The sequence below is a fragment of the Nycticebus coucang genome, chromosome 7 (genome assembly GCF_027406575.1).
Source record: "Nycticebus coucang isolate mNycCou1 chromosome 7, mNycCou1.pri, whole genome shotgun sequence".
NCBI lineage: Eukaryota > Metazoa > Chordata > Mammalia > Primates > Lorisidae > Nycticebus > Nycticebus coucang.
In genome coordinates this window covers 4806638-5960070 of record NC_069786.1, presented here as the reverse complement: position 1 = coordinate 5960070, position 1153433 = coordinate 4806638, and the positions used below count along the sequence as shown (strand labels likewise).

At 45.8% G+C, this 1153433-nt stretch overlaps 9 protein-coding genes, 2 long non-coding RNA genes and 1 pseudogene across 35 annotated transcripts; 8 read left to right on the top strand and 4 right to left on the bottom strand.

Moving 5' to 3' along the window:
- Window positions 1-42656: 42656 nt before the first annotated feature.
- On the top strand, window positions 42657-58821 carry ZNF596 (zinc finger protein 596). Of its 3 annotated transcripts, none has more exons than XM_053598128.1 (5): window positions 42657-42748; window positions 50092-50175; window positions 52267-52393; window positions 53821-53900; window positions 54451-58821. In XM_053598128.1, exons 2-5 carry the CDS (start codon window positions 50164-50166, stop codon window positions 55711-55713), a joined length of 1482 nt encoding a protein of 493 aa, XP_053454103.1. In that variant the 5' UTR covers window positions 42657-42748; window positions 50092-50163; the 3' UTR covers window positions 55714-58821. The 3 variants fall into 3 exon arrangements, with proteins under 3 accessions (XP_053454103.1, XP_053454105.1, XP_053454104.1); XM_053598130.1 differs by lacking the exon at window positions 42657-42748 and adding an exon at window positions 43181-43306; XM_053598129.1 differs by lacking the exon at window positions 42657-42748 and adding an exon at window positions 46937-47792.
- Window positions 58822-80798: 21977 nt separating this feature from the next.
- Window positions 80799-85351, bottom strand: LOC128590003 (uncharacterized). The gene is made up of 3 exons (XR_008381171.1): window positions 83660-85351; window positions 83384-83477; window positions 80799-81805 (listed from the first exon to the last, which is right to left on the bottom strand). It is a non-coding gene; the product is annotated as an uncharacterized LOC128590003 (long non-coding RNA).
- Window positions 85352-103828: 18477 nt separating this feature from the next.
- FBXO25 (F-box protein 25) lies at window positions 103829-154110 on the top strand. 7 transcript variants are annotated; one of them, XM_053597036.1, is made up of 11 exons: window positions 103829-103941; window positions 111236-111373; window positions 121300-121403; window positions 123366-123415; window positions 127566-127658; window positions 131071-131164; window positions 132517-132722; window positions 133873-134055; window positions 137442-137585; window positions 143844-143870; window positions 144636-154110. In XM_053597036.1, the coding sequence occupies exons 2-11, from the start codon at window positions 111240-111242 to the stop codon at window positions 144723-144725; spliced, it is 1125 nt and encodes a 374-aa protein (XP_053453011.1). In that variant the 5' UTR covers window positions 103829-103941; window positions 111236-111239; the 3' UTR covers window positions 144726-154110. The 7 variants fall into 7 exon arrangements, with proteins under 7 accessions (XP_053453011.1, XP_053453015.1, XP_053453010.1 ...); XM_053597035.1 differs by lacking the exon at window positions 103829-103941 and adding an exon at window positions 109510-110366; XM_053597037.1 differs by lacking the exon at window positions 103829-103941 and adding an exon at window positions 109519-110366 and having other exon boundaries at window positions 132538-132722.
- Window positions 154111-163854: 9744 nt separating this feature from the next.
- On the bottom strand, window positions 163855-187841 carry TDRP (testis development related protein). The gene is made up of 3 exons (XM_053597042.1): window positions 187454-187841; window positions 167873-167976; window positions 163855-165329 (listed from the first exon to the last, which is right to left on the bottom strand). Exons 1-3 carry the CDS (start codon window positions 187553-187555, stop codon window positions 164984-164986), a joined length of 552 nt encoding a protein of 183 aa, XP_053453017.1. The 5' UTR covers window positions 187556-187841; the 3' UTR covers window positions 163855-164983.
- Window positions 187842-192196: 4355 nt separating this feature from the next.
- Window positions 192197-240935, bottom strand: ERICH1 (glutamate rich 1). Its single transcript, XM_053598118.1, has 6 exons — window positions 240868-240935; window positions 228537-228683; window positions 215462-215596; window positions 200143-200628; window positions 197547-197741; window positions 192197-194030 (listed from the first exon to the last, which is right to left on the bottom strand). The coding sequence occupies exons 1-6, from the start codon at window positions 240887-240889 to the stop codon at window positions 193921-193923; spliced, it is 1095 nt and encodes a 364-aa protein (XP_053454093.1). The 5' UTR covers window positions 240890-240935; the 3' UTR covers window positions 192197-193920.
- A 6418-nt stretch (window positions 240936-247353) lies between these two features.
- On the top strand, window positions 247354-842041 carry DLGAP2 (DLG associated protein 2). 4 transcript variants are annotated; one of them, XM_053598120.1, is made up of 16 exons: window positions 247354-247513; window positions 311841-311939; window positions 340823-340877; window positions 579038-579070; window positions 747588-747653; window positions 768032-769101; window positions 781176-781387; window positions 791722-791869; window positions 794092-794311; window positions 812735-813084; window positions 814096-814137; window positions 819331-819416; window positions 821610-822025; window positions 833583-833674; window positions 837464-837616; window positions 840396-842041. In XM_053598120.1, exons 2-16 carry the CDS (start codon window positions 311925-311927, stop codon window positions 840612-840614), a joined length of 3177 nt encoding a protein of 1058 aa, XP_053454095.1. In that variant the 5' UTR covers window positions 247354-247513; window positions 311841-311924; the 3' UTR covers window positions 840615-842041. The 4 variants fall into 4 exon arrangements, with proteins under 4 accessions (XP_053454095.1, XP_053454098.1, XP_053454097.1 ...); XM_053598123.1 differs by lacking the exon at window positions 814096-814137; XM_053598122.1 differs by lacking the exons at window positions 247354-247513; window positions 311841-311939; window positions 340823-340877 and adding an exon at window positions 428751-428891.
- On the top strand, window positions 395832-407127 carry LOC128590727 (uncharacterized). The gene is made up of 3 exons (XR_008381321.1): window positions 395832-395884; window positions 401983-402040; window positions 406810-407127. It is a non-coding gene; the product is annotated as an uncharacterized LOC128590727 (long non-coding RNA).
- On the bottom strand, window positions 476641-476724 carry LOC128591083 (uncharacterized; annotated as a pseudogene).
- A 32705-nt stretch (window positions 842042-874746) lies between the features above and the next one.
- Window positions 874747-887833, top strand: CLN8 (CLN8 transmembrane ER and ERGIC protein). Of its 5 annotated transcripts, XM_053597910.1 has the most exons (4): window positions 877530-877776; window positions 878055-878154; window positions 881562-882226; window positions 883687-887833. In XM_053597910.1, the coding sequence occupies exons 3-4, from the start codon at window positions 881684-881686 to the stop codon at window positions 884008-884010; spliced, it is 867 nt and encodes a 288-aa protein (XP_053453885.1). In that variant the 5' UTR covers window positions 877530-877776; window positions 878055-878154; window positions 881562-881683; the 3' UTR covers window positions 884011-887833. The 5 variants fall into 5 exon arrangements, with proteins under 5 accessions (XP_053453883.1, XP_053453882.1, XP_053453885.1 ...); XM_053597908.1 differs by lacking the exons at window positions 877530-877776; window positions 878055-878154 and adding an exon at window positions 874747-874847; XM_053597907.1 differs by lacking the exons at window positions 877530-877776; window positions 878055-878154 and adding an exon at window positions 874854-875074.
- Window positions 887834-913165: 25332 nt separating this feature from the next.
- Window positions 913166-1015061, top strand: ARHGEF10 (Rho guanine nucleotide exchange factor 10). 7 transcript variants are annotated; one of them, XM_053597715.1, is made up of 29 exons: window positions 913166-913258; window positions 923131-923209; window positions 931062-931214; window positions 931913-932200; window positions 934859-934922; window positions 936629-936705; window positions 939494-939550; window positions 945470-945630; window positions 947785-947901; window positions 950862-950976; window positions 953281-953387; window positions 957544-957621; window positions 958152-958331; window positions 960307-960423; window positions 962251-962343; window positions 964092-964262; window positions 965774-965919; window positions 974189-974364; window positions 979951-980066; window positions 980749-980876; window positions 981052-981152; window positions 983152-983273; window positions 984214-984300; window positions 986096-986325; window positions 986919-987076; window positions 990352-990494; window positions 1002399-1002573; window positions 1010542-1010664; window positions 1013358-1015061. In XM_053597715.1, the coding sequence occupies exons 2-29, from the start codon at window positions 923173-923175 to the stop codon at window positions 1013861-1013863; spliced, it is 4026 nt and encodes a 1341-aa protein (XP_053453690.1). In that variant the 5' UTR covers window positions 913166-913258; window positions 923131-923172; the 3' UTR covers window positions 1013864-1015061. The 7 variants fall into 7 exon arrangements, with proteins under 7 accessions (XP_053453690.1, XP_053453689.1, XP_053453688.1 ...); XM_053597714.1 differs by lacking the exon at window positions 947785-947901; XM_053597713.1 differs by lacking the exon at window positions 947785-947901 and having other exon boundaries at window positions 934856-934922; window positions 962254-962343.
- A 2903-nt stretch (window positions 1015062-1017964) lies between these two features.
- Window positions 1017965-1041094, top strand: KBTBD11 (kelch repeat and BTB domain containing 11). Of its 4 annotated transcripts, none has more exons than XM_053597928.1 (2): window positions 1017965-1018221; window positions 1034438-1041094. In XM_053597928.1, exon 2 carries the CDS (start codon window positions 1035078-1035080, stop codon window positions 1037025-1037027), a length of 1950 nt encoding a protein of 649 aa, XP_053453903.1. In that variant the 5' UTR covers window positions 1017965-1018221; window positions 1034438-1035077; the 3' UTR covers window positions 1037028-1041094. The 4 variants fall into 4 exon arrangements, with proteins under 4 accessions (XP_053453903.1, XP_053453904.1, XP_053453902.1 ...); XM_053597929.1 differs by lacking the exon at window positions 1017965-1018221 and adding an exon at window positions 1018235-1018538; XM_053597927.1 differs by lacking the exon at window positions 1017965-1018221 and adding an exon at window positions 1025474-1026118.
- Window positions 1041095-1064793: 23699 nt separating this feature from the next.
- Window positions 1064794-1151555, top strand: MYOM2 (myomesin 2). Its single transcript, XM_053598085.1, has 37 exons — window positions 1064794-1064950; window positions 1068810-1068926; window positions 1070070-1070222; window positions 1074805-1074943; window positions 1075046-1075203; window positions 1076161-1076253; window positions 1083708-1083796; window positions 1083872-1083919; window positions 1086176-1086340; window positions 1091459-1091620; window positions 1093796-1093937; window positions 1096266-1096465; window positions 1097077-1097130; window positions 1102697-1102824; window positions 1104953-1105136; window positions 1106299-1106473; window positions 1108118-1108239; window positions 1109588-1109775; window positions 1110883-1111009; window positions 1112239-1112417; window positions 1113707-1113821; window positions 1115098-1115254; window positions 1115347-1115453; window positions 1118000-1118044; window positions 1118557-1118693; window positions 1121190-1121334; window positions 1121453-1121512; window positions 1122211-1122278; window positions 1134936-1135046; window positions 1135241-1135328; window positions 1135976-1136014; window positions 1143771-1143876; window positions 1147482-1147645; window positions 1147891-1147927; window positions 1149073-1149095; window positions 1149530-1149585; window positions 1150807-1151555. Exons 2-37 carry the CDS (start codon window positions 1068820-1068822, stop codon window positions 1151122-1151124), a joined length of 4389 nt encoding a protein of 1462 aa, XP_053454060.1. The 5' UTR covers window positions 1064794-1064950; window positions 1068810-1068819; the 3' UTR covers window positions 1151125-1151555.
- Window positions 1151556-1153433: the final 1878 nt, after the last annotated feature.

Sequence of the window (1153433 nt, the reverse complement as noted above, 5' to 3'; positions counted from 1 at the left end):
ATAATCAGAGTAGATCAACTCCCCCAAGGAATGATAAGGTGGATACGCCAGAAGATCCCACTCATAAACAAATGGCTGAGATGTCAGAAATCGAATTTAGAATTTGGACAGCAAATAAGATTAACAGAATGGAAGTAAAGTCGGAATTAGAAATTCTAGGAATAATTCAAAAGTTGTCTCAAGAATTCACTGAATTCAAAGACAAAATCACCAAAGATTTTGACACATTGAGAAAAGAATTTGCAGCCATCTAATATATGAGAAATACAGTAGAATCCCTCAGTAACAGAATGGAGCAGACAGAGGAAAGGATTTCTGACAATGAAGACAAAGTTTTTGAATGTACCCAAACACTAAAAGAGGAAGAGAAGTGGAGAGCAAAAACAGATCATTCTCTCAGAGAGCTGTGGGATATTTCCAAAAAACTAATATGCATCTTATAGGAATTCCTGAAGGTAACGAGGTTGCTTTGAAAGGCCCAGATGCTCTACTCCAAGAGATAATCTAGGAGAATTTCCCAAACATGGCAATAGATTCTGAAATTCAGATAGCAGATAGTTTCAGAACTCCAGCATGACTCAATCCAAATAAAGCATCTCCCAGACACATTATAATTAACTTCACCAAAGTTAATATGAAGGAGAAAATTCTAAAAGTAGCCAGACATAAGAAAACCATAACCTACAAGGGGAAGAATATTAGAATGACTGTAGATCTCTCTGCTGAAACTTTTCAAGCCAGAAGAGGGTGGTCATCGACTTTTAATCTCCTAAAGCTAAATAACTTTCAACCTAGGATTCTGTATCCAGCTAAACTGAGTTTCATTTATGATGGAGAAATTAAATACTTTAATGAAATTCATATGTTGAAGAAATTTGCCATAACCAAACCAGCTCTTCAGGATATTCTCAGACCTATCCTCCATAATGACCAGCCCAATCCTCTACCACAAAAGTAAACTCACTCAGAAACTTTTGATCAAGTTCCAACTTCCACAGTGGCAAAAGGATTAAAAATGTCCATTGGACTTTCGAAAAACTCCATACCCAAAATTTTACCAGGCCTATCAATATTCTCCATTAATGTGAATGGCTTAAACTGTCTTCTGAAGAGGCATAGGTTAGCTGACTGGATACAAAAACTCAGGCCAGATATATGCTGCATACAAGAGTCATGTCTTAACTTAAAAGATAAATATAGACTCAGGGTGAAAGGATGGTCATCCATATTTCAGGCAAATGGTAATCAGAAAAAAAGCAGGTGTTGCAATTCTATTTGCAGACACAATAGGCTTTAAACCAACAAAAGTAAGGAAGGATAAGAATGGTCACTTCATATTTGTTAAGGATAATACTCAATATGATGAGATTTCAATTATTAATATTTATGCCCCCAACCAGAATGCACCTCAATTTATAAGAGAAACTCTAACAGACATGAGCAACTTGATTTCCTCCAGCTCCATAATAGTTGGAGATTTCAACACTCCTTTAGCAGTGTTAGATAGATCCTTCAATAAGAAGCTGAGCAAAGAAATTTTAGATTTAAACCTAACCATCCAACATTTGGATTTAGCAGACATCTACAGAACATTTCATCCCAACAAAACTGAAGCCAGAAGAAGGTGGTCATCGACTTCTAATCTCCTAAAAAAAAAAAAAATAACTTTCAACCCAGGATCCTGTGTCTAGCGAAACTGAGTTTCATTTATGATAGAGAAATCAAATACTTTAATGAAATTCACATGTTGAAAAAATTTGCCAGCTCTCCAGAATATTCTCAGACCTATCCTTCATAATGACCAGAGCAATTCTCCACCAAAAAGTAAACTCACTCAGAAACTTTTGATCAAATTCCAAGTTCCACAGTGGTGAAAGGATTAAAAATGTCCATTGGACTTTTGAAAAAATCCATACCCAAAATTTTACCAGACTTATCAATATTCTCAATTAATGTGAATGGCTTAAATTGTCCTCTAAAGAGGCACAGGTTGGCTGATGGGATACAGAAACTCAGGCCAGATATCTGATGCACAGAAGAATCTCATCTTACCTTAAAAGACAAATATAGACTCAGGGTGAAGGGATGGTTGTCTATAATTCAGGCTAAAGGAAATCAGAAAAAAGCAAGTGTTGCAGTTTTATTCAGAGATACAATAGGCTTTAAACCAACAAAAGTAAGGAAAGATAAGGATGGTCACTTCATATTGGTTAAGGGTAACACTCAACATGATGAGATTTCAATTATTAACATTTATGCACCCAACCAGAATGCTCCTCAATTTATAAGAGAGACTCTAACAGACATGAGCAACTTGATTTCCTCCAGCACCATAATAGTTGGAGATTTTTGTTGTTGTTGTTACTGTTGCAGTTTTGGCTGGGGCAGGGTTTGAACCCACCACCCTCACTATATCGGGCCAGCACCCTACTAACTGAGCCACAGGTGCCACCCAATAGTCAGAGATTGTAACACCCCTTTAGCAGTGTTGGACAGATCTTCCAATAAGAAACTAAGAAAAGAAATTTTAGACTTAAACTTAATCATTCAACAATTGGATTTAACAGACATCCACAGAACATTTCATACGAACAAAACTGAATACACATTCTTCTCATCAACCCATGGAGCATCCTCCAAAACTGATCACATCTTAGGTGACAAGTCTAACCTCAGCAAATTTAAAAGAATAGAAATTATTCCTTGCATCTTCTCAGACAATCATGGAATAAAAGTTGAATTCAGTAACAACAGGAATCTGCATACTCATACAAAAACATGGAAACTAAATAACTTTATGCTGAATGATAGCTGGGCCATAGATGAGATTAAGAATGAAATTACCAAAATTTTGGAACGAAATGATAATGAAGACACAAATTACCAGCACCTCTGAAATACCGCAAAGGTAGTCCTAAGAGGGAAATTTATAGCATTGCAAGCCTTCCTCAAGAGAACAGAAAGAGAGAATGTTAACAACTTAATGGAATATCTCAAGCAAATGGAAAAGGAAGAACATTCCAATCCCAAACCCAGAAGAAGAAAAGAAATAACCAAAATTAGAGCAGAATTAAATGAAATTTAAAAACAAAAAAATTACACAGCATCTCAATCAATCAAAAAGTTGGTTTTTTAAAAACATCAATAAAATAGATAAACCTTTAGCTAACCTAACCAGGAATAAAAAAGTAAAATTTCTACTTTCATCAATCAGAAATGACAAAGATGAAATAACAACAGATGTCTCAGAAATTTAAAACATCCTTAATGAATATTACAAAAAAAATGCTATTCTCAGAAATATGAAAATCTGAAGGAAATTGACCAATACTTGGAAGCACACTGCTTTCCTAGACTTAACCAGAATGAAGTGGAAATGTTGAATAGACCTATATCAAGTTTTGAAATAGCATCAACCATACAAAATCCCCCCAAAAAGGAAAGTTCAGGACCAGATGGCTTCACATTAGAATTCTACCAAACTTTAAAGAGGAACTAGTACCTAAATTACTTAACCTTTTCCAATATATAGAAAAAGAAGGAATACTACCCAACACATTCTATGAAGCAAACATCACCTTGATCCCCAAACCAGGACAGGATCCAACAAGAAAAGAAAATTGTAAACCAATATCACTAATGAATATGATGCAAAAATATTCAACAAGATCCTAGCAAACAGAATCCAGCAACACATCAAACAAAGTATACACCATGACAAAGTGGGTTTTATCCCAGGGTCTCAAGGCTGGTTCAATATATGTAAATCTATAAATATTCTTCATCACATAAACAATTAAAAAACAAAGACCATATTATTCAATTGATGCAGAAAAAGCTTTTGATAATATCCACCATCCTTTCATGACCAGGGCACTTAACTATAAAAGGAAGGAAATAATGTCATTTGTGGCAACCTGGATGGAACTGGATACCATTATCCTAAGTGGAGTAGCTAAGGAATAGAAAAACAAACACTATATGCTCTCACTAATAAATGGGAGCTAAACAATGGGTGCACACAGTCACAAAGAGACATATAAGACACTGGAAACCAAGAAAGGGGGAGGGTGACAGAGGGTATGTGTGGTAAAAACTTACCTATTGAGTGTATGAACACTATTCTGGTTATAGACACACCAAAAGCCCTGACATCCATGTAAACAAAAATATTTGTACTTCCTTAATAATTAGAAAATTTCTTAAATGCCTTAACTAATTAAGTGCTATGTTATAATCCTTTGTTACTTCACAAAAGTAAGTAAACATACTAAGTGTCAGCAATAACAAACTTGCTAGAATTTCAGTGGTACTGAGTTCAAAAAAATTCCTTTCCTTTACAGGTAAGGATTACTTTATTTTAAAAAGGTGAATGGAATTGTGGTTTTAAAACATACCTACAAATTGCTTGACATTTATGCCATGAAATTTTCTCTTCTGAGTATGAACTAGCCTTAGTAACTGGCTTCTGCTGAATGTATACGGTGGAACTGCTGTGCTATTTGTAAGTTTACGTTAGAAAGTGTAACACAGCTTGTACCTGACTTTCTCTCCTTAGGGAAGCTTGTTCTTAGGACCCAGTCACTGGATTATAAGATAAGCCATGTGGTGAATCCACAAGTACTCAGTAGGAATGTGTGCATCTGTCCAGTGGGAAGAATATAAAATACATGTAGCCAGGGTGTACATTGTGCTGGTTCTAAAACATGTCCACACAGTCTTTAATCTTTATCACAGAAATAGAGACATCATCAACATAGCTGATGAAAGCACCCAGACCTTGCTTTTCCAAGAAAAGGACCCAAAGACCAAATAGATAACCATGCTTTGAACACCAGGATTCAGCAGGGAAGTGACAGGGACCCTCTGAGACATGGAATAAAAAAGAAGTGAAGCAGCATGCTTGGCCAGGATTAGCTCAGTGACAGACAGACTCCTCAAGGTGGGGAAAAGGTAAGCAAGAGATCCCCAGTAATCCACATGTCCACCAAAGACATCTGCAACCCTAGTTACAAGAGGGCCCTCAGTCTTAAAGGCCCTGGCCCTAGTATGGGGACCTGTTGAAGCCCACATGACTGTATTGTTCTGGAGAGGAAATTCATGTTGAGTCCCACTCACTATCCTCCCCCTGCCAAGGCACAACCTACTGCAGCACAGTGCTTTTAAGAGCCCAACCCACATCAGACTATTTCCTGTCCTGGGGCCTGACAAGCTCTGCACCTCCACATTTCTGGAGCAACACTGACATTTCCTGATGTCCTCTGGAGGTGTATAGCATTGTGACCAGCTGGACACAGCACTATAGTTGGGTCTCAAAAACTCTAGCCCATACAGCATCCTACACTCCTGGGAATAGGTGGTCTGGCCCACAAAAAGAGCTGCCCCAGGATGATGAAAGCCAAACTGGGTGCTTCACAGAGCCTTGAGGCCACCTGCCTAAGGCCACTGCCAATGATAGCAATCCTACCTCCTGTTGGATCAGGGCCTCCATGCACCTGTTCACACCTTATAGGGCTTGAGAACCAGCCCACTCACATGCAGCATAAAGGACCCTGAGAACAATCCTTCCCAACCTGCTCTGGCCAGTGACCTCACAAGAGCCTGAAGACAAAGCCAACACACCTGCTGCTTCTCCATCACCCACACACACCATCCAGGACCCTCAAGATAAAACTACCTTGCCACAACTTACATGCATTCTGGTTCTGAAGAACAGGCCTGCTCTATCCATCACCATCACCACTGGTACCTATGGTCTGGAGCCCTGAGGATTGGCCAGACATGCATGCCGCTGCTGGTGCCTGTACAGTCTGTCTGAGGGCCTGAGGACAGTCCCATATCCATGCTGTCACCTATGACTCCCATCTGAGGGCCTGAGGACAGTCCTTTCCTATGTATTGCCATCTCTACCCACCCAAGGAACCACCCAAGGAGTTTCAAAACACAGCAGGAAGGTTAAGCAACAGATTAAGCCCAGGGGAAGAAAGAATATCAGAGCTTAAAGATAAGACTCTTGAGCTAACCCAATGATTTAAAGAAGCAGAGAAGAGAAGAACTAAAGCAAAGCAATCACTCAGAGAGATTTGGGATTATACAAAGCAAATGAACATACAAATTATAGGCAGAGTGGCAGAGGGAGGGAAAAGAAGAGAGTAGTAAAAATATGAAAAAATTATTTGAAGACATTATTAAAGAACATTTCCCTATTATCATCAGAGACATAGATATCCAGATAGAACATGGTCATTGAAATCCAGAGAGGTGCATAGCAAAAAGATCATCTTCAAGACCCATTGTAATTAACCTGGCCAAATTCAAAATGAAAGAGAAAATTTTATAAGCAGCTAGACACAAGCAAGAACTGACTTACGAGAGAAAACCCATCAGGATAAAAGCAGACTTCTCAGCTGAAACCTTGTAAGCCAGAAAGGAGTGGGCCCCCATCTTCAATCTGAAACAAAACAACGGCCAGACTAGAATTTTGTATCCTGCAAAACTAAGATTCACATTTGATAGAGAGATTAAGATTTTCCCTGATGAGCAAACATTGAAAAAATTATCATTACTAAACCACCTCTGCAGGAAGTTCTCATCTGCATTACACATGGATTAGCACAATAGACTCCCACCAGTGTAAATTACCCAGATGCTAAAGGTCAAAGCTGAGATATCCAAAATGGCCCAAGAAGTAAATCAGGCTACAAAGCTCTACACAAGATAAACAGAAACACACTCCACTTATCAACTCTCAATAAATGTGAATGGCTTGAACGCCTTACTGAAGAAACAAACAAACAAATACAAACCAAATATCTGCTATCTCCAGGAAATGCATCTAATCCACAAGGACTCATTCTATCCAAAGTGAAGAGATGGAATACAATTTTCCATGCCAAAGGCAATGGAAAGAAAGATGATGTGGCTATTTTCATTGCAGATAACAGACTTTAAATCAGTAAAAGTTAAGAAAGACAAAGACAGTCATTATATACTGGTGCTGGGAACAATCCAGCAATTCAAACATAACAATTCAACACAGGTATGCCCAGATTTATTAAACAAACCCTACTGACCTAAATAAAATGATAAACAGCAGTATTATAATAGTTGGGGACTTCAACATCCCACTAACATGATGGGGCAGATCCTCCAGGCAGAAAATAAACAAAGAAACAATAGACTTCGACATGATTCTAGAACATGAGAGTCTAACACACATTTACAGAACATTTTACCCCCAAGCCACATAATATACATTCTTCTCATCAGGTCACAGATCAATCTCTAAGATAGATCACATCCTAGGCCACAAAATATATCTCAACAAATGGAAATTATACCATGTATCTTTTCAGATCACATGAAATAAAATTAGAATCAGTCTCGGCTCCTGTAGCTCAGTGGTTAGAGCTTCAGCCACATACACTGGGGCTGGCGGGTTCAAACCCAGCCTAGGCCTGCTAAACAACAATGACAACTACAATAAAAAAATAGCCAGGAGTTGTGGCGGGAGCTTGTAATCCCAGTTACTTGGGAGGCTGAGGCAAGAGAATCACTTAAGCCCAAGAGTTTGAAGTTGCTGTGAACTGTGATGCCAGGGCACTTTTCCAAGGGTGACATAGTGAGACTCTGTCAAAAAAAAAAAAATTAGAAATCAGTTCCAACAGAAACATTCATCTCTCCACAAAGTCATAGAACATAAACAACCTATTGCTGAATAATAGTTGAGTCAAGGAGGAGAAAAAGATGGAAATAAAAAGATTATTTGAACAAAATTATAATGGGGACACATGTTATTAAAATCAGTGGAACCCAGCAAAAGGAGTTATGAGAGGGAAATTCATAGTCTTGAAGGCTCACATCTAAAACAGAAATATCACAAACTAACAACCTCTGAATCATCTCAAGGAACTGGAAAAGGAAGAGCAAACCATTCCTAAACCCAGTAGAAAAAAAAGAAACAACCAAAATCTGAGTAGAACTAAGTGAAATAAATCAAAAACAAAGAACTATACAGAAAATAAAACAAGGGCGGCGCCTGTGGCTCAGTGAGTAGGGCGCCGGTCCCATATGCCGGAGGTGGCGGGTTCAAACCCAGCCCCGGCCAAAAACCACAAAAAAAAAAAAAAAAAAAAAAAAAAAAAAAAAAAAGAAAATAAAACAAAAATTGGTTCTTTGAAAAGATAAACAAAATGGATAGGCCTCTTGCTATATTATCCAAAAACAGAAACAAAGGGATGTTATTAAGCTCATTCTATGAAGCCAGTATCACTTTGATACCAAAGCCAGGAAAGGTGACAAATAGGAAAGAAGACTACAGACCAACATCCCCTATGTATATAGATGCAAAAATTATCAATAAAATCTTAGCAAACCGTGGGGTGGCACCTGTGGCTCAGTGAATAGGGAGCCAGACCCATACACTAAGGGTGGTGGGTTTGAAACCAGCCCCGGCCAAATTGCAACAAAAAATAGCTAGGTGTTGTGGCGGGTGCCTGTAGTCCCAGCTACTCAGGAGGCTGAGGCAAGAGAATCGCCTAAGCCCAAGAGCTGGAGATCTGTGCTGTGATCTGTGACGCCAGAGCACTTTACTGAGGGCAATAAAGAGAGACTCTGTCTCTAAAAAAAAAAAAAAAAATCTTGGCGAACTGAATCCAACTGCACATGACCAGCTGGCGTTCATAATAGAGATGGTTCAACATATGCAAATCTCTACATGTAATTCACCACACAAATAGAAACTGAAACAAAGACCACACAATCCTCCCAATAGATATAGAAAAATCATTTGACAAAATTCTGCACTTTTTTATGGTAAGAAATCTCAACAAAATAGGCATAAATGAATTCACCTCAAAATGATTAAAGTTGTATATGACAAATCCACAGTCAACATCATAATGAATGAGGAAAAAATTGAATGCATTCCCTCTTAGAACTAGAGCCAGATAAGGTTGCCCACTATCACCACTTCTATTCAAACATTGTGCTGGAAGTCCTAGCCATAGCAGTCAGATAAGACAAGAAAATCAAGGGATCCAAGTGGGGAAAGAAAAGGGAAAACTATCACTCATTGCTGATGATATAATCTTATATCTAGAAAACCCCCAGGGACTCAACAAAGAGACTCCTGGAATTGATAAATTCAGCAAAGTCTCAGGTTACAAAATCAATTGTACACATACTAGTAGCTTTCATATATCTCAACAAATTCAAGTTGAGAATCAAATAAAAAATGTGATACCTTTCATAGTACCAACAAAGAAAATAAAATACCTAGGAATATGTTTAACTAAGGAGGTGAAAGATGCTTACAGAGAAAATTAAGAAACACTTGAGGAAAAGTTGCAGAGCATGTAAACAGATGGAAAAACATATCATGCTCATAGATAGGCAGAATCAACATTATCAAAATGGCTAAACTACCCAAAGTGATTTATAGATTCAATGAAATCCCCATTAAAATGTCAATGACATTTTCTGGAGATCTAGAAAAAATTGTTCTACACTTCTAATGGAACCAGAAAAGACGATAAATAGCCAATGCAACCTTACACAGTAAGAACAAATCAGGAGGCATCACTTTACCAGACTTTAAGTTATATTACAAAGTTATAATAACCAAAAAGCATGGCATTGACATAAAAACAGAGACACAAACCTATAGATCAGAACAGAGAACACAGATCTGAAACTACCCTCATATTGCCATCTTGTCTTTGACAAAGAAACAAAAACACACACTAGGAAAGAGAATCCTTATTCAACAAATGGTGCTGAGAAAATTGGATAGCCACACTAAGAGGACTAAAACGGGACCTGTATCTCTCACTATTCACAAAAATTAATTCATGGTGGATAACAGATTTAAACATGAGGCATGAAACTATAAGAATTTTAGAAGAAAATGTGGGGAAAAGTCTTACATATATCAGTCTAGGAAAAGAATTCATGAGGAAGACTCCCAAAGCAATCACAGCAACAACAAAATTAAATGGGAAGTGATTAAATTAATAAGCTTCTGGACAGCCAAGGACACAATCAATAGAGCAAATAGACAACCTAGAGAATGGGAGAAAATATCTGTATGCTATACATCTGAGAAAGACCCAATAACCAGAATCTATAAAGAACTTAAGCAAATCAGCAAGAAACAACCAAATATTCCCATAAAAATGTGGGCCAAAGACATGAACAGAAACTTTTCAAAAGAAGATATGCTAAAAAGTCTCTAATCATGAGGGAAAGGCAAATAAAAACCAACACGATATCATCTAACTGCCGTGAAAATGGATTTTAATCAAAAATCCCCAGAACAACAGATGCTGGTGTGGATGCAGAAAGAAACTCTTATACAAGGCTCAGAGGACTGCAAATCAGTATAACTTCTATGGAAAGTAGTAAGGTGACACCTCAAAGAACTTAAATAGACCTACCATTTGATACAGGAATCTGCCTACAAGATATTTACCCAAAGGAAAAAATAATAATTTTATTAAAAAGACACTTGCACTAGAATGTTTACAGAAGCACAGTTCACAATGTGGTATACCTTGGAGTACTACTCAAATATAAAAATGTTTATCTAGTATCTTTTATGACAGTCTGGATGGAAATGGAGACCATTCTAAATGAAGTATCATAAGAAAAGAAAAACAAACACCACATGTACTCAACACTAAATTGGAAGTAATTGATCAACACTTATGTGCACATATGGAAATAAAACTCAACAAGAATCAAACAGGTGTGGTGGGGGGAGTAAGGGATGGATGGATTCATACCTAATGCGTACAAATGCACACTTTATGGGTGGAGGGCGTGCTTATGACTTTGACTCCATACAAAAGCAAGTTATGTAACCAAAATGTCTGTATCCCCTGATATTCTGAAAATAACAACAACAAAAAAAGATTTTTCCCACCCCAAAGACTGAATACAAAGAAATAAATCACTCTGAATAACACACAAAAAAGAAATAAGACAATATCCTGGAAGATTCTATTAAACATTATCCTCTGATTCCATCTGGCTTACCTCATCCTAGCAATAGAGATATCATTAAAAAATATTTTTTGCCCTAAGAAAGTCTCTCAACTCCTGTGAGAAATGATGTATAAAATTCTCTTCTTCCCTAAGAGTAAAGAGCATAACGAAAAAATAGAATTAATTATAAGAAAAAAATATCAGAATGCAAGGCAGAGATTCAGAAAGAGTTGCAGTATAAAGATAATAACATTGTAGTAGAATTAATTATAATGAGAATAAAAAGGAAATCTGTTTGATGAAATGATTATAGATTAACTGCTGACATGTTAAATTTTAGACTTACTTGACTTCTGGTTTGACTTAATTTCTTGTTTGGATGGCATCTCATCTTCTCAATTAATATGATGTAATGAAACTTTTTGTGACACCTCTGGCATAGATTGCTTTTTTGGTATATCAACCAGGTCTTGATGAAGTTGTCACAACCTGTTAAGATATTTTTGTTACCAATTTTGGATCGGTAGCATCTTATTATTAAATTGTGATAATACTTAATTCTAACATACATACTTTGAAAATTATCACCACATACTTTGCCAGAAACAAGGTATGTTACTAGGCTGATACAGAAAATACGTTTATAATCTAGATACTTTTATATTCAACTAGATTCAAACTTTAGCCATAACCAAATATTACTTCAATTTTTCTTTGAGGGAGTTTGAAAATTATTTACCTTTTTGACGCTTACATCTATTTCTGCTTTGTCTTTTTCATATTGATACAGTCTTTCTTTTAAATGATTATTTTCACTGATCAACACTTTGTTTCTTCTTAAGGAGACATTGCTTTTCACTCTCAGCTTGACATGCTTCAAAAGCATCATGAAATTAGTCTTGGGTATTAATTATCTTTTTGTCTTTCTCATCAGCCTAAGTATGAATACCATCCAGTTGCTGTCAAAGCAAAGTGAGTTCCCTTTGCAGGTGAGACACTCTCTCCTCTACAGACTTCACTTTAGTGCATTCATTTTGGTACAGTTGCAAAGTTTTTTTCACTTAACACTGTGCCTGGCTCAAGTCTCTTTGTACTTATTCCAAAACCAAAATCTTTTCCCTAAGAGCACCTCTTGTGTGATGGATCTTAATTTTTATACTACTGAATTTACTTTCAGCTTCAAAAAGTTGTGGAGAAAGAATCTTACTCTTAGCTTTTAGGTCAAACATATCAACATTGATTTTCTCCTGTAAAGGAAACCACTCACCTGTTGCCCTCTGGAAACTAAGTTTGAGGTCTCTTTTTATTCCTGACTTAAATCATGGTAATTTATGGCAGCAGCCAGTATAGAATGATATGACTCAACTTCCATTTCCAGGCTTTCCTTCTTTTGCTTTTTGTTCTCCAGTTTCAAATTTAGCCTAGTATTCTCAGTCATCAGAACACTAAACTGGGATCCTGTTTTTGCAGAGATCTCCTCCTTCAGTTTTATAGTATTTTGAAGGTCATCATTCTTTGCTTTCACAATTTCCAAGTCTTTAAAAATTTCTTCTCCATTTCCTGGTTCTGATATTTTATCATGTCTATTTCCCATCTTAGTATGAAAATTTCTTCCTGCAACATGCGATTGTCCTGCAGCAGATTATTTATTTTTGCTGACTCTGAGAAATCTAAGAAAAACAAAGGAAACTTATAGCCACCACTGGATAAAATGCCATATCATAATTTACTCCAAAATTAAATAATAATTTGTACATTCATACAAGGAAGGGATTGCAATAAGTGGATATCCACTTGGAGAAAAAGTTGGATCAAAACCTCAAAAGAGGTTTAGAGCCTGAATTCCCAGAAGTTTGGAATTTGTTTGGAGACAATGAATCCATCCAAGTAAAAAAGAAAACACTACAGAAATCTTCACAATTTCAGAATTGGAAAAGACTTGCTCCAAATTACAACACACCTGGAGACAAAAAAGATTAATAAGTTTCGCTACTTTAAAGTTGAGTTTACACTCGGATACAGTGCCCCATAGTAGGAGCATTAGCCCTGCATGTATTTAGGAAGATAAAATTTCTTTAAGTTCTTTAAGTTTCTTTTTCCTGACAATATCCTATAGACATTCTACTTTTGTTAACATTTTTATAGTCAGTCATAAGAGATAGATTGACAGATAAATGACATGATAAACCTAGGCATTCTAATAACCACTTCAACTAATAGCAATGAACTTAATGATCATTTCTCTGGAAAGGCTGAAAATCTAAGCATTCTAATTTTCTCAGACATTTTCACACTAATTCCAGTGCTTCTCTGCCCCCCAAATCACGCTTACTTCTGTGGGGTAAATATGTTAATACAAAAGGAGCCTTTTACTTTAAAACACCACTGGTAAATAAGATTAAATGTATAGCATCCTTAGAAAATCATGAGATTATTTACTATCATATTATTTAATTACTTTTGTTTCCTCTTTGTAATAAATGCAAAATAGGGGAAATACACTGTACTCTTTTACTAGGAACAAAATATTTACCAATAAATTATCACTGAATACATATTATGGCATATTAATTGTTCTCAAAAGCTCTTTTGTATCCAAATAAGATACTACTTGGAGAAAACTTCTCAAAAGTGAGGAGAATGACATTCTAAACATGGTCTCTGAACTGGTGGTCCTCCTCCTCACCTGTTAAGTAGAAATTATAAACTCACTTCTCCATTTATATACCAAGGAGATGAAATCACTTCCAGAGGATAGAACATCTCTTTCTCATCTATTGTTCGTTATCTATTGTTATTGTTACAATCTCTTTGTGATATAGAAAGTATCAATTACTATGGAAATACTAAAACCCTCATTGGATGAGCCCATTATGAATGTCACTATCTCACCTGGTGCAAGTGAATGGAGTTGAATTAGTAACATTACTCTATGGGAAAAAATGCCACCACCATTCCAAATATGTATATTTTGTACATACCTCTGCATGTGTGTGTGACTTAAAAACCTCTATATTTTCTATGATACATATAGTTTTTTTTTTGTTTGTTTGTTTTTGGGGTTTTTTTGAGACAGAGTCTCACTATGTCACCCTCAGTAAAGTGCCTGTGGTGCCATAGCTCACAGCAACCTCAAACTCTTGGGTTTAAGTGATTCTCTTGCCTCAGCCTCCCAAGGAGCTGGGACTACAGGTGCCCGCCACAATGCCTGGCTATTTTTTGTTGCAATTGTTATTGTTGTTTGGTAGGCCTGAGCTGGGTTCGAACCCACTAGACTCGGTGTATGTGGCAGCTCCATAACCCACTGTGCTATGGGCGCCGAGCTTATGATGCATACAGTTTTTTAAATATGTATACACACACACACACACACACACACACACACACACACACACACACACTTGAAAATATCTCAGAACTCATTTTCTCTTGAGACAGTTTTATCTCCCCTTTCTGGTAGCAGTAATTGGTCAGAATCTTGTCTTGCGATGTTCCAGCTTGGTGTTCTCCAGTATATCGCCTCTGGGTGTCACTCTGCTCTTGTACAATCTAGGAATACGTTAAGTTTTTGGTCTTAATAGCATTGTGGAAAAATATGTTGGAAATATGAGTATCTAAGAGTATGACCTTTAATAAAACCATTAAAAGGAAGTAGCTTATTAAAACACATAAACCTTTATCCCTCAAGAATTACTCAAATTCATACATGACAGCTAAATTCACCAAAGAGCAAAAACAGTTCTTAACTACAAGCAGATACAGAATTGTGAAAAAAAAATTCTTTACAAACCAACAGTCTAGCTTGATTAAACTGTTTAACCTGTATTTTAATATAAAAATATCTAAATTAACATTATATGAGTGATTAGGAGGGAGGGGGTGGGGCCTTGGTGTGTGCCACACCTTTGGGGGGCAAGACATGATTGCAAGAGGGACTTTGCCTAACAAATGCAATCAGTGTAACCTGGTCTATTGTACCCTCAATGAATCCCCAACAATTAAAAAAAAATTTATGTGAGTGATTAAACTCTACTTACCCTTTTTTCTTCATTCAGAAAACAGATCTTGAGTATCCAGTAGATGCCAAGATTTATAATAAACAATTTTAATTATAAATGTCATAGTTTATTTTTAAGACAAGGTAACATTTTTGTTTGTTTTAAACCTATGTATATAAAATATATGAAACTAAAGGAATATTATAAGCAATGTCGATGAAATTAAGTTAGAAATATGAAATATTTACCAAAGATTAATTTACCTGATTCAAATGATTTTTTTCCTGTCCTCAACTTCATGCCTAGTTTTTTCAGAGTCAGTTCAAGTTGTTTTATCAATTCAACTTCTTTCCCTATATTCCTCTTCTTGTCTTTTTAGCGGTTGCCTTATTTTCTTATACAACATGTCAATGTGTCTTCTTTCTTTCTTCTTTTAAGGTAAATCTGCAGTTAAATATGTGTATTTAAGTTTTTGTTGTTGTTGTTAGAGGCTTGTCTCCTGTAGCACAGCGGTTATGGCGCCAGCCACATACACAGAGGCTGGCAGGTTCAAGCCCAGCCTGGGCCTGCTAAACGACAATGACAACTGCAACAAAAAAATAGCCGGGCATTGTGGCAGGTATCTGTAGTCCCTGCTACTCAGGAGGCTGAGGCAAGAGAATCGCTTAAGCCCCCAAATTTGAGGTTGCTGTGAGCTGTGATGCCACGGCACTCTACCCAGGTTGACATAGTGATACTCTGTCTCAAAAAAAAAATACATAAATAAAATATTTTTGTTACAAAAGAAAAAGTTCATTTGTGACCTGCCCCTTCATATGTTGGTTTATTACCCTGATAAAATTTCCACTTCTATTTCTCCTGTTTTAAATTTCTCACTTCAGTCTCTTCCAAAGGATATACACTTGAAAGCTAGAGATGAAAGAACATTGTGCTCCTTGGCAAGTTTCTGTTACTAGTAACCCCAGCAAATATTATGGAAAAGGACATGGACAACTGTTCAGTGAAGTTACAAGTTGAAAATGACCTTTTCCCCACACAATCATAAGTACTCCTCAATGAAGGCAGATGGATTAGAGATAACATATCAAAAAGAACTGACTGTTTATGAGCAAGTTTAACCATTTACTGGAAATCAGTCTTTACCTTTATGGAATATTGTGGGTAAAACTAAAAATAACTTGCAATGTACAACAGCACTTCAGATCAGGTGTCTTTCACACAACATATAACTGTAGATTACAATAACCCAGGATGAGTAATAAGTCTAACGTCTGTTACCCCACACTTTTTATGTTTCTTTGTCTGGTAACACCTTCAAATTAACTTATTCATTGTTATATATTAATTAAACCATTTAAAAATCCCTTTTGGAACAAGATGGATTCTAATAATTAAACAATACAGAATAATATAATACATGCTTTCAACATAAAACTCTGAATTAGTTTTATTTGTGTGTGAGATAGACAGATGTTGAATAAACTAATCAGTAATCCATTTTACATGTCACACTTTTTCATCATAAAACTGTATAAATTTTACAAATATATTCTGAGTTGAGAAAAATGTCCATTTCATAGTGTTGAATTGTAATTTAAACCCTCTGAAGAACAATTTAGAAATACTGATCAAGGATTATTTTTTAGAAGCTCCTGTACTTTAGCCAGTTCAATATAATTCTATATTGAAGAATTTATTCAAAGTAAATAATTAAAAATATAGAAAAATGATACAACAGATATGCTGTGGAGCATTAATTATAATACAAAAAATTAAAGTTCAAATTACAATTTGTTAAATAATGAGATTTCTATATGCTGGACTTCTTTATAGCCAATAAAATTATGACTGGGAAAAAAGTTCCTGTCTTTTGCCTACTTGTTGATTGAAGTCATTTTTTAATTCTTTTTTTTTTTTAATGTTGGGGATTCATTGAGGGTACAATAAGCCAGGTTACACTGATTGCAATTGTTAGGTAAAGTCCCTCTTGCAATCATGTCTTGACCCCATAAAGTGTGACACACACCAAGGCCCCACCCCCCTCCCTCCGTCCCTCTTTCCGCTTCCCCCCCATAACTTTAATTGTCATTAATTGTCCTCATATCAAAATTGAGTACATAGGATTCAGGCTTCTCCATTCTTGTGATGCTTTACTAAGAATAATGTCTTCCACTTCCATCCAGGTTAATACGAAGGATGTAAAGTCTCCATTTTTTTTAATAGCTGAATAGTATTCCATGGTATACATATACCACAGCTTGTTAATCCATTCCTGGGTTGGTGGGCATTTAGGCTGTTTCCACATTTTGGCAGTTGTAAATTGAGCTGCAATAAACAGTCTAGTACAAGTGTCCTTATGATAAAAGGTTTTTTTTCCTTCTGGGTAGATGCCCAGTAATGGGATTGCAGGATCAAATGGGAGGTCTAGCTTGAGTGCTTTGAGGTTTCTCCATACTTCCTTCCAGAAAAGTCGTACTAGTTTGCAGTCGCACCAGCAGTGTAAAAGTGTTCCCTTCTCTCCACATCCACGCCAGCATCTGCAGTTTTGAGATTTTGTGATGTGGGCCATTCTCACTGGGGTTAGATGGTATCTCAGGATTGTTTTGATTTGCATTTCTCTAATATATAGAGATGATGGACATTTTTTCATGTGTTTGTTAGCCATTCATCTGTCATCTTTAGAGAAGGTTCTATTCATGTCCCTTGCCCATTGATATATGGGATTGTTGGCTTTTTTCATGTGGATTAATTTGAGTTCTGTATAGATCCTAGTTATCAAACTTTTGTCTGATTGAAAATATGCAAATATCCTTTCCCATTGTGTAGGTTGTCTCTTTGCTTTGGTTATTGTCTCCATAGCTGTACAGAAGCTTTTCAGTTTAATGAAGTCCCATTTGTTTATTTTTGTTGTTATTGCAATTGCCATGGCAGTCTTCTTCATGAAGTCTTTCCCCAGGCCAATATCTTCCAGTGTTTTTCCTATGCTTTCTTGGAGGATTTTTATTGTTTCATGCCTTAAATTTAAGTCCTTTATCCATCTTGAATTAATTTTTGTGAGTGGGGAAAGGTGTGGGTCCAGTTTCAGTCTTTTACATGTAGACATCCAGTTCTCCCAACACCATTTATTGAATAGGGAGTCTTTCCCCCAAGGTATGTTCTTGTTTGGTTTATCGAAGATTAAGTGGTTGTAAGATGTTAGTTTCATTTTTGGTTTTCAATTCGATTCCAAGTGTCTATATCTCTGTTTTTGTGCCAGTACCATGCTGTCTTGACCACTATGGCTTTGTAGTACAGACTAAAGTCTGGTATGCTGATGCCCCCAGCTTTATTTTTATTACTAGGAACTGCCTTAGCTATATGGGGTTTTTTCCGGTTCCATACAAAATGCAGAATCATTTTTTCCAAATCTTGAAAGTACAATGTTGGCATTTTGATAGGAATGGCATTGAATAGGTAGATTGCTTTGGGAAGTATAGACATTTGAACAATGTTGATTCTTCCCATCCATGAGCATGGTATGTTCTTCCATTTGTTAATATCCTCTGCTATTTCCTTTCTGAGGATTTCATAGTTTTCTTTATAGAGGTCCTTCACCTCCTTCGTTAGGTATATTCCTAGGTATTTCATTTTCTTTGAAACTATGGTGAAGGGAGTTGTGTCCTTAATTAGCTTCTCATCTCGACTGTTATTGGTGTACACAAAGGCTACTGACTTGTGGACATTGATTTTATATCCTGAAACATTACTGTATTTTTTGATGACTTCTAGGAGTCTTGTGGTTGAGTCTTTGGGGTTCTCTAAGTATAAGATCATGTCGTCAGCAAAGAGGGAGAGTTTGACCTCCTCTGCTCCCATTTGGATTCCCTTTATTTCCTTGTCTTGCCTAATTGTATTGGCTAGAACTTCCAGCACTATGTTGAATAGTAAAGGTGACAGAGGACAACCTTGTCTGGTTCCAGTTCTAAGAGGGAAAGCTTTCAGTTTTACTACATTCAGTAAAATATTAGCTGTGGGTTTGTCCATTTTTTAATTCTTGCTGATTTGTTTGAATTCCTGGTGGATCCTGGATCACCAGATGCATAGTTTATGAATATTTTCTTCCATTGTGTAAGTTGCCCATGTATTCTGTTGATTATTTCCTTTGCAGAAACTTTTAGTTTGATAAAATTCCTTAAAATTTTTTCAGATTAATATGGGGGTGCCTATAATTTTATTACATAGTTTCCTTTTCTAAGGTTAATGTCCTGGTTGTAGTAGCGTCCTTCACCCAGGAAGTGTGCACTATAACTGTACAACGTACCTATTGGGTAGAAATTTACGCAACCCTTTCCACATCCCCCACCTAAAATTTAATTGAGTTTTTCTCTCACTTGCACATGTAGTTGTTAATCTACTGGTTCTTAAGTACTGAACATACTTATTCTCTCTTATTGTGGTACTTTGCTTAGGATAATAATTTTCACCTGGTGTGCTGAGGCATACTGATGTGCCGTGAGAAGATCTTAGGTGTGCTGAGAAAAGTTTTAATGATCCTTAATTAAATTATTTTCAGAAGAAGTTCAAAGCACAGTAAGTGTACATATTAAAATGAAAATCTCTTTAAATTGATTGTATGAGTACATCATTGTTATAATAAATAAATACTGGCTTATTTCTAAAGTGGGTGGGAAGTAGCCTTGAAAAATAAAGTTTCATGACATGTCCATAGTTGGCATAATTTGACAAGGATTTGCCAAAGAACAATGATATATGTTGAAATCATCCAAAATGGAAGCTGTATGATTCAGCACTACCTTGGTGTGCCTGAGTAGTAAGGAGGTGTACCTCATATTGAACGTGTCATACAGTTCTGTCTAGATTTGAAATAGTGAAGTAGTTGGACATGATTACCTTGCAAATCCCAGTTTTGAAATTTTTCCAAGTGTGTTTAATGAATACTGGTATTTCTTTTTTTAAAAGTCTGAGTTGTTTATTTACTTATTTTTATTATTTTTAATTTGGCAAATTTTTATTACGTAGTTTTCAATGAAAATAGACACTTTTAGTAAAGAAACAAAAATCAGGTGACACCAATACATAAGCAACTAAATTAGAAACAACAACCTGTCATGCTGGGCCTGGTGGCTCATGTCTGTAATGCTAGCACTCTGAGAGGCTGAGGTGGGTAGATGGCTTGAGCTCAGGAGTTTGAGACCAGCCTGTGCAAGAACAAGACCCCATCTATATTAAAAATAGAAAAACTAGCTGGGCATCATGGCAGGCACCTGTAGTCCCAGTTGCTTGGGAGAGTGAGGCAAAAGAATCACTTGAGTCCAGGAGTTTGAGGTTTCTGTGAGCTATGATGATGCCCTGGTCCTCTACCCAGGCAACAGAGTGAGATTCTGTCTCAAAACCAAAACAAAACAATTAGTTATCAATATAATGAAGATTATTTGTCATTCAGTTTCATGTGTAGTAAAGGAAATCATCACGTCCCACATGCATAATTTGTGGCAAAACATTAGCAGATGGAGCTACTATGGTTCTCATCAAATTACAGAGACATTTACAATCGATACATTCCCACTTGTCCAAAAAGCTGGTGGAATATTTCAAATAATTTGCCTTCAGTAATACTAAACCAGAAAAATATGTACCAAATATGCAATGATAACATATAAAGAATAAGCAGCAAGTTACACAGTTGGAGAAATTGTAGCTAGGAAAATGAAATCTCTTACAATCGCAGAATTCATTATTTTACTAGCCTGCTGTGCAATTGTAAAAACATTGTTTGGAGAAGGATATGAAAAGGAAACTTTTAAAATTCCACTTTCAGATAATACAATTTCTCAGCATGTCAAGGATTTATTTGAAAATAGAGAATTTAAAGCAATATCTCACCTCAAAGAAGAAAACCTGTTTGCAATTCAGTTTGATGAATCTACTGATATCAGTGGTAAACCACAACTTCTAGCATTCAGTAGATTTGTCTAGAAAGAAGAAATCATAGGACAGTTTTTATTTTGTCAGCCACTCCAAACAACAAGGGGACAAGATAATTTCGATATGATTGATAATTACTTTAATTCTAATGACTTGTCTTGGGATTCTTGCACAAGTATTTGTATGGATGGAACCCTGTCTATGTCCAGAGGTGTAAAAGGACTGTTTACACTTGAGAAAAAAAACCAAAAATTATTTTTACACATTGTTTTCTATTCAGAGAAGTGCTAATGTCAAAATCATTAGTGCCTGAATTATAAAAGTTCCAAAATGATACTACTAAAATTATTAATTATATAAAAAGCAGGCCATTTGGATCTAGATTATTGGCAGAATTATGTCCCTCTCAATGGATGTTTCTTATTCGTAACTCTTATTGCATACACAAGTGAGATGGTTATCTCAAGAAGAGTGTATCAAGAATTTTTTTTTTTTTTTGCGACACAGTCTTAAGTTGTTGCCCTTGGTAGAGCGCTGTGGCATCACAGCTGACGGCAACCTCAAACTCTTGGGCTTAAGCGATTCTCTTGCCTCAGCCTCCCAAGTAGCTGGGACTACATGCACCTGCCATAGCATCCAGCTATTTTTTTTTGTTGTTGCAGTTGTTTAGCTGGCTCAGGCCGGGTTCGAACCCGCCACCCTTGGTGTATGTGGCTGGCACTATAACCGCTGTGCTATGGGCACTGAGCCAGCATCAAGATTTTATGGATTAGAGTGGAGCAAGATGGTGACTAGAAATATGTTCCTACTAGCCTCCTCCCAGCAAGGCAGGGGAAAAATTGCCCTATCATCTCCAGCTGGGGAAACTACCTGGAGTCATCACTCTGAGGGCACAGTAAGGCAGTGGTGGACTACAGGAGCCAGAAAGGAGGTAAGGAAGATGAGTGCATGGGAATGAGTGGGAGCCAGCTGGCCAGCCCTCAAACAGAGGACTGGAGACATGAAGAGGCTACCTTGCACATTTTCAATTTTGGGCTGGACTGCACATTAGAACTTCTGTGGAGGTCTTAGATGAGTGGGTGGACTCAGTGTACATTGTCTGGGTTTGAATACCTGGTGGGGTGAATCTCCTACTGGCTTGGCTGCTAGCTGGGCTGCCATTGTGGGAAGGTCATGTGGGAGAAATGGTCTGCAGGGTCCTAGTACATGGGAGGCTCTGGCACACCTGATGAGCTTGAGCATTCACTCCTGGGGGAAGCTGACCAGTTCCCATACCCATGGGAATGGTTGTCCTGGAGCACTATGAAAGGTGCCTCTTAAGAATTCTGGTGAGATCTTTAAGGCCCCAACCCTTCTGGGACTGAATGCTGATGATAAGCAAGCACTAACTGTCAGTGCCCTCTGTGGCACCCCATCACCATGGGAATAAAAACAGCCAGGACATGGATTGAAGGTACAAGCCTGCAAGAGGTGGGCTTCCCATAGGTGCAGGGAGAGCCCTGCGTTACCTCTGTCATAGGCTTTTATTGAAGCATTATACAATAGGTGTGGGGGCTCCACATACTGGAGCTGTGGTGCTTAATGGTCGCTGCATGCTCTTTCCCCACAGGCTCGATTCCCACCCGGTTGAACTACAAATGTCCAGAGTATAACACCTGCTTGCTAATGAGCCTGATCTTATCTCATTAACTCATGCACTTGCTTGAGGGCTTATCTCCTGGCTGCAAAATATCTCTATGCTGGCTAGGAGATTGTCTTACTCCCAGCGCCTCCCTCAATAAGAGGTGGTGCATCTATAAGCCTGGTGCTAGGTCTCCTACAACTGACTATGGACAAATAAATCAGGAAGACAAGACCCCCCATCTCCTCCATAACTAAAGAGTGGTTTCTGGCATGTAACATCCATCTCCTAACACCACAGTGCTACCTGGTATCCAAGGTTTTTTTCTTTCCTCTTTTGTGCTGCTGGGGTTGCTATTGTTGGTTTTTTGTTTTGTTTTGTTTACTTGTTTTATTTTGGTTAGGTTGATTATATTCTTAAAATTCATTTTTATTTTCTTCAGCCCCTTATATCCTATTCTCTCTTTCTTCTTTATTTCTATTCTTTTTTTCTCTCTCTCTTGGTTGAGATTGATTGTTCTACTTTGCTCATCTTTTCCACATGAATTTATCATATGACAGCCAAGATACCCCCCAACTTTTTTTTCTTTCTTTATGTTGTATAATTGCATTTTTAATTCTCTTTACCTTTAAAAAGTTTTTTTTTGAGTTCTGGAGAGTAATGGCAGTAATCTGGCTAAAGATTGCAAGCTTACAGTCCAGAGTGTCCTTCTAGCTTTGGCCTTTGGAAAGTCAGTACTGCGACATACTGCTGAACTGTTCTTTTCTTTTGTTCTCTTTCTCTTCCTATACTGGTGGAGGTTGGGGGGTCTTGCTTTTGCCTGGATTGATAAGAAGCTCCAGATTTTGAAGGACCTACCTAGCAGAGCACCCCAAAGTACGGGAGTTGCAGGCATGGCAGTAGCACCCTGCCAAATAATACAATTTCTCCTGTCAATCTTTCTCTCTTTCTGTCCTTCTCTCCTTTTCTTCAGTTCTTTTTCTTCACTCACCTTCTTGCTTGTTTTTTTCTCTTTCTTCCTAACATTTCCCCTTCTTTCTCACTGCTTGGTCTTTACTCTTCTCTTCCTTTTGGCTTTATATCAAAAGGCCATTTTTAAACCTTAGCTCTGAGACTGGGCAATTCAAGGCAAAGGAGGCAGTAACAAGGAAATAGTAGGGGAAGACAGTGAACAAGAAGAAAACACACATGGGGAAGAACCAACAGAAAAATCTTGGCACCATGAAAAACCAAGACAGAGCAACCCACCCCCAAGGGACCATGAGACAGCTACTGCAGAGGACTCCATGGATAAAGAAGTAATGGAAATGACAGAAAGGGAACTTAAAATATGGATAGGAACAGCAATAAAGGGAATTGCTGAGAAAGTAGAAAAACAGAACCAAAAAATGGATAAAAGATATGACAAATATAGACAGGACATATTGCAGCTTAAGGAATTGAAGGGATCAATCAGGGAACTTCAAGATGCAGTGGAAAGATTAGACCATGGAGAAGAAAGAATCCCAGAACCAGAGAATAACATTTGTGAGCTAACCCAGGTAAAGAGGTAGAAAATAAGGGAGAGAAAGCAGAATGTTCCACTTAGAGAATTATGGGACTTCACAAATCATTCAAACATACAAATTATAGGTATCCAAGAAGGAGAAGAAGAATGTCCCAGAGGAATGGGAGCCCTATTGGGGATATCATAAAGAAAAACTTCCCAAGTTAATCTAAATATTTCAAAACTCTCCTTTTAGAGGAATATCAAACCCTGGATCATCTCCACACAGAGCATCTCCAAGACACATTGTGATAAAGTCCAAAGTTAAAATGAAAGAGAAAATTCTGCAAGCAGCCAGGAATAAGTATCAACTGACCTACATGGGCAAATGCGTCGTGGTGACAACAGACTTCTCAACTGAAACTTTTCAAGCCAGAAGAGACTGCTCATCTACCTTTAACCTTCTTAAACAAAACAGTTTTCATCTCAGAATTCTACATCCTGCTAAGCTAAGCTTCACAATTGATGGAGAAATCAAATCTTTTACTGATGTACGAACACTGAGTAAATTCCCCACATGAAGACCAGCTCTATAGGAAATACTTAGACCTATTCTCCACACTGACCATCACAATGGACCACCAGCAAAATAAATACCCAGAAACTAATTGACAAAACCTAGTTTTCATAATGATACAAAGGAAAAAACTAAGCAATGAACTCTCTCAAAATAAGATGAACAGAGCTCCACCACACTTATCAATTCTCTCAATAAGGGTCAATGGCTTCTATTCCCCACCTAAGAGGCACAGGCTAGCTGATTGGATACAAAAACACAAACCATCCATATGCTGTCTCCAGGAGACACACCTAACACTGAAGAACAAATCAAGTCTCAGGGTAAAGGGAGGGAAAGCAGTATTTCAGGCAAATGGAGATCAGAAGAAAGGAGGGGTTGCAATCTTATTTTCAAATACAAGTGGATTCAGATAAAGTTAAGAAAGACAAAGATGGTCACTTCATACTGACCAAGGGAACAATACAACAGGATGACATTTCAATTCTAAATATTTATGCTTATATTCAAATGTTCTTAATTTAAATGTTCCCATATTTATGACACAGACTTTGATTGGTCTGAGCAATATGATAGCCCATAATAGCTAGGGACTTTAATACCCCTCTGACAGAACTAGATAGATCCTCTAAACAAAAACTAAACAGAGATAAAAGGAACTTAAATGTTACCATGGGCTTAACATGCATATACAGAACACACCAACAGAATATGCATATACAGAATACCCCAAAGCTCAGAAATATATGTTTTTGTTATCAGCCTGTGAAACATACTCTAAAATAGATCATATCCTATGACTCAAATCAAACCTCATCATAATTAAGAGAACTTAAATTATACTTTGTATCTTTTCAGACCACAATGCAATAAAGATGGAAATCAATTCCAACAAAAATTGCCATTCCCACACAAAGGCATGGAAATTAAACAACCTTATGCTGAATGACAGTTGGATCAAGGAAGAGATAAAAGAGGAAATGGTTAAATTCCTCAAATATACCAACAATGAAACCAAAACCTGTGGAATATTGTAAAAGCAGTCCTAAGAGGGAAATTTATTGCATCAAACACTACATCCAAAAAACAGAAAGAAAGCACATCAACAACCTAATGAATCATCTCAAGGTAGTGGAAAGGAAAGAGCAATCCAATTCCAAACTTAGCAGAAGAAAATAAATAACCAATATTAATTCAGAAATTAATGAAACTGACAACAAAAGAATCATTCAGAAAATTAATAAAATAAAAATATTTGAAATATTTTATTTATTTGAAAAAATAAATAAAAATAAGAAACTGTTGGCTAGATTAACTAGAAACAGAAAAGTAAAATATCTAATAACCTCAATCAGAAATTAAGAAGGGAAAATAACAATAGTTATCATAGGGATATAAGAGATTATCTCTGACTACTATAAGAAACTCTATGCCCTGCAGAGGATTGTGGGAAGGTGGCTGACTAGAAGGGGCTTTCTTCAGAGGCTCATGTCCAGAGCTGAAAGTGAGGAGCTGTGTACTGAGAGGACTGTGTGAAGTTTACATCACCCAGGCTGAGTCAAGTGGCAGAAACAAGAAAGTAGAAGAAAAAAACAAAGATCAGGTATGAGCCCAGCTCAAGAAGAAAGGGGAACTTGCCCCCCAAATGGGAGCTGCATGGTGGGCAAGCAACCTGTCAGTGAACAGGGATCAAAAGTCTTCTCCCCTTATCCCACAGGAGAGCAGTCACTAAGTCCCAGTCCTCCTTCAACATTAAGGTACCACCACTGAGCCTGAGTCCCATCCCACCTGACACAAAAGACCAAATATTTTCCTGCTATCCCAAGCACACAGATTGCCCTTCTCCTATTCTAGTTGCTGGAACGACTGCCCCCCTGGGAGGCTGGAGTGTTCAGCAAGTTCACTGAGAAGCCCAGGAATTTTGCCAGCTGCTGAGCTGCAGTGGGAGAACAGTAATGCTGCAGTCCTAGCTGGTGGGGAGGAGGAAAACTACTCTTCTTCAGCTCTCTGAGAATTCTGAGAAATCTCACATATTTCTGTGTTCTGCCTACCAGGACAACCTCTAAACTCAAATGAGTGGGTGGGAACCAGTGCTTGAGAAACTCTTGACTGAACTTTTTTTAATTTAATTTTTTATTAACACATAACTGAATACATTCATGGGGTACAATGTGATGATGTGATATACAATGTGAAATGCTTAAATCAAACTGATTAACATAACCATCACCTCACTTAATTATTTTTTATGGTAAGATATTTACTATTTACTCTTAGTTCTTTTGAAATGTACCCTTGCATTGTGCACATTAGGTGATATCCCACCAAAAACTCTCCCTCCACTCACTCTCCCTTTCTATCCCCTCTCCCTCCTCTCTTCTCCTTCTTTCTGTACTATACTTGTGTTTTATCATTCATATGAATGTGTAAGTGGTTAAATATTGGTTTCATAATAGCATTGAGTACACTGAATAATTTTTTTTCCATTCTTGAGATATTTTATTAAGAAAAATATGTTCCAGATCCATCCTGGTAAACATAAAAGATGTAAAGTCTCCATCTTTTTTTTTACAGCTGCATAGTATTCCATGGTATCCACAATGGAATGTGGTACAATTCCAAATTGTACCACAATTTGTTGATCCATTCACGGGTTGATGGGCATTTGGGCTGTATCTGGGACTTGGAAATTATGAATAGGGCTGCAATAAACATTCTGGTGTAAATGTATTTATGGTAAAATGATTTTTGTTCATCTGGGTAGTTACCTAGTAATGAACTGCAGGATCAAGCATTACATCAACTTTTAATTCCCTGAGAATTCTCCATACTTCTTTCCAAATAGATTATATTAGTTTTCAATCCCACCAGCGATGTAGCACTGTTCCCTTCTGTCCACATCCATGCCAACATCTGCAGTTTGGGAATTTTGTGATGTGGACTACTCTTACTAAGTTAGGTGATATTTCAAAGTGGTTTTTGTTTACATTTCTCTGATGATTAAAAATGATGAGCATTTTTTCATGTGTTTGTTGGTCATTCTCCTGTCGTCTTCAGAGAAGTTTTTGTTAAGTCTCTTGCCCACAAAGAAGTGGGGTTGTTTGTTGTTTTCTTATTGAGTAACTTGAGTTCTCTGTAGATTCCAGTGATCAGTCCTTTGTCAGAATCAGAACCGGCAAAAATCTTCTCCCATTCTCAAGACTGTTTGCTTTACTTGCAGTATGTGGCTGGGTTCATCTCTAGATTCTCTATACTATTCTACATCTCTATTTTTGCACCAGTATCATGCTGTTTTGATCACTACATATTTGTAGCATAACCTGAAGTCTGGTAGTGTGATGCTTCCAGATTTGTTCTTATTTCTAAATATTGTATTGGCTATTCAGGTTTTTTTTTTTTAATTTATTTATTTATTTATTTTTATTGTTGGGGATTCATTGAGGGTACAATAAGCCAGGTTACACTGATTGCAATTGTTAGGTAAAGTCCCTCTTGCAATCATGTCTTGCCCCCATAAAGTGTGACACACACCAAGGCCCCACCCCCCTCCCTCCTTCCCTCTTTCTGTTCCCCCCCAACCATAATTGTCATTAATTGTCCTCATATCAAAATTGAGTACATAGGATTCATGCTTCTCCATTCTTGTAATGCTTTACTAAGAATAATGTCTTCCACGTCCATCCAGGTTAATACAAAGGATGTAAAGTCTCCATTTTTTTTAATGGCTGAATAGTATTCCATGGTATACATACACCAAAGCTTGTTAATCCATTCCTGGGTTGGTGGGCATTTAGGTTGTTTCCACATTTTGGCGATTGTAAATTGAGCTGCAATAAACAGTCTAGTACAAGTGTCCTTATGATAAAAGGATTTTTTTCCTTCTGGGTAGATGCCCAGTAATGGGATTGCAGGATCAAATGGGAGGTCTAGCTTGAGTGCTTCGAGGTTTCTCCATACTTCCTTCCAGAAAGGTTGTACTAGTTTGCAGTCCCACCAGCAGTGTAAAAGTGTTCCTTTCTCTCCACATCCACACCAGCATCTGCAGTTTTGAGATTTTGTGATGTGGGCCATTCTCACTGGGGTTAGATGATATCTCAGGATTGTTTTGATTTGCATTTCTCTAATATACAGAGATGATGAACATTTTTTCATGTGTTTGTTAGCCATTCGTCTGTCATCTTTAGAGAAAGTTCTATTCATGTCTCTTGCCCGTTGATATATGGGATTGTTGGCTTTTTTCATGTGGATTAATTTGAGTTCTGTATAGATCCTAGTTATCAAACTTTTGTCTGATTGAAAATATGCAAATATCCTTTCCCATTGTGTAGGTTGTCTCTTTGCTTTGGTTATTGTCTCCATAGCTGTACAGAAGCTTTTCAGTTTAATGAAGTCCCATTTGTTGATTTTTGTTGTTGTTGCAATTGCCATGGCAGTCTTCTTCATGAAGTCTTTCCCCAGGCCAATACCTTCCAGTGTTTTTCCTATGCTTTCTTGGAGGATTTTTATTGTTTCATGCCTTAAGTTTAAGTCCTTTATCCATCTTGAATCAATTTTTGTGAGTGGGGAAAGGTGTGGGTCCAGTTTCAGTCTTTTACATGTAGACATCCAGTTCTCCCAACACCATTTATTGAATAGGGAGTCTTTCCCCCAAGGTATGTTCTTGTTTGGTTTATCAAAGATTAGGTGGTTGTAAAATGTTAGTTTCATTTCTTGGTTTTCAATTCAATTCCAAGTGTCTATGTTTCTGTTTTTGCACCAGTACCATGCTGTCTTGAGCACTATGGCTTTGTAGTACAGACTAAAATCTGGTATGCTGATGCTCCCAGCTTTATTTTTGTTACAGAGAACTGCCTTAGCTATACGGGTTTTTTTCCAGTTCCATACAAAATGCACAATCATTTTTTCCAAATTTTGAAAGTATGATGTTGGTATTTTGATAGGAATGGCATTGAATAGGTAGATTGCTTTGGGAAGTATAGACATTTGAACAATGTTGATTCTTCCCATCCATGAGCATGGTATGTTCTTCCATTTGTTAATATCCTCTGCTGTTTTCTTTCTGAGGATTTCATAGTTTTCTTTGTAGAGGTCCTTCACCTCCTTCGTTAGGTATACTCCTAGGTATTTCATTTTCTTTGAAACTATGGTGAAGGGAGTTGTGTCCTTAATTAGCTTCTCATCTCGACTGTTATTGGTGTACACAAAGGCTACTGACTTGTGGACATTGATTTTATATCCTAAAACATTACTGTATTTTTTGATGACTTCTAGGAGTCTTGTGGTTGAGTCTTTGGGGTTCTCTAAGTATAAGATCATGTCATCAGCGAAGAGGGAGAGTTTGACCTCCAATGCTCCCATTTGGATTCCCTTTATTTCCTTGTCTTGCCTAATTGTATTGGCTAGAACTTCCAGCACTACGTTGAATAGTAAAGGTGACAGAGGACAACCTTGTCTGGTTCCAGTTCTAAGAGGAAAAGCTTTCAGTTTTACTCCATTCAGTAAAATATTGGCTGTGGGTTTGTCATAGATAGCTTCAATCAGTTTTAGAAATGTGCTACCTATGCCTATACTCTTCAGTGTTCTAATTAGAAAAGGATGCTGGATTTTATCAAATGCTTTTTCTGCATCTATTGAGAGGATCATGTGATCTTTATTTTTGCCTCTGTTAATATGGTGGATAATGTTTATAGACTTGCGTATGTTAAAGCAGCCTTGCATCCCTGGGATGAAGCCTACTTGATCATGATGAATGACTTTTTTGATGATAAGCTGTAATCTATTGGCTAGGATTTTGTTGAGAATTTTTGCGTCTATATTCATGAGTGAAATTGGTCTGAAATTCTTTTTGTTTGTGTCTTTTCCTGGTTTTGGTATCAGGGTGATGTTTGCTTCATAGAATGTGTTGGGGAAGATTCCTTCTTCCTCAATTTTTTGGAATAATTTCTGCAGTACAGGAATAAGCTCTTCCTTGAAGGTTTGATAGAATTCTGAAGTGAAGCCATCTGGACCAGGGCATTTTTTGGTTGGAAGATTTTTTATTGTTTCTTTGATCTCAGTGCTTGAAATTGGTCTGTTCAGGAGCTCTATTTCTTCCTGGCTGAGTCTAGGGAGAGGGTGTGATTCCAAATATTGATCCATTTCTTTCACATTGTCAAATTTCTGGGCATAGAGTTTCTGGTAGTATTCAGAGATGATCTCTTGTATCTCTGTGGGATCAGTTGTTATTTCCCCTTTATCATTCTGATTGAGGTTACTAGAGATTTTACTTTTCTATTCCTCATTAGTCTGGCCAATGGTTTATCTATTTTATTTATTTTTTCAAAAAGCCAACTCCTTGTTTCATTAATTTTCTGAATGATTCTTTTGTTTTCAATTTCATTGATCTCTGATTTGATTTTGGATATTTCTTTTCTTCTACTGAGTTTAGGCTTAGATTGTTCTTCTTTTTCCAATTCCATAAGATCTCTTTTGAGATTGTTGTGCTCTCTTTCTGTTTTTCGAATGTAGGCATCTAAAGCGATGAATTTTCCTCTCAAAACTGCTTTTGCAGTATCCCACAGGTTTTGGTAGCTTGTGTCTTCATTGTTGTTGTACTCAAGGAAGTTAATGATTTCCTGTTTTATTTCTTCCTGCACCCATCTGTTATTCAACAGAAGATTGTTTAATTTCCATGCCTTTGGGTGGGGTCGAGCATTTTTGTTGGAGTTGAGTTCCACCTTTAGTGCCTTATGGTCTGAGAAGATACAAGGTAAAATTTTAATTCTTTTGATTCTGTTGATATTTGTTTTGTGTCCCAGGATATGATCAATTTTGGAGAATGTTCCATGGGGTGATGAGAAGAATGTATATTCTTTATCTTTGGGGTGGAGTGTTCTATATGCGTCTATCAAGCACAGTTGTTCTAGGGTCTCATTTAAATCTCTTATATCCTTGTTTAATTTCTGTTTAGAGGATCTGTCCAGCTCTGTAAGAGGAGTGTTAAGGTCCCATGTTATTATGGTATTATCAGATATCATATTGCTCAGAGTAAGGTCTGAGTAAGGTCTGTTTCAAGAATCTGGGAGCATTTAAATTGGGTGCATAGATATTTAGAATTGAAATGTCTTCTTGTTGTATTTTTCCCTTGACCAATATAAAGTGACCATCTTTGTCTTTTTTGACTTTAGTTGCTTTAAATCCACATGTATCTGAAAATAAGATTGCAACTCCTCTTTTCTTCTGAATTCCACTTGCCTGAAAAATTGTCTTCCAACCCTTGGCTCGGAGCTTTAATTTGTCTTTTGAAGCCAGGTGTGTTTCTTGCAGACAGGAAATGGATGGCTTGTGTTTTTTAATCCAGTCAACCAATTTATGTCTCTTCAGTGGGGAATTCAAGCCATTAACATTTATTGAGATAATTGATAAGTGTGGTAGTATTCTATTCGTCTTATTTTGTGAGAGTCCATTGCTTAGTTTTATCTTTTGCATCAGTGTGGAGGTTAGGTTCTGTCCTTTAATTTCTGAGTTCTTACTTTGCTGCTGATCCATTGTGGTGGTCAGCGTGCAGAACAGGTTGAAGTATTTCCTGTAGAGCTGGTCTTGTTGTGACGAATTTCCTCAATGTTTGTATATCTGTAAATGATTTGATTTCTCTGTCAATTTTGAAGCTTAGCTTAGCAGGGTACAGAATTCTGGGCTGGAAATTGTTCTGTTTAAATAGATTAAATGTAGATGACCATTGTCTTCTTGCTTGGAAAGTTTCATTAGAGAAGTCTGCAGTCACTCTGATGGATTTGCCCCTGTAGGTCAACTGGTGCTTACTCCTGGCAGCTTGCAGAATCTTTTCTTTTGTCTTGACTTTGGACAGGTTCATCACAATGTGTCTTGGAGAAGCTCGGTTAGAGTTGAGGCGACCTGGGGTCCGATAGCCCTCTGAAAGCAGTGTGTCAGAATCTTTGGTGATATTTGGGAAATTTTCTTTTATAATATTCTCTAGTATGGGTTCCATTCCTCTGGGGCATTCTTCTTCCCCTTCTGGAATTCCTATAACTCGTATGTTGGAACGCTTCATAAAGTCCCATAATTCTGACAGTGAACGTTCTGCTTTCTCTCTCTTCTTTTCTGCCTCTTTTACTATCTGAGTTATCTCAAAAACTTTGTCTTCTACCTCTGAAATTCTTTCTTCTACATGGTCTAACCTGTTGCTGATACTTTCCATTGCATCTTTAAGTTCCCTGATTGACTGTTTCATTTCCTTCAGCTCTGCTATATCCTTTTTATATTCTTCATATCGTTCATCTCTTATTTGATTCTGTTTTTGAATTTCCTTTTGGTTATTTTCCACTTTATTAGCAGTTTCCTTCATTGTTTCCATCATTTCTTTCATTGTTTTCAACATGTGTATTCTAAATTCCCTTTCTGTCATTCCTAACATTTCTGTATAGGTGGACTTCTCTGCAGTAGCTACCTCATGGTCCCTTGGTGGGGTTGTTCTGGACTGGTTCTTCATGTTGCCTGGAGTTTTCTGCTGATCCTTCCTCATGAGTGATTTCTTTTATCTGTTTCCTTGCCCTAATTTTCCTTTCACTTCCTCTTGCTCTTTAAGTTCTTGTGCCTGTGGACCTGTGTGCCAAAACTGGTCTCCTTCTGCCCCCGAGGGTTAGGGCTGCAAGGCGGCTCAGACCCCTCCCTTAGGCTACTTGGTCGCTGGGTTACCAGCTCCCACCCAATTCTAGCTCTGCGACCCTGAGTGTGGAGCTTTCCGGGGCAGATCGCTCATAATGGCTGCCTGTGACCCAGAGCCAAACACTATTAGCTCCGTCTGGCTCAGCGGCTCAGACTGGGGCCCCAGACAAAGGCCAAAGTTCTCCGCACTCCCGCTCAGGCTCTCCCCAAGGCAGTTCAGCTGAGTGCCAAGTCCAAAGACACCAAAACAGTTCACAGGTAAGGCCTTTCTGGTTTGCAGTCTCGCTGCTACTGAACTTACAGTTGCGGGCGGGTTTAGATGGGTTGAACACACGTGACCACTTGTCGGTTTTCCACTGTTTTAGTCCTCCTCTTGGGGTCCAGAAGTCTCTCGCTGACTCCCTGTATCCTCTCAGGGGTGATGATACGCAGATTCCACCAGCCAGAGATGCCTGGAGTCCTATCTCCCCAGACTCACGGGGCCCAGATGCAAGGAAGCTGTTACTCGGCTGCCATCTTGCTCCGCCTCTGGCTATTCAGGTTTTTATCTGATTCCATATAAATGAAGTGTTATATTTTCAAGTTCTTTAAAGTATGGTAATGGTGCTTTAATAGGATTTCATTAAATCCGTAGATTTCTTTGGGTAGTATGGATATTTTAACAATGTTGATTCTTTCTAACAACTTTCCAAATTATTTATTTATTTATTTATTTAGAGACAAAGTCTTATTATGTTGTCCTCAGTACAGTGCCATGGTGTCACATCTGACAGCAACCTCAAATTTGGGGGCTTAAGTGATTCTCTTGGCTCAGCCTCCCAGTAGCTGGGACTACAGGCACCCACCACAAAGCCCAGCCATTTTTTTGCTGTTGTTGTTGTTGTCATTGTTGTTTAGCAGGGCCAGGCTAGGTCGAACCCACCAGCCCAGGTGTATGTGGCCAGTGCCCTAACCACTGAGCTATGGTGCCAAATCAGCATGGTATGTTTTTCCATTTTTTAACATCTTCTGCTATTTTTTTCCTCAGGCTTTCATAAATCTCTTTATAGAGATCTTTCACGTCCTTTGTTAGATGTGTTCCCACATATTTCATCTTCTGTGGTGTTATTGAAAGAGGAATGGAGTCCTTGACTATATTTTCAGCTTGACTATTATAGGTATATATAAAAGCTACTGATTTTCAGGTGTTGATTTTGTATTCTGCAACACTGCTATATTTCTTGATCACTTCTAAGAGTTCTGTAGTTGAGTCCCTGGGTTTTTCCCCATGTTTTCCAGATCATGTCATCCTTGAAGAGCCTCCTCTGCCTCAATTTGAATACCCTTGATCTCCTTCTCTTGCCTGATTGCGTTGGCTAAGACTTTTAGAGCTATGCTGAATAGCAGTGGTGACAGTGGACAGCCTTGTCTATTTCCAGATCTGAGTGGAAATGTTCTTAATTTTACCCCATTCAATGTGATATTGGCTATGGGTTTCCTGCAGATAGCCTCTATCGGTTTAAGAAATGTCCCATCTAAGTCTATTTTCTTAAGTGTTCTAATCATGAAAGGATGCTGGATATTATCAGAAGCCTTTTCTGTATCAATTGATAGAATCATATGGTCTTTGTTTTTTATTTTATTTATGTGGCGCATTATATTTATAGATTTACATATGTTAAACCAAGCTTGCAATGATAAAACCAACTTGATCGTGGTATATAATTTTTGATGCGTCATTGAATTCTGTTTGCTAGGATCTTATTGATTATTTTTGCTTTGATAGTAATTAATTATATTGGTCTATAGTTCTCTTTCTTTGTTGCGTCCTTTCCTGGTTTGGGGATCAAGGTAATATTTGCTTCATAGAATGTGTTGGGGAGGAATTCTTCCTTTTCTGTTCTGGAAAAGGTTATGTAACTTAGGTAGTACTAGCTCCTCTTTGAAGGTTTGGTAGAATTCTGATGTGAAACCATCTGGTACTGGACTTTTCCTTTTGGGGAGATTTTGTATAGTTGATGCAATTTCAAAGCTTGATATAGGTCTATTCAAAAATTTTAATTCTCTCCCGAGAATTCTCTCTGGAGTTTAGGAAGATGGTGTGCTTCCTAGTATTGGACCATTTCCTCCACATTTTTATATTTCTGAGAATAGAGTTCTTAATATTAATCATTGAGGATTTTTAAAATTTCTGTAGCAGCTGTTATTATTTCTCCTTTATTGTTTCTGACTGACATTATTAGAGATTTTACTTTGCTGTTTCTGGATAAGCCAGCCAAAGGTTTATCAATTTTATTAATCTTTTCGAAGAACAAACTTTTCGTTTCATTGATCTTCTGAATGATTCTTTTGTTTTCAATTTCATTTAATTCTGCTCTAATTTTGGTTATTTCTTCTGCTGGGTTTGGGGTTGGATTGATCTTCCTTTTCCAACTAGTTAAGATGGCCTACTAGGTTGCTGACTTGCTCTTTCTGTCTTCTTAATGAAGGCTTATAATGCTATAATTTTTTCTCTTAGCACTGCCATTACAGTATCCCACCCACTGACAAAGAGATGTTAAAATCTCCAACTATTTTAGTGTAGGAAGATATCAAATTGTTCATATCCTTTAGAGTTTGTTTTATAAATTGAGGAGCATTCAGGTAGGGTGCATAAATGTTAATTATTGAAATTTCTTCATGTTGAGTATTTTCATGGACAAATATGGAGTGTCCATTCTTGCCTTACCTTATTTTTCTTGGTTTAAATCCAATTGTATCTACACATAAGATTGCAACTCCTGCTTTTATTCTGATTTCCATTTGCTTGTAGTATGGATGTCAATATCCTCACCCTGAGTCTTTTTTATCCTTGAGGTAAGTTGAATCTCTTGCAGGTGACAGATACCTGGCCTGAGTTTTTGTATACAGTCAGCTAACCTGTGCCTCTTTAGAGGAGACTTTAAGCCATTCACATTAATTGAGAGAATTGATAGGTACAGTAGTGTTATGGCCATCTTGTTTTTCAAAGGTCCAGTCCAAATATTTTCACCAAGTAGAAGTTAGATTTTGTTCAGTAAATTCTCAGTGAGTTTAATTTGGTGGAAAACCATTGTGCTGGTTATTACAGAAAATTGGTCTGAATATTGCCTTGAGAGCAAGTCTAGTTATGGTAAATTTCCTCAACATGTGGATGTCAGTGAAGAATTTAAATTCTCTATCACAAATGAAACTCAGTTTGGCTGAATATAGGATCCTGGGCTGAAAGCTGTTTTGTTTAGAAGGTTAAAGGTTGATGACCATCCTCTTCTGGCTTGGAAAGTTTCAACCAAAAGATCTTCAGTCATCTTAATATTTCTCCCTTTGTACATAATGCTTTTCCTACATTTTCCTGGCTGCTTGCAGGATTTTCTCCTTCATATTAGCACTGGCAAAATTAATTGCAATGTGTCTAGGAGATGCTTTGTTTGGACTGAGTTGTGCTGGGGTTCTGAAACTATTTACTATCTAAACTTCTGTGTTGTGGGACCCATACTGCCATCATAAACATTTACTGCTTATTGATACCTCATTCAAGGAACTTCTGAGAACATTACAATCTCCTGGCAAACCTTGAGATCCCTTGTGACTTGGAGGCAAACCGCCAAGTGACTCAATATTCCCAGATGAGATACAGTGCAAATGTGTTATGATAGGCGAATGTTTATGGATTAACATCTTTACAACACTTCCTTGTAAGGGTCAAGGAGTAAGTCATGTGGCCCCTAATGAGTCACATATACCATAAGGTGACTAGTTGGCACTAGTTCAACCCTTTGCTCCGTAACTGAATAAAACACTGCAAGACATAGAGTTCAAAGTTCCCCTGCACCTTTGGTGAGCACATCTTTTGCATCTTGTACCTCTCATCTCTGTCCTGGTCTTCTTCATGTGACTCCAGTCACAGCACTGTGTCTCTTACAATACATGGGAAGTTCTCTTACATAATATCTTGGAGTAGAGCATCTATGCCTTTAGAACCAACCTCTTCTCCTTTAGGAATTCCTATAATTCAGATGTTTGATCTTTTGGAATGATCCCAAAACTCTCTCAGGGAATATTCTGTTCTTGTTTTCCATTTTTCTTCCTCTTTGAATACTTGGGATTGTTCAAAAGCCTTGTCCTTAATTTATGAAATCTTCTCTTCTGCCTGCTCAATTCTATTACTGAGGACTCTACTGTATTTTGAAGCTCCTTGAATAACTTTTTCACTTCCTTAAGTTCTGCTATATCTGCCATAGCACCTTGGTTCAGCAGTAAGACGCTGCTGTGATCTGTCTGGAGCACCCAGACGGGAATGGGGTTACATGGGAGAGGCCATAGCACCTGGGTTCAGCATGGATGTGGAGAGAAATAGCAGAAGCAGAGACACTGCTACAGGTTGAATTGTGTCCCCAAGATGTATGTGTTGAAGTCCTCACCCCAGTACCTATGAATGTGACCTTACAAGGAAACAGGCTCTTTGCAGATGCTCAGGTTAGGATGAAATCCTTAGGGCTAGCCTTAATCTACTATCATCATGACTTTATAAAAAATGGAGTTTGGACACGCATATGCACACAGGGAAGAAGGTTTAAAAAGATTGGACCTTTGCTGTCAGAATCCAAGAAACTACCAGAACCTGGAGGGAGGATGGAACAGATCTTTCTCTAGTGCCTTTAGAGGAGGCATGACCATGCTGACATATTTATTCCAGCTTCTGGTCTTTAGAACCGTGAGACAATACATCTCTGTTGTCCTAAGCCTCCCAGTTTGTGGCACATTGTTACAGCACTGCTAGATCAATACAGGCATGTTCTGCTCTATCCACCTCTCTCCAGACCACAGTCAGCCATGAAAGGGTGAGGGCCCTTCTTAGGCCATAGCCACTTCTGGGTGCTCACTTCCTTTCCTCTCTCGAAGTCAGTGCTCAGCCTTCTGAGGCCAGTGAGAGGATGAGGAAAGGAGAGGCAGTGTCCATGAAGACATCCCTGGAGCCATCCCTGAACCTCCACCTGCTGTCCCTGGAACCCAGAGAGAGCCCAGTACTGGCCAAACCCCACCCCTCACACCTCCCCTGGTCCCTCCCCCAGCCATCATGGTCCTTTTAATCTCAGTAGGAAAGGTGCCTCAGGAAGGCACAGAGAGAGGTCATACCACCTGTTCATGGTGTCTCAACAGGGTCCACTCAGTTCAGGCTCACCCTTTAATGTGGTAAGGTCAGAACAGGGTGAGGGGCCATAGCCCTCCTCTCAGAGAGGACAAGAGTACAGGCAGAAAAGGGAGAGGAGAAGCCATAGGGGCCATGGGCAGGATACGGAAGGTGGAGGCAAAGGGGGTAAGCAGAGGAGGTGTGGAGGGACCTCCAGCCTCCACCCAGGTAGGACCTCTGGCCACTGCATGGTGCCCTTTCTCCAGAGGTCCAGGCTCAGCAAAGGATCAGTTCCAGATACTGGAATGAGTCAGGATTCTAGAAATTTCAGGACTAAGCCTACTGCCTGTGAAGTCAGGAAGAGTACAATGCCCATGCAGCTTGTGCCTCCGATTGTGCCCAGCTGCCACTCAGCCTCCTCTTTGCTGGATCTCTAGGTTCTGCTGGTTGCAGGAAAGGCCACAAGCCTAGGCTGGGATGGGTCCAGGGCTCTGCAAGTTGCCTGGGAGGGCTGAGGGGTGGCATCCCTTGCAGCAGCATAGTAGTCACTGTAGCCACAGTGGGAGTCTGGGGGAGTTGTCTTGGTAGGGGTCAAGGGGGAGTCCCAGTACTCTGTGCTAGGTAGGCAGACGGCTGTCCCCCCACTCCACACATCTTGCTGGCAGCACATCTTCAGAGCCTCCAGGAAGCTGGTCCCAGTGTCTTCCTCTTCTTCTTCCTCCTGGACCTGTGGATTGCCATGCCACAGGTGAGCAATTCAATGGCCTCAAAATGTGGGACCCTGAGGGTCCTTTTCTCTTTGCCATACCACCAGTTCCCCTGCCCCATACTTGGGTTCCCCAGCCATGGCTCTACATTCTGTTACTCTCTTGATCCTACAGGAAGGAATATCTCTGTGCCTTTGTCTCTCACAGGCCAGCTTTAGAGCTCTTGAGGGCAAGGGCAAGGTCTGATTTCTCTGGAGCAAGGGCTGCTGACCCCAGCCCAGACCACACAGTCCTGCTCTGATATGGGCATGTGGGCAGGGGAGCACCCCAGTATTTATAGAATCCCTCTTCCCCCTGCCACGCAGGGCTACCTTTCCTGAAACTCATCTTTCAGGAATTTGTGCTGAGGAAATAGCCAGGTAAAGGATGAAGGGAAGTGGACAGGGATGCCCATTCTAAGACTGCATATACGATAAAACGCATACATTAGAAACTCTCCAAGATTCAACAATAGCACTAATGCCTGGATTAATGTGCATCCCATTAGGAAAAGCTAGCCTGAGGCCATGTTGATCTCTATAATTTGACATGGAAAGAGAATGAAGAGAATAAAAGTGGGGAGTTCAAAGCATTAAACTTTAATTGAATACATTTGTTTCACAAACACAATGAATTATAAACCTGAGTGAAAATCCACCCTTTGCACCACCCCCCACTGTCCCCATCCAGCCTGCTTCCCAGTACTCACAGGAGAAGCCCAACAGACACAGAAATGTCAGGACACTTCTCATATCTCATCCACACAGTTAACCAGGTACAGATGAAGCTCCGTGTTGAAGGCCACAGAATCCACACCTTCCTCTTCTTGGGTGCTGGGCTGGCTCCTGAGGGACAGCAAAAAATTCCCTGTGATGGAAGTTTAACTAGGCAGCTGAGAAATAGTGTGCCCAAGTGTCTGGAAGAGAGAGACTAGGTTTGGGGGATGGGAAGGGCAAGACATTTAAAGTTCTGATATTCTGATATTTATCTCAGTTATCTATCCTCAGTACCAACATTCAGTGAGATGGGACAGTACTCATTAAGATAAGAGAGGAAACCCGAACTTTGGCCTTTAGGTTCTGTCATTCCTTAAGTCTGCACAGATCACCGATGAATTCTGTCATGGATTGAGTCTGTTCATATCACTTCTTGCTATCTGCACACCATGAATTCATCAACAATCTTTACTACTTTCAATAAATTCCACCAATGGGGTGTGTGTGTGTGTCTGTGTGTGTGTGTGTGTGGCAGAAATGTTCACAGAGGTTCTTCAGAGACTTTTAGATAATATTCATTAATTTACCAACAAAAATGACCCATATAATCAAAATTCACATAATTATATGGACACAACTTACAAACCCAATGAAGAATGGTTTAGGAATAATCTTTGTTAAATACACTAGTTACACTGGGTTGTGTTTTCTCCTGAAAAACAAATTGGCTCTTTACTGAGGTAGTTTTTCTAAGGCACACTAAAAACTCTTTTGCTTATAATAACGAACACATAAATGGAAGAAATTATATTTTAATGCACCATCACTTCTTTTCACCCCTCAGCTTTCATCATATCTAATCCCCAGTCAAAGAAAGAGATTCAGCAACATGGTGAACAGACCTGTCTTACTCAGCCATCTCATGGGCTCAGCTTCCCATAGGAGATATGTGTCCCACATGGATCTCATGAGACTCTCTTCACTTGACCTGGGGACTCCCCAAGTACATAGTTTTTTTCCTTGTAGAAAAAATCTCTTATTTAAAAAGTGATTAAAGGACCCAAAAGGATTCAATAAGGACAGGATTGGAGGAAAATCTATTTTCTCTCTCTTTTTCCTTTTTTTTTTTGAGACTGTCTCACTGTTACCCAAGCTTGCCTTCATTTCCTGGGCTCCTCTCACCTCAGCCTCTCAAGAAGCTGAAATTCCAGGCTAGAGCCACCAGGTCCAGCTAATTCTCTCCATTTCTAATGTTCCCACTGATAAAATGAAAACATGTTGAATTTTGCTCGTTTCTATTGTAAACATGTGTATGAAAGCCTTACCGCTTCCCAAAGTATAAACTAGTCTAAATGAAATAGGAAATGGGAGATTTGATTAATGTTAGCAAGCTACTTAAAAAATGCCAAAACAACCAGATAATAATATTTGGTAAGTAATTACTTGTTCTCTACAAGCAATGTATCTGAGGTTTAAAAAAATTAATTTATTTCAGAATATTATGGGCACATGTTTTGTTTACATAATTTGTTTTTTTTACAAATTCGGTCAAAGTTACAAGGGTGCCCTTCACCCAGATAGTGTGGACTGTACTCAACAGGTATGAATTTACTCACCCCCTTGCCCCCCTCTCCTAGCTTGACTTGCACTGAGATTTACTTCCATATATGTACTTAAGTGTTGAACGATTAGTTCCAACTTAGCATTGAGTACATGTGTTTCTCCATTCCTGTGATGCTTCACTTAGAAGAATGGTTTACAGTTCTATCCACGTTGTTGCAAAAGACACTAGATCATTTTTTATGGCTGAGTAGTACTCCGTAGTATGCACAGACCACATTTTATTAATCCCTTCATGTTTTGGTGGACTCTTGGGTTGTTTTCACATCTTTGTGATTATGAATTCCCAAGTACATCTTATACATAAACCCAAATGTAGATTTGATGGAAGTAGTGACACAGCATTCTATTGTTCAACTCTTAAGTAACTAAGAGAGGAGGGTGAAGAAAACTAAATGAGGAGTCAAAATACTATTTGGGGTGAAGATGACCTCACCCCAAATAGTGTACAATCCTGGCTCATTAATCAGAGTCTAGGTTACGGCAGGTCTAAAAGAAACGAGTTGGGCTCTGATAAAGTGAATTCCGCTCTGGAGAAATGGAGCAGTGGGCAGGGGCTGTCTCTCTACCGTGCATGAGACCCAGAGTAGTTTCTGTTCCACTGCCGAAGAGAAAGTTATCTTCCAAAATTTAAAATTATTTGAAGTATAAAATTATTAATATTAAATAAACTTAGAAGTTTGACAAACAAGCGTTAGCTTTGGGAAATTCAGGTATGTGCCCCTTTTCGAAAATAATCTTTGAAAATTTTCTGCAGCACTAATAGATGCAATATGGTCATCACAGTCTCCATCACTAGCTGACAGCCTCCACCACCACAGTCTTCATCATCAGCCCACACGGAACTGTATGCAAATTTTAGTTTGAAGTTGGACGACAGCTGCCCTATTCCTCCCGGGAACGAAGACATTCGAACGGATCCAAAAAAGGAGACTCCAGCTCCGTCAGCTGCCAGGAGTGGCAGACCAGAAAAGCGCTGGGCGGAGGGAGTCCGAGGCTCCGCCCCGCGCAAGCCCCGCCACTCTGCCCGAGGCCGCGCTGGGTGGGCTGGGGCAGGACTTGCCACCCAGCCCGGAGCCCTGCGCGGCCGTGCCCCTCTGCCTGGAGTCCGGGTCCTGGATCCGCTACTCTGCTCGAGGCCCCGCCCCGCGCCTGTTCCTCTGCTCCGCTAGAGGCCCAGCCCCGTTCGGGACCCGCCCCCTTCGGCCGAGGCCTCGACCCCTCCGAGCGCTATTTCCGGTGGACCCGGAAACGATTCTCCCGAGCCGAGGACCCCCTCCGGTGAGTACACCCCACTTTGTGTAGTCAAACTGGGCACCGCGAGCTCCTCTCTGCCTGGTCCTCCACACCTGGGGTCAAGGAGTCCCCACGGACGTCTCCGGGCCCGTAACCGCTCACCCGCTGGCGGGGAGTCGGGTGGCGTCTCGAGACGCTCCGAGGCCGTAAGCGCCGCTGCTGTGGCCGCGTCCGTGTTCGGTTCCGGTTCCGGTTAAAACGCCCCGAGGCTGACCTCGCCCAGTGTCTTCACCGGCCGCCCGCTGCGTCCCGTGCGGCGTCTAGTCTCGGCTCAGGCCCTGAATTGTTGCCCTCCGCCCCACCCTCGCCCCTCTCGGACTCGGGGCAGCCCTACTCCAGTCCTCCTTGAGGCCCTTGCCGTCCTGGTGCCCCAGGGGCTGGTTCCTGCGGCTCCCCAGACCGCCTCTCGGAGGCCCTTGAGCCGAGTGCTGGGAGAGAGGCCCGGCCCTGTCCTGTGACACCCCATATCCTGCACAGTCCCACCCCCACGGGCTGTCTGTCGTGGTGTTTACCCTTCTCTGTTGCATCACTGTGGATGTCGAGGTGGGGGCAGGGGATGGGAAAAAAAGAGGCAGCCATCGAGGGAGAAAAAGGAAGGGTAGTTTAGAAGACGGGAAGTGGGTGTATGTGAGGAATTGGGAAAAACACAGAATGAAGAAGAGTGACCTGGACAAGAAGCAGTGTAATAAATGAAAATAGAGGGAAATGGGATCAGCAGAGAGGTGGAGGAGAGGCCTAGACTGCCAGCAGCAGAAGGCAGCGGGAGGGTAATTTCCAAATACACTTTGTGTGTGTGTGTGTGTGTGTGTGTGTGGTTTTTGGCCGGGGCTGGGTTTGAACCCGCCACCTCCGGCATACGGGACTGGCGCCCTACTCCTTGAGCCACAGGCGCCACCCCAAATACACTTTTTAAATGTGTTGCATCAGGTTCAAATTATGAAGCCTCGATACTTCGCTAGTCCTAATTACATATTGAAAATTTTTTTTGTTTAGTAGAAATTTTTATGCTAATTTAGTGTACTTGGTAAGCATATTAATGATTTCTATCTTAACAGTCAAAACCGAGTTTAAAGAGTTAGTCTAATATTCAGTAGTTTCCTTCTTCCCTTATGTGATCTTTTAATCAGATAAGCTGTGGGCTAGTTTCCAATTAAGTATAGGATCTCTTCAAGATTGGTTTGTTAGCTTTTGTTTTGGGAGGTGGTGGTTCTGTTTTCTGCTGATATTGAAGGATAGGCTGGATTGTCCTGGAACTTTGTTCCAACAGATTCCATCTGTTTGTAATGAACAAATTGCTTATAGATACTACCAAAGCCTGCCTTTTTAAATGTTTTTAAGTGCCAATAATTAGGTCTTTTAAATTTTTATAGTTTTTGATGGTTTATTAATGTGGTGCTCTGGAAAGGAAATGAAATGCTTTTAATGAATGTGGTTGCTCTTGCTCAGGAATGTGCGATGTTGTCTGGTATCTTTTGGGGCAGGTATGTTGAGGGAAAACTCTATCACTGTCCCATCCAGGTATGTCATTCCTGTCAGACAAATACTCTGTACTGGATTTTCCATTTCACCTTTCTACCTGACCCAAAACACAGATATGACAGCTAGATAGGGAAGAGAGCAAGACTTATTAAACTAAGCAGAGAACAAAGGTCTCTCTCCATTGAAGAGGTGGCACTTGCTTCTGGGAAGGGAGCTTGGAGAAGGAAGGGCAATGCAGCTTGGGTGTTCAGGATCCAAGAATGGGAGAGAGCCTAGGAAGCTCAGGAACTGGAAAAAGGAAAAGCCTTGCCCATTCTCAGCTAGTGTTCTTGTGTTTAGCAGGGTCAGCCCAGTTTGTATAGCCACACCTGCTGTGTAGAGTGTGGGCTTCACTAGGTTGGGAAGGCATTAAGAAGAAAGGTGCTGGAGTTTATTGTCCTGAATCCCTGATGGTTTGGTGGAAAGCAGAAGACTATCTTTTTCACATGTTGAATTCTGTCCCACGTGTGTGATTCTGATAAAGGAAGAGGCTCATCCATTGGAAGCCCTGAAACGCATATTGCTGATACACAGGAATGACTTTTTCAAGACTGATCATGCCCAAGAAAGATCAGAGAAGGAAAATGAAAAACAGGAATGGCATTTTCACTGGAAAAAGTCATGTTGTTCATTAATTTTTCTGTTCTTTCCTGAAATGCTGTTCTCAGGATGTGCTAATCTGCCTAACACATTTCCTAATTCGCCCATAGCCTTCCCTTAACCCTCTCCCATTTTCATAGTGATACCATGGTACTGTGAACCAGTGACATAGAACTTGTAAAGTTCTACTTGGGGGGTTGTATGAGAAGGACTTCACACTCCAACATGGATTAGAGATGAGGAGTGGGCCCGATGGTATCAGTGATGTTGGACAGTAGTGATTATTTAGGGGCTACATCTGGATGCACTGTCAGGTCTCTGGACCAACATTAAAGAACCTACACATACTGGTACTGAGTTACTGTGGCAAATCCTGGAAAAGAAGGTCCATGAAGAGAAATTTTTTCTACCTGATTGTATAATGCATTTGAAGCTTAACAACGAGATTTTGGTTCTGGCCTCAAAAGTGTTAATGATTTGGGAGAGAAGGGAGAGTTTACAAACGAATAGATGTGACAAATAAAGGCAGTATTTTATCCATATGATGGAGTGTATTTTACTGCATAATTACTTTTTTAAAATGGAATCAACCTAAACGTCTAACAATAGGAGATTTTGTGAATTGTTCATAGCACATCCTTTCCAAAGAGACCTTAAATTCTTGGATTTGTGAAGAATATTGCACTGGCTGTCTCTTAGCACAGTGACTGCCCTGCAGATGTCTAAGGTTTCTTCCACTTTAGGTAAGTTAAGGTTTGATTGCTGGGTCAAGGAGTGGTACATTTCATGTTATAATATATTCTAGCAAGATGTACCCCCAAATTGCATAGATATCACCCACCAATATGTGAAGTTTCCCTACTCCTTTAACTGATACTTGATACTGTATGTATATTTTTTGTAGATTTGGATAAAATGATGATTCATTTTATTTACATTTCACAAATTACTTGTGAGATTGAGGGGATTTTATTATTTTATAGACATAAATATTTAAAATTTTTAACTTATGTTTGACATATTTTAGATACATTTTATATTCGGTAGTTTAATCATACAAACTTACACATATGCACACATAAACACACACCTTGGTATTCCCCCATTTACATGATTTTTAAAGATTTTAAATTATTTTTAAAGACTTAATTAAAATACTTTTTTTTTTTTTTTGAGACAGAGGTAGAGTGCTGTGGCAGCATAGCTCACAACAACCTCAAACTCTTGGGCTCAAGAGATTCTCTTGTCTCAGCCTCCCTAGTAGCTGGTACTACAGGCGCCCACCACAACTCCCAGCTATTCTTTAGAGATGGGGTCTTGAACTTGCTCAGCCTGGTCTCGAGCCTGTGAGCTCAGGCAATCCACCCACCTCGGCCTCCCAGAGTGCTAGGATTACAGGTGTGAGCCACCTCGCCAAGCCTAAAATACTTTTTTCAAGTATCTATTAAGGTGGTCTATTTTTTTTTAATCAATAAAATCACTAAATGAAAGTAATAGGTTTTTTAGTATTGAATCATTCTTTCAATTATTGCAGTGAATTCCACTTACAATGTTCTATTATTGGTTAGCCATATCTGTGATGGCCAAGTGGCCAAAATAAATAGCTAAATGGCTAAAATTATATTCATAATTTTTGAAAATGTACTCAGTGAAATTTGTTGAAACTAATGAGAAGGACACTTTGGCCTCTTGTTGCTATTGCTAACACCCAAACTCAAAGACAGAATGAAGATTCTTCAGGCAGGGAAGAATTCATATTTCCTCATTGATTGAACCTAATTAAATATAAGAGCTACAAGAAAACTGTGAATTGATGGGAAATGCCTATCTCTCCTCTCCTGGTTTTAAAAGTGTGATGGGACCAGGCATGGACTTAAGCCTGTAATCCTAGCACTCTGGGAGGCCAAGACACATGGTTTCCTGAGCTCACAGGTTCAAGACCAGCCAGAGTGAGATTTCATCTCTAAAAATAGCTGGGGGTTGTGGTGGATGCCTATAGTCCCAGCTACTTGGAAGGCTGAGGCAAGAGAATAGCTTGACCCCAAGAGTTTGAGGTTGCTGTGAGCTATGATGCCACAGTACTCTACCCAGGGTGACAAAGTGAAACTCTGTCTCAAAAAGTAAGTAAATCAGTGATGGCTTTGGCTAATGCTACTTGTGAAGTAGATGTGAATACTTCCAAACTGCATATAAGTAAACTATTAGGCATTAAGTATGAATGTTCAATTTCCTTAAGTATAAGATAGTTGATATCTAGGTTTCACTTTGATACTTCTTGGTTTTTGTTTTTTAATTGGGAAAGTACATTCTCATTCTCACAAACACATGTTTTGGCTTGTGATTATCTTTCAAAAAAAATTTAGAGCAATTTTGTGAAATCATGAATAAGTAAGAAATTCATTTTATTTTTTAATATGACTTCTGTTGTGGAGCTAGTGCAGGTCAGACAACTCAAAATATCAAGTGTTTGGGAAGGACGTGGCTAATGAATGCATAGCACATCCATTGATGGTTTGAGAAATTCGGTTCTCATGATTTTAATCTTGAAAATGGGCCACATGGGTGACCTGTCGCCATGGTTGATAATGATAAGTCTAAATCTGCAGTGGAACTGAATCCATCTCAGCCTATCTGTCAGCAAGGTTTAATGTTACTATTCCTTCAGTGTTGGACTGTGTGATACACATCAGCAAGGTAAAGAAGCTTGTGTGAATTCAAGGAGCATCAGAAGAGAAATCATCTTGAAGCTTGCTGCTTTTTTTTGCTATCAGAAACATAAAGGGGAATCATTTCTACAGTATATTGTTACATATGATGAAAGTTGGATTCTTTTTGACAAGCATTCAGCACAATGGTTGGATAAAGATGAAGTGCCAAAACATAGTCTAAAACAAACATTCATCAAAAACAGGTAATTGTGTTTGTTTGGTGGTCTAGCACTTGTATTATCTACTGCTTCATGAAACTAGGTTAGTCAGTTATAGTGGATATCTACTGCAACCAACTGGATGACGTGATAAGGATGGTTGCGATTAAATAGCCAAGATTGGTCAATAGAGACAGGCCAATCCTCTTAGAAGACAACACTTGACCGCGTGTCACACAAACAAGGCTGCTCAAACTACAGAAGCTGGTCTTGGAAACACTCTGTTATTCAACATATTCACCAGACCTTGCCCCAACTGACTACCACTTACTTCTAGGTTTTGGACACTTCTTGCAGAGAAAAGTCAATTCTCAACAAGCTGTGAAAAATGCCTTTTGCCATTTCATTACCACTCACTCTCCAGGCTTCTTTGCTGTAGCCATAAACAAGCTACAAGGTGATAAAACCGTGTTGATAATTTAGTCATCAACAGTTTAACTGATAAATCAATAGTTTATGATTAAGTGTACTAGCTGTTTGAGATAAAATAAACTTTTGATTCAAAATCAAACATTTCAGATTTAATGACCTAATAAAACCACTGTGTTTTATATGTTCATTATCAAATGACATTCAATGTTTCTTCAATTCCCCCTGACCACAGCCCCTTGGACTCCCTGACTCACGTCATATGTTTATATTGTTCACCTTCATGGAAACCTCTGGGAATGGTTATTCTTGGCTTATTCACTAGCATTGGTTTTCTAGTACCCATATGAAACCTCATTCTCTTCACATTCCACCCTCCCCCTGTCTTTGGGATACAACTGTCCTCAAATATCTTGACTTCACTACACGGGGTTTCAAATAATACCATTTCCTTAACTCTGAATTTAGTCTGTTCCATGTTATTAGCTGTCAATCAAACAACTTAAGAATTTGTTTTACCTCTGGGAGGCCAAGATAGGCACATTGCCTGAGCTCTTGGGTTCATGACCAGCCTAAGCAAGAATGAGACCCGGTCTCTAAAAATAGCCAGTCATGGCAGGTGCCTGTAGTTCCAGCTACTCAGGAGGCTAAGGCAAGAGAATCACTTGAGCCCAAGAGTTTGAGGTTGCTGTGAGCTATGATGCTATGGCACTCTACCAAGGGCGAGAAAATAAGACTGTCTCAAAAACAAAAAATTTTGTTTTATAATGGGCTGGATCAATTATATAATCCAGTTTGGAAAGATCAATGGTACCTGTTCTCTAAATCTAGTCCTTGAACTTTTAGACCAGAATGTAACAGGAATACATAGACCAAAAAGTTTTGATTGCCCTCTCAGAATCAAAATCATTGCTATTATCTCTTCAATGAGTGATACAGTCATCCTTCACCCCACCCACAAGATAGCTCCTCCCCATAGACTCCTGTCAGCATCAGTTTAAGCGTGTGTTCTTCATAGATCTCTTCAGTGATCCCCAGTACATGTTAGCATCCCCTTACCTTCCTTAGTCTCCACAGTCTCTTCATGCCTTCCTTGTCATTTATCTTATAGGTATTTTTTTTAATTTTTGTCTGTCTTCTTCACTGTTCTAATTGCAAGAAATTTATCTCTTGAATAAGGCAAGTTTCTTGTTGACCATTAGTATTGAATTATGAATCCAGAGAGCTTGCATGTTTGCAATAATATACCTACTCTGAGATGGCCTGCCCCCAAAAGTCATAAGTCAAATAATTGTCTCCTGACCTAAAATTAACTTACAGTTAGTGTCTTTTCGTTTCAACTTGAAGAATTATCTTTAGCATTTCACTGAATTGATGAACCTCATCATAGAAGTTGCTTGATTGATAAATTCATGCAGAACAAATCTACAGGTCAGGGTTGAGGGAGTGGTATTGCTAGAACCCCCATGTGGAGGAGATAGAATGTTTCAGAACAATTGTATTCAGAGGGCTAGGGGCAGGGAAGAGGTGGAATGGAATGAAGCTCCGGAGGGCTGGGATGGCTGCCAAAGAAGGACTGCAAGTGCACAAATGACAAATAATTAATTCTCATAAACTCTACAGTGTTCACTGGAGGTGGAGACTACAGTCCTGTACAGGTGGGATGAGTCACAAGAGCATCATGAACACATTCTGCCATTGATAGCCAAAGACATGGGGAGAGACTAAAGTTAAAGTTAATCCAAGTCCTTGTGATTCGGAGGGACTTGAAAACCTCACAATTCCATGGGCTTATTAAAACTCAGGTTTTTTGTTGTTTGTTTGTTTGTTTAAGCAACATATTGGGGCTTTGAAGTAGGTAGGTCTGGAGATTGTGGACAAAACTAGAGTGTCACTCTTTTTTCATCTTCCTCAGATTTTCCTCATTAGTACTTGGACTCTGTGAGTGAAAACCCAAAGGAAGACACTTTTTGGCTGAGCTAGTAGAATGCAATCACAGGTGAGTGGGGAATTGCCTTTTCTGCTGAAATTGTACCCCGTTGCCAGCCGATAGGTAGGATTCTTCTAACAGCATGGATGTTCTTTTTCTTTTTTCTTTATTAAGTCATATACACATAGATCATGAATATATTTATGCATATGTGGGATAAAATGTGTTGTTTTTTTTATACAATTTGACATGCTTACATCAAACTAATTAATATAGCTTTTGCCTCATTTACTTGATTATGGTGTTAAGACATTTATGTTCTACACTTGATAGATTTGACTTGTGCCCTTGCAATATGCTCCATAGGTGTGGTCCTGCCATTTACCCTCCCTCTATCAAACCTCCTCCCTCCCCTCCCTTCCCACTCCATTTCTCTCCTTCATCCTGGACAATAGTTGTGTTCTATCTTTCATAAGAAAGTGTGAGTAAATTTAAGTTGGTTTCATAGAAGTACTGAGTACGTTGGATAATTTTTCCTCCATTCTTGAGATACTTTATACCCAGGAGAATATGTTCCAGGTCCCTCCATGTAAACATAAAAGAGGTAAAGTCTCCATCTTTTTTTAAGGCTAGCATAGATGTTCTAAGTACACTAAGAGAAATGTAAGGATCTGAGCTCCAGTTAAGATAACCCAGGACTCTGGAATTGCCATATTGGCTCAAAGGCTCATCCAGAAAGAATCTCCTTCAACATTACACTAAGATGTTCTAGTTTCTGATCAAGCTATGTATCGCAGAAGAGGTGCGGGAGCTTTTGTTTTTCTCATCCAGCCCAAGACCTGGGGGAAAGAATCACTCATTAATTGAGTCATCAGCAGGAATGGGCTCAGGAGTGCCTTGAGTGTGGTAATAAAGATGAGTGAGAGCAGAAGGTTACAGCCCACAGGGAGGCAGATGTTTTCCCAGGTGAGCACAGTCAATCCAGTTATTGGGTGCTGGAGGAAAGCTGTACAGCACTGAAGGGAAAGCAGGTAGGTTTAGGCCATTCATTTATTTTTCATAGTTTAAAAATATTAAAGCTTTGATAGAATATATTTGCACTATTTGGAAAACTTCCCCCAAAAAGCAAAACTAAAATTCTTATTACTTTGTCCCCAAATTAATCTTTTCTCAAATTTAATAACTAGAAGAAACATACAGGGAGTGTTCTTTCCTGTGTTTCAGTGACACATGTAGGTGAAGGAGTATAGGAAATAGAGTAAATTTAAGGCCCTGGGGAAATTTTGAAGTGGGGAGACTGGAACAGTCAACGTCCTTTTTTACCCCTGAATATAAAGATAAGATAAAGAAATGAAAGAGAGAATGATAGCTACTGGTGTTTAGAGGTCACAGAGTAAATTGAGGAAGTAATCCTCGGAGCATGGGAAGGTTTAGGATGACACCGTCCTTGAGAATAGAAGTCTCAGAGCTCCTGACTTGTGCTATCCTTGTCTGTTGTAGTGAACACTGGGGTTGTGTAGTGATGAGAGGCTGCATCTACTGATCCCAAGTTCTGCGTGAAAGTTCTTCAGTCTGCAGAATCCTAGACATTGCTTCATTGTTCTCCATCATTTAATGAATAATATACCATGAATTATATCTAAAAAATGTTTGATACATAGGAAACAATTTACATATTAGCTTATTGCATCTTTTAGAACTCAGAATTGGTTTTTATTTCATTGATGAAGAAATTGAGGTCCTACAGGGGAAGATCTAACCATAGTCATGATTAAAATGTGACAAATCATGGATACTGCTTGCCTTGTGATGAGTCTATGGATTTTGTTGAAGTTGATGGAAAAGAGAATTTTAGTAATAAATTTCTGGGTACAAATTTTATGATTAGTATCTGGAAGTTACAATTACAAATTTATGGGGAAGTTTCCAGGTTATATTGTCACGCTTCATGTGATATTTCCTTATATGAAATGTCATGTGTGAGTACATCTGAAAGACAGATCCCCAGGTCAGAATGAAGATAGTGTGACTGGAACCCAAACATCATTTGTGCTTTCTATTCTTACCAATCCCCCTTCTTGAATACCATCCCTTTGACCACACTCCACTTTATGTGGGCATATACAGGCAGGTTTAAACAGAGTGTTCCTAATGTTTTAGGAACCCATGACCTTTGAGGATATAGTTGTAGACTTCACACAGGAAGAGTGGGCCTTGCTCGACAGATACCAGAGGAAACTTTACAGAGATGTGATGCTAGAGAACATTAATCATCTGGTCTCCATTGGTGAGTCACTTAATATTTATCATGCACGTATATGTTCATTCTTTCATTGATTAATTCATTCAACAAGTATTTAGAGCAACTGTCCTGTCTCTCACTTCTACTTCTGCCTTTATCCCTTCATAATGTCCATAACTACCTGACTCAATTTCTTTACTTTTCACCTATATTTATCATCTTATCTAGAGTACAATCTTTTTGACCACAATTCATGCCTTCCTAGCTGTTCAATCCCCAAAACTCAGAAAAGTGGTGGGAATTCACTGTTTTTTGAAGTATAAATAAATATGTTTAGTTTATTAAAAAAACTATTCTGTTTTAGAGAGTGTTTCACACAGAACCTAGATTGTTCTGATAGAGCTTATGTTTATTGTATTCTTCTTGGATATAATATTGAAATACCACAAAGACTTGTAATTTTTCACTGATTAAAAATACTGAGGATCCTGCAATCTGCCTTTGTACTCAGTCGTGGCCATTAACATTTATAGATCTTTCATATTTGGGGAGCAAGTTGAAGGGCTATCCTTCACTGGCTACCTTAGTGGTCTAAGATTATGTCCCGTGCTTGATGCCTATGTACTGTTAATCATCCCAGAACTCAAAATCTGTGCATCTTTTCCCCGCAAACAACTATGCACCTCAGGTGTGCTTTCCCATTTTGAGCCAGGAGAGGAACTTGCAAGAGGAGGAAGTTTTATCCAAGGCCAGAATCCAGGTGAGCTCCAAGAAGCAGTGCTTCAGTAGAAGGAAGAGGAGCAGGGTCAGGGAGTGTGTAGCCCTAAGAGTCAAGTGAAGAGTTCTTAATTTAGTGATTATTTTCTGAAATGTAGGCAAAGGAACAAGGGAAAAATTCCTCAGATGTTGTTATGTCTTGCAGGTATCAATTTCCATTCAAGTATTTTTTCATCATTGTATTTGACTTTGGTAAAGGGGATGTTCGTGGACTTACTGGAGTTAAACTTTCCCATAATGACCCTTGTTCCTTTCTTTACTTTGAAAATTTCCCTTTCTTTACTTCCCCAACTTACCATCTTTATTTTTTTCATATCCTGAAAGTGTCAGTTATCAATGTCCTTTTTAATACTTTACTCTCTAGAGCAGGGGTGTCCAACCCACAGCTCACAGGCCGTATGCAGGTTATTTGTCGTGTTGCATATCAAGAAAACTATGCACAGACCTTTTCTTTTGCTTATCAGCTTTCATTAGTGTTTGTGTATTTAATGTATGGCTTAAGGCAACTCTTCTAATTTGTGGCAGAAAAGAAAAAAAGGTTGGACATCCCTACTCTAAAGTATCACTAATTTAACTGTCTTCACCTGTCTGTGTATCAGTATTTGAAACATGCTTAAATGCTGTATCAGTATTTTAAACATGCTATTTTTATTCCCTAAATACAAATCTGGCAATTTTTTTTAAAATTACTTCAGGCAGAGAAGGTGACTTTAAACAAGAAATGACATCCATGCAACATATCTGTCAGAAGGACACATCCACTGTGGGCACAATGGTAAGCTTTATTGGTATAAATCCTGTTCTTCAAAATAGAAACCTAGAAATGGAATAAATTTGGAATTTGACATACAGGGTAGACATAAAATTCATGTGCAATTTAGACTTACAACTATTTTAAATTGCACACAAATTTTATGTCCACCCTTTATTTTACTATACTTAAAGTTGGGATCAAGGGCATTCCCAGCAGAAGCTTTTGGTTAGTTTGAGTTTAGAGAAGAAATTAACTTGATGAGAAAACCATAACATGAGGCCTTATGACAGAAAAATTGTATAAACATAACCATGGGCCTAGCCTATACTTTGAAACATAATACAGTATTAAAAATGTGTCAGATGGCTCTTCAGCTGGGACTCTACAAAAGAGAAAATCTTTATGCACATAATTAGGTATATGCCATGTTTATGTAACTAATACAAGAACAGTTGTAAATAGAGTCTACTACTGAATGATTGTTCTAGAATTAATAAGTAGAGAAATGAAGGAAGGAATGGATTGAATATAGACAACTCTTTAATGTCTTTCATTTGCTTCTCCCAAACAGGTATCTCATATTCAAGAGGATCCTTTTGAATGTAATAATTTGGGAGAAGATTTTATTGATCATATAGCATTAACTCAAACTATGATAACTCACATGGGAAAGAAACACTACATGACCAAAAAGTTTGGGAAACCCTTCAGTGACTGGTTATCCTTTAATCAGTATAAGGAAATTCATACTAGATGTAAATCATATCAAAATCATCTATGTGGTTATCTCTTTAATCAGAGCTCTTCCTTTAAAAAACACAGTAAGACTCACACTGGAGAGATAGCATTTGAATGTGATGTGTGTGGCAAAACTTTCAGTAAAAGTTCTAACCTTAGACGACATGAGATGATTCATACTGGAGAGAAACCACATGGATGTCATCTGTGCGGAAAAGCCTTTACTCATTGCTCTGACCTTAGAAAACATGAGAGAATTCACACTGGAGAGAAACCATATGGGTGTCATCTATGTGGGAAGGCCTTCAGTAAAAGTTCTAACCTTAGGCGACATGAGGTAATTCATACTAAAGAGAAAACACATAGATGTCATCTGTGTGGGAAAGCGTTCACTCACTGCTCTGACCTTAGAAAACACGAGAGAACCCACTTTGGAGAGAAACCTTATGGATGTCCTCTATGTGGGAAAGCCTTCAGTAAATGTTCTTATCTTAGACAACATGAGAGAATTCACAATGGCGAGAAGCCATATGAATGTCATCTATGTGGAAAAGCCTTCTCTCATTGTTCTCACCTTAGACAACATGAGAGAACTCACAAGGGAGAGAAACCACATGGATGTCATCTGTGTGGGAAAGCCTTCACTGAATCTTCTGTGCTTAAACGACATGAGAGAATTCATACTGGAGAGAAACCGTATGAATGTCATGTGTGTGGGAAAGCTTTCACTGAATCTTCTGACCTTAGACGACATGAAAGAACTCACACTGGAGAGAAACCATATGAATGCAGTATATGTGGAAAAGCCTTCAATCATTCTTCTGTCCTTAGAAGACATGAAAGAACTCACACTGGAGAGAAACCATATGAATGCAGTATATGTGGTAAAGCCTTTAATAGAAGTTACAACTTTAGACTTCATAAGAGAGTACACACTGGAGAGAAGCCATATGTATGTCCTATATGTGGGAAAGCCTTTAGTAAGTGTTTTAATCTTAGGCAACATGAAAGAACTCACACTAAAAACATAATAAATGTGTACAATTCATCAGCCATAGTTTCAGCCCCTAAAGACACCAGAGGACTAACACATTGAAGAAACATTATGTTTATAATCAGTATAGAAAAACTTATTTATCATTAGTATTTCACTTAACCTACATTAATTCAAAAATGGCCAGAATCCATTTATATTTCACGCAAATGGCACAAACTTTAGACACTGGACTGACCATTTATAACGTGAGAGAACCAAACTACAAATCAATTGAATGTGCAAGAATCAGTATCCACAGTCCTACCTGTTAAACGGAAAGGGAGATATGACACAAGAGAGGAATTCTGTGTCAGTTATCAATGTGAAAATTCCTTCGTTTATGATTTATCTTTTAAATAAGTGAGTAACATCCACAGGAGAGAATCCCCATGTCTGTAATTTCTGCTCACTCTCATTTAGTTAATCACCAGTTTTTGGGCTCGCAGAAGAAAAGTCTGCATCGTGTAACTGATAAAACAGGAAATAAGTGAATATGTTTTTTCTTAGGTGGATGAGACTTCTCGAACAAGGCCAGATATTCATAGTGGAAAGTAACCCAATGATGAAAAATCATGAGAACTCTTGATTAATAGAGCAACACTTGTAGGATAGGTCAGTATTTACATGGTATAAAATGGCACGAATGAGGGAAATTCTTCAGTTAGTTACTCTTTCTCTAGTCAATACCACCATTTTACCAGCAGTCCTTACAGGAAGGTGGAAAAGTCTGAAAAGTTGGGCAGTGCCTGTGGCTCAGTGGGTAGGGCACTGGCCCCATATACCTAGGGTGGTTGGTTCAAACCCAGCCCCGGCCAAACTGCAAGAAAAAAAATAGCCGGGCATTGTGGTGGGCACCTGTAATTACAGCTGCTCAGGAGGCTGAAACAAGAGAATCACTGGAGCCCAGGAGTTGGAGGTTGCTGTGAGCTGTGTGATGCCATGGCACTCTACCAAGGGCGATAAAATGAGACTCTTGTCTCTGCAAAAAAAAAAAAATAATAATAAAAGTCTGAAAAGTCAGACTGGGAAGAAAATTCTAAAAAGCCATTAAGCATTCTGAAAAAATTCAGAATTTTGGACAGATTTGTTATTGAAAATATGTAGAATAAAATGTACAATTCTGAAGTGACCTGGGAATGTTTTTTTTTTTTTTTCTTTTTAGCAACAGAGTCTTACTATGTTGCCCTTGGTAGAGTGCCATGGTGTCACAGCTTAAGCAATCTCAAACTCTTGGTCTTTTTAGTAGAGACAGAGTCTCACCTTATCGCCCTTGGTAGAGTGGCATGGCATCACACAGCTCACAGCAACTTCCAACTCCTGGGCCTAAGCGATTCTCTTGCCTCATCCTCCCGAGTAGCTGGGACTACAGGCGATCGCCACAATGCCTGGCTATTTTTTGTTGCAGTTTGGCCAGGGCTGGGTTTGAACCCGTCACCCTTGGTATATGGGGCCAGCACCCTACACACTGAGCCACAGGCACTGCCCCAAACTCTTGGTCTTAAGCAATTTTCTTGCCTCAGCCTCCCAAGTAGCTGGGACTACAGGTACCCTCCACAATGCTTGGCTATTTATTTATTTATTTATTTGTATTTGTTGTCGTTTGGCAGGCCCAGGCATGGTGCAAACCTGCCAGCTCCGGTGTATGTGGCTGGCATTGTAGCAGCTGAGCTACTGCACCGAACTGTGACCTGGGAATATTGAGTACAAATAAGAGAACAAGAAATGAGATTAAACTTGATTATCACTGGCAAAAAGGCAAGAAGTGTTGTTGCTAAGTACAAACTTGAGGTTTCTTACACAGTTTTAAACACACGTTTGTGTCAATGGAACTAATGTGCAGTACACAAAAGTTTATGTTCTAACTGTAATATATGTTAGTGATATAAACATGATGATGAATTTAAACATGGATTATTAAACACTAACTTTATATGGCTAATGTATATGTCTTTACCTCCTAGTTTTTTGCATCCTTATTGTAATTGACAGAAAAGCTGTGTATATTTAATGTGTAAATAACATAATGAGTTTGGGGATAAGTCTACACTCAGGAAACCATCACTAGTATTCATGCCACAAACATGCTCATCCCCTTCAAAATTTCCCTCCTGTCCTGTTGCCTTTATCATTGTTTTTTCCAATCCTTTGCAAATTTTTAAGTGTAGTAGAATCTCCGTAGTTGACCATGTCCTTACATAGACACCTCAAGTTGACCTAATTGTCGTAGACTGGACTTGCACCCCACATACATATCAGTAGGCCTAGTTCCTACATTAACCACCTTATTAACCAGTTCCTGTCTCTTGGGTGGTCCACTTAACAGAGGTCTATAATACAGTACTGAAAACTATAGACACTTATAAAATATAATATTGGAAACAAAATTAATTAGAAATGAATCTATTTAAATGAAAATTCATAGTTTTGGATAATTGTGGGTTATTATGTTATTCTATATTAGCATGAATTTTCCCAGAATCCTGAATCAGACAAAGTGTAGTTACGTATAATACATTTTTGTTGCCATAGACTTTTTCAACAAGAACAAATGAGGACATAGAAAAGATTGGGAACATTTGGATTATCCCATTTCTAGAATACCTTGTATATTTACACTGACTTATGTGACAAAAAAGCACTGATCCTCCCAGGGAGAGACTGAACCCTGGAAGAGTAGAAAGGAACCAGGACAATTTGATTTTGTCCACATATCCCAGTGACAGCAGCTGTAAATCTACACATCAGCAACTGGAAATTCATCTTGTGTTCAAGCCCCTTCATCCACACATGTAGCTGTCAGGGAGAAAGAAACTTGAGGTTCTCTGCTGGGATGACAAGGCTGGTCCTTGGCAATAATTTGGAAATGATTAATATGTCTGTTTCACACCTGGAAAAAAAATTGGTGCTTACATTTAGCCCAAGTTTTTATGATGGATATGCAGTAGCCTCCTGAATTATTTCTGTGCTTTTGTTTGTATATTTGATACTGATGTGTCTTCAAGTTTGCTAATGTTCTCTGTGTAGTCTGCCCAGTGCCTCCACGAACTTCATCCACAGACCACAGTTTGACCAATTCAGCACTACAGAATTTCTCTATTTGTTCCATATAACTTTGTTTCACAATACACATTTACCCATAAATTACTTTTCTATAAACCATAAATTTAAAACATGGGTTTTTATTGTCTTGTGTTTTCTTTATTTTTATACTACATTCCCTGCTGCTTTGTGCAGATAATACATTTTATTCAATGGTTAGATGTTGTCTAAAATAGGGAAGAGACTAAAGTTGATGTTTTACCCAGAGAGGATGATCATTCTCTGTGGCAGACAGAGTGAGGATATATTACTGTCTTCCACTCAGGAATTGAAATGCGCTCTGTGCTGCAGTTGATTAGAATCAAAGTAACCCTTGTGCCCTAAATTCATTCCATCAAGGTAACACAGTAACCCAATCAGTGCTGCATTCCTGGGGCACCCCCAGATTGCAGATCAGGGCTTCTTTGTATGGGATACACCTAGTCTTGCCTGGCCTGGATGAACAAAACATTGGAAAAGTTAGACCTGTAATAAAATGTAATAAAATGACAGAATGAAAGAGATAAAACCTTTCAATATTTCAATATTCAAGTTATTTCAATATTTATTCATAGGTAACTTGAGATCATTTTAATTTGGTGTTACAAAAGGTAAGCTCTTAATAAAACCTTGACCCAAATGACGCTGATTTCAGATAATGAGTTTGGGCTTGGGGGAAGACCATTCCATTTAGGAACAAAATAGTGGTATTTTTTTTTTTTTTTTTAGTTATACCATACTGTATATACTTTATTAAATATACAGGTAATAACTTAAAAAAATAGTGGTATTTCTTCCTAAACTTCGATACACGTGATTAAAACAAATACAGCTGCTGCAACACTTTACACAATTCTTACTGCAGCCAAAACAAAATCTAAACACACTTGTATTTATAAACATTGGGTCAAGGCTGTACATAAGAATACCATTCTTCTTTACATGGTAAAATTTCTAAAATATCACTTGCTATAGTATCCTAACATCTGTAGTTCTTAGGAACTACAAGAATTTTTTTAGGAACTTTTGTGCCAGATTATAATTCCTATTCCCTGCCTCTTTGGCTCAATGACAGAAGATCAAAACCAAGAGTGATGTTTCTGCTGAAGTTGCTCAGGTGGTCTCAACGTTTAGGTGCCACTGCATCCACAGGGCCCCTGCAGCAGGGGCAGGTGAGGGAGATCATCAGCCACTCATCGATGCAGGCCAGGTGGTAGAAGTGCTGGCAGGGCAGATAGCGAATGGGATCCCCACGACAGAATTCCTGAAAACAGATAGGACATTCTGGTCCCTCTTCTTCCAATCCAGCCTTTCCAGGGTCATAATCTTCTTCAGACAGACAGTCTATAAGCCATAATCTTTGAGCCATTCTAATCTGTTCCTCAAGGGTCAGTCGTCCTAATTGACGCTGGCTCCGTGCTGGAAGACTGGCGGCACGTGGATAGTGATTCTGCTCTGCTGACCAGGGTGGCGAGGTGTCGTCATCTGAGGTGGAGCAGCACCCAAGGCAGTTTCCCATCTCCCAAGACAAGTGTGCGCTCCAGGTGCTGTCCTGACAGAAGTCTCAGGAGCAGTCTTAACTCACCCCTTGTGCTTAAAGTCTAGATAAAAATATAAAGCATCAGTAAATGAAAGTTTGATCAGTGTGACCCTGTGCTTCAAGATAACACACTGTGTGTACACACACACACACACACACACACACACGGAGTGTCAAAAAATGTATATACATTGTAGGGGATCTTGTCAGAAGGAAAATTGATGTGTGTAGAATGTCTGGGTACACTCAACAAGTAACAGTCCTTCAATTCAACATCAAAAAGTTATATATAGATAGCAATGCTTAATATGTGTATATATATTTCTGTATCTGTGTATCTATGTCCTTAATCCTCCCAATAACCCTGTTGTCTGGGGGGGTTATTTATGAATTGAACAAATGAAGTGAACATGGGTTCACAAGACTTTAGTAACATGACAAAATTATATGGCTCCAAATTTGGTCTACTAACATTTTAAGTCTAGTCTAAGCATCACCCTGACTCTCATATTCTCATTCCTAAACATGTTGCCTTGAGAAGTACATACCACAGCTAGGTTTTTCCCATGAGTCAATTTCAGATAAAAAAAAATCAGAGGTCCCACCCAGTAATTATAACCACCTCTTCTTTGGGCCCAGCTCACAGAATCACTTCCCTTCCCCACATTTTCCTACTGCAGGGAACTCACCTCACATCCATCAGCCCCCAAATTTCATCATTTTTACTGCTTAGATTAGTCACCACAGACTCTTCAGCAGATACTGACCAGGGTTGATAATTCTCATTTCCATTTGACCTCTGACCACATCTTCTGATCAAGATGCCAATCCTGTTGACTTGGTACTTTTCCCCCTTCAGTGGCCGATTCTGGCAGAACATGGCTAGGACATCGATCCTGGCCTACACACAGACACACAATACCCAGCAACATTCAGATGGATCTGGCAATCCCACTGTGTCTTTCTAACCAGATTATTTATTATTCTAGCACCAAACAGTTCAAACACACTCCATGCATCTCGCATCACATACATACATACTCATGCTTGTCACACAGGCGGGATGGCCTCCTGTGACAAAGACGCATTTGATTGTTTGGCCAATCTCCTTTGCTCAGTACGCTGAAGTCTACAAACATCCCTGCTTTCCTACTAATCCGTTACTACCTCTCTTCTGTAAAAACTGAAGCATCTTCTCTACCCTGAGCATGTGCAGTTTCTCCAATTAATCTTTTTCTCCCCTGCATCCTTGGGAACTTGATCTAAACACCACGTATGACATCTTTGCCAGCTAGCTCTCCTTCTCTTCCCAGTATCAATCTCGATTCATCATGGAAGCAATGTTGGCCTTCCATTGTGAAATGGAAACCTCATCAGCACCCATTTTTCTCTCTAGCATCTACTCTTCTGTTCCTGCCTTCCCAATCTACTGAAAGTTGAAATCGCAGTTACCATTTCCTCCCCTCCCCTTTGGATTTCTACGCCCAGCAATGCTCTCTTCACTAATATATCCTGCTAACACCACCAATCACCGTCTCATAAAATACCCGATGAGTGTTTCTCATACTTACACTCAGAACTAAAAAGGAATTGGATTATGACTTCCTTTTAGGAACTATGTTTTTCTCTCAAGTCTGTTTCTTCACTGTTTCCAAATTACTCTTCCCATGTCCTTGGCAAAGAACAACCCAGACTATATTATTGAAATGACTCAGAACTCCCTTCTAGTCTTTCTTCCCTTTTTCGTTTTTTTAGTGCCCCTGTCCTGGTGCTCTCTCACATGCTTATTCAGTTGATTGCAGTTATTCCATTGCTGTCTCTAAATCAACATTTGACAAAGCCTGGTCTGGATTCTACTCCTGAGCTGCCATCACTACTTACACAGTCACATGCACCATTTCTTCAGTCCACTCACGTAAGTCACCATCGCACATCTTTATTTATTTATTTATTGTATTCCCCTACTAGCCTAAGTGTGGAAAATCCACTCTTATGTGCTAACATGTTGCACGTTTACCTCTGACCACTACACATGAATTAGAAGTCCAGAGAAACTATGTCTGTAACAACCTAAATTACTCTCAGAGGGCTTGCTAGGAAATGCCTACAATCATATTAAGAAATTAAGCAGAAATTTTTTGTTTTTTTTGAGATGCAGTCTCAAGATGTCACCCTTGGTAGAGTGCTGTGGCATCGTAACTCACAGCAACCTCCAACTCTTGCCTCAGTTTTTCTATTTTTAGTAGAGATGGGCTCATGCTTTTGCTCAGGCTGGTCTCGAACTCATGAGCTCAAGCTATCCACCAGCTCTGGCCTCCCAGAGTGCCAGGATTATAGGAGTGAGCCCTCTCACCCGGCCTAAGCAATAAATTTTAAGTTAAAATTCATTGGCAAAAGAAATGAGGTCTGGCTGGTGGTGGTGGCCCATGCCAGTAATCTCAGCACTTCAGGAGGCTGAGATAAGAGAATCACTTGAGCCATGAGCACCTATAATCCTAGCACTCTGGAAGGCCAAGGCCAGTGGATTGCCTGAATTCACAGGTTCGAGACCAGCGTGAGCAAGAAGGAGACCCCCATCTCTGAAAATGGCCAGGTGTTGTGGTGGGCTCCTATAGTCCTAGCTACTTGGGAGACTCAGGCAAGAGAATTGCTTGAGCCCAAGAGTTGGAGGTTGCTGTTAGCTATGACATCACGGCACTCTACCAAGGATGACAAAATGAGATTCTGCCCGCCCCCCCAAAAAAGAGGATCACTTGAGCCCAAAAGTCTACACTAGGCTGGGCAACATAGTGAAACCCTATCTCTAACAAAAATAATTAGCCAGGCATTGTGGCACACACCCAGAGTCCCAGCTACTCAGGAGGTTAGAAGACGGAGGCTCACTTGAGCCCAAGAGTTTGAGGCTGCAGTGAGCTATGATTTTGGACTTCAGTCTGGGCAACAGAATGAAACCCAGCCTCAAAAAAAATGGGGGGGAAGAAAAAGAGGTTTGTCCATCGTAATGGAAATACCTCCAGCACTCACCAGAAGCCAAACAGATGGAAGATCCAGCAGAGCGAAGTCTTTGTGGAAGTCGCTGTGACCACACTCTGGGTCTCAGAGCTGCTTCTATTCTCCAGCAGTTGTGTGATTTGGATAGTGAGCTCCATTTTTATGCCGTCGAAAACTCATCAATTTGCATAATTGAATCAACCATATAATCCAAAGGACCCACCCTGAATAATTTGGGTGCTAGTCAAGATAAATCCAATCAGGGTAAACCGTTTTAGGTGAATCATGTGGATACAGTTAAGAAAATCTGATCTTGCTTCTTGATTCTACACTTAAATGAGCTCTGGGATTTTAGCAAAGGCCTCACTATTTCATGAATTTGGGCAGCAATATAGCAAGAGGACCCTCACTGCCCTGCATTTCTAAGAAAGCTGGCCTTTCAGCACTCTCCTATGCCAGGGGCATCAGTGTGACTGTTTGACTAAAAATACTAGTATTGGAAACATATAGTCAATAAAATTTTTCAGGCTTCCGGAGTGTTCCTATTTTACCAATTAGCAAAAGAAAGACAATTCAGCATACGTCTCTTCAATATCCTAAGAATTGTATGTAATGTCCCACAATTGTCACAATTATAGGGAATCCTAAAATAAATGACTGAGCTTTATTATTGATATTCCTGTATATAGGACTTTTCAACAATTTTATTTTAAATAATATTTTATTTATTTATTTATTTTATTTTTTTGAGACAGAGTCTCACTATGTTGCCCTCGGTAGAGTACCGTAGCATCACAGCTCACAGCAACCTCCAACTCTTGGGCTTAAAAGATTCTCTTGCCTCAGCCTCCCAAGTAGCTGGGACTACAGGCGCCTGCCACAATACCCGACTTTTTTTTTTTTTTTTTTGGTTGTAGTTGTCATTGTTGTTTGGCAGGCCCAGGTTAGATTCAAACCCACCAGCTCTGGTGTATGTGGCTGGCGCTCTAGCCGCTGAGCTACAGGCACCAAGCCTTAAATAATATTTTAAAAGTTAGTGAGTCCTTCAGCAGCATGATAGTACTTAAATTCTTGGGATGAGACAGACAGAGGAGAGAGCGAGCCAAGGCAGCTTGTACCCTGGATATCTAATATTTACAGGCTAGGAGAGACGAAGGGTCCACCACGTAGCCTGGAGCCAGGAGGAGAACTAGAGAGTGCACGGCTGGGAAGCCAAGTGGGAAAAGAAAACCAAACCGTTCACAGGAAAACAATTTAAAAGTTGGTTTCTAAAAGCTTAACAAAAGTGTCCAAACACTGTTGAGAGGACAAAGAAGGTAGGGGTGAATTCTGTGATTGAATTTTGTAAGTTTTCCAAATTGGACACTAATGGAGACTTTGTTAAGAGGGTTTCTGTTGAGCTGCGGGGCCAGGAGCTCTAGAGAGAGCAGGTGCGGAGATGGGGAGGGGAACGGACAGCTCCAGTGGGGCATCCCCAGTGAGAGAGGAGATTGGGGTGGTGTCCAGGAGGGGTGTGGTCATCTAGAGTAGTGTTGTTGTATTGCTGGGGGGTTGTTTGCTTGATTGGTTTTTGTTTTTAAATGGAGAACATCATGTTTGGATATTGATGGGTTGATCCCAGAGAGGAAGAAAAAATAAATCCCAGTGTTATGGAAAGATCTCAGTAATGGATATAGACCATAAAGTTGCCAGGCATGAGCCCCCTCACTTGTCCTCTGACGCACAGGGGCTGCTCCATATGAGTCACCCCAATAGCATCCAGTGTTCAGTGGGGTGATATGAAGTCTCATTTCCCTCAAGCCTGTGTAAGGGAACATTCTTGAAATGTGGATATTTCAATTTTACAATCAGAAGTATGAAATAGTGAGCAGGCCAAAACTTTAATAGGTGTTTTGTTTTTTTTTTAATCTATTGTTAAACAAAAAGAAGAAAATTCAGTGCAAGGGAAAACTCTGGAGCCAATACAATACCAGAGAAATTGGAAAATAAGGAAAGAGAAGGACAAATGATTTATTTGTTTATTATTTATTTATTTATTTATTTTTGAGACAGAGTCTCTTTTGTCACCCTTGGTAGAGTGCTGTGGCATCATAGGTCACAGCAACCTCAAACTCCTGGGCTCAAGTGATTCTCTTGCCACAGCTTCCCGAATAGCTGGGACCACAGGCACCCACCACAGACAGCACCCAGCTATTTTTAGAGATCGGAGTCTCGCTTTTTGCTCAGGATGGTCTCAAACTCCAGAGCTCAGGCAATGCACCCACCTCGGCCTTCCAAAGTGCTAGGATTATAGGCGTATACCAACACACCTGGCCTTAGGATATATTTTAAGTAGCATGTCAGAAACAGAAAATCCAGGAAAAGGCAAAGACAAATAGATTTCAAGTGACAAAATGAAAAGCACATTGATTTTTTAAATACACCTAAGATAATGATACAAAAATGAAAATGAGTTTTTTTTCTTTTACGGGTACATGAATTAACCCAATAGGAGTTAATGTTTGGACATTTTTCATCATGTCTCCTCTGAAGTTGTTCTCATTCCTCTACACTCCTCGCTGAGGCTCCTTTATTTTCCCCTGGAGATTGGCATTCAAGGCCCACAGTTCTGAATCAGAAGTTGCTTTAATTAGGAGTATCCATGGAAACGAGGATGAGTTCTAATATTAATCCCTCTGCTTCCCTCTTCCTTCTTCTGACTCCTGCTCCCAGGGCCCCCACACCACTCCACATGCATGTGTGCCCACAATCGCACACATACAAACATGCATAAACATGCTTTCACACATGCACACACAGCATATGTTTGCCCACACACTCCTAAGACGCCCACAGATCACGGGCACTAGTGCAGAGCTGCTCGGCCCCTCCTAGGCAGACAATGCCCCCGTGTAAGCACTGCAAAGTCTCTTATCCCTCTGTGGTTAAGGACTCTGGGCTGTATGCCTCACAGAGTACACCTACCAACTCGGGGGCACCACAGTCCAGCCCTCTCTCAGAAATGTGTCTGCTGATGCCACACTAATCTTTAAAAGGCTGAGATATTTGGCCTGTGTCGTGGGTTGAATTGTGCCCCCTCCATTCTTATGTTGAAGTCCTAACCCCTAGTGTGGCTGTATTTGGAGATGGGATCTTTAAACAGATGATTGAGGTTCAGTGAGGTCATAAGTGAGGACCTACATCCAGTAAGACTGTGTCCTTACAAAAAAGAAAGGGACGCTGGGCTGAGTGTGCAGAGGACTGGCCTATGAAGATGCGGGGAGGAGGTGGCCCTCTGTAAGCCCTGCAGAGCGGGAGGGAACACAGTCCTGCACCGCGTCCTTCCTGAGGCCCACGCTGACTCACACAAACTATGGAACAGTGGCAGTGCCTATACAAACTCTTAAAATTTGTCTTCTGTCCTAATTTTCTGCCTTATCTTTCAGGCAACTTCCTTCACCTTCATTTCTGTGGGATCATTTCTGAACTTAGAGAAGGAATTCAGGCAAAGGAGTACAAAATCATCTTTTTTAAAAAATTTATTTATTAGTAAATCATAGCTGTGTACATTAATGCAATCATGGGGCACCATACACCATACGTTAAACATGGTTTAATACACCATTTGACACATTTTCATCACACTGGTTAGCATAGCCTTCCTGGCATTTTCTTAGTTATTGTATTAAAACATTTATATTCTACATTTAGTAAGTTTCACATGTACCCTTGTAAGATGCACCATAGGTGTGGTCCCACAAGTGCTGGCCGCTGTCACACAGAATGCACCCACATGCAGGAACCAGACATCCTGCACCAGGCCCCACGCTGATGGACAGCGTGCAGGATCACACATGCCAGTGTGTGTGACCCACGCAGAGCTGTACGGGAACCATCCTCTTGTGGTGGAGGAAAGAGGCTGCTCTCCCCTTTGGTGGGTTTGAAGGATGTCTATGTAGAGGACAGGCAAAGAGGACAAAGAGGCCTTATGGGAGTGGAGGGGAGCATGTTGTCACCAGGAGCTGGTCGAGAGGCTCCATCAGCGCCATCATGGAGGCTGTGCAGACTGTGCTGGAACCTGGGTTTGCAGAAACCATACGGAAGAAAGAGATTCCGAGCTGGAGAGGTGCACAGGCAGGTGAAACCTGCACATGGGCTGTGGGACAAAGGCCACTGCTGTCATGAAGTCCCACAAGGAGACAGTGAGACAGTGAGAAAGGAGAGTGCACTGGAGCAATCCGCACTTCTAACCACACACTCAATCTGAGCAGATGTCTCCGCAGTCGGGCAGGTGTCCTCAGCAGTTGATTAAAGGGACCTCAGGTGGTGGATTTTTATTTTAAAGGAGCCCTCTAGAGATCTAAAAATAGACCTGCCATTCAATCCTACAATTCCTCTACTAGGCATATACCCAGAAGACAAAAAAATCACATTTTAACAAAGATATTTGTATCAGAATGTTTATTGCAGCCCAATTCATAATTGCTCGGCCACGGAAAAAGCCCAAGTGCCTATCGATCCACGAATGGATTCATAAATTGTGGTATATGTACACCATGGAATATTATGCAGCCTTAAAGAAAGATGGAGACTTCACCTCTTTCATGTTTATATGGATGGAGCTGGAACATATTCTTCTTAGTAAAGTATCTCAAGAATGGAAGAAAAAGTATCCAGGCAGGGTACACAAAGGCACCTGGGCAGGGCAGGAGGGTGGAGCTTGCTGACTCTGCCCTGTGGCAGCCCTGGTGGTCCAACACCCACAGATAGGAACACCGAGGTCCGGGAAGTCACTATGTGACCACCTGTCACTGGAAGACCCGCACACTCTCTTCACTCAGCCTTCAAACCTCCTCTCCTCCTTAGCGGAAGTTCCCATGCTCTGAACACCAGAAAGAGTGACTGTGGTTGAAAGAATTGCCTTGGGTCCGTTTTCCCCCATAGACTTGGCCATGTCTAGTTCAATGTACATTTTCAGTCTGATCTAACCTCTGGGCACAGCACTCACAGGAAGCCACATTGTGTACCCTCTGGAAGTAGGAACAGGTTACAGAGAGAGGATGACTGAGGCTTAACACCCTGCCCTTGGAGGAGCCTTTGTGTGGGGGGTGATGACCATGTGGTCCCCATGCCCTGCAGGACAGAACATCATTTTCTGGCCCCACATCACGTCCTGTGATATAAATAGATATATTTTTGAGACAAAATCTCATTTTGTCACTCTGGGTAGAGTACCGTGGCATCACAGCTCACAGCTTAAGCAATTCTCTTGCCTCAGCCTCCCAAGTAGCTGGGACTACAGGGTGTCCACCAAATGCCCGGTTGTTTTTTTTAGAGACCAGGTCTTGCTCTGGCTCAGGTTGGTCTCGACCTCCTCAGCTCAGGCAATTCACCCATCTCAGCCTCCCAAAATGCTAGGATTATAAGCGGGAGCCACCATGCCTTAAATATGTATTTTTTTTTTTTTATTGTTGAGGATTCATTGAGGGTACAAGAAACCAGGTTACACTGTACACTGATTGAATTTGTTAGGTAAAGACCCTCTTACAATCGTGTCTTGCCCCCAAAAGGTGTGGCACACACCAAGACCCCACCCCCTCACTCCTTCCCTCTCTCTGCTCTTCCTTTCCCCACCCCCATTCTTTTTCTCTCTACTGTCCCCTTCCCCCATCCCCACCATGTCATTAATTGTCATTAATTGTCCTCATATCAAAATTGAGTACATAGGATTCATGCTTCTCCATTCTTGTGATGTTTTACTAAGAATAGAATAATGTGTTGCACTTCCATCCAGGTTAATACAAAGGCTGTAAAGTCTCCGTTTTTTTAATGGCTGAATAGTATTCCATGGTGTACATATACCACAGCCTGTTATTCTATTCTTGGGTTGGTGGGCATTTAGGCTGTTTCCACCTTTGGTGATTATAAATTGAGCTGCAATAAACAGTCTAGTGCAGGTGTCCTTATGGTAAAAGGATTTTTTTTTTCCTTCTGGGTAGATGCCCAGTAATGGGATTGCAGGATCAAATGGGAGGTCTAGCTTGAGCTTTTTGAGGGTTCTCCATACTTTCTTCCAAAAAGGTTGTATTAGTTTTCAGTCCCACCAGCAGTGTAAAAGTGTTCCCTTCTCTCCACATGTACACCAGCATCTGCAGTTTTGAGATTTTTGTAATGTGGGCCATTCTCGCTGGGGTTAGATGGTATCTCAGGGTAGTTTTGATTTGCATTTCTCTAATAAAAATAAACAAATGGGATGATGAGCATTTTTTCATATGTTTGTTAGCCATTCATCTGTCTTCTTTAGAGAAGGTTCTATTCATGTCTCTTGCCCATTGATATACGGGATTGTTGGCTTTTTTCATGTGGATTAATTTGAGTTCTCCATAGATCCTAGTTATCAAGCTTTTGTCTGATTCAAAATATGCAAATATCCTTTCCCATTGTGCAGGTTGTCTCTTTGCTTTGGTTATTGTCTCCTTAGCTGTACAGAAGCTTTTCAGTTTAATGAAGTCCCATTTGTTTATTTTTCTTGTTGTTGCAATTGCCATGGCAGTCTTCTTTGTGAAGTCTTTCCCCCAGGCAATATCTTCCAGTGTTTTTCCTATGCTTTCTTTGAGGATTTTTATTGTTTCATGCCTTAAATTTAAGTCCTTTATCCATCTTGAATCAATTTTTGTGAGTGGAGAAAGCTGTGGGTCCAGTTTCAGTCTTTTACATGTGGATATCCAATTCTCCCAGCACCATTTATTGAATAGGGAGTCTTTCCCCCAAGGTATGTTCTTGTTTGGTTTATTGATGATTAGGTGGTTGTAAGATGTTAGTTTCATTTGCTGGTTTTCAATTTGATTCCAAGTGTCTATGTCTCTATTTTTGTGCCAGTACCATGCTATCTAGAGCACTATGGCTTTGTAGTACAGCCTAAAATCTGATATGGTGATGTCCCCAGCTTTGTTTTTATTACTAAGAACTGCTTTAGCTATACAGGGTTTTTTCTGGTTCTATACAAAACGCAGAATCATTTTTTCCAAATCTTGAAAGTACAATGTGGGTATCTTAATAGGGATGGCATTGAATAGGTAAATTGCTTTGGGAAGTATAGACATTTTAACGATGTTGATTCTTCCCAGCCATGAGCATAGTATGTTCTTCAATTTGTTAATATCCTCTGTTATTTCCTTTCTGAGGATTTCATAATTTTCTTTATAGAGGTCCTTCACTTCCATTGTTAGGTATAGTCCTAGGTATTTCATTTTCTTTGATGCTATGAAGGGAGTTGTGTCCTTAATTAGCTTCTAATCTTGACTGTTATTGCCATATACAAAGGCAACAGACTTGCGGACATTGATTTTATATCCTGAGATATTACTCTATTTTTTGATGACTTCCAGGAGTCTAGTGGTTGAGTCTTTGGGGTTCTCTAAGTATAAGATCATATCATCAGGGTGGCACCTGTGGCTCAGTTGGTAGGGCACCGGCCCCATATACCGAGGGTGGTGGGTTCAAACCCGGCCCCGGCCCCGGCCAAACTGCAACCAAAAAATAGCCGGGTGTTGTGGCAGGCGCCTGTAGTCCCAGCTACTCGGGAGGCTGAGGCAAGAGAATCGCTTAAGCCCAGGAGTTGGAGGTTGCTGTGAGCTGGGTGAGGCCCCGGCACTCTACCGAGGGCCATAAAGTGAGACTCTGTCTCTACAGAAAAAAAAAAAGTGAGACTCTGTCTCAAAAAAAAAAAAAAGATCATATCGTCAGCAAAGAGGGAGAGTTTGACCTCCTCTGCTCCCATTTGGATGCCCTTTATTTCCTTGTCTTGTCTAATTGTATTGGCTAGAACTTCCAGCACTACATTGAATAGTAATGGTGACAGAGGACAACCTTGTCTGGTTCCGGTTCTAAGAGGAAAAACTTTGAATTTTATTCCATTTAGTAAAATGTTAGCTGTGGGTTTGTTACAGATAGCTTCAATCAGTTTAAGAAATGTGCCACCTATGCCTATAGTCTTCAGTGTTCTAATTAGAAAAGGATGCAGGATATTATCAAATGCTTTTTCTGCATCTATTGAGAGGATCATATGGTCTTTATTTTTGCTTCTGTTAATCTGGTGGATAATGTTTATAGACTTGTGTATGTTAAACCAGCCGTGCATCCTTGCGATGAAACCTACTTAATCATGATGTATAACTTTTTTAATAATAAGCTGTAATCTATTGGCTAGGATTTTGTTGAGAACTTTTGCATCTCTATTCATTAGTGAAATTGGTCTGAAATTCTCCTTTTTGGTTGGGTCTTTTCCTGGTTTTGGTATCAAGATGATGTTTGCTTCATAGAATGTGTTGGGGAAGATTCCTTCCTCCTCAAGTTTTTGGAATAATTTCTGCAGTACAGGAAGAAGCTCTTCCTTGAAGGTTTGATAGAATTCTGGTGTGAAGCCATCTGGACCAGGGCATTGTTTTGTTGGAAGATTTTTGATTGTTTCTTTAATCTCAGTGCTTGAAATTGGTCTGTTCAGGAGCTCTATTTCTTCCTGGCTGAGTCTAGGGAGAGGGTGTGATTCCAAATATTGATCAATTTCCTTCACATTGTCAAATTTCTGGGCATATAGTTTCTGTTAGTATTCAGAGATGATCTCTGGTATCTCTGTAGCATCAGTTGTAATTTACCCTTTATCATTTCTGATTGAGATTACTAGAGATTTTACTTTTCTATTTCTAGTTAGTCTGGCCAGAGTTTTATCTATTTTATTTATTTTTTCAAAAAAACAAATACCTGTTTCATTGGTTTTCTGAATGACTCTTTTATTTTCAATTTCATTGATCTCTGATTTAATTTTAGATATTTCTTTTCTTCTGCTGGGTTTAGGCTTAGATTGTTCTTCTTTTTCCAATTCCATAAGATGGCTTGTGAGTTTGTTGATGCGCTCTCTTTCTGTTTTTCGAATATAGGCATCTAAAGCGATACATTTTCCTCTCAAAAGTGCTTTTGCAATATCCCACAGGTTTTGGTAGCTTGTGTCTTCATTGTTGTTATGCTCAAGGAAGGTAATGATTTCCTGTTTTATTTCTTCCTGCACCCGACTGTCGTTCAACAAAAGGTTGTTTAATTTTCATGCCTTTCTGTGGGGTTGAATGTTTTTGTTGGCATTGAGTTCCACATTTAGTGCCTTGTGATCTGAGAAGATACAAGGTAAAATTTCAATTCTTGTGATTCTGTTGAGGTTTGTTTTGTGTCCTAGGATATGATCAATTTTGGAGAATGTCCCATGGGGCAATGAGAAGAATGTATATTCTTTATCTTTGGGATGGAGTATTCTTTATGCATCTATCAAGCACAGTTGTTCTAGGGTCTCATTTAAGTCCCGTATATCTTTGTTTAATTTCTGTTTAGAGGATCTGTCCAGCTCTGTAAGAGGAGTGTTAAAGTCCCCTTTTTATTATGGTGTTATAGGATAATATTGCTCAGACTGAGTAAGGTCTGTTTCAAAAATCTGGGAGCATTTAAATTGGGTGCATAAATATTTAGAATTGAAACATTGTCTTGTTGTATTTTTTCCCTTGACCAATATAAAGTGACCATCTTTGTCTTTTTTTTTTTTTACTTTAGTTGCTTTAAATCCACATGCATCTGAAAATAAGATTGCAACTCCTCTTTTCTTCTTAATTTTGTATGCCTGAAAAATTGTCTTCCAACCCTTAACTTGGAGTTTTAATTTGTCTTTTGAAGTAGGTGTTTTTCCTGCAGACAGCAAATGGATGGCTTGTGTTTTTTATCTAGTCAGCCAATCTATGCTTCTTCAATGGGGAATTCAAGCCATTAACATTTATTGAGGTGATAGATAGGTGTGGTAGTGTTCTATTCATCTTATTCTGTGAGAGTCCATTGCTTAGTTTTCTCTTTTGCGTCATTGTGGAAGTTAGGTTCCGTCATTTAATTTCAGAGATCTTACTTTGCTGCTGATCCATTGTGATGGTCAGTGTGTAGAACAGGTTGAAGTATTTCTTGTAGAGCTGATCTTGTTGTGGAGAATTTCCTCAGTATTTGTATATCAGTAAATGATTTGATTTCTCCATCAATTTTAAAGCTTAGCTTAGCAGGATATAAAGTTCTGGGCTGGAAATTGTTCTGTTTAAGTAGATTAAATGTAGATGACCATTGTCTTCTTGCTTGGAAAGTTCCACTAGAGATGTCTGCAGTCACCCTGTGGGTCAACTGGCATTTACTCCTGGCAGCTTGAAGAATCTTTTCTTTTGGCTAGACTTTAGACATGTTCCTCACAATATGTCTTAGAGAAATTCTCTTAGAGTTGAGGTGACCTGAGGTCTGATATCCCTCTGAAAGGAGTGTGTCAGAATCTTTGGTGATATTTGGTGAATTTTCATTTATAATATTCTCTAGTAGGCTTCCATTCCCCTGAGGCATTTTTCTTCCCCTTCTGTGATACCTATCACTCGTATATTTGAATGCTTCATGAAGTCCCATAATTCTGTCAGTGAAAGTTCTGCTTTATCTCTCTTCTTTTCTGCCTCTTTAACTATCTGAGTTATCTCAAGAGCTTTGTCCTCTACCTCCAAGATTCTTTTTTCTGCATGGTCTAATATGTTGTTGATACTTTGATTGCATCTTTAAGTCCCCTAATTGACTGCTTCAGTTCCTTCAGCTCTGCTATATCCTTTTTATATCCTTCATATCGGTCATCTCTTATTTGATTCTGTTTTTGGATTTCCTTTTGGTTATTTTCCACTTTATCAGCAGTTTCCTTCACTGTTTCCATCATTTCCTTCATTGTTTTCATCATGTGTATTCTAAATTCCCTTTCTGTCATTCCTAACATTTCTTTATAGGTGGAATCCTCTACAGTAGCTACCTCATGGTCCCTTGGGGGGGTTGCTCTGGACTGGTTTTTCATGTTGCCAGGAATTTTCTGCTGATTCTTCCTCATGAGTTATTTCTTTTATCTGTGTCTGTGCCCTAATTTTCCTTTCACTTCCTCTTGCTCTTTAAGTTGCCATGCCTCTGGACTAGGGTTTTGATGAGTCCTTTTGGTACAGGACCGGAAGGATGAGAAGATTGAACAGCAAGCAGGGAAAAAAGAAAGGAAAAAAAGGGAAAGGAGATGGGATGGGTAAAAGGGAATATTGACAAAAAAGAAGAGAGGCACAGAAAGAGGGAGACAGGTGCAATATAGGTGTACAGTAGGGTACTTTGACCCAACCTTAATCCCCCCCCCAACATCTGGGGTTGCTGGGTTAGGTGGTTCCCTTGAGGTCAGCAGCTCTTTGCCAGCCTGTTTGGAAACCGTACCCCACCTCCACCAAGTAGAGAGGAAAGACAAAAATGCTATAAATCAAAACAAAACAAGCAAACAGAAAACTTTATGGGATAAAATTGGGGGGAAACCAAATATTAGGGGTATAAACACTAGCAAAAATGAAGTTGTAATTGTTGGAAAAGGCAACAATGGAAAATTATATTTCAACTAGAAAAATGAAGAAAGAGAAGAAAGAAAAAAATAAAAGAAAAATCTATAGGGAAAATGTTGAAATTAAAAAAAAAAGCAGTATATATTTCTTGCTGGATATTGTCTGCGCAACAGGTGATCTCCTGGGGTATGAGATGTTAATCGCAATGCTGATACGTCTATATGAGATGGAGACTGGAGGCCTCTGCTGTTTTTTCAAACCCCACAGGGTGGGGAGCTTAAATCCCTCCTCAGCCCACTTAAAAGGCACTTTAAACTGCTAACCTTGGCTAAGCAGAAGCTTTCCCAGGAAAGCACTGGTCACTGGGATCACTCCTGAAGTGGCTATCTACTTACCCAGTGTGCCAAACTCGGTCTTACTCTATGCCCTTGAGCGCCAGGGCTATAAGGCATCTCAGTCCCTGCCTTTAGGCTGTTCAGTCACTAGATTACTTGCTGCCACCCAATCCTTGCTCTGTGAACCTGAGGGTGGAGCTTGCCAGAGTGGTTCTCCCACAATGGCTCGTAGCCCACAGCCAAACACTATTAGTTCTGTCTGGCTCAGTGGCTCAGTCTGGGGCCCTAGACAACACTTAAAGACCTCCACACTCTTGCCCAAGTTCTCCCAAGGTAATTCAACTGAGTGCCAAGTCCAAAAAAAAAGCAAAGCAGCTCACAGGTAAGGCCTTTCCTGTTTACAGTCTCACTGCTGCTGTACTTACAGCTGCTGGTGGGATTAGACCGAATGAACACATGCAAACACTTGCCAGATCTCCACTGCTTTTGTTCTCCTTGTGGGGTCCAGAAGTCTCATGCTGACTCCCTCTGTCCCCAGTGGGATGTTTCTGAGCATATCCCATCAGCTGGAGATTCCTGGAGTTTACTCTCCCCAGATTCACTGTGCCTAGTTGCAAGGAAGCTGTTACTCGGCCGCCATCTTGCTCCTCCCTCCTCAGAATGAGATTGAAATTAAGTATTTTTTAAACTGTTCACAAAAGTCCTTTATTGCCCACAGAGTAGTCAAAGCCACATCCACAAGCATTGTTCTGGCTTATAGAGCATCTTCTTTCTTCTGTGGCTGAGTATTTCTTTCTGCCTGTAATATCTAAATACCACTTCTCTATCTGGTGAGCTCCTACTTACACCTCAAAGCCCAATTCAAATGATATCAACTCTGAAACTTTTCACCACTTACTCCCAACCAGAGCTGCTCTTTCTGAAAAGTGCATGTGGATAAATATGCTTTTTCTCTGTCCAGGGAGTGAGCAGGGGAGGAGAGAGGCACCATATCACTGATGATGCGTTTGTGGCGGACTATCTCAGGGAACTTCTGAGGGTGCCCTCACTTCCTAGTAGGACGGACAGTTGCAGGGGCACCCCTTGCTCTTCTTGGTAAGGGCCTCTTGTGTTTCTTTGGTTAATCTTTGCTCCCTGACACTGAGCATTATTTGAACAGAGAGACTCCTACTTTGCATTGTTAGGGGAGGCATAGAAGCTGGGAGAGCTCTCCATCTCCTGGCCCCTAAGATTTGTAAAAGATGACACTTGACCCAGCAAGTCCAGTGTGTGTTATACCCACACTCTGCTCCAAGTATTGAGGGAAAGTCCTCCCTGGCTGCAAAGCATCATGCAGTCTCCAAGGTTTGGGGATCACTGTTACTGCCATGTGTCAAAAACCAACCCAGAAATGAAGCCCACACAGACAGCAGTGTCAAAGATGGAGGCAGACAAATTTCCAGGTGGTGTTGAGCACCCGGATCCAGCCTTGCCCCCTGCTCACACATGGCCATTTTGAAATGAACTTCAGTACACTGTACACACATTTCCTTGCTGGAACTCATGAATCTCCACTTCGGAAGATACCAGTGCAACAGTCAGGTAGCAACAGTAGTTGATGTTCGGGGAGGAGAGAGGAGTTCCTGCTGAAGGATAGTTGTGCTCCTATGAAAGGATGCTGTCTTTGAACCCAGGTATGGGAAGTAGCAACATGCAGCCATGGTAATAATATTCCAGGCCAAGTTGCTGACCACCAGCCTTCAGCTGCAGCTGAGGGAATGAAAGAGGGAGTTGCCTAATGGCAGAAGCAAGAAAACATCTATGTGCCTTTGCCTTCAGAACCTCCAGCTTTACCTAGTGTGACAATGACTACGGTGATGAAGAGGAGATGTGGAAGGGATCCCTGAGCTCCGGGGACCTTCAGCCTGAGGCTCACCTCTGCTTCTGCTCTGTGCTGTGCAGACAGGTGCTGGTTCTTCAGGGTCAGCTATTTCCATGACAACTCCTTATCCTTCATTGCCAGATTACAATATTGTTAATAGCTGGCTGAAATTCAATCCGTTTCAGTCTGCTGAATTTTGAACCCAACTGGTACCATTTAGTGAAGCTGTGATGCCCGGTCCGTGTATCACCTTCTCCATCTATCTACCCATCATCTATCCATTCAGTACTCATTGATCTATCCATCATCTATTTATCCATCTACCATCATCCATCCATCTACCATATCCATCACTCATCCATAATATCTTCAGGTACACATGAAATATGTGTATAACTACACATGGGTCTGTTCCTACTCCTAAGAACAGGCTGTTTCTTTCTCACTTTCAATGTCTTCTCCTTGCTCAGTGGTCTGAGGGTCTGTGGGGCTGCTCAGTGGGTCTCAGAGCGTAGTTGAGGCTCCTGCTGCCTGATTCTCCCCATGTTTTAATATAACGTGACAGGAAGAGAACAGCTATTTACTCTAATGAATTCTCCTTGTCAAAATGAGAGATTACTTTAAAATCAAGGCAGCCAGGGCTGAAACCCTGGATGGAATAATTACATTGAGTGCTATGGGAAAATTAGAAACTTGTATGAAGGCTGAGAGAAAAAGTCACCTTACAAAGTCCAATGCGAGCAGAAAGAGGGATGGAGGGATTTGGTGTGTGTCCCTTGGTGTGTGTCACACTTTATGGGGGCAAGACATGATTGCAAGAGGACTTTGCCTAACAATTGCAATCAGTGTAACCTGGCTTATTGTACCCTCAATGAATCCCCAACAATAAAAAAAAAAAAAGTCCAATGCAAGGGTGTTCTAAAGAACACAGCTGTGAAAATGCGCCTGTTTGCTTTGAAGATATGCACGTTTGGGTCTTTTGCATTCTCTGTAGAAGTGGCTCCATTCCATCCCACTATACCTTGAAGGTAGTGGCCATGGAAGGCAGGGAACTGTCTAAGGCCATGAACACAAGCAACAGGGACTCCTGGGCCTGAGTGCCGGGGTTGGGGGAATGCAGAAATCTGGCCTGGAGGGTGAAAAATCCATGCTTTAGGTTCCCAGGGGGTGCCAAGAAGGCACAGGACTTGCACTGGGTGCTGGGCCGAGTCAGACATGGCTGAACAGGCAGGTGGCCTGAGGAGGTGTGCGCTGAGTCTAGCAGGTACAGTGAAGGGCATGATGCCCCACACAAGGGCGAGAGAGCAACAAAGGGAGGGCACTGGCTGTGCACAGGGCAGATGGGGACGTGCCCGGGCCCTCAGGCAAGTCTCACACCTGGCCTCCCAGTCTAGTCTGCTCTGTCATCTTGGTTTCTAATTCTGATATGTGTTGTTCTTCAGAGTTTGGTGAAGTTTCCTTAATATATTGTAGCCCATTATGAAGTGTAGATTGCACTGTCAATCTGGACGCTCTTTCAAGTGTAAGAGTTTCATTCTGCCATCTATTCTCTTTTTTTTCCGACATGAATTTTACATGGCACTTAACTTCAATACTTCTAAAATGTTGATGTACAGGTAAAATTAGTTCTCCTGAAGTTCTAGAAAAAGTAAGATTTTTTTAGCCTTTGAAGAAATTCCTCCTTCGTTGCTTTCGTCACGCCATATTAAAAAACAGAGAATTTTGATTTCTGAAATTTTCTGTCTCTATCTCCTTCCTTCTTTCTCTTCACTTTGGTCTCATTGTCCCTACTCTGCTCATGTTTTGTTCTAAGAACAATAATTTCTTCTCATCTGTAGGAAGGAGCCTGGGCTCACCAGAATTGAGGGCTCACAGGGTCAGGCATTCTGGTTCCCTTGGTCCTTTGCACTCCTGACTGTGGAATGAACAAACCACCACAGTTTGGCCTGCGTGCCTCCTGCTGAGTGTCTGCTGAAGATCTGGGCGGCAGCAGGTGGGGTGTGTATTTCTGACCCATGTCCGTCCTCTGCTTCCTCCTACACAGACACCAGTGTTATGCCGTCTTCACCTAATTGTAGTTTAGGGTTTGTGGAGGACCCTCGTCACTTTGTTTTATGAAAAAGAATTTTGGTTTTAGGTGGCACCTGTGACTCAGAGGAGTAGAGCACTGGCCCCATATGCCAGAGGTGGCGGGTTCAAACCCAGCCCCGGCCAAAAACCGCAAAAAGAAAAAAGAACTTTGGTTTTGCTACCTTCTTGAGATTCAAAACTGCACTGTGTCTACCAGCTTTGAGAATTTCGAAAGGTCATAGAATTTTTATTCTGGTTATCTTAAATCAAATCCACTTAATCTCAACAGCTTTAAAAGATCTTTCATACACTAGTCATAAAGACTCCCGGGCAGCTGGGGCAAGTTGACACCAGCTGCTACCCACCCCCTGGCACACACAGGTAATCCACCTGCAGAGCAAGAGAAGGGACCCTTTCAGAGGGAACCTGACCCCTGGGCCTCCCTGGTAGAGAGGCTGTTTTGTTCACAGTCACTGATACAACTGCTTGTTTTTTCCCTACTTCCCATATGGGCCAAGAGTCACCCACTGGAGCTAAGAGGAAGCAGGTCACTCTAATCTCACATCCCTGCCCAGTGCAGAGCCATGTTGTCCATCATCCAAGTGTCTTGGTGACATGTTCCTGCAGGTGACGTGGTTCCATCATCCAAGGGTTTTTCCTGCTTTCCAAGCACGTGCCTGAATTGCCTGATCTGTGCTGCCTAGGGCTGTTGACACAGCTTCTTTTTAGTCAATTTCATTTATTACCCAGACATTCATCACACCCTAGCATCATCTTGTTATGAGAATGAGAAATATTTCAGCTTATGATTTAAGACTTGGCGAGGTTTCTTCCTGACTTTGTAAATGGACTCCCTGCCAACATTCTACCAGTCACTAGAAGACACGTGGGATGAAAATATTATAGAGAAAGCCCTGAAGTGGTGACATTCCCCATCAACGTCAGCCCTCCTTATACAGTATGGCAGAAATCTGAAATCAGAGAGAACCTTAGGAATCTTCTACACTGTATTTTAGAGCTCCTATTTCATAGATAAGAAAGCAAAGCACCAGGGAGGAGAAGATCCTCACCCGATCACAGGTGCCTCTCCAGGCCCAAGGGTGTCCCAGAACTGGCTGCTCCTCCCTGAGCCCCGACACTTCCCCAAGCATTGCTCTCACAGGAGACTGGGAGCTTCTACCCCTCCTCTCAGGCTGCTGCAGCTGGAGTGCCAAAACCTAGAGGCCCTGAGACTCTCCCTGGCCCAACTCCATAGTTTTCTGTTCTCTATGGGATAGGACCTGACTGCAGCTCCCAAGAGACCACAGCACAGGTATTCCTATTACCTGCTCTGTTCTGGATCTCAGCATGTCGTCCTGGACAAGCAGCACTCTGCGGAAGACACCTCTGCTTCAGGGTACAGATTAGCCCATGCACTCTTGTCTCACTCACTGACCCCCTGCTGCCCTTTCTGTTTCCAGAAAGTGAGGGATCTTGGAGAATACAGTCCCTTGCCTGGCCACGGCATCACCCTACTTCCGTCTTCCTGCTCCCAAAGCTGCCGCGAAACATTCCGTCCCAGGAAGAGGCGGGATTAGGAGGAGCAGGCGGTTCTGGACAGTGGAACAGAGATAGAGACAAAGAAACACAGAGACAGAGAGATTGAGAGACAGAGACAGAGTAAAGGAAAGAGACAGAGAGATGGAGAGACAGAGAGCCTTGAGCTCACACCACTGCCTGATGTGAAAGACCAGCAGGAACTCAAGCTGCCCAGTGAGTAGCTGCGCTTGTCAGCGAGAAGACAGGTCTAATAGTACATCCTGAGCTAAGAACAAATGTTCAAGCTCACACATACGTTATGACTCAGAAATTCCCATTTCCAGATATATATCCTAGAAAATCTCTTTATTTTTGTGCACTAAGAAGCATATTTATGCCAGCATTGATTACATTTAACAAAAGACAGGACAAAGTAATTGAGTGAACTAAATACACCATATGGTGGAAGCTTAGAGAAACAAAGCAAGTCACAGAGGATACAAGAATTTAATAACATTTTAATAATTTTCAGAAATTCTAAAAAAATTCATTGCATAAGGTAAATTATTTATTTATTTATTTTTTGTAGCGACAGAGTCTCACTTTATGGCCCTCAGTAGAGTGCCGTGGCATCACACAGCTCACAGCAACCTCCAACTCCTAGGCTTAAGCGTTTCTCTTGCCTCAGCCTCCCGAGCAGCTGGGACTACAGGCGTCCGCCACAATGCCCGGCTACTTTTTTGGTTGCAGTTCAGCCGGGGCCGGGTTTGAACCCGCCACCCTTGGTATATGGGGCCGGCGCCTTACCGACTGAGCCACAGGCGCCGCCCAAGGTAAACTATTTTTAAAACAAGGGAATAATTTTCTTAAACACCAGAAAGTAATTCCACCTCTTGGGGAAGCCAGAATGTGGGGTGAGAAAGGTGACCCCAAGTAGCTCCGTGGTTTGGGAGATATTCCACACGTTAAGATGAAGGATGTCTCCACAGGTGTTTAGTTCATTAGGGAACTTCAAAGGTTCCCTGCAAAACTACATATTCAGAAGCTGCAAACATGCAGACTTCACCCAAGGACTCATCAGGTCCCTTTGGGGAAGAGTCGTTTCCCCAAAGGGAGCCCCAGTGCTTCAGTGGCCTACAAAAGTGAGGCCCAGCTGTTGCTCTCCCGGCATGAGGACACCTGCAGTTGCTGTCTGTCCTGTCTCCAGGCCCCGGGTTCCCAGAGCAGGCCTCTTGAGGAGACACTATCCAGTGCAGACCCAGAGCACAGCCAACCACAACACAGCTCTTGAAAGCTTCGCTCGCCTTTGATGTGTGTGTGTTCAGATGGCACCGGTCAGCACAAGGCCTCAAAAGAATGTATCATCCTCCTGTGGGGAAGTGGAGAGGGTGTCTCTTAATGAGAAAGCAGGTAACTGGGTTGAATGACACAGCCTTACCCCCTAACTCTGCTTCCAGCACTTGCACTAACTTTTAACTTTGGTCATGCATGAGACTCCCTGCACACTGGCAGCCTGCTATAGAACAGACTTTTAGCAGCAGGATTCTGGCCACTGGAGTTCCATTCCCAGCACTGACACTTGGTGGTCGAGACTAGTCTTCCACAGCTCAGATCACTTGCATTCAGGAACTGGGCAAAGCAGATGGTTTTTATTCTAGTAAGGGATGCAGTGGGTTTCCTTACACAAGATTAGTAGTGAATGTTGGTTTCTGATTCTCTCTATTATCATCTGCAGAAATCTTAGGCACTTCCTAGCATTATCTTCCCTTTCAAGTGAACTGTTTTCACTTGTTATTCCCGAGTAGACGTTCAGGCATGCAGCTGGCTTCCCTTTAAAAGACCTCATCAAATAAACACACCTTTCTCTCCTCATGGTACAGCCCTATGGGATTTTGTCAAGCTATTCAACTAATTGGCATGTTCTGTTTCCGCTGGGGAAATGCACCATTTAAAAGGATTAAACAGGGTTTGTTTTAAAGCTCTTTTATATATTGTTCAAATAAGGCTCTGTGTTTGCTATAGATTTCACAAGATCCTTCCTGCGTGTTTAAACGGATGCTAGTCCACTAGGTACTTGTGGCTGCCAGCTGCTTCCTGCTTTTAAATCTCAGCCTCATGGAGTTTATTTATAGAAGATGTTTTCTAAACCAATGGAGCAAAGTTCTGAATGTAGAAAAGTAAAGTGACATTTGCTTTTCATCTGCAGTTCTGTATGGCAACTCTTTCTCCAGGAGCTGTGCTGTAGGGAGGAATTTCCTGCAAACACTGCTCTCTGTGACATGTGGGATTACCCGAAGCTGGGAAGAGAAAGCAGATAGAGTTCCTGTCATACGTGTAAGAGAGATGCCGTAAATGAGAAGATACAAACCCAGTCTGTCACAGTGAAGGCACCATAGCCATGGGACACAGAAGGTGGGAAGGAAGGATGGAAGAAGGTCGTCAGAGACCAGCTCACATGGGAGGGCATGACAGATATGACAGATGCTTGTGTACAACATACTCATGTATATGACACATGTGTAAAACATATGGTATACATCACATTCTACAATATAAAACTAACATCAATATATATAATTTTAATAAATTCGTGTTTGATCTTTTTTTTTGTTTTTTTTTTTTTGGCCAGGGCTGGGTTTGAACCCGCCACCTCTGGCATATGGGGCCAGCGCCCTACTCCTTGAGCCACAGGTGCCGCCCTCGTGTTTGATCTTTTAAACATGGAGCAGTGCTTAGGAGACCAAGCATGGCCCAGGACGTGAGCCTGATTCTTTCTGTCAATAACCAGCCATCAGGTCTCCCAGGAACTGAGAGATGAGGTGGAGTTGCCTCTAGGGGTCCTCCCAGCCCCGCGGTGCCAAGTGCTGCCAACCCAGCTGCTGAGGAAGCAAGTGCCCCTGAGGCCTGAGGCAGCCTTGGTTGTTTCTGCCAAGGCCGCCCCTCCTACCTGGTGCAGCAGAGTCCCCTCACACCTGGCCTGGTCCAGCTCCAGGGCACAGGCCACCTGGAGACCAGAGGGTCAGCAAAACTCATTTTCTGCTCTAAGAATGAAAACAAAGAAGAGGAAAAATGTGCTCGGTTATAATCTCTAGCAAAAAGCATTTTTAGTTTCATTACAGCACTTATCAAAAGGCAAACTGAAAAAAAGAAATAGAAGTCCCAAAGTACAATAGATGCACACTAAGAACAAAATAGTAACCCCGGAGCTGAGAGAAAAACACACCGTTTTTGAAAAATGCAGGAGATGGTGAAACTTTCCCATTGTGCTGGGCTTCTTTCTAACCATGTGCAAGGAACACATGCTAAGGTCACCCTGGGCGTGGAAGACCCAGAAATACAGATTCTGGCACTTAAATGGAATAATAAAAATGAAGTTCAGTAGAAAATCAAAGCGGTTATCAATCTGCTTTGAGGAAAAGCACACACAGGCTGCCCAGAAGGGGCGCAGATGGCCTCCGACTTCATGGCGAAACTTGCAGCTGGGAGACCACACAGTGTCTGAAGTTCTCAGGGGAAGAAGGTGTGATCCTCTTTTAACCAGCCAGGTGTTCCTGTGAGTATAAACACAGCAGACAATCTTTCCCAAACAATCAAAACCCCGGGGAAATCTATCTTAAAAAAATCAATCGAAACAAAGAAATTAGGGATGATAAAACCAAGGCCAACATGGCATGATTAAAATTCTCTTAATTAGAAAAGATGAAACAAATGTGAGCTTTATAGAGTGTAAATGTGAAGTTTAAGAATTAGAGTTGGAATAGAATTGAAAAGAGAGCTCCTGCATGCCTCACCTTGGACAGCACTCTTAGCCACAGCCCTAATCCCAAGTAGTAAGGGCAGCCGGTAGCCACACCCCCACTTTGCACTCCCTGCCATCTGAGATGGATGGGCACCCCAGTTCCTCCTTTGCAATGTTCCATGCGCCCCAGGACCCATCTGCACCCACCTCAGGGCAGCACCTGACTGTGGGGTGTGAGTCCTCCACCAAACAGATCCAAGGGATGGCCGTCCCAGGTAGAGTGACGGTGGACCTGCCCCAACCCCACCTCTGGTGTGGGGAGTCCCCAGCACCCAACTGTTGTCCTCCTCTTCTTTCCTCCCTCCCTTGCCCTGAGCGTGAGGATTGAGCAGGGACAGAGCTCAGAGCAGGGGGGAGGCTGCTCCCTCTGGCCCAGCTGAGTCCTGCCCCGCCTTGCCTGGTGCTGAGCTGTCTGTGGAGATGGCAGCACTCAGTCACTTCACAGACACCTCTGTGCTTCCACATGGGGCTCAGGACACTTGAATGGTTAACACCGTAACAGCTGAGGGATGAGCCACGCATAGACCATAATCTTCCCAGTTAGGAAATAAGCAGTCAGAGAAAACACATTTTAAAAAGAATTAGTGGCTGGGCTGAGTTTCCTGCCTTCCACCTGCTGGATTAATGACTGTATGTTGGCACAGTGGCAGCCTAACATTTTCAAATAGGAGGACATATGATTAAATCTCTCTTTTGATGTTTTCTGCAAATTACTTCTCTTTTCCCTGCTTCCAAGTTAGAGTCAGAGATCACCACTCTGGAGCTATGAGCATTGCTTCACTGCCAACTTACTCTTTAAAGCACTAATTAGCAATCCAGGCAGCGTCTTGTATCATATTCAACTGACCTTCAACGTTGTGTTCCTTCCTACTTGGAATCACTTCTCCTTATTGTTCTGGGGTTTATGGCTTCTCTCTTCAAAGCCCCTGTGATCTGCCACCAAGCACAGGAAGATCAGTGCTAAAGCTTTCTCACTCCGGCCCATTCATTCTTTCCCAGAGGTTGAAGCTTTAACACGTTCACGTCCTCTCAGCAAACTTACCAATGCTTCTCTTAAGCTAATAGATTATATGCTTTGACAACTTATTATTATTGTTGAAGTGGACTTTAAATTAAGGTCAAAAGTCCCTAAATGGATAGTTAAGTTCACAAGTGAGCAAAAAAAAGGCATAAGAGGTGAGGACATTGTCCCTCCCGCATCTGCTCCCCATGAGTCTGGAGAGGGGCGGGAAGCCTGGGCTCCGTCGGTTCACTGGGGTGGTCACTGATTTCTCTTCTCCTCTCTCCACTTGCTTTATGTTTGGGCTCTCTTTTTAAAATAATTAATTAAATGGTATTACATAGGGTGTCCAGAAAGTTCATGTGCAGTTTAAAATTGTTGGCTGTTTTAAGTTGCACATGAAATTTATGGACACCCTGTATAAACCACGTTGACTTTTTCTTCTTTTTTTTCAAAAAAAATCCCCCACCTGCCTTCCAGGTGAGTCCCAGTTCCTGACCAGGAACCGTGGGCACTTCCTGCTGTGGTCTGGGCACGGATCCCATCTGATAAACAGAGGCGGCCAAGGAAAAGTGTGACTCACGATGTACAGCCCCATCCCAAGTCCAAGGACAAGTGCTTACTGCTCACTTGGTCGTCCCAGTATTGCTACAAGGGCAGTAGTGGTGTGATCCTGATTTTATAAAAGAGGAAACGGGAGCACAGAGCATGTCAGGGCTGGCCTAGGAGAGCCAGGACGAGACCCTTGGGAGCCTGGTCTAGGCTTCCTGTGTGTTACAGACGGCTGCATCCTGGCGACTGGTCAGCCAGCATGGCCACCAGGTTGCTGGCCATATGGCTCTCCTCCCAACAGCTGTGTCTCTTCTGGTTCCTGGTCTTTGTAACTTCTATGGCTACTCAGCCTCCTTCAAGGGGAGCTTGTTCATTCACCCCTCACTCAACCCGTCTCCACTGGCTATTTTCTAAGGGCAGGCATTGCCTGCAGCTGCAGTGGGGGACTTCCCCCATAATCAGTCATGGTACCACCATATGGAATCAAGTTAGTGCTTTTTAAGCCAGTGTTGGGGGCTCACTGTCCTGTACCCCACCGCGTGTGCCTCTCCCCCCAGGACGTGTCACAGCTGCCTCATGGATTTGCTTCTTCTCTGCTGCAGGGCGTGTTGAGCATCCTTTGCAAGGTGGGTTTTTATTTACCGGTTTATTTTAAAGGGTGCAATGGCTGCGGTATGCATCTCTCCTTCCCTCTCCTTATTGTAGATTTGAAGGGAGATGAGCAGCAGTTTGCAGTAAAGGAAACAATTTCCCCTTCCTGCACCGCCTGCCTGCCCAGGCAGCCATCAGTGAGTTAATCGAAGCCCGGCTAGTACCTCCCTCAGGGTGATCATCTTTTCATATTTAGAAAAACCTACTGTTATTTCCATCAGATTATCCTCCTTCCCAGGGACACAGCAGTGATCTTCATGAGGGAGGTAGACCCTGACAAGCAGTGGGAAGGTCCTGTTGGCAGGTGCCGGCTGCGCTCGCAAGCACACGTGGTCTTCCCCGAGGGCTCTGCGGCTGGCTCTGGGAAAGGTGCTGGTGTATGAATGACCTGGGGCTGCCTGTTGCTCTCGAGTGTGCCTGGGCAGGTCTGGGGTCTCTCTGGCTCCTCCGCCCATGGCAAAGCATCCCCCGGGCTCTGGACTGCCTGCTCTGACCCTCCCTTTCTGCCAGACTTGCCACCATGTCCACTCTCAGTCATCACGTTAGTGTCCCACCGCAGCCGTGATGAGCTGCAGTCAGTGTCTTACAGTCCCGCAAGCTGGAAGTCCTAAAGCCCGGGACTGAACAGCTGCTTCCTTCTGGGGAGGATTGGTTCCTTGTTTCCTGCAGAGGTACCTGCATTCTCTTCCTCAGGGCCCTCCCTCCATCTCCAGAGCAGAAGCATGGCATCTCTTCGACCCCTGTCTCTCTGTGTCTCCCTCTCTTCCCTCTCTCTCTTCTGCTTCTATAATCTCCATCTCTGACTGTCTCCTTCGTAAAAACCCTGTGACCACAGAGGGCCTGGCTGACTGATTCAGGGTACTCTCTCTCTCTGTTGCCAGCATCTCATCTGCTAGGTTAGGCCTGTGTTCACAGGATCCGGGGATCTAGACCCACACCTCCTTCCAGAGCATGAGCCAAACCATCAGGCCCTAACTGAAACCCAAGGCCCTCTGAGGACATCACCCCTCCAGGCTGATGTTCAGGTCCCAAATAGCTGAAAGGGTTGGGGGTGGGGTTGCCCTCCCCAGTCTGACTGCCACTGCCCTACCTGGTGCACAGACAGATGGCCTGCCTGGCTGTGCCAAGATCCCCAGCACACCCACAGCTTTGATTGTCAGAGATTTGCTGTCCAACGCAGGGATGTGGTGTCCTTGTGAATGACGGAACAACTGCGAGTCCCTCAAGGCATCCCACACCCTCAGTGCCCTGCTGAGACCTTCACCTTGGACTCTATCATCATCTGGATCCAAGCACCCACTGCGGTCCACAGCCAGCCCTCCCTCTGGTCTCGCACAGAAGGAGCCCTGCCCTGCGCAGTCCAGATGCGTCCCTCACTCAGGAACACTCTGACTGACACTGTCATTCTGGGCATTCTTCTCATAGCAGAGAACAGTAATCCCTGTCTAAGAATAGCATGCTGAAGCCCAGCTGAGAAAAACAACTGTGCTCTAGCTGTATTTTTGCATAATACTATTAGCAGATGTTGTACAATGCTGCAAAAGTGGATACATGACAATCACTCTGCATCCCCTGCAAGGGTACCTTTGGGCATATCATCCACATTGCATAGATTTAAAAACATTTATTTGAGACCAACCTATCAGGAATGTCCTTGGTTCTCTTTAGAAATGGTATATACACTTTGGGAATGGACAAAGTTGTGAATTCTTGGGTCAGTGTTTTCTTTTTTTTTTGAGATAGACCCTCAAAACCCTATGTTGCCTTCAGTAGAGTGCCATGCATCATGGCTCACAGCAACCTCAAACTCTTGGGCTTAACTCTTGCCTCAGCCTCCCAAGTAGCTGGGACTACAGGCATCTACCACAATGGTTGTCGTTGTTTAGCTGGCCGTGGAGGGGTTCAAACCTGCTAGCCCCAGTGTATGTGGCCGGTGCCGTAACCACTGAGCTACGGCCGCCAAGCCAGTCAGTGTTTTATTTTTTGCTTTGACCATTAAGTAGATTTATGTCTTATTCAATAACAGCATAGAAGTATGTGTGTGGGCATATGTGTGCATATGTATGTAATCTGTGTATGTGTCTGTGAGTCTCTGTGCTTGTGTGCACACGTCTGTGCCTGTGTCCACCTGTGGGAGGTGTGGCCCTGTGTGATTGTGCGTGTGTGAGTGTGTAGGCTTTCTCCTGACTCACTCTTCTTTTCCATCATTCCTCTCGGTCCTGACTTTCACATGCTCATGTATTTTTCGTGCCGTTCATTACACATATTCTTTTCTATGGCCTGAATGCTCTGTGGGTCGTGGTAGCTTTGAAAAGATGGATTCTCTGCTGTCCTGTTTTGTGCTTCATTGTGAGGTTTGTTTTCTCTCTCCATCCCTATAGAGCATATGCTCTAATACAAATTCAATTACCAAAAATAGTACAATTGAATAACTCTGTTTTACATGTGAGAAAATGGTGCCTTGGAGAGGCAAAGCCACATGCCTGGAAGAGCTGACCACCGGGCAGTGCGGTCACCTGCAGGTTTCCACCCAATTTCAGAACCCCATCCAGTTCTCTTTTCTGCCCACTGGCATTCAGGAAAATCGCCTGTTACTCTCCCAGCTGCCGCAGAGAAACTATGGGATGATGTTTACGGGGCATGATGTGTGCGTGTGTTTAGGAAGGTGATGCTCTCACACCGATTTGAGAACCTTTTGGCAGGGAAAACCAGGGGCTGCATTGGCCCGGGCCACCATCCTGTGCTTTGTCTAGCCCAGGTACTGCCCAGCCCTCCCAGAGTACAGCGGGAGCCACTGGTCATCACTGGGTAGGCTGCTCACACCAGATGGACTGGACTCGTCTTAGCCCTGAGGGCTTGGAGCGCCCTGGAGAAGCAAAAGGAATCCTGAGTCCACCTGGTCAGTAGAGCAGGAAGGTTGGCCCAGCCTCGGGGAATGCACCAGGAAAGACCCCACCCTGCCCTCAGGGTGACCAACTCCAAAGAGAAGGAAGCAGAAATCACACAAGCAAGCATAGGGCTGGGACCCAGCAGTGTCATTAGTTTCTCCCGTGATTGAAAACCAAAAAGCCATATTCTTTTGGTGATCCCTTTACTGCTCTGAAGGAAAATTTCTAAATCAAACATTAATCTACTGCTTAAAGTGCCTGGTGGGTCCCCTCTGTCGTGGCTCTCAGAGGTGCAGGGACAGACAAGCTGTTTCCCCCGCTCTGAGGGAACCCTACGAGCTCCTCATCTGGGGACAGCCAGGCTGGGGCTGCAAAGTCCCGACAAGCTCCCAGGGAACAAACTTCCCTCCGGCGGGTCTGGTTCAGGTCAGCATGTGAGCAGCCAGAAGTCGCCCATGAGAAGACAAGAGATGAACAAACTGAAAATCAATAGCTCTTCTGAGACTCATCATCAGAGAACTGAGGTCTCGAGACAAACCATGGCCCCCCCAAATTGGAGGCAGAGGTGGCTACAGAGAACCACAACTCGTTAGAGTAAAGATCTCCACACAACCCAGGCCCAGTGCAAACAAGTCTGGGAGGTCCAAACCCCAGGGCCAGTCTTGGGCCCAGAAGCTCAGCCAGTGAGTCCTGAAGATGTTGGGGAGAACTCTGCTGGGCAGACTGCCCCGGGCGGGTCCTTCCCCTGAAGCCCTGTTCACACTTCAGGGTGAGGGAGAAGCAGGTCCAAGTCACACTTTGAATTGAAGGTGATGGCACAGAACACAGGGCACAGGCCTCACCCTGGGCCAGAGGCTGCTGCCCTGCACTTTACTAAACAAAATCTTAAGGCTCCCCCTGGTGACTAACTAGACCCCCTCTTGGCCATGGGATCCCTAAAACTCAGTTGCTAGCCTTGAGAAAGGAGATCAGACAGACTCATCATGTCCCCCTCTCTCCTTAGAGATGTCCTCTGTGGCTCATCATAGCCTACGGCTCTGCAAGACACACTGGCAGGTCCTCAATATGCACAACAAACCACTTTGTCTAAGCAAATGTCTTTTAGTTTGTCTCTGATTAACAGACCCTTACCTTAACTCAGCATTCCTTTCCACTGACTCCTGGTCTTTTATTTATTTATTTATTTATTTTTTTTATTAAATCATAGCTGTATACATTAATGCAATTATGGGGTACAGTGTGCTGGTTTTATATACAATTTGAAATACTTTAATCAAACTGGTTAACATAGCCTTCACCGCATTTTCTTAGTTATTGTGTTAAGACATTTATACTCTAGCCGGGCGTTGCAGCAGGCGCCTGTAGTCCCAGCTACTCGGGAGGCTGAGGCAAGAGAATCGCTTAAGCCCAGGAGTTGGAGGTTGCTGTGAGCTGTGAGAGTCCACGGCACTCTGCCGAGGGCCATAAAGTGAGACTCTGTCTCTACCAAAAAAAAAAAAAAAGACATTTATACTCTACACTTAGTAGATTTAACATGTACCCTTGTAAAATGCACATAGGTGTGGTCCCACCAGTTACCCTCCCTCCACTCATCCTCCCCCTCCCCTCCCCTCCTCCTCCTCTTTCCCCTTCATCTTGGGCTGTATTTGGCTTTTAGCTTTCATATAGGGGTGTGAGTGCTTATATATTGGTTTCATAGTAGGGCTGAGTACATTGGATACTTTTTTTTTATTGAGACAGAGCCTCAAGCTGTCACCCTGGGTAGAGTGCCGAGGCATCACAGCTCACAGCAACCTCCAACTCCTGGGCTCAAGCAATTCTCCTGCCTCCACCTCCCAAGTAGCTGGGATTACAGGTGCCCACCACAACGCCCAGCTATTTTTTGATTGTAGTTGTCATTGTTGTTTGGTGGGCCCAGGTTGGATTCGAACCGTCCAGCTCAGGTGTATGTGGCTGGTGCCCTAGCCGCTTGAGCCACAGGCACTGAGCCAACATTGAATAATTTTTCTTCTTGAGATACTTTGATAAGGAGAATATGTTCCAGCTCCACCCATGTAAACATAAAAAAGGTAAAGTCTCCATCTTTTTTAAGGCTGCCTAATATTCCATGGTGTACATATACCACAATTTATTAATCCATTTGTGGATTGATGGGCACTTGGGCTTCTTCCATGACTTAGCAATTATGAATTGGGCTGCAATAACCATTCTGGTGCAAATATCTTTGTTATAAAGTGATTTTTGGTCTTCTGGATATATATCTAGTAGAGGAATTGCAGGATCAAATGGCAGGTCTATTTTTAGATCCCTACTTGATCTCCAAACTTCTTTCCGAAAGGAATGTATTAGTTTTCATTCCCACCAGCAGTGCAGAAATGTTCCCTTTTGTCCACTTCCACGCCAAAGTATATGGTTTTGGGATTTTGTGATGTGGGCTAATCTTACTGGAGTTAGATGATATCTCAAAGTGGTTTTGATTCGCATTTCTTTGATATTAAGGATGATGAGCATTTTTTCATATGTCCGTAGGCCATGTGCCTGTCTTCTTCAGAGAAGTTTCTATTCAAGTCCCTTGCCCACCCTGAGGTGGGATCACTTGTTCTTTTCTTGCTAATATGTTTGAGTTCTCTGTGGATTCTGGTTATTAAACCTTTATTGGAGACATAACCTGCAAATATCTTCTACCATTCGGAGGGCTGTCTGCTCGCTTTACGTACTGTGTTCTTGGCTGTGCAGAAGCTTGTTAGTTTGATCAGGTCCCAGTAGTGTATTTTTGGTGTTGCCTTAATCACCTGGAGGGTCCTCCTCATAAAATCTTCTCCCAGGCTGATTTCTTCAAGTGTTTTCCTTGCACTTCCTTTTAGTATTATTACAGTTTCATGTCTTAAGTTTAAATCTTTTATCCAGTGAGCATCTATCTTTGTTAATGGTGAAAAGTGTGGATCTAGTTCCAGTCTTCTACAGGTGGCCAGCCAGTTCACCCAGCACTATTTGTCTCAAGGATGGTTCAATATATGTAAATCTATAAATATAATACATCACATAAACAAAATTTTAAAAAAGACCATATGATTCTCTCAGTCGATGCAGAAAAAGCTTTTGATAATATCTAGCATCCTTTTATGATCAGAACACTTAAGAAAATAGGTATAGAAGGGACATTTCTTAAACTGATAGAGGCCATCTACAGCAAACCCACAGCCAATATCATATTGAATGGAATTAAATTGAAGCAATTTCCACTCAGATCAGGAACTAGGCAAGGTTGCCCATTGTCTCTACTGCCTTTTAACATTGTAATGGAAGTCTGAGCCATTGCAATCAGGCAAGAGAAGGTGATTGAGGGTATCCAAATAGGGTCAGAGGAGATCAAACTTTCACTCTTCACAGACAATATGATTGTTTATCTGGAAAACCCCAGGGACTCAACTACAAAACTCTTAGAAGTGATCAAGGAATACAGCAGTGTCTCAGGTTATAAAATCAGCACTCACAGATTTGTAGCCTTTATGTATACCAACAATAGTCAAGCTGAGAAAACAGTCAAGGACACTATTCCTTTTACAGTAGTGCCAAAGAAGATCAAATATTTGGGAATTTACCTAACAAAGGATGTGAAAGATCTCTATAGAGCACTATGAAACTCTGAGAAAAGAAATAGCTGAAGATGTTAACAAATGGAAAAACATACCATGCTCATGGCTGGGAAGAATCAACATTGTTAAAATGTCCATACTACCCAAAGCAATATACAATTTTAATGCAATCCCTATTAAAGCTCCACTGTTATACTTGAAAGACCTTGAAAAAAAAAATGGAATCAGAAAAAACCTTGATTAGCCAAGACATTACTCAGAAATAAAAACAAAGCAGGAGAAATCACACTACCAGGCCTCAGGCTATACTATAAATTGATAGTGATCAAAACAGCATGGTACTGGCACAAAAACAGAGTGGTAGATGCATGGAACAGAATAGAGAACCAAGAGATAAACCCAGCTATTTATTGTCATTTGATCTTTGATAAGCCAATCAAAAACATTCAGTGGGGAAAAGACTTCCTATTTGACTCCTGGCCTTTAAGACAAAGCCTTACTCTTTCAGCCAATTGTTAACTAGAATATTATTAAACCCACCTATAACCGATGGGTCCCTGCTTTGCGATGTCTCACCTTTTCAGGCCAAACCAATGTGTGCCTTCCACCTATTGATTTATGACTTTACCTGTAGTTCCTGTCTCCCTGAAATGTATAAAACCAAACTGTAACCCACCACCATGAGTCCACCTGCTCAAGGTCTCTTGGGTGTGGCTCTGGGTCATGGTCCTCAAATTTGATTCAGAATAAACCTCTTTAAATTATTATACAAAGTATGGCTTCTTTCCGGTGGACACAGGAGACACACAAGAACAATGGCAGGTCTCAGCCCTTACTTCAGAGAACTGTCTTTCCTGTGCTGAGGTTACACAGCTTAAATCATTTGGTGCACACTTAGCAAATCACCCTGTGAGAGCCCTAAAAACCGAAGTTTACATGCGAGGAAACTGGAAGCAAACGCCTTTCTCTTCTTGTCCCATTATTGCTAAGAAAATGTTGCCATCTCTGCATGGTATTCATAAGCCCGCTGTCTTAGAGACCAGCAAGTCTTCCCTTTAACAACTGAGTGGGGGCTGCCCAGACCCTCCCATCCATAAGCACCAACTCAGGGCATCCTGGGACAGCACCATCCTGCTGGTATTCCCAAATGCTGTCAGCAACTCTGCACAGTTGTTTATAGAACCCTCCTCAAGTCAGCCTGCTGGGACTCTGACTGCATACCTAGAAATGCAGAAAAGAACCAAGGATGTACCATGCACCTCTGCTTGCTTCTGGCAAAGTGAACGTGTGCTTGGCCCTCTGCCCTTCTCTGGTGGTGCCCAAGCACACAGCTCACTCACTGCTGGCCCCACACCCTTTCTGAGAGGGGGCTAGTCGGCAAGGGAGGCTGTGAGGAGGGGGCTCTGCCACAGAAGGCTTTTTATTTTCACTTTTTTCCAACCAAAATTCCATCTAAAATACATGTATCATTTGCCTGTTACCACTGTGAAAAGTGTTCTTTGAAACTGATACTGGATTAAGCATACAAAAATAATTACTGTGTAGTTTGCCTCAGAAATGGTGGTTGTTTGTTATTTGTAGCATTCTTTGGAAGATATTCTTGGTAAACAGCAAATGTCTCTATGCACACAGAGTATGCAGTAGTAGTATTTTGGGGGTTTTTTGTTGCTTATCTTATTGAGATAGAGTCTCACTTTGTCACCCTCAGTACAGTGCTGTAGCATCACAGCTCACAGCAACCTCTAACTCTTGGACTCAAGTGATTCTCTTGCCTCAGTCTCCTTAGTAGCTGGGACTACAGGCACCTGGCTATTTTGTTGTTATTGTTATGGTTGTTTAGCAGGCCCAGGCAGGGTTCGAACCCACCAGCCCCGGAGCATGTGGCCAGCGCCCTAACCACTGAGTACAGGCGCCCAACTTTTATGGAGCATTTTGATTTTGCCCTTCTTGTTACAAATTGTGGCACCTACCTGGGCCAACTTCCAGGAGGAGGTGAACTCCCAGACTCATTCATACTGTGGATTTGGGCACAATGGCTGCACGGCAGCCCCTGCAGGAGTGAACAGGGCCAGCTGCTGTCTTCACAGGGCTCCCTTCAGCCCGTCGTGTGCAGGCAGCATAGACACCTCCTGCTGCTCTGTGAGGCACAGGGCATGAGCCCGACTGCTCTGATTCAAATGGAGCAGCTGTGCTTTCACTCGCTTTTCATGTTATCGGATAGTCCTGCCATCCAGGGCTTAAAAGTCACGCAGGAACCCGCAGTCTGAAGCGGACTTCCAAGCCAGTCTGCACAGCTTCAGTGGAGAAAGACATGTGACAACAGAGGTGTGCAGGTTTGAGCTGAATGAATTGAGCTGAATGAATCTGGGGGTGGGGGTGTCCTCTGTCCGGTAGCGTTGACAAGTCCGGCAGGTATGCTGGGCATACAGCCTGCGGTTGTGGGATTGTCTGTCTAGACTTGCGTAGTTAAAGAGGCCCTGTGCTCCTGAGTCCATGGCACACATTGATCCCCAGACTTAACCCCCAGAACTGTGCAGACAGGATGGGGCCTGAGAGTCCACGCTTCAGGTGACTCCGCTGCCCCAGGCTCCCCAGGCCCTGGGAGAACCATCCAGCAGGTGCCTGGAGCTCCATGGTAGGCGCCTCCCACTCCACATGGTGTTCCCTTCACATCCAAATGTAGAGCCTCACTTAAAAAGAACAGTGGTTACTTCTGAGTGGTGGGATTATGGACGGTTTGCAAATGTGTCTCCCTTGGGCTTGTCTGAGCTGTCTTTTCTATATCCATGTACTAATTCAACAAATATTTATTAAGCACATAATATACAACGTCTACTATATTGTTTCGGTAGTAAAATAATAGCAACTGATAATTTAATAATATGCTAATTAAAATAGAAATACAACCGGGAAACCTGTCTGCTGTCTAAGCAATAGTTGTAGAAAGACATTTTTACCCAATTTTGTAGTTTTGTGCTTGGTCCCTTCCAGAGAAATTGTATTGTGTGGATGTCCCAGGAGCCTGTTGAGCCCGTGTGGTCAGCAGTGAGCTGACATCATTTTATGTGCTCCCTTTGAACCGACACATTTATTTAATATTCATGTAGGGTGAGGCTTTTTCCTCTGCCGCTTCATCTTCTCACCTTTTCATTTTCTGCTGCCTCATTGCTCATTCTTCCCCTGCACTTGAATCTCTAGCTAATATGGGAATAGCGTCATACAAAGCACAGACACTGGGGGCAAGTCCTGGTCATAACATTTTACAGCTGTGTAGAAGAGGTAAGGAGAATGTCCAAGTTCAGCAAGCAAAGAAGCAACAGGATCTGCAAATATCTCTGTCATCCTTCTTCCTACATGCTTTCAGTTGCCTTGTGTGATGAAGAGAATATTCTGGTCTAGAGCAGAAGTATGCACGGAAAAATTCACCCTATTCATTTGTTCTTCATTCACTCATTTATTCACCAAGGATCTGTTCAGCTTCTGTTACATAGCAGGCGTGATGTCTGGGAGCTGGGGTGCAACAAGAGGCCCTGATTCCTGCCCGGGCACAGCTCGTGTCCTGGGGGTGGAGACAGAAGCAATAAATACATAGAACACACAGTCTGCCAAAGGGTAAAACATGAGCCAGTGCGATGGGTGTCTGTGGGGGGATGCTGGAGTGCTAATTGAAATGGCAAGGGTGGTGTAAAATCAGCCGTTCATCTTATTGGGGACCACCTTACTACCTGTCCTTCTGCTTCTACGATTTTTTTGTTTCAGCTTTGGACAGTTTTATAACAGCGTGTCAAGGAATGAATCGTTTTTGAGTTTATCCCACCTGGGGATAAAATGTGATGTGTTTAACTTCCTGGATGTAGAGATTAATGCTTTTCTTCAAATTTGGGAAGTTGAGACCTCTACTTCTTTACACGCTCTTGCCCTTCTCTCTCTCCTTTCCTCCATGGACGCCCCTTATGCACCTGTTCGCCCCCTTCATGGTGTCTCATAGGTCTCTGAGCCTGCGTTGGTTTTTCTTCACTTCTCCCACCTCTTCTGCAGCTGCATGTGGGTATGTGACTAAGATGTGAGTTGAGGTGTAGTATTGGACTCTCAGAAAATCTCCTTAAGAATGGGAGAAGTAATATGCCCTTCTCCCTCTTCTTTTCTGATGCCTGGAATGTGCATAGAATGGCTGGAGCCCCAGCAGCTACCTTGGGCATGAGCTGACACTGAAGATGCAGACCACACATACCGGAGATCTGAACTCTGATGGTGGAGCTGCCATGCTTTTGGACCGCCTATTTCCACACTAGCTATTTCTGGACTTCTTTTTGTATGAGAGAAATACAATTCTATATGGTTAAGCTATTGTTATTTTGGGTCTTCTGGGATAGGCAGCAAAACCTATTCCTAACTCAAATATCACAAAAGAAATAAATACTGTGGTGTAAAGTTATACAAATCGGCAAGACGCTATTGGTTGCAAATATTTGGTGTTTATAAATTTTTCAGGGATTCTGATAATATTTAATATTAAAAATGGTGGGCTGCTTCCAGTTTATCTCAAAGAGAAAATGGCTCTTTATACTATGTAGACCTACTGTCCAGTTACATGCAAACTTTGCAAAGCAATAGTGCTTCAAAATTTTCTGTCAGGAAACTATAATTTGAATTATTTTTCACAGTTTTCCTGTAAATGCCCCCCAATTTTAGTAATTTCTGATCACTGCGTCAAATTATTACTCTGTAGAAACTCCAAATATTCCCATCAATGGTGTCCGAAGTGCTTCACAGAGCTGCTGTTGATCACCACGTCTCAGTGATGGCCAGCTGCAGCCTTTGCCTTCCTTCAGTTCACTCCCCGAGGCATAGCACAGAGTTTCTCATTGAAAGAATGTTTTCAACACAGAAGTTTCGATCTGTTGCACATCACTCTCCTTCACACGGCCATAAAATGTTAGGCCCTCATTAGTACTACACACACTCATGACACTTACCTTGTCCTGGGTTTTATGTGGGAGTAAAAGTAAAGAGAGTAGAAAGACTGAGGCAAAAAAGTATTTTTCTGTTCTTGGCTTTGCTTAGCCCTGGAATTGGCATGCGACACCCAGAGGGCAAGCTTCTGGTCAGAAGGTGGCCTGTCACAGGCTGGAAAGTGCTTCCCTTGCTCACAATTACCGGGCACACCAGCCCTGGCTGTCCTTATGCAAGGTCCTTCCTGGTGCACACAGGGAAGATTCCAGCCCTCACGCAGACTTGTTTTCCAGACCCTGCAGGAGTCAGCACTCCATGGACTCTGGAAATAGCTGTCAGCCCTTCAGATGGAGCTGCAGTTTTCATCTGGACACAGAAGCTGAATTTTTGTGTCCTGATTTTATCTTTTTCATGTGTGTCTTTGGCATTTTTCTCTAAAAGGTAAAAACCATTTCCAAGACATTTTCACCCATTCTATTCCGCTTTCTTTTCTGAGGTAGTAAGGATCCCTACTACCCTGTTTCCCTGAAAATAAGACAGTGTCTTATTTTAAGGTGTGCTCCCAAAGATGCGCTAGGTCTTATTTTCAGGGGACGTCTTGTCTTTCCTGTGAGTAGGTCTTATTTTCGGAGGATGTCTTATTTTCGGGGAAACAGGGGAGTTGGATTTGCCTTAACTTCTTTTTCTCCCATAAGTTACTGGACTGGCTAATGCAACCCATTACTCACTTCATCACCTTATTACTCATAACTGAACTAGAACTAATTTTCCAAAAGCACACACCACATTATCACAATGACTTGCTGCATCCAAGATGCATTAAAAATACTGCTTTTTCCGTTGTCTCTGGATTTTTTTTTTTTTTTTTTTTGCAGTTTTTGGCCAGGGCTTGGTTTGAACCCACCACCTCCGGCATATGGGGCTGGTATCCTATTCCTTTGAGCCACAGGCACTGCCCATCTCTGAATTTTTTAATTCAATCAAAATCAATACATTTCTGCTGGCAAAATTGCTGAGAAAAACCTATGCTGTCTAACATGCAATTTTTCCACTTGTTATCTTCCACTTACCAGCTTTTTATCTTTCTTTTTTTGTTTAGACAAGGTCTCACTCTGTTGCCCAAGCTGGAGTGTAGAGTGGAGTGATGTCATCATAGCTCACTGCAGCCTCCAATTCCTGAGCCCAAGAAGTCCCCTTGCCTCAACCTCCTAGATGGCTGGGACTACAGGGGCACACCACCACACTCAGCTAATTTTTTTTTCTATTTTTAGTAGATACAAAAGCAAAAAGCAAAGTCTCACTTTTGCTCAGGCCGTGGTCTTGAACTCCTGAGCTCAAGCAGCTCTCCTGGCTAGGCCTCCCAGAGAGTAGGGATTACAGGTGTGAGCCTCCTCACCCAGTCTATCACCAGCTTCTTTATTGAAACCCTGGTGACTGAGCATTTTGGCAGGTTGTCATCCTTTGCACAACACGATTTGACACATGAAAGCACCTTTGCCTAGATGTGTTTGGGAAAACCCAGCAGCTACGGTTTGCAGTAGGCATGGCCCTTGGGGTGCTGGGGCCAGCTCACACTGCCCTGTGGGAATGGGCCAGGTGCATCCCTCCTGGCCCCTCATTCGGGGTCTCTACACGCCAAAAATCAGCAAGCACTGCACACAGGGCTTCTTTGCACCCTGCCCCTCTCTGAAGAGCTGCTTCCCAGCTCATCCCTGGACATAACCCCTGTCACCAAAGCATGGATGTTTGGTCCTCCCAAACCCACATGTTGAGATCCTCCCCACAGCATCATGGCATCGGGAGACTGGGCCTTTGGGAAATGATGATGTCCCAAGGGTGCAGCCCTCTCAAATGAGATCAGTGCCCTTATAAAAGTGACCCAGAAAGACCCCTGCACATGTGAGGACATGTGAGAAGGTGCCACTATGAAGGAGGAAGCTGCCAAACCTGCTGGTGCCCTGGTCTGGGACACCCCAAGCTCCCGCTGTTGTTCACGTGCCGCTGAGTCTCAGTGAGTTACAATAGTCAGGGCTTCTCAGGGCTCCAGAACGCCTCTGCCCTCTGTAAGGACAGTCCCAGGCCATTTGGTCAGGCTCTGGGTGAGCTCACCACTGTCCTCCCCAACCTCTGAGGCTCCTCTCGGCTTCCCAAGTGCCCACCCCAGCCACACACTCCTTTAGCACCTCTGTTCAAGCAAGCATGTCCCTTCCCTCCATGGACCAGGGTCTCCTCCTCAATGACAGTCTGCTTCAGGTGGCACTGCGCTCCCAGGGATAGTGACCTCGTCCTCCTCAGTGACCCTCTCCCACTCAGGGACCCATGTTCCCCCCACAGGACCAGGGTCTCCTCCTCACTGACAGTCTGCTCAGGGCAGCACTGTGCTCCCAGGGATAGTGACCTCGTCCTCCTCAGTTACCCTCTCCCACTCAGGGCCCCATGTTCTCCCCACCCCCAGGAGGTCTTTTCTGGCTTTGCCCATTCACTCACAGGCTGTCTGTGTCCCCTATGGACACCGCTGGTCATCCCCGCCCCAGTGCACAGCCCTGATGGGGAGAAGACTGGGTCACCCTAGGGTGAGGTCCTGTTGACAACATGTAGCTGCCACACCAATTTGCAGCGTCTAGCACTGGAGGGTACAGGGTGTTCTCTGGGATTCCAGGATCAGATGACAACAGAGGGGGAGGGGATTGGGTTGGCGGCCAGGAGCTTGGCACTCCCTGGTCCTGTGATCCCTGCCCAGGGCTGGGCACATGTCTCTGGGGCAAGGGCCTTGTGTGCAGTGAGGCATCAGACCGCATGACAAAGGCCTCCTTCAGTCCTAAACTCTATTGCTAGTTCATCTCATTGCTTGGGGCTCACATAAGGCAACACAGAAACAAGATAAGCCCATGTCACCATGGAAATAACCACAAACATGATGAGCTAACATGATCCTGTATCTGACATGACCATCCTCTGCACTTGTTCCCCAGTGTTCCTGGAATGGTCATGCCTCCTGGATCCAGCCTTTCTAGCATTAGGCAGCAGCCTACGGGTTGCAATTCTCTCTCCTGCATCTCCACAGTTAGACGTTCAGGGCTCCAGCAATGTACCTGCCTTCACAGAGCATTCAGTCTTTATGGGCAACAGACTCTTTTTGTAAAGCCGAAGGCAGGGCTGGGCTAATACTTAAATAACTGAAAGAAGTCATAGATTTTGTGATTGTCTGAAGTTCCCAGGAGGGTGGAAGGAAGAGGGAACACAAAACAAGCATGGTTAGCAAGAAGCTTTGCACAGATGGCTGGGAGTCAAAGTCTGCCTTCTGGTGTGTGCCCACCCCACTTTCAGGCAAGAAACTGGGACTCAATCAGAGCTTAGCATTGCTCAACCAGAAATGTAGATGGCTGTTCTGAATCTGCTACACCCTCCTCCGTGTTCTAGTTCTGGACAACTAATCCCTGCTCCAGGGAGAGGTCCCTTGAGCTATGGCATTGTCCATGGCTCAGCAGAGAGGGTTTCAGAGCCAAAAGTGGAGTTTTACCCATAAGATTCTGGGCTGCCTCCTGGTCCCTGCCTAACTGAGTCCTGCATTGTTAGTTTGGTGAGTGCGGAGTTTCAACAGTTGGGGGCCGAGCTGCGTGGGAGAGGCCTTGTAGCCTTCTAGATCCAATTCTAACCCCTTATTCAAAAGATGAAGAAATCAAGACCAAGAGATTTGAAAAGCAAAAGCAGACAAGCTCCCTGAGCCCTGTCTCTTGCCTTTGGAATATGACCCTGCAGGACCTTTCTGGCACCTTCCCGAGAGTGTTTCTGTCAGAGGGCTGGCTTTCAATATACATGATATACCTCCGTAGACACTTACACAGTCACCACCCCATTTGGCACCCTGCGTCTGCTCAGGTGGTCATCTCAGTGCTCAGACATCGGTATCTTAGTGCCCTTTTGGGGTCTGCCAGGAGAGCTCACTCTGAGACAGGATTGAGATTTTACTCTCCAAGCTCCAGGCCAAGGTGGTTTTGCTTGGTTGTTTGTTTTTTAGTTCTTAATGGCAGTATTAATGCAGCATAAAAAGCAGGAGTGGTCTTGGATAAAGACTCTATTAGACATGCTATGCTCTGTATCCCTGAGGGGCAGGGACCAGCCCAAGGACATGAATCTGGAGCCTGGAGGGGACATCCAGGTTGTCCTGAGAGTCAGCAACCATACTCCATCCACAGCCTGGGGGAAGGGGTAGTGGAGCCCATTAGCCCAGGATGCAGCAGGTCCCTGTATGGGTCTCCCCATAATGCCCAGTGAAGCCTAGCGACTAACCAGGACTGTCCTCAGCTTCCTGCCCTCAGGGACCCTGGCTTTGAGGAAAGAGATGCAGCAATCACTAAATTTCCCCAACTCTTCAAACTCTGTCAGTTTGGATTACTTTAAGAAAAATAAATATAATTTCTTTTCATTTGCATATATACACCTCTAAAATGAATTGAATGCCAAAAAAAAAAGAAAATCTCTGTGGTAAGCAGGGACTGTTTTCATGGTCATTATTTCCTCAAGCTGACCATCCACCTGGGCTACTTCTCCACAACCGTCAGCTCCACCACATGTTCAGAGGAGGGTTTCACCAACCCCACTGGTGTGTTCTCCTCCGCCACTGGTGAAATGCCAGAGGCATGGAACATGTTGGTCCTCACAGACAGAATTAGGTACGGCTCATGCACAAATGGGGCAGATGTACACTCAATGGGGCTGCACCACTTTGGGTTTGCTGTTACCCTGGATTCTGAGAGTTCTACTGTTATTCTATGAGTTCCTGTAATCCTGCAGAATCCTGCTTTAACTCTTTGGAATCCTGGGTTTTTTTTTTGCAATTTTTGGCCAGGGCTGGGTTTGAACCTGCCACCTCTGGCATATGGGGCTGGCGCCCTACTCCTTAGAGCCATAGGCGCTGCCCTGGAATCCTGTTTTTATTATGTGGGTTCTGATGTTATTCTCTGGGTTTGCTGTTACACAGTGGGTTCTGCTATTGCTTTACCTGTTCACCAGCTAGCCAGTGGAGTCCTTTACAAGGAATTGTGTGAATGCTAGTAAATTAGGCCAAATTTAATATTTTGACAGCCCCTATTGTGTCGGTGGGGTCTTGACTTCTCCTTATTTACCAAAACTCCATATGCACTGAACCTTGACCCCAAAATCACAATCATAGCAATTTATTTGCACATGACTCTCCATAAGTGAAAAGAAACACACATTAACATGGGCATTGGACCTACATGGAATACCAAACTACTGGAAATAAATGCCCATTCATGAAAACTGAGTAAACCGTGACACATTCACACAAGGGAATAATTTGCGACCATGGAAGTCAGGGAGGGAGAAAGGAAGGAAAGAGAGCAAGGAGAAAGAGAGAAACTGGGTGGGGGCGAGAGCCAGGAACGGAGGAGGACACAGGTGGTCAAACTGGGAATGTGCGAGCAATACTGTCTACTTCAGTCCACAGTCACTTTACATTATTTTTAAAGTATGTAGTCCAAAAACAGTTAATAATTACAAAAATATTTTCCAAAATAAGAAAGCCTACTACTCCCACCGGCCCACTCCCCTCGGCGCTGAAGCCGCTCCTACAGGAAGCCTCCAGCCTTCTGGAAAGATCTGAACAAAATTCTAAATTGTTTAGAGAGTGCTGGAGTCCTAACCTCTAAGCGCGCGGTACGTGCGTGGCGTAGGCGCTTCTCAGGAAGCGTCTCCAGCCCCGCTCGCCCTGAGAACCAAGGGCTTCGGACCCGCGGAGCGCGACCCCCCAGGCCGCCGTGCCCCTCCTGAGCGCCCACGCCCCGCCCCGCCCCATCCCCGGCTGACCGGCCCCGCTCCCCCACCTCTTCCCACCCCTCCCCCACCACACGCAGCAGGGCGGAGCCCACGCGAGCGCCGCGCACCTCCCGGACCAGTTAGCAATAACGCCCGGCGACCTGTCTCGGCCAATCAGCGCGTCCGGGGGCGGGGCTTCCCTGAGGCGCTCCCCCAGGCGGCGGGCAACTTCCGGCAATAATACCCGTCGCTTCGCCTTCAGGTGCGACTGAGGCTGTGGCGCGCCAGGTGAGGATGTGGGGTGGTGCTAGGGTCCCTGGGAGCTCCAGACCGGGACCCAGGGCCGTGCTCGAGGCGGTGGGCGTGCCAGGAGGGGACTAGGGGCAGTGCTGGGGGCCGTGGGAGCTCCAGACCGGGACTAGGGGGCTGTGCTGGAGGCCGTGGGAGCTCCAGACGGGGACGAGGGGGCTGTGCTGGAGGCCGTGGGAGCTCCAGAGCGGGACGAGGGGGCAGTGCTGGAGGCCGTGGGAGCTCCAGACGGGGACGAGGGGGCTGTGCTGGGGGCCGTGGGAGCTCCAGACCGGGACTAGGGGGCTGTGCTGGAGGCCGTGGGAGCTCCAGACGGGGACGAGGGGGCTGTGCTGGAGGCCGTGGGAGCTCCAGAGCGGGACGAGGGGGCAGTGCTGGAGGCCGTGGGAGCTCCAGAGCGGGACGAGGGGGCAGTGCTGGAGGCCGTGGGAGCTCCAGACCGGGACGAGGGGGCTGTGCTGGGGGCCGTGGGAGCTCCAGACCGGGACGAGGGGGCTGTGCTGGAGACCGTGGGAGCTCCAGACCGGGATCAGGGGGCAGTGCTGAGGGCCGTGGGAGGTCCAGAAGAGGGCTAGGGGCCAGTGGTGGAGGCCGTGGGATCTCCGGGCAGGGACCTAGGGGCCGTGCACTCCTAAGGCTGGGGCCGTGGGCGCTACGGGTGGAGACCGGGGTGCCGTGCTGGGGATCGGGGTGGGGAGTCATGGGCGCGCCCGATGGGGACGCGGCCTCCTCGCGTTCACCCTGCCTCTCTCGCCGCTGCCCCTCCCCCCGCCCACCTTCCCCGGCTGTCCTCGCACCCTCCCTCCCGGGCTCTCTCCTGCCAGCCCTGCACCTCTCCTCAATGTGTCCACCCCCGTCTCCACGGCGTTCACGGTGTCCTCCCGCGGGCGTCTCCCCTCGGGGCCATGGCATCTGCTCCAGGTCCTCAACGCGTTCCTGCGCCGTTCTCTATGGGAACCTTTGACCGGGTGCGACCGGTCCCTCCTCTAGGTCACTGTACCTAGTCTGCAGCTCAGCCTTCCTCTCTTTACACCTTGTTTGTAGCTCAGGCGCAGTCTCATCCTTTCATTTGCCTTCCTTGCTTATTTTTCTTGCAGCTGACATTTGTGAATTTTTCATTCTTTTCCCTACAGTATGCTCAGTTCGACCTTGCAGTTAGATTCCGTCTCTATCCCTGGGCCTGGTCAAATCCATGTTGAAAATGGTAATCTAGAGAACAGTTTCCTTCCTTAAAGAGCTCTTTTCTCACCTCCAAATCCTTACCAGCCAACCCTAATAAGAAAAGGCATTTCTGGGCGGCGCCTGTGGCTCAGTGAGTAGGGCGCCGGCCCCATATGCCGAGGGTGGCGGGTTCAAACCCAGCCCCGGCCAAACTGCAAAAAAAAAAAAAAAATAGCCGGGTGCTGTGGCGGGTGCCTGTAGTCCCAGCTACTCGGGAGGCTGAGGCAAGAGAATCGCTTAAGCCCAGGAGCTGGAGGTTGCTGTGAGCTGTGTGACGCCCCAGCACTCTACCAAGGGCCATAAAGTGAGACTCTGTCTCTACAAAAAAAAAAAAAAAAAGGCATTTCTTATTTTTATTTATATCTCTCCTTTGCATGTTTTCCTTTTTCATGAAGAATTTAATGATTCTCTGTCAGGCCTTATAGTAAATACTATTTCAGACTTTCAATTTTCAATTTGCCATTTTTTGATGTCCTATTTGGATCCATGCTTATAAGCCATATTGACATTTAACAGTACATTGTTTGACCCTAAGTTATTTTGGAGTACTATAGGGAAAAGAGATCAATAAAGAAAAACCAAATAGTTATCAAATTGAGGAGTCACTGTTATCCCAGGACATTAACATTTATTTTGTAAAATGAAAAATAAGAAATACGGTGGTAAATAAATTGTTTTGTCAACCTTTTTCTCTGAATATGAAGCCGCCTTGCTATTATTTTCATTGTAACTTGTTTTTATTTATTCTGTCTATGGCTCTAGAGCTTGCTTTACACTTACAGCTTTTATTGTTTTTGAAGATGAACTTAATAACTGCTGCAAGTGCTGGTTATTCCATTTCCTTTACTTCTAGCTTAAAAACAGCATAGCCCATGTAGTCTTCTAAAATGGACTACAGGTCAGTTTCTGGTCTTGTTTTCCTTGTTTTAGTGCTCTTATATTTTGATCCACTGTTACTTTAGATCATATTGGTGTTACATGTAATATAAGGTAAAAAAATGTAAAAATAAAAAAGACTTTGTAGTTTAAAGGCAGCTGTCTTAATGGGGTATTCAGAAACTACTATTACAAATGTATGGTGGTTAAGAGCATGGAAATAAATAATGAAACCATTATTTTGAATCCCAGCTCAACCAAACTCCTGCTTCAGTGTACTCATCTATAAAATAGAGAACTGTATTTGTAAAGTGAGGATAATAACATTTCCTATCTTGGAGGGTGGTTAAAGACTGTGCACTTTGATATACACGGTGTCCTAAGGTCACCATATTTATGAGATAATACATGTAAATCATTTAGAGTAATACCTAACTTATACTAAGTTCTGATAAGTGTTTGCCATTACTATCATTAGTTCAGGAAAAAAATATGCTTGTTGAAGGAAAGACATTTTTTGATTAGTTCTGATTTTCTTATACCAGGAGTTTCTACCAGCAAATGAACTTCATGAAGTCTTTTTCTATAAAGGTTCCCCACCCCCATGTCTTTCCATATAAAATAGAGATTAAGGGAAGATTTAAAATAATTCAGCCTTATATGCTGTCTGAAATAAGTTACTATAAAATGTGCTTAATGATCGCAAATTATACAAGTCATATAATAACCAAGTAGACACTTGGAGAGCTTGCTGTTACACATTTAATAATTTTCAGGAGAACTTTTTTATTTTTGTATTTGCAAATTCTCAAACCAAAGGTAATTTTAATTAAGATACATTTATAAAGCCCTAGGAATTTATGTTTTTCAGTCAAACAGACAAATTGCTATAAAAAGTAATAGGCTGTTGTCACTCTAAACGTTTAGTATCAGTGTTTTCTCATTTGCAAAATCAGATGCCTCAGATTGGACTATTTTTAAAAGATTTGAGATTTAGACCTTTTCAATGGCAACTTTTTTTGTCTGCTGTTTTCCAATGCTTTTTTGTTACTAGTTTTTAGTAACTCTGCTTCTAGAGTCTGTGCTTTTAGTTTGTGAACTGTATAGAATATTTAAAATAAAACTGTATTGTGATCCAAAGAGCACACCATGGCAAATTTATGAAATGCACACATCTACTGAGAATCAAATCTTTTGCTTTGGATTAAAAATAATAACTTTGGGCATGAACTGTTTTTTATTTTCATGCATTGTACTTCTTCCAACCCTTAAAAATTAAATTTGCCAGCTGAAATATTCAGACTTAACTGTTCATTTCTCATCAAAATTTTTTTTTTTTGGCCGGGGCTAGGTTTGAACCTACCACCTCTGGCATATGGGACTGGCGCCCTACTCCTTGAGCCACAGGCACCGCCCTGTTTTTTTTTTTTTGTTTGTTTGTTTGTTTTTGTAGTTTTTGGCCGGGGCTGGGTTTGAACCTGCCACCTTCGGCATATGGGGCCGGCGCCCTACTCTGTTGAGCCACAGGCACCGCCTTCATCAGATGGTTAAAATGAACTTTCTGTAGAATATTGGTAGTTGTAAAAGAATTGGTTGTATTATTGGAAACACCAAGGTGGATCTTTACTTTATGTAAATGTTGTAGGGATTGTTTGTGAAACCAAAAGATAAATATATTAAATGGTGAGTGGGCATAGTGTCTAAATAGTTATGTTTTTATTTAACCAGGTTTAAAACACACTGTAGATGAAGGGATGTGCATATAGAATAGTCATCTAGATATGGGTCTGTTGGCAAGATGTTTCTGTTGCCTGGTTGTCTTTGTCTGTCTCCATTCTCCCATTTGATCTATCTCATAGGCCCTAGAACAGCGGTTCTCAACCTGTGGGTCATGACCCCTTTGTAACAAGGAAAAATACATTGCAGCATTAGGAAGGTTGAGAACCACTGCCCTAGAAAATTGTTTTCAAAACAGCACTGCTCACGTTGATACACAGGGTGTTCCAAAGGTCAACAAACATACATACATGGGAAAATGGGAAATTGTAGCTAAATGTACCTTTATTTCAAAATATTCATTATGAAGTTTTATAAAATACTTGCAAAATATTTGTGTCACCATGTAAATATAATAATATTAAAATATAATATGAAATATTTGAATCTGTTAATTTCCAGGTATGGCAACCTTTGGGACACCCTACATTGGTTGAAAACTTACTAACTTAAACTATCATCATTAGATGATAGTATGGTCCAAACACCTTTAATATTCAAAGACTGCCACAATCTGGCTTCTAGTCCTCTTCTCAGCTTACCTACCAATTCTCCTATGAAATTTCTCCCTGACAGCTAACCTGTTCTGCTTATTTTTCTCAAATGTGTCACATAGATTTCGGCTTTTATACTTATTCACTGACAATTCCTGTGATCGATATGTTTTCCTTGACTCTCCACTTGTTTAAGGTCTAGCCATGCTTTAAGGCAGTGTTTTTCAGCCTTTTTTCATCCCATGGCACACTCGAACCTATAGTTAAACTTCCATGGCACCCTTAAATTAGGTTGATCAAAAAGAAAAGGAGAATATATTTACTGTGCTTCGAACTTCTTTAAAAAATAATTTAATTAATGATCTTTAAAAATTTGTGTGGCACACCTAAGATCCTCTCACAGCACACTGGTTGAAAATCACTGCTCTAAAGCCAGGCTGGTGTCCTAGTTTCTCCTCAGACTTTTCCTAGCTGATGTGGTTTTTTCTTTTAGTTAGTCTTTTACTTTCTCTTTACCACTCATTCAGCATTCATGTTACAAGATTGTGTGTGTATGTATATTTGCACACATCAACAAACTTTATTACATGTAATGCACTTTTTGATGTGTATGTTTTCATTTGTGTTTCTGCTTTTTTGTTACTTAGCTAGTTGGTACACCCGTGAGGTTAGGGACACCTAGCATAATAGAATTCAGTCAAATATTTGTTACTGAAGTAATCCTGTATTTGGTCTGTTACCGATATTTTTCAGAGTTACAATGTGATTTTTTTAAACAGTTTTCTGAATCCACAGTTTCAGCATGATATGAAAGGCACTTTGGCAATTATCAGAGATAGTCCTAACATCCATTTTTTTCTTGTGTGTTTTTTGCAAGACTGAAATTGCCATTTAAGTAGTCATCTGCTACTTCAAGGTCCTTCCCTCTTTGGTGGGAATGTTCTCTGGCCTATATCTGAATGTTTTTGAAAATCAGATGTATGCTGTTTGAGATAGTCTGTCTCTTCTAAGATAGTGTAAATGCCCTTTTAGCAGCCTGCTTTTTGTCAGTTATACTAAATATATAATAGTTGGAGGGTGTTGTTTAGACACTTGCATCTCACATGCTCTGTGTGATGTAAACCTTCTATGTTTTAAGAGATTCCAAGTCTACTTGGATTGATAAGAGCTCATAACTAAAACTGTTTGCTCGAGGCATCAGCTGTCTTTCTGTAGCTAAAGTTGTGTCTGATTTACAATTCTTAGCAACTATGCTGCTTTGTAACATTTTCCTCCCTGTCATTTCTTTCTTAAAGTACATTTTTGTTTTGACTTCCTGTTTTCCCTCTACCGTTGGCTCTTCATTCTCAGATTTCTTTCTGGGCACATCTTCATCCTTTGGTCCTGTGAACTTTAGTGTTTCCCGGAGTTTTTCTCCTTGGCTCCTTTGTTTCTCACTCTACACAAGCTATGATACTGTTTCTGTGGGCTTCATTCCTGTCTGAATGGTGGTGATTTTCCTGTATTTCTCTCCAGCCTAACTCTCTACTGAGCCATGGATCTGTCTACTGCTTGGTTCATGCAATATATAAATATTTATTGAGTTGCTGTTGTGTGCCTGCCATTGTTCAAAGTACTTGGGATAGAAATCTGAGCAGGACATTGTATTGTCTTGGAGGATGACAGATGGCAAGCACATCAGTAATTCCAGACAGCCCTGACCACTGTGATGAAGACACAGGCTGTCCCCAGAGAGGCTGATGGGGGTTCAGAGGTCACAGAAGGGAGTTATTGGACAGGCATCTGGGAAGCCTTTCTGCAGAAGTGCTATTTGAAGCAGCAATGTGCACATCTGAGGCTATTCTTCGCCCTCACTGGGTGTCAGAGTCATCTGTGGACCTCTAAAAAAGCCTTAAACCTAACCTTCACCTCCAATATTGTACTTTTTAAAAGCTTCCCAGGCTGTGATGTTAGTGCACCGTGATAGTGAAACCACTAGCAAGAGGCAGAGAGAGCTAGAGTCCAAGGTCTCACTTGAGAGTTACAGACTTCATGAAGGTAATGATGTCTGTTGCATAATGTCTTAAGTTGGAATGTTTATTTCTTGAGTCTAATAATGTCAAATGTGACAGCTATGTCCAAAGCTGAAGTCAGTGTCTCTTACCTCCTCCCCTCCAGCAAAGGCCTGCTGTTGCCTCCATGTGCCTTATCTCAGAATCTGGTGCCACAGACCAGATCTGGATGTCTCTGTGACATCTCACATATCCAGCCAGTCTTCAGTGTGCTGGACTCTCCCTCCTGGACATTCCCCCTGCTCTTCCCGCTGTACCTCCAGTTCCAGCTCTTTGCCCAGGTGTCCTGCCCTGTGTGTTCCCGGAGCCCATGTGTGTTCCCTGGCTGTGACGCTGCCTTCTTTGTCACTTTCTGCATCACCCCCTTTCTTGGCCTCTGTTGTCCTCAGAGTGAGGTCCTTGGACTGGACGGGCTTCAGGGACTTCTCCGTGCTTGCTGTAGCCACTCCTCACCCCCTTTTTTTCTCAGCTCAGCCAGATTGAACTGCTTGGAGGTTTGGAGTGTGGACTCACTCTGCGTTAGGCCCCTTTGGCAGCGAGAGTGCACTGTGTGTGGAATGCTGTCCCCACTTCTGCCCGCTCCCTGCCTGGTGTGAGCATGGGGTCACCCCTGGTAAACATTTCTTGATGCACGCAGTATTGGTGAGGGAAGTTCATCTATATTTACCCCATCTTACAGCTTTAGTACAACATGTACTGTGTTTTGTTTAATACTATGCTATCTTTTCTATTAAGTGATAAGCAGACTTAAATGTTAAGTAAGACCTTAAGTCTTGAAAATCAATGGATAAATGTTCTAAATGAGCAGAAACTTCTGTTAATTACATTACTTTTAAACATGACTATTTTTTGTAGAACTATGCCATTTTTGGGTCAAGACTGGAGGTCTCCTGGATGGAGTTGGATTAAAACAGAAGATGGCTGGAAGAGATGCGAGTCCTGCAGTCAGGAACTTGGAAGAGAGAGTAACCAGTGTGACATCAGTCACAGCATGTGAGTTACAGCCAAGAAGAACCTTGGCACTTATGGAATCCTCTACTTTTCAAGTCCTTGCAAAGCTTGTAATCTGAGACTTGCACACCTAGAATGCTAGAATGAAGAAATAAGTTATTTAGCCAAAGAATGAGGCTAGTGGCTTACCTGATATCTGCACATAAATGTGGCTTTCTTCTTTTTATTTAAAATATTTAATCCTCACAATCTGAGAAATAGGTATCATTATAGTTGAGGGACTTGAGGAAATTAGAAAGACATAGGTTTGGTGGCTAATGGTGGTTTACCTGAGACAGAAATTTATTGATCTCCCCGAAAGCCTCAATTGATAGAGACTTTGCTGGTAATACTGTCTTGTTGCTCTGCTGCCACCTGTGTGGTCCAGAGGGTGTGTTACCTACCACATCAGCATACCAGCTGTGGGGTTTGTGAGACACACCCATTCTTCAGTGGCACAGCGGAAGTTACACATGATGTCGCCCACACCTCATTGTCTAGAGCATAGGAACAGAGGAGGCTGCTATGGTGTGAAAACTGCAGTCTCCACTAGGGTGATGCTAGAGAATTTGGAGAATGGGGAAGGTCTTGAGACCCTTCCCGATGGAATGTGCTGGGTCTAGCCATTGATTTTATTGTATATTCTTATTTGACACTTACATAATTGTCAACTGTATGTTTCGTGGGCCATATGTTTTTCTGACAGAAGTTTAGTAGCTTTATACCAAGGACTAGTTTTCATAGTATTTGAAACAGAAATTAATTTTCCATTTTAGTTGTAGTGAAGATAACACAGTAATATTTTTTTAAGCTTACGTTGTGGCAGCTCTCTGCCATTCTGAGATTTATTTAATATTTATGGCTGTAAAATTTATTTAAAGTTTGTAATTACTTGTGCTATTGGTGTTGGATAATTAATGTTACGCATTTATGGATTTTCTAGGTAATTTTTTATTGTCTTATACTTTTCATAGCTAATTATTTAATTTTAAAGGTAGTGGATTATTTCTAGAAATGTTAGATATCTCACATTTTTGCCCTATGGTGGCCACTATGAACTGTGGAGATCTTAAAGTCACTCACTGTTTTATGATGGAGAAATAGGTTACAAAATGTCAATTAAAAAAAGCTATAATGCTTGAAATACAATGTTACTATTATTTCTACCTTAAGAAATTTGCATTTCTGTTTTTTCCTCATATATTCTTTTCCCAAATACATTTGGTGACCCAGCACTGTAGCAAGCAGTGAGAATTGATTTTTTTCATGTACGTGTAGAAAATTGGATAACACAGTTGAGACATTTCTTTGCACGAGAACCCCTGTCGTTCTGCGTCCCACACTCTTCCCTACAGACACACCCTCTTGAGCTGGTCAGCCCTGCTGGCAGAAGTACTTGCTCTGAGACAAGGCCCAGGTATCTCCCCAAGACCGAAGGTGTTGTGATGGCAGCCACCGCGGGGTGAAGGGAGGACAAGTGGGACTTGCCTGGGCATCCCATCTGATTGCTTTGTGGATCCACGGACCCTCTGCCTTCCTCTCTGCCTTTCCTCCCTGTCTTCCTCCAACTTCTCTCCCTTCTTGCCATAATGCAAATCTGAATTTGTGGGAGAGGCTGTTGGTGACCCAGCACTGTAGCAAGCAGTACTTTCCCTGGCCAGTTAAAATCAAACTGAAACTTGATAAAAAGGATAACACAATATGTAACCACCATGTTAAATTACTGTGTAAGATGGCCCTGTCTTCTTCCCATTTCTTTTGACTTAACGTGGGCTTTCTAAATTTAGAAAAAGTACTGTAGTGAAAGTAGTCTAGGTAATGAAGATTGTAACTGACTTTATTAATTTTCTTTATTGTAAATGGGTATGTGCATGGAAGGAGTAGCCAGCTAGTTCAGGCTCTGAATCTTGATTCAGCTGATTTTTAAAGCAACTTTTGTAATATCCTTGAGATTTAGGATGATAGAGCAAATGTTAAATGTTGTTTTAAGTGCTTAAGTCTTCATTTAAAAGATGTCATGTGTTAGAACATACAAAGTGTCTTACTGCGGGGCACAGAGGATCTATCTTGAACCATGTCTAGGGAAGTGGATTTAATAAGCAGCAGAGCCGGTAGGCTGGCTGTGTGCAAGCTGGTGAGGGGGCAGCCAGCTCAGGACCTCAGTGGACAGGGGAGAAGTGAGCAGTGCTTGCCTGCGGCACTTCCTGTGCAGCTGGGCAGGAGGCTGGATTGGGAACAGGGCGGGGTACAGATCCACTGGACACTTGAGAAGGGAGCTCTGAGAAGGGCTCCGAGGTTTGGGGTGGGGAAGTGGTGTTGTATGAATCATCAGGCTTGATCTCTCCCTGGGAGTGTTGCTGCCATGCAGGTTTGTGTTGGATGACAGAGATTGCATGATTTTTATAAACCTGCAGTCTGGAACCACAAACTTAGGAACCTGTTACCTGTTAGCACTGTTACTCATTGTCTTTGGTGAAGCTGGCATTTGATAAGGGATTACGTCGTCACACACAGTGTGCTAAAGCTCAGCCTTGGAATGGTACTTCTCGGGGCATTTCCTTTGCATTTAATTTATTCAGTCTTTTTGTTGGATTTTCATTTACATGCCTAAGTGCTGTTCAGCTCCCATCCTCTCCACACTATTTCAGACTTCTTCCCTGTCTCTTCAAAACAATTTTTGGACACAAGAGTGATTTCCTCAGGCTTCTGTTCTAATAGCGTCATTCTGGCTGTTGTGTTAGAAACACGCTGCTGGTGGCCCAGCTCCTCAGAGGCCCTTGCTTTTACTCCTGGGAGATGAGGCGGCTTGGTGAAAACGGAGGTGGCAGAGGTGAAGGGCCCCAGCCCTGGGTGTGCTTTACAGGTAGTGTGGACGGGTGGGCTTAATGGGGTGCACTGAAGGTGGAAGTGACAGCAGAGCTCTGACCCGAGCAGCTGGAGACTGGAGATCCTTTGGCTGTGGTGACACATGAATATGCATCTTCTTGCACATGGAGCACTGGGTTCTGGGTTTGTGCCCAGAGCAGGACCCCAGGGCCCCAGGTCATGCACCTCTTCCCTTTCCCACAGAGCGGGGCCACGGGGTGGCAGATCAGGCACCTCTTCCCTTTCCCACAGAGCGGGGCCACGGGGTGGCAGGTCAGGCACCGCTTCCCTTTCCCACAGAGCGGGGCCACGGGGTGGCAGGTCAGGCACCTCTTCCCTTTCCCACAGAGCGGGGCCACGGGGTGGCAGGTCAGGCACCTCTTCCCTTTCCCACAGAGCGGGGCCACGGGGTGGCAGGTCAGGCACCGCTTCCCTTTCCCACAGAGCGGGGCCACGGGGTGGCAGGTCAGGCACCTCTTCCCTTTCCCACAGAGCGGGGCCACGGGGTGGCAGGTCAGGCACCTCTTCCCTTTCCCACAGAGCGGGGCCACGGGGTGGCAGGTCAGGCACCTCTTCCCTTTCCCACAGAGCGGGGCCACGGGGTGGCAGGTCAGGCACCTCTTCCCTTTCCCACAGAGCGGGGCCACGGGGTGGCAGGTCAGGCACCTCTTCCCTTTCCCACAGAGCGGGGCCACGGGGTGGCAGGTCAGGCACCTCTTCCCTTTCCCACAGAGCGGGGCCACGGGGTGGCAGGTCAGGCACCTCTTCCCTTTCCCACAGAGCGGGGCCACGGGGTGGCAGGTCAGGCACCTCTTCCCTTTCCCACAGAGCGGGGCCACGGGGTGGCAGGTCAGGCACCTCTTCCCTTTCCCACAGAGCGGGGCCACGGGGTGGCAGGTCAGGCACCTCTTCCCTTTCCCACAGAGAGGGGCCACGGGGTGGCAGGTCAGGCACCTCTTCCCTTTCCCACAGAGCGGGGCCACGGGGTGGCAGATCAGGCACCTCTTCCCTTTCCCACAGAGCGGGGCCACGGGGTGGCAGGTCAGGCACCTCTTCCCTTTCCCACAGAGCGGGGCCACGGGGTGGCAGATCAGGCACCTCTTCCCTTTCCCACAGAGCGGGGCCACGGGGTGGCAGGTCAGGCACCTCTTCCCTTTCCCACAGAGCGGGGCCACGGGGTGGCAGGTCAGGCACCTCTTCCCTTTCCCACAAAGCAGGACACCAGGGCGCCAGGTCAGGCACCTCTTCCTTTCTCTGTGAGTTCTGATACCCTCGTGTGTGCATCCTTTTTCCTGCTTTTTAGTTCTTGAAAGTTGATCTGTATTGGCGTGTGTTGGTTTGCCTCATCTTTCTAATGTGTCATGGCTTATTTATTCCAGCTTCCACTGACATCATTTTGATTCTTTACCTTTTTTTCTGTTTCCTACAGTGTAGCACTGATTATTGGTGTGAATTTTTTTGCATACTTATGTGAATATTTATGAAGTCTTAAGTTCCTAATAGAATTGCATATTTAAAATTCTAGTGTTGCCATATTATCTTACAAAATTTTGTACTGGTTTAAACTTTTAATAGTAGTGTAAAAAAATTTCATCCCTCACACTTCATCCTGGAAGCTGAGTGTATCAGTGCAGGGTATACACTGCCCGAGGGTAGGGTCTCAGGAGGCTGTGATGGAGGAAGCCCCCCATGCTGTGTGGGCCACGCCTGCCTCTGCACCTAAGGTGCTGTCAGCTCCCACGCCACCTGCTCTTGTGGGGCAGGGTCTTTTTCTGAAGTGAATGAAATGTTACAACAGCCTTGTCTCCACCATTACTTTAGCTCTTTGTGATCTTTAACAGTTTGGAAGAGGAAAAATTGTAAATTTTATTTATTTTGTAAGAGTGAGTGTTGAAGGAATCTTTTAAAAGAAATTACATTTCCTCTGTTCACACTTATAAAAATCATTGAGAAGATAAGAATAGTTGATTTATAAAATTCTAGAATAGTCACAGTTTGCACTGTGAGTCTCAAAGGGGATGGGCATCTCTTTCTTAATTAATTATATGATTTTAGTTATCTGTTTGGATTTTAAGTTACTACATTGTGTTCACTTAGTTTTGTTCATTCCTTCTGCAAACCTGTTAATAGCTCACAGTACATTTAAAGAGCAAAGGGGGCTAGGCCGGTGCCTAATGTTATAATACTAGCACTCTGGAAGGCTGAGGGGCCTGGATTGCTTGAGCTTATGAGTTTGAGATCAGCCTGAGCAAAAGTGAGACTCTGTCTCTACTAAAAATAGAAAAACTGAGAGGATCGATTGAGCCCAAGTGTTGGAGGTTGCTGTGAGCTATGACACCACAGCACTCTACCCAGGGTGACAGCTTGAGACCTTGTCTCAAAAAAAAAAAAAAAAAAAAAGAGTAAAGGACAGCTGGTGGTCTATTGGTACAGCCTATCTCCAGCCTACTTATCATCTCAGCAGCATGGTTCTTCCCCTTGCTACCTGCTGGCAGGTGGGAGTAGGTGGCCTTGTCTAAGCCAGGTGTATGTGCCATCTCAGTGGAGCAATGGCAGCCAGAGGGCACCAGTTCTGGACACTTATATGCAGTGTTGGTGAATAAGCTCCCTACTCTTCAGGGGGAGTGTTTGCCATCTCAGTGGAGCAATGGCGGCCAGAGGGCACCAGTTCTGGACGTTTATATGCAGTGTTGGTGAATAAGCTCCCTACTCTTCAGGGGAGTGTTTGCCATCTCAGTGGAGCAATGGCGGCCAGAGGGCACCAGTTCTGGACGTTTATATGCAGTGTTGGTGAATAAGCTCCCTACTCTTCAGGGGAGTGTTTTGGTGATGAGACCTAAGCTGCAGAGGGAGGTGCTGTGGAGGAATTGGGGCACAGCCCCCGGGAAGCAGAGCTAGAGGATTCTGTTGTCTGTGACATTGTTTGAGCCTCTGTCTGCGTCTGAGACTTTTCTGCTTCTGTAAGGAGGTTCCTCTTGTTCACACCAGTTACATTAGGTTTTTCTCTTGAAAGAATTCTTGCTGTTGTGGTCAGAGTATATTTTAAGAATTTCTGTCATCAGCCAGATCTTTAAGTTCCTTCTGTCGCTGTATCTTTATGCACTTTATGTGCACCCCCTTCCTGTCTCTCTCCAGCTCCTCCAAGTTGGTTTTCAAAATGTCCTAAGAATATTATCGTCAGCATATTTTGATTGTTTACCTGAATGCAGCATTCCCATAGAACAGGACCTTCCTAATTCTTCTCTGTTCCCCAGTGCATTCCTGTGTAATGTCTTGAACACAGCAGGTGCTTACAAGTGTCTGGTGTCTAAATGGAGGGAGGGGCACATTCATCAAAGGTAGAAAAACCCTAACTCTGGATCAAAGACTAATCTGTTGAAATTGGTTTTGATGATTGATTTATTTATCTTCCAGAAGCAGGGACCTGAGTTACTTTTTTCAGATTAAATTAAATTATTATTTGCTTTGTGCTGGCTTTAGATACGTTTTGTGAATGTAGGGCCTGAGAACAGAATCTCCCATTTCCAGTTCAGGTAACAAGGTCTGTGGGTTAACAGCTGTGTTGTCTGCTGTCTTGTGTTTTGTAGGTGAAAGCTGTGTACTTATTTTCTGCCGGTTGTTTAATGTAAAATGTGGATCAAACCATCCATAGAACCTGGATCCCAATTTAATTCCTTGGATCTGAGACTGATTTGCCTGCCTTTCTGAACTTGGTTCATCTTCCTTTCACTCCCTTTAGTTTATGTTCTCATCGTTTTGTCTTTCTTTTCATATATAGTAGAACCTCCATAGCTGACCATCTCCCTACATTGACCACCTTCTTAAGTTGACCTAATTTTCATAGACTGGACATGTACACACATACAAAGGCCTAGTTCCTTATATTCACCACCTCCACACGTTGGCCAGTTTGTTACTCCCTTGGGTAGTCAACTTAAGAGGTTCTACTCTGTGTATGTGTACATACATATATGTGTGTGTGTGTGTATTTTAGTTTTTTTTTTTTTTTTTTAGAGACAGAGTCTCACTTTGTCACCCTCAGTAGAGTGCTGTGGTGTCACAGCTTACGGTAACCTCCAGCTCTTGGGGTTAGGTGATCCTCCTGCCTCAGCCTCCCGAGTAGCTGGGACTACAGGCACCTGCCACACTGCCTGGCTATTTTTTGTTGCAGTTTGGCAAGGGCCGGGTTTGAACCCACCACTCTCGGCATATGGGGCTGGCACCCTACCCACTGAGCCACAGGCACCACCCTGTATTTTAGTTTTAAACTCTCTAATTTATTTTATTTTATTTTTTTTTTGAGACAGAATTTTACTATGTCACCCTTGGTAGAGTACCATGGCATCACAGCTCACAGAAACCTCCAACTCTTGCGTTTAAGTGATTCTCTTGCCTCAGCTTCCTAGGTAGCTGGGACTACAGGCATCCACCACAATGCTCAGCTACTTTTTTTGTTGCAATTTGGCCGGGGCTGGGTTTGAACCCGCCACCCTCAGTATATGGGGCTGGTGCCCTACTTACTGAGCCACAGGTACCACCCATATTTTATTCTTTTGAGATAGAGTCTCTCTGTGTCGCTCTGGGTAGAGTGCCATGGTGTCACAGCTCACAGCAACCTCAAGGTCTTGGGCTTAAGCTATTCTCTGGCCTTAGCCTCCCAAGTAGCTAGGACTACAGGCGTCCGCCACGGTGCCTGGCTTTTTGTTGTTATGTTGTAGTTGTTGTTGTTTGGCAGGCCCGGGCTGGGTCTGAACCCCCCAGCTCTGATGTATGTGGCTGGCGCCCTAGCTGCGGAGCTACAGGCGCCAAGCTAAAATTCTATAATTTCTTATTTGAGGCATGGCAGTGAACAAGTCTTAAAAATTTCTAGTATCCCAAATTCCTACATACCTTTTTCTTTTCTTTTTTTTACTTTTTAAATTATGAAATGTAGCATACATACACAAGTAGTGCCCAAGACCAATTTTGCAACTAATGGATATGTCACAAAGGAAATACTGGAGTAGCCAATGTGCGGGCACAGAAGCTGAAACCAACCCCAACCTATCTTGCTTTCCTTGATGGCCCATCATCTAGAGATGTATTTCTAAACACTGCAGTTTATTTTTTTCTGATGTTTGAATTTTGCATGAACAGGATCATACATTATGAATTTTTAATGTCTTGTTCCTTTTGGTTCACTTTGTGCAGTTGGTTCACATAAATGAATGTGCGGCAGTGCTCATTCTGTTGAGGGTGGACATGTGACTGGTTTTTAGTTTTTTGGGTTTTTTTTGGTTTTTGGCCAGGGCTGGGTTTGAACCCGCCACCTCCGGCATATGGGACCGGCGCCCTACTCCTGAGCCACAGGCACCGCCCTTCAGTTTGGTTTTTTACAGATAATGCTGCTGTGAGTATTCCTGTGTCTTTAGGGCAGTGGTTCTCAACCTTCCTAGTGCTGCGGCCGTTTAATACAGTTCCTGTGGGGCGTGACCCACACGTTGAGAACTGTAGGGTTACTTGTGTACTTGTTCTGGTGGAGTAGCTTCCTGGGATTAAAACACTTGGGCCACTGGGTATGTGAATAGCTCCCATTAAGAGGTGGTGCTGGGCTGCTTTCTAGCTGGTTGTGTCAGCTGCCCATGGACTCCTGGGCTGGAGCCATCATTGGTCCACAGCCAGAGCGACTGCATGTGTCTTACTTTACTGTCCTCCCTAGAAATGCTCAAGAGATTATGGTATTGGGTAAGAGCAGACAAACAGGTCAGTTGGTAGAGCACAGAGCACCTGAAAATACAGTCCACAGTAATGAATGAGGCAGGAGTACCTTGACAGCAGTGTTCCAGGTACACCAGGGGGGAAAGCTTCTTCAACTGGATAAACATGTAAGGGAAAATGACCCTCTGTTACTAACTCTATGGACACATTATTTCTAGATGGATTCTAGATGGATTTTGGTTAGAAAAACTTTTACAGATTTGAAAACTTCTGCATTTTATATTTGAACCACAGACAGCATACCAGCTTTTGATGAAATGTGAGATATGAGCATCAATGCCTTTCCTCAGATTGGTATTACTTCATGCTACAAGACCTCAAGTTGTCAGTATCTTTTTCAAATATACCTTTGTTTATCTCGATGGTTCACACCTCTTGCCAGTGCTGTTTAAGTCTGTCCTGACAGAAATAGAGTCGTTTGGCAAATTGATATGTTTTTATTAAAAGTATATACTGGTGCATGGAAAGGGTTTGTATATAATTTTCTCATCAAAGAATGATAACAGTGAGGAGGCACTTTTAGTTCCTGGATTTTAAGTGTTATTCCCACATGCTCAGCCAGTAGCTTTTCCTCTTCACTTCCAGGCTAGGAATGATTTCTTACCAGCGAGCTAAAAAATAAAAAAAAATTTTGCTCATCTTTAGTTTTGAGGGTGTGATTCTGTTTACGGATTTTTTTTTAAAAGGAAAGGTGTTCAAGTTGTTTAGTTATACCTTATGATTTTATTTACTTATTTCATAAAAAGAAATGCTTTTAATTGAGTATATTTGAATGGTAAAAACATGTTTTACTTCACCTGGTTTTAGTTAAATGCCTTAATTGCGTATTTGCTGGATGCTTAATAAGATGTTCAATGCAGTAATCATTAAGTTTAGTTAAATCAAAAATAAAGTTGAGTCTCAACACTTGACCAAGGATGCACCACTTTTTCCCAGGGTATCATAGTTTTTTGGTTTTTTTTTAAATCTCTGTTTTAATAAAGCATTTTGAAACTACTGTGGTTGAATATACCAGAATCCTTGGGAAAGTCTAAAATATGTTCATCACTTTCGGATATAGCATTCTCGGAAGAACCAGAATACACATCAGATTTTTTAAAACAAAAAAATGTATTAGACATTATCTTTGTAATTTTAAGGCCATGATCTCTGGTTTTGGAAATTAAATAGTACTTTCCGAATTTAATCTGATTTTTTTTTTGTTTGTTTTCCTGAATTGCAAACCAAGTATCTATTGTATTTTCTTATAAAATAATATGAAGGTCTCCCTGAAAATAAAATTTTAACAGGCTATATTTTTATTTCAGTATCTTAAATAGTGAAGATGAAGGAATATTCAACGATGAGGACCGAGAATATGCATCCAAAAAAAGGAAAAAAGACCATTTTAGAAATAACACAAATGCTCAAAGTAAGATGATTTTCATTAATGATTTTGTTCTCCTTGTTCAGTATGTTGAAATACTAACAAACTGCTTTGGTAGTGCCATCTTGTAATGAAAGACGATGCAGGTGCGTGAACAATAGCACTGTTTGCAGCATTACCCACCGAGTCAGTGACCACATGTGCTTCTTGCAGTTCAGCCACTTTAGTTGGTTGGTGTGATAACAAAACCTGCAAAACAGCCCCTGCCTCTGGGCCACGTAGGGTATGAATTCAGTTCATTCCTGAGTAGTTAGGCCACCCAGAGGGGTGTCCTGACTACAGTGCAGGAGTTAGGGTCAGAGCTGGAGTTCAGGACACTGGAAGCCTTGTCTGGGTGGAGACAGGTCTCTGAGCACCACCTCAGGTCACCAAGACAAGCCTCCATGTGGAGTGGGCCCCAGACCTTGGAGGCCCCCAGTGGGTGCTTGAGGCTGCAGATAGTACCCAGTCCTATATGTGCTGTTTTTTCTCTGCAAACATACTTACGTTACAGTTTAATTTATAAATTAGGCAGTATAAGAGATTAAAAATAAAAGATACATCAGTTATAACAACATGTCAGCATTTTGTGCTTTGGGGCCCTCATAAAGTATAATAGGGTTACCTGAACACAAGCACCGTAACACTGCCGTAGTCACTCTGATAACTCGGGTGGCCCCTAAGTGACTGACTGGCATAGTGTAGACAGTGTGGATCTGCCAGAGGGAGGGTTTACATCCTGGGACAGACAGAGCAGGATGGCTGCTGAGATGTCATCATGCTGCTCAGAACAGTACACAATTTAAAACTTACAAGTTCATTTCTGGAATTTTCCATGTAATATTTTCAGACCATGATTGGTCTCAGGTAACTAAAACTGCAGGAATAATGCCATGGCTAAGGGAGACTACTGCATGAAGAAGATAGGGTCATGTGAAGAAGGTAGTTATGGAGACTCCGAAAGCTCTGAGGTTTGAGTTGGGTAAAAAACCTGTTTCTATCTTGGCGCAGTGGCTCACACCTGTAATCCTACTATTCTGGGAGGCTGAGCAAGTGGATTGCTTGAGTTGAGAAGTTTAAGACTAGCCTGAGCAAGAGCAAGACCTTGTCTCTATTAAAAATAGAAAAACTAGCCAGGCATTATGGTAGGTGCCCATAGCCCAGCTACTTGGGAGACTGAGGCAAGAGGCTGTCTTGAGCCCAAGAGTTTGAGGTTGCTGTGAAGCTATGACACCCCAGCCTTTTACCTAGGGTGACAGAGTGAGACTCTCTTTAAAAAAAAAAACAGGCTCGGTGCCCGTAGCACGGTAATTACAGCGCCAGCCACATACACCGAGGGTGGTGGGTTCGAATCTGGCCTAGGCCACCTAAGCAACAGTGACAACTGCAACAACAACAACAACAAAAAAGTAGCCGGGAATTGTGGTGGGTGCCTATAGTCCCAGCTACTTGGGAGGCTGAGGCAAGAGAATCGCTTGGGCCCAAGAGTTTGAGATTGCTGTGAGCTGTGGCACCACGGCACTCTACCTAGGGTGACATAGTGAGACTCTGTTTCAAAAGAAAATCAACCAAATAGAAACAGCAATAAAACAACAACAACAACAACAAACCAACCAAATAAAGCCCGTTTCTATGGAATATCATATAGAACAATGGAAGGATAGAATTTTTACTAGGATACATAAGAATTTATTAGTAATCTAATTGTGTTTTTATAATCACTTAGGTTTTCACATGACTGCAGTCATTAATAATACTAGTTTTTTTCCAAGTTACTAGGCTTTAGTACTGACTTAAATCATTTTTCATATGAAAGGATTTTACACCTCTTAAAACCGATGCTTGGAAACAAGCAATTCTGTCAGGAAGTCACATAGTTTTGTTAATATGTCCAATTACTGAATTCCTTTTAAAACTTCATATGAAATGATTTGCCACATTTTAAAAACAAAATTAATTTTATTCTAGGTTTTTATCGTGAAAAATGGATCTATGTCCATAAAGAAAGCACAAAAGAAGTAAGTATTATTACACGTAAGAGCATATTTTGGGTTGTTTCTGTTCACTATGTAGTAACATTAAATAAACATATTAATAAAGTGACGTAAAATAATTTCTTTTATAATATCACATCTGTGGTTCACATTCTAACAGATGAAAGCGTAGAAGGAGTTTTTTGGAAGCAGTGAAATCATGTGTGGGTGTGTGGTGTACGTATGGGGTGTGTGTGGTTATGTTTGGTGTATATGGTTGTATGGGGTGTGCAAGTGTGAGAACCTGACTGTGCATGTGGTTGTGTGTATGGTGTGTCTGTGGTGTGCTGTGTGTGGCGTATGCGTGATGTGTGTAGTTGTCTGTGCACTCATTGGTATGTGTGGCTGTGTATTTGTGCCCATGTTGGTATGCGATGTGTGGTTGTGTGTTTTTGTGTCTGGTTGTGTTTGTGCACACATTGGTGTACTGTGTGTGTTTGAGCGCATGTGGGGGTGATGGTGTGTCCTTGTGGGTGGCTGGTAGTATTTGTGCATTTAGTTTTTTGCATTTGTTGATGTAGTGTCGTGTATTTGTGCACTTTGGTGTGTGTGGTTGTCCGTGTGTGGACACACTGGTATGTGTGTAGTGTATTTGTGTGCATGTTGGTGTGTGTGGTTGTGTGTTTGTACACGATGTGTGTCGTATTAGTGTACGTGTTGGGGTGTGAGCATGTGCGCGCAGTGTGTACCTGCATTGGCAGGAAGCTATTGCAAACGGAGCACAGAGCCCAGCGATGCTGGGTTGTTTCCTCTGGGTGCTGCTGGGACCTTCAGTGTGTTGGGGTTAGGGCATCCTGAGCCCTCACTCCATGAGGAACACTAGTGACCGTGGCTGCATCTGTGCAGAGCCTCTTGGGCTCTCCCTGCCTGTCTTTTGACAAGTTGGCTAAAGCTTTTTTAAGGCCCCTAAAACAAACCAGTTCCCATCAAGAGCTGTCCCATTTCTTTACATAGTATTAAGGAGGCTTAATTTGTTTTATGGTCTTGGAAACTGCATTTGCTTTATTGTGCAACAGTTAGGGAATATAGTTCAGGGAGCGGTTATTATATGCCGTATTAGGATAAGTTAAATGTTCCAGAAATGTTAATAATGGATTTTCTGAAACTACCCTAGCCTCCTAGAAATTTAAGAATTAGATTCTGAGAAGGAAAACTTATGTGACTATGTGGTGATGGTTAATGGGTGTAAGGTACTCTGGTCCTTCACGTATACTCTAATATGTCGCTAGAAGATTGTTTGACAGAATCTAGCCTAGTTAGTGAAAGATGAAGTTTATGAATTGACAGTTAAACACTTCACGTGCCCTGTGTTAACACAGTGAATTCACAATTAGAAACCCAGTTAAGCATGAACAACCAGAGAGGAATTTACTGTGAGGCTGTGGGATGCTCCCTGGACCCAGGGAAGAGGCTGGGAAAGGATCAGTGCTAGGATGTCTTCTACTGACACCTGCTTCCCAGGTTGCGTGTGATGGTTCTAGGCCTACAAAGGTGACCCACCAGTGTGGTTCAGATGGGCTTTTTGTGATCCTTTCTGTGAATCAGATTAATTTCCTGTCATGAGTGGGTGGTTGCCTTGGAAATATGTCTGCACCATCATTTAGAACTCTGTTCATTGAAAAGAGAAAGAAAGCAAGCAGGAGGCTTGGTGCCCATAGCTCAGTGAGTAGGGCTCCTGCCACATACACCAAGGCAGGTGGGTTCAGACCCAGCCCCGGCCAGCTAAACAACAATGACAACTGCAACCAAAAAATAGCCGGGCGTTGTGGCAGGCACCTGTAGTCCCAGCTACTTGGGAGGCTGAGGCAAGAGAATCACTTAAGCCCAAGAGTTTGAGGTTGCTGTGAACTGTGACCTTACGGCACTCTACTGAGGGCAACACAGTGAGACTCTGTCTCAAAAAAAAAAAAAAAAAAGCAAACAGGAGTGGTGGCCGTGAAGGGTTTCAGGTTGTCATCTCTCTCTAGTGGACCTTTCCTTCCCCCAGCTCCTAGGAAAGTGTCCTGCACACTGTGGATAGAGTCAGAGTATAATCTCTATCTAATAGACCTGTTACTCCAGCTCCCGGGAGAAGGTTCTGCATGCTGGGGGGTGGTTTCAGAGTATAATCTCTGTCTAATGGACCTGTTACTCCAGCTCCTGGGAGAAGGTTCTGCATGCTGGGGGTGGTTTCAGAGTATAATCTCTATCTAATGGACCTGTTACTTCAGCTCCCGGGAGAAGGTTCTGCATGCTGGGGGTGGTTTCAGAGTATAATCTCTGTCTAATGGACCTGTTACTCCAGCTCCTGGGAGAAGGTTCTGCATTCTGGGGATGGTTTCAGAGTATAATCTCTATCTAATGGACCTCTCACTCAAGGTGCTGGGGACATGTCTGGCACATAGAAGACACTCAGTAGACGTTCTTGTATTTAGATTTTTGCACGCTTCAGGAATGTTGTTGGGATTTGGGCACAAAGCCATATGAGGCTCTGCAGTGTGTCTGTCACTGAGGGTGGGGATGGTGCTGCTCTAGCCACTTTCTCTACACCATCCCAGATGATCTGTTTGAGATTTGAGGAGTCTCCTCATGTTTTTCATTATCATGCTCAAGGGTATCTATCCTTACAACTTTGAATTGAAAATATACACTCCAATTTGTACAAATAATCAACTCACTGAAATGGGCATAAATATATTTATGATCTATGTACAAAAGACTTAATAAAAAATAATAAAAAAAGAAAAAAGAAAATATATGTATATATTTTAAGTATAATATTTCTTTTTTTTTTTTTTTGTAGAGACAGAGTCTCACTGTACCGCCCTTGGTAGAGTGCCGTGGCATCACAAGGCTCACAGCAACCTCTAACTCTTGGGCTTCCGCGATTCTCTTGCCTCAGCCTCCCGAGCAGCTGGGACTACAGGCGCCCGCCACAATGCCCGGCTATTTTTTTTTTGTTGTTGCAGTTTGGCCGGGGCTGGGTTTGAACCCGCCACCCTCGGCATATGGGGCCGGCGCCCTACTCACTGAGCCACAGGCGCCGCCCTAAGTATAATATTTCAAATATGGAGAGTGGAGATAAACTTTAAACTGACTCCTCAGGACGGCGCCTGTGGCTCAGTGGGTAAAGTGCCGGCCCCATATACTGAGGGTGGCAGGTTTGAACCCGGCCCTGGCCAAACTGCAACAAAAAAAATAGCCGGGTGTTGTGGTGGGCACCTGTGGAGGCTGAGGCAAGAGAATCGCCTAAGTCCAAGATCTGGAGGTTGCTGTGAGCTGCGACGCCACGGCACATTATGGAGAGCAACAAAGTGAGACTCTGTCTCTAAAAAAAAAAAAAGAAAGAAAAAAAAAGAAAATGACTCCTCAACCTAGTATGTATATCTGTACAAACCAGAACAGAATATAGGGTTTACCATTAAAGAAAAGCATCTGAAATAGGACAGCAGTGTTTTCAGTACTGAAAATAAGTCATGTTTCGTTTTATTCCTTTCACTCTGGGACACAGGGGTCTAATGACCAGCTTCTTTGGTGTGCTGGGTGCCCACATTCATATTCCCAGCCTGGAAGCTCCCTGTGACTGTGCCTGGGTTTGCCTGCAGTGCTGTTCACCCTGGGCTGTTTTTCAGAGGTGCTTTCCTCCTGCCCAGGTGCCTCCCTGCGGCTTGAGCCTTCTCTGGGGAGCATACTCCAGGCGGCTCCTTGCCTGTAGAGGAATCCTGTGTTTCAACTATATGTTTATAACATCTGCATCCTTATGATATACTAAGCAGGTGATTGGTGTATTTTTATTTTGTTACTATAACCTACAATATATCCTGTGTTTTATGATATCAGCATTAAATTTGTCCACCCCTCAATTTGTCCCCAGCAAAAGAAACCAGCAAGATATTTGATAAATACTCCTCTTTGTTCTGACATCAGTAGGGTGTAAAATATGTTGTTTCATTGTGTCTTGAGTATGCATAAATGGCTTAAAGTTAGCATTGCTATAATTTTACCGTATTCTCATCTGAATCTGAAGTCAGTCTTCAGTATAAAAACAAATGTCCTTTGCAGGAGCTTTAAAAAGTTTTTGCACATCAGGTTGACATTACCTGTCAGTTCTTTTCAGCTAATTGACTAATTTAACTGTGCTGTATTCCTTTTGCAGAGGCATGGCTATTGCACCTTGGGAGAAGCCTTTAATCGGTTAGATTTCTCAAGTGCAATTCAGGATATCCGAAGGTTCAATTATGTGGTCAAAGTAAGTGATTTATTTCACAAACTATATTAAGGACTCTTTACATTCTTGAAGATGCTTTTGGCAGTTGTATAAAGGTGGGCCTGGAGAAAACTGTAAGTGTTGAGGATTCCACAGCATTGGAGTCACTGGTGTGGGGGCCTGGGGCGAGCCCTCACCCACTGGTGGCTCTGTGGTTGCTGAGGCATTGGGAGGATGGGAAGATTCAGTAAAGTTCTGAATCTTGACTCACTTTGCTATTGTTTAAACTTTAAACAACATAGAACTTGCTCAATAAGTTCTTGTGGAGCTGAACTGAATCTTTACTCACTTTGCTAATGAGGGTTTTTGCTGCTTTCTGTGTTTATAGTGTTTAATTACAGACTGTTTCATTTATCAAAATAAAAATAAGTAGTTTGGAACGAAAGTTTAATATTTACTTTCCTATACCTTGGCATAATTGAAAATTTGATATGTTCAAAAAACAGAAATCCAAATTAAATTTTTTCTACAACCTGAGTAGCTTATCTTCAGATTGGTGTTTTATCACATGAACACCTACTTTAGCCTTGTCCTCAACAGTAATACTTGTGAAATTATATATTTTCTATGCTGGTTGCTTTTCTGATGTATGTGAAATAAGTGCATAATTTACAATGTGTTGTGCACCCGAGTACCAACTCAGCTTACCTCTGTTGCTTTGGGAAGCATTTTCTCCACACACCCTCCCAGAGATGGTGAGAGGAGCTAGTGCATCAGGAAGGGCCAGGGCTGCCCCAGCCCAGCCATCTGAGGTCAGCCTGTTGGTTGCTGGCTCCTGGGCAGGACTCCTGCCTTCCCTCTCCACAGCTGCTTCTACTTCCATTCCACTCGTTCCCAGTCTAGTCCACCTTCCAGATGGTGACTGGTTCAGTCACCTTCTGCCAGACACAAACAAAGGAGCACGTGCCTCCCTGGATGGTGATAAGGCCGCACCTTGTGTGTGTGGGAGGGCGGTGGGCTCCTCCCACCTGCTTTTCCTGTGTGCTCTGTCTCCTCCTCTGGGTTAGTGAATCCTTTTTCCTGTGTGCTCTGTCCCACCTCCTCCACGGACACATGAAACGTTAAACTCTCCCCACCCCTGGGCCTCCTGTTCAGGTGCCCTCTCCAGAGGACTTAAGTTCCCCAGACAGGCCCTTGCTCAATAAGTTCTTGTGGAACTGAACTGAATCTTTGCTCACTTTGCTAACGAGGAATTTGGTATTTTTTTGCTGCTTTCAGAGTTTATAGCAATACCTGTTGAAGCAACTGAGAATTCTTTTGCAGGTCTTGTAAATAATGTTTTCAAATAATCAATGCTGAGTTATTTATATTACTCATTGTTACTAAATAGCTACAGACAAGAAATGTACAGACATTTTTTAAAATGCCTGATTAAAAGCATTTTCTTCTTTTTCTAATGCTGTTGAATAATATCTGCCCTTAAGAATTTGTATAAAAAAACTTACTGGTGTGTATTTTTCAACTATCATTTTAAATAAAGTCCTTTTATTTAACCTTCTAAGTTAAATTCTAAGTCCAAACTTAGAAATTTTAAATGGAGACTAATCAGTAATTACTGGATGCTTTTTGGATAAAAATTAATATTGTGGTTTAGTGTTCAATTATGGATTGTTTCATTTATCAAAATAAATATAAGCAGTTTAGAATGAAAGTTTAATTTTTACTCTCCTATACCTTGGCATTATTGAAAATTTGATATGTTCAAAAAACAGAAATCCAAATTAAATTATTTCTTCTACAGTTCTATATAAAAAAGGATAAGATGATTTGGGACTGTTAAAAATATTTGAAATTGTCTCATTTTTCATCATTTTTCAAAATTTCACTCTAATTTTGAGGAATTGTTTTTACTTTTTAAAGAGTAGAATACATTTTACCTGCTGTGTTCCTCAGAACACGTGCCCCTGCACTCACAGCCTTGTCAGGGTCAGTGTTCTGCTCAAGAGGAAGCCAGTGCACTGAGACAAGCAGAGGACGTTTAACATCCCAGGCCCCGGTCGAGGAGACGGGGAATTTCTCAAATCTGCCTCTCTGAGGGAAAGGATTTTTAAAGATAGTTTGATGGGGAAAGAGCTAGGCAGTTGGGTCTGCTGCTTATCTGGGTTTGGGGTGGAACTAGGGGCATAGAAATTGTCTTCTCTGCTGAGTCAGTGGCCTGGAAGGTGTCTCAAAAGCCACCCTTAGGGCTCGCAGGGTGATGCTACCCATGGGAACAATGGGAAAAGTGAAGACTCTTCCTGAGTGTCAGTTGTGGGGCTCCTGATTTGTGAGGAGCTGTAGGAGAGCCAGCAAGGGGACAGAGGCTGGTGTTGGACATAGTCCCCTACTACAGTGCCCACTGTGTGTCCCTGTAACAGGGCAGTTTCACTACCTTAGAATCACCGTTGAACTAGTGACTCTTGCCTGGTAGGAGCTATAGTGAAGCCTAAACATGTGGCGTAATGCCTTGCTCTTCCTGCAAAAGTCTGTTGCCAAACTCCTCTTGTGAACTGATTAGCTCTTAAATGTTGTGCACATGGGCATTTTGGTCCATTTGGTCATGGAAGTACAGTTTGGGAAACATAAACCCTACACATTTCTACAGTCGGCTAACAACTCTGCAAACACAAACTCACAACCTGCATTGCTGAACTGTTTGTGAATTAGCCATTTTTCATTACCAGTATTCTGTTAACTTAAACTACAAGTGGCAGAAAACAAGTCACACTCAGCTGAGGTTTATTAAGACAAGATTTTGAAACTGCCCTGTATAGAATTACAGGGACACACAGTGGGCACTATAGTAGGGGACTATGACCGTCCCCTGAGGATGAGCCTAGGAAAAACACAAAGCACTAAAAAGCAGTGCTTGTTTTCCTGAAGAAATTGGAACCTTGGACATTTAAAAGCAATAGGAGGAAGGAAAAAGGTGGGGGAGTGTAACACAGCAAAGTGGTTATGTTCTTGTGAGGTCAGGGAAGTCCATCTTTCACATAAAATAAGGGGAATGTTTTAGAAGGGAAAAGGGAGCAAAGGAACCCGAAGTTACGTGGATGTCCCTGGTCAGGTGGAAACATGTCTGATTCTGTGTTGTTTACATGTTAGCTGTAAAGATAAACCTGTAAGATGGACTTAACGTGCTGGACACAGGCACACTTTGGATGTCCTTGCTTGTGGGAGGTCAGCAAGAAATTTTCTAAATGAATGACCTGTGGGGCCAAATCATCCCAGGTGCCTGAGGCCTTTACTTTGTCCTCAGGAGGTGACTGTGTCCTGTACTTGGTCTTAGGCTGACACAGTGACTGCATTTGGAGTCCGTATGTTAGCATGTTCATGTGATTTTGGTATTTTCAGGAGGGTTCATGTTTCCAGAATGGACTTAGACATCACTCAGCTTTTCTCTTCTTTCCTTTAGCTGTTGCAGCTCATTGCAAAATCCCAGTTAACTTCACTGAGTGGTGTGGCACAAAAGAATTACTTCAACATTTTGGATAAAATTGTTCAAAAGGGTAAGATGCTCACTGATATTTTTAATAATCTAAATCTTAATTAGAAATTTGGCCACAGGAGATGGCATTTTCCTTTTGTCTTTTCCCAGTGCGGGTGCTGCCAAAACACTGATGTGAGTCTGTGGCCTTGTCCATAGGAGTACAGGTTGTCCTGCCTGTTGCCAGGGTTCATGCTGTTTACCTTTTTTTCAGTTGCTTTTGCACACAGAAGGATATATTAGGAAAAATGATTAATCCTATGGTTTTAAAAAAGGTATTTTACCATTTTATGGTTAGTGAATCAGTTTATTTTAGCTGTATGGTTTATAATTAGCAAAATGGTGACTTTTTCATGTAAGCGTCAGATAAGCCAATAATTTTTTTTAATTAATGAGCTTACTGCAGTTAATTAGTGGCTATTAGTAAATGAAACTTTAAATTTCACACTACGAGTATAAGCCATTTTAAAATGTTAATTTTCTTTATGATAAGCACAAAGGAAATTATAAACTGACACTCTTAAAGAGAAAATTATAGACCCAACTGAAAATTTACTGTCAGACAAAATTTTAAAGTGTTCAAAAATCTCATTATACTTACAGAATCTCAAAAATGATGCCACTTTTGGGTTGCAGTGAACTTAGATTTTTTTTTATTGTGTTAAAATACAAATAGCATAGGCTGGGCACCAGTAGCTCAGTGGTTGGGGTGCTGGCCACATACACTGGGGCTGGTGGGTTTGACCCCAGCCCGGGCCTGCTGAACAATGATGACAAAACCAATAAAAACAACAAAAATAGCCTGGCATTGTGGCGAGTGCCTGTAGTCCCAGCTACTTGAAGGCTGATGCAAGAGAATTGCTTAAGCCCAAGAGTTTGAGGTTGCTGTGAGCTGTGATGCCACAGCACTCTACCAAGGGCAACATAGTGAGACTCTATCTCAAAAAAAAAAAGTAAAATAAAATACGAATAGCATAAAATTTACCATTTTTCAGTGTACAGTTCGGTGGCATTGAGTCCATTTGTGCTGTTGTGCAGCCACCACTACTGTCCATCTCCAGAGCTTCTTCACTGTCCCAAACTGGAACTCTGTCCCCATTAGACACTAACGTGCCCTCCTGCCCACACCCCCATCTCGGCTGACCGTCATTCTTCATTCTGTCTCTGTGAGTTTGACTGCTCTGGGTGCCTCATGCGAGTGGAATCATGCATTGTCTGTTCCTTTGTGGTTGGCGTATTTTACTTGACATGATGATGTCCTCAAGGTTCATCCCCGTTGAAGCAACTGTCAGAATTTTCTTGCTTGTGTATAGACCACATGTGGTTGTGAAACTAGACAGTTTTTAAAAGCAGTGGCTAACTGTGTCAGTCCAGTTTTGTTTTTGTTTATTCCAGTCCTTGATGACCACCACAATCCTCGCCTGATCAAAGATCTTCTCCAAGACCTTAGCTCTACCCTCTGTATCCTTATTAGAGGAGTGGGGAAGTCTGTGTTGGTGGGAAACATCAACATTTGGATTTGTCGATTGGAAACTATTCTCACCTGGCAACAGCAGCTGCAGAATCTTCAGATGACTAAGGTCTGGATCTCTTGAGTAGAAGGAATCCTGCAGTCTGTTTTCACATCACAAAAGTCTTTACCTCTTCATATGAGAGGTTATTATTCTGAAAGTTTTTTCTTAACCTTGTCAGAGTATTAATTAAATTGCTTTAAAATAGAATTGAACCAAAAAGACCCCTTAATAGTTTATAGTTGTTGGAAAGACTAGGGGTGGTAACCATCAAACAGGGCTGATCCAGGGGAATTGGGTGGTAATTCACTTTTAAAGGAAAATAAGTATTTCAGTTGTTAAAATAATATTTAGCCCATCGAGACCAAGTATGGTATTGGCCTCGGACTCCAAGGGCCCAGGGAGCTGTGCATGGCTTGGAGTGGTTGGGTGGGGTTGGGGTGTCATAATCAAAAGGTGCACATGGCTGCAGACAAGGCCCATCCCTCCATAAATGCTGGGGCCCTTTACGTAGAGCTGAACGCACGGGTGGTGCTCTGTGGTTAGTGCCCAGCAGCTGGCTCTCAGGGGACAGGAGCTCTGACCTGTGTCACTTGTTATTTTCCCACTGTGGCTGATTTCACACCACCAACAAAAGTAAGCTAGCCTACAGACCTGCTGTGTTAATTCGGTTGACTGTGGTAATCATTTTGTAACATATGCAAACATTAAAACATCATGTACTGTAAATATATACAATTTTCATATCAGTTATACCTCAATAAAGAAAAGTTAAAAATTTTAAATTATTAAAACAAGTACAGGTAAAGCTTGATCAAGCCCTCAAGATGTGGTCAACCTTCTCACCTCTGAGAAACAAGCCACGCCCCAAAGCCCGAGTGCACCCAGGCCCCAGGTGGGGGCTCGGGGTGTTCCCAGCTGAGTCCCCTCCCAGCCAGCCTTTCGGTTGATGCTGCCCCAGTTCCACGTGTCATTCTCTGCAGACTTCACAGTCGAGTCCTTGTTCCTGGCATGGAGATAGGGTGGAGGTGTAGTGGGGGAGCTAGCACCAGCCTGCCCAGCATAGTGGGGCCTTCACACCTGTGGAGTGGGGGGCACAGTGATGCCTTAGCAGAGGGCTCCTCCGGAACGAGAGTGTCTCACAAGCTCGACTGCCATATCCCTGTGACCAGACACTGAGTCTTATCTTGTCAATGAATGCCGTGTGTCTTCCTTCCAGCACGTGGACAGTGGGCTCACACTCAGCGACCTCCCTCTGCACATGCTGAACAACATCCTGTACCGCTTCTCAGATGGCTGGGACATCGTCACTCTGGGCCAAGTGACCCCCACCCTGTACATGCTCAGCGAGGACAGGCAGCTGTGGAAGAGGCTGTGTCAGTACCACTTTGCCGAAAAGCAGGTGAGTGTGGTGCAGCCAGGCCCCAGCTGGAGAGGGTGGCCAGGCGTTCCTACTTCTAAGGTGTCATAACAATCAGACGCTAGTGAAATCCCTCAGGGTTTCTCTGTAGATTGTAAGGTTTGTTCTTCATATTCAAAAAGAAACGTAATTCTGAAAATAAGCCAAAACCAAGCAGCAAAGCAGGAGCTGACAAGGGGTACCTCCACCTCCCCTCTTTGTCTGCTGGGTCTGCGTGTCCTGAGCAGCCGTGAGCCCTTGAGAAGCTCATTGAGTCCTTGTCACTACCCAGGTGAGGGCAGCACAAGAATGTCCAGATGTAACTCATTTGGGGTCTCCTTCCTTGTCATGGCACAGTCCTGTGGGCCCCATCACTGGGCCTCTGTGAGACCTGGTGTCCTTTGTTTACCCTGTAGATGTGCAGGGGAGAGGGAGACATGGTCAGTCTTCACCAGGTGGGCTGTGCCCCTCGGGCAGCGCTGCCCACCTTGGAGCATAACATGGGGGCCAGGGTGCAACTGGGGAGAATTACTGCTACCTGCAGATCTTTGGCAGAGGGAAGGGCATGACACAGGGAGGGCGTTATATGTTGGGTGGGGCTGAGGGAGTGAGGCTGTGGCTCAGCCACCCTGGGACCCTTGTCCTCAGAGGAGCCAGCACAGCCCTGGGATGCAGTTCAACTCCGAACAGCCGTAGTTCCTGTCGAGGGACTGGCTGGGGGATGCCAGGAGACCTGTCTCAGGAAAGGAAGGTGGTGGGCAGGGAACTGGCCAGGCCAACAGGAAAGCAGGTCTGAGTGGAGGGTCTCGCAGAGAGCAGCATGTGTTTGAGAGACCTGGACAGACTTGTGGAGAGAGGACAGAGTAATGGGGCAGACCCTTGAGGATGCCCACCGAGGAGATACCACAGGGGACGTAGGGATCAAGCTGTTCAGGTGCTCAGATCCAGGGGACAGGACCCACAGGAGAGGTCAGCAAGAGGCTCCGATGCCTGGGGAAACCATCTCGTGGGCTTGTTGGGGAGAAGCAAAGGGATTCTGGTGTTGATTTGCATAGAGAGGATGGTGGCTGTGTTCTCAGTACCAAAGGTGGGTGGGGCATGCTGCGCAGGGTCTGGAGGGAGGGGAGTGAGTCTGGACGGGGTCTAGGCCTGGCTGGTAACACATGTCCCAGGAGTCCTGACAGGTGTTCACACGTCTAGACCTACATGTGTCTTAAGGACGTCTGTTGACCACTGTGGTCCTTGAAGCTCTTTAAAGGAATCACTGTAAAGAAGGTTCATGTTTCATGTTTAAATGTCCTCCAGTTGGGTTAGAATTAGGGATGTAGGTGTATCTTGTTTGTACACATTTCCTTAATTGACTTATAAAAACATAGCATAAAAATATTAATTATCTGTTCTTCAGGGCTCAGTAAGTTACAGTAAGGCCCTGAAAAAAGAGGCTATTAGGAGTAACTTTGGTGCCAGGTGGGAAGTGTCCTCATGTGAAAGTTGACGCCCAAGAATGCCGGGAATGAGGGAAGGAAGAGCTTCCATGTTCTCTTGACTTGAGTCCTGTTGTAGATGTTGGATTTGAGTCCAGAAGACCACAAATGGTTACTTAAGGGAAAAAACATGGTGGGGGCACTTCTCTCTGTGGACACAGGAGCAGCACAGAGTCAGTGAAGCAGAAAAGAGACAGTAGCAGTTGTCTTTATTCTCTAATGTTTGAGCAGTGCTTGGAAGATACAGAAATTAATATAACCTTTTTACTTTTCATGCTGTCTTCTTTTGAAATTCTAATAGAAATGAGACTTCCTCATTGGCTCTGTGATAACTTCCAGAGTCCTCAGAAGCCATGGCTGAAGTAGGAGAAAGTCATACAAGTGGTCATTTCTGTTATGAAAAGTAAAGTGTGCTTGTTGCAACCACATCTTAATGACCCCAGTGCAGTGTTTCGTACCCTGGGAGGCACATGACCCCTACCCAAGAACAACCCTGAGTTTATTAGCTCGTGCATTTTGTTGATTCAAGTTTTTGTATGTACTCAAACATACACACAGATCGACCTAGCTGTGTGCTGTTTACCTTCCCATAGTGAAATCATGTTACTCTGTAAAAATGGTGTTTGGTAACATTGCAATTGCTATTAGGACATTGTCATCACCTTTAGTGGCCACTCTGTCCCTCCTCAGTCCTAGGCCACTGAGGCCTCTTTCTTTTTTGTATTTCCTTGTTCTGACATCTGACGTAAGTGGAGTGTACAGTACATGTCCTTTTATAAGTGGCTTCTTTCCATTTGCATGTCCTCAAGGTTCTGTCCTGTGAACTCCATTCCTTTTTAGGGCTGAATAATATTCCACTTTATGTATGGATCACATTTTGTTTGTCCGTTCAGCAGTTGATGGACATTTGGTTTGTTTCATGAAAGTTTTGAGGCTTTTATAAAAAATGCTACTGTGAACATTCCTGTATGAGTTTGTGTGTGGAAACATGTTTTCATTTCACCTAGGAGTGAAATTTCTGGGTCATATAGTGACTCTGTAACTTTTTGAAGAACTGTCAGACTGTTTTCTTTCTTTGAGACAGTCTCACTTTGTTGCCCTGGGTAGAGTGCCGTGATGTTGTAGCTCACAGCAACCCCAAACTCTTGGGCTCAAGCAATTCTCTTGCCTCAGCCTCCTGAATAGCTGGGACTACAGGTGCCCGCCACAATGCCTGGCTGTTTTTGAGATGAGGTCTTACTGTGGCTCAGGCTGGTCTCAAACCCATGAGCTCAGGCAGTCCTTCTGCCTCGGCCTCCCCAGTGCTGGGATTACAGGCATGAGCCACTGTTTTCCAAAGTGGCTGCATCATGCACACCCCACAGCCGTGTATGTGGGGGGGTTCCCAGTTCTCCACCTGCTCAGCACCTGTGATTATCTGACTTTGATTTTAGCCGTCCTACTGGGCACAAAGTAGTATTTCATTCCATTTCACTGAGGACTGGGTTACTAAGCATCTTTGCATGAGGTTATTGGCCATTTGTGTATCCTCTTTGGAGAAATGTCTTTTCAAGTCCTTTGCACATCTTTAAATTAAGTTATTGTCTTTTCATTATTGAGTTGTGTTCTTTATATAATCGAGATATACAAGTTCCTTCTCAAATATGTGATGTGTGTAACTTATTCTGACTTTAAATAATATGTCACAGACATCATTCCAGATAAGAATATTTAAATCTGTCTAACAGATGCTTGGTGTTCCATTATACGGACGATCCATGATTTATTTGATTCGTGCCTTAATGATTTAATCCAAGTAAGTTTAATTTCTAATAATTAAATGTTTCATGTATGATACTACCTTTTAAAAACAGTTTTGCACCTGAATCACCATCTGATTCTGAACAGAATTTTGTTTGTGTTTAGTTTTGTAGACATTTGATCCTTTCAGAAAAAGGTCATGTCGAATGGAAGTTGATGTATTTTGCACTTCAGAAATACTACCCCACTAAAGAACAGTATGGAGACACTTTACATTTTTGTCGGCACTGCAGCATTCTCTTTTGGAAGGTAATAATTTAAAATATACTCTCGGAAGTTGAGGATTGAAATTTGATGAAACAAACTATTCACCAATACTGTAAGTGTAAAGGTAAAAAAAAAAAAAAGGAAAATACTGTTTGTGTGACCTCAGTCAGGAGGCTGCTCCCTGAGGAATTTTCTTCTCATCACCACCAGTTTGTGATAAGAAACATCAAATATTGAGGCTAGGGAACAGATGTCCATAAAAGTAAACTGTGCCGCTTGTGATTTGGATCAGAAACGGCAAGTGGTGCTTGTCACTGTGGTTGACTTTCTCCCTCCCAGATGGTCGTGGGCAGCAGGTGTGTCCTGGGGCAGGGCTGTGGGTGCCAGGGGGACCTTCGACTTGAGCATGAGGGTTGGGTTTCCCTTTTCCTCTCTTCTTTTTATTTTTTTTTTATTCCTGGTTAGGTTAACCAAAGGTTTATCTACTTTATTGACCTCTTCAAAAAACCAACTTTTAGATTTATTGATCTGTTGTATAATTCTTTTTTTTTGTTTTCTTTTTTTTTTTTTTTATTGTTGGGGATTCGTTGAGGGTACAATAAGCCAGGTTACACTGATTGCAATTGTTAGGTAAAGTCCCTCTTGCAATCATGTCTTGACCCCATAAAGTGTGACACACACCAAGGCCCCACCCCCCCTCCTTCCCTCTTTCTGCTTCCCCCCCCCCAATAACCATAATTGTCATTAATTGTCCTCATATCAAGATTGAGTACATAGGATTCATGCTTCTCCATTCTTGTGATGCTTTACTAAGAATAATGTCTTCCACGTCCATCCAGGTTAATACGAAGGATGTAAAGTCTCCATTTTTTTTAATGGCTGAATAGTATTCCATGGTATACATATACCACAGCTTGTTAATCCATTCCTGGGTTGGTGGGCATTTAGGCTGTTTCCACATTTTGGCGATTGTAAATTGAGCTGCAATAAACAGTCTAGTACAAGTGTCCTTATGATAAAAGGATTGTTTTCCTTCTGGGTAGATGCCCAGTAATGGGATTGCAGGATCAAATGGGAGGTCTAGCTTGAGTGCTTTGAGGTTTCTCCATACTTCCTTCCAGAAAGGTTGTACTAGTTTGCAGTCCCACCAGCAGTGTAAAAGTGTTCCCTTCTCTCCACATCCACGCCAGCATCTGCAGTTTTGAGATTTTGTGATGTGGGCCATTCTCACTGGGGTTAGATGATATCTCAGGGTTGTTTTGATTTGCATTTCTCTAATATATAGAGATGATGAACATTTTTTCATGTGTTTGTTAGCCATTCGTCTGTCGTCTTTAGAGAAAGTTCTATTCATGTCTCTAGCCCATTGATATATGGGATTGTTGGCTTTTTTCATGTGGATTAATTTGAGTTCTCTACAGATCCTAGTTATCAAACTTTTGTCTGATTGAAAATATGCAAATATCCTTTCCCATTGTGTAGGTTGTCTCTTTGCTTTGGTTATTGTCTCCTTAGCTGTACAGAAGCTTTTCAGTTTAATGAAGTCCCATTTGTTTATTTTTGTTGTTGTTGCAATTGCCATGGCAGTCTTCTTCATGAAGTCTTTCCCCAGGCCAATATCTTCCAGTGTTTTTTCTATGCTTTCTTGGAGGATTTTTATTGTTTCATGCCTTAAGTTTAAGTCCTTTATCCATTTTGAATCAATTTTTGTGAGTGGGGAAAGGTGTGGGTCCAGTTTCAGTCTTTTACATGTAGACATCCAGTTCTCCCAACACCATTTATTGAATAGGGAGTCTTTCCCCCAAGGTATGTTCTTGTTTGGTTTATCAAAGATGAGGTGGTTGTAAAATGTTAGTTTCATTTCTTGGTTTTCAATTCGATTCCAAGTGTCTATGTCTCTGTTTTTGTGCCAGTACCATGCTGTCTTGAGCACTATGGCTTTTTAGTACAGACTAAAATCTGGTATGCTGATGCCCCCAGCTTTATTTTTGTTACTAAGAACTGCCTTAGCTATACGGGGTTTTTTCCGGTTCCATACAAAATGCAGAATCATTTTTTCCAAATCTTGAAAGTATGATGTTGGTATTTTGATAGGAATGGCATTGAATAGGTAGATTGCTTTGGGAAGTATAGACATTTTAACAATGTTGATTCTTCCCATCCATGAGCATGGTATGTTCTTCCATTTGTTAATATCCTCTGCTATTTCCTTTCTGAGGATTTCATAGTTTTCTTTATAGAGGTCCTTCACCTCCTTCGTTAGGTATATTCCTAGGTATTTCATTTTCTTTGAGACTATGGTGAAGGGAGTTGTGTCCTTAATTAGCTTCTCATCTTGACTGTTATTGGTGTACACAAAGGCTACTGACTTGTGGACATTGATTTTATATCCTGAAACATTACTGTATTTTTTGATGACTTCTAGGAGTCTTGTGGTTGAGTCTTTGGGGTTCTCTAAGTATAAGATCATGTCGTCAGCAAAGAGGGAGAGTTTGACCTCCTCTGCTCCCATTTGGATTCCCTTTATTTCCTTGTCTTGCCTAATTGTATTGGCTAGAACTTCCAGCACTACGTTGAATAGTAAAGGTGACAGAGGACAGCCTTGTCTGGTTCCAGTTCTAAGAGGAAAAGCTTTGAGTTTTACTCCATTCAGTAAAATATTGGCTGTGGGTTTGTCATAGATAGCTTCAATCAGTTTTAGAAATGTGCCACCTATGCCTATACTCTTCAGTGTTCTAATTAGAAAAGGATGCTGGATTTTATCAAATGCTTTTTCTGCATCTATTGAGAGGATCATGTGATCTTTATTTTTGCCTCTGTTAATATGGTGGATAACGTTTATAGACTTGAGTATGTTAAACCAGCCTTGCATCCCTGGGATGAAGCCTACTTGATCATGATGAATGACTTTTTTGATGATAAGCTGTAATCTATTGGCTAGGATTTTGTTGAGAATTTTTCCATCTATATTCATGAGTCCTTTTCCCCTCTTCTATAAGTCTGAGGAAGAATCCACTTGGCAGTCCATTCTGAGGATGGCCCCCCTGTGTCTGCAGGGGCTGGGATGGATCTTGGGTGTCCTTTCTCAGTTCAGAGGGTCCACACAGAGGTCAGATCCTTTAAAATAATCTACTTTGCTCACTTATTTGATCTAAACTTGACAAGACTGCCATTATTTTATCTGCAAGTCTGATCCTTTAGTGAAACACTTAGAGTTATTCTCAGCAACCTTGGTGTCCAAGGAGTAAAGTAGGAGCCGCTGTCCTGCCCTGTCTCGTGTCTCACTCACCAGACATCCTTGACCGCGTGTCCACAGTCAGAGCTAGTGGTTTGTGTGCCACTTCTGTGGAATAATTCATCTTCTGAACATACTAATATTGTTTCACCCTGGAATTCATTTTTATGATTTGATGTTAGAGGAAAAGTGTCGGTCACCAGGCCACATGGGGGTCCCTGGACATCCCTGTTTAGGACCAGTGCCCATAGCAAGGGGCCGTCTCTGCCTCCCACTGCCTCTGGGCCTGGTGGATACCATAGCCTATATTGAGTATTTCTTTTGCTTTATGTTTATCTAAATTTGTTATCAGATGAGTCACCAGGCAAGCTCTGGATTGTTGGAAAAAGAAGCAACTGCTTTTAATTTTCTGTATTTCAAATTACATTTATACTAGGGTGGCTTTGTTATTATAGTCCATGGTTGAGCAAAGATATGGTAAATTTTTCTTGTATTACTTAGAGTTAAATGTATCAGAGAGAAATAGCAGCATGCATGAGTAACTTGAGATTTTGTCATTTCTGATTTACTGTTTTATATTTTAGTGTGACCCACCCTTTTCCCTGAAATAAAAAAGATGCAAAACATTGGGTTGTGTTTTTGCAGTAGTACAATTATTTGTAGAATGCTGCCCCTCAAGAATGGTTTTGAACCTTTATCTTGAGTGGTGAGGTCGATAAGCAGCTCTCAGGGGTGGCTTGCAGGACAGAGCTCTTACCCAGGCCCCCTCCCCAATCTCAAGGCACAGAGCACAGCATGGTGGGCGAGTTTGTGCACCAAGACCATAGGACAGCAGCTGGTTGTAGCTGTTGCCTTTCTAGGATGAATGTCTGTGCTGGCTGGAACACGAGGAGGAGTCTTCACTCACAGAGTCCTAAGAGTAAACAAGATGCCATCATTTCTAGTTTGAGTTAATGCTTCTTCTCAGTTACTTTTTTCCTTTTTCTCATGAGCAGATTGTTACCCTATAGAAATACTGAGGCAGTGGCACTATTAGAGGATAATACCGCCATGGGATGAAGGCTTTTGGCTTTGTATGTGATAGTGTCTTCTCAGGACATATTTAAGAACATTGGAGCACTTCCTCTTTGCTGTGTCCTGGGCTTCTGTGGTCAGGCAGTAAAGGCTGAGTGTCCCTTATCTCAAATGCTTGGGACTAGAAGTGTTGTGGATTTTGGATTTTTTTTTTTTCATTATTTTGAAGTATCTGCATATTCATAATGAAATCTTGGGGTTGGGACTCAAGTCTTGAATGCAAAATTCATGATGTTTCATAGACACCTCATACACATAGCCCAAAGCTAACTATAGATGGTCGTAGAATTTTGTGCATGAAACGAGGTTTGTGTTAAGTACTTATGTGTGAAATGTTCCACTGGTGGTGCTGTGTCAGGGCTTAAAAGGTTTGGATTTTTGAAGCATTTCAGATTTCGGATGTTTGAATTAGGGATATTCATTTTGTATAAAAAATTCTGCTGGCTTGGCGCCTATAGCTCAGTGCTTAGGGTGCCCACCGCATACACCAAGCCAGGGTATGGCTTGGAACCCAGCCTGGGCCTGCTGAACAACAATGACAACTGCAACAAAAAAGTAGCCAGGCATTGTGGTGGGCGCCTGTGGTCCCAGCTACTTGAGAGGCTGACGCAAGAGAATCACTTGAGTCCAAGAGTTTGAGGTTGCTGTGAGCTGTGATGCCATAGCACTCTACTGAGGGCAACACAGTGAGACTCTTGTCACAAAAAAAAACAAAAAAGAAAGAAGAAAGAAAGAAAATGCTGCCTAAGTTTCCTGAAATATGTTAATTCTGATTTTTTTTTTAAATTGAGAGATGGTTTTTAGCTTTGCAAAAGAATTTGCTTGCAATTCTTATATTTAGTGAACCGCGTCATGGAAATTCAGAACAGGTCTTTCCTAGTGAGGTGTTGCAGTGCTGGATCCTGCTTGCCGCTACCCCAGAGCCTCCCCCCGCAACCAGACATCACTCGGCAGACAGTGGTTGCAGTCCATGTTTTTATTTCTGAATCTGTGCACAAAAGAGCATGAAAAGAAATCCTCCCCTGATTTAACTCCTGATGAGCCGAGATAACCCTGCTCAGCCTCCCAGTACAGCTGTCGGGGCAGTGGCTTGGTGGGGCCAGGGCAGATCACACCTGGGCCCTGACATACAGCTGCCACGCAGAGTTGCCATGGTTACACCGTGTCGACACCTACTACTATTGGTCTGCTTTAGCACCCCAATAGATGAAGAACTAAAGTCACATCAGAGCTACTAAGGAAATGGGGGTTGGGGCTTCAGACCTTTCCCTGCCCTCAGATCCGGGCATGACCCACTGAGTTACAGTCACCAAGAGCCCCTGGCCTGGGGTAGGGGTCGAGGAAGCAGAGCAAGGACATGGCACTCCCAGGCTTTGTTCCATCTTGGTGCATGAACGTCAGGCCCCAGGATGAGACCCTGATGACGTTCACCCCTCAGGCCTGTGTGGCTGCTGGGATCAGAGCCAGAGCCACATGCTTAGATCTCTGGGCAGGGGCTGCGTGGGTTATGGGCAGCCTCCACGGGCATCCTGCCCCCTTGTGCTGCGTAGCTTCTAGGTGCTTTGAGCGGCACAGAGTAGACCCTCAGGACATCAAAGAAGGAGGTTTCCCAGAAAAATGTCTTGTAATTGTTTCTGTGTAAACTATACATGGAAATATTAGCTTTGCTTTACATACTTGTCAGTGAATAATCTTGAAGGTTATTTAGCATTGTACCCTTATTAGTTGTCGATATGAGAAACTTCAAGTTGGAAATATTTTGTCTTTAGCTTGTGCTGGAGTAGCACGGGATTCCCAGTGTCCCACAGGGCCTTCTGTGCTCATTTCTAATAACATTTTATGCTGCCCAGATTTAGTGACCAGATGTTTGCATTGATTGTCATAAATAATGTGCATCAAACCCAAATGCCTAAATGCAGTCTCCTTTCTAATCTTAATTTTCCCCTTCCTTTACTGCATTCCTTCCTGATTCTTCCTTCACGATCTCAAAGGATTATCATCTTGCCTTACTATTCAAGGTACCTCTGTATGTTACCAGTACTGTTTGTCATGTTGTCTAAAGCACAGCGTCCTTGCTACCACCTGGTTCCTTTCCAGCTCTTGCTGACTTGAGCCGAGTCTTGGGACTGAGCTGCCCCTCAGGGCCCTTGGCAGGGAAATATCTTGCAGATCAATGTCTTGGTGGTGTGGGGAACTCCAGACGTGCCCATGAACACTTCATTAGATAAAAACACCCATGGTCCTTGGGGGCAGCATTGCCAGGGCCTCTACCTGCAGAGACCTGTTGCTGACCACACATGGCCGCTGGTCCTGTTGCCTGTGTTCTGCCAATTTTCTTCCACAAAACTTATTTTTCTTTTCTTGCTTCTGCATTGGTGGGGGTGTGAGTGCGCCAGCTCCCTGGATTCCTGATGGGCGCATGCTCGGTGCACCCTGCCTTCCAAGCAGGAGCCTGGCCTGAGGAACCTGTCCCCACTCTAGCCATGTACACGGCTCCTCCTGGGATGTGTGAGGAGGGTCCCTGCCAATTCAGAGATGAATAATGGGTAAAGTGAGCTAGGAATGGCCAACACAGGGGAAGAAAGACCCTGGGGTTTCTTCTGTGGCCGTGTAGGTTCTGGGATGTCTCTTCTATCTTGGTGCCAGACTCAGCTTTGGAATTCCAGGGCACCTGCCCGTCTACGTAGTACGCCTGCCCTGGCAAAGTGTTAAGGACTTCTCCCCAGAAATGCGGCTTCTGTTGGTGGCAAGGCCCCTAACCCTAACTCTCTTCCTCCCTGCAGGACTCGGGACACCCCTGCACCGCAGCTGACCCCAACAGCTGCTTCACGCCTGTGTCCCCGCAGCATTTCATCGACCTTTTCAAGTTCTGAAGGCTGCCTCACCCACCTGTCCTGCTGTCCCAGAGGCGTCCTGGTCCTTGTGTACATTCGTTTTTGGAGTTCAGTGGCCCAGGCAGAACCAGTAATTTCTACTTATCTATGTAAAAACATTTCTTCTGAGCATCTTAGGATTTGCAGTTTTGCGTATTTGTATATATGGTTTTAAAAAGATTTTGGATTTTCAGCCCTGTAATCTGTGCTGAACTGACACAGAAAGCCTTCTAGAATGTGCTTCTTAATCGTCAAATTATAGTTTCCCCATTTTATAGTACTTGGGATGGAGGATAAAACAGTCGATCCTTGTAAATACATTGTGCAGAATATTTATTTTTTCTTAAAACATATTTTAACAGCTGCATTGCTGTGCCAAAATGTGTCCTCTCTGAACACAGAATCAACCTAGGGAAATACCAGCACATCCCACTGGTGGTGGGTCAATTGTGAATTATTCACTGTGCCTCATACAGGGTGGTGGCCTTGTGGCCTTGCTCCTGAATACCCGAGGACAGGTGTGGGCAGGAAGCCTGCTGTGGGGCCAGTGTGAACTCCTGCTGGACTGTGCTGGCACCAAACTGGGAAGGAGTCATGCCAAGACTGAGTTGGAACAGCCCATGGGGGTCCGAACTCCTTTCATGGTCACATTTATCTAATTTATCTTCATCAGTTTTGCATTCTATTGAAAAACATAGTGATTTTGATTTAATTCAAATCTTTAAAAGGTTGTTTTATTTTTAAAATAATGTGTGTCCACTTTTGAAAATAAAGGTATATGAAAGAAAATAAAAATCACCCACAGTCTTACTGCCCACGCCCAGAAGGGTAGGACACGGATCCTCAGCAGCCAGGAGCGGAAATGTGAGATGACATTTCATCTTCAGTAGGTTCAGGGGACCCGAGCAAATCATTTCTACTTCCTTTAATTATTTTTTCTGGTAAGTGTATTAAAATTTGTAATTTTATGTATTTATAAATGCAAATCAAAGGATTTTCAATGTTCAGCCCCACATTCTGTGCTGAATGGCATGAATGGCCAAGAATAGGCTCTTTTTTTGTCAAATTAGTTTCCCTTCAGGTGTGACACTGACACTGGGTCCTCTGTCACGTCCACAGGAGTGTGAGTTTTCATGCCGTGTGCCATTTTCATTTCATAACTAGCCCCTTTGTTAGAGGCATTTGCCTGTATTTTAAATATTACTTGAAAACAGGTTTTTTTTGGTTTGTTTTTTTTTTAACATGGCTGTTATTGGCTGTGTAGCTTCATCTTGGTGAAACAAACCACATCATCACAGCACTAGGGCAGCTTCTGACCTTGGTCGCTAACCTCAGTGATTCTGTGATAAGCTTTACTGTACGTGAAGGTGCATGTGAGACTCCTTACAGTAACCCAGAAGGACCAACATGATGAGCCAGACATTTGAGTAAGGCTTTTAACATATATTTCCAGATTGCTAGTGAGAAAAGAAATTGTTATTATCTGTCTAAGAAAGAGAATATATTACATTTCCATTATCCCTGAAGCACGGTCATTATTTCTTTTCTTGTTGGTGCTATTTTAATATTTGACAAATGGGATGTGTGCTTTATTGTGAGGTTGAACATTTCTATATATTTACTGGCCGTTTGTTTTGTTTCTGGTAAATTAATGTGTATTCTTTGCCTGTTTTTCTTTGGGGTGTTGGTGTTTTTCATATGAATTTCTTCTTAAAAGAACACCAACCCTTTGAAGTGGTGGATCTTTCCCCCAGGTGGTCATATACTTTTTAATTGTTGGGATGCTAGTCAGCTGTGCTCTGTAATCATACATATGTGCATTTAACATGTATAAATTAAGCAATACCTGTTCAGAAAAAATACTAATATTCATGATATTGAGGGGAGGATTCCAGTAATTACACGTGGTTAGTGTATTTACACAGGCAGCTAGCCCAAACTGTTTTGAGCACATTGGCACTGCTGAGGCAGGTGTGCCCCAGGAGCTTGGCAGGTGGGCAAGGCGCCCCTCACACTGGAGGGTTCTTGGAGGATGTAGACAAAGACAGAATAAAGAGAATTTTGATCAGTTATTTATGGTAGACAGCACCAGAGATAAGAGGACTCTGAGTTTACACACCTGGATGGTATATTTGCATGCAAATTCTATGAGAGGGTCTGCCAAAAGTAGGGGATACCACTCCTTGCTGGATTAAACTACAATTTTGATGTATTTCTTTGCAACAAAATAGAGACTTCAGGATACCCAGAGCCTGAGAACAGGCAGTAAGTTTTACACACCCTTTGATCCTGACAGAGGTGACCCCAGGCTGTCTTGGAATGGAGTCTGCAGACGTTCACTGACTCCAGTTTCAGTCCCACTTCCCAGAAGCTGGTGTTGACAGCCGTAACCTCCCTTTGCATATTTTGAGAGTTGAAAGGCACATTTCTCACCTAATCTGTGAACCAGAAAAATCAGAAAGACTAGCAGATGTGTCTCAATAGCAGGTCACGGGCAGCTCTTTAGAGGTTTACCCCCAAGGACTGTCGCTGCATGCCTGCTGTGTGCGTCTTCTGCATGGGGCCATGCCTAGGAAGCTGTGTCTACTCTATGGGAAAATTTTAAGGTTCTATGTAATAGTTTTTGCCTTAAATGCTACTTTTATAATCAAACTCTCATAAGATTTTTGGATCCTGGACCCTTGCTGAAATAGTTGTTAGCCCTGAAAGTGTTTTGTAGATTCTCCATGATTTGCTATAAACAAAATTGTGTCTTCTGCAAATAGTTTCACTTCTTCCTTTTGATCTGATGTCTGTTTCCTCTCTCTCCTGCCCCCTTTTCTGGCTGAAACCCTGGGTCCCCTGTTGAGTAGCGGGAGTAGGAGTGGGCGTCTTGTCTTGCTCCTGGTCCCAGGAAAGCCGGTCAGCCTCATACCACATGCTGATACCAGCTACATAAATGTGCCTTACTGGGCTGAGGATGTTCCCTTCTGTTGCCAAGTGTTTTCATCAGGAGGGTGGCGGGTTCTGGGATGTGGGGTCATTACTTAGAACAACGTTTGTGTGTTGAACAAACCTTGACTTCCCACCTGCTCATGGCATCTGATATTTTTACACAGAGTTGCTGGATTTGGTTTCGGTTCATTTTGCTCTCTCTGTCTGCAGGAAGTGTTTCTGGGAACTCCCCTTGTGTTAGCTCTGTCTGGCTTTGCTGTCTGGGTAAAAACTGCCTCACAGGATGGGCTTGGAAAGTGTCTGAGGAGATGGTGCATCTTTGCTTTTGTAAATTCCTTGTTACCTCTAACAGCATACACCTACAAGCTTTTTTTCTAGCTAAAAGCTTTTTCTTTTCATTGTGGAGGACTAACCTAGCAGATGAATGGACTAGGGAGCAATCTGTTCTGCATCACCAGAAGTGTCAGGAGTGAGGAAACATGACTGCAGCCTTCTCTCTGCCAGCTCCAGTCACCTCCCTCTGGTGCCATCCAATCAAAGAGCCAGAAGATTTGCAACAATGTGAAAACCAGTAAAAAGGACCTGTGTAGTCCTGCTGTAGTCCAGTACATAGCAGATCTGCTCAGCTGACGGCAACAAGCACCAGCTTCTCACTGGTCTCAACCCCTGCACATGTGTCCACCTTCTGCCTTCACTCAGGCCTCGCTCCTTGTCTCTGCCTGTGTCTGCTTGGAAGAAGCAGACCCTCCAGGCTGGAGGACAGTGTTTCCCACAGAGCCAGTGGTGGCTGCTCACAGACGTGGCCCTGCCTCTCAGGGTTCTAGAGGGAAGTGGCAGCCTACGACAGAAAACTGCAGTTCCAGGGGTGGCACTGGGTCTGCACCCACATACCCTTGCAGCCACCTCCTCAGTCTGCATTTGATAAAGGGGCCCCACTGTGAAGTCACTCCCCAGAGCACCATCCTCGATACAGCCATGTGGGTTGCATGCCAGGCAAAGGCTGGGGACTCTCCAGTTGCCTTTTCTGTCCTCTCCCTTCGTAGAGTGGTGAAGAACAGAGATGTGGTCGGTGTGGTTCTTCCTTGTGCCACCGACATCATACCTGACTGCACAGTCAGGTCAGACAGGTTTACCTGAGGATGGTAGGTCCCCAAGGAAATGCTCTTGTTCCCCATTTAAATATGGCACAGTAAAAAAGACAAAATCTTTTTTGAGAGAGACACCATAATTGCTTGGGTTTTTGCGTGGGATTTTATTTTTATTTGATAATCATTTGAGAAACTTGCACAGATGAAGGCATGTAGTTTTTCTGTTATCTAACTATGTAGACATTTCTAAATTCATTTAAGAATTTTTTTATTATGGTAAAATATACATAACTTAAAATTTATCATCCTAACCACTTTTTTTTTCTTCCTTGAGACAGAGTCTCACTCTGCTGCTCTGGGGAGAGTACCGTGGTGTCATCGTAGTTCACAGCAGTCTCAAACTCTTGGCCTCAAGTGATCCTCCTGCCTCAGCTCCCCAAGTAGCTGGGACTACAGGCATCTGCCACGTGCCCACCTAATTTTTCCATTTTTAGTAGAATTGGGGTCTCACTCTTGCTCAGGCTGGTCTTGAACTCCTGAGCTCAACATTCCCACCCGTCTTGATCTCCTAGAGTGTTAGGATTACAGGTATGAGCCACTGCACCTGGCCTGTCAGAACCATTTTCAGGTGTGTAACTTAGTGTCACCTTTACATTGTCATAGAGCCATCTCTATTATCTACCCACAGAACTCTTTTTATCTTACAAAACGGAAACTGTTCCCATTAACGCCAAGTCTCTGTTCCCCTTCCTCAGCCCATCCTACTTTCTGTCTCTGTAAATTTGACTCCTGCAAGGACCCTCGAATGAGTGGAACCAGAGGAGATTTGTTTTGTGTGTGTGACTTACTTCACTGAGCATGTTCTCAGAGTTCTTACACATTATAGCATGTGTCAGAATTTTTCAGACTGAATAATATTGTGGATGTACCACATTTTGCTTATCTATTCATTTGTGGATGGACACCTGGGTTGCTTCCAAACTCTGGGCTATTGAGAATAATGCTGCTGTGAACATGGGGTACAAATTTCTCTTAAAGAAAGACCACTTTCTATTCTTTGGGGTATATATCCAGAAGTAGAATTGGTAGATCATATGATGTTTTTTATTTTGGGGGACCCACCACACTACTTCCCGCTAAAGCTGCACCCTCTTACGTTCCCACCAGCCGTGCCTGGGTCCTCTGGATTCTTCTCCGTAACAGTCGTCCTCGTGGGTGTGAGTGGTGTCTCCTTAATGCCTAGGGACGCGGAGCATCTTTTTACGTGCTTGTTGGCCATCTGTAGGACTTCTTCAGAGAAATGTTTATTTAAGCACTTTGCCCATGTTTTGGTCAGGTTGTATGGGTTTTTGTTTTTGAGTTATAGGAGTTTTTATGTGCTCTGGGTATTAATCCTTATTAAGTAAACCATTTGTGAATTATTTTCTTCTTTTCTGTGGGTTGCTTTTCACTCTGTTTATTGTGTCCTTTGATAACACAGAAGTTTTTCTCTTTCTTTGTTGCCTGTGCGTTTGGTGTCATATATAAACAATCACTGCCAGATCCAATGTTGTGAAGATTTTCCCCTGTTTTCTTCTAAATGTTTTGCACTTCCAGCTCTTTGTTTTGGTCTTTGATTCATTTTGAGTTTCCCTCGTGGGCACATGGTGTCCAGTTGTCTGGCGCCACTTTTCTTGAAGAGATTATCCTTTTCCCAGTGAATGTTGTTGGCATCCTTGTTGAAAATCGATTGTATGTGCCAGGGGTTATTCTGGGCTCTGTATTCTGTCTGTTGATCTGTCCTTGTGCCTGAAGCCACCCTGTTTTGTTTTGTATAACTCTGTACTAAGTTTTGTGAGAAAAAAACAAAAACGTGAGACCTCCAGCTTTGTTCCCTTTTAAGATGCCACATGAATTTCAGGATAGATTTTTCTATTTCTGCAAAAAGTGCTACTGGATTTTGATAGTGGTTGCACTGAATCTATAGACCGCTTTGGGGAGCATGGATATCTTGACAATATTAAGTCTTCCAGTTTATAAACATGAGGTGGCTTTTCATTTTTTTTGTGTTGTTTTTAATTTCTTTCAGCAGTGTTTTATAGTTTTCAGAGTACAGGTCTTTCACCTCTTGGGTTAAGTTTAGTATTTCAGTCTTTTTGTTACTGTTGTAAATGAGATTTTCTTAATTTCCCCTTTGAATTGTTGTTAGAGTATACAAATGTCCTAGATTTTTGTGTAAATTATGTATCCTGCATCACTGACTGTATTAGTTCAGTTTTGTGTGTGTGTGAACTCTCTAGGGTTTTCTGCATATATGATCATGCAAACCAAGGTATTTTGCTCCTTCCTTTCCCAATTTGGGTGCCTTTTCTTTCTTTCTTGCCTAGGATTTCTGGTAGTATGTTGAATAGAAATGGAAGCGTGAGTGTCCTTTTCTTTCTCCTGATCTTAGAATAAAAGCTTTCACTCTTTCACTATTGAGAATGATGTTTACAGTGGGCTTTTTGTATAGTCTCTGTTTATGTTGGGGGAGTTTTCTTCTGTTCCTAATTTGTTGAGAGTTTTTATCGTGAGAGGGTGTGATATTTGATCACTTTTTTTTTTTCCTCACTTTGTCACCCTCGGTAGAGTGCCGTGACGTCACACAGCTCACAGCAACCTCCAACTCCTGGGCTTAGGCGATTCTCTTGTCTCAGCCTCCCGAGCAGCTGAGACTACAGGCGCCCGCCACAATGCCCAGCAATTTTTTTGTTGCAGTTTGGCCGGGGCCGGGTTTAAACCTGCCACCCTTGGTATATGGGGCCGGCGCCCTACTCACTGAGCCACAGGTACCACCTGATCAGACACTTTTTTTGGTTATCAGTTGAGATGATCATATGATTTTTTTCCTTTATTTTGTTTTATCAATTTGTACATGTTGAATTATCCTTGCATCCCAGGGATAAATTTCACTTGGCCATGAATTATAATCCTTTCAGTGTGCTATGGAATACTGTTTGCTACTATTTTGTTGACCATTGATATAAAAATCTTCAGGAATACTGGTGTGTGGTTTTCTTTCCTTGTAGTGGTCTCTTTGTCTGGTTTTGGTATCAGAATAACACTGGCCTCATGGAATAAATATGGAAATGTTCTGAAGTTTTTTGGAAAAGTTTAAGAAAGATGAGTTTAATTGTTCTTTAAATTTTGGTAGAATTCTCCAGCAAAGCCATCTGGTTCTGGGCTTTTCTTTGTAGGGAGGATTTTCATTACTGGTTCAGTTTCCTTACTGCTAGCTATAGGTCTGTTCAGATTTTCTATTTATTCATCATCTAATCTGGGTGTTTCTGTACCTAAGGATTTGTCCAGTTTTTTTACAGTTGTTCATAGTTCTCTCATCTTTTTTTGTTTCTGTAAAATTGCTTGTAGTGTCCTCTTCTGATTTTAGTTATTTGCATCTTCTCCCTTTTTTTCTCAGTCTAGCCAGAGTTTGTCAACTTTGTTGATCTTTCCAACAAATCTTGGTTTCATTTATTTTTTCTCTATTGCTTTTCTATTCTCAGTTTTGTTTCTGCTATAATCTTTATTATTTATTCTGCTTGCTTTAGGTTGTCAGCTTTTCCTTTTCCAGTTGTTTAGTAAATTTAGGCTGTTAATTTGAGATGTTTAAAAATTGTATTTATATCTATAAATTTCCCTCTTTTTTTTTTTTTGAGACAGAGTCTCACTATGTCGCCCTTGGTAGAGTGCCGTGGCATCACATCTGACAGCAACCTCAAATTCTTGGGCTTAAGTCATTCTCTTGCCTCAGCCTCCCAAGTAGCTGGGACTACAGGCACCTGCCACAACGCCTGGCTATTTTTTTTTTTTTGGTTGCAGTTGTTTAGCTGGCCTGGGCTGGGTTCGAACCCGCCACCCTTGGTATATGTGGCTGATGCCACAACCACTGTGCTATGGGTGCTGAACCTATAAATTTCCCTCTTACCACCACTTTTGCTGCATCCCATAATTTTTTGCATGTTATGTTTTCATTTTCATTTATCTCAAGATATTTTCTCATTTCCTTTGTGATTTCCTATTTGACCCATTGGTGAAAAGTGTTAATTTTCACACATTTGTATACTTTTCAGTTTTTCTTCTACTGACTTCTAGTTTTATCCCACTATAACCTGAAAAGATACTCATTATTCCAGGCTTTGCAAATGTACTGAGACTTGTTTTGTGGCCTAATATATTATCTTTTAAAAAAGAAGTTCATTTGTACTTCAGAAAAACGTGTGCTTCTGTCACTAGAGAGAGCTCAGGGCTCTGTCATGCCTCAGGTGCGGCTGGCGTGGGCAGCTGATGCCTGATCCATTTTCTGTCCACAGTTGGAGGTGAGGCATTGAAGTCCCTGCCAGTTGCTGTGGAACTGTTTAGTGCATATATGTATCTTCCTGGTGAATTTTCAGCTTTGTTTATTTAAACAACATGAAGATGAAATTATAAGATGTCTGGGAGTTACTTCAACATAATTCACTGGGCTGAGGGTGGGTGGTGACCAAAGATTAAACAAGATTGGCCAAGATATAATAATTACTGAAGCTGGAAGGTTAGGTGCACATAAGAGTTTATACTAAGATGTAGCACACTCTTTATGTAAAGGGTACATGGTGAATGGCTTCCCAGCCAGGAGGTCTTTCTTGCACCCATCAGCTTTGCTGTAGTCACGTGAGGCAGCCATAGGTCACCCATGTGTTCTAGTCAGTTTTTAGGGACACTGAACTTTGAATTTTATATACTTTTAATATGTCATGAAATATTCTTTTATATTTTTTCGCCATTTAGAATATAAAACTTAGTCTTACCTTGCAGACTGTGCAGAAACAGGTGGGCTAAATTTGGCCAATAGGTTCTAGTCTGCCAAACCTAATTTGTACTTTTGCTCCTTTTTTTGTATATATTGACATTTTCCAGTTGAAAGTTATATAATATTAATTTTTTATACTTCTGTGCTTTTGGATTGCAAAAGTAATGTATGTTCATTGTAGAAAGTATTTTTAAAAAACCAAAACATAAAAAAAATTAAAGTGTTACCTGTAATTCTACTTCAAGATAATTACTAATATTCTCATATACCTTTCCCATACATTCTCTTACATTGCTTTTTGAAGATAGATAACATGCTCCCAATATAAAGTCAGAGAAACAGTTAAATATTAGAATGCCTCTGCCCCCAAACCCAAAGCACTGTGAGTCACCCTAGGAAGGCAGTGGGAGGGAGGGGCTGCTTCGCCCGCCTTCCCTGGGAAGCTGGTTTCCTTCTGCCTGTTGAGCTTTGGAGATTTCTCACAGGGTGAGATTTCAGGTCACCTTTTTCTGTTCTACAACATCAGTTCTGATATCTTCAAGGAGAACATAAGAAGTTTTTAAAACCCTTGTCTCAAAAAAAAAAAAAAAAATCACTTCTCAAAAAGAAAATCCAAATAAAGCAAAGGATATTTCCCATCACCACTCCAGACTTGTTCAGCTTCCTTGAAAATAAATTATCTGAACTTTGTAATTTTACAAAATCATAAATATTTCCCAAAAATTCTAACACTAACTTTGACTTGGAGAATTAGTTTATGTTAAACAGAAATAGTACTAAAAGGATCAATATTATTACTGTTCTGAAAACTAAAATTCTACCTAGCTGTTATCGCTAAATGAAAATAACTTATTTGCAACTGTGAAAAGCCATGCTGAGACATTAACTTTGAAATACATAGATTTATTCATCCAAATTGACAACTGTACGGTACGGGATGGCCACTGTTACCAACTAAAGGAAGCCATTCACAGACCTGGTGAGGAAATGGTCACCAAAAGATAAGGAAACCAGCTGGGTGATAATGGCTTTCAGGGGTAATCAGAAACTTAGTGGACATTTGTCCAGAAACTACAGGCCTTGGAGATACACTGACCAATGCTTGGAAGAGAGTCAAGGAGTATCAGAGTCCTGCATGTGGTTGGCAGAATGTGCAGAGCTTGTGAAATGCCTCGTGAGGCTGACAGCCACTTCCACTTCACGAGCACAGCGCTGTGTTGGGTAAGAGAAAAGCACAAAGCGAAGTGGAGCCTTATCTAAGGCAAGGTACACGCGGAGGAAACAACACCTATGAGCCTCAACAAGGTATCTGTCGAGGTGAGAGAAAGGGACTCCCAACTTTCCTTTGGTATTCACTGAGCCCACGGCAGGCACGTTACCCTCCATGGCCATGACTGCTCCTCCAAACCCTGCCCCCTCGGGGCTTTGTACCAACAGGAGGGAACAGCTACAGGTGAGCTTCTTAGGACTCAATGTCGCATGACAGTGGGATAAGAAAATTACCAGGCAGCTAGCTTTTCTGTACAGAATCCAGATAGGCGCCTGGGGCCCCCACACAGAGGCTGGCTCTGGTCTACCTGACTGGGTACCAGACAGATGACTGCCCCTGGCTGGCACCATGACCTCCTTTGTGGTAACAGCAGGTGGGACTTTGCCCACACTCAGCCTTCAATAATGAGGTTTGGAAAATATGGCTGAGTGTGGAGTTTATTCAAGCTCAAAGCTTAACGTTGGCCACTGTGAGACACTGACTCCACACAAACCTGACCCTCCAAAATGAAGAAGTTCAGGTTTCACTTCTGTAGGCAGAGATGGAGGTCCCAGAGGGTCACAGCATTTCCCACACATGGTCAGTGCATGTGTGCAGCACTTTGGTTACAGAGTCCACATTCCAGAGATTGCCCCTCTTGCTCGCTGAGCAGGTCAGTGGTCTGAGAGGGCCTCATCTCTGGGCTGTTTGGTCTTCATCATTTACAGGGAAAGAGACAGAGGTACATCTGGACAGATTCCTCTCAAGGCTCAGGCTGGCCACATTCTAGCAGCCTTAAGTCTGAGTTACTTTCACAGTTTTATAAGCAGAGGTCGCAACCACGCTGTCTGTCAGCAGTGCAGAAAGAGGGGACTTTGCTATGAGTGACTCAGACCAATGCCTGTGTCCCCGGCTTGCCTTGCCCCTCCTTGGCCCAGGCCATCATCAGAGGCTTTGACACAGCTTACATTAGCAGATTCCCTGGAATGTGGACACTGAACAGGTGGCAAACAGCTTACTTTCCAGTATCTTCCAGTCTGAGGACAGGATGTTTCTGGTTCCCACTGAAATGTTTTGACCAGTGTGGGAAATGCCACCGTCCCATGCGCGATTTTGACTCTGACTTCTTTTCTGCAGTTGCCAGATGAGATTGACCCAGAGTGTGTAGTGGGCACCGTCCAGGGCCAAGGGCTTCAACCTGGCCTGAGGGAGCTCTGCTTGCAGGAGGATGAAACTGAGAGACACTTGAGGAGTAAAGGGCACCAGGGTAGAGGTGGAGTTGTCACCACCTGAGCCTCATTTTGGTGTCACTGATGGTGGATGCCCCTCAGACACAATTTGGCTCCCATGTGTGGCCCTGTGAAATACATGGGTCCCTGAGAGTTGTCCCTGCCAAAAAGATGCAACAGAGCCGTTAGGCGTAACTTCTTTACAGGAAATGCCTGAATGGAAGAATGGGTTAAGTGAGAAAACTGAGGGTGTGTTCAGGGAAAACAGGGAGGGGAGCAGACTCGGAGACCAAACAGCTGCACACAGTGCGTACAGAGTCCTTGCCTGGGTCTTGTTTTGGAGGAAAGAAAGGAACAGCCTCCATTTCTTAGAATGTGGGGTTTGTGTTAATAATTTACTGTTAAATGGCTCCCTGGATGTAGCCATGGACACATAGACACACACTCCAAGAAAACAGGACAGACCTGCAGGTTGTTCAGTCTGCATGGCTGAATTCCATTGTGCTGTTCTTTCTACTCTTGCATAGATTTTATTTATTCATAATAAAATGTTGAAATACTTGTCCCTCAGAATAAGCCAAAATGAAATATGCCAGATTGATTATGAGAATTAACCACCATTTAGAGATTTAAGTATAGTTCTTTCCTCTGTATCATCTGACCCTGCAGGGATCAGGGATGGAATATGCTTCAGAGGAGCAAAAAAGAAAGTGCGACCTCACCGTCCACCCTGGTGCTCTTGTCCTGACAGCCTGCCCTCCTGCCTGCTCTCCGCTTGGAGCCCCAGGGGAGTCACCAGTTGCCAAAGACACATGGTGCTTTGCTGGGAGATGCTTTCTTACTCACTTCTGAGCTTAGCATTTCCAGCTGTTAAAATTAGACTAATTCCCTTATTCAGGATTGCTCCTCCTAGATCAGTGGTTCTCAACCTTCCTAATGCCGCAATGTATTTTCATTGTTAAAAAGGGGTCAAGACTCACAGGTTGAGAGCCGCTGTCCTAGATGAAGCGGATATCAGATTTTGGGAGCTGAAGGAATGCACAGCACATTCCCAGGCAGACACCCAGAATCTCAGGAGGAGGTCTGGGGAACACTCACCGGTGCTCATGCTGAGCTCTGACAGCTCAGCCTAGAACTTGCTTTTGAGGACAGAAGCCCCCATGTCCTGAGCCTTGAGGTAAAGTCAGACTCCACAGGAGCCTGTGCCCCTGGATAGCTGGTAAGACTTAAAAGTAAGTTCTAGGTACAAGCCTCTTTCTTTGTTTTAAATAACTGCATGAGACTGGCTAATTGAGGGTGTCACCTACTTAACATGACTTTGTATTCATTTAACATAGGCTTGATTCCAAAAGGTACGTTGTTCCCATGGAAGTATTTTTCCCGGAGCTCCCTAATCCACTAGTTCTTCCACTTGGCCCAGGGATGTGGCTCCTTCCTCCCCAATTATAAGACCTCCTTCGTAGAACCCATACACCACACAAAGAACAAAGTAGCAGCACCTGTTCTGATTTATGAAAACATCTGCCAGCAGAACAGAGCTCTGCAGGGTCTTGAGGGGAAGGCTGAGGGCGACCCTGGTTATTCTGGGAGCTATGGCATGCCAGGAACTGCCACACCTGGAACAGAGGAGCAGAGATGCCACTGGCTTTGCTCTCTGGGCCTCTCTAGGCTTCAGAATCAGAGTAGACTCAGATCCATGTGATTCTTCAACAACCCTGTGCCCCTCCCTCCCTCAGTCTACATGCAGGCATCTGTTGGGCCCATACAGACGCTGCCCCAGCAGCAGAGTTTATAGGAGAAAGTGAACAGATGAACAGGAGGGGGACACACAGGTTGGTGTAAGGCACCCAGGCACTAGCAGGGAAGGTGGGGAGCTGGGCCTGGCCTGGCTGCGCACAGGGTCTGCAGGAGGGTGTTACAAAAGCCCTTACTCAAGGAGGGCCGTAGGCTTTGATGCACTTCCCATGGTGACCCACCTACAACAGCTCTGAACAGCTCTCCTCAGAGACAGGGTGCCCAGGCCTGGTCAGAGCTCAGGTGACCTAAACAGCCTGGTGAAATGACGTTTCTCAGGTTGGCCTACTAATGACTCTTGATTAATAGTTTGTTCCTTTCCTTTATGTAGTACTGGGGAAAGGGCATTAAAATACCCATAAACCTGAGATGTGAACATAAATAAATAAATTCTCACTCTTCACTGTCATTGAAACCAAAAGGCTTCCAGTGAAACCCGAGGAAACTGTTCAGTGGCAAGAACTTTCAGTAAAGGTTCTTTGTTTTGTTTTTAGAGGAAGTTGAAGGGGGTTAAACCTTTCACACTAACAGATAGTAAATTGTGACCTTAGGATGAACCGTCTTTCATACCAAGCTCCCTCACCATTGGGGTTTCTATGTTTTTCTTTCCCCAGGTGGGTAGAGATGCCCAAGAGCAAAGCTCTCACTGGCTTCCTCCCCCCCAGTGTGTAAAGCCTGAGGATGTGGCCAGGATGCAGGCGAGCCGTGCAGGGAACAAGAGGACAGGGTGGGCACAAACGCTGGGGACCGATGCCAGTGCCTGTTGGAGCTCCCTGCCTTGGCTCTTGGGAACCCAGTGTAAAGGGTGAAGTCAGGAAAGAGGGACTTTTAAAAACTGCCAGAGGAAACAGCATCTCTGCTGTGCCGTCATGTGTGGCCGCGGCCCACTCACCGTCTGCTCTGGTCGTGGCCTGAGATTTGCCGCAGTCAGGTGGTGATTAAAAAGAAATGGAGGCACCATGTGCAGCTTCAGCCCTGCTCTGAAAAGTAAAGACAGGCCCCAAATGATTTGGGGTTAAGTGGCAGGAACAGCAGAGGTCAAAGGTGTAAGAGATTGAAATCTCTCTTGCTTGTGATTAACACATGGCATGAATGTAGGGCTGTCCGTATATTTAGTCCTATTAGGAGCACTAGAAAGTTAGGTCTGAAAATGATGCTGTTATTACAAATAATTCCAACTAGCTTAGTGTTTGGTAGCAGACTAGATCGGCGAGGCTGCTAGCGCTCATCCTATGGCACGTTAAGAATTCTCAGTGCCGGGCGGCGCCTGTGGCTCAAGTGGTAGGGCGCCGGTCCCATATGCCGGAGGTGGCGGGTTCAAACCCAGCCCCGGCCAAAAACTAAAAAAAAAAAAAAAAGAAAAAAAAAGAAAAAGAATTCTCAGTGCCGGCTCCGCGCCTGTAGCTCAACAGCTGGGGTGCCAGCCATGCACCGGGGCTGGTGGGTTTGAACCCAGCCCGTGCCTCCCAAACAACGATGACAACTACAACCAAAAAATAGCTGGGCATTGTGGCAGGCGCCTGTAGTCCCAGCTACTTGGGGAGGCTGAGGTAAGAGAATCGCTTAAGCCCAAGAGTTTGAGGTTGCTGTAACCTGTGATGCCATGGCACTCTACCCAGCGCATCATAGTAAGACTCTGTCTCAAAAAAAAAAAGAATTCCCAGTGCCAGTGCTCAGGCGTCAGGGTCCGCCAGGGTCTGCCAGGCTCCTGGGCTGCCATGGGAAGGACTGCACACTGCCTGCCATGCATGCAGAACCGGGTCTCTTAAGAGAAACTGCAAAGAGCCATGTGGGGATAAGTCCAGACCCGGCCTCAGAAGAGGAAGGGGGACGTGCAGTCGCACCCCAGCCTGCTGACTCCAGCTCCCACCGGCTTGTTTGAACCTGCTGTAGTGATCCAGTGAAGATCCCCATCACTCTGGCTCACACTCTTGGCCATGTGTCCATACAAGGGTCTCCACATGGCACACTCCTAGGCTGTGATGTCCCTGCCCTCTTGGAGCATCCTTCTAGCAAGAAAGCAGATACTCAAAAAAAACACTGTTGGGCTTGGCACCCGTAGCACAGTGGTTATGGCACCACATGCACCAAGGGTGGCAGGTTCGAACCCAGTCCGGGCCAGCTGGACAGCAATGACAACTGCAACAAAAAACTGCCAACCGTTGTGGTGGGCGCCTATAGTCCCAGCTACTTGGGAGGTTGAGGCTTGAACGCAAGAGTTTGAGGTTGCTGTGAGCTGTGATGCCATGGCACTCTACTGAGAGTGACATAGTGAGACTGTCTTGAAAAAAAAAAAAAAAAGCATTGTTAAAATACATAGCCATGAGGAAGAGGAAGCCAGTTATGAAAACACTTTTTGGAGTGTCGGGGTCCTGTGGAGGCAGCTCTGTGGAAGGGATGGTAAACTGACTCCTGGTACGGAATGAGAAACCTACCGTGGGGCCTAAGCGTCTAGGAAGTGACTGAGCAGCTCATGATGCCCAGTCACTGGGAGCAGCCAGGAGCGTCCCTTGGTGGAGCTCTCAGTGGGTGCCAGGACGACAGCCTGGGGGACACAGAGCTGTCAGGAGAAAAGACAAGGTGGGGGCACAGGGCCATTAGGAGATGTCTGTACCAGACCCGAGGGCAGAGCCAGCTGCCCACAGGCCAGACCACTAGAACATCACTGTCTACCCCTCCTGGGAGACCTGGTTCCGCCTTCCCAGCAGTGGGGGCTTTAGGACCTTAGGACAAACCAGCCGAGGGAATCTGACTCCCAGGAGGCCAGCCAGCAGCCCACAGCTCAGCCCAGGCCACTCACACCAGTACCTGCTTCCGGCCCTTCGTACTGAATGCGTGCAGACAGACAAGAGGTGCTGGCTATAGGTGTTCGGGACTAAGGTAAGATGAGGAAAACCAGGAAGATTTCAGTATTTCATTGTCACCAGTAGTCTTCAAGCCTCACTATTTTCTCTGCACAGCCCTCTGAGAATGTTCCACTTTATAAACAGAAAGCAGCTGGGGGTTGGCCACGGGGAGAGGGCGGCATGGAGCACTGCAGGGCGCTGTCTCCACACACATGCGTGTGCTGCAAGGTTTTCAGTAGAAGCTGCACTGACAAAGCCCGAATTGGTCACTTTTCTTCTATTGGCTGAAGTATGTCTCCATGTCACCGTGATTCTTCCCCAGCAGAACCCTCAAGGTTTTTCCTTAAAATAGGTGTGTTTGACACTGCAGCTGCAGTTCCCCTGACAGTTGTGCAAGGAGGCGGCCTGAAGCACCCACCAGGGCTGCTCTGCAGGGTTTGAAGAGCTAGAATGCCGTCAGCCACTCACACCTCAAGCTCCATGGAGCATGATTTAATCGGATTCAGCACTCACTGCCGTGTCTCAGGTTGGGTGGAGAATCACTGACCACTGCAGTTTAAATCTGCCTACGTGTGCTCACGTTGCAGGTTACACCAGCAAGAAACATTTAATGCAAAGCAGCCAGTCATTCCAGAAGAGGAAGGGCTACTGTTTCCTTAGCAGCATGTGATTTAAACCGCGAGGCTGTTCAGAGAGTGCCCATTGATCAAACTAAAATTATTTTCCTACTGAAAAGATGTAAGAACAGCAACGAGCTGTCAGTTGTGTAGCTCTGTTTGAACAACCTGCAGATGACTGTGAACGTGATGTTAAGCATCCATCTCAGAGCTAGGATGATTGTCTTGGCCAGTTTCTCCTTTCAAAGCTGCCTGAATAGTGACCGCCAGCTGGTTTTTGATTATTCAAATATCAATTGAATAATGACCAAGAAAACCAAAAAGTGAACAATTGGGTAGAAGTAATCTGGGAGAGAGAAAACGACGGCCAGGTCAGTGAGTGAGAGTCTGGGACAGGGTCCCTGGGGTCCGTGTGGGACAGAGAGGAAGGCGATGTGGGTCAGAGTTGTAGGGATGTGGGCATGGGGTCCCCAGACTAGTGGAAGGGTGCAGGAGGCCCCAAAGAGGAGTCAGGAGCAGGGGACCTGGCACTACCCCCACACCGTCTCCCATGGCATCGGGCACCCCAGAGTTTACAGATGTGTGGGCACCGTGGGCCATGGGGCCACACCTGGAGTCCAGGTCCTGAGGGAAGTTAATCTCATTTTCCAGAAGAGGCCACTGTCTTCCAGAAAGACTTGTTTCTAAGAGATGGTCCTCTTTTTAAAAGATAAATAAAAATGATACAGTTAAGAAGTGTACTATGCTAGTGCGTCCACATTTCTCAGCTGGACACTAAGGGGTAAAAATGGACATAAGGACCTGACTCAAGAAATAAGAGACCAGAACAGATGGGCTGCTGGCCATCCCATCACCTCCCAGCCCTAAGCACACACATGACACTGGGAGGCTGTGCAAATACACAAAAGATGTATCTCAAAAGTGTAGGCTGAAATCATTCATTTATTTATGAAAAAGTACACGTATAGATTGTATTTTAAAATAAGGTTTGAAAGGTCAGGAAAAGTGCCATCAGCTCTACATGACTAAAGCCATTGTGAACAGATCCCAATAGCCATGCAAACCAATGATGAAAGAGGTCAAAACAGTACTTTTATTCTTTTAAAGACCTCAGTGTTACGGAGGAAGTTCACCTTCTCTGGAGTCACTTTCCCGTTCGCAGGAAGAGCACAGGGCACGTCACACAGGGAAGTTGTGTGTGTTCACACCATCCTCACACCAGAAACTTGTGAAGATGGCTAATTTGCTTTGGTAAATTCTCTCAAGAAAAGATATTTTTCTCCCAAAGCACACAAATAAATATTTATGTTAAAAACCACAAACAGTTATTTTAATTCAATCAGATACAACAGAAGAAAAAACTAGTTTTTACATTCATCTTTATAGAAAAGAAAAATTCGATTTACAGTGCATATTTCAATCCTAATCTGGCTTTGTCTTCAAATTTTAAGAAACAGCATCAAGAATTATTTTGCCAACTGTCTGTCACAGTTAAGTGACCAGGGTGAGTTGAGGCACTTGGCGTCCAACACGGAGGCACGAGCACAGCACCCACAGAGCGAGAGGCAGCCCTCCCACCAGGGAGTGTCCCGTCTAGACCCTTCGACACATCTACACTACTGTGCAACTGGATGACCCGACCTGAGTCCTGTGCTGAGTTTTCACACGAGCACGGCCTGGTGCGCATCTGTCATCCCACCAGCACTTCTGTGGGAGGCGAGTCATGATCCACACGCCCAACTGTTTACCTGAGGAGACTTAGGGATTTTCAATTTGGCTGTTAGGCTAAAAATTACAAACTTTCCTTTTTGCATTCTAATACAAACTGAAATTACCACTTAAAGCATATCCCCGTTTCATGACTTGATAAGTAAACTTGTTCTGTTTTGGAAAGACAGATGATTGATCAGTGTGTGGACAGATGCAGATAGAGATGGCGGATGACGGGTAGGCACAGATGGTTGACAGAGATGGACACAGACAATGGATTTGCACAGACCGATGAACACAGAAGATGGATCAAGTAAACTTGTTCTTACGAGGGCGTGCTTGCCACTAGCATGTTTTTTTTTTACTTTCTGGTCTAAGATTTCAAAGACTAGATTTAGAGGATGGTATCACTGATTTGTCCAACTTGGAATAAATTATATAATTGATCCAGCTCATTATAAAACAAATTTTTTTTCGAGACAGAGTCTCACTTTGTCACCCTTGGTAGAGTGCCGTGGCATCACAGCTCACAGCAACCTCAAACTCTTGAGCTCAAGTTACTCTCTTACCTCAGCCTCCTGAGTAGCTGGGACTACAGGCACCCACCACAACACCTGGCTATTTTTAGGGTCTCGCCCCTGCTCAGGCTTGTCTTGAACCTGTGAGCTCAGGCAACGCACCTGCGTTGGTTTCCCAGAGTGCTAGGATTACTGGCTGAGCCACCACACCAGGCCCTACCGGCATGCTGTTATTCCACACAGGCATCACATGGAACATCTACATTCACAGAACAGCACAGAAGCACACGTGGGACAACTCAGGCATGGGGGGTGGGGCTGGGGGTTTGTTTTTGTGGGGGAGGGTATTTTTTTTACATGAGGGGAATGCACGGTGTAACCAAAGGTTTTTGTTTTATTTTTAACCAAAACAAAGAAAAATACATCTTTTCTTTGAAACCACTTTTACCTAAGGTAGATGTTTGTATCACTTGCTGATAAAAGCCACCCTGCCACAGAGACCTGACTGGTACATCTGACCGGGTATAGGATCAATCTGAGGAGCAGAAAAAGCAAGAAGTGCTCTCAAATCAGCAGTTTAAGCTTTTCTTGTGGGAAACACAACTTCTTACGGATATAATGTCAGTCACAGTAAGTATCTCGCTTGAAAAACCAAACACGTGGGTACATAGAGAAGAGGCACTTCAGAATTTTAAGGATAGTTTTAACTCTGCGATGAGCAAGTTAATGTTTTCCAAACAAGATTATCAAGTGACAAAAAATTACCCACGTTTCTCTAATCTATAACCAAAAAGAGTAAATTTTTTAAAGAAAATGATCAATATTTAAAAGTTTAGGATAAGTAAAAATGAAATCTCCCCTAATAGCCACTGTCCCCGCAAGAGGCCATTCATCCCTCAAGCATTTTAAGATACTGACATTTTATGCTCAGATATAACCTTTGGCTTTTCAGCATTTGTTTAGATATTTTTAAATTCAATACAAAAAAGGTTTAATTTGCCAAGTTAAATGATATAAACTTTGGAAGACGCACCTTACCTCCTGGACTATAATTTTCTGGCAAAAGAAGAGAATCGCATGACTGACAGGTCTGTGTCCCGGGTGGAACATGTGTGCTACATGCAAGAGAAAAGCAGGGCGGCCGGCAGACAGAATTACGGCTGAGGGCGCTGGACAGCTTTGTGGCAAACTGCAAATCATTACTGTTATCTTACAGGACAGCATAAAAAATCCACATCTCTAATTTCTGCAGAACGTGGTCTGTGGCGAGTATGTGTGCCAGGCTCTCACCATTAAGTCAGTGTGTGTGTGAGCTCACCAGCCAACGAGACAGAAATAGGAAATCAGGCAAAAAGTAGAGGGCCTGTACTGCTTCATATGGGACAAACTCAACAACTTAACATACACTAAGAAAACACCACCACCGCGCAGCCAACTCGCACAAGTGCCCCACTGGCTGGCTCCGCTCACTCCACCTCCTCTGGGCCGTCTGCCAGGCGCCCTCTGCTCTGCCAGCGGAGGCTCACCAGCCGCCCGGCTGAGCGCAGGCTCCACCTGGAGCTGGCTGTGGCATCAGCCAGGCTGCTGTACTTGGTCGAGCCCTTGGTACCCTCCTCCCAGCCAGGCCGAGATGAGTGGCTACCCGAGGCATCCTCCAAGTCAGCTGAAACGTCTTCAAGAGCAAGTTTTGGAGGCTCCCAACCTTCAATCTCATCTGGTTTTTTAGACTGTATATTCTGTTTTAAAACCAAATTGTCCCAAAATCCGGATTTCTTCTCTGTCTTCAGTTCTTCCTTTAATCTTACACTAGTTCTGCAGGAGATGAAAGAGTGAAGTGTTGGTGAGCCAACAATCTTAGTCATTAAAAAAAAAATTTAAATTATCTAGAAAGCCAACAAAAATCTGTAAATTTTAAATATTAAAATTGATAAGGAAAATTAGTCACGCATGTTGTCAATGAAGCATGTAAAAACCACATTTTAAGCTACCACTTGGCAGCATGTCAGCAAAGAACTAGTTCTCAGACAAGAGATAAAAGTGTTACATGAAGGAGACCTTGTCCAGGCGACCTGAGGGAAGTGCTTCAGTGTCTGAGCAGACCAACCTAAGGAGGGACAACTATTCCATTTATCAAATAGCAAGCTAGGGCCAGGCACACTGGCTCGCACCTGTGATCCTTACACTCAGGGAGGCCAAGGCAGGTGGACCTCTTGAGCTCAGGAGTTTGAGACCAGCCTGATCAAGAGCAAGACCTGCTTTCTAAAAAAACAGAAAAAAATTAGCCAGGCATTGTGGCAGATGCCTGTATTCCCAGCTACTCAGGAGGCTGAGACAGAAGGATCACTTGAGCCCAGGAGTTACTGTGAGTTAGGCTGATGCCACGGCACTCCAGGCTGGGCAACAGAATGAGACTGTCTCAAAAAACATACAAACAAACAAACAAGAAACCCCTCCACCATAGCTCTACTCCATTGTGGTACGTGTGATCAGTCCTCTTTGTCACCATGACCTCTTACAAGACTTTCAGAATCAAGCAGTTTCTGGCCAGGAAACAAAAAGGAAATCGTCCCATTCCCCAGTGGATTTGAATGAAAACTGGTAATAAAATCAGGTACAACTCAAAGAGGAGACATGGGAGAAGAACCCAGCTGGGTCCATGAGGAGCCGCATGTGAGATGGCGCACACTCATGCTGGGTCAAGGTCACTGTCATCCTGCCCTGTCCAAGCTGAAGATGGCATCGGCTGGGCAGCTGGCCGCACTTCCCTGGGAAAGTGAGTTTCCTCTTTGTCTATATGCTCTTCACTAACAAGCTGGTATTCTTCACTAGTAAATATCTGAGACCTTTTGTGTGGAAAACAAAACAAACAAAAAACCCCACCATATAGTAAGCTAGTCTGAAGAATTTAGTAGGTAATTTGCTCAACAAAAATAAGAATTCAGAGCACTGACTACCACAAAAAGGAAGAGGAGTCCAAGGCATACTAAGGACTGACCTCAAAATAGCAAAGCCAGGTGTGGTGCGAGTCAGAGCCTTCCGTGCCTGCTGGGGGCTTTGCCTGGGAACATCTCTAGGGACACCAGTGTCCAGACACTAACGTAGCAGCAGCTCCCCTGACAGCCAGGGGCCCTGTTCACATCGTCCTTTACAGACACAGAATGGCTGGTGTGGCAGGCAGGGCAAGGAGGGCAGTGGGTCTGCCACCAGTGCACAGAAATGAGAACAGCAGGCAGGACCCACGGGCCTCAGACAGAAGCCAACTCTTTACCTGCGGGCTCATGAAGAGTCATCTTTGAATCCAGTGACTTCATATCACTGAGTAAATAAGCCATTGGTAATGCCACTAGGTAGTCACCGAATTTATATTTTCAACTTAAAAAACTTTTTAAACTTTGGAAATACAGTGGAACCTCTGTGAACTAACCACCCAAGAGACTGTAACAAACTGGTCAACAGATGGAGGTGGGCACCATAGGGAACTGGGCCCGTTGCACTGATACCTAATGTGGTGTATGTCTGTTCTATGAAAATTAGGTCAACTCAAGGAGGCCGTCAGCTATGGAGGGTCTACTGTATATATCACAAAGTAACAGCAACGTCAGTTTAAATCTATTTAATTTTCTAAAATCCCTTATAGTTTACTTACCAATCCTTTGCATTTTCTTTTTTTTTTTTTTGAGGCAGAGTCTCTGTCACCCTGGGTGGAGTGCTGGGGTGTCATAGCTCACAGCAACCTCAAACTCTTGGGCTCAAGTGAACCTCTTGCCTTAGCCTCCCAAATAGCTGAGACAACAGGCACCTGCCACTATTCCCAGCTAATTTTTCTATTTTTAGTAGAGACAGGGTCTCGCTGTTTTTCAGGCTCGTCTTGAGCTCCTGAGCTCAAGCAGTTTGCCCATGTCAGCCTCTCAGAATGCTAGGATTATAGGCGTGAGCCATCGTGTCTGGCCAATTCTTTGCATTTTTAACAGTGCTTCTCATTTCCTAAAACTACAAAAAATCTTAAGCATGGCTACTGATGGCTTTAAGGCTAATAAGTTCAATGTATAATTCTAAGTTCTTTTCCACTTTTGCATAACTTTTCAACAAGCTTATAGTTATCCTTATGACCTCTTACAAAAAGTAAAGTTTCTTTGTCTCCAGATCATTAAAAAATACAACTCATTTGATTCGTCAGAGGGATGAGTTCCCCAGTGGGGATGTCACATAGCCCGGCGGCCACACATTCCATGGGGACAGCCGGGGAGGAGGGCAGGGCCCTCGACATGCCACAGCAGCTTCCAAGGAAAACTGTTCATGTCATGATCTCCATCTCCACTCCACCCCTTAAGGAATTCATTCTCTTCCTAACTCACCCTCTGGACTTGGGAGATTCACAACTTTCCAGTAGACGCTGCTGGTCATCTTTATTAAACAGAGAAGTCACTTCTTTCCAACCTCGGAAACTTGCTCCCTGAACCTAAAAGAAGGTTAAGAAAAATGTCAAACCTGATACCATGAACCAACGGATGTCAGTTTTCTACTCCAATAATCACAGAGCTAAAATCTAGAAAAAATAATTGGAAGAGCTGACATCTTACCTTTCTGTGTCTACACACAGTTTCCTCCTATTAGCTACTAATAACTCCAGATAGTATGTATTATAGTCATATCAGATCACCAATGTTGTTCAGGAATCTAAATTTAGTAAAAGACTAGTTGGTGACCATATTTTACCTAAAATAGGTTGTGATAATGATGCTTATAATCAGACGCTTCCCATCAAAGTTAAGAACAAAGTCTCCCTAAGGTGCAGGAGACTGACCCTACAGAGGTTATTCTTACCAGAGGTCACTCAGAAGGAGGGGATTCTCCCAAATCCTTCCTTTAATCTGTTGTCACTGCTCTTTAAGTGTTACTTCCTCCACGTGCCATCAAATACCCTAGCAGGTCATTTCCCTGAGATTCCATTTCTTATATCGTAATGAAAGAATTATTGAGACCTAAATTACTATCCAGTATTTCCATTGAAATGATCAGGAATAAGATGCAAAAAAAATAGTTTCTAGTTAAGGATCTTCAAACAGATATCCCTGAAGAGGAAAAACCTAAATATAAGAGTAAAATGAGACAGCAAAAATTCCTAGAAATAAAGTACACAGTGAATGTGCATGGAAAGAGTGAATGGACGGTCTTAACTACTTCTATAGATACAAGGTGAAGTGCTTCATGTCCCATGAAGAAAAACCTATAAAATGCTGGAAAGAAAATTAAGGTCTGTAATTTCTCAGAGTTCTTGGAGTTGGAGAGGGAAGCATCCAGGCCCGTGCTGGGCGCCTGAGGCCGAGACCTATGTCCCTTGCACAGAATGGGGTCTGGATCTGGAGAACTCTGCCTAGCACAGCTGGACCCCCAAACCTCATCTCTGTGGATTATAGAACAAACCTTATCTGACCAAGTTAAACTCTCCCAAGTACCACCGTCCTTCCAACTTAATGTCATAATTTGTAATCTTAAAATGTTAAAAACAAAACTTCAGGTTTAAGACCAAGATCTAGTGTCATTTGCATCGTCTCCTGTTTTTCCTCACATATAAAACTCTGGCTTGAAGTGTTCAATTCCAAATAAAGCAGATATAAATTTTTCTTTTCACCACTGGCAGGGTATGTTTGTGGTACAAACAATCAGAACCAGAAAAACTACATCTAAGTGAGATGCACCAATTCAGTAAGGTGGATAAGGAAACGTTACCCCACACCCCTCAGAAGAACAGCTAGTGAGGGGGATTATCAGAAAGTAGACCGGGAGGGAAAGCTCTGGCCAGCTCAGAGCCATGTAACCATGCACGCCACTGCAGTCCACATCTCACCATATTTTAATATTTTAGCAAAGGTTATTTTTATGTGTATTGTGGGTTAAACTGATTTACATAAGCCACACAAAAAGTTTGTAATGGGTTAAAAATGGCTTTTGTTAACACAAAGGTAAAAAGGGAATTGGGCAACAGTGTATACCTTCTAAAGGAATTTAAATTCATAGGTCAGGAAAAAAAAAAGAAAGTCTTGGTTAGGCCAGGAACCCCAGTTTCTTATCAGGAGAATGCTGCTGATGACCCCTGGCATGCATCTCTATTGGGTGTGGGAGCCGTGCAGTGTGGGAGTCCACCTGGAGAGTGCCGTCACCGCCATGGTCACCAGCAAGCTGACACAAGTCCTGGTGTAGGTGAGAGGTGAATGTGGATGGGCTACACTCGAATCAGGGTCCACACACTCATGGCTCTGCCACAGTCCCTCACAACTGCAGAACCATCCAGACACACAAGGGCTTAGCCAGCATTTGGGCTGTGAGGACAGGCTGGGAGACGTGACTTGGTGAGGGAAGGCTTGGGAGCCTCCCTGAGCATCACCAGAGGCTACCCCTGTCATGTTCTTCTGAAGGGCGTGGAAATGGCCATCACTGTAGGACCATGGAACATGGGGACCACCACGCCACAGCCAAGTAAAGGTATCAGTTATGACTAATACAAAGGCATGGCCAAAAGGCTTAATTTTCTTTCTAACCATTGTACATTTTAGAACTCACAGTGACTTTATGGTTAAACACTGAAGTTACCGAGAAACTGGTAATTCTGAAGAAAACTGGTTTTATAATCCAGCTTAGGCATCTAGGTCAAACTGTGAAACCAAACCCTGGGCCCTTTCATCAGATGAGAGCTATCAGGCTGCAGGGAAAATTCCACTGTGACATTCACCAGCTCATCCAAGAACACACCGTGGGTCTGGCGCCACGGCAGGTATTTATTGTCCCTACCCCTGGCCTGCCTGAGCCTACGTCCAACTCAGAAAGACGGCTTGGGTGGCCCAGACATGCTGCAGGGACCAAATGTCAAAGGAGACCTGACCATGCAGCAACATTTGTGGGAGGTGTGTGGCCACGTGTGCACAAGTGTGACACACACTACTGCCTCCCTGAGGTGCCCTCACTGCCCTCAGACCACACTGCACCATCTGCGGTGGCTCTGCTGTGTCTGGTGGGGCTCCATCCCTTTAGCTTGGTCCTGGGCCGTCAGGTTGGCATGTGTTAATAAACACCACAAGGACTCCTTAAATTACACCAAGAAGCAGCCGAGGCCTCACATCACTTGCTCTCAAAACAACATTCTCTCCATCCAGCTCCTGTGCAAAAGCTCCTCAGAGAGGCACTGACAAGCCAGGGTGACCTGTGACAGACACAGTAGAGGGATGGTGGTGGCCGAGTGCTGGCGCTAGGAGGAGGAGACACAGCTGGGTTTGCCAACACAAGCAGACATTCAGGAGTTCCTAAAGACACAAAAAAGGTTTGTGAGTTAAGGTAGATGGAAATTAAAAGGGTCAGAAGGATAGGGGTTGGCACATTCCCTCCTTCCTGGGTATTTGGGCAGGTCCCTCCATTTGACTGTATCAGTAGGAAATGTGAAGACCCAGGGCTCCCGCCTGCCCAGGGGCCTTTGTCCTCAGGGACCAGACCCTGAAGGCACAAAGGAGTCTTTATCAAAGGAATCCACCCAGGGTTCTGGTGACCACTCCCCTCATTGGTCAGACTTGCCTGTGTGACCTTCAAGAGTTTTGTTTTTCCTCCTGTTAATTTCTGTACAAAAAAATCTTTTAACAGCAGGAGAAGGGGCCTCAAAAAAGGGCCACACAGGGAAGTCTGCTGTTTCCCTGTCAGGCTCCAGACAGCGAATCTGGGCATCCTCTCTCTTGTAGCAGAGTGTTCCTCAGGAGAATCATCAGGCCCCCCTTTCTCTGCATAATGTTCAAAGATTCCAGGCTAGGCCACAAACTCTGAGTCAGCTGCAGACTTAGTGCACTCCCTTAAAACAACCTGTATTTAAAACCTAGTTTTAGGAGTTTAGAACTCCTAGTTTCAGGATTAAAAAGTCACTGACCCCTCTATTCCTGAATCACTAGGATACAATTTAACAAGAGTTTGTTGTGCTCTGCCATTTATCTCAGAACAGCCAACTAAAGGTCTTGACAGCATTTAAATTCTAACACACCAAAAACTAGCACTGGAAGACCCTGAGGACACAGCTTTTGAAGCACTCCAATTTGTACAAATAATCAACACATCGAATCCCATAATGGCATAAATGTATTTATGATCTATGTACAAACGACTTAATAATAATAATTAAAAAAAACATCGAGACAAATGACCTCTGTTCTTTGCTGATACGCATTTGAGAACCCAGGTAACCCACACTCAGAGCGCTAAGCTACTTTGGTGGGAATTTCCCAATTTGGAAACTTCTGCCTTATGTCTTTTAAAACATATATTTGAAAACTAGCTGGCCACGTGCATGCTGGTGATGGCTGTTACTCATGGAGAAGGGCTGGGGGAACTTCTCCCTGTACTAAATGTATTTTTTTTTTTTGTAGAGACAGAGTCTCACTTTATGGCCCTCGGTAGAGTGCTGTGGCCTCACACAGCTCACAGCAACCTCCAACTCCTGGGCTTAAGCGATTCTCTTGCCTCAGCCTCCCGAGTAGCTGGGACTACAGGTGCCCGCCACAACGCCCAGCTATTTTTTTGTTGCAGTTCAGCCGGGGCCCGGGTTTGAACCCACCACCCTCGGTATATGGGGCCGGCGCCTTACTGACTGAGCCACAGGCGCCGCCCTGTACTAAATGTTTTAACAGGGTGTTTTGCTGAAATAAAAGTTAATCTTTTATAAATGATGGCTTAATATTCATGAATATGCATTATGTTCATCACATAATTTTGTATGCCTGATAAAACAAACATAATACGCTTGAAATTACTAATATATTCCAAAATCAAAAGCAATAAACACTGCCTACTTAGCAGACAGATCTACTGACCTAAAACAGCCTGGCTATGCCTTCTTGGGTACAAATATTCTTTTGTTCAAAGGTTTATAAAGTATGGAAAAGGATTAATTCAGTAAGTGCATTAACTGTTCTGTAGGATCCTTACCATGCCAGTAAGTGCCAAGTCAGCTTTAATAACAGGCACATTATGAGTCCTGTAAAACTCAGGAGTAGGAGGGAGCTTTTAAACGGATGACTACTGTTATTCACAATATTGAAGATGCTTAAAATTTCTCTTTTTATGAAACTGGAGAAAGCATTCACGGCGAAAGAACACAATCCATTACTTTTGCCAACCAAAATCCGAACTGCCGAATGCGGGAAGGAAGCTGCCTGGGAATATTTCAGACATGCACTTCACCTGCTGCCAGAAGCCAACGTAAAAATCCTTCCTCTCCCACAAACATCCCGTAAAGTCTGTGAGGATGCTGTTCAGTCGCAGCAAGGGGCTGTAACAGCCACAAACCAACAGGATTAGGTACTCAACACCACTGAGGTTTTAGGTTGAGAATAAGAAGAAAAGTGATTATTTTCAAATCCCAGGCATGTGGCTAACTGTGCAGAAATCATGACCTAAAGGGCAAACACCTTCCCATCAATAATTCTCACAGGGGAATGAGGGAGCGGGGAGAGTGGAGGAGGGAGGGGGATGGGAGGTCTCAGTGCATAGCTCTTGGGAGTGGACACAAGTGTTGGAGGGGACTTCACCTAACAAATGCAATCAGGGTAATCTTAATTTTTTTGTACCCTCAACGCCTTCCAAACAAACAAAACCCCCCCAAACTCTATTTCTTTTCATTTCCCCCTTTACGTTATCATCACGATCAGAAATGACATATATTTAACATTTATATCCATCAACATAGTTTTCTACTTAGAGATTTTATGCTATTATCTTTTAAATTCTACATGAGAAAAGAGGTTTGCTCACCACTATTATATAATAGTACTAAAGGAATCTGTATTCGCTCCTATGTTTCACTTTACCAGAGTTTTTATTTTTGTATACTTCTTTTTTCTTTTTTTCAGACAGAGTCTCACTATGTCACCCTGGGTAGAGTGCCATGATGTCACAGCTCACAGCAACCTCAAACTCTTGGGCTTAAGCGATTCTCCTGCCTCACCCTCCCAAGTAGCTAGGACTACAGGTGCCCGCCGCAATGCCCGGCTATGTTTTTGTTGTAGTTGTTGTTGTTTAGCAGGCTTGAGCAATGGGTGCCGAGCCTTTTGTATACTTTGGTATTGCTGTCTAGCATCCTTTAATGTCAACTGCAAAGACTCCCTTTAGCACTTCTTTACTGACGCAAGTCTAGTGATGATGGACTTCCTCAGCTTTTGTTTATCTTGGAAAGTTTTTTTTTTGTTTGTTTTGTTTTTTGATATAGAGTCTAGGTTGCCCTTGGTAGAGTGCCGTGGCATCACAGCTCAAACTCTTGGGCTTAAGTGATTCTCTTGCCTCAGCCTCCCAAGTAGCTGGGACTATAGGCACCTGCCACAATGTCCAGCTATTTTTGTTGTTGTTGTCATTGTTGGTCAGCAGCCCAGGCAGGTTTGAACCCACCAGCCCTGGTGCATGTGGCTGGCACCCTACCCACTGAGCAACGGGCACTGAGCCTATCTGGGAAAGTTTTTATTCTTCAGTTTTGAAGGACAGTTTGCCAGCTACAGTTTTCTTGGCTGCTGGCCAGTTTCTTCTTTTTTTTCTCACAGCACATTAGCTGTATCATCTCATTCCCTTTGTATAGTAAGGTTTCTCCTGGGAAATCTGCTGATAATCTTATGGGAACTCCCTGTTATGTGATAAGTCACTTTTGCTGCTTTCAAACTGGTCTCTTAATATTTGACTTTCGACAATGTGATTATCCTCTGTCTCGGTGTGGGCTTGGGTTTCATCATCGCTGGGGTCCTGTAAGCGTCTTGAATCTGGACGTCCACTTCCTTCTTCACCCTGGGGATGTTTCGCATCACTAGTTTTCATGGAAGCTCTCTGCTCCCTTCTCTCCTTCTCCTTCCATAACCTGTGTACTGGTTCACTCAATGACATAGTGTAAGTTTCTTTGGTTATCCTCACTTTGCTTCCTTTGTTTTGTTCCTCTGACTTGATACTTTCAAATGATCTATTGAATTTGCTTATTCTTTGAACCCCACAGAGCATTTTTCAATCCAGTTATTCTTTACCTCCAGCTCAGCACAACCAGGAGAGAGCACAAAGCTTATGGCTTAACCCTTGGGCAAGGGGAAGACTGGAAAGTTCACCCTCGGTCTGGGGCAACGCTGGCTCTCTGGTGCCAAAAAAAGCCATGGAGCTGGCGGTGCTCTGAGTTGGGGGAGACAGAAACCAGGCCATCAGTCACTTCCTTCCCCCAAGCCAGAACATAGGGCTTCACTTCCAGTCTTCTCTTTCCCTTCCAGTGGAGGTGCTCAAGCTGGTTGTGGCCTTAATCAGGCTGAGCCCTGCCAGCTTGGTGGGAGGCTAGCAGGAGTGGAAGACCCATTTCAGTGCAGCTGTTACCAGCTTTGGGCTTACCTAGGCTACTGTGATTTTTTAAGTGGTTTTTGTAGTTTTCACACGGGCTTTGTGGACTGCATCCGTGGCGGACGAGGTCTGAGGCTTTCTACTCTTGCCATCATGCGGCTGTCACCTCTGTCATGTGGAGAGACACAGGAGAAATATGGAAAACTTGGCCCTCATTTGGATCTGGCACCTGTAGCAGGAGCAGTCTCATGGGACTCAGTCCTTAATCTGTGAGGGCTGTACTAATTCTGGGTAGTGAGTGTTAGAACCGAATTAAATTGTAGGACACTCAGTTTGATTAAGAATTGGCTGGTGACAGAAAAACACACTCACACACACATAGGTACACATTTTTCTATGACAAAAATGCAAAGGTGTAAGAATATCATCCTTAATCATCACAGTTACACATTGTCTTTTCCCTATAAAATTTCTTGACATACCTTCTTGCCACATCAAACAAAATTTCTAAGTTATACTTCAGGAAAAAGAAAAAAAACCCTCACTTATTTATTAAAAATCATCACAATAAGACAATCTTGTTTTAAATAATTCTCAATTAACTCAAGCAAATCAACAAGAAAAGAGCAAACAACCCTATTAATCATTGGGCAAGAGACATAAATCTTTTGGCAAGAGGACAGATGGCCAACATACACATGAAACAATGCTCCTTATCCCTAATCAGAGAAATGCAAACCAAAAACACTCTAAGACATCACCCAACCCCAGTGAGAAAAACCCACATCACGGAGTCCCAAAGCTGCAGGTGCTGGTGTGGCTGGAGAGAAAGAAACCTTCGTGCATTGTTGGTGGACTGCAAACTAGCACAGCCTTTTGGAAGAAGTATGGAGAAACCTCAAAGATCTCAAAGTAGACTTTCCATTTGATCCTCAAATCCCATTATTAGGTATCCACACAGAAGGAAAAAACATCATTTTACCCTAAGGACATTTGCACCCAACTATTTATAGCAGCTCAATTCATAATCACAAAGATGTGGAAACAACCCAAGAACCCATCAACACATGAATGGATTGACCAACTGTAGTATAAGTTATCCCACGGAAGACACATCAGCTGTAAAAAAGCATGGGGACTTCACATCTTTGTATTTACCTGGTTGGATTTGGAGAATAATTCTCCTAAATAAAGTATCACAAGAATGGAAAAACAAGTATCTCGTGTACTCAATACTATGTTAAAACTAGTAGATGAACAACTACAAGCCCACAGGAGAGAAAAACAATTAAGTTCAAGAAAGGGGGAGAAGGGGGGCGGTGAGTCCCCACCTACTGGGTACAATGTAGGGGTATATGGCATACCTCCCGGGTGAAGGACTCAACTGCAACAAGGAAAATGCAAACAAGGTAACCTAATCATATGTACCCTCATATTAATCCCAAATTAAAAATAAATCATTCTTAATCATCTTCAATCAACAAGCTGAGTATTAGCCATAGCCAAATACTTAGCAAAGAAGATACAAAAAGCGGTGCAGGTAACTACAGGGAAACACTGAATTACTCCAGATATCTTAAAGTTTCAGAATTGGGACAGGAGGAGAGATGTCAAACAGAATCAGGACAAATGCGAGGCCACTGAGCTTGCTGTGTAATAAAGTTTATTGGCGATGACAGAGTTTGCTACTGTAACGGAACAGAAAACAAAAGATAGGGTACGTATGTCTTTTTCTCCCAAGTCTAAGAGAGCAGTGGAGTGTTCAAAAAAGTCAAGAACCCAGGCTCCTGTATTCCCTCCTTCTGACACGTATGGATCATTACAGGGTGAACGGTGGTCCACTGCGTCCACTGACCCACGTGGGGGGGAAGGAGAAGAGCAAGACGCGTGCAGGGAGGTGTGAGGGGTGCCCCTCTGCAGCGGTCAGACTCCACAGAGCACTGTGGTCTCGTGCGGACAGCCACAGACGCAAGGAAAACCTGGGGAAATCAGCAGTGTCACTCAGAAGGGTACCTGTTAGCACCCATGGGCCACAGAGGAAGGTGTTACCATCACACAGTTCTTACTGTCTATAAGGACACGGTCCTGATCCTTCAGCCTCTGTGCTCTGATAGGATGAAGGTTTTGTGTATGATCCCAGACTGCTCTCCACGTCTTCTCTTTGACTATACCATTGCTATTAATATCTTCATAGAATGGGATAAAGGACTGAGTAAGACAATCTATGTGAAACACTTAGAGCCACAAACATCCACTTTTTTCTTTCCGGGAGTAATACGTATAAATGAGCTTCGTGGCAATGCTATTTATTTTTGAGTTTAGTAATGAAGACTTCCTATTTCTACCTTACATCACAAAAAATTCAGTATCACAAAAAATTCTGTAACACGAATTCTGATTCATTAGATTTTAATGGATTAAATTGCCTTAGAGTTAGATTTCAAAGATCACGTAATCTAAATTAAAGGTCCACAAATAATGGCCTGTGTTTGTAAATAAAGTTTTATGGGAATGTAGCCACGCCCATTCATTTACATTGAGGCTGCTTTCCCTCTGCAACTGCAGCATCGAGCAGTTGTGCCACCAAGCCTAAAACCTTCATTGCCAGCTCCCTTAGACCTCTTGTTCCTCACTTAAACAGGTAATCAGGAGAGAGGGGAGAATTTACTTTACTTGCTGCAGGTCACAGGATGAGTGACTCTGCTGGAACCCAGACCTGCTTCCTATTAGAGACTTCTCCAACACTGTGTTACCCCACTATTCTAGTCAGGATCAACTGGACCATGAGCTCTGCTGAAGTGGAGAACCAGGTTCTCGAGGGTGTTTACAGGGTCACAAACAGTAAGGGCACTGGACGCAGCAGGAAGAGGACAGCTCTTCACAGCAGCAGCTGCAGCAGAAAGGCCAGAGGTCACGTGCTTTGGCCTCAGCTGGGAGGAGTGTGGATGAAACTCAGAAGGCACGGTGGGCAATGATTCGGGGATTACAGAAGAATGTTAGCAAGCAGGTGAATTTGCAAACACGCTGCCTGTGAGTACTGCAGAGTAACTGTACCTTATTCTCAGGCACAGATGTGTAGCACGTGCCCCAGTGCCTGGCCTGTGCTGGTACCAGTACCACATCTAGGGTTATATCCTCCAAACCAAGAGGCGCCCATTTACTAAAAAAAAAAAAAAATGGCAAAAACAAAAAAAGCCTGTCTACTGAGTAAAAACTTTCCACTTTCTGTATACAGTAGCAAGCCAACGTAAAAGGATTCAAGGAATCTTTCAAGAACGATAACCAATCAGTATCTGCCACCTAGTTATAATAACACTTTTGTACAGACTGCTATGCTTTTATCTATGAAATTAAACAGCTAAATCATGGTTTTCTTTATTGGATAAACATTTATTAATACCTTGAAAAGTACAGGGGCAAACCCAGATCCCCCTCTTCCCAATGCACAGGTTCTGACACACTCATTCTCTGTCCTGGGCTTTGGAAGCAGCTAAACCCCCAGCTTGTGGGTCCCCTCCCCCTTCCTATACAAACAGAGGTGAGGACAGGCTGTCCTCCCTGGCAGCAGCCCCCATGGGACTCCCAGCGCAGAAATTGTGATTTATCTGGTTATGCACAGCAGCGAGACAGAAAAGTGAACAAAGGGCTGCCTGCCTGGGTAGACAGGAAGGAACAGGGTTCACGGAAGTCCGAGGCTGCTCCTAGTCTGAATCTGGGTTCACTCTGAAACAACAGGAAACCCCCGGAGGTGCTGCGCTGGCCCCAGGATCAGTGACGGGACCCTCAGTCTGTCTCCAATCTCACAATTAGAAGAGCAACTTTTAGATACTTATGCTCTAGCAAGAACCAATGAAAGTAAATCTTATCAACTAGGGTTATAAACCCTCAGGAATAACAATTTCAACATAAATATTTAATATTAGCATTTATAAGTGAACATTGTACGGGACAGATACTTAAGCCCTAATCCTTCTATCCTGACATAGCAGAGAACCTTGGAATTTACCTAGCTAATTCCTTGAGAGATTCTACAGGCCCAGGCAAGTAGAAAAACCCACAAACCCTCTGTGATGAGCTGATCTTAAAGCTGGGAGAGCATTCTAGGGCTGTGCTTTCCAATTCAGTGGTAGTAACTAAAAATAGCTATTGAGGACCTGAATTGGGGCTAGTGGGACTGATGTTTTAATTATTTCAATTTCAACTTCAAAAACAAATACTCAATTTCAGTTATTGGAAAACTTTTAAGTATGTTTGGAACAACATAGATAAAGCAATCTACTTTTTCAACTGTAAATTTTATAAAATATAAACACTGATTAAGTATTCCTGGTGACAATACAGCAAATTGAGCCAAGTGGATAAATGTAAAACACAGATTCCAAAGACTATGGGAAAAAAATGCAAAGGATCTCATTCATTTTAAATTGACTACATATTGATATATTATTTTAAATATATCAAACTAAGGGCGGTGCCTGTGGCTCAAGGAGTAGAGCGCCGGCCCCTATACCGGAGGTAGTGGGTTCAAACCCAGTCCCGGCCAAAATAAAAAAACTGCAAAAAAAAAGAAAAAATCAAATTGAAATGCATTAAAACTTTTTTTTACTCTCTAATGTGGCTACTAGAAAATGTTTGCGATACATTTTCAAAGCACAGAAGTACTACTTACTGCACCAGCAGAAGCATCCAGCCTCTGTCAGGGGAGGGTGAGCGTCCCTCCTCCCTTCCTCGCAAAGCACTTAGATGTGACTGAAGTGCTTCTGCACACTGAGTGTCTGACTCGGCTCCTGGGAGTGTCCAGTGACACTAACCCTATGAAATAGTATTTGTTTACCAAAAAACAACTTAGTGTCTAGAAACGGATCGGACCTTCTGAGGAGGGAGAGTGAGTGTCCATCTTCCAGACGTACAGGTCCTTCCCCGACTTCTGCCTTTCCTCTCCTCATGCCTGCAGAGTGATGACGCATCTATGGCAGGCAGTGGTGGCTCCCGAGGACCCCCCAGTCTAGTCCGTTCCTTTCACTGGTCCTTGTGGGTACCAGCAAGTGGCCAGGGGGATGCAACAACAGGCAAATATAGGCCTTCTCTAGCAGAGCTTACAGTCTAGATTAGACGGCTCACGAGAGGGGAAAGTGCTTTCTGTCAGGGGCGCAGAGTGCAGAGCATCATTAGCATCATTAGCCAGAACGCGTCTGTCCTGATGTCTGGAGTCACCTTCCCCCACTCCCGGCACCTATCCGCTCTGCTGCACCCACTCCCTGCTCACCCACTTGGGAACAGAGTGTGCTAGAGTGTCACCAAAGACCCTTGTGGGGGGATAAAAGGAAGCCTAATCATAAGTTAGGAAAAAGTATTCATTATTACCATTATTTAGTAAGATCTACTTCCTCTTCTCTTAGTGTGTCAGTTTGTCAGAGAAAAATATTAAGGGCTCGCGAGGGATGGCTTCATTTACTTTCCATTTTTCCATTTTACCCCTAAGAGGCAGGGTGGCCTGGTTTACATATGCTGTTACAGACACAGACCTCCAGGGTTTGATTATGATTCCTGTAAGGTCAGATACCAAATTAGTCTCTGCCCAGTCTCACAACTACTGAAAATGGAAAAGAATGCCCCAAATCCTCCCTTCCTGGGAGGAGATGGGCCTCACTCCAGCTGCCAGCTGACTCCATGTTCAAGCTCCATCTCCTGTTGATGACAGGACAGATTTAGCAATTGTACCTTGAGAACAAGAATGTGACAGGCCATATCTCTACAAAGGAGTAAGATTTCTTCACCTTTATAATCTTTGTCTGCGATATGTTCATATCCTAGTTAAATGCTCACTCATAATAAAATTGTTTTTTTTCTTCTAATACTGTGAAATTCTAATACTTCTACAACATTCTACCATTGTTAAAGAAAATGTTTTTCTGACATTATTAAAAAAAAAAAAGGAAGACTTTATTCAAGATTACCCCAATAGGGGAGACAAATCTAGTTGTACTCCCAGGACAGCAAAGTGAGCCACAGTTTACAGCCAAGCAGCAGAGGGATCCATGGACAGAAAGAGACAAGGAGCAGACGTCAGGGCAGGGGCTCTTCCTAAACACAGGTCAACCACTCAGATGTCAAGAGTGGGGGATTAACACAGGCAGGACTTCTGCCAGGTTGGTGAGGCATGCTGAAGGAGAAGCCCTCACGGAGGTTTGGTCCAGGTGCCAGTCACCTCCTCGTAGCTGTATGACCTTTCCAAAATCACCTACTGTTGTAACTGGTTTCTTCACATAGCCAATGGTGGCACCAACCTGTATCAAGGGCCTCTAAGTTGTGCTTGAGCACAGACCCCAATAAACACCAGCACCAGCTCTCCTAGTTTCAATTTTACAGTCAAAAAGCAAAATTAAAGGTTGGCAAGGGGAAGGGGCTTGCACAAGGTCATGTGGTGACAAGGGACAGGGGGGCATGGACTGAGCCAAGGCCACCAGAAACCAAGGTCCAAAACTGAACTGCCAGACTGCTTTCATGGGAATAGTGCCATCTGGGCTACAGTTCCATATGTTTCATGACATGCTAATAAAAGTGTCAGGAATGTTTTTAGAAGTCTTTGCTTAGGCCTGTAAGTATAGAAAAAGATATTTAATATCATCCATGAGAAAACAAATTTAAACCATACTAAGGTACCACTTCCCCCATAAAATCTATGTTTTGCTAACATGCTGCAACATACTATACTGGCATTTTCCTGTGTGGCTGGTTGGAATGCAAACCAGTACAACCTCTTTAGGAGAGCAACCTGAGGTACCCATCAAAACCACAGCTGCCTGTCCCCTGGGACTTGGGAGATCCATTTGGGAGATCCAGAAATTTATCCTCAGATCTGTGAAAGAACTTACGCTGTGTGTCTGTAATAGAACGAGACTTTAGAAATCATTTCCTGAAGGTCATCCCAGGGAGACTAGTTAAAAGAAATCCATATATCCATGTAAGAAAACACTGTTGCTACGGACTGAATGTATCCCCAAAGTTCGGATGGTGAAGCCCTAACCCCCAAGGTGATAGTGTCTGCAGGTGTGGATCAGGGAGGTGATCAGGTGAGACAAGGTCATGAGAGTGGGGCCCTCAGGTTGGGATTAGTGCCCTAACAAGGGGAAGGTGTCATCTGTAAACCCACTTCCAGCCTCCAGAACTGTGAGAAACAAATGTTTGTTGTTTAATTTGTAGTATTTTTGTTATCTAGCCTGAATGAACTAAAACAACTACACAACATTTAAATACACACAAATACACGAGAAAAAGGAAGCCCTTTATGTGCTGATACAGAAAGATCATTTGATCTATTGATAAGGAAAGGTCTACAACTTTTGGCTGAGTAGGAAGAGCCAGGTGGAAAAGCCTTTACAGCACTTAGTTCCTGGATTAGAGAAGGTGCATAATTGCATTTATTTTTCGAGAATGGAAAACAGTAAAGCTATAGAGGTAGGGAGGGGACAGGATGGAATCACCAAGGGGCATTCTGTCCTGAAGTGTTGTGCAATCCAACCTGTCATCCTTCCAACCACCCCCAGGCGCTGGGGAGCAAACCAACCATCGACTCTCCGGTTCATTCCACTCTTTTCTTCCCAAACAGCACTGATGCACACATCCACAGAACCCCCCACAGCACCACAAAATAATGATTCTGTGTGATATAAACCGAGGGGGAGTGATACTTGGTTATTCCATTCTTCAAAGTCTGATTTAAAAACACCCCAAACAGTCCTTGATTCCTTTTTTTTTTTCTTTGCAATGCCTATAGAAAATGTTTCTAAACCTTTTAAATTTTTTAACATGAAAATATTGTCAAAATTTCCCTGGCGTGCGTTTGTAAATCCATTAGTTTAAAGCCAGCTAAATTCCTGTGCAATCCAGTTCAGAGGCAACCAAAAAAACCCTCTGAACTGTGGAAAGCACCTCTGTGCTCCCTTCTCCACTATTTGCATAAATCTTTGAGGGGCAAAGGTTAAGAAAAGTGGCCTGGTAGCCTCAAGGTACATCAGAAGAGGTCAGATAAAGAAATTCCGGTATAGCCATTTGATAGCATTTGACACCACACACCCTTGAAGATGGGTTTTTTCCACTGGCAGGGCTGAAGGGGATGTGCTCTCTGGGACACAGGAACAAATCAAAGTGAAAAACATGGCAGGAGTAGCAAACACGTGCTTTTAAACACACGCAAGAGTTCAACATGCTTCACACTGGCAAAGTGGAAGAAGGGAAGACCTAACATCTGATATCCACAGATATTTGCATCAAAATATCTTTTTATTAAGTAAGTAAACATGAGACTCATTAAAACCTGCATCTCCTTGTTAAGTGATGTCAGTGAACAATTCTCCTTGTAAAGCTCACTGTTATATTTTAATACAAAATAAGTGTGTACTTAGGATTAGAAAAGGCTAATAGTTTAGAAAAACCTCGGAGAAATTTATTTTCTACAATGTTAAAACATTTTAGTAACAGTTAAGTGTTCCTTACATCCAAGTAATGATTTTGAAGGCCTCACATTTCAAATTTAGTAGAACTTCAACACAAAGGTTTGTTTTGTGTTATCTATTTTGTTTGCTTGTTTTAAAGGACCAGATTATAGCTGTGTGACCTGATATTCAAGGAAGTGGACGACAGGATGGACTTAACTGCGAAGTGAACACCTTTCTGGAGCCAGGCAGGCACTCCTAATCCGCCTGTTCACTTCCAGACTGACTGACAAACGGGGGACTTGAGAGGCTAAAAATGACACAGCATGGAGAATTTCTTTCTCATATGACAGCAAATCCAACACTCATTAAATCCTACTTGTATATTAATCCCTACTTTTCAACTTTAAAATAAAATTTTCTTGGCAGAAGTTTTATGGTAGACTTTTCATGAATTTAAAAGTTAATTCTAAGAGAAGTTAGCTTTGAGATAAAGATCCGTCCTCCAGAAGAAATTAACTAAATTTAGAGTATGACTAACCTGTCATAATTAACAACATTTTTCCCTAGCAAAGAACACATTAAACTATAGATACTCTTAATAAAGTAACATGAAAACTACCGTCAAAACTCAATACTAGTTGCTAACACAGGATAAAGCCTAGATGATGGTGGGTTTGGCAATGACTTTTTAGATACAACACCAAAGATACAATCTAGGAAAAAAATAATTTATAAGCTAGACTTCATTAAAATTAACAACTTCTGTTCTGTGAAAGACACTGTGCAAAGAATGAAAAGCTACAGACTGGGAGAAAATCTTTGTAAAACATATAGGTATAAGGACTGGTGTCCAAAATATACAAACCCTTAAAACTCAACAGTAACCAACATGTTAACCAGTGTGGTGAAAATGTGTCAAACGGTCTGTAAAACCAGTGTATGGTGCCCCATGATCGCATTAATGTACACAGCTATGATTTAATAATAAAAAACCCCTCAACAGTAAGGAATCAAACGACCTAATTAAAAAATGTAACAAAAGAGCTGAACAGATACTGAACCAAACAAGACATACAGATGACAAGAACGTAAGTTGCTTCACATCCCGTGTCATCAAGAAAATGAAAGCAAGACAAGGGGACACTCTGAGCACCACCCTGTAAGCACCGCCGCAATCCAGCCCAACCTTCACCAAGGGCCCCCAGGTTGAGCCTGGGGACCTGCCTACAGTGCTCAGCCCCAGAAGCCAGGACTGAATTAGGAAGTGGCACAGCAAGGCAGGATCCAGGATCCAATCAGAGTGAGCCCTGTGTCACCCTGTGGCATGGTCCAATCTGAAGGTGGCTCCCAGCATCACTCCATTGCAAGATCCAATCAAATGACACCTCATTACCCTATGCTTATAAAAGCCAACCCAGTCTCCAGCTTAGAGAAAGATGTGAGTATTACTTCCTAGCTCCTGTCTCCCTCCTGGTTGACTTGCCATAAAGCTTTTCTTTTCTCAAAGGCAGGTGCCATGGTATTGGCTTCCATGCATGTTGGGCAGCACCACCACCACTACACTCCTATTAGAATGAACAGAATCCAGACACTGACAACACCAAACGCTGGCAAGGATGTGGAGCAGCAGGAACTCTCCCTCTCTGCTGCTGGGAATGCAAAAATGGTACATCCACTTGGGAAAACAAAACACACCTTTACCATATGATCCAGCAGTTGTGCTCCTTGGGACTTACCCAAATGAGTTGAAAACCTATGTCCACACATAAACCTGCCCAAAGATGTTTACAGCAAGTTTTATTCACAGTTGCCAAAAACTTGGAGGCAACCAAGATGCCCTTCAACAGGTGAATGTATAAACTGTGGTATGTCAGACAATGGAATAACACTCAGTGCTCAAAGGAAACGGCTCTCAACCCATGAAAAGACATGGAAGAAACTTAAATGCATGTTAAGTGCACTTAGTGCGTTATTAAGTGAAAATAGCCAATCTGAAAGAGACAAACTCTGTGATTCCAAGTCTATGACATTCTGGAAATAACAAAACTACGGAAACAGTAGAACAGGTGGAGCATGGAGAGTTTTTAGAGCAGTGAAAGTGACGGATACCAGTCATTATGTATTTGTACAAACCATGTAAACCATGAAGAGTGAACCTTAATGTAAAGTATGGATTCTGGGTGATACTGTGTCAACACAGGTCCACAGACTGTGACAAATGCAGGAAGGGGACGCTGACTGGTAGTGGGTGAGAGGAGGGGGTATAATGGGTGGGCATATGGGAATTCTCTGCACTTGCCACTTTCCCTTGAAATTTGCTGGGTACCTAAAAAATCTATTTAAAAAAGTTTTTTTGTTTTGAGCACACACAGAAAGGGTATAGATGACAATTGTATAAATAGATGATCAGGCAAAGAGCCTTAAATTTGTTGCCGATAATGGAATCTAGATGGCAGACATGGGGGTGTCAATCTGTCTTCCTACAGTTCTGTACATCAGAAATTTTTTCAAAATAAAAACTTAAGGGCGGTGCCTGCGGCTCAAAGGAGTAGGGCGCTGGCCCCATATACCAGAGGTGGCAGGTTCAAACCCGACCCTGGCCAAAAAAACAAAAACAAACAGACAAAAAAAAAAACTGCAAAATAAAAACTTAGGAGAGGGCGGCGCCTGTGGCTCAGTCGGTAGGGCGCCGGCCCCATATACCGAGGGTGGCGGGTTCAAACCCGGCCCGGCCAAACTGCAACCAAAAAATAGCCGGGCGCTGTGGCAGGCTCCTGTAGTCCCAGCTACACGGGAGGCTGAGGCAAGAGAATCGCTTCAGCCCAGGAGTTGGAGGTTGCTGTGAGCTGTGTGAGGCCACAGCACTCTACCGAGGGCCATAAAGTGAGACTCTGTCTCTACAAAAAAAAAAAAAAAAAAAAAACTTAAGAGAAAAAAAGGGGTTTTTAGTATTTATTAGAAGAAATAGAAACAACACAGGAAGGCTCAATTTCAAATTTCCAAGAGTTCATCCATACGCAATGATTTTGTTCACTTTTGACCAACATTATTTACAGCTCCTTCACTCAACCCTTTAACCACATATAAATCCATCATTATATTAAGAAAAAACTTGCTAAGAAAGGTAACCAGGGTATTTTGGCATTTAAAAAGGAAAGGCAGCTAAGCACTAATACTATCAGAAAGTAATTTCTCAAAGACAAGTTCAGAAATTAACCCTTTTAAATACTGAAGGTAAGTGTAAAATAATTCTTAATCCCACTTCTGTGACAGAGGAACTGAATTTAACTCCTGTAAGAAATGAAACAACTTCATTACCTAAGAAATTATTTTTGCTCCAATCGGATAAGAACAATCTCTCCAAAGAGAGAGAGAGAGAGATCATTCGCTTTTGCATAGCTTAAGAGTAGCAGGAGAAAATTGCCAAATATTTCACACGAAAATAAATTTTATGACCCTCGTTTAAGAAAAAAGCTGGATTTCTGACCTAAATTTCGTTGCCACATGAGAAATACTGCATTGGGGTAAAAGGCAGGGTGTAGAATGAGTTAGCATATGTAACGCACACAGGATCCACCTGGGATCCTTTTTAATTAAAAAATTCTAGACATACCAAACATATCTCTGCACTTGCTGGCCAAAGTTCCTTCAATTTTCTGTATAAAGGACTCCTGCCTTTCCCCCAGAAAATCAAAGGTTTAAGACAGGAAATATTGTTTAGGCAAACAAATATTCAGCCCCCTTGACCATTTCGCTGTGGTCACCAGGCACATCTTGGTCTGCGGATGATTCAGGCCTGCGCCGGCCGGGCCTGGAACACCTGCTGGGAACCTGCCCTGCCACGTCTCGCAGGCCGCGAGCCCCGCTCCGGGGGACGCTCAGGGCAGCGCCGCCGGCCCGCAGTGTCCTCGGGGACAGCCGCCCGTGAACCCCCGCACCCCGCCAGGACGCCGGCTTTCCTGTCTACTAACTAGGGGGCCGACACCAGCCACAGTGGAACCCCGGACAAGCCTCGGGGCAAGTTCTGACTCTGCACTCGGATCCTCACGAACGCCGCCCGGACCTACGAGGTCTCCAGCCCACCTGCGCACCCTGACTCGGCCCCGGCCTGCGCGCCCCCGTGTACCCGCCCGGTCCACCTGCGCGCCCCCCACCTGCGCGCCTCCTCACCTGCCCCGGGGTGGGGGCTGCGGGCGGCGGGCCCCCCGGCAGGCCGTCCTCCTCCTCCAGGGGCTCGTCCAGCAGCACCCGGCTCCGGCTCAGCTTCCACATGCTCCGCGCCCCGCCTCGCCGTCCGGCGCTCGGCCCGCGGCTCCTGCAGGGCACCGGCACCGTGGGCCGGGCAGGGCCGGTCGGGGCGGGGGCGGGAGCAGGGCGCCCCTCCCTCCCGGACCCGCCTTCTCCCCTCCCCGACCCCGCCCGCACCGCCCCACCGGTCCCCAACAACAGGGCCGCGCCCCCGCGCCTCTTCTCCCAGCGTGGTCCCCGCCCCCTCCGGGCCCTGCAGGACACCGCCCTAGCCCCGGCCACCCGCTCTCCGGGTTCAGCCTCACGGAGCCCCTCGACTCACTCACGGGGCCGCCCCCTCCCCCAGGGCGTGCCTTCCCCCCAAACCCCTTCTAGGACTCCCCCTCCCGCGCTCCCTCTTCGGATAGTGGGCGTGGCGACGTCCGCCAGGGTCACCGAGGCAACGGCCGAGCGGCCAGTGCGCATGCCCCGCCCTTGCTGCCCAGGCCCCCCCCTGCCCGGGGGCGAGGGGACCCGCTGGGAGAGCGACCCCGGCGAATCGGTCCACCGGGCTGCGAACTTCGGGGGGTAAGGGGAGCGCGCCGGCCGGGGCGCGCGGCTTCTTGGGGGTCTCCGCCCAGACGGGTGGCGGGGGGGTGGGGGCTGCGTCCGAACCAGCAGAGGCCAGGGAGAAACTGCGGGCGTCCGAGGAGTCTGACGTCCCCAGGGCTCCTGGCCTCCTGTGCGCGCTGCGCACCCCGCTCTGAGCCCAGGAGGCGAGGGGTCCCTGGATGCCAAGAGTGTTTTCCAGGATGGTTATGAATTTGTGGGAGCAGGAGGGGCACCCCACACGTTCCAGAGGACAACTGACTGCTCCTTGCAGAAAGGAGCCCAGCGGTGAAATGCGGAAGGTTAGGACCGCGGTATAATCGGCTCGCTCTGCGCCCTCTGCGAGGAGGGTGCCCCGGTCCCCGTGTGTACCGTGCGAACTTTGGGAAAGCAAGTCGTTAGCGGCTATTGGATTTTTACGTGCATATTCCCTTGTCCAGCAATTCATTTTTTTTTTTTTTAGACAGAGTCTCACTATGTCATCCTGGGTAGAGTGCTGTAGCGTCACAGCTCACAGCAACGTCAAACTACTGGGCTTAAGCCATTCTCCTGCCTCAGCCTCCCAAGTAGCTGGGACTACAGGCGCCCACCACAACGCCCGGTTCTTTCTTTGTTGTAGTTGTCATTGTTCAGCAGGCCCAGGCCGGGTTTGAACCCGCCAGCCCCAATGCATGTGGCCGGCTCCCTAACCACTGAGCTATGGGTGTCGAGCCAACAGCAATTAACTTCTGTAGAGAAATTTTTTCCTTTACTCACTTCGTATTGCTTGTAGTTTTTGCACCAAATGTATATTCATGTATTACTTGAGTGATTTAAAAATACAACTTAAAAAAGAATCCCGAAGAGTAGCCTTCTGTTAAGTGCTAAGCTTTATGGCTTCACAAATCTCTTAAAAAATCAAAGGTAACCTTTGGAGTAATTACCCTTTTATTTTATTTTGTTTTTGAGACAGAGTCTAAAGCTGTCACCCTAGGTAGAGTGCTGTGGCGTCATAGCTCACACCAACCTCCAACTCTTGGGTTCAGGCGATCCTCTTGCCTCAGTTTTTCTATTTTTAGTAGTCTCGCTTTTTGCTCAGGCTGGTCTTGAACTTGTTAGCTCAGGTAGTCCACCCTTCTCAGCCTCCCAGAGTGCTAGGATCACAGGTGTGAGCAATTACTGGCCTGCTTACCCTTTTAAAATGAAAAGGAGCTCTAACTCCTTTCTGGGAGCTACCAGTCAGGGGATGGTGACTTTGTGGAAGGTTTGCGAGGGATGTCAGGGACCTTGGCACAGGCACTCAGCCAGGGTTGTGGTGTGTAGAGTATCAAGGAGCCTCCTTGATACCAAGAGTAGGGGAACAACCCCACCAATCCCCACCTGTTCTCAGTGAAATAAAGGCCACCAACATACCTTCCCCTCCCCCAGTGACCTCCAGATCCACCTGGCACAAACATTACAAAATAGAACCACTGAGACCTACTAAAGACCACCCAGTACAGGCAGGAAAACGGAGGGAATTGCAAAGACCAGAAGGTGCGGTATATATTACCAACAAGTAGGAAATGTGTCAGAACAAACCCTGCAAAAGCACAGACACTGACAGAAGTCTCAGAACACAGAACAGAGGTTACCAAACAAAGCTAGATACCATTATAAGACACTAAAACAGAAAACTGACTCAGAACCCTTGGACAAACAGCAGGGTCCCTTTTGCTAATGCAAAGAAACTAGCCCAGGGCAACCTCCCTCAGTCGCCCACGTTCACTCTTCAGTACTTTCTACATCATCATCTTTGCTTAGTTAAAATCCAAACCCCCGAAAATCTCAAATCCTGGGTGGCCTTGAAGACCAGGCCCACTAAGTTAAAAAGCAAATCTAGGTTACTTGAACATTTTGTGGAAGAGCATGGAGCATTAGGATAAACACCTGAAGCAGGAGGCATTGCTGGAATTCTGAGAACTTCCCCTGAGTCCTGTGACTGTGACTCAGTCCAGGCAGGCCTTCATTCCTTCCCCAGAGTTTTATAGAATTAAGTCATGTACAAATTCACTTCTGGATCCAGGAAGTCATGGCTAAAGATACTGAACCTTCAGTTGGAAGAAGCTGTTAATATTAGACTGAATTGCCCTTATTGGCTAAATTGGCCTCTGGAAATTCACTGGTGCAGAAACTCTAATTTTTTTTTACTTAATGAAGCTAAATTATGTCATCCCTCTCTGAATTTGAAATACATAGGTTCAACTTTGTGAGATTTGGCCCTGGGAAATTTATTTATTTATTTTTATTTTTTGAAAATTTACTTTTGAATGAGAGTGGGCTTTGGGTACCACAGAACTTTCTAGCAAACAAAGCTGTTTGAAAATATCAAGTTCTTCACTCCTGCAGGTAGTTAGGAAAGAGAGCTGCACCTTCAGTCCTCTCTCAACTTTGATGCTTTTAAAATTTGATACATAATATGTGTAGGGATTTCTGGGCTACATGTGATACTTTGTTACATGCAGAGAATGTATAATGATCAGGTCAGTGTCCAGCACCCTTAGTATTTATTATTTCTGTGTTTTGGGAACATTTCAAGCCCTTTTAGCTGTTTTGTTAACTATAGTCACTGTAGTCTGCTATGAAACATTAACTCTTCTGCAGGTTTGTACCCACTAACGCACCACATTCCACCAGCCTTGCACGCTCCCCAGCCCCTGGTGTCTCTGCCTCCATGAGACCAACATTTTTAGTTCACACATGAGTGAGAACAGGCAACATTTGTCTTTGTGTGCCTGGCTTATTTCATTTAATACAATGACCTCTAGTTCATCCATATTGCTGGAAATGACAGGCTTTCATGCTTTTTTATGGCTGAATAGTATTCCACTGTGTATATAATACCACATTGTCTTTGCCCATTTTTCTGTTGATACTTAGGTTGATTCTATTACTTTGTATTATGAATAGTGCTACAGTAAATATGGGTAAGCAGATATCCGTTTGATATAGTAATTTTTTTTTCTTTGGATAAATAGCCAGTAGTGGGATTGCTGTATCCTATGGTAGTTTTAGTTTTTGAGAGCTCTCCGTACTGTTTTCCATAATGGCTGTACTAATTCACATTGCCATCAATAGTGCGTAAGCATTCCCCTTTCGTTGCACCCTCCCCAGGGTTATTATTAAATAATAGCCATTCTAATTGGGGTGAGATGATCTCTCATTCTGGTTTTGGTTTGTGTCTTTCTGATGATTAGCCATGCTGAACGTGTTTTCATATACCTATTGGCCAACTGTACATCTTTTGATGCACAGCGGAGGCCTAACCCTTTCCCAGAATCCTATACCAGATGAAAGTCACTTCTCCAAAGCTGTACACAGTGGTAGTCCATCCTGCTTGCGAGGTGCAGATGAAGACCATGAGCCCCTTAGGACACGCACCAGGCCCCCAAACTGGCTCACCCAGGCCCAGGCTGATCTACCTCCAGAACCTGACTGATCCTCTCTGCCGTGGCCTGTTTCCAGAAGGTTCTGCCTTGTCTGTTAGGCTATTCTTGGGACCCTTTAGCACTCAGGCTTCGCTGTCTGCAGGAAGGACACAGCTGTGTGTGTGTCTCACTAGCAGAACAGGCCCACACTGGGAGTTGGGTCAGGGGTTGGGCAGGTGACCCAGGGCACTGCGTGTGTAGGTACGGCCAGTGTGCCCCGAAGCCCCCAGCAGAGCTCTGTGCCTCTCACCAGAGTGTCCTTCCCATCCCTCCACTGAGGGACAAGTTCAACGCTCACCCAGAAGCCCCCAGCCTCTGTCCAGTGAAGAGGAGCTGCCTTCCGGCCCAGTGTGCATAGCAGCCATGGGAGAAGGACCCACGAGTCTCGCAGGCCATGGTGGATCGAGTGCAGTTTACGCCCGTCACTGACTCCGAAGAACACTTCAGAGGACACTTAGAGGACATGGGGGGTCCGGAGGTTGGCTCTGAGGACCCACAGGCAAACGGGCCCCAGGGGCTGTGTGTGAACTTTTCACAGTGACTTGAGAAAATTAAAACCTATAATGAAAGAAACTAAGGAAATCAATAAAAGTACTGGAAGGTAAAGCTGAAAAACATATAAGAATATGCAGCTAAACAACAAAAATGATGGAAAATATATTATGTTGGTGGTAGTGGAGCAGGGAAGTTATCAGAAAAAAGAAACCAATAAACTTCCCTGTGCTCAAGAGAGGGTTATGGGATTAAGGAACACAAGGAACGCACAAGGACAAGTCTGCAGGGAGCAGAGTGGCTGCCGAGCCAGAGCCCGGGACCCGGCCAGTTACTGGTAAGATGTCAGGACTCCCAAAGCAACCTGCAGAATCAGTGAGGCCATATCAAAGTCCCAAGAAAGGCCTTTTTTTTTTTTTTTTTTTTTGCATAAATAGAAGAACCCAGCCTAAAATTCATACGAAATCTCAAGGCATTCTCAAATAACCAAAACAATCTTGAAAAACAACAAAGTTGGAAGGTTTATACTTCTTGATTTCAAAACTCAGTACAAAGTTACAGTATTCAAAGCAGCATGGTACCGGCACAAAGACAGAGCAGTGGGATGTAAGAGACAAATCAGAACCAAGCCCTTGCGTGCAGGCGCTCATTCCATGGGAAAAGGCAGTGTCTGCAGCAGGTGGTGCTGGGGAAACTGGATGTCCAGACGCAAAAGGATGAAGTCAGACCCTTACGTTACAGCACCTGTAAAACTAACTCTGAATGGATCAACAACCATGTAACAGCTACAACTCTGACACTTAGAAGGAAACACAGAGCAGAAACTGTCTGACTCTGGGTTTGGTGATGATTTCTCAGCTACGATGCCAGAAGTGCAGCAAAGGAGGAGATTAGCTGGACTCCACATTGGATAAGGGATTATCCAGAATACACTGAACTCTGATAACACGGCAGCAAAACCCAAACAACCCACCACACAGATGGGCAGTGACTGAAACAGATGTTTGGCCACCGGCCCAGAAGAAGATGCTTAGGGCTATCAGGCATCAGGGCAGGGAAATTGAAACTGCAAAACACCAGCTCATACCCCCAGGATGGCTGCAATCGAGACCGTAAAAAACCTGGTGCAGGGAGATTCAAGGGGCTGTGCGGTGTGAGCATGAAGCGGGCAGCCATGGTGGAAGGCAGGTCACACCTCTGAAACCTCAAATACCGTGTCCTGTGTGCCCCAGTCCCAAGGATGCAAGCACTGTTCACATAGAACCATCCACAGGGAACGTCCACCAGCACCTCTCACCCGGGCGATGTGGAGAGCCAGCCCCACGCCTTCTGCAGACAGAGGGAAAACGGATGCAGTTCACACCTATGACATGGCGAATGCACTAAAGCCACTCACCTGTGCACCTAAAATGGTAAATTCTGTGTTATGTGTATTTTACCACAGTACCACTGTTATTTTCATGGACAGCGTTAATATCCTCCTGAAATGTTATATAGATGCTTTTAAACTCAGTTAACACTAAAAATCAGTGACTGCTTCTGTGATCAAGAGGAAAGATAAAACAGGAAAAATAGGTTTTGATAGAGAAAAGGAAAAAGAAGAAATTCCGCTACAAACGACTTGCCTAGAACTGCCTGCCACCCACAAAACATTCTTAAAACAGAGTTTCAGATATAAGGTAGGTATTTAAAATTTTATAAAAATACAGATAACATCTAACAATCATGTACAAACATCAGTACGGCAGAAATGACTTCGAAGGTCATAGGACGTAGGTCATGAAGAAAATACTAGGAACTCAATCTTTTTGTATTAAGGATTAACTCTCAGTCCACTTCATATCTGTCTTTCATATTTTCTTGTTAAATATTAGATCTTCTTAAAGAGATATTCTGATTCTGTTCACTGTTTCTCTCAGGAAGGATATTTGTGATCCAATAATTAAAGAAGACTATGATTACTCTGGCATGGTCTGGAAAGACAAAAACAAACAAAATATAAAATAAAGATAAAAGGAAAAATCGTAAATTATTAGTTTGTAGATAATTAGCCTTTGGGCCCAGAGGAAACTCTGAAATGGTCAGCTATAATAATAAAATGCAACTTTGGGGCGGTGCCTGTGGCTCAAAGGAGTAGGGCACCGGCCCCATATCCTGGAGGTGGCGGGTTCAAACCCAGCCCCTGCCAAAAACTGCAAAAAAACCCCAAACAAATAAAAAGCAACTTTGGTACACAACGGTATTGACAGTGGCACACGCTGCGTGACAAATGTGCAAACGCTGTGTCTGGGGCTTGCACCCCCTGGGTGTGAGCCTGCAGGTGTGCTGGCTTCTTGAGACCTGAGCTTCGTGATGCCACAGCGCCAGTGTCATGGGTCTAAAATCTGATCTGAGAGGAAACCACACACAAAATGAAATCCAAACAAAATACAGGCTTGGCGCCCGTAGCTCAGTGGTTAGGGCGCCGGCCACGTGCACTGGGGCCAGTGGGTTCAAACCCAGCCTGAGTCTGCTAAACAACAATGACAAGAATAACAAAACAAAACAAACAAAAAAGCCAGGTGCTGTGGCTGGTGCCTGTAGTCCCAGTTACTTGGGAGGCTGAGGCAAGAGAATCGCTTAAGCCCAAGAGTTGGAGGTTGCTGTGAGCTGTGACACCAGGGCACACTACCCAGGGCAACACGGTGAGACTCAGTCTTGGAACAAAAAAACAAAAACAAAGGAAATAGAAGCCTATGTCCAAGGTGAACAACTAGAAGGTTAAAAGCAGAGTCCCGAGTGAGACCCACAGGAGGATGGCCCAGCACACACTGTCCAGGAGGCGCCTATTGAAGGCAGCTTCATAGCTTGTCAAAACTCCATCCCTGCGTCAGTGAGCGGGAGCTTACATTGATGACAGAGTGCACATGGTAAAACTAATGTGTCAGTGTGAGGCCAGTGTTACTGACCATGGCTCTCTCCTGACACTGTAAGGGCACATCTATGATTTAGGAAAAGCAGTTACTCTACCTACTTTTAAAATGCCCTAGAGAGGCATTTTACCTCATATTTACCCTAGAGAGATCCTATAGAGATGAGAAATACAGCTACTAATTAAACTTAGTAACTAAAATTAAACAAATACAATATTTGAAAACAAAGCTTCACTGTTTATAAAATTTTACTTCACCAAATTTTATTTTTTCTTGACATAAAAGAACTTCAAGTTTAAATCTTCCATGCATGCAAAGGGAATTTGTTTGTATAGAAAACAGGGTCATAAGTTTTAGTTCTAACAATTGCTTAAAGTCAATGTCCTTGTAGACAACCCTTGTCCAGTTATTTTAGTCAAAGACAGAAGTGATTTTAATATTAGACACTCTGCTAAATCCCCAATAGTTGCCGAAATTTGTCTGATGCATTTCAGAACACTGCATAGGAAAAGTCTTCTGTGCAAGAAACAGACTAACAGGCTGCACACTTCACCTCTGGGACCACTGCCTGCCTTCTCCCCAGGCATTTCCCACATTCTGAGAAGACACCACACCTTGCCCACTGTCACCCCCCCTCATCCTTTCGCCCTCTCTATTCCCTGTGTCCTGGCCACTGCCAAGTCTTGGCTACCTGATTGCCCAGCGCCTGGCTGAGCCCAGTGTGAGTTCCATGGGTCCTTGCCCCAACCCCCTTTCTGACCATCCTCTTCCTCTTGGCAACTCCACCCAGGCATTCAGCAAATGCTTTCCCTCGGAAGTCCACGGGGACCCTGGCTACACCTCCCAGCTATAGGCTGCCACCGCCAAGGTCACCAAAGCTGCCCAGAGGGGCCTTGGCTACTCCCTGCATAGAAGCCTGTATGGCCCTGGGGCCGCCATTGCTCACCTGGGGGCCAGCTGCTGGCCTCCCAGGCCAGCTCTCCGGGTCCAGCCTCCCTGGGCTCCATCTGGCACCCCCCCACCCCCATCCCTGGCTACTCCCGTCCCCAGTGCGGCAAGAACGCCCCTCTCACTCTGTACTCTCCTACCTCTGTCTCCTTGAAACTCCTCACGTTTCCCTCCTTCCTGCTGACTAGGGCATCGGCACTAGGACAGAGGCCCTACCCGCCGTCTTCCCTGAGCAGAACACCTATGGGGTTCATCTCCTGCTGTGCAGTCCTATGATCACCCACTCAAGGCCCTGGCCTGCACTGGATCTGTTCTATGGTATATGTCGAGTTGTGATGGCTTTTACTTTATTTATTTATTTTTTGAGACAGAGTCTCACTTTGTCATCCTCGGTAGAGTGCTGTAGCATCACAGCTCACAGCAACCTCAAACTCTTGGGCTTAGGTGATTCTCTTGCCTCAGCCTCCCGAGTAGCTGGGACTACAGGCGCCCACCACAACGCCCGGCTATTTTTTTTTTTTTCCCTGTTTCTTTTCCTTTTTTCTTTCTTTTTTTTTTTTTTTTATTAAATCATAGTTGTGCACATTAATGCAATCATGGGGCACCATACACTGGTTTTATAGACCGTCTGACACATTTTCATCACACTGGTTAACATAGCCTTCCTGGCATTTTCTTAGTTATTGTGTTAAGACATTTACATTCTACATTTACTAAGTTTCACGTATACCCTTGTAAGATGCACCGCAGGTGTAATCCCACCAATCACCTTCCCCCCTCCATCCCTCCTCCCCCCCTCCTCCCTCTTCCCCTTCTCCCTATTCTTAGGTTATAACTGGCTTATAGCTTTCATGTGAAAGCCATACATTAGTTTCATAACACCTGGCTATTTTTTGTTGCAATTTGGCCTGGGCTGGGTTCGAACCCTCCACCCTCGGTATATGGGGATGGTGCCCTATCCACTGGGCCACAGGCGCTGCCCCATTCTGATGGCTTTTAAAATGTACTACTCTGTACTCTTTGGCAGCCCCTGAGGTTCTGAGGGTGGAAACCATGCATCACACTTGTCTGGCCCAGTGCTGCCATGCTGGCTCTGGTGTGCAGGTGACATGGGCTCCAGGAGAAGCCTGGCTTTCTGATCTCAATGTGTGCAGATCCCTGTGGCCAGCAGATTCTCACATGGCCCTGCACGTGGCACGAGAGGACTGGTGCAGCCACCACAGACGGCAGACGGGCAGCGCTCCTCCCGGCTGCAGGGCTGCAGAAAGGCCCAAGGACAGTGGAAGGTAGAAGAAATGTGCTTCCCACCAGCCCAGCAAGGGGGAGGAAAGATGAGTCCTTTCACTTCTTATTTAAACTGAGGAGAATTTGGCTTTGAGAGTTGATAGCTCACAAATCTGGAAAATTAGATTGCACATGCATTTCTGCATATATTATGTGAAATATTTTTAAATTGAGCAGAAGTAAAAGAAACCTATTTCTCTGCGGGACTCTGTTCTTCCAAGCCATATGTGTGCTGTTACATTTTCTGACTGGTTGCTGTTTTGCGGGGCGGGGTGTACGTTTTTTAGAGGCAAACCTGGACAAGAATATCTAACCAAGACAATGAATAAATTGTACACCACTCACCAGGAGGCATCGTGCAATGTTCTGGGAACACTTCCAGGGCGCTCCTCAATCTTTCAATGTCTTGCAAAAGTAGCAGCGTTTTCATGTGATCAAGAATGAACACATCCGAGGGAGGGAGGTGGTGCGACTGCAGGTGGTTAAGAAGCTCTTCGGTGGTTTCCATACTGACAGCAGAATCTGGATCTTTGGAGATACCTAAATAAAATCAGTATCACTTAGAAGTATAGTTCATAAACCAAAGACAAGCTTGTCTCTTAAGGAAAACCTCAAACATACACTTGTACATAAGATGAGATGTGTGGATATAAAAAGCCATGGGAGGGGTAATCAGAATAGAACTCGGAGATGGGAATAAGGCAGCGGACGGGGCAGTGAGGGGCGCTGCAGAGACATCCTGTGCTGACCTGCCTGACCCCGTGAGACGCCCACCCCGCGTGAAATGTCCTCAGAGACGCGCTCAGCACAGGAGCCGCAGCAGGAGCACTAGGCGCGAGGCCAAGCTCCATATTTGCACCAACCGTTCCCTGTTTAGGGCACTTCAAGAAACACCGTGAAACACAGGCCTGGCTCCTGCTGTTTGTGTGAAGATAATGCATCTTTTTCCTCTGGCTGCTTTGAAACTTTTTCTCCACCCTTGGTTTTCGGCAGCTGGACCAGGACGCTCTGGGTATGGGGGCTTCAGTACTTCCCTTGGTGCAGTCTCAGACCCTGGCTCTGGGAGCTCCCGCTCCACTCTCACCTCACTTCCCTCCGCCAGGGACCCACCTGTGGGGTGCTGTCGAGGGTCCTGCGTCTTCCATCCTTCCTTTCTCCACCCATCACTCGGAGACTTCCTTTGTCCTGTCTTCCCAGCTACTTATTTTCTCATTCTCTTGAGTTCTCAATCTCAGTTAGCATTTTTCTCAGGACTACAATTTCCACTCAGTTACCTTACTAGATTCTAATTACCTGGTGAAAATCTGCGATCTTCCGCCATCTCCCACTTTTAAGCTTGCCTGGTGACATCAATAACCCTGCTCCCGAGGCTCCCCTGCTTGCTCTTCCTCTCCTGGTTTGTGGCTCCATAGTCCTATCTTTTGGCATGGCTGGGACCCTGTTGCTGAATATGTATAAAAAGTTGGGGAGGCCTTGGATGATGGTGTTTTCCCTGGTGAGGGCTCTGCCAGCAGATGGGTTGGGCCAGCTCAATGTGCCCATACAGGGACCCAGCTGGCCCCAGGTGGGGGCGTCATGTGTTTGGTGAAGGACTGTGGAGCCCTGGGCTGTCCTGTTGCTCCAAAGGCTGAGTCGGCTCTCAGCTGCTCAGTACTTTGAGGTGCTGAGAAGCTGGGTTCTGGGTTCCTTTGCCTTCACCCTACAACTTTAGACTCCAGCCAAGGCCCCGAGGAAGACCTGGTGAGGGACGCGTCTGTCTGGGAGTCCCATTCTCACCAGCCCCTGGGCCGTCCGCTTCTTGCCTCCCCATCCCATGAGGTTGACAGACATTGTGGGGTGGTCTAATGCTGAGGGCTCCACGGTGGCCTGCAGGCCCTCTCCTGGTGCCACACCCGGAAAGGGCAGGGCCCCCTCGTGGCTTCTGGGACTTCTGTCTTCCCACGGGCTTGCTTTTCAGTAGCTTGTACATTCCTTCCACGGAGTCTCCTTTTTACTCTGGTTTTACGTTATTCTAGGCCTGACTGTTGGTCTGCTGCAAGCACCACTCACAGGCTGGAAAACCCAGCAGACCTCTGGAGCCCCAGCCTGCCCTGATGCGGGTCAGTGGGGCTGTCCTGCAGCATCAGGGTGTTTGGGTTTCCAATCTGTTAGTTCAGACTGCTGATGAACGTGCCACAGAGGGAAGGGTTAAAGTTACAGGCAACCATCTTCTTGGTCAGAACCAACCTTTAATAATGGTATTTCTGTATCATTGTTTACATCAGTTACTCCCCAGTCTTGTTCACAGGAATACTGTCTAATGTCTTGTGGAAGCTGGGATCTACTAAACCCACCCCATTCCCCTGAACCTACTACTAATGTCATTAAAAGAGGAAAACAGCTTATTTTGAGGACATTTGTTCTTGGTAACCATGCTGGCCTCTGGTTAGTGCCCACTTCTCTCCAATCCGTGGTCAAGTGTTAGTGACGGGTAATTCAAATATGGGCACTGTCACCTGTGAGGTTAGACCTACTTTCACTTTTATAATGTGCACTAGTCCAAGCCTTTGCTCAAAATGCTTCCTGAAAAACCCTGAGCTGGTCAGTTCCTTGTGGACAATTAGGGGAAGCCACACTCTCCATCAGCTATGAACACGGACAAGAGCTCCTCTGAGCCAGCACTCTGGATTCACCTTTACCTGGACATACAACCTGTACAACCTGCACACTCCCACACCGAGCCCCAGACCCGCCTGTACCCAGAGCTGGGCTTTGCCTAGAGGAGTGTGCCAGGCCACATCTTGGATGGAAAGAATTTTTGTCTTAAATCTATTATTATTTTTTGAATATTTTAATGTGTTTGATGTTTTAAACATTTACATATTTTATTATATTTATTTCTCTTTGCAAATGTTTAAGTGGATGCCGTTATGCGAAAGAAAAATAGAAAAAAAAATCATACCATCATAAAAATAAATTTCTTGTGTGGACTTCAAAAACTTTAGGATACTCTCTGTCTTTTCACAGGTAATTCTGACATCTTCCTCACTGGCATCTGTAGTGTCCTCCTCGCTGGCCCCAGTAGAGTCCGGCTCCCTGGCATCCGTGGTGGGAAGGTCCTCAGCCTCTGGGGCGTCCTGCCCTTCCACGGCTCCTGCACCTTCCCGCTCACTGCTGCCCTCCTCTGGCTGGTACAGAAAACTGACCCCAGAGGCCTTGGTTGCTAAGCCAGCTGCTTTCTTCCTTTTAATCTGCTGTTTCTTTTTCAGTTTCCTTTTTTTATTTTTACTGATTGTGGGGCCATCTGTGTGCTGTGGCTGTAATTTTTCTTGTAAAAGACACTGCTGTTTCTCTATCTGTGCTTGTTCCATGTAAGTACTGTTGGGATTTTTCTTTGATTTACGCTTTCTAATTCTTCTTCTCTTTGGTTGATCATGAAAATCCTGATCTGTTAAAAAAAAAATTCAAATACAATGATTTTCAGTACACTGGAACCATAAAAAACTTACAAGGCTAAATAAATTTTCCATCAGAATCTTATAGTTTTAGTAGAGTAAGAATTTAAACTACTTACCAGTGATTCTCAGGTTTACCTCACAGCAGTTACACCATCAAAGATCTGGGACTAACCATAATAAAAATCAGCAGCAATTTAATTATAATATGTGGTGTGTTTTTAAGGATTTAAGAGTTACTGAAGTTTTATTGAGGGTAAAATTTCATTCCTACGGCCTTGGAAAGAAAACCCTTATTTTTGGTGTTTTACAGTTTAAGTCCCTTCTAAGAGTTGCTTGTGTGTGAGAAAAAAAAAAATGATGAGTTGCAAATCTGAGTCAGCGAAAGGTCACGTGTGACATGAAGATTATTAATTTGGACTCTAGGTGGGCAGAAGCACCTGGAGCTTCCGTGGAGGTCGAGAATGTGCTGGGAAACACAGCTTTCTGGCAGAAGAGTCCTGAGTTGTAACTACGGCTGATCCAAACCCAAGCAGGGGCTTCGCTGGAGAGGAGCCTCCGGGAGGGAGTCTCAGGGCTGGGAGGAGACACACACGGGCGGAGGGGAAGGGAGGATGTGCCACGTGGGCTGGGCACAGCTGAGCCCCTGGCCACGAGGAGGCCTGCCTAGGGTGTGGGGCTGGCAGAGGATGGTGCAGCGGCACTCAAGGGTGTGTGCAGACAGGGAGAGACGTGACCCTGATACCCTACACTATGTCCGTGCCACACTATACCCTCTGTGTCATGGCCAATATGGGCTCTCAGGTTTTGCCTGAAGAAGTCTGGCAAAACCACCGACCCGTGCTGGGGTCTGGTGTTTGGACAGTTCTAACTTACAGAAAGTTCTTGTTTGATCTTTCTGAGCTGCAATATCCCCCATCCCACACTGTGAGAAATGAAGATTAAGGAATGTCCATGAAGTCTGTGAAACACTGCATGAAGGCAGGATGTTACCGCTCCGAGTAAACTTGACGCCCTGCAACTCTGACTCGGGCTTTCATTTTGCTCTCTCAACACAACTTGTGTCATCTGCCCTCTTTTGTGGTCTTCCAGAACACTTTTGTATTTCAGCTCAGATTCCTCCATAACCTCGAGGGCTTGGCCCACAGAGGCCACATCTAAGCTGCTGGATGTGAGCCCACAGGTCTGTGGAACCTTTTGGACTCCAGGTGGGCAGGCAAATCCACTTGCAGCCTGAGGCCCTGCAGATGTGACGAGAAGTCACATCCAGCCTCTCTCACCTTGAAAATACATAAAATATTTTTCCAAGCGTTAAACCTCATGGCTTTTGCCTGACATAGATGGCTCCCCACTGGTCAAGCAGCATGTCGCTGCTGATTTCTGAATCGGAGGCCTCTTCCCTCTGGAAGCACAAGGTTCTGACATCTATGGATCCCCAGCTTGGACCTGCATGAGGCCCAGGCCTCTCAAATTCATGGGGGAATTCATTTGGAGAACACTTGTACAGAAACTGCGAGGGGGAGAAGGGCAGTATCTTGACAGGTGTGCTCTTGGGGGTGAGGCTGTTGCAGGAGTCCAGGAAGGGTAGGCTGGCACTATTCTCTGTGGCAGGGGACAGAGCCACGCCTCTCTTCTGCCTCTTGCGCACCAAGGGCGGTGTGTCCAGGCCCAAGCGCCTGACTTCAGTGCCAGGGGAGATAGTGATGAGCTCACCACGGCTGCTGCAGCTCAGGTCTGAGATGATGTGGCTGTCCAGGGGGTACTCAGTCACAGTGGGCAGGCTGGCGGGGTGGCAGGGCCTGCTGCTGCTGTGATGCCTGGGGCTGGGCAGGGCTGTTGTTGACACTGCCTTCCATAGAGCCCACAGTGAATGCATTTTACCTCCTCCATTGTCATTGGAGTTTTGAATGTGGGGTCTTCCATTTCATTTGCAGGTGTCTCTTGCCCTCAGGGACTTGCCAACTACAAGGACAGCCCAGTGCTGAGCACAGACATCCCTGAGCAGCTGGGCCCTGAAGCTGCCTGGGAACTTTAATGTTCAAAAAAGGACTGCCGTTTATGGCATTAGTTTTAATCTCCAAGGTTCAATTAAAAAGAGCAAAGCTAAATTTCTCCCCATCAATGTCTATTTAAAAAATAAGCTTGACTTCACTAATTGGATAAAAATAATACAGAGGGTATTTATCTCCCCAGAAAAACTCCTCTGGGACTGATGCTATAGTTTGTAGGGGACCCTTCTCACTGCTAGGAGCAGGGTGAGGGCACCAGGCCTGTCACCAGCGTCATCCTGCTCTGTTGGCCCTTCCAGCTTGTCCAGCCAGTTACCAGCCTTATAATCTGGGGTCCGTTCTCTTTCTAAGTGGTGATATATGCAGCTGCCTGTTAAGAATGATGACACTACGGACCTGTCATCTTTACGAGATTACAAAATCATAATTTTAAAAGGAGGTGAAAAAACAGGCTATAGAACAACACACAGACCACGCCTTTCCATGCAGATGTGCGTGTATGTATACTTTGGAAAAGGAAAACAATGTACGTTAAAAGAAAATATTGGAAGTCCAGACCCAAGATGTTTACTGCGATTATCTTTGGGTGATGTTAAGCATAGATTGTTTTGTTTCCACCATATTTTTCTGATTTCTAAGTTTAGGGCACTGAGCAGATACTGCTACTTTTAATAAGGAGAACATCATTTTAAATCCAATCAAATCATGATATCTCAGAATTTATGGGATATCACTAAATCCTGCTTCAAAGGAAATTTTTGTATAACTATCTCAGGAAAGAAGAAAGGTTAAATCAATGATGTAAGCATTTACCTCAAAGTAGAATAAAAACAAGCAAATGAAACCCAACGAAAGTAGAAAGAAAGAATCTAAGCATGGAAAACAAAGAAAAGGGAAATAGTACAATAGAGAGAAATCAACGAGCCTCAAAACTTTGAAGAAAGAAATAAGACAAATAACTGTGAGACTGCTTCAGAAGGGAGAAGGTAAAAATAACCAACATCGGGGATACAAAACATGCTACTTCAGGTGCTGCTGATATGAAAGCTGAAAATAGGCCCGACTCCGTAGCTCAGGCTGTAATCCCAGCACTCTGGAAGGCTGAGGCGGGAGGATCACTTGAGCTCAGAAGTTCAAGACTAGCCTGAGCAAGAGTGAGACCTTGTCTCTACAAAAATAGAAAAATTAGCTGGGTGTCGTGGTGGGCGCCTATAGTCCCAGCTCCTCAGGAGGCTCTAGGAGGAGGATCATCATATAAGCCCAGGAGTCCAAGGCTGTAGTGATCTGTGATGATGCCACTGTACGCCAGCCTGGGGACAGAGCCAGATTCTGTCTGTCCTTAAAAAAAATAAAAGATTAAAAAAAAAAAGGGTTCTACAAACAACTCTATGCAAATAAATCAGAAAACCTGTAAGAAAGGAAGAATTCTGAGAAAAGTACAGTTTATCCCATAGCCCTATGAAGAAACAGAAAATCTCTTTTTTTTTTTTTTAATTGATATCGGGGTCTCGCTCTGTCACCCAGGCTGAAGGGCGATAGTATCTGCACAGCTCACTACAGCCTCTAATCCTTGGGCTGGAGGGCCCTTCCATGCCTGTAATCCTAGCACTCTGGGAGGCTGAGGTGGAGGGATTGCTGGAGCTCAGAAGTTTGAGACCAGCCTGGGCAAGAGCAAGACCTTGTCTCTACTAAAAGTTGAAAAACTAGCGGGGCATTGTGGTAGGCGAATATCGTCCCAGCTACTTGGGAGGCTGAGGCAGGAGGATCGCTTGAGCTCATGAGTTTGAGGTTGCTGTGAGCTCGGCTGACACCATGGCACTCTAGCCTGTGCAAGAGAGTGAGATGCTGTCTCAAAAAACCAAAACATTGACACCAATAGATGGTAAAATCTCATACAGGTATCAAAGTAGAAATCAAAAGGAGAATCTGAATCATACAGGGTATCCACAGAAACCCATGGTTAGCATCACATGTGATTGCAGAACACTGGAAACCCTTCCTCAGACAGGAGGGTGGTGACGCCCATCACCTGCGGTCACTCTTTCTGGGGGTCTGGGCAGTGCAGGTGTGAGCAAGAGAGAGAAGGTGTGCGAGAACTGTAAGGAAGAAATGTGACAGTGACCACTGACGGGGGAAATACATACACAATTCAAAGGACTCTACAGAGGAGCTCTCTGTCACGGGTGGGTGTGTGCAGACGAGGTCTGATGATTAAGTTCAAGGACTCACCCTAGAAAAAGTGTGATATATCTCACTGCTGAATATCACTACAGTCACCTTCGAGATGCTCCCCTTGGGAAGCTATGCACCAACACCAGCACCTAGTCCACCCTTCACAGTACCTTTTCTAGGATGAATTTGCAAACTTGTAAGGCCTCATATGATGGCAGCTCTGAGGGCCATTCCAGAAAGAGTTCCAAAATTGCTTTGAAGTGCACAGTAGGCTCTGGTGCCTGGCTTGCCCAGGGGAGCACCTCAAAGGGCACCGTGATGATATGCAGCAATGAGGTGGTATGTAGCAACTTTTCTAGAATGAGTTCACGGACTCTATTTTCGGACCTTGTCCATGAGTAGAGTACTGCCTAGCGTGAAAAGGAAAACCACCAACACACACGACATGATCCACTCATGAAAGTGAGTGGAAAAGCCTAGACTGCCCCCCCATGTCTCACGGACCACGGGGGTCCATTCATACAGATTCCTGGGGAGCAGATCCACTGAACAGTGCAGGGAAGGGCAGGAGGGGCCCTGAGGAGACCTGGCTGTGCTGGACGTGGTCACTATTTTGACTGTGACAACAGCGTCAGAGGTGACACTTATGTCAAAACTCGTTACAATGCACACTTCACACCTGTGCAGCTATGTGTTCACTGTACCTCACGGAACTGTTCACAGATCACATCACAGTATCTGCCCAGCTCTGCCACACTGGCTTGGTGGCCTCTCTCCCAGCTCCCCTGCTATGCTCTTGCTGTAAACAGGATGTGAGAAGTGGCCCCATCCTCAAGTCCCCACGTGCCAGGCCCTAGGAGTGCTGCCCACTAAGATCTTGAAGGTTCTAATGCTTCAAGACAATGAGGCATGGTAAAAAATACCTACTGAGCTCACAGAGAAAAGTCACAGCCTACGTAAAACACAGCCTACCTACAACTGTGGCAAGAGGTATCACCATGGGCTGCCACATTTGGCAACTGAGAACAGAGATGTTTGTTTAATTTTCACATAGGAGGTGGAGAAAGGTTTCCTTGGGGACTGAAGTTTCAGGAAGAATGCGAGGCTGATAGTAATTTAGAAAGCTGCATTTCTCAAATTAATTTAGACACAGTAAACTTTCACAGGCTGTGCCACCAGAAACCACAGAATGCAGTTACTGAGCACTGTCCATTCAGCATACCTGCTTCTTTATAAGGGTGCTCACCATTACGTTGCTTGGCTTCTTGCCAAACCAGAAACATTCTTAAAAACAGAACAGCGTTCACATCTGTGTGAAAAGATGCCCATTGATAAAGAACTCTCTGCTTGGCCAAGCTTCCGTGAGGTGCCTGCACCTCCTCCCGTCCCCCATACCTCTCACCCCCAAGACCGGATGTGTCCTCCTCCACTCCCGGTACTCCCACCTGTCCTCAGCAAGAGTCCTCCCAGGGCTTCAGCCAGACCCCTGGAGCTCCTCTCAGTGACCCCCCCATCCCTGACCCCACCTGCTCCTCAGCCCCCACTTCCTGGGCGAGTGTCTGGAACTTCTTTTTCTTTTCCACCAGACATCGCATCACTCACAGTTTCAACCTCAGGGTTCCTCAAGTCTGATCAAAGGGGAGGATCCCCAGAAACCAGGATGGGGGAAGAACCAATCCCCACTTGCACTGGCCCAGAACACCAAGGAGCAAACACCAACTGGGCTTCACCTGATGACTCAGAATCCTCAGCTTGATCTTGTCTACTCCAGGAGTCCCGCCTTGGAATGAGGCCCCTTTACCGCAGAACACTGGACGCCCACAGCCTGCTGCACACACCCTGTCAAGGCCGCAGGCTGACTCCTCACACCATGCACAAAGCCACAGGGGAGCCAGGGGCAGAGCTGAGGCCTATTTATAGTCAAGAGTGGTCAACTCTGAAAATCTGCTATGCCTAAAGCACACCTTTTAGACATGCTAATTTTTAAAATAATCACAATTTGTCAAAACTCTCTTAGCTTCTATTTGGCACCTATGTTCTGATGAATTGCTGGGGTAGAAACAGGTACCAAAAATAGCCACAGCCCTCAGCGTCTTCCAACTCACACAGCTGTGCCACGTTACAGACAAACACTAGGTGTTTGGAAGGGAATGAGAGTTTTATTCTAGATTCAAAGCTGAGGCCACAAATGGCATCTGATAATTACCCTCAAGCTAACAATGTCTCCGAGGTGCTAAGCAAAGAGTAGTTTCCATTTAATGTCGATCTGAACCATACACATGACAGCAAATCTTTAAAACGTGACGAAATATGATGAATCCAGTTACTTCAGGAAGATACCTTGTAATAACACATATGGATTATGCACATTCAGCAGCGTGAGAATTGGGGTCTCACAGATATGAACACGGAGGGGCAGAGAGCACATCCAGCCAGGAGGGCCCCAGGTAGGGAGGCTGGAGACCCTGAGGGACTCAGAATGGACAAGGGGTGGTGGTGGTCAAGGGGATGGAGGCAGCCATCTTCTGTACAAAAGACCTGCCCACAGACAGGGTTTGTTTTTGTGTTTGGTTGGTAATTTGAGGATAAAGTTCTGGCCAAGTGGCATGGGGTTGGGGCAGTAGTGACCCAAGGGGACTGGGGAGAAAAGGACTGCATGTCTGGAAACAGGTGTGTCATCCGGGGGTTGCTTTAGCCACAGATATCACTTAGCTTCCGATTCCAAATGACACCAATCCCGATGTGGTCGAAATGGGAGCTGAATTAAAATGCAACAATCCGATGCCAAGTTGTTTTTTTTTTTGCAGTTTTTTGCCGGGGCTGGGTTTGAACCAGGAAAGCTTGGTTCTACTCTCCCAAGTGAAAATGTTCTTATCTTTTGCTAAACTAAATATCTGCTTTCCTAAATATGCAGTCAAATATACATTATTTAATCATCTTCAATAAGATTAGTTCCTATATTCCTCTGAAGACAGATTTTGATGCCAAAATACTCTCCAAAATTCTTAAGGTTCATTTAATAGGCTTTAATGATATGTATTCAAAAATTTCTACCTTTCATGTTTGTGCATATTTGAGTCTTAAAAATTGACAGGCACTTACAAGAAAGAGTAGCCAGGTGGTGCCTCCCCCATAAAAACACTTTGATGGGTATTTTCAAAAACAATTCACATTTGGATTTGATAATTGTCTATGATAACTTTCCATAAAATGACCAACAAAATGATACAAATTTCATAAGCAATAACACAAATGGTTTAAAATAGGGCAATAAAGTGCTGCACTCCTTAAAACCATCAGAACCGTGAATTAAAATAGATAAAGAGAAATGTTTGATGTTTAAAGAATGAGAAAGTTAAGAAAGTAACTAAAACAGTTCTAATGAGGAAAAGACATATTGAAATTATTCAATAAACATGAAGCTGTAAGTGATTTAAATAAAGTACATACATTCTCACAAACACAACTGTGTTAACATGAGGCCGGCCGCAGCACCGCCAGGCAGGTGTGGGTGATCTGCAGAAAAACCTTCCAGATGAAGCTCAGGTCTCCAGATGGAGAACAAAGCAGGAAAAGGCGTGTCCATGTCCCGCCTCCCCAGACCCTGGTCCAGGAGTGTGGTAAGGTGCCCAGTGTACCTGGGCCAGTCCAGGGTCTCAGGCCAAGGTCAGGCCCTAAAGAAGTGGCACAGACAGGGGACGTGCAGCAGCACACGGACTCCCAGGTGGGACAACTCAGGTCCAACTCACGGATTCAACACTGGCAGGGCAAAGACCTACCGGCTGCCAGTAGGTTCCCTGCGCACCACGGTGGACTCCAGGTGACAATGAACATGGCACCCATGAACTGTGACAGTTATGACAATAGTACCCAGGGACCAAGTCAGTAAGGATGATAGCACCAGGAGACAGAGACAGGGAGGAACAGGGGAGCCAAAGGACCGAGAGTGTGAGGACCAGGGGACCCGGGGGATGAGAGTGTGAGGACAAGGGCACCCGGGGGATGAGAGTGTGAGGACCAGGGCACCCGGGGGATGAGAGTGTGAGGACCAGGGCACCCGGGGGATGAGAGTGTGAGGACAAGGGCACCCGGGGGATCAGAGTGTGAGGACCACGACACCCGGGGGATGAGAGTGTGAGGACCAGGGCACCCGGGGGATGAGAGTGTGAGGACCAGGGCACCCGGGGGATGAGACTGTGAGGACTAGGGCACCCGGGGGATGAGAGTGTGAGGACCAGGGGACCAGGGGGATGAGAGTGTGAGGACCAGGGGACCCGGGGGATGAGACTGTGAGGACCAGGGCACCCGGGGGATGAGAGTGTGAGGACCAGGGGACCCGGGGGATGGGAGTGTGAGGACCAGGGGACCCGGGGGATGAGAGTGTGAGGACCAGGGCACCCGGGGGATGAGAGTGTGAGGACCAGGGGACCCGGGGGATGGGAGTGTGAGGACCAGGGGACCCGGGGGATGAGAGTGTGAGGACCAGGGCACCTGGGGGATGGGAGTGTGAGGACCAGGGGACCCGGGGGATGAGAGTGTGAGGACCAGGGGACCCGGGGGATGAGAGTGTGAGGACCAGGGCACCCGGGGGATGGGAGTGTGAGGACCAGGGGACCCGGGGGATGAGAGTGTGAGGACAGAGGACCTGGGGTTAGCGTGGCTGTGCCTATGAAAGTCCCTGACACCATGAAGTATTAGGTACATGCTTCTTTTTCTCTTGGACTCATGACTTTGAGTTGAAAACTAATTCAAGGCTCAGTTAGTTCCGGATCTTAATTTAAAATGGAGCTACAGGGAACGCTTGGCTCTGAAGACTCTGGCTCATTTCTCTTCCTCTGTGAAGATCCCTGTTTTCCTTCCTGGGACATCTGGGCACACCCCAGGGCCTGGGCCTGGTTGTAGGGGGATGGCAGGGTCCCTCTAGCATCAGGGAATTTGCACATTTTTTCCTCACTAAGTTCCTGCCTTCTCCTCATATCTCATTATGAAACACTGTTTGCTGAAGAAACGTAATCAATATCTAATAAAAGTATTCATACATCACTATCATTATAACATAGTCACTGAAAGCTAAAAATAGGGAAAAAAGGCTTACCAAGATCTAAATGTCTGTCTAACCCACATTTCTTACGACGATGTGAAATGATGGTTTGGAAACTGAGTGGCTACATTTTTAGAAAACAAACAGCAACCAGAACAAAGTCATTATCTCTCCTCCACTCTCCCCAGGCAGTCATTGCCTGTGCGGGTCCCACCGGTGCACAGCCTCAAGGTTCACACCAACAACTGTCACACCTGTGTCCTTCTGGGCTCTCTGGTGTCATCAGATCAGTGAGAATCCAAGGGACACATGTGACCCCACACACAGTCCCAGCTGCTCACAGGTCTCATCTCACACATGAGGCTTCTGGGCACCCCAGAGTGGGACCCTAAGGTGGTGCACCCAGAGTAGGAAGCAGCAGCCCAGGAGTGAACAACCCTCACCTGACCTGAGTGAGGACCAACCCTCACCTGCCCAGAGAGTGAGCATGGGCTTTGACACAACTACAACCAGTCAGTGGGTCCAGAGTGAAACTGCTGCCGGCTGGCTCCGCCCTTAAGTGAATCTGGACTCGGCCGGGACTCTGCCAGCCTCATTAGTCCAGGGAGTGGAAGCCAGCCCACCTACTGCCTGGCTTGCCAGGATGGCAGAGCAATGTCATAAGACAGGACCCTCCAGCAAAGACAGAAGCTGCCCAGGTCTGGACAGCGCCAGGGAGGTCTGAGCACCACGGCAGGGTCTGTGCTGCTTGCAGGATCCATGCTGGGACTGTGTGTTTGGCTTATGTTCCCAAGGCCAGGGCTGAGTCTGTAGCTCCCGCAGTCATGCTCGGCACTAAAATAAAACCACCAGCTTCCCAGGCAAAAGGCTGGATTCTAACAGCTCTGCTGCTGGTCTGGGCACAGAGCCATGTCAATACAGGAAGCCCTTTGGATTGGGAACCCAGTCTGACACTTGCTTTTATAAATAATTACTTAACCCCATTCACAAAATATCAAGGTGAGATTTTCCTCCACCCTGAGGGCTGCAACACCCCAGGGAACACAAAGTGAGATGCTCATGTTTGTTCACATTCCAATAAACCAGGTTTCATCAGCACGTAAACATGTGCGTCTGCCTGTCCAGGGAAACTGAGGCCTGAACAAGTAGGGAAGGCCACGGCCAGCACACGGGGCTGTGGGGCTGAGGGCCCAGGTCTGGAGGAGGCGGAGTGGACCTGCCAGCTGGACACTGGCAGGATTGTGAAGGTGGCTACAGCCTCATGTGGTACATCTCTGACAAGCTGAACTCTCCACGGGGGTCAACAGATGATGTGCCAGGGATAGTGTCAGCCTCACTGCATGGTGCAGAGCAGGTGCCAGGGTGCAGGAGGGTAAGGACCTGGGAGCCTGAGGACAGGGAGCTGCGAAAGCACAGCCAGGGCAGACAACAATTTTGTCAAGGTGGGCAGGGGAGATGGAAGGAGGTCCTGCAGCTGCTGTGCCTCTCCCACAGGGCAGGCCACCCTCCTCTCGTGCTCCAGCCCTGGCTGCTGCCCTCCCTGCCACAGGCCACCTGATGGGGGGGGTCCTGTTCCCTTCATTATAGACGCCTGAGGATACTATGTGGGTCCCTCCCTGCACTGCAGGTGGGTGGCAAGAACCCTGAGAATGAGGAGCCCTGTAGTACCCCTGGGAATGGAGGCAGTAAAGCAAAAACAGAGTGTTTGAGTTCATGGGCAAAATCTGAAAAGGGACGAAAGTTGTAGGGAAATTGTCAAAATACCTCCAAGGAGGTCACTGGGAAGGATCCCCCAGGGAGGAAAGGCAGGGGGTGTGTTGAGCTCTGTCCAAAGCCCCTGGAACTCTGGTCCCAAACCGCTCACCCTGTGTGGTTCACCTGTGGCCTGCTGGGGGCACACAGGGCTCCTCCCGCACAAACATGCATCCGAGGGCCCAGATGTCCTGCCACACAGCTAGTGCCTCACACACAAGGCGGAAGGCCGGCTCCGTGATCCATGGCCTTGACACTGTTACTTATTATTTATTTATTTATTTGAGACAGAGCCTCAAGCTGTCACCCTGGGTAGAGTGCCGTGGCATCACAGCTCACAGCAACCTCCGACTCCTGGGCTCAAGCGATTCTCCTGCCTCCACCTCCCAAGTAGCCGGGACTACAGGCGCCCACCACAACGCTCGGCTGTTTTTTGGTTGCAGCCGTCATTATTGTTTGGTGGGGCTGGGCTGGATTTGAACTTGCCAGCTCAGGTGTATGTGGCTGGCGCCTTATTCTGCTTGAGCTACAGGCACTGAGCCTGTTATTTATTCTTTAGATAACTCATCAGCCACCCCTAAGGCCACCTACACACAAGTCTGCCCAGTGAGGATGAGCTGCTAAAGCCAAGAGCCCTCTCTGTCATCTTTGCACCAGTGGCCTGACCACTCAGCCCAACACAAACACTCATGAGGTGCAGGAGAGTGCGGCAGCTGCTGGGCCTTGATTACTCTGTGCACTTTCAAAAAGGGTATGAGGAAGCTCAGAAAACTCTGTTTCAAGGCAACAGTTTCCTTAAAAGAAACTCTCTGGATGCATGTTTCAAAAAAGAAGGAGTTTAGCAATTAAGAATGAGGAAAGGTAACTAGATGATGGAGCCCAAAGGAAACAACTGCAATGAAATAAATAAATAAAATAAAATAAAAAAAAAAAAAGAGAGAGAAGGTGAAGTCTGAGCTTCCTGGCAGCCAAAGCAGAATGGGTCCCGGTGAGTAACGTATTTTTTTATCCATGAATAAGAGTTCACTAGCTCATAAGAACCAAAACACTTTTCAGCATTGAACTCTAAAGGGAATATATTTCACCTGGATTTTTATGTAATTGCTAGTGACCGTACAGTAAATTAGGAACAAGATTTTAAATAACAGTTTTATAAAACAAGCAAAAACCAAAAACCACTAAAATACTTTCCATGTCTTAACTAATCTGCAATAAAAGATAAATGTAAAACATGAAATTCCAAAATGATATTTTTATAGAGAGGTATATTAACATAAAATGAGGCATATGGTTTTCCCAGGATCTGGCGTGACATAAAGTCAAGTGTTTCTGAAACCTAACATCTTGAAGGGTCCATGTTTCCCTTGGGTGGGACTCTCTACGCCCTTCGTCATAGGCTGACAGGCTGCCAACAGATAAGTTGCTGGCCAGTGGGTAACTCTTGAAAACCTGGGGGGAAAAGGCACGTTGGAGACTGCATTTTCTTCTAAAAATTAAGTAGCAGGGCTTGTTTCTTTTACAGCAGCTCAGGGACACATACCCCTCCAGCAGTCGCCGGAGCCCCGGCATTGGCACAGGGGACAAACAACTTGAAAAGTTAATAAGAACTATATTTCTATTTTCCGTAAGGGGCTGAGCCATGTACCAAGGACACCAGGTCAAAGGATCCAGGACAGTCCTGAAAGTAGGCATTTGGCCAGTGCTGCTTGGAGGGGCCTACAGGGGCTGGAGGCCAGTCTCGGAGGCTGAGTAGCCAGGAGGGGCCAGCCCTGGGTTTAGGCACCACGTCTAACCTGCCTTGGCTCCTGTCCGCATGGGCTCCGATCCAAGTCAGCCTCAGGGTTATCCCTGCAGAACGGGCTGTGCATGTCCACCCAGAACCATGGGGATCTGTGGCACGGTGACTGGTGAGCAGCAGCAGCCACAGCAGAAGCAAATGAGGCATTTCTCCTGCACATTTCTAGAATTACTACTTAATTGATTTGTGAGTCCTGTGTATTCTAAGTGAAAGTCAGCGATCAGAAGCGTCCTCAAAAACTTCCCTGAAGAACTGACCTTCTGACCTGCCTTTGCCAGTGCTCGTTCTTAGGCTCTTCTGAGAACAAACCCACCCCTGGGCACTGCCCCACCCCCACTCCCACGTGCTGCTGAGATCCCACCACCATTTCAAACACCCTCCCAAGGGCAAAAATATATTTAAATAAATAGATAGGAAAAAAGCAAATCAAAGCATTTTGAGATGAGTTACAAGTGTTCAAAGGTAAAAGATACTGATCTCACCTGAATTTGATTAATAAGTTTGTGCAAAGCTCTTCTGAAAGGCTGTGTCAGCCTCTTCAGCCAGGGCTAATGTCCTGACCTGAGCTGAGGGGCCTCTCGTGAGACCCACTGCCTGAAGCAGAGGGAGTGGTCCAGTTGCAGCTGGCAGAAGATGAGGCAACGTTAGGGGTGAGTGAGATGCCCACTGAGGCCTGAAGCCTGCAGGAAGCATGTTGGGGAAAGCCCAGGGCACTTCACTAGGAGCGGTGTGCTGGAAGGGAGACAGTGTCATAGCTCCCGTGGCTGTCACAACACTGGGCACTTCAGCCTAGGGGCTGGGCTGGGGCCTCTCATCTCAGCCTTCCTAACTGCAGCTCCTGAGCCTCTTTCCAGAGAGGGTTGTGCCCATACCCTGAAGACAGTCACATTTCTATGTGTTGTCTGTGACAGCCCAGAGAATGGGCTCAGGAGCTTCCAGAGAGCTAGACACATGGGGCCTAGGGACGCAGCCAGGGTAGGGGCACTGAAGCTCTGCCCTCCCTTGCTGACACAGCTCCTGTCCACACCCTTTCTAATGCCCTTTATTATAAACCAGTGAGCTGCCAAGCAAGTTAACCACACCCTAGGAGAAGTGGACAGATCCACAACTTGAAGCCAGTGGGTCAGAGGAACCAGAGCCCCACTGGTACCTGGGGGTCTGGGGGACTGAGGACACTGGCCAGCGGGTCCATTTGCTGGGGACCTGGGCAATGCTTGGTGGTGAGCAGCGACCTATGCTTGGCCCCAGAAGGCTTCCGTGCTGATGGCTGTGTATGTGAGCAGAGAGGAAACTGCATTTTTCTAAACACTGGTTTCCCCGTTTTTGGTTTTATGATTTCCAATCTTTTAATTATGAAGCTGGAAAGATCAATACACTAGAAAACCACGTTTTCTTGATAAGTAAGTTAATTAAGGTTTACAGTATAGAGTTTCCTAGTTCATACATGTTAAAAATCACCTGAGGAAAATTTGTATTTGAAAATTCCAAATTTCTCTCAAGAAGTTTTCAAATGGTCTTTGTATGGAGAAAACCCTTTCACGCTCAAAGTAAATTCCAAGAAAAACCCTTTCATGCTCAAGGTACAATCTCAGCTCCTCCTGCCCCATGGGGACCGGCTGAGGGTGAGAACCTTTCCCTTCATTCATGAGACAGTCACCAGCCAGAGAAGCTACAAAATAAATGACTCCTTGATCGTAAAATTGATATATAATCTCAGAAATTTTGAAAAACTTGGAAAATTAAGGAAAACAAGTTCTATTATACCAAGACAAGCACTGTCAACATTTGTCACATTTAATTCCATGTTTCTTTTAATGCAGCAACAAATACAGCTATAATCGTATTCCCACTTTAAATCTCCCCTCCGTCAGAGCGAGGTTTCCACACCCATGCCCACTGGCTGAGAAGGTACCAGCACGCATGAATGCGGGTCGTGCAGGCCGGGGACTCACCACACCCTTGCCGCACATCTGGACTCAGCTCACTTAAACACTGGGACATGGGAGGTGGCACTGTGTCTGCAAAGATGCTCCCCTCCCGCCTCAAGGTCTCACCTTCTGAGCTCTCACCGCTGGAAACGTTCTCAGGGTGCCGGCTGTGGTGTGGCTCTGGCACACAGGGAGCATACCCCTCTGGAGGCAGACTCACAGTGTAGAGCCGCCTCCCAGACTGGGCCGTAGTGTCACCATCTGCAAGAAAAAAAGGAACATAGCATGAACTGGAGAATACGACATAGGCAATTAGGCACTTGTTCACCCTGATTACATCAACAGGATTTCTCCAGTTAAATTCTGTAAAGACATGAAATCAAATAGCTCAACTCTAACCACTGATATAAATACTGATTTTAAGATGCCATGTATTTTCCCAGAAGAACATTCACCTATATATCCAGCAAGGCAGAAGGAATGATCTATGATTATTTAAATTCCTATTAAATTATCTATTAAACTTCCAGGTTTTCATAATATGATACGAAAACATAACTAATTGCTGAGTATGCAGCAGAAAATATAAACGGTTGATGTAACATCTCCTTTATCCCCACATCGTGAATCTCAGTGTGTAGTCTTCTGGAATTTTTATCCACACGTGCTAACATGTACACACTGTGCACACACACAGACACACACACGGGTATCTTCGTGGGATCATGGCACATACATTTTATTATGCATGTATACAGATTATACATTTGTATCCTATCTGTATAAAATCATTTAAAAGTAAATATAATATGATAGAATATTACGATGTCTCTAAGTCTGTATCTGCTTTTAGTGGCTGCAGTCTCCCGTGGTACAGGAAATTAGAATGTAATCAAAGACACCACTCTCCAAACGGGGACAATGAAGGTAACTTCAAGCTGTCACTCTCACAGGCAGCAGCCACAGTATCACTTGCCATGTAGTACCTTTTTGAGAACTCAGACTTTGGTTCTTTTGGATAAATTTCTGGGAAGGGAATTGCTGATTTGCAGAGCAGGTTGTCTGGAAGGGCCATGGTGAGACGGCCACGTCTGCCCATACCCTGCCGCAGAGCTGGGCGGCAGTTCATCTCTTGTGAAACACGGCAGAGTTGTGCTCGAGTACTTGACAAATACAGGCAAATATCTCAGTTGGTCTTTTCATGGATAATGTGCATTTTATTTTTAAAACAATATGGTAGAGATTGAGCAAAATAACTAATATATGATAGAATGTGTGGTTTCAAGATATTTAAACATAAAGATTTTCAGTGTAAAACTTGAAACATTTCCAAATTCTTTTGATGTCAGTGTATTTTACTTTTTTGAAGCTGAGTTGCCAGGATCCTACTTCTGGGATTAATCTGATTCACTGCAGTTGATTAACACTCACGTTATTTCCTGCCAGAATCCAGGGGGATGGAGACCTGACCCATATCTGGCAGCATTAATATTTGATCAATTTTCACAGAATAGTTTTGGAATCTTTAATCAGCTAAATCGTTCTTTTTTTTGCAGTTTTTGGCCAGAGCTGGGTTTGAACCCGCCACCTCTGGCATATGGGGCTGGCGCCCTATTCCTTTGAGCCACAGGCACCGCCCAAGGCTAAATTGTTCTTAATAAGAAAGTCAAACAAAACTTCATTGTTAACTTACTCATTAGGATGAACACCGCAGGCACCATGGAAGTGAAGCAATGGGAAATATTCATGCATTTAAAAAATGAGCTAAAATGCAATGTGTCAGGGAGACCATCTGCCTGTTAGGAAACTGCACACTGAATTAAAGCTGGGCTTCTAGGCGGTGAGCAATAATGCTGCCACCTCAAAATGAAGGGTGTGGAACATTATCTCAGTTTGTTCATCTGTAAATTAAGGTGGCCATTTACAAAATAATAACTTTGGTCTAACTTTTAAATTCTTTGGGTAATTTACAGTCCACTGTGAGGACATGGACCCCTTACTCAGCAGGGAAGAGATCAGTTATGTTGATGGCACAGCCACTGGCCAGAGGATCCTCCTCCAGTTGTCCTCTCTGATCATGTGCAGAGAAGTCAGTGTCTTTCAGCACAGCTCCTGGGACCTCTGACCCCTTGGACAGGCCAGAGAGGTCAGATTCTAGCCCCTGAGGGTGAAGGTCCTGAGAAAAACTGAGAGAGCCAGTGGCCTGAGTCTGGGCAGGCAACGAGACAGCCAGGCCGCTGGACAGCGTAAAGAAGACATGTCCACAACACGAGCCCCCCACCAGTGGAAACACACTTTTCCCAGCCGCCCTCTGTTCTGTTCTGAAGAAAGCAATAATGAATAAAGGAGAGCATGCTGATCCCACACACGAGTCAACCAGGTGAAGAACTGCTGGCTGGGGTGTCTGCACCTGACCGGTCCTTGGCTGCCCACTAGCTGGGCTGTCTGGAAACAATCCTGCCTTGCCCCCCCCGGACAGCTGGGATTATAGGCCTGAGCCACCGTGCCCAGCCGATACTGTGTTTTTGATTTCAAGTCCCACTTGTTCATTGCTAGTGTATAGGGAAGCAGTTGACTTTTGTATACTACAACCCTGCTATAATCCTTAACCCTGTGTTAGTTCCAGGAGATTCCTTCTTAATTTTTTTCAGGTTTTGATTAACTGCCTTTTCAAACTTTGTTACTTTGACTGAAAAACAAGTATATTTTTAATAGGTAGGACAGGTATTGCTAGGGCTGCCACTACATTACATCACAGATTGGGTGAGTTAAACAGAAATTTCATTGTCTCCCAATTCAGGAGGCCTGAAGTTTGAGACCTGGCAGGCTAGGGGAAAATCAGTACCAGGCCTCTGCCTTTGGCCACCATCTTCCTGTTGTCACAGGGCCATCCCTCCGTGGGTGTCTGTGTCCTAACCTTCTTTGCTTATAGTCACATTGGATTAGGCCCATGGCTTCCTTTAACCTTAATCACTATTTTTTCCTTGACACTACTTTTTTCTTTTTTGTTCTATTTTTAAATTTCAGATTAATGTGAGGGTACAATTAGGTGACAATGTTTCATTTGTTAGGTTGAGTCCCTATTGCAGTTGCATCCTATACCCAAGAGCATACCACTCCCTTCCCCCTCTCTCCTCCTCTCCTCCTCCCTCCATAGCCCTCCTCCGAACTTGAAATGAATTGAGTTTTTCTCTTATATGGGCATATATTAAATCATATACTGTCTTCATATTAGTATTGAGTACATTGGATACTTGTTTTTCCATTCTTGTGATACTTTACTAAAAAAAATATATTTAAACTCCATCCAGGTTAATACAAAAGCTGTAAAGTCCCCACTTATGGCTAGTAGTCCACAGTACACATACACACTCTGTTAATCATTCCTGGGATGATGGGCATTTTGGTTGTTCCCATGTCTTGGCAATTGTAAATTTATCTAGTCCAAATGTCCTTACGATAAAGTGTTTTTTTTTTTTTTTCCTTCTCGGTAAATGCCTAGTAAAGGGATTATGGGATCAAACTGAAGATCTATTTTAAGTTCTTTGAGGATTCTCTATACTTCTTTTCAAAGAGGCTGTACTAGTTTACAGTCCCATCAACAGTGTAAAAGTGAATCCTTCTCCCCACATCCACACCAGCATCTGCAGCTTTGCAACTTGGTGGTGTGGGCTATTTTCATGGGAGTTAGCTACCATATGAGGGTGGTTTTGACTTGCATTTCTCTGATGATCGGGGACTATTTGCATTTTTTTCATATGTTTGTTAGCCTTTTGTCTGTCTTCCCCAGAAAAGGTTCTGTTCATATCTCTTGCCCACTGATAGACGGAATTGTTTTTTCCTGTTTGTTGATTAATTTGAGTTCTCTGTCGTTTCTAGTTATCAACCCTTTGTCAGAGTTGTAACATGCAAATATCTTTTCCCATTCTAAAGGTTGTTTTACTTTAATTGTTGTGTTCTTACCTGTGCAGAGCTTTTCAGCTTAATTAAATCCAAGTTGTTTATTTTTGTTGCTGTATTGCCATTGAAGTCTTCTTCATAAACTCTTTCTCCATCCTTAAGAATTTTTCCCAAACCTTCTTCTAAGGTTTTATAGATTCATGTCTTACATTTAAATCTTTTATCCATATCTATCTTGAGTCAATTTTTGTAAGTAGTGAAAGGTGTGGGTACAGTTTCAGTGTTTTATCCAGTTCTCCCAACACCATTTATTAACAATTCTTTTTCCCAGTGTATGCTTTTGTGTGATTTATCAAAGATCAGGTGGCGATAAGAGGCTGGTTTCATCTCTTAGTTTTCTTTTTTTTTTTTCGAGACAGAGTCTCACTCTTGGTTGAGCGCCATGGCAACTAGATTACAGCAACCTCCAACTCTTGGGCTTAAGTGATTCTCTTGCCTTAGCCTCCCAAGTAGCTGGACTATAGGCACCTGCCACATTGCCTGGCTATTTTCTGTTGCAGTTGTCACTGTTGTTTAGCTGGCCTGGACTAGGTTCGAACCTGCCAGCCTTGGTGTATGTGGCTGGCACCATAACCACTGTGCTACGGGTGCCAAGCCTCATCCTTAGTTTTCTATCCTGTCCCATATGTCTATGTCTCTATTTTTGTGTCAATACCATGCTGTGTTGACTACTGTGGACTTGTAATATAGCCTGAAGTCTGGTAGAATGGTGCTTCCAGCGTCATTTTTATTACTAAGAATTGCCTTGGCTATGTGGGTTTTTTTTCTGGTTCCACATAAAAGGAATAACTATTGTTTTTGAGTTCTTCAAAGTATGATGTTGGTATTTTAATGGAGATTGCATTAAATCTGTAGATTGCTTTGGGTAGTATGGACATTTTGATGATTGTTCAATGATGGTTCTTCCCAGCCAAGAGCATGCTATGTTCTTCCATTTGTTAATGTACTCTGCTATTTCTTTCCTTAGGGTTTCATAACTCTCTTTGTAGAGATCCTTCACCTTTTTTGTTAGGTATATTTCTATGTATTTCATTTTCTTTGAAGCTAATGTGAAGGGAATTGCGTCCTTGATTTGCTTCTCAACTTGGTTGTTATTGGTGTATACAAAGGCTACTGATTTGTGGACATTGATTTTATACCCTGAAACATTACGTTATTTCCTGATCACTTCCAGGAGTCTTGTGGTTGAGTCTGAGATTCTCTAACTATAAGATCACATCATCAGTAAAGAGTGAGAAATTGACCTTCTCTGCCCCCATTTGGATGTCCTTAATGTCCTTCTTGTCTGACTGCATTGGCTATAACTTCTAAAACTATGTTGAATAGCTGGATGTGGTGGCTCATGCCTGTAATCCTAGCACTCTGGGAGGCCGAGACAGGTGGATTGCTTGAGCTCACAGGTTCAAGACAAGCCTGAACAAAACCTGTCTCTAAAAATAGCCGGGCACTGTAGTGGGTACCTGTAGTCTCAGCTACTTGGGAGGCTGAGGCAAGAGAATTGCTTGAGCCCAAGACTTTGAGATTGCTGCGAGCTATGATGCAATAGCACTCTACTGAGGGTGACAAAGTGAGACTCTGTCTCAAAAAATAAAAGAAAACAAAAAACCTATGTTGAATAGTATTGGTGATAGAGGATATCCCTGTCTGGTTCTAGTTCTAAGTGGAAAAGCTTTCAGTTTTACTCCATTCAGTATCATATCAGCTGTGGGTTTGTCGTAGATGACTTCAATCAGCTTAAGAAATGTGCCCCCTCTAATAAGTGTTCTTGTTAGAAAATTATGCTGAATTTTATCAAATGCTTTTTCTGCACATATTGAGAGGATCACAAGGTCTTTGTTTTTTCTTCTATTCATATGGTAAATTACATTTGTGGATTTCCGTATTTCTTTTTTTGAGACAGAGTCTCGCTATGTTGCTATGGCATCACAGCTCACAGAAACCTCAAACTCTTGGGTTTAAGCAATTCTCTTGCATCAGCCTCCCAAGTAGCTAGGGTTACAAGTGCCTACCACAATGCTTGGCATTTTTTTTTTGTTGTAGTTGTCATTGTTGTTTAGTAGGCCTGGGCCAGGTTCAAACCCGCCAGTCCTGGTGTATGTGGCCAGTGCCCTAACCACTCAGCTAGGGGTGCTGAGCAAGGATTTCCATATGTTAAACCAACTTTGTATCTGTGTGATGAAGCCTACTTGATTGTTGATGTACAATTTTTTAAATGTGTAGCTGTAATCTACTTGCTAAGATTTTACTCAGTATTTTTGCACGGATATTCATTAACGAAACTGGTCTGTAGTTCTCCTTTTTAGTTGGGTCCTTTCATGATTTTGGTACCAGGGTCATGTTTGCTTCATAAAATGTGATGGGGAAGGTTCCTTCCTTCTCAATGTTTTGGAATAGGTTCTGTATTATAGGTATAAGCTCATCTTTGAAGGTGTGATAGAATTCTGATGTGAAGTCATCTGGTTGAAGGTTTGTTTTGATTGGAAGATTTTTTTTTATTGTTTCTTCGATTTCAGTGCTCAATATTGGTCTGTTCACGAGATCTATTTCTTCCTGGTTAAGTCTAGGAAGATAGTATTCTTGGTATTGGTTCATTTCCTCCACATTGTCAAATTCATGAGCATAGAGATTTTGTAGTAGTCAGAGATAATCTCTGTATCTCTGTGGTATCTGTTGTTATTTCCCTTTTTGGAGGTTATTAGACATCATACTTTTCTATTTCCAGTTAATCTGGTCAAAGGTTTATTGACTTTGTTTATCTTACAAATTTTTGTTTCATTAATTTTCTGAATAATTCTTTTGTTTCCAATTTCATTTATTTCTGATTTCATTTTGGGCATTTCTTTTCTTCTACTAGGTTTGGGATTGGACTGCTCTTCCTTTTCCATTTCCTTGAGATGCTGCATTAGGTTGTTAATGTGCTCTTTCTGTTTTTTTGATGTAGGCATCTAATGAGATAAATTTCCCTATTAGGACTAATTTTGCAGTATCCATGGGTTTTGGTAAGTTGTAGCTTCATTGTTGTTATATTTGAGAAATTTAGTGATTTCTTCCTTTATCTTCTCCTTGACCCAACTGTCATTCAGCCTAAGGTTGTTTAGATTCCATGCCTTTGTGTGAGGATGAAAATTTTTCTTAGAGTTGAGTTTAACCTTTATTGCCTTGGCGCCTGAAAAGATACAAGGCATAATTTCAGTTCATTTAATTTGTTGAGGTTTTGATATGTATATTAGGATACGATCTATTTTGGAATATGTTCCATAGAGAAGAATGTATATTCATTAGGTTTGAGATGGTATGTTTTGTATGTCTATTAAGCCCAATTGTTCTAAGGGCACATTTAAGTCCCCTTGTTTCTTTGTTTAGTTTCTGTTTAGAGGATCTGTCTAGTTCTTTCAGAGAGATGTTAAAGTCCCCAGCTATTCTGGTGTTATAGGATATCATATTGTTCAGACCAATTAAGGTCCATTTCATAAATTCGGAGCATTTAAGTTGGGTGCATAAATATTTAGAATTGAAATGTCTTCTTGTTGTCTTATTTCTTCGACTAGAATAAAGTGACTATCTTTGCTTTTCTTAACTTTAGTTGCTTTAAATCCACTTGTATCTGAAAATAAGATGGAGACCCCTACTTTCTTCTGATTTCTATTTGCCTGAAATAAGGTTAGGTGTGTTTCCCAGAGACAGATATAGATTGCTTATGCTTTTTTTCTTTTTATCCAATCAGCCAGCCTGTGCCTCTTCAGTGAGGAATTGAAGCCATTTGCATTTATTGAGAGAATTGAGATGTATGGTGGAGTTCTATTCACCTTATTTTGTGAAAATTCATTACTTTGTTTTATCCTGTGCACATTGTGGAAGCTAGATTTTGTCCTTTAGTTTGTGGGTGTTTATTTTTCTGGTGGTCCATTGTGTGGTCAGTGTGGAAAACAGGTCTGAGTATTTCCTGTAGCGCTGGTCTTATTTTGGTGAATTTCCTCAACGTTTGCATGTCAGTAAAAGATTTGATTTCTGCACTGATTTTGAAGATTAGTTTAGCTGGATACCAAATTATGGGCTAAACATTGTTTTGTTTAAGAAGGTTAAGGGTAGATGACCACTCTCTTCTCACTTGAAAAGTTTCAGCTCAAAAGTCTGCTGACACCCTGATTGATCATCCCCTGTAGGTCAATTGGTGCTTATTTCAGGTTGCTTTCAGAATTTTCTTTCATTTTGACTTTGGACAGGTTCATTGTAACGTGCTTTGGAGATGTTCTGTTAGTGCTGAGATGACCCAGGGTTCGATATCCCTTTAGAAGTATTGTGTCAGAATCTTCCGTGATGCTTGGGAAATTTTCCTTTGTGATATCCTCCAGTAGGGCTTCCATTCCTTTGGGTCATTCTGCTTCTCCTTCAGAGATACTTACAATTTATATGTTTGAGCACTTCATGAAGTCCCATAATTCTCTAAGTGATCACTCTGCAACTTCTTTCTTCTTTTCTGCCTCTTTAAGTTCCTGTGTTAGCACAAGAACCTTATTCCCTAGCTCTGATGATTCTTTCTTCTCCATGGTGTAATGTTATTGATACTTTCTACTGCATCTATAAGTTCCCTGATTGACTCTTTCAATTCCTTAAGCTCTGGTATATCCTTCTTCATTTCTTCATGCCTTTCATTCATCATTTGGGTCAGTTTCTTTTGTTGATTTTCCACTTTTCTTCAATTCCTTTCAGTATTTTTGCCATCTATACTTTAAATTTCCTTTCTATCACTTCCATAATTTTTTTATAGGTGGAATCCTTTGTGGTAGCTACCTCATGATCCCTTTTTCCTATCACTTCCTCCTTCACTTTAAATTATCTTGTCTCTATGCTTATGTGTTGAAGTCTCCTTTTGGTATAGGGCCAAAGGAAGAGAAGAATAAAGAGCAAGAAGGGAGAAAAAGAAGAAAAAGATAAAGAAAGAGATAAAGTGGTGTGAAAGGAAAAAATGAAAAAAAGAAAAGGAGAGGAAGAGGACAGAAAGGGAGAGACAAGCGCAACAGTGGTGTTTGGCAGGGTCCTTTGACCCACACTCACAATCACAGGACTCTGGGGAGCTGGGTTGGGTGGAGCTCCTTACCAGCCTGAGCAAAAGCAAGACCCCCAAATCGCCAAGTATAGAAAAAAAACAGCAGTATGTTACAATGGAGACCTACCAATACCTTCTTCCCAAAGGCCAAAGCAAGAAGGATACCCTAAATGAGGCTAGTGCCATGACACCCCATCCCAGGCCTCAGAGTGAGGGTCTGTCTCATAAATAGAATACAGAATGAAATGGAATAAAACAGAGTAGAAAGGGTGGCACCTGTGGCTCAAAGGGGTAGGGCGCTGGCCCCATATGCTAGAAGTGGTGGGTTCAAACCCAGCCCCGGCCAAAAACTACAGGAAAAAAGAAAGAAAGAAAAAAAAGACATAATAAAGTCATAGCTCTTCTTTTTTTTTTTTTTTTTTTTTGTAGAGACAGAGTCTCACCGTACCGCCCTTGGTAGAGAGCTGTGGCGTCACACGGCTCACAGCAACCTCCAACTCCTGGGCTTACGCGATTCTCTTGCCTCAGCCTCCCGAGCAGCTGGGACTACAGGTGCCTGCCACAACGCCCGGCTATTTTTTTGTTGCAGTTTGGCCAGGGCTGGGTTTGAACCTGCCACCCTCGGCATATGGGGCCAGCGCCCTACTCACTGAGCCACAGGCGCCGCCCAGTCATAGCTCTTCTTAAGAAAAAAAAAAAAAAAAAAGAGTAGAAAAAAATTAATAAAATAAAATTATATAAGATGTAAAAAAACAAGGAAAAGATCTTAGTTGTTGTTTGAGAAATATATTTGGAAAGATGAGAAAAGTAGAAAAATCTCTACCAAAAGAGAGAGAAAAGGAGAGAAATAGAAAAAAAAGAATAAAAAAAGCAGAAAAATCTTAACAAAAATGGAGCCTTTGCTATTCAAGAAAGTAAAACTACAAAAGAAAAACAAACAAAAAAATCTAAAGAAAAACTTGAGAAAAGAAAACAATATACATTACAATATATTTCTCAAATACAAATTAGTGCTCCAAGAATACAGGAAAAAAAGAGAAAAGAGGTACATAAAACAATGGATTGCCTGGACAACAGGTGGCACTGTGGTGTTAGAAGACTCAAAACATGCATGTTAATTTTGCTGTATAAGATGGGGGCTGGAAGTCACTACCTAGTTGATGAGGAGATCTAGTCCCATCTTTGTGATTTATTTGCCTTCAATCATGGGTTGGTCACTTTGCTAACATTTAATCCCCCCCCACAGGGTTGGTGCCCCGAAGCTCCCCACCTTGACTTTCCAAGCAACGCTCCCTGGGCACAAAGTGGCTTTCCCAGGGGTACAACTGTTCGACTCACCCTAAGGTGGCTGCCCGAGCTCAGCAGGCTCCCCAGAGCCATCCACTATGACTCTGCAGATTTTTCTTCTCCAGTGGCCTTCTCACAATAGTGGCACCCTGCTAATTGCTGAGCTGATGGACATTCCACTCCACCCGGTGGTTGAATCCTGTCCACTGGGCATTGTTCAAGTTCAAGGCAGTTCCACCGAGCACCCAAGTCCAAAAACCCCCCCTGCATAACAGGCCTTCCCTTTCTCTAGCCCTCTGCCAGAGGACCAGCTGGCTTCTGCCCACACCCAGGCACTCTCCTTCTGTGCTGGTCTTCCACTGCTCCTGACCTCCTCTTTGGCTCCTGGAATCCCCTACTGCTTCACTACGTCCCTGGAGTGGTATTTCTGGGCAGGTCACCTCAGATAGACGTGGCTGGAGTCCTCTGTCCCTGTCTCACTGTGAGGGGTTGCTGCCATCTTGCTCCACCTCCTAACCTTAATCACCTTTCAAAGACCCCATCCCCAAACACAGTCCTACAAGTTTGCTGGGTTCTCCACAGAGCAAGGCAGTGAAGTTAGAGTGAGGTGTGCTTGCATGTGAAGACTGGGGGACATGACGTGGAACTTATAATATCTTGAAAACATTAAGTCATTTGAGAAGAATACAGAAAGGGAACACAGAATGCACCTATTTGTCTGGTAGGAAAAGTGTGCTCAGTGTGATGCTGTACCTAGAAGTAAAGAAAACGTTTTCCGTATCACTTGTCTTAAGTCTACTGCATCCAAAGTCAGAGCAGGGCCCATAGGTGTTCGTCATTTCACAGGTTAAAGAGGCTTTCTGGGCTTGCCTAGGAATCTAATCACTACGCATCACATCATTTCTGTGGTAAAATATATCCCAAGTATATGGAGATCTGCCTCCAGGGCTAGAAGCTGATGTGTGGGCCCACAGGGTCAGCCTGTTGAGATCTAGCAGACCAGTGGCCCTTACGAATGGAATCCTATGGAGAACAAATTCCCAGTAGTCTGGCACTGAGGGAACCAGACCTGACAAAACCCCTTACTGAAGATGACCCTGCCACCCACATGACCTCTGGTATGGTTGTCACAGGACAGACATCTTCCTAAGACTGGGAATGAAGAAACACAGGCGCCTGTCCCTAGTGGACACTAGTCAAGGGGCCATAAAGGCCATGTGGGCCTCAGGACAGTGAGGGGACTGAGAGAGGCAGGTGTCCTCAGAGGACAACAAAGCCTGGCCCAGCCAGACCCACCCTGAGTCTCACTGCCATGGCCAGAGCACGAGGGGAAAAAGTGCAACAGAAAGGAGCCCTGCGGCCAGTGAGGCTGAGGGCCTGGGTCTCAGCGTGACCAGCATGGCTGAGGGGCCTGGGTCTCAGCGTGGCCAGCGTGGCTGAGGGGCCTGGGTCTCAGCGTGGCCAGCGTGGCTGAGGGGCCTGGGTCTCAGCGTGGCCATCGTGGCTGAGGGGCCTGGGTCTCAGCGTGGCCATCGTGGCTGAGGGGCCTGGGTCTCAGCGTGGCCATCGTGGCTGAGGGGCCTGGGTCTCAGCGTGACCAGCATGGCTGAGGGCCTGGGTCTCAGCGTGACCAGCATGGCTGAGGGGCCTGGGTCTCAGCGTGGCCAGCGAGGCTGAGGGCCAGGGTCTCAGCGTGGCCCGCATGGCTGAGGGGCCTGGGTCTCAGCGTGACCAGCATGGCTGAGGGCCTGGGTCTCAGCGTGGCCAGCGAGGCTGAGGGCCTGGGTCTCAGCGTGGCCAGCATGGCTGAGGGCCTGGGTCTCAGCGTGGCCAGCATGGCTGAGGGCCTGGGTCTCAGCGTGACCAGCATGGCTGAGGGGCCTGGGTCTCAGCGTGACCAGCATGGCTGAGGGCCTGGGTCTCAGCGTGACCAGCATGGCTGAGGGCCTGGGTCTCAGCGTGGCCAGCGAGGCTGAGGGCCTGGGTCTCAGCGTGGCCAGCATGGCTGAGGGCCTGGGTCTCAGCGTGGCCAGCGAGGCTGAGGGCCTGGGTCTCAGCGTGGCCAGCATGGCTGAGGGCCTGGGTCTCAGCGTGGCCAGCGAGGCTGAGGGCCTGGGTCTCAGCGTGGCCAGCATGGCTGAGGGGCCTGGGTCTCAGCGTGGCCATCATGGCTGAGGGGCCTGGGTCTCAGTGTGACCAGCATGGCTGAGGGCCTTGGTCTCAGCGTGGCCAGCATGGCTGAGGGCCTGGGTCTCAGCGTGGCCAGCATGGCTAAGGGCCTGGGTCTCAGCATGGCCAGCATGGCTGAGGGGCCTGGGTCTCACTGAGGCCAGCGTGGCTGAGGGGCCTGGGTCTCAGCGTGGCCAGCATGACTGAGTGCCTGGGTCTCAGCATGGCCAGCATGGCTCAGGGGCCTGGGTCTCAGCGTGGCCAGCATGGCTGGGGGGCCTGGGTCTCAGCGTGGCCAGCATGGCTGAGGGCCTTGGTCTCAGCGTGGCCAGCATGGCTGAGGGCCTGGGTCTCAGCGTGGCCAGCATGGCTGAGGGCCTGGGTCTCAGCGTGGCCAGCAGGGCTGAGGGCCTGGGTCTCCGCGTGGCCAGCATGGCTGAGGGCCTGGGTCTCCGCGTGGCCAGCATGGCTGAGGGCCTGGGTCTCAGCGTGGCCAGCATGGCTGAAGGGCCCTGGTCTCCGCGTGGCCAGCATGGCTGAAGACCCAGGCCCCTCAGCATGGCCAGCATGGGTCTCACCGTGGCCAGCATGGCGGAAGGGCCTGGGTCTCAGCATGGTTCCACCAGCACCTCTGTGCACAGTGAGGCTCACACCCTGCTGGGTGCTGTGAGGAGTGAGAAGCCTGAGACACACTCCCCCATGTGAAGTCCGATGACCCACACCTGAAAGCAACCTCACCTGTCCGGGGCCGGACACGCTCGGCTCTCATACTCTCAGAGATCACGTTCTTGGGTGGACTGTTGACAGTTGGGGCTTGGAGCTCCCTCTTTTCTTGGCCATGTGGAACACTAGGAAATAGTTTCTGCAGCACCTTCTCAACAAACACTGTCAGGGCACCCAGGAGAGGAGAAAAGAATGTTACGACTTACAGCAGACTTTATAAATCAGCTTTTATTTTTAAAAACACAAAAACACCCTAACAATACCATCTGAGAGCCAAGGTCATAGGCCCTCCCCATGGGGCACAGCACTCCAGGACCTCCCAAAGCTGCCTTTCAAGGGACAACCCTGCACTGTCTCCAGGGGACCTAGACTCTGACCTTAGAGGACTCCAAACACTGCCCCTAGGGGAACCCCTAACACTGTCCTGGGGAACCTCCAACACCATCCCTGGGGGGGCCCCAGACACCATCCCTGGAGGACCCCTGACACTTCCATAGTAAGACGCTCCTGCTTCCTAAACTGCAGCTGACCGCCCCCCAGGGGTACAGCCCAGTGATAGCAAGTGTATGGCCACAGCAGTGCTGCCCAGGTGGTATAATCAGGCATTTATGCTGCTGCTGACTCGGTTTCTCCCTGTGAGGTTCTGTCTGTGAGGTCAGAGTGGGGGCTCAGGTGACCTTTCTGAAGATCAGGCCACACAGTACTGAGATACCAGGGGGCGGTTAGCTGGCCAAGCCAGGGGAGGAGATGCCAGAACAGGGATGACCCCCCAGTCCCTCCACCTGCAGGAGGGCCCAGTCTGGCCTCTCCCTTAACTTGAACGTACCAACGACAGTTAGTTGAGGATACATTCTGTGTAGCTAACACGGTTTTTAACAAGTATGTGAACTTTCTTTACTTTGTTTATTCTAGTTTACCTGTGTCTTAACTAGAGGGGGAAAAACTGTCATAGTGAATATTTCTGTCTTGAATAAAGTATGTCAATGAACAGGTACTGATCTCAAAATAGCACATGGAAAAATGTGAGGGAGAAAAGTTTATGAAATGTATTTTTTTTTTTTTTTTTAACATCGTGAGCTACAGAAACAAAAACATGGCAATCTTCTTTGGAGTGACCGAAATTTCTGGGGCAGAAATCCAAGTGGATTGGGAAGTTGCAGCAGGGACGACCCCTCGGCTCTGCCTGGGACGCTGCTTGCAGACACGGTGCTTTCTGATTTCATCCTGTTCTCAGGTAAAATGCTGACAGGAGCAGTTGTGATGACACAACGTGGTTTGAAATACAAAAGGACTCCTTGCAGCACAGTTACCAATACTTCCAGTGACCTCCTCAGAGCAGGGAACAGGTGTTGTCATTATAAAAAGGGTGGCCACTAACACCACCTCTGCCACCCTGGTTTCAGAAAAAGCCTCCTTCTGGAGGGAGGAAGATGCCTGTTTAAGTGGAAAACATGAACCGTAATAGTATGATCATGTATTACCAGGGACCAAGGAGGTTCTGGCATTGAGAGATTCCCCATATGCTATTTTTTTTCCCAGATGCTACATACAGTTGTCAAAACCTAGTTCCCAGAGGATTTGCCAGGTGAGCTATCCCAGACCCATCTTCAGAAAGGCCTGGGATGGCTGACCCACGTGGACCACACCTCCGAGTTTTGCCCATCCAGGGAGGACGGGAGACGGGAGACAGCATCTGTGTAACATTCCTACACGGACTGCAGTGCTTGGAGGCATGTCCACAAGGGACATTCCAATGTTTCAGATAAAAATCAAATTGTCATGTGTATTTCCTTTAAATAGCAAAGAAGTAAACGTCTAATTCTGGATGACTAGGTTGGTAATCTATAAATTATCAATGAACTAAAATTTTCAGAAACTGGAACAGATTCTAATATAAATGGTAACCAGTCACCATGTTTTATAACCAAGGACAAGGAAGCTCAGAGCCAAAGACTGGCTGGGACCAGTCGCTAATCCAGACATGCGGCTAAAGCCCTCATCTAGAAACACGAAAATACTGAGAGAACCGGCAAGGAAATGCCTGCGGCAGGTGCAGCACAGACCAGAGCCCCAGGGTGGGTCCAGCAAGGGCAACGCTGACCTTAAAGAGCAGGAAGCAGAGTGACGACCTGGCCAGCAGCTCCTCCTCCCATGCGACAAGCACATGCTGAAGAACCGATTTTCAAAAAGAGATTGGGCAGCACGTCCCTGAATTGTTAAAACTACAGCCTAATTAATGTTTGTTTTCCACCAATACTATTAAATTGCATATTGCATATAAAACTTTTTGATACAGATATGCCACTGTCACAAGGTCCAGGGAACCACCTTAAAGTCAGTCAATGGGTATGCACAGACGGATGGATGCTGGGAGGTATTTCTGCACCAAGTAAAACAACACAAAACAGGTCACCCTGGAACCACAACCCCTGCCTTCCATGACACAGGCAGTTTCTCAGGGAGAATTGTGTAACCTTGGCCACAACTCCATGGACCCTGACAGCCAAGTGCTGACCCCCAGCACAGCTCCCAGATCCCTAGGATGCCGGAGCCTTTAGGACTCAGCCCTGCCTGCTAGACACTCAGGTGGCCCCCTAGCTGAAAGTTTTGGACAGGGTCCTTCCTCAAGGAGGAGACTTGGTCCAGACCTAGATGATCCAGGCGTGCAGGGTGTCTGGAGCCCATCCGCAGCCGATTGCTGAGGGTGGGGGGGTTGTAGGGCTGAGCCCATAGGGCTTCATTTAGCAGGGCCTAGGTCTGCCATGGGTCAGGATGGCCAAAAACATCCCTTTCCACCACAATCCAACTCTGATGAGCCCAACCAGAATTAGGCACCCAGGCCCCACAACATGGGTTCTTCCTGAGGGACAGCAAGGAGAAGACCCCTGGCCCAAGGCCTGAGCGCCATCCCTCAGGTGACCCACTGGGTAGCAAAGTCAAGGGACTCGGGCACTGAGGAGGGTGGGGCAGGCCTGTGATCCTGGGCACTCAGTCAGATACTGCAGAGCTGCAGCCACTCCAAGAAATGTCATCTTCCCAAGCCTCAGTGCATGGCTCTCCAGGGATGGAGGCTCAGGACAGGCACTTGGCTGGGGCTGGAGCTGGATGGGCCTGAACAGCACTGCCTCCTGCTGGGACCCTTGTTTCTGTCTCTATTTCCATCTCTGCCCCAACTCAGGCCCTCCCAGCCTACTGGCCCCTCAGAGCTCACCTGCCACTGCAGCGCCCAAGTACCCAGCCCTTTCTTCCTCTCAGTGTCCCCCTCACATATGATCCTGAGTGTGCAGAGCCCATCTGCCCATCGGGCCTTTGCCAGCTGGCCCAGAGTCTGACCCTGCACCCACTGTGTCTCCAGGTTAGTTAGTGTGTAGAGATCATCCTAATCTGTGCTTGTCTAGTGTCTTGTTATGATGAGACAGAGGTTACTGACTTTTGATAGCAATGATGCAAGCAAGGTATTTATTCCCAATGCATCGCCTTGGGGGTCAGATGTTGACCTGTCTCACTCTACAGAAGTGAACCTTGCTCACCACCTGGGTTTCTCCCTGCAAAATTGCTCTTTCCCCCATTGTAATTAATAAACACCTTGGGGGAGATATTTGATGACCAAGTACTTTTTCTCCTCAATTTTACTGATTTTAGCATAAACTGAGAGATGTGGCCTGCTGCAGCCACATTTGTAATGCTCACACAGTGGTGTCAACCCAACTCTGACCACATTTACTAGGTGGAAAATGCTGCACAGAAGAGCTGCCCAACTCCCAATTTATTTGCTGACTGTATTATTGCCTTATTATTTATTCATTTACAGATGCATGGATATCTCATTTGCTCTAGGGGTTATAACCTTGTACTGTTTCTCATATTCTGCTGCTCAAATTGTTGCGTGACCGGAGATGCGAAAGAACAGCAGCTTTGCCGTGGATCATCCCAATGCTGGCCCCTGGGCACGTCCCCAGCATGGATGGTGCCCTTTGCCATGCCTGGGCCTTCCATGAGCTTGGGGCACAGCAGGACGCTGTAGGCTAACCTATGTTTCCTCTGCCTAAGACTGGAACCAACCCTTCCCCAAAGGAAAGCAGGATGGGGCGTGAGGTGCACACCTGGGCACCACCGTTATCATCTGAGCACATCTGACCACGTCAAGCCTTTGCTGAAGAATTGCCAAACGCTTTGCACAAATGAGCTTTTGGAGGGGCAGGAAGGTCTTAGACATCCGCAAAGACAAAAAAGATGTGTGAGTAGGGAATGGAGGTGGTACAGATCCAACCAGGAGCAGTAACACTGTCAGGCCTGGGAGGAAGAAAAAGGACGCACACACACCCGAGCCACAGCCACCATGGGTCTGGTCTGTGAGATGGCAAAGCTGACACTCGGGAGGATGGACAGTTTCCCAAGGACAGCAAGCAGGACCGAAGAATGCAGGAGCCCACACTGCTTAAACCTTTAAAACAGAAATGAATATAAATCAGGGTAAGTATAAAAATTCAGTCCCTGACGTTTACCCTTCCAGGTCATTATGTGGAGGATGGGAGTGGGAAGGATGCCCTGGGGACGTGGATGTGCTAATTCATCAAGGTTGAGAAGTTGGGCTATCAAATGGGAAGGATGATTTCCTTTTTAGATTTGAACTTCAGCACAGCAGTCCAAAAAAACGAAAAAAGAAAACCTTTCATTATCCTAAGCTATATTGGTTTAGGTATCTTGTAAGTCCAAGTGGCTGGCAGGATTTCCATCATGCACCAGTGTGTTCAAAAGCCACATAAGCAAGAACACTTCCTCTCCAGGCTGCGTGCACTTCCTGAGGACATCTCTGGCACCTGGCCTTTCCTGTGGCACACACGTGTCTAGTGAAAAAAATGCATCCCACCATTTCCCATAAGCATTACAATAGAAAAATGAGCACTTAATACACAATTCCTCTGACAGGAGTAGGGTACTAAGGCATGACTTTGATATCAAATATTGGCAATTGCTGGTTTTATGACACATTATCCACAACCCATGAATTATTTATAAACTAGTATAACAGGCAGAAGAACAGAACATCTTAGGTGTCAAAATAGATATTTCCTTGTTTTTTTTTTTTGAGACAGAGTCTCACTATGTTGCCCTAGGTAGAGTGCTATTGCGTCACAGCTCACAGCAACCTCAAATTCTTGGGCTTAAGTGATTCTCTTGCATCAGCCTCCTGAGTAGCTGGGACTACAGGCGCTCACCACAACGCCCTGCCCGGCTATTTTTGGTTACAGTTGTCATTGTTTAGCAGGCCCAGGCTGGGCTCAAACCCGCCAGCCTCAGTGTATGTTGCTGGTGCCCTACTCACTGAGCTACACACTGGATATCTCCTTAGTAAGTGGGAGATTTTGTCCTCAAGAACATTAATAAATCCTAATCCAACTTAATCCAAATAGCCATATCTAAAAATAAAATTATTTTGCTGACAAATATACACGTCTAAATACTTAAGAGTTGCTACAATCTAAAGCACAAAGGATTTTTGTAATTAGTATGATTTTAATTTTTTAAAATCAATTTTAAAAGAGCAATGTTTAAAAGCAGAATTAAAATACCATTAATTCCTTTCTAGGAACACTGTTGGGAGAGTGGCTGAAGGGCCTCACTTCATCCCAGCGTGCGACCTTGCTGAGTGGTTGTCTTGGGGGTGGACTTTGGGGACAGGGTCTGACATCTGCAAGGCTGTCCTCTGACACAGGAGGAGCACACGTGTCCACCCTCACGCCCCAGGTGGCAGCTGTGGTGTCCAGCATATGGCTTTGTCATGAGATGAAAATGGTAAGCTCTGTCTCCAACATGGTCAGCCACTGTGGACCCAAAGCACACATACAGCCACCTGAACCGTCAGGTCACGCGTGACACACACCCTGAGCACGGCCAGGTGGTTCCCTGCACATCGGATCCAGCATGTGTGCTCCTCCTGAATATAAATGATGTTTTTTCTTTTTCCTAGAATAACCAGAACATTGTGAATTATAATTTTTAAAAAGTATTTCTCACTTTTGGTTTGTTGAAATGCTTCTTTTTGACCTAATATGATTTTATTTTTATTTTTTGTTTAAGATTAATGGGAGAGTACAAACGATTAGGTTACACTGTTTGCACTTCTAAGGTAAAGTTCAAGTTGTAGCTGAGCCCTTCATCGGGGGTGTGCACATCGGATGAGAGCTTACCAAGCCCCCTCTCTCCTCCCCTCTCCCTATTCCCTCCTCTCCTCTTACCTCCCGATACGTTTTTATGTGTGTACATGTTTATGTACTACAGATGTACACCAAAAAAATCAAGTTAAAGGTTATAAATCTCTTTTCTGCTTAATTTTTGAAGTGTTAAAAACAAAATCTCCCACCCAAACAGAGCTGGGTGAAGTGGTACTGGAGGAACTCTCCAGAGCTTCAAGGTGTCATTCAGACCAAATAAAAGTGCTCAGTGGTCACAGCAGACTCTGATGCCCCTCAGAGACCCAAGGCTCCCTTGGTTCTCGTTTTTCCCACACCTCTTCACGTGTTCCTCTTCCCACAGCGAGAGCAAGTGCTCACTTGAAACTCTAGTGTCTGTCAAAAGGCAATCAGCACAGAATCAAAAGGCAGGGGTGGGTGTTTAATGCCAATCGGAAAAAATAACCTGCAGGAAAACATACAATTTCCAAGTAGACAAAGCAATTGAAATTGGGAAATGGCAGACACAATAATGAAAGGCAGAGGTGGAGAAAACGTCCCATCTAAAATTAGTATGCTGTAATATCGAGCAGAAAAAAGCCCCTTTCACAGGGGAATTAAGTCGTCTTGATATATTTTCAGAAAAGACTGCTGCTCAAATTTGCTATTTCAATTTAAAGATGTAAGGCAAAATAAAAATTTTCAGTAAAGTGTTCTTTGGAAATCAGACACCGAGGATAAGCTATTTGTACCCTAAAAAGAATAGAAACTTCGATTGCTGGTGGCACACGTACACCTGTTCAGTCCTGAATTCTTCCTCAATGTGTTATTTGACTTGAAATCTAAAATTGGGGTGGCACCTGTGGCTCAGTGAGTAGAGTGCTGGCCCCATATACCAAGGGTGGCGGGTTCAAACCCGGCCCCAGCCAAACTGCATCAACAACAACAAAAACAGCCAGGCATGTGGCGGGCGCCTGTAGTCCCAGCTATTCGGGAGACTGAGACAAGAGAATTGCCTAAGCCCAAGAGCTGGAGGTTGCTGTGAGCTGTGACACCACAGCACTCTACCGAGGGCGACAAAGAGAGACTCTGTCTCAAAAAAAAAAAAAAAAAAAGGAAAAAAGAAATCTAATAGTTGGGTGTAAGAAAGAAAGATTGTTGGTGATGGAAGAAATCAGAAATAACAATTCATTTGTGATACTCTAAACAAAACTTTCAAAACTTTATCACCCTACAAACAAGTGTAAGCAAGTATCTCTTAGAAAAGTGTGACATTCAGAAAAAAAACATGTACAGCTAATTTGGGGCATGAGGAAGAGCTCAGTGTAGAAGAATTCACGAGAAGCTGCAACATGACAGAGCAACACACTTGCAGAAATTCCCTGAATCACAGAGACCACATGTATTAACAAGGAGCTTTCAAAACATGACCTTTTGGTGTTTCATTCTGAGAGAAAGTAATACAGACCGAAATAGGTTTATTTACATTCCTTTTTAGAGTTTTTATTCGATAGACTTGTGAATGGAAGAGTGATTAAATTTGGAAACAAGCGTTGGAAACCTTTAAGGAAATCATACTTAAGTGAAAAACTGCTACTGAAAACCAACCAGAAATGACCATTAGTAGAAACTGTCTCTGGGCAAGTTTAATGCGCTTTCCCAACCTCGGCCTGTTACATTAGAGAACATCTCCCAAAACATTTTCACAAAACCCAGCTCTGGTCACCACCTTTGTCTCCCTGACATCTGACTATCTTGTTTTATCAGGCACTTTAAATGTAAATTTTCTTAAGGTTATTGGAAATCTGATATTTAAAAGTTTCTCTTTCCGGTAAAAGCCATGTTTAAATGCCTTCTGAACATATGCTGCACTATTCATAGCTTTCTTGAAAATGATAATAGCTGGTTGTTGTAATTTTTTTTTTTGTCTTTTTACCCCTATAATGAGACAAAATGTTAAAACTTTGCTCATAATCTTGAGATAAAGAAATACATTTATAATAGCATTTTGTCACTTCACAAGAAAGAAATATTTGATATATAGTATGTTAATTTAATAAATGACAGATTCTTAATGAGTTTTGTAATAGAATTATAACTGGAAAAATAATTAGCTAAGATTTAAGCAAGAGTTGGCAAGCTTTCTAGAATGTTAATTAAAAGAAAAACAGTACTCCAAGTAAGACCAAAGATGGGATACCATTAGAGTATTAAACCATGATCAGTCAGACACTATATCCTCACATAAGTAAGAGACATCACTAAATAATCGCTTTCTACCAAAACTTGAAAAAAAGAAGCAAGCCAGGTATGGGGGTGCCTGTCATCCCAACACTTTAGGAGGTCAAGACAGTGGGATCACTGGAGCCTGGGAGTTGGAGGCCACAGTGAGCCATCGTCAGGTCATTGCACTCCAGCCTGGGCTACAGAGCGAGACCTTGTCTAAAAAGAAAAAGAGAAGAAATAAAATATTCCAAACAACTTTGATGTTTTTCCTTGTGGAGTTTTCTAGGTACACTTAACATATCACTAGCTGCTCATAAACATTCTGTGTTGGGGGGACCGTTGCCTGCCTATTAGGGTTGGAAACAACCCCAGCAGAGGAGGGAGCAGGCATGTCCAGGGTCTGGCCTGCTGCTAGCCATGATGGGGCCCTGGCAAACTGCCCGGTGCTCTCACCTGTGGGGTTGCACTGACACCACGTGGTGCAGCCAGAGGCTGTTTGGGGACTGGCTCTGTGAAGCTCTTCCAGGTTCACCTACACCTGTTTTTTTCATTAGACAGGTCTTGGATTCAACTCTAAGAACTTCTGCTCTGCAAGGGCTTCCAGGGACAGGACCCAAACCATCTGCACACATAGGCTTTCAGACTCAAAGTGACACAGGACCCAAGGATGCCTTATACCTATGGCCTCACCCAGAATCTGAGGAAGCAACTTGGCTAACAGCACCGCCCTCCCTCCTCTGAGCTGCTCAGTGGTCCCTCATCCTGCTGGTCCTCAGACAGGCCTGTGCTTATCTAGACTGTGACACAGGTCCACCGGCTGCCCATGGAGCCCTAGGCTGTTCTCTTCTCACAGGCAGATGCCTCCCAGCTCCCAAGGCTTTTCCTGCACGCAGTGATGGCCAGTGACAGCAGCCAGTGAGTAGCTCTTCACACACGACTGAGCCCTCACAGCGCACAGGTACTGTTGCCCCACTTCACAGATGGGGTGCTGGGGGTCACGGGGCATGACCTTGGCGGTCATCCAGCATTAGAGCAAGGCCTCACACACACTGGGCCACAGGCAGCTAGGGACAGACTTTCTCAGGACAATCTCTGGCCTCTCCTGGGCTCTGTTCTTGCTCTCCTCTCTCAGCATCACCAACCACAACTCCTGCCAGATGTGGAGGGGCCCTAAGCAGCAGAGCTCTGCTCCTGGAAGCCCCCACTGGCCTATTCCATCCCTTTCCCACCCTGTTTAGCATGCGCTGGCCGGCTTCCTAGAGACACTGGCCCTGGACCTGCCCAGGGTCCAGTGTACCCGCCCCCGGAACTCCCCCAAGGCTGCTCTGGCCTTGCCAGTACTGGAGAGACTCCCTCTGTCCACAATGGTTTCTTCACGCATTCATTTGTTCATTCAGGAGACATTTCCTGAGCACATTTTCAGCCCTCACAGATCTCTCAAAGAAAATCGGTGCCCTGACTCCTATTCCAGAGGGAGGGGCCTGTCATACCTGAGAGCAGATCACCAGTGCAACACCTGTGCTGAGGGGAGGGCACCTTCCAACTGCATGGAACCCCACAAGTGTGACCAGCCAAAAGCTCTGTGCCCGCAGAGGCACGTGCACCCATGAACATGGCTCTGTAAGGAGGAAAGACAGGTCTCTTCCCAGCTGAAGTGTATGCAAACCAGCACCTTCAGTCTGAGATCCAAGTGGAGCCCTGGAGGCAGGTTGGAGGGTCCAACTGGGAAGCACATGCACAAACACACGCACAGACGCACACACGCACACACCACATACAAATGCTTGCAAAGCATGGCCTAAGACACGCCTCTAGTACCGTCATAAGTTTTTCCAGTGTAAAATAGAGCATATTTAAAACACTTTTACTCAAGTAGTGTTACGTCAAAGCAAAACATTCTTCCTATTAATCCTTCGGAGTTTTGCTACAAACTGTTATAAGGAAACTGTCAAATAGGCTACATTATGTAGCAGAAACAACCTACTTTAAGGAAAAACCAACCAATCACCCTTAGACTTGCTGCTTCCCATTGACCAGCAGCCCCTCTCACACTGCTGGGCCTCTAGCTACCCCAGAGCATCCAAGCAGACATCACACGAACGCCAGCTGGCTGAAGGAAGGACGGCTGGCCAGAGTTCAGCACCTGGTCTGCTCTGGGGAAGGCATGCCTCTGCTGCTTGGCAATGACAGAGCATGGCCTCTCCCACCACTCTGCCACCTGACTGCTGCCCCCACCCCTACCCCAGGGCACAGCCAGACTGTGAGAAGAGTGTCAGTGCAGATGTGCACCAGGCCTCACTCCTGTACCTGACCATACACTGTGCATCGCAAGCCACTGGCAGGAGACTCCTGAAGACAGATGCTGCTCTGGGTCAGGTACTAAGAGTATAAGTGTAGAGAATTTTATTACAGCTAATCCCTCCCTAAACCTTCCTCAGATCCCAGTGCTCCTGCTGGGCAAGTGATCTTGCAGAAGACACACAGAAACCGATATGGTATTCTGTCAGGATTTATTAACCCACCTTTCCAAACACAATGTTTTCCAACAACTGACAGATTACTTGACAATTTTGTCACATGGCCAATGGGAAAAGGAGGAAGTTTCAAGAGAAAATGACTAGTGACTGAAGCAATCCAAAAGCCTTCATTCATTTTAATTAAGTGAGTTAAGAAAGATTTTTTAACATTAATCAGGTGTACTACAGATGATATAATGGTTTCTTGCATAGGAAAGAGCATTTAATTTCAGTCTCAGAAGAGTTACAAGCATTTGAAGGGATGTGGCATAAAAGAGACAAAATCTGCAACAGAAAGAATCCCCCACCAAAAACTCAGGAACGGTTGCTGCAACAGCTCACTGAACCCTGAATTAATAGGCCCCAACCCTACCTCAGGAGGGCCGCACACAAGGTAGTTAGGGTTAGGGCTAGGCTTTGTTCTACTACTCACTAAAATAGTTAACGTCCAGTGTAGAGCCTACCATCTGACTGTTTAAAAATTGGTAGGTCATTTTTAGTCTGTGAGATGATCTGTTTTTAGAGCCCAGGGAGCCAGAACTCACTGGCCCTCCAGAGGAAGGGGGTCCTGGCAGGTGCTTTTTTAAAAAGGAAGACACGGAGTTGGGAATGTATTTTTCTCTCTATTCTGCCTTACTGACAAATTAGTTTCTTTCTTTTTTTTTTTATTTAAGCAAAATTGTTAAACTATAGTTGCGACTGGTTTTTTATTTCAAAGAGCAAAACCAAGATGATTATCAGTTTTAAACACTGAGAAGGAAAAGCTCTTTTTACTACAGTGTGGACGACTACAGGGTGATGGGTTGGGCTGGGGTTCACAGCAAGCTTGAGCCCTCACTCCAAGGCACGGCCAAGCTAACCATGTCAGCCCGTTCTCCTGTCTTTGGGACTGATTTTAAACCAGGGCACTTAACAGACAGTAGCGTGCGCTCAAAACTTAGGGACGCTGCAGTGAACAGCCTTATCTCCACTTCTCAGACAGGTCTGAGCTCAGAGGTTCCTGGGGATCTCTCTGGGGAGGTTGCTGGCGGCAGGCCCACCACGGAGGGCGCCTGAGACCCCTCAGAACTGCCCACCACTCACGCAGGGTGCTCAGCGAGACCACAGCCAGGTCCCCAAGCCCTTGTGTGGGGAGGTGGGCCTGGGTGTGAAGGGAGGTCGGCTGGGGCATGCGGTGGGCTGTGGTCTGGAAGGAAATGGGCCGGGGTATGGGGTGCGGTCTGGAGGGAGATGTGCCGGGGACGGGGTAGGGTTTTGGGGGAGGTGGGCTGGCGTACGGGGTGGGATCTGGATTGAGTGGGCCGGGGTCCAGGGTAGGGTCTGGATGGAGTATAGGGTCGGATCTGCGGTCAGCATTGGGCCTGAAGCCGAGAGCGGTCTGCGCAGGCACCCCCTTTCGCCCCCGCCCCGGCCTCCGCCGCCCGCCCCTACCGTGGTTCCTGCGCGCCTCCATGCCGGGACCCCGCCTGCGTGTGAGGGCGGGACCTGCGCGCCTTGCGCTTCCGGATTCTGCCCGCACGGGTCCGCCCACAGATGCAGGAGTATCCAATCCAGATCCAGGGATGTGACTGTCAATCAGATTTCCTGCCGTAGATTGGTTAATACACACATTGTGGGCGTTCCCCGACGGCCTTCAAACTCCACCTCTGAGAGCCGCGCTGCGGAGCATGCGTGCGGGCTGCTGTTGCCCAGGTCCTCAGACTGAGTCTTGAGCGCTGGGCAGGAAGGCCAGTGGCTCCTGTTTCTGGCACTGGCAGAGCTCAGAATGCGAGCGCTGGAAAGGACGCTCTGGCGAAGAGACCAGGAGGCTGGAGGGAGGACTGCCCTACCTTCCCTCCCCGGCGCCCACGCGCCTGCTGCGGGCCTGCTCGCTAGTGCGCCACTTCCCTGGACTGCGCTCTCTCCTCGCAGGGCTGCCCTCCTCCCTGGAATAAGTGCTCTGTGTGGACTCTGAGAGTGCCAGAGACGATGCCGCCCCAAGGTCCCCCCACCCCTGTCTTCCCTGACGCCCGTGCTCTTCCTGCTGCTCCCTGCTCCCACTTCCCCGGGTGTCAGGACCCTCCTCTTCCTTGAATTCATTTTTTCATACACGCACCTGTGCTGTGCTTGTCTGCATTGTTTCCCCTCTGCTGGAGGAAGGTCCGTCCATGGGTGGTCTGAGGAGAGGACCGAGACAAAGCCCAGTAAGGAGGACGTTACATGAGGGTGCTTTGGAGAAAGTGATGCCCTTGCCAGGGGTCTCTTTGGTGGGTCTTAGAGCACAGGTGTGGTGGTGTCTGGGCAGGGAGCTCAGTGCAGAAAGACCAGTGGTCCTCCAGTTGGAGAAAAGTCAGAGGCCAGTATGAGGGATCGGTGAGGTGGGGAGGGAGGGAGGCTCTGTGCCAGGCAGGGCCTTTGGGCAGCTGTTAACCTTCAGTGGTTCAAGGAGCAGGATGGAAAATCGTTAGCCAATTTTTAAGCATAGGAGTGAAATAGTCAGATATGCATTCTAAGAAGGTGTTTAGCCCTGTGCTGGAAGTAGATGCCAGTGGGAAGAGGCATGGAGGCCAGTTTGAGTCCACCAAGACAACAATGTCTCTGGCTGGCCTCAGAGTGGGAGACCCTTAGGCTGTGGGAAAGAGCTGTCTGGACCAGGCTTCCTCAAACTTTTTAAACGGGGCCAATTCACTGTCCCTCCGACCGCTGGAGGGCTGGACTATAGTTAAAAAAAAAAAAAAAACTATGAACAAATTCTTACGCACACTGCACATATCTTATTTTGATGTAAAAAACAAAATGGGAACAAGTTTGAGGGGGGCCGCAGTTTGAGGATGCCTGGTCTAGACTGTGGATACTGTGAGGGCAGAGCCAGGGACATTTCTGATTGATTGAAGTGGGCTGCGGCAGAAAAACACATCTAGGATGGCTCCAGGCTTTTGTTGTTGGTTTTGTTTTGTTTAGAGAGTGTCTTGCTCTGTTGTCCCACACTAGAGTACCTTGGCCTCAGCCCAGCTCACAGCGACTTCCAACTCCTTGGCTTAAGTGATCCTCCTGCCTCTGCCTCCTGAGTAGCTGAGGCTATAGGAGTGAGCCATCATACTTGGCTAGTTTTTCTATTTTTAGTATGTCTCACTCTTGATTAGGCAAGTTTAAACTTGAACTCCTGAGCTCAAGTGATCCTCTTTCCCTGATTCCCAGAGTGCTGGGATACAGGTGTGAGCTACTGTCCCTGGTAAGCTCCTAGGCTTTTGGTCTGGAAACTGGAAGGCTGGAGTTTCACTGATGAGGTGAAGACCCTGGTGGAGGGGGGATCTTTTTGGCTGGGCAGTTTCAGACACGTTAATTTTGGGATGCTCATAAGATGCTTAAATATATGAGGCCATGAGCAAGTGGGCAGAGACAGACAAGTAGTCTGAGGACAGAGTCCTGAGGAGCTTTGACCTGTGGGAAATCGGGAGATGAGGAAGCCCCTTTCACTAGCACAGAGAGGCGTGGCCATGGAGGCCCCTTCACTAGCATAGAGAGGCGTGGCCAGGGAGGAAGCTGCTGGGGACTTAGAGCAGCCCCAAAGCCGAATCAGAAAAGAGGCATCTGTCTAAATAATGATGACAGGTCTTTGAATAATGGACAGTTAAATTTGACAAGGGCAGGCCATCAGTGATCTTGATAACAGTGATTTTGTTGGGGTGGTAGGAGCAGACGCTCCATGGAAGTTCATAGAGTTTTGAGGAGAGATTGAAGACATTAAATTTTGATGTTTCTTCAGTGGGACCAGGAAAATGGGGCAGCAGCTGGGGGGTTTCAAAGATGGAAAACACACACACACACACACACACACATAGAAGAAAATGTGTGTGCCGGTTTGACCTGATCTGTTACTGAACAATGAGTGACATGGGTGTGTGCACCTTTGGATAACTACTTTCATGAGTTTGCATTTTAAACTTGTTCTCTCATTCATTGTTCCCACCAGCATCAAGCCTACTCAGGGATCTCTTATCACAGAATCTTCCCAGGAACAATGTTATTTTCTGCTAGCCCTGTTTCTTCAATGTCTTTCACAACCAGCTTATTAAAAGTGTTGACCTCAAACCCAGTCTCCACTGTGGTATCTTCAAGCTGACTCTGTGGCCCAGGTCATCTGCTCTCTCTACCCACTATGGGCTCCTGCTGTAGGCCCCCATTAGGTGGTACTCTGTGGCCCAGGTCATCTGCTCTCTCCACCCACTATGTGCTCCTGCTGTAGGCCCCCATTAGGTGGTACTCTGTGGCCCAGGTCATCTGCTCTCTCCACCCACTATGTGCTCCTGCTGTAGGCCCCCATTAGGTGGTACTCTGTGGCCCAGGTCATCTGCTCTCTCCACCCACTATGTGCTCCTGCTGTAGGCCCCCATTAGGTGGTACTCTGTGGCCCAGGTCATCTGCTCTCTCCACCCACTCCTCCATGTGCTCCTGCTGTAGGCCCCCATATAGTGGTACTCTGTGGCCTCCCAGAAGCACCATCCACACAACTGCTGGGCCAGACCTAAAAGACACTGTTGACTCCTCTGCTCTGCCTGAATAACCCACACAGAAAAGTCACATCACATCTTTCTACTTGCAACATTTCTTAGTTCGAGTGCCTGGCTTGTATCTTCATGTCCCACTAGGATTTCCCTGGGCATTTAAAAATCGATGTCTCTAACTCCCCTCTTATTTTCTTACTCTCTCACCATACCACCATGTCTTGTCTTCACAGACGTCAAAATGATCCTTTAAAAAATCTCAATGCTTGGCGGTGCCTGTGGCTCAGTGAGTAAGGCACCAGCCCCATATACTGAGGGTGGCGGGTTCAAAGCCAACCCCAGCCAAATTGCAACAAAAAAAAAAATAGCCGGGCCTTGTGGCGGGCACCTTGTGTAGTCCCAGCTACTCGGGAAGCTGAGGCAAGAGAATCACCTAAGCCCAAGAGCTGGAGGGTGCTGTGAGCTGTGATGCCACGGTACTCTACTGAGGGCGACAAAGTGAGACTCTGTCTCTAAAAAAAACCTCAGTGCCCCCGCTACCTGGGAGGCTGAAGCAAGAGGATGGTTTGAGTTTGCACCTTTGGATAACTACTTTCCAAGAGTTTAATGTTGCTGTGAGCTATGATGCTGGTAGCTCACTCTACCCAGGGTGACAGAGTGAGCCTCTGCCTCAAAGAAAAAAACAAAACTCAATGGTATTCAAAAAATAGCTGAATGTGACCCATCACAGCAATGGAATAGAAGACAAAAATTACACGTTTATATCAATAAATGCAGAAAAAACATTTGACAAAATCCAGCACCCATTCATGATTAAAAAAAAAAAACCACCAGCTATAAATAGAGGACCGTATCTTCAACCAATAAAGAACATCTACAAAAACCCTATAGCTAACATGGTTAATGGTGAAAAACTAGATACTTTTCCACTAAGATTGGAAACAAGGCAAGGTTGCCCTCTCCCACCACTGCTTTTCAACATTGTGCTGGAAATCGTAGCCTGTGATAAGACAGGAAAAGGAAATAAAGGGCATACAGACAGAAAATGGAGAAATGTAGTTTTGTCTGTAAATGGCATGAATGTCTATGAAGGAAATCATATTACCCTGCTCAATCCTACAGCAAATGCCAATTCAAAGCCCTTAAAATGTTCCAAAAGACCTGGACTGCCTCTCAGCCATGTTCATGCTGCTCTCACTTGCTCATTCAGTTTTGGTTGATTTGACTATTCAGTTAAAATAAAAACCATGGAGTCCTTCTGCTTCTCTGGGTCTCCAAGCCTGCAATTCCTCCTGCTTGGAACCCTTTTCTGAATCTCATTTCCCATCAGGGCTCTGGCAGTGCCACCTTGGCTGCAGCCTTGGTTGTGTATTCACCTCCTTCCTTCAGACTCTGTTGGGTGGCTTTGGGTTTTCTTTCAAGGTATGGGAGATGCTGGGTGGTGGTGTCAGGGGAGTGGGGGAGCAATCCTTAGTCATGGAGAGTTAGCTGAGGGCCATTGCATGCTATTCCCTCCAGAGAGTCCCCAGTGGCATTCAACCCTAGGTGTTCCCAGGAGAGCCCAACTCACCAACACATCATTCTTTAGATTTCCCTCTTTCTGAGTCTCACTCTTCCCGTTTCCTAAGAGCAGTCTGCCAAACTACCTACACCAAATCCACCTGTCAGGACCTGCTTGAGGAAGAACACAGAGAAAGACTTAATTGAGACTTCCGCAAAGAATTCTTCTCTGATATCACAAATTATATTAGTTGCCTTTTTTCACATTTCCAATGATACCTTTCATCTTTCCTTTAGAGAAGTCATTATCTTTGTAATTACACACTGCTTGTGTAACTTTTAAATTGGCAGAATGCTTCTCAGCCGGTGGTGGTCTTTTTCTATTTGCTCACACATTAAGGGTGCAAGACGGACCCTCAGGACACCTGTATAATTTTTGTTGTTTCTGTTGCATGACAGAATATGTAAGTACAAGTCTTTTTTTTTTTTTGGTTTTTGGCCAGGGCTAGGTTTGAACCCACCACCTCTGGCATATGGGACCGGCGCCCTACTCCTTGAGCCACAGGCGCCGCTCGTAAGTACAAGTCTTAAAAGATGAAAGGATGAGGGCAAACACGGAGAGGAGGAGACTAAAAGGAAAGTAAATTGTAAAATGAAGAGAAATTGGTTTAGAACCTATATTTTTAGTGGAAGTTTGGTGCACTCAATTCATCAGTTTTTGACAGTGGAGACAAATTGGAAGTGCTGGAAAGACTAAGGAGAAATTAGATGAGGGCAGACTTCTTTGATTCATCTGTGCGTTCACATCATAATTTAGCTCCCTGCTTTGAAAATAAACTGCAATTGGTTAACATTTGAGCGGTTGATTGTATGGAAAAATCTCACAAAATGAGGCTAGGAATCTTGGAATTTCCGGAAAGGTTTGCTTTGTCTCATTCCGAATACACTTGATCACCGAGTTCTCTTCTATTTTAACCTCCATCCATCTTTCTACAAACATTCATCGCCGTGTTCACGTTGTTTTCACGTCTTTCATCACATTTAAACCTCACAACTAAAGTTGACTTGCCCCAGGTCAGGAAAGGGTGTGCCCCTCACGAGCATAAGGATCTAGTTGGGTCTATCAGAATATGGCCAATGTTGCTAACTATTCCAGACTGCTGCAGGGCCCCGCTTCCAGTTGGATTAATCCTCCTTCCTTCATCTGAGTGCTGCCAACAGCAACTCAGGAGGCAGCAGACCCCATCTGAGGGCGCTCCCGCTGTCTGCCCCGGGTTTATTAATAAAGAGAAAGCTGCTCGTGGAGTCCGGGGACAGCAGGCGTAGGTTGCTCTTTCTTGTGAAGAAACCACCAGCGCAGCTCACCCTCAGGGAGGTTCCGCTCCCACCATTCGCGGCCCCGAATGCCCCGCAGACAGGGAGAAAGCGCGCGTCTGGTCCCGCGTCATGTCTCCACCCCGGGAGCCCTTCAGGCGTGCAGCAGACCTCACACAGATGTGCCGGCGCGTCCCTCACCTCGGTCCAGTGTGGGCTGTCTTCCCTGATGCCTGGGAGTATGCGCCGGGTTCTCCTGCGAACTTTCAGGCGCTTGAGCGCCGCTCGCGCGTGCAGAGTAGAAGCCGAGCGCGTCTTGCCCAGCGCTCTGCGCCCGGGTCACCTGGCGCTCCCGGCGCAACAGTTGGGCCAGGCGGAGCGGCTGTGCGCGCGCTTCCCGCCGCGCGCTGGGGCCAGGGAGGCTGGCTGGCCCGCGAGGCCTCTGGGCGCTCCCCCGAGGCGCGCGGGCGCCCAGCCCTTCCCCAGATGGAGCGCGCGCCGGCCGCCCCCCAGTGCGCCGGTGCCTCCCCGGGCGCCGAATGCGCAGGCGCCGACCATCAGGACCGACCGCGCGCCGGGCTCGAGCGCGGTTGGAGCGCGCGGCGGCAGCGGCCGGACCCACAGTGGACCGACGGACCCCGGCTTACCTACCAAGCCGCGAGCCTCCGGAGCTGGCGGCGGGGTTGCGCGCGCCGCCCGGCCTGAGGGCTCGGCCACTTCGTCATGTCTCCCGGCACCTGCTGAACTAGGAGCGCCCGAGGATGTCTGCGCTCAGGAAGGTGCGAGCCGCATGGGGCCGCGGGACCCGGGTGCAGCGACCAGGACGCGGGGCGGTGGGAACCGTCGAGGAGTGAAGGGCCCGAGAGGGGGCGGCGCGGCATGATCCGCCCGCGAGAACCCTGCGAGGGTAGCTGGTGGGGGGCAGGGGCGGCTGAGGTTCGCGCTGTCCGCCGGGACTGGAGAGCGGGGACCCCTAGGGACAGCCTGTGCCGGGTCCGGCGTTGAGCTCCTAGCTGGGCTGCGCGCGTCGTGGCTGTGGCGGGGGCCGGGGGTGCCCAGTACCTGGGTTCCGGGGGTATAAGACTGGCACCACGGAGGTGTGAGATGCCCCACCTGGCGGGAGGGGACACAGCCTGGGGGCGCCGGTGGGCGAGGGTCTGCAGCTCGCTCAGGTGGGGCAGCGCTAGGGAATGGGGGCGGCGGCCTGACTGCGTCCCCCTCCCCCAAGGCCAGGTGGGAGCGCGGACAGGCTGGGGTTGGATAAAACCCTGGCTGCGCTCGGGGGTCGCGGGCGAGAGGCCAGGGGGGGCCAATTCTGCCAGGCTGCATGGGCTGCGGCAGTCAGGGGAGGGGGGTGCTCTGGGAGGGGGTGGCCGCCGCCCGGCTCTCCAAGTGCGAGCGCAGAGCACGGGGGCTTTTTCGGGCTGTTGCTAAGCGAGGCGCTACCCAGCTCAGGGTTTTGTAACTAAGCCTCCCCCGGCAGCGGCTGTTGCTGTTCTCGGGCTCCTTCGCTAACGATTGCAGGAGAAATAATGAGGCTGTGATTATTACAGCCCTGCGCAGCCAGGGGTGGGGGGCGGCGGGCCCAGCGGGGTGGGCTGGGGTTGGGGCGCCTCTCCTCACGCGGCCCCTCCGCGCTTGGCGAGCGCTATGCTCGGAGGCTGCAGAGAAGACTGCGCTCGGGGACTTGAGGAAGGGTCTCTAGGAGCAAGAGTCGGCAGAGGTGGGGGCGACAAGGCACCATGCGCGAGCCTCGCAGGTGGCGAGTGGGCGCGGGGCGCCGGCCAGTCGGGTTTGCTGGAGACTCCAGCGCCCGCCCGGCCGTGGCGCTTCCTACTTCTCGCCGACGCGACTCTGGCCCAGCGTGTGCTTCTCTCGAGTGCGCGGCCACGGGGCCAGGGCTGGGGCCAGAGTCCGTAGCTGGGCAGTCCGGCGGTCTTGTGTAGATTAGAATCCGTCCTCAGTGCTGAACTCCGCCGGCAGACCGCGGGCGCAGCTGCTCGCCTGTCCTTTGCGCGCGGGAGACAGCTACGGAGGGCGCGCCTGGGCCTTGGGTCCGGCCACGGTGCCGAGTCGGGCCCCGGTGCCGACTCCGGCAGCGCCTAGGGAGGAAGGGTCTGATTGGAAGTCAGGACCCCAGGGGTCTGTGCTTCACAGAAGACTTTTTTTCTTTTTTCTTTTTTTTTTTTTGGCTGATGGTGAATTAATTATATTTGTAATTAGAAAGTAACCGGGTGTGCACATTTGAGCATTCCGCACTATCCCTCCCACACACGCCCTGGTAAGGGCAGTTGAGGTCGGAGGTCCAAGTGCCTCCCAGCACCGCGTTCAAGTTACTTCCTTCATGTTCTCTGAGAAAGGTAATAGGTAACCAAGGCAAAAAATGGTGCAATGAAGAAAAAATGATAATTTTTGGAAGGTCAAGTTAATATTCGGGTTTTTTTTCTTTTTAATGTCATTAATCAGGATTTTCCAGTAGCCAAATTGTCTTGTGCAGGCAGCTGGGTGACTCACAGATTTGGCTCCAATTGTAATTGTAGAGTGCGTACATTTCCTTTTAGATGGTGTGACTTTTTTCATTGCTTGGGAGGGAACAAATTAGAATATTTTATACCCTGCATCTGGCAACATGTCTATAGCCATGGGGAATGCTCCCGCTCAACACATCTGGCTGTGAGCAAGGTGGACTGATCCCGAGAGCCCAGAAGCAGGCCTGCTCTAAACCAGCCCGTCTACCACCGCCTGAGACTGCTTCAGAGGTCAGCAGTGGAGTGAAGGAGGTTTCTGTTCTCGCCCTTTAACTCTCCTTTGTAATCTTAGAAAATGCCAGGCAGGCTTTGTTAACTAGTGTGATGAAAATGTGTCAAACGGTCTATGAACCAAGTGTATGGTGCCCCATGATCATACTAATGTACACAGCTATGATTTAATAAAAAAAATAAATAAATAAATAAAAAGAAGAAGTCCTTTAGGCCTGGAGCACTTACTCTGTTGAGCAGTTGTGTAGGATCTGTATATTGCATTGGGGTTCAGGGGTAAGCTTAGTAAGCAAAATGAATACGGTCAAATAATTCAAATACATGGACTAATTAAAATAACAGTTTTCTCACCATAAAGATGTTTTCTCATATAAACATTCTAAGTCAACTTTTCATAGTGTTGAACATTCATTCATTCTTCCCTTCCAAATAACTTTGCACTTATAGTATGATTATTTAAAGTGGTAGTGTTTGAGATACAAGTAAACACATTGATTTACCAATGTTTTTGTATGTCTCAGGTTGTTTGTGATTTCAATTCATAACAATATTTTAAATTTTTATAGAATTCAGATTACATCCCGTTATTTCTCCCCAATGACATACATATGTCCTTCTGTGGTGATCTGTTGCTTCTCCTATTTTTATCGACTTCATTTTTGAAATTGGTAGACATTTCATATTAAATATTCAAAGCAAAAATGTGTTTTGCAGAATTTTAAATCACACTGGGTTCTTTGTACCCAGAACCAACCAATGCTGAAACTAAAGGGTTCTATTTTTTTAAGTGTTGGAGGACTTGTTTTATTTTTAAGACAGTATCTTTTATAATGTTGAAATCAAATGCCATAATTTTTAATATTATATTTGAGAAAACACTTCACGATTGCTCAGTTTTTCAAAGAGTTGAATGATGTACATTTGATTATAGATTTTAAAGGGATGTCAATTAAATGTATTATTTATTGACCCTTAGAATGGATATGCCATGGTCATTCATTGGATATAGTAAAAATAACTATGATTCATCATTTTGGCCAGATGGCAGTCATATTTGGAGCATTGCCAGCATGTTGGTTATAAAAGAATTATAGGCTACCATACAGGAAGTTAGTGGGCAAACATCTTATGCAGTTAAAAATTATTCTTAATCAGCTATAGTTTACTGAGGAGTTATTGTTCATCACTGGAATCTAGCCAGTTGCCAACTTCTTAAATATGTTTTATTTCCTAGGTACTTTGTGTACAAAGACTGAGCATGATGGTTTCATGTATATTCATGGCAAAACGCTAGTTTTTAGAGAGGCTGAGCATACAGGTATGGCTTGTAGGTGTGCGGATGCCACTTTATATTAATCATCTTTCCCTCCCAGGGCTTAACAGCAGTAGCAAGTGACAGATTTGGACTCAGTATCAATCTCCTTGGCAAAGGCAGTTGGAGTTCAAATGTAAACCACTATTTTTATTTTTTCATGCCATTATTCTGCGTGCTGACTTCATCTCCCTGTGAAAAAGCTTCTCTTGATCTGCGGCTCCCAGATTTCCTCCCAGGGTGTCTTGGTTTTGCCTCTTGGGAGGTTGACTTCCCGTTTCTTTGGCTGTTGTGATGTCCCCGTGACAGGTGCTCTTAAAGGGAGCACACCTCTTCTGGTCTGCCAATAGTGTGTTCATGCTGGGTGTCTGCCTCCTTCCCTTGAACTATCTCACTTTTCTCAGTGGACATTTAGGAGTTGAACTTACTGGACCAGTTTTAGTAGACTTCTCGTACATTAGCCATTCAGTGTGAATGTACCTTTCTAAGATGACAGTATGCTGACATCCTCTGGAGAGCCTCCCTTCCCCAGGTTTGACGTCTGCCTGTGGTGCGCCTGCCCTCTGCTTCAGGGGTGGGCTTTTGCTGGCCAAAGGACATCCTAAAGTCTTGTCCATCTCTTAAGAGTAATTGGGCCAGGGAAGAAGAGAATTCATTTGAGAATAGAATTTTATACACCTTTAGAGGGGAGCAAAGCTTTAGGAGGATGCAAGGCCTGGAGTTGTTGCAGGCACTTCACAGCCTTGCAGGATGGCCCGTCTGCGGATGAAGACACCTGTGTATGTAGAAGGGCAGTGGTTATGCACAGAGGCGGTGTGGTCCTGGTGACGTTGTTGGAAGCCGTGACCCAAGTTAGGTGTGAAACCATCATTATACCTTGATTTTCAGTTATGTAAAACCAAGAAGTTTTCCCTTTGAATTGGGCTTTCTGTCCCCAAAAAATGTTCAAACAGGTTTTTAGTTTCTTTGAAAATTTCCATGTTAAAGCTCTTATCGTAGGGCAAGAATCGTTTAGCTTCGGGGAATGCTTTTATCTGGTACACTTCTCCTGTGTATCCACCGTAAAAAAGAGAAAAAATTTAAACCAATCATTTCTAAAATGAATAAACATTTGGAATCAGTCCATCCATAACATTGTAGCAAAAAAATTTAAAAAGTAACTTTGTGAATGTAATTGGTGCTTGTCTTTATAATGATGTTTCCTACTCTGTACAAAAGAAAAAAATGGAAATGATCCTCTCAGGCCTATAGAGAGTTTATTTTAAGTCAGGAAATATAAAAAAAAAGCCACTTGTGCTTAATGAACATTTGTCTTGCAATTTTTACACAGTGATGACAAGAACCCTGCATCCTGGCAGGGATGGGTCCAACTCAGGAAGCAGGTTTTTCCAGCAGATTGCCTGTGTGGCTGAGTGGCAATTCGCAACTCATATGGCCTCACTATTTCAGTTTCCTCACCACCAAGAGGGCAGGTAACTTGATAGGATTGTCAGGAGGATTCAATGAATTGGTGACTAAGCTCTGAGAACAGTGTACGTAGCAAATGCACGGTAAGTCTTGACCATTTATGTCATGGAAAAATAAATAAAATTTGGGCCTGGTTTAAGGCCAGCTTACAATTTAAATATTTCAGCAATTCCCTGAATTCCTATAAAAGTTTGTTACTTATTATTTCTAGTCTTTCATTTATTTCTATATCTTTTTTGCTATTCCTTTCGAAAATGTTGTTTAACTCAGTCGCAAAGGACAAGGACAGAAATTTCAGCAAAATAGAAATAAAAAATCAGGGAAAACAAATAGTGTGAGCATAATAGTTAACAGGATTCTTTGGGTATCACATTTGATTTTGAGCTTCCTGGGGGTGAAGTCAACAAAAATGAAAACCATAAACCTTCACTTGACCACCTGATCAGGGTGGACATTGCACACTTATTATCGTTATTATTTTGCAGGTTTTGGCTGGGGCTGGGTTTGAACCCACCACCTCTGGCATATGGGGCCGGAGCCCTACCCTTTTGAGCTACAGGTGCCGCCCCTGCACACTCATTGTTCAGTGCAGATAAACATCCCCTGGTGCAAACCATGAAAGGTATTCTTGTGGTCGAGCCTCCATACAGGGCTTTGGGGTTACTAACATAACAATTGTACAAACACAGAAGTATTTTTTGTGCTAGTGTCTACTAGAAGATTTTAAGAGAAACCAAAAGCCAAACACACACGCACAACCTGCAGAAGGGGCTGAGAATCCTTGCCTAGTATTGAAACCTTTGTCCATGGCCAAGTGGTAGCGTGTGTCAGAGTCAGGTCTTTGTGTCATCCACTGGTCAGTCATCGTTCACTGTCAGATATTCATATAACTTCTTGTATATTCTGTGGACAACTCAAGTTCCTTGAATTCCATGCATCTTCATAAGACGTGAAGACAGGGAGTCATTATCTCTGTTGTCTCTGACGCAGTGCCTCCCCCTACCTCTCCTCCCTCCCCTCCCCTCTCTTTCCCCACTCCCTCCCTCCCCACTCCCTCCCTCCCCTCCCCTTCTTTTCCTCTCCTTTCCCTCCCCTCTCCCTCCCCTTCTCTCCTTTCCACTCCCTCCCTCCCCTCCCCTTCTCTTCCTCTCCTTTCCCTCCCCTCTCCCTCCCCTTCTCTCCTTTCCACTCCCTCCCTCCCCTCCCCTTCTCTTCCTCTCCTTTCCCTCCCCTTCTCTCCTCCCCACTCCCTCCCTCCCTCCCCTTCTCTTCCTCTCCTTTCCCTCCCCTTCTCTCCTCCCCACTCCCTCCCTCCCTCCCCTTCTCTTCCTCTCCTTTCCCTCCCCTCTCCCTCCCCTTCTCTCCTTTCCACTCCCTCCCTCCCCTCCCCTTCTCTTCCTCTCCTTTCCCTCCCCTTCTCTCCTCCCCACTCCCTCCCTCCCTCCCCTTCTCTTCCTCTCCTTTCCCTCCCCTTCTCTCCTCCCCACTCCCTCCCTCCCTCCCCTTCTCTTCCTCTCCTTTCCCTCCCCTTCTCTCCTCCCCACTCCCTCCCCTCCCCTTCTCTTCCTCTCCTTTCCCTCACCTCTCCCTCCCCTTCTCTCCTCCCCACTCCCTCCCCTCCCCTTCTCTTCCTCTCCTTTCCCTCCCCTCTCCCTCCCCTTCTCGCCTCCCCACTCCCTCCCTCCCCTCCCCTTCTCTTCCTCTCCTTTCCCTCCCCTCTCCCTCCCCTTCCCTCCTCCTCACTCCCTCCCTCCCCTCCCCTTCTCTTCCTCTCCTTTCCCTCCCCTCTCCCTCCCCTCCCCTTCTCTTCCTCTCCTTTCCCTCCCCTCTCCCTCCCCTCCCCTTCTCTTCCTCTCCTTTCCCTCCCCTCTCCCTCCTTCCCTCCTCCCCACTCCCTCCCCTCCCCTTCTCTTCCTCTCCTTTCCCTCCCCACTCCCTCCCCTCCCCTTCTCTTCCTCTCCTTTCCCTCCCCTCTCCCTCTCCTCCCCCTCCCTCAGGAGCTGCTCTGTGTATCTTGCCCACGGCATAGGGGCCTCTCTGTGTGTCCCGTGGCAGTAACACCTCATGCTACCTTGCACTTAACGTTCTTCTGTGCTTGTTCCCTGGGAGATGGGTTAGGGGTGTCTCTGTGTGCCCCATGGTCATAACGCTTTGTGCCATCTCTGCTTCTGGTGTTCTGTGAGGAAGATACTTTGTGTTATTCTTGTGCCTTGTCTTAGGATCTGCCTGTGACTGTCTGTTTGCTGAGGAGTTGTCTGGATCAGGTGTGTCCCAGCCCTCAGGGCACATCTCTCCTCCCCTTCCTCCTTGTGCTTCTGCTGTGGCACTTAGGCTCCGACTCTCCGAACTGTGTCCTTCCCTGTCACCGACATGGCCATACACCAGCAGCACTCCTTCCTAGCTCACACTCGACAATTTTTTCTTTTCTATCTTTTCTTAATATTTATCTTTTCAGATCTAGTTGAAATGCACTTCCCTTGTGGTGTGTGTCCCAGGCCTTGCTGCCAGAATGATGTCACCCTGAGAGCCCTTGCCGAGCCTCTCTTGGGGCCAGGGCTGTCCGTGCCAGGCCATGCGTCCAAGCCCCCATGCCCAGGTGTCAGCTGCTGTCCTTGGTGCTGTAGAGGTGGAGGGAAGGGGGCAGAGCTGGGACTCCTTGATGTCTGCCATAGGGCTTTGGGCCAGGTTACTCTATAAATATCTGAAACAGCAAGTAAGTCTTCAGCCCATCACCTGCTCCTCACACGGTGGTCAGGGCTCCTCATGTGTTTACCTTTCTTCTGTGAGTGGTGTGTGTGATTGAGATGTTAAACCTTGCTGGCACATCAGGGGATTTGAATTCCTTCTACATTTGCCTTTGAATTGAAACCTTTGGCTCTTTTAAAAATAATTTCCATTTTTATGACATTCTTTGTAATATTTTGACAGTTTCTGAACAAATTTCTGAACATCTGTTTTCTGGTGTTAAAAACTTAGTATAGGACCTATATTATAGATCACTTAGAAATTTACATAAACAGTTGACAGTTGTAGTTTCAAACTTTCATCTTGGCTGTTTTGGTATGTAACATTTCTGGGTCTACAACAAAATGTTCTAGGTTATCACTATAATTAGATCCAAGTCTTATTTTTGTTTTGATAGGTGAGCTACATAGCTCTTTAAAGCAGCCAAACAGCATTTCCTAGTGTTTGGTTTATCCACTGCGTGCTTCTTTAAAGGTATTTTCTTAAGAGTTACCGCACTCCATTAAAGAAGACCCTTCTATGTACGCAATTAATTCCCCCAATTTCACTCTGGGGAGCTTGTCCTAAGGAAAAAAATCAAGAACTTATGGGAAGTTAGCTGGGCAGATATTCACTCCAGTTGTGTTCTGTAGTCTAATACTGGGAAACAGCAGTAACAGGAGACTGGATGAATTCATTATGATACAGCCACATTATAAAAAGTACACTTCCATTAAAAAGATGAAAGTTATGTATTTAGTACTACAGAAAGGTATTCATGTTGTGTTAAGTGAAGAAAACATTGCTGGACAGTTTCCTCCCAAATCCCTAACCCTGCTACATGAGGCTCAGAGAAGAACATGGGGGGACCCACAGCCAGAGTGGAGACCCTGTTGAGTCCTCTTTTGTCTGCACATTCTCAGAGCAGGGGCCAGCTGCCTGCAATGCTGTACTTGGCCTTCTAAGTTCACCCCAAGGCTCTGTTTCCAGCCCTCTAACCTCCTGCTGTTCCCCGAGCTGTAGCCCTTGGGATCAGGGTGTCCCACCTGCCCTGATGGGCTTTGCAGAATGGTGGGCTCAGCTCACCCTTCCCTCAGGTCTTCCTGCACATGGGTGTCTCAGTGAGGCTGGCCACCGAGGCTGTCCCTCTGTCTCCCTGGTTAACCTCTCACCCACCACACAATTCACTTATTTTTAATATTATCTAACATCTTTACATATTGTCTGATATGGAATAATGAACTTTGAGCACCGTGTGCTGGGTGCCCTGATGTATCCTGTTAACGTAATTCTTGTACCTGCCTGTGAGGCAGCACTGTCCCTACCTGAATTTGCAGGTGAGAAGACCAAGGAAGAGAGGTTGGATGACCTCCCTGGGGCCACAGATCACTCATCATGCCATCTCCAGTGTTGGGTGTTGGCATCTGTAACTCTGCCATTGAGTGCTGCTGACATGAGGACGTTGGGGGGCAGAGGGTTTTACCCGTGTTGGTCACTGTTGTATTCTAAGCACCAAAAACATGGTTGGTCACGAGGTGTCCAGTCAGCCTTTGCTGAATGAATTTAGAACAGAAAACCAGCTGTGCAGCTACAGATGCTGAGATTAACAGTGGTTTTGATTTTTTTTTTTTTTGGTATGTTTGTATCAGGAATCTTTTGGCTTTGCCTGTTAGGAAGTTCCACACCAAACAACCTAAATAGGAATGTCTGTTAGTTGCTCTGATCAAAGATTACAGTGGCATGTGCTCGGTTACCACGTTCTTTCCCTTCTGATCTGTCATTCTGACCATCAGGCATCAGCTCTGCAGCTGTGGAGACAGTAGGGCCCGAAGCCTTTGTGATGTGATATGACACGTGTGTAAAGTCCAGAAAGGTTTCTGTGGCCAGTGGCCCCTCTCTCTCTGGGCTCTGTGTCTTACGCCTTATGCCTCTGCTGTTGTCCTTTCCACATTGTGTGTGGAGGATCATGTGCGGGAGGGTTGGGGAGCCCAGTCTGTGTCACCCCACGCTCACCTGCCAGGGCCCAGGAAGAAAGGGAGGGGTCTCATCATCAGCCAACTGTCTTTGTTTTGTTTGTATAGTGTGGAAGTCTTATTAGTAGTAGAAGATCTCCAGAAACTTTGCCTCATGTCCCACTACATCCCACTAGTTTAATCTTAATGTGCTCTTCTGGGTAGAGCTGTCCCTGATGACTCTAGAGGCTGTGCAGAGGACTGTTCTGGGGAAAAGCCACTTCTTCCAGACACCAGGTAGGGGGGGCTGTTGGCTCCCACCACTGTGTGACTGTTCTTCTGAATTTATAAATCCCCAATGGCATGCAATACTTCTGTCATTTAAGGAAGTCTTACAGGACTTCTTTATGTGTTCATCTAATTAAAAGATTGTAAAGATATTGTAAAGCAGAAAATCCATGAAACTCGTTGTAACAATTTCGTGCTTTATCCGTCATTCCTCTGTTAATTACACAATTGGATTCGCCAGCTGTGTTGCCTATGGCTCTCTGAGCCCATGTCCAAAAATCAAACTCTGGCAAATGTAAGCAAAGTGGAAGATGTTGGCAGGACCCGGGCCAGTGTGCAGAACCGAGGGGACGGCTGGGAGGTGAGAGCCCATGCTCAGCCGAGGAGAAGTGCGTACCATGTGCTCCCCACCTCTGCCTTGCTTCCTCTAAGACCGAGCTTCTGCAGAACAGCCCAGCCCCAGCTCCACGTAGGCTGCAGGGCGCAGGAACCAGGGTGGAGGCTGGTAGTGGGCTCTATGCTGGCTGTGTGGGGCGAACTACCTTTGTTTGCTCTCAGCCAAACCCTGGAGTCTAAACCAAAGAAAAGGTGAGAAATATTTGGATACATCTGCTGTGTGGGGAAAAAAAAATTCAAGAACCCTAATTTTGTACATATTGTATTTTTACTATTGAACTGTATTCTAGTGGCTGTTTATGTTCCAAGACTTTAGGTATTGAGACATGAATACTATCTATGTAATAAGCACTTGCCTGGAATAAAATATAAAACAAAAAAAAAAAAAAAAAAGAAAAGGTGAGAAATACAGCGTCTTGTGTCATTTTACGATGGAGTTTAGCATTTTTTAAAGAAAATAAAAATGTACACATAGGGCGGTACCTGTGGCTCAAAGGAGTAGGGCGCCGGCCCCATATGCCGGGTTCAAACCCAGCCCTGGCCAAAAACTGCAAAAAAATAAAAATAAAAAACCCAAAATGCATACCTATATGTCAGGTAAAGCCTATACCCTCAGTGCTGAAGTTTGTTAATGGCCCCGCTGAAGATCACTCAAAGGTCAGTTACGGCTGGTACGTGAGTTCCTGCTGCCCTACCTTTAACACATTCCCTCTCACTGGTGCAGGACATTCTTTGAAAGTATCCAGCAACTTCCCAGCGAACAAGAACAGGCAAAACCCAGAGGGAGCATTTTACCATGCGCCTTGGCAATGCCTTTCCTTGGCTGCTGGATCTTTTCTTTTCTTTTTTTTTTTGTAGAGACAGAGTCTCACTTTATGGCCCTCGGTAGAGTGCCATGGCCTCACGCAGCTCACAGCAACCTCCAACTCCTGGGCTTAAGCGATTCTCTTGCCTCAGCCTCCCGAGTAGCTGGGACTACAGGCGCCCGCCACAACGCCCGGCTATTTTTTTGTTGCAGTTTGTCCAGGCTGGGTTTGAACCCGCCACCCTCCGTATATGGGGCCGGCGCCTTACCGACTGAGCCACCCGACTGCTGGATCTTTTCTTCCTATTTCGGGACCTTTCCTATATTCCTCATGTCTGTTGAGTCTCTTCTCTCCTGTGATATATTTTTTCTCTGCCATATCTGGTGGTGAAATTGGAGGAACGTTGGGCTACCTTTGTACATTTTCTTTTTTTTTTTTTCTGGTGATATTGTCTGCTAAATATTTACAAATTATAAATATATTATAAGTCACCAATAAGTCCAGGACCTGGAAATAATTAGTTTTTTTCTTGGTATGTATCATTCCAGGCTTCTTCTAATTATTTTTTAAACCAAAATTGGGAACTGTCCTTTTTTTTTTTTTTTAATTTATTTTCTTTTCTAAGTATTTGCCCATTATATTCAAATCATTCTTGGATAATTTGATTTTAATTGATATATGGCATTCTTATTTATAATATGATTCAAGCAATCCCTATTTTTTAACAGTTAAGCTGCTTATAAAAATATTTGGCTATTCTGTGATTAATATCTTTCAATATTTTCTGAAAATGTAGTTTTTTTTCCAGGAAATTCTTAGGAAAAGAGTTATTGAGTAATGCGTGTATTTAGTTCAGTGGCACTACTGTAACAAATTGCCACAGACCAGGTGGCTTAAAAGGTCAGAATCATGTTCTCTCTGAGTTCTGGAGGCTGAACTCCATGAAGAAGAAGCCGCCTCTACCCGCTCCTGGGAGGCTCCTTCCCGCCTCTCCAGCTCTGGGCTCCCACGTCCAGCCTCTGTCTTCACAGCTTCTCCTCTGCTGTCTATCTCCCGAGGACACTTGTGAATGCATTAAGGGCCACTCAGCCAGAGATTGTCCCACCTCTGAAGATCTGAAATTCATCACGTCTGCAAAGATGCCATTTTCAAATAAGGCCACATATGCAGGTTCTGGGAACGCCCTCAGGGGGCCACTCTGCCCATGACTAGGAATCTTTATGCTGAGAAGCCAAACCCCCTGTGAGTGCAGCACACGCCCCACCTGACCTGGGCCAGAGGCAAGGAGATGGCTGTGGCTCAGGGAAGGACTTTGTCAGTGTAAAAGTAACAAGAGAAACCAAAAAGGAAAACCACAATGGAAGGATCAATAAATGGTCTGACAAGAACTTTTAGAGGCTTTTCTGTGAATAAAACTAAAGTGCGCGATGAGCTTGGAAGCCCCTTGGTTCTTAACTGTAAAAAAAAGTTAATATTCTTAGTAAGGATTTTTCCAGAGCGCATGAAAAAATGGACAAAGGATATAAATAGAAAATTAATAAAAGTCAATATTTTGGTTAATAAGCATTTGGTAACAGAAAGACACATTAAAACATGACTTTTCCAAAAGTGCAAATGAGAGTTATTTTAAAAATAGTTAATGACCATCTATGTTCGATGTTTGACTTTCAGGGCATCTGGAGCACCCAGCCATTGTTTACATGCCTCACTTTCCCCACAAGCCCTGGCCGCACATGTTTATATACCAAGTGTGTGGCACCCAACGCTCACCTGCCCCTGTGATTCAAGCTGATGGAGGAACATTGCGTTCTGTCTTTGTAACAAAATGTAGATTTCCTATTTCAAAAGGCTTAATGGGATAGCATTTTTTAAAAAGAATTCAAGCTGGCTAAATTTAGTTTCTGAAAAATGTCCAGTCCCAAATTAGATCTATTCTGAAATATCTGTCCACGGGCCCAACCTCCTTTCATCCGAGATGGTGAATTGGCTGAATTGTGGAAAGTTGGAAGTTTCTCCTGCCGGACGCCTCTGTCAGCAAACAGGTTCCATCAGCCACACCACTCTGACTCGGCCTGGGATTGGAAACACCTGTTCCATTGTGCTTGGCTGCTGCAGGTGTTTCTGGGGATTGTTGGCGCTGACTGCTGCTTTTCTCTCTCACTCCACCGTCGAATGCCCTCTCTTCCAGCCCTTGTCATCATTCTCCTTTAAAGACTGCATGGAAGGTGCATCAAAGGTTCTAGGAAGGTCAGACTTTGAGTTTCCTACCCTTTCCTGCTCCTTACACCAAGTTTTACATCTTGCTTCATCTGACATTTTTTTCAGACTTAATTATTTTTTCTTCCTAAAGAAGGGGACCACAACTATGGAGCACATTGCAAGTGCAAGTTGGATCTATCATGTGTAGAACACAAATGTCCTAATGTTATAATTGGGTGAATGAGGTGAAAGCTATATTGATTAGTATGATATAAGCACTCCAATCTGTACAAATAATCAACACACTGAAATTGGCATAAATGTGTTTATGATCTATGTACAAAAGACTTAATAAAAAAATAATTTTATATATATATATAAAAGAAGTAGTTGTTTGCCATTGGTTTAGAAGAGGGTCCCCCTCTGGGTCTCTGGTGTGGTGCTAGGGACACCATGGTATTCTTTCCCTCACTGTCTACTCTGAGGTGGGGTAGGTGGGCGCCTGTTTCTTCTGCCCTGTGCTGGAGTCCGGTCCATCAGTGTGGACAGAAGCAATCTGTCTCGTTTCTTACCATACCGCGCACAGGAAGATGCCAGATGTGGTTAATCTCCAGACTCTGTGGCCTCCAATGGAAACAGTGAGGGGCATGCACGGCCAGCTGCCTGCCTCAGGGCCCATGTATGTCCAGTCCTGTGCTTCTCTGGAAAAGGGGCAGAAAGGCCCAGCCCTGCCCCCTGACACCTGTGATCAGGCAAGAGGCACTGGCAGGGCAGTCACCCTGACCAGAGAGGGGGAGCCGGCCCAGTGCCCAGACCCCCGTGGTGAGCAGGGTCTGGCCGCTGTCTCTTGGCAGTGGGACCTCTGAAGAGGCATGTCTTCTCTGCTTCATGCTTTGGGGCCATTTGTCTGTGTTGAGCACAGTGGGTGGTGCCCGAGAAGGAGGAGGTTTTCATTGGTACTGGAATAGTCTTGAAGCTCAGGCTCCTGCCATGGGGGATCCTGGTCACTAGACCCCTGGTGAGGCAGCTGGGGAGTTTCCCTGTGGGGAGCTCGTGGCCAAGACTGGGAGTTCCTCTCAGCGCTCCACCCAGGCTGCCGGCTCTGCTCCTTAGAGAACAACCCCTTCAGGGGCTTCTCAGGACAGTCTTCCTTTCAAATACTTTTCTTTTTTCTATTTAAGCAGACTCAGGCTTATCCCACTTCCCAATTATTATTAGAAATATGGCAAAAACTATGGTCATTGTATGTGGCCTCCTTAAAAGAACAAACACCGTACAAACTAAAAGAATGTCTTTTAACTTGGCAGGTTTAGGCTGAATATTCCGTTGCTCTTTGGCAAATATGAAAACAGAGGAATTGAAAAGTCAGGAAGCTTTAGGCCTGAAAGGGAGGTGGGTGCTGCTTCCTCAGAGGAGAGGAAACAGTATTACCTTCATGAGGAGTTGCTGCTGTGAGCGCGAGGGCACTTGGCAGGTCTCAGGTCCCTTCCATGCGTTCCTGGTGAATGGGGCCATGATTTCTTTGTACTTAGGCTTTGTCTGTAGGGAACACGGGGTCATTCAAGGAGGAATGAAGGCTATTTAAATCGTAATTATGCATGGTGAACAGCTCCTTCTAGGAAAGAAGAATTGAAACAATTACTCTAAGATAGGTGGTCCCCGCTCAAGGCCTCTGAAATTGTGGACAGACACGTAGGAATGATTCTCACTCAGGCACGGAGAGAAAGGCACAAACTCCCGGGGACTCTGAAAGGAGTTGCAGGCAGAGAATAAAGTGGGGAGAGTTGTCAGTGGCAGTCAGTGGACTTGCAGCCTGCAGTTCTTTGTTCTTTCTCTGAAATGCTATCGTTCTAAAAAATGTACCAGTTCACCAGATGGAAATTTAGTTGTTAAACACACTGCGTCCTCTAAGATGATCCACGATGATAAAATGGGATAAATAATCATTGTTTTCCTTGAGGTATTTTTAAACTCTGCACAGAGAAAGGGCATGTTTTGCAGCCTGTTGTGGGCAGGGGTGAGCCCAGGGATTGCTGTGAGAGGGGTTCTTGGCCCACTCTGTATGGACCAAGGACGCACTGTGTGTGTTCCAGACCCATTTCAGCGCAGCACCTCACTCTGACTGATGTGGCTTTGCGCCTTCTTTCTGAGGTGGGCAGCTCCGTCATCTAGGTAGGTCTGAGTGAGGGTGGACTGGTAACTACTCCTGTTGGTGTACACAGTGTTACATGTGGAGGGTGTCCGGCAGGTGGCTTTTCCTGCCAGGTTTTTGGGTCGTAACTGCAGCCTCTGGGGATATGTCTGGGCTACACTGCAGCACAGCTCCCAGGGCCCATTTGGAGGGTTTGTGTCCCGTCCCTTGAGCTCTATCGTTCCAGACTTTACTGAAACACGGTTTCATTAGACACCAGCTCAGACAAACTTCATTGTACCTGAGATGAGGGGACAGATGTCTCCTGGAAAAACCAGGGACTCCTGGGGGTGAGTAGGGTGGGGCCAGGAACAGAGGACACTTTGAGCGTGGGTTTTGCATGTTTCATCTGCCTCCCTCTGTGTGCTGATACCCTTCATGGGTGGTGGAATGAACTTTGGTTAGAAATGATGGGCTGCAATGTCAAGCTCTATTTCCCCAGAAAGAAGTAATTATGAATCAGCTGTCTGGAGCCACAATGAGCCATTGCAACCAGGATATGTATTTTTGGTCCATCTGGTACATCATCCGGGCAATATGTGACGATCTGGGTAACTTTGGCTGGATTTCTAGATGCTTACTGGCAATGTGACCCTGTAGAAGATACTTTTTGGTGTGTGTTTGGTGGATATAGAAGAGGACATTAATGTAGTGTTTATTCCTTACTCATTACTCAAGCAAATTCATTCATTCATTTATTATTGATTTATTGATAATCTCCTAGTATGCCAAGCAGTGTGCTTGGACTTGGGTATATTTTAGTAAATAATAAGGATGTTGTTTGTTGGATTAAGAGTCTGTGGAGGGAGATACATGTTAAACAAATAATTCAATTGGTAAAAATGTTTTTAATAATCATAATTGTAATTCTGCTCTTGTGGGAGCAGCCTGGGCAGTGAAGGGCAGGGAAGTGGGATTTCAGGCGAGGCCCGGGAGAGGGAATGGGTATTGGGGTGGGTGCCTCTGCACATGAGGGGGGTGGTCCTGCCTGTGGGGCTGAGGTCTGCAGAGGTGGCATCTCAGGGACTGACTTTGTGCACACAGAGCCCTTGTAGGCCTGCTGGGAGTTGACATACTGGACATACACCTCAACTGTCTTCCATCAGAAGGTGCCAAGGCTGTCCCCTGAACATCATGAGAGTTCGAGGTAGGGGCCCCAGGTGGTGACAGGGTTGTGGTGGCTGCCTGCACACGGTGCTGAGCAGTGTTTGGGGACTTCGAGGCTCTTGTTGGGACCATTTTGGGGCTGGCAGTGTAGGCAAGGGCAAGACCATGGAGGGCCTTTCCGGTTGTGTTCACAGCTTACGCTAATGCGCATCCCTACATCACGGCTGTGGTGGGACTGTCATGACCACAGGCATATAAGAATGAGTGGGGGTTGCAGGTGTCTGCAGGGGACTGGTGGGACCCGAGGTAGGGAAGGTGAGGGACATGAGCCATTGAGGAAATGCCAGACTTGTTCTTACCAGGTGGGTGGAACGTATAGGCTTTGGGTGGATACACTGAAGCTCAGGCCTCTGCTAGTGGGAGGGCGATGTCACTGCTGGGCTGCCTGGGAGGGCCTGGTTAGGTTGGAAACAATGGATATGCTACAGGGGATGTTCTCTGATTGGTTTTTGATTCACCAAAGATGGATGCAATCTTACATATTTGAGAAGATTTTAAGAACTTTAATTTGCCAAAACGAAGCCTTATAAGGTGTGAAAGCTGTTTTCTTCTCCCTGGTTTGAAGTTCACATCCAGCTTACCTGGAGGGCTAATCTGGGGCCTTAGAGAAGTCTGTTGAGTCAAAAACTGCTTGAGCAGAAATGTCGTCTGGTTGAGCCTCACATTTTGCAGATGGGGAAACTGAGGACAGGCCAGAACCCCTGGTGCTGGCAAGCGCCCTCCTCCTGCCACCCTCCGTGGCTCTGTGCCCAGCCACGCCCTCCGCACGCTGCTGGAATTAGGAGAACATTCTTTTAGCAGCTCCCCGCCTCCGGTCTCTCTCGGCTTGAAACCATCCTACACACAGCTGCTGGGATAATCTTCTGAAGCCATTTTTATCATGTCACATCTCTGCATGCTGTTTTCTGTTGCCTTTTGTCAAACCCAGATTTCACCATTCTGGTTCTTAGGGCTTTCTGCAAAATGTCTCTTTCCTGGGGTCCCCATGATGTGTGTCTGTGGAACCTTCGCCCCACCGAGCTGTCCTTGTGTAAGTCACTGACTGTATCTTGCTGTCCCTGCCACGGGGCCCTTGCATGTGCCTCACCCACCTGGAATATTCTCCATCAGCTCATCTCATTGCTCTGTGTCCCTGTGCCATTCCATCTAACCCAGAACTCCTTTCTTCCTGAAATTTATTCCTAAAACTTCTCTCTCCCCACTCCCAACCATTTCTTCATCTTGAGTCCCTTTCAGCAATTAGCTATTCAGCTTCTATAAAATATCTTAATCCAGAAAACCGATCATTATACAGTAATGAACTAGATTTATGAAAACATACCAAGAAACAGACCCTATGACATTTCTTTTTTCTTTTTTTAAATTTTTATTAAATCATAGCTGTGTACATTAATATGATCGTGGGGCACCATACACTTGGTTCATAGACCGTTTGACACATTTTCATCACACTAGTTAACATAGCTTTCCTAGCATTTTCTTAGTTATTTTGCTAAGACCTTTACATTCCACATTTACTAGGATTCACATATACCCTTGTAAGATGCACCGCAGGTGTAATCCCACCAATCCCCCTCCCTCCACCTACCTCCCCCCTCCTGGTATGGGCAGTGGTGCAAGGGTGTGAGACTTGATCGGTTTCAATTGTGTTTTAAGGAATGTTGTTCTGCAAGTTGAATGACACCCATGTTTAAGCGGCTGGTAGGATATTCTTGGGGACTCCTAAGCTGATGCCTTTGCCTGGTTTGGGGGCTGTTCTTTGGACCTATCAGTGTTCTCTGTCGGTTTCACATGCCGTTCACAGCCTTGACAAACGGTGCTGAGTCACTGCACCGTGTGGTCCACAGGCTGAGGTGGTATTTGGTATCATATGATACTGTATTCAAGATCAGATGTCTTTGCTTTAAGGACTGTGCGTCTTTGATTTTCCTATTTTTAGATTCATGTCTTCAGCAGAATTCAGATGGTGTTGGGGGTTCAGGGCCAGGTCCAGTTCCCTGGGGCCCCATGTAAGGGTCATTGTATCATCAAAGCCTGAGTCTCTTTGTGCACCTGAAGACATCATCAGAGCATAAACACCAGGCGACCTTGAATGTGCCTTCCTGTCCGCTGCCTTATTTGCATGTGTGCCAGAGTGACCTTGTGTGCAGAGCCAGGGTGGGTGGGGATGAGTCCTGGCGCTGCTGCTTTTTACTTGTGTGGACCTGGATGAGCCTCGGTTGTGTTATCTGTGAAATGGGCATGATAATGTTACCGGAATTTCTCTCCTCAGTAGGATCTTGGTCTTGAGGATTTGAGGCGTGAACTCAGGGACCACAGATCAGTGGCAAGACAGGATTTTATTAGAAAGAAATACAGAAGAAGTAAAAGGCACCAGAGCATCTGGCAGGGGGAAAGAACTAACTGGGAGTCTCTACCTGGGATTCTTGTCTAGGGGTATTAGGTCTTGAGAATTACACTTGTCCAGGACTCAGCAAATAGAAATCTGTTTTCCATGTTAATGGTGTTATGGACAAATGAATGAATGTAGTCCCTCCAGCTCAGGGCAAAAGGTCAGGTCGTTCTGTTCATGAAATTGCCCAGACCTAGGAAAACTGGGGTCCCCTGTCCAGCCTTGAATGGGGGAATGCCATATCAATAATTTCACCACTTACCACACACGTTGAACATATCAAATGAACCTGAGGTTCCAGAGGCTGAGGAGTGACCAGCCTGTGCTCATGGCAGGTTGATGGCAAGGCCAGGCCTGGCCTTGGCTCCTGAGGCTTGCCTCCACTCGCCTGTTGGCTGCCTCGGCCTGAGATCAGCCCCTCAGCCCTTGTTTTCCCGTGAGCCTGGTGCACTTGTGCTTAGGCAGATGCTTTGTGGACAGGAAGACCACTGTGTGTAAGGTATTTATGGCAAAGCAGCTTTTAATCACTTTTCATTGTTTTGTAAATCTAGCGATCTCCCACGACAGATGGATTTTTTAGTTTTATTGACCCTTGAGTCCTTTTTTATTAAAAATCAAAAGCAACCACACAATTTATCAACTGGCACATCTGAGGTGTCTACCTTCAGGGCAGATGGGCTCTGCTGTCCCGTGGGGGTCTCACTGAGATCTGTAGTTCCCATGTGCCTGCGGCAGGCCAAGTGGTCCTGGCTCTGTCCCTCTCAGCACCACCTTCTGGGTGGTTTCTGCCACTGAGGGTCACTTAACTTTCCAATCTGATGGTTGCAGGAACTTGTGTTTTTAGTGTAGAGGCTGTGTTACTAACAGCCGATCACTAACATACACAGTTAACATACAGAGTTTATCACTCTGTTGACAGCAGACTTGGATGTACACACCACCCTTCCCATGTCCATGTGATATGGCCTATCCCTACAAGAGCTGTGAGCCTGGGAGGCAGCCCCTGTCTGGGCTCTGGCTCCCACTGTGTACATATAGACTTTGAGACAGTCCTAAAGACCCGTCTTTCAGTGGAAAATAGTTCCTTATTATTGCTTTTTTAGATTTGTTGTATTTAAAAATTTAAAACGAATATTAACATATTTATAGGTATTTAAAATGAAAGCAGCACTTGCACAAAGTCACGGCAGTCAGATCAGGCAGAGGAGTCACAGTGGAAGGCAGCATGTCCCGCTTTCCTCTCAGCACCCAGAGAATCACTTGAAACTTACTTCCTAAAGTGGAGACTTTAGGTTTCTGATCAGTTTTAGAACCTGTCCCCCCAGTGGCACAGCGTCACTTTGATGAGTCCACAGGTGCCTGGGGGCTTGTGCCTGGTGTCCATGCTGGGGCTCTGGTCCCAGGAGTGTCTGAGCGTTGTCCCTGCCATATGCCAGGTCAGGTAGTGTCTTACGGTGCAGGTCCCCTGAGACTGCCCTTGTCTCTTGATCAAGCAGCCATGGGCACCATTAACTCTTTACCACCTCCTCCCCTTCTCCCAGTATGATTGAACTATTGCTTTTAGTTTCTTCCTCAGCGTCCTCATTAGCTCCACATAACGAATTCCACCTGTATTTCTTATTCTGTCGACTCTAGGCAGTGTCACTCAACAACCCAGTTTATAACAGAGAGATGTCAGTGCCTCCAAACCTAATTTTCCTTTTCACTTCTACCACCCAGCATTTGTCAAGGCTGATACCAAAGTGTGTATTATTTTTTCTGCAAGCTGAAAATCGGAAATACGTATGTGCTTACCTTACGCTAACCGCACTCCCAGAAGAGCTGCGCCTGTGTGTCCAGTTTCCTCCTCAGACGGCCCTGCTCTCCTGGGGTTTCTGACAGTTTTCCTTCCCTGCATTTCTCTTTCCACCTGCCCTCTGCCCATCTCTCTAACGCTCCCATTTCTCTCCTGGGCAGACCTAGAGCTTTGCAAGCTTCTTATCTATTTCAGGCTGAATTTTTGCCTCCTTTTGTTGATGTACACCTTCACATAATTTCCTAAGATATTAAGAGTGGGGAGTAAAGTTTCTCATCTTGCCTGTTTGGAAATCTGCTGGGTATAGAATTCTTTCTTTCTTTCTTTTTTTTTTATTGTTTGGGATTCATTGACGGTACAAAGAATTAGGTTACACTGATTGCATTTCTTAGGTAAAGTCCCTCTTATAAATATGTCCCACCCCCAAGAGGTGTGCCATACACTGTGACTGCCCATCCTCCTCTCTCCATCTCTCTCCCAGCTCCCTTATTCCCCTACCCCCCACCTTGTATTAGCTCCTCTACTACCTTCATGTTAGAATAGAGCACATTGGATTCTTGCTTCTCCATTCTTGTGAAGCTTAACTAGGAAGAATGTGTTCCAACTCAATCTGTGTTAATACAAAAGATGTTAAGTCTCCATTTTTTTTAGTGGCTGAATAGTATTCCATGGTGTACATATACTACAGTTTATTAATCCATTCCTGAGTTGTTGGGCATTTAGGCTGTTTCCACATTTTGGTGATTGTAAATTGAGCTGCAATAAGCAGTCTAGTGCAAATGTCATTATGATAAAAGGATTTTTTTTCTTCTGGGTAGATGCCTAGTAGTGGGATTGTACCATCAAATGAGTGGTCTAATTTGAGTACTTTGAAGGTTCTCCATACTTCCTTCCTTCCTGTATTACTTTGCAGTCCCACCAGCAGTGTAAAAGTGTTCTCTTCTCTCCACATCCACACCAGCTTTGAGACTTTGTGATGTGGGCTTTTCTCACTGGGATTAGGTGATATATCAGGGTGGTTTTTTATTTGCATTTCTCTGATGATTAGGGATGATGAACATTTTTTCATGTGTTTATTACCATTTGTCTGTCTTCCTTTGAGAAGTTTCTATGGAACTCAGTGACATATGGGATTGTTGAGTCTTTTTTTCTTGATTAATTGGAGTTCTCTGTAGATCCTAGTTATCAAGGCTTTGTTCGATTCATAATATGTAAATATCTTTTCCCAATCTGAAGGTTATCTATTTGCTTTGGTTGTTGTCTCCTTAGCTATACAGAAGCTTTTCAGTTTAATTAAGTCCCATTTATTTATTTTTATTGTTTTAGCAATTGCCACGGAAGTCTTCTTCAAAAAAATTTTCCCCAGGCCATTATCTTCAAGTGGTTTCCCCTCTCTTTCTTCGAGGATTTTTATTGTATCATGTCTTAGATTTAAACCCCATATTTATCTTTAATCAATTTTTGTAAGTGGTGAGAAGTGCGGGTCCAGTTTCAGTCTTTTACAGTGGTTATGTAGTTCCCCCAGCACCATTTTTCGAATAGGGATTCTTTTCCCCAGTGTATGTTCTTGTTAGTTTATCAAAGATCAGGTGGCTTGGTTATACAATTCTAAGAGCAAAATAATTTTACCTAAGAATTTTGAAGGCCTTTTCCCTGTGTTTCTTTGTTATTGCTGATCTTTGTTCCTTTGTTGTAACCCATTCTTTTCTGGACACTGTCAATTCTGTCTCTTAACCTTGTATTCTGAAAACTCATGGAAGGGTGCATGGGTGCGTGGACGCTTCCAATTAAGAATTCAACACATATGCCTCCTGGTTTGGTGAACTCTCATGCAGTGTTTCTTAGATCATTTCTTCTCATTTATTTTTTCTGTTGTTTCTATCTCCTTATTTGAACTTGCCTTATTTGTTTTATTTATCCATTTTTAAATTTTATTTATTTATTTATTTTTGAGACAAGGTCTTGCTCTGTCACCCAGGCTGGAGTGCGGTGCTGTGATCACAGCTCACTGCAGTCTCCAACTCCTGGGCTCAGGTAATCCTCCCTCCTCAGCCTCCCAGAGGGCTGGGACAGGCACCACCACATCCAGCTAACTTTTCTATATTTTGTAGAGATGAGCTCGTATTGAGTTGCCTTAAAGTCAACTGGACTTAAAGTCTTGGCCTCAAGAGATCCACCTGACTCAGTCTCCCAGAGTTCTGGGATCACAGGTGGGAGCCACTGTGCCCAGGAGCTTGTGGTACTTAGATGCAGGACCTCCCTACATTGATTCTTTTCTATGACACACTTAATATCTTTATTACATTTTGTTCTACTTTCTGGAAATTTTCTCAATATTAACTTCCAACTTTTCTATTGAAATTTCAGTCTCAACTATTTGTTCTTAATTTCTAAGACCTTCTGTTTTGTGTTTCTTCTTCCACAGCAACATCTTTATAAAGTGGCATAATATTTTCTCAGATACTCCTGTGGAGGCCAATTCATTGTTTTTGTAAATAATCGATTTCTGCAGTATCCCCTTCATGCTGGGTGCCCTTCATGCTGGGTCACCACAAAGAGGTGACTAGCTCCCACTTCTGTTCCCACTGCTGGCCTGTGCTGTCTTGGGGGCTTCTCTGTGGATGCCTGGCAGAGGTCTGGCACAGCGCAGGAGAACCAGAGTCCAAGACCACAGGTCTGTTCCAGGGTGTCCAACTTTTTTTCTTTTCTGCTGCAAATTGGAGAAATACGAGTTGCCTTGGGCATTAAATAAAGGAAGGCTGATGAGCAAAAAAAAAAAAAAAAAAAAAAAAGACTCCTAATTATTTGTTTTCAACAAAACCAAAGGTGGAACTAATCAGACTGTCATGGGATAGATCATTCAGAATATTCGTGACAATAGATCACTGTGAATTTTGACAGGTAACTTCAAGGCAGTTAAGGCTTGGGCTGCGTTACTTTGGCAAAACTCCATTTGTGCCTGTGGAAAGGTTTCTTGTATTTTTGTCTAGAGAAACAGATTGTGCTGGAAGGAATGCTGAGCCCTGTTCCAGTCCGATAGGAAGGACTTTTTGTCCAAGATTCCATTAAAAATCAGCTCTCCCCTTACCATTAAGTGTGAAAAGTTTACTTTTCATATTTAAGTTATTGATGAAAATATGGAGTACCTGTGTAAAACACTTGGAATATTGTGGTCATGGGATGCATTAAAGTGTAAATTTTATTCACCTATATACTGTTGTTGCAGAGAAATATGAAATGATCAATAAAAACTTTAACACATATAATATGTGACATTGGGATGAGATTCTGCAGAGTGAATGGAGTAGAATTCAGAGCTCATGGGGAGTGAATGTACCGGTGTAAAGTTTCTAATCACTTGGTTCGTGTATTTTGGAAAGAGGCGACTAGCTCCCAGGGTTGCCGTCCACTCTGCAGGCTGCAGCGTGTAGTAGCTTCAAGAGGCAGCCTGAGACTGGTGGCCAGCGATGGGACGTGGTCACAGAGGGTCTGTCGGATGCTTTTAAAAGTAACAGCTTTATTTAAACATCAGTAATTCCAAGATGCTAGGAATTAAGTCATATGCTTTTCTTTTCTAGTTGTTCAAAATTCTACTTAGAGTGATTCAAGCAAAATAAATTGGAAAGCCTCTAGTTTTAGGGAATCAGGAACCCAGGAAGCTGGTGGTTTTGGGATTGGGGAAAGAAGGATCTCAGGGAATGTTAGAAAACCTAGCCGAGGCCAATCGAACCCTGAAAGGAACATGGTGCCTTGGAAACATGCAGTGTATTGGCAGGGGGCCGGGTGTGATGTCTGGTGCTAACCCACAGTTACATTTGTATGCTGTTATACTTAAGAAAGTCAATTTTTTAAGGAGTCACATAGTATTTAAGCAAAGGTCAGTATTGCTATTTTTAAGTAATATTTTTACATTTCAAGATAGAGCCCCTCTGCTCAGGTTGGTCACGAGACATGTTGGACCTGTCTCATGGTCCAACATGCATTTCAAGGTAGAGCCCCCTCTGCTCAGGTGTGGTCATGAGACATGTTGGACCTGTGTAGGGACACAACTGGCTGTCTTGACTGTATGCCCCTCCCATCAGGAGGTGTTAACAGTGAGGGCACAGTAAGGATGGACACATAAGCAGCATCTGGAACTTGGAAGGATCTGTTAAGAACAGAGAGGTGCAGTGACAATTTATTGTGGAAATACGTGATGAATAGCACAGATGGGTCAAGCAGGTGGGCAGTGAGGCTTCAGGAGGGCTGAACCTCCATGCCTAGCAGAGCACTTGGCACATTCTTCCCAAAGATGGGGATCTGTTTACTGCACACGTGGAAGGCAGAACCCAGTGCTTGTCAGTTGACTTAAAAAATAGAATCAGGGAAATTGTGAAATAGGGAATCCTTCTGACTGTAGTCTTAAATCTTAGCTGACGATTTCCTTATTTAAAACAGTATTTAGAATTAAACGGAAAGGGAAGGCACCGTGGAGTGGATCGAGTGTGTCTGGCCACGCTTCCAGCTTTTAATTGGAAAGCTTCATTTTCTAAGAGCCTCGTTCGTTCCTATAGGATATTTATGTCTTGAGTCTTCCTAATCTATAACCAAATTTAGTTTGTAGGGTTTAAATATATTGGCAAGACGCTGAGTCATCCCTCCCTGTCTAAACAAAGATGCAGGTTCACCGGGCTGTGTGATGAGTTGCCACTCATGGGGGCTCGTTTCCACAAAGAAGAGTAACAGGTGCAGATTTAGCTCAGCGTGGAAAGGTTTCTGCCTCCAGAAAGATTAGGAAGTGTGTACAACCTCACTTAATTCCCATTTAGAGAAATTACTTCTATCACAAATCTTTTTAAACCCTTACTTGGTAATTTTCTTACTTCCTGTGAATTACTCCATCCATCCAGGAGAAGAAATGAAATCAAAACTTACATAAATGCCTATTATATACTTCTGTCACTTCGCATTTAAAAAGAACTATCATTTTCTTTTAAAACCCGTGACAGAACTAGGAAGGCACTGTTTGTGGTGTACTTAGGCTTTGTCACTGCCTTATGGCCTGGTTTTGTTAGCTGAGTTTAAGTCGTTCTTGGTTTTATTAGGTAACAAAAATTACCTACCAATTATGATCAGTTAATTCTCTGATTAGACACATCAGTAACCTGTCCCCCGAAACAGGCCCATCACATGGCTCATTATCCCCACCCCCCACCTGCTTAGCGCACTTTCTCAGGCACTAAAAACCCATTTTGTAAACAATCAGTGGAACACATGTACTGCTTCACAGGTGCTGTGTTGACCATTTTGGTTGAGGTCGAGTGTGTTAAACAGGACAGGCTGGGGAAAGAGTAGGACCCACTCCGGACCGTCCTCGGGGAGTGTGTCCCGTTACACTGCCATGTCTATGCTGCCCATGTGTCCTGGCAGTAGTGGAGGTGGCAACAGTCCTTGCTGGCCATTGACGCCTGCAGCCAGTGCTGTCCAGATGGCGGCTGATGCTCACAGCAGCCCTGGGAGCTGGGTGATGCTGCTTGGTGGAGACAAGGTCAGCGGAACTCAAGGGCACCAGGTCACCTGGTTGAGGGCCCCGTTCCTTGTTAGTGGCAGAGCAACAGCTGAAATCCAGGCTTTTCTGACTCTGGAGCCTTCCCTCAGTCCTTTTATTTTACTGTGTCACTCTCCTTCCCTCTGGATGTTAAAATGTCTCCAAAGCAACCAATGTTGTCTTTTGTGTTTCCTGGGAATTTACTGGTGGTAGGCAGGTTGGGGAGGGAGCAGCACTCTGAGGATGACAGGGGAGGCCACAGGCCCAGAGGAGACTCAGTGGCCGGCAGCAGCACAGCTCTGGGAGGCCTCGGCTGTGCTGCTGAGTTCCTTGCTGCGAGGTTCTTTGTATTTTATTTTTTTAAGGAGAAGCTAGAATCAGTTTTCCTCTGGTATGGGTGAGAGAGTGGGCAGGGTGTTTTCATTGTTTCCTAACATCCTGTGGGGTTGATGCATGTGGGGCCAACCGTGGCCAGGACCTGGGTGCCCCAGGATGGACGCTGCCATGAGGGAGAGGAAGAGCCATGCAGAAGCCCGGCAGGTCACATGGTGGCTTGGGGAAAAATCCAAGGGAATCTGGTCTTTCACCTTCAAGAATGGGTATTTTTTTGTAAGTAAAAATAACATATTCCCCTAGGTGCTGATAAGGCTTTCCATTTTGTTCTCTGATGCGTCAAGCTGAAATTTAAATTGTATTACTATTATTACATAATATAAATATATAAACACTATGTATAAGTTGTATTTACCAGACACATCATATTAAGAGTTATTGGGAGATCTTATTTATTTCAGCTAAACGAGACTTTCTCAACTCTTTGAGTACTGAAATTTATCAGGTCGTAACCACGGTGAGCTGATAGAAAACTTGGGATCAGGTGACTCTGCTCTGGCCATCACCACCACCTCCAGGCAGCTCCACTGCTCATGGAGGCCTCAGCTGGGTCCTGGCCCCTGGCTGCCACCCCCACCCACTGGCAGGAGCATAGCGTGGACAGATTGTAGGAAGGGTTCATGGGGCACGGAGAGAGTAAAGTTGGTGGCAGGAGATGCTGTTCTGGGGTGACTTTGCCTCTCCTGTGCAGGTGCTGCGTGGGAGGCCCCATGGGCCCTTCTCTGCCTGGTCACTGAGGGCCTGGCCTCCTGGTTGGTCCTCGGATGCTGGGTTCATAAAGGAAGCTTAGAAAAAATGTGGTCTCTAGAGTGGCCTTGTGCAGAGTACAATAAGCCTCAGACTGATCGTGCTGGAAGCCACTTGTGTGAGGGGTGCATGGCAGCCATGCTCACAGATGCTGAGTGGAGTGGAGGGACAGTCCGGCCAAGCCACGTGGGAGCAGTGGTCAACCACAGTACACTGCTCAGCGTTGGCCAGGAGGGATCTTGGGCTCTTATCCCCGTAAACGAAAAAGTGCACCCAGTGTTCCACAGACACAAAGCAACCTCTCGAAGGCAGCTTTGCCCTTCATTTTCAGCACACATTGAACTTATTTGTCCCTAGGTAGCTCTTCTTCAAGCTGGGGCTTGGTGGCTCATGCCTTGAGACAGCCATGAAGCTGCAGGCAGGGGAGGGCTGGTCCTCTGTGGAGCAGCCCAGCCTTGGCTGTGGATGGCTGGGTGTCTGGGGATCTGGGGACAGCACCCTGCAGGACTGGGGTGGGCAGGGCTGGGGTCATGCAGGGCCCAGGTGCCCTCTGCTGTCAGGAAGTGTATTCTCCTGACCACCAGAGCAGAGAGGACTCAGTGCAGCGCTTAGCAACCAGCCTTTCATTTTTTTTTTTTGCAGTTTTTGTCCAGGGCTGGGTTTGAACCTGCCACCTCCAGCATATGGGGCTGGCACCCTACTCCTTTGAGCCACAGGTGCTGCTCTCAGCCTTTCATTTTTCATCAGACTGTAAGAAATACCTGTTTTTAATTCTTTGAGCCACAGGTGCCGCCCAATACCTGTTTTTAATTCTTTAAGGAGAATTTTCTTTCATTGGTAAGAGGAACATAGATTTCTATTCAAGTGATTTTTGAGTTGTTTAGCAATGTGGACCACAACATTTGATGAAAACTTAATAATTTACAAAATGAAGATAAAATTGCCATTTTTTCAAATGAAAATTTTAGTTCATGTTTTCTGAATTTCATGTGTTCTTAATACACAATAGATTGAAGGAGAACGTTTCACAAATTTTCCCTACAGAGTGATGCTACGCGAATTGTTATCTGTTTATGCTTCTGTGTATCTAGATGTGTTGGTCTACATGGGCCACACAACAGAGCAGCATGGCCTGGGTGCGCATGTGATGGGGGCGTATGACAGAGGTGCGTTTCTTCTCAGCCTGAGGCCAGTGGGCCCTGAGGTGGGGGGACAGGGCTGGCTCCTCCCAGGGCCTGTTCTGGGCTTGCAGATGCCATTTTCTCCATGTCCACAGGGCCTTCCCTCTGCAGGCCTGTGTTCTCATCTCTCTCATGAAGACATCAGACTCATCAGCTTGGGTCCCACACAAGTGATCTTGCTGTTCTTGAATCATCTCCTTACAGGCCATGTCTCTAAATAGTCACTTCAGGGGCTAAGGCTTCCACATGTGAATTTTTGGAGGGTACAATTCAATCCGTAACATTGGGTCAAGCATATATATGACACTGTCCTTCCACAGATGTCTGTTGAGCTCAGTTGTAGGAAAGCAGGGGCATTTATTGTTGTGATCTTGGCTGACGCTTGCGTTTTAGTGCAACTCTTCCTATGAGAAGGTCATACGTGTATATAATTATATTAGAATTAAAAACAGGGAGTGGCTTCATCTTATATTTATTGAAATCTGTAGGTGTTGTCTAGAGGAATTAGTTGTTTTGAGCATCATGCAAACAACAGGTGGAGATACAGTTTCTAGAAAGTCTAGTTCATTTCTGTGCGAAAAGGCTTCAGAGCCTCATGTGGGTCTCGCTTGCCCATGCACATCAAGTGAGACCCAGTGGCGGAGGTTCCTTAAGGTCACGGGTGCCACTCTGCAAGGATGTGTCTTTCTGTAGTATGCTTCATCCTGGTCTATCTCACAGCACACCTGCATCTATACTTAAAACGCCACGCACACTTAAATTATGTTGATGAAAAAAAGAGTAAAAAGAATATACTTACTGCGCTTTGACTTTCGGAAATAATTAATGATCTTTTAAAATTTTTAGTAGCACAACTAAGATCCTCTCCTGGCACGCTGGTTGAAAATCACTGTTTTAGAAGAGCTAAGGGTTAGGGTTTCCTCTGGTCCAAGACCACTCAGTGGTGTGACTGAATGTGGGTCTGTGTTAAATCTTGCGGGTGTGAGCCCCAGCATTAGGGCCCACAGTTAGCAATCATGTCCCACGTGCATCCTTTAAAACTGCAACATGTCTGTCACGATTTGCCCCTTCTGCCTTCGTCCTGGGTGTCAGGCAAAGATTGCAAGACTCATGGAAAGAGAGGGTTTTGTGCCAGGAGGCCAGGCAAGATGGTGTAGCCGGCACTGCTTCCTGTCTGTGCTCGTGGAGAGCAGCTCCAGGGTGCACACCACGGGTTCAGCCCCATGTTCTACACAGAGGACAGAGCAGCAGTGTTATGGGTGCAGAGGTGATGTCTTAATGCCAACAAATTCTCAGTATGTTTTACATTAAAAACTGACCTGAAAGAAATCTAATCATTCTGCAGATTCACCTGAGAGAGCCTCTGAGCGTGATGAGCTGGCAGGTGTGCGCTCGGGGTCAGTTCCCAGGTGGGTGCGTGCCCTTTCCTGGAGGTGCTTCTCTGTGGGCGCTCTCCCCACTGGCCTGACTGGTTGGATAAATTGCCTGTTCTCAGGGAGCCTCTGGCAGTGGCTGAAGGCACCAGATTTTTTTTTTTTTTTTTTGAGACAGAGCCTCAAGCTGTCACCTGGGTAGAGTGCTGTGGCATCATAGCTCACAGCAACCTCCAGCTCTTGGGCTCAAGCAATTTTCCTGCCTCTGCCTCCCAAGGAGCTGGGACTACAGGCACCTGCCACAACGCCTGGCTATTTTTTGGTTGCAGCCGTCATTGTTTGGCAGGCCCAGGCTGGATTCGAACCCACCAGCTCAGGTGTATGTGGCTGGCACCTTAGCCACTTGAGCCACAGGCGCCGAGCCAAGAAGACAACCAGATTTTGTATTCTGTCCAGCACTTGGGTCTACTGGGTCTTCTGTTTTTTTCTCTTGGTCTGTGGATTTCTGCAAATGCTGGCTTTTAGTCTTTTTTTGGGGGGGTGCACACTGGTTTCACACACTGTCACAGACACTCTCTACCTGGGGGACACATGCAGCAGGGCTGGAACCAGCCCTGGTTTGGGGGTCAGAGAGTGAGAAGGGTGTCTTCTCTGTCTCAGAAGGTTCTTCGAGGATCATAGGATTCTGAGGTTCATTAAAAACAGTATCTGAACCCCTAGCCTGGTTCTCAACCTGTGGGTCGTGACCCCCTTTTTTAACTATGAAAATACACTGTGGCATTAGGAAGGTTGAGAACCACTGCCCTAGAAGGAGGGAATTGAAAGAAGCTGCTGTTACCTGTTCCTCTTGTGTCTGAGGGCACCAACATCCAGAACGAGGTCTCATCAGGGGCAGGACCAGCCTAGTACCCCCGCTGGGCATCTAGGGAGCATCTGGCAGCTGGATGCTATGGAAGGTCTCCCAGGTGTGTGCTCCCCGAGGAGGCCATTCGGAAGTTTCAGGAAAGCCCAGGGCAACAATTTTCTTTTTTGGACACTAATTGAGAAGTATCCAAATGAAGATCTCTTTCCAGGGGAATTTGAGAATTGCCTGCTCACCATAGAGCTGGCAGCTGAGGGACCAGAAGCCAGACAAAAGGGCACCCTTGTCACTGCGCTGCATGAAATTTATTAAAGAAACTCGAGAGCAAGTCACTGCAAGAGTTGGAGCCCCTTGGGGTCTTCAGGGAGGAGTTGGGCCTGACCTTTCAAAGCAGAGCTTCCTGGTCTCCACTCAGGTGGGTGCGGCCAGGGTGCCTGTGTGCTTGTTTGGCCATGTGATGCAGCAGGCTGTGCTGGGCCTGCTGTACTCCCAGCCTCTGTCCTTTACTGTGGGCGGACCTCAGAGCAAGCAGGCTGGGTCTCAGATGCTGGCCTCACCCCTTAGGGCAGAGGAGCGGGTTCTGTCGTGCAGCCTGGAAACCCGCCTTGTCCTCCACAGCCTGCAGGTCCTTGCTACAACCGTGGCAAAGGGGGCTACGGGGCCTGCCCCAACCCCTGAGCTCCACTCAGACTCTGCCCAGTCTGTGGTGCTCAGGGTCACTAGAAGGATGAGGGTCCCCAGGCTGCAGGGCCTGGAGCCACCCTTCTAAGACAGTGAGCAAGTGAGGACCTAAGGTGCCTGAACTCCTGGGACTGTCCACTGAAGACTGAAGGCTCTCAGGCCTTCACAGTTACTGTCTCACTCTCAGAACCCCTGGGGTGTCATCTGGTTGCTGGTTAGAAAATTTCCTTCCTCTGGATGTGGTGCTGATTTCTTAGGGCCACTGTTCCCCTCTTCCCCATCTCCGTAGAGGGTTTGATGGGATCCCCTTTACCCCACCTCTCACCTGCCAATTAGAATACCTGACGTGCTCCGTTCTTTCCTAATCACTCCTAAACGCCCCACTCCCCTGCTAGGCTGAGACCTACTATCTAGGCTCAAGGCCACTTTACCTTGAACCCATCACCCGCAGCCAGGGATGCCTCTCAGCTCCCCGCACCTCTATCCCTCTCCTCCGAGGACTTTCCTTTCCCTGCACCAGCATCCCTCCCAGAAACCTTAAGTCACGTTGATCTTAGAGTCTGGGACACCTCTAGCCCTCAGTCATTGCACACCATCAGCCCCTTACGGTTACTCTTTCCAACCCTTCAAGACTCCCCAACTGACCTTAATGTCTCCTAAAGTCCCAGGCCATAAAGGGACTCCAACCAATTATCAATTGTTTACTAGAAAACCACATTCTCTGACCCATTTCCTCCCCATGCAACACTCCTATCCATCAGTCCCCAAACCCAATGGCTCCTAACGACTAGTCTGAGATCTGTGGACAGTCAGTGGGGCGACTATCCCCATAACTCCCCTCATCCCAAACCCCTATGTTCTCCTCTCCATTTTTCCTCCTCCCACCCCATACTCTACAGTCCAAGACTCAAATCATGTCTTTTTCTCTCCCTCTCCTCCCCAGCTCCCATGACTTATTCACCTTTACGTGGACTGACCCAGACACCCAGTTAACTCAACAACTAACCTGAACCTCCCCAAGGGTTCAGAGACGGCCCACACTTCTTCAGCCAAGGCCTTGCCTTGGATCTCAGAAAGTTCAGGCCAGTGTCATAATCTGTTATCCAGTATGTTGGTGACTTAGTCCTTCAAAGTCTTTCCTCAGAGCTTCTATGTTTGATACTGTCTCTCTCCTAAACCACCTTGGAGTCTGGGCTAAAGGATCTTATCCAACGAGGCTCCATGAATCAAAACCCAAGTCACCTAATTAGGCATCACTCTTACCCCTCTGTACAGATCTTATGCCACTCCCCTCCCATCCACCTCTAAAGCAGTTCTATTCTTCATCAGCTTGACTAATTTCTTCTGTCTGTGGATTCCCAGCTGTGGTTTCTTTAGCCAATCCACCGTATCAGGGATACAAACCTACCCTAACAATCCTCTGCTCCCAGAGCCTGCCCTCTCTCAACCCTTTATGAGGCTCAAACAAACCTTACTACAAGCCTCATCTGTTTTCCTTCCCAACCCCTACAAGCCCTTCCTCCCCTAGATTCACAGCCCCCAGGCTTTGTCCTTGGCATACTCAGACCAAGGAGCCCGACCATCTTCCCATAGCATACTTTTTCAAACAAGTAGGCAAGCAGTTAAAACATGGACTTCCCGCCTCTGCACCTGAGCAGCAGCATCACTTTGGGTCTGTGAAAGCTGCAAATTACCTTCACCGGGGCTCCTCATGTCTACCCGTTCCCTTCAGGGCTTGTTAACCATCCAGGCAATGATGATCACGTCTCATCAAATTGCCTTCCATGCCATCCTCCTAGAGAATCCAACATCTCCCTACATTGAAACCCAGACCTGCTTCTGCCCTTGCCCACCCCTGACCAGCCTCCCCACCACGCAAGTCACGAGTGTGCAGGCATTCTCATCCCTCACACTATTCCCTGACCTCCAAGACACCCTGTTCCATCAGTAACCACACAGTTCACAGATGGCAGTTCCTCCCTCATCAAAAACATCTCAGAATGGGATGTGCAGTTGTCCCCCTCACATCCTTTATTGAGCCCGGCCCCCAGGAACCACATCACGACAGGCTGAGCTTTTTGGCCTCATCTGCGCCCTTACACTGGCATGGGGACAAAGTGTCAGTATAGGCACAGACTCTAAATGTGCATTTCACATCCTTCACTCTCACAGACCTCCGTGGAAAGAACGTGGGCTCCTTACCATCTGGGACCTCTTATTGACAAAACTCTTATTCTCAAGTTACCAAAAGCCATTACCTTCCCCATCAATGTCACAATCTTATGCTTCAGGGTACCCGGAGAGTCACCTAAGACATTTCTAAGGGCAGCCACAAAGCTGACACAGAAGCTGAATCCAGGCTCCCTTTCCTTTTCCCAAACCACCTGACCCCTCTTCCCTTACCCCACAGTGTACTCCTAAGAGAATACCCACGTGAAGGAAAAAGGAGCTGGCTTCGTGAAGGCTGGTATACCCTAAATGGTAAAGTCGTACTTTCTCAACACTCAGCATTTCCACCTGAACGTTTCTGCACAACCAAATTCACGTTGGACCCCAACCTCTGAGCCACCTTTTGAGTCTTTTAATATGTCACCAAAGCTCTGTCAAGACCTGGCTAGAGTCACCATTTCCCGAATGACCTGGTCACAGACTGGTCCCCAAACCTCCCTCAAACCCCCCATTAAATACCCTCACCAACAACTGGCAGCTTGATTTCACACATACGCCTCTGGTCAGGTGGCAAGAATACCTCCTCGTTTTTGTAGACATGTTTACAGGATGTGCAAAGGCTTCCTTTCCTCCCGTGAGAAGCTAGAGACTGCCATCCAAGCCCTTTTCAATAAAATGATCCCTCGATTTGGCCTCCCTGCCACTCTCCAGTCATAATGTGGCCTATGTTCATTTCCCAAATAACATGAGGAGTCTCTCTAGGGCCTTGGCATGCAATGGAAATTATATTCGTCCTACCTACCCCAAGCCTCCATGAAGGTGGAAAAAATGAACAGACTCATTAAACCATGCCTCACCTGCCTCAGGATGGAAACAGCAACCTGGATAGGACTCCTCCCCATTGCTTTAATGCAGCTATGCATTAGTCCAAGAAAACCCTACTCCCTCAGCCCTTTTGAGCTGATATGTGGCAGACCATCCACTCTGGGATAGTTTCCTCCATGTCCACCCCTTGGGGGACAACCTCCCTATTTTGCTCTGTTAAGAGTCTCCTTGAGGCAGATAGCCAATATCATGCCTAAACCAGATCCCCATTTAAAAGGGTCTTCTTCCCACTAGATGACTGGGTGTATCTCAGAACCCTCCAACCTAAACTCCTGTTCCCCAAACGGAATGGCCCCTTCCTAGTCTTCCTCGCCACTCCTTGACAACCCGCCTTCAGAGCATCAACCCATGGATACATTTTTCCAGACCTAAAAAGTCACCAGAAGAGGTGACTCATCAAGATTGGAAGTCCACCCTTCTCTCCACAACTCGCACTGGCTTTTTGGGATCTTAGAAGAGGAAGGAGTTATCCCCTATGAGCCCCCAAGCTCTGAATCATAACCCAAACTTGAAGACCTCTCATGATTGCTCTAAGATCCTTTATGTTTAATTTTAGCTATAATTATGCCTAACACTCTGCTGATGGTCTAGGACCATTTCACGTTTCTTTGAGACCTTTGCCTCTAGGAGACTTCTTTGATTTCTTGTGGAAATCAGGACTTAACTCTCTGGCCAGAACTGCCATCTACCTCATCCTAATACCCCTCTAATCCCTTTAAACCTCCTTGATCTTACACCTCAGTACCTGCTCAACACAATCAATCTTACACAAAACCTAGTAAACCAGTGGTTCTCAACCTTCCTAAGGCCTTCTAATGTCACAACCCTTTAATACAGTTCCTCACGTTGTGGTGACCCCCAACCATAAAATAATTTTCATTGCTACTTCATAGCTATAATTTTGCCACTGTTATGAATTGTAATGTATATTTACATTATACATTCAGGATGTATTTTCATTATACAAAGGGGTCTCAACCCACAGGTTGAAAACTACTATTTAAACCAACCCTCAAACTCGTCTCCCTGATGCTGGATTGCTGTCCCTCTGCCCCGACGTGGGTACTGCCATTGTAGCCCCAGACCATATCCAGGAGACGTTCACTGCATACCTAACCTACAGCCACGAGAAGGGAGCCTTCTCCTCTGACCCAGCAGACACCCTGCTGGGAACTCTCCCACCACAGTAGCCCTCAAAGCAATTACACTGTTCCAGACCTTTTCAGAATATACCCGCTCAGTCCTTTACACACCGACTCCCATTTCAGGGGTGGTAACATCCACTGTGTACCTTCTTACCCCAGCGCCCTCTTGTGTGACCTGCACCAGCCCAAGGCCCTTCCTTGGCATCTTTACCTCAAACCTTTAAACTACCCTGTTTCCCCGAAAATAAGTGTCTTATTTTAAGGTGTGCTCCCAAAGATGCAATAGGTCTTATTTTCAGGGGACGTCTTATCTTTCCTATAAGTAGGTCTTATTTTCGGAGGATGTCTTATTTTTGGGGAAATGGGGTATTATCACCAGAACCCTCCCTCCCAACACTATTCAATCCCAGCAGGTAGGTTATACTCTGTCACCTCATGCCAATGGATTGTTTTCACAACCCATTTTCTTCTCAGGACCCCTCCCCCATCTTTACAGTGTTCCCCCTCTTTCTTGTCCTAGACCTGTCAAAAATCCTTCCTCTGGATCCACATTCTGACTGTCCCCCACAAACTCAGGCTGATCCCCACTTTCCTCAGGGGAGCACTTGCTGGTTCCTTTTCAGTCTGGAGTAATGAACCGGGACAAAATTGGGGAATTTACAGTTTTCTCTATTTTTTTTTTTAATTTCACCTTAGGTCATATCTGACACAAGAATGCCTATGTGGTTTTTGTGGAGACAAAGCATATTCCTGCCTATCCACCTTCTGGGCAGGTACCAGTGTCTTCATATCACCCGGTGAGAACACAGCCCCTCCTTCTCAGTCTCTTCATATCTCCCAGTGTGAACACAGCCTCTCCTCCTCAGTCTCATCATATCTCCCAGTGTGAACATAGCCCCTCCTTCTCAGTCTCATCATATCTCCCGTTGTGAACACAGCCCCTCCTTCTCAGTCTCATCATATCTCCCAGTGTGAACACTGCCCCTCCTTCTCAGTCTCATCATATCTCCCGGTGTGAACACTGCCCCTCCTTCTCAGTCTCTTCATGTCTCCTGGTGTGAACATTGTCCCTCCTCAGTCTCTTCATGTCTCCTGGTGTGAACACTGCCCCTCCTTCTCAGTCTCTTCATATCTCCCAGTGTGAACACAGCCTCTCCTCCTCAGTCTCATCATATCTCCCAGTGTGAACATAGCCCCTCCTTCTCAGTCTCATCATATCTCCCGTTGTGAACACAGCCCCTCCTTCTCAGTCTCATCATATCTCCCAGTGTGAACACTGCCCCTCCTTCTCAGTCTCATCATATCTCCCGGTGTGAACACTGCCCCTCCTTCTCAGTCTCTTCATGTCTCCTGGTGTGAACATTGTCCCTCCTCAGTCTCTTCATGTCTCCTGGTGTGAACACTGCCCCTCCTTCTCAGTCTCTTTATGTCTCCTGGTGTGAACACTGCCCCTCCTTCTCAGTCTCTTCATGTCTCCTGGTGTGAACATTGTCCCTCCTTCTCAGTCTCTTCATATCTCCCAGTATGAATACTGCCCCTCTTTCGCAGTCTCTTCATATCTCCTGGTGTGAACACTGCCCCTCCTTTGCAGTCTCTTCATATCTCCTGGTGTGAACACTGCCTCTCCTTCTAAGTCTCTTCATATCTCCTGGTGTGAACACTGCCCCTCTTTTGCAGTCTCTTCATATCTCCTGGTGTGAACACTGCCTCTCCTTTGCAGTCTCTTCATATCTCCTGGTGTGAACACTGCCCCTCCTTCTCAGTCTCTGCCTGTCCCAAATGCATACACATTTCAGGCACAAAAGGAATCCCATCCTGACCCACCTCTCAGTAGCTTGGGACAGCCACAGGAAGCGGAACAGGACACAGGGACATGGGGTCTACACTTTTCCACACATTATCCCTGGGCCTTCTAAAAGCTACAAGACCAAATAAATTCCTCAAAAGCCATGAGCCTCCCAAACAGGTGCAGCTCAGACCTTCTCAATGCGGAAAAGAGAGGCTTATGCTTTGTGTCTAGAGGAAGAATGCTGCTTCTATGTTAAGCAGTCTGGATACTTCTGAAATGCTGCTAAGAAATTAGCTGAATAAGCTACTGACCTCCAAAGAAAAAAAGGAGAACAATTGGCATTTCTTGTTTGACTCACCATGCTGGCTTCCCTGGGTCTTACCTCTACTTACCCCTTTAATCCTTCTACTACTTTGAGTCTCCCTAGGTCCACTCCTTACATGAACTTCAATCCAGTTCATTCAAAATACCATTCACAGCTTTACCCAACAACATCTCACCCTAAGTCCTTCTCAAAGAGGCTCGCTGAACATGAAAATCTTCCTAGTCCCAGTGACTCCCCTCTAAGCCCCTAAAAGGAGCCTTCACTCCTGTCCATCAGGAAGCAGTTCTGGGAGATCTCTGTACCCCTATTCCTTAAATGAAAAAGTGGAGCATTGTGGGGAAAAAATGCTCCCCGTGGAGCATTGTGGGAAAAAATCCCCTCGTGGCTCTGACAGAAGTACAGCCATTCTGGGCGGCAGCTGGTGGTGATAACACAGGGGGATGATGACAGCAGCCCCCTCTCCACCCACTGGAATGCGTCAAGGCCAGTGTTCTTAGGAAATAACAGAACAGTAACTTTTACTGTGGCTGAGCCTGGCAGCCAGTTAACAGAGTAACTCCTAGATTTGTCCTGAGTGTAAAAATCAGTCCCTCTTCAGAAGCGAAGAGTCTCCCTGGAAACTCCCTCCCACAGTCCAGCCCTACTGATAAGGGATAATAAAAGCCTCTTGAAACTGTGTGAAGGTGAGTGGGCTTCTGGTCAAACTCCACTCTGTGTTTTCTCTCTCCTTTTTTATGCTAATAAAGCCTTTTCAATCCCTGGACTGGTCTCCCTTCCTTGTTATAGACCCTTCTCCCACTGACTCAACCCCTGATCCCCTGCCTGATTTGGTTTAGAAATTATACTTTTAAAAAGTACAAGGGCTCTCACACCTGAATGGAAAAGTTTTTTAGCTTTCTGTGGGGTGTGTTGATGTGGTCACCTTAGTCTAAGCAGGGACCCCTTAATAATATTACCATTAGATCATCTTTTCTTTTGAGACTTTGAATAAAGCAAACCAATGTATTTATTAGGAGAAGCATGGCAGTCTGTATCCGGTGCATGAGATTTTACAAGTTTAGCTATGCCGTTCTCTCATCGGTTTGATGGGTTCAGTCCCTTCTTAATTTTGTGACATTAGATGGTTATTTCATCTGCCTGTGCTGGCTTCAGAATTTATTGTACTAGCAATTGAAAAATTACTTAATTGATGCCAGTTGATTGCTTGAATTTCTAAAAATTTTATGTATATGCCTACTTTTCTGACTACATCTACTTGCAAATATATACCTAATAATTTTTAGCAAGTGTTTAAAACTCAAAGTTCCAAGTTTTTAAAGCAAACATGCTATACAAATGCTTTTTAAAAAGGTGTTGAGGTGGCGTCCTAGCCCTAGCCACATACACCGAGGCTGGTGGGTTCAAACCTGGCCTGGGCCAGCTAAAAGAACAACAATGACAACAACAACAACAACAACAACAACAAATTCAGGTGTTGTGGTGGGCGCCTATAGTCCCAGTTACTTGGGAGGCTGAGGCAAGAGAATGGCTTAAGCCCAGGAATTTGAGGTTGGTGTGAGCTGTTACTCAGATCAGGTTAGTGTGAGTTGGTATGAGCACTCAACCCAGGGCAGCAGCTCGAGACTCTGTCTCAAAAATAAAATAGAATAAAATAAAAGGTGTTGAGAGGCCTGTTCCAACACATAGATTAAAATAACTTTCATGGACTTATTAGATGGGTTTCCCTTGTTAAGCAGAGAAAAAAGCCTTCACCCGTCCCAGGCCCCTGTGCCCACACTGGCTGTGAAAGGGGCTTATGGCTCTGTCTTCAAGCACTAGCCCCTTGGTTTCATATCACAGGTTTGTGATGAGAGAACAATTCTCAGTCCCAAGTTAAAACCTTGATGGTTTGGATGACAGTGATTAACAGCAAGACAGCTCCCCGCCACTCAGAGTTTAGACACGTGAAACACAGCTTTGCCTACCTCCCTGGACCTAGCATTAGGTGGAAAACATTTATCTTCAAAAGCTACTTTTCTTTTAAAAATCACTTTGTTTAAAAAATTACAGAAGCTTAGAACACTGAAGAGTATAGGCATAGGTGGCACATTTCTAAAACTGATTGAAGCTATCTATGACAAACTCACAGGCAATATTTTACTGAATGGAGTAAAACTGAAAGCTTTTCCTCTTAGAACTGGAACCAGACAAGGTTGTCCTCTGTCACCTTTACTATTCAACATAGTGCTGGAAGTTCTAGCCAATACAATTAGGCAAGACAAGGAAATAAAGGGAATCCAAATGGGAGCAGAGGAGGTCAAACTCTCCTTCTTTGCTGACGACATGATCTTATACTTAGAGAACCCCAAAGACTCAACCACAAGACTCCTAGAAGTCATCAAAAAATACAGTAATGTTTCAGGATATAAAATCAATGTCCACAAGTCAGTAGCCTTTGTATACACCAATAACAGTCAAGATGAGAAGCTAATTAAGGACACAACTCCCTTCACCATAGTTTCAAAGAAAATGAAATACCTAGGAATATACCTAACGAAGGAGGTGAAGGACCTCTATAAAGAAAACTATGAAATCCTCAGAAAGGAAATAGCAGAGGATGTTAACAAATGGAAGAACATACCATGCTCATGGACGGGAAGAATCAACATTGTTAAAATGTCTATACTTCCCAAAGCAATCTACCTATTCAATGCCATTCCTATCAAAGTACCTACATCGTACTTTCAAGATTTGGAAAAAATGATTCTGCATTTTGTATGGAACCGGAAAAAACCCCGTATAGCTAAGGCAGTTCTTAGTAATAAAAATAAAGCTGGGGGCATCAGCATACCAGATTTTAGTCTGTACTACAAAGCCATAGTGCTCAAGACAGCATGGTACTGGCACAAAAACAGAGACATAGACACTTGGAATCGAATTGAAAACCAAGAAATGAAACTAACATCTTACAACCACCTAATCTTTGATAAACCAAACAAGAACATACCTAGGGGGAAAGACTCCCTATTCAATAAATGGTGTTGGGAGAACTGGATGTCTACATGTAAAAGACTGAAACTGGACCCACACCTTTCCCCACTCACAAAAATTGATTCAAGATGGATAAAGGACTTAAATTTAAGGCATGAAACAATAAAAATCCTCCAAGAAAGCATAGGAAAAACACTGGAAGATATTGGCCTGGGGGAAGACTTCATGAAGAAGACTGCCATGGCAATTGCAACAACAACAAAAATAAACAAATGGGACTTCATGAAACTGAAAAGCTTCTGTACAGCTAAGGAGACAATAACCAAAGCAAAGAGACAACCTACACAATGGGAAAGGATATTTGCATATTTTCAATCAGACAAAAGCTTGATAACTAGGATCTATAGAGAACTCAAATTAATCCACATGAAAAAAGCCAACAATCCCATATATCAATGGGCAAGAGACATGAATAGAACTTTCTCTAAAGATGACAGATGAATGGCTAACAAACACATGAAAAAATGTTCATCATCTCTATATATTAGAGAAATGCAAATCAAAACAACTCTGAGATATCATCTAACCCCAGTGAGAATGGCCCACATCACAAAATCTCAAAACTGCAGATGCTGGCGTGGATGTGGAGAGAAGGGAACACTTTTATACTGCTGGTGGGACTGCAAACTAGTACAACCTTTCTGGAAGGAAGTATGGAGAAACCTCAAAGCACTCAAGCTAGACCTCCCATTTGATCCTGCAATCCCATTACTGGGCATCTAGCCAGAAAGAAAAAAATCCTTTTATCATAAGGACACTTGTACTAGACTGTTTATTGCAGCTCAATTTACAACTGCCAAAATGTGGAAACAGCCTAAATGCCCACCAACCCAGGAATGGATTAACAAGCTGTGGTATATGTATACCATGGAATACTATTCAGCCATTAAAAAAAATGGAGACTTTACATCCTTCATATTAACCTGGATGGAAGTGGAAGACATTATTCTTAGTAAAGCATCACAAGAATGGAGAAGCCTGAATCCTATGTACTCAATTTTGATATGAGGACAATTAATGACAATTAAGGTTATGGGGGGGGAAGCAGAAAGAGGGATGGAGGGAGGGGGGTGGGGCCTTGGTGTGTGTCACACTTTATGGGGGCAAGACATGATTGCAAGAGGGACTTTACCTAACAATTGCAATCAGTGTAACTGGCTTATTGTACCCTCAATGAATCCCCAACAATAAAAAAAAAAAAAAATTACAGAAGCAATTCATACTTACCATTAAAACTAAAACAACATGGAAAAATATAAAAAATGAGATATACCCTGTAATGGAATTCCCCTTTAGGGAAGACCCTGCTGCTTACTATCTGGTGAATGCCCTTCCACTCGATAATGTCCAGTGGAAATGGAATTTGAGGCACACAGGCAATTTTAAAGTTGCCATAGTCACATTAAAAAAATAAAAGTAAATGAAATTATACTTAATGTATCTTATCTAAGATATTTAAAAGATGATCTTAATCATCATGAAATGTAAAATTACTATACTTTCTTTTTTTGTACTAAGCCTTCAAAATCCGACATGTTGTACACCTGCAGCATGTCTCATCTGACTGGCCACACTGCAGGTGCCGGAGGGACCAGGGTTAGTGCACCCTGAACTGGGCAGCAGTCTCACACCTATTGTTTTTGCCCTCAAATGGCTTTTTGTAGTGTAAGTGGGATGGACTCTGCATGGGCTTCTTCCACTCAGCACACCCTGGAGGGCTTCTCTGTGAAGACAGGTGGATTGCTCTTTGCTCTGTTCAGTGGCTACCAGGGGCTGCAGTGCAGCCAGACCACCGTTAGCTCCTTGGGGTCATTCTGACTGGCAGTGGGGCAGACCCGTGTCCTCTTGGGTGTCTGGGGAAGGGAGCGTGTAGCAATGACCCTTCACTGAGTTACCTGTTTTGGTCTCTCAGCTGCCCTGATGGAGCGACAGGGCATCTTTAACAATAGAAATCAGATTTCTCAAATTTTTAGAGCCCTGCCAGTCCATGATCAAAGGGCCATGGGGCTGTTCTCAGGGCCACCTTAACTGTTCCCAATTCCATGGTCAGCCTCCTTGGGGGCTGCAGTTTGAGCACATGAACTTGGGGTGGTGGTGGTACACAATTCAGTGCCCACCACTGTTTTCTAAGAAGGTTGCAGTGACCTATATTTTCTGGTTTCTAGAACCTTCCACTTCTGAGTGGCATCCAAACCTCCAGATCTTGTGCTTTTCTGGACTCTTTACAGACCAAGCAGAAAATGCGTGAGCCAGGTCACTCTTCTTCATCCGTTTTCTCTTGAGAGGTTCATTGCAAAGCGTGCCCCTCCTGGCCTGTTTCTTTCTTTATATTTTATATTTCTAAATCATATTCATTTATTTTTAGTTGAATAATGGCTGTGTGTATTTACGAGGTACAATGCGAAGTTTCCACACGTGTATACCTTATGGAATGAGCAAGTCGGGGGAATTAGCTTATACATTATCTCACACACTCAGCTTTTTTTTTTTGTGGGGAGAACATTTAAAATTCATTCTTCTAGCAATTTTGTTTGCTTTCTATTTATTTTTAATTGACGAATATTTATGGAGTGCAATGTGATAATTTGGTTTACGTAGACATTGCAGAAAGATTTCAGTCAAGCTAACGAACATATTCGTTACTCACCAATATCATTTTCTGTGGTGAGAACGTTAAAAATCTATTTTGTGATTTTTAAATGTATGTTAACTGTGGTCACCATGCAGTGCTGTAGCAAGTACCCAGGAACACTTGTTCTTGCAGTCTGAGTCTTGATACCCTTCGATCAGCAGCTTCACGTGCAGGGTGGATGATGCGGGGTGTCTGGCTGTGCCTGGCTCATTTCCCTGACATAACGTCCTCTAGTCTCATCTAAACCATCACATGCAGTGGAATTTCTTGTGCAGTGTTCTGAAGAGTGTCCCATTTCCTTCATCCACTCCTCCTCTGATGGGCACCGAGGCTGCTTCTGTATCTGGGCTGCTGTGGACAGTACTATATAGGACCACAGCACAAATGTGTTCCATGAGCCCATTCCCAGATCACTACTACCAGGAGTGAGGTGGGGTCGTTAGCAGCTGTGGTTTTAGTTTTTCGAGGGACCTTCTTTCTGTCCTCCTCGGTGGCTACACTAATTTACATTCCCACTGGCAGTGTTCAGGGCTCCCTATAGCCCACCCTTGGCCAGTGCAATCCTCTGCGTGTTGGACGCAGCAGTCCTGAGCACGCATGTGCCTGCGGGCCAGATGATGCAGCTCTAGGCTCTTCTGCTATTCTAAGATGCACAGTGGTTGCCTGCTGTGGGCAGGTGCAGAGCTCTCTTCTCCCATCCAGCTGCACTTTTGCCCATGACTCTGTCTCCCTCCACCACCCCTATGTCCTCTTTTGTTCCTCTTTTAAGGTTCCAAAGAAATCACCCCTGTAGATGGAGGGGAGCCACTGACAACCTAGAAATGTGCACAAGGCACAGGCACCTAGTTAGAATTGTGTGCAAGGGCCTGGGCCTGCAGATTAAAGTGCCTCCTCTCTGTGAGGTCTGCAGAGTTAGAACTATATGCAAGGGCCTGGGCCTGCAGATTAAAGTGCCTCCTCTCTGTGAGGTTCTGCAGAGTTAGAATTGTATGCAAGGGCCTGGGCCTGCAGATTAAAGTGCCTCCTCTCTGTGAGGTCTGCAGTGTTAGAATTGTGTGCAAGGGCCTGGGCCTGCAGATTAAAGTGCCTCCTCTCTGTGAGGTCTGCAGTGTTAGAATTGTGTGCAAGGGCCTGGGCCTGCAGATTAAAGTGCCTCCTCTCTGTGAGGTCTGCAGTGTTAGAATTGTGTGCAAGGGCCTGGGCCTGCAGATTAAAGTGCCTCCTCTCTGTGAGGTCTGCAGTGTTAGAATTGTGTGCAAGGGCCTGGGCCTGCAGATTAAAGTGCCTCCTCTCTGTGAGGTCTGCAGAGTTAGAACTGTATGCAAGGGCCTGGGCCTGCAGATTAAAGTGCCTCCTCTCTGTGAGGTCTGCAGAGTTAGAACTGTATGCAAGGGTCTGGGCCTGCAGATTAAAGTACCTCCTCTCTGTGAGGTCTGCAGTGTTTGTGATTGTTGCTGACTTCTGTAGCTTTCTTCTAGACCAGGCCTGAAAATATGTAAAGATAACCACTGAATGGCATTTATTTATATAAGCATAAGTCATATCTATATGTATTTCTAGTATTTTTTTTTGTGCTAAGACTTCGTGTTTATTACTGTTAAGCACCATAGTGTTTGGGACCGTATACCTGGTAACGCCAAATTTATAAATGCATTAAATTAATAAAACATTAACATTTCATGTGCAAAAGTTTTGCTTCTGTTTTCTCCATTGTTTAAATGCCATTAACATTTTTTCTTATTATTTCTTGAGTCTTGTTAATTTTGAAGTTTGATTTCTAATGATACTCAGAGAAGGGTAAAGAACATCAAAGAAAACAATTGGTGCCACCTCAGGGTTTCTTTCTGGTATTTCACTTGCTTAAAATGCAAACAATGAACAAAAAAATGAAAGCATTTTGAGACATGCTGCAACTGTGATTAAGTGCTATAATTAATTTTTTAGTGTTACAGCCCTCTTAAAAATGAAATGTTACCAGAGTACCACATTAAATCTGTGAATGACTGAAGATTATGTGGTAATGGAGAGCTCTAAGCTCATTAACACAAGAGGAAAAAGAAATTCATTGTGACATAGTGTCCTGGTTGAACATTTAAATGACTCGTTAAGGAATTAAGTTACTTTTAGAACCATAGGAAAAACATACACAACAATGGTATGAGGGAGGGGTAACCGTTGTTATGGGAACCACAACTTCAATTTTTGACATATGTTTGCTACGATGATTATTTAACCTGATGTTGGTGTTATAATTTTTGTTTCTTTGTTAAAAAGGGAAAGTTGAGCTCATTTAGGAGCTAACAGGACTGGGATTCAGAAGACCCGGTGGGCACTGCTTCCGCTCTTTGGGGTAAGACAGTTGGCTTCTGATCATCAGGCAGGATCTTGGCAGAATGGTCCTCAAAGTCTTCTTTTAGATCATGTCAGACGTCAGACTGTCATTTCCCTTATGGATACCTGAGTAAAGTTGAGATATTCTCCGTCAGATTGTGTAAATTGGTATTTTAAGGTTAATCCTGAATTATTTGTCTTATCTCTGTATACCAATTAGTTTCTATATTTCATAAAATACGTTAGTACTCAATAAAATAGGAAGAACTGAGAAGCAAAAGCGTGTTAACTTATGGAAAACCCAAATAAGTGCACGTCAGAAGAAGTGAAGGTACAGTTTGCACGTCAGGGTGGTCAAGGCTCTTCCCACCCACCCTTAATGCTGATTTTGTCAACTGTTTCTCTCCACTGATGACTTTTGCCCTATTAATGCTACTTGCAATGTGTTATTTCACAAGAATTTATTGTCTACCAACTCCAGTCCTTCTAAAAACATCCTAGGGTACAGAAATGTCACAAGGACCAGCTACCTCTCTGGCCTTCCCCAGCATGGACTGAGTGGTCAGTTGTCAGATGGTGAGAAATAAGGGACCCTCCCCAGATCACAGCATGCACATCAAGGTCAGAGGCAGTGCTTGGCCACACTGCCTGGCCAGAGAAAGCAGAAGCCAGGCAGCAGGTGTCTGGAGCACTAGCGGGATCATGGGTTGTCAGATGGTCACGTAATGCCGCACGTGTGTCTCTGGAGTTATGATTCATCTTAGTTTCTAGGAGACTATGTTACACTGGGAGAATGATGTGACCAGTGCAAGTTTTATCTCTGGTTACAAACTTTTCCTACAGCTTGTTTACCTCCAGAAATACCCCAGATATTAATAAACATGTCTCTTTGTGTTGCTGATGAGAGATGTTAAAATCAAACTTTTAATTGCTCAAAAGTACTTTGGAAGGTGGTTTGCTGGCAGTATGTTCCCTTGGAAACCTGTTGTAGAGAGAGAATGGGTTAAGGAAATTAAAAAGGCAGGTTACCGTTTCTTTGGTTTGTCTCGGCTTAGTCTTTTGTTTTCATACATTTGAAATAATCCCATGATATTATGTACATCAGAAATGTGGCTGTTCAACACAACAACACTTGTGGCTGTTCTCTGCAATTCCCAAGCTGGGTGCCAAAGATAGAGATGGTTTTCTGGAGATTGTGACTATGAAGACGACTCTGTTTTATTACCTTATTGTAGCAATCTTCACATTGAGCATTTGGACATCAAGGTTTTTTTATGGGGACCTTGATGTGAGCCTTTTTTAAAAAAATTAAATCATAGCTGTTTACATTAATGCAATTATGGGGTACAATGTGCTGGTTTTAGATACCATTTGAAATACTTTCATCAAACTGGTTAACATAGCCTTCATGGCATTTTCTTAGTTATTGTGTTAAGACATTTATATTCTACATTTAGTAGATTTAGCATGTACCCTTGTAAAACGCACCATGGGTATGGTCCCACCAATTACTCTCCCTCCACCCATCTTCCCCCCTCATCTAATGTGAGACAGCGTTAAGGAAATTGATTTCTTGGCCTCAGGTTTCATGTGTGCTTTTCCCTAAAACATATTAATCTGAGAAGGACTTCCCTGCTGTTGCCATGCTCCTCCCTCTTCAGAAAGGGAGGTGCTGGTTGTCTTCCCAGGCGTGGCTGCAGGGTCCCCTCCAGGGCCAGCGAGGGGACAACCCACAGCAGCGTCCTGCTGCTGACCCAGTAAGTAGCTGTAAGGAGTGGGTGAAACTTACTCTTGGTTTCCAGTTCTTACTTTCTACATAACAGAAAGCTACTCATTAAAAGTCCTTCTTGATGATAGGTACTCAGTGATTTCTGAAGAAGTTCTGAGAATTGGGGATCTTTGCCACAACAAAGGGGAAGGCCTGACAATTAAGTTCATGAACTTTCCACCGTGCGCTTGTGCTGGCAGCCCTGTACAAATAGCTCAATAAGGATTCATAACTTTGGCATGTCAGCGTTTCACAGCTTTGTTCATGTCAATGTGTGGCAGTGTTATGCAGAGTGGTGGCTTCATTATTGTTTTTGTGTGTTTCTGTGAGCTTGATGGAGCTTGAATTAGAGCAACAAGCAAACAAATTTCTTGTTAAACTTGGCGAGAGTGGAAGTGAAATCAGGGATATATTAACCCAAGTTTGTGAGGACAATGCCATGAAGAAAATGGACCAAGGGTGGTGCCTGTGGCTCAAGGAGTAGGGTGCCAGCTTCATATACTGGAGGTGGTGGGTTCAAACCTGACCCCGGCCAAAAAAAAAAAAAGAAAATGGATGAAATGGTTTTCTGACGGCGGAAAAAGTGTCGCTGATGAAGAGAGGTCAGGGCGATGAGTAACAAGCAGAACTAATGAAAATATTGCAAAAGTTCATTTAGTTGTGCATCAAAATCACCAGCTTACTATGAGAAGCATAGCAGACCAAGGAAACATCAATAGAGAAACAGGAAACTCTTAATTGAAAATCTTGGCATGACAAAGATTTGTGCAAAAATGGTCCCAAAGGAGCTCACCAATGACAAAAGAAAAGGAGAGTGGAAGTTTTTTTTTTTTTTTAATTATTAAATCATAGCTGTGTACATTAATGCGATCATGGGGCACCATACACTGGTTTTATACACAATTTGACACATTTTCATCACACTGGTTGGGGAGAGTGGAAGTTTGCCAAGACCTTTTGCAGAGGCAAGAGGATGTGTTGGGCCATGTTATCCCTGGTGGTAAAACATAGAAGTACCAATACAACCCTGAAACAAACATCATAGTTAACAGTGGAAATCAGCCAATTCTCCATGACCAAAAAAGTTCCATCAGTCTGAATCCAGAGTCAAAACAATGTTGCTAACCTTTTTTGATGTCAGAGGGATTGTTCATTTTAATTTATACCAACTGGAAAGTTAACCAAGTTTACTATTTGGAAGTGCTAGAAAGGCTGAGTCAAAAAGTTAGACAAAAATGACCTAAACCTTTTGAAAACTCATGGCTCTTGCATCATGACAATGCACCAGCTCACAGGGCACTCTCTGTAAGGGAGTTTTTACCCAGTAAACAAATAACACCTTCCCTACTCATTTGATCTGGCCCCCAATGAGTTTTTTTCTTTACCTACTAAAGATAAAGGAAATATTGAAAGACATTTTGATGACATTTTGATGATTTTGCTTGCTAATATTTTATTGAACAACTTTGCATTTTGGGGGATGGGTAGAATATATTTAGTGAGTCTTTTTTTTTTTTTTTCTCATTATGTTGCCTTTGGTAGAGTGCTGTGGCATCACAGCTCACAGCAACCACAAACTCTTGGGCTTAAGTGATTCTCTTGCCTCAGCCTCCCAAGTAGCTGGGACTACCGGCGCCTGCCACAATGCCTGGCTATTTTTTGTTGTGGTTGTCATTGTTGTTTAGCTGGCCCAGGCTGGGTTTGAATCTGCCAGCCTTGGTATATGTGGCTGGCTCCGTAACCACTGTGCTGCGGGAGCCGAGCCATATTCAGTGAGCCTTGATTTGTGCTTTGTCTCACCTTAATGACAAGAAGCTCATCAATCCTGGTTCCCTCACTGGGTCTTCCACACTGGCAGCCAGCTGTCCAGTTGCTGTCAGGTTGCTGGATGTGTCCTCAGCTGGATTTGCTGAACTGCATTTCACTGGCCCCTTCTCACCACTGGTTCATCTTTTGTGTCTTCCTTGTTACTTCTTATTCAGTTTTCATTTTGCTGATGTCTCTTCTAGAAAGTCTCTTTGTTAACATCTGTGGGTGGAAAAGATTTTAGAATCCTTGGATGTCTAAAAATATGTTTATTCCCACATAAAATCTAATTTTACTGAACATTGGAATCTCAATTCAAAACCATTTTCCTTCACAACTGCTGCCTCCTGCCCGCCAGTGTGGTTAATGGCGAGTCTGGTTCTGCTCTGTCTCCCCTTGCAGGTAACCTGCTTCCTCCTCCCCACCCCAGTTTCACCCATCTTGCTATGGAATCTCACAGAGATGAGGCTGAGTGTGAGGTCCCCTCGTTATGGGCCCTATCATCATGGGCCCCATCGTCATGGGCCCCGTAGTAATGGGCCCCATCGTCTTGGGCCCCGTTATCATGGCCCCGTCGTCATGGGCCCCGTCATCATGGGCCCTATCGTCATGGGCCCTGTCGTCATGGGCCCTGTCGTCATGGCCCGTGGTCATGGGCCCTGTCGTCATGGGCCCTGTCATCATGGGCCCGTAGTCATGGGCCCCATCGTCTTGGGCCCCATCGTCATGGCCCGTGGTCATGGGCCCCGTTGTCATGGCCCGTGGTCATGGGTTCTGTCGTCATGGCCCGTGGTCATGGCCCTGTTGTCTTGGGCCCCGTCGTCATGGGCCCCGTCATCATGGGCTGGTTTCTCTGGTTCTTCTCCTTGGTATTACTTGGTCCTTGGTGGCTCTTTTAACCTCAGGTGGCTTTTCTGTCTTCAGTTTGGGGAGTTTGTTTTCGTTTTTTATTTTTGGGACTATCTTTTCCATTCTTTCTTCTTCCCTCTCTACTCTCTGGTTTTCTTTCTGCCAAGCAGGCCTGGAGGTTTCCAGCTTAGCTGTGTGTGTCCCCTGCAGCCCTGGACCTGCTCTGCCTGGGCTTGGAGGACAGGGTCTGATTTCCAGACCTTGGTGCAGCTCTGTGCACAGGGTCCGGGCAACATCTTTGTGCCTCCCCAACCCCCAGCCGCTGGTGCTTTCCACTGGTTGGTGGTGTCCTTCCCGTCCAGAGTGGAGCATGCAGACAACACGTCTTCACAGCAGGAGCTCCGACTTCCTCAGTGCCACATGGTCATCTGCTCGGCTCTGTCCTAGGTCCTTTTGGCAGGCAGTGTTTTTGACAACATGATTTGGTCCTGGTGCTTTGAGTGAGGCTCATTGTGAGCTGCTGCTCCATCCACTTGAGGTCATTGCCCAGGACTTGGAGTGTGGACCCAGTGGGAGCAGTGATGTGGACTTCCAGGTGCGTTACTCATGAAACTCTCTGACAGCAGTGGGCTCACCATAGTTATGTTCTAGAAAATCACAGTGGATGTTGGACACCAACCTGTGGCTGCCGCAGCGCCTCTGGGCATGGTATTTTCACCAGCCAGTCCACGCCTGCCCTGTTCCACGTGTGTTTCTGTTGAAAGAAACTAGATTTAGCATCTGCTGTGGATTCATTAGCACTGAACTCATAGTGCGCCTGGGGATGTGGGGACAGCACCTCAGCTCTACACTTGGGCAGTTTTAAACAGCAAAATCAGCAAAAAGCACAAAAATCCAATAGTCATGGCACAGAGTGGAGCATTCAGAGAACACGTCTTCACAGCAGGAGGGCCGAGCACCACCTGCTTCGACCTCTGTTGGGAGCCTATGTGTCAGCAACTCAAAGTTTTGGTCCTTTTTGCGCCAGTGCTCCCAGTGCAGGTATGGATTATAGACACCTTGTTTTAGTGAGCAGGTGAGTTCATAGATGTGGAGTCCCCAGCAAGGACGATACGCGTGCCGGCGGCCCTGGCTGGTCTTCCTGCACACTGCCCGGTGCACCCTGCGCGAGGTTTTCTTGCATCAAAGTCCTTTGTCCTAATTGGCTTCTGCTTTTCAGGAAATCTTCAAGATTTCTGTACAGCTGTTTGGATTCTTCTTGAGCCTTAGTGCTTCTCTTTGAAGTTTCTTCTCCATACTGTCTGGAGATTTGGGAGGAAAAGGGGCAGAGGTTGCTCTGCTGCCTCTGCTGCTGCTCTGCTTGACATGCTGTGCCTTCCCCTGCTCATGGGTCAACTCAGAGGATGCCCCCCTGGCAGTCTCAGAGCCTTCCCTGACGATGCTCTCATCAACATTCACAGCCTGTCCTGCTGTTCCTGTCTCCAGCGGGCCATTCAGACTCCTCTGTGGCTACCTATGGGTTCTACAGCTGGACATCCCCCTTCCTTTCCCTGGAAGCATCGCTGTGTTGAATCTGCCCTAAGCCCCACCCTTTTTGGCTTTCAGTGACCTACTTATCCTTCAAAATGCAGGTCAGGGTCCACCTTGCATCTGACACCCTCCTCACCTCCCCGGCTAGAGCACCATCTTCTCCATAAAATATATTTCCATTGGGACACCCACTATCACTTTCTTATTTTATAAATTTTTGTTGAGTTAATAGTTTTTATCCAATAAAATGAAAAGATATTAAATGTTCAGTTTAGTGAATTTTGACAATAGTAAGTAATTGGGTGGCCTCCCCAAGACAAGATGGAGAAATTCCAGCCCCAGGAAGTCCTTCTGTAGCCCGGTCTGCTAAGTTCTCATCCCTCGGTCCCCACAGTCCTGCAGCCACTACCTTCTCACTTCCATCACCGTGCAATAGTTTTTTCTATTCTTGTGGATTCTTAGAGCGTGCTCTGTGTTCGCAGCTTTCCCTCGGTGCGGCGTTTCTGGGACTGGTCACTGCAGCATATGTATCAGCAGTTTCTTCCTTGGTGATCAGTGTTCCCGAGAGTGAGGTTGGACCTGCCAGTCTCTCTGTTGTCATTGCTGTGGATAATCTCATGCAAGGTTTTTGTGAACTGTGTTTTCCTTGCCGGGACAGATGTAGGTGTGAAAAGCTACCATGTTTTAAAGATGCCAGCAGACGGTTCTCCATCATAATGCTGCGCTGTTTTATATTCTCCAGCTATGCATGGGAGTTGTCAATCTTCTTTATTTTTTAGCTGCTCCACAAGGCCCCTTCCTACCTGGTCTTCCTGTGGCTGTTTGGGGCTGGTCCCTGTCCTCTGTGAGCCGTCCTGTGGGCACAGAATGCACACGTTCATTGAGATTTCCCAGGTGGTATTTCAAGCGACTGGGACAGTCTTATTTATATTGGGATGAGGAGATTCCTGGAGTCCATGCCTTCCCTCTCACTATATCTCACCCCAACATGCTGACCATAGGCAACATCTCTGTCAGGGTTGGCTGGTTTGCCTCCTGAAAATGCCTGTGTCTGTGGGAGCAGAACTGTGGAGGAGGCAGCTCCAGAGTTTCAGCTCTGCCCTGAATGGACTCCTCACACCGCCCCAGGCCTTGTCTTGGCTCTGAGGGGTGTGCTCAGGGCAAGTAACTGGTGGAAGCTTCATGTGCACCTGTGTGCTTGGCTCTCTCAGCGTGGAGGAGGGAAGAGAAGAGAGAATGTTGCTGAGGGAGGCTTTGAGAAGGGAGAATGTTGCTGAGCAGCTAGAAGACACTAGGCATCTGGGGTCAGAGGCAGAGACACAGAGAATGAGGCATGGGTGGTGCTGGCTGAGCCGAGAGGTGGAAAATGGGGTGAAGTTGGCAAATCCAGCCGAATGCACGTTTTGCTTGAGGCTGTCTCTGAATGTCCGAGAGCTCACACAATGACAAGGCACATTTTGCAAAAATGCATTTTGCAAATGATGCATATCAAATGATTGATATTAACTGTGAACTCACTTTGGATTATTAGAAGGGCTTAAATATTGTGAATCAATGTTGTAATTAGAGTAGTTGGATGCGCACTTCCACTTGTCTTAATTAGAGTGGCTGTGATGTTTACATGGAAGAAGCACACTGAAGAAATCACATTTCGGGTTGTCATTATAAAAACTTTTAAAATAGGCCCGCTTTTAAAAAACAACTCCCCTAACTTCTGCTCACATCTACAGGTGCTAAGCTAATCTCCATGCCTCTCCAGCCTGATCTTCTGAAGGTTTAATTATGTTATGCTCAGGCTGGAGGTTCTACAAAGACTCAACCTTGTGTGAGGATTTTTGTGTAGTCGTATTTTAAAAAGCTCCTAGGTGGTTTGAGAGTGTTTTAAAGATGTTCAGAGATTGTGTCTTCTTCGAAGACAAGCAGGTCGTTTGCTAGAGAGGCAGCTTTTTGAGGCAGCCTTGTGAGGCTTGTCCATGTTGCTCCTGTCTGCACAGGGGGGTTAGATAATCCAGCATCACCCAGTAACCACCCACTGAGGACCCAGGTCCTGGCTTTCCCCGCGGAGCCTGGAGCAGCTGCCCCCTCCCGAGATGGAGACCTTCCTCTCCAGGCAGGGCCCTGGAGGTGAGAGTGTTGAGAAACATGCCTGGTTTGGTGTCGGCAGTAGAGAGCCTTGAGTGTGCGTGTGTGCACATGTGTGTGAGAGTGTGTGTTCTCTGAGAGGCATCGTGCACGTGGGCTTAGTAATGTGGGTGGCGGTGCTGCCCACCCTGGGCTGTGTTTCCCCTTCTCCCAGGTGCTGCCCTCTCTCTGTCGCTGGCTCTGCCTGTGCCCCGGGCTCTCCTGGGTTGCCCAGCTGTTTGCTGCCTGTCCAGAGCCCAATAGCCTCTTGGTGCCTGGATCAAGGTGTGTGGCATTCATGAATCCTTCAAACGTGACATCTCCTTCTACTTTCCTTCTTATCCCTGTATCACACCACCCAAATAAATTGTCACTGGTGTGATGCTGCGTGCCACTTCTTCTGGGCATTTTCTTCTCACTTCACAGAATTCTGGGCACTGCTTGGCTGTTAATATGCATAGTTATGGCCTATGGCAGGAAGCAGTAATTATGATTGCTATCACCTTATTGAATTAATGAGCAGTTTAAGAAAATAAGAAAAGGGCTTCTCCACAAAGAAATAATTTGAAGAACATAGCAGCAGATCTTACAATCCTGACTTCTGGAGTTATATAATTTCCTTTGCAAAGAGAAAATGAGGAAAATTAGGTTTTTATATTGCCCAATGGGCCTTCATCTTATGCAAAAATCTGCAGGCTGCAACTCCTGCCTTCATTACATAGAATATCTGGGTCATTACAAAAGTTTTGAGGTATACAAAAATCAAGAAACATAAAATCTGTGCAGCCAGAAACCAACGAAGCCCTCCTAGTGACACTATCAGTAACCCAGGAGGTTGAAACTTGCACAAATCGGAAAGGACTGTGTTTCTTGGAAGTGAAATAATGGGCCGTAACACAGACTGTCTTATTTTTTGTAGCGACCTGCATATAAATACTCTTGGAGAATATGTGTACTTGCAGTTCAGAAAGAGAGGGGTAACAGGCACAAAGTGCTGAAAGGCTGTGCTGCCTTGAATTCCACCTGGGCGCGGAACCTTTCCAGAGGACTGACGTGGCAGGTGTGGCTGGTGTGGCTTGCCAGGCCGAGGGTCATTTAAATGGGCTCATGAAACAGCTTCCTTTGTGAAGCAGGTGTCTCATGCTGGACAGCCCCTGTCTTCCTGTTCTCCAGCAATACGACTTTCAACTGATTTTGATTAAAAATGACCTTCATAGTGAATGTTTTATCTTCTGGAAGTTCAGACAGATGCTGCCTGGGTTGTGTGTGCTGCTCAGGGGCAGCCCCTTCGCTCTCCTGGCTGGAAATCTGTAGGGCCTGTGTTTGCTCACTGTGTTGTGGTCACTAAGTGCAGGAGGGTTCGGCTGCCGTCTTCAGGGGTCGGGAAGATGGTCTGGTTCCTTCCTGTGTCCTCCCATCTCGGGCCACATCCTCCCTTGTCCGACTCGGTCAGTGACCTGACCCTGGGGACGGTGCTTCCACTCTGGGCTGTGTTGTCCCTCATGCTCCCTCTCTGCTGCCATGTGGTAGTGGCTGAGGTACCAGAATTATTATGCCTGTGCATCTCCTTTGGCCCTAACCATGTGTCCCACTCTTTGCTGAACACTCTGGGCTATGGTGGAGGGCACGAGGCTCGCAGCCCAGGAAGGCCCTCAGCCCCGCCGCTGCGTCACCTCTACAGGAGCCTTTTCAGACCAGTTCCTCCTGGATCACCACCCTCAGAGCAGGTCTGATACCAGGGACAATCCAAGGACCTGTTGGTTGGCTGGGTGCTCGCAGGCATCACAGGTGATCTTACCTCTAGGACATCATCAGCCTCAGGCACTGTATCCTGGGCTAGGCCTGGCCTCGTGTCTCATTTTTCCTGCTGTTTTCATGTCTGATGGGCAGCAGCCTCACATGGTGGTTGCTGTGCCGTGGACTCACCGCACACCTCTGAGCTGTGGGTGCTGCCTGGCTTGGCTTGGATGGCACATGCTCCGCATCCACCTGGCCTCCTACCCAGAGCCAGGCCACACTGCAGCTCCGCCTCTCCTCCCGGAGTCTCCGTGTTTTGCTTCTATTGTAGACGTTTGTACCTATGGTTTATCCCTCTTAATATGAGATTTAAACCTAGGGTGGTGCCTGTGACTCAAGGAGTAGGGCGCCGGCCCCATATACCAGGGGTGGTGGGTTCAAGCCTGGCCCCGGCCAAAACTGCAAAAAAAAAAAAAAAAGAAAAGAAAAAGATGAGATTTAAACCCTATAAAAATGATACCTGCATCTGACATATTTTTGTAACTCCTGCATGTATCAGCTTTAATTTTTATCAGTTGAAGGAAATCTTGGAGGCTGTCTCTAGTTCCTCTGCTCTTGTTGATGAGAAGAAGGACAGTCAGGGCTGACTCAGACACGGGGAGCGAGAGGCGGGCTGGGGAGGGCTGTGTGAATGGACCTCCAGAACCTTGTCTTTTAAGTTAGTCATCAATTCCTCCTTTTATAAAATTCAATCAGAAGATAACGTTGGCATTGGGAGCTGTTTAAATATTCTAGCCTCCCTGGAAGGTGGAAATACTTGGGTCAAAGGGACTCTTTTTCTGTTTTAGCCAGAAAAGCATACTGTACCTTGAATTTTATGTTCCCTCTTCGTAATTCTTACGTTAAAATTATGAGCATGATGAATGAGCACATTACATTTGTACTGCACTATCGATTAGAAGTTAACATTTTGCTAACACCAGAAAGGAAATATAATGCAAACACTTAGTGCTTTCAGGAGAAATTTGCAGTCAAATTATGGATAAAAAGATGTATCCATTAAACACGGTCAGCCTGTAGCACTGACGTGGCTTGTGAGCTGCCGTTTTCCCTCCAGGGCTGGAGGGCCGTGATGCGGACTTCAATGGCAGCCAGAGGAGTGTCGGTTCAGAGTAAGAAAAAGCATGTGTTATAAGTGATTAAACGCCAGAACCTTCTACAGTCAACCTTAATAGAATTCTTACAGAGAATTGTGTTTTTGTTTAATAATAGATTACTGTGCTCCCTGGAGTCAGAGCTATTCTGGAAGGTTCCTTGAAGTCTATTTTGGTTCCATGATTCTGGCGTTTTTAGGGAGACTGGTTTCCTCTCTATCTTCTTAGATGTTATGCATCCAGTTCTTAGAATCTTATGTAAGCCCAGAAAGTGGCAAGCGAGACAGTCCCTCCCAGTCCTTGGCGTCCACTGACATTTCGCACTTTGGCTCTGCTCAGCGTGAGCACCTGCTCCGACTTCGTGTGGGCACCACCACCTGCATCTTTCTATTTCAGAGCAGATCGCAGAGCGGCAGCTCCTCTGATGTTGCTACTCTGTCCTCAGGTATTACCAGGCTGCACCAGAAAGGGTTGCCCTGCTGTAGTGTATTCTTTCTGCCTTCCATAACTTCTAATGTGGGCCCAGTTGAGAGAGTAATCCTGGCTCAGCTGCCGGAACTTTTACCAGGAAGATTCCAGTGTAAGAACATTTGAAGAAACAAGTTAATTATTTCCTGTTTTCTCCCATGTTTGAAATGTTTAATTAGTTTTCCCTCTAGTTCGGTGTAAGTCCTGCAGAAAGGGGACAGGTCTCCTGCACTGATTTACATGTAGTGGAGGTATCATCTCATCTTCCCTTTAGGAGCCCTGAAACTCACCCGAGCACCTTAAACTGTCTGGAGGTGGTTTCTCTCCTCTGCCGTGCCGAGCATCACAGGGTTTCTCAGGAGGGCATGCTGCAAGTGCAGATCGTTGTTATTCCTCCACGTTCTCTTCCATCTCGTCCGGAGGTTCTTGGTTTTAGGAAAGCCACCGCAGTGCCTTTGTCTCTCTCTGGGTATCCCCATCTTTTCTCCGATTCTCACCCTCTGAAGATAGTCACCCAAATCCAACTCAACCCCAGATCTGTGGCTCCTGCTCAGAACTGGGCTGTCTTTGTTGTTTTGAGCTCCCAAAGCACCTGTCCCCTCCAGGGTTCTAAAACATCAGAGCTGTAGTCCACCATCCCAGGCACCACGAGGGTCAGTCCTTTGGACTCGGTCCAGGCTGAGAATGTGACTGGTACTTATGCCATATTTCTGGGGAAAACTGCATTTAGAATTTCAACTTGGTCTGTTAGTTCCTGCTGGGTTTTCCCTTCCAGCCTTTCCATTTTGAAGAGGAAAAAGAAGCATTCTAATGCTGCATTTTGGTGATTTCCTTTGCATATGGTTTTTGCCATGGCTGGTTGGCAGGCTGGGCTTGAGGTGCTGTCTCGAAGCTCAAGAAGGCTCCAGATGGGGGTTTACTTCAGGGGAGCTGTTGCTCACTGACCATCAGGGCTGATGTGGTCGCCAGCAGCTCCGCTCCTCTGTCCCCAGATTAAAGGGGTGTCCTAGGATTGTGTGGTTGGAGCAGGGTCTGGGGCTTGAAGTTCAGTGGCTTCTCTCTCCCCATGGCAGCAGAGGTCTCTGCTACTGTCACGGCTACTCCCAGTTGTCCCAGCAAAAGCTGTGCATGTGAGCGTCGTGGGTAGGCGGGCAGCCCATACAGCTCTGCACGGGTTCCTGTGTGCCCACTCCAGAGGATGGCAGAGGGCGGGTTCCCCACAGAAGACAGGGCCAGACCCAGCGGCATCCGTGCTGTGCAGGCCAGGGCAGAGAGAGCTGTGGTCTGTGCTAAAATGAGGTGACAGGCACGGGCAGGTGGAGCTGCTTGTTTAGAGAAGTCATGACGGATGGGGCAGCTTTACCTCCTGTAACTGTTGTTAAGTGAGACAGCCAACTTTGCTACTCAAGTACCATTTTAAACACGATATCACTCTTCTAATTAGCAAGATTATATGAATTAAAGAGCAGGATATAAAGGAAGAATTATTAAATTATCATCACGATAAAGTGACCAGAACACAAGCCTGGAGGGAAGGATAGAAAGCAGTACAGATAATTGTAGAGGGTCTGCCGACACCCCCAGGTTGGAGTGTGGAGTGTCGAGTGACCGTGTGTGCACGCACTTTACCCCTTTCACCTCCAACAAACCTCAAGTAATTCCCCACTTGGAGTCTTTCAGCAGCTTTGCAGGGTAGATTCTGCCACTCGCTACTTCTATTTAGAATTTTAATTTGCTCAGTTTTCCTGACAGGCTGGTAGCGCAAAGCATTTGTGTTCCCTCCCTAAACTCTGCATTCCTTTCTGGTCTGATATGAAGGTGGTTCGCAGTTCCGTCCGCCTGTGTTCCCTATTTGCTTTACGGTTGTTAGAAGCCCAGAGAGTGAGGTTCTGGACACTGTGTGTGCCTCTGAGCAGACTGTGTCCCTGCTTGCCCATAACCAATATGCAACTTCTTAGCCCCATACTTCTTTCTCTTTATTCTCTTTCTCTATTCCCTTTGAACTTAAGACTATTTTTGAAATCCCAGGGATGAGGTAGGGAGGCGGGGAGGAGTGAGCCCCGTGCCAGGAGGAGAGGGAGGTGCAGGAACAGAGCACTGGCTTCTAGGAATGGGGCCACAGGTGGTGGCTCTGAGCTGCGTGGATAAAGGGCAGAAACTGAGAGGGATCCCTGCTTCACAGCCTGCTGACCTGCCCTGTCCTGTCTCACCAGCCGTGGGACTCTGGGATGGGTCTGTGCACTCTGCATGGTGCACTTAGGTCTGTGCCTGAAGGGCCATTTGTGTGTCTCCAGGGTACCCCTCTTCTACCCGGCATCATCCTTCTAGTGTAGAGTAGACACTTGTCAGCATGGCACGGGGGCAGGAGAGTATTACAGATGCAACGTCTTCTTTCTATCATGAGCTGAGATCTGTCTACCAACCCACGTCAGCTTGATGGGGTCAGTGAAGAACTGGGCGACTGTGTGTGATCTTGTCCCTCAGTTGGAGGGAACCTTCTGACATGAGGCTCTCACCCTGCACTGGCCTTGCCGAGGGAGGACAAGCTCCTCAATCCTTCAGATGTGGGAGAAATCAGTTACCTGTGTTTCTCCCTCTGTTGCCCTTTGCTGTCTATAAGGAGACTTGTCATGAGAGGCTGTTTCCTTGTCCAACTCATTTGGTCTCATACCTGTCTGTCTTTGGTCTGAAGTGTTATGGAGACTCTCCTGGGCTGAGGTCAGGCCCAGCTTTGGGGCTAACTCTGCAGCCAGTGATCTGCCAAAGTCCTTCCTTTTAGTGGGGACGAGTCCAGCCGCTCACTGACAACCTGAGCTTTCCGTGCTCAGCCCTCTCAGGTCCACAGCACCTTCCTTTTAGTGGGGACGAGTCCGACCGCTCACTGACACCTGAGCTTTCCGTGCTCAGCCCTCTCAGGTCCACAGCACCTTCCTTTTAGTGGGGACGAGTCCGGCCGCTCACTGACAACCTGAGCTTTCCGTGCTCAGCCCTCTCAGGTCCACAGCACCTTCCTTTTAGTGGGGACGAGTCCGGCCGCTCACTGACAACCTGAGCTTTCCGTGCTCAGCCCTCTCAGGTCCACAGCACCTTCCTTTTAGTGGGGATGAGTCCGGCCGCTCACTGACAACCTGAGCTTTCCGTGCTCAGCCCTCTCAGGTCCACAGCACCTTCCTTTTAGTGGGGACGAGTCCGGCCGCTCACTGACACCTGAGCTTTCCGTGCTCAGCCCTCTCAGGTCCACAGCACCTTCCTTTTAGTGGGGACGAGTCCGGCCGCTCACTGACAACCTGAGCTTTCCGTGCTCAGCCCTCTCAGGTCCACAGCACCTTCCTTTTAGTGGGGACGAGTCTGGCCGCTCACTGACACCTGAGCTTTCTGTGCTCAGCCCTCTCAGGCTCTCCGAGGTCCACAGCACCTCCAGGCCTCATTCCATTCACTCTCTTCTCCCTGCAGAATTTGGGGATGTTTCCTCCGTGACACTACTGCTGTTACTTTTTCTCTGTTCATCATCTCTACTGCCTTCCTCTGTTTTTTAATTCCTCTAATTTTACTGATTCTGGCAATACTTGACAATTTAATATCGTTCAAAATGCATTTTGTTCTGAGATGCTATTTATTATCTTTTTAGTCATTAATTATAATAGTAAGAAAAATACAGAGTAGTTTATCTGGCACACACCATTACACATCTCCTTCTGGTGGCAACCCAGTGATTTTAAAACAATTGCAGATATGAAGCGTAAATGCCTAATACTCTGATAATTGGATTTCATGTGAAGCTCGTTGCCCCCTATTGTTTTGAAGTACATGCTATAAATGAAACTTCATTACACTGTAAATGACTTTTCTGTAATCTTTGTTTATGAGATGTGCCATGTTGCACCTTGGGCAAAAACAAAGGTTTTTCCTAACATTGTTCACCAAATTTTATTGCTATTTTCAACATGATAATCATTTCTAAAAAGGTATTATTGAATTTTCTTGTTTAATTTATTAAAATTTTTTTTTTTTTATGAGGACGGAGGAGGAAGAAACATGGTTCCCAGTGATGGGGGAGTCAGCGCCTTTGCGCTGTGCACTTGTCCTCTCACTGCGCCTGCAGTTGCGATAGGACAGTCCCCATTCTGGGCAGCTCCTGGTTCCCAGTGATGGGGGAGTCAGCGCCTTCGCGCTGTGTACTTGTCTTCTCACTGCGCCTGCAGGTGCCATAGGACAGTCCCCATTCTGGGCAGCTCCTGGTTCCCAGTGATGGGGGAGTCAGCGCCTTCGCGCTGTGCACTTGTCCTCTCACTGCGCCTGCAGGTGCGATAGGACAGTCCCCTTCTGAGCAGCTCTACTCCTCAGCAGTGCTATCATGTTATATAGGGACATATTTGGATATGACTACGAAACCCTATTGGAGGATCTTTCATCAACGTTGACTCCTAGAGGTAGCTGTGGGTTGGATCTCTAAGAGTATTGCTGAGCAGGTGGACTTGAAGCTAGAGGCTTGGACAGCTACTACAGGCGGATGTCATGGTCACCCCCAGACCGTCACCTCTACACCCTCCATGGCCCTGAAGCTCTGGTCTTTTGGAGGAAGCAGGGTCTACCATCAGGCCACAGTTTTGCTTGGGGGCCATGACTGGAGTCCAGTCTTTGCCCTGGGAAGAGGTTTCCTCTCCCCTCTGAGGCCTTTGGGCTCATGATCTGTGGCCTCCCCTTGGAGGTGAGCAGGAACCTCTGGGAGCACCTGCCACTCTCCTGCCAGCATGTGGTGCGCTTAGCTGTCCAGTGAAGCTGCTGTCCTAGGTGGAGTGAGTCGGAGGCATCACTGGGCTGTGGGTCAGACCGCTCCAGGCTCTGAACTTTATGATCACATGAGGCAGAAGGTGTCTTCTCCGTTACTCCCCCCCACACCACCCAACCACACAGCATGACTGGTTCCAGGCAGAGTTCTGAAAGGATACTGGGGGGAGGGTGCCTCCAGATGTCTCCCAAATCAGTACTAGTCAAGGTTCTGTAGGGACCTGGAGCCAGGGGCAGCTGCAGCGGACTTCTGTATCTCTCCTGAGCAAGAGGGATTTACTGCAAGGAGTGGGTTTACCCGGTTCCAGGGCCTCAGGGTGGGCAGCGGGTAGGAGACCAGGATTGGGGGTGGGGGGTGGTGTAGTTGGAACTCGAAGGCCTCTGGAGATGGAGCCCCTAGGCTTCTGCACTGTGAACCAGAAGGCTGCGCGTGCATGTGCGTGTGCCTGTGTGTGTGTGCGCGTGTGTGCATGTGCCTGTGTGCGCGTGCGTGTATGCGTGCGCGTGTGTGTGCCTGTGTGCGTGCGTGTGTGCCTGTGTGTGTGCGTGTGCATGTGTGTGCCTGTGTGTGTGCGCGTATGTGTGCATGCGCGTGTGTGTGCCCGCATGTGTGTGTGTGCCTGTGTGTGTGTGTGCATGCGTGTGTGTGTGTGTGCATGCATGTGTGTGCATGTATGCATGCTTATCCGGCAGCACATCCTTGGAATGTCAGTGCCTGTGAGTGAGGGTGGGGTGAATCCAGTCAGCAAATCAGGGCTGTATTCCTGGAGCACGTATTCCCTTCCCACCTCATCCTCACCTGTCCCACCAGCCAAGCCACCTGGGCTCTTAGCTCTTCCTGCAGGGGATCAGCCCTGAGGAAAGGGTGGCTGCCCTGGGCATGGGAGGAGTGATTGTGGCAGTTTGTGGCAGAGCAGACGTGGTATCATTAGAGGAGACGGTTTGGAGAGTGATCTCTACCTGGAGAAGAGATGCCTGTGACATTTCAATTAAATCCATAATTACAGAGTAATATATTATAATCAGACAGAAAACAGAATTAAATCCACTACAGAGCCTTGTACTTGGCGTGCTGAGATTTCACCAAAACTTTGATAAGGAAGAAGACAGCAGATGAGCAACACCAGAAGTAAATTTTTAGGGGTTGAGAAACCTAATCAAAATCATCACATTCAGCTTTGGAACATAGGAGGGACTGTGTCATCATCGTGAATTCAAGGCATACTCGTGATTAGGCTCACACACTTCTAGCAAAATTCCTATTTAAAATGTATGGATTAAATTTAATAATTCTTTTGAATTCGTGTTTACGTGTCTAAAAACTTTGAGAATTTATTTTTTTTTCTTTTGCAGTTTTTGGCTGGGGCTGGGTTTGAACCTGCCACCTCCAGCATATGGGGCCAGTGCCCTGCTCCTTTGAGCCACAGGCACCACCCCCTATTAGAGAATTTCTTATGCTCAACACACAAGATCTCACCCCAAAATAAGAACCACTAATAGTGCTTATGTGAATTAACGTTGTTCTCAGTGAATTATTTTCCAGGTACTGTGTACTACGCAGCACTCCTGGCTTTCCAGAAAATTAGTACAATATGATCGTAGTTTTTAAGGCCCACATGAAGTGTGTATGGGAAAACGTCTTGTGATCATACCAGCTGAGTTAGAATAAGGAATGGTGAATTTCTCTAGTGTGACTTTATAAACAAGTCTCAAACAAACAAACAACAAAGAAACAACTGCTGTTGCTACCTCATTTGGTTCATTTTTGGAGGATAGTAATAATTTGATGTGTTAGTATGCAATGAAAAAGATGAGCAGAGAATTTTATGATTTATATATTGCCACCTCATTTTAAAAAAAGCTACATTCAATTTTATCTAAGTATACAGCATTTTTCCCCCCTGGAAATAGAATCATCAATTATTCATGTTTCTTGGTATTCTTTTGTTTCTTGGAGTCTGCTTAGTTCTTTGCAGAATTTGTCTAAGTTCACAAATACTTTTGTCAACAAATTATATGAGGAATCATAACTCCTGATTATTTCTCTTTGGTTTAATATTTTGAAAATTTTCAACCTATTTATCATCATCTCAAACACTGATGTAGGATTGAAATAATATTTTTCCTAATTACATCCCCTGTGTCCACTTGTGCAGAAGGCCCCTCTGTGGCCTTATCTGAAAATGCCAGACGTCCCCTTCTGCTCACGGCTCCCCTCCGTCCCGCTCAGTTCCTGCCACATTGCATTTCTTGCTTGATTTGTTTTGCAGTTTCATTTTTTATTTATGTTCCCTATGTTTTTCCCATGGGGAGTTTGTTTACCCTTTTTATCATATTTTCCCCATTTCTATCCATTCCTCATCCTAGGCATTCCCACAACCAGAGGTTCAGCCATAGTGCGTGTGGCTCCGCGGCTGCTGTGACCACCTCCGCCTGCACCAGCCCGGCACCATGGGGACGGCTCAGGTACTGTGCGACCTCCCTGTCTCCCATACCCCTGCAGTGTCCCTTCACATGGCGTCCCTGAACTTGCTGTCCCCTAGGACTGGGTGGTTTTCCTAGGGTGGGGAAAGGCTGCACAGCCCCCATCACACCAGGCTGGCCGGGGAGGAGAGGTCCCAAGGATACCAGGAGAGTGGGTGTCCTGAGGGCGAGACCTGGCAGGCTGCAAAGCCTATTGGGCTACAGGTGGCCCCTTCTGTCTTCTCTTCAAAGAGAGGTGAGTTTACAACCTCCCATACATGCTGTGATTGCACATGCGCTGAGTGAGTGCTGGGAATGCAGCATGCCCTGAGAGGACCTCCTTGCACAGCTAGACCGGGTGTGCTCAGGTGAATCTGCGCAGCCGTCGAGTGTGTGCATGTGCCTGTGAATCAACCTCATGTGCCCCAGAATGAAGCTTTCAAAAACTTTTCCCATGGAGTTAGTGGAGTGTCTGGGCCTTTGTGTGTGTCACGGAACAGGGTCCCTGTCTGCAGGGCTGAGAGGTGGGCAGTGGACACCATTATCCAGCGGACAATTCCCACTGCTGATGACTAAACAGCCACACACCAGGTGTGTCTCCTGGGGTGTCCAGGGAGCCAGTACAACCCCCCCCCCAATTGAAGTCTTTGTGGATGGAGGCATTTCATTTGATTTTTCAGAGGGAAGAGAGGCTTACATACGATATAATCTTATTTCTTCCTATAAAAAAGATTTGAGTGGGTGAAGGATGCTGGAATTTCAGGGACCCTTGCTGCTGCCTGACACCCTCCTCTGGTCTTTTTCAGCCTCATGTGTCCCCAAAGCTTCTAACATTTTCTTTACACACTAGATAGTTTCAAGAAATGGTACTGACTTCAGGCTGTCACATAAAGTCACTGCAGTTACACATCTGTGGCTGTTTTGTGGTCAGGAGGTTTGCGTCCAGCTTTTGAGGAGGTGTGAGGAAGCTTTCACTTGCCTGTCTGTGTTTTGGAGACCTGTTTTCCCAGAACACAGTGAGGACACTTCCCAGCTCTCTTGTCAACTCTTCAAATAACTTTCCCTGCAAGTAGCAAGGGGCAATTGCATGTTTGCTCCACAAATTAGTAGTTAGGGTTCTTAATTGCAAAGATCAGAACTCACTCTGGTGTGTTTAAGTAGAGGAGGAAGTGTGAAAAGGCTATTGGCCTCTCTCAGCCCTGTGACCAGCCAGGCGGGAGGTGCCAGCCCTGCCCACCCCTCAGGGTCCTGCAGGAAGGACAGGCTGCAGGGCCCGGTGGTGCCCACAGTCTCTTGATACTGTGGTGATATTTGTTTTTGTTTTTGTTTTTTTTGGAGACAGTCTCACTAGGTCACCCTTGGTAGAGTGCTCTGGCATCACAGCTCATAGCAACCTCAAACTCTTAGGCTGAAGTGATTCTCTTGCCTCAGCTTCCCGAGTAGCTGGGACCACAGGTGCCTACCACATGCCCAGCTATTTTTTTGTTGTAGTTGTCATTGTTGTTTAGCAGGCCTGGGCCGGGTTCCACTACCTGCCTTGGTGTATGTGGCCAGCGCTCTATCTATTGAGCCATGGGCACTGCCTTGTTTTCGTTCTTGTCTCCTACTTTGAGAAGGGGCATCCACCATGCAGGAAGCTGTCAGAAGCCCAGGGAGGCTCTCAGAGATGTGGGCAGCCATGACTGTTACATCACTGGGGTCCAGTGCTGGGGCCGTATCGCCTACTCTGCCTCCACCCCCACACTGTCTGGTGGCAGCAGCTGCTCTCTGTGGGATGGACAATGCGTCTTCATGGGGGTGGGAGGTAACGGCTGATGCTGCATCAATTCCCTGCCCTGACTCCCCCTGGAGGGCCTGGAGGGGGACATCCATCCCCTGCCCTCGTTCATCTCAGCAGCCTGAGAGCCCAAGGTAGACGTGGTGCTGCTGGCATTCCCTGTCGGAACCAGGTTCCGTGTTGGGTTAGTTTTCATGTATAAATGTATGCATGACATAGGAAGGAAACATTACAGGCCGTTAGTAGAGTGCTGCTGTTTGTTCTCCATGACTTTCTTTCTCCACCACCCACCTGGTCCCTCTGCCCTGGCTGGCAGTTCCGCTGCTCCGGGACCTTGCCTTCTGCCAAAGACAAGTGCTGAGCTCTTGGTGGCTCTGCCCAGGTGTGTGTGTGTGTGTTGCCGCCCCCTTCCATGAGCTCCTCCAGACGGATGTAGCAGGGGGCCCTCTGGTCTGCGCACTCTGCCCCCATCAGTGGTGAAGCTCCCCTGCACCTGATAATGGGGGATCACACCCGCTTTCTTTTTGCATGTTGGCCCAGTGGCCAGAGCAGCCTGCTGTCCAGCTCCTCTTCCTGCAGCTGTCCCTGGAGCATCTGCACCTTCCCTGGCCACTCTCTCTCTGCTGGCCCAGGCCCTGCGGGTGGAGGCGGATGGTGAGAGAGGTGCCACGCCTTCTGTCCTTACTGCGGGAGAGGCTGTGCACACAGACACCTGGTGTGGAAGAAACAACTTGGACATTTGACTTCTGGGAACAACCCCCGAGCCCCTACAGCACATCTGGAGGGGCTCTGCTGCCCTGGGACCATCAGGATGGGCCCCACCCAGACACCCCTGGTGGTGCGTGCCTGTGGCTGGGCCACGCAGTTGCTGAGTAGGGTAGTTTTGGAGGGTGGGACTTTCTGTGAGAAACCATAAAAATGTAGGCTGAGCAGTGGCCACTTCAGACATTCTGGAGCAGGTGGTGCTGTGGTGGGGGCAGTCCGGGCTGGACCTCTGCCCTGGGTGTGACCTCCCTTTCCCCTTGTCACCTGAAAGGGCGTCCTCCCTCTGCCCTGGGCCTCAGTGACCGTGTCCATCGTCCCAGCACTCTGGGTGGCGTCTGGCTTTCTCTGTTGCTTTGTCTTCTGTTTCCCCATGTCTGCTCTGGTCCTTATTACTCACTTTAGTTTTAATTCGCTCTTCTTTTTCACTTTTTTAAAGGCTCAGAGCTGAAGTCAATGTCTTTCCTGACAAAGACATTTAATGCTATGTATTATCCTGTGAAGTTTAACCTTACTAGGTGCTGGGTATTTTTTGTAGTACAAATGCCTTTGGGAAGCGGTTGCATCTGTCGAGACAGAACTGTCCTTTGCAGTTTTGCTGGATAGAATGTGCTGGAGGCCCTGCTGGTGGGTCCTCGGCCCCTCCCCTAAGCTCTGTTGCCGCCTCTGGGCTCGGGTCTCGAGGGATGCCCTGGGGGGTCCCTGGAGGTTTTAGGTATGGACATCCCATGTGCTCCTGTTTACCAGCTGCCCTTGGGATTTCCTCTTTAGACCTCAGTCATTTATGTAGATTTGGGGAGGGAGAGAGGAGCTAAGGGACATCCTCAGTGCCCCACTGCAGTCTCATCTTCCTCACTGAGATTTTCACAGGAAGACCCAGCCTCTCTGTGCTTCCCTGCAAGTGGGCTGAGTGTCAGCCGGGGCAGGGCTGCTGCAGATTCCCTTTAGGTCAGCGAGCCTTGGGTATGCTGAGAACATACATGTGCAGCCTCCCATACACCACACGACAGCCATCTGGTACACGGTGTCCATTCCCTCTCATCATGTGTGTGCTGAGGGCCCAAGAAGCTGTACGTTTGAAGCCAAAAGAGACAATGATGTGAGGAGTGGGCCCATGGGCGCTGAGGGCCCCTTTCTGCCTTTCCTTGCCCAGTTTTGTTGGTGTTTGGGATTGAGGGTCTGACTTGCAGACCAGGCCTGGGCTCCCTGCAGGCCGGAGAGGCTGCCCTGTCCTGCCTAAGAGCTGGGGTTGCCTCTTCACGCCTGTTCTTCAGCTTTCTGTGGAAGAAAGAATACCAAGGGCAAACCCCGTCAGGCTGCCTCGCTTCTTTTGTTCTGTCTCTTATCTGGTTATGAGCTGTAAATTTTAATGAATTACCCGCTTGATTCTTCTCAAGATCCTGGACTCATTTTCCTTCTCCCTCGTGGTGTAATTGATTGTCTGATTGCAGTGAATGAGCAAATCTGCATCTTTCAGTCTCTTAGGCTTTAATACAAATCACAGACTGAGTATTATGTTCCTGACAAACAGGGTTTGGACTGATTCGGTCCCCAAATGTCATACCTTTGCTACTTCAACATTTTTGTAAAGGATAAAATATCCACTAAAACCAGACATGGTCCAGTCCTGCTCACTGGCGCTCTCAGTGTGGCCCTGGTGGAGGGTGCCCGTGGCATGGAGCCATCTAAGTGGGAGCTCTGCGGCAGCCAGCTCCAGGGCTGCACCTGCGACGTGGTCTCCAGGGCTTCTCAGTGGACAGTGACCTCAGATGCTCTGAGTCTGAAGTGCCCTTCACGAAGAGAGTTGATGTGTGTTTGCTCCTGAGATGGGACTCTGACAAGACTCCTGCCAGAAAGAGCAGTTAAATAGAAATTTTAAATCAACTTTTAAACACAAGCACAACGTAATGACAGTTACTCTGTCCTCAGCCAGCCTTCGGGATGCTCCTGGCCCTGGAGCTGTCTCTGTCCCTGCCTTTCCTTCAGAGTGCCCACTCTGCTGGGATCGAGGCTGGGGACAACGGGGAAGAAAGGAGGTGCCACATCAACAATCGGGGACTGGGGAGCTCAGGAGGAGGATAGATGTGGCTTGTGTGGTGAGGCAGGGCAATGCAAAGGCTCGGGGGCCCACATGGGTGGCTCTGGACTGGGTCAGAGTACAGAGTGACAATTTAACAGTTAATACAGGGAAGGAAGAAGAAATCCCTGTCAACAGCATCACTGAGAGGAAGCCATGGAACCTGACTGATCTGAGAGTGTTGGGGACAGAGGGAAGTGGAAACTCTGTCCCAGCTGCTGACAGTGGGCGTGGCACCACCTCTCAGGCTGCCCCTGCCCTCCAGACCCAGTGCTGTGGCTCCCTGTTCTGCCATGTTGGCCAGCAGGAGCCTGCGCTGGCCTCTGGGCTTTCTCGCATCTCACCCCTCCACCAGGAGTGTTCTTCTGGGAGTTGACCTTGCAGGTTTGGCTGTAACCAAGTTCCAAAACAGGGCGGCTGAGGCAGCAGGATGTGTCGTCTCAACACAGTCCCAGTCACCAAAAAGATCCTCCCAGGTGACCCTGACAGACTGAACCTGAAGTTTATAGGAGAGAAAAAGACCTCGAGTGGCCAACACAATATGGACGAAGAACCAGTTCACAGTTGACTGGCAGTTGACTTCAGGTCCGCACGAGGCCACAGTCATCAGGACGGTAGTTCTGGGGAAATGGGACACGTGGGTCAGTGGACAGTCCAGAAATGGACCCAGGGAAGTTGGAAAAGATCAGAAGCAGCAGAAAAGGTATGATGCTGGAACAGCTGGACAGCCACATGCAAAAATAGGAAAAAAAGCATCTAGACACAGATGTTACACCCTTCATGGAATTAATTCCATCTGTGTCATAGACCTAAATGTGACATCCAAAACTGTGAAACTACAAGGAGATGATACAGGAGAAAAAACCTACATCACCTTTGGTTTGGTGACTGTTTAGGGACAACACCAAAGGCATGATGCATAAAAGAAAAATTGATAAATTAGATTTCATTAAAAAATAAAAAACTTCTCTGCAAAAGACACCCTTTAGAGATGTCTTGAAACCACAAGCCACAGACTTGGAGGAAATATTTGCAAAAAATTTATCTGATGAAAGACAGTATGAAAATTATACAAAGAATTTTAAAAAATGAACAGTAAGAAAACAACTTGATTAAAAAATGTGTAGACAGTCTTAACAGATCATCTCACCAAAGAATATATACAGACTGCAAATATCATATGAAAGGATGGTCCACCTCATGTGTCCTCAGGAACTGCAGATTATATCAAGGACGCACCACCACCCACCTGTCCTTGTGGCCACAATCCAGACATTGATGGTGGCAGCCCCTGTGAGGACGTGGAGCTGTGAGGACCTGGAGCTGTGAGGACGTGGCGCTGTGAGGATGTGGAGCTGTGAGGACGTGGCGCTGCGAGGACCTGGAGCTGCGAGGACGTGGTGCTGTGAGGACCTGGAGCTGTGAGGACGTGGTGCTGTGAGGACCTGGAGCTGTGAGGACCTGGAGCTGTGAGGACGTGGCGCTGTGAGGACGTGGTGCTGTAAGGACCTGGAGCTGTGAGGACTTGGAGCTGTGAGGACGTGGCGCTGTGAGGACGTGGCGCTGTGAGGACCTGGAGCTGTGAGGACGTGGCGCTGTGAGGACCTGGAGCTGTGAGGACGTGGCGCTGTGAGGACCTGGAGCTGTGAGGACGTGGCGCTGTGAGGACGTGGAGCTGTGAGGATGTGGTGCTGTGAGGAACTGGAGCCGTGAGGACCTGGAGCTGTGAGGACGTGGCGCTGTGAGGACGCGGTGCTGTGAGGACCTGGAGCTGTGAGGACGTGGCGCTGTGAGGACGTGGCACTGTGAGGACCTGGAGCTGTGAGGACGTGGCGCTGTGAGGACCTGGAGCTGTGAGGACGTGGCGCTGTGAGGATGTGGTGCTGTGAGGAACTGGAGCCGTGAGGACCTGGAGCTGTGAGGACGTGGCGCTGTGAGGACGCGGTGCTGTGAGGACCTGGAGCTGTGAGGACGTGGCGCTGTGAGGACGTGGCGCTGTGAGGACCTGGAGCTGTGAGGATGTGGTGCTGTGAGGACGTGGTGCTGTGAGGACCTGGAGCTGTGAGGACGTGGCGCTGTGAGGACGTGGAGCTGTGAGGACGTGGTGCTGTGAGGACGTGGTGCTGTGAGGACCTGTAGCTGTGAGGACGTGGCGCTGTGAGGACCTGGAGCTGTGAGGACGTGGTGCTGTGAGGATGTGGTGCTGTGAGGACCTGTAGCTGTGAGGACGTGGCGCTGTGAGGACGTGGCGCTGTGAGGACCTGGAGCTGCGAGGACGTGGCGCTGTGAGGACCTGGAGCTGTGAGGACCTGGAGCTGCGAGGACGTGGCGCTGTGAGGACCTGGAGCTGTGAGGACGTGGCGCTGTGAGGGCCTGGAGCTGCGAGGACGTGGCGCTGTGAGGACCTGGAGCTGCGAGGACGTGACGCTGTGAGGACCTGGAGCTGCGAGGACGTGGCGCTGTGAGGACCTGGAGCTGCGAGGACGTGGCGCTGTGAGGACCTGGAGCTGCGAGGACGTGACGCTGTGAGGACCTGGAGCTGCGAGGACGTGGCGCTGTGAGGACCTGGAGCTGCGAGGACGTGGCGCTGTGAGGACCTGGAGCTGCGAGGACGTGGCGCTGTGAGGACCTGGCGCTGTGAGGACCTGGAGCTGCGAGGACGTGGCGCTGTGAGGACCTGGAGCTGCGAGGACGTGGCGCTGTGAGGACCTGGAGCTGTGAGGACGTGGCGCTGTGAGGGCCTGGAGCTGTGAGGACGTGGTGCTGTGAGGACCTGGAGCTGTGAGGACGTGACGCTGTGAGGACGTGGCGCCGTGAGGACCTGGAGCCGTGAGGACGTGGCGCTGTGAGGACCTGGAGCCGTGAGGACGTGGCGCCGGGAGGACGTGGAGTCATGAGGACGTGTAGCTGTGAGGACGTGGTGCTGGAAAAATGTGGAGCTGAGGACGTGGTGCTGGAAGGATGTGGAGGTATTTGGATGTGGAGCTGCGAGGATGTGCTGGAAGGATGTGGAGGTATGTGGATGTGGAGCTGGGAGGATGTTGAACTGGGTGGAAGTGAAGTTGGGAGGATGTGGTGCTGTGAGGACGTGGGGCTGTGAAGACATGGTGCTGGGAGGATAGCAGGGCCCTTGCTCAATGCTGGTGGGAATGCAAGTCTTTCATTCTGAAGGACAGTTTAGTGGTTTTCTAAAAAGTACACATAACTGCACTCCTGGGTATTTTCCCAAATGAATTAGAAACTTTTATCCTCACAAAAACTTGCACATGATGTTTATTACCCCTTGGAAAGAGCTGAGGTGTCCTGTAGATGGTGAGTGAATAAACATCTGTAAATCCAGATGAAAACTGCTTGGAAGAGACGGGCTCTGAAGCCAGGCAAGGCTCAGGAACTTTAAATACACGTTACTGAGTGGAAGGAGCCAGTCTGAAATGGCAGCTCCTGTAGGACTCCAGCTCTGTGGGGACAGTGGCACACCAGTGGGTTTGGGGTCGGGGAGCAGGGCAGGCTTCCGGGGTGGGCAAGCTGCTCTGTGTGATGGTGTGGGAGACACGGGCACTGTGCATTGGTCTGGACCTGTGGAGGGCACAGCCCCACAGTGAGCCTCATGTGAGCTGTGGTTAATAGTAATGTGCCAACATCAGCTTGTCAATTATAATAAATGTTTCACACTAATGGCAGAAATTAATAATAGAGGAATTGGGGCAGATGAGGAAAGGGTTTTGTGTGAACTCTGTACTTTGTGCTCAACTATTCTGTAAGTGTGTAAAAAAAAAAAGTGTTTTAATTAATAAATATTTTGGCATTCTTGTTTTATTGTCTCTAAAAACCCAAGAGGTAGAGAAGCCCTGTTTAGTCTTCCATTTAGAGTTAGATCAGAGAAGGTGCCCTGCCTGAAGAGCTGGGTGACGGCACACTCCGATGGAAACCCAGATCTTCCCGTCAGGGTCGGGCCTGGTTTACTTTTTTTCACTCACACACGAGTGTTCTGGCGGGAGGTGGCTTTGTCTGGCTGTGGCTGAAATGAAGCCAGGTGGACACCAAGGGCAGGGCCATACGGCTCCAAGCTTCCCTGTGGGGCTTTCATGTCCTCTCCAGGGTCTTACTTGTTCAGGGAGTGAGAGTGTTGGGTCAACTCTCGCCCCAGCAGAGATGCAGGTGGAGGCCTCACTGCACAGTCACAGGCAGGAAGCAGTCGGGCTTCATGGCTGCTCATAATGTCACAAATAGTGAGATTTTGCATGTTTGTGACTTTGTAGTGTTAATTAGGACAAAAACATTATTGTTAACCAAGATGATTTCTTGACATACTAAGTTTGTTTTTTGTTTTAGATCGTTATTTCTAAATGAAAGAAATAAACAAAGGCTAAATATTTATAGGCTTTTGGTCCTTTTGCCTTTTGTCATAGATTCTCTAAGAGCTTTGGGGAGTTTTTCCACCGTTCTTGTAACAGTGTTAACCACAGCACTTCAAGTGTGACCTTTGTTATGTAAATTTTAAATCCACTGGTTAGAAATTAGACTGGAGTTTTAAGATGACCTCTGAGGTTTTTCAGAAAAATCACTCTAATTACCAGGGACTCCTGCTGCCAGCTCAGCTGATGGGATCACACAGCAGCCCTGCTGGTCTGTTTGCTGTGGCTGCAAAGCACAAGAGCCATGGGCGCCGACGTCTTCTAGATCCCCATTTCTGTGTTACTGTGGCTCTGCCGTCCTGACAGGGCAAATGTGACTGTTATGGACTGGACGGCTGCGTGAGGCCATGGGGAGCCTGGATGGGTGGGCATCTCTCAGCAGCCTGTACCCACCTTTGGAGGGGCAGTCACAGTAGGAGGCTATCTACTCACGACAGAGTGTGACACTCTTCCTTTTCAATCCTTAATCTATCACCCTGTATTTAACCCATTTTTGTCTTTTATTTCTTGACAAAAATATGAAGATGATAAATATTCTTTCATGCAGTTTTTCATTTATTTCACTAATAGTCGTCTTGTTCATATGCCAGGCATGCTTCTGGGTGACAGAGTACAGCAGGTGGTCTGTGTGCCAGAGCAGGGTCTGGTCGCTGGGACAGACCAAGGATGAGTAGACAAATAGTGATAAAATGTTACACAGATAGTAACACACACAGAGAAAATAAAAAATAGGACGAGTACGGAGGAGAGCAGAGGGGTTTTTCTTAGGGCCTCTTGGGGGGTGGTGTTTGAGTAGGGAGCTGCAGATGTGAGCCTGAGCCCGTCTCCTGGGCTGATCCCTGAGACGTGGGGGCCACAAGGGCAAAGGCCCTGAGATCCATCGTGTGTGACAACTCCAGAGAACTGCTGGAGTGAGGGAGTGAGTAGAGTTGGGGGAACCAAGGCTTAGGGCCTCCCCTGCTGGTGGAGATGCTGCACCCTGTTCTCATGGTGCTGGCTGGGAGCAGATGCACGTGGCCAACTTTCCTCTGCCATCCTTAGTGTTCTGCTCAGAGACTATGGCAGAGTGAGAGCAGAGACCAGATGGCACCTGGCCCGAAGTCCAGGGGTGGTGGCTGCACAGGGCAGGTGCCAGCATTGGAGGTGGGGGCAGTCACCTTTGGGATCTGCTCTAAGGCAGAGCTAACAGAACTGAATGACACGTCAGTTAGATGCAGCTGAGAGACAGCATGTGTGTAAGCAGGGTGACTTCGAGCCTGAGGGCTGGTGAATGATGCAGCTGAGAGACAGCGTGTGTGTAAGCAGGGTGACTTCGAGCCTGAGGGCTGGTGAATGATGGCACGGTCGACTCCGTCGTCACCTGCCATCCTCTCCTCCGTGGGAGCTCTGCACAGAGCCTGGGTTCTGGCAAGCAGTGCACCCTGCCCTCTCTGTGTTTCACTGGGGTCTCTCCTGCCAGCAACTGGGAGTTGTTTCCTGGCTGTCACCTGGCAGAGTCTTTCTCTTCTTTTTTTTGAGATCCAGCTGAAAGCTTGTCTTTGTGACTGTGCCTGATTTCTTATTTTATGCCGTTGGGACCTCCAGAGAGTCTAGCTCTGTTATGGCATCTGTTTTAATCCTTCATGTTCCTCTCTGTGGGTCTCCAAGGGCCCGCTGGCCACCGTGGTACTCAGTGTCAGGGGACCTTGGTACTAGAGTGTCCACTCAAGTGCACAATCAGTGGCTAAGAGACTATAGGTGGCTGCACTGTTTGGTGCCAGTGTCCCTGCCCAAGGTTTATTCAGCCCCTTGTGGGCTGTTAATTTTTAGACAGTGGCATCGGCAGACTGCTGCTTTCATCTGTTACAAACTATTTCAAGTAAACACTAAAGAATAAAGAATGACATACATCTCGCTAGCACACCTTCCTCATCTGTGAAATCTAAACATGGCGCCCAGTGTGCCTCATACGTGTGGAAGTGACTTTGGGGACACAAGTGGGCATCTTTTTACACCTCCTCAGTCCCATCAGCTGCTCCCACCTGAGATGAGTCTCACAATTTGCTGTTCATCATTCTCACGCTTGTCCTATACGTAGGGGACATACTTATGCATCCTTAGATAATACACAGAGTTGCTTTGCTGTGGAGGTTCATTGTGGGGGTCTGTTTTGCTGCATGTGTTAAGTGCTATGTGATCACGACGTTCCTGGAAACGACGAGGTTTGCCCTCCTCAGCTTGTTTTCGGAGTATCAATGTGACAGCTGTGCTGCTGTGCGACCTTCCTTGGTGTCTCCTGCTTCATCAACACAGTAGCTCTTAAAGAGGGGTCCCAGATCACCTGGGAACTTGTTAGAAGTCAAATTCTTATACCCTTTGCCCAACCTATGTTATCAGAACTTTGGCCTTAAGATCCCTAAGCCTGTGTTTTATAAAGCACTCTAGGCTTCTGAGCCAACTTAAAGTTTGAGAAGCTGCTCAAAACACTGTTGAGATTTTGATTCAAGTAAACGTTGATTAATTAATGGAAAACTGACAGCTTTGTAGTATTTAGCCTTCCATAATCCTAAGGCACTCAGTACATGTCCCCATATAGTCTGGATTTCTTTTATGGTCTCCATAATGTTTTGTTACTTTCTTCACTTAGGTTTTATATATCCTCGATTCAGTTTATACTTAGGAAAGTATTGTGCAGTTTTAGCTCTTGTTGTGAATGGCATTTTAAAAATCTATTTCCTATTCTAGTTGGCTACTATTCCATGCACATACGCCACTGAATTGTCATTACTGCTTTGGTGCCAGCGTTCTTGGCAACTTGGTTTGTCAGTAGGTTCTCTTGACTCTTCCACATGGCCTGTTGTGTTATGATATGTACAAACAATTGTATCTTTTTGTTTCCACTTTTAAACCTTCACTTTGTAGTCTATGGTTTTGTTGTCTACAAACCTTCTTAGTTAATACATAGGCCAGAGAGAGGAGGTCTCTCATTTGTGCTTGAGTGGACCCTGGAAGGACAAGTCCAGGCTCTCCTGGTGCCGATGTCAACCTGCTCCCGTAGAGATGACATTCACAATCAAAGTAATTTTTATTTTTGGAAATTAATTTGTAAAGGAACATAAAAAGAAAATAAAATGTGAGCGATGGTACTTATTTCATTGCTTTTATTTGTACTCTTACATCTTTGATTTACATCCAGTGAGCTCTTTGTATCTGTGGGTTCTGCATCAACCAGCCGCGGATCAGAAGTGTCTGGGAAGAAATGAACAGGTGTGTTTGTACTGAACGTTTCTGCAGGTGTCTCTCTTGTCTTTATTCCCTGAACGATACAGTGTAGCAGATATTTATGTCGTGTTTACATTGCAGTAGTCACTATAAGTAATCTAGAGGTGATTTTGTGTATCAGGAGGATGTGCGTAGGTTCTGTGAGCATTTGTGGGTTTTGGTATCCACAGGGATCCTGGAGGTCACCCCCACAGATAGCAGACGACAGCTGTGCTCCTCTCAAACTTGCAGTAGAATTCTGAATACTTGTGTGATAAGTCTGAAGCCTTAACTGGATCTGCTTTGGCCATTTACATAAAACCTCCCCAAACCTCAAATAATTTCTCATATCTATAGCTCCCAGTAGAGTTCTTGCTGTAGCAGAGAACATGGGTTATTTGAATATCTGAGCCAGTTTCTTGTCCTCCAGAAGTAGAGATATGAGTATAGCAGTGCTCTAAAACCTTATTGTACTTTATGATTTGTGTCTGTGTGGCACCTTTTCATCTGAGTGTGTGACTCTTGTGGGATTTTCTTGGCCTGCATTATTGCTGCTGTTCACAGCTTGACGGCTCAGACATGTGGCAGTGAAGGGACCAGCCTGGTTCACAGCGTCTGGAGTGGGTCCCATCAGGTTCTGGGTTCCCCCCCTTTCCCTCAGCCATACCAGGATTGTCTGAGGATGCATTCTGAGACCAACGGCGTAGTTTCTTCTGTAAGCAGCCCTTATATCATTGATGGAATGGTTGATTGTATCACACTGCAAATATTGATCAGATTCCCGATATATAAGTCTTGATGGCCTTAGGGTCACGATGAAGAATAATTTTCCAGCTCTCACTTCAGCGTAAGCAGGCACAGCACCTTTTATGTTTTAGCGTTTGGCCAACTCTGTATCTCTCTGAAGTAAAATGTAAGTGTTCTGGGCGTTAACCCCTGTTCAGGTGAGCAGTTTGCAGGAATTCTCTCCGGCTCTGAGGGCTGTCTCCTCTCTCTGCTGATCTGCCTCTTTGCTGGGCAACAGTGTTTCAGTTTGATAGAATCACTCAGAGTTAGGAAAGCACAGTGAGAAAACCCTTTCACCCTAGCCAGAGGGGCTGTTATCAAGAAGATAAAAGATAACAGGTGCTGGCAGTGATGTGGAGGAAGGGGGACTCTCATCCACTGCTGGTGGGAATGCAAACTAGTACAGCCTCTATGGAAAACAGTGTGGAGGTTCCTCAAAAAATTAAAAATAGAGCTTACCATATGATCCAGCAATCCCACTGCTGGGCACGTACCCAAGAGAGATGAAGTCAGTCAGTCCAAGAGCTATCTGCCCTCCCATGTTCATTGCAGCACTATTCACAGTAGCCGAGTATGAAATCAACTCAATTATCCATCAGCAAATGGGTGTATAAAGGAAATGTTGGAACCCTGCTCAGCCACAGAAAAGGATGGCCACCTCAGCCCCACGCTTGTCAGGAATTAGCCACTCTTACCAGTGCAGCGCTTAGTGCCCGCTGGTTCTCCCGTGCTTATAACGTTGCCGGCAGCACAGCTCCGAGAAATCAGGTATCAGGGAGCCTGGTCCCACCCGATGCATATATTCTGCCCCTTTCCGCCCCTTCCCCCCACTAGCCTCAGAGTATCAATCAAAGTGGGGATGAGCCCCATCCTGGAGAAAATGGCTGTGCGACGTTTACACATTTAACTCTATAGAATTTGTACGAGCTTTTTCTAAACTCCCCGTAACAAAAAGGAAAGTAGGCTTTCCAGCATGAGCACGTCTTGGTGTTAAACACTATGCTTTTCTAATTTCCCTTTCTTTCTCAAAGGTTAGCAAGGCAACAATAAATTAGGGTTGAGTTGAGAGACCCTGTGAAACTTTTTGTATTACAATTAGTTGCACAAACCTAGAATTATCTTAAATTTCCCCACACCAGAAGAAATCAAATACCCAGGTCATCCTTGTTGCTCTTATTTATGTTCTAAAGACTGATCAGTAGCCAAGGTTCAGGGCCATTCCCGGGAGTCATCCCGGGCTTCCCTTCACAGGCCTCTGGTTGCCCAGACAAACCGTGGAGGGCAGTCATGTCGCCCTTGTTTGGGGCTGACTTCTCTTTAACAAGGTCAGCCCTTGTGTTTTTAGTGACATAAAAACACAAAAGAACAGTAAAAACTCTCAACCCACCTACAGCATTTGAAACCCCCTTAAAACATCTAATACACACTTCTAAAAAACCAGAATACCCTTACAATATTAATTAAATATATAAACAATTCTTACCTACATTCAAACAAAGCATTTTACTATCAAGGAGAGGAAGAGAACTAGAAGAGGTCTACAGAAATAGAAAAAATTTGGGACCATGGAAGAGAAGAGAAGATAGGAAAAGCTGGAAGAGCACAAGTTTTCGAAGGCCCTCCTGAATCCTGGGGTCAGAACATTGCTGGGGACCCCAGGGCCTCTGGGTGCTACCTCTTCACTCGGCTCTTGACCAGGGAAAAGGAATAAACAGAGAAGAGGTTCAACATTCTTTCAACAGGCCCTCTGCCTCCTTTCTGAAGCCAAGGAGAATGAGAAAGTTTGCCTGTGACCTGGAGGTCAGCATCTACACTATGCCCAGTTACATGCTGGGGGGGCATTGAATTTATTAATCTCCTGTAGGATAGCTACAGAGAAAAACAGGATAGAGATAAGTGGTCCCATTGCTTACTACAGATGTCTTCTTTCCGTCCCCTGATGGCCCGGATCTTGTCTTCTCTCCTGGCTGGCTCGCCAAACATGATACCGTAATTTCAGGTTCTTGGTCTCGGTGATAGGAATCGATGGACCACAGGATCAGTGCTAAGTCAGGATTTATTTACAGAAACAAAACTTACAACAACTACAAAACCCAAACCTCCTGGCAGAGAGAACCCAGGAGGGGAACAAGCTCTCCTGCTTCCTCTTAGAGGTCTGTCTTTGAGCGCTCTGCTCAGGGGTTTATATAGTGGCAGGGGGGTTGTTCTGCTAGCCCGAGAGTCCTGTCAGTTACAGCCAGCTGTCCAATGAACTCTCAGGCCTTGGAAACTGACAGGAAATCCACCAGTCAGAAGTGCACATGGAGGAGACCCCAAGGTGCCATCCATGAAACTGACCAGTCAGAAGTCCTTGTGGAGGAGACAGCTCGGGGCCAGCATCTCCCCCACAGGTGTCCGGCCCTTGCAGCAAGCTGGTTCCTCCGTCCCAAGGAGCATCAACACCTCCAGGGCCAAGGCAGCAAGTCATGGTGCTGCCTTGTCCTGCATCATCAGTGCCTCTGTGCAGAAGAGTGATTACTGTACCATATCCCAAATAGCTAGAAGAGAGGATTTTGAATGTTTCTACATTAAAAAAACTATGAATATCTGAGATGATGGAAATGCTATTAGCATTATTAGACATATATGCATTGAAGCATCTCATTGTATGCCTCAAATATGTATAATTATTATGTGTCGATTTAAAACATTTACAAATTTTCCATATTCTGGAATATCTTTTGGCTAGAAAAATACACCAGGTGGATTAAGTGGTTGCAAGAGAGACTTTGTCAAGACGCTTCTACATAATATGATATTTTAAATCATTTTCGATTAACTGAATATATCCCCCGTCATTGGGAGTGAGGAGCCACCAGGTTAGGATCTGAGGGTGGCTGTCACACAATGTGCCACGTCTCTGACAGTCATCGAGTGTTAAGCACTCTGTGTTTCGGAAGCCCTCACACCTGCTGGCCATGGCCTCTGCTGCCCAGGCCCTGCATCACTGTTGAGAGTTTATTTTTAAAGAGGGATTACTTAAAGTATTAAGACATTATAAGATGAAGGTTAATATTTATGTTAGTCAATGTTCTTGTCTCATTGAGAAGACAAATACAACTTCTTCTTTAAACATCTCTTTTTCTTCTTTAAAATTATAAGTTATGTACATTCCTGGATATAAGAATCGGGATTTAGGAATATCAAATATAAGCTTGTTGAATGTCTGCGTGTTTTCAGGATGGAGTGGCCTTGTTTCCACTCTCAGATTTGGGAATCCTGGTTTCCAGGGTACATGGTGGGCATCCGTGTGGAATCTTCTGTGTGGCCAGAGGTCCAACCCAAAGGCCTCAGTGGCTGGACCCGGCATCCAGGCTGCCTGTGATGGACGCGGCCTCTAATGGCTTTGCATTTAGCTGGACTGACCTGTGGAAATGCCCTTCAAGGGGTCTCTCAGCAGCCCCCCTGAGGCCCAGTTAACACAGAACGGCAGGGAGGGCTGTCAGGTCTAAATGGCGAGCTTTTGATATCAGCAGGGCTTTTATGTTGCCTTCAGTGGCTCAGATTGATTTCAGGCTTATCCCTTAGCGTTCGGCTTTCTGGGACTTGTCTTGATTTGTGGCATCCAGCGCTGCTTTCAAGCTCCTGTTAAGCCTTCCCAGTTCTCTGCCTCGATCCGATTCTGTGATGTGCCAAGGCTAGGTTGACTCTGCACACCAGTGTGAGCAGCCTGAATCGATAATCCTCCATCTGGCCCCATCTTTTACTTTCCAGACTGCCCACCTCTCTCCAGTGTGTGGATTTCCATGGCATTTACTGTTAGAAAAGATAAGGTTTGTAGCTAAACACGGTTTTAAGAGTGTGGTAACGGCTTCCTTGCCTTCACAATGTGCTGGGCTGCTGGTCCAGCTGGTCACTAGGCTGTTCCCCTTCCAGGTGTTCATGGTCATTGCCACACACTCAGCCGGTTGGCATCAGAGCCTGTTCCCCCAGGGAGCGGGTGTGGGGTGTGCGCATAGTAGGACATGGCCGTCTAATGTGTTTTCTTAGAATAAAAGCATTTTTCTCTCTCTGTCTCTCCCTGTTCGCTCTGTATTAAAGTAGGGTAAGAGGAATATTTAGTGGAACCTATGGCCTTGGGGTATGTGGTGCTTATTTAATCGCTTATTTTCAGGCAGGTGTAGAGGAATCCTGGGTCCTCTGGTCCCTGACATTCTTTTGCATTCTTCGCACATGATGCTCTCAGCAAGTAAGTGCCCGAGGGGCTCCTGCTGTCAGGTTGGCTAGAGCCTTGTATTGTAGCGGAGATCTCTGCCACTGTGTCCGCACAGGGGTCCAAACTCAGCCTGCTAACACCACAGACGTGTGCACCCAGGGAACCTGTGGGGCGCCTGCTCTGAGGCAGGCTCCCCTGTGGAGTGTCGGGGCTGCAACAGCCTGGGAGGCTCGAGGACGGTCCCCTCCTCCACGCTGCCTCACCTGTGCTTCCCCATCTGTCCCGTCCTCACTCACAAGGTGCTGCCCTCCTCCCCTCCTGCTGAGTCACTTCTCAGAGACCTTCCTTGTCTGTTTATTCCGAAAAGGCCAGTCAGACAAGGCTGCAGTGCTGAGGTGCCTTCCTCTGTGGGTGGAGAAACCAGTGTTTACTAACATGACCCCTCCAGGAGGCCCTGCCTGCCACCGGCTGTGACTTGCTGTGGGGAGCCTGTGGCAGCTTTTGGTGGTCACACCAGTGGCCTCCATGTGCTTTTCACTGGTGTTGTTACAAACTATGAGTGTCAAAGTAATAAATACCCTTTTCTAGAATCTAGCATGCCTTCTTTCTGTGAATCAGACTAGGATTTACCATTCCTGAGTCTTCTGGACCTTCCCGTGTCCCGTGTGGCTTTTCCCTAGAGCCTGCTCAGAGACGTTTTTCCTGTTGCTCCAGCAGCCTGTGGTGTGGCTCCCTGGGCCTGGAAGGGTGTCAGAGCCGTCACAGTCACAGGCTCCATGGTCTCCGCTGTGGCTTCTTGTTTACTTGTTTAGTTTTCCTTTCCGATTTGACAGTCGTTCTCCTTAGCAGGGTAGACAGATGCAAGGCAGGAGGCAGTGTTTCTGCCACTTCGTCTTTTGTTCACCTGTCAGTTGTCTGACACTGTAACTCTTAATTCGTATGCTCTTTCCTGGCTGTCACCGTAGTAAAGCAGCCATTGAACGCTCGGTTCAGAGGCAGCATCCGTAAATTAAATTTATCTTTGTCCATCAGGGTTTGTTTTATGCAAGAGACATAGTGCATTTTCTTTTGGTCTTTCTTGGGAACAACTAGCTCTTTGCTTTTTACAGTTTTATGTTGGGATGTGTTGGACTCAAGGATGTATAATTATCTAAACTTTATGCCTCTGATGTTTTTTATTAGCCAAAATAAACCATTTAAGCTGTGATTCTAATATGATGGGCAAATAGGAAGGGTCACCGGAAGAAGAAGATAGGTGGTCACATGGAAGATTCTAGCAGGTGCTGAGTCCTGTCATGGTGTTATCATCTTTCAGTACCCAAACTCTTTGAGAGCAAAAGATCATATACTTGTGTTGTAAGTTACATGGATTTGTCTACACGATGTTTACACTGAACCTGGTGATGGTAAACTCCAGAGACAGCGTATAGGGCTTTGGATTTGAGCTTTAATGATTATGAATAAGTCACTGGTATTGGCAAAGGTTTAATATTATTATTAATAGACAGTAATATTAAAATATCACTGTGCCTGCCATCTGTACTTTGTTACAATCATTGTTTTTGGTTTTTGGGGATGTAATTCCTATTTATATGGTTTCTTCTGGGAGAAATGAAGCTTTGAGTGATTCTGTATTAAACAAAGCTCAGGATTTTAAGATGTGAACCCAGCATTATGTAGTGGTATATTTTACATTTCACTTAAATATTTATGGTAAATATATTTACTCAGTTTTCTTATGGTAATTATAGTACATTTATTCTCATTTTTAAAAGATTGTTAGCACCTGAGAGAACAGTTCAATATTTTTTATATTATTTTTATAATGTCACAATAGCAACATCAATCAAGCATCCATTGTTTCAAATGTAAATACTTATAAATTATAGTGTCAGTTTCCAAAATGGTTTTATGCTTCATTTTAAGCTAATTTAGAAATGATTCTACAGTTTTTCCTTTCCTTTTATTTTGCTTCATTTAATTTAATTTAATTTTTTTTTTTTTTTTTTTTGCCACAGAATCTCACTCTGCTGTCAGTCTAGCTCACAGCAACTTCAAACTCCTGGGCTCAAAGGATCCTTCTGCCTCTGGCTATGCACCATAACATTTGGCTAATTTTTCTGTTTTTAGTACAGACAGGGCCTCACTCTTGCTCAAGCTGGTCTCAAATTCCTGGGTTCAAGCAATCCTCCTGCCTTGGCCTCCCAGAGTGCTGGGATTATAGGTGTGGGCCGCTGCACTAGGCCCCTTTATTATTTTTATTTAAGGAATGTAATTAATGTTATGGATACAAGAGAAAAGGGTATATAAGAGGAAGAAATTGTTTTTATTTATTGTTAAGTCTTTATTTCTGTTTGTTTTAAGGTGTTGTGTGTGCTAACCTGTGTGTGGTTTGCATTCATTGGTTACTGATAAGACGTATCTCCCAGTTAGAGTTGCTACTGATCCCACTTGCTGTTGGACACACGTCACTGTGTACGTTGTTAAACTGTCCATCTCTGGTTGCTTGTACTTGTAAGACTGTCTAAGTGTCTGTGACTCCTTCCTCTTGTCTGCAGGAAAAGGAGTGCCATTGTCATTTTATAACATACAGAAATGTCTGTAACCATTGTATCTCCCTTTTTATTGGAAACATACAATCTGTCTCTTTTGTTCTCAGAAATAAACAGTGAAATATTACAGAGAAAATGTTAATCCCCTCATGCCCAGTCTGGTTGAGTTTATTCATTCAGAGGAAAGGCCATGGGTGGGGGTTGGGAAACAGCTAGCACCCAAAAGGTCAGGCTGAGTGAGGAATGTAGATGCTGCCCAGTCCGGGCAGGAGCAGAAAGAGCTGCCCTGTCATTTGGAGCTGTCTTCCAGGGTTGTCAGGGCACTGTTGGAGCCCACGGTGGGTAGTGGGGCCCTGTGGGCATGATCAATAAGGGCGTTTGAGACAGAAGACTTGTGTTACGAAGAGAATTCTAAATTGTGTTCTGGAAGAAGCAGCCTCACACTCTTCCTCAGCTGGGAGCGGGGAATGGCTGTGAGAACATCCCAGAGGCTCTCGGCAGGGCTGGGCTGGGCTGGGCTGGGGTGGTGGGTATGTTCCGTAGCGGTGGGTCAGCTCGTGCAGCAGGGAGCATCATGGGGCTGCTCATTCTTGGAGCAGTATGAATCTACCACATTTGAGCAAGAGCTGACCAAGGCCACCTGGCACCTGTTAGGATGGCCACTGTGAAAACCCCCTGCAAATAACAAGTGTTGGCAGGAATGTGGGAAAACTGGAAGCTTGTGCACCAGTGATGGGATAGTAAATGGCACACAAGCTATGGAGCCCACGTGCAGGTTCATCAAGAAATTGAAAATAGAATGACCGTGGGATCCAGCAACTCCACAACTGGGTAGCTGCCCACCAGAATGGAAATCAGGGATGTGGAGAGAGACCTGTATAGCCACGTTTATAGCAGCAGGATTCACAATAGCCAAGGGGTAGAAGAAACCTATTTGTCCATCGCTGCGTGGATGGAGAAACAAAATGTGCCACACATACACAGTGGGGATTATTCAGCTTTAAAGAAGGACATTCTGAGCTGTGCGGCCTTGAGGACACTGTGCTGTGAGGTACGCCAGCTGCAGAGGGACAAATGATGTTTGATTCCCCAGGGCCCGAGGGAGCGGCACGGGGAAAACAAATCTAGATGGAGTAACAAATATATGGTCACAGAAAAAGAAAAAAGTAACCATATGGCCTTGCTAGTGGAATCAGTGCCCCATGCTCTTTCAAAGCATGATGCACCTGCCTGAGGAAAGGAAGAGGCTTGGTGGAGAGAATAGAGCCCCAGCGGGGACGCCGGAGACCAAGCACATGCGGGCTGTGGCAGAACTTCAGATTTAAAAGGGAATGTAGAACTTTTCTAGGCACAGCTTCCTCATCTACAATGTTAAGAAAATGACATTTCTGAGTGTCCAAGGCCAGTAAGGGCTTAGATAAGCCCCCGGGCAAGTCCCCGGGCCTCCCTGTCTGAGGCCTGTGTTTTGCCTTGGCTGTGGTTGTGCAAACAGCTCTCGGTAGTATAGATCTGAGCTTCAATTCACAAGATTGCTTTGCTTCTCCAGAGGAAAACTGGGGGATACAAGGCTCCCTTTGCCTTCTACGAGGGGTGACCTGCAGTGAGACGTCCTTGTTTCCAGGGCAGAGATGGAGCCCCAAGTGTGGCCCGTCCCACTGAGCCCCTGTGCCACAGAAAGCCTGGGGTTTCCCTGCCTGTGAAATGATAAGACTTTGCAAACGGCTCCCTCTGGGCATTCAAGCTTCGCTTCTCTCTCCATTCTGGAGGAAAGAAGACAAACGCTGGGGTACGGTCCCGAGGAATTATTTAGTGCCTTTTAGCTGTGCCAAGATGATCAATTCAGTGAGTGCACACTTGTGATTTATCTCAGTTACATGTGGTCTATGCACTCAAATTTTCTTACACTGCAAATAAATTTAATTAGATTTAATTAAATAGATGGAGCAAATGTGCACCCTTGTCTACAAAAGAAAAGTAGCAGAAATGTCTTTCCAAAGGAGAAAGAGGCTTTAGGCAGAAAGGCCAGTCCTGTGGTCTTGTAAGAAACAGTCTCTCCCTGCAGTGTTGCCTGGGGACAGCACCTCAGGCCGGGAGTGCACCAAGGGGAGCCTTTTTTGGGGGAGGGCAGTCCATTAACAGGACACTGTGGTTTCCTGACAGAGGCCAGCAGCTGTCTTATCTGCGTGTCTGTCTGTGCCTCTGTTTACCATCCATTCCCTGAGACACGTTTGCAGGGTGCGCTTTCCGGCTGGGTCTGCTCCAGGCTCTGGGGCGCGGCATGGCTCAGAAAGGCCCTACCCCCTGGTTCTACATCCTGACCACCTGCCACCAACAGCGCCAGGGCCCAGAGCCACCCTTGTTGCCATGAGAATGTGGACGTGGTGGTTTTCTTGGCGTGGAGGTTCCCATGGTTACTGATGAACCGGGGAGACTCAGGCGGCTCCGGTGTGGTCTTCCTGCCTCCTCCATTGGGCTCCTAGTGTTGCCGCCCACCCGTCACTGACAGCTCACTGATGGCGGAGTTGTTGTGGCCGTTAGAGCACTTTTCAGTGGCTTTCTCTTCCTTCTCAGCATACAGAGGGGTCCTTCTCCCTATCACGGTGTGGACAGCCAGCTTGAGTTGTCCTTGCAGGCAAGGAGCCTGTGAGAGCCTGTGAGAGGCTTGCAGTATGTTCCTTCCCCATGGCTGCCAGCAGCATTTTGGATGCAGGAGGCTCTGTGAGAGGCCGGTGGGAACACTACAGAACAGCCCCACCTGAGATGGGCATTCGGTGTGAGAGGGAAATGCGTCTGTGGTTACTGCAGGAGATACTGTGGTGTTACACAGAGAAATTGGCGTGTTGAGATGTCTGCACATCCGTGTTCCCAGCAGCTGAGGAGCGGGGGCAGCCTGAGTGTCCGCAGTGGGCAGCTGGGTGAAGACAACATGGTGCATGTGCGCTGTGGGGAGCCCGGGGCCTGTGAGACAGGCTGAAATCCTGTCATCTGGGCAACACGGACGAGCCCAGTGTGGTCTGTCCGAGGAAACGAGGCAGGCACAGAAAGGCCCTGAGTGCTCTCGCTCACGCGTGGGACCTGGAGAAGTTGACCTTGTGGTGGAAGAGCAAATCAAGGTCTCCAGGGCTGGGGAGGGGAGACGTGGGTCAGAGGCACGAGGCTCAGTGATGTGGGAGGACAGACGAACTCCAGGGCCATGGCAGGTGCATAGCACGGCGACCCCAGGTAGAGAGGATGTTAAATGATAAATATTTGAGATGGATGTGCTGACAAGCCTGGTTTGATCCTTCCCCGTGTATACGTGTAGCATGCATCACACTTGCCGCAGGAATGCATGTGGTTATTATTTGTATGAGTGCCACCAGAGCTGTAGTCACGGTGTCATGTGGGTGGCAGGCATATGGCTCCCCCTTGCGGACCAGTCCACTGAGCCACTCTGAGGGGTCCACAGAGCCTCACTGATGTTGTAGACTCTGTGCACAGAGTCTGTTCCTTCTGTGCCACGGGCTTTTGCCTCTGCTGCTCTGTGAACTGCATGAAGATGTGTTTCAGCTGAACCTTTGAGGGCCTTCAGAGCATCAGGTCGTCCACTTGTGGGAGGCTTGACCCAGTGCCCCAGGGGTTCTCAAAATGTATTTCTGGCACCAGTGGTGCCACAATGGCCTGGAAGCTCAGTAGAACCGTGAATCTTGCCCACTACCCTGAGTCAGGTGCTGTCCCAGCAGACTGTGTTCACCCAGCTTCTGGTGGTTCTGGCACTGCCTGGGAGGACACGCCCTCTGAGCTGATGACCCCTGCTGCCTCTTCCAGTCCCTGTAGATTTCATGTGACAGATGAGAGAACACCATGGCCAGAGGGCTTGTTCCCAAGGGCAAGTTCTGGGTTCTGGGTGCCCTGCTCCCTGCCTTGTAGTTGAGTGGTAAAACCTGGTGAAATGGAGCCTGAGGCTGTGACTGTAGTGACCACAGCGTGCCCAGTGCTGGGACACTTCCTCAGGCTGCCTTCCCTGTCTGAACTCCCAGTCCTCATGGCTGCTCTGAGGAGTGTTTTCTCCTGAGATGAGTGTGTGAGCCGTTGTCCACAGACCGCGTCCCTGTGGGTGATAAGCTGTGATGTGTACCCGCCAGCCTGTCTCCAGCGTCCACGTTCCCTTCCCTTCAGCACAGCTGCGGGTCCAGCCCTGTGAGCAGTGAGGAGGGAGGTGCACCAGACAGGCAGGAGGACAGCCAGCGCCCAGTGGGTGCCTTGTGTCTTAATTCCTTTGATACCGCAGCAGACAGGGCAGAGGAAAGGCCCGGTGAGCAGATGTAGGAATCACTAAGTCCTGGCATTATGGAAATGAAAATGCTATTAACTCTCATTTCATAAAAAGCATGTAATGCAGCAACTTCTCGAAACAAACCGGAGGCGATTTCTTCAGAGTTAAGTGGTTAAAATTAATGGAACACTTGTGAATGTCTCCACACTGTAAAGAGCATGTCTCATCCAGGGTGTGTGTGCCGAGCATACTGGACTGTGCAGGGCCCTTCCACACGTGCCAGTGACACAGACGCTCAGTCTGGCCGTGGGGATGCCCTATTAGCCTCGGCAAGTGGGACACACATCCTGCTTTCCCAAGGGGCCCGTGGGGATGACAACCCAGGATTGACAAGGCGTCACCCAATGAGACAGAGAACCAGAGAAGGGAGGGAGGAGGGCAGTGTGATTTCACACAAACTCGTGGTAGGGGTGGAGGAGGACAGGGGCAGGTTCACATTTGTCCTGAGGTGCCACACCCCTCTCAGGGCCGCCTCTCCTGTGAGTATCACACTGAAGTGGCCGTCATCAACCCCTCTGGAGTGTAATTACTATCTGTCCTCCCCGCCACTGACTACCAGTCTGGGGTGCTGTGAACCTGCTCAGACACCTTGTTGCCAGAGCGCCCCCATCAGGTCAACGCACTCACAGCCGCTGCCCACCCCATTGTTCTGCCAGACGAGGGGTGATAATCTTTTGGCCTTAATCTCCCAAATGTGGATTGACAGCCAAGGGGCACCAACTTTGTGAAAAAGCCTCCACCACAAAATTAAGTGAGTAAGTGGATAGTAAAATGTTATTGGAGAAAGATAAGACAAGGCAGAGGAGAAAACATAAACTGTCCCATCTCAGGGAGGGAAGAGCCGGTATCAAGTCCCTCGGCCATGACGAGGCTGGCGTGGGAGTGTCGAAACCCATCAGAGGGTTGGAATTCTCCAGAATGAGAATAAAGTTGAGAGAATTCTCCAGAATGTAGACCCTACACATAAACTGAAAACACAAGTGAGAAATTAAAAGAAAATACTTTCCATAGTCCAATATCTGAATAAAAGAAGTTCCAGAAGAGAACAGAGAAAAAACATTTTGAAATTCCCCAAATTGAAGGAGATGAGTTTTTATTATCAAATCTATACACGTAAGGAGTTTAAAAAGTTCTCTAGATTCAAAAGGGCCCTGAAAGAGGAATCTGGGCTTCTTTAGGGGAGCCCAGCGGTGAGTGGCTGTTGGGACCTGAGAGCAGCTCGGCGGCCTCCTGTGAATATTAGCACGTTTGCGTCCTGTGGTTTCTGGAAATAGTCACAAGTTGGTCTGTTGATTTCAAGCTCACTGAGGAAGGATGTTTCATGAAACTACTTAGCAGGTTTGGTAACAGCTAGATTTGACACAGAGTAAGCCAAGCTTACGGGTTGGCTCCCAAATCAGTTTGAGGGCAGGGACAGACTCCAGGATCAGGCGAAGCCCCTGAGGGCAGCTCCCTTGAGGCAGGGGCCTCACCTTCCTGTGTGCAGTGATGCCTGTGGAGGCAGCTGTGTGGCCTGTGGATCTGTGGCTTCATGCAGCTGTGGCTTATGTGGAACTGGTTCCCATCACCTGAAAACCCAGTGGCCAGCACTTGTGATGGCCTCAGCTGCCTGTCCTTGTCACCCTCTTTCTATTTGGTATCATTTTCCCCATTTTGTAGACCAGGAAACTGAGGCTCAGAGATGTCAGTGAAGTGGTGAGGGATGATACTGGCTGACTCAAGCCCCCACCTGATGATTTTGTTTGTAGCTGTGGGTCAGGTAGTGTCTCCCAGAAAAGATGTGCTGGGTCGCAGCCCTCAGAGCCTTGGGACAGGACTGTATTTGCAAATCAGGTCTTGGCAGAGGAAAGCAAGTGGAGACGAAGTCACTAGGGTGGGTTCCATCTAGTTTGACCAGTGTCACTACAAAAAGGGCAAAATCACTCAAGAGTATGTAAAGACACCCTGGGAGAAGCTGCCTGAAGGCAGCAGAGATCGGAGCCACCAGCCAAGGACCGCTAGACACAGCAGAGGCATGAAGGACCCCCTGCCAGAGTGCCCAGACTTCTGGTGGGACTTGTGGCCTCTGGAGCTGGGAGATGGGGAGTTTCTGTTGCTTTGAGTCACGCAGTTGACTGTACTTGCCGGGGCAGGTGCAGAAGACTGACTTGCTGTACAGTGAAAGTTTCTCAGCTCTGCGTGGACGTTACACCAGTGACTTGCTCTTACCAGGTACCCTTCTTCCCCAGAAAGGGCCGAGGGACTTTCCACAGGGCTGCCATGGGGAGTGTGGGAACTAGTGCCACCAGCACTAGGCACATGGTCACCTGGGACTTGAGAAGATAGAAAGGCACAGTTTGGACATCTGGAGCTCGCCCAGGGCCTTAGCTTCTCCTCTGGAAAGTGATGTGTGTGATGGACATATGCTGTGTCCAATAGGGCAGCAGCCGCCACACGAGAATGAGAATTGTGGGTGCTGGAACTGTGGCTGGGGCTGCTGAGCAGCTGAAGTTTGGATTTTAGCAGATTTTCATTAACTTAGATTTGTACAGCCACGCGTGGCCCTGCTGGACTGCAGGTGCCCAAGAGCCCAACCTTCGAGCTGTGGCCCTGCTTTTTTCAGACAGGCTGGTGGGAGTTGGAATGGAAGGTGGAGGGCTGGGAAGGCATCCTCTGAGAGCGGGTTTTCAGAGGCTGCAGGTGGCAACTGTCCACAGAGCACTCCTGATTGGCCCGCGTGATGGACAATGTCACATGTCCTCTACAGACAGCCGCTCTGATGTACAAGAGTGGAAGTGAACTTTTGAAAGTGCCTTTGGGCAAGAAGGATAATGTCATTCTCCTTTGCCATCTTCTGTAGACCCTTCAGGGAGGAAGGACTAAGCCTGTGATGGCCCTGCCTTCCTGTCCCCTCAGCCAGACCGTCCTGAGGAGCCAGGTGCAGGAGGCATCTTCGGCCAGGGGTCTTGCCCGTGACCTGCTGGAGGACAGTGCCAGCAGTGGACGTGGCGGTTTCTGAGCACACACTGTGTGCCTCAGAAAAGTCAGGGTGAATGCTTCTCTTGGGTCTTCAAGTGAAAAGAACCATTTGGCGTGAATAAGGGAGACCTACGAGAGTAGCGATGGAGTGTGGGCCTGGGGACCAGTGAGGACCCTTGGGCAGGGCCGGGCTGGAGGCTGCAGTGGGGAGGGTGGCCGGCCGTGTCACCAAGGGTGGCTGTGCCAGGAGCAGGTGGGAGAGTTCCTGGCAGGCTCCTCATACCGTCTATCTGGGTCTAGCTGGGAGTTGGCTCCACAGCACTTGCCACAAGGCTAGTGCTTCACTGATCCCTGGTTGTCTCCTGGGGTCAGTTCTGTGCCCCAGTTAGACCATCAGCTATGTCATGTGAGAAGCACACTTTTAAAAAGTTCTAAAATACTAAGAGGGTACACATGCTTTAAGTTATATGGGTCATTTCTATTTGGGTCCTGGCTGCAGATGTACCTGTCCTCCGGATTGTGTTCACTGTGCCGATGAGGTAGTTTATCCCCGAACCCCTAGCCCCTGCTTGATTTCTGCTGAGTTTTCCTTCCCTCTGGGCTCAGGTGTGTTTCCCAGCGAGTTCCAGTTTAATAGTGACTACATGTGGTGTTTGCCATTCTTAGAATACTTCGCTTAGGAGAATAGTCTCTAGTTCCACCCAGATTGTTGCTAAAGCATCTGTTTTTATAGCTAGTACACCATGGTATACCGACCACATGTTATTAAGCCACTCATGAATTGATGGGCACTTGGGTTCATTCCACATCTTTGCAACTGTGAATTGTGCTGTGATAAACATTTGAGTACAGGCGTGTTTTTGACAACATGACTTATTTTCCTTTGGGTGGACAGGGATTGCTGATCTGAATGGCAGCTGCTTTTCTTTCCTTGGGGAACGTCCACACTGTTTTACATAGAGCCGTACTCATTTGCAGTCCTACCAACAGTGTATAAGCACCCTTTCCTCTCTGCATCCATGGCAGCACCTGTTGTCCCTATGGAATAAGTAATAAGCTGAGAATTTTAGATGATTGTAATCATGGAGGGTTGAGGAATGGTTGCGACTTCATCCTGTGGAGTGTTTAAGATGAAAGTTCAGCTTTTACCCTAATTCAATTTAGAAAGCGTAAATTTCCTGAAGACATCTCTTCACTTGCAAATTATTTCTGTCTAAGCTTTGCAATTGCTTTACATTGCTGCGTTTTCTTGGGAAAACCACTTCCTATTATTTTAACCTGTCTTTCACTTATCAAACAAGGTATTTCTTTTGCCTTTTGTTCCCAAACTGAGATTGTAAACAGTCTTTTCTTTCACTTTGTTCTTTGATTCATCCTTGATGAAAGCATATTGGCTTAGATTCTACAAGGAACAGACCCAATATAATGCCCCAATAATCCTCCATTTTCAGTCTTCTGTTATTCTAGAAGCTATCACCAAAATTGGTGGGCCATTACCTCGCTGTAGGAGTCCCTTGAGAGCCACCGTAAGGTGCTCGGAGGACCCACTAAATCACACGGCAGAGCCAACCGCACTGCTGCCCGGGGAGAGTGTACATAATCAGCACACTTACCTGATTAACCTTCTGGATGAAAAATGTGTATCATCAGAATTTTTCAGGACCGTTTAATTTGTTAGATCCTTCTGGGCACTGTGACTTTGGGCAACATTGAATGACCTTATTAGAAAAACACTCACCACAGTTAATGAGATGTCTTTCTCCACCTGAATGATAACCAAATATATTTTATTTATTTGTTTTAAAACAGGTTTTGCCTGGCATTCTGCAGAAGCACTGTTGCATCTTACCGGACAGGAACACAGGTAAATTATACTTTGTTTTTCTGATGTGAGGTTATAGGTTTTACGTTGGCATCAGAATTGAGACATGTGATTGCCAGTTTTAGATATTTTGTGCTTTTTTTTAATGCAAGGTTATATGTTAACTAGAAGAAGCACAAAAAAAGGGATATTCAGTTCTACAGTGGCTTATGAGCTGTTCTCAGAGATTTGTATTTATTTGACAGAGGAAATAGATTTAGGTGATTGCTGTCTTGGAGTTTTAAAGGAAACCAGTTGTCTTATAAAGCTGAATGTTACTTTTAAAGTTGTTTCTTTTGCTAACTAACTTGTTATTAAGAAAATACACTATGGTTGGCTAGTGTGGGAGGTATTTGGAGTCTGTTTGTGGTCGAGGCCTGTTTTTGCTGAGGGTAGGGAATGGCTTTAGATGTGAAGTTCTCACAGCCTGTGGGAGCTCAGTGAGTTGTCACACGGGCACAGGTGCCCTGAGGGGTGAGGCCGCATCACTGTGGCTCCTGTGTGGGACAGGTGTGTGGTTGGAGGTTGTGAGAAAACATAATGGAGGAAAGGGCAGTCTGAAAAAAAATGGTATAACTCTGTTATCATAAAGTTAAGAGAAAGAACAAATGTGGTTGTGTTATGCTGCGGATCTGGGTTTTTGTTACTCTCCTGGTATATGGTTTCTAATTTAAGTTATTTTCATCAGAGAAATTTCAAGTCCTAAAGAAAGGATGGTGAATACTGCGTCTTCTATGCACAGGGCTCTCCCAGAATATATTCATTCCTGAAATCAGTTGTGTCTTGTCAAACGTGCGTTTGCATCCCAGGATATTTTTGTTGGGTATGAAATAGGGATTTGCTGAAATTTCCTTATTTGTTTTCTAGCTATGACAAAATCAGTCATAAGGACTCTTGTATGATCATTAGAAAGGTTTACTATGTTGGGATTGACTCTTATTACAAACAGTATCTCAGCTCTGAGTGTCCTTACTGAGGGACCCTTCGGAAGTGGTTGACAAGGCTCTGTTGACAGTGTGCCCTCTAATGTGAAATACTGCGTGTTTGGGGAAAAATAGTGTCTTCATTTTTTCACTTACAGACATGGATAAATGACATCACTGATGGTGTTCTTTCTCAATGAAGTTCATAGAACACTCCCTGTTTTTATTTACTTTCACCCATTTAAATGTATCTCAGCTGTGAATTCGAGCATATTATACTGCTTATCTGGAGGCATGTTTAGAATGTTGTTAGGTATTTCTGAGCCTCTTTATTTTCTGAAAGTCTTGGTACTGAAAATATGTTGAACAAGGCGCGTGTGAAAGAAAAAAGATTTCTGCAAACTGTGCGCACCGACAACAGTGAATATAACACAATTAAAAAGAATTCATTTTCTAGATTAGGCTATATATTAACAGATGAATCATTGCTCTGATTCTGAGAAGCTTTAAAAATAATGATAAAATAAGTTAAAAGCTAAGTGGTGTTATGTGGGAGTCTCACTGCTTTTTAAAAATCGAAATGCGTTTTATATATTTTAGACAGTTATAGAAAAAGTTTCAAAGTGGGGCGGCACCTGTGGCTCAGTCGGTAAGGCGCCGGCCCCATATACCAAGGGTGGCGGGTTCAAACCCGGCCCCGGCTGAACTGCAACCAAAAAAAAAAAAAATATAGCTGGGCGTTGTGGCGGGCGCCTGTAGTCCCAACTACTCGGGAGGCTGAGGCAAGAGAATCACTTACGCCCAGGAGTTGGAGGTTGCTGTGAGCTGTGTGAGGCCACGGCACTCTACCCAGGGCCATAACGTGAGACTCTGTCTCTACAAAAAAAAAAAAAAGTTTCAAAGTGATTTGGAAAATATTGCCAACTTGAGATCTTTTATTTGCTTTTTGGTAAGAATTCAAATAATTAATCTCTAGAACCAAGAAACTGCCTACCAGGAAAACTTGACCACTGGGAACATTTGCTGGGCAACGTCCTTACGGCTGTTCTTATTTTTTAGAAGGTTTCACTTGGAAGTCAGTTACAGAAGGCCTGCGCCGTAACACTGGTGTGGGAAAGGGAAGTAATTGTGTCGAATAATTGACTGAGATTATAACTTTTAAAGTTGATTCAGAATGGAAAGATTCTGAGAATTTTAGTTTTTATCACATAATTTAATTTGTTATATCTGAAGGTGCTTAATTATTTAGGAAATTTGTTTGGAAGTGACCACAGTCATGGATCTGTTGGGAGTTGCTTTTGCATTTGATAGCACACGGAGGTGAACGAGTACGAATGTGATTTGTTTTTACCGTAGTGGTTTTGTAGAAGATAATTTTTGATTGTGATAAACTCTGGAATAGGGGTAGCGTTTGTTTCAGAAGATGGAGAACCTTCTGCAGGTGGCTGATGGTGGCGGCCACATCACACCCCGCATGCTCCGCTGCAGTGCTGAGATGGTGAATTTCACGTCGTGTACATTTCACATTAGTTTCAAAGAGTAACATCAATGTGGGGATGAACCCTTGCTTTCTTCTTCCTTGGTTTTTACTTACTTTGGAAATGCTGTCTACTCCATTAACTTGATATATGCTCTGTGTTTCTAAACTAAACATTGGCTGCTTTGGGAAGATAAATGTATTATCATTTTCTCCTGCTATTTTGATTACTTGTGATAATTTTGGGCAATGCTGTGAAGAGCTGGAGTGAATTCCATCGATTACTTCTCCTGGCTGTCCCGTTTGGGGCATTTGTTCTCAGGGAAGCTGAGTGCTGTCTGGAAGCACATTTCTTGGTGAACCAGGCATCAAGTGCAGGAAGCACCAAGCCTTTTCTTGTTCAAGCACGGTCCCATCCGTCTCACCCGCCTTCCTATCTCGGCTCCTGTGCATCCGGCGCTCAGGGTCCCTTTGGGCAGCCACCTGGGTATAAGCTGTTGCGTGGATGCATGGAAGGGACACTGAGGCTGAGGTTTGTGGCCTCACTGAGGTGAGGTGGCTGTGGCCCCCACTGAGGTTTGGGGTGTCAGTGGCTTCCTCCATCTTGGGACCAGCAAAAGCATCTGTCAGCTCTGGCCACTGAGGCGGTGTCCTTGGGTCCTGGTTAGCTCCCACAAGAGCATCCCAGGTGGAGGGACCCCATACCTGGCTTTCATTGGAGGCTGGCTCCTTCCCGCCAGACTCAGGGTGGCTGGTTTCTGGCTGGACTTGAGGACATGATGCCATTGAAATAGTCCAAAATAGCCCATTCACAAGCATCATTTTGATTCACTATTTTTTGGACTACAGTTAACCTATCTTTAAATTTGTTTTAAGCCAGTTTTTTTCCTTCAACAACAGAAATCTCCCATCATTCCTGTAATATTTTTGATGCTTCAATTGGGGGGAGCAGGGTGTCTGAGTAAAGTGTAACTCAGAGTGTAAATGATAAACCTTTCTTCTACCATTCTGTGTTTCACAAGATTTGGGTATAATTTATGTATGAAGGATGTTAGATAAGATATCAGGGGCAACCTTCCATAAAAGAAAATGTAGTTTGTGAATATGTATCTTCCTGACGGTGAGACTTGAGCTGTGACAATGCTGGGAGCTGCTTGGTTCTGGGAGGGTCTGGCTTCCTTATGTCTACTATCAGTGGAGTCTGCTTCAGAGTTGCCATGCAGCATGGGAGAATCGTCATGCCGTAGTGAGCCTAATAAATGCTCTTTTATTTATCCCGCACAATTGGCCAAGACTCTGGCTTTGAGTTGCCTCACAGCGTTGATCCTGTGTCTGTCGAGAGGCAGCCTGTTCTATTGCTGAGAACACAGTTACAAGTCTCAAGAATGAAGTGGTTTTGCAGCACGGCAGCAATGCTCAACTGTGCCGTCTGATAATCACAACAAAGTGATAAAACCCTTGGATTGAGCACAGCGGCATCAGATTGGACTTTTGAGTGGCAGTGGGTGCAAAACAACTATGCAACAATTTTTATGTAAAAGTTGGGTGGAAAGATTTTAAATGTTTTCCATATATTTTGTGCCTGGTTGTTGCTTATTTGCAAGTGTTATCATGGGATACTCACTGAAGACATGGAGTTCCTGACCCTGATCCATGTTTTTTTTCTTTCTTTCCTTTTTTTTTTTTTTTATTAAATCATAGTTGTGTACATTAATGCAATCATGGGGTACAATGTGCTGGCTTTATATACAATTTGAAATATTTTCGTCAAACTGGTTAACATAGCCTTCACGGCATTTTCTTAGTTATTGTGTTAAGATATTTCTGGACCCACACCTTTCACCATTAACTAGATTCAAGATGTAATCTCTCACTGGATTAAAGATTTAAACTTAAGACACAAAGCTGTAAAAATACTGGAAGAAAGTGCAGGAAAAACACTTGAAGAAATTGGCCTGGGTGAATATTTTATGTGGAGGACCCACCCTGGGCAATTGAAGCAACACCAAAAATACACCGCTGGGACCTGATTAAACTAAAAAGCTTCTGCACAGCCAAGAACACAGTAAGTAAAGCAAGCAAACAGCCCTCAGCATGGGAGAAGATATTTGCAGGTTATGTCTCCGACAAAGGTTTAATAACCAGAATCTACAGAGAACTCAAACATATTAGCAAGGAAAGAACAAGTGATCTCATCTTAGGGTGGGCAAGGGACTTGAAGAGAGACTTCTCTGAAGCAGACAGGTGCACGGCCTACAAACATATGAAAAAAAACTCATCATCCTTAATCATCAGAGAAATGCAAATCAAAACTATCCTGATCCGTGCTTAACAGCCACCTTCTCTGCTTGGTGGGAGAGGGAGGCAAGGAGGGACTCTTCAAAGTATTTGCCGACTTCTGTGGTATAAATATCCCCACCATGGTCAGTGTCAGGCTGCTGCCATGAATTTAGTGAGCCTGGACCTGGGGTCCTCACCAGGCCTCAGTCCTCTCGAGCTGGCGAGAGCCGCCAGGACACTCAGTGCTCTGGGTTCCGGCCCAGTGCCTGTGGGGCCTCCCTCGGTGGCTGTGGTCCATATTTGCTCACTCTGTGGTGGCAGACTGTCTGTTGGTTAAATAAAACTTAGATTAAAATGTAACATTTGTGTAGGTTTTAAAAAACCTACATAGGTTGAGCAGATATTTTTGTTATTTATATTTGGATGTTGAGTATATACCAGTATTATTCGGTAAGATTTTAGGAGCCCATATAGGGTGATCAACCTAATTATGTGGGTCATTATGAAAGTTTCGAGATACACAAAAATCCAAAAACATAAATCTGAATGGAGGGAAACAAATAAAGCCCTCCTGTAACACTAGTAAGCTAAGCAAGTTCAAATGTGCACGGGTGAATCAGAAAAATCAGAAAGGATGCTATTGACTGTGTTTTTTGAAAGCAAAACAGGGGACACAGTCTGTCCCAAAACTTTTGTAGTGACCTGGGTATATGCAGCAAACGATAGAGCATGCAGGGCTGTTGTGGTAGGAACAGCCATTGGGTCTGTGTGCACATTTAGTCCAAAAGGGCATAGTGGAATTGTTGTTAGAACAGTTGTGTGTGATAATTGTAAATCCCCTAAATATCTTGTGAGCAGGTTTTAAAGAGCTTTTACTACCTTCATGATTGACAGAGGGTCACTGAGTAAGTCTCGCTTTTGCCTTGGGCCTGTCTCAAAGGGAAATGGCTCAGGGAACCTGGTCGTGGTGAAACTTTGGCAGTGAGTGTATAGGCACAAATAGGACTTTTTCGTTCACATCACACCTCACTCGCCAAAGATTCCTAAAGATATATAGACAATGATGTCGTAACCCGGTTTACATTTCAGTTCTAACACATTAATGGTGAGTGGCACCCCTTGCGTTTTTATAGAGCTGTCTAGTCTAGTTTATAAGGTGCTTTCACACAGATTTTGGCTAGTCCTTGAACTTCCCCGTGAGATGGGAAATGTTGCCCCCATCCTGAAGGTGAGAACATAGATCTGAAGGAACACGTGGCCTTCCACTGCCACACCATGACCAGTCTTGCTGTGTCTCAAGTAAAGGTTTCTCTTGCAAAGTACGTGACACCTGAATGAATCCTTAGTATTCCCATGTGACTTGCCCGTCACACCCAGTGCAGAACCAAGCAAGTGGCCCAGGAGCCCTGGTACCGAAGCAGGGAAGGGGGTGATGGGTATGACCCCGGCTCCAGGACCCAGGTCTGTAGGCAGGTGCACATTAGATGCTGTGGATCAAATATTTCCAATGACTAGGAAAATTCCCACACCTGGGATGCTTGTGTCAGACCCCGTGAGTGGCATTTCACCGTGCTGGCTTACAGGTGAAAGTCCCCTTCTCTGAACAACCAAATACTTCAAGTAAATTTCTTTTTACCCAGATACTGAGATTATTTATAATACCTGTTCTCTTTCCAAAAAGAATCGAGGTTGTGCAAGCAGGATGCCATATGATGTGATTCATAAACTAAGAATAACAGTGGGACCACCAGAGCCGCAGTAAATGTGGAGCTGGCCTGGGAGCCGTGGCGGCTGCTCAGACCCTCCTGGTGGCCAGGGCCAAGTTTGAGCGCCCAGTGCCGACTTTTTGCTTCCTCTCCCCGATCTGTCCACCAGTCAAAGACGTGAAAACATTTTTCTACATTTGAAAGGGCTTTGTTTCATAAACTGAAAATGACATTATTAGAAAACCAGGCTACTAAATTATTTCCATGAGTGAAGACTGTTGATCGGCAGTGTTGGGACCACAGTTGCTTTCTCTGTGCAGACTTCATCCAGCCTGGGTGGCCTCTCTGTGCTAAGCACAGAGGTGTTCACCCCTAAGGGAAAGAAAGTGCATTCAGCAGCCCCTGAATGCAGCTGGGCCTGAGCTGCCATCACCCCTGGGCAGAACCTTGTGCAAACCATTAAGACTCAGCCCTATTAATCCCTGAGCAAGATTAGTGTGTTTATTTACAGAGGAGTGTGGTTTACTACCAGATTAATGTGGAGGCATAAAGAGGTGATAAGCCTCCAGGTCGAATGTTCTTGGGAAGCCTGGTGTTTGATTGCACCTGCCCTGATATTGTGCCAACATGAATTACTGGGGCTGTCCTGAAGGGCACAGATCTGTGGGGCCAGGAGTAGACCTAAAATGACTTTGGGGCAGATTTTCAGCTTTGTTGGGAGGGTGGATTTCGGTCTCCTGTGCTCACACCCCCGGCTGTCCCGGCTACTTTGCCTCTGCCTGACAACATGGAGCACACTGCAGGTGCCTGAGAGGGCCTATGCTGTCAGTCTTATGTTACTCTGTTTTCCAAAAGCCCTAGAGAGGGAAGGAGTGTGCAGCAAGGATTGCCAGGGGAGCCCTAGAGAGGGAAGGAGTGTGCAGAGAAGATTGCCAGGGGAAGGCCTTCCCTTTGGGTCCTCTGAAATCTCAGCTGGAAGAGCCGTGGCTGAGCACTGTGTCTCGAGTGTGTCCTTCCTGCCTGTCCCCCCATTTTCTTTTTTTTTTATTAATTTATTTATTTTTATTGTTAAATCATAGCTGTGTACATTAGTGCAATCAAGGGGTACAATGTGCTGGTTTCATATACAATCTGAAATAGTCTCATCAAACTGTTCAACGTAGCCTTCATGGCATTTTCTTAGTTACTGTATATAGGCATTTGTATTCTGCATTTAGTAAGTTTCGCCTATACCCATTCTAAGATGCACCGTAGGTGTGGCCCCATCCATTACCCTCCATCCACCATAACCTCCCCCCTCCCTTCCCCTTCCTTGGTCCTTTCTTCATAGTCTTGTGCTATAGTTAGGTTATAGCCTTCATGTCAAAGCTATAATTTATCTTCATAGTAGGGCTGAGTACATTGGATACTTATTCTTCCATTCCTGAGATACTTTGCTAAGAAGAATATCTTCCAGCTCCATCCATGTAAACATGAAAGAGGTAAAGTCTCCATCTTTCTTTAAGGCTGCATAATATTCCATGGTATACATGTACCACAATTTGCTAGTCCATTCGTGGGTCGTGGGCACTTGGGCTTCTTCCATGACTTACCAATTATGAATTGGGCTGCAATAAACATTCTAGCACAGATGTCTTTATTATATTGTGATTTTTGGTCTTCTGGGCATAAACCTAGTAAAGGAATTATAGGATCGAATGGCAGGTCTATTTTTAGGTCTCTAAGTGTTCTCCAAACATCCTTCCAGAAGGAACGTATTAGTGTGCATTCCCACCAGCAGTGTGGAAGTGTGCCCTTTCCTCCACATCCACGCCAACATCTCTGGTTTTGGGATTTTGTGATGTGGGCTACTCTTACTGGGGTTAGGTGATATCTCAGAGTAGTTTTGATTTGCATTTCTCTGATGATTAAGGATGATGAGCTTTTTTCATGTGTTTGTAGATCGTGTGTCTGTCTTCTTTAGAGAAGCTTCTCTTCAAGTCCCTTAAGGCCCACCCTGAGATGCAGCGCCCCATTTTCATCTCAGGGCATCAGTGGCCTGTTGTCCCTACGTGGGGCGCAGCAGCATCTGAGCACACGTACTGCTGGGCGAGGACCCCAGACGTCCTGAGCCATGTGACTGACGGTGCGTGAGGGCAGTGCCGTCCTGTGTGTAATGCGTCTGTACCTGCCCACGGCTCCATCTGTCCACTTGTCCCAGAGCATGTGCTCTAGCCACGTATTAACTGTGGTTCTAATTTCAGAAAAGGGCAAAGGGGAGGCACAGACCTGCCCCTCTGATGTAACAGGGGTCCCTGAATTTCTTCCTTTGAGATTAAAGGTAGTTGTAATATTTGCCCCCCCCAAAAAAAAGAAAAGAAAAAACTGGGAAGAAGAAGGCATTGTAAAAAAGACTCTGCACCAAAAGGGAAACATTTTTAAAATTATGACTTCATTTCATCTATGATGAAAACTATTACTTGTTAGGTTTTAAAATAAACTAAAAATATTTCTAGGCACCACATGAATGCATGGTCTAGGATGATTGTGTGCACATTGTGTTCTTAGAAGCTTTGATTGCTTGAAACCACAATCCATATAATAAAAGAAGTTTTAGTGTGTATTTTAATACTCTCACTTTAAAGTTAAAAGGAAGTATCAGAGGAAGACAATGATTGATTTTTCCAGCAAAGCCTTGCTTATTTAGCGGTGCAGTTTCATTGCTAAACAGGTATTCAGGTGGCCCATAAATCACACTGAAAACACCTGATTTATAGCAGCCATTCTCTCAGGGATGAGCTGGGGTTAATGTGCAAGGATATTAAGTTCGGATGTGTAAATAATGAAAGAAAGAAAAGAAAAGGTTTCGTTAGAGGAAATTAAGCCAGGAATTTTGGCTTGGCTAAGAATCCGATGATTTGATTTCTTGGTGGATGGTCGGGTTTTTTTGGAGGAAGTTACTGTGTATCAAATTCTACAGCAGAGTCTGAGAGAATTGTCAGAACTGAATCATGAAGAGATAGGGATGTAAGTTCTATTGTTAATGCTTACTTAATAAATAAATCTGGATACTCTTAAAAAAAAAAACAAACCAAGTTATGGATTTTGCTACCATGTAACAAGTTGCTGCATATGGAGCCTTGGCAGGAGGTCTCTTACTGTGTTACAGGTCACTGTGGAATCAGCTATCATGTGATGGATGCACAACTGTCCCTTATGGGATAATGTCTTTGTAGCTAAAAGGTTTGATAATGTCTTTGTAAATAAAAGGTTTGGTGGGGCAGCACCTGTAGCTCAATGGAGTAGAGCGCTAGCTCCATATACCAGAGGTGGCGGGTTCAAACCCAGCCCTGGCCAAAAAAAAAAAAAAACTGCAAAAAAATAAAAAACAAATAAAAGGTTTGATGGATGTTGGAGTTGGCATGTTGGTTTCCTCTTGTGTGAGGGTCGAGTTGTAGGATCTCTCTGGAGTAAGATGTAGGGAAGAACTCTGATGGAAAATGCCGTAATACATTAGTGAAATCCACCAGGGATGTGTGTCGGTGGCACCCTAAACTTCCCATTTTACTGTGTGTGAAGTTCCATCCAGGAGTTAGGGATGGCAATATGCTTAAACTTACGTTCCTCTTTAAGTCTCAGTTCCTGACATTTATATTACTACTAGTAGTTAAGATATTATCTAAGAAAGAAACAGCTGTGACATTAAAATATATCTTTTTAAAGGATCCCCCAATGTCAGAATTGTGCCTACCAATTTAGATAGCTGCTCGGTGCCTGGCACAAAGTGGACAGTCAGTAGGAGCATTTTAATTTGGGCAGAATTGAACATGCACTTGTATCAGATGTCTGGGGCCCTGTTCCTAAAGAAATAGCATAGGCAGACAGTGTAATTAATTAAGGGAAAATGTCCCAGAGACTGGATTTTAAAATAATTAAGCAATCAAAGACTGCCAAAGGTCCAAAGTTTATTAGCTGCATGGCCAAGTAATTTAGCAGTTGAGCAGTGGGAAACAATGACCAGTAAGTGATTTCAGGGTCAGTTCAAACAATTCAAACAAAAATTATCTTCTAAAGAGAGGGACCAGTTAAATGTTCTTATGTTAAAGGAATGATGCTGTTAACCTGCTTTGAATTCCATAGCCACCAGTACATGTCATATTGGAGCATAAAACAGACATCGGTACCTACAGATATGTAAATTGAAACATGAGACTGTCACATGTGGAAGGGGCTTTGTGCAAAGATTCCTGGTTTTCAGGGCATAGTCCAGGATCAGGGTGTTTGCCTGGGGTCCAGCAGTGGCCACTGTGCTTGTCTCTGTCTAATGAGTTTGTGGTTACCCCGTACATACAGAGACAGGTGCACAGACACCCACCTATAACTGTGGTGCAGCTGGGGAGGAGCCCTCTGTCTCCCAGCAGTCGGACAGTGTGGTCACCTCATACACACTGGGACAGGTGCATAGAACACCCACCTATAACCGTGGTGCAGATGGGGAGGAGCCCTCTCTGTCTCCCAGCAGTCCAGCAGTGTGGTCACCCCATATGTACTGGGACAGGTGCATAGAACACTCACCTATAACTGTGGTGCAGCTGGGGAAAAGCCCTCTCTGTCTCCCAGCAGTCCAGCAGTGTGGTCACCCCATATGTACTGGGACAGGTGCATAGAACACCCACCCATAACTGGTGCAGCTGGGGAGGAGCCCTCTGTTTCCCAGTAGTCAGACAGTGTGGTCACCCTGTACACACTGAGACAGGTGCACAGATACCCACCTATAAACGTGGTGCAGCTGGGGAGGAGCCCTCTATCTCCCAGCGGTTGCACAGTGTGGTCACCTGGTACATACTGGGATAGGCACCTCGCCAGGCTGAGAGTCGGAATGCCAGGAGGTCACCTCTCTCTGGGCTCATCTTTTCACAGGTGAGACATTGGGTAATTGGCTCTAGCATCAGGGCAAGCCGATGAGACCCTGTATTTGGACATACAGGTAGAAGAGGCCAGGAGTGGCCATGCAGAGGCCGGGGGTTCATGTTCAGGCAAGATGGGCCGCCAGGCTGCCTGAGAACCAGGTAGCAATTGGTGCTCACCTGGGCAAAGGTATTGTGGTGTGAATCTACAAGGGCACCTTTTAGAGACCTCAGGAAACTGATGCTTTGTGCTCACTTGGCTGCTTGGGCTTGTTCCTGCCACCCTGAAGGTCAGCTAGCTATTTGATGCGTTGATCATCATGTAATAATGATGGGTTTGTCGGAACATGCTGGTGATGCAATTCGGAGCACGTTAGGGGTGTTTGGGTTTTTACATGGAGTGTGGATGGTGTGTCACGCTGAAGGAGCTGTCCACATGGAACCCTGGAAATAGATAGGTCTTGGCATCCCAGGGATTGTGGCAGGGCAGACTTTGGACTGGTGTACAGAGAGTTCTCTTCGTACCTTTTGATGTCTGCAGGTGGATAAGGTGACTCTGTGGGCTTTGTCTGCAGGTATATTACTCAGGGTTTTCCAGAAAAACAGAAACAATGGCTGTGTGTGTTTATAAATATACCACAAACTGGGTGGTGCCTGTGGCTCAAAGGAGTAGGGCCCTGGCCCCATATGCCAGAGGTGGTGGGTTCAAACCCAGACCTGGCCAAAACTGCAAAAAAAAAAAAAAAAAAGTGTGTGTGTGTGTGTATATATATATATATATATATATATATATATATACCACAAACGTAGGATCATGGACTCTGGCAAGTGCCAGGACCTGGTGTTGGTCAACTGAGGCCCAGGAGAGCCAGACCAAAGGCCAACAGGCAGGGAGAGCCACAGGAATGCTGTGTTCATCTGTCTGTTAGTTCAGGGCTCTCTGCCCTGCCTGACGGGGTTTGGCTCACAAGAAGAACGGGTAAGTTATGGGAAATAAACAGTTATGCAAACTGACCAGTCCTTCCTTGCTAGCTTGTTTACCCTGCCTGGCTGGTTCCTCGCTGTGGGAGTCACAGGAAAGGTCCTGCCTTGTCCTGCTGACTCATTAGTGCTTCCCAGCCTGGTGTCACTGTCTCCTGCGGCTCAGGACCATAAGCATGAGCTTCTCTCATCACAAGGGTCACTTCTGTCTCTTCATGTCAGACCCCGGACCCATTAAAACCAGTCCAGGCTTCTTCAAGACAAGCAGACCCTGCCTCTGAGCGCTCCCAGCAGTGGGAGGCCTGCTGGGCTCTGCCCCGACTCTGCCGGCAGGCGGCACTGGCTGGCTGGCGGGTAGGTGCACAACAGCTGTGGGAGGCGACAGGGGCTGGCCCGACAGAGCCACACATGGAGTTAAATTACCTAAAACCAGGGAGGGGGACGAGGATGCTGGCATGCGGAGGAGAACACCAAAAAAGAGCTCACCTCCTCCAGCAAGGGGTGGGGGTGGGGGGGGCGAGATTGTGTAATCATTCCACATGAAACCCAAACACTGAGTGACGGAGGTGAGCGCTCCCTCCAGTGGGAGTTCCAGTGAATTCCATGAATAGGATTAGGGCAGGAGGGGCTCTGAGGGACTAAGGCCAGAGGATTCGCTGTGAGAAGTGAGCTCGGGGTTTGGGTGGAAGGTGTGAAGAAAGTCTATGGCAGGGGATCCTTGGCAGGAACCTCCCTGTGCAGGATGGTGGAGATGTGGAGACCAGTCAGCTGCGCGGCTGTGATGGAGGAAAGCGAAGTTGGTGAGGTGCATCCCATGGGAGTGTTCAGGAGAACTCCCACAACAATTAAGAGCATTATTTGTGGAAGAAAGTCAGTTTGGGGTAATTCTTATGAAGGAAGGTAACAGTGAATGTGTGAGAATTTTCCCGAAGCTTCCATAGTGGATATTTCCTACTCCAACACGTTGATTCAATGACTAAAAATGGCCATAATTGTAGTGCGTGGGGTGTCAAGAGGAGCTCTGTTCCCTGCAGCTGGAGCCCTGAGTCTGCAGGTGCACACAGAAATGACCACATTGGAGGGCTGCAGAGCAGCGGGCTCTGAGATGCTCACATCCTCATGTCTGTCTCTGCACTGAGATCTCCTGAACTAGGTGTGATGAGAATGGTTCTCTGCTCTCAGCAGAGGAATTGTGGGGACCAACCCAGTGAGAGTGAGGCGTAAGAGCATCCTCAGCTGTCATCTGGGTGCCTGGTAACGAGGCCTGGGTGTGGCGAGTGTAAACTACACCTACACTTTGAAGACTTAATATAAAAACAGTGAAGTTATTAATATTTTTTATGTTGATTGCATGTTGAAATATTTGGGGTATATTGGATTGAATAAAATATACTAGTATTAATCTCACTTCTTTTTACTTTCTTAATGTGGTTAATAAAAAATTTAAATTATGCAAGTGACTCACATTGTATTGCTATTTTACAGAGTAACTCTATCACTTTTGTAGATTTTTCCATCAAATTGCATGTTTTAGTCCTGGTGTGGCTCTGCTGTGGTAACTGGTCATTTCTAAGTGTGTATTTTTCAAAAGAATTTTATATTCCACCCCATGAGCACATGAACTATCTGCTCTTCAATTGTCATAACTTTTCTTAGAGCAGAGTGTTTTCTCTTTGTTGGAAACCAGTGATATTTGATGTGTACCTCTGGGAGAAAGAGCATTTGTGTGCTTTTTTTCCCTGTGGGTATTGTAAAATTGTCTGTAATTTATGGTCCACATTTGCCTAATGAAGATATGAAGGCTGCAGAAGAGTAAGAAGCATTTTTTTGAAATTATTATTTCCAGGAAATAAGGATCATGTTAAAAATCAGAGTAACAAGATTATAACATGGATGGAGGCATCTGCCTGGCAGATCCCATCTCCAGCCTGGGGTAATCTCCGGGCTGACGCAGGTGCAGGAAGAGCGACCAACTTTTTCTGACTGTGTGAAACAGAACACTTGGTACAGCTCATTGCTGGGAGCGGAGACTGCTTCTTGACGAGTCCGGTGGCTCCATCAGCAGAATGCTGGGGCCCGTCAGGCCGTCAGTGACCAGCTCTGTCAGGAAACAGATGGGCCCTGGGGAGGTTTTATCTCGAGGTGGCCACATACATTTCTAAATTGGAAAAGACAAAGTCTGAATGAGCCCAGAGATATGTAAAACTCTGGAAGTTTGCTCCCTTGATTGAGGACCTTACAGACTTAAACTGACTGGAAGCTAGTGCAATACCCTTTTATTTTGTTTTGATTTTTACATCACTATCAAGCACTCAGGGCACCGTGTCGGGTGATAGCAGGGAGGTGGTGTTTATACTGCCAGTGCTGGGAACAGAGGGAAAGAGAACATTTCATCTACCTTTTCACAGAGTTTCCAACAGAATGAAGTGCCGACATGAGAACGTCTCCTGTGGTGAACGGGAGGATCTTGATCCGTCTTCTCACCATTCTGGACCATTTTTACAGAGCATGCCATGGTCACTGATGGTACTCCATGCACCTTTTCTAAAATCCCAGCATATTCTTCCGGCTCCTGAGGCCGGCTGGGACAGGCTCCTGAGGCCATGTGCTGGGGCCTTGTTGCGTTGGCTTCTCTGTGACTGCACCTGAGCTCTCGCACGCGGACAGACACAGGCAGCCCTTGTCCCTTTATGATCGTTTCATAATAAGACCTTCCCCGGAGACCAGTGCGCTAGCCGTGTAGCCTGAGGCTGCTGACGCTGTGCTGTTGTGCTGTGGTTCTGGGCCGGCAGCCGTCTGCACCCAGACTCGGGAGCGTGTGAGAGACCCTGTTCATGTCACTCTTGCTGACGTGCGTGCGATGTATTTATTATCTGCCGAGAGATGTGTCAGTGACATGCAGAATCTTTCCCATTGATTCAGAAGCATGCACATATTTAACCAAAGCCATGTTCAGACAAAAATCAAAGTGACATTTCAGTCTTTTATCATCGTTATTTTTTTTTTTTTAAATCTGGTCTAATTGTCACTGGTTTTCCCTGAAAACAAAAACGTTTTTTCTCCATGGCTATATAAAAGGGAAGCTTCTTTAAGGAGATACCAGCAAATATAATTTTTTAGAAATTCACACAAATTACAAAACCAAAAGCACCATGGTGGGGAGGACAGTTGGATGTGTTTATTGTGGAGAATAATCGTCCTGCACAGAGTTCTGTGAGCCACGGAAAGGCAGGAAGCCCTGGAGATGGGCCTGCCTGGGACGCTCGTTTTGGCTGCTCTTACTGTGTGGGATTTGAGAATGTCTTTTCACCATCAGGGCTCCTTCTCCTTTTTCTGATAGAGAGGGTCCAACTGGCCTCGGAGGGCAGTTCCCAGTCTAACATGACACACGTCTGTGAGTCTGTGGTTAGGTGACTGGCTGGTGACAGCTGGAGGACAGGCGGGGTTACTCCCAACCTTTCTGCTGAGAAAGGTGAACAGGGCAGCTGTCTCTCACTCTCCTATCCTGACCCCTCTGTCTTTTGTACCCCAGACAACTGTCCATCGAAGGCCTGCTGCGTGTGTCGGGAGAGGCGGCAGCATGGCTGAGAGGGTAAGCTCACTGGCTTAATCTCAGCTGCTGTGCGGTTCTGGTTTGAGCTTAGGAGACTCCTCCGAGTTTCTTCCCAGAGGATAATGTGAATTTTAGTATTAGCTTTAGTGGATTCTGTTAAGAGGAAGTGTACAGCATGTCCTCCTTTGGACCCAGGAGGTGTACAAGCCAGGCAGCTTTCACCTGGCCCAAGAGAACCAGGTCAAGGTGACAGGGCCTTTGAGTGTGCAGCTGGCTCCTGGGCAGGGGGATGTGGGGGCTGCTCCCTTGTCCACCACCATTCCAGGGCTGGGGAGTGAGGGCAGCTGGGGAGACCTCGGCCTCTGGGGAGCGGGGTGGGGGCTGTTCCTGGTGGTGAGATCTTCTGCTCTGTCAGGGCCTCTGTGCCCTGGAGTCTCGGCAGGGTTGGGCATGGACAGAGTCCTGGGGGTCAAGGAAGGAGAGAGAAGAGCCGTCTGACAGAACAGCACCTGCCAGCATTGCCCTGGTGCAGGTGCGAGGAGGGGGCAGCAGAAGCAAACGCTTCACATTCTGGACGCTGCAGCTTCCTTGGGAGAAGCCAGATCCCAGCACTTGGCAGTGAACAAGAAGTGCCAGCAACGCCGGGGGTTGGGGGCGGTCTGTTTGCAGCCCTGGGCCATAGTCCCAGGCTCAGGGGCCGCCTGAGACCCTTGTGGGCACAGGCGTGTTCCTGACGTATAAGCAGCGCAAACATGACAGGCCCCTTAACTGCCAACAGGAGAAACTCCAGAATATAAGGGAAGCAGGGCCTACGTTGTTAGAATTAAAAATGCTCTCAGCTGGCATTAAAAGCAACAGGGTGCCTGGAATTTAAACGAAGTCTGCAAGAGGCCAGGAGCCCGAAGACGTGGCTTAAATCTGAGTTTTGCTAAATATTTTATGACTCTTATGACATTTACTTAAGTTCTCTGAATTTCTGCTTCACCTTTAAAATTGGGATAATAACGCAGCATCAGAGGTGGGCTAGGGACAAGACTGGGCAAATGCATCGAAAATTGTTTCTGTGTCTGGAGGCGGGGCCTGGGGCACAGGTGAGGGCTGCGAGCTGGGAACAAAATAGCCAGTGTGTAGCAGATGTGATGGTTCAGGCCCCGCTCGGGGCAGTGCGTTGGCACCTTCTGGGGCTGAGGAGGTGCGACCCCAGATGGCAAGTGTCCCCCTGGGGTGGGGAGCTGGTTCTGACAGGGTCCACTTGATAAGTGTGTCCCCACCTGGAGGTTGCCTCTTTCTGTTTCCCTTTTTCTACAGCCTCCATGGGGCAGGGGGTGGAGGAAGCAGCTATCATAGTTCCGGGAATTTGTTCTATTCCCAATACCTAAAGAGTATACATTTCAGTCCACCATCAGTGGAAAAAAAGCAGGTGTGTCCCACTGACATTATTTTTCTTTTTGCGGCTTTCTTTGATTGGGTGACCCCTCTAGCATTTAGGAAATGGCAAGCATTTTACATCAGAGTTTATTGTACCCTCTGACACAATAGCCACCACATATGTTTTTCAGTTATATGTCCCTTTTTTTCCTCATTGAGAGTTTACTCAAACCCATAGAGTTGGACTCAGCACTCATGGGGTTAATGTTAGAGCTGCAACTTCAGCTGGGTGTTTTTCCCTGAGTTTATATAAAGCTTAGTGTTGCCCTGTTTAACCTTTGTTCTTCACACTTGGAGAAGAGAGTACCATAAATTTGACTATTTTTGGCCCACTCAGAGCTCACCTGAGGAGTGCTAAGAACAGACCAGAGCACAGGGATCACCTGGGATTCCCACTCACATTAGCCAGAGCAGCCTAAGTCCAGCAAGCCAACCGGAAATGCTACTTTTAAATTTCATAGATGACTTTTGCCTCTAACAATAGATGGCAGCTGGGTTGCCTTTCCTGCCATGGGTGATTGAGCAACCAGCCAGGCATTGAGGCTTTTTCTCTCTCACCCTAAACCCATTGCCCAAGCAGGGATGTGCCAGAGCACCCCACTTCTAACACCAAGATTGGCCCCAGGTTTGGTGATTTGCTAGCAGGATCCTCCAGACTCGGCATGTGGTATTCCCCACAGATTGATTTAGTACAGCAAAGAGGTGTGACCAACTAAGGGAAGGGCGAGGGCAGGGTCCAGGCCAGGCGTCCTCAAACTTTTTAAACAGGGGGCCAGTTCATTGTCCCTCAGACCGTTGGAGGGCCGGACTATAGTTTAAAAAAAAAAAACAACAAAAAACTATGAACAAATTCCTATGCACACTGCACATATCTTATTTTGAAGTAAAAAAACAAAACGGGAACAAATACAATCACACTGCCTCATGTGGCCCACAGGCCGCAGTTTAAGGACCCCTGGTGCAGGCAAAGCAGCCTCCAAGGGTCCCCTTCCAGTGGAGTCACGCAGGATGTGTTTGCTTCTTCAGCAACGAGTGACAGGCCTGCGTGGAGTGTTGTCAGCCAGGGGTCATCACCCGAGCGGAGGTGTGCGGAGTTCTGTGCTGGGTTGGCCACGCAGGCACATTGTGCCGTGAGGTTGACCGCAGTCAGTAAAAGTCCACACTTAGAGAAGAAAAGCAGATGTTCAACCCACTTCATTGTTTATACTGAGAGTTTCAGCCCTGTGAGGTGCTCTTTTAACTTAGGGAATATTTTGTATCAAATTATAGTATCTTTGTGAGGATACTGTCTCAGGCCTGATGTGTTTCCTTTATGCAAAACACAGAAACAATAAAGAAAAATTAAGGTGAGATTGCACATTGTTTTAGGATAAGTCTTTGAAACGCAATGTGTTTTTTCATTCGTGGAGTCTCTGAGGTTGGACCAGCCACACCTTGAGTGTGCAATGGCCCCATAGCTGATGGTCATGCCCTGTGCAGTGCCTGCCACGGGGCCTGGGCTGTCCCCCCTGAGCCACAAGGAGGGCCACCTCATCCAAGGTTAGGTGGAAGAGTTAATAATACATTTTCATCTAAGGTCTTTGGGGAAACATTCTGTATTGATTAGATTGGAAATGGTCAAAAGTTAATGAAGGTACTTGACCTAAGTGAGCTTACATTTCTCATTTTGAGCTTTGGGATGTCAACCTTAAGGTCTCACAGGTGAGACCTGAATCTGTCTGAGATCTGAATCTATCACTGTCAAATACCAACAGTGACCACATTGACATCTCCTCGAAAATCATTAACCGTGAGATTGCAAATATAAACACAGCCCTGATTTTACAAGCTTGTGATTTCTTTGGGCATGGATATCATTGGGCATTTAGCTATATCGTATAATTAGCCCTATTCAGGAGGTAACATGAGAGGGTGCGGATCAGGAAGCACCTTGTTGAGGGTCTGCTAGGTGCTGCAAGTTCATCTGATATATTCCGTGTACTTAGATGGGACAAATTCAAGGGCAAACGTTTTTCCACCCCCAAATTTCTCTTTTGTAGTTTATTTGGGAAAAAATTCTTTCAGGAGAAACCTATATAGGGAAGAGTGAAGATTCTGTGCACAAAATGCCCTTTGTAACCATAACTTGTGTTTTATGTTTCCTTTCTCTGACTAGCATGTAAAAGGCATCAGCAGTGTTTCAATGTCAAGGAGCAAAGTGCTCTTCACGGCGTCTGGTTCCCTTGCTTGTCCACTCCCCACCTCTTGGTGCCCAGGACATGTCCACGGTGTGTCTGGGGCCTGTCTGGAGTGTGCTCACCCATCTCTTCCTAACTGTCCTCAGGAACATTCCTTGGTGTCAGTGGGTCACTGCCCTGCGGAGAAAGGGAGTGAGTTTCTAGAGTCTCTTTGAAACCGATGTGTTGTTTGCCTTTGAAACATGGGCTGTGTGATGTTTGTTAGACTGAATTTTCCTAGTTTCCCAACAGCTCAAAATGCTGAACTCAAGGAGAAACCAGGCTGGGCCGGGCCGAGGCCTCCCTTCCGCCATCACCTCCTCTGTTGTTGCTGAGCCAATATTTTAGGTGCATTCACATCCATGTAAGGCTTTTCCCCAAAACTTACTGGGCACTACCTATGGGCTGTAGATTTAAGGAGGAGATTGAAAGTTGTTCCTCTAGCAGCAACTCTGTTGGGAGAATTTAGAAGGAACATTTTCTAATTTTCTCCAAGTTTTCTCAGTCGTCCCTCTCTCCCTCTCTTTCTCTGTCACTCTGTCTCTGTCCCTTTGTCTCTCTGTCTCTCTGCATGACAGCCAGCACTCATCAAGTTTTGTCCGAAACGTATGTGCTGAAATCCCCTTGTTTCAAGTGAAGACAAGGGAAGAAAGTATTACATAGAATAGGACTGATTTCATCTTGGGCTGTTTTGGGAAATCAGTCTGTGACTGCTAGTGGCTGGGGCCACTCTCATCCTTGCTCTTGAACAAGCACATGTTAGTGCTGTGCGCTGGCCGCTGTCTCAGACCTGCACTGCCCCACACACGTGGCAGGTGACTTGGGACAGTGGCACAGCCACAGGCTTCCCTCCACCCGCAGCTCCAGGTCCTCGCAGTAGGGTCAGGCTCTCTTAGCCTGCCCTTCCCAACCTCCTGGGAGGCTGTGTGCACGTTGACCCTGACCTCCCGAAACCTACACTGGGGTCCCCTGAGTAGTTTGATGGAGCTCTGAGAAGTGTGCTTTTCGCATTTCCTGTCTCGTCAGTACATGAGACCAGGAGTGACTAGCTGGGGCCCCTTTCTGTTTTTATTTCTAGATCCAATGACATTTTAATGTCATAGCAAGATGGTAAGTGGCTGCATCACTGTGAGCCGCCCTGAGTGTTGTGGGACTAAGCTCCAAATGGGCTTTCTCCAGAGCCGGTTCTGACTGCGGGAGAGCGCGTGCTTTCTGTCGCCACAGAGAGGTGCAGACAGCACGGGAGGTGGAGCTCACAGCAGCTGTGACTCACTGGGAATTTGCTGTGTGCCGGGCAGTTTCCTAAATAGTGGCTTACATACACTATTTAACTTGATCCTCAGAAACAGACAAGCAAGTCAATAAAACAGAACTCAGAGTTAGTGACTCTTTAAGGTGAGGTTTTTGGTCCCTGGACATTAGGTCTGGACCCTAACTGAGGGACTGCCCCAAGCACTGTTGGGTGTCACTGCCATGACCTCACTGCCAGATGCTGGATCACCTGCCATCATGGTGGGGGGTGGGGGTTCCTAGCCCCTGGTGAGAGGGGAAGGAGGGGGATGTGGAGACGGTGGGGATTCTGCTATGGCGGGGGTGGGGGTTCCCGGCTCCTGCACAGGTGAGAGGGGAAGGAGGGGGATGTGAAGACGGTGGGGATCCTGCAGAAGCAGGTGCTTCCTTGACTAAGGAGAATTTTCGACTCACTGAGGCCGTAGTGCTGGGTCGTAAAGGTGCATGTTTTCCACCCTCTCTGCAAGGGCTCTTGTCGGACTAGAATATTTTGGTGCCTATTTCTGCCATTGGTCTGCCTTATTCTTTTGATAACATTTGGGAGCCTAATAAATCATAAATAAATAAAAGCAAAAGCAAAAACAAGCACTTGCTTTTTTCCTGCCATCAGGAACTGCTAGTGGGCTTCACTGAGTCCTGTCTGCCCAGACACAGGGATGGGTGAGGGTCTGGCTGTTGCAGCCCTGACTGCAGAGCTGGCCCATGCCCGGCCATCTGGGCAGCAGCGCCACCTGGCGGGCACAACAGCTGGCCGCGACCACAGCATTAGTGGGAGGCTTGTAGGGGGGCCTGGGGAGGCCTTGGGATGTCCTCCTACCACTGCCCGAGGTGGTTCTGCCTCTGACGTGTGGCAGACAAGTCACACTTTCTAAGAACATCCCTGCTGGGGCCGATACCTTTTCCATCAAGGGCTGGGCACGGAGTCGTGTGGGCGTTGTGCCTCATGGTCGCTGTCACTAGGGTCTCCGTCCATGGGACACAGGTTCCCTGTGGTGTGAGGCTCTGCTGTCACTATCCTGAAATCTTTAATTTTTGGAGAAGGGTTTTCATTTTGCACCAGATCCTATAGGGAGATACCAGAGCTGTTCTGAAAAGGGGGCCTCCCCAAGTCTGCATTCATGCCCTTTTCTCTGGGGTCTCCCCAAATCTGCCCTCCCTTCCTCTGCTCTAGAGGGATCTCCCCAAGTCTGCACTCCTGCCCTCTGGTCTGGGGAATCAGGACAGTGGGTGTTGATGGATAGATGTCCGGGTGAGGAGAGGGGGGTGGATCGTGATCACCTTTCATGGGGTCCAGCAAGGCTTCTCCCAGAGGAGACGGGAAGCTCTGGTGGTGCGGATTCCACAATGTATACAGAGGGTGACCATGTGTGCACCTGTTTCTGTCTGTGCCAGTATGTGATACTGTTCACATGTGTGAGGTTGTGCACATGCCCAGGGGTATCTAGGAAGACAGACGGGCAGAGCACCAGGAGCTGTATGAGCAGGGAGAGGCAGACTTCAGCCACAGCGCCTGGCAGGCAGTGCCAAGGGCTTCACATTTTATAGGTGACACTGGTAGACGCCCATGGGTCTTAGGCAGAGACGTTTCTTGTCCTGAACCATGCTGGAAATCTGTGAGGAACATGAGCTGCTCTCAGTGCAGAGCTGGCCTACAAGTGGCCGCAGCATCATATTGGGAGGACGTGACTCTGGGTCATTTGGAGGTCCTAGCCCTTAAGAGGCTGAGAGATGCTGAACCCTTTATCCTCTGGAGATAAAGCAGAGAGGATCTGCTGATGGGAAGGACATGAGGTCTGAGGAAACGGTGGTGCCCGTGAATCAGAGTCTGGCCTTCTCAGTCAGTAGTAGAGTGGCCATTTGTGGGGAAAAAATGGGAGAAATACGAAGGACAGGAACCAAGGACCAGCTATGGTCTGCCGGACACGGGCCAGTGGGCATGGGTCTGAGGTCAGGATGGGCCATGCTGGGGACAGGCTGCAGAGACCTTTCTGCTGGGGAAGGCATTAGGAGCCCCGAAGTGGACAAGGGCAGCGGGAGTGAGCACCAACCAGAGGAAAGCCAGAAGGGCAGGTCTAGAGGGTAGGCTCTGGGAAAATACAGGAGCGAATCCAGCAAAATGCCCAAGGGGACAGGGCCAACCCCTCCTGTGCCTGCCCTGCGGGACGCACATGCATCAGCACTGCAGCGTGGGTATCCTTCAATTCTGTTCTTTCTGGAGGCTTTTCTTTCCTCTGATGTACTCCCCCAGCCTCCCTAATTATCTTTAGGTCATTTTGGGGCCTGGAAAGACTGTCCATGGTCAGTTGTGGGCATGAGATAGAGCTGAGGGGAGGACATCCGGGTGCCAGGGCCTTTTTGGCTCTTGTTGTCTGCCAGGCTCTGCGAGGACATTGCATCGGGACCTTTTCTGTGTGCTGGAACTGGAGCTTTCCTCATAGGCGCAGATAAGTGAAAATAGCATTGATTTTCTGCTAACAGAAAAATAGAAGCCCAGGGAGATACTTACTGGGCCCAGCAGCTTCTAATGCCACTTTTAAAGCAAGGCGCGTACGCACGTGTGCGTGTACACATACATGCACATGCACAAATCCTTGCCGCGCTGGTGGTCTGGTGTCTGCCCGCGTCTGCTGTCTGAGGTGCAGGGCTGGATGCTCGGCGACTGCCAGTAAAGCCGCCCCCCACCCTACCCATGGAGCTGGAGGGCCCCCAAATGCAGGCAGACTGGGTTTTCATCTCATGCCTGGCTGACATCTGGCTGACATGAATTCGGTGACCTCCGGATGCAGTTTCTTGATAACGTGTTGCCAAAAATCAGGAAGAAAAACAGTATGACCAAGTTTATTTACTGAGTGTGATACAATTTAACAGGGACACAGGCTCACAAAAGAACACCTTCTGAGGAAAACGTTCAGTATCATTTGTTTTTCTCAATCTTTTAATTCTTCAAATACGACATAAAAATGACACCGTTTACTGAGAACTGTACCTAGATCACCTCGTGTCACTTGTGCGGTGTTTTAAGATGGGGATAGCTTTCTCTGGGACACACGGGAAATGTCTCTGAAGACAAACACGGCATGTTTTCAAACTGCCAAGCAAAACTAATAATTTGTTAGTCAAACAAAGTTATGTTTCCAAAGATGGCCCAGTGCCCCCTCCCCCGACTTTGGGTTCCCACATGGTACATGTATCAGAAGATTTTCTTCACTTATTTCCAAGTTTTGGGTAATTACTCCTGAAATGTATCTTCTGTGATCATAAATCTCTCTAATGACTATTATCGATCATAAAAACACATGTATTTCTGTGTGTTTAGAAGATCCATGAATTGAATTTGTTGTTTACAAATCTGGTATTTACATATTTGGCAGGTACTGGAAGTTGAACCTGAGTTTACTTTACAGAAACTCCCACACTTACATTGGGGCTACATCCTGATAAACCCATCATTAAGTCAAAAATATTGTACATTTAAAATGCATTTGATACCCTGATAAGTAAAGTGGAAAAATTTTGAGTTGAGCTAACATAACTCCGAGTGTACCTCAACTCACCATGGGGCTGCACTCAGCAAGCCACTTGTAAAGTCAGAAATTTGTGAGTCAAACCATTGTACGTTTGGGACCTTTTCTCTTGCATTTATACAAGCGATTTCTGAAAGTAACTGTGTAGCCATTGGATTTATTCCTTTTCAGTATCCTCATTTGGAGCAGGGATTCTGAGCAGAGTCCCGTGTTGACGGTGACGCTGGTTTGGTGTCTCGTGCCACCGTGAACCTCTGCCTCAATGCTGTGTGGGGTTTGCCCTGATCTGGTCACAGAGGTGTGTCTTCACCCCTGTGTGTGGTCAGGAAAAGGCAGAGCCACACAGCGTTCACACAGTGTAAGGGGTGAACTGCTTCTACTGTAAATCCTGAAGTCGTATTTTAAGCACTTCAATCATGCCAGAAATATCTGCTCAAAGGAGCTCGATCAGATCACTTTTTTAGGCTTAGAACCAAGAGCTATCCAATTTTACTCTACTTACTAAATTTTGCCTACCGTACCTATACCAGAGGGTGTGTGATTCTTTCTCCAAGACTCTCACTTGGCCACTGTTCTGCAGAAGTGACATTCTTTTCTCTCTGCAAGGTTTAAACTTAAGCCAAAATGTGGACACTTTCTTTCCAGTTGCGCTTTCTTTGTTGGGGGTGGGTGTGTGGGGAGAGGCATGTATTTCTGCTTATTAATGGACATCAAAATTAAATTAACATAACAGTATGCTTATTTTCATTCAATTGAAAAATGTGAACTATTTCAGAACTCAGGAAATAAGGCAAAGGACATTTATTTTGACATTTTGGCAGTGCTATAATCACATTTTATATGACCCCAATTTTTGTTTATCCTGTAGAAGGGAAGGTTTTTATTGAAACTATAAAAATAACTAAGCTGTCCCCATGATGGGGGAGCTCAGTGGCTGGGCTCAGCAGTGGGTGACTGCAGTGGGTGCTTTGCTGGCCGTGGATCTGTTTTCTTTAGATCATCACATGCACCACCAGCGCTGCCAGCCACGTAACAGTGAGATTGCTGAGAGACCCATAGCAGCTGGAATGAATACAATTTAGATGTCCACGTTCAGGCGACTTTTGCACTTAATATTTGTAAAAGCATTTCTTTGCATTCTGATTAGCATAGTCATCCTGATGGTTGGTTATCATACATTCTGCATTGAGATTTTTCATGGGGCATTTTCACGGAGTTCTGAGGGGTTAGTTGCAGGGTTACATCTTGGATTGAGGGTTAGAAGTGGAAGGAAGAGGTTTCCTCAGGTGACCAGGGAAGCGATACATTCAACAGGATTAAATTACCCCCATCGGTTCCATTTGGTCTCCGTAATTAACTTTTGTTCTGCCTGACCCAGGGTCACTAGTCTGCTTTCGCAAGTCATCTGGCTCTGAAGTTGAAGCATTGGAGAACCCCTGACCTCATGGGCTAGCGTGGTGGCCTGGCCGTTCTGGGAGCACCTGCTCCCAGCAGAGCCCTCGTGCTTTGGGAGGGCAAAGCATAGAACTGGTCTTTTGTGGCAAATGAACACCACTGGGGAGTGTTGCGGCTAGTGGCATCAGACAGAGTGGGGCAGGATCCTCTCTGGAGTGTGACATGTCCTGATTCTGCAGGGAGTGTCCACAGGCAGGGGCAGATGGGACGCCAGCCCTGGGGCATCCAAAGCAGAGCATGTGACGGTGGCCGTGGGCCAACAGGAGCCAGGTGCGCCTGTAGCAAAGTCTTCCTAAGCATCTAGTCACAGGCAGTTTTTGCTCCAGTCACTGCCAGAGTGTCTCTGCATCCTGCTGCAGCCACACTCAACACAGCCCACACTCCCTGCGTCCCCTGGCTCGGGGAGGTGGATCTGCTCTTTCAGATTTGTTGAGAGCATCTGCAGGTGTGTCTCAGAGGCCAGTCCGGCTCCTCACAGTTGTCTAGAAGGCACTGGAGGTTTCACAGTAAGAGTGACAACCCCAGCATGCCCTGAGAACTCCGTATTTCTTCTTTTTTTTTTTTTTTTTTTTTAATTTGGCCGGGGCTGGGTTTGAACCCGCCACCTCCGGCATATGGGACCGACGCCCTACCCGCTGAGCCACAGGCGCCGCCCGAGAACTCCGTATTTCTAAGAACAGCTCTGTTCCTGGGGAAGAGGCTGTGACAGAGCCTCTGCTGGGGCCCTATGTTCAAGGAGACCCTGAGAGCTGAGAGCAAGGGGCAGCTGTAGCACCCCATGCTTGTGGAGCCAAAGAATCGACATTATTAAAATGCCCATACTACCCAAAGCAATCTACAGATTTGATGTAATCCCTATCAAAATACCAGTATTATTTTTCACAGAATTAAAAAAAACTATTCTAAAGTTCAGATGGAACCAAAAAAACAGCCAGAATAGCCAAAGCAATCTTGAGGAATAAATCAAAACTACAAAAATATTGGTAGCCTCATTGCTGACTTCAAATTATACTACGAAGCCACGGTAACTATAACAATGTATTGCCAGCATAAAAATAGACACATGGGTCAATGGAGCAAAACAGAGAACCCAGAGATAAAACCACATACTTAAAACCAACTAGTCTTTGACAACGTTGACAACATCATCATCTGGATGAACATTGAGTTCAGGTTCTGGTCTGTGTGCATAAAGAACAAATGCATTTTAATTAGGGATTATTTTTTGTAATCCATCTTGCACTATCTCAAGCTAAAAGTGGAATTTACTACTTAAGCATAAATGGAATAGAAGGGTAGAGTAGTGAGGAAAAGAAAAGAGCGGGGCTTCAGCTGGGCTCAGAGCACAGGACCACTCAAACCTCATGTTACTAGAATGTAACATGGGGAAAGCAACCCCTTTTCAATAGATGTTTGGGAAATGGGAATGGTCACAGGCAGCAGAATGAAACTAGACCCCTGTCTCTCACCACTTAACAAAAATCAACTCAAGCTGGATTAAAAACTTACATTTAAGACCTGAAAGTATAAAAATACTGGAAGAAAACTTAGGAAAAATTCTTCTGGACATTAGTTTAGGCAAAGAATTCACGTCTAAGACCTCAAAAGCACAAGCAACAGAAACAAAAATAGACAAATAAGCTTAAACTAAAAACCTTTTGCACAGCATAAGACGTAATCAACAGAATGAACAATCTGCAAAATGAGAGAAAATATTTGCAAACTATACATCCAACAGGGGATTAATATTTGGAATTATCCATTTAAAGTGTATGATGGGTGAATTGTATAGTTAGATAATTTTTTTAATAAAGCTATTAAAAATTCATGAATTACTCGGCAGCGCCTGTGGCTCAACAGAGTGGGGCGCCGGCCCCATATGCCAGAGGTGGTGGGTTCAAACCCAGCCCCAGCCAAAAACTGCGCAAAAAAAAAATTCATGAATTACTAATAACTTGACTTGTTTGTCTAAAACTTGACCTCAGTTGTCAGAGGGCAGCTTCCTGCCTCTCTTCACCTTTGTCCCTCCCCCTTCTGCACAAAGCTTTGCAGGTGTCTCTGTAAACAAGAGCAGAAGAGGGCGGGGGTGCCTCACTGGTTTCCTCTGGACCTAGCCCATCTCCAGGCATTGAGGAGACAAACCCTCCCTCCCCTTGAAGAAACCTTCCACGTTTGGTTCCCGTAGTCATGCTGAGGTCCACACATGCCTCTGGTCCAGCAGGTCCCTGATCTGGTGTGTAGCTGGGAGCGTGGGTAGGTTAGTTTCAGAGGGGGCACATGGCAATGTGAGGTAAGTCAGAACTCCAGGTTAGGGACACCCACAATACAACACCTTCTGATATAGCCAAGTATCTTTCTATGGTAAGATGCACTCAGAGCTCTTTTTCAAATTGTTGCTGTTAGTGTTGGGTGGGTATTTGAACTTATGTCTCCTTGTGGGCATTTTTGAGGTGTTGTCATAGGATATACACTTTTGTTCATACCTAGTAAACTCTGTAAACTGTCTTTATTTGTGAAACATGGTCTGTGAGGACGTTTTGCCCTTTATAGACTGTTTCTAAGAGTGTCTGTTGGGTCTCATTGGTACTGCAGGGAGGGGTGTCTGGAGCTCTTTGCTGTGACCTGGTGTGTATACTTGGGTAAGACATTTCAAAGGTGAGATGATTATTTCCCCCAAAGTCAAAAAACCTTTGCAAACAGCTTACTTTTTGATATACTTGACAGAACCAGGTTCCTTTCAGCACTCCAAGACAAAGGTAATGCTGATCCCGAGTGCTCACAGTCAAAAATATGTAAGACCTCTTATTACAGACATAACTGCAGACTGTCCCCCAACCAGTGAAGAGTTTGCAGATGAGGGTCAGACAGGGTCAGGTCCCGTTAGGGAGCTCGGGGCCCTGGCAGCAGGCTGTGGACGCGTGTTAGCAGCCTGCATCTTTAGCTCCGGTCGTTAAGATTCTAAATCTGGGGGTGACGGCTGTTCTCGAATCTAGATGAGCTCAACATCATTGAAATTCCTGAAAAGCAGTCACAGCAACTACACAACGGATCATAATGGTAACTAGAATCTCTTCTAATGGGAGTATAATGACAAAATAATAAAAACATCACACAAATGGAGATTAAAGCATTAAATATACTGATACTCAAAAGAGTTAGGAAAATAGATGCTAAGACTGATGTGAATCCCACTGAATTTCTATCTCATTTCTATCTCTGAAAGAAACAGAGCACTTGAATCCAGTGGAGAGCGAACGTAATGGCCTATGATTTTATCCTTTTCCTAAACATGAGCTGTCACCAAGGTGAGAGAGAGACATTGTTCTCAGTCACATCCATCTGACACGTAACTGGGGACAGAGAAGTTATGGAATTGTAATACGCTCACAAAATTCGAGAAAAAGGTCCTTGCTGAATTTCAGTATTTCTCCTATCACAGGGTGACACTCTCATCACCAGGGAACGCGGAGTCCTGCTCCACATCACTCCAGACTTGGGTTAGTGGAAACCTGGTGTGAAACGTGGCTCTTACTAGTCTTCCCAAAAGTACCCATTATTTTTAGGCCCTGGGGCAAGTCCTTTCTCTTGGATGCATTTTGAAGGAAGAATTATGACATTTTGGATATTTTGAGATGTAACAGATTTGTCTCCTGGCCTACCTAAGCAACCGACAGATGGTATTTGCTGTCTTGGACACTGAGCCCTTCCAGGGGAAGTTTATAGCTCCTCCAGGTTCCATATGACAGTTGTGGAGAGAGAGGGTCAGTGAGGCACTCGGATGAGAGCAGATGGGGGCTCCAAGGGGCTGCCAAATCATAGTCTGTAGGACGCAGCCACTGTCCAAGGTGGACCTGGGGAGGTTTGGTCTCAGTGATCGGGAGAAGGACAGCTCTGGGCATGGCCTCTGGGAGAGAAGGGCAGCTGAAGAGGATGTTGGCAGTTGGAGATGTTGGTTTACAAACTGGGAAAAACATGCTTTGGGGAGTTGACAGCTGCAGGGTCCATAGTGAGCAAGGATAGAAGGTTCCAAAATATGAACTCAGCCATTGCAGGCAAACTACATATAATCATACCCAAGTGTGCCAAATGATAAATTGGGGGACAATTCTTTAGTTACTTTTTAAAAAAGTATGTCAAGCATCTGTGAGAATCGCCTCATTTTTTCTTTTAAGCAGATATTTTCTAACAATTAACTAACAAACTGGTCTAAATTCAAGAATAGAATGGCTTGCAATACCCTGCTAGTGAGGAAGTGAGAGAATGATGCCTGGGAGGGGGACCACAAGCCCCTTCCTGGCCAGAGGCCCCGCATCTGTGTCCGTCTGTGTCCGCTACACCCCACGGACCCTGCTGTCTTCAGGCAAACCATTCCTTAACGAGATTTTCTAACATATTCCCTCATACCTACAGAACTGGCAAGTTGGGTGGAAAAAGAATCACACTATTGGTTGAACATGGAGCTTGGGCTGTCACTACTAGGGGAGAAATAGAGAGACAGACCCTGCCCCCCGACTTGACGTTAAATGGGGCGCCTAAGACAGAGAAAGGAAGATTGAAGATGACAAGCCGGGGGAACTAAGAAAGAAGCAATATTGGCTAAACCGATCGTCCTTCAGCCATCCCAGAATGTTTCATTGTCATTGTAGTGTGTTGACATATGGATTTAAGGTAATCCGCCATCGGTGGGTTAGGGGAGTGAAAGAATTAAAGCCTAATTATTCAGACTTGGCCTTGACCTTGCCTTTCCCTGATGGAAACGTCCTTAGCACGTATCATCCCTGTTTCAGGAAGACGTTCGATGTTGTTAACACTGCAAGCAGGAAAGAAATCCCAACGGGACATGGATATATTTTTTTATTTTTATTTATTTATTTATTTATTTATTTTGTATTAAATCATAGCTGTGTACATTGATATGATCATGGGGCATCATTCACTAGCTTCACTGTTTGACACACTTTCATCACACTGGTTAACATAGCCTTCCTGGCATTCTCTCAGTTACTGTGCCAAGACACTTAGATTCCACATTTACCGAGTTTCACATATACCCTTGTAAGATGCACCGCTGGTGTAATCCCACCAATCACCCTCCCTCTACCCACCTCCCCCCTCCCTCCCTTCCCTTTCCCCCTTCCCCCTATTCTTAGGTTGTAACTGGGTTATAGCTTTCATGTGAAAACTAGAAATTAGTTTCATAGTAGGTCTGAGTACATTGGGTACTTTTTCTTCCATTCTTGAGATACTTTACTAAGAAGAATATGTTCCAGCTCCAGATATATTTTTTTTTAATTTCAAGTAATATGAGGGTAGAATTAGGTGACAGTCTTTGCACTTGTTAGATAAAATCCTGTTGTCGTTTCCTGCACCCTAGAGGTGAGCCACGTACCCTGACACTGTGCCCACTGAGTGGGAGCACCCCGTCCCTCTCCTCCTCCCCTTTCCCCGCCTCCTCCCCCCAACTTGAATTGAATTTGGAGTTTCTCTTGTGTGGGTATTATTTCATCCATTGGCTTCATATTAGTATTGAGTACGTTGGATGCTTGCTTTTCCATTCTTGTGATGCTTCACCAGGACATGGATGTATTGACATTGCATATTCTGTATCCAAAATGCTTGGGACCAGAAGTGTTCCAGATTTTGGATTTTTTCATGATGAGATATCTTGAGGATGGGATCATGTCTATCCCTGAAATTCATTTGTGTTTTTATGTACTTCATGCACACAACTTCAGGATGATTTCACACCATTACCTGTGATAATTTTATACATGGAACAAGTTTTTTACTGTGTTTTGACCATAACTTGTCTCCTGAGGTCAGGTGTGAAATTTTTCACCCGTGACATCATCAAGAAGTTTTGGATTTTGGAGCATTTCAGATACTGGATTTTCAGATGAGGTTATGCTTAGCCTGTATTTCATTAACAGTTTTCGGTAACAATTTTGGTAATAATATTTGCCTCATTAGAGTTGTGCTGCAAGTCTGCCACTCCTGTGATTTCCATTCTTGTGCCATGAAATATTCCATGTTGACTATACCAAGAAAGCAAAGATGTCTCACTCTCAGAAAATGTGCCCCATTCAGTCAAACATTGGGAAGAGCAAGAACGTGAAACACTGAATGGTCTTTTTTGTTTGTTTCTTAGATGTTGATTGAGGGCCTTTCTGGGGCCTGTGGTGATAACTTAACATGCCCTTGGCCCTGAGCAGCAGATCTGACTGGTGACTTTCTCCCCGGGGACACAGCTGTAGGGCAGGCTCAGGGCTCTTGTGCTTGGTATCATGGGGACAGCACTGTCCTGTTTCAGGGTGAAGCTGATTGTCCTGTTTCAGGGCGAAGCTGGTGTTTTTGTATCAGAAATCACTGCTGAACTATAATATCATTAGCAGTGAGGTTTGGAAAGGTCAGTAGGAATCATTTTGACCTAACTTTCCATAGAGATTTTTATTTTATTTATTTATTTGGATTATTCTTGTGTTCTATTTTTTTTTTTTTTAGTGTTATTCTTTTTATTTTATTTTATTTTATTTTTTTGAAGTTTTTGGTTGGGGCTGGGTTTGAACCCACCACCTCTGGCATATGGGGTGGCACCCTATTCCTTTGAGGCACACACACTGCCCATGTGTTTTTTTTTTTTTTATTCTTTGGGATTCACTGAGGGTACAAAGAATTAGGTTATACTGATTACTTTTGTTAGATAAAGTCCCTTTTATAATTGTGTCCCACCCGCAAGAGGTGTGCCATACCAATTGACCCCTATTCCCTCCCTTCTCCCCTCTACCCCAGCCCCTGGATTAGCTCATCTACTGCCTTCATATTAGAATTAAGTACACTGGATTCTTGCTTCTCCATTTTTGTGATGCTTTACTAAGAAGAATGTGTTCCAACTCCATCCAGGTTAATACGAAGGATGTAAAGTCTCCATTTTTTTTTTAATGGCTGAATAGTATTCCATGGTGTACATATACCACAGCTTGTTAATCCATTCCTGGGTTGGTGGGCATTTAGGCTGTTTCCACATTTTGGCGATTGTAAATTGAGCTACAATAAACAGTCTAGTACAAGTGTCCTTATGATAAAAGGATTTTTTTCCTTCTGTGTAGATGCCCAGTAATGGAATTGTAGGATCAAATGGGAGTTCTAATTTGAGTTCTCTGAGGATTCTCCATCCTTCCTTCCAAAACGGTTGTATTAGTTTGCAGTCCCATCAGCAGTGTAAAAGTGTTTCCTTCTCTCCACATCCACGCCAGCATCTGCAGCTTTGAGACTTTGTGATGTGGGCCATTCTCACTGGGTTCAGTGATATCTCAAGGTGGTTTTGATTTGCATTTCTCTGATGATTAGGGACGATGAGCATTTTTTCATGTTTGTTAGCCATTTGTCCATCTTCTTTAGGGAAGGTTCTATTCACGTCTCTTGCCCAGTGATATATGGGAGTGTTGGCTCTTTTTTTGTTGATTAATTTGAGTTCTCTGTAGATCCTAGTTAACAAGCTTTTGTCCAGTTCATAACATGCAAATATATTTTCCCATTCTGAAGGTTGTGTATTTGCTTTGGTCGTTGTTTCCTTGCTGTAGAGAAGTTTTCAGTTTAATTACATCCCATTTGTTTATTTTTGTTGTTGTTGCAATTACCACTGAAGTCTTCTTCATAAAGTTTTCCCCCAGGATGATATCTTTAAGTGTTTCCTCACGCTTTCTTATTGAGGATTTTTATTGTTTCATTTCAGGGATGCAAGGCTGGTTTAATATACCATAACATAGTTCATCATAGCCAAGTCCATAAACTTAATTCACCATATCAATAGAAGCAAAAACAAAGACCACACGATCCTTTCAATAGATTCAGAAAAAGCATTTGATAAATTCAGCATCCTTTTCTTTTTTTTTTTTTTTTATTGTTGGGGATTCATTGAGGGTACAATAAGCCAGTTACACTGATTGCAATTGTTAGGTAAAGTCCCTCTTGCAATCATGTCTTGCCCCCATAAAGTGTGACACACACTAAGGCCCCACCCTCCTCCCTCCATCCCTCTTTCTGCTTCCCCCCCCATAACCTTAATTGTCATTAATTGTCCTCATATCAAGATTGAGTACATAGGATTCATGCTTCTCCATTCTTGTGATGCTTTACTAAGAATAATGTCTTCCACTTCTATCCAGGTTAATACGAAGGATGTAAAGTCTCCATTTTTTTTAATGGCTGAATAGTATTCCATGGTATACATATACCACAGCTTGTTAATCCATTCCTGGGTTGGTGGGCATTTAGGCTGTTTCCACATTTTGGCAATGGTAAATTGAGCTGCAATAAACAGTCTAGTACAAGTGTCCTTATGATAAAAGGATTTTTTTCCTTCTGGGTAGATGCCCAGTAATGGGATTGCAGGATCGAATGGGAGGTCTAGGTTGAGTGCTTTGAGGTTTCTCCATACTTCCTTCCAGAAAGGTTGTACTAGTTTGCAGTCCCACCAGCAGTGTAAAAGTGTTCCCTTCTCTCCACATCCACGCCAGCGTCTGCAGTTTTGAGATTTTGTGATGTGGGCCATTCTCACTGTGGTTAGATGATATCTCAGGGTTGTTTTGATTTGCATTTCTCTAATATATAGAGATGATGAACATTTTTTCATGTGTTTGTTAGCCATTCGTCTGTCGTCTTTAGAGAAAGTTCTATTGTTGTCTCTTGCCCATTGATTGGGGCAAGAGATTGTTGGCTTTTTTCATGTGGATTAATTTGAGTTCTCTATAGATCCTGGTTATCAAGCTTTTGTCTGATTGAAAATATGCAAATATCCTTTCCCATTGTGTAGGTTGTCTCTTTGCTTTGGTTATTGTGTCCTTAGCTGTACAGAAGCTTTTCAGTTTCATGAAGTCCCATTTGTTTATTTTTGTTGTTGTTGCAATTGCCATGGCAGTCTTCTTCATGAAGTGTTCCCCCAGGCCAATATCTTCCAGTGTTTTTCCTATGCTTTCTTTGAGGATTTTTATTGTTTCATGCCTTAAATTTAAGTCCTTTATCCATCTTGAATCAATTTTTGTGAGTGGGGAAAGGTGTGGGTCCAGTTTCAGTCTTTTACATGTAGACATCCAGTTCTCCCAACACCATTTATTGAATAGGGAGTCTTTCCCCCAAGGTAAGTTCTTGTTTGGTTTATCAAAGATTAGGTGGTTGTAAGATGTTAGTTTCATTTCTTGGTGTTCAATTCGATTCTAAGTGTCTATGTCTCCGTTTTTGTGCCAGTACCATGCTGTCTTGAGCACTATGGCTTTGTAGTACAGACTAAAATCTGGTATGCTGATGCCCCTGGCTTTATTTTTGTTACTAAGAACTGCCTTAGCTATATGGTTTTTTTTCCGGTTCCATACAAAACGCAGAATCATTTTTTCCAAATCTTGAAAGTACGATGTAGGTACTTTGATAGGAATGGCATTGAATAGGTAGATTGCTTTGGGAAGTATAGATATTTTAACAATGTTGATTCTTCCCATCCATGAGCATGGTATGTTCTTCCATTTGTTAATATCCTCTGCTATTTCCTTTCTGAGGAGTTCATAGTTTTCTTTATAGAGGTCCTTCACCTCCTTCGTTAGGTATATTCCTAGGTATTTCATTTTCTTTGAAACTATGGTGAAGGGAGTTGTGTCCTTAATTAGCTTCTCATCTTGACTGTTATTGGTGTATACAAAGGCTACTGACTTGTGGACATTGATTTTATATCCTGAAACATTACTGTATTTTTTGATGACTTCTAGGAGTCTTGTGGTTGAGTCTTTGGGGTTCTCTAAGTATAAGATCATGTCATCAGCAAAGAGGGAGAGTTTGACCTCCTCTGCTCCCATTTGGATTCCCTTTATCTCCTTGTCTTGCCTAATTGTATTGGCTAGAACTTCTAGCACTATGTTGAATAGTAAAGGTGACAGAGGACAACCTTGTCTGGTTCCAGTTCTAAGAGGAAAAGCTTTCAGTTTTACTCCATTCAGTAAAATATTGGCTGTGGGTTTGTCATAGATAGCTTCAATCGGTTTTAGAAATGTGCCACCTATGCCTATACTCTTTAGTGTTCTAATTAGAAAAGGATGCTGGATTTTATCAAATGCTTTTTCTGCATCTATTGAGAGGATCATGTGATCTTAATTTTTGCCTCTGTTAATATGGTGGATTACGTTTATGGACTTGCGTATGTTAAACCAGCCTTGCATCCCTGGGATGAAGCCTACTTGATCATGATGAATGACTTTTTTGATGATAAGCTGTAATCTATTGGCTAGGATTTTGTTGAGAATTTTTCCATCTATATTCACGAGTGAGATTGGTCTGAAATTCTCCTTTTTGTTTGGGTCTTTTCTTGGTTTTGGTATCAGGGTGATGTTTGCTTCATAGAATGTGTTGGGGAAGATTCCTTCTTCCTCAGTTTTTTGGAATAATTTCTGCAGTAGAGGAATAAGCTCTTCCTTGAAGGTTTGATAGAATTCTGGAGTGAAGCCATCTGGACCAGGGCATTTTTTAGTTGGAAGCTTTTTTATTGTTTCTTTGATCTCAGTGCTTGAAATTGGTCTGTTCAGGAGGTCTATTTCTTCCTGGCTAAGTCTAGGGAGAGGGTGTGATTCCAAATATTGATCCATTTCCTTCACATTGTCAAATTTCTGGGCATAGAGTTTCTGGTAGTATTCAGAGATGATCTCTTGTATCTCTGTAGGATCAGTTGTTATTTCCCCTTTATCGTTTCTGATTGAGGTTATTAGAGATTTTACTTTTCTATTTCTAGTTAGTCTGGCCAATGGTTTATCTATTTTATTTATTTTTTCAAAAAACCAACTCCTTGTTTCATTAATTTTCTGAATGATTCTTTTGTTTTCAATTTCATTGATCTCTGATTTGATTTTGGATATTTCTTTTCTTCTACTGAGTTTAGGCTTAGATTGTTCTTCTTTTTCCAATTCCATAAGATCTCTTGTGAGATTGTTGATGTGCTCTCTTTCTGTTTTTCGAATGTAGGCATCTAAAGCGATGAATTTTTCTCTCAAAACTGCTTTTGCAGTATCCCACAGGTTTTGGTAGCTTGTGTCTTCATTGTTGTTATGCTCAAGGAAGTTAATGATTTCCTGTTTTATTTCTTCCTGAACCCATCTGTTATTCAACAGAAGATTGTTTAATTTCCATGCCTTTGGGTGGGGTTGAGCATTTTTGTTAGAGTTGAGTTCCACCTTTAGTGCCTTATGGTCTGAAAAGATACAAGGTAAAATTTCAATTCTTTTGATTCTGTTGATATTTGTTTTGTGTCCCAGGATATGATCAATTTTGGAGAATGTTCCATGGGGTGATGAGAAGAATGTATATTCTTTATCTTTGGGGTGGAGTGTTCTATATGCGTCTATCAAGCATAGTTGTTCTAGGGTCTCATTTAAATCTCTTACATCTTTGTTTAATTTCTGTTTAGAGGATCTGTCCAGCTCTGTAAGAGGAGTGTTAAAGTCCCCTGTTATGATGGTATTATCAGATATCATATTGCTCAGACTGAGTAAGGTCTGCTTCAAGAATCTGGGAGCATTTAAATTGGGTGCATAAATATTTAGAATTGAAATGTCTTCTTGTATTTTTCCCTTGACCAATATAAAGTGACCATCTTTGTCTTTTTTGACTTTAGTTGCTTTAAATCCACATGTATCTGAAAATAAGATTGCAACTCCTCTTTTCTTCTGAATTCCATTTGCCTGAAAAATTGTCTTCCAACCCTTGACTCGGAGCTTTAATTTGTCTTTTGAAGCCAGGTGTGTTTCTTGCAGACAGCAAATGGATGGCTTGTGTTTTTTAATCCAGTCAGCCAATCTATGTCTCTTCAGTGGGGAATTCAAGCCATTAACATTTATTGAGATAATGGATAAGTGTGGTAGTATTCTATTCGTCTTATTTGGTGAGAGTCCATTGCTTAGTTTTATCTTTTGCATCAGTGTGGAGGTTAGGTTCTGTCCTTTGATTTCTGAGTTCTTACTTTGCTGCTGATCCATTGTGGTGGTCAGTGTGCAGAACAGGTTGAAGTATTTCCTGTAGAGCTGGTCTTGTTGTGGCGAATTTCCTCGATGTTTGTATATCCGTAAATGATTTGATTTCTCCTTCAATTTTGAAGCTTAGCTTAGGAGGGTACAGAATTCTGGGCTGAAAATTGTTCTGTTTAAGTAGATTAAAGTTAGATGACCATTGTCTTCTTGCTTGGAAAGTTTCATTAGAGAAGTCTGCGGTAACTCTGATGGATTTGCCCCTATAGGTCAACTGGCGCTTATTCCTGGCAGCTTGCAGAATCTTTTCTTTTGTCTTGACTTTGGACAGGTTCATCACAATGTGTCTTGGAGAAGCTCGGTTAGAGTTGAGGCGACCCGGGGTCCGATATCCCTCTGAAAGCAGTGTGTCAGAATCTTTGGTGATGTTTGGGAAATTTTCTTTTATAATATTCTCTAGTATGGCTTCCATTCCTCTGGGGCATTCTTCTTCCCCTTCTGGAATTCCTATAACTTGTATGTTGGAACGCTTCATAAAGTCCCATAATTCTGACAGTGAACGTTCTGCTTTCTCTCTCTTCTTTTCTGCCTCTTTTACTGTCTGAGTTATCTCAAGAACTTTGTCTTCTACCTCTGAAATTCTTTCTTCTGCATGGTCTAACCTGTTGCTGATACTTTCCATTGCATCTTTAAGTTCCCTAATTGACTGTTTCAGTTCCTTCAGCTCTGCTATATCCTTTTTATATTCTTCATATCGTTCATCTCTTATTTGATTCTGTTTTTGGATTTCCTTTTGGTTATTTTCCACTTTATTAGCAATTTCCTTCATTGTTTCCATCATTTCTTTCATTGTTTTCAACATGTGTATTCTAAATTCCCTTTCTGTCATTCCTAACATTTCTATACTGGTGGAATCATCTGCAGTAGCTACCTCATGGTCCCTTGGTGGGGTTGTTCTAGACTGGTTCTTTATGTTGCCTGGAGTTTTCTGCTGATTCTTCCTCATGAGTGATTTCTTTTATCTGTTTCCTTGCCCTAATTTTCCTTTCACTTCCTCTTGCTCTTTAAGTTCTTGTGCCTGTGGACTAAGGGTTACAGGACCAGAAGGGAGAGAAGGTTGAAGAGCAAAAAAAGGGGATGAAAGAAAGGAGGACCGAGTGATAAGAAAAAAAGAAAAATAGAGAAAGGAGAGGGGGTGGGTATAAGGAATATTGACAAAAAGAAGAGAGGCACAGAATGAGGGAGACAGGGCAATATAGGTGTACTGTAGGGTACTTTGACACAACCTTAAAAAACCCCACCTTCTGGGGGTGCCCAGTTGTGTGGTTCCCTTGAGGTCAGCAGCTCTTTGCTAACCTGATCAGACACAGTACCCCACCTCCACCAAGTAGAGAGGAAAGACAAAAATGCTATAAATCAAACCAAAACAAGCAAACAGAAAACTTTACGGGGATAAAATTGGGTGAAAAACGAAATGATATCGGTAGAAACACTAGCAAAAATGAAGTTGAAGTTATTAAAAAAGGCAGCAATGGGAAATTATAATTAAACTAGGAAAATTGAGAAAGAAAAAGGGATCTGTGTGGAAAAGATTGAAATTAAAAAAACAAAAGAACATCAGCAACGTCAAAATAAACAAACAAAAAAAACAACCAAACCAAAAAAAAAAAAAGAAAAAAATACACAACCAAAAGCAAAGCAGTTTGTATATGTTATTGAATATTGTCTGGGCAACACGTGGTCTTCTGGGGTATGAGATGTTAGTCACAGTTCTGATACGACTGGAGGCTGCTGATTTCTCAAACCCCAGCAGGCAGACACCCTAAATCTCTCTTCAGCCTACTTAAAAGGCACTTTGAACTTGTAAACTTGCTGAGCAGAAGTTTTCCCAGCTTTCTCGCTGGAATCACTGCTGAAGTGTCTATCCACTTACCCAGTGTGCCAAAACCGGTCTCACTCTGCCCCTGAGGGTTAGGGCTGCAAGGCGGCTCAGACCCCACCCTTAGGCTACTTGGTTGCTGGATTACCAGCTCTCACCTGTTTCTAGCTCTGTGACCCTGAGGGCGGAGCTTGCCGAGGCAGATCACTGACAATGGATCCGTGTGACCCACCGCCAAACACTAATAGCTCCATCTGGCTCAGCGGCTCAGACTGGGGCCCTAGACAACGGCCAAAGTTCTCCGCACTCTCGCTCAGGCCTTCCCCAAGGCAGTTCAACTCAGTGCCAAGTCCAAGGACATCAAAACAGTTCACAGGTAAGGCCTTTCTGGTTTGCAGTCTCGCTGCTACTGAACTTACAGTTGTGGGCGGGTTTAGACGGATTGAACACACGCGACCACTTGCCGGTTTTCCACTGTTTTAGTCCTCCTCTTGGGGTCCAGAAGTCTCTCGCTGACTCCCTGTATCCTCATAGGAGTGATGATACGCAGTTCCCACCAGCCAGAGATGCCTGGAGTCCTATCTCCCCAGACTCACGGTGCCCAGATGCAAGGAAGCTGTTACTCGGCTGCCATCTTGCTCTGCCTCGGAATGTAAATCAGCATCGTTTTCTAATTAGAACACTTAAGAATATAGGCACAGGTGGCACATTTCTTAAACTGATTGAGGCCATCTATGACAAGCCCACCGCTAATATCATACTGAATGGATTAAAACTGAAAGCTTTTCCACTTAGAACTGGAACCAGACAAGGTTGTCCTCTGTCACCACTACTATTCAACATATTGCTGGAAGTTCTTGCCAGTGCAGTCAGGCAAGAGAAAGAAATAAAGGTCATCCAAATGGGAGCAGAGGAGGCCAAACTCTCGCTCTTTGCTGATGATATGATCTTATACTCAGAGAACCCCAAAGACGGAGTCAACCACGAGACTCCCTGGAAGAGAGTTTTAATAATAGTTGTCTTGGGGAGTTTTTCTGAATACTCTAGGATCCCTGGCTGGTATTCCCATCTGTCTTCTCTGATTCTGTCCCTGCTGCTGCCTGGTTCCCACTCTGTGTGAGAGGACTGTGGATGGGCGTGTTGTCCCTGCTGTTCCAGGTGCAGCAACCTATGTGGGCCAGAGCTCCGGTACTGTGAGAGACGCTTTGGCCCGCAGTGGGGGCTCCAGGGTAGGTGCGGCCCTGAGCAGCTCACTTCTGTGTTGCGGCAACTCCCCAAAGTGCGACTTGAGTTAAATATAAAACAGACTAAAAAAGCCTTTCTATTTCAGTTTGCAGACTGCCAGTTTATTCTACATTTGAGTGTATTTTGCTTTAATGACTTAGGAAATGGAATATCTAAAGAAAATCAGAAAAGGATGGTATTGTTGGTTTCACACGGGTTGAACACACGTTTAGTGCCTGAAATAAATACTTGTTCACTTTCCACTCAAGGTCTTGCAATAGAGTCTAACGCTGTCTGCTCAGGTTAATAATCTCAAAGTCCTTAAGCAGGTCTGTAAATGATTGGGTCAGTGAAGAATAATATATAAACTTATTTTTGTTGCCTTAAGAGTGCAGACACTCTTTCACTGGAGACTGTGCAAAACAATGAGATTCTACTTTATAAAACAGCTGTTTTGGGGGGAGCAGGGTTGGGATTGCAGAGTGAACTGCAGTGTGATGCGTGTTCTTGCTTTTGTGACACATCAGTTTTTTTTTTCTTAAGTAGTTAAAAATTCTTCTGCAATTGTTTGTTAGAAGCATTTTTTGAGGGTCAGTGGATTGTTATAGCAATTATGTGATTGAATTTTTTGAAAGATGTTTCCAATTAACAATGATTTATATTCCCCATAATCCAAAACAAAGTCTCATCACAAATTAGAATTGTGGGCGAGAGGACCCAGGAGGCAAAGGGAAGGTGGGATTGTTTTCTCCTGCTGCAGCCGGGGTAGGACAGTCCCTCCCTTCTCCAGTTGTAACTAGTGTCAGCTAATTATCTATAACTACATACAGGAGGAAACTAACTCATAACCCATTGAGGAAGGTTGTGGAATCCATGTCTGAGCTCTTCAGGCTCCAGGGACCCTCTCCACCCTGTTCCCCTGACCCCTGAGCCCATAGAGCACTGGCAGAGGTGGGCAGGTCTCTGGCAGAATGCCATCTTTGATTATAAGATGGATGCGGTGACTGAGTTCCCCACGATGCTTTAAGTGGCTTTTGGGGGGATATTCATGTTGTTTTGGAGAGAACAGAGCTCTTCTCAGATGGTCCAGGCAGCCCCTTAGTAACAAAAAAGAAACAGTCTGACTGAGGCTGCATCCTGCTTCTTCATAAAGCCCATTTTCTGGAGGCTGAAGGAGCTTTCTGTGAGGACACAAGTGCGCACCTGTGCGCTGGGTGTGACCACATGACAAAGCTCCCTCTGTGAACGTGAATGCATCTGTTCTCAGTGAGTTCCCTAGTTGTGTTATCAACCTGTAAGTATAGGGGGATCTTTACAGGTTTTGTTAGTTACCCAGTTTTCTGAAAAGAACCTGGCTTAAAAAGATGTGACTCTCCACAAGTAAACGATAGTCTATATCAGCATCATTTACTTTCATATTCATTTCCCCACCGAGTGGTGATTGTCAGAGTAGTTTACAACGAGATGAAGAAAATGACTTGTGTGGGTTAAGTGCGCTAGCCGATGTCTCTCAGTATTAACGTAGTCTTTCTTTTGGAAAAGCGTCCTAGGACCTATAGATAGATTAATCACTTTCCCGTGAGTTAACACCTGTTGACAGAAATACATTTCCAGAATTTCTCTTTGGAACCCCTCTTAGACCAGAAATATAAAAATATAAAATGTGACTATATTTGATTTCAATAAAACTAATAAATTGACTTAAAGTGAAAGTTATTGCTATGCTTCACATAAATGCTTCTTTATCCTCGTAAACAAAATCCCTTAAAAGGCCTTCTAAGAATACAGAATAATTGAAAAAGAAGTATAAAGAAAGTTTGAAAAATGAGAGAACTACCTATACATTTTCTCATGCATTCTGTCTTCTACCAGAGAAATTTTAATATGGGTATATATATACACACACGTGCATGGTACGCACACCCACACCTGTGTGAGGCTACGGGGCAGGTCTGCTCCGTCTGTGCCACATAACCAAGCCCTGCAGAGGGTAATTTCACCTTAGTCACACAGATTCAGTGCACAGATTACACAGGTTACACAGATTGAGGGCTCACCACCACTCCTTTATTTTGGCTTTTCCATCTTCTTTTTCGATCTCTTGGTTTGTTAATTTTATTATTAAGTGGATCTTTTTGGCATGAGCCATATGTGTTGAATTCTTGATTTCTTCCTGGAAGAGAATGGCTGTCTTTTGCTCTCATGCTCCAGGGAAAATTCAGCCATTCTTAAGTACTTGGGTCACACATTTTCTTTTCTTTGCAGCTCTGAATATACTATTCCATTGTCTTTGTAACAGTAATCCTCAAACCATGGATTTTCCATTTACCTTTTTGGGCCCTGGAAGTTACCATGAAGTTGTACCTCTATCCAGTGAAAGTCATGAGTTTCTGTTTCCTGGGTCAGCCACATTTGAGGATCACCTGTAGCCTCTTTTGTGTTTGAAGGATAGGTTAGCTGGGTATAATATGCGTGGATCATTTTGACCTTTGGAACTTCTGCAGTAAATGTTTCTCCAGAGATACGTCACAGCAGGTTTATTTCATCCTCCCCGTCATGCCTACGTAATTAATAACTTTCCAAAAAAAAAAAATTCAGCTTGATTACATAATCAAGATATTGCTTGATATTAGCTATTCTATGCACATTGTAGAATACAGTATTATCCTTTCAAATTGTGGTTTTAATCCTTCATGAAAAGAGATACTTTCTCCTATTATGTCTTTGGAGTTATTTTATCTCCAGTTTGTGCTTGTTTTTATCTTGATATCATTTGTTGCGTTTTCTTCTTCAGCCATACATGCTAGCTTTCTAGAGTCCCTTTTTCCATCCTATTACTTTTCCACTAACTTTTCTGATCTTATGTGTCCCTTGTTGAATTCAGTTTGATAATTTCAAATCTCCTATGTCAGGAATCTTTTTTAATGTGCATCTGTTTTGGTTGCTATGGGTCCTGATTATTTGCTGGTTTGTGCTGCTTTAACATTCAGTTTAGTTTCTTTCCTCTCCAATTTCCTATTTTTTTTGTATGTTTTATTATCTCATGTTTGAGTTCTTGATGCATTGAATTAATGACCTTGTTGAGGATTTTCTCTGGAGCAAAGCAGATGGGGTGGTGGCTGTTCTTTATGCTGTGTATAGATTTGTTTTTTGTCTACAGTGTTCCATTTTTTTATTGCTGCGTTTTTGTTGTCCTGGCTGCCTCTTATCACTTTTGCTCTCGTCCGTGCTCTGGCCACTCTTGCTTTTGTGTTGATGTGGGATGAATTCTTGGAGTTTTCTGTGCAGGTGTGATGTTCGTTCTCTCTCTCTGAGGTGGTGGTGAGACAGTGTGGGTGTAGGGTGGTATCTTGGCAGCCCTTTTCTGGATGAAGTGCATCTCTTTTGTGGTTTGTGTAGATAGAAAGATTCGATGGGGGTGGGGAGGCAGGAAGAAAGGAAGGAGAGAGCAGCCGTACTCTTGGTTCTGTGTAGGGTCAGAAAGTATCACATCCCAGTGATTCCTGCAGACTCCTCTGTGAGTCAAGTACAGACCCCTCTCGGCTTCTGTCCAGCGTGGGTTGGAGTGTTGCTCACCTTGTCAACTGAATCATTTAAAGTCAGGAGTCAGGAATGGGATTGGCAGTTCCTGTCGACATGAGCTGAAGGCACATTGCTGTTTCTCTCCTCCGTTCTTCTGATGTCAGTGTTTACTCCTGAACTGGGCCCTGGTTTTGTTCACCTGCTGCTTGTTTGTTTTCTTGGGGGCAGGGGGGAGGGTGGCTCTTACTGTTTCTCCCCAACTCAGCTTTTCTCCACTGTCTCCACCTGGAAGCCTGATGAGCACTTTCTAAAGAACATAATTTCATATTATTTCCATGAATTTTCTTATTTCTAATATTTATCCTCTTTGGCAGAATTTTTAAAAATCTCTCAAAATTTTCATCCAGAAATGTTTTGATAACAAAATACCATTACTAATCAAAGCAAATGCTTTTGCTTTTAAAGCACACTAATAATGAAAATATTGAGTCGATGTAACAAGGTCTCTAAAGAAGGTTATAGACACATGTCAGGAAAAACTGAGTTGTCTTAAACTGGGAAACAGGGGTTTTAGTGTTAATTGAAGCATCACTACCGTTGACCCTTGAACAACACAGATTTGAACTTTTGGGGTCCATTTATATGTTGATTTTTTTTTTTATAGCAAACGAGTTGAAAGTATGGTATTCAGGGATACAAAACCTGCATATGCAGATAGCCAACTTTCCTTATCTTTGGGTTCTACAGGGCTGATTTTGGGACTTGATTGTCTTGGATTTCGGTATCCTCGGGGCTCCTGGAACCAACCGCTATGTACACAGGAATGGCTGTATTTGTGTTAGCTGTGCCATTCAAACAATACCAAGGCTCTGAAAGTTACCAAGGCTCATGAGTTTGGCCACAAGCAATTTATCTTTTCTGTATGCTCTTGAGAACAGACACTTTAAATTTCCCACTACATTTTTGTCACTATTTCAAAACCAGGAAACCAGAAAGAAATATTATGGTTCATCACTTTACAGACACTGATTTGAAAGGTGGGGAAAATCACACCATATAGTTGCTCTTAGACTCAAGAAAGGGCTTGGTTTGGAAAGTGATGGGTGTAAAAACTTGTTTGAGCTTAAAAAAATGGTAACGTAAATAAAATAAATGGACTCTTCTCTGAAAGGTTTTAATTTTCCTGTGAAGTACCCAGGGACCATGCTAAGTCTTTATGAGAAGCTCTGAATCTCCCCCACCTGCTGGTGTCACCTGCTATTCTGTCCCAGTCTGTGGCTGAGAAGCTCAGGTGCAGGGAGTCCGAACACTGGCTGTGCCTTGGAGTTAACAAAGGGAAGGTTGGATTCACTCCTGCTGGTGGATGCCTAGGCCGATTTATTTGTCGGCACATTGGATCAAAGATAATGCTATGCCGGTGTGATTTTTCCCAGCTGGTTTTTGCTAGTTCATCCTGGTTCTATGACCTCATCTATAATTAAAGGGAAAGAAATCTTATTGAGATAATCACATTTAACTTGTTTAAGTAGATGCTTGCTGAGAAAACTATCTATGAGAAATGAATGATTTGCTATTTAAAATACTCTAGGCTTTAAAAGATGACCAGGTTTTAATAGAGAAAATATTCAGTGAAACATTATCCATCAATTATTTATAGAATGACTACTGTAGACATGGCACTAAGCTGGGCACCTGGGACAGCCACAGGCATGGCATCTCGTGAGTATGTCTGGTTGCCCATCCAGGTGGCAGGTGGTGTCCAAGGCTGTGGGTGGCATGATGCTGGGCCCCATGGTTGGTGGCAGTGTCCCCTGATTCCCAAGTCAGTCACCACTTGTGAAAAGAACAGGACAGCAGAGTAAACTGCACTAGACTCAAGAAGTCAGGAATACTTTAATGAGGGCAGAGTGGCCAGCAAAGGAAACTGCCTAGAGGGCATCAGAACATGGCAGGGCAAATCCTGCCACAGGTGCCAGAGGCCACAGGCACCAGAATGAAGACTGAAACATCCACAGGTGGATGAGTACTTCTTTGGCCAAATAGTTTTCTAACAAGTCCATTTATTTTGGTTGTTGCTGCATTATAAACCACCTCAAAACTTAGGGGCTGAGATAACAGTACTAAACACCATTTATCATTTCTGGTGACTGAGGGTGAGGTGGCTCAGCTGGTCGACTCTTCTGCTCTGTGGTGATGTTGGCTGGGCAGAGCCGTTGGGAGAGTCACCCCTGAGGATGGCTGGAGCCAGCTACAGCTGGCAGCCTGTCCACAGCCATTGCCTGGGGGCCTAGATTCTTCTCAGGGGACCTAACCAGGGACTCAGTGCCCCACACGATGGCTGGGTTATGAGTGGGAACCAATGAGCTCATGATTAGATGATGTGATGTTCCATCAGGAGATGATGCCACACAGCATGTAAACTTTTCTTACTTGTATTTTTCTTATCATGTTTTATGGAAATTATGTTTTTATTTTGGCGTGTCCCCTCCCCAAATTATAAGTTCTTCTAATACTAAGAATACATTTATTTGAATTATTTTTGTACCAATTTTGTTTTATTCCCATGATGATGCCTGGCACACCTCAGAACAGAACTGACATTTAGATTGTTTCCAAATTTTTTGCTTTTGTAATATTAAAACAAAAATTTAATTTCCTAGAGCTTTTTCTGTAAAAATTAAAATCACCATGGAAGTGGAAATACTGGCTCAAAGTATGTGACTGTTTTAGACTATTGATACTTTCTCACACACTGCTCTCCCCAGGGACCACACAGGTTTATGTTACCTCTGGCAACACTAGAAAAACCTCCCTAGTAGGTTAACCAGCATTTGATGTTTTAATTTTGTCTTAAATCTCCATAAATTTGATAAGCTGACATGACTTTTTATTATTTGTCTGATTTGCATGTTGAGAGCATCGTTCTTTGACTTCACTGAGGCTGGGCAACTCCCCCGAGTTCTGGAGTCATCCGTGACCCCTATCTCTGAGTTTAGACTCTCTGGTGGCTCTGACGGGGGAGTCTCAGCACATCTGTAACTCACAGCTGAGGCCCCCAGCCAGCGTGACTTTGGACTAACGGCTGACCTCGTTTTGTCTTTCTAGAGATGAGCATGCTCCAGTGAGCGCAGAGTCTCTCTCTGACGCCAACTTGACCTTGCATCAGGGACTGACCACAGTGTCCCTCGGGCTCTGCCCTCTTTTGATAGACTCACACCTGAATTGTCGTCCTGTCAAAATGCTGTTGAGGTATTTTGTGTCCTCAGCTGTAGCAAAATGTAAATATGATCCAGCCGTCAGAGGTCCCTGGCCCCAGGTGGGGATGGGCATGATGGTCGCTGGCATCGAGAGAGAGCTGGAGAGAGCTCACGCATCCCTGATTCCACACAGAGCAGCCCCCACACGTGGTTTATCCTGGGGCCTCATCCTATGCTGGAATGAGGTGCACCTTAGGGCAAGGCAGGGTGAGGGACACACAGGACCTTTCTCTACCATCTTCATGTTTTCTTGTGGATATCTAAAGCTTCCAGGAGAAAAAAATTAAAAACAGTTTCTTGGCATGTCCATGAAGAGTTCATGTTGGTTGGAAACTGGAATCCTTTCTGGCGTTTTCCTTGCAGAAGCTTTTTGAACTCATGAAGGTATCCTGGTGGAGCTTTATTTTGTGGGACTGAATCTGCCTTTCTGTAACTTCCACTCAGAAGGTTCTGTCTCCAAAGAATACCACAGAAAAGGCACCTACCTCCCGTAGAAGGCAGCCCTTCACCTGGTGGATGCCTGAATAGTTGCCTGTGGGCCAAACATCCCCGACTTTCAAACTGTTTCTCATGTGATGGAGATTAGATTCTCCAGTCTGGATGAGCTCTCTTGTCATCCTCTTAGTAGGTTTTCATCTTGAAATTCAGTGCCCCAGATATTTTCTTTTTTTTTTCTTTTTTTTTGTAGAGACAGAGTCTCACTGTACCGCCCTCGGGTAGAGTGCCATGGCGTCACACGGCTCACAGCAACCTCTTAACTCTTGGGCTTACGCGATTCTCTTGCCTCAGCCTCCCGAGCAGCTGGGACTACAGGGACCCAGATATTTTCTAAGAATGTGCTCCAGATGTCCTATGACCAGCATCATCTGAACTTAGGTAATAGAGAGAGGCAGAGATCAAAGAAAAGCTAGGCAGAAAAAGAAAAAAGAAAAAAAAAGAAGAAAAGCTAAGCTGCTACACTGTGCTTGCAAAGAAACATCTGTTTCCCATAGGCATCGTGTGTCCCCAGAGTCTCAGGGTGTGGTCTGTGGTACACAGGCATGTTGCTAGCCCTGTGGCCTCCCTCACTGCTGTGGTTTCCTGGAGGTGTGTTTGTAGAGGATGATGTAGGGAGCTCTCCCGGGCATGGACCTTCTGCTTGTTGATAACCATGGTGGGATGAAGAGAAAGAGAGAAAGGCACATTTTCCTGCTGCCTTTTTCTATTATCAGATTGTGATTCCTTTTAGGAGATACCTTAGTCCTCGACAAAATCAGCTGACTTGTATACATCCCAGCAGGGAAAAATGTTTCTTCAATTAAATCCTGTGCCTAAGGGCGTTAGACCCACTGATCCACCTGAAGCCAAACTACTCCTGGGGCACTGCATGCCTGCTGGCGGTAGTCTTCCCCCTGGGATTTGGGGTGGGGTTTCCATGAGACCCTTTGGTGGTGTCAGCGGTAGAAGTATCTCCCAGCAGCTACGTAGGAAAGTGGCTGATTTGGTCTTGGGGTGAAGTGTATTTCATGCCCTAACTAAAATTCTTCATGATTGTAGGACTTTTGGTTAAATTTGAGCCCAACAACATAAAAACGTATTTCTCATATTTTTATGGCAAGGGCATTTCAAAAGAGAAGGTACAGAGGAGGGTGCTTGGTTTGCGACGAGGCGCAGTCTTGCTGGGGACCTGCCTTCCGAAGCTCTGGGAGCCTCCACCCTCTACTGTAGGAGTTTCAGAGGCTGTGAGTCAATGCTTTCAGGTTAATCCTTGAAAAGGACATGTATTCTCTAGGCTGCAATAAAGTTTTAAGTGTTTCTAGGTTTCATCTGAATTGGTTAGTAAAAATGGTCCTGATCTAGCCATATAATTTATTCAAAGTTAATAACTGTTTAGAAAATTCAAGATCAAGAGTTTGATTTCAAAAATATTAAATTAAATTAATTGCTAAGACCAACTAGGTCCTTTGAAACTTGGGTTGCCCTTAATTTTTGCCAAGAAGTCAAAATATTTTAGTTTTCTTTTATGCTAATTTGTATCACAAGGTAGCGTCCACTGATGTCAGAAGCTATGAATAGTGAGTTGCATCCATGTCTTTGACATAATGATGGCTGTATTCTAGTAATAGACCACTCCTCTTTTTTAAAGAATTAATTGTCTTCTTAAAGAGGGGATAAAGCATGTATTTGTATTTAAAATCATATTTTCTTAATGATGCATTATAATTTCAGGTGTCTGTTCTCACAGGAAGGAAAACTTAACACTTGCATAAAAGCTTGATTTAAAAATCATATTAAGTGCTTAAAGCAATATAAGCAATATGACTTCGTTAGTGGAAGCCATTTGCTCCCTGAACAAAGTTAGTGAGTTGTCACTCCCTACTGGAAGATGTGGTGTGTTCTTGGCTATGCAGGGGCCAGTGCCCTGCTCCACCTGCGCCCAGGGGCTCTACCTGGTCCAGATGTCACAGGGAGTCAGCAGGGGACCTGGAGCCTGTCCTCACCCACCCTTCCTCCCCATCAGGTGCCTGGAAGGGTGAGGATCAATGGCCCTTTCCACTGGGCAGTGTCTTTCCCTAGGCTCCCTTGTGGGCCCAGGGTCAGGTTCCCACTGCCCACATCTCAGCCCAGACCCTTTGTCACAGACCTCTCTGGTGTAGCCCATCTGCTGGAAACCTCCTGTCTCTTTAGTTCCGCAGAGTTTGACTTGTACACGTCTGCAGCTTGGGGGAAGCCCTGGTGCAGGGCCGCCAGACGTGCAACTCACAGAGCCCGCACCAGGCTGAGGGTGTTCCTGGGGGTGTGGTGTCCCCACGTTCGTGTCTCCACGTTCGTGTCTCCTGCCGTGGTCCCTGACCCCATCAGCCTCACAGTTCTGCTTCCCCATCAACTCTCAGCCCCCCTCTTTTAGCAGAATGAGTTTACTTTCTGTTCATTAAGGCCCACTCAGAACATTTCCAGATCCCAGCTTATTAGAAAATTCCTGAAGTTCTTGTGAGAGAACTGTGCAGTCCACGGCACTGGCTCTTCCTAAGGATTTATTTGACCTAAGGAACACATAATAGATTTTCTTTTCTTTTTTTATTTTGTAGGCGGTTGTAAGTATTAAGAATTAGATCGTTGTTCAGGATTAATGTCCTGAAACAGACCTTTCGTGGTACTTTTTTGAGCGTGAATGATGAAGTGGAATTTCTAAATTCAAGCAAGGGTGCTTGCTTTGCGTGTTGGACGTTTTCCAGCTCAAATGGCACATAGTGGGAGTGGAGTGAGGTAATTATATCTTGTGTCAGTGGGAAGTAGAGTCCTTGACCTAGACGTAGCAGTAGCAGAGATGTTGGTTTCTGTTCTTTTAGGAACTTACATTATAAGGAACCAGAAACTTAACCCCTTCATTTCACTTTGCCCAGGGTGTGAAAGGGCCACAGTCTTACTGTAAAGTTAGGCCTCGCGCTCTGCAAAGGCAAGAGGTGGTCATTCTGTAGATTATCATCTAAATTAGAGAAATAACATCCGAGGCCCATTAGTCTTTTCAAAATGCCTTCATGGGAGATTGTGTTTGACATCGGTTTCCGGGAAGGCACCTGTGTTTTTGCATACTTGATTACATACAGTGGAAAGGAGTGGAGTAATTCATTTCTCAAAGAGAGTTTTAGGTAGTTCCTTACACTAAAAAGAGGATTTCTTCACTGCATTGGCCATGTGGTCAGTATCACCGAGCTAAAGACTTACATTCAGCAAACTTTCAGTTTTAAAATATCTTTATTATTATTTATTTATTTATTGTTGTTGTTGTTGCAGTTGCCGCTGCTGTTTTAGCTGGCTGGGGCTGGGTTTAAACCCACCATCCTCAGTATATGGGGCTGGCACCCTACCCACTGCGCCGCAGGCACTGCCCTTAAAATATCTTTAATTGGTTACTCACAGTTCATTTAAACACATAGGTACACATACACGTGCCTGTAAATACATACACAGCCTGAAGACTCGGGGCTGAGCCGTTTTGCTGGTGATCGCCAACTCCTGTCTGCTAATGATGTCTGTTGGAGATGGATTTATAACACATCTGTTTGAGTGGGTGTGGCTTTGCAACCACCACCCCCCTCAGTGTGTCATTTGAGGGACCTCAGAAAAATTCCTTCCCAATTTCCAGCCATGATGCTTCATTTCCTTCAGAAATTCCTGGGTGGGATGGGGGTCGGGTCTTAAAGACTTTTGATTTTGAGTCCTCAGTCAAACAAAAAAAGTGTCATATAGCAAAAATATAATGTGTTCTGTGGTTGTTTTCCTCAGGGTCACCTGCAGGCAGAACCCTCTGCAGGGAGCCCAGACAGGTGACCCAGCTCTGGTGCACAGAGTGATGAGAAGACGGGAATTGGTGGGGGAGAGGGGCTCCTTACCTGGGCTTTGTGCATCTCATCATGGAAGTTTCTTGCTCTTTCCTCTTCCTCAGTATGTGGCGTTAGATACATAAACACATTCTAAATTCAACACTAGTTCTTGGAGTGACCCAAGTTGAGACGTGTGACTTTAAGGGAAGAAGTGGCCTTTGGGCTATTCACAGACTTTGCTTGCTGGTCCAGACCTCCAGCCATTCACTGTGCGCTGCACGGGGAGCTGCCCAGAGTGCTCCGGTCCCAGTTGGGGGACATCGCACATTGGGCTGCACTGTGTCCTCCCCAAAGCTTCTGCTTTACAATCCCTGCTCTCAATCACCACCGACCTCGGGCACCCCCTGTCCTCCTTCCATCTCTGACCAGCTTAAATCCCTCCCCACAGTCTTCTGTTTCAGGAATTAAAAATAGAAGACCAAAAATACTCTTTGGGAATCCTGTTTTAGGAAAAGGATTCTGTACCATTTTGGGGACAAAAGATGCCCAACAGCAAATGCTGCCTGGCTGGTGCCGGGAGGGATCCCTGTGGTCAGGGTGCCGGGTCTCTGGAGGGGCTTCTGTCTGCAGGAAGAGATGTCTTCAGGCCAGTTTTCCGGTGTCCAGCCTCCTCTGCCTGCACTCAAGTGGCAGGTGTTCAGAAGGATCTCAGCCCATCCAGAGCTTGTGTGCTGGGGATGTACGGACCTACCCCTACTAACCTCTGCAGCAAGGGAGGTCCCGCGACCATGTCTCAGGTTTGCAGATGAAGAATCCCAGTTCTGGGCTACAGGCCACTCCCGTCTTCCCGCAGCTCATTCATGCTGGAGGCTGGATGAGGCATCCCTGGGACCCCGAGGCCTGTGTTCCTCCCAGTACACACTGATGTCTTTCCCGGGGAGCTTTGGATCATTTTACTAAAAGACCAGTGCCACTGACTCTCCCTGTGTGTGAATAGTCAGGAGTGACCTGCATGGACTTTGAGGTTTTGAACAAAATCATTGGTGGAAAAGAGTTAAAAAGAAATAATAAGCCACCTGTTGTGTGGTCCCCTGCAGGATGCAGTCCAGCCCCTGGGCGTCCTGCAGGTTGATGAGGAGGAATGTGTGTGAACAGGCTGAAGAACATGGGAAGGAGACTCACGTGCTGCTTGTGTGTTGGGATCATGACTCTGGAGTTTCAGGGAGAGAGACAGATCAGTGGTGCTGATCTAAGGTCTCCAAGGAAATCCTGAATTAATCCATGAGGCCAAGGAGCAGCTTTCCAAGGCAGGGCCACATCGGGGTCGCCGCAGGGCTGTGTGATGTGGTGATGAGGTTGAGGAATGCTAGACGTGCCCTGGTGCTGAGCAACACCCAGGGACCAGGCAGCACCCAGGGCCTGGGGGTGTCAAGTGTGGTAGGCAGTGAGAACCTGTCCTCACCTAGAACGTGAGTGAACAGAGGCACCGTGCCATCCCTTCGTGTGCGCCCAGGTGCTCATGTTGACTGCTGGTGTGTCTTGTGGGTTCCATACCCAGGGCTTCTGAAGATACTCTCAGAGCCCCTGGGAGAAGCCCCAGGCACTGACGAGCCTGCGGGGGCCCCAGGAGGGGGTATGCTTGGTCATGCAGGGTCTTCTCCCTCCTCCCCACACCCCCATCCTGGCCTGTCCAGGCCAATGAGTTGCTGCGTCCCACTGCCCAGTTTGAAATAAAGCCCTATCAGGCACGGCCATGATAGGGCTTTATCTGCATGGTTTGTGGGGGTGCAGATGCTTTCCTCCTGCAACCGGGGAGGAGGACCAGGAGCCTGGAGTATTTGCCTTCTTCCTCTTTACAGAAAGAGCATCTGACCTCTGCCCTCTCCACCCTTGTCCTGCTTTGCTCTGGTCAGTCGGATGAATTGCCTCAGGCTTTCTCCAAGCAGGGCTTTCTCCTCCCAGCACGGACTGAGGCTAGAGCACTGTGCACACCTGCTCCGGATGCTGAAGGAGGAAACACGAGGACTTGGGTGGACTTGGGTGTCTGTCTTGTGATTCTGTTTGCATTAGGTTGGGATGTTTTCCTGCAAACAAATCTCAGTGAACATCTTACTAGTTTGCTCTCCCGCCCTGCCACCGTTGGCCGCAGGGCCGGCAGTCACAGAGGCCCGTCCTCCCTGTACCGCGCTCACTGAGCTGTTCACACGCATTCCTCTTGGCAGAAAGGCAAGGTAATTTGTCCTCATGATCAAGTTGAGGTCTCCTAAGTGAAATGACCTGTGATATTTAAACACAGTTTATACTTTTTACGTTTAATCAACTGCTTTGTTCTAGGTCGTGTTCCTAATCAAGTGGGAAATATTTAGTTAATTCAAAAGAGACACAGTTCACCTATCACTTAAAGTCATCACTGTTTGAGATTTTATCTTACCTGCTGAAAAAGTATTCAGTGCCTTATTTTGTATTATCTGCATTCCAAACCCTCCAATCTGATGCATCCAGTGACAAGCTGGTGCCACAGAAGAGCAATTAGAGCAGCGGTCCTGGACTCTGGGAGCTGGATGGACATGTGGACGGAGAGTGGGACGGGCCCTTCATGCCCCTGTCTGACATTGCCCTGGGAGGAGGCCGCTGGCTGGGAAGGTCAGTTCTGTTAAACACATTCTCTGGTCTCCTGTGTGGAGGCGCACGGCACACCTGGGCCTCCCCTTCACTGTTGTCACACTGGCTTTTTCACACGAGTCACATGAGTGTTGTTCTTTCATAGCGTTAAGAGCATTTCGTGGGAAACATGCCGCTCACAGGAGGATTTCACCCCTTCACACAGGGTCTCACGCAGCCCTGCACGTCTCCCTGGTCAGAGCTCAGAAACTTCTCTCTGTCATGGTTTTCAGCTTGACATGATTGTGCCAAGCTGAGCAGCACCAGCACCCGTGGGTCTGCGTACGCCACATCCCGCCGTAACGCCACAAGTAAGGTTTCACCAGCATCTTACGTTATAGAGAATTCTCACTCAGCCACTGGGATCTAACGCTCTCCCTCTCTGGATAGGGGCTGAGAGGAGCTCTGTGTCCCCGACTCGTGCCGGAAACCATTCCTGGCTTTGAAGGTGAGTTTTTCGTGCCAGGGTTTAGTCACCCCTCTTGTCTGTGGGACTGTGGCTTATTTTATGTGGGATCCTGTGACTCTTTTCCAGAGTTTTCTTTGTGTGATCACGTCCATGGAGTCGAGTAGCGTTTATGTTCCTTCCATACCCCGTTCTTTCACCCTGATGGGCACCACTCCTGCGTCTTGTGCAGCGAGGACAGACGTCAGACTGAGGACTCCTCCTTTGGCTCAGGGTGAAGTAGCCTGATGGCAGCCTAGAGCACAACCACTGATCACTGGCCACAAAGTCAGAAAAGAGGTGTCATGTGGCGTCCCTGCCAAGTGCAGGGCAGCAAAACCCGCTTGTGGACTTTGTTCAACATTTTCACTGTTGATAGTTAAGTTGCTTGATATTTCAATCGTTAACAAATAAGTCTACATATGTGTATACATACATATATTTCAAGCAAAAGATAAATTATACAATTATTCAAGTATTTATGTAATGGTATAACTTTTCTCTGTCTTGTGAGTTGTTTACTTATTTGTTTTTGAAATATAAAACGTGTTTAAAAATGTTTTGAGCTCCACAGGGACCAATTGTGATGGGAGATAATAAGATATAATATTGAGCGAGCACTGATGTTGACCCAGAGACCATGTGGATTCTGTGCACCGTGTCTCACAGACTGTCCTGAAGCCCCTCACTGGCTTTAAAGACAACATTCTCTCCTTCAGCAGTGTTGGTTGATTTATTATCTGACTGAAGCCCTTTGTTATTTGCTCTAAATAGAACTTAGATATGACAGTTTTCAGACCTCTTTCACGCACCCTATCTCTGCTGATCTTGGGTGGAGTAGAGGATGGCCTGAGGGTCAGAGCGCTGGCCTGACCCTCTCCCTTATCAATTAGATCAGGGCACCGTTGAGAAAGCCTAGTAATGATGTTGTCTGGACATTAGCTGGGATTATGCTGACTCACCAGGACCTGGGATCACCCCGAGTTTAGGTGCCACTGCCATCGAAGGAACCACAAATTCCCTCAAGCCATCTTCAGCAGACACGAGGGAGTGGCCGCCTGAGTGTTGCGGGCACCAAGGGCAGGGCTGGTGTTTCTCCTCTTGGTGTGTGGGGTTGGAGTTTGGGGCTCCAGAGGCTGAATGGGGTCTGTCTGCAGACTGGAGACTCCCACAAGAGTGAGGCCACGGTCCATCTGTCTCTTGTCCACGTGGCTGCTCAGTGAGACCACTGAGAGCAGGTGGAGTGACCACTCAGTGTCCTGACATTCTACTATACAGGCTTCATAGGCAAAATGACATTCCAAGGGTCACCTTCCGAGTGTCAGATCTGGAGTGGAAACCGAAGTCCTGCCTCAGCTCCTGTTTCTGTGGTATGCACTGTGTCCCTAGATAATTAATACCAATTTCAGTGTCCCTCGTAGCATAGTTCTAGTGAGGGTGTCTTAAGAAGCCATGGTTACCCTTGATGGTAGAGGTGTGAGAAGGATCAAGCGCATGGATTTGCAGATTTTTCCAGGACGTGAAGATTATAAGCTGCCAGCTGTGAAATATAATATATTTTGGAAAATGCTCAGAGAAGAGCAAGGAAAATGGCCCATTTCATTCTCCAGGAATGATTATGCTCCATGAGGACACACAGAAACCGTAAGGGTGACTCTGGTGTTTTTCTTGTTTGACTTTTAGCAACGTGGTCGGGGAAGATTAGCCATGCTGAGCTCAGCTGACAGCTTTGGGCCAGTCCCTGGAGCTTTCTCCCCTGACTCTGGATCAGTGTGTTGTGGGCAGGCAGAAACCTTCTGGGCTGTCTTTTTTTTTTTTTTTTTTTTTATCTTTATTTCAGGTTAATGTGAGGGTAGAAACAACCAGGTCACAATATTTGTGTTTATTAGGTAGAGTCCATCTTGTAGTTGTGTCCTGCACCCAAAGGTGTGCCACACACTTCTACCTGTGCCCGTTAAGTGGGAGCACACACTTCTGGGCTGTCTTGATCTCAGGCAGGCAGAGTCTTGGAAACACTATGTATTGATATGATCAATAGGAGGCCAAAAATAATTCACCAAATTGATAAGAACTTAGTTACCGACTCCACCAGGCTTAAGTTCAGGTAATTTTGCCTAAGTGCATCTTCCCAGGGAAGGCGTGGGGAGGTCCACTTGTCTGCAGGAGACACAGTGTGGCTGGGATCTGCACATCCCTGCCCTGGCAAGACAGGGGCAGGCTGCTGTCTTCCCTCTCTGCGGTGAAGGTGGCGTGGGCTCACTGCTCTCCTGTGGTTCTCTTACCATCACTGATCTCCACCCCGAAGTCCTGGCAGCTTCTCCCTCCCTGGTGTTAGGGTTTGCTTCAGGGAAGGGCCTGAGGCCATCATGGTCCAGTTAGACAAATAGCAGTGTGACAGACAAAACCAACAACCATGCAGAGGGACGAGTTGTCCAAAGCCCACGTAGAGTGAAATGGTTGACACTGGCTGAGAGGGGCAGAGAAGAAGGCTGTGGATAGTAGACAAGGGCTGCCCAAGGCCTGTGCTCTGCCATCCATCGCATCCTTGGGAGTGGATAGTCTGAGATGGGTGTGGGCACTCCTTTCCGGGCAGGATGCAGGGTCTTCAAAGAGTGTGTCCATTCCACTTAAACTGGCAAACTTTAGAAACTGGAGGATTTGAACCACCTAGATCTGAATCTTAGAGGTCGCTATTATGAACACATTTGTATATGGAGAATGTTAAAGATACGCTTTACACGGATAGAAAGAGCACTGCAGCCTTTCAGGTGCCCCAGCTGAGTACAATGGGCTGATGTTAACGCCACGGTCAGAACACAGGGCTTTCCTCCCTGGGCGTGGGGAGGAAGCTGATTTTCAAAGGACATGCGGTCGCTGATAGAAATGTTTTCAGGCTGGTGCGGTGGCTCACATCTGTAATCCCAGGTGGGTGGATCTCTTGAGCTCATGAGTTAGAGATCAGCCCAAGCAAAAGCAAGACCTCGTCTCTACTAAAAATAGAAAAACTGGGGCAAGAGGATCGCTTGAGCCCCAAAGTTGAAGGTGGCTGTGAGCTATGATGCCACGACACTCTACCCAGGACAATAGCTTGAGACTCTGCCTCAAAAAAAAAAAAGGTAAATAAATAATAGAAATGTTTTCTTTTGTCCAGGTGTCTAGTGCCAGGAGAATAGAGATCTCTGGTCAGGCTGCTATCAGGGCATCTGAGATAAGCAGTTCAGAACTGGAGCTGTCACATGGGAGTGTTGGCTTTTTGGTGTGAAGTGACATAGGCCGGTTCAGCCATGTCCCTCTGTATTTTGGCCACAACAAAATGATTTACGGGAAATCTAAACTCTAAAACGAGAATGATTTTTTCTGGGTGTGAACGTAAGTGTTGGCAGATTCAGCTTCTTCCTGCACAAGGACTGGGTGACCATCACTCACCAAATCTGGCTTGTCCTGTGTCAGCAGCGTCCCCGCATATCAGCCCAGTTCTCCGTCTTTAGGTGCATAGCCCTGAGGTCTGACCTTCCCTCACTTTGCAGAGATGTGGCATTGCTGTTTTTGGAGAGTCCTTAGTCTTTTCCATCTGTACATGCTCAAACTTTGTAGTTTCATGGGGAGTTGGCTCTCTGATGCCCCACGAAGTTCTGCTGCCTGCCTCTGATCACAAAGGGGTGGCTTTAGCCCATTGCCTTCCTCTCATCCCCACCGCCCCCCGTCTCTGGGTGGCCTGCTTCCTCACTCATCTACTGAGGTGCAATGTGGTGACCTTGGCATGTGTCAGGCCTCTCCCGTGGGGTGAGAGCCTCTGAACTGAGCTCCACTGGGTCCCCGAAGGGAGGTACCTGCCTGCTCTTTGGGGTGACAGCAGCTTAGAGTCACAGCCCTTCCTACTGACACACTCTGAGATGTGGGTGCCTCATGGACCCCTTCTTTCTTTGAAGTGGTATGGCTCCTTGTGCTCCAGTGGTGGGCTTGAGGCAGAGCCAATTAGAGAAAGAGCCTCTGAGCTGTGCCGTGGTGGAGGAGGAACGATGTGAGGGGCTTGTTCTGTCTAGGTGTGAAGAATTCAGAGGGATTTCAGTCAGGTAAAGGTCACCATGGGGCTCTGCAGAGCAGAGTGGGGCTCAGGAGGATGCGCCTGACGCAGAGTTGCACCTTGGAGGGGCTTAGATGGGCTGATAGCTCAGGTTCCCATTGCTAAGAATCAAGGCATGACTCCTTCTCCACCCTGAGGTCTCGGTCCAGTGCAGTGTGGGTGGAGTGACAGGACAGGTAGTTTGAATTAACTGTGTGTGTTGTGCAACTCTCCATTTTTGAGGGGCAGCTTCTCTCTCAGGTGTGGAGTGAGTCTCTCTCTCGTTTCTGTGTGTATGTGCACATGTGTGTGTAAATGTATCCACGTGTGTAAATGTATCTGAGTGTGTAAATATAGCTGCGTCTGTGTAAATGTATCTGCATATATAAATGTCTCTGTGCGTAAATATATCTATGTGTGTAAATGTATTTGCGTGTATAAATGTCTGTGTATGTAAATGTATCTGCATGTGTAAATGTCTCTCTGTGTGTAAATGTATCTATGTGTGTAAATGTCTCTGCGTGTGTAAATGTATCTGCGTGTATAAATGTCTCTCTGTGTGTAAATGTATCTGCATGTGTAAATGTATCTGCGTGTGTAAATGTCTCTCTGTGTAAATGTCTCTGTGCGTAAATGTATCTGCATGTATAAATGTCTCTCTGTGTGTAAATGTATCTGTGTGTGTGTAAATGTATCTACATGTGTGTAAATGTATCTGTGTGTAAATGTATCTGTGTATGTACATATATCCTCGTGTAAATGTATCTGTGTGTATAAATGTATCTGCACGTGTGTAAGTTATCTATATGTAAATGTATCTGCATTTGTGTAAATGTATCTGTGTGTAAACATCTTTGCATGTGTAAATGTATCTCTGTGTGTTCCTTATTTACCTGCATTGTTGAGCTTTTCCGGCAAAGTCCTGGACGTGTGGCCTCAGCCGCTTTCCGAGGAACAGACCGACGTCCCTGTCGTGTGCTGGTTTCCCTGGATCCCCATTTTGCATTCAGACACGTGTTGTCCTTTGCAGTTACGGTGGCGAGTGACCACCCGTGTGTGTCTGCGTGTCATTTCTGACGGCTTCCTCTTGGTCACATGTCTGTTTAGCAAATCTTCCCTATAAACTTGCCCGGAGCCAGGCACTGGGATGACAAAGATTAGTAAAACAGGGTTCTTTCCAAAATAGCTCTTTTTCTAGTTGGAAAAGGGATAACTAATAAGTAATCATAGAATAAATACACTAAGACAGACAATCGCAAAATGAAGGCTTTTTTGATTTTAAGTGATTGGTGAGCCAGGAAGAGGCAGAGGGCAATTGTAGAGCATTCTGACCTAAGTCAGAGCAAATATGTGTCAGACAGACACTCTTCTGCATGTGGGTCCCTCTTTGTCCGCACCCGCCCCTCCCAGACACTGGTGCCTGGAGCCTTGCCTGCTGTGCTCCAAGTGCTGTTTTATTTTCCATTAGAAAGAAGAGAAAACAACACGAAGGGTGGGGGGAAGGCAGGTGGGGGCCTCTCCTGTGAGTGGTAGGAACAGCTTCAGCCTCGATATTCTGTGTTCAGTCGGCCCCGTAAGGTTTCTAGCTGTAAGTGTAGTGTCGCCAGCGTCGTCATCCACTGAGAAAAGACAAACACACACGATAAGAAACTGGACATGCCAGGATGAAGCTCTGTGGTATTCGTGTGGGGCAGGGAGACCTGAGGCTTCCAGTAGTTCTACAGGAGAAGACTCACCAAGGAGAGCATCTGGGGACACCCTTGCAGGAGGCAAAGCGGACATGGCAGAAAAGCGAGCCTGCTGTCTGGCCAGCATCCCTGAGGTGGGGGGGCCGATGGCTGCAGCAACCATGAATCGGGGCTGCAGGCACAAAAACCACCAAGACCTCACTTGTGGAGACATTTGGCATTTGCCAGGTCTTCTCAGCTCCATTTCACCTCAAATTATGAAAATTTTTTAACAGCCCATTGTGATTTCAGATTGTTGTTCCCATTAAAGCACCGATTTGTGGTTAATATTTTACTGTTTGGTTTTGCAGATGACAATACCCGTTGCCTTGGATACATTCTTGGGACACCTTGTGCCTGACCTTGGCTGTAAGTGCATGTCCTGACCACTTGGTCATCTAAACCACTGGTGATGCCAGGAATTTTTCTAATGATTTTTTTTCTTTTCTTTTCTTTTTTTTTTCTCAGATCATCCTAATTTGTTTTCTTAATTTGTCACTGCATCCATCTCAAGTCTAGAAACTGACAAAATTCACAATAGTAGAACAAGGTTTATTATTTTGTAATTTTGTATTAAAAATTCTGAAATTAAACCTTTAAGATATTGAGTTTGACTCACATTTCTCATTCAAGCAAAATATGTTGTTTAACATTATCTTTATACTTCTATTTATTTCCATGCTTTAGGTAAGGTATTTATGAAAATACCTACAAGAGTAATGACAAGTTTTAATATGATAACTGTCCCCAGAAAATATATCCTTATTTATCCCTATCTTTGGATTCTAAAGGTTATCACTGAACATTGGAAATATATCCTTTTTTTTTTAAAAAAAAAAAAAAAAAGATATGCCCATTCTATAAATTGTTAAAAATCCACTCGAGCCCAGGAGTTCCAGCCTGGTGACGGAGCCAGAGCCTATCTCTATAAAAATAAATAAATACCATTCATGTTGTGTATATTACCAAGAAAGAATCATATTTGCAGAGTTAAAGGTGATTTTATCTACACTGTTTTGTGGCAGGTGAAATATATACTTATAACAGCCATGGCTTTTTATTTCTAGAATTTAGCTAAAGTTTTTGAAGTAAATCATTTCATGGAAAAGGTATAAGCATAAGATGAGAAATTGAAGAATTTCATTATATTTCGGAGTTACATAAAAACGTGTTTTGAACAATAACAAATTTAGTATATTTGTGAAGTTCATGTTCATTGATTCAGCAAATGCTTGCCACGTGCCCGCTGTGATCCAGGTCCAGAGCTGGGTGCAGCTGTCCTGGGTGGTGGATGTGCAGGCTCAGGTGCTCGTGGGTAGGAAGCAGTTTGGTGCAAAAGAACCAACCTCTTTGGGCCAGTGGCGTGAGGGCGGGTCCCGGCCACTGTCAACCACAGCAGGGATTTGGAGTCTGTAAGGCCTTGAGAACCCCTGAGGAGTTTTTCAAGCTAGAATTCCTTTGGTCAGAGTGGCATTTTTGGAAGCGCTGTGGGCTATAGAGTGGAGGGTGGATTTGTGTTGCAGGGGGGCATCCTGGGCAGGGGCACAGGAGCCAGGAAGGTGGCAAGTTGCAGACAGCCATGCGAGGGCAGGTGTGGGGACAGTATGGCAGTGCTCAGCCCCAACCAGGACATGGACTGTCAGAGAGGGGACCGAGGCTACCCTGGCTCCTGCAGGGCATTTGGAGAATCGTGCATGTCCAGCTGCAGATAGGAAGTGAGGCCTCCAGGGGCAGGTGCAGGGAGACTCAGAAACATGACACATCCATCCCTGTCTCAGGTCTGCTTCCCGTCCAGGATGGACGAGCAACGGAATGCTCTGATTACCAGCATTTCATTGTTATTTCAACTTCAGAATTAAAAAAAAAAATGATAACTTTTTTTGAGACAGAGTCTCACTGTGTTGCCCTGGGTAGAGTGCCGTGGTGTCACAGCTCACAGCAACCTCCAACTCTTGGGCTTAAGTGATTCTCTTGCCTCAGCCTCCCAAGTAGCTGAGACTACAGGGGCCTGTCACAACAGCTGGCTGTTTTTTTGTTGCAGTTCTCATTGTTGTTTAGCTGGCCTGGGCCGGGGTCGAACCCACCAGCACTGGTGTATGTGGCTGGCACGCTACCCACTGAGCTACAGGTGCTGCCAAAAACAATTATCAATTTTTCTAAAGGAATACTTTTACCCCACGAAATAATTATTTATGCTATAGTTCTTCCTTCTTAAGATGGTCTACCTGTTAGATCCAGCCACTGCTAAAAGACTTAAATGCAAGTGAAGTATCTGAGAACCAGATTTCTGACTCATTCATTCATTAATTTATTTTTGAGACAGAGTCTCACTCTGTTGTCCCAGGCCAGAGTGCTGTGCATCACAGCTCACAGCAACCTCAAACTCCTGGGTTCAACCAATCCTCTTCCCTCAGCCTTTCAAATAACTGGGACTACAGGTGCCTGCCATAACACCTGGCTAATTTTTACTACTTTTAGTAGAGACAGGGTCTTGCTATTGCTCAGGCTGGTCTTGAACTCCTGAGCTCAAGCAACCACCTGCCTCAGCCTCCCAGAGTGCTGGGATTATAGGTAGGTGAGAGCCACTGTGCCTGGCCTCAGACTCACTCTATTTTTTTTTTAAGTGAAAAGTTATATTTTTCCACCATTTATTCCCTAAGACTCTTTGGTCCCATTGTATTTGGTTGTTGAGGTGTTGTGAAATTATTTGTATATATTTTTTCTTTTTCTTTTCTTTTCTTTTTTTTTTTTTTTTTTGTAGAGACAGAGTCTCACTTTACCGCCCTCGGTAGAGTGCCACGACGTCACAGGACTCACAGCAACCTCCAGCTCTTGGGCTTCCGTGATTCTCCTGCCTCAGCCTCCCGAGCAGCTGGGACTACAGGCACCTGCCACAATGCCCGGCTATATTTTTGGTTGCAGTTCGGCCGGGGCTGGGTTTGAACCTGCCACCCTCGGTATATGGGGCTGGCGCCCTACTGACTGAGCCACAGGCGCCACCCTGTATATATTTTTTCAAATGTGATTCTGTGTAAAGTTAAATTTCTTTATCAAGCACACCAAGGCTTTAGAAGCCTCAGTGCTGGCTGTAGGACATGGAATTCCAAGAGTGTGGCTGAGTTACAAGGGCCCTTATTGGGTACATAGATGTTCACAGTCCAGGCTGTAACACAGTCCCTATTTTATTATTCCTCAAATGTTGGGAAAAGGTGCTATTTTTAAAATATTTGACGTAAAGCGCACATTAACTATCTACAGTATCTTCCGAGTGTAGGGTTTAGGTTCTACTTTTCGTGAGTTACTTGTGTCTTGGCACCTCCGTAGGGTGGTTCAGAATGCACGCTCCCCTTCATGTTGCGCCTGTCTGCAGCTTTATTTTTTGAGATTTGGATAATACTCTCGTTTATCCAAAAGGCAGGATGCTATCTAGAGAGGAAGGTCACTGAGGTTTCACTAAAGGCTCTAAGTTAAGGGAGAGGCACTGGACGCGACCAGTACAGCCACACGCAGAAACAAGTGAAATAGCAAATTCCAGAGGAAGCCACTAGAGGGCCCTACGCCAGTACTGAGAAGGGGCCAAATGTCAGCTGTGTCCAGAGGTGACACTCACACTGACCTCCCTGGAAAATAGTAAGTAGTTGTCAAAAACAAACAAAATCCCCCCCAATTTTAGAAAAGATTGTTTTCCCACATGGCCCTGGGTCTTCCACTTCGTATTTGTCCAGAACCCACCTGGCATCCGCTGGAGAAGCCCGAGTCTATTTCTTAGCAGACGCTGGAACATGTTATACTTTCCAATTTTAGTTATGTGTCCTGACGCCACCTGTGCCCCACTTTTAATGTGTAAGACTAGGTGACCTCTGCAGAGAAATCTGGGCAGTCAAGATATAGAGGATTTCTTACTCCTGCTGTTCAGGATGGAACAGAAAGGGTAAGGAGAGGCTCTCAGCAGCGCACGGGCTCTTTGGTCTCCAGGGGGTAACTCCGGGGGCCGAGGAGGGGGCAACAGGCCAAACTCTAGGGCTGTCTTGCAGCAGGAACACGTTAGTGGTGGTCAGGAGGCCCTTCAGAGGGACATTTGGGCATTCTATACTTTGTCATAGTTTTCAATGCAAAGAAAAGTCTGTGATCTCTTTCACAAAGAGAATGAATGCAGAAGTATGGACATGTTTTCATCTTTTTTTTTTTTTTTTTTGTAGAGACAGAGTCTCACTGTACTGCCCTCGGGTAGAGTGCTGTGGCGTCACACGGCTCACAGCAACCTCTAACTCTTGGGCTTACGCGATTCTCTTGCCTCAGCCTCCCGAGCAGCTGGGACTACAGGCGCCTGCCACAACGCCCGGCTATTTTTTTTTTTGTTGCAGTTTGGCCGGGGCTGGGTTTGAACCCACCACCCTCGGCATATGGGGCCGGCGCCCTACTCACTGAGCCACAGGCGCCGCCCATGTTTTCATCTTTTTATTAAGAATAATTTTATAAGAAATAAAAAAATTATGATGTTTCTTCTAAGATTTCTCCAATAAACAAAAGTCCTTTTTGTATAGCGCATTACAGTTAGAATGCATTTACAGATGGCCACAGTTAAGTGAACTCCATGACTGTTCTCTGGATCTATAACCCTAAATAAGCAAGTTTGCCCATCGATGTCGACTTTAGGTTCTTGCTAAGGACCTGGCGTTTCAGGGGGTCTTGCCTTGAGCTGCCTGGTTCGCATGCTAATATCAAAATCCTTCACCAGGCTAGTATTCAGGGAACATTTGGAAAATACCCAAGTTTCTGAAAACACCTTAGTGCCCTCTGAAGCACACAGACCAGCTCCTTTACTGAAATGGTGGCAAGTCCAGCCTCCCCAACCTTGCAGGAGGGGTGATGGCAGCTGGCTTCTCCGAGGCCCTGTGCCCGTGACACCTGCCGTTGACCCACTGGAGGCATTTCCTCTGCGAGCAGACCTGGCTTCATCTCAGGCAAAGCATGCTGAATAGTCATTCGGGTACCCAAGAATAATTCCAAGCTAATCTAGGTAAAAATGACCTTGACGTGTTGACACATTAAGTACGTATTCTGAGAGTAAGAGAGTGGGGACGTTCAGCTGTTTTTCTTGTTGATTTAAACGTGTTCTGATGTGTTTTTCCTTTCAGATCTGTTATATGCTGAGAAATTTTACCATGCCCTAAAAGTAAGGTGTTGGAACTGGACAAGAAGGAAACATTTGTGAATGTATATGAATCTGTTTGTTCTTCATATTAAAACATTTTGACTTCTATTGTGCCCCCAAATCATTACCAAAAGTGGAAAAAGAGCTTTGTCTTTGTAGAAATGAGACGTTTCTGTGCACAGTCTCTGAAACATCCCTTTGTCACTGAAGTATTGGGCTCAGAGGAGTGATGTGGAGTTATGGCACAGACATGAAAAACAGACAACGGTACTGTTCACAATGTTGTATTTTAAAATGACAATTAAACTATTATTACACCTTCCTGTGCCTCTGTGTATTCTTTCCAACCTTTGTGCTGGTGTTGTCACACTCAGAGGGTGATCTTGGGTAACCAGCACTTGGTGCATTTACAAGGTGGGATAAACATGCAAAGGATGGTGGCTCTTTGCTTTTGCAGAGACTTCAGAGGCTCCGCTGGTCTGAAGACACTGAGATGTTATCTCCCTCCCTCCCACCTCCACGTTCCTGTGTGCAGGTCGGTGGAGGGACACTCCGCTATGAAGTGGGACGTGCAGGTGCTGTGGCACTGTCTTCCCTCAGGCGGTTCTCCCCTCTGGGGAAACCAACTGACTGTCCAAGGGTGTGGTGTGGCCCAGGCGGGAACGATTTGTGTTCTGGGGGACCGAGCAGGGGTGTGGATGGTACCTCTAAGCTTCTTCTGTAGTCATGGTGATGGGTGAGGGGGGATGTTTCCCCCCTGGAGGAGGGAAGACCATGTCCAGAGGGCGCATGTAGGAGAAGCTGGTGTCTGGGGACTTGTGGGTGATTCTTGAATGTCTCTCTGGGAAAATGAGGCCACGTGAATGCTGAAGCCTGGGGGTTAACAGGGACCTGGCACTTTGGTCAGGGCTGGACTTGGAACCATGAGCCTGAAGGAGCCGTTAACAGCTGGGGTGACACTGGGGCCCTTGGGGATGCATTTGGAGATATCACTCTTTGAAGTGGAGGGTGCTGGTTGAAGCAGGGATGCTGCAGGCCACGAAGTCAGACCTCTAAGGAAAATGTAAACAGCTGGTGGTTGTTCAAAATTCTAAGTTCCCTCAAAAGTCATGGAAGGTGATTGCTTCCTCTTAATTATGTCTTTAGCACTGAGTTGTTTTCACTGTATATCAGGATGTGGCCCAGCCTTCTGATTTGAGTCCAGAAGGTAGTGCTCACTGCCTGGATAGTCCAGGGGGCCCCTTGCGTCTCCTGGAGACATGATGGGGACAACAGACTGCAGCTGGGCAGCATTCTCCCGCGGTGGGTGTGGACGCGCCATCCACGAGGGGACCCAGGCCCTCCTTACCTGAGTGGAGTCCTGCTCTGTCCATGCCGGGCAGTGTCCATCTGCCACCCATCCTCCCTCATCTTCCACCCGCTGTTCCTTTGTCACCTTGTGCAACCCTGTCTTCGTGCTCTGGTTCAACTCACAGGACACTTTTCATTTCAAACCCTTGCTTCACCCCTTTAGTGGCATTAACCATCCATCTCCAGGCTCAGCATTTCCCTTGATGTTCTCAATTGTGCCCCAGATCCCAGCAGAGACTTGGCACCTGTGACGTGTCCGAGAGGCAGGAGGCCACAGGGCCGCAGCCTTGCCACTGGCTGCGGGTCCCAGGAACACGTGCATGCTTTTTCCAAGGGCACATTGTTTCACACATTTCCGCTCTCTAGGAAACAATGTGTTTTTTGTTGTTGTTTGTTTTGTTTTGAGACCGAGTCTCCCTTTGTTGCCCCTGGTAGAGTACCGTGGTGTCAGCACTCACAGCAACCTGAGACTCCTTAGGCTGAAGCGATTCTCTTGCTGAAGCCTCCCGAGTAACTGGGACTACAGGCACCTGCCACAATGCCCAGGTATTTTTCAGAGGCGGGGTCTCACTCTAGCTCAGGTTTTGAACTTGTGAGCTCAGGTATTCTGCTCTCCTTGGCCTCCCAAAGTGTTTCAAATGTCTTCGCCTATTGTTCAGAGAGGCAGCTCTTCCCAAGCAGAGCTCTTACCTTAGAAGAAATTGAGCCACAGGGGAATCTGCAGAACCCATCCATTTTAGCCACTCAGAGGCCGTGCCTTTGACTCCGTCTCAGCCAGATGTTCTCCCGAGTCGGCTCCGTCAGAATCACGCTGGGAGGACTTACTATGACCAAGATGCAGGGCCCCACTCCGAGCTTCCCTCTGGCAGGTGTGCAGTTCTGATGGGTTCTTAGGAGACCCCACTGTGAGGACCAATGCCCTCTAGGGGGTTTTGCAGGCAGAAAGGAGGGTGGGTTTCATCAAGCTGGGTTGATTCAGCGCGGGGCTGGAGCAGGTGGCTCCACGCTTAGTATGGTCACTGCTCTAATGTTCTGGGCTGTGCGTATCAAGCGCCACGGGTGTAAGTGTTTACGCGCATAGATGTGATACTCCCGGAATCGCCAGCTGTGTATTGCTTAGGAAGACAGAATGTCTTCTGTGTTCCTTGTTGAGGGTCCCTCACCACACTCATGTCTCAAGTTTGACATGTCACAGATGTTTGAATGATTATGCCAGATAATGTCCCCCACTCGGTGCCATGGTTTAATTATGGGCATTTTGGTCCCAGAATGACCTGGGAACCCTGCAGGGAGCATCAGGGCTGCGACTGCTGGAGTGGGGGGAGGAGACCGGAAAGTGCCGGAGCCAGCCGGACACCAAACTGCACAGTCTGTGGCCAAGGGACAATTCCAGAGTAGCATTTCATGGGAAATGAAATGCTAAATTTAGCTGTGACTCTCAGGGGGTAACCCCAGTGTGCATTTGATAATCTGGGTACATTGAAAGGCCTTATTTTGGTGAGTAGTTCAATTTCACAGTTTTCTTCCCTGTGATTTCTATTTTTGGAAGAACGTGGAAAATTTGGGCCTTGAATAATAGAACTCAAACAAAAAGTAAAATAGGTGAGGCTTAGAATTACTGTGGGAAGGATGCTGTGTGTAGACACAGTCCTGGCCTCGGTCGCAGAAACTTCAGTGATTTTTCAGTCAGAAAATTAAATTGTTTCATGAGAACTTGATAAGACTGTATTGTATAAAATCAGATGTTTGCAAGTTTCTCAAGGGATCTGTCCATTGGAAGGGGATATTTTTGTGTCTCTCCAGATTATGTTTCATTCTTAATGCATTTTAGTCACCCCCCGGTAGGGTGCTGTGGTGTCACAGCTCACAGCAACCTCAAACTCTTGGGCTTAAGCGATTCTCTTGCCCTAGCCTCCCAAGTAGTGGGGACTACAGGTGCCCACCACAATGCCCGGCTATTTTGTTATTGTTGTTGTCATTGTCGTTTAGCAGGCCTGGGCTGGTTTTGATCCATCAGCCCCTGTGTACGTGGCTGGCATCCTAACTGCTGGGCTATGGGCGCTGAGCCAGGATGCAGTTGTTATCTGTAATTTTTCAGAAACTGGGTATTCAGCCCTATTGTCCTCATTCATAAAATGGAAACAATAATAACTACCTGATAAGCTCACATTATTGGTTGCTTTGGGGGAGACTCCTACAAAGTAATCCACGTGAGAATGCCCAGTTTTCTGGAAGGGCTGTGTGTCTGGGGACTTTACCCTCTGGGCTTTGAAAACATCAGTCTGACACGGTGTGCTGAGCCAAGCCTCCCTAAAGGGACTTTGTTTCTCGAGGACACCAAGATGAACCCTTTCTGCCCAGGATGAGTCCTTGCTCCTGCTCTTGTCCTGGGGAAACAGGCAGTGACTCAGGATTTGTGAACTTCTAATCTGAAGGGTGCAGGATGTTTCCGTAAATAAAATACAGAGGACCTGCCAAAACTTGTGCTTTCAGTTACTTTGTGTTAGCAGTACAGTATTTTCGGTTTCCACTGAATTGCGCGGAATGGTGCAGAACTATTCTTTGCTTTTCCATAGGGGAAGTATCTGTCCTTGACCTTTAAGATGGTTAATTCTAAATAGAACCACTTTGAATGTAAAGTGTAATGGTAGGATCATTTAAATTTGGGGAAATCAAATACGGTTATGAATAGCACCTTGTATACACCTGTTTTTTTTTTTAGAGTATAAGGCTTCTTTCATCTTATCATCAAGATCACATCAAAAACCAGCTCACTATCTTTTGTTCTGGGGACTGTGCAGGGCAGGCATGATAGTCTCATTAATCTCTGGATCTGCAGCAGGTGGCACGGTGCCGCTGCAGTGAGCTCTGGGCTTTGTGAAGGAGGGGCCTCCCCCAGCAGTGTGGTCATCGCTGTCCTCACACAGGCTGCCCTTGTGCCCACCAGGCTCTGCCACAGCAGGCAGCCACACCCAGCAGGGAGGGCTGTGTGCCGCACACCGGCACTGGCCTCACCGGAACAGGACTCGGAGAGCTGATGTGTGAACCCTCAGGCATCACATCCCTTTCTGTGGCTATAGCGGAGCTGCTCGTTTTTCCTTATTGGGATGAGGGCACCGAGTTTGGGAGAGATTAACCAGCCCGGCTTTGGGTCAGTGAAGCCTGTGGGTGCTCATCTGGCAGGGCTGGACTCTCTCGACAAGCTCTGTGGTTTGTGATCTGTTTTAATTGCTGGCTTGCCCTGCCATTTTCACATCATGTCTTGTTGCGGAGAGGTTTCCCCCTTTTCAAAGTTTTGGCCACATGTGTCTGCCATGGACTAGAAAACCCAGATGATGACGATGATTGTGACATCAACATAGTAGTCAATCGTGACCAGACTAAGTAGACACGAGCACAGGTGGAGATCGACCTTTCCAACTATTGATGACCTTTTACTTTTGATTTGGGAACTGTGGCCTAAATCATAGATGTGATATTGGGACGTGTCCAGGGAAGAAGAGCCTCTTCAAAGCCTCGAGGCTATACTTGCTTCTGCCGTTCTCTGGTGGACAGTTTTCCAGGGTCCTGGCTGCAGGTGCAGCGGGGCCGTCCTGGGAGGAAGAGCGTCACTTTGGTGATAATGGCATCAGCCTCTCTGCTCTTAGCGTGATGCTCTCTCCCTGTGACTGTTCTGGGTCCCTCTGAGAGTTAGAAGTGGACATAACTGTGTGTCCCCTAGGTGGAGCTGTGCACCAGCCTTGCAAAGCAGAAACTCAGGGAGGGTCTCCAGGCCTGTCCTCTGACTGCAGACTGGGTGCAGAGAGGCCAGGGATCAGGCCTCCTGTCTGCCACTAACTTGGTTTGGGGGAATGCCATGTTTTCTAGCTGTGGGCCCCCCTCAGGCAAAGTGAGTCCTCATCTGGTTTCCTCACTCAGCTGCCCACACAGGCTGCAGATGTGACCTGCCATCTCCCCAGAGCAGAGGCTGCCTAGAGTGTTCATGGAGCTCGTGCTGTGTCCCCGGGTCATGGTCAGTGTGGCAGGAAGTCAGTGACCTGACCCCTACAAAACCCAAATCAATGTGGAATCCTTAGAGGTTTTAGGAAAAACTTCGGGACTCTGAATAGGATTTAATTTCTGACTTTGAATCTGTGAAACCACGTGTTATCTTCTAAAAGTGAACCCTCAGAGGAAAGCAGTGGCCCTGCCCTCAGGATCTGCACAAGAGGTGCATGGAGTTGGCCGGGACAGAAGGGTGGCGGGCAGCCCTGGAGGCACACCTTGATTTACTGTGTGAGGTCCCAGAGTAGGGTCCAGGGAGCTGGTGCCTGGAGGTCCACCGCTCTCACAGCCCACAGGCAGGATGGACGTGCCGGTAGGTGGCTCTGTGGGTCTTCACTGCAGCGTGTGACAATATGCTAGAAAATGCTGTTGGGACACAGGAAAGATGGGGGACTGTCTGGTGGGTCAGAGAGGAGCAGAAAGTGCCTTTTCTCCAGGCTTTGAAGCATGTGGATGTTCTCTGGCCTGGAAAGAGGGAGAGGAGGCAGATGGAAGCCATCAGGAACCCCCACCTCCCATGGGCTTGGTGGGGTGCCAGGAGGAGGTGAGGCCTCCGTGGCAGCTCGCCAGCCAGAAAGTGGTGAGGCTGGGGCTCTTGGAGTGCCAGAGGGGCTCCCGCTGGGAGCATTGACTCTCACCCTGGCGAGGATTCCTTGGGAAGTGGCAGTGCTCATGTTGTGGGCTCCCAGGGCAGGGGGGCTGTCTCTGGCCTCTGTTTAGGAAGATGCGACTGAGCAGGTGAGTTGTTAATGCACGTGTGTATCTGTGATGGATGTGGGAAGACCCTGTGCGTGGAGAAGAGCTGGGAGATGTTCCAGGCTAGAGGTGCAGATTTCCTGAGCAGCCCCAGTGCTTCCTCCTACGGCGTCCTCCTTCCACCCAGAGCAGGGACGGCCTCGTCATTCCGTGTTGCAGGTGACAGTGAAGAATGATTTGGCCTTGACTGTGTCGCCCTCACTGTCTCACAGAAGCACCAGCATTCGTCTTTTGGGGGAATACACTTGGTGTGCACACGGCAAGTGGAGAACCAGGCAGGGCCTGCTCCTTTCTCCCTCTTCCTTTCCTGAGATGGTCAGCCCAACGCCGCATCCATCACCCAAGTGACCGAGTGACCCGGGTTGAGTGCTGGGGCCTGGATTAAACTCCCTGGTTCACATTTCCAGTCTGCCACTTAATAGCTGTTTGACTTTTGGGAGTTTGCTCAATTTCTATGCACCTTAGCCTTCCTTGGCATCTAAGCAGTAGGTGGGTCATGATTGTTAAACGAGCTAAGCTGGGCAGAGCACTCAGCACAGTGCCCAGCATATAGTAAATGCCCTTTACTTTTAAAATTTGTTTATTTTTCAAATGGACAAATACAAATTGTATATATTTATGGTGTACACTGTGATGTTTTGAAATATGTGTACTCTCTGGGATGGCACAGTTGAACTAATTAACATGTGCATTCCTCGAACACTCACCGTTTTCCTATGGGGGCAGGGCTTAAAGTCTCTTCTAGCCGTTTTCAGGTGCACAGTGCGTGGTTATTGGCTGTGGTCCCTGTGCCGCAGGTGGACTTCCAGAACCCACTCCTCCTGCCCCACACTCCCCCTCACCAGACAGCCGCTGTCATACTCTCTGCTTCAGAGAGTTAACTTTTTTCATTATCCTTTTGGGGAGCAGGTTTCTTTTCTTTTTTTGTTTTGTCTGTTTTGCTCACTTTTGAGATCAGTACCCAGAAGAGCTCTTGGCATGTACATGGGGGCGGGGGGTGAATATTTATGGCAGGAAGCAGCGCGAGGCCTCTGCAGCTCTGGGTGGAAGGCTGCCTGATGTCAGCCCAGGCACTGGCCTGAGGTTTGAGTATTTGCTCCCTGGTGTGCCATGCCCTCTGTAATCTGAACTTCATGGGGCTGGGGCCAGTTATTTCAAAGTGAGGAATACAAGGGGCAAAACCTTTTGGGTTTTAATTTGTGGAGGAAGGGGAAAGTAAGAGCATGATAGCAAGTATGCTATTTGATTTTGTTGAAGATTTTTCTATTAAAAAATCCCGAAAAGGAACTCAGCACTATAAAAGCTGTCCAGTTACCAGTAAATTAGTGGTAAATAAAATAAAGTAAGACAGTTATTAACAGAAGCCAATATTTCTGAAGAATCATGTGAGCTTAATTACTTTTATTTCCCTACCTGCCTTGAATGCATTCCGTAATTGGGCATAATGAAATCCTTGTGTTATGAAAGCATTTGCTTTGCTATTTTCCATCAAGAGTGTCAGAATGTGTACATTGCCAAGATACGCATCTTACTTTTCCTCCAGTTGGGACGTGTTTTTTTATTTTTTTCTTTTGCATTTATGTTCCAAAGCCCTCACCCCCTCCCCAGCTCTAGGCATCTGTGATTCTGCAGATGTGAATGTAGATGTGGACAGAACTGGCTGATGCAAACTTCCTCTGCTGGAAAAAGAATATTACAGAGGGCTTAAGTAATAATATATATTGATTGCGGGCATTTTTGATACCTTTTTACATAGTGTGTGCCTATTTTCTTCATCTCAATAACCCAAAATGCCATTTGAAATGTGCTAGCCTATGGTGGATAAATTATTAAATGAATCAACTCCATGTCTTGCATATGTAGCCAAAAGTTGTCTTAAAGATGCAAATAGAGTCTAATTTTTATTGATTAACTTAAATGCTTGTGGAATGAGGAATTTGTGGTTTGCCACCTTTCTGCTGAGGGACCTTCACCCCGCACTCCCCTTTGTTTCCACCTGAACGCCTGAATAAAGGCCTCATCCATGCCAGGGCCCCAGGAAAGGCCTGATGTGTGTTCTGTTTTCTGCTTTTTGGAAATATAACTCACATACTGTAAGAGTCACTAATGTCAACTACAAAATTAGATGGCTTCTGATATATTCACAGAGTTATACCACCACCAATGTTCTGTTTAATGCCAGAACATTTTTTTATCACCCCAGGAGAAACCTGTGCCTGTTCTCCCTGCCCCCACCGCTGGCAACCGATAGTCTGTTTCCTGTCTTGGTAGATTAACCAATTTTGAACATTTTCTATAAAAAGAATTGTCTCAGCGCCTGTAGCTCAGTGAGTAGGGCGCTGACCATGTACACCTAAGGTGGCGGGTTCGAGCCTGGTCTGGGCCTGCTGAACAACAATGACAACTGCAACCAAAAATAGCCGGGCGTTGTGGTGGGCACCTGTAGTCCCAGCTACTCGAAAGGCTGAGGCAAGAGATTTGCTTGTGCCCAAGAGTTTGAGATTGCTGTGAGCTGTGATGCTACAGCACTCTACCAAGGGTGACATAGTGAGACTCTGTCTCAAAACAAACAAACAAACAAACAAAAAAGAATCATATGACAAGTGGTCTTTTGGGGCTTCCTTGCTTAACAAAGTTTCCAAGGTTCATCTGTGGTTCAAGGTGTCGAGTGTCTGCTATACAGGTTTCTTGGGACCAAAAGTGTTTTAGATTTTGGACTTTTTTTTTGATCTTGAAATTTTTGCATTATACTCACTGGGAGACTATCCGTAATCCCTAATCCCCAAATCCAAACTCCAGAGTGCTCCAGTGAGGATTTCCTTTGAACATCATGTCAGTGGTCAAAAAGTGATAGATAGTTGGAGCATTTTGGGTCTTCGATTTTAGAATGGAGTTGCACAACTTGTATTAGTGCTTTCTTATTGTCAAGTAATGTCCCATTGCATGGGTATACCATGTTTCACTGTGTTCCTCAATGGGGGGGCATTTTCATTGTTTTGGGGTTTTTTTGGCCATTATAGGTAATATTGCTCTGAACATCCATGTACAATAAATAGGTGTATAGATACATGTTTTAAATTCTCTTAACTATTTAACTAGGAATGAGATTTGCTGGGTCAAATAGCAGCTCCAGCTTTCTGCAGACTCACCAATCTGCTTTCCACTACAGCATTTTACTGTTGTGCCAGCAGGGGAAGGAAGGTTCTTACTCTCCCTGCCCGGCCAGCACTCGCCAGGACGCATCTTCTTCACTGGAGACATATTGGCAGGAGGGAAGTGGCACCTCGCTGTACTTTTGATTTGCATTTCCGTGGTGGCTGAGTCTGTTGACCATCTTCTCATGTACTGATAGGCCATTTATATGTCTTCTTTGGAAAAGTATCCATTTAGATACTTTTCCATTTAAAATTTTTGATTTTTTTTAATATTTTAGTTATTGAGCTGTAAGAATTATTGAAATATTCCTGATTTAAGTCGCTTATCAGTTATATAACGTGCAGGTTTTTTCTTCCATTTTGTGGGTTGTGTTTGGTTTTCTTGATGATACAGCATCAAGATTTTGGACTAGTATAAAATCTAGCATACCAGTTTTATTTATTTATTTATTTATTTTGAGACAGAGTTTCACTTCGTCCCCTTTGGTGGAGTGCCACAGCAACCTCAAACTGAGGTTGAGCTCACAGCAACCTCAAACTCTTGGGCTCAAGTAATTCTCTTGCCTCAGCCCCCCAAGTAGCTGGGACTACAGGCGCCTGCCACAGTGCCCGGCTATTTTTAGAGACAAGGTCTTGCTCTGGCTCAGGCTGGTCTCGAACCTGTGAACTCAGGCAATCCACCCTCCTCAGCCTCCAGAGTACTAGGATTATAGGTGTGAGCCACTGCGCCCACTATCAATTTTGAATTTTCTTTTAGTTTTTTTTTTGTTGTTGTAGTTTTTGCCCTGGGCTGGGTTTGAACCCACCACCTCCGGCATAGGGGGCCGGCGCCCTACCCCTTTGAGCCACAGGCGTCACCCTTGAATTTTGATGAAATCAAATTTACCTATTTTGCTTTTTGACATTTTTGCTTATGATGTCATATGTAAGAAACCATTGCCTAACCCTTGGTCACAAAATGTACTACTGTTCTTTATTCTAGTGTTTTATGGTCGTAGTTCTTACATCTCAATTTGCAATCCATTCTGAATTAATTTCTGTATGTGGCGTGAGGTAAGGCTCTCACTTATTTATTTATTTTTCTAACATGAACTTCTGGTCATGCACCATTTGTTGAACAGTCTTCTCTGTTCCTGCTGAATTGCCTTGGCATCTGTTTTGGTCCATTCATGCTGCTGACAAGGGTGACACAGAGTGGGTGGCTTATGAGCAATAGACCTTCATTTTTCAGTATGCTGGAGACGGGACATCCCAGGTCAAGGCACTGGTAGACCTGATGTCTGGGAAGGGCTCCCTCCCGGGTTCTTAGGGAGCCGCTCCTTGCTGTGTCCTCACAGACATGAGGAACAAGGCAGCTCTCTGAGCTCTCGTGCATAAGGGCCCTGATCCCATCTGTGAGGAACCAGCTTCGTGACCTCGTCACCTCCTGTAGGCCTGTGTGCACATGCCGTCCCCTTGGGGGTGAAAGTTTAAACATATGAATTTGGGGGACGCCACAAACATTCAGCCTACAGCAGCATCCTTGTTGAAAATCAATTTCCATGGATTATTTTTGGCTCTCGGTTTTATTCCATTGATCTACACATCTAGCCTATGTAAGGAGATGTAATTTAGTCTTTCTTCTATGCTTGAAGTTCTTGAACCAGTGACACTTCAGAACTGTGATCTGACTGTGTAGTTCAAGTTTGGGGGCCAGAGCAACTGACTGTGAATTTCAACTAGAAACTGTTTAACCTTGAGTAAGTTGTTCGGCTCCCTAAGCCTCAGATTTTTAATCTGTCGAATCAAATGTACTTGATAGACTTGGAAGGAATTTAAGAGAGACACGTCTGACAGCTGTGTGACTTGCTCTGAGCTGTGGCCCTGTGTTCTTGTCCCACCTTGGTCATGGGAGGTTGCCCTCTCTCCTCTACAGAGGGCAGCCCCGAGGCTCATGAGACTGAGGAGTTGTCCCAGATCATGCAGAGAGTGAACCTTCCTGCTGTTATGGCCTGTGCTGGTCATAGTAACTGCTGGATTTTTTATTTTTCTTTTTTTAATGAGACGGAGTCTCAAGCTGTCGCCCTGGGTAGAGTGCCATGGCGTCACAGCTCATAGCAACCTCAAACTCTTGGCTTAAGCTATTCTCTTGTCTCAGCCTCCCAAGTAGCTGGGACTACAGGTGCCCACCACTATGCCTGGCTGTATTTTGGTTGTAGTTGTCATTGTTGTTTGGCAGGCTGGGGCCAGATTTGAACCCGCCAGCTCCGGAGTACGTGGCTGGAACCTTAGCCACTTGAGCGACAGGCATTGAGCCATTACTGCTGGATTTGAAACTCACAGGCAGCGTTAGCAGAGGCTTCCTGCCCCGTTAGCCTCTGGAAGCTGTGACAGGCACGTGCTTTGCTTCTCTCTGGGAGGCCCTGCCCACAGGCAACAGCATCACACTTCTGCTTGAAATGACTTTTAACTAGTAAAGTACAAAAGACCAATACTTTGTGTATTTTCCTGGGATAAATACATACTATGCCTTGATGTGGGGACAAGGTGCTGTTGAGAGCAAGAACCCTGCAGGGGACCTGGACTTGGAGGCAGGATGGTTCCAGTTTCGACATTCTGCCACCAGAGCCTGAGTCCTGGTAATGCCTCTGCTTTACCCCCCACACCTCTGCTTCTCTCTACAAAGCGAGTAGCTTGAATTAGATACTATCCTAAGTCCTCTCTGGCTTTAAAATTCAATGTGCCTATACATATGACTCAGTGAGTTTCATAACTATATTTAAAACTACATGAACAGACTAAAGGGTAGAAAAACAGCTATGATTTGACTGAGTCACCCCTGGAACATAGTTTGGCCGAAAGTGTGATAAATTCTAGAGTTTTCAGAATGACATTGATAAGAGGTTGACAACATTTCGTGTCTGTCATTGAGAAGTTACTTTGCTACACTTCCATTGGGTGCTTCTTTGAGTTTTTGTTCTGTAGGGATTTTATACTCATCTTCTCTTAAATTCTTGGGGAAAAATACTTGTAATGAAGTTGTGAATAGGGTGAAAATTCAAATGTTGGCTGCGAAGGACTTTCTTACCTGTATAACATGAATGCCTTTAAAGAGATGTGGACTGCTTCAAATTGCTCCTCCAACTGATGTCTCCCTGACTAGATATGTCTCTTTCTAAACACCCTGTTAAACACCCCACAGGGAGAAAACTTGCCCTTTATTTATAAAAATAGAATTTCTTGTTTTACTCTTTAGTTATACATATGCTGCTTACTTTGCAACAGGTAGGAAATATGAAGAATGAACATACTCCATATTTCACAGCCCTGAGATAATCACTGTTGTCAGTGGCTGGAGTTGCCGTCAGAGAATGCACACACACACACACACGTACCCAGGCAGCCACAGACATAACACTGGTTGCACTTTCAGAGAACAAACCTGATTTGTTGTGTAAAATTTTAACCCACTTTTAAGCATTAATCCTAAGTTGTAAATACAGAAAGTCCTCAAGAATTGAACTTACGATCTTGCAGCTCCACAATGTTGCATTCAGTAGAAACATTTACCTTTCACCTTCCGTAGAAACCTTTAGGTACCTATGGGCATTTTGCTTTCTGTTTTCATTTGACAATTTTGCCCCACCGTGGGCCAGTGAAGATGTTCTGAGGCTGTTAAGGGAGGCTTAGCTATGGTGTTCAGTGGCTCAGGTGTGTTCAATGCACTCTCTACTTAAGATGTTTACAACTTGTAAGTGGAGGAGGATTCCTATATAAATGCAAATCGTCTGTGTTTTTATACTACATGAATTTAATGGCTACGTAGCGCTTCATATACATGTGATGCTTTTTTCAACCCAGTCCCCTCATGTTCGTGTTTAAATAGCTTCCTGTGTGTCACAAGCGTGGTACCTCTTGGTGTACATTTGGGCCGAGTGCCTGTTTCCTCTGGACCTAGTGTGAAGAGCAGATTCTGAGGCTCTGCAGAGGGATGGGGTGGGTCTGCCTTTCTCTAGTGCTTCCTTGATGGGCTCTGATGCACAGATTTGGAGATAGCCGCCCTGGCATGGCTGGTCCATCCCTGGTGGCCTCTGGCCTTGGGGGAACTGAGCACGACAGGAGTCCCTGCCTCTCACGTGATGTCTCAGACAGCATGGAAGCACCTGGGCACCTGCCCTCATTACAAAATCTTCTTTCTTCCACTGGCCTTGTTGAGGGGGATCCAGGCTTCTCTGGACCCTGCCACCCCAGCATTTTCAAGTAGCACTTAGCTCAGAACAGCACTTGGCTTTGTGGTTTTGGACAGGGCCCCATTTCCTCTCAATACAAGAAGATTCTTTGTACTTAAATACAAAGTGATCAATGGCCATAGGCATACACGGAGGTATTGGTATAATTTCTGAAATATAGGCACAGAACGTATTAATTTTAGTATCTTTCAGTATAAAGATGGCATACTAATATTATACTACCAAAAAGGGAAAACGGAGAATTTAGACTTGCAAAAATAGAAATAGATTTGCTACCATATAATTCTGCCCTAATAGAGGATTTTCTGGAGTGTTGGGAAGATTGATTTTGGGGTCAACAATAAACCCATGTCCAATCTTGTCACAGTTCCATGTTGCTGAAGATGCCCTTTCACGTGAGCCCTGCCACACTCAGCGCCATGCAGGGCCCGGGGGACTTTGGTTCTCCCGTCTGCCCAGTCCTGAAGAGGTACTGTTGGCGGGTCCCAAAAACTCTGAGTTTCGCTTCCTCATCCCTAAATGGTACAGAATCAACTGGAAGAGCCATTATAAGTCTTTCAAAGCGTGCTTTGGATTTATAAAAATAAGTGCACTTAAACATGTGGACGGATATTTTTATGATTTTATCTGTGTACTAGTATAGTGCTGGGTGTTCACATTCCACCGACGTGGGGGCACAAAGGGGAAGACCAGGCTCAGCCTCCCTCGACCCGAGAACACACATTCTGCAGACAGGGAGGCAGAGCCCTGATTCTCTGAATGCTCTGGGCACTGAGCTCCCTGGATCGCAGGGAAGAAGCTCCCATCTGTCTCCCTGCCCTGAGTCACCTGCACCAATGCAGTCCAGCATGTCCCATGGGCTCCTTTACTGCCGGAATCTTTCTCTCTTTCCCTCCCTTCCCCCATTTAGTCAATCCTTCCTTCTTTACATAAATACTGAGGACTTATTTTACATACGTGCCCGGTGCTGTGGGGTAAGGAAAATAGTCTGTCGTCTCTGGCTTGAAGACAGCAAAAGATAAATCATTTTTACAGGCACACTGTGAATGGGAAACGTTTGCTCTAAGATTTAGGGGGAGGAAACGGGGAGAAAACTGAGAATAGTATTTTGAGCCATCCCCGGGTTCTGGGCATATGCGGAAGAGCCATTATGACAGAAGCCTTGGAGGAGACGGCTTTCAGATCTGGCCTTGGATAGCAGCCAGAGGATCATTAGAGGGCTTCTGTGAGAACAAACTGTGTGAATATTTCACTGGCCTAATTGGGGATGGGCTATCTTTTCCCGTGTACCTGGCAGTTTGAGTAATTCATCTGGGGCACTATAGGGAGGGTTTTCCAGGGGCTCCATCACAAGTATCTGGGTTGTTTATACTGTTATGATACTAGTTTCAGAGCAGTCATAAGCGTTTCTCAGAGACAGCCTGTGAAACACCGAGCAATGACAGAATGGAACTGTTTGGAGTTCATTAATAATTGTGATATTTAAACTCATTATCTTTCCCCAAATGCCTGTCTATATAGAAAAGCAAGCAATAACCATGGGTTAAGCAAATATATGAAATTATCAAGAGAAATGTAAATGTGACCTTAATGAATAAATTTACTAGCATTTCTCAGCATTGCAAAGTCCTTCTATGATGGTCAGACCTCCACTTTAATTGTTAAACACACACAAGGAAACATACATCATGTACATTACTATTTGTGTTTTTGCAATGGTAAGTGGTGGTGTATGTTTCATTTTGTAATTTTTGGTTATTCAGAAGAATCAAAACAGAAACGTGGTTTGTGGTTTACGTACATTGGATGTGGAACCTTCTCTTTTCCTGTTTACTGGCTAATGTCTAACCTCAGGTTTCCCAATCTATAAAGTGCCTTCCTCCTAAAACCCCTCCTTGTGCAGTTTGAGGTATATATAATGAAGTGCTTCCTACATTCTCAGTACACGTGAGTTCATGAACTTGGCAGGGGAGGGGCCCACAGAGAAAGACCCCAGAAGGCCACACACCATGCCCCCTGAGCTTTCTCCTGGTCCCAACCTGCTGGTGGTCTTAGAAGCTAGTTGTGTTAAAAACCAGGAAGCAAAATGGATTGATGCAACTCGTGAAGAGAGTGACTCATGCATGATGAATACTGTGTCAAAAAAATACTGAGCGGAGAGACTCGATGACCAAACTGAATTCAGTGGATGCATGCTCCATCAGGAAACAGGACCATTCCTGGATTTAATTGTAGAGGGCCCACGGCCTGTCTGCCTGACATATTGGGTTCTAGCAGAATGTTGCCATAGCAACCAAGCAAGTAACTGTAGCAGGTTAGCAAGCAGCAAAAAATCATTACAATATTTAAGAACCAAAACTTTAATATTTTATTTTCATTACTGTGGTTTCTGTTAACAGAATGGATTCTTGTTCTATTTACAGAAACTTGCTCTGCAATGCTTTTAGAGCAAGTGCTGTTTGGTTTATATTTTCCAAAAGATTAGAAGGATCCTTTTGAGGGATTTAACTTTTACTTGGGTCTTTCGGTGTAACGGAAATTTGTGGTTAGTGCTACAACAAATCTGGTGTTACACTTGCTTGGTTTTCCTAGGGAGCTGTCCACCACCAGGGTCCTGAAACTGGAGGCTCTCAGCGCTGCCGCACAGAGAGCCTCTTGGAAGATTCTTTAATTCTTTCTTTCTTTTTCTTTTTTTTTTGCGGTTTTTGGCTGGGGCTGGGTTTGAACCCACCACCTCCAGTATATGGGGCTGGCGCCCTACTCCTTTGAGCCACAGGCACTGCCCAATTCTTTAATTCTTTGAACATAGGCATGCGTGCATGCACACACACACACAGATAAAAGTCCTCTTTGGTCATGTATGTATCAAACCCAATATTTAAAATTTTATGTCACTATTTTAGTGAATTGAACGACTGAGCTTTCTCTTAGCCAAGAACAGCTAAGATTTGAGTTAACTGCTATTATGAGGCTTTTAGGCTTGTGTTACCATATAAACATTGTCTTTTGGATAAAATGTATGTTTGTCATTAAAGTAGTCGTACTCATTGTATGTTAGAATATATTTCTGCAAGTACTTACGTTGTCCATGGAACTTACTATCAGTTAAAAAGTAATTAAAACACGTACAGTAATTTATCATTCCTCTCTTGGCTTATATGCCCACGAATAATGATTGACGGCTTAACTTAAATAAAATAAAGCAATGTTCTTCTCCGCATGAGTGGAAATTATTTGGCATATTTGGATTTACGGTTTTTGCAGTGTGTTGATGTTGTGGTATTGTTTTAGCCAAGACTGACAAGCGTCTTTTGGAGATTGAGACGAAATTACTTCCAAATAATCAAATTGTATTGTTTTGTTTTATTTTATTTTTTTTATTAAATCATAACTGTATACATTGATATGATCATGGGGCATCATACACTCGCTTCATAGACCATTTGACACATTTTCATCACAATGGTTAACATAGCCTTCCTGGCATTATCTCAGTTACTGTGCCAAAACATTTACATTCTACATTTACCAAGTTTTTTTTTGTTTTGTTTTATTATTATTTTTTTATTAAATCATTAACTGTATACATTGATATGATCATGGGGCATCATACACTTGCTTCATCAAATAATCAAATTGTAAGAAGAAACCACAACTTACCTAGAAAGGTTTTTCGATATCAAATGTTTTCAATAATGCCTTTTTTTTATATAAAAAGCACTAAAACAAAATAATGACACCCCTCTTAGCCAGTGGCACACAAAATAGATTTTTCTTCACTAAACAATAATTGCATTTATAGAATTGAATCTAGTTTGCTTCTACAGCAATAAATGTTGGAGTCACATGCTCAGGAAAACAGTTACACATGTTATGATGTGCATTTCAGATGTTTATAAGGGATCAGCTTTCCAAAACATTTCACCAAGAATAAAATCTGTGGAACAGACGTTTTGGTAAAGGTGGATCCTGATAGTGTGTATTCTCAGCACCCTTTTTCTTGACTGTCTAATGATGTGATGACTATCTAAACATAAAGGGATTTTTCTGGTGTTTGGAACTGGTGAGATCTGTTTTAGGGAAGATAGTAGATGAGTTTGTTAAGAACTTTAGTTTTGACTTATAAAACAGGCAAACTGATTTCTGTTTTTCATTTGAACTTGGAGACATAGTGATTTAGAAACATCAACCTCTTTAAGTGTCTTCTTGCTGTAAATATTAATGTGATAAATGATCTAGGTTCTTTATCCATGGACATGTTAAGCTTTATCTGGTTTAATGTTTGGGTCAGGAAGTATATTTTTCTACTTACATTCTCTGTTTATTACTTATAAGAGATTTTATACATGGGTTATTTTACTGTATGAGAATGACTTCGAGTAGTGAAATTTTTACTGCAATGTTTTATCTTTAAAATTGGTGGAAGTATTCAATGTGAGCATAAATTTGACCCTAAGACACACAGGATCCCCATTAGATATGCATCCAGTTATGATAAACTGAAGCTAGCCATTTGTATAACATAGGTTGTCAGGAAACAGGAATAAATTAAAGTATATGCTAACACAGGCAAATTTGGATTGCATACAGCTCAGGCTAACCCAAAGATTCAAGTGCTGCATGTATTTTCAAATTTTCTAAATTATTATTCACTTTGTGGCTATAAAAATAAGGGCATATATCTTTAATTGACTACCTCTTGCCTTTGGCAGTTATAAATGGCATTGCCCCAAGAATTCTCTGACTTATTTATTGTCTCTATAACTTACTGGCTGTGCTGTATCTTCATTTCTTATGTCTACCTACGAAAGATTAGAAATCCGTATTCTAAACCTCAGCAAAATATTTCTGGAAGATATAAGCAGGCACCAGGCAAGCAAGACAGCCTCTGGTATAATTTTCTTTGAATAAGAATTATCTGTGAACAGCTTGTGGCCTTTCCTCTTTGAGAATTGTGACTATGTTCATTGATACCAACACTAGAGGTTAAAACGTGTTACCGAGAGAACAAAAGGCAGATAATCTTTAATTTAATATAGCAAAACAAAGTACGTGTTTGCTTTGGTGTTTGAGGCTTGAGAACAAGAGATGTTGAGGATTGCCAGGCATCAGCTTCTTACTTACAATTCTTAAAATCTTCATTTTATAGTAGGACCCAGAGACATCAAGCTGCATAAAACATGGAAACTTGTTTTCCTTTATTTGTGGTTGTGCTTGAATCTATGGTTATGAAAGAATTTTACCTGTAGTGTTTCAAATAAATATAGCTATTTGGGGAATAGATGTTAAATTAGTTGACGCTATTCCCCTAAAGACGATTGTGTGGCATCATCACACTTGGAGAGGCGACTTCCCACTTTCCATTTGGCCTAACTTAGTCATTGTCACCATTTACTAATCTCCCTTTGGGACCAAGGCACTTTGTAAGTATTGGTTGCCACTTATTTGAGTTAAACGAATAATCTTGAATTCCCGACACTACCCACATGCCAGAGATTGGCTGAATTGCTGTAGTAGCCCACATTAAGTTCTGAGACACCATCTAACATCAGGTTCTAAAGTTTGCATTAATCAGTTGATAGATTTCTATCAATAAAATTTTGAGTGGCTTTTAATATCTGCTCATGCAACAAACAGTTCTCAAATCAGTTGCGTGAGGTATTGCAACAACCTCCGTGGTTGTAGGTAGACCAGAAAGGGGGGTAATGTGCTGGCAAAGAGGGGATTAGCCTGTCAGGTAGACCGTAGTTAAAATCCAAGTTTATAGGCATCAATGGAGTGGGTTATTTAACCTGTCAGTGATGTGGTTCTTAAATTATAGTTGTTTTAGTCACTTCTAAGAAAGGTCAGCTAACAGCTTTGAGCATCAGCTTCTGTTGGTGGTAATGCCTACTTGTGTCTGCCCCCAAAGACCTCATCAGAAGTGGTATTCAGAAGCTCAGAAAGTATAACTCCAATCCGGAAATCCTCTATTGAGTGTCTCAGGGTTGGACCTTGGGCCAGATGCCAGCTGCACAGTGGCGTCTGCTCCAGGGAAGGCTGAGCAGAGCTCGCCAAGGCCCTGCCAGGGTCCTGCACCCTCTCAGGCTGTCCCACTCCCCTGCTGCCTCTGCCTTGCCACTGAGTCCTGTTCTCCTAATCACTGGGAGCCTGCCACCTGTCCCACTTCCCTCCCTGGTCACTGGGTCACCAGGGCCTCCCCACTGTGTGCTCTTATGTTCTCTGGAGCTACTTTCTAAGCCAGGCTATTGGGCTTACCACACAGCTCTGAGCTTTGGGTTGTTCAGCCATGAAAATAGACTCAGGTGAAAAACGTGTGGGCTGTGGGAGGATTAAGTGAGCAGAGCACGCAGTCCATGGTGACCTAGCAGGTGCTGAGTGAAAGCTGTTAGCTGGACGTTTCCTGGAGACAGGTTATATTCATTTGGTGCTGAGTAGAAGTTGTTAGACTGGACGCTTCCTGGGGACAGGGCATATTCATTTGGTGCTGAGTAGAAGTTGTTAGACTGGACGCTTCCTGGGGACAGGGCATATTCATTTGGTGCTGAGTAGAAGTTGTTAGACTGGACGCTTCCTGGGGACAGGGCATATTCATTTGGTGCTGAGTAGAAGTTGTTAGACTGGACGCTTCCTGGGGACAGGGCATATTCATTTGGTGCTGAGTAGAAGTTGTTAGACTGGACGCTTCCTGGGGACAGGGCATATTCATTTGGTGCTGAGTAGAAGTTGTTAGACTGGACGCTTCCTGGGGACAGGGCATATTCATTTGGTGCTGAGTAGAAGTTGTTAGACTGGACGCTTCCTGGGGACAGGGCATATTCATTTGGTGCTGAGTAGAAGTTGTTAGACTGGACGCTTCCTGGGGACAGGGCATATTCATTTGGTGCTGAGTAGAAGTTGTTAGACTGGACGCTTCCTGGGGACAGGGCATATTCATTTGGTGCTGAGTAGAAGTTGTTAGACTGGACGCTTCCTGGGGACAGGGCATATTCATTTGGTGCTGAGTAGAAGTTGTTAGACTGGACGCTTCCTGGGGACAGGGCATATTCATTTGGTGCTGAGTAGAAGTTGTTAGACTGGACGCTTCCTGGGGATAGGGCATATTCATCTGCTCTTTGGTGTGCTTTGCTGGCTCCGGGGCCACCACCTCAAAGCTGACGCCTGGCGAGCTCTGGCTGAGCAGACTGCGGTGTGTCTGTGAGCCAGGCACCCTGCTTTCTTGTGGAAAAACTGATGCTGATGAGTGAATTTTGGGTCTCAGGGGTGCACGTGACGAGAGAAAGCAGAGAGAGATGACACACATGGAAAGAGTCCAGGCCATGGTCCCAGGGTGAGACGGGAGCGTGGAGGACTAGGTGCGGTCACAAGACTTACTGTTGTGTTTGGCGCTTAGCTCATGGACAGCCAGAGATCTCGAGGGGCACATAGGCTCTGGAAGGCCAGAAAAGTGAAAGTAAGGACATCGAGGTGGCAGGCAAGTAATGATTGTGATACTTGGTGATCTAGGAAGCAGGATCTCAGGAGTGTGGGTCTGTGGCTTAGAGAGTTTCTCTATAATGCCAGACAGAACACACTCCAGGTGCTGGAACTGAGGGAGCAGGTGGAGATGTTTCAGGGGGTGGCTGTCGTAGTTTCCTGTGGTTCCGTAAGGCATGTGCTCCTCTCGGTGGACCTGGGATGGAGTCTCAGCACGCCAGTCCTCGGACCTCCACTGTCCGTAGAAAGTCCCTCCGTGACGTTCTCTACCTGGCCGGGCTGTGGAGGGCTGAGTGACGGAGGCAGCATGTTCCTGCTCTCACTCCCCTGCCAGAATGTGCTCAGAGGTTGGGCTGAGCCGTATGAGTGGAGGGCTTTCCTCTGCCTTTGTAACTTTTCAGATGCCGGGGCGCACACAGCACCATCGCTGGAAGCTGCTCCGTGTGATCGGGGCCTGCTGAGCACCTGCCCACTCGCTCTTATAAAGACCTGTGTCGTCAGTGCCGTGACGCTCCCTAGGAAGTTGCCCATTTATGGCTGCTGGAGCAAATGATATCATCACAATAGGTGGCTCCCGTCTAAATAGGGATCATTTGTGAAATGAGATTATAGACATTTATCTGAAAAAAACAGGAGATAGAAGCACCTGCTTTCTGTAATTGATACCCCGGGGACAGCACTGCATGATAATTAAAGCATCCGTCTCCACGGCTAATTCTATTATGGGAAGAGAGCCTGCCCGTCCTGCTCCATGAAAGGCAGCCCCCACATCCACACAGAACCGACTCCAGATCCATGTTTTCTCTTGTGCTTGAATATATGGGCCATGCATCGCGTCCCATGCCTGCCACCCTGCTGCAGTGAGCTTGTTTGCAGAGCCCTGTGGCAGCTGAGGCAGAGCTGAGCCCGGACCGAGCCTGGATGCACTTGGCCACCTCGGCCTTCTCCCTGCAGTGGTGCCGGGGCTCCCAGTGCTTGCCAGGCGCCCTGTCTGCTGAGCAGCTGCTGGCTTCACATGTGGACGCTGCAGACGGTGCAGCCCGAGTCTTCCCTCGGTAAGTCAAGGATGACTCATTTCTTACTTTCTGTGCCTTGGACGTGGACTTCCACCAGTGCAGAGGCATCAGGTAGACAGTCACAAGCTGACCAGCACCCAACTAGTTAATGCCAGGAGCTGCTGCCCCTCGGCACTTGGCAGCATGTTTTCCATCACCCTCTCTCCCAGCTGTGGGTTGTGCTGCTCGTGTAGGTAAAATACTCATCTCTTGACAGACATTGTGACAGCAGCTGGGAGGACCACTGTCTCTGCAATCCAGGGAGTGTCTTAATTGCCGTGAAGGGTTTGGGGGAAAGGTCTTGCACGGCAGCCCAGAACCACAGCACTGCAATTCTGAGAAGACAAGTTCAGTCTTCCCATTAACCATTATTCCCACAAAGACCGAATGCCAGAGCAATTTGTAATGCAAGAATGTCCTGGCTTGCTCTCCACGTATCACAGCAAGAAAGCAGTAGCTGTGTTGCTCAGTTTAGTATTCCTTTGGGAATGAGTAAACCCGGGGACCTGCAATTATCAAAACCTGTGCTTTTAAATGCAAGCAATGGGGAGAGAAGCCCAAGAGATGGCCCCCTTTGTGATGCTGAGTGCGGGGAAAGATTAGATCCTCTTATCCCTGCATTAAATACGATGAAAGAAATGGAGATGTTTGACTGAGGTGCTATGTAGCACTGCCATGAATTTGTCATCAAGACCAAAAACCTCTTCAAAAGCAGGAAATTCCAACATGTAGCCGGCCAGGCGACTGTCTCCTGCTTTGTCAGAAGAGACGGGATTTTAAGTGGGATGAGAATTGCTGAGATTTTAGATGGAGCGTGCTTCCGAGGGCATGCAGTTTGATCAGGGTCCCTGAGAGCCCCATGGTCTCTGGCTTGTACCATCCATGAAGGCTTTAGCAGTGGGGAACTTTGTGACAAGTGACTGGCACCTGCACGTAGGAAAAGGTGAAGGTGAAATATATTTTGCGAGTGTTTTTCTTCTCATACTTCCTGCCTCATTGTACTGACTTTTTTTTTTTTTTTTGCTTTACTGTGTGCAAAAACATGTACCTCTCTAAATAGTAGTGTCTACCCCCTTGCTGATGAAGTAGGATGTTAGTGAAGAGATTTGTTACTGACTGAGACATCAAGGTAATTGCTGGGTTTAAAAGTTCCTGTTCTAAATGACCAGAATATCTCACGTGGAGATGCTCTGTACTCTGTGCAGGACTGAGCCTGGCCAGTAAGAAGCTGTTCTTGGGTTGTCCATAGTTCAGTGGTATTGACTATTTCATTCATAATTTTGTTCCCCAAGCTTCGGTGCATCTCCAAGCAGAGGTTTTGTGTTAAAATGGCATCTTTTTTGACCTTTAACATGTTCATGAAATGGAGCAAGCCAGTGGGACTTCCCCCAGCCTTGTGAATCACGTGTTTTATTTAGCAACAAGTACTTGCTCACCCCACCAGGATCATTTACCCAAATGTCATTGTACCAGGATGACAGGACTCTGCAGGAGAACAATTAGGAAGTGTGAGCCTTTAATGGGCTTGGTAGCCCAAGGCAAAAAGTTTTACTAGGATTGAGTGCACTCAGGAGGTTTTAGGTCTCCGGTGCAGTGGGTGCCTATCGGCCCAGCCCAGGATGGTTTGCTAGATACACTTCTGGACCCCGATTTAAAACACTTACTCAATACATACGAGCAAGTAACGAGTATTGCTGTTTATTTTTTTATTTATTTTTACGTATTGCTGTTTATTTTCAACTAAATCAATTTACTTATGGCTAAAACAAAAAAGTGGATAACCTGAAAATACGTGATGCCTAGTAACAGTGTTCAAATTGGAAAAATACAGCTGTAAGGTGTACATTCAATCCCTTCAGTGTGATAGGTGATGGATTTTTTACAATGAAGCCAGGGTGCTGCTTGAGTACCTTATACATTTCATGCATAAACTTCAGTTCTTCATGCAAATTTTATTTAGCCCAGATTGATGACTTCAAAACCACACGCAATTTTTGTTGTCTAAAGCAGTGCCAGTTTTATTTAAACACTGATTTGGTAGCTTTTTTCCCCTTCCATGAGTAAGTCTTCACGTCATCAAATTTGTCATTCTCTAAAAGACCGTGTCAAACGCAGGCTGAATGAGAAGTCTCCAGGTACTCGACACAGAAAGCTCTGTTGAGTGTTTATAAAAGGTTAAAGTGTTTCCTCTCCCATCCTCCTGATACCCACTGCAGAGGCACAGAAAGCTTAATAGGAAGAGGAGAACGACCCTCCCAGCTCACCCAGACTCAGCATACCCAGCCCCTCACACACATGATGAGAGAATCCGCTTGTGGGACAGGGTAGGTGGGTGCACAGGAGGGCCTGCACATCGTGGCAGGTGTAAGAGGCAGCTAAGAGGATGCTGTGCTTGTGGAGCTTTGCAGGCATGTGAGTGCTGAGATGGAGCCAGACACCTCACTGGCTCTTCTTGCCCAGTGACCAGCCTGTGCAGGAGGATCTCTGAGCAAATACACCTCCACACACTAATTGTGCACTTCCCCTTTTCACACCCCAGTTTCACATATAAAGTTATTCATTTCCACGCTCCCATGCATGCAGCCTGACATTCACTAAAGCTCTTGTGGACACTGCCTCAGAGAGTTCTTTTCAAAGACACAGTTGCCAGAAATTTGATTATTAGGTCATGATCTTATTTGTGATTATTTCAAGATAACAACTGGTAATAAAATGAGCATTGTTCATATGCCTAGCATCAAGAAAAAAGGCGTGACATTTCTATTGAGAGCATAGTTGTTGTGAAATGACTTTCTGTCCACATGTGTTTTCTGGAACTGTCCTGTATTCAACAGGCTGGAAGTGGCACACATTTGTGCAGAAATCTACAATTTCCCTCGCATACCGTGAGGCATTTTGCTTCCAAACGTGTGGCTGGGTGAGATCACACTCTGGACCACTGGCCTCTGGACCACACAGTCGTGTGTCTTGAGAATGCCCCATGTTACTAGTTTGAAGGATTCGACGGGTGCGTGAGTGTTTCTCTTTAGACGGGGTCCTCAAAAGCCCTTTATACCTGTCTCCTTCCTAATTTGTGACCCTCACAGACAGCTGCGTCTTAGGGGTTCTGGACTGAAGGTTTCTATTTCTGGTTGTCTCACTCACCGCGTTACTTGTTCATCATGGGAGCAGTTCAGAGGCAGAGAATCTAGGTTTGTAAAGTTCCTAAATAGCTGCACAGGATGGTCTGTCGGCACAGCTCACATTCCAGGGAGCCCAGGAAGCCCTCCTGATTTGTTTGTCTTCACAACTTGTTGCTCCGGGTCCAGGCCTGTGAGAGGAAGCAGCACTGCCTGGCCTGGTCCTCAGAGGCCCTGGGAGGAGGGGCCACATGACTGGAGTCCTGGGTGGGCCTTGGGCTCATGGCTACACGCATCATAGGGATTTGGAAAGTGCTTGGCTCAGACGCCAGTCTGCTTCAAGTTCTGGGCACAGGTTGGGGTGGAGAACACAGCCTCCCTGCTCCACCCCTGGGTCCTCGTCCTTGCCCCAGCCTGTGCTGGGTCCAGCTGTGCTGAGGACAGTGGCATTGGGAGAGTGCCTCTCAGCTGCACCGTGCTCTCTGTGTGCGGCCACCTCAGCCTGCACACACCCGCCAGCCAGCTGTCGTCATGCCCACTTTGCAGATGAGAAAATCAAGACTCATGTGGTTAGTTGACCTAAAGCATTTTAGGTACCCAGCAAAATTAGGCAGAAAGTATAGACAGTCCCCACAGACCCTGTTACCCCACCGTGGCCCCCCCTAGAATGGTGCGTTTGTTCTCATCTGTGGTGGGCATGAGGGCTCACCTTGGGGTGGGCAAATGTGTAGTAACCCGTGTCCCCCTCTGTAACATCACGGGGAGTGTTTCACTGCCTAAAAGCCTCGGTGCTCTGCATCTTTATCCCCACTTCCCACTGACCCCTGGCACCCACTGGTCTTTAACGTCTCTATGATTTTCCCTTTTCCAGAATGTCATGTATTCGAAATTGCAAACTCGGAAGGCTCTCCAGACGGGCTTCGTTCACTCATTAATATGCATGTGAGGTCCCTCCGTGTGTGTGCTTGGCGTGAGAGTCTGTCTTCTGTCAGCACTGAGGAATCCATTGCCTGATGTGTGAACATGCACTTGCTGCAGGGCATCTTGGCTGCCTCCGAGTTTGGGCAGTCGTGGAGAAAGCTGCTACAAACACACGGGTGCAGGCTTTTGCGTGGAAATAAGTTTTCTTCTCATCTGGGTAAATACCAAGAGCACAATTGCTGGGCTGTGTGTCAGAAGTGTGTTTAGTTTTGGCACAGGTTTTGGAAACCGCCGGGCTGTCCTCACACCACGTCCCCCAACGGGGTGAGCCCCTCCTGCACTGCGCCCTTGTCAGCGCCTGGTGCGGTCCCTGTCTGAGTTTTAACCATGCTCGCAGGCGGCAGGTGGTGCCTAACATGTTCTCACAGGCCAACAGGGGTTCTGTCTCTCTGTCCTGTGCTGATTTTTTGCTACTCTGGAGTAGGAGGAAGGAAGGAAGGAAGGAAACAGGGAGGTGAGGGGAAGAGCCAAAGGAAAAGAAGACCCGACCTGGGGTGGGCCACAGAGCTGTCGGGGATGCGGGTGGCAGGGTTGGCCATGGCAGGTGCCCCAGAGGTGCTCTCCTGTGAGTGAGATAGCCCCTTTCCTCTCCCCAAGCTTGTCTTTCAAGGTGATGCCACAAGAATGAAGATTTAAAAAAAAAAAAAAAAAAAAAGGAAGGAACTGGTCAGATGCAGCCCCTGCGTGCTGGGCTCCAGCTAGTGGAGTGCATTCCGGGCTATTCGACCTCTGCTGGATGCAGACCTTGAAAGACTCCAAGGATGTGTCTTATGGAAATAAAGTTCTGGTAACAGAAACAAACATTAAAAATTCCCTGCTGAAATATGACAGATAGCACTGCTCTAAGTTAGTGACACACACATTTGTTGCAGCTGACGTGGTGACAGCGTTTTTAGTTGGTGGAAGAATGATGTAAGCTAGACAAATATTTGTGGAGGAGTGACTGGCCCCACCTGTGCTTCCCGAGGCAGCCTCGGCTGTGCTGAAGACTGGGTGGGCGGTGGGCAGGGCCCCCTTGGGGCAACGTCTCCCAGGCCCTGGGCCTTCCACACGCATTGTCCCCTCAGCCCCTGAGATGAACTGCAATGTTTGTAAAATGATATAGAAATAAGGCAAAGCAAACCATGGACTTGAGGTTTTGTTATTTTGATTTAATGTTTTCTAGGGAGTCTGGTGGGACCTCTGGATTTGAACAAGACTGTGCTTTGCTGGTCTTTCACCATGGGAGTTATGGTTGTTTGTTTACAAATAGCACCATCAGATTATAATAATAAATAGTCTCACAAGCATTATATTTAATGCAATGGTATAATGCTATAAAGATAATAAAATTGTCAGGGCTTGCTATGCATTGAGCACTGGCTTGGTAATGCTTCTCACAGACCCACGATGTGCATGTCAGTGGCGGGAGCATTGGGGTGACTCCCCAGGACTTTGGAGCGGCCAGCAGGTGAGCTGAGGCCTCCCCCCACCCATGGCTGTCCTTGGAGGACAGAAGGAAGGGATTTAAAATCCAAGTGCAACACATGCACATTTAGCTTTAGAAAATGTTTTGTTCTTGTACTTAAAAGTATGTCTTTCTGATATTGTGCATATTTAAATGTTGTTTTCCTCCAAATAATGAGGTTCCTTTCTGAAAACCTCTACTTTAGGAGCATCTGAGAGGGTGTCAGCTTCTCCTTCAACTTTTTGCTTGCTGCTATTGATGTAAATTGATTTGTAAACTGAGAGTTCTTTTCTCGGCCTCCCTCCTTGGCTTACATAGTATCTGCCTTAAATTGGCTCAGCCCTGCCAGCACAGTAGGGCTTGAGGTTGGTGCGGAGGCCCAGGGGTTTTGCAGTTTTAGGGATTTTATACCCTCTGCCACCCATCACATCAACATTCAGCCGAGACATCTGTTGTGAAACATATGAAAATCAAACGTATTTCTTTGATATTCCATGAAACATCTCATGTGGAAGAGTCAGGATTTTTGTACTGTCCAATGTTTACTCATATTCTGAACAGAAAGACCATTTAAAAGGTGTAGCTTACACACACGCACACACACTCTTATAAAAGAGGCAGTGCAGTGAGGGGCTTAAAAACTGTTTTTCCCTCAGCTGATATTTGGGAGGAATGAACACATTTATCCTGGAAGCAGGACTCTGGGCATTCCATGGAGACCGCCTGCAACTCTGAGATGGGCAAAGACGCCCATCTCATTTGGGGACAGAGCACTCATGTTCCTCAGCCAGACACTGCACCTTGACGGACCTCTTAGGGATAGAGCACTGGTGTCCCTCAGCCAGACACTGCACCTTGGTCCTGCCCAACCCCTCTGCTGTCACTGCCACAACCCACAGCTGCCCACACCTGCAACTGGCTTTGGGCCCACACCCAGGAAGGAGCAGAAGCCCCCCTCCTAAGACCCTGTGACACTCAGATGGTTGCCTTTTAAAGTCAGAGGGGCCATTTCAGCAAACAGTGTCCTGCGGGTGAAATGTGACATCAGTGTGGGCCACTTGGGGACAGAGAACCCGTGTCCCTCAGCCAGACGCTGCACCTTGCTGGGCTGCTCGGGGACAGCAGGCTCTGTGCCCCTGCGGACCGCTCCTTGCTCAGTGATGTCCAGCTGCCCAGGTGTAGATCAGAATGAAGAGAGCGGCCACAGTGGTGCTGGCTTCCACTCTCAGCCTTTGTGGTTATTGAAACTGCCCCTTCCAGAGAACTCCTGCACTAAGCTGGGCTCCACCTGTGGCCCTTCACTGTGGGTGCAGCAGGAACCACTGATACCTACAGTGCCTGAGAAGCCCACAAATGGTTACGTGGCTCAGACTGAGGTCACCTTCCCTGGTGGCTTCCTGGTAGACTCCCCTGCCCCCTGCAGCCTGCAGCCTCATTCATCCCTGCTGTGACAGGCCTATGGCCTCACAGGGAGGCCGTGCCCTGGTACGGGCTGAAGGTCCCTTTTCCTTGGCTCTGAATTGGCAGGGTTTGCTTGTGGGCGTCCCAGTGCCCAGGCCTCAGAGCCCCGTCAGTGTCACACATCTTTCATGAAATAGAACTACCATGTTTCCCTTCTACTCTCTGTTTTCTGGATCTAATTTTTCTTACCTAGCTCCTTCAGTGATTCCCATTTTTAAATTTATCTCTACGCATTTGTAAATACTGTCCAGCTCGTTCCAATGGTCTGTGGAATGCTGCTCCAGGCTGCACTTGGTTCAGATTTATTTTACTGATGTGTTTCAGTGAAATGAGTCTCCTCAGTTACCCCCCTTATTTAGTCAAAGAAAGACTTCTTCAAAAAAGTGGCATGACTTTCTAACATGGCGGAGCAGGGCTTTAAGGGCATGTGGCTTGAAGGACCTCGGTGACTGCCTGGTATGGACCGGGGGGGATGTGGTGCATTCGTGGCTATGTGGCTTTTGTCAGTGCTGGGGACACTGAGGGCACAGGTGGCTACAGCAGCTTCTCAGCCATTTAGGCCGTACTTAGACCTGGTCCTGCCATCCAGCACTATGACTTCATGCCGGGAGTGGTGGAGAGAAATTGTAGAAGCATCAGCAAGTTGGGGAGTGGCTGTGCAGGGCTCTCCTGCCTCCCTCTCCCTTCCCCCCAACAGGACACTGGTTTCCCTGGCCTGTGCCCCCCTTCCTTTCATTTTCATCAGGACTATTGGAGGTCATGGTATCATTTGGGAACAAAAAAAGCTACCTATTCATGAATTTTCCATATGTACCAGTGTTTTTCTACCTTTTTTATCTCACGGCACACTTGAACCTCTACGTAAACTTCCTCAGCAGGCTAATTATGTTGATCAGAAAAAAAGTAAAAAAAAAAAAGAATATACACACTGTACTTTGCACTTCTTACAAAAATAATTCAATTAATGATCCTTAAAAATTTACACAGTGGCACACCAGCTGAAAATCACTGATCTATGTAATTCATAAATCTTTGTTGTCACATGATCATCTAATGAAAGTTCAGTGCATTTGGCTTGTTTAAAGCTTCTCTGAGCATCCTCCTTAGCACCGTCCTCCTGAATGCGACGTTTACTAGTTTAGCAGTGGGAGGCCCTGTCCTGATCGCTGCCCTTCACGTCTAATGGACATACCAAGCGCTCTGACCACGCTTCCTTCCGGCTCCTGTCGCGTCAGCCAGCCACCATGCCCTCCTGCAGGTGTGGTTCCTGCAGCAGGTTCTGGTGAGAAGGGGACGTAGTGTCTGTGTAACTAGCATTTGTCAAGTGGAAGGACATGGCGCTTCCCTGCTGGGAGGCTCAGTGGCCGTCCCAGGAGCCACCCTGCTGATGAGATTGAGGAGATTTCAAAGGGAACATGTTGTTACCCTATTAATTTAATTAGGGAGTTTATATGGGACGCATTAGGATTTTTAGCTTTATCCCAATTATCACTTCCCACTTGGACGTCTGATCTTGTGTCATCAGCTTCAGCACAGAAAGGTACTTTACCTAAGGGAAAAGCCCACACATAGGGTAATCAAACATAGCTGTTAGTTTGAATTCAGGCAATAATTGAGTTTCAAGGTGTGTTTTCAACCTTTTGGTTTTTTTTTTTTTTTCTGAGACAGAGTCTCACTTTATCACCCTTGGTAGAGTGCTATGACATCCTAGCTCACAGCAACCTTAAACTCTTGGGCTCAAGTGATCCTCTTGCCTCAGCCTCCCGAGTAGCTAGGACTACAGGCACCCACCACAACGCCCAGCTATTTTTAGAGACTGGGTCTTTCTGTGACTCAGGCTGGTCTTGAACTCCTGAACTCAAGCAATCCACCCGCCTTAGCCTCCCAGAATGCTAGGAGGAATTATAGGCCTGAGCCACCGCAGTCAGCCTGTTTTCAACCCTTTGAAATAATTTATTCAATAGAAATAACCCCCAAAATGTCTGAGACCATCTTTCTCTCTTGCTTTTAGAATTTATCGATTTATATTTCCTTTTTAATTTACCCCAGAGACTAAAATTTCAAAAATTTTGGTATAGAACAAGTAGCCAAGTCATTTGTTTTATTAACAGAACTGTAAAGATTTGTAACTAACATGATTCAGAAGTAGTCCCTCTAGCAGGGGTGTCCAAACTTTTTTTTCTCTGCTGCTCTTTGGAAGAGTTGTTTTGGGCCACACATTAAATGCGCAAACATTAACCAAAGCTGATTAGTGAAGAAAGCTCTGTGCATACATTTTGTGTATCCAACACCACGGATAAGCAAAAAAGCCCTCACAAAATCATCATACAGCCTGGGGGCCACAGGTTGGACACCCCTAAGGTGGTTTTTTTTTTTTTTCATTTTAATGATCATAGAGGTTCTGAGACTTGTCTATAGAAATTTCTATGATAAAAATAGTTTTATACCAGCCCAGTGTTTAAAAATACACATGAATATCATTGTTATAAACTCAGAAAAAAGTTCATACTAGCGTGTGTGCTTAGAATTTAAGAGAATGACATTGTTGATGCAAAATAAATAGCATATATTCTCTTATTTTTCAAAAGATGTTTTTATTTCTCTAGAAACACCATTCTAGGGTCTTAATTCCTTGGGAGAAATGGTAGATTAAGGAACAGGTGCTCAGGGAATGGGCTAGCATGCTGACCCATGCAGGGGAGCTGGTGTGCATTCCGTAGATTGCTCAGACCTCTTGTCTGGCCAAGTGGTTTTCAAAAACATTTTAGATACGTGGGCTCCAAGGCAAAGTGTTAGCATTCCTGAAACCAGCCACTCTGCAACCTTATCTTCCATACATGTGGGCATTTTTATGTTCTACTATTCTGAGGTAGAGTCCTTTCAAGTAAGTTCTCATTTATTTATTTATTTTTTTTTTTCACATTTGCCCTTCAGAATGAGGTTGAACTCCCCTGGCTGCCCACGTAGGATTCACTGTCACAGAAGGGCATGCGGCGCATTTCACCCCAGCCATCACGTCAAGCTCTCAGGTGGCCTCCCACATGTCTGAGGGGATCTTAGAATGAGAGGAAGCTTCCGTGCAGGGCAGAGGAGGTGCCAGCTCAGCTGAGGCTGCCCCGGGCCCGCACCTTCTCAGTTGCCCCTCTGAACGTGGAACCTGGGCCAGCACCTGCTCCTGTGACCCCCTCACTGTAGGGAGCAGCTGTGCAAAGAAGCATGAGTGTGTACATGAATTTAAATGAAAAACAGACTCTAGGTATCACACTTTGGGGAAAGGGAGACAGAAGTCCCACGTGGGTCTTTTCAAGTGATTGGATGACCACAGCATGGGCTGATATTTGAGATGTCATCTGCTATATTATTTGGGATTATATAAATTCAGCTCCGTTCTTCTACCCAAGAAAAGTCAATACCATCTAACAAAGGGCTGCTCCGGCAGCATCCTGCTGGCTCACCTTGGGGCTGGTGTTCCCCACGTGGGCTGTCTCTGCTAAGTGCCAGAGAAGGGGCAGGAGGGACTGACCACAGCTGGTATTGCAAAGTGCTGGAGTCCCAGGGAGAGTTTCACATTGGCCTTTTGGACACTGTCAGACAGTTCTTCTTTAGTAATGGGCTTATCCTAACTTCTCTCTCCTGAAGCTCTTGTACAGAAGCTGAAGAGCCTACAATACTGCAAAGGGCGAGCTGGCCTGGCCCTACAGAGTCTGTGTGTGGCGGTAACGCTGTGAGCAGGTGCCTCCTCTAAAAGCCATGCAGGGTGATGTCTGTGCCTGAGTCTCAATTGTAATTACATTGGGGGTTGTCCAAAGAGTAGTTTGAGGATAGGCTTGAAGTATATCGTTCAAAGAAAATGTGAGTCATGTGCATAGAAAAAGATAGAAGTGATTTCAAAGAACTCCACTCTAAAACGTCTGTAGTGGTGTAAAAGCATAGGCTGGGCCATCTTATTGAGGCAAGCTGGACTTTCCTGTCCTCCTTCCCCTATGCCAGCCGTTCCTGTCCTAAAGGAATGAGCAGCGGGTGCAGGTGGCTAGAAATGGCATGAGGCTCCATCCACTTTGCAGAACACACACTTCGCACTGATGTCGGGCCCACACCCCAATTTGCGGCAGACCAGGGAGTCAAGTCCCTGTCCTGATTCTCAGTTTCTATAAGAGGAGTGGTGTTGTGGATGGAGATGGCAGAGGATGTGGTGTTTGTGGACAGGGAGAGCTGCCCCTGTGGTCAGCACAGGTGGAAGATGGGCCTTCAGTTGTGTGGCCACAGCCAGGGCCACACGGGGTTCTTCTCCCCACCGTCCCCGGTTTCTGCGGGTGAAGTGTGTCAGAAACTTTGCTGTCTACGCTCCTCCTTCCTGGGAATGTGTAGAATCCTGGAAATGGAAATTAGTTCTTCCTCATCACTGGGTCATCAGCCCTTAGGGTGTGGTGTCCTTGGCCACTGTTACCAAGACCCTCTCTGGAGGGTCTCCAGCAGCTGAGGTGTTTTCTCACAGTTCTGGGGGTGTTCGTGGTCGAGGGCCCTGTGGGTAGGCTCCTTCTGAGGACTGAGCATGGCTGTGCTGGGGCCTTCCCTTTCCTGATGGTTTTCTGTCAGTATTTGCATTCCTTGACTTACGGAGCTGACCTCGAGTGCAGCTGCACAAGTGCCCCGAGTGGGGGTATTGGTAAGGACCTATTGGGTGGACCCCAGCATGGCCTCCTCTTTAATGACCCTGACTCCACACACAGTCACGTTGGAGTTCTGTGCGAGGACATCACATGTGCATTGGAGGGATACAGTGCAGCCATAACTTAGCAGAAACTAGTCTTCAGATGCTGGGTATTGTCATACCACGATTTTCAGGACCAGCACAGTGACAGTGGTGTTGGGGCCTGTGCTTTGAAAGTGAATCACTTTCTTGATTCTGACAGCCAAGGCAATATTGGACTTTCAGCTGAAAATCATCAAACCCAAATTCAGTTCTAGGCCCTACTCTTTACCAGGTGTGTGGCCTTGGGTGAACCCTAATCCCTCACAGCCCCTGTTTATTCCCCCACACGGTATTCAGAGCAGTAACTGACTTGGGAGCTAGCTTCAGGCTTTAGTTTACAGTGTTTTCTAACCTGTTTTATCTCACAGCACACTTGAACCTGGGAAACTTCCGTGGCACAGTTAAATTATGTTGATTAAAAAAAGACTATACTTACTATGCTTTGAATTTTGTTTGAAAATAATTTAATTAATTATCTCTAAAAATTTTCAAGGCACACCAGTGTGCCGCACACTCCAGTTGAAAATCACTAGTTCAGGTGATGCACATTCAGAGTTGTGTTTTTTTTTCTTTTGAGATGAGGTCTTGCAATTTTGCCCAGACTGGATTCAAACTCAACTGATCTTCCCACCTCAGCCTACTAAAGACTTAGGATTTTTTTAAACTGCCAAGTGCCACACAACATTTACTGGGAAATCTGCTAGAACTCCACGTCTTCATTTTGTAATAAAAATGTTCTCAAGGAACCCTAAGAGACTTCTTTTGCCCAGTTGTTCCCGTGCAGAGATTGGGCCCACACTGTGGTTACTTAAGTGTCTTGGTGTAATTTAATTTAATCAAAGCTACTGCCCTCCACAAGAACGCAAAAGCCTCGTGTACGTTTTCCCCTGGTTCCTCCCTAGCACCATGACTAAGCTGTGGGCTTTCTTAGCACCTGCCCTTGACTTTGCCCTGTTTTCCAGGCTGAGTTTTGTGGCATGGCCCAGCAGCCTCACACAGCCCCTGATCTGCAAATCAGAGGTGTTGCCCTTGCTGCCTTCCCGATGGCTGTGTCCTCTGCCAGTGGGTGAGTCCATGCCTTGAGGAAGCAGTGAGGGGCCTGCATCCCGTGGAACCTCATGGGAGGGTCATCTTCTGCCCTCATTTTCCTAAACCCTAAAATCTAGAGAATGATGGATTTATATACCCTCTTTGCTCCCAGGACCCACTGGCTCACCAGAATGTTTTCTCCTAGTTTAGATATTCATTATTAATAATAAGAACAATAGCTGGTATTATTTTTTAAATTAATAGAAATTACTATTTTTTCTTTTTTTTTGAAACAGGGTCTCACTATGTCACCCTTGGTAGAGTGTCGGGGCATCACAGCTCACAGCAACCTCCAACTCTTGGGCTTACGCGATTCTCTTGCCTCGAACTCCCAAGTAGCTGGGACTACAGGCGGCTGCCACAACGCCCAGCTATTTTTTTGTTGCAATTGTTTAGCTGGCCTGGGGCTGGGTTCAAACCCGCCACCCTTGGTGTATGTGGCTGGCGCTGTAACCACTGTGCTACGGGCACTGAGCCATAGAGTTTTTTGTTTTTTTTTTTGAGTCAGGGTCTCACTTTGTTATCCTTTTTAGAGTGCCATGGCGTTACAGCTCACAGCAACCTCAAACTTTTGTGCTTAAGCAATTCTCTTGCCTCAGCCTCCCAGGTAGCTGGTACTACAGGTGCCTACCACAATACATGACTAGTTTTAGAGATGGGGTCTCACTCTGGCTCAGGCTGGTCTCCAATTTGTGAGCTCAGGCAACCCACTGGCCTCTCCTCCCAAGTGCAGATGTATGACTATTAAATGACATCTACAGTTTACACCAGCATTTCAATTTAGGGTGTTACGTTCCGTGGGTTTGGACAAACGTCTGGGATTCTGTCCACCATTGTAGTATCACACAGAAAAGTTTTACTGCCTCCACCCTCCAGGCTCCACTTGCCCGTCCTTCCTCCTCCTGCCTATGGCACCCACAGATCTTTCACTGTCTTCGCCGTTTGCTGTTTCCAGCATGTCTTAGCGATGGAATCTCCCAATATGTAGCCTTTTTAGATGCGTTTCTTTCCCTTAGGAATACACATTTAAATTTCTTCCATGTCTTCGTGTGGCTTGAGAGATCCTTTCTTTGAAGTGCTGAATAAATAACATTTCACTGTCTAGATAATGTAAGTTTATCCACTCACCTACTGAAGGACATCTCAGTTGCTTCCAGGTAGCAGCAGTTATGAATCAAGCGGCTATCAGCATCTGTGTGCTGGTTTTACATGCAGATGGCGTTTTCATCTGGGTAAACAGTGAGGAGTGTAATTGCTGGATTGTATAGTAAGAGTGTGCACAGTTTTCTGGGGAGCTGCCAATCTACAGTGGCTGCTCTGTTTGCTTTCTAGCAGCCTTGACTGAGAGTTCCTGTTGCTCCACATCTTCGCCAGCACTTGGCGTCGTTGTGTTCTAGCAGACGTGCATTGGTCTCCCTGGTTGTTTTATTTTGCAGCTCTCTAATGACATAGGATGTGGAATATCTTTTCATATGCTTATTTGCCATCTGTGCATGTTCTTTGGTGAGATGTCTATTCAGATCTTTTGTGTATTTTTAAATGGGAATGTTTGTGTTCTTATTGTTGAAATTTAGGAGTTATCTGTATATTTTGAGTACCCTCCCTTATCAGATACGTGTTTTATAAATATTTTCTCTCAGTCCATAACTTTTCTTTCAATCCTTTAAGCACTATTTTCATGTAAGAGAGTATTTGTGTATGTGTATACACACAGACATAATATCTTTTAAAAACTTGTAATGGTTTAATTTCTTCTGGACCATTTTGTTGCAACTACTTTTTAAAAAGATTTTAAATCAGATTGACAGCATTTATTGATTTCTTTCTGAGAAACAGATGGTATATAGGAAGCATTTGTGTGGCCTTATAAGCTACCTTACTCTATTGAATGGCTAGGCTGCCTAGCAAAGGAGAACGTTCTCGTGGTCATGCATTTAGGTGGTGAACATTTGTTGACTGTGAGCAGTGAGTAGGAACTCCTCTGAGGGCTGGGGATACAGAGACAATTAAAATGTGATTCATGTGCTGGATGAGGCTGTGACGCAAATAGGCCCACCACCAGGCAAGTGAGACGTCACCAGAGTGATGGTACCATGCAGTGGGCCCAGGAGCTGAGGTCAGCTTAACCTGGTCTCAAGGGTCATCGGGATTTCTACAAATAGCAGCTGTGATTGGACTTGGATGTGTAGCTGGAGGTTTTCCATAAGAATCCAAAGGTGTGTTAACCTAAGGACACTGGGCATAAGCATTCAGAAGCATGTGACTTTGTGAATGGTCTCGGGGTGGCCAAGTAGCATTTTAACAAGTGTCCATGTGGTTGTTGTTCGTGACCTGGATCAGTGGTGTTGTTGCTGTTGTCACACTAGAGGGAGTGGATGTGGGCTCTGAGAGGGTGTGAGTGAGGCTTCTTGGGGTGGGTGTGGCCTCTGAGAGGGGGTGGGTGTGGCTTCTGGGGTGGGTGTGGCCTCTGAGAGAGGGAGCAGGCTAAGAGTGCAGAGCCTGGTTGGGAGCCAGGGCATGAGCCTGTTTCTGCAGCCGAGTGGCTGGGGCTGGGATGTTCACAGCAGGTGTGGAGATTCACATTGGAACTTTGCATCTTTATTTTCCACAAAATGCTGACTTTGCTTTCAGGCATACAGTAGGCACTTAACAGAGCCTCACACCCATGTGACCTGGGTGCTCACTGGAGTTGGTGTGCTCTCCCTTCTCCTGTGGGACCATCTCTTTCCCCCAAGCATCTGCGAACACCCCTGTGGCCCTGTCCCTCCAGGGCTCTCATCACAGTTGCTCCATGGAGGGAGACGAGTCAGGCTTAGAAAACTGCTATCTGCCCCTGGAGCTTCGTGCTAACAGGTCTTGACTACGCTGGGACAAGCGTTAGGGAGGAAGTGAGTCAGGAGGAGGAGCCTCCAAGGGTGCTATCCACGGTGCTGAAAACATCTTGCCTGCTCAGCGAGGGGTCTCACTCATCAGGCATCCACAGCCCAAAGGGTCCCTCAGCTCCAGTTATGAATTATAACCACTAGTAATTTAAATGTCTTTTATAAATATTTAGTTGTTAAATTGATACTGGGTCAAATCCACATACCTGGAACTCTCAGGAGTTGCCCAGTTTATTTTCTTGTACTGGGAATTTACTGTGCTGAATGTTGCTTTAAAATAATAATATATTGTCTTGAATTCTAAATATCTAGAACTAAAATGTTTTTGAAAATGGAAACACCATAGATATCTTGAAAGCTTAACAATATAAAATTATATGCATATTTCTTCATTAGCAAACACAGATACTATGTTTTGTGTATTAAAATTTAAAATAATGCTTTATTGGGTGATGATTATAAAAACTAATTACATTTGCATTGATTTCTTTTACTTTTTTACAATTGAAATAATAAGGTTTGAACCTTGTGTATTTCTTAGGTGTTTGCTAGTTTCTGGAATAATAATGATATTAATAACACAAACAATATACCTCACACAAACAGTATACCTCATAGTACTTACAGGTAGTATTAAAAGTCTAGGTTCCTGCATATAATAGAAGCTCAATAATTATTAATTCTTAGCCATTGCCATTTGTGTTGCTAATTTCTCATTAGTATCAATAAGGTACATAAATATATATATATATATTTTTGGTACATAAATATTTTAAGAGAAACTTATCAATAGTGTGTTTCTTCTCTTACTGATTCCATTTTACTCATTCACGATTTATTGAGTCCTTCCTATGGGCAGGTACCCACTATACTAGGAACTTTGTGAAATTTGGGGCACTGTTGAATTTGGAATTTAACATCATCTGCAGTGTTCAAGAGAGAAAGTATATCAAGTGAAAATATTCTTATTCCTGATCATTTAATCCCCAATCAGGATGACAGGAAAATGCCACTAATATCTAGATTAAATCACAAGAGGAAATAACAAAGAAAAGAAGATAATGGAACCGTCTTTCCCTGCTGTTGAAAATGGCAGAGCACTCCTCAGAGAGAAATGCCCCTGGATCTGTGAGGTGCATCTTGCCCGCCTCTACTGATCGTGTGTGCAGTTGACGTAAACATCTTCCTGTTACTTAAAAAGTATGTGTGTGTGTTTCTTTTGGAGTTAAAACTCAAGTGGTAGGTTGAAAACCATACTTAAGTGTTTTGTATTCCTAATCTGAAAACAATTTTCATGAAATTTTTGCAAAACAGAAAAAATTTTTTCACGTGTTTCTGTCTCTCTCACCCATTTTGGCTTTCACATGGCTACACTGTCTTCATTTTAAAAATTACCTTTTATGGGCAATAAACTGGATGTAGTGAAGAGTGTTTTTAGCAAATCTGGATACCGATGGAGAAAATGTTGCATCCACATTGAGGGTTGCTGTGGTTCTTGGGGAAGACTAATAACATACTCATGGACAATTAAACCCGAAAAGAGAAGCACAAGCCTCTGGAATTTGCTTGCCAAAGAACCAGCATTTGGCACATGCTGGGCTGGGCACAATGGCAGCTCCAAGCTGTGCCAATCTGTTTCCATCATGGGTCGTCTCCCAGAGAAAGATTAAAGCTTATTTGAGGACTGCTGGGGAGCCAGGGGTGTTCATCATGCAGGAAGAGCAAGCATTCTCCTTCTTGTTCAAAAAATTTATCTACATTGAAAAACCTGGTAGGAGCAAAATGCTATTTTGTAGGAAGAAATCAACTAATTTGATTTGGGAAAGTATAATTCAAGATAGGCTATTCCTGAAACCATTTAAAATGAGGATAGTGCAGTGAGAATTAAGTGAGAAATAATGCTATTAATAAATTATTTCCTAGTCTTACTCATTCAAAAATATTTTATAAAACATCTGTTATAGGCTTATAATAAATTATATTGAAATGTTAAAATGATGTCAAAATTCATTAAACAGGGAGAAGATGTATATTGACCACAATTACTTAGTTAAGAAACCTGACACTGAGTTCGCTGTTAGTCAAGTCAACAAGAACCATGGCCGATTACATAATACCCTCTGAATTGGAAAGTAGTTTTCCTTCAAAAGAAGCTACAGAATATGTCAAAGTTTCAAAGGAATTCTTCACATAGGACCTTGTATAGGGACGTAGGACCACACACATCAGTTCTGTAGCAAAGGCAGAGTCTTCTCACAGTCAAGTTTGCCAATGCTCCAGGTTGAGGGTGGGACTTAAGCTTCTCATTTTAATAATTATTATTTATAGGATACAGAACCCCAGCCTGTCAGAGAGGCAGGAGAGAGCAGGAGTCATTCTTTATTTCTCATTCTTTCTTGCTTGATTTGAGGAAATACCAGATATTATAGGGGATTTTGAAGTCATTCTTACTTTTTTAAAGTTCAAGTTTGTCTTGACTTTTTAATACCCGTATTTATACTTAATATTTTGAATTGAGCTCATTCATTCCATAAAGTATATGCATATGAGCATGTTAAGTATGGATTTAGTAATGACCTTCTCCTTCATAATTATACTAACTGACGTAGAGAGATGTTGAGAATCCGATTTTAATGGCTTGACTGAGCTGGGGCCATTTGCGTGGTATGTATTAGTCTTTTGTTATGGCACGCAATACTAAAGTAGATCATTAAAGAGAGAGTTTAAGAGCATTAATTTCATGTGCAAGCACCAGTACACGATTCAGCAATTACATTGAGTTCTAAAAGTTAGATATCAAAATTATGAATGTACCTTAATAAAAAAAGAAAGTCTTATTTTGCACCACAATGAATTTTTTTCTTAAAGTAGAAAGTGACTCATGTAGCTAAGTGGCTAATAAAGAACTGTTCTTGTGTTCCTGGCAGAATGAAAAATCATGACTTTTTCAAAATTTATGCATTTTATTATATCCAAATTATGCTTCAAAGTAATATGGGACCCTATGATTGTAAATCACTGTTAAGCATATAGGCATATGTATCCCTTAGGGTAGCTGAATTATCTATGATTAACACTCCATTTTTTCTTTATCTTATTGTAGTTGATCCCTTTTTGTTATGTTTACTTATTGAATCACTTATACATTTAAAAAGATGTAGTTATATTTATTCAATATCCTTCAGTCTTTCATAGTAACAAGTTTCTTCAAAGGTCTAGCCTGTCAAACTGCCAAGAAGTAGTATTTAGTACTTTTGTTTTTAAAATTTATTTATTATTATTACATACTGACAAATTGTAGTCATATATATTACGGGGTACGAAATAGCATTATGCTCTATGAATAAAATGTGAAATGATTAAATTAAGCTCATTACCATACCCATTACCTCGTTTAACATTTTAATTATGAGAATATTAAGAATTTACTCTCTTGGCTCAGCGCCTGTGGCTCAAGTGGCTAAGACGCCAGCCACATACACCTGAGCTGGCGTTCGAATCCAACCCAGGCCCACCAAACAACAATGATGGCTGCAACTAAAAAAATAAATAAATAGCCAGGCATTGTGGTGGGTGCCGGTAGTCCCAGCTACTTGGAGGCAGGAGACTAACTTGGGCCCAGGATTTGGAGACGCTGTGAGCTGTGATGCCACAGCACTTTACCCAGTGCGACAGCTTGAGGCTCTGTCTCAAAAAAAAATGCCTATTTCTTAATTGGACACATTGTTTTCTTTCTACAGAATTGAGTTCTTTATATTTTTTGATTCTAGCACTGTAGCAGATGTATGCCTTGAAAATATTTCTTTCCAATCCATACATTATCTCTTCCCTCTGTTGATTGTTTCTTTTAATGTGCAGAAGCTTTTAATTTTGACGGAGTCCCATTTGTCTGCTCTTGCTTTTGTTGTCTGCGCTTTGGGGATCTAATCTACAAAAGCATTTCCATGACCAAGGTTTCCTCGTTTCCTCCATGTTTCCTTCTAGTAGTTTTACAGTTTCAGATCTTACTTTAACTCTACTTGTAAAGAAGAGACTTTCCTTTTGTCATGTATATTCTCAGCACCTTTGTTGAAGATCAGTTGACCTTACAAGTGTGTGTCCTTTGTTGAGCTCTCTATTCTATAGCATTGGTCAGTGTGTTTATTTTTATGCAAGTACTATTTTAATTACTATCACTTTGTAGCATAATTTGAAGTCAGGTAGTACGCCTTCAGCTTTGTCCTTTTTCCTTATGATTGCTTTGGCTGCTTGACTTTTTTGGGTTCCATTTGAATTTTAGGGTTTTTTTTTTTTATATATATCTATGAGCCATAACATCAGAATTTTGATAAGGATTGAATTGAAGCTGTTGATTGCTTTGGGCAGTATGGGCATTTTAATATTAATTCTTCTAGTCCATGAACATGAGTGATCTTTTCATTTATTTGTGTCTTCAATTTTTTTCATTAAAGTTTCATAGTTTTCAACATATAGGTCTTTCTTTTCTTTGGTGAAATGTATTCCATAAGTATGGAAATTTTTTATAGCTATTATAAATGGGTTGTTCTCTTGGTTTCCTTTCCAGCAAGTTTGTTGTTAGTGTAGGTAGAGAAACACTACAGATATGTGCGTGTTTATTTTCTATCCTGCAACGATACTGAATTTATCATTTTTAACAGTTTCCTGGTTGAGTCTGCAGGGTTTTCTATATATAAGATCATGTTGTCTACAAACTGGGACAATTTAACTTCTTTCATCCCAATTTGGATACTCTTTTTTTTTTCTCCTGTCTACTTGGTCTGGGTAGGACTTTCAGTACTATAAAGTGGAAGTGGTGAAAGTGGGCATTTTGTCTTGTTTTGGATCTAAGAGGTAAAGCTTTTGATTTTTCTCCACTGATGTTAACTGTGGTTATATCATATATACCCTCTATTGGGTGCGAGTGGCGCATTCTTTTGTATCTAATTTGCTGAGAGTTTTTATCATGAAAAATGCTGAATTTTGTCAAATGTCTTTATTGCATCTATTCGGATGATCATATGATTTTTTCCCTCATTCTATGAATGTGGTATATCACATTTTTTGATTGGTATATGTTGAACCACTCTACATACTACGCATAAATCCCACTTGATCCTGCTGAAGGACCCTTTTAATGTGTTGTTGAATTCAATTTGTTAGTGATTTTTTTGAGGATTTTTACATCTGTTTTATCGAGTATTTTGGTTTGTAGTGTTTTTTCCTTATAACGTCCTTGTCTGGCTTTGGTATCAGGGCAATGCTGGCCTCATTAAAAAAAAAAAATTGGAAGAATTCCCTTCTCTTCAATTTTTTGGAATAGTTTGTGGAAAATTGGTATTAATTGTTTAAATGTTTGGTAGAATTTAGCAATGAAGCCCTCAGGTCCTGGACTTTCTTTGGGAGTCTGTTGCTGCTTTAGTCTTAACTCTTTTTATTTGTTTGTTCGTGTTTTCTCTTTTTTAATGATTAAGTCTTACTTATTTATACATATCTAGGAATTTGTACATTTCTTCTATATCATGTAGTTTTTTGACATATAATCATTCATAATAGCCTCTTGTGATCCTCTGTATTTCTGGTGTCAGTTGCAATGTCTTCTTTTTTAATTCCAATTTTATTTATTTGAGTCTTTTCTTTTTTTCTCTTATGAAAGTTTGTCAATTTTGTCTTTTCAAAAAGTCATCTTTTCATTTTGTTGACCCTGTACATTATTTTTCTAGTCTCTATTTCATTTATTTCTGATTCATTATTATTTCTTTCCTTCTGCTAAGGAAAAGATCCCAAACATGACAAAAATTCCCACTCTCATCACTTCTACTTAATATAGTACTGAAGGTCCTACCTGACCAAGTAGACAGGAGAAAAAAAAAGTATCCAAATTTAGTTTGTTTTTTATATGTTTTCTTGAGGGTGATGTTTGTTTGTGATCTTTCTTCTATTTTGATATAGACATTTAGTAATAGCAAGCAATATTCAGAATGTTCTAGTACTATAGTTGTGTGTAAAATAATTTTATCCCTAACACAAGAGTTAAAGAACAAAATTATTAATAACAACTATAGATTAAAAAATTGACAAGAGATAATATTACAAAATGATGTAAATGTAGACATCAAAAACATAAAATGTGGGTGGAAATAAAAGTATATAGTAGTATGCAATAAAATTTAAGTTGTTTTCAGGTTAAAATACACTGTAGTAAGTGCGAGGTGTTCTGCTTAAACCTCATGGTAATTTAAAAGCAAAAGTCTATAGAAGATGAACAAAATAAAAATCTAAAAAAGTTTAAAACATACCACTGTAGGAAATTATAAAACCACAAAGGAAGATAGTAAGGGAGGAAGAACAAACATATCTCCAAAAAAAACAAAAAAACAACCTAGGCTTAGTGCCCATAGCACAGTGTTTGCAGTGTCAGCCACATACACCAAGGCTGAAGGGTTCAAATCTGGCCCAGGCCAGCTGAACAACAATGACAACCACAATAAAAAATATCCAGGCATTGTAGTCCCAGATACTTGAGAGGCTGAGGCAAGAGAATCACTTGAACCCAAGAGTTTGAGGTTACTGTGAGATATGACGCCACGGCACTCTACCAAGAGCCACAAAGTAAGACTCTGTCTCAAAGCAAAACAAAACAATAACAAAAAACCATAGCAAATAATTAACAAAATAGCAGTAATAAGTTCTTACCTGTCAGTAATTCCCTTAAATATAAATGGATTATATTTTCTAATCAAAAGCCATACAGTGAATAAATATGTAATAAAATAAGACCCACCTGTATGCTACCTAGAAGAGACCCACTTCACTTTTAAGGACACGAGTAAACTGAGAGTGAAGCAATGGAAAAAGAAACCACAAAAAAAAAAAAAAAAGACAAAGTATAGCTGCTATACTTATATCAGACAAAATAGACAGACATAAAACTGTAAGAAGAAATGAAGAAGGACATTATATAATGATAAAGGTGTTAATTCAACAAAAGGTTATAACAATTGCAAATATATATGTACCCAACAATAGAGCATTTAAATATATAAAGCAAAAAAAATTTTTTTGAGACAGAGTCTCACTTTGCTGCCCTCAGTAGAGTGCTGTGCTGTCACAGCTCACAGCAACCTCCAGTTCTTTGGCTTAGGCAATTCTCTTGCCTCAGCCTCCCAAGTAGCTGGGACTACAGGAGCCCACCACAGCGCCTGGCTATTTTTGTTGTTGTTGTTGTTGCAGTTTGGCTGGGGCCAGGTTTGAACCCACTACCCTTGGTATATGGGTCTGGCGCCCTACTCACTAAGCCACAAGCATTGCCCTATAAAGCAAATATTAAAGGATCTAAAGGGAGAGATAAACTGTAATGCAATAATAGTAGGGGATTTTAATACAGCACTTTCAATAATGAACAGATCATACAACAGCAAATGAATAAGGAATCATTGGATTGGAACAACAGTTTAGACCAAATGGACCTAATAGATACAGAATATTCCAAGAACCAGCAACAGAGTACATATTCTCGTCTGGCACACATGGAACGTTCTTCAGGATAGATCATATGTTAGGCCACAAATCTTGCATATTTAAGAAGATTACAATTATATCAAACACTTTTTCTGACCATAAACAGTATGAAACTAGAAGAATTTCAGGAAGAATTGCAGAAAATTCACAAATACATGAAAATAAACAAAATGCTCCTGAACAACCAATGGCTAATAAAGAAATTAAAATGGAAATCAAAACATATTTTGAGATAAAAGAAAATAGAAACAATATACCAAAACTTATAGGAAGAAGCAAAATCAATTCTAAAAGATAGCTTATAGCAAAATTATAACATTTTGAGGTCTTTCCTGTCAGTCTTACTAATCATTATTTTAGTCTATGGCGAAAATATTTTATTTGGTTGTAAAATAAAGTCACACTTCTATTTCATAAAAGTCTTACTGGTCTCAATAAGAACTTAAATATTTATTAATAGTGGGTGATTTCTGGCATTTTACAGGCACTCCCCAGGTTATGAACAAGATAGGTTCTGTAGATTTGTTCTTAAGTTGAATTTACATGTAAATTGAAACAGGTACATTTATCTATTACCTGCCATATCCTCCATTTATAGTGTGAGTTGTACATAAGTCAGATGTTTGTGAGTTGGGGACTACCCGTACATGTTCTCACTGACCTGTTACTAATAGAAAACCACTTGGACACATGAATGCATTTTTCTCAGATAGTGTATCCAGGCCTCACTGGCTTCTGGACAGCCGTTCTTGCTTGTATCATCTGGGATCGTCGTAAGTCGTTTCAACTTTAATCTTTGCATTTTCAAGCACTACCTTTCCATTCATTTCTTACTACAATATACACACGTGCTAAAGAGCCCTTTTGCCACGAAATGTAAGAGATTCTTGACTCCCTCCTCTGCCATGTTTCAAGTAACTTTCAGTCTCCATTCTTTTCCCTCCCACGAACAGAGTGTTGCTTGGGTTTGGCTGCCTTCCTTGCTCCCGGAGCTTTCTCAGTGCCGTGGGCAGCATCTAATTTTGTGTGACTCCTCCAGCATTATGCTGGATTATTTGTTTAGTTATTGCTCAGTCAAGCATGTGTGTGGCTCCTCTCCCTTTGTTGTGGAATGTGGGTTTTCTTCATGCTCTCTCTCTGTCCTCCTCATCTTCCATGCTCCCTCCTTTGGTACTTTTGTCTCATCTTATTTCTCAACTGTCACTTTAGCAGTTTGATTTCCTAGAGCTGATATGAGCCTTGCTATGTCTCCAGTTCACAGAGCCTCCTTCCAGAGGGTCCCTGGGTATTCTCACTTGATGATCTGTCCTCACATGCTCTCCATCCAGAACCAGACTTGTTTCACTGTCGCAAGCCTCCCTCTGTCCTTCTCTGCATAACCTGCCATCAGTAGACCTGTGAGCACAAAGCTTAGTCCTTCTCTCCTTTCTGTCTCAGTGTCCAGCATCACCAAGCTCCCCCACTTCAAGTGGTCTGCCTCTCGGAAGCACTGCCCCAGTGCCTTTCCCTTAGCTGCATAGTTGTGTTCTGCCTGGAGCAGAGCTGCACTTCTGCCGACTGGTATCAGGGCTCTTGGTCCCTTTCCACTGCAGTTCTGCCCTCACATTGCTGCCAAAGTTGGTTCTTTACCACCTCTTGGGCCTGCCTTGAGGTCATGCCTTGGTCCTTGTCACAGCAAAGCTGCATGTCTACCTTCCAGATTCCTCCCCACTCTATGAACTGGCTCTGCAATTTCTGCACCAGCTCTTGTAGCCAACACTCAGAGCTTTGTCCTGTAAGCTCAGTAGTACTCAGTGGATGGTGGATTTGTGGTGAAACTGCTTGATATCCATCTGTCTAAGCCAGATGAAGAGCTTTTCCCTCCTTATCTTGGGGCCTTGGCTTGTTTCCTCTTGCTGTAGCACTGGACAAACAGTACTGCCAGGAATCGAGATAATAGTGGAATTCTAGTCAGGATGTGTCTCAGTTGTCCATGCCTTTGGGATGGGAGGGAGTGGTACGTCATTGCAGATGTGAGAAATTTGGTCATCACCTTTCCTGGATCTCTGGAGGGACAAACAGGCAGAAGGCAGAAGGCGTGACATGCTCTCCACATGCCCTGCCCACCCTCATCTGGCAGGCCTGGGGGTGGCTGTGCCATAGGAGCCACAGCAAAGATAAAAGTACAAATAAGAAATCTCTTAGGCCCATCCCCTGCTTTCTCTGGACACAGTCTGCTGGTGTGTACAGGCTTGTCAGCCTGCATGGCAACTCATTATGAAAACAAATGCCTGATTTTCTCTGTCTGGCATGAGCTGGAGCCCTGCCTGTCTGAGAAATCATCCTCTGTCCTGGAACTGCAGTCTGGCAAGATGTCCTGACCTTTTCCAGAGTCAGGGTCATGAGTCGGCCCCAGGAGGCTTCATCTGCCAAACCTGGGGGTCTTCCCTGCCCTCCCAGGCCTCTGACAGAGTGTTGCCCCAGAGTCTGAGCAGCCTCCCTCCTGGCCCAGTGGCACGGCAGCCTGGGGGCTTTTCTCAGTATCTGGATTGGAAGTAGATATTTGCAAATGTGCTGAACAATGATAAGTCTGCACTGATTTTTCAGGCCAAATAACACTATCTTATTAACACTGAATTAGTGAATCTAATGAGGAAGGAAGAAACACCTAGGAGGAAGAGACCTGCTCTGTGTTGCCCTTGTCACGGGATTTAAAGACTGTGCTTTTCACAAGGGGATATGTTCCTCTGGGGAACATGAGAGAGCATTCCTACAACATTATCAGCCTTTCTTTCATGTTTGGACTCACCATAGCCTGTTTGATGGCTGATTGTTTGTGGGGGCAGTGCTGGCCCTTCTCAGGAACCCACAGCCCAGGGCTCCCTGCTTGGCTCAGAGGGAAGCACTTTCGGGTAAGGTCAGTGATTAGAGGCGGTGGCCAAGGATGGAGAGGACGCGGTGTCCACACCTGACACCTGTGTGTGCACAGCCCTGACCCTTTGAGTCAGTGATTAGAGGGTATTGTGTGACTGGAGACGTGAACGAACAGCAGCTTTGCCATGGGTGTAAACTCGCTCCTGTAATTATTATATCAAGAAACAGACTACACGAAATGAGGTGGCATGTAGCAAAAATCTTTATTCCAGGTTTTTACTTTGTACTTTTCTAGTCACGTACACACTTAATCTATTATCTATTAGTTTCATCATTATCTTATTTTACCTATCTGAAATTAACTTGAAAAGAAATATTTTGTTGTCATATCAATACAATCACCTTTGTAGTAAACCTCTTCTTCTAAACATTGACTAATTTCTGAGCAGGTATCTAAAGGAAGATCAGAAAGAAGAAAGTAGCCACAGGGGAACAGAGTTAATAGAAGAATATCTTCAAGCATTCACTCAGTTTGCTCAGTATGAAGTAATGACTGTGACCTTCCCTCAGGGCAGAGCACCTATAGACCTCTGACAATATGTTGTTAACATGTGTCAACCCTCTGGCCCGTATCTCTGAGGAAGGGCGGCATGCCCTTTGATCTCAGGCTTCACGGGTTGTACAGCTTCAGAGAAAAGGCCTAAGGAATTTTACAACTCCAAGAAAGCCTAACTCTGCGTGTAACCCAGGGGGGGGTCAAAGTCCCTTAAGCCTCTGGAAGAAAAGCAAGTCATTTTAAACTCACAGTGAATTTACTTTGTGTGCTTGATGTAAGATATGTTTATTTCTAAATATTATCCTACAGAGGGGGTGGCCAAGGATGGAGAGGATGGGGCGTCCACACCTGACACCTGTGTGTGCACAGCCCTGACCCTTTGAGGTCAGTGATTAGAGGGGGTGGCCAAGGATGCATAGGATGGGGCGTCCACACCTGACACCTGCATGTGCAGAGCTCCTTTGCTTTGGACCATGACCAGATCCCTGTCTACCAGGTTGGGGGACCAGATAGGAGGCTTAAGGGTAATTTGGAAACTTGGGACTTGACAGGTGGGTGTGCAAATCTGCAGAGTGATTTGGCCCAACAGGGAGGGTGGACAGACCCCCCCAGTACAGGCCATTAGTGGCCGGTGGGGTGGGGCTTGGCCAGGCACTGACTTAGGGCTGCAGGCCCTCAGGGAGGCAGCGGAGGGCAGGCCAATGGGAAGGACATTGAGCTCTGTGTCTGCCAATTCCAAGGCACCCTCGACCCTGTTTCTTATTTCCTGTTTTTTTTGTCCTGATTTAGTTTTATTTCTTCTTTGTACAAAAGCTCAACATAGAGAACATAGTTCTCTCTTCATGGAGGGCTCTTCTTAATGGGCATTTTATGTGAGTTTAGACTCATATTAAAATTATTTTCTGTAAATTCTGTGATTTCAATTGAAAATTAGTGTTCCAGTGGCATGGTATTTATCTGACCCAGTCACTTAGAAGAATGTGTTTGACTCTCTAGAATTTTAGGTTCCAGGTTAAAGGACTTGGCATTTGTCAGCCTCACTCGAGTCTGGACATCAGCCCAAGCATCCTGTCCCAGGGGTCTGGGGCATATGCAGCGTCCAGAACCATCTCAAGGAGTGGACGGCAGAGCAAGCTCTCCAGTCCACGTGGCTCTCTGTGAGCCTGCTTGTTTGCTCCTGGTCTTTTAAACATCACTTTCTGAAATACTGAAGGAAGCAGCTCAATCCCATGAGGACCATTGAATCCCACTTCAAGAACGGATCCTTGAAGGTGGCGCGTTGTGATAAGTGCACAGGAATTCTCAGAAGCATCTGCTGAACTTGGTAAAGGAAAAGGGAAACACTTGGTTCTTAATGGCAATAGCTTATTTCTTTTTCTGATATAGTAACAAGGTAATTACTAAAAAATATAATTAGTAAAATCACAAAGAACAAACTGAAAAACTGGTGGGGTCACTCCGCTGTCTGTACCTCGCGCTCTGCCTTCCCATCCATCATGCCCTGTGCACATGCGTGTGCGCATGCACACGCACACGCACACACACACAAAACATGCTTTCTTGTCAGCCAGAATATTGAAATGATGATGTGCCTCTTTGCAGATTGTTCCCTTAACTTGAAATTGTGGGCCTCTCGCTTCCGTGTTAGGTGGAGGCCGCGTCATAGCATCAAGACTGAGGGATACCACGGCCTGCCAGCCGGTCCTTACAGATTAACATTCTGGCAGCTGCCAGCCCAGGTCCTTTGGCCTCTCCGCTTCCAGCTCCCGTGCCCTGCCTTGCCTCACCGCGTCGCCTGCTGCGCTCCCCCTCACTGTGTTCCTGTGCTTTTCTCTTCCATGCGGTCTCCTGGGACATCCCTGTCAGCCACTGTTTCTGCCCCGCTTTTTATTTTCTAATTGCCCAATGGTGACAGTGGAACCAAACACTGGATTAGAGAGCAGTGTGCTTGAACCACATGCCAGCAGCGCAGCTGTCTCCTGTGAGTTTCCCTTCTTCTGAAGAGACACGCGGAACAGCAGGGTGCCTGCACTTTGTGTCCAGACATGCCCAGATGCCTGTGCGCTGGCCACTGGGCAGTCACATAGGCCTGAGATCAGAGGGTAGTGCTTGCTTTGAGGTTCTGCTGTAGTGTGTCTAAGTTCTTAGTGATTTTACTGCCTGAAAATAGTTTTGCCCAGGCCCAGCACACCACAGCCACCCACCATCCTGCACGTTTGGCCACATGGAAGTCTGTGGACTGCTGGCTCTTGGGAGTATCCTTTTTCCTCTGCCTAGTGGCTCCTGCAAAGCATGTTTGCGGTGAGCACTCTCAGGGGCCTGGGGCTCCAGCCCTGGGGCCAGAGGCTCCCTGCAGAGGGCGGGGCCTGGCAGCTCTGTTCAGAAGCCACAGGGGTCCTGCATCAGGGGGCCAAGCCTTTCCCAGAGACTGTGAGTTGGAGGCCAGGCCAGCAGAGCCATGGTTTGGATTCGGGTATTGTCTTTGCACTGACAGAGGGTGCCAAGACAGAGGGACTCAAAGGAACTCCCACGCAGCTCTACTGGGTCCCTCCTATGGAGGGCAGGCTCCAGCCACACCGCCAGGGACCACTGAGGACAGGGATGTGGACCTGGGGCCTCGTGACCTGGTTTAGTCCAGATGAGCTACTCACTGCAGCTTGCAGTAGGGGACAGAGCCCATGGGGTTTAGTGGTCACAGAGAGAGGCAGCTTTGGAGGGTCAGCTCACAGGACTACAAGGGCCACATCTGAAGTTTACAAGGCGGCTGCAGGCAGGAGGCCCAGGGCAGAGCTAATGCTGCAGCTCACATCTGAAGCAGGTGCAGGAAGGTCTCCTTCATCTTGGGGGCCTCAGTCTTCTGCTCTTACAGCTTCCAATGTTCTGGGCAAGGTCATCCATGGCCTGAAGGTCACCCGCTGTACTCAGCATCCACCAACTTAATGTTAATCCCACCAAAACTCACCTCGCCCTGTGTGATGCAGCTCAGTGGATGTGTCAGGCAGGGGCCCATGTTGCCAGCTCTCAGGGCATCGTGTCTGAAACAAGGGCTTGGGCCAGGCTTTGGAGCCAGGGAGTTTTCGTTACTTCTGTGGGTGCTCCACACCACAGGTGCTGGGGGCCTGGACCTGGCGAGGCTGGGGACAGAGCTCTGACAGAGACAGGCCTGGCAGATGCTGGGACAGTGCATGATTAAAGCTTTCATCAAGTGAAGGTTGAGTAATTTCAGGCATTTTAACTTTAATTATGCTCCAACGATGACTTCTTAGTAAAGGGAGTTAGCAAGTTTTAAGGTGGGTTCGTGGTGAATTGTAGGGATGGAGAATCGGGTACTTATGGTGAAACTGACAGCTCCCAGTCAGTATAGCACAGAAAGTTGAATAATTAATTTTGTTTTTCCTGGGTAAAAAAAAAAAAAAAAAAAAAAATACCTTCAAGTGCTTTTCTCTGTTTTCTGCTGAGGCTTAGATTTTCCAGTCCTTTGCGCCGCACTGCCAGCGCAACTTGTTTCCATGGAGATGCTGCGAGCCACAGCCTGGGCTCTGGGGCCGCGTCAGGGACTGGCTCTGTTTCCTGCTTTGCGTGTCTGTTGAGTGTGCAGTGAGCAACGGGGTGGGGCGTGCTCCCTGTTCATTCCCTCCTTCTGCTTCCCTCTGCTTCAAGGTGTGGGATGAATCCCCAGCACACTGATTTGGGGATGTTAGAACATAATAAATTAAGCAGGGGATCGTGATCATCTAATCAAACTTCTTAACCTTTGGGAAGAGTGTTTCTCTTGTGTTTGTTTTTGCTGTTGTTCTGTTGGGGTTTTGTTTGAGTGGGGACAGAGTGTGACCTGCAGGGAGGTATGTCATGGGCAGCCTGCCCAGGTGAGGACCATCTCCTGCCCCAGCGTGGAGCATCTCCCAGTGGTGGAGCTAGAGACAACGTCGCATCACCACAGGAGGAGAAGATGCTGTTGTACCTCCTTCCTTGGTGTTTGTAAAATGATGGACACTAACGCATCGGCATGGAGGCTGTGGTCATTTGTAAGGATGAAAATCGGTGGAGAGCACCGAGGCTGGCTTAGCATGGAGAGCCCCTGGCCGGTGGAGGAACCGCTCGCTTCCCTCCAGCTCTCCAGGCTGATCTCTGGCCACAGGGCTCCTTCCATCCTGGTGGCCCCCAGACCCCAGCTCAGCCCTCACCTGTGCTGCTCCCTCCACGGCATCTCTGCCCGGCTTCTCTTCCAGGGCTGCTGCTTTCCTGGGGTCAGGGCCGCCTGATTGTCTTGTTCTGGTGTTGAGCACAGGGATGTTGGCGTTTACGTCCTAGTGACCCCTCCTAGTCCGCTTTCTGTCATTTCATTAATGGGGCAGCCATGAGATAGCAAGCCATCTTCAGGGCTGCTGTGACCTTCAGAGACATCTGAGATGACATTCTGCACAGGCTGGGCACACAGTCAGTGTGCACAGTAAAGGCAACTGATTACTAGTGTTGTTTTCAACTTTGTCGGGTCTCAGGGTAAAAGAGTCTCAAACAAAAGAAGACAATTCTTGTGAAGCTGTATACTTAAATGCCTTTCCCCCTTTTAATATAAAAAGCTATTCTAAGTCTAGAGCATGAAGTAAACAGTAAAGCCATGACATATGTTGATAAAGCCCATTCATTTTCAGCATGGATCAAGCCCATGTCTGGGTCATGCCTGTTGGGTGAATGCTTACCTGCCTGTCCCCAAAGAGTGTGCTCCAGCTGAATTAACACCAAGAAGAGTTAACAATTTTTAGAAAACTTTGCATATTTTGAAAAGAAAACCACACACATATTTTGAGCAATCAAGATCTAGATGTTAAATGAAAAAAAAACGGTCCATGTAAATATTTTTTAAAACATTAATTTGTTTAGAAATGGTGTTGCCCTAATTTACTTTTCCAGTTATCTATGTAGCACACAAATATGTAAAATGTGTTCCCAGCATGTTTGAGTTGTAATTGGGCCTGTTGTTGCATTTATATTATGGCCGACTTTTCTTGGTTATTTCCCAAACTCATAAAAAACTCCTGGGCCACTTAACTAAAATCAAAGCTTGTCAGCCCCACCTGAAACCGCTTCCATGAAACTCAGGTGGAACAGATTGCTGTTGGGGCTCAGAAACTCAGGTGTTATCATGCATTCTGGGTCACCCATTATAGCCTCAGGAACTTTGCCTTAGTACAAAAGATGGAGAGGAAACTCTTGCCACCTCCATCTCAGAGAAGATCCCTCCAGATTGGGAAAGACTCACACCGCTGTACAGAGGAGGAAACTGGGACCCAAGTCAGGATCGCGCAGCCCTTGGTTTCTGTAACTGAACGTGCTTAGCACCTTGCAGGAACCCAGTGCAGTGGGTTCTACAGCTCTGCCCCTTCTCTGGAGAACATTGCAGTGAGTGGTGGTTGCTGTAGTCCTGGCTCAGAGCGCAGGCCCAGGGCTGAACAATGGCATCCTCTGAATTTTCATCATGGAAACTCTTCCCTTCCCCGAAAGGCTGGCCAGGAGGGATGCTCTTTTACAACCTGAGAATATTGGAGAAAACTTGCCAAGGCAGAGAGGCCACGGGACACGGCCTGGTGTTGGCCGGGCTTTGGGGAGGACCCCACAGAGGCAGTGGTATTTCACCCGTCCCTGGGAAGTGGTAGTTCTTCTTGCTTGCTTCTTTTGGACATTAACACAAATCCAAACAGTGATTCTAATGTGTTGCTATTCACTAACATGCTGCTGGCCGGTGCTGCACGGAGGGGTAGGTGGGCCTTCCTGCATCTGTTTGCTGGGATGGGTCATATTTCATGCCTTGCTTCTCTGGAGCTAATGTGCATTTTAGAAAACACTATTATTATGATATTTTAAAGAGATTCTTCGAAGGCAAAAAAATGAAAGTAACCTAAGTCGTCAGCATGGCTCCCATTCCCAGCCTCCAGCTTTCTGAAGGTCTTACGTGTCTTGTGATCTTTCCCTGGGCTCCTCTTTCTCTTCAGAACTCATACTAGCTGCTATGAGTTCCTGCAGAGCACTTCTGGGAAATAGTGTCTCTGTTAGGGGGTTGAAAAACTCCACAACAATGGAGAGAAAACAAGGAGTATTTTGTGTGTTATTTAGAGATCCAATGTTCAGAGTTGAGTGATCATTTCTAAAACCGTTTGTTTCCTGCAAGGTTCATTCCACACAATGCTGAGGGCCTGAGATGTGTGGAGGACTGTGCTGGGGGGTGCGTGACTCGTGCTCGGAGAGCTGGTCTCGGCCCCTGGGCTGCAGTCTGTGCAGTGAGCTCACAGGGAGTCTCTCATCAGAGGAGCAGCTTAGTCCCTGGAGCAGAGGTTGCCAGAAGGTTAAGACAGAAGGCATTATCCACGTATTTCCATGTGGATTTTTAAACCAGGCTCCAGAGGTGGAGAATACTTTCTGCCACTGAGCTCTCTATATCAATTAAGCAGATAGCTTGTTTGAAATCAATTGGTTCAATTGCCAAAAGAGGCCTGACATTTAGACCTTAATAATTAGTGTGTATGGTATTTAGAAACAGCATAGATCTTTTATATTTACCCAATCTGTGGGATTTTGAAGATAATTCACTTGAACGTAGACAATTCCTTAATATTCATAGACATATGTTCAAAATTCTTATTTCTTTTTTTTTATTTTTATTAAAATACATTCCTCCTACTGTGCTGTGAAGTTTATGCTGTGCTCCCCTGAGCCTGTGGTTTTGCTTTCTGAGGTTTCAGTTACCCACAGTCAGCCAAGGTTTCACAATATTAAATGGGAAGTTCCGGAAATCAGCAACTCTTAGGTTTTGAAGAGCGTGCTGTTCTGCTAGTGTGAAGAGCCGTGCGTCCTCCCCTTGTCAGGCACGTCGGCACTGTGCAGCATGAAGTGTCTGGAAACTGTTTCCTGGGTTTAGTTCTGTCCTCAGTTTCAGGCATCCACTGGGGGGGGGGGGTCTCAAGACATATGCCCTGAGGGGGACTAAGGAAAGGGAGGCAGCACAAAGCTGAGGAGGTTCATTTCAGAGGGTGTTGAGCTCTGATGAGGCACGGCTGCAAGGCCAGCCCCGGACCCTCTCTCTGTCTCCGCAGATGCAGTCACCCCTGGTGAGCTGGGCAGGACACGCTGTTGAGAAATTGTGCACTCTATAGAAATGGACTGAATTTGGAAAATGGATTCAATTATGTAGAGGTGACAGCATTTAAAAATCAATTTCTTAAATCAACTCATTTGCATGGTAGCATTTCAATTGCTTTATAGCTATGCATGTGAAATTTTCTTTAAAGGTAAACAATAGCAATTAAATTTTATCTTACTTGAGACACATGACTGATGTGTCTCAAGAGGCCTCAGTGTCAGAGGCCATGGTGACAGTTTCCACCCTGGGTCTTCACGTGGGCATTTTCTAGAGTTCCTGAATGTCAGTGAGCACTTGCTTTGCAGACAGAAGTACTGGGATGCCATTTTCACGCTGAAATTTGCAGTTTGTATATGCCCCATAGGTGTGGCAAGTGCAAATTTGCAGTGAGATCTGTGAGCAGGTGGTTGGAGGCATCATGTCCTGGGACAGGTGAAACAGCAAAGGGCAGAGGGTGTCTCAGGCCAGGGAGTCACGGAGCTCTTTCTTGCCTTGGGTGTGCTGCACATGCAGGATAAATAAGCTCGTTAATTATGAAGAGAATTCCCAAAGTTGAATACTAGGGCTTTGCCTGTCCCAAAGCTTCTTATAGTATTTTTACTGAACACTTCATGCTAGTGATATTGAAAGTGGTTTCTGCACCATTAGGAAACAAAGCAAGGTAACCTTGTATCTCAGATGAGTGGTAAAAGCCAATCTTTCGAGGCCAGACTAGGCAACATAGCAAGACTCCATCTTTACAAAAAGTTTAAAAAAGAATTAGCCAGGTGTTGTGGAAGGTACTTGTTGTCCCAGCTACTTGGGAGGCTAAGGCAGGAGGAACGCTTGAGCCCAGGAGTTTGAGGCTGCTGTGAGCTGTGATGACACCACTGCACTCAGCCTAGGAGACAGAGCAAAACCCCAGGTGTAAAAAACGAAATTTTAAAAAAATCCAATCTTTTCATATGCAATGTAATTTTCAACTTTACAAAGGAAGGACATTCTGACACCTGCTGCCAAGTGGATGAACTTTGAGGACATTATGCCAAGTGACGTAAGCCAGCCAGGAGAGTTGCTGAATCCACAGAGACAGGAAGTGAGTGGCAGGAGCTGGGGCTGCAGGGAGGGAAGGGGATTTAGTGGTTAGTGTGTGCAGAGTTTCAGTTTGGGAAGATGAAAATGTTCTGGAGCACTTCCATAGTGATGGCTGCACAACAGTTTGAACGTGCTTGATACCACTGAACTATGCACCTAAAAATGGTCAAAATGGCAGATTTTATGATGCGTATTTTTTACTACAAAAAAAAGAGAAAAAAATGTATGAGCCAATTTTAATATCAAGTGTACCCAGATCAAGTAGAATGATTTTGAAGTATTTCTTCTTTTTCTATTGTCTATAAGATTTGGCATGATCTGTTTTTTGAAATTATCTTTTACTTTTATATATAAACATTAGTTGTCTATTTTTTGAGACTTTAAAAAAAATAAGAAGAAGTTAACTGATGACTCCAGACTGAATCTCAGTCAAAGCACTCTGTAATAGGCATACTCTTAGTTGACAATGTGAATGTTACTTTCTTTGCATTATTATTATTATTGCTTAATATTTCGATGCAGCAGTTCTCTGATTTCTGAATGTATTTATGTTCATTCATTCATTTTTTTTTTATTAAATCATAGCTGTGTACTTTAATGTGATCATGGGGCACCATACACTAGTTTCATAGACCGTTTGACAGATTTTCATCACACTGGTTAGCATAGCCTTCCTGGCATTTTCTTAGTTATTTATGTTCATTCATTCTTTATGAGGTTTTTGTTTCTAGTCTTTATATTAAATATTGTTATTGTTATTAAAAAAAAAGGATGAGCCAAGAAAAAAATAAGCTAGCATATATCATATCAATGAGGAACATTTAATCCCATGGGAAATGTTTAAATAAATTAAGAAAAAAATAATATGAAAAACAATATACATGATGTGTTATAAATTTTATTCAAAGTACAAATTAATGAAATCTTTATTATATAATAAAATATTATATACACATAGCCCAATCTTGAATCTTACAGTGTGATTGGCACATGATTCAAAATCAGAAGAGATAAACTAAGTAACATTCTTAAATGGGAAATACAAGCCATTAATATGATTTCAGAGAAAGTGAATTGTTTCTTTTACTGTTGTGTATTTATTTATTTTTTTATTGTTAAATCATAGCTGTGTACATTAGTGCAATCAAGGGCTACAATGTGCTTTATATACAATCTGAAATATTCTCATCAAACTGTTTAACGTAGCCTTCATGGCATTTTCTTAGTTACTGTATGTAGACATTTGCATTCTGCATTTAGTAAGTTTCGCCTGTACCCATGCTAAGATGCACTGTAGGTGTGGCCCCACTCATTACCCTCCCTCCACCATAACCTCCCCCCTCCCTTACCCTCCCTTGGCCCTTTCCCCATATTCTTGTGCTATAGTTAGGTTATAGCCTTCATGTGAAAGCTATAATTTATCTTCATAGTAGGGCTGAGTACATTGGATACTTTTTCTTCCATTCCTGAGATACTTTGCTAAGAAGAATATGTTCCGGCTCCATCCATGTAAACATGAAAGCAGTAAAGTCTCCATCTTTCTTTAAGGCTGCATAATATTCCATGGTATACATGTACTACAATTTGCTAGTCCATTTGTGGATTGATGGGCACTTGGGCTTCTTCCATGACTTAGCAATTGTGAATTGGGCTGCAATAAACATTCTGGTACAGATGTCTTTGTTATATTGTGATTTTTGGTCTTCTGGGTATAAACCTAGTAAAGGAATTATAGGATCGAATGGAAGGTCTATTTTTAGGTCTCTAAGTATTCTCCAAACATCCTTCCAGAAGGAACGTATTAGTGTGCATTCCCACCAGCAGTGTAGAAGTGTGCCCTTTTCTCCACATCCATGCCAACATCTCTGGTTTTGGGATTTTGTTATGTGGGCTACTCTTACTGGGGTTAGGTGATACCTCAAAGTAGTTTTGATTTCATTTCTCTGATGATTAAGGATGATGAGCTTTTTTTCATGTGTTTGTAGATCATGTGTCTGTCTTCTTTAGAGAAGTTTCTCTTTAAGTCCCTTGCCCACCCTGAGATGGGATCACTTGTTCTTTTCTTGCTAATACTTTTGAATTTTCTGTGGATTCTGCTTACTAAACCTTTATCGGAGGTATAACCTGCAAATATTTTCTCCCATTCTACGGGCTGTCTGCTTGCTTTACTTACTGTGTTCTTGGTTGTGCAGAAGCTTTTTAGTTTGATCAGGTCCCAGTAATGTATTTTTGATGCTGCTTCAATTGCCTGGGGAGTCCTCCTCATAAAATATTCACCCAGGCCGATTCCTTCAAGAGTTTTCCCTGCACTTACTTCAAGTATTTTTATAGTTTCATGTCTTAAGTTTAAATCTTTTATCCAGTGAGAGTCTATCTTAGTTAATGGTGAAAGATGTGGGTCCAATTTCAGTCTTTTACATATCGCCAGCCAGTTCACCCAGCACCATTTGTTAAATAGGGAGTCTTTTCCCCACTGAATGTTTTTAATTGGCTTGTCAAAGATCAGATAATGGTAAGTAGCTGGGTTCATCTCTTGGTTCTCTATTCTGTTCCAGACATCTACTTCTCTGCTTTTGTGCCAGTACCATGCTGTTTTGATCACTATCGATTTATAGTACAGTCTCAGGTCTGGTAGCGTGATTCCTCCTGCTTTGTTTTTATTTCTGAGTAATGTTTTGGCTATTCGAGGTTTTTTTCTGATTCCATATAAAATGAAGTATTATTTTTTCAAGTTCTTTAAAAAGTGACAATAGGGCTTTAATAGGAATTGCATTAAAATTATATATTGCTTTGGGTAGTATGGACATTTTAACAATGTTGATTCTTCCCAGCCATGAGCATGGTATGTTTTTCCATTTGTTAACATCTTCAGCTATTTCTTTTCTTAAAGTTTCATAGTTCTCTTTGTAGAGATCTTTCACATCCTTTGTTAGGTATACTCCCAAATATTTCATCTTCTTTGGCACTACTGTGAAAGGAATAAAGTCCTTAACTATTTTTTCGGCTTGGTTATTGTTGGTATATATAAAGGCTACAGATTTATGGGTGTTGATTTTGTAGCCTGAGACATTGCTGTATTCCTTGATCACTTCTAAAAGTTTTTTAGTAGAATCTCTAGTGTTTTCCAGATATACGATCATATCATCTGTGAAGAATGAAAGTTTGATCTCTTCTGACCCTATGTGGATACCCTTGATCACCTTTTCTTCCCTAATTGCAACGGATAAAACTTCCATTACAATGTTAAAGAGCAAAGGAGACAATGGGCAACCTTGCCTGGTTCCTGATCTAAGTGGAAATGATTTCAATTTAACTCCATTCAGTACGATATTGGCTGTGGGTTTGCCATAGATGGCTTTTATTAGTTTAAGAAATGTCTCTTCTATACCAATTTTCTTAAGTGTTCTGATCATGAGGGATGCTGGATATTATCAAAAGCTTTTTCTGCGTCAATTGAGAGAATCATATGGTCTTTATTTTTTAGTTTGTTTATGTGCTAAATTACATTTATAGATTTACATATATTGAACCAGCCTTGAGACCCTGGGATAAATCCCACTTGGTCATGGTGTATAATTTTTTTGATGTGTTGTTGGATTCTGTTTGTTAGGATCTTATTGAGCATTTTTGCGTCAATATTCATTAGTGATATTTGTCTATAATTTTCTTTTCTTGTTGGATCTTTCCCTGGTTTGGGGATCAAGGTGATGTTTGCTTCGTAGAATGTGGTGGGTAACATTCCTTCTTTTTCTATATTTTGGAAGAGGCTTAGTAATATAGGTACTATTTCTTCATTAAAGGTTTGGTAGAATTCTGATGTAAAGCCATCTGGTCCTGGGCTTTTCCTTTTAGGGAGATTTTGTATAGTTGATGCTATTTCAGAACTTGATATAGGCCTGTTCAACATTTCCACTTCGTTCTGGCTAAGTCTTGGTAGGTGGCATACTTCCAGGTATTAGTCGATTTCTTTCAGATTTTCATATTTTGGAGAGTAGAGTTTCTTGTAGTATTTGTTAAGGAGTTTTTGAATTTCTGAGGGTCTGTTGTTATTTTATCGTTACCATTTCTGATTGATGAAATTAGAGATTTTACTCTTTTTTTTCCTGGTTAGGTTGGCCAAAGGTTTATCTATTTTATTGATCTTTTCAAAAAACCAAATTTTGGATTTATTGATCTGTTGTATAACTCTTTTGTTTTCAATTTCATTTAATTCTGCTCTGATTTTGGTTATTTCTTTTCTTCTGCTGGGTTTGGGATTGGAATATTCTTCCTTCTCCAGTTGCTTGAGATGTCCCATTAAGTTATTAACTTCCTCTCTTTCCGTTTTCTTGAGGAAGGCTTGCAGTGCTATAAATTTCCCTCTTAGGACTGCCTTTGCAGTATCCCAGAGGTTCTGATAATTCGTGTCTTCATTATTGTTTTGTTCCAAAAATTTGGTGATTTCCTTCTTAATCTTGTCTATAACCCATTTATCCTTCAGCATAAAGTTGTTTAGCTTCCATGTTATTGTATGGGTATGCAGGTTCCTGTTGTTATTGAGTTCAACTTTTATTCCATGATGGTCTGAGAAGATGTGAGGGATAATTTCTATTTTTTTTTTAATTTGCTGAGGTTAGATTTGTGGCCTAGGATGTGGTCGATTTTGGAGTATGTTTCGTGGGCTGATGAGAAGAATGTGTATTCAGTTTTGTTGGGATGAAATGTTCTATAGATGTCTGCTAAGTCCAGATGTTCAATGGTTAAGTTTAAATCTAAAATTTCTTTGCTTAGCTTCTTTTTGGAGGCTCTATCCAGCACTTCTAAAGGGGTGTTAAAATCTCCTAGTACTATGGAACTGGAGGAAATCAAGTTGCTCATGTCTGTTAGAGTTTCTCTTATAAATTTAGGTGCATTCTGGTTGGGTGCATAAATATTAATAATTGAAATCTCATATTGAGTATTACCTTTAACAAATATGAAGTGTCCATCCTTATCCTTCCTTATTTTGGTTGGTTTAAAGCCCATTGCGTCTGCGAATAGGATTGCAATGCCTGCTTTTTTCTGCTTTTCATTTTCCTGGAGTATAGATGACCATCCCTTCACCTTGAGTCTATATTTGTCTTTTAATGTAAGATGCGATACTTGTATGCAGCAGATATCTGGCTTGAGTTTTTGTATCCAGTCAGCCAACCTGTGCCTCTTTAGAGGACAATTTAAACCATTCACATTAATTGAGAATATTGATAAGCCTTTCAAGAGTCTGCTGGACATTTTTAATCCTTTTGCAACTGTGGAAGTTGGAATTTGATCAAAATTTTCTGGGTGGGTTTACTTTTGTGGTGGAGGGTTACACTGGTCTTTATGAAGGATAGGTCTGAGAATATCCTGGAGATTTGGTTTAGTTATGGCAAATCTCTTCAAAATGTGAATGCCGTTAAAGTATTTAACTTCTTCGTCATAAGTGAAACTCAATTTAGCTGGGTTGAAAGTTATTTTGTTTTAGGAGATTAAAAGTCGATGACCATCCTCTTCTAGCTTGAAAGGTTTCAGCAGAGAGATCTGCAGTTATTCTAATATTCTTGCCTTTGTAGGTGATGGTTTTCTTTCGTCTGGTTGCTTTCAGAATTTTCTTTTTCATAGTAACTTTAGTGAAATTGATTATGATGTGTCTGGGGGATGTCTTATTTGGGTTAAGTTGTGCTGGAGTTCTGAAACTGTCTGCTATCTGAATTTCAGAATCTCTTACCATGTCTGGAAAGTTCTCCTTCATAATCTCATGGAGAGGAGACTCTGTGCCGTGTGAAGCCACTTAGTTGCTTTCGGATCCGTATGAGATGAATATTGATTTTCTTCGAATTATCCCAGAGCTCTCTGAGAGAGTGATCTGTTTTTGCCCTCCATTTCTCTTCCTCTTTGAGAGTTTGGGAGCATTCTAAAGCTTTGTCTTCAATGTGAGAAATCCTTTCTTCTGTTTGCTCCATTCTGTTACTGAGGGATTCTACTATGTTTGTTAGATCTTTGAGGGCTGCAACTTCTTGTCTTAATGTGTCAAAATCTTTGGTCATTTGGTCTTTGAATTCATTGAATTCTTGAGATATCTTTTGGGTTACTGCTTAGAATTCTAATTTGATCTTGTTTGCTATCCAGATTCTGAATTTGATTTCTGACATCTCAGCTATCTGTTTGTACATGGGATCTTGTCTGTGTCTGCCCCATTAATCCTTGGGGGAGTTGATCTACTCTGATTATTCATATTGCCAGAGTTTTTCTGTTGATTTCGCCTCACAATTGTTTTTCACCATTGCCTCTGGCCATCCTCAGAGTTGGGGAGTGTCTCTCCAAGATTAGACCCCAGCGGGATCACTCTATTGTTGCTGGATCTTTGTAGGGAGTGACCCTGTGTAGTTCCTCTGGGGCTGCCCCAGCCAGGGAGTTCTGGTTGTGGGAGCAGCTCCAGAGTGTGACACACCCGGATCCAGCAACAGAGTGGGGGATGGTGCACATGGTTCTTGGATTGCCTGGTGCCCAGTGACTTTGGCATAGAGGCCTCAAGGCTCCAGCAGTCTCTGGCCAGGAAAAGGGCTCCACACAGAGGCAGGGAGGGCTCCCGAAGGCATGCAGCTACCAGAGTCCCCGGCCGGATGAGCAGGCCAGCGTGGAGGCAGGGAGGGTACAGGAGGGAGGACACAGGGTTGCATGGCTCTCGACTTCCTGGTCATGGCATATGGACGCCTGGCAGGCCCAGGTCGCGGGTCGGGTGTCGAGGTGCAGCTCTTACCGAGATCTGGGCAGGCGCCGATCCTGGTCGCGGAGCAGTTCTTACGGAGGTCTGGGTGGTGCAGCTCTTATGGAGGTCTGGGCGGGCATTGGTCACGGTTGTGGCACAGCTGTTATGGAGGCCCAGGCGGGCCTACTATTGTGTATTTATACAGAGTTCTCCTGAAGGCTAAGCACAAGTTTTCTTTCTATGATATTCTGATAAAATTATCAGGAAATTCAGGGCCAGGTGCTCTGTTAACATATTACAATTTTCCTGTGGAGGTGGCATCTTTCAATCCTAGACTTGCTTTCTGCGACTTGTTCAGACTGAGGTCCTGCAGTCAGGTGGCTGGGCAGCTCTGCTGGCCCCCAGATCCTCTCTGGCCTCACTGGATTCAAGCTGACAGTCCTCAGTGCATGGAGCTTGGATTCACAGGCAACAGCAGATATGCCCCTACTCTGGGTGTGTTGGGTGTGGACCCTCCTTCATGACAAAGAATCCTGCGGCCTCGTGGGTAGGCAGTTAGCCGTGCCCACACATCTGCCACCAGAGCCCATGTCCCAGAGGCAGGGCATAGCTTGGGGGATGGTTTCTTCTTGGAATTCCTTTACTAGTCTGGAGGCAATGTTGGGAGGAGGGAGAGAGGGCAGAGTGTGCTCTTGGAGAGGTTCTGGGGCTTGCGGTGGGGTCCACAAGGTCCTTAGGGGTCTGTGTGCTCTGTGAGGACGCCAGCCCTCCATGAGTGGTTATGACACTTGTCTGACTGGGGACTTCCTGGACCAGGGCACTTTGATTTATTCTGATCCAGGACTCTGGGATCTCTCGGGGCTTCTGGATTATTTCCAGAGTGTCCCCGCAGTGGTTAGGTTGTTGCCTGCAGGTGCGTGCTGTGTTCAGGAGCTGCAAGGTGCCACATGTTTACAAGGATGCCATTACTGGGGCTGGGGTCTCAGCACCCAGCAGGGGCTGCACGTCATGGTGTTGGGCATGGCCTTGGGCAGGATGGGGCTTCCCTGACGTGCCACAGCAAGTCTGCTAACAGCAAATCGTGATCTTGGGCCCTTCAGTCTGGGTGCCTGTCACCGGAATCTGGAGAGCACCTGCCAGCCTGGTCAGTGCCTCATCCTAAGGGATGAATTGCCACTAAGCTGGGGCACCCAGCGTGTTCATTGTCTCTGGGTCCAGGGAGCCATGGTGGCACTGAGCCTTGGGATGGAAGGACACAGTGGATCCTGGGGAAGGGTGATGCAACTAGGGAAAAAGAGCCTGGAAGGACATCCCTAGTCATAGAACACTCCGGCCGAGTCACAGAAAACCTTTCCATTAGGGAAGGTCATAGTGCATGGGTCAGGAGCAGATGCCCTGGGGTTGAATACGTGGGACCCTGAGCATCTTCGTGGGAGGTGGAAGCCCAAGCAGCCTCCATCAGGCTGGGCAGGCATATCCCACGTCAGCAGTTACTGGGTCCACCCAGAGGGTCGGCAGCAGCCCCTGTACAGACGCAGAAGCTGCTAGTCACAGAGCCCAGTCTTCAGCAGTGGCTGTACCAGGCTAGGGATCCACACTCAGCCACCTCCCTTCTGCACTGTTGTTGTGATACCCACCTGTCAGGGAAGCAGCCAGGGACCGCTCTTGCTGGCTGAGGGTTAATTACCCTTAATTAGGATGCATCCCTCACCAGAGTGTGGTGTCAGGAGCCCTCCGCCATCTGTGAAGTCTCCGAAGGGCCTCGGCCTCACGCCTCCTTAGCAGGAGAGAAGATTGCCACTGCCTCACGCACGTGCCTGCGTCACCCACACCAGTCACCAGCAAGCCGAGCAGGACACCAGTTTATGAGTGGCAACCTGTCCTCACCCACTCTCTCTGAAGGGTTCCATTCTACACAGAAAAGGGTTTAACACCTTAAAAATGACAACCCTGGTGCCTAAAATGAAGAGTCCACTGTGACCATTCTTTGGTGCTGTGAAGCTCTGGGTTTTCAGGGTTTCAAGGACTCTGGCCTTGCTTTCCTGAAGGATGGTTCTGGGGAGCTTGTGGAAAGGAAGGGGAAAAACAAGAGGACAGAAACCTCTAGCCCGTGTGCTTGATGGTCTGCAGCTCAGTTACAGCAGGAAAAGCAGTTGATGAGCAACTTCTCAGCACAGAGTGTAAGAGGGCTCACGCTGCAGGTTGGGCCCCAGCCAATAAAACAAGTGAATTGTCTATTTAGTAAATCATGTTAAGCTATATTTTTGTGCTGAGCCAATCTCCTATATTTTAGGAATAAAGTAAAATTGTGTGAGTGTTTATGATTCAGTGCAGACTTCAGCATGCTGACACGCTGGACCCCCTGCCCCACCATCCCGACACTGGGGCTGATTTTAGTCCCAGTCCTGAGTCTTCTTTTACCAGGACAGGGGAGGTTGCTGGTAGGGGAGGGATTGGAGTGTCTGTGTGCCCTGCTCTGTGCCTTCCAGATGCCAGTCCTCAGACAATTTACAGGTGACCCCCAGCAGGTGAATAGTCCCTGGAGCCGATTTGTGACTTCCCAGGGTCTGGACTTCTATTGGGAGGTGGGTGTCTACCTATGGTGTCAGGGAGTCTCTACAACACCCCTGTTGAGGGCTGGGATGGGACTAACAAAGTGTTCTGTCAGAGAGTCACAGAGAAGCTGATATGGCTTGGGAGGGCCGGCAGCTTGGTGACATGGCATTTTTACAGGGGAGCTCAGTGGCTCACCTGGGGTGCCTTCTCCATGGAGTGTTCAGATATTTGTATTCAGAAAATTCTCTCTTTCTTTGACAAACTAAATTTTTAAAGATTTGTTGAAGCATAATTGATAAAAAGTTGTGCATGTTTGACATGTGCATTTGGAGACCTTGGACACCATGGAGAAGTCCTCCAGAGTGGCAGGGTCTCACCACTGATTTGTATGTCTCATGGTGAACTGTGCTCAGGGGAAACTTTAAATACAACTGTTTTGACTCTGTAATAAGTAAGAGTCTCAGGGCTGTGGAAGCAGGTTTACTTAAACATCTCAGATGTGCTCTCTTCTGGGAAGAGTCTCCCCAAATGGGTGGGATGAGAGCAGATGGCCTATTAAGCCGAATCAGTTTACTGCATCAAACCGGCAGTGTAAGTGCTCCAGAATGGATTTCCCTCCCTAATAAAATGTTAGCCTTTTATGTGAGTTGTTCAGCTTGGAGAAATATCACACATGCCTCCAAAATAAAGGCAAATGGGTATATTTAAAGCACAGTGAAGTGGAGAGAGCCTGGGCTCCACAGCTCACTAGTCAGACGGAGGCCTGGCTGTCCAGGCAGCATCCAGGCCAGGGTGGCTCCCAGAGCCTGCCCTGCACCAGCCGGACCTTCCATGTGGGTCAGACCTGGACGATGTTTAGACAAGGCTGTGGCTCCTGGAGCAGCATGGGACACTCACGCGCTGTTGTTTCAGCAGAATTCCAGGTGTGGACACTTGAGGTGGCTGAGGGGGGGAGTCACAAGAGGGATGTGCTTTCTGTGAAAGGAAGGTGTTTGGAAGGGTTTTCTGAGGCTTTCGTTTCTCTTTTCTTCCTTATTCTCTTCCAGGATTGCCATTTTTATAAATCACACTAATTATTCACCACTGTGTCAGAACCACTGCTCTCCTCACACCTCTGTGTTGGGGCTGTCCCCACGGTGCATTTTTCTAGAGTCAGCACTAAGTGTCAGCTGTCTGCAGTCCTGGAAAGGGGAGAAGGCCTGTGTCCTGCACCTATACCATCCTGGGCCTCTGCCGCACGTTGGGGCATGGCCTCCTTGCTTCTGCCCAAACGCTCCAGTGAGGGAAAAACATGATTTTGCTGCAGGGTCCGGAGAGGGACATAGAACTCAAATCATGTGGTTTTTTTTTAAACTGTCCTAATTTCAGGGTTTTACTGGTAGGCAGGAGGATGGGTGCAGAATTTGTGGGAAGGAGACTGGGCAGTCAGGGACATGCCTATTTCTAGAGACGTTCTGGGTGCCGGTTCCCAAACCCTGTGCACAGAGAAACTTTGGCTCCTAAGGATGAAGACAGTACAGTGTGTTTCCGAAAGGTAAACATTTTTAGCACTAACATAAGAGCACTCTCTCACCCCTGGCCGGTGTCGTGGGCTGTGGCTGACGGCCGCGTGTGAAGCAGCTTTGTGTGCTGTGTCCCTGAGGCCTTGGTGTGGCATGTGGTACAATGCTGTCCTTTAAATGAGGGGAAACAGAAACAAACCCAAACACGTGCAAACAGTCGCTTCCCATCTCCAGGGGACACTCACAGCAAAGTTTAAAAACAGTGAATGTTCCACACTTCAGTGGGACCTTTCTCATGGATTTTCTTTCCTTTTTTTTTTTTTTTTTTTTATAGTTTTTGGCCAGGGCCAGGTTTGAACCCGCCACCTCTGGTATATGGGGCCGGCGCCCTACTACTTTGAGCCACAGGCGCCACCCTGGATTTTATGTCTATACTATGTCTATATTGCGTATATTTCTATATTACATTGATATGAACTTCTAAACGTCCCTGGTCTGCACCTCTTGTGAAAACCCCTGGGTCCTCCTCACCGTTCATGCTGGGCCAACCTCCTGCCTGCACCTTCCTACCTCGGTGTCACTTTTTGGCTCTTGTAGGTCAGGTAATGTAGGTGGTGGGGACATGGGGCTTATAAACCAAATCTGCCAGCTGAGGGGAGGACTTGTATCTGAGAAGACTCCACTCCCGGCTCCCTTGAAGGACAGCTCAGGAATGTGGTCCCACACCTGCCGCTGGAACACCATGGCTCCTGCCCGAGCTGGCCTGTCTCTGCCTCACTGGGCCCAGAGCATCATTCATAGCAGGTATGGGATGCAGAAATGATTCAACTATGGAAAATAAACATAAAGAAAACATAAATAAACATAAGAAAACACAAGAAACATAAAACATAAATAAACATAAATTAAGAAGAAGATAAATAAACATAAAAGAGAGATGTGGCTCAGTGTCTGATTTATCAAATTTTCCCTTATCTTCCCCAGAATAATCCTGGAAACCGCCTTCCCTCTTTTCTCTAAAAAACAGCTCAGCATGTGGCGGAGGGCTCAGATCTGGGGCCAGTCTCCCTGGGCTCACTTTCCTGTCCCCATTTGCTAGCTGTGAGTCCTTGGGCATGTTTCTTAACCACTTGGTGAGATTTTTTCATCTGAAAATTGGACTAATAACAATAACTACCTTATAAGACGATTATGAAGATTAAGTGAGTTTGTGTCTGCGAATTACTTAATATGGTGCCCATCACACCATAGGTGCTATATAAACTTCTGTTTAGTAATATAAATGCAATGGCAATTTTAAGGATTCTTCTTCCAGGTTCAATCCAAATAAGGATGTGAGGTTGTACAGATGTGGAACACAACTGCTACTCTCTGTGCAGAAATTCAGATGAGGGGTCAGCCTCATTTATGTAACACATAAAAATGACAGATTTTTAGTATAGTTAGATCTCACCTGGGCTCTTCTTCAGTCGAGACTTCATTCCCTGCCATAGGTGAGGGACTGTGCTAGGCACATTGACCATTATTCCTTCTCAGTGATAGGTAATGGTCTGGAATTTTCCAGAAGACACAGTGGCAGCACCCTGGAGTCATCCACTCAATGACAGACTCGAGGACAGTTATACAGGAGGATTCAGGGGTTCTTGGCCATTGGAAGTGTCTGAAAGCTCAGCCTTGCGAGAGTTTCCTGTGACTTTGGGAGGTGGTGGATATCAGCTGAGCCCCCCAGCGCTCGCCCTCACACGGAAACACCGGAGACCAACAGCTCCCTGTGGGCAGGGATGATGCCCTGTGATGTTTTGTATTGGGGTGGAGGGGTCCTCTCCAGCTTCACCCTGCACCCACCACTGTGTGCTGTGTAAAGATGCTGTAGGGTTGTCTTACTTGGCTGCATTTGCAGCTTAGGGGCAGGAGACTTGGAGTCAAAAATCCTGGGACTGCAACCTTACAGAAGGCACCAGACAGTCCCTTATTTCTTTAGTTCCTTTTTGTTTGTTTGTTTTTTATTTTCCAATATTTTATTAGGCAAATTTTTAAACATACAGTACAGTTGAAAGAATTATACAGAGATCACCCGTACATCTACCACATGTATTTAATAATTTTTTTTCTTCTTCACATGTAGAGAATTTGTTCATAGGCCATAAGTATGTTATAAACATAGGAGCCATTCTCTAGGCCCCTTTCTCTGAGCACACCCCTTTTTCTTTAGTTTCTTTAGAAAGTGGGGAGGAAATATTTCCTCACCTCACATGGAGAATGGGGCAGACAGTGTACTTGAAAATACCCAATATGGTGTCTGGAGCTTGGTAAGAACTGAATAAAAATTAGTTGAATCTGAACACAGTTTATGGGAAGACAGAAACCAAAGCAAAACCTCGTCAGCGGCCAATAGCTATTGGCTTCATATGCAAAAGGGAAAGCCCAGGGCTTCTTCTGCCAGAAGAAAGCTGAAAAATAAACCTCATGTTCAGTCCTCAAATAAACCCAGTGCTTCTCTGCAGAATCCAAAGGGCTTTGTGGGTGAAATTCAGTACAACCATCTTACCTCTTTAATGCCTTGCATTAAGACAGTTTTGGAAAACCCAGCGTCTTCTCTTGACTTGTTTCCTTGAGGTGGGCCCTGAGCAAGGCAGTGCCAAGGTGGCTGGACTGGAATGCTGTGCCCTAAGCTGCCAGCACATCCCTCTCAGCAGGGATGGGAAAGATGCCCGAGGGCTGGGGATGCATCCTGGGCATCTGGGTATCACGCTCCTTATTCTTTCAGCCATAAATTGAGTCAGAGTTTGGAAACGTAATGAATTATGGGCTGTCAAGTGTCAGACCCAGAGAGAAACATAGGATCACACAGAGAGCAGTGAGAACTAGGACCAAGTCAAATAAAAAATGAGCAGAGAAGTGGGTGTTGCCTGGGGCCGTGGGATGAGCTGAACCGGGATGGTCTTATTCCTGCCCCCCATGGTGGCCAGGGTAGTGCTGGGTGTGTAAGAGCATGGGTGAGGCCTGCGTTCTTTATAAGATGTCCCCACGGTGACCTCACACAGGGAGGCAGAATGTAGCTCGTGCACATTGCTGGCTCTCCCTGGGCTCAGAGCCTCCCACTTTCTGCAGTGGTGAACACTTTCTTCAATAGTTAACACTTCTGAACAGGTTTTTGTTGTTGTTTTTGGAAAAGCAGACATAATTATCAATAATTCAAATGTGGGGAAAAAAATCTTTTTTTTTTTTTTTTTTGCAGTTTTTGGCCAGGGCTGGGTTTGAACCCACCACCTCAGGCATATGGGGCCGGCGCCTTACTCCTTTGAGCCACAGGTGCCACCCAGAAAAAAATCTTAAGATAAAGGTTAATAAATAGATCCTCTTTTCCAGATAGACTAGACCCAATAAAATTATAGAGCAAATTTGTTACTCTTGATACACTTTCAAAAGTTTTATGGATTGATTTGGTCTCATGCGGTTTTGACCTGAAAGCTGTGCATCCACTTCCCAAAGCTTTAATTTTCAGTTGACCTAAAAGGGGGCAGGGGAGGGAAGTCAGCCACAGTTCAGAAAGGGCTGTGGAGACTTTGTCTAAAATACACCTGCCACACTTTAGGTAGGTCGTGTCTGTCCTGTAGGTGAGTGGACTGTGGCATGGGGAGACTTCACATGTGTGCAGCTGCCAGCAGCCCCAACATGCCCAGCCATGCCCCTGGTGCCTGAGACTGGTGGCAGGGTGGAGGCTTTCAGAGGTTGCACAGATGTCCTCTGCTAGTCAGGTTTCTGACGTGAAAAGAACCCTTCTGGCTGAAAGCGTTCATCCAGGTGCCAAGAAAAGCCTAATTCATTTTCAGGGCAAAACTTCTGCACTGGGACAAATGGCTCCATTATGATCCAAAAAGCAGTGTCTGGAAAGAAAAGTAAATTGTGCAAATGGAGATGAGTGGTTTGGGCATGTCCTCTGGCTTTTTATCAGGGGAAATGGAATTCCGAGTCCCAGAAAGATGTCTGCAAGGAACAGCAGAAGCTACTCTACAGGAAGTAACTTGTCAGTGTTTAGACAAACCTCCAAGGTAACTATACTGAGATACTCTGAGAACCACAAGAATTTGGAGTTAAATATACATATATTCCGTGGCAAGACCCTTCTTGAATCTAAACTAAGTTAAATGGTAGAGAACTGATCCTCAAGTGGGTTCATCACAGTTGTGCTTCCTAGAAAGATCAAGGTTTTCAAATTAAGTTGTTTCCTTGAAATGATGCCTACGTCTATCATAAGCTCAAGTTTATGGGAATAGGTTGAGTGTGTTTTGTGAGAGATAGAGATAGAATAATTGATTGTGTGATATTAAGTAATTATTTAAGAATGAATATGGGGATCCATTTAAATAACAGTATAATTATTTAATAAAAGTACTTAATAGACAACTTTACCATTAGCTATTTTCCTAGCACTTTATAGCTAATTCCATTTTTTTTTAAAAAACATGTGGGTGGTTTTTTTTTCATTTAACTATTGACTTTCAAATTAGGGATCAGTTTAGCCTATATTATTTTGCTCTAAGGTCATATAAATGCCATTTTCTTTCCATTTTGGAGCACAGATACTTCTCTGGTCTCTTCAGAAACCATGAGCACCATCCTGGTCCCTTCAGAACCCATTCACACCCATCCTGTTTGGGGTGAGTGCTCAGAATTGGATTTAATGTGAGATACACCCTCTCAGAGACAGAACACTGCTTTTGTATGGTGGTGCCACCCCACGGAGCCAGGGACTGGGCTCCCCTGGGTCTGCTTTGAGCCAGACATGGGGTGGCCTTACTCACCACCATTATAATTACCTTCTGTATTTGTTTGTGCCATTAGAATCATTGGCTTCCAGAGCCAACTCTTATTTCATAGAAGAATGGATATCATTGAGTGAATCTGTTTGGTCCTTTCTATCCGAGAATGTCACGTTTTCATGAGATGCACAGATTTTAGAAGTTGAATTCATGTCCAGGACCAATAGGATTCTAGAGTCTATGGTGACACATGAGATTCGTAATGGTTTTCCCCAGGATGGACTGATCTTTATCCACGGGCTGTGTAGAGAAAGTGCCGCTGAGGGGAATATTGGAACTCTGTTATTCCAACCCGATCCTGAGGGGAGTATGTGGAAGGATCACACCTGCTTTCCCATAATGAATTGTCTGAATTGCAATTAAGAAAAATCTTGTCTTTCTTTTATGTTAAATAGTTTTATCATAGTAAATTTGTTCACTTTAGCAAATACATGTACATTTTGCTGCTTAATATGTGTATACTTCATTTCTTAAAAGTACATATGACTGGTTTTCACTTCAAGCCAACTTGGATACTGCTCTTTGAAGGATTTTTTAGCAGATAAAGCACAGTGGGTGCTGCCCTCTCTCCCTGCCGCCTTCTCTGTTTCTCTCTCATTTACTCCTTCTCTCCCTCTTTCTTCTCTTTTTTGGGGAAATCTCTTTTTAAGTTCAATTCAGTCTTGAAAACAGCAGTTCTGTTATTTCCCCTAACCATGTCAGGCTCTGAATTGAGCGAGATGTGCCCAGGGCTGTGGTAGCAGCGGGATGAGCGTCGCACAGCAGGAGCTCCGGTCAGGGTGGTGCTGGACGGTGGTCCCCGGTGCAGCCGGGATGAGCGTCGCACAGCAGGAGCTCCGGTCAGGGTGGTGCTGGACGGTGGTCCCCGGTGCAGCCGGGATGAGCGTCGCACAGCAGGAGCTCCGGTCAGGGTGGTGCTGGACGGTGGTCCCCGGTGCAGCCGGGATGAGCGTCGCACAGCAGGAGCTCCGGTCAGGTGGTGCTGGACGGTGGTCCCCGGTGCAGCCGGGATGAGCGTCGCACAGCAGGAGCTCCGGTCAGGGTGGTGCTGGACGGTGGTCCCCGGTGCAGCCGGGATGAGCGTCGCACAGCAGGAGCTCCGGTCAGGTGGTGCTGGACGGTGGTCCCCGGTGCAGTTAGACTCAGCTTGGTCACATGGAAGGGCCAGGGCCCTGCATTCTCGGACATGTTCAAAGAACTACAAACTTTTCTGTTTAAAATTGCTCAGTTCAGAACAAACCTATTGGCTTAGAAGCTTTGAGTGATCACTTTTGACTGTTTTATGAACCATGAACTAAAAGACATCTCCATTAATCTACTTTTATAGCAATTTCAGTTAAAAGTGGCTTTTGTATTCTGAAGTATAAAGAAAAAAAGAATCATCTTTTTCACGGAACATGGTGGTTCTTCTCTGTCTCATTTATCAGCTCCCGTGAGGTGGGTGAGAACATGTGAATGGAAGTAACACCTGAGACTGAGCAAGTGATGTGTCCTCATGGGGAGGACCAGAAGCCAGGACCCGCGAGCCCAGCTCAGGGCGTTGCCCAATAAACAACGTGATTTCTTGTGCAGTTTCCCAAGAACCTACGTCATAGGAAGTGCCCGTGTTCTTTGGAGATTCTAAAAAAAAAAAAATGAACATGTCAGATATTTGGACTAAAACTTCGAAAAAACAATACATCATAAGCCTAACATGGCCTTTCACATGATTTACAAATCTCTCCTAAAGAGAAACACAAGAGGCCATGTATTAGCCTCATCCCCTTTCCCTCCTGCCCTGACCCCTCCACATCTCCTTCCTTCTCTTCTCTTTTGGAATAAAACTGAAAATAAAATTTCTCTTCAGCCCTTGGTACATTTATGAACACTCACTAGTAACATCAAGGATTAAATCACCTTTTCCTCATTTACTACCTCTATTCTTTTCCATTAGCCTAAAAATTATTTTTATTCAAAAAAACCTTCTCTCTTCTGAAATAAGAACACATTCTGATGGACGGTATACTTCCAAGTTGCTCCTAGCAGAGGGGCTAGGCTTACTTTTCTCATCTTCTGTGTGGAGGCTGGGAGCGTGGCAGGGGGAGTGACTTTGTCCTGACTTCCCTCTGGAGGCCTAGGGAGCAGCAGCAGGGGCCAGGAATAGCGAAGGTTTTCCTGCACCGTTTTCTGAGTATCTGGTGCCATCAGGATGTCTGGGGGCTGCTGAGTGCCCTGTACTTCCTGGGTCCTCACCTCGTGCTTAGGAAGTGGTGCCACTGAGCTGTTTTCATCGGCAGCCAAAGCTAATTGAACCTGTACTTTGAGAAGGGCCATGGCCAGGAAGCCACAAGAGTTGGTGAGATAGAGGGAGGGCCTTGTTTCCCTTCCAGCAGGGTCAAAGGATGCTTAGTGTCCTCTGCCCTCGGGGACTCCGGGGACACTGAGAGCTTGATCTAGGGGGAGGTGCGGTTATGCAGACGACCCCCAGGACCACATGCTGGGAAAGATGGGTCCCTAAAGGAGGCTGTTCTCACACTGAATTGTTGTTTCTAACTTTTTTCTGTCTTTTCATTGCTTGTCATATGTAATTGTGAGTTCAATATTCCGATCATGATAAATGTAACTGTGTCCCCCCACCCCCAAGCTGATTTTTAAAAAATCAAACAGCAGAAAATGCCATCCTGTGTTTTAGGTAATCTATACTGTTAATCGTAAGCAAATGTATCATTTTCATTATTCTTTGAAATACAGATGATATCTCACAGTTCTCATTGGAGCCATCTGAAATGCAGAAAAAGTTTCTTTTCTCTGTTCTGACAGTCTGGTTTTAGTGGTGCAGACGCTGGTTCCTCAAGGGGGCTGAGTGGGCCGGAGCCCCCTGGTCATAGATGTGGCCTGGCAGGTGGCCCTGCCCTGGGAGGCGCTGTCTCGGGAGCTGGGGCGCCTCTGGCTGATGCTGGGTGTCTGGTTTCTCTCGGTTTCTGACTGTATCTAGTTTTCACATCACTTAGTGTCCTGAGTCCCACAGAACCTCACGCTCCCTGGCATGCTCAAGTCTCCCCACATTGTTGTTCAGCATTTCCCCACTGTAATGCCTGGCCTTAGACAGGACAGAAGCAAGATGCTCACAGCTTCCTCCATGCGGCGTCTGTTGCTGCCGTCAGGGTTTTTAGACCCTAGTCCTCCACCTGGTACTGCGAGGCTATCAAGTGTTATAGGAAGAGCCTCGGAATTGAAATTCTACCACACCCCATGGAATTTGCATAATAGCCATTCGCCATGGATCTGGTATGATCGCGTGACACTTGTTTTCCAAACACTATGTTTGTGTTCACAGATTTCATCTGAATTCAGTATAACCATTTATTTCAAATCATAACGTGGAGATGAAACCAACCCAGATCTTGAAAAATGGAGTATTTCTTTTTCCTATCCAGTCTATCTGATTCAAATCTAATATTACGAAAGCCAGGTTATTTATGTTTTATTAGATAAATATCATAACAGAAAGGGATTTTTTTTTTCTAAGTCCTTTTGATTTATTTGTGCATCTCAGACTTGTGAGGGCTCCACGCTTTGTCTCCTGACATAATGTTTGGGACATGAAGACTGTGAAGAGTCAGGCTCCAGAGCCTGGACTCAGCAGGGTGGGGGCGAGGGAGGCGGGACGCAGGAGGGGCTGAGAGGGAGCAGGGCCCAGCAGGCTCACAGTGACACTGAGAATCCCTTCTCTGTAAATAACGTGCTCGTCTCTCACTTCCGGCTCTAAAGTCTGTAATTTGTGCAGCCGTTAATGTGCCTCCTGCTGTGGTTTTCCTTCACGTGTCTTAGGATAAAGAAATCGAGGGCTAACGTGCCAGTTTTGGCAGACCAAGTGGGCAGGTGTGTGGAGGGCTGGGCACAGACTCTGCATCCCCTCGGGTGAGCAGCCCAGTCCACAGAGCAGCTCTGGCAGGGCCATAAAACTGCACAGCAGATACTGTCCATCCTCAAAAACAGATCAGTTCCTAAAATATGTAGGTCTTTGGAGGTTTCCCCCATATATAAAAATATACTTAGCCAGGGCTGGGGAGTGACCCAGACAGACAGACAGACTGAGAGGGCGGAGGGAGATGCAGGCAGGCCCACAACAGAGGAGAGGCAAAGGTGGGTGGATGTTGAAGGGGCCACAGGGCATCTGGGGAGAACCTGCCTGTGCCCTAGAGACGGGGCCCTGCTGGGGTGGGGGGGCTGCGCTGGGTCTCTGATCCTGTCCCTGTGTCTGGGGGAGGCTTGTCCTATTGTCTCTGGGGAGAGTCATCCTACCGTACCTGGGGAGAACGGATCCTGGCTCCAGGGGCTGAGAGACCAGAACGTAGCCCCCTTTGGCCCCTGATGCCCTCTGGAAACACTGTTTCAGATAGCATGGGGTGGGGGGACCTTGCCAGGGTCCCCAGGGCACTGTCTGCCTCCAGGCAGAGCCTGCTGGGATGCCCCCTTGGGTGCTCGACATGTGCAGGGTGATTCAGCTGCCCTTGACCAGCTGTGGGCTTGGACTGCTCATGTTTGGCCACCAGGGCCTTCAGGGAGTCAAGGGACGTGCCTAAGGGTCATGGTCGGCCACAGTGGCCACAGAAGGTGGGGGCAGGCCACAACTTTCTCCCTGAACCCTCCGCTCACCTGAGTGCTGAGAAGCTCTCTGGGATGGGGTGGCGCGGGGTCAGCGCTGGAGGCTCCCATCTGCTGGCCCTACCCACAGAGGGTCTCTTCCTGAGGCCAGGTGTCCTACGAGGGTGCAGTGGCCTCCTAACCGCTGTGCCTGAGGTGGCTCCCTGCCACGAGGGCACCACTAAGGGTAGCTCCAGGCAACATCCTTCCCTTCCTCTGAGCAAAACCTCTGAGGAAAGGAGGATGAAATTTTTTTGGCTTAATATAAAATCTTGCAAATGACAACTTTTAGGAAAACGTGAAGGCCCACAGGAGAGCTGTTAAAATGCGCCCATCCTGTCATGCTGAATATTATTTTGGTGTTACCATTTTTATCATAGCTAAGTGGATTAATATTTAATAATTCGAGATTGGGTCTAAAGAGTCTGAACTAAGAGACTAAAGATGTGAATTTCTATTTTGGATTTTAAAAGATTTTAAAATAGTCTCATTGTCCCCATTTCAAAATAAAAAACAAAATAAAGCAATCTCTTTATTTTTGTATTTTTGCCTTTTCTTAAAGGAGCAGCCCCAAATTTTAATGAAGTCACACACCACACACATAGGGATGTTTGGGTCAGTGACAGGCCTCATTCAAGACCATGGTCCTGTAAAATACCGTGTTTTAACTGCACCTTTTTTGTGTGTTGAGACATGTTTACATACACAAGTCCTTACCACCATGTTAGTAATCCCTGCATCTTTACAGTCACATGTGGTGCAGGTCTGTGGAGCTGGAGCGATGTCTGGAACTGCCCAGCCTGGGCGTGTGGCCAGCTGTGCCAAGGGCGTCCAGACACGCACAATAATGAAACCACTTGTGGATGTTTCTTTCAGCACAGACCCCTGTCCTTCAATGACAATGACTGTGTTTGGTCTCATGCTGTGCTGTACACTTAGGAGCATGGAGCAGAAATCTGGAAACACTAACTTTTTTCCCCCTGGGCTCCCAGAACATTCGACATTCAATCTCTGATCAGAGCATATTGAGAGCTAATTATTTGTAAACGCACCAGATACCTAATCTTTCCTTGTTTGGGGTCAATCAGTCATTGAAATAAGACCTGAAAGCCTCATGTAAGTTCACTTGGGCAAACATATCAGACACAGCGCAAGATAGGCCGGCCTGTCTGTGCATGCATCCAGGGAAGCAGGCAGTATTGACTCTTTCTATGCAAATTTCAACTTCTCCAGCCACTAATAATAATGTGCTTTCGGTAACAAAGTTTTAAAATAAACTTGGAATTCCACTTCGAGCACCTATCTTGTTTTGGTGTACTGACCAGAGAATTGGAATCAGGTTTTTAATTTTACTTAAAGGAATACAAAAATAATTAAAAATTAAAGGCAATTTTATGCTGCTTGGGAATATTAATAGTTTCATCATGGAAAAGTCCAGTCGTAATGCTCATGAGATCTCATAAAACACTGTGGGAAGTATTAAGTATTAATATGACTATTGTGCAGGCCCCTTTTTTCTGCTGGCCTTGCCTTGGGGCCTGAGGTTGTGACCAGCTTCCCAGGTAAATGTCCTAGTCCACCATATTGCTGGGAAGGAATGCCGGGGCTGGGCAGTTTACAGAGAAGCACTGGAGTGACGGTTCTGTAGGCTGCACAAGAAGCAGATGCTGGCCTGTGCTCAGCCTCAGGGGAGACCTCAGGAGGCTGCTACTTGTGGGGGAAGGTGTTGGGGGCCCATGAGTGGCGATCACATGGCAAGAGGGAGACAGAGACAGGGAGAGGGAGGGGAGGGAGAGAAAGAGGAGAGAGAGGAGAAAGAGAGGGAGAAAGGGAGAGGGAGAGAGAGGGAGACAGAGTGAGAGAGGGGGAGGGAGACAGGACAGGGAGGGAGAGGAAGGAGGAGGGAGGTGCTGAGCTCTTGGTTATAACCTGCTCTTACAGGAGGGGACTCATGCATTACATCAAGCTCCACAGTGTTCATCGGGGATGTGCCCCTGACCCCCACACCTCCCTCCAGGCCCCACCTCCAACCCCAAGGATGGAATTTCAGCATGAAAATACCTGTTGTGTTGGTTTCATTTTTCCTTTGTTTTCGTAATCAACTAAACAGTTGTTAGTAACCTAGGAATACAGGTAGAGTTGATGTTGGCATGTTTTGTGTTTCCCGTATGTGTGTGTGTGTGTGTGTGTACACACAAGAGCACGTGTGCTTTTTTACATGTTGACCATAATCCTGCTTTTATGATAGGAAAGCAACATTCTTTGTGGCAGACAGACACACTAACTCAGAGCAGCCCGGGTCCATGCTGGTCCTGAGGTCAGCAGGCCATCAAGACATCTACCTTTGGTTCCACATCTATAAAAGGAGCTGACAATATCAATAATGGCTCAGAGTTGTTGAATGTCATCGCTGCAAATGCACCGCGGGTGTTCCCCACTTGTGGAGTGCTTCACATGAACAAATGAGGTGACACTGGAGCATGTGCAGAGCAGACTGCAGCTCATCAGCTGGGACTGGTGCTTCCAATTGACATGTCGCCCAGCCCGCAGCATCCCTGGATCTGAAAGGGTCATTTGGAGAAGTCAATTTTAATTTGAATGTTGCATTTTGTTTGTGTATGCACACACACACACACAACTATATGCATGTACTTATTTTTATTATTCCTTATTAAAAAAATATAATACAAGGCAACTCACAGACATGCTGACCACATTCAAAGTAAAACCACATCTAAAAGATGCAAGAGGCAGAAGGCCCTGTCAGTCTGGTGGCCGTGCCGGCTGGAGGTGAGCCAGACCATCGGTGCTGGGCATAGGCAGCAGGAACGAAGTTGGAAGGCCTGTCAGTGAGATGACTCATTGTGCCCATTAGCTAGAAACAGACACTTGTGTTTCCTGGAGCCCAGCCACACCTGGTCCTGGAAGAAGAGACGGATACTGACCCCTGGGCTCTCACCAGGAGGCTGTACCAGGTGCTGACCACACACCATCTTCCCTGTAGTCACGGCAACCGGCTGCCAGGGCCTTCCTCCCAGGCAGGGCATCCGAGACAGGTGGAGGGCCTGGCCAAGGTCTGGGCTCTCCCTGCCTCGTTCACCCAGTGCTGGGTGGCCGGGCTTCGGGCCTGGAGATACAGCTTCCTGTCAGAAGGAGGGCTGGCCCGGGCGCCCTGCCGGTGTCCTGTCCGTGGGCAGTGTGACCCTCAAAGACTAATGGGCTAAGTCGTGGGGGTGTCTCCATAGTCCACAGTCCTCTCTGAGCTCTCGGATATCTGTTCTACATGCACATTGCCCTTTGGTGCTTGGTTTTCTTACAAATGGGCATACATTATTTTCCTTAATTAAAGAAACATATGTGTATATATTTATTTATGATTATGTAAGAAATACAGAATGAAATCCTTTTATAAAAGGATAAAGGCAGTGATCTAACCTTCAGGGGAAAACTGGAATCTTGAAATTTCTTTCCCTGGACTCAGATCAGGACATAGTCTCTGCCGTGAGGGGTGTTGAGCATGTGTGTTTATAGATGGAGCAAGGGCCAGGTTCAGTCTGCTCAGGCTTCCGTGACACATCACCCTATGTGAGCACGTTAGTACACACGTCCTTCTTGTGGTGCCAGACACTGATTGTCCCAGATCCAGGTGCAGCAGGTTGGCTGCCTGGGAAGAGCTGTCTTTCCACCTTGCAGACAGTCGGCTGCTGGCTGTGTGCTCACATGGAGGAAGCTCCAGGCTTTTCTCCTACTGGCAAGTGCTAATCCCATCCTAGGATCTGTACTTCATGATGTCATTAAACCCGGTCACCCTAAAGGCCCCACCCCCAATGCCATCACATCTAGGGGGAGGGCTTCAGTGAACACTAATGAGGGCAGAGACCATTGTAGGAACTGATGCTGGCAAAGTTTGTTCTGTTTGGAGTTCTGGCAAACTCTGTGTTATAGACATTTCCTTTGATTTCTAGTTTGGGAAATTTTTAAAATCAAGAATATAGTTTTAATTTAATGCTTCTTGGAGGGGTATCTATTATGAGTCATTTTTTCCCCTCCTTTGACTTATCAGTTTGACAGTTGCGCACCATTTTTCATTGCTGAGTCATTTTTCCGTTCTACTGGGTTTGGTTGTTAAATACCTTATTTAGAATTTTTGTGCCTTTTTCTTAAGTGAGGTTGTTGTGAACTTGGGAGTGTCAATTGTGTCTTAAGCCTGACCAGCCATGAAGGAATATTGATTACGTTTAACCATCAGCACCGAGGAGGACAAGGTTATTATGGATACTCCCAGGTAATGTTCCAAGGCCAGTGATCTCAGAGGGAATGGCAGTTTTCATTGCGGGTGCTGATTACAGAATCAACATACTGGCTTTAGAGTAGAAAGCTACTGCTGTATCTAAGAGAAGTAAATTGTAGACCTAGAATGTTTTTGACAATTGATTTTTAAATCCCTTAGAGAATTTTTATTTTCTTGTTGCTGATTTTTATTGCAAAGTCTCTTCTATAAATCAGCTGCTTTATAGCCTGTGACAAAACCTAGACCACCTGCACCGTTGCCTGGAGATGGCAAAAGGGGGAGCAGGGAGACCTCCTGTTGAACACAGACCCGGCAGTATTGTGATGCGTTCCAAGGGGACATTCAAGGTCAAGTGTCAACCAAACAATTAAAAGACTCCACACTGTGGCAATCAATACGATAATGACCTGGTGGTTTTTCTTGGGGCATTTATTTCTCAGGGCATGTTTGTGTGCACCTCTCTGTGGAATACCATGGTCAGAGAATTACAAAAAATAAGTTTATCCATCTGTAAAGCCAGGAAACGGAGCTGGGCTGTCATGAAATTCTATTCATTATCGATAGGAGAAATCATTATGGGAAATACCCATCCATGTATAAACCAAATATATACAGGTGTATACAAAGCTTTTAGAAGGAACTTAGGGTGATACTGAATAGATTTCACTTTCTGGAAATAATCCAGCCCACCTTTCTCTGAAATAGATTTCTGGAACTGTGAAAATTTTGCCAAAATTACAAAGCTGATTTGGCATTAAGAAGGACCTAGACCCTCACACCTTCCCTGCCAAGTCCTGTTGTTTTTCTATAAAAGAAATAGCGTTCAGATTTTATTTCAGCATTAATTTCCGGTGCATCACATGTGTCAGAAATTTATATTAGTATTAACCATATTAATATAAGCAAGAGAACTAGAATAATCTAAAATTAGGATTTTAAATTAAAGGAAAAAAAAAGAACTCTGTCAATTAGACCTTGAGTACGACTTTTAGGACCAGAGAGCATTCTGGAGAAAGGGCTCATCACTCTCCATTTCGCCTGGAGGGAAATCGCTTGTTTCCCTCACACCAGGTACTGAAAAATGTCCTTTCCTGCAGACATTAGCACCTTCCTCTGTGTTGATTTCTTAGATTTCCTTTACAGTTTGATTTCTGCCCTTGTCAGAAAGTGTAGGCACCTCCCTGGTTTTGTCTCTGCTCCCTAATGCACAGGCACACACATCAGCACTTCTAGGGCAATGAGGCACAGCAGCTGGGCAGCTGTCACCACTCACATCATCTCAAGGCCATGAGGCCCTTCGGGGTGCTGACAGAGAAATGGAGAGGTTTCTGCGGCTTGTAAGGTGACCACTCCTCCTTCCTCCCTGTTCCATGAAGGACTGTTGTGGACCCTTTCCAAAGAGGTGTTGGACCCTACAAGGACATGGAGAAATGGCAGCGGCAGATCTGAGCGCACAGCACTCCACCCGCTCCTTCTCACCGCCTGGGAGTCTGGGAGTGCAGGGGCTTGGAGTGGCTCCTCGGGAACTGGCTGTGGGGATTAAGCCTCTGGTTAAAAAGTCAGAACTCTGATGGGTGGAGGGAGGGTAATTGGTGGGACCACACCTACGGTGCATCTTACAAGGGCACGTGTGAAACTTACTAAATGTAGGATATAAATGTCTTAACACAATAACTAAGAAAATGACAGGAAGGCTATGTTAACCAGTTTGATAAACATATTTCAAATTGTATGTAAAACCAGTGCATGGTGCCCCAGGATTGCATTAATGTACACAGCTATGATTTAATAAAAAAAAAAAAAAGGAAAAAAAAGATAATTAGCAGTTCGGAAAAAAACGAAGTCAGAACTCACCGTGGGTGCCCAGCCTGCAGACACCAGGTGCCCACTCCTGGCCCTTTTGGATCCAGGCCCTGCCCTTAATTCCTTAGAGGCTCTTACAATTCAAATAGCCATGCTGGACTTTGAGGTATCCACATGAGCATGTGGGAGGAAGTGGTTCAGTCCACAGCAGCCCAAATCCTAGAACCCACCCAGGACTGGAAACCCTGTGAGTCCCCAGCACTGTACCTATGGCCACATGGCCCCTCAGTCTCTGAGCCCCCACCTTTACCTTAGCATGCACTGTAGCAAACAGCTTTAGGTTATTATGACCAGTGATTCTCAAAGTTATATCTGACTCAGTGAACGTACTTGAGTAATATCCCGTCATCTATATACTTGTGGGATATAGAGCCCTGGGAAACCCATCTTTTTACAATGACGGGGTCTGGAAGAACTGCCTTCAGCTTTCAACCACGTGCTCTTTATACTGTGTGAATTGCCCTAATAAAATATTTTTTCATAAAAAACAATGCATGCGTTTGGGGCTTGAATTTATGACCTTTCCTGGTTCTTCCCTTACTGGAACATTTTCGAGGCTATCATTCATTATGTCCATGCTGTCCACTGATGGTAGGACAGACGGTGTGAATTCCTTACTGTCAAGAATCCCACAGAACAGTTCATGAACTGCATAAAATGAGATGTGGCCTTGTAAGTCCTGATGGTGACCCCGACCCGCCGCTGTTCATAAAATGAGATGTGGCCTTGAAAGTCCTGATGGTCACCCCGACCCACTGCTGTTCACCCGTGGAAGGCAGAGCCTCTGGTAGACATCCAATGAGTCCTCTGGTATCACTGGTCATTCTCTGCATGTGGTGGGAGCCTGAATCATATCTGGCACTGCTCAGGGATCCCTGGGTTTGTGTGTGGACCACCATGAAGGAAGACTGGACTTGAGGTTGGAAGCTCAGGTTTCAACTGGCCCACCTTGCCCTCCCGTCCTCAGGAGGGGACACTGCCTGGAGTCTGGGCTCTGCCCCACCATGGGCAGGTGGAGGAGCACACTGTGCTCCCTGCTGGGGCCTCCAGCACCAGGAGGCTGTGAGTGGGGTCCACAGGCCTGGGAGGACCAGGAGGTGGGTGCAGTCAGGATGCTACCAGCTGCATCAGAGAAGCACAGTGTCCCATGGCACCCTCTGCCAAGAGCAGCCTGTGTTGGTTACCAGCAGCTCAGAAAGCCCTTTGGGGCTCCCTAAAGCTAGTAGAAGCTAGAAAGTGAGGATGGTTTTAAAAGCCATCAAAAATATAAAAAACAACGTGGAAAAGTTCAGTGGTAAACGATGAACTGCATAGAATGCCCAAGGAATTCTGTCCTGAGAGGGAATCTCACTGGCTTGCTCTTAGGAAGCAACCCTCCTGTCCTGGAGCCGAGTGTTAGGTCTGCCATGCTGCTGTCTTTGTCTCTTTTTTATTTACTTGTTTATTAGTCTACCCTCATTTTTTAATAATGAAAATTCATTCTACCATAGCCAGCTTCTTAAATATACATTGTACTTTCTGAATGAACTTTTAAGACTACTATGTGAAGTCACAGTCCTTGGAGCATTTCCCTACCCAGTCATCACTCCTGTCTCAAGAAGCTGCTGTGAGCCATCATGGGCTGGGGAGAGAGGCTGTGGAGGAGTGTGTGTGTACGCACTGGCCCATGCCGAGATGGCGGTGCCCATGGCATGGAGCGTGGGGGGGCTGGCAGTGGGCCCTGCCCTCTATCCCCGGGTCTCCTCCTGCAGCTGCACTTATGACTTGGTGGAACACAGAAGCCGCTTGGTATCATCTTAGTCTGCTCCCGCTGACACAGCCAAACACCTGCTGGGCAGCAGTAACCACAGACAAGGCTTCCTCTGGGGAACCGATCCTTCCAGGGCTGGGGCTGGAAGTCCATGGTCAAGGTTCTGGCAGATTTGGTCTGGTGAGGACCCGTTTCCTGGTTCACAGATGGTGTCTTCCTGCTGTGTCCTCACGTGGCAGAGAGTGATTGGAAGAGAGAGGTAAGAGCAAGAGTGAGAGGGGACAGGTGCATGCAGGCTCTCTGGGCTCTCCATCAGAAGGGCACTGGTCCCACGCAGGGTGTCACACTCATGACCGCATCCCCTGGGGGTGAGGATTTCACCATATGAGTCTCAGTCTGTGGCCAACAGACAGACTGCACGTTCTTAATTTAACATTGAGCCTATGGCAGGCAAATGACATTCCCACGGGGCCGTAAAAGTCCTGGAAGTGCACACCCTGAGTGCTTGCACTGTCATTATGGGGCCTACCAGGACCAGGAGTGGCCTGGGGGCTGATGGGGCCGGGCACTGCTCCCAACACTTTAACTGTAGTAAACGACTTAGACGCTCGGAACAAGCCCCTGGTGTAGGAACACTCCTCACGCCATTTCCAGTGAAGGAAATTAAGGAAACTAAGGAGGCTGGAGGATTTCCCTGGGGGTCCCAGAGCGGTGTTTGGTGGGCTGGGCTCACATCTGGGAATTCTGGCTCCGGAGCCGGCCCTGACCTGTGTCACATGGCATCCTCTGTGCTGTGTCTTCATGGGCTTCACGTTTTAAGCAATGCTTTTATTCTGTTCAAGCTTTGTAACCTTGCGGCCATCAGCCCAGTGAGAACTGTCCTGTTTCCATGCGTAGCCAGCCCACAGGTGGGGATCAAGGCTTCCCTGTGCCTCCTGCTCCCGTACTTGGACCTGTGTTGCTGGGTAGACAATGGCCTTTCTGCTCCTGGTCAGGCTTTGTGCCTTGTCTCCAGCTTCCCTTCCATCTGGGAGATGACAGAAGGGCCAGGTGCACCTGTTTGTCCTCTGTGCAGGCTCTTCTGGGTCCCTCTTGCCCCAGGGCATTTATTTCCTCCAGCGGTTGGCTCCAGAGTTCAGCTCTTTTGTCACCTCCAAGAACCATGGTGGAGGCAACTTCTGAACTATTCCCAGGGTTCCCATGTCCAGCTGTCCCTGAAACTCATGGTGCACTTGTCTTACCCAGCCTCTGACAATATCTCCCATAGTCAGAAATCTTGCCTCTTTCTTTTTAAGTTTTACATCCTTTTCATTTAAGATGTGGCAGAAATGTTGCTTGACTTTGTTTGGCCTGTCTTTGTTGGTCAGGTCAGACCAGACCTCTGCCGTGTGCTGGGGACAGGCCAGTGGAGATGCCAGTGTGGGCAGCTTTCCATTGGTTGGGGTGGTCTGGGGGCTCCTACACAGGAAGCTTCCTGAAGGACGTTTGGGGATGACAGGGGCAATCAGGTGTGATTAAGGAAAGGTTTAATTTTAATTGAGGTTTGAAAGTTAACGCTTTTTTAATTAAATCATTTTAAATCCCATAACTGAGTTTTCCCAAATTTGGGCTAAAGAAACCCAACAAGACCTGATTTCTTCTGTGCTTTATAAAGATTGCTATATGGCTCATGGCTCAGTATCCACTGGTGTTCAGAAGAAAGTCTGTATTAGAGAGAGAGAGAAAAAAAAAAAAAGAAAACCTGTGTCACATCATCGTGACACAGCCAAAGGGGCTCTTTCCTACATGACTTCTAGGATCCAGATGGCTACAACCTTTGTAAGAGGTTACACCAATTCTAGAATATTTTTTCTCTGGATATAATAAACGACATGGATATTTATATTATATAAACAAAAATTTGGAAACAACCTTAAAGTTCTAAAATAAAAGCACGATATAATGAATTATGTATCAGAGCCTGGCAGCTCAAATCATACTTTTGAAGAATATTTAATAATGTGAGTAAAATGCTCAAGGTATAAAGGTAACTGAAAAATATATGACTCAAGGCTAAATATAAATATTATTTATACGAAGGGCTCTGATACTCATGTTTGGTTTATAGACGACTTCTTTTTTTCTCTATACTTTGAAAAATACAGTCCAAAATTTTAAAAGTAAGCTTACTTTGAGTTTGTAATTAAAAGCATGCCCTAACAATTACATGTGGAAAATTTGATAAATTAATAGCTTATTTTTATTTGAAAATGATTTGGAAAAATATATTTTATGTAAAAATATGTATTAATATATCTTGCTATTTCCTAGGGCATTAAAATTACACTGCCTACAAATGTAATTCTTTTGCCATGACATTACAATTTAGACAATTGTCTTTCACAGGGAACATTTTCAAATATTTGGAATAGTAACTGCTTTTTTAATTTAAGAATCTGAAGATCTTTGAAGTTCTGAGAGATTGACATAGATACTTTTGTGTGTACTAACTGGATAATAAAATTGTGCGTTGTATGGTGGTTCACCAGTAGGTTGATGGGTTATACAAAGTTTTCTTTCTTTGCTGAAGGAAAACTTACAGTAAATAAGCCATGAATTCTGAGCATTACATACTTGATAATTTTACATCTAATAGAAAACCACTCGGTAGGCTTACTCCACACATCCCTTGAATCCAGAGATTGTCAAGGAAGTTACTAGAGAGAGAATCTGTGTGTCGAGATCAAACGGGAGCTGTGTCTCCCGTGGCTTTGAGAGACGGGTATTTGTGAGTTACTCAGGCTGGTGAAGAAGAGCTTTTATAAAAGTGCCATAAGGAGATAAAACATGGCATTTCTGCCTGTACGAACTGAATAGAGCAAACACTATGTCGTGTTTTTCCCCCAGCCCTGGTGAAAACAGGTTGGTGATTACAGGTGCTCACGTGTGAATGCAGCGGGCTTCCACCAGCCTTGGTAGAGCCGGAAGGGGGGGCAGTGCAGAGTTAGCAAAAGCCTAGGTGGGGGACCAGGAGATTGGACAGTGGAAGGTGGAAGGGGCTTGGCTGGAGGTGGGGGTGCTGCATGGAGGGGGATCGCTGGGATGGTGTCTCCTCTTTCTCCCGAGATGGTCTGTCCTGTGCTCATAGAGATGTTCCTAGCGATAGTGGAGCTGCCCCAGGGTAAGACCTGCTTCCCGTGATTTGATTTCTGGGAAGGTCAGAAACCTCCTTGTCAGTAGGGGCATGGGGTGGCCGCCTCCATCTGCCTGGCCTGGGTTTTGGGGTCCTCTCTCTGGTCAGGGAGAGCAGGGTCTCCTGTTCTCTGTCAACTTTCTCAGCAAAAGTTGTTACAGGGTAAAATGGAAACTCATCACGTTCCTGAAACAAGTCAGGTCCTGCAGACTCACTGGAGCTGGACTGCCCTCAGCAGGACTTCTGCACCAACCTTCTGTGCGATCCCCATGTGAAAGTTCTGCCCTCTTGTCCCACCCTGTGACTCCCCCCACCCCAGTCTTAGCAGTAACTTCTCAACAGTGTGTTTCTCAATTTCTTTCCCCAAAGCTATGAGAGATTTATTTACTGAGTTATTACAGCACTATGATTAAGAATTGGAGAAGGAACCTGAGTGTATAGTTGGTTTCAGCAAGATCCCACACATGCAGGGTCCCTGTCATTGGGTCCGGGGCTCTCCGCCCTGCCTGAGGGGTGGTGGTTATGGTTCAGCAGGTGTCTGAGATGCCTCTGAAGAAGGCACCTACCTCTGTATTCACATCCCCCCAGAACCCACGTTCTACACACTGGTCACCCTGAGACCCACGCGCTGTGCTCTGCTGTCTCAGACCTGGCCTGCCAAATGATGGCTAGTGGTCATACTCACCCCTGGTATAAGAGCTCAGTCCCCTGAGCCTCCCCTGAGCACACCTGATGGAGGCGTCCCCCCGGATTTAGCTTTGTACTTTAGCTCCCAGCCGGGCACCAACAAGATACCTGCTCATGCTATGAGCATCATAGCTGGTGGGGCAGGGCCAGCTGCCTCGGTGGACGTTTAAGACACCTGCAACAAGGGAAGCCTCCACGGAGCCTCCTTGGAGCTGTGTTCCCAGCACCTCTGCTTTGTCCCTGTATTCATGTCAGGCCCCAAATTCAGAATGCAGGGTATTGTGTCAAGTGAATTAGGAGGGAGGTCGTGGAAGATGAAAGAAAGGAAGGGGGACGTGCTTTCTAGCAGGGCCATCCCCCATGAGGATGGAGGGCATCAGCCACACTCTGGAAATGGGGAGCATGGCCGGAGGGTTAAGAAGAAAAACAAGTTGGGGCAAAATTACTGTTTCTGGGCTAGGGAGGTTGTGGCACAAAGTTTGGCCGATTGTGTTTCAGGAGGAGAATGTGAGCAAGGCCAGGAGCTGTGGCGCCGTAAGAAAGAGATGACCACGGTGAGTCTCCCGGTCACTTCTTCCTGGCCTCTGGGTTTCTCCCCAGTCTTTGTGTGACTTTGACCAGACATTGCTATTTCCACCCTTGCGATCCATGAATGTAAAGGTTTCCCCTCTTACCTGCCTTGATTCCTCTCACTCTGGGCAGAGAATCATCTGTTTCAATCTGAACATTTCCAGATAATTGGGTCCATGTTCTCTGGAAAGGGAAAAAAACCAGCTTTTGGCATTGACTATGCCTACATCAAAGCTTGTCTATAAAAACAGTTTAGTCAGGCTTCTAGATAACATATGGCATGCCTCTTTATAGTCTTTGATTTAATTAGCGTGAAACATTTTACGGTTCCTCTTTCTCCGTCATGCGTACAGTAGAGAGCCTGTTGCAGGGTGGATTATTCCACAGAATCTCTGCCCCCATGGATGGATTCCAGGGAGATGTTCTAGGAATGTTGCTGTATGCAGTGCTGAGTCAATGAACCTGCTTTTACCGTCTTATCCCGTTTTGCTTCAGAGTGAAATTATCAAACAGCATTGAGTAAAAGTCACAAACCAGTATCTTCAGCTTTTCACAGGCGCATCAGAATGTGGGTCTGAGGAGACTAATGCAGCAGCCTTAGGGCCTACCCTGCTTCCCCAGACCATCAACATTATTGTAATGTCATTAGCTCTGCTTTAGTGGCAGACATTTGCAATCCTAATTATTAAGAAACACAGTGTAATGTTTTGCAGATCTCATTTCAATGATAAAATTTCACCAGATAAGGTCTTGACAAATGCATCTCGTACTTTCCTCAGGAAAGATGTTAAAGACATGAAAATATGGACTAGTGGTGGTAGACATATATAAAGGGTTCCGTCTCCTGCCTCTGTGTAGGGAGTGCAGTGATCCCATTTTCTAATATTTTTCTTCCTTTGTGTTTTTTTTTTCAAAAATAATTATATTTAAAGAAAGCATAGACACAGGAAAGAAATAAGCAAGCAAGCAGAAAAGAGAGATAATAAAAATTTGCATGCTGTAGATACACGCAGATACTAAGCCAGATGGTTTCATTCAGATATTTTAAAGACCGAATGCCCCACGATGATGTAGGGGTAATTTTAAATGACTATGAAGTCATTCTGGCAAAGAAAATGGATAGCAAAGCAAAGGATACTGCTGTTAGGTTCAATGATACTGTGTCCCTGCCTGGACCCTGGCTTATCCGCTCTCCCACGACCAGCTGAGCAGGTGCTCACGTGTGCCCCCAAACCAATGTACAAGAACATTATTTTATTTGAATGCTCCTCTAGTCTAAGTGATCACAGTTCATAGGTGCTACTTCTAATGTAAATTATTTGCACATAAATTATTTGTATTATTCAAAGACAAGGCAAAGAAATTAATCAGAACAAAACTCAGTAAGATACTCAAGCAGATTTTAATATTTTAATTTCTCTTTTCTGCTTGCTTGTTTCTTTCCTTCTTTCAACACAATCTCAAGAAAAGACAGACTCATCGTCTCTGAAAACCCCAACCATCTGCATCCGTGCAAGTTCAGGGCAACCTGAAAGGCGCTCTGGTGGCTGTAATTTTCTTCCTTTTGAGTGTATGATACTAGCGCATTGTTTTCTAAAGTTGAGGAATCAGTCATTTGTCTCATCCATCCTTGCTATTATGTGGAAACATCCAGGTTAGAAGAAAGCCACATGCTCAGACAAGATACTTCTCCTGTGCTCCTCAGTGTTTGAATACAGCAGGTTACAGGGGAGAAAACTGATGGCTTGAACAGACAGCGGTGTGAATCCTGGAGCAGGCGTGACCTCAGGGGGCCTTAGACCCTTTGGACGTTTTAATTCCCGCAGGAATTTTGCTCCCTCTATATCCTCTTTCTTTAATATTTTTATGTTACCTTGTCCCAAAGGATCCTTATTCAACAAGGATGGTGATGTTGTTCTTTTTCTCACTGTTCCTAATTGCACTCTGGTGAAGTGACATCTGGCCATCTTTCAGTCAGCCTCACTTTGTGTTCCTAAACGTAGACACCCCAGGACGTGATGTGTTTCTCCTTAGGGAGCATAAATGTCAACATCTGAAACTGCATCCCCCTAGCTTCCCTTGGGACACCTGCCGTGATCTCGGGAAAGTGTCCTGCAAATTCAGGAGTGACCCAGCAGAGTGGGTCCCCCCAAGGGGGCAGAGGGGGCAGGTGTGTCTGGGACCAGGTGTCCATAGGGAGTGTTTGGTTCCAGGGTGAAGAAGGATATGCTGGGAAAAGCAGAGGGTGAAGGAAGGGGACAAATTCGGAGACACCCCCCCCCCACTGGTATGTGATGCCAAACACACTCACGCATCAGGCCCAGTGAGCGGGATTAAGAATGGTAACATCTCATCTCAGGAAACATTTCAGACCCCAAACCTTGAGGGTGTTGGCCCCTCCCTGTAGAGAGAGACCAGCTACAGCCACAGACCTGTGTCCAAGGAAGTGGGCTGTGCACCGTCCTGACCTGATGCCCCTGCTCCCAGATTGGGAGGACCACGTGGGCTGCTGGGCCGAGCCTCAGCCAGGGCTTCACTGGGGTTTCCCAGGCTCCGTTGCTCTGCACATCAGTGGGGAGGGGAGCAACTTCGTTGGCTGCTGGGGTTTCAGTTGGTTTTAAACGGCTCTTTTTGTGTTTATGCTTCCACATTTGGGCAGGATTCTTCTGCTCTTTGCAGAGTTGAACCAACATCACAAGTTGGCTGGTGTCGGGGTGAGGCTGTCAAGGACTGTCCTTTGCCCCTGCAGCGGGGGGCCAGTCTGCAGCTTAAGACCACAAGTGTGTGTGTTCGGGAGGCCTGAATGTTGGCCTGCGTCTGATCACAGACAGCCAGGACCTGCCACCTTCAGGAAAAGCATCCTCCCAGGCAGCTCATTCACGCTCTGGATGGGCCCCGTGGTTTTGTCTTGAACCAGGTTCCCAGTGTGTGCCGAGTGACAGTCAGGGCTCTGTGCCTCTCCTGACTTCTGAATTCTTTGACACTGTCTTTTTCTAAACTGAGCGTATTTCCAACTGAGTTTAGTTTCTGTTTTAGAGAAACGATTCTGAGGTAAAATCTTATGGTGAATGTCACTGTTTTCAAGGCAGTTTTCTCCTCAGCCCTTTACACAGTCCATGGGCACAGCCCTGATTGGCAGGCATTAGTGGGTGTCAGGGATCACCTGTCTCATCCCTGTGCAGACCCCTCGCTGGCTGGAGGCAGGACAACAGGCCTGGACCCTGTCACACTCATGAGGTTATACTGATGCGGAGGGCAGGGTTTAAGCTAAAGCAGCATCAAACCTGACCTCACCCTTCTCCGTGTGTTACAGGTGACCCGTGTCAAAACCATGAACCACCCAGACAGGGATACACACACATGTAGATGAACACTGCACACAGAGACACACATTCGCACACTCATACACAGAAACACACTCACACAGAGAGACACATGAACATAGACACACACGCAATGCACACACAGACACACACATGAACATAGAGGCAGGTATCCATAGACATAACACACAGGGAGACAGACATGTGCACGGATAGGCGTGCACACGCAGACACCCAGCACACACACAGACACAGACACACGCAGACACCCAGGACACATGCAGACACACAGACACAACCAGGACACACACAGACACACCCAGGACACGGGCACAGACACACCAGACATACACAGACACACACAGACATACACAGACACACACAGACATACACAGACACCCACACACATTTGTTTGCCACGAACTCCTTTAATTTTATGACAACCCTGCAGGCATCATCTAGGAAAGTGGCTCCCTAGGGCCAGACACCTGGAACCCCGGTGGTATCTGCTGAGACCCTCCTGGATTCCCCAGTCAGAAGGCATTTTTAGACACCATTTAAAGGGATTTATTAGCGTTCCCCACATCACAAAGGGTTTGCTGTCAGTCCTGTCTGCCCTGCAGGGTGGAGATAACCCTCCTTTCTCTAACCTGTGCTTATTTTCTTGCTTATTGTCACCACATTGAAACTACTGCGCTAATATGCTTTCATTTGTATGCACAGCCTCTTAGTACACACCCGTGAATTAGTCACTAGATCACAAACTCACTGTCAGAGAAAAACGTATTAAAAGCACAAGTTTTTATTAAGGCGCACGAGCACCCACACAGACACCATCTTGAGCCCACGCTGAGCAGGCTGTTGCCATCCCTCTGCCCCACTGCCTCGGCCACACAGTTTCACCTGCTGGGGACACGGCTGAGCTGGGAGTTGAGACACTCATATTTCAGGAGGAGCAGGGAGGGTAAGGAAGAATTACAGTTGGCCTCTGGACACATCCATGCTGTGGCTCATGTGGCTTCTGCTGGCCCCACTATCTGCAGCTGAGTCACATGGCCACACCCAGCAGCTAGGACACTTGGCAAAGGCCCTTTGTTTTCCAGCCAGCCGAAGGCTGGTGTCTGTGCCCGGCTCTGTTGCTAAGGAGCAGGAGAAGTGATGACACTGGGGCTAGCCGGCCTCTGTCTCACTGCCCTGTCTGGTCCTTGGTCACTGTGAATGGAGTACTGGTACAGGGCTTTCTCATCACCCAGGCACATCAATCAAGGATCCCGGTGGCAGTCCTGACCTCTTTGTCCTCACCTCCCCTGTGTGCACATCCAGCTGTGAACGTTCCCCTGAGCACCATGCCTGCTGGGTACTCAGGGATTTAGTCAGCATCCCCAGCCCTCTCTGGCCTGCCAAGTTAGCACGTTCCATTCATTGGGACTTTTCCAGCCTCCGCCGCCCTCCCTTACCTTGCACCGTCTTCCAGGGTTTGCTGTCTTGCTGGAGGCCGGTGCCCTTTCCCTTGTAGGACACAGACATGGATGCGTCCACAGGTTCCCACCCCCAGCACTGCTATCAGGGAGTCCTCCCAACTTTCCCCTGAAGTATCTGTGCCTCATGCCGTTTCCGACCCTTCTCACCTGTGGAGCGTCCTCAGGAGCTTCTCCAGGGCTCCACCAGTGTCCAGCAACCCTAGAGCCACCCACGACAGGGGCCATTGTCATGCACCTGCTGTCGCTCTGTACCCTGGTGCCAGAAACCTTGTGATAATGGTCCTTCTCCCTGACCCCCCACATAATCAGCCTCAGAAAACTGCCTTCCCTTTTACTACAAGGGGTCAGGCTGTTTATTCTTAGTCACAGTTTCTACAGACAGGAGGGGAAAGAAGCCATTTCCATTAATCCAGGGGAGCATGGTGAACCTGCCAGAAAGGTCCAAATGACTCTTTTGCAGGAAGGGAAGACAGGGCTAGTGGAGCTTCCCATAGATGGTCCTGTGAGGGGAGAGTATCACCCAGCCGGAGCCATGTGCAGTTGCCAAGTCCTCGGGAGTCCCCGGTGCTCTTGGGTGGAGTCCAGCGGTTCTGCGAGACCTTGAGGGTCTCACAGCTCTGCCTGTGGACACCTGCCCTGCCTCTCAAAACTTCCTTGAGGGCGGCACCTATGGCCCCTGCCAAACTGCAACAACAACAACAAAAAACAGCTGGGCATTGTGGTGGGCGCCTGTAGTCTCAGCTACTCAGGAGGCTGAGGCAAAGGAATAGCTTAAGCCCAAAAGTTGGAGGTTGCTGTGAGCTGTGATGCTACAACACTCTAACGAGGGTGACAAAGTGAGACTCTGACTCTTAAAAAAAAAAAAAAAAAAAAAACTTCCTTGAGAACTCTGCACAGCATGTGTTGACCGACTCTGCCCCGGCCCTGCACCCCCTGCCTCAGCAGCAGTGAGACCAGCAGGCAGCTGTATGTCTCAGGCTGTTCTAAGTTGTGGTTCCTTTCAGGCAAATTTACTATAGAAAAATGATTTTAAAAATTGTGATAAAATAATGGTAGGTTCCAAATAAAACTTACACAAGACAACCTAACACAAGTGTCAGCTATTGACGTGTGCCTGGCTCCTCACACTTTAAACAGCTGTCACATTCGGGTCAGAGAGGAGACTAGAGAGCCTCATGCCCCTGAGCACGTGACATCCAGCACCAGGGCAGGTGTGTCTGCGTCTGTCTTCTTTAGTTTTCAGGGCAATCCCTATCTATGATATTAAAAGTTATTGTCCACATATATTTTTAGCTTCAGTAATATATGAAGCTACACAAGAGATAGATTCCACTTTTATAGTTGGGGACCATGAGTACAAAAGAGATTAAGCTATTGTCTAAGCTGATGGAGCCTTGGAGCAGGAGAGCTGTGGTTCACAGAGGGCAGCCTGTGTGTTTTCCTGACAGGCCACACTGCTGTGTACTCACAGCTGTTTATGTGAAGCTCATGTGACTGAAGCCACCTTTGGTCAGGCCAAAGCTGCCCGTTAAAGTGAGCTATGTGATGATTCTGTGGCTAACATAACTTTTTCAATTTTTAAAAAGAAGCAATATAAAGAGTTGACAGAGGAGCAGACGTCACCTCATTCTGCTTGTTTACGCTTTTGTGTGTGCATGTATGTGCATATATACAGACGGGTATTTTATTATTCCCTCAAAATACCATGTGTGTCGGGCTGCACCTGTGACTCCAAGGAGTAGGACGCCGGCCCCATATACCAGAGCTGGTGGGTTCAAACCCGGCCCCCGCCAAAAACTGCAAAAAAAAAAAAAAAACCAACAACAATGTGTGTCAAGATGTTTCATTTCCTTAGATTTGAGAATGCCAGATTTTACCTTATACTTGATTTACAATAAGTACCACTATACTGTGAATAATTTGGGTTATTAATTAATACATAATTATACATTTCCAGGGGTGTGTATGAGTGGCTTTCTAAAACTGATATTTTTATATTTAGAAATTGCTCCTTTAATGAATTTGGAAAATAGCAATGAAATGATTGGCTTTATATAGAACTTACTCCATTTTTATGCATTTAAACCCACAAACTACCGTTTGTGATTTGCCATTCGTGAGCCGCACGATGTAAAAAGCCTTGTTGATGCTAGCGGCTCAAAACCATACAGACCCCTTAAAGTTGCTGTTGGTGACTCTGTCCTCATGGACAACTGTAAAGTCTGTTTTCTTGTGTATTAATCACTTTAGTGGGATCCTTACCTTCCATTTTCCAAAGGACATGACCCATGGAACTGAAACTGACTAAAATCAAAGGGAACTTGCGTGGACTGATCCTGTTCAAAGGTATGGAACTTTCTATACATTTCGCTTTTCTTTTATTTCTACAAAGATGAGGACACATACCTGTTAGCGTTGAGTGCAGGGGGGGCTTTGTCGTCGAACACCTTTAAGGGATTTGTATGATTTTTAAGAAGCTGTCTGATGTAAAAATATACAGAAAATATCAAGGTGCCTAAATTTAGTTGACGCTATTATAAATTTCAGGAAATGGTTTTTGGTGCTGTTTCCACCAGTGAATTCAAATGACCTCTTTATACGTCTCGGGTTCTCACATTATTTAGTCCTTTAAGGAAACAGTTGTCATTAAACAGTGTGAGAAAAGGTATCAGGAATAATGAATGTGACTTTTAGGAAATGATTTACTGCCAGAATTGGTTCATCAAGTGAGAGTGAAAACACAGTGGAGAGCCCGGGTTACTAAGATGTGCTGTGTATCCATAGAGCAATCTGTGCCTGGTTGCCAGAGTGCATGTACAGAGTGCTGCACTTGTCTGTGGACGACACTGGCTATTTAGTTATTTGAGATTTTATTTTATGTTATTTTATTTATTTATTTATTTGCAGTTTTTGGGCAGGGCTGGGCTTGAACCCACCACCTCCGGCATATGGGGCCGGTGACCTACTCCTTTGAGCCACAGGCGCCGCCCATAGTAAGATGTGCAGCAGTTAGATAACTCATGAACCAGTACACTTTTTTGTGTATTTGATTCCTCTGTCCAGATTTGTATGAGACAGAAAAGAATACCTACACTGATCAAAAATACTTCCCAGTAGGAACAGTAGGCTACCCTAGCCCTTTTAAATACATTCTCATTCTGCATATGGCTATTGCAGTTATCTGGAGCTCTGGTCATGTGATTTCAATCCCAAATTGGAAAATTCTAGTGAAGTATTCAAGGAACCGGTGAAAACTTGCTTTGTGTTTATTGATTGAGCAGCTACATGAGATAGAGCAAAGCTACAGTGTCAGTGTCTGCAGATTCCCCCAACCTGCCAAGTGCCCAGTTTCACTACATGGACTTTGGGCCTTTAATGTGGCTCCCACCTCCCTGTTGGGATTAAAGTGGAATTAAACACGAGTGTCTCCCTCAAGTGGTTGGGATGCTGGGGGCGTCACAGAGACAAGGTGATGCTGTCCACAGGGCTGGGCTGTCACTTTGCCCTGCCAGGACAGTGTCCCTCTCTCCTGCAGCCCAGAGCAGACACAGCTGGCCCAAGCGTTCTGGAGCATTCTCACTTTTGCACACTGCCTGGCAGTATGACGTTTAGGCTGCTATTTAGAAAACACCCGCTTTTCAACTTGGTGGAAATCTGTCCATAGCACGACGGCTTCCATCTGTGTTTCTGGGGGTTCAGTGATTTGTGGGTACTGCACCCCTTCTCTGGGTCTGTGTTCTTGGCCAAGGGCAGCCTTCAGCCCCAGGCCTCAGGGCAAGAAAGAGACGGCCTCTGCCTGGATTTCCTGGGTGTGTGTGAGCAGGCGCAGAACTTTCTCCAGCTGCAGAGATCCTGTATTATAGATAGATGAGGATATAGCACTTTTTTTTTTAACTTGGGATGCCTTTATTTTATGCACGTTATTTTGCCAGTTTCGTGGTAACAATTTAGTTCTTCATACAGACCCTAGAGGAGATGCTGTTTTTAGTCAGGCCCCAGTAGTTTTTACTTAAATTTGTGTGCTTAATAAAGCTAACTCCAGGACAGTGAGGATCATAAAGTCAGCATGGTGCAAATTAAAAAGCAGGGCTCCGCGCTGAGCCCTGGGTCCAGCCATGGCAGAGCCTGTCAGGAAAGCCATGTGTAAAGGTTTTCTTCACCTTGAAGACCAGCTCAGGGCTATTTTCAGTCTGGTTGTGTCTGTTGTTTGAATATAATTCCAGCAATCAGGTAAGTGATGAAGACTGGTATTAGTCTGTGTTTGCCCGCTTAGCTATGGCAGAAATAGCCAATCAGGACGTTGATGGATGTATTCTCATTGTATAGTATTTTATTTGATTTATTTATAAGCAATTTGTTGCCAATGGTATTTAAAGAAGTGATAAGATACTTAGCCTATTATAGTAGATTTAGTTTTATGGGTATTATAACTAAATTATCAATAGTAATAAATTTAAAAACAGGTCTTATATTTATTAACAGTTTGCATTATGGCAACTTGTAAAGACACCATATCTCCCACAAGGCAGAGATGTTGTCACAAGTAGCCCCATTAGCTCACTTTTATTTTATTTTATTTTTGTATTAAATCATAGCTGTGTAAATATTATATGTAGACTGACCATCATGGGCCCAGGGTCTGAAAGGCAACAGGTGTTAACAGCATTGAATGGAAAGGCGGGTGTGTCAGGGCAGGATGAAAGACCTGCCTGATCAAAGGCTCCCTCCTCAGCAGAGATCAGAAAGCTTAGAGTCAGTTGAGGTCTCAGTGATCTTGCAAACAGCCTGAGTGAGGGACAAATTCCCACTGGGCTGCGTGGGAGCCAGGCACAGGGCAGAGACCTCCCTGCAGACGTACATCTGACTCCACAGGGAAAGCCAGCTGCCCACCCTGAGCAGGGTAGTCTCTTCTGGTGTTTGCAGGCCCTGCCTCATGGCAGGAGCTCGCCTTCACCTGAGGTGGCACCAGCATTGAAATGTATTAGGGTTTGAACACCTGTGAGGAGTGAAGCCTCTACCACAGATCAAACTCAAGAATCTGAGTCTCTGTTTCCGAGCACTTAGCATCCAGCCCCCGCCAGACAAATGAACCGCTCTGGCAAGAAGGAGAGACCCATCCTTGGGCTCCTGGTGGAGGCCATGCTGAGCTCCATGGAAGCACCTGTGTGTTTCTCAGAGTGGCTGCCCTTGTTCATGGCCTCAGTGTACTGGACACAGCAGGAACCACAATGGAACAAGACAGGCGCCTTCCCTGGGGGTTATGAAGAGGAATAAATGCAAAATTAGGTGTAAGCCACAACTGCCCATGGGCCTGGGCTGAGAACTCGGCTTCAGGCCTCTCCCAGACGTCTCAGACCACAGTCTCCAGGGGAGGCCAGGGCCTTCTTGGCCCCAGGTAGCCTGAGTGGACCTCATTCCACTCAAGTCCATAAACCAGTGGGTGGGATTTCGAGAGCAGAAGACAAAGGGGAGGAGACTTCCACAGAGTAACCAGACTGGAGATAGGACAGCAGCTCATCTTATTCTCATACTGAATGTAGAACGCAGCTATTCATTTATGCATTTAGCAAATATTTGCGCAGACTGTGTCCCAGAGTCTGCGCAGGTGTGTCTACACCCATTAGACATTTGTTTCTAGCAATATTAAATTCAGCAGTGGCACACTGATGATGGGAGGAAGGAACGTCCTTTTCAATAAAGGAAAACAAATCAATTATAGCAGTCTGTTTCCTCTTGTTAAAAAAACATATGCGACTCACTTGCATTGTTAAGAATAGAGACCATAGATATAGGAAAAAATGAAGCCAGTTTTTAAATTATCAAAATCTAAGCTATATAATAATTTCGTAGGTGCAAATTACATTTAGTGTAAACAATTATGAAATATGAGTGGACACACATTTAAATTCCATGCTAGAGCTGAGAAAGTTTACAGTGATATTTTTGTGTGTGTACTTTTTAATTTTATGGTATTAAATTCATGACATAGTTTAGTGATCAAACACTGGGAGGTGGAGTCTCATGCTATTATCCTGTCTCACTGGGCACTGGATGCATCCTGAGTCTCTGTCCAGCTGGAGTCACCTGATGCTGCCACTGGTGGACATGGCCCCACCCCAGGGACCCCAGAGGGGGCCCCATGGCTGCCCTGAGGAGCTGCTGGGTTGGGGACCATAAGGGCTGTGCTCTCTGCATAGCTGGAAGGTCCACAGGACCATGAGGGCCATGCTTTCTGCACAGCTGGAAGGCCCACAGGGCCATGAGGGCCGTGCTCTCTGCACAGCTGGAAGGCCCACAGGGCCATGAGGGCCATGCTCTCTGCACAGCTGGAAGGCCCACAGGGCTATGAGAGCCGTGCTTTCTGCACAGCTGGAAGGTCCACAGGGCCATGAGAGCCGAGCTCTCTGCACAGCTGGAAGGTCCACAGGGCCATGAGGGCTGTGCTCTCTGCATAGCTGGAAGGCCCACAGAGCCTTGAGAGCCGTGCTCTCTGCACAGCTGGAAGGCCCACAGGGCCATGAGGGCCTTGGTCTCTGCACAGCTGGAAGGCCCACAAGGCCCACCCACCTGCAGCTCTGATGTTTCCTGCAGGACTCAGGATAGGTGAAACAGAGTGTGTGTGTGAGGCACCTTGGCTTGCGGGGCATGGAGGGCAGGTGGCTTGTAGGAGGTGATGGTATATCTTGTCCTCCCTCACTGCATCCTATAGGTGCTGAAACTGCCACCTGAGTTGGAAGGCACATCTGTGCCTGCCCTCACACCTGCCCCTTCCCTCCTGGGAGTCCACGTGCAAAGAATGCTAAACTTTGCAGAGGATGGTCACAAGCTGTGCTGTCTTCTGGGCGGTGTTGTGTTCCCTTCGCCCTCTGGGCCTGCTCCCTCATGCTGGCTAGAGCGAGGCTGGAGCAGAAGGGTGGACAGGGGATGCCTGTGTTTGTTGTTCTGGGGCCCTTCCTGGCAGGAAGCAGACTGTGCATGCAGATCCAAAGACTTGGGGAACTGTAGGATGTGGGTTGAGTAGTGAACTTGAGCAAAATGCTTTTAGGGGCAGAATGCCCTGTAGGCCACTAACATGGTTGCTAAGCTCCGTGCAGAACCTGGGTGAGGCCTGGGCAGCAGAGCGCCTGCCTCAGGACCGTTTATGACACTGGCGCATCCCGTGGTAATTGGTGTGAGCATTGAGGCCTCTCATGGTAGTGGTGAGTCGGACATGGGCCAAGAAGGGTGATCGGATGGCTGCTTTCTGATGCATGCCTGTGACGAGAGCTTCCAACATTAGGAATCTGCATCTTGTGCTCCAGAGATCATGGGGAACCTCTTGGGCCTCGTGAGTGAGGTCCCTGTGAGACTCAGTCCGTGCTGTCTCTTTCCTGCTGAGGACGCATCTTCCTACTCCCAGGGAGACTGTGCCAGGGAGGCTGGTGCTGGGCCTTCCTTTGTAGTGGGGACAAGGTTTTCTCCCAAGTGCCTACAGCTGCTTATTTTTCTTTGTGGTTTGCATGGAGCCACCGTGGTCCATCCCCATGTGAAGGGCTGGGGAGGAGATCTGCCTCCTGGGAGTGCCCCAGGGTGGAGGGTGGGAGCCACCAAGCCTCCCTAAGCATCATGGTCGTGCCCTGAGCCCAACACCAGAGACCACGTGAGTTAGGGGAAGAGCTGCATCAAAGCCACGGGACTCACCCTCTGGGTCTCCATCATTTACTTTGTGAGGTTTTTGCTGTTCTGACTCCTCTGGGCCAAAAATAGGTAAGCGTCAATATTAATCTTAAATCAGAGGTGATTCGTTCCCAGGAAGCTTCCAATGGCTGTGTGTGGAAAGTGCTCTGATGAGGAGATGTGCAGTCCAGGCACTGAGATTCTCGTGTCAGTGAGACAGTGCTGGTCTCTGCACTCTCAGCCTGCAGAAACACATGCAAAATGAGAGCAGTGCAAAATGGTACCATTCTCAAGCTCCATGAGCCCAGAGCATATTCCTATGGGAATCTTTTCTGAGGAGAGCCTGGGAACGAGGGAGGGGTGCTGGTGTAGCAGCTGGTGTGGAAATGCCTTTGAACTTCCTTTGAAAATAATTTAATGAATGATCTTTAAAAATTTTCCTGGCACACCTAAAAGCCTCTCAGGGCACAGCAGTGCACTGTGGCACCCTGGCTGAAAATCCTCTACTACACGTTGCTGCAAAATGATTTCTATTTTTTTAAATTTTCAGTTTTATTTCTTGAAATTATATTCTTTTAGCTCAGGTATTTCCAGTGCATATTTTATAACCAGTATTATGACATAACTTTTTTCGTTTGTTTAGAAACTCTGAAATTTCACAACTTTTAGCATCCTTTACTTTGATTTTTTTTTTTTTTGTGGCTATCAATTTTTAAAAGTCTAATTTTCCCATGTTACATTTTAGAAAAAAAATCTTTTGGGGGAGAATAGTTAATAATTATGATACTTTTTAGATAGTAACACTTGATCAGGTGCAATTTTAACCATTATCAAGCTTTTTGTAGTTGCTGCTAATTTTTTTCTTCCAATAATACTTGTAAGAAATTTTGTTACTGGGCAGTTTCCCTAGGGTAGCCCTGGGTTTTCTGCTGTCTGGGATTATCTAGAGGAGTTTCTTGACCCTTCACTGCCTGACCCCCCTGTCCATGCTGATGTCTGCCCCCACCCTTCCCTGGGCCTCTTTGGCACTTTATCAGTCTTAACCTATTTTTTTCTTTTTTCTTAAACAAATGTTTACATCACATTTTTCTCCTTACCTGGCTGCCTCCCAAGTCCCCAGAAGTCACAGTCACCTGGTGTGTGTGTGCTCCAGATGCCACCACTTCCTGTAGCGACACTCTTTAGCCAGTCCTGAGCCGGCTGTGAAGATGTGGTTGATGATTGAATTTGTCATCCAGTTGGACTCTGATTGTCAAAGGTTTTGCTTGTGTTAATCCCCAGAAGTGCTGGTAGAGCCTTTGCTCAGTGGGGCAGGAAAAGACAGTATTTTACCTCCCTTTACAAACATGAATTGCCCTGTTATGCTGAAAATTTTATAGAAAGGTAGAATGATCATGAGATATGCCCCTGCAATTTGGCAGTGTTTATTTCTTTAATTATTTTATCCTTTCTAATAATACTGAGTCTTCTGTCCACATCAAAAAAACTTGAATCTCTCAGGTTCAAAAAATGCTCAATTCAATAATTCCTCATTGTAAACATATAACATTGTATGCAACCTCTATAAATTATAAAATTATTATTTGTCAAAACATAAAATTCACATACAATTAAGAAATGATCTCTGGTTAACGTAAGCATAGTTTCATAATTTTTCCCATGCGAATAATGATAATGGTATTTAAGTAGCTTATGAGTTTTGAAAGCAAAATAATAAACATTTATAAAAGCCTCCTGACTTATGTGACCAACAAAAAAAAAAAAGAAGAAGAATTAAAAGCAGATGCATCAAATTCAAAAGAATAAATCACTCATAAGTTTTGGTCTCAGGAGATTTATCTTGTATCTCTTGGTCACAGCAATTTCAGAAGAAGGAGGGAAGTGATTAGCTTGCTCAAACCAAATAACTCTGGAAAATAGGGCAAGAGAGCTGCCAAGAAAGAAGGCGAAGGAAGGAGAGGAGTCAGGTTTGCCCTAGGCAGGTGCAGGGCTCCCTGGCAGCTGGATAGGCAGAATTTTATGAGCAGCCAACCCATGGAGTTTCTGGAGGAATGAATAGGATTATAGTATGTGGTAGGCCCAAGGGATCCTAAACATGAATTAACAACCTAGGTTCCTAATAATCAGATGATAATAAGTGACTCACTGTGAGTAAAAACTGAAAATTACATTAAGTACAATTTAACCTTATCTTAATAATTTTGATAGTGAACTTCTTTAGGATAAGTTGGTATGAAATCAATTATTATGGGTCTGAGGAAATCTGAACTGTGTATTCCCAGAACATTAGTGGGCAGCAGCATCCATCCATTCACTTGGCATTCCCTGAGTATCTGCAGTGTTGGTATGTGCAGCACAAGGTCAGGTAGAAGGAGGGAGACAGGCACGTCAGCAAGTGTTTGGACTGAGCTAATGATTCATGGTAAAGCTATGCCCAGACTGTAGTATGGGTCATAAGAGTGACGCTGAACACTGACCAAGGGCTTAGGGCTTGAACGTGGGGGGACTGAACATGGGGCTGGAGCTAGATATTGAATGAGTTAGGAATTAGATAAATTTTCCAGAATTCTAGGAAAAAGGAAAACAGGAAGAAAAAGTCTCATTCTATAGGGGGTATGATAAGTCTACACACATATACATCATAGCCATCAGCATTGCCACCACCATCATCAATACCACCCTCACCACTACCATCACCACTGTCATCATAACTGTCACCTCTTTACCACCATTGTGACCACCAACACCATCATCATCTTCTTCTACATCATCATCACCATTACCACCGTCATCAACATCATCCTATCACCACCGTCACCACCACTATTATCACCACCATCATCACTATCATAATCATTGGCATCACTATCACCATCATCATATCACCACCGTCATCATCACCATCATTACCATCATAATCACTATCATCACTATCACTGTCACCATCACCATCATTATCACCATCATAATCACTATCACCGTTATCACCATCACCATCATCATAACCATCACCACTGTAATCATCATCATCCTATCACCATCATCAACATCATCCTATCACCACCGTCACCACCACTGTTATCACCACCATCATCACTATCATAATCACTAGCATCACTATCACCATCATCACCACCATCATCATATCACCACTATCATAATCACTATCATCGCTATCACTGCGATCACTACTATCATCATCACCATCACCACCACCATCATAATCACTATCATTATTATCATCACCATCACCATCATCGTAACCATCACCTCTGTAATCATCATCATCACCACCAACACCATCATCATCTTCTACATCATCATCACCATTATCACCATCATCAACACCATCCTATCACCACTATCATCACCACTATTCTTACCACCATCACTTTCAATAATCACTATCATCACTATCACCATCATCATTACCATCATCATCAACACCACCACCATCATCATCACTGTCACCACCACCATTATCACCACCATCATTACCACCATCATCACCATCATAATCACTATCATCACTATCGCTATCACCATCATCATCACCATTGTCATCATCAACACACCACCATCACTACCATCATCATAACTATCACCTCTGTCATCATCATCATCATCACCACCATCATCATCTTCTACATCATCACTATCATCATCATCACTGTTACCACCACCATTATCACCACCATCCTTAACACCATCATCATCCTTAACACCATCATCATCATCATCATCATAATCACTATCATCACTACCACTGTCATCATCACCACCAACACCATCATCATCTTCTACATCATCATCACCATCACCATCTAGACTGTAGCCGCTGTTTCTTATTTCTGTTTGCAGAATCCTAAGTGGAAGAGGGAAGAAGGCAGCCCCAGCCCCACAACTGTAGGCAGGAGGCAGTTCTGAGAGGGCTCTTGTTCATCTTCCCTTCCTGTTATGGTGATGAGAAAATTAATTGCCTCCCCTCTCTCCCCCAAGAATGAAAATGAGATTTTTCTGTATAAAAGCAGTCAGATATTAGAGAGTTTGGATTGGAGCATGTAAATAAGTTCACTTCCCAATAAAATTAATCTAGGACTCCCACACACACACTTCCTTGCTGTATTCTGTCTTCAGATCTCGTGGAATCTGTTTTGTTAAATGTTAAAATTTATCTCTGACACTGATGCCAAAGGCCATGAAATTACTTACTAGTAATTTTAGTAATCTACAGTGAGCCAGAAATGCCTTCAAGTGCTTGATTTTTTTTTAAAATTGAAGAAGTTATGTGAAATTTAGCCCAAGGAAACACTTCATAAGGGAAGTCAATGCGTGAATGTGTGGGGCTAGGTTTTCTGAGAATCCCTGTGGCACAGCGAGAAAAGAGACCCTAGATGAGTGTCATGTGCTATAAAAATTACATTATATCTGTGAGCTAAAAAATCCTTTATTTATAAGAAGGATACTTTTTAATAAAAGTTTAATTGGATCGTGTGTAATTTAAGCAAGAGCATTATGTTCTAGGTCCATATGTCAGTCCATCAGTATGGTGTTAGCCTGACTAAACACTGGGCTGTATTTGGGAAATTTAGAGGTATTGCAGTAAGAACATCCCTTATGTTTTGCTATGGGTAGTTTTGTCAAACTCGTGGAGACAACTTGTGGGCTTAAATATCAGCACCGCTAAGAACTTTATCCCTGGTCCACTTTGGGTGAGTGGTGAGCTGGCTGTTTGCTGCTCAGCTGTGTTTCACCGGGACACGAATCTTAAATAATAGTCATTTGGCCACGTGGTATGGATGAGAGCACATGGAGTGTGGATTTATACAAACCTAGCTTTAAACCCTGTGTGCCTTGCTTATTCTCCAGTAGGACTGGAGAGGTCATGTGCTCTTAGCTTTGACTGCTGTTCGTGGTCCCCAAATTGAGGACGAAGTGGGCTAGTGCATGTGGGCAAGATGGCAGGGGCCTGCCACGTGTCAGTCACCCAGTAAGTACCAGTCTTAGCTCATCTTCCGGAGCTCCTGTGAGCTATGGTAGCTCCATCCTTTGGATGTGTGTTCTGAGTATCCGAGCAAGATGCAGAACAGCAAATGGAGCCCTAAACCTTACAGCCGGAAGGGCCATCCTGGGAGTCCCTGCCCTCTCAGTTTCCTCACCAACATAACTAGTTCAGTGAGAGAAATGGAGCCCAGGTCCCGTATATCTCAATCCCATGCCCCTTTGGTGTTTCCTTGTGTGGATGGCAGGGAAAAAAGGGCTAAGCAAGAGGGTGTGAAGCATGAAGGAGAACAGGACTGAGTGAGTGAGGCACTGCTGTGCAATCCTGGCCCAGGGCAGGCCCCTAGGGTCCTCCGAGAGGTGCTCGGCTGAGGAGGCTGTGGCGGCAGTGGTCCTACCAGCACCGTATTATTCCTTTCCACGTTCTCGTAAAGTAACAGAGGCAAGAACCAGACTCACCACTGAACTAGATAGGACCAAGTCATGTGTTCAGCACAGTTGGGAGCTGGTTTTAGAGACTAGGAAGAGTCCCTAAGGTCTAGACATCACTGTAGGTATTGCATTAATGCTTGGTACATTATAACAACATGGCTAACATCGTCTAGTCAATGGTTAGACGTGGTCTGTCGTCCTGGTTTCTGAGCCTGCAGGGGAGCGTGGCCAGTGCTCTGTGGATGAGGAACGTTGACGGGCACCTCCAGATCTGTCCCTGCGACTCAGCTCTCTGGTCTGTCTTGTGGCCCACAGGTGCACTGCATTGTAGATTCCTTGCCAGTGGCCACAGAGCTATTTGTCTTTTCTCCATGTGTTTCTGGCGTTCTTTTGCTCAGAACAGGCGCCATGTCATGAGTGTCATAACTCTTACTGTTCCATCATATTGCATTGAATGGTGGTCTCCTAGCCCGAGCTCCATCTGTTATGGAGAAGCCTCTGGACGTTTTGTGGATTTGAGGGAAGACTGGAATTGGCATAAATAAATAGATGGCTTATAAATAATAAAAATTATTTCTCATATGTCTAGAGGCTGGGAGTCCAAGACCAAGGCCCCAACAGGTTTGTTGTCTGTCAGGGGCTGCTCTCTGGTTCACAGACAGCACCTTCCGTGTCCTCACAAGGCAGAGGGGAGAGCTGCTCTGTGACCTCTTCGACGGGGCCCCTTTTAAATTCATCTCCCAAGGCCCTACCTCCTTAAACCACCACCTTGGGGGTGAGGACATCAACAGAAGAATCCGATGAATTAGTGGGCCACAGACATTCAGACCATAGTAGTCCTGGGAAGCATCAACTGATGCTTCAGTGATCTGTGTCGCGCCTGAAATATCTGCACACAGGGCTATGCTTTGGGCACCAGTTTGCTCAGGGCACAGGACGTTTGGACCCAAACTGAGGGGTGTCCTACACCAGGGAGAGGACCACGACCTCTCAGAGGACTGCCCAGCATGGAAGATTAATTTCAGGAAGATGTTAGTTTGCTTAAATGTGCATAAGCAGGTAGTTTCCCTGAAGTGATTTATAGTGTTATCACTTATGTCATTCAGCTGGCAAGGTTAGGCTATTAATTGTTCTTTTCTCATTAGCACAAAACCCGTACCTCCAGAAAGTGTCTGGTGGCCAGTGGTGTGTTTCCCTCTGTGGTTAATTAGCGCATCCCAGGCTTGGTACTCCCATGCACTCTATATGTCTGTCCTGCTACTAGCTCCAATAACAGACATCCTTGCAAAGACAGCCAAATGTGCATGTTAGCTAACAAGGAGCACAGCGTTGGGTTCCATCCAGTATTTAAAGACATGCAAATTTGGTGAAAAGTTAGGCATCTCTTTTGCTTTTTGTCAGATAAACTTTACTACTTAATTTTGCCTGGATTCTAAGATATACAGTTCAACTATCAAACTCAGCTTGAATGGATTTTGGGAAATACACAAAATGCAGAAGTTTTAGTTACCTCAGAGCAGCAATTTTCTTTCACTTTGTTGAAGAAAATCATATTGGTGACAATTCCCTGCTGGCCTGCTGGTTGCCAGTGCATTCTGACCCCTCTGGTGTTTGGTAAGTGGGACAGACTCAGGGGCAGCCTCCCATGCTGGTGGCATGAGTGCTCATTCAGTTAGGAGGGCAGACTGTCCTCTGGGCAGGCTCAGCACCCCTGCCTCTGCCCTCAGGAGCATGCATCTGCAGTCCAATTCACCAGCCAAGGTCTCTGCAGATTTTCCTGCTCCTGCTTTTGGGAATGTGCACCTGCAGCTGAGTTTACCTGCCTGGGTAGGTCCCTGTGGATTCTTTTGCCCCTGCCCTGGGGAGTGTGCGCCTGCAGGTGAGAGTGCCTTGCGGACCCGCCCAGGTCCCTGAGGATTTACTTTATGCCTCTGCTGTAAAACTCCCAGATTCTCCCCAGAGTTAGGTTTTAAGAGCACATACTCACTTCAACTGGCTTTAAAAAGAAATATAAAGTGACTTGTTTATGCCTTTGTATAATACTAAAGTGCCTGGAGTATTTTATAGACTTAATTTTTTAACCCCTCCAGCTCCCAGAAGAAGTTAATGGGGATAGGTGGTATTTCTCCAATTTTGTTTGAGAGACACGATCACCTAATATTTCAGAAATGTTGAGAGCACCCTTATCTGCTGGGCTCTCTGGGCAGGGTGGCCCGGCCAACAGGAGGCCGCCCAGGACGAGGGTGAAGGGAGAAGGGCCTGTTCTTGAAATGAGCAAGCTGTGTGTCCCCAGCTTTCTAAGAATGCTTAAGGCCGTGCTTGTCACACCTTCCAGAGAGATGTCCTGCCCTCGAGAGGCACCATGGCTGGGGGAGCCTATCTCACATTTTTTCTCCAAGTTTCTTTTTAGTCAGGCAGGTGAAATAAACACGGCACTGTGTAGTTATATTAACTCTCTCGGTCACCTATGTATCAAAGTTGTAAATGAGTCTGTTCTACGGGTACTGTGATCATAATTTGTGTTTTAAAAACATTAAAATCGATACCAAGTACTAATTAATATACACTTGCACAGAGTTATATTTTTATGAACCATAAATGGAAGTATAAAATTTTTGAACTATACAATAAAAACATTTTAGGGTTCAAAGCATACCCTTATGTTTATAGCTGAATCATTGCCAAGCATAGATTGAAATACAGCGTTTACAAGTAATTATGTGAAAACAAACGACAAGGAGATGGAAAGTTAAAGTATTTCCCTAGAAATGGGAATTCTTGGAGACAATATAGTTAAAGTACTTTGTGTTTTAGTCTAGCCAATTAAAGTGAAAACATAATTTGTTTTTATCTGAATGGAGAAACACTTGCAAAGAGTTGCTTGAGTGTTTGTGTCATACGTATTTTTATCAATTTCATAAAGTTGAATAAATAAGTCAAAACAGGTATGCCTTTTCACTGACGTGAACTTATTTTCCAAAAGAAGGACCTAAATTGTAATTTTTTATACAGGCAGATTTATTTTTTTGGATCGACTTATAATTTACATGCAGTGAAATGCCCAGATGCTGGCTGTGTACGTGTCCACGTGGCCGGCACCCAGTTGAGCTTGAGCTTGTGCGTTCTCTCCGGAGTTCCCTCCTGACCCTTCCCGGTGAAGACCCAGCCTCCACAGCACCTTTCCAGGGCCTGTCCCTGGGTCACTTGGCCATAATAAACACAAGGACATGTGCTCCCTGCATGCACCATGCGCAGGCCATGAGCTTATCTTGCCTTTCTTGGTCCACGTCCGGCACCACCTTATCCCCATGGTCCTCTGCGGCAGATGCAAATCGGATGGGTTCCTCTTGTTCCTTGTATGTAAATAGTTGGTGGAAGTTAACATTTCACGTGAACATAAATACCACAAAACAATCCAGGTTGAAGGTGAAGAGTGGAATTTTTTAAGTGTAGTTTCCTGAAGGCCCTGGGGGAGGCTGCAGCCTTGTTCAGACCATGGCCAGAGTCATTTGCCCCATAGGTGGTTCTGGACAAGGAGCTGATTCTTGGTTCCAAGGAATTTCTAGCCAGCATTCTACACATGCAGTGACAGTTATATCTGACCGCTGCCCTGTCTGGATAGGTCATTCCTCTCCAGGTGCTGTTTGCACCCTATGAACCTTTGTAAATTCCCAGAAGGGGTCAGGGATGACTGTGACATCCCTGCTTTAGATACAAACGGAAAGAAGGAGCTGGGCACAGGTGCCTTTGCCTGAGGTCCCTGACCGTTTACTGCTGGATGAAACCCAGTCTCTTTACACATGCGATGTCTGTGTGAGACTGACTGCCAGGTCATGTGGTCAGAGCTGGCTCTGTGGCCCAGACGGAATTATGTCAGTAGGAACCAAGGTTCAGTTCGATGGTCAGTCATCCTTGCCCAGAATCCCATTACCTTTGGACGGCAATGTGGGCACTAAGCTCCCCCAGGCCACTGACTCTGCCCAGAAGCAGGGGCTCAAAGCACCTTCTCTAGTAGGCATGTCACAGGGTCCAGACAGCTCCCACAGGTCAGGGACAGGAAGGGCAGTTGTGACCCACAGGTGGGTGACTCTGAGCAGAGCACGTGGGGCTGAGCTTTGCTGAGTGGGGCAGCAGTGGCATAGCCAGCACCACAGACTTGATGAGCCACAGATGTGGCTTGTAGACTGCCTGCCGATGGCCCAGATTTGTCCCATGGAGCAGTTGGGGGTCTGAGATTAGAGCAAGTTGGAAATATATGACCACCAGACTGAGGACCGAGAGCTCCCTGAACAAGCAGGAAGAAATATTGGAGACTGCTGGGGGGAGCTGGGGTGTTACTGAAGCATCTTGGTGTGATTCCTGGAGATGCCTCCTGAGGGGACTATAGGGACACATGGAGCTGTGTGTCAGCAACCAAAATCTGAGACTGCAGGGGGGAGGGAGCCTCAGGGCAGGGCCATGCTCAGGGCAGCCAAGAGGCAGCTGCAGGGACGAGTGTGAGGCAGGTCACGGGCAGGGGAGCAGCATGATCTTTTCAATTCATAGACCATGTAAAATGGCCACAGGCAAAGATGGGCCATTCGCAATGAGCCTAGCAATTATTTATTTTTAGATATTAGATTTGGCAGTGCTTGGTGTTTATATGCAAGTTTGTTTCCTGATATTGATATTTGATCTAATTAGTTGACTTTGCTGATGTATAGAGTGCGCTGCTAAACCACAGATGTTTGTTTGTCGGGAAGAGTTCCAATCACTGGACATGTATTTACTTACTTAATAACCAGAGCAGCCTATGGGATAGGGGCTGCTACTATCCTTATGTTACAAAGCCAGAGCTCTTGATGGAGGTGTGGTTTTGTGAGCAGGCCTGCGAGTGTGGGCAGTTGGAGTCCATAAGACACACCAGGGACAGGCAGATCCCAGCCCTTGCTGCTATGAGCAGAGCTTCCTGTTCCAGACATCTTCACTTGTGGTGTTTACTCTGGTTTTTTTTATTGTTGGGGATTCATTGAGGGTACAATAAGCCAGGTTACATTGATTGCAATTGTTAGGTAAAGTCCCTCTTGCAATCATGTCTTGCCCCCATAAAGGGTGACACACACCAAGGCCCCACCGTGTTTACTCTGTTTTAATTCCAATTCTAAGCCAAGCAGCATAGAACAGGCAAGATTTTCATGCCTGCAGGCAAGGAGTACAATCCTGCCTCCGCCCTGAGCTCAGGTGTGTACTTGGGTAAATTATTTCATGTCTCTGAGCCTCCATTAATTTAATTCATATCATTTTGTAATCATTAAATAAAACACTATACATAAAAATGCCTGGCAAATAAAAAGATTTCTACAGATTTTTCACTAATATTGATGCTAAAATTACCTGGTGGCTGTAGAACTCAGACAACTAAAAGCTCTTGGGAGGGGACAGGCTCGCACTCTGTTGAAAGCGTTTGACATGTCCCTGTCACTCGGCAGCCCTCTCACGGGGCAGTCACTTAGCACTCTTAAAACTTTGCTAGAATATACATTTTGAAATTTTAAAATTTAAGTTGCATATAAGAACACCACCTATTAAAATAAAAAGCATTTGTGGTTTCCTATTTCAAGCTATGAGACGTGGTAAAAATGTATGTATCACAAAGTGACTGGGAAGAGCTGTCCCAGACGTGGAGTATGAACTCCGACTGGGAGGTTTGTGTCTGAGAGTTCTTTTCTTCCCTTCTTCATGTGATGTGGGAATATTCATGGGATGGTAATGGAGCTGGGCAGCTGAGGACAACAGCCATCTTCCCTGGGGCTGGGGGGACACAGGGCGTGTGCTGTTCTCAGGTGGTTGAGGGAGGTTACCTCTGAGCACTTCTCAGGCCAGGCCTGAGCCCTGAAAACTAGTAAGTGATTTCCAGGCAGACGAAGGATGAAGCTGGGTCACAAGGAAGGACCACCATGGCCCAGACCAGGGAGAGAAGTGCAGGGGCTGTGTCTGGTGGTTGGGGCGCTGGCTGGCACCATCCTCATGATGTGGGTATCTCTGCTTCAGAACCGGCTCAGTGAGTTGGAAAGGGTTACCGGCTTGCCCCCAAATTATATAACCTGGAATGGATAAAGCAGATTAGAGACCCAAATTGTTTTCTTTGAGCCATGAGCCATGAACTTAGTGCCAGTGAGGCAAATTTCCCGTAGCCCACTGCAGTATTGCTGTCCTCGACATACCAGGGGTCAGCGTGCTCTTTACTCTGAGCAAGAGTGGTTTGACCCAGAGGGCTGGCAATGACCAGCTCCCTGGAAGAAGAAGGGCTACCTTTCCTGGGCCACCTCTCCTGGTGGCCAAGGCAGAGCAGGACACTGGTGCCAATGGTGAAAGTGACAACAGCACTGGCTGCGTGTCCCAGGGGCTGTAATACCAATAGGATGAGATTAGGTGGTTTAGAGGGAGGTAGGAGACTGGGGTTAGCTAAAAGGAAGACTTGTTGTGGTGGGGTTGTTTGACCAAGTTTCTAAGAACTGTCATTTAATGGGTTAACCCAGTGTTTAATGGGTTACTCACAGTCCCTTATTTCAATGTTGCAAAATGGTGTAAAAAAAAAACAAAAGACAAAAACTCAGATGACTCCAAATGCAGGAGAACCCAGGATTAGTGGAAAAAAATAATAAAATAGCTTTTTAAAAATATTCAAGAGTTCGAGTTAATAGTTTTAAATATTCACAGACACCAAACTAGCTCAGGCAGAAGATGCTTCAGAATTGAAAAGCCAAGTTTTCCTCTCTGCTAAACCTTTTCACCACCTGATTTTTCTGATCATGGATCCTCTGTCATCCCCCTGCAGAAAGTGGTGCCAGCCAGAGCCATTCACCTTCCCCCGTTCCCCATCATGTGAATAGTCTCAGGTTCCACCCTGGGGTAGCAGCTGTGGGAGGACTTGGGCGACTGGGTGGACTGCATCCTGTGAGGGGAAGGTTTTCTGAGGGTTGGGGCCAGGATTTAAAACGAAGGATGGCTTGAGGGGAGTCCTGGCCCTGTGGCAAGTGCTTTGGCCGCAGTTGTAAACACAGGCTCCCCTAAGGTGTGAGCCTTCAAGTGCCTCATCTCATTTGAGCTTCATGACAACCTCACAGATATTATTGTCATTCCTTATTTTTTCTAATAGGAGTGGGGAGAGGACGGTCTCCTGATCCCACAGGGAAGTGTTTGTGAATGTCTATGGGATAATTTTAAGTCATCACCTGCACTGGCCCTAAGAAGGGTTAGTCGTGTTTAGAGGTTCACTGAAGCAACCTGCAAGAGTATCTGTATTGGCCTTTTTGTTTTTTTACCACTATTCTCCCTCATCCTCTTGTGCTACTTACATGTACTCCGTGACACCTGAGGCAAATATGACACCCATACCCCCCCAGACAGGCATTTAAAAGCCTACCCCAAATAGTATGTGGGATTTGAGAAATAGTGTGGGAGAGAAGAAAAATCCCACATTCAACCAACATGAGCCGGGAGCTGGGGGAGCGAGGGGGTCTTCCAGGCCAGTTCCTATAGGAGGGAGTTGGTTACTCCGAGCAGCTGTCCTGGGGGGCAGGGGGACTAGGGGGGCAGGCAGCCCTCAGGCCTGTAGGAATGATGCTGTTACCAGAATAGCACCGGCTGCATCTTCCTGTGATATAAAAATAGGGCCCTAATAACAGCGCTGGGGCTTGCGTGGGTTTCTGCTCATGAAGTCTCAGGGGCCCGCCCAGCAGTGACTCACCCGGACGCAGCCCCGGGGAAAGGACACGCTGCTGCTCCCTGCTCGGCAGACAGCGGCGTACCAGGCACTGTTGTTTCAGACTTGTCAGCTTTGGGAGAGACGTTTCCCCCGTTACACGCTGAAGAAAAGTTTAAGGGTGTCTGCCTGCTGCATTCTCAGGATGTAACTTTCTTAGGAAACACAAACTTGTCACTCCAAAATGTTAAAGACCCAGAGTTCAAATGTAGATACCACCAAATATTCTCTTTGTCCTACAGATTACCTAGCTCCTGTCACTCCTGGATGTTTGGCTTAATTTTACACAGGGTCCAAACACTGGCAGGAGTTTTTCTCATCCAGTGTTGCTGGTGACGGTAGCACAGCCTAGAACCATGATGGAGGGAGACATCCAGATGGATTCAGATGTCCAGATGGATTCAGATGTCCAGATGGATTCAGATGTCCAGTTGGATTCAGATGTTCAGTTGGAAGATGAAAGCGGTCTTTAAATAAAATGTGTAAGGGGATTACAGGATCAGAAATACAGTAGAAACACTATGAGTTGACCAACTCAGTGACTGTAACTAACCAGTCAACACAAGGAGATGGTCAGTATAAGGAACTGGGCCTGCTAGACGGATACGTACATGTGGTGTGTGTCCAGTCTATGGCAGTTAGAGCAATGTAAGGAGGGGTCCACATAGGGACGTGGCCAACTCTGCGGGTTCTGTGGTATTTGGAAGAAGGATGCTCATCACCACAGTAACAGACCCTGTGATGCTTTCTGAGGTTTCTTTAGTGACATGAACACACAGTGGAGTGATGTGAGTGTAGGCCCTGTCGATTGTGAATTTCCCTTTCCACCGTGGGAAGGACCAGGTTAAGCTCTACCTTTGATAATGAAATACTTTTACCTTCTGCAGCCTCCCAACTAGCTGAGGCTACAGGCACCTGCCACAATTCCTGACTGATTTTTCTGTTTTTGGTAGCGATGGGGTCTCACTCTTGCTCAGGTTGGTCTCAAACTCCTGAGTTCAAGGGATCTTCCTGCCTTGGCCCCCCAGAGTGCTAGGATTACAGGCATGAGTGAGCCATCGAAGTGGCCCATTCAAACACTTTTAGCAGCTGATATGTGATGGTCCAGGCCTGGGGTTTGGGGTGTGCGAAAGGCTCTTCCCAGAAGCACACAGTCTGCAGACGGCTTTGCAGTGTGACATGGCCTCAGACAGGCTGTCAGAAGACAGTTGCCCTAAACACTTCCAGAGCCCAGCGTCCTCAGGAATCAAGACAGTACCCGATGGCCACAGCTCAGGGGCTTTACGAGCCAGAGATGGGGGGATAGAGAGCACCCCTGGAAGATCCATAGGGGTGAGTGAGGTTACAATGAGAACTGAACTATTACAAAGAGAACTCCCTGCTTTCTGGAGTTCAAGGCCCTTGTTCATTCCTAGAAGTTGGCAGGCTAATTATGGGGCTATTGTTTTCTGTTCCTTATGGCAGGTGTTCTCTGGACTAATAATAATAAGCAGCCCTATCTGTGAAGGCTGAGCTGAGTTTGTGCCTTAGAGAAACGGCTTCCCCAACTCAGATTCAGGCTGGTCCCACAGGGGACCCCTCCTGGTAGCTGGTACCTCCTCAGTCACTCTAGTTTACAGTACTGGCATACCATCTGTCTGCTTTATTTCTGTTCCTACGGTTCAGTGAAATATAAACTTAACATTGAGGCAGGCATTAATGGCAGTTACACAATGCAAGAGTAGGGCCCAGGGACGTGTGCTGCCAGGTACTGTCCCTGAGACTCTGGTACCTGCCACTGGGTGATCCTTCCTGCCCGTGGCTTGTGCACAAGGCACAGACTTCATTAGACACCTTCCGGGTGCACCTGTCCCAAGTGGTCCTTCCCTGACCTCCCTGAGACTCTAGTACCTACTGCTGGGTGATCCTTCCTGCCCAGGGCTCGTGCGCAAGGCACAGACTTCATTAGACACCTTCCGGGTGCACCTGTCCCAAGTGGTCCTTCCCTGACCTCCCTGAGACTCTAGTACCTACTGCTGGGTGATCCTTCCTGCCCAGGGCTCGTGCGCAAGGCACAGACTTCATTAGACACCTTCCAGGTGCACCTGTCCCAAGTGGTTCTTCTCTGACCTCCCTGAGACTCTAGTACCTACTGCTGGGTGATCCTTCCTGCCCAGGGCTCGTGCGCAAGGCACAGACTTCATTAGACACCTTCCGGGTGCACCTGTCCCAAGTGGTTCTTCTCTGACCTCCCTGAGACTCTAGTACCTACTGCTGGGTGATCCTTCCTGCCCAGGGCTCGTGCGCAAGGCACAGACTTCATTAGACACCTTCCGGGTGCACCTGTCCCAAGTGGTTCTTCTCTGACCTCCCTGAGACTCTGGTACCTACTGCTGGGTGATCCTTCCTGCCCAGGGCTCGTGCGCAAGGCACAGACTTCATTAGACACCTTCCGGGTGCACCTGTCCCAAGTGGTTCTTCTCTGACCTCCCTGAGACTCTAGTACCTACTGCTGGGTGATCCTTCCTGCCCAGGGCTCGTGCGCAAGGCACAGACTTCATTAGACACCTTCCGGGTGCACCTGTCCCAAGTGGTTCTTCTCTGACCTCCCTGAGACTCTGGTACCTACTGCTGGGTGATCCTTCCTGCCCAGGGCTCGTGCGCAAGGCACAGACTTCATTAAACACCTTCCAGGTGCACCTGTCCCCAGTGGTCCTTCTCCGACCTCCACACAGCCAGCTGCACACAAGCTGCCACTTGTCTTTGGCACTTTTGACCTAGAATTCTTGTGCCTACGAAAGGTTCCATGTGTGCCATGAGCTGTAAGCCATCTTCTTGTGTCCCATGTGGAGAAGAGAAAGAAAAAAGAAAGAGAAAGGAGAAACCAGGGTCTGGAGGTCACCTGCCTTGATGAAGGAGGCAGGGGCAGACCCAGAGTGCCAACAAGGTTGCAGCCTCAGAGAGTGCAGGGAGCCCTCTGCCTTTAGGCTGTAGGACGCCCTGTGACCGGCCTCCCTGCCCAGCAGGAACAGGGGAGGTCGGATTGGAGGTCACACAATCACAGCAGTTCAGAGACCCGATTGCAGCCAGTGCAGAATGATTCTCCTCCACCTTCCAGGATGTGAGGCTCATTTCTGAAGATTGGGGGTCTGTTTTATATACATGGACAGTGCATTTTGTAAATAAGTTTTACTTGTAACTAAGTGTTTCAATGTAAGTAGATGTATTTTCTCTGTAAGAAAATTCTGTTCATCCCTGTAAAGTCTGAGAAAACAAAAAGATAAAATTCTATAATCCTTTCACAAGCACTAAGTAAAAATAAGGCAGTGAGAACTAATATCTTTGAAATTTTTATCTTTATTTCTGCACATCTGTCTTCTGCACGTTCTTACCTGGACATAACGGGACACCAGGACACACCTTTATGTTTTAAGAAAGAGTTTGGTATAATAATGTTTAATGCTAGTGTATTCAAGATGTTTCTTCTTCTGTGTTATAACCAGCAGTTAAAGTCTTCAACAAATTAGAAATCAAGAAGGGACTGGAGCTCACTGCAGTTCATTCTTCATCTAATTCCCACGTCTGGTCACCTTTTATTGTCCTGATCTATTTTTATATATTTTCCTTCTTCCAGGGCGTTTACCTTGAAAGTCAGTTGTATACAAACTGTATTGTTTCATACAAGATATGTCTTTAAGTTGACGTTATCTGTTTACATTGCAAATCAATAGAAAACGCCTCTATTCTTGGCACTTTGAATGCCTCAGAACATTAATCTCACCGCTGACCTTAATAGCAGACTTTGTTTTCTCTTGTGTATTTGTTGTACAGTGACTTTCAAGCTTGATGTTTCGAAATCACAGCACAGGGCCATGAATTTGTGACTTTGTGTAGCCGGAGATTTATAGCTGCAGCTGGTCTCTGAGGCTCCTAGGATGGATCTCGGGCTCACGTGGTTCCTGCACTCTGGCCAGTGTTTTCTCAGCCCCAGGAAAGCTCATTGATTTGGGGGAGCGTGGCTGGGGTCATAGAGGGGGCCTGTGGGGTGCTGCTGTCCTTGATCATGGTTGAGGTAGGCAATGTATGTGTAACCTTCTTTCTCAAGTATTAATTTAAATTTGTTAATTTTATCACCTAATTAAAAGTTATATGTTTATGATGTTTTCATATATGAAAATGATATGAATGTCTGAGTATACTGTGGAAGGGCTAAATCAAGCTAATGAACATATGAATTACCTTACCTTTTTTGCGTGTTGTCAAATCTACTTTCTAAGCAATTTTGAACATTGTAATACATTGTTATTAACTATAGTCACCTTGATGCACGATAAATCCTTGAACTCAAGAAAGGGACTTAAGTTCATTGAAATTTATTCTTTGTTTAATTCCCTCCCCTCGTCACCTGCCATCTTCCTGATTCGTATCTATGTTTTCCTTGTGGAGCGTATTCCTCCTGGCTGACGAAGACTTTGTGCTTTGACCCACGTCTCCTAGTTCTGCCCCCAGCCCTAGCTCCACCCTCTGCTCTCCGGTTCATCAGTCAGACTTTTGGACACCCCGTGTGAGGCCAGGGGATGTTTGTCTTTCTGTGTTGGGCTGATTTCACTCAGTATAACGCCCACCAGGCCCATCTGCACTGTTGCAAATGACGGGACTTTCTTTTTAAGGCTGACTGTTATCCTGCCTTATGTATGGACAGCGTCTGTTACCTGTCTGCCAGCAGACACTTACGTGGACCCCACATCTTCCCTGCTCTTCTCCCAAATAAGCCACCAGTTCCTAAGCCCTTGTCTCAGCCTCCTCTCTTAGGGGAACCCAAACCAAGACACCGCTCTGGACATAAAACACTGCAGAAGGAAGGGCCGTGCCACAGCCGTGCCCAGTGCTGTTTACCCACAGACTGGGCCATGTCTGCACTACCCAGGTTCCCAGTGACATTCTCTACAAGCGGTTGTGAGTGGAATGCCCATCCTCTGCCAGCTGCAGGTGGACACAATGGGACTGGGAGAGGAGACTTCAGGGAGGAGGAGCCCAGGTCACTCAGAGGCCAGGTGGGGACAGCCGCCCTGCCAAAGGATTTCCTAGACTGTATCCTGAAGAGGAGGTGGCCCCCGTTACCTGTGGTTCTCTGTGCCGTGTGTGTGTGTATACATGTGTGTGTGGACGTGTACTCACCACTGGGCGTGTTGCAGCCAGAGGAGCAATTTATTTTAATTAGTGCTCCCCCCTCCTCCTTCTAGGGAGCTGCTGTGCTTTGAGGAGGAAAAGGACCTCTACAAGTGTCTAGTTTGTGACCAGAAGCAAGCCCCGTGATTTCTGCTGGGCTGGTGGCACTGAAATCTGGGCAGATGGCTTGTTCCCTGTGGTTCAGGGAAGGGGTCAGTACCTCGGGCTGGATGGCAGTGGACACAGACGAGAGAATACTCAGAGGGTGGACGGAGCCCCCAGGCCCACTTGTCCCCCCCATGCACATGTACACCAATGCATGCATGCACATGCCCATATACGCACAGCCCAGGCAGCCCCTCAGTCCTGGGCAGGAGAGAGGCGTGGGCAGGCCAGAGGCCAGCAGAGAGGTCCTTCCCTGGGGAGTGAACCCTGGCAGGGGGCTCTGTGCCCTACATTCTAGTGGGAGTGTGGATCTCAGATGGACTAGTCCTCAGACTTGAATTTCAGCGTTGCTCCTTAAAACTTTTCACATGACAAAATAAAGATGATCTAGATTTTCAGGATGTTCAGTTTACAAATAGTATTACAGGTCATCTAAAATCCTAAGACTTTGAAATAATTACAGAGAATTTAAATATACACTAATAGTCTGAACTACTGAGAAGAATTATGGGATATTGAGTAATTTTATAGAAATGAAATTATAATATCTTTGCTCTAAGTGGGAATAATGGCAAGCAAGGCTGAATAGACATGGTCGGGGATGCGGCCTTACTGAGTCAATAAGCATATTACGATATTTGAACAGGTTAGGCTTTTCTCTTGCAATGTATTTTTGCTATTAATTTGTGTAGCAGTTCCTTTTTGTCATACTTAGTAAAAACAATGCATTCCCAGACGGCAGACATGAGCACGTGTTACAAATGGGTGGCTAAGGAAGAGGGAAAGCGAGGCAAAAAAGATGGGTGAGGGCAGGTGAGGCTGTGGCCGGGCGTCTCCACTGAGGGCAGGTGAGGCCGCGGCCGGGCGTCTCCACTGAGGGCAGGTGAGGCTGCGGGCGGGCGTCTCCACATGGGTGTTGTCCCCCAGCTCTGGGCTGGGAGGGTCAGCAGGCAGGTTCAGAAAAGTAGTGAGATCTTAGAAAAAAATGATCTTAACCCTGCCCCACACCAACCAGCTTCATCCTTTTAGTGAATAATAATAACTTTCTAGTAGAGAGTGGTTCTCACTCGTGCTAAATATTTGTATCTAAGGCACTTTAGTGCCAAAGCTTTTGTGTGATAAGAGCATGTGTGAATTATCATATCCATGAGGTATTATCATATCCAGACTGGTGAAGAGAAAAGACTGAGTCCTAGAAAAGACTGAGCAGCTTCTGTTTCCTTCATGACATTTGACTGTGGGGCCAGAGGACACAGGAGAGTGTCTGTCTGCCCTGTTGGGGGTTAGTTCACACATCACCAGGGAGGTTCCATTTGACAGAAATGTGTGGAGCAGTGAGAGGTGACCTCAGAACAGGGACATAAAGATTTATCAAAACCAGTCCAGAAATGGTGCTGAAGGGGCTGGGGGCTTGGCACTCATCACCTAGCTGCCTGGGGACTGGCTTCCCCCGGGGCTTGGCTGGTTCTGTCCTCCATGACACCTGCCTTTGTACAAGGACCTGTGTGGTGCTGCAGCCTCCAGCTCCAAGACTCACGTGTCTTTTTGTCATTGAACACAGCCCCGTGGCCCCTTGCTCTTAATTTATCTTTGGTGCCTGTTAAACCCGTGCTTTCCGTTTTATTTCCTCAAGGACAGTCGCTCGCAGTTGTTCCGAGATGATTCACAATGTGTCCATTCATTTGGTGATGCTGATTCATCACAGAACCATCCATCTGGGCTCCTGCTCTGCAGGGCCGGTGCTTGGGACAGTGTGGTCCCACCGGGCCAGTGGCCAGGATCCTCCCAGTGCCAACCCCCACCCCTCGCCCCCAGCCATCAGCACCCACTTCCGAACACTGGTGAGCTGCAGATGTTGCCTGAGTGTCCTGGGGAGGGCATGGTCCTCGACCTTCTACAGTCGACCTCAGGATTGGGGATGTGTTCATCTCTTGTCTATACCTTGGGGCACTGACCGCTGGCCTGCCGCTGTGACCTGGAAGGGCACAAAACCTTGTAAGCAGTAGCCAGAAAATCTGCACTTGGCTTGTTTTTGGACCATTTGTTGCCATAGCTATAGAATAAAATGATGACTGACTTAAGATCATCAAACCAGACCTGTCACCCCAGGGCTTCATGAAGGTGCATGGTTGGAAGCAAATCGTACCTTGGGGAACTCTTCTCTTCCATTAACACAGGGTGGGCAGAGATGGGTGACCCCTGTGTCCTTCCTCCAGGCTGCATGCCCTGTGCTGAGGCTGCCCCCGAAGGGCACCAGCATCTCTCTCTGCCTTTACCGGACCCATGCCAGTCACAGACTCTGAAGCCCCAGACATATTTCCCCCCCACCCCCCCTGCCCACGTGCCCCTTGGTCCATGCTTCTGCTTAGCCTTGTTTGAAGTGTGCGCTCCCCTGTCTGGAATAAAGACCCAAGAACAGCAAGGCCTTTGACATCTGTTTTAGCATCAGGCCTTCTGTGAAGTCTCTAGATGCAGTCACCAAACTTGAAGTCCAGTAAGCACTCTTTGAATGTAGATTCAAACTATTTTCTTTATAAATTGAAATAAAGTATTGCTGCCTGCTGTGAGTAGTAAATGGAGAGAGAAGCCTGGGGCCTCTGTTGACTGGTCAGCAGCTCAGAGGCCTGCACAGATGGGAGGCTCTGGGTGTCACTGCACCCTCTGCCTCACAGCTACCCAGAGGGCTGGGCAAGTGCCACCACAAGGCTCCATCAGCAGCGCTGGCCTTGGCGTCCAGGTGGGCCCAGAGACTCCAGCCATGTCCCCAGCTTGGCCACTCCTGGAGTCAACCCACCCTCAACTTCGAGTCCTCATCGGTGCAAGAGAAAGGGTCAGAGAAACAGGGTCCGGGGTTTCCTCCTGTCTTAAAGAGTTGACATCCTCCTTATTTTAGGAATTGTGTAGGGCCAGGAAAGATCCAGAATTTCTCAGGTGCCTGGTGGTCCACCTGAATGTCTCCAGGGGGCCTCTGGCCCACACTGGGGCACATTCCTAATCCAGGGCTGATGGACGGAACAGACCCCTGGGCACGGGAACCAGCTAATTACACAAGCTCCTCTGAAGGGTAGTTCTTTCCCGTCTGCGGTATGAGTTCCTTGACATCTGCATGGAAACCTGGGAAGGGTGTAGACAGATGGGTGAGGTGGTAGGAGGAAAAAGGAAACTAAGAGATTCTTATGGGCAGCAGAGTGGAAAGAGAGATAAGTTTAGATTTACCAGGCTGAACTATATTACAGCATTCCAGGCTGGCCCTCTAAGTCTGGATCTGGTCCCAGGGCTGACAAAGGCTGTGTTTGTCTGGAACAGATGAAAATGGTTGTCCAGTGAGATTAATGCAGCAGGGGTGACAGTTTCATTGTAATGTCTAGTCATTTGTTTGTTAAACAAAACCATAATTGCAGTCATTAGGGTCCGTCAGTGCACCACGGGGTACCAGAACGAGATTGGATTTCCTATGTCTCCGTGTCCATCAGGGAAGTGGACCCAGTCAGTGTTTTTACTTATTAATGTCTCTGATCCTGGAGAAAGACCTTGCAATCTAACATATTATTCCTCTTAAGAAGAATTCGTTCCATGTACTAAATGTCATCAGCTAGGCATTGGCTTAATGGTTGGTATTAAGGTACATCCAAACCAGAACACGACCAGGTCACCTCAACATTGGCAGGACTGCGATTTACCATGTTGGCTGTTTGAGGAAATGGTGGATCCAAAAATGCAGAGTCTTCCTGAAAGGGCCCTGAAACCCTGCAAAGTCATGGGCCCAGAAGGCTTGGGAGGGGTACACATGCCAGTGAAAGGAGGATTCCCCCCTTGGCACTAGACTAACTCCCAAGTGCCTGGCAGAGTCTGTTCTTAGCAAAATCCCCAAGAACGGACACCACTAGCTGCCTGCACCTGTTCTCACCCTTAGGTTGAAAGGCCGGGGTGGGAGGGTGGTGTTGGTGGCAGCGGCATTTGAATTTGAACATTTCCACATGTGATTGGGAGAGGAGATCTGACGGGGTCATGACTTAAAACTCTTGGAATTCCGAAGAGGGTTTTATGTGACCCGAGTGAGGATAAAAGAAATCTTGGGCAAAATTTATCATTTCCCTTCAAGCAATGAAGGTTGTCCCTGGGGATTTCACCAGCAAATTAAGCAAGAAGTTTAGTCAGCCATCTCAATTTGGGTATCCTGTAACCCCCGACATGTGCGAAGAGATGTTAACTTGGGCATCTTGGTGAACCACAGAAGAGTTTGAAGGGACGATGGTGTGGGATGTTTCTTACCCATATCACATACAACCTTGTGCTTCTCTGGTCCACACCATGGCCGTGGCACTGTGTGAGGCTGGGCTCAGTCTGAGCGGTTCGTCTCCAGACCCTCTCCAGGCTTCCTTGGCACTATCAGGATCCCATGCACATATCTCGCCCCGCCCCACCCTGACTCCACCACCTCTAGTCTAGCTGATGCTCTCCAGTCCCCGAGACATGGCAGGCTTTTCCTACCCCAGCCTTCCCACACTGTATTCCTCTCCCAAACAGCCTGCCCCCTCTATGCTCTGCTCCTCTTCCTCCGTCCTGCTGTTCAAGGGTCCCCCCACCCAACCCCAAGGAGATTCCTTCTGCCCCACGACATGTGGACCTCACCCAGCATTTACCATCATCATTGCCTGGCTCTTTCTTCACAGAGGCACCAAAACTCGTCCTGCTGTATTTATGACCTTGTTTACTTGTTTCTTCCCTAACTTTTAAATTCCAAATAGGCAGGGAGCAGCACTGTTCTTCATCACTGTATGGAGCCCCTAGCTCCACACCTGGCACACGGCGAACATTAGGTGTTCGATCCGTATTTCCAGAATGAACTGTTTTGGTAAATTCAATTAATTAATTAATTTCTGTATTTCTTGAATAAATCCCTATGTTGAAGCCCTGACCCTCCCTGCATGTGAGTCAAACCATGTAAAACAATCCCTATCCCAGTGTTTCACTGTGCTGTAGGATCAAAAATAAGTCTACATATATATGCCAGGCATCCATATAAACTGTCTCAATTTAACAGAATTCAAGATTTGGTAGAGGTAAATGATCAGACACTAAATAATAGCAATTTATACAGCCCTTTGTTCTTTAGAAAAGTAAACATTTTCAGAAAGATCCTTCAAAGAGATGGCTGACTTGTGACAAAATTAGTCTCAGCTTTGCTTCAGGGCCTCTGGCCCATAGTAGAGTCAGATTTCCTCAAAACTTTGCCCACTTACTTCCAGGAGGTGGAGAGAACTGGAAGGTGTTGGACAGTAAGGAAGAGCTGTTGGCCAGAGCTGTGCTTGGGGGCTGTGTGGGGTTGGGTACAGAGCCTGCAGATCCTCCTCCATCCTGATCTGAGCTTTGTCATGGAGAGTGGAAGAGCTGGGTTTGGGGAGCACAGCATTGGAGGCCAGACGTGTAGATTTTAGAGTCTAGGCCCGGCCACCTTAACCTGCTGCAGATAGTGAGCCCGTCCCCTCCCTGGACATGGGGAAGGCATGCTGACCTTCCTGATTGCTGGGGGGATCCAATGTGTTCGATGTTCATTGTTTGATGGTTGTTGCCAGTGAACTAAAGTCTCTTTTTAGGTTATAAATCATGAATAGCTAGAGAAAGACAGGGGGAAAGAGGCCTTGACTGGGAGGCCTGTTGGCTGGAATCTCTGCAGTGTATACCCAGACACACGGATGTGTCCATGGTAGCTGTGCATATGTTCCCACATACATGTAAGTGGATGTGAGCACGCAAGCACAGTGTGTTGTACATGTGTGGATATGGTATACGTATACATGCTTATCTAATTGTCACAGTAAAACTGCCAAGTATGTCTACACACGACCAACTCAGACAGGCTCTGGGTGCTCGAGTGCCCGTTGGACCGCCCCGTTCACCCAGCTCACGGGGAGGGGGGCCGGGACTGAGACCGTGCCAGGGCTGCTGTGGTGACACACCAGGAGCTGCCATCTATGTTCTAGAAAGCCGAGTCACATGGGTGGGGATAGCAAGTTTCCCAGAAAAGGTCTGGACACATTTTTTTCTTTACTGTTTTTTGCCAATCATATATTTTCCATTTTTTCAGTTTTTATTTTTTAAACCATTATGGTGACGTTTTTACAAAATAAAGACAATGTTCTTGCTAACATAAACCAACTAAGTTATCAACATTATGCTTTTATATTTATATTCTGTTTTCCCTTCAACCCGCCCCCTTCCTGGCCTCTAGTTTCCATCAATCTACTGTCTGTCTTCATGAGAGGCACTGTTCTGCTACCAAATTCGAAAGAAAACATGGGATGTTTGCCTCCCTGGGGTTGGCTTATTTACCTTATTTTTTATTTACAGTACTTTTCATTTTAATTGTAGCCTTTTGGTTTTAAGAGAAATAATCTTGTCTAAAACTAAAGCCACACCTGCTTATTTACCTTAGGATTCTCTCAGCCTAGTTTTTCGGCGAGTAAAGAATGCTGCTAATTGATATATCCAAGGACTGAATATATAGCATTTTATGTTATTATCCCCCCTTCTCATTATTTTTCAATTATATCTAATTTTCAAAGCTTAGAAGCCACAGATCTAGCTCCAGTGGCCCTATTCTCACCCCATCTGGGCTTGAGGGACTGCTCACAAACTGTAAAGTGCCGTGTAAATGTCTGGATTCTTTATAGTTTTATGTAGATTCTGAGTCCTGTGCTGTGGCCTCATGAAAGTGTGTTTTCCATTCTGGAGGGAATTCAGATTGTGAAAGTGTTGTGAGTCAGCACTCACAACACTTTTGTTGTCACTGGGCCTGGGAAGCCAGCTGTCCAGGAGCTGTGCACCCAGATCACTGTCCAGGGTTGGAGGCACCTGCCTCCCTGCAGGTGAGGCGAGAAGCAGCCACCTTGTCCCGCTGAGAGCAAACGGCTTTTACTTTCACATTTCACTTCCACCCCTTGGCTCTCCTCCCGTGGAGAGCAGTAGAAAAGAACAGTTAAACGGTTAAGTCAAATATCAGCAGTGCTGCTTAGTGTGAAAGTCAACCCTTTAATGCACAGGACTCACTCTGGCTTGAGTCTGTGAACATGACAAAGCGGTTCTTTCTTCTGACTAAAGCGTCCCAGCCCCTGTGGAGCTGAACCAAGCTCTGCAGGTCCCTGTGATCTCGGGGACTCGCTGTCCCTGGCGGGGCAGGCTCACAGCTCACAGAGGGATTGTCTTCTCACCCCCAGGACTTTAGCCTGTCTGCTGAGGGAGCTATGATCAGTTTGGGGGTCAGAAGTGAAGCAGTGACCCCAGTGCCTCAGCTGGAGACCTGACCTGGGTGATGAGCCTGACCCACCTGCCTGCAGCCCAGCCAAGGGCGCTGACCCAGAGAGGGAAAAGGTGATATTTGGAAACCGAGGCTGAATTTTGCATATTGATTGATATTTGTTTTAAAAAATCACTGACTCTTAAAAATGGTGACTGTACCATCTCCTTGGGCATCTGGCAGACACGAGTCGCTAGTTCTCAGACTCAGGGCTCATCTGATGTTACATTCCCAGTTCCTTAAGTCTCTCTGTACTCCCCTGTTCCTCTTGAGAGTAGTGATGGGCTGCATATGGCTCTGGCCACTCCTTTGCATGGCGGGTCCCCAGATGCTTCCGTTTCTTACCACACCACGTTCTTCTGCGTCGTCAGTGCACTAAGCAAATGTACGTCCTGCTAGTGTGGGGGGGGGAAGCCCCATTGTGTGCACCCCAATGTTCTCTGAGGTAACAGGGCAGGGGCCACATGTCATTCTGTGGGATTGTCAGGGGATAAATCTTAAAGTGGGGCTCCTGGAAGACACAGCACTCTCCAAGAGCTCGAAGGTTCCAACTTTATTTTGGAGGAAAGGCTTCGGAGGGTAATGTAGAAAGTCACCTTTTATGCAAGTATTTCCATTATTAAGCAAAAAAACAAACAACCTCCCCCAAACCCTTAAACCAGTGACACTATGTTTATTTGAGTTAGCCAAACAAGAGCAGTGTAGGAATGTAAAGAAATAGCTTAGGTGTGTATTCCACGTCTGAAGCTACGGGGCCCACAACCCAGAACAGTGACCTATAACCCAGAAGCATGGCGGGGAGAGTAGGGAGCACCCCTCCCGAGGCTCCCCGCCTGCCGCACCCTTTTGTGAGTTTGTCAGTTTATCTGGATGCCCTGAAGTTCTTCCTGTTACACGGCTGAAACCAGACTCAGGTGCAATGGCACCGTGTCTCCTACCCACTCACTGCATCTCCCACCACGGCCACCCAAGGGCCATCTCTTGTTTTTGTTTTCTTTGTTTAATGAATCCCTCAGTATTTGACATTTAGATTATTACCAGACGTGTGGTGGTTCCTGATTCTCAACACTGTCAATAATACTCCAAGGAGCACTGTGTACACAGCTTTGCAAGTCAAAGCGCCACGGCCCCAATGTCGCAGGTGGGCTGCCTGCAGCTGCACGAGGGCGTATCCCAATCTCTGGGCTCCCCGTGTCCTGAGAGAACAAAGCCAGTTCCAGGATACTTGGTACCACCTGGTCTAAGACTTTAAGCTTATGCCAGGCATTGAAGACCAAAACCAGACAAATTCCTTTTTATACTACAGATAATGTCTGTTTCTGAGATGAGGCCCTGCACATCCTTGCTCTGTCCCCACGTGCCCCTCCATCACACCTCCTCTGTCTTTCTGGGTGGACAGCTGGTGATGTGCCGGTCATATGGGAGCAAGTCGGTGCCGGTGGAGGTCGACCCAGCCACTGCTCAGCATGGATGACATTTGGGTGCAGAGTTATGTGGGTGCAGCAGGTAGACTCCCACAGGGAGGAGGGTTGCTGGAAAGAAATGTGGTGGCACATCGGATGCCAAGGACAGATTTTGCCAGGGTCCCCCCAAGTCTCCCTCCTCATCCACAGCTTCCTGGCTGCCTCCGCTCATCCCTTTACAGGCCACTGACCTCAGAGGGAACCTGTCGTCTGTGCTACTCAGATTAATGTCTCAATGATATTTCAACACTTACTTTAATTCTGGCCCACAGTCAAGGTAATTTAATGTCTTTGTTTCCTGAATGACATCTGTGTCTTTGGGAACACGTCTATGAGGGTCCCCTTGGGGCAGTGTTCATCCAGAGGAACATGGTGTCTTCGTGAGGACTGGGAAACCGCAGTGTGGCGTGTGTGTTAACAGATAGGTAACACTGTCCGGGCGGCGGCCACACCGTGTGAACTCAGCACAAAGGCAGCAGCAGAGTCACACAGAAGCAGGGCACAAAGAATAGAAATGGTGTGTCAGGAGACTCATAAATGGCACACCCATGTGAGGAAAGGCCAAGACATAGCAGTGTTAGGGAAACTTTCCAACTCGCCTCTGGAGGGAGAAGGGGATGGATGAGATTCCCTGCGGTGCTTGTTTAAGGCGAGTGTAAGAATCCTTGAAGGCTGCTTTGTACAGAAAACCCTCAGGTTCAAGTGGGGACCAAGTTAAATCAAACATGTCTATTACAATGGAAACAGTTCTGTGCTTTAACCGTGATTTCTACAGCTCCTAGCCCAGGATTGTAAGAAGTTCCCTGCACAGACCCAGCCCCAATTGTGGTGTGCAGCAGAGCAGCCTGGTTCCGCTGGGTCAGTGCAGGGTCTGTGGGTGCTGGCAGGATGGGCAGGCCGCTTTGTGTGTGACCTCCCTGCAGCCAGGCGCTGGGTGTCCTTGCTCATGAAGCACGGTGGCCTGTGCCCTTAGCACGACCTCACTGGTGACCCGGGCCTCTGTCCCTGAACGTGTGCACAGACCCTGCCTAGTGAACCTGGGAGGAGGCTGCCCAACATCTGCCCCTTGGGAGTGGCTGGGAAATCCCCGGAGGCTCGCTCCCCTGGCGTCATCTTCTCCTCTTCCCAGTTTGTGACACACGCAACATCTTGTTCCTGGGACACTCTGAGTTACTCTCACAACCTTGGGCTTTGACCCAGTTTGCTTCTCACGCCTAGAGGACACTTGTCCTCTCGGGCAGCTGACTACTTCCTGCCCTCCAACGTGTAGCTAAGGCTGTGATTGCAGGGCCACTGCCCGCCTCCCAGCTGCGGGCTACTGCGGCGGGCCCAGAGCTTGCTGAACAGTGCTGCAGTGAGCCTGGCGTGGCGGGCTTTGGCAGGGCCAGGGCAGGGCTCACTCAGGGTACCACATGAGCCTGGCCCAAGCTGCCAGCACCTGTGTGTCCACTGTCCCCACCTGGTGTAGGACACATCTCTGAAGACATGTTCTTCCTGGTCATGTTGCCGTGAGCCGAATGTGCCAGTGGTTATGTTTTGATGGGGAAAGATGGAAAGAAAAAAATATAGTGGTCTCTCCTCCAGGTTGTGGGGGGCAACTCTGAGATGTCTCACAGTCTCTCCTTGAGGAAAGCAGCTTGGGGCTACCACACGGGTGGGCGGGCTCCATGCACGTCCACCCTGCCCAGTGAGGTGCGTGGCCCAGGGGCGTACTAGGCGTTGTGCAGGGGCTGAGAGGCCAGTTTTAAGCACTGGTATGATGTCTGAATTTGTTATAATTAATGTGAATGTTTTTATAATCAAACCAAAACATTTAAAAATATTTTTCCAGGAATCAGATACTAAACGAGCTTATTTTGCACAACGTTTACAGCCTTTCTCCTTTCTTTTCTCCAAGTAGTCACATTTCCCTGAGATGACAGTGGACTTATAGCTAGTAGCAGCCTCCTGGGTGAGATCCAGCCCTCTCTCCAGCCCACTTCCCTCCCCAATGAGGCAGGAGGGGTCACCAGGAGTGTTTGAGTACTTGAGGAAAATTTCTGTGTTTTTGATGACTCAAATATTATGTCCTTTCCACAATCTCAAGACCCTGTGTTTTTCATGATACTCACCATCCACCCAGCTATCTTCCCAGCCCTGCATGGAAGGGCCTGTGTCTGGGTCCTGAGCAGGTGTTTTGACTTGACGGCCTGGGGTGTCCACAGTCACACCCACCCTCTTATGTCTCCTGGATTCCTGGAGAAAGCCTGGGACAAGGATCCCTGGGCTCCGGGCTGGGGCTCCCAGGGCAGCAGGACTCCTTAGAGTTAGTGGGAGTGGCTGGGAGCAGGGATGGCACGGGGGGACTTTCAGTTTGGGGGAATCCCGGAGGCAGAGTGGAAGAAGAAGCACAGAATTTCCATGCTGGTGAGCTGTAGAGCCCCAGCCCTGGGGAGTCCGTGCCCTGAGGCATAAACCATACAGTGTCCTTCATATCACACAGTGACATAGTCATATCTGTGGGACATGCCCCTGAGGAGATTTTCTGACATGGTATGGAGCTATATCCTCTACTCCTGGACCACCTTGCAAGGGCTACTATTTTTCAGAATAGTACAAAGAAGTTAGCCTGGAGCCAAAGGAGGGAAGTTAGCAGAACTCGCTGACCCCAACCCCCTCTGGCATCCAGGGACATTCGGTCCCAGTCCTGATGCTCCAGCCCTGCTCTGTCTTAGGTGGAGAAGTGCTCTTCCCTCCCCACTGACCCCTGCGGAGCATTAACAGGCATATTCCAAACCAGAAAGCAGATCATGCCATCCTTCAAGTTTTAAAAAGTCATTTATTTGATAGAAATTTATTTAGTGTCTAGTTACAGTGTACCAGATATTTTTGACCCACAGAGTACTGTTCCTGCAGAGATGAAATAGATGGACTTTATGTGTCCAGTGCTCTGCAGTGTAGTTGAGAGAGAGACGTGGAGTAAGGACACAGAAGTGGTCATCCAGGAAGGCTGCCTGGAGGACGTGCTGGAGGCGTGCCTTAGATCTGGGTTTTTGAGGGACTGTTGCCAGAAAATGATGCATACCTGGTACGCTTAAGAAACTTTCTTACATTGCCATTTTCCCAGCACCATTTTGTCAAGACCTCCCTCCTCCTGTGTTGGAATTTTGATTGGATCTGTGTTCTAACATTCCAGGCTCTTAACAGGAACGGTCACATGTATGATGTTTAACTCTTGCTCTCAAAAAACATGACCTCTGTTGGTTTATACAAACTCCTCATGAATAAACATTGAAAAATCTCAGCATTCTTCATATAGACCACAAACATTTTTTATTAGTTCTATTCTATCTATTATAAACCATTGTTGCTTTTCTGATGAGGATTTTTAAATTCATACCCTAGTTTGTTTCATGATGAGAATTTGGAAAGTTACTGAATGGTGGGTGTCCAGCACTTAAATAAACCATTCATTTTCGTGATGATCTCCTGGTTTTCCTAAAAAAAAAAAAAAAAACCCAAGATACTTGCTTCCTTTTTGTTTATGGAGTGGAACGAGCTATTTTGTGGATGTCACATTCACTGTCTTGCCTGTTTGGGTCAGGGGATCATATCTGCCTATCAGCATTCAGCCTAATGATGCACGTTGCTTTATAATAGATTGCTAAAGTAATTTAGGAGGTCCATGTTTGATGTTACTAAAAGTTTTGATGAAGTTCTGAAATTTAAATTTTGTCAAATGGCTAATCCAGTATATCCCTGTTAACTTAGAAAAATAAATATTGTTTTTCCAATATTATAGCATCTTTAATGTTCCAGAGTAAACTCTGTGATTTGCCTCATTATTAATGTTACATTGCTGAATTTATGTAACTTATATTTTAGTTGGAGGTTTCCATCTATATCAGTGAGGTTGACACGCAGCTTTCCTGACCACTTTCTCAGATGCTGGTAGCAGAAGAAAGCTGGGTCCTGTGTTTCCTCTTCCTCTGTATTAGGATCCAATTTAAGTGGTGTGGTGATCATGTCTTCTCTAATAGATTTGTAACTCTGTCCTGTTAGAAATTTGTGACCAGAAACTTTTTATAGGGCACTTCCTGGTCCTGTTCCCTGCAAGTCCTTGGCTGGAACTCCTGAATCGGTCTTGGGAATCATGCTGCCTAGGAGGTGGGTGTGTAGGGTTGTGCCCTGAAATGGGCCTCCACACTTGTCTGGTCTGCCCAGCCCCTGCCCACAGTGCCCTGTGACCACCTTAAAGCCTTTGCTGCAAGATACAGAGATCTGGCCGGGCCTCTGTGTGTCATTCTGAGCTGCCTGTCCAGCCTCCCACTGAGCCACGGGTGACTCCAGGTCTAGCACTGTCCCGCCCCAATTTCCCTCTTCCCACTTCAGTCCACACCAGGATTTTCCCCCAACTGGCTGCTTTTGTTCTCTTGAGTCTTATTCTAAACATCTCTACTTAAAAACTCCTTTCCACAATTTATTAATCCATTCATGGGTTGATGGGCACTTGTTTCTTCCATGACTTGGCAAAAACCAATTTATAATCACCCACACTGTCATATGAAAGGTAAAACACAACTACAGCCCAGGATGAAGGAGCGAAGGGGATGGGAAGGGAGGGGGGAGTTTTGATGGAGGGAGGGTACACAATGGGACCACACCTGTGGTGTATATTGCAAGTGTACATGTCAAATCTATTAAGTGTAGAGTATAAATATCTTAGCACAATAAGTAAGTGAGGTGAAGGCTATGTTAACCAGTTTGATGTAAGCATTCCAAATTGTATATAAAATCAGCACATTGTACCCCATAAATGCATTAATGTATACATGATTTATGTATTTATGACTTAATAAGAAAAAAAAAAACAGGGTGGTGCCTGTGGCTCAAAGGAGTAGGGCGCCAGCCCCATATGCCGGAAGTGGCGGGTTCAAGCCCAGCCCTGGCCAAAAACTGCAAAAAACAAACAAACAAACAAAAAAAAACCCCACCTTTCCAAAACCAGCCTAGTAGATGTGGTCACAGAAGAGTCCTGACAGTGCTCTGGTGCTGGCGTGAACACCCATGTCCCTGTCTCCCCTCTAGGGTGCTTTGAGAGAAAGTAGGTGCCACACGTCTGCAAGTGCTCACTCCTCAGGACTGAAGCGGAGGGCTGCAAACTGGGCCATTGGGTCATTCCAAATATCCCATCAATCCCATCATCAACCCTCTTCACAAAGGAGGAACCGAGGCAGAGGGTAGTGGGCAAGCCAAGACTCTAACAGGAAGTCGGACCCCGGGAGCAAGCCGCTGTCTTTTATCGCTTCCTCTTGGTTTAATTTGTAGCCTTTTCCAGTTAGTTAATTGTGTGTCTGCTCTTCCTATTGCCCTACGTTTTCAGTTAGGCTCTGAGGTCCTTGTACCAGGACAGTCGGTGTTTCTTCCACTAGGTGCTCTGTGCTCCGTTCTGAGATCCATGCAGAGTGAACAAGACATAAATATTTGCTTTTCTTCAAATACTGTCAAGATTTTCTAATTAGCCTCAACTTACTCGTAACATTCTCTAATGAGTTAAAAGCCATCTGTTGCTAGCTTTGCTGTTTTTTCTGTGTGTGTGGCCTGGACTTAGCTGGGGCACGTGCACCCTCCTGCGACTCACATGCTGAAAACGTGTGTCCAGAAGCTCAGAGAGTGCGCAGATGCAGGCTGAGAGTGTCGATGAGGGCCGAGCCGTGTGCGTCATGCCTGCTTCTCTCTCCAAGGCTCACAGAAACAGTGCTCAGAAATGGAACATAATCTCTACCTATGTAGAAACAGTAAATACTGACATGGAGGGAGGAACTTTGGTGAACTAATAAAAGATGGCACAAAGGAAAAGAATTGAAGGAAATCATCAGTAATCTCACTTTAGAAAGGAAAAGTAATCACAAAAAAATTTTCAGTAGAAAATTTCTGAGTAGGAGAAGAGAAATTTAAATTAAAATATTGTGCGGATGAACTGTCTTCTAGACAAGTTGATGTCTCCTGAATGGGATTATGGAAGATTAGTGTGTCCGTCTGTGTGCACGGCCTTGGGAATGTGCCCCTGTCAGCATGGGGGAGGCTTTTCAGCACGTACCTGGGCATCAGATGGCTCCAACATGGATTTCCTTTTAATTTGTGGCAGGAAGTTGTTTTCCCTGGTTTTAAACAGCACTTCTAGACAGGTGAGTGTGTATTTGCAGGGGACAGACAGTGCACGTTGCCCTGTCAGATTTGGGTTCTCAGGGGTCACCTGGGAATGGCTTGGTTTCCCTTAACACAGTGATGACCACATCCAGCAGGTCTCCTCTGAAATCTGAGGCTCTGGTGTCCCAGCAAGTCCCTTTTTACTTGAGAGAATTGGGCTCTGTCCTGATTTTTTTTTTGCTGTTTTGGTGGGGGCTGTGTTTGAACCCGCCACCTCTGGCATATGGGGCTGGTGCCCTACTCCTTTGAGCCACAGGCACCGCCCCATCCTGATTGTTTTTTAACCACCAATAATGATTGTATTGAATTTTCTCCTTCAGCTGCACTATGCATGCTCATTCTCCCAGATGCCCAGCTGTCCAATCTCTGTCCCTGACATGCTCTCTTCCCCAACAGAAAACTCAGATCTTCCTGAATTTGATATGAAGTAAACTTCATGAAGTAAACAGTAGTAACATAATTAGAGAACATGTCCTATTCTGTCACGTTAGGTTGAGGGGGTTCAACACAAAGGCTCTGCTTGTGGTGGGAGGAAAAAGACTTACTTTGAACCAATGACATTTCTCTCTCCTCTACAAGATGACTAGAAGTTTAAAATATTAAAGAAAAGATCATTATATAAGAAAGGCTGCTTGAGAAAATGGTTGTTGATCTTTTCTTTCTCTTTATAAAAAATACGCTTAAAAATTATATATGGCTGAAACACTAGAAAACACTAGAGACCTGTGCACTGATGTTTTTGTGTCCCCACAGTGATATTCTTAAAAGGGTAGAACAAAAGTTGCTTTGCACAGTGCGTCTAAAGGGTAAATCACCCCTGCAGTTGTTAAGGGAGGATTGTGATGGCTGTCCAATTCTCTTTAAGGAGAGAAGGATAATTAACCTGTAGGAATTCGAAGGATAAAATCAGTTGGACATTCAGCAGAGATGTACTGAGCAGGGATGTGCTCTGTGTTGCGTGCATATCGAGCAGTGAGAGAGAGAAATTGGGAGGTTCTGTTCTTATTAAAAACATTCAGGGGGGAGAAAGCAAGATGGCCAACTGGAGCCAGCTTTCCACAGAGGCTCCTGTCCAGAAGGAGAGTTAAAGGACAGAAGTTTAGCAAGTAAGGTGATGGTTTGGAGCTGAGCCGAGAGAGAAGATTGAAGAGCACACATCACCCCTGCTGAGGCAAGCTGCAACCCCAGGGAAACAAACAATAGGTACAAAACCCATTGCCAAGTGGATGGGAATCTCCTCCCCCATGAGAACAGCTCACAGTGTACTTTCTACAAATAAGTAAGCAGAGTTCAGATCTCTTTTTCTATTCCATGGGGGAGAGCCACTAAAAACCAGATCTCCTTCCCCAGAGAGGACCCACTAGTGTGCCATGGCACTCTCCTGCCAGGTATAAAACTGAACATAAACTCCACGTGCAATTCTGAACTCCCAGTACTCCCCTCCATTCTCACCCCAAGGTCTGGAAGCCTTTCCCCCGCAGAGACTCTTGGGCATTTTCTTGAGAGGTATGGACGAGACGTGGGCTGTTACAAGTCTGTGCTAAATCAGCGGCGCAGATGTAAAGCAAGGACTGTGGTGCAAGGAAGCCACATGGGAGAGGGAGAAATGGTGCCCCTGGACAGAGCGCGGCAATGGCAGCAGTGGTGGTGGCAGCGGAAACAATAAGGCTCACACCAATGATGATATTTTGGAGAAATACTTCCCATCTCTCTTAGCAACCAGAGGGAGCCAGGCCTCTACTCCAGTGGCAGCCACAGAAACGCAGGCCTCGTGAGCAAAGGGTATACCTGAGGTGGTACCTGTCCGGGTAGGGAGCAGCAGGACGGAGGCTAGAATACGCATGCGCAGAGGCAGCATACTCCCATGGCGGGGCTGAGTCAGAATTGCTGCTTTTGTGAGCCCAAGATGCACCCGGCCCCCTGTGGAGCACAGCTGGGACAAAAGCAGGTGTGACAAAATCAGCTCAGGGAGGAGGAGGAAGTGAGAGCCCTTTGTGAGCTCTAACTGCACCTGCCCCAACACAGAGTGTAGCAGAGACAGAGATGCCAGCTCTGTGAGAATTGGCGCAGTGGCAGGAGCACAGCGTGGGGCTGAGTCACAGTTTCTGTGAACTCAAACAGTGCCTAGCCCTCAGTGGAATACAGCTGGGACAGAAACACAAATTCTATGAGAATGTAAGTGGCAGCAACATCAGTCTAGGGTGGGGCTGGAACTGAGTGACACTCTCCAGCTTCCATTAAGCACCTGACATTGTCAGGTTTGAGCTCCCCCTGCTGGCTGGTGGCAGAGTACGGCAGTCTGGACTCAGGCAGGTGCAAACCCCTGGTGAATGTGCTCATTGGAGCGAACTGGATCACAGCCCTGCAGGGTTACGAGTGACTGGGTGTGACAGAGGTACAAGGTGGGGAAGAAGGCATCAACCTCCCCGGACTAACTCATTTGCTGGGCAGGCCCTTCTGAATCCATGGAGCACCAGAGCGAGCCACACTCGAGCTGCCAGCAGGCCCCTGCTATCTAGTTGCTGGAGACCTTTTGAACTCTCACACTTGAGGCTTGGTGCTGACTGGGACAATTGATTTGGAACTCTTAACCTGGGCCAATCACCCGAGGACCATCCAAGGTGGTACCCTGGTTGTGTTGTTGTAGGAAGGTTTGATTTTCCTTTTTGAGTTGTGGCCGTGGGGGGTGGGGTGTCTTAGTTGCTTGTATTTCTCCACAGCTGAGACTTCAACCCAGAGTAAATGATTCACTAGGATTGGACAGAGACCAGCTGAATACAAGACAGACCCACCTAGCCCCACCACACCAAGCGGGTCCCCAATGTCTCAGGCTATAGTACTATATGGGTCTTTGCAAAGCTGTAGGGGAATAGCTGCAGTCACCAGTCACAACTCTTGGGCAAAGAGCTGGTTAATCACTACTCCAGGAGCTCCCAATCCAATTTCACCTTACCTGCTCATCTAGCCAAATGGTGAAAAATAATCATGGGGCAGAATCAGCAGAAAACTCTGGCAACATGAATAATCAGAGTAGATCAACTCCCCCAAGGAACAACAAGGCAGACACACCAGAAGGTCCAATTCATAAGTAAATGGCTGAGATGTCAGAAATTGAGTTTAGAATTTGGATGGCAAATAAGATTAGCAGTATGGAAGTAAAGTTGGAATTAGAAATTCTAGGAATAATTCAAAAGTTGTCTCAAGAATTCAATGAATTCAAAGACAAAATTACAAAAGGTTTTGAGAAATTGAGAAAAGAATTTGCAGCCCTCCAAGATAGGAGAAATACAGTAGAATCCCTCAGTAACAGAATGGAGCAGGCAGAAGAAAGGATTTCTGACACTGAAGATTTTGAACACTCCCAAATGCTCAGAGAGGAAGACAAGTGAAAAGCAAAAATGGATCATTCTCTCAGAGAGCTGTGCAATAATTAAAAAAAAAAAAACCTAATATTCGCCTTATAGGAAATCCTGAAGGTGATGAGGTTGCTTCAAAAGACCCAGATGTTGTACTCCAACAGATAACAGAGGAGAACATCCCAAGCATGGCAAGACATTCTGAAATTCAGATAGAGACAGTTTCAGAACCCAGCACGACTCAATCCAAATAAAGTATCTCCCAGACACATAATTAACTTCACCAGTTAATTTGAAGGAGAAAATTCTGCAGGCAGCCAGATGTAAGAAAACCGTAACCTACAAGGGGAAGAATATTAGAATGACTGCAGATCTCTCTGCTGAAACCTTTCAAGCTAGTAGAGGATGGTAATCAAACTTTAATCTTCTAAAACAAAATAACTTTCAACCCAGGATCCTGTATGCAGCTAAACTGAGTTTCATTTACGATGGAAAAATTAAATACTTTAATGATACTCACATGTTGAAGAAATTTGCCATAATTAAACCCAGCTCTCCAGGATATTCTCAGACCAGTCCTCCACAATGACAAGCACAGTGCTCTACCACCAAAGTAACCTCACTCAGAAACTTGATCAAATTCCAACTTCGATGGTGGCAAAAGGATTAAAAATGTCCACTAGCCCACAGCTTGAGTTTTTCTGTGTCATCCTCAGATCCCACAGGCACTGCTGAGAGGCTGCTTTCTATACCCAGGTGTAAGTCAAAGTCTAAAAGGTCAGGGCTTGGACCCCCACTCCTATCTCAACTGTGCTCTTGGCTCTAAGAGTTGCTCCAGAGACCTGTGACAGTTCCAGGGGCCTCCTGCCAGACCAGTAAAGTTTCTCTATCCTTTTTTTGCCCAGTCAGGTAGAGTAAAACATAAGTTGACAGCTCAAAGCACTTGTCACTATATCCTACCTGTACTCCCCAAAATGGAATCATAGGATAGGGAAAGCCCCTATGGGGTCAGAAGGGCACAGTACTTTTTATAATTATTTTTGTTTTACTCTTTATAACCTGTTGGACATTTTTTTTTCTAATGAGAAAGACAGGCCCCTGCCAGCACACATGCCATTTTTGATGTGCTATGGTCCTTGTGTGTCTGCTGTGCTGTGCAAATGGAGACTTAGTTGAAAATAAAGTCATTTTAAAACGTACATAACTAGAACTCTAACTCCCCACTAACAAGTCACTACATAACATAAACTGTTCAGCAGTCTTCACCCCACTAACAAGTCACTACATAACATAAACTGTTCAGCAGTATTCACCTATCAGAGTATTTGTTGTGAATATAGATTATCAATTGAAAACACTACTCTTGTTTTCTTAATTGTACAGTTTTCAGTGTCCATTTCTTAAAGAGACAGTGTGCTCTTTTCACCTCTCAACCCAGCCACCATCCCCTCTCCCGAGTGACTTCATCATCAGGTGTACCCAGGGTGTCTCCTTCCTGTTCGCTTGACCAGAAGTCACCAGACTGTACTCCTCTTTTAAAATAAAATTTAAAAAGCTTTGCTTTGTTGTCTCCTCAGAAATACATATGCGTATACATTTTAGATGTTCTTATAAAAGACAGTTTTTAAATGTGAAAAAAAAAAGTCCACTGGACTTTTGAAAAACTCGATACCCAAAATACTACCAGGCTTATCAATACCCTCAATTAATGTGAATGGCTTAAATTGTCCTTTAAAAAGACACAGGTTGGCTGACTGGATACAAAAAATCAGGCCAGATATCTACTGTCTACAAGAATCTCATCTTACCTTAAAAGATAAATATAGACTCAGGGCAAAGGGATGATCATCTATAATTCAGGCAAATGGAAATCAGAAAAAAGAAGGTATTGCAATTTTATTCGTACAATAGGCTTTAAACCAACAAAAGTAAGGAAAGATAAGGATGGTCACTTCATATTTGTTAAGGGTAACATTCAACATGATGAGATTTGAATTATTAACATTTATGCACCCAACCAGAATGGGTTATAAACCCAACTTCAGTTTATAAGAGAGACTCTAACAGACATGAGCAACTTGATTCCTCCAGCACCATAATATTGGAGATTTTAACACCCTTTTGGCAGTGTTGGATAGATCCTCCAATAAGAAGCTAAGTAAAGAAATTTTAGACTTAAACTTGACCATTCAACAACTGGATTTAATAGACATCTATAGAACATTTCATCCTAACAAAACTGAATACACATTCTTCTCATCAGCCCATAGAACATCCTCCAAAATTGATCACATCTTTAAAAGTGGAACTCAATAACAACAGGAATCTGCATACTCATACAAAAACATGGAAATTAAATAACCTTATGCTGAACAATAGCTGGATTATAGATGAGATTAAGAAGTAAATTACCAAATTGTTGGAACAAAACGATAGTGAAGACACAAATTACCAAAACCTCTGGGATACCACAAAGGCAGCCCGAAGAGGGAAATTTATAGCATTGCAAGCCTTCCTCAAGAGAACAGGAAGAGAGTAAGTTCACACCTTACTGGAAAAAGGAGAAAATTTCAATCCCAAACCCAGCAAAAGAAAAGAAATAACCAAAATTAGAGCTGATTTAAATGACATGGAAAACAAAAGGATTATACAACAGATCAATAAATCAAACAGTTGGTTTTTTGAAAAGGTCAATAAAATAAATGAACCTTTTCCTAACCTAACCAGGAAAAAAGAGTAAAATCTCTAATTTAATCAATCAGAAATGACACAGACAAAATAAGAAGGGACTCCTCAGAAAGTCAAAAAATTCTTAATATTACAAGAAACTATTGTCAGAAATATGAAAATCTGAAGGAAATAGACCAATACTTGGAAGCACACCACTTTCCTAGACTTAGCCAGAATGAAGTGGAAATGTTGAACAGGCCTATATCAAGTTCTGAAATAGCATCAAGTATCCAAAATCTCCCCCAAAAGAAAACTCTGGGACCAGATGGCTTCAAATCAGAATTCTACCAAACCTCTAAAAGGAACTAGTACCTATATTACTTAAACTTTTCCAGAATATAGAAAAAGAAGGAATACCACCAACAGATTCTATGAAGCAAACATCACCTTGATCCACAAACCATGAAAAGATCCAACAAGAAAAGAAAATTATGGACCAATATCATTAATGAATCTTGATGCAAAAATATTCAATAAGATCCTAGCAAACAGAATCCAGCAACACATCAAACAAATTATACACCATGACCAAGTGGGTTTTATCCCACGGTCTCAAGGCTGGTTGTATATACGTAAATCTATAAATATAATTCATCACATAAAAAAATAAAAAACAAAGACCATATGATTCTCTCAATTGATACAGAAAAAGCTATTGATAATATCCAGCATCCTTTCATGATCAGAACACTTAAGAAAATAGGTATAGAAGGGACTTTTCTTAAATTGATAGAGGCCATCTATAGCAAACCCACAGCCAATATCGTATTGAATGGAGTTAAATTGAAATCATTCCCACTCAGATCAGGAACCAGACAAGGTTGCCCATTGTCTCCACTGCTCTTTAACATTGTAATGGAAGTTTTAGCCACCGAGATTAGGGAAGAAAAGGCGATCAAGGGTATCCATATAGGGTCAGAAGAGATCAAACTTTCACTCTTCATAGATGATATGATTGTATATCTGGAAAATCCCAGGGATTCAACTATAAAACTCTTAGAAGTGATCAAGGAATATAGCAGCATCTCAGGTTACAAAATCAATACTCACAAATCTGTACCCTTTTTATCTACCAACAATAGCCAAGCTGAAAAAACAGTCAAGGACTCTATTCCTTTCACAGTAGTGCCAAACAAGATGAAATATTTGGGAGTTTACCTAACAAAGGACATGATAGATCTCTATAAAGAGAACTATGAAACTCTGAGAAAAGAAATAGCTGAAGATGTTAACAAATGGAAAAACATACCACGCTCATGGCTGGGAAGAATCAACATTGTTAAATTGTCCATACTACCCAAAGCAGTATAGAATTTTAATGTGTTCCCTATTAAAGCACCACTGTCATACTTTAAAGACCTCAAAAATATAATACTTCATTTTACATGAAATCAGAAAAAACCTTGATTAGCCAAGACATTACTCAGAATTCAAACAAATCAGGAGGAATCATGCTACCACCTCAGACTATAATATAAATCAATAGTGATCAAAACAGCATGGTATTGGCACAAAAAAACAGAGAGGTAGATTTATGAAATAGAATAGAGAACCAAGAGATGAACCTAGCTACTTACCATCATTTGATCTTCGATAAATCAATCAAAAACATTCAGTGGGGAAGAGACCCCCTATTTAACAAATGGTGCTGGGTGAACTGGCTAGTGACTGATAGAAGACTGAAACTGGACCCATACCTTTTGCCATTAATAAAGATAGACTCTCACTGGATTAAAGATTTAAACTTAAGATATGAAACTATAAAAATATTAGAAGAAAGTGCAGGGAAAACACTTGAAGAAATTGGCCTGGGAGAATATTTTATGAGAAGGACCCCCCACTCCCACCCCCCGGCAATTGAAGCAACACCAAAAATACACTACTGGGACCTAATCAAACTAAAAAACTTCTGCACAGCCAAGAACACAGTATGTAAATCAAGAAGACAGCCCTCAGAATGGGAGAAGATATTTGCAGGTTATGTCTGTGACAAAGGTTTAATAACCAGAATCCACAGAGAAGTCAATGTATTAGCAAGAAGAGAACAAGTGATCCCATTTCAGTGTGGGCAAGGGGCTTGAATAGAAACTTCTCTGAAGAAGACAGGTGCATGGCCTATAGACACATGAAAAAATGCTCATCCTTAATCATCTGAGAAATGCAAATCAAAACCACTTGGAGATATCATCTAACTCCAGTAAGAGTAGCCCACATCACAAAATCCCAAAACCATAGATTCTGGCATGGATGTGGAGGAAAGGGAATATTTCTGCACTGCTGGTGGGAATGCAAACTAATACATTCCTTTTGGAAATATGTGTGGAGATCACTTAGTGATCTAAAAATAGACCTGGCATTCGATCCTATAATTCCTCTACTAGGTATATATCCAGAAGACCAAAAACAACTTTATAACAAAGATATTTGCAGCAGAATGTTTATTGAAGCCCAATTCATAATTGCTAAGTCATGAAAGAAGCCCAAGTGCCCATTGACCCATGAATGGATTAAGAAATTGTGGTATATGTACCCTGTGGAATATTATGCAGCCTTAAAGAAGATGGAGACTTTACGTCTTTTATGTTTACATGGATGGAGCTGGAACATATTCTTCTTAGCAAAGTATCTCAAAAATGGAATAAAAAGTATCCAATGTGCTCATTCCTACTATGTAACCAATTTATAAACACCCACACTTCCATATGAATGCTATAACCCAAATATAGCCCAAGATGAAGAGGAAAGAGGAGGGGAGAGGAGGGGAGGGGGAGGATGGGTTGGTGGAGGGATGTTAATTGGTGGGAAAACACCTATGGTACATTTTACAAGGGTGCATGTTAAATCTACTAAATGTAGAATATCAATGTCTTAACAGAATAACTAAGAAAATGTGGTGAAGGCTATGTTAACCAGTTTCATGAAAGTATTTCAAATTGTATATAAAACCAGCACATTGTACCCCATAATCGCATTAATGTACACAGCTATGATTTAATTTAAAAAAATAAAAACATTTAGGATGTTTTCTTAACCTTAGTTCTCTTACTTTTATTTTTTGTTTTAAGGCAGTCTCATTCTTTCACCATGAGTGCCACGGCATTGTCATAGCTCACAGCAACCTCAAACTCTTGGGGTCATGTGATCCTCCTCTCTCAGTTTCCCAAGTAGGTGGGACTACAGGCACCCACCACAAGTCCTGGCTAGTTTTTCAATTTTTACTAGAGACTGGCTCTCACTCTTGTTCAGGCTGGTATCTAATTTCTGAGCTCTAGCAATCCTACCATCTCGTGCTAAAATTACAGGCATGAGCCAGATGTTTGGTTTTCTTTATTGTTAATTTTGATTTCTCTTTTTTGTGTGTGTGCTTTTAATATCAATTAATATTAAGGCAAATTCAAGTTAAGCCATTAATCAAAATGAGAAGTCTTTAGGCATGTGTTTGAGGCATAGTGGCAGGCAGACTCTAAGCCACAAGGGTGATGAAGATGGTTTCCTGCTCTCAGAGTGCTTTCATCTAAGAAGAACAGCAAGAGAAAGAGCAAAATACAATACCTTACTCTTGCTTTAGCACTCACCTGACATTCATGGAGCATTTGCTGTGGATAGGAAGATGGAGTACAAACACGGTATCATACCCTCCTTTCAAGTAAAAAACACAGTTGAGTGTGTGCCTGTATGTGCCACCATCTAAACACCAAGCACCATCACATTCTAAGCACCGAGACCTGAGCCTGTTTGGCAGATAGAAAGTATCTTAAATAATTATTGAATTAATAAATATTTATATACAAATTCATTTTTAAGGATACATTCATGGCTTTATGTCATCCTCACAATTACCCTGTGTAAGAGTAGAACAGAAACTAATGAAATCTACAGAAACAATAGAGAAAATCAATGAAACCAAAACTTGGTTCCTTGAAAAGATGAACACGATTATTAAGCCTTTAGTTAACTGAAGAGGAAAAAAGAGATGACTTAAATTACTAAAATCCAGGATGAAAATGGAGAGCTTACCACCAACCTTACAGAAATAAAATTTAGAAAGTGATATCCATCCTATTTGAAGAACTCTCAAAATTCAACAATGACAACAAAAAGACAAGCAGCCTAGTATAACAATGGGCAAAGAATTGATCAGCCATGTCCCCAAGGAAGATGTACAAATGGCCAACGAGCATATGACATGATGTTCAAAATTATTAGTCCTTAGTAAAATGAAGTGGAAGCTACAGTGAGATGCCACTTAATACCTTATAGGGTGGTGATTGTTCAACAACTTTAGTAAAACAGAAAATAACAAACATACATTAGTGAGGGTTTGGAAAAATAGGAATTCTCATACATGGCTAATGGGGGTGTAAAATTGCTTAGCCGTTGTGGAGAGCAGTGTAAGTTTTGCCATCCACAGAAACCTGGAGCTGCTGCCCTGTGTATGTGCTCACAAGAGTTGAGAACGGCAACATGGTCAAGTATATGCACTCACACTCTTCTCAGTATAAACCCAAAGAAAATTAAACTGCCACCTTGTAAAGACAGCTGCACTCAGGGGCAGAGCAAGATGTTGTACCAGAAGGATCATTCAGCTGAGCTCTCTTAGAGTGACTGGGGAAAAAGAGTAAATTCAGCAATACTGGGAGCAGGGACATTACCCAGAGTTGTAACTCAGGGAACACAGTGGGGAGGTAGTGAGCTGGATACAGTGTATGATTTGGAGTGGTAGAAATTTGATAAATTAGGCAAGTGATTGCAAAAATGGCTATGATCAGCTGGCCCCTTATGGAGGAGGTCCAGGATGGGAGGAAGCCTTTCTAGAGTTTTCAGTTGTTGAGGGTAGCTGCACATTGAGTGGAAAGGTTGGATGAGTGGGCAGACTTGAACAGTATACAGCAACCCAATTTGAAGGCCAGTTGGAGTGAATTTGCCATAGGTTTGGTGGCTGGTGATGCAGCCATACTGAGAAGGTCCTGGTGGCCAGGGGGCCACATTGTGGGATGATCATGAGAAGGTCTTAGCAGGGGCCTAAAGCATGGCTGTCTTAATTTCGCCTGTCAGGATCAGAACTCTACTCTTAGGACAGGCTGAGGTATTCCTGCACTCCATGGGAATTGAAGTCAAGGGGCACTGTGAGACCTGCCCTTGAAGGATTCTTGTGAGATTTAAGATCTCCACCCAGCAGAGTATGGGGATGCTGCAGAAACAATCAGGAGATCAGAAATGAAGGCAACTAAGTTTGGAAGAAGGACGATAGAGGTTGATGGCTGTGCTCTCTGTTTCCTAAAAATACCACACACCACCTGGTGTCCCGGCAACATGTTGCAACATTTTGTCATGGAGAGCAAGGACTTCTGTTTCTTTGGCCACGAGAAAGAGTTTGGCTTTGCTTAGGGTGAGACCACTTCAAGATCTAAGCTCTGAGACAAAGTAATTTAAAGCAAAGGAGCCAGGCAGAAGGAAAAAGGAGGACAAGAAGGTGACCAAGAAGAAAGAACACATGAGGAGGAACCAACAGAAAAATTCTGACAATAAGAAAAGCTAAGACACAGTAACTCCCCCAAGGGACCACGAGTCTACAGAAACAGAGATGCAGAAGACTCCGTCTATAAAGAATTAATGGACTTGACAGAAAGGTAATTAAAAATATAGATGATAAAGACAATAAAAGGAATGAAAAGACAGAACCAAAAGTTGAATGGAGATATGTAGAATATATGTCTCCTGGACACAGCATATGGAACACCCAGAAACTAAGGTTCAAAACTTAGCTTTCATGATGGCACAAAGGACATTCACAAGATAAGATAAACAGAAAGAACTCCACCACACTCATCATTTCTCTCAATAAATGTCAATGGACGAATTTACCACTGAAGAGACACAGGCTGGATGACTGAATAAAAGAGCATAAGCCATCCATATGCTGTATCCAGGAGACATACTTAGCTTTGAAGGACAAATCAGGACTCAGGGTTAAGGGAAGGAAAATAGCATTTCAAGCAAATGGAAATCAGAGGAAAGGAGGGGTTACAATCTTATTTTCAGATACAAATGAATTTAAAGCAGTTAAAATTAAGGAAGACAAAGTTAGACACTGGTCAAAGGAACAATACAACAAGAAGACATTTCGATTTTAAATATACATGCACCCAACTTAAATGCTCCCAGATTTATGAAACTGACATTGATGGGTCTGAGCAATATGATAATTCCATAAAACCATAATAGTCAAGGACTTTAACATCCCTCTGACAGAACTGGACAGATCCTCTAAACAGAAACTAAACAAAAATGCAAAGGACTTAAATGTGACCCTAGAACAAATGAGATTAATAGACATATACAGAACACACTATCCCAAAGCTAAGGAATAGACATTTTTCTTGTCAGCCCATGGACCATTCTCCAAAATAGATCACATCCTAGGATACAAATCAAACCTCAGCAAAATAAAAAGAATATAATTTATACCTTATCTCTTCTCAGTCCACAAGGTAATAAAACTAGAACTCAATTCCAACAAAAATACCCTTCCCCACGCAAAGGCATAGGAATTAAACAACCTTATGATGAATTATATTTGGGTTCAGGAAGAGATAAAAGAGGAAATTGATAAATTCTTCAAACATAACAACAATGAAGACACAAGCTACCAAACTTTGTGGGATTCAGTAAAAGCAGTCTTAAGAGGGAAGTGTATTGTATTGGATGCCTACATTTGAAAAACAGAAAGACAGCTCATCGGGCGGCGCCTGTGGCTCAGTCGGTAAGGCGCTGGCCCCATATACCCAGGGTGGCAGGTTCAAACCCGGCCCTGGCTGAACTGCAACCAAAAAATAGCTGGGCGTGGCGGCGCCTGTGGCTCAGTGAGTGGGGCGCCGGCCCCATATGCCGAGGGTGGCGGGTTCAAACCCAGCCCCGGCCAAACTGCAACAAAAAAATAGCCAGGCGTTGTGGCAGGCACCTGTAGTCCCAGCTGCTCGGGAGGCTGAGGCAAGAGAATCGCATAAGCCCAAGAGTTAGAGGTTGCTGTGAGCCATGTGACGCCACGGCACTCTACCCGAGGGCGGTACAGTGAGACTCTGTCTCTACAAAAAATAAATAAATAAATAAATAGCTGGGCATTGTGGCAGGAGCCTGTAGTTCCAGCTACTTGGGAGGCTGAGGCAAGAGGATTATTTGAGCCCAAGAGTTTGAGGTTACCGCCTGTAGTCCCAGCTACTTGGGAGGCTGAGGCAAGAGAATCGCTTAAGCCCAGGAGTTGGAGGTTGCTGTGAGCTGTGTGATGCCACGGCACTCTACCGAGGGCCATAAAGTGACACTCTGTCTCTACAAAAAAAATAGAAAGACAGCTCATCAACAAACTCATGAACTATCTTATGGAATTGAAAAAAGAACAATCTAATCCCAAACACAGTAGAAGAAAAGAAATAATCCAAATTGAATCAGAGATTAATGAAATTGAAAACAAGAGCCATTCAGAATCCCAAACACAGCAGAAGAAAAAGAAATAATCAAAATTAAATCAGAGATCAATGAAATCGAAAACAAGAACAATTCAGAAAATTAACAAAACAAAAAGTTGGTTCTCCAAAAAAATAAATAAAATTGATAAACCTTTGGCCAGATTAACTAGAAATAGAAAATTAAAATCTCTGATAACCTCAATCAGAAACAACAATAGGGAAATAACAACAGATGCCACAGAAATACAAGAGTACTACAAGAAACTCTACTCCCAGAAATTTGATAATGTAGAGGAAATGGATCCATACCTGGAAATACACTGTCTCCCTAGACTTAACCAATAAGAAATAGATCTCTTGAACAGACTGACTTCAAGAACTGAGATTAAAGAAACAATAAAAAATCTTGCAACAAAAAGTGCACTGGTCCAGATGGCTTCACATCAAAATTCTATCAAACCTTCACAGAAGAGCTTATTCCCATATTCAGAAATTATTCCAAAAAATTGAGAAGGTAGGAATCTTCCTCAACATGTTCTATGAAGCAAACATCACCCTGATACCCAAACCAGGAAAAGACCCAACTAAAAAGGAGAATTTCAGACTAATTTCACTAATGAATATAGATGCAAAAATTCTCAACAAAATCCTAGTCAATAGATTACAGCTATAATTTAAAAAAAAAAATCATTCATCATGATCAAGTAGGTTTCATCCCAGAGATGCAAGGCTAGTTTAACATTCACAAGTCCATAAATGTAATTCACCGTATCAACAGAGACAAAAATGAAGACCACATGATCCTCTCAATAGATGCAGGAAAAACGTTTGATAAAATGCTGCATCCTTTTCTAATTAGAACACTTCGGGAAAAAAGCATAGGTAGCATATTTCTTCATCTGATCAAAGCCATCTGTGAAAACCCACAGCTAATATCATACGGAATGGAGTAAAACTGAAATCTTTTCCATGTAGAACTGGAACCAGACAAGGTTGTCCTCTATTGCCACTACTATTCAACATATTGCTGGAAGTTCTAGCCAATGCAGTCAGGCAAGTGAAGAAAGTAAAGGCTATCCTAAGGGGGCAGAGGAGGTCAAACTCTTGCTCTTTGCTGACAATATGATCTTATACATAGATAACCACAAAGACTCAACCCCAAGACTCCTGAACATAATCAAAAAATACTGCAATGTCTCAGGATATAAAATCAATGTCCACAAATCAGTAGCCTTTGTAATACGCCAATAACAGCCAAGTTGAGAAGCTTCACAGTAACACAGTAGCTTCAAAAAAAAAAAAAATGAAATACCTTGGAATATACCTAACAAAAGAAGTGAAGGACCTCCAGAAAGAAAATTATGAAACCCGAAGAAAAAAAATAGCAGAAGATATTAACAAATGGAAGAACATACTGTGCTCATGGCTGGGAAGAATCAGCATTGTGAAAATGTCAAAGCAATCTACAGATTCAATGCAATCCCCATTAAAATACCATCATCATACTTTCAAGATTTGGGGGGGAAAAATCTTCATTTTGTATGGAACCAGGAGAAACCCAGGGTACCCAAGGCAATCCTTAGTAATAAAAACAAAGCCAGGAGTATCACCCTATTAGACTTTTGGCTATACTATAAGACTATAGTGATCAAAACAGCTTGGTAAGGGCAGAAAACTAGAGACATTGATATTTGTAACCAGTTAGAAAACTGTGAAATGAAACTAAAATCTTATAGCCATCTGACCTTGATAAACCCAACAAGAACATACACTGGGAAAAAGAATCTCTATTCAATAAATAGTGTTGGGAGAACTGGATAACCACATGTAAAGGACTAAAAGTGGACCCACACCTCTTGCCAATTACAACAATTGACTCAAGATGGATAAAAGATTTAAATATAAGACATGAAACAATAAAAATCCTCAAAGAAAGTGTAGGGAAAACACTTGAAGATATAGACCTGGGGAAAGACTTTATGAGGAAGACTTCTGTGGCAATTGCAACAATAACAAAAATAAACAAGAGGAGTTAATTAAACTGAAAAGCTTTCGTACAACGAAGGAAACAACAACCAAAGCAAATAGACAACCTTCAGAATGGGAAAAGATATTTACATATTATGAATTAGACAAAAACTTGATAACTAGGATCAACAGAGAACTTAATCAACAAAAAAAGAGCCAACAATCCCATATATCACTGGGCAAGAGAGAAGAATAGAACCTTCTCTAAAGAAGACAGATGAAGGCTAACAAGCATGAAGAAATGCTCATTGTCCCTAATCATCAGAGAAATGCAAATCAAAACCACCCTGAGATATCACCTAACCCCAGTGAGAATGGGCCACATCACAAAATCTCAAAGCAGCAGATGCTGGTGTGGATGTGGAGAGAAGGGAACACTTTTATACTGCTGGTGGGACTGCAAACTAACACAACCTTTTTGGAAGGAAGGATGGAGAATCCTCAAAGAACTCAAATTAGGCCTCCCATTTGATCCTGCAATCCCATTACTAGGCATCTACCCAGAAGAAAATGAACATAAGGACATTTGCACTAGACTGTTTATTGCAGCTCAATTTACAATCGCCAAAATGTGGAAACAGCCTAAATGCCCACCAACCCAGGAATGGATTAACAAGCTGTGGTGTATGTACACCATTTAGCCACTAAAAAAGATGGAGACTTTACATGTTTTGTATTAACCTGGATGGAGGTGGAACATATTCTTCTTAGTAAATCATCACAAGAATGGAGAAGCAAGAATCCAATGTCCTCAATTCTAATATGAAGGCAGTAGATGAGCTAGTACAGGGGGTGGGGGAGGGGAACGAGCAAGTGAGGAGAGGAGGTGGGGAGGGGGGCACAGAGTATGGCTCGCCTCTTGGGTGCAGGGCACAATTATAAGAGAGACTTTATCTAACAAATGCAATCGGTGTATCCTAATTCTTTGTACACCTCAATGGATCCCAAACAATGAAAAATGAAACAAAATTTTAAAAAGTCAGTTGCATTCCCATGTTCATTGTGGCTTTTATCACAACAGCCAAGATATGGAAACAACCTAAGTGTTCTGCAGGTGAATAAACACACACACACACACACACACACACACACCCTGGACTGTTATTTGGCTTCAAGAACAGATTGGCCATTTGCCACAATGTGGATGAACCTGGAGACTTCCAGGAAGTGTGTTTCACACTAAATGAAATAAGCCAGGCACAGGTAGAGAAATAGCTCAGTTTTATCTCATATCTCATTTCTATGTCTAATTAAAATAAAAAAAGAGGTCATATGTATAATGAGAGAAGAAAACCGTGGCTACCAGGGCAGCTGGAGGAGAAAGGGGAGACATGGGGGAAGGACACAAAGTGGCCGGTGCGTGGACCACCAGGTCTAAAGACCTCATGTCCAGCGTGAGGACCACAGTTAATAAAATTGCACTGCATTTGGGCTTTCTGCAAAGTGAGGAGATTATGGCTGCTCTTGACACACACACACACACACAGGATAACTGGGACAATGGACATGTTCATTTGCTTTACCATTACCATTTTACTCTCTATATAGAACTTATGATATCATGTTATATACTTTAAATATATACAATAAAATTTATTTTAAAATTTAAATTAAAAAAATCCAAAAAGATTTATAGAAAGGAAAGAGACTGAATTAGTAATAAAAAAAAAACTACCCACAGAGGAAAACTCAGGTCTAGTCGCCTCACTGGTGAACTCTGTTGAACATGTAAAAAAGAATTAGCACTCACCTTCCTTACATTCCTCCAGCATTATAAGTGAAGTGAGCCCCAGCTTATCTGTGAAGCCAGGATGGATCTGGTATCATAAGAAATAAAATACAAACAATTTCCCTTATGAATTAAGATATAAAAATCCTCTACAAAATAACAGCAAACTGATCTGAACAAACATAAAAGAAGATGCTGGCTCGGCGCCCGTACGCAGTGGTTAGGGCAACAGCCACATACATGGAGGGTGGGTGTGCAAACCAGGCCCAGGCCAGCTAAACAACTGCAACCAAAAAATAGCCGGGCATTGTGGTGGGCACCTGTAGTCCCAGCCACTTGGGAGGCCGAGGCAGGAGAATCGCTTAAGCCCAAGAGTTTGAGTTTGTTGTGAGTTGTGATGCCACAGTACTCTACTGAGGGAGACCTTGTGAGACTTTCTCAAAAAAAGAAAAAAAAAAAAAAAAGAAGAAAATGCCCATCTGGGATTCTTCCAGGAACATAAGGTTTATGTGATATCTGAAAATCGACTAATGTGTGTAATGCACTTTATTAATTGACTAAAAGGGAAAGGATGGCATGATCACCTTAATACATGCAGAAAAAGTCCTTGATAAAATCCAACACCTCTTGGTGATACAAATACTCAACAAACAGAAGAGAGATCCTCTACCTTACAGGTGATGTCTGTGAAAACACACAGTTAACCTCAGGCACAATGAAGGAAGGCTGAAAGCTTTGCCTCAGTGGTAAGGAGTTGGCTCTCAACATCCCCACTCAGCATTGTGGGGTCTCTAACCGAGCAAGAAAACAGAAATAAAAGGCATTCATTTTGAAAAGGAAGGAGTAAAATTATATCCACTTGTAAACAATGTGAAGTTGTATAGAAAATCTTGAGGAATCTACAACAAATTATTAGAAATAATAAACTGAGTTCGGCAAGGTTGTAGGATACAAGAATCAGTAATATTTATGTGCACCTTTTTGAATAGCTTTATTGAGATGTAATTAACCAATAATATAATTTACCTTTCTAAAGTATACAAGTCATTGGTTTTTAGTGCCTTTGCAGAAGTGTGCGATTATCACCCAGTCTAATTTTAGAACTTTTTATACTCAGCAACCACTCCAAACCCTCGCCACACACAGCGCTAGCAAATCCCTGGTCTCTTTTCTTTCCCCATGGTCTTACTGTGCTTACTTATTCTGTATAAATAGAATTATGTCATACTGATCGTCTTTGTGACTGGGTTCTTTGAGTATGTTCCCAAGGTTGTCCCATGGTGCTTTGTAAGTCAGTGTTTTGTATGTACTTTGTTCACACTTTCATGGGAAAATAATATTCCCTTGCATGGACACACCCCTATTTTATTTATTTGCGATTTATTGGTAGACATTGGTATTGTTTCTGCCTTCTGGCAGTGATGAATAATGCTGCCGTGAACGTATGTGCATGCGTTCTGTGTGTGTTCTGCTAACTTTCACTGAATAGTCGCCATGTGGCACATTTATGGAGATGAATCGGGTCTCACCCGAGCTCTAAGGAGCTCTTAATTTAATAGCAGAAGACCGAGCAGTAACCCCGTGAGAGCAGGCACGTGTCTGTCTTATTAATTTTTGTAAATGTCTCACCTAACATGTTGATCCTGAATGGTTGGCTGCTGCGGCTGAACACAGAGCGCATGGAAGAGCAGGATGAGGCTACAAGGGGATGTGCTCAACAGCTGGAGGGACTTCAGGGGCCATCTGAGGAACCTTTGGCAGGCGAGGGCGAGGGAGGGGCTCCAGGTCCCACAGCCCCAGCTTCCTGGTGTCTCCTCAGGGCTGCAGATGTTGGTGGGTGATCTCAGTCCATAGAAGTCACCAGGCAGCTGCCCATTGTCTGTCCAGACCACACCTGCAGAATAGCAGGTCCCCACAAGGAGCCCACTCTGCCTGAACATGCAAAACCTGCCCAAGTGCAGACAACTTGGGAAGGGATGTTTGCACACACAGGCTACGTCATGGGACTGTGTCCCATGGACAGGTATAGATGATGGTGTTTGCAATCTCAGTGACACAGAAGGATTCCATATGCATGGGACAGGGTTTGACTAGATGGGCAACAGTATCTTCATCAGTAATGGCCCTACTGAAAGTCCCAAGGACACCTAAGTTTTTAAAAGATAAAATTTCTAAAGTTAGGCCTGGCGCGATGGCTCACACTTGTAATCCCAGCACTCTGGGAGGCCGAGGTGGGTGGATCACCTGAGCTCACGAGTTTGAAACCAGCCTGAGCAAGAGTGAAACCCTGTCTCTAAAAATCAGCTGGGCATTGTACAGCCACCTGCAGTCCCAGCTACTAGGGAGGCTGAGGCAAGAGAATTACTTGAGCCCAAGAGTTTGTGGTTGCTGGTAGCTATAACGCTAGGGAACTCTACCAAGGATGACAAAGTGAGACTAGCAAAAAAAAAAAAATGTCAAAAGTTCTTCATCCTTGACGCCTATTACTATTTGGAGAAAATTTAAGTTAAAAAGCCTCTTCTTGTGCTCCTGTAAGGGGAAGTCCTCTGCGGCAGTGCACTGGCTTGCTACAGCAGTGGTCATAGGTCATCACAAACCCAGTGGATTCAACAGCACAAATGTGCCATCTGTCATCCCCAGGTCTGAAATTATGGGGCCGGAAGGGCTGGTCTTTCTGAGGCAGTGAGAGGAGCATCAGCCCCAGCTCAGCCCTGACTTCTGGCAGTTCCTAGGCTGTGGTGGCATCACTCTTATCCTCACAGCAGGCTCCTCCTCTGTGAGTGTCCCCAAATATTGCCTTGTAATAAGGACACAGCCACGTTGATTGATCAGAGGCCATCCCCCTAAGATGATATGACCTCATCTTAACTAATTACACTTGCTGAGACCTTGGTGTTAACACATGGCATAGGATTTCAACATAGGAATTGTTGAAGTCAACTCAACCTGTAACAGGTAGGTGGTTTCAGTTCTAAGCTAATCAAGTGTAAGGGAACAGATTGAAGACATGGCTAGTAGCATATTCACTGGGTTTGACTTTGGGCCGTTCATGCACTTGGTTTCATGACCTATATTTTAGGCACAATCTGAGGTGGTTGGGAGCGAGTTGCACCCTTCATTTGACTGGGGCTTGTGTGTGCTTTCAAGTGTGGTCGCCCGTGCACGTGTACTTCTTAACACTGAGTTGCCACCGCACTGTGCTCGGAATGGGGGGTGCATCTTGAGGTATTGTTCCTGCACTTACTCCACGATGCCTAGGTAGGTGCGGGGGGACGTTTCCCTCCAGTCAGGCTTGGTCATCTGGAATGCATTCCCTTATCACTAATGGACATGCTGTGAACTAACTGTAATTTACATTTTTCAGAGCAAAACTGTGATGTAGATTTAAACCAGTAAAACACACATAAGTGGTAAAAAAGCAATCAATTCTGGAAACACTGGGATTGGTCTTGTTTAACTGTAAAGTTCAGAGGCACTTATACTCTTAGATCTGATGAGTTCATTTTCACAACTTACAAATGTATTAGAGAAAAATGTAGTTGTCACACTGTTAAAATGACTTTTCTAATAATTCTTTTTGAAGTTTTAATATGACAAGGTACATCAATTATGAGCATTACCTCTATTTAAATATTTCCTTATGGATGTGAGATGCTCTCTGAGGGCACTGTGGGGAGGGGGACGAGTTTTGACTTGCTTTGATGACTGGCATTCTCGTATAATTTGGTATAATGGGATTTAATTTGTTTGTAGATAAACTTACCTAAAGGGACCACCACAGGAACAGAAATCTCACCGCTTATATAAACAAAAGAAATTAATTAATGTGGTAGCACTAATTGGTTTATCCACTTTGCTGGCAGAGCTCTGGGACTAGGGGCTTGAGTGGTGCCTAGTGTCTATGTAAGAGTCCAGGAGAGGCTTGGGCCATGGGAATGCTGGAGAGAGTGGCAGGGCAGAGGAGGGCTCTAGGGGCTGCAAAGAGCTGTAGACATGGCTGGGTGCTGGGACCTGGGGAGCGGCTGGTATGGCAGAGACCTGTCTGTCCTTCCCTGGCCATGGACCTAGTCACCTCAGTAAGCTCTGAGTGTCTCCCATGAAGACACAGTGACGGTCCTCCATAGCTAACATCCTGTGTTTTCTATAAAGTAGTCCCTGTCTCTGGAATGCTGGCCAAACCCTAGCCTGTGTCCTCTTAAATCACACTTTTGCACATTTCCTCAAGAGAATGGCCTGGCTTGCAGAATGGGGCACTTTTTCCCAAAGGCCTTGTTACAGTTGTGCCCATTCCTGGGGTCCCCTAGTGAATGTGCATAGATCTCCCTGAATGTAAGGATGGATGAACAGATGGACAGAAACTTTCTTTAATCCAATCTTGAATCATCTCAAGCCTTCTTCTCCCAGGGAGACACTCCTGCTGCCCTGCCCCCAGGGAAACTTGAGTGCTTTATACTTATTTTCCATATCCTTGTATTTTTGTATTTTGTTTTTCCTGATTGCTTGAACATTTGTCTCTTTCATAGAAAGAGGCTGAGTCCTTGGCATGGCACAACGTAGTCTGTGCCCACGATGTGTATGCTGTGTGACATGCCCGCACCTGCTCTTTAGTTTCTCAGGTTCCTCAAGGTGCATGACCCCATGGCACCGTGCATTGAGCCTCTGTTCTGCTTTGTCAGGTTTTGACATTCGTACATTTTGCTAAAACTGTGGTGATCTGTTGTGCACACTCTTACACACCCAAACACTTGTATACTATGGTCCTTCCTTACACTTAGCTGCTCCAGACTCCCCATTGTCTGTGGTGCGAGGGGGTGGTAGTCGTAGGGGATGGGAAGTCCAACCCTCTCTTGGGAGCACAGCTGTGGGGGCAGGTGCTCTGGGTACGAAGCCCAGTTAGGACCTTTGCTGGCTGTGGGACTTGAAGAGAGTTTTTCAGTTTCCCTCTCACAGCAGGGTTACACAGTAGGGGTTAGGACGGTTCTAAAGAGGGTGCCCTGGGCTCCTTGAGGGGTGGGCCACTCTGTGTGCCCCTGGCTTTGCCTTGAACAGATGTGTTAAACTCATCTCTCAGAATAAATTGTAAGGTCACATATTTTGTATTTTCCTTTCATTATTTGCAAAAGCAGAGCAATTAAATAGCCTTTGGATTTACTGAGGGAGTTACATGGCTCCCTCTGTTTTTCCTAAAGAAGATCTAGAAAACCACCCCAGGCATGAATTTCTGCACTTCTGAAACCTGAGCCCCCTGATACACAGCAGGGGGCTGCTGTGCTCCTCTGTCAGGTACATTGTCATGAAACTCAAACTTGCTGAAGCAACTCCCTAGCCTAAAACCCCTGAGATAGCCTCCTGGCCTCTGGGATTGCATCCAACTTCTTGGCATTTATCAAACAGATAGGCTGAATCTCTACAATGGGCCTGGGCCTCCCTTCTTGCTTCCAGCTTCCCACCAAGCTTCTGATGTGCAGGACACTTGTCTCCTTTGTGTGTTGGAGGCTTGCTGACGAGCTGAGAACGTTGCTCAGTTGGGTGAGTTTGTGTGCACGTTCGTCTCTCCTCCCAGCTCAGAATCTGAGACTCTGTGTAGGTGCTCAATAAATGATTGTTAAATGAATGATGTATTTAGGACGTTTTTACCCATAATCACACAACACTGAGTTTGTGCACAAAGGCTATATGAATGTGGGACAAAGTGCCCAGTGGGTCACGTGCACAGCAGGTCACGACAGGATGAGACATAATATTGTAGAAGACACAGGGGTAATAGGGGGTGGGTTATCTCATCCTGGGGCGAGGGAGGCACATAAAAGCCGACATTCCAAGAGGATCAGTATTTAAAATAAAACTTACAGCATAGATAGAATTTCGACACATGGTGCTGGGACAACAGGATGAAGTCCAGCCCCCACCTTTCACCATGTACAAGAACTAACTCAAGATGGATCAAAGACCTACATGTAAGGGCTGAAATGATGAAACCACATGGGCACACATCTTTGCAATTCTAGCTTAAGCAAAAGTTTCTCAGCTATGACACTGAAAGAGAAGTAAACAGAAGAAAAAATAGACACATTGAGCTTTATCAAAATGAAAAGTTTTGTGTTTCAGAAATCACTATCAACGATGTGAAAAGAAATCCCACAGAGTGGGGAAATATTTTACAAATTATGTATCTAAAATAAAGAGTAGAAATTACAAAGAACTATATAACTCACTGATGGAAAGACAAGCCAAGAACAGAATAATACAAAGGACCTGAAAGACTGTCCAAAGAAGAAGCACTGTGGGAGGACACAGCAGCATCAGCCACCAGGGAAACACACGTCAAAATGCAGTGCTATGCCCCCTCACACCCTTCAGGACGGTTAAAATTCAAGAGACAGACAATAACAAGAATTGGAAGGATTAGCTAGAAATTAGAGCCCTGGCGTGCTACCGTTGGAAATATAAAATGGTGCAGCCACTTTGGAAAACCATATGGCATTTCCTCCAAAGTTTAAATATAGAGTTAGAATATGACTGGGAATTTCATTTCTTGGCCTGTGCCCAAGAGAAATGAAACATATGTCCACTCAAAAACTTGTATATGAATTTTTCAGAAGCATTATTCACGATAGTTAAAAAAATGGAAACAACCCAAGTACCCAGCAACTAAGGATAAATAAATTGTGGTTCATTGAATTTGATAGACATCTACAGAACATTTCATCTTAACAAAACTGAATACACATTCTTCTCATCAGCCCATGGAACAGCCTCCAAAATTGATCAAACTTAGGTCACAAGGACAACCTCAGCAAATTTAAAAGAATACAAATTATTCCTTGTATTTTCTCAGATCATCGCGGAATAAAAGTTGAACTCATCAATAACAGGAATCTGCATACTCATACAAAGACATGGAAACTAAATAATCTTATGCTGATATAGATCTAGGTCAAAGAGGAGATTAAGAAGGAAATTTCCAAGTTTTTGGTACAGAATGATAATGAAGATACAAATTATCAGAACCTCTGAGATACCACAAAGGCAGTCCTAAGAGGGAAATTTATAGCGCTGCAAGCTTTCCTTAAGAGAACGGAAAGAGAGAAAGTCAGTGACTTAATGGGACATCTCAAGCATCTAGAAAAGGAAGAACACTCCCACCCCAAACCCAGCAGAGTGAAGGAAAGAACCAAAATTAGACCTGAATTAAATGAAATTGTGAAAACAAAAGAATTATTCAAAAGATCAATGAATCAAAAAGTTGGTTTTTTGAAAAGGTTAACAATATTGATAAACCCTTGGCTAGCCTAACCAGAAACAGAAAATTAAAATCCCCAATTTCATCAATCGGAAATGAAAAAGGCAAAATAACAACATACACCTCAGAAATTCAAAAAGTTCTTAATGAACACTACAGAAAACTCTATTCTCAGAAATACGAAAATCTGAAAGAAATTGACCAATACTTGGAAGCACACCACCTCCCTAGACTTACCCAGAAAGAATTAGAAATGTTGAACAGATCTATGTCAAGTAAAATAGCATCAACTATACAAAATCTCCCAAAAAAGAAGAGTTCGAGACCAGATGGCTTCAGAATTCTACCAAACCTTTAAAGAGGAACTAGTACCTCTATTACTCAACCTTTTCCAAAGCATAGAAAAAGAAGGAATAGTTCCCAACACATTCTATGAAGCAAACATTACCCTGATTCCCAAACCAGGAAAAGACCCAACAAGGAAAGAAAATTATAGACCAATATCTTTAATGAATATAGATGCAAAAATATTCAATAAGATCCTAGCAAACAGAATCCAGCATCAAATCAAACAAATCATACACCATGACCAAGTTGGTTTTATCCCAGGGTCTCAAGGATGGTTCTATATACGTAAATCTATAAATATAATACATCACATAAACAAAGTAAAAAAGACCATTTGATTCTCTCCATTGATGAAAAAAAAAGTTTGATAATATCCAGCATTCTTTTATGATTAGAACACTTAAGAAAATAGGTATAGAAGGGATATTTCTTAAGCTGATAGAGGCCATCTACAACAAACCCACAGCCAATATCATGTTGAATGGAGTTAAATTGAAATCATTTTCACTTAGATCAGGAACCAGGCAAGGTTGCCCATTGTCTCTACTGCTTTTTAACATTGTAATGGAAGTTTTAGCCATTGCAATTAGGGAAGAAAAGGCGATCAAGGGTATCTATATAGGGTCAGAAGAGATCAAACTTTCGCTCTTCGCAGATGATATGATTGTATATCTGGAAAACACCAGGGATTCTACTACAAAACTCTTCGAAGTGATCAAGGAATACAGCAGCGTCTCAGGTTACAAAATCAACATTCACAAATCTGTAGTCTTTATATATACCAACAATAGTCAAGCTAAAAAGATAGTCAAGGACTCTATTCCTTTTATAGTAGTGCCAAAGAAGATGAGATATTTGGGACTTTTCCTAACAAAGGATGTGAAAGATCTCTATAAAGAGAACTATGAAACTCTGAGAAAAGAAATACCTGAAGATATTAATAAATGGAAAAACATACCATGCTCATGGCTGGGAAGAATCAATATTATTAAAATGTCCATACTACCAGGCAGCGCCTATGGCTCAAAGGAGTAGGGTGCTGGCCCCATATGCCGGAGGTGGCAAGTTCAAACCCAGCCCTGGCCAAAAACCGCAAAAAAAAAAAAAAAAAAAAGTCCATACTACCCAAAGCAATATACAATTTTAATGCAATCCCTATTAAAGCACCACTGTCATACTTTAACTACCTCAAAAAAATAATACTTCGTTTTATACAAAATCAGGAAAAACCTCGAATAGCCATTACTCAGAAATAAAAACAAATCAGGAGGAATCACACTACCAGACCTCAGACTATACTATAAATCGATAGTGATCAAACCAGCATGGTACTGGCACAAAAACAGAGAGGTAGATGTCTGGAACAGAATAGAGAACCAAGAGATGAACCCAGCTACTTACTGTTATTTGATCTTCTATAAGCCAATCAAAAACATTTAGTGGGAAAAAGACTCACTATTTAACAAATGGTGCTGGCTGAACTTGCTGTAGACCTGTAGAAGACTGAAACTGGACCCACACCTTTCACCATTAACAAAGATAGACTCTCACTGGATTAAAGATTTAAAGTTAAAACATGAAACTATAAAAAATATTAGAAGAAAGTGCAGGGAAAACACTTGAAGAAATTGGCCTGGGAGAATATTTTATGAGGAGGACCCTTCCTGGGAAATTGAAGCAACACCAAAAGTACATTACTGGGATTAAAGATTTAAATTTAAAATATGAAACTATAAAAATATTAGAAGAAAGTGCAGGGAAAACACTTGAAGAAATCGGCCTGGGAGAATATTTTATGAGGAGGACCCCTCCTGGGAAATTGAAGCAACACCAAAAATACATTACTGGGATCTGATCAAACAAAAAAGCTTCTGCACAGCCAAGAACACAATACATAAAGCAAGAAGACGGCCCTCAGAATGGGAGAAGACATTTGTAGTTTATGTCTCTGACAAAGGTTCAATAACCAGAATCCACAAAGAACTCAAGTGTATTAGCAGTAAGAGAACAAGTGATCCCATCTCAGTGTGGGCAAAGGACTTGAAGAGAAACTTCTCTGAAGACAGGTGCACAGCCAATAGACACATGAAAAAATGCTCATCATCCTTAATCATCAGAGAAATGCAAATTAAAACGACTTGGAGATATCATTTAACTGCAGTAAGAGTAGCCCACATCACAAAATCCCAGAACCAGAGATGTTGGCGTGGATGTGGAGAAAAGGGAACACTTCTGCACTGCTGGTGGGAATGCAAACTAATACATTCCTTTTGGAAAGATGTTTGGAGATCACTTAGGAATCTAAAAATACCTACCATTTGATCTTGCAATTCCTCTACTATCCAGAAGACCAAAAATCAGTTTATAACAAAGATATTTGCAGCAGAATGTTTATTGAAGCCCAACTCATAATTGCTAAATCATGGAAGAAGCCCAAGTGCTCATCGACCCATGAATGGATTAATAAATTGTGGTATACGTACACCATGGCATATTATGCAGCCTTAAAAAAGATGGAGACTTTACCTCTTTTATGTTTACATGGATGGAGCTGGAACATATTCTTCTTAGCCAAGTATCTCAAGAATGGAAGAAAAAGTATCCAATGTACTCAGCCCTACTATGAAACCAATTTATAAGCACCCACACTTCCATATGAATGCTATAGCCCAACTACAGTCCAAGATGAAGGGGAAAGAGGAGGGGAGGGGGGAGGTTGGGTGGAGGGAGGGTAATTGGTGGGACCACACCTATGGTGTGTTTTACAAGGGTACATCTTAAATCTACTAAATGTATAATATAAATGTCTTAGCACAATAACTAAGAAAATGCGGTGAAGGCTATGTTAACCAGTTTCATCAAAGTATTTCAAATTGTATATAAAACCAACACATTGTACCCCATATACTTTCCAGTCACCCCATAGCATTTGGTGAGTGTAATGTTCAGGATGTGGGTACTTGGCCCAGATAATGCTAATCGGTCAAGGAAAGAAATTAACCACGCACAATCGTAGCATTCTAGAAACTTTCCATCTTCTGGAAATCTATACCTGGATTTCCCACTATTGGTAGTTATATTTAAGAGTTTAACTTTACAGCAGTGATGCTTTAGGATACAGGGACTGCTGGCTGTGTCCCATCCCTCCCTGTCCCTCTGTCTCTCTACTGACTGCACCTGCTGTCTGAGGCTGTGGGGGGCTCTGGAGCTTCTCACTTTTGTCTCTACCCATCCTCTTTCTCTGAGGAGCAGAGCAATCATCTTCTACATCAGCAGAATTAAATCTGGCTTTAGGAGCCCATAGTTTCATTTACTAACAGCTTCTTGGAATTTTGAGGTAAGTCTTCCACCATAACTATGCTTCTGGCTCTAATTTAGGATAATATTTCGTATAATCTAAAGCCATGGCAGAGACTTATTGTCTTTGAAAAATCAATGTAAATTCAAAACTGTCCCCCTAATCCTGTACTTTTCCAGGTAGGTTTAACTGCCTTTCAATTTTATGCACTGCCTGGTGGTGACAGAAATGAGAAAAATAGGGTGTAATAGGTCAAAAATAGAAAATATAAATCCAAGTGAAAAGGAAGGATGGCAGCCCGCACTGGGCGAGTGCTATTTTGACTTTTGTGGTACAGGCCCTTCTGTTTGGGAATGCAAGCAATGAACCCAGGCTTGAGAGATGAATAACAGCTTGGTGCCCGGTACCAAATAATGCCTGGGTTATCAACTCTGTGAATCCTACTGTAATAAATGAATACCTTGTCATGAGCGGAAAAAAGAGGCTTAAAAATAAGCGATACTTTGCTGACACTTTTGGAACAAGCTAAGGACAAGGGCACAAACTCAGAATGTCAGGGAAGGGACATTTGATATGATACAGAAGGTTCCAGGGACATAGTTATGGCTGAGGGAACTGAAAATAAGCCCAGAGCAATGCCGGACTTGTCACTGCCTCTAGAGCTCACCGGTAGGGCCTGTGTCCTAAGCCATCACAGTCTTGCAGACTATTTGGTCCCTTTGGTATTTCATACAAATTTCCTTTATTTTGATAATGATAAGAGAATTAGGTCAAGTCTCCTGAGGCTAATATTTATTTTCTGTGTATAATTGTCAGAAATAAATATGGCATTTAACTGAACAGCTATTTTAAAAACATGAGTCAACATTTATATGTGCCCAGAGAATGGGCCATTCTGTATTAGAGGGCTGCTCACTGCACCTGCATGCGTAGTTTTACCTACAAGAATTCTTAAAAACAGAACTTGAATAATATCCTGTGTAACCGTTCGTGGCTGACCACAGGCAAATCACTTTGTTTCTTTGGGCTTTTCTTTCCTTAACTGAGCAAAAGCAGTAATGATGCTGGCTATTTACACAGAGCTGCCATGGGATTCGTAAGGCTGGAGTCTGAACAGTACTGAATTTCATAGGAAAGAAAGACACAGGGGTAAAGTAAACTATCAATTGTCTGTGGGTGAGCCGTTTACTTTTGGGCTAATTTTTCATCCCAGGTGCATGTCTGCTGGGCAGAGAGCACATATTTGGGTTGAAGGATAATGAGCCCCTGTTGTTTCTCAAAGACTTCAATAAATTCTTTAACTTTCTGGAGTCAAACTTACTCTGAAGGTGAGTCTGCAAACATCAGACCCACACATCACGTATTAGGTTATGACAGCTGGATGGTGGAGGACCTGAGATGAGAGCTAACTGCCCAGTCCAGGAGCTGCCCAGTGTGGAGCGTCCTGGCAGACAGGAAGGTCCAGGTGTCCCAGCAAAAGCTCCGGAGCACACGACCTTTCCTGTTTTGGTCATAGCTGTGTCTCTAACACATAGAACGAGGCTGGGAATGTGGGGAGTGAGCAAAGGTTTTCTCCAAGGATATCTGAGCATTCTTACTCTCACAGTGATGGTGAAAATGTGAGCGTGCACACGCATAACCAGAAACGATGGCTTGTCTTCCCCTCCACGACTGTGGCCTTTGATCCCCTGTGGCTTTTGCTTTACCAATGCCACCTATTTCTGGGTTTGCCTTCACATGTTTTCACTTCATTTAAAAAACTGAATTAGAATTCTATTTGCATGCTGCTATTTAGTTGAACAAACTTTCCTGCACACTGGAGCACACTTACTCTCAACCTGTTTTCTAATTACAGTCATGAGTCACTTGACTTTGTGTGGCACTGGGCGCGAAGTATACCCCCAGATAGCAGGTACAATCAGTATATGTTCTGAGAAACGTGTCCTTAGGCGATTTTGTCACTGTCTGAACGACAACAGAGCACAGTTACAGAAATGCACAGCCAGGCTGTGGGGTCCAACCTGCCACTTCTGGGCTGCAGCCCTGCAGGGCACACACCAGACACAGGGCAGTCGCACCACAGTGTTGGTGGCCGTCTGAGCATATCTAGATGTTGAGAAGGCACAGTGAGAGTGTGGGGTTGTAACCCTGTGCATCCTGTCACTGAGTTGCACTTGGCCTCTGACGTGCTCTCATCCTGTATGTCACTAATGATGCAATTTTAGTCCATTTTGCTGCTCTTGTGCATTTCTGATGTCAACACAAAAGTAGCCTCTTCCCCAGACATATTTGCTAAGTCTTGTCCCTGAAGTGGCTGCACCCAACTGGATAACTTCTGCCCCTCCTCCAGAGGACACTCAGGCGCTGGGGCACACGAGGCCAGTTGGGTGTAACTCTCACTGTATTTGAATTGGACCCTCTTATTAGTGTCTGCCCATGGGAGGTGATTCTTATATTTCTAGATGACTAATCAAGGAAGATTGCTTATTAAAATAAAACTACTAACATTTATTGATTGATAAATATGTGCTAGATGTGGGGCTAAAATATTTACACAATTATTTCATCAATTCTTGGAATAGGTCTAGGAATAAATTCTATCACCATCCTATAGATAACTAAGGCTTTTTAAATTCTGAAATTAAAACAAAGGCAAAATTCAGATGATGCTGATAGTAATAGCTAATATTTAGGGGTTTACATTGTTGCCAGAAATATTTTTTGCCCTGTCTACGTAAATTATTTGCTGCTTTAAATCACACTGCAAACTAAAAATTAACACATTGTCTGAGAGGTTCACTTTACATTCTTCTCTGTTACGTAACCCACAGAACTACCAATGCTGTCTTCACAATTCCTGAGAAATAACTTCCAAGAATTTGCTCTTTCTCATTCTAGGCTTTTACTTTACTTTTATAAATACACATTACTGGTATATTATAATATTTCAATGAATATCTATTAGCATCATGCCTGGCCCATAACAAGTTTTCTGTAAATATTTATTTAATGACTATTAAAGAATGCTTATTCAACTATGAAACTTACACACAATGTTCTACCTTTCACTTTTTTATTGTATTTTTTAATATTTGATATTTTTCTTTTGAGCACCACGAGATTCTATGGCATCCACAAAAAAATTTAAGTATTCTTCAATTAATGACTAGGGAAGTTCTTGACCTGTATGTCAAGTTATGTGATAGTCACGTAGCCACATGGTCATCATGTCATATTGTCATTTAGTTATCTGGCCAGGGTGTGGTGTGTCCTAGTGCCATGTGGGTTTGTGGTCATGGTGTCTCATGGCCATGTTGTCATAAGGCCGTGAAGTCATATGGTTACATGACTGTGGTGTCATGTCAAATGGCCGCAATATCATGTGATCATGTTGTCATATGGCCATGTGGCTATGTGGCCATGGTGTCATAATGTCATGTGACCATGTGGTTGTGTGGCCATGGTGTCATATTGTCATGTGGCTGTGTGGCCATGGTGTCATGTGGCTACCTGGTCACATAATATCCAGCCCCTGGATGAGAGAGTGCCTGTCCATGGAGTCTTGTCATGTGGCCACGGTGTCATGCTGTTATGTATACATATTATGTGTCCCTGTGGTTGTGATGTCATGTGGCCATGTGGCTGTGTAGCCAGGCGTCATGTGGCTATGTGGCCGTGATGTCACGTGGCTGCGCTATCACACTGTACCAAGCCCTGGGACAAGTGCGACTCCTGGCAAAGGCTCCTATATCCCTGCTCTCTGCTGGTGTGAGAAGCGCTAACAGTCAGCCACAGGTGCTGTGGGTCAGTGATGGCTGTGCAGTCAGGCAGGTCTGACTGGGGTCTCCAGTTGCTGCCCTCGGTGTGGCTGGACACTCCATCTCCAGCTGGCTGCTGACACGGAACGTTTCTTCATGCTGAACACAAGGCAGCATCCTGCCGAGCCTCAGAGAAGAAGGGCATCGGCGGCGTGCTCTGTCCTCATGATTAGTCACCGCTGCAGCTGGAGGGAAGCAGGGGAGGACAGAGGAAGCAGCAATTAGTGTGCTGTCACAGCAGCCTCATGCCCCAGAGCTGCCGGTAGCCCCTTCCTGCCTGCGCTGCATGGCCAGGGAGGGCACAGCCACCCATGTTTGGGCCCTCTCTCTCCCTATGGATGGAGCACGGATGCTCTTCCTGTCCGCAATTGCACTGGAAACAGCCTCAGAAGAGGGGAGCCCTGCTTGGGGGGATCCTGAGATTGGCCTTACCCAGGAGACCTGTAGCCACGCAGCCCAGGCTGTGTCTATTATATTCAGCAGTAGCCACCGGGCCTCCCAGGAGAGTTGCCAGGGCTCATCTCCCATCAGTTTAGCTCTTGCGACTATACCCAGCCTCTCTTGGGTCTCCAGTGGGAAGGGAGGGTGGTACCTGGAGGACGTCGCCCACTGACACAGGAGAGAGATTGAGCGTGCACTTGGCTTCACACACAGAGCTGGAAGCTGCCTCTAAAAATATGTGCATAAATTTAGAGTAACCTCCATAGATAAAACACTGTATGAATTCACACAGGAGATGCAGCAGCTCTCTCTTTTCAGGAGATTAAAATGAAGTACACCCTTATGACAAAAAGAGAGGGCGTTAGGCTTTTGGACCAAGCTGGTCCTCAGGGGCTGCGTCCAGCGCAGGTGTAGCATCTACATATGTGAGATCGGGGGCAGATTTCTCTGTCTACGTCAATTAGCATAAATTACTGCAGTCTTCTCCTAATGTAAATGACACTCTGCACTAATGATGATGAATCCATCGTGCATCAAGTTTAATTCTCATCTACATTGTGAATACTTTTTTAATGGGTGTTCCAGAGTGGGGGATTGGTGACTTTCATAGATCAAATCTTGCCTCTGGAGGGAAGCACCTTTTCCCTTGTAAGGGAGTCCAGGGATGCAGCAGAGGCCAGGCCAGGGCTTGGAGAAGCCCAGGAGAGATGGTACGTATGAAGCGGAAGTTCTCCGTCTGGGAACACAGGCTGGTGGGAATGCCCCTCACGACGTCCTGAGCCCAGTGCGGTGCCAGGCACCATGCTGAGGGTCAGGCACATTTCACTGCACTCAGGACCAGCTCAGCTCAACTTGCCCTTCTAGACGGGGTTAGAGGAGGAAACAGGCTCGAAGGCCAAGCTGGGCAAAGCCGTGCTTCTCCCGTCCATGACAAGCCCAGAGCCAAACCTCCTGCCCACGCTGTCTTTATCTGTCCTCAGAAGACTGCAGCCTCTCACTCCAGGGGAAATGGTTGTTTCACAGTAAATGGTGAGTGGAACTCACTTTCCAGTTCCCCAGGCCTGGGGTCACCTAACCAATAAAGCCACATCACGGCCTCAGCACAGGCTGCACGTGGCACGGCCCCCACGTGACCCAGGGCATTGCCCTCCTGAGCTGTCCTCGGCCCTCCTGAGCTGTCCTCGGCCGCCTCCTGCCTGCCAGTTCTTCCTCTCCTGTTACCTGCCCTTCTTCCCTCAGCAATGCCACCAATTCTTTAGGAAGTCTGCAGTCTGGGACCAGGGCCTCTTGTGCCCTGTCTTGTCGGCAGGCTCCTGCCCACTGGAACCCACCTCAGGGTGGGAGGAGCAAGTGCAGTGGCTGAGGCCCCCCCGCCGTGCCCGCTGACACCCCCGCTCTCCTCCCACCCCAGCCCCTCGAGGCTCGCTGTGAGGGTTGCGCATTAGCCAGGCTCTCTTCCTCTCCTCCCCTGTGTCCTCCATTTAATACACCTCAGTTCTAGCCGCCATACTAGTGTCCTATCGTCACCTGTTTCAAAGGGCTCTTCCTTGTCCGCTACCTGTTTTCTAAAGAGAAGAGCATCTTGCCCATATTTTCGCTTGTATTACCTAGAATCATACTGGGAATATAATTGGTGTCCAGAGTCCTCCTGTAGAGTGACGATTTCAAGTGGGTAACATTCTGAGCACCAGCGTTTGTAATCTGTAGTGTTGGTAGTAGCCTGAGGACTGGCTGAGTGGGAGCCTGCCTGGGACAGGGAGTGTGAACTGAGCCCTCTGCTATGGCCTGTGTGCTTCCGATGCCTTCTGCTGTGACAGCTGGGTAAATAGCTCCTCTCTTCTAACTACTTCTGCTCTGTGAAACTTCCCCAGGACATTCAGGCAGAATAAGCGGCTGTGACACTCAGCAGTAGCCTCCATACCCGTGTGGCTGCTGACTGGGTTGCCAGACCCTGCCCACCTGGACACGGAGACAGCAGATGCAGGACAGGCTTCAAGATGCCTGAGCGGAGAGGCTTTGGAGTGGGGTGGTCAGGCAGTTGCCTTCAGGAGTAAACATCACCATAATGAGGTGGACATGCCACCTCTGACATGGGTTGCTGGTTGTTACTTGAGGACTTGTTTCTGCAGGCGGTGATGTCACTGTCTGGAACTGACCTGAATGAGCAGAGAGCTGGCACGCAGTCCCCTGCGCCCTTTGGGGGCCGGGCTGCCAGATGTTAGTGTCTGTTACCTTCTGCACTGAGACCTGCACATCTCCCTCCAAGCTCTCCCTGGGGCCACTCCCTTCATTCATTAGACATCACCACATGTCATTAATAATTCCTACATCATATAACAGAGGGCAGGTGACAGACCTTTATGAGAAATGCACCATGGAAACGTGCTCCATGATGGTGAGTTTTGTCCGAGGCTCATAACACACAGAACGATGTTTTCTTAAGATCTAGCAGGGAATTTTTTCTTTAAAAATGGATGAGGCCCGAAGGCTTTAATTTCAATTTGAAAGCTATTTGCCTAAGACTTTCATTTTGGAGACACCAACGTGCCACTCAGTGAGCTAACACCTTTGTTCCGGAGATTTGTGATGATCTGAGTCACGGGATGTGGATTCGTTGAAAGTATCGGTTATTGTGCCATTATTCAGCACGCTGTGTTTTGAACTTGCTGGGTAATTTTAAATTTACAAAATCTGTGGTGGAGATAAAGTCTATTGAGAAAGATTTGAATTTGTGGGTCAGTTCTGATGCAGATTTTGGTCAGCCCTTGGTGAGCAGGTGGATGAAACACAGTTCCTGGTGTAGGTTCCCCCATGAGCCCCTGAAGGGACAGGGAGTCTTGCAGGCGGCTGAGGGTGGGGCTGGGTCACATCCAGTTTCACACATGCAGCTCTGAGCTCCCAGGGAGGCCACTCTGCCATCTCAATGGCCATCCTCTGTGGCCTACATGGTGTGGGCCCTAGCACTGCTGAGTCTACCTGGGGACCTCTCCAGTGACTGCAGAACTCACTCTGGCTCTGTGGAGGGTCCAGTGCCTTCTCTACCCTGTCGTGTGTGCAGGGCCAGCCCTGACTCTCGGTCATCGTGTGTGGCCTCAAACAGGCTCAGCACCATGCTCCCAGGTGTCTTGTGGAGGTCTCTCTGGTCAAATTTAGCAACTTCTCAAATAAAATTAGTGAGTTCCTTCATTATGGTCTATACACAGCCTCTAATTTGGGAGTGGCTATAATAGATTTGCCATCAAGGGCTACAATAGGCAGCCTTTATTTTTTCTTTGGAATAAATAAAACAGATACACAACCCAAGATGCCTTCTAGCATCTTGATTCTAAAATAGGCTTTCAGGGCTTAGCATTCTTACTTAAAGCCCTTCATGTCTCTATGACTCAGTGGCTGCTTTTCTGGGCACCTGCTGCCAGGAGCTTTCCTTGGGGAGAGAGGAAGCTCATCCTCCGCAGACTCTGTGCCTGTGGGCGTCAGGGCTGCCTGCTGTGGACTTCCACTGCTGGGCAGCTCCCCACTCTCTGCGGGTCTCTCAGGACCTGTCCCGAGGCTTGTGCCATCACACTGCTTTCCCCATCTCTGCCTTGCTCAGCACAGGTGTGTCCAGGAGGCACGTGGGTGGCTGTACCTTCTGCACTGAGACTGGCTGGGAGACTCAAGACAGGCCGAGTCTCGCCCCCCTCTGCTCCCAGGAGAGGCCTCAGTCCCAGCACAGAGCTTCTCTGGAAGGGGAGAGAGCTGGCTACGAGCCCAGGTCCACCTGGCCCCAAAGTCTGGATTATTTCCCACAAAGACCTCACATTATATTCATGGTGACCACGCTGCACCTTCCCTGCGCAGTTATAAATTATAAATACCAGGGTCCCTCAGCATCTGTGGCTACTCTGCAGAGCTGAGCACAGAGCAGTGGGCCTGCTCGTGGGGACTCTCTTGGTGTCTGTGGATTTCGGTGTTTTTACTTAAATGTGATATACCTTTGCTCATACTTTTAATGCCTGAAAGGAGATGTAACAGAGTTGTATTCGCAGTAAAGGTTTCGATATTGAAATTAAGTGATAAGACATATTGTTCTTATTTCATCTAAGTAATTTGAGCCATGTGCAATCATGGAGATACATTGGCAGTGTGCATGTGTGTGTGATGAAGAGGTCAACTTCAATAAAACAAAATATAGAAGACATTTGCCAACAGTAGTTTTTTAGATAATGTTTGCTGAAGTGCAAGGTCAGGGCTGGCTAAGTTTGTTGAGATGTGCAGGCACCCTGTGTCAGCTCTGTAGCAGACTAGCGTTGTTGCTGCTGCTGTTCCTTAACCTTTTTAACTATGCTAACTGAAACTGCCTGGGTGTAATGGCCACTCTCTGTCTCTTCTGTTTTCAGAGTCGCAGTGCACCCTCTGCGGGGAACCGGAAGGTGAGTAGCCTCCTGACTGTCACCTGCCCAGGTGGACAGCGCTGGGGGCCCTGTGTGGCCTGAGGCTGTTTTGATGGCAACAATGTGCTGTGACTTGGAAACCGTATTCTGTGTGGTGTTTGATAGAAATGGGAATGAAGAAATCGAAGCAAATATAGGAAGAGCATTTAAAACCATGAGTTCGTCTAAAGAAATGGATGTTACGGCCACAGCATATTATTTTCTTTTTGCCTTGGATTTACAAATTTTAGCCAGTTGTCTCCAGATAGTAGATGGCAATGCACATTTATTGGTTTTAAATTCATGAGCCAAACACACTGATGAGACCTGGCAAAACCATCCTGATTGTCAGTGCACTTGAAACTTCATAGTAACCAATGGTGTTAATTAATATATTATCACTTAATTTCAGCCTAAGTTTCATTTAAAAGTGAGGCTCTTGAGTCCATAATTTGTTAGCATTGCTCCAAAATAATGAAAGCCAAAATTAATATAGTATTTTTCAGTGGTCTAATTAGAGAGAATGGGGAAAATACGGTCAACACCTGTAACCGCTGCTAATGGGGACTCTGAGTCAACCAGACTTGATTTTTGTAGACTGCTTTCAGCCAAAAGAGGCAAATTGTCTAGAAAGCTGGGTGGCCTCAGGGAGCCAGGGACACAGGTGACCCCAGGAATGTGTCTCAGGTCAGAGCCTGCCCAGTCCTGCAGAGGCTGGTGCAAGACCTTCTGCAGTGCCAGGGCCCAGAACCTGAGCCATTAAGACCTATGCACTTGAGCTTCTGAAGCCTGATCACGGCCACTGAAAGAACATCCACCTACAAACCGAAATTGCATTGTGGATGCAAGGTTAACTTGAAATTCTATCAAACACTCCATTTTCCTAATTTGTTGATTAACTGAGGTATTATGCAAAGTTTTTAAATTCTTCGTGTGTGTGTGTGTGTGTGTGTGATGCAGAGACACAGCTGTGGGGATGTCTGTGAACTTCTGCTTTAAAGTCTTGAGCTTCACTTTTAAGCAAAACAGCAGACTTTGGACCCCTGCAGTTTCCAGGGTCAAAAGAAAGGTGGTGTATTAGAGCAGGGAAGACTATGCAGGCGGCCCCGGCGCCGGTCCTGTTGTTCTGGGGGCTGCTGCGTGAGGGCGCCCGCGGGTTCTAGAGGTGTCTGAGGTTGTTTCAGTAGTTTCTGAAATTCTCCAACTTGTCTGTGTCTGTTGGACATTTGAACATTTTGTTCTTTCTTATCATGACACCATCTCCATTCCCACCGTGGGGACGTGTCCTGCTTTGGCTTCATGTGCGATTCTCTCAGCTCCGCCCTTTGTTGACCGTTTCCTACGTCGAACACATTTAAAAGGGAGGCTCTGCCAAATGCTTGCGTGCCAGAGAGATGATCAGATGTAAAGCCCTTTTGAGCGTGGTTTCCGCACCCGGCGTCATGTGGTCTGTCAGCTTCCCATCATGCGTCTTGCACGTCGTATGGTCTATCTGCTTCCTGTCTGCGTCGTCACGTCATGTGGTCTGTTTGCGTCATGCGGAGCCTGTGCGTGGTTTCCGCACCCCGCGTCATGTGGTCTGTCGGCTTCCCATCATGCGTCTTGCACGTCGTGTGGTCTATCTGCTTCCTGTCGTGCGTCGTCACGTCATGTGGTCTGTTTGCGTCGTGCGGAGCCTGTGCGTGGTTTCCGCACCCCGCGTCATGTGGTCTGTCGGCTTCCCATCATGCGTCTTGCACGTCGTGTGGTCTATCTGCTTCCTGTCGTGCGTCGTCACGTCATGTGGTCTGTTTGCGTCGTGCGGAGCCTGTGCGTGGTTTCCGCACCCCGCGTCATGTGGTCTGTCGGCTTCCCATCATGCGTCTTGCACGTCGTGTGGTCTATCTGCTTCCTGTCGTGCGTCGTGCACGTCGTGTGGTCTGTCCGCGTTGTGCATCGTGCCTCGTGCGGAGCCTGTGCGTGGCTTCCGCACCCTGCGTCATGTGGTCTGTGGGATTCCCGTCGTACGTTGTGCGAGCATGTTTTGCGTGTGTTGCTCGGTGCTGTCAGGAAGAGATGATTTCGGTGTCAATAAATCAGTATCAATCGTGTTTGGAGATGAGGGTTTTGGTCAAATGAAGGCTGATCAATTCCCTCTGACATCCTCGCTCAGACATGGATATTGTTCCCTTCTGTGGACACCTTGTGTCATGGGAGTGACCCTTCCAGGCTGACCCGAGTCTGCCATGGTGGCCAGAGCTCCGTGCGGTTCCACCCGTCACCCTGGACTGTCGCAGGTGCTGCCCCAGGTGCCTGCCTTGGTTTAGCGTCCACGGCACAGGTGTTGTGCTCCCGCACCAAATGTGTAAGAGTGCCACAAACAGAGGGAAGAAGTGCAGTCATGGTTGCTCTGGAGGGCAGGTCAACTTTGGTATGCAATGGGGATTGCCCCAAATCAGAAAAAGGGAGGAAGAGCTGACAGTGAGGTCTCAGCTGTGCTTTATTTTTGAAAAACACTATCATATGAATATTCATACGTTTTTAAAATCATTTAAGTAATTAGTGTAAGTGAGAAATGGCTGGGTGTAGCGAGTGGAATCTGAAATCAGCTTTTTTGTTTGGTAATTTCTTCAGCAGCTTCTGTGGTTAGCTCATAAACGCCGCGGCACAGGGAGGATCAGAGGCGCAGAGATCTGGGTGCACGGCCTTCGTCACATCCACAAGGTTAAGGCAGCAACTCATCAGAAAGCTGTTAACAGCCTTTCACAGCTAAACCAGTGAAGTGGGGAACACCTATTTGCATTTTAATGATTAGTTCTTTTGGAGAGACTTAGTTCTCTGGATATAGATCGAATAATTAGCCTTGTCTCAGATGATAATATCTGTCAAGCAAATGCGACTAGGACACAGTTTGCAAGTTGCTGCAGACCTCAGAGTTCTCCCACTGTGGATCTCTCTGATGGTGTGGCCTATTTTCAGAGAACTTAAATGTTTAATTGTGTATAAAATGATCTCAATAAGCAAATGGCTTACACATTCTATATTGCAAGGTTTCTAAAACTTGGAGTACTATGTTTAAGAGATGAAAATTTTTAATGGTTTAAAATGATTCTTCGTTGTTTTCTGGCACATTTCTTCCTACAGAGAATACACAGATAAGCCGGATCTTAATGCTTCAGTACAGGGCTGTGTGAAGTCAGAGGGGAATCTGGCTAGCAGAACTCCTGTATTTGCAGGGGTACAGTTAATACAATGTTTTGCTATGAAAAGTAACTAAATGGTAATAGTAAATTCCCTAAGAATGATCTCAGTTATAATAATTTACCACTTTCCTAGTGGTTCCTATTACCTTTTAGGTGGCAGAAGTCTCAGGATATTACACGGCCATTAAGATCACATGCTCATTTACCTGGACATAGTGGGAATCCCCATATGTCACAATCTGTCAATTTAATATGGGAAAATAATGTGAGTCCATGATCCTTTTCAAGCTTTGTTGACAGACACGTGATACCACTTGCCTTTTAACAAGACCACAGGGAAACTATGGCCATCTAGTGAGGCCACAGATATATTAGCTCAGGACATGTCTGTCTGTTTGCATTTTTATGGTTTGACTTGCCCTCATACAAAATAGATTTTCTGATGTGGGAAGATGGCTACTGATGCCTGGCAGGGTAAGAGAACTTATGTGGAATCCAGTACCTGGTAATAACAGTGTTTCAGATCTATGTTATTTAACCTGACTATAACTGAGAAATAAAATAAACTATTTTTATATAAATTTGGCATGAAAGAATGTGCTACTAGCACGTTAGGATAATTTTTGTCATGAAAGAAACATTCTTCAGCAAAAGAGGCCTTAAGATTGTAACTTCAGGAACAGTGGGTGATTTGGGGGCATCAATAGGTACTGGGTTATTTGGGAAATGTCTGTGGTATTCCAGTACAAAGGCAAAAATCGTGCTTTTTAAAAAACCATCAAAAATTTAAGGTAAGAGATTTTATTTCTAAATCTGTTTTTTATTTTTACTTATATTATTTGAAAACAGATTGCATGCTGCTGTAGAAATTTTGGACAGTCTCACAGGACTGTTCCTTCTCCCTTCATTAACTCATGATTGAGAAATAGTGGGGAATTCTTCTTGTAGTTAGTGACATTATGTTCTTGAGTTTCTAAATACAAGATACTCAAGATTTCTACCCACAAATAACTCTGAACAGTGCAAAATATCCTCATTGTTTTTGTACTTTACTTAAATGTGTGTAATCTGGAAATTGAAAAAAGATACTAAGCTCAAGGCTCTTATGCCAAGACACGTCTACCAACACTCAGTACATGTGCCCATGAAAAGCTATCGTCTGCTTGATCCCCAGCTATGTACTCTTAAGTGCGTGTAATTCAGAGCAAAACATGCACACCATAGTACAATGTAAAAAGTATGAACCATTTCATTCTTCAATGCCCAATCTGAAACTGGAGAGGGACTAGGAGACTTGGAGAAATTCTGGGAGATTTGAAGACATTTAGGTGGATTTATAGAGGGCTTTGTTGTTGTTGTTGTTTTGTTTGTTTTCACTTGGACAAAGAGGGAGAAGAAAGCAAAGATTCTCAGTTGGAGTAAGTACCCAATGTTGCCTTTATATGACTTGTAAACTTTAGACATCATTCTCAAACTTTTCTTTAATCCTTTAGATGTGGTTTCCTTTCATTCTTTGGACATATTTATAATAATCAATTTGCAATCTTTTTCTACTATGCCCAATGTCTTAGATTCCTCAGGGATAGCGTCTGTTAACTGCTTTTGTTCCCTGTGTGTAATTAATTAAGTTAATGGTTGGACAGAGATTTTCTTTAATGCTGCGGCCCCCAAATCCTGGGCTATGAACTGGTACCAGCCTATGTCCTGTTAGGAACTGGACTGCACAGCTTCACCACCTGAGTTCCACCTCCTGTCCCATGTCCCTCATCCTCTGGCCCATGGAAAAATTCTCTTCCAGGCTGTGGATGATGGCTCAAGCCTGTAATCCTAGCACTCTGGAAGGCCAAGGCAGGAGGATCACTTGAGCTCAGGAGTTCAAGACAAGCCTGAGCAAAAAGCTAGACCTCATCTCTACTAAAAATAGAAAAAGACTAGCTGGGCATTGTGGCAGGTGCCTGTAGTCCCAGCTACTCAGGAGGCTGAGGAAAGGGATTGCCTGAGCCCAAGAGTTTGAGGTTTGGATACCATGGCACTCTACCCAGGTGACAGAGTGAGAGACTGTGAAAGAAAGAAGGAAGGGAAGGGAAACAGAGGGGAGGGGAGCAGAGGGGAGGGGAGCGGAGGGGAGGGGAGCGGAGGGAAGGGAAACAGAGGGGAGGGGAGCAGAGGGGAGGGGAGCGGAGGGAAGGGGAGGGGAGGGAAGGAGAGGGGAGAGAAAGGGAAGGAAAGGGAAAGGAAGGGAAGGGAAAGAGAAAGAGAAAAAGAAACTGGTCCCTGGTACCAAAAATGTTCTGTTTGGTGACGTATAGGAACCAGGCCACATAGCAGATGAGTATAGCAGGCAAGCCAGGGAGATTTCACCTGTATTTACACTGCTCCCCATTGCTGACATCACTTTGTGAGCTCTGCCTCCCTGAGATCCCCTCCTACCCTCGGGGAAAAACTATCTCCCATGAAACTGGTCCTGAGGCCAAAAAGGTTGGAGACTGCTGCCTTAATTCCTTCAACCTTAAGTCTCCCCCTTTTACTAAGGAACTGTATATATTGGGCTCACCTTCAAAGCTCCAGCAGGCAGCTGACAACTCTGCCTTAGCCTTCACTTCCTGCTTGTGCAGAGCCTCAAGGTTAGCCAGAGGTGAGGGTTTAGGGCTTTGTCAGGTCTTCCCTGAGCATGTGCATAGCTCTACACATGCATATAGACTTCCAAATACCTAAGAACATCTAAGAACTTTTCAACATTGTCTAGATTTTCCTTTCAAGATTTTTGGCCAGCCTCTTATTTGCCCCAAGTGGTATTGCCAGCTCAGACAACTGCAATGTTAAGAAGTGCCACTTATTGTTTCCAACAAATGTCCTGTAAATGAGAACCTCCCAGATGGGTCGAATAATGGTAATTCTCAGGGATGGAGCACCAAACCTGTTTTGCTCTCTCCAGGTAATTAGTTGGCGGTCACAGCTACCATAGATACAAGGCAGCTGGTTGTTAGGTTACTGCAGAGCCAGGGGATTGGAATAGGGCAAGTTACATCACAAAGCCCAGTATTCTTAACGACCTTCAGCCATTTTTCTTGAATAAATGTCAATTGTATGGTTGCAAGACTTAAAAAAAAGAAAACTGGACGTTGAGGGTTTCATAAGAAGCCTTTCTGTCCACCCCCAGGGTGTTTCTGCAGCCTGTTCTCCGTGGAGACAGGCAGCACCCGCCTTTTCAAGGAGAGCTGTGCCCTGTCTCTTCTTGAGATCATGCTTTTTAATTATATGCTTTGGATAAAATTGGCCTTTTCTGGTTGCTGTTAGTGTTTATGCATCATTATTCTTGCTTAGGACCTGAAAAGTGCAACAGATTGTGGGAGCCAGCGGTTTCTGCTCCAGCCAGTCTGTCTTCTAGCATTTTAAAACAGTCAATATTTTAGTGGAAATCAGAGCATGGTCTCCAAAGCAGGACAGAGAAGCCGGTTCCATGAGAAGATTTATGGTGGAAAATTTCAGAGAGAGGGAAGACCAAGTTCAACTCTACCCTGCTGAACCCCTCTAAAAATAAAGGAAAGTGCTATATAAAATATAGCAAGGTTTGTTTCAGTATATAACTGAGCTTGGATTAAAAAGAGAAAAGGAATGACCAGAGTCCCGAGAACTAAGGAAAAATTTCCAACCAGAGGTTAAACAGGAGTTATCCCTTCAATAGCCTCTGAGAAACAAAAGTCGTGGGGGTGGGAGGAGTGGCCTGGGTGGGGCAGGAGCTATGGTGGGAGGCAAGGCAGGGGTGGGGGGATTAAACCCAGGTGATTACAAGCTTCCCTATTTTTGGGGGTGGGGAGAAACCTGGGAAGCCACTGAGTCAAGAAAGTTATAGAGGAAGGTTATCACATGTCCAGGGCAATGTATGGAATGTGGTTACCAACAGCAAGTACACACTCCAGGCTTGTCTTGGAGATCTGAATTTCTGTGTGCTTCTGAAGACTTTCTGGTGAGATTCATGTGAAAATTGTTCCAGAATCAGTTGTGATGCTGTCAGAACCCAAAGGCTCTGGCAGAATCAAAATCACAAATTATCTATACACAAAATCACAAATTAAAGAACATAGGGGTAGGTCAAGGGACTCCTCCTCCACTAAAAGATAGCACTCTCTTTAGATGAACATTCAAGATTCTAACCCACACAGAGAAACTTCAAGGGAATGAGAAGAGTGAGAAGCCAGAGCCCCAGAAATGACAGACTCATACAGATATTGGGTATGTTTAAAATTATTAAATGCAGGCCAGGCATGGTGGCTCACACCTGTAATCCTAGCACTCTGGGAGGCCAAGGTGGGTGGATTGCTTGAGCTCAGGAGTTCGAGACCAGCCTGAGCTAAAGCAAGCCCCCATCTCTACTAAAAATAGAAAAACTGAGGCAAGAGGACCACTGGAGCCGGTGTTGCAGGTTGCTGTGAGCTATGACATCACAGCATTCTACCCATGGCGACAGCTTGAGGTTCTGTCTCAAAAAATAAAATAAAATAAAATTATTACATGGATTTTAAAAAGGAAAAGAAACTCTAACGTAAAAAAAGTGTCTATTATGAAAAAAAGATTTAAAAGCAAGCAGAATATTGGCCTATTTGCCTTCTTGCCCTGGCAATGGAGGCCCCTTGCTGTCTATGGTGAAAATACCTTGCTCCGTAAGCTTATAGCTTGCTCTTACCCTGTAAACCTGCCCTTTTCGTCCTCAATAAATTTTGTTTCATGCTTGCTTTACAAAAAAGCCCAAAAACCAAAAACAAGCAGAATATCTATAAACAAGGAGAGTAGATTAAATTGACTGCTATGTTAATATTTTATGAAGTGAATTAGAACTGAAAAGAGAATTAGTAAACTAGAAAATAGATATGAGAATATTACCTAGAATCTTGCCTAAAAAGGATAAAGGGTAATAGAAAATAAAAATTAAGGTGCATGGAAAATGGGTTGAGAAACACAAACACGTCTGGATTTAAATGAAAAATTACAGAGAATGGAGAGAAAGGAGGAAAGGCCTTAGTCAAAGAAATAAAGGCCAATACTTTCCCAGGGACTAAAGAAAGGTGTTCTTGCTCTTTCATCTAAGCAGGCATCCTCAAACTTTTTAATCGAGGGGCCAGTTCACTGTCCCTCAGACTGTTGGAGGGCTGTGCTATAGTTAAAAAAAAAAAAAAAACTATGAACAAATTCCTATGCACACTGTACATATCTTATTTTTGAAGTAAAAAAACAAAATGGGAACAAATACAATCACACTGCCTCATGTGGCCCACGGGCCATAGTTTGAGGACCCCTGAATTAAAGCCTCCCAAGACTGAAACCAGATAACTAAAAGTACAGCCACACCTTTTAAGTGAAACCACAGAATGTGATCTTTTTTTAATAAATCATAGCTATGTACATTAATGCAATCATGGGGTACAATGTGCTGGTTTTATATACAATCTGAAATATTTTCATCAAACTGGTTAACATAGCCTTCACGGCACCCTCTTCGTTATTGTGTTAAGACATTTATATTCTACATTTAGTAAGTTTCACATGTACCCTTGTAAGATGCACAGTAGGTGTGGTCCCACCAATTAACCTCCCTCCACCCGTTCTCCCTCCTCCCCTCCCCTCCCTCCCCTTTCCCCATATTCTTGGGCTATAATTGGGTTATAGCTCTCATATGAAAGCCATAAATTGGTTTCATAGTAGGGCTGAATACACAGAATATGATCTTAAGTACAGCCAGAGAGAATGTACAGACAAATGTATTTACAATGTGATTTCTAGGAGGCTTCTCTTTATCACAATTGATACCAGATGACATTGGAGTAATATCAAAAAATGACTGACACAATAAAGGCAGTGAAGAAAGTGCCATGTATTGAATATCAAGGTGAAAAAAGAGGAGAGAAGTGGGTGAAGGGAGAGAAAAAAGGCCCAGGGCACATAAAATGTGGCAGAATGACTCAGGAATTTTTATAGATAAAGTTATTATTTAATGGTAAAAGGACTCTGCTCCAAGAAGCTGTAAGAAGCATCTATTTTAGGAAAGCCTGAAAATGTGCAAAGAAGAAAGAGAATTACAACGAGAAACTGACAAATCCTGTATTATGGTGGGAGACCCCCTTGTCTAAGGCCCCAAATCTCACGGGGGGAGCTGGCCCAGTGGGAGAAGCAGATGCTCTCAGAGGACCCTGGCAGGGATACCGTCTGCAGTGATCTGCTGAAGGGAGTTCTTGCCAAGTTCAAGAAGTTTGGCGTTTTGCTTGGCACCAGTCCTTCTGCACTTGTGGCTGAGTTGGCATTTCAATAAGTGCTTCACCAAATACTCACACTTCCACTAGAAATATTTGCAGGAATGCAGGACCCACCAGTTTCCAGAAGAGTACAGCTTCGCCTGGATGGCATCTCTTGGTGGCGTAGGGTCGGTGTCTCTGCTCTCCCTTCCTGGGTCCTCAAAGCTCGGAGAATCCCATGCCGCCCCACCCTGCTCTTGATGATCAGGCTTCCGTGATGTCACTGCAGAACTGGGCAGACTGTATCATTGTCATGGTTAGATTTTTAATGATTCTCATTTGAATTTGTCTGCAGTACAAATTCACATTCATAATCTTGCCCCAACTCGCCTCTCCTATTTAGCCACATATAAAATATACAACCTCTGTTTTCTGGTCTCCACATACTAACTTAGGGCACCATGAAGTCATGTGCGACACCTAAGCCGTTAATGATAGAGGGGACAGGTGAGGAGGGCAGGGGCAGACTCTGGGTGTGTGCACACGTGTGTCTCTGTGTATGTGAATTTGCAGGTGTGTACGTGTACACGTGTGTGCATGTGTTTGCACGTGTATGTATGTGCACATGTCTGTTCATTTTATGACCAGAGAAGTCTATCTAAGGACACACAAGAGGTAGTGTATATCTGTTACCTCGGCAGAAGTTAGATTTTCTACATATAGTGGAGGGAAGAGATGTATAATATTTTTGTATATAAACTTGAGAATTCTAGATAGAGATTTGAGGGTCAGCCCCGGCACTGTCTCCCTGGTGACGCCTGCACCCTATCCTCGCCCGACGCCTTTGTAGCTCTTTGTTAACTCCCTGTGACGTCAATTCCAGTTTTCCTCCTCCACAGACACCTTCAGGAGTGCGAGGTATGTTGCATGCTGGCTGAGTCCCAGCCACGTCAGCGCTTTGGGTGTAGCAACTCTCCTTTTCATCTACACACTCCATAGTGACCAGCAGGGCTCTTTGCATTTCATAATTAGGTATTTTGGAATCAAATGCCTCATGTTGACCATTAGATATCTGGTCCTACGACAAGCATAAGTGCTGCATCTAGAACTGGGGTGAAGCCGCAACTATTAAACATAAGATGGAGAGAAAACGGGATGAATTGCACATGCCATCTGGCATCTGGGACTCTGTGACAATTACGCATTTATGCAAAGTGATAGAAAATGTACAAATGAACCCTAATTTGCAATTTTTAAAAATAATATCCAATATCTGAGATTCAGGTACTCAGCTGGCTTTAGAACAGTTTCACTTCATTAACTTTCTCAGGAATACATCAATATTTTACTTTTCTGGTCACTGGGTGATTTATCCAGGCTGGCGTGGGTTCAGGTAAAGTGCTATTTTCTTGTTGCTAAACTATTTGCGTATTTGTTACATCTCAGAGCATATGTGGGAGGTGGAAATACACGTAGGATATATACAACTGAACATTAAGAAAAAGCAATATTAGAGTTATTGCTGATACTTTATAATAAGTTCCTTTATAACATTGAGGAATAAAAACAGCTGACTAGAGCAATTCCATGAGGGACAGTGTCTGGCATCTGTCTTCCTATTAGAAGGTCGCCATTTTGACAGCAAGGACTTTGCTTTACAATTGAGACTTCATCAGTGCTATCTCAGGATATGCACAACATGCCCCACATTCAATGTCTTTTCATTGCTCTGCTGGGAATTCAGTATCCTTAAGAGAATTCTTGTGATCTTCATAAGCTCCAGGAATACAAAGAAGTTGAGTATTTTATTTCTGGAGAATAAAATGCCTCTACAGAGTTCGATTATCTCAGTTTGCTGCTTGTTTTTCTTAATTTTCTCGTCCCATGACTTAAGGCTAAACACATTTGCAAGGATTCTGACTTGTCAGGTCCCAAGATGTTTTCTGAGACAAACTTTGCAGGGCTCAGACCTGCAGACCCAGCCATCCCCACGGCTGCGTGAGGTGTCAGTGCCAAGGCCTGGGTGTGGCCGCCAGCCCTGCTCCCTAGCCAGAGACAAGGAGCACAGCTCCCTGGTTTAATAGCAGGGCTGACTGGTTTGAGTGTAAGTCCATATGTCTGGGCTTCTGAGCACTGCAGGCTGGACACCCCTCCTGCCGCCTGGCCTGTCTGCGCCTCTCTCCCTTGGGCTGTGTGCTCCAGCTTCATCCCCTTCCCTTACCTGCCCGTATTTCATGGCACTGCAAGTTTCAGGACCCTGTGCTGGGTCTTGGGAAGAAAAGCGGGAAGGGGCCTCAGTCTGGCTCTCGAAGCAAGTGGGAGAGGCCTGGATACAAGAAGATAGGAGAGAAAAAGCCTCCCGACACAGGCACCAGGACAGTTTCACCTCATTGATTTGCTCAGGAGCGAATGAATATTTTATTTCTGTGGTCACTGGGTAATTTAAGTATCAGGCCTCAGGTTTGTTTGTCACACTCGTTCTGGTGTTCATGTTCATACATTTGGCCCCAGTTTTAGACGTTCTCTGTCTTTTCATGTGACTGGCAGAACAGAGAAGCCCGCCCTGAAATCCTTTATCATTATTGATCTGCATTCCTAATTTCATTTTTCTCTCCGATTGGTGCATCTCATTAGCAACGTTGTGAATTGTTATTTTTACAGCATCTCTCTTTGTAAAGTGACCTTGGAAGGAAAACACCCCAACACGGAATCACCATGTGGTCTCTCCCACTTAACCAATCTTGTGATCAGATGACCCAGAACTCAAGCTGTGAACCTAGAAATGAGCAAAACGCATTTGCAAGGATTTTGACGTGATGTGACATGCTTAAAACAGGAGAAGGACTGTGGGGTAGCCGCTCACCAGCAGTCTTGGACCCAAAAAGGCAGACTGGATGGATGACTCACTTTTCTAAAAAAAAAAAAAACTTGTTCTCTGTCCTAGTTGTCGAGAGGCTCACAGAAGATGATGTGTAGAAGAAATAGTGAATCTCGAAGTCCATGTTTTCCTGGGGCCAGGGAATGTCTTCATGAAAGGCCTTCCCCTTCCAAATGGCCTACAGCCAATAGACTCTGCCCGTTCCTAGAAACGCACCCCGTTCCTCGCTCTGGGTGCCCACATTCTGCTCAGAGCCGTGCTCACAGTTGACCATGATGCTGACCATGAGTGGTTTTGAGGATTACAGATTGTGTGGGCCCCTCACCAAGATGAGAATCCGGGCCCAGGGGCCATGTTAGACATCCTGGGAGGGGGACTGCAGGACCTGCTGAGACCACACACCAACTGGACTCCAGTCAGAAGAGAAGCAAGGTCTGCAGACTGCTTGGGACGTGGATCTCTGATAAGTGTCCAGAAATGGAAGCACAATGTATGACGTGGCAAGGGAGAGTGCTTCCTGGGGGTGACAGCGGTCATCACACCTTTGGTGACTTGCAAATGCAAGAGCATTTGTTTTGTTCTAAAAATTCCTTTGTGGGTGGTGCCTGTGGTTCAAGGAGTAGGGTGCCAGTCCGATATGCCAGAGGTGGTGGGTTCAAACCCAGCCCCGGCCAAAAAAAAAAAAAAAATCATTTAAAAATTCCTTTGTATGCATGGGCCTTCTGTTTGACCTTCCTTATATCCAAGATTATGGACTTTCCCGGGGGAAAAATACAGGCTCTGAGTCCAGTGGAAGGAGAATTGGACCAGGACCAATAGCCCAACATTCTGACTTCTCTGCTACTAACTAGAAGCGGGGCTTCATAAGAGCCTAATCTCTCTAGACCCAGTGATCTTATCTTAACATTTTCCATGCATTAAGATTTTGTGTATATGTGTGTCTATAGAAAAGAGTCTTCACTTTGAGAATATGGATTTTCTTTGTTAGATATTTTGCATGGCCCTAAATGTGGCCGCCATGACCTTACGCACCACTGGCCTGCTACTTAGTAAACTCTGATTCTTATTATTAGACATGTTGCAAAGAAGCCAGATGGGAACTAAATTTTCAAAACTTCAGAGTTTTAATGAAGGATGACCCATTTCCCATTATTCACATTCACGTTCTTCCCAACATCTTTGCTAAACCAATGATGGTTAATTTTGGCAGATTAACCATTACTATATTCAATGATGAATTATTAATTAAAGAAATTAAATTATAAATCCACAAAAAGGAAAATGTGTGAAAAAGAAAAAATAAAGAGCATAAATTAGGAGTCAAGCTTAGAACTAAATAGGTTTTGGTACGAATCCAAATCCTTTCTGCCCTTGGTAACAAATTGTGTCACTTCATGGGCTCTGATATTCTCATTTGCAAAATTCACAAGTCAGTTTTGAAAATTATGGTATTTAGAATGATGCTTTGTACATAGTAGGGACTCATTGACTTCTGTGTTTTATTTTTGCTATCAACTTCTTTGTTCATTTGTTGATAATTCAATTTCTGTGTTTTTGTCTGAAGTCCTTCAGGCATTATTCTGGGTGTTGGGGAAAGACAGACATGATACAGTTGTACATTTAAAGAAATTATAAATCATTAGTTGGAATAAAGAATTACAAACAAACCAGTAGTTGTAGTGTAATGAGGATGTTGACGACTAATTCATTGTGCTAAGGGAATGTTTCCCAAATATAGAAATTGTGGCATACAGATGAATTCTACCCTGTTTTCCCGAAAATAAGACATCCTCCGAAAATAAGACCTACTTATAGGAAAGATAAGACGTCCCCTGAAAATAAGACCTAGCGCGTCTTAGGGAGCACACCTTAAAATAAGACACTGTCTTATTTTTGGGTAAACGGGGTAGATGGAGTTGCTTTGACTCATAATGTGAAGACTTGATCCAGGGTAAGGAGAAAATGAATATATTTTAGTATGCCTTTAAAACAGTGATTCTCAACCTTCCTAATGCCACAATGTATTTTCATTGTCACAAAGGGGTCGTGACCCACTGGTTGAGAACCGCTGCTTTAAAAGGTGGCCATAGAAACCTTTCATCTCTGTCTTTCAGGGTAATTTCTCTTCCCAGATAGAAAATAAAAGAAACCACATCAAACACGTGTGGATGTATATACGAATGAAGTTTGTGTATATGTCTACATGCACACACACATCCACACACACAATGGGGTACTATTCAGCCTTAATGAAGAAGGAAACCCCGTCATTTGTCACAGCCTGGGTACACCTGGAGGACATTATGTTCAGCGAAGTGAGTCTCAGAGAGACAAGCACCGAGTGGTCTTACTTCCCTGTGGAATCTACAAAATGTGGAACTCCTGGAAACAGAGCAGATGGTGGCTGCTCGGAGCTGGAGGGCAGAGAAATGGGGCGAGGTTGGTTGGAGGGTACAAGCTTATACGACTAGCAAGTTCTGGAGCTCTAATTCCAATGAATTCATTATTCTCCATTTTCTCAAATTCCAAGGTAGTTATTTGTGTATAACAGAACAAAAATAAGAAAGTTAATGTAATCACATGTAAAAAGTGATTGGAATATCCTCGTGTTGGGTCAAACATAGGACAGATTGAATTTGAGTCGACATTTCTGCACTTAGAGACTGAAACACCAATTCAGTTCACATGCGTTAGTGTCTAAGTCCAGAGAGGGCATCATGCTGGGTGCCATGGGGTTTCTGAAGCATGGGACCCAGTGGGGAACCCCGTACATAGCAGATGTATCCCAAAACATTTCGATGTGTTAGGATAGTGCCAAAACAGCACTAAATGATTTCAGCTGTGGAAAAGAAGAATCAAACCCAAAACTTTGGCTGCTGGGAGGCCTTTGAAATAAATAATATACTGGACCCTAAGAGAAAAAGAAGCTTCGGGGACATGGTGCTGAGGTTTGAGGAGTCGGCAGGACTCAGGCACAGGGTGACTTGCGTATCACACTGCAAATGGTTTTGTGCAACCCTGTGTGAGCGTCTGGAGCTGAAGTCTGTGATTGCCCTAAAACTGTTGTCAATCTGGTTTAAGTGTCTTATAGGCTTTGGGAGGAAAGGGGGATTTTTTAAAAATCAGAATTGCTGTAGTTTTTACAAGATTGCCGTAGAGATTTTTAACCACTAACAAGGCACAAAGAATAACTGCCAAGCAGCAGGTCAGGGGTGCCTGGGAGGGACACACAGTTTGCTGACATGTGGGTGCCACTGGGGCCACCTCTGTCTTGAGCATTTCTGACAAAATCCAGTCTTGGTCCAGCCCCTGAACTTTTGCCTAAGGCCAGTTTTTACTAGAACAAGCCCATACTTTCTCCAAAAGGCTATAGAGGGCATCTCTGGGAGATGTTCCTGCTCATCTGGGTGGTGGGGTTGGTGGGGTTAGAGGCAGCCCTCACCCCAGCAGACACACCTGGGCCTGGGGCTTGGTGGGAGCTGCGGGGAGCCAGGGGTGCCTTGGGCCTCTGAGAACATCCTCAGGAGACTGGCCGAGCAGGAATGGAGGGTTCAGGTCACTCCCCACGCCCTCCTTGGGCCACAGTATGCCATGAGGTTCCAGACCCAGGATGTCTGCACAGCGCCTCCCTTTGTGTCATTTTTGTGATTGCTTTCACTGGACTCAGTTTATGTCCCCAAAGGTTGGCCCGGTGCAGTTTGAGTGTGGTGCTGGGGGCCTCATGATGTGCAGAGACAGCTTCATCTCGCCGGGAAGGCCCTGCCCCTCCATAGGCCCTCAGAGCCTCCTGCATGCAAATACTGCCCTCAATTTGAATTTAATCCAAATCTCCAGCCTGTGTGAGTGCTTCAACTCAAAAGCTGTTTTTAATGAACTGGGATATATACAGCATGTTAAATTAAGATAAACTTGTTGTCGAATTCCCAGTGAGGTAAATGGGATTCTGTTCAAAGAGTGAGAAGCTAGAGTGACATTGATGTAGAATTCCAAACGGGAAACTTTAAATGAAATTTCCGGACTTTAATACCTTTATATATAACAAGAATCTGCTCTGACTCTGGGTAACAGGGTATATACCTATTAATACTTTTCTTGATTTTGAAATCCGTTCAAAACCTGAGTCATTCAATAACTATTTTTCATACATGAAAGTCTTATGAATTTAAATAGTAGCTTAGAATGCTAAGTTGTCTCAGCAAAATGGTTCCGTCTGTATATTGTGTTTTCATTTGCAAGAGTCATATTTTTTACATTTACAGAGAATATATTTTTAATTGTATTTTAATGTATTGTTAATTTTAATTAATATATTAATTTTTAATTTTCATTAATATTAAATTTTAATTTTTAATTAAATACTGTATTTGTGTCTTAAATAAATTTAAGAGACAATATTATCTAAATCTGGGAACTCTTTTTTTCCCCCAGTATAAAGTACTGGGATGCACACGCACACCCACACGCGCACACAAGTAGACACTGGAAACTGTATGTATTATGTGTATATACGCACAGGCACACTCACACACAAATAACGTATTTGAGAACACAAAACAGAAAACGAGTATTTCTGGACTCCTTTTCTGGGGGAGTCGTTCTTGTTCCTCTTTTTTTTTTTTTTTTTTTTTTTTGTGGTTTTTGGCCGGGGCTGGGCTTGAACCTGCCACCTCAAGCATATGGGACCGGTGCCCTACCCCCTTGAGCCACAGGCACCACCTCCTTGTTCCTCTTTTTTGTGGTAGTGGTTGGTCAATCTGAATTAAAGCTAAGAATGATATGCTGACTATTCAGGCTGGTGCTAAGAGGAGAGAAGAAACCCTGTTGCTTTCAATTTACTGACTTAAAAATGCCCTGCATTTCTCTAATCCCTTCATTAGCAAGTATGTTACTGGCATCTTCACAGTTTCTACCTGATTCAGCAGTAGGCCTTGCAGAAGCCATGGCTGGGCACTGGCGGTGTGCTGTGCTGCCCGGCATTCTCTGCCTCTCCAAGGGCCTCCTGCCTGTGACAGACAGACAGGGATGGCACACAGTGCAGGTGGCCCTCGGATTCTGGATTCAAACACAGAGACTCGAGGCTTGGGTCTGGCAGCTTCCTGAACTGCATAAAACACTTTTGATGTCATGTATATATATGATGTCAGAAAAAACAATCCCTTCCAGATCACAGGGTCTAAATCCCTCAGCTGGTACTCCAGTAGGCAGAGTGGCTGACCAAACACTACACTGGCCCTGGGAGCTGAGACAACGAGGATGCTGCCGCGGTCATGGCAGAGAATTTGGAATGAACAAAAGCAGAACGGCCATAGATCTGTGCCCAGATGCTGACGGGGCAGTCACACAGATGGTGTTTGCTGGGACGCCGTGGACCGTAGCACTGGCGCTCTTGGTGGTGTTTTCATTCTTATCACACAGCAGAGCTGCACGCATGCAGTCGAAATTCATAAGAGCGTCATTTTCATGTGGACTGAATTTCTTTGCTTTCCCAGATCTTTATGTAGACGCAAAGACAAAAAGATAATGCAAAACCTCTGCTTACAAGAAGTTCATAGGAAAATGGTCCACGTAAATAATTGTCATTCTGGGGCTTCTGAAACTTTGTCCCCGATCCAAAAAGAGAAAAACGCATAAAATTTTGTGCAAAATGAGGATTTTTGGAGAGATCTATAAGGACTGAAATAAAATGCGCTTTTGTAAAAATTACTATTACCCTTTTTGGAAACACTCGTTAGTTCGTATTTGCCATAGTGAGTGCTCTTTTATCTTCCTAATCATTTCATTTTGACTTTATTACAGAAGGGCACAGCCATTATTTATAACTCAGAAGAGAAAGCAGAAGTTGCCCTTCATCCGACCCCCGTGTGTCTCACAGACTGAGCCCCTTACAGCTCCGTTGAGTGCACTCACCACAGTAGCTCTTAACATCATGTTTATGCTTTAACAACTTTTATGAAAATCATTACAACTGCTTTTCACCTGAAACACTAAGAGAAGTGATATTTTAACATTAGAGTTTTGGACTGATGAGTGACTGCGCTGGGAACAAGGCATCAGACTGGAATCCTGTGCTGAGTGTCACCGACCCCTCAGGCTCTCAGGGTACCCTCAGGTCAAGGGCGCTGCCTGATTATCTGCACTTTGTTCCGCCTGTGATTTTCCACCTGTTTAGCCTTTATTTTGCCCCGAAGTTGTTCTTCTTCCTTTGTGATGACTGGGAACAACAAGCCTGTGTGTCCAGCGTGGATTCTTTGATGTCCTATCACAAACCCTCCTCTCTCCAGAAAGTCTGCTTTAATGAATAGAACAAGCTCTGTTGCCCACATCTGTAATATAGGACTTGTTACATGTGTAAATGTCTTTTTTTTTCTTTGAGACAGAGTCTCAAGCTATCCTCCTCGCTAGAGTGCCATGACATCACAATTCACCACAACCTCACACTTTTGAGCTTAAGCAATTGGACGCTGTGGACCGTAGCACTTGCCTCAGCCTCCCAAGTAGCTGGGACTACAGGCACCTGCCCACAATGCCTGGCTATTTTTTGGTAGGAGTTGTCATTGTTGTTCAGCAGGCTCGGGCTGGATTCGAACCCATCAGCTCCGGTGTATGTGGCTGGCGCCCTAGCCGTGGAGCTACAGGCACCAAGCCTACATGTGTAAATTTCTTTAGCTAATCTTTCTCGGTAGCTTAAAATTATCTGTATATCTTGGATTAGAAGAAGACATTATACATTTCTCATTAAAATCGTCGATAAAACTAAATTTTCATTTGATGGCTTTTTATGTGGCGGCAGAGTTTTCAGGAATGTCATAAACAAGGAATAGATGTGGTTTTCATTGAATTGTGCCCTACGTCTTTCCTTACAACTGTATTTGCTGTTTGACTGTAAAATGTAGGCTCTGTTATATTGCATTAAATACATGTGTTTCTAAATATTGTTTTTAGTGGTAACACATCATTGCATTGTGTTGATCTACTATGATTTATTGACTTAGTCCCCTTTTAATGGAACTTTAAGCTATTCCTAATTACTTTATTAATATTAATTATACTTTTATGAACATATATTCATAGGTTTATCTGTATGGTCATTCATGTTTATTTCCTTAGGGTAAATGCTAGAAAGCTTAGAAATACAGTCGCTAATTCAAAGGGTGGCTCCTTTACTAATGAATTTTTGAGGTGACTTATATTCTTTTTTGCCATCCTGAAGAGGAAGACTTCTCTGTGCATGTATGGCCACACCACAAATGTTTTTTATTATTGTTATTTAAAAATATCTAGAAAACCTTTTTTTCTGGGCACTAGGGATGCAAAAATAAATAAAGCAGGGAGAAATACATATGCCAAGAAGTGTATAAAATAAAAATTATGAACAGAGACAGATCAGCAGTGTTCAAAGGGAATGGTCAGCTTTACCAGGAGGCAGGTGGGTTAGAAAACAGGATTATAGAAGAGATGATTCTTGACGCCAGCCAGGTAGGTGAGCTGTGAGGAGCCTCCTGACTGATCGGGACCCAGCACATCCACACTGGTGGGTCGGAGCTGGTCAGCTCACTGTCTCTTGCCTAGCAAATTCACGAAGAGGTCTACCTCCCTGTTATTACTGGGGCAGTTAATAACAAGGAAAGTTAAGTAGATATGTCCTGCAAATCAGGGCAGCACCTGTGGCTCAAAGAAGTAGGGTGCTGGCCCCATATGCTGGAGGTGGCGGGTTCAAAACCGGCCCCAGCCATAAAAACTGTAAAAAAAAAAAAAAGGAAATATTGTCTTGAATCTCAGTTAAAATTCTTTCCTATGCTATGTTGGGAGAGGAAGACCATCATCTTCTGACACCGAGGAAAGGCTACACGGGAAGACGCACTTAATAATGCAAAATGAAAAAAAATTAGCAAAGGGTTGCATGGTTTGTGGCAGAGGAAATGAAAAAAGTTGAAGGAGAGAAACGATTTTCTGCTGTGAAACACATAGGAGAAAGCCTGGGCTTCTCCTAGAGATCACGTCAACAAGTATCACACTCAAAAAAATAAAAAACATAAACAAAAATAAAAACACTTCAATTACTGTATGTAACCTAAGTAGATAATAAAATCATCAGGTGAGTTTATGTTTACAAGTAATCCACCAACCTGTTTCCCACTCAAAACAAATAAGAGTTTGGGAGTATGCGGGAGGCAGAAAAATTGGATTGGAAAGGATTTATTTAGCATAATTCTAGACTGGGTGTTGGAATGAGGTTGATAGGGATGGAAGCTTGGTAGCCTTCTTAAAAAACAAATAAATTACTAATTTAAATTGACCTTAGTCAATTATAACTTTTCAATAGTCTCTTCAACTTCAGCATTCAGGAGACAGGATCTTTCTGTCTTAAAGTTGAAAAAGAACGTCATGGAAGAAGTGACAGTCAGTGTGTGTTGAAGGATAGGAAGAGCACAGGAGCACAGCAGAGACCGAGAAGTTTCTCTGCCAGCAGGATTGCTCTGTGTACCGGCACCTGCAGCCTGAACAGGAGGGATGGGCACAGCGGTGTGTGGGTGGCCAGGCTGGACGGGGTCTTACTGCTGTGTGAACATCACATCACAGATGTCACTTGTGGTGTGAAGACTCTGAAGTGGAACCCAGGGGCATCTTCAGTTCTGCCCCTGAACACACATTTGAGGTTCTGTGTATGGCGTTCTGGGGAGCAAGCCCAGTGCTTTTGTATCAAAAGCGGCAGAGGGAGGACAGGCCTTGGGTTTGGAACCAGCTGAACATAAACCAAGAATTCTCATGATGTCTCTGTGACCTTGTAACGACCTCAGGAGCCTCTCTGTACCACTTGTGAAGACAACTACATGCCCAGCTCAGAGGGCGTCAGGGGTTTAAATGAGATAACGTGGCTCAGGTTCTTATCATGGTGTCTGGTGCGTAGTCATCATTTAATTGAAACACACGTATGTGGCTTGAGTTTTAAAGTAGTTTGCACCTATAATGGCTAAGCAGTCTGAGTTAGCAGCCTCAGAAAGCAGACACCTGCAGGGTCAGGTGTGGGTTTCCAGCTGGGCACGTAGCTGTTAGTTCCAAGAGAGAGAAAGACGGCAGTGCAGATGCCCTGTCCCCCGCCTTCAGGTTTGTGGGCTGGCTTTTGCTGTCGTCATGACCTTGATCTGGTTCCCTTTCCGCTTGGCTCCCACAGTGGCATGAGGCTCAGTGCTCAGTAAAGGCTCCGAATCCCTTTCTGTCCCTGGAGCACAGATCATACATACATTAGCCCCCTAAGGTCAGACTGAGCTGGCACCAAAGACAGGAAGTGGGCTCTGGTGCTGACCAGTCTGAGAACATCCCCCTTCTCATCTGAGACCAGCTAGAAGACCCACAGTGCCCAGTGTTCACCCTGAAATTCAGCTCCCCAGGTCCCGTCAGGAGGAGGGGACCAGGCAAAGGCCGATGCCTCAGCTCCCTGCAAAGCTTCCCCAGGAATCTACTGCGTGCGGCAGCAGTGACAATGTGGAGGATGATTTCCCATGACATTGGGCTCTGGGAGGACCATTGGAACCACAGCAGGGAATGGGGGTCACGTCAAAGTGTCCATGGCAGTGAATTAACGAACAGTGAGGGCATCTCAGCTCCTGAGTCAGGAGCACCTACCTGCCTTGACCCGGGGCCCTGGGTCGGTCACTGTTTCCTGTCCCCCAGGGACATCGGGTCTCTTGTGTTTGTTTGGGTGTGCTGTATTTGTTTTAATTTACTAAATAAAAGTTATTTTAAAGCAAGATAAAAACATATCATCCTTTGCTCTAGTGAAAAGATGAATTACTTCCCAATGACTGCAAAAGACAGTTCCTTTCAGCCCTGATGCTTGGTTTCCTTTGTTGTAACTTCTGGTTTTCTATTTGACAATTTACAAACTCCAGAAAATAATAATGAGGATAGCAATAAAGCTTACATTGAATATTCAGCTTTCATTAGCACAAATCCTTTTTTGCCACCTCACTAGCATTTTGAAAATGCTCATATGCTGTAGTCTTATAATTATAATTCTGGGACAGTTACCCATGAAAATAAGTAAATATTTAGAAGTTTAGAAAACTTCAAGCATTAGCATGTTCATTGCAATTTTATTTATAAAAGCAAACATTTGGAAACAACCTTCATTTGCTATGTGATTCAATCATATACAGCCTTGAAATGTGGCAAATGCTGTAGTGCCCACCTATTGAGAAGCAGCATCAAAAGAGATCTGTATAGTATAGTAACTTGCAAAGCAGATGATTGTCCTTCAAGATGGAGCTCTAAATTTCTGTGTTTTCTTCTTCCTTTTTTCCCCCATAGGTTTTAAATTTTCTGTCATAATTATGCGACTTTTTGATAATGGGAAAAGTTGCTTCAAAATTGCATTGCCAAGTCCTTCCACGGGCAGGAAAGTGAGAGAACTCACAGCATTCTGAATTGCAGGCTCTCTCATTCAAGTGGCTGTCGGCATCAATTTCTAGGACAAAGGGTTTTATGGCTGCTAGTGGTCATTTACAGAGTCCCTGGTAGGCTTATATTTCAGTGGAGATTTTCTAAATTGCTTCAGAAGAGACCATTAAAATGATCCTATCAGTATAATTGAAGCTCCAGGAAGAAAAAAGACAGGAAGAACTGGCAGGAGCACAGATCCTCACACTGGCTCCGAATTAATACAAAGAAATGAGGATTTGCTTCTAGACAGGACGCTGCTTCCTGTACAACTGAGCGGTCCCTGTGTCCCTTTCCAAGTCTGCTCATCTCTCTCTGTTCCTTTCACTCCTTTGTTCATCCAAAACATCTTTCCTGTCTGTCTTCATCCTCGGCCTTCCATATTTTGTTAATCTTTTTGCCTACCCATCTTTCTGCACCAAATTCTGAGGCTGCAAAGCCTGCAATTTGCCCAATCCTGGTCTCCACCCACATCTCCATTTATTTATTTTGCTTTTGACACCTTGCCAAAATTTAGCACCATTCTGGCCATGTGATTTTTAACTGGTCATTTATAGTATAAATTCTGTCGGGTGCCATATGTAATTTAATTCCACATGCAATTTGATGCTGCGAATTTATCTTTGCACCATATTTTTCTCAGTGTTTTATTATGTTCTTACTTATTTTCATGGTGAAATAAAAATATATGGAGATGACAAAAATGTAGTTAAAACACCTTCATATCTATCTACTGTATAGATGGTTTGCCATGATTCATTGTTCAAAAAGAACCAATTCATACATTTGTTTTTAAAAAAATTCATTTTTCTCAATAAGTTCAGTTGTACCTCAACAAAGACTTTAACAAATGAGTATCACATTGTGCATTTGAATTGGGTTTAGAAGATGTTTGAAAAGAATATACTGTTAGTAGAAATCGTCCTAGAGCTGATGTGAGACATACTTGGCCTATGATACATGGCTCTCCGCTGTCTCTGTCATCCTGCGCTGTGCAGTAACAACGGCCCGCTGTCCACGTGAACAATGGGACCTACCTTTTGGAGAAAACATTCTGCTGATTCATACAAATATCACTATTTTTTTAAGCAGAGAAAAATAACTTTTAAATAGATTGTTTTAACAAAGTGATACCCTATAAACATACTTTAAATATTTACAATTTTAGCCTGTCCACGTATACTGTTATTATTTACCAAGAAGTACAATGTATAGAAATCAAGCTGAAAACAGGACTTAGGTGCTGGCCCCTGAGGCTGCTTTCTTGCTTGTAACGTAAGATCACAGCATAAATAAAGGGCTTAGAACTGTGACTGGGGTGATGAGGGTCTCAGCAGTGGGCACCCCCACCCTCCGTTGATATGCTTGGGCCCCTATTGTGTGTCGGGGAGGGACCTCGGCCTCTGGTTCAGTCCTCCTGAGAACCACAGTGTCATCAGAGCCATGAAGGGGAGAACTGGAGAGTTGACCCCCATCTGTCTGACAGGTTCCTCCTCTGGGCACTGGGCTGTATGTGCCACTTCCCTAGCGTCGCCTCCCTCCAAAGAATTAGGGTCTTTAGACAGCATGGAAAAGTGACTTGATTTGCAAATGTATATTCTAGAAAACTAATCCTGAGTATAATCAGAATGTCAAATACACACTCTGCCACGGGGGATGGAGCTGCAGCTTACCATCAACTAGTTGTTTTAGACAGTTGTAAACCTCGGTGAGTTATTTTTAAAGAGAAAAGACTTATTTTTGTAATGTAAACCAGTTCCTTCATCTGTTTAGCTACGCTTTACTCCCATGTATGTGTGTACATGATTCTGTTAGGTCCTCACTGTTGCAAAACCTTCAGGTGAATACCATGGCTTGTTGGCTTTCTTTGTAGAATTGTGTAAGATTTTTACTATGTAGCTCTAGACTTAGAAAATTCTAGTCATTTAAGCATTAGAGCTACTGAATTTAAGAAAACCTCTAAAGAATCCACAAATGCCCTTGAATCACAGGTTTTCATGGTGGTTTAACACTGGCATCCAGAGCCGTTATTGCTTCTGTCTGGTGCTTACACGGCAAGTGCTCTCTACAAAGGACCCTGAATCGAGATTCTGGACAGTTCCTGCCCAAAGAAGGCTAATTCTTGGATTTAAGTGTGTGCATGTCTTAGTGACTGGGATTAGAGGGAAGGATTTGTTGGAAACTGTTTAAAGATTGGATGAGCCAGACAGAGCAGTGTGTTTGTTGTAGAATCGCTAGTACATGGCAGTATCTACTTATTTGAACAAAATTGGAGAAAATGAAAATTGTGTATTATTGTATGTGGAAGGCATATTTTAACAAATGCAGATTTTTAGTTTGAGAGTCTGAGTTGCCATTTTAATCCTGCTGTTAGCCTGCTGCATAAGTGAGAGATCCCCTTAGCACCCTGTCTGCTTTGGAAGGCTGTCCCGGACACCTGGACAGCATTATTGCAGCATCGTGTGGGTGTGTGGCTGTAAACGAGTTCATACGTCACTGTTTTATTCCTCATGGACAAAAGTGCCTTTGCCATGGCAGAGGGCCTTCCCCGAGGCCTATGCACCCTGCTGTCTGTGCAATGAGCACCTGCTGTTCCCACAGGAGTCCCCACTGAGCTACATCTGTGAGGCCAGGCAGCTGCCCAGGCAACCACAGGGCCAGACAAGCCCAGAGGGAACCTGCCTGAGACCTCTGAACACTGGGTTTCAGCAGAAAACAAAATTAGGGAATCTCTCCTAAATAGTTAAGATGGTTTTAGTCAATTTCTTTCTTTCTTTTTTAAACCATTTTTGATATTCCAGAAAGATAAAATGATAGGTTTTAGGGGCAAGAAGATGTGGCCAAAATGGGATGGCTATTGAAAAGCGTTTCGTGAGGCAATTGTGCAAGTGAAGAGTGTCCATGGTCCCGCTCATACTGTCTCCGGGACACAGCTCGTGCTGGGAATTTATTCCTGCCTGGATGGCAGGTACTGAGGGAGATGGGAGACTCTGAACCTTTTGTATAACATGTGACATGAGCAATTACAGGTCTTTCTAGAGATTAATTAGCCAAACTCAAACAAAATAAGGACATGAAATCAACAAAGCTGAGACGGTAGGGAAAGGATGATGTCATTGAGGCCTGGACACACCACATGATGAATCCACTTTCACTGAATTTTTATTTAAAATGTACCACAAGTGGAGTGTATTAGTTCCTAGTAACAGTGGGTTTAAACTTAGGACCATCTGACCAGCAGACCTGTGTTCCTTCCATCCCCTAAGACTGTTTGACAAATTTTTATTTTAGCAGTTTTTAGTTCTGGTCAGAGGTTAATAACCACATAAGGCTCTAAACCCTTTATAATGGACCAAAGTGTAGTAATTATGAAAAAGACAAGTTGCCTCCCAGTGGCGCTGCAAACAGCTGCTCCCATAGCAGAGATGGTGGGGCACAGGCTGACAGGTGGAGGGCAGGGGCCAACCTTTGACTTCCTCTTGCACTCTTCCTGTCCTTTCTGGGAGGTTTTTGAATATGAAATTTATATTCAAGGCTTTTGAATATGAAATTTATATTTATTTTAGTGCTTAAGCACTATAAATGCTCTGGGGATCCAGCTCGTGCTCAGGTCTGGACTGCTTGGAGCTGTGGACTAGTATAAGATGAAGCTTTAAAGAAATAGCATTACTTCATGTATTGTGAAAAAGTATATCTAACATAGTACTTACTGTCTTTTTTTATTTTTATTTTTTATTGTTGTGGATTCATTGAGGGTACAATAAGCCAGGTTACACTGATTGCAATTGTTAGGTAAAGTCCCTCTTGCAATCATGTCTTGCCCCCATAAAGTGTGACACACACCAAGGCCCCACCCCCCTCCCTCCGTCCCTCTTTCTGCTTTTCCTCCCCCCCATAACCTTAATTGTCATTAATTGTCCTCATATCAAAATTGAGTACATAGGATTCATGCTTCTCCATTCTTGTGATGCTTTACTAAGAATAATGTCTTCCGCTTCCATCCAGGTTAATACGAAGGATGTAAAGTCTCCATTTTTTTTATTAGCTGAATAGTATTCCATGATATATATATATATACCACAGCTTGTTAATCCATTCCTGGGTTGGTGGGCATTTAGGCTGTTTCCACATTTTGGCGATTGTAAATTGAGCTGCAATAAACAGTCTAGTACAAGTGTCCTTATGATAAAAGGATTTTTTTCCTTCTGGGTAGATGCCCAGTAATGGGATTGCAGGATCAAATGGGAGGTCTAGCTTGAGTGCTTTGAGGTTTCTCCATACTTCCTTCCAGAAAGGTTGTACTAGTTTGCAGTCCCACCAGCAGTGTAAAAGTGTTCCCTTCTCTCCACATCCATGCCAGCATCTGCAGTTTTGAGATTTTGTGATGTGGGCCATTGTCACTGGGGTTAGATGATATCTCAGGGTTGTTTTGATTTGCATTTCTCTAATATATAGAGATGATGAACATTTTTTCATGTGTTTGTTAGCCATTCGTCTGTCGTCTTTAGAGAAAGTTCTATTGTTGTCTCTTGCCCATTGATATAAGGGATTGTTGGCTTTTTTCATGTGGATTAATTTGAGTTCTCTATAGATCCTGGTTATCAAGCTTTTCTCTGATTGAAAATATGCAAATATCCTTTCCCATTGTGTAGGTTGTCTCTTTGCTTTGGTTATTGTCTCCTTAGCTGTACAGAAGCTTTTCAGTTAAATCAAGTCCCATTTGTTTATTTTTGTTGTTGTTGCAATTGCCATGGCAGTCTTCTTCATGAAGTCTTTCCCCAGGCCAATATCTTCCAGTGTTTTTTCTATGCTTTCTTTGAGGATTTTTATTGTTTCATGCCTTAAATTTAAGTCCTTTATCCATTTTGAATCAATTTTTGTGAGTGGGGAAAGGTGTGGGTCCAGTTTCAGTCTTTTACATGTAGACATCCAGTTCTCCCAATACCATTTATTGAATAGGGGGTCTTTCCCCCAAGGTATGTTCTTGTATGGTTTATCGAAGATTAGGTGGTTGTAAGATGTTAGTTTCATTTCTTGATTTTCAATTCGATTCCAAGTGTCACTGTTTTTGTACCAGTACCATGCTGTCTTCACCACTACGGCTTTGTAGTACAGACTAAAATCTGATATGCTGATGCCCCCAGCTTTATTTTTATTACTAAGAACTGCCTTAGCTATACGGGGTTTTTTCCAGTTCCATACAAAACGCAGAATCATTTTCTACAAATCTTGAAAGTATGATGTTGGTATTTTGATAGGAATGGCATTGAATAGGTAGATTGCTTTGGGAAGTATAGACATTTTAACAATGTTGATTCTTCCCATCCATGAGCATGGTATGTTCTTCCATTTGTTAATATCCTCTGCTATTTCCTTTCTGAGGATTTCATAGTTTTCTTTATAGAGGTCCTTCACCTCCTTCGTTAGGTATATTCCTAGGTATTTCCTTTTCTTTGAAACTATGGTGAAGGGAGTTGTGTCCTTAATTAGCTTCTCATCTTGACTGTTATTGGTGTACACAAAGGCTACTGACTTGTGGACATTGATTTTATATCCTGAGACATTACTGTATTTTTTGATGACTTCTAGGAGTCTTGTGGTTGAGTCCTTGGGGTTCTCTAAGTATAAGATCATGTCGTCAGCAAAGAGGGAGAGTTTGACCTCCTCTGCTCCCATTTGGATTCCCTTTATTTCCTTGTCTTGCCTAATTGTATTGGCTAGAACTTCTAGCACTATGTTGAATAGTAAAGGTGACAGAGGACAACCTTGTCATGTTCCAGTTCTAAGAGGAAAAGCTTTCAGTTTTACTCCATTCAGTAAAATATTAGCTGTGGGTTTGTCATAGATATAGCTTCAATCAGTTTTAGAAATGTGCCACCTATGCCTATACTCTTCAGTGTTCTGATTAGAAAAGGATGCTGGATTTTATCAAAAGCTTTTTCTGCATCTATTGAGAGGGTCATGTGATCTTTATTTTTGCCTCTTAATATGGTTGATAACATTTATGGACTTGCATTTGTTAAACCAGCCTTGAATCCCTGGGATGAAACCTACTTGTCATGATGAATGACTTTTTTAATGATAAGCTGTAATCTATTGGCTAGGATTTTGTTGAGAATTTTTGCATCTATATTCATGAGTGAGATTGATCTGAAATTCTCCTTTTTGTTTGGGTCTTTTCCTGGTTTTGGTATCAGGGTGATGTTTGCTTCATAGAATGTGTTGGGGAAGATTCCTTCTTCCTCAATTTTTTGGAATAATTTCTGCAGTACAGGAATAAGCTCTTCCTTGAAGGTTTGATAAAATTCTGGTGTGAAGCCATCCGGACCAGGGCATTTTTTGGTTGGAAGATTTTTTATTGTTTCTTTGATCTCAGTGCTTGAAATTGGTCTGTTCAGGAGCTCTATTTCTTCCTGGCTAAGTCTAGGGAGAGGGTGTGATTCCAAATATTGATCCATTTCCTTCACATTGTCAAATTTCTGGACATAGAGTTTCTGGTAGTATTCAGAGATGATCTCTTGTATCTCTGTGGGATCAGTTGTTATTTCCCCTTTATCATTTCTGATTGAGGTTACTAGAGATTTTACTTTTCTATTTCTCATTAGTCTGGCCAGTGGTTTATCTATTTTATTTATTTTTTCAAAAAACCAACTCCTTGTTTCATTAATTTTCTGAATGATTCTTTTGTTTTCAATTTCATCGATCTCTGATTTGATTTTGGATATTTCTTTTCTTCTACTGAGTTTAGGCTTAGATTATTCGTCTTTTTCCAATTCCATAAGATGGCTTGTGAGATTGTTGATGCGCTCTCTTTCTGTTTTTCGAATGTAGGCATCTAAAGCGATGAATTTTCCTCTCAAAACTGCTTTTGCAGTATCCCACAGGTTTTGGTAGCTTGTGTCTTCATTGTTGTTATGCTCAAGGAAGTTAATGATTTCCAGTTTTATTTCTTCCTGCATCCATCTGTTATTCAACAGAAGATTGTTTAATTTCCTTGCCTTTGTGTGGGGTCGAGCGTTTTTGTTAGAGTTGAGTTCCACCTTTAGTGCCTTATGGTCTGAGAAGATACAAGGTAAAATTTCAATTCTTTTGATTCTGTTGATATTTGTTTTGTGACCCAGGATATGATCAATTTTGGAGAATGTTCCATGGGGTGATGAGAAGAATATATATTCTTTATCTTTGGGATGGAGTGTTCTATATGCATCTATCAAGCACAGTTGTTCTAGGGTCTCATTTAAATCTCTTATATCTTTGTTTAATTTCTGTTTAGAGGATCTGTCCAGCTCTGTAAGAGGAGTGTTAAAGTCCCCTGTTATGATGGTATTATCAGATATCAGATTGCTCAGACTGAGTAAGGTCTGTTTCAAGAATCTGGGAGCATTTAAATTGGGTGCATAAATATTTAGAATTGAAACATCTTCTTGGTCTATTTTTCCCTTGACCAATATAAAGTGACCATCTTTGTCTTTTTTGACCTTAGTTGCTTTAAATCCACATGAATCTGAAAATAAGATTGCAACTCCTCTTTTCTTCTGAATTCCATTTGCCTGAAAAATTGTCTTCCAACCGTTGACTCAGAGCTTTAATTTGTCTTTTGAAGCCAGGTGTGTTTCTTGTAGACAGCAAATGGATGGCTTGTGTTTTTTAATCCAGTCAGCCAATCTATGTCTCTTCAGTGGGGAATTCGAGCCATTAACATTTATTGAGATAATTGATAAGTGTGGTAGTATTCTATTCATCTTATTTTGTGAGAGTCCATTGCTTAGTTTTATCTTTTGCATCAGTGTGGAGGTTAGGTTCTGTCCTTTAATTTCTGAGTTCTTACTTTGCTGCTGATCCATTGTGGTGCTCAGTGTGCAGAACAGGTTGAAGTATTTCCTGTAGAGCTGGTCTTGTTGTGGCGAATTTCCTCAGTGTTTGTATATCCATAAATGATTTGATTTCTCCGTCAATTTTGAAGCTTAGCTTAGCAGGGTACAGAATTCTGGGCTGGAAATTGTTCTGTTTAAGTAGATTAAAGGTAGATGACCATTGTCTTCTTGCTTGGAAAGTTTCATTAGAGAAGTCTGAAGTCACTCCAATGGATTTGCCCCTGTAGGTCAACTGGCACTTACTCCTGGCAGCTTGCAGAATCTTTTCTTTTGTCTTGACTTTGGACAGGTTCATCACAATGTGTCTTGGAGAAGCTCAGTTAGAGTTGAGGCGACCTGGGGTCCGATAGCCCTCTGAAAGCAGTGTGTCAGAATCTTTGGTGATATTTGGGAAATTTTCTTTTATAATATTCTCTAGTATGGCTTCCATTCCTCTGGGGCATTCTTCTTCCCCTTCTGGGATTCCTATAACCCATATGTTGGAATGCTTCATAAAGTCCCATAATTCTGACAGTGAATGTTCTGCTTTCTCTTTCTTCTTTTCTGCCTCTTTTACTATCTGAGTTATCTCAAGAACTTTGTCTTCTACCTCTGAAATTCTTTCTTCTGCATGGTCTAACCTGTTGCTGATACTTTCCATTGCATCTTTAAGTTCCCTAATTGACTGTTTCAGTTCCTTCAGCTCTGCTATATCCTTTTTATATTCTTCATATCATTCATCTCTTATTTGATTCTGTGTTTGGATTTACTTTTGGTTATTTTTCACTTTATTAGCAGTTTCCTTCATTGTTTCCATCATTTCTTTCATTATTTTCATCATGTGTATTCTAAATTCCCTTTCTGTCATTCCTAATATTTCTTTATAGGTGGAATGCTCTGTAGTAGCTACCTCATGGTCCCTTGGCGGGGTTGTTCTGGACTGGTTCTTCATGTTGCCTGGAGTTTTCTACTGATTCTTCCTCATGAGTGATTTCTTTCCTCTGTTTCCTTGCCCTAATTTTCCTTTCACTTCCTCTTGCTCTTTAAGTTCTTGTGCCTGTGGAAGTTTCGGGCAGGTTTAGACCGATTGAACACATGCGACCACTTGCCGGTTTTCCATTGTTTTAGTCCTCCTCTTGGTGTGCAGAAGTCTCTCGCTGACTCCCTGTATCCTCACAGGGGTGATGATAGGCAGATCCCACCAGCCAGAGATGCCTGGAGTCCTATCTCCCCAGACTCATGGTGCCCAGATGCAAGGAAGCTGTTACTCTGCCGCCATCTTAGTACTTACTGTCTTAATGATTTTTTAGTGTACAGTTCCGTGGCAGTTAAGTACATTCACTGTGCTCTGTGACCTTTGTCCCGCCCGTGCAGTGTTTTCCTTGACATTACTTTGTAAACCTGTGATCTCTGCAAGTGGGAGTGAGAGTGGGTCCACAACTCCATCCTCATTGTGGGGAAAAGAGCAGACCCGTGTCAGGAACCCATGAGTTTCTTTCATATCTTTTCTTTTTTTAAATCATAGCTGTGTACATTAATGTGATCATGGGGCACCATACGCTGGTTTTATAGACCGTTTGACACATTTTCGTCACACTGGTCAACATAGCCTTCCTGGAATTTTCTTAGTTATTATGTTAAGAAATTTACATTCTACATTTACTAAGTTTCACATATACCCTTGTAAGATGCACCACAGGTGTAATCCCACCAATCACTCTCCCTCTGCCCACCTCCCCCCTCCCTTCTCTCTCTTTCTCCCTTCCCCCTATTCTTAGGTTTTAACTGTGTTATAGCTTTGATGTGAAAGCCATAAATTAGTTTCATAGTAGGGCTAAGTACATTGGATATATTTTCTTCCATTCCTGAGATACTTTACTAAGAAGAGTATATTCGAGCTCCATCCATGTAAACATGAAAGAGGTAAAATCTCCATCTTTCTTTAAGGCTGCATAATATTCCATGGCGTACATATGCCACAATTTATTAATCCATTCGTGGATCGATGGGCACTTGGGCTTTTTCCATGACTTAGCAATTATGAATTGGGCTGCAAGAAACATTCTGGTATAAATGTCTTTGTTATGATGTGATTTTTGGTCTTCTGCGTATATGCCTAGTAAAGGAATTATAGGATTGAATGGCAGATCTATTTTTAGATCTCTAAGTGTTCTCCAAACATCTTTCCAAAAGGAATGTATTAATTTGCATTCCCACCAGCAGTGCAAAAGTGTTCCCTTTTCTCCACATCCACGCCAACATCTCTTGTCTTGGGATTTTGTGATATGGGCTAACCTTACAGGAGTTAGATGATATCTCAACGTAGTTTTGATTTGCATTTCTCTGATGATTAAAGATGATGAGCATTTTTTTTATATGTTTGTAGGCGGTGCGCCTGTCTTCTTCAGAGCAGTTTCTCTTCAAGTCCCTTGCCCAGCCTGTGATGGGATCACTTGTTCTTTTCTTGCTTATATGTTTGAGTTCTCTGTGGATTCTGGCTATTAAACCTTTGTCGGAGACATAACCTGCAAATATCTTCTCTAATTCTAAGGGCTGTTTGCTTGATTTATATACTGTGTTCTTGGGTGTGCAGAAGCTTTTTAGTTTGATTAGATCCCAGTAGTGTATTTTAAAAGCTGCTTCAATTGCCTGGAGGGCCCTCCTCATAAAATACTCGCCCAGACCGATTTCTTCTAGGGTGTTCCCTGCACTCTGTTCTAGTATTTTTATTTTTATAGTTTCATGTCTTAAGTTTAAATCTTTAATCCAGTGAGAATCTATCTTAGTTAATGGTGAAAAGTGTGGGTCCAGTTTCAGTCTTCTACAGGTTGCCAGCCAGTTCACCCAGCACCATTTATTAAATAGGGAATCTTTCCCCCACTGAATGCTTTTAATTGGCTTGTCAAAGATCAGATAATGGTAAGTAGCTGGATTCATCTCTTAATTCTCTATTCTGTTCCAGACATCTACTTCTCTGTTTTTGTGCCAGTACCATGCTGTTTTAATCACTAACAATTTATAGTATAGTCTGAGGTCTGGTAGCATGATTCCTCCTGCTTTGTTTTTATTTCTGAGTAATGTCTTGGCTATTCGATGTTTTTTCTGATTTCATATAAAGCGATGTATTATTTTTTCAAAATCTTTAAAGTATGACAGTGGAGCTTAATAGGGATTGCATTAAAATTGTATATTGCTTTGGGTAGTAAGGACATTTTAACAATGTTGAGTCTTCCCAGCCTTGAGCATGGTATGTTTTTCCATTTGTTAACATTTTCATCTATTTCTTTTCTTATAGTTTCATAGTTCTCTTTATAGAGATCTTTCACGTCCTTTGTTAGATAAACTCCCAAATATTTCATCTTCTTTTGCACTACTGTGAATGGAATAGAGTCCTTAAGTATTTTTTCAGGTATATTCTTGGTGTATATAAAGGCAACCAATTTATGAATGTTAATTTTATAACCTGAGACGCTGCTGTATTCCTTGATTACTTCTAAGAGTTTTGTAGTAGAATCCCTTGTGTTTTCCAGGTATACAGTCATATCATCTGCGAAGAGCGAAAGTTTGATCTCTTCTGACCCTATATGGATACCCTTGATTGCCTTTTCTTCCCTAATTGTGGTGGCTAAAACTTCCATTACAATGTTAAAGAGCAATGGAGACAATGGGCAGACTAGTCTGGTTCCTGATCTGAGTGGAAATGATTTCAATTTGACTCTATTCAATACGATATTAGCTGTGTGTTTGCTGTAGATGGCCTCTATCAATTTAAGAAATGGCCCTTCGATACCAATTTTCGTGAGTGTTCTGATGATGAAGAAATGCTGGATATTATCAAACGCTTTTTCTGCATCAATTGAGAGAATCATATGGTCTTTGGTTTTTAATTTGTTTTTGTGCTGAATTATACTTACAGATTTATGGATATTGAACCAGTCTTGAGACCCTGGGATAAAACCGACTTGGTCATAATTTATAATTTGTTTGATATGTTGCTGGATTCTGTTTGTGAGGATCTTGTTGAATATTTTTGCATCTATATTCATTAGTGATATTGGTCTATTATTTTCTTTTCTTCTTGGGTCTTTTCCTGGTTTGAGGATCAGGGTGATGTTTGCTTCATAGAACGTGTTGGGTAGTCTTCCTTCTTTTTCTACATTTTGGAACAGGTTGAGTAATATAGGTACTAATTCCTCTTTAAAGGTTTGGTAGAATTCTGACGTGAGGCCATCTGGTCCCAGTCTTTTCTTTTTAGGGAGATTTTGTGTGGTTGATGCTATTTCAGAACTTGATATATGCCTGTTCAACATTTCCACTTGATTCTGACTAAGTCTTGGAAGGTGACTTGCTTCCAAGTATTGGTCAATTTCTCTCAGATTTTCATATTTCTGAGAATAAAGTTTCTTGTAATATTCATTGAGGATTTTTTTAATTTGAGGAGTCTTTTGTTATTTTGTCTTTGTCGTTTCTGATTGATGAGATTAGAGATTTTACTCTTTTTTTTCTCGGTTAGGTTAGCCAAAGGTTTATCTATTTTGTTGACCTTTTTAAAAAACCAACTTTTTGATTTATTGATCTGTTGTATAATTCTTTTGTTTTCAATTTCATTTAATTCTGCTCTAATTTTGGTTATTTCTTTTCTTCTGCTGGGTTTGGGGTTGGAATGTTCTTCCTTTTCCAGTTGCTTGAGATATCCCATTAAGTTTTTAACATCTTCTCTTTCCATTCTCTTGAGGAAGGCTTGCAGTGCTATAAATTTCCCTCTTAGGACTGCCTTTGCGGTATCCCAGAGGTTCTGATAATTCATGTCTTCAATGTCATTTTGTTCCAAAAATTTGGCAATTTCTTTCTTAATATCATCTCTGACCCAGCTGTCTTTTAGCATAAGGTTATTTAACTTCCATGTTTTTGTATGAGTATGCAGATTCCTGTTGTTACTGAGTTCAACTTTTATTCCATGGTGGTCCGAGAAGATGCAAGGAATAATTTCTATTCCTTTAAATTTACTGAAGTTAGACCTGTGACCTAACATGTGATTGATTTTGGAGTATATTCCGTGGTTTGATGAGAAGAATGTGTATTCAGTTTTGTTGGGATGAAATGTTCTGTAGATGTCTGATAAATCCAGAAGTTGGATGGTAAGGATTAAATCTGAAATTTCTTTGCTCAGCTTGTTATTGGAGGATTGATCCAACACTGCCAAAGGTGTGTTGAAATCTCCAACTATTTTGGAGCTGGAGGAAAGCAAGTTGCTCATGTCTGTTAGAGTTTCTCTTATAAATTGAGGTGTGTTCTGGTTGGGTGCATAGATATTAATAATTGAAATCTCATCATATTGAGTATTACCCTTAACAAATATGAAGTGACCATTCTTATTCTTCCTTACTTTTGTTGGTTTAAAGCCTATTGTATATGCAAATAGAATTGCAACCTGTATTTTTTCTCATGACCATTTGCCTGAAATATGGATGACCATCCTTTCACTCTGAGTCCATATTTGTCTTTTAAGGTAAGATGTGAATCTTGTATGCAGCAAATATCTGGCCTGAGTTTTTGTATCCAGTCAGCTAACCTGTGCCTCTTTAGAGGACAGTTTAAGCCATTCACATTAATGGAGAATATTGATAAGTCTGGTCAAATTTGGGGTATCGAGTTTTTCAAAAGTCCAGTGGACATTTTTAATCCTTTCACCACTGTGGAATTTGGAGTTTGATCAAAAGTTTCTGAGTGAGTTTACTTTTGTGGTAGAGGATTGGGCTGGTCATTATGGAGGATAGGTCTGAGAATATTCTGAAGAGCTGGTTTGGTTATGGAAAATTTCTTCAACATATGAATGTCATTAAAGTATTTAATTTCTCCATCATAAATGAAACTCAGTTTAGCTGGATACAGGATCCGGGGTTGAAAGCTATTTTGCTTTAGGAGATTAAAAGTCGATGACCACCCTGTTCTGGCTTGAAAAGTTTCAGCAGAGAGATCTGCAGTCATTTCTAATATTCTTACCTTTGCAGGTAATGGATTTCTTCTGGCTGGCTGCTTTGAGAATTTTCTGCTTCATATTAACTTTAGTGAAGTTAATTATGATATGCCTTGGGGATGTCTTATTGGGATTGAGTCGTGCTGGGGTTCTGAAACTGTCTGCTATCTGAATTTCAGAATCTCTTGGCATGTCTGGAAAATTCTCTTTCATAATTTCTTGGAGAAGGGTCTCTGTGCCTAGCGTGGCCACTTCATCACTTTCAGGGATTCTAATGAGGCGGATTTTAGCCTTCTTTGAATTATCCCAGAGCTTTCTGAGAGAATGATCCGTTTTTGTTCTTCATTTCTCTTCCTCTTTGAGAGTTTGGGAGCATTCAAAGCTTTGTCTTCAATGTCAGAAATCCTTTCTTCTGCTTGCTCCACTCTGTTACTGAGGGATTCTACTGTATTTTTCAGATCTTTGAGGGCTGCAAATTCTTGCTTCAGTGCATCAAAATCTTTGGTGGTTTTGTCTTTAAATTTGTTAAATTCTTGAGACAAGTTTTGAATTTCTCCTCAAATTTCAAATTCCGCCTTTTGATTTGATCCTCGAATTTCTAATTCCATATTTTCGTCCATTTTATCAATCTTGTTTGCAATCCAAATTCTGAATTCGATTTCTGACATCTCGGCCAGCTATTTTATGAATGGGATCTTCAGTTACATGTGCCATATCTTTCCTTGGGGGAGGGGGGATTTGATCTATTCTGGTTATTTATGTTACCAGAGTTTTTCCGTTGATTCCACCCCATGATTGTTTTACTCCATTTGATTTTTCCCCTGGAGCTTTGTCAAGGACCCGTACAGTGTTATGGCCTGAGAAACTGTAGACCTGTTTGGTGTGGTGGGGCTAAGTGGTTCTGTCTTATTTTCAGCTGGTCTCTGTTCGGCCCTAGTGAAACAGTTACTCTGGGTTGAAGTCTCAGCTGTGGAAAATACCAGCAATTAAGTCACCCCGCCCCCCACAGGCAACAATTGGACAAGAAAAATCAAACCTTCCTACAAGCACACACCCAGGGCACCATCTGGATAGTCCTCGGGTGATTGGCTCAGTTCAAAAGGTCCAAATCAATTGTCTCAGTCAGCACCTGTTTCAAGTGGGAGAGTTTAAAAGGTCTCTGGCAACTGGATCGCAGGAGTCTTGTGACTACTCATATATGGCTTGTTCCAGTGTTCCGTGGAGTCAGGAGGACCCACCCAGCAACTAGATCACTCTGGGGTGGTTGATGCCTCCTTCCCCACCTTGCACCTCTGTTATACCCAGTCACTGATAGTCCCACAGGGCTTTGACCAAGTTGCTCCTATTGAACAGATACTCCAGGGGTTTACACCTGCCTGAATCACAAGGAAATCTATTTCTGTTCAACCAGGCCTCTGCGCTATGCCTCTATCTAGCAGGGGGAGGTGAGGCCTGACAACCTCAGGTGCTTGATGAAGGTTGGGGGTTGTTCACTCAGTTCTAGCCCCACCCCTGATTGATGTTTCTGACAGAACAGAACAGAACAACTTTACAGAATTTGTTTCTGTCCCTGCTAAATTCCTCTGCAATAGAGAAGCTGTTTTGAGTTCCCAGAGCCTGTGCCTCGGGCCCTGTGTTTGCTCCTGCAGGTTTGTATTTGGTTACCTGTCATTTCTAGCCTCCTGTCTTCCTTTGTCTATAGGCTGATGATCCCCTGAGGTCCGGGTGTGTCTTAGACTCAGTAAAGCGGTCCTCTGGGTCAGCCCCACCCTGGGAACTTCCTGGCTCTTAGCGTGTGTTTCTAGTCCCCACACTCCACCCAGGCCGGTACTGCCTCAGGCAAACCCTTTACTCACAGGACCTGCATTTCCGTCCCAGATCTGTTCTGTGGTGGTTGCCACTTGAGTAGATGCCCGGCCTCCTCTGGTTGCCCAGGGAGGCAGGGGGTGTGGCTTCAGAATATCCTGGAGTGAGCTCTATTATTGCCAAAAGATGGCTGGTGCTTTGTGCCTTGGGGCACCGCTGCTCCGTGTGGTTTCCTCTCAGCCGACCATCCCCTCCTCACTCCCATGCCCCAGAGTCTGCACTGACCAGCTGCAGTTTAGGCCCTGTCCACACCCCTCGAGAAATCACCCAAGAATCTCGACTCCTGGGGGACAGGCCTCCAGAGCTCAGAGTGAGAGTGGAGGGGAGTGCTGGGAACTCAGAGTTGCAGTTAGAGAATATATACAGTTTTATACAGTTTTATGCCTGGCAGAACACCGTGGTACCCTAGTAGGGGAGGTAGGTCCAGTTTTTAGAGGGTCTCTCCCGTGGAGTGTAGTGGGAGGACCTTTGAACTCTACCCATTTGTTTGTGGGGCACTCTGAGCCATTCTCATGGGGGAGGGGACTCCCGTCCACTTGGTGATGGGTTTTTTGTTTGTATCCTTGGGGTCACAGCTCACCTCAGCGGGGTTGATGTACATTCTTCAACCTTCTCTCTTGGTGCAGCTCTAATCTACCAGGTTGGTTACTTGCTAAATTTCTGTCCTTTAACTCTCCTTCTGGATGGGAGCCTCTGTGGAAAGCTGGCTTCAGTTAGCCATCTTGTCTCCGCCCTCCCCCCACCACCCCCGGAACCCATGAGTTTCAAAGGGGAGACATGGCAGGTACAATGGGAATGAAAGGCAGAAACACCTGGCTTCCTTAGTGTCATGTCCCTGTGGGTGAACAAAGAAGCAGCTTGAGGTGGCTGCCCAGATGTATGCTGGGCTGTGTCTCATCTGGAGCAATCCCGGGTAACGTGCTGGCTGCTACTAGCATGTTTCCTTAGCTTCAAAAAGAGAAGATCAGGCTAAATGATCTCCAAATCCCTGCCAGATTAAAATCTAAGATTCTGCAAATTGATATTCAAGTAGACTTCACCCTCCTTGAAGTGGTCTGTCCACGTGGGCTCAGCTCCCGGTCACCCCAGCACGTGGCAGCTCCTGTAGCCCAGGCGGAATAACAGGCGAGAATTTGTCACCCTCACCTGGCACCTCATCTGGTACCATGCCTCATCACTCAGGTTAATCTCCCAGTTTACTCACCAGGCTTGCCCTTGGACTGATTTTGTCCATTACAAAATATTCACTCTCGAAACACTCATAATAACAAAATGTAGGGAACAACAGACTTAGGCATGTGCCTGGTTTCCAGGAAGGAGGCAGGAAATAGAAGCTTGTGGTTGAACCGTTTAGGCAAATTCAGGAGGAGGCTGTGAAGTGTCCTCCTGAGTCTGTGTTGTTTGAAACACCAGAGAAACCCAGACAGGCTTCAGAAGTGCTGGCTTCAGTGGGGACACATGACTTGCATGTGCACTCCCCGCTGTGCGGGCTGCTCACACTGGCAGAGAGCTCACGCCTGCAGCTGCTTCTGCCCAGGCTCTTTCTGGCCAAGGAACATGGACAGACAGAGGGGCAGGGTGGTTGAAGCCCATCCTTTACCACCCTGTTTGCCAAATTAGAATGCTCCCAGCCACTCAAAGACAGCCTATCGCTGGCGAGGGAGGACATGAGCACTGCTTGGAAGCCTGTGCAGTCAGCATGAGCTGTCTAGGGAAGGAGTTTCTCACCCACTCCTGGCCCTTTACTTTTGTTAATGACCTTTACACATAGGTGGTAATTTAATTTTACCCTGCCCCCAAGTATTTTTGACATAGGTCAAGCAAAAAGCATAGACATTTACCAGAGGTGGTGGTGCCTTTTGGATGCCACCAGACTGAGATGGCCCCAGGTCTGCCCACAACCCTGCTCCTGCCTGTGTGAACCTCAATGTGTGTCCTGTTTGCCACTGTCACAGGCCCCTTCCTTCTCCTTCTTGTTACCCAATTCCCTGAGAGCTTCCCAGGCCACCCATTCATCTGGGTCACACGCCACCTCTCCCTCAGTAACACCCTACCCTGGTGTAGCCCCATCCCCCATGTGCCACTGAGTGAGTATTAACCCTCTGCAGTATGTGCCTTGGTCCCGCTCTCTGCCCTGGACTGCGGAGGCCACTCCTGTCTTAGCACTAAAGTGTGCTTGGCGAAGGCAGCTGCTTGGTGCTTGCTTTTGTGTCTGCCCAACCAGCTGAGGGAACTCTGGCTGAGAAAGACAACTCCATCCTCATTGTGGGGAGAAAAAGCAGACTCATGACCGGAACCTATGAGTTTCTTAATCCCTGTCTATCTCTCCTCTCTCTCTCTCTGTGTCCCTCTCTCTAATGTAAAATTTCATTTTCACATTAGAATCTCACAGAAGTCAGATTATGGTTCACGATCTCCACGGTTGCCCAGAAGTGACCAGGATGCTGGTCTAGTATCTCCTTTTTAGGACCTGTTTCCCGCATTTTCCCTATGCCATTCTTGCTAGCTCTGTGTCCTCCTCCCCACTGTTACCGGAGCTCCTGACAGCGAGGCCTGTGCTGTCTTCTTACGACCCAGCATGGCTGGGTCAATGTTGGATTTTTAAAGTTAAGAGTAATCAAGCTGTTTAGTATCTGTTTACCAACTTTTTAGAATACAAAAGCATCCACTGAGGCATTGTTGTCATCGTACAAGACATAAAGACTATAAAAGCTTATTTTTAAGTCACTACATTTATTTAATAAATGGGGGTAATTTGTTATGCAGAAATATATAACTTATATACTGAATATGATATAAATTGAGATTTTTACCACAAGATATTTAACCTAATTCTCTTGAGGGAAAAAAAGAAGCCAAATAACCTTAGTTAATTAAAGGGATACATGAGATATTGGTCATTCGAAAAGGCAATAGCAAGCAGAACATTAGCTGTCCTGGGCCCTGCACGTCCAGGGTTGCAGGCCGTCACCAGACCCTCTGAACAGGCCAGCTCTCCTGACTGGTACTAATGAGTGGGGCAGTAATGTTGTGCCAAGCTGGGCATAAAAACCTCAAAACAACAAGATCCCCCACTGGACAGGCTCTCTCTCCAGTTGGTCTTGGAAGGTGCATGCTAGAGAGGACAGGGCCTCAAAGTCCAAGTTCCCATGGCCACAAGGCAGCCAGCACCAACCCTGAAGCTCAAGGCCCTGTCATCACCAGTGCAGCTCTGACGCTCTTCTCAGCAGCTCCCTCCAGCCTCCAGGTGCGGAGGAAAGTGAGGGACACACACCATCTGCTCTGTTCCATCGGACCACAGGTTATTTAGCCCCATCAGAATGGAAGGGGCTGAGGTCAGACCCCTGCCCTGGAAACCACTCTCCATGAATCCATTGGGACATGGATTAAGTAGGATTATAGATACAAATTCTAAAGGGACTTTAAATGTTCTTGTAAAAGCCAATTATGATCTTTTGAAAACAAATAGGGGAAAGACCTACTCCGGGCTCCCTATCTGTGTCAGGGCACAGTTCAGCCAAGGGTAGATGCCGCTCTGCAGCTGAGCTGTCCGGACTCATCTGCTCGGTAATCCTCTGCGGCAAGGATGGGAAGAGAGATGTACTGTTTTGCTCACAGCAGAATTCATCATTTACACACCTTCTCCAGACACCTGCCTGGGAATTTGAAATCATTTTAGGAGACTTAATTAATGAAGCATCACAACATGCCTGTGGGGTTAGATGAGCATTATTATCAGGAGTCAGCTGGCAGCAGGCAGATGCAGAGGCAATGTGAGCACGGCTTTGCGGGTCGCTAGGGGAGTTAATGAAATCCCTGGAAATATGTCTGCCAACAACTCTGTTTTGTTTTTGTTTCTGTTTTTTCTGTCTTTACCTGCTGTTACCCCAATGATTTTAAACCATTCCCCTGAGTGTTGTTTTGCTGAAGGATGTAAAGTCATGGACTTGTGAAGTCCATGGATAAACGCTGGTGGATAAAACGCTGCCCACTGGTGCTGGTGGGCTAAGGTCCTCAGTAACAGAGACCTGTAGGATAAATGTACATAACTTAACACTTTCATCAAATATATATTATCCTTATAGTTTTATCCTATCTCAGGTTCTTTTCTAGAACCTCAATTATAACTTTATAAATAAATTCCAGTGTGTGCTTTAAAGGGATTTTAATTTCACATGGAACTCTGGTTGCACATACTTGGTAATTTCCAAAAACAAAATTTATGATGATCATCAAGATCAAAGGAAGGTTATTGTTGGATATTCCTTAGTCCTCAAATTATATGTGTGTCTTTCAAAGGAGAGCAATAGAGCCAGTGCTAATCTTTGTCAGGTCCTGTCTTGCAGAGCTTATACTTTATTAAATTCTTTTTGAGATTCTACATGAATAAACATTTGCCAGGAGTAGCATAAAAGCTAGTTTCATAATCTATGTGAAGTCTTACTGAATTTTGAATTTCAACAAATCCTATGAACAGAGAACACAGCCTTTTTACTCTCGATTTTAATAAAGAAGCCTTTGAGGAATCTAAGATTCTCTTTGGACTCACTTGAAGGAAATGTGTCAAGTGAGTCCAGTGAACTCAACTTGATTGAATTAGGTGAAAAAGTGGACTGCAACATGGTGGTACAGTGGGGGCAAAAGGTAAAGCCTGAGTGTTCCCTGTGCCACACCACCTAGTACTGTGTATGTGGGGGTGTATTCCCTGTGCCACCCAGACAGGGTGCTTTGTGGGGAGTGGTGTCTCTGTACCATACCAGACAGTGCTGTGGACGGAGAAGATCCCTGTGCCACACCTGTGTTGTCTATGGGGGATTCCTGTGCCACATCACACAGGGTTGTGTGTGGGCCAGCCCCTGTGCCATGCCGGACAGTGCTATGTGGGGGGTACTTGGGTGTGAGACTCAGAGGCTTTGCCCAGAATCTTGACTATACTGTAGAGTCTGGGAGAGTTATTTAATCCCTGAGCCAGAGTTCAGAGTCCTGGATAATCAAAGAGCCTCATGGACTTGAGATATTATGGAAGAATGAAATTGAAGGAAGAGTTTGAAAAGCCTCATACTATACCTGGCACAGAAAAAGAACTATGCTACTGTTGTTCCTTTTCACTCTTCTATATGATTTTCATGAACTTAAGGAGAAGAAAGAGGCTTTCATAGGAATGCAATAAGAAAGTATTCATGGCAATTATTCTGATACTGCAGACATAATGATACGGAAATTCATGTGATGAAGAGTTCACTGCAAGCATCCTGTGAAAGATATATATTTATATCCACAAATAACTTTTATGAAAATAGTCATTAATCTACCCTGTGTGTTATCTACGTGCATGTCTATGTGTTTGATAGGCCCTGTGGGTGGGTGTAGTAGGGGAAGAGGCAGGAAAGAAAAAGGTCTGTAATTCTTTGAGCACTTGCCTCATATGGGGAACTGTCTGAACATTTTGTATAAGTTCCCAAATTTAGTCATCAAATAGTCCTATCAAATTTAGAATGATGTTATCCCATTTTGTGGGTGATAGACACAAAGGTCAAGGGGGCAAAGGCACCTGCCCCTGACCTGTGGAGCTGCTCTTCACCTCAGCCTCCCAGGGTGCTCTCGCCAGGCAGCTCCTCCAAAACCAGTTCTGTTCCACTGTCTTCAGCTCTTTATTCTTTGCTTTCTAAAACCTTCTAGCTATAATTAGTCCATTCCTGCCATGCTTTCAGCAGATTCAATGTAAACAGCTCTCTCCTTTGAGAGTCTATCATTTCAAGAACAATTTCTTAGTTGTCTTTTCTTTTGGCCATGAGGATATGCTCTTGTAACTGAACAGGCAACTGAGAGCTCTCAGACTGCACCTCCCAGGGGAGGGACATCCTCAGAAGAGGAGGAGCCGATGGAACAAGGAGGAAGGTCAGTGGGTAGCATTTTTCCTCCAGGATTTCATGTGGAATGGGCAGGACCTCTGCTCTTAAAAAACAAATTATATTTTGTGGGTCTTGCTATACAGTATTTAACACATTTTATTATATGTTAGCTTTGGTAGTTTATGTTTTCCTGTTGTGGGCATACCCGTTTCTTAATGAGGAATCAGTAGGAAGTTCTTCCATCCATGCTTTTCAACATCACACCAGACAGATGCTCAGGCAGGAGACCATACACACTCCTGCCACCCGGGTGCTCAGACCCAAAGGAAGCTCACTGGGCAGAGTTTGGGATGGAGTGGTGGGCTGCCCGATGACGTGTTCATTTCCAGGCATGTTCCTCCTGATCTCTAGTGTTTAGGATTTTTGTTTCTTACATGAGCTAAATTAGTACTACATCTGGCTCTTGCCTGGCCTCTCATCATGCTCTGCTTTAAGGAAAAGAAAAGGTTTTCTGTCAGGCACACTCTGTGGACACAGCCCTTCCCTTATTAAGGTCACATGAAATTGAGAGAGACAGGGCTTTAGAACTTACATGCCTCTCACATAAAGGGAGCTGCTAATGCACTCTTAACAGGGAGAAGAGATCGATTTTCTATTTGCAAGGAGACAAGGACCCAAGAAGGTACCTGAACCACTCCCCCTTCTCCAGAAGTCTTGTTTCTCAGCCTGAGAAGGTCAGTCTGTGGCATCAGGAGAGAGTTTTTATTGCATTTTCCAGTGCAGAGTCCATTTTAATATTCATGAAATTGCAACTTAAGCCACATGAAAGGTTTCATCAAGCTGGCCAGTATGTCCTTGAAAGGGAACTAAAATCTGTCAAAGAATTTCTCTGTGAGCATAGATTCTGCCTGAGCGATGCTGGGGCCATCAGCAGCAGAATCATGGAGCATCCATCACTGGGGCCATGTCTGTGTGCTGGATGCGTTGGTCAGTGAGGGCGGAGATGTAAGGTCACCTGTGCAGGGGCCCCACATCCAGGAGGGCATTTAAAATGCTAAAGTTATTTACTAGATTACGATGAGAAAATTAGCAAATTATATCAGAATTTAGTCTTCTTTCCTAGCTTGAAGATTATTGTAGGAGCTCTTGGTTTATATAACCAATGTGGTTTGTTTGGATTTGTCAAAGTGAATCATTTCATCTGGGGTTTACTATTTACTTCCCAAGGTACCTCCTAAAGTTTTGCGACAGACTGTGCTGTGGTCCATTATTTCACTTCCAAGAAAATAAGCTGACAGCATCCTGATTCGCCTTTGCAAGTTTCAACAGACTCTGCTTATTGGTGCTGCTGGGGAGGACTTAATTTGTTTCCATCCACGCAGATTTTACTTTACTTGATTTTTGCGTATCTCGAAACTTTTTTTTTTTCAGGAGGAATGGATTTTTTTTTTCATGTATACATTAATGCATTTATGGGGTACCATGTGCTGATTTTATATACAATTTGGAATGCTTAGATCAAATTAGTTAATATAGGGTTTCATCTATTGACTTTAATTGTGTTAAGACTTTTATATTCTATACTTAGTAGATTTGACATGTACCCTTGCAATATGGTCCATAGGGTTGGTCCCACCGCTTACCCTCCCTCCATCAAACCTCCCCCCTCCCCTCCCATCCCCCTCTTCTTCCCTCCTACATCTTGGGCTATAGCTGTGATTGATCAAAACTTTCATAATGACCCACATAAATGCGATTTTAAAGCTGTCATTTAATGTGCTTAGAACCCTAAATGAGAGCAGTAACATGCAAATTCCACAGAGACACCTGACTGTCACACAGAGCCTGAACAAATAAATTGATACTGTGGTCAGATTGATGTGAAGAAGTTCATCTGCCCGTGGGCGTCATAGACTGTTCTGAATGTGGGTCTCATGGCTGCCTCAAAACACACAGCCCGCTTTCCTTTCCTGAGGGGAAAGGAGCCCCCAAAGTAAGGACACTCTCCTCACCTTCTTTCCCTGATGAGGTCTGCCTGTGACGCTGAACTGGAGAGTTAGGAGAGTCTCCAAATTGTCCAAAGTGAATTGTGTCTGTCTTGACATATCTTTTTAAATTCCTAGTGAAATAAGTCAGTGGATGTCAGATGAAATAGAGCAGAAAGGACTCACAGGGCAGCAGAGCGTCTGAGTTACACTCGCTCATCCTAGACGCAGGGCCATGGCCATCCATCAAAGCCAGTTGTGATGCTGCCACCCCTGCAGCCTTCCTGCCACCTGTGGGTGGCTCGCTACTCTTGCCGTGTCAAAGGACATGATCAACAGAGCAAAAAGGATGGAGCAGCAGAAAATATTTCCAAAGAGAAGGGAATGACATATTTAAAGTGCTTAAGAAAGGAGTCAACCAAGAAGTCTATATCCAGTAAAACTGTCCTTCAAAAACAGGGAGAAAGTAAGACATCTCTGGATAAACAAAAGGGGAAAGCTTCTGTACCAAAAATGCTCAGGGGAGCCATTGGCCCCCACATCAAAGCATGGTGAACAGTAGTGCAAAGATATTCAAAGAACAAGATCTTCAGTAAACGTAAATACATAGGAAAACAGGAAAGCAAATATTATTGTATATTTGGTGAGTTACCCTACCTTTTATTTGCCAGAGGGGTTAAAAGATGACTGCATAAAAGAGAATTATAAATCTGTGTTATTGGGTGTACAGTGTGCAAACACTTGAGACTACAGGCAATGAGCTGTGTCAGAGCAGTTTTTTTTTTTTTTATTAAACCATAGCTGTATACATTAGTATGATCGTGGGGCACCATACACTTCGTTCATAGATCGTTTGACACATTTTCATCACATTAGTTAACATAGCTTTTGTAGCATTTTCTTAGTTATTTTGTTAAGACCTTTACATCCCACATTTACTAGGATTCACATATACCCTTGTAAGATGCACCGCCAGAGCAGTTGTTGTTACTGAATTAAGTTTCTATCAACTTAAACTAGATTAAATTTAATCCTAAATTATACATAAAGAAAATGTTTAAAAATAAATACACAAAAGGAAATGAAAGGGAAATCAAAACTGTTTACTCACCCCTAAAAAAAAAAAAATCAAGCAAACAGATTGAAAGTGATATCAGAAAGGAGAAGAAAATGAGGGACCAAGGATACTTGTGTCTTAATAAAAGGGTTCATTCACCAAGGATATGAGGTATATAACAACTCTAATATATACGCACCAAAAAACAGAGCTCCAAATATGTGAAATAAACACATATCATTGAAGGAAGGAATAGATGGCTCATTCCACACGTGAGAGTTGGAGATGTGAGTGCACCACTGGTGACAAAGGTTGCACATTTGGACAGGGATCAATAAAGAAATATTATTAATATCTAATAAAGAAATATTAATAAATATTTCCTCTTTTTCTATTGTCTATTAGATTTGATATGATCTGTTTTTGAAATTATCTTTTATTTTTATTTATAAATATTAGTTGTCTATTTTCTATGATAGACATATTCTTATCTGGCAATGTGACTGTTACTTTCTTTGCATTATTATTATTGTTGCTCAATAAAAAAATAGGGGGCATGAACAAAACTGTAAACTGACTAGATATAACAGACGTCCCTCCAGTTAATGAGGGAAGAATACCAAATTCTTCTCAATTGTACATGAAACATCCTCTAGTATGGACCATATGTTAGGCCACAAAATCTGTCTCAATAAAAGACAGTCCTCAGAAAGAAACGTCCAGGACCAGATGGTTTCACTGGTGAATTCCACAAAACATATACAGACAAATTAACACCAATCCTTCTCAAACTCTTCAAAAAACTGGGATAAGAGAGAATGCTTGCAGACATATTCCTTGAGACCAGCGTTAACCCTCATACCAAAGCCAAAGAGGTCATAAAGAAAGGAAATTGCAAACCAGTATCCCTTACCAATACAGGTACTAAAATTCTCAACCAAATACCAGCAAACCAATCCAGCAGCATACACATTTCAAAGGATATGACATACATCCAAGTGGGATTTATTCCAGGAATGTGAAGGTGGTTCAACATAAGAAAATCAATCAATGCCATGTTAAAAAATCAAAGGAAGAAGTTACCTTAGCATCTCAACTGGTGCAGAGAAAGCATTTGACAAAATGTTATAGCCTTCTGTTATAAAAAAAAAAAAAAACTCTCAGAAAGGAGCCAGAAAAGGAATATCCAGGGTATTTATGAAAAACTACAGCTAAGGGGCAGCACCTGTGGCTCAGTGGGCAGGGAGTCGGCCCCATATACCGAGGGTGGCAGGTTCAAACCCGGCCCTGGCCAAACTGCAACAAAAAACAGCTGGGCGTTGTGGTGGGCACCTGTAGTCCAGCTACTCGGGAGGCTGAGGCAAGGGAATCGCCTAAGATCAGGAGCTGGAGGTTGCTGTGAGCTGTGTGATGCCACAGCACTCTACCGTGGGTGATAAAGTGAAACTCTGTCTCTACAAAAAAAAAAAAAGCTACAGCTAAGCCTTCCAATTTCTGGTCCAGTGTCTCCAAGAAGACGCAACAGTCCTTGCTGCAATGTACCTCAAGGTACGCAGGTAAGATCTGAGATCTGCGGGGTGAGGTTGGTGAATCCACTACACAGCTGCAGGAAGAAACTCAGTGAGGGCACAGTTGAACTGGAAACCAGCACCAAGCCGGGACCTGACTGATACCGTGGCCACTTCACCCAACTGCAGCGGAAAACACCTGTGCCTCAGGCCACATAGAGTCACCAAGATAGGCCATAGTCCAGGCCCACAGTTGGGACACAGATCTCAGTCCTTCCATAAAAATTAACTCAGAATAGATCATAGATGGAAATGGAACACAAAGAACTCAAAACCCGCTAGAAGGTGGTCGTGGGTCTGGTGATGTTTAGATGTAACACCAAAGATAGTCTGGGAAAGAGAAGATGCACTGATTGGACCTATTAAAATTAAAAACTGCCGCTCTTGAAAGATACTGTTAAGAAAATGAAATGCGAAGCCACAGATAACAAAAGCATTGGAAATCACATGTCGGTAAAGCACTGATGCCCCAAATGTGCAAAGAACGCTGAGACTCAGCAATGGAAGACAGACGTGGAGACAGAGCAGAGTGGAGGCTACTGAGGGCATGGGGGCCTTAAGGGGGTGTCACTGCGTAAGGGTTAGAGAGTGGAAACAGTTGGAAACAGTGACAACAGACGCCCGGCATTGTAAATGTATTTAATGCCACCGAGTTACACTCTTGTAATGAGTGAAATGGCAAATTTTGTGACATCTGTATTTTGCCAGAATAAAAAATATTTTCAAAAATAAAATAAAATGCACAGGCCTTTTGACTCAGCTAATTAACTTGGAATGCATCCCACAGAAACATCCATATGCTCACAAATGCAGAAGTAGAGCTATTTCTTGCAGAGGGTTTACAGGAATAAAAAACTGGAAATGAACATACTTGTACATCTGCAAGAAATTGGTCACTTTACTGTGTGTCTATCCGAGGGAATCCTGTGATGCCAACGAAATGAGTGACATCAAGCCCTCCATGCTGCGTGGACTGATTTCAGAGATACTGGGTTTCATTTAAGAAACCAAGAAGCAGAATCTTGGGGGTCTCCTGCTCCGTTGGGTCGGGACAGAGGTCTGGACCACTGTCTACAGGGATGGGTGGGCACCAGGGCCCGGCCGGGTTTCATGTTTGAACATTTATCCTTGGGGGATATTTACATATGTGAACTTACACGGACTTTGAATATCTCTGACAAAGAAAAAAAGCCCAAAACCTGGTAGCAAAAGTTGCCTAGAAAGAGGGGAACAGCAGACTCCCTGTGGTTAATGATCGGAATTCTGTTCTGCGCCATTGTCGTTTCTACCATGCACACGCATTGTATATGTTCAGTGTTGCATTAACAGGTGAAATAAAAAACCAACACTTAGAATAAAAAATAATTGTCCTTTTTCAGCACTTGGATTCTTCAGAATTCCATGAATCTTTGAAAGTGAAATCAATGTCACTTGTCTGCAGATATTAGCTTCCCTTCATGAAGTCCAAAGTCTGTGTAAGATCTTTTTCTTTAAAACAAACAAAAAAAATCAGGCATGCATAAACAATAGAAGGATAAATCCCCATAAAAGATTTACCTTTTTTTTGTCCTGATAAGCTGGGTTTGTGCTAGAAGCAGTCAGGGCCAGAGGCAAGTCCAAGTCTCTTACCCCATGGCTCGCAGGCACCCACGCCAGCGTCTGCCCTGTCACCCCACAGTGCAGTCCCAGTGGCCAGTACCCTTAAAGGAAAAAGATGTTTTCAAACAGAGAATAGGAAAAGGCTCCTACAAAACAAGCCAAATGTGCAAAGACAGACTCTGATTTGGGGGACAGGGAGGAGTGAAGAAAGCAAGGCCACGTTCGCCCAGAGTTGACTTAGAGCCTCTAGTTTTACCCTTTCACAGGTACATTGGTTACTTCAAACACCAGGGGTTCAAATTCACCTCACTTCTGAAAACTGCCAAAGAGTAGCTTTCTGCATAAAATGATAGAACTTAACTATTGGTTTTTAGATTTTAAAAATTAAATAAAATCCACTGATAAGAAACAGACATATTGGCTTTAGAACTTATAAAAACATAAGCTTTTCAGTTATCCATTTTAATTTAATTATTATTGAGTTAATTAAACACATTAAATACTTTTGGTAAATGACGCTTAGAAAGTAGAGCTTTTCATCTCACCCAGAGACCAAACTTCATATTACAGACAATTGAAGATACTTTGCCATAGAAATTCTTACAAAATGCATATTTTGTAGCAATAGTGAAATTAAAGGGAACACAATATCTTTTTTTAATCCATTAAAGGGATTACACTGTAGATCTGTCTGTTGTGTAATAAAAGCATTTGGGGGCTAGGTGCAGTGCCCTCACCTGTAATCCCAGCACTCTGGGAGGCCAAAGGGGTGGATTGCTTGAGCTCAGGAGTTCAAGACCAGAGTGAGACTCCACCTCTACTAAAAATAGAAAACTTAGGTGAGCATTGTTGTGTGTGCCTGTAGTCCCAGATTCTTGGGAGGCTGAGGCAGGAGGATCACTTGAGCCCAGGAGTTTGAGGTTGCTATGAGCTAGGCTGACACCACAGCAGTGTAGCCTAGGCAACAGAGTGAAACAAAAACAAAACAAAAAAAGGCATTTTGGGATTTGGGAGTTGAGGAATTCGCCATCAAAAAATAAAACTTTTAGCATGCTAAAGAGAATTGCTGAGTTGCTCTTCTGCCATAATCTTGCTTTCCTGATTTCACTCTTGTATACCTCCCCAGGCATTCAGAGAGATGGTGCAAAGTTATAACAGCTCTTAGCACAGCTCCTGGGGAGGTGAGGACTTGTCAGTTAAGTGGGGACTCAGTCTGGGCTGCTGAGGGGCCCCTGCTCCACCGTGCCTGCCCTGGGCTCGCCCTCCTCCTCCTGAGGCCGGGGCTCTCTCGGATCATCCCACACCACCACTTCTTCTCTTCCCTATATTCCTGCAGAAGTTTTGTTTGTTCCGTATGATAGACACACAGGATTGAAACTCACACCAACTTCTCTAAATTTCTCTGGCTAAATTCTAACTTTTTTCAAGAAAAATACTAAGTGTTTCCTATTGTGTTTCCCATGTACCATCCCTGGGAAGCCTCAAGACATCCACTGAGAGGTTGACTTGAACTGGCAGCTGCTGATTGTTTAAAAAATCATGAATGTAACTTCTGGAATCATCACTTCATGGTGGTGGTTTTCTAAGCAGCCCTTTCATGAGAAAGTCACTTTCAGAAAATGACATCAGAGTACCAAATTTAGGAAGTAATATTTTGAGAAGAGTAAAGTCAAGAAATAACTTGGGATAATTCCCGACACTAGACAAACTCCGTAGCTTTTAAAAATACAACCTGCATAAGCATAGGCTCTCTTAAACAGGAGTCTACAAATGACTTTTCTTTTTAATTTTTATTTTTGCAACTCCTGGACTGTCCCATTTCCATCTCTGATTCCTCAAAATCAGAGCAGGGACGTAAAAAGCAAAGTCAGTTTGGGGTATAGGTTGTCAAAGAACGTCTGGTTTTATCACTTCAGCTTTACTTTCTTGGGTTTATTTTCAAAAACCTTTCAGCATCTTATTTCTCCCCGGCACTGTCCACTGAGCACATCCCGGGCAGCAGAATGGCTCCCGACCTGTGCTTTTTTGTGTCCAGCAAAGAGACCACCCTTTTCAGGTCTTTGATTCTGTGAAAGGCTGCTCTTGACTTTGGAGTTCAAGCCTCCAGAAAAGTCCAAGACATGATGGTTTTTCATCCGGTGAGGTGTTGGGTTCCCCAGGGAAGAACAGTTCTCTCATGGCACCAAAATGGGATCTTAGGCTACAAATTAAATACTTTCAAGCAATATATTAACGTATTATACTTAAGATGAAAGTGGCTCCTATTAATATTTAATAAATTTTATTCCACTTTACTTATTCAAACACTTGGACTAGAGGTAGAGACAGCTGGAAAGGCCATAGCCGATGGCCATGTGCTTCTGTGTCTGGAAGTTTTCCCCATTATGTTTTCTGATTGTCCTGCAACTAAATGCAGTTCTGAGTGTCCATGGGAGCTGCAGAGTCGGAGAGGAAGCTACCTCAGGTAGTTTATAAACAAACCTGTCGTGTCTAATCCCCAAATCTGCATCTTGTGCTGATGAGAAGTTGTAATGCTCTGAGTGTCCAGGGCCTCCCTCCAGTGGATGTTCAGGGGGAGGTGGTGGATGGGGGTTTTCCTCAGGGTGGGTGAGGTACTTGGCCACCATGATGAGTGACACAGGACACAAAAGGGGCACTCGTGTGACTCCACTCCTGAAAAACACACAGGGGTGCACGTTCTTGTGGCGTCTGTGGAGACGGACACAGGTGGTGGCTATCGGGGCTGGGAGGGGGCTGGGGGTGATGGCTGAAGGTGATGAGAACATTCATTCTGGAACTGGATGTCTGTGAAGGCCGTCCTGGGTGATTGCACTAAAACACACCAAATTGTACGCTGTAGAGCGTGAATTATATCTCAATTTTAAAAACAATTCCAGGGATTTGTAAGGACCCCACAGGGCATAGGGAGGCTCCCACAGTCCCTACCCGACAGCTGGAAAAACATTATTTTCTCTCTACTTATAAAACAAAGAGTCGAAGAGGGAGAGCTGCCTCCTCCTCTGTGGGGCCCTGGGACTCTGGCCAGGGGCCAGGCCAGCACTGGGGACAGTGGAGAGGGAGATGTTGGAGGTGCAGGGCCTTGGCCCCGGGACCGAGATGTCCTGGAGCAGCCTCCGGTGGGGAGAGAAGAAACTGTCCCTTTGGGTAAGCAAATAAGGAAGAGAAGAGGGAGGAGGGTAACCTGAGATCACTACTCATCTTGGCCCTGGGCTGTCAGGGGCTGAGTGTGCCCCCCAAAGAGTCACATGTTCAAATCCAACCCCAGCATCTCAGAATGCCTTATTTGGAAATGTGGTCACTGCAGGTGAAACTGGTTAGGACGAGGCTGCTGACCAAAACCACCCCTGTACAAACTTTGATCCTAGGGGCTCCCACCTCCAGAGCTGGCAGAGAGTGAGCTTCTCTTGTTTAAGCCACCTGGTTTGTGGCAATTTGTTCTGACAACTTGAGAAAACTAGTATGAGTACCTTAACAAGTACTTTCTAAAAATCATTTTTCAGAACTACTTTGAACTTCTGATTAAATTTGTAATCAATTTAATTTTTTTTGACTGATAGATTTTTCTGATCTATGAACAAGGATGAGATTTCCCTAGTCATTCTGCCCAACTTAAGTAAAGCCTGTGCAATTAACTTTGCTTTTGCAGGAGGTAATGAATATGTAAAGACATGAATCAAAGAAGGAGCCCCCCCCCAGCAGGAAGGCAGGGGGTCAGGCAAGCCTGGGGCTGTGTGAAGATATCACAGTCACTTTGATTTCTAGAGTGAGCACACATCTCTAGAAGTAGGTTATTTTACTCAAAATCTAAACTTGTGATTAAGTGACATATTTGTATATATACAAAACATTTTGGAATCTCTAGATTTTTTTTAATAAAGTATATGAAGATGTCATTTTCTCTCATGGGGGGGTCCTTAAAAAATGTGATCACCTTGATTAACCCACACCAATCATGGAATCTCAACACCCCTGGTTGTTTTGCAATATCAGAGGCCTGAGTTGTTACCATACGTACCAGATGATTCAAAGCTGGGGCAAAGCAGCTAATAAACAGGAATGAGGCTGAGCCTGCAGGTAGCACCTGCAGTCTCAGCACTGGGGGAGGCTGAGGCTAGAGGATCGCATGAGCCGTGATGGGGGAGGCTGAGGCTGGAGGATCGCATGAGCCATGAAAACATCACTGCACTCCAACCTGGGAACAGAGCAAGACCCTGTTCAAAAATATAAAAATGAAAATAGAATAAAATGAGCAGTAATGAAAGTTTATGGCTGAAGCTCTGACTACATTAGTGGATTTAACATTAGGGTTAGCTTTGCAAGCCCCCAAGTCCATGTTTGTGCCATGGGGATATCTGTATCAGTTGGACCCTGATCTGTGGTTTGGGGAATAGCTTCCCATTGGTATAACGTGGGACAAGTGTGCAGGCGCCTCTCTGATGGACCTCGTCAGCCCCCAGCCTCTCTTCTCTCCTGACAAGTGTGCAGGCGCCTCTCTGTTGGACCTCGTCAGCCCCCAGCCTCTCTTCTCTCCTGACAAGTGTGCAGGCGCCTCTCTGATGGAACTCATCATCCCCCAGCCTCTCTTCTCTCCTGACAAGTGTGCAGGCACCTCTCTGATGGACCTCGTCAGCCTCCAGCCTCTCTTCTCTCCTGACCAGTGTGCAGGCGCCTCTCTGATGGAACTCATCAGCCCCCAGCCTCTCTTCTCTCCTGACAAGTGTGCAGGCGCCTCTCTGATGGACCTCGTCAGCCCTCAGCCTCTCTTCTCTCCTGGGCCCCAGCATCTCCAGCATGTTCTCCACCATCTACCAGCTTTCTCTTTCTAAAATTCAAGGTTGATGGTGTCTTTTCACCACTTAAAAGGGCTCAGAGGATCCCCATCGATTTTAAGATTAGGTCAAAACTCAGCAGAGATCTTCCTCACTTGTAAGATGAGAATCAACATGGTGACTGCCTCCTGGGTGTCGTAGGAGGTTCAGGGATGTGTTGGTGAGAGCCCCGCTGCACACGCTGAGCTCCTTGTGCTCGTGTAAGCTGCAGTGGGCATGGCAGTATTAGAGGCATATGTGGTCTTGGCTGGGCTGGGGAGGCAGGCCCAGGTGCCCCCAAGCTCCCTCACAACTGCAGTGCCCGGGGCCTCTCACTCCCCTGTCCAGGGCCTCTGCTGCCCCCACAGCACGCACTGCTGCTGAACTGATCCCATCCCTTCCAGTCTGTGCAACCTGAATTCTCTGAAGCCTGAGCCTGGCCTCCTCTGACTGGAATCCAGACCAGAAACTCATGCAAGGATAACTTGTTGGTGGAGCTCTCCTTGTAAAGAATCCAGGAAACAAGCCTGCCTGTCAGTCAAACAGCAAATCCATCCTTCCAGTTATGTCCCCTGGGAGAGGCTGGGATGGATGTAGAGTGAGCTGACACAAAGAGGCAACAAAGGATTCATTTGTTACAGGAATATAGCACTTTGAAAAAGTGAAAATCACTCATGTCATGGAGCTTGCCCTCCACTAGGAAGGCAGGTACGTTACTGTATCAACAAAGAGGATCCTCTGTGATGAGATAAGTAGAAAATAGATTGGAGAGAGATTAGAGAAGGAAGATGTTTAGATGAGGGGCCTCTGTGAGGCGCGGACCACTGAGTGGACAGTGGGACCTGGGGAGAGGCGAGAACATCAGAAGAAGGTGTTCCAGGCAGGGAGACGATCTGATGTACAGGCCAGAGAAGGGACGGAGATGTGGGCCACACGTGAGTGACCCCGAGGCCACAGCACTGGAGCAGCATGACCAGGTGGAGGACACAGTGGGTGCCGTCAGAGGGAAGAGGCTAGTGCTCCAGGCCTTCCGGAACATGCCACTCACTGAGCACCCATCCAGTGTGTGCCGTGAGGTACTGAGGGGCCAGCTGCTGGGGGGAGCGGGAGCGTCCATGAGATGTAGCAGAACCTTGTCGCATGTCAGGATGAGGCTGGACTGGAAATTGATAGTGTCGGGGGGGTCTGGTCCTGGACATGTTTTTTTCATGCTGACACCTATAAGGTTGAGTGCTGAGCGCACTGTGCCGTGAGAAGGAGTAATAAGACTCAGAGGCGACTGTGGTGTCCCTCCCGACATGGGAGACTGACGCAGGAGTGGGTTTGTAGGGGAGTCACAGGTCTCTTTGAGCCCCATTGAGAGGGGGCGCTGACAGAGACACCAGGTTGGTAGCAAACACAGAGGTCTGGGACTCAAGGAAGGGCCCTGGTCTGAGGCTACTGCTTGAGATGTGGACATGACAGAACTTCATGACCAGGCGGCCAGGAGGGAGGGAGTGTGGGCAGCGGTAGGACAGGCTAAAGATGAGGTGTGCCCACAAAGGCTGGCCACAATCGCACAATTTAGGCTATGCAGAACCTCGGGCCTGTCATTAGTGTGACTGTCGCGACTCACACAGTGGCCCAGCTCTGCTTTCTCCAGCGCACACAGGGTTAAATGGAGGTGTCCCCAGGAAGGACGCCCTCGCCTGTATCTGCACCTGGACAGCCACAGATGCTCACATGGCCACACCACTCCAGCCCCTCCTGTGGTCTCCCCTAAGGGACAGCTCCTCAGGAACAGCATGTGACAGCCAAGACTGGAGGTCTGCCAGCTGCAGTGTGTGAGTGCATCTGTGTCTGTGTGTGCGTGCATCTGTGTGCATACACGTGTGTCTATGTGTGTACGTGTGTCTGTCCGTCTGTGGGTATGAGCATCAGTATACATGTGTCATCCTGGGTTGGTCTGTGTGCAGGTATCTGCACATGCCTGTGTGTGTCTCTAGAGCACAGGTGTCTGTGTGTATGTATCCGTGTGGGCATGTGTTTGTGTGTGCACACGGTCAGGGACCACACCGCTGTTTCCAGGGGAAGGAAGAGTTGTTCGTGGCCTCGCCCTTCTAAGTCCTGCTCTAACTTACCCCCCTGCTGGTACGAATCCAGAGGATAATTGCTTTTACATCAGGATTTTTTTCTTTTTGCACATTCACCTATGGTATTAAAATGGCATTGCAAGCTCTTATCAGAATGTTTAAAATCACATATAAACCTAATGGAGTTTCTCTGGGACTCAGTTTCCTCATTTATGAAAACCAAAATTTAGTGAATCTCTCACTTTAGAATTCTAAGGGAGAACAAGTAACTAGTTGCGCTTGGTGGTTACTTGGACTCTAGATAAATAGGAGTTTCTTTATTTTCAGTTAGTGGAATGAATATCCTCAGACCTATTCTTTAGTTCCCAGTGCAACTAAGCAATTTGACACAATAAATACAAGCACTTCAATGTAGTTCATGATATGACATCGAGCATAAGCCCTGAGCCATGCTCTAATTCTAGAAATTAGAATTTACAGCTCCCCTGATCAAGGAAGGGCTTTGCCTGCAAGTCAAAGGTTGGCAGAGGTGGCTCACCCTGAACCAGAGATAAAAAGACCTGACTTGATATTAGGTGAGCACTTAGTCACCACATACTTCAGATGAACATCATTTAATACATGTTTAGACTATCTCATATTTGCTAAAATATAATTTTAGTTAAAAGCCAGGCATATTGGAAAACTTTGAAATCTCATGATTAAAATTTTCATTCTTTACCACAATAAATACAAGTAAGGCAAGTCAGCACTACCATAAGAAGGTATGGAAGTGTGATCACCCACACCGGGCCGCATCCCACCTTCCCCTCCCGCACACGTGGTGTAGCCTGAAGGACTCACACACGTCCCCTGCCCGGGAGCACGGACACACCAGCTCTCACCTGCTCTGCGGGGCACGCGCTGAGAGTTGGTCTGTTCCTCTTTAGCTTCCTCTGTTCATAGACTCACGTGATGGTCCATTTATCCTAGTGTGTGCCCGTTGTTATAATCATTACTGTTCATTATTTCTTTGCACGTCTGCAACACTTGGTCTGTTATGAACTCCTGAAAGAGTAGGGGTCACTGTTACAAATTCTGCTTTGCTCTCCACATCTGGCACAAGGGCACTTAATAAATGTTGGCTGTGCTAGATGAAGTATTTCAAGCTCTTTCTAGACAAGCCTGCCACACAGCTTCACTGCTGAGGTGAGGCAGCCACCTTCACCCCCGCACCTGCTGTGGAGCTGCTGGCCTGACCGCTTTTGTGTGGCGATGGGACTTTTCCTTCCTTGTACGACCACAGTTGTTCCCTTTGGAGGAGGACATGGCTTGCGTGTTGCCGTGATGCAGTGATTCTGCCAGGTACCCTCCGGTATCCCTGTGGCACCCTGTCCTAGAACAGTCACAAACGTGTTGGGGGGACCCATGCCTGGCTCTGCCTAGAGGATTGAGTCACCTTCTGTGTGACCCAAGATGGCTTTTATCTGACTCTCTGGAGGGAAAGTTTCATGTCATATTTTCCTCACTCATCAAGGGAGTCTTTAGCGGACTGCTCAGCTAGACTACTAGCTGAGAGGCATTTCATGGGTCACATCCCTGATTATTAATATGTGTTTACTATTTACGTCCTGCCTCGTGAAAGTCCAGTTGTGGCTCCCCAGGATTAGCATGTGGGTGGTTTCAGCAGAGGGAAGAAGCCGCTGTGTCTTAACGCCAGATGAACTGAGTCACATTTGACAGTCCAGCTTGTGTCTGCTGTGAAACCCAACAGCCAAAGTTGGAAGTTACATCCAGTCTTCAGGGTCCGACTTAGTTAAAGCAAGACCTGCAGGCTGAAGGAGGCAGGAGCTGCTCAGGTTTCTGTTCTGTGAGGTGCAACGCGTGTTGTTGTGCTGCTCTGAGCATTGTTTAACCTTTCCTCAGTGGGGACAGACCAGGCTGCGCCCACAACAGATCGATGCTGGTAACTCAATAACGATAGTTTCACTCAAACTGCACATAAGGCTCATCCTGTCCCTGAAAGCACATTCATCCTCCAGCTTCTGACTTCTGTACCGAACACACCAAGTCCTGGGTTTGATTTTGCAAAACTCCCAGGAAATTGGGTTAGTGTTGCATTTGCCGTTTTCACCTTTGCCGTTTTCACGTTTGCCGTGCTCCCATGTCTGCACCGCTGCCTACACCTCTGCTGCAGAGCTCCCAGCTTGTTTGGGTGCAGGTAGCAGCCTCACTCTTCTGATCTAACCTTGGTCATTAACATATTGCTCAAAATGTACAGTTATCCAAGGCACAACATTGTATCTGTTTCCCATAAAAGTGTTCTTAAATTTCATGATGTGAGAAGCAAAAAGTGTTAACCTGTCAGAAATCCCCTTCCTTGAGCGGCTTCCTTTTCAGCTGTTTATCGACCTGCCCAGACCTTAGATGGGCAGTGATGCTCTCTTGACACAGGAAAGAAAGGTAAACTCTCCAAATACTTGGAAACACAAAAAACATATGTTTCAGTAAATCCTGGTAACTAACAGAAACAAACCAAATATGCAATAAAATTAATGATTCCTGTGTGGTAGCTTTCGCCAAAGCCAGTTGATCACTAAACCCCAGAAAGGAGCACAGTGACTATGACGGGGTGTGCGTGTTGTAGGAGGGGAAACCGTGTAGGGTGATCTGCCCGTGTTGTGCCTCCAGAAAAGTCACACCCTGCCTGTCAGAGAGATCACTGTGCTCTTGTTGAGGTGAAAGCAAAGATTGTCCTGCTTACTGTGACGGAGTCAACAACCGAAAAGTTGCTGAATTCTAGTAGAAATTAGTTTGAACCTTATTTGAAAGCCATGGCGTTTGAGAATGGTAAAGACCTAATAAAAATTTCTATCATTTTATTTAGTGGAATAATATAAAATGTATCTCTGAGGGGGCTGAAAGCCTCCTGGCTTCTTAATTTTGAATGGAAGCCATGCCCAGGATGGAAGTGGACGGGCCTCCTTGCTGTGACATCTGGGCTGCATCTTCCTGGGCCCTAGGACACAGCTGAGGTCCTTAGGGAGGGCAGTGCTGGCCTCAGCGTCTGCGGAGCACACCCCCCAGGGCCCTGCATGGGGGTTAATGCTCTACTGTCACCATCTTGGCACGCTCAATAATTTTTGGAAAAGGGGACCTGCACTTTCACTTTTCACGGAGCCCTGCAGGGGATGGTCAGTCCCAGTGACAGAGGTCCGTTGGATGCAGGGTTCTGTCTCATAGTTCTGTTTGAGAGAGATACATCTTACATTCATTCATGCAATGTTCTTAAAATTGCACACTTGTAAATAGACCCCCTTCTTCACTCTTTCACTGCTTCTGGTCAATCTTTCTCAAATCATATAAAAGAGCACAGGTGTTGCAGGCTGTAACAGGAGTCTTTTGCAGGTGTGGAGACAGACCAGAGCACTCAGGGTCTCAGGGGATGGGGACCCTGCTTCCAAAATGAGGCCTCTCACAGCTAATGAGCTTCCTTCCTAAATTCAGGGGTCGTTATGATTTGTTCTTCTTAAAAACCATTAGTAAAGACATAACAATAACAACAAAATGAAGTAAACTTCTTGTACTAATGGCAAATACAATGGAAATGTCAGAATGCTACTCACAGACTTGGATGTTTATGTAACGGAGCTGAGTTTCTGAGAAATGCAGAAAGCAGATGCTCATGGGGACACTTGAGTGATTTGCCCTTTTGCCAAGAAATGTGGCAAAGACTTTCAGGAAATCGGATGAAATAAAGAAAGAAATGTCTGATTCTCTGTGACTTAAAACTTTGAGTAGGTCACATTGAAGATGATGCATGGAAAGTGCCTCTCAGCCTTCAGGAGAAATGGGGGGATGGCTGTCATACCAGGTGACACCCCAGGGAATGTGCCATGTTTATGAGAACTTGGCCAACATGGTAAGCCAAGGGAAGGAAACTCCAGGGAAGGGAGACAGATGAGAACTTGGCCAACATGGTAAGCCAAGGGAAGGAAACTCCAGGGAAGGGAGACAGATGAGAACTTGGTTAACATGTGGCAAGCCGGGGGAAGGAAAGTCCAGGGAAGGGAGACAGAGAAAAAGGGACGTCCTAGTGATGTCTTGATGCCAAACTGGGCCCAGACCAGCCCTGATGAGTCCAGAGATGTGGAGAAATCTCTGTGGATTAAAAACAAAACTTCTTTTCTTCAATCTTTAAAGGTGTTTTCGATTTCGCAAATTCTCTCCTGGAGGAAAGTTTATTCTCACCTGATCATAGACATGTACCAGAATGCTACAGTCTCCATTTCTGGAAAATTGAGATTAAATGACATTTCATTTAGAATCCATACCCATGTTTGATGTTTTTATTCACTGGTGAAGCCACATCCATCTTTCTGAAGGTCATTTTAGATCAAAATATAATGATGTTTTCTGAGTTTACACGTTTCTATCCTTTCTGATGGCGTTTCATTTTGTGGAGGGAGAGTGTTTAATGAATGAGTGAATTCCATCTGGAGACGTGGAGAATTCCAACTCAGCGGAGACTTTTTACTTTATTCTTCCACTAAATCTTTAAAAGTCACAGGTGCAGCTCACAGGCAGTTTCCCATGAAGAAATAGAATAGGCATGAGGTCCATATGTCAGGCGCGTTCCCACCTGCCTTCCCCCAGCACAGAGAAGTGAGCTGCAGATGGAACGTGGGGTCCGGTAGAAAAACCCGTGTACTGTTCACATGGAATTTCGGTGCTTCAGGACAAAGGTTTCCACAGCAACCGCCCATGTACCTGTGGTGGCTCTGAGTTACAGTTGTCTCCTCTTCTGCCCAGAGCAGCAACACAGGATGATATGTGTATGGACCAGGTGTGACCCGACGGTCACTGGGCTGCCTCCCGCATGCTCCATCCTCCCTCTAGTCTGGGCTTGCTGTCCCCACCACAGTGCGTCCCCAATCTCAGACTTCCGAGGTCCTCTCCACATCCTTGAAAAGACAGAAACACTATGTGGAAATCCAGAGCAGAGCTGAAGGCAGCCTGGTCTGACTTGTCTGCAAATGGGACAGATCTGTCTTGTCCCAAGCCCAGGGAATTTCATCAGGAGGCTTAGTGATGCCAAACTGGCAGGTGTCCAGAAAGCTGGGCTCCTTGCGATGGCGTCAGTGACGGCCCTGCTGAAGAAACAGCCTCAGCTGGCCCTTTGGGGAAGAGAACTGTCAAGTTTCAAGGGCACCTGCACTCCACGGTGCTCACCCAGCCGCACACATGAGTGTCCCCTGGGGGCCGAGGTCAGGCCGCGTCCAGGGACCCAGCTCTGAGTGGGACAATGTGCTGACAGCACAGCATGAGACGCGGCGTCATAGAGGTGGGCCACGTGCTGAAGGAACCGGGTACCAAGGTCTGGGGGGATGGGAGAGTTTCAGGAGCCAGGGGCCTGTCAGGCTGGCCTGGATGGGCAAGCGAGGGATGGACAGATGGAGACAGAGACCCATCCAGAAGAGCACATGTTATCTGTGAAGGATGTGTGGGTGCTCAGGGAACCCTGAGTGAGATTTACGTATTTTGTTGGCATATTTATTTGTGTCCTGCCTTGTTCCAAAAAGAATTTATTATGGTGCAATAAAACAAGTTCAAATAAATAAGAAAAATTAGTCAAAAGGAAGCAGAGGAATGCAGGGTACAGCAGAGCCGGGGGTGCAAGTGGCCCCCACAAAAGGCAGGAGCTCCCCCAGGGCTTTGCCTGTGTGTCTTTTCTACCGTTCGATCCTAGAAACCTTAATTAAGGAGATCCCGAAACAAGTTTCTGTAAGTACTTATGAAATGAATAAATCCCTCTGTGCTTGCTAAGGTGGGGCACTGTGTCCAGAAGAAGAAAACACAATTTATTACAAGATTTAGAAAACTTCAGTGGTGAAAACAGAGAATTGCTCAGAAAAAAAAAATTAACTGGCAAAAAAAAGGAAAGAAAGAAAATCCTGTATTCCTGATAATCTAATAAGACAGAGAAGCATCAGCTTCCACACGGGGTCTCCTGGAAAGGAGGGAAGCTGAGTGTAACCCGAGGCGTCTCAAGTGCCCACCAGAGAATCCCACATACCCACAGCACCAGCCCCCAACCTTGAGAGTGTGTGCAAAATCATGCACCTACTGCCCAGTGCACGTAAACCCTCCAAGTAACTTGGAGCTCTCTGTCAATAGCACATATGGAGAGAAAACATCATTTGAAGTAGATAAGTCCTCACTGACGCTGGCTAATACAGCAGACCTGGGATCTGGACCCTGGTCCTCCGTGCCTGGGTTCCTGGGTCCTGAGTCTGAGGCACCCTAGCCATCCCTGCTTTGGTGGCTCCTCCTCTGGTTTTGTTTGGGCGTTGAATGATGTACAATGCATGTTTGGGGACACTGATATTTTTATAGTCTGGATTTATTTTGAAGATGCTAATTCAATGCTGGCTTGGGACCAATGGAACAGCTCTGAGATCTGAGGCCTTCTGGAAGAAAGGGAGGAACAAAAGGACAAAAAGAGGGGTGAGAGCCAGGTAGGGTAGAGGTGGGAGGAGGTCAACCTGGTGAGTCTAGAGGCTGTGGGGACAGACGGAAGGGAGTTGGGCTCTTTCCACATCATCTTCTCAGACACCTGTTACCAGGACACGTTCCCATTTGCCGCTGAAGTCCAGACAGCTTTGCCCTGGAAGCATCCTCATGCTTCCTGGCCTGCCAGTGGGCAAAACGGGTGGTCATGCCCGCACCAGTGTTTCTCATTTCTTCCTTTAACTGCTTTTTTCCTTTCATTTTGTTTTGTTTTCCATTTTGAACTACCCTCCTTCCCTTCACATTTGCTGAGTTGGATGATCTTTTGGGAAATTAAGAGTGTAGTGAAACTTTTCCTGAGTGGGAATGTGAATAAAAATTTGGCTGTTGGCTCTCTTCTAAAAACTCACTTGTCTGTAAACACTAAAACCTTTCCTGGAGAACAGAGCTTTTCAGAAGTTGCTACATTCCCATTTCATGTCCAGTGTTGCTCAGGGGATTGGCTATGATCTTTTTGACCAAGGCCAGCAGCTGGGAGCAGAGGGTGCATCCATCCAGCCCCGTAGCAGGAGGTCGGGGAGGGCTGTCTGCTACTCATGCAGGTCCTGGCTGTGGTGGAGACGGGGTCGAGCTTGTCACCTTACCCAGAGGAAGGTGGTGTGCTTGAGCCCCCAGCTGTGCACTCATTCATTAAAAAATAAATTAATTAAGGAATCTTTTTATGTCAGCACTGAGAATACAGGAGAGAAGCTCAAAAGTCTGCATGCAGTTAACAGTGGCAGAATTGGGGCCAGATCTCGGGACACCAGGAGGTTCAGGAGGTTCCAGCTCAGCATGGAGGCAGCTGCTCCCCCAGAGTCCGTGGTGTCCACAGAGAGTGCAGGAGAGTGACTCTGGGGTCCCTGTGATTTCCTGGCGTCACATTCTGGGAATTCAAGCTGAGAAGGACAACCTGCTTCTCACCAGTAACTTCACTCTTTATTCTTCCCTATATCTGCTATTGTACAAAGCTCCCCGAGGTGCAGCCTCTGACCTTCCTACTTGCAGAAGTCTCACTAGGATGAAATCCACACTACACTTTTCTCTTCCACAGATAAACTGAAAGCTGCCTCCTGCTTGTTCCACAGAAGAGATTAAACAGTTCCGTAGAGCAGGGAAGAATGGAACTGCAGACACCACTCCAGGGAGGCCGCACTTCTGAGGGGGCCCTGCCAGGACTCCTAGTACAGCCTCTGGGACACGCCTCAGCCAGTGTCACAGCAAGGGGATGACGATGTCTCAGAACACTGTCTCCTGCTGTCCTTCCTCTCTGTACAGTATATCCCCAGAATACCCCTGTCTGATCCAGGGGAGTGTTTGGGGCACCCTGGGAAGGTCCCTGGTGTGCTTGCCATAACCCTGGCACTGTGGCAGCACCAGCTGATAGCTCAGTGCCCACCTCCTTGGGACACTGTCATGCAGACTGTGATGTGGCTGGTACCAACGAGGGCTGCCATGGCTGTCTTGCTCATCACGGGGTGTTGTTTCAGTGGTTTTTTTAATTACATCTTCTCACTGAGCCTGTGCAGTGAGAAGTGCCTTCACCTCACATGACCATGCTGAGAGAGCTGTCCTCTAGTGTGGCACAAGGTTTCCTGGGTCATTCTAAGCTTAAAGTCTTAGGGACTCAAAAAGAAGATAAAAATTGAGTAGATCAGTCTCTTGTCCCTGCCGTGGCTTATAGACACGCTGAGGCTCATGTTTCCCAGGCAGCAGGGAACTAACTCAAGTTCTCAGCAACTCATGTCAGCTTCTGAAAAATGGGAATAGCGTGCCCTCCGTCAAGGGTGTCTGAGGACTGAATTAAATGAGGGAACATGTGTCAAGTACTATCTCACTAGGCAGCTTCTGTTGCTTCCAATATGGACAGTTTACAAGGACATGCAGTCACAAATTTTGGATACATGTGATTTCTGTTCTAAACTCTCAAAAACCTAAATTAGTTGAGTGATTTAAACATGTCACTGATTTAACAAATGTGGATGTTGCACTTTATTATGTTCTTATGCCTGTAGGTATTTATTCAACTAGTGAGAATCAAAATCTCCAATCTGTGAGCCATTTACAAAATAGCCATGCAGAAGCAAATGGGCCCTCCCTGCCTTGGTCAGGCTCTGGTTTCTCAGGTGTGACACCAAAAGCACAGACAACACAGGGGAAAATGATAAATTAGACTTCTTCAAAATCAACACTTGTGTGCTTCGAAAGACAGAATCTACAAAGTGAAAAGACAACCCACAGAATTGTAGAAAATCTTTGCGGATCATATACCTGACAAGAGTCTAGTGTCCAGAGCATAAACATAACTACTGCAATTTAGTAAAAAAAAATAAAACACTCAAATTAAAAATAGGCAAAAAGCTTGAGTAAACATCTACCAAAAAAAGGTATACAAATGGCTTACTAAGCATGTGAAAACATGCTCAACATCATTAGTCACTATAGAAATGCATTCAAAACCAAAATAAGATGCAATTTCATACCCAGCTAGGATGGCTGTAATGAACAGATGGACAGTAACAAATTTGGTAAGAGTTTGGAAAACTGGACCCTTCGTATGTTGCCAGTGGGAAGGCGAAATGGAGCAGCTGCCTTAAAATCAGTTTGGCTATTCTTCAAAATGAAAACATGTCCCACAAAAACCTGTAGCCAAGTGTTCATAGTGGCTAGGAAATGGAAACAAAGTGACTGTCCACAACCAGCGTGTGCAGTGTGCACCCAGTGGGGTAGTGGAAACAACGTGACTGTCTACAACCAGTGCAGTGTACGTAAGGTGGGATGGGTGCCTGCTGCACCAGGTCCAGTGTCAAGTTAACTGAAAGAGGCCAGGCTTAACAGCTCACACACTGTGTAATTCTGCTTGTATCAGATGTCCAGAACAGGTGAATCTGTACAGACAGAAAATAGATGAGTAGTGTTCTGGAGTCAGCACAGAAATCAGGAGTAACTGCCAGTGGACACAGAGTTTCTTTAGGGGTTGATGCAAGTGTTCTGATATCACCTAGTGGGAACAAGTTACACAGTGGTGAATATACTAAAACCACTGAATTACATACCTCGAAAAAGTGAATTTTATATTTGAATTCTGAAAGAGTTAAAAAAAGTTCTATAAAAGAAGCAAACCAAAAACACAGAATAAAATCTGGGCAGTGCCATGTAGTCCAGTAAGGGGTGGAGAGTGCCACCACGCTGCACTACAGCATAGGACACGTTACGTGCAGCAGAGACAAAGGATTAGCTACAGCGTTAAGATGAGGGGGGCAGGTAGGAAGACTCCAGAAGACTTCATTACAAAGGTGATGCCTGGCCAGGCACTGTGGCTTATCCCCGTAAGCCCGGCACTTAGGGAGGCTCAGCTGGGAGAATGGCTCAAGGCTAGGAGTGTGAGACCAGCCTGGGCAACATAGTGAGGCTTCAATCATACTATCAGCCAGCCTGGTGGTGTGCACATGTGCAGTCCCAGCTGCTCAGGAGGCTGAAGCAGGAGGATTGTTGCGCAGGAGTTTGAAGCTGCAGTGAGCTGTGATGGTGCCAGTGCACTCTGGGTGACAGAGGAAGACCCTGTCTCTAAAAAAACCAGATAAACAAAAGATGTTACTTGAAATGGGCCCCAGGAACTTAGAGATGTTGATACAGACAGATACAGGAGCAGGTGAGAACTCTCTCTGGGGTGACTGGTTCTAGAATAACAATGAAGCATGCTGAGCTTCTGCCAGGAGCCAACCCTCCTTAGGACTCCTGCGAACTTCAGATTATCTCAGTATTCTTCTAATGTAACTGGACCCTCCCATGTGTCACCTCATTCAATCCTGTGCATGATCTTAGAATTTGTGGCCTTGACAGTGAGACTCGAGTGTCAGAAAGGCTGCACCTCCCTTCACAGGATCAGGCTGAGGCTGAACTCAAAGTGACAGGCGCAGAGCTCTGGCCTCCTCTCTGCCTCCGTGATGCAGAGGCATCAGTGTGCATGGTGATCTCTTAGCACTTATGGAAGGCATCTGTAGTTCTGATAATTTAAAAAGTGAAACTTTTTCTTTTATCTCTGAGATCCCACATATGTATATTAACAGGAAACTATACATTAGTGTCATGTTGTTTAAAATGTAAATGGGAAAAACATCCGAATGCCTTATGTTTATACACTGTAACATCCAGCTACACATACAAAATAAAATGTCAAATATTCTCTTTTTGTCTAAAAAAAAATGCATTTTACATCCACCAGCATTTTCCGACTGAGCTATGTTTAATCCTCCCGGCATACTTTCTTTTTGCAGGGCATGTAATTTAGTTCAATAGTTCTTATCCAGGAATACTTGATAGCCAAATTGTTATTAAACATTATCTTCATAAATTACGCCTCTCTAAAATAGACGTAGGTATACTTAACATGCCACTTCTATCAGCACTTCTATGTACAATGTAGGCTCGGTGAGTTAGTTGAAGCTGTGTCTCAGGGAAATCAAGGTAGGAAGCAGGTTACTATTGCTGACCTAGTACAAAAGTTAGTGTGTTTTTCCCCAGAATTCTTGCAGGCAATATGAACTTGCAGCCACCTGGAGCAGCCCAGGCTTAGCCAGAGGGGCCCGCCAGGAAACAAAGATGAAGCACATGGCCCCAGGGGTCTCCTCTCCCAGGAGTCTCCTGGTACAGTAACAGGTGTCATTGACTAACTGTAGCACAAAGGTTGTCCCCAGAATTGCCCAGCGTGGTGGTGATGGGACACCGCAGATGTCCTGGACATCTGACAGATTCCACCTCATTCATGGCAGGGCTAAAATCAGTGAGCGCACTGTGGTGGAATGCTGGCCTGCAGATGCGGCAACCCAGGCCACAGAGTTTCAAGGTGCATCCAAGACCAGATTGTAACCCTCCCACCTTCAGACTTTGTTTCCACCAAATTCAATAAATTGCTGAGAGATATAGAAGCTGGACTTAACTTGTGATACATGGAAAGTCTTTTGATCTTGTTTTTGGAAAGTGAATAATGTACATAATAGTTGAACCACACTTGTTATAAAATACTATCGAGGACAAACTTTCTGTAAAAGGCCAAATAGTTAATATTTTACCTCTGCGGCCATCTGGTCCCGGACACAGCTACTCATCTGTGCTGTTGTAACAGGAGAACAGCCATAGACAATGTACCAATGACTGGGCATGGCTGCATACCAACGTACACAGTTATGATTTAATAAAAAAGTAAAGATTAAAAAAAAAAACTTTATTTAAAAAGAGAACAGGCCATGGGCCAGATTAGCACATGGGATTTTCCAGCCTCTGAGATCATGGTTTAATGGCATAGAGTTGTTATTTCTTATTGTTTTGTTTCAAATATATTGTAACATGTACACAGTAAAGACTAAAAAGGTTAACATTTCTTTAAATCTTTCCTGCCCAATAAAATCATTTCTAGAATGGGAAATATCCTTTGAGAGATAGCTTGAGGTTTTAGCCTTGATATGGTTAGTTGGAGAAACCACAAGGAGAATTTTTAGTGTACGTTCAAATGTGTGTTTTATGGATAACTAGTAAAAATCTAGTCATTAGAAATAACATTAATGAACCACTTTCTTAATTTCCACCTCAGCCAGTTACAAAATACTTCCAAACTCTCTTTATCTTAAGAGCCACTTGTCCATTAGATTTCTGCAAACCCGTATTACCTGTCTACCAAAATTTCATGGGTTTAGCACATACTGGTTTTCTCAGCATGGAAAAAGCGGGGAATAATTCAAGTTCTTCAAGAGGGAAATTTGGGAGCTCATGCCTGGCAGGATGAGGGGTTCGAGGGAACGTCCACTGGGTGGGTGGGTGCATGTTGAGCAACTCACACATGTCCAGCCCGGGGTCAGCCAAGGATCGGTGGTGGCCGGTCAAGTGAGGCTCACTGCCTGTGTTCCAGGGAGACAGGCAGCAGTGCGTATAGCACTGACCGATTTGGAAATCATTATAAAGGAAATAGTAGGAGGGTGGGGTGAGAGTGACTGAGGCAGCTTTGGGTGTGCTCTTGGGAGAGACCTGATGACAAGAGGTTGAGATGAGACCTGGTGGGTGAAAAGATTCACCTGTGAGACCAGCAGGACACCCTGGCATGGCTGTCAGGGCCCACTGGTGAAATGGCTTACTGTGCATTTTTGTTAAGTCCAAACAAAACAAAACAAAACTAATGGTTTTAAAAAAAAGTATTTTTTTTTTGTTGTTGCGTAGTTGTGTAGCCCTGAGAGCCTGCAGTTCAGGGTGAGAGCTGTGATGAGGAGTGATCGTGTGGAAGCCTGGGCTCTGGATAATGATGTTGAAAAAACTGTCAGCTGAGCAATTTTTCTAGCATTTTCTCAAAGCCAAATTGATCCATAAACTATTTTTCTAACTAATTAATTTTCATTTAGAAGTCCTATTGAGACTTCATCCCTCATTCATTCGCTGTGAAAGAACGGGAAGTTACAGGGGAGAAGTTTCCCCTGAAAATTCAGCCTTCGTCAGTAAGGAAACACGTGCGTGCATTCCAGCATGCCGGCAAACGCGTTTGTTTCCCTCCTGGCTTGACTATATCCTAGATACAGACCTACTGACATAGACAGATAGGTATAGATACGTCATGAACTAGGTAGATAAATACAGACCAGAGGTGGATGAGAGAGAGAGAAAACAAGAGGGAAAACACAGGGTAAGTCACCTCATGGCTGATGGGGCTGTGGAAGGAACGAGCAGTGGGGAAAACCCTGCAGGACTCAGCTGTTTCATCCTCCTCGTGAGGGTCCCTCAGGAGGGTGAGGCCACACAACCGTCACACGTGCCATCCCCTTCCCATCCTGTCAGCCATCAGAGCAGAGATCAGCTAATCAGTAGAATATATTTTAGCACTTTGTGTTTAGACAGGGTGTCTGCAAAATTATTTTGTTAAAATTAAATCTTTTCTCTAAAGGTTCAAAGGGAATACAAAGGTTCTTAGAAATAATTACTTTTACCCATTTATCCAAAAAGCAAACGAGGGACTCTGAGAGAAAGAGCCCAGATGGAATAATTCTACCATCCATCACTGACTGGATGTAGCCTCCAGGTCAGAATAACTGCATCGTCAAGCAGAGAGAGAAACGGAGGTCGCACCATCCAGGTCGGGCCAGAAGCCCAGAGGGCAGGATTTGGGAGAAGCAGGCAAGTGCCCACAAGTAGGGTCTGGGGTCCAGGCAGACCAGAGGCCAGGCTGCAGGCCAGACCTCACAGCCGGGGTCCAGGCGTGGGACGGCCCGGCTCTGCTCCATGCTACTGTCAGACTGAGCACGTGCCTGCCAGCTCCCAGCATTTCCTCAGTCCTGGTCTCCGAGGCATCCGTGAGTGCAGCTGCGAGTGTGCACTCCCTTCCTGGTGACTGTGCTCAGGATCTGGCCTGGTGACTGTGCTCAGGATCGTTGCTGGATGAGTGTGTGGTTCTGCCAAGCAGCAGCCAGCCCCAGGCCCCATATGTGAACATGAGGCTGGACTCACGAAGCTGACAACACTGCAAGTGTCCACTCGGGGGACCCATGTTTAATGGCCTTGGGATTGACTAAGAGGGCAAAGGGGATAGATGTGCACCTGCAGCATTCCTGGTGCTACTTAGGTTTCCAGAGTGATTTCCTCTCTAAATGTGAATTGTCCTTAAACGTCTTTAACAACAGTGTCTCCGCTCGTGACACTGCTGTCAGGTTGTCATGCTCTTCCAATTCCGCATTCGTGTCCTGGTCCCCATTCACACAAACTTGCAAGTGCTCCGAGACTCTAAAATCCAGGGTGCATTTTTCCCCCTTGAGGGATTTCTTCAGATTTCTTTTGGCTCAAATGTGTGATCTTTCTAAAAGGCACATACCCTCTCGCACAGGCTTCCCGCTGAGCGAGGGAGAAACCCAAGCCCGTGAGCATGTCGTTCTCAGCCTTCCTGTGTCCCAGCATCACTGCCTGTCGCGGCCTGTGGGGAGCCCACGGCTTCCCTGCACCTCTTGCCTGCCGTGGAAGGTTCTGTGCTGGCTGCAGGGATATGTCTCCCCTGCTCAGGCCAGTGGGGCCCAGTGGGGCCCACAGTCACAGGGCAGTGGGCGAGGACACACCTGGTATAACCAGAGACACCAACAAGTGAGAAGACAAGTGAGCTGAGAGCAAGAAATGCACCAAGAGGCGGGGACAGGTGAGGTGGGTGTGGGGCAGCTGGGGTCAGGGGTAAGGGGTCAGGTATGGGTTCAGGTGTGAGGGGCAGGTGTGGAGGACAGATAGGTGTGAGGGGCAGGTGTGACGGATGTGTAAGGGCAGGTGTGGACGGGCTACACCCCCCTTACCTTCTGACTCTCTCTGTAGTTGCCTCCGTCTTGCTCTGAGATGACAAGGGCCCCAGGCAGAGCCTCTCTTCCTCCGTGGTGCCTGACGCTGTTTCTTGCACTCAGTAGTTGCTTGGGAAAAGTCTGTGTCTGGGAACATACAGAGAAAAAGAAGAAAGGTTCTAAATGACTTAACAATTGTTCTGCTCAAAAGTTGGGACTGTAACTAGACAGCCCTGCTGCCTGGTGTAGAATTTTCTAAGCACTAATAATTGATATTTATAGGCTCCTAGAAAATTGATCTACTGGGTGGGTTTCATTTTCTTGTTTTGTTTTCTGACAGTCCTGGCCTATTCTGGGGCTTCAGTGTTAAGTTTCAGCTCCTGACATGTTCAAGTGCAGAGGATGGGTTTGCAAGCTGTGCTAGAATTTCAGCACATGCTTCATCATGAAAGAATGCTGAGTCTTCTGATACTTCTCAACTCTAACTTTATGTCCCTCTCTTAACATTAATTGAAAGTGACTAAACGGAACTTCAAAATGAAAATTAACAAGCTTGTAAAATACGGCATACTTGTCGAAATGCCAGCGTGTCAGATGCTGTGTTATGTGGCATTTCCGCTCCCTTAATTAAGTTCACGTGATATTTTTAAACTCAGCGCCTCAATTTTTCCCTACCTTTTGCATTTTACCTGAACTGCTCTCTGTCATCTTAGCTGCACCTGCCACCAAGGATCCAGCTGTTTTTATTTTTTCCTTAAATGTTAGGCTTTGGCACATGGTCACACATGGGGGTTGGTGCTAGGGTGCTCACAGTTATTTCAAAATCTGTTCTTGTCACATTCGTTTCTCTAGCTTTTGTTATATTTCATTGAACTGGGAACGACCCATTGACCAATTCTTAGTAGGTGGTAATTATTCACCACGTGTGTCGGCATCCCCAGGACCATCTGGAGACTCAAAGATTCTCCAGAAGGACTCAGAAAAACTGTGCTCACGGTTACAGTTTATCACAGGGAAAGAACATGAGGTGAAATCAGCCAAGGTATGAGTGGGGGGGCAGGGTCCAGGAAAGACTCAGTGGGTGCATCTGATCATGTATACCCTGGAGTCACATGGATGGTGCCCCATTTTCTAGCAAGGACGTGTGCCACACACAGCATAGTGCCAACCAGGGTTGCTCGCTGAGCCTTGCACCAGGGTTTTCACGGGGACCCACCATGACATATGGGAATGGGGGACCCCTGTCAATGAGCCCCAATTCCAGTGTCCAGCCCCTCACTTGGCACAGGGACCCAAGTGAGCATAGGCCGGAGTTCACCATAAACTAGCTCTCGGCATGGGCCATCTGATGTGTCCCCAAATCCCAAGTGAAGGAAGATAGCCTCAGGCAGAGTGCTCAGGGCATGTGGTCACCCAGGAGCCAGAGCCGGACTTTGCTGTGGCACCTGCAGGGTCTGCACACAAAAGCCTTCAGTACACACCAAGAAAATTCATGTTGTCTTTGTCCTTGATAAAAATAAGGTGATAATTGCTGCACATTCTATATTATGATCAATTTGTGCATGGAAAGAGTTGTTAGATATTTGATGGGCAGGACAGCTGGAAGTTTAGACCTGTCGGGAGTGGGTGCGTGCGTCCTGCACGTGGCCAGGCCTTACCCTCTGACGAGAAGGTTACTCCAATCGCAGGAAAAGGGCTTGCTCATGTCCCTCATCCCTGCTTGTCAAGGGCTTGTCTCCCTGCTGGGAACATGCTGGAGCCTCCTCTTGCCCCAGGGGCAGGTGTGGAGAGAGCACAGTGGGGCACAGAAAAATTGTATTTGGAGACATTCCACAAATGCTGAGGCAAAGGTTCCCCTTTTTGCACTAAAGAGATGATTTCCACGAGTGTCACATGAATGAGAAGATATTAGTGATCCGGGCATTCGAAGAGCTTCTGTCTATTATCTGGTGGTGTTAATGACAGGCAGAAAAGACAAGCAAGGTAACTAAGGTTCTTAATGAAGATGACACTGATCCTCCAGCCAAAGGCACCTGGATTTACCTCACTAAGGTAACCAAGTTAGTGTGCCGGGTCTGCTCTGTTGTCAGACTTGCCCAGGTTGGGCAGCTTAAACAACACATCTCCCCAATACTGGCCATCCAAGAACAAGGTGTGGCAGCCTGGACCCTCCTGGGGCTTCTGTCCTTGGCTTGCAGACGGCTGTCTTTTCAGGCCCTCCCCCAGCTGTCCCTCTGTGCGTGTCTGTGTCCTAATCTCCTTTTCTTTTGAGGAAACCAGTCCTTCTGGATTAGGACCCACATAAATTTCTGTAAAGGCCTCATCTACCAGTGCAGCCCCCTTGGAGACCAGAGCTTCAACGTACACATTTTGGAAGGACGAGATCTGGCCCATGACGATGATATATTTTTGGTGCCTCTGTTAGCACCCCTTGAAACCACTGCTTACAGCAGCTGGGTCCAAATTCCTCAGCTCAAGAATGGGCCCAGTTGGGACAAAACGTTCACTGGCATAGAACAAAACAAAAAGAGGGCAGAGATGTGGTGAGACTTAAAAAAAAAAAAAAAGTGTATTTCAGTTAAAAGACTTTTCGTTATTCTGAGATTACACCCTTCCTATAATTTCTTGTTATTTTATAATATTGTAGTAAAATATTGTAGTAAAATGAATGGTGTTTTTGTGTGTAATTTCTATCTGTTGAAATAAGGTGTTGGGATTCTATGGTGTCACTGACATTTTAGGGGTTTCATGGGCTCAGGCAACGTACAACCTGTGGGCTTGTGCCCTGCCCAGCTTCCTGTCCTGCTCTGAGGTGCCCCCGATGTTGTGAATGACTGGCAGGTCCCTACACACAACAGCCTTTGCCCCTGGGCTCTGTTACGGGGCCCACTGGCCTGTTTGCTCACCTTGTCACCCTTGCATTGCATGAGGGTCCGGAGAGTTCTAGCATCCCTTTCTCCCAGAGGCCACTCTCCATGCTGGGTGCCCATGTGGCTAAAAGTCAGCTGCCTGGACTCAGGCTTGGAGGATCCACCAACTATTTGACCTTAAGGAAGTTCCTGAACCTCCTTGTGCCTCAGTTTCCTCATCTGTAAAAGGGCAATATTTGCACTATCTCCATCAGAGCGTCCCGAGGGTTCAGTGGACGTGTCCGGGGGATGGACTGAGAGTGTCTGCCCCATCAGTGCCCAGTCGCTGCCAGCTCCCGCTGTGTCCACGCAGTCTGATGTGTGGCCACGCTCAGTTGCCGCTCTCCCTCCTGAGGACACATGGGAGCACTGCGTCTCTGCAGCAGGCACAGAGCAACATTTATTGAATGGATGACTGGGACTGCAGTGGGGAGGCTGGGCTCTCCAGGGCCAGTGCGTGGCCACTTCCTGTCAAGGCATGTGGTTGTGGTTAGGGTGGCCCAGCCACACCAGGTCCCCTAGAGGGCCACTCCACCAATAATCATGTGCATTCAAATCTCTTCCAAGATTGGTATTAAGATGCTTGATATTTTGGAGGAACAATTTAAAGACTCAGGTCATCTGGCCCTTTACAAAGATCATGACTGTGGAGCAATGAGCTCAGCCACCCACACAGGTGACACAAGTGAGTTTGGTGAGTACCTTCTGGGTGAAGTGAGGGAGAATGCAGCTGTGTCCTTCACTGGAGGACACAGGTTCAATTCCTCCATGAGTAGAGTGTGGGCTGTTCCGTTTCTGCTTCTCTAAATAAACTTGTTAGATTTCTTTCCTCTGCTGTTGAGAACAAACCATGTTATGTACAGTTTCCCCCATTTCTTTCTGGCTGCTCTACTCTAAAGAGATGACATCTCGTACAAAATATAAAAACTGTTTCACCTCACCTTTCAGATAAAAGTGTCTCTCCCTTTCTTGAAAATAGTTTTTGGTATTATCTCTGTCTCCATTTTATACATTTTAATAAGATAAGCCATCTCAGCTCGGCTCCTGTAGCTCAAGCAGCTAAGGTGCCAGCCACATACACCAGAGCTGGCAGGTTCGAATCCAGCCTGGGCCTGCCAAAACAACAATGACAACTACAACCAAAAAATAGCGGGGTGTTGTGGAGTGCACCTGTAGTCCCAGCTACCTGGGAGGCTGAGGCAAGCGAATCACTTAAGCCCAGGAGTTGGAGGTTGCTGTGAGCTGTAATGCCATGGCACTCTACCCAGGGCGACAGCTTGAGGCTCTGTCTCAAAAAAAAAAAAAAAAAAAGATAAGCCATCTCAATTACTTTAAGAAAATCAGGTTAAAAAAACATGCTTCCCTTTTGTAATAGAGTTACAGATGAAACCTAACCCTTATATTTATGTAATTCTGCAGTTTTCATAGCCTGTGTGTGACTTTACTCATTCAATCTGTGCACAGTAATGCTGAGAAGGAGAAAAGTCATGTAATCACTTCTGTTTCCTAAGATGTGTGTAGTGTGGTGGCTAAAGACTCAGACTTTGGAATCAAACAGATAATAAAGGTGTAACTTCCCTAAGCGCTTTTGTTTGACTGGCACAATGGTGCACATGGCCCACCTCAGCATTGCTGTGAAATTAAATTAGCACATAGCGCACCCTTCGTCATTAGGGGTGCAGCTCCAGGGCCCCCAGTTCCTTGGTGAGCCTTCCCGTGTCTTCTCCACTGAGTGTCTTCTCCACTCAGACAGGCATGACTCTTGAGAGAAGCGTCAGCTCTGACACATTGCATCTGCCATGATGCTCTTTGGGTGGTCGTATGAAGATAATAGACCCACAGGGAAGCTTGGAGCAGGGATGAAACTCGCACAGGTGTAAAGGGAGGATCGTCCCATAGGAAGGTCAGTGATTCCTCTGCATGGCAACCCAGGCGATCACAAAGTGCACCTGGGATCTAAGGTGAGGATTCCTCTGCTAGGTCGTTTCACCAGTGCACCCAGGCTGGGTGGCAGCTACATTTGCTGTCCTTATGTGAGAAGGAAAGAAACTACACCCAGGGCTCCATCCAGGGCAGTCTGCACTCACAGGCCTATGCCTCTCAGGGATGTTCCTTTTGCTATTTTCATTCATCATCCATCCCTTTTTTATTCACCTGAGCACTCAGAACATGTGTGCATGGGGGGGGGGGTGTGTGAATGTGTGCATGCATGTTTGCCTGAGTGTGCAAGGCTGTATCAATGTGTGTGTGTGTGTTTATACAGCTGCTGAACTTACTCCACTCTTGCAACAACAGTAACATAACTATTATTATTAACTAGTCTTTACAGGTCTTTGCAATTCAGAAGTGGGGAAAACTCAGTCCAGGCTCTGGCAGGGGGTGTGCTGGGCAACACTTGGCGGGCTCTGTGTCTCCCGTCCTGCTGGAGCAGCTGCCTGCCCTGGGCACCCTCCACACCCGACCTGTTTTCAGCTCTTGGGGGAGGTGCTGCATCTTCTCGGTTCATTCTTCTTTGTGTCACTGGCCTTGCCAAGTGGCTGGATCATAGTAGTAGTTTAATAAATCCTCCAAATGAATATGTACAAAAATCTGTAAAAAGAGTTCTGGAATGTAGGAAAGGGCATCTCTTGGCACCTCAGACTACAGAGCTTTTAGCAAAGACCATTAACACGAGCGTTTGGAATGCAAATGCTGAGCTTCTGGCATAGGCGCTGAGCTTGGCTTGGTTGCTTACTTCATTGCAAATTAGCTGCACCTGGTTAATAGCAGCAGCCATCTCTTCAGAAATTATGAAATGAAATTGTAGATTACTTCAGAAACATCTCAATTACCATTGAGTTGAACTAAGCAGTCTTCCGAAAAGCACAACTGATTGCACAACATTCAGCACTGTGGTTGCAGAGGCGGCCCCACTGCACAGAGGCGGGTCATGAACAGGCCGTGCTCGGTGGTAGCATCTGACCTTCTGTAGCTTTGCCTAATTGCAAAGTGAATTAAAGTACCCTAGGAAGGATCAACACGAACGCACAACCTAATTACTCTGAATCACTTCTGAAATTAAAAGGTCAGGAGTAGGTGACTGTATTCCGTGAGGACACTGGGTAACACTGAGAAAGTCCCACTTATGGGACAACTTTAAGTGGGACACAGGGAAAGCTGTTTGGGGAAAACAATGACATTAAACTCTCAACATCCTTTTTTTTTTTTTTTTTTTTTTTGTCCAGGGCTGGGTTTGAACCCGCCACTTCCAGCACATGGAGCCAGTGCCCTACTCCTTTCAGCCACAAGTGCTGCCCCAAATTCCCAACATCTTATTTTAAATGAAATTCCAGGGAAACTAAAAGCTTAAACTTAAGAAAATAAAGCCATGAGAATCACATGAGATAATTTTAGGGGCCATTTGTATTATCTTGGAAATGGGTAGAATGTCTTGAGCTTGGTTTCAAAAAAGATATCAAAAAGAGGGGAGGGCTGTTCTTTATGTTTTATATTTTATATTTATATTTCACTTAATAAAATAATAGAAAAGGCCCCTTTTATCAAAATTAGACTTAAAAGGCAAATAAAGAATAGAGGGCTCACCAGCATACATGAAAAAGAGTTTTTAACCTATTAATGCTGGGCAAAGATTGAGAAGGGAGGAGAATAGGTGGTTTCCCCAAGAAATAAGTAGGTGCGGTCAAGAGACATTCAAAAAGACGTTTACCACCAGTTACATATGTGCACATTAAAATTATATTGGCAAAGATTAATAATATCCGGTGTTGGCAAAGACTGGGAAAACGGGCCCTCTCAGGTTAAGTGGTTTAAATTAAGCCTTTCTGAAGGTCAGGTTGTCAGGTTAAGCTGAGCATAATTCTTTCTGATGCAAGGTGCATAGCGTGGTCTGGCACACGTCCACGTCGTGTGATGATTGTCACAGTCAAGTAACTAACACAGTGAATGCCATCACCCACATTGCCCGGACACCCTGAAACCGGTTTGTGAAACGTTTGTGTCTGTGACCAGCCCCTCCCAGCCCCTCATGCCCAGACTCTGGTACCACCATTCCACTCGGCTTCTGGGAGTTTGGTTTGTTCCAATTACACATGTGAGACTGTACAGGTTGTGTTTTCTGAGCTGGCTTATTTCCAGCATTGTGCTCTTCACTGAATCATGCTCCCCTGTGTGTGTTTGAACAGCGTAGCTGTCCAGGCAGGAAATCCATTTCTACAAAAGTGTGTTAAGGAAATCTAGCACACAAATGTCTTGTTCGCCCTGAGCCCCAGCACCTAGAACAGCACCCAGAAAGTGTTTTGGGATCTTGAAAAAAATAAAAATATACAGTTCACCTTCATAAAAATCAAGGGAGGGGCACTGACCACCCCAACATGTAGCCAAAAATCTATATAGAACTTTTGACACCCCCAAAAACTTAGCTACTGATAGCCTGCTGTTGGCCTGAACCCTTATGAATAACACAGGTGATAAACACATATTTTTATGTTATATGCACTGTGTATTAAGTACTGTATCCTCACAGTAAAGTAAGAGAAATGTGGTCTGGCACACGTCCACATTGAAGAGAAATGTCCACAGAGAAGAAAATGGTAAAATCATAAGGAACAGAAAATGTGTTTTCTGTTCATGCAGTGGAGGTGGATCCTCAGAGGATCTGAGCAGGCTGAGGTGGAGGAGGAGGGCTCAGTCTTGCCATCTCATGGGTGGTGGCAGAGCAGAAGAAAACTATAAATTCAAACCTGTGTTGTTCAAGGATCGACTATACATGGACATATGTGCATAAATATGTATAGTTTATTTTCACATAGCAGAAAATTAGAAGGCATGTTGAATGTTCCTCAAAGAGGGCTGGCTGAGTAAACTTTGGTATATTCACGCAGCAGTTATATAGGCAATAAAATAGGTGGAGGGGTGTGCGTGTACAGTGTGCAGAGGGAGACCCCCGTCCACAAGAAATTGTACTTGCTATGTTAGTTAGGCTGACCAATAGCATATGTAGTGCTATCTTATCTTTGTAAAACATGAAGCTAAGCATCTATGTGTATATAAGAATTTTAGAAGGATATTTGTGAAAATATGAAGTGCCATTCCTACGCTATGAGATTGTAGGAATAATCTCCTTTGTGTATTTTAACAAGTTTAAAGTTATTTATAGCATGAATATTCATAAATTTGTTACTATAAAATGAGCTCATTTTATTTTGGAAAAGACAATTAAGTACTTTCTAAAAGTAATTGAGTTCTAAGGCGTAATGAAGAAAGTACCATATTTCAAATTCTCAAAGAGGGAAAAGGTATTTAAAATGGAGTGCTGTTGCTGCTGTGTGAGACTGTGAATCCAAGTCGGCAACTCTGAGGGGCAGACTGATGAAAACCTCAGGCTTGCAGTGAGAAGGGTGGGGTGACCTCGGACACAGCTATCTGCTTTGTGCAAGTGAGAGGACAGGCATGGGTTCAACTGTCTGACTCGGAGCTGTGGACAGAGTTAGCGACATCATCAAAGCTTTTCCTGCTCTGTTTTACTTTATAGGAAGCTTGAAGCTACTTGATGAGTGACTGAATCTGAACTCTGTAAGGTCAGGTGCAGGCACACCCCCTGGTGGTTGCAGATTCTGTCCTTATGGTCAGTGTGCCAATGGCCACGGCAAGGCCTGTGTTAACTTTATAATGACAGGAAGTGTGAATTAAATTCCTGATCAGATAACCACTGGCCATTCCCAGCAAGCATTTTCCAGCTGAGTAAACTAATAAATCTATTTACTGTCTGGTCCATGGCTGAGAGAGCCCGTTGGCTGCCATGCCTTTGGCAATAGACTCTGATAGACATAAGGTCACTTGCATCCCCATCTTCCCATCTGATGTGATGTGCCCATACAGGAAGATTCACAAGCATGTCCGGAGCTTAGGAAGAGTCTGCGGTTAGTGATAAAATATGTAGCCACACATGAAGTGTTGGACGAATGCCGCAGAGAGACGGACACTCCAGACCAGCCCTGTGTTCCTGAAGGGCAGCTGTACACACCTCTTGGGGGGAGCCTCCGGTGAGGGAGCCTGGGGTAGGCACTCTGGCAGAGACCCACAGGGTGCGCCTTTTCAGGGGTCACAGGCTGCAGAGTTGCGTCCTGTTGTGACCATGACTGCTGAGAGGTCTTTCACTTTCCACATACAGCGGGCACCAAATTGGCCTCAGAAGGAAAATACAGACAATGCTTACTGCCACGTTAACAGTGAAGGCCACAGAGTTCTAGCCATGAGGCACAACCAGAGGGCCTTTGCCAAAAAACATTTCAACGCAGGAATTCACAGGTCACTGCTCCCATACACTGATGGACCCCCTCGCACCCTCAAAGTATCAGCCTTAAAGGAAAATCTATTCCAAGACTGGTAAGGGAATTGATGCACAATGTGGGCTAGCCACATGTGAATCAATTTAATCCAGAATGAGCTCTGCCTTGAGTAATTACATTGGTGAAAACCAGGTGGAAGTATTTCGCTCGGGCTTCTCGGAAGGCGGGGAAAGGACTCATGTCAACATACTGTCGTCTCCCGTCAGCTACTCCGACTACCGTCAGCGCACGTGGTCTCCGGTCAGCACACGTCGTCTCCTGTCAGCGCACATCATCTCCCATCAGCACACATCATCTCCCGTCAGCGCACTTCGTCTCCAGTCAGCACCTGTGGTCTCCCATCAACGCACGTCCGTCAGCACACGTCATCTCTGGTCAGCGCACGTCATCTCCCGTCAGCACACATCATCTCCCGTCAGCACACGTCATCTCCCGTCAGTGCATGTACAGTCAGCACACATCATCTCCCGTCAGCGCACTTTGTCTCCCGTCAGCACACGTCATCTCGCGTCAGCGCATGTCCAGTCAGCACACATCGTCAGCACATGTCCAGTCAGCACACATCATCTCCCGTCAGCGCATGTACAGTCAGCACACATCATCTCCCGTCAGCGCACTTTGTCTCCCGTCAGCACACGTCATCTTCTGTCAGCGCATGTACAGTCAGCACACATCATCTCCCGTCAGCGCACTTTGTCTCCCGTCAGCGCATGTACAGTCAGCACACATCATCTCCCGTCAGCACACTTCGTCTCCCGTCAGCACACGTCATCTCCCGTCAGCGCATGTCCAGTCAGCACACATCATCTCCCGTCAGCGCATGTACAGTCAGCACACATCATCTCCCGTCAGCGCACTTTGTCTCCCGTCAGCACACGTCATCTCCCGTCAGCGCATGTCCAGTCAGCACACATCATCTCCCGTCAGCGCATGTACAGTCAGCACACATCATCTCCCGTCAGCGCACTTTGTCTCCCGTCAGCACACGTCATCTCCCGTCAGTGCATGTCCAGTCAGCACACGTCATCTCCCGTCAGAGCACTTCGTCTCGCGTCAGCATACGTCATCTCCCGTCAGCGCATGTCCAGTCAGCACACATCATCTCCCGTCAGCGCACTTCGTCTCCCGTCAGCAAACGTCATCTCCCGTCAGCGCATGTCCAGTCAGCACACATCATCTCCCGTCAGCGCACTTCGTCTCCCGTCAGGACACGTCATCTCCCGTCAGTGCATGTCCAGTCAGCACACATCATCTCCCGTCAGCGCGTGTGGTTTCCCGTCAGCGCACGTCGTCCCCCGTCAAAACATGTGGTCTCCCGTCAGCACACGTCCGTCAGCACACGTCATCTCCGGTCAGTGCACTTGGTCTCCAGTCAGCACACGTCATCAGGGTGTGCTTGTTACTTTGTGAACTCTCACTTGTGGGCCTTTAACAAAATCCATTTATCGAAATCTGTTTTGTTTTCCCTTTTATTTCTTTTCCTGGAGTAAAAATTTTTGGAGGCATAAAATCAAACAGATGGCCCTGAACTCTGCGCATCAGGGCAGCTCCAGGGCTCCCCCACATCGGCCCTCCAGTTAGAAGATCGTCTGTGTGTCCCCCCTCCATGTGGGGACACGTGAGGCCATATATCCTTCCGTGAGGGTATCTGGACTCTACGTGGCGTCCAGTGCTCAGCTGAGGATCAGGTTTTCACCCTTAGCTGCAGTCCCGTCCACCTATCACTGTCTCAGTCACTAGATTGAGCATCTGAGTCTGTAGTTTGATGGATGTTTTCCTTTGGCCAAGGGCTCTCCCTGAGATTACTTAGGTAGGGCTAAGTTCAACACAAAACCATTATTCAAAGCTCTTAGGCAGTCAGTGGAACCCATAATAAGTGCGAATATATATTGCCATGTGCAAGAGGCATAAGAATTGCAAGACAACATCATCTTGCTCATAAAATAAGTTTGGGAGAGACCCAGAGAACAGTTAGAACTTGCAAGGTGGAGCTGCAGACAGAAGGACCTTGGGGCAGTGGCTGGCAGGAAGTGCCTGGGGATGGTACAGAGGGGACCCGTTGCTCCAAACCAGGAGAATTTGGAGCAGGCACCTTGAAGAAACACAAAGTAGGCCTTGAAAAACATGTTGGATTAAGCAGTCAGAAGAAAGACCTTCCAAGAATAAGAAGACATGTTGCACAAGTGTCCAACCTTTTTCCTTTTCTGCTGTATATTGGCCAAAGAATGAATTTTCTTGGGCCACACAGTAAATACACAAACACTAATGAAGTGTGCTGAGCAAAAAAAATGACCCTTGCATAATTTTTGTGACATCTGGTACCAGGGATAAGCAACAGAAGTCTTCACAAAATCAGCATGCAACCTGGGGTACAGGTTGGACAGCCCTGAATTTGGGACCTAGTTTGCAGGGGTTGCCAGACCTCTGCGTCCCCAGAAGGAAGGCTGCACTCTCTTCCTGGGGGCTCAAAGCACTCAGCTGGCCTTGTTCTGCCTAGGGGGACAAACTCAATCTGCTGACGCTAACATGGTGCGGTCCTTCTAAGTGCCATTATCCCGCCAAGCTTCACTGCCAAGTGTGAGGATGCAATTGAGTGGGAGCAAATAAACCTTGTCCAAAATGGCCTAAAATAGACCGCTCATTTTCATATTAACTTTGAATTTTAATTGTGACCTTACATGGTATGGAAACCAGTCAGGAGTCAGGCAGGCGAGCTAATGAACTGTGAAGCTGCCCCCCATCCCCAGAGACCTCGCTGCCCTTGCTCAGCACTTCCACAGCAGAGGCTCCGGATGCCAGCCTGGTAGCCCTGCAACAGCGGCCTTGTGCTCTGAGCTCTTTCTTGTGGATAACGGACTTCGGGGCTGCAGGATATCATCTGTGACTTCACTTTGCCAAAGTGCACGTATGCATGTGTCAGAACGTTGCACACATCGTGGGTAAATGTGATTTTATTCACAGCTGTTCCCCCACATGCAGACAGACTAGTTTTGCTATAAATACGGAAGAAAGGTTTCAGGAAGGGATGTGAGAAGATCAGAATTTCAGAGAACCATCTTCATTCAAAATTACTTATTGAGTGCTTGCTGTGTACTGGCTGATACAGCTCTGCTCCAGGGCTTCTCCGCAGCGGCCTATTCATACCAGTCCTGCACATGGTAAGCTGTTTCACAGTACCCCTGGACTTGACTCAGTAGGTGCCAGCCATGGCAATCAGATGTCCCAGGGTTAGGGTAAAATTGTCCCTATGGACTGCCTGGAGTAAGCTGCCGCCTGGCCAGTCCTCTTCCAGCTCTCCAGAGCTCTGTCTGGAATCCTTGTGTTCGTGGAGCCCTGCTTCCCTCGTCTTCCCCCACTCATCTCACTGCTTCCTACAGAGTTCTCCCTCCCTCCTGACAATCTGGGAGTTTCTTTCCTCTAAAGAGCATCTGACGGCTTCTTGCCCAGAGTGCATCCCTCTACTCAGCAGGTGGAAAGTCAGTTCCAGACCCCTAGCTTGCCCATTCTCCAAGCCTCACTTTCCCCATCTTGCCTCCTTGCTGGCCTGGAGGCACCTCACGTAATGCCTGTGGGAATCAGGGGCGCCAGTGTCCAGCAGGGAGCCCTTGTAGGCCTCTCCCAGAGCATGATGGAGGTGCTAGTCTCCTCAGGTATGGTGTTGACAGGCCCAGATAGTTTTGACTGTGCAGCAATATGAATTCTTGTCTAGAGGAGCCAACGTCACATTATTGTAACTCTGAAAATGCATCTCTGAAGCTTGATGGCCTTCGAGCAGGTTCGGGCTGTGGGTTTCCCCACAAATGTGCATATTTCCAGTGAAATCCAAACCAGGGAAGCCTGTGGGCACCATGGAAGACCATCATCTGTTGCCATTGCCGTGGAATCAGAAGACATGTCGCTTTAGTATTGAGGTTTTACAGGCACAGACAGGAGAACACCATGTAGCAGTGGCTCAAGACACTGCTTCCGATAACCCTGTCGGGGCGTGGGCCTTTGGATGCTGTGGAAGAAGACAGACGTATAATCTGTGTCCACTGGAGAAGCATCAGCGGATTCTCTGACAGGACCCACAGCTCAACAGAGGCCCCCTCTGGTTAGTCCCGGTGCTTGGCCAACCACTGCCCCTTCGTCCCTGTAGCAGGCACCCGTCTCAGAGTGGTCAGCATCGTCCTCAGCACAGGTGTGTCTGGACAGCAGAACTGAAAGTTATGCACAGGTACAGATTGATTTCAGAAATTCTCCACACACAAATTCAGAAAAAGAGGTGAGTTTGACTGAGGTGCTCAGAAACCTTGTGTGCTCTGTGCTGTCAGGGTGATGTGGCCCTTGTGTGTCCACATGGCTGGGCCAAGGCTGTCCCAAGACAGCAGGAAGGCGTTTCCGGGGGCTGGCATCTGAGTCACCCTCCTCATGTGAGTGATGTCACACACCCACCAAAGGCTGGGAAGAGCAAAGAGCAGAAGGGAGGATTCCTGTCTCTCTGGGAGCTGGGACACCGTCCCCTCCCTCCCTGGAGTATGGACTTGCAGCAACCCTTGGGTTTCAGGTCTGCAGCACTGTACCACAGGCTCTCCTGGATGTCCAGCTTAAGACTGGAGGTCATGGGACTTGTCAGCTTCTGCAATCACATGATCCAAGTGCCTCCGTACATGCCCGCACATCTCAGTGGTTCTGTTTCTCTGGAGGATGTGCTCCATATGAGCAGAACTTAGATAATAAGCCAATGCGTCAGTGGAGCTCCCCGGGGGCTCAGAAGCCCACCCTGCGAGGACAAAGGACGTGCTCCTGAGCCCTGCAGAGACCTCAGCTCCTGGCAGCACCCAGGCTTTCATGGGGGGCGGGGGGTGCTCAGAATCTTACCTGCTTCAGGACAGAATCTTTGGACTCTGAGGACAAGACAGTTGATGTTGGTGACGATTAGGAAGCAGCGTCCCGGCCGCCTCCAACCCTGGCTCACCCCATGCTTCTCTCCCTGCAGGTGTCTCTGCAGAAATAACTTTCACCCATGCCCTGCAGTTGCGGGGGATGGGAGGAGTGGGAATCACTGAAGGAAGGTGTCCTCAGGGTGTGTCTGCAGGCTGCCTCCATTCCTGCGCAGGTGGAGTGACAGGCGTCCTGCACTTCAGCACCCAGCCAGCTCTCCTATGGGAGGGAAGCATGGCCAGACGGCTTTTAGAACTCCCAGGACAGTTTGCAAGTGAAAAGAGCTCACGGAACGTAAGCAGGTCCACGCACTTCAGGCACTGTGACCTGCGGCAGACCCACTTGGGACAAAAATATCTAGAAGGAGCTGGGATCTGTATTTTATTTTATCTAGTGATTGCCCATTGCCCCAAATTACCACCCTCCCTTATCTGAACCTCCTTGCTATTTCTTTTTCACACCCTCATCCTAAGTTGTCTTATCCTGCAAGAAATAGTTCATGCTGGTAAAGATGTAGAAGCACTTGTTTAATATATTTTAATAGTTATTTTGTTAGAATTGTCTAGTGTTGTACGTTGCTTTGATTTGGCAGCTAAACTAATGTTTCTGTGGCCTTTATTTACTGAGTTTCAGTTTATAAAAGGTTCTTTGAGGCATAACCAAACATCACCACGAGAAACACCACCTGTGTGTACTGAACACAGCAACCAGCACTTAGCAGGAGTCTTCTGACCCTGAAATCCTGCCTCTCTTAATTAAAAGCATTTTATGCTAATTGTTCTGCTTCCCTACAGAGAAATTACTCATTTCAGTGGCTTGATTTGAGAATCTGAAAATCAGTGCTTATATTAGTTTAAACTTACACATTTTAACAATGTACAAGGAGACTATGTACTATTACAGCTTAAAGAAAACAGGCTGAAGCATGTGGTTTTGAAGGCAAGGAATTAAAGTTCATAAGTATGGGTTTTCCCGTTAATATGCCAGGAAAGCGTAAAGGACTTAACCTCAAAGCTGGGCCGTGGCAGGGCTGGCCTTAGTCCACTGTCTGGGGACTCTGCTCAGCTGGTCACTTCCGCATCTCTAAGCCCAGGTGCGGGGTCTGGACAGGGCGTCACCAGCCTGCACTGTGGAGTCCTGAGTGGATTGACAAGGTAACCGGTGTGTGAAACCCCTGTAGGTGGTAGGTGTGAGGGCTTCCCTCCCCTTCTGGCTAGATTTATCCACTCATTTCCCTCCTGCTCTGAACCATCTGCTGAACTTTGAACAATGCCAAAAACACACAACTCATAAGCTCACTAGGCTGTTTCTACTTCATTTAAGTAGCTTCTAAAATTATTTTTGTGAACCTTCCAGAACTTGGATGTGTAGAGAGTTAAGCATCCGTTTTCTGAGGCCAAAGGCGATTCCCCCCGCACCTCTGCCCTCAAGCCCCGTGGCTGTGCTGCTTCTACAGCACGCACAGTGCCCAGCCGTGCACTCCTGAACCCTGGCTGTGATGGCCTGGGCCAGGGAGAGAGGCAACTGCTGCGGGCCGGGCTCTGTCTTCCTCGAGACCACCTGCTGGCTGGGCCACTGCTCTTCCATTCTCCCACCAAGCCTCTGCCCACCTTGGAATCCCCCAGGGCAGCTCCTGATGCCGGCCACACAGCCCCCCACTGTGTGCGACCTACTCTGACCCCAGGTTGCCCTTAAGGCTGTGTCCTCCCTGCCCCCCTCTTTCAGCCTTGCTTGTCTTGTGTTTTCTTTCTGTGCAGGTTCTCTCCCCCTTCAGAGTGTGTTGTTACAATGTTAAATGCATGTGTCTAATCATAAAAATTCAGTGCTTTATTCCCCATAGGACAAAGGGATCTGCTCACAGTTCTCTTTGCGAGAGAACGCTGACCTCTTTGCGACAGCCTCGACCCTCCCCCAACACTAGCCTCAATGGGCCCCACCCCCTTCTGCCTCCCGTCCTGGTCTGAGAAATGCTGATGGTGGTGAACCACCCTCAGGACTCTGTGAGGGTCAGACAGGTCAGCCCGTGCAATTATCCAGTTTCACTGAAGCACAGCAGATGCAAGGCAAGCCCCAGCTATCCTGGCCATTCCAGCCTACGGTCCTTTTCCTGCGTGTGGCAGTCCCTGTAGGGTGGGCTGGCCCTGGCCCTCTGGTGGCCGGGGTATCTTCCTGAGCTGGTGGTGTCTTTCAACAGGCCATTCCCTCTCTCTGACTTCCCTCTTTACAGCTGGGAAAACCCTTAAGTGCACAGCTCTGATGTTTCCTCTTTTGTGAAAGTTTCTTGCCGCCCCCCAACCCTAACCCTAACCTGAGCGCTAGCACCTCCCTCCTGGCACCTCCTGCAGCCCTTCCATCTCTGCGGCCCCTTGGGCTCATCCAAGCCAATGCTGTTAGCTACTCTTTCATAGTATTTTTAAAGAAACAAATAAAAAAAGAAGAAATGGATAGAAGATGGACAGAAGACTGAATGAATGGGTAGAGATACCTATGAGAACAGGTCGTGAAATGAGAGCCTGTTTTTTATAACACAGATGAACTGAATCTATTGGAGAAAGGACAGTATCTTTTAAGTGCTGTAGAAGCATGAAGAAGATTTTTCAAAATAAGTCAAATAGATGTAAGGACAAGCAGAAATTACTATGCATATTTTTCTTAGATTCTGAAAAAATCTGTTGATTATTTCACACTAAGTCTGGCACGTATAGAATTATAATGGAAATAAAAAATGTTTTATTGCAGAAAATGGATTGCCTTAAAGTCAGGAAATATGAAGTGTTTGAGGGTCTTCTCTGGGTGGAGAAATGATGTATAAAAGGGAGTCAGATTCTCACTCATCGGTGACTATTTACTAATTACCTCTTATGAATGAACTTGCATTACAAGGGCAACTCTAGTCTCCAGGCGCAAAGCTTTTGAACGGTACAGCTGTGAGATGGTGAAGAAGAGCCGTGTGGACACTTGTGAGGGCCTCGGCGAGGGCACCTGGGGGTATCTGATGTTGTCTCTATACCTATCAAATGATGAGTTCTGGTTTATCGTTTGTTTAAAAAAAGAACCATGGAGTCATCATAAGCTGTTCCATGAAGACATGATGAACAAGGAACCCTCGTGCTTTCAGACAAATAACCGAGAAATCCAGCTAAATGTGGACACTGCTGGGTGAACAGTTGGTGACAGTTCTCAGCACCACCATGTCCTCATTTGTGTTAGAAGCTGCCCCAAGAAATTGAAATATCCAGGGTCAGAGCAAGTTGTCTGTTGGGAGAAATGGACTTACATTCGAGAAGATGGAACCTGAGAAACACTAAAGCAGGAAAGTAGTGTGGGTGGGGTGGCCCTGAACTTGCACCCAGTGCAATGTCTGAGCATGACACGGAGGCTGGTGTTTCAGCGGCCAACCTCATGGTGGGCAGTGAATGCCCAGGCTGACCGCTGCAGCCACAGAGAGGCAGTGAGACCCATGCCAGGTGAGAGTTGGGACACAAACCCAGGGAGCCTATCAGATTTGGGAGACAGGTTGGGAGTCAGGACACTGTCTTGACTGAACAGAAGTCCAGAGGGAGGCAAGTGGCCAGTCACCACCTCCTTAGGGCAACCACATCCATTCAGGTCCAAGCAATCTTTGCCCTCAGCACATTCTGTGAAGTAAGCACACAAGAGCCTTGGTCCCTGTGTCCTGTCTGGCCAAACTGTGGCTGTACATAGGTGTACATGTGTGTACCTGGGTATGCATGTGTACATGGGTATATGCATGTGTATGAGGGTGTACATGTGTGTACCTGGGTATGCATGTGTACGTGGGTGTATGTATGTGTACGTGGGTGTATGTGTGTGCACGTGTGTGCACATGGGTATACATGTGTGTACATGTGTGCATGTGGCTGTACATGAATGGGTGTGTGCACCCAGGCAGCTGCACTCCGCCGATCTGGGGTCTGTTCATATCCTTGATCTGTGAAATTAACTTTGGTCCAGGCAATCATAAACTTGTTTCATGATACTAAACTCTTCCTCTAGCTTTCTCTTGTGTTTCTTCATGGTGTAAGGGGTAATTTCATAACAAAAAACATAGTTTTTAAAATATAGGTTGGGGAAGGGTGATGGGGAACAGAACTGCTTACCCCTGCCAAGCTAAAGCAGGTTGACCACAGTGTTGGAGACTGTATAGGGACCTTTCCTAATCTAAGCTTGAGGTGCTCATGGTAACTTTCCAAGATATTTTAAATGCTCACATGAGATACCCAAACCTTACCGTCCCCAGATGATTCCCTGATGCCTGCGTCAATACTAAGTGGTATTGTATTGTATTTCAGCAGCCTGACACTGCTGAGCTCTTGTGCCCTGGGGGACTCTGCTCTCCAGGGTCAGTGCAGCCAGCCAGGGTCTCCTGCAGCCCCACCTGTGTCCTTCAGGGACGGTTCACACAGCTCCAGGGCAGTGATCTGCAGTTTACCTTTGTGCTATGTATTAAAATTTTTCCATGCATGGAAAAGGGAATAAAATCAGATATCCTCACCTCTGTATTATGGGTGGGAAGATGGAGTTGAAGCAGCACTGAATGAGCCCCCCCCCCAGTTGGAGACTCAGCACCCCCATCTCCGAGTCTGGTGTTCTTTGAAAATGTCATTGTACAGCAGCACTGTAGTTAACCTAAAGCATCTGTCAGGAAGTTAACCAGGAAAAAGAGCAGAATAAAATCCCCAGTGTCTGGATGCCTCTCTAGGAAGAACCTTCAGGAAATCGAATTCGGTGCTGTGAACACCTGGGACAGCCCCTTTCAGCCTCTTTTCAAGTGTTTGCCCCACAATATGACCATAAATCCATCCTCTGCCTGAAACTGCCAGTGTAAACACTGCGTGGGGTTGAGACGCTGCGCACGTTTGTCAAGAACAGGTCGGATAGGTGGACCAGGTCGGGAAGCCCACCTCAGCGATGCTGTGGGTCTCTGGGCAACGTGCCAGTGGGTCTCACAGTCACTCCATGTGTTCACAGTCACTGTCCTCAGGCTCTGAGCTCTCCCCAGGGTGTTCCTCAGAAGGAGAGTGGGAAGGGGCTGGGAGAGGTGGCCTCTTGCAGCACCTGTGAGGCCCGTGCCCCGCAGATGGTATCCTGCTCATGTCCGCAGCGAGTGTGAGGTCCAGAGAGTGAAGCAGACCTCGATTCCCTCTGGCTTCACTCTTTGTCCTTTCACTTGAAGGTTGATGCCACAAAAGTGGTTTTAGCTGGGCTGACCTGTGGCCCCTTTACCAGGGTCAGTGCAGCACATAAAGCACAGATGTGAACCCACAGGAAGGTTGACTCCTAGAACAGGAGGGAGGAGGCTGAACACGCAGGGAGAGAGACACAGGAGAGGTGCAGGGCTGGTGGCTCAGCCCCTCGGCAAGGCCCCGGGAAGAGGGGCTGGGAGGTCTCTGAACAGACTGCCAGGGCCTGGGAATGATTGGGAGGCAATGATCAGTGTCTCCACAAATGCTGCTAATGTGTTTGAAGAATTCAGTTGCTACCTCCCCTTTATTGGCAGAAATTCAGAGGTTCATAGCAGAGCACTGCAGCACCAGTAGCCTTTTGCTCTGGTGAGATATTGTATTTACAGAATGTCCACCACTGCACATTTTTCTGTCATGAAGAAAAGAGTTAAATGTCTGACATCGGCACATGCTCAAAACAGTCTCTTCAAGTTGTGGACAGGGAAGAGGAGAGTTGGGTGCCCTGGAGCGCACTGCGATCTCAGCACAAACCCTCAGAGTGAAGTACCTGGAGCTGGCCAGCGGCCACCCGAGCTGCTTACCCCCACCCAGCACACCTTCCCTTCCCCACCCCCACCAGTCATCTTCAAAGACCTTGGTCTCTGCTGGCCAAAAAGAGTTATTATGTAACAGTCTCTACCAATGAACATGGGAGAAATGGATACTCTTTATGCTATAACTAAGCCATTCATTAAATTATGTGACCTAAAAATGTATACCATCTCACGTCACATGATCTTAAAGCTGAAAACTTAAGTTTCGAGTATATTCCGCAGTCATTTTTTAGAAGCTAATAAATGTATTTGATTCCAGAATGTTTTCAAAAAATAATTGTTTCTCTAGTCGCTTCGCCTAAAATCACTCAGCCTAGTCATTGCTGCCTTCTTCCACTTACGCCCCAAACCCAACGAGTTAAGGCCACTTTCACGGTAAAAATGGAAAACCCAACTGTTTCTCAATGTTCTCCATACTCACATAGCACTCCACTTCCAGCACAAAGAGAAGGGAGACAAGTCTTTCCTTCTTGATTCCAAATAAAGGAAAATTGCTGTATTTTTTCCTTTACTACACTCACATTGACATTTCTGGCCCCCAAAGTAAGAGTGTTTCCCTGGGCACAGTTCTCTATCGGGACACCAGCTGGGTGTTCCCTAATTCAGCCGGTCTGACACTGACCCCCATGCAACTGGCATCAGACCCACAGATGGAGGGCTTGAGAACTGCTTCCCCTGTGTTTATTAAGGCTATCGCTCAGGGACAGCGGGTCAGGGAGATGTCAGGGCCCTGCCTACACATGGGGCTGACACTGTCCTTGTGTGTCTAGCGGCCTGGAAGTTCTCCCAGCTCCTTGTTGAGGGTTTTCCCCTCATCTGTCATTTTTAGTTGACTCATTGTAATTGTTCACATTATGGGTGCAGTGTGATATTTTGATGCAGATATTTAATGTGTGATGCCCAAGCGTATGAACACCTGCCCCAAATCACTAACAATTGAAAAAATGCACATCAAAACCACGAGGAGATACCATCTCACACCAGTCAGAATGGCTGTTACCTAAAAGACAAAAAAGAACAGATTCTGGCAAGGATGCAGAGAAAGGGGAGCCCTAGATGTTGTTGGTGGGAATGCAGATGAGCACAGTTTAAATTGGTCTATTGTTCCCCAATAACAGAACTGTCACATGATCAGCAATCCTACTATTGGGGGTGCCCCAAAGAAATGAAATCTGGCCCAGCAGGAGGCTCACGCCCGGTTTTATGCCTCAGGACTGGCTTCACACATACTCAGCAGGTTTGGGGGGAAATCTGTTTGTATTTACAAGGACAGCCGAGCCCATGTGCAGTGAGCACAAGTGTGCAACATACATCTCGTGTTCACTGTGAGGCAGGTTTGGGGCATTAAAATGAGGTGGAATTGGGCTCTATGTGTCAAAAGGTAGACTATAGGACAGAGTCTATGCACAGCCTATGCACAGCGTCTGTTGGCCAGCTGACAGTTCTTATTAGAAAGACTGTATGTGAGGCCAGCTCTCTGTCCAGTTGTACATGTAACCTCAACCAGAGCTGTAGTGGTCTGGGTGTAAGTTAGCCTGTGCTCCTCGTGTTAGGATGTGGGTTTTTTCACAGTCCTAGGAATTTAGGATGTAGGTGTCCTTAACTTTAGAGTCATCTTTCTTGATAAAAGGACATCTATTTTGGGGTCTGAGATCACAGTTATAATTCCTCTGAGGAGAATGCAAGTTATGTTACAAGCTTTTCAACTTAGAATATTACACTGGGGAAAATTTAAATCACTCCAAAAAGTGATGAGTAGACAATGGTAAGGTAATTTGCCTAAAGTATGCCTGTTAGACCTTTGAATTTTGTGGTTCATAAACAAAAATCCCAGTTGTTTTTCTGGAAGTGAGCTCTTTAAGTGCCATGGATGAGAGCTGTTATAATCTGTGAACACAGCATGCCATTTGCTCTTCTTTGATTTTTGTATCCAGTGTTTTTAGCTGAAAAGCACAAGTATAGGCCGAGTGGCATTAGCATCTTCCAGCTGTGCTTTGAATAAGGCTTTGGCTGCAATTCATCAATCAGCATCAAATTCTGAGGCTCCTGGAATAATAACACCCAAACAAACACACGGCATTAATATGCATATATAGGCCAACAAAACTTGGGCATATATAGAATCACTTTCATGCTATATGTTCAGTCTTCCTATAATACCACCATATTCCATGGGGGAGGAAAGCGTCACTTATTTTGTTAAAGTTGGCAATATTATGATATTTCTGTTTATTAAAGAGACAATTGCAAAAGGCAGAATAGAGATGGGTGATCAGGAAACAGCATACATATTTGTAGATAATAAAAGTGACATACGGAAATACTAGAAGTCACACCAGCCGACTGACTGAATGTCTACCTGTGAAGACTGTGTTCATTTCTCTGTATAAGCCTTGGAGCCCCACTGCAAGGTGTGTGGGATTGCTACCCTGTTTCACCACTGAGTCTTGGTGAATTTCTTTATGTCACATGGCCATCAGGTAGGAAATTCATGCCATGTGTGATAAGCAGCTTTCCCAGGGCTCACCCCACAGTGGAGCCTCTGTCCCCACAAACCTGCCAAGGCCTATGTTGTGTTTGCCAAGGGGCAGGTGCAGGCAGCCCCACAGGGGGTTTTGCCCTAGGTCCAGTTGCTCATCGCAGGAAGATCCAATTATTGAAACAAAAAGGATTAGGAAGGGAGAAAGGAATTTTAATAGGACAGATGTCTAGTCGGAGAATGGAGAAGCTGCCTCAAATCCACACGTAGAAGGGAGCGGCTGTGCCGCTTGCCCACGTCAGGCAAGCTGTGCTGTAACTGGATGGGAGGCTACTACTGCACTGGGGCAGTTGGTGGTGAATCCTTGTCAGAAAGTCTCCCCAGGGGCCTTCAGCATCTCAGTTCCTTTGTCTTACAGAAAATCCACCATTTCTGGGAGACAACCCAAAAGGTCAAGTGGTTAGTTAAGGGAGAGGATTATTTTAAAAAATGTATAGGAGTCATTCAAATTTGTTTGTGAAGCTGGTGACGGGAGGAGGCCCCATGGAGCCCATGGGCACTGCTCTCTGCAGCCTGGTGTGGCAAAGCCTGCCATGCTCACAGACAGGTGTGGAGACCAGACCCCTCTCTGCGTTCTGTCACTCCTCTCCACAGGGGCCACTCAAGGCAGGGGTATCCAGTCCAACCTTTTTTTGTGTGTGTGTGCTGCACATTGTAAGAAAAGTTGTCTTAGGCCAAACATTAAGTACACAAATACTAATAAAAGCTGATTATATATATAATCAGCTCCTCCACACTCCCTGCCTGGCACGAGGCAGCCCATGGGGCTACGGATACGGAGGCCAGTGGGGAGGGGTGTGCCTCATGGTCACCAGGAAAGGGTGAAGGGGCAGGGAGAGTTTGGTCCAGAAACGGCCTGAGGACATTGGAGACACTGAGGGAGAAGCTTCAGGGACCGAGGGACCAGAAGGTCTGCGTGGCAGGTTCACATAACACAGGATTAGCCCAGAGCAGTGAGTGACCCAGCGAGCTCTGTGTGTCTGGGAAAGGCTGGTGGTCATTGAGCTCTTTTACCTGAGAACATGCCGGTGTTGGTGACGGTTGCCTGGACATTGTCTGCCCGGTGGACTGCAGGGTGGGCATCCAGAGACCAGCATGAGTGGTTAGGGAAGTGCACAGGGCTAGGACCCAAGGAGGCAGTCCAGCCATGCCTGTGAACTTAGGGGCAGCTTCCTGGAGCCAGGAATCTGTAAATTCATGAGGTACCTTCACCTGCCAAGCATGGGGAAAAGGAAATCAAAGGCTAAGGAGAGTAAAGAAGGTGCAAAATAGCAGAGGACTGGAGAGGAGATGGAGCCGGGGATGCAGAGGCAGGCCCTGAGGAGGTCCAGGAGCTCCGCTGCATGGGAAAGGCACAGGGGGGCTGGGGCATCTTCCTCAAGCCTCATCATTGCCTATACCAAGTCAGACTGTGCATCAGGAGCACAGAAAAGTTGGAAAGAAGTCCCAGGGACAGAGACAATACAGTGTCTGTACCCTACTGTGACCCAGGGACAGGGAGAATACAGTGTCCCCACCCTACTGTGACCCAGGGACAGGGAGAATACAGTGTCCCCACCCTACTGTGACCCAGGGACAGGGAGAATGCAGTGTCCCAACCCTACTGTGACCCAGGGACAGGGAGAATGCAGTGTCCCAACCCTACTGTGACTCAGGGACAGGGAGAATGCAGTGTCCCAACCCTACTGTGACCCAGGGACAGGGAGAATGCAGTGTCCCAACCCTACTGTGACCCAGGGACAGGGAGAATGCAGTGTCCCAACCCTACTGTGACCCAGGGACAGGGAGAATGCAGTGTCCCAACTCTACTGTGACCCAGGGACAGAGACAATGCAGTGTCCCAACCCTGCTGTCACACAGGGACAGGGAGAATGCAGTGTTCCAACCCTGCTGTGGCCCAGGAACAGGGAAAATGCAGTGTCCCAACCCTACTGTGACTCAGGGACAGGGAGAATGCAGTGTCCCAACCCTACTGTGACCCAGGGACAGGGAGAATGCAGTGTCCCAACCCTACTGTGACCCAGGGACAGGGAGAATGCAGTGTCCCAACCCTACTGTGACCCAGGGACAGGGAGAATGCAGTGTCCCAACTCTACTGTGACCCAGGGACAGAGACAATGCAGTGTCCCAACCCTGCTGTCACCCAGGGACAGGGAGAATGCAGTGTCCCAACCCTACTGTGACCCAGGGACAGGGAGAATGCAGTGTCCCAACTCTACTGTGACCCAGGGACAGAGACAATGCAGTGTCCCAACCCTGCTGTCACCCAGGGACAGGGAGAATGCAGTGTCCCAACCCTACTGTGACCCAGGGACAGGGAGAATGCAGTGTCCCAACTCTACTGTGACCCAGGGACAGAGACAATGCAGTGTCCCAACCCTGCTGTCACACAGGGACAGGGAGAATGCAGTGTTCCAACCCTGCTGTGGCCCAGGAACAGGGAAAATGCAGTGTCCCAACCCTACTGTGACCCAGGGACAGGGAGAATGCAGTGTCCCAACCCTACTGTGACCCAGGGACAGGGAGAATGCAGTGTCCCAACCCTACTGTGACCCAGGGACAGGGAGAATGCAGTGTCCCAACTCTACTGTGACCCAGGGACAGAGACAATGCAGTGTCCCAACCCTGCTGTCACCCAGGGACAGGGAGAATGCAGTGTCCCAACCCTACTGTGACCCAGGGACAGGGAGAATGCAGTGTCCCAACTCTACTGTGACCCAGGGACAGAGACAATGCAGTGTCCCAACCCTGCTGTCACCCAGGGACAGGGAGAATGCAGTGTTCCAACCCTGCTGTGGCCCAGGAACAGGGAAAATGCAGTGTCCCAACCCTACTGTGACTCAGGGACAGGGAGAATGCAGTGTCCCAACCCTACTGTGACCCAGGGACAGGGAGAATGCAGTGTCCCAACCCTACTGTGACTCAGGGACAGGGAGAATGCAGTGTCCCAACTCTACTGTGACCCAGGGACAGAGACAATGCAGTGTCCCAACCCTGCTGTGGCCCAGGAACAGAGAAAATGCAGTGTCCCAACCCTACTGTGACTCAGGGACAGGGAGAATGCAGTGTCCCAACCCTACTGTGACCCAGGGACAGGGAGAATGCAGTGTCCCAACCCTACTGTGACTCAGGGACAGGGAGAATGCAGTGTCCCAACCCTACTGTGACCCAGGGACAGGGAGAATGCAGTGTCCCAACCCTACTATGACTCAGGGACAGGGAGAATGCAGTGTCCCAACCCTGCTGTGACCCAGGGACAGGGAGAATGCAGTGTCCCAACCCTGCTGTGACCCAGGGACAGGGAGAATGCAGTGTCCCAACCCTGCTGTGACCCAGGGACAGGGAGAATGCAGTGTCCCAACCCTACTGTGACCCAGGGACTGGTAGAATGCAGTGTCCCAACCCTGCTATGACCCAGGGACAGGGAGAATGCAGTGTCCCAACCCTGCTGTGACCCAGGGACAGGGAGAATGCAGTGTCCCAACCCTGCTATGACCCAGGGACAGGGAGAATGCAGTGTCCCAACCCTACTGTGACCCAGGGACAGGAAGAATAGAGTCCAAGGTCATGGTCTCCAGGAATCTTGTGCCTTAGTGAATTCATGCACTAGGAGGGGTGATTACATAAGGAATCATCCCTTTCTGGAACTTCTTCCCCAACTATTTATTATGAAGTTATATAAATATTCCCCAATTTGGAGGAATGAACACCTATATGCCCGTAACCTATATTCAACCTTTTGCTGTATTTCCCTCCTCTTGCCCACAAATACACACATACACAAAGACAACTTTTTTGTTAAACTTTTGAAACAAAGTTGTATACAACAACTAAGGTGTAAAGTTCTAATTAACCTTCCTACATAAACACAATACTTAAGATAAAGGTCCACTCTGTCCTTTCCCATTTGTAGGCAACTTGTGGGGCGGCACTTGAACTTTGGGTAAACACCCTTCAGCTCAACAGTCCTGCAGGCTTGCCCTTGCCAGATTCAGTTATCACACTGGTTTTGCAAAACAGTGATTTCTGTAAGTGAACCATTTCTTTTAGATTTCTTAGTAAGCTTCCAACTGTCAAGGATTTATTTTCTCTTCACCTTTGTGAGTATTACTACATGTTTTGGACACAAAGATTTTGATTTCTTGGTTTAAAGTATGTTCTTTATTCCTATAAAAGACCTCTTTTGAGAAATACCTCATCTTCTGATAATATATAAATGTACTATTATACATTTTTCTGAGTGCTGTTAGAAGAAGTTGAGAGAATCCGTAGGCATGGAGACCCACCTGCCAGGCAAGACAATTTCAGGTTCTTTCTCTGAGAAAGTGAATGGGGTTGGAGAAGATTTGGATGAAACATTTGGCAGAGGCAGAGCAGGTAGGGTCTCTAGAGCCCAAGGCAGTGGGACCCAGCTGACCCCTCACTCTCACTTCCCCCTCTGCCTGCCCCGGCCAACTGGCCACATCCCAGATCTGGAGAGGTGGCACCTGTGTTCACGCTCTCACAATAGCAGATACCCAGGACGATGGCGGAAACACCAAGACAGAGCCGAAATGTTTCTACCACCCCAACAACAGAGATAAACACAGTCTTTTAGGAAGAAAAGCTGTTTTTCAAATAATAAGTGAATAAATAAATCTCAACAGCTAACGCAGGAGTGGGAAGTTGCTGGTTCAATCTGTTTTGGATTCAACAGCAGAGAGTTTCCCAACGTGTACACAAGTGTGTGGAGTCTGAAGACTCTGGCCCATGTGGTGGTCACCTCCTGCTCCCAGCCAGGTCCCCTGGAGGACAGCAGAAGGCGAGCTCGCGTGACAGAGCCCAGAGGCTCTGGCTCTGTCCTTTGTGCCCCCGAGATCTGATAATCGCCTTCCTGTCGGCTCATTAGCCTTCCTCCCTCCCCTGGCGTGACACTTTCTGCCCTGCTTGAAGATGTTCTTGAGGTGTTGACTATCAGCTGCTCAGCATCAGGACGGCTGGACACACCTTTGGCAGCCAAGGCAGGCAGGGCCTGATTCTCTCTGGTTGAACCCTCAGGACAGTTGCCCATGGGTGAGCGCCTGGCATATGGTGGCTGCTGGGATTATTAGCAAAGCATGAAGGAAACATCTGGATAGAGAAACACGGCCAGGGAAGAAGGGCAGAGAAATGGCTGCAGAAGCCACTATCACCTCGTGTAGTAGAAGGAATCCGTGCAGGTCACTTCCACAGTGACACCTGCACACAGCTCATTCACGGCAGGTGGGACACTAGGCAAGCAGAAATACGATGGGATCAAAAGAACTTAAATGACAAAGCAGTAGGAAAAATAGACACACTCTTAGGGTAAACTACATGATTTGAATGAGTTCAGTGAAAATGGTAGCTGACTAATCCAAAGCTCACGTTAAGTAGTCAGCTGGATGGAGGTTTTCCTTTTCCATGACTTAACTCTCAGGTAGCAACCAGAGGATGTGGACAGGAATGCCCTTAACTAAAGCCACGTGGGTGATTCCACCCCTAGAGAAGAAACACAAGTATGTGCCTGTAGATATTTCTCTTTTTCACTAACATTGAGAGACTTCTAGAAATTTAGCTAGCCTTAGGCTGATCATTTGGCGTAAGTAAGAAAGTATGTTACAGCCAAAGGAGGTCAATTCTTTAGTAACTTAGATGACAATCTTTAAAATCTATAAATGTACTTACTGGAAAACGGCAATGAAACGGAAACATAAGTGAAGTAATTATCAACATGAGCTAGGGAAAAAAAGAGTACACCAAATAAAGAAAGGGCAAAGGATAAAAAAAAAAATCAAAATGAAAAACAAAATACTGTCCTTAACAACAGACACATCTGTACCAAAACTGATAAAGAAAAATCAGAAACAATTTTAAAAGTGCTACTAGAAAGAATAATTTTTTTAAAGTTAACACCAGTAATTTCATGGCAATAAATTTTTAAATGGAGATAAAAAAGACAATGTTTGCAGATGAGATTGAACAATAAATGAGAATGGAAATAAACTAACTAGCAAACAGTAAATGAATCCATGCTTTAAAAAATCTGGATCTCTATTTCAGAGAGAGAGAATATTCCTATGAATAAAAAAGAGAGGGCAATGACACTCTTGGTAACAGGCCAAGGGAAGTACAAGGAAAGAAAATTACACATTAGGTTGACGGGTGACAACAGACAGAGAATCTTAAGTGAAACACTTGGCAATTGCAGGCACATAAATATAAATATCCAATAAATATGCATATACCTATAATTTTAAGACAGTAATAACTCTTGACCAAGTAAGGTTTATCTCAGGAATGAAGGATGGCTTGACACCAGCAAATGGTCAGGGACAGGTTCACAGGGAGTGAGATGCGATGGCTGCCGTGTCAGTGCCTGCGTCCCACCCAGAGAGCCTTGCAGCCGGTGCTGGCTATGGTGCAGCAGGCCCGGGATGCAGCGCTCAGAGCAGGCTGGGGCGCAGCGCTCTGAGCAGGCCGGGGCACAGCACTCGCAGCAGGCTCAGGGAGCAGCGCTCTGAGCAGGCCGGGGCACAGCACTCGCAGCAGGCTCAGGGCGCAGCGCTCTGAGCAGGCCCGGGGCGCAGCGCTCTGAGCAGGCCGGGGCACAGCCCTCGCAGCAGGCTCGGGGCGCAGCGCTCTGAGCAGGCCGGGGCACAGCACTCGCAGCAGGCTCAGGGTGCAGCGCTCAGAGCAGGCCCGGGGCGCAGCGCTCAGAGCAGGCCGGGGCACAGCACTCGCAGCAGGCTCAGGGTGCAGCGCTCAGAGCAGGCCCGGGGCGCAGCGCTCTGAGCAGGCCGGGGCACAGCACTCGCAGCAGGCTCAGGGTGCAGCGCTCAGAGCAGGCCCGGGGCACAGCACTCAGAGCAGGCTCAGGGCACAGCGCTCTGAGCAGGCCCGGGGCGCAGCGCTCAGAGCAGGCCCGGGGCACAGCGCTCAGAGCAGGCCCGGGGCACAGCGCTCAGTGCAGGCTCGGGGCACAGCACTCGCTGCAGGCTCAGGGCACAGCGCTCACAGCAGGCTTCGCCCAGGTTGGTCCCTCCCCAGTGCGGACCGTCTCAAGGCTTTCCATGCACACGCAGAGGATACTCAGTGCCTGCTTCCCCAGACCCTCCACATTCAGGCAGGAGGTCAGTGCCACGTCCACTGAAAGGAAACGATTCAAGCAATATTTATCTGATTTCCCCCAAAATGATTTGGCTTCATTGATTGTTGAGTCAAAAGTATATGCTCAGAATACATTTTAGACTCTGTATATGGCCTTCCATATAATTTTCAGATAAGAACCTGATAATAGTGTCCTGTAGAATGAAAACGGGAGACTGTGTGGGAAAGTATAATTCACTTTTAATGAGAATAGCTATGTTACAGTCTGGTACAATAGAGCACTGCAGTAGCAGTGTTTGGCTTTAGGATAATTTTATGGCTCATTAACAGGTTTCTCTTTAAGGACGACATTCTCTGCAAAAAGATTTTAATCCCTACATGTCACCAGTGATCTGTGATTCCTTTGATTAGATCTTAATTTAGATTCTAAATAAGCATTAGAAATCGACCTTGTTAAAATAAAAAAAATAATAATACACATGAAATATTAAGAGGCTTCATTACTTTCAGTAGGGATCGGCTATGATTATGCTGCATGTGTGAATGGGCTTGTATTTTCTTATATTCAAGAAAATCGTGCTGATGGCTTTTCAAGGTCAGTTTTGGTTAAATCATGCTATACTGAGGACTTGGTAAACTGGTGGGGGAGTCCTCAGGTGTGAGGATCCTGCAGTGATTGATGTTTGGAAACCCTGGATCTACATACCTGTGGCTACAATTCCTCAAACAAACCCGCATTATCTCTGGGCCTCAGAGCCATTGTATTTAAAATGAGGTTCAGACCATAGGTCTCAGTCAATAATGACAGATGATTGTTGTTTTTACAAGATTGAGAAAAGTTTGTAACCTGTCTCTCATACTTTGTTGAGGAAAAATTAAAACCATTTGATGTATTCTTCTCTATCACAGTTTGTTTCTATTCAGAAATAGCTTTAAACTGCAGGATAAAAAAAAAATAATGGCTATTCAAAAGCTCTTTGTTAGTCTTTAAAAGACTACATGGACACATTAATTCAAGAATGGAACTTTTAAAATATTAGCCACAAGAAAATAATGAGTAGTGTAAAGGTCTGATTTGTAATCCAAACTCCACGTCTATCAACTGTCTCTGGGGCTTTGGGCAAAGTCATGGTTGATTCTGAAACTCCAGGTTGTTTATCTGCAAAATGAAGTGCACCTGTAAGGAAAGAAGCAAGGAAAATCTCTGGACATGTGAACAAGGTTCCTATAAACTATGAAATGCTCTGCAAAGGTAGCTACTGTTATCACCATTATCAGCATTCAGTTTCAAGTTCTTGGGGATATTTACTATTCCGGTGTAAATTGCTATACTGAAATATCTTTTATGCATGTTAAGGAGCCATTTATAAAAATTACATCTCATGTCAGTATAACACATGATTAGAATCAATGTGTTTAAGTCCTGATTCAATATTTTTGGACTTTTTTAAGACTAAAATTGCTAAATTTAACATTTTCATAAGAGATTTAGAATATTATTTCTCTGTTTTATCATACTCTCTTATGGTATACCTGATAGAATAAACTACCTGTTAGGTGTAACCTGTTACTGTGCTAAGCTCAGCCCAACAGCTGACTGAGCAATTTCTACCCATGAACAAACAGCACGTAACAACAGTCATGGCAGCAGCAGGCAAAGAGGAGAAGGTAACTCTGCTACCCACCTGGTGCTCGGCACATGCTCATGCAAGTTCTCACTCTGAAGGCAAAGCTGGTCATGTCCCCTGGTCCTCAAGGTTAAGTGACCTGTCACAGTCCAAGATCACTGGCTGCCAGCACTTCGAGGAGGTGGAGCATGGTCCTGCAGGGTAGACACGGGCCTGACAGCCAGGTGAGAACATCAGCCCCCTGCTCACTCTCTCTGGGGTACTGGGCAGCTTAGTTGGTGGAGCATGTTCCTTGCAGGGTAGACATGGGCCTCACAGTCAGGTGAGAACATCAGCCCCCTGCTCACTCTCTCTGGGATACCAGGCAGCTTAGTCGGTGGAGCATGGTCCTGCAGGGTAGACACAGGCCTGGTAGTCGGGCGAGAGCATCAGCCCCCTCTCTCTGGGATACCAGGCAGCTTAGTCTTTCTTTCTTCACTTTGACATCACCCATGAAATGCAGAGACTGATGCATCCATTCCATGGACACTTTGGGTCCTTCAAAGCACCAATGATCCTAAAGGCCAGACTTAACAGCTGGCCCCAAGCACCTCTGTGGCCGGTCACCACGACACTGTCACCTAGGGCTGGAACCCCAGCCTTTAGGTCATTTGGTGCCATTTTGACCACACACACTCATTACGGAAACAAGTGTTTCTCTTTCTGCTTTTAACCATTGCCAAAGATAATTTGTAAAGACAGTGACCAAGATGAAGATTGTAGCATTTAAAAGATTCTTTATTGATTTGCTTCGCTTTCCATAAAAGCAGCTGCTGAATTTGAGAAACTGCTTTCAAATTTAAGAAATACCTTTAAAAAGGGGGGGTGGGGGATGAAACATCCATATCTTAACTAAAAGGAGTAAGAGTCAAGGGATTGGCTCATTCAAGGAAGCCACAGTCTCCTCTAAACACTCTGAATCATCCTGTAGATATTCAGGGACACATTCTCTTCAGAACGGCCATGGAGATTTTTGCCTAGGTAGAGATGGGACAAAGATGGGCTGTGGGATAGTGAGTTCAGGGTATGTATTCATATTTCTGAAAATTCAGAATTATCTTTTTAATTCATAGGAAAAATGCATATGAAGTTTTCTTTTTTTTTTTTTAATTTTTTTATTAAATCATAACTGTATACAATGATATGATTATGGGGCATCATACACTCACTTCATAAACCATTTGACACATTTTTATCACAGTGGTTAACATAGCCTTTCCGGCGTTATCTCAGTTACTGTGCCAAAACATTTACATTCTACATTTACCAAGTTTCGCAAATACCCCTGTAATATGCACCACAGGTGTGATCCCACCGATTCCCCTCCCTCTACCCACCCCCCCCTTTCTCACTTCCCCCTATTGTTAAGTTGTAGCTGGGTTATAGCTTTCATGTGAGAGTCCCAAATTAGTTTCATAGTAGGGCTGTGTACATTGGGTATTTTTTCTTCCATTCTTGGGATACTTTACTAAGAAGAATATGTTCCAGCTCCAAACACTCAGAGATCTAAAAATAGATCTGCCATTCAATCCTGTAATTCCTCTGCTGGGCATATACCCAGAAGACCAAAAATCACAACATAACAAAGATATTTGTACCAGAATGTTTATTGCAGCCCAATTCATAATAGCTAAGTCATGGAAAAAGCCCAAGTGCCCATCGATCCACGAATGGATTAATAAATTGTGGTATATGTATACCATGGAATACTATGCAGCCTTAAAGAAAGATGGAGACTTTACCTCTTTCATATGAAGTTTTCATGTTGAAAACAATTATACCAAGCTATTCTTCTCTCTCTCTCTTTTTTTTTTTTGTAGCTATAATGTACCTGTATTTACAAAATATTCATTACAAAGTATTTTAATTGTTTGGGATTCATTGAAGGTACAAAGAATTAGGTTACACTGATTGCATTTGTTAGATAAAGTTCCTCTTCTAATTGTGTCCTGACCCCAAGGAGTGTGCCATATACCGTGACCCCCATCCACCACCTCCCTCTCCCCACTTGCACATTCCCTTACCTACCCACGTTAGCTGGTCTGCTGACTTCATATTAGAATAGAGCACATTGGCGGCGCCTGTGGCTCAGTGAGCGGGGCACCGGCCCCATATGCCAAGGGTGGCGGGTTCAAACCCAGCCCCGGCCAAACTGCAACAAAAAAATAGCCGGGCGTTGTGGTGGGCGCCAGTAGTCCCAGCTACTCGGGAGGCTGAGGCAGGAGAATCGCCTAAGCCCAGGAGTTGGAGGTTGCTGTGAGCTGTGTGACGCCACAGCACTCTACCGAGCGCCATAAAGTGAAACTCTGTCTCTACAAAAAAAAAAAATTAAAAAAAAAAAAAAAGAACAGAGCACATTGTATTCTTGCTTCTTTATTGTTGTGATACTTTACTAAGAAGAATGTGTTCCACCTCCATCCCAGTGAACACAAAAGATATAAAGTCTCCATCTTTTTAAATGGCTGAATAGACTTCCGTGGTGTACATACACCGCTTATTAATCCATTCCTGGATTGGTGGGCATTTAGGCTGTTTCCACATTTTCACAGTTATAAATTGAGCTGCGATAAACATTCGAGTGCAAATGTCCTGATGATAAAAGGATTTTTTCTTCTGGATAAATGCCTAGTAATGAAATTGCATGATCCAATGAGAGATCTAATTTGAGTTCTTTGAGGATTCTCCATACTTCCTTCCATAAAGGTTGTGTTAGTTTGCAGTCCCACCAGCAGTGTAAAAGTGTTCCCTTCTCTCCACATCCACGCCAGCATCTGCAGCTTTGAGACTTTGTGTTGTGAGCCATTCTCACTGGGGTTAGGTGATATCTCAGGGTGGTTTTGATTTGCATTTCTCTGATGTTTAGGCATGATGAGCATTTTTTCATGTTTGTTAGCCTTCATCTGTCTTTTTTAGAGAAGGTTCTATTCATCTCTCTTGCCCAGTGGGATTGGGCAAGACAGATGACATTGTTGGGTCTTCTTTGGTTGATTAATTTGAGTTCTCTATATCCTAGTTAAGTTTTTGTTCGATTCATAATATGCAAGTATCTTTTCCCATTCTGAAGGTTGTCTCTTTGCCTTAATTGTTGTTTCCTTAGCCTTACAGAAGCATTTCAGCTTAATTAACTCCCATTTGTTTATTTTTGTTGTTGTTGCAATTGCCACAGAAGTCTTCTTCATAAAAATCTTTCCCCAGGCCAATATCTTCAAGTGTTTTCCCCCACACTTTCTTCAAGGATTTTTATTATTTCATGCTTTAGATTTAAATCTTTTATCCACCTGGAATCAATTTTTGTAAGTGGTGAGAGGTGTGGGTCCAGTTTCAGTATTTTACAGGTGGTTATCCAGTTCTCCCAGCACCATTTATTGAATAGAGATTCTTTTCTCCGGTGTATGTTCTTATTTGGTTTATCAAATGTCAGGTGACTGTAAGATGTTAGTTTCATCTCATGGTTTTCAATTCCATTCCAAATGTCAATGTCTCTGTTTTTGCACCAATACCATGATGTTTTGATCACTATGGCCTTGCAGTATAGCCTACGGTCTAGTAGGGTGATACTTCCTGCTTTGTTGTTATTACTAAGGATTGCCTTGGCTATACTGAGTTTCTCCTGGTTCCATACAAAATGAAGAATTCTTTTTTCCAAATCTTGAAAGTATGATGATCGTATTTTAATGGGGATTGCATTGAATCAGTAGATTGCTTTGAGTAGTATAGACATTTTAACAATGTTGATTCTTCCTAATTTCTTCTGCTATTTCTTTTCTTAGGGTTTCATGATTTTCTTTGTAAAGGTCCTTTACCTCTTTCATTATGTATAGTCCTATTTCATTTTTTTGAAGCTACTGTGAAGGGAATTGTGTCCTTGATTAGCTTCTAATCTTGGCTATTATTGGCATATACAAAGGCTATTAATTTGTGGACATTGATTTTACATCCTGAGACATTGCTGTATTTTTTGATCACTTCCAGAAGTCTTGGGGTTGAGTCTTTGGGCTTCTCTAAGTATAAGATTATATTGTTGACAAAGAGGGAGAGTTTGAACTCTTCTGCCCCCATTTGGATGCCCTTTATTTCCTTCTCTTGCCTGATTGAATTGGCTAGAACTTCCAACACTATGTGGAATAATAGTGGTGATAAAGGAAAGCCTTGTTGGATTCCAGTTCTAAGTAGAAAAGCTTTCAGTTTTACTCCATTCAGTATAATATTAGCTATGGGTTTGTCATAGATGGCTGCAATCACATTCAGAAATATGCCACCTATGCCTATATTCTTAAGTGTTCTAATTAGGAAAGGATGGTTAATGTTAGCAAATGCTTTTTCTGCATCTATTGAGAGGATATTATGGTCTTTGTTTTTGCTTCTGTTGATATGGTGAATTACATTTATGGACTTGCACATGTTAAACCAGACTTGCATCCCTGGGACAAACCTACTTGATCATGATGAATGATTTTTTTTTTAATGTGTAGCTGTAATCTAATGATTAGGATTTTTTTGAGAATTTTGGCATCTATATTCATTAGTGAGATTGTTCTGAAATTCTCCTTTTTAGTTGGGTCTTTTCCTGGTGTGGGTATCAGGGTTTCATTTGCTTCATAGAATGTGTTGGGGGAAGATTTCTTCCCTCTCAATATTTTGGAATAATTTCCACAGTATGTATATAAGCTCTTCTTTGAAGGTTTGATAGAATTCTTGTGTGAAGCCATCTGGATCGGGGATTTTTTTGTTGGCAGATTTTTTATTGTTTCTTCTATCTCAGTTCTTGAGAGAACTGTTCAAGAGATTTATTTCTTCTTGACTAAGTCTAGGGAGAGGGTGTCATTCCAGATATTGATCCATCTCCTCCACATTATCAAATTTCTGGGCATAGTGTTTCTTGTAATACTCAAAGATGATCTCTTGTATCTCTGTGGCATCTGTTGTTATTTCCTCTTTATCATTTCTGATTGAGGTTATTAGAGATTTTACTTTTCTGTTTCTAGTTAATCTGGCCAAAGGTTTATCAATTTTATTGATTTTTTTTAAACCATTACTTTTTAGGATGATTTTCTTCATTTTCAATTTCATTAATCTCTGATTTAATTTTGCTTATTTCCTTTCTTCTGCTGGGTTTGGGATTAGATTGTTCTTCTTTTTTCAATTCCATAAGGTGGTTCATGAGTTTGTTGTTGTTGTTGTTGTTGTTGTTGTTGTTTTTGCAGTGTTTGACTGTGTTTGGGTTTGAACCCGCCACCTCTGGCATATGGGGCCAGCGCCCTATTCCTTGGAGCCACAGGGGCTGCCCAGTTCATGAGTTTTTATTTATTTTTTTTTATTATTTTTTTTTTTAGAGATGAGTCCATGCTCTGGCTCAGGCTGGTCTGAAACTCCTGACTTCAGGCAATCCACCCGCTTCAGCCTTCCAGAGTGCTAGGATTAATTTCTATTCTTTTAATTATGCTGAGGTTTGATTTGTATCCTAGCATATGGTCGATTTTGGAGTACATAATATGGGCTGATAAAAAAAGTATATTACTTAGTTTGGGATGGTGTGTTCTGTATATGTCTATTAACACTATTTGTTCTAGGGTCACATTTAAGTCCTTTGCATTTTTGTTTAGTTTCTGTTTAGGGGATTTGTCCAGTTATGTCAGAGGGTTGTTAAAGTTCCTGACTACTATGGTGTTAGGGGATATCATACTGCTCAGACCCATCAAGGTCAGTTTCATAAATCTGGGAGCATTTAAGTTGGGTGCATAAATATTTAAAATTGAAATGTCTTCTCGTTGTATTGTTTCTTTGGCCAATATACAGTGTCCATCTTTGTCTTTCTTAATTTTGGTTGCTTTAAATCCACTTGTATCTGAAAATAAGATTGTAACCCCTCCTTTCCTCTGATTTCCATTTGCTTGAAATGCCATTTTCCATCCCTTAACCCTGAGTCCTTATTTGTCCTTCAAGGCTAGGTGTGACTCCATGATATAGTATATGGATGGCTTGTGCTTTTTTATCCAGTCAGCCAGCCTGTGCCTCTTCAGTGGTAAAGTCATTCCATTGACATTTATTGAGAGAATTGATAAGTATGGTGGAGTTCCTTCTGTTTATCTTATCTTGTGAAAGACTTTTGTGCAGTTTTATCCATTGTGCCATCGTGGAAGCTGCATTTGAACTTTAGTTTATGGGTGTTTACTTTGATGGTGGTCCATTGTGGTGGTCAGTGCTAAGAATAGGTTTAAGTATTTCTTGTAGAGATGGTCTTAATGTGGTGAATTTCCTTAGCCCTCGTATACCTGCAAAAATTTTGATTTCTCCATCAATTTTGAAGCTTAGTTTAGCAGGATACAGAATTCTGGGCTGAAAATTGTTTTGTGTAGGAATGTTGAAGGTGGATGAGCATGCTCTTCTGGCTTAGAAAGTTTCAGCTGAAAAGTCTGCTGTCATCTTAATGGCTCTGCCTCTGTAGGGCAGTTGCTGCTTACTCCTGGCTGCTTGCAGAATTTTTTCTTTCATCTTGACTTTGGACAGGTTTATTACAGTGTGTCTTGGAGCATCTCTGTTTGAGTTGAGATGACCCAGGGTTCAATATCCATCTGAAAGAGTGTGTCAGACTCTTTAGTAAAACTTTGGAAGTTTTCATTTATGATAGTCTCCAGTAGGGCTTCCATTCCTTTGGGAAAATCTTCTTCCCCTTCAGGAATCCCTTTTATTCATATGTTTGGATGCTACATGGAGTCTCATAGTTCTCTAATCACCTGTTCTGCTTTCTCTGTTTTCTTTTCTGCCTCTTTAACTACCTGGGTTAACTCAAAAACGTTTTCCTCTAGCTCTGAGGTTCTTTTCTCTCCACGGTCTAACCTGGTTTTGATACTTTCTGCTGCATCTTTACATTTCCTGGTGGTCTCCTTCATTTCCTTAAGATCTTCCATATCCTTTCTGTATTCTACGTAACTCCTGGCCAACTTTTGATCTGTCTCTCCATTTTCTAGTCCATTCCTTTTATTGTCTTTATCATCCATTCTTAAATTCCCTTTCTTTCAAGTCCATTAATTCTTTATAAGTGGACTTTTCTGCAGTAGCTGCCTTGTGGTTCCTTGGGGGAGTGGGGAGTTCCTGTGTTTTTGGCTTTTCATGTTGTCTGTTGTCTGTTCTGGTCGTTCCTCCTCATGTGTTCTTTCTTCTTGTTCACCTCCTTGTTCTCTTTTTTACTTCTCACTGCCTCCTTTGTTTCAAACAGAAGTCCTTGCTCTTGAGAACAGTATGTTGCAATGTCACCAGAACACCAGCTGGTGGGTTTTAGGAAACAGAGAGCACAGCCAGCAACCTCTATGGTCCTTATTTCAAACTTCGTTGCCTTCAGTGATTGCCTGATTGTTTCCTCAGCATTTAGATGCTGCCAGGTTGGGATCTTAAAGCTCACAAGAATCTTTCAGAGGTAGGTCTCAGAGTGCTCCTGGACACAAGTTCCCATGGGGTGCAGGAGTCCCTCAGCCTATCCCAAGAGTGGAGTTCTCATCCCAGAAGGCAGAATTAAGACGGCCGTGCATTAGGCCCCTGATAAGACCTTCTCATGACCTTCCCACAGTGCCAGCCCCCTGGCCACTGAGACCTTCTCAGTATGGCTGCCTCGCCAGTGCCCAAACCTATGCCAAATCTACTCCAACCAGCATTCAAACCTGGTTGCTGTATATTGTTCAAGTCCACCCACTCTTCCAAGCTTTCCTCTCAATACCCAGCTTCCCCCAACTTCTGAAAACTCTGGAAAGACTTCCTCCCATCCTGGACCTCTGTGGCAGAGTGAGCTGATCCCTCCTGGTCCCAATCACTTGCCTAATTCATCAGATATCCACCACTCTGGATCATACGCTGTATCTAGCTCACTCTCTTACTGTGCTCCTTGAGCTATGACTCTGGGTAAAGTCCCCGCACCAGGTCATGCTGTGTTCTCTCTTTTCCCCCCAGTCATTCTAGGAGAGCTCAGCCAAATGATCCTTTTGGTCCACCATCTTGATGCACTGACCCACTCTGTTCTTTTCTATATCTGTTGTATTTGTCATGTTAGGAATTTTTGAAAATAACATCTTAGAACACCGTGGTGAGTCCATCACCTGGTAGCCTGCAGAGCACATTTCATTCCATGGGTATGTGATTGGGTAAAGCTGGGCTCAGGGGTAACTCACTTGATCCCATTCAGAACGCTGGTGACCTGGTTCCTGAAGTGTGGATTGGCCAGGCCAAGCTTGGGAAAGACCTGAGAGGAGCATAGGAACCACGCACAGAGATGTAAAGACACAGGGAAGGTTCCTCGCCTGTAGACCCCTGCCAGCTCTGCCAGTGATCACCCCAGGGCTACACAGAAGCCTGGTCCTCCTGCTGGGACACACCCTCTGCCCTTTTGCTCTTTGTGAGTCAGTAGAGTTTTAGTCAAGGACTGCTAAGAGCAGGCTTGGGACTGACGTGGCTGAGCCATGTGTTCCTCTGTGAGGCTTGGTGCCCAGTCGGTGGGGTGGTACTATTACTGAAAGCTATTCCAGGAAGACACCAGACTTATACCCAAGACACTATTGAACGAGCTTCCCTTGAAAGTAAACTCTTAAGATGTTTCATGCATTTTTGGCAACAGAACCTATCCAGGAGTCCTCTCTACATGTTCTGAAACTCTCAAATTGTTGGTGGAACATGATGGGTCACAGGCTGTATATAATTCTAAAGACAGTACAAACAGGTGATGGTCTGGTTCTGCCAACCACCTGGCTATGCATATGGTTGGCCATGAGCACTTGAAAGGCATGTTTCAGGAGTGGCCTTTGCAGGAAACCTTGCTGCCAAGCTTGCCAGACTGTTGCAATGAGGCAGTCAGGCTGTCAGGGTGGGCAATCATGCTGTTGGTACATCCTCAAGTTGGGGAACATGTTTGAAACATAGTCATCATCACCGAGGCACAACTAGCAAATGTTGGGTGGCAAACACAGCAAACTGAGTGATTTCAGAGCTGTTTCAGAACACATATTCAGCAAACCACAGAACACTGGCTTGGTGCCCAGATGTGTGCCAGATGCTGAAGATGAATAAACAGATGAGTCAGGCCTGGCTTTTGTTGCTCAGGGAATCCAGACATTGTGGTGACAGTGAGCAGAGCAAGGCATATTTGCAGGAAGCCAGATTTTTATCAAAATCTACAAACCTCTGTTTATTTGTTCTAACGATTTCTCCACAATGCATTGAAAGCTAGCATCATCCGCAGTCCCAGGGGACCTTAAGCTTTTGGATACAGAGAGAAACCACAAGCCAAGATGCTTTAGGTAAATATTGTTAGAGAGGAAAAAGAGAAGTGGGAATCTTACTAAGTCATACCATTCTCTCCAAATAAATGTTTCTCCAGGTGATTAAAGAAGCATCCCCTAATTGGGGTCTGTGCTGTGTGTATAGGCTGATTTGGAGGCAGAGTGCGGGAGGGAACTACACTGGGCCACGAATTTTGTGCTGGATGATTAATAATAACTGTCAGGGCTCAGCTATGTTCTCATTGTGGATGGGTTTTATCTTCCTGAGCCTGGAACATTCTCAGACTGACCCCGAGAAAATCTCATTTAGTTCCTCCTAGCAAATTATCATTCTACAGAGATGGGGTCCTTGAGTTGCCAGGGTGGGTGATTGGAGGGAGACACTAGACAGATGCCTGAAGACTGCAGGTCTCTCCCCTGCCTAGACCCTACCTCTGTTCGTTAAGAGAAAGATCCCTGAAGTCCTCCCCATACCCAGCTCAGGTCATGGCAGCAGGGCTGGGGAAGTGACCTCATTTTGAAAAATAGAAAATGCTACATGAATGTGAATTATACACATTGTCCTCTCCTCCACCTGCTAATAAGTAACAGGTGGCTTTATGTGCTCTGTAATCAGCATTCATAATACAGTCATGTGCCACGTGACACAATGTTGCACTCAACAATGAAGCACATGTGTGAGGGTGCCCCATAAGATTAAAATGTGGAGCTGAAAAATTCTCATGGTATAGTGACTTTGCAACCATCATGGCATTGTAGCAGACACCTTAACATTCTAGTACTCATTGGAACATTGTAGCATCCACTAAGCCATTGTGACAGCCTTTGTAACATTATAGGAGCCACAATACCAGTATAGAGTGTAATAACATTATAGCTACTATTGTATAGCACCCACTGTACCAGCCACTATAACTTGCAGTGGCCATTGTAACATTGTTGCAGTCATTGCAACTTTGTGGCAACCATTGTAACATTGTAGCAGCCACCATGATGTAGTAGCTATCATTTTAGTGGCAGTCACAACATGGTAGCATTGCAGCAGCCACTGTGACATTATAGCTCCTATCATAACATTGTAGCAGCTATCACAACATTGTGGCAGCCACCGTAACCTTGTAGCACAAGCCATTACCCAGGTGTTCCTGGTGATGCTGCTATAAACAAACCTGCTGCACTTCAGTTCTATATAATTATGTCAGCATATAATACCTGATTAATAAATGACTATCCATGATTGCATTAATGTACACAGCTATGATTTAATAAAAAATAAAAATAAAATAAATGACTATGCTACTGGTTTATGTATTGACTACATTATACTTTTAATCTTCACTTTAGAGTGTGTCCTTTCTATTTATATAAAGAAGTTAACTGTAAGCAGCCTCAGGCAGGTCCTCAGGAGGTCTCCAAAAGAAGGGCTGTTGTCACAGGAGACAACAGCTCCATGCCTGTTACTGCCCCCAAAGACCTTCCAGGGGGACCAGATGCGGAGGTGACAACATTGATCTGGGTGATCCTGACCCTCGCTAGGCTTAGGCTAATGTGTTTTTGTGCCTTAGTTTTTAGCAAAAAAAGTTTGAAAAGTAAATAAATAAATATTAAAATAGAAAAAAGCTTTTAGAATACTGATGTAAATAAGAAAATATTTTTGCAATATTTATGCAATGTGTGTGTGCTAAACCTTATTAGGAAAGAGTCAAAAGTTAAAAAAAAAAAATAATGTTTATAAAGTAAAAATTGGGGTGAAGTAAGATGGCCAACTAGAGGCAGCTTTCAGCAGAGGCTCCCGTCCAGAGGGAAGGACAGAACAGACTCAAAGAAGCTGAAGGTGAAGAGCTGAGTTAAGAAAGAAGATGGATAAAAAGTGTACACCATCTCTGCAGAGGCAAGCTGTGACTCCAGGAAAACAAATTTCAGGTAAAAACCTATCACCAAGAGGATGAGAGACCCCTCCCCCAAGAGAGAGGCTTGCTGTGTGCTCTCTGCAAGTGAGCAGGGAGCAGAAGACCTCTTATTTTATCCCATGGGAGGGATCTGCTAAATGCCAGGCCTCCTTCTCCAGGGAGGTCCCACTTGGGAGCCCGGGCATCATCCTGCCCATCGTAAAGTTGAACAAATATTTTCCGCCCAATTCTGAACTCCCAGTCCACCTACGCCCCTCGCCTGCTGGTCTGAAGGCCGGACCCCTGCAGAGCCCAGAGTGTTTGGCAATTCCTTGAGAGGCCTGGGCATTGTGTGAGCTGCTGGACAGCAGTGTGGAAACAGTGACACGAGTGGAAGTTGGGGGGTGCGGGGAGGCAGGGACATGCAGGACAGAGACGTGCCACACCACAACAGCACACAGCAGGCAGAGCCGCTCATGCCCTGGGTGAGATTTGGGGGTTCATTCCCTGATTCCCTTGCTCTGGAGGGAGCCAGGCTCCAGCCTCTCCGGGTTGCCGATGGCAGTGTGCAGCAGGGGTGGACGTGCTGACTGCAGGAAGAGAGAAATTCACCACCACAGTGCACGGCAGGTGGTGGTACTCACACCTCAGGTCAGACTTCAGAAGTGCATTCCATCCTGGCACTCTTTGGAGGGAGCCAGCCTCCATTTCCTCAGGGTTGCCCGTGGCAGTGTGTGGCAGGGGAGGAGGTGTTGACTCCCCTCTGACTGGTGGATGCACCTCCCTGACCCTATTGTGTACCAGAGGAAACCAGACTCCAGCCCCTCAGGTTTTCGGGCCAGAACTGCCTGTGGATTCCTACTATCACGTTGTTGGAGACTCTTTGAACTCTCCCTGTTGAGAAGTGATTGTACTGCCTGAGACAATCAAATTAGAACTCTTGACCTGGGCTATTCACCCCGGGACGCTCCAATGTTGAGCAGTGGTTGTTTTGTAGTAGGAGGGACTGATTCTTCTCCAGCTGTTGCTGGTGGGGGTCAGGGCACCAAGTTACTTGTATCTCTCCCCAGATGATATTTCAGCCTAACACCGTGACTCATAAGGATTGATAGAGGCTGGCTGACTACAAAGCAGAGCTAGCTAGTGCTATCACACCAGACAGGTTCTCAGAGTCTCTGGCTGTAGCTCTGAAAGGGCTTTGTAAAGCAGTAGGGGAAAAACCATAATCGCCAGCCCTAGCTCATTGGTAAAGGGATGGTTAAGTTCACTTCCTGAGGCCCTCAATCCAATCTCACCCTACCAGTTTTACAGAAAATAATCATGAGGTGGAATCAGCAGAGGAACTCTGGCAATATGAATAATCAGAGTAGATCAACTCCCCCAAGGAATGAAAAGGAGACACAACAGAAGATGGCATTCATAAACAAATGGCTGAAATGTCAGAAATACAATTAATAATATGGATGGCAAATTAGATCAATAGAATGGAAGAAAAGTTGGAATTAGAAATTCATGGAGTTATTCAAAAGTGGTCTCAAGAAATCAATGAATTCAAAGATAAAATCATCAAGGATATGGACATAATGTAAAAGTGATAGCAGAGCACAAGGAAATGAAAAAGTTATTCGAGGAGCTTTGAAACACAGTAGAGTCCCTCAGTAATAGGGCTGAGCAGGCGGAAGAAAGGATCTCCGAAATTGAAGACAAGGCTTTTGAACAAGCCCAAGTATTCAAAGAGGCAGGGAAGTGGAAAGCTAAGACTGATCATTCCCTGAGAGAGGTACGGGATCATTCCAAAAGATCAAACATCTGACTTACAGGCATTCCCGAAGGAGAAGAGTATGGTCCTAAAGACATAGATGCTCTTCTCCAAGATATTATGGAGGAGAATTTCCCAAGTATTGCAAGACATACAGAAATTGAAATAGTGTTAGGAGAACTGGCTAGTGACCTGTAGAAGACTGAAACTGGACCCTCACCCTTCACCACTAACGAAAATTGATTCTCACTGGATAAAAGATTTAAAGTTAAGACATGAAACTATAAAAATACTAGAAGAAAGTGCAGGAAACACTTGGAAATATTGGCCTAGGGAAATATTTTATGAGGAAGAACCCCCTGTTAATTGAAGTAACACCAAAAATACATTACTGGGATCTGATCAAGCTAAAAAAAAAAGTTTTCTGCATAGCTAAGGGCACTGTAAGTAAAGCCAACAGCCTTAAGAATGGGAGAAGTTTTTGAAGGTTATGTTTTTGACAAAAGTCTGATAACTAGAATCCACAGAGAACTCATCAAACTAATCAATAAAAAAAAGAACAAACAACCCATTTCTTTGTGGGCAAGAGACTTGAACAGAAACTTCTCTGAAGATGACAGGTGCATGGCCCACAAACATATGAAAAAATGCTCATCATGTTTAATCATCAGAGAAATGCAAATCAAAACCACTTTGAGACATCATCTAATGCCAGTAAGATTAGCCCACATCACAAAATCTCAAAACTGCAGATGTTGGCATGAATGAGGACAGAAAGGAACACTTCTACACTGCTGTGGGACTGCAAACTAATATAGCCTTTTTGGAAACAAGTGTGGAGAATTCTCAAGGAACTAAAAGTTGACCTACTGTTTGATCCTTCAATGTACCCAGGAGACCAAAAATCATTTTTCAGCAAAGACATTTGCACCAGAATGTTTCTTAAAGCCCAATTCATAATAACCAAGTTGTGGAAGCAGCCTAAATGCCATCAATCCATGAATGGATAAACAAATTGTAGTATATGTATACCGTGGAATACTATGCTACCATAAAAACAGAGGGAGACTTTACATCTTTTACATTTACCTGGATGGAGCTGGAACAAATTCTTTTTAGTAACATATCTTAAAGTATCTAATGTACTCAGCCCTACTATGAAACCAAGTTATAGCTCTGGTTATATGAAAAGCTATAACCCAATTATAGCCTATGAAGAAGGGAAAAGGGGAGAGGGAGGGGTGGGCATGGGGGAGGATGGGTGGAGGGAGGGTAATTGGTGGGACCACACCTACAGTGCATCTTACAAGCATACATGTGAAATTTACTAAATGTAGAATATTAATGTCTTAACACAATAACTAAGAAAATGCCGTGAAGGGCTATGTTCACGGTGTGATGAAGGGCTATTTTCAACCAGTGTGATGAAAATATTTCAAATTGTAAATAAAACCATCGTACCCTATGATTGCATTAATGTACACAGCTATGATTTAATTTTTAAAAATGGGAGAAAAGTATCCAATGTACTCAACACTGTTATAAAACCAATATATAAACACTTACACATTCATACGCATGATAAAACACAAAAACAGTCCAGAGAGAGGGTATTTGTCAGGATCTCATCTAATGTGCACAATGCAAGGGTACATTTCAAAACAACTGAGAGTATATTATAAATGTCTTACCACAAAAATAAGTAAGCGAGGTGATGGTTATATTAATTAGTTTTATTTAAGCATTCCACATTGTATATAAAATCATCATATTGTACCCCATAAATGTATATAGTTATGATTTAATAAAAATTAAGTAAAAAAATACTCTCAGAAAATAATATGGCATTTCCTCAAAAAATTAGAAATAGAACCACCATATGATCCAGCAATTTCTCTTTTGGATATAAATCCTGGAAAGGAAATCAGTGTGTTGAGGAGATAGTTACACTCCCATGTCAACTGCAGCAATTTCACAGTAGCCAAGATACGGAAACAACCTAAGTGTCCATCAACAGATGAATAGATGAAGAAATTGTTGTGTGTACATACAAGGAAATATTATTCAACCCTAAAATAGAAGGAAATCATGACGTTTGTAGTGATATGGATGAACCTGGAGGATATGATGCTAAGCGAAGTAAGTCAGAGGGGAAAAAATACTGTATGATTTCACTTACATGTGGAATCAAAAAAGGTTGAGTTCATGGAAGCAAAGAACGAAGTGGTGATTGCCAGTGGTGGCAGAGTGGGGGGAAATGAAGAGATGTTGATCAGAGAGTAAAAAGTTTCAGTTGTGTAAAATGAATCAATTCTAGAGATCAAATCTACCACATGGAGGCTATAATTAGTAATAGTGTATCATACATTTCAAATTTGCTAAAAATGTGAATATTAAGTTTTTTAAAAGGTAACTGTGAAGAGACGGGGATGTTAATTAGCTTGATTGTAGTAATCAGTTCACTATATGTATATAACAAAATAACCATAAGGCACATCTTTAATATATACAACTTCAATTAAAAATTTAAAACATAAAAAGGAAAGGATCAAAAAAATAAGGTAAAAATGTTACAGTCAGCTAATGTTAATTTATTATTAAAATAAAAGTTTTTACAAATTTAGTGCAGCCTAAGCACACAGGGTTTGTGGTCTACAGCAGAGCACAGGGACGGCCCAGACTTCATAGTCACTCGCCACCCGCAGACTCACCCAGAGGCACTTCCATGCCCACAAGCTCCATGCCTGGTATGTGGTCTGGGCAGGTGTGCCACTTTTTAGCTTTTGTACTACACGTTTACTGTACCTTTGTTATGTCTAGATACACAAATACCTACCATATGTGCAGCTGCCTGCCGTAATCAGTGCAGGCACACACTGCACAGGCGTGAAGCCTGGGAGCCGCAGGCTGCTCAGCCTAGGTCGGTGTGAATTCAATGAAGTCACACACTGTGAAGCCCCAGAGCTGCAGGCTGCTCAGCCTAGGTTGGTGTGAATTCAGTGCAGGCACACACTGTGCAGGCGTGAAGCCCGGGAGCCGCAGGCTGCTCAGCCTAGGTCAGTGTGAATTCAATGCAGTCACACACTATGCAGGTGTGAAGCCCGGGAGCCGCAGGCTGCTCAGCCTAGGTCAGTGTGAATTCAGTGCAGTCACACACTGCGCAGGCGTGAAGCCCGGGAGCCGCAGGCTGCTCAGCCTAGGTCAGTGTGAATTCAGTGCAGTCACACTGCGCAGGCGTGAAGCCTGAGAGCCACAGGCTGCTCAGCCTAGGTCGGTGTGAATTCAATGCAGTCACACACTGTGAAGCCCCAGAGCTGCAGGCTGCTCAGCCTAGGTCAGTGTAACTGCTCTATGGTGTTCACACAAGGTCAAAATCACCTGATGAGGCCTTTCTCAGAATGTATCATCCGCATTAATAAAGCACAGCTATTCTTATTACTTCTAATGATGAGAAGTACAATAGAATCCCCACTTGTGATAGCATAAGACAATATTTTAATTTAGAGAAATGAGATTCACTATCTAGCCGGGGCTCAAGCGATCCTCCTGCCTCAGCCTTCCTCGTAGCTGAAACTGCAGATGTGTTACCACCACGCCAGGCTCACAGCACCATATTTTAAGTGAAGCACTGTTTTACTAACTTTCTGATAAGTCTAAAATAGACATAACTCACTGGAATTCCTTAGCTCACAGGAACGGTAAGTTACATTGGCACACACAACCCTGCCTTGAGAGGAGGCTTAATTTCTTTTGTGATTCCTGAGTATCAGGAATCTATCAACTTTTTTCATAAATATGCACCCAGTTTATAGTGTAAAAATGAGTATTATTGCCATGAATGGGGAAAGAAGACTAAAATTATAATACTTATTTTGTGGAGAGGATTTATCAAATTGTGGACCAAGTATTCCCACTTCAAAAATACTTGGCCCCTGCCAATCAAGGTGGCTCATGCCCATAATCCTAGCACTCTGGGAAGCTGACCCAGTGGATCACTTGAAGTCAGGAGTTTAAAACCAGTGTAAGAGTGAGACCCTTTACTAACAATAGAAAAACTAGCTGGGTGTCATGGTGGGTGCCTGAAGTCCCAGCTAGTCAGGAGGCTGAGGCAGGAGGATGGTTTGAGCCTAGGAGTTTGAGGTTGCTGTGAGTGAGACTGATTCTATGGCACTACCCGGGGTGACAGATGGAGACTCTGCCTTAAAAAAAAAAAAACACCTTACTCCGTGTGACAGTCAGTGCCCCTGTGCCCCTATGAGGGGCAGGTGCAGAAGGGCCACCACTGCATAGGGGCAGTTTGCAAGGCTGACCAGCACATGCTGCCTAGCTCTTAGAAAATGAGTGTTTCACCAGCTTTGTGTTTCAGACCTTTTGTCTTTCTCTCCTCTGCCTTGGGTCCTGCCATCCAGCCCTTCCACTCATGTGAGGAAGGATCCTTTCCCTATTGAGAATTAAAACCAGGAGACCAGGGGCAATTCGTGTTTTAGTCTCATCTCACCAGATCTCCTACTTAAATTAGAAGGCCGTTTTAGTGGAATTTAAGGCAATTTTTCTAAAGAATAAAATTACTAATCTAACTTAACAATAGCAACACCCTTAGAACTGTGCTTTGTTAAGAAAACCCACTGTATGTGCAAAAGTGGTGACTCGCCACCAGCTTTTGACTAAATGATGTTTCTTTTTCAAGGGAATTAATTATATCTAAAATGTTTTAGTGAAACTAGCAATGAAGGAGGAAATGAGAAATATTTTGCACGGTGAAGCAAAAACAGGGCAATATTAAACAAAGATTTTGTTTTTAGGGCTGGTATTTGATCTATCAATACTTGCTTCTTCAGAGAGTCACCTCTGCACATGTAGACTCTGCTGGCAATGAAATTCTTAGAATGGGAGGCAGCAGAATTCTCTAAAAATGTGCTGCTGGTCCCAGATGTCCTGTGAGCAGAGTCTAGGTTAAATCTCAGTGGAGCCCTGTACTGACACCCGATAGACTCCCTGGGTTGATTTTTTTTTTAATAAGGACATTGTTTTCACAATTGTTAAACGTAAGCAGGAAAATAGGAACAGTTAGTTAAAATATGAGTAGCCATTCAAAATGGCTTCTGGATAAAAGGAAATAATAGCTGGTGGCACCTGTGGCTCAAAGGAGTAGGGCGCCAGCCCCATATGCTGGAGGTGGCAGGTTCAAACCCAGCCCCAGCCAAAAACCGTGAAAGAAAGAAAGAAAAGGAAGAAAGGAAGGGAGGGAGGGAGGGAGGGAGGAAGGGCTTTAGTGCAGACTCAGAGGAACACAGATGGGAGAAGTGGGCAGCGAGGTTCATGCTGGGGCCATGACATTGGCTTCCACCACCATCCATTGTACCCAGGCACAGTGCCTTTAGGTACAAGGAATTTACACACAGAATCTGCCCATACAAGTGGATCCACTTTCTATCCAGGTGATGGGACAATTTGATACTTGAGCAACTACTGTGCACAAGTCACTACTCCAAGGGCTTCTAGACTTTAACTCAGAGGGAGTGAGTATTATCACCAAAGCCTCACAGCAGTAAGTGGTGCAGTGAGGCCTTACAGCTAGACTACCTCTCAGACTCATTGCTTTAGGAAGTAGAAAAGATGGGGTTTTACTTCTCTTCATTTGAAGAAAAAAAATAAGTTTGTTGAAGGAAAGAGAGAAAAGACCCTGATAATTAGTCGCTCCAGATAGAACATGTGTAGTTTGAATCAGGCCAAAAAGTGGATACTTATTTTGAGTCCAGTTTCTATTTGAGCACACGTTTATACCCTAGGTTTTACAATGAATTTGTTGTCATGTATAAAATGGACTCAATGTTTTATACTTTGAACTTTTACATTACAGAGAACTTTTCAGAAATAAGCTTCAAATGTGTTAAACTCCAGCTGGGTGGTCCCAAGGCTCAACTGACTGAGTGGGCTCACCTTACCCGTCTGCCTAAAAGCAAAGAAATACCACAAGGCCCTATCCAGGGGGGAGGAAAATGTCTGGAAGAAGCCAGGCAGCCCTGCGAACATTACACATCACACATTTGCTGTGAGAGGAGTTTAAGACTGAAAGGGGGGAAATGGGAGAAATTGAGAGACTCAGGGACCATCCTGACTACAAATCCACTGGCCTGCTGACCAGCTAACAAGGGTGGCAGGTCCCCTACAGATTAGGGATCACGTATCTTCCAGCTTGTAGTGATTAGAATAGCTCGTTTTATATTTTCATAGCTGAAGAATTCATTGGGGTACTTGGCCCTATTTCCTAACACAGAGTTTGATCACCACTCATGTCACTGCACCTTTTGAACTGCTACTTTGGTGTCCAGTTTGGAGAACTATCCTTCAAAAATCTTTTGCAAACATTAATGCAACATAAAAGCACTTAAGTCTACATAAAAACCTCTCAGCACTGTGATTTTCTAGCCAAACAGTTGGGGCCCACACAGAAAAATGAAATATTCAGAGGTTATGGCTTAAAGGTATAAAAGCCGCTGAAGGGAGAATTTTATATTAGAAATGTAATCCCAGAATAAAAGACTCAAAGAAATGCAATTTTGAGGAAGTAATGCTTAAATGAATCGTTGTGTTAATATAATTGATGTGCAGTGTTTATTCAGTGTTTAATCTCTTCATTAAAATGCATTCTGAGTTTTCATATATTCTGGAAGATTTCATTATGTACATACTGTTTATCATTGTATTTTGAAATTGAATAAAATTACATTGCTTATGTCTATGCTTGTTAAATAATGGAAATGTCTTTAAGCCTCTACTTTTGTTAAATGTTCACTATGTTAGAGGTTTATTAAGGCTTCAGTTAAAGTAAAACTCATGTTTTGGGTCACTGGTCTAGCTGAATTTTGTTTTCCAAGTTTGTGACATTTAGCAAAAGTGGGCTTCACTACGTGTCCAGTGGGTTTGTATGGAGAACTGTCTGTGTGTTAATGGGAAATTTCTCAAACTCTAGACCAACAGAAAGGACTCATCCCCTCCTCATCCCCTGTCAGATCAATTGCACTGCTGATTGGTTTAGCTACTGAGATTATACCAGGGACTCCAATTATCCTGCATCATACAGATGTGCTTACGTCTTTTTCCATTAATAAGAGTTTGAAAACAAGCAAAAGTTATTTGTTTATCGAAGTCCTTCTCCATGTGATTTTAAAATTAACTTTGTCATTCACTTGATATTGAGTGCATTTCTTTTTGCTAGATAACCGTACATTATATCATCATTTTAATTCTATAAATATGTGGGAAGCGGTAGCGGGTAGTTAAAAAATAACTTTAATTTTTTTATGTTGCAAAAGTTATTCATAACCATTACAGGAAAATTTAGACAACATAGATGAACTCAAAAAGATATTAAAATATAATCCCACCACCCAAAAATAAATTATAGTTAACGTTTGGATGTTTATATTTCTGGTCTTCCCTCCTACACATATATTTAGTTATGATCTCAAAACATTGTTCTTCTTTTCTATTCTTATCACTTAATGTTTTGTGAATGTCTTTTTGCATCACTCAGTGTTTTTTTCTGTAGCAGAGGGCAGCATTGCAAAAACATGGAGGTGACTTGGAAGGAGGCCTGATAAAAGACAAATACCTATGTTGATTTTTTTTTTTTAAGTTGTGATTTTAGCTCTAGACACAACAACAGAGCTGTGGCTTAAGCTTCATGACTGGCATATTTCTGATGGTTCTATCATGTTTCCAACAATTACAATCATTGTGCCCAGGCGGAGTTTGTCAATGAAGGAGAGAAACCACGATATCTGCCTGCCTCCCTACTCTGAGCTCCAGGGATACAGTCAACATTCACACTCTTCAATAACATGCTGAGGTGCATTCACTTAACCAAACTCGTATTAATTGACACTTCCATGGCATTAAAGTTATTAACTAGGACACCATCAAATACTCAAATGCCTTCTCTGATCCTGTTTTGTTTGACAAGTTTCATCTGGCCTCACTTGGTGGTGGGCCTCCCATTTCTCTTGGAATCATTAAGGAGAGAGAGAGATCCCCCAGGAACATGTAGGAAGTGCCCTTCTACAAACCCTGAAAGCTTCCCCCCAGCACATCTTTGTCACCCCTCTTTGAGAGTCTTTCCCCCAACTTTCCAGGCTAATCACTAACCAAACCTCCCATTTCTCTTTCACTTACTCCCACCATCTCTACAGTCATTGCATAATCACACTGCCAGCCAGTTGTCTGTTATGTATTCTAATAAATGCCACAGCCCAGAGAAAGAATATGATTAGACAGCTTTAACATTCTGGGGCAGCTCTCTTAAAAATAGTGATAGCTCTTTGCTGTTCTTTTAAAATTTGCTTTCCATGTGGAGACTCAGCACCTCTGCTCAGCCTTCCTGTTGTCATCACTGTCTTCAGAACCAATGTGTTACATCAATAGCCCTGATGCCACCATGGAAAGATTCAAAGACTGTGGCAATTCTGGATTCTAACTGTTGTGCCCAAGTCACAGGATGCCCCGTATAAATCACCTGGAGACCAAGTCCGATGCAAAAGCAAGAGGTTGTTTATTTACAAGCTCGAGCCTGGGCTCTCTGGTCCTGGTGCAGCAGGAGAGCAGAGAAGCCCCAATCGTGAAAAGGAGGGAGGTTTTTAAGGGTACAGAAAGGAAAGAAAAGGGAGGGAGTGTGAGGTGAGCCGCTGGGGCGAACTGATGGGGGTCTAGGGGACTGAGCAGTACTTGTCCTTGGCTGTCTGGGAGAATGTTGCTATCGCTTGGAGCAGACATCATGCAAGGGTGCAGATCCTGGGGCAAGGATTGGGGAGCGGGGGAGGAAGCAGGTTGCCTAACGCCTTTGGTAGGCAGCTGCAAAATGAAGACTGAGGGACAAGATGAAGTTAGTTTTAACAAAATGGAGTTAACTTGGTCCTTACATAACCTTGGTCCTACCTCTTACCAGCATGTCACTTGTCAAATGCATCTCTAGTGTGAACTAATCCACGTGCACTGGAGAGAAACAGTCTGGTGGGCGAGGACGTGGTTCAGACACTAACGCATCTTCTGAGCACTGAGAGATGGTGAGGATGCGGATGCAGAGAAGGTGACTGCATTGGCTCCTCCCCTGGGGCTGGCTGGGACAGCTGGTGCCAGCTGCCACCCTAGAGATCATCACTGTTCTTTCTGTCACATCTTCCCCTAATCGGGAATGTAACTTGTGTGGTCACCTCAACCGCGCGTTGTTAGGGAAGTTTCTAAACCTCACCAAGGCAACTCTAGGCTTGTTGGTCTGAAGGGGTCAGGACCGGACAGTGGAGTTGACAGCAAAGCATTGTGATGAGTGCTTCGTATGATGAGTCCAGCCAGGGTGGACTCAGAGTTAACGTAGAGCTGGACCTTGTGGGGCCACTGGCGATAGACAAGCAACGTGTAGCACCCAGTGTTCAGAAAGAGCAAGCTGAAAAGTTAGTCAAGGATGGCACACATGTGTGGATCTGGGACGTCAGGTGTGTCCAGAGCTGAGCTCCTGGGTTTTGGGCTCCCACAGTCACCCAAGGCTCGGTCCTGAATGCTGAGGGAGGGCCTGGGACTCTGCGTTTCTAACAAGCTCCAGGGCATGGCAGACCCTGCTGATCCCCAAACCACACTTTGAAAGGCAACAGGCTCAGCGTAAGATGGAAACAGGAGGCATCTGGCCATGCAGATGGGACAGGGGGCAGCTCTGCCTGTGCAGGGTGAGGGAGCCAAGGTCAGAGGCCCTGGGAGCTGCAAGCAGGAGCCGCCTCCAGCAATGGCCCCACAGCAGGGTACAGGAGCACCTGAGGAAGGGGCTTCTCCCACCCATCTGCTCAGGGCCTTTCCCTCCCAAGCTTCCCCTTTCCCCTACAGTTCCGTCTCATTGTGACTGTTTGACAGCACAGTTCTAAATAATAAATGTGCCAAGTGTTCTGGGATGAGAAAAATGCTACAAAATGAAGTTGTGTGAGGGTGGCAGCTGTTGTTGCGAATGCACAGCAGAGAGAAATTTCTCCTCCTCGGTTATTTGCATATCTTTTTGCTCACATGTTCGAGCCTGAGAGACAGAAAAATGCTATTTGGCAAATAGAGAGAGAGAGTTGGATAACTGGTAAATTACCAAAACAAACCGAAAAACCCCACCCAATATTTATTTTAAAAGAACTACTGTAGGAAAGGAAAGAAAGAAAAAGAAACAGAGCAGCGGAGATTCACAGAAGTATTGCCACTAGTAAGGAAAGATATGAATAAAAATATTCAAACTCACTACTAAAAAAAAGAAATACTGCAATGAACGGTCCTTTAAAATGGCTTAGCAAAACATTTCTGCATGATTTTTAAGTCAACGCATGGGTTTATGTTTGTATAATTTCTTTCTGTGGAAACTCATCATACTACAATTGTACGATTAACGTGAAAGACCAAGGGTTTGAATTCCCGGGTGTTCCCCCGGCTGCCCTGTCAGAGGCCTCCCTGGCCAACTGGCAGTCTAATTACGTGAGTAGCATTTGTCCAATTTAGTAAAAACAAAGAAAAAAATTACAGCGAATTCCGTCACCCAGGGGTAACCACTGTCACTGTTTTGCTAAATCTCCTTTTAAAACCTTTGTACATAATACAAATATTTTGTGCAATGTATCATTAGTTAGTACATGTGCGTTTGTAAAGATGAGCCTTCTGGATCCTTAGCACTCACTCAACACTTGTGAGCATTTCATGCCTGGCACTTGGTATGCATTATTCCACAAAGAACTTCCTCGATCACTCAGAAGACGAATATGATGATGATGTACATTTTATGTGCAGAGAATCTGCATCTTGGGGCAGTGGCCATGCAGGGCTCTCCAGCTACTGAGTAGAGGGGCTAGAAGTTCAGCTCCTTCCCCCTCCAGAGTCACCCACCAGCCTTGATGCATCTTTCCTCCAGCACCAGCCATGTCTTCCCATGACCCTTCCTGAGTTGTGTGCAGTAAGAAAGAGGAGAAGTGCCATGTGAGGGCGGGGAGGGCGTGGATAGCCCAGTCCCCCAGCCATGCTCCCTGCTGTGTGTGACTTTGTCCCTGCTGGACAGCCCAGTCCCCTAGCCATGCTCTCTGCTGTGGTTGGCTCTGTCCTGCTGGACAGCCCAGTCCCCTAGCCATGCTCCCTGCCGTGGTTGGCTCTGTCCTGCTGGACAGGCCAGCCTCCTACTGTGCTCCCTGCCTTGTGTAGCTCCAGTACCTGGGACACAAGCATATCCAGCAGGGTCAGGAACCTCTCTGCACATGGACAGCCCCGAGCCCTGGGGTCCAGCATCATTTTATTCCAGACAGCAGCCATGTACGAAGTTTTCAGGCAGGAGAGAATGTAGGTAGAAGCCACATGTGAGAGAATACAGGCTGTAGATCTTGAAAGCAAAATTCCAGAGAAGTAATGAACAAAAAGGCCAAATATAAATCCACAGACTGGAACGTACAGAAGTGGGAGCTGGATAGCAAAAGTTGTGGTTTTTCTGCCATTTCCCAACCCCACCCCAGCATGAGCAAGGCAAGGCTGGAAGGAGGGAGATGGTCTCACAATGGGTCATGCTATCACCTGGGTGTGTTTTATGAAGGCCCCTGACTTTTACTAAACCAGGTATCCTGGGCCTCTCACGGGCCCTGGGCCACGCAGCAGACAGGGGCAGTGGGGACCAGCAGACAACTCCACACCCCAAATGGCACTGGCTCCACAACCTCCTAGACATCGCCCACACGCCTCCCATGAGTGGGCAGACAGCCCAGGGCTTCTGTCTGTGGTGGCTGAAGTGTGGAAGCATTTCAGAGAAGGGAAAATCCTTCGTTCACACAGAGGACGTGTAAGTTAGGGACTTACTGCAGTGCTAATTAGCTTAAGAGTGTTGTTTATTCAGGTTTAGGCAAACAAAACTGTGAGACATCCTCTTATTCTTAGATGAAGTGTAGTTGAACCCTTTTTATAATCCATCCCACACAAATAAGAAGGACTTGATGTCAATAGAATTGGAGTTAGTTGTTGGAAGGACCTAATAACAAGTAAGTCATCCTTCTCTAAAAATCTAACATCATAAACACCCTGGCACTGCTAGGAAACTGTGGGCACAGTAGCCTGGGCAAGCCCCCATCCCTCCCCTCCAACCGCTACCTCTCATCCCAGTCCCCACACCCCCTAGCCCCTGCGGCCAGGGAAGGTCCCCCACCTAGCCCAGCCCCTGCAGCCAGGGAAGGCCCTTGGCTCCCAAACCCCAGCTCTTGCCCTACCACCCCCAGCCCTGCAGCTGGGGCAGGCCTCCAGCCCCAACACCAGCCCCACCATCACCAGGTCTTGCACCTGCAGGCTGTACTTGGCTAAAAGGCAGAGCTGAGCGTGCTGGAGCCCTGTCACTTTCACCTGGTGGACCCATGATCATTCCGTAATCTATTCAGTCCTGAATTTACTGAAACAGGATAAAAATAGGAATAACTCTTAAGATGACTTTGAAAGTTAAATGAGAAAAAAATACGTGTATTTAGCACAGTGTGGCAAATAAACTCTCGAAATTCAGCAGTTTTTTTACATCTGGATTATTGTCTGTGGCAAAAATATTAAAACATGATTTTATATAAATGTTTGAACCATTTATAAATTATATTTTTTAGATTAGTAAAACCAAGACTTCCTGATCCTAACAAAGAGAAAGCCTAGATTTCCACACACACACCCCAGGTCAGCTTGGCCTAAGCCAAGGCAGAGCCCACTGGGCCTTGCAGAGTGTCGGGGCTCGTTGTCTGGCTGTGGGATTCCAGTGGTGAGGCCTGGTCTCTCTGAAGCAGCAACTCGGCTGCCCCTGCATGATCCTGGTGTGGGGAAGGTGGGGGCAAAGCCAGTCTGCAGCCCAGTCTTGGCTCTTTTGCTGGGTGTAGTGAGCACAGGTAAGGGACAGTCAGATCCCAGTGTGGGCTTGGCCCAGTAGTGGTGGAAGATGTGTGCAGTTACATACAAAGGCATCAACCTCCAGATGGTGACAGAAGGCACAGGAATATCCCTGCCCACATTAGCGGGTGCCCAGAGGCCTGGAGGAGGCATCCAGGCTCACTGCAGGCCCATCAGGACTGGGCCTACTACACAGCTGGCCAGAGCAGGGGCTCTGCACTCATCAGCGTGGACTTCACTCACTCACCCTTGGGTTCCTCTTCTTTGGGCTGGGAGCCCTGGAGGCTGAGGGGGGAAGGGAGAATCCCAGCATGTCACATGCTCAGATGGAGCTCCGTGTGGGAGGCTGCGTTCCTGCCGTCCCGTTGTGACTCAGCCTGGCAGTATGCAACATCCAGCAGAGGTTCAGCAGCAGAGCACTGCAGCTGGACTGTTAGGGAGAGTGCGGGCTGCATGCTGCTCAGGGATTCACAGTGGGTTAGAATTTGCATCTGGCCCTGCCTCAGGGCCCCTCAACCTTCAGGTTGTGTATGAATCACCTGGGAACTTGTAGTGTTGCTTCTGGTTCTGAAGGCTGTGGGTGGCTGAAATCACACACTTCTAGCATGTTCCAGCTGATGCTGAGGCTTCACCAACTCTATTTCAAGTTCCTCCCCCAAACCTACAGGCAGCCAGCTTCCTGTCTAAGGCTCTGCCCAGTGCCTCCTGGCCACGTCTTCAGAGGCCAGAACCCGCCTCTGGTCTTCAGATGTTTCTGGTCATTATGCAGACACCCTCTAGCCATAGCGCATGAGTGTAACACTCTCCTTCCCACCTTCAGCCCCAACATGTAGCCACGTCCTGGTCCCCTCTGAAAGGGGCACCGCAGCAATGCCCTGTCCTGTGGCTACCCTCCCAGGCCACTGTGCAGCCTTTTACCTTCACAAGCCTGAAACACTCTTCTCTGCACCATGAAACCATACTCTGGTGGCTGCTTCTCTGGACGCCTCCATTGTGCCCCTTGGCCCTGTCTGCGTCCACTTCTGTGACTTCCCTCCATGCTTGTGACCTGGGAAAATCTTCCCGACTTCCCACCAGATAGCTGGACCCGAAGCCCTGCAGTCAGCCACTATGATGGGAACTCCAGGGCCACTCCCCCAAAGAACTTTCACTGCTCTCCCTGTGTCTCTCCCAGGCTGGACCCGGAAAACATCCCAATCAGAGAAACAGAGTTGTCATATCCATCTGGCTTTGTCTCTTTATTTCAGTGCTGAACCCACAGCTTAGAGCGTGCCCCAGCCCTCGGCAGGTGCCCAGCAGGAGTTGAGGGTCTTTGGCCTACCCAGCCTCGACCTCGACAAGTCCATACCCTGGGGAGCTGCTGTCATAAAGGACTAAAGAGAGAAATGAATCCCAAGCTGGGTGACCAGGCTGCACAGTGTCTTGGAGGTTTGAAGGGAGGGCTTCTAGTCAGTGGGTCTGGGAGCTCATGGATTGCAGGCTTCTGTTCGCCTCAGCGGCCCAGCTCACAGGGTGTGACCAGGTGTGTGGCAGAGTATGTGACAGGGAAGTGCCACCCCACAGCACAGGTTGCGGAGGCGGAGAGAAGCCGCGTGGGGGGACCCCAGCGCCTCCATCACAGTCATCTCTGAGCATGAGCTGCGGTCCTGATGCGTTTCCCACCAACATCCCAGAGAACAACACAGACCATAATGAGATTTACTTTTCTAACTAGGTTATGGAAGGGTCAATCTAATTCTTCCATACATAAGTGACAAAATTGAGTGTGTGCCAGTGTGTATGTGCGCAGGCTTTGAAAATCATTATGTATTCTGAATGAAACACCCAGAAATTAAGTGGATTATTCTCGAGTGCAGTCATTTTGCAAACCGAATTTGGTGACATCTAACAAAATATCTCTTGGGGTCCCTTGCAAGAAGTGAGTGTAATTGGATCTGTGCTTGTACCACTACCGTGGACCCAGACTTGTGCTCTGCGGCAGAGAAGGCCTTCTCTGGAGCTGCCACCCTCCTGTGTGATCAGAGGGGCACAGCAAGAAAATCAGCTGTCATCAGCTGTTGTCATTAGGATATGCCATTGCATTTAGCAAAATGTGTTTGGAATAATAACCACCAGGCATTTCAACCTACTCCAGAGTGGAAAGGCGTCAGGCAAGAATTGTGAAAAAAAAAACCTCTCATTAGACAGTTCACTTTGATTTCAGTCTCCATGGCAACTGGATGTTCAGATGCATTGAGGTATTTTTGTCTTTGGAGTCTTTGCATGTCTTGGAATTTGGACATGCGCATAAACAAAAAGCCAGACCCCCCATGTGCTATACGCACTGCTGGTTACAGGAGACCCCACCGGGCCATAAAATTGATCTCAAAGGCAGAACTAAAAGTTGCTGCTGTCCAATGATAAGAGTCAAAAGTTGAATTCTGAAGAATGACAAAACCATGGAAACGTTATGAAAATAGATTCTAGGAACATTTACTGGCAGGGAAGGGACCAGGCATTCCTCACAACCCAGAGGTGACAGGTGCATTGTGTGTGACAAGGGGCCCAGGTAGGGCATCCTGTGCAGGTTCCTCAGCACCACCCCTGTCTGGGACGCGCCTGTCCCTTGAGCCTGCCACCCACCCGCTGGACAGCAGGGCAGCATTGGTGGCAGTCTGGATGTGAGGTTTTGCTTCCTCTGTAAAATTTAGATTTTCTCTCTATTTTTGGCTATAGTGAAACCTACTCTTCTTGCATGTGTTTGAAAGCAGGGATTTTCCTTGCCTTCAGAAGAGTAATGCCTTAGTCTAGTTGGTTGAGGACAGCTGCCAGCTAGTTCACCAACAGGGAAGACCTTGCTAGTAGAGCAATCTTAGTCCCGACATGAGCCAGAAGTCCCTCACTGGAAGAGGGAAACATTGCTTTAGCGTAGGTGGGTTGAGATTTTCCAAGGTGAGTATTTATTTCAAGGAAAACGGAGGTTTATCTCAAATAAAATGCCTGCACATTTCTGAGTTCCATTCCAGGGACAGAAAAGGAAACAAGTAAAACATTTCCAAGTACTCAATGCGTGATTTCGACTTGGCTTTCTAAGTGTGCTCAGCCTGAGAGCTGATGGGATCCTTCTCATGGCTTCAGGCTGTGAATAGCCTCCTCCCTCCTCATAGAAAAGGCACAGTAGGAAAAAGTAACATCAGAGCCACTGAAAGAAGCCACCTCCCAGGCCACCACTGGGCACCTCGCCTCGGTGGCCCCCTCTGGAGAGCGGGGTAGCAGGCAGCAGCTCAGCAGTCCTTGTTTGTCAGGACACGAAACTGAGGAAAAGATGAGAGCGTCTGGGCAGAATGAACTGAAACAGCTTGTTCTGGTCCCTTAGCAGAAGAGGGACAAAGCCCTCCCCGACAGACAGTGGAGCAGCCATGTTTCACTCTTTCTCACGGGCTCTGAGAAGCAGAGTGCACTTGTGTTTCTGCAGAATCACGGGCTCTGAGAAGCAGAGTGCACTTGTGTTTCTGCAGAATCACGGACTCTGTGAAGCAGAGTGCACTTGTGGTTGTGCAGAATCATGGGCTCTGCGAAGCAGAGTGTACTTATGTTTCTGCAGAATCACGGGCTCTGCGAAGCAGAGTGTACTTGTGTTTCTTCAGATGCCCTGCTCTCTCCTATGTGACAGATCCCATCCCAGAAGTACATAACCCTGTTTCTTCCTGAATTAGGCAATTCTAGACCCTAGCCTGAGCTCATTCATGTTGCTAGTGTACAAAATATACCATGTTCTCCTTTTAGAAAAACACTTCTCCTTTGTAATGTAGGGCCCCAGGTGAGCCCAGGTCATGAAGGCAGGTGTCCTGTGCACTCTCACACCCTTAGCCCAGGCTGAGGTCAGTGGATGGTACAGAAAGGTGCACCAGCCATGTGCAGATGGGCCAAAGTCATCCCATTTTTAAAAAATGATTGACCCCCTATGTTGAATATAAACCCAGCAGTTAGTCTTTGATTTTGTTCTGAGAAATCTACTACTGACTGACACGTAGGGTTTTTTTCTAGCAGCTTTTGATGGATAAAATGTCTACAACCAGTTTGCATTTAACCAATAAGTGGCTTCATGCTGGCTTTTTGAATGTCCTCTTTCCTAATAAAGCTGTGGATTCTGCAGCACTTTACAACAGGAAGCCTTTAAGGGCCCTGCGTTCGGCCTTCCTGAAGACGAGTCTTTGAATGGTTAGCAGTGAGTGGTTTGTGCGGGACCTTTCCATGTGCTTCTCTCAAGCCACCAACATTGTACATACTCGTGATGCCCTTTAAATATGACTGAGATTCTGTCAGTCTTGCTATTAATAAATGAGGAGCGTCATGTGGGAGTTACAGCAAAGAGTGTTTGAGACAATCCCCTAACTGTTCAAAATTGAATCTGGTGTCTATTTTGCTGCTTGCAAATAGGGAGATTATTGAGATTATTATAACATGGTCTCGGAAGTTGCCAATTTAATAGTAAAAACCAGCTCCTAGAAATTATTATCAGAATCATCACCTGTTTGCAGCAAAATGAAGCTTCTTAATTAGTAAAAGAGTGCCACCAACAAAACATAAACTGCATCATTAAAAAAGGAAAAATGGACTTTACCTCTTTCATGTTTACATGGATGGAGCTGGGACATATTCTTCTTAGCAAACTATCTCAAGAATGGAAGAAAAAGTATCCAATGTACTCAGCCCTACTATGAAACTAATTTATAGCTTTCATATGAAAGCAATAACCCAAGAATATGGGGAAGGGGGAGAGGGAGGAGAGGGGGAAGGATGGGCGGAGGGAGGGTGATTAGTGGGATTATACCTGCAGTGCGTCTTACAAGAGTACATGTAAAACTTACTAAATGTAGAATATAAACATCTTAATACAATAACTTAAGAAAATGCCATGAAGGCTATGTTAACCAGTTTGATGAAAATGTGTCAAATTGTGTATAAAACCAGTGCATATGGTGCCCCATGATTGCATTAATATACACAGCTATGATTTAATTTTTAAAAAAAGGAAAAATGAGACAGATTGTTGGTGAGTTGTCTAGAATGCTTTATGTGCTAAGTAATTGCCAAAATTGAGTGTCTCTATAGTTGAACTTTAGCAGGCTGTGCATTAGCAAAGTCGTTTCTGAAAAGAAGCTCTGTGTGATGTTGAGAAGTCAGGACTCTTGCACGCAGGCCCTAGCAAGTCCAGTGACACTGCGTCACCGCACGTTAACGAGTGTGATGCTCAGACCTGCAATTAGCCTTCCTGAGTTCAGTGGTTCACACTACCCTGGGCCCTGCAGACCTTGGGGACTTATATAAATGTGGTCAACTCTGTTCTCTCCGTGCCCTGTGATTTGATAAAAGACTCCTGTCTTATTAGAGTTGCAAGGTCTCCTATACTCAAGCACAAGGAATATGTTAATTAGCATATTCTTTTGTATTTTTTCCACCCCATTTTGTTTTGCTTATTTACGCTTTTTAACAAGTTCTAAGTTTGAGGGGTTGTTCCCACATTAGTCATAATTCATAGAAATATTCACTGGTTAGCAACCACAGAAATAGTTGCAGAAAGAAAACAAGAGGTTTCTAGTGTCAGATTTCTTTACAGCTCCTGTTCCAACATGGCTCTGAGTTTTCAGGGAGTCCGTGCACACCGTAAGAAAAGATTTCATAAGAAATGTATTCCAAAGGGAGGGGGGAGGCTGACTGGAGTGAGGGCAATTGGTGGGACCACACCTACGGTGCATCTTACAAGGGTGAAGATGTAAAACTTACTAAATGTAGAATATAAATGTCTTAACACAATAACTAAGAAAATGCCAGGAAGGCTATGTTAACCAGTGTGATAAAAATATGTCAAATTGTATATAAAACCAGTGCATGGTGCCCCATGATTGCATTAATATGCACAGCTATGATTTAATAAAATATATATATATATATAACAAAAGAAATGTATTCCAAACTATTAGTTTATACCCTGAGTCCAGGAAACGTAGATTTGTATCCTTAATTAGTAGCTCTGAAATCTGTTTTGAATACGGATAGGACAAGCTGATGGCATTAAATCAAAACTTCAATGCTGATAAAACAGATGGTTCTTTGCAAACATAGTTTTGACCAGTTATATTTCAAAACAAACTGGTATCTGATATTTACTAAAACCCTAAAACTGACATCTTTCCTACAGGCAATTTGTCTTCACTTTGTGTTACTTGCCACCTTTTTCCTCTCTCCGATGAAGACCACAACTGCCTTAGTTGAAGCCAGAATCCCAGCCCCACCCTCTTCTGCAGCTCCACCCTGACCCTGGTCCCCTCTCCTGCTGCCTCCATGCAAAGCCACACACTCCACTGAGCTGTTTACGTCATTAATCCTGTTTTGGAGGGCATGCACATTTGTACTACTCATAAAACTGCTTTAAACTATAATGCAGGGAAATTATAAAAGCAATCATTCCTTCATATCGTGTCTGTTCTCTGGTCTGAATAAGACTTTGTGTGGCCTTCCTGCACTGTGTTGGGAAAAAAAACTTTTAAACCTTTTAGTAGTTTGATCTTCCAGGTTAGTTTAGTTGTTCGTTGTTCTGAATAATAGCATTTTCACCACGTAAGGATAAAACCTTTTGCTACATTTTATGATTTCATGGGGAAGTTATTCTAACGTGTATGATACCTTGCCTTTTACTTCATTAAATCAGATGAGATGACGGATATTTCACTGTTTCTGACCTTCAAAATGTCAGCTTTCTGTGGTTCAACCTGTATATTTAGACAAGAGTTGTTACCTGACATTATGAATAATGGTTGAGCTACAAGGGGTTCATGAAACCCTAAAAATGTCTGCAAAATGGAGTGCAAATATGTCTCTGACTTTTCATCAGTCTCGGAGCAATCTCTGCCGCCCAGCAGAACATACCTGAATACGGCTATCGGTGCAAAGGCTCAAGACCACAAGTGCATCTCACAGGGAGGCAGGGTTTGCCTGTGGCCTCCATTAAGGACAGTAAGCATCTACTCCGCATTCAGGGGTCAGACGGGACAGAGAGAGGACTCCAGGAGTGGGGGGAAGAACAAAGAGGAGGCCAGGTGTGTACCGCGGGGAGGCTCTCCGGGGTCCCTGAGGGCTGTGTGGCCTCTCTCCGCCATTGTTGCCAACTTCACAGGCCACAGAGTGCATGTGGGGCATACCTGAGCTGCCACCACAGTTGCTGCACTGAGAGATTGTCACTTGTCATGAGCTTCATTATCCATAATTAATATTGCACCCGAGGGACACGTGGAGGATGTTCTCTTCTTCATACGCTTGTTTGTCACTGTCAAGAAAACTTAAGATGGGCCTGGGTTTATTTCTTCCTCAAATTAACCGCAATACCAAGCATGTATTATTTGTAAAATTGATTAATTATATGTACATGTAAAAGAGGAGCAGGCTGTGGCTCCGACAACATCTGTCAGTTTCACTTAGTGCCTCCTCTGCTTTGACGTTTCAAATTCTGTTGTTTTCTTAATGGGGAGCAGAAAGTGCTGACAGAGGTTCTGTACCTTGAGAGCATGCCTTTAGTGGGGTAAAGTCAGCAGATGCTCTTGTCCCTGGTGGGGACAGAGGACTCTGAGAGTGACTACACAGCAGAAAAAATACACACAACACAACAAAGAATGGGGGGAGTGAGAGGATTTAGAAAACTCTCTCTCTCTCTCTCTCTCTCTCTCAAACTTGAATAACAGGTAAAGTTTGGAAAGAACTGAGTTTGGGAAACCTGGTCTGGATTTTCTGTCGGGTGGTAAGCTGAGGGCAGTGGCTGGGCCTGGTGATGTGGGAGAGGGGGACGGCAGGGTTCACCTTGGAGAGAAGGCACAGCTGTCCCAGGATTGTGGCTGCAGCTGGTGGATGTGAGTTGATTCAATCTGCTCCCTTTCAGCAGGTCTGTTGTAGCTCAACCTTCAGGTCTCAGGCTGGCCAGCACGGTGGCCTGGGAGGGTGAAGATCTGGGAATGCACAGTCCCACAGGGGAGCCGTGTCTGACCTGCAGAGGCTGAGGCCACTTCCTGAGCAAGCAGCTTCCCCAAGCAACACTCAAGCTCCATACACAGTGGCAGCATATGGTTTATAGGATCCGTTTTGTCTGCAAAGAATCCATTTAAGAAGAAATGTTGCTTTCGACTAATGACTCAAGCAAATTTTGCTGTGTCCCTTCACATGAGAAATGTGAAGGAACAGTAAGATGAGATGACCAGCCTCCAGCGGGTTGGCTCCTTCATGTACAGTAACACAGGTGGAATGATGTGATGTGTATAATAAAATACACAGGCCAGACCAGGCCGGGTTCACCCTATGGAAGAGGCACCCTACAGGGCCTGTCCCGGGCCAGGCCGGGTTCACCCTATGGGAGAGGCGCCCTGCAGGGCCCGTCCCGGGCCAGGCCGGGTTCACCCTATGGGAGAGGCGCCCTGCAGGGCCCGTCCCAGGCCAGGCCGGGTTCACCCTATGGGAGAGGCGCCCTGCAGGGCCCGTCCCGGGCCAGGCCGGGTTCACCCTATGGGAGAGGCATCCTGCAGGGCCCGTCCCGGGCCAGGCCGGGTTCACCCTATGGGAGAGGCGCCCTGCAGGGCCCGTCCCAGGCCAGGCCAGGTTCACCCTATGGGAGAGGCGCCCTGCAGGGCCCGTCCCAGGCCAGGCCGGGTTCACCCTATGGGAGAGGCGCCCTGCAGGGCCCGTCCCAGGCCAGGCCGGGTTCACCCTATGGGAGAGGCGCCCTGCAGGGCCCGTCCCAGGCCAGGCCGGGTTGTGCAGACCAGGCACTTTCTCTGGCCCCCCTCAATGCTGCCAGCAGATCCTTGGGGTCTGGGATCCTTGACTGGGGACAAAGCACAGCGCCAGCTCCTGTGAGATACTCCGCCAGGGTCTTTCCAGGAGTAGAGGTGCTCATTTATCCTGGCATGAACTTGCAATGTGCTGCTACCATCTCCTCGGGGAAAGTCGGGTGTTGGACACCCAAATCCAGCACTTTCAGATTTTGATTCACCACTTTTCATTCATGAGATTCACAACCAAACAGAAAGCAACCTGGAGAGAAATGCCCATTGGGAGGCATTTCTGTTCTTTTGTTGTCAAAATTTACATTCCTCCGAAGATCTGTGATTTAGTTATCCTGGAAGTTCTCTGGCAACATGGAGTCACCAAAGGAATATTTTCAGGCTCTGCTGTTGCCCCAGGATTATTCTAATGTCAGAAACACCTTCCTTGCCTGTACCTAGGAATACTTTATTTCTTATTTGTAGCCCCAAATAAAATGAATGCGACCATAGTCCTCAGTATAGTGCTCCCAACGTTTAAGAGGAACCAACTTTAAAAGTCCACTTATGACCCTCCTAAATGACAGATAGTCCACAACTATTTCTCCCCTACTTGTACACAGTGGGGGTCCTTTAAAGCTCTGTCACAGCTGGGTTCTCAGAGGTGGGATCATACCTTTGTGTCAGATATGCTTGGGTGACAGACATGCCTTATTTTAAGTCTGGGGAGGGTCAGCCTGGCGTGTGCTCCACTCCCAGCCCCGTCACTCAGCCCCCGGCACCAGACGGCCTCCCCAGCTCCCTGCAACAGCATTCACCACCTGGGGCATTGAAAATCTTTCTGCATGGTCGACACTGCCACATGGCAGTTGATAAATATTTTTAATATTACTTCTACTGAAATATAACATTTTGCCATATATTCCCTTTTTACCACTTTTAAAGAATACCTCAGCTATGACTCAATCCGTGGATGGTCACAGACAGGAGCACACACTGGCACTCTCACTTTGTTCCCTCTTAAATATTTGATGTTTGAGGAAATCTCCAAGCGATTGAACAAATAGTTCAGCAGAACAGAGTGAAGGTGACTCATCTTCAGCGCCAGCCTGTCACAGTTGAACTGACGTCTCTGATGAGGGGGTCGCAGGGCCAGCCACACACACACACACACACGGCACCTTCCCCACTGGCTGGGACTGAACCTGATGCTCAGTCCTGACCACCTCTGACCCCTCGTGTCCCTCAGCAGTGTCACCACTGTCTGCTGGCCTCCTCTTGCCTCCTGCTGCCTGTCTCTGTGCTTAGGAGCCTCCAACTGCTGCTCCCCTCCCTTGGTTCCCTCACTCCTCCCTCTTTGGCCGTGCCTATTAGCGCCTCTGTGTACACCCCACCCTCAGGTTCAGACCCCACCTCTGTAGGCCAAAGCTGATACCGTCACCCTCCAGTCCTCCATTTCTTCTTTGGTCCCCTCAGTGGTTGTGAGAGTCGAGATCTGTAAAGGACGATGGCTGTGGTCACTTTCGGTGTCTAGTACATAGTGTTATTAAATCATCAATTAATCTTTCTTTAATAAACACACATTTAGTAGCCTACTCTGCACCCAGCACTGTTTTATGGGTAAAATAGAAGAGGATTTTTGTCTGAATAGAAGACAAAAATCCCTGCTCTTGTAGCAACCGAAGTTGGGGGCAGGGGTCAGACAGAGACAGAGTCTGGAAGTCCTTCCAGAGGGATGAAGATGCTCGCAGAGTATTCAGAACTGCAGCGTAGGGTGCAGGGGCTCGAGAGGGCCAAGAGGCACCAGCCAAGGGTGTGCGGGCCGGCAGCCCTGGACCAGGCAGGGACCTGGGGGATGCAAAGATAGCTGCAGGCACAGGTGGGGTCCTGCCTACGGGCCAGTGCCATTCTGAAGGGGGGGTGGCCCTGGGAGGGAGCTTTTCATTGTTTTGTTGGTGAAAATGACATGATCTGATACATATTTTATCAGAATTGCTGCCTCTTATTACTTCTTTTAGACTCACTCAACAAGGGTCAGGGTAGAAGAGAGGAGACCTGTCACCGCAGGTAGTTGGGGGCGGGTGGGGGGGACATTGGCCCAGAGCAATTAAACACAGAATGGGTCTCATCCAGCAGTGTCACCTTTACGGGTCTCACCCAGCAGTGTCACCTTCACTCTGTTTTATTCTTCTATAAACGTCTGGCCACAAAACACAGAACTGAGCAATCCACAAAGCAGCTAACTAAAGTTTGAAAATCAGCCCATCAGGGAGGCCTCTGGGTCCCTCAGGCCGCCTTTTGACTATTTTTGTGAAAATGACTCCTGACTTTATCTTCACAAAAGTCACATCCTCTGGTGTGACCTGGTCACACTTCCTGTCAGTGTTTCCAGACCAGGCATGGCCTGCTGTCCAGGCCTTGTCCTTCCCTGTCTGTCCCCTCACATTCTTTTTTTTTTTTTTTTATTGTTGGGGATTCATTGAGGGTACACTAAGCCAGTTACACTGATTGCAATTGTTAGGTAAAGTCCCTCTTGCAATCATGTCTTGCCCCCATAAAATGTGACACACACTAAGGCCCCACCCTCCTCCCTCCATCCCTCTTTCTGCTTCCCCCCCCATAACCTTAATTGTCATTAATTGTCCTCATATCAAGATTGAGTACATAGGATTCATGCTTCTCCATTTTTGTGATGCTTTACTAAGAATAATGTCTTCCACTTCCATCCAGGTTAATACGAAGGATGTAAAGTCTCCATTTTTTTTAATGGCTGAATAGTATTCCATGGTATACATATACCACAGCTTGTTAATCCATTCCTGGGTTGGTGGGCATTTAGGCTGTTTCCACATTTTGGCAATTGTAAATTGAGCTGCAATAAACAGTCTAGTACAAGTGTCCTTATGACAAAAGGATTTTTTTCCTTCTGGGTAGATGCCCAGTAATGGGATTCCAGGATCGAATGGGAGGTCTAGGTTGAGTGCTTTGAGGTTTCTCCATACTTCCTTCCAGAAAGGTTGTACTAGTTTGCAGTCCCACCAGCAGTGTAAAAGTGTTCCCTTCTCTCCACATCCACGCCAGCATCTGCAGTTTTGAGATTTTGTGATGTGGGCCATTCTCACTGGGGTTAGATGATATCTCAGGGTTGTTTTGATTTGCATTTCTCTAATATATAGAGATGATGAACATTTTTTCATGTGTTTGTTAGCCATTCGTCTGTCATCTTTAGAGAAAGTTCTATTCATGTCTCTTGCCCATTGATATAAGGGATTGTTGGTTTTTTTCATGTGGATTAATTTGAGTTCTCTATAGATCCTGGTTATCAAGCTTTTGTCTGATTGAAAATATGCAAATATCCTTTCCCATTGTGTAGGTTGTCTCTTTGCTTTGGTTATCGTGTCCTTAGCTGTACAGAAGCTTTTCAGTTTAATGAAGTCCCATTTGTTTATTTTTGTTGTTGTTGCCATTGTCATGGCAGTCTTCTTCATGAAGTCTTCCCCCAGGCCAATATCTTCCAGTGTTTTTCCTATGCTTTCTTGGAGGATTTTTATTGTTTCATGCCTTAAATTTAAGTCCTTTATCCATCTTGAATCAATTTTTGTGAGTGGGGAAAGGTGTGGGTCCAGTTTCAGTCTTTTACATGTAGACATCCAGTTCTCCCAACACCATTTATTGAATAGGGAGTCTTTCCCCCAAGGTAAGTTCTTGTTTGGTTTATCAAAGATTAGGTAGTTGTAAGATGTTAGTTTCATTTCTTGGTGTTCAATTTGATTCCAAGTGTCTATGTCTCTGTTTTTGTGCCAGTACCATGCTGTCTTGACCACTATGGCTCTGTAGTACAGACTAAAATCTGGTATGCTGATGCCCCCAGCTTTATTTTTGTTACTAAGAACTGCCTTAGCTATACGGGGTTTTTTCCGGTTCCATACAAAACGCAGAATCATTTTTTCCAAATCTTGAAAGTACGATGTAGGTACTTTGATAGGAATGGCATTGAATAGGTAGATTGCTTTGGGAAGTATAGACATTTTAACAATGTTAATTCTTCCCATCCATGAGCATGGTATGTTCTTCCATTTGTTAATATCCTCTGCTATTTCCTTTCTGAGGATTTCATAGTTTTCTTTATAGAGGTCCTTCACCTCCTTCGTTAGGTATATTCCTAGGTATTTCATTTTCTTTGAAACTATGGTGAAGGGAGTTGTGTCCTTAATTAGCTTCTCATCTTGACTGTTATTGGTGTATACAAAGGCTACTGACTTGTGGACATTGATTTTATATCCTGAAACATTACTGTATTTTTTGATGACTTCTAGGAGTCTTGTGGTTGAGTCTTTGGGGTTCTCTAAGTATAAGATCATGTCGTCAGCAAAGAGGGAGGGTTTGACCTCCTCTGCTCCCATTTGGATTCCCTTTATTTCCTTGTCTTGCCTAATTGTATTGGCTAGAACTTCCAGCACTATGTTGAATAGTAAAGGTGACAGAGGACAACCTTGTCTGGTTCCAGTTCTAAGAGGAAAAGCTTTGAGTTTTACTCCATTCAGTAAAATATTGGCTGTGGGTTTGTCATAGATAGCTTCAATCAGTTTTAGAAATGTGCCACCTATGCCTATACTCTTCAGTGTTCTAATTAGAAAAGGATGCTGGATTTTATCAAATGCTTTTTCTGCATCTATTGAGAGGATCATATGATCTTTATTTTTGCCTCTGTTAATATGGTGGATAACGTTTATGGACTTGCGTATGTTAAACCAGCCTTGCATCCCTGGGATGAAGCCTACTTGATCATGATGAATGACTTTTTTGATGATAAGCTGTAATCTATTGGCTAGGATTTTGTTGAGAATTTTTCCATCTATATTCATGAGTGAGATTGGTCTGAAATTCTCCTTTTTGTTCGGGTCTTTTCCTGGTTTTGGTATCAGGGTTATGTTTGCTTCATAGAATGTGTTGGGGAAGATTCCTTCTTCCTCAGTTTTTTGGAATAATTTCTGCAGTACAGGAATAAGCTCTTCCTTGAAGGTTTGATAGAATTCTGGAGTGAAGCCATCTGGACCAGGGCATTTTTTGGTTGGAAGATTTTTTATTGTTTCTTTGATCTCAGTGCTTGAAATTGGTCTGTTCAGGAGGTCTATTTCTTCCTGGCTAAGTCTAGGGAGAGGGTGTGATTCCAAATATTGATCCATTTCCTTCACATTGTCAAATTTCTGGGCATAGAGTTTCTGGTAGTATTCAGAGATGATCTCTTGTATCTCTGTGGGATCAGTTGTTATTTCCCCTTTATCGTTTCTGATTGAGGTTATTAGAGACTTTACTTTTCTATTTCTAGTTAGTCTGGCCAATGGTTTATCTATTTTATTTATTTTTTCAAAAAACCAACTCCTTGTTTCATTAATTTTCTGAATGATTCTTTTGTTTTCAATTTCATTGATCTCTGATTTGATTTTGGATATTTCTTTTCTTCTACTGGGTTTAGGCTTAGATTGTTCTTCTTTTTCCAATTCCATAAGATCTCTTGTGAGATTGTTGATGTGCTCTCTTTCTGTTTTTCGAATGTAGGCATCTAAAGCGATGAATTTTCCTCTCAAAACTGCTTTTGCAGTATCCCACAGGTTTTGGTAGCTTGTGTCTTCATTGTTGTTATGCTCAAGGAAGTTAATGATTTCCTGTTTTATTTCTTCCTGCACCCATCTGTTATTCAACAGAAGATTGTTTAATTTCCATGCCTTTGGGTGGGGTTGAGCATTTTTGTTAGAGTTGAGTTCCATCTTTAGTGCCTTATGGTCTGAAAAGATACAAGGTAAAATTTCGATTCTTTTGATTCTGTTGATATTTGTTTTGTGTCCCAGGATATGATCAATTTTGGAGAATGTTCCATGGGGTGATGAGAAGTATGTATATTCTTTATCTTTGGGGTGGAGTGTTCTATATACGTCTATCAAGCATAGTTGTTCTAGGGTCTCATTTAAATCTCTTACATCTTTGTTTAATTTCTGTTTAGAGGATCTGTCCAGCTCTGTAAGAGGTGTGTTAAAGTCCCCTGTTATGATGGTATTATCAGATATCATATTGCTCAGACTGAGTAAGGTCTGTTTCAAGAATCTGGGAGCATTTAAATTGGGTGCATAGATATTTAGAATTGAAATGTCTTCTTGTTGTATTTTTCCCTTGACCAATATAAAGTGACCATCTTTGTCTTTTTTGACTTTAGTTGCTTTAAATCCACATGTATCTGAAAATAAGATTGCAACTCCTCTTTTCTTCTGAATTCCATTTGCCTGAAAAATTGTCTTCCAACCCTTGACTCGGAGCTTTAATTTGTCTTTTGAAGCCAGGTGTGTTTCTTGCAGACAGCAAATGGATGGCTTGTGTTTTTTAATCCAGTCAGCCAATCTATGTCTCTTCAGTGGGGAATTCAAGCCATTAACATTTATTGAGATAATTGATAAGTGTGGTAGTATTCTATTCGTCTTATTTGGTGAGAGTCCATTGCTTAGTTTTGTCTTTTGCATCAGTGTGGAGGTTAGGTTCTGTCCTTTGATTTCTGAGTTCTTACTTTGCTGCTGATCCATTGTGGTGGTCAGTGTGCAGAACAGGTTGAAGTATTTCCTGTAGAGCTGGTCTTGTTGTGGCGAATTTCCTCAATGTTTGTATATCCGTAAATGATTTGATTTCTCCGTCAATTTTGAAGCTTAGCTTAGCAGGGTACAGAATTCTGGGCTGAAAATTGTTCTGTTTAAGTAGATTAAAGGTAGATGACCATTGTCTTCTTGCTTGGAAAGTTTCATTAGAGAAGTCTGCGGTAACTCTGATGGATTTGCCCCTGTAGGTCAACTGGCGCTTACTCCTGGCAGCTTGCAGAATCTTTTCTTTTGTCTTGTTTGGACAGGTTCATCACAATGTGTCTTGGAGAAGCTCGGTTAGAGTTGAGGCGACCCGGGGTCCGATATCCCTCTGAAAGCAGTGTGTCAGAATCTTTGGTGATGTTTGGGAAATTTTCTTTTATAATATTCTCTAGTATGGTTTCCATTCCTCTGGGGCATTCTTCTTCCCCTTCTGGAATTCCTATAACTCGTATGTTGGAACGCTTCATAAAGTCCCATAATTCTGACAGTGAACGTTCTGCTTTCTCTCTCTTCTTTTCTGCCTCTTTTACTGTCTGAGTTATCTCAAGAACTTTGTCTTCTACCTCTGAAATTCTTTCTTCTGCATGGTCTAACCTGTTGCTGATACTTTCCATTGCATCCTTAAGTTCCCTAATTGACTGTTTCAGTTCCTTCAGGTCTGCTATATCCTTTTTATATTCTTCATATCGTTCATCTCTTATTTGATTCTGTTTTTGGATTTCCTTTTGGTTATTTTCCTCTTTATTAGCAATTTCCTTCATTGTTTCCATCATTTCTTTCATTGTTTTCAACATGTGTATTCTAAATTCCCTTTCTGTCATTCCTAACATTTCTATACTGGTGGAATCATCTGCAGTAGCTACCTCATGGTCCCTTGGTGGGATTGTTCTAGACTGGTTCTTCATGTTGCCTGGAGTTTTCTGCTGATTCTTCCTCATGAGTGATTTCTTTTGTCTGTTTCCTTGCCCTAATTTTCCTTTCACTTCCTCTTGCTCTTTAAGTTCTTGTGCCTGTGGACTAAGGGTTACAGGACCAGAAGGGTGAGAAGGTTGAAGAGCAAAAAAAAAGGGGATGAAAGAAAGGAGGACCGAGCGATAAGAAAAAAAGAAAGAGAGAGAAAGGAGAGGGGGTGGGTATAAGGAATATTGACAAAAAGAAGAGGGGCACAGAAAGAGGGAGACAGGGCAATATAGGTGTACAGTAGGGTACTTTGACACAACCTTAAAAAACCCCACCTTCTGGGGGTGCCCAGTTGCGTGGTTCCCTTGAGGTCAGCAGCTCTTTGCTAACCTGATCAGACACAGTACCCCACCTCCACCAAGTAGAGAGGAAAGACAAAAATGCTATAAATCAAACCAAAATGAGCAAACAGAAAACTTTACAGGGATAAAATTGGGTGAAAAACCAAATTATATCAGTAGAAACACTAGCAAAAATGAAGTTGAAGGTATTAAAAAAGGCAGCAATAGGAAATTATAATTAAACTAGGAAAATTGAGAAAGAAAAAGGGATCTGTGTGGGAAAGATTGAAATTAAAAAAACAAAAGAACATCAGCAACGTCAAAATAAACAAACAAAAAAAACAACCAAACAAAAAAAAAAGAAAAAAATACACAACCAAAAACAAAGCAGTTTGTATATGTTATTGAATATTGTCTGGGCAACACGTGGTCTTCTGGGGTATGAGATGTTAGTCACAGTTCTGATACGACCTGAGGCTGCTGATTACTCAAACCCCAGCAGGTAGACACCCTAAATCTCTCTTCAGCCTACTTAAAAGGCACTTTGAACTTGTAAACTTGCTGAGCAGAAGCTTTCCCAGCTTTCTCGCTGGAATCGCTGCTGAAGTGGCTATCCACTTACTCAGTGTGCCAAAACCGGTCTCACTCTGCCCCTGAGGGTTAGGGCTGCAAGGCGGCTCAGACCCCACCCTTAGGCTACTTGGTTGCTGGGTTACCAGCTCCCACCCGTTTCTAGCTCTGCGACCCTGAGGGCGGAGCTTGCCGGGGCAGATCACTGACAATGGATCCGTGTGACCCACCGCCAAACATTATTAGCTCCGTCTGGCTCAGCGGCTCAGACTGGGGCCCTAGACAACGGCCAAAGTTCTCCACACTCCCGCTCAGGCCTTCCCCAAGGCAGTTCAACTCAGTGCCAAGTCCAAGGACATCAAAACAGTTCACAGGTAAGGCCTTTCTGGTTTGCAGTCTCGCTGCTACTAAACTTACAGTTGTGGGCGGGTTTAGACGGATTGAACACACGCGACCACTTGCCGGTTTTCCACGGTTTTAGTCCTCCTCTTGGGGTCCAGAAGTCTCTCGCTGACTCCCTGTATCCTCATAGGAGTGATGATAGGCAGTTCCCACCAGCCAGAGATGCCTGGAGTCCTATCTCCCCAGACTCACGGTGCCCAGATGCAAGGAAGCTGTTACTTGGCTGCCATCTTGCTCCGCCTGGCCCTCCCCTCACATTCTTTATCCTCCAACACGCCCTGGGTGTGCAAAGTAAAGCACATCAATGTGGCTGCAGGTGAAGGCCCTGACGTTTTGTTCCCGAGGCCACCGCCTGTGCTGGCATCTCATTACCTCCTGCTCCAGCTGGGCCCCACACCATCTTTGGTCCCCATCTTTGATCCCCTGTCATCCCCGGGCCACCGCACCAGGTCCAGGCCAAGATGAGGCCAGACCTCCCATGTTCCACAGCAGGACAGGAGCCGTGGTGTGAAGAACTCAAGGAAGGGATTGTAGTAGGGAAGTGCTTTCCACAGACTTTGGATGCCACTTCCAGAGTATGATTTATAGGACATCATTTACTCCTTCTAACCAATCAGAAACGTTCACTTTTCCAGTTCCATTTTTTGGGGTTTCTTTTTTTCCTCTAGGAAATCTTAGAAGTACCTTTTCTTCATTAGAAAAGCAATTATTTTTGGAGTTACTCTTCTTAAGTTTAATCTTGCGGTCAGCAGAGCTGACTGGCCTTCCTTTAGCAAAAGGAAATTCTGAGGGCAGAGGGACCCTTCAGAAGGGGCTGCCCCGTCCTGTCCAGATGGTGCACCCAGGTGAGGAGGCTGTTCCCAGCTCGGGATCAGGACAGGTGATGACCTGCTGGCTGTGACTGGAGAGGCTCTGGGAGCACCTGCTTGCTTTGTTCAGTTTTAGGAAGTCTTGAAGAGGCATTTGAAATCTTTTTTAAAAGTCCTCCTGACATCTTATTAACATGTACATCTATGTAAGAAAAACTCTGCAATCCCAAGACTGTTCCTATAACACATTCTGAGCCACATTAAGAAATAGATTCATTCTCATAAGGCTTGTGACTCTCCCTCCTCTGGGTTCCTGAGGTGTCACTTGATCTGGCCCCTCTGTTCTCCCTCATTTTCTATAGTTTAGCTGAACACAGCATGTGTATTTCGAGCTGAGTCAAGCTAATTTCTGCTGAGACCAGCTTGGGTATTTTCATCGCACTCGTCCTCTGGGCTCCTCCCGATGCGGGTGTCAGGACGGCTCCTCCAAGAACGACCTCCGATGGGGCCACCCTTGGTGCCATGTGCCCTCAATCCACCCACTGGGCATCATGCTAAGTCACCCTGTGCTTCACAGGACACACAGGGAATCGAGAGACACGTAAGGACAGGGTTATTCTTGTATAACTTGCACAGAATGGAACATCCACTGTGTGTCACAATAGCCACACCACTCCCAAACCGGAGAGGGTCTGCTTCACTCTTTGGGGAAGTTATAGGCTGCAGCTGTGGCAGGTGGGGCTCTGGGGCTGCACCCCATTACCTGGGTCAGGTCTCAGATCAGGACTGAGAGACAGAGAAGCCAGGAAGCGAGTCTATGGCAGAGCCGAGTGGCAGCTACCGGCCCAGGCCCCATCCTTCACACATGTCCCGTCCTTCTAAGACATCCCCCCACCCCCGCTGCCGGAAATCTTCCTCTCTCCTTCCTGGATCACCCAGCTGTGAGGAATCTGGGTCTTTTATTGAAATTCTTGTTCAGAATCGCAGCTGTGAGCACAAGCGCTGCCGGAGGGGAGTGGCCTTCAGGACACCTTCTAATCCTCACAGCTCGCTGTCCCGGTGAGGATGGTGGGTGAGGATGGCGGCATTCTTCCCCATCTGCTTGCTACTTTCCTCTTGGACATTCCTTTTCTCAAGTTCAAACGTAGATTGTTGATGTTCACAGACTAGAGCCCACAGGCAACTAGACCGTGCGGCCCTTGACAATTTGAAAGGTGGAAGCAAAGATTCCACACCGTGGAACTGAGGCCAAGGCAGCAGAAGGCCCAGGACCCGGTGGGGTGTTTTCAGTGTTTCAGGTGGGGGCTCTGCTGGGGTTTTGGTCCGGTTTGTTGCCCTCTGTACCACGGTCTCATCTTTTTCATCCTTTCTATGGGAGGGATTAACACAACCTTCAGACACCCTCAGGCTCATTTTCCTAGTCAACCTCTACTAGAATCAACAGATTTTAACCTATTAAAATCATACTAGCCATTTGGATATGCCTCAAGTAGATGGTGTCAGGGACACTTACCTCCCCCCGACAGCTGCAGGGAAGCCAAGCAGTCTGACCAGTCAGGTGTTGCTAAGTGATTTGGCTCTAAGTTCTAAAGGAACAGCTCTTGCCCTCAGCCTCTGGTCTGGTGCCCCCGGGCCCTTTTCAGCCTCATCCCTTGCTGGCTTTCTCTCTTCTTCCCTACCACAGAGCCTGTCTGCACTCAAGGCTCCTTCCAGTGTGGCTGCGAGGTGACTTCCCCTAACTGCGGGTGGCCCCTGTGCCCCCTTCTGTCAGGAGTGTGCCCTCCCAGGCAGCCATGTGTGTGGACACACACACGTTCCCCACATCAGGATGCCCGCCCCGTCCCTAACTCCTGCCTCATCTGCCCCCTGGGTCCCACTTGGGGTGTTTCAGCAATGGCTCCCACATCCTGGTTTGCATTTGTTCATGAGTCCAGGAAGGCTTCCTGGAGGAGGCGCTTGCTCTTCAGTGGCATTCAGTTACCCAGCAGGTGCGAGTGAGGGAGGGGGTGGTTCAGGACTCAGAATGAAGTGGGAAACCAAAGGTCAGACTGAGCAGTCTCCCCTGTGATTTGCAGAAGGCAATCTCTGGGAAAATATTAATTTATTAGCATTCCAATTAAATTAAGCAACTGCCTCAAGTTCCATAATTCCAGCTGACAGCAGGCAGGACTCAGGAACCCAGGAGGGGAGGGTTTGTCTGAGTGACCTTCAGAGGAGAAGAGAGACTACAAGTCTCAGAGTCTGGTGAGGGCAGAGTGTTCCCTCCCAGAGGCTAACAAGGCATCCTAACTGCTGCTTGGCCCCAGCCCTGCACACAGAACCAGGAAGGACATTGCAGGCTGACAAGGGCAGAGTGACGCTGGGCATCTGCTCCCACCCTGCTCCCAGGGTGGACTGGGGATGGAAATGACCTCTGTCTCTTTCTGCATGAGAAAGCTTCATCCTGAGGAGCTGCAGGACTTACTGCCGAGGTGCTAAAGCACAGCAGCTTATTTAGCCACTAATTAATTGCAAATGGGTATCTGAAAATTAGACCGTCCTCCCTGTGGGGAGAGTGGCCATCCCCTGGCAGAGGCCCTAATTCACAGAGCAGAGGAAAAGGCTGCACAGCACATGCCTTGAATGCTGATTCTGGGAAGCAGCAAGTAGCTGGGTGCAGCTTCGTCCTGGGTGGGGGGGGATGCGGGGGCCTGATCTCTGTGTCCTCATCCCCTCTGTCATGCAGGGATGCAGCCACTCTGGGAGGGGGAGAGGTCACTCTGAGGCATCTTCTCCTTGGGCTGCCTCACAACCCCCATGGCCAGGCTGGCTGTTTATCCTTTGGTCTCAACGCTGCCCAGCACTTTTCAGTGAAGTCACATGAACAGCAAACAGAATTTTGGCCTAGATACCTCTGTTGGGATGTGAAATTTGAGTGCATGATTGTTTACCATGGTGGGTTTACTGTAAAACTATCTCAGAGTGCATCTAAATTGGGTTGAGCAGTGATTTTTTTGTAAGAACTCTGGCCCCTGCTCTAAATCCTCACAAGAACATGCAGGATGGTGCGATTCTCATCTCACAGAGAGGGAGCTGATTCCTGGAGAGGACAGTTGTCCCCAAGGACATGCAGGGGCTGTGCAGGCTTGAATCCCAACTCCCAGAGGGCTGATCACACCCACTGTGACTTCAGACAAGGCACAAGAAATGTGGGGCTAGAGACAGGTTTTGGAATCTCCAGGAATAGGGTTTGTTTTTGTCTCTTCAGAGCCCACCTATGATTTAAATGAATTCACCTCCCGAATTTTCTTGAATGACACGGGGGCCCAGGGTGGGGGGACAGGTCCGGCTCAGTTTCCTTTCCAAGGCGCTGAGTGCCACATGGTCACCGAGCTGCAGCCTCACACACAAGCATTTTACTTAGAACAACACCTTAACCTGAGAAGGAAAGATCGTATCTAAGCAAATACACAGGGCAGCTCATCCTTTTAAATCATCTGTCAATTATTTGCCAAATAAAGAGAACAACAAAAATGAAAACAAGACGAAGGGCACAGGCTGGTTCTCACGCTCCTCCGGTTTGGTCAACGTTCAAAGACGTTAGAACAAAATAGTTGGAAAACTGATCCACAGCCCCGCTGGGAGGTAGTGACAGGGAAGATTTATAGTTTTCTTTTCAACATTAAAGAAAAATCTTCCAGAATAATCTTAGGAAGAAAAGTCAAGGTCAGATGACATTTTGTTGGATTTTATTTTCCAAGGCACTAAACTCACAGAAGATGGATCAAAAAACCTCCGACTCTTTGCCCAGGAAACTAAACTCTTGTTAGGGCCACAGGGTAGCCGGACTCCCAGTGTTATGGAGGCTGCCCAAAGCACCTCCGCTGGGCAGGATCCCCAGAGGCGACCCCAGGAGGCCCAGGGTCTCACTGCCCCTCACCGTGCCCCTTCCACGGGGGTCACCTCTGTCGTCCTCCAGGGAGGCTGGCAATGCCTTCCCTCGGGGCAGGAGACAGGCGAATCGAGGGTCCTGCTTACTTGGCCATTTGAGAGGAAGTTACACAGTTATAACAACATTTTGTGCTTGAGAATATGTTATTTTTAAATTGGGAACAATTGCTTTTTCTACTCATTGTTTTACTTTTAAGAAAAACATGAGCCAGACAGACCAGGCCTATCCTCTTCCCTCCACCTTTATGCTTGGTGTATGAGTCTTTCTGCTTGAAATAGAGTTTCGCATTTGCTGAGAATCATTACTTTTTTTTTTAAAGAATTCATAAAAAATAATAACTAAGAATTTATGGAGTGTCTGCTTTACAAAGTGATTGATGTGCATTTTTTATAACTCTTGCAATATATTACTGAAAATACCTTGCAATGTATTACTGAAAATACCTTGTAGTTAATACAGATGGCTCAATAAGACCAAGTCCCCTCTGCGAGCCCCTCCTCCCCCTCCCCACAACCAGGAGGAGGCAGTGGGTGGGAGGCTGCTGTGGAGACACCCAGGAGGCACAAACATAACCACTGAGAGGGGGCCTGAGTCATCAAGGTGATGGGTCAGAGCTGTCACTGGGGACCTCAGGCTGGATCATGAGAGGAGGACAGAGAATGGCCAGAGGGGACAGGAGCACTGGTGGCCTTGGAGGACCCATGCAAGGCACTCTGCCTGCAGCCTTCCAAAGCCCAAGTGCTCGTTCATGCACCAATCCTTGGGCAGCCACCACTGCCCTTGTCCTGGAAATGGGAGTGAACCCCACCCTACAGCCAGAGAGCTGGAGGGGCCCAGCCGGGAGCAGCCATACCAGTGTGGTTTGGCTGGAGCAAAGGTATTTTCAAGGAAGCAGTTTGAGGCTGACGGGAGGCCCTGAGTGATCCAGGTGATCTCTACTTCTTGAGGAAGTGACCTGACCTGAGCTCTACAAAGTGTCCATCTAGAATCTGATCGGCCCACTGGGCAGAGACACCAGTGGACATGTACAAAGTGTCTTGTTCGTCTTCTGAATTTCCTGCTGCTCAAGGGTACTGAGTGAACCTGGGATCCTGCTGCCGTCCCCACCTGGAGGCTGAGCTGAGGGAAGATGGTGCCAGGGCAGGACTAAGGGTGACCTCCGAGGAGAGGGGCATCAGGCACAGTGACCACAGAAGGCAGGACCTAGCTCTAGGAATCACTGCAGACCAGCCCACAGATGTTCACAGATTAGGGCCTGTGAGTTCCAAAAGTTCACTAAGGCAAAATCACCAGAATGAAAATCCTTTAGAAACAAACCAAAAAAATGTGGGTGTCCCCTGTGTTTGCCTGCGGGTTTGGCGTGACTCAGGAAACTAGGATGTTGGGTCCCATTTGGCCCCCAGGGACAAGGTGAGCACAGGCGGCTAATGGGAAGGGCTGGCAGCTCTGTCCCCAGGAGCAAGTGTGGGCTAAGACACCCAGGCAGGGACAGGCCCTGAGGGGTGGGGTGGGGGTCCTGAGCTGCAGGGCTCTGTCCACACAGCCTGCTCAGCGCTGGTCACTCCTCAGACCTGTGTCATTGCCCTGGTCTAGCGGAGTAAACAGTCACAAGCTCCAGGATCCAACAATAGAAACCGTCAGAGGTGGTTATTGGAAGACATTAATATGAGTTCTATACATCCTCACACCCTGAGACACTTCAATACAAAAAGGGAAGTTCGAGACCTGGCTGCTCAGACCTGCAGCCGAAGGTGCTTCCCCAGAGTGAGGGTGGACGACCCAGGAGGGCTTTCCAACACCACAGCACTCTGACCTTGAGGGAACAGTGTAGTGACCATCCGGGATACCCCCAGAAGCTCAGGAGCCCCCAAGGATTTGGAATCCTCAGGGCAAAACTAAATGAGACCCAGGTTATGAGCTGGGCAGGAATTTATGATTAAAATGGCTGTGGCATTTGGTAAAAAATATTCATTTTATTAGTTCATAAACTATTACGGGAGATCTATGAAAAATCAAATCGGTCCTAATTGACCATAATATGTGAGGAGTGGGGTGGATACAGATCATGACGTAGTTTGCAAGGCTCTTTAATCTGCTCATGCTGAGTCTTCAGGCTGCATCCAAATATTTCCTGGCAGCAGAAAACAGACCTGTTCTCTCTGAGGTTCACCCCCTTCCCCGCTTTCTCTGCTGCGTGCCTCCTGGGAACTTTTACATGGCTATGATATCAATAAGAAAGTGTTACCCTACATTTTGATGAGGACGAACACATTGAGGATGAAAATTATATGTTCACATCAGGCATTTCCATGGCCTCTTTTAAGAATCTGTAGAGAATTCTGTGGACATTTGCAAATATGCCTTGACAGGAAGTTTCAGAAATGAGCTTAGAAATCGGGGTGACTTTAATGCAGCTGCCCTGTCGTTTTCCTGTGAAACTATTTTTGTCTTCCTTTTCTCTCATCGTGCCAGACAATTATGATAAGCCTTTTTAGTATAATTTAGATTAGGTTGATTAACCAGATCAGCTCTACGCCATAAAACACAGTTATGAATTGCAGATTTTTTATGCCGGTTTTCCGCCTTCCAGCAAAGGCAGGACTTATCTATTATTCAAATGCAGAAAATGTTTTTAGGAGTGGCTGACTTACTCAGAATTTGTGAAAAGCCAGGTTAGCGATGTGATGGCCGCGGTGCCGTGCGTGAGAAGAGCTTTGGGAAGTGCTCCTCTGGGTTGTGATCTCGCAAGATGAACCTTTGTGTGACAGAGGCAGCAGGGGGATTTGGGGGGTGACTCAGTGGCTTTGACACAAACCTGCTCCTCCTTCAGTGAGGTTCTTGGGTTGGGTGATAGGCACAGTCAGACGTGGGGAGCCTGCTTTACAGAGAGGATGAAGTGAGCATTTACAGGGCCCAGGGTGCCATTCATAGAAAACCTGTAAACAATCAGCAGGCATCTTCATCTCTGCTGCTCTTCCGAGTTCTTCTCCCAGCCTCCCCCTTCCCTGGCTCTCCCAGGGGCTCTGGCCAAGGCCTTCCTCACTCCCTCACACTCTCATCGGAAGGCAGTGGCATCTACGTTTTCATCTTCCAAGAGCCACTTCTGTTTCGATGGGGTCAGGAAAGCAGGAGGAAAGCAGGCTGGGTGTGTCTGAGATACCACATACACTGCCGGGGCACTTTCTGTGGGTTTTCTCACCTCATCTCTAACATGACCCTTGGACATGAGTGTCATTGTGCCCATCTTACAGATGAGGAGACTAAGGCTGAAGTTACTTACCCAGAACTATACAAGCTAGAACCTGCTTCAGCCTGCAACTGAGCAAGTCAAGTCTGCAAATTACAGCAGATGGGAAGCACGCAGGCTGGGTGTCCAAACAGCATTTGTAAGAGGCAGCGAAGATGAGGGAGCCAGGTCTGTCTAGGAGAAAAATGTACAATCTCAGCTCTGGGAGGCTGGTGAGAGCTGCATAATCTTGGCCACACTGTGGCACATGTGAAGTCTGCCGCATTCCAAAAAGCTCCAGAGAGCTCCTTGGGCGAGAAGGACTCCTGTGGAGGGTGGGGGGATGGAGGGGGAGGGGAGTGGGCAGCGCAGGTTTCCTGAGGAACCACAGTGCAGCGTCCACTGAAATGCAGCTGATGCTTCTGAGCAGAGAGCTGCTCAGCAAATTGAGCCACCCTCTCCCAGCTCTGAGTAATATCTAAGAGCTTTGTGCCAAATGAGACGACATTGCCAGGGTTTTCATTATAGAAAACATAAATTGCTGGAGGCAACTGTACTGCCAATGGAGCTGGCACTGTTGGACCTTGCATTTATGTCTCAAACACGGCGTTAAAATGCTGCATCTGTGCAGCTGCTGATCTCAGGAAGCCCTGACAGATGGGGAAACTGGAACAGCCTCTGCTCTGAGAATCTGTCTCCCTGAGCCTGGAGTCACCCATCAAGAACAACGGATTTTGGGAAGGCTGACACAGCATCGGGCTGTCCAAACTGCCATCGCTTGGCACAGTCATTTTTTGTTTAACTTTCAGGTTAAGAACTGTGTAATTTGTTAAAGCAAAATCAATCTAAAGTCCAAGGGCTTTTACAAATGAATTGCAATCTAGGTGCTGCCATAAAACCTTGTACTGATTTGGTTTCCTGTGAACAAACTTGATGTGTGATGTATTTAGAAAAAGAAGAATGATGCCTCAGGCGTGATTGGGCCCGTGAATAACAGGGAACCAGTTTTATCTGTCATTTTGTAACAAATGTTATTTGCTTTTATTAATACCCAGAGTAGAGTAAATGAATGATGGCTGGGCCTGGGAATAGAGATCAAAATTAATTTTTATGACTAAGTGGTACTGAAAGTGGGTGTTTACAGAGATTTGGGGTATGAAACAACCAACCACAAATCAAATTTTCAATGTTGCTTTCTTTTAAAAAATGAGAATATAATATTTTGGCTGTGAAATATTTTAATATACATTTTCATAATTAATACCCGATGTGATTGTGTTTTTCAGTTTTGTGTAATACTCGAATGCAAGTTTTAAATAGTGTTACTGAAGTTAAAAACATCAATCTTAACCTAGTTTGCCCTCCAAGAGCATTGATCCAACCAGAGAACCCGAGAGCTCTCCGTAGTGCTGAAAGGCTGATTTCGCTGCACAGCTGTAAGTTGTTGACATGATTCTCCTGCCAGACCTTGAGTCCCTGCCGGCAGGACCCTGCCTCACTTGTGGCTGAGTCACAGCTTGTGTCACCCTTCCTGTTGTCAGTCTTCAGGTGCTGGTCAAGCACCAGTGGTCAGTAGCGTTTTCATCCCACCCCTCTGCAGACTCCTTTCCCCTCCCTGGGAGAGCAGTGGGCCTGAGGTCCCTGGGAGCCCCTGTGCTACGTCCTCTTCAGATAATCCCTCCAGGCTTCCATTTCCAGGACATGCTAAATAAGATGAAATCATAACTGTGGAAATCTTTGTTTAAGTGATGTTTTTAAAGAGGAAGTTCAATAATTGCTAAGACTCTTTCCTGGTAAGGTCAGAACTATTTAGTTCCTTGAGAAGTTCCAAGCTGTGGCAAATTCTTCAGGATCTCTTAAGAACTCCTTTAGAGCAGGGCTGGAGGAGTCCTCCTTCCACCTGCTGCACCAGGCCAGTGACCCTTAGACTCCCAGCATGTCCCAGGAGGTCTCGTGTCTGGAGCAGATGCAGGTCTGGGAGTCAGCCCTGGAGGGAGGCCAGGTGCTCCATCTCAGGGCAGGAGGCCCTTTGCAGGTTAGGATCAGTGGGTTTGCCATATGTCTTTTCTGAGCCCAGATTTTGCTGCCAGAGAAGGAGTGGTTTCAAGAGGAAAGAGAAACATGGAGCGGGCAGTTGAACACCTAAGAAAAGCAAGTCAGGGTGGTCCTGGCTCACATTTCCCTGCCCTGTGTTGTTCAGAGGCAGGTGTTGGTCATCCTGCTTAACCCCAGACTGGTTGAAACGGCTCAGAGAACATGTGTGCAGTTAATACCAGCATGTGGCACAGGGGAAAATAAGGACTTCAGAGACAGAAAGAAATTTAGGACGCTGGTTCTAATCAGTGCTTCCCCAGAGCAGTCATAGGATTTTAGGTTAAAGACATTATCTTCGAAGCACACTTTCCTCATTTGCAAGATGGATAGCATAACATTTTATTTTAAGCATTCAGATACAAGTATGTCTCTCTCACTAATCTCAGAGACCCAAGTTCCCATCTCTGAGATTAGTGGGTGTGATTAGTGAACAGTGTCACAGACGGCAGAGGCTAGTGCCTGGCCTGCTGGGAGGATGAGAGGGCTGCTGAGGGACCCAGATCCGGGGTTGGGGGCAGGTGGGGATGTCATCCCTGCAGCTAAGATTTCATGACGTTTTTATGAAGTCGATCCTAGGAGGACACTGGATGGAGCCTCATGGACTGAGCTAACAGGCAGCCTGACTAATCTCTGCTGTTGACGTCTATGCCCAGCTCAGTTTCTATGAGGAGCTAAGGCATTACCCTGGTCAGATGTATCCTGAGGGTGGTCTGTCTGGATGTCCTAGAAGCCCCGCATTGGCTACAGAGAATACGTCCTTCTTCATGCCACCCGTGGACTAAATGTTTGGAAAACAACTGTCCACCCTGAAATCCCAGCTGCTTGCATATGGTGCCCATGTACCTCTGGAGTGCCCAAGTCCATTTCACAGAAGAACAAGACCACCGTGTGTGTGAGGCTGAGTTCTGATGTGACCTGCACACGGGGAAGGTGCCCAGAGCCAGGTGGACAGCTGTGGGAGCTGCTTTTCATGACCTTCTCTCTAAATCTCAGTCCAGCCATCACATGCGTGAAGGGGGAGGGTAATAAATATCAGTCTTAATGAGGGGAAGGGTAAAGCTGAACACTCTCACCACCATCCAGTCTCTCATTCTGGGATGTCTGATTCCAATAAGGAAGAAGATTCAGATTTTGGCTTTACTGAAGGCTACTGGATGCCAAGTATTTTTATAATTTTTTATACTTATAAAAGGCATATAGTCTTTTCTCTGTTCCAAGAAAACTTGGAAGGCACAAAAAATGTAGATGAGATAAAATGGAGCCATAATTCCTCTAATCAGAGACAATCACTGCTACCATCTTGGTTAATTGCCTCCAGACTTTATTTCACAGCAAAATCAGGATCATAAAAGCCATACAGTTTGCATATAGCTTTTCTCCTTAACGTTATGTTGGGAATTTCTAAAACATTTAAAAGCTCTCTAGCATTCTACACTATAATGGTACTGTGATTTATTTAACTATTCTGCTTTAATTGGACATTTGAAGATCAAGGCTTATCAATTTTTTAAAGGAAAAAAAATGGGCCTCGCTATTTACCCTGAAGCCATTTGCAGAAAAAGGTATAATAACGCGTAATTGGAGCTCATGTATCTCCCACCACATCAAAGCACCTTGTACCCCATGTTGAAGTGACACCAAAAATTCATCAAGTGTCGAAAAATAAGACAATATGTCAAATAAGGAATTTAAGAGTGTTTAAAAGTTAACATCTTTTTCATGTTCAAACTCCTGAAAAATTCCCTTCCAGAAAGCATGTTGTATAACAAAGAAACAGAGAGGATGACAAAGAGAGGGTGGGTCCCCTCCATTGCCTCCAGGGGGATCATAATTTTCTCAGTGGCTGCTGGTCAGGCAGCAGGTGGCCACAACCTGCCCGTTCAGGGGCGGGAGGTCAGGAGAAGGTAAAGCAATTTACTAAATCATTTTGTTCATTGCAGCTCCTTGGTGATTCTCGATCCTGGCTGCAGAGCAGCGGTACCTGCCGAGCTGCCTAATAGAAGGACTCTGGCTCCACCCCAAACCAAAGGGGCCACAGCCTCCAGGGGTGAGCCCTGAGCACTTGCCCCTAAAACTCCTCCAGATTTAGCAAATGAAAACACAGAAGGTCCAGTTATTTTCAAATTTTGGAAGCTATTTGTATATCCTGGGCTATATTTATACTAAAAAGCATTCATTGTTTCTCTGAAATTCAGATTAAACCAGGAGTCCTGTGTGCTATGTGCCAGCTCCACCAGGAGACTGCTCAGGCAGGACTTTGGAGCCCATCGGAGACACAGAATGAGTTTGGTTTCTACACTGTGGCTCTGACCTCTGGGGCTAGTGAAACTTAGTAAATGTGGAATGTAAATGTCTTAGCACAATAACTAAGATAATGCCAGGAAGGTTATGTTAACCATTGTGATGAAAATATGTCAAACGGTCTATGAAGCGAGTGTATGATGCCCCATGATCATATCTATGTACACAGCTATGATTTAATAAAAAAAAGAAAGAAAGAAACATAGCTACAAGCAGTGGAAACTTCAGCTGAGAAAGACTGTTATTCTGAGCTTTGTAAAATGCCGTTCACTCTGTCTTGAGGATAGTATTTTCTGTGTAAACCTGATGGGCGTATCTTTAAGGGATCCTTGGTTACAAAACCTTATTAAACAGCTGCATGCCTTGGGATCAGGGACTGACCCCAGCATGGTTTTGTTGTGTGTTTGTTTACTTGGGGAGTTCTGGTTTCCCTGTTGTTATTAAACCCTCACCCACGGACTGTCGCATGTCAGGTCTGTTGGATCAGCAGTTTTTAACACTTTTCCTACTGCTGGTGTCTCTTCCAGGAAAAGCCAGCATTCAATTTTTTTCTGAGTGTTTTTCATGATGAAGTTAGTCAGCAGTATATTTGTGTTTGGTCAAGATCCAGGTATACATGACGGATAATACAGAATGCCTGATAATTCTGTAATTCTATTTATGTCAAGCAATGACTTACTTTCTCCCCCATGATACAAACACAAATATGGCAAAGGCAATATAATTTGTCTGTAGCTGAGACAGAGGAAGAACGGATAGTGTCAGATTTTGAAGGACATGATGATGACATTTTCACTAGTTTGGACAGTGAACAAGAAGACTTCATAGAGGTAGAACATGGGATTCTACATTCTGAGGAAGAAGAAGAAGAAAACAATGGGAAAGAAGAAACCGAGAGAAGAAGGCCACACCCAGGTGTAAGAACAGAGCAGCCTGCCGCTCGCTGGCAGAGCCGTCGGGAGTGACGTGGACCTCACAGATTAGGGGACGTGAGTCCTGTGCGGACTCAGCCTGGAAGGTGCCTACACATAGAACGGAAACTCCAAGGATGCTTCCCAACTGTTACTGATAATGAAACTGTGGATGCAATTATCAAGTTTACAAACAAGAAACTACACATAGTCAAAAAGTTACATGAGAACAGATTCATCCAAAATTCTGGTGATTTCCTAAAGGAAGAAATATTAGGACTAATTGGAATTCTTCTAAATTGTGATGTGTACTGACAAAATAGAGACAATAGCCGAGATCTTTTCAGGGAGGAGAATGTCCCTCGTTACTGTGCTACGTTTTCAGGATACAGAATGTGACTCCCACGGAAATGTTTACACTCAATGATGTTGCCACACCTCACAGAAGCATGTGGTTTGCTCTAGATTGAGGGCCTGGGGAGATGGTTATAAACAGGCTTTCACTTTACTACAGTCCTTACGAGTCTGTCACTGTCCATGAGGAATGGGTTCTTCCCATGAGCGCTGTCCATTCACATGTTGTGTATGGAAGCATGGAATTGCCATGAATCTTCTGTGTGATTCTTATATACACTAATGTTTTGCCGCTGAGCCATATGCAGGGAAATTTGAGAACCTGCCGAGAAATTACAAAAGTGGCTCTGAGATTGTAAAAAGACTGGTTCAGAGCTGTCATTTGGATCAGTTTTGGCAGAAATATTACCCCAGACAGAAAGTTTACCCTGGCTTTCAACTTGCTTCAAAAGAATATAACCACGTCCATACTGCTCACAGTGATAAAAGGGATTTCCTTACAGAACTCTAGCCGGCATCAATGAAAACCTCTCCATCTGGTCCGGCAAGGCTTGTCTTCTCTCCCTGGGGGACATGAGTACGTTATGTTCCGGAGACAGGAGAGGTAGTAACAGTGCTTTCCACACAGCATGAAGACACGAAGGTGACAGATAACAAGGCTGCTGTGATCCACTGTCGCAGCGCACCAAAGCAGGTGTTGACACGCCTGATAAATGCGTGGCAGTGTCTTCCTGTACTGAGGAACTCAGCATCGGCCCCTGGCAATTTTCTTCCACATCACTGACGTTGCCGCATGCAATTTGTATGTGATTTTTTTTTTTGGAAACAAATAACCACGGGCCACAACGTCACTCAAAGAAACAATCAGGAAGAAAATACTTTTTGAAAGCTTTGGCACAACGGGTCTGTGAAGAAAACGTTAAGAAGGTGCGTCCAAAATTCCCTTAGTGTCCACAAAAAATATACCATGGCAATGAGTCTTTGTGGACACGAGTGCGATCAAGGACAAGGCATCATGACAAGAGGAATGGTTAATAGTGGTCCAAGAGGAAGAGTTCTGAGACGAACAGTGAAAAGCTCACCAAAAAAAGGTTGGTGTCCCCGCGGGAAAGACCCAAATTACGTGAAGGCATGCAGTGAACAGAGCAAACCTATCCAGCCACACGTCCAAAGAAGAAAATGGAAAGAATGTGCAGAGAGGGTGATTAAAGTGTTGTTAGTTACTTGTACAATGATATGTAGAATATAAGAGGGGGTTTTGTTTTGTTTTGCTTTTTGCAGTTTTTGGCAGGGGCTGAGTTTGAACCCACCACCTCTGGCATATGGGGCCGGCGCCTACTCCTTTGAGCCACAGATGCCGCCATAGAATATAAAGGTTTTTCACGAAATTATAGTACTATTTACTCTGAGGCCAGTGACTGGCCCCCACTAGGTTCCTCAGGCACAAAACTGGCATTGGTATGTGACGGCTATGTACTGATGGGTGTACAAGGGATTTAAAGCATATTCTATAAAATATAACTAATGGCGCTTTTCAAGTGAATAATGTTCAAGTTTAACAGCATACAGATACAATTTCATGTTGAAACTCTTCTTTAAAGAAGAAATAGACTGCCTCAGCAGTTTTTAATCTTTTCTCCAAGTCCAGGAAAATGAAGTGTGTGTTGTTCTTCGTCCTAAGGGAGATGATTTTGTAATGTATTTGAATGCATGGTGGTGGCTAACTTAACTTGATGAGGCCAGCACAGCTTGGAAACAAGAGATGTGAAGGCAATTTGCACATGTGGTGATGGGAATGCCAATACTTGCTGTCCTGAGTGTTGGCTGCCACCTGTTTTGACAGAAAGCCACTTCTTGTCACTCTTTGCTGGGTGGGGTTGCCTCATTAGTGCTTTGAGTTTTTCTCTTAGGCTAAGTTAAGTGGCATCTAACTATCAGTGATAATTCTGTAGACTTTAGGGGCAGCTTCTGCTGAGACTTGATCCTTGGTCCAAAATGAAATTATGAGCATTTCTATGGTTTCAAAGAAAAGCCATTAGTAATCATTACGGCAGTGGCAAATGCGGGCTGGTGGCACAGCTGTGAACAACAGGGAAGAGGAAGCTGGCATTAAAACTAATCAATGTCATTGTCCTAACAGAGCAGAAATGAGCCCTTCATCAGAGCAGCCTTCAAATCCTGTCATTAGGGAGGCAGCTAGAATACAGACTTGAGTGTGCTTCCTTTAAAAGAAAACTTTCAAAGAATGAAAAGGACCTAGAAACTGGGCAAACTCAGCCCAACTTTGTGGCTCACTTTCCGGCCCTGAATTTGCTGAATCTTCTGTGTGAGTCTCAGAAACAGCCGGTTCGCCCCGCAGGTGCCAGGTCTACACAAGCTCCACGAAGCCTGGTCCCACGTGTGTCCCTCTTCCCCATGAGGAGGCTGCCCACTGGGTGCCCAAAAAACATGGCCTCAGTCTTCCCATCACCCTCAGAGAAGCAGTGGGAGAAGCCCGCAGCACACAGGCAGAGGCCAGGCACACAGTTTCCTCGGCTCAGTGTTTACGAGGTGGTAGTGCTATGGTACCCTTCACACCAAGAAGTCCATCATTTTCTTATGTACAATTTCCCTTTTCACGTTTAAACACTGCTCGCCCTTCCATCCAGTGCTCTGAGGGCTCCACTGCTTCTTACTGCCTCCAAGTTGGCGTGATTTCCGGACAACTCCCTCCCCTGCCCAGAAGATGCAATTTGGGTTTCAAAAAACTGAAAACTTGACCTTTGAAAGTGGGCATTCTCTCTGCTGCTTATCTAAACCTTGCAGTCGGCATTCATGGGGCCGGTCTGTAAGAAATGAGGGTCTTTCAGCACCGTCTTACACATGGACGCCACCACACGGAGCAAGAGGAACTCTGAACCTGGGTGGAGCCGTGGCTTCCTGGAGACCCCTCTCTGTGACCATGGAGAAGTCACTTAACCCCCTGAAGCCTCTGTTTCTGCGTCTGTAGGACCCGAGGTGATAATCCGGCATCATGACTGAGAGGCCAGGGCAGCAGTGAGGTGCTGAAGGCGTGCACATTTGCAGACATGCATACTGGTTATTATTCAACCTGTCATTTTTCTTCACTGATTCCCACAACTGGGGCTCTTTGGTGGTCTGGGTGCCACTCCTGACCTGCCAGGATTAGAAAGGGACCAATGTCTACTTAGTCTTGTGCTTATACCCGGCGGGAGGAGAAAGAAAGGTGATGACTGGATGAGATGCTGGGGCCTGCACAGGAAGGAGGCTGAGACTCACTGTCCGGCTGCCTAGCCAATGTGTCAGACCAGCACCCCCTCCCCCCAGCTGCCATGCTGCAGTGGAGAGTCTGGCACCTGGGCTCTCAGGGCCATCCTGGGGAACTCGGGGTCTAAAATGACTGTGGCAGTGAAGGTCCATCCTCAGTGAAGCTTCGGGACATGCTCCTGTGATCATCAGATGGACCGTGCAAATTCAGCACAGGAAAACCACATCTATGTTCTCCACGTTGACATGAAATATTTGGCTCTATGCCCTGGGAGACTCTGATCTACAGCCCCCTGAAGGACAGTTCTCCGAATTCAGTGCATCTTTGATGTTAAGTAGTGCATATGTGCATCCACAGAGCTCATGCCAGGTCCCATGGCCACAGAGCGCCCCGTAAGCCCATCCTGTGAGCCTCTGGGCCCCGGTGGAAGGACAAGAATGCAATTACCATACTCCAGGGCCTGCACTGTCCCCAGAGGTGCCTCAGAGCCACCTTGGAGTGCAAACACACCCTGCCTGCTCTATAGAAAAGCTTCTGTGTCCACTTGCTTCCATGGACATCTGGTTTCTGGCTGCACGTTGGATGTGTGGCCCATCCATCGCTCTCCAGTATGTCCAGGAAGGCCCAGTTGAGGAGGCCAATGCAGAATCTTTTAATGAAGCAGCCCTGGACCAACCTTTTTTTAATCTCACGGCACATTTGAACTTATAGTTAAAGTTCTGCAGAACACTTAAATTATGTTGATAAAAAAAAAAAGAATCAAGAGAAGAATATATTTACTATGCTTTGAACTTCTTTCAAACATAATTTGATTAATAATCTTCAAAAGTGTTTGAAAATCACTGCCCTTAACTCTAGTGGCCCATCAAGAGCAAAGCCAGGGTTTGAGCCCTCTCGGAGGGGCCTCACTTCCCAGCCCCCACCTCTGGGCCATGGCCTGCGGACCCATGGTGACAGAATGCCATGTCCCCATTCTCCCTCTGGACACTGACTCATCACGTGGTCAGTCAGGGGCTACAGCACGGCTGTAGCACGGTGCCTTGTATGTGTAATATTTTTATTAAGTGCTGTCACAAATGATTTCAGAGCCAGCTGGACCCCTCCAGGGCCTGGGGAACAGGGTGGCTATTTATGTATTTGAAGCATGAAGGTGCTTTCCGAAAGGACAGAAGATGCCCCCGGCGTGCGTTTGCTTGGTGGCAGATCTGTGCTCTTCTGACTGTGCCCAGTGGTTCTTGGCACAGCGGATCCACGTTTCCTGGCAGAGATGCTTTGCCCGCGTAGAAGGGGGTTTTGGCTCGTAGAAGAAATTCCAAGACACAACCACAAACGGCCTAATTTGGCACAGCCAGCAAGTTTGCGGGTTGGAAGGCCCTGCTATCAGGAAGTTTCTACAGATAAGAAAAACAATTCATAAAGTGAATTCAGCCAGAAAATATTGTAAGTGAGCAGTTTGAAATCAAGGAAAACCCCATCCAGAGTCATAATGGTAAAAGACTGTGTTTCTCTAGTGAAGACTAAAACTCATTAGATGCATTCGAATGTGTAAGTGGATGATTTCCAAAATGTTTCAGTCGAAGGCGTATTTTTATTTTTGCTAAGAAAATGTGATGGAAATTTGAGCATGATGTCCAACATAGGCACTATTAATTTCACAGCACTAATTCACCCCACCCCTGTGGTCTCTGCAGTTCCCGGCCTCTCCTGGCAGGGATGCACTGAGTTTGGGCAGTGGGGAAGGAAGAGCTAAGTGAGGCTCAGTCATCACCTCTGAAGGTGCTCAGAGCACAGTGAACAGAGCTGTTCCACTGACACCAGCCATAGTCTGCTCCGTGGGTGAGACTGCTCGTCTTTCATGTAATTGGTGGAGCAAAATAATTCTTCCCCTTCAGGAGGGCTGTGAAGACAGAAATCTACTGAAAGAAGGGGTGTTCAGGTCTTTCTCCAGGTGCTGACAGCAGCAATGTGGGCTGCCAGCATTACCACGGCATTTCAGTCTGAGAGCCTTCTGCGTCCTCACATTTCATGCCTTCAGCCCACCTTTTAATCTCTGTCAGCACCCACCTTGCCAGGCGTGAGGGTCCTGGGAGGATGAGAACGCTGTTCTCACAGCCTGCCATGTGCTTGCCTAGAAAGTACTCCCGGCTGCGGCAGGTGCACGGTGGAAACACGCCGGCCCGACTGACCGCGGGGGCGCATTCTGAGAACCCCCATGGGTGCCTGAACCCTCTGGTAGTGCAGACCTCATGCAGACCACATTTTCTCCTACACAAGCACACCTGTGATGAAGCTTATCTTACTAATTAGGTGCACAAAGAGATTAATCGCAATAACTAATGATAAAATCGAAAAATTAAAGCCATATACTGTAATAAAAGTTACATGAACGTGCCCTCTCTCTTTCTCTTGCAATGTCTTCTTGTGCCATTTTATAAACCCCCGGAAGGAAGGCAGCAGTAAGAGGGCAGCACAGGAGAGAATCCAGGCTGGAAACTCAAAGCCTTGCTAGATAAGGAAGGGCTGGAGCGGCCAGTGGCCCCAGCACACGTGTTGAGTTATGCTGCAGGAGTGAGGAGGTGGCGCCCCAAACAAGAACCTTCAGTGCCCTGAACCCACATTGTATTTCCGTTTTTAATTTAATTTTTTATTAAATCGTAACTGTATGCATATTGTATTTGTTAACTTCAAAGTTCCTAAGTTCAATTGCTTCTAGGAGAGGTAAATTAGGCAGCCAATCGCATCTGCCCACAGAATTGAAGGCTGACTTTCAAACACACCTGCTCATCCTCCTTGCAGTACATTCTCAGAATCATTAGGTGTATTCCTCCTGCGGCGCTGTGCGTTCATCCTGCTAAGCCCAGGCGCCTTGTGCAGCTTGGTCAGCTTACTCGTGTGTCCTGCCTGTTCCCGTTGTGGTCCTTGTTACCTGAGCACTTGTGATTTCAACAACGTGGTGTTAACGCATCGTTCACATCCATTCTGTTAACGCCTGTACTTCTGTTCTCCATGTGAGTGGAAACTGAGGAGAATGTGTGAGATTTGTGATTGAGAATTTGTTGTTTGGGTTTATCTCCTGCATTCTATTCTAACCCACTGTTTTCAAGTTAATAAGACCGTGTGGTTGAGTCTCCATGGAGACCGCACTCAATGAGAACTGTCTACTGTTTCTTTGAACAAATGGAAAAGCTTTGGTTTCATATTTTACTTAATGTGGTCAGACTGGCTTTGTGATAGGTGGTTCATGAACAGGAAAACCCAAACTGAAATGTGTAAATTGCTGCGCACGTTGAGAAAATGGGTTGACTAATGTTCAATCATTAGAATGAACTGTCTTGTAAAATATTTAGCACAATTGAAATAGACATTTATTACACATAAATATTTTTTAACTGTCAGTGACTGGGAGACCCCAGGCAATGACTTTCTGCTACACATTTATCCTGGAGCGGCCACGCCTTCTTCCTCAGCATCTCCCTTGGCCAAATCTACCTGCCGTCTTCCTTGTTAACTTTCTATCCACTTAGTGGAAATGGCAGAGGCTGATTTGCTGAATTGATGATGGTGACGGTAGTGTAAGCAGGTTCTGTAATAAGGTGCTAAAATGAGCCCTTTGCAGACTATGGAATAGCTGTCTCTAACTCCAAAGGGACGGGCTTCACAGTCTAGATGCACATCTAGAGTCTGAACATGCAATTATATTCAGGTTATATTTATGGTATGTGCCCAAATGATGACACATGTATGTGTATGTACACATACATGTGTATACACATATGTGATCATTTTGTCATATATCCCATAAATACAAATGTGTTTGCAGGTATCTGTAACGTATTACCAAAAGCCCCCTTGTCTGAAACTCCCTGTGTCCCTCTTCAGACAGTTCAGACTAGGTCCCTGCACCTCTCTCTGTGGGTCCCTGCAGTACAGCATCCCTGGGCAGCCTGACACCTCTGAACTGACCACAGCAGGTGCAGAAATAGGGCAGTCTGAGGACCGAGCACCTGGTGAGCTGAGCAAGGCACAAAATGGCAAGGGCTGGTTGGACCTCGTGGGGTCTGTGCCACTCCCCAGCCTGTTTACCCACCTATGGAAGCAGGATGGTGCCAGTGACCCTGAGGCCTTTCCCAGCCACACAGTGATGTCACTCTAAGAGAGCAGCATCTGCTCTCATGTTGTGCACAGAGTGAACAATTTGAACTCCATGCCAATGACCTAGAATGATCTCCCAACAGAAGGAAACGAAATAGGCGTTTTGGACACACTGGACCTAAAATCAACTAGTATTAAGCACTAAAACCATAACCGAAGGCTTTGAACATTGCAGAGTAAAGCCTTGAATTACTTCACTAAGTGTAAGGCTTTCTAGACAGAGAAGCCTTGACCACAAAGCAAGGAAAACCCTGGGGGCTGGTTTACAGAGGTCTGTTCTCACGCAGAGGATGAGATAAATTCTAGGTTAAACCAAAGGTGAAGCTGAGAATCCCTAAGTCAGTATTGGGACAAGAGAAATGTTTTCCACAGAAGAATGGTTGTCTCTGAGGCTGTTGGCACAAAATGCCGGGCTCTGAGCCCTGACATTTCGGAAATAAGAAGGGGCTTTCATGTTGAACTGCGTCGATACCAAAGAGTTTCTGCTGTCCACACCAGAAATGTACTAAAGGGTGACTCTGTTTCTGTCTTTGCAGAGGAAGAAGGTGGCGACCTGGTCCAGCCGGGCATCAGCTTCCCGGGGCCGACAGAGGAGGACCTAGGTAGGGCACAGACTCCTGCCCGGTGCCCGGGCCCAGGGGCCACTCGCTCACTCAGCCTTCTTACATGTATGTGTTAAGCATATTTGCCTTTAGAAAGTGTTCTGATAAGAATTAAATGAAACTGGACAGTTTCTTTTTCCAGAAGTAGTGTTTTATGGATGCTCTGAGTGAGCAAGGCTTGCTCTGGATCCTTGAAAATTAATTGAGGCCGTTTTGACATAAATGATGCACTCTCACACTCTCTGCTTTGTTCCCTTATGGTCTAAACTTATTCTAAGTCGATCTAAAGATGCAAAAAGCTCTTTTCTTTGGACTTTTTCACATAACTCTGTTACACGCACTTGGGTTTGGATGGCAAATTCTTCTATGAGCTTTCTCCCAAGGGAGCTCAGAATGGCTGTCCCAGGGTGTGTTCTCGGTGCTGGTCAGAATAATTGGAAATGTCATCTTTATGCTGCCATAGACCCAGCAAAGCTGGCGCCTTTGGTCATTTGATGCTGAGTTACGCTCACATGAAAGGGGACAGTGCCTCAGTGAGAGGCAAGACATGTTGAATAAATTCAACATCAGACAGTGATGGAGAAAAACAAATCCTGTCTTAGGCTCCGAGTTCCCTTTATGGTGACCTCTGACCTGAAAGGTTCTCGGCTCCTTGCCCAGGTTGCCGATGGCCGTATGCTACTGTACCACTTGGGGCTACATCACGAATTCTAAGTCGGATTTACATTTAAATTGAAATGTTTTTTTAAATTTTTTTCAGCCTTTTAGCCAACAAATCTGTTGCTTGTTTGATTGGCCCCAAGAATAGTGTTGAAAATTGAAGGACTCCACTTTGTGTAAAGCTGCAATTTCTTTTAAAGAAAATTACAGTCAGAAAATGTTTGCTTTTCAGTTTGAAATTATGAAAACAGACTTCTAAAAGCATCACAGTTCATTGTCCACTGTGATTGAGTCCTAAATTCACTTCTAACTCAACATTCTAAACTAAATACTCAAATTCTAAATACTCGAAATTTTACTTATTAGGAAGGAATACTGGCTATCACATTTGGATAATTATGCACCTTTTAAAACATTTTTCCTCTGGTAAAACCCTGCGTCATGGTGAATACACACCACCGGGCCAAGAGGTCCCCAGACAAACATGGAGACTTGAATGATGTGTGCTTCAGGGAGCCTTTGAAAGCAGCCTGCCTGCACTTTGCACTATCTGGAAAATTCACAATTGTGAAATGTCACAATGTGTCTATGATGTAAATTCTTCCCATGATGGTCTTTAGAATGAGGAGAAAATGCCAATAAAGATAAATGCCTATTTTAAGCCACATTTCTGTGACAAGAGCTTGAGGCGGGATCCATTGGCCTTCTGAAGGCCCCCGGAGTGTTCCTGAGGTGAGACCTCCTCTCATGACAGAGGGCACCTGGGGGTCATTCCATGTGCAAACAGGACCTGGAGAGAGCACTGAGGGCAGAAGTGGGGACACAGCAGTGAGACCACAGCACTCGCTCTGGGAGTGCAGGCTTTGAACAAAGTCCTACTATAGATTCCTGGATCAGTTTAAATACATCCATGGTCACAGGAGGTGGGTATCCAGGGCCCAGGCTGCAGGTCAAAGGAGCCCAGTGTTACATGGCAGCTTTGTGCAGGCTGGGCTAAGGGGACAAAAGGTAATTTCTCACTATGACAAAATATAAAACATAAAACTCACCCTCTCTACCCTTCTTAAGTGCACGCTCAGCACCTTTGAGTGAATACATGCTGCCCTGCAGTAAGCACCACCTCCACCTCTAGAACCGTTTCCTCTCCCCAAACTGAAGCTCTGTCCCCGTTAAACCCTGACTCTCCCAAGTTCCTGGTGTGTACACTTGGCTTTCTACCTGTGAGACTAGGACATCCCCAGAGATCTGGCCCTGGTGCACCATGCAGTGTAGAGACCTGATCAGAGTGCACCATGCAATGTAGAGACCTGATCCCAGTGGATCACAGAGGGTCGAGACCTGATCCAAGTGGACCACACAGGGTAGAAACCTGATAACACTGGACCACACAGGGTAGAGACCTGATCTCTACACCACACAGTGTAGAGACCTGATCCCAGTGGACCACACAGGGTAGAGACCTGATCCCAGTGGACCACACAGGGTAGCGATCTGATCTCTGCACCACACAGTGTAGAGACCTGATCCCAGTGGACCACACAGGGTAGAGACTTGATCCCAGTGGACCACACAGGGTAGAGACTTGATCCCAGTGGACCACACAGGGTAGAGACCTGATGCCAGTGCACCACACAGTGTAGAGACTTAAATCCCAGTGGACCACACAGGGTATAAACCTGATCCCAGTGGACCACACAGTGGAGAGACCTGATCCCAGTGCACCACGCAGTGGAGAGACCTGATCCCAGTGCACCACGCAGGGTAGAGACCTTATGCCAGTGGACCACACAGGGTAGAGACCTGATCCCAGTGGACCTCACAGGGTAGAGACCTGATCCCAGGGCACCACGCAGTGTAGAGACCTCATCCCAGTGGAACACACAGGGTAGAGACTTGATCCCAGTGGACCACACAGGGTAGAAACCTGATCCCAGTGGACCACACAGGGTAGAGACCTGATGCCAGTGCACCACACAGTGTAGAGACTTAAATCCCAGTGGACCACACAGGGTATAAACCTGATCCCAGTGGACCACACAGGGTAGAGACCTGATCCCAGTGGACCACACAGGGTAGAGACCTGATGCCAGTGCACCACACAGTGTAGAGACTTAAATCCCAGTGGACCACACAGGGTATAAACCTGATCCCAGTGGACCACACAGGGTAGAGACCTGATCCCAGTGCACCACGCAGTGGAGAGACCTGATCCCAGTGTACCACACAGGGTAGAGACCTGATGCCAGTGGACCACACAGGGTAGAGACCTGATCCCAGTGGACCTCACAGGGTAGAGACCTGATCCCAGGGCACCACGCAGTGTAGAGACCTGATCCCAGTGCACCACGCAGTGTAGAGACCTGATTCCAGTGCACCACGCAGTGTAGAGACCTGATCCCAGTGGACCACACAGGGTAGAGACCTGATCCCAGTGCACCACACAGTGTAGAGACCTGATCGCAGTGCACCATGCAGTGTAAAGACCTGATCCCAGTGCACCACACAGTGTAGAGACCTGATCCCAGTGGACCATGAAGTTAGAGACCTGATCCCAGTGCACCACACAGTGTAGAGACCTGATCCCAGTGCACCATGCAGTGTAGAGACCTGATCCCAGTGCATCACACAGGGTAGAGACCTGATCACAGTTAATCATGCAGTGTAGAGACCTGATCCCAGTGCACCACACAATGTAGTGACCTGATTCCAGTGGACCACCCAGTGTAAAGACATGATCCCAGTGTGGAGACCTGATCCCAGTGAACCATGCAGTGTAAAGACCTGATCCCAGTGGTCCAGGCAGTGTAGAGACCTGATCCCAGTGTGGAGACCTGATCCCAGTGCATCACGCAGTGTAGAGACCTGATTCCAGTGCATCACACAGGGTAGAAACCTGATCACAGTTAATTGCGCAGTGTAAAGACCTGATCCTAGTGGACCATGCGGTGTAGAGACCTGATCCCAGTGCACCATGCGGTGTAGAGACCTGATCCCAGTGTACCACACGGTGTTGGGACCTGATCCCACTGTGGAGTCCTGATCCCTGTAAATCATGCAGTGTAGAGACCTGATCCCAGAGCACCACGCAGTGTGTCTGCTTCTGTGACCAGTGTGTGTTGCTCAGCACAGTGTCTGCAAGCCTCTTCCACATTTTGCTGACCCGCTCATCCATCCATGCTCTCTTGAGTTGTTTCCACCTCTTGGTCGTTGGGCACCATGCTGCTATGAACATGGGCACAGATGTCTCCCCACATCCCTGCTCTCAGCTCTATGGGGCGTAGACCCAGAGGTGGGATTTCAGGTCACGTGGTGGATCTACACTGACTCTCCTGAGGAACCTTCGTACAGTTTCAGGACAGAGCACATTCTGGGCTGGCTCTACAGTCCCACCATCAGGTGGTGGTTGGTGGACAAGGAAGAGGCAGATTGCAGAAGCTTTAGAAAGAAAGAAACAAGAGGATTCAGTGGCTCATGGTTCTCAGGAGCTCCCAAACTTGAGCTGCCCTCACCATCTGGAGAGTCGGGCGTTGGGGAGCCAACTGCAGGCATCTGGCTCACCTGGACTCAGGGTAGAAGCAAGCTTCACAGGGAAAGGGGACATTTTGTTCCGGTAATTCCTTTTAGCCCATTGACTGAAATAGATTTCAATACTGAAGTCTGTTCTCATGGCCAGATAGTCCAACGCATTTGTCTGAGGCAGGACTTTATTATTTTTATTCTTAAAAGTCCACTACCTGATACTTTTTTTTTAAATAGGGAAGCACTTTCTTACAATTTTCTAGCTTCATCCAGTTATTGACAAATAAAAATTGTACATATATGTATTTTCAATGTACAATGTGGTGTTTTGATTATCTATCTGTACACATTGGAAAATGATTAGATCAAGCTAATTAACGTCCATCACCTCACACACTTATTATTTTTTGTGCAGTGAGAACGTTTAACATCTATTCTCTCGACAGTTTTTGAGAATACAATACATTGTCACTAACTATGGCCTTCATGATGTACAATTGAAATGATTCTTACCATCTAACTGAACTTTGGGGCTATTGGATCAACATCTCTCCTATTCCCCCAGTATAGGGAATATACTGCTTTCTGCTTTTTGAGACTGCATGTAAGTGAGATGATGTGGTGTTTCTGCATCTGGCTCATTCCCCTTAGCATAAGGTGCTCCAGCTTCACGCTTATTGCTATAAACGTTGGACTCTTTCACTTTCTAAGCTGACTTTATTCCACTGTGTACACACGCCGCACTTCATCCATCCGCTGATGGGCATGGAGGTTCACTGCATGTCTTGGGTGCTGTGGACGGTGCTCCAGTAAGCACAGGAGTGCAGGTGTTCCTTCCTCTTGTGCGCCCCCAGAGTGAGGCTGCTGGAGCTGTGCAAAATTCCAATGTGCCTCTAGGGTCAAGAACCGTGTTATAAAAAGTATCAAAAGACATTTAATAGAAAAAGCAAAAAGAAGAAAAGCCAAAAAAAAAAAAAGGAAAACAATGAAAAGAAAGAAGGAAGTCTGAGTTATGGTCCCAACATTATTATTAGGACTATAATGCATAATTTCAAACATCTATTTTTTTAACTCAGTTTTGAAAGGTTTAAATGATGCTTTTAAAATGTCTTTCCAGTTGCTAATTTATGGATTCTACTGGGTCGAATTCAAATTAAAAATACTTAGTAATGATCTTCATGCTATTACAGTGCCTGAGCAATTATCATTTCCAAATACTGTGGCCATTTCACAGCATTGTAGGTTAAAGTTATAAAGCAATGAAGTGACGATTGCATCTAATTCTGCCCCAAGTATCAATCTTCTTTTTCTCAACCACCCTCAGTCTCTGAAAGCTCTAAGGAAAGATGAGTGACATTTACTAAAAAACCCAAGATTTTCTTTACTGACAGATAAATTAATAAAGCCACCTATCAGTCTCCATTACATTTTAATAGCATATGCATTCTCTGAGATGTGTATGATGTGATGAAGAAAAAGTAATTTTATGATGACGAAAGTGGCTGTGGAATAGGCAGATAAAGAAGGTTTCATGTCTAAAAAATTAACCTAAAGTCTATGATAAAATGGATTAATGTAGCACATTAAAAATTACTACAATGGAAGAGAAAAACCCACACTTTACAGAAAAAAAAAAACATTTCCAGGAAAGACTGTCAACATGCTAAAATTAAACTGCTCTGTTGATAATTTTTGTAACATCAGCTCATTATAGAAGATGTTATTTCTAACAGTGGCATTTCCTCATTCTCTTGAATGTTATATTTAAATCGGCTGTAAAGAGTTGGTGGTGTATTAGCATTTATAAAGACTGTTACATTGACCCAAATTTTGTATTGGTAACTTAATTGCAAAGTGAAATGGAAAAAAGTATTGGGAGATTACATCATCAATCAAAAAATATTCAGGGCTTGGTGCCTGTGGCTCAAGCGGCTAAGGCGCCAGCCACATACACCTGAGCTGGCAGGTTCAAATCCAGCTCAGGCCCACCAACGACAATGATGGCTGCAACCAAAAAATAGCCAGGCGTTGTGGCAGGCACCTGTAATCCCAGCTACTTGGGAGGCAGAGGCAGGAGAATTGTTTGAGCCTAGGAGTTGGAGGTTGCTGTGAGCTGTGATGCCATGGCACTCTACCCAGGGCAACAGCTTGAGACTCTGTCTCAAAAAAAAAATTTAAATAAAAATATTCAACACACCTTATATCTGAGACACCACACTGAGAAAATGTAGACACATGTAATTTTAAAATACCTGAATATTAAAATAATACTTAGAGCCATCTACAGAGCAGACACATACAAGGGAAAGATCTTTATGTAATAGGACATTACATACCATATTTTAATTATCTACACAGTATTTAAATGTATGAGTATCTCATAATAATTATGATATCTAGCAAGAACTCTTCTTTCAGATGTTTATTTCTTTGTGTTCTTTTTTTGGTTTTTCTTTCTTTTTTTTTTTTTTGTAGAGACAGAGTCTCACTTTACTGCTCTCGGTAGAGTGCCGTGGCGTCACACGGCTCACAGCAACCTCCAGCTCTTGGGCTTATGTGATTCTCTTGCCTCAGCCTCCCGAGCAGCTGGGACTACGGGCGCCCGCCACAACGCCCGGCTATTTTTTTGTTGTTGCAGTTTGGCCGGGACCTTGTTTGAACTCACCACCCTCGGCATATGGGGCCGGCGCCCTACTCACTGAGCCACAGGCGCCGCCCGTTTTTCTTCTTTTTTGAAACAAAGGCTCAAGCTGTCCCCCTGGGTAGAGTGCTGTGGAGTCATAGCTCACAGCAACCTCAAACTCTTGGGCTCAAGCAATTCTCTTGCCTCAGCCTCCTAAGTAGCTGGGACTATAGGCGCCTGCCACAATGCCTGACTGTTATTTTTGTTGTTGTTGCAGTTGTCACTGCTGTTTAGCAGGCCCAGGCTGGGTTCAAACCCTCCAGCCTCCGTGAATGTGGTCAACGCCTGACCCACTAAGCTATAGGCCTACCCTCTTTGTGTTCTTTTATGAACAACCCTGGTTGTATATACATATATATACATATTATATATACAAATATATATATATATGTAATATGTATATATATGTAACTTTGTAACTTTAGAGACATCCAGACTGATTTCCTTAAGGGTCTAGAATTTTCTAAAGTAGTGGGAGCAGGATGTGCTGAGAGAAAGTGACTATCCTCACCCATCCCAGGTGTGTCCATTTCCTCACCAGAGGTCCCAAACCTGCTCTCCCTCCTGGGTCTCGCTCACATGAAAACCCCTGAAGACTTTTGCTGGCTATTCTCTGGGACACACCCTCACTCACCAGAACACTCACTCCACTGTGCACATCTTCACCCACAAGATCACTCACGCCCACCTGTGCACACCTTCGCCCTCCATATCACTCACTCCCACTGTGCACACCTTCACCCTCCAGATCACTCACTCCCACCTGTGCACACCTTCACCCTCCATTTACCATGCTTAGTAAGTTCTTGAGTCTTAAAAACTTGCTTTTCTTGGTTTTCCAATTATTGTTGTAATAATATATAAATTGGATTGTGGTTCTAAAAAGCAAATTAGACCATGTTTGCTTACATATTTCTATTCTAGTCATCATCTTTGACTATTGAAAAATAATTTTATGTATTTTACTTATATAGTATATATGGCATAAATTATGTGTGTGTACATCTCAATATGACACATACAAGTTGTTAGTGCCAGATGATCACAGAGTGTTTAGCACAGTGAATTATCTATCACTCCAGCACCTACCTGTGCCTCCCACCACATGACTAAGATGAGTCTCCTGTGACTGGGTCACCTCTTTTCCAATCCCATCCCACCCCACATTCTCCAGTTGACTCTGAAACCAAGGAAGTGACAGGGCCCTAGGAACACTCAGATTCAAAGAAGGGCCCTGTGTACATTGTGCCATCAGGTGACACGAGGTGGCAGAAGTGAGGAGCAGGTCAACTGTTGGTGGAAAACAGAAGAAGCTTCTAATAGGTGTGGAAGGGCTCCCCATAAATAGAGCACAGAAATCAACTCCCCTTTATTCCATGACATGCTCCGTCCCACACCCCAAACCAGAAGTTATAAAGTCCTTGTCTGTGTAGAGATAATCTAAAAAAATTAAAACACAGGTTTTGTACGCCAGATTTATTTGCCATTTGCATGAAGAGGTTCATTAACTTGGTGCCAAAAGAGCTTTTGAAATTAGAGGTTGGATTAGAGTGTCTGTGGAAGGCTCTCGGCGCCACTCAGGCTGGATCCGTGAGAGCGTCTGCGGAAGGCTCTCTGCGCCACTCAGGCTGGATCCGTGACAGCGTCTGCGGAAGGCTCTCGGCGCCACTCAGGCCGGATCCGTGAGAGCGTCTGTGGAAGGCTCTCGGCGCCACTCAGGCTGGATCCGTGACAGCGTCTGCGGAAGGCTCTCTGCGCCACTCAGGCTGGATCCGTGACAGCGTCTGCGGAAGGCTCTCTGCGCCACTCAGGCTGGATCCGTGACAGCGTCTGCGGAAGGCTCTCGGAGCCACTCAGGCCGGATCCGTGAGAGCGTCTGTGGAAGGCTCTCGGCGCCACTCAGGCTGGATCCGTGACAGCGTCTGCGGAAGGCTCTCGGCACCACTCAGGCTGGATCCGTGACAGCGTCTGCGGAAGGCTCTCTGCGCCACTCAGGCTGGATCCGTGACAGCGTCTGCGGAAGGCTCTGGGCGCCACTCAGGCCGGATCCGTGAGAGCGTCTGTGGAAGGCTCTCGGCGCCACTCAGGCTGGATCCGTGACAGCGTCTGCGGAAGGCTCTCTGCGCCACTCAGGCTGGATCCGTGACAGCGTCTGCGGAAGGCTCTCTGCGCCACTCAGGCTGGATCCGTGACAGCGTCTGCGGAAGGCTCTCGGAGCCACTCAGGCCGGATCCGTGACAGCGTCTGTGGAAGGCTCTCGGCGCCACTCAGGCTGGATCCGTGACAGCGTCTGCGGAAGGCTCTCGGCACCACTCAGGCTGGATCCGTGACAGCGTCTGCGGAAGGCTCTCTGCGCCACTCAGGCTGGATCCGTGACAGCGTCTGCGGAAGGCTCTCGGCGCCACTCAGGCCGGATCCGTGAGAGCGTCTGTGGAAGGCTCTCGGCGCCACTCAGGCTGGATCCGTGACAGCGTCTGCGGAAGGCTCTCGGCGCCACTCAGGCTGGATCCGTGACAGCGTCTGCGGAAGGCTCTCGGCGCCACTCAGGCCGGATCCGTGAGAGCGTCTGTGGAAGGCTCTCTGCGCCACTCAGGCCGGATCCGTGAGAGCGTCTGCGGAAGGCTCTCGGCGCCACTCAGGCTGGATCCGTGACAGCGTCTGCGGAAGGCTCTCTACGCCACTCAGGCTGGATCCGTGACAGCGTCTGCGGAAGGCTCTCGGCGCCACTCAGGCTGGATCCGTGAGAGCGTCTGTGGAAGGCTCTCGGCGCCACTCAGGCTGGATCCGTGAGAGCGTCTGCGGAAGGCTCTGGGCGCCACTCAGGCTGGATCCGTGACAGCGTCTGCGGAAGGCTCTCTGCGCCACTCAGGCTGGATCCGTGACAGCGTCTGCGGAAGGCTCTGGGCGCCACTCAGGCTGGATCCGTGACAGCGTCTGCGGAAGGCTCTCTGCGCCACTCAGGCTGGATCCGTGACAGCGTCTGTGGAAGGCTCTCTGCGCCACTCAGGCTGGATCCGTGACAGCGTCTGCGGAAGGCTCTCGGCACCACTCAGGCTGGATCCGTGACAGCGTCTGCGGAAGGCTCTCGGCGCCACTCAGGCCGGATCCGTGAGAGCGTCTGCGGAAGGCTCTCGGAGCCCCTCAGGCTGGATCCGTGACAGCGTCTGCGGAAGTCTCTGGGTGCCACTCAGGCTGGATCCGTGACAGCGTCTGCGGAAGGCTCTCGGAGCCCCTCAGGCTGGATCCGTGACAGCGTCTGCGGAAGGCTCTCGGAGCCCCTCAGGCTGGATCCGTGACAGCGTCTGCGGAAGGCTCTCTGCGCCACTCAGGCTGGATCCGTGAGAGCGTCTGCGGAAGGCTCTCGGCGCCACTCAGGCTGGATCCGTGAGAGCCTCTGTGGAAGGCTCTCGGCGCCACTCAGGCCGGATCTGTGACAGCGTCTGCGGAAGGCTCTCGGAGCCACTCAGGCTGGATCCGTGACAGCGTCTGCGGAAGGCTCTCTGCGCCACTCAGGCTGGATCCGTGAGAGCGTCTGCGGAAGGCTCTCGGCGCCACTCAGGCCGGATCTGTGACAGCGTCTGCGGAAGGCTCTCGGAGCCACTCAGGCTGGATCCGTGACAGCGTCTGCGGAAGGCTCTCGGCGCCACTCAGGCCGGATCCGTGAGAGCGTCTGCGGAAGGCTCTCGGCGCCACTCAGGCTGGATCCGTGAGAGCGTCTGTGGAAGGCTCTCGGCGCCACTCAGGCCGGATCCGTGAGAGCGTCTGCGGAAGGCTCTCGGCGCCACTCAGGCCGGATCCGTGACAGCGTCTGCGGAAGGCTCTCTGCGCCACTCAGGCTGGATCCGTGACAGCGTCTGCGGAAGGCTCTCGGCGCCACTCAGGCTGGATCCGTGACAGCGTCTGCGGAAGGCTCTCGGCGCCACTCAGGCTGGATCCGTGACAGCGTCTGCGGAAGGCTCTCTGCGCCACTCAGGCTGGATCCGTGACAGCGTCTGCGGAAGGCTCTCGGAGCCACTCAGGCTGGATCCGTGAGAGCGTCTGCGGAAGGCTCTCTGCGCCACCCAGGCTGGATCCGTGAGAGCGTCTGCGGAAGGCTCTCGGCGCCACTCAGGCTGGATCCGTGAGAGCGTCTGCGGAAGGCTCTCGGCGCCACTCAGGCTGGATCCGTGACAGCGTCTGCGGAAGGCTCTCTGCGCCACTCAGGCTGGATCCGTGACAGCGTCTGCGGAAGGCTCTCGGCGCCACTCAGGCTGGATCCGTGACAGCGTCTGCGGAAGGCTCTCGGCGCCACTCAGGCTGGATCCGTGACAGCGTCTGCGGAAGGCTCTCGGCGCCACTCAGGCTGGATCCGTGACAGCGTCTGCGGAAGGCTCTCGGAGCCACTCAGGCTGGATCCGTGACAGCGTCTGCGGAAGGCTCTCGGCACCACTCAGGCTGGATCCGTGAGAGCGTCTGCGGAAGGCTCTCTGCGCCACCCAGGCTGGATCCGTGAGAGCGTCTGCGGAAGGCTCTCGGCGCCACTCAGGCTGGATCCGTGAGAGCGTCTGCGGAAGGCTCTCGGCGCCACTCAGGCTGGATCTGTGACAGCGTCTGCGGAAGGCTCTCGGCACCACTCAGGCTGGATCCGTGACAGCGTCTGCGGAAGGCTCTCGGAGCCACTCAGGCTGGATCCGTGACAGCGTCTGCGAAAGGCTCTCGGCACCACTCCGACTGGATCCGTGAGAGCGTCTGTGGAAGGCTCTTGGCGCCACTCAGGCTGGTTCCATGAGAGCGTCTGTGGAAGGCTCTCGGCGCCACTCAGGCTGGATCCGTGACAGCGTCTGTGGAAGGCTCTCAGCACCACTTAGTATTTTGTTTTCCTTCCTACAAGAGCCTTTCTTCAGAAAGGCACAAACTGAATCCTTGCAGGGTAGACTGAAAAGGCCTTAACCTCCTGTCTGACCTTTTCCACATCTCTGAGCCCCCTGAGCTCTGATTGTCTGTATCCCTGTCTGTGCCTCTAATCTGGGGAGAGAGATTTGCCCCATGAGCTCGGTGTCTAAGGGATTTTAGAAGAGTTGATTTTCAGTTTGTTCAGCTTTCTTGCTACTGCCAGCAGGGGTGAGGACCTCCCACTCCTTAAAGGTTAGGGCAGAAACTTGAGATGTGATGTGTGTTTCAACCTCACTATCGTGGCGACTGAAGTGGATGGAAGATTTTAGATGCGGTGTGGGTGTTGGTGGACGGGGGAGATGGAGAAGGTCTGTAGGCAGAAGGATCGTCCCAGAGGCAAGAGTCCAAGGGCACTAAGTTCCCAGCCCATGAAGAGCCCGTGTTGGGATTGAACTGGAGGCCAGGTCCACTGAGCCGGGAAGGAGAGCTCTGAGTGTGAGGACCCACCTATCTGAGGGTGTGGACCTTGAGGTTTGCAGGTCTGCTTGGTTGTTTTATAGAGAGCATAAGCAAGTCGAGCTAGTCTTCGGAAAGAGAAAGCTGAGCCTGGTGTCCAGTATGGCAGAGGGGTGGGGGAGGGGGCTGGGGGATGCCCCTGGGAATTGTTGCCATGGCCCAAGAGAGGAGTGAGGACCTGTGTCAGGTGACAGAGGTGGCAGAGACTTCATAATGATGGCTCAGGCAGCATTCCCAAACACAGGGAACGTTGAGTAGCCCCAAGGAAGGCTGTGCCATGATGGACTCCACCACGCTTCCCCTGGATGGCTCCTGCTATCAAGACAAGGGCTAACTAGTATCCCCAAGGACATCAGGGTCTCACTTCTCCAGAAGATGAAGACTCCAAAGAAGCTGGCTGCCTGGGGTAGTGGGCTCTGGGCAGGTCTGGCCACGACCATTGGTGCCAACAGTTGTTTGGGGACCTTCATTTGCTGGGTTGGTGGTATCTATGGAGTTTGTGCTGGAGGCCAGGCCATGGTCAGAGCCCACCCACAGCTCCTGTGGGACATGGCGTCTGAGATCATTCAGCCCTGTGGCCACCAGCGGGCCTCTCACCCCATACACCTGGGCTTTCTCATCACTAAAGAGGGCAGGTCCCTTCCTAGGGTGGACACTGTGAGGACTCAAGGCGGCACTGGTCATGCAGCCTGTGACATGTGGGCAGTTAATGCAGGATGTTCTGTTCTGGCAAGAAGAAGAAAAATGAGCAAGTAGGATTAGGAAGTAGAAATCTCTTATTTTTAAATTGTCAAACTCTACATGCACCAAATGTGTCCCAAACAAATAAAAAAGGTTAATTAACAAACAGCCTTTTATTCTGTTTCAGAGTCTTATGTAAAGAAATATAATGTCAGAAATTTTGGAATGAAAATTAGGAAATAGTTCTACATGCTAAAAAGGACACAGCTTTATACTTAGGTTACAAATGTGTGTCTTTTCAGTGCTTTATCCATTTGTTCTTCCCAGCAGCCATGCAGACTGGAGACAGGTGGTTCTCAGGGGTCACAGCCCAGAAGGAGCAGTGGTGAGGGTCCTGGCTGGGCATATGGCAACAGGGGGCCTTGGTGGCATGGCCTCCCCTTGGGGACCTTGGAGCTCTTGTATATAAAATGGCTTAGGGAGTTGGCAGGGCCGGGGCAGGGCTGAGAGGTCTGGGGTCTCTAGCTGGGGTCATAGGCCAAGGGTTGCAGGCCAAGGGTCCCAGGCCAAGGGCTGCTCTCTGGTGGGCATCTGAGCATCCCTGCACCACCCACTCCTCCCCTAGATGAGAGCCAGAGATGCAGATCCCACTTCAGCTCCTCCATTCAGTGTTACGTCCCCACGGGGAAGTGCCCTGAGGGGACTATGGGACCTAAGCACAAAGGCAGAACTTAAGGGTCGCAGGTGCTCCTGGCACACTATCTGGGCCCAACAAATTTCACTTTCCTCTTTCTATATTTTAATATTCTCTAAGAAGAAAATGTTCTTTCAATTTTGGACTTGTGTTTTTCTGAGCAGCTCCCATGTTCCCAGTGTGTGGCTAACAACTACACCCACGTCTCCCTCCTTACATATCTGGCAGAGGTTAGAGCCGCATGGAAGTCAGCCCTGTGGCTAATGCCCAGGAGGGCTTGGGCTGTCCACTGTGCAGAGGCCAGCACCACTGCCATTCCCACCCTCTTTCTCTTGCTTCATATTCAGATATTTTCAAAATTTACCTTACTTGCTCATTCGTATTTGCAAAATCAAATGTCCCTTTCTGGAACATCAGTGAGTAAACAAGCAATACAGGATTGCTTTTTCTAATGTTCCTCGAAACATCCTTGTGCCAAATAAGTTTCTTTTTTGAAGAGTATTTTTGTATGGAATACCACAACTCCAATTACCAGGCCAAAGGCTAAAGGCATTTTTATGGCTTCTAAGATTTCACTAATTTATTTCCCAGAAGGTCACTCTAATTTATAAATGCCCTCAAGTAACAGAGTCATGCTTTACTGCATCCTAACCGTAACAGCACATTTTAATTTTTAATATACCCATTTGATTCAGAGAAATGTGCAAAACTATTTTTACTTCCCTTTACAATAGATTTATTAAAAACAGAGCTTTTACAAAATAGATAGAAAGGAGAGATTGATTTATACGAACACCCTCTTCTCTCATTTCTACTGACGTGAGTTGAAAGAGGTTCAGTTACACTCAAATGTTCAGAAACACTTCTAAGCAATCTAACTCACAAAGAGGATCTTTCTAGTATGGGAAACACGTCACACAAAACGCTGAGCGTGACTCCTCATGGGTGTTGGGAGTGTCCACCTGCCCAGCACTGCCAGGGCCCTCCTTCAACGGGATAGCACAAGTGACATGACGCGGAGTCATCCATCCGCCTGCCATAGTCAGACTCACTTCTCTACTCCCTCACATGGGAATTATTTCCAGACAAGCCATACAAATTCATGGGCCTTACCTATAGATTCCCCAAATAAGATATTCTCTCCCCCAAAGGAATTTTCCCTGTTTAAAAATGTTCAATTGATAGTCACTAATAACAAGGAAAAAGTAGATTAATGCCATTTTTATCACCAGCTTATTGGAAGAATATGTTTTTCCTAAAACTATACTGTGTACTGATGGCAGCAAACAGATTTGGGCTGCTTCTCAGTGGGCAGTGTGGGGTTTAAATTACAGTGTGTGCCAAGGGTTCTGTTCCCTCAAAATAATTTAATTTTCATAAAACTTCAAGGGAGGAAGTCATCAACAGTACCTTAAAAACTACTATGAATTGGGCAGTGCCTGTGGCTCAGTGAGTAGGGCGCTGGTCCTATATACCGAGGGTGGCGGGTTCAAACCTGGCCCCAGCCAAACTGCAACAAAAAAAATAGCTGGGTCTTGTGGCAGGTGCCTGTGGTCCCAGCTACTTGGGAGGCTGAGGCAAGAGAATCGCCTAAGCCCCAAAGCTGGAGGTTGCTGTGAGCTGTGACGCTATGGCACTCTACCGAGGGGGACAAAGTGAGACTCTGTCTCTAAAAAAAAAAAAAAAAAAAACTACTATGAATTAAATTTGTTTAACAAATAATTCTCAAAAGACATTTGTTTTAAAGCAAACTTTGCTCAGTTCTGGCATATGCATCTGAGAGTCCTTGGAAGGTTATAAATTTTTGTCAAAACAAAAATATGAGATAATCACCCAAAATATGTAAAAGATAAGAGGAAAAGATTGGTTGATTTAAATTAAGGAGGCTCTAATTTATATCAAAAGAAACTGAGGGAGAAAGAGGTTTGAGAAACAACTATAATTACTTTTGTGATGCTAAAGGTATATTTTACAAAGCAAATTTTCTAATAAAGTAAGTTATGAACTTTTGGCCTCTGGAATAATGAGATTAGGTTTACAACTGACAGCAGTTTTCTTTGTGCTTCGAAAGTCATTGTTTTTGAATGTTACAATAGGATTCTGTTTAAAAGCTGTTTATTTATTCCATAAATAAGAGGTCTTTGGGTAATTAAGTGCTATTAAGTTGCAAATGTTCCCACCATAATGCTTAATCGAAAATGTAATGAAATTCTGAAAAGAGTTGAAGAGTTGAGCCCCTGAGTTTAGGATCCCAAAACTCCTTATGTTCACATGATACCATCAAGAGACAACTCTGTGCTGTTTTTCTTTTAGATTAGAACTTCAATATATGTGGGATCAGAGGGGATTTTTTTAAAACTACTTGTACAACTTACAAGTTATCAATCATAGTGTTGAGCCTGCCAGTCACAGAGCTGAGGTAACCACACATGGTGACCAGACCGCACATGTGACCCAGGGCAAATGAGAGACTTCGCAAAAGCACAGGTGTGAGCTGAGATGGAAATGTGAGGAACGAAATCTTCCCCCTGGGCAGTTCACCCTCCAAGGTGGCCATTTGATTCTGTGTCCCAGAGTCCAGTTTTTCTCCCAAGTATTTGTTTTATTAAACTCCTGCAAACAAAAGGCTGATTCCAGGGTTGACCTCAGTGAGGCTCTTTAGGAACCGAGTGGACACTGTGGGGACTGGGCTGCAGCTGTAGCCACTGGATCCCAGGCCTGGACAGCCCTGCAGCAACTAAAGTGATGGTGTTGCTGCTGTCAGACTGACACTCTCTGGCTGTCTGGATTTCAGCTCCCCAGGAACAAGGCTGCAATCCATCCCCTCCGTCACCCAAAAGCATGGATAGCAGTTGCCTGGCCACAGCCTGAGCCAGACCAGGAGCCCTGAATGGACAGCAGAGTGCCAAGGACACATGAGCTCAATTCAGTATGTGGTCAGGTGGGCATCCTAGCTTCTAGTGTAGTTGGAAGGCTATGTGATGCATTTGGTTTTACAGAAAATGGTGAGTTTAGGGTTATTTCCAAAGCATAATTCATATGCTATTCCCCAATGTATGGTTTTAAGAGATAACATTTTTATCCACTTCAACACGATGGTGACAGTGTTGCAGACGTGGGGAGTCCTCAGAGTCTTCCAGGGACCTGCAAGGCATTGGCAGTTGAAGGAGCTGCCCTCTCCCTGCCCTCCATGGGCTGAGCTTGGACAACAGCTGCAGCAGTGGAGTTCAGCTTTCACCTCGCCATGGGATGGACTCTGCTACTCCGCAGGGTCTGAGCCCAAGAGGCTGTTGTCTCTGCCGGAATGTGACAGTGTGACATGGGCATACCTTGTCCCCAGTTCATCATTAAAGGAATTAAACAGTTTGTGAGAATTAACTCAGGGCAGGGGAACAAGCACCTTGGGACTGGGAGCAGGTGGAGACATACTGAGTTCTCCATGAAACAGAGGTTGACAGAACAGCATAAACTGAAGTCAGGGCACTTTGGTTGTAGCTGAAGCCTGGGCTCTGTGAGCTGCTGTAACTTGGGGATGTGCCTTCTTCAGAACATGACATGTCCTCTGTGAGAAGTGGGTGATAACTCTGACCGCCTCCTGGGGCTGTGAGAGCCGCGTAGATGGCAGGGAACAGGCGCCGTGTCTTCTAATGCATCTCCTTCGTGACTGGGAGCTGATGTCTTACTCATTCAGGTCAGATTAGCCCCGAGAGGCAGACACAGAAAACATCTGAGTTTCCAGTGTCTCGAGAGAGACCTTTTCTTTTTTGGTTCTGTGAGCTGGAACGCAGCCTCTCTCCGGAAGCATTGAGGGCCTAACTGAGGAACCTTGGGCTTCTGCTGCTGTGTGGGTGAATTCCCCAGGAGGGGCCCGGACTTCTGCCCTCCAAGAACAGCCCGGACCCTAGCTGTAGTTGGAAGTTCTTAATCTGAGTGGGGAGGATTGGCAGAGGGGCCCCCCAGGTGACACCTGGGCCACCACGCACTGTGCTGTCCCCTCTCTGTGCATGTCAGCTGTGCTGACAAGTTTTATTCCTACGCTCACAACATGCTTTTTAGAATGAGTAGGCCCACAGGCTCATAAATCCAACAGTAAAACTTGCATTCACAGTCTACTTTGAATTTGGGAAGACAGTTGTATGTTAACGAATAATGACTATAATTGCTGTTTTTCTCTTGCTTAATAACAAAAATGGTGCCATGAATAGCTGGAAATTAGGAAGCTAAGATGCCTTCTGCATTGTGTGTTTGTTACCTCATTTTCACAAGGAGAGATTAACAGCCCCTAAGTATTTATTATATGTTGTACAGAAGTATTAGAATAATCTAGTGCAAGTGTTCATTATACTTTTATTGTTTCCATTATTTACAGGACGTTCTCATCTTGTTTGTGGAAGATGGATACATTTCCATGTGTATATCAAGAAATTCAATCCTGTGCAATGGAAATGGGAATGTCTTAGCAACATGTTACATAATCAAATTTAATTTATTTCCACTAAATTTTTATCTCTTACCCTGTACTTTTAAGTAGCCACATTCATAATGTAACTTCTGGGCTAAACATTAGGCAGAAATAGGATACGTGAGTGGAACAACAACAGGCTTGTTTTTAATGTGGAGGGAGATTAGAATTGTGTTAAATTACATGTTAATGGAAAAACAAAGCAGAAGGTAATAGCAAGACACCTTTCTGCTGTTGTAAAGTTTGGATGACACAGCCTAGTTTTGCTATTTATCAGTTGAATGTTGAATTTCCTTTGAAAACTTGCTTTTAATTATATTAAAATGTAACATAATATAAATACCCTCCCTAATATATTAAGGTGCCTTAATATAATTGGGGAGGGCAGGTGCTGAGCGCTGTGGAGCAGCCCCTTGTGCAAGACAGGCTGGCCTGAGAGAAGGTAGTGCCCGTGCTGCTCTCTGAAGCTAAGGGACCGGCTTCCTCAAAGTGGGGACTGTTTGCTGGGAGTAGATGGGGGAGAGGGGCCTCGCTGTCCTCAGCATGAGAAATCCTCTAGGATTCCTCCTTCGCCGTGGGTCCCTTCTGCCCTACTAAGTCTGGCCTCTGACTTCTCAGAAATCCATGAACTTGTATTCCTTCCTTTTGCATGTCCCCGTCCAAGCTGGTCCAGACAGGCAACAATCCTGGTTCTGGACACAGGGCACCTTTTGAGTCCACACCTTGGTGTTCTCTAGTCACACAGTGCTGGCAGGGGTGACATTCTCCTCACACTGGTTACCTGGAGAGCTGGGCTTAGATGGAACGAGAAAAGCTCTTAGCTTCCTTCCCCTGCTGTCCATATGAATATTGTTTGGGGGTCCAAGTGGGTGGTCCTGTGAGCTCTACATATAACTGGCATGTCTCAGCTCAGGTGATGCAGGAGCTATGGCCAGCAATGAGCCCACTGAGCTAAACCCAGGGATGGAGGTGGCCCAGGGAAGGGGTGTTGGATGCCCCTGGGGGGCTGGTCCTTCCGTCGTGATGGGATGGTGATATAGCTCTCTGATGGGGGCCACCTTTGTCCTGTCTAGGTCTCCAGCCTCATGGGCCACACACGTAGAGCCAAGGCCTGCACAGCTGGTCTGGGAATTAACCAGGGTGGGGGTGGAGGGGGAGGAAGCACTCACACACGGACTTATGGCAGATGACACAGGCAGGGGACTTATCTCCAGGTGGGGGTGTATGCTCGGTGACACAGGCAGGGGACTCACCTCCAGGTGGGAGTGCGTGGTCTGGGCCTGGGACTGTTCAGGTATGGTACAGGGCCATCACAGGGCAAGCCAGCCCTGCCCTGGGCCAGCTGTCCTGGAGGCAGCCTGGAGTCACAGGTGAGTCAGTGGCCTGCAGGTGAGGCCTTCCCTGGCTGGAGAGTATTCAAAGTGGGACAGTACCGCAGCCAGGTTTGGGTGGGTGCAGGGGACTGAGGGAGCAAAGGAACAGAGTTGAGGCAACTGTAACAGTCCTGGGAAGGACTCTGAGCCAGGCAGGAGCCCTAGGAGGAAGTGCGTGGTGCAAGGTGTGAAGGGTCAGCCCTAGGACAGGCTGGGGGTAGGAGGAGGAAGCTGGGGAGCAGGAGTAGACCGGAGAAGCAGGCAGAGAAGGGGAGAAGGCTAGGACCCTCCTGCTCCTCAGGCGGCCAGGCCTCTCTGGGAAGAGACAGAGACAGGAGGGGTCTGCCACCTCCCTGGCTCAGTCACCATGAAGCAGGTGGAGCCATGTGGTGGCCACAGCTTCCATCACCCTGCAAGTTGGGGCAGCTCGTCCAAGGCCAGAGGCAGGGCCCCAAGAGGATAGGAAGGCCCCAGGGGACATGGCCTTTGCACTTATGGAAGGAAGCAGCAGACACTTCCCCACACACAGGGTGGTGAGAGCAACGGTCACTCTCTGCCAGGAGGATGTGTGACTGAGATGTTAGTGGCCTAATGACTAATTCCATATCAGGTGTTTTCAAACTTCTTAAGCTGAACCAAAAAACTCACTCTAAGTGAAATGTGACAGGTTTTTCTCCCACCTGACTTATCAGGTGAACATTTGTTGGTGTAGGAAGTCACAGGGAATGTCCTACGGGGAGAGGGGCAACAACGGGACACAAAAGGGTGACTGCCATTCTGAACGTCCAGACTGAAGTGGACCCCGACTGTTGGAATATAGCGCGCCCAGCCCGCGGCAGACGCTGTACTTTTCTAGCAGGAGGGGCTGCGCCCAGGTCCCCCTGGGTGTTAAAAGCCGTCTCTGTGTTTTGTCCACAGACCCGCAGTACTCATGGCCGCCCGCGCAGCACTTCAATGAGGAGAGGTACTCGCCCGCGCCCCGGAGCATGAAAGGGCTGTCCGGAAGCCGCAACCCGCCGCAGCTGTGTCCGGGCCACACGTGTGGCCTGGCGGGCCCCGAGGACTGTGACCACGCGCTGGAGCACATGCACCATGTGCAGGAGGCCCGGCAGCCCTACCTGCTCAGCCCGGCCGACAGCTGCCCCGGGGACCACCACCGCTGCTCGCCGCGCAGCTCCGTGCACTCCGAGTGCGTGATGCTGCCCATGGCGCTGGGCGACCACGTGTCCAGCAGCACCTTCCCCCGGATGCACTACAGCTCGCACCACGACGCCAGGGACGACTGCGCTATGGCCCACGCAGGCGCCAAGATCAACCGCATCCCCGCCAACCTGCGGGACCAGTTCGAGAAGCAGCTGCCGCTGCACAGGGACGGGTTCCACACTCTGCAGTACCAGCGCACGTCCACAGCAGCCGAGCAGCGCAGCGAGAGCCCCGGGAGGATACGGCACCTGGTCCACTCCGTGCAGAAGCTCTTCACCAAGTCGCACTCCCTGGAGGGCTCCTCCAAGGGCAACGCCAACGGGACCAAGGGGGACAGCAGGGCGGAAGACCACCACCACGGCCACCACGCCAAGCAAGGCAAGCGGAGCAAGAGCCGGGAGCGCAAGCCGGAGAGCAGGCACAGGTCGGGTGGGAGCAGCTGGTGGAGCTCGGACGACAACCTGGACAGCGACAGCACCTACCGCACGCCCAGCATGGCCAACAGGCACCTGATGGACCCGCTGGCCCACTGCTACTCGGACACGCTACAGAGCCCCTTCGGGGACCTCTCCCTCAAGACCTCCAAGAGCAACAGCGACGTCAAGTGCTCAGCCTGCGAGGGCCTGGCCTTGACCCCCGACTCCAAGTACATGAAGCGCAGCTCCTGGTCGACGCTCACGGTGAGCCAGGCCAAGGAGGCATACCGCAAGAGCTCGCTCAACCTGGACAAGCCGCTGGGCCACCCGGACCTCAAGCCGCCTCTGCGGTCCTGCCACTACCTCCAGGTAAGGCCTCGGCACGCCTCCCAGCCTGGGGGGGCAGCCGCAGAACTGGACATGGGTGTGTTCAGTGGGCCGCACCAGGCTGATAAACGTGCTTTACCTGACGTGTCTTCTGTGGTGGGGACACTTAAAATCTGCTCTCTCAGCCACTTCCAGGCACAGTAACTCACTGACCGTAGTCACTGTGAGGCAGAGTAGCCTCCTGAGCCTGCACCTCCTGCCCCTCCTTCCTGTCCCCATGGGTTCGACTCTTTCAGATTTCACACGTGAGTGCAAACATGGAAGGTGTGCCTTCCTGAGCCTGGCTTGCTTCACTTTGCAGTGTCCTCCAGTTCATCCATGTTGTTGCAAAGGGCAATGTTTTCTTCTTTCTAAGGCAGTGTCCAGTTGTATGTAACTACAGTCCCCAACCACCAGGCCTGTCCAAACCACAGAGCTATGTCCACCCCCTGTCACCCTTTGGCCCCATCCATGAAAAAATCGTCTTCCCTGAGACTAAGGAATGGGTTGCCCTGGAGGAAGTGCTGGGGGGGGGGGGCAATGGCATGAAGCTTCCTCTGAAGTTATGGCCACTCCCCATCACTGGCTGCACAGGCTGAGCCCCCTTAAACCCCCCAGTCCCTGGGAAAATTGTCTTCCTTGAAACCAGTCCCTGGTGCCAAAGTGGCTGGGGCCCATTGGTACATATGAAGCCCATTTTCTTTGTTCATTTTTCCACTGATGGACACTCGAGCTGATTCCAATTCCTGGCCTTGTGAACACAGCCGTGGGATCTTAACACAGTGTCAATGGGACCATCGTGTGCCCCTAGGCTGCTCCAGGAGGCCTGCACCCAGTTCCCAGTTGGCCCCCAAACTCAGCACAGCAGGCTGCTCCTCAGGCAGCTGAGACTGAGCATTTAGCCACAGCAACAGACACGTATTAACCCTGTTAAAGTTTTTTCATCAAAAGTTGATGGTTTGACCCAGGGGCCCTGGGCTTACAACTTTGCACATTCACAGCCCACACCTGAGAGTGGCAACATTAAGCCTGTAATACTCTGGTTGGGGAAAATGCTTCTGTTTCTCTGGGATGTGGATGGAGTGAATTTACCAAAGGCAAAAACAAATTACATACAATGGCTTGTCACTAAAGCTACTGTGGATCCTCCATCATGTCTCGTTCCGTCCATCTCAGAGTCACTTACGCACCAGATGAGCCAGGTGAGCGCCAGCCCCTGGGGAGTCCTGCCACCTCCCGGAGCCTCTGCACTTCCCTCTGTCACCCGACAGTGCCCCATGTATGACACACGTCATACACATATGGCTCACAGATCCCTTCCACCAGCCCATGAGGGGCCATGGCCAGCTGAGTCCCAGGTGGTCAGTAGATGTGGCTGATGAGTCTGGGCTGGCCAGTGCTCTGAGCAGCATGACGGCTGCCCTGCACATTCGTTGTCTTGAGACATAGTGGTTCTGTCATGAGAGGAAATGCTAACCAAGTTGCTTTTATAGACTTCTTTATTCAGAGACAAACTGGTAGTTGGATAAAATATTGCTTTTGTAACAATGGACAAGGCTTAAATATTGCTTGGAGTAGAAAACCACAATATTAATAAAATCCAGGGTGGCACCTGTGGCTCAGTGAGTGGGCACTGACCCCATATACCAAGGGTGGTGGGTTCAAACCCAGCCCTGGCCAAACTGCAACAAAAGCTGGGCGCTGTGGCGGGTGCCTGTGGTCCCAGCTACTGGGGAGGCTGAGGCAAGAGAATTGCCTAAGCCCAGGAGCTGGAGGTTGCTGTGAGCTGTGATGGTACAGCACTCTACCAAGGGCAATAAAGTGAGACTCTGTCTCTACAAAAAAAATAAATAAATAAAATCCAAATATAAAAATGTTCATCTCTACTCATCTGAAGGAATGTGGTCAGATAACTGGGCTCCCCCTTTGATCTCTTCCCTGTTGCACGAGCTGCACTCTCTTGTTTTTTCTGTGTAGCCTGGGGAACCACTAATTCCGTGTTCCCTGGATACCCCGGGTGATGCTACAGTCATGGCGTTTTGCCCTGGGCCACCTGACTCCAGAATAGGCCTCTCTGGACCTGCATCCCTTTCATGTCCGCCCCCCACACACACAAATCTGCCTTCTCTGAAAGTTCTTCTGTCCAGTCTTTCCCACTGAACATTCTTTCTCTCCTCTCCATCAGCCATTTTAATCTTTTTAACTATGGGAAATGCCAATCTTACATGAAGTGTGATGTCATGAGCCCCACACATCTGTTTCCCACTGTCAAACTCAGCCAGTCCCTGGCCTGCCCCATTTCCCCTGCACCTGCCACACCTCGCACCCCTGGGCTGGGTAGAACCAAATCCACACGTCCTTTAGTTGCTGCTGCACATATTTCTGTGCTTATCTGTTAAGATCCACACCGAAGGACAAGGACTCTCTCTTCTGAAACAAAGCCATAACATATGTAAAAAAAAAAAATTCCTCTTCGTTTTCAAACACCCATTTAGTCCATATTCAAACTTTCCTGATGGCTCGTGGGTTCTTCTGACAGTTTGTTTGAATCAGGATCCAGAAGGGGCCTCCGTGGCCACTGGCCCACCTGCTTCTCAGGCCTCTGTGCTCTATAGGTCTCTCCTCTGTCTCGTCTCTCTCTTCCTCCTCCTTGGATTTTGTTTATTTGGGGCCAGGTCCTTGGTCAAATGGCTCTCTGCAGCCTGGGCTCCGTCTCGTGCTGTGTCCACATGTCTCTGGGCCCATGTCTGTGCATGTCCGTGGTCAGCAGCCCCCTCCAGACTCCCTGCTTGCAGCCCCTCCCTGATGGTAACTGAGCATCTCGGAGTCCATCAGATGTATTTCTTGGGGAGCCTGTGGCATCCTTGGGAGCAGAAACCATGACACTCTCCTTCCTCTTTTCTGGGGTCCCCCCTGTGCCCCAGGTGGGAGCGCTGGCAGGGCAAGTGCCAGTACAGGTGAAACTGCGTCAGGCAGGTGTCAACCCAGCAAAACACATTTTCCAGGCTTCAAAACTTTGTGCCTTTTCAGAGCTACAGGTTGAAGAGACAGAGGAGAGAAGAAATCAGGGGCTGTGCCCCCACACCACACCCCTGCCCAGCGCGGAGCTCCTCAAATATTAGGGATGGACTGTGGTCCTGGAAGCTCTGGTTAAGTGCAGCACCTGCTCAGCCACTAGCCTCTTTTCTGTGTCCACTCGGATACTGTGTCCTCAGGGACTGGCTTGGCCGGAAAGCCCTGCCCAGGGACAGGGTACTTGGAGTACAGCCTGCAGAGAAGAGGGCACCTCCTCTTCCAGACATGGCCCAGTGGCCCCTCTCCCCTCCTCACTGTGCCCTGGTGGCTCCACTGGATCTCAAGGAGAAGACTTATGAAGGACAGGGCAGTTCACATGTGTCTCCTCAGGCTGTTTTTGTCCTAGGATTTCCTTAGCTGACATCCTGAATTTCCAAAGACAGTGCCCTGGATCCCTGCTAATTGCATCACACTTTCTGGAGGGAGGCTCATGGGTCCTCATAAGCCAGATTTTATTCCACAGCCAGAACAGAAGGGAATTGGAGGAATTGGAGGGATTTGTCTCAGGGGCCACTGTAGGAATGAGAAAGGAGAAATAAAGCTTTCTTCACTTTTCACCAAAACCTAGAGAGATTTGCAGCTAAACCAAAGGATTACTTTTTATTTTCACCTTTGGTTTAAAGCGTTTTTCTTTTTTTCTGTTTTTAAATAGGTCCAAACAGATGATAAATAAGATCGAAAGAAGGGCAGCACCTGCGGTTCAGTGGGTAGGGCGCCGGCTCCACATACCGAGGGTGGCGGGTTCGAACCCAGCCCCGGCCAAACTGCAACAAAAAATAGCTGGCCGTTGTGGTGGGCGCCTGTAGTCCCAGCTACTCGGGAGGCTGAGGCAGGAGAATCACCTAAGCCCAGGAGCTGGAGATTGCTGTGAGCTGTGACACCACACAGCACTCTACCGAAGGCAGCAAAGTAAAACTCTAAAACTCTGTCTCTTAAAAAAAAAAAAAAAGGATTGAAAGGAAGCTGGCTCATGTTTCTCCTTCACCAAGCTCTTGTTTTCGTATTTTCTGCATCAGCAGACAAAGCACCAAACTTTTAATGAAAGTTGTGAGAGTGGGCAGGTAATTCACCAGCGCTCAGCCTGGCACAAATGGCTGTCACACAGGACCGGAAGTTCTGGGACACGTGGAGAGGGGAGCCCATGCACCTTCTCACCTCCACCCCAGGTGCTCCTGGTCTGTCCGTCTCCTGGCATCCTCCTGGAGGTCAAGCCCCTGTGGTGGTCCTCACGGCCTCAGCTCACCCCTTCCCGGTAAAAAGCCCACAATGCCACACTTTTGATCCGTCGTTTTGTTCACTGTTCTGCTGTGTTCACATGCAGGAGCTAGTCTGTTTTCCACATGTGAAGCTTGTCCATTTTGACAATTCCAGAGCAGAAGCAGGAAAAGAACAGAGAAGGGAAAGCAGATTTCAAAACTGCCCCCACATTCCTTCCTGCAGCTAGTTACCCACATCTGGACACTGGCGACATCTCTGTCCCCATCAAGGAGGGCTGCAGACTGCCTGTGTAGTCTGCAAAGTCTGTGACGTTTCCAGTTATGTACAAAAATACATCTTACGAATTCCATTTTCCCCCGTTATATTTATTCAAGAAGTTATGTGCTGTGGTGTAACTTAAAAATGTCACCCACCCTTTACAAAATGCGGCCAGACTCCCTAGGGTTGGTTTCTATGAGAAGCATTTAAAAGGGCTATGGGAGGGCACAGGGCCAGCCCCCTGTTTCCGTGGGGTCGGGAATTAAAGCGGAACCTTAATGCTGGGTTGGGGGTGTGCCAGGCCCTTGGACCGAGCTGGCTGTCCTAATGCATGCCCACCGGGTACTGATCACAGACCCTGCACCCTCCTCTGCGTGGCCCCCACACTCTCCCCTTTGGTGTGTGTCAGTCTGGTCAGTTCCTGATCCGGCTCCCAGAAGCCCATCCTGGCCTGGCCCTGCATCACTGGGCCCAGGATCTCTCTCACTCCCTCCTGGAGCTGAGGCTGGTTGAAGCTGCTCTGAGGTCTCATGCCCTGTGGTGGGAGTTGAGGTTACTCTTCCAAATTATAATACTATTTTTTTAATTAAGTCATAGCTGTGTACATTAATGCAATCATGGGGCACCGTACACTGGTTTTATATACAATTGGACATATTTTCATCACACTGGTTAACATAGCCTTCCAAGTTAGAATACTTCTAAGCACACAGGTGCAAACTTGCTTGACTTCAAGTGCAGTAATACCAAAGAGTGACTCTTAGGAAGAAAGAAAGAGACACAGAGAGAGGGAGAGACAGAAAGAAAGAGATGGAGATAATGAAGCAAAGGGAAGGAAAAGAATTTTAGCCAAGAAAAATGGAATTGAAAGTCAGTGAACCTGAAATGGGCACTCACAGGTCACTGATGATCCATTCTGAAAGTTGTCCCTCCCGGTGTGTCTCTTATGATCCACCATGTCCGTGGAAATAGAACAAACACTCAGGCTATAGCCTGGAAAAATGGCCTTTCTGTTTGGCCTCATTATGCTGCTGCTCAGAACTCCTCGGGGTGGGTGAGGAGGCCACTGTCACCTTCCCCAGCTGCCCTGCCCTGGCCCTGTGTCCGTCTACACCAGCCTTCCTGGGCTGGAGGCTGCAGACCCCACCTGCCATCCTCAGGGCTCTGGCCCCAGGACCACCTGTCTGGCAGGTGCCTGGCTCAGCTCAGAGTACCTTCCTATGGGACAGGATGGCTTTGCAGATCCCAAGAGATTGTCCTGAGTGTCTTCCTGTGAACTTCCCAGGCCCCTCCCGTTTATGACACAACCATGCAATTGTTCAAACAGCTTCCCTGTCCATACATTGGCTCTTAAAATTATCAAACTGAAGGTCCCATTTGAACTGACATCTCACAGTGTCTCTTGACTATTCTAAAGTGAAACTCATAGACAACCTACCTCTGTACACATTAGTTTGAAAAAGGAAAATAAAATGTGTGTGTGTGTGTGTATAAGATACTTGAACTCTAATGGAGAAATAAAAGGAAAGTAACTTTTAAATACACACCTTTTTAATATAAAAAATGTTCAGCCACAACAACAAATATGTACAGAATGAAGTGTTGATGTGCTTGTTTCTGGTGGAGAAAGACCACAAATTAGAAAGCTGTGAATTTGGTGATTGACAACCAAATATGAGCCTGGTGGGGCTTCTGCAAATGGTAAATGGTTCCCAGTAACATGCAGACAGAACAAAGTTCTCTCTTCCCTTAATTTACTTGGGAAATTATTCCTGAAATCATTTTTGGATAAATCATTCTTGAAAAAAAAAATTGTTCATTAAACTTGTGCAAACAAACAAACATACAGCTTCTGTCAGGCTATTAGGATGCCCAAATCCTACAGAATACGAGCCAACTCTCTGTAAGTGGGATTTCATCATGGTTCCAACAGTCAGTGTCACTGGCGACCCATCGCTACAGATGCTCCCAATAGGTGAGGATAGAACTGCCCCAGGGGTGCGTCCCTGCAGTGGCTCCAGAGGCCACCCCAAGACAGCCGTCCTTGATGGTGGAAACCGAGGCTCAGAGCCCAGCACACCGGCCTCTCAGCCGCAGCCATGGCGGTGGTTGCTTGGTGTTCACACGTAAGACGCACACACTTGTCCAAGCAGGAGACATTTCCCTGAGGGAAACACAGCTTTGGATGAGAATATTCATCCTCCATTTCAATACCTGAAAGAGAATATTATTATAAAATCCTGGCCCTTTTCACCTGTGCTTTGCTGTTTCAAAGAAAGACAGAATATTTTAATATGCAGCATTGAACTGCCCCTACAGCACGAAACAGGATATCAAAATGTATGCTAATGTCAACCTTACAAAAATGCCTTTTTAAAAAATACTGTGAGTGTCACTCATCCCTGTATGCAAATAGATTATCAGGGTGATGGGTGCCACTGGACACAGCAGAGGCTGCAGATTGGGCTTGCAGAGGCCAGTCACTGCCAAGTAGTCCATTCATTCATTCCCTGGGAAACCAAAGAATGTCCAGGACGTTTGGCCACCCCCGCCTCCGTGTTAGGCAGCGGGTCAGTAACAGTGACAGAGGGAGAAAGATGTATTTACTGAGCACAGTGATGTCTCTCTTCTGTCTTTCAATGTTCCTCAGACATATGCTTTGGAATGGATGTTGGCTACTTGAATTCATCCTTTGAAATTGACTGTGTTTGACACCCTTTCTGTATTGAAATTTCTCCTGTCAAAGACTGCAAAATTGGCTTCCTAAATCAGAAACAGAAACATACAAGCTGGTCTCATTTGCTAGTTAATTTGCAGGCTGCTGGAAAAAAATCTTTGTTTTCTTATGGAAACATGTTTTTAATTCACAAGAAATCCCAGGAATCTCTCCCCTGATGGCAGATGGGCTGTGGCTGTGTCTGTGCCAGCCAGCCTCAGCCTGCTTCCTGGAAGGCTCCGACAACGCTGGCCAGGAGAGGCACACGTGGACTTCCCACCTCCGCTTCTGCCCTGGCCTTCTGCTGGTTGAACTCACATTAATTAGACTCAGAGCTTGCCTGGGGAAGCCTCCCTGGCCCTGGCCCTGGCCCTACTCTCAGCTGAGAGCATCCATGGACCCTTCTGCTAACCCTTCACCCTAGCCTCACCCTAGTTACACTACAATTTATTTTATTTCACATCCAATGCCGAAATGAGTGTCATTGAGGGCTACAGCTTCTCCTAAATTAAATATACAGCATTTTATATTACAAAAGCAATATGTGGTCCATGCCAACAAGTTGGAAAATAAGAGTATAAAGAAAAATACTGGAGTATGGTGCCCCATGATCACATTAATGTACACAGCTATGATTTAATAAAAAAAAAGAAAAGAAAGAAAGAAAAAGAAAAATACTGGGAAAGCCTGGACACCACCACCCCCCAGCAATGACACCTGCGCCACATCTCCCCTCTGCCCCTGCACCTGGTTCGGACACACCTATCTGAAATGAAAAGAACACGGAGTGTGGACCATCCTGCACAGAGGCCTTCCTGGGAGCATCTGTCCCCAGCTAAACACTTATTCTTCTGCAGTGTTATTTTTGGAATGGTGGCCACGGTATGGTTCTAATACATATTGTAAACCATCCCTATGATCACATGTCTTCATGGCTTCCCCTTCACCCCAGAGGACAATTCCCCAAGCCCTGGCCCCAGAGCTCATTGTCTGTGTACACCTTTCTGGGAAGGAAGTTGCTGGGACCGCGGGTGTGAGCAGGACACAGCCTTCTGAAAATTGCAAAAAGACAGGGCTATTCACCACCCATTTCCCTGGATCATTCTCCATCCTGGCAAGTTCTTCATGTGTGTCAATGTTGAAAACTGACTTTTTTTAAGAAAACAAACAGATAAGAATTGTTAAATGCCCCCAAGAAGTTAATTTATCATTCTTCATTAATCATCACTTCTTTTTCCATTGCTCAAATATCCTCCTTGTCAGGAAATGATGTCTTCTATGAAACCAAAACTCAAATGGACAAAATTTGGACAAAACACTGGCAAATTCAAGCCTGTTTCTCAGTTGCCAGGTTTTGCCTTGAGCTCCTGCAGTAACCGCCCAGGGCTTCATCTCGTTCCACCTGCCACCTCCGCTGCTCTGTGTCGTGACATGTGGGACTTCGTCCTCGACCAGATCATTAGCATCCGCAGTCCACCTCCTCCAACCTGCGTGGGGAGGGTACAGGGCTCAGGATCATAAGGCCTCGGGAAACCCAGCTGGGAAGGTCTGGGGGCAGGGTGTGTGGTGAGGGTCCTCCTTCAGGTCTCAGGCCTCCTGGAATTGGAGTGAGGGGATAAGAACCTAAATCTCTCCACTTGTCACACCTGTCACCTCCTCCTTATCATGGCGTCTAGATCCTCTGGAGCCCCAGCCTACAGTGGTACTGCTGTGAGCACCAGTGTCCCTGGGCCAGCTTGTGTGCTGTTTCAGAGAAACAAAAGCTAGAGATGTGACCTCTCTCAGTTGTCAGCCTCCAGTGCCTCAAGGAGCTTTATGTCATTGAGACGGGTGGCAAGGAGAGTCCCCCCTACTCTGAGCAGGCTGGTTCCCCTGACCCTCTCCCCGCTCCTATCCCAGCCTTAGAGAGAGAAATGTCATCAGGGCAGATCAGGGTCACAGCATGCCATGTAGGGGAGGAATTTGGGGCTTCCAACCAAGAAGCCTTCCCCCGTCTATGAAGACCCTTCCAGAAGTGTGGGGCCAGTTGGCTCCTGGGCAGCGTAACACTGGAAGGAAAGACATCCTTTTTAGGACAATGCAAAGACTATATCTCAGTATCTGAATATCCTACAGTGGCATAAAAAACCAACTCAGAAGACTTTATAAATATGGAATTTTATTATTTTCTTTTTGTGTAAGCAGCATTTTTGGAGAGTGTCCTTTCCAGCGTGAAAAACACGCCACATCGGTTCCTCTGCCTGACGGTGCAGTTGCTGTGTGATGTTTCTGAGTTCTCTACACTCAGCTGTTGTGTGCTGTGCATTTTGCTTTTATAAATGTGAATTTCGTCTATGGACTCCACTTCATCCATAGCCTTCAGGTGACCATTCAGAGCTAATGGGATCCTGGGAAAGGAAACTCACGCCTTGCACTGCATGGGGCAGCTGACACTGTTGTAAACAGGGTTCAGAAAGCTCCATGGTTTCGGGCTTGTGGTAGGTCAATGACAGAATACAGATCTGCTTTGCCGTCTTTATGGTGTAATTGCCCCTCAAACTACAGATGTAACACAAAAGCATTGAGCAGGCGCTTGGGGGGGCCCTCCTGGTAATAATATGTTTCACGCCCAGGAGTTCAATTGTGTACCCAGCAGATAGAGAACACATACAGGGGTTCAGTTCTGTACCAAAAAGGTAGGTCTGTAACACATACAGGTGTTCAGTTGTGTACCCAGCAGGTTGATAACATGTATAGGGGTTCAGTTTTGTACCCACCAGGTAGATACATAATGTGTCCAGGTGTTCCGTTCTCTACGAAGCAGCATGTTGTGACTGGGCTCCGTATCCCTTTTCTTCTGTGATTATAGGAGTTTTGCATATATGGTATAGTTTGGTTTCCACTCTTTTATTAGCTGCAATTAAGGGATAAATGTATAATAACAAGCATTTTCTTCCTTATTTTCTTCTTCTTTTTTCTCCCTTTTCTTTCTACTTTCAGTTTTCTCAAATTTTAAATTCCTTTTATACCAAAAGGAACCAAATCTAAATGTTAGCAGTGGTTTGTTTTACTTTTGTAACATTTTCTGTCAGGGTTCCCTGTGGGCTCTGGACTTGACGGGGGGTCGACAGGGGAGACGAGATGACGCTGGGGGTAAATAACGAGACTCTGCACCAACCTAATGTATAAAACCTGGGGACCCTAGAGAGGCATATATTGACTCACAATGGCAGATTGAGACAATGCAGCAGCCCTCTGACTCCTCAGAAACCTTTATTGATTTCTAAGAAAAAGAATTGTACACTGTGGTGGGAATGCACACTAATACATTCCTTCTGGAAGGATGTTTGGAGAATACTTAGAGACCTAAAACTAGACCTGCCATTCGATTTTACAATTCCTTTACTAGGTCTATACCCAGAAGACCAAAAGTCACAATATAACAAAGACATCTGTACCAGATTGTTTATTGCAGCCCAATTCATAATTGCTAAGTCATGGAAGAAGCCCAAATGCCCATCGACCCACAAATGGACTAGCAAATTGTGGTACATGTATACCATGGAATATTATGCAGCCTTAAAGAAAGATGGAGACTTTACCTCTTTCATGTTTACATGGATGGAGCTGGAACATATTCTTCTTAGCAAAGTATCTCAGGAATGCAAGAAAAAGTATCCAATGTACTCAGCCCTACTATGAAGCTAAATTATAGCTTTCACATGAAGACTATAACCCAACTATAGCACAAGACTATGAGGAAAGGGCCAAGGAAGGGGAAGGGAGGGGGGAGGTTAAGGTGGAGGGAGGGTAATGAGTGGGGCCACACTTACGGTGCATCTTAGAATGGGTATAGGCAAAACCTACTAAATGCAGAATACAAATGTCTACATACAATAACTAAGAAAATGCCATGAAGGCTACGTTGAACAGTTTGATGACAATATTTCAGATTGTATATGAAACCAGCACATTGTACCCCTTGATTGCACTAATGTACACAGCTATGATTTAACAATAAAAAATAAATAAATAAAAAGAAATTGGAAAAGGAAAACAAAAAAAAGAATTTGTACACAGATGCGAAGGTGTCAAATTTAAAATAGAATTAAAAGAATCCCAAGCCCCCGGGAAGATTGGGTAAAGAGGAAATGGCTAGGTAATTGGGAACACAGCCTAGCGAGTTGCCAACAACGGCCCATGTTGCATTTAGAAAAGGGCAAGGGTGGGCGGCGCCTGTGGCTCAGCGGGTAGGGCGCCGGTCCCATATGCCGGAGGTGGCGGGTTCAAACCCAGCCCCGGCCAAATTAAAAAAAAAAAAAAATAAAAATAAAAATAAAAAGAAAAGGGCAAGGGAAAACAAGTTTCCTATCCTCAGGGCAGACAAAACAGCCTCTCTAATCTAACTGCCGGTTAGGAGTTTAGAGGCTTAGTCCCGCCCGCCTGCTGACTCTCCACTCAGTGAGGGTTGGAATGGCTTTGCCCTGTCTGGGATAAGCCCCCGGGATGGCTTTGCCCTGGATCAAGGGGAAGTGCTCCACAGAGAGATTAGCCTGTCTGCCTCCCACAGTTTTCTCACTTTTTTCACAATGCTTAATCTATCAGTTTTATAATGGGAACAAACCAACAATTTAATATTAATCCTTTCAGGATTAAAATGGCAGAGTGCTAAGAAGCATCTGCTTTTGTGTATCTAACTTTAAGTGGTAAATGACCAAAAAGAGCTGAGTTGTGTCTTCACGGAATTGTAGAATATGTCCCCCAGAGGAGCCAGTAACCCCACTCTGCATGAGGAGCCTGACAGTGTTTCGTGTTTCGTGTTCTGTCCTAGGTGCCTCAGGATGAGTGGGGAGGGTACCCCGCCACGGGCAAAGAGGAGGAGATCCCCTGCAGGAGGATGCGGAGTGGGAGCTACATCAAAGCCATGGGGGACGAGGACAGCGGGGAGTCGGACTCCAGCCCCAAAACATCACCTAAGACGGCCATGCGGCCGGAGCCCCTGCTGAAGTCCATTGGACAGAGGCCACTTGGAGACCACCAAAGGTGAGGGAGATGAACTGCTTTTCCTCTCGGAACATGTCTTTCCTGTTTCTTTTCTTTTCTTGTTCTTTTTTCTTATTGAGACAGAGTCCCATCCTATTCCCTGAGCAGAGTGCGAAGCCGTCATAGCTTACTGCAACTTCAGACTCAGGCTGTGGGCATCCTATTGCCTCAGCCTTGCGAAGCTGCTGGGATTACAGGCGCTCGCTGTGGCACCCGGCTGGGTTTTTCATTTTTTTAGGAGTTGGGGTCTTACTCTTGCTCAAGCAAGTCTCAAACTCCTGAGCTCAAGCAATTCTCCCTCCTCAGCCTCCCACAGTGTTGGGATTATTGGCACAAGCCACCACACCTGGCTTTTTTTCTTTTTTTTGAGACAATCTCACTTTGTCACCCTTGGTAGAGTGCTGTGGCATCATAGCTCAGAGCAACCTCAAACTCTTGGGCTCAAGCTATTCTCTTGCCTCAGCCTGTCAAGCACAATGCCCGGCTATTTTTTAGAGACAGGGTCTCAGTCTTGCTCAGGCTGGTCTTGAACTCGTGAGGTCAAGTAACCCTCGGGCCTCAGCCTCCCAGAGTGCTGGGATTACAGGTGTGAGCCAACACGCTCACCCCTTTCTTTGCTGTTTCTAAACATCTCTCCCCTTGACTAGCTCCTCTCCCCAGGCACTAGTGTCAATTTAAACCAAACTCCCAAGTTGAAAATATCAGACCCCTAACCATCAATTTTCAAGTCATTTTTTTAAAAAAGAGAAATTAGACTTTTGGTTACTTACTTTTAAGTAGTAATTAAGGAAATCTGCTTGGGTAATTTCTATGTCAAATATTAGAGTCAGTGTGACCCACCGACTCTTTCAGGTCATTAGAATCACTGTCCCCAGCATGAGCATCTGTTTCTGTCTGTGTGAACGCATGCAGTGGGGCACGGGTATGTGTGTCTGTGCACGTGCACATCCTGGTGGGGTTAAGCGCCTGTGGACATCATGGCAGGGATAAGTGCCTTTCTAGGCCACAGTGGAGGGGAGGAGGTGGACAAGCTTCACAGATATAATGCCATGTGCTTTATATAACTGTCCAAAGATTCAGTATGAATAAATCTAACTGATTTCCAGTTATAAAAAGGCAAAACTCTGGGAGACCAGCTGTCCATATGAACAATGGAAATACGACTTTTGGGCTCACCGGGCACATTATGGTGCATCCCCAGTCCCAGCAGCTGGCTTGGGTGTGAATGCTGGAGCTGCCTGGCAACTCCTCCTTCCCCACCAAAGCCCATGTGTTGTCCTGCGTGGACCAAAAATGCCAGGGTGGAGAACCCATCAGAGCTCTGCCAGAGTTGCTTGCAGGGCCATTAACGATCAGGCACGCACGAGATAGTGCAGCTGCAGATGGAGGTATTGTCTGTGCACCATTCTCTATCCATCCCATGCTGGTGTGACTTCTCCTGATAAATCCAAGAATTCATTACTATTAGCTTGCGGGATAAAGAATTGAAATTTCCAATTACAGCTATGTCTCACAAACCTTATAAATCAGAACTTGATAAATCTGAGCCATATTTTTTTACCTAGTTCAGCTAAATTCAAGAGCTGTTGTGTCAGAATGCTGCACAGGAAGTGCCCCAAGCCCTGGGCCCCTGGCACCCAGGCCTGTCTCCACTCTGTCCTACAGAGAGGATGCTCAGTTGATTAGTGAAAGGTACAGGAAGAGACACTGGGAACAAAGCCAGGGTCTGGCCCCAGAGAAGCACAGACTTGTTGGAAGGAATTGGGGAAAGTGTTGCTAGGCTGAGGAACTCTTAGGAAGCTTTGTGGGTCAGGTGTGCAGAGAGCAGGGGCAAGTCAGCTGACCCCTGTGCCTCAGCAGGGGAGGATTGGGCTGGACATCATCTCACCCACCTTATGTTGGGGGCACTTAATGGCATAGTTGAGAATTATGAATTACTTGAAACCTCCCCTCAGGGGAAGAAACGCCCCCAGGCAGCAGTTGTGCTCAGCAGGTCTGGGGCTCTAACGTCCACCCTCAAGCACACAGGGACAGGAGCTCCAGGTGTGTGGAGGGGGAGAAGGCAGTGCTGGGCTGGAGCTGGGACGATGCCTGTGGCTGAGGCTTTGCTATGACCCTGTGCTGATGGGAAGCAAGGAGCTTGAGCTGTATCGGGTATGGAAGGAAGGCCCTGGAAAGGTTTTAACAGTTGGGACTTCAGTGCCCATTACAGGGGCCCCGATTGGAGGCTGCTGCTGTTTGGAGCCCGAGATATACCTCTTGGGAAATGACTTGTGCTTTCTACAGGATGGATCAGTTCTGCAGGGCCTGGGGACAGGGTGGACACCACACACTGCAGTCTTCTCTGACCCACTGGCCCCACACTGGCCCTCAAGGTGATGTCAGCTATGTGCTGACGACTCAGGCTTCCCCTGTGTGGGCTCCTCACAAGTGTGTGGGCTCTTTGGTAGTCTCTCTGCTGCTCTCCTGAGTACAGCCCTTTCTTAGCAGCACCTGGGCTCTGAGCTGAACACAGCAAATGCCCACACTTCTTACATGTGCTGGGTGAACACTCGCACTCCAGAAACGCCCCCAGCCCACTCCCTCACCCACAGTCAGTAGAACCTTCATAGCTGACCCCTCCCCAGACTGACCACCTCCTTGAGTTGACCTAATTTCCACAGTCTGGACATGTGCCACACGTACATATCAGCACAATAGGCCTAGTTCTTTATGTTGACCACTTCTGTGTGTTGACCAGTTTGTTATAGTCCCTTGGTGGTCAAATCACAGAGGTTCTACTGTATTTCAGTTCTTACAATGATTTCTGAGTGGCCCCTCCCTACCTGGGCTCTGTTGGAGTCTGGGTGTTCAAAGCACCGTAGAGCTATTTGGATGGCAATGAGAAGTTGTGAGAGAAAAACCTTTCAGCCCATTGAGTGGCCAGCAGTGTGCTTAACAGTGGGAACGTGCTTATGTTACTCATCAGTAATGCCAACAGTGTTCATGGGAGACGTGTTATCTGACATCATGCACGCGTGCTGCTCTGACCCTGAACTGCAGCACCAAGTTGCATCGGACAGCAAAACTTGGACACAGAGTCAGTACACAGGGTGTCTGGCTAGATCCAGCCATGCTAGAAACGGCTGTGCTTCCTCCACTTGTCATCCCTGGCTGCTTCCAAGGCAGAGCTCAGTAGCGGTGAAGGAGGCCACAATGGCTGAAAGGCCTTGTCTAGAGGAAAGTGTCTGAGTGCCTCATAATCTAACAGAGGCCATAGACTTTGGACGAATATGCGGAGGGTCACAATTTCCAACTGTACAATCCAGTCCTATCCTAGAGGACACATAGGGCATGCCATGTGCAGGAGAAACAAGTCGCATTGATTCACTCATGCCTTATTGGTAATGTACGGTGAGTCCATGGTTGCTGGGGTGAGCACGGGGTCTCATTGACCCACTCAGGCCTTGTTGATGATATAGGTTGAGCCGTGGCTCTGCTGGGATGAGTACAGGTTGGTGTTGACCCACTCACGCCTTGTTGGTGATGTAGGTTGAGTGCATGGTTGGCTGGGGTGAGCTCGGGGTCCTGTTGACCTACTCATGTCTTTTTGGTGATGTAGGTTGAGTGCATGGTTGGCTGGGGTGAGCACGGGGTCGTGTTGACCCACTCATGTCTTGTTGGTGATGTAGGTTGAGTCCATGGTTGGCTGGGGTGAGCACAGGGTCATGTTGACCCACTCACACCCTGTTGCTGATGTAGGTTGAGTGCGTGGTTGGCTGGGGTGAGCTCGGGGTCCTGTTGACCTACTCATGTCTTGTTGGTGATGTAGGTTGAGTGCTTGGTTGGCTGGGGTGAGCACGGGGTCCTGTTGACCCACTCACACCCTGTTGCTGATGTAGGTTGAGTGCGTGGTTGGCTGGGGTGAGCTCGGGGTCCTGTTGACCTACTCATGTCTTGTTGGTGATGTAGGTTGAGTGCATGGTTGGCTGGGGTGAGCACGGGGTCCTGTTGACCCACTCATGAATTGTTGGTGATGTAGGTTGAGGCCATGGTTGGCTGGGGTGAGCACGGGGTCGTGTTGACCCACTCAGGCCTTGTTGGTGATGTAGGTTGAGTGCATGGTTGACTGGGGTGAGCTCGGGGTCATGTTGACCCACTCGTACCTTGTTGGTGATGCAGGTTGAGTGCATGATTGGCTGGGGTGAGCACGGGGTCCTGATGACCCACTCATGTCTTGTTGGTGATGTAGGTTGAGTCCATGGTTGGCTGGGGTGAGCACGGGGTCATGTTGTCCCACTCATGTCTTGTTGGTGATGCAGGTTGAGTGCATGGTTGGCTGGAGTGAGCATTGGGTGCAGGCAGCATGGGTGGAATTGGAGAGCATGACACTGAGTGAAACGAGCCAGACATGGAAGGACAAATACTGCACCTTTTCACTTACACATGGACTCTGAAGCAGTTGAACTCTCGGAAGCAGAGAGTGAGTGGAGATTACGGAGGCCAGGCAATGGGATGGGAGTAGACTGAGTAGACAGCACCTCACACAGGAGGAAGAAGTTTTAGTTTTGTAAACGGGGCAGAACATTGTAAAGGCCTAGCTGCCGAGGCCTCCTCATGGCTGCAGGGCTTGGGAGTGAACCCAGAGCATGAGAACCCAAGAGGGAGCCAGGGCCTGGGATCCCCACATGAGCCCCATGTGGGGGAGCAGAGGTGTCCTCAGTGCAGCCAGACCAACCTCCTTCCCACCGACCCTGTGCCCCTGTCCCATGGACACCAAACAGGGACCCCAGGCACCCCTGGTGTCCAAGGGAAGCAAGACATGGAACTCATCTAAGCCAGTGGTTCTCAACCTTCCTAAAGCCGCAATCCTTTAATACAGTTCCTTATATTGTTCCTTGAGAAGTGGTGACCCCCAGGCATAAAATTATTTTCATTGCTACTTCATAACTGTAATTTTGCTACTGTTATGAATCACAATGTAAATTTCTGATATGCAGAAGACCCCCAAAGAGATAGCGACCCACAGATTGAGAACCGCTGATCTAAATTAACTTAAGTTAACTGGTATCTTGCCAGTGAATCTCACAAATAGACCATCTTTATTCTAGGGTTTAGGTTATACCCAAAAGACTGTTTCAAACAAAATCGATAACTCTAAAATTCTATTTACAATACAGTTGAAGAGGGCTCGGCACCCGTAGCACAGTGGTTACCGTATCAGCCATATCTACCAAGGTTGGTGGGTTCAAACCTGGCCCAGGCCAACTAAACAACAATGACAACTGCAACAAAAAATAGCCGGGCGTTGTGGCCGGCGCCTGTAGTTCCAGCTGCTTGGAGACTGAGGCAAGAGAATTGCTTAAGCCCAAGACTTTGGGGTTGCTGTGAGCTGTGACACCACGGCACTCTACCAAGCACAACATAGCGAGATTCTGTCTCAAAAATTAAAAAAAAATACAGTTAAACAGAACTCATTTTAATAGTGCACAGAATATTTTCCCCTTTTGGCACCACTGAACTTTCCCAGCAGGAACCAGTGGCAAATCTTTTAAGATGCCGAAGGAAGGATTTAAAAGATAAAAAATCGAAGGAATGTACACTCATCTCATAAGTGTTTCTATATTCTATATTCTCCTGTCGGTGTGTACAACTTCCACTAACATTAACAGTGTTTACAAATGCAAATATAATGGCCAGATGAACTTAGTGATTATACTTGAACTTTAATTAGGTAGGTATGGCTTAAGTTCTTGTCATCAATTTGTCACACTGGCACATGGACACCGGGGTTTATGCACCTTGCCCTCACTCTGCGTCTGGGAGATTCACTGCGTCAGCTGCTCCCTCTGCTTTTGTTAGCTGCAGGCCTGGGGGAGGTGGGTCTCTCAACTGGCTGTGGCCAGGCCCCCTTCAGAAGCACAGAACACAGAAGTCCTCCTGGGAAGGCTGCAGAAACTTGCTTTGAAAAGCTCCTCCTCTTGGAACAATGACAGAATTGCTCTATTGAAAACTGTTTCATCTTCTTGCTGTTAAACTGAGGGAAAGAAATCAGTCCTCTCATTCATCATTTAAAGTGCACACAGTTATACACACGAGCACTGTTACTTATGCTTTGCTGCATTCTCTAAAATAGTGCTCATCATTAGAAAGTCTTTCCCTCTCAAAGGAGAAATAAAGCAAATGAGCAAACACCCTGTCACACCCGTCCCAGTGCCTTGCACACACAGTTCCCAGCAGGTGTGTCTGCTGGTGAGGAAGGTCGGAGCACACAGTCTGTCTGCTGGTCAGACCTGCCCATATGAAAGCACCACTTAGAATAATGACCAACTAATTGAAATGCAAATTTCAAGTTACCACTAAATTCAATTTATTGCATTTTTAAATTACTTTATGCGTTAGTATTTAAAATACTTGATTTGCTTATATATTAGTGTTTGAGATACTCAAATAACCAATTCAATTTTGGTTGTAATGAAAGATAGACTTAATAATTTCATTTGGAAGCCATTGCTTTTTTCTTCCTGCTTAGTTGAATTAAAAAGTCAAAGCTCTAATAATTTTGGACATGGCTGAGTCATTCTCTAGTGAAGATAACACTTTACATTTTTAGAAAAAGGAGAGATTATTTTAAGGACTACTTGATATCATATGTAGAGATAAATTCTGATGGAGTAATGTATATGTAAGCATAACAAACATATATATACAGATGTGTACAGATTTGAACAGTCTATAACCTTGGCATGGAGAAGAGGTATCTAATCAGGATATAGTGTGAAGAAACTGTAACACATTGACCAATTTGAATTCTTAAAATTAAAAACATATTCATGATAAAAGCAAACAAACAAACTGTAAGTGCTGTCACGGGGTAAAACAATGATAAAAGCCTGGGAAAGAGTTTTTGAATATAAGGCCATATATATATAATGTTGCCTTATAAATCAATGAGGAAAAAATGAATGCCATAATGTAAAAATGAATAAAGGCCAGGAAAAAAAGAAGATTCAAATGAAATCAGAAATGAAAGAAACAATGTTATAAGTAATATCCCAGAAAAATATAATTACAAGAGATTATTGTGAAGCATTCTATGCCAAAAAACTGGATCACCTGGAAGAAATGGGCAAATTCCTGAAAACATACAAACCCACCCAGACTACATCATGGAGAAAGAGAAAGTCTGGACAGACTTATAACTAGTGTGTGACTCATCAATAATCATAACCTCCCCACAAAGAAATGCCAAAACCAGATGGCATCACTGATGAATTCAACCAAACATTTAAAGAATTGATGCTAATCCTTCTCAAACTCCTCCAAAAATTTGAAGATAAGGGAATACTTCCAAACTTATTTTATGAGGTCAGCATTACTATTATACCAAAGCCAAAGATTGTGACTCAGACTGGGATTTGCAAAATCATTCAGTGAATGATTTTGGACTTGTTTTTTTTACTGTTTGAGGTTCATTAAGGATAGAAAGAATTAGGTTGTACTGATTGAATTTGTTAGGTAAAGTCCCTTTTATAATTGTGTCCTGCCCCCAAGAGGTGTGCCATCCATTGTAACCCCCCAGCGCCCTCAATCCTCCCCTCTCCCTGTTCCCTCATTCCCTGCCTCCCACTTGAATTGATTCAATGCATGTTTTCTTGCCATTCTGACACCACCCTTTAAATAAGTCAAAAATAACAGAAAGTGAAAAGTGATTTACTTGCTAAAAAGAAAATCTGAAACACAAAGACAGCTTAGGTATAAATAATAATGAAGAAACTCTAGGCAAAATAGTAGTTTCTCTGTGGTGGGCCCATGGACTCACTCGGGCAGGCACTGAACAGGCTGTTGGCAGCTCTTCTGGGAAGGGCTGATGCCTCACTTCTTTGCAGAGCACCTGAGGTGCTGCCCAAGGAGACAGACCACAGCTGCCCCATGTCTTTAGAAGAAATGGTACCAGAAGCCAGATGGGGTTAGTCACCCCACAGAGGGCTTCCTGGCCATTTGTCTTACCTGAATTAACTGGAACCCACAACCCCTGAGGGAAGCAGGCCCCGAGTCATTATTGTTTCCGTCGTAAAAAAGAAGGACTCAGCCAAGAATATGAGCAGTGAGGATAACCTCCAAGCCCATCTTCTGACCTCAGCTCCTCTGTTCTGGACCCACCTCCCTATAGCTTCTGGGCTACAATTTGAGTGTAAGATGGCAAAAACGCCTGATTTTCATCTCTGTCACCATTCAAGTGGATATCACGAGAGTCTATTGAAGGAAATGTTTGGAAGATCCTGGAGAAGCAATTTCCACATCCTCCTGGGGTTTTTGTTCACCACTTGAAAAGCAGATGGTAACAAGAATCTCTCCTGAATGCACAGATCTGACAATCTGTTGAGACCAGCCTGTACTTGATGCATTAGCTTCGGAAACTTGCTACATTCCTGTTTGCCTAAAATGCCCTTTTTAGGATGATGGATCTTGCCATTTTGAAATTTGAGACTTTTCTGCCTGTTCATTTCAGTGGCGGTCTATCCTGCAAGCTGGTGACCTGCCACAGAGCACATAGCCCCTCTGACACCCATCCAAGCCACACAGAGTAAGGGGCAGCCCCAGAAGCAAAGTGAACAGCTCTCCCCTGCCCGAGTAAAGCAGAGACTGCTTTTGTGTATGTCTGAAGTTCTGATTCATCATATAGTTGTAACAATACCTTCCAATTTTTTAAAAATATGACACAACAACATATGCAACAAAAAAGCAACATATGCCAAATTTGGAATTGAAGGTCTTGACGCTCCAATTTCAACATCCTCTGGGGCTGGGGGGCCTGGATGGCTCCTACCCTCTCAGGCAGGACCATGTCTTCCTCCTGAAACAAGGTTAATAACAACACTCTCCTCAGAGAGTCGTAGCCAGCGTCAAATGAGATAAGGAAAATGAAAGTGTCGTGTGGACCATTAATCCCTGCTAACCACGCCATGTCAGGAGAGGTTATAAACTGAAGGTACCACTGAGACCTGGGTTTGTTCTGGAAAATTCCTTTCAAATCTACATTGTGAATATATGTTTCACTTCAATTGATAAATGGCATAAAACCAAATGTAGCACCCTCCGTATCTTACATACAAAAGCTTTTTTGAGATATAATTTACAACATACAGTTCACCCAATTCAGGAGTGTTTAGTGTATCCACGGAGGTATTGGGCCATTTTCTTCCCCCAAACTGCCCCTGCTCATTAACCAGATTCCCCACTTGTGCCCCAGCCCCTGGCAGCCACTAACCTACTTTCTCTCTGTCGTGTAAATGGAATCCTACAATATTTGGTGTGTGTATGTGGCTACTTTTACTGAGGACCATGTTTCTAAGAGCTTCACTTAATAAGAATTTATTAAAAGTCCCATTTTTTTCTCTGATGTGCCATTTTTAATGAGAGAAGTAAACTACAGAGAAAAATCACCCCAAGATCTTACTCTGCAAAGGAAGAGTATACTCCGACACCATGGGGCCAGAGTCGGCCACCTACTATTTACATTTCTGGGTATAGGCTCGTGCAATGTTTTAATGTATTTAATGTTCCTACTATGGTATAAAAGAGGAAGGAAGAATGATTAGTCATTTCTGTTCACATTAGTCTAGTTTTGATTTTTTTTTTTAAATAAAATGACTTTCACTGCATGGGGGTAAGTGAAATAGGGTTTATTAAATAGGGTTTTATTAACTAGAAATTTAAGCTAAGCTGGACTGTCCACCTCCCAAATTTCCTCAGGGTTCTCTCCTACTTTTAACATTTTACAGAACGTCAAGGAAGAAGACCAGAGAGCATTGATCTCTAAGGGAGTTTGGAAGAAAGTGATCAAACAAATGAACGTTTCCTCCATCTGCTTCTAGCGGCCCAGGTTGCATAATCCGGGCATCTTTGCATAAGTTAAAACTGAAAGTGAACGTTTTGTTTCCTCTTTCATTTTTCTGAACGTGTAAAGTTGCCAATAAGCTAACATGATATTTATGAGGCTCTCGGAGCTTTTGGCTTAAATTCAGGAGCAGCGTTTGCCATTATGCATATGAGTTACTGGTGCCTTCAGCACTTTTTTAATGCGGAATGATCCTAATTTCACTACCTGGCCATAAAAGCTCAGGCTTCAAAGGTAGTTTTGTAAATAGCTTCCCTATTACTTTTGATGAAATTCACATTTGTGAATATGAACCTGAGAATATTTACATAAGGCAGAGTTACCCATCAAGAGGCAAACATTCAGCTGGAAATTTTATAACAGCCTCTCAGTGTGGGTTGGAATAATTACTCTCATCTCTGCCCCCTCCCCGGAGGTTCACAGGATGCCTTTTCTCCTTTCCTTTCTCCCGTAGCCAGAGCTACCTGCAAGCTGCCAGTGACGTGCCTGTTGGTCACAGCCTGGACCCTGCTGCCAACTACAACTCCCCAAAATTCCGTTCCCGGAACCAGAGCTACATGAGGGCTGTCAGCACCCTGAGCCAGGCCAGCTGCGCGAGTCAGGTGGGGAACTCTCTGTCCCTCCCCAGATCCAGGCTGCAGAGTCCGGTGGGGAACCCCTTGCCCCCCAGAGTCAGACTTCAGAGTCAGGTGAGGAACTCTCTGTCCCCATCCCCTGGGTCCAGGATCCTAGGTTCAGGGGGAAACCCTCTGTCCCTCCCCTGGGTCCAGACTGCAGGCCCAGGTAAAGAATGCTCTGTCCTCCCCCAGGGCCCAGGCTGCAGGGTCAGGTGAGGAACCCTCTGTTTTCTCCCACTGGCTTCAGAGTCAGGTGAGGAACCAACCCTTTGTCCCCACCCCCTAGGTCCAGGATCCTAGGTTCAGGGGGAAACCCTCTGTCCCTCCCCTGGGTCCAGACTTCAGGCTCAGGTAGAAAATGCTCTGTCCTCCCCCAGGGCCCGGGCTGCAGGGTCAGGCGAGGAACCCTCTGTTCTCTCCCACCGGTTTCAGAGTCAGATGGAGAACTTTCTATCCCTCCCCAGGTCTGGCTACAGGGCCAGGCTATGCCGGGGAGAAACAAGCCCTTGTCCCCACCTCTCATGTGCAGACCAAGGTACGCAGGAGACTCCTACCTGGCCTTAGCCTGCCTGAGTGAAAGCCTGTGAACTTGAACCATTTCCACATTAATGTCTTCTCAGCAAGCAGTGAATGGTGAGATGGGCATCTCAGCCACCTCCTTGACTTAGCACAGACTATCTTCTTTACCAGGATTTTTTCCAATGAAACAGGCCAGGGAAGGGCTCTGCCACCCGGCTTTCAGCCCCATCTCCAAACTGTACCCTGGAAAGTCCTACGAGAGGATCTGAGTGTCAGCAGCAGTGTCTGGTGCTGCCCAGAGAGCCAGTTCCTCAGGCTCATACCCAGGGCAGGACCTTCCTAGGCACCGTGGCCCCAAGTAGGATCTGTGGTGTCCTGGAGCCTTCATGTGCTAATCAGACCCTGAGACAGGGAAGCCTCGAGGGGAAGGAGCCCTGTAACCCCCACACACACACCCAAAGGGTCAGCCAGAGAATGTGCGATGGAAGAAAGAACAGGCCTTGTTCATTCCAGTCACCCTGCCGTGCAGGACAGATGTGCGTAGGATTTTATAATTTTAATTAAGCACATTGCTTATTTACTTTAGCTGCCTTTGGAAATAGCGCCGGAACTAACCTTGGGTCTGTGATGTGGAGTCACAATTATGAGTGTGGGCTCAGGTCACAGAGTCAGGGTCAGTGTTGGTGTCCAGTGGAGAGGGAGGGGATGGCACTTGGTTTTAAGGGAAAACTGGGCAAAGGCAGAGAAGTGAATGTTGCTGACAGAACATGCAGATGGGTCTTCAGATGCAAATTTGTGCTCTTGAGACAGGAACCCAGGCCCTGCTCGGGGCTCGCCCCTGGAGAAGTGACTTCCCGTGGAGGCAGGTACAGTGAGGCGAGGTCATGACAGAAGTCATGGAGCGGCTTGTCCAAGCCCAGGCCCATGTGCGCCTGCCCCACCCCCCAAACCCAGGGTAACTTAGGGTGACTCTATACCTGGAAATTAAATCACAGGCTGGAAAATACTTGCCTTCTGTGCTAAACTATCAAATGAAGTGAGTTATACTAATAGTCTAGGCTAAAGAAGGTGGGGGGAGCCTAGAATGTAGACAAAGCAAGTTCACTGATACCATTTCTGTCTCATCTGGACTTGGGTTTTGTGCTGCTGCGAGGTGAGAAGGAGGGGAGTTTAGGTGCCAGGTTTGTGATCAGTTTCCGTGGCAACAAGGAGACACAGCCTCTCCGATCCTGTGGAAGAGCTAAAAGTAGCTGAAGCACTCACACAGCCCCCGTCCCCAGAATCTGTGCCGTAAATAGCTTGGAGAGGTGAAGGAGGCACTTGGGGAAAAGAAAGGGAGAACGTGGTTTGAGCACTTGCTTGGTGCCAGGTGCTCACTGAGCTTTTAAAAGCACCGTCTCTCTTAAACTTGGCGACAACTGCCAGCCGTTCCTGCAGGTTTGCCAGTGGGCCCGTGGAATTTCATCAACACCTTAAAATTGGCTGTTTACCTAAGTGCTCTGCATGAGAAAGCCCCCATGAGCTAGCTCCCCAGCTTAGCAGCTTCCCCGTGCTGGTTTCAGATTGTGCTGAAAATACTGCACTGCCAATGGGTGTCGTGGGATGAGCCTGCTCCCCCTCTGGCTCCGTAACATGGCGACGGTGGCTCCGCTGGGCCCCGGCATCAGATGAGCTGTTGCTTGTTCCAGGTGAGTGAAGCAGAGATCAACGGGCAGTTTGAGTCGGTGTGTGAGTCCGTCTTCAGTGAAGTCGAGTCTCAGGCCATGGACGCCCTCGACCTCCCGGGGTGTTTCCGGACACGGAGTCACAGTTACCTTCGCGCCATTCAAGCCGGCTACTCCCAAGATGATGAATGTATCCCCATGATGACAGCTGCTGACATCACCTCCACCGTCAGGTCCGCCACAGGTAAAAGAACACCCCCTCTGACCTTCCTGGGGGAAATCTGCAGGAGTGCTTCAGACTGCATCTCTGGAGGAGCGGGGCATACCTGCACCACTCCTTGACTAATTTCCTCTCCAGACATTTGGTGTCTTTTCCTAATTGCATTTGTTACCTTGTTCCATTTGCATGCTATTTGTGTCTTTTATAGATAACCTTCCTTTTTCTTAGAAGGAAATCTATTGTCAAGGTTTCTTATAAACAAGTCTAACTCTGTTGCAAAGTTTCGGACAGGAGAAAAAAAAAGTAAGTGCTAACATTTGGAAGGTGACTACATTTTAAATATCAACGTTTAGATAGATTGTGGTGATATTTCATTTGATATATTCAGTGACTCCATGCCCAGCCTGAATCTGGGCAGACAGATCTGTAAATGTGATTCATTGCTGACAAGAAAATCAATTGTTCATGTCAACCCACTAATCATCTAAGGGCACTAGGATTCAGCCTCACAATTTTCTTTTGTTCTCATAGAAAACCATGCCCACTCCTTTGAAAATTTAATACCTAACCTAAATATCCTGCCTAATATTTTCACTGCATTATTTATGTATAACTCCATGAAGAATCATAGCCTCAAGGAACCCATGAAACACAGCAAGAGATAAAGTTTGCCACATGTGAAGGCTGAGGCAAGAGGCTGTGAGGAGCAGGATGCCTTGAGTACCGCAGGGGACAGAACATGCAGATGGAGCAAAGGGGTTTGAGGGACAGTTCTGAGATGAGATAGAACAAACTCTGGTCTAAGTAGCATTAGGAGCACAAGATGTGTAATGAGAGTGAGAAAGAAAAGCTGGGAGGGGCTGCGGCATCCCACCCAGGGGGAGGCCTTGGTCTCCTTAATGCTGACATCAGCAAGAATCCCAGGAGATGCCCTTACAGAACTGGCATCACTGTAAAGTCGCACTCTGGCTGCTCTTTGAGGGGGAAGTGTTTCCTAGGAGAGTCTTCAGACTGAAGGAAATGAACTGGATTCAAACCACATCCCATCCGGTCATTACGGTAAGATTGTGGCCTCGTTAACTTTTCAAGCTCTCAGTTTTTTGAGGTTTCAAACAAAGTAGCAATCTTGGATAATTTATTCAAATAAGCTTAACAATTATTTTTCAAAGAAAGTTGTGGACCTTTGGTGTGGTTTTTATGTGGCTTCATGGCACCTGAGCAGTGGTTTTGTTGATGCACCGTGGACCTTCGTGAGATGTGCATCAGACCCCAGTGCACTCCGCCCTCTGTGCAGTTTGTGGGGACAGAGAGCAGTGCCGAAAGCCTGCATGCACAGACTCTGATCACCCAGCTGGCCATGGGGCACTGTGTGGTGGTGGGCAGGCCCTCGGCTTGGCCTCTGTGGCTGTCCTCCTGGGTGGCCTGTTCTGCTGGTTCCCACCCTCTGGTAGGTTTGCAGATCAGCTCTCACGGCTCTGCCCTGAAGTGAAAGAACAATGTTAAGATGGAGTAAATTGGAAGAAAGGAAGCAATGAACTTTACTGAAGTCACTGCATTCAAAGAACACGTTAGGAAATCATTACTCGTATATTCACCAATATCTGTTTAGGTCTCTTATAAGCAAGTGAACAATTAGGCACATTCATGGTCTTCAGAAATGTTTTGCAACAATAATTACCTAGTAGAAAATGACTTTATTGTTTTAGGGCTGTGATTATAGAAAGAATAAAAATAAAACAGATTTCATGGAGATAAAATCCAGTGCCACAGTCAGACTAAAATCCTAATTTATGTATATACAATTTTTACTGCATACATTTTGTATTCTAAAAATGTACACTAAATAAGCTATCCAAAAATGTTTCTATTTGAAGTTTCTACTGGATCTTGGCCCGGTTATGGTCGAGCTTCCCTCTCGACCATGTGGGGTGCGTTAGTGTCTGTGGATCAGATTAGGAAAGACATGGAGAACGGAAGGAGGTGCGCTTAGGACTGCCGAGTTACAAATGACCATTTTGAAGAAATACAGGTACAGGTTGATCATTGATCTCCCCTGGTCCTGTTTTACTCTAACTATTGTATAGTAAATATTTATAATCTTTCTTTACAAAATAGGATTTAGATGGCATGTAATATAGTCTACTTAATAAGATTATGAAAAATACCAAAGAAATGAAAATCCCTATCTGAAAAAACAAAATTACAGAGGAAACCCAGCAAAATAAAGGGGATAGAAATGTCTGAATAATCACTAGAGCTGAACTTCAAATCTGAAACAGAGCTTCCTGTCAGCAATCCAAATGGATTTCAATCATTTTCTACTTAAGTACTTCATACCTTTGTATCAAATACTTAGAAATCCATTTACCAACAATAACATTTAATAGCTATCTTTTGTCGACATACAGAAATGTGTGTGTTAAGGGAGACGGATTACTTTGACAAATTGAGTTTTTTATGGTGTTAGAACTAGCTCTTGAAAATAAATCCAAGATGTTTTCAAAAACATTACAAAGTGATTATTTTAAAGAATAAGATTCACTTAAGCACGTCTCTTTATGTATTTTTGAAAAATGAAAGTTGGTATTATTATCAGATTATCTCACCTTATATAAATCCAAATATATAATTTTAATATTCAAATAATTTTAAAAGTATTATAAAATGTATGCATGAAAGATTTATTTCATGTATGTATTATACAATCTATTTAAAACATCAACGGATCAAGATTCCCTGGGTTTGCTTGGCTGGGGGACCCGAGTTCACCTGTTTCTTCCCTGACCCTTTGGAGGCAGCTGGTGACTCAGCTGAGACAGACTCTTCCAACCCCATCCCCTGGGGAGTGAGAATAGGCTACACCGTAGTCATAAAATAAACGTTCCTCCGTCCAACTGCTTCTCTAGTTATGAAAAACAGGACCTGTTGATTAGTGCCCTCTCCTTAAATGAAGTGGTTTTGAAAACATCTAACTTTCATTTCACACATGGTCTCCTTCTTATCTGTGAAATGATTTATTGGACAGATTTACTTGTCTAAATATGCCTTTCACCCGATTTTTCTAGAGAGGTAATATTATTGATATCGTGAAGGAAAATGGTGTAAAATTAGATTATAATGATTTTTCTCTGGGTCAGAAATTGTCTCAACATATCACGCAACTGATTCAAGAAATCATTAAAACGGAGGAAGGATCTATACCAAGCATGGTGGAGAAATAGCCCCAGACTTATTTTTGTGTTATTGATTATATTTCTATAGTAACTTGTCTCTTAAAGGAGGAAAAGTATCTCTATATTTCAGTATTTTGAATATTAGAGGGGGATAATCAGTTTTTAATACTATGATTTTTGTTTGTTTTTAAATTTTACTTCTTTGTTGACCTGTGTCTACTTGCAGAAATATGACTATGTAGTTAATCCTCCCGTTTTTACTCTTTTATAAATAAAAGACCGTATTTTACATAATGTTACCTCACCCTATTCTATGTGGCTGTGCTTTGTTCTTCTACTACCAAGATGTGCAAGAAATAACACGTCATTTTTTAAAAATCAGAATAATTTTAATTCCAAATCCCACCCCTCTTGCCTGGTGTCCAGGAAATTCAGCTGCAGTCATTTTGGGGTGAGCACAGGGTAACACCAATGCCAGGAGCCCCAGGAGGCTCCGAGGCACCCAGAGAACTCCCTAGGCAGAGACCATCCATCCATACTGGCTGCCCTGAGATCTCAGAGGCCCCTCTGTATGGGGAACCCCTCTGAGCCTGTTGGGCCTTCACGAGGTGCTGTCAGATGGGGGCCTTGTGTCATGCTGGTCAGAGGCACATAGCCTGTCCCCCCTCACCTTCCCGCCTCTGAGTCCCACAGTCCTTCTGTTCATTCCAGGCCTTGGCAAGGACTAGAGCAGGGGGATCTTTGCCAAGAGAGAGACTGTCCTGGGTTTAGCTGTCCCCAACAGAAAACTCTGAAAAGGGGAACCCCTGAGCCTCCTTGAAATGGGAGGAAAACATACAACAGCAAACCACAGCTTTACTCTGCACATGGAGTGGCGGCAACCTGCTAGCTGGTTACTGCTCAGGCCCCATCTGACAGGAAGTCCATAGTGGCTGCTAATTGCAAAATCATTGCCTGTGACCCTCCAAGATCTAATTTTGGTTCTCTGGAAAGGTAAAAATTATTTAGGTAGAATGAATTGAATTTGAGAAACTGTTTTTCTCTAAAACTTAAGATGTCCAAAAGCTGAAGATACATGTCAAAGAAATTTTTTAAATCAAGGAAAAATCTCCATCACTAACTTCTTTTCACTTTTTACCCAACACCCAAGGTTCCGTGGGAGCTCACTACATGCAATATATTTTCAGTAGTGGTATTAGACAGAATTTGTTTAGGACATTTCAGTGTGCCCAATATTGAAGCATTAGATTGAACCGAGATTGATTACTCTTAAATTAATCAAATCGAAAATTAATTTCAGCCCCTTTTCAGTCACCAAAAACGTAGAGCAGTAGATACAATTTTGGTGAGTTTGGTTTATGGTTTTAGGGACTTGGGTTATAAAGTTTGTATCACTTTTGACACTTTCAAATGACACAGAAGGTGGTGAAAAAGTGTAGTAAGGAAATAGTTAACGGAGAAAGTAAATATATATGAATGTATTTCTTTTGTAAATAATTACATTAGATTTATTTCATTTTAACATAGCCATTTTATGTAGGACCATGCTGTTCTTTATAGACACAAGTGATGGGCAAGTTTGAAAAGCCCAGGAAGTCCATCATGGAGAGTATTTATACCACTGTTTGCTTATTATTTTTTGGAAGCCAAGAAGGAAAGAGATAAGGAAGAAAGAAATCATTGATCCTATCAAATGTAACCACAAGAGTGAGTAAGATGAGAAAGAAGATTCTTTAGCTAAGACAACTAAAAGTCTGTTGTCAGTGTAGGCAACACACATTTCACCGAAATTCTAGACAACAATCCCACACTGTGAATGTGGGGTGAGGTCACATTTCCAATTCTTCATGTCATCAGGATGTGCTTTTATCTCTTTCTCTAACAGAAACTGATATTTCCTTTTGTATTTCATTGGTTTTTGGCAGGTCGTTACTTCACTATCACTTTGATCAATCACACAATCAATTGAATAAATTCACAATTATTTACTTAGTGCCTAAGGTCTGTAAGATCATGGAAACATGTTTCATGAAATGAGAAGAAGCAGAATTTGAAAGAGATTTGGAAGCTCAAACATATACACCAATAGATAATCCTCACATTCAAAATTGCTGTATTAATACCTGCCGGTCAACATTAAATCCCTTCTTCTAAACTAATGTTGAATTATTAAAAATCATTCTAGGATTCATAAAATGGTCAATACTCCTTTGTGTTTTGAATACTTGGGGATAAGGTTGGGTCTCAAATTTTAGCTATGGAGACACAGGAGTTACTTCCCACACAGTCTTTTCTATAGGCCGAGGTTTATCTGGGTGCAAATGTTGTAAGAGATGTGTGTTATATGGCACAAGGGGAGAACAGAGATGAATTATTTGACATTTGGGGCTGTTCTGGGGCAGGCACTGGGCGCACTTTCAAAAGATCCGCAGAGTCTGTGTCTGCTTCACCGGATGCAGAAGACGGAGCTCAGGGGCAGAGTGTCTGGGGCAGACCTGTTGCTAATGCTTTCAGTGCTCCACGGGGTTTATGGATTCTCTGCAAACCCTCAGAAATCCCATGTTTTCCTCCCCAGCTCTGCCCCCCAGCAGGAGGGCCAGGAGCTGAGGACAGGAGTCTGAGGCTAAAAGTCCTGACCCAGTAGATTCTGTGGGACCTTTCATGAAGCACCCTCTGGCGGACAGGAGTGGCCACTTCCCTCAGAAGCCCAGATCTCCAGGGTTGTGTGGGGAGCAGCTCACCGCTCCCCAGGAGCCCTTGATGAGGGACCTCCGTACCTGACTTCCGGTCAGGCCTCAGCCCTGTTATCAAAGGGACGTGAAGCTCTCGGCACACGGCAGAGGCTAAGAGCCCCCCACATGGTGAGGCAGCTGGGGTCCCTCCAGCCCCGGGCAGGGGGACATAACCCCTTCTGGAGAACGACCTGCCTCAGCCGTCCCCCTCCCACTGGGGCCTCCCTCTGTCTGGCCCCCAGAGCTATTCTCTCCGCCCTCCGCCTTCTACGTGGTGAATTTTGTGGATGATGCCTGATTTACAAGGCAGCTGCCAGGCTGCAGAAAAGGTCTGGGCTTTATTCTCCATCTGGATTCATGCTGATCAGAAGCATATCTGAACAGTAACAAACAAAATAGGATATAGTCCTGTGCGTGTAAGCCGATGTGTGTCAGTCTCCAGCCCTCACATGAGCAGGACTTGGAGCTGCCCTGAGGACCAGACTGGGTCTCAGCGGCCCCACACGCCAGGAGTCCATCTGCCTAGTGATGTGCTCTCTTTTTCCTCCGGAATTAACTTAGCTTTCTCCTAGTCATGAATTCCTTAGCATGTCTGGAATTAAGAGATTTGTGCGTCTTTTTAAAAATAATTCCACAAGCCTGGTGCTAACTGAATACTTAGGTAGACCCTTGATTTAGACAGAAAAAGAGGAGACTGGTTTTATACACACTGAGCTTCTTTCCTGAAGCCTTGCGTGAAGCTGCGCTCGGCGTCTGTCTTGCGCCCACCACGTCGGCATCCTGCCGTGAATGTGTTAGCCATTTACTCTGTGCCTTCTCAGCCTCTGTCCTGCTAGAATCCAAGTGCCGGCCCGGCAGGGATTTTCTCACTGCTGCGCTCCCAGTGCCTGTAATTGTGCTTGGCATTCAGGAGACATTCCATAAATATTTGTTCATGTCTTTAATGAAAACAGTGGACAAATGAATGAATAAACAGGGTTTTCTCTACTACCATGTTAGTGCTGATGCCGGCTTGCACATGACTTTGATTTTATGAAGATTGTTTGTGAGTTTCCAGGAAAGCAGAGAAGAGACAGAGAGCAAACCCCTGTGTCAGGCCCGCAGCACCCAGGAGGTACAGGGGACACGTAAATCCGTGAATCAGCCCTCGCGATGAAGGACACAGAACACCTTTGCAGTTCATTGTAGAACTTGCATCATTTGTTTCTCCAGCTTCTAAAGTCAAGCTCAGACTGTTTTTTAATGAAGAATAATATCTGAGACAGGACACAGTAAGGGGAGCCGCTGTAGAGTGCACCCTGTGAGCACTCGCTGAGAAGCACAGTGACCCCCCATCCCCCCGGGTCTGTGTCACACAGGCAATGTTGTCCGAAGGCTGTACCACAGATGATTCATGGTGCAATTTTTGCGACAACCTTTCCTGTCATTGTGCCTTTTGCCAGGGGCCTGTGAGGGACGTAATTTCCCTGAGACCCCACAGGACAGACGCGTTAGGAGCCCCTAGTGTTCAGGGCACGTGATCAATGGGGAATGTGAAACAAATCTGTAACAGCCAGGGCGAGGGTATGCAGGACGTGTCAGGTGGGGGTCATCCTGTGTATGTTGTGCGTTGCAGCACTATGGGGGGGGAGGGTGCAATGGCCAGCTCTTCTTCTGCAGGACGTCAGCAAGTGCCTGGGGTCCCCAGCTGGCTCCCAGGTCCCTGCCCAGTCAGCCCACCCACAGGCCTGCAGCTCTCCGGAGGCTGCCAGCTTGCCACCCTATGAGTCGTTCAGCCAGCTCAGGGAGACAGTGCATACTGACGCACACAGACTCTAAAGTTCATAGAGAGGACTCGGGTCCAAGGATACCGGATTTATTGGTGCACCTGACATCAGCCTTCCAACTGGACCGTCTGGATGAGGCATGGACAGAGGCAATTTAAAAGGCTTGGTTTGGTCTCGGGGGATCAATACCTGTATTTTTTTTTTTCATTATAGTCACCTTGGGGTTATAACCATGTAGACCCTATTGTAGGTTTGGGAGCCTTCTACCTTTCTGATCCAACTTGATAGGAGAAGTAGATGGTATTGAGGATATATTAATTTCACTTTGAAGCATCAGTCAGAATTAAAACTGTGTACTGTTTTTAATCTTGTAAGGAGAATGTGCATTATGGTTTTATTGAATTTTTTTATTGACATTCACTTTGTTTTCCTTAGTAACTTCAGATATGTGAACATACCAACAGCTACGCACTCATCATTTGCCATAAGCTCCTATGAAAAGCATGAAATAAAACAGCACCTGTAGCATTAGCCCTGTCTCTAAATCTCAGCAATAAAAATGTCATTCTGGTTCAGCTTTAGTGTAGACTTCATCCACAGTGAAATGTCCTCAGTAAAGCTAAGCACACACATCTCACATACACTCCCAAACACACATACATTCACACTCACACACACGCCAATACACTTACACTTATTCTAATACACACACACTCACACATACACATGGACACTCAGAGTCTCACACATGTGCACACACTCACGTATGCTCTCACACACACATCATAAATGCCACCTTCTGTACAATTCTCAGCTTCTCAAAACACACCAACATCACCCAGTTACTGGTCTGTCAACATTCTCATTGAAAAAATTATTCTTTTTTTTTTTTTTTTGAGACAGAGTCTCACTTTGTCACCCTCGGTAGAGTGCCGTGGCATCACACAGCTCACAGCAACCTCCAACTCCTGGGCTTAGGCAATTCTCTTGCCGCAGCCTCCCGAGTAGCTGGGACTACAGGCACCCACCACAATGCTCCCTATTTTTTGTTGCAGTTTGGCCAGGGTGGGTTTGAACCTGCCACCCTTGGTATATGGGGCCAGCACCCTACCTACTGAGCCACAGGCGCTGCCCCAGGGCTTCTCATTCTTTTTTTTTTTTTAAACTTTTTTTTTTAATTATTAAATCATAGTTGTGTACATTAATGTGATCATGGGGCACCATACACTGGTTTTATAGGCCATTTGACATATTTTCATCACACTGGTTAACACAGCCTTCCTGGCATTTTCTTAGTTACTATGTTAAGACATTTATATTCTACATTTACTAAGTTTCACATGTACCCTTGTAAGATGCACCGCAGGTGTAATCCCACCAATCACCCTCCCTCTGTCCATCCTTCCCCCTCCCTCCCCTCCCTCTCCACCTTCCCCATCCAATGTACTCAGCCCTACTATGAAACTAATTTATGGCTTTCACATGAAAGCTATAACCCAGTTATAACCTAAGAATATGGGCTTCTCATTCTTAAAGAATGAGGGCCTCCTTGTGTCCTGAGGAACAACTGAGTTGGGAAGGAACCAGGCTATGTTGCAGATACTCTGGTGCCTTTCTGTCACCACCTTAAGTCACCCTGAAGTTAAGCATGCTCCGTCATTGATAACTGGTTCCTTTCTTGAGTTATCCTTTGTTCTTATTGCCAGGCCCTTTGAACATTCAAAATTCTGTACTTAGAAACTTACGTGACTCGTCACATCATTAAAAATTGATTCCTTCTCAGTTTTCCTTCAGTCAGTACAAGTTCTTCCTGTGTGATGTGATTTTCAGGAAGTGTCTGGAGCAGCAGAAGTGTCCGTGCAGCTGTCACCCCTTTATTTTACTGTTGACAGGATGTTATGTGCCGGTTAGACTATAATTTCTTGCTAATTAACACATTGAAAATAGACATCTTTGCTGCTAACCTACCAATGTCGCCCCAGAACTTGCATGGCCCACGTAATTTCCTGTAACTTTGGGGAGACCATGTGCACATGCTCTTGGGAGGTGGCCTCCGTGTCCTGTCTGATTACACTTATGTTTGTAACTCACATTCATTAAAGTGTTAACGTGACTTTAATTCTTTATGTTGAATCTTTTGCCTTCAAAGTTTGGTTTCTCCAGGATTCATTCTCTCATTTAGACATTCACGGGCTTGATTACTGTAATTCCTTTTATGCTGCTATCCTTGAAGTTCTAATTAAGAGAGTGCAACGAATTTAAGTGTGAATGTTACATTCAAATAGAACAGCGACGCTTGGCATTCAGAATATATTTTATCTTGATTACGTATTTTTGCTTTTAGATGATAGAATGCTAATTTTTAAGTGTTCTTTTTGGCTTGCAAATGACTTTCAAGGATTGCATTGAGAAATGGTGTCCAGAATTCCAGGTGTAGGTCGATAATTAGGCACACATTTAAAGCAAAGATATGTTCACATTTCAGATTACTGAAAGACGTGTAAGTATAGATTGTAGAGTCTGTTTCATCTCATTCTAATTAGCATATTTCCAGTGAAATGTGTTGCTCCATATTCTCCTTCACTAGATGGGCTAACCCAGCACCTTGAAGATCTACAGGAAGCCCTTGCAGACAATTGCCTTTGCTTCATGTTATGCATTGAACAGGTGAATACTTCCTGACATTGCCATGGCATGGTGAAGAATGTTCTAGACCAGCACATCAGCCTCACTGTCCGAGATGCTGGAATGTTCTCTGCTGTCACTCTCCGGGCAGGTAGCTGTTAGCAACACCCGACTCCTGCATATGGAAATGTGGCTATGCTAGAGTGGAACTGATTTGTGGGTGCATTTTAGGTGTTTCGATATTTTAGAAGTTGAGGCATCATGACGAGGCTGTGCTGTGAGAGTGTCGTGTGGAGTGGACTCTTCACAAATGAGACAAATACTGAGCTTCAGGTGAGATGTAGTGGGACCTGCTAAAGTTGGTGGGAGTCACCCCATCAATTCCGGGGTTGCAGAGGCAGAAGCAATTCTATAAAAGTGCCTTCCCCTCACCCCACTCTGTGTCTCTGCCTCCCTTCCCTCTGCCCAGTTCTTCCACTGGCCTTCTTCCCGTCCCCCACTGTTCTTTTCACTGGTATTCAAGCAACTTATCCAGAATGGGTTTCCCGGAGAGATTTACTCAATCCTGAATACATCAGTGAAAGAGCCTCTTCCCTGCCTTAGCCCCAACAGGGGTAGACTCATTCACCCGAGTAAAATTTCTTTTAAGCACCAACACTTTTTAAGTCTCACACAATTTTTATAGAAACCTTTCTAATGTTTATAGAATGTGAGGCTCTTTTCATCTTAAGTGGTATAATTAACCTTCCCTTTGTGTACAAGTCATTAAATTGGCCTCACTGTACTCACGGCGGGTGGGGGGGAAGGTGCTTTTATAGAGTTGCTTCTGCCTCCGCAACCCCAGAACTGAGGGGGTGACTCCCACCAACGTATCTGATCCTTGAGGAATAAGCAACCCCCAAACTAATTCATAATTGAATTATAAAATGGAGGTGACTCTTTTATCTCTTTCCCTATAATTAGGAAACCACTTACAGAAGTCACCGGGTATTTTTAAAGTGTTATTTACATGGTAAAAGAAACCACGAAGAGGCTTCTAAAACCAAAAAGATACTCATGCCTAGACACCAGGGTCTTTCTTGAAGAGAGTGGTCGTGTCCTCAGATACTTTCAGATATTAACTAATCATTTTATTTTTAAAATTTCAAAATACATATATAATCACTTACATTTAAATAACTCCTATGCAGTTGTGTAGTAATCTCTGTCACCATCTTGTTAATATCTTCTTTATGAAGATGTTCGTGGTTCAATAGCATTATATTGCTAAATTAAATTTAAAATTTTCAAACACGTTTGATGTTTGTCTAACATACATTAAGTGATAGATAACATAGCCTGTAAGTAATAATGATTCTTTCTGATAGGTATAGTCTAATGTATAGTCACATAGACAGAATTGGGACAATTATCACCCGACCTATCCAACTGAGTACTTGAATATATTTTCTTCAATGTGTAAAAATCCTTTTGTTAATTGTTGATTTTAATCCGTGCAGCAAATTAATGTGATCAAATTATCTTTTTAATTCATCCGTTGCTACTGTTTTTCCTCCTTCTAATTCTACTTTTAATTAGCCATCAAGGAATCTACAGTTCCATCACCCATGACTGTATATATACAGCAAATGTTGACTAACAGAACAGAGGAAAACAAGACAGCAGACAATGATATGCTTGAGTTTTCGAGTATATCTGACGTATTTTTTGTACTGTTAATTTTTATGTACCCAGGACTGACAACTGATACTTAAGTTATAAGTTATAAAGTTTAACTTAAAGTTTAAGTTATAAAATGCAAGAGTATTGGTTGGGTGCAGTGGCTCACTATCCTTGCATTTGGGGAAGCCACGGTGGGCAGATTGCCTGAGCTCAGGAGTTCTAGATCAGCCAGAGCAAAGAGAGATCCTGTCCCTACTAAAAGTATGGAGAAACCTCAAAGCGCTCAAGCTAGACCTCCCATTTGATCCTGCAATCCCATTACTGGGCATCTACCCACAAGGAAAAAAATCCTTTTATCATAAGGACACTTGTACTAGACTGTTTATTGCAGCTCAATTTACAATCGCCAAAATGTGGAAACAGCCTAAATGCCCACCAACCCAGGAATGGATTAACAAGCTGTGGTATATGTATACCATGGAATACTATTCAGCCATTAAAAAAAATGGAGACTTTACATCCTTCGTATTAACCTGAATGGACGTGGAAGACATTATTCTTAGTAAAGCATCACAAGAATGAAGAAGCATGAATCCTATGTACTCAATCTTGATATGAGGACAATTAATGACAATTATGGTTATGGGGGGGAACAGAAAGAGGGAAGGAGGGAGGGGGGTGGGGCCTTCGTGTGTGTCACACTTTATGGGGGCAAGACATGATTGCAAGAGGGACTTTACCTAACAATTGCAATCAGTGTAACCTGGCTTATTATACTCTCAATGAATCCCCAACAATAAAAAATAAATAAAATAAAATAAAATAAATAAATAAACTAGGCAAGCATTGTGATAGGCACCTATAGTCCTGGCTATTCAGGAGGTTGAAACAAGAGGATCTCTTGAGCCCAGACTTTTAAAGTTGCTGTGAACTATGAGGCCATGGCACTCTACCCAGGGCAACTGAGTAAGACTGTCTCAAAAAACAAAACAGAAAAAAAATGCAAAATTATTCAGTTAGCCAGGAACCTAAAAGTGATTTATTGTCCTACTATAAGGAACCTCATTTAGAAAAAAAACACGAAAGATTATATATAGAACCACTGTGAGCCCAAGTGACAAAGAGTTACATTCAAAATAGGTAACAAATGCCTGTCCCACACCTTCCAGTACAAATCCCCTCGACCTCTGTAGTCACCCAGGAGAAGTCTGTAACTGAACACCTGGAATTTCTATGCGTATTTCTAAATCTCTTTCTTTAACTTCTATAAAATGTGTAATTCTCTAAACATCAGGGGTCACTTATTTCTTTGTATTAAAATTATACGTTAGATGTTCCTTGAGGCTGCTTTTGAAGAGAAACACAGGAGAAGTGATTGGTACCAACGTCCCTCCCATGGAGAGGTGGGCAGCTGGACCCTGTGGCTGGGAAATCCTGAGATGTTCACCTCGAGCGTTCAGCTGACGGCAGAGCTTGCGGTCCTGAGGGGGCAACAGGGGAGGCGTCTCCCCCTATGGTGCCACGGAAGCAGAGAAGGCGCTGGGCCTCCCTGACTCCGACCACTAAGATCCGCATTCTTCACTTTCTGTCTATGGGATGGGGAGAAAATTACCTGCCATGTTTCTCCCCACTGGGCCATGGGATGGCTGTGCGAACAGCAGATCCATATCAAAATACCACAGCCGGCACTCTGTGAAGTCATCAAATGTGAGCTGTTTCCAAGAAAACTTTGTGTACAAGGAAATCCTTTTCCTGTCTTCTCAGGGTTCTTCTCTCTGCCCTCCTGGTGACCGTGAGGTCTGTCGCTCTCAGCTTGCTTGTCCTGGCACCTTGCAGCCCACTGAGGCTGCATGCTGGCACCATGACACATGTCCTCGCCCGCCCTTTTGTGTGCAGATGACTGGGCAGTGTGCGCAGAGGAGAGAAGGGGGGACGCCACATCACTCGGCTGAAACAGAGAACATAACCTCTCGAACCTCTTGAGCAGAATTTTGCTGTTGACGACTCTGTGAGCTGCATGTGCCCTGGGCCTCTGCTGGGCCTGCTGCCTTGTCATGACAGACGGCCGCAATATTCTGAAAATCACTGGGTCCCACATGACCCTTCCTATGAACTAGGGAAACACATCATTACATCCTTTTCCCCAAAATAATTTTTGTTGGTTTGCTGTCACTTAAGGAGCTAAGCAGTCATGTCCTCTTAAGTGTCTTCAGCCCATCAGTTAATAGTCCCTTTAAACAATTTGGGTCATGAAGCATAAAACTATAATCTTAAAAATGTCTCCTGCCACCGAACGTGTTTTGATCTTTTATTTTTAGGAAACTTGGATCTGACATAATTCTTGCTTGACATGATAGGCGATTCTCCCATTTGCTGCAGTGGGCCAGGATTCCAGTGTGCTTGGAGGGACCTGTCTCTGAAAGGAGAAAGTGCTGGACTTGGCGGTGAGGAGGGAGATTAAGTTGTGCAGCCAGAGCAAGGGAACGGAACCAGCACAATCAAATGGAGAGCACCAGGGTCCCAGTTCTAGCATCTTGCGTGGGGGGAGCTGATGTAAGGGAAATGTTTAAACCCACTTGAATTTCTATTTCCTTTTCTAAGACATGGAAGTGCAGATCCCTGAGGCCCACCGAGCTACAGTCTGGAGTGCTCTGTCCCTGCTCTGTGGGCGTGTTCCTGGGTCCTGTTCCTTCCTCTAACTCTGTCTCATAAACATAGAGATGGTAACTTAGTAACGATGGAAGAAATGAAGGGATGCTGCCAAGATTCAAGCTGCTGACGACATTTACCCTGAGGATGGAGACAGCCAGTGGTTTTAAGCCACCCCTGCACACCTGCCTGCGCCTCCATGGGCTGCTCTCAACAACACGTACGGAGGATTGTTTCTCCAAGATCACGCAATGACATCATCGTATGCTCACTGCAAGAAACATGTGTAACTGTCCTAGAACCAGAGGGGAAGTCTGTGAAATGTGAAATGTCCCTTTCACAGGGACCTTTTGGAGGAGGGATCTGTAAACACCGTTTTGTGACCATTTAGATTTGGTCTGACAGTCTGGAATTGTCCTCGATTTTACTAGTTCTGTAATCACAGCTCAACTGTGGAGAGTTTAAGACACTGAACAAGAGGCATCATCATTCAAACGTTGAACAATTGCAATGATTGGGTCAAGATATTAAAATTCTGCGGTAAGACGTATGAAAGCCAGAGTCACCTAAGCTGATCGGTAATGATCTTCTGGGTCTCTGCCTCAGGCCAGGTTTCCATTTTTTGGCTCTAAGAGGACATAGTGGGCGCCTGGACACAAATCTGAAAACAGCATAAACTCCCCAGAAAGAATGACTATGTCTGCCCCCCACCACCGGGGGGATGAGTAAAGGAAATTCTTCATGTACCCTAGAGGTGAACTGCTCCTTCTTAATTAATTTGTTTGAAAAGCATATCATGCAACGACAACATTTTTACAAATAAATTAGTTTAAGCATTCAAATTTTACTGCGCCAAACATAAGGTGAAAAATGTGATATTTGATTTTCTTGTGATTATAGAGATAAGTCATAACACTTCATGTCATTTTTCTTAATGTACAAGATACTGAATACGAAAAGGAAATTTAAGTTGTTCAGTCAAATTTTCAGACTTATTTATTTTTAATTTACATAAATACATTTGGTAAGATCTGTCATTTTGAACAGTGGCAAAAGGCAGCCTTTGCATACAACTATAAAATAGTTAATGAGTCAAACCGGGGATTAATTTGAGTGTATTTGCATAATTTTCTGGGGAGGTCTCAAATTGATTACCTTTCCTATCTGTAGTGTTTTCCCCCAACCCATCACTGTAATGTTTGCATACGCATCACTGCCCATCCGTGAGAAGGACATAGCCAGAAACCCAACGAATTGGGCATTTTTATTCTTACCTTTACGCTCATCTCAATATTGTGAAAAGACATAGAAGGTAGATGTGGCTTTTTAATCTATAGTGCTGTGTTTCTCTGTTGGCTTTCATTGTCACCAACCACTATTGCTGGGACACACATTTCCTCAGAATCAATATTTCCACTTAAAAAAACCAAAGCAGAGGGAGCTTTACTACTCATGGTGTCGAGACCACCAGCCACAGTCCTGCCCCGGACCTTGTGCTGAATCTAAAGATGTCATTAAGGGATAAAGACTGTGCTTCCCACAAATGAACCACACCAAATAGGCTAATGTGAAAACGAACGCTTACTTTCCAACACTGTCATAGAAAAACTCTTTATCAATGAGCTCGCTTCACACATTGACCAGCTTTCTCTCCCATTCATGCGAATAAGCTGCATTTAACACCCTTGATGACTCAGTGCTATGAAACACTGTTAAGAAAGGCTTAATAAAATTTAAACTTTTAAATGGACCACCCCTGCCTGGGCGAGAGGAATGCAGGACAGCCAGATGGGCCCCACCCAGAAAGACAAAATGATCTGTCTACCTTGGTTTCTCACCCTGGGCTCTGTTGACACTGGTGTGGGGACATGTAGGGGTGTTTGGAAGTACTTTCTCCTCCACCCCAAGTGTCATGATCAAAGATGTCTCCAGACATCTCCAGATGCCTCCTGGGGCAGAGAGAGAACAGACCACCCCTCGCTGGGAGGCCTTGGGGAACTTGAGGTTCCCCAGTAAAGCCCCGGCATTGGAACACATGGATTGTCACCTGGCGCTGCTGAGAAGTGGTCAAAGTTTGAAGGAAGCCCGGGGTCCTGCTGCCAGCCTGGCCTATCTCCAGTTGGGCTCCAGGGACACCCCTCATGCACTCCCAGTGGGTGGAACCCATCTCACAATACTTCTCCTGGCTGGTCACTCACTGCCCTCCCAGGCAAGCTGAAAATCAGATCAGGCTGTGGCTGCTCAGGCCTTGTGGGCAAGTTCCCCAGTGGCTCCTGCCCAGGCATCGTGGGTCCCAGCCCCTGGGGGCACCAGATCTGGGGCCTGCGCCCTCGGTATGCTGACCACTCTGGCCACTCTCAGACGATCCCAGATTCCTGAAGATGGTACTACCACGTCAGCCCAGGCCAGCAGGGCTCGGGGCACAGTCTGTCCTCACAGACAATACCTGCACAAGCCCATCAGGTGGCTGTGCCCCACTCCCTGCTACGTGGGATTTGTTTGCCTCACACTGTAATTCTCTTCAAGAGCCAGGATTCTCTTCAAGAAGCACCTTTGTTGGTCCCTCCTCTGGTAAAGAAAAACCATCACTGTAATGGAAAACCAGCTCCTATTCAAAGAGTGTTGGGAGTAGTTCTTTCTATAAGTGAGATTCTGAGCCATGGCAAATATATTTAATGAATATGTGGTAGGTTCTAAAAGACATTTCATATCATTTCCATCTCCAGGTGCATTTATTTTTCTTCGCTGGCTGATGTGCCACCGAGCCAGTGGTGCCTGGTGTGCAGAGCAGGCTCAGTAGGGAACCCAGACTGTCAGGGACTCACTCCAGTGCCCCGTCACAGGGGATCCTCTACAACTGGTGCCACTGAGCCTATACTTATGGGGAAGCCAATAATTTTCTGATATTATGTATTTTCTCTATTACAAAATGATAGCTATTCATTATAATGATTTTTAGAAAATACAGTCAAGCAGAAGGGCAATTTCCACGTTGTCACTCAAGGAGAACTGTGACTAACATCCTATGTACTGCCTGTCTCTCCCCTGGCCCAGGGTTTTTACTTTTTACTTTTTTTTTTTTTTTTTTGAGACAGAGTCTCACTATGTCACCCTTGGTAGAGTGCTGTGGCATCACAGCTCACAGCAACCTCAAAACTCTTGGATTTAAACAAGTTTCTTGTCTCAGCTTCCCAAGCAGCTGGGACTATAGGCACCTGCTGCAATGCCCGGCTATTTTTTTGTTGCAGTTGTCATTGTTGTTTAGCAGGCCCAGGCAGGGTTCAAACCCGCCAGCCTCAGTGCATGTGGCCAGCACCATAACCACTGTGCTATAGGCGCCAGGCCATCCAGGCCCAGGTTTTTTAATCACAAGCATGCTCCATCCTCACCCGCATGTAGTGGGGTATACTGTGTGCTTTTTTTTTTTTTTTTTTTGCAGTGTTTGGCTGGGGCTGGGTTTGAACCCGCCACCTCCGGCATATGGGGCTGGTGCCCTACCCCTTTGAGCCAAAACTCAGCATGATCAGTGTGAATTTCCCATGACGCTGTGCCACACACAGAAACCACAGGGCAGCTGTGTCCTGTCCTACTGAGACACGCCTGAGACATGCTTAGTCATGTTTCTATTGCTGGATTATCTGCTGTTTTCATAATTCTTCACTGTTACAAATATATCTACATAGACAATTTCACTTTCCTCACATTTCACATTATTTTCTCAGGCTGGACACCTAGGAAGAGACTTGCTGGATGGACCGCGGGGTGTTTGGTGCCGACGCTGCAGACCAGGTGTGGAGGGGGAGAGCGAGCTCGCTGACTTGGGGTTTCTCTCTCCCCCAGCTGTCTCCTACACAAACTACAAAAAAACACCCCCTCCCGTCCCTCCTCGGACCACCTCCAAGCCCCTGATCTCAGTGACGGCCCAGAGCAGCACGGAGTCCACCCAGGATGCCTACCAGGACAGCCGCGCCCAGAGGATGTCACCATGGCCCCAGGACAGCCGTGGCCTCTACAACTCCACGGACAGTCTGGACAGCACCAAGGCCATGAACCTCGCCCTGGAAACAGCCGCTGCCCAGCGCCACGCCTCCGACAGCCAGAGCAGCTCGGTGCGGACCAGAGACAAGGCCATCCTGGCATCCAAGGCCGAGGAGCTTCTCAAGAGCTGCCGCCCCTCCATCGGGATTCAGGTAGCCGCCCCTGCCACCTGGCCCTGGGCAGCTCCCAGCTGCACATAGCCTAGAAGAAGCCAAAACTCCTTATCCTTAGCCAAGACCCTCTGCAAGGCCACACGTTCGTGTAGCCAGTTGCAAATGCAGTAGGCAGGCAGGTGACCCCCCCTCCCAAGATGACCTGGGTCCCAGTGTGGGGCTGGAGTAGACCCAGGACTCACGCTGAATGAGCCCACCGCAGCTTGTACTTTTTCTAAGGGCCAATGTCTCCTTAGAGAGTGTGGAGATAAGATTATTTTGATGCTTAAAAGGAGTAGGGTTTTGTTGAATGTGATTTTTTCAAAGCTTTACCACCTTGTGGCCAGTTGAATGGGGGAAAAAATTCATTGGGAATAAAAAGGTAAAAAGAACAGAAAGTTCTCTCTGTGCATACTGGGGGACACTCGCAGTATTTCGAGCATGAGCGTGTACAGGCCCCTCTCCATGGGCTGGGGTGTTCACCTGTGGTCACAGACATTGTATCCAAGGGTTCAGACCACAGAGGGTTGACCTGCCCCCACCTAGGCCCAAATGTCTACCCAGGACATGGATTTGGTAGTGCAGTTCCCCACCTGCCAACAGAAAGCCGGGCTGGTTTCCATCTGTGCCTCACTTCTCCCCCCCCATCCCCCCGCACATCCCTTCCAAGTGACTTTGGCAAACTGGCATGGCAGGGGAGGTTGGACTTGTGTCAGGCGACTCTGCCCTTCCAGGTCTGTGGACCTGGTGAAGCAGGGGGTGCAGCCAGGGCCTCGGCCAACACGGCTCACCTCCAGCTTCCTTTCTTCAGCCTGTGCTCGGGGGAGTCTTGAAGATCAGATGCTTAGTCGCCATAGTGCCAGCCACGGGTGGAGGGCACCCAGTGCAATGAGAGCCAGGCTATCCTGGTGCTGGCAAGGGGGGCACAGTGGGCGGAGAGCAGGGGAGACCGCTGCCGGCCCAGGTCCTCTGAGCCAGGTCTCCACACTGTGGCTTCATTGTTTTGTTTAGGATTCTGAATTCCCAGAGCATCAGCCATACCCAAGGTCAGATGTAAGTACCAAATATGCTCCAAAGCCAAGTACGCATGAATTTTATTTTCTCTCCCTTTTTCGAATAACTCATTCGACTGCTCTTGTCCCGTCTGTCCTGACGCTATATGCCAGGCGCTCTGCTGGGTGCTCTGTCCTGTTTCAGGGGCCCCTGCCGTCCACCAACCCCACAGAGATGAGGACATGGAGGGCTCTCCTGCCCACAGCCCAGGACTGGCCGAGGCCCAGCACCAGTGCACAGGCCCTGGGGCATGTGCCCATCTCTCTGGCTCTAGAGTCACGTCTGATAAAGACTTGAGAGGTCCCCGAACTACCCAGACAAGGTGTTCCTGGCTTCTTTGCCTGCTGTGTCCCAGCCTGACTGGGGGAAAGTGTCCATGTCTTTATCTGAAAGGCCTGGGGACCTATTTCCAGAAACCCATAAAATCAGGTCATCCTGCTGATTCCAGCTTCCTGCCACCCCATGGTCAGGCCTCCCACCTTCCGCCCCAGCCCTCTGCCAATAGCAAACCTTGTCCCCCTGCGGACTACCCCTACCAACTTCACCTTCAAAAGCTCAGCTGGCCCCAAACCCTACCCCCACCCACTGTCCTGGGCCCCACCGCACCCAGCACAGCGCCTGGCACATAGGGCGCTCGGTACGTGTGGGGTCAGCACCGGGTGCGAGGCTGGTGAACAGATGTGGACTCAGGAACACTCATGGGCAACTGTTCCACTTGTTGTTTGTGGCAGCAAATTAATGCACAGCCTCACATGAGTTCAAAACCTTGTGATTGTCCAAAGGACAGGCTAGAAGGAAAACAGTCAAGAAGTCTCCAGGGTCAAGAAAAAAGTAGTCAATGGAATGAAAGCTGGATGAGTTTAGGGAGCCAATGCTGAGTAAAGATGGAAGAAACAGAAAGTGGAATTTGAGGCAGATGAAACCCCCACCAGGCATTAGGAGGGAAGCGGAAGACAATGCCATGTTTTCTCCGTATAGGTGAGAGGCCCGGGCTCCCCACAGGTGTCAGTTAATACTCATAAGAACCGTAATGGCTGGTTGTTATCAGGCCCAATCTGTGGGTGGGTAAACTGAGGTTCAGGCAGGGTCAGTGATTTGCAGAGGGTGCACAGCCGCCTGCCAGGCAGGGGAGTCCTGCCGTGTGGGCCCCGGCAGATGTTCTCAGGCTGAGCAGCATTCAGGCAGCCAACCTCGCCCTCAGGGACCCCCCCATGTGAACTACAGCTGCTGGGGTGTGACTGCCCAGATGCCCCGTGAGTTGGTCTAGCTTGGCCACACCTCCTAGGGACCTGGTGTAGCTCAGAGCTGCAACGCCCCTGGGCCTCAGGCAGCAGGGACTGAGGCTTGAGATTGGCTCTCATGGCAGAACACACACTGAGGCCCGTCTGTCAGCATCAGCCACGTCCCCTTACCTCCTCGCGTGTCCGCCTGAGCTGGAGCCGTGACTGGCCTCACCCCGACCTTCCTTATTGCGATGGGCCCATTTAGCAATTTTCCTTGTGTTTGTTTCGGTTTTGTAGTCGTTCCTTCGTGTGTGTGTATGTGTGTGTGTGTGTTTCTGGTCAAAGGCATTGCACTTTATATTGAGATCAGTGATCTCTGGTGCCATGTTATCTTCGTACAAAGTGAAATCACCAAACAGATGAGAGGCCCAGGACAGGCCTCCGTGTCCCCGGCTCACAAGTGCAATGCAATGCCTTTGACCAGAAACACACACACACATATGAAGGAAAGTGTGTGTGTGTGACTCCATTGACAACTTTCCTGCTCCCAGCCCACGTTCAGGAGCCCTCCGGCCTTCCCAGGCCGTGTGGATGAAGGGCCAACCCAGGAAGCCTGTGCTCTGAGTTCTGAGCATCCGCTGAACTCCCCAGGCCAGTCAGTCTGTCCTTCCTCACTGCAGCCCCTAGGCTAAGAATGGGGCGCAAGGGAAAGAGGACATTGTGTGGGAGCCTTGCCACTCTGCACCTGAGGCCAGGCTGGAGCAGTGAAGGGCGCTGGTGGCATGGAGATTCCAGGCTGGGGACCGCAGGACACACAGGGAGCAGCGCCAGCGCCAGCCTAGGACGCTGGTTCTCAGGCTCCTCACAGAAAGCTGGGGCCTGGCAGGCCCTGCATGTGCCCTCACCCAGCCTGCGGGGACACCGGAGCTTTGCTGACCCTTCTTTTTCTTCTCAGACAACAGTGGTCTGATGAGCAGGGGACCCTGTGGAAGTTAATATACATGTGTATTTCCCAGAACTTTTAAAATCCACTTACAATCCTGGCCAGACCAGAACTTCTTTAGGAAAAGACCCTTTTTCATTTCCTCCTCCACCCCCCACCCCCACCCCCAGAACTCGGCTTGCTCACACTTATCCTCCTGATCAGGTGCAGCCTCTGCTCCCGGGGCCGCTGGTGCTGACCAGCACTGGCTCCTCCTGGCCACACCTGATGTCAGCAGCCACCCCACCCCCGGACCCACCACCCACCGAGAGAGAACTTCACTTTTGTTAGGAGATTTTTATATGACAACTACGGCAAAATCTGTAAAATTTACCAAATACGTATTGATTTAACCTAGAATGCCTATTACTCACCTGAGTAAAGACTGAGGTAGATGATGAACATTGACCCTTGCTGTGCACAGGTGCGCCTGCATCGGGCCCCACACAGCTTTCTACATTGATCCAGTGAGGTGTTTGATGGGACCCTCATTTTGGGGCCAAGGAAGCCCAGATTTAACAAAATTTAAGAGAATTTCCTAAGAGTCTCGTGGCCAGCAAGTAGCAGAGTCTGACTGGCCCCCAAAGCTGTATTTCTCTAATTCATTTTGAAAACAATGAAACTGTATTAGAGGAAATGTGTAGACTGGAGAAAAGATGAAAAAAACACCCTTTTGTGTATTTTATTGAACTTTTTAGCCACTTACGTGGTCCCTCTGTGTATGTGGGAGTATGTGTGTGTCTGTGTCCATGTGTTGTAATTTTAGCATCCACGCACCTGTTAGTCTACACCGTACCATGAACATTGTTCATGTGTGACCTTCAGAGCCACTATTTCAAATAACCAACCGCCCAGTATTCTGTGTCATGAATAGTCATAACTTACTGGGTTAATATTCTCCCACTTTATTATACCACCATTTTACCCTGTTTCACCTTATTAATACTGCCAGGATGAACACTCAGCATTTGTCAGAATTTAATATCATTTCCTCGGGTCAGATTCCTAGGAGAATAAAGGAGACACACGCTCTCAACATTTTTATGATGAAAATGAGCATACCCTTCATTATAAAATCTCGTTAAACATACACTTTGAACTGATTTCACCCATGCCATACATCTGTCAGACTTGAGAATATTTACCAAAATATAAAGTGCAATGCCTTTGACCAGAAACCACATCTCATATGACTATTTTGACAAAAGTTCACAGGTGCACACAAGTACAGACATGTGTTCTTAGCAACATTGTCCACAATATCATACCGGAAAACTAGAAATAACCCAATTACCTCTCCATTGAAACCTGATTGAATAAATTAGTTTATGCATGTACCACGCAAAGTGGAATAGTATGCAATGAAAACACAAGAAGGTGCGTGTGTCCTAACGTGGAAATTTAAATCTATTAATTTTATTACGATCCTTTTGTGTATAATAACCATAATTTTCATGCCCTGATAGGTAAAGCCTACTAAAAACAGAACCCACTTAAAACTAGAGAGAGGCGTGGTGACTCCTGGCAGGGAGGTGAGGACTCTCACTCAAGAACATCCTTCCTCTGTACGTCTGTGTTTCTTCTTTGGGCTTGACAACCCGCAGCACAGATGAGGTGCAGCATCTGTAAATCTGCCTTCAGAATTACTCCAATAAGACAGGCTACCTCTCTGACTATTCTCACGGCTCCACGGCTGGCCGAGAGCACCGGGGCCTTCACGTGGCCACCTCTGTTTTGTGGCACCTGCTCCACCAGCAGGGAGGCCCAGGCAGGAGCCCTGGCTCTGCCCCAGTACGCTGGGCACCCCTGCGCAAGTGACTCACCTTCTCTGCTTCCCAGCTGTTTAACGTGGCTAGAAACACCAGCAGGGCTGTTGTGTGGATTACATGCGGTAAAGTTCGTAACCCTCTTAGCAGGGTGCCTAGCGCGTGGTCACACAAAGGGGAGCATCGGCCGTGAGTGTCTGGGCTTTCTTAGCTGCCACTTGGAGTCAGCCCTGGTGGATGCAGGCTCAGCCCTGGGGCAGTCACACATCACAACCCGGCAGACAGTGTCAGCATAGTTTGCTGAGGGGCTGCACCTTAGCCTTGTAGCAATCAGCAGTATTTTTAGGAAAAGATGCCTTTTATGACTTAGTTATGACATTTCAGGTTGGGGGCAAGCGTCCTTTTGAGACGATAGGTAATATTTTTGTGGGAAAAGGGATGGTTCATTACCTGGAATAATATGTATGGCAAGTGACCTTTGGTTTTACGGACTTTTCATACGGAGTCTTTGGTGGGATTTTTTTCATGGAAAATGCACTGTGCTAGAATTCCCTGGTGTTACGTTACATGGCTCATGATCATTAAAAGGCTTTGTGGGTTTGTGGAAACTTTTAGGCAAATACAGCCACAATGAAGATTCTCGGCAGGAAACGTGATTTCTGTCCTGATCTGTCATCACCTGGCAGCATCCCTCTTAGCAGACGTGAACCAGTTCCGTGTAGCTACAGTTGGAGAGAAGCCTCGATGTGTCTGATAAATGCTTACATTTCTTTCTGTGTCTTTCTGTATGTGGATGCAGACATCAGTATCATTCTATCAAACTGCTTATTTGTTGTCGTTAGCCATGTTTGGTTCATGCTGTATTCACTTTTTTCACTGTAGGGTGTGATAAGAGCTTTTAAGTCCTGTAATAATGCACTCCAACAAAGCCTATTTTTTTGCCTGAGATGAGCTGAGCAATTTTATTTGCATACATTTAAAAGACCAAAGTGCAGTGCTAAGTTCAAGTAGTTATGTCAAATATGATGAAACACGGTACCACTGTAATTACACCAATATGAATACACTTCCTTCTTTGTGATTTTACTGGGTCAAGTGCATCTCTGCATTAATTACACAAATGCATAATTAATTACAGAAAGTGAACAACAAACACAAAAAACAGTCCTTTGCCCAGGCCCCAGGTTTCAGTTCTAAAATAAGATGTTCTGTGTTGAATCAGGTGGAAACAGCTACTGATTCTGACACAGAGAGCCGAGGCCTTCGGGAGTACCACTCAGTGGGCATACAGGTGGACGATGAAAAGAGGTAAGTCAGCGCCCCCAGACCAGGAGATGGTCCCCAAGCGAGAGCTAGTTGTCAAAAACCTGGTCTCGAACCTCCGTCTAGATCATGCCAGCCGTCAATAATGCACGCCATTTGTGGAAACAGGGTCGTGTATTTATACTTTTCAATGTGTAGCATTCAAGTATGAATTAACATTTGCCGAAGTCTTATTTTTGCAAGATACAAGGAAATAATTCTTCCTGAAGTAATTTACCACCTGGGAGAGCAGAGTGGCTGACAGCCTGGAAGTCACAGCCCCATGCAGAGAAAGAAAGCCGGGCTGAAGGTGGGGAGATGTGTCTCTCACCTCATGACGTGAGACCCAAAAGGAACGGGGAAGAGAATGAAACAGGTTGGAGCTTTAGCTGTGCCAGGAAACGGCTACACTTTGAAAGAATTACCTCAACATATAAATTACACAGAGTTGTCCAAGGCAGTGTTAGATTATTTTAATTTGTATTTCTAATGGTGTATATTGTCAGTTTCATTAAACAAATTTTAGTGAGAGCTTTGTCTGGTGAGCCACCGTGAGCTTCTGACAGGTGTAGCACTGGGTGACCCCTCGTGGGGGAGGCGTTCAGTGCCCACCTGTGAAGCCTTAATGTCAGCGTTCAGACCCGGGCTAAAGGCTTTCCTCGTTCCAGACAGACCAGTCAGAACCCGGGCATCTCCAAGCCCCTGGGAGGCCGGGCTTGCTGCCTTCTGTCCCAGCCTGGGATCCGACTCTTCCCGCTCCCTCACGAAGGGAAACAAGTGGTTACATCAGTGTGTGAGCCTGTGGTTCCCTCAGTGCAGAGCCCACGTGGGGCTGTGGTACCCCGGGATGTGCAGACACGTGTTGTGTCACACTCAGAGACACAGAGACACACTACACAGACACACACATTACGCACAGAGACACACGTATCACACACATAAGTGACACAGGCCACATGTGGAGTCCTCACTAGCAATAGCGGCTCCCTCCTACCAGTCATTTCAGTCATTACCGAGGGAAAGCAGGTGACATTAACATAACAGAGTGAGAATGCTTTTAAAACATCTTGGGAGGTCAGAATTTGGCTCTTTCGTCTGCCTCCAAGAGTTAATGGGGACGATACGAAGTCATCCAGGTCAGTGGAGAAGCTCGGGTCCTGAGATGTGATGTGGGAACCAGTGAACCTCATCAGGTGCAGATGTTACCGATGGGAAGAGCCTACACTGGCCATCACTGTGCATGTAAAGGGTGCCAAAAACGTGTAAGAAAGGAAAAGCCATGTTAAATTGTCATACTCGACATACACTGATAATGTTTGTTCTCTCGCATATTATATCTTGTTCTCTTAACTTACGGAAGTTAATGTGACTTGAGTATTACAGGGTGTTTTGTGTTTGTTTTGTTTTGAGACAGAGCCTCACCTTGTCACCCTCAGTAGAGTATCGTGGCATCACAGCTCACAGCAACCTCAAACTATTGGGCTCAAGCGATCCTCTTGCTTCAGCCTCCCACGTAACTGGGACTACAGGCGCCCGCCACTCCACCAGGCTATTTTGGAGATGGGGGACTCGCTTTGGTTCAGGCTGGTCTTAAACTCCTGAGCGCAGGCAATCCACCCACCTCGGCCTCTCAGAGTGCTGGGATTACAGGCATGAGCCACCATGCCCAGCTGAGTAGTACAATTTTAATACACTATTTTTTCCTTTCTTAAAATGTGTATTCCTTTTTTTGGCACCCTCGGTATATGCAGTGAAATGGAAGTTGTATAAATTCGTAGCGTATTTCTGAAAGGAAGTAGCCACTCACTGATAGTGATTTTATGAAACACATTAACTTCCTTTGTACCATGCAATAAACATAAACCTTTTTAAATTATTTTTTATTATTTGTAGAGAAGAGGTCTCACTATATTGCCCAGGCTGGTCTCAAACTCCTGGACTCAAGTGATCCTCTCTCCCCAGCCTCCCAAAATTCTGGGATTACAGGCATGAGCCACCATGCTGAGCAATAAACTTCAATCTTAACTGGGCATTCTTTAGGCATTAAGACTTAAGTAGATGTTCAAGTTTAATTATTTGCAAAACCAAATGATCTTTCCTCTGAGCTGTTAGATTGTGCAGGCTCAGATGCTGTACTCAGGATTTCATTGCACAGCTATCTCAGAAAGGCCACCATCTGTCTCCTTTCCCTCCTTCCAGACACGGGCGTTTTAAACGTTCCAACAGCGTCACAGCAGGAGTCCAGGCTGACCTGGAGCTGGAGGGGTTTCCAGGACACATCGCCACAGAGGACAAAGGCCTCCAGTTTGGCTCTTCCTTCCAGCGGCACTCGGAACCCAGCACGCCCACCCAATATGGGGCAGTGCGGACTGTACGGACCCAGGGCCTCTTCAGCTACCGGGAAGAGTACAGAGCCCCCGTGGACACGTCAAGCCTGCCCCCACCTGACCCCTGGCTGGAGCCATCCCTGGAGACGGTGGAGACCGGCAGGATGTCTCCCTGCCGCAGGGACGGCTCATGGTTTTTGAAACTGCTGCACACGGAGACCAAGAGGATGGAAGGCTGGTGCAAAGAGATGGAAAGAGAGGCGGAGGAGAATGATCTCTCGGAGGAAAGTAAGAGCTCAGCTTTTTTTCTTTTCTCCAGGGCCATTTATACACTGGTGGTTTTTCAGTGAAAGAAATGAGCAAATGTCAATATTAATGGGGAAAATTCCTTTGGTATTTTAGTGAATGAAATAAATGTGCTTTCTACCATATGCCAACCAATTATAACACAAGATAGAAGTACATGAAAAGAAAAACAGTTGCTGCAGTGTTGAGGGGGTTCCGTTTACTTGCATGTTCTGTCTTCTTAGAGAAGTTGGCTGTAAGATCGATTATTCTATCAGTTTTCTTGGTAGCATCGTTTACCTCATATTCCACTTAACAGTTCTCTTAAAATCTGGAAGTAACTTCGTTTGGAGCATTCTGTTTATTTTCTAGAATTATTACTGTCCACTGATTATAAGAAAATGCCTTGACGTTATGCCAAAGAAAAGTTGAAGATAAGTAACAGTCAGCCGGTTAGCTGCCTGGTGGCCTGCCTGGCCCTCCCCTCCCTGGGGTGGGTAGAATCCTGTGATTTCCTCACTGAGAGCCTTCCGGGCTCTGTAGGTCTCTGCCTCGTTCTGTGGAAAGGGGCAGCACCTGCATCCTCCTCTCTCCTGTTCACCTGGAGAAACCCACCAGCTATTGAGAAGCAGCTTCTTTCGCAAGTGGCTGTGTGCGATTTCTAAGCTAATACAGTCTGTCTGTTCACAGACCAAAAATGCCAAGAATATAATTGCAAAATGCTTAGAACCAATGCTTGTCTTTAACAAAATACAATTTCACAGAGGTATTACGCAATGTCTTAACTTGACAAAACATGCTCTTTTTAAAGTATTTTTTTCTTTTCCCATGAATTCCCTTGTACACTCATGCATCCTGAATTTCATAAGCAAAGCTGATACCCTTGGGAATTCAACCCTGACATTCCATTTCTAGATGACTGGCCGAATGGGAGTCTGCCAGTAATCCTAGAAAGGGACAGGCAACGATGAAATTACATCCACTGTGAGAACCTAAACCCTCTGGAAACATATGGGTGTGTTGATTTTTTAGATGTTATAACTTGGGGTGGTAACCTAGGAAGAAAGGGTGACATTACCTTTAACAGACCCAAGCTGTTCCTCCACATTTCTCTCTTAATCATCTAATTTCACATATTCCTTACATGGGTCGGAGTATTTGGGAGAAGGTGTTGCCATGGTAACACATCCCATGCAACCCTCAGCTCTGCACGTGGCTGGTGATGTCGGTGTAGCCATCTCCAAATTGTGCACGTAGCATTTGTTTGCGTTTACCATCTATGTAGGGTACATTTAATGAAGCAAGTGACCATCATTTTAATATTTAAAAATCACTCCTTTTCAGGGGCGGTGCCTGTGGCTCAAAGGAGTAGGGCACTGGCCCCATATACCGGAGGACCATCTTCATTATAAAAGGGATTTATAAACTTTATCACAAAGATAAAACACAGAAAAACTGAATTGTGGAGGTTAACACAAAATTTAAGTTAGCCTTGAATAGTCTGCTCCAGTTTTCTGTGCCAAAGAGAAAATCCCACTGCAGGGGCAATCCCTGTCTTCAGGGGCTGGACAGACTGTGAGATCTGAATGGTGATGAGTCAAATATTCTGTGTATCATGTGATTCCTCAATAAAGTACCTTTGAAAAGGAAGAAAGAGACAGGGGGAAAAATTTCAGAAAGAGGTAATATTTTTCATGTCTTAGCCCCATAAAATGTCTATACAATTTTATTCTATCGGCATTTGAATTTGTACCACTCAGGACACATTCAGAAAGTTCTGGCCTCCCTGCAATTAACTTGCCATGTTAATAAGTTCACACACAGCAATATTTGCCGTATCAATTTAGCATATACTTCCAATTGAGTTATTTTGTTCAAGGATTATAGCTTTTACAGAGACAGCTTTAGAAAAAAGAAACCTCATCATCAGTACTTACTGAACATTTATTATATGCCAGGCAAGTGCCTTACATGCCTCTTAAATGCTCATCCTAACGTAATAGATAGACATTATTGTCACCATTATAAAAATAAAGAAACTGGGACTTTGGCAGATTAATATATTGCCCCAGATCACAGCAGGAGAGTACAGCAGGGGAGTCAAGACTCAGTGGCAGAGCTATCTGAGGTCAAAGGCTGCGCTTTCCACAACATTGTGTGAGGCCATGAAATCAAATCATTCCTTTACGGGCACTTTCTTCCCTGTGTTGCTTTCTTTCTACCCATGTAGCTGTGGCCACTTTTGTGTTCCAGAGAGAATCCTTCAGTGATAAACACACACTTCTGCCCTCACCCCAGGATGTGAGGGGTGGAGCAGAAGCTCTGTCATGATAAGTCACTCTTTTCTGTCACTGGGAATGTTTAAGAAAACTCTATGCCTGTAGTCCCAGCTACTCGGGAGGCTGAGGCAAGAGAATCGCTTAAGCCTAGGAGTTGGAGGTTGCTGTGAGCTTTGTGAGGCCACGGCACTCTACCAAGGGCCATAAAGTGAGACTCTGTCTCTACCAAAAAAAAAAAAAGAAAACTCTATGAATTGTGCCATGAAAGTACTACACATGAAGTTGAATTTGATGACATATAAGGACACAAAACAACAGTAACAGTCCATGATCTTAGGATATATGGTGTTTAAGTTTTACCTGCCTTATTATAGGCATCTGGAAGACATAGTGTTTTTTTCAGCAAGACACCATGGGACGTGGATTCCTGCTGCCCCTAAATTATATTTCCCTAAATACCTGTTTGGTGTCTTTGGGTTTTTTTTTTTACCTTTTTTTTTTTTTTTTTACTATGAGTAAGCCACTCTCCAATAAGCAAAATTGTTATAAAAATGAGTAAGATATAACCTTAGGTTGGGAGAAATAAGACCAGGACAAACCTATTTGCAGGAAATGGAAAATATGAAGTGTAATCAGCGAAGTGAAGGTAACACACAGGAGAGCTCAGGAGTCTGAAGGATGCTTTCAACTGGGCAACTGAACAAGCACTGGAGGGGCTGGCATTGTGCTGGCCCTGGAGGATGCTGGGATTTGGCCTGGCAGGTGGGTGGGTGCTAAGGGGAGATTCAAGGGCACGAACAAAGACATAGGGCTGGGAGCAGGCCCCTTGCTCTTGCTCCTCTGCAGAGACCTCCTTCAGCATCACCCTCTACACCTGCCGGCAGGGCTGGGAGACTGGGAGAGGTATCTGGGCTACCTGACCCCAGAGTACCCTGGGCTCAGCCAGTCTCCAAGGACTTAGGGACAGGATAGGATGCCCCTGTGTCTTCCTAAAGCTCTCCCTTACACCTCTGCTCTCACTGGGAACATTCGGGTCCAGGATACACTGAGCATATTTGATATATTTATTACCCAGCAACAGTGCCTGACACAGTATTTGGCACCAAGCTCTCTGCAAACAAGAACTGGGAGGGAAAGAGAGAAGGTGGGAAAGAAGGGCAGCCTTACCACGGAGGGATACTGGCCCTCCTACTGGCGACTTGGGGAAAGCACAGCCCCTAAAGTCACAGAGAGTCATTTGGTTGCCCTCAGCTGCGGAGCTGGGTGTCCTGTGCACCCCTTATTCCTCGGACGCCTGGTGACTAATCATGCCCAGGCACGTTCTTCTCCATTGCCAGTCACTCGCCGAGCGGGGTCGCACTGCGGCCAGCCCCCAGCCCAGAGAGCACAGCATGAGGCCCTCGCTTCTTGTCGTTATTGTCTTAATTTTATTTCTATTTTTTTTTTTTTGTGGTTTTTGGCCGGGGCTGGGTTTGAACCCAGCACCTCCGGCATATGGGACCGGCGCCCTACTCCTTGAGCCACAGGTGCCGCCCTTAATTTTATTTCTTAACTTGCCCAGATCTCTTCATCTTTTTGTGGACAAAGATGACAGAACACTTGTTATATATCTTGTTTTAGCTTTGCACATAAAACTAGCAGAACGCCAATCCAGGTAGTTCCCTAACCATGTTTAAGAGGTAATGGAACTTCAGCGCTGGTCCTAATTTTATTTATTTATTTATTTTTTATTTATTTATTTATTTTATTAAATCATAACTGTATACAATGATATGATTATGGGGCATCATACACTCACTTCATAAACCATTTGACACATTTTTATCACAGTGGTTAACATAGCCTTTCCGGCGTTATCTCAGTTACTGTGCCAAAACATTTACATTCTACATTTACCAAGTTTCGCAAATACCCCTGTAATATGCACCACAGGTGTGATCCCACCAATTCCCCTCCCTCTACCCACCCCCCCCTTTCCCACTTCTCCCTATTGTTAAGTTGTAGCTGGGTTATAGCTTTCATGTGAGAGTCCCAAATTAGTTTCATAGTAGGGCTGTGTACATTGGGTATTTTTTCTTCCATTCTTGGGATACTTTACTAAGAAGAATATGTTCCAGCTCCATCCATGTAAACATGAAAGAGGTAAAGTCTCCATCTTTCTTTAAGGCTGCATAGTATTCCATGGTATACATATACCACAATTTATTAATCCATTCGTGGATCGATGGGCACTTGGGCTTTTTCCATGACTTAGCTATTATGAATTGGGCTGCGCTAAACATTCTGGTACAAATATCTTTGTTATGTCCTAATTTTAGGAGCAGATACAGGGTGGTTGGTTACGGCACTTTTAAAAATAAAGATTTAATTAAATGACTAATTAGACCAAAACTCTGAGCTCTGAATATTGAAATTTTCATAACATGAAGTAATTTTTGCCTAAACGATAATTTTATAACACAGTTCACCGAACTGACTGAGTGAATCTGGATTCATTCTCTCCTCTGTGGTTAATAGAAGACCCAACAGGTTTGCTATTATTCATCTGTAAATAAAAATCTCACTGGAGTAGTGTATGGGGACTTTTGTATGAATTATGATAAACCAAATGGGTAAATAGCATAAAGTGAAACAAAAAATTAGTATATTTTCTGAAATAAATAATTCCAAAGCTATAAACATCTTATTTGATAATCCGTGGAGATGTTAAACTCAATGAGGGAGCCCACGTAGAGATGGGATCTTTTGAACAGTGGATGTTGGAAAGTTCTTTGTCCTAAACACCACCTCCCGAGGCAGCTAATAATCTAAAGGTGTCCACCTGGGCAGACCCACAGACTAGCTGGGAAGAGCATTAGTGATTTGCTCATCCGAGCCCTCCTCTCACAGACAAAATGAGCAAGGCACCAACAGGCTCATAAGTCATATTAACGCAAGTGTTGGGAGCCGAGGAAAGGCCTTGGGTTTCCCAGGCCATCTTTGCCACTGAAACAAGAGGATCTCTGGGTAGGGATGAAGTCCAGTCACAGTAAGCTTTCACACAGGGAAAAGCAGATTACAAAGAGCCCAGGAGAACAGGTGTTCAGTACAGGAGGTGAGGAGGACCAAAGAAAAGCTGCCTGGCTCCTCCAGGCTGGCCCAGGCTGTCTTAGATCAGCAGAGAGGGTTACAGAATGAAGAATCAGAATTCATGGCAATGTTCTGAGCAGAGCAGATTGTTGTGCGCACAGCTTCGGGGATCGATGTGTCTGTGTGGCCTGATGGAACACCCGCTGCTTCCAGACGTCTGGCTGGACATGCAGACCAAGGGAGGGTCTCCTGTGTGGATCAGGCTGATGCAGGCCACCAACTGACTAGGCATCCTGCTAAGGACAAAGTAAGTGCCCATGAAGAGGTCTCTAACATCCCAGCAACTAAATTACCACAGGGAAACTGCACCATGAAAAGAAATGCATGCTGACAGCTTAGGAAGCAATTATCCGTGAAGACATATTCGAGGTTATCTTACGTCTTACACATTTTAAACATTTTAGGTAAATATCTGTACACAGAATGGGAGAAGATATTTGCAAAGTATCCATCCAACAAGGGACTAATAACCCAAATATATAAGAAACTCCACTCAATAACAGGCAAAGGTCTCAATAGACATTTCTCAAAAGTAGAGATACATAAGGCCACAGCCTATGAAAAAAATGCTCACATCACTAAATGAAAATCAAAACCACGATGAGATATTATCTTACCTCAGCTACAATGGCCACTCACCAAAGGACAAAAGTAACAAAGGAGGCCAGGCACTTGGTGGCTTATGCCTGTAATCCTAGCACTCTGGGAGGCCGCGACGTGTGGATTGCTTGAGTTCGTGAGTTCAAAACCAGCCAGAGCAAGAGCGAAACCCCCATCTCTAAAAAAAGCCAGGCATTGTGGCAGCCACTTACAGTCCCAACTACTAGGGAGGGTGAGGCAAGAGAATCGCTTGAGCCCCGGAATCTGAGGTTGCTGTGAGATGTGACACCATGGCATTCTACGGACAGCAACAAAGTGAGACTCTGACTCAAAAATTAATTAGGGCGGCGCCTGTGGCTCAGTGGCCAGGGCCCAGGCCCCATATACCGATGGTGGTGGGTTCAAACCTGGCCCCGGCCAAACTGCAACAAAAATAGCCGGACGTTGTGGCGGGTGCCTATTGTCCCAGCTACTCGGGAGGCTGAGGCAAGAGAATCACCTAAGAAGGAGTTGGAGGTTGCTGTGAGCTGTGTGACACCACGGCACTCTACCAAGGGCAATAAAGTGAGACTCTGTCTCTACAAAAAAAAAATTAATTAATGAATTAAATAACAAATGCTGGAAAAGGTGCAAAGAAAGGCGACACTCGTAGAGGGTTGGTGGGAATGTGCGTTAGGACAGCCGTCGTGGTGAGCAGCATGGAGTCCCTCAGAAAACTAAAAATAGATTTGCCATGTGACCCAGCACATGAGTATATGCCCACTGCTGGGTAAATGCCTAAGAGAAATGAAATCAGTATGTGGAAGAGTCGTGTGCACCCCTGTGTTCACTGCAGGGTACTCACACGGCCACGGTGTGGGATCACCCGGGTGTCCATCAGTGGATGACAGACAGAGAACTCGCTGTGCACCACCCGGGAGTATCATTCAGCCATGAGCAAGGATGAAGTCTTGTCATTTGCAGCCACGTGGATGGAACTAGAGGACATTAAGTGAGATAAGTCAGGCACAGAAAGACAAATGTCACACATGCTCAGTCTTTTGTGGGACCGAAAGGAGTTGACCTTAAGGAGGAAGAGAGTAGATTGGTGGTTACTAGAAGCTAAGAGAAAGGAAGAGGAGCAGGGGATGGTTGGTGAAGGGGACAGCTGGAAGAAGTTCTAGTATTCAAGAGTACGAAGGGAAATTAGAAGAAATGATCATGTATTCTATGTTTCAAAATAGCTAGAGGAACACAAACAAAATGTAAAAGTTTGAGGTGAGGGATATCCCAGTTGCCCTGACTTGATCATTATTTATTACATGTATCAGAATACCACATGGACCCCAAAAATATATACCACAATGATATATCAATTAAAAACACACAAAAAAGAAGGGTGCTCTAAAACATGAAGATGATGAAGCCTGAGATGTAGAAAGGAGATTTCTTTTTTCTTTTTTTTAAGAGACAGAGTCTCACTACCCTTGGTAGAGTGCCGTGGCATCACAGCTCACAGCAACCTCCAACTCGGGGGCTTAGGCGATTCTCTTGCCTCAGCCTCCTGAGTAGCGGGGACCACAGGCGCCTGCCACAATGCCCAACTATAGAAAGGACATTTCTGGAAGCAGTGGCCCATCCATACCCACTCTGTGAAATTAGTCCCAGGGAACCCTGAGCCATCAGAGAAGGTACAAATACTCAAATGATCATATCAAACTCTCTGCAAATCTTAATGAAATATACTTCAAATTTTGAAACCAAAGAACAGTGTAAATGTTGTCCTGGCCCTTCATAGTGAATTTAGACAGAATTGGAAATTATAGAAGACATATAAAAAATAAAAGAGCCAAGTATGTTAATTAAATTTCTTTGTACATCAAAGTCAAGGGTTATATCAGGTTCTTTGTAAATTTGCATTCTGATGAGTATTAGTCCTTATCTGAAGCTCTTGAGAGAAAAAGTGTCTAAACTATAACAGAATTAGGGAGGTACAATGGAAAATAATAAATTGAATTTTCACGCCTAATTCTTTGCAGTTATAGGAAGCTATTTACATTATCGGTGTCAGACAGGATTGTTCCCATTCTCTGAACAGCAAATTTCTCCTGCCATTAGCAACCAAATCATTAGCTATACCCTTTGACATTCATTATCTCTTCCCTGCAATATTCAATTGATACCTTTTATAATAACTCTGCCCTACATGAAATCAATACCAAGATATTGCCCATCTAAGCACTTTGTATTAATAGTTCAGTTGAATTCTACTTTAAGAGGAATGTGAAAACCTGGAATTTTATAATCCTGATTGACTTTTTAACTACAGTTCGAGGAAGCATAAAGCCAGTAAAACAAGTGCACTCAAATGCCCACTGTGTATTTCTGCAGCAACAACTCGATTAAGACAAGTCCCTTTAAATGTTTTCATCAATTAAGCAGGTTATAGAATGCAAAAGAAATAGAAATTCAACATTTGAAAAGCAAAGGTGATTCCTCCCACCTCAGCATCAGCAAGGCGAGGGCTGCAGAAATGTGTTCAGTCTGGGGGTGCCCTCATGTGAGCGAAAGATGAAGAGCTTCCAGGTTCTCCCCACTTGAGACACGGTTCAGATGAGATCGGGTGCATTCAGAGGCGGTTTGGCTGAAGACAATGAGACACTCATCAAACCCCACCTCCTGCTTTGGCCTCCTCAGCTCCGTCTGCCCCATCATCTATCTCCCTGTTCTGTGCGCTCCCGAGACAGAGCCTGGCCAGAGCCTTCCCCACCCTGTCTTCTGTCACATCCAGGGGCTCCTATATGGCTGGCAGATCAGATCCAAGGGGGTATATGGGGTGGAGGTGAGGATGGGAGAAGCAGCCCCCTTGCAGGGGACTTGCAAACGGCACAGGGCCAGGTATCAAAATGACTGACCATCTGCTACTCTTCTTTAAAAAATAAATAAACTTATTATTTAACGATGCCCAAATGTCATCCAGTTTATTCACTTTTATGAAAAGTTACTTACCGGTTATTATTCCTCTTTTTAATATACTAGAAGCATCTAGAATGAGATGATACTAGGGAATTATTATCAACTTCTTAGAAATGTTAATGACACCGTGGTAATACAGGATGATAGTGGGTGAAGTACTAGGTACCTCCTACTTTCAAATGATTCAGGAAAAATAAACACATGCATGTGGCAAATGCTAATTGCCAATTCTAAGTGATGGGATAGAGGTGTTTACTATACTTTTTCTTTCTAATTTTTTGCATGTGTGAAGAATTTTATAATGAAACTTTGGGGGAACAAAATAATCTGGGTTCATTTCAGAAAAATAAGAAAACACAGACAAATAAGGAAGCGGTTTTTAAGTGCATTTTCCTTCCCTAGGAGAAAATCACTTTTTAAAAATGTTATATATAATGCCAGATACTCGTTTTCTTAAAAATGAGTAGTGTACAATGCACACTGTTGTCCAGATGATTCTTTTATATCACAAGGTGCTGAAACCCTTTCAAATCAATAGGTTATTTCTGGAACATCATTTCAATAGCCTCATAACATTTTATTATATGGCTATTAAAGCCATTCTGACCATTGTCCAGGATTCTTTTTTACCCTAAAGTCAGGCTGAGGAAAAGGATACAGCAGCCACTGTCACTTGCACCATCGTTCCAGCAAGTGTTAAGCGAGTCTCAAAAACAATTGGTTTTGACCCTGGCTGTTAACATAACCAAGGTTTGGGGAAGTCGTCACTGCAGAAAGATGCTGTATGGAAGAGGGTCACTGCTCTGGAGCTCAGTTTGTGCTACAAGTGCCCTCTAAGCTTCGCTGCTAGAGTGTAGAGCTGGGGTTTCCAGCTCCACCCAAACCTAGCAAGTCAGCATCTGCCTGGTACCAGACTTGTCAGGACATTCACACACAGATCTTGAAGATCCCTCAAGCTCTAACCATCTACTGTTCTCTTGGTAAAACTGCAAGCACATAGAGATTTCATAGTGAAATACATAAACCTTCAAGTGTTTGTGTTGGTTTGTCTCTGGCCTCTGCTTTGAGAGACACACCTTCAGGATGAGGCCCTGTTTCCTTGGTGTTTGCGAGCCAATGCTTGCTTCCCTCAGTGAAAGCCGGAGAGAACCAGCCACTCTCCCAGCTTTAGGGTATGGAGTGCAGATTGGCAAGACTCTGGGGGAAAGAGCAGTTGAGCAGGTGGCCTGATTCACCCTGTAGACATGGGAGATGATGCTCCTGTGAAGAAGTGGGAAGGGTCGCCGTGTGGGTGCCTGTCTTCCCATGTCTGAGCCGTGATCAGGCCCGCAGACCACTGAACCCAGGTGATAATGCAGGCAGCCGCACTGGGCAGACTCTACAGAGCACAGACTGCACTGCTGCTCAGCAAGGAAGGCCTGGAAAGGAAAATGGGCCCAGGGTGTATAGTAGGAAATGAATCCCAAGAGATGGCTTCGAGGATTTCGTGTCTTGTGATCTACCAGAATTATTTCCAAAATGGTGACGGTGCTTACAGCAGACCAAGGATTGAACCTGAGCCCAGGAAAGAGGAGATGTGAGTGCTCAGAGGCGCAGGGTAGCGGGAAGCCTTTTCTTTCTTGGACAGACGTTAATCCAGCAGTGTGCATACCTATCTTCCTTTAATTTGTTAAATCTTTTCTGTGGATAAGACTATACTGTTTACTTTCTTAAAAAATTTACCACTCAGCTAACAAAGTCATTCAAGATATGAATCACTTGGGGCCAGCGCCTGTGGCTCAGTGAGTAGGGCACCGGCCCCCTACACCGGAGGTGGCGGGTTCAAACCCAGCCCCAGCCAAAAACTGCAAAAAAAAAAAAAAAAAGATAGGAATCACTAGTAGATGAAACTGAGACTTGATACCTCATTAAACCCGTGGCTGGCTTACTCAAGCACATGCACAAGTGCAGCATTGTGGTTGTGAATATGTATCTTTGATAAATCAATGGGGCGAACAATCGTTGTAACTCGTGGCCCTTTGGTGGACTCCATAACCATAGCAGTGTCTTCTCACTGTCACAACCTTCCTATGTGGCCTCTCCATGGTCTCTTCGTGTGTAGGACACATCTTAGCATTGCCAGGAGGTAGCTGCCCACAGCTCGTTGGGAATTGTTTGGTAGGATCCAAGGAGATAACAGACATCGAAGTGTTTCTAAACGTGGAAAGAGGAAGTGCTTGATGTCTCTGTTCACACAGGCCTCTGTCTTCTGCTCACCCACACAGCAACAGGAAACTCGGCCTCATAACCACTGTAAGGGAAGCCTCTGCAGCAGCATACAGGCGGCCTTTCTGAGCTGAGTTTCTCCCCATACCCAAGAACACCCTCACAGTTGGCATTTGGTCATCTTTGCATGTTCCCCACGAACCAAGGGTGGAGCAGATAGAAAGAAGGGGCCCCAAGGTGTGTTCCGACCACAGACCCAGAGTTCAGATCCCCAGTAAGAAGGGAAAACTGCCCTGCCCTGCACTGTGATCCCTCCCCTCCTCAAAGCTGCTGCTGCTGTTTAACAGAACCTGTTTGCTGGATTTTTTGTGTTTTGTGTTTTTTTTTAATAGTTCTCGGCAAGATCAGGAGCGCTGTGGGGAGCGCACAGCTCCTCATGTCCCAGAAGTTCCAGCAGTTTTACTGGCTTTGCCAACAGAACATGGTGAGTGCTGCACGGAAAGCCAGCCCTGGGCCCCCAGACGTTCTCTCTGTCCCTGTCTGTGCAAAGCACTGGGTGGGGTAGCAGCGGGCACGCTTCCTGGCCTGGGACAGGCTGGGTTGGAGGAACCACTGGGTGACTGCAGGGGTCCTGTTGGTGGGGGAGGGGCAGGGCAGGGGGCAGAGGGGTTGGATGGGTCCCAGGAGTGGGGAGGGGTCTCAGAAGACATGAAATGAAAATTGCTATTATGGCTAATGTCTATACAAATAAAGAAAATGAACTGAGGTGGCTGGAAACTAAAACATGTAAGCAACTACATTTGAAGATCCTTGCAGTGGTTCAACCTTCCTAATGCCCGACCCTTTAATACAGTTCCTCATGTTGTGGTGACCCCAACCATAAAATTATGAGGAACTGTATTAAAGGGTCACGGCATTAGAAAGGTTGAGAACCACTGCTTTAGCGGCTCGGCACCTGTAGCTCAGCGGCTAGGGTGCCAGCCACATATACACTGGAGCCAATGGTTTGAATCCAGCCTGGGCCTGCCAAACAATGACAACTACAACCAAAAAATAGCTGGGTGTTGTGATGGGCGCCTGTAGTCTCAGTGGGAGGCTGAGGCAAGAGACTCACTTAAGCCTAAGCGTTTGGGGTTGCTGTGAGCTGTGATGCCATGGCACTCTACCCAGGGCGACAGCTTGAGACACTGTCTCAAAAAAAAAAAAAAATGAAGAGACTTTAGAAATAATTTAGCCTTTATATTTTATAGTCAAGAGTGAAACGAATATACATTCAATTAGAGTCATTAATACAGTTGGCATTAAACTTGGTTCTTCCTGGCAATCAAAAAGGAAGAAAATACATATTTATAAATATTTACATATGTGCATAGGACATATTTTTGTATATATTTATGCATACATGTTAATATGTTTACATATACTTATATACACATTACTATATTTACAAATACTACATATTTACATGTACATCTATACTTTCTTTAGCTGACTAGAGAATGTATTCACTTAATTTTATGAGAAATAGCTAAATAGTACTAACATTACTTTTATAGGCTATTTTATAATCCATACGTTGAATTTTTTTAGAGCAAACATTTTCATTAAAATGCAAACAGATCTCCGTTAGGCCCTTTACAGCTACATGTCAGGAGTCTGATTGTGTTTTGTTTTCGTTTTTAATTTGCAAGGAGACACAAACATGTTCTCACACATCAGAGGGATCATAGGCACATTAGTCACCAATTCACATCTTTTAATTAGGATTGTTAAAAGTTATGTCTTCGCTAATATTTTCCAGTTAACACCATTAGAGTTCATGGTTAGCAGGTAATGCCAATGACATCAAGTTATACCCAGCATTTGAAAGGGGAGAACAGGAAGGCTTCGCGTAGTTGTGTAAACATTCAATTGTCACGTTGCTGTGAATGTTCTTGTCTCCTCTGTGGGATCTATTGGGTCATTATCTCTAAGGGAATTGATTTCGACCCCTACAGAACATTGCGTTGAATTATACACAGGTGAACCTACGCAGCCACTGTCTTTAGCAGCCATAATCTAAAGCCCCCTACACAGGAAAATGTTCATTTCCTCTCTTCCAAAAGCAGCTAAAATTAGACTTAAAATTGTTCGTCCTCATATTGTTTATGACTTTTGAATTTTGAAGTATCTGGCTACATCCTTTACTTTTTGGCTCTGACTCAGGATTATTACAAAAATCTCTGAGGCACCTTCTGGTGAAGACAGTCAGGTAGGGGTGGGGTCTGCAGCCAGGCCTCACAGGAGAGAAGCAGGGCCCACAGCAGGTGCTTCCCTTTTCAAAGCCACAGTGCCCATAATCCAGGGGCACACCGCTGGTGGCTGGAAGGTCTGGGCGGGTAACTGAGCTCTAAATCGCAGAGATGACCATGGCAATAGAACCCCACCAGTTATGTGGCATGGACAACACGGGGCTGGCGGTCTTCAAAGTGAGCAGGTGTAGGTGGTTCATGATGTAACATGGGTGCAGAGCTCACAGCTCCACCCCTGTGCTTGTGGGAGCAGCAGTAGGAATCCCCGGAAAGGTGGTTAAAGACACAGAATCCACCCAGACTGCCCCGCTTGATTCCAGGTTTGACCCACCCGGGCGTGTGTGCCAGAGCAGGCCGCTCACACAGGGATGCTCTGAACCAAAGCCCGGGCATCCAAGTTCACATCAAACAGACTCTTGATGTCAGAATCAGGAACTGTCTGAATATTAAATGACTACAGTTTAACAAGGCTGCATGGCCCTGCTGGCAGAGAGGATGCCATGGCACAACCATTGGCTTTTAAAAAAAAATTTTGTAAACATATCATGGTATCTGAATGCCCAGATGCGACCGCCTCCCACAAAAAGGGAACAGAAGGCACAATACCGCAGCTCAGATGCGGCCCGGGGTCTGAGATAAGCTGGGAACAAGTGTTCTGGGAGCCTGGGGGTGGGCGCAGCGGATGGCTGCCGGCGTGAGGATCTCCTTGAGGACGTGACAAGGGCACAACACCCACCGTGGGCTTCCCAACTTGATCAGGCAGCCCCGCATGCCTAACCCTACCAGAGGGAAAGTTGTCACGTGTGTAAGGACTCGCAGCAGGAAGGTACAGAAAACCTCAGGCCAGGAAGGCTATGTTAACCATTGTGATGAAAATGTGTCAAATGGTCTACGAAGCGAGTGTATGATGCCCCATGATCATATCAATGTATACAGTTATGATTTAATAAAAAAAAAAAAAAAGAAAGAAAGAAAAGAAAACCTCAGGCGGAAACCGACAGCCCTTATAGTGACACCTGCTGCGGGCATGGGACGCGCGCTCACACCCGCAGCCTCCCCGGGACGCCGAGCTCAGGGCGCTTCTCGCTCCTGTTCTGCGTCCTCGCTGCAGGGGCCATCGCAGGCCGGACGCCGGCCAGCCCGGGATCGAGGCTCCTGACCCGTGGTCCTGGACCCGGGCTGCGCTTCTCACCCACGGAGACGGAGCCTTCAGGGCCCGGCCGGCTCGAGCGGCCGAGGTCGCCCCCTTGTGGTTCCGCGGGGAACGGGCTGGTGAGGAGCGAATCTGACCCGGGCTCTCAGCCCAGCCAGACGTGTCCACTGCGGGCGCCCAGCCCACTAGAAACGCCTGTGGCTGCTTAAGGCTCCCAGGCAGAGACAACACGATCCAGGGAACCACACCAGGAAGCCGTGAGACTTTAGACGCAGGCACTTGGTGGAAACCGTGCAACCCCCAGTCCCAGGGCAAAGAAACAGAACAGCTTCCTCCAGCATCTGTGCCTTGTGAGCGTGGGGACCCGTCAGTGAGTGCGCTTTGCCCTTCATGAGACTTACTGGTCCCCCTATCTGCAGGGGACAAGTACACACACATCATGTCTGTAAGGTGACCTGACCATCAGAATCAGAGACAAACCCCCTCAGGAAGCAAACAGAGGAAAAGAACTGGCTCCAAACCCCTCCCTGGCCACCAATACCACAACAGATGACCCATAGGTCATCCAAACCACAGGGCCCTGTTGCTTTTCTGAATCACCACGTGTCCCTGCTTTCTACCATTCCCAAAACGGGAGCAGTGAGCGGATGTACTACATATTTTTAAACTGTCAGCAAATAACTGTGCTAAAGTAAACTGTCATGGAATCGTGTTAAGCCTCCCCAAATATTTGCATCAGTGTTTGAATGAGCCAGGCTTCTCTCTAACCCAGTTCCTCCCAGCCCTCTGCCCGCAGACTCTGCAGCTCTGAACCCGTGTGTGTCCGCAGGACCCGAGTGCCATGCCCAGACCCACCTCCCAGGACCTGGCCGGGTACTGGGACATGCTGCAACTCTCCGTAGAGGATGTCAGCATGAAGTTTGACGAGCTGCACCAGCTGAAGCTCAACGACTGGAAGGTCATAGAGTCTCCTGAGAGAAAGGTAAGGGCGCCCATGCCTGCACATCCCTGCAAACTTGCTGCTGTGGGGCTTCTGCCGTCTGATCCGAATGCAGAAATAGTCTGCACCAAACGCTGCATGGTGCTGGGTGTCCCAGGGTTTGGTTAGCAATGCAGGATCAAATGTATGCGTGTATATGTCTGTCCTCTTGCATATGCACACATGTGTCTGTGTGCACAAGAGCGTGTGCATGAGCACAGGTGCACAGCCTGGGGTGGAACGGAAGCCCTGGGCGTGTGTGGCGGTGACAATGTCTTCCCTGCTCTATCTCCTGTACTCCTGCAGTTTAGAGAGACGCTGGCCAAATTCATGAAGGCAACTGCACTTGCATTTCTTACAGAGATCTAGCCCCCTGAATTATGTTCATCACAACTTTATTTTGGTTATACATATTAAGCTTATTTCCCACAGGGAAATATTTAAGTCTGCTTATAGTGACTTCTCCTATTCAAATATACCTTCTGGTTGGATGCCTGGAATTAGAGGCAAGATGACATTTCAAATTATAGTGAAATGCTTGATAGCATCATCTTCCTGTAGATCTAGCAGCCTCAGCCCTTAGCATAAGCTGAAATTTTCCATTAAGTTTGAACCCTGGTATTTCACCTCTTCCATGATGGTATCAGCTCATACACAGTACATAGGTCTGAGTTAGCAATAGATACACTGATTTCCTAACACATTTTAGAGAAGTTCTGAGTATTCATAATCTGATTTATCCAGACAGACATTGTCAATGATAAAGAAAATGAATCCAGCATACTTGGGGGAAGTGGTACTTTGTGTACAGCCATGGATGCCGTCTGGGTAATCAGAGAGAAAAGGCCGTGACCGACCTGCTCTTCCCCCAAGGTGCTGTTGGTGGCTAGAGGAGCTCCAGGCTGATGCCCCTCCCCCCCCTCATAGCAGGGAGGGCGTGGGGATGTGTTGTAACCCCCTCGGTTACAATGGGGTGTAACCAAGCACACGTCATCCACGGTTTGGTTTTGAAGTGAAGGAGAGAGACCAAGTGATGAGCCCTAGTGAAAGGTTTTTCTGATGGAAAACAAAAATGAAACTGCTTTAAATTAGCCCGGGTGAGTGTAACAAGCCTTCCTAGTTTTCATTCTCTGACAAGCAAGAGCTGATTCAAGCCCGTCTGCCCAAGCTGCACTAGAGAATGATCCTCATAGTGCTGAGGCCAGAGCCAAGCAGCTGCTCAGCGCGAGGCCCCATGACCCCGAGAGTGGCCCTGACCCACCAGACTCATCTCCTAGAGCCCCGTGGTCTGACCCTCCTCTACGGCAACCGCCTGGAGGCTGGGAAGTGCCTCACAGGTCCTTATCTCAGGAGACATGCAGAAAAGAGGAGGACGCAGGACTCCTGCTCAGCGCAGAAGTTGCCTGTTAAAGCAGTTGAGAGCTGTCAGGGAACAAACTACCACTTGTTTTATGCCAGAAAGTCAGGAAAGAGTCCCTCCTCCTCCTACATCTTATAGGGACAGAGTTTCAGACACCAGCTCGGGCTTCTTGCCAAATATTCACACGTCACCCCTGGGCACTGGGACTGGTGTCCCCCCCATTCACGAGGCTTTCTGCTTCTACCCCACTGTCCTCACACATCGGGCCCCCTTTGGGCTTTTCTATGGAAAAGGCTGAGGGGAGAAACACAACCCCCCCGCAACTAGATATGTGACCTTCCTTAGCAGGACTCCACTGGGCAGTGGGGGCAGTGGGCAGCTTCTTTATGGAGGAACCAGATTAATGAACACAAGAGTGTTGGATACACTCCTTTCACAACAACAGTTACCGACATTACCATTGCATTTGTTGCAGAACTGTGAAAATTATCTTTCTGAAAAATGTGTATGTGTACAGTAGAACCTCCGTAGCCGACCAGCTCCCAGTACTGCCCACCTCCTTCAGTTGACCTAATGCTCACGCACATATCAGCACAGCAGGCCTAGTTCCTTCTGGTGACCACCTCTGTGTGTTCACCGGTTTGTTACAGTCCCCAGGATGGTCGACTTACAGGGGTCCTACTGTATTTTAGTATGACTTGAGGACCCTGACCAAACAGACAGAAATAATTGTTTGTACCTTTTTACCCAGCAAGCAAAAAATCATTTTTATACACATAGTGGACATGAAGTTTATGTGCCATTTAAAATAGTTTAATATAGTAAAAATGCACACGAACTTTATGTCATCTTGTATATTTATGTACACACACACACGCACTGCATGCCAAGGGGATTTTAGGTCAATAATAGAGAGAATTTGGCAGCTTTTTTCTGGGACAGCCACCCAGGTAAGATGATTTCATGAATGTTCTTGAATCCTGGAGTTTGTCCAGAGTCTGCAGTGTTTAATAGGGAAGTCTAGGCCTCCTGCGATGCTCAGAGTTTGGCAGTGTATTTGCCTGTGCTCAGAGGTGACATAGTGCTCAGGAATGGGTAGGAACAGAGTAAGTGTTGCTCTAGCAACAAGGTCAAAATATGCCAATGACTACAGAGACATGAGGTGTCCGTGTGTAGAATTTATAGCCTTGTTTGTACACGCTGTCCCAAGCTACTCTGCCCTTTGAGGGAGCTTACAAAAATTAGTACATGCAAAAGGCAGAGCTGTCACCATGGGAGTCGGGGCAGGAGAGAACTTGAATGGGAAGCGGCCGACTCCTGCAGCTGGCAGTCAGAGGGGGCAGACTCTGGGGCAGCTGAGCTCATGGGCTGTGGGCAACGTGCTCTGACCATCTGTCTACTGTGACTTGTGCTGCTTTTCAGGAAGAAAGAAAGGTCCCCCCTCCAATACCAAAGAAGCCCCCCAAAGGAAAATTTCCTATAACTAGAGAAAAATCCCTAGACCTGCCCGAGAGACAACGGCTGGAGGCCCGGAGACGGCTCATGGCCGCCAAGAGAGCAGCCTCCTTCCGCCAGAATTCTGCCAGCGAGCGAGCGGACAGCATCGAGATCTACATTCCCGAGGCCCAGACCCGGCTCTGAGGACTGCAGGCCGCAGCGTCCACCTTCTTGTTTCTCTTTTTAACATGACCCTTGTACAGTTTATCGCCTACCTGGCGACTTCTGTCCCATTTGCTCCACTGAACCCACCCTTGCTGTCACATTCTCTGTGCCATAAACCCGGTGGAATGCTTTCCATTTCCTCAGTGTGCTGAGCCTGGCAAGAACGACTTTGTTTTTTTTTAAACCAATGGCCTGACTTACAATCAGCTCCGATGGACAGGCTTGGTGAGACCTATCTTCTCCTCTTTGTTCTCAGAGGATGACCAGAAACGCCTCTGGAGATGGAACCCAGCTTACATTTTGTTATTTATATTTTTATAAATTGTGTGATAATTAGAGGTAAGAATAACAAATAACTATAAACGGGTGCATCTCGCCGCTCCCTAGAGGCATTAGACAACCCAGTGGAAGGTGCTACAACTTGAAGTACAGGACAGAAAGCCCCTCCCCTCCTGTCCAGCCCATGCGCCCGCCATTGCCACTGTCCTTGTCCTCTTTGTCACAAATAGGAAGCCTTAGGCTCCTTGCGTCCGAGTGTATGGTTATGAAAAGTGGTCTCTTTAACCGCCAGACTCCTTACCATATGGTTCTCCAAAAACCCAGGGATTCCAAGTCTGAACCCACTAAAAATACCCAGCACAGCATCCCTACATTAGAAAAATGAGCCAAATGTTTCCACAAGGAAGTTATGCATGAAAAGAGATTGGGGCCTTAAGAAAGGTTGGGAGTATAAAGAGAAAATAATTGTCCTTACTTCTATGAACCAGTTATTGTATTTTTTAATTCTTTGTAACTTAAAATATTATACCCAGTGTTTTCTTTACGTTTCACCATCTATGCTACATGTGATTTTTTTACATATGTATATATATAGTCTCAAATTGCTCTATCAGTTGAGTTTCCAGGGTATCCTTAAAAAAAAAAAAAAGTTTGCTTGTTGAAAATGACAGTTGTGACGTTGTAAAAAGTTTAAGAAATATGAATGTGAGTGGTAAGTATATCTCCCTTTCAATGGTAAAGAAGAAATGTAGTTTACATTTGTATTTTTCCAGAATTCTTTTGTCCTATGCAGTATTGCTGAAGTCAAGAATATTATTTCTTGCCTGTGTTAGACATGAAGGGAAAAAAGAGGTCACCTATTGTGACTTCCAGCTGTGGAATTTTAAAGAAAAGTCATTAGTGCTCATGACTCTGATTGGCAGCCAAGAAAACAGGAGCGACTCTCATTAATAGGCTTTCCATGTGTGTAATTAAATTTAGAGGCAGTGATCATTGTTTCCACTTAACTTCTGAATCAGACACGTCGTCGAGGGAAAAGCCTATCAGATTTTTCCATTTGCTCTCAAGTTCAGAGTTCTCACTGTTACTCAAGGTACAGGCAGGCTTGCAATTTGAGCCAGGTATTTCCTCCGCCTTTCTGAGGAGCGCCAGGCGCCTGGCTGTGGGCAGAGCAGCTCCCCATGCCGTATAGCACTTTGTTTCCTCACCTCAATTCGCACTTTAAACGCACCTGCTCCCCGTGCAGTGAGGCGGTTCCACCGTCAGGCAATTTTAAGGCTGCGGTTTTCCCTTTTCCTCACATTCTCCATTCCACTGAGCATGGGGTTCACTGGGAGCAGAGTTGATATTAAAGCATGTTTAGCTTCAAAGTTTTACTTTTTTAAAGCTGAGTAGTTAAGAATTCCCTGTAAAAACAAAACCCTGTAAATCGAGCCTCATATCTGGTCTGTATTCTACCAAACAGCCTTAAAATATATTTGGAAGCAAAAATCAGTACGAATGTATATCCTTTAAAAATGCAAAAACAAAAATCCCTGAAATATTCTTCTATAAATGAACCCTACTTCCCCAGAGTGTTCAAAACACTTTTCTCCCTAAATAAACACCTAAATCCTGAGGATTGTACAATAAGGATGCTTCTTCCTATATTCACTCTAAAAGCAAATTTATTCACAAGTATTGGCGTTTTGGACTTTTAAAAAGATGTATTATTTAAGATAAACTGCAATTTAGAAATAACCGCAGAAAAGCAAAGTCAGCGCATACTCCCAGTTAAAGGAAATGTGAAATGCACACGTGCTCCCCACCCACTCTCACTGGCATGTCTAGTGGCAGCTGACATGTTGAACCCATTTCCTGAATTTACACAAAACACATAAAATCAAATTGCAAAAGTAGACAATAATTATTTGTCTTAGATACCAGATTCTATGATCCCAACTTGAATGAAAATATTCACTGGATTTAGATTAATATTTTATGTTTCATGTACTCGATTTTTACTTTACAATACCCAAAAGTCTTGGCCTAAACCATCCCTAGGTGAGCGAATTAACCCCCCCGGCTGACTTGAAATGTTGAAATGGTGGCTTTGTGCTTGTCCTCCTGTGGTACCCCACGTTCCAAAGAAGATTATTTAATGTAGGACAGACACCTGCTGCTAGATCTGATGGAATGTGTCACCTGCTCGTGTTACATAATTAAGTGCAATATTACTCATTTCAAACACAGGTGACATTCTGTCATGAGACACAGAAGATAAGCCATGTTTATGTATCACACATATAAAGAAAATAAAAACTGTTTATGATACTTGCGTTACTCACTCAAGCTAGCTAATTTCAGTTGCTTCTGGCAGATCCATAATATAGAAAGCTCTCATGTGATCCTTTTCTCATATTTAGGATATAATTTTAATAAAAATTATAAACTTGAGAACATGATTGAAAATAATAATGCTTAACCTTCTAGAAATATCATCATGACACAAAGGGTGGTGTTATCTAAATCATACACTTGTGTTCCTAATGATACTGCCCATAACTGGGGAGACCTAGATGCTGCTTTAGAAATCACTTCCCTCGTGGTAAATGAGTTGATAGAACTGTGATGAAGACTTCAAGGAACAAAACAAAACACAAGTATCATAAGTGGGACCCCAGAAGGAAAATGCCACCTGTTAGCAACTGTGCTTTCCGTGTAACTCGTCCCGTATATATCATCATTCATTATTGTTGTGTTTGAAGGGAAGCCAGCTGTTATCAGTGACAATATTTATCATATTTTTCTCAGCAAATGTATACCACCATCCTAGAATGGTGTATAAAGAATTGAGCTGTTTATGATACCCAAAAAATTACATTTTGCCTAAAAGGGAATGTTGATATTTTCAACTTCAAATCAATTCTAAAGACACCAAGCATTGGATGGAAAAGTGTATAATGGGGAAAAAATGCAAATTACATTTAAAGTTGTCTCTTAAAAAAAAAAAAAGAAAGAAACACAAAAAAATCGATGACCTGCAGAATAGAGTCCATCTCTTCCTGCTGGCTCTCCAGAAAGTGACTGGAAGGCACGCAGAGCATAAGAAGTATCGGTTGGGACCGCTTCGGGGCAGGGTGGGGGGAACTGTCCTTGTTTACCCTGTCTGGATTTCTGCCTTTCCAAATCCATATTAAGTAACCACTGTTTCCATCCCTTTAATTAAAAGATCCTGAATTTGCACATTCCCTTCATCTCTTCTGTTTGTTAGGTCCTGGGAATGCAGCGTGGTGTGCAGGCAGCCAGGGTGCTGACGTGAGCGTGACTGGCTCCAGGGGTTGGGGGTGAGAAGGGAGGAAGGGATGGGTGGCAGTCTCCACCAGGAGGACTTTCTCTATTGGCCCTAGCTGGATCACATCCAGACCAGACCTCTTTATGCCCCGAGGATTTTGAGGCCGGGGGTATCTCAAGGGGGTCACTCTGACCAGCTTCCTACTGGGAGCACCAGCCTCGCTCAGCATTCTGATAGGTGCTCCGGAGCAGGCAGCCATACAGAAGGTCCTGTGTGCCAGGGGGAACCAGCCTAGGCTGACTAGTGGCCCACAGGACCATCCCTGTTCATGACATTGGAGACTTCCCTGCATGGGGGGCACCCCAGGCGAGCGTGATGGTGTTGCCTGAAATGGTGCCCAGGGCTGCACTTGGCTGACATGTCTGACAAGGGGGCCGGTCCTGCCTGGGAGCATAGAAATGGTCCTAAAGTCTGCATATTTCATGTGCGTTCATTCCCAGCCATCTTCACAAGACTTGTTCTTCATTTTTTTTTCTTTACTACTGACTGAATATGCTAGCGTAAGACAGTGGTCAAACTCCCTTGGAACTTTCTCGGTGTTTCCTAATTTCTATCTGCATGTTTGTTTATGCCACTATGTAGGTGTGCTGAATACAGAGTTCAAAAACTTGAAAATAAAATCGAAAACCATAGCTTGAGAAAGAAAGAACATAGTCAGTTTCTTGAGCATCTTTAATGATACGGGCTGGAGCAATGGAACTTGCTTCCCCTCTACCCCTGCACCCCCAGTTGTACAACACACCCCTGCAGGTCACACCAGGTCCCTGGGCCTTCCCTGCGACAGGTCCATCTCGCCTCTGTTAGAGGGCTGAATTGTAGTGAATTGCTGATAGTGCTCAGGACACTTGAGGAAAGAGCTTGTGTTTGTACTGTGGGCTAAACGCCTATGAGCACAGAGCAGCTGCACGGTACATTTGAAATGTGTGTTAAGTTGCCAGAAATCTCCAGGCCATTGGTCAAGCCACCTTGCCTTTATTCATTATCAGCAAACTCATCTCGAAGTGGTCATGTCTTAGCTTTTCCCTCTATAAAGAGGATGACAGTTCCTATCTCTTGTTGCCCTTGCAGATGGTGAGGATTAATGACATATTGGCTCCAAGGCTCTTGAGTGCCTGGGGACAAGTGGTAACGTGTGAGTTACAGTTAAGGACCACGCGCCCTGGTCTTCCTTCTTCCTGAATTCTGTGCTCCCAGATCTGTGCGGGATGCCCTCAAATGTCCAGGCCTGTGCCAGACACCACAGAGAGGGCCGGGCTGCCTGAGGCCAGGCTTTCCTTAGAAGGTTTGGAAGCAGAGACGGGCTTCTGTTCTTTGGCTTTGATCTCAGGTGTTTCTAGATGCTTCTAAGAACAAAAACAAGCACTCACAAAAGCTAGGCTGTGCTTTCACCATTACTTAAGTTCAGCAACCATTTAAGTGAAATGAAGAGATATGAAATGAAACATTAAAGTCATGAAGAAAAAAATAATTTGGGAACAGAAAAATGAGCTCATGAGGGCCTCTGACCCAAATGCTAGTGGTTCCCAAAGCCTGCCCTCCAATTCCAGCTTCCGTAAATACTCCATTTCCACTTCAGAGAACTGGCTTGTGGGGATGCTCTGACAAATAACCATCTTTTCATCCTTGCCACACTGAAAAATGTCCATGATTTTATGAATTGCTGTCCTTACCCTGGCGTCTTTATCCAGCGTTAAGAGAAATTATTTCAAGTTTAAATCTAAACATGTGACTTCTTTGCAGAGGAAATGTTCGTTACCTACTATAAAACTACTTTTTAAAAGATTTTGTATGTACACACACCAAGGTAACAGAGGTTTACCTCCCTACTTTCTTAGATTTTATCGGACTCTTTTCATTGGTGCTTATTCCGAGCTTAAAAGATGTGGGCATCCGAGCTTTCTATATGCAATGAAAGAGAGGCAATGACAGATGAGATTGACGCCAGGTTGCTCATACACACTGAAGTACAAATTTATCTCTTTCCAGTAGAAGTGATCTCCCTAGACAGTGCATGGGTTCACATCTGCTGGTGCGATGAAGGTTATTTATGTTCCCTGTGGAAGCCCCCTGCCCATTCTCTGATTCACCCCCTGGCCACCTCCACTCAGCCCTGCCATACGCACACACTCACACCACTTTCAAAGGGCTCTGTGTGAATGCCTCCCTCACCCCTCTTTCTAGCTGGTTTGCTAAACTCAGAAAGGTTACCCTCACGAGCAGTAACACCTGGGTGGCTTTGAACCCTCATTTCTGAATGGTAAAGAGTTCCCTGCACAGACACTTCCTGTCCACACCCCACTCCAGACCAGGTACCAAAACACCCAGGTGGCCTAAGGACTAAATTAAATGTCTCCTATAGAAATCCAAGAAATGTTAGAACCAGGAAAGTAGCTGTTTAGTTAAAGTTTTTTTAAAAAGATATATATGAATATATATATATATAAACATATGAAATCATATCAGCAATGAGGATGAACAGAGTGCCAAAATATCTGTACAAAGTTACACTTCACTGGAATTAAACTATTTTCTGTAATTCTTTTTCTCATGTTTTTATGGTTCTTTTGACAAATTCTGTTAAGTAGCATGCAGGATACCTAATCTGAGTGTGCAGTGCCACTCCCACCACCACAAGTTCTCCCTTCTTGTTAATAACTTTGTACCAGAATGTTGGTCCTTACATTAGGGCATTTAAGGACTGCTTTATTTGAGTTCTTTTTTCCCGTGGATTTTTTCTTTCACTCTCTCTGCTGATTGTAAGAGGAACGTACTCACTTTTGCTCCGTAACTTTCTGTGAAAATGCCTCCTTCATTCCATCTCTCTGTTGCTGGTGTTCACCTCTTGTAAATAGTTCTACGATTAAATTTTTTGAGAAAATTAAGGTTTACTTTTTTATTGGAGTGAATTCTCATGTTATTTTAAACTCAGAAAAATTATATTGACCAAAGAGTATTATCCAAGAAAAAGAAATTACATTCTTCCTCCATTATATATTTCATTGTTGAAATATCCTCAATTTCTTTATACTTTAAGAAGAAATGGACATTTATTAAGGCTACAGATTTAATATGTATGCAAAAATGACATAGATTAAAATGAGTTTAAAATTAATAAATGCTATAGTATTTAGTTCATGGTTGTATTACGCTTTTTGAGTTGCAATGAACAGAATCACACGTGAGCCAACTGCGTGGACCGAACAAACCCAGGCTCGAGGCAGCTGCAGTCCCAGTGGCATTGCTCCCAGGAGGAGAGGGGACCCCTGTCACCTCTGAGCTGTGAGGGGCCCAGCAGCAGCCTGGGTATCCCCTGATGTGGATGCCTGGTGACCTCTGCATCCTTGTTTCTGCTTGACCAGCTGTGCCTGCTGCGACACTCCTGCCACCAGGGGAGAACTTCTGCTGCCTCCTCACCCTGCCCTCTGGCTCTTGTGCTGCATCCAGGCAGCTCCCTCTCCGAGGACCAGTCTCAGTCCCCCAGAGAGCATGGACAAAGCTCATACTGACAACCAACCTCTTCACACTCAGGGCGTTTTGAGGAAGGTGTTTTGTGCATTTTTCATGCTATTTTCCTTCCTTAACTTGTCCTGGCCTCCTCCATGGAGTTTTGAGGGGAGATGAGGAGGAGGCAGGTTAAGAATGAGAGTCTCTTACAAATATCAGAACCAGGAAGACCACTTTCTACTTTCCCCCATTGGGCTATACCCACTTGCTTGAGAATTCCTACCAAAGTACATGAATATTAATGAACAGCAGTGTTCAAGAAATCAGATCCACTCACATGCTCTTTCTGTTTCATTCACTTGCACAATCATGATATATAACTTTTCCAGTTAGGAAATTGAACGCAGAACATACATCTAATAAATATTTTAGTCTTTCATATGCTTATATTATAGTCTTTCATATTGCTTATAGTAACACACTTACAACTGCCAAAAAGAAGGCTCTCTGTATTTTTCTTTCTTAATCCCAGAATCTTTCAATAAAAATTTTATTTTATTTGGAAATTAATTTTAAAACTGTGTACTTACAGTCACGTGGGATTATATTATTTTCCCAGTAATCAGTAAAAGTGCAGAGAAAGTACTATGACGTTCCTTTTAAATTATGACAAGATAACATTTTGATTTTTAGAACCTTGTAAGTAAAAACCAGTAGACACATATATGAAAACCTCCAGTTTTTTGTCTAGCGTGTAAGTCTCCATTCTGTCCTCATAGTGAGAAAAAAGGTGAACAAACGGAAAATCAATAGTTCTTTTCAGATCCACCAAAGAACCAGTGTCCACAAGGCAGACAGCTGCCCTCAAATTGAAGAGACAGGTGGATGCAGAGAGTCATGATTCAGTGGTGCAGATGCCCAGAGAAACCTGGCTGGAATGATACATTTGGATGCTCAACATGGACAAGCCTGAGTGATTAAAAGCTGCACAGGCCCCGTCTCAGGAGGCCTCCACACTTTTTTATTTACTTCCAGGAGCCCTTCCTGATTCATGGGGTGTAGATCAGAGAAAAACAGCCCTGTGTTGCCAGCAGGGTACAGGAACCATGCCTAAAGCATTTTGTTCCCCTTACTAAGGCCCTCACCTCAACAGGACCTGTGCTTGCCCCACCCAAAGTGGGGGCTGGCTGAGAAGCACTTAGATTGGAGGCTCACTGAGACTGCAGAAGGTAGAGAAAAAGTGAGTGATAAAGAAACAAAGAACAAGGGCAACAAACAGAAAACAATCCAAAATGTGATACCTATCAATCTAACTATATCAATAATCACTTTAAATGCCAATGATCTAAATACCTCAATTAAAAGACAGAGACTATCAAAATGGAAAAGAAAAAAAAAAATCCCAACTACACATTGCTACCAGAAAAGACACATTAAAATTAAAGAGATGGAGCAGTCAAAAGAAAGCTGGAGTAGCTACATTAATTTTGAACAAAGCAAACGTGAAAACAAAGAATATTATCAGGGATAAAGAGGAACATTATATGATGATAAAGAGGTGAAATCCCCAGCAATACATAATAATCTTTATCATGTATGTGCCTAGCAAAAAAGTGCGAAAATAAGTGATGCAAAAAATGATAGAACTACAAAGAAAAATAGATGACATTACAATTATAGTTGGAGACTTCAGCACATCTCCATAGATAATTGACAGATCCAGCAGGCAGAAAATCAATAAGGGCAGAGTTGAACTTTGCAGCACATCAATTGAATAGATAGAATGGACACCTATAGATGGCTTCACCCAACAACAGCAGAATACACATTCTTCACCATCAATCAAACAGGTAGAATGGACATCTACAGATGGCTTCACCCAACAACAGCAGAATACACATTCTTCACCATCAATCAAACAGGTAGAATGGACACCTACAGATGGCTTCACCCAACAACAGCAGAATACACATTCTTCTCAAGCTCACAGGGAACCAGGGAACATTCACCAAGATAGATCACATTCTGGGCCATAAGACACAGCTTAACAGCACACTAGGAGTAGAAGGGAGCTTTCTCAGCTAGACACCACATTGGTAACATGGTGATCTTACCTGTGGAAATGTCAATCCATATACCAATCTCCTCCAAAGATGTATTACATTCATGAATCATCCTGTCTTTGGACCTAAACACAGATGTGATTCCATGAGTCTTAAATCAAACAACTCTGACATCTACACGAACAGGTCAGCACTATGCACTATGGACGGTGCTCAGAAATTTTTCTTTTTTTTTTCTTTTTTGTAGAGACAGAGTCTCACTGTAATGCCCTCCGGTCAAGTGCCATGACGTCACACGGCTCACAGCAACCTGTAACTCTTGGGCTTAGGTGATTCTCTTGCCTCAGCCTCCCAAGCAGCTGGGACTACAGGCACCTGCCACAACACCCGGCTATTTTTTTGTTGCAGTTTGGCTGGGGCTGGGTTTGAACTTGAACCCACCACCCTCGGCATATGGGGCTGGCGCCCTACTCACTGAGCATCTTTCCATTCCATCTAGCAATGTCTACACAAAACCCCCCACATGGACACTTGTAGTTGCTTTTTTCATAACTGCAAAACATGGAACCAACTGAGATGTCCTTTGTCAGGAAGTGGCTAAACAGACTGGGGGCTGGATGCAGACAATGGAAATTTTTCAGCCATTTTTTAAAATAAGCTCCCAAGCCATTAAAAGTCATGAAGGAAACTCAGATATGTTTTTCTAAGTAAAAGAGGCCCATTTGAAAAAGTTATATGATCCTATATACGGCATCCTGGGAAAGACAAAACTAGGGAGACAGTAAATTATCAGTGGCTTTCACAGGCTCCTGGGGGAACAGAGATGAGCAGGTGCAGCAGAGAGGATGCTCACAACAGTGAGACTGTTCACAGACCCACAGAATGTACAGCACCGAGAGTGAAACTTAACGAACACCCTGAACTTAGTCAGCAATACTGTGTATGTAAACACACTGGTTCATCAGTTGTGAAACCACCACACCGATGCAAGAGGCTAACAGTAGGGAAACGGGTTGGGGTAAGAGAGCAGACAGGAACTCTCTGTACATTCTGCTTTATTTTTCTGTAAACTTAAGCTGCTCAAACAATAGTCTATTTGTTGAAAACAGCGACAAAAGAGGGCAAGATTACAAAATGTTAGATGCAGCCATTTGAATGTTTTCAGCTTGTTTCCCATTAGTTGAAATTTTAGATGAGTTGAATTTTGAAAATGGAACATTGGAAAGATCTCTGCCTTTATTTTTGTTTATTTTTTTATATGGTGAGCTCTTAAGTTAGCAGCACGTAATATGTTTTGAGAATTGTTACTATCTTCTTAATTAAGGTGAAGAGCAACACAGAGATGTTGGATCGGGAAAGAAGACAAGATTGTAGAAAGCCTGACTTCAGGCTTTGAGCCAAATGGCCCCACCTTGAATTCTCGGAAGGGCTCTACATACCATTTATTGTACTTTAAAATTGACTAAGTGGATTTTTCCTCAACAATTGGAGTCCAGTGCAGGTGGAAATCCATTTCCAAATGATTTCATTATACTGCTAGGGTCTTGAAAAGTTTTATACCAACACCACATTTTGCATAAGCACAATTCAGTCAAAATGCAGACTGTTCAAAACATGTGTCCCTGGACAGGGATCTCCACGGCGCAATTCCTCCTTGTGTCTACCCTGCTCTCACAGCCTTTTACTCCGTTTTCCCTCCTCTGCAACAGGCACTGCACAGGGGGAAAGAGCCTGCAGGAGAGCGTGCTGCTCTGCGCCTCTGGGGACAGGGCGTGTGGGCAGCTGGTGTCCACTCCTTCCTGCCGGTTTGCATTGTCCTCCAAGGTCCTCTCTACTTGTGTTCACAAAACATCAATTTTCTTTTTTTTTTTTTTATTAAATCATAGCTGTGTCCATTGATATAATCATGGGGCATCATTCACTAGCTTCACAGACCGTTTACCAAGTTTCACTTACACCCTTGTAAGAAAACATCAATTTTCTATTGAGTTTTCTATCCGTATCACTGCCAATATGCCACCCCTAAAATCCAAATCCCCCCAAGCCTTCTCTGATTAAAACATTTCAATGACTAAAACATTTCAATGATGTGTCATGTTCACAGGACACTAGAACTTCTGAGCCCACCTCTCCCACTATGCCTGACACCGGAGCTGCACCCAGGCTCTGCTCTGGGGGGGCCTGCCACCCCCGAGGCCCACCAGCTGCCCGGCCACCACCCCAGGGACCTCCTGTCCCTGCCAAGGAGCACATCACTATCTTTTTCCTTCTCCCAAAATGAGGCTCAGCCTGGTGGTGACCACAACATGTCACACCAAGCAGAAAGCATCTGTTAACTGGTCTGTGATTCACCTGGGAGCCTTTTGGGAGCAAAGAATTATTTTATTTCTCTTTCTATGTCTGGCTTCCAAGAAAGTGCACAACAGTGAATACATATTCATGTGTTTTTCGTACGTTCATGGTAACTGGATAGATTCAACTCCCCTGTGTACCTATCAGTCATTCATGGATTCAATAAATATTTATGGAATAACTTTATGCACCGAGAACTCTAGAAATTCCATGGTTTTTAAAAAATCATGAAGCCCGCATTTACGTTAAACTACCAGGTAAAATATTTACTCTGTAAATAATCTGTGTAGTGTCACCAATTTTCTCTGACTTTATATACAAGTTAGTAAGTTGGCCGGTTACTGTTTCATTGATGCTGCTATAGAAGAATCAGGACTTAGAGCTCAGAGACAAAGGATTTTACTGCTCACTGCAGAGGAAAGACCACCAACATTCGGAGTTTTTCCCTTTGCTCACATTCAATGGGAGGATGTTGTACAGCCTAGATGGAGGCTCCATGTTCACAGGTCCTGTCACAGCCAAGGACACTGATCAGGGGACACATGTGCCCCCTCACAGTCAAGGACATTGTTTGTAGGGCCTCCTGATCTTCAGCAAACAGGCAGGACTTTGCAGTTCACCCCGAGGGCAGTGTCACCTCACCCATCACCTCAGGTTGTCTTGCTGTACACACAGCCCCGAGACACAGCCAGGACACTGGACACACCTGGGACAGCTCCCAGGACTGTCTCTCCCAACAGCTTCATATCTGAAACCACCAAGATGACTAGGGCCCTACTAAGTGGAAAATCCAGGTGACAGTTTCTGACCTCCATCTGGAGTTGCCTTTTCTGTGTCAAGCCACCTTCCTGCTCCGGCTGTGCCAGCACCTGCCGCTGCCCTTATTAGTGGCACCCCTGGGACCTGAGCCTCAAGCGGGAAGGTGCACTTGTGCACTGGGCCAGTGGCTCTGCCACAAGAGGACAGAGGAGGGTGCCTACTGTTTGCAGGAGATTTTCCTTTATTAACATGTAATTCCTAATGAATCTTGGAGCTTCTCTCTACCTCCCAAACGTGAGTGCTTGTGCTCACTAAGGATATTTTATCTTTAATTTTGGAAAGAAGAAAGATAGAAAGAAAGGAGGGAGGGAGGGAAAGAGGGAAGGAAGGGAGGAAGGAAAAGAAAAAGAAAAAGACAAGACTAAGAAAAGAAAGAGAGGGAGAGAGGGTGTGGAGGGAGGAAGGAAGGCAGAGAGGGAGGGGAAGTAAAGGGAATACATTAAAATGCGTAGCTCTAATAACCACCTATTTTTTTTTTTTTTTTTTTTTGTAGAGACAGAGTCTCACTGTACCGCCCTCGGGTAGAGTGCCGTGGCAGCACACAGCTCACAGCAACCTCTTAACTCTTGGGCTTACGCGATTCTCTTGCCTCAGCCTCCCGAGCAGCTGGGACTACAGGCGCCCGCCACAACGCCCGGCTATTTTTTTGTTGCAGTTTGGCCGGGGCTGGGTTTGAACCCGCCACCCTCGGCATATGGGGCCGGCGCCCTGCTCACTGAGCCACAGGAGCCGCCCATAACCACCTATTTTAACTGTATCAAAGACAGTTTTTGCAGAAGATACTCCAAACAAACCAAAATTGTATTCCCTATCTATCAGTTTCCCTGAGAAATATCCTCTAGTCATGTCTGTCTGAATATGTCTAATTGAAGCTTCCAGAGGTGAGACAGGGAATTGGCTTTCGAGTTTGACAATTCCCTGCACATACTCAATCCTAATGTGCCTTTCTGCTTTCGCCATAATGACCATGGAGAACTTGTACAGGGATCTTTTATTCTTTATGTGAATTCAGTAATTGGCAACCAGCAAATCTGTTTGATCGACTTACACATTAAAAAGTAGCTAACAGATAAAAAATACTTTATCATAGTTGCCTAAGGATATTTTTGGCTTTAGGCAAATGAAATTAGATTGCAAGACGGACTTTGCCTAACAATTGCAATCAGTGTAACCTGGCTTATTGTACCCTCAATGAATCCACAACAATAAAAAAAAAAAAAAGAAAGAAAAGCTCTGCAGCAATTAAGATTTTCCGCAAGGGGGCAGTGTGTGCACACTTCCTGGACTCTGATCAGCATCGCCCACAGTGAACACCGAGTAAGCACTGATGTTTTAAGCTTAAAAAGACATGAAGTCAATCTTGTTTTTACCTTGTGAGTTTTGCTCAAGGATACTGAATAAACACAGATTAGTAAAGCAACTCTGTGTTTCCAACTACCAGCAGTGCAATTGATATAAGCTGGCACAAAGTTACTGCTGCTGCTTCAACATGAAATACTTACGTCCTATAGCAAAGTGCCTGGGTATGACTCAGATAGTAAACTGTGAGATTATTAACATGATACATGTTACATTAACATGATACATTAACATGAATCTTTAATCAAATCAGCCAATAATTGTTGCCTCTTCCTGGCTGCTTCTCATGTGGGGAGGACTTACCCGCTGGCACTGGACAGCAGACAGAATTCTGCCCCCCAGGAGTCTGCCCCTTCTCCTGCCACACCCAACAGGGAGGAGATAGAGCTCATCCCAAACTAATAATAATACTAATTAAATGGATTTTCTTTTTACATGGAGTCCAGGCTGGAGTGCAGTGGCATCATCCTAGCTCACTGCAGCCTCAAACTCCTGGGCTCAAGCAATCCTCCCATCTCAGCCTCCTGAGTAGCTGGGACTACAGGTGTGCACCACCACACCCAGGTAAAGTTTCTATTTTTTGTAGAGATGAGGTCTCACTATGTTGGTCAGGTTGGTCTCAAACACCTGGCCTCAAACAACCCTTCTGCCTTGACCTCCCAGTGTGCTGAGATTATTGGACCGAGTCACTGCACCCAACCTGTTTTAATAGGTTTTAGTAGGTTAAAGATGCATTGTTTTAATTTCTAAAGTAATCACCAAGTAAATAGCAAAGGAATAACTAGCTCACAAAGAGTGAGAAAATAAAATAATTAAAAGTAAGCAATCTAAAAGAGAAGCAAAAAATCATGCTGTGATTTAAATCCACATACAGAAAAATTAGCTGGGTGTAGTGGAGCACACCTGTAGTCCCAGCTACTCAGGAGGCTGAGGCAGGAGGACTGCTTGAGCCCAGGAGTTTGAGGTTGTTGCGAGCTAGGCTGAGGTCATGGGCACTCTAGCCTTGGCAACAGAGGAACACTGTCTCTCGAAAAGAAAAAAAAATGCTGTATTTAAATAAAAATGATCAACTTTAAAAAAATAATAAAAAATAAATAAATCCACATACATTGGTTATTTCTCCCACCGGCAATGTGAAAAATTCCTTTTTCCCACACCCTTGCCAGAACATGCTGCTGTTAGTCTTGTAACTTCAGACCTTCTGATGGATATGCAAACTTGCTTTGGAAAGCTCTTTAGTGACATTCGCTGTAGATAAACCTACACGTAATCCATGTCTGCCAAAAGACACAGAAAAGAATGTTCACTATAGCACCACTTACACTTGAGGAAGCTGGACTACAACCCACACGTCCATCCACAGCAGCCCAAATTAATAAAACAGGGAACAGACATAAAAGGAAAGACTCAGAGTGGTAAGAATGGGCCAGCTGTTCTCACGCACCACACAGTATGGAAGATCACAGCCGGGCGGGAGTCTGAACTGTGACCTACTGATGTGTAACATAGTGACAGCTGACACCCTGCTCTCTGGTGTCAAGAAGTCAAGAGAGATGGACCTTGAGAGGGTTTGTAAAAGTGAGGGGCATGAGGGAGGCTAAGGGTGTTCTGGGTTTGGGGGTTTTGTACTTGGATGCTGGTTCCATGGATATATTCACTTATGAAAATTCATTAAGCTCTACCCTTAAATTTTGTGTAGTTTTTGGTATAAATATTACACTGCAGCTTTTTAAGTGTTGTATTGTTGTTGAGATGTAACTGAGGTCTCATTCCAGGAGTATTCCTGGCTGGAGTACACAGTACCAGCTCCTGATGTGAACACAAACCAAGTTTCCAGGGAACTCCACATATGAATTCCTCAGGACACTTTTGTCTGTAAGGGGCCCCCACATTGCCTCACTGATGAGCAGGTGGAGGAGGCAGAGAATGGGAAGACACCCGTAGCATGGTGTTTTGTAAATACAATCTTTGGAGCATAATTTTGTAGAAGATGCACCAAGATTAATTTTATGAAGTATATGAGTAAACAATTATTTCAAAACCATGTAAAATATGTGTTTGTTACTGCACAATCAAATAAGTAGAAAAAAATATTTCATAAAAAGGGTGGCGCCTCAAACTAAGATCAGGTAGTGGTGATGTAAATACGTTGAAGAGATTTGAAAGAAATGTTTCCAAGGAGGCCGAGCAAGATGGCAGCCGAGTAACAGCTTCCTTGCATCTGGGCACCGTGAGTCTGGGGAGATAGGACTCCAGGCATCTCTGGCTGGTGGGATCTGCCTATCATCACCCGTGAGAGGATACAGGGAGTCAGTGAGAGACTTCTGGACCCCAAGAGGAGGACTAAAACAGTGGAAAACCGGCAAGTGGTCGCGTGTGTTCAATCCATCGAAACCCGCCCGGAACTTCCACAGGCACGAGAACTTAAAGAGCAAGAGGAAGTGAAAGGAAAATTAGGGCAAGGAAACAGATAAAAGATATCACTCATGAGGAAGAATCAGCAGAAAACTCCAGGCAACACGAAGAACCAGTCCAGAACAACCCCGCCAAGGGACCATGAGGTAGCTACTGCAGAGGATTCCACCTATACAGAAATGTTAGGAATGACAGAAAGGGAATTTAGAATACACATGTTGAAAACAATGAAAGAAATGATGGAAACAACGAAGGAAACTGCTAATAAAGTGGAAAATAACCAAAAGGAAATTCAAAAACAGAATCAAATAAGAGATGAACGATATGAAGAATATAAAAAGGATATAGCAGAGCTGAAGGAAATGAAACAGTCAATCAGGGAACTTAAAGATACAATGGAAAGTATCAGCAACAGGTTAGACCATGCAGAAGAAAGAATTTCAGAGGTAGAAGACAAAGTTTTTGAGATAACTCAGATAGTAAAAGAGGCAGAAAAGAAGAGAGAGAAAGCAGAACGTTCACTGTCAGAATTATGGGACTTTATGAAGCGTTCCAACATACAGGTTATAGGAATTCCAGAAGGGGAAGAAGAATGCCCCAGAGGAATGGAAGCCATACTAGAGAATATTATAAAAGAAAATTTCCCAAATATCACCAAAGATTCTGACACACTGCTTTCAGAGGGCTATCGGACCCCAGGTCGCCTCAACTCTAATCGAGCTTCTCCAAGACACATTGTGATGAACCTGTCCAAAGTCAAGACAAAAGAAAAGATTCTGAAAGCTGCCAGGAGTAAGCGCCAGTTGACCTACAGGGGCAAATCCATCAGAGTGACCGCAGACTTCTCTAATGAAACTTTCCAAGCAAGAAAACAATGGTCATCTACCTTTAACCTACTTAAACAGAACAATTTCCAGCCCAGAATTCTGTACCCTGCTAAGCTAAGCTTCAAAATTGACGGAGAAATCAAATCATTTACGGATATACAAACATTGAGGAAATTCGCCACAACAAGACCAGCTCTACAGGAAATACTTCAACCTGTTCTGCACACTGACCACCATGATGGATCAGCTGCAAAGTAAGAACTCAGAAATCAAAGGACAGAACCTAACCTCCACACTGATGCAAAAGATAAAACTAAGCAATGGACTCTCACCAAATAAGACGAATAGAATACTACCACACTTATCAATTATCTCAATAAATGTTAATGGCTTGAATTCCCCACTGAAGAGGCATAGATTGGTTGACTGGATTAAAAAACACAAGCCATCCATTTGCTGTCTGCAAGAAACACACCTGGCTTCAAAAGACAAATTAAAGCTCCGAGTCAAAGGTTGGAAGACAATTTTTCAGGCAAATGGAATTCAGAAGAAAAGAGGAGTTGCAATCTTATTTTCAGATAGATGTGGATTTAAAGCAACTAAAGTCAAAAAAGACAAAGATGGTCACTTTATATTGGTCAAGGGAAAAATACAACAAGAAGACATTTCAATTCTAAATATCTATGCACCCAATTTAAATGCTCCCAGATTCTTGAAGCAGACCTTACTCAGTCTGAGCAATATGATATCTGATAATACCATCATAACAGGGGACTTTAACACTCCTCTTACAGAGCTGGACAGATCCTCTAAACAGAAATTAAACAAGGATATAAGAGATTTAAATGAGACCCTAGAACAACTGTGCTTGATAGACGCATATAGAACACTCCACCCCAAAGATAAAGAATATACATTCTTTTCATCACCCCATGGAACATTCTCCAAAATTGATCATGTCCTGGGACACAAAACTAATATCAACAGAATCAAAAGAATTGAAATTTTACCTTGTATCTTCTCAGACCATAAGGCACTAAAGGTGGAACTCAACTCTAACAAAAATGCTCGACCCCACCCAAAGGCATGGAAATTAAACAATCTTCTGTTGAATAACAGATGGGTGCAGGAAGAAATAAAACAGGAAATCATTAACTTCCTTGAGCATAACAACAATGAAGACACAAGCTACCAAAACCTGTGGGATACTGCAAAAGTAGATTTGAGGGGAAAATTTATTGCTTTAGATGCCTACATTCAAAAAACAGAAAGAGAGCACATCAACAATCTCACAAGAGATCTTATGGAATTGGAAAAAGAAGAACAATCTAAGCCTAAACTCAGTAGAAGAAAAGAAATATCCAAAATCAAATCAGAGATCAATGAAATTGAAAACAAAAGAATCATTCAGAAAATTAATGAAACAAGGAGTTGGTTTTTTGAAAAAATAAATAAAATAGATAAACCATTGGCCAGACTAACAAGGAATAGAAAAGTAAAATCTCTAGTAACCTCAATCAGAAATGATAAAGGGGAAATAACAACTGATCCCACAGAGATACAAGAGATCATCTCTGAATACTACCAGAAACTCTATGCCCAGAAATTTGACAATGTGAAGGAAATGGATCAATATTTGGAATCACACCCTCTCCCTAGACTTAGCGAGGAAGAAATAGAGCTCCTGAACAGACCAATTTCAAGCACTGAGATCAAAGAAACAATAAAAAATCTTCCAACCCAAAAATGCCCTGGTCCAGATGGCTTCACTCCAGAATTCTATCAAACCTTCAAGGAAGAGCTTATTCCTGTACTGCAGAAATTATTCCAAAAAATTGAGTAAGAAGGAATCTTCCCCAACACATTCTATGAAGCAAACATCACCCTGATACCAAAACCAGGAAAAGACCCAAACAAAAAGGAGAATTTCAGACCAATCTCACTCATGAATATAGACGCAAAAATTCTCAACAAATCCTAGCCAATAGATTACAGCTTATCATCAAAAAAGTCATTCATCATGATCAAGTAGGCTTCATCCTAGGGATGCAAGGCTGGTTTAACATACGCAAGTCTATAAATGTTATCCACCATATTAACAGAGGCAAAAATAAAGATCACATGATCCTCTCAATAGATGCAGAAAAAGCATTTGATAAAATCCAGCATCCTTTTCTAATTAGAACACTGAAGAGTATAGGCATAAGTGGCACATTTCTAAAACTGATTGAAGCTATCTATAACAAACCCACAGCCAATATTTTACTGAATGGAGTAAAACTGAAAGCTTTTCCTCTTAGAACTGGAACCAGACAAGGTTGTCCTCTGTCACCTTTACTATTCAACGTAGTGCTGGAAGTTCTAGCCAATACAATTCAGCAAGACAAGGAAATAAAGGGAATCCAAATGGGAGCAGAGGAGGTCAAACTCTCCCTCTTTGCTGACGACATGATCTTATACTTAGAGAACCCCAGAGACTCAACCACAAGACTCCTAGAAGTCATCAAAAAATACAGTAATGTTTCAGGATATAAAATCAATGTCCACAAGTCAGTAGCCTTTGTGTACACCAATAACAGTCAAGATGAGAAGCTAATTAAGGACACAACTCCCTTCACCATAGTTTCAAAGAAAATGAAATACCTAGGAGTATACCTAACGAAGGAGGTGAAGGACCTCTATAAAGAAAACTATGAAATCCTCAGAAAGGAAATAGCAGAGGATATTAACAAATGGAAGAACATACCATGCTCATGGATGGGAAGAATCAACATTGTTAAAATGTCTATACTTCCCAAAGCAATCTACCTATTCAATGCCATTCCTATCAAAATACCAACATCGTACTTTTAAGATTTGGAAAAAATGATTCTGCCTTTTGTATGGAACCGGAAAAAACCCCGTATAGCTAAGGCAGTTCTCTGTAACAAAAGTAAAGCTGGGGGCATCAGCATACCAGATTTTAGTCTGTACTACAAAGCCATAGTGCTCAAGACAGCATGGTACTGGCACAAAAACAGAGACATAGACACTTGGAATCGAATTGAAAACCAGGAAATGAAACTAACATTTTACAACCACCTAATCTTTGATAAACCAAACAAGAACATACCTAGGGGGAAAGACTCCCTGTTCAATAAATGGTGTTGGGAGAACTGGATGTCTACATGTAAAAGACTGAAACTGGACCCACACCTTTCCCCACTTACAAAAATTGATTCAAGATGGATAAAGGACTTAAATTTAAGGCAGGAAACAATAAAAATCCTCCAAGAAAGCATAGGAAAAACACTGGAAGATATTGGCCTGGGGAAAGACTTCATGAAGAAGACTGCCATGGCAATTGCAACAACAACAAAAATCAACAAATGGGACTTCATTAAACTGAAAAGCTTCTGTACAGTTAAGGAGACAATAACCAAAGCAAAGAGACAACCTACACAATGGGAAAGGATATTGGCATATTTTCAATCAGACAAAAGCTTGATAACTAGGATCTATAGAGAACTCAAATTAATCCACATGAAAAAAGCCAACAATCCCATATGTCAATGGGCAAGAGACATGAATAGAACTTTCTCTAAAGACGACAGACGAATGGCTAACAAACACATGAAAAAATGTTCATCATCTCTATATATTAGAGAAATGCAAATCAAAACAACCCTGAGATATCATCTAACCCCAGTGAGAATGGCCCACATCACAAAATCTCAAAACTGCAGATGCTGGCGTGGATGTGGAGAGAAGGGAACACTTTTACACTGCTGGTGGGACTGCAAACTAGTACAACCTTTCTGGAAGGAAGTATGGAGAAACCTCAAAGCGCTCAAGCTAGACCTCCCATTTGATCCTGCAATCCCATTACTGGGCATCTACCCAGAAGGAAAAAAATCCTTTTATCATAAGGACACTTGTACTAGACTGTTTATTGCAGCTCAATTTACAATCGCCAAAATGTGGAAACAGCCTAAATGCCCACCAACCCAGGAATGGATTAACAAGCTGTGGTATATGTATACCATGGAATACTATTCAGCCATTAAAAAAAATGGAGACTTTACATCCTTCGTATTAACCTGGATGGACGTGGAAGACATTATTCTTAGTAAAGCATCACAAGAATGGAGAAGCATGAATCCTATGTACTCAATTTTGATATGAGGACAATTAATGACAATTATGGTTATGGGGGGGAAACAGAAAGAGGGAAGGAGGGAGGTGGGTGGGGCCTTGGTGTGTGTTACACTTTATGGGGGCAAGACATGATTGCAAGAGGGACTTTACCTAAGAATTGCAATCAGTGTAACCTGGCTTATTGTACCCTCAATGAATCCCCAACAATAAAAAAAAAAAAAAAGGGTGGCGCCTGTGGCTCAGTGAGTAGGGCGCCGGCCCCATATACCGAGGGTGGCGGGTTCAAACCCAGCTCCGGCTGAACTGCAACCAAAAAATAGCCGGGCATTGTGGCGGGCGCCTGTAGTCCCAGCTGCTCTGGAGGCTGAGGCAGGAGAATCGCTGAAGCCCAAGAGCTAGAGGTTGCTGTGAGTCCTGTGACATCATGGCACTCTACCGAGGACGGTAAAGTGAGACTCTGTCTCTACAAAAAAAAAAAAAAAAGTTAAATTAAAATCTCTACTCAAATAAAGACTGGAAATGGCTCCTCTGCAGTATCATAACACATGGGACCACAGATTGCCAAATGAAAAATCAAGAATCTTGCCATTGTCTTCAGCATCTGACCCAGGGCCTGGGACGTGGTGGGCAAATGATCATGAGGATAAAAATCTCCCCCAAGAAAAGCCAAACAGCTTTGTTTGGCCCAGAGCCCAGCATACAGGAAGCTGGTGGCTAATGTCCACAGAACAAGTGAGTGGCTTAGCGAGCAGGTGAATGAAACACACCAGCTCAGCTCAGCCACGAAGGGGCATTGTCCCCAAGGGACATGTCCTCTTCACAGGCAGTTCAGTCCTGGATTCCTGTCCCCGGATCTGGGCTGTTCAGGGTACCCTGTTTCCCCGAAAATAAGACAGTGTCTTATTTTAAGGTGTGCTCCCAAAGATGCGCTAGGTCTTATTTTCAGGGGACGTCTTATCTTTCCTGTAAGTAGGTCTTATTTTCGGAGGATATCTTATTTTCGGGGAAACAGGGTAGATGCTGTTGTTAACAAATCAATGTGGTGGCCGACGCCGCCCTTCTCCTGAATTCTCACCCTTGATGTCGTTTGCTTAATTAATGAATTCCATAACAGAACTCAGGTCCTGGTCCTAATGTGCAGGCTGTGACTGCCTGTTCTTATTTTGTTGTGGTTTGTTTCGATACATGAAAATGTTTAAATTTTAAGACTTTGATAGTTTACAATTTGTGTTATAAGAACATTACGAAAATCTTCCTCCAACCTAATCCTTTCTGCGCGGCAATCTCAGCAGTACACAGACAGAATCTGCCCTTGCTGACTTGCCTGGGGACGACAGCAGTGCTGTGCCTTTGTTCATGTCACCGTCAGAATTCTCGCCCGCAGCCTGTGGCCAGGCCCTGGCTCATTCACTTCCTGCCCTCAGTCCCAGATGCTCAATCCCATGAGGAGTTCCCGGTCGTCTCCCCCAGGCAGAACCCCACACCTAAAGGAGTCCCTAACGTTGCTAATGTCACTAGCTCCAGGCTGGTCACAGAAGACCCCTCCTGTGTCCTGACTGAGTCTCTGCGCCTCTTTAAACTGCAAGCTGGAGGCGCCTCTTTAAACTGCAAGCTGGAGGCGTCTGTTCCTGAAGTGACAACACACCCCCTGAAGTTCTGCCCTCACCTTCTCTTCTCATTTTTGCTTTCACCACCTTCACCCTTTCCTCTTTCAACCCCAAAGGAAGAGAAATGTCAAGAAAATAAGGCACCAGAGCACATGTGGCAGATGTTGACAGAAGACAAGTCTCAGATCTGGGTCCAGCGTGACTTGCTTGCAAAGCGCTTTCTGCCTGAACCTGTGGGAGTCATGGTCTGTCTGGGCAGCGTGGCACAGGGCTCTCCAGCCGCTCCTGCCCCTGACTCTGCGAGTCACCCAGCCCTGGGTCCGCAGACCCGCCAGGGCTCTCAGAGCCGCTGTTCCTTGTGAATGCCTCTGCGGGTGAGAAAGCACATTGACAATTCCCCCGTGCTCTGTGAGCACCACACGGGGCTTTAACAGGGGTCCTGACTGCACATAAATAATGTCAGTCAAGTTATTTATAAAATACAAACATTCCAAGGAGATAGTGTAGTGGTTAAAACTTTTAAGGTTGTAATCATAAAATCGAAACACAGTGATGGTGCTTCTAAAGGTCGTCAAATGTATACAGCTATGGAAAACTGTCACCCTGCGGGAGAGACCTGTGGCCTCATCACCACCTGGTGAGAAATCAGTGGGCGAGGCACCAAGGGATGAGAGGTGGATTAAGTGAAGGTGGATTTGGTCCCCGTGGTCCTGACCCCCATATGTCAGAACGTGATTTTATCTGGAAATAGGGTCTTCCCTTTTCCAAACACTGGGTTGAGTTAGAGGTAGTTGGGTTAAAATGAGGTCATCAGGGTGGGTCCTAACTGGACAGGACTAATGTTCTCATAAAAAGGGGAAATTTAGACCCAGCAGAGACACAGAGAGAGGGAGGAGCCCATGAGAACCGCAGTCTCACAGCTGCAGAGCCAGCAGAGGCCCAGGGACAGATTGGGGGGGAGGGAAGGGTGCTCACTGCAGTCTCAGAGCTGAGGAGGCAGCAGAGGCTGGGGACAGACAGAGCCGGGGGTGGGATGCTCACTGCAGTCTCAGAGCTGAGGAGTCAGCAGAGGCCGTGGACAGACAGAGCCAGGGGTGGGGTGCTCACTGCAGTCTCAGAGCTGAGGAGCCAGCAGAGGCTGGGGACAGAAGGAGCTGGGGTGGGGTGCTCACTGCAGTCTCAGAGCTGAGGAGCCAGCAGAGGCCAGGGACAGACAGAGCCGGGGTGGGGTGCTCACTGCAGTCTCAGAGCTGAGGAGCCAGCAGAGGCCATGGACAGACAGAGCCAGGGGTGGGGTGCTCACTGCAGTCTCAGAGCTGAGGAGGCAGCAGAGGCTGGGGACAGAAGGAGCCAGGGGTGGAGTGCTCACTGCAGTCTCAGAGCTGAGGAGCCAGCAGAGGCCGTGGACAGAAGGAGCCAGGGGTGGGGTGCTCACTGCAGTCTCAGAGCTGAGGAGCCAGCAGAAGCCGGGGATAGACAGAGCCGGGGGTGGGGTGCTCATTGCAGTCTCAGAGCTGAGGAGCCAGCAGAGGCCCGGGGGTGGTGGTGCTCCTACCCACGCAGCAGTCAGACTCCTGCCTCTGCACTGCAGCTGTGTGTGACCTGCCAGCGCCCCCGTGCTTTGCCTGCAGTAACGAGACACAGGCTATGAGTTGGAAGGGGCACGTCGTAGAGTGGACACTGCTCTGGCTCTGAAGGCAGCAAGGTCCAGGATTGCACTCCGGCTCTGATGCTTTGGATAGTGCAGACACTTGACTTCCCTGAACTTACTTCCTTTCACAAAAAGTGTATTTTAAACACACACACACACACACACAGATGTTATAGGTACAAACATGGATACAGTTCCAAACATGCATTTACCTGTAAGCACAGATAAAGATATAGGTGTGGATACACACAGATGTGATGGGAGTAGAGAGTAGCCATGGGTGTAGACCCACATGATGTAGGAACGGACGGGGATGATGTAAGTGTAGACATGGAGGTGGATGTGGCTGTAGATGAGGATGTTGGTGTGGACGTTGGATGCTGTGTGTGCAGACGTGGAGTCAGGTGTGGACGTGGATGCTGTGTGTGGAGACATGGAGTCAGGTTGTAAATGGATGCTATGTGTGCGGACATGGAGTCAGGTGTGAACGTGGATGCTGTGTGTGCGGACGTGGAGTCAGGTGTGAATGTGGATGCTGTGTGTGCGGACGTGGAGTCAGGTGTGAACGTGGATGCTGTGTGTGGAGACATGGAGTCAGGTGTGGACGTGGATGCTGTGTGTGTGGATGTGGAGTCAGGTGTGAACGTGGATGCTGTGTGTGGAGACATGGAGTCAGGTGTGAACGTGGATGCTGTGTGTGCAGACGTGGAGTCAGGTGTGGACGTGGATGCTATGTGTGGAGACATGGAGTCAGGTGTGGACGTGGATGCTGTGTGTGCAGATGTGGAGTCAGGTGTGAACGTGGATGCTGTGTGTGGACACATGGAGTCGGGTGTGGACGTGGATGCTGTGTGTGCGGATGTGGAGTCAGGTGTGAACGTGGATGCTGTGTGTAGAGACATGGAGTCAGGTGTGAACGTGGATGCTGTGTGTGCAGACATGGAGTCAGGTGTGGACGTGGATGCTGTGTTTGAGGACGTGGAGTCAGGTGTTAATGTGGATGCTGTGTGTGAGGACATGGAGTCAGGTGTGGACGTGGATGCTATGTGTGGAGACATGGAGTCAGGTGTGTAAATGGATGCTGTGTGTGAGGACATGGAGTCAGGTGTGGACGTGGATGCTGTGTGTGAGGACATGGAGTCAGGTGTGGATGTGGATGCTGTGTGTGCAGATATGGAGTCAGGTGTGTAAATGGATGCTGTGTGTGAGGACATGGAGTCAGGTGTGGACGTGGATGCTGTGTGTGAGGACATGGAGTCAGGTGTGGATGTGGATGCTGTGTGTGAGGACATGGAGTCAGGTGTGGATGTGGATGCTGTGCGTGCAGACATGGAGTGAGGTGTGTAAATGGATGCTGTGCGTGAGGACATGGAGTCAGGTGTGGACGTGGATGCTGTGTGTGAGGACATGGAGTCAGGTGTGGATGTGGATGCTGTGTGTGCAGACATGGAGTGAGGTGTGTAAATGGATGCTATGTGTGAGGACATGGAGTCAGGTGTGGATGTGGATGCTGTGTGTGCAGACATGGAGTCAAGTGTGTAAATGGATGCTGTGTTAGGACATGGAGTCAGGTGTGGATGTGGATGCCGTGTGTACAGACATGGAGTCAGGTGTGTAAATGGATGCTGTGTGTGAGGACATGGAGTCAGGTGTAGACTGGATGCTCTTTGTGCAGACGTGGAGTTAGGTGTGGACGTGGATGGTGTTTGCAGACCTGGAGGTAGGTGTAGCCTGGATGTTGTTCATGCAGACATGGAGTCAGGTGTGGACATGGGTATTCTGCGTGCAGACATGAAGCTATGTGTGGACGTGGATGTTGTGCACGCAGACGTGGACAGACATGGAGTACATGTAGGTGTTATATAAATGTCCATATGATATGGAGACAGATACTTGATGGCTGTGCCTCCCGAGAGTAGGAAAATCACAGGTAAAGTTGCTGCCTCTTCTTTCTCCTAGACTGTGGCCTCTTTGAGGCTGGTGGAGACACCACTTCATTTCCTGTTTCCTTCCCAGCACCTTGGCCAAGGCCGGGTGCACGGTGGACCTCAGGGAGTACCTCTCACACTAACACACGCACCCTCTAACACTCAGCTCTACTCCACCCTCCAATGTGAACGCACCCAGCTGCCGCACCAGGCACCCACAAAATGCCCCAGATGTTGGGGACTAGCAGTGCCCTGGGCTTCACAGTTTTTATGTGCAGAATGTGCTATTTAAGATGTAGATTCCAGAATAGACCCACACCTCTGTGCGTCCCTAGCACAGGGACACCTGCGACCATACCTGGTCCTCTTCCCCCGGCTCTGCCCCAGGTCCAGGTCAGCCTGTGGGCTCCACAAATCTTCTACAAGTTTTGTGCATAATGCCTGCATCGATTCAATGTCTCTGACTGAAGCTGTCATTAAGAGGCTAAATGTGGATGGCACTGGCAGTCTCTGGTTGCGCCAGCTGGGAATCACAACTGACCTGCAGATCATTCACATACAGGCTTCAGTTTGCAACGAGGGTTTAGGGACCCGCATGCAGCTGAACGACAGGGCACCCTGGCAGGCCTCACCTGCTCTGCTTTTCAATTACGCACTTCAGTTAAGAACGTAATTACTCCGGCACTAACCTTTCATCTACCCTCTTAACATAAAACAAACAAGGATTGGGTATCCAATCTCCTGTAGAAATAAAAGGACTTACTGAAGATGGCAAACACTCAGAGTGCTTATTAGCCGGCAGACAGGCCTCACAGTGCTTCACTCTGGAGTGTAGTAACTGGAATTCCCACAGAGACCTGAGGCAAGCGGGCAATGCTCAAAATAGTTAACAATCCGTTCAGCGCCACTTTGACCACCTTGAGACGTCCAGGGATGTCCAGGAGAGTCGGGGAATCAACTCTATACCCACTGACTCAGAAGTTTTTAAGAAGACAGCTATGTTGGGCTCAGTGGCTCATGCCTGTAATCCCACCACTCTCAGATGTTGAGACAGACAGATTGCTTGAGCTCAGGAGTTCAAGACAAGCCTGAGCAAAAGTGAGACCCCAATCTCTACTAAGAAAAGAAAAACTAGGCTCAGCACCTATAGCTCAGTGGCTAGGGCACCAGCCACATACACCACAGCAGGTGGGTTGAATCTAGCTGTGGCCAGTTGCCAAACAACAATGACATCTACAACAAAAAATAGCCAGGCATTGTGGCAGGTACCTGTAGTCCCACTACATGGGAGGCTGAGGTAAGAGAATCGCTGAAGCCCAAGAGTTTGAGGTTGCTGTGAACTGTGATTCCATGGCACTCTACCCAGGGTGACACACTGAGACTCTGTCTCAAAAAAATAATAATAAAATAAAATAAAAACTAGCTGGGTGTTATGGTGCCTGTAGTCTGAGCTGCTCGGGAAGCTGAGGCCTGAGGATCACTTAAGACCAAGAGTTTGAGGTTGCTGTCAACTATGATGATGCCCAGCATTCTACACAGGGCAACAGTTTGACAGTATGTCTCAAAAAAAAAAAAAAAAAAAAAAAGACAGCTGTGCTGGGGTGTGCAGCCCAGACCCCAAAGTCAACAGCAGGAACAGCAATCAGCCCCATGTTAAAGAAAGGAAAAATGAGCCATAGAGAAATTTGGTGGCATTCCCAGGATCTCACGGGGGACGTGCTGATGGAGGAGAAAGTCTGGCTCCCCTGGGTAAGCCTGTGTTTTCAGCACAAACTGTCTCTATTCTGGAATTTAAAGGGAATATGCAGGGAGGTTGGAATATTGTTTTAATAAGCAAACACATTTTCTCACTTACTATGAAAGTCTTCAAGTGTACGGAAAAAGTTAAAAAGAAATAAGACGAATACTCACCAACAATTCAGCCATTATTGTTTTGTTATATTTACTTTATCTCACACGCGCACACATATGCACCACACACACATCGAGGTCGGAAAATCAAGTTTGTGAACTCCTAGGAAAAGTGCTCCATATCTTATTACTGAATATCACTGTAGTCACCTTTGAAGAACTTCCTTTGGGAAGCTGTGCAGCGATGCCCGGGCCTGGTCCACCTTTCAAAGCAATTTTTCTAAGATGAGTTCCCAAACTTAATTGTCCAACTGCGTATCATGACAGCCCTGGTACCCATTCCAGAAAAAACATCTCAAAGTTGCTTTGAAGGGTGGATCCATGTTGCATACAAATCCGACCAAAACACATTCTGAAGAACATAGCTTGTCCTTCACCCCAGGACCATCTGTATAGTTCTCATACTTTTGTTTTATAACATTGAATTGTAAAAAACAACATCTGACGTTCTGAATTTGTTTCCCCTTGGTGTGACTGAACGTGTCTCCTGTCCCCTGCATTTCCTGTGGACTGCCATCCTAGGGTGTGGTCCTTTGCCCAAAGCTTCCGCCAGTCCTTTGCAATGTCATAGACCCCTCAGGAAGGGCGTACAGGTTTCCTTTTAGTCCCATCAAGGACCACATCCCAGCAGATTCCCTTACCTCAAAGGTTGGCCTGGAGGCCCCCCTGAACGCCATTCAGCTCTGCCCCGTTCCAAGCCTCCACATTCTTCACAAGTTCTCTCATATTCTTCCCTGCAGCTCTGCCGGGTAGGGGCTGCCTTGGGTTGTCAGATGCCTGACTGGGGGGCAGTAGGTTAGTGCTCACAGGTGTAAGAGTGGATAAACCAGGGCGTGTGGGGGCCTGCATAGGACAAGGCACATCTTAAATGCACACTTGCTACCTCTGAGGAGTTTGCTAAGCCTGGGAGCATTGCAAGACCCCAAGATGTCAAAAAATACAGAAAGTAAAAGCACAATAAATACACAAATATAGTATAAACATAATGCTTTAAACTAGGGATTGTTTTCTCAGTTAAGACCAACCACATCCTATTTCAGAACAGCATCTCTGTGACATGGTCACATTTATTTATTTACTTAATTAATGTCCTTTGGCACATAGTCAAAGGAAATAATGTTTATAAAGCATAACTTTAAAATGAAATCATTATATACAGAGGTATAACTTTTTTCTATGAAGTAGTAACTACGCTAAGATTAGGATCTTGTTTTTGGTGTTTTTAAGCTCAGGCGCAAAACATTTTATTTTCTTTAAGTAAATTGTGTGTTGACAATGATTTTGCTCCTGTGTACCTAGAAGTCAGCAACTAATATGTTTTCATGGTTAGTATTTATTGCCAGTGAGCCGAAATGAAGCATCCAATCCCACTCTCACCTTTGCGCAAGAAATGCAGTTCTCCATCCACAGGTGGCTGAGTGAGCGCACTTGCACACATGCCCTGCCCGGGCAGGCGGCCTGCTCTGGTTCTGTCCTCCCGAAACTCTGTGCTACATCCTGATGTGCCACCTGCTAGTCGTTCACCTTGAGATGATTTACACAACAGCACATCTGCTGGCCTGCTTGGGTGAACACTCCGTGAAGTGGCCCAGCCTTGGGCGAGGTGTCAGGAGGATAGCCTGCTGCGTGGGCGCCGTTTCCTGAGAGTGTCCTGTGATGGCCTCTCTTCATGAGTGACTCAGCCCTCCCCTGGATGAACGCCACGCCTTCCAAGTCATCACTCCACCTGTCCCCTCCAGGCACTCTGAATATGGGGGAGAAACAGGACATTTCTAGGGGAGGCCTCCGTGACTAGGGGGAGTGTGGGTGTGAAGGACAAGATGCACACTGAAAATTTGTTTCCTAATCACTGTTAGTGGTTTCGGGTCAGCTGATTCCAGTTTCACATCCTTGTGTACAAAGCTAAGCTCAGTGCAGCTGCCTGGGAAGAAGACTTGGAGAGAAAACTCTCAGGTAAGTTTTCATTATTTGGCAATTAAGAAATACAACAAATCAGTATGTTACTTAATGATTTGTCTATTTAATAACATTCTATCTATCAAACACTAAATCTCACCAAATTTTTAAGCCTATATATTTGATTTATATCATGTTATGGTTTATGTTTAGAAGGAAGAAAGGCTAGTTTTGAGAGTTTCTAAAATAGTAACTGGGATGAAAAATAAATCCAATGCGGGCAACGCCTGTGGCTCAGTGAGTAGGGCGCCGGCCCCATATGCCGAGGGTGGCGGGTTCAAACCCAGCCCCAGCCAAACTGCAACAACAAAAAAAAATAGCTGGGTGTTGTGGCGGGCGCCTGTAGTCCCAGCTGCTCCAGAGGCTGAGGCAAGAGAATCGCGTAGCCCAAGAGTTAGAGGTTGCTGTGAGCCGTGTAACGCCACGGCACTCTACCCGAGGGCGGTACAGTGAGACTTTGTCTCTACAAATAAATAAATAAATAAATAAATAAATCCAATGCTATATGGGTCTCCTAAAATCCTTTGGTCATTGATGTCAAACTGATTGCCGCTTGCTATCATTCCAAGGTGGGTAGGAGACCTATCAGGGCAGTGGAAAGTCCACTGAGAGGACAGTGTCCCTCTGTGAAGATTTAGCCTTAAATGGAGGCATTTCCTTTTCGGGGTGAGAGTTTCTCAGCCACAGCACAACTGACGTTTGGGGTGAGACAGTTCTTAATTGATGGCTGATATGTGCACTGCCCAATGCTTAGCAGTATCCCTGGCCTCCCACTCAGGGCACCAGCAGCACCCATACCCCAGTCATGGCCACCAGAAAACAGTCTCCAGACATCGCCGAAGGTCCCCTCTGGGAGGGAAGGCCTGGCTGAGGGTGCCAAGCGGCCCCACAAGAACACTTGTCTTTGTAGTCTTTGAGTCAGCATAACCTTACAGGGCATTTTAAAACTCAGGTTGATGGCAATGCCTTTGGCCAACCAAGCTAATTACAGCCATGAGCGTCAAGGTCATTATTTTCTACAGAAAGAATCCTGCCTGAAGGATTTAATGCCAGAAGAGACTCTGGAGACCAATCTCATCCTTTTACAAAGGTGGTCAGAAAGGTTCAAGGTTCTCTGCAAGGTCACACAGCCAGGGGAGGTGACACCCTGGCAGGAAGGGTATGTGCCAGAACCCCATTTAAGAGCCTTTTAATACCATGTTCTGACTGTCCTGGACCCAAGCCATAGGCACTGTGCTGTGTGGATCAAAATTTTTCAGGTTTTCAGAATAACACATTTTTAGAAAATTAAATGAGCACAGTTAATGCTTGTGTAAGCAGGAATGATTCAAAGAAGATATAGTTTTCCATGACAAATTGCTTTTCTTTCTAAGAAGCTTTAATTCTCCCACAGTTGTTAAAGAAAAAATTATTCATGACACTTGCTAAAGAACGATAAGGTGGAACTTCACTCCAAGGGGCTGTCCAGGTAGACTAGGGACTTCTGGACAGACACTGAGCTCTGCTCCAAACACCACCAGTGAAGTCTGAATTTATTCTTCCTGGGGCAGATGAGGGTCTGTGGATAGAAACTGCTAATCAGAATCATGTAGGTCAACAGGACGCCGTGAGCAGGTGGGGCGAGGAGATGTGGACAGTAGGGATGAGGAATTGATCAGATTTCCAGGGTGGGGGATTCTTGCTAAACTGACCCAGCAGGATTCTTGCTAAACTGGACTAAGGGGCTGAGGCCAGGGTGGGGCAGGTCTGGGCCTCCACAGTGGGGTGGAGGAGCCAGCCTCCTGGATTGTGTAATCCAAAGAATCATGTGCCTGTGGCTGACCTATTATTAGCAGATCATGAACCTGGGTTCTAGTATTTTGAAATGTCCCCTGAAAACAGTGGGGCATCCCTCCTGCTTGCAGAACTAACGTTTCTTTCTGGGGAGTGACTATGGATTTAAAAGTGGGGAAATTATCTTATTCTTCTATCACCCTGAACTCATTTTGCTTAGTTTGGGAGACATAAACGGACAGAAGAGGAGAAATCTTACCACTCCTCTCCTAATGTGTTTTTAAAACTCTTTTTCCTAAAGAAACAACCAAACATTGCAACGAGCACATATTACTTAATATTACATATTACTTAGATTATCAGAAAAAGAAGAGAAGGTTCAAACCATCCCTCCTCAGTTCTCTTCTCCAGACACTTTATGGCGCAGTATTTCAAAACTTGACTTTGTCATTTAGCAGTTGTGCAGAGTGGCACAAGTTACTTGGCCTTAACCTCACTGAACACTGGTTTTCTGGCTATGAAATCTGGGTGATAGCAGTGCTTGCCTCAGACACCCATGATGTTTGAATGGACGATTTGCAGACAGCACTTAGCGTGAGCCTGGCTACAGTAAGCTCTAAGTGCATGTTTGTCATTGTCCCATTTGCAAAGCAAGTGACACACCTGTGATCAGAGTGGGTGGTTGGGAGGGGAGGGCAGGTTGTAAATGTCAGAGCCTCAGTTGTAGTGAGAATGAGCTCAGGAATCAGCCTGTTTCCTTCAAAGTCTTCAAAATCCCACAGGCATTTATCATGTTATACCTATAATTGTTTTTTAAAAAACTCAAAAGTACTGTTTTTATCACTATGCTTAAAAGATGACAGTGAAACCACACAAGTCATAATATTTAAATTCAAGCTGAGGAAATTAGTGGGGGCACTGGGAGCCCCCATTCCTTCTTTCTGAGACAGGCCTGACAGCATTGCCCTGAACTTGACGAGCCCCAGGAGAGCACCTTCCACTCCTATTTACACTGTTTTCATACATTCCTAAGGACTCAGCAGTTCAGCGAACCTAAGTGAGACATATAAGTAAACTTGACTGTGAATATAAACCATTTTCCAAATTGTGCTGAAGACTTGTAATTTTATAACACCTTATTTTCAAATGGTGTTCTTAATCAAAATGCATTATTTAATCTCTAAAACAGTCCTGAGAGGGAGATAAGTGTTGCTACATTCCAGGAAAGACAAAAAAAAATAAATAAATAAAAAGCACATGTCTGTCACAAATGTCTGGCATATTTCAGTTCAGCTCCTAAAGGCTTTAAGCGCCTCTGGCACAGGAGTGCAGGGGTGTGGAAGGGAGGGTGGTCAAAGATGGCTCTAGGCTCAGCTGCCTGTAGCTCAGCTGCTAGGGCGCCAGACACATACACTGGAGCTTGCAGGTTCGAATCCAGGCCAGACCTACCAAGCAACAATGACAACTACAACCAAAAAATAGCCCGGCGTTGTGGCGGGTGCCTGTGGTCCCAGCTACTTGGGAGGCTGAGGCAAGAGGATTGCTCAAGCCCAAGAGTTGAGGTTGCTGTGAGCTGTGACGCCACGGCAGACTACCCAGGGTGACACTTGAGACTCTGTCTCAACAACAACAATAATCCAGATGTTTCTCATCTGCCTCACCCCATTTGTTCTTTCAACAAACATTTATTGATCACCGATTAACTGCCAGGTTCTATTCCAGGTGTGGGTTCTAAAGAGTGAACAAAATCCAGTCTCATGCAGCTCACATTTTAGTCAGAAAACACAGAAATAAATAAAGTAGCAAATAACTAAAACAAGAACAAACTTATTAAAAATAAACAACTGCAAACACAGGTATGATGGTGAGACGAATAAAGAGCTTTAAAGTGGTGATGCCCCCAGGGCTCCAACCCGGGCTACCTGCCTTCACCGGGGCCAGGTGCCCTGCGCTGCGCGGGCGGCCCCGGGAACTCCCGCAGCACCTGCCCCGCGCGGGCCGTGCCGCCCCCGGGCTCCGCAGTCCTTTCCCGGGCGCTGGGGGCCCAGGGCCGCCCTACGCGATCCCCCAGTTCCCGGCCTGCCAGGAGGCCCTGAGGGGGCGGGGCCCGAGGCCGCGGCGCAGCGGGGGCGGGACAGAGGCGGGGCCTGAGGCCCGGGCCGGACCACTGGGGCGTGACGAAGTGGGGATCTACTGCCCTCCCCGGCACCCGCTGTGGAGGCGCCCGGGCGGAGCCTACCGTAGCCCCGCCCATGAGCGGGTGCGCGTGCGCGAGCGTGTTTGCGGCGGCCAAGTCGTGACCCCGCGGCAGTGCCGTCAGTGAGCGCCGGGCGGTCTGGAGCGCAGCTGGATACTAGGTGAGGGCCAGGCCCGGGCGAGGGGCTGGCGCCAGGATTCTGGGCGCCTCGCCTCGCGGCCGTGGGACGTTCGAACCCGCAGCTCAGGGTCGCGCCAGCGCCTGGATTGCCGGGTGTGGCGTAGTGGGCAGTGCAGTCGCTAACTTGACATCTTGAGCGCCTCAGATGCGGACAGGGACGGGCCAGGCGGCGCCATCGCCTTGGCCTCGCTCCCGCGGACTTGCTGGGTAGGTGCGGTCTGCTTACCTCTGCAGGCGGAGGCGCGGGGAAGGCCCTCAGGACCACCCAGGTGTCATCGCAGCTCCTGCTACGGACCAGCCTGGCCATAGCAGGAGGTGTCACCAGGGAATTTGGCCTGCAGGCTCGGGGTTTAAGGGCTGGGGCTCTGGGTCTGGTAGCCGGGGTGGGAGCGACGGCGCTGAGCTGGCGCTGTCACCAGACTGTTGAGCCTGCGGTGCGGTGTGGGTGGTGGGCGGGGAGCTAGGGGGCTCCTGAACCTTTGTATAGAGTTGTAGATTCTGCTGCTGGTGACTCTTTTCTGAAAGATTGGGGAGAAGTGGCAGTTTCCTACTCCTGTTAAAGTTTACTTTCTGTGTGAAATCTGTAACTGTTTGCTTTCTACTTATTTTTATATTTTTGTGGACTTTTTTACTTAAAACTTTTCTGGAAGTTTGTGAGAGGAAAAGGCAATGGCGAAGGCAGATTCAGCGATCAAGGGAACATGAGAAAAACACGCTCTCCACTGTGCCACGGCAGTGCCTTCCAGAAGCAACACAAGTAGACTGGCTGTCAGCTTCTAGGTGTAGTTGTGACAGTTCTTCCACCAGTTTCCCTAAAAAGAGCTACAATAACAGGTTCTCTAGGTGGCCTCAGAGATGTTTGGGACAATACTTTTTGGTAGTGAGAAACTGGAAAAAAGGTTAGGACTAATAGGACTTTGGGAAAGTAAGTGATGGCACAGCCCTGAGACAGTCTTTGAAGCCTTTAGACTGACAGGTGAATGTGTTATAGTAATATGTTGCTAAAAAGAAAGAAACAAACTACAGGGTATGCTTCTGTTCCCTTCTATGAAAAAAAACGAAGCTTGTATGTAGGTGAACAGTTGGCCCAGCAGTCACCAAAAATACTGGTAATGCTTAGGGCTGGGTGGGAGGATTGAAAGGTTTTATTTTTGTGTTTTCATGGCTGTTTGTATTTTCTGGATTTTGTTCGTTGACCATTTTCTCTTTTGATTTTGGAAAAAATATTTTTACAAACCTTCAGCTTACGATTCTCAAAACCTCATAAGTATAATCGTCTGGCAAACAGTCTGTGTTAGGTTATATTTGTCTCATTACGGAGGATGCAGCAGGATGACAATTTCAATTGAAAGAATATGCAAAACTAGGATTTTTATAGTGAGTGAATAAAGAGGAATGCTGAAATAAGACACTAGATTAGATACACAGTTGGCAAAAGGCCAGCATATGGTGAAACCACAGTCTTTGGGATTATCTTTTCTTCTAGAGTCTAGACGGGAAGGATAATAAACTGTGCAAGTTGTGAGATTTTTCGCCCTTAATAAGTGGTAAATAGTGAGTTTAATTATTTCTCCTAGGAAGTCAGGTGATTCTGAGGGAGCTCGTAAAGCATCGACTAGCATAGCAAAAAATTTAAAAAGCAACCATTTTTTCCTTTTGACTTTCAAGTTTTGTGTGAATTCTTTTAGCCAAATATAGCATTGCTGGTATCTGTAGCAGTTTAGCCCCCTTGAACAGGAGGCACTTATGGTGTATGACAGAGCTAGAGGGTCTTGGTGGCCACTGAGCTCTAGTTCCTGGTCATACTGCAACACTGGAGCTAACATTTTTGTTGATTTGTTTACATTCAAGTTTTTTTTAAATGTATGGTTCAATACATAAGAACAGTTTAAGTCATAGAATCTTATAAGAGAAAGAATAAGATAAGGTTTGCAGATATTTTCCTAAAGAAAATGAAGATCTGGGCGCAGTGCCTGTAGCTCAAGCCGCTAAGGCGCCAGCCACGTACACTAGAGCTGGCGGTTTCAAATCCAGCCCAGGCCTGCCAAACAACAATGACAACTACAGCCAAAAAGTAGCTGGGCATTGTGGTGGGCACCTATAGTCCTAACTACTTGAGAGGCTGAGGCAGGAGAATCGCTTGAGCCCAGGAGTTGAAGGTTGCTATGAGCTGTGATGCCATGGCACTCTACCGAGGGCAATAGCTTGAGGCTCTGTCTAAAAAAAAAATGAAGATCTGCAGAGTCAGGACATAGGGCTTTTAGTTGGTGCTGACGTGGTGGCCTTTCCAGGAGTCACTTCCTTTTTGGCTCTTGTTCCTCAACCACTGGGAGAACGGGTCTGGAGGGGAAGAGCCTTGAAGGCTTCCAGATTGAAAGGACCTAGTCTGTGCTGTTCCGTCACCAGTTTTACATGTGGAAGGAACGGTGACTTCTAGCTGTTCCTCCTACTTAAGGCATTAAAGGACACAAAGGAGTCCTTAAGTCTAGGCCTTGACATGAGGCAGGTACGCAGTGGGCTGCGCAGTGGGCTGCGCAGTGGGCTGACCCCAGCGTCGCCTTTTGCACATTTAAGGTGAGAGGGATGTGGTTGAGTGAAGGAGCAGAAATAGAAGCAAAAGGAGAACTGGAGCCCTTTCCATTCTGTCTGCACTGCCTCCCAGAATGAGGCCTAGCTGCCCTCCTGTGATGTTGCCTGGTGATTCACTGATGCCCCAGGGTAGACAGCAGGCCTCTGCAGCTCTCCAGAAGAGGCTGACTGGCTTCCCAGGCTGGATGTAGGTACCCTGCAACCCAGACACTGGCCTCTACACTCATGGCCCAGACAGTTGAGGAATGTGCCTCATTCATGCATCACTGCCTGAAGGATGCTGACTGGAGCTAACCAGGCTCAGCGATCCATAGTAACAGGTGAGACCAGAACAGCCTTGGCTTCTCTGCAGACTCCCTGTGCATGCAGCTGTGTAGAAGCACACACAGTCAGCAGGGTTACAGCAAACAATCAGAATGGGGGGTTGCTGATAGGGTGTGAAGGGGTAAGACGTTTTCTGTTTTTTATCATCTGTTGCTTCTGTATCTCTAATTGGTACCTTTTCTGTGACCACCAAAAGGATTTGCCTGCTCTCAGTTCTGGCTTCCCTGCTTCCATGTCAGTGACAGATTTTAACCTGTCTGCAGTTCCTTTTTAGATATGAGAATGTCTCCAAAAAGATACCTGGAAAGCCGAAGACCTGGAAGCCATTCTGTCTTGTAAAGATTAAATAAACTTGTTGAATGGCCTGGGTCATGGTAGGTGCTTCATGTTCTGCTGTTCTGTATGTGCATTTCTTATTCCTACAGTCAGACACTGGGGCTCAGTGTGCTTAAAAAAGAAACTTGTTGTCTTAGCTTCTGAATAGCGAAACCAAGTTCAGAACACACTAAGCCACCTGCTCTGCTTCATCCCGCAGTTCTCGAGTCCAGCAGTTCCTCCACCCTGACCAAACCAAAGACTTCCTGAAGGTCCACTTCTGCTCGCGGCTTCCCCTGGGGGATTTGCATCATCTGACCTTGGCCAGAACTTTCTAGAGTCAGGGGGACCTCCCTGTTTGAATGCAAAGGTCCCACAGAAGTCAGCTAGCTGTTAGCTAGCGGTCTGGGCCAGGAGCACATTGAGGCAATCATGGCAGAATGGAGCTTGTAATCGAGACCTCATGACTGACATGGGGAAAAGTATAAGAAGACATTTTTGGAGAAGCCCGTATTTTATCAGTTCATGGTTTTTCACAGGTCAATGCTTGGCAGTGAGGCCAAGCTTTTTTTTTTTTTTTTTTGGCTTCTTGTTTCCATTTATTTGTATATACAAAAGTCTGACATAGTACAATGATCTCATCAAGAGAAAACAGAACACACAGAGGGGCTGGGTTTCCTCCCTGGCTCCACCCCCTCAGAAAGGCACAAATAATGCACGTGAGGCTTGGGTCTGGGGGCCTTCTGTCCAGGATTCAGTCTGCTACTCAGAAGGTGCCAGGCCCCTCTGTGCACAGCAGGGAGACCCTTTCCTCACACCCAAATTTGGGGGTATGGGTTAGGTAAACTGAGGCCCTTGGGAGCATGTGATCCAGGCCAAGCCTGAGTCTGTACCTTGTGTAATCAGCCTCTTGAGGAAAACCTGTACCCTGAAGAGCAGCACTACCACCCACTACCACTGGAGGCAGTCCAGGCTCAGATCTGAGAAACGGGGGGTGGGGGAAGGGTGGCAGAGGGAGCACCAAGCTGGAACATCTCAGCTGCTCACCACTGTCCCCTCAATATGGGGCAGTTGTGCCCTCTGACTCTTCCCCTTGGCAAGAGGGGCTAGTCCTGCAGTCCAAGCATGGGGTAGTGGGAATATAGGTGTTTCCATTAGAAGCAGCTTCTGCCTCCCATCCCTAGGGGCAAAAAGTAAATAATCAAACTGGCCTGAGTCACTAATGGCTGTCTTTCTTCCCCAAACCAGAACTGAGTTTTCTCTGTCATTTCAAGGAGGGAAGAAGGGTTTGTCAAGAAACCATGAACGCCTAGATTTAGCCACCACCTAGAACAGGACAAACGAAGTGAAAAGAGCTTGACATACTGACTTTTTCTTTCTTAAAAAAGACCTAACATGGTAATGGTTTAACAAAATTATTATAATTTCTTTTAAATAACCCACAGACACCCATGAGGCTTCCAAATTTACACAACAAAAAGCACTCAAAAACTTGGTAGAAAACGATTTGCAGCTGGTTCCTCTGGGGAGGTAGCTTCCAGAGGGCTGGCTCAGTTTACCTCTAGGACCTCAGTCTCCGGGAGGCCGAACTTGATCTTATGGCTATCCAAGAGCTTCTTCCTAGCCTGGTTGTCTCTAACCCTGGTGATCTGTCTCCCCTCTAAGCATTGGACTGCACCTGAGGTTGATCTGTGCTTGTTGGTGCACAGAGTCAAGAGGTGACTTGCTGCAGATGGAATTCCAAAACCAAGTACACCTGCCAGCCCCCTCATGTGTGTGAAACTCAATTCATGCACAGATTAACTCGTAAGTGCATTTGGAGGTGTGTAAGTGCACTGTAGTCTTACCCTATGTGGCCGGAGGCCTGGGCCACACGGCGTTGATCGTGGACAGAGCAATGCCTTGATGTCATCCGTGACATCCATCAGAGAGCACACCCATGTGATCCGGCAACATGCACTAGGGCAGAATGAGACAGGAGCCACAGGACTTTTAGTAAGAAACATAAATACCAATCCAGTCTTTTACCCCATGAATCAGATTTGTGCTCACACGGAGTTAGCCTGTATTAAAGCTAGAATGTCAATGGAGGAGTAGGGGACTAACACTTACACCATTTTGCTTTTGATTATATGACCACTGTCAAGAGTATAGTAGTTATCGTGTCATTTGCTTTAGTACTCAGACTCAGCACATGCCTGAGTGGTGCTTGCAGCATCCTTGGCATGTGGTCATAGCAGCTGTTTCAGCTGAATAATAATTCATGGCTTTTCCCTGAATTACCACAGATGAATGGCTCCTTCAGAGCCCCTGGCTCTGGATGTGCTCTCAGAGAATAGAGGGTCCTGTGTGCAGCAGCAGACATCCCCAGTTCTGCTTTCTGTCCTGGGTGTGGTTCGTGAGGGTCCTCTCTGCTGCCCAGGGCCGTGTCGGGGTGAGCCCCTGCAAACTGGAGATTGCAGGAGGGGGCTGGATGGGTATCTGAAGGTCAAGTTCCTGATGGTACTTTATCCGTAACTGATTCCATGGTCTCCAGTCTGTGCACTGGATTCCTGCCCTGTAAAAGCAAAGGCCAGAATAGGTAATTTCACAGATTCTTTCCAGTATTGAGAACTGCAGACTCTGGTTTTTGCAGTTTCACAAACAAAATAAGTTCAAGCTCAGGTAAACTGAACCCCTTGAGCATAATTTAGAACCTGTTCATGTATTTGAGTGCCTGCCGTGAGCTTGGTGTTGAGATACTGAGTCAGTTCAGACCATTGCAAGGTAACAGACTTGAGGACTTGGTTCTTTCCACTGGTCGTAAGGATGTCTGAACACAGTGAGTGGCGTTACATGATACTAAAACATATATAAAGGGCCTGCTGTGCACCAGACCTTGTTTTAGTGTCCTGATGCCTGTCACCTCCTCTAGTGCTCACCAAACTGCTTTCTGTATGAGGAAACAGCCTCAGAGAGATCCAAAGGAGTTGAACCCAGGCATGTCCAGCCTCCTCCCCAGCTGTGTGCCAAGGACTGTGTTTGAAATGTGGTGCTATTCATAGATAGCTTGGCCACACAGAGCACTAAGGTGATGTTCTTGTCTCAGGTTCTATATGTAAAATGTTTTAACAAAGTACATTCCAGTGTAATATTTAAAGTGTGTTTTACCCGGAGGAGTCTGACTGCTGGGAGAGCCAGGGTCTGGTGTGGAAGCCCCCTGGGCAGAGCCCGGCACCGTGTGTCCCTCCTTCCTCCCACTCAGGTGGTGCCTCCCTGTCCCTTCTGCACCACCAGTGGGGTTATCATGTTAACGCCTCTTTGTAAATGCATTAAGAATAAGGTGCAGAATTAATTATTAATTAATAACAGAATTATTAATTGATAACGATTATTAATTATTACGATGCTTTTGCATTACTGGGTTATTGACGTATCCAAGCTTCTGTTTAGTTGGTGTGAACTGAATTATCTTTTCTTCCTTCAGGTTGGAGACTGATAGATAATGATTCCAGAGACGGCTGCGCCAGTTCCATTTTTTTGGATAAGACACAGCGTAGGGCCCAGAAACCCTGTGTTGGCCCTGCGACTCCGTTAGGACGCAGGACAATGAACCCTGCAAGTGACTGGGCCACATCAGAGAGCATTTTTGACTTGGACTATGCTTCTTGGAAGATCCGTGCCACACTGGCGGTCGCTGGCTTTGTCTTTTACCTGGGTGTCTTTGTGGTCTGCCACCAGCTGTCGTCCTCCCTGAATGCCACTTACCGTTCTTTGGTGGCCAGAGAGAAGGTGTTCTGGGACCTGGCGGCCACGCGTGCAGTCTTCGGTGTTCAGAGTACAGCTGCAGGCCTGTGGGCTATGCTGGGGGACCCCATCCTTCATGCCGACAAGGCGCAGGCCCAGCAGGGCTGGTGCTGGTTTCACATCACAACCGCAACTGGGTTCTTTTTCTTTGAAAATGTTGCAGTCCACCTGTCCAACTTGTTCTTCTGGACATTTGACTTGTTTCTGGTTGTCCATCATCTCTTTGCCTTTCTTGGGTTTCTTGGCTCTGTCGTCAATCTCAGAGCCGGCCACTACCTGGCTATGACCACGCTGCTCTTGGAGATGAGCACCCCCTTCACCTGCGTTTCCTGGATGCTCCTGAAGGTAAGTGCTCCCTCGGGCTTCCCAAATTTAATTACCGATTAAGATTTTGTTGTGGGCAAAACTCATTAGCAGACTGAGCTACAGCATACACGGGCAATAATAAATTCAGTTTGGTTACAGGTTATTCTCTTAATTTTGAATCTTTTAGACTTTCTGCTCCCTTTCCTTTTTTTTTTTTTTGAGACAGTCTCACTATGTCACCCTGGGTCAAGTGCCATGGTGTCACAGCTCATAGCAACCTCTAACTCTTGGGCTCAAGCGATTCTCTTGCCTCAGCCTCCTGAGTAGCTGGGACACAGACACCCACCACAACGCCTGGCTGTTTTTTGGTTGCAGTTGTCGTTGTTTAGCAGGCCCAGACGGCTCCAACCTACAGCCTCGGTGTATGTGGCCGGCACCCTACTTACTGAGCTATGGGTGCCGAGCCAGACTTTCTGCTCCTTAGGGAAAGAAAACTTAGTGGATCTTACAGCTCAGTGGGTAATATTTGTAAACCCCAGAAAACATTATTTTTTTCTTTCTTTCAATACTTTAAAATTTTTTAAGTAATATATATGTGTGTATACATGTATCTTTTTTTGCTTTTTTATTTTTTAACAAGATTTTACTAGTGATCAAAAGTATTGAGACCTGGCTTAGTTATTTGTTCAGCACTTGGTTCATTTTTGATTTTGAGAGTATTTTCTAAAATGTATGTCTTTTATCTTTGATCTTGTCATTTTGATGTCAAAATGTTCCTCATACTACTCTTTTCTTAAGATCTTTGAGCATAGATTCTTGCCATATTTTATAACCCATTACATTATTCGGAGGGTATTTTATGTGAAACTTGAAATACTGCTAACCTTTAACCAGTCACACGAGTGGGTTACATTTTTGAGCACTTCTTGTGTACAGAATACTGTGGTAGGCTTTCAGAGAAAAAATAAGTATAAAATATCACTTCTGTCTTCAAAGTCTAGTTGGATAGATAATATTAGTTCATCAAAGTAAATTAACAACATAAGCGGTGTAGCCTCTTCATACATGACAAACTTGGAGCAGCTGGGTGCCAGGCACTATGCCACGACCTGGAACTAAAGAGAAGCTTGTGTTCCTGCTGTCCCACCCCGGGCTGGGCCTGCCTGCTGCCAGCAGAGGTTGTGTGAGCTCAGGGATAGGAAATGCAGTGTTGTGGCCCCAGGGAGGGGCCTGTATGGACCTGGAGGAGCAGGACGAGGCCCCTACAGATGTGCAGGCTCAGGCGTCTCCTGCAGTGAGGGAGCAAGAGGAACAGAAAGCAGCTGGCCCAGAGCCCACTGGCAGACACTCTGAGCCCATGGGCTCCTTCTAGACAAACTTCAGAGCAGGCAGAGCCTCGACATGAATTTGTTATTGAAGAACAATAGCAATTGCCTTGTTATAGTGTGCGGAGTGGTCTGGGCAGTTTCATGCTGATTTCTGCCCTTTGTCTCCTATAGGCCGGCTGGTCGGATTCTCCGCTTTGGAAGCTCAATCAGTGGCTAATGATACACATGTTTCACTGCCGCATGGTACTGATCTACCACATGTGGTGGGTGTGTTTCTGGCACTGGGACTGCCTGGTCAACAGCCTGTCTCTGCCTCACTTTGCCCTCTTCCTTGTGGGACTGGCTCTCCTAACACTCATCATTAATCCATATTGGACCCATAAAAAGACCCAGCAGCTTCTCAATCCAGTGGATTGGAACTTTGCACAGCCAGAAACCAAGAGCAGTTGGCCAGAAAGGTCCAACGGTCAAGTGCTGCAGAAGAAGAGGTCGTAGCCATGTGGGCCAGACAGCTCCCTGGCACCAGGGGAGAAGGACACATGGGCCTGCTAGGTTCCATGAACAATGGCTCTGGTAGTGGATGAGCGAGTGAATGTTTTGTGTTTAATTCTAAGTGAAAATACTAACTTTATTTCTCATTAGTATTAATTTTGCAGTAGCCACAAAATGTTAAGACCTCCATTCTCCTGATTCACATCTTTTTGACGTAATGATTTCCTGACTGCTCTGGTGCATTCTGTGGCTCAGCCACGTGGGACCAAGGTCAGCATCAGAGAAAGGCCGTGGTGGCAGGTGCTGCAGGCTGTCCAGGGGTGGCTTTGTTTGAATACTTGAAGCAGCCACATAGTGGGCTGGGTTGGCTCAGCATGGACTTTCCAGTCACATGCTCATGTTCTATGTGTCTTATTCAGAGTCATGTTCATTTTAATTGGAGAGAATTGGCCTATGATATAAAATAATATGATTTATTGCCCTTGTCAAAATTCCCCATTTATGAAATTCAAAAACCAGGCGTACAGCAGTGCCATCTAGTGGCAGAAAGTATACAGGCACCATCCTGAGTCCACTGCCCTGGCTGGGTGGAGGCACCTTGGAGTTTGCCCACCCTGTCAAGGTGTGGAGTGGTCCAGGTGAAATCTTGCAGGTTATGTGTTTATCACTGAACCTATTTTTAAAATGAGAATTTTTTTCATTAATACTGTATTGGTTAATTGAAAAAATAAGGTAGGTGTTTAGTAATCAGATTTCTAGATTTTAGTACCATTTTTAAATGACTTAATTGCTCATAGGTGCCCAAACTAGACTCTAATTCCTTGGTTGGTGTTTCTTTGTTGATTTCCAAACAAGGCAGTGATAACCTTTTCCTTTGAGCTGTGGAATGGACCCGGACCCCTCAGAGCTCAGCTGTAGGCCTGGGGTCCCTAGAACGGCCCCACAGCAGCCTGGTGACGGGTCTGAGGGTACATTGTTTTACTGTTTTGTGCCCAAGTAAAATTTATATACCAATTTAGCGATTTTATTGACACACAAAAATTTTTTTTGCCATGAATATGCTATTTAAAGTCAAAGTTTATTTTTTATCAAAAGCACCATCAGAGTGTTTGTGGAAGGCACAAGTTGCTCTTGAAAATCATGTGTGATTAGCTGGGCACCCATAGCACAGAGGTTATGGTGCCAGCCACATACCCTGAGGCTGGTGAGTTTGAACCCTGCCCGGGCTAGCTAAATACCGACAACTGCAACAAAAAATAGCCAGGCGTTGTGGCGGGCACCTGTTGTCCTAGCTACTTGGGACGCTGCAGCAAGAGAATCGCTTAAGCCCAAGAGTTTGAGGTTGCTGTGAGCTGTGATGCCACAGCACTCTACCAAGGGCAACATAGTGACACTGTCTCAAAAAAAAGGAAAGAAAAAGAAAATCATGTGTGACATGCTTGTTAGGTATCATGGAACTCTTAGAATGGTGTATATTGATTACTGATGCTTTGATTTTATTGATTATACTTAAGTAACAGTATACAATGATCTATTTATATCATTTTAAGAAATGATTTAAATCCTAGACATACATAGCAATGGTGTCCCTACTAAGATGAATGACTGAAAACCCATTCTCTGGGGTCTGGCTTTCTCTGTGCGCTGTGCCCTTTTGTATGGTCCAGAAGTAACAGGGACTGTGACTGGGCAGGGGGTGAATAAAGTAACCAGTACTCACAGAACCCAGGTGGTGGCAGTTCTTGTCTCTCAGACTCGGGTTACTGCTCATAGCACTATGAATATTTTATATCTTGGAGATACAAAATGTGCTGATAAATCTTCACATGTTCAAAATTCAGTTTAAAATTGGAAGTGTTTAGCCTAATTCTTAACTGAGGTTCGCTAGGACTTTGACCTTCCTGGGTTCACATGTTGCATCCTGCATCTTAACACACCTTGGACATAGAGATGGGAATGCCGCATGGACTCCCCTGCTGGGTCTCCTGCTGCCCACACATCAGGGCTCCCTTCTGACCCAGGGCTTCTCAGAGGAGCAGGGAGGCAGGTGTCAGGGTGGAAAAATCTGTGAACCCCAAGACCTTGTGCCACTTCCAGATGACACCTCACTCTGGGGTTCCTGCGGCCATGTGAGTGGTTGTGTCTCACAAGCCAGCATCCAGCGTGTGTACTTTCTGTGGCTCATGCATCACATATTAGGGGTTAGAGTAGGGGTGAACCTGGTGAGTTCACACAACGGTCAGGAATTGCAGAATCTCTTGGAAACTGAGAAGGTGGCAGCATTATTGGCCTTAACCTGCACCCAATGACTGGTGTCCCAGGTAGCAAACAGTTCTGTCTTAGTCAGGAGTCGGGCTATAGCATGATGCCCTTGGTGTGTCACTTGTCACTGCCCTTTCTCTTTCAGTGGAGACAGAGCTGTCTGGAAAGTATCCAGCCATTTTTAATACTAGTTTTCATAGTACATAGCTACATAACTTTCCAGACCACCCTTGTATTTCTTTTCCATGGTTTTTCTTTTTTTCAAAATTGGAAAATAAAATGGGCTGAGGTGGTGGAGTGATCCAGGAGCAGTGGGATCGACTGTGTTTTCTCTACACTGGGAAGACTCTGGCCCTGCAGATGATCAAAGTAAATGCTGTGGACTTCACTTTACAGTTTGCAGACTCGAGGCTCAGAGGAGGTGTGCCCTGTGGAAGTAACACAGCCAGGAGTGGCCACACCTGCATCTGGATGCTACCTCAGATGTCAGAGCGGGGCTCTTAAATGTGGCCTTCAGCACAGAAGGCAGTGTCTTGGTACATTTGTGCTGCTGTAAAAAAGTGCCTAAGACAGGTGGCACCTGTGGCTCAAAGGAGTCAGGCACTGGCCCCATATACCAGAGGTGGTGGGTTCAAACCCAGCCCCGGCCAAAAAATGCCTGAGACTAGGTACTTTATAAAGAATGAAAATTTATTTCTCACAATCCTGGAGACAGAGGAGTCCGAGATGAAACCACTGCGGCTCAGGTTGGTTAGGGCCGATGGCACCTGTTGTGTGCTAGAGTGAGAGGAGTGTTAAGTCACCACATGGCAAGGGCAGGGAAGTCGGTTCCTTCCAGGCCAGGTGAGGCACTGATGCCCTTACAGGGGTAGAGGAGGTCACTTCCTCATGCCAGTACCATGGCAGTTAGGACTCCCCACGGATTCCAGGGGGCACACTTAAACCGCAGACTGTCCTGGGGGGGGGGGAGCTCGTGTCTACTTTGTTCCGTGACTTAGTCCACATCCCTGCTGTTTCTGTTGTGGGCCAACTGCTCAGCACAGTGAGTGGATCCTTGGACAACTGGGACAGGTCTGGCCAACAGGGCCTGGGCAGGAGACAGCTGCAGACCCAGAGGGCTTCCCAGGGAGCATGTGGGCAGCATATCCACCATGGGGCAGTGGGCGGGGGGACAAGGCAGGCAGGGCTGGACTTGTAGTTCCATCCTTGTGCAGGTGTGCCCAGCAAGGCCAGTAGCTACCAGATGTTCTCAGCAGAGTTCATGAAAACTGGCCCAGCAGAACGGAGACGTCCAGGCTCCTGTTGTCTTGCGATAGGGCCTGCCCAGGGCAGCTGACTTTTCCTTCAAACTGGGAGGCAGACATCTGAGCGCCTCTGACAAATTGCTTGATGATATACTATTAAATAAGAGTTTCCTCTGTTAACTGTGTCTTAAGTGTTGCACCAAGTAAAAGTCTCCGGGCGGTACCTGTGGCTCAAAGGAGTAGGGCGCCGGCCCTATATGCCAGAAGTGGTGGGTTCAAACCCAGCCCGGCAAAAATAAATAAATAAATAAATAAACAAACCAAGTAAAAGTCTCCCTTTTATTCTACTCTGTGAACATGCTCAGTGTCAAATGCAGGGGCCTCTGTGGTTCTGCACGTCTGTGGTTGAACTGCAGAGATTGCCCGTGAGTCAGGCTCCTGGCTCAGTCATGGAGCGTGTCTGGTGTGGGTCTTGGACTCTCCTCTGTGCTCTGTCCTCTCTCAGCGGCTCAAGTCACGTGGGTCTAGACAAGTACCAGGCAGGTGCACGGCCCCCACCCCCACCGTGGCTTCAGCAGTGAAGACAGAATGCACTCACTTCCCAGGAGCTGTGGGGGGGTGTCAGGGCTGCCCTCAGGGTGTTGAGACCCTGGCCCAACAACACAGCCCAGGAAGGAGGGGCAGGAGCTGCCATTGTGCCTCAGGGGCCCCCTCCCTGGAATCCATGGCCAGAGGCACAGAGATGACAGATTGTGCCAGAGAGCAGGAAGCTGACCCCTGCAGTCAGCATAGGAGGCTGTCTTGTGGGGGCCTGGCTGCCGGAGGCTGGGGCTGGGTGCAGGGAGCCACCCAGGAGGGTGGAGCCAGGGGCCTGCTCAGCTGACTGTAGTCCCCACCAAAGCCTCTGATTTCAGCTCCCATGAAGGTAAATCAGCATCTGTCAGACCTTGACTTTCACAAATGCAAAGTAATGCTTTAGTTCCCCTCTGACTTTACTAACTTCCTATTTTGCTGTAACTTGAATGCAAGAAATTATTCATTCAATATTTATCTTTTTAAATAAGTTTTTCCCCTTTTTAGTAACTCAAATGTGCTATGTGACAAAAATGCAGTGATGTGAAAAATTTAGAAATCCCTATTTTCCTTTTTCTGATGACTCAACCTGAAGTGCCTGGAACTGACTCGACTTGGGTGTCTGGGCCTGAAAGCCTTTATCCCTTGGAGAGGAAAAAGACACCACACCCTCTGGGAAGCCAGCCAGGAGCTGCCTGGTTCTGCAGCACACCCTCTCGGCATGGGCAGCCCCACGTGTGAACTCATGTCTTCTCTCTGCATGGACCTCCCCTCTGCCCCGCACTGTGCTGTACGGGCAGTTTCAGTGATGCCCTCCTATCTCCCTGAAGCCTTGCACTCCCCCTACTTCAGCGTTCTCCACCTACAACCCCAGACCAGCTGAAAGATGGCAAAAATTAATCCGAACTTAAATCTTCAGTTATTATCCAAAATTATTAAAATGTCAAGTTTTTCAGTCTGAAAAGTCCCTGCCAAAACTCTACATAAAAAGCTTTCATCGTTCCTGTGACTTTCACAGTACTCACTGTGCTATTTTTCCGAAATTATACATGAAATACGAAATCCTGTTGGAACATGGCACATTTCAGCTACAATTCTTTTGTTATAAGGACTTTCGAAGCATATTTGGCCAACCCCAGAGATCCTGTTTTTACACAAAATAAACACAGAGCACAGATGTTAGCACTGTAGGAAATTTGTGTGCAGATAGCCGAAGCTCAGAGAGGCCACGGCTGTCAGAGCATGCGCCCATTGCGCAGTTTCAATAGTTTCCTGATTATCTCAAATATAAAGCATGTAATCAAATAAATCTCAGGGAAAACTTCATTCACTAAAGATTTTTTTTTTTTTTTTTACATTTTTATCTTGGAGCTCATTGTGTGACTGGAACTGAGCCAGTGGGAATCAGCTTATCTTTTGCCAGCTCAGTTTTCTGTCTTCCTGGCCTCTTAGGGGTCCACAGGTCAAATCTCTGGCCTCTGAGAGTTTGTGTGGAGATGGCAAACAGAAAGCTCTCTACCCCTTCCTGGCTCCTTTTTGCCTAAACTGCAGTTCCCACAGGTACAAATACACCTGCTCCTGTTATGGGGTGGGGGGTTGCTGGGGGTCCGTCCAAGCAGGTTCCAGAGTCCTTTTCTAAAATCCCTTTTGTTGGTTTTGATCACTTCTTTGGTTTCTAATGCAACAGGATGTTCCTTCTCTGCAAGGAAGTGGAGGCTGCCAGACCCTACCTGGAGCTTTACAGCGTCACTGTGCCCTGTGTGTCCACAGAGCCCAATGTCATAGGAAACAGTCCCCCAGAAAGTGGGTAGTTATCTTTAATTGTGTTTTCAAAAATGTTTTCTAGTTTTCTTTAGATAGGTAGATATAGGTTTTGCATACTTCTGGTTTCATTGCTGCATTGTTAATTCTTGCTATTGTAAATGGGCTTTTTTCTTCTATTGTATTTGAGTATTGTATTTTTTTTTTTTTGCAGTTTTTGGCCGTGACTGGGTTTGAACCCACCACCTCCAGCATATGGGGCCAGCGCTCTACTCCTTTGAGCCACAGGTGCCGCCCATTTATAATATTTTTGTATATGATGGCTATTATTTTCTGTAGGTTAATTTTATATCCTGCTAAACTGCTGAATTATTTGATTTTTTGATTTAGTTTTGTCATTGATTATCTTTTTTTTTTTTTGTAGAGACAGTCTCACTGTACCGCCCTCGGGTAGAGTGCCGTGGCCTCACACAGCTCACAGCAACCTCTAACTCTTGGGCTTACGCTATTCTCTTGCCTCAGCCTCCCAAGCAGCTGGGACTACAGGCGCCCGCCACAACGCCCGGCTATTTTTCTGTTGCAGTTTGGCCGGGGCTGGGTCCGAACCCGCCACCCTCGGCATATGGGGCCGGCGCCCTACTCACTGAGCCACAGGCGCCGCCCGATTATCTAGACTTTCTCCGATTATCTAGACTTTCTCCGATTATCTAGACTTTCTAATACCATTTTGTCATCTGTATATTGAGATACTTCTACTTCTTCTTTTCCAATTATTTGGCCTATAATTTTTCTTTTTTTGTCTAATCAGATTGGCTAATACCTAGTACAATGTTAAATAGTAGCAGAGTTGATGGATAAATGACATGTAAATGCTTCAGTATTTCCCCTTTGAGTAACATGTTGCTTTAATATGAGGCACTTTCCTGTCAGAGATCTATGTGTACAGATTCTCTAAAGTCCTGTTATTAAGAATGGGTATTGGACCTTGCCAAAGGGTCCACCCCGCCCTGAGCATCTCAGATGTAGGGGTAATTTTGTGATTTTTTTTTTCATTTTACACCTTTTAAAATTATGAATTTTATTGACCAATTTCCCAATATTGAACCATCCTTGCATTTCTCTAGAATTCTCACTTGGTTGTTGACTAGTGTTTCTTAATGTGTTGTGAGAGTCTGTTTGCTAATACTTTACTTTGGAATTTTATATCAGTGTTCATAAGTGATACTAGTCTAACATTTTCTGTTGTATGTGTGCACTATTTGTATCAGTTTTAAGTGTGTTATACTTGCTTGGTAAAAACGAAAATTTATTGTCTGAAATAATTTAGTTTTAAAGCTATCGTTAAAGTTTGGTAGAATTCCCTTGAGAAATCATCTGGGCTTGGTGCTTATTTTGTTGAGTAGTTCTCTGACGATGTTCCCTATTTCTTTTATGGGAATTGGTCCTTTTATACTTTCTATCTCACTGGAGTTGGATCAATTTTGATACACATTTTTCCTAGAAAATTATCCATTTCATCTAGGTTTTGAAATCTATTGCAAAAGTCTCAACAAATTTCTTAAGTGACCCAAAATAGAGAGCAATTTCAAATTTAAAAAATTAAAAAAGAACTTTTGAGGTTACTATGCACATATAACATACAATTAATTGGTAATGTTCCCTTCTTGTTTTTCTTAGTTCCAGTCTAACAATGTATTCTGATAAATGAAATTGTGCTTAAAATGCAAAATTTAGCAGCATCAGGGCATGGACATGGTTAGGGGCCCTTGTACTGCCTTCAACAGCTGCTTTTGGCTGATTTATCTTTTCAAAGGGGAATTTAATGTTAATTAAATTTTTTAATGTTCAAATGCAGGGTGGAGTGAACAATTTATCATGTGAGGGCTTAATGACATCAACCTCTGAGGTTTTTTTTTGGTTTTTTTTTTGGAGAGAACAGTCTTCTAACATATGATAGATGCAAATCAAAACATCAAAACTGCAGTGAGAGACCCATCTCATGTAAGTAGGTTGGTGCAAAAAAAAAAAAAAAAAAAATCCAGAAAGGAAAAGAAGTGTTGGCAATTATGTGGAAAAATTAGAACCCTTGTACATTGTTAGTGGGAATGTAAAATGGTTCAGCCACTATAGAAAACAGTTTGGAGGGTCCTCAAAAAATTAGAAATAAAATTACCCCATGATGCAGCAATCCTCCTTCCAAGCATGCACCCGTAAGAACTGAGAACAGAGACACATGTTTACAGCAGCCAGGAGGTGGAAGGAACCCAAGTGTCCATCAAGAGGGGGATGAACAAGTGGATAAGCAGAAATCCCTGTGGAATACTGTCCAGCCTTACAAAGGAAGGAAGTTCTGGCACAGGGTATGACCTGGATGTACCTTAAGGACACAGTGAAATGAGCCAGTCATAGAAGAATAGATGCTGTCAGAAGTCCCAAGAGCAGTCAGTCCATGGAGACCAGGAGAGTGGGAGTGTCAGGGGCTGGGAAGGGGAGAGCGGTTTCATGGGGACAGAGTCCCAGTTCAGGAAGAGGAAAATGTTCTGGAGATGGACAGTGGATGACAGCTGCTCAGCACTGTGAACTGCGTACTTCATCATGACCAAGTGACACGGGTGGGTCCCCCTCTTTCCCCAATGCCCTTCCATCCTGAGTCCTGGCAGCATGCCCACTGGGGCATTCAGAACCTGGGCCCTGTCCTCTCTGCTCCTTTGCACCCGAAGCCCAGAGACTAGAGTGGACTACAGAGGCCACAAACTCTCCCAGCTACTCTCAGCCTCCATCGTGCTGGCCCCAGCACATCCTGTGAGATCTACTGGACACTGCACCCTCCCAGGGTGGCTGGAGATACCTGCATGCTAACCCCACCTGGCCCACATCCATGCTCACACCCACACACTATCCATTCATACACTCACACACACTTGCACACTCACATCGCCCCTGCACACCGTCACACATACACTCTCGCTGTTGCTGGCAGGTGTCACACTAAATGCGTAATCACTCACCTGCAAGGTCCATGCTCTCTGCCCTTGTCTCCTCAGACCTTCACCATCTCCTGCCCAATTCTTGTTGCCAGCTGATGACTCTGTGATTTTTTAAAAAATACAAAAAACAAAAAATAAATAATTGGCAGGCACAGTGGTTCACACCTGTAATCCCAGCACTATGGGAGGCCAAGGTAAGCAGGATTGCTTAAGACCAGGAGTTCAAGGCTACCCTGGTGAACATAGCAAGACCTCATATTTATTTATTTAATTTATTTTATTTTATTTTGAGACAGAGTCTCAAGCTGTCACCCTGGGTAGAGTGCCATGGCATCACAGCTCACAGCAGCCTCCAACTCTTAGGCTTAAGCGATTCTCTTGCCTCAGCCTCCTGAGTAGCTGGGACTACAGGCACCCGCCACAATGCCCAGCTATTTTTTGGTTGTAGTTTTTGGTTGGCCACGATCTGGACTTGAACCCGCCAGCACTGATGTATGTGACTCGTGCCCTAGCCAAACCAACCTCATCTTTATTTAAAAAATGACAATAAAAAATTGATAATAATAATAATTGAAGGAAACCAAAGGGAGTGTCCACATCTCCTTCCCATCATATCCACCAAGAGGCCCATGCCCCACTGCCTGTCCTATGCCCACCTGCCACTATCTGCCCCATCCACAGACCTGCACCCAGCCCAGGCCACTGTCCACCCATCTATAGACCTGCATCCAGCCCAGGCCACTGTCTGCCCTATCCACAGGCCTGCATCCAGCCCAGGCCACTGTCTGCCCATCTACAGACCTGCACCCAGCCCAGGCCACTGTCTGCCCATCTATAGACCTGCACCCAGCCCAGCCACTGTCTGCCCCATCTACAGACCTGCACCCAGCCAAGGCCACTGTCTGCCCCATCTACAGACCTGCACCCAGCCCAGCCACTGTCTGCCCCATCTACAGACCTGCACCCAGCCCAGCCACTGTCTGCCCCATCTACAGACCTGCACCCAGCCCAGCCACTGTCTGCCCCATCTACAGACCTGCACCCAGCCCAGGCCACTGTCTGCCCCATCTACAGACCTGCACCCAGCCCAGCCACTGTCTGCCCCATCTATAGACCTGCACCCAGCCGAGGCCACTGTCTGCCCCATCTACAGACCTGCATTCCAGCCCAGGCCAGTCTTTCCTGCCTGCTGCCACCCTGTTCTGCTTCACAGTAGTCACTCTCCCAACATGCTGTGAAGAAGGCCTGCACGCTAAAGTGCCCTTGATCACTGCCTGTAGCAGCTGCTCTTCTCTTTCTAGAAAACCCTCCTGAAGGGCTTTCCCACACTCCGTCTCACTTCCCCTTTTCTTGTTCTCTCTGCCCACACCAACCCCAGTGGCCACTGCCTTGTCCACAGCTGATCCCACCACCACTTCCTGTCTGGTGTCATCATACCTGTCCAGCAGTGGCACCTGCTTCTCTGGAAGGACTGGGGGTGTCTCCCCGCTCCATCCTAGTGTCCTAACATCCTAATACATCTCCTCTCACCTTCTGAACCTCTTCTCTGCCTACATGCTCCTCCTGGGGGCTCAGCCAGGCTAATGTCTACCTCACAGCTCCCACCCGACTCCTTACCAGTGACATCTGCTCCAGCACGTCTCTGCATGTCTCTAGCCTCACGCACCGCCTCCTGCAGTGTGCTCTCCCCTCCTGTCATCTCCATCTAACAGGGGCGTGTCTTTTCTTCTAGTTGTCTGAGTCAAAACCTTTGGGACTTATTTTGATTCCTCTATTTCTCTTCAAACCGTGTTCAATCCATGGGCACATCCTGTTACTCAACCTGCAGTCAGGATGGCTCAACCTGCCCTCCTACTCCCTCACCCACCCAGGGCACTCCCCTGGTTTCCTGGCCCTCCCTGCCTCCCTACCTTTGCTCCCCAAGGTCTGTGTGCGTGGTCCACACAACAGCCAGAGGGACCTTTCTGAAGGTCAGAGCCTGACTGCCATACCTCTGCATACCCCCATGGCTCTGTCCACCACCAGCAGCTCAGCACAGTCTGGGGGCCTGAGGCTCGGTGTGTCCTGCTCCCACCACATCAGGTTTACTGGCTGCTCAGATGGAAGAAAGCCAGTGCGCTGGATGGCAGGGGCCGAAGGGAAGCCAGTGCGCTGGATGGCAGGGTCACAGTGAGAAGGAGCTGAAAATCACAGGCAATATAACATGCAAGGACTCGGGAGGAATTTCTCAAGTCTCGCCAAGAGTTTGGGAGAAAAGGTGGGTTTTGTTTGTTTGTTTGTTTTATTTTGAGACAGAAACTCACTTTGCTGCCCCGGCTAGAGTGCAGTGGAGTCAGTCCAACTCACAGCTATCTCAAACTCCTGGTTCAAATGATCCTCCCTCCTCGGCCTCCTAGAGTGCTGAGATTATTGGAAGAAAAGGTTTTTAACGATACTGAGGCAAGAAAGGCCTGGGGAACTGGGTCTGCTAATAGGCTGGGGATGAGCCCACCAGTCCCAGAGTGGAAACCTGTGTGCCAGGTTGCTCCTTGTCTCAAGAACAGCTGAGGGGCACCTTGGCATGGCCCATCGTCTGGGTGCCCAATTGGTTCACCAGGATGCAGTGTCTTAGACATACCTCCAAGACCAGCCTTAAGTCTCACAGGGCAATGTCACCTGTGGAAGCAGTGAAGACAGTGAAGAATCTTCATGAGTGCCAGCCATGGGACTCCTGAGTAGTAAGAAAATATAGGCGAGTCCGCCAGGGGACAGTGGCTGGTGTATTTTAACCCTGCCTGTACCTTGGCAGAGTTCACACCCTGCCCTGATGCCCTTGTATTAACTTTATAAAGGGTGGGTTCAGACCAGAGGTCCAGGCTGTCCTAATTCTCTATTCACTCCCTCCATCTCCTCTTCTCCTGTCCCTCCCCCTCCTCCTCCTCTCCCCCCACCAGCCTGCAGTGCTATTCTCCAGGGATAGGTAACATCACACAGATGAAAGTGGGGGGGCCTGGCGCGGTGGCTCACACCTCTAATCCCAGCACTCTGGGAGGCTGGGACAGGTGGATCACTTGAGCTCACAGGTTGGAGACCAGCCTGAGCCAGAGCAAGACCTCATCTCTAAGAATAGCAGGCTTTGTGGTGGGCACCTGTAGCCCCAGCTACTTGGCAGGCTGAGGTAAGAGACTCACTGAAGCCTAAGAGTTAGAGGTTACTGTGAGCTGTGACCCACAGCACTCTACTGAGGATGACAAAGTGAAACTCTGTCTCAAAAAAAAAAAAAAAGTGGAAAAGGCATCTAGGCCTCTCCCAGCTTCTGTCAGGTAGACAATAAGGAGACTACAGAAAACATAATAATCTATCCTTGTCAGTGAACTATTTACGTTTTCGGAAAATACCTGTATAGTTATTTTTCATAATATAGGTTAACGTGTGATAGGTTTTCAATAACAAATTAATATTTTTAAATGGTCTCAATTTTAATCTGTAATACAATAAATACTGATAGATGCAACCCCACCTGCTGTTCCTGGCACTCCCTGGCCTGCTCTGGGGGCGGGGCGGTGGGCCTCTGCTTTCCCTTTCCCCGCCAGCTTTCTGCATATGTTTGCATAATGAGCAGCTTTCTCCCCAAGAGTCCAGTGTGGTTGGGACCTGAGGCTGTAGAAAGGTTTCCCTCATCCTGCCCTACTTCCTTCAGCAGGGCCAGGTGGGGCATAGGGACCACATGGGCCCCGCCTCCTTGCAGGCCCTGCCAGCCGTCTGGGCAGCTCCCAGACTAAGGCTGGGTGACACCTGTGCTACACTGGGAGCTCTGCTCTCTTCACGTTTCCAGTCTGCAGTCTGACATCTTGCCTGCAAATTGGAATTTTAAAGGCATTTCTTCCAGCCATGTTTGCTTACCCTTTGCCTTTTATCATTCCACCATCTCGGGGAAGCCATCTCTCCTCGTCATGGTCCCTGTCTCAGAGGAAACCAGTATGAGCTATTTGAAGTGGGGCAGCTAGGCCTAAAGTCATGACCCCCAGGGAACCGGGTGGAGGTCCTTCCCAGATTCTCCAGGGAATGTCGGGAGTTTGGTGCTCTGTGAGTCACCAGGAAGTCTGGTTTTTCTTGTAGTTACTGCAGTGCTAGCTCTGACCTCCAAGGCACCAGACCTCCTTCTAGTGTTGCCCATTCACTGGAGAAGCACCCACCATTACCAGGTGACGAGAGAGGCCAAAAGTGGGGCTTTCACAGCAGTCTGCTCAGAGCTCTGGAGGTATGGAAGCCTTTGCAGGCCACTTGCTCAGGAAAGTGGAAGTCAGCCTGTTTATATTCATTTAAAATACTTGACATGATGGCTCAGCGCCTGTAGCTCAAGGAGTAGGGTGCCAGCCACATACGCCAAGTCTGGCAGGTTCAAGCCCCTCCCAGGCCTGCCAATCAACAATGGCAACTGCAACCGAAAAATAGCCAGGCGTTGTGACAAGCGCCTATAGTCCCAGCTACTTGGGAGGCTGAGGCAAGAGAATTGCTTAAGCCCGAGAGTTTGAGGTTGCTGTGAGCCGTGATGCTACAGCACTCTACTGAGGGCAACATAGTGAGACTCTGTCTCAAAAAAATAATTATTAAGGGTGGCACCTGTGGCTCAAAGGAGTAGGGCACCGGCCTCATATGCTGGAGGTGGCAGGTTCAAAGCCAGCTCCAGCCAAAAACTGCAAAAAATAAATAAATAAATAAATAAATAATAATAAAATAAAATACTTGACACGAGGAAGATGCCATTGTACAAAGACAGCATATTAAAATAGGCCTTACTGGTTTATATGCATTTTTAGCAAACTTAGCTATGAATAAAGCCAACTTGGTGTGTATTGATACTTCTGATCTATTCAGAAAATCCATTCATTGTCTTAATCAATATACTAATGTAATAAATATTAATCTTGGAATATAATAAAGGAGGAAACAGAGACCACATGTTAATATTTTGATAAATTTCCTTCCAGTCATTTTTCCTGTATGTGTGCCCAAGTTGATGAAACAGCAGTGTTTTTGTTTGTTTGTTTGTTTGCAGTTTTTGGCCGGGGCTGAGTTTGAACCTGCCACCTCTGGCATATGGGGCCAGTGCCCTACTCCTTTGAGCCACAGGCACTGCCCTGAAATAGCAGTGTTTTATGTTTTATTCCCAGTTTGCACACACTGAAGAACAAGTTGGGTTGAGGATAATTTTATCTGCACGTGCCAGCTTCAGGCTGGGGCTGGCAACCTGTGGGACCCCTACTGGTCAGGAGGGGCTGAGACTGCCCCTCCCAGGCTGCATTTACTATAATATATATGTTCAAGAATATATACAAGTAAAAATAAAATGTATATGCAATGAGACATTTTAATCAATAAATATATGTAGTTTTTATTCGTTAACTAAAAAATGAGAAGAAAAATAGCTAAAAATCTATTGGATTTCCAACTTAAGAAATTAGAGGGTGGTGCCTGTGGCTCAAAAGGAGTAGGGCGCTGACCCCATATGCCAGAGGTGGGTTCAAACCCAGCCCCAGCCAAAAACGGCAAAGGAAAAAAAAAAAAGAAAAGAAAAGAAATTTTAAATAACAGAATAAGCCAAAGGTAAAAAGAAGGGAGAAAATTAAAACAAGGTTGGAAATTAATAAAGTAGAAGATCATAATAGCAGAGAAGAATTACAAAATAGATTTTGAAAAGAGTACAAAGTGGAAAACCTCTGGGAAAAAACTGATAAAATTTAAAAGAGAGAGAAAGAAAGATAGAAGGTGTGAATGCACAAATCAATATATCCCAGGTGGTGGCAGGCAGAATCCCACACACCCACCCCCAGACCCAGTGAGCAGGTGTCCCCAGCAGAAGGAACCTGGCAGAAGTGACTGAGGAAGGACCTGGAAGGGCCGGTGCAGGGTGTTCCCAAGTGTCCAAGAGAGGAGAGGGAGGCGGAGTGACAGGGTGAAGGTGAAAGGAGGGGTAACCAAAGAGTGTGGAGAATGTGAGGGAGGGAACGGACCCTCCCTGGGCCTGCCAGCATCATTAGCTCAGCGACAGCCCTGCTGCACGCTGGCCAACGGAACTCCAAGACAGGAAGCTTGTGTGTTTTGAGACTGGGTTTGCGGTAATTTGTTACAGGAGCAATAGAAGATTAATACAGGCATGCAAAGGGGGTCCATATCTGTACAGGTAGCAGAGATAAGAGCAATAATATGATCAATTGTATCATATTAACAACTCTAAGGTAAGAAATTTTGAATTTTAGAATCAACAGACAAATTCTACAAAAATATAACTGATACTAACTGGAGAAAACTGAAGATTTGAAAGTCTAATAACCATTCTTAAAAACGGAGCAAATAACATTTTCCAATAACCATTCTTAAAAACGGAGCAAATAACATTTTCCCAGCAAGAAGATAAAAGTTTTGGTAGTTTTATGATCTGGTTCTCCCAAAATTTCAAGGAAGAGAGAATTTAAAATTTAAACAAACTTTTATTTTTTATTTTTATTATTATTTTTTTTTATTAAATCATAGCTGTGTGCATTAGTATGATCATGGGGCACCATACACTTGGTTCATAGTCCGTTTGACACATTTTCATCACACTAGTTAACATAGCCTTCCTGGCATTTTCTTAGTTATTTTTCTAAACAAACTTTTATAGAGAGTAGCAAGAATTCAACATATCAATTCAACTTCAGCTTGATGAGGACAGCATGAGGGAAATGGCAAACATCTCAGGGATGGAAAAATTCCTTCAAAACTTAGGCAATCGAATCCAGCAATTTGTTTTTTTTTTTTTTTTTGTCTGAGACAGAGTCTCACTCTGCCACCCAGGCTGGAGTGCCAGGTGTCAGCTTAGCTCACTGCAGCCTCAAACTCCTGGGCTTAAGCCATCTCCTGCCTCAGCCTCCCGAGTGCTGGGCCTACAGGCACCTACCACAATGCCTGCCTCATTTTTCTATTTTCAGTAGAGACTGGGTCTTGCTCTTCCTCAGGCTAGTCTTGAACTCCTAAGCTCAAGAGATCCTCCTGCCTCAGCCTCCCAAGTAGCGGGGACTATAGGCATGCACCATGACATTTGGCTAAGTTTTCATTTTTAGTAGAGATGAAGTCTCACTCTTGGTCAGACTGGTCTCAAACTCCTAAACTCAAGCAATCCTCCCTCCTCAGCCTCCCAAAGTGTTAGAATTACAGGTGCGAGCCACTGCACGTGGCCAAATCCAGCAATTCTTTAGAAAATCTAGTACTGGAGAAGGCTGCGGGGTGGTGGCAGCTACCCTGGTGGCTGCAATATGGGTCCCAGCCCAGGCCCAGCCCCACCATGGTGACACTTGCTGAACTGCTGGTGTTCCTAGCCACTCTCCTGGCCACGGGCCTTGGGCCACTTCATCAGCATCAATGTGCATGCCGAGGAGAGGTCACCTTTGAGCAGGTCCCCTCGGGTACCAGGATGGGCCTCATCTTTGAGGTGGCTGAGGGTGGCTTTCTGGACATTAACGTGGAGATTACAGACCTGATAATGAAGGAATTTATAAAGGAGACCGAGAGTCCAGTGAGAAATACACATTTGCTGCTCATATGGATAGAACATGTAAGTTCTGTTTTAGGAGCAGGATGTCCAGCATGGCTCTGAAGATAGTGATGTTGACCACTGATACTGGGGAGGCTCCAAAGGGCAAGACATGGAAACAGAAGCTCCCAGAACAAGCCAGAAGAAAGGACCAGTGAGCGCAGTGGCAACGACAGCGGTAAAGCACAAACGGGAGTGCATGGAAGTCGGGAGAGGAGGCACAGCCGTGAGTGACAACAGCGCAGTGGGCCTTTGATACTTCAAAGCTCTTGTTCTGGATATTGGGACAGGTCTACTACCTGAAGAGATTTTTTAAAGTCCGGAGTGTTGTTTAAAAAGCCTTTTCCCAAACTCATAATTTACTGTCTACCAAACACCTTGGTCATGATAATGTCATTAGTTTCTATGTTTTTATTTTCTGAACTGTATATCCACAGCTTATTTTTTTTTTTGTTATTAATAGATATTGGGGGAAACATACCTTTTTCGGAAAGTTATGGTGAAAACTGACATTTGATTGGCTTGATCTCTTAATTGAATGCTGCCTCCATTATACAGGCCCTTGCAGAACTCACACTCTGTAAATGACATCTCAGAGAGCAGCCTTTAGTCTGTCTTCTTTTCCTTTTTTTTTTTTTTTGAACAGTCTCTGTCGCCCTGGGTAGAGTGCCGTGGCATCACAGCTTACAGCAACCTCACACTCTTGGGCTCAAGTGATCCTCTCATCTCAGCCTCCCAAGTAGCTGTGATGACAGGCGCCTGCCACAACGCCCAAACCTGCTAGCATACTCTCCAGGTATGACACTAGCTGTACAAGGCACCAAAATATGCAAATTTCAATATACATGAGAGAGAGAGAGAGACAGGGCTGATGGGGCTGGGGATTAAATCAATAAACTAAAGCAAGGGAGTGATAAACCCAAGACTTAGGGTATTCTGTCACCACAGTGGAAGGAAAAAAAGATGTAAATGAGGATATTGAGAATATATTTTAGGAACATTCTGTTTCTTAAGGTAGGCGCTAGGCACAAGGGTACTTGTTCTATTATTATTCATTTTCGATGGACAAGTTATGTATGTTATTCCGCATCTGTGGAGTATGTTGTAAGTTGTCGTGATGTGCTAACACAATAGGGGGTGAGCAACTGGCATTCTGAGTTTGGCTGAGTCACCTACATGGCGCCCCGTATGAATGACAGAGAAGCCACACAGCGAGCACTGTCTGCGGGGCAGGTCAAGTCAGCATCCGGCTGTATCAGCTGAGCCTGCAGCTCCTCAGTCCTGTCTCACAGGCCTAAGAAGTCACTTGGTTTATCCATAGTTATCCAGCTAGGTTGAAGTATGAAGACTAAGACTTATAAATCTTTCTATTTTTAGCCAAATGCACATTTAATTACAACAGGATGTTGCTTCTCATAAATACTATTTAATTGTCCTGCTAATTAAGATGTCCACATCTGTTTTCAGAAGAGGAAATGCTTGGGCAGTTTTCAAAGTGGTACCATTTCCCGCCTCGAAATAGTTTGTTAATATTGTTCATCTTCCTTAATGTAGCAGTCTTGTCTAAGTTTTATTTGGGAAGGAAATACGAAAAGGGATTAAAATGGCAACTGTGCAAAAATAGACTGAGTCCTGGTCTTTCTCCAAGTGCTTTGAATCTTGTCTGGGTCTAACCCAGGGGTAGTCAACATTGTCAAGGAGAAAGGCAGAACGTCTTGTTGAAAAACTTTTTGTCTGTTAAATACAGTGTGTTCATTCTGTCAGAATTAAATTGGTGGATAATTAGGCGAAAATTGAAAAAAGTTGATTAAAATGTTTCATTATGGATGTGACACAAGAGCTAAATCCATTAATGCTAAAAGCACGCCAGTGGCAAGGGTGCCTTGTCTGTGCACTGAGGCCCTAAGTTACAGGTGTCTGTGTCACAACCCTGTCATCTGGGCTGTCAGTGTGGAGTAGATTCCAAGGCAGCATTGCCCCAAGTGCACACAAGACCTAATAGAGCCCCAATCCCATGCATTTGGGATGATAAGTAACGTGAAACTTTTTTTTTTTTTTTTTGAGACAGAGTCTTGCTTTGTTGCCCCAGGTAGAGTGCTATGGCATCACAGCTCACAGCAACTTCAAACTCATGGGCTGAAGTGATTCTCTTGCCTCAGTCTCTCGAGTAGACTACAGGTGCTGGCCACAAGGCCCAGCTATTTTTAGAGATGGAGTCCCGCTCTTCCTCAGGCTGGTCTCAAACTCCTGAGCTCAGGCAATCCACCTGCCTGCCTCAGCTTCCCAGAGTGCTGGGATTACAGGAGTGAGCCACCTCACCCTGGTTTCAACTAGTGTGAAACGTTTTTATACACCTAAGTAAACGAAAGAGAGAACTGACAGAAAATACCAATTTTAAATTGATTGTTAAGGGTCGGTACCCCAGAAAAGTTAAGTTTAATTTAGGAGAATTGGAAAGGCCGGCAGGAACTACGACGCAAGGCACAAGTGTCTCCATGTCCTGTTAAAATTCACCGCTACTCTGCTATTCGTGAGTCACTGTTAAAACTCACTTTTGAAAGTTAACTCTTTTAAGGTATAATTTACATATGATAAAATGAATGTACCACTTTAAATGTACAAGTAGGCCAGGTGTTCTGGGAGGGTGAGGCAGATAGATTTCTTGAGCTCAGGAGTTTGAGACCAGCCTGAGCAAGAGTGAGACCCTAAAAATAGAAAAAAACGAGTTGGGTATTGCGGTGGGTATCTGTAGTCCTTGCTACTTGGAAGGCGGAGGCAAAAGCACCGAGCCTAGAAGTCTGAAGTTGCTGTGAACTATGATGATGCCCCAGTACTCTACCCAGGGCGATGACAAAGTGAGACTTGGTCTCAGAAAAATAAATAAATAAATAAAAATAAATGTGCAGGTATTTATTTTTCAAAAAATAAAGGGAGATGAGTTTTCAAAAATGTATCCAGATGTGTTACCTGCACTTGACCAAGATGCTGCATATCTCTAGGGTCCCTTCGGAATCCCTTAGTGCCTGTCCCAGGCAAGATGGCCCAGGCCTCACCCTCACTGACCACTGTTCTGATTTCTGCTACTCTGGATTATTTTTGCCTGTTTCAGAACTTCATAAACGAGAATAGATAGTCTGACCCCTCGTGTGTTGGGCATCTTTCAGTTGGCATACTATTTTGAGTTTTATCAATACTGTTCCTTTTTATTGCTGTAACATTCAGGATTTCTTTATCTACTCATCTGTTGATGGTTTATTTCCAGTTGGGACTATTTTTAATAAAGCTGCTAAGAACATTCTTGTCTGAGTTTGTGGGCATACATTTTTATTTACTTGCGATAAATAACTAGAAGTAGAATCACTGGGTCATTGGTAAGTATATTCTTAACTTACAAGCTACCAAGGACTGTTTTCCAAATAAAATGTATGATTTCACACTCCCACAGCAATGTATAAGTTCCGGTTGCTCCACAGCCTTGGCAGCCCTTGGTATTGTTGGAACTTTGTCATCCCAGTGGGTAAACAATTCATTTTATATAAATTAAGAGTAGGGGTCTTTTTTGGAGGATCACAAATAGAACAGAGAGGGATATAAAATCCAAGAGTTCTTAAAAGAATTAGGGAAAAATAAGAAGAGAAAGATGACCAAGAAAAATGATGGATATGTGCCCATCGCCTTTGAGAGAAGAAAAGAAGTACTCTTGAGATACTGTCCAGGTGTCCCTTGCATGGGAGCCAAAGCCACTTGCAGGTGGAGAGAGCAAGAGCCGGGAGATTGCTCTTTGTGTGGGATGCTCGAAAATTAAATCCCCCTTGGGATCTCGGTGTTCCCATTTAAAAAGAGCTATTGGACTTTCCACTTGTAGTTACATACATCCTAGAAATCCAAAACAAATATTTTTATGTAAAATCTTTTGAATAATTATTTCTTAAAATGTACTGTGATCTGGTAATAGTCCAGTGGGAAAGGTGGAAGGTGATGATCATGGAGTTCAAGCTTACCTTGACGACTGACTATAAAAACAGGAGACAGATTAACAATAAACCACATCCCACTTGTTTTGCATCCATCTACTCATGTAAGAACCCACATGTCTGTGACAGAGAGCCTCAGACTTAATCCTGCCAGAGGTGGAGGGGTCACCCAGGGCTTCCCTGATTCAGAGTGACTCCCTCAGAGGTGATTCCTGCACAGGCGGTGGCTGCACAGGGAATGCAGTGGGGAGAGTGAGCCCCAGAAGGCAGAGCAGAGCAGCAGCCTCCCTCCCCAGCAGGGCAGGAGGCAGTGTGGGGAGAGAGTCAGAAGGAGAAACCACTGCCAGGAAGCCTCCATCCCTGAGGGGGTGGGAGCCTGCTCAACTGTGCAGTCCCCAGAGACAGGCAGGAGCCAGCCAGCTGCCCAGGCTCCCCGGGAGGTGTCAGCACAGCAGAAGGGTGACAAAACCAGGTCTGAAAGGTGGAGCAGCACCAAGGGAAGCTGAGAATTAGGTTCTGCAGAGTCCAAAATTCATGACAAGGCGCTCCTAGACAATGATCCTGGAAAAACCAACAGTAGGTGAGAGAAAAGGTGGTGACAAAGGCAGGGAAGAAAAACAAGGCTGCCCTTTGAGATAGTGCTGCGCAGCATGAGCCGCTGAGCTGCGCCAGCCAGCGACAGGCCAGCCCCACACCAGCAGCCAGAGGGAGGGACCTGTGCCAGGGACTGCCAGCTACCAGGCTCTCAGTGCTGGGAAAAGGGGCCCCATATCCAAGGAGAGTCCTCTGATGGAGGCGGCAGGTAGAGCCTTTAGAAAAAAAGCAAAAGAAAGCTAGAATATGGAAGCCAGAACTAGTAAAGAGATCCCAAGGTGGAGGAGGGGCACCCACTGGAGGATGGCACAGGGTGTGAAGGGGTCCTGGGGAGGAGGAGGAGCACCCAGTGGAGGACGGCACAGGCTGTGAAGGGGTCCTGGGGGAGGAGGAGGAGCACCCACTGGAGGACGGCACAGGGTGTGAAGGGTCCTGGGGAGGAGGAGCACCCACTGGAGGACGGCACAGGGTGTGAAGGGTCCTGGGGAGGAGGAGCACCCAGTGGAGGACGGCACAGGCTGTGAAGGGGTCCTGGGGGAGGAGGAGGAGCACCCAGTGGAGGACGGCACAGGCTGTGAAGGGGTCCTGGGGAGGAGGAGGAGCACCCACTGGAGGACGGCACAGGGTGTGAAGGAGTCCTGGGGGAGGAGGAGGAGCACCCAGTGGAGGACGGCACAGGCTGTGAAGGGGTCCTGGGGGAGGAGGAGGAGCACCCACTGGAGGACGGCACAGGCTGTGAAGGGGTCCAGGGGGAGGAGAAGGAGCACCCAGTGGAGGACGGCACAGGGTGTGAAGGAGTCCAGGGGGAGGAGGAGGAGCACCCAGTGGAGGACGGCACAGGCTGTGAAGGGGTCCTGGGGGAGGAGGAGGAGCACCCAGTGGAGGACGGCACAGGCTGTGAAGGGGTCCTGGGGGAGGAGGAGGAGCATCCACTGGAGGACGGCACAGGGTGTGAAGGGTCCTGGGGAGGAGGAGCACCCACTGGAGGACGGCACAGGGTGTGAAGGAGTCCAGGGGGAGGAGGAGGAGCACCCAGTGGAGGACGGCACAGGCTGTGAAGGGGTCCTGGGGGAGGAGGAGGAGCACCCAGTGGAGGACGGCACAGGCTGTGAAGGGGTCCAGGGGGAGGAGAAGGAGCACCCAGTGGAGGACGGCACAGGCTGTGAAGGGGTCCTGGGGGAGGAGGAGGGGCACCCACTGGAGGTCGGCACAGGCTGTAAAGGGGTCCAGGGGGAGGAGAAGGAGCACCCAGTGAAGGACGGCACAGGCTGTGAAGGGGTCCTGGGGAGGAGGAGGAGCACCCACTGGAGGACGGCACAGGGTGTGAAGGGGTCCTGGGGGAGGAGGAGGAGCACCCACTGGAGGACGGCACAGGGTGTGAAGGGGTCCTGGGGGAGGAGGAGGAGCACCCACTGGAGGACGGCACAGGCTGTGAAGCGGTCCTGGGGAGGAGGAGGGGCACCCACTGGAGGACGGCACAGGCTGTCAAGGGGTCCTGGGGGAGGAGGAGGAGCACCCACTGGAGGACGGCACAGGGTGTGAAGGGGTGCTGTGGGAGCAGGAGGAGCACCCACTGGAGGACGCCACAGGCTGTGAAGAGGTCCTGGGGGAGGAGGAGGAGCATCCACTGGAGGAGGACACAGGGTGTGAAGGGGTCCTGGGGAGGAGGAGGAGCACCCACTGGAGGGGGACACAGGGTGTGAAGCGGTCCTGGGGAGGAGGAGGGGCACCCACTGGAGGACGGCACAGGCTGTCAAGGAGTCCTGGGGAGGAGGAGGAGCACCCACTGGAGGACGCCACAGGGTGTGAAGAGGTCCTGGGGGAGGAGGAGGAGCATCCACTGGAGGACGGCACAGGCTGTGAAGGGGTCCTGGGGGAGGAGGAGGAGCACCCACTGGAGGAGGACACAGGGTGTGAAGCGGTCCTGGGGAGGAGGAGGAGCACCCACTGGAGGAGGACACAGGGTGTGAAGCGGTCCTGGGGAGGAGGAGGAGCACCCACTGGAGGACAGCACAGGCTGTGAAGGGGTCCTGGGGGAGGAGGAGGAGCACCCACTGGAGGAGGACACAGGGTGTGAAGGGGTCCTGGGGGAGGAGGAGGAGCACCCACTGGAGGAGGACACAGGGTGTGAAGGGGTCCTGGGGGAGGAGGAGGAGCACCCACTGGAGGACGCCACAGGGTGTGAAGAGGTCCTGGGGGAGGAGGAGGAGCATCCACTGGAGGACGGCACAGGCTGTGAAGGGGTCCTGGGGGAGGAGGATGAGCACCCACTGGAGGACTGCACAGGCTGTGAAGGGGTCCTGGGGAGGAGGAGGAGCACCCACTGGAGGACGCCACAGGCTGTGAAGAGGTCCTGGGGGAGGAGGAGGAGCATCCACTGGAGGACGGCACAGGCTGTGAAGGGATCCTGGGGGAGGAGGAGGAGCACCCACTGGAGGTCGGCACAGGGTGTGAAGGGGTCCTGGGGGAGGAGGCGGAGAACCCACTTGAGGAGGGCACAGGCTGTGAAGGGGTCCTGGGGAGGAGGAGGAGCACCCACTGGAGGACGGCACAGGGTGTGAAGCGGTCCTGGGAAGGAGGAGGAGCACCCACTGGAGGACAGCACAGGCTGTGAAGGGGTCCTGGGGAGGAGGAGGAGCACCCACTGGAGGAGGGCACAGGCTGTGAAGGGGTCCTGGGGAGGAGGAGGAGCACCCACTGGAGGACGGCACAGGCTGTGAAGGGGTCCTGGGGAGGAGGAGGAGCACCCACTGGAGGAGGGCACAGGCTGTGAAGGGGTCCTGGGGTGGAGGAGGAGCACCCACTGGAGGAGGGCACAGGCTGTGAAGGGGTCCTGGGGTGGAGGAGGAGCACCCAGTGGAGGACGGCACAGGGTGTGAAGGGGTCCTGGGGGAAGAGGCGGAGAACCCACTGGAGGAGGGCACAGGTTGTGAAGGGGTCCTGGGGAGGAGGAGGAGCACCCACAGGAGGACGGCACAGGGTGTGAAGGGATCCTGGGGAGGAGGAGGAGCACCCAGTGGAGGACGGCACAGGCTGTGAAGGGGTCCTGGGGGGGAGGAGGAGCACCCACTGGAGGAGGGCACAGGTTGTGAAGGGATCCTGGGGAGGAGGAGGAGCACCCACAGGAGCACGGCACAGGGTGTGAAGGGATCCTGGGGAGGAGGAGGAGCACCCAGTGGAGGACGGCACAGGCTGTGAAGGGGTCCTGGGGGGGAGGAGGAGCACCCACTGGAGGAGGGCACAGGCTGTGAAGGGATCCTTGGGAGGAGGAGGAGCACCCACAGGAGGACGGCACAGGTTGTGAAGGGGTCCTGGGGGGGAGGAGGAGCACCCATTGGAGGAGGGCACAGGCTGTGAAGGGATCCTGGGGAGGAGGAGGAGCACCCACAGGAGGACAGCACAGGGTGTGAAGGGATCCTGGGGAGGAGGAGGAGCACCCAGTGGAGGTCGGCACAGGCTGTGAAGGGGTCCTGGGGGAGGAGGAGGAGCACCCACTTGAGGACGGCACAGGGTGTGAAGGGATCCTGGGGGAGGAGGAGGAGCACCCACTGGAGGACGGCACAGGCTGTGAAGGGATCCTGGGGGAGGAGGAGGAGCACCCACAGGAGGACGGCACAGGGTGTGAAGGGATCCTGGGGAGGAGGAGGAGCACCCAGTGGAGGACGGCACAGGCTGTGAAGGGATCCTGGGGGAGGAGGAGGAGCACCCACAGGAGGACGGCACAGGGTGTGAAGGGATCCTGGGGAGGAGGAGGAGCACCCAGTGGAGGACGGCACAGGCTATGACGGGATCCTTCGGGAGGAGGAGGAGCACCCACTGGAGGACGGCACAGGCTGTGAAGGGATCCTGGGGAGGAGGAGGAGCACCCACAGGAGGACAGCACAGGGTGTGAAGGGATCCTGGGGCGGAGGAGGAGCACCCAGTGGAGGACGGCACAGGCTATGAAGGGATCCTTCGGGGGGAGGAGGGGCACCCACTGGAGGAGGGCACAGGATGTGAAGGGATCCTGGTGAGGAGGAGGAGCACCCACAGGAGGACGGCACAGGGTGTGAAGGGATCCTGGGGAGGAGGAGGAGCACCCAGTGGAGGACGGCACAGGCTATGAAGGGATCCTTCGGGAGGAGGAGGAGCACCCACTGGAGGACGGCACAGGCTGTGAAGGGGTCCTGGGGGAGGAGGAGGAGCACCCACCTGAGGACGGCACAGGTTGTGAAGGGATCCTGGGGGAGGAGGAGGAGCACCCACAGGAGGACGGCACAGGGTGTGAAGGGATCCTGGGCAGGAGGAGGAGCACCCAGTGGAGGACGGCATAGGCTGTGAAGGGGTCCTGGGGAGGAGAAGGAGCCCCCAGTGGAGGAGGGAGGAGCACCCACTGGAGGTCGGCACAGGCTGTGAAGGGGTCCTGGGGAGGAGAAGGAGCCCCCAGTGGAGGAGGGAGGAGCACCCACTGGAGGCCAGCACAGGGTGTGAAAGGGTCCTGGGGGAGAAGGAGCATCTGCTGGGGGCTGGCACAGACTGTGAAGGGGTCCTGTGGCAGAGGAGGAGGTGTCCCTGCTCGGGGACGGCACAGACAGTGAAAGAGTCCTATGGCAGAGAAGTAGCGTCTGCTGGGGGCTCGCACGGGCTGTGAAGGGGTCCTGGGGCAGAGGTGGGGAAACACCAGTGCTCACTGACAAGAGCCCTGGATGTTTACAGTCAGGGTTCAGAGTGGCCTTTTGCAATTTAGGTATCTTTTCTGTATTGGAAAAAAGATAGAAGGCTAAAGTCTGGGTGCCACAGTGACAGCCTTGATCAGGGCAGGACACTCTGTTCCCTGCATTGAGCAGAGAGCTACATTTTGGTTTGTGTGCAGATAAGGCAGGTACACACTGAGTGGCTCATCCCTGCAGCCTTCGTTTTTCTGGATAAAATTGGCTTCATTATCACTTTCCTAGCACTTCTGTCTTCCAGTTTTCCATCTTGTTTTTCTCCTGGGACACAGTGACCTCATGCCACAAGGATCCCTTTGCCCTCCATGACCCCACATCCTCAATGTCCCTTCCCCCTTCCCCACGCACATGCCACCTGTCTCTGTATTCCTCAGATACGTCCCGGGAAGCTGAGGGTTGAGGTGTGCTTGCTGGAGATGAGGGACTCCAGAAAACACACTCAGGTTATAATTGGGGTGTAAAAGCCCAAACGGGGAATTTGGGGCCTGTGGATTGGAAAAAGGAAAGACACATCTATGCCTGCGTGTGTGGTGGGGGGCATTCTCCCTCAGCGGGCCCCAATCATGGCCCCTCTACCTGCCTGTCCTGCTATGCACTGACCATTCCTTATGCCCTTGGCTAAAGTGTGTCCTGGACATGCCCCTGGCCCCCATGCAGGGCCTCCCCCTCTACTCCTGACTGGCCTGTCCCTGTGTCCAGCACACAGTCTCTGAGCAGGGCTGTGGGGCCTGGTCTGCAGGGCAGGGCACAGGCAGTGGAGGCCAGAGGTGCCTGCACAGAGGAGCTGGCTCCTGCCCCGCCTTCCTCCCTCCTCATTCTTGGCCATCTGCGGAGTTGGTTCTCTACTCACAGTTCTCTCCCTTGGCCTCTCCCACCCACTGCAGATGGAACAAAAGCGTCACTGTACCCCTCCTGGAACAAAGCCTCCTCCCCCCGCCCAGATTCCTGGGGCCCTCTGACAGAGCTGCAGTGTGGGGAGGTCTTCTTGCTGCTGGCCCACAGCTTCCTCTTCCATTCTTATCTTTTCAACCTTCCTCTCTTCTCCCCCCACCCTGCCCTCTGACTATCATCACCCACAGGGCATGGGTATAGGGCAGGACACAGATGCTGCAGGCCAGCGTTCCAGAGGGCCTGTCATGAGGCTGCATCCGTGCTTGGGACTGATCACGATACAGTGGCATCTGCCTGCTGCTTTCCCAAAGAGCTGCCATCCACGCACCACCTTGCACTTCTGATCCGGCCAGAGCTGGGCTGAGTTCACACACCCAGAGCCACACTTGGGGGGAGGAGGAGAACATCCCTCAAGGGGCATTTATCAGGGTGCTGGACATCTGCAGTTCACAGATTGGTAGCATTGTCTCAAGCACCCACACTTGTCCACACCTTGCACTGAGTCAGAAGGTCCTGTAGGGCAGCCACCTCCATGAAAAGCTGTGTGTGACCATTTGACTCTAGAGCCGAGTTCTACTTCAGAGCCCACGGCCTGGCCTCCCTCTGAGTTCCACAAGTGTGAGGATCAGGAGACGGCTGCACCATGTGCTTTTGGAAACTCATCCCTGAGCAGTTCACCTGCGGCTGGGAAGGACTCGCAGGCTGCTCATAGCATGGGCTCATACTCACTACTCTAGCTAGGTGTCATTAATGGAAGGAAGCACACAGCATTGAAGTGTGCTGTGCAGCACATTTCAAGAAGGGTATCACTGTGGAGCCATCGCCACAATTGCAAGCTTGAGTGCAGCCCTCTCTCCTAGTAGCCTCCCCTGACCCCAAGGACCGAGGACCTCCCTCCCATCAGAAGCCAGACCTGACTGATACTTGGGTGTTCACGTTGTGGTAATTTTAGAACTCTTTTTTTTTTGTTTGTTTTTTTAGAGACAGATGCCCCAGATGCCTACCCAGATGCCCCAGATAGTCCCTTGAGCACAAGGGCTCAACTGCAGCCACTGCCACAGCTGTTGGTCATCATGTGCACAGTACTGTTTTTGCTGAGAGGAACATGTTTTTCAATTGATTTGGGCTATAGAATCTTCACAGTGTCACCTCAGGTCTGAAATAGTATTGAAAAATAACTCCATCTGTGTGTAATAAACATTATTAAAATATCATCTTGCCTACTGGTACTTGTTTTCCCACCACTGTGGTCCTTATATGTTAGCTCTGACTTTTACCAATAGTTAAAATTTGCAAGGAAAGGACATAGTACAGAACAAATGGGCATTTTAGGTTTAAATTGATTTTGTGACACTCAGCCTGCCATATAGCTCATTGTATAATGGGATTACACATTTCTAAGAAGTCTAACAGTTCTAAAATTCTGACTTCAAATTACTTCTATGACTGGGAGATTTGGGTAGAAGGTTCAGGCATGTAGCATCTGTGAACACAGATGTTAAATGAGTTGCCCAGGTAACAGATAACATTCTTAGTTATCATTTAGGTAAAAAATGTTTCACATTTCTTACTATAGTAGTAATTATATAATTTGTTTCCTTTGCAACATTATAAAATAAATAAAAGCTCAATCCCAACAGCCCAGAAGACGCCATTCTTGCTATCCTAGGGTGTTTTCCTGTAGAAGGAAGCTGTGCAGACACTTCCGAGCCAAGTGGGCCCCGGTGACAACGCCTGCAATCCACAAGGGCCCTCCTCCCCTCATCTCCCACCAGAAAGCAGGTGCTTTAGACCAGGCCCAGAACTAGTGAAGCAAGGAGGGGCCCATGTGGGTGTCAGCCTGGCAGGGACGTGCGAGAGAGGGAATGCTTTGAGGAGGAGGATGGCATGGGGGAGGGGACAGCCTCGGGGAGAGGATGCTCAGGGGGGTCCGAAGCTCTGGAGAGGGGATTTCCTGGGAGCAGACTCACTGGGGAGGAGGACACACTGCAGAGGGGTGATCCCTGGAGGAGGGGATGCCGCGCCGGAGGGAGTGCTCTGCCCCCTTCCTGAGTGACAGCAGTTTCAGGCGTCCACGGGGAGGGAGGGTGGTGCTGAGCGAGGGGAGCAGCGCCGGTATCCGCCTCTCCGCGCGGGGGCGCGCGGCCCCGGGGTCCGCTGGGAGGGGCGGATGCTCCGGGACCTGCGTGTCCGCCCCGCCCCCTCCTACGCGAGCGCTGCGCCCAGCGAGCCGGAGGTGGGGCGGGGCAGGGGGACGGTTCTGCCCGGGCCCCCTTCCCCTCGGGAAAGCAGCCCAGCGGTGGAGGTCCGCGGACGATCTGGGCGAAGGCTGGTGTCTGCCGCGGCCCCTCCCACGCGTGCTCTCCCCTGGCGAGGCGTTGAGCGGGGGAGGGGTGCCGGCGGCCACGTGGCCCCGCAGGAATGCGCGGGCGCGAGGGCGGGGGCGCGGCCGAGAAACGGGCAGGCGCGACGGCCAATGGGCGCCCGGCGTGGCCAGGGTCCGCCAGTCAGAGCACGGTGGGTGGAGCCGGTCGCTCAGCGCGGGAGGGGCCGGACGCATCCCTGTCGGGGGTCTGCCGGGGGACCCGGGACGGACGGTGGGCGCAGGCCGAGGGGACGGCCGGGGGCGCGGGACGGACGGTGGGCGCGGAACGCGGTGACGGCGGGGGCAAGGGGACGACAGGCCGTATCCAGGCAGTCCACGGTGAGTGCGGGTTGAGGGTCCACTCGTGGGGTTTCTGATTTCCTTTCAAAGTTGCACTTTTTCCCGGTTCGCCTCAAATAGCTAAGTCCCACCCCGAGGGTTTCGGGATCGCGCGGGAGGCGGGATGTCCTGCTCCCCGAGCTCTGATAACGCAGCGAGCAGCCCCCCAACGTCAGCGGATTTCCCCTGACCCCCGGGGCACAGGCTGTGCAGGGGAGGAGCTGGGACCCGTGATCAGTCCTCCAACTTCAGCCAGTTCGCCGTGACCCCCTGGGCACAAGCGATGCAAGGGAGAGGCTGAGACCCTTGAGCAGGGTGCCCTGCACCCCACAACGGTAACGGGGCTAGGGCTGGTAGGGGGTTCAGGGTGCAGGGAGGACGCCCCACCCCTCTCTCCTGGCTCAGGTGAGCGAGCCCAAACCCGGCTATGGTGCCTGAGGAATGAGTTGGAGTATTAAGTGGAGCATGGGCAGTAATTTATGGTTTCCTATAAAGGGAAAAAGACTCGGCCCTGCTTTAGGATAAAGATCTTTAGGATAAAGATGTTCACTGTTTTAGAGAAAGCCCGGCCGCGGGGTGGCTGGAGTGGGTGGTGAGCAGATCTGCCCTTGGTCAGCAGGTGTTTCCCCTCGGTGGGACCCAGGTTCTGAGGTGAACTTCCCTGTGCCAGGCCCTTCAATCACTGACGGTTCCCACAGAGCTGCAGATAAACTGTTGCAATCTAATGTTCGTTTCAAGCACTAACTTTTGCCACAGTGACAACTCTCAGTATACAGTGGGCTTGTATTCTTTTCTGTGGTTGAGCCACAAAGCAGTTACGTAGCTGTCAATATTCTAGATGTTTTGCAAGAGTTACTTGGTTTCCCCATGGGTAGAACATGGCAAACAGTAACAGTATTTGCACTGAACATCTGTTTTATAGAAAGTAACTTTTATTAGAAAAGAAAGATGATAATTGAGGTTTACACTTTGTGTAGTTTTGACCATATCTTCTGTCCCTCTGTCTCACAGCATTTATCTGAGTGGCTTTAGTGGCTGTGGGCATGGCAGCTCTGCAGTCAGATAGGATGTTTGCGATTTCCTGCCACTTAGAGAAGTCATTTGTGTGACTGTATGTTGTGGACATACATAGAGAGGAGGGAAAATTCAAAGGTACTGAAATGGCATTTTCATCTTTTACAAGTTCATGCTTGACGTTCTATATTCACCACATTTGTCATCTGGGTATTTTGATGGGCTGCATTTTCACTGCAGTTTTTTTGGTAAAGTTAGAAGAAAAGTTTGCGAGATTCTTCCAGATGGAGATGCCTGGTGATGTGAGGGCGCAGGGCCTTAGGGTCCTAGGTTGAGTTCTGGAACTGTTTGCCTCCCAGTGTCTGAGTCTGGTCATCTCACAGGCTTCCGTTTGCTCCCACTTGCTAGAAGGCATTATAAACTTAAAATGTTTGGCATAAATTAGAGCAAAATGTAAATGCAGAAATTATGGCCGTATTCTGTAAATGATGGTATGAAAATATCATTGCAATAAAAAATAAGAAACCCTTGTTGTGTGATACATCATTCTTTTATTGCCCACTGCACGTGAAAGGGGACATAATGAAAAATCTGCATGTAGAGATGTTCAGAGCGTACTAATGGTTCAGTCATATGCTGTTTATAGTTTGTTTGGGTAGAAAGGTAAGTGCCTCCAAGTAAGAGAGGAAAATGGAGCTGTTAATCATTTATGACCTGGCATTACAGCTGTCTCTCTTAACCAAGTCTTCTAAGAGTGTAATTTTGGAAGAATGAGGGGCAAAGTTCTGGAGACCTTGGCATGGGTTTTCAGGTCCAGGTCCAGGTCCAGTGACAAGGCTCCAAAAGCAGAGTCTGGAGCAGACATGGGTGGCTGTGATTGTGGTATTCAGGTAGGTGGGGCTGGTAAGCAAAGTGTGTCTGCATGGCATGATGCTGATGGCCTTAGGGGTCCTGCCTGAGCCAGGAGTGGGCCTCAGCCAGGTCCCTCTGGAGAGACAGGGCTGCCCATGAGAACAGGTAGGTCACAGAGGGGGGACCCTGGGCAAAGGCGCCTGCTGCCAGCCCCAGCCAACACACCCTGGAGCCTCTGACTCCAGTGCAGCCTTTTCAAAGTTGCTAGGCATGGAAATTTGTTTTCGCTTTTTTTCCCCTTTGTTTTTGTGTGTAAAGATTTCAAAATGTTGATCATAACAATGACCATTTTTAACAGTGCCAGCGTTACTCTTTTCCTTCCATTGCTGCCAAGCCCTGCTCTTCTCTGTCCTTGTATAACGTGCACCTGCTAGTGGAGAGGACTATTCCTGGGGTCTTGATATGTTATACTCTCATTAAACAGTGTGAAAAGACATTGTAAAATATTAAAACAATTTTTTTAGCCTTAGTTTTTCTCCTTTTCTATGAATCATCTTCTGATATGAGAAATGCTTTATGGAGTGAAACATTGTGTCAAACATTGTCACTGTGCAGCGGGAAGCCTGCAGTTCAGGGGCACGTGGGCCTGGTGGGGTGAATGTTTGCAAAGGTGCTGGCCACTTGTTCCACCTATTTCAGGCCCCCCAAATCTTGGTGACAATTAGTCATTTGGGACTGTGGAGAAAACAAAAGGAATGGTTGTGCTACCTGAATGCCCTCTCTCTACATTGATAACTACGGATAGCAAAGGAGCTTTTCAAGGCAAGTGTGCTGTGATCCTTTGCTTCACGTGGCAAGGTTACATTCTTTGATGCTGTCTCGGGCCAGTGGCATGTCACCCAGCTCTCAGGAGGCAGACCTGCACACCTGGACATCATTTTTATTTTTTTTTTTGTATGTATTTTTTTTTTTTTTTTTTGTAGAGACAGAGTCGGGAAAACTTCAAACATACACATGCTTTTGGAACTTCTTTAATCTTTCATTAATGTGGATGATTAAGAGCTGACTATATAAGAAAGGCCAGGGAATTATATTTTGATAAAAATGTGTCGTGTAAACTTACTGTGTTATTCTGTTATTTGCTTTATTTTTTCTGAAAGGACAATAGAGCGTTGATTTCAGTGTAGTTTCTGATTTTCTTTAAGGAATCTGGCAGAAGTGAGATTCTGTGCACATTTGAGTGGAAGTCTCAGGGTGAGGATAGAAGGCCTTGGTCTTAGGAGTATGTGTGCGTCCCGGGTTCCCAGCCCTTTGGAGGCTGGTGGCCTCACTGGGTGGAAGGAATTTGGTGGGTTTTTCTCCTCATGATGTGTGCAGGTCTGAGTCTGGCTGGGTCAGTGAGGTCACACAGGGGGTGGTGCTTTGGGCTCTGGTGACGCAGGCAAGCCCCTCCCTCCCCCTGGAGTGTTACAAGAAAGCACATTCAAGCCTCCTTCTGCACTCAGCAACCAGCAGCGCTGAGCCTCAGGTCATCTGCGTGGGCTCCCTGCATTCAGCCAGCAGAGCGGGTGGAAGGGAATTCCTGCTTCAGGACACTTGTCCAGTGTTAGGGAGAATAGGTCACTTTGCACTTGGAGCTAAAGTTTAAAGTCATGCCGTGAGGTTCCAAGGACACAGCTCTCCATTTACATCCCAAATCCAGGGTCAAAGCTCTGGAGAGCCTGCGGGGATGTGATGGCCCTCTGTGCCTGGAATAGCATTTAGACATGCATGTCTCCATGATTTAGTAGGAAGGAATGAGAGGTGGAGCATTCTGCCAGACAGCAGTATATGGAAAACTAATCATAGGTAGTCGTAGCAAGGAGAAGAGGTTTATGCTTTCCCACGTGTGCAGTCCCTGCAGTGATTTTCTGGCCAACGTTCGGGGGTGGACTTTGCAGCCTGCTTCAGTTTACTGTAAGGGTCTGCTTCTGTGCTCTGCTGTGAGTGCAGAAGTAGACCGAATGGAGGCTGAGACTCCTGTGACTTCCAGCCAGAGGGAAGGGAGGGAATTGGGTACACGCACACTGTAATCGTAGGATATTTCTAGTTTTCTGAGTAGTACAATAGTGCATTTTGCAGATGGCTTATTGCCCATGGGGCTCAGACAGGGGTCTGAGTAGGCCAACTAACTGCCCAGCCTCATTTGAGACCTCTCTCATGATTAAAGAGGTTTGATGCCATTTGGGTCTCATATGTTTTTTAAACCAAGTTCTCACATTTTTAAAAAGATAAACTTTTTACAAATGGATAAAGGTACCTGTGGTCACATGGTAAGCAGAGACAAGTCTCTGACAAACCTGGAAAAGACTGAGTAAGGGACAGGTATTCAGTGGACGAGGCACCCACAGGGTGGACCAGATGTCCTGTGGACTGGCACCCTTCTTTTTGGGGAGAGAATGAATCAGTGACATTAGGCAGGAGAGGTGTTGTGGAGAAACACAGCAGAAGACAGGGCTAGGAGGGAGGGAAGAGGGGCTGGCAGTGCACACAGGTGGCAGGGAGGCCTGGCAGAGGGGCTGAGGAGGCAGGAGTCAGGGACCCCTGCATAGCCCATCAGGTAGAAGCAATAGCATGTGCAAAGGCCCAGAGGCAGCAGCATGCAGTCCAGTGGCTGTGCATAGTAGGGGGGGGGTGTGTGCATGGTAGGGGGGGCATGTGTGACAGACACCAGGGAGCATGATTGTGAGGGCGAAGGAAGGGCACCATGAGGGTGAGAATGACAGGGGCCGTGGGGGGTGGGCTGTATCACAGGAGCCATCAGTGAGTTAGGACAATGGGGAAGGTTTGATTTAATGGGGAGGGTGGGGTCCTCAGTTTCTTCTGTTGAGCTGTGTTGTTCAGGTTGTGCACTGCACTTTTGGACACCTGTACACTGAAGATCTGGTATGTTTGTATTTTAATAAGATAACTTGACACATAGTAGGTGGCTTTTTCTTATTTTCATTAGACTCTTGACGACTCTGCACTTTCACAGGGATGAGGATAGGGTGAGCTTCACTCTGTTGGTCCTAGGAGCCTGCGGAGTGTTGGTGGGGTAGGGACATTGAAAAGGGCAGTGTCCAGTTGGGCCTTTGCCATTTGGGGGCTTCCTGCTGACTACTGGGTTGCAGGGAGGCCAAGTCTGGAGATACACAGGAGTGCAGGGGTGAGGGGCAGCACTGCCCTGTGAGGTTGTGTGGAAGGTAGCAGGTTACCCCCCCTCACCCAGTCTCAGCCCAGTTTCAGCCACTGCAGCTGCACCCACATGACCACTGCACGCACTGTTCCTCCTGACACTTGCCACAGCCCTACAGCCTCTCCTGGGGATGGTCGCCATGCTCCTGGGCACCTCCTGACGCTGTCAGCCCTGACTTACACCTGCCTGGGGCACCAGGCAAGGCCCTGAGCAGCCACCCAGTATGACATCGACCTAATGGATCCGTGGCATGCCAGTGGTGGGGGTCAGAGCTGTAGCCTCAGACTCCTCAGCACCTAGCTCCCGTCCCTAGGTGCCTGCCTGGGTTCTGCTCTTTGGGGCCACCATCTCCTCAGGTGGGAGGTGGAGGGAGGGGACAGTGAGTCTCAGTGGCCACGTGGGTCCACACTGATGCTCCAAACCCAACATGGTCTATAGTGTGGCCTGGAGATGTGGGTGGCTCAGTCCGCCACCCCTCACCTGCCCACTGAGGCTGGGTGCCAGGGTCCCACGAGGTCCAGGTCGCACACGACCTGCATGCTACTTTGGCTGAGCAGCAAATGAGCAGTGGGGTGAGACACCCTATGGCCAAGAGCAGCGGCCCCTGCCAAGACCCTTAAGCCATCCTCCCTCATTTCTGCAGCTGGAGGTGGATGCAAAGACAGCTCTGGAGTTGGTCTGGCTGAGAACATGGGCTGAGAGGAGCTGAGACAGATGGGTTCTATGGCCAGGCTCCCCGCCCTCTGCCTCCTCCTTACACGCTTGCTCGGGGCAGAGGTCCTTGGTTCTTGACCACCACGTCTGCTTCCTGCCCAGGGACTCATTTGGGGCAGAGACTTGCTACAGAAAGGTCCTTGTGGAATTTCCTCACGTCTCTGTGCTGGGTCCTGCCAATCACCTCCTGTTCCCCAGGACATCCACCCGAGCCCTCCTTGCAGATGTAGGTACTTGTGAATGGTGCTGTGAAGGTGCAGGTGTGTTCCCCTGAGAATGTTGAGAGAGTGGCTGGACCATCCTCCTGGGGAGGGCAGAGTGTAAGCACTGTGGTGAGGCAGCCCTCCAGGGCTCGGTGGCTCTGGGTGCTGCCTTTGTGTCATTTTTTTGTTTAAACCACAACCCAGATGCGCAATGAAATCTTTCATTAAGATGCTTAAATTGGAAAATGACAGCAATAATAAAAACAAAGCCCGGCAGCCCAGGCTGGCATTATCTCATGGTGCATGTAGGTTGATGGGATAGGGTGTTTTGAATGGGAGTCCTGGGCTGTGCCCCAGGGCCGTTCTCCCCTGCCGCAAGGCTGAAGGAGCTCTGCCCAGGCCCTCCCTTGAAAAACACCACCTGCACGTCCAGACAAGGTCACAAGGGGAGGCATCTGGCACACAGGCCACCAGGAGATTGTTCGGAAAGGACAGGGCTCTGGGTCCACCTGGACTCCAGAGGGTGGGACGTTCTGGTGCTGCCCACAGCTTCTAGGCAGGTTTGTCTGAGCCTTTGAACTTGGTTCTCAGGGCATGCCCGCCCGTGGCCGTGGTGTGTGAACAGGTTACAGGAGGTGGGGGCGCGTGAACGGGTTGTGGGAGGTGGGGGCGCACGCTGTCTGTCCACGGAGACCGGCATGTACAGGCCTCTGCAAAGTTCAGAAACAAAGTTGCAGTTTCCATGTCCACCCGTAGACAGTTTCCTTCTCAGAGCTGGAGCTTTCCACTGGCAGCAATTTTAAAAGGAAGAAGCTCCAGGTGTCTCTAACCTGCCTGATCTTTTTTACGGCTGAGGACACTCACCTGCCATGGAGCTATGGCTTCCTGTGGCCCAGCGCCCTTCCTCATCTCACGGTGGCAGTGGCTGGCCCGCGGCATCCTGACAGTGGCTGGCCCACGGCGTCATGGCTGGTGCATGCGACCAGCCTCAGAGCTGGCTGCTGTTATGTACCAGGAGCAGTGTCCGAGCAGAGCTCAAGCTTGTCTGTCTTTTATTTTGTCCTAATATTATAAATGGAAAAATGAGAAATCAACTTGACTATTTTTGTACAGTTTACGTAGTGAAATGAATTAATAGCATTCATACTATGTGTCTAAAAAAACCGAAAATGAGTAAAATGTAAGGCTTGGAGGAACAGGATTCTCTTAAGACACAGAGGCCGTCGGATACAACGTTTCAGAGTGTTTGGCTTCATCTGAGGACCCTGCAGGAGGAGTGTGACCAGCTTTGCCTGCCAACAGGAAGGATACCTGTTTTTGGCCCCTGCTACTGGCTCGCGTCACAGATGAGCAGAATGTGGATAGAGATTATACAAAGTGAGTGCAGTAAGGAAGTTTTGCTTTTTTGGAAGCCCAAGAGCACCTCTGGCTCTGTTGATAATGTTCATCAAGTAAGTAAATCCCTTTGGACACAGTTTCTTCAGCTGCTGAGAAAGGGAAGCTGAAGAGCCGTGGCACAGGACGGTGGGGAGAGCCCACGGGGTACGGGCTGCTGCCCTCGATGTCACAGGCTCCTTCTCTCCTGTTCCCCTCAGGGCTGTGGAAGGGCAGTGACTATGGTCTTCCTCTGTTCTCTTCCCTGAGGTCGTGGTGCCCAGGACTGGGAGCTGCAGGAGGCACCTGCTGGGGGATGGATGCTGCCTTACCGCGGTCCCTAAACCTGTCAGGGTCCCACACCTCTGGCAGCACTGATCTGGGAGATGGAGTTTCTCTGGCTGCCGTGTTCATTCAGAGGTGAAATTAACCCAAATTTCTGAAGGATCCATAAATATGTGATCCAGCATTTTTGCTTTTTATGGCTGGGAGATGACGTAGCAGTGGAAAGTGTTCTCCTTCCATCTTCTGGAGCTGCCAGAAGCTTCTGGGGTGGCCTGTCCTTCTTGCGGCCTCCCTGGCCCCCACCCCAAGACCAACCCCCGTGCCCCCTGCCCCGCATGCGCCTCCAAGGGCCCCTGCGTAGCTTTCCCATCAAACTGGTGTGAGTGCCTGGCTGCGGCCTATTTGTTGGCTGCAGCTCAAACCATCATTTCCGTTTTGTTGTCAGTGCCACAGAGCCAGGGTTGGCTGAGTTCCCGCAGGTTTGTGTTCTTAGCACAAAGGTCAACCAGCTCGTGAGCAGTGCCTTCGCTCCGAGAGATCCTTCTGTGTGCACGCACCCCACCCTGACTGCCCTAGTCTAAGCATGTGTGTCTGAAATGGGAAACAGGATCACATCTTCTCTGAGAGGATAAGCACCTCTGCCCCACGTTGGTGTCGCTAAATGTGTGTCCGATGGAAGCCCTGGGGTTCAGTGGGAATGGTGACTACGGCTGCAGTGGACAGTTGTGGCCAGTGCTTGGTTACTGCACTGGGCACTGTACTGAGCGCTGTTCTCATCCCCAGATGGTCCACTTGGCTACAGCACTCTGAGAGAGATTGCCACTGTCCACATATTCCAGGCAGAGACGACCTAACCTGCCAGGTCTCCAGCTTCATAGGGATAAGCAGGGGGAACTGGAGGTTCCAGGTCTGGGCTCTCAGGCTCTGACATCAGACTCTTGCCCCCAGGTGTAGCCCTGGTAACTGTCTTAAGTCTTCCTGGCTGTAGTTTTCTTCATTTGAAAATAATAACAGACCTACTTCCTAGGTTGTGATGGCTATGTCATAGCAAATATGAGAATCAGGGCACTGTTATGGCACCTGGCAAGCCCCCTTGCACCTGCTGCTGAGATGACGGAGGCAGAGTGATGCAGGCAGGTGCTGGGGGGCTGGCAAGGGGGCGAGGACATAGCTTCTGACAGGCACCTGAGGTTGGTGGCTGGGATCCCACTCTGTCCCGGCTGCTGACAGACTGGCAAGAGTATTAACAGCTCATCTGACTTTGAGGTGCTTGTTTTCTCCTGAAAGCACCAGAACAGTCAATTCTGTGAATGATGTTAGAATTGTCAGGGCTGAGTGTGTGTCCTTGGTGTGCCTCAGCAGAGACCAGAACCCTCCAGCACCTGCTGGCTTTTCGCTGGTGTTCTCCTGGTTGAAGAGCACAGGAGGCCAGTGGTCACCTGGGCTGTGGCCAGTGTGGCCCAGGAGGTGCTGGTGTGCAGGTGACACTTGGGCCATCATTCTCCACCTGGGCCTGGTCCTGGGCCTGGCTGTGGCCAAGGTTGCTCCTAATCTGATGGTGCTGGGGGGACCAGGTCTTCTGTGGTCTCAGCACAGGTCAAGTGAACTTGGGTACCAGGACAGCCTCTTCTAGCACTAGGCCCTGGCCGCCTCCTCGAGTGCTAGTATGTATAGACTTATGCTGAAATTTGCTTTTCTGTTAGCATGTAGGGAAATAAGTTTAGGAAAGAAAAGCAGAAAAAAACAGGCATGTGGGGATCTGCCTGGACCCAAGAGGTTAGTTACACGGTCAACTCTGTTCTCAGTCCTGAACAAGGCTTTATTCAAAACAGTTAAAGTTTTAGTTGAAGGAAGAGGAAGAAAAATGTTTATGTGTTGACGTTTCCCCTGAGACTACAGCATGAAATTAAGCGGAGAATTGAAGGCTGGGTTAGGTTGGGAGGGTCTGACCAATGAGTCCAAGTTGCAAAATAAGCTCCTGGCTACAATTCAAGGTGAAGTCCAGCCAACGCTGAGAGCTGCTTGGTTTTGTTTTGTTCATGAATATTATTTCAAGGAAGATTTACAAGTATTTGCCACTAATAGGTGGTAAGTTCTCTAATTATAGCTGTTTATGACAACTGCCTTTCTTCAGGGTTATCTGTAGAGCCCTGTGCGTGGTGAGCGAATGTGCATCCTCCTGACATGTGACCAGCACTGTCTTATTCTTCTAGGGCCCCCGTCTTCCGACAAAGCTGAGGAAAGCAGGCTGTGGCATGGACCAGCGAGGGCTGCCACCTCCCGCTCCTGAAGGTAATGGGTCTCCCCACTTGAGGTGTCCCTGCTGGGTTGTGGTGCAATCAGACTCTCACCCAGACCTGAAACTTTGGGGACCTTTAAGCTGCTGGGGAGAAAGATGAGGCTCTGCTGTGAGCCATGGCCCTACATGCTCACACCCGCCTGTACCCGGCACGTGCCTCCCTCCCCTCGGGTCATCCTGGGAGCCTCTCACTGTCCTCACAGGTGCTTCCCTGTGAGGAGGGGGCCTGCTGTCAGCATCAGAGATTCCTGGAATGCGTAACTTAACCAGCTCCTACTGGAGGGGCATGGTTAGGAAAAGGAAGCTTCCTGTTTTAGAGGCTAATAAATGCAGCTTGCTTGAGGCAAGCCTTCTCCCACCAAACCACACAGCCTCTCCTGCACCTGGGCCAAGCACAGGTAGTTTCCTTTTGTATTTTCTCTGCCTGTAGCTTATGGACAAGGGACAAGTGCCACCTTCTTTCTCCATCTCACTTGGCAGAGACTGTACGAAGGGAGGGGCCGCCAGTTAAAGTTTCCTATTTAGTGTCACCTCACCAGAGTTAAGCGACTGCCAAAAAGACCAGGCCAGGGGACACGGGCTCACACAGCGGCCAGCGGTGAAGCAGGTCGCCACTGACCAACCTCTGTGCAGTGGGCGGCCTGCGGGGCTTCCTGTTGAGACGTGGCTGCATCCTTGTTGTGTCTGCTGGACCGTGCTGTGCACACAGACCTGGGTTAGCTGCAGGGCAGGAGCAGAGGATGGGAGGCGACTAAGCCGCAGAGGTCCAGGAATTAACCTGCCCAGGTTCAGGCCTTGCCCCCGCAAGCCGGCAGCATGGGTCTGGGGAGAAACCTGTCTTGGCTCTGTTCTGCCCACTAAGTGGGTGCTCTCAGGGGTTGTGACTGGGCAGGAAAGAGCTGAATCTGTCCTTCACCCCTCGAGGACCCAGAGATGCCATTGCTTACCAAGCTGTGACAAATGATCCACAGGTGAAGGAATTGGGGTGGAGGGCACCCAGCAGTAGCTGGTGGCAGGGGCACAAGTGTGAAGAGCCTCCGGGCATCTTCTGCCTGTGTTTGGGGTGTGAAGGCAGAAGTAAACGTCTACCTTTTGGAGTTTCCTGGAGCCGTAAGACCCTAGATGATGAGAAGTGATACCAAGAAGCTGAGGCTGCAGTTCTGTTCTTATTTCTGTTTTAGGGGGTAATAAATAGTTTTTGATTATTGATGTATAGAAGGTGTACATCGCTTCAGGGTACATGTGATGATTTAATGCACTCATATAATTTGTAAATATGAAATCAGTGTACTTGGGTTACCTCTCACCAAAAATATTTGTCTTTTCTTTATGCTAGAAACATTCCAGCTGTTCTAGCAATTTTGAAATGTACAATAGACCAATTATTTTGTAATTCATCTATAGTCACCCTACTGCTCTATTGGGCACCAGTCTCATTTCTTCTGTCAAACTGTGTATTTGTGCCCATTTATATACTCCGCTTCCTCTGCCCCCTCTGGCCCCTGGTGACCACCTGTCCCCTTCCTGAGACCCGCCTCTGCCCTCCCTGTGTGGGGGAGACAGCGTCTGGATTATTTCACATAACACAGTGACCTCCAATTCCTTCCTTGTCACTGCAGGTGGCAGGATTTTACCCTTTTGGGGGCTGAATAGTATTCCATTGTGTACGTATGTGACATTTTCTTTATCCCGTCACCGCTGATGGACACTTAAGGTGACTCCAAACCTTGGCTGCTGAGACCACGCTGCAGGAAAGGCTCTTCCCGTATGGATTTCCTTCCTTTGGGACGCGCCCAGCGGGGGCTTGTCCACCCTGGGGCACTTCTCCTTCTAGCCTGCAAGGAACCTGCCTTCTTCCTGGCATTTTGTGGAGATGAGCCGTCACCTTCAGCATCTTCCTCCCCACACATGTAAGGTGGGGAATGACAACTGGGGTGCGGAGTGTGCAAGAGACAGTTACAGTTGAAGAACAAGCTGCAAATAAAAGGCAGGTGCAGGAAGCTCCTTCCACAGGTGTTAGGAATCGGGAGAGCTCTGGCCTACTAAAAAATCTCCTGGCAAATGTACACTTCCTTTCACCGTGTTTTGACCACTGTTTTCAAAGAAGACTGAAACCATCTGTTTTCTCATTAAAAGTGTGTCTGGGGTTTGCTGATAGCATCTTCAGTGCCGGCCAGTGCCTGGTAACCCTAATCACTCTGCCTTCACTGTAACGCCCCTGGGTTTGCCCCGTGCCGGTTCTCCACAGGACTAGACTTTGCTGAGGTGCCTGACCAGACCACACTTCATCCCCGTAGTAGGGGCGAAGGCCTGCAAGGAGTTAATTTCCCGGTTCCCACAGGGTCCCCGTGGGGCTCTCCTGTGGACCCCTCTTGCCAGCAGGTGTGATTTGGCCTCTCAAGATGCCACACAGATGCACAGGCCAGTCAGACTGGCCAGGTTATCCTCCCCCGTTCCCACGCCATCTAGTCTTGGGCAGGTCTCCCCCAGCTGGGAATGTGGAAATCCCCTCAATTCGCCACTATTAACATTTCCCCCAGAACAGTTCCCAGGAGCTTTGGAGGCTGAGGAGGCAGCTGCAGGCCATCCCAGTGGTGGGGTCTTGGTGCCATGGGGAATGTGGCTCCTGGCCCTCCTTTCCTTGGCTGACAGCTCCTATGTGGCCTTTGCACCTTTGGGGGAAGGTCACAATTTAAACAATAGGACTACAGCTCAACAACTGTGATAGCGCTACATGACTATCTAGTTAATTAACTTTTTCTTTTTTTTGAGACAGAGACTCAGTCACCCTGGGTAGAGTGCCTCGGTGTTATAGCTCACAGCAATCTCAAACTTCGGGGTTCAAGAGATCCTCTGGTCGCAGCCTCCTGAGTAGCTGGGATTACAGGTGCCAGCCACAATGCCTGGCTAGTTTTTCTATTTCAATGCCTGGCTAGTAGAGATGAGGTCTCGCTTTGTCTCAATCTCCTGAGCTCAGGTGATCTACCCACCTCAGCCTGTTAGACTGCTAGGATTATAAGTGTGAGCCACCATGGTTGGCTAGTTAATTAACTTTTGTGACAAGTAAACATAGGGATGATGGCCTAATATCTTTTTTGATGATTTGATGATATTCTAATTATAATCTCCTCCCACTGCTAAGTAAAGCTATCCACTTAAAATAAAAATGCCTTTGAAAATAGAGAAGCAGGCTCAGCGTCTGTAGCTCAGTGACTAGGGCGCCAGCCACATACACCGAGGCTGGTGGGTTCGAGCCCTGCCAGGGCCTGCTGAACTACAATTACTACTGCAACAACAACAGCAAAATAGCCGGGCGTTGTGGCAGGCTCCTGTAGTTCCAGCTACTCAGGGGACTGAGGCAAGGGAATGGCTTGAGCCCAAGAGTTTGAGGTTGCTGTGAGCTGTGATGCCATGACACTCAACTGAGGGCGAGATAGTGAGACTCTGTCTCCAAAAAAAAAAAAAAAAAGCAGCGGGACGCAAATCTGACGTCTTACCAGCACCAGGCGTAACTGGTGGTTTGTGTTTTGGGTTATCATTATTTTTTTCTGGTTATTTTACTCCTATTTCTTGTCTACGTAGTTGTAGTCATTCCATATACATTTTTGTTGAGTATACATTTTTATGTCCTGCTTTAAATCTTTTATTTCGTAAGTATTTCCTAACTGTCATGGGCAGTGGCTGCGTAACATCCCATCCACCGAGCTGTTACATGTTTGGTGGGAATCTCTTTATTCCACCACCGTTCCTTCCCCTTCATCAGGTGCCTGTGCCTCTCTGGGGACTTGCTCACAGCTGCCAAACCATCACCAGGTGGAGTGGTGTCTGAGAGGCGGGAGGGCACCAGGAGGGAGTTCAGGCTTCCTGGGTCAGAATGTTGACTTGGACAAGTGTGAGCTGATGACCTCAGCAGCCTCTGAGGGTCTGTGGCCGGTCATCCTCTTTACAAGCAGCAGTGTCTCTCAAGTGTATGCTGGGACTTACTGTCTATAAAGTGCTCAGAATCCAGGCCCCTGAGCATTTAGCAAACCAAGTTAGAGGAGGATCTGGGATTTTTTTTTTTTTTTTTTATCATGTTAGAAAATGCTCAGGTACATTTCAGTGTGCAAAACTCCACAGTTTTATGATTTTAAAGTCACACCACCAGCTAAAGTCTTTCTCTAATTAATAGCAAAGTATGTTATGGGGAGAAGAAACCAGGACCATTGCCATATTAACGATGATTCACAAAAAAGTCAGTTACCAAATGCCTGGTGACTTCCATAGAGAGCTCAGACAAAGGGCAGCACCCACACAGTGAGCGGAAGTAGAGGGGGGCTGACCCTGTGGGCCGGGCCTTGCCAGGGGCAGGGCTGGCCCTGAAGGTGGGTGGGGTGGGCTTTCCTCCTGGGGGGCACTATTTTCTGGGGGACCCTCCTGCAGCAGCACAGCTGCCAACCACAGTAACACCTGGAGCACACGTGTTTACGAATAGCCTCTTGTTACTGAAGCTGTTTGCAACCTGGTGCTTTTAAATTTTTATTTAAAAATAAAAATAAAACAATAAAAGGAATTAAAAAACAAACCACCACATTGGACATAAGAGAAAATTATATCTTGAATTAAGCTTTCACTTTACAATCAAACATGGTCTTAAAATTCCCAGGAAATTAATGCTTAGCTTTCATCTCTGAACTTACAAATAAATATTCCTATAATTGCTTTTCTTAGTGAGTTAATCCTCGGCTTCTCCTTAAAAGCTGCTCGTGGATTTGGAGTGGCCAGAGGGTCGTCTGCTCACCAGGGAAGGGATGGGGGTGGCAGCCTGTCTTCTTCTTGGGGATGTTGGACCTGGAGTCAGTGTGTCTCTTGAAGACCATAAAATAAATATTTTCTTAAAGAAATGAGAAAATTGAAGTGTTTCATGTTTGTGGTTGTTTCAGGTCACATATCTGTGTTCTCCTTAGTGTATTCATGAAGAAATACTGCTGGGGTCCTGCCCTGTCCTAGACCTTGTGTTACTTTATGACTTTGTGGTTTTGTGATTAGTGTAGCTTTAGGTGTCACATGACATTTCTCAGTCTGTCTTGGGCAGGCCTGGAGGAACAGAAAAGAAGGATGGTTCACAAACCCCAATACTGGGTTTAATTTTGTGGCCTTTTGGGCCAGCCCTGGCCTCAAAACCTGCAGTCCTGTGCATGTCAGCCCTAGGCTACAGCCAAACCATCAGACCCTGGCCCTGTGTAGCCCCTGCCACTGTCCTTCCCAGGCCACCGTAGACTGCCCATCCAGCTCCCGGCTGTGTGTCCCCGTCTGCAGGACATACGTCCTGACCCCCACATGGCCTGCTTGCCACACCCCCTCCCACAATGCTTCTGTGCCTCGTGGGTGACTTGGAAGTGACCCAGTGTTTAGAGAGCCAATTTGTCAAACAATTACTTCAGTAAGGACCACTAAATTATAGATTCACCAAAAACCTTTTTAAAAATTTAATGTTATCTGTAATTTGCCGCATGAGATGCTTTGAGTGGTCTTTCAGCATTTTCAGGTTTTAAAACTTGAGATTTTTCTCACAGTTGTTCTTTTACTTTGGTAAATGGTTCACTGGAGAACACTGGTTCTGAGGAGTGGGAATTGCTTCTGTGACTCCCACTGTGAATGTTGTGAAACAGGCAGAGGCTGGCAACCCGGGTCACAGGAGTAGACGTGGCCCAGCTCCTGCGCTGTCCTCCTGGGGCTGCCCTGATAGAGTGCCACAGACCACTTGGCTTATGCAACAGAAATGTGTCCTGTGGTTGTTCCAGAGTCTGGGACTCTAGGTCAGGGTGCTGATGGGACACAGGGAACCTCCCTCAGGGAGCCTGGGTTGAATCCCCCACCTCTTCCAGCTTCAGGCTGCAATGCTGGGCATCCTGGTCATGTGCAGATTTGAACTTTTGATGGACTTTCTTGATGGTTTTTATTCCCCTTTGCTTATTGAATTCTACTTAGTTTTATTAAGGAAAAATGAGTTATTTTGGCAAAAAAAACTCGCAAGTTTGTAGCCTGCTTCTCATTCATTCATTCATGTGAGCCTGGTGTGTGTCTTGCAGGCACCACCTCTCAGGTGTACTGAGGCTCGTCTACTGGTGAATAGGCAGGGTCCTTTCTCCAAGAGCTTGTGATAATTTCTCCAGAATTGTCTCTGTGAGGCACACGGGGCCATGCGCTGTCTCTGGTGCTGCCCACAGATCTCTCAGCGTTATGAGGTGTCTTCGCCTAAGTCCCAGCAATGGAGGTCATGTGTGATCAGAGTATGCAGGAGCATCCTGCCTCTCAGGGCATCCCTCTGAAGACCCCCTGGCCACTGCCATCCCTCAAGACAATGGAGAGAACTGTGCTCTTCTGTGCAAGGACAGTGTGGCTTCAGGTCCCCATAGCTTGTATTTGTCCCTGCACAGAAATCGTAGGGTTATTTTGTCTATAGAAGATCTTCATGCTATTTCAGAACATCTTAGTTCTAGGGTATGTATTTTTTTCCAGAAATACTTTTTAAAGAAAACGACCCTCTAATAATTTGAGATTACAGCAAGTGCAGTGCTCCGATCCTTGAAAAATAAATTCAGCTGACTTTTAAAGAAAAAGTCATATCATATTTGTGATACGAAATATGTTACATCAGCAAATCATCACCCCTCCCCCAGCAACTAGCAATCCTGGCTGAGCAGCCATGGCAGGTCCCCCTGCAGGGAGTGATGGGAGGTCCCACTGCAGGGAGTGATGGGAGGTACCACTGCAGGGAGTGATGGGAGGTTCCCACTGCAGGGGATGATGGGAGGTTCCACTGCAGGGAGTGATGGGAGGTTCCACTGCAGGGAGTGATGGGAGGTACCACTGCAGGGAGTGATGGGAGGTTCCCACTGCAGGGGGGATGGGAGGTTCCACTGCAGGGAGTGATGGGAGGTTCCACTGCAGGGAGTGATGGGAGGTACCACTGCAGGGAGTGATGGGAGGTTCCCACTGCAGGGGGTGATGGGAGGTTCCACTGCAGGGAGTGATGGGAGGTTCCACTGCAGGGAGTGATGGGAAGTACCCACTGCAGGGGGTGATGGGAGGTTCCCACTGCAGGGAGTGATGGGAGGTTCCACTGCAGGGAGTGATGGGAAGTACCCACTACAGGGAGTGATGGGAGGTTCCCACCGCAGGGAGTGATGGGAGGTTCCACTGCAGGGAGTGATGGGAAGTACCCACTGCAGGGAGTGATGGGAAGTACCCACTGCAGGGGGTGATGGGAGGTACCACTGCAGGGAGTGATGGGAGGTTCCCACCGCAGGGGGTGATGGGAGGTTCCACTGCAGGGAGTGATGGGAAGTACCCACTGCAGGGAGTGATGGGAAGTACCCACTGCAGGGGGTGATGGGAGGTACCACTGCAGGGAGTGATGGGAGGTACCCATTGCAGGGAGTGATGGGCAGGTCCTGCCCATGCGGTCAAGTCAAGTGCATGCCCATCACTGGGTTAAAACTTTCCTCCTCTTGCTCATTGGCCTAATACATTGTTAAGATTTGCTTTTTCCTATGTAATTTGTAAGTCCATGGTATGTGTATTTAAAATGTGAAAAGTCTTTTTTTCCCTTCCTTTTCATTTTCTTTTCCAACTATGAGTTGTTAGACCCAATGGAAAGGAAATAAAGAAACGCTGATACAAAATTCTGGTGATACTGATTTTTCCCAGTAAACAGCTAGCTTCCAGGTAGAGTAAGTTGGCATCTCTGGCTGTAGCTAACTAGCCATTTGTCTGTCTCCTTGGTCTTTGCTTTTCGTCTTTGTTCAGGAACGTGCTGGTAGTAAATGTTAACGTTGTCATTTACGTTATTTTAAACGTTAGAAAGTGACGTGAAGTATGATACCAACAACAATGAGGAAGATGAGGGAGAACAGTTCGATTTCGACAGTGGAGATGAAATCCCGGAAGCCGATAGACAAGCCCCCTCTGCGCCCGGTGGGGTCGAGGCTGCTGATGAAGAGTCCTTGCCCACAGGTACGTCCCCGGTTGCCACCTGGGGGGCCTGTTCACTGTCCATCAGGGGCTTCTGATTTTCTCCTTATTCTCACTACCTGATAGGGGAATTGTAGGAAAAGGACGATTTCTAGGAGCCAGAGATATGTGACTTCTCTGTGGTATATCTGAAATTACTTTTTTTGAGTTTGGTGGCATTTCTTTTCTGTGTCCCCTATTTTCCACAATTTTCCGTCTTGTCGCTCTTTCTACTTATATTTTGCACAGAAAAGGTATTGCTGTTTTCTGACAAAAATTGCCTCATCACTGTATCACTACATGTACACATATAAAGTGCTAAAAGCGTCAGAGATGAATTAACTGCAGAGGGTTATAGTTCTAAGCCAGGCTGTGGGCTGGGCACTGGTCAGATGTGCTGCTTGGACCACCGCACAGTGGGAGGACTAGGGCCCTGTCCCCTTGTCCAGGGCAAAGCCCTGCGGTGTGGCCAGCGATGCTCCTGCAGCCTCTGTACCTTGGAGGAGCTGTCTCAGGCACAACCTGGCGGGTGTGTCTCACCCCAAGGTGCCAGCTGTCTGCACGTCCCGCCCATCTGCACAGTGGCTCTTGAGGTGAATGGAGACTGGGCCTTCCCACCTCCTTCTTGCCCAAGCCCAGGAGAAAATATTCCTGTGCTTTTGGAGGTGTGTTTGCTGACAAGTCCCTTTTGGGTCCTCCAGGAGGGGAAAATGGACACGGAGCAGACGGCGTCACAGCGGTAGAACCACCCAAACTTCTGGTCCCAGTGAAAGTGAATCCGTATTCTGTCATTGACATCACTCCGTTCCAGGAAGATCCACCACCTGCTGCTGACTGTGGTGCAGAGGAGGAGTGTGCGGGTCTGCTTGTGCCCAGCGGGTACTCCGTGCCTGTGCCCTGTGGCTACGCTGTCCCCTCGAGCCTGCCCCTGCTGCTGCCCGCCTACTCCAGCCCTGTCATCGTGCGCACCACATCGTTGGACGAGGAAGGTACTGCCCCCCTGCCCGCGCCCCTGCAGCAGCTCCTGCTCCGTTAGCGTCCGGGCCCGGCCCCTTCTCTCCCCCAGTTGTAGATGTTTATTGCAAAGTCAGAAAATAAGCCCCAAATTCAATTTATTCTATGATGGGGACACAATTACACAAAAGAGTCAGAGTGTATTATTTGAAAAATCTTGAAATAACATCTAATCCCAAATGTAGAGGCCTTCTTGTCAGGGAGGACCGATGTGAAAATTCCTGCCTCAACCACTTCACAGCGAATCTCATGCATTTTCTCACACTTGTCGCTAGTCTAAAGAATGGTTGTGTTTCTGCACATTCTAAAGTCATTTGTTGACTCTTGAGAGACATCCAGGCTCTCTTGAGGTCAGAGTCTGTCCGGCCGAGGGGATGGAGGAAGGAGAGAGTCCAGTGGGGAAGGGATCTTAGAGGTGTCCAGTGAGCTCCGCAGGTGCCCTCCAGGGACGTCATGAGCGAGGAGGGTGCAGAGAGGATGCAAGAGACAGCGTTCCTGTGTCCCTGTCAAAGGCAGAGGAAGCCCCTCGGGTGACCATGTAGGTGCCTCCCTCCCTCTCCCACCCCAAGACCAAGGCCCCGTGACAGGGCGTGGTTTGGTGCCTCTGTCGCCACCTCCACCTGTGCCGTGGGACGGCTTATTGTAAAAGCCCGTTCCCTGCCACCCTTATGCACGCCTGGGCATGTGTCAAGCGTCAGTGGTTTCTGCAGAGCTTCCTATTTGGGATGGGGGTTGAGTGCCTGCAGCTAGGGCCTCCTTTGGGCACCTGCCACGGGCCCAGGAGCTCAGGAGCCAGCCAAGTGCAGAACCCCCCCTCCTCTGCAAAAGTTCTGCCTCTGAATGGGCCCCATCAGGACACCCGGGCTGAATGCTTCCTGTCTCACCAAAATTATTTCCGTGTTGTTTGCCCAGGATACACTGTAGGAATTCCCCAATTTGCCAGATGTTCTTTTGGCAAGAAAGCCTCTGAGGTGGAGAAGCATAGTTCACACCGTGTGGAAATTTCAGTAGATGGGCCCTGTGCAGTTAATAACAATCGAGGAAAAAGTCTTCTTCAGAGAAAAGTCTTGATTTTGAATTTTGGAAACAACAGAGGGTTTTTAGGATAGAGGTTTCCCCACCCTTTTTCCTGTTGAAGTTGGCAGCGATCCTGGGACTTCAGCATGGTGCACAGTGCTTATTCTGTAACCGTAAGAAGTAAGAACCTCTTGACAATACCCAAGTGCTGATCGTGGGGAGTTTGTGCTTACGGAAGATGTGTTTATTGTAAAGTAATTTGCTAATTTTTAAATTCTTTGGTTATTTTAAATGACCAAATATAATTTAAAATAATTTTTAGAATTATTTAGCATGATTTTAAAACAATTTCCTTATTTTTGTATTGTTAACTTAGAGCCAGTAATGAAACCCTGTTATACACCCTGCCATAATAAAGACTATTGTGAGCCCCAGAATGGAGGCACAAGTGACCCTGTGTTTGTCCTCTAATCCTTCAGTGACACAAGCACACAGACCTCTTTACCGCGGTGGTGGGAAAGGCATAGACTCTGGCGCTGGGCCCGGGGTGAGCCGGGCCTGAACTTCCTGCCTCCACAGCCCCCAGGCTTCCCAGCTTCTGTGCGTGGAATGGGTTGCCCTGGGCATCTCCCAGCCCAGGCCCTTCCTTGCCTGGCAGTGGAAGGTTACAGGGCCCTGCCTGGAGCTCAAGCCTGGCCACGCAGAGGGACCAGATCCCAGTATCTTTCCTACTGACCCAAACCTGCGTGTGGAGGCAGGTTCTGCCTTGTTCATCCTCGGGGCCCCCCAGCACCTCGGGTAGCCCTTGCAGCAATGAGATGAGGCCTAAGCCTGTCTGGATAGAGCTCCCAGGTCCTCAGCTCTCCTTCCCTCTACCTCTCCATGTGGAAGGTCTTGTATGTGGTGGACACCCAGTGTTACACACATTTCATTTCTTGGAGGGATTTCCTGGGTGGGGCGGCCGGTGACAGCAGCAACAATGATGAATGCCACTGAGCAAGACACTGCCACATATACACACAAACACGACTGTGGGGCTCTGATATCTCAGGGCTCGGGAACTACTGAGTTGTTTGTACAGTGCTGTCAACATAAGCGCACAGTAACAAGTTTGCAAACTTCATTGTTAGACCTCGTACATTTTATCTAAAAAGCTAAAAATTTCTAAATTTATCAATCATCTTTCTAGACACATAAGCCTATTGTTGATAAGAAATGGAAATCTGAAATCATTTCAGGGAAAAAAAAATCAACTTTAGGCCAGGCATGGTGGCTCATACCTATAGTCACAGCACTTTGGGTGGCTAGGACTGGATGAGCTCGGGAGTTTGAGACCATCCTGGACAACATAGTGAGACCCATTTCTACAAAAAATAGAAAAGTTAGCTGAGTATGGTGGCATGTGCCAGTAGTTGCCTCAGCTACTTGAGACTGAGGCCAGAGGATTGCTTGAGCCTAGGGGTTTGATGTTGCTGTGAGCTCTGAGACTGATCATGTCCTGTGCTCCAGCTTAGGTCACAGAGTGAGAGCTGGTCTGTTAAAAAAAAAAAAAAATCAGTGTCATAAGCATTTTTGTCCTGTATAAAACAGCTTTAATTTGTCTGTTTCCTTAGCAGAGACACTAGAAGTCACAGAAGATCACCAGTTTAATTCTTTAAGCTCTGAGGACCCTCCAAACAGGTAACTTCATTAATTCTGTGTTCTGAACTCATGCCTGTGTCCTGTGATATCAACGCAGTGCTTCCGCGCGCTCCCGGCCTGCTGGCCATTGGCGTTTCTCCTCCTCAGGTCTCCGAGTGGGATTGTCTCTCACCTTGGAGGTCCCTCAGGCCTACAGCAGCTGTCTCACCTTGGCCCCTGAGTGTCCCGGGGGCATGCAGGGACAGTGGTGGAGGGCAGAGTCAGGGCAGAACTGAGTTTATCTCAGGCGTCAAGTTGTACTGGCCAGGTGTGTCCTGGTCAGTTGGGCCAGCCTATGAAGAATCCCCGTGTCCGTCTGTGAAGTCTTAAAAGGCGCACAGGGGACCTGGGAGCAGTTCTGCCTTAACCTTAAATACAGCATCATGTCAGAAAACTGATCCAGCCAGGACCTTTTATTAGAAATTACAATTGTTGTTATGTATAGTGTAAAAAATTAGTGGTGGTCTAATTTTTGTGGTGGCTGGCAGAAACCTACTGTGAAAAAGATGTCCATCGAAAGGGTGAATGAGTTTGAAGAAAAGGAATGTAAAATGTAGTGTGAAAATAGCCTCAATGATTTTTAAAGTAAGAAATATTTTAAGCATATAGACTCATTCAGGGATAATTTAAAATACCATTCATATTTCTTTTTTCTTTCCTTTACCATTATTGGGAGTAACTTTCTGTTTTGATATCAATTATTCATTTATTTTTTTTTTTATTGTTGGGGAATCGTTGAGGGTACAGAGAACCAGGTTGCATGGCTTACATTTGTTAGGTAAAGTCTCTCATAAGTGTGTGCCGCCCCCAAGAGGTATAATTAAAATGTAAAGAGTGCAAGAACAGGCCCTTTCCTCTGTGGCAAATTCACTGACCATGCAGGAGGCCACACCCTCACTCTACCTCATCAGTCACAGAGTGAGGGGAGCCCATCCTCCAGGGTCCGCAGCCTGGAGATCTCTGTTACTTGTGGCCCCTTAGGATTTGTGGCATACTGCATAGTGAGAGAGGCGACGTGTAATTAGATGTTAATGACTCTTCTCCCCCAAGCGAGTTGTCCAGAGTGTACCGTGTATATTTCTTGGTGGTCACTCTGTCCTGTCCCTGCCTTTCAGCTGACGTTTGTGTGGGGCTGCTTGGTTTACTTTGCCCAATGCTCCCAGCAGGAGGCCGGCATGGTGAGGGCTGACCACGGCTGTGTGCCCTCTGTCAATGTCTGTGCCTCCCTTGGGTCAGTGACGCTCAGTTTGGGTGATGACTCTGGTCTTGTTACTCCTCTGACTAGAGTGTTCCTGTGGCTTCCGGGTGCCCATGGTACGAAATCCAGGTCGTACATGGAGGCTTTGTCTCTTTCTCCCACTAACCTGTTTTTGGGGTTGGCAAGGGCTCTTGCTGGCCTGGGGGGGGGTCTCCATCCAGCATTATGCACCACACGAGAGGCCCTCAGAGAGGACAATTCTGCCTTTTGGAGCAGGGACTCTATTTCCACTATATTCCCAGAGTCCCAGACCCTGTGCCGTGCATGTGGTGAGCATTTGTGAGCACTCACTGGTGGAGAGTTAGGAGTGGAAATCTGAGCTGGGGTTGTCCTGTATTACTGTCTTGGAAAGTGTGTAATTCTCACACACAGTGGCACACACACACATGCTCAGCTGCCCGGGGAAGGGAATGTTCAATGTTCTGATGTCTGGTCTGTTTCCTTTAAGTGAAGATCAAGTCAATAAAGAAGACAGCGCCCTGGCCCGATGGGTCGCCGATCCTGCCAACACAGCCTGGATGGAGAGTAAGTCCTGCCACCACCAACAGGGGACGATGCTCATTGTCCTTGTGTCCCAGATCAGATCCAAAACTTTACAAATGTGTTCCTTGACATCCAGTATTAAGAAAAGCTGAGCAAGTGAACATTTTGAGGCTGCTCTGAAGCTGCACTAGCTTCTCATCCAAGTGCGTCTCCCTTTCCTGTTGTTTCTCTCTAGCACTTGGGAGCTGCGTCTGCCCCGTGTCCCCCGATACGCAGGTCCTGGGAGGTGTCTACAGTGTCAATGGGTTGAGCCAGCCACCCTCAGAAGGGGACGGGTCTTCTGTTCGTTCCACCTGCGGTTTCAAAGCCTGAAATACTTGTAGCTAGATTCACTTGCTTTTTAATTTTTAAAGGAAAAGGAAAGATTACTTTCCTAATTATGCCTTTTACTATCAACTGGTCACTGATTTCTATGTAGTTGTTTTATATTATTGACTTACAAGATAGAAAGAACCATCTTTGTTATCTTTTAATTATTCAATCAGTTCCTGGAAGTTTCATTCTGGCTTTAATTATGACTTTGTCAAAGCTAAGATCTTAGTACAACTGGATGATCCTGCTGGGGGGGGGGCTATTAAATTAGAATCATCATGAGATTAAATTATTGTCTTACTATTTGCTAGCGGTTTTCTTTCCAAAGTAGAATTTGTGTGAATTTCTCTCAGTACTTATTTTTTTCTTTCTTTTTTTTTTTTTTGTAGAGACAGAGTCTTACTTTTTCACCCTTGGTACAGTGCCATGGCGTCACACAGCTCACAGCAACCTCCAATTCCTGGGCTTAGGCGATTCTCTTGCCTCAGCCTCCCGAGTAGCTGGGACTACAGGCGCCCACCACAACGCCCAGCTATTTTTTTGGTTTTGCAGTTTGGCCGGGGCTGGGTTTAAACCCGCCACCCTCAGTATATGGGGTTGGTGCCCTACCCACTGAGCCACAGGCGCCTCCCCCAGTACTCATTTTTATTGCCCAGATGACAGTTAATTAGTATAACTATACTTAAAAGTGAGCTCTCTAAACTAGCAATCCCTCATTGTCATTGAACAGGAGTACAAATGAGTGGCTGCAGTTAATAAATGTTTATTAAGAGAAAGCATCCGTAATGTTGGACTGTGACAACAACAACAGAGGAGATTTTGCTGGATTTGCACCTTCTCCCTTGTTGTGGGGAGAATAACTGTGGCTGGGTATCAGGGGAAAAGTTGTTTTATTTATTTATTTTTATTTATTTATTTATTTATTTATTTTCAGTTTTTTTTTTTTGGCTGGGGCTGAGTTTGAACCCACCACCTCTGGCATATGGGGTTGGTGCCCTGCTCCTTTGAGCCACAGGTGCCACCGCAAAGTTGTTTTATTTAAGTTATTTTCTGATATTGCTTAGTAAGTGGTTACCTTTATAGTTTTCAGCACAGTAATACCTTTTATTGTACTTTGTAACATTAATAAGTCAATATTTTGGAAACTTTGTTTAAAGGTCACTTAAGAGATGAGTTTACATCTGAAGCATGTAACTCTTACAAGTGTCAGTAGGAACTTCGAGTTCCTTGGTTCATTGCTGTCTCCCCAGGTGGTCATCCTCAGAGTTACTGTTTTGCTTGTGGAACCCCTGCTCCTTCCCTTTTAAAGAATTACAATTTCAGAGAACACTAATATTCCACATAATGCGATTTCAGAAACATTTTCTATATTTTTAACACTTTTTACTTGTATTTGGCTACTCTTGGCCTTCAATGGTGGGAAACATTATGGAGCAGTTGGTTTCTCTCAGTGGTTTCCCATTTCACAGGGCTCCACTGAGCTCTCTATTTATGAAATGCTCTACACCACTTTTTTTTTTTTTTTTTTGGAGACAGAGCCTCAAGCTGTCGCCCTGGGTAGAGTGCTATGACATCACAGCTCACAGCAACCTCAAACTTCTGGGCTCAAGTGAATTTCCTGTCTCCGCCTCCCAAGTAGCTGGGACTACAGGCACCCATCACAATGCCCAGCTACTTTTTGGTTGCAGCCATCATTGTTGTTTGGCGGGCCTGGGCTGGATTCGAACCCGCCAGCTCAGGTGTATGTGGCTGGCGCCTTAGCCGCTTGAGCCACAGGCGCCACTTTTTTTTTTTTTAAGGCCCGAATAGATGAAACCTTGTTCTTTTTTGTACACCAGAATGCATTAATCTCATAACCTTAACAGTGTTTATAAAAGAGCCTTATAGAAATGTGTAATTGCACACAAAATCATAAAAATTGACCTGGAAACTATAAAGTCCTTATTAGTGACGTTTTACTGTTCTTTAGGGCTATATCCTTCATTACCAAAAAAATATTCTGCTCTAAAAATGTTGCTTATTTGGGTAAGGTACCATTCACTACCCTTATAAACTAACTCTGGATAATTACAACAGCCTGGAGACTATGGCCCTATCTAATTAAACCTGTGCTCCAGGCCAGGCGCAGTGGCTCACGCCTGTCATCTCAGCACTCTGGGAGGCTGAAGCAGGTGAATTGCTTGAGCTCAAGAGTTTGAGACCAGCCTGAGCAAGAGCAAGACTCCACCTCTAAAAAAAAAAATAGCTGGGCATTGCGATGGGTGCCTGTAGTCCCAGCTACTTGGGAATCGAGTGGCTCACTTGAGCCCAAGAGTGAGGTTGCTGTGAACTGTGACTCACTGCACTCTACCCGGGGTGACAGAGCGAGACTCTGTTTCTAGAAAACAAACAAAAAAAAAACCCCTGTGCTCCATTTTTAATGATCTGTGTTTAATGTTTTCATCCTTTTTTATTCCAGATCCTGAAGAAGCAATTTATGATGATGTTCCAAGGGAAAATTCAGACTCTGAACCAGGTTTGATTTTGTCTGGAATTGAATTTCAGGAGATTCAGCTTAGTGGTCTTTGTCTTTAGATACAGAAAGGTCTATCTAGTGTGCACATAATCCTTCAATGTACAGCCTATGTGTCTTCTCTGTGTTTTACATGGCTCCTTGATACATCCTAGAACATTAGTGTGTGCACATGTGTGTTTATATTACAATGGCCTGAATTAGGGTGGTTATCTGAATTACCTTAAGGAAGCAGGAGAGATTAAGATGCGGAAGATATGAGCAAATGACGTGTATCTTGTACGTGATATAAAGGAGACAGCAGAGAATCAGGAAAGGTCAGATTCAAATAAAGAATTATTGAGAATTTTCAGAAAAACAGATTCAAAGCAGGTTTAACTTTGCATCAACCCAGACAAGGGCAAGTACAGTTGAAGGTGCAGAGCCCCAGGTCCACAGGAAACCTTTCAAAGCAACAAGGGACAGATGTGATCACCACAGGAGGGGGCCTGGGGACCGAGGGCTCCGTGCTAAGGACAGCACCGTGGCAGCCTGGGCTTCCGCACGCGGCCAGCATTCAGTCTTTAGAGAGAAAGAGGCAGCAGCAGACAGGGCTGGGGAGATCTCACAGACCCCGAGGAAGAGCTTGCCTTGTACATCCAGGGAGACACTGAGCCTGGAAGGACTTGGGGCAGTGGAACCGGTTGGAGAGTGGAGTGACCAATGTGGGTGGATATCCCCAGGTGTAGGTTAAGGCGGCACTGAGGGCAAGGACTCATTCCTGGGAAGGACTGCGGCTCCAGGCACTGGCCCCTGAGCAGGCCATCTGTGCTGAAGTCTGTGTTTCAGGAGGAGGGTATAGATACTGATTTTTCCCCCCTATGGTTAGTCAAACTACATTTTATGGGTAACTGCTAAGAGAACAGAAATAGATTATTTAACTTTCAAGCTAGTAAAGCAAAACCCAATCTAGTAGCAAGCAAGAAAACATAAAATGTTTTTCCCAAATTGTAAGAAAAACGATTGCACAAGTCCAAATATATTGGTGCTTGTAGTGAATATAAATTGGATTTAGTTGTCAGTAAAAGAAACTGCCAGGCTGGATAAAACAACAAAGTCATAAAACTCTTATGAGAGATACACAGGGGTATGGGACATTTGTAAGTAAGTGGATATAAAAAGAAATATAATGACAATTCTAACCAAAATATTGCCAATATAACTATAAAAATATATTCAACATTAAGCCATAAAGCAAAGGATAATTCACAAGGTATATAACAGTTCTAAATGTATATGGACCTAACAGAATAGCCTTAAGATATGCATTTAAAAAAATAGCAAAGATATAATCAGAAAAATATAAATACTTGATTGGAGTGGGAGATTTTAAGAGTGCTGTTTCTGGCATTGGTAGACCTGCAATTAGTAAACTACAGGAGATTAGAACAACAAAATAGTATGATTGGCTGAAAGGTCATGTGTAGATTCTTGAAGCAAATAATGCCAGAATATGCGTTTTTCCAACACGTGGACTATTTTGAAAAATCAATTATAACGTATGCCTCAAGGAAATATTGACAAATGCCAAAGAATTGATATTCAGACCTCATTTCTAATAACAATTGAATAAAATCAGTAAAAACCAAAAATATTTTGAAATTTAAAGTCACACTAGTATGTAACTCATGGTCAAAGATGAAAACTGAATGGAAATTAGAAAATGTTTTGACTTGAACAGTAACAAAAATGTAGAGGATAGATTTGAAATAATGAAGATAGACATAATGGCATATGTTACAAAAGACTGAAAAATAATGAACTTGGCATCCAACTTAGTTACATAAAAGAGCAGTGGAGTAAATTAAAAGGGAGTGGAAGGAAGGACGTGATAAGGGCAGAAATGATAAAACCAAGAAACAATATGTGGTTCCTTAAAAGAATACAGAAATAGACAAGCCGCTGGTAATATTAGACAGAGAGAGAAGGAGGGAGGGAGAGAGGAAGGAAGGAAAAAAGTAATCTAAGAGGATGTGACTGCAGCAGGAATTTGCAAAAACCTTAAGAGGCTTCTCTACATAACTCTATATTAATGAACTTAAAACATTGAGATGAAATTTAGTATTTTCTTGAAAAATTATTTGCACCCCCAATAGAGAACTATAATAAATCTTTAATGACCCAAGATACTGAATCAACTGCTGAAATAACGTGCATAAGAGTTGGGCCTGGACGGTTTAGTGCCTGGGCTTTACTAGCCTTCAGGGAACAGACGCTTCCTCTTGTTACACACCGTCCCCGTGAAGAACCGCACAGAGTGTGCTCTCTCACTCACTCCATGAAGTGAGCATAAACTTGTAAACCCCTTGCTCGAGGCTGAAATGGGCCTCCAAGTGTCAGGTAGTCAAGGCCAGCAGTGTCTCAGCACAAAGCAAAAGCCCATTTTATCCCCTTACCCTTGTCTCAGGCATCCCTTAGCACTAGGAGGCCCTTTTAATGTGATTTCTCCAAATTAATGGGCATAAATCATATGCTTAATATAAGTTTAAAAAGCACTTGATAAGGCTTGGCGCCTGTGGCTCAAGCGGCTAAGGCGCCAGCCACATACACCTGAGCTGGCGGGTTCGAATCCAGCCCGGGCCTGCCAAACAACAGTGATGGCTGCAACCAAAAAGTAGCCAGGTGTTGTGATGGGCGCCTGTGGTCCCAGCTACTTGGGAGGCTGAGGCAGGAGATTCACTTGAGCCCAGGAGTTGGAGGTTGCTGTGAGCTCTGATGCCACAGCACTCTACCCAGGGTGACAGTTTAAGGCTCTTTCTCAAAAAAAAAAAAAGCACTTGATAAGATTTGGTATTAAGAACACAACAGAAGGAAACGTTCTTAACATCTGCGGTACACTTACTTAATGGTGAAGAGCTCAAAGCATTACGTACATGTTCATTCCCCACACACATCGTGAGCTGTCACACACAGAGCTCTGTCCTCGCTCAACCAGGTGGCACAATCCCTGCCTCACGAGTCTGACGCTGGGGGCTGAGGTAGATGGGGGCATATTTATAAACAAAATTCCTAGGTGCTTGTTAATAAATATGCTCATAGGTGGTTATTTAAATGTACACTGCAAATAAAGAGAGGACTAAAGGCTGGCTGATGTAAAAACAAGTCTGAAATGTGGTACTGGGTGATTTGTCCTGCCGGCTAGGCCTTCCCTCACAGAAGATGTGACTTGGAGTCTCAGAAACCAACATGCCAAGAAGGTCCACAGCTAGGCTCCCTGCCACAGTGACAGCGGCCCTGCCTAGGCCAGCGTCCCCTTGCACAGGCACAGCCAAGGGCAACTGAGCCTGCAGCTGAAGGAATACTGTCTCCTTCCCCACCTTGGGACAAGGAAAATACACTCAAGGACCCCACAAATGTTCCCAGCACTTTTGTGGCCACAGAGCCAAACATCTTCCGATGTGTCTTTTTGAGATTCCCTGACAATCCTCTGTGGTCAGCCACTACACTTTTTTGGCTGGGGATGCCAAGTGTCTGATCCTCACGACGGCCCACTGGTACAAGAGCTCTCCCTGCACCGAAGCGTCTTACTGGCATAGTCTTGAGCACCTAGTCCTTCCTGGCTAAAGTGAACTTGGTCTCTAAGTCTGTCCAGGCTGCTGTGACGAGATCCCACACACAGCACACACACGCTTCTCACAGCTGTGAGGCTGAAGTCTGAGGTCAAAGCCCTGGCAGACCCTGGTTCATGGTGACCATTTTCTCACCGTGTCCTCCTAGGGTGGCGGGAAGTGTGAACCAGCTCTTGAGACCTTTCATGAGGGCCCTAGTCTATGCACGAGACTCTTCCCTCCAGACCAGTCACCTCCTCATCCTGTCCCTGTGGGGGTGAGAGTTTCAGCACGTGAACCCCGGGACACACGTTCAGTCCGCGGCAGCATGAGCTGTGGCCCTGAGTAAGTGTGTCTCCTGGAGAAACACCCCCTGGGCCAGCGCCTGTGGGTGGGCTACCCCTCTGTGGTGGCCTTGTCTTGAGTGAGAGCCGGGAGGGCCAGCAGCCCCTGTAGGTGGGGATTAGCAGTGGGTAGTTAGATTAGCCATAACGTGAATAGGTGTGTGGGCCGCACACGTGCACCGCATCAATTCACAACCAGCACCGAGCAAAAGCATCAAGAGGAAGGCGGTGCGTGTTCCCTCTGGAGCTGCACCTGAGGTGCAGACCTGTGTTTGCCGACCCGCGGCTTTAGCTCTGTGCGTGTAAAAGTTTATTTCTGCCTTTAAATGGGAAAGCATTACAATCAGGGCAAAACATTGGGATTTTAGGCCAGGTACATAAGCATGTCTGTTGTTTGTGCTTTTTGGTGTGTTCAAAATGTTTCACGATTGGTGTATTTTGCATGAAGTAGACACACTAGGTCTCAGAGGCTCCTTCTAGTTAGAATGACACAGCAGCCCCACAGCCAGGACCCCCACGCTGGGCTGAGCTGCTGAGTTTGCTGTGTGCCCAGCCGGTGGCCCCCGTCTGCCGCACACTGAAGGATGCCACTGCCGCGTCGAGAAAGTGAGCTCATTTTCACATGTCATGGTTTTGCCAGGAGGACATTTACTCTTCAGAGGTTTTTTATCAGGAAAGTGAAGGGTCTGTTTTGTTTTCAGCAGAGAAATACCAGAAGACTGCGGTAATTTTAAAATCTAGGGATTTTTATGGTGACAAAGTCACATCTAATTTCTCATTTCCAATAAGAGCAAATGTTTGTTTTTGAATATCATCGTGTATACTAAGCTCACTCTTCGTCCTAAAGAGTGTATTTATTAGTACTTAATTACTTGGGGTTTTTAAGCCCACCTTTTATTTCAGTGAATAATTGTGGATGCATAAGAAATAAATTTAATATTTTTAAGGCATGAAATGCTGTCTTCCACATAACTTGTGTTATCCATAAATGATCATTTAAAGAATAAGTTATTCTTAAGATGTCACTTATGTCTGAGGAACTTCAGGTGAAGTAAACATGTATGCTTTAGTGATTGAGTAATAGAAATTAGACACTGGTATTCTGGTAATTTGTAGAATATCATTTTTATTCTCTAAAAGTCTTGTTAGCAATACAGCATTGAAAATAGAAAATCCGTGTGTATTTCCTAGCTCCACTGTGCGTTTTCATCTCAGTCAGCGTTCCTTCTCTTGCATTTGAGACCCTTGCTTCTGTTTGAAAGAGGCGCTGGACTGTGGGCCTGGGTCTCTGTTGTCACGGCAGGGCAGGGTTGCCTGCAAGGCAGCGCAGCTCAGATCACTCACTTTTGCAGAATGTGGATTATGGCCCTCGGCACTTTAAAATACAGATCCCTTGTCATCATATTTGAGGGCATAAACATGACCTGTTCTTTGCTAATTCTGAAATTACTGGCATGATGAAGTAACTTAAATACACTAGTAAGTTTTATTAGACCACTTTCAGCACAAAAGAAAAATTCAGTTGTTTAAAGCGAGCTTTACATGCGCTGTACTTAAATATCTGTGTAAAGTCCGTCCGTCCGTCTCTACATCCATCCATCATCTATCGGTCCTCTCTCTACCTACCTACCTGTCATCTACCTATTAATCATCTGTCTATCTAATTTTTTATAATTCATACATTTATGTAAGGAAAGATTTTCCTTTGTGGAGAGTTCTCTCTGGCCAAAAAATGATTTGGACAATTGCAGTGGGGTCCTATGGCCAGTGGTCCTTAGGCTGCAGAATCGTCCACAGAGCTTTCCTCAGCTCCTGTAGGTCACAACCTTGGGTGCTGCCTTTCCAGGGCACCATGCTGCCCTTCCAGATTATTCTGCTTTATCCTAACTCCCCAATCTAGGCGATTCGGTAAAACAACAAACAAGCACAAAACAGTCAGTAGTGAATTCTGAATCTTTATTTTAACTTCATTTTGGAATTTGTGCATCCAGATGAAATGATTTATGATGACGTGGAGAACGGAGAAGGCGGAAACAGCTCTCTGGAATATGGGTGGAGTTCCAGTGAATTTGAAAGTTACGAAGAGCAGAGTGACTCCGAGTGCAGGAACGGGATTCCCAGGTCCTTCCTGCGCAGCAGCCACAAAAAACAAGTATGTGTCCAGTCTGCATGCGACAGTGTGGTAGCACGTGGCCAGGGCTGTGAAATACGATTGCAATTCACATTTCAATTAAATAGCTATTTGTTAAGAACCTGTCATGTAATTTGGGGAAAGCATAAGATGTTGGCAAAGGAGGAGTCTGTCATTTCATTCAGTGAGTATAACTGTGGAAAGATTTGGAGAGTCAAACTTTTATGAACTAAGTCACTTACAAGGTCTTAGGCAAGCTTGCTACTTGAAGACTTTAAGAAAGTGAACAGTCGTTCTCTGAATTGTTTGCGATATGTGTTTTACACTTTGTGCGTCATGCTGGGCACACTGAACAGACGACAGAGGCTTTACTCAGCTGCACTGTGCCTGTCACTGTGAGCAGAAAGATGCAGACATAAAGGGTGCTAAAAATGATGTTAAAGGACAAAAGCTATTAAGCTGCTCCAGCACGATCTCTTCTTAAAAGGAATTTTAATTATTTTTTTCTCTGTGGAAAAGTTTTTAGATTGAGTTCAGGGAGCAATTTCAGAGTGAATTCTGGAGTTGGGGGCTTGTCCCGGGGAATTGCGAGTCGAGGTTTCCGGGTTCTGGTGGTGCCTGGCCGTGCTGCACGCACGCCCTTTGTGTTTTGTTTATAAAGTGTTGGTTTGTGCTGAGCCACAGTGACATCAGTGTGCTTCATGTACGTCCCGTGTGAGGTCCAGATGCAGGCCACCATGTGTATTCTACGTCCAGGGCTGGTCACACACAGACTGATCAGAGGCCTCGCCACGACGCTATTGGTGAGGACCAGTTTTACCCTCCCTGGCCCCACACAGCCCCTGATAACCAGAGACTACAGTCTTAGAGCGAGCTGCTCCATCCGTGTGGGCTACAAGTTATTACGGGCAGCTGAGATTCTCTGTATTCTGCGAGCTTGTTTTCACAAAACTCGGAGAATCCGCCAGTTTGCAAGGTCAGCTTGCTTTTACCCAGTGTCATTAACAAGCTTTGCTCAGGAAGTGTCACCAGAATTATTAGAACTGGGATTTAAACAACAAATGAAGCTTTCTGTGGGTAAGATGGCATTTATCATATATAGCCAAGTCAGAAACCTGTGATGAAATGGGATTTACAGAGTGAGATGGGGCGTTCAGTCTGTGCCTGGGATGCTTTCGAATTTTGCCTTCATGGTGTACCATGGACAAGTGGGGCCGGGTCAGGTGTGGACCACTAGTGAGCCCACCAGCACTGTCAGGAACGTCCTCCCTCCTTGCCCTCAGCCTGGACCCGAGCTCCCAGACCAGGCACCTGAAGTGCTTAGGGATGGCCACAGTTCGGCATTCTTTCCCTCCCAGGACAAGAGAGAAATGAAAGCAGGAACTTGGCTTGTAAATGGAGAGCAGCAGCAACGGGGCTTCTCCCTCTGCCTCCCGCATCCTCATGTCTCTAGAGCAGCGCCCTGGAATGGGGATAGGATGAGGGGCAGGTACAGACAGAGTGCCACATGTGAAAGGTTAGGCCTGTTCATGGTGGCAGTGCCACAAGAAGAGCCCGGCTTTTAAGTGTAAACAATCATATTTTAAAAACTACTAAAATAAAGTCTCAAAAACAGTCTCAAATTTTTATCAGAAGCCTCCTGTGGGGCCCAGCTGCATGTACTTGAGGTTCTGTGGCCACACGGAGGAGGCTCCACAAGGTCCCTCTGTCCCCGTCAGTTTGGAGACTGCTGGGACTCTATGCCGGCCATATCCAAAGTCTGTCACCCCTCAGCACACTTTTGGATACAAGTATCTTTTGCTTGGGTGCTGACATAAAAGAATAGTTTTTTGTGCATTCTATATATTTGATAATAATTCCATCAAAATATAAACGAAAAATTTTACATAGATTTTTTTTCATGCATTTATCTATTCGTATTTGGCATGGAAAAGTCTCCAGTCTGGCTCATCTGAAATAGCATCCATCTTTTGATGACGTGTTTATCTCCCAAACATCAGCTTGGCTGGTCAGTGGGGCTCTCACGCAACATATGTGGTCCTGGGACCCCTGTCCCCAGAGAAGCTTGCGTGCAAATGCCCCGAGCTGCCACTGCCAAGGTCCTTTCAATGTAAGATTATCTCAAAGTTCCAAAAAGAGCCTTTTGTGAAAAGATTGTGTCTCTCTATGCTGTAGCTGTCCCATGACCTAAGCCGTCTAAAGGAGCACTATGAGAGAAAGATGAGGGGCTTGGCGGCCAGCACAGTGGGCGCCGTGGAGGTACAGCAGCTGAGGCAGAAGCACACGTTGAAGGTAGAGTGGCTGACCCTGTGTGCCGCGGGGACGGCGTGGCCTGGAAGCTGGCTGTGCCTTAACAAGGGAGACAAACCAAGGCGGCTCTGCTGCTCATGGTTACAGCCGTGCTTCTCACAGTGTGGTCCAGGGGCTCCTGGTGTCACCGGTCCAGGTGACGCCAAGGTGGTGTTCACCTTCTCACTTCCATCCTCTCACATGTGAGCTGGGGCCCCCCTGTGGCCCCAAGGTGCATGGCCTCACAGCTGTTGGAGTGCAGAGTCCAGCTGTGCCCGCAGGATAATAACGTAATAGATTTGTTAGTTTTTAAAATGAAGAGCTATAAAAATATTAAATTTGTTTCTCAATTTTAACTTCTGTAGTAAATATAGATAAATAAAACCCTGATAAACTAAGCTATTTGGGGTTCTCAACAATTTTTGAGAGTGTAAAGGGCTCCTGGGACCCAAAAGTTTGAGAGCTGCTGGATTCAAACATCCTGATGGACACCTGTTTGATGTGTTTTAAAAGGGCACTGTCAAGTACTTTTTACTTCAGTTTGATCTTTTGTCCTTTTGATATTTTGTGATTTATTCATAAACGTTGAATGACACTCCCACCAGTTTGTTCGCTGCACAATGCCTGGGGTCAGGCTCTCGGAGGCAACACCTTAGAATCGTGGCACCCCTTATGCATGGCTGGCTTCCCTGCGGAACCCCAGGAAGCAGGATCATGGGGTGGCAGGCAGCCTGGGTTTCTTTCCAGGGATGAGGGCCCCTTAGAGCTGGAGTGGAGTGGGGGGGGCCAGCCTGGGGACAGTGGACGGTACAGAGGTCTCAAACTTTTTAAACATGGGGCCAGTACACTGTCCTTCAGACCATTGGAGGGCCGGACTACAGTTAAAAAAAAACAAAACGACCATGAACAAATTCCTATGCACACTGCACATATCTTATTTTGAAGTAAAAAAACAAAATGGGACCAAATACAATCATACCGCCGCATGTGGCCTGCGGGCCGCAGTTTGAGGACCCCTGGTGGAAACACATAGACGTGGGCAGCAGTGAGGGCCACAACAGGCAAGTGGCCTGGTCCAGTGGACTCCCTCATTTAGTGACAGGAGACCTGGCTGAGACATGACGCTGGGAAGCCGTTCAATTCCCAGAACCCAGGGTCTTCCGCTGCTTTACAGGGGGTGGGGCTTGAGAGTGTGGTGGGCACCTGACTGGGGCTGGCTGGAGACCAGGACGGGTCTGGGATGGGAAGAAGCTAGCTGGAGGCGCCTTGCTGTGAACCCGCAGGAGACACTGGGGCAGGGCAGGGTCACAAGGTCGTGGCCAGAAGACGGGACTTGGGGGAGAGGTGCCAGGATAGGGTCGCAGGGCGCCATCCTTTGCTGGGGCTGAGGGATGTATGAGTTGGGAGCCCAGTGCCTTTGACATTTTAACATCGCTGTAAGAGAAGGTTGTACAGGTGATGGGCAGTGGAGTCTGGTGCTGGCTCAGGCAGGCAGGCATGGGTGTGTTCTGTCCTGTCGAGTGGTGACTGGAGGTCATCCTTAGGAAGATGGAGTGAAGAGCAGAGTGAAGCCTCTAGGCCAGTGTTTTTCAACCTCTTTTATCTCACAGCACACTTGAACCCATATTTAAACTTCCACGGCATACTTAAATTATATCGATCAAAAAAAAAAAAGAAAGAAAGAATTTACTTATTGTGCTTTGAGCTTCTTTTGAAAATAGTGATCTTTAAAAGTTTTCATGGCACACTAAGATCCTCTCACAGCACACTGGTTGAAAATCACTGCTCTAAGCATTTGGAAATCAAGCACTTGCAGATATGGTCAGGGCTGGGGCTGGGCCTCCTGTCAGCAGGGCACCCACGGCCAGCGCAGAGGGCAGAGGGCCGCTGGGCCGCTGTGGGGAACTCAAGCAGGCACCCTCTGAGGGGGTTGGTGTGAAAGGACATTGGTTTGTCTCTTAACACATCATCTGGGTTTTCTCTAAAAGAAGATTCATGCCGTGTGCTACAACCGTGTACCTCAGATATTAGGTTTTTAAAGATTAAGACGTGAAGTGCCATAGCCAGGCACGGTGGTGACTGCCTGTCGTCCCCCCACTGGGGAGGCTGAGGTGGGATGATCGATTGAGCCCAGGAGTTCGAGTCCAGCCTGGGCAACACGAAGTGACCCTGTCTCTAAAAAGAAAATATATATATTAGAAACAAAATGCCCACATGTGCATCAGAAGCTCCCAAGTGTTATGACATGTGTGAGACTTAAGCTAGGCTCCAGAGAGTTCCAGCTCATGCGCAGTGGTGCGTCCAACCCTGAGGCCTTGCATGGTACGGCCGTTCCCCCCATGGGCTCATTGGTCCCTGTGTATCAGTCACTAGACTGGACCTGGCCTTTCTGCCCCATGGTTTGCGCTGGGTCCACATGACTCCAGTATGAAGGGGCCCGTGAGCAGCTGGCTGAAGCTCCATTGGGACACAGCCATGGAGGGTCCTGGAGGGAAATGTTAAAAGATTAACTTGGAACTACGAGAGTCTGTAGTTAGTTGTTTTACCCCTTAATTTTGAGCAAGTCGTTTGACATCTGAACCCTGTAGTATATCCATTTGTGACCTCTACAAAGCTCTCTGTGTTTGTTAAGTGATTTTAATAAGAATGAAGACTGACTTTTAAACATAGCAGGAAACGTTTTTAAACATGTCAAGGAAGGGCTCTATTTTTAATGTTTGTTGTTTCCTTTTTTCAATAAACAAAACCAAACAAAAAATAGCTTCAAACCATACACAGATACACACACACACACACACACACACACCCCTAATAACTAGGAAAACTCTCCCAAACTGAAAAGGCAATTTCAGGTTGTATTTCAAGCCCTAACTACTTGACAGTATTCTTTTAAAATAAATAAAAAGTAGCATTTTATTGACTTGCACCACTTCTCATGTGTTTCCCCTTTTTTTTCTTAACAGATGCAAAAGCTCATGAAGGCTGCAAAGGAAGGAACCAAGGACGGGCTCGAAAAAACCAAAGCAGCAGTCAAGAGGGGCCGCTCCTTCATCAGGACTAAGTCTCTCATTTCTCAAGGTCTGTGACCGTGAGTCTGCACTCAGGAATGGTCCCAGCTCTGTGGGTCCCCATCCAGCTGAAAATCAAGGGCTGCGCTGGTAAAGGGCCGTGCCCAGTGGGCAGCGGCCTCAGTTCTCTTGTTGCTGTCTCCTCAGCAGAGCATAATCTGCGCCCACCCCCACCCCCTCAGCCTCACCCCTACCCCTTCCACATGACCCCCAATATGAAGGGGCCTGTGAGCAGCTGGCTGAAGCTCCACTGGGACACAGCCACAGAGGGTCCTGGAGGGAAATGTTAAAAGGCTAAATTGGAACTACGAGAGTCTGTAGTTAGTTGCCCCCCCCTCCCCCAGCCCCTCAGCCTCACCCCTACCCCATCCCTAAATCTACTCAGGTGTCTGGGACCTCGGAAATGTGGACTCTTAGCACTGTCACTCCTTATAAAATAAAACGACAGATTCTGTATTTACAGTTCACTGACACTCTGTGGTGTGTTTGCTGTCCTGCAAGGACTGAGGTTGTACACCAGGAAGGTGGCTTTCCTAACAAGGGCTTTAGGAACCCTTCTCCCCAGTCCGAGAAGATTTGGGATGATACTAGAATTTTTAAGTCTTTTCTAAAAACCTCATCAAGGCAGCAGTAGGCTGAGCAGTGTGTTTGTGAAAACGAGACTCCGTGTGCAGGTACCCTATGCACTGATAGCCGGGGCAGGCAGGGGTCATTCTGCGTCTCAGAAGATTTCTCCCAACTTCTACGCACTGATAAATTGAAATCTAGTTTTGTGGAAGGTAGTTGAGAGTCTTTTATTCTAAAGTGGTCATTGTGACTGTGACCTGGTTCTGTACAAATCCTGTTTCTTTGCCATTTCTCAGCGCTCTCCTGGTCTCCCATCCTGCACTAGTGTGCGGCTAGCGTTGCTAATGCCTGTCCTTAGAAAGGACTTTACAGTCACACATTTCCTCCTGGAGTGGTCTAGGAGTGCTACCAGTCCATGTGGGCAAAGTTTAGACTCATCAGGCCTTCTCGTCCTTTCCCCCTAGTGAAGTCAGTATTTCAGACAAGATGGAGGAAGGGAAGTCAGGATTCCCAAGGGGTTTATTTATTTATTTATTAGTTTGTACCTTCTGATAAAACGTCCAATGAAGTTTGTGCCCCAATAGAGGTGCTGCCACGTGCTGGGGGCACCAAGTAAAAACAGCCTTTGTGGAGGTGACTCGTATGCAGCCCCGTGAAAGCAAGGCGGGGAGGTGGAGTGTGGGATCTGGGGCTGCATTCTGTGCCTTGCAGCATGTGGTCTGCCCACCCACAGCACCACCGCCTGAGCCTGGGTTCTGGGGGCTGGATATAAGTGCCTGCTCTTGGCCCCACCCAGGGTGCATAGCAGGGGCTGCAGACCCATGCGGTCCCCAGGAGGCGCCCTGGGGAGCTAGTCTGAGCAGCCATGGTCCAGGCTGTGAGGGGAGGTCAGGACTGGCCTCTGGTTGAGGGGAGGTGGTTTCAGGAGATTGGTTGGAGAGGTGTGGGCAGAGCCAAGGGACAGGCTGGGACTGATTGGTGGTCTTTGTCCTGGAAGTACGTGAGAATTAAATGGGGAGCTCTTCCCTAGTCCCACAAGCCCCTGGCTTCAATCTCAGTGGGGAGAGGAGCCTGGACAGTGGTAAAGTTTTTTCTAAGCCTTATAGATGATTTTTCAGCATGGCCAGCATAGTGGATCACTAAATAAGGAAAACTCAGGTTTCTGTGACCTAAAAGGTCTTGTGCTTTGTGTATATTCCCTCCATTTTCTGCATTCTTTCATGGAGTTAGCTGTATCCAGATTTTAAAATAGTTTTAGTTTAAACAGCTTGATGTTTTGAAAGCTGTGCTTTTTCAGACTTAGAGAAGCAGATAGAAAGTTTAGAAATGTACGAAGTCTCACATGAGCATTTGTTCTTAGCCATTCTTAGCTGCTATTCTTTGTTTCTGATAGTGATATTCTATAGATTAAGAAATTAAAATGTTTAGTTTCTAAAGTATTCTAAAATTTTAAAATTCTACAATATTGCCACTTTATCATCTAGCTATTCAAACAGCACTTCTGCTTTTTGAAATTAAACTTCACATATTGAACATTTCAAACATTGACAAATACTGTATTACCTTATCGGAAGGATATTTTATTTGGTTTATTAAAATTTTACTACACTAAGTTGAATGGAAAAGTAAGTGTGGCAAATGGAAATGTCTACTCAGAACATTGACTTGACAGCTGATTTTACTATGCTAATTTTGTTGTGACTATATTATTTCAATGTAAAACTCATGCATTCTGGCCTTTTTTAAGATCATAGAGCTTGTCCTGAGGAAGAGCAGAATTTATTCATCGATGTTGACTGCAAGCACCCAGAAGCTGTCTTGACGCCGATGCCTGAGGGTTTATCTCAGCAGCAGGTGGGATGGCAGGGCTGGCCCTCGGTGCCGGTCACCAGTACAGTGTGCTACACGCTGGTTGGAGTCCATTTCCTTATCTTTGGGTAAAGGGAAGAGACAACTTGAGCAACAAGACCAATATCAGAGTTGTAAGGCTTTGAGGGCGAGGTTGATGCTTTTGGATCGGGTTTGAGTTTTTCCACCTATGGTAGCGTGGTGCAAATATGGAGACTGAGCTGGGTAGACAGCTACACACCTGGGCATGTAGATGCAGGCAGGTGCGGGAGAGAGACAGGGGGAGAGAGGGAGGCAGACAGATCCATGTAGAGCACAGTCTGATTAAAGAAAAACAACATAAAAATGCTCGGTAGTAAGGTCAAAGTTTAAACAAAGATTGAACAGGCTCCCTAAGAGCTGCTGATAACTGGTCAGGCCGCAATAGGAACTCACATTTCATTTGAACTGAAGGGGAGTCGAGGCCCAGGAGAATGAGGAGGTGTTGCATGTGTTCCCAGTGGTGCACTGAGGCTGGAGGAGGCGTAGACAGAGCTGGGGGACAGGTGTTCAGGGCCTGCCCTCAAGGTGATCAGGGCAGGCCCCATGCAGAGTCCTAGACAGGCTGTAGTGCACGTCATGCCCCACAGCCCTGGGATACATGGATTTCATTGCTGGGTAAGCCCAGGCTCAGAGGAGGCCAGTGATCTGAACCATGGCCTCAGCCACGTGAAAACGAGTCCTGTTTCTGAACTCAGTTCCCCTCATCACAACTCGGTTGTTGACACCTCTGTGTAGTTCACTCCTAGGAAGCTGCTGGACCAAGGGGGATTACTGATAGATCGTTCCAGGAACAAAGCATCTGGCACTTTCTGCCCATCCTCACTGTCAGGTTCACACACCTCATTGTAGCCTCAGGGGTTGTAAGAAGGGAGTAGATTCCTGATGCATTGTTGCCATCTGATGATGCGTCAGATCAGGAGAGTCATCTCCCCTGTCCCTTTACCACAGGGACACTCGCCTCACCTGGGTCTCTGAGCTGGTTACTGATGGCCCAGGAGGGGAGTGGGGCAAGGACCTGGTCTCTGAGAAACTGGGAAGTAGTGAAGTGTAAGAGGAAAAAAGTCCAAATGGGTTAAACACACAGAAGAAATGTTGCTAGGGTATCAGAGGGCACCTTGAGAAAGGAGGTGCCACAGGACTCGGATCCAGAGGGCAGGGTGGGGACCCAGACACAAGGAGTCAGGAAGCCAGATGCACACACCACTGAGCGTAAGAGAGCAGCCTGAGTTAAAGACGTGCAGGTGAAAAAAGGCATAGGGTTGTGGAGGTCGCTAAAGAGGAAGCGAGCAGGGGTGTGGTCTGTGAGGAGATAGTGAGTAGGGGTGAAGGTCTTGAGGAGACAATGAGTAGGGGTGAGGGTCTGTGAGGAGACTGGGTAGGGGTGAGGGTCTGTGAGGAGACTAAGTAGGGGTGAGGGTCTGTGAGGAGACTGAGTAGGCATGAGGGTCTGAGAAGACAGTGAGTAGGGGTGAGAGTCTGAAGAGACCGTGAGTAGGGGTGAGAGTGTGAGGAGACTGAGTAGGGGTGAGGGTTTGAGAAGACAGTAGGGGTGCGAGTCTGAAGAGACTGTGAGTAGGAGTGAGAGTGTGAGGAGACTGAGTAGGGGTGAGGGTCTGTGAGGAGAATGTGAGTAGGGGTGAGGGTCTATGAGGAGACTGAGTAGGGATGAGGGTCTGAGAAGACAGTAGGGGTAAGGGTCTGTGAGGAGACAGTGAGTAGGGGTGAGAGTCTGTGAGGAGACAGTGAGTAGGGGTTAGGGTCTGTGGGGAGACAGTAAGTAGGGGTTAGGGTCTGTGGGGAGACCGTGAGTAGGGGTGAGAGTCTGTGAGGAGACAGTGAGTAGGAGTTAGGGTCTGTGGGGAGACAGTGAATAGGGGTGAGAGTCTGTGAGGTGACAGTGAGTAGGGGTGAGAGTCTGTGAGGAGACAGTGAGTAGGGGTTAGGGTCTGTGGGGAGACAGTAGGGGTGAGAGTCTGTGAGGAGACAGTAGGGGTGAGGGTCTGGGGAAACACTGAGTAGGGGTGAGAGTGTGAGGAGACAGTGAGTAGGGGTGAGGGTCTGTGAGGAGATAGTAGGGGTGAGAGTCTGTGAGGAGACAGTAAGTAGGGGTGAGGGTCTGTGGGGAGACCGTGAGTAGGGGTGAAGGTCTGTGAGGTGACTGGGTAGGGGTGTCGGTGTATGAAGAGATAGTAGGGGTGTGGGTCTGAGATTTCTGAGAGTAGGGGTGTATGTTGGAGACAAGGGTGGCAATCTGCTCTCTGCTCTGGTGTTCACCTCCTCAGTTTTGCAGATGAAGTCTGACGTCACATGTAGTAGCCATGAAATCTAGGAGACTGATTTTCTTTTTTAAATTATTGTAACAATTCCAGATCCTTTGACCCGATCCACTAATATCATCTCGGCGGGGGGTGGGGGGTGGGGTGGGGAATAAATAAACCAAGCAAGCAACCAACCTACAAATACTGTGGCTCAAGAGCTGTGGGGTAGTGTCTGGTAATCTGAGTTCTGGAACAAGGAGTGGCTCGTGGGAAGTCACTAGGTCCCTGGGACCTGAGCCATCACCTTAAGTCAAAGCCTGGGGGCTCAAACGGTTCAGTGGATCAGCCACCATGTAGTGGCCGCAGCGCTGGTCAGATCTGAGGCTTCCTGGCTTCTCATCTCGTGTATGTATGTTTGTTTTTAACCCCAGCCACATCTGTATTTTAAAAAAATACCTAAGTTTGTTTTCTAGGTATCCTCGAAAGGTCAATTTTTACCCTACTTTTGTGAATTGAATAGTCTTTTTTTTTTTTTTAAAGAGAATAATCCTCTTGTCTATCCAGGTTGGCCTGCAATCTGCTTAACTGGAGGGATTTTCTTTGTGGGGAATGCTCTCTCCTCCCGCCAGGGGGCGCTGCAGTGTCTTCAAATAGCAACACCGGGCGCGGGGACTGCTGGAGCTGCCCTGGTGTGCCTGGGTGTGCTAGTTTAGGTGCGGAGTGTGCCCGTGTGCACGCGTTCATGTGTGGTTTATGTTGGTGTGTGATGTCTGTGTTCAGGCGTGTGTTCACATGCGTGGATGTGTGCTCTAGTTGAGAAGCAACCCTGTTGCCATATTTTGCTCTATTTTCCTTGAGTTGGCAAACGACTTGCTGGAATGTGTTTGAGGTGAGGAAAGTGGCCTTTCTTGAGACCTTAGAGACAGGAGTTTGTACTTGTATGTACCTCAGTAATGAAAAGCAAACAGAAAATAACACTAGTGTTTGAAATGCAAACATCTCAGATAGCAGGAGTCTTTTGCTCTAAATGACAGGAGTAATTTCTCCTCTGCATTCTTAGCCCGTAGATGGACTTTGGATGTTCAAAAAATCTTTCCAAAAAAAAAAACACTGTCCTTTGACCTTCCACGAGCTTTCTGTTTTTCTATAACTTTGGAAGGAGGATTTTATTTTATTTTTTTACATTTTTTTTACTTAATTTTTGTTTAATCATAACTATGCATTTGTGGGGTATAATGTGATGATTTGATATACAATGTGTAATGCTTAAATCAAACTAATTAACATAACCACCACCTCACTTACTTATTTTTGCGGTATGACATTCATAATATACTCTTAGTTGTTTTGAAATGTCCCCTTGCATTGTGTACACTAGGTGAGAGCCCATCAAAGGAGGGTATTTGGTGGAAGGAGGATTTTTGATAAGTCTTGTTAATAACATTCATTGATCAAGACTGGGAACTTTTTTACAATTAAGTATGAAATATACCATCTAACTTGGTGTTGCACACATAAAATACAGTCGATTAATTCAGTTCATTATTTTCACTTCAGTGAGTGAATTTGTTTCAAGCGTTATAATTTTATTCATTCTGCTGTAGTTACAGTTTATAATTTGAGATTTAAGATACAACATAAATATACATCTATTAATTGGGGAAAGCATGCGTTGAATCTATAATCTTATTTCATTAACCTACCATTTAGAGTATTTTAAAGAGCTTTGGAAGTTTCCTTTACCTACTATTTAAAAACAACAACAAAAACTTTTTTGTCAAAAAGCTCAGCATAGAAGTAAAACTTACCTGTATGTTATTCTGAAGCTATTTTCTACTAGTGTGTTTTCTAATTTCCAACAGGTTGTAAGAAGGTGTATCCTGGGTGCAGTTGTTGACAGTGAAAAGAACTACGTGGATGCCCTCAAGAGGATTTTGGAGGTACCTGAGTATTGTGTCATATAATACATACTTTTTTTTTTTTGAGACAGAATCTCACTGTGTCGCCCTCGGTAGATGTCACAGTTCACAGCAACCTTAAACTCTTGGGCTTGAGTGATTCTCCTGCCTCAGTCTCCCATGTAGCTACAGGCGCCCGTCACAACACCCGGCTATTTTTTGTTGCAGTTGTCATTGTTGTTTAGTTGGCCCTGGCTGGGTTCGAACCCGCCAGCCTTGGTGTATGTGGCTGGTGCCGTAACCACTGTGCTATAGGCGCCGAGCCAGTACATACGTTTTTATTATCCTTTAAAAAACATGTAGTTTTTGTTAGACATACGTGTTTTATACACATATATGTTTATGAGCCAAAAAAACGTGCAAATCTGCAAAATTCACCAAAGAATTTAAGTATCGTGTCTGTATATTGACATCAAAAGTCATGATTTGTTATGAACCCAAGATGAAACTTATATATTCTTTTATCTACCCTTTTAAAAATGTCTGAACCATCCTTACTTATTCTGTCTTAGCACTATGAGAAACCGCTGTCTGAGATGGAGCCGAAGGTTCTGAGCGAGAGGAAGCTGAAGGTGGTGTTCCACCGCGTCAAAGAGATCCTGCAGTGTCACTCCATGTTTCAGATTGCGCTGGCCAGCCGCGTGTCCGAGTGGGACTCTGTGGAAACCATCGGTGACGTCTTTGTGGCTTCGGTAACTACACCTGAGTCCCTTTTCCTCCTCTTACACTGTTGTTTGGTCCTGGACAGGTGGAGTCTCAACACAGGACCAGTGCTTCTTTCTGTGAGCACCGTGAGCTGAAAACATGCAGTTCCCCTGGCTGCGTGTGTGCCCTGGGTAAACAAGAGGTGGGCATTTGACAAGGAGCCCAAGGAGGCGCGTGGAGGCTCAGGGCAGGGAGCTGCCGGAGCGATGTAGAACGTGCACTATTTCAAGTCTGGGAGGTGCTATTTGTATGCTCAGTAATATGTATGTTGCTGAACAAAGAGCAGCTTGTGGGCAGCACTGTAACATCGCTGTATCTCGGCTCTATACGGCTCTCGCCTCTCTTCCTAACCCTGGTCACACCTTTCGTGTGCAGGATTCTCTCTTGCCTGGCAACAGTAGAAAACACATTCTGGGAAAATATGTTTCCTCAAACTTTGCTCTTTGATCTAGAGTTTTTTGCTGTGTAGACACAGACGTTGGACTCTGCGCCGAGACACAGGAATGTGGTGTTGCGACAGCTTGCACCAGCGTTTCCTGGTGGGAGGAACAGTCGCTGCCCAGAAGCCCCCACACGAAGCTTCTGCACTGGCAGTTTTGAGTCATTTTATGTTTGCTCTGAGTGTGAATTATATACATCATATTTTGGTTAGATTCCTTTCTAAATGTAGGAGATTATGGATAAAACAGATTCGTTTCTGTAATTACTTAAGATAATAATGGTATCAAAAGGATATAAGCTTGCAAGTTTTTTTTAAAGTGTACTTAAATGAATGCTATAATAATGATACGTGAAAAGTTTTTCTTTTTTCTAAATTATTCATACGTGCTCTTGATGAAATATGTAAGTTGTAGGACATTTTGAGTAGAACGTGGACACAACATTCTTACTAAGATATTTGCATAATACCCTTCATAGAGCCTTATTAAAAAAATAAAAAAGAGAAATATTGGATATTTATCTTATTATAACATTTTTTGGGCTATTTTATGTAGTAACTACAACTCTGTCTCTAGTCTTTAAATATTTACCTTGCCAACATTTTAAAACAGAAAAAGAAATCTTTTTTTTTTAAACACATAATTTAGAGGACAGCATTCCTTCATCAGTGAGTCCCGTCAGATCTTTCTGTGGATGTTGTTGTTTGCCTGTCTGTCTAGAGGAACTGTAGCATTTTAGGACTATAACATGGAATACATTTTTTTTTCTTTGAATATTAACACCAAGGGCAGATGTTTCTGCCTCTTAAAACCTCTGTGTTTTGGGAAATAAATGTCCGTGGGACCTGGGGAATGGGCTCACTCTTCCAGTGTACCTGTAGGGAGTGGCCAGTGTTGGTCTGAGGATCCTGGACCCCGCAGTACGTGAATTGCCTGATAGTCTCCCTTAGAGTCCTGGAATTGGAGCTCACCAAGTGAGGCTTGGCAGGAATTTAAAGAAGGTTGTCTGTGATCACCACCTGTATTTCTCTGTGGTCAGGAGCCATCTTAACCCCAGACTACCATGGTAGTCTGAACAAGGATGCCCAAAACTGCACTGGGGTTTATAAAAAAGGTCCAGCTGGCCACTTAGACCATTCTTGAGGAGGCTAAAGGAAAATCACATGCAGTGGCTGGAAGGGCATTTGGGAGAGGTTTCAGATCTTTTTTTTTTTTTTTTTTTAAATTCTGCCTGGAGCTTTTTATTTTATTTATTTATAAAATATTTATTTTAGGTAGAGTCTCAAGCTGTCCCCCTGGGTAGAGTGCCTTGGCATCATAGTTGACAGCAACTCCAACTCTTGGGCTCAAGTAATCCTCTTGCCTCAATTTAAAAAAAATTTTTTTTTTTTAGTAGAGACAGGGTATTGCTTTTGCTCAGGCTGGTCTGGAACTTGTGTGCTCAAGCAATCCACCTGTCTCTGCCTCTCCAAGAGCAAATTTTTTAAATTTGCCTTCCTCTCCTTAATTTCCTGTATTTCAGTTTTCTAAATCCATGGTCCTGGATGCTTACAGTGAATATGTGAACAATTTTAGTACAGCTGTGGCAGTCCTCAAGAAAACATGTGCTACAAAGCCTGCTTTTCTTGAATTTTTAAAGGTAAGCACATTTAAAAAATTTTGCATGTTAATATCCTCTCAATGGAGAGTGCGGGGACCCAGTGCAGCAAGCCATGGGACCCCTGCTGAGTGCGAGACAGGAGGGGGCATATTCTAGCCCAGGGGACATTGCTGTGGGCAAGAATACAACCCAGGGAGCCTTAGCTGCAGTGCCCAGGAGGACAGCCCAAGGTCCAGGTCAAAATACTTCACAATCACCATCAAGATTCAGTGTACTGAATCTTGCTTCAAAATGTGTAGTGTGGGGCGGCGCCTGTTGCTCAAGGAGTAGGGCGCCGGTCCCATATGCCGGAGGTGGCGGGTTCAAACCCAGCCCTGGCCAAAAACCAAAAAAAAAAAAAAAAATGTGTAGTGTAAGCATGAAGGTCTCAGGACCAGCCACAGGTTTAATGGCACAAAGAAAACGAACTTGAGATCCCAATGTAGCTTTTTGAACATACCTTTAATTCACACGTCCTTAAGTGTGTAGATGGACAGGTAGAAAGAAAGAAGGTCAAGATCTGGTCCAAAATTACCTTTTCCTTGGTGTCCTCCAGCATTCCCGCAGTTGTAACAGAACTCTCGTCTAGATTCCGAGTTGGCCCCAGGCAGGCTTTGTTCCTCCTGAGGTCCCCCCCACTCTGCAGTGAGGGGAGCCTTTTCCTGGCTGAGCTGGACGAGCCAGGGCCTTCCCCAGTCCTAAGATACAGGTCAGGTCGGAGGCTGTGAGAGGAAGGGCTGTTGCACCGCAAAGCAGACTGAATTCAGGCTTCAAATTCAAGCAGCAGGCTCTGTCTGCTTTGCTCAAGGCCCTCATTTACATTATAAAACCTTGGGACAAAGTGTTCTTGAGCTTGGGCTGTCCTCCTGAGCACTGCAGCTAAGGCTCCCTGGGCTGTATTCTTGCCAGCAGCAATGTTCTGTGGGCTGGAATATGCCCCCTCCCCGCCTAGCACTCAGCAGGGGTCCCACACTCTCCATCCAGGGGCCCATCCAGGTTTGGTAAGGGATTAAGCAGCAGCCCCCCTCGTGCAGAGTTGCAGGCTCCCTGTCCTTTTGCTATGGCCACATTTCTTTCTCTTAGGGAAAGACAGCGGGGACGGAGTTAACAATGCATCTCCTCTGAGAGTTTGTTCAGGTCCGGTGCTGTGACCACAGCGCCCACCTCTCAGCTCGCCGGCTGCCTGGCAGCCTGGGAAGATGAACTCTGACCTTATCTCACAGCCTGGAGGTACCTCAGAGCCTGGCGCCTGGGGAGCTGAACGGCCAGGGCATGCTGGGAACGGTCCTTTGTGGCCAGTGCTGCTCTGCAGCCAGGGAGCTAAAGACACATGGGTGCTGCTCCAGGTCAGGGCTACCCAGTGGCCTCAGGTAGCGAAGGTCCAGGCCCACCCAGCATCTCCTTCCTGCAGGGAGAGGTGGCCACCCCCTGGGCTGAGTGGTCAGAACACAGACACCCCACAGAGCCCTGGAATCCTCCTGGAGCTAAGCCCAAGTGTGAGGTTTGTCCCCTTCATGAGAGTGGCAGATTCTCCCTAGCACAGGTGCACAAAGTATTTTGAGAGAGGTTTGGTAAAATTTCTTCCAGTTAAAGATGAGGTATAGATTCTTGAGTAGCCAGGAGTTCCTTCCTGATTGTCCTCAGTCATGGGAGATCCCACCTAGGGGGGCACCAAGGGCAGGAGGGTGTCCAGGGCGGGAGGGCACCAAGGGCAGGAGGGTGTCCTGGCAGGAGGGTGTCCTGGCAGGAGGGCGTCCTGGGCAGGAGGGCGCCCTGGCAGAGGGCACTGCGCCCCATAGCCTGGTGAGCTGGTGTCTTCCTCTGCAGCAGCGCCAAGAGGCCAGTCCTGACCGGGTCACTCTCTACAGCTTGATGACAAGGCCTGTGCAGAGGTTCCCACAGTTCATCCTCCTGCTCCAGGTAAGGGCTCACGGTTTCCCAGTCCGGCTGCTGTCTCTGCCATGACTCATCCACGGGGCAGTGGCCGCCTCTCAGGGCCCTCTTCTCTCTCTGGGCGGTTACAGACGGTCAGGAGGGTGAGGGCATCTATGCGGAGGTGTGTTACAGAATTTTACAAAGGTGTGGCCAGCATGTAGAGATTATTGAGAATATTTTGTAAAATTTATAATGAATGTTTTGTAAATAAAGGTTCATTTACCTACAATTCCCTGTTTTCCATATGTATAGCTTCTTTGGAGGTGACTTTTGGGAGGCCCTGTATATTCTTTAAGACAGAAAGGGTGGGAAGGGCTGTTGGAGACAGATCAATGGAAAGTGAAAGCCACAGAAAAGAGCCTCTGTCCGTCAGCAGGGGCCACACCTGCTGGACGTTTGGGTGGGTCCTGCAGTGCGCAGCTCCCTTGCCTCCATCTGGCTCTGGACAGCCCCTTGGGGGTGTTCCTTATTACGCCTTAGGGACTGAGGCTTGGGGATGCTAATGAGCTGCCTGGCAGACCTAGCCACAGAGGTGCTGGGTTGCTGCTTGTCCTCTGGTTGCAAGTCCACTGGGCTGCTCACAGCCCCAGGAGGATGGGGCAGTGAAGCCAGGAAAAGAGGCAGCTGAGGGAAACGTCGCAGGAAAGGGCCTGGGAGGACTTTCCTGCCTGCTCATTACATACAGCCCAAAGTTTTAAAAGTCTGTTGTATTTTTTTACACTCTTTCCTTTTGTATTTATTTTTTCTTACTTGCCTCTAAATACTTTAAATTCACTGAGAAGGAACATTCTTCAACTTGGAAATCAAGTTGTAACAGACGCAAGAATTTTGGTTCCAAAACACTTGTGGGCGTGTTCTTCTAAAGCAGCACCCACAGAGTTAGGTCAGTTTATATACAACCATTTCTCCCTCCCCCTGCTCACTGAAAATTTCAGGGGTGGGCAGAGAGAGGACTCAGCTTCCTTTTTCTTTTAAGACTATGTTTTCAGTGCAGTTTTAGGTCCAGCGCACATCTGAGAAGAAGGTTCAGTGCCTCCCCTTGTACCCTCCGCCTACATGTACAGCACCCCCTTCACCCACCATGCACCTGTTTGGATGATGAACCTGCAAGGACATACCCCTACCACCCAGGGCCCACAGGGCCCACAGGTTAGTTGAGGGCTCAGCCCAGGTGCTGCACCACCTGTGGGTTTGCACAAATGCGCATGATGTATTGGCCACCGACCATCCTACAGAGTAACTTTGTTGTCCTGAAATCAGACTCCATTATCCATATGAGTTGGAGGCACCATGAGAGGCCCTGCTATGTGAATTACACCACAGGTAAGGTAGTCAGCACCACAAAACTGACGCACATTTAACACCAGGAAACTGAGTTTCTGTAAAAAGTAGCTAGACCATCTATGCCTGAGTTCCTTTGTCTGACTCAACTGAGAAGAACAATCTAATTATTATCTGGAACATGGTTACAAAAGAGCAAAATATCTCTAAGCCTGTGCCATGTTCGTATTTAGCGTGCCCTTTATTGTACAATGCTATTTTTTAGATTTTTGTTTTTGCAAAGGGAGCTGCTGAAATGTTCAGCCAAGTTGTGACTCAGTTTGTTACCCTTTCCCAACTGCTTACTTTATTTTTCCCCAGAATAACTGATGTCATTGCCTCTTCCCGGTTGTCAGTTTATGAGCTATGTGATTAATCGTAGGAGTTACACTGCTCTACCTTTGTGCTCACAGGACATGCTGAAGAATACGCCCCGAGGACATCCTGACAGGCTGCCTCTTCAGATGGCTCTGACGGAGCTGGAAACACTAGCGGAGAAATTAAATGAAAGAAAAAGAGATGCTGATCAACGCTGTGAAATTAAACAAATAGCAAAAGCCATTAACGAAAGATACCTGAACAAGGTTAAGACAGATTTTTTTTTTCAACTCTCTTATGAAATTATTTTTGCTTTGTACTAATAAGCCATTGCTGTTCATCCATTTCATTGAGTGTTAATGGAGAAGTGTTGGCCACAGCCAAGTCTGGGAATTGTGTGCAAAACCATCTGTCTGCAGTTTCTTAAGAAAGAGGTTCAGAGATTCCTTAGCTCCTCAGATGGATCCAGGACCCCCAGGAAGGCTAAGAGCAACTCTTGTATCTTAATTTTTCTTTCATGACACTGCATTCATTTTAGATAGTGTTGATCAAAGCTCAAAATATTTACATATGTTTCTGCTGTATCTGCACATGCACAGACTAGCTGTGTTTGTCACGAAAAAGTGAAGCGAACACCGTAGGATGCCAGTCCACCTGCAAGGCCGGTTTTCAGCTTGATGTTTGTAAATCATTATCCTGCAGCAGTTCTTTGGCTTTGTGTAGCCCTGGTCCACAGGGAGGTGTTAATTTATCTGAGCTGTATTAAATTACTACATATAGTAGTCATTGTTGCTAAAGTCACCTTTGATTTTTGTCCCTAGAAGCCATTTTCGACCTCACAATGACATTCAGTGATGTATCGATGAGAACTTCATGGTCTCATATATTATAAACCACAGGTTTTCCCTCCTTCTCCAAATGATTTATGTAGAAATTTGTATAAGCAGAAAATTGCATCCCAGCTATATTCTTGACATAGTTTTTATTATTTACAATCTGAATACACATGGGGGGAGAGGAAGTGCAGAGGCTCAGGGAGATGTGACGGCAGGTAGCTGAATGCGGCATAAATGTGTCCACGGCCGCGTTCTTTGGGGAGTGTGTCAGGAAAATCCAGCAGGGAGGTGGCGTCTCCACCGATGCCATGTGCCAGGCAGTGAGCGTAGATGTGGAAGCAGATCACTGGGTGGAGGCCTGGTGGCTGGAGGAGGACAAATTCCACAGGTTGTATTGTTTCATTGGTTGATATGAAGCATCTTTCCGAAGAACTGATGGTATTTTTTTTGGCTCAGTGAAATAAAATAAAATATATCCTAAGAAGCTAAGATGCTTACTCAATTATGTTTGCTTTGGGAAAAGTGAAATTACAAAATAATTATTTCCTCATTCAACTGTGCACAGTGGAGCTAGTGTTATGGGTGTGAACGGTGGACTGTGCGGTGAAAGTCTGCAAGGAACGAACCTCATATTCAGGGAAGTTTGGAGAATCATAGGTGAAGAGGAAGGAATCCATTCCTTATAGCTACAGAGCTGTGCTCATTGGGAGAGTGAGGCTCCTCCCAGGTGTAGGGTAGCTGCAAACATCGATGTCTGTGAAACATTTCTAAAGTCACTTTCAGAACTCCCTGTAGTCCATGCAGTGTGAGGGGGAGTATATGGATAAAGAAAAACATCTATAGAACTGTAATGCTGTAAACTCTTGTATTTTGCAAGACTTTTTCCTCATCCTTTTTCTTTTTTTGGTAACTGTATTGAGTATTCTTTCGAATATATTCAGCTTCTCAGCAGTGGAAACCGATACCTCATTCGATCTGATGATATGATAGAAACGGTTTACAACGACAGGGGAGAAATCACTAAAACCAAAGAACGCCGAGTCTTCATGTTGAACGATGTACTGATGTGTGCCACGGTCAGCTCGCGGTAAGGAGATGCTGCGCGGTCTTCCTTAGTCTCAGACTCTCATGCTGTCTGTGTCTAAGAACACCTGTGTGACTTTGTTCATTCTCTGTGCCGAGACTTAGTGGTGAGATGGAAGGAAACCTTATAACACAAGTGTATTTACAAATGGACTCAGGGTGTGTCTCCGGGTCACTGCTGGTAGAAATTAGATCCACATAGGTTTATTTACTTTTTTAAAAAGACTGATATTAGATCCAGAAACTAAATCGAATTGTTTAATAACTATCTTAAATCATTCTACAGTTTTTTTTAAATTGCCATTTTTAAATTCCTTTTAGCTTCTTATCTTTCTATATTTTTATTAGCATTTTTCTTATAAAATTAAATTAGATATATTCATATTTGATGTAAACCAAGATAATGAGTAGTATTTTAGCAGGTTTTTTTGCTTGCTTTGCTTTGTTTAGTTTTTTTTGAGAGAGGGAGAGTGTTCTGTCACCTGCACTAGACTGCTGGGGCCTCAGCCTAGCTCAAGGCAACCTCAAACTTCTGGGCTCAAGTGATTCTCCTGCCTCAGCCTCCTGAGTAGCTGTGAGTACACTCAGCTAATTTTTCTATTGTTGTTAGTAGAGACGGGGTCTTGCTTTTGCTCAGGCTTTTCTTGAACTCTTGAGCTCAAGCTATCCTCCTGCCTTGGCCTCCCAGAGTGCTGGGATTACAGGTATGGGCCACCGTGCCTAGGCCAATTCTTTTATTTAAAATAGTTTGACATCAGAATTGTTCTGATAGAATAGAACACATAGAATCCTGTAGTAAGTCAAGGATATTTGAGAAGTTAAAGGGTCTTCAAGTATAGATAGATTATAGGGAATTGATGTAAAGTTAAATATCAGGCTTTCGGTGCTATAGAAAATAATACACGCTGAAGGCTGAAGTGGTACCAGCTCATAATGTCTTGCAAGAGCCAGTTGTTAAATTTTCCATTTGGGAGCCAGTGGCCAAATTGTCGGCAGATTGAAGTCCAGAAGGGCGTGTCTGTGCCATGGAACTCGGCAGAATGACAGACTATTTAATTTATTTTTTTAACTTAATTTGTATTAAATCATAACTGTATACATTTATGGAGTACAATAGGATTATTTGATATACAATGTGGAATGCTTAAATCAAACTAATTAACACAACCATCACCTCACTTACTTATTTTTATGGTAAGACATTTATGATATACTCTTAGTTGTTTTGAAATGTGCCCTTGCGTTGTATACAGGTGACATTCAGCCAAATACCCTCTCCTCCCCTCTTTCTTTCTGGACTATCTTTGCGTTTTATCATTTGCATGAATGTGTAAGTATTTATATATGGGTTTCATAATAGTATTGAGTACATTGGATACTTTTTTCCCATTCTTGAGATACTTTTTAAATTCACCTAAGAAGAGTATGTTCCAGCTCCATCCACTTAAACATAAAAGATGTGAAGTCTCCCTCTTTTTATGGCTGCGTAGTATTCCATAATACACGTATATCACAATTTATTTATCCATTCATGGGTTGATGGACATTTGGGCTGCTTTCACAACTTGGCTATTATGAATTAGGCTGCAGTAAACATTCTGGCACAAATGTCTTTGTTGTACAGTGATTTTTGTTCCTCTGGGTAGACACCTCGTAATGACATTGAAGGATCAAACAGTAGGTCAACTTTTCGTTCCTTGAGGATTCTCCATACTTATTTCCAAAAAGTCTGTGTTAGTTTGCAGTCCCACCAGCAGTGTTCCTTTCTCTCCACATCCATGCCAACATCTGCAGTTATGAGATTTTTGTGATGTGGGCTAATCTCACTGGAGTTAGGTGATATCTCAAAGTGATTTTTATTTGCATTTCTCTGATGATTAAAGATGAGCATTTTTTCACGTGTCTGTAGGCCAGGCACCTGTCATCTTCAGAAAAGTTTCTGTTCAAGTCTCTTGCCCACAAAGAAATGGGTTGTTTGATTAGTTTGCATTCTCTGTGGATTCTAGTTATCAGACATTTGTTAGAAACATAACCTGCAAAAATCTTCTCCCATTCTGAAGGCTATCTGTTTGCTTTTGCTGTAGTGCCCTTAGCTGTGCAGAAGCTTTTCAGCTTGATCAGATCACAGTAATATATTTTTGGTGTTGCTTCAATTGCCTGGGGTGGGGGTGGGGTCTTCCTAATAAAATATTTTCCCAGGCTAATATCATCAAGAGTTTTCCCTACACTCTCTTCTAGTATTTTTATAATTTAATGTCTTAAGTTTAAATCTTTTATCCAGTGAGAATCAATTTTTTGTTAATAGTGAAAGGTGAAGGTCCAGTTTCAATCTTCTATAGGTCACTAGCCAGTTCTCTCAGCGCCATTTGTTAAATAGGGACTTTTTTCCCTAGTATATGTTTTTGTTAGGCTTATTAAAGATAAGATGATGATACATGGCTGGGTTCATCTCTAGATTCTCTATTCTATTCCATAGATCTACATCTCTATTTTTGTGCCAGTACCATGCTGTTTTGATCACTACAGATTTATAGTATAGTCTGAATTCTGGTAATGTGATGCCTCCTGATTTGTTTTTGTTTTGTTTTGTTTGTGTGTTTTGTTTAGCAGGCCCAGGCTAGGTTTGAACCCACCAGCCCCGGTGCACATGGCTGGAACTCTAACCAGTGAGCAGGGGTGCCCCATCCTTATTTGTTTTTAATTCTAAGTAATGTATTGGCTATTTGGTTTTTTTCTGATTCCATATAAAACAAAGTACTATTTTTAAAAGTTCTTTAAAGTATGACATTGGTGCTTTGATAGGGATTGCATTATATCTGTAGATTGCTTTGGGTAGTACAGACATTTCCCAGCCATGAGCATGGTATATTTTTCCATTTGTTAACATCTTGAACTATGTTTTTCTCAGGGTTTCATAGTTCTCATTATAGAGATCTTTCACTTCCTTTGTTAGATAAATTCCCAAAGTCTTCTTTGGCACTACTGTAAAAAGAATAGAGTCCTTGACTATATCTTCAGCTTGACTATTGTTGGCATATATAAAAGCTACTGATTTGTAAGTATTGATTTTGTATCCTGAGACAGTGCTGTATACCTTGATCACTTCTAAGAGCTTTATAGTTGAGTCCCTGGGGTTTTCCAGGTATAAAATCATGCCATCTGCAAAGAGTGAGAGTTTGACCTCCTCTGACCCCATTTAAATACCCTTGATCCCCTTCTCTTGCCTGATTGCCACAGCTGGGACTTCGATTTCTATGTTGAACAGCAGTGGTAACAATAGGCATCCTTGCCTAGTTCCTGATCTGAGTGGAAATGTTTTAGGGTTACTCCATTTAATATGATATTGGCTGTGGGTTTGCTGAAGATAGCCTCTATCAGATTAAGAAATGTCCCATCTTAGCCTATTTTCTTAAGTATTCTAATCATGAAAGGATTCTGGGTATTCTCAAAAGCTTTTTCTGCATCAATTGATAGAATCATAAGGTCTTTGTTTTTTATTTTATTTATGTGATGTATTATATGTATAGATTGACATGTGTTGAACCAACCTTGTAACCCTGGGATAAAACCACCTTGATTGTGGTGTATAATTTTTTTGATGTATCATTGAATTCAGTTTGCTAGGATCTTATTGAATATTTTTGCATCAATATTCATTAATATTGGTCTATAATATTATTTCTTTGTTGGGTCCTTTCCTAGTTTGGGGATTAAGGTGATATTTGCTTCATAGAGTATTAGGGAGGATTTCTTGTTTTTCTATGTTTTGGAAAAGGGTATGTAACATAGGTACTAGTTCCTCTTTGAAGGTTTGGTAGAATTCTGATGTGAAGCCATCTGGTCCTGGACTTTTCTTTTTTGGGGAGATTTTGTATAGGTAATACTATTTCAGTGCTTGATATAGGTCTATTCAAAATTTCTAATTCTTTCTGGTTGAGTCTAGGGAGGTGGTGTGCTTCCAGGTATTGGTTCATTTCCTCCAGATTATCATATTTTTGTAATAGAGATTTTTGTAGTAATCATTGAGGATTTTTTTTTTTAAGTTCTATAGTATTCATTGTTGTTTCTCCTTTATTGTTTCTGATTGATGTTATTAGAGATTTTACTTTTATGTTTCTGGTTAGGCCAGCCAAAGACTTATCAATTTTATTAATCTTTTCAAAGAACCAACTTTTTGTTTCCTTGATCTTCTGAATGATTCTTTTGTTTTCAATTTCATTTAGTTCAGCTCTAATTTTGGTTATTTCTTTTCTTCTTCTGGATTTGGGTTTGGATTGTTCTTCTTTTCCAGTTGTTTGAGATGAGCCATTAGCTTGTTGACTTCCTCTTTCTGTTTTCGTGATGAAGGCTTCTAATGCTAAAAATTTCCCTCTTAGGACTGACTTTGCAGTATCCCACATTATCATTTTGTTCCAAAATGATATTTTGTCATTATCATTTTGTTCCAAAAATTTGATGATTTCCTTCTTAATCTCGTTTTTGACCCAGCTGTCATTTGGTCTAAAGTTATTTAGTTTCTGTGACTTTAAGTATGAAGATTTCTGATGGTGTTGGGTTCAACTTTCATTCTGTGGAATGGAATTCTTCTCAGAATTCCTTGTATTCTGAGAAGACACAAGGAATAATTTCTATTCTTTTAAATTTGTTGAGATTAGACTTGTGTCTAAAATATGATTGATTTTAGAGGACGATCTGTGGGCTGATGAGAAGAATGTATATTCAGTTTTATTAGGACGAAATGTTCTGTAGATGTCTGTTAAGTCCATTTGTTGTGGGGTCAAGTTTAAGTCTATTATTTTTTGTTTAGTTTCTTCTTAGAGGATCTATCCAGAACTGGCAAAAGGATGTTAAAATGGCCAACTATTACAGTGCAGGAAGATATCACATTGTTCATATCCATTAGGGTTTTCTTTATAGATTGAGGAGCATTTAGGTAGGGTGCATAAATGTTAATTATTAAAATTTCTTCATGCTGGGTGTTTCCCTTGACAAATATCATCCTTGTCCATCCTTGTCTTTCCTTTTCTTTGTTGGTTTAAATCCTAATGTATCTGCAAATAAAATTGCAACCCCTGCTTTTTTATGATTTCTATTTATTTGCCTGTATTATAGATATTCATCCCTTCACCTGAGGTTTTTTTTTATTTTTTTTGAGACAGAGTCTTACTATGTTGCCCTTGGTAGAGTGCTATGGCATCACAGCTCACAGCAACCTCAAACTCTTGGGCTGAAGTGATTCTCTTGCCTCAGCCTCCCAAGTAGCTGGGATTACAGGTGCCCACCACAATGCCCAACTATTTTTTTCTTGTAGTTGTCAATGTTATTTAGCAGGCCCAGGATGGGTTTGAAACTGGCAGCCCCAGTGTATGGTGGCTGGTGCTGAAACCATTAAGCTATGGGCTCCAAGACATCCTGTGTCTTTTTTTTATCTTTTGTTGAAGTACCACAAGTCTCTTGTGGGCAACATATACCTGGCCTGAGTTTTTGTATCCAGTTCCTCTTTACGGGACAATCTATTTTATTATATTTTTTAATTCTTTATTAAATCATAACTGTACATTAATGCATTTATGGGGTACAATGTGCTGATTTGATATACAGTGTGGAACGCTGACATCTAACTGATTAATGTAACCATCTCCTTGCTTACTTATTTGTTGTGGTAAAAACATTCATACTTCAGCCATTCACAGTAATTGAGAGAATTGATAGGTATGGTAGTGTTTTGGTGTCATGTTTTTCAAAGGTCCAGTGGATATTTTTAATTCTTTCACCATTGTGGAAGTTAGGTTTTGTTTGATAAATTCTGGGTGAGTTGACTTGGTGGTAGACCACTGTGCTGGTCATTATGGAAAATGGGTTCAAGTATTTCCTGGAGAGCAAGTTTAGTTACGATAAATTTCCTCAACATGTGTATGTTGGTAAAGTATTTGATTTCTCCATCACAAAGGAAACTCAGTTTAGCTGGATACAGGATCCTCCTGGTTGCTGGTGGCAGTGACAGACTATTTTTAATAAAAAACTGTGCCCAGCATCCCCCTTCACTTGCTGTGACACATGCACCAGCTGCCCTCCTCACCATCGTGTCAGAGTCCCAGGTGGGCAGGCCATGCAGATCAGCTCAGAGGAGCCCACACTTGCAGTCAGACTGCAGAGTGAAGCCCTGCCCTGCCTCTTGTAGTGTGGAGAAGTTGCCCACCCTGTCTACACCTCTGACTCCCCTGTGCAAATAGCAATGCAGCAATGATGTGCTCTCATGGCGCTGTGGTAGTGAAGGAAGAGTCGTCATTAAACAGCTTCCCAGGACTTGGTGCTTAGACTGCGCAGCAGCTGCTGGGTTTTATTCCTATTTCTCATCCACCTCACTTACTTTGTGGCAGCAAAAAAATAAGCCTGGAAAATGTTCCCATTCTGATGATCCACCCTTTTTTAAAACCAAGAGTCCTGTTGGTCAGCGTCATAGCCAGGGCTGGGCCTTCATGGCCCTGGATGTGGCCACACCTGCTCTCCTTACATCTGGCTATGGAGATGCATGAGGTCTGCTGTGAAGGGCCCAGACAAGGCAGCGCTGGGGAGGATTTCAGGGACTGAGTGTCAGGAGTATGATGGTTCTCCTATTTTCCTAGTAAGATATCAGCAGGTGCTTCTGCTTGTAGAGACTAGTAAGTTACTTAACAGAATGGTTTCCAAGCTTGTTACCTTGAAGCCCCCTTTCCATGGAACTCCTGTTAGTTCTTGGCTGGCCTTGAGAACAGCTGGATCCATGCAGTTCCCTCTTCTGGGACATTAACACCCATTCTGAGCACCTGGGAAACGCTGGGGAGAGAAATGGATGAGGGAGGATGAGTGAAGTTCTGTGCTCCTGTAACTGATTATTGTTGAATCTTTTCAGCGTTTGTGGTGGGAGGGCTTGCCGCTGCTGCAGACCCACAGGGTCACTGTGGAAGAGTGGCTGTGAAGATGTGGCTCTTTTGTAGTTCTACTTAGGCTTAAAACTATCCAGCTGACAGAAACAATGTACTTCAGAGATGAGTAGACGTTGATATTTTAAAAGAAACACAGCTGGGCTTGCTGCCGGAGGTGAGGTCCTGCCCTCCCCGAGGATGCCGTGGTTTGACGTTTTGGTACAAAGTGTGGGAGTGAGTGACAGCTCGTTCACCCTGATACGTCAGCAGCGCTGCCTGGAGGTGGTGGAATGAGGATCCCTTTTTTAGGCTAAAATGTTAAAATAGCCTCCAGGAACCCTTTTATAGACTCTGTGACATCCTGATTCCAGAACTTCTCTATAGGAATGGAGGTTTTAGATTCAAAGAGGATAAATGGAAACTCTGGCAAGAATTTGTGGGCATTTCTGTTGTGTTAATTGGAGGTACACCCTAGTCCAGAGAACATGGGCCAGTTTCCTCTAACTGTGTCTGAAGATCCTTGTCCCCTTTCCTTTCTACATGGGACACGTGTTGTAATAGATGGTGGGTTCTCTGGGGCAGCGGGAGGTGGGGGATGAATTGGCCCCCGTGAGTCAAGTGTTTTGGTTAAAGCATAGCATCTGGCATTTGGGCTATTCTTATCTACATTTTTATTTTTAAAAGTTTATTTTGAAGAAAAGTAAAATATGATTATCACCAAGAGTGATACTGGCTGCTTCTCCAAGGGGGGTCGGGTTTTCTTGGGTTTGCTGGGGAATCCTGGGCCACACCGAGATTGCACTGGCCATTTCTGCTGGACTGTATGTATGTGTGTTATGTTCCTATTTTATGATAAAAATAAGGAAATAATTTATATAGGTATTGGGCATTCATTTACTTTCTATATACTCAACAAATATTTTAATTATGAAATATAATGGTAGTATTGAATTCTGTTAAAATGATATCATGTGACCATATAAGAGTAAAGAATTTTAGAATTAACTCTTGTGAAACACAGTATCTCCATCCACACAGGAGACTTGCCCTGTTAATAGAATTATTCAGAAGGGCTGAGCACCTTTGTCCAGATAGTCATTAGTAGGTACCCGGCTTCCTCCCTTGAAGCTTTTATGGAAACCTCAGAGCTCCCTGGGAAATAGGTCATTTTGCAGTTCTCCCCTGAGTTTTCTGGATTAGAGTGAAAAGTTCTACTCTCTCATCTAATTATTATGGCACCAAATGGTAACAGTTCATTAAGAAAATCAGAAGCATGGTAATTCAACAGTTAGAATATTTCCTACTTGGATATACTGTACCATAACTTAGCCGTACCATTACTCTAAAATAATCTTCTGGTTGTTCCAGCACCTTGCATGAGAGCAACACTATCACCAGCCAGAGGTACTTGCTAAAGTGGAGTGTTCCCCTTGGACACGTGGAAGTGATAGAATACGGCAATAATCAGGGAACTGGGGAGCCCGGAAGGTACCCCATCATGCATGCACCTGAGAGCCTGGCGGTGGTTGCTAACGTGAAGCCACGTAAGTGACAATTTCATTAATATTTTTTGCAAGCTGTGGGGCTAGTTTAAGCTCTGACACAATGAGGCTCTAATTTCTAAGCCCGTCTTTGGGGATAACAGCGTGTTTAGAATCTTTATTTTTTGTTGCCTAACACAGCCACTTCAGTTGCTAATCTTTGGGGGTTTTATTATTTTATATTTTTTTGAGACAGAGTCTCACTTTGTCACCCTTGGTAGAGTGCTGTGGCATCACAGCTCACAGCAACCTCAAACTCTTGGGCTCAAATGATCTTCTTTCCTCAGCCTCCAAAGTAGCTGGAACTATAGTCGCCCACCACTACACCTGGCTGATTTTAGAGACAGAGGTCTCACTCTTGCTCAGGCTGATCTCGAACTCCTGAGCTCAAGCAATCCAACCACCTTGGCCTCCCAGAGTGCTAGGATTACAGGCGTGAGCCACCATGCTAATCTTTGGCCTTACTCCAGCAGCTGCTGGGCCACCTTCAGGTTTCTGCTGAGCTCTCTGCCCATCAGACGCCTTCATTCTCCCTGGGTCTGGTGCTCTCTGCTCTGAGCTTCCCATGAAGCACATGAGGGTCTGCAGGCCTCGGCTGCAGCTTGACTCTGCTGCTCACTGGCTCGTACTGATGGGAGTCACTTTAATTCCTCTTTACTTGAGTTTCCCCATGAAGGTAGCACTTGTCCATAAATTTCCTGAGGTGAAAGGAGAGAAAGATGTCAAAATACTTTGGAAATGTTTTTAGCATTGCGTAATACTTATAATATTCTGACAAAACATTGTTCAGAATGTAGATTTTAATCTTAATGTAAAATCATTTCCTTCTCTTCCTTCTTTTTCTTTTTCTAAAAAGTCCAAATAAAGACTGGCTGAGTTTTATTTACTTTTTCACTTTTGGGTCTCTGCCCCTAATTGGGGACCAATTAAAATAGAGTGAACAGGAATTTCCAGCAAACTTTGTTATGTGTGAAATGAGCATGAATCCTTCAGATGATTGTGTTTCTGATATGCTGAGAAGCGAGAAGGCAGTTTTTAACAGCTTCCAACCTTGCTAGCTGCATGTGATCTCACGTGGATTTGTGGGGACACACTGTCAAGTGTGCTATGGGATCTCTTTGACTTTCTTATTCCTCTAATGTTGAGTCATTCACGTTAGTGATCTGCCTTCTACTGTATTATTATGCTTCTTAATCTCTCAAATTGCTGACTACTAAATCCAGTTTCCTAGTAGTATGTGCCTTCATCGAACGCTTTCAACTAACAACCAAAATACCAAACTGTATTCCAGATTTCAAAATGAGATATGTACAGAGGGGTGATTTGAGAGGAGAGGGAGAAAAAGAGGGAAAGAGAAATGGCTTTTCCACCTGACATGATTCATTAAAATTTTATTCAGGGGCAAATTGAATATCTTGTTAAAAGTCCTTTGAAATCCTTTTAATGTATTTGAACATATTGATTGCAAATCGAGCTTATGTCTTGGTTTTGTAAACAAAAATTCCTTTGTGTGTTTTATAATTCTAGCGATCTATTTCATTGTTGCAGCTGACATTGTTGTTTGGCTGGCCCAGGCCGGGCTCCAACCTGCCATCCTCGGCGCATGTGGCTGGCGCCATAACCACTGTGCTACGGGTACCAAGCCAATTCTAGCAGTCTTAATATGTATTGGTAATTAAGGTTGCCTTCCTGTGTTCAAATAGCTAATTACAACTTTCATCCATAAAATAGATACTATGTATGTATATTAGACGCAACGTTGTGTTTTCTTACTGCTCTCCTTGTTTATGATTTATACTGAGCTAACTTTGAATAAGATCAGAATCAGCGATGTGAAGAAGCATAAAGCAATTCAACCAATTTTTAAAATACATGAAAGGCAGAAGTGAGTTTGTTGCTCCGTCTGAGCTGGATGCTGCCATAACCCTTCTCCCAGACAAGGCAGAGCAGAAGCAGTGGGTGTGGACTGTTCTCAGCTATTACAGAGAAATGGGTTCCACCGCAGAGTAAATCTTCTTCACCCTGAATTCAGAGCTCTATTGTCGTATCCTAAGTTGGGGGACTTTGAAAAAAACTTTAAAACATACGTGATTGTGTTTTGTAGACGGCACAGGTTTTGTTTATCGTGTCTCTATGGAAACACACCAGCTACAGCCTCAGTGAAGGCACTTTTTCTTGGGCATCTTCTTGTGCACTCGCTGAAACGGAGACTTTAAAGGATAAATTGTTCCGCCGTTTATCTGTGCTGCTGTTTTCTGGGCTGCACTCAGGCCTCAGCACAGTGTGTCCAGCCCTCCTCTGTTACTAACATTGAACCAGAACGCCTTTTTGTGTGACCTCTTGTGAGAAATACTTTGAGAAGCTGAGATAACTTAATGAGTATGTAAGGGGCTTTATCTGAAATTACTTAGTTAATTCTTCTCCTCCTAATGCAGCCAGTCTTGCTGGTTTCCTGTTGGCATGCAATGGCACTCAATGAATTTTGGATGAGTGAGTGAAAAGAGAAATACAGTCACCAATCCATGCTAAATTTCTAATAAAACTACCTTTCCAGCTGTCTATATTTTGTAGGCCTGTCCTCAGCTAAGTAGTGTGCCCTGCAGTCCCCCAGTGAAGCTCATGGTGGTTGGAGACAGACTGACCAGCACCCGTGCAGCTGCGCTGTGACAGACTTCTTAATAGAAACAGGGCACCGTACTTTGGCACCTCAAAATATCACAATTTATCATTAACAGATTGTGACGATAAAAGAGTTTCACTGGGGTGGTGCCTGTGGCTCAAAGGAGTAGGGCGTTGGCCCCATATACTGGAGGTGGCAGGTTTAAACCTGGCCCTGGTCAGAAACTCCAAAAAAAAAAAAAGAGTTTCATTGGGCTTTGTCTTAATGCAGCTTCCCAGATGGGAGGACGCCCCTGCCCCACGGAGAGCTCTGTCCATTCCGATGTCTGGTGTCCAAGTCGCCCAGAACTACTGTGTAAGCCATCAAAGGTGGTTACAAAGATTGCTTGTGACACAGATGAGTCACACGTGTGCTGGGATGACTGAAGGAGCCTCAGGGTCTCTTTGGCAGTCGCCCCACCATGGGCAGCCCCAGAAGGTGAAAGTTCATCTTGCTGAGATCCAGACTACCTGGGCAGACGTTTGGGGGCTGATTTGGTTCTACAATCTGCTGTGCAGCCTCCTGGTGCCTGAGGTTTCCAACACTGTATAGCACACTCACAAACTGTTCAGATGATAGATCTCATGTTGAGTGTTCTTACCACTATTTAAAAATGAAAAGATAAGAAAGCACTACAAATTCACAAAACAAAAAAGGAAAAAAAACTGTGGCCTTCTATCCCACTGACTCAGGGCTCACCGTCCTAGTTTTGCTCTGAGCACCTGGCAGGTGGGGGGAATCCTTTCTCTTACTCTGCTAATTGAGCAAAAAGCTGCTTTTAGAGTGTGCTTGGCAGAAGGCAAGCTGTGCAGAGCAGGACCTCTCTTGTCAGGAGCAGACCCCGCCTGTGTGCTGCCTCTTCCTGAGGATGGGCCCCAGCACCCATAATTCCTTTGTTGAGTCACCTGGTTGGCTCTTCCCTGGGTATAGTCTAAAGACTCCACAGACTTGAGCTATGTTTCCAGCTGCAAGGGAAATGTGATTTGTGGTCAGCTGAAGGGAAAAGGGTACCAGCCATGGCTGTGTGTGCCCTTTGTTGGGGAGGGCAAGGGGCTGAGCAGGAACCCAGATGAGATTCCCTTTGCAATTGGAAACCTGCATGGTGTGAGGAGGAGCAGGCCCCAAATAGCCCGATACAGGAGCTGTGGAAAGAGCTTCATACGGGGTGGAGAGGGCTCAGCTAGGCCCCATGTCTTGGGAGGCCCTGCCCCTTCCCCCTGCAGCTCCCTTGGCTCTGCCTGGGTGGAGAGGGCTCAGCTAGGCCCCATGTCTTGGGAGGCCCCACCCCTTCCCCCTGCAGCTCCCTCAGCTCTGCGTGGGGGCCGTGCAGGGGTGAGACTTCCAGGAACCTCCAAGGCACTAGGAATCCCAGGGCCTCCCCCAGGTTTCTGTGGGTACTGGGTTATGGACTTGGCTGCACAGTCTCCTCCTTGTTTGCCACACAAGATTCCATTTAGCTGACAAACCCTGAATTTTCAAACGCTTGGCAGGGATTTCCATGGAAACAGGGGCAGTGTCCGTGAGAAAGACTTGGGAAGCCCTTCTGCAGAAACGTAGCCCTTTTGTGTCTGAACAGCAGCAAGGAACTTGACTTGCAGGCCTTAAACACACAGAAATTTGCAACTAGGTGCCTGGAAATCAGCTCTAACAAAAACTTGATTTGCACTTTTTAAAGTTGTTGATATTTTTGGCCAGAAAAATAAAAGCAATTATTTCCTAAATGGAAAGTGTCATTCGATAAACACTCACTGCTGTGTGCTCTGCTCTTGCTTTCTAAAGTGCAAGTAGATACTCTCTCCTGAGCAACCAGGGTGTCTTGTGTCGCCGTGTGTCATAAGACTGTGTTCCCCTGTGTACCCTTCTATATCTGATGCTCGAGCGCACATGTAAAACTTCAGTTTATTTTCATGTTGGGTAAAGGCAGAGAAATTCTTCTTCATCTCAGTAAAGAAGAATCTTATATCCACCCAGGAAAACCGGGTTTTTCCCCCTTCCCTTGATAAGTTCACATCAGTAGTCGTACATATATATATACTTTTAAAGCGTATTTTTTAATGGACAAATAAAATTGTTATACCTTTCTGGTACACAACATTGAGGAATGGCTAAACCAAGCTCAGAGACCTGCGGTCCCCTCCTGTCACCCACGTGGAGCCAGCTATTCTCGTCTGGGCACTGGGACCCCAGAACGTGTGTCACTCCGCGTCAGAGTCATCACAGACAAGCCCTTTTCATTCCCTTTTAGAAAAACCTTTAGAAACAATCAGGGGGGATTCGTGTTGATGTTTGGTGACCCCAGTTCTTGGAAATTTGGTTCAGATTTATATGTCATTTATTTCTAGGTGTCTCTTGCTAATAGCTATTATATCAATGATGTTTAAAAAAATACTAGAAGTGACAAGACGTCAGTCAAAGTGACAAAGAAAGGGGAGGAAAGATCAGGGAACTCCCCCAGATTGGAGGAGATTTAAGAGACAGGACCAGTGAATGCGATACGGGACCTTGGGTTGGATCCAGAACTAGAAAAGTGACATTGGTGGGGAAACAGGTGAAATTTGCATAAGGTCTGCAGATTAGTTAATCATGCCATTCCACTGTAATTTCCTGGTTTTGACAGTCGTCCTGTGTTTATGTAAAAGGTTAAACCTCCCGGGAGCTGGGTGAAGAGCATTCAGGGGGCGGCTCTTTGTGCTGTTTTTACAACTTTACAGTAAGTGTAAAATTATTGCAAAATAAAAGTTAGGAAAGGAAAAATTACTAAATGCTTAAGAATATCCAATTTTTTAAAGTTCTAGATCTCCCCAACTAAAACAACAACAACAAAAAAAAAAAACAATTAATTAGTATCCACTGTAGTGTTTTCTCCCTCAAGGAGTGGAGTAGCCAGGGCTTCACATTTGTATTCCTTTGTTTGTTTGTTTACTTCTTAGACAAAGTTTACATGGGGCCAGGACAACTGTATCAAGATTTACAGAACTTGTTGCATGACTTAAATGTCATTGGTCAAATCGCTCAACTGATAGGAAACCTTAAAGGAAACTATCAGGTAATAATGGAAGCAGTGTGATTTAAGATTCTGTTTTTTCTCCTAAATCATTTTAAGTATGCGATTACATCTCCAAGTGCTGCCACAAGGGAGAATTCATTTTGATTGTAAGAATTAATCTGATTGATTTGGGCAGCGCCTATGGCTCAGGGGGTAGGGCACTGGCTCCATATACCGAGGGTGGCGGGTTTGAACCTGGCCCCAGCCAAACTGCAACAAAAAAATAGCCAGGCATTGTGGCCAGCGCCTGTAGTCCCAGCTACTTGGGAGGCTGAGGCAAGAGAATCACCTAAGCCCAGAAGTTGGAGGTTGCTGGGAACTGTGATGCCACGGCACTCTACCGAGGGTGATAAAGTGAGACTCTGTCTCTAAAAAAAAAAAAAAAAAAGAATTGATCTGATTGTACATTTTTTGTTATTTTGGATAAGGCGAAACTATTTAATTATAACTTTTCTTCATTTTGCAAGCAGACTTGAGTGTCAATTTGAGAACGGGCTCAGCCACACTACACTGTGTGACCTGAATCCTAAGGGTTTCTTTTCCACCATCAGATATGAGTGTTTTGGTTTCATTATTTTTTCTTATCTCCCTGAATTTTTTGTATTACAACCTTGCTTTTATTATATTGGTCCTATTTCTTTTTTTAATAATTAAAAAATGTACGTATTTATTTCTCTTGTAGAACTTAAACCAGTCAGTAGCCCATGACTGGACATCAGGTTTACAAAGACTTATTTTGAAGAAAGAAGAGGAAATCAGAGCCGCGGACTGCTGCAGAATTCAGTTGCAGCTCCCAGGGAAACAGGACAAGTCAGTAGTCACTTGAAAACAAAACCTTCTTGCCAATGCTAGAAAAAAAAGGTGTTCTTGGTTATGATATGCATGTTGTTTTGGTTTGCTGATTATATCAGACAGGCAAAAGGTAATTTAATTTCATACGAGGGAGCACGTTTCACAGAGTGAATGGGTGTCTCATTCCTGGCAGGTCCGGGCGGCCGACCTTCTTCACTGCTGTGTTCAGCACCTTCACCCCGGCCATCAAGGAGTCCTGGACCAACAGCCTGCAGATGGCCAAGCTGGCCCTTGGTGAGTGAGACGTGGGTGATATGGGCTCTATGTGGCATGTGGAAAGGAGAGACCCTGTGCACTTCACGTCCCCTGGAGAGTTTTCTATATCATGATGAAATACATGCCTGCGAAGTGAAGCCAGGGCTCAGAGGTGAACTCAGAGCTACACCTATCCGTTAACCTGGGAGAATGTTCTCGCATAGGAAATGTCAACCTCAGTACAAGTGATTTTTTTAAGAAGTTCATCTTATAATTTAAGGTTGCAGGAACAAAGCCGTAGCTTTCATTGTAACAAAGCATTAATATCAGGCCGGGCGATGTAGCTCGCATGCCTGTCATCTCAGCAGTCTTGGGGGTTGAGGTGGGAGGATCGCTTGAGCTCAAGAGTTCAAGACCAGTCTGAGCAAGAAGAGCAAGACCCCATCCCTGTTTCTAAAAATAGAAAAATTTAGCTGGGTGTCGTGGTACACTCCCATGTTCCCGGAGATTCTGGAGGCTGAAGTAGGAGGATCGCTTGAGCCCAGGAGATTGAGGCTGCTGTGAGCTATGATAACACCACTGCAGTCTAGCCTGGGTGACTGAGCAAGACTCTGCCTTAAAAAAGGAAAAAACGAGTATCAGTTGCGGCTGCTGAACCCATGTAAGCCTGCTGGGTCTGGGCTGTGAGGGGCTGGAGGCAGGTCTGGTGTGGGGAAGCTGGTGGTCTACTGCGGTCTCTTTCTTCACCTCTGAGAAAGAAAATGCAGGTTGCCAAACACCCTCCCAGTAGGCTAGATAAATCTTAGAGTTCTACAGTAGACGTAGTGACTTTATGATAATTATCTTGTTCCTATGATCCATTAGCTTTTGGAGGGGGTGTATTATATATATATATATATATAGATATATATAACTCACAGGCAATTTGTACACACACAGATCTATTACTCAGCACACTAGTATGTCCTGTGTTTGTGTAAAACATTCTTCCACATGCAGGTAATCTGAAATTCTAATTGAATAGAAAATACAGAAGAGAAACTGTAGTTGGCATAATGGTCACCCCCCGGTGAGCTCTGAGTAACACTAGGAAGAGGCCCTGTCTGTGGGAGGGAAGCCTGCCTGAATGTGGGCACAGTAGAAGCAGCAGCAGTGACATAGCTCCTTTTTCTCTTCCTCAACGATTTGGTGGCTTATCGGGTTAGGTTCAGAGTGACTCAGCAGGTAAGCAAGTGGTCCACTCTGAAGGGAGGGAGCTGAAGGTGGAAATACGCCCCCTTTTATCTTGAGATCCATTATATGTTCTTCAAAGCTAAGGTTGACAGTTTGGCAGTAAAATATTTCTCCATTTCATTGTACTCTTTTTTTTTTTTTTTTTGACAGAGTCTCACTCTGTCACCTATCATGGAGTGCCAGGGCATCAGCCTAGCTGACAGCAACTTCACTCTTATGGTCTAGAGCAATTCTCCATCCTCAGCCTCCCATGTAGCTGAGACTCCAGGGCCCCTCCACAATACCCAGCTAATTTTTCTATTTTTTAATAGAGAAGGGTCTCATTCTTTCTCAGGCTGGTCTCGAACCCCAGAGCTCAAGGGATCCTCCCACCTGGGCCTCCCAGAGTGCTAGCATTACAGGTGTGAGCCACGGTGCCTGGCCTCCTTAGACTTTTTTTTTGTCCCATGTTATTATACCATGTTTAAAAATTGCTCACCACATCTTGTACTTGATTCATATCTGAATCAAAACATCTCAGTTGCTTTGCAAGAAAAATGGAAAAAGGTAAAGGAAAAGAGACCGAGGTGATGTGAAGTTTTGCATCCTTTATCGCTGGGTGTGTGGGTAAGATGCAGACAGGAGGCTGTCACTGTCACTTAGGTTTGGGCCATGCTGCCCTGTCAGGAAAGACTTTACTGTTCCTTGGTCCTGTCCAAACAGAGCGTTAGGATGTGTGCTGCAGTGGCCCTGTGGCGTCATCCGTCTCTGCTCAGTCTGGGTTCAGTGCAGTCCCTGCTCATTTTCTTTCTGTGTCTAATCACAGAAGAGGAGAACCATCTGGGCTGGTTCTGTGTGGAAGATGACGGGAATCAAATTAAAAAGGAGAAGCACCCTCTCCTCGTTGGACACATGCCCGTGATGGTGGCAAAGCAGCAGGAGTTCAAGGTGAAAGGCGGTGGGGCTCAGGTGTCTGTGCCACTGCGGACCACACCTTCCCTCTGACAGGGGACGTGAGAGCGTGCCGGTGAGGGCCACAGTCAGAACGCTGTCTTTCTAAGTTAGTCTTAGCTACTGCTTCTCTAGAGGTAATTTACTGAGAAATGAGTTAAGATTGTTGTTTGAAACCTAATGATGTTGGCAGTGACGTCTGTTCTTAGGCAGGACCCTGGCTGCTTAAACAACTCCAGCGCAGGGGTCACCGTTAGTTAAATAGGGAGACAGACGTGTGTCACACCTGTCAGCTCGTTGGGCCTGCACTTGGCCCGTGGGCACTTTCCACGAAGATGTGAGGTCTTTGTGCAGCTGGAGGTGCCCACTCTCCGCCAACGCTCCGTCTCCAGGGTGGCACCATGTTGACGTCCTTGGTGCTGCTGACTCAACAGGAGGTGCCTTCAGTGCCTTCCAGGATGTGTAGATGGGTCTTTTTTAAAGAAATGTACAAAGACATTTGTATTTCTCATTCCTGGTCTCTGGCTGACGGGCTTGTGGCCTGGTCCTCAGTAGCTCCCACAAGCACCCCCTCGGGAAGCCTTGGGGCCCTGGGTGGGATGGGGACAGGAAGGGCTGGGGCCTAAGGGGGAGGTGCCGACTGCAGACTCTTCCCCCGACTCCCAAGGCTGCCTCCTGCATGAGTCTCGGGGAAGCTGACTTCAGCCTTGGGAAGAGGCCTGGGGAGTAAAACACCCAGGGCTGAGTCTGCTTGGGTGTTCGCTTCTAAAGTGCCACCTGCTAAGGCTTACTCTTTAAACTTCTATCTTTCCTATTTTAATCTTTGGTAATGAATCTGAAATTTCTGTGGTCCTGTGTTAGCAATGCTCCATCCATCGAAGACTTGCTGTGGTCTAGAAGCCGCGTTTTACATGTGTTTGATTTCATTCCGTTTCAGATTGAATGTGCTGCTTACAACCCTGAGCTCTGCCTAAATAATGAGACGCAGCCAGACTCGTTTTCCACAGGACACGGTTTCCTGTGGGTAAGTATCTTTGTTCAAGGAGCTGACATCCACCATGAGTATGAGGAGAAATGCACGTTTTAGTTGTTCAGTAGAGTGTTGTCAGTTGCTGACATATTTTCAAACATGAAAACTCTCTGAAAGGGATCTGATTACTTTTGGAAAAGATGTCACATTCTTAGGAATTAAAATGTTAGTTTCTTTTCTTTCTTTTTTTTTTTTTTTTTTTTGTAGAGACAGAGTCTCACTTTATCACCCTCGGTAGAGTGCCGTGGCCTCACACAGCTCACAGCAACCTCCAACTCCTGGGATTAAGCGATTCTCTTGCCTCAGTCTCCCGAGCAGCTGGGACTACAGGCGCCCGCCACAACACCCGGCTATTTTTTTGTTGCAGTTTGGCCAGGGCTGGGCTTGAACCCACCACCCTCGGGATATGGGGCCGGCCGGCGCCTTACTCACTGAGCCACAGGCGCCGCCCGTTTCTTTTCTTTTTAATCTAAAACTTTTACCAGACGTAAAAGACACTTACCTAGGGTGAGCATAATTTTTAACAGTTCTTCAATTTTGGTGGTTAAATTGCATGGATTTTTTTTTTTCTGCTTCCAAGACTAGCTTTTTTTTTTTTTCTGGAAACTTAGCAGTTAAAGTTAATTTGTTCCAAATGACATGCAGCGTCTGAAATTATGCTGCGATTGCAGCGAATGTTTCTGGTTCCTGCAAACTCAAGACCACTCCTCTGCTGTGTGGTCCGAGTCTCTCTCGCTTTCTTCCCTCTCTCAGCCGCCCCTCAGAGCCGCCCTGCAGGCCTACCCTGACTTTCTTCCCAGGCATCCTCTGCGCCAGATTCCATCCTCCCCTCCTGGCAGCCAAAGCTCCCACTTGGTCAGTGTTCTAGCTGATTATAAAAAATGGAACAACCTCCTGAGCTGGTATTCCATTCCTACCAGCCTATGAATGAAGGGCTAGGCTTAGTTCCCTTGGGGCTGTCCACTTTTGAAGGAGAACTGTTTCCACCAGGCCAGGGGAGCTGTCATTCATTCCCTGGCCTGCTCACACCTCACTCCCTACAGGCTAGTAAAGGGCCTCGGCAAGTTGGCACCCTCCCCCTGAAAGGGTTGAAGTAGGATGTTTCTCCGTAGCATGGAACAAATTAGGAGGAATAAGGAGAATGTAACAACATTCTCAGAGTTGGTGGAAAAGGAAAAAAAAATCAGTGAGTATCCTGACCCAGCCAGGACTTTCCATTCACAAGGATCAGACTCTTTACCCATTAAAAACAAGGAAATTTAAGTTTAAGTTGGGAAGCTAACTATGCTACGTGTTCTCAGTGTAAAGATTCGAAAACACGGGAAGATCGCAAACACAGAAACGCTGCAACACAGGACGTCACATGGTGACTGTGAATGGTCCAGTCAGGATACATCCCTGCTGATTTTTCTCATTTGAAAGACTTGGGTTTTTTTTTTTAGCTAAGATTTGTTGAACATTAGTGTTACTTAAAGTTGACATTAATGTATTTTTTAGGGCTTTAAAATGTGTATTAATAGGCCTTTACCATTGAACAGTGAGGGGGTATGTGGTTTTTAAACTATATAAATGCATCTCTTAAAAATTAGTCATGTTCTTTTTATTACAAAAAGCCCAGTTAAGTATGTTGCAAAGGAAAAGCAGCTCTGTTAGCAGACTGTTTAAGCATTGCTCTGTTCTGGGAGTGCTGGTTCTCGTGTGACTGCTAAGCGCCAGCCTTCTGAGTGAGGTGGACGCGCCCCGTGTTCATTTTCGTTCATTTTCTTGTCCCCTTTGTCTCCTGGTTCAGATTGGAAGTTGTACCCACCAGATGGGCCAGATCGCCATTGTCTCATTTCAAAATTCCAACCCTAAAGTCATTGAGTGCTTCAACGTCGAGTCTCGTATCCTGTGCATGGTACACATTCCCGCCGAGGAAAAGCAGGGAGAGCCCAGTGCAGCTGCGGCCACGGACCCCACCGCCTCCTCCGGGAGAGCTGGCGACACCCCCACCGTCTGTGTGGGGGCGGAGGAGGGAAGGTACAGCAGGGAACTGTCCTCCACTCCAGCAGTGGGAGACTGTCCCGGGAAGGGCGCTGCCTTGGCGTCAGAAGCAGCGTGTGGGAACTGTGGGATGTAAGGGGAGAGTTAGGGTCACGGCGCTTAGGAATAACCAGGGAGTTGGGCCCATGGAAATTACCCCAGAAAACTATGCAACAGTAGTGGTATTTCTTTACAGGGGAAAAGTTTTAGTCCTACCGCACAATTTGCCAATAAATGTTCCATCTAGCAGCACACCACTCCTTACAGAGTTTGGAGAGAAACAGCCCTACTGTATCTTGTAATCATATTGGATATCAGCACGATCTAGAGGAAAAGTAAAGGTATTTTCTTGATGTGAGGTTCCACCATGCATAGCAAGAACTAATATTTTTCATAGCCCAGAATTTCTCTTTAAAAAGTAAAAGACGTCTACGTGGTCCCAGGCATTTTTAAAATGTAGCCAAGTGTGTCCAGCAGTGGGGCAGGGTGGCAGAGCTGGAGTGAGACGTAGAACACGTTTGCGGTGACAGACACTCTCACTCTCCCATAGAGAGCAAATGTATTTATTAGCTTTTATCTTTCTTTTAAAGCATTTCTGTTTATAAAAGCAGTCAAGGCTCCAAGAAAGTGAGACTTCAGCACTTCTTCACTCCCGAGAGGTCCACCGTCATGAGCCTGGCGGGCTCCCCGCGGAGCCTGTATGCTGGCCTGGTGGATGGGGTGGTGGCCAGCTATGCCAGAGCTGGAGGTGAGGCGGGTCACCTGGGCTGGGCCCCTGCTCCAGGCTTGTCCTCTGCACCTGTCTCCCTTTGTCCTGGGAACTGTGTGGCTCCCTCCTTCCCCCAAAGGCGTCAGTTGGGCACTCGGGGTGCGTCTCAGTCCCTCGTGGTCCTCCCATTCCCCAGGTGAGGATTTCTGTACCCACCTCCCCCCTGCAGCCCCTCGCCTACTGCTTCCTGGGTGGGCCTGTGCTTTCAAGGCACTGGGTTGACCAGCTGACCTGATTGTAGTCCAGCAGGGTCTTCTGGGTGTCAGGCAGGCTGCCTGGCCTCTTGCTACAGCCGCTGTGGAGGTCTGCTGGGCTCCAGCAGTGCCCGGAGCAGCAAGGTCTCCAGCCCCTGGCACCTAGGGTTGCCCATCTAGCCCCTTCTCTTTCTCTCCGACTTCCAGCACAGCGGGCTCTGGGCAGTTCTGCCTGGTCAGCACTTCCCTCCTGACTGGACTATCACTGCTTTGTGGAAACTCCCTGTAAGGGGCTCTCCCCACCCCACTGCCCTAGGCCAGCCCCTCGGCCACCCCCAGCCCCTTCAGGGTGATGACTGCTCCCCAGTGGTCTCAGCCCCCTCAGCCCATGTGCACCATGACCCCGCGTTCCCTTGAGGAGCCAGGCCAGCCCTCACGCCTCGGCCCACATGCCCACTCCTCATGACATCTGTGCCTTCCTGATGTGGGCGCCCCATCCTGTCTGCACCCTACTCTCCTTATGGAACTCTCCAGATGACTTATCTTCGGGCTGATGCCCCCGTGCCCATCGCGGGTTCGTTTGTCTGTTTCTGTTCCTCTGCCAGCCTTGTGGTCCAGCTTCCCGCCTTGGTATCATGCAGATGCGTCAGGCTGTGTCACACCCACCTGCTCTCTGGGATCTCCCCCACCCTCAGCTCCCATGTTTGAACCTGTCACCGGAGTCCAGTGCTTTCTTAGTCTTAAATAGTCATTTCCCCAGGTCCAAGTTCTGATTGCTTCACGGTTTCCAGATTGGTTCCTTGGGTTTCAGTTGGGTATTATTTGGATATTTAGAGAAGGAAAATCACATTTCAAGCTTTATAAGTAAAATGGCAACTTCGTCAGAAGGGTAAGGTGCCGGAAGGAGGGCTGACATTGCAGCAGGGCCCCCACAGGGACTCCTGTCTGAGCTGCGGTGTGTCAGCCCTACTTCCCCAGGCTCTGGTGTCTTGTGGCACCACCATCCCCATTTGGAGGATTTTGTGGGAGTGACAAGGGCAGGCTATCTGTGGAAAGAACATCTGAGGAGCTCAGGAAACAAAGTTCAATTGTGGGAAGTTGAGCCTTAACCAAGGTGAAATGTCTGAAGTAGGTCACCCCATCTTTCATCTTGAGGTCCAGTTTCAGAGGGATTGTGTGGCCAGTGGGGAGTGCTGAGCTGTCCTGGACAGCATCTAAGGACGCACACACAGGTGGGGCAGTGACTAGAGTGCTCACCTAGGACTCGGAAACCTGTGTTCTCACCTCTTACACTCAGTGGCATGTGAGTGAGAGGGAAAACTGTTTCTGTTCTGAACCTGTGTATTCCCATTAAATGTGCTTTAGTGTAAAGGGTTCTGAGTACCAGATGGGAAGGCTTGTACACATGTGCACACACACAAATGCAAGGGCATGTTATGTGCAGGTGTGCACACGTGCTCATTCTATGTGCACGCATGTGTGCGCATGTGGGGGCGAGTGGGGTGAGTGCACATGTGTGCGTGTCTGCATGTGTGTTTGTTCATGCATGGGTGTGTGCATTTGGGGGAGAGTGTGGGGTGTGTGCACATGTGTGTCTGTATGTGCATGCATGCATGGGTGTGTGCATTCATGCTTAGCCACATAATGACACACTGGACGCAGTGCAGATATTCCAGATGAAAGGCATAGCCAATGTCCACTGGAGCTGGTAATAGTCCTGAAATGCTTTGTAGCCTAATTGCAATACAAAAGCATTGCGGTTAAAGTTGTATAGCTGCTGTTTAGTGACTGCACGTTAGCTCCGGGTTGACCCTGAGTAGGTTTGTAATCAGAGCTCCTCTGCTTCCAATCCAGAACACAGAGATGAGAACTGGGATCTTGTTCCCTTTGTTGAGCAAAGTGTGTTTATGTCAGGACTCAGAAGCATGATGGATTAATCACCTCGTTACATTTTTAAGCTTAATGGCTTAATTAACTGGTTAGACTGAGTATTGAAGTCTTCCCTTGAATTATGTACAGAATAATTACATTAGTCAATTTATAAATTTGCGTTAAATCTTGCATCAAGTAATTTTTTATTGCTATCTAGGATGTCCACTCATACTTCATATAAAGACCTCATCAGTAGATCTTTGAAAGTATTTTCAAAAGAAAATATTTTATGGGCAGCGCCTGTGGCTTAGTGGGTAGGGTGCCGGCCCAATATACCGAGGGTGGCAGGTTTGAACCCAGCCCCGGCCAAACTGCAACAAAAAATAGCCGGGCACTGTGGCAGGCTCCTGTAGTCCCAGCTACTTGGGAAGCTGAGGCAAGAGAATCGCCTAAGCCCAGGAGTTTGGGATTACTGAGAGCTGTGACAGCACAGCACTCTACCGAGGGCAATAAAGTGAGACTCTGTCTCTCTCTCTATATATATATTTTATCACTCCAGGGGCTTCAGAAGAGGAGCAAGCTTATCAAAAGAAAAAATTCTTTTTACCTTGATTTTGATTTTTTTTTTTTGTATTCTGTGAAGATATGGACTATAACAAGGAATTTTTTAAATTGAAGCATGTTTTTTAAATGTGGAAATTCAAACACATGCCCAGTTATTTTGGATGCAAGTCCTTTTAATGGTGACCAAATCACTTTATACATTATCATCATAAATAATAGTATTTGTTGACCATCTATATGCCAAGTGCTGTGCTGAGCATGTTGCATACATTAGCTTATTTTTAATTCCTATGATGACCTTTGAAGCTGGTGGTCAGATTGTCCTTATTTTACAGTTAAGGAAACTAAGATGTAGAATGAATGAATGATTTTCTCTATGATGTTTACCGAGTGGCCAGGCTGGGACCAGAGGGACGCATGCTGACCCCTGGCCCCAGTTGCTCCATGCTCACAGGCCATCCTGGACTTTCTTATCCCTGGAAGGATAAGGAAGAATCACACATAGGCATCAAAATGCTGAATGATATTTCAGTTGTCTGTTACTTAAAACGATCTGTCATCCTGTTTTCCTGTCCCTGTGCACAGATAACTGAACTTGAATGAAATCAAATATTTTCTTTTAAGATGGATCCTGGAATTCTGAACCTCAAAAAGTGATAAAACTAGGCGTCCTACCAGTTAGAAGTCTACTCATGATGGAAGACACCTTGTGGGCGGCTTCTGGAGGCCAAGTTTTTGTCATTAGCTTGGAGACGCATGTGGTGGAGGTGAGTTGCCCTCAGTGGCTGCCTGGGTGGGCAAGATGCGTTTGAGACACAGCCCCGCTGTCCCACCACCCTGAAATCAGAGCCTCTGGCATGTGGGAAATTCAGGTAGCCTCTTCCTGTGGCCACAGGCAAAAGAAAATTCCTTCTAGATTTTGTTTAGGAAAGATAAGATTAAGAAAACACAGCTCTTTTAATTGTTTATCCATGTTCATTGGTTACCTGCTAAATAATGGAAATATATTACTTTAAAAAATATATTCAGTGTGAACGTGCAAAGAGCCCTCGAGGACTTTCAGGAATTTGACTGAAGTCATATTTCTATGTCATGGGGTAAATGGGCATTCGCTACAGACAGCTGGACCTCATGTCCCAGCCCGGTCCCCTTGTAAACATTCCAGATGGAAAGAAATTATCAACACAAAAATCAAAACACAAACATACAATATAAAGAACAGTAGGATGTTTTTATTACTTTGCAATGGGGAAAGCCTCTCCGAGCATGCCACAAACCCAGAAGCTGTCATAAGAAAGGATGTGATAAAAAAAAGTATGTAACTTTTTTCATATCTAATATATGTGCATGCATATCCAAATTTCTATAAATGGGCTGGGTGAGGTGACTCATGCTGAAAACCTAGCACTCTGAGAGGCCAAGACAGGATGATCACTGAGGCCAGGAGTGCAAGACCAGCCTGAGCAAGAGCGAGACCCCCTTTTTACAAAAAAAATCTAAAACTCAGCCCACCATGGTAGCACTTACACTCCCAGTTTCTTGAGAGACTGAGGCAGGAGGATCACTTGATCCCAGGAGTTTGAGGTTGCAGGGAGCTGTAATGATGCCACGGCACCCCACCCGGGGGGCAAAGTGAGACCCTGTCTTGAAAAAATAATTATAAATGAAAACTAGGGAAAATATTTCCTGCACATGTAACCAAGAATTAGTGTTCTTAAAATACAAAAAGTTTCTTAATACATTTTAAGAAAAATACAACCAACCTAATCTAAATGTTCAAAGGAACATTCAAATAAACAGTGTACTCAAATGCACTTTAGCTTCATTAAGTTCTGAAACTGCCTTTTAAAACAAGGTATTTTTTATTCATAAGCATTATTTTTAGAGCAGTTTTAGGTACATGGCAAAATTGAGTGAAAAGTACAGAATTTCCCCCAATACCCAGCCCCCCACCCCACCCCCCCCACACACACACACCAGAGTTGTGCATTTGCCACAGTTGACGAAGCAGCCCTGATCCTCTGCTCCACCCACCCAGAGTGGACGGCTGATAGAGGGCTCACTCCTGGTATGCATGTTCTGTGGGTTTGGACACGTGTACAAAAGCACATACCCACTGCTACGGCACCATCCCCTGTGCTCCACCTGCTCACCCCTCCCTGCCCCTAGACCTCCGTGCAGGGGTCCCACAAATGCACCAGGACGGTGTCCGTGCTCAGGGCTGCCTCTGCATCCCCGCCCATGCTGGCCAGCCTGTGAATGTGTGGGCGCCCTCCCCATGGCTCGGCAGGGCTCCTCAGTACCCCATGCAGCGTCTCTGGAAAGCAGGCGTGTGTTACCAATTAGCGTTTTACAGAGCTTGTACCGTTTCCCCGAACAGTTCTTCTCTAGAAAGTGCACTCAGGGTCAGCTTGCCCCGTGTGTGACGATGCAGGCAGGATGCAGGGTTACAGCCCACCCACCCTGGGCAGGGCCTTCTTGCTAGAATACAGAGAGCACAGGGAAACATTTGAGATTATTTTTCTAGTATTGTGACAGTAACTTTTTGTTACTTTATAGATCCATCTGATAACATTTTATTTCATGTAGCATGAGAGTAAGAGCCTTCAGTCTAGCTTGGAGCCATAGTTGAAGGATGCTCTTGAGTGGATGTTGCCCCCAATGTGCAGTCCTTGTTTTTTGGCACCCCTCCCTGTACACCGTCAGTAACACTATCCTGGTGATTCCATCTTAGTGATTATTCATTTAAGGAGGCACAAACCTCAGGCCCTGGCTTAGCCGTGTAGCATAAAGTAATCTTGGATAAGCCACAAACTGAGCCTCAGCTTTCTGATCTATAAATTGGAGATAATTGTCTTTTCTTGAGCTGCTTCCTGGATGAAATCAGATGTAAAAGTATCCGGCAAAGAAAACTGGAGTGATAGCTGCTATTTGTTATTAGAATAAAGTATTATTAGAACAAATATACAAGAGCCAGGTATAATATTTTGTTAGTCTGTATTTGCTTTTTTTTTCCACAGAGAAGGAATAATGACATTTCTTTAAAATATTTCCCCCCCAAAATGCATTCTTCTTGTCATAGATAACTACCAAAAAAAGCTGGAATGATGGTTTCTGTAGCTATCACCAAGAAGCTTTCAGGATAACATAACATTCCCAAATTATGACTTTATTATACTCAAAACGTGGTTTCCACATGTTCCAGAGACTTTATATGCTGTAAATCTTGAAGACTCAGAAGTAATACGCTTGGATCCAAATATAAGTCCCCTCTTTCTGCATGTTTTAGTACCAAAATAACTAAACACATTTATAGAGAGAAGCCAAAATCTGCTCTCTTCTGAAAATACGAAGCTCCTGATGTAGCTCCTGTTGTGCAGGGAAGTGCAGCGGACGTGCTGGTGCAGCTCTGAGATCTGCTCTGTTCAGACGTCCACACTCCTGGGGGACGGCTGCCGGGGGAGCCTTCCCAATAGTCATGTGCTGAGGGTGTAGGGCTGGGCCTGTGGGCTACAGCAAACCTGGGGGATGGAAGCAGAATGGAGGAAAACGGTATCTGAGGCTCTGGGGCTTAAATGTTTTTAGACTGATGTCTCTAGGATGGTAGCTGGTGCGTTCAGTGCAGAGGCAGCCCTGAGCACCAGCACCGTCCTGGTGCATTCGTGGGACCCCTGCACGGAGGCAGCCCTGAGCACCGGCACTGTCCTGGTGCATTCACGGGACCCCTGCACGGAGGCAGCCCTGAGCACCGGCACCGTCCTGGTGCAGAGACCCCTGCACGGAGGCAGCCCTGAGCACCGGCACCGTCCTGGTGCATTCACGGGACCCCTGCACGGAGGCAGCCCTGAGCACCGGCACCGTCCTGGTGCAGAGACCCCTGCACGGAGGCAGCCCTGAGCACCAGCACCGTCCTGGTGCATTCACGGGACCCCTGCACGGAGGCAGCCCTGAGCACCGGCACCATCCTGGTGCATTCGCGGGACCCCTGCACGGAGGCAGCCCTGAGCACCGGCACCATCCTGGTGCATTTGCGGGACCCCTGCACGGAGGCAGCCCTGAGCACCGGCACCATCCTGGTGCATTTGCGGGACCCCTGCACGGAGGCAGCCCTGAGCACCAACACCGTCCTGGTGCATTCACGGGACCCCTGCAAGGAGGCAGCCCTGAGCACCAACACCGTCCTGGTGCATTCACGGGACCCCTGCACGGAGGCAGCCCTGAGCACCGGCACCGTCCTGGTGCATTCACGGGACCCCTGCACGGAGGCAGCCCTGAGCACCGGCACCGTCCTGGTGCATTCACGGGACCCCTGCACGGAGGCAGCCCTGAGCACCAACACCATCCTGGTGCATTCACGGGACCCCTGCACGGAGGCAGCCCTGAGCACCAGCACCGTCCTGGTGCTTTCTCAGGACTCCTGTGCAGAGGCCGCTCTCAGCACTGTCAGTCTGGTGCATTTGCAGACTGGAGGTGGCCAGGCTGTCGTCCCAGCTGTAGTGCTGTGATGTGGCAGTGCTGGGCAGACCACCAGGGACACTGGGCCAGTGTCTGTGCATGCCCACTATGGTGACAGCCTCCTGCCTCCTGTCAGGGATGTCAAGAGCAGACGGAAACGCTGTTCCCAATGCATAACTGTCACACAGTTTAGGCTGCATCACCTGAGCTGCCATGCAGGCTGTGTCACTTGAACTGCCATGCAGTGTAGGCTGCGCCACCTGAACTGCCTCACACTGTAGGCTGTGTCACCTGAGCTGCCACACATTGTAGGCTGCGTCACCTGAACAGCCACGCAGTGTAGGCTGCGTCACCTAGGCTGCCACGCAGTGTAGGCTGCGTCACCTGAGCTGCCACGCAGTGTAGGCTGCATCCCCTGAGCTGCCACACACTGTAGGCTGCGTCACCTGAGCTGCCACGCAGTGTAGGCTGCGTCACCTGAGCTGCCACGCACTGTAGGCTGCGTCACCTGAGCTGCCACGCAGTGTAGGCTGCGTCACCTGAGCTGCCACGCAGTGTAGGCTGCATCCCCTGAGCTGCCACGCACTGTAGGCTGCGTCCCCTGAGCTGCCACGCATTGTAGGCTGCGTCACCTGAGCTGGCACACACTGTAGGCTGCGTCCCCTGAGCTGCCACGCAGTGTAGGCTGCGTCACCTGAGCTGCCACACAGTGTAGGCTGCGTCACCTCTACTTTTTTGGGGGCCTCCCCAAGTCCATGTGGCTTTTTTCTGTCTTGAGTTTGTTTTAATTTCTTTCAAACGTTTAGAGGGTCAGGAACACTGATGCAGTTCTAACATAACCTGCTATTTCGGGAAAGGCTAATTGTTCTGGATTCCTGGCAGGTGTTGACTTCACAGGTTCGTTCTTAGAGCCGTGAATCACAGTTTTACTTTAATCACCATATCTGCTTAAAATCCAAACCTGTTACTCCTTGCTCTGTTTTTTTGCAACGTGCAGTGCTCTTGCCTGAAGAGGAAGGGGAAAAGAGAAGAAAGAAGGGAGGGTCCTCCCCCCAGCAGCACCGGGACATGCAGAGGGGCCCTGCTGGGTTAGGAACTCCAGAGTTGATGCCCAGAGAGCTGTGGGGTTTTTAAGCTTCCTCCCAGAAGTTTCCAGGAGGAAAACAAAAGTAGGGAAACCAGTGAATCCCCCAGTGATTTCAGTGTGTGGAGGAGGACAAGTGGTTTTGCTCCTTTTTCCTCTCCCCTCGCACACCACACTTTTTGTTTTCTTCGAACCTCTCTCTGGAAGCCTCCTCTGCCCAGCACTTTTCCAGGGACTCATCTCTACTCTGTCCTGGGCTGACGGAAGAGACCAGGAACGTGGAGGCTGGTGCGCAGGCGGGCAGCAGGTAGCACGTCTCTCCAGATGGATTCTTACCTGGCAGTGTGAGTGACGGCAGCTCGGAGGGAGCCGGTGGCCCCTCTACTGCCACTGTAGCCTCAAGTATTTGCAGCTTCAGAGATTTGGCCAAGAACAAGGCTGTGGGAAGTAAGACCTGCCTGCCCTTCCTCCATCCTCGTCTTGGCAGTGTGATTTCTGAGAGAAATCTGTAAATCTGCAGTTTCCAAAAGATCACATGGACGCCCCCCCACACACACAGCCTGACAGAAGGGTCAACTCGTAGCTGCCTCCTGAGGACAGTGGTGCCAGGAGGGCAGAGCCTCCTGTGAAGGCTGAGGGTCCTCCTGGTCCCCATGGTTTCCTGCTCCTGGGAATGGGGTCCCTCACGGCACAGGCCTGCGGCGGTGCTCAGAACCACTGGTTCCTGGGCGAGGACCCTGGCTCTAGGGGCTCCACAGCTGTTCTGAGCTGTGGAACAGTTTCCCGGCTCCTGAGCCTGTGATGTTCACTGTGAGTCCAAGTTACAAGCACCACAGAGAAAGTCACTGCTCTCTGATGATCTAAAAGTTACGGGGCCTGAGTTTGTTGTGCTCTGGCAAACTGTGCTGAAATGAGCCCCTGCCGGTGAGACCTGCCACCGGGAGTTATTTAGGAAGCAAACAGTGGTGCCCGGTGGAGCTCAAACCTGGCTTCCTAGGTCAGTGGTTTTCAAACTTGACTGCACAGTGGAATCACGCCAGGACCTTAAAGTTCTGTGCTTGAGTTCTGCTGCACAGCCAGTAAGTGAGACTCGCCGGGGGACGGGGTCTGGGCCACAGCCCTTCACAGCCCAGGTGATTTCAGTGTGTAGGCGGATGGGTCATCTGGTCTAAACCAGAGCCTGTGTGTGCTTTCCTGTCCTTCTCTCAGAGAAAAGGATGACAGCAATTTGACCCTGGGATCTCTGGCCAGGCTCTGGGCAGAGTGTGGGGTTGTTGCTGACACAGATTGGCTGGTAGCGGAGGAGGGGGCTGCCTGGTGGGTAGGCAGTGAGCCGGTCTCCTGGGCATGCAGAGGGGTATTGGTGGGGTGTCCAGGAGGAGAGGATGCTTCGTCCAGCACTTGGCTGTGGAAGCTGTGAGTGTTCCAGACAGGCTTTTAGAGAGCAGAGCCAGGGGACAAGGCCCAGAGAACTGGCCTTCCAGGGTGTGGAGAGAAAGGGAACACTGAGTGTGTCTGAGCCAGAGGTGTCAGAGAGCTTGGGAGCCAAAGCAAACCTCTTCGCAGCACAGCCTGGGCATCGGCGTCTGGCGTCAAGAGAAGACCAATGAGGACGTTCAGGAACCATAAGGAATGGCCAAGAGAAAAAAGAGAACCCAAATTACCAAAATCAAGAACAAAAGAGGGACATTACTTCAGCCTCACAGAAATGAGAAGGGCTTTAAGGAAGCGCTGTGGACACTGTGTGCCTACAGCTTAGATGCCCTGATAGAGTGGACACGTTTGGGGAACAGCGTGCACTGCCCAGACGGGCATGATCAGTGGAGCTGCAACTAGCTGCAACTCGGGAGACCGAGTCAGCAACCAAAACTTCCCAACAGCGGCAGAGCCCAGGACCAGATGGCTTCGCCGGTGGATTCTACCAAACACTAAAAGAAGAGTTAACATCAGTCTTTCTCAAACTCTCCCAAAATACCAAAGAAGAGGGAGCACTTCCTGACTGGTTTAATGACACCAGTGTGACTCTGCTGCCAGAGGCACCACACAGAGACCACTGACCAGTATCTCTCGTGAATATTGATGCAAAAACCCTCAACAAAATACTTAAAATGCTCGGGAGGTGAATTCAGCATACTGAAAAGATTTATACAACAAGCTCAAGTGGGGTTTGTTTCTGGAATGCAAGGATGCAACATGTGAAAACCAATCTGTAAAACACCACGTCACAGAGCAACGGGGGGGGGGGGACACAATCACGTCACTTGATACACAAAGAAAGCATTTTACCAAAGCACTCTTTTATGATAAAAACAATAAACTAAGAACAGAAGGAGACTTCTTCCTTATCCTAGCAAAGAGCATCTACAAAAACCTCACAGCTAACATCATACTTGATGGTTAAAGACTGAAAGTTTCCCCCTGAGATCAGGAACGAGACAAGGAAACCCATTTTCACCATGCAGCATATTCCAAAATTCATCTGGAAATGCAAGAGACACAGAATAGACAAAACAATTTTGTATTCCTCCACTAGGTATATATCCAGAAGACCAAAAATCACATTATAACGAAGATATTTGCACCAGAATGTTTATTGCAGCCCAATTCATAATTGCTAAGTCATGGAAGAAGCCCAAGTGCCCATCAACCCACGGATGGATCAATAAATTGTGGTATACGTACACCATGGAATATTATGCAGCCTTAAAGAAAGATGGAGACTTCACCTCATTCATGTTTACATGGATGGAGCTGGAACATATTTTTCTTAGTAAAGTATCTCAAGAATGGAAGAGAAAGTGTCCAATGTACTCAGCCCTACTATGAAACTAATTTATAGCTTTCATATGAAAGCTATAACCCAATTATAGCCCAAAAATATGGGGAAAGGGGATAGGGAGGAGAGGGGGGAGGATGGGCAGAGGAAAGGTGATCAGTGGGACCACACCTATGGTGCATCTTACAAGGGTACACGTGAAATTTACTAAGTGTAGAATATAAATGTCTTAACACAATAACTAAAGGGGTGCTGTGAAGGCTGTGTTAACCAGCTTAATGAAAACATTTCAGATTGTATACAACACCAGCACATTGTACCGCATGATTGCATTAAAGTACACAGCTACGATTAATTTTAAAAAAATTAATAAGAAGAAAAAAGACAGTGAAAGGTTCATATTTCCCAATGTCAAACTTTATTTCACAGACACTATAATCAAGACAGTATGGTACTGGACAGACATCTAGGTCGGTGGGTTAGAAGGGACAGCCCAGAAATGAAACCATGGGTCTCCAGTCAGTTTCAACAAGGGGCCAGAACAACAAGTGCAGGAGGAATAGCCACCCCAACAAACAACTGAGTCTCCACATGCAACAGAGTGAAATGGGGCTCCTGGCTCACACCGCATACAAAAAATGTAAGAGCTAAAACCATACACATCTTAAAAGAAAATGTGAGAGTCCAGGTATGGTGGCTCATGCCTGTAACCCCAGCACACTAGGAGGCTGAGATGGGAGGATCTCTTGAGCTGAATGAAGAATTTGCTTTTGAGCAAGAGCAAGATCCTGTCTCTTCTAAAAACAGAAAAACTGGCTGGGCTTTGCGGTGGGCGTCTTGTAGTTCCAGCTACTTGGGAGGCTGAAGCAGGAGGATCACTTGAGCTCAGGGGTTTGAGGTTGGTATGACCTAGGCTGAGGCCATGGCCCTCTAGCCTGGGGGATAGAGTAAGACTCTGTCTCAAAAAAAAAAAAAAAAAAGTGCAGGGCAAATCTTCACGATGTTGGAACAAGGAATAGTTTCTTAGATGACACCTGGAGCACAAGCAACCAATGGGAAAAAATAAGGTAAATTGGACTTCATGAAAGGATACTACCAAGAAAGTGGAAAGGCAGCCCACAGAATGGGAGCAAATACTTACAACTCAGGGTAAGGGTCCAGGATCCAGGGTGTATGACAGACTCTTACAACTACTAAAAAAAGAAACCAATTTAAGGCAAGGGAACCAAATAGACATTTCTGCAACAAAGATGCATCATCGGCCAATATACACATGAAAAGATGTTTGACTTCCATTTCTGCGATGAAAACTACAGTGAGATGCTATTACGCACACCGCAGAGTAGCAACAATGGTATTTTTCCAATGAACATTATCGAGCACTGGAGAGCGTGTGAAGAAGTAGCAAGACTCATGAATCACGGGTGGGAACATAGAGAGGAGTAAACTGTTAGGACAGTCCGTTCACCAAAAAAGTAACTCATAGAATCACTATACGACCCAGCACTTCTAATCACAAGTTTATATTCAAAAGAACTTAATATTTGTGTACACAGAAACCTGTACACAAATAGTCACTGCAGCATTATTTGTAATCATCAAAAAGTGGTTAGCACCTGAGTCCATCTTCTGATGAGGGGACAGACTGGTCCTTCCACACAGGGGCTGCCCCTCTGCCGTGAGAATGAGCCCTGATGCAGACTGCAACGTGGACGAACCTTGGAAACATTATGCCCTGGGAGAGAAGCCAGAGAAGAAAGGCCACGTGTTCTATGATGCCGTTTATTTCAAACACCCAGAACAGGCAGATTCATCGCAGAAAGATCGGTTGTTGTCAGGGATGGAGGAAGGAGGAGTAGCTGCTAACCGAGATGAAATTTGCTATACAACGGTTTGAACATTCTGAAAACCACTGAATTATGGACTTTAAATGGTGAGTTTTATGTGTGGGCCATGCCTTAGTTTTTTTTTTTTATTTAGTTTTTTTATTAAATCATAGCTGTGTACATCAATATGATCATGGGGCACCATACACTTGGTTCATAGAATATTTGACACATTTTCATCTCATTAGTTGACATAGCCCTCCTGGCATTTTCTTAGTTACTTTGCCAAGACATTTACATTCCTCATTTGCCAAGCCTCACATGTACCCTTGTAAGCCTTAGTTTTTTAAAAGATCTGTCCACTGGCTTTGGCAATCTTGTAGATGGCTGGGAACTTAGCAGGTGTCCCACTGGCAGGAGCTGCTGGAGGACCCCCGAGGGCTGCAGGGGAAGGGCACACAGCACTTTTCTTTCTTTCCCTTTTTCCCTCTTCTTCTTCTTTCTTTTTTTTTTTTTTTTGTAGAGACAGAGTCTCACTGTACCGCCCTCGGGTAGAGTGCCGTGGCGTCACACGGCTCACAGCAACCTCTAACTCTCGGGCTTATGTGATTCTCTTGCCTCAGCCTCCCGAGCAGCTGGGACTACAGGCGCCGCCACAACGCCCGGCTATTTTTTTGGCGGCGCCTGTGGCTCAGTGAGTAGGGCGCTGGCCCCATATGCCGAGGGTGGCGGGTTCAAACCCAGCCCCTGCCAAACTTCTTTTTTTTTTTTTTTTTGAGACGGAGTCTCATGCTGTTGTCCTGAGTAGAGCGCCACAGCTCACGGCAACCTCAAACTCTTGGGCTTAAGTGATTTTCTTGCCTCAGCCTCCCAAGTAGCTGGGACTACAGGTGCCTGGCTATGTTTCTGTTTTTTGCAGCTGTCATTGTTGTTTAGCAGGCCCAGGCCGGGGTTCGAACCTGCCAGCCTTGGTGTATGTGGCCGGTGCCCTACCCATTGAGCTACAGGTGCCGCCCCCTCTTATTCTTTATTTTAAATTTGTGGTGAGACTTGTACATTTGGGGCCAAATGAAAGGAATCTGGAAAGAAAGGGTCCCACATTAGATAGAAATGAAGAGGGTGGGACAGGGCAGTGCCCAGGAGAAGGGGCTCCCAGAGAACGGCGGGAGAGAGAAAGTGCACTGGGTACATTTGAGCAGGAGGGATGCCAAGTGTGTCCCACCTTCCCTCTGTGGTGAGCAAGGCAGGCGGGTGGGGTGGGGTGTGTGTCAGAAGTAGGCCAGAGCTGGAACCTTTCGGAATCTGAACCCAGATTTCCTGACTCACAAGCTGACGCTCTCTCCCAAACTGCATGGCCCAGGTATTCTGGGGTTTGCGGATCCTGTGAAACTTCGATTCTTAAAAACACATCTGATCTTCGTGCTTTGTGACTCTTGTCTGCTGGGGAAGAGGAGCTGGATTCTAACAAGAAAGGGTCGGAGACTTGGAGACTCCATAACCATGAGTACTAGTTCCTTCCCGTTGACAAATGTTTAGATTCAGCTGGTGGTTATTGGAGTAATTTTACATGAGGAAATTACATACCTATGATGAAGGATATTTACAGGGTTGACTGTACTCGGGGCACTTTAGAAATGAGATAGCCCTTGGTGAAAACACGAACAGAGCTGAGGGCTCTGCGACGTGTCCGCCCTGCAGGGCCAGGGCCAAAGCTGGAACCAGAAAGCAGGGTCCTCCTCTTTTGCCTGCATCAGGGGATGAGGGGACCCCAGGAGGAAGAGTTTGTGCCAGGGAGAGTCCATGGGGACCGGGCACGGGAGCGTCAGGCTGGTTTCCCTAGTTGTGCTGTCTCCCTCCTGATCCCTCTGGCTCCCCCTGTGCGGGTCCAGCCTTGCCCACTGTGCCCAGCAGAGCCTCCGTTGAAATGAGATGTGATAACAGCGCACAGCCCTCTCCCATCCGGCTCTAACTGGAATCAGCACGTTCACTTTTGCTTGGGCTTGGCAGGCGCAGAGCCGGTGGTTGTAGGGTGGGGGTGTCGCTCCACTTGACGGCCTCTCCATCCAGTGTCCACCTGCCGGGAGGTTGTGAAAAATCACAGGAATGCGCTTTTCTGGAGGGGTGGGCCAGTCTCCCCATACTCTCAAATGTTGCAGGACAACTCTTCGGGTAGAAATGGAAGTCTTTATTTTCCTGTGGTTTTGTTAAGTTTCATTATTTTAGAGAATTACGTGAGATTTTTGAAATTTCAAGGTCTTTGAGGATGTTGCTTTGCAGCAGGGTCCAGAGAGCCGGCTCCAGTCCAGAGAGGCAGAACCCATGGCCACGGCATGTCCTTGCCCGCTGGGTGCGGGGCCGTGCCGCACAGGGTGCGGGGGTGTGGGGCGCGGGCCGTGCAGGTGGGGCAGGTGGGCTGGAGCCCGAGACCCCGGGCAGCCGTTCGGTGAGCAGAGCCAGAGTGGGTAGCCTTGAGGGTCGCGCCCACCACTGCCTGTCCCAAGGCCTCCCGTGACCTGCTGTCATTTCCCAGAACCAGCTGGAGGCGCATCATGAGGAGGGCATGGTCATCTCGCACATGGCCGTGGCCGGCGTGGGGATCTGGATCGCGTTCACTTCGGGCTCCACGCTTCGGCTCTTCCACACAGAGACGCTGGAGCACCTTCAAGACGTCAACATCGCGGCCCCGGTGCACCACCTGCTGCCAGGTGCGGGGGTGGGGGTGGGGCCTGGAGATGGCAGGGGGAGAGCTGGAGGCCACTGGGGTCAGGGCCTGGAGGAGGTGGGGTCGGCTAGAGACGGGTTGGGGCCAAGCCTGGAGGTGGCGAGAGAAGACAACTGGCAGTGGGGCTGGGTGGGGGCTGGGGACCTCCTGCCCCCGTGGGACTATTCTGGCAGGTTCACCCTATTAGCCCTTTCAGGTCTGTGACATTAATGCCATAAGCAGCTGCGCAGCTTGGAATCTGACCAAATTCCAGGGCTGTCTTCACAGGTCAGAGCGGGCAACCTGGGGGCTTCTCGTTAAGTGAGGCGGAGTTCTGGCCCAGCAAAGACCCAGAACAGGGAGAGTCACCGTGAGGGGGAGACTTTTGAGGAGGGCCTCACAGAGCCAGGTCAGCTGGCTTTTCTCCATGGACACGGGGGAAGGGAGCCGCAAAGAGAATAGGGACGTGGTGTAGAGGGCAGCATGTAGCCAGCAGGGAGACCCACGTGGCTAGCATAATGCATATGGCTAGAGTAGGCATGTAGCCAGCGCGTCAGCGTGTAGCTGGTATGCAGAAGCATGCAGCTGGTGTCTGCCCGCATGTAGTCAGTAGTCACGTATGAGCATGTACCACGGTATATGAGTATGTAGCTGTCATGTATATAGGTGTGTAGTCTGAGCATGTAGCTACTATGTATGAGAATGTAGCTGGTACGTGTGACAGTACAGCTGGTGTTTATAAGCATGTAGCTGGTGTATAAATGTGCAGTCAGTGTATTTAAGCGTGTAACCAGCGAGTATAAACATGCGGTTGGTGTGTGTGTATAGCTGGTGTGTGTGAGCATGAGGGGCAGAGGTGACTGGCTTTGCAGGTCTGCATTTGCCACATTGCTAATGGGAGTCACTGAAGGTTTAGACCAGGAGAGAGGGGGAGGGTCAGACCCTCCACTCTTGTTCCACACCGAATGTTGGGGGGCTCATTGGTGGGGTGGTGGACAGAGAAAAGGGAGAGGGGACTCGGGGCTGATGCTTTGACCTGATTTCCTGACAGGCCAGAGGCAGAAGGCAAGAGGGACGACGGCAGGTGGGGCACCCTCACCAAGGGCGGGGGTGCGATGGGAATGATAGGAAGGCGGGGAGCTGGACGTCACCTGGAGAACATCCACAGGGGAGGGCTGGCTGAGAGCAGGGTGTGCATTCAGCTGCCCCTTAACAGACTCTGTGTTTGAGGGTGTTGGTCGGCCTAGAGACACCTGGGAAGTTGGTGTGGCTCCTGACCTTTGGGCAATGAATTAAACTGCTTAACATTATTTGCAGATCTTATTCAGACTGGTACTTGTCTTTCGTTTTCTGGTTGTGGTGAACCTTCAAAGATGGCACAAGACCATCATGGGATGGGTAGAAGGTTTTTGTCTGGGTTCATCCGTTGGTTGGTTGGTAAATGATCTCAGAAGTTGTCTGTAGTTCAAGGAGAAGATGCTGTGGAAAGGCCACTGCTTCAGTTCTCTCCAGACCGAATGACAGACAAAGTGGGCTGAGAAGCTGTAAACAACAGAAGCATATTTCTCACACGCTGGGTTCTGGGAGGACTGGATTCCTGGTCTGTAGAAGCTGCCTTTCACCAGGTCCTCATGGGTAGAGAGACCTCTGGCCTCTTCCTGTTCTTATAAGGGCACAAGTCCAATCGGGGGCCGCCCTCACGACCTCATCCACCCCGTCACCTCTCATGCCTCACCTCTAAACACCATCACATTGAGGTGACGCCTCCACCTATGAATTGGGGGGGGCATGTTCGGTCTGTAACAGGGCCCACTTATGATACACTGAAAACATAAACAATTGAGAGGGCAGTTTCTAGAAAGGGTGTACGAAGCTGCCCTCTGACAGGGGATGGGGAAGGCGAGGAGGAGGTGGATGGGGCCTTCCCTCACTGGAGACAGAGGCCCCCGTAGCTGTTCTTTTCTGTGGGGCTAGCTCTGTACAATCATTGTTAAAATGTAGGATATTTTTATTTTATGAAGAAAATGGAGATTTATGTAACAGGCAAGTTTATATTTAGAAAACCAAAATGGTTTGGTCTCTCTGGCTCAGAAAGCAAAATTGCGCTTTGCCACGGGTCTTGAGGTGGTGTGAACATAGGCGGCTGGCACCAGTGTTTGCTGCCAGAACCAGCTGTGGGTGTTGAGAGGAGACCAAGTCACATCCGCAGGTCACCAGAGCATGCAGGGTGTGTCCTCTGAGCCCTCAGAGGCTAGCAGCTAATGTGTTCCTCAGAGCCCCCCAGCCTAGCAGCCCAGGGTTGCTGCCGTCCCAGTGCTCTGAGCCAGCTAAGAAAAAGCAGTGGCCGCTGCAGGACCCTGAACGTTTATCCCTCTCCAGTTATGATCAGGGACTTGTAAGGGAAGGAAGGCTACACAAGTGTGGCTGGAGTTTGTGCAGGATTTGAGAAAACCAAACAGCGCTTACTCCCAGGCTGGAGATTGTCTGTGACGGTGCCTGCTGCCATTAGAAAGTCAGGCCTGAGTGGCAGGTCCTGGACCTTTCATCTTGGGTGCTGCCTTTGACTTCCTGCTGTGAATGAGGAAAAGTAGCTGTCAGACATCACTGCAGACACAGAGCACCATGTGGCTGGCGCCCACCAGCCTGCCCGACACCCAGACCCAGGGCAGTGTGACCCTCCACTCAGGGTCAGGCCCCTCCACTTGGGTCAGGCCCTTCTACTGGGGTCAGGCCTCTCAGCTCAGGTCAGGCCCCTCCCATCGGGGTCAGGCCCCTCCACTCATGGTCAGGCCCCTCCCCTCGGGGAGTCAGGCCCCTACACTGAGGTCAGGCCCCTCCACTCAGCTTAGCTGCTTACTTAGCAGCATTGGGTTTGTGACTGAACCACGGAGCTTAACCTCAATTACATTTCCTTTCCTGGATCATTTTAGCCTTTCAGTTCAGGATTTCTTTGTCGGGGCCTTGGTGTCGTTGGCAGTAACTGACAAGTCAAGGGGACTTGTCCTGAACCCTCCCACAGCTGGGATCTGCAGGAACATTCTCCCCTGCCCCTCCGTCTCTGCAGGCCTGAGATCTGCGCCCTCCCAGGCCAGCTCTTGCAGTTACAATGTGGGCTTTGCTCTGTTCCCTCTGTGGGAACCGAGTCGGGATCTTTATTTATTCCTATACAAGTAATTAGGTCTGTTCTTTAGACTTGTGTGAAAACACACACACACACATTTCTCTTATTTCCGGGCTATTTTGCACTTTATCCCCGCCCAGTGGTTTCCTTCCAGGTCATGATGTGCTGCCATCCGGGCTGTATGACTAGAGAATGGCGGTCAGTCCAGAGCAGAACTCAGTTACTCCAAGAATTTGTTTTATGTGGCTCCTGGATCAGGCCCTCAGAATGGCCTCATCTGAGATTGTTGTGATTTTCATTGCATTTGTGACTTGGAACCGGAATGCCAAGGAATTACTTCCTCTCTTGCTCTTGGTCGAATTATCTGACTTTTGGGCCAGTATTTCGTAGTATAAGCATTACTGTGTTTTATTTTATATTTAAACATTTCCCTTGGTGTATATTACACTGTATTTATACGTACTGACTCTGTTTGGCCTCTGAGTCAGCACAGACGTGTCCTGCTGACGCTGCCTGGGTACTTCGCCCTCTCCTTCTCCCACACACGTGAAACCCACACTCTGGGGCTGTGTGCAGGAGCTCGCACACTGACAGTCCACAGGGTTATCTTTTCTGCTGCTGCTGGAAAATAAATTTTAAGTAGGTTCTACAGATGTAGACTTGCCAAGCCAAAAAGAACAGAATTTGGAAGAAAAATTATACTGTCACTCACACCTTTTTTATACGTTAACGAAACTTGAGTCAACCTTCTTCCTTCCTGAGTGGCCTCAGCTCGCTGTCCCTGTGGGGCACACGAATCCACAGCTACCCTGCTGGGCCTTTCTCTTCTATTGGGAATTCAGTTCTGAAAATTATTAGCTCCAATTCTTCTACATAAAACGATATCAAATGTGGCACAGTCTAACAATTGATGATAACACATTCTGTAATGAACACGCACATTTCTAGAGGAGTTACTAAGTTTCTAAGTTGTAAGGAGTGGACTTTACAGCAAGCAAGTTGACAGGGGCATCACCCGTTCCGGGCCGTGAGCATTCGCAGTGAGTCACATCGCTGTGCAGATGTTTCCTGCTTCATCCAGAACGTCAAAGGCAGATATTGTGGGTGTATAAGAGCTGAGACCCCAAGTGAAGTGTAGGCTTCCGTGTCCCCCTGCGTGAATGCAGGGCATCCAGGAGGGGCCTGATGAAGTCAAATGACCAGAATCTCCATCTTTGAAAAAGCAGCGTAACTTTTCTAAATAGCATAGACCACACCGGGAGGGAGTTGAGCAAATTCACCCGGACTCAGGACTGTGAATTGAGGAACAAGGGATTCTCCTCCCAGGGCTTCCTGACGTGCTCTGACAGCCTGCTTGCTGCTCTGCTGCTTTTCACTCTTGCGTGGTGAGCTCATCGGCAGTATTGAATGAACCTGGGTGGCTGCTCAGGCCCCACGTCCACCTGCCTGAGGGGCTGTACTCAGCTCGGGGCCTGTGTCTCCTCTCTGCTATCCCAGAGCTCACCATCCAGCAGAACTGACACCCTGTCAGTCCCCACGCCACCCCTTTAACCCATCTCCGCCCTCTCTACCCCCAGGGAGGCCCCACGGCGTCCACAGCCAGTCTCGGTGGGCACTTCCAACTGAGGCACCCCATTCTCACCCAGACCGTCACCTGCATCCGCTGAAATTAGAAAATTGCCATTTTGATTGTTTCTGTTAGACTTTTGTGTGTAAGATTAAAGACGAACCACAGACTACTTTGAAAATGGAACTTAAAAAATTACCTGGAATTGGGCAGCGCCTGTGGCTCATAGGAGTGGGGCACCGGCCCCATATGCCAGAGGTAGTTTTAGCCCCGGCCAAAAACTGCAAAAAAAAAAAAAAAAAAAAAAAATTACCTGGAACTTTTTATTTTCCTTGGTTGCTGAATGCTTTCAAACCTGTTAGAAAAGTTAACACCTGGGTTTTGCCTGCGTTCACCCTTTTGTTACTAAGAGCTTTGGCTCCTGCAGAAGCCTCCCAAGAGCCCCGTCTTGCTTCAGTTCAGTGGCTGCAGCCTCCCCCGTGCCCACTGTGTCATCCTGTCCCACCTGGAGGACTTGCTCCCCAGGGCTGGCTTGCTTCTTGCTTGTCCAATGCTGCTTGGTTGGTGTTTATTCTCTTTAGAAAGGCCACCCAGTCTCTACTAAAAACAGAACAACTAGCTGGGTTTTGTGGCGGGGGCCTGTAGTCCCAGGTACTTGGGAGGCTGAGGCAAGAGGATCGCTTGAGCCCAAGAGTTTGAGGTTGCTGTGAGCTGTGATGCCCTGGCACTCTACCGAGGGTAACAAAGTGAAATTTTGTCTTAAAAACAACAACAACAAAGGCCCTCTTCTGAAGAAAGGAGTTTCCTTACAAAGACTATAGAAAGTTCCCCCAGATTCTACTACACAAAATCTAGGGAGATGGTCAAAAATGAGATTTCCTTGAATATGCTATTTACATGCAAAGGGGGAAAATTCATCAGGAGAAGAAAAGATTGCTTTCAAAATGTTGTTTCTGGATGAAAATAAAAAGTAAAGTTTTATCCTTCATAATTTGACAGTGACTTCTTCATGTTTTTATTAGCAGCTGGAAATATTTATGTATCCTATTTCTGGAATGAAATGACACTGCAAAGATCTGTTTGAAATGCAAAGGCGCAAGGCTGATTGTTGAGACGGGCTGTTTAAAATCGCCATTTTCCTCATTAGCTGTCTTAAAAGTTGTTTATAGAATGAACGTATTTCAAATGCTCCTTTAACAACTGTAAACCATTATTTAAAAAATTATAAATTCACTGTAGAGGAAAATTGAACCCAGAGATTCCTCTTTGTAGAAAAATTAAATGAAATTCAGTTTCACAAATCAAGATATTTCAGGATGTTAAGTTTAAAAAGTCATAAAAATGGTTAATTGTTTCATTTGCATAGTTTTCATTTATGTGAAGGCTTAGCTACTTGGGGGGAGGGTGTGTGGATAAGTGTGGACTGTGGAGTTGCTGAGGTATAGTCTTATCTTTAGCCTCCATGCCAAGGCACTGGAGCCCTAATGGCTCCGGAGGGGTCATTTGTTTTATTCTTCCCACTACCTCTGTGTTTTAAAAAGCAGTCAATTCAGGACAGCTGGAATATACCAGCCCTGATCTGTGCTCTCCATCCCTGTCCCATGGCCAGAGCAAAGGCTGTGATGTGGCCCAAGAGGGTGAGCAGTCTCTTCACTTGGCTCTATCCAGGCCACCTGTAATCAATTTTGTGAGATAGGATTATTACAATTGGACGCTTTAAATGGGAAATATTTTTCAGCCTCATGTATCAGGGAATGCAGGAGAAAACTAGGATTTGTAAGAGCAAAGCACAAAGCAGCTCCAGTCATCTGCTCCTACCAGGAGAGGCTTCCTGAGACACTGTGTCAGCAGAGCACAGAGAAGGCCTTGGGTTTTATACGGAACTCATGCAAAGATTTGTCTTCTGTCTCATGAAATGATCATATTTAATATATAAAATACCAGTGAGCCAAACAGATGCTTCAGATAGATGTGTCCCATCAGTGATACACTACGCCCAGCATCAAAAACTGCGGCAGTTTTTAATTAGCTTTTGAAAATAAAAGCACCTGCTTGCCCAGAGGATAGTGTGGGTCACACATAGTCTGATACATCTTTAAGACCTGAGCCACTCAAAGCAGGCAAGAGTATGAATCAGTGTTTAGAAATAAAACCAAACACCTTTTTTTGTAGTTAAGAGGTGGATTATTTGGTCTGGGGGGGGGTTGTTATTTTTGCTGTCACCTAAATATTTTATGAAACTGACTTCTGTAGATACACTGGCTCTGGTGTCTGGTCATTTGTTTTTTAGGTTCTTTATCTAAGGTGAATTTGGGTCAAAGGCAGAGATACTGGAAATGGCTTCTGTGTCTACAGAAAAGAGTCAATATTTTAAGCACTCACCACCGCGTCTCACAATCAAACCAAACTGGCCTTCTGCGCTTGTCAGCTCCGGGCCTACTGGGAGGCCAGCTGTCATTGTCCTGTTTCCGTTTAGAACTGGTGGTGCTGGTGCTGGTGTAAGAGCCATGGCCCAGGATGGCCCTTGGATCTGGGGTGGCGTGGGGGGTGTCTTTGACGCTAGTGGGGCTTCTCCCACTTTTGTCCATTGCCCCTTTCTAGCCTTGTTGCCCCCCAGAGCAGATCGTTTCATGTCTCTGGGCTTCAGACCTTTGGCTGTAGCAAATCAAAACAAAAGGAACAAAAGCTTTGCAGCCTTCTGTTGCCTGCAGCGCAGCTGAGGCTGAGATGTTGTTCTTCTCACAGAGCCCCTGGGAGGCCTTTTGAGCATAGATTCCAGCTGTGTGGCCAGTGTCCTCACTCCAGAGCCGCCTCTGCCAGGAGCCCTCTGCTTTTGGGTGAAGGGCGGCTCTGCCCCCCAGAGAACCACAGGCGGCTGCATGCATGTCGGAAGCCAGGGCTCGGCTGCTATGCTGAGTGGAAACCAGTGGTTTCCTAGATGCTTCAGAGCTTGATTCACGTCCATCAGGGCCAACTTGAGTGGCACTAGGAACAGGGCAGGCAGGAGACCCAGCGCTGCACCTGCCCCCGCTTTGCTCAGTGCAATTGCAAGATGTACCTGCCTGGCTGCTGTTTTGTCCAGGTCCTTGTCCAGTGTAGGGACGCCCAGCACATAGGTGTGAGCTCTCTCATGGTGCATCCTGCCTTGGGTCTGGTGGTGAGCCTGAGCGCTCAGGTCTGCAGTGTGTCCAGCCAGGCACTGAGTGTCCGCTTGCTGCTCCGTCCAGTTCTGCTGCAGAATCCAGACTTAAGGATCCCAAGCTGTTTGTCTGTCTCCCCACCAGGGCACCAGCGCCTGTCAGTGACCAGCCTGCTCGTGGGCCACGGATTGCTGATGGTCGGCACCAGCTTGGGCATCCTGGTGGCCTTGCCGGTTCCCCGTCTGCAAGGCATCCCCAAGGTGACAGGTGAGTGTGCGGCTGCTTTGCCCTGTAAACTCAGGGGCATTTCAGTCTGTGTCGGGACTTAACATCCCAGAGCTGTTTAAATAATTATTTGGAGTGTTTCTTTTAGTGTAGACTAAAATCTATTACATTGGAATTATCAATACGTCTTTTTTCTATTTATAATATTTCTACTGCAAGGAGACTTTTATCCTGAACATGGAAATTGATATTCTGTTTACTGCCACCCGTTTCTATCACCATGTGCAGTGTTGCTCAATGAAATGGGCGTATTTTGTATTTTGTATTGTAAAGAAGGCAGTCGAGGATCTGGGAAGGCTTAGTTGTGCTTCGCTGCAGTGCTGGTAGGGTTCCAGCTGGTGCCCGCAGCCTGTACGGATCGTGAATCTTTAGATACCCTTGTGGTCCCGAGTCAAGATTCTCAGCGCAAGAATCTGTCTCAAGAAACAGCCAAATCTAGGAACAGATAATTATCTAGAAAAGATAATTTGCATTTGCCACAGCATTTGATTTTCAATAGCACAAAACACAAGACAACTTCAATGTTCACAATTAGGGCAAGGAAGTTGAGTGGAGGTTGTGTTGGCATCAGTGGGCGAGAGGCTGCGGGGAGGTGAGGGGTGGAGAGTTTCCAGGGAGGCAGGAAGCTCTCAGTGCTCTAAGTTAAGTGAAGCTGAGGACTTAGTTTTTATGTTGATTATAATGTCAGCTAGGCAAAAAATATTAACAGAGGAAAAGATTTGTAGGAAACTCCCCAAACGTGGATAATTCCTCCAACCCCAGTGCTTGTGGGGCTCAGACACACTCAAGGTTTTTGCTCGTCCACCTGGTCTGAGGAAGGAACTCCAAATTTTGCCATTCATTTCTTAATTTCTGTTTTTATTATGATCTTACAGGTATGGGGAACCTGTGGCCTTGGGGTCACATGTGCTTCCGGAATCCTTGAGTACGGCCTTTTGACCGAATCCAAATTTTACAGAACAAGTCCTCTTAGTAAAGGGGTTTGTTCTACGAAGTTTGGATTCAGTCAGAGTGGCACTTGGGGATCTGCAGGCCACATGTGCCCTTGAGGCTTATTGGAACATCTCACACTTCAGATTTGAGATGCTCAACAGGAAGTATGTAATGCAAATAATTCCAAATTCTAAAGATAAAATCTGAAATCTGAAACACTTCTGGTCCCAAGCACTTGGATAAAGGATACTCAATCTGTAAATACATGAAATTGTATATAACAAATTTGTACAGTTTAACAGTAATGATCAAAAGGTCACACACACACTACCAGGCCACGGAGCCCTGGCCACCCCTTGCAAACACCTTTCTCCTTCCCTCACACCAGTAGGAAGAAGCTGCTATCCTGAGCTTTGCGTTAATTATTCCATTGGTTTTCCTCTGTAGTCCCACCGGTTTCTACCTTGAAACATTCTATTTACTTCCCCCTTTTTCACTGTTTCTGTAGTTATCCCAGGACACATTCACCCCGTGTTCCTTTTCTCACAGTGTCACCCGTCCTCAGTTGTTGGTGTGTGTGACTGTCATTCACTTCCCTTCCATGCCTGGTCCTGTGCCTTGAAAGCAGCTTCACTTGTATCCATGCTTTCTTTGAAGGGTTTTTAGTATTCCGTGTGACACTTGTGACTATCCATGTGGCTGGCTTTGCTCACGTGGCGTGAGTCCCCCAGCGGCTCATGTCTAGGCGCTGAGGTGCAGGGGTGTCCGTGTCAGCACAGCCCCCCAGCTTTCGGCAGCCTTCTTCCTTATGCCACTCTGCTCCTCGAGACAAGGAGTCAGAGTCGTGCCATGGTGGAAGGCTGCGGAGGGCGTGGTAGAGTCTGCAACCTGTGCTAGCCTGTCCCTGGGCTGTGTCACCTGTGGAGCACCCAGACATGTAGCCAGTTCACATGTGTCATAACAAGACCTGCAAGTATTTCTGACACCAATTATGATTTTTTTTAATTTTATTTTTTATTTTTATTAAACCATAGCTGTGTACATTAGTATGATTGTGGGGCACCATACACTTGGTTCATAGATCGTTTGACACATTTTCATCACATTAGTTAACATAGCTTTTGTAGCATTTTCTTAGTTATTTTGCTAAGACCTTTACATTCCACATTTACTAGGATTCACATATACCCTTGTAAGATGCACCGCAGGTGTAATCCCATTAATCCCCCTCCAATTATGATTTTGAAATGTGAATCCCATCGCCTGGAAACTGAAAAGGCCTCATTTTAATTGAACGATAGAATTAAATTATTTTAAACCTCATAACCTTTTGTAATGGAAAAGGACAGGAAGCTGGTAGTTTAGGCAGTTTGTTCCTAAAACTGACACATTTCAGGCTTTGTTTTTAATCAAGAGTTAGGATAACTGGATACGTCTCCATAGTGTATGTGAGAAGGTATTTCATGCAGAACGGGAAAATGACTATTTTATTATTTTTTAAAGGACAGTATGAGTATTAGAACTGAGACACTGTTGAAGAAAACACAATTCTGTATTTCAGATCATTAAAGTTTTAGTTAAATTAACTGAAAATCTCCAAGAACATAACCCAGATGTTTTCATTTTAACCTGTGTCACCCAAGTATGAAAGTCACAGGGCTTTTCTATTTGGATGGGGAGAGATCACTGGGGTTATGTCGCTGCTTTTGGTTTCCTTCTGTGAGTGTCTGTTTCCTCCCCAGGGAGAGGCATGGTCTCCTACCACGCACACCATGGGCCTGTCAAGTTCATCATCCTGGCCACGGCTTTGCAGGAGAAAGACAAGGACAGGTCTGGGGACAACGTGCCTCCTGGCCCTGAGGCCCTGGAGGAGGAGCAGAAGGATGGGCTTCCCAGCGAGGGGGCTGGTTCCCGCCTGAGCCAGAGTGACCCTGACGTGGCCATCTGGTTGGGAGATGCTCCGGGATCGCTGACCCAGAAGAGTGATGTGTCCTCCTCGTCGGGTTCCCTGAGTCTGTCTCAGGGCTCCAGCTCTCAGGAGCACAGGCTGGAGGATAGTGCCATCTATGACCTCCTGAAGGACCCCGTGTCGCTGAGAAGCAGAGGCCGGAGGGCCAAGAAAGCCAGGGCCAGCTCAGCACTGGTGGTGTGTGGCGGCCAGGGCCACCGGCGGGTGCCCCGGAGGGCTAGGCAACCCCACCCGGAGGAGCTGGTGGCCTCCGTCATGGTCTGGCAGGTCCCCTGCTGAGCACAAGGTGGGAATTTGCAATCCAGGGTGATTTCTGAGCTAAGTCCCATGGCATGAGTGCACACTGCATCTGCACTGGGTCGGGATCAGTTAAAAACAGTATTTGAGGAAGAAATGTGCAATATCAAGGTGGTGGCTTTCCTGCCGCTGTCTCCTTCTCTTCCCTAGAGCAGAAGTGAACGTGGTGCTTCTGAAGGGAGAAGGGGGAAGCAAGTTTTGAGTCATCTGGTGAAGTTCTGGGAAGATACCACATTGTTTGTGACTGCTGTAGTCCGTGTATAATACTAAATGTTAAACTGCAGCTTCAGACCCATTCTTGTATCGTATTACTTAGAAAATTTACAAACTAAGAGTTTATGAGAAAGTCAGCGTATTCAATAGTATTGGGATTTGTTAACAATTCATTAAATAATTTTACATGATTCAAAATTATTTATATTTTATATTTTCAAATTCCAGAATAGAATTTGTAACAATTAAGTGCCAGGCAGCATGCCTGTCCAGACAGCGTGTTGCGTCAGGCGCGAGCGAGGCTTCCCAGCCTGGCTGTATATTTAACAGAGCAGTGTTTTTATATTGCATTTTCTATTAAAAAATTAACAGTTACTATTTTAGTCAACAGATCTGTAGCATTTCACAAATAATGTTTGCTTTGAACCAAAATGCTCAATACCTGTCAACATTTAGCCTCAAGTGTCAATACCAAATTACTCTTGCCTTCTGATGTTCAACAGCATCAAGGTCCACATTAGAAATATATGTGTTTGAGTGTCACAGGAAACACATAGAAAAGTCTCAGTCGGTTGCTCTGCAGGGTCACTTTCTCGTACCTATTGACCTGGAGCACTGTGTCCATTTCGAGCACGTGCTCTGAATGATGCAAGGAGCCTTGTCTGGCCCAGCGCGGCAGCCTGGGACCTCACTGCCTGTCACTGCCCGCAGCCTCGTCTGCGGGTGCCTGGGCTTGTGTTCTGCAGTGGCAGTGCCCGCACCAGTACCGAGCTCAAGGCGTACTTATATATCAGTGTCTTACTTACCTAACACAGGCATTCGCCAGAAATAAATTTCTCAGCACTTTAAAATGACTGAAAATGTTCATTTTATGACTTAGCCAAATATTTTCTAAAATGCACATATATGCCCATGTGAAAGTCGTTTCTTCCCAAGCTTTCTTAAACTGGTAGCTGCTGATTTCATAATTAAAGTCTTTTTATTTAAAAATGCAGTGTTACGAGGTGCCTTTTTCTTCATGAAGTATGAAAGCACACTTACGTTCTGGAGGGTGGGGTGGCCTGACTCGTCAGCGTGCCTCCAACACCCATCTGCTGGTGCGGGAGACGATGTTGGCCACGTCACAGAGGACGAGCTCTGAGTGGGAACCTCCCGAGACCCTCGTGTTCTCCCCGCTTTTACTCTAACATTGTGGGTAAGGTGTGCTTCATGTAAAAGTTCATGTTGTGTGTTTTGAGGTATTTTATGAGACCAGGACAGTGTCCTGTAGGGACAGGTGATGAGGACACCTAAAGTGGACTTTCTGGGCCCAGACATCTCTCTCTCTGCTGTGCCAGTCATGGGCAGGGTGAGACTTGTGTCACTGACTTCCCCCCTCCCAGCTCCACCCCAAACAGAAGGTTCCAGATGCCAATGTGCAGCAGAGTGAGGTCCGGGGGAGGACAGGGCCTGAGGACACCAGTAGCAGAGAACCCCTGCATGAGGACTTAGCTTCCTGCTCCACAACTCACAGTGAGGAAGGTGGCACATCCTGCCTCAGGCAGCTGGCCGAGCAGACAGAACTGGCTACGTGGGGACATCCCTGCACGGTGTGGACTATACTCTGTGCACTGACCCCACCTTGGACGCATGCACTAGGGGACACTGGGGTGAAGTAGACTAGCCCCTGCCCCCCAACCTCATCTCCCACATGGGGAACATGATTCTCATTGTTACAACCCCAGGCAGTCTCAGAACACATGTCCTGCCATGAGCTCCACCAAATTAGCAACGTGACCATCACCTGGCCACAGAAAGCTCCTCACACTGGTCCCCCCGGCCACAGAAATAGCTCCTGAACCAGCAGGCAGTGGACTCTGATTGCCAGTGAATGTAAATAACCACCTGGGCTTGACAGAAAGGGCTCAGACACCCAAGGGTAACAGATAGTCTTTTCCCACCATGCCCCAGTCCAGGGAGAGCATTTGGGAGCAGGTGGAGAGCAGGGTGCCATGGCAGCCACTTGGCTCCAGGACCCTGCGTGTCATCAGGAGAGAGTGGCTGCGCCAACCCCAAGAGGAAGAGACCCGTCCTCCCGTGGGTGAGCTCCACCCAAGGCGAGATTTCAGGGAGGAAGTGAGGGTGTCTTGTTCTCGTAACAGCGCAGGGCCCCATGTGTAATGTAGGATGGGTGAAAGCAGATCCACATGTCCAGGTGGCAGAAACAGAGCTCTGCAGTGGATGGGTGGATGCACCTGCCATCTGCACAGCCCCTCCGGACTCTTGAGCGTTCTGCTGTCTGCTGGGGAGGGAGGTTTGGCTCCAGCAGCTGCCTAGAGGGGCTGTATGAGTTGATTCAGGGCTGAGAGGAGCTCCTGGTCTACAGAGCCAGCAGAGGATGTGAGGGGAGGGGACACAGAGGACCCCTCCCAAGCCCACCCCACAGCCCCTGGACAGCGGCCTGCCCAGTACAACCCAGTGTGGTCAGGACCCGCTGTGGAGGCTTGCTCTTGAAGATAATCTGATGAGGCTTGACCACAGCACAGTGAGCACAGAACGAGCCTCCTGGGCAGTAATGTGTAACTCGCTTCCCTTCCTCAAGGGTGCATCCTACCTGATCTTGTGACTCATGACCTAAGGTTACATCTTTGCTGGAAATAATTTGGTTCATCAGTTGTGTCTAATGAGAATCTCCCAGGGCCAGGGAAAGAGGCACAGTTTACAGAGACAGTTCCCACAGGGAGATGGACACAGGAGGGCTCGGCCGTAGTGGGCTCGGCAGACTTCAAATCCCACAGACATGAAAGTGCCTCATAAAGTCGGATGTTTTGTATGATGGTTCCGAAGTAGTGGGAGCTTTGCTATTGGCGTAGAGCATCCGCCAGACATAAAAATCTCACAGCTTTAACGATGTGTGGAGAGATTGGAGCCATCCCACTTACTTTCGTCAAAAAATTGAAATGAGTGTCATTAAGAAAAAACAAGTAAATGATCCTGTAGTATTCTGGGCACTTGCTGAATATTCCCGGGTAACTGGACACAGCACCGCTCTTGCTCTCTCAGAAACCTCTTCTTTTCTGCCCCCACCCACAGGCCTATGCGTGCTCACGCACAGGTACACGCACACACACCCTGCAGACAGAAGCTGCTGCACAAGCTGCCGCCCTCCTACCCGGCCTGTTTGGCTGATGCCTATTCACACAGCTGGCAGGGCCCCTAGGCTTTGGCTGTTTGCTTCCGTGACTCTTTCACAGAGCCTTGGAAAGAATTAACCCTTGAAGAACAGGTTGGTGAATTCTAATCGGACCGCATGTGTGTGTCTGTGCAACCGGAGTCCCTTAGCAGCCAAAATGCCACTGTGCTCCTTTCAGGGTTCCTTAGCACCTCCCTGCTGTCCGAGGCCTGTGTTGGTGCTTCTGCTCACTTCCAGTGAGAAGATGCCATGTCCTGGACTCAGATAGGGAGAGGCAGGGCTGAGGCAGAAGCTGTGACAGTCGCAACTGGAGTCAGAACTCCCCCCTTCTCAGCCTTGACAGGACTATGCTGACTACCCGTCCCACAGGCCCTCTGGCTGCTATGGAATCATTTTTTTCAGGTCAGCACATTTCTAAATATGACTCTATTGAAATGATGATGCCATTATAGTTCCACTTTACAGACAGGAACATCCTGCTCAGCCTGTCTGGAGCCATGGCACAGGTGCCCTGGTCAGGGAGGTGTCAGCTGCTCCTTCCCTGGGTCTGATGCCCAGTTCCACCTTCCCAGGCCAGCTTTCAACAGGGCTTCCAATGCACCAGCACAGGGGGTGGAGTCAGCCACTCTCCTCCTTGGGTTTACCAGAATTAGGACGATGGGGCTGGAATTACAGAGAAAGAAGTTAAGACTCAGACCTTGTGCTAAAGGATCTTGGCTCAGCCGGGTGGTGCAAATGTGCTGCCTGGCACCCGGCCAGGGCACAGGGCAAACACAGAGGAGGCTGGAGGGCAAAGCCAAACAAAATCCGCCACACAAACCAGTGGCTCCAGGCGCTCTAAGAGCTCTCAAGTTGCTGTTTGCTGTGAGCGGCCAGCGATAATGAAACACAGGCGCACGGCTGGGAAGTGGTCATCTGATCCAGACTGCCGCCATTTAACATCCAGAGGGTTTGTGTAAGTTCTGGTTCACACGGGGCGCCCTGTACGACATGCACGGCTGAGCTGGGCAGAGCCGCCTCCTGGGAGGATGAGGAGGGTCTGGGCTGATGTTACACAGTCATGGCAGAAGCCCAGTGTTCAGCAGGCTCAGGCGTGTGGAGACAGTTTGAGATGTGGGGGGACACCGGGCCCACATAGTGTGGGATGAGGGTGGGAGGTCTCAGGAGGAGCCAGGAAGGAGTGGATTCTCCAAGCCTGACCCTGGCAGAATGCTGGTGCCTAGTGCGCACTCAGGAGCCCAGCAGAGAGAAACAGTGTGTCACTCTCCTTAGGTAAGTAATGAGGGTTTATTATTTTTTTCTTTTGCTCATGAAAAACAATTGCTTTTTTGTTGTCAACACACGGGATTCCTGTTCTACCTCTAGCTCAGTGGGTCTAAATCGGAGTGGGGGGCATTTGGCAATGTCTGGGGATACTTGTGTTTGTCGGGGACGGGGATACTGCTAATGCCCTGACATGCTGGAAAGCCTAATGTGGGCTGTCGTAATGGGCGCCATCACCAATTTTGATACACTCTCTCAGAAACAGAAGCTCCATGACTTTTTTGTTGTGACCCCGTGGATTCCTCCTCTGACGTCCAGTGTTCAGGAGCCCTGCGGTCCCTCTGTTCTAGCTGGAATGAAGTCAGGAAGTGGGGTTTCCACAGAGACCAGCAGGGGTAACAGCGCCGGGAGCCTGGACTTGGACACCTTGTTTCTAACTGTAAGCTGTGTATGATGGCAAAATCCTAGCCTGCAGGGGCTTTAGATCCACACTCAGCCCAGGAAGAACAATCCCTGGTGGCAGGAGACTTTTTTTTATATACTTTATTTTAAGCAAATCAAACATATGTACACCCAGATTTACATGAATGGCAGATTTGAGCTTAGTCTTTCACATATTCAGCATTTCACAATGGATTTCCTGTTGAATTCTTGGAAGTACCAGCTTTCTCCATCAAGGATTCTGCATCTGGACTCTGCGGGTCCACAGGGTCGACTGTTCAGCCAGCCTTGGGACTCACTGAGAGAGACGTCACCCCCACGTCCAGGCTGTCTCCCTTGAAGGAGGAAGCTCCCACACGCACCTTTCAGAGCTGATGGCCCGAGGCGGCTCAGAACCACTCCTGCAGCCTACGGACTGTGTTTGCATTCTGGAACTCATTTCATTAGCTCTTCAGAAACACAAAGGAAGGTAAAGAACACAGACTGTGTGACTGTGACCTTATGTGTGACCAAGTTAAGGATCTGGAACGGGAAGAAGGCCCTGGGTTATCTGGGCCCTGAGTGGTCAGGAGGTTCTTCATGAGAGGGAGCAGAGCAGTCAGAGACAGAGAAGAAAACATGGATGGATGCCGAGATTAGAGAAAGACAGGGGCAGAGAGATGGAGCCATACAGAGACAGACGGAGGAGTGAGCGAGAGACAGAGAGACAGAAAGACACAGGGCACAGGCAGAGGGACAGAGGGGAAGAAATTGGAGGTGGCTGTGCTTCAGCTTTGCAGGAGGCACGGCCACAGGTCCAGGGCATGGTGGCCCCTGGGAGCTGTACAAGGCCAGGAAACAATTTTCCCCTGGATCCATTGGAAAAGCCCTGTGGACACTTTGATCTTGGCACGAGAGACCCATGCAGAATTCTGAACCCAGATGACAAATTTTGTGTTCCTTTAAGCCATGAATTTTATGCTAATTTGTTACAGCAGCCACTAGGGACTTATACACTACTGTAGATTAAAAAATAGCTTCTTTTTCCATGGGAATAAGCCACACATAATGCGGCTGCTGCACAGGACAGGCCTCTGAGGGATGAGATGGTTTTTAGAGCCACTGCCCAGCTGCACACTGTCAGCTTCTCCTTGTGGCTTTAGTACAGAGGTCACTGAAGGCCCCCAGCCTGGTGGTCACTCAGTCTCTTGTTCCCCTGTGTCAGACTGCCTGTGTGCAGCCCTGAGATGGGAGGTGATGTCCCTGCCCTGCCGATGTCCAGGGCCTCTGCCTGCTGGCCTTGTTGCCTTCCGGGTACTGTGCTCAGCCAGCCTGAGGGCAGCAGGGTGGCAGCGGCAGGTCCCCGCGTGTGCCCACAGACTTCAGGCCCAGCCACTCCAGGTAGTCAAGCACAGGGCTGAAGTCAAATCTGAATCGGCAGGCTGACGTCCACCAGGCTTTTCTGACATTACACCTCACTGTCCTCCTGGGTGCTGAGGAATGGTCTGGGGGTCATGGCCCAGTCTCTCAGACTGCCCAGCCGCCCGCCTCTGGTCCAAGGGTTTTATCTGTAGAGAGGTACGGAACTGACCCCTGGGCCAGTCACACTCCTGCAGAGTGAGCCTCTCTAGGACACTGCCTGTCCTGTGGGCTGCAGGGGCAGGGACAACGGGAGCAAGTCACAGACCCTGTGGACAGATGGGGCACATGGTGGCACCAGGCCTGGCCTTGGCAACAGGAGAATGTTCTGGAAGGGGCAGCAGGTAGGGGTGAGGGAAGCCCCTTGATTGAAGATGCCCCTGCTGGCCTGGGGACAGGTGCAGATCTTCCAGAGCAGCCAGGTTTGCAGGAACACTGCTGTGGAGCACATGTTCCAAACAGGCCTTCCAAAGTATTTCCATGTTCAGTTTTCCTTTCCACTTACAAGAGCAAGACAGTACAGGTCAGCAGAGTACAAAGGCAGGCTCAGGCAGGGTCACTCTGATGAGCTGGTGTGTGCCCTTTCTCCAAGGGCGTGATGCCAACATGAGCTTCAAACTGAGGTGAAGCACAACTCTGTCCCCGGGCCCCAGGTGCCAGGCATGGAGCACAAGCCGTCATGCCAAGTCCAGCAGAGCCCGACAGCTGGTCCCCTCATAGGCGCAGTGGGGGACGGATGGCAGATGCAGGAGGCTCTGAGGACTGGAGGCCTCAGAACGGCAGGAGTGCCTCGGTGGTGCATGGAGTCTGAGCACCAGAGATTCTCTGCTCATAGCAGGTCTTGCTGGAAGGGCACAGAGGAAAGTGAAACTGGACAATGGCAGATCCTTTCCAGGAAATAGCAGCTGGCTGCACAGAGGGGCGAAGTCCTGGAGGAAGGACCCAGAACCCCCTCAGTCCTCTGTGAGTCCTGTAAGCCCCAGCGGAACTCCAGGACAGGGGAGCTCAGGACAGCTGGGGCCACGGCACCCATGCTCACCCCTTTCCTGGGGCTAATCAGCGTCTGGTAACTTCCAAGTACAAAATCAAAGCACTCCACATCCGGGAAGGTCAGGGTTTAAACAGAAAAACCACCCCTGTTTGACTGTTGTTTTGAAAATGATTTCTTGGCTCCCTGCAAACCAGAGCACTTTATCTCCAGACGGCAGCAGGAGAAAGCAGAGTAGGCAGTCTGGTCAGAAGATGTCAGGGTTTGTTTGGCAAATGGTTAGATTTCCACTTATATTTGTGGAAATAGTTTAGAGCCATTCTCAAACATTTACACCCCAAAGTCTAGTTTTTCATAAGTGCATTGCCGGACCCTGCAATAACATTAGGTTTGGAGAGACAGCATTTGATGGTGGTGGTGGTGGGGGATCCCAGCTGTTCCCACCTGGTGAGCTGAGGTCTTGTCCAGGGCATGGCAAAGCCCTCTGGTTCCCAGCAGCAGACTACTCAGCCATTGTCCTCAGATCCCTCCTTTCCAGACGTGCTGCCCAGGGGTGGCCTGGCTGCAGACCCACCACAGCCAAAATTGATAGAGATGTTTGATTTAGTGCCTGTTTAACCTAATACTAAGGTAATGGCTTTGTATTTTATGTCTTTTTAATATCTTACATTTATTATAACTTGAAAAGGCATCAGTCTGTAATAGATTGAAACTTTAAAAGTAGTAAACCGGGACATCACTTCAGACAGCTTGACAAGCACTGCTTGTGTAGAAAAGTGGCCGGGCTGCTGTAACAAAACACCACACCCTGGAGAGCAGGGAATGCTGAGAACAGCAGAAGTCCAAAGTCAAGGTGTCAGCAGGACCACACCCACCCCAAGGCCCCAGGGGAGGATCCTCCTAGTGGCCCAGGGGGAAGGGAGGTCCTGGCGTCTCTCCCGTCTTGCCTCTTCTCCACAAGGCCGCCTCCCGGTGTGTCTTCTTTTTGCACATCTGTATCTGTGTCTACACTTCCTGTGAGGACACAGGGCCACCTTAGGGACCTCCTTTTAACTTGGTCACTTCTGCAAAGACCCTACCGTGATGTGGCCGTATTCTGAGGTGTGACATGTCACAGCTTCAACTTACCTTTTGCAGGACACAATTCAATCCATAGCAATCATTAAATTGGGGTTCACATGAATCTTGCCTTAGTTTCCCAAGTAGCTAGGAGGACAGATGCCTGACATAACATCTGGCTATCTTTTTTTTTTTTTTTTATTAGAGACAAGGTCTTGCTCTTGCTAGGGCTGGCCTCCAACTTCTGAACTCAAGCAATCCACCCATCTCAGCCTCCTAGTGTGCTAGGATTACAGCCACCATGCCTGGCCCTTGCATTAAACTCTTTGAATGTTAAGTTTCCTTAATTGTGAAATTGAAATAGGCTCAACCTACTATGTTTTAGAGAACTAGATACATTATATAGAGATATACCATGCAGATTTATGTGACATCTAGTTGCAGATAACTTGCTGTTAACATATATACCTTGCAGATAACTATTTAGCTGCAGATAACTCGCTGTTAACATATACCTTGAACATATTTTAAAATCACTGTTAAAATTTAATTTTCTTTTTATTTATTTTTCAATAAGTTTCACTAGGATCAGCACTGATAAGCTAAGTGGCCTTTTGGTTCTTGTAATGTTTATTCACTTGAGAAGAATTTATTGCCTCCTCTTAGCTTAACATCTACTGAAGGAAATACACCTAAATACCCATAATCCCTGGCTGAGCATAAGGAGGGAGGAGCCATGACAGACATTTAGCCCAAAAAGACATCATTCATTCATTTGCTTAACAAGTACTGAGCATAACTTCATTCCATCACAGTTTTGGACTTTGGAAGCATAAAACTAAAAAGCATAGGTCTCTGTTCTCCTATTTAAATCAGGACAATTATGTTACCATCTTAAACCAGGATTGTCTGTAATTTAACATTTTTGAACTGACGTGATTAGCACAGGGTTAACATCTGTATGCTATTAATAGTCAATAGTCAAGGGTATTTGGGGTACTTAGCAGCATGTGGTTTCCTGGACACGAGGTTCTCAGGTGCTGGCCTGTGATGTGGGCAGAGAAACTCGGATGCAAGGAAAAGAGCTTCACAGTATTTCAGAAGGAGCTTGTGGCAGAACGCAGAGGCTGAAGGGTATAGCCATGTTGGGGTTAATGTAAGGGAGTGCTCCAGTGTACCACATGAGTAGAAGTTTAAAATGGACCAATAAATATTGTTTCAAAACCAACACACATATTCTAATTAGTATTTCATGCCAAGAAGCTGGAAGTACTTTATGGCAATTGGCCCCATTCCTGACAGTTATTGGAATTTAACTGCTTTTAGGGATAGGGTGGGGAAGGGTAATGTATGAACTCTCATGGGCTATTAAAAGCATCTGGGAAAATTACGTGCTGTCTGTCCATTAACAAATGTAAGGAAATGACATCCAGAATCCTAACGGCAGCAGGACCTGATCAGCTCTCCCGAGAGGTGTGATATTGCTCACAACAAGACACTATGATTTATCAGCCATCTACCTCTTACGCATTCTGGGCACTGTGCTTGTAAGATGAAGGCTGCCCAGGGTACCCACAGCTGGAGAGGTTGCCAGAAATCAGCCAAAGGAGCAATGGTAGAATCTGTGGTAGCAAATGTGAGCTGTCCTTCTCTAGGCTGGGGCCTGCTGAGTGCAATGCAAGGATTCTGTCATTTAACCCTCACCCCCACCCCTGCAGTGCCATCCCCTGGGGCACAGAGAAAGGTCAGGTATCTGCTGAATCCCAAATCAGTTGTCTCATGCCCCACACAGCCTCCCAATGTGGCTGAGTCCTGTGAGCCTGGGGCCCAGGTCGATGGAATCTGCATTCAGGAACAGTAAATCACTGTACCCTGCACAATTCAATAAGTTTCATTTCTATTTTTAGGGTGGAGTTTTGCATGGGGAAATATCTGCATGTTTCAAGTCTACCATGAACAACTGGGATGTTCCCAAGCAATGGAGAATTAACATAGTTAAATGTTTTTACTCTTGAAATAGATCTATCATTTAGAGTAGGTCCTCCTTCTCAGGTTCAATTTCAGGAACCCAGAAGCCTCTGTAGTTACACAGAACTCCTAACTAAACGCATGACTTATTCCTCTGTAATTCTGTAGCCATATTGTGGTTACATTCCATTTTTAAAATAAAACATCTGAAGTATGAAAATACATGGAGGGTACCAGCACACTACTTATCTTTAAGATGGTTTTAAGTTACTTGTTTTTTTTTCTCCCATTCATCCATTCAGTATTTATTGAGAATCCACTGTATGCCAAGCATTGCAAATCCAGTGGTTATGACACATTCCCTGGTCTCCGGAAGCTTGCAGAGCTGCAGGGAGGACAGACCAGCCCCCAGACTGGGTCAAGTCTCCTTGACCTTGGAGGTCTGTCCACGGGTGGGAGGTCCTGAAGCTGCTGCGCGGCCCCCTCCAGTTTCCCCCGGAGAGCATGGGGTCAAGCTAATGTATTATATATCCAGAGGTAAGCAGAGATACATTAAGCACAATCCTGTAGATTTCTGAAATATTTTGGAGTAAAGTGAACAAAATAAAAACGGAGCACCAGGGGAATTATTTCAGCCCTCGAAAGGTCTACTTCCGCTATGGTTCAGTAACAATTTTATTTTTTATCCCAATAGCATGCCCAGTTTCTGCCTCTTTTAATCCCAGGGCTGATGTAGGCGCTACTCTTCTTGGCCACCGTAGGAGAAGGTGTGTAAAGATGCTCCCAGGGGGTTAGCTTTGGTACTGAACGTGGGAAGGCTCTTGTCTGTACAGTATTTAATTGGCAAGACTGTCCAGAAAGAAAAAAAGAAAGTAAAGGCTCGGGTTCTGTGGGTTCTTTGCGCTCCTGGAAATCTAATAGTCATTAATTTGCACAAAAGCAGTAAAAACAGCATTTACCAGCAGGGGTCCAGTCTTAATTAGAACTCAAATCTGGCAACCAGCCGCTTGCAGGGGTAAACAGCGGTTCTGGCCAGAGGGCAACTCGGCGCCACCAGCTCCACCCTTCGAGGGGACTGCCAGGGGTAAAGGTCAATTTCTGGACGCAAGTAGAAGTCTGCTTCTCGTCCGCTCCGGTGTTCTTCACTTTTAGTAGGTTTTAAACCACTAAATATGCTACCAAAGCATCTCCTCTCCTTTTACAGAATCATAAAAGCACTTAAGTTCCTCGCGATTTGCAGGCGATGGAGATGGGGGGGGGGGAAATGATGGGACAGCCTGAAGCACCAGCCCTTGCTTGGCTCGCACCCAGCGCGCCCGCGTCCTGGGGACCCGCGCCCGCCGGGCACCTGCTGCTGCGCCTCGCCGCGAGGCTGGGGACCCATTGGACCCAGCCGGCTGTGCAGCCAGGGTCAGACTCACAGGAAGCGCCCCCCGCCCGGGGCGCCTGGGCCCACCGTGCACCCGCAGGGGAGAGCGAGCGCAGGCGCCAGAACGGGCGGGCGCAGGAGGGACGCTCCAGCCCGAGTGCCGGCGGCCTCCCTCGGCGGCCCGGGGGCGGCTTGGCGTGTGCACGCGCGCCCAGGCCCGTGCGCACCCCCACCCGCCTTCCCGGCTCCGGCGCGCGCCCCTCGGAGCGCCCGGCCTACTGCGCGGCCTCAGCGAGCGCGGACACCCCGGCCATACCCGGCTAGACCACCCGGCTGGGCTCTGCCCAAGGACCGCGACGTTCGCAGGTGCGCGGGAAGGGACCCGTGCGCATGCGCGCCAGAGACCACTGGCCTGGCCGCGGGTCCCGGGCTCCGGGGCGAAGGGAGCAGCGCGGTGCGACGAGGTAGGGCCCGCCAGGGGTGTAGCGGGGGTCGGGCTGCGGAGCAGCGGTGGTGGCTGCGAGGCTCCCCGGGAGGCGGCGGATGGAGGAAGCCCGGGGGCGCTGGTCGGGCGGGGGAGGCCGGGGAGGGGCTGGCTCCGTGGGGTGGTTTGGAGGCGGGAGTCCGGAGCGGGTGTGCGGGGGCCGCGTCTGCGCACGGTCTGGAGCCAGGCGAGGGGAGGCGCCGCGCGGGGTCTCTCCAAGACCTCCCGCAGGGTGTAGGGGAGCAGCCGGCAGCGGTTTCTGGCCGAGGACAATGAGAGCCGGCTTATTCAGCCCTGATCTCCCCAGCTGGACCCCAGAGTCCTCCGCCCACCCGCGCGGGCCCCTAAGGGTCCCGCCGGGCTGAGCGGGAGCGCGCGGCGGGCGCGGCGGGAAGGGGCTGCTCCTCCAGTTCCCGGCCGCAGGCGGACCTCGCAGGGACCTGCTGCCGGACTGCGCGTCCCAAGAGCCGCTCGAAGCGGGGTGGCAGAGCCCTAGCGGACTAGGGGTCTCGCCGCCGCCCCTGGTCCCCCGCCCATACTTTTGTTCCAGTCCCGCTGGCCCCCTCTCCCTGGAACCGTCCGGCTCCCCAGCCAGACAGCTGGTCCGCGGTGCTGGGGGCGGATGTAGAACGTGCCCGACACTGGGGGTGGTGGTGGGGAGGGGGCGGGTGTGGAAAGGAAGGACAACCGGTCCCCTTGAAGGAAAGACTACGTGTGGTCAGCTCAGCGCACACCGCCGCCTTGAAGACGTGGAAGTGGAGTTGCCCAGCAGCCCCTCCAGCGCCACCCCGCGTGCTGGGGAGACCCCCCTCGGACCTGGGCGGGCATTCCACGGGGGATCCTCCTTGTCACAGGCTGACAGCTCCTCCACCTCTTAGATTCCTGCGAAGACATACTGTGCCCAAGCCAAAGCTGCTTAATTTCTACTCAGCCCTCTCCAGGCAGACTACCTGCGGCCTCTCAGGGCTGCACACCTCTCACGCTTTGAGCGCTTTGAGCGAAAGTTCCCTGCTCCCTGCGGCTCGGTCCGCCTCCCTCCTTTCCCACTGAGCAGCAGTTAACTTATTCTCTAAGGAACTCTTAGAGGCTGTCAATGGAGTCCCCAGCCTTCATCCTGAGCTAATAGCGCGCTATTATTAGAATAATCCTCCCCACGCCCTGACATCACGGAAGGGAGCTCTCCTTTGCCTTGAGATTTGCTCCAGCTACAATTCGGTGTCTCTGCAAATGTAGGGTAATCGGCGTTCCAGTGCTCCCATCTGGGTATAACTACACAAAAAGTTTGATGAGATGAAGTCTTTGTGCTTTTCGTGTTAATCCCAGGCATTGTTGGTCGCATAATTAAAAAGTAGGATGAAAATACCTGGAAAGTTTTGCTTACAGTACAGTCACGTGCAACTACCATGCTTTGGTCAGTGTCAGGCTGCATAACATACTAAGGTGGTCCCATAAAATTGTAATACTCCTGTATCTTTTTCACGTTTAGATAAACAAATACTGTTGTGTTACAGCTGCCTGCAGTGTTCAGTACATGACCTGCCACCCAAGGGTGTAGCCAGGGGTAGAGACCATGCCTCACTGCCCCGTGTATGGTCAGACTGTGCCACCTGGGCTTGTGCCGTGCGCCCCTGTCCCTACAGTGCTGAAATCACCCAGTGATGCATTTCTCAGCACGTACCCCTGTCTTGACGATGCTTGACTGTCTTTAAGTCAATCTTGGACTTCTACAAAAAGGGATAAAACAGTTAAATGTTGTGAATCTTAGGCTGTGACTAAAGGAATCCCTGGGTGGCTTGATCACATATCTTGTCATCTGGCCTTTCTAGTATCTGGTCCTAGCTGGACCCTCTGAGCACTTTGCTCTGGGAGGATGGAAGAGTCTGGAAGATGGTTTGGGGACCATCACACCATTTCTTAAAATTTTCCCAGACAGTCCTGGTGTTCCTGATCCAGTAGCAACACTGGCAATGGGAAGGCAAAAGGTCTGTCTGCAGGTTAATTTATGCTTTCTGCATCTGTTCCTGTACTCAAGCACAGGCCTCTGTGCTGTGAATGCCTCCATCTGGGCTCATAGTTCAGTTGTAGTCTAAATACCACTAGCATAAATTGCTCCATAATAATAGCTTTGCTGCAAATCTGGAATTACTTAGGCAGCTGTAAGGCCTCTAAGCCTCCTTGCATCGAAGTCTATGATCAAGGTCTCTTGTCAGAGCGGGGGACAGAGGTTGTTATGGGCTGCAAGAACAGACATAAGCTCTAATATATAAAAACATAAATACTATCCCCTCAATGCAAATACATATCCACAGGTGGTTTTACGGGTGAGTGACGGGTGCCGGGAGCTCCTAGATGGGCTGAGAGGAGATTCCCGCAGAGTAGAGGGACAGATTGGGGTGGGTAAGTTGGGAGCAGATTGGTCAATGCTTTATTCACCAGCCAGAGGGAGTGCAGGCTATTAAGAATATCTGTTGCCCCAAAGCTTTTCTTTGGGAAGTTCTCAGGAGTTTTAGTTCTTCAAATTAAGTCCTGCCAAGAGATCCAGCTGGTTGTTATTCCCCTGAAGAACTCCTGTGAAGTTTGCCTAATGTGCTGGTGGAGCCAGGCTGGGCCTGTGTGATCTCAGGATGTACTGCCCCAGCTCCGCTCATCTTGTTCTCCACACTGGGTGGGGCATTCAGACTTCCTGGTGTTCTGCTTACAGAATACAGTGGCAGTGGACTGATCCATCTGAGTATTCATAGGCTTCAATCAACTCAGTGCCTCTGTATAGCTGGGAATGGCAGACATAAGCTTATGCGTTACCAGGAATGGTGGCCCACAGAACTATCTAACAGGTGGTGTGGTGTGGGTACTGACGGTGTGAGCATTAGAGGCCACTGCCCCGTCTGGTTTCTGGCTGTGCCCCTTATGACTGTGTGACTTATGAAATGCATGATATTGGTGAAATAATCACGTAACACCTTATTTCTTCTGCTCTGAAATGCACTGAACAAAACATGTCACAGAACAGGTGTGAGGGTCAATTATGTTAATATGATGTAGCACACACTGACACACTGCAGAATAAACACTAGTTGTTATATTTTATTACTTATGTGTCTTCAGGTTAACATTATAGTCCATTTGGTCTGTCTCTCAAAAAAGAAAAGATTATAGATTGTGCTTTTGTGGAAGAGACTCTAATGAATGTCACTCAATATATTATGGGACACCTCTTTATATTCATAATTTCTCAACAACCTCTACCCCTCAGTAGACACCTGTTTCTAAGCTACACAGAAAAGATCACCTAAAATGGGTTTTAGTTTTCTTTTATCCATGTAGCATCTCGAAAGCAGACACTAAGAGCAGGTGACCACCATTCCTAACCCCTGGAGACCCAGCACAGACCCCTGCTCTGAGTAGCCACGGAGCACTGTTAATGAGATGCATTTCAAAATGAAAAAAGCAATTCAGGAGTGATGCTTCCTGCTGGGTAGCTTGGGACAGTATCTGGTAGGGGTCTCTGGGACCCCAGCCCCAGCCAGGGTTTTCTCTGGGTGTTACTAACAAGAGGTCCCCAGAAGCCAAAAGCCCTTTGACTCACTGGCACAAGAGGAAGTCAGATATTAGTGGCAGTCAAACAGCAAAAGTTTACTCAAGCAGATAGTTTAATCCTAAGTGAAGACAGGGTCTGTTCCTCACTAATGAGGCAAGATCCCTTCTGATTTTCCTTCAGACTATTATTTTTCCAGCTCTAGCTTATTCCCCCTATTTCTAATGTTTTTGCATTTCTTAGTTCACATTTATGTATTTCTAATCTCATGTTTATGCATTTTTACCTTATGTTTATGCATTTATAATGTTATATAACTTCTATCCCATAATAGTTCCCACAATTCCTTTTTTTTTGTAGAGACAGAGTTTCACTTTATCGCCCTCGGTAGAGTGCCATGGCGTCACACAGCTCACAGCAACCTCCAACTCCTGGGCTTAGGCGATTCTCCTGCCTCAGCCTCCCAAGTAGGTGGGACTACAGGCGCCCGCCACAACGCCTGGCTATTTTTTTGTTGCAGTTTGGCCGGGGCTGGGTTCGAACCTGCCACCCTCGGTATATGGGGCCGGTGCCCTGCTCATTGAGCCACAGGCGCCGCCCCACAATTCCATTTTTAATTGTACGCATGGGCAGTGGGAAATGTAAATGTTTCTACAATGAAAGGCTCCATGTCAAAAGGTCAATTTTAGGTGCCCTACTTAGAACTGCACATGCTTCTTGTCAGAAACCACACATGCTCTCGTGGTTTGACATGTACCCATTTCAGAGGGTCCTGTTGTCCAATGGGAGCTCTCTTACCTTTATCTAAAAATCTTGGGTTGCCGTAGCTTCCTCTGTCTTAGGAACAGTCCACTTTTCTTCATACTTTTTCTTCTGTCTGTCCCTAACAGTATTTCCTGCATGTTTTGATGGTCCTTTTAACACTATGTTCCGTGCCTTAAAGAAAACTGAGAAAATGTGCATCAGCTTGGAGCAAGGACTGTGAGCTTCCTGGGGCAGCTGCAGCTGTGGCCTGTAGGCTGCCTGGCCCATACTGGGCCACCTGTCCACCCACAGTTGGGTGTGTCTATGGACTGTGGGTTTGTTTTCATTGGACCTAAAGAGGAAATAACCTTGCAAACAATCTTTGCATGAACAGCTGAAAGCAAATCAGCACATTTGATCATCAAAATAGAAATCTGGAGGTTCCCTGAAAATTTCTAAGACTCTCTAATTTTTCTTAGACTTTTGCATTTTCTTTTTGAATTAACCTCATGTTTTTTTGGCTACTTACTGTCAAGTGGAAGCACAAAGTGGGCCCAGCACTATTTCTAGGCATCTGTGATCTAATGGGCAGGGGTTAGAGACCGCATAACACAGAAGACACTGGGAAGGAACTTCTTATCAGCACAACAGACTGCAGAGGTTTACCTAAGTGTCCTAAGTTACTAACAGTTGAAAAAAAATAAAGCTGACTATAACTACTTGAAAAGATTCTTTTTAGCAACCAGTATTATAATGAAGCATGATATTTAATTTTTAATTAATATCCACATTCGGCATGTAAAACTAATGTCCATATCAGGAATTCCTACACAGTTCTATTTTTAAATTCACATTAATAGTGAAGAAAGTAATAGAAACCTTTAAAATTGCTTATATATATATAGGGTCAAGAATAAATTTATATCCTATTATATTTAATTGAAACTTGTTCTTGTCAAATGATTTCCTAACAACAGGCAAGAAGAAAACCTGTTGCTATGCTCACCACACTCGTTTCCAGGAAAAATGCTCTGCTTAGTTTTGTTCATCATCTGATTGTGACTCTCCAAATGGGGGCTTGGGAAATAATGAAAATCACTCAGGGAAAAATCCTTACAAGTGCCCTGACCGGGCAGGGAGCTCAGATGTTTCATAAAGAGCAAGGACAGGCGCCCAGGCGGCAATCCCCTCAGAACCTCTTAGAGGAACTCTGATTCCAGAGCCAGCCACGAAATGGGGGGAAATCCGAACTTTTAATCCAAAGAAAATTGACACTAATAGTCTGGGCAGAGTTGCTGCTATCTCAGAGGGCTGTTGAGCTAATATGGGCTACTCTTCCACATCCACTTTAAGGTATATACACTGTCATGGGTCATTCAGGAAAAAAAAAAAAAGATGCTTAACTTAGGGTTAAGTTTCTTTTAACACCATCTGAAAAGAAAAGGGCCCCTCCATTTAATCTCCTCACTTCTTTTGTGGAGTTTGCTGTTCCATGTCTGCTCTGCAACTTTTCCTGTGGACCCAACTTCCAGAAAAGCTGTTCCAGATCCCGAGAGGAGGAACAGCAGAAATTCTGCCTTACTGCCACTTAACATCACAGCCACAGCATTTGACACATGACAGCATTTGTGTGTCCAGCAGCACCCATGCTTTGCTTGTGTATGGGAAAGACTTGCTGACCGGGGCACAGCTGGATCGCACAGGGGTGCCATGACGTCAGGCCACATCCCTGACCCCAACTCTAACATGCCAAGAGACACGCAGAGGGACATAGGGAAGAAGTGTGGATGCGGTACTTCTGGAAGAGCACGTCCCAAAGGTTCAGATGCCTGTGTGTTGGGAAGGAAAAGCAATGTAGCTATTACCAACACTAGAAGCATGATTTTTGAAGTAACTGAGTTTTATCCTTTGTTGGCTTAGCTGGAACAAGAACCAGGTCTATCCCTGGTACTGGTTGGGCGTCCTAAATCCTGAATACTCCAAAATCTGAAGCTTTTTGTGCACCAGCATGATGATCAAAGGAAATGCTCATTGGAGCATTCTGGAGTTTGGGTCCAATATGTGATGTAAATATAAATGCTGATATCCCTCCCCCCAAATCCAAAACACTTCTGGTCCCAAGAAATTTGGATGAGAGATACCCTGTAACCTGATGGCTTCCTTATCAGCACAGCAGAGATGGCTGGACTGCTGATGGCTTTGGATGCTGTTGCATCAGTGAGATGTCTTTCTGGCTGAATTGTAGCTGCAACAAAATATATTCTTATCAAACCTTCTTTCAGGCTTAAGGACTTTTAAAGGCCAGAGTTCCACGTTTAACCTCTTGAGATCTGTTCTATTGCCTAACTTACCTTTCAGCCAGTGATGTTACACAAGGATACCTTGGGACTTAGGATTGTTCACTGTCAGTGACAGGTCAGCTGCAGAGCAAGTTGGGCCATCTGAGACCTCCTTCAGACCAAGGACAAAATGTAACACAGGGGGCTTGGCACCCATGGTTCAGTGGTTAGGGCGCCGGCCATATACACTGGGGCTGGTGGGTTTGAACCCAGCTGGGCCTGCTAAACAACAACTGCAAAAAAAAAACAATGCTGGGCATTGTGGCGGGCGTCTGTAGTCCCAGCTACTTGGGAGGCTGAGGCAAGAGAATCGCTTAAGCCCAAGAGTTTGAGGTTACTGTGAGCTGTGATGCCACGGCATTCTACCGAGGGTGACATAGTGAGACTCTGTCTCAAAAAGAATAAAAAGTAATGTAATATTTTCCCAAGGCCTGTGGTCTGCATTTTACAGCAGCAGTGTTAAATGAGTAAGCCAACTAAGACAGTTCTCTGATTTAATTTCAAACATTAAGGTTCATATGTCTGAGTCTGAAATGTAAGTTTGTCTTAATTTTGATCTCCCTTTCTCTTGGAGGGCTCAGCTTCTAGTAGGTTAGGGAGTCTCAGTGAAGCTTTTGCCAATTTAGGGAAGATAGTATATTATTTTATATTCCATCCGCAGGTGCTCACATCTTTTTTCCCAAATACGTTAGCCTTTTCCTCTGACTGCTCTTTTGCTGAATTTAGGCTACTTGGATCATTGCTTCTCTGAGGTTTTCCAGAGATGTAATTCCAAGAAAGACCAGTTGAAGCAGGCTCAGGAACTGGAACCATTTGGAGTTGGTCCAGAGCACCTTTCTACAAATATTCATTCTAACTAAATTTGAAATAATGGTCTGGAGAGGCTGAAAGCAACTGTCATACACTAATAAGATTAATACAATTACATAGCCTAGGCATGGCTTCTTACAAACAGGAGTTCTTGATTCTATGCATACTTTTTTTTAGGTTCAAAATATGAGACTGTTGATATTTGGCTGCCTTTGCTCTGTAGAGCTAGTAGCATGTATTTCAAGCTAATATATTTAAGACTGTAAGGTGCGGCTCAGCCTATTGTTGGAATCGTGTTCTCCTTCCTAGTCCTCAAAATCAGAAGAACAGTGAGAGAGCAGGTGCTGGTAGCACAGTAGTTATAGCGTCAGCCACATACACCAAGGTGATGGGTTTTAACCCAGCCTGGGCCAGATAAGCAGCAATGACAATTGCAACAGAAAAATAGCTGGGGGTTGTGGCCGGCACCTGTAGTCCCAGCTGCTTGGGAGGCTGAGACAAGAGAATCACTTAAAGCCAAGAGTTGAGGTTGCTGTCAGCTGTGACCCCACGGCACTCTACCAAGGGTAACAGCTTGAGACTCTGTCTTAAAAAAAAAAGCTCAATAGTTCTGCATGTTCTAGTCATCCGAGTCCAGCAGTGGAAAATCACAATCCCCTTTACTGAATTCTATAATCTGAAAATTGGGAAGTGTGGTGGATTCCACTGACACAAAATAACCATGTTGAAAAAAATGCAAGTTCAAACATCCTTTCTTTTTCTCCCATAAACAGGAACAAGTAAAGCATAGAGCAGTGATGTGGAAACACCTGATATCCCAGCAGAGGAAGCGGCGGAGGACGCCCCTGACAGATGATTGAGCAGGGTAACGGCTCCTGCTACACCCATGGCAAGTGGATGACCGGCTGCCCTCGGGCGCACGTGTGGAGGACACAGAGCAGGAGCTTCTGAGGCCGGACACAGGACACATGCCCTCCAGCTGACCTTCCAATTTAACCACACAGAGGAAAGCCCAGTGGGGTGGCTTTTTACAGAAAATGGACTTGAAGTCCAGGCTTTGAAGTTTGGGCCACAGCTGGTCTGGGGCTGGCTGGCTGGAGGGGTGAACACTCACAGGAGCCAGAGCATCCCTCACCTCGGTGCCGCAGGGAAGAGCTGCAGTGAAACGGCGATGTTGACTGCAGCCGTCTGCGCTGGCATGGAAACCCCAGCAAATAGTCGATCTTAAAGTTACTGCGGTTCAAAAGTTCAGGGAGGGTTGGGCACGCCCCCGCGCAGGAGAGGAGAGTGGGCAGGGTGAGGAGGGGGCGGCGTGTGGACACTTAAGTGAAATCCGATCTCGTGCCAAGAAAGCGTGTGCAGCTAGAAACCCCGGGTCACTACCGACCTTGAGCGGACTCGAGCGGCCCAGCCATGGAGAACTCGGTGGCCCCTTGCGTCCTTTTCCCCGGGACGCGAGGGCATGGCGGGGCCGGAGAAGGCGCTCCGGGGAGTCCGGGAGAGGGCAGCCTGCAGCTGCAGGACGCGGCCTGGGGGGCGGGCGCTGCGTCCCCGGCGGCGCAGACACCCTGCAGCCTCAGCGCGTCTCTGTGCTTCAGCTCCGGGGACGATTCCCCGCTGCAGTCTCGCGCCTCCGCGGAGGACAGCGCAGCGACCTCCCCGCCCCCGTGTCGCGGCGGCCGGCGCGTGGTGAACCCGCAGTGGGAGGATAGCAGCGCGGGCTCCCGGTCCCCGGAAGAGCCTGTGTCCCCAGAGGAGCCCGCGTGCCCGGAAGAGACCGCATCCCCGGAGGAGGGCGCGTACCCTGAGGAGCTTGCGTCTCCCAGAGAACCCTCCCCGGAGGAGCCCGGAGAGCCCGCGCCCGTGCCGCCCGGGGCCGCTGCCGCCTACGGAGAGCCGGACCTGGTCCTCGAGGTGTCGGGTCGCCGGCTCCGCGCGCACAAGGCGGTGCTGGCGGCGCGCAGCGACTTCTTCCGCGCGCGCGCGTCGCGGGACGTGCTGCGAGTGCAGGGGGTGAGCCTGGCGGCGCTGCGGCTGCTGCTAGCCGACGCGTACAGCGGGCGCATGGCGGGCGTGCGGCCCGACAACGTGGCCGAGGTGGTGGCCGGCGCGCGCCGCTTGCAGCTGCCCGGCGCCGCGCAGCGCGCCACCGACGCCGTGGGGCCGCAGCTGAGTCTGGCCAACTGCTACGAGGTTCTGAGCGCGGCCAAGCGGCAGCGGCTGTCTGAGCTGCGCGACGCCGCCTACCGCTTCATGAGCGACCACTATCTGGAGGTGCTGCGCGAGCCCAGCGTGTTCGGGCGTCTGTCCGGCGCGGAACGCGACCTGCTGCTGCGCCGCCGCCTGCGCGCCGGCCGCGCCCACCTGCTTGTCGCGGCGCTTGGGCCGCCCGGGGAGCGCGCGGGCAGCCGGCCGCAGAGCCCCTCGGGGGACGCGGACGCGCGCGGCGACGCGGCCATCTATTGCTACCACCCAGCGGCAGGAGAATGGCGAGAGCTGACGCGGCTGCCGGAGGGCGCGCCGGCGCGGGGATGCGGCCTGTGCGTGTTCTACAACTACCTTTTCGTGGCCGGCGGCGTGGGGCCTCCAGGCCCGGATGGCCTTGCGCGCCCGTCCGACCAGGTCTTCTGCTACAACCCGGCCACCGACCGCTGGAGCACCGTGCGGCCGCTGCGCCAGGCGCGCTCGCAGCTGCAGCTGCTGGCCCTGGACGGACACCTGTATGCTATAGGCGGCGAGTGCTTGCTCAGCGTGGAGCGCTACGACCCGCGCGCCGACCGCTGGGCCGCCGTGGCGCCGCTACCGCGGGGCGCTTTCGCCGTGGCCCACGAGGCTACCACCTGCAACGGTGAGATCTACGTGTCCGGGGGCTCGCTGTTCTATCGCCTGCTCAAGTACGACCCCCGGCGCGACGAGTGGCAGGAATGCCCGTGCAGCAGCAGCCGCGAGCGATCGGCCGACATGGTGGCTCTCGACGGCTTCATCTACCGCTTCGACCTCTGCGGAGGCCGCGGCGAAGCGCAGGCGGCGACCGGGCCTGGCTCCGGTATGCGCGTCTCGCGCTACCACTGCTTGGCCAAGCAGTGGAGCCAGTGCCCCCTGTTGCTGAGGCCGCCCGGCGCCCCCGCGGGCCTGCAGCCCTTCCGCTGCGCCGCCCTGGACGGCACCATCTACTGCGTGAGCCGCGCGGGCACCTGGCGCTTTGTGCCCTCTGGCGACAGAGAGTCGGGTGGCGATGCGGCCCTGGGTGGCAGCTTCGAGCCCGAGGCGCCCGGGGTCACGGTGGACGCCCGAGCTGCGCTCTTCCCGTTCGTGCTCAACCTGCCTGAGAAACCGGACAGAGTGGAGCAGGGCGCCGCGTAGGCCAGGCCGAGGCCAGCTGGGCATCTCCCTCGGGCAGCTCTGGGGCCCAAGGAGCCGCCCCGTGGGCTGAGGTCCCAATGGGAAGGGGAGGGCGACGGGTGCAAAGGAGAAGAGAGAGAGGCATGGGGTGGGCTGCTGGCCATGCTGGGTCGCTTAAAATCTTTGGAGGTAGCCCGGAAGACACTTTGGCCATGCTGCTGCCAGGGCCACCTCCCTATTCTGAGTTCCTTTTTGCTTCATTTTGCTTGATGGGGTCGGTGATGTAAGATAGCGTGTGAGCAGATAACCTTTGAGGTAAGGCTAGGGATACCTGAGGGAGGGGAATGCTATCCGAAGAGGAGGCCACACGGCCCAGCGGGCAGTCCTGGTTGTTCCTGGGGGGCAGTCCGTACCTGGGGTGCTGCTGAACTTGGGCTCCTGAGAGGAGACGGAGGAGGCCAGACTTAGAAAGCCACGCGGGTCCCCCAGGCCACAGCTCCAGACTTGGGACCCAAAAGTAGGCCAATGCGAAGGGACACTGCGGGAGGAGCACACTTATTATTATTATTATTTTTTGGCCTAAAGTTTAACATTGTAACTGATAATTAAGGCTCTTTCTAATTTAGTTTAGAAGTTCATGCTACTATGTTCTCGGTTTGGTTGCTTAACTCCAAAAAGAGTAATTTAATAAACATCAAAGGTGAAGTCTTGGGTCACCACTGAGAGTGCCCGTTCAGTAGCCCTGGAGCATTTTCTCTGGGCACCCTGACACCGGGGACTGGGCCAAACGCTGAGCTCGAGAGCAGGGCTGCCTCCCTTTGGAGAGGGATTTAATATTTTCAGGTTGAGATATGTTAAAAACTCAAAGTTATTAACATATCTCAACCTATGATGACTTATCATTATTGAATTCTAAGTCTTTTGGGGACCCAATGTTGCCAAATAACATATCGGAACTTGGAAAACCTTATCATCAAGGGCGCTTGTCCACCTTAAAAGGAATCTTTGCCCATTTTCATGTTTTAGAATGAGAAGTCAGGAAATATTCTTAAAACAGAAGGTTAGAATCTTTTATTTTTGGCAATTCTAAAAACAAGTTCAGGCACATTTTGAACTTACTATTTTTGATGTTACATAATATTTAAAACACCATAAATAGTAAGTTCATAATAGTAATTTTTATAACCATCCTTCTAAGCAAATGTGGTACAGTGACAATGACCATTTTAAAAGAATATAACAAGGAAATGATGTGCATTTTTAATAGTTTGGAAAATAAACTACATTTATTTAATTGTGAATTCCATCATACCCCAATAGAATTAATGTGAGACTCACTACTTGGATGGGGCATAAGGATTAAAAACAAATCAATCTTTTCTCATTTAATAGAATAGGTTACTTTTCAAATATGTATAAACATGGTATACTATTTATCAAGAGTTAAAGGATGAAATATGTGCTCACAAAGAGGAGTAATCTGATTTGGATTCTGAATCGAATCCATTTTCTTATAATAGGAAAAATGCAAGTTGAAAGTTACTGGAACCTAATTAGCTGAAATCGTGCATGCCTTAATATCTTCTTGTTAATCCAGTGATGAGAATTGCCCTCCCTGTAGAAACAAGTGGGAAATTGAAAGTTAGGTTATGCTTTTTAAAGAGTCTGTGGTAGTAAATGGTCTCGGTTAAGTGTATTTAGACATGATCAGCTTGAACCTCCTGCGTGAGTCACAGGGATGGAATCTGTGGTTTCAGTTAGAGTATATTCTGGTGACTTGAGTGCTTATTCACAATTGATCATGAGCTGAATGGATATCTTGGCAACCTGGTGAATCGTTTCAGGAAAGAAAAACAGACTTCATATTGCCTGACCTTGTTGGTCTTTTATAGGAGTGTACTGGAGAAATGGTAGTAGAATAAGTGTTTCTAGCAAAGGTAAACAAATAATGTTAAGAAATGTACTTTCATATTACAGTACATTTTCTCTAGACTTTTAATATTAATGCTAAAGCTTTTATATGAAATGGGACCAGGCTAATGTTTCCATCCCAGGCTAATATGTGTTTTCATCCCTTGAACATCCAACTCATAAAATATGATCACTGTGATTTTACTTGCAAAATCATTCCTGTGATGTTTTCTGTTTAAAAAGGCAATGCTGAGATGAGAATTGCCGTCTTCAGATGAGGAGTGGTAGATGTGAGAGGTGACAGCCACGTCATGTGCCTCATTGGAGCTCCTGCGTGTTATTCTGACAGCCGCAATTAGTGAAGAAATACCCCTGCTCGATGTAGCATCATTTACTGGGGGACCTGACAGCAAAGTGCCAAGTCCATCCCATCATCTTGTCACAGTGAAATATAAGAGAACCTGGTGGTCAGCACCTGTGGCTCAAGGGGGTAGGGCACCGGCCCCATGTGCCGGAGGTGGTAGGTTCAAACCCAGCCCCAGCCAGAAACTGGGGTGGGGTGGGGTGGAAATATATATCTATATATAAACCTGAAGAATAAGGAAAAGGAATTAATACCCCCCTGTTAGTGGATATTGTCTAGCTGACCCATTCTGAAAATGCGTGAAGTATTGTATATCATCTTCCTGGATAGTGATATCACATGACAGCAGATCCTGGAGGACCTGACATGCCCTGAGCACCAGTTTTTGCTTTGGGAGGCCAGTACCTGGGGGTAGAGCCGCAGGAGCCATGCCCTCCACGGTCTTTGTTTTGAGGACGGCTGGGGGTCACCAGTCCTTGCTGAGACTTGCCTCTAGAAGTCTGATGCTACAATGTAGAATCTTCCCATTGTCAACTCAGTGTTCTAAGTCGTCACCCAACACTGCTTAGGAAAATAGTTGGTACAAAAATATTCCTGATCATGAATCAGTTAAGAATCACATGAGGCTAATGCCTTTATGACAGCCGTTCATAATTCTTGTGAAATTAACCCTTGCACATTGACATTTCTGGGTATCTGAAAGAACAGTGGTGTTTTATGGGGAAAATGTGGTGGACATGAAAGCTTGGTGTTTTGGTAGCTGACCAGCAGTGACTTCTTAAATTGTCAATCAAGGTTGGTTTGGAACCCAAAGGAATGAGCTGAAGACTGCTGCTTCCTGTTCTGTTTTTATTTGTCTTGGAAACAACCCTTGACTCCAGGAGTTGGCAGCTTTTGGAGTTTGGACTTGGAACTCAGTGATCTGATTTCTATGTCCGTGGTGCCACCTATTTCTTTCTGCTAAGAAAATGAATGCTGTGGAAATTCTTTGACTATTTTAGTTAAAACTCTTAACCTGCAAATACTTAAGATACCAATCATCTGCTCCATCTCTGTCCATTTCTGGTGTTGTGCTAGTAATTCTGGTGGCAGCTGTTGAATCTGTTGGTCTCTTAGACAACTTCCTGGAAAAGATTTTGAAATTGTCTGTTTTTGAGGTTCTTTTTTCTATTTCTAAACTCAAGATGGAGTCAAGACATAATCCCTTGTAGCATTTTAGTAGAGCAAATTTAAACAAGAGCATTCTTTTGTGTTTTTACTTTAGATGCTTTCCTAGCTTATAAAAAGTTATATTTTGGGGTTAAAAATCAATTTTTGTATTTCCCTCTTTTCTGTAATAATATTGTTCATAAGAGAATAATGAGCTAAAAATGGAAACCTGCAAATGTTCCAGTTGCATCCAGATTTATTTCAGCCGCCGCATCAGTTACACTTTGTCCACATCCAGGAAGAAGCTTGGACCTCGAGGTGTCTGAGCTCCCAGCACACAAGCTGGGTCTGGTCGGTGCTTTAATCTCACAAAGTGAATTGGTTTGCATTGAATTGAAACAAGAAGCTCGATGTGTTCTAATGTGAGATTAAAGCTCCTCCAAAGCTCATTACAGCTCTATCTAGTTCTCAGCTGTTGCCATTAATTAAAGATAAACTATACCTGATTAATGCAAAGTTGAGGCCAGCTGTTACTGTATGTGTAGTTAATGTACTTGTTAACGCTCAAGTTTTAAAATCCTGGGCATAAATGCTGTAAAACTGTGTGTGAATGTCAACTTATGCAGAGATGAAATAAATCCTGTGGAAATGCCAGTCCTCCTGAGATGTGTGCTGAGGTTGCTTTTCCCCTGTCAGCAGCGGAAAGCCAGGCAAGGCGCTCTCCTGGACAAGTGTGACTTTCATGCCTGTGTGATCCTGGGCCAGCATCCACGTCTGCCACAGGGCAGGATCCCTGAGTTGGGGTGTTTCCTCCTACCCCAAGCACATTAGGGAGCCTCCTCTGCAACAGCTGCCAACCTTGCTTCCCAGAGAGGCCGGCAGCTCTGAGGATGTCCACTCAGGTATCCATGTGGCCACTGCAGGTCCCATTAAGGGCCACAGAGAAAGTGCCAGGCGGTGAGGATGGGAGAGAGAGGGGGCTGGGCCAGAGCCTTTGCCATGGTCTCCTTGGGAAGGTGGGACAGCCCAGGATGGCTCTTCAGATAGTTCCAGTGGCCCTGGGCAGTAGTGCTGTCGGTTGCCTGATGCCCAGCCCGGTGGTGACTCAGTTAGCACAAGGGACTGGTCTGTGTAGAAGAGACCAGCTTCCTGTCCAACCTGCTGCCATCTCTAAGGTTGCTCCTCAGAGGCAGCCTCTCCCTGGCTGAGTGGGCGAGCTCTGTAAGATGTCAAAATATCCAGGATGTAAAATACAAAAAATAAGAGATTCGATTAGTACGACCATCAGTCACTCAGATGTCTGCAGGTGTCAGGCAGGAGCGTCAGGACCCGTCGCAGGGCTTCCTGGAGTTCCCATCTCTCCTGAGCAGCTTCCCACCCTCTCAGGTTCCAGAGCTTGTGGGGACCTGGGGGCTGCTGCACAGCATGTCCCCCCACTTTCAGGACAATCCATGTGTAGGTTTTTGTGGGATGTAAGCTTTCAGTTTCTATATTAGTTTTAGGCCCACTTTAGTGGTATGATTCACATATGCTGAAACACACTCATTTCCAGTAGGCAGTTCCTTGGCTCTGTCAGACGTACCCGCATGGATATGTGTGTCTGTGTCATTGTACCACAATCAACAGGAACAACGACGTTTTACTCCAGAAGTCCCTTCTTATTTCTCGCAGTCCATTTCTGCATCTGCCGCCCAGTGACAGCCTGCCTGCTTTTGTCACTAGAGACTGGCTTTACCTGTTCCTGAGTTCCACATGAATGGACGTGTGGTGTTTGCCGTCTCCTATCTGCCTCATTCCCTCAGCCTCCTGTTTCTGAGACTCTCCTATGTTGTGTGTGTCAGTAGTTTGATTTTTGAAACTCTTTGTTGAAAGGTCATCATTCCAAGTGGCTGCTCTGTGTGAAGTTCTGTAGCCAACAGGGGTAGTTGTGCTCCCAGGGGACTCTTGGTTGATTCTAATGATGTTGTCCAAGGGGAGAGCTTGGCAGAATTTCCCAGTCTGAATTCTTATCAATTCTGTGACAAGCAACAGTGTGTGAACTCAGGCCCTCCCAGGGCCTTGTTTGTTTTTTGCACCTGCCATCCCTGCATCCTCTGGTCAGCACCTCTCCGCTGGCTCCCAGAGGCTTCCCGGCTGTGACAGAGCAGATTTCCTTTTCACTCAGCTCAGGAGCTCAGACCTGTTTTTGTGCTTCTCACTAGTGGGCCACACAGGTGTCCCCAGCCCCATCCTGGCTCTGCCCTAAACCCTGACTCCTTTCTTTCCCCTCGTGTGTAACTCATGATACACTTTGCCACATGTTAGATATTCTTAACGGTGCATAGAAGTCATTCAATGAACACAACTGGGGCATAATCCAGCTAACACTTAAACTTGATCATTAACTTGGGATTACTTTCCTCCCCAAATGTGGTCAATTGGGTACTTGTTACACCACGCCATCTTTGTGAAACACATTACCTAAAAGCATGTAAAAACATCTAACTGCTGAATACTAATTAAATTAATAACTTTCAAAAATCTGGCTGCTACCGGCTGAGCATCCACTATCAGATGTCACCTCTGGCATTTCACGTACATCATCTCATTTAAACTCCACAAGCGTTTTGGAGGGTGGGAGTATTATGGTCCCCCCAGGACACTCAGCATGACTAGGAGACACTCTCCGAGCCTCCACCACTGGCCAATTGGTAAAGGCACTGCTTCCTCTGCACGTGTCAGCCTTCCCAGACTTAGGCGCGAGTTGAGAGTGGCGGCTGTGCTCCACCCACACGCGTCTGGCTCTGGAGTTGGCCGCAGAGTGGACTTTGCCTCCTAGAGACTGGACATGAGGCTTTCATTCAAAGTGCCCAGAATCCTTCTGTGAGTCCACTGACTGAGGGCAGTCCAAGGCATTGGGACCTCAGTGAACAGTCAGAGATGTGTCCTGGTTTCCTCCTCAGCCTGTGGCCTCCCCTTCTTTAGCCCAGGGCTCATGTACATGCAGGAGTGGTGATGAGAAGAGTTCCTTGAAGTCACTCAAGACGCTGCAGAGATGCCCAGCTCTGGGCCTGGTGTGCTGTGCTGTTGGCTAATAAAGGAAGCCCTTGCACTTCCCAGCAGAGGCCATGGGCCAGGGCACCACTGCTAACAGGCCAGATGGCAAATCACTCAGGACACTCTGTGCCTCGTTTCCCCAATAGGGACACTAACAGCAATCCCCTGTTTAGATATGGGTGAGAAGAGTGATGTAAAGAGGAGCATCACATGGGCCAGAACTGTTAGCTAACCAGAGACTAATCAGACGGTGAAGGAAAGATGATAACATTTTATAAAGGAAAAACTCCACCTATAATGTACAGGTAGGTCTCTTAATCTTCCAAGGAGTCAGAAAGACCTAAGAGAACAGAAGGAAATGCTTTCCAGTGGTCTTTTCCTGTCCACGCTAAGGTCAGGCTATGGCTTTTGTGACCCCATGGTTCGGTGCTTGGCTCCATCTCCCCTGAGAGTAGCGGGCTCTGTCTTCCGCTGCAGCTGTGAACACAGAGCGAGGTGTCCTCCAGCCCAGGGTCGACAGGATCCAAAGGTGCCGGCTGTGGCTCCAGGCCTTTGTCCTAAGCCCTGGCTGGACACTGTGGTCCTCCTCTCAGTCCTGGCTGCTCTGTCCCTTTGCAGTCCCCCTCCCTCCTTTGACCTAGGTTCCTACTCCAGCCTGTGTCCCCGGAGCCAGCAGCTCCCCCTGCACCAGACCCTGCCCAGCAGAGAGAATGAGCCCAAATGTCCAGGCCCCTGACTGCCTTCCTGGGGGCTTGAAGCCCCTTGCTGACACCTGCAAGACCAGACCTACCTCCCCCTTGGTCCCCACCCTGAATTTCATTCCAGAGAAAATATGAAACAGAGTTTCCTCGCTTTAGAATTTAATTGGTAGCAAACTCTAAAGGCTAAACTAGAATGAATTATTAAAATAAGTGGAGAGGATCCAACACAAATCTCACCTTACATATGAGTCATGTCTCTCCCTGTCCATCCATCTATTGCTGTATGTGTTTATCCATCTAGCACCCTAACATAGTCAAATAGACATTAAACAAAATACAAAATATTTTCTAAGACCAAACTCATAGTGCCTGATGGGGAAATATTTTTCAAGGAGAATGCCATGAAAGTTTCAAGTATATGGAAGGAAATAATTGCCGTGTGTTGATCTGTACAATTGCACGGTAAACAAGCAGTGATCACATACAGGAAATGGAAAGCGTGTAGCAGCCAGCAGGAAGCCGGCGCAGGCTGCCCAGCGAGGACGGCATGGCAGAAGCCCTTTTGTCTGGGTGCTCGGGGCAGTTAGATGTCCGGCGGATGCCCTGACGGTACAAACAAAGGGACCCTTCATCTGTCATTTGTGTCACAAAGTGTACACCGTGTCTATCAATCAGATTTCAGTGTCAGATCATTAAACACTTGCATGTTTTCTCTTGGGTTTTAGACAGCAGAACCCTCTGGAATAATAAGTGGGTTAACTTCGTATAAAGTCTGTCCACTTAAAAATGTTCTTTTCCTTTAAATACATTTCCTGGGAATTGTAAGGTCAAGAGTCAGGTTCCACTTCCTGCCAGTGGGCCGACAGCTGTTGCTACTTAGAAAATGTTTGCCCTGAAAAACGTTGTGACTCTGTGATTCCTGTGCTCACTTGTGTGTTGTGGACAGTGAGCTGTGTGCCGCTCTGGGATCAGCTTTCCTTTGTGTGACATGAACCGTGAGAGCCCTCCCACCCCACTCCACGGGTTTTCACACTCCTCCGACCAGGAAAGAGTGTTACATGCTAATCTGGAAGTGACCCGCATGGAAACACAGCGCGGCACGCAGCTTTCATGGGTTTTCAAAAGGGCAACAAAGTCCTGGAAACTCCGGGTAGAGTGGATCATAACCACTACGGAGCAGATCTGCAGACACCCAGAGGCAGCAGCGGCCTTGCACTTCCACTCCCACGAGTGCCTTTTCCTTCCAGGTTGTGTGTGAACAGCGCAGGCCCCAGGCCGTGCTCTGCGCACAGACGCTTTCTTCTTGCCTCTCACTTGCCACAGACCACCCTCTCTGCAAACGGGACAGGAAAGCAGAGCAGAGCAGTGTCCATTGTCTTTCTCTGTGCGGAAGGGCGCGGTGGGGGCCGGCAGACAATGGCACATTCTTTATGCCACCGTCAGGGTCCCCACCCTGCCCCCTCTGCCACAGCCCTGGCATTCAGGGACAAATGAGAAAAATCTTAGTGGCTTCTGCTGGTTAAGGAGATCATTGCAGTGAAGAACAGATACTTGATAATTCTTTACACTTTTCATTAACAATTAGGGTTTCCTTTGATGATGCTTACTGTGTCCTTTTGAAAAGGAGATGCAGCAGGGGTGAGAGGTTAGTGGTTTGTGACTTGTACCACTGGGCTTTCTCTGTGACCCTCAGCCCTTGAGACAGAACGAATGGTCCTCTCTCCCTCCCTCTCTCTCTCTGTCTCTCAGTCTCTCTCCCTCTGTCTCTCTCTGTCTTTTCTAGCTGATAATTATTTGTTGTTACTCCAATGTCCCTCTGTCTGGGTTTAATGCACTAGGTATTTGACTCTTGGAAGGAATGGAGCATATAAAAGCACTTACAGAAGTCATCATTTCAGCCAGTGGGTGGTCTGAGTGTGCAGAGGGGAAGAGGTGGAGGAGAAATAGCCCATCTAGACGTCAGAGGCCCTGAAGAGGTGTCCTAGCCTGCTGAGATCTGTCAGGCAAGGTTGCTGCCTAGAGGGGGTGGGGAGCTGGCCAGAAGGGAATGGAGCGGGGGAGTGGGGTGCAGGGATGTGTGCTCAGCCACCAGTGGAGACAGAGAATCAAGGCAGCCTCGCGGAGAACTGACCTGGCCTGGCATTCAATATGCTGGGTGGACCAGGGCCTGAGCTGGAGCAGAGGCACCTTAGCTCAGGGTGTGGGAAGGACTTCACTGCTCCCCACAAGGCCTGCAGATGCTGGAGCTGTCTTCTGGGCAGTGGGGAACCCTGGTTATCCTGGTTACTTCTAAGTCTAGGGCAGAAACCAACCTGCCTACTTCCTCCGTCTCTTGCAGAAGCCTGGGAGCAGACATGCCTGTGTGTCTTCCCTGCCATCCCAGCCCTTCTTTAGGTCAGACCCAGCCCTTGCCAGGATCTGAGATGTGGAGATTCACACGCCCTCACCGGACCGTCTCTATTTCTGCCCACCTTTTGCCCAAGAGCCCTACATCATGGGACCCTCCCACTAGCCACGAATGCCACCGGTTCCTGCCCCGGCAGTACCCCAGGGTTCCCCACTTGGGTACAGCGAGGTCTCCAGGTTAGCACCTGCCTGCTGGGCTCCTCACTCCTGCTGCCGTCTGCAAACCAGAGACTCCATGAGCAGCCTCTGTGTATCCCAATGGGGCCGCCGCTCCTGGAACAATTAGGGAGGATGTGCAACAGACCCCCAGATAGACCCCCGACCCGGGGAGACCCCCGCACTGGCCCCTGTGTCTTTCCTCAAGCCTTCACTTACTCACCAGTCACAGCGCTCTGGGAAGGCAGATGTGCCTGAGATTTCCTCACCAAACTTCCAGAGGCTTTGGTCCCATCTCCCACTGCTCTGAGGCCACCTGGCTCCTCTGTGGATGTCTGACCACTTGCTGACCCTCAGTGACCAGCCACCTCCCCAGGGGTGTCTGGGAGCTGCTCTGAGGGACCCAGCGATGGAGTCGCTGTTGGGAGTCACGACTCCTTCACAGCACAATTATAATTTGTAGTTAATTTGCTCTATTTACTCATTTATGTAACCTCATTGTTCATCAAAATTAATGATTAAAAGCACTGAATTGTTAGAAAAAAATTATCAGTACTCCATTAATCATAAGTTAATCAGTTTACTACTTAGTTTGTTTTTGGACAACCTTTTAAACCAGGAGTCCTGGAGAGCAGAACCCTTCTCCGCCGTTATTGTACTCCTGGACTTCCCTGGCTGCTCATGTGGCCAGTGTGGGAGCAACAGTGTGGGTTTATGATCCAGAAGGACGGTGGCTCTCACCCTTCAGGAGCTGGCTCCCATCAGGGATGGCCGTAGATGCATAGCTGGCGGTGGCTCGGCCTGGTGGGCTGTGCAGACACTTTACCCCCTTCCATCCTGCTCCTTTGCCGTGGGAGTGTGAAGTAGCACCAGGGGTTCCCAGGGCCCCAGGAGGAGCAGAGAGGGAGGGACCTGCTGCTTATCCCACCTGGCTGCCTCTGCTGTTGTGGGCTCCACTGGCTGGAGGGACCGCCGTGGGTCGGGCCGGGCACTGCCTGCCTGCTGAGGGGCTGGTGGTGGGCTGTGGTCGTAGTGCCTTCCTGGCTGGTGGGGGGAGGTGCTCACAGCCTCAAAGACAGGAGGGAGGAGGGTGTCAGGCAGGTCTATCCACAGGGACACCAGCATTGCACAACCACCTTATAGGTCAGTGCCTTTCAACTTCAGGATTGGCCCTATCTGGATGTCAGGGAGTCAGTTAGCTGGGTGTAGCCAGCACCTAATGTTGCAGTAGAGTAGAATGAGGGATGTCAGTGCTTGTCATGGGAATGAAAGGTCAGGAACCATTGCACACATGCATGTGTGTGTCTTGGGCTGAAAAGCACCACGTATTTTCTACCGTGAGCTGTCAAAACTGGAAGCAGCTGTGACAAGGGCCGAGGGAGAGGAGTTTTGCTTTCTGCAATATCTACCCTTCCATTCACACTTCCCCATCCCAAGATGTCTGGCTGCAGAGCCAGCAACACCTTTTCTCCGGGTTAGAACAGAGGGAGGCAAGTCACTGGAGGTGACCCAAGTCCCCACTGAGAGGGTCCCACACCAGCCCAGCCCACTTACCCATGGCCTTCATCTGGCTGGCACTGGGCCATTTAATGAAAAATAATTTGTTTTCTCTTTTAATTTATTTTACCACACAAAATTGTGACATGAATCTCCATGTCCCTGGCAGCTCGTGGTATCAATCATCAGGGGCTGCCCTCAGGAAATGCCAAAGGGTGTCCGGGTCACACAGACGTGCAGAGGCTGGAGGCCCCCAGGGAGGGGCAGGGTCTGTGTCTGGTGGGGACCCTTCCTGGCTCACCGTGTCCTCAGGGACAGGGAGGGTGCTGGTCTCCCTTCTTCTGCGGCGCTAACCCCACTGTGGAGGCCCCATCCTCCTGGCCCCAGGGCTTTCACATATGCATCTTGGGAGACACAAAAATGCGGTGCATAGCACTTGTATAATTTTAAGGGATATAAAGTGTATTTTCTTCTGTTTTGGTCATCGTTAAAATGAGTCTATTTCTAATCTTTGTCTTTTCTGGGTCTGAATTCTCATTGTAAAATAAGCAGGTAGGACAAATTTCTCAATAATGGGTCTGCTAACTCTGAAATGATATGGTTCATATCGTGGCTCCCAGGTTTCTCCAGAATTTATCCGTGTTTCTGAAAATCACACGCGCGGCTTTAGTGCAGCTCTCGATCCAACACCACCATCTGCTGGTAAGCCTGGAACATTACACAGTCAGACCGAATGCGAAAAATATATTCAGGACATCGAATTGAAGAAATAGCAAAATATTTTAAATTACATTAACGTTACTGTAAAAAATAGGAGAACATAAGTTATTTTCAAAAACCTTCTAAGCACACCGATATTATTGAAATTGCATACACATAATAGGTGCTTGTTAAAGAACTGACATGCATTTTTATTTTGAAATGCAATGCACAACATAAGAAGAATTAAACCTAGAAATGTGTTTGTGTGAATCCGGAAACACGCTACAGCCCCTCCTACAATGTGTGCCTGCTACGGTATAAGATGAATATTCGATTTTGATGAATTGAAAGTCACTGTAATGAGTGAACTTGGTGGATTCCTCTGACCCGTAGGGGCTTTAAACCTTTTGGAAAATCCCAAATATCATCCTCCTCCTCATCATCAGAGTTAGTCAGAAAACTTACATTATGTAGCGTTAACAAGACGAAATTAGCAACTTGAGAGGACGATTATATGGAGGACAATTTAGAATCACAGCATCATTATACTGATGAAGAAGAGATGGGCTCCTGCATTACACTGGAGGGCAACATGCCTGGCCATGCCTTCCCCAGGCCCCGCCTTCCCCCCACCCACCTTTCCCCAGCCCCGCCTTCCACCTCGCCCCGCCTTCCCCACCTCCCTGCCTTCCTCCCGGCCCCACCTTCCCCCACAGCCTGCCTCCCCCCTGGCCCCGCCCCATCTCCTCCCGCCCCACCTTCCCCCGGCCCCGCCTTCCCCCCGCCCCACCTTCCCCGGCCCCGCCTTCCCCCGGTCCCGCCTTCCCCCTAGGCCCCGCCTTCCTCCCGGCCCCTGGCCCCGCCCCATCTCCTCCCGCCCCGCCTTCCCCCGGCCCCGCCTTCCTCCCCCTCCTCTCTCCACCGCGGTTGACACCTGTGCCTCGCCGGCCGCACGCCCCTCCCTGCCCTGGCTCCCCGGGGCTCAAGCTTCCTAGTGGCCACCTCGTTTTGTGGCACTACTGCATAGCCTCCGTGAGGGCAGAAAAGTCTGTCCAGCCCCTTGCCCAGTAAGAGAGTAGTTGTCTCCAGAGGCTGCGTTAAATAAAATCCTCTGTAAGAGACTCCTCACCCTGTGGGCTGTTCCTTTCCAGGTTGTCTCTGGGCCTGGAGATTTTTAATTTTTTTAAATTAAAAACTTTTTTTTTAATTGGGGATTCATTGAGGGTACAAAGAACCAGGTTACATTGATTGCATTTGTTACATAAAGACCCTCTTTTCTTTTCTGAGACAGAGTCTCACTGTGTTGCCCTGGGTAGAGTGCTGTAGCGTCACAGCTCACGGCAACCTCAGACTTTTGAGCTTAAGCGATTCTTTTGCCTCAGCCTCCCAAGTAGCTGGACTACAGGCGCCCGCTACAACGCCCAGCTATTTTTTTGTTGCAGTTGTCGTTGTTTAGCTGGCCCTGGCCGGGCTCGAACCCGCCAGCCCCGGTGTACGTGGCGGCGCCTTAACCACGGAGCTATGGGCGCCGAGCCAAGACCCTGTTATACGTGAGTCCCGCCCCCCAAAGGTGCACCACACCCCGCCTGTGCCTGGAGTTTAAAAAATGTGGACATTTTATCAGAAAGGGCTGATACCCACCGGAGGTGTGACCCGCACACACGGACTTTGTTCATCGCGGTAAGACAACACCTCATCTTGTTTGAAACCAAGAAGGCAGGCGTGCCCAACCGTGCACTTCTTAGCATCCGCTCCCCTTGGGGAGCACGCGCGCCATCCTTTAAATGGCCACTCATCCACTCTGGAAGCGTCAGAGTGAGAGGCTCGTGAAGCAAGCTGGCCTGGGAGACCTGCGGGTCTTGCTGAATTCCCTAGACACAGAACCCGAGTGGTGTTGGGGTCCTGGGAGCCGCGCTGGTGGGTGCCGCCTGCCTGGGGGCCTGGAGCCCACTCTGGACGCTACCTCCTCATCTACCCCATGGATGGAGACACCAAACCATCTTTAGAATCGTTTTTTTCTCTGGGATTCTCTGAGATTCACGCTGGAGCCCTTAGTTGATTCTGTAAATGTTATTTTCTCTATGTGAATGTAGTTAGGTTTTTTCCCTAAAGAAAGTGTACAAACTTCTGTGATATTTGGGGCAGCTCTAACTGGGATGGGTGGACTATTTCAACACAGTTTTTTGCTTCCTTGAAAGTCTAGTGACCAACCCCACCTTCCTGTTGGTTGGCAAGAACAAATAAACACCAAGATGCTACTCTCAGATGGCATTGTAGAACTCTCAAATACAAAACTAAATGACATGAATATTATAGAGAAGTCTAAGCTAATTGTACAGAAACACCAAGCTAATAAAATAGAGTTTTATTAATCATATGTTTTTATTTTTATTTATTTTTATTTTTTTGAGACAGAGCCTCAAGCTGTCACCCTGGGTAGAGTGCTGTCACATCACAGCTCACAGCAACTTCCAACTCTTGGGCTTAAGAGATCGCCCACCACAATGCCCAGCTACTTTTTGGTTGTAGTTGTCATTGTTATTTGGTAGGCTCGGACTGGATTCAAACCCACCAGCTCTGGTGTATGTGGCTGGCACCTTAGCTGCTTGAGCTACAGGCGCCGAACCCATTATATGTTTTTACATGTTATATGGTTGAAATGGTAATATTTTGCATATAGGTGTCAAATAAAATCATTAAAATTAAATCACGGAAATAATTTTTCCCCTGAGATGAGGTAACTTTCCCAAATGCTATCTGCTTTCCCTCTGCTAGGGATTTGGTGGGTGGAGGGAACCATCCATGGAGAACCCCTGTAAACTACACTCATTTGAGGCGTGGGTTCTCTTGGTGACACTGGGCAGTTGAGCCGAGACTGCAGCTTGTAGCTTGCACCTTGCTGTGTCCTGTTCCAAGGAGAACTCTTGGGAGTCTCTCAAAGGGGACTGGCTACATTCCTCATCTTCTCATAGCCAGAGTTTTATCTCTGACCTCCAAACAAGTCTGTCATATGAAGGTATTTTTTGGTGACTGACAAAAGCCACCAAGGAAAGAATTGTCTCCAATATTCGCCTTGTGGGATTTCATTATGATACAGGGCAGGTGGTCCCCCAGCTCTCTAAGGAGAGCTGAGGGGCGGACCTGCTGCCTCTGCCTTGGCGGTGTTGCTGGGGTGGCAGCGAGCAGAAGAACCACCAGGCTGGAGGGTAGGCAGGGGGGCCCCACAGGAAGCTCCTGTAGCCAGAGGGGCAAGACAACCACTAGGGAGACACCAGCACCTTAGGTTTCCCCCCCTCGAACTTGCTGCTGAGTGGAGAACCCCCCCATTTCCTAGACCTGGTCAATTTCATTTAAGTTTCATAGGCCTGAGAATGAAAGGGATTGTAGCCACCCATTTATTACGGAGTCCTGCTAAATGTAACTACCGAGGGCCATATGTGACTATATATTACCCCTGAAAAAACGAGCCCAGAGGGACAGAGCGAGAGAAAGAGAGCTCCCCCCACAACCACTTGGTTTGTTTTTCTCTGCCAGGAGCTCTGGTGTTTCTGTATTCTTTTCTATAAATAAATCCTGTCTTACCACTGATCTATGGTCCATGGATTCATTCTTTGAATCACTGAGACCAATGACCTACTGAAGATGAAATTCCGATATCAATCATTCCCTTCTGTTTCAGGCTGGTGTTCATATGGCTTTTTCTTTAGTGCATGTGTGTGCACATGTGTGTGTACGTGTGTGTATGTCAGGATTCTCCAGGAAACAAGACCAACAGGTTGTAAAACATAAAACGAAACATAAAAACCAGGCCTACTCTGAGATTTATTTTAAGGAATTGGCTCATAGGGCTGTGGTGGCGGCTGTGCCTATAGGCTGGAGTCCCGTGGGGGCAGGGGATGTGGCAAGTTGAGCTCAGAGGCTGCCCCCTTCTCTGGGAAGGCCTCCCTGGGAGGTCAAGCCTCTCTAGGATAGGAAGGCCTCCCTGGGAGGTCAGTCTTCTCTAGGAAGGCCTTCAACCAGTTGGAGGAGGTCCAGCAACAGCGCAGAGACTTCTTCTTTATAGTCTGTGGACTGAAATTGGATCTCACTAGAAAGGCCTTTCTGGTAACATGTAGTGTCTGATCAAATATGTGGGCACTACCATCTAAAAGGTGACATACAACATTAATCATCATGATGTATGTGTGTGGATGGAGATGGCGAGATCCCTGTCCCCTATTTATCTCTGTTTTTCATTTCTTCAGATTTTTAAAACTTGCAAGTTTTCTTTCCCTCACTGTGTGGTTATTTACATACACAGATTGGTTAGATAGATCACTGTGACCAGCTAGAGCCAAGTCAGGATTAGTATTCAAAACTTCAAAGAAGCATTAATTTTTTAATAATTTTTTCTCTCTTTTCTAAAATCTTTTGAATTTCTTCTTAAAAAATTAGTACTAAGAGTTTTTTCCTTTTAGATGCTTCTGCGGGTTTGGAGCTCCCTCTAGTGGGCAGAAGTCCAAAGTGCATGGACAAGATTCCAAAGGCTGGAGCTGCTGATCTGGGAGTGGGTGAGACTCCTGCAGACCTCCAACCCCTCTTAGGGGATCTGGGAAGCGGAAACTATTTTAACACTAGTGAGATAGGGGGCTATATTAACATTGTGAGTTTGTATTATTGCATAATGAAATTTGGAAGATCTGCACAACTCAGTGAATTATTATTTCCCAAATGATCAAAGCATGATGTTCAAAAATCAAAGGGCAAGAGAGATGGAAGGATTCTAAGATAATGGAGTAGGAAAAGTTCATTAGTTTGGTTTCAGATTCCACATTGTGACTAATCTTTAGGAAATTAACACACAGATTTTTGGTGTAGTAAAAGAACTATTCACAATTATCTACAAAGGCTACTAAAATTGCTCGCTCTTCTTTAACTACACATTACTGGACTTTCTTCATATGTTTCAGCCAATAATGGATTGCAGCAAATTGCATCCAAAATGTATATGTCCAGTTATCTTTTCTTAAGCCAAATATTGAAGAGATTTGCAAAATGTATAAAGGACTTCCACTCTACAGTATTATTTTTTGGTTTTGAAAGTAAATTTTTAAAAAATGTTCTTTATACTAACATGTAATTGGATCATTATTATTTTAAAATGAATTAATAATTAAATATTATAAAAAGAAAATTTTTAATATGGTCAGTGTAGGTATATATAACATACCTTAATACAAGTTGTTTTAGATATCAATAATTTTTAAGGGTGCATGGGGGTTCCAAGAACAAAAAGTTTGAGAAGCTTTGGGCTACAGGAATAGTATTTGATCCCCCGCAGATGATGGTAAAGTATACTAGTGAATTCAAAAACGAGAATGATTTGAGTCATGTGATTATAAATGCTTCCATATTGTTAATTTTTGATGACTTAACATCACTTCATTTGCACAGCACAGAAGTTGATAGTTGATGCCATAGCCTTAATATTAACACAGGTTTCATCTTCCCTCCATCACCTAACTCAGTCATTTTATTTTCTTGTAAGCATCTAACTCAAAAAATGTTTACAGAGTGTCTGTTATCTGCCAGTTGCCAAGAATAGTTGCTAACAACAGAAGGAGGGTAAGACATAGCTTCTACCTCTAGGGGAAGGAAAAAACTCACTTATATTTTGATTTTGAAAATAATTTGCATAATTTTTTGCACTCACTCTCTAACTCAGGAAGCTCATCTTTTTTTTTTTTTTTTTTGAGACAGAATCTCAAGCTGTCATTCTGGGTAGAGTTCTGTGGCGTCATAGCTCACAGCAACCTCAAACTCTTGGGCTTAAGCAATTTTCTTGCCTTAGCCTCCCAATTAGCTGGGACTACAGGTACCCGCCACAACGCCCGGCTGTTTTTTGGTTGTAGTTGTCATGGTTGTTTGGCAGGCCTGGGCTGGATTCAAACCCACCAGCTTAGCGCCCTAGCTGCTGAGCTATATGTGCCGAGCTAGGAAACTCATCTATTAATTTATGAATAATTGAATACTTTAGGCCTTAGACATAAGAATCTGCAACTTAATATATACTTGAGAAAAGTTAAAATTTTATATAAATAACTCTTGCATTAACTTAGGATGTTTTAATCCCTTATATATATGTACATCTCCCCACCCTTGGGATCCTTTATAGGTAAAAAGGTCTATAATAATGAAAGAAAAGCTTAAAGCAGAATGACTAAAGCCTACTTTTAGTGGAATGGTTCTATGACAGCCCCAGGTAACTATAGGAGAAAATAATTAAGTACAGAGCTCATGGGAAAAATAGGGGAAACTCAAATGTTCACTCAGTTTTTAGTCAGACTGGAAGAAAACAATAATGGTCTCTTAGAGAAAACAAAATCAGAGACTCTGCCTTTCAAATGTTTCCTTTTTTTATGGACTGTGTCTATGCATATAGTTTACCAGAATGGAAGAGAACAACTCCTTTCACCTTCTTGGGTGCTTATCTTACGTTGGCTGTGTTGCTATACCTCGTGGGACGATAGGTACATGCCTCCTTCCCCGAGCGTTTATTAATAGTTTCTCTTCTCTCCCTTGAAATGGTCTCAGTTTGGACGACACACTGTCCAGTCCAGAGTCCTGGGATCTCCGGGAGAGAGGCCTCAGCAAGCTCCCTGCTTCTAATCTTACTTTTACCCCCATTACTCTCAGGGCTTGGCAGCTGTGCCTCACTCAGAGTCATGGAATTGGAGAACCTGCCAGCCAGGCATGTGGGACTCAGGGAGGCGGACGGCCCCTCGGTGCTGACTGGCCTTGTCCTGAAGCAGAAGCTTAGTGGCTAAGAACAGCAGGTGAATGTCAGCCTTGAGCTTAGCTCAGCCCTGAGAAGAAAGCTCTCTCACCCACAGTTTCCTGTGGGGGGAGTAAGCCAGGGCTCTGCTGCCCAGGAGGGTCCAGGACAGCTGTGTCCGCTGACGCCTAATCTTGAAGTTGACTCGGACCAGCCGTGCTGCGGTCTTCCCAGGAGGCCCTAGGAAACCAAATGCCAGGCACTTGACTTCAAGTTGACTTTTCGTGTCGGGAGAGCGGGTGCTGCTGTCTTGTGTCCTCACATTGTTCACTGCCTTGCCCTGCTGTGTGCAGATCTGGCCTCTCAGCCCAAGACCCTCTCATTCTAGTCTGTACTTACGCCCTGTCTAAGCTGCCAGGAATCCATGACGCGGTGGCATAGGAAATGCCAACTAGGGCGGCGCCTGTGGCTCAGTGGGTAGGGCACCGGCCCCATATGCCGAGGGTGGCGGGTTCAAACCCAGCCCCGGCCAAACTGCAACAACAAAAAAATAGCTGGGCGTTGTGGCAGGTGCCTGTAGTCCCAGCTGCTCGGGAGGCTGAGGCAAGAGAATCGCGTAAGCCCAAGAGATGGAGGTTGCTGTGAGCTGTGTGATGTCATGACACTCTACCCGAGGGCAGTACAGTGAGACTCTGTCCCTACAAAAAAAAAAAAAAAAAAAAAAAAAGAAGCATTTCACCCGAGAGCCTGTTATTTGGATGCATCCTGCCCAGCTCATGTGAGAGCCCAGCAATCTGCCCAGTGGACACCCTGACTGGTGCCAGTCATGCCCTCCTTGAGCGGGGGCTGGAGTGAATCGTGGCCCCACATTGCCCTTAGCCCTCTGCCGTCAAGGTGGGCTAGAACACTCAGGCCCAAGAGCCAAGACATTCCAGCCCTTTGTTCATGTCTTACCCTGGACTTACTTCCTTAAAAACCCTCCTGGGCCTCAATTTCCACATCTGCAGGGGGAAGTAAGGAGTCTGGTGAGGCAGTGTTTACTGTTCTGCCCAGCCCAGAATACCCCCAAGCTGGGTCTTCACCTCTTGCGTTACCCCCAGCCAGGAGCACGGGTTTCCCCTCCTGTTCCTCACAGGACGGTCCCCTGCCCCCTGCCCCGTGGCTCTTGTGCCTGACTTCTCTTTTCATGTTATTGTGGCTGCTGCTCCTACAAACGCGTGGCTCGGTGGCACTATTGGCCGTCTCTAGGCTTATAAGCGCTTCCGGAACAGACCCTCCCTTGGCAGGTCAGCCAAGTGCTGACTCTTGCTTCCTGGGCTTGCTCTGAGCAGCTGCTCCCCTGGGAAGCTGAGGTGGGTGGATTACCTGAGTTCAGGAGTTCGAGAACAGCCTGAGCCAGAGTGAGACCTTGTCTTTAAAAAAAAGCCTGATGTTGTGGCAGGTGCCTGTAATAGTCCCATCTACTTGGGAGGCTGAGGCAAGAGAATCACTTAAGCCCAAGAATTTGAGGTTGCTGTGAGCTTTGACGCCACAGCCCTTTACTGAGGGTGACAAAGTGAGACTTTATCTGAAAAAAAAAAAAAAATCACATAATCTTGCATTTTATCACAATGTAGGAATTTGTGGTGCGTAGACCCATGATAAGTGATTTAAGTTTCACAGTTTTTTTTTTCTCACTTGCAGTAAGTCTTCATGGACTTGTTGGGTTTCCTGTGACTGAGAACATTTCCGTCCCTACCTAGTCCAGATGAGCCTTGCTTGCCAGAGAGGACACTTCTTACAACTGTGTGCTGGACGTCATGCCCTCATGACCCTACCTTGTTGATGAAACCACAGAGGTCATGGCAAGCAGAATGTACGTAGGATCTCTGCAAAGTCCATAGCTAAGACCTGTTGCCAGGTTTCCTAGGATATGTTTTGATGAACAAAATATGGAAAAACTTTGGGCTCCATTACGGAGATGTTGAGTAATGCCTGAACAGTAAGCAGTCTAGCGAGCTGATGTTTGGGAAGAATATTGCTTTATCACCACTCAATTTCTTGCCTCTATTAAAGGAGACTTGTTAGCTAGTTGATTTGGCTTATCCTTGTAGTAAGCAAGTATTTGATGAGTGTACTTTGTGTGCCTGATTTTGAATGTGGTCCAGGGACTTCCCTGGTCAGCAAACTCCCCGTGTTCACAGTCCAGCAGCTGAGACCATCTGGCTGGATCATCAGTGTTATGGGTCATGGCTGCGGATAGAGAGGAGCTCTTCAGGGAAGAGACATGCAGTGAAGCAACCTAACCTAAGTTGGGGTCAGAAAACAAATCTGAAAAATTGGTGCTTCTGCTGAAGTTTGGATCTGGGGAGCAGAACCACGTGTGTGGATCTGACAGACATGGTAGACCCTATGGGGGTTGAGGGAGCAGCGGCTCAGCTCCATGTAGAGTGTGAAGTGTCATGAGGAATGAGGTGGCACCAGGCCATGCAGGACCTCACATGTTCAGTATGTGGCTGTCAGGTGGGGAGATGACTTGCTGTACTTGCATTCTGAGGTGTCTTTTTGGGCTTCAGTTTAGACAGCATGGGGGAGCTAGAACATGTGTGGGAACCGATATTGATATCGCAGCGAGAGATCGTCCAAGGCTTGGAGAAATGGAAACGGAGAGAAGCAGACCTGAGGGATATGTGGAAGGAAACTATTCTGAGCTGGGGTCTGGTGGAGGTATTAGTGATTTCATGGGGCTTGTATCATTCATGGGGTGGAAAATACTGGACAAATGGACCAGGTGAGGAGGAGTGGAGATCTCAAATTTAGTCTCTGATTTGTGGAGTTTAAGGTTCTATTTCACCATTCAAAGGAAGTGCAAGAGGCAGTTCCACCTGTGAGCCTGGCCTCGTCCTGGGAGCCACCTGGGCAGTGACTAAAGTGACTAAAGCCATCTTTGCATGGCATCATTGCCTAAGGTGGCCCAGGAGGAACACAGAATGGGAACGTGGGAGTGCCTTGAAAAGCACGTGGGAGGAACTCCTACACATGGAGGTGGTTGGAGGAGCTGGGGCTAGATGATAGAGGATGGAAGAAAACAGAAAGAAAATGGGAGTGGATGGCATTGCAGAGGTCAGGGAAGTGTGCTCAGGAAGGGGCCATGGTCAGGTGGACTGACTGATAGGAAGGGGCCAGGTAACCCGAGAACTGACAGTGTCCTGTGGATGTGGTGACTTGGAGGCCATCAGTGACCTAGAGCTATTTTGGTGAGTGATGTGATATGAATGGAAGGAGAATTGGAAAAAGCGAATGGGTTAGTGGAAAGTGAAGAAATGGAAAAAATGTGACCAGGCACAACTCTATCAAGAAATCTGGCTGTGAAAGAGAGAACAATGGCTAGGAGAGAAAGTGGAGTGTTTTTCTTTGATTGTAAATTTAGGACAGACCTAAGAAATGCTCAGCTAGCTTGGTGCCTGTGGCTCAAGTAGCTAAGGCTCCAGCCACATACACCTGAGCTGGCAGGTTTGAATCCGGTCTGGCCCCGCCAAAGAACAATGATGGCTGCAACCAAAAAATAGCTGGGCGTTGTGGTGGGCGCCTGTAGTCCCAGCTACTTGGGAGGCCGAGGCAAGAGAATTGCTTAAGCCCAGGAATTGGAGGTTGCTGTGAGCTGTGATGCCACAAGCACTCTACCAGGGCTACAGCTTGAGGCTCTATTAAAAAAAAAAAAAAGAATGCTCAGCTGATGATGGAAAAGGACTCAGTTGAGCAGTGGGGATGGGGTGATGGAGCAACTGGCAGTGTGAACCTCCCAAGGCACCTGCAGCACAGGGGCTGTTGGTCTTAGGGAGAAGATGATTCCATGATGGGAAATTGACAGGGTATGCCTATATTTTGGCTTTAGTGGATTTTGTAGAATAGGAGATAAAGTTATTTGTGTAAAGTGAGGTGGAATAATTTCCCACTGAAACCTGGACATTTGGGTATTGTGTTAAGAGATTCTGAATCTTATTTAAGTTGTTATGTTTTAGCAGGCCTTCTCTGACACTGTGTCATCAGAGGAAAGGGATGCTGTCTCCTTACTTCAGGTGTGTGGTGTGACGGGGTGGGAGTCCAGGTCTCCTAATCATGGGTGTGTGGGAAAGGAGATCTCCTTACTGCTGGGCTCCCTGCAAGGTCTCCACTGACACCAACGGTCTCCACACTTGGAGGGGAGAGATGTCACTTTCATTTTTGGAAGCTATGTATGTATATACACACAAATATATGTGTGTGTGTGTGTGTGTGTGTGTGTGTATAAAGATACATGCGTGTATATGATATATATATTTGCTGGATTTAAGATTCTAGGTTGACAGTTTTTTCTTTGAGCACTTTAAAGATTTTGTGTCACTATTTCTGGTTTGTATCATTTCTGATGAAAAGTCTGCTGTTATTCTTATCTTTGTTCCTCTATACATATTCCACATATTTTTTCTTCTTGATTTTTAAGAGATGCTTTTAGCCACTGTTTTTAAGTACTTTTATTATGACATGACCTGGTGTAGTTTTATTTATGTTTCTTGAACTTCACATTTGTCGAGCCTTTAGTGTCTATGGGATCAAGTTTTCATCACGTTTTTAAACATTTGGCAATTACTTTTCCAAATATTTTTTTCTGTCTGCCCTCCTTCTTTGGGAACACTACATGCCTATTTATCTGCTTCAATCCTCTGATGGTCTTCATTTTTCAGTCTTCTCTTAGTATTTTAATTTGTATATTTATATTTTTAGCTTCAATATCTTCGCTGATCTTTTCTTCTGCAATAATATGCTGTCAATACCATCAGCACATAAAAAATTATACATTATATTTTTATCTCTAAAAGTTTGATTTGGGTCTTTTTAATGAATATGAGTTTAATAATTTGGGTCTCCCCAAAGTCATGTTCACCCAGAACCTCAGAATGTGTCCTTATGTGGAAATAGGGTTTTAGTTATTAAATTAGTTAAGAAAGGCACAGAAATCATGCTGGATTATGGTGGATCCTAAGGCCAATGATGATGTTCTTACAAGAGAAAGAAAAGGACCCACAGTCAGATGGAGAAGGCCATGTGATGGCAGAGCAGGGATTGGAGTGATGTGGCTACAAGCCAAGGAATGCTTGGAACCTCAAGAAGCTGGATGAGGAAGGAAGGTACTTCCCACTTCCAGAGGGAGTGAAGCCCCTCCTGTACCTTGGCTTCAGACTTCTAGCCCTCAAGACCGCCAGGGACTACGTTTCTGTTGTTTTAAGCTGCCAAGTTTGTGGTAATTTGTTCTAGCAGCTATAGGAAACCAGTACAGTCTTATTGCTTGAATGACCAGCCTTGTATAGGGAACATTTCACAAGCTTTAGGTGATGCTGGCTTCTCATAGAATAGATCCAGCCTGTCCTACACAATTCGGCCCCTCTGATGCTGCAGGACATGCCTGTGGGGAGCTGGCTGAGGATTAGTGAGGGTCTGTCTGTCTATAGGATCCTCCTCTTGTCCTCACTCTTGGGGTTGTTCATTTAGGAGTCCCAGTGGGAAATCTGGGTTGCCTTGCTGGTGGGCCCTAAACCCTAGTATTTGTCTCAATAGCACTGTAAACCACTAGAAACTGCATTGGGTCCTTAGCACTTTTTGCTTGCCCCCTTCTGCTCCTGTAATGCTTGGAGGTGAAACTAGAGCTGAGATTTGGGCTTGGGTCTTTGAGCCTGCTCTCTCTCTAGGATCTTAGCCTCTCAGATCCTGGGCTCACTGCCAGGACCAGACCTCAGTGTTTCTCTCCCCAGCCCTACAACATTGCTGAGAATTTTCTGTTTTCTCAGCAGCATGCTTCCCTCCTCCCTGCTGCTTAGCCCACGCTTAGCACATGCCCCAAAATGAAAAGTGGTGTGCACAGAGAGTGCACACGTCACATGTGCAGACTCCGACCCTACAGCCTACGTCCTGGCTGCTCTGACAGCTTCCTCATGTCTCTCCTCCATCTATTTCTCTATCTTTCTAACATCTATATGTTATCTGTCAGTCACCTATCTCTATTCTCTCATTCGTTTGCCCATTCATCTGTCTGTTATTCTCTCTTCCTCTCACAAGTCTCTCTCCATCTCTCACTCTCTTATTTTATTTTATTTTCAAGAAATATTTATACAGATGCTTAAAAAGTATAAGCTAGGTTTTTGAATAGTGATGTCATTTTCTTTATTTATTTTTATTAAGTCAAATACACATAGATCATGAGTACATTTATGCATATGTGGGGTACAATGTGTTGGTTTTTTTTTTTTAATACAGTCTGACGTGGTTACATCAAACCATCAACATAGCTCATTTACTTGATTATTGTGTTAAGACATTTATGTTCTACACTTACAGATTTGACTTGTACCCTTGCCATATGCTTTTATCTAGATTGTCACTTGCTCTGGGTAAGAGTGTTGGCCTACCAGAAACAACTTCATATGGATAAAAGTGGATATCTACTGGGCAGTGCCTGTGGCTCAAAGGGGTAGGGAGCCGGCCCCATATGCTGGAGGTGGTGGGTTCAAACCCAGCCCTGGCCAAAAACTGCAAAAAAAAAAAAAAAGAAAGTGGATGTCTACTCCTGACGTCGTACATCGTAGAGATTTCCAGGCTTGCCAGGAGACTGTCTTGTTCTCAGTAATTCCTCAGATGAGTTATGATATTGGTGGCTATTGTAGTAAGTATGATGTTTACTCCTCCTTAGCAGGGGTCCTCAAACTCCACATGAGGCGGTGTGATTGTATTTGTTCCTGTTTTGGTTTTTTACTTCAAAATAAGATATGTGCAGTGTGCACCGGAATTTGTTCATATTTTTTTTAAACTTTAGGCCGGCCCTCCAACAGTCTGAGTGACAGTGAACTGGCCCCCTGTTTAAAAAGTTTGAGGACCCCTGCTCTATAGTATGACCTGCCAATGGAGTTATTGAGAATGTTAGCACATGCAGATACTATGAGACATAATAAATGCTCAATAAATATTAATTTAAATATATTTTAAATATATACAGTGTGGACATAAAGTTCATGTGCAATTTACTATGTTAAACTATTTTAATTTGCACATGAGCTTTATGTTCACCCTGTACTTAAAGTATATGCATTTTTAAGTATATATGGACGATATAGTTTTAAGTTGAGGCAAAGAATTACTAAATATAGCTTTGTCAATTCCTTTTATTTCTCTCTAGTTCTGAGCCACTATTCACTATAATATTTAACTACAGTTAGTTGTTCATGTCTCTCTAATCTGTTCATTTGGTAGTTAATTCAGAGCTCCTCTGCTGAGCACACAGGACAGGCCATGATTTGGGGAGAAGCTCACATTTGGTGCGAGTTTCTGGGGGAGTAACATTGTGTATTTGGTGAAACCTTCACTTAGAAATTGAAGTGCAGTATGTCATATTATACTGGCCTCCTGAGAGGTACCTGGTAACCTGAGGATCACAAAATAAAGTAAAAATTAAGCAAAGAAAAAAAAATTAAGGAAACATGAGCATTTCTTTTTCTAACTTTTCCTCAAAATATGCTAGGAATGGCTGGCTGGCCTTTCAGTCCTTCAGGAGGGTGTCCCTGCCCTGGGGGTGACAATGTTCTCATGAGAGGCTAGAATGGGACTTGATGACTGAGACTCCACTTGCAGGGGAAGGGCCATCATGGCCACCCTTTCTGCATTACATGGCCTCACAGTGAGCAGACAGAGGGGCACCTGCAGACAAGCAGAAGCCACACATCTATCTGCTACTCACTTGCTGTGGTCTGAATGTTTATGTCCCTCCAAAATAAAGATGTTGAAACTCGCACCCTCAAATGCTAGTATTAGGCAAGGGGGGCTTTGAGAGCTGATTAAGTGTGGGGGTAGAAGATTCCCTCACACGAGGACACAGTGAGCAGGTGCCGTCTGCGAACCAGGACACAGGCCCTTAGCAGATACCAGATCAGCTTTGATCTTGGACTTCCAGCCTCCAGACTGTGAGAAATAAATTTCTGTTGTTAATAAGCTGCCCAGACGATGGCAGTTTGTTTTAGAGGCATGAATAGGCTTAGAAATCATTCAACAGACATTTATTATGAGCACTAAGGGGAATAAGACACAAGTCAGAAATATGTGGCTCCTGAGAAAGTGTCCCAGGGATGAGCAGACACACTCACTAAATGGCTTTGGTCTGTGACTCTCTGGTATTTAATCTGTGCCTTCCCTGCCTTGCTCAGCTGGTTCTTGGCTGTGTTCCTTGTATACAGATGTGGGAACAAGGAGTTTCTCTAAGGCTCCTGGGCACTTCCCATGTTTTATTTCCTCTAACATTCACAGCAAACTGACAGGATAGTTGTTATTACACACGTTTCACAGACAGGCAAACAGAGCCCTGTGCGCTGACCAGACCTCCCCGTGGTGAGCTGAGGTCCGAGCGCACTTCCTCAGGGTTCTCAGGCTGACCACGTCCCCGTGAGGCCCCTGCTCTTGGCAGCGCATGCCTGGCCGCACCCTGGCCAGTGCCAGGTGTGTGTTATTTATATTGGATGGACGGTGCATCTATCTGTGTGTCTAGCTGCAGCGAACCCCTGTGCAGTGACTATAAATAAGCCCCAATTGGCCGACGAGGCACAGCCTCTCCTAGGGAGGCAATTCTCATTAAGTTAACCCTGAGAGGAAAGGACAATGTGAATAGGTTTTGAAGTTAAACACAGAACAAAATGCATGTGTGCAGCTCACAACCAACTGCCGAAGCTGCCCACTCCCCTTCTCTGTGGCTGGGGGTGCTCCTGCTCAAATTCGGGGCCTTAAACAAGAGACACAGATGCTGCCAAGATCCGCAGGGTCACTAAAGAGGGGTCAGGAGGGTCAGTGTATGTCTCCGGGAATCTGCAACTCATAGGGCTGAAAATTTATATCTGAAAATTAGAACAGGCGGAGGAGGCCTGGGGAGGGGTGGAATGCCATGCCCTGCCCTCTTTTTCCTGGCCAGTGGCCAAATTGTCCCACCCAGTTTTGTGGGAAAAGAAAAGTGCACTTTGGGACTCAGAACAGACATTTTTTAGTTTTTATTTGTGATGTTTCTCTAAATTTGAATAAGACATGTTTTTCCTCCTGAGGCCAGGCTGGTGACTTCTGATGCAGGTATCGGTTTAGGAGAGGCAAGGCTGTGTGTTTATTTATAGCACCTACTCAGCCATAAAAGGGGGGAGGCCCGAGCCTGGGTGGCTTGGGTGGCTCAGCGAGCTGGTGGCCAGGGCTGCTCTTTCTCCTCCGTGCCACTTCCCTTGCTGTCTGGGTAAGTGTCTTTCCCTTTTTTTCCTTTTTCTGATTTGTGGCTTTGGGGGAAGGAATAATAAGTCCTGTAGGACTGGCTGCACTCACATTTCCCAGGCCTCATTCGAGTACAGAGGACTGAGCCAGGGCACCGTGGTCGACACCTTGGGGAGAAAGGGTGACCCGTCTGGATCTGCAGCTCCTGATGATTTTATGCTTCACTACTATTTCCTTTCTTCCCATACTCCTCACCTTCAGAGCTGCTCAAGTCTAACACCCGTTGGAACCCTCGGGTCTCACCCCTGACTTTCTCAGTTTTGCCCGTAAGGGCCAGAGCCACCTAACTGATGGCTACGATTTTCATGAGATTCTCAGAAACAAAAAGACTTTTGACAAGAAGACATATTTGAAAAGGCGTGACATAGAAAACTGAATACTTTCTTAGGCAAAAGAAAGAAAGAAATGAATTAGACTATGTTAACTCAGGGCTGGGAAAGAAAACAACACTTCACCTCAAATCTCCCAAGTTGGCCTGAAAATGGCAGTTTTCTCATGGTTGTTTTCTTCTGCGTGCTTTTGGGTGAGTTACGACCTGCAGACTCTCTGGGCGACAGAGCCTGTGCTCTTGCAGTCGAGCTCCTGAGAGAGCGTGGGTCACTGCGGGGAACCGGGCAGGTGCTGAGGAGGGCAGGGGTTCGGGCATCTAAAACCTGACTTTCCCGCTCCTCCGGTCATGGTTTTATCTTCCTATGTGGAAGCAAAGCAGGAGTCAAAGAAAATGGGGGACAAAGATAACCAAAGAGGCTGCTTAATAAACCGAGTCCCGAGATCAGACCTGGAACAGGAACCAGGGTCTCAGCCACTTGGGTTCAGGCCAACTCCATGCTGCAAGTCCTGTGGCCCTTGAGAAAAGCAGTAATTTAGTCTACGTACTGACTTTGCTGTACAAGCAACACTTTCCTTCATTAAAGGAAAATAAATGTTTTGTACTTGAAACATATTCACAAGTTAAAACTGTTCATGGTAACATGAAGGATGGATTCCAAATGGTCTTTGCAGGAAAGGATTAGGGTGAAGTGTATCATGGACACTCGTCCTTTGCACTTGAGGACAGGCTCACATATCAGGTTGGTGTCATGATTCCTAAACGTGTCAGGAACATTCCAGGAGTGCAGGGCGCTGGCCAGTGATGGAAAGTTGGCTGGACACAGTCAGGAGACCCACTGGTGCTTCAGCTCTGCCAGTGACCCAGAGAGTTTTGCTCCCTGGGGCCATCGACTGATGGTACAGCCCTAGACTTGCACTTGCTGGAACCAGATGGGTGTCCCTGCCGCCCAGCTCAGCTCCCTCGTTTTACACCAAAACTACTGAGGGGGCCAAAAGTCAGTGAAGGTCACTTGGCCCTTCTGGAGACCCAGGGACTCAAATCAAAGCCTGCCCTTTGAGGAAGGGCTATTTCCTTTGTCTTTTGGGCTGTTTGGAGGGGACTTACTTATCTGAGGTGGTTGTCTTGAAAAGGAACTCAGCTTTCCAGGTGGCAAAAGGAGGCACATCTAGACATTCCCCTCTGCTTCATGGTGTGAGAGACAGTGCATGATGAGCACCCCAAGCCTGAAAACGTGAACTCCCAACTACTCCAAAATCTGAGCACCCCAAACCTGAAAACGTGAAATCCCAACTACTCCAAAATATGAGACGTTCTGAGCACCAAAGTGATGCTCGAAGGAAATGCTCACTGAAGGATTTGGGATTTCAGATTTTCAGGTTTTGTATGCTTAGCTGGAGAGGATAAACACACATATTTCAGACTCTGAGAAAAATTAGACACAGGATGTTTTGGACATGGGACACTTGCCGTCCATGGTGACTATAGCTGAGTCTCTGTAGGCCCTGAGATGCTGACTGTCGGCAACTCTCGGGTTGCAACTGCCCTACCACATGGAGCCCGTGGTGGACATGCTTCCAGGATGTGCCGTCACAGCTGGCACAGAGGTGGACACCTCCGGGGGGCCAGGAGTCCCCTGAGGAGTGAGGAGTGCTCGCACAGGCTGGGCATGGGACTGGTGGAGGCTGAGGAAGCAGGTGGACGTGGGGTCACACTGGCACAGGCAGGTGGGTAAACAGAAGACTAGCATTGCCTTGTCAGCCAGGAACCCTCCGGGGCTTCTACACTTAAAACCCGGGGCTCTGATTCAGGCTTGGTTGGCAGAAGCAGGAGAACCTTGTGTTTACGGCCTGAAACACAGAACTGAGGGTGAGGGCGATTATAGAGCCGTTGCCACGTCCCAATTTCCATGGCTCTGAGCACACTCATATCCGACGTCTAGAGGGGAAAGTCTGTGCAAATCTGGGGGTCAGAGAGAGGAACACAGGAAACGTCAACACTTGAGGCCAGTTCTGTGCTGCTACTCACTACAAAGTGTGCTCTTCTCACGCTTGAGCTGGTTGAAGACTTCCAGGCCCACACTCCCGGCAGCAGGTGGAGTTGGTGATACATGGAGTGTTGACTGTGCACAGCTGGGGCGGGACATGCCACGCTGGTTAAGGGACAGCATGTCGCAAGAGGCTGCATCCTACCTCACCTCCATGGAGAGCACGGGTCCACTCATGGGTGTATTAACCTCCTGGGGGGGGGGTATCAGCTGCCATAGCTCAAAAGTTCCAAGGTAGCCTCTTCTGACATACGTCATTATGGATTCTTCCCTCTGCCAAGAAATGCAAACATATTTGAAGGATAACTCAACCTAAATGGAAGTAAAGGTTGTGATAAGGCAGGGGCAGCTGAGGAGCCAGTGCATAACAGGGATTGTTCATACCTGGTATTTCTGCTGTGACAAAACCTTCTCTGATTGAAGGGGGCCTCACATGGGAGTTCCTTCTTTAAAGCAGGACAGATTATTCTAATTGAAACAAAAGATAAAACCAGAGTTCAAGCTTGGAAGAGTCCTTTTGTACCTTATTTGGGAAATTGACAATATTTATGAATAATATCTCCAACATTGTAGAGATGATCAAAGAAAGCAGGGCATTGGTATTTTATTTATTTTGGGTGACCATGAGCAATACATGGCCAGGCCTAATACCTGCAAAACTTCAAGTCCTCAGGAAGAGGGATGGAACTCAATTATTTCTTGTTTTCATGCAATTTCACCCCAATTCCACTCCCCCTTGCTGGTGACTGTGAGCTGTGACTCCAGAAGACTGATCTGGGAGGCACCCTGCAGCCCAGCTCCTCTCTCATGGCCCCTCTGAGCATAAGGGCCCCTGAGGCCAGCTCTGTAGCCTCCAGGTGTGGCTGTCTCTTCCCACAGTGACCAGCAACTTCCAGTGTATCCCACAGTCCTAGGATGCCTGCCCTTCCTCACCTCTGCCTGTCAGCTCTGCTTACCCAGCAAATGTCACCACTTCCTGGGGCTCTTGGGCTGTCCTCTGCCCTGGTGTGGCATTTCCCATGGCATTCCGTATTCCAACCGCCACCCGCTCCCCGTGCTTATCTCACCTCCCCTTATGTTGAAGTGTTTGTTTACTTCTCTAATCTGTGTTTAATTATTTTTATCCCTCTCACTCGCACTGCTTTGAGCATTGCCCTGAACAAGAGGATCTCTATAAATATGGGTTGTGTTCACAGTTAAATGAAACGTTCAGCCCAACCTTCCAATTTTTATGGAGGAAAACAAAACAATAAAACTGGGTCCTCCCAGGGAAGTTAACAGACCTCCTGACTCCCAGTCTATGACCACTTCCCCCTAGGTAATCTTTGTTTCATTTTTTCTCCTCCAAAATGGGGGTCTTATTAGTCTGAGTTAGTGGGAAATGTGAGTGTGGATTGCAGAGCTGGCTGCATGTGGGAAGGCTCAGCCTGCGTGTGGCTGTCTTTGTAGGTGCACCAAGATGTCCCTGGTGGCGCTCCCTTTCTACCAAAAGAGACACAGACACTTGGATCAGTCATATCGAAACACTCGAGCAAGGTACCTGCTGGATGAATATGCTTCAAAAAGGTGAGTCGGCAAGCACTGACCAGGCTGGCAGAGCTGTGGGTTTGAGGTCCGGCAAGTGTTAAGCTCTGTCCTGGGCCCTGAGGAGGCACTGGTCTGGCAGGAGTCTGAGAACAGGGTAGCAGAGTCCCCTGGCGTTCACATCCCAGAGCAGAGGAGGAGCCACATGCTATCCCAGCCCAGGAGAGCCTCTGAGGTTCCTTGAACAGCTGCACCCTACCCAGAGATGGGAATGGTGGCCACACCTAGCACGAGCAAGGTGATTTTATTCATCTCACATACCTTCTAGACCCAGGGCTGAAAACCCACCAGAGACAGAGCAGTGAGAAGGAGGGTAGTGGAAAGAATGCTGGCAGAGGAAAGTGGCTGGGTGCCGGGGTTAATAATAATTCTGCCGTGTTAATAGTGGACATGTAATATGCGCATCCATTCCCTGCCTGTGCGCTGGCATCTGACCGGGGTTCCACCAGTTTCCAGAGGTCACCTGTGGCTCCTGCCACGCTGACACTGGTATGTGGCTGCGTATTTCAGTTTTAACTTGGGATGGTGGTGAGGAGCTGCAGAGACCGTGGCAGCCCGTGTGCCTGCCCCATGTCACCAGCACCCTATATTTAGAAACACTCTGGGTACTTGTATTGCCCTCCCTGTAACAAACAAAGCCAAACATTTGCAGCCCCTCCCAGCAGCCTCAGGGCACTTCAACCCCCTTAAGATATATATAATCTTGGTCCTGTGCCAAAAGGACCTTAGAGGCTCTCCCAGACTCTGAAGGGCAGTGGTTCCGGCCACAGCGGGCTTCCCGGGATGGTGCATGTGGGAGTGGGTGGGCATGGACATAGAGGGTTTGGGCTTGTTCATGTACAAGGGTACATGAGTGCACACTGATGTGTGTGTGTACAGAGACACGTGCCTGTGTGTGCGCACGTGTAGGCACGCAGTTCCTGCATCTGTGCATTTATCTGTGTACACGGGCATGTGTGCGCATGCGTGCGCACAAACACATGTGAGTGTGCATACATGTGTGAGCGTGTTCTGTGCACATGTGTGTGTTGCAGGCATAGAGGATGTATAAGGAATGTGATGTGTGTTAAGGTACATTTTTTATCGTTTTCCACACATCTTTTAATTGTCTTATGGTTCATCTAGACGGACTTCGACCCACTCGTCTTCCCAGAAGTCTCTTTCTCAGCGGTCATCTTCACGGAGAGCTTCCAGCCAGACAGCCCAGGGAGCAACCACGTGCAGGATCTGCGCCAAGCGCCTGAGCGAGCAGGAGGAGGAGCAGCATGAACACAAGAGGTGCCTGGGGCTCCCTGGGCGCTGGAGCTGGGAGCCGGGGGTGGGGGCTGGGCAAGGAGCGTGACACTGCTACCACCCTCCACCACGGGCTTCCCTGCCACCACTGTCATCTCACCTGACCCTAACAAGACAACAGCTGGGGTGAGTCTCCCACACCCCTTCGCAGGGGGGACTGCTGCCAGCCAGAGTGCTCGTGGCCCCTGTCCAGGGCTTGCCCCATCTCGCATGGCAGAGCTGGGATGTGATCTCAGGTCTTGATGTCTTTTTGAACCAAACTCACCATGTGTCCTATAGAGCAGAATAATCACACCTGAAAACCTCAAGACCTGACAATTTGGGGTGAACTTTGGATTTCCACTTCTAGCTTCATTAGTATTCAAGAACAGCAAGGAAGGGCTGTGATCAAGGTCACCTTCCGAAGAGGGAGTCAGGGTTTTAAACAGTTGTCCGTGTGGAAACTAAAGAGTCGAGAAGGGATTCTATAAATGATCATACTTTACCTTTCAGTGGACTCAGCTCATGAGGGTGAAATGTCATAGCAGTGAGATGGATTAATAATAATGTCAGTCTTGAAATTATTTCCAGATGACAGAGAAACAGGTGATGATGCTATTTAGATCTTTTAAGGACAAAATTAACAGTTAAATATTTGTGAATGTTTTATTTTATACCTGCTATATTTTCCCCTTCATCTCCCCTTACTATCTCTAGGAAATTTTGTTGAGATCTTCAAAACACTTAAAAACTGAAGGAAAAAGGAGATATGGGAAAACCTCATTTTGAAAGTCGCATTAGGGTGATGTAATCTGTTTAATAGAAATAATAGCTGAAAAGATAAACCCTTAGTTTTAAGAATATGAATTATTTTTCAAATGCCTTAGAAAGTAAATGAATTTTATTATGAAGATTTGTTTTATAAAAGATCTATTCAAAATGTGGACATTAAAGCAACTTGGATCTTTATGTATTGGATTTTTTTTTTTTTTTTTTGAGACAGAGCCTCAAGCTGTCACCCTGGGTAGAGTGCTGTGGCATCACAGCTCACAGTAACCTCCAACTCCTGGGCTCAAGCGAGTCTCCTGTCTCCGCCTCCCAAGTAGCTGGGACTACAGGTGCCCGCCACAACGCCCGGCTATTTTTTGGTTGCAGCTGTCAGTGTTGTTTGGTGGGCCTGGGCTGGATTCGAACCCGACAGCTCAGGTGTACGTGGCTGGCGCCTTAGCTGCTTGAGCCACAGGCGCCAAGCCCAGTATTAGATTATTTTTAACAGGGCTCTCCTACCTATATTTAACTGGCACCAGTGGTAAGAGATTTGAGTTGAACCACTTTATCGTTGCCAACTGTGAGTGGTGTGATCTCAACTGTACTGCACAAATGTTTCATCCCCCAGTTTCCCCACTGGTGAAGCAGTAGGCTTGGATGGACAGGGAGTGGTTGGTGTAACTCATACAGTTTTAGCAAAAGTGACTTTCCTGACAGTCCTGCTGTTGAAAATCTCCTAAAATACACAAGACCGCCCTCTTGCAATAGCAAATCTGACTCTCGTCAGATGCTCACCCCTGTTGTAAGTGTCTGGAGACAGGTGCCCTGCTGAGGCCTGCATCAGTGTGGAGCTGAGACCCCACTTGGGTCTGGAATTAGGTACTCTTTAGGAGCCTCACAGTATTTTCTCTTAGCCCACGTGCATACCTTCCACCCAAATGATCTTTTTGAAATAGATTCTTTCCTCCTTTTAAAGCAAGTGTAAATCTCTGGGGATTTCTGTGCATTGGGTCAGAGTTAACTGAGTTTTATTTCAACGTCTGTTCTGTTCCTGCCACACAAGAGGGACCAAGAGAGAGTGAGATGGGTGGTTAAGTTGAACTTCTTCCGCCTTTACTGCTGTAATTCCATACTCCTCACTAGCCTCAAGAGTTACTGCTGGCACTTAGTTATCTCTCACCTCCCGTGGCAGACGTTAGTTTAATGCACTGAACAAACGGTCCTTTGTGAAAGATGAACTTGTGCTCATTGGCTTGAGTCAGTGCTGGTGTGCTCATGAAAAATAAACACTAAAGAGACACGGATGGGCTCTAGAGAGTCTCAGCTGTCCTTCTGGAGGCTGTGGCCAATCAGATATGTCCCTTGGATGTCCTCCCTTCAGCCGGGGTGACCCACGAACTGTCCATCCTGGGACTGTCCTTTGGGGTAAGAGTGTGATGAATGACTGAATTCTGCACTAGAGGGCTGGAGTCATCATCAACCCATCACAGGATGGTAAGAATAGTTTCTCAATGTTCCATTTTGGGATTGGGGGAAAGGAATTCCAGATGGAATATGTATTCAGGATGAATATTTGGAGATGGTGGCGAGATTGACTTGAGACTAAGCTGAGACTCTGGTGATTCAGATATAAAGATCGTGTGGAAATGCTTACGGCTTCCGCAGAGGACATCTGATCCTCTGAGCTCATCACAGCAGTTTGGAGCATGAGCGGAGATTCAGCCTTCCTATCCCTGTATGTCAGTGAGATTTATTACAAGCAAGAAGGCTCAGTCCCTGCAGGACTTCTGGAGATGTGTTCGTTCCTGCACACTTGTTTCTAGCGCTTCTCCTCTGCGGCTGGCGCTGGGGTGTGAAGAGGAACCCAGGGGACATCGTCCAGCTGGGTGTCGCAGGACAGGGGCTAGCGTCTCCCTGCCTGCCCAGGTGTGTGCCACACACTGAGGCACACTCTCTGTAGGAAAACACGGAGGAGGTCCAGGCACAGGGTTGTGATTTGCAATTAGAGCCAGGGGACAGTCTCTGAGGGAACAATCTTGGTGCCCAGCACACAGGATAAGCAGGCGTTAGTTGGTCAGGAGTGGGAAGAGGTCCACACCGGGCAGAGGGTGTGCAGCCAGGTAGGGCATGCCCAGATCGTCCCCGCAGAGCACCAGTGTGTCTGGCAGGGCTGGGAAGACTGTGGAGTCCTTAGCAGTGAGGAAGAAGGTGAATCAGCTCTGGCTTCATGGTGAGGACTTTACACTTCACAATCCCACCATATTCCTATATGAAGAGGCTGCAGATGATTCTAGAATTCTAATCTGAAACTTCCCAAGGGCCCAACATCAAATTTGGGTTTCATTGGCTGTTTGGGAAGCGCTGCCCCCCATTTGGCTGTCAGGGCCCCAGCTGCCCCTGGAGAACATCCCGGTGTCTCTGGCTCCCTCCGGCTGGCATTCTGCGTTAGGGAGGACGAGACCCGGCAGAGCAGCCTGTCTGGTGCGCAAGTCTGCTGCTGCAGACCGTGGCTGTGTGGCTGCAACCCTCCCTTCCTTCCAGGCAATTCTGAACACTCTTTCTGAGCCCCACCCTCCACTGACCCCCTGACCCAATCTTGGCTGAGGAATGTTCATTAGGCATTTGCTGTGTACAGTGATCTGGGGAACACAAGGATGAGAAGTAGCCAACCCTTCTCTTAGGGAGGATAAAACACACATGAAAGGAAATAAAAAGCGGCTTGGAGGTTCAAGGGGCACAGGACGGGTTTAGGAATGGCTTGGTGGGAAAGGTGGCTTTTAAGATAAGCCTTGAAGGACAGGATAGAATTTGGACAGGGAGGGATCAGAGGGAGGCTTTTCTCGGTAGTGGGGCAGAATACCAGCAGCGTAATGGAACAGCAGGCATCCTAGGTTTGGCGGGACCTTGACTCGGGTTTGGAAAGTGTCTCAGAAATGAGAACAGCCTGGCCTGGCAGTACTGGGGTGGCACTTGCAGGGTTCCCGGAGACACACGTGGACCATGATGAATGTGTACCTTATTTCTTGTCCTTACAGACTTAGAGATACTGAATCCTTTTTATATGTTTAGAATACAGACTTATTTCTTACCTGTATCTGTTAATGTGAAAAGCTTTCACTTGGTCTTAAATTTACTCAGGTTCCCCAGGAAAACAAAGACCGTTTATCTGTTGCTGTGCAGAGTAAACCTCACAGGGGCCCCCCATCCTCTTAAAGTGTCACATCACTGCAGAACCGACTCGGAAAGAACCTCCAGCCCAGCTGTACCCAACCTTTTGAGTCTCTGAACCCTGAGGCACCAAACCCTTTATTTTCTAAATTCAAAAAGGTTCAATGATTGGAGCTGCTCTGTGCATACGTGTCTGTTTTTAAGGAGACCCAGAGGAATTTCCTGACTCCAAGTCTGGTGCTTGTCACACTTTGCTGCTCGTCAGTCACGATCTGCCACACACAGGGGTCCCTTTTTCTGCTTGGCCTGACCTGAGAGGGGTATGCTACCTACAGACACCCTCTCTCATGCTGCTGTAAAGCACCGGCAGCCTCTGTGATTTCTGAACAGTGTACACACTCACCAGTAAAAGAAAGTTTGTTTTATTTGAAAAATCACATGCAGGTGTTTCATGTGTGGTATTCACTTCTTCATGTACAACGTTAAGACCCCCAAATATACTCTTAAATGAAAGAGGTAAAACTAAGCAGAAATAGCATTTCCCCTATTGTTTTCTAGAACCCACTTAAATCCCAGTGGAGGAAGGGTCTGGCCATTCACACTCCCTGTGGCCGCATGGCCTTAGACTAACTCGGCTTCTTGTCTCCTTTAGGTACCAGTCCCTGGAGGCCGCCTATGGCGAGACCAAGCGCCAGCGCTTCCTCAAGGAGCTGGCCCAGATGGAAGACAGTGTGTACCTGGCGCGTTCCCAGGCTCAGGAAAAGCTGGACAAATACGCCCTTCAGGAGATGGTAGGGGAGCCTCATCTCGGGGATGTGTGGATGAAATGGTGCCCTGTCCTTCTGCGAGGTGCTGCCTGGGGACCTACTCTAACTGTCCTTGCATACTGACAGGTGGAAGACAGGTTGTCCTGGGAGCGGCCCTCGTTTGTGGAACGGATGCGCAGGGCCCCGGAGATCCTGGTGCGGCTGAGGTCCCACACCGTCTGGGAGAGGATGTCTGTGAAGCTGTGCTTCACTGTGCAGGGATTCCCCACACCTGTGGTGCAATGGTGAGGGGCCTGCCCCAGGGGCTGGAAGAGGGGCGTCGCATGTCTCCCTTCAGGAGGATGCGGGCTGGGGTGGGGTGGAGGGTGTGCACCACTCCTCTACAGGCTGCTGTGCTCTGGGTGCTGGGTGGCAAGCCTGTCTATAAAAACTCAGCAGATCCCCTTTTCCTGGTAGTACACAGGTGCTTTGATCTCAGCAGCCTTGGTTCAACTGATTTTTCAGAGGATTCTTATTTAAAAGTGGGTTCCCTGAAATGACCTGTCTTTACATGCTTGGCTGTCATCCATGTTGCATTTGTGATCTTGGGAAAGCTCCTCAGTGGGAGCCTTGAACTTGAAACTGTGGGACTGCAGTGCAGTGGCTCCTTGAGCTTTGTGATAACTAAGAATTCAATCTTGGCACCCACAGACCTCTCTGTCTCGGTGTCTCCTGATGTGTATGTGTCTCTGTGTCCACACACCTTCTCTTATCTGCACGTGACTGGAGCATCGCGGCTCACACTGTGGCCGTCTGGGTCAAGACCTGCCGCGTCAGGGTAGTCTTGTCCCTGGGTAGATGGTGAGGCTGGCGTCCTTCAGCCTGGGCCCCTGTATAATGCCCCTGGTGTGGCCCTGCTGTGCGGTCATCTAAGCAGGCTACCCTGGGGCTAACATCACTTTATTTTATTATTTTTATGGAATCATATCTTCTGAATTTTGCACAAAGGGCAGGCCCACTTTCGGATGGCCACAGGCTGAGGACTGCCCTGAGTTGGAATTATGCAAGTGCTGCTCTGTTCTTAAAAATCCGAACCAAGTGTGGTTCCAGCTCTCTGCCCACCATCCTGTCCAGCCTGTGGCATGAAGGGAGCTGCAGAAATGGGGCAGGGGCACGTCAGAGGGGCTGCCCCCGGGAGGTCGGGGTGAAATCCACAAACAAGGATCTACCTTTAAACTAAAATCCACGTTTCCCTCATTTAGGTACAAAGATGGCGGCCTGATCTGCCAGGCGGCTGAGCCAGGGAAGTACCGGATCGAGAGCAATTATGGGGTGCACACGCTGGAGATCAACAGGTAGGCCCAGCAGAGAAAGCTGACGGGAGGCGGCTGCCGCGCACCACGGCCATGTCTGTGCTCTGCGCAGCTTCTGCGACATTTGCCAGTTACTTTAATGTTGCTCAAAGCTGCCTTTGTTTACCGTTGGTGTCTGGCCAGAGAAACCCAACTTCTGGGAACATAAAGCTCCTTGTAATACTCAAGTCACATTTGACCTCTGCAGTTACAGAGGGGCTCAGTGTGATTTGTATTCATCTTTTGTTATATTCTGAGTGTTACAATTTTAATACAGTTTTTCCTTTCTTAAAACCTGTATGCATTTTTGGCACCCTGTGTATATACATATGTGTTTATACGTATTGTACCATGCATGGTGAGTGTGTGCGGTTGGTTATACTAAATCCCTTCTAGGAAAAAATGAGCAATATTAGTAAAGATAATCTAAAAAAAAGTGAGACATTCCAGTATGTGATTTTACTGATTTTGTTGTGACTAAACTGTCAAGTAGTGGCTGTGTCCTCATCGAGCTCAGTTTCTTTAGAGGTAGACATGTCCCTTGATTCCCAGAGGGAACTTAGAGGTGGTGCCAGCTGCATGACACCAGCGTTTGTCATTTTCCACCCTCTTCTCCCCAGGTGCGTGCTTTTAATGAAAGTATTTTTTTCTTAAAAAGCTTTGAGCTTTGGCTTGAAATAGGGGCCACGCGCCCCCTTCCCCCTGGGGAGCCCATGTGTGCAGCGAGGGACAGGGTCCAGGGGGAGCTGCAGGGAGCTGAGGGGATGGGACATGGGGGAGCCCTATGCCTGTGGGTAGATGTGAGGCAGAGGCCGGGCTCTGGGGCTCCTGCTGCAGCTCAGGAGAGACCACTGGGGCTTGGAAAGGGAGGGGCAGTGCGGTTGGTAAGGAGGGGCTGGAGCAGCAGGTCTGAGGTAAGGCCAGCAAGACTGGGTGCTAGTGGGTGACAGTCACGGAGGTCCCAGAGCTGAGAAGGGCGGGAGGGGTGGGGGGACAGGGGCTTCTTGAGGGGGTGTTAAAGTCTCCTGAGGGGGGAAGGGGTCTCCTGAGGGTGACAGGGGTCTCCTGAAGGGCGTAGGCATCCCCTGAGAGGGGCAGGGGTCTTTGGAGGGGGCAGGGGTCTCCTGAGGCGTAGGGGAGGGCACAGGTCTCAGGAAGAGTTGGGGGTTCCTCACCCTACACCCTGAATGCCTGTAGACTCTAACTGTGCTTTTTAGAGAGTAACTATCCTTGAATTTCTAGAATTTGTGGTAATCTTAACATGTAAAATTCTGTAATATCTAGAAAGGGGATAAATACCTGCCCCATCTGGGAGAACACATGAATTTTCAGGGATGCCTGTCTCCTAATCTGGCTGTGCTGTTGGTGCTTGGGGTGAGAGGTCAACTGAAGTCAGAGAGTAGCTTGTCTTCAAGCTGTATTGTACTAACTGTCTTAAAAAGAAAACAGTTCAGGCAGTGCCTGTGGCTCAGTGAGTAGGGCGCTGGCCCCATATATTGAGGGTGGTGAGTTCAAACCTGGTCCCTGCCAAACTGCTACAAAAAATAGCCAGGTGTTGTGGCAGGTGCCTGTAGTCCCAGCTACTCAGAGGGCTGAGGCAAGAGAATTGCTTAAGCCCAGGAACTGGAGGTTGCTGTGAGCTGTGATGCCACAGCACTCTACTGAGGGTGATGTAGTGAGACTCTGTCTCTAAAAAAAAAGAAAGAAAGAAAACATTTCCCTCTCTCAAGTATGAAAAATGTCCTATTCACATTAGTGTCAGCAATATTTAAATTTTACATCGGGAATAATTTGGGCTTTGAACGGAGTGAATTGATATACAAATAAAGTTGAAGAACATGCCGCAGGGTACCAATGATTCAGAAATCCAGACTCCTCGGATAGACTTGGACTTTGCATAAGTATTTTGGAGATTTGGGAAAAGGGAATTCCAAAGACCAACTTTTCTGTCAGTATTCTTATCTGTATGGGGAAGCTTTAAGCAGTAGAAATGTTAATATTCTTCAGGAAAAGAGCAATGAGAAAAACCCATAAATGACGGTTGGCTCAGCTGTTCATACCAGACTGCTGAGCTGTGGGTCATCTGATCCCGACCATTTAAGTGGCGTGGGCGGCCGGCTTCCCCTTCTCGTGGCTCAGGGACCAGCCTTTCCTTCTGTTACACGAGTGACATTTGCTCCTCTGAATGTTCTTTGGCAGCTACAGATGAATTCTTAAAGTGCCGGAAAGGAAACTTACCCCTTGGTACCATTTAAATTTAAACTTTAATTGACACTATTTTATGCGTTCGTAAGATTTTCTCTCGGGACTCATAATGTGAGTCCCATTTCTTCAAAGAATGTTTATATTGTTCTTACATTTGTATAAAAGTGTTTAGAACAATCTATCTGGATTTTTATTAGTCATGGCTCTGTTACCCACTCCGGGCAGAATGATTTTAGAGCTAAACTTTTCTCGTACTTTGTTTTTAGACCCTGATATTTAATTTTTGATTTGAGTTAAATTATAAATGCAATGTCATCACCACTTACAATCCGGGGACACAGCCTTTTGCCCCCCACTCCACCTGACTACCCACAAGATGTTCACCTGCTACTTAACGTTTTATCTGTCCATCTTTAGAACAGATGGAATCATATCTGTTTCTCCCCCAGAGTTGTTTTGGGGGCATTTCAAACTGAGACTCGTATGCAAAAGTGCCCCTGGAAGTTCATATAAGAGGACATCAAAGAAAATGCTCCCTGTGTGTTCTGGGAACTTGTCCAGACAGAAAACAAATCCCTCCCCTCTGTCTCACTGGCTTGCAAGTTCTCACAGCATGAAGTAAAGGTTAGAATTAGCCCCTGTGTCCTGGCCAAGTGCTTTCTCTGCCTCAGCCTTGGAAAGGAGAGGCAGCTTACAGTCTGAGGGTATGGAATTGCAGAAGGGCCAGAGCTCACAGGCTCCCAGGGCCCCATGGACGGAATGTTTACTGTAGAGGGGGGCTCCTTCAGAGCAAGCCCACCCTCCCTTCTGCTGTCTGTCCTATCTTCGGCCCTGGGCGATGCTTCAGTAGCCCAGCCACTGGACCAGCAGTGACTTAACATGTGTTTATTTCTAGTCTATGTCTGTGCCCCTGTTCTAACAATTACAAGGTAAAAGGCAGAGATAGCAGGACGTGTGAGCAGACTTCTGCCTGTCCCTGTCCACCCAGTGGGTGTCTCCCACTCCCTTGCGAGGCACATTCTGCTCTGGGGACTGTCTGTGTGACCCCAGTGCACCTGTGAGTCTGTATAGTTGTGAGGGTTGGGCAGCCCCAGTGCACTTGTGGGTCTGTATATTTGTGAGGGTTGGGTAGCCCCAGTGCACCTGTGAGTCTGTATAGTTGTGAGGGTTGGGCAGCCCCAGTGCACCTGTGGGTCTGTATGTTTGTGAGGGTTGGGAAGCCCCAGTGCACCTGTGGGTCTGTATGTTTGTGAGGGTTGGGCAGCCCCAGTGCACCTGTGGGTCCGTATATTTCTGAGGGTTGGGCAGCCCCAGTGCACCTGTGGGTCCGTATGTTTGTGAGGGTTGGGCAGCCCCAGTGCACCTGTGGGTCTGTATGTTTGTGAGGGTTGGGCAGCCCCAGTGCACCTGTGGGTCTGTATGTTTGTGAGGGTTGGGCAGCCCCAGTGCACCTGTGGGTCTGTATGTTTGTGAGGGTTGGGCAGCCCCAGTGCACCTGTGGGTCTGTATGTTTGTGAGGGTTGGGCAGCCCCAGTGCACCTGTGGGTCTGTATATTTGTGAGGGTTAGGGGCTTCATTACAGACAGGTGAAAGATGTGGACCCTCTCTTCCGAGTAAATGGGCATAAGCACCCACGTTTGCATACACTGGAGGAAGCCAAACTGCCTGCTCAGGGTCCCTCAGTTTGTACCACATTTCCCTTCCTCTGGGCACTAAGTGCTAATTGGTCACCGGACAAGCTAGTCAGTGCTAATTTGTTAGCTGGTATTCCCCCTGGCCCATGATGCCTTAAGTCCATGGGACAAGCTGCTGGCCGGGGGCCTGGAAATCACCTGCTTCTCTTCCTTGGAGGCATAAATATTCCAATTCACCCCTTCTAGGACAGCTTTGTTCCTGCCTGGTCGCACTTCAGCTATGTTCTGCTGAACATAGTGGGAGAGCAGTGACAGAGCAGTTAATTGCAGTTCTCAGGAACTGAGAACAGGTTGTTTTGTAGGCAAAGAGCAAAGAGGAAAAAGCAGAGGGGATCTTCTTTGAACATTTGGTCCAGTAATTCAGCTCACATAATTTAAATAATATATAAATCAACATTGTGTTATACAATTATATGGTTACCCTGTTAGCGTGTAGGTATGCACACTTTAAATGTATCCTAGAAGTTTAAAACATATGAGATCTGTTTGTTGCAAGGTTAGTAGGGGAGAATTATCTGGCTGATGTCCTGGACATGCAGATTTGGAACAAGCACTTGTGCTGGTGGCCTCAGTCCTTTAATAGTTTCAACAACTATTTTATTCTGGATTTTATTCTCATTTTCTAATATTGGAAAAACTCCTGATTCATGAAGATAAGCAGTTGGAACCCTTTTTACCTTAAAATCTCAGAATATTGTTCAACAGGTGGCAGAAGGGCCCTTGTCTGAGGCCCAGGCACAAGCAAACCTGTATCCTTGGGGTTTCACATGTGACTGGCATGTGATGCCTTGACCATGAGCTTGGCTACAGTTTAAAAAAATTGCTAGAACACATATTGAAGAAGAAATTTGCAGCATGTTTGCAAAATCCCATTTGAAAACTGTGAAACGCAGTTTAGAACCACTGAAACTAGATAATACCCAGCAGGACTTTGGACAGGGGCCTTCAGGAAGACGGTGAGCTCCAAGGGGCCCACTGAACCTTCTGGGGCAATCTCTGCATGCCCTCCTCTGAGAACTCTGGTGGGGGCTATTAATTAAGGCCTCCCCACTCAGGAATGGGTCCCAGTAGTAACCGGCTGGGCTGTGGAGACAGCTGGTGCCCTAGTCCAGTGGGTCACTTTCTGTGAACCCATACGGATGTGCCCATGTGGCCTGCTCTGAGTGGGGTGTCCCTGTTTGCCTTTCAGCCCCTGCTCCCAAGTCTACATCACTGTGTGCGCCTGGTGCAGGCTCTAGTTAGGGGATTTCCACAAAGCAGTTTACAGAGCACTTTGCTTCTTTCCAATATATCTGGCACTCTGGTGTTTCTGGCTGAGCTGCAGGACACTGTAGCAATCTCTTCTCTAATCCTCTGTTATTGCTGCTGGTGGTGGGGTTGCTATAGAGGAAGGGGAAGGTTTAGAACTAATTCCAAAGAAGAAGATCTTCCTGTCTGGGGAATGCATTTATGAATATACAATGGTTTTATTGTTTGGAAGGAATAACACAAGCACAAAGTGAAAAAATAGTTCAAGCAATGCCCAAGGGTCCTGCCACGAAGTAACTCTTCCTCCACCCCAGATCCCAGACTTCAGGTGTGCTCCTGTGGGCACATGGATGCCTGCCTTATATGGGTAGATCAGCATAGATTGTTAATGCTTTGCAGTGGAGAAAGCGCCTACATTATGGGGTTTTTATGTGTTTTACATACACTGTTCTTTTGCCACTGGGGGCATGGCTGCAATTGCAGTGTTTGGAATTTGCACAGAACAGTGGTTCCTAATGAGTTTCGGCTGGAATTGTAATGTTGTTGATGGGCTTTGAAGTTAGACTCTTATTCCTCCAAGGTGAGCTAGAAGATAATGTCTTCAGTTCATAAATCTACTCGTACTGAGCTGATTCTGTGATTGCTCCCTGAAGCAAAGGCAGTTAAGAGGCCGCAGGCATTGTGGACACATCCCAATTGGATTTGAACTTCAGGAGAGGGGAAGGAGTTCTTGGTGGATAGCACAGGTCTCTGAAACCTTCTCTTCCCTTTAGTGGAGACACTGTGAAAGTTTTGGTCAAATAAAATATTTAAATCTCCTAGTGCAATGGAGAAGAAAATAAAATTACTAATGACCATCCCCGAATGGGTTTTGTTTCTGGGGACAATGGCTTCTTAACACATTTAAGAAGTAAGACTTGAGCAACTTTTCCTTTTCTCCGAAGTGGGGTTCTTAGTGGTGTTTCTTGTCCCAGGTTAAGGTTTTGCTTGAGGTCCTCATTTCTTTTTTTTATTTTTTATTTTTTTTGTGGTTTTTGGCCGGGGCTGGGCTTGAACCCGCCACCTCCGGCATATGGGACCGGCGCCCTACTCCTTGAGCCACAGGCGCTGCCCGAGGTCCTCATTTCTTAGAGAAAAGCAGAACTGCAAATTGTGGTGCCCTGCTTACCCTGGTTGTTAAAGCATCGACCTTCTTTGCATGGAAGTTTATTTTTCAGGGCCCCTGGACATGCCATATGAAATAGCCGATGTGAAGTAGCCAGTGGAGAGCCAGCATAGACTAAAAGTGTAGTAGATTCCAGCCTCCCCTTGCAGTTCTCTTTGTTGGTTTTCTGGAGTGGAGGGACAGTTTGTGCCCACAAAGTGAGTGTCCACGTGGGCAGGTGCATGTGGGGAGGTGGGAGAGCTGCATCTCACCCACAGGGTCCTCGGCCTTCTTGGGTCCTAGTGTTTTCCAGGTGTGAACTGCACTAGTGCCCAGGTTAGGGCCCAAGGTAGTCCCTTAGTTCACATCTAAGTGCCGGATCCACACCTGGGGGTCATGTCACTTTGGGGGTCTGGACATCATCTCTTATTAGCCCGGGAATGCTGATTGGAACTGTAGAATCTGCTATCCTAACGGGGCATCTGTCACGTAGCACATTCTTGGCCTGCACCTCAGAGCCCCTTGCTGGTGTGAGTCATGGCTCTGGTTCCTGCCAGAGTTTTGAGGGGTTCTCAGTGCATCATTCTGGGGTTGCTGTCCCAGCAGCGTGTGGGGTGGAGAGCCTCCCCAGCACACTGGCTCAGGGGGTGCCAGGATGTCCTGGGAAATCTCAAAGCTAGCCTGGGGACAACTCCCTCCATCTGGGCCAGGGCTGCTCTGGGCCAGCCTTCTGCACACAGCACTGCAGGGCTGTCCCAGGCATGCCCTATGGTCCCGGCATCAGTGATTCTGCTGGAGGCTGCAGTCACAGAACCCTGACCACACACAAGGTCAAACCAGGAATTCTGTATTGGCAGAAAAATAGGACCAGAATGGAAGGGAGACATTTTCTGGAAAACGAAAAGAAGGATTTTTTGAGAGCACCAGTACCTCTTTATTCTCCAAGCCAAAGCCAAGCAATGGTCTGGGCTCTGACATCCGTCTGCATCTGTGATTAATGCTGGGCCCTGCCTTAATCATGCCAGGGTCAGAGCTGGCATTGTTCTTGCACAAATCACTCATGAGCGGATCACCTGGGCACATGATTGACTTTCGAGGAATGTTTTTGTTCACTCTGGCTCTCGCAGAGCCATTCCATAGGCCTTGTTTTGCTTTTTCTCTCCAAGGGCAGACTTTGACGACACCGCAACGTACTCAGCGGTGGCCACCAACGCCTACGGCCAGGTGTCGACCAACGCTGCAGTGGTGGTGAGACGTGAGTTCGGGGCCCTCCCGGGGGGTGCCCGAGACCCCTCCTCTTTGCTGTGCTCACCCCAGCCTCTTGTTGCAGGGTTCCGAGATGAGGAGCCATTCCACTCAGTGGGCCTCCCTATTGGATGTAAGTAGATTGCAGTTGGCTTTTCAGTGCCATAGCGTTAAATTTTAGAGATTATTTTCTAAGGGTCACATCTGTTTAAAAATCATGTTTCAAAAATATTTTCTTCCCATATTTTCCTGGCCAGTGCTGGTGTGCTGACAGTCTGTTCCCTGTAATTCTATGGCCAGGTAGTATTTTTAGACACAGCTAAAATCACTACTTGGAGAGACTTTACAGTTTTGGTTTGGAGAAACAAGAAAACGAATCCAAATTCTCAACCTGAAAGCACAGTGTGGGCATATTTTGTGTTTCCAGACACCTTTCTTTTTGCCCCCAAAGTCTCTTAGTCATTTATAATCTACCGGGCTACTTTTGGTCACACTGAGGATGTAGTGCACCTGGTGGCTCAGACGCTGCCCAGCCTCCACCCTCTTTGAAGTTCCTTTTCCTTGAATGTTACTGTGCCCCGCCTCCTCGATTCTCCCCTCTGACACACCCACATGCCTCATTCCCTGTCCAGTCCCCTGCAGTCATGGGCCTCTCTGTGCCCCAGCGGGCTTTGCACTAGAAAGCCACAGCTATGGGTGACACATACTAGGTAAGAGTGGCCAAGGTGCCCGAGCCAGGGCATCCTGAGGACCACGATGTGATGGATATATTTTCAATGTGGCTTGTTCATGGTTTGGGACTGGGATTCAGGATTAATCTGACTTCCTAGGGAGTAACAGTGTATTCCTGCAGAAGCTTTGATTTGGTGATAAAGTGAGGCTTAGATGCCCCAAATCCAGTGCTGGCGACTGAAGAACCTCCGAGATGGTGCGTGGTGTGGAGCCTTCCCTGCAGTGCACGTCCCGTCTGCCTTCTCGGTGTAGTTTTGTGGACGGGCAGGTGTCCCAGACCCCTAATGGGCATGTGGGTTCCAGGGCAGGGCTGGCATAGGCGGAAGGCTGGGAGGCCAGAGGACCTGTGTGCAGGTGTCCAAAGACAGCTCAGCCTGCATGGGGATCTGCAGGATGGATGGATGGATGAGGGACTGTCCCAGGGGCCACCTGGTCCCATCCCCTGAGTTTCTTCTACTTATTAAAATTTTATCTTTCTACGTAAAAACTTCCAAGCACTTATAGTAAACTTAAAGATCACGATGCTGTGTTTTCACCACCCGTTTTTAACAGATGCATATATTCTGTCATTTTTTTCTTCAGTGTTTTCTTTCTTATTGAACTTAAGTTTGCATGACAGAAAATGAACCATTATAAAATGCACAGTTTCTTGTTGATTTTTTATTTTTAAAGAACTAAAACTCTGCAGAGATGGTGGAAGCTCTGCTCCTGCCCCATCCTTTCTAGGAGGAAACCTCCAGCTGCAAATTTGCAGCTGTTTTTTCCATTTTCCCTACATGCAAGTCATGAAGTTTTTTTAGGAGGGGGATTTAAAAAAATTCACTATTAGATTTTTTTCTGAAATAGGTGTACCCTCCAACCTATTTTTGAGATATAGTCAGGTTGATGCCTGATTAATTAGTTCATTTTGGTGCATTGATATTCCATTGATGAAAATAGCACAGTGTTTTTGAAGATGGGGAAGCTGACCATAGACAGTGGGTCTTGCCTGAAGCCTCACTCTGTGGCTGGGTCAGGACTGGAACTTACCACTCTTTTTTTTTTTTAGATTTATTTATTTATTTATTTTTTTATTGTTGGGGATTCATTGAGGGTACAATAAGCCAGGTTACTCTGATTGCAATTGTTAGGTAAAGTCCCTCTTGCAATCATGTCTTGCCCCCATAAAGTGTGGTTGAGTTCCAAGCTGCCTCCCTCTAGGCTCTGCCTCTGCTGAGGAGGCAGAGTAGACATCATGACCATCTCTCTGGCGCTTCCTGGACAGGCACAGATTGTGGGCAGATGCAGGCGACAGCCCAGCTTCTCCTGGCTCTGCAGACTTGAGTCCCAGGTCAGGTGCTGGCAGGGTTGGTGCCAGTAAGGGCCCATCTCCAGGCTCTGGTCTCTCTCCCCTGAGGACATCTATCCCACTGGGGACCAGCTCATGGCTTCATCTCACCCCAGTTACCTCCCAAAGGTCCCACATCCTAAGCCCACCCCATGCTGAATGAATTTTGCAGGGATATAAACCTTAGTCTGTACCACTGCACCACGGCTCCTTGAGGAAGTACACCTCACGTTGAGGTGAAAACAGCTTTTGTGCCGGCAGCCTGCGGTGTGTCCGCCGTGGTGAGATGAGCCGGACCCTCAGCTCTAACAGCTCTGATTCTCTGCGCAGTGCCCTTCTCATCTGTGATCCCGTACACGCACTTCGATGTTCAGTTTTTGGAGAAATTTGGGGTCACCTTCAGAAGAGAAGGTGAGACAGTCACCCTCAAGTGCACGATGTTGGTGACACCTGACCTGAAGCGGGTGCAGCCACGGGCCGAGTGGTACCGGGACGGTGAGTGGGGCTGGTGGACACAGGGCCACCGGGGTCCTCTGGGTGGACATGTCCTTTGACGTGGGTCCTGCTTTGGCTCTGCCTCGGCCACTGAGTCACCCGCAGGCTGCCATGCAAGCCCAGGGATTAGAGAGGAGAACAGGGATGAGTTTAGATGCGGCACTCGAAGATTTCATAGCTCCATAAAGAAATGAGTGTGGTGTCAAGGATGTGTGCCCTTCTTCAGCCAAAGCAATAGCGAGCATGCGCAATAGCGAGCAAGCGCAACAGCGAGCATGCGCAACAGCCAGCAAGCGCAAAGGCGAGCTTGCGCAACAGCCAGCAAGCGCAATAGCGAGCATGCGCAACAGCCAGCAAGCGCAATAGTGAGCATGCGCAACAGCCAGCAAGCGCAACAGCCAGCAAGCGCAATAGCGAGCATGCGCAACAGCCTGCATGCACGCTTAGCACTCTTGACAGGCTGCTCACTGGCCTGCGGGGGATCATTCATTCAGTTTCTTTCCTTTCTTTTTCCTTCCTTCCTTCCTTCCTTCCTCCTTGCCTCCAGGCCTCCCTTCTTTCCTTCTTCCTTTTCTTCCTTCCTGTCTTTCCTTTCTTTTCCTTCCCTCCCTCCCTCCTTCCCTCCTTCCTTCCTTCCTTCCTTTCCTCACTATGTTGCTCTTGGTAGAGCGCCATGGCGTCACAGCTCACAGCAACCTTCAAACTCTTGGGCTCTAGCGATTCTCTTGCCTCAGACTCCCAAGTAGCTGGGACTACAGGCGCCTGCCACAACCCAGGGCTATTTTGTTGTTGTTGTTGTAATTATCATTGTAGTTTTACAGGCCTGGGGCGGGCTCTAACCCACCAGTCTTGGTGTATGTGGCTGGCAGGTAACCACTGAGCTAAGGGTGCCGAGCCCATTCATTCAGTTTTCACAGGACGCCTGGTAGGGAGCGCATGCTCAGTGCTGCGTTCCAAGGAGTACCCGGCAGGGAGGATTTCTCAGGGCTCTTCCTCTGGATGGTGGGGCTGGGGCTTAGCCCCGACTTCTGGCTTCAGAGCTGCTGTCCTCGATGACGCCATGCGGCTTGGTCCTCAGCATCCGTGTCTGCACCATCCTGCATGTAGCTTTGGTTCTTACACGTCGTCCTGTGCTTCCGTATTTATGCCACGTGCGCAAGTAAACGTCTTCGTCTTCTCCGGCTGTACCTCTAAAACAAACTTATTTTCTAAGGATTAGTTCACTGTGTATTTTGCCTCAATTATTTAGGATCTAACATATGCAAACATGACAAGCATATGCCATTCTTGCCCATAAAATATTTACAACCTAGCTGGGGAAAATGCACAGCAGAGTATAGCAAAGTCTTCTTAAAATCGTGATCGTTTGCCACATACATGGCACGTGCAGGCCTAGTGGAGGGGAATGCAGGTCTGCCCTCACGAAGGAGAACTCACCGGGAAAAAGAGTTGCTTTCACATGGTGAGGAGGAGGGAGAATTCTCCTGTGCCAGAGCACAGATGCAGAAAGGTGAAAATGTGTCCCAGGCACAGAGAATGTCCCAATTTTACCTTTTGAGAGTGTTTGGGGAGTGACTCATCAGGTTAGCAGGGGCTCTGAGCCCTTTGATTGTCCGTTGGAGCAGAATGGTTAGAAATGGCTCTTTCCTGCTACATGAGGGAGACAGAGAGGGACAGAGACAGAAGGAGAGAAGGGGAGAAAAAGAGAGAGAGAGAGAGGCTCACTGTGTTGGTAGGAACTTCCGGTGTGAAATGAAGTTGATTGGAGTTTCGCAGTGTCTCCAAGACATGGTGACCTCAATTGCAGAACTGTTTCTGGTGATTAGGAAGTGCCTAGAAGTCAGGTGACATGGCAGTGTCACCATCCTCTACCATTATGAATCGAATATACATTTTCAAAGACATTTCTGACAAGTCTTCTTCCGTTTCTAGTTAGATCCTTGTGTTAGCTGAGGGGATTTAGTTATGAAACTGGTTCCCATTAGCAATAAAATCACATCTTCATAGGCATTATTATTCAGATGGAAACCGGTGGAGACCATTTTCTAGGGCTTACTTTTAGACATTAAAATGCAGGGGATATTTTTTACTCTTTAAAATGAATGAGCTGAAAGCCACTGAGGGTCTGGTAAGCCCCGAGGCAAAGTCAGCTAATGCAGGGAGCCCTGCCACTGGCAGGGCGGAAGGGGATGCTGCCGCAGTCAACACAGATCACAAACTGCTGCACTGGAGCCTCACAGGTGGCAGGAGGACCTTGGTTACTTTGGGAAAACCCAAGACCACTCTGGGCTGAGATTTGCATGGAAGCTGATTTGGTCAGTGATTTGGTCTGGAAGCCAATGATGGCTCAAAGATGTCTTCCAAGTGGGCCCTGTGCAACTCCCGTCTGGCTTATGTACATGTCTGGATACTTATCCACAAAGACCAAAGAACAAAATGGTCTTTGTGGATAAGTATCTAGACATGCACATAAGCCAGACGGGGGCTGTGAAGAGTTTCCTGGAGAGAAACCCTTTCTTTAGAGCAGGTCGGGAGGAGGGCTTCTGTGAGTGGTCTGGCATCTCAGCTCAGACTGTCAGGACAGAACACCACAGGCAGCTCTGGAGGCTGGATTCCAGGGTCAGGGTGCCAGTGTGGTGGGTTCCTGGTAAGGCTCCTCCTTGCGTCATCAGCTGGTGGTGGGGCAGAGTGAAAGCACCAACCCTAATTGTGGCTCAAAGGCTCCACCTCCTAATGCCGCTGCCCTGGGGGACCCTGGGGGACCGTCTCTACACAGGAACTTGGGAGGATACAGCCCAGACAGTACCAGTACGCAGCTCCTGGTCATATTTTAGAAAATCGTGTCAACTCTGGAGTTGTCCACACCCAAAGGCCAGAACAGGGCTGGCAACATTCCCCACATGACCCTACATCTGAAATCAGGTGCATATTCACGCATCGTGCTACAACTGAGACAACCATGTAATCCTTTGCAGGGGCTGTGGGTGAAAGATGCTTAGAGACAGAGTGATCTCATGAAGATTAGAGTTGAATTTAATGCACATCACTGCTCAGAAGGGGTTGTACTATCACTGAGTCAGAAAACTGCCTTAGGATCATATGCCTGCAGCATGGTATTCTTCCTCTCTCTCTCTTTTTCCTTTTCTTTTTTGATATACTCCAAGGGCTCATGCTGGGTTCTTTGGAGATGCACCATTCAGCCATCAGACAAGTGTTACTGAGACTGTGTGTCCCACTGTGGTGTTTTGCCCCCAACGTTTGTAATGACCATGTAGTTTTGTGGGTATAGCGATACTGGCAAAGGTGTTTCATCCAGGAATTAAATGGCAAAGTATACCCAGTCAATTACGGAAAGAGAAAACGAGAGAGCCTTCCATCTCCAGCCTACATTATTTGCTTTCTCATCCTTTCTCGCTAATTTCTTCTTTGTTTATTAACTTTTTATTGCATTTTGCATGTACTGCATGATGTGGCCCCGCATTGTATTTTTACTGTACTTCAACCGAGTATCGTGCTGGTTCTGAATTAGCACAATTATTCTTCACCACCCTTGGCTATGTGGGAAAGAGATACAAATGGATAAAGCAACTCAAAATATTTATTTTTTTTCCCATTTGCCGTAGTGACTTCTGGAGACTTTGGCCACCTAAGTGCCTCAGAGCAAAGTCACACTCTGCACTCTATGGGCCAGAGTTTTCCTAAACTTGCCAGTCAAGTTTGATACACACCAATTATTGAAAATGAAAAATAGTTTTTTTTTTTGAGAGCCTCAAGCTGTCACCCTGGGTAGAGTGCCCATGGCATCACAGCTCACAGCAACCTCCAACTCCTGGGCTCAAGTAATTCTCCTGCCTCAGCCTCCCAAGTAGCTGGGACTACAGGTGCCCGCCACAACGCCTGGCTATTTTTTGGTTGCAGCCATCATTGTTGTTCGGCAGGCCTGGGCTAGATTCGAACCTACCAGCTCAGGTGTATGTGACTGGAGCCTTAACCGCTTGAGCCACAGGTGCCAAGCCTAGTTTTTTTCTTATAACAAAAGTAGCATATGTTTGTTGTAAAGAATCCCCCAGTTATACTGTTTGTAATCACACGTTTCTCTGATGACTTTGCTGTATTCTGTGCACCTGTCCTGTCTGGGTCTTTGCATGTATGTGCTGAAACAGGGAACGTACATTCAATTTGGAGCCTCTTTTTTATTCATTTGACAATACACTGTTCCCATGCTTTTGTGACAATTATTCTTTGACACCATCAGTTATGGGTACTGTTTCCATCATGTGCACACCCCACATTTTCCCTCTATGTGGACATTTCAGCTGGTTTACACTTTTTTTCTTATAAATAATTCTGGAATGAAATCCTTTACCTTGGGACAAGTTCTTAGCATTTCCGTGCATTTTTGGGAGTTTTTGACAGGCATTGTCCCTTCTCCCCCAGGAAGCTACCCCCTGCCTGGAAGGAGGGCATGTCTTTCTGCTCTTTCTGATTGCCTTTCTGATGGCCGACGTTGCTGTTTTCTCCATCCGGGCCTAATGTCGTAGATGGGAAACACCTTCTCATTTTATTTTGTTTCCTTGGTCTCTGATGTGGAACATTTTCTCCAGAGCTTATTGCTCTTTGCATTTCTTCTTTCACAACTTGCCTTTTGCATTTCTTTGCCTTTTAGTCCCCTGGTTTGTTGTAGCTTTGTCATTTATTTTCAAGTTGCAGTGTAGAGGATGCTCCCTGCCCCAGTGTCTGGGCCAGTGCTGTGCCACATCAGAGCCCCAGTGTATGAGGACATGGCCCGGGCTGGTGGTGAGGGGGGTCACTGCACACTAGGGGAGGAAACAGGTTTGGACAGCCCACAGGTAAACCCCGCTCTCCTGAGGACAGAGCCCGAAAGCCCTTGCCACACGTCCCTCCTCAGCTCCCTGTGAGAAGACTCCTCTGCTGGTGCTTCACGTGTGCGGCTTTACAGGTTATGTCTGTTGGTTCCCACCATGTCCAGGCTTCACTTGTTCCCTGGTGTTCGTGTGGCATTCCTGTCTGGGTGCAAGGCTGCACAGTGTCCCCTCAGGTCGCCTTTGATTCTCAGATGACTTCTGACGAAAATCTTCCATTCTGACCCTCTTGCAGACGTGCTGCTGAAAGAGTCCAAGTGGACCAAGATGTTCTTTGGGGAAGGCCAGGCCTCCCTGTCCTTCAGCCACCTGAACAAGGATGACGAGGGCCTGTACACACTGAGGATCGTGTCTCGGGGCGGCGTCAGCGAGCACAGAGCCTTCCTGTTCGTCAGAGGTGTGGCTGGCGGGGGGACTGACACTGAGGGTGTGGTGCCAGGCAAAGGGCGCCAGGCGAAGGAGCAAGGAGGTCCCAGACGGTCTCTGCTCCTCCTCTGCTCTTGGAGAAAAGTAGACATTCCTTGGGCACATGCACCCCAGGGTGCGTCCTGCCAACAAGCACGTGACATAGCGAGACATGGTTTGGAATAGATCAGAATCATTTTCTCACTTTAATTATTCGCAAAATCATTAGCATTTATAAAGCGATTCCTAGCACTAGACTTGCCCAATTTTCAGGGAATTTAGCCTAGGGGTAAGAGGGGTCCAGCGAAGAATGCCAAAGAGCTACCATGGGTCTCTGGTTAGGGCCGAGTTCATGCTGGGCTTTTGCTAAGAGGAGGGGACAACAGCGATGGCACCTGCTGCTGCTGCTGCCACCAACTTCAGCAGAACTTAAATTCTCATTAAGACCGTCATACCCGGGCAGCCAGTAATTACTGAAAGCTTTATGTCAGGCAAATGCTTACAGTCCTACATGTATTTAATCCTCACAACAGACTTACGGAGAAGGTTCTGTTAATGCCATATTGTGAAAAGACAAACAAAATTCAAAATTCATGCTGTCCTACCAGGCAACATTAGGCATGTTATGCTTGTGTGGATATATACGGGCACCTAGGTGTGTGCATAGGTGTGTGCATGTATGGAAATGTGACGTGTAATCTAAAATTCTTATAACAATTAGGTAAGAAAGTATTCTTCTCAGTTTTACAAATAAACCCTTTGAGGCTTGGAGGCATGAGGAACGCCTCTCAGGACTCAGGAAAGGGCTGTGTCATTACACAATATCTTGTTTTAACATAGTAGCAAGATCAAAGGGGTAGGGCGCCAGTCCTATATGCTGGAGCTGGTAGGTTCAAACCCAGCCCAGGCCAGAAACTGCAAAACACACTAGCAAGAATAAACGTAAAACAAACACATCTCCCCTTCTTTACTTCCCCCACGAAGTATGAGCTGGCACGTCTGTGAGTTCACGCACTTCTACAAAGTTTTACTGTTTTATTAGGTTGGCATTAAAGCATCCCCTGTTCTCCATGAATGCCTCCTGGTGAGACGTTCCTCCCCGTAAAAATGCAATAAATACAGCGCAGCTTAAATTGCCTTGCTCAGTCAGCACCAATACCAGAGAGAAAATAACACACATGTGGGGGACTTTACCCATTCTGATGACTTTCTGAAGATTTGGGATGTGAAAGAAAATGGTGGCTCCATGTCAAGAAGTTTAATATGCTAAGGATCCATGGGTAAGAAACGGAATAATGCTTACACTGCTAGGAGTGTGTCACGGAACAGCCATAGTTACTGCCTAAATACACATTTTCTTTTTTTATTGTTGGGGATTCATTGACTAAATACATATTTTCGATAAGGAAAGTAAATGTTCAGTGTATTCACTTTCTAAATAGCTTTGTTGGTCTTCAGCACAACTCTAATTAAAACTTGAAAACAAAACCTGATTGCATTACCATCATAAGTAGGTTGTGAAATGATAGTGACCCAGACATTTGCTTGCAACTTGCGGAAAACATTTAAGTTACCAAATTAAAAATTTAAATCACTGAATTTTCTAGTGATTTTTGAAATATAAGAGGGCCTAAGTAATATTTCTCAGGTGTTAAGAAAGAAAAGTTATTATTAGACTTTTACAAAGTGCTCTTATGTCACAATACGTAACCAAGGAGAAGTAAACTTTCATTCGGGAGCCAATGATTGGAAATCGTAGACTTGAGTGTTTCATAGCGGATTCGGTGTTTTGAGGCTTTTTTAAATTCATACATTTCCAGCAGAACCTCCATAGTTGGTGGCCTCTTACACTGACCACCTCCTCAAGTTGACCCGATTTTCACAGCCGGACACGTACCACATTGTACATGTATCAAAAGAGCAGGCCTGGCTCCTTATGTTGACCCCCTCCGTATGTAGACAAGTTTGTATGGTCCCCTGGGTGGTCAACTTACAGAGGTTCCACTGTACTTATGTTTCTTGTCACCAATCCACCAGGGTCAAAGAACATTCTAGTAACTTGAACATGAGGATGAGCCAGTGAATCAAATCAAGCTGCTGGGGTTTGAGTCTGAAACAACCCCACCATTAATGGACTGTGGACATGTGTGTTTTCTCCCCCCCCCAGACGCTGACCCACTGGTCACAGGGGCCCCCGGAGCTCCCATGGACCTCCAGTGCCATGATGCAAACAGGGATTACGTCATCGTGACCTGGAAACCTCCCAACACGACCACCGAGAGCCCTGTCATTGGCTACTTCATCGACCGGTGAGTGTCATTGTGGAAACCTTCCTGAAAGGAGCATTTTCATGGGCGGCGTATCTGGACGTTTAGTGAAACACAAGTTCTCATTCTGGACTGGCTCTGTGTCGCTGCTTGGTTACTGGTGATGATCGCCAGGGAGGCTGAGTCCAGCATAACCATGTGGGGGTTTCTTTTTGCTGACACTGGCATCTTCTTGTTCCTCTCTTCTACACCCAGGAACGAGTCCCAACATCTGTGGACACGCCCCAAGCCTGGGCTTGTTCTGTGGGGCGTGCTATGGGGGAAAAGGCTCTCGGTCAGCAGAATCAACCCTCAGGACTGTTCTTCCCTGCTGAGAGAGGGCCGGCCCTTCACACAAGTCCTGCTCTTTTTCCCTTTTAAGTAATAAGATTTTTCTTTTTGTTGCTGAGTAAAAAATATTGGGCCCTCGAAGTGCAGAAGATTGAAATTTATCTTTGAGTTAATAATGTACATCTAGGTCATGTAAAACCTGATGGAGTTTTGACTCTTTGGGTTTCCATTATGTGGTGTAGTGAAAACTCAGCAAAGCCAAGGAATTTTCATTATAAATTTTCATTATTGGAGGAAATTATGTTAAAGAAAATGAATTTGGAGGTGAGACAGAGGCTGTAAGAGAATGATTCCTGGCAGGAATCCAAGATTTTTTTTTTTTTTTAATTAAATCATCGCTGTGTACATTAATGCGATCATGGGGCACCATACACTAGCTTCATAGACCGTTTGACACATTTTCATCCCACTGGTTAACATCGCCTTCCTGGCATTTTCTTAGTTACTGTGCTAAGACATTTACGTTCCACATTTACTAAGTTTCACATATACGAGAAAAGGGAACACTTCTACACTGCTGGTGGGAATGCAAATTAATACATTCCTTTTGGAAAGATATATGGAGAACACTTAGAGATCTAAAAATAGATCTGCCATTCAATCCTATAATTCCTCTACTAGGCATATCCCAGAAGACCAAGATTTTTTATATATAAAAATCAATTGGCTTGTGAGTTTTTTTTTGGTTTACCCTGATTAAACTCTCCTCTACCTCCCAGCACAGCTGTTTGTTTAGCTGAAACAGTCCCCATCAAGGCTGTATTTTGATATGTTGGAGACAGATCCGCAAAGTGTATTATTTAGGGTTTATATTTAGTTAAAAACAAAATAAAACACAAACTGAAAACCATCTTCTATTCTTCTGTGGCCTCTGATGGCTCTTCAGAGTTTACTGCCTAAAAGCATTTCTTTTTTTTTGCAGTTTTTGGCCTAGGCTGGGTTTGAATCTGCCACCTCTGGTATGTGGGGCCAGTGCCCTACTCCTTGAGCCACAGGCACTGCCCCTGCCTAAAAGCATTTCAAGCCTCATCTCAGTTCATCATCCAGCCTCCTTCCCCCTCATTAAAGTAGCAGAGCATTCTGGAAGGGGCAGCTCCTACTCTGGCTCCTGACCTTGTGGTCAGTCTGGTGTTGGTTTAAGTTGAAATTTCCCTGCTGGACTTCTCGTTTTGACCCCTTTTCTTTGGCTGAAACAGACCAGGACCAGGACATAGGGATGAGAGAACTTTCATTGAAAATTCTGATAGGGGAAAAGAGAGCTGGTTCTTTCTAAAATGAGTCTATGACCTGAGTTCAAAAACTCAGGAAGACTGATTTTTCTGAACTTGCTCTTTTTCCTAAGGACTTGACCTGAGGCCTCTGTTCTTATGTTTCTCAATATGTGAAAAAGGAGCTCTGCATCTCTCCGGGCAGGCCTTAATTAGTATTTCCAAAAGTCTTCCAAACATCACATGAGACGTATTCTGGAAAGAAGCATCTTACTGCTCTTCCAGGGGCCTGTAGCCCGATCTTCTAAGAGTCCTCTCCCTGTTGGGGGCCAGGAGTGGGGGCCGGGATCAGGGGCTGAGATAGGGCTTCTCTCCCAGCCTTGCCTGGAGCCCGGGAGCACCTGTGACTTTGTCAGGTAAGTTGGGAAAGGAACTGCCAAGGACCGATCTAAGATAACTTTTCGAGGTGATTTTGCCTGTTTGAAGGCAGGAATGGATCTTCAGCTATGTTTACATTTCAGGAGTATATCTAGTTCATACATGATACACAGTACATATGATATTAAGGAATTATGTGTATTATCTTTTCTAAATAGTGCTGTCTTTTCAAAATTTATTTATACTACCCTATGCATCCATATTTTAGCCGCGTGGTTTTTGCCAGTGCTGAGGTCATTTTCCTGTTACGTGTGTATATGTGTATGTGTGCCTGTGCCTATATATTCAGTCAACTGCCACATTTGTCATTCACTGCTCTTTCTGCTGTTTGAAGGTGCGAAGTGGGAACTAATAATTGGATCCAATGCAATGACGCACCAGTAAAAATATGCAAATACCCCGTCACGGGGCTTTCTGAAGGACAGTCTTATGTGTTCCGAGTCCGGGCTGTCAACAACGCGGGCATCAGCCGGCCCTCCAGGGTCTCTGAGCCGGTGGCTGCCCTGGATCCAGGTGACCTCAGGAAGTCACAAGGTAGGCTGCTCAGACATACCTGCTTTGAGTTCCGACTCTGACAGGGAGGTGGCCCAGTGTGAGCCTCAGCGCGTCACTGTGCTGTGCACAGCACAGGCTGTTGGCTGTTTTCTGGTGTCTCGTCAATGTCACCTTAGGGAGCAGGAGAGCCAGCCTGATGTTCACACTTTAAAACTAAATGCCCTCATCTCCATAAAGCTCTTCACTGGAATCCATTTAACTTGGGTCCGAATTAGACCTTTTCAGGCCATTGGTGACATAATTTCAGCCTATAATGAGACTTGGCAAGTCATGAAACCAAGCCACCCTGTTTTGGATTTTTAATTTCACATGACACAGACTCCTTAATGGGATTGGGCCCTTAATTGTGGTTTTCGGTGAGCCCCGGTATCTTCCTTACCAGCATGGTCCTTTCAATCCTCTACAAAGAGCTGAGGCGCTTGTGTTACCAACACCACTTTCAAAACATCAACTCTGATTACTCCAGGGGACGGATGTGGTGTAGTCCTCATGCAGAGGTGACGCAGAGCTTGTGTTGAATTGGGGAAAATGTGTGCTTTCTGCAGAAAATCTTTTGATATCAAATTTAGTGACAACCTTTCTCTTTGCAGCAATTCATCTGGAGGGAGAGAAAGGAATTGGTATCTATCAGGATGACCTAGAAGGTAAGTAGCTCCTTACCTCTTTGTTCCAGTTGCCTGCCATACCTCAGGGGTTCAGAATTGTAATCAGAGATACAAGAAAGCTAAAAAAATATCCACCCAGCGGCCCCCTGTTGTTGCGTGAGCTTTGCCATGGGTGTAAACTCGCTCCTGTAATTATTAAGTCAAGAAACAGACTATACACCGTGGGACGGCATATAGCAAAATTCTTTATTCCAAGTTTTAGTTTTATACTCTTCCAGTCACGTACACACCTAATCCATTATCTATTAGTTTCATCATCTTATCTTCTTTTTTACATATCTGTAATTTAACTTGAAAGGAAATATTTATCATCTCAATGCAACCACTTGTGTAGTAAATCTCTTCCTCTAAACAGTGACTAGGTTTTGAGCAGATATCTAAAAGGAGATCACAAAGACGAAAGTAGCCACAGGGGAACAGAGTTAATAGAAGAATATCTTCAAGCATTCACTCAGTTTACTCAGTATGAAGTAATGACTGTGACCTTCCTTCAGGGCAGAGCACCTGTAGACCTCTGACAATATGTTGTTAACATACGTCAACCCTCTGGCCCGTATCTCTGAGGAAGGGCGGCATGCCCTTGGATCTCAGGCTTCACGGGGTGTACTGCTTTGGAGAAAAGGCCTAAGAAATTTGTAACTCCAAAAGCCTAACTCTGCCAGGGGGGTCCAAGCCTCTTAAGCCTCTGGAAGAAAAGCATGTCATTTTAAACTCACACTGAATTTACTTTGTGTGCTTGATGTAGGATAAGTTTATTTCTAAATATTATCCTACACCTGTTTGTCAAAGTAGAACTGCAGGTCAGGCCCACAAGCTCAATGTTCACAGAAATTCAAAAAAAAGGAAAGAGAGATGGAAGGAGAATGTGGGTGGTTAGGCTTGGAGCCATCATCCGTTAGGGCTTAAAGGTGCATTCACTCAAGGACTTGCGGAGAAGAGACCAGAGTCAGGACAAGCTCTGATTTCTGGCTACTGCGGGGTCTGTTTTCATAGACTTCATTCATGGAATAAAATTTCATTTCACTTTTGTTCAGCAGCAATTTCCTTCCTAACATTTTAATGGAAATAAAGCAAGTCTTTTCTGTCAAGCGATGTCTCTCTAGAGAGAAGGATTTGTTAAGGAGGAAAGTCTTACGTTCTTGATCAGATTTTATTTCATCTTCTAATTAGAGGTCATGAAGTGCCATTTCAGACTAAAAAAGCAAGATTCCAAATCAGTTTGAGCCATTCGTGAAGAAGAGGGAGTTTTGAGCACTTCTTTAAGACTGCAGCGCCCCCAATGTTCTTCCTTCCAGAGAACTACAGATTCAGGGGAGGTTTGTTGATTGATTTTCATCTTTGAAGCAGACAGGCTCCCGAAGGCTCCACACATAGAGATGTTCCTCTGTGACCTTAAAAAGAACAGTTGTCTCAATGCTTCCCACCAGGGACAAAACCCCCCAGAGGAGCACCCTTCAGAGTTCTTGTCAAACCCAAGGTCACATCTGAAGTCTTGGTTAAATCCTGTGCTCCAGGAGAGCTCAGTAGCCAGGAAAGACACTCCCTTCTAAGGGAGGAAGGACTTTGGGGAAGGTTGACTTCTATGGCCTGAGCCCACTAAGTGCCCTGTATGTGATAACATTCTTGACACTTTTTTGGTGATTAAACATAGATATTTGAGTGCATAAAAAATGCCTCCAAATTATCCTGGAAGAGAAGATATTCTTGAAGCAAAGCAGCCTGTGTAACTGTGAGTTTTAGACATTGCTAGAGGCCAAGGCCATTTTCCTTTCCCCTCCTCATGGGCCTGTAGGCTCCTTGAGGAGAGACGCCGTCTGGATCACCCTGAGTGGACACCTAGGAATTCAAATCTGGTAGAGATGACCCACATGCTTTTCATAACTGTCATGCACCTGGGATGAAATTTGCATTGTGTAAGGGTTGATGGGAGGAGCCCTGTCCCAGGCAGGGCTGCGCCTTTCTGGGGAGACCATCTCTCGTCCACATAGACATAGATGTATCCAGATATCAGTAGCTACTCATTAGGGCTAAATAAAGAAATAAGGAAATTTCCTAAGACCCGGTCTGAAGCTGGCTAGTGGAAGTTCAATCTCTAGGCACAAGCGTTTTTATTTTCAACGGGAATAAGTCACAGACCATACTTGCCCCGTTCATGTTCATATTTCCTTTCTTAACTGGAGGCAGGTTTTTTGGTTGCCTGAACCTGTGTCTTCCTTTGGTTTGCTGCTTCCGGAACATGCCAGGGTTTGCTCCCAACTGGGAGCCTTTTTGGAGGCGCCATTTACGTAGGTGGTCCCAGGCTGAGGGGGGTTGGACCTCAGGTAGAAGAGTGTTTAACTTGGGTGTCCGCGCTGCAGGATCTCAGCCACACGGGGATTCCACACTCTGGTAAGAGGCTCTGTGTGCAGAAAATGGGTGAATGCTGTAGTCTGAGACAAATTAGGTATAAAATTGATGTTCTGTCACATTGATAGAGAGGTTCTGAGAGTTCATCTGTTCACCTCTGTCGTTTTAAACAAGGAGCGCCTCCTTTAATTTAAAAAAATCTTTAGGCAAAGAAAGAGGTTCTATAATGCTTTTAAGAAAACCATTCCTGGGCTCAGAAATTTGCTATTTGGAATTTCTCTTTTTGAACCACATCTCTTTTATTCATAGAAGCTGATTTTTTCTTTTAACATCGATTTAACTGAAAAAGACTTGGTAAAGGCCACTTGTTTTAATGAAACAGAAAGCCATTACTCTTGTTGGCTAAAAATTGCTCCTCTGCTATTTTTGACTTTTGGCTGCATTTTTCTCATTATTTTAATCTTGGGTAGTGTCTTGCTTCCAACATTTAAGTTAATATCAATGCTCTTTCCTTAGTATCATCTATTTTCCCTGGGATTTCTTGAATTGCTCCACTGAGAAGTGGACACTTTCTTCATGGAAAGACCACAGCAGGCTCTTGCAGAACGTAATGAGATTGATTTTATCCTCCCTTAGTTTTGTACCACATTGTCCATGCGCTGCCTCGGACAGCCTCATCTGTAGCTCCCACGCTTGCTCAATCACTGGCACTGGACTCTGCCGTGCTCATCGGCAGGGGTGCATTCTGTCATTTTGGGGGTTCTACAAATTCCAAATAAACTTCATGTTTCATTGACTTAGAGAAAAATCTCCTGGGGAGGTTGTGGCTTCCTGTGGCTGATGTTGGAGGTGCAGGGGATGGAACTGAAGCCCTAAGCTCGGGCCCCGGCTCAGTGCTGCTCACAGGCTGGCAACCTTAGAAAGTGCTGCGTTTTCCCAAGTGCCAGTTCTGTGCTTCCTGACTACCAATCTGTGCCTGTAAGCTGGGGAAGAACGATGTTATCATCGTCCATGTGGGAAAAGGGGAAAGAACCAGATGAGATAACGGGTGTTAAAACATTTTTAAGCAGTGATATATATATATATATAACATATATACACATCTATAACGTCTAATGTATTAATAATGTATAAAATACAATCATGTTATTACTATCACATGTGTGCACATAACTCACGGTGGGAACAGGATGGCAGGTGCCATCTGAGCTGCAGCAGAGGCCTGGACAGAGTGTCATCTTCGTTCTGAGTGTCTCTGCCTCGTTTCTCTTCTTAGCTGCAAGCACCTTGCCTCTCTCCAGGCTCATGGGCCACGCGGGCCTGTCCTCTGCGTCCAGTGTCCATAGTGGGTTGTCTGCCCAGCTGGAGGGCTGTCCTATCGCATGTTCCAGGGTGATGGAGAAAGTCTCAATCACTCCACTTTCCTGCCCCATTGAGGACTCCTAGATTCTTATGTCTTGCCTTGGCATCAAATTTCTCTGGGTCCTGAAGCTGCCTGAGGGTTTGATAATAGCAAGACAGTTCTGGGAGCACGCGGGGGAGATTCTGCAGGTGGCTGCTGTCCCCGCTGCCTCCTTTTGTTTTTGTCAAGTTTTCTTCTCGTGGGAGGAGAGAAACCATGATGCGGTTTGGGAATTGCAGCATCTATTATGGCAAGGTCAGTTTTCTGCCTCTGTCTCTTCTGTGTCCTCTTCTGGCACCTCTCGGTATGGACATGGTGTCCTCCCTGCCCCCAGCTTGCTCACTCTCTGCAGTTTCCTGGAGACAGGTTGCCTCCTTGTTTGAACCTCAATGCACTCGCCAGAGTGGTCTTAGGTCAGGCGCGTGTTGGCTCTAAAATGAGATGGCTCTGTGATGGGACCCTCATGATGCGAAACCCTGTTCAGTTCCTGATCTGCAACAGAGGCCTGAGGAACACGTGGGTATTGAGAAGGGCTCAGACATGTCTGGGGAGGTTTCAAGACATTTTAATGATGTGCTAATATACTGGAAGCTGGTAATATTTTGTATCACAATTCAAGGTCTGTGTGTCTGGAACACTTCCACCTTGTATGAGAATTTCCTGTAAATCTGAACATAAATCTCTGCAACTCATACATAAACAAGATGTATGTCAGATGTATTTGATCACAAATATTCCATCATAGTTGTTTGCAAAAGGCGTATCAACATCACCCCAGAAGCCCAAATAGGCAGCGTGGAACACAGTGCTCTCCGAGGTGGTGAAGACCTGAGGGAGGAGCAGACCAGCCTGTGTAGAAGTTGGTATGCAGTTTTACAAAGCTGGTATATGGTTTTAAAAAGCTGGTGTACAGTTTTGAAAAGCTGGGATACAGTTTTACAGAGCTGGTATACAGTTTTATAGAGCTCATATATGGTTTTACAGAGCCGATATATGGTTTTACAAAACTGGTATACGGTTTCACAAAGCTGGTATACAGTTTTACAAAGCTGGTATACAGTTTTATAGAGCTCAAATATGGTTTTACGGAGCTGATATATGGTTTTACAAAACTGTTATACAGTTTGGCAAAGCTGGTATACGGTTTTACAGAGTTGGCCTACAGTTTTACAGAGTTGGCATACGGTTTTACAGAGTTGGCATATGGTTTTACAGAGCTGGTATACAGTTTTACAGAGTTCGTATACAGTTTTACAGAGCTGGTATACAGTTTTACAGAGTTCGCATACAGTTTTACAGAGCTGGTATACAGTTTTACAGAGTTGGCATATGGTTTTACAAAGCTGGTATATAGTTTTACAGAGTTGGCATACAGTTTTACAGAGCTGGTATATGGTTTTACAAAGCTGGTATACAGTTTTACCAAGCGTGTATACAGTTTTATTTATTGAGGGGACACAGTATGAAGAAAGCAACCTGAGAGGATCAGTCCATCTCTGCACAAATTCCTAGCACAGCCAGAGCTCCATTTCTGATGAAACATCCAATTTCTCCTGGTAAATCCTCTCCCCCTTCCAGCAGAAATTTGCGCACGCTTTGGATGAGATTTCTCTTGTGAACTGATTCACGCCTGTATTAGAAATGAAAACAACGGCCTTTGCCCAAATGGAAGACGAGCAAAGGGCTCGTGTGGTGTGGCAGCTGGTCGGTGCCCAGTGCCGTGCCCAAGGGGCAGGCCCCATGGCAGCTGCAGGTGACAGGGACCCTCTGCATTCACTAGCTCTGTTCCTCCCTTAGGTGACGTGCAGATCCCAGGACCCCCCACCAATGTGCAGCCCACCGAGGTCAGCAGGAACTACGTTGTCTTCAGCTGGGAGCCACCCACCCCCCGTGGCAAGGACCCCTTGATGTACTTCATCGAGAAGGTACTTGAGCCTGAGCCAGAGGGTCTCTGTGAGGTCTTACACTGTCACCTGTGCTGTGTTTTAGGAACAGGCAGATCTCAGTGGCCGTCACAGACACTGTTCACTGTTAGGGAAGGTGTGGTCAGGGAGGGATATGGGAGAGTGTCCTGTGACGGGCATCAGGGCTGTGTGCTCATCTGATTTGCCTCCTTGGCATGGGTGTCAGTCCCCACTGTTCACGATGGGTTGATCTCCAGGGACCCACAGGGATCAGCAGGGCCTCCTCCCTCACACTCCAGGCTCCAGATTCTGGAGGGAACTGGGCTGCTCTCCTTGGCTGTCAGGGTGTGTGTGCAGCTATGTAGCCACTGGGTGGCGATCTTGCAGAGGGATTCACTGGCAACCCGACAGCCAGGACAATCAACACATCATCAGCTTGGAGGCTTTTCTGTCCTGAACACAAATAAAAAAATGTGACACATAGCTTAGCTCCTTGCAAGGCCTTAAAGGAACGGAATTGTTACAACGTATTTTCCATCTTGACCCTACCGTTTCCTTGTGAGGCGGTGTGGGCTTCAACTCTGCAGTTTATACAATTGATTTTAGTCCCTGGCTTCACACTGGGTGTGGGCAGGAGGTGTGGATGTCCCCCTGAGCAAGCTGGTTTTACAATTCCAAGTTTAATGACAGCTGAATGCCCTTCTCCGGTGGGTTTGGGTCAGTATGTGGTCTGCTCTCCCTTGAGGTGTGGGTTTAATGTGCAGTTGTCAGTCATTTTCCTTGAGGAGTTTTCTTATGGGGAGCAGTTGTGCCTGCCTTGGGTATGTGCCCCCCAGGGGTGTGCCAGGCAGTCCCTGCAGAGGTGTCCCAAATGCCCTGCTGCCCTCTAGGCCCTGCCTGAAGTGTGGGCAAGCTCAGGGTTTACTGGTGGCTCTCACATCCTTTGTGGGGTTTAGAAGCTTGGGGTCAACCCCCTGCCGGTGTCCCCTTAAACATCAGCCCCCACCCCCACCCCCAGGCAGACTTTGCCATCTGTGCCGGACTGCATACAACTGCGGTCATAAGAAGAGCAGCGCTCGGGGCACCACAGAGCCATATATGACCCAAATGCCCGGATGGCTCCAAAATAGTGATGTTTCATTTTTGCCAAAATGAGAGAAGGCATGACATCTTTCCAAAAGCGAACCTAATTTGCTGAAGCCTGGGGTCAGGTATAAATATTTTCAGTGGGCTCTAGCTGGTTAATGCATGTCCAACTTTTCCTACCACAAAATTACTTTCAAAGAGGGGGCTTATCGCTGTAGGAAAAAAAAATACGACGTATAATCAAGGTTCTTAAGGTAATTATCAAGAACACAAGTTAAGCACACAGTATATAAAATTTGGAAAATACAGAGAAGTTACTTGGAATACGATTAAAATTAGTAGTAATTCCATCACATAAAACAGCCACATTAATATGTGGTGCATATAGGTTTTTATGGGCTTAGTGTATTATATGGGTAATTTGTGGTCTGTACTACACCTAACAAAATGACATAATTCCTCTCCTGTAATTAAAGATCTTTTTTTTTTTTTGTGATTTTTGGCCGGGGCTGGGTTTGAACCCGCCACCTCCGGCATATTGGACCGGCGCCCTACTCCTTGAGCCACAGGCGCCGCCCATTAAAGATCTTTATGCAATCATTTATTGACTAAAGTGTTAAAATATATGAACGTACCGTAGTGGGTCTTACCCCATTGACAGGTGTTTATATTCCTGTCACCTTTTCAGTGTTGTAAGTAACTGCAAAACAATAAAAATTTTAAAGTGAAATGTGAGCCATTGAGTTATGCTGGAATTCCACAAATATACCCCCAAATTATCTTTTACTTATTTGCAGTGCATTCCCTGTTACTGAAACTACAACCTATGTATTGATTCCCTTGAGTTTTCTATAGTTTGATTATTCACTTTGTTGGAAATATTTCTATCAGTAAGCATTTGAAACTTTGGGATAGTTATTATTATCTACTTCTCCAAATTGGCATCACTTTTTTAAATTTCAGAAAAGCTATACTGAGTCCCCCGTGTGTGGGGTGCAGTGGGTGTGCCCAGAGGACCATGTGGGCAGCTACAGTAGTGAGCAGCTGTCATTTCTTTCCGTAGTCCGTGGTTGGGAGCGGCACCTGGCAGAGGGTGAATGCCCAGACAGCTGTGCGGTCCCCCCGATATGCTGTCTTTGACCTCGCCGAGGGGAAATCCTATGTGTTCCGTGTTCTATCAGCAAATAAGCATGGCTTGAGCGACCCGTCGGAAATAACTTCTCCCATTCAGGCCCAGGACACAATTGGTATGTTATCACCAATGCATTGCTTGAATTCAAGACAGTCCAAGAGTAAGGTGACATTGGATAACTTTTAAATTGTGTGAATAAAGACATTAATGTTGATATGAGTTAAAATTCAAGTTGCTGTAAAGTTTCATTTTAAAAGAGACAAAGGGCTGTCTGTTATGTTTTTTTTTTTGGTTGATTCTCAACAAAGCTCCAAAACCTTTTCAGGAAACCTACAAATAAGTGAGTTAAAAATACATTTGGGCAATGGGCACTTTAAAAATATTACAATCCTAAATGTACTAGTTTCTTGCCCGTCTGGCTTGAAGATCTCTCTTGGAAGGTATGTGTATGGGGTACACTCTACCCAAATTTGCACTGCAGTCTACTCGGGAGCTGTAGCCATTAGCGGGAGACTTTCTTGAAGTCCTTTGTAGCCTTTGTGATAGAAACGTTTTAGTCGGCTGGAATTCTGATTCTGAGTAATCGGACACCCCTCTCCTCTCTCCTTTATCCATATTTTATGAGAAAGGTGGCTCCCAATATAACATGGTAATACGGCCTCCAGGAGTCCCTAGGTGTCTCGCTGGTTCTGGTTTAATTGAGGGTCATAGGACGCACAGGACTCAGGCCCAGAACCACAGGGTGGAAGAGACCTGCGGCCCCCCAGCAGGGGCCCAACCCATTTTTACTTCATGGGTCTCACAGCAGGTGGCCATAATTGGTACACATTGAGGCCTGTGGCTCGGTGGCTGGCTCCGAGGACACTGTGGCTCTGAGGGCTGCCTAGACCTCAGCCGGCGTGAGGTGAGATGATCATATGGTCAGATAATGTTTTCATTTTGAGTCCTCTTACCGATTCCGATGGATACGATGAAAATGTGCCTCATTTCTTAAAAATCGGTAGTTTACATTCCGAAAGCAGTTATCACCTGGGTGGCGTAATCATTTCTGCCACTGGAAGATCTCTTATAACAGGCCTGGTGGAGGGGCAGGCAGGAGGTTTCGTGATGCCCACGTGAGCCCTGAGCGTCTGAGTCCTCTGTGTACCTGTTGTTGGCCACGGCGCGGCTCCCCTGCCCGTGTTTCTTCCAAAGCCCAGCCTGCTTTGCCGAGGGTCTCTGGTGTGGCTTACAGAGGCCTCACCCAGTTCTTCCATCACTTTGTCTCCTCTGCACAGTCACTCCTTCTGCTCCCGGCCGGGTTCTTGCTTCACGAAACACCAAGACGTCCGTCGTGGTGCAGTGGGACAAGCCCAGGCATGAGGAGGACCTGCTGGGGTATTACGTGGACTGCTGCGTGGCGGGGACCAACCTCTGGGAGCCGTGCAACCACAAGCCCATCAAGTACAACAGGTACTGTGTCACCTCCTGCCGCCCTGGAATCCTTGTACTGAAATGAAGTGGGAGAAGCAAACCCAGGACCTGCGTGTCTCCCAGAGTAGCACGTCCACTAAGTTTCTGTGCCAACAAGTCCGTTTTCCTCGTCAGGCATAAGGGCACACACAGGTTGTAAAGTCTGAACACTCAGGGGTGCCAGTTACTACCCTAGCTCTTCTTGGCCAGAATGATTTATTTGTGGATGAAAGAAGAGTCCCAGCCCTTAGGACTTTTCTTTGACTAGGAGAGTTAAAAATAGCAACTACATTGTGAAAGGCATTTTATTTTTATGTATTGATTTTTCAAACGTTTAAAATTGCTTTGTTCATGTTACTGGCAGTCCTATTCTCCAGCCCCGGCCGAGACCCCAGGGGAGCCCCCTTCCTCTCATGGGGGTCTGTGGGGGACGGAGGCTACTCTGCTTTGGGGACTGACCTGCTCCGGAGGCCACTGAGTGGGCAGAGATTGCCTGACAGTATCGGGCTTTGCCCACCAAGTAAGTCTCAGGAAAAGGTAGGCAGCTGTCAGAATCACCCTTGCAGAGAAGTTGTCGATTAAGGCTTATCCATTTTTCCTTGTAAAATATTTTTAAAAATACACAGTAAAAAAGTTGTGGCTAGAAAAGAAGAAATGTCATCAAGGGCAAAGGCAGAGAGATCCATCAGAATAAGAAACTTAGGATATTATTCTGGTAGAAGGATCCTGTAACTGGTTAATAAATGCTGGCTGATTATTCAAGATACATAATTTTCGCTTACATTTGCTGGGTTTTCACCACACACAAGGGGTAAAGGTTCCTGTTCCAGGCTTGCACCAATTGCTGGGGCTTGTCTCTGCTCTCGGGATGGGAAACCACGTCTTACGGGCCTTAAGGAACTTGATTAAGGACGTAAATCTATTGAGCGTTAAAGCCAGTGTTCCAGCCTCCTCTAGGTGACTTCAGAGTCTCAGCCGTTAGCACTACAGTGTAATTACTTCTCATTCAGTTTTACATACACCCATACACCTGTTCTTTTGGATAAGGAAATGGATACTGTTAGAAAACAGTCCTTTGCGCCTGTGGCTCAGTTGGTAAGGCGCCGGTCCCATATATCGAGGGTGGCGGGTTCAAACCCAGCCCCGGCCAAATTGCAACCAAAAAATAGCCGGGCGTTGTGGCGGGTGCCTGTAGTCCCAGCTGCTCGGGAGGCTGAGGCAGGAGAATTGCTTAAGCCCAGGAGTTGGAGGTCGCTGTGAGCTGTGTGAGGCCACGGCACTCTACTGAGGGCCATAAAGTGAGACTCTGTCTCTACAAAAAAAAAAAAAAAAAACGGTCCTTTGATCCACGAAAGACCAGGAAACATGAAAATGAAGGCAGAGACACCTAAGTGTGACCTTGACACTAAATACAGCCAGCTCCTGGGGTGATCGGGTGCTGTGGCCTTGCTCACATATTGAATTAATTAACTGACATGGCAAATGAAGAATCTTGTGTTATGCATACATAAGGCGCTTAGAAAGTAAACTTCGCCTCAGTCCAAGTGAAACATTTTTATGGCATGTTCAGAATGATGTCTACTTCTGCTAGAAGAGGGAAAAAATGTGAGCCTTGTGGTTAAGAGCCTGATCTGGTTTTCCCAGGTTCGTGGTGCACGGCCTGACCACCGGGGAGCAGTACATCTTCCGAGTGAAGGCCGTCAACGCCGTGGGGACCAGTGAGAACTCCCAGGAATCAGAGGCCATCCGGGTCCAGGCTGCCCTCAGTAAGTCACTCAGGCGTGATTCTGCACCGAGTTTTCGTTCCCTGTACACTGTAATTTCCACATGAATAAACATTTATGATGCCGTTTTTGATATTACCAGAGGGAAAAAGGGGTGTAAATCATTGAGCAGAGAACATGTGATTCCTTGAAATCTCTCATCAACAGGCTACTTGTCTTGGAAACAACTGTGTGGGAGAAATGACAACACAAAAATAAAATGCAAATCAAAAGCAGAAAACATCATCAGAGGTCACGGGTATGGGTTCCCCTTTCAATGTCTGTCCCAAAATAGAACAACATCCCTGGCCTTTTTAGCTAATCTTAGCTCAAGAAACTTCAATGAATCATTTCAGAGAATTTCAGGTGTTTATGTTAACTGTGGCTTTGTCCATAAATAATGATGTTTAATTTTTCTTATTATTATTTCAATCACATGAGACAGTTTGGATCCTGAATCTCAGGGACAGTCCTGAGACAGTTGGTCTGAATCTCTGGGTTTCACAGTCTCCTTCTGGTGGCTTCTGTTTAGGGCACTGCTCCTCACATACTCAGGAACATTTCGAAACACACGTGTCACATACTGGACATTCTGAATCTGCACATTTTCACTTCTGAGAAAACTGTTTGGCTCTTTATTTCTCATTGCCAACTAAATTCACACTTTCAGAAATTAAAATTTCCCTTCTAATGATGCTGTTATTGCCTAAGTAGGCATCATACCAACAAAACAAAACAAAAAATAAACACCCTTTGGTTATAAGGTTATTATAATCTCCTTTCAATTTTTTCCAGGAGAGGCGCTGAAACGTTTCCATTTGTGTTTTTAAGTCATTCCTATTAGATGAAAACAATCGTTTTCCTTTTTATTCTAAAACAAGAATCCTTCTTCTGGTCACCTGTATGCCCCACAGAGGTTGCTCAGAGTCAGGGGAGAAGCAAACTCATGCTGTCTCCACCTGTTGGGAGGAGATGCTCCATATGGGGTTAAAGCAGGGAGATGTGGATGTATACTCATTTGAATGAATCTGCAGCTTCTACAAATATCTAAGACGTTAAAAGTTGTCAGAGTAAGGCGTGTTTGTTGGCTCTGGCTGTGGATGCACAGATGATATTGCTCGTGGTTGTGAAGGGAAAGCACCTTCTCACAGTGTCTCTTAAGGCTGCAGGGAGGAGATCTCTTGCATCAAGGGCCCAGAGTAGACCCTTGTATGAGAGAAACTTTCACTTTTTAACTTATCCCGGTTAAAGGTGATGAAAAAACAGTCACAACAGAGTGGACAAAGCTCAGAGGGCAGAGAACGCAGGCCACCTCCTGGGCCCCGTAACATCCCGTTGTACCCACTTGCAGCTGTACCATCTCACCCGTATGGGATTACGCTTCTGAACTGCGATGGCCATTCCATGACCCTGGGCTGGAAGGTGCCCAAGTTCAGTGGCGGCTCGGCCATCCTGGGTTACTACATAGACAAGCGTGAGGTCCATCACAAGAACTGGCATGCGGTTGATTCTTCACCCATCAAAGAGACCATCTTCACGGTTGGTGTTCATTGGTTCCTTCATTTTTACCTGGGTGACCTTTGTATTTTGGCCTGTTCTTCATTCTTTTTAGAGTTTGATTACCTTAGATAATTTGACTTGGTAACAAGGTGACAGCAATGTGAGACTGTGGTGCTCTGGAACTAGAAGGATCTCGAGTTCCATTTTTTTTTCCTGAGAAGCCATGAAGGTGATGTCTGTCTCTCGTGCTGGGCTTATTGCACTTGGCACACTGTTCGTCATGAGCCCGACGTTCCTGACAGAAGCACCCGCTGGCTTTCTGAGCACAGGCTGCTTTAGTGAGATGACCATCTCCCTTGTCTGGGTGTGAAGCGGTTAAACCTCAAACATGTATTTTGTGAGAGACAATATTTATTCAAGTTGTGACTTGGTCCACCTACCCCATGGATTTGGTCAGAGCCTTCCCACGGCCAGGCAGAGCTCCTGAGGTCACTCCCCTGCCCTGTAGGCCTGTGACCATGCCCCCAGTCCTGTGACCCCGCCCCCAGGCCTGTGACCCCGCCCCCAGTCCTGTGACCCCGCCCCAGGCATGTGACCCCACCCCCAGGCCTGTGACCCCACCCCCAGGCCTGTGACCACGCCCCCAGTCCTGTGACCCCCGCCCCCAGGCCTGTGACCCCACCCCAGGCCTGTGACCACGCCCCCAGTCCTGTGACCCCGCCCTCAGTCCTGTGACCCCGCCCCCAGGCCTGTGACCATGCTCACCGCAGCCTCAGAACCTCCTCACCCCCGGCCTTCACCTTGCAGCAGGAGGGTGGCTCCTGCTGCCATGTTCCAGAGCCAGGGGCTGCTTGGGATGGAGTGTGGCCTGAGTCTGCTCCTGGGTCTCTGCCCTCTGCCAGGGTGGCCTTTGTGGGCCTTGGTTTCCCTCTTGGGGGGAGAGATCAGGGAATGACCCAGGCAGATCCCGGTGGCTGTAACGTTCCACTGTGGCTTGTCTGGCCCAGTAAGGAGTCTCATTTGCTGACTGGGTTCCACCTCCTGCACACATTTCATTGTATGAGTCAGTCTTAAATGTGCCTTTGCCCCCAGTGGACTGGAATGCAGCTTTTATTTCACATATTAATTTAAATAAAATCCAAACAGGTGGAGGACTTGACAGAAGGCTCATTCTATGAATTCAGAATTTCTGCCACCAACCTGGCAGGTGTTGGGGAGCCATCAGACCCCAGTGAGCACTTCAAGTGTGAGGCCTGGACCATGCCGGAGCCTGGTAAGATGCTTCTCTCCAGTAACAGAGAGGAGGAGTGGCGATGGGAAAGGGCTTCATGGAGGAAGCACTATCTCTCCTCAGCAGCCTCCCAAGGGGAGTGTCGCTCACTTGCCACCCGTCACTGTGGTGAAGTGCTGACCCCCAGGCCCGGGGGAAGGCCGTGGTCAGGTCCCTCCCACCCTCCGTGTCTGTGGTCTGGGCCCGGCAGGAACTTGGAGCAGTTAATGAGGGTGAAGTGGGATACCCTGCAAAGAGGTGGGGGGAAGGGGTATGCAGACCAGCCCCGGCCTGACCCGTGACAGAGAGTGACACTGGATTAGCATTTGGCAATTAGCCAGGGTTGTCCTCAGTTCCAAGCATTTGGAGATTTTGGGACCTTCAGTTCAAAAATGCATAATTGTTGCAAATCAGCATTTATTTAGGAATTTGCATTTTTAACTGTTTTTACAAATTCTTAAGTACCAGGCATGGATTTCTGATACCTGTATCCAGCCTATCATGATCTCAAATGCAAAAGATAATGTGCTCATGTGTGGCACTTTGCGAAACCTTCAAGTTGAAGCTGAAAAAGGACAAAGGTTCAGAGTGTTTTTGAATTTTGATTATATTGCTTTTTATCCTCCTCCCTTCCTTTCTTCCTTCTTTGTTTTAATGAGATTAATTTTTGCTACTTAGAGAAAACAGGGGATGCAAATGCCATTAGCATTTCCAGAGGCTTCTTGAGGGTCAGACAGGAAGTATCTTTGCCAGGCCCAAAGGTGTCAGTGGGATTCATCTGGGGCGGGGCTGGGGGAGCTGCTGCTACCCCTGGTGCTCACGGGCACAGGCCGCCTGTACTGCGCACCTTCAGAGCTGCTTTGGGTATTTGTAGAGAGCAGAGTGGAAGCACTATCCCGGCTGTCAGGTGGTCGGCAGGTTTCTGGCCCCACAGTATCCAGGGCCCCCAAGAAGGGGCAGCATGACCTCCTGAGCCATTTGAGTGTGTCCAGTTCCCAGGCACCTGAGAGAGGAGGCCGAGCTGGGCTGTCCTGCACCGGCAGAGCACCTGCCCTCCTCATGAGTGCTCTCCAGGGAGGGTGGCATGAAACTCAAGCAGGCGCATGCGGTGATGCTCCCAGTGGACCTCGGCACCTGCCAAGACTTGGCGGCACCCAGGTGCTCAGGCCTTGGGCGGCAGGACTGTGGCTCAGCAAGTGTCTGCCTGAGCTCAGGTGGGTTTGACTTTCCAGGTCCTGCCTACGACCTGACCTTCTGCGAGGTCAGGGACTCCTCTCTGGTCCTGCTGTGGAAAGCCCCCGTGTACTCTGGTGGCAGCCCCATTTCTGGGTACTTTGTGGATTTTAAGGAAGAGGACGCTGGAGAATGGCTGACTGTAAACCAGACGACAACTGCAAATCGTTACTTAAAGGTGATTCATGCACTGACCTGTTTGCTTTTGTGGGAACATGTTTGATCCCTGTAGCAAACTGGCCCTGAGCTCCAGGGTGAACCTGTTCAGATAACTGGGCCTGCTTGGGGGGATCTGGATGAGGGGGTCACTCGCCCCTGTTGATTTGTAGGACCCAGCAGGTGGCAGTGGGGGCCTGTGTGGTGGTGCTGTTCCCCTGTCCACACGGAGCTTCACACCTGACTCTGGGGACTGCAGAGTGGCCTTCTTTCCCCCCAGGTGGCAGGGACAGCCGCTCACTGCACTGCTCCCGTGGGTGTGTGTTTTTGTGCTGTGTGGCTGTGCTTCCCATGGGCAGGACCAATATTTTATCATGTCCTACTCCTTCTAGCCCTGTATTTAATTTACTCAATTCATGTGGATTAATAGAAGTCATCTGATCAACACACACGCACACATACACGCACAGTTTTGACACATTTGACAAAATTATAATGTGTAAATCTCTCTCTTCTTCTTCTCTGTGTATTTCTATTTTCAGCACTTGTATCTTACCAGAGACTGTGTCAGTTGTAACAACTGTTTTAGGCACAGTGGGCTCAGGTGCCCTGGCTAATTTGCCAGCTGCCCTAATCCAGAGGTTTTCTTCCTTTGGCTCCAGGCCCTGAGGTGCAGTTTACACAGAGGTGCAAGGTGCAGCCTTGCTCAGGCCCACAGCACACGCTGAGTGTGTGAATGGACAACAGTCCCTGAAGAACTTTGAACAATATGAGAAAATTTCCTTTGAATGAACAAGTCAGCTTCTAAAAATCCATCTAAACAAATCAATTAAAAATTTAGTTAAAATATATTCATGGTTTTCAGGGCAGATTGTACTATGGGTAATCTCTGCGTTGGTATATGTGTGCATAAGTGGTGATTGGTTCAATTTTCATGGGTCCGAAGAATGCTTTTACATAGTCAAATATCACATTTAAAATGTTTAGTCCCAGAGAGTTATGTTAAATAGGAACCCCCAGATTACAAATTAGTTGATATGATTTTTATTTGGCTCTAAAATATTCTAAAAGAAGAAAAAAAAATCAGAGAAAAATAATGAAAGAGATTACAGCAAAATCCGCTTATTCCTGCCAAGTGAGATTGTGATTGTGATTGTGAATTTTTCCCTCTCCTTTTCAAGTTGACTATGCATAGTTTTTGCAACAGAAAAAATGATTTATTTTAAAACAGATGCATAATACAATGTGAAAAATTACAAAGTCTCCCTTACTGTGTGGCCACACATACGGCGTTTCATCTGTTGTTTCCAGGTCTGTGACCTTCATCAAGGGAAAACGTATGTCTTCAGGGTCCGCGCAGTGAACGCCAATGGTGTGGGGCGGCCGTCAGACATGTCGGAGCCAGTGCTCGTGGAGGCTAGGCCAGGTAGGGTCCAGGGTCTGCACAGTCAGTGTCAGGAGGAGCATGGGGAGGCCATGGGACACGGAGCCAGTGCTCGTGGGGGCCAGGCCAGGTAGGGTCCAGGGTCTGCACAGTCAGTGTCAGGAGGAGCGTGGGGAGGCCCTGGGACATGTCGGAGCCAGTGCTCGTGGGGCCCAGGCCAGGTAGGAAGGACTTTACCTTTTAGCTGCTCCAAATAGTAAAAGTTATGAAACAGCAATAACTTTGGGGGAGGGTGTGCATATGGTCTGCACACATGAGTGCAGGATTTATGAGGGAGGATGAACGGACATCTCTGCCTGTGCATGGTGACCCCAAATCAGGTCATCATCATGGTTGGCAGGGATTGTTTTTGGAACGAAGAGTGCATAGGAAGGAGGTGCTTTTTACATGAATGGTATTTTAACCATAATATTATAAAGCTGTTAGTGATTTTCTTGGCACCCAGGCCAAAGTACCCTTGAGGCAACCTTAGGAAGGTGCTCTGGTAGAGGGAGACAGGCTCACAGGACACACAGCCTGGTTTGCGTTGTGAAACAGAACCCCTGAGGATGGATAATTTATAAAGAAAAGTTTATTTCGCTCAACATTCTGAAGGCTGGTGAGTCCAAGAGACACTGCATCTGCTCAGCTTCTAGTGAGGGCCTTGCACTGGGCTGTGGCAGGGAAGGGATCAAACATGGAGCCAGCATCCTTGCTTGTTGCAACCGACTGTTTCAGTTTGTTGCCGAGAACTAACCCAGCCTCTTGAGAAAGATGTGAATCTCCCTGAACAACCAAAGCCACTCTTGGAGGCCCAGCCCATCCACCAGCAGACACTGGGATGTGTCTGGCCCAATTGCTAATTTCGTCCTGACTCCTGTTGGGCCAGGTGTTTACTATATGCCACCGTGACATGGCTGTGGAGCCTCGGGCTCCTCTGAGGGTCTGGGAAGGAGATTTGAGGCAGAACAGGGAACTTGAGGAGCAGGAGAGGCAGCCCCAGAAAGCCCCCTGCAGGCATATCAAATGTAGAAAAGCAAGTGCCAGAAATGTGATGAATTAAAAAAAGTAACAACCAAACCCCAAAGGGCTCCAACATCCATCCACTTCCTCAGGGGTTTTGCTCTTTCATGACCCTCAGGGTCAGTCTAGGTGGATTTTCAATGAAACTGATGATTCCACATAAAACAAGCTCTCTGCGGGGCCCAGGCTCTCTCCAAAAAAGAGCTCGAGGCCCACGGTGTTCCTAAGACGCTGACCCAATGCTCTCACCGCGCAGGCACCAAGGAAATCAGTGCTGGTGTGGACGAGCAGGGCAACATCTACCTGAGCTTCGACTGCCAGGAGATGACCGACGCCTCCCAGTTCTCCTGGTGTAGATCCTATGAGGAGATCACGGACGAGGCACGGTTCCGCGTGGAGACCGTGGGGGACTGGTCAGTCAGGCCCAGAAGCTGCACGTCCCGAACCTTCAGAAACTCCGGCAAACGGAGAAAATTGACCTTCACCTTCTCTTCTTCCTTTTCAGTTCAAAGCTGTACTTCAAGAACCCAGATAAGGAAGATTTGGGGACTTACTCTGTGTCAGTGAGCGACACCGATGGCGTGTCCTCCAGCTTTGTTCTGGATGCGGAAGGTAGCGTCTGTATGGCCCAGGCTTGTGGGGAAAGATTTTCTCTTAGTTTCCAAGGTTGTCACCTATACTGGAAAGACTTATTTACGTAGAGAAAGGATGTGTATTTGTGGGAGGCTGGCGGAATATTTTTATAAGCTGGTAAATACTCTAGAAATTAAACTCTCAAGCTTGGGGTGTAAGGGATAAAGGCAGCCTTGCCCCTTCTTACAGCATGGAGTCAGAGATGGGTGTGAACTCTGTAGCACTGGGGAGTTCAAAACGATCACTGAGACTGGGTGTGCAGCCTGTGCAGCCTCCACTTGCTCTTTTAAAGTTGACTTTCGACACATTTTCACAATCTGGCATTTGGGAAGCAATATACTCAAAAAGGAGTCTTCACCATTGGTGACAAGCACACGATGGGAGACTCCTCCCTGCCCCTCCAGCACAGAGAGGCCGATGACAGAAGAAAGCTTCCTTTCATGTGTGTGAAATATTGTTTAACTGCCAGAGCCAAAAGCTCTTGCTCTTTTTACAAACAGAAGATAGCAAACAGAAGTGAGAAATGTTTGTTTAGTATAATCCAGGGAAAAAGAAGAGTTTTCTTAGGTAACTTCACAAACCGGAGTTCCCCGAGGAAGTGGGCTTGAGTCAAGTGAAGCTGATGTTTTTAACAACCTGGGCTCCTGAGTATTTGCATGCCCGGATCCACCTGCCTTTGGGCCAGAGGCAGCCTGGCCCCTTCTTATAGCACTGAGTCAGAGGTGGGCGGGAACTCCACAGCACTGGGGAGAATCCCCCACCTCCTTGGGTTTTTCTGGGTCTTTAAGACTTTTGAGTCTCAAAAAGTTTTCTATTAAAGTGAAAAATCTCCTGGGAGGCCCCAAGATTTACAAGCACATCTTTTAGTTACCAGTCGGCATCTTCGTTGGCAGCCGGGGTCCAGGGTGGGTGCCAAGGATAGTGGGGGGACAGCACCTTTCCAGGGAGAGAGGGGACTCTAGGGCCTTGCATGTCTGGCTCCGTGTTGGCCAAATTCCAGTAAACTCATGCACGTTTAACATGCCCGCAGCAGGAGAACAGATAAGCAAGTTTGCCCACATACAGTTTATTAGGAACTAAAAAATGAAGTTAGTAAGTAAACTCAGTTTGGCAATTGGTTTGACGGCAAAGACTGACCTTCCCAGTCAGTTCCTCTGGTTCACCCACAGACAAGGACAGGAGTAGCCTGGAATCTGCTGCAAGCTTTTAAAGTTGCCTTTGCTGACCTGGCTATAGGGTCTTCAAGCAATGTTGTGCCCAGAAAACATCCTTAAATTCGGTAAAGCTGGGTGCTCCTCTAAACCTTTTTTTTTTTTTTTTGAGACAGAGTCTGGGTAGAGTGCCGTGGTGTCACAGCTCACAGCAACCTCCAGCTCTTGATTAGGAACAACTACAGTAAATCCTTATATTTTATGTCGCCCTGGGTAGAGTGCTGTGGCGTCACAGCTCACAGCAACCTCAAACTCTTGGGCTTAAGCGATTCTCTTGCCTCAGCCTCCCAAGTAGCTGGACTACAGGTGCCCACCACAACGCCCGGCTATTTTTTTTTTGGTTTTTGTTGTAGTCGTCAATGTTGTTGTAGGTGGTTGGTGCCCTAACCACTGAGCTATGGGCACCGAGCCATCTCTGGACCATTTTTAACTGTACTATAAAATTTTCCTCTTCCTTTTAAATAGCAGTGAAGGATAAAATTTCCACCATATCTTCTATTGCGTATAGACTTTAAACATGTTTGAGGCAGAACCTTGGAGTTGCAGGTTTAGCTCCTTCTGTTTTTGGAAATTCCTACCAGACGATCTGCTTGCTGTCAAACCAATTGCCAAAGTGAGTTTACTTTTGGCCAGGAGAAGTCTAACTTCATTTTTTTAGTTTAAAATAAAGGTGTCCAGGACCTCTGTAACCACCGCTGCATTTCTGAATTCTCATTTTCAGAAGGAAGGAGAAGAAATGAGGAAATGGCATAGAGCTTCAAGTTTTCTTACCTAGTTCTTGGGACTTTCTCGGGAGCAATACATTTTGGTTTTTTGGTTTTCTTTCCTTTTTTTTTTTTTTTCTAATTCATGGTGATGAATTAGTGATGGTATGAGAGGTATAAAATTGAAGAAGGAAATTTTGGAAGGGGAAGGAAAATCATCGACCACAGCACATTCTCAACCAAATCAATTTTAGGAAAGAATTAGCATGGATTTAGGACTTGGAAAAGTCTCCCTTTAATCTCTCCTCTTCCAAGTCTTCCTATGTTCTAGGAATATGCCTGCTTGTCTCCATCCCCAGCTGTCCTTGTATTAACTGGAGTCTTTAACTGGTGAAAATCTTAGTTGCAGATGATGATAACAGTATTATAATTTATCCAAGGGCTACAGCCACCCTCTGGGTCCTTTTCACTTTTAGTTCAAGTTTCTTTCATGTCCTCAAATTAAATCTTGGTGGTATAAAACCTTTGCTCTTTGTTTAGGTCTGCTATTGTCTATAAACATTTGAGTGTCCTGTTCGAAACCAATTAAAATATTTTTCCTTAATTTCAGAGCTTGAACGTTTGATGGTACTGAGCAATGAAATCAAGAATCCTAGTAAGCCTCTGCTCTGGGTGTGCTGTGATGGTGGCTCGGCACATGAGCTGCCGCTTGGGGAAGGGGTGGTCTCGTCTCACTCTCCTAGCTGACAGGGCCTTGGACCTATTGATTTCAAACAAATATTGTAGCTTGTAGAAACTTGCATTGCTTAGAGAGTGCTGTGAATTTTGGGTTTACTGTAGCTGTTCCTAATTTGCGTGAGATGTCTACCAAATAACGTCATCTGTTGGTGAACTGCGTGGAGTACAGAGAGACACAAGTGCCTCTGTCCTTGGGCACCTCTAGAAGGCTAACTCAGAATTCACGCGGCTGGCAGGAGGCTTTAAATGCAACAACAAACTAACTAGAGTTTTAGTTTTTAGTTTTAGTGTCCATAATCTAATACTCCAGGGTTTCACGTTCTCAAAAAATTTAATAGCTAGGAGTGATATTTTTCTGCAATATGTATGGCTATTCTTTCTCACAAGGATTCATGCATTATTGACCTGTGATTTCTTTTCTTCCTGTAGCAATCCCTCTGAAATCAGAATTAGCTTATGAGATTTTTGATAAGGGCCGGGTCCGCTTCTGGCTGCAGGCGGAGCACTTATCGCCAGGCGCCAGCTACCGCTTCATTATTAATGACAGAGAAGTCTCTGACAGCGAGGTGAGTTCCTGTGTGAGTGAACCCAGCTTTGGAGGAAGCCAGCTTTCCTTTTGGTAGGTCAGTTACTTACAGTCAATATTCTGTGTTAGTTTCCATCCCTTTTTGAGCTGTAAAAATTGGGGTGTAGAATATTGACAAGATGAATGGAGGTGGTTGCTTCTTGCAATGCTTGGAGATTTGGTTGGGGTTAGATAAGACATCAGCAGTCTTCCAACTCCAAGCCTGTTGAAATTAAAAAATGACAGATTATGTTTAGAGAATTTGAGCTTTCTTTTATCAAAAGGTTCAGGTTACACGGGGGCGGGGGGTATGTCCATGATGGATCAGTTCATTTATTCTTGATAATGGTTTTGAAGGCCTGCGTTTTTTGCCCTTTTGTGAGGTGTTCCTCCTTGCGTCCCCCACCCCTGACAGCTCCCCAGGGAAGACATCGGCTGGGAAATAAATTTTTGCAACTTCCTTGTCTATTAGGCTTGGTGTGGTGAGCTGATCTGGATAAAGACAAGGGGCAGCTGTGAAAAATGCATGTCACACCATGGTACAAACGCTTTTGCTTTTAATCAGATGGAGTCGGTCTTACAATGATAACAAGTGCAGCTTTTCTGGCTGTGGGATATTGGTGAAGGGATCAGTTGCATTTGGGTACCTTCCCTCTTGTTTAATTATAGCATACCTGGGGACCCAGCTATTTGAGGGGGTATTTCCTTATTGTGCAGCGCCAGGGTTCGGGGTCTCTCTACCCGACCCTTGTCTTTCCCCAGCGTGTAGTGTTATCAATGCTCTCAGGTGTCCTTCTAAGTCCTAAATGCTGCATCTGTTTGTGCACAAATGCTACACGAAGTCGTGGGAGGCAGGAGTCTCTCCTGCAGGCAGCCCACCTGCAATGATTCCAGGCTGGACCCTTGTCCTCAGCCCGACCTTTGTGTCTGGTGGATATTTTCTAGGGTTTGGCCAGTCAGAGGAAGGTCTGTGAAGAGTCTCGCGCAGACGAAGACCATGTGATTTCCTCCGCCAGCTGATCTTTCCCATGAGAAACACACTTTAAGACTCCTGAAAAGGAGAGAGTTGGTTTAAAAAGTAGAAAATGTGGGGTGGCACCTGTGGCTCAAAGGAGTAAGGCGCCAGCCCCATACGCCGGAGGTGGTGGTTTCAAACCCAGCCCCGGTCAAAAACTGCAAAAACTGCAAAAAAAAAAAAAAAAAAAAAAAAAAAGTAGAAAATATGTAGCTTCCTTCAGGCTGCCCAAAACCCAATGCTGTAAGATTATTGATGGGAGAGTACTGTCTGAGCAAGGAAATTGGAGATATTTTCTTGAGCAGAGATCATGCAGTGAAATGAGATGGAATTTAGTGTAATTGCACTTTATTTGCAGAATATTTTTGATTAACATTTCCTACCTGGTGTATAGAGCTTGTTTTAAAAATGGGTGTCGTCGCTACATGGCTAATCTCTTGGAGTACGGCTGTACTATTTCACCTCTTTAATTAGCAACCCACAGGGACTTTCACATTTGGAGATTGATGCTATTTTGTGGAAGTCACGGAAAAGCCTGTATTTATGGCACTCGCAAAGTCATTGAACTTCATCCTGCTGCATAAATGGCTATAGCAAGAGGCCTAATTATTTTCTGAAACCTGCCCAGACACTGCAGAGCAGCGGCTGAGAAAACTGAAAAGGCTTTTGTGTTGTTGAGAATCTGATCAGTGAGAATCATACCTTTTAATTTCTCAGAGCAAGTCCCCATCATTCCCTACTTACAGATATTTAGAGTGAGCATACCTTCCTTCAACTAGGGACTGTGCATTTGTCTGATCAACTCGAAATTTACTCTTGATATTCAAAAGCTAATACACGAAACTATAAAGAAATCCAAGGAGAAAGAGGGGTTGCATTCCTGGACCTCGACTTCTCACTCCTGCGCATGGTGCTTCCACAGATGGGGACAAAGTGTCAGACGTGCTTCCTGTGATCTGTACCATCTCTGGGGCCAGTGTCAGGGGAATGTCCTCACATGGCCACTGCCTCAGGACATGCCCCACATTTGAATGTGGTCCTGCTACTTCCAGGACTCTGTTCAATGTCAGATGGCGTCCCATCCAGGGGTGGCCTGAAATACTGTCCCCTGGCTCCGTGGGAGCCAGGCTGGTAAGGGTGTGAAGGTCACTCATGGTCACCACATGGGGCTTCGCCAGATGTTGTAATGCTTGTTGTTTTATTTTCTCCCATGCATTTTAGTCATTTTACAACAGAAACCCACTCTTGGTAACTTGGGGCCTTTCTGCTGAGGAGGCATCCATGGTGGTTCACGCTTTCATGTGGAACGTGGAGGGAAGCTGGTACCCCTGGCTTGATCCTGGGGTCACATAGAGGTTTCATGGACAGAATGTTGCCTTGGGTTTCTTTGTGCCACAGTAATAGTTGATGCGACTGTGAAATGTGGAGAGAGAAACTGGAAGGGGTTTCACTGTGCGATTCTGTTTCCCTGGCTGCTTCCAGGCACACAGAATTAAATGCGACAAAGCCACTGGCCTCATTGAGATGGTCATGGATCGATTTTCCATCGAGAATGAAGGCACCTACACTGTGCAGATTCACGATGGGAAAGCCAAGAGCCAGTCTTCCCTGGTGCTGATCGGCGACGGTACGTCTTACCCAGTATTCTCCTGTGTCCATGACAGATAACGCAAAGGAAATTGTGTTGACTGGAGAGAAGCAAGCATATTTCATACTTTTTTTTTTCTTCTTAAATTTGAATTTAGCATTCAAGGCTGTCCTAGATGAAGCTGAATTTCAAAGAAAGGAATTTCTCAGGAAGCAGGGTGAGTAGCTGACTTGCCGGCCTACCACTGGCACAAAACAAAGACTTGTGACTTGAATGTTTGTCTAAAGCAGACGCTAGGTAATGCTATGCACTCCACAGGCTGTCTTAAATGACCAAGAAATTAGGTCATTGCTTACCTGTAGAAATGTGGGTCCCTTTCTGTTCTTTGCTCTTTATGTGTGTTTCATCTGTATTTTTTTTTTTTTTTTTGCTTTCACCTTTAAAGACTAGACTCTACTGTGTAATTTTCACATTCCCTGCTATCATCCTTATCAAGGAAGTGGCCCCTCTGACAATCCTCTGTGCTGACCTGCTGGCCCATCAGAGCATCCCTTCTGGACCCTGTAGGGAGACAATTGTCCCTAAACACTCCTTGTCTAGGCACTCCATTTTTCAAAACACTTAGAGAACTCCAGGTGTCATGTAGATAAACAGGACTTTCTCCTCCACTGTGCTCAAAGCAGCTCTCTGGCCGAGCTGGCCTCCCTGACCTGTGGTTTCAGAGCCCTGGAAATTATCTCAGTTTCACGCTGCCTGCTGTTTTCTTCTGCCCCAAATGCTTTATATACATATATATAATACAGACTTACATCCACGTCCGCACCCCCATACATATATGTACGTATAATGTATATATTTATTTATTTTCCTTCTTTTTTACTTTTTAAAAATTGCTTTTCCTTTTTTCCTCCTTAGGCCCCCATTTTGCTGAGTATTTGCACTGGGATGTCACAGAAGAATGTGAAGTTCGCCTGGTCTGTAAGGTGAGAGACATGGTTCTAACAAGGAACGGTAAGAAGCTTGGTCTTGGTCCTGCCTGTGAGGCCGTTCAGGGAAGCCTCTGCAGTGAGACCCCAAGCTGAGGGCAGAACTTTTAGGTGCGAAGAGACAGGGACCACTCTTGGAGGTCAGTGCTTGTCATTTCTCCCTTTTGAGTAGAGTACATGTGTGGCACAGGCCACACAGAGGCCAAGGTCACCGCTCAGAAGGTGAGTCAATGCCCCCATGAGAAAGGGTGGGGAGCTGTCTGGGGCGCTGCCCACGTGACTTCGTCGGGAAGTTAAAGGTATGCTTTGGGAACAAGAGCTTTTCAGTTTTGTTTAACAATTTGGTAATAAGACAACCTTTAATTATTACTCAGTGTGAGAATCTGTATTTAAGCAACAAACATTAGCTTTGATGAGTACCTGCCACGTGACTGCCACTGAGCGGGAAGCCAGGGTAGGGAAGGTTGCTGGGGCTCTTTTTTTTTTCTTTTTTTTTGAGACATGGTCTCACTGTGTCATCCTTGGTAGAGTGCTGTGGTGTCACAGCTCACAGCTACCTCAAACTCTTGGGATTAAGTGATTGTCTTGCCTCAGCCTCCCGAGTCGCTGGGACTACAGGTGCCCACCACAATGCCTGGCTATTTTTTGTTGCAGGTGTCATTGTTGTTTAGCTGGCCTGGGCGGGTTTTGAACCCGCCAGCCTCGGTGGATGTGGCTGGCGCCATAACCATTGTGCTATGGGTGCCGAGCCTTGCTAGGGCTCTTGATGGTGCAGCATCCCTGACCCTGAACCACTTCTAGTGAGGTGCGTAAGAAAGGACCCAGGCAGGAGAGGTCACTAACGTGTGAGTCCTGAGCTGGAGGAGATGATCACCTGTGGAGATGACCACGGGCTACGCAGGTCAGAAAGGGCAGAATGGCCACTCCAGGGAGATGCGGTGGTAGGAACAAGAGGGCGAACTGTGGCTTAAACGGCCACAGGGCATAGCTCCTATTCCATGTATTTTACACAAGAAGCAGCACAAGGCTGGCAGGACAAGTGAGGCTGGACGCCAGGCTGTTTCCCGGCAGGACCTGGACACAGCTGCGGTCTGTGGGTGGAGGAGGGCTGAAAGGGCCCCGGACTCAGAGGGGCTGCTCAGCTGGCTGGTGAAGCAGGAGAGGCGGGGGCTGCCTGGTGGAGGAGACGGAGGTGGCGGCAGCTCCGACAGGGCAGAGGTCATGTACACAGAGCAAGAGGGGCTAAACTAACATTAGGAGCTAAAACTAACAAGAGCAGGCAAGAAACTGGGTGTGGGTGAGGGAAACGTCCTGAACGACCCTCACGGCAGTCTCGGTAGATGCGTAGATGCCACATTGCTTGAAATTAGCACTGCAGCGGGAGGCCCACGCTTTAGGATTTTGAGGATAAATTCATCCTTGGAAATATTTAGTTCTATCCATGGAGTGACCAGCTCACAGCTGGACACAGGAGCCAGGCCATGTGATGGGGAAATATCCATGTGGCTCTATAGATTCACGAGACGTCATGACACCTGTGGCGTGAGAATGACGCTGAGTGCCACAGGACAGCTTTAGGACAGAAAAGGATGGGAAAGGGGGAGTCTGGGGAAACTCCAGGTTGTCATCATAGCAGATGAGGGATGCTCAGGGGTTACGAAGAAGAAAGTGTCAGAGAAGTAAGAAGGTTAAGTAAGAGAGTGACTGTGGGGGGACAGAGAGCACCGGAGCCACGCGCCACCAGCCGAGGCACCTGGGCTCACAGCAGGGTGGCGGCCCCTCCTGCTGCTCAGAGGCACTGGTGACAGTCTGCATTAAGTGGGCTGGAAAGAAGGGCCCAGTGCACCCCAAGATGTGCTGCTGGCAGCAAGGGAATGAGGAATCACGGCTGGCTCCCCAACTTTTCAGATAGGACCTTCAATACCAGTTAGTGGCTGAGGGGACAGACAGAAGTTGTAGGTAAAGGTGAAGGGAGGGTAGGAGGAAGGATGGGGTGCACAGGTCCAAGGGACACGGTATGCGTGAGGGGGCAGTGGTGCCAGGGGCCCATGGGGGGGATGCTTCCCAGAAGCACCACGTGGGGTGTGTGAAGCCCGGAACGAGTTGGTGAAAAACACATCAGTGCTGTCTGTTGGTACTGCCAGGGTTCTGAAGGTGGCCACATGGTGGACAGTGCTGGCTGCAGTCCCACTGAAGGGCACAGGGCAGGCTCTCATTGCTGAGAACGTAAATGGCTGTCCCTCGGATCGGATGTGCAGACAACTGGAGTGGTCCAGACATGTGCGTGGGGCTGCTTTTCCCAGACGTGCTTGGTGCTCCTGCTGTGAGTGGTGGGGGGGATGCACTGGGTGGGGAGCTTTGGATCTCATCAGGGCAGGTTAGATGGTCATCCTGCTAAGGTGAGTAGGGAGGGAGGTGAGGCTGGACGGGGTAAAGGGGAAAGGTCCCCACGGGGCCAGAGGCTGGCACACAGGGCCCAGAGGTGAGGGTGTCCAGCTCGTGTGGTGAGTGGTCCAACGTAAGTGCATTGGCGTGGGGGTGAGCATCAGGTGAGGGCTCTGCGGCGAGAAGGGGGCTGGGCTTGTGGTAAGGACCTCTGCCATGTGCTAATGGGGGGCCTGCGCCACATTCTCCGGGACCAGGGAGTGCTGGACAGCCCTGGCAGGGACCAGGGGGGGTCCTAGGAATCCTCCTGACTGAGTTGGCTTTTCGCTAGTCGGCTTTCTCGCTAGTCCCCGGACTAGGGCCAGTGTTGGTAACTAATTCATAACCAAATTTCCTGTCTACACATCTCTTTTTAAGTGATAACTAGAACTAAAGTTTTGTATTTAACATGTTCAATGTTATCATAAATTTGTTATAGAGAAATTACCTTAGATTTATTTATTTATTTATTTTTTTTTTTAATTTTTTTATTAAATCATAAGTGTATACAATGATATGATTATGGGGCATCATACACTCACTTCATAAACCATTTGACACATTTTTATCCCAGTGGTTAACATAGCCTTTCCGGCGTTATCTCAGTTACTGTGCCAAAACATTTATATTCTACATTTACCAAGTTTCGCAAATACCCCTGTAATATGCACCACAGGTGTGATCCCACCGATTCCCCTCCCTCTACCCACCCCCCCCTTTCCCACTTCCCCCTATTGTTAAGTTGTAGCTGGGTTATAGCTTTCATGTGAGAGTCCCAAATTAGTTTCATAGTAGGGCTGTGTACATTGGATATTTTTTCTTCCATTCTTGGGATACTTTACTAAGAAGAATATGTTCCAGCTCCATCCATGTAAACATGAAAGAGGTAAAGTCTCCATCTTTCTTTAAGGCTGCATAGTATTCCATGGTATACATATACCACAATTTATTAATCCATTCGTGGATCGATGGGCACTTCGGCTTTTTCCATGACTTAGCAATTATGAATTGGGCTGCAATAAACATTCTGGTACAAATATCTTTGTTATGTTGTGATTTTTGGTCTTCTGGGTATATGCCCAGCAGAGGAATTACAGGATTGAATGGCAGATCTATTTTTAGATCTCTGAGTGTTCTCCATATATCCCTCCAAAAGGAATGTATTAATTTGCATTCCCACCAGCAGTGCAGAAGTGTTCCCTTTTCTCCGCATCCACGCCAACATCTCTGGTCTTGAGATTTTGTGATATAGGCTAGTCTCATTGGAGTTAGATGATATCTCAAAGTAGTTTTGATTTGCATTTCTCTGATGATTAAAGATGATGAGCATTTTTTCATATGTCTGAAGGCCGTGCGCCTGTCTTCTTCAGAGAAGTTTCTCTTCAAATCCCTTGCCCAGCCTGCGATGGGATCCCTTGTTTTTTTCTTGCTGATGCGTTTGAGTTCTCTGTGGATTCTGGTTATTAAACCTTTGTCAGAGTTATACCCTGCAAATATCTTCTCCCATTCTGAGGGCTGTCTGCTTGCTCTGCTTACTGTGTTCTTAGCTGTGCAGAAGCTTTTTAGTTTGATCAAGTCCCAGTAGTGTATTTTTGAAGCTGCTTCAATTGCCCGGGGGGTTCTCCTCATGAAATACTCACCCAGACCAATTTCTTCAAGGGTTTTCCCTGCATTCTCCTCTAGTATTTTTATAGTTTCATGTCTTAAGTTTAAATCTTTAATCCAATGAGAGTCTATCTTAGTTAATGGTGAAAGGTGTGGGTCTAATTTCAGTCTTCTGCAGGTTGCCAGCCAGTTCACCCAGCACCATTTGTTAAATAGGGAATCTTTTCCCCACTGAATGTTTTTAATTGGCTTGTCAAAAATCAAATAGCGGTAAGTAGCTGGATTCATCTCTTGGTTCTCTATTCTATTCCAGATATCTACTTCTCTGTTTTTGTGCCAATACCATGCTGTTTTGATCACTATCGATTTGTAGTAAAGTCTGAGGTCTGGTAGTGGGATTCCTCCTGTTTTGTTTTTATTTCTGAGTAATGTCTTGGCTATTCGAGGTTTTTTCTGATTCCATATAAAACGAAGTAATGTTTTTTCAAGATCTTTAAAATATGACAGTGGAGCTTTAATAGGGAGTGCGTTGAAAGTATATATTGCTTTGGGTAGTATGGACATTTTGATAATGTTGATTCTTCCTAGCCATGAGCATGGTATGTTTTTCCATTTGTTAACATTTTCAGCTATTTCTTTTCTTAGAGTTTCATAGTTCTCTTTATAGAGATCTTTCACGTCTTTTGTTAGGTAAATTCCCAAATATTTCATCTTCTTTGGCACTACTGTGAATGGGATAGAGTCCTTAACTGCTTTTTCAATTTGACTGTTGTTGGTGTATATAAAGGCTACCGATTTATGAATGTTGATTTTGTAACCTGAGACGCTGCTGTATTCCTTGATCACTTCTAGGAGTTTTGTAGTAGAGTCCCTAGTGTTTTCCAGATACACAATCATATCATCTGCGAAGAGCGAGAGTTTGATCTCTTCTGACCCTATATGGATACCCTTGATCGCCTTTTCTTCCCTAATTGCGGTGGCTAAAACTTCCATTACAATGTTGAAAAGCAATGGAGACAATGGGCAGCCTTGTCTGGTTCCTGATCTGAGTGGAAATGATTCCAATTTAACTCCATTCAATATGATATTGGCTGTGGGTTTGCTGTAGATAGCCTCTATCAGTTTAAGAAAAGTCCCTTCTAGACCAATTTTCTTGAGTGTTCTGATCATGAAGGGATGCTGGATATTATCAAAAGCTTTTTCTGCATCAATTGAGAGAATCATATGGTCTTTGTTTTTTAATTTGTTTATGTGCTGAATTACATTTATAGATTTACGTATATTGAACCAGCCTTGAGACCCTGGGATAAAACCAACTTGGTCATGATGTATAATTTGTTTGATGTGTTGCTGGATTCTGTTTGTTAGGATCTTGTTGAATATTTTTGCATCTATATTCATTAGTGATATTGGTCTATAATTTTCTTTTCTTGTTGGGTCTTTTCCTGGTTTGGGGATCAGGGTGATATTTGCTTCATAGAACGTGTTGGGTAGTCTTCCTTCTTTTTCTACATTTTGGAACAGGTTGAGTAATATAGGTACTAATTCCTCTTTAAAGGTTTGGTAGAATTCTGACGTGAAACCATCTGGTCCCGGGCTTTTCTTTTTAGGGAGGTTTTGTATAGTTGATGCTATTTCTGAACTTGATATGGGTCTGTTCAACATTTCCACTTGATTCTGGTTAAGTCTTGGAAGGTGGCGTGCTTCCAAGTATCGGTCTATTTCCTTCAGATTTTCATATTTCTGAGAATAAAGTTTCTTGTAATATTCATTAAGGATTTTTTGGATTTCTGATGAGTCTGTGGTTATTTTGTCTTTGTTGTTTCTGATTGATGATATTAGAGATTTTACTCTTTTTTTCCTGATTAGGTTGGCCAGAGGTTTATCTATTTTATTGACCTTTTCAAAAAACCAGCTTTTTGATTTATTGATCTGTTGTATTATTCTTTTGTTTTCAATTTCATTTAATTCTGCTCTAATTTTGGTTATTTCTTTTCTTCTACTGGGTTTGGGGTTGGAATGTTCTTCCTTTTCCAGTTGCGTGAGATGTCCCATTAAGTTGTTAACTTCCTCTCTTTCCGTTCTCTTGAGGAAGGCTTGCAGTGCTATAAATTTCCCTCTTAGAACTGCCTTTGCGGTGTCCCAGAGGTTCTGATAGCTTGTGTCTTCATTGTCATTTTGTTCCAAAAAATTGGTGATTTCTTTCTTAATCTCATCTCTGACCCAGCTATCATTCAGCATAAGGTTATTTAACTTCCATGTTTTTGTATGGGTATGCAGATTCCTGTTGTTACTCAATTCAAGTTTTATTCCATGATGGTCCGAGAAGATGCACGGAATAATTTCTATTCCTTTAAATTTACTGAGGTTAGACTTGTGACCTAAAATGTGATCAATTTTGGAGTAAGTTCCGTGGGCTGATGAGAAGTATGTGTATTCAGTTTTGTTGGGATGAAATGTTCTGTAGATGTCTGCTAAATCTAAATATTGGATGGTTAGGTTTAAATCTAAGATTTCTTTGCTCAGCTTCTTTCTGGAGGATCGATCCAACACTGCCAAGGGAGTGTTGAAATCTCCAACGATTATGGAGCTGGAGGAAATCAAGTTACTCATGTCTGTTAGAGTTTCTCTTATAAATTGAGGTGCATTCTGGTTGGGTGCATAGATATTAATAATTGAGATCTCGTCATATTGAGTATTACCCTTAACAAATATGAAGTGACCATTCTTGTCCTTCCTTACTTTTGATGGTTTAAAGCCTACTGTATCTGCAAATAAAATTGCAACACCTGCTTTTTTCTGATTACCATTTGCCTGAAATATGGATGACCATCCTTTCACCCTGAGTCTGTATTTGTCTTTTAAGTTGAGATGTGACTCTTGTATGCAACAAATATCTGGCTTAAGTTTTTGTATCCAGTCAGCTAACCTATGCCTCTTTAGAGGACAGTTTAAGCCATTCACATTGATGGAGAGTAAGGATAAGTCTGGTGGAATTTTGGGTATCGAGTTTTTCAAAGGTCCAATGGACATTTTTAATCCTTTCGCCAGTGTGGAAGTTGGAGTTTGATCCGAAGTTTCTGAGTGAGTTTACTTTTGTGGTATAGGATTGGGTTGGTCATTGTGGAGGATAGGTCTGAGAACATCCTGAAGAGCTGGTTTACTTATGGCAAATTTTTTCAACATATGAATGTCATTGAAGTATTTAATTTCTCCATCATAGATGAAACTCAGTTTAGCTGGATACAAGATCCTGGGTTGAAAGTTTTTTTGCTTTAGGAGATTAAAAGTTGATGACCAGCCTCTTCTTGCTTGAAAAGTTTCAGCAGAGAGATCTGCAGTTATTCTAATATTCTTACCTTTGTACGTTATAGTTTTCTTTCGCCGGGCTGCTTTGAGAATCTTCTCTTTCATGTTAACTTTAGTGAAGCTAATTATGATATGTCTGGGAGATGGCTTTTTGGGGTTGAATCGTGCTGGGGTTCTGAAGCTGTCTGCTATCTGAATTTCAGATTCTCTAGGCATGTCTGGAAAATTTTCTTTCATAATTTCATGTAGAAGGGCCTCTGTGCCCTTGGCTGCCACGTCATCAGCCTCCGAAATTCCTATAACCCTTATGTTATGTTTTTTCGAATTATCTGAGAGCTCTCTGAGTGAGTGATCCGTTTCTGCTCTCCATTTCTCTTCCTCTTTGAGAGATTGGGAGCGTTCGAAGACTTTATCTTCAATGTCAGAAATCCTTTCTTCTGCTTGCTCCATTCTGTTACTGAGGGATTCTACTGTATTTTTCATATCTTTGAGGGCTGTAAGTTCTTGTTTCAGTGTGTCTAAGTCTTTGGTGGTTTTGTCTTTAAATTCGTTAAATTCTTGAGACAGTTTTTGAATTTCTCCACGAATTCCTAATTCCATTTTATTAATCTTGTCTGCAAACCAAATTCTGAATTCGACTTCTGACATCTCAGCCAGTTGTTTATGAATGGGATCTTCAATCACATCTGCCGTATCTTTTCTTGGGGGGGTTGATCTATTCTGGTTATTCATGTTACCAGAGTTTTTCCGCTGATTCCGCCCCATGGTTTACTCCCTTTGGTTTTTCCCCTGGGGTTTTATCGAGGGCCCGTACAGTGTTGTGGCCTGAGAAACTGGGGCCCTGTCTGGTGTGGTGGAGCAAAGTGGTTCTGTCTTGTTTTCAGCTGGTTTCTGTTCTATCCTATTGCAACTTCTACTCTGGCTTGAAGTCTCAGCTGTGTGAAAAAATCAGCAATTAAGTCACCCCGCCTGCCCACCTCTGGCCCCAGTTGGAAAAGGAGAATCAAACCTTCCTACAATCGCACACCCAGGGCACCACCTGAAAAGTCCTCAGTCTATTAGTCCAGTTCAAAAGATCCGAATCAACTGTCTCAATCGGCACTTGTCTCAGGTGGAAGGGTTCAAGAGGTCTCTGGGAACTGGATCACAGGGGCCTGGTGACTCCTCTGAGACAGCTCACTCCAGTGCAGCGTGGAGTCAGGAGGAGCCACCCCGCAAACAGAGCAGTCTGGGAAGGTTAACGTCTCCTTCCCCACTTTGCCCCTCCGTCGGACCCAGTCACTGGTATCTCTGCAGATGGCTAACCCAGTTGCCTGCAGTGAACAGACACTCCAGGGGTTTGCACCTGCCTGAATCGCGAGGAAGTCTGCCAGGCCCCCGCAGACTGCCGCTATCTAGTAGGAGGAGATGGGGCCTGACATCTTTGAGTGTTTGATGCAGGTGATGGGAAGGAGGTGTTCACTCAGGCTTAGCCCCATCCCTGATGGATGCTGCTAACAGAACAGAACAGAACAGACAACTTTGTGAGGTTCTGTCTCTGTTCCTGTCGTCGCCTACAGGAGACGGGCTGTTTTGAGTTCAAACGTCTTTGCTGCTGGAGAATTGCGTCTGAACACCTCTCTGGGTCGGCCCCGCCCTGGAGGCTTCTGGGTTTGTGAGTCGTGACACAGGTGGCCTCCTCTGGTTGCCCAGGGAGACAGGGGGTGTGGCCTCAGAATATCCAGAAGTGAGCGTTCTGCCGTTAAAGAAAAAACGGCTGTTGATCTACCTCCAGGGAACTGCTGCTCTGGTGTGGGCACTCAGGCGACCCTTTTCTCCTCTGTCCCGCGCCCCAGAGTCAGCACTGAGCGGCCGCAGTTTGTGCTGGGTCCACACCCCTTAAGAGATCCCCCAAGAATCAGAACTCTTGGGGGATGGGCGCCCAGACCCGGATTGGGAGTGGGGCGGAGGGAAGCTAGAGTTTCATTCAGTTTCACGCAATACTACGGTCCGGGGAGGGCTCCTGCACTGCACCGCAGGGAAGTGCCGCCAAGGCTTGATTTCCCCTCAGCGGAGTGCCCTCTCCTCGCTCACGTATCCCAGAGTCAGCGCTGACCTGACGCAGCTCAGGCACTGTGCACTCCCCTCGAGAAATCACCCAAGGAGCCGAACTCCGGAGGGATAGGCCCTCAGACCCCGAGTGAGAGTAGGGGCTCTCAGCTCTCAGCGGGGAGGCCAGAGTCTTATTCAGTCTTGTGCCCGGGGAGGGCTCCTGCACTGCACTGCAGGGAAGTGCCGCCAAGGCTTGATTTCCCCTCAGCGGAGTGCCCTCTCCTCGCTCACGTATCCCAGAGTCAGCGCTGACCTGACGCAGCTCAGGCACTGTGCACTCCCCTCGAGAAATCACCCAAGGAGCCGAACTCCTGGGGGATAGGCCCTCAGACCCCGAGTGAGAGTAGGGGTTCTCAGCTCTCAGCGGGGAGGCCAGAGTCTGATTCAGTCTTGGGCCCCGTATGCCCGGGGAGGGTTGGTGCACTGCACCGCAGGGAAGTGCCGCGAGGCGTGACTCCCCCTCAGCCCGGTGCCCTCTCCTCACTCGGCGCGCCTCAGAGTCAATGCTGACCAGACGCAACTCGGGGACTGTCCACTCCCCTTGAGAAATCACCCAAGGATCCGAAGTCCTGGGGGACAGGCCTCCAGACCTCAGTGGGCGGGAGGGGAGCGCCGGGGATTCAGGGTTGCCGGCAAAGGATTCCCAAAGTTTTATTCAGCCCTATGTCCGGCAGGAGAACGCCACGGCACCCCAGTAGGGGAGGTAGGTCCAGTTTTTAGAAGGTCTCTCCCGTGGAGTGTAGTGGGAGGGGCTTTAATTTCTGCCCACTTGTTCAATTGTGGGGCTACAGAGCCGGTCTCATGGGGGAGGGGGACTCCCGTCCGCTTGGTGGTGGATTTTGTACCTTTTGTTTGCGTCCTTGTGATCACAACTTGCCTCAGCGTTGTTGATGTGCGTTCTTCAGCCTTCTCTCTTGGTGAGGCTCAAGTCCACCAGGATACTTACTAAATTCCTGTCCCTTAACTCTCCTTCTGGACGGGAGCCTTTGTTGAAAGCTGGCTTCAGTCCGCCATCTTGTCTCTCAGTGAGATTTATTTTTAATAGTGAGTTTCTTTTGTTAATATGTGTAAAAGGAAGACTGAGAGATGAAAATATTCATAGGAAGAGAAGAAACGTTTACTTTCAAAAAAGCTGCGAAGGAGAGGAATGTTAGCAAATAAGAAAATTCATAGACATTTAAAGGGCAGAAACCCACACTGCTTTACTAAGGGTGGACTTTTTGCATGGTCTGGTTATGTTGGGAAAACAGCAGTTTTCTTAAATGATTACCATATACATAAAGGTACACACTAGGTCATCAGCTACCTGGAGCCTGGAATGAGGTGGGCAGCTGTGTGCCAGGAGGTCCGTTCTCCCCTTTCCAGCCCTCACACTCCTAAGGGTGATGGCAAAGAATATAGTTCTGCCTCCCCGAGTGCTCTGACATCACCTTCGTGTAACGTAAACATCTATAAATATTTAAAAGTATTTCAGATTTTCCAGCTAACATGATTCATAAATCTTTAAACATAGATATTGGAGGAACTAAATACAAAGAACTTGAGATTTGAGTATTTTGCAATTTAATGCACTAAATTTACATACTTGTGTCCCTGTCCATCCTGTGATTCTGTAAACCGTTTTTTCTTCATAATACTCTGGCAGATGGTTATTTTAAAATTTATTTGCTGAGGATGTGTTTGTGCTTAGGGTATGCTTAGGGTAAAGCTACCATATTATGCTTTACAGAAAACCATTTTTTAAAAGAAAAATTTAAGATAGGAGAAACTTCAATCCTAAACAAAAAAATAAATGCGTTAAAAATTTCTTATATGCCCAAGTGGAGTGTTAGAGAGGGTTGACTCTTAGGAAGTCTGGGCCAGGCAGTCTAAGGAGTAACCTTGTGATCTTTTCTGGATACTTATGTATGTTTTAGACACCCAGATTTTAAGGAGTGGCAGAGAGAAGTTGAAGGAGTTCAGAGAAGAGACAAATGAGTTAGTTAAGGGATAAGAACCCCTACTTACAAGACAAATTAATTAAACATGTTTGTTTTGGAAAACAGCTTTTGAAGCCCATCGGCAAGGCTTTTATTCAGTACTCAAAGCCTAACAGTATAAACTGTGTTTGAAAAGGAAATAGAGGGATGTGGTATTTCATTAAGAGAAGTAAGCAATTGGATTGGATCTGAAGATGGACACCCAGGAAGATTCAGAAATGTCAGGTTAGAGGAAATCTGCTAGGATTTCTCAAGGAGAGGTTCTGGCTCCAAAAGGAATGTCTTCTCCTCCCGGCCAGAGGGCTGCACCCCCACCACGTACCCCAGAGACATTTATGGGATAACTTTTTTGCTCCAGGCTGGCTGCCGTGCACCACACAGGGTGGGGTGGGGTAGGCAGGTGTTAGCAAAACAGACCAATTCCCCGCATCACGGAGATTGCGCTCCAGTGTTGTCATGGATGCTGCTAAATCCCACAGCGGACATGGAAATTCTGATATGTGTCGTATTCCTACACAGCAGAACTAATCACGCTATCTAATCCTTTGTGATTTTTTGTCATTGAAATCACTTTTGTTACATTCCGGTGGGTTGTGAATGCAGAATTGTCTTCTCATATAATCCGATGTGATCCACACACTGTGTTACACGGAATCAGAATCCCTTCTCATCCCTAAGACACGGGCCTCCGAGTGTGCGACTGGCATGCCTTCCCACCTTCAGAATGCTGAAAAGCCTAGTTTTGAGTTCAAGCCAATGCTAGGGATTGAATTGTGAGAAATTTCAGTAAAGGGTAAATCCCAGTCTCCAGTGGGCTTTCTGATAAGGTTTCATTTCCTCTGCATCCAGGCACCTGAAACGTCATATTGTCAAAAGAATAGCTGCTAGACAGTTTTATAGCGCTCAAAGAATATTCTATATTATTTGTAAATCCCCCAATACATTGCTTATGACTTGTCTGTATTAGCGACATTTCATATAAATGAAAAGACCTTTATGCCTCTAATTTCATAAACTGAGAATCAGCCAGCCTTCCCTGTGCACCTGTGAGGGCTTAATTATTTTAGATGCTGGGACTGAGAGAGGTATTTACCATTATTGGGAGTGACAGCTTTCCCGTGAACCTCTGACACTGCCTACAGTAAAAATTGATTTTATTTTAGGTTTGTGATTTAAAGTACTAATAGACATTTTTCTCACGAGCCAGAGGGATTCACATAATAAACATTAGATTTCTGTCTCACAGGTTGCAAACACCAAGAAAGAAACCGTTTTCAAATGGCTCAAAGATGATGCTCTGTGTGAAAAAGAAGTGCCGGACCTACAGAAGGGGGTCTGTGAGCTGCTCATACCCAAGGTATCATCGTTATGTAAAACCAGACGAAAGCTGAGCAAAAACCACCACTTTCGAATAACTTGTAAATAAGTTCTGCATTCTTCTAATTTGCATCCTGATTTTTGATGATTTGCATAGAAATCATATTAGCATTTATTACACTTTACATTGGGGGTACTGATTTTACATAAATACGTGATGCGTTTTGTCTGTAGTTGTCAAAGAAGGACCATGGTGAATACAAAGCAACCTTGAAGGACGAAAGAGGCCAGGACGCTTCTGTCCTGGAAATCGCTGGCAAAGGTAACAGGAAATCTTTGTTCTACTGAAAGGAAACCCATTTTGCCAATAGGATGGGATACATTCATTGTACCCTCGGCTGATGGGACACAGTCACCTGTACCCTCAGCTGATGGGACATATTCGCCTGTACCCTCAGCTGATGGGACGCAGTCACCTGTACCCTCAGCTGATGGGACACATTTGCCTGTACCCTCAGCTGCGGCATGAATTCTTTCTTTAGCTGTAACACCATAGAGCAAAATGAGTTTGTTCTTCAGTTGTGTTCAAACACCTTTCGAATGTTTCAGAAAAACATATGCATGATAGTATTTCAGGCTTATATGAAATGCTCTTTCAGTCCCTCAGAAGCCAAGTTTTATCCATTACTGATGTAGTTAAAATGATTGAAACACTGTTGAAGTGATTCAATTAAATGTATAGTTGGATTTATGTTGAGTGAAATGTTCTTGTTCCTTGTTTAAAATGTGAATAGGTTAGAAGAATTTATTGCTCACAGAAGCCTTTTATGGATAAATATCGCTATTTTAAGAATCCATTTTTCAAATGAACATCACCATTTCCTGTATCAATTTAATTAAACATTGAAAATACTGCTTTCTGTTAAAAGTATACATCGTAGTGGCAACTCTCTCCTTTCTCTTTTTCAGTGTATGAGGATATGATTTTGGCAGTGAGTAGAGTCTGTGGTAAGTAAATGCCTTCTCATTTTCCAGTCATTTGCCCTACAGCCCCTGTTTCCTGAGGGGACGCTAATGGGGCCAGTGCATGTCCCGTGGCAGGCCCTGGAGTGCGAGGCAGGGTAGTTGCCTGCTGCTGGGTGACACTTGTTCTTAAAGGGCTTTTCAGTGTCATGTCCAGAATCTGTGTTTTACTTTAAGAAACCTAGCGTGGACCCCGTTCAGTCGCTTCTTCTGTGTTGCTTTAGGTTAATTTGGATGGTCGCTTTGGGTGTAATTGCAATTATCGATGTTGAACAGCAATGATGAGCTTTTAAGCCTCTCCCTTTGTGTCATGAACGTTGAACCACCTGTGAGCTTTGCAAATAAATTCTCCCTCCCCGTTTTCCCTTCCATGGAAACCGTGAGGACAAAGACATTCGTTATTAAAACAATAATAATAGCATGTAGTTGCACAGTGCTTTATATGAACAATTCTGTAATTTTAATTATCATGGGCTCTCTGTAATTTATAATATACCATCAGAGCAGTTAGCTAAGCCCTGAGCAGTCACGTGGCTTAACTGTGGGTGTGCAGCGGCAGGACTCAGGACCCGCACGGGAGTGAGCTTTCTCCCCACCCCAGGCCTGTCTCGCGCGGCGTTTCGGCATCCTTGTAAACGCCATTTCATGTTTACCTCCATTGCTTTCTCCAAACAGAGGTGTTTGGAGAAAACTTTACTCCTTTCTGCTTTTTCTTGGTCAAATGAAGTGGCACATTTCACGTGAGTTTTGCTCTTGCTGATTATTAATGGGACAATTATTACTTCACGGATAAGCCAGCTAAATGAAACCTTCTAAAGAGTGACTTCACTCTTTTTTTTTTATATTTAATAAGATTTTTCCACTTTAATGCACAAAACCCTTTGAAATGAATCTCAACTGTGAGAGTAATTAGTTTCTAAAATTCATGTTAAAAAAAGTTTAAAAAAGAGTTAATATTCTATGTTCAGAACATCTGAGAAAGCAGGTTTTTTTTGGGAGGGTACAATGTGCTGATTTTTATTTTACACAGTCTGATGTGGTTAGATTAAACCAATCAACATAGCTTTTGCCTCATTTACATGATTATTGTGCCAAAACATCTGTGTTCTATACTTGACGGATTTGACTTGTACCCTTGTTGTATGCTCCATAGGTGTAGTCCCGCTTTTTACCCTCCCTCTGTCTCATTCAATACATTTTTTTTTTTTATTGTGGTTTTTGACCGGTGCTGGGTTTGAACCCGCCACCTCCGGCATATGGGACCGGCACCCTACTCCTTGAGCCACAGGCGCGGTCATACCCTCCCTCTGTCAAACCTCCCCCCCTTCCCACTCCATTTCTCTCCTCCATCCTGGGCTACAGTTGTGTTCTATCTTTCATAAGAAAGTGTGAGTAAATGTAAGTAGGTTTTATAGAAGTACAACTTCACTCATTTTTTGAAAAAATTTTAATTATTTTTAATAAATAACATTTTATAAAAAAATAACATTTTAACATAATTGGGTATAATTACAAGGTGCAAGGTGGTGTTTTGATCTGTGTGAACACTATAAAAGGATTCCGCCAAGCTAATTAACATATCCATCCACTCACACACTTATCATTTTTTTTCTTTTGTGGTAAGAACTTCAAATCATCTATTCTTTTAGCAATTTTGAAATATATAATGCAGTAGTATTAACTATGGTCACCATGCAGTGCAATGGACCTACAACTTTCTCTTCCAAGGAGACTTCCGCAACTTTGACCAACTTTCCCCTTTCCCCGCCTCTCCTCCCCCAGCCCCTGGTGGCCGCCCTTCTACTCGCTGTCTCTGGGAGTCTGACTTTTTAGATTCTGCATACAAGTATTTGTCTTTCTGTATCTGGCTTATTTCACTTAACACACTATCGCCCAGGTTCACTCATTGACCTGAAAGGAAGATGCCAAAGCAAGATTAATACAAGAGCATTTATTGAGGTCAAGATTAAGGACTGAATCCGGGGAGCAGAGATGCGCATTGCCCTGAGTGTACACTCCTGTTAGCAGTGGCTATGAGTGAATTTCAAAAGGAAAGAAAAGAAGGATAAGACGGACAATACAAAGTTGTTTATCAGGAATTCTCTGCGGCTTAGAGAAATAACATTGATTTGCTGTTGGCTACACACAGGGTTAAGCTTCAGGGCGTGGAGTTATTAGGTGAATTTGTAGCTACTTGGGTCCACAGCAGCAGCTTCCAGAGGTGACTGTTGTTTTCAGAGACCATAGAATGGGATTGAGTCTCATTTTCATATCTCTCTGGGCCGATAGTTTGAAAGGGTGCACATTCCTCAAATGAAAGTACTTTTCTTTTCTCATTTCCTCCTTTTGATCAAAAATCTTTCTTCTTGAAAGCAATGATGATCAAAATTTGAGAGTCAACGTGTCGGTGGGTAAGCTCATTTCTGGTTCGCCTTGTCAAAGTCATTGATCTGTAGCTGCTGTTCCTTGTTGAATCATCTCTAGTCTTCAGCGTATCATAAATTTAGTGTCTCAGCGTAGAACAAAGAGAGATGTATAGTAGAAATATAAGGCACATAAGGATTATAACTAAAGGGAAAATTTATATGCCAGGAAAAAAACAAACCCTATTCCATTGGGGAGTCAACTAAAAACGTCATGAAGAAAATTAAATCCAGGTTCTTCTTTAAAGTCATGCTGTAGCCAGGAAGTAATTCAAGATGTAGTCCAAGTTGTAGGCAAATAATAAAACTCAGAAACAATGGCCCCAATAACAGGCATACTACAGATTTCTTCAGAAACATGTTTTCTCTCTCTCCAGTTCTCTCTCTTTATCAAAGATAAATCTTAGCAGGGCCAATTTATTTGCAAAATAAGTTCTGGGTTTATTATACTGGGCCCATTATTTACATGATGTGCACTGAACATAGTGAGTCATCAGATGCATCTTCAAGCTGCTTTGCTGGAGCTTTTACTGGGCATCTCAGATTAGACTTTCAAAGCCTCGGGATCAGCCAAGCCCAGGATTTGCCTGCAGGCTGTCTACAATACCCCTATGAACTGAGTGAATTCCTCTTTTCTCAAGTTCCTAAATAACCTCATATCCCTGGGCCAGCCAGAATGTGACATTCTTCACTAATTGCAGGAAAGAAACCTTGAAAAGGGGCAGTGTAGATGGTGCCCCAAGCCAGCCTCGCTTTTCACAGGCCCCCCGGAGTCCATCCGGTTCCTCACAGCTGTCTGCACCAGCCATCCTGTGGGCCCACAGAACAGGATAGTTTGCTTTTTGTGTTCTGGGAGCCAAAGATATGCTTAGCTGTAAAGCAGATATTTCCTTATAAAGACAGTTACGTAGTTAGAACCCTTGACCTCCTCATCCACGTAATAAGAGACTTGGTCTAGGTAGTATCCCAATTCCCACCCCAAACTAGAGATCCACGGTTCTGTGGGTGCAAATGGACCATGGACACGTTGTTAAAACACACACCTAAGCGACACACTCACCTGTGTGGGGACGTGGCGCACGTGCACCCCTGCACCCGTGCGTGCACCGCTACAGCTTGTGTGCCTTTCAGACTTGACTCTGACCCGTGAAAAGCAGAATGGAAGAGTCAAACCGGGAGTCTAGCTTTAGGCATTGCCATTGACTGTATTCAACAAAATGCATCCAGGGAGCTCAGGCATTCATTCACGCATTCATTTCTTTATTTTTTTAATTGGGGTAAAATACACAGAACATGAACTTTGCTATCTTAACCATGTTGAAGTGTGCAGTTCAGTGGTGTTGAATGTGTTCACAATGTGCCCCACCCCCCACGCCCTGTCCATCTCCGGAAATCCTTCTTCTTGTCAGACTCAAACTCTGTTTCCACTAGACCCTCTCTCCTCATTCGCCTGCCCCCTGGCAACCACTATTTTATTTTTATTTTTTTTTATGAACTTTAACACTCTGGGCACCGCATACATAGTCTAAGTGGAAACATACAGTATTTGTCATTTTGTGATTGGCTTTTTTCCCTGAGCACGGGGTCCTCAAGGCTCATCCACTTGGCAGCATGTGCCAGGATTTCCTTCCCTTTTGAGGCTAATATTTCATTGCAGGTGAATACCACATTTTATTTATCCGTTCATCTGTGGAAGGACTCTGGGGTTTCTTCCGCGGTTTAGTTATCATGAATTCTGCTGCTATGAATATGACTGTACAAACATCTCTCTAAGATCTTGTTTTCAGTTCCTCTGGATATATATCCAGGAGTAGAATTGCTGTGTTATGTGGTAGTTTTATTTAAAATTTTGAGGAGGGTGGTGCCTGTGGTTCAAAGGAGTAGGGTGCCGGCCCCATATGCAGGAGGTGGCAGGTTCAAACCCAGCCCCAGCCAAAAACTGCAAAATTAATAAATAAATAAAATGTTGAGGAGCTGCTACCCTGTTTGATACTCCGCTGCAGCATTTTTACATTCCCACCAATGTGCACGGGCTCTCGGCACTCTCCACGTCCTCACCAACACTTATTATTGTCTGTTTGGAGGCAGTCGCTGTCCTAAAGGGCATGAGGTGAGGTCTCTGTGGTTTTTATTTGTGCTTCTGTAAAGATTAGTGATGTTGAGCATCTTTTTATGTGCTGTTGCCCATTTGTGCATCCTCTTTGGAGAAATGTCCACCCAAGTCCTTCACCCCCTTTGAATCAGGTTAATTTTTGTTGTTGAGTTTTAGGTGTTCTCTTTATGCTCTGGGTATTAAACCCTTCTTGGATACATGATTTGAAAATGTTTTCTCCCATTCTGTGAGTTACCTTTATCTTTGCAGGATCTTAATAGAGCCCACACTGAATATGTATGTGAGAAATTTTGTCACAGAGAAGTTTCATAATTTGTTCCAGTTCATTCAGTTACCTAGTAGCAGACTAGGTGGACTGACCAAAGTCCACTGGGGGCCTGAGATCCAGAGTCCAACATTCTTTCCAAAACACTTCAGAACTGGCCCTTCATTGCAGGATATTTATTTCTGAGATGTTACCCACCTAATTCTTTGACATTAGTAATCAATTTTATGAAAATATCTAAAGTGTACTGTAGAGGAGACCAAGCTTAAGGAATATATCTTGTTATTTAATATTTATAGAATTATAAAATATCTAATCAAATAACTTAAAAAGTCAGTTGGCAAAATAGGAACATGAATGGCAGAATTTTCTGTTGACATGGCTGGCATATTGAATGGATTAAATACTTGCCTGGTTACATTTTGTATAGTAGGAATGTGAGTGCTACCTGAGCCTTCAGAACTCTGCCTTAATAATGATGCGGTTGGTATAAGATCAGAAACCAGGAACATAGTGTGCAAGTGAATGTTTGGCCCAGTCAGCCTCATTTTTGGAACTGAGCACTGGTAATCTGATTACTTAGAACATGGGCCCAGAGCCCTTTTCTCTCCATGCGAGGCAAAGTTAATTACCCATTGATTTTCTAGCTGTGAAGACACGTCTGGGCCTGAGGGGTGCGTTCTAACTTAGCAGGCAGGGCCTGATGAGGATCAGCGTTCATGGACGCTGCCAGGCCAGATCCTTGCACTCAAGTGGAGAAATTCTCCAGAGCTGCTCTTGCTTGACGCCTGTGGGTGTTACCTCCTGTCCTTTGGGCTTTGATGGAAACTTCCAGGGCTCTCAATCATTTATTGATTCGAGTCGTAGTCTGAGAGACGACTCTGAGCTTACCACTCTTTGGCCTTCTTGGAGACATGACATCTGTCCCTCTGTGCCCGAGGCTGCCGTGTGTACTTACCTCTGTGGCTTTGTGCAGGGGCAGCTCAGGGGTCACTTCCCCTTTAATACATGCCATGAAACTGCAGGGAGAAACGGGGGAGGGAGGGGCCTCCAAAAATCATTTTATGTCCTTTCCCTATACACTTTGTTTTTTTTTTTTTTTTTTTTTGTAGAGACAGAGTCTCACTGTACCACCCTCGGGTAGAGTGCCGTGGCGTCACACGGCTCACAGCAACCTCTAACTCTCGGGCTTATAACTCTCGGGCTTACGCGATTCTCTTGCCTCAGCCTCCCGAGCAGCTGGGACTACAGGCGCCCGCCACAACGCCTGGCTATTTTTTGTTGCAGTTTGGCCGGGGCTAGGTTTGAACCCGCCACCCTCGGCATATGGGGCCGGCGCCCTACTCACTGAGCCACAGGTGCCGCCCTCCCTATACACTTTTAATTATGGTCTCAATCTCTAGCAAATTCAACAGTTTTCAGTTTACAGTTCTCTCCATTTTTCCCATCTCTTCTTCTTTGTCCTCCTCTGTCCATGAAGGTGAACAGTGCTGGAGGCTGGGGGGACAGGTGTTTCCTTCCCTTTAGCCCCCAGACACCTGCAGTCGAGAGCCCTCCACTGTCTGCTCTCCTGGTTCTCCTTGCTCAGCCTCTGCAGAGGGATTTTTACTTACTCATTTTTTTTTTTTTTTGGTACATCCTTTCTTACTCCATGTGCATTTAAGAATAAATGGAAAATAAAGAACATCACAATCATGGCTATTTTTTTTGTTTTTTTTGCAGTTTTTGGCCGGGGCTGGGTTTGAACTTGCCACCTCCGGTATATGGGGCTGGAACCCAATCATGGCTATTTTTATTTAAGTTTCTGTTTCTTTACATAGTTGGAGTCATAAATGTTTTGTTTCTTGTTTTTTACCCATACATTTTATAATAATTTTGTTTTATATAGATTTTATATGTATTTGTTCTAATAATTGCTTAATATTTCATGGAATTACATCACCATGGCTTAAACCCTTGTCTATGAGGATATTAACAATTTTTCAGTATAAATAACTGTATGAGGCACATATTTGGGCCAGAAGAGGCTTTTTAAATATTTAGAAATAGTTCCTTTGAGCGAATCCCTAGAATTAGAATTACTAGCTAGAATACTGTCAATATTTTTAAGATTCATAATTTAAATTTCAAGTTGCTTACCCAGATTAAGAAATACTGTCCAAAGAGCCTCTTTGCCACAACATCCTATCAGCAGTTTGTAATCATATTATTCTCCTTTATCTTTGCTATTATATAATATAATTTTCTGGGTCAGGAAACGCTGTAAGCTCATGTGAGTTCTCTATGTGGCATATCTAATGACGAACTCCTTCAGACACAGAGCTCTCCATGGTAACCTCAGCTTCCTAACCTCCTCCTCTCTGCTCACTCACCCCCATCATATCGATTGGGGTAGACCACTCCTCTACCCCAATCAAATCAATCAAATCAGTCTCAATTTGTATTCCAAATGCACCACGTGTATTTTCATTTCTTGCATTATCTGATTGCCTGCAGTTTTGGCCTTCTTTCCTCTGACCCCGTTTTTATTTGCCTTGCATGACCAGCTCTGTCTACCTCCTTGACCCCTAAGCTGGGATATTTCTGTTAACTCCTCATCTCTTCTTGCTGATCTTCATCAATATGTAAGATCTGAATCAACTCAAGTAGCATTTGCCACACTATGTTGTTATTTATACCACTTTGACTCCTCTTAAGGTAAAGTGATAAGGGGCAGAAGTTGGTTTTCTTTTTTAACAATTGCGTGTGTCTTGTAGTATTCCGCAAAGATCTTTTCAAATAATTCTAGCACAGAACATGCCTGTTTCATGAAGGATACAGCGTGGTAAGGACGTGTAGGAGTTTGTGGCCGACTGTAACACAGAGAAGTGGGGAGCACGTTTGCAGATGGAGGCCCCACACCCGCTGGGTGACGTGTGACACGACGTGCTTTCTTTTCAGGAACGTCTGCTTCTCCACTGAAGCTACTCTGCACGCCAGACGGAATAAGACTCCAGTGTTTCATGAAGTATTTTATGGAAGACATGAAAGTGAACTGGTATCACAAGTACGTATGGTCAGTGCAAGTGGCGGTGGCTGCGCCCTGGGCAGGGCCTCCCAGGAGGGAGGTGGAGCACCCAGGCAGGCAGCAGGGCCGGGCTCTTCCTTCAGAACACTACAGTTTTAAGCAGTTATGATCAGCTTTGGCTCGGGACAGGACGCCATCCTGGCAGTGGGGAGGACTCGTGGCAGTGTGGAGGGTTTGAAAGAGGGATAAGGAGAAAGAATGCCTGAAAGTGTAAGAGACAAACGCAGGGTCTCGCGTTTGCCAAAGGTGACTCGTCACGCACGTTTTGTCTGCAGCCAGCAGAGAGCCAAGGTGGAAATCATATTTCAAAACCAGGCTCGAAGCTTCCCGTCTGTTGGTCTCCTACCTGACTTGATTAAAAGAAAGAGGACAAAATCAAAATTTTTAGAATTAAAAAAGAAAGAAAAGATAAGCCTGTGTACATGGCAAGTCTTCCTGGATTTCATGCTCTGGGTGGGCAGCGGTCAGTGAAATGGCTGGGATGCCCCTGTGAGTCACCGCACAGCCCTTGGGGGCTGGCTCCGCACCCACGCACAGGCTGATGTCTGACGCAACCAGGCAGACAGCCCCTGAGTTGGGGAGTCCCTGGAGACAAGAGTCTGTCAGGATCACTGTCCCGTTAGGACAGCCACAGATACACGTAGATTGGGGTGGGAGAGGGGGCATTTGGAGCCACGGTGACAGCAGCTTCAAGGACACGAGGCCAATGCTTCAGGCCAAATTTTCAGTGGTGTCAACATGCCCCAACCCAGTTGTCCTACAGTGAGCTCCTTACTCAAGGAGCCTTGCCTGGAGCACCCGCACCACGCCTTCAGGTATTCCATTTAACTAATTCTTCAAAAGGCAAACTCTACAGTCCGTTTCATTTTTAAAAGCATTATTGTATTTGGTTGGATCTATTTATGAGTTAACTGAAGTACTAAAGGATACATGTTCTTGGAATGCTTTGTCCAGTTTAAGTTTTGGCATCCCATGCTTTTTTCCTAGGATGTTCAGCTTAGAAACATAAAATAAGATATATTAGACTTTTCATAAATCTGTGTTTGGAATCCTACATTTCTGTATTTTTAATAGTGTGCTATGTACTATCAGTTGGAGTTATTATACACCCTCTGATAAGGGTTTTGTTAGGAAGGTATATTAAAGGCAGGGTCTTTTTTTAAAATAAAGGATTGCAATGACAAGAACGCCAAAGACTGAAACTCTGGAGTATTTTGTGATATAATTGTTTCTAAGGATTTATTTTTTTAAGGCTACGAGTAAATCTATGATTCCAGCTGAATCAAATCTTTCCTTGGAAAAGGAGAATTAATGAACATCTTCTCTGTGCTTGCCTGCTGTTTATGGCCTGTTATCCTGTCGTGAGTTGTATACAGCTGTATTTGTTTCCCATATTTCATCGTAGACACGTCTGTCCTCAGGAGAGGCTATCTCTTCTTCAGCTTTGTTCGGCTCAGAGTGAGGGCAAGCTCTGTGCTGGTCTGGGGGTGCAGAGTTGAACTCACACCCCCACACCTGCCTGAACACACCGGCACAGGTGTCACCCGTGTTAGCAAGCAGGCTCTTGTGTTAAACACTTAACACACAAGATTACATTCAGCCTCACCAATGCCCTGGGAGTTAGGTATTAATGCCTGCATTTTATAGGTGTGGAAACTGAGGTTTAGGAAGAGAGATAGAAACCACTTTGTCCAGTCACATGACTAGTAAATGACAGAACAGGCATTTGACCAATAGCTGACCTGATTCTCATCACCCCTCTCTGGTGAGTCATAGGCCTAAGGGAGGGTATTGATGACAGGCAACAGACAGACACACAGAGCATGAATCCAACTCATCAATAACAGAGAATCAGATAAAAAAGTCCCTATGTGCAAAAAGAGCAGGCAAGGCCCTGCTGTTGTAAATTCCATAGAGTCAGAAAAGAGACGTCATTTTTGTTTTCTCTTCCCAAAACAAAATTCATCATACAACGTAACAGACATTTCTTTAGCACTTTTATAACTAATATAACTTTTACCCTTCATATTGGTACAGGAAATAAAAGTATGTAACTCTTAATCATATTTTAGTATTTGACTATTCAATAATATTGAACAATAATGTAGACTATATATTAAACTATATTATGCAGTCATATTCTATAGCTAAACTATGATATCTAGTTATAATTCACTATTTGACAATTAAATGAGCTCTCCTTTGATAGCTATGGGAAAAATAGAGAATAATAAAAAAATCTTTTGAAATATGATTTGGCCTTTTGAGGCTAAATGAACCACTTCAGAAAATCTGTGTTGCCAGGGAGTAGGTGTGCGGTAGCTGCAGCCTCACACCGTGGACACTGGAATATTTTGCTTTTATCGGTGATGTTGAATCAATAGAGGGCAATGAGGATCTTGTGAAATGCGAGCATAAGCAAAGACGATTGTTCTTTGGTTGGAAATGCTGAGAAATATATCAAGGAATGTAGAAAATGCCACTTTGAAGGGAGGGTTGGAAACCTATTCACTATGAGTTAGAAGCAGGAAAAGAGGAACTCAGCAAAAATGTTCCTCGGAAAAAGGATTCTGTTTTCTTCCTCAAAGGTGAAATGAATATATTATCTAGACATGGCTAGACCTCAAATTGCTAAAGTATTGACCACTTAAGTCTCTGAAACCAAAGAAAATTTCCCAGCATCTGTACAGAGGGAAAAAAAATAGCGTGATTTAACCTTGGAATATGTATTTTAATACAACTCAGGAGATTTCACATGTGAAGCTTGATGGTGCAAATGCTCCCCCCAAAGCTCTGTGAACCCTGGAGGAGCAGAAGGGTCTGCCCAGTGCCTTGGACACCTTCCTGGGCTCCTCTCCTCTTAGTGAGTTCACGAGGTGCGGGTCCCACGGGCCCTGGCTCGCCTCAGGGCTCCTGCCCTTAGCTCACAAGGGTGGGCCGCTCCAGTTTTGTCCAGTTGCCTATCAAAAAGCACAGAGGTCCCAAATTCCCTTCCTGTGTTCTTGGTTTTCAGTATTACGGAAGCAATAGCCAAAGGTTCTAGATCCACTAATTTCCCTTGGCTGGGCCATTTTGTGGGGCTCTTTTACAGGAGGTCAGAATTCCTCAACGTTGTCTTTTCCAGCCTAGGGGTAAACATTTTTTAGCTTTTGAACATTTCCTCTTTTTATCTGCGTATTTCCCTTCAAATGGAGAGGTGGAATCTGGGTGGTATTCACATGAGCACCTGCTTTCAGTTCTTCTGGACCTGTTCTCACAAGTACAACTGCTAGGTCATATAGAGGTTCTATTTGCATTTTTTTCAGGAGTTACCATACTGTATATAGTATTTTAAAGTCAATTATGTTGTGACATGTATATAATTCATAATAATACATCTTTGAAAATCAAGCATCACTTCACTTTAGGTTTTCAGATCTGAGTTACAGATGTAGTTAATCAATTTGTTAACAGCCAGAAAACTCCACTGTGATATCAGGGTCAGCAGTTTAGAAAAGGCTTTCTGCCCAAACACCCGACATGCTGCGCATTGGCACAGGAGCACAGGGACCCTAACTTGAATGTGTCCTGTTACCTTTTAAAAGGGATGCTAAGATTCCCTCCAGCGACCACATGCGGATTGGAGGCAGTGAGGAGATGGCCTGGCTGCAGATCTGTGAGCCCACGGAAAAAGATAAAGGCAAATACACCTTCGAGATCTTTGATGGCAAAAACAATCACCAACGCTCACTTGACCTGTCTGGACAAGGTAGAGTCACTATTTTCGCATCGAAGGATCTCATAGGTAGAGATCCATTTAGATGCTAAAAGGGAAGGCATGTATTAGGAAACAACCTGGTTTGATGGCTTTCATTCAGAGAGAACAATTTCTGAAAAATCAGTTTATCCATTTGCCTGTTTATCAGTTTTCACTATCCAGATTCACTGGTAGACTGAGTGAATACATAAAAGCTAAACATTGAAGTTAATAACATCTGAAATATTTCCTTACAGCCTTTGAGGAAGCATTTTCAGAATTCCAGCAACTCAAGTAAGATTTGCATCTTGGGTTACTATTTTATCCTGCAAGGATCATGTTCATTCCACGCCATTTTGGCCACATGTGGGAATATATGGAGATGCCTTGGTGACTCACAGAACCTGCTGTTCTTGGGATAAAGATGAGTTTTAGCAATTCCATATGTAGAAGGGTAGGCAGTTTCCAAACTTAGAAATGGATTTATAAATTAACTCACTGAAGTCATAACAGCACTGGATTATTTTAATTGACTTTAATGTAGACTTTCTGAAATCGTTATAGTCTTGGCAGCACATCCTACAGATCAATTTTTTGAAGAAAAATTTGGGATTGTCAGATGTGTGTTTGAGCATCTCCAAAATTGAAAACAGTCTCTGGCCCTTGCTAGGTTAATTGATACATATTTGTTGATTGGGTACTGGGACAAATAGAATAACTTAGAAATAGTTTCAAAAATATCTAAAAGCTTCCAATGCCATCTGGTGAATTTGTTGAACTAAATACATCTCTTCAACCTACGAGTTTTAATGCTAACCTTGTCTGTGGGTTTAAATATCTGGATCTCAGGACATTTCCACCTCAGAATGGGCAGCCATCAGAACACATATAGGCGTACACCCTTGGATCCTGTGATCTGAACGTGTTCTTCTAGGTCTTAGAATCTAGAATCTCCTAGAATCCCCTAGAATCTCCTAGAATCTAGAGAAAGTCAACATAATTCCCTTCCTTCCTTTGCTCTCATCATTGGTGACCTCTTAAATGTGTGGTGCATTTTTGTTGGAAGAACTCTTTATTTTTTATTTTTTTATTAAATCATAGCTGTATACATTTGTATGATCATGGGACACCATACACTTGGTTCATAGACCGTTTGACACATTTTCATCACACTAGTTAACATAGCTTTCGCGGCATTTTCTTAGTTATTTTGCTAAGACCTTTACATTCCACATTTACTAAGTTTCACATATACCCTTGTAAGATGCACCGCAGGTGTAATCCCATTAATCCCCCTCCCTCCACTTACCTCCCTCCTCCCTCCCCTCCCTTTCCCCCTTCTCCCTATTCTTAGGTTGTAACTGGGTTATAGCTTTCATGTGGAAGAACTCTTTTAATACTCTTTTTATTCTCTCCTCTCCATCCCTTTTAATTTTTAGGGCTGCTGCTTTTGCAGAGAAGAGTAAGTACATGATGGATTCTAATAAGGATGATGTATTGTTTGGAGGGAGGGGGCAGAGGGTCCATATTTTAGAGTATTGATTTTACGTGTTAAGTAATTGCCAACAGACCTTCTCGCTTTCATTGGATACCACCTGAGCCTGCTCCTGCCCTGCTGGCCCCACCACCCTCCCAGTGTCGGCCCCACCAGCCCCCACGCCCTGGGGTAATCAGCTGTCTTGGGGCCCAGACCCTTCCCTTCCTGCTTGGCTAGGGCCTCAGGGGCTTCTCCAGCCATAGTCCTGCCCAGAGGTCAGCTCTCAGCCATAGGACCCATGGTGGCCTCCCTGTGGGCATCCTTCTTTTCCTCTGGCCTCTCCAGGAGAGTGTGAGCCCTGCCGGCCATCTCCTCTGTTCTGGGGGGTTGTTTTCTGACCTGAGACACTTTCTTTGCAGATCGTGGCAGGGTGGTTGGTGGTCTTCCTGACGTGGTAACCATAATGGAAGGAAAGGTAAGCACACGCGGTGGGGTTCAGAGTCAGGATGGGTGAGCATTTCAGCGCCGTGTGATGCAGCCCTGGTCTTGGGGCCTGGAGAAGAGAGAGCTGGGCCGTGTCCTGTGTCCTTGCTCAGCCTGCAGGGGCTCAGACTTCCCACCCCTCCTGCCTGTCCCAGGCTGCCTCTGATGACCCCTGTTTTGTAAAAGGCCAGAATAGCCAAATATTCTGAATCTCAGACAGTGTCTCTGAGACCCCAGGAGCCCCTGAGGGGCTGGGGCACCTCCCAGTGGGTGAGGAGGTGGTGGCCGTGGTTGCATCCAGGGTCCACCCTCAGGTCCACCAGCGTCTGGCTCACCTGGCCTGTGGCCACTGTTCAGAGGTTCCATTGTAGGAGGAGGGGGGCCAGCTACTCCCTCCTGGCATCCAACCTGAAATAGCACACCTTTTATAAAATGAAAGGAAAAAAAAAATCTCAGCTCTAATTCTCAAGGTCATTTTGGAATATGTAATGGAGACCACTTACTGGAGTTCTAATTTGTTGCCTGTCAGTAGAATTATCCATATCTAATTGGTACTTCTCTGGTTGGTTCGGTGATTCTAACTCAATGTCATGGGGACGTAGATACTGGAGGGAACTTTATTAGGCCAAAATACAAAAATTTATATACTTCTTCTTTAGCAGCTGAAGAAAGGTCTGAGACTGAATGTGGTGTCTCCCCATAAAGCTGTAATTGGGGAATTAGCAGGCCTTTTGCTTTATCACACGCTGAAAGCATGTTTTCCCTACGAGTTAAGAATGCATTTGCTGTAGCCAATTTACTAGTCATAAGACAATATATTCTCTGCATTTGCCAGAGGAGCTGGTAAAAGGGATCCATAAGTCTAAATATGAAGGGAATTTAGAAACAAGGTGAGCTAAATATATCTACTGTAAAATGTAGAGCTTAATAACCTTCAACATCTTTAATCAACTTAGGTCGTGTCTTAAAACTGAGAATGAATAGCACAGAGGGTGACCAATTTTTCTCATGAGTGCCCCCAGCACACTGTACATCTGTTCCCACCTGGTGTCCCTCAGCCCTTGGAGTCTGGGCCGTGTCGCCATAGGTGACAGTCTTCCCGACCGAGTGGATGACACGTGTAACCGTGTGTGGCTCAGGGTGTGCTGTCCAGGGAGGGAACACAAATTTTCCTTTGCTCACTTTTCTTTTCCTATCCCCTTCTCCTCTGCAGACCCTGAACCTGACCTGCACGGTGTTTGGAAATCCTGACCCTGAAGTGGTTTGGTCCAAGAATGACAAGGACATGGAGCTGAGCGACCACTTCTCCGTGAAGGTGGAGCAGGCCAAGTATGTCAGCATGACCATCAAAGGCGTGACCTCCGAGGACTCGGGCAAGTACAGCATGAGCGTTAAGAACAAGCACGGAGGTGAGAAGATCGACGTCACTGTCAGCGTGTACAAGCACGGGGAGAAGATTCCGGAGGTGACCCTGCCCCAGCAGGCCAAGCCCAAGCTCATCCCGGCATCCGCCTCGTCTCCAGGCCAATAAAGGAAGTCTTTGCAGCCAGGAGATAGAAAGGAAAATGCTTGGAAGTTACAGGAATGCTGTGTGCTTGTTCTGAATGAGTGGCCTCGTGTGTGGGCAGATCATTGATTAGATACTATGCTTCTGTGCTTAGTATTTTGTTTGTGTTAAGGGGGAAAGCTGATGTTTTCCAGGAGGTGGAATGACTGACAGGTGGATAAACCTGGCACTGGATGGAGGATGGGCCAGCAATGCTGCCGACATCTCCCCTACAATGGACGTGACACCCAGATGTGCTTAGCATGTGGCTGTCTGTGGGAGGCCACTGTCCCTGGCGCAGTTGGCTCTTTGGGGGCTGAGCTCCAGCGACCCTGAAATTTTGGTTGTGGAGCTTCTGATGCGTGTGTGACACTCTGTACTCCCTTGCTCTAGGATAATAAAGCTTTCAAGTCACCTGTGGTTTTCCTACATGGAATCATGCCTCCCCACATCTGCTTACCCTGTTGGCTTGTTTAATTGTGGGTTATTGTGCAGCCTGGGGAGTTGGACCCGCCGAGCTTGTTCTGACATCCAGGACACCACGGTTGTCAGAAGTGTGCGTTCTGTGCAAGAATAAGGAAGATTGTTACCTGGTGATTGTATTGGGGATCTAAAAATCTAATAAAATGTGAAGACGGCCTTTTTCCTGCTTAGTGTGCTGAATGGAAAGAGTTCTGAAAAAAAAAAAATAAAAGGGAAAGAGTTCTGAAAGACAAAAGACACTCACTAGAAATGATCACTTCCATATGCTCATGGAAGAAAAATAAAAACTTGGCCGACTATAGAAGGTCTCGTGGTGCAGTTAAAAAATGTTTTGGATAAACATATCCTTTCTTTGAACTTCTCCTTCCTTGGGAAAGAGGCTGAACTTCCTCTGGCATAAAATCCTATTTCAGTATTTAGCTTTGTAGTTTCTTTATAATAGAAGCAGCATTGACAATCAAGGATATTTTATCTGTGTCATTAAGGCCAGTCCAAATTTTGTAACGTTTTGTTATATTTTCCTAAGGTAATAGTCCAAAAATCCTGAAATTTAAATATGTCCCTAATAACACAAAGCCAGCCAGGCAGGTTTGTATAGCAGTAAACTGGGTGTCAGAAGAATTTTATTTTTATTATTTTTCTCTTCTCCGCTGTACGGGTGAGTTTTAGCTGGGTGTGTTATTGCTGAGTAGTGGAGCAGCATTTCCAAAAACATCCTTGGCAAGGGGAGGCAGGCAGACGTTTTTATGTTTGACCTTTATTTAGTGAAGCTGCCTTTGGAATTTTTCAGTTTAGTCATTTTTATTCAGCAGCTATGGGGTCACGGGAAAGGATTAAAATGATTGTGAATTTTCCAAAGCCAGGTAATATTTTTAAACACTTCTTTTAAGGGCAGTTTTAGATTAAAAGCAAAATTGAGTGAAAGGTACAGAGCTCTCCAGGCCTCCCTGCTCTGTCCCCGGCACAGCCCTTCAGTGCCGCTGCCCCCAGAGTGTTTGTTATAACTGATGGAGTCGCGTGGACAGGTCAGCAGCAGGGTCCATGGTCGGCACTGGGGGGCATGCTCCAGGTTCCACGGTCTGCACTGGGCTGCATGCTCCAGGGTGAATGGTTGGCACTGGGGTTCATGCTTGGTATTGAGCTTTCTGGGGTCTGGACTAGTGTGAATTGACACGGGTCCCCCACTGTAGTGTCCCACAGAGCAGCATCTTTGTCCTAAAACACTCCCCTTAACTGTTGGCAAACGCTGACCATTCATTGTCCCTACACTTTTGACTTATAGAGTTTTTAAAATTAAGGGTGTTTTACCTTTGAATAATTGTTGATACACAGAGAAACTGTAAGGACAGTGCAGAGAGTGCCCACATGAGCCCTGTGCTGTTTTCCCTGCTGAGTTTCTCATTTCTGGCACATTCGGAGGCGCCAAATTGTCCATGATTCTGCAGGAAAGCCTTGCCTCTGCCTCAACTCATGTACTGCTTCACTCAGGCATCCGTGTTCACAGGGACTCACACGCCCTACCCCGCCCCCTTCACAGGGACTCACACGCCCTACCCCACACTCTTCACAGGGACTCACACGCCACACCCCACACTCTTCACAGGGACTCACACGCCCTACCCCGCCCTCTTCACAGGGACTCACACGCCCTACCCCACACTCTTCACAGGGACTCACACGCCCTACCCCGCCCTCTTCACAGGGACTCACACGCCCAACCCCACACTCTTCACAGGGACTCACACGCCCTACCCCACACTCTTCACAGGGACTCACACGCCACACCCCACACTCTTCACAGGGACTCACAT

What these genes read in the sequence shown, in the direction of transcription:
- ZNF596 (XM_053598128.1), top strand. An exon ending in TAATCATCTGGTCTCCATTG is followed by an intron (nt 52,394 to 53,820) that starts GTGAGTCACTTA and finishes AAATTACTTCAG; the next exon opens with GCAGAGAAGGTGACTTTAAA. An exon ending in CATCCACTGTGGGCACAATG is followed by an intron (nt 53,901 to 54,450) that starts GTAAGCTTTATT and finishes TCTCCCAAACAG; the next exon opens with GTATCTCATATTCAAGAGGA.
- FBXO25 (XM_053597036.1), top strand. Translation starts at nt 111,240, where the DNA reads ATGCCATTTTTGGGTCAAGACTGGAGGTCTCCTGGATGGAGTTGGATT. An exon ending in TGTGACATCAGTCACAGCAT is followed by an intron (nt 111,374 to 121,299) that starts GTGAGTTACAGC and finishes TTTTTATTTCAG; the next exon opens with TATCTTAAATAGTGAAGATG. An exon ending in GGATAAAATTGTTCAAAAGG is followed by an intron (nt 131,165 to 132,516) that starts GTAAGATGCTCA and finishes GTGTCAGTCCAG; the next exon opens with TTTTGTTTTTGTTTATTCCA.
- TDRP (XM_053597042.1), bottom strand. Translation starts at nt 187,555, where the DNA reads ATGTGGAAGCTGAGCCGGAGCCGGGTGCTGCTGGACGAGCCCCTGGAG. An exon ending in CAGCCCCCACCCCGGGGCAG is followed by an intron (nt 167,977 to 187,453) that starts GTGAGGAGGCGC and finishes ACCTTCTTTTAG; the next exon opens with GTTCAGGGAGCAAGTTTCCG. An exon ending in GAATCTCCCAAGTCCAGAGG is followed by an intron (nt 165,330 to 167,872) that starts GTGAGTTAGGAA and finishes CATCTCCTGCAG; the next exon opens with AACTAGTGTAAGATTAAAGG.
- ERICH1 (XM_053598118.1), bottom strand. Translation starts at nt 240,889, where the DNA reads ATGGAGGCGCGCAGGAACCACG. An exon ending in CAGCGGTGAGAGCTCAGAAG is followed by an intron (nt 200,629 to 215,461) that starts GTGAGACCTTGA and finishes TTTTTTTAACAG; the next exon opens with ATCAGGATTTTCATGATCAA. An exon ending in AGAAATTTATTTTTATGATG is followed by an intron (nt 197,742 to 200,142) that starts GTATGATTTTTT and finishes GATTTTATTTAG; the next exon opens with GTATCTCCAAAGATCCAGAT.
- DLGAP2 (XM_053598120.1), top strand. An exon ending in GGTCCTGCCACTACCTCCAG is followed by an intron (nt 769,102 to 781,175) that starts GTAAGGCCTCGG and finishes GTTCTGTCCTAG; the next exon opens with GTGCCTCAGGATGAGTGGGG. An exon ending in CAGGTGGACGATGAAAAGAG is followed by an intron (nt 819,417 to 821,609) that starts GTAAGTCAGCGC and finishes CCCTCCTTCCAG; the next exon opens with ACACGGGCGTTTTAAACGTT.
- CLN8 (XM_053597908.1), top strand. Translation starts at nt 881,684, where the DNA reads ATGAACCCTGCAAGTGACTGGGCCACATCAGAGAGCATTTTTGACTTG. An exon ending in TTTCCTGGATGCTCCTGAAG is followed by an intron (nt 882,227 to 883,686) that starts GTAAGTGCTCCC and finishes TGTCTCCTATAG; the next exon opens with GCCGGCTGGTCGGATTCTCC.
- ARHGEF10 (XM_053597715.1), top strand. Translation starts at nt 923,173, where the DNA reads ATGGACCAGCGAGGGCTGCCACCTCCCGCTCCTGAAG. An exon ending in AGTTCATCCTCCTGCTCCAG is followed by an intron (nt 962,344 to 964,091) that starts GTAAGGGCTCAC and finishes TTGTGCTCACAG; the next exon opens with GACATGCTGAAGAATACGCC. An exon ending in GGTTGCTAACGTGAAGCCAC is followed by an intron (nt 974,365 to 979,950) that starts GTAAGTGACAAT and finishes TTTACTTCTTAG; the next exon opens with ACAAAGTTTACATGGGGCCA.
- KBTBD11 (XM_053597928.1), top strand. Translation starts at nt 1,035,078, where the DNA reads ATGGAGAACTCGGTGGCCCCTTGCGTCCTTTTCCCCGGGACGCGAGGG.
- MYOM2 (XM_053598085.1), top strand. Translation starts at nt 1,068,820, where the DNA reads ATGTCCCTGGTGGCGCTCCCTTTCTACCAAAAGAGACACAGACACTTG. An exon ending in CCGGGTCCAGGCTGCCCTCA is followed by an intron (nt 1,108,240 to 1,109,587) that starts GTAAGTCACTCA and finishes ACCCACTTGCAG; the next exon opens with CTGTACCATCTCACCCGTAT. An exon ending in GTGGAGACCGTGGGGGACTG is followed by an intron (nt 1,115,255 to 1,115,346) that starts GTCAGTCAGGCC and finishes CTTCCTTTTCAG; the next exon opens with TTCAAAGCTGTACTTCAAGA.